We start from the raw sequence: 978,248 nt of genomic DNA, 5'->3' as shown, positions 1-978,248 counted from the left end.
ACGGCGCAGCACAGCAATGGAGTGGGGTTGACAACGACTTGTAATTTCGTTTCTGGTGTGCAAAGGATCGAAGCAGATCTTGATGCCGTTGTTTTGCTAGTGCACAAAACGGGCTTGAGGATTGTGGAGGAGCCAGGATAGCCCTAGCTTCGCTTCGAGGCCAAGGTGATGGACTCCGCAAGGCACACGGATGAGGAAGCACGGAGCATCTGCTAAACCAACGTCGGCACAGCTCGCACTCTTGAAACCGACTGCGTCCAGAGTATCACGCCGAGAACCAGCGACATGACCTGAGCTCTGCCATGACGTCCAATATACCTGGGGTAATGGATTTAGGGCAGCAAGTCAGGTCACGAGGGCCATGCCCTGTCCAACACCTGGCGATTGACGAATCCTTGTTCATCAGCTTGAAACCAAACTTGATTCAACTCGCCCCCAGAGCCTCCTCGACAAATCATGGACCGTACCCCAGGCGGTGGGATCTTGCGACATAAGATCTGCTCACCAACAAGAAATGATATCAGTGCTTATACAGCATGATGCAATCTTGTATCTACTGCCCAGAACAAGCATACTCGGACAAGCCCTGCACCTATGGTTCATTGCCCGCACACGCACGCACACACATACACGTACACGAGGATCCATATCAACCTCAATGCAGGGAAAGAATTCGCCGAGTCGAAATAAGTTATACGACACTCTCCTGAAGCCATTCCGCTCAGTATCGGAGCAGGCTGCGTCGTGAATCCGCTTTATGGCTCAGCCCAAGCCAGGCATTGCCATTGCCTGAGACCCTGTAAGTCATGAGGCCTTCTACGGCATACGGCTCTGAAACAGTCCTTTTGTTCGAGACAATCCACGTCCAGCTCATATGCCTCAAGGTTCCTGTAGGAGGACCAGGTGAGGAAGAAGCCACAGTGCCAGCAGCTGGCTTGCGTCGGCTCCAAGCTCTTGGGAATGGAAACGTGTCCAGGCCGGAGCTTGTCTAATTCTACTTGCAGGGACAGGTGCATGTTTCCCCCTCTATTCGTCGCCATTTCCAGCTAGGTGGTCCTGATACCAAGCTCTCCGTTCAGAGAGTAACGTGGAGAGGCGGGGCACGACAGCTCTTCGGGGAAGCAAGGTGCTGCTCCCGGAGCAGCTGACGGAATAAGTGCGCAGCCTCGAAGCGGCTATCGTGGGCATCATCATTATCTGGCCGTCTCTATAGGCCCATGCTGGAGGTGCCTGGCGCTAAGGGCCTTTCCCTGCAGCTGGATATGGAGACATTTCCCACTTTCTAGGGACTCGGGACCTATGCATTGAAGCATCGGGGCGGAGCAATCGACGTGAGCTGTCAAACGCAACAGCACAACATATGTACATGAGCTCTCATGTCGATGGCCGAGTTAGGCCAACAAGCTTTGTTGACCCCTCACTAAGCAGTGGGTATGCCGGCCCAAGATGACTCCGGACCATATCGGGTTGTTTGTCCCTTGTTCAATAGTTTAGGCGTTGAGAGCCTAGGACCTGCTTGAAGCCCCCACTCGAAGGTAGCTGACCTGTGACGATAGTTGAGGTCCCGCTCGGTAAAGCACCGCAGAGGATAGGACAAGGAGGGTGAATACGAGCCTGGGCGATCTGCGGAAAACCCGGGGCAATGTCTATCGAAGCTCTCTCGCATGGGGTTGAGTGAGGGCCCAATAGGTACGTGTAGCGGATACCAGGAGTCGACTCTGTGAGCATATTCCTGCGGACGGTTCCTTGTGATAGAAGCGCGAGTATTTGAGCCTCTTAAGCTCACATGACTTAACCTGAGCACTCCATGCATGGGGCCCCTGGCTCTTGAGTGGAGGAGAGAACCCTGAGGTGCATGTTGTCGTGTTTCTACAGCTGCCCAGGTTCGGTAGATCTCCGATGATAAGGTTTATATTACAATATATTCCTTTTAAACACGATTTCAACGGACATAAAGCAGAGAGTATCGCCCTGCCAGCCCCCTTGGTCGACCTAGATATTGGCTCTCGAAGCATGAAGTGGGCAAAGAAGCATTGTTGAGATGCTGACGAGAGAGCTCGACCAGTGCGAGGGCCTTGCCGGGGGCCCAAGACAAGAATCTCGCTGGAATCCAAGCCACTGCCATATCTGTGTGCTACTGTTGAGATGCCGTTACGGGCTGGAAGTGGGAGGGACAACAACACTGAAAGGAGGATACAAATGCGCCATGTAACCAACAGAGCCGAGTTCAATTGACACAGTAACGATTAACCGGCATACAGCCATGGCGAACATATGCCGGGCTTGGATGCTGGGTCATCTATCACATCCGAAGCTGGTCCGTTTCTATGGGTTGGGAGTTGCTATCCCGGCCTTGGAGCTAGGTTGCATACATTAGCTTGTGGCCCATCTTTAAACACGACAAGGTAGCCACCCAGACCCAGATGACAGATGAGTGGCGACTGGATCTCGGTATGTCAACTTTCCAGGACGCGGGTTATACAGGCATCACCGGGAATCGGAGAATTCGATGTTGACGGGATGGCGGTGAGTGGTTTGGGGGGAGGCTTGGGCTAAGGGACGGGCCAGGCCGCGTCTAATCTGGGGATCTCCGGACCAAGTCGATCAAGCCGTGGGGACAGATTTCTTGTCAAGGAGAGAAGAGAACCCTCGAGACAAAATGAAATGACTGGCCAGGCTGTGGAGCACTCATACAAAGAGTGAATCTCAGTGTGCTTGATGGATGTAGCACGGGCCGGGGGTTTGCAACGGTTCCTCCACATGACAAGCGGCTCACTGCCAACGAAATGGAACGCCATACTAAGAGACCATACCAAGTCTCCCTTCTACAGACACCTCAGATGGCCACTTTGGAAATGTTGCGGCGCTTAGAGTCTCTGGGCAGGATAGAGACACCGAACTTGAAGAGTACCGCTGGAACTACCGACACTCGAATGGCCACCTGAAGGTGAGTTTCAACACCCCAAGAGTCTTGGCTTCAAGCTAAGAGATGGACCCTCTTGTGGGTGGAGACGAAGGGCCTGACCGGTCGAGATACTTCTTGTCTACCTACCTACCTGTGTGGGTTTTCAAGGATCCATCCGTGACTTCAAGATGGAGATAAAGGCCCCCGCCCGGGATACCGCAATGGGATGAAGTGAATGGGGCAAGTAGACATGATTATGACGCTCGAGCTAACAGGCATAGACGTCTGGGCATATTGACTCCAAGCGAGTCAATTGACCAATGATGATATGGCCAGGCAATTGGAAGTTGAGGTGTATGGTCTCTTGGAGGGAGCGATATCTAGAGCAGAAGAGGATTGGAGAGAGAGAATGAGAGAAGGGTGTGATGACGCGAAGCCAAGCAACTCGTCATGCCCGTCGTCATAACTCATCCTCACGGCGGCCGATTCTACTCACTTGAGTAGGTAAGAGAGGAGTTGCGTTGCGTTGCGTTGCGTTGCGAGTCGGGGCGGAGGGGGCGGAGGGGCTGAGGGTCGCAAGAGGGGCGAAGAGGGGCCAGCAGCGCTCGTCGGCGGGGTGGCGCAGGTTGAAGGAGACGCCGGTGAAGTGGGAGCCCCTCTGAGGCTTGCGTGGGACAGAGAGTGTCAACCGTGTGAAGGGATAGATACCGAGGAGATCAAAGATGGTCAAGGTGGAGGAAGAGGAGAAGTGTGTACGTTGAAGTCTACCACACTTAATGCTCGTGACCTTGTGGGTTCTGTCGGCGAGGAGAGAGTCACGAGGGGTTGCAGGGATTCTGTCAAGCTGAGTTTGGCTCAGTCTGGGGTAAGGAATGAGGCATCTTTGGGACGCTCAGACGTGTTCCTGACACTGATGACGATGGATAGCGTGGCGCAGGTTGGGGCCGGTCGGTCCCTGAGGCAGTTTGGGTGGCACATGGCGGGAGCACACAGACATTGACAAGAATGACATGCACGCGATGACACGAGTGACGGGTTTGGAGGTGAGAAGCCTCGGCCCGGGGGGGGGGGGGGGTTTAGGAGTTTCGTGTTGAGCAGGGCAGCGGACTGTGATGATGTTCAAGGCTGAGTGAGCATGGGCAGTGGACGAGGTGGTGACAGATGGCGGATGACTGATACTGAGCGATAAGTGCTGAGCCTCGACAGTGATGAAGACCACTGTTGGCTGAGAGTTCAAGCTGGGCCCAGAACGGATGATCGGCGACTAGTGCCAAGGGACAAGGGGCCGAGAGCAGGCCGAGGCAGGGTCGAGGCCAAGAGGAGGAACGCGAGTGAGGAGACGAGAGAGGATGGCGAGATAATGCCTCTCTTCTCGAGGGGAAACTTGGTGGGCATTTATTCCAGAGGGAAGAGTGGGAGAGAGGGTTCGTGAGAGGCTGCCGAGTCATTGGGGCGCGACCAAGGTGTACGACCATGGCGGGAGGAGGCCCTTGCTGGATGCGACCACAGCAGAGGCCAAACCCCGCAAACAGAGACGGTTGCTAGGTGATGGGATGGGATGGGGATGAAGCAGAGCCATCATGTTGACGACGATGATGATGTATTATCGGAAACGACGGATTAGAGTCGATGAGACAATGACGGATCCATGTGGATGGGATGCGATATATCTGCGACAGATCTACAGCGCACAACGGCGACTGACCGAGGAGGAGGGTTAACTAATTGTAGACGGAGGAACCAACACCACCTTTATTCGAGACGGGCCGATGAAGCAGTTGCGGGCGCGGAGTGAGAGGTTTCCGACCCGACTAGTTTTTGGTGTTGAGAAAGTGTCTCATGTGTTTGTTGACGATTTGACAGCTTCTGCTGCTCGGTGCAACCAACCTTGAAGATCCATGAATGAGGGTAAACTTGACAAGGGCCAATCGCTTGCCCATGTAAAAAGTCATTTCTCTTGTCTTGGCCAACCACGGTCGTGGCCTCGCTTGGTGACAAGGGAATTATTACTCACCAATTCGACCGTCTTTTAGGTCCATCAAGTCGTCATTGTTTGACAAGGTCGTTGATTGATCATCTGAGGGGATTCTCGTCTATTTCCCCTTTTCCGTTGAGATCTCCTTTTTGTATAATGACATGATTGACCTTTTGAAGCAAGATCTCTTTCGCTGTTCACATATACACAGCATCATCCTGTGCTTCTTTGTTACAGCGGTGCAGCCCATCCATCCTTTACAGCACCGATACGGACTGTTGCATCTCACCTTTCAGGGTTTATCCCCACAAATACATGCAATCTCACATATCGTCCCCTTGCTCTTTCATTATCTGAGACCCCGTCTCTAGTTTTCCTTACCTAGTTTCTCCAATCTCTCCTAGACGATCCGGCTCGTTCCCCCCTCCCGCCCGTCTACTAGTCTAATATCTCCCACCGCCTTTGAGGAGCTAGAGAGACATACATGTCCCCCCATATCAACAACGCCCACCGCCAGAAAGACGTGACGGCCCGCGGGCGACCAACAACTGCCTAGGCAGGCCAGACCGACAAGACCCTATCATCCCTGGCTGGCTGGCTGGACAAAGGACTGGACTGGAAAAGAGCTCAAACTTGGCCCGTAAACTCTCCCCACCAAACCCCACGTGTCCATGGCCTGGGATGAGGCTGAATCTGGCTTAGAACAGACTCGACATTGGCCCGTCTTCCCTGCGGAGTAGTACTACTGCTGCTGTAGGTTCTGGTTCTGGCTCTGGCTGCGTCGCCGCCACCGAAACCCAGTTTAGTTGGGTTGCCTGAGTGAGTTCAGTTGAGTTGAGCTGAAGTTGAGCCCATAGTGACGGTGTTCTTCGTCTTCTGTGTACTCTTCCGCTCCGGCCGCACCGCCATTTTGGAGACACTGGAGGTTCGTTCCTGGGTAACCCAACCCATCCCATCCCATCCCATCACCGCTCCGCCGCAGTCGCCGTCGTAATCTGCCGCCTCCTCCGGGGAAGGCTTCTCGGCACGGCCACAAAGATAGCGTCTCACCCACCATCTCAACTCTTCCTCTTCTTCCTCCTTGTTCTCGCCTCTTTCTTCTTTTGAGCCTCCCCCCTCCCTTGTCAAACCTTGAGGCTTCTTCTCCATCTTCTTTTACCGTAAAGTACTCTGGACGCTGCCCGACGCCGTGGCCCCCGACGACTCCTCCTTTTTACCCACTCTCGGCTCCTCTCGGACACCCCTGATAGCGCTGCGCTCGCTCCAGCTCCTCTTTCTTCAGTTTGCGACATTTCCTCCGTCCCAGTCTTGGTCTTCTCTCTCTCGTATTTCATTCTCCGCCGGGGGCTTTGTTTACGCTGGTCGTTCAAACCGTGCCTCTGCGCGCTTTTGTCGGTCTGTCCTGCCATTGTCGCCTGTGCAACTCGAAAGACAAAAAGCCATCCATGATGCTCTGAGAAAGGACTGCGCGTGCGACGACTCCTCCACCAACCGCTAGGTGCGCTGCGCTGCGCCCGTATCCGTGCAACGACGGAAAGAGAAGAAAACGTCAAGACCACAACCACTCGGGAAAAAAACACCTCGCATCCTCTCCTGGTCCTGCTTTGTCCTCTTGAGTCTCCTGCAACTCATCTCCTTTCTCAGGCTCTCCTCTCCTGCTGTGGCAATGGCGCAGACCAGTCCCCCTTTGCCCGGTCACTTCCACACCGGTCATGGACATCAACACGCAAAAATAACAAAGGCTCGTAGCCGACAGGCAGTCAAGCCCATCCTTAAGAAGCTGCACTCTCACCATTCCTACTCGCACTCGGAAAAGAACTCTCTCGACCTCAACCGTGGATGGGATGAGCAGGGCCAGTTCGGGTACTCGTCTTATACCACCAGCGGCGGTGACGACGACTCTCACGGCTCTTACACGGCAGGAGCCTCGACACTGACAACAGCTGGCACTCGGTCCGCCCGCGATGTTAGCTTCTCCCTCTCTGCCACTGACCTCAGCAGTGGCGGGGCTCGTTCAAACAAATACTCGCATGCCCGTTCAACGAGCGGTACTTCTCATGCTTCCATTGCTACTTCTACCAGCGGCGGTCGCAACGGATCCTTTGTGCACCCTTTCCAACAAACGCCGCGCACATCAACGCCGCCTCTCTCCTACGCCAACTCGCTCGCTTCTCTCGAGAACCCCAACGGCCCTCGCGATTACTCTCCTACCATTACAGAGGACGACGACGATATCGAGCCCCAGAACCTGCAGTCTTCAGGCCGCTCATATCCTCTGCCGCATTCGGGTTCCCGCCCGCGAAGACCTTCTCTCGCCAGCCAGCGCACCAGCTCCCTCTCCGACATCAACCAGCCGCTGCGCGTCACTGCCAACGGCCGCTCAACACCAGGCATCTCGTCGCGAAAACCCCACAGCATCGTAACCCGCAGCCGCTCCGACCTCCACCTCAACACCGGCTCTACGAGTGCCCTAGACTCTGCATCGAGCGCGACCCCGCCTGCAGGCTCATTCATCTCCCCGCAGATGATCGCTGCCTCTACATCTTCTTCTGCAATGTCACCTCTGCGTAGCTCTCTCGACATGGGTGGCTTCCGTCTCCGCTCGCGAAGCGAGGTCGACACTGCCACGCGCCAAGAGCACGTCCGCGAAGCACGCCGCAAGTTTGAGGAGAAGGAGAAGGCCAAGGAGGAGAAGTACGCCCGCGAGCAGATCCGCAAGCAGGAACGCGCCGAGAGTAGAGAGGCACACCGGTTCAACAAGCACGGCCGCAAGGGCAGCTTTGGAGCCTCGCGCATCTCCTGCGACCGAGCCTCTAGCACCGATATTCGACCTAGCATGTCTCGCAAGAACACTGGCACCGGCTTGGGCCTGGGCCTCAGCACTGAGAACGAAAAGGTCGACTTTGCCAGCCGAGGCTACGATACTGTCACCACCGGGCAGACACCCCGTGCCAGAACTGACGATGTGCACTTCGAGTCTTCTCGCCGCAACAACACTGCCAAGCGAAAAACTACAGGCGCCTGGACCGCCTTTGTTCTGTGGCTGAGAACGCGACTGCTCAAGCTGGGCCGACGATAGAAGAAGCTTACCAGCGAGATCAAGACCCGATTCTCCAACAAGAAGGGCGCCGATGTGAACCCCCATCAGCATCCCAACCCATTGTTCCGCAACATTTACTTTCCGACCACATATACCCCTCGCTCTTGAGTCTACTCACTGACCCCCACGGCGAACGCTGGAGCCTACGCGGCACAGCACCACTACCTCACCTCACTCCACGATACCTTGATCAACCTCACTTGGCGGGAGGCGCAACACTCACCACCTCCCTGCTCACGTATACGGATTTACGGCCTCAAAGCATTGCAGCGATGGGAAACATTCAGGTCCCACAGCCGGACCGAAGTTACCTTTTTCCCACATCTTGTTTTTCACCTCTTTTTAGGCATGGAGTTGGGGGTTCACCCGCGCGTTCTGTTTTTTTCTCTCTTTTCACGATTCGCACAGACATGGTTGCATCGAATGGATCTGAGCACTGCGAGATGACGTTTGAGGACTTTCTGCTCTATGATTTCAGATGCATTTGATGTATTGTGCGGTCATCATCGGTTTACCGAGGCATTATTCGCAACATGGCATGGAACGGCACGGTATAGCACAGCCTCGCCGGCTGCGGATGCGGACAAGCTGCTGTTGGTTGAAGGGCATGTCTTGGGACTCGGTTTAGGCACTCTCCGGATAGACCTGGATCAAATCAATTCAAGCAAATGCATGGGCATGAATTTTGCCTCTTTCAATTCATCCAATACCATCCCCGCTTCTTTCTTCTTGGCAATTCCCTCTCGTGAGATAAGTGATCCGCTCCATCCGTGACTCAACCATGTAGTCTACTGCCCGCCCCTGCACCCCGTCCGTCGTCGCAAAACCGCTCCAGTCAAGAGGTGGCTCAGCATCGCCCCTCGTTCGTTCCTTTTCACATGACATTTCCGCATGACGTCGAGGGTCCCGCTGTTTTGGCGACCCCGTCGGTTTCGGCGGGCGGGAGTGGGGCGCACGGCTCCGGCCGAGCCTGAGAGCGGGGGGGAGAGTCGAGACGACGGACTGTGGGGAAGGGGGAGAATGGTCATGAGGTTTCCAGGACCCTGAGACGGCGTGAGATGAACTGCAGTGGCGGCTGAAACCGAGTAGGAATAGAACCTGGACCTGAACGAAAAGTGTGTGATTTGCTAAATTGCTAGGTGCTCCTCATACAGTAGCAAACGCATCCCATGCACCTGGTGATAGCCAATGTAATGAGCAAGAACTCCGAAGTCACTTGATACCATCTTATGGCCATAGAAGTTGCTTCTTCCACGGCTCTTCCGTGGATTCATGTTTGTAACGCAGTCTTTGATGAAGACGGTCCTTGGCGCCTTGCCAGAACTCGACAGCAATGGGGTCTACAGCGTAAACCTTCCAGTCTGGCAGGGGAAAATCATAATTTTCTTCAAACTCTTGTCGGACAGATTCCACAGCTTGCTGAACTTGATGTGCGCTTTCAAGCACTTGGCTCTGCTGTGAAGCCAATGCAGCGATTTTCGAAGACAAGGGACGGTCCAAGAAATCCTGCCTGCATTCCCCCTCTGGTAACTGAACCGCTCGTCCACGGATTCGGACCTGGCGACCTTGCTCCGGCCAGTAAAAAGTCAAAGCAGCATAGGGATTGGCTGCAAGCTGTTTGCCTTTTGGACTATTGCCCTTGACTGCGAAGTGCCACCCCCGTCCATCAACGTTTTTCAAGATGAGGGCTCGGGCATCTGGCCAACCTTGGTCATCGACCGTGGAAAGTGTCATTGCGTGAGGTTCCTTGACGCCAGCTTCAATCGCTTCCTGAATCCATGTTTCAAACGCCGCGTGAGGCGTGTTGGGGAAGGTTTCGAAATCGCACTTTGGTAAAGGTCCTTCGAGGACCTTGAGATGGCGGAGCTTGCTCCGAAGGGTGTGGTTCTCGTCGGCGCTCATGGCTGCGGGTACTTGGGCAATTGATACCAGATGACTAGATTGCCAACTAGCTAGCATTAATTGAGCGAAAATCCTGGTTTACAGACGTAAGAAACTGGCCGATAGTGTTTATTACCCTGCTTGCACTCCGAATTCGGGATGACTCACGGCAGTCATCTCAACGGCAATGAGGGGGCCCAGATTTCAGTGGACGTTGAAACGAAAGGTGTCAAGGGGCACCTAAAGCACGCAACTAAAAAAAGACGCCCTCGGATATCTTTCAACCTCGAAAACTGTACAAAGCTAAATATAGTAATAATAAGAGTTATTTAAGGGTTAAACTATAAGGCTATAGAGAGGGCATGAGATAGGGCGATGAGATATAAGATTTTTATTCAAGATATGCCATTGGGACTTGTCTCACATGGATCGAGATGCTCGGTGTTGGTGTTGGTGGATGTGAGACATCGGGGATGGCACAGTTGGGTATAAACGGAAAGAAGACTGAGAATCAAGTATTGGTGCTAAAGAACTAGACAGATTACATGGCAAATAGAATACAGTCGATATCCATGGATATCATCTCCAGTGACAAGAACCACCAATTACAACTTTGACTTTCGAACGTCAACCGGAGACCACCACGGCCACGCTGTCGGCGCATTGTTCTCCATGTTCCCGGTAAAGTTGGGCTTCCTTTTCTCTAGGAAACTCTGCATCCCTTCTTTGGCGTCTTTACCTGTGAACAAGTGCCAAAAGATCTTGCTCTCGAGTAGATGAGCCTCCTCTGGGGAGCCCACGCTTCTGTAGATCATGTCCTTCATGACCCGTGTGGAAACGTTGCTGACATTAGCTGCAATGTCGTCGGCGATCTTGAGAGCCGTTGGAAGAACCTCATCGGGTGCGACAACATCGCTGAAGAGGCCGTCCAAGAGCTTGTGCCCGGCAGGGTACACAGCGCCGGTCGTTGTTAGATGCAGAGCCCGGCTGGTGCCAACGAGACGCGGCAGGAAGAAACTGCTGCAGCCCTCCATGCTGAAGCCTCGGCGAGCAAAGACAAAGCCAACCATGGCGTCACGACTGGCGATGCGGATGTTGGCACCCAGAGTCATAGTGATGCCGACGCCGACAGCAGACCCGTTGAGGGCAACGATGACGGGCTTGGCGCAGTGATACATGGGGAGGGAGACCTTTCCGCCCGAGTCGCGGTGGTCATTGGCGTCCTTTCCGAGGATGTGCTCCTCGTTAAAGTCCATGCCGGCGCAGAACATGCGGTTCTTGGGGTCTGACGAGGTGATGACCACGGCGCGGACCCGGGGGTCGCCCGAGATGAGGTTCAGGGCCTCGGAGAGGGAAGCGCACATAGTGTCGGTGAATGCATTGCGTGCCTCTGGACGATGAAGCTTGATGACGATGACGGGGGTGACAGAGGTTGAGGAGGCGGGATGGTGGAAGAGCTGGAGGGTAGGGAGGTCGAGGGCAGCGTAGCTGTCTGGAAACGACTGGGAAGTTGCCATGGTGCTGTCTGGGGATGCTATGGACAATCTGTGATTGCTGACTGCACAAGAAGAGAGCTGAAGTAGAGTGTATATGTTGGTTTAGAGTTTAACGGGTTGATATGGCGTTCGAGAGTCGTGTTCGGGGATTAGCCTCTTGACGACTTACAAGATTGAGCCGAGGTATGCGGATGTTGTCAACGGGCAACCCTTGCCAGGGCTTTGTAGCTGTCAGTTGAGGATATTTGGGAGTAAATTCAACTTGGTATATATGTGTGTAGTTAATAAACTGACCCAGATAATGCAATCTTTCTTGGTTGAGATCGGTTCATGGCTCATTATCACATGAAAGACGAGACGATATCAGCTCCACCACGCGCACACAGTACCCATGACAGTGTTTGTGGGGTAAGTCACTGTACTGCAAGACCTGGATGACAAAGCATGCACCTGACACTTTTGCTAGCTCGCACTCCGGATGCGCGGATTGACCAGCAACGCAACTCTCCACTCTAGCTCCAGCGCCCGAGTCAAGCTTTTCCGACCAAAGACGAAAGACGCAACCCAACGCGACGGCGCGGTCGACGCCTCATGGAACCATGGTCTATCAATGGGGTCCTCACAGGGACGTATGCTACCGGATGTATATCACCGAGCGTCAGTCGCTCGAGTCTATCATGGAGCACCTAAAAAAGGTGTACCAGTTCACGCCCAGGTTTGTCCCCAGATGCGCCCCTAAATGTGGGCACCCTGACTTACACGACCTTCTTAGCAAACGGGCCTTCCAAGTTCAGTTCAAGCGGTGGAATTTTCCGCTGAAGCAGAGGCCTGCGCATAAGGACCCTCGCCTCGTCAAGCGCGTTCATGAACTGTGGCTGAAGAACATGCCGCAGGGTGAGATGCTGCGGATCCTCAAGGACGAAGAGGGCTACGACATCAACTCTAGGGAACTGATGCGGGTTCGCGCTCGGAATCGATGGCTGCTCAGGGTTCGTCACGGCGACAGAGCGAAGCCTGACGATGAAGAGGAAGAGTCCGAGTCGCCGGAGGCTCAGGAAGGAGGTTCGACGCCTGACCAGGAGGGAGCCTCTCACCAACCCATCTCAGATCCTACCACCCCTTTTGTTCTGACGCCTAAGCCTCGCAAGCTCAGCAAGAGACAAAGTAGAAGAAATCGACAGCAGCTTGCAGACGAGAACGACTTGGTCCGATTCCCCTCAGAAATGACTCTCATTGACTGCAAAGATGTGCTGCGTCTCGACTCAACCACCTATTCAGAAACTCGCGAATGCTTCGGGCGTATTTGCCAACAAGAATCGATTGTGAAAAAGACGCTGGCTGGACCTGATAAATGGGAGTATGTGAAGAATCGTCTCATCCACGAACGCCCGCACCTGCAAGAGGTCCTCTGGGTTTCAAAGGAGAAGCTCGAGACGAAACAACTTGCACTAGACATCATCTGCACCGATGTGACCAAACGACTACGCAACATGGACACCAAGATGACTCTTCTCGATGCGAAGAACGTGCTTGGGCTCAACCCAGAAGAGTCTCGTGAGATCCGCACTGCTTTGTACACAGTCCTCTGCGATGCGAATTTTACCTGCAAGTCCGACGTGAACCCTGAGGAGTGGGAAGAGTTGAAGAGACTGTGGATGGAAAAGTCAGTACACGTCAAGAAACTCAGTCTAACTGGGGATGATGCAGAGACGCGCAAGAGAGCTCGAGCACTTGAGATCCTTGCTAGGGACGTTATCAAGAGACGGCGGGATGACTACAGACACCAAAATCCTAAGGGCAGCGAACCTGCCAAACAGAAAGAAGCACAACGGTCACAGACACCACAAGATGGGCAGAATCGAGAGCAACTTCAGCAGCCTTCGTCCAAGGAGAGCCCATCTTCTGCCTTTGCCGTGTCGGATAGGGCCGCCGCGCGGTCTAGTTCGCCAGCTGCTCCTCCACCGATGAACGATGATGGATTGGGGGATGACATGGACAGCAGCACCTTTGAGCCAATTCCAGAGGTGACTCGGGACTCGCGCGTGTCGTTCGCATCGGCTGGGAGATCTATGCCGCCTCAACTTCCGACGCCGATACCATCACAAACCTCCCTGGCGAGCTCCAATGGCGTTCTTTCACAGCCCCCTCGAATGCTAGGCTCATCGGCCTCGACGCCCATGTCTGTGAACTCACAGTATGGATCACCTCTCTACATGGGGGCCAACACTCAGTCGGCGTTTATGGGACAACAATACGTTGCACAGCAATTCTCGCCGGCTCCGAGCACTGCCATGTTTCAGGGCGTCCCAGCTGTGTCTACTTCCTTTGCGATCTTCCTGCGACTACATCCTTCGTCAACGATTGTCGCCAACACGGGTCTATGGATAGGGACAATGTCGGCGCATTCAGTTCAAGAACTACGCGATGTAGCAGTGGCCAAGTTTCCCGGGGCGATTTGCGTACGGATCGAGGGAATCATCAAGGACGACAAGGGGACTGAGCTACCACTCCAGATACAAGACGACGAGGAGCTGACGGCGTATTTCGCGCATATGCGGGGTGGTTCACCAACGTTTGCAGTCCAATTAGTCTAGAGGTGGACTTGAAGCGCCGCGTCTAATAGTGTAAAAGCTGCATGAGAGGCAGTGGCAGATGGGAAAGGATTCATCAAGAGGCATAACAAAACGGGCGTACGGAGTTTCGGTCCAAGACGGAGATTGATGATTGGTCGGGGCACGGCGTCGGGACGGAGGAGAGCGGAGGGGGGTAGGGGAGCGGACTTGGTCTCTCCGCGACGTGCTTCGGCGGGATGCGGCCTGGTCTGGGGAATGCGGCGGCCAAGAGTCCGAGGGGGGCAATTGCTTTTTCGGTTAGAGAGCGAGAGCGTACACATGTATAAGTGGGATAAAATGAAGGAGATGAGGTTGATGGAATAAGATTAGAAAGATACCTATGGATAGATTTGTAATACATGGCCGACTACGGCGGTGACGTGCTTTGTCGCTACAATTGCTCTTGCAGAGTCTGCCCTCTCTCATGGTCATAAATGCCCATGACGGGTCCTCGAGACTCATTTCAGCCCCTCTCTTGAAGGGAGGGCATGGATATTGGATGGCCTCCGGGGCCGGCCGGAGACGACGGCGGGATATGACAGCAGAGCAGATACAGGAGAGCCGAGGAAATAACTACGTAATTCAACAAAAAGAAGGAACAAATCATGGGGGGATGATGGAGACAAGGACAAGGGACAATATCAGCCGCAAGATCTCATTCAATACCCGTACCCGATCTCTGGGTGTGCACCCTGGAGGAAGCCCGTGGGAGGGAACCCCCGTTACGGGTGCCAGGTGGGGCTCGGGCATAGCTCTCGCGGTAGTCCAACTCCGTCCCGACAAAATTCCATTGCCGCACGTCGCAAGCCTTAAGCTCGCCATTGACCGCCCGAGACGACGGCCAATTGCTCTCTCGACATCCTCTGACGGCTTCCTGACTCTTGTTTTGCATTCTACGACGTCGGCGGCTACATACTCTCTGCCATTGACCCCTCATCTGACCCCAGAAATGGCCTCCCTCCAGCTGCGCGCACAGCGCACTGCTCTCCGGAGCCTACGGACCTCTCACATCACAGCCGGCCCCCGGAGCTCACGGTTACCTGCCTCGCTTCGCTGCTATGCCACTGACATCGAGCCCGAGCGACCCAAGGCTCCCCGGCAGGGCGGCAACGAGACCAAGGTTGGCCGGACGTTCCAGGGCCAGGTCATGGGCAGTATCGGAGCTCGATTGAGGCGTGAGCGAGAGCAGCGGGAGCAGTACGAGCAGTGGAGGAACATGACTGATCCCTCGCGGAACTGGATGGTGACATTTGGTGAGTGACGCTCTCTTGATATGCCATCAACTCAAGCTAACCATGGATCCCTCACAGTCTTCCTTTCCGGCGTCGGAATCGCATACTGGCTCGGCACATACTGGCCCAAGGACGCCGAGCCCACATCGACGCTGCCGCTCAACAAGACCAAGGAGCCGCAGCACAACACCAAGCTCGAGAACATGCAGGCGGCGTGGGCCGACTTTGTCAAGATCGTGGGCAAGGACAACGTGAGCACGGCCGAGAACGACATTGACCACCACGCCACGTCGAGCTGGTCCTCGCACCAGGCAAAGGCCGACGAGCGGTCCTTCTGCGTCGTCTACCCGAGCACCACCGAGGAGGTGTCGGAGATCATGAAGGTCTGCCACAAGCGCCGCATCCCCGTCGTCGGATACAGCGGCGGTACTAGCCTCGAGGGCCACTTTACGCCCACACGGCAGGGCGTGTCGGTCGACTTTGGCCGCATGAACAAGATTGTCAAGCTGCACAAGGACGACCTTGACGTCGTGGTGCAGCCCGCCATGGGTTGGGAGGCTCTGAATGATCACCTTGGGCACGAGGGTCTCTTCTTCCCCCCTGACCCCGGCCCCGGTGCCATGATCGGCGGCATGATCGGTACCGGATGCAGCGGTACCAATGCCTACCGCTACGGAACCATGCGAGAGTGGGTTCTGAGCCTTACCGTGGTGCTCGCTGACGGCACCGTCATCAAGACACGCCAACGTCCCCGCAAGAGCTCGGCCGGCTATGACCTCACCAAGCTCTTCATCGGTTCTGAGGGTACCCTGGGTCTTGTCACCGAGGCCACCCTCAAAGTGACAGTCAAGCCCGAGTCGACGAGTGTCGCCGTGGCTAGCTTCCCCTCGATCCGTCACGCTGCCACGTGCGTGAGCAAGGTCGTGGGCAAGGGCATCCCCGTTGCGGCCGTCGAGATCCTCGACGACAACCAGATGAAGTGCATCAACGACGCGGGCATGACCTCCCGCGCCTGGGCTGAGGAAGCAACACTCTTCTTCAAGTTCGCTGGCACGCCCGCGGGCGTCAAGGAGCAGATCTCGCAGGTGCAGGGTCTTGCCAAGCAGGCGGGCAGCCGGACGTTCGAGTTCGCCAAGAGCCAGGAGGAGCAGGACGAGCTGTGGAGCGCGCGCAAGGAGGCGCTCTGGAGCACGACGGCCATCAAGAAGCCCGGCGACCGAGTGTGGACGGGCGACGTGGCCGTGCCCATGAGCAAGCTGCCGGACCTGATCGAGGAGACTAAGGAGGACATGGCCAAGAGCGGCCTGTTCGCCTCCATCGTCGGCCACGTCGGCGATGGCAACTTCCACACCATCCTGCTGTACAACGACGCCCAGCGACAAAAGGCCGAGACGGTTGTCCACCGCATGGTCAAGAAAGCTGTCGAGCTGGAGGGTACTGTGACGGGTGAGCACGGTGTTGGCCTCGTCAAGCGAGACTATCTGCCTCATGAGCTTGGTGAGACCACCGTGGATGCCATGCGACAGGTGAGTTTCCCTTATTTTAGCTGTGAGATGATTCACTAACAACTCTTGACAGATCAAGAAGGCCTTTGACCCTCTATGCCTGCTCAACTGCGACAAGGTTGTTCGCATGCAAAAACCAAAGAAGGGTGAGGTCGACGAGTGGTAGATGTGATACAAAGAGATGAAATGAAAACGGGAGATAGAACGGGAGTACGGAATTATACCTGGCAAATTGGTGATGTTTTTGCGTGTACGATGGGAGGGGGAATAGACGGCATCAGAGGATCAAAAAGGGATATTCCTCTGCTCATGGGATCTTGTATGTATGCATGGTTAATCAACTCAACAACAGGCTTGTCTTGAATGATATTCAGATGGCTATTCATGGTTTCTCGCTGTGAAGATGACATTTATTTCATGTTGACTACACGAATGACAAAAAGCGCTTTCTTTCTTGCAATTTAAGCCACCCGCTTTCTAGACAGCATCCTCATGGATACAACAGAGGGACTGGTGGTAACTGTACCAAAAGACCAGCTCAGCTGTAAAAGCTCCCCCCATCTGTGGCAAACACCAACAATCCAGGCCAAAAAAGGTCCTTCACAACCTCAACCCGAATTCTTGTTGGCACGCTTCTTGGGGGACTTTGACTTTGCCGGTCGTCTCTTGCGAGGGGATACCTAAAAGGGTCACCGGAGTCAACATCTATCAGAAACTAGAAGCCTGAAGGAGAGGTATAACCATACCAAGATGCTGATAGATTTGAAAATTGGATTTGTAGCCTTCAAATAGGGCAGCATCTTGAGGTAGTCCAGATGAGTCTTGACCTTGCGTATCTCCTCCAAGGTCTCGTCGAGGAGCTCTGCCAGCGCTTCGTTTCGGCGGGTGATTTTGCGGATTTCCCTCAGTAGTTGGGATAGTTGTGCTAACTCTGTCTCTTCCTCTTTGCATTGTATGTGCTCCTCCCCCTTGAATAGGATGTGCTCCTCTTTTACCGGTACCTCTGTCCTTCTCTTTTTGTTTGGCGATTCGGATCGTTCCATCATGGTGGGTTGTGTAGTAGCTTGGTTGATGAGTCTGGTAGATGTCGAGCTGTATTGCGATACTCTGCGAACTTGACGGGTTGGTACGATGTCGATGGAATGATGTCTTTGTCGAGTCACAAACTCACCGAGTAACGTACGAATGTGAACTTGAAAGACGAGATACTGCCCGCTATCGCTCTTTCTCAACCCCTCAACGTTATCATGGAAGGGCCGACGCACAGATAACCAGAATTGTATTGTATTGTATTCAGAACGTCCTAATCCCGTCTATCTGACACGAAGCAGAAGCATCAGTTCCGCCAAACACCATAAACGCCTCCCAACATGAATCATATCAACAAACCCTCGCCGTACCATTGGATCAAAACACCGTCACCGTGTTGACGTGCCCATTCTTCAAAACCTCAAACACCATCCCTGGAAACCCGTAGAGTGTTGTCGTGGAATCACCGTTGGCTTCAGCTCGCCGGGCCCCGCTCTCTTCCCATCCTCCTAGGAACTCGCAGCTGCTTCCTGGGCTGTCTCCCCAACCTCGGTTGAGGACCATGCCTCGCTGTCGAGGTTGAGAATCGTTCCGAGGGAAGACAGATGCCCACGCCTCGTTCATCCGGTCTTCGATCTGCGGAAACGGTGTTTCTGAGTTGATGGGGTCTCCTCCATCGCCGGACGGGTCCAGATATGCAATCTCCCAGCGACATCGGCGATGGCGGTTGAACTCATATGAACCGGGAATGTTTCCGTGAAGAACCAGCTTCGTGGCGACTAAACGGTCGGGAGAGTGTGAGATGATGCCCTTTTGGGCCTCGGCCTCGGTGCCTTTCTGACCCGGGGGTAATTGTGAGGGTGGAACTCGGGTTGAGATGAGAATATCAAAGCCAAGATAGAAGTAGTTGTAGAAACACTCCCCAGTGGTGTTGACTCCGATCTGATCCTCAACAGCCTCCTCATTATCAGATGCATCCGATGCATCGTGCATAGAAGACTGATCCGTGTCGGTGAGTTCGTCCTGTCTGCCAAGGTCGGCGGCATTCGGACGAGCCTTGGTATTACTAGTTGTTCGCATTTTATGGATAACCATTTTCTGATCATTCCTGCGATAAATGGCATTTGGAGGTCCCAACTCCATGACCAGATCCTGCGGCGTAGTTTCGCCTAGGTTGATGACAAAAGAGTTGTTGGTCCACTTTCTGAAGAACTGTATCTTTCCACCGCCATACATCCGAATCAACGAGATTTCATCGGGATACACGTCTTTGCCTCGAGGGATAACATTCGTCGATTTGATGCTGGGCAGGATCTCAGTCCACAGAGTTGGGCGGGCATCGGCCCAGGAATCGCCGCTAAACACCGCCATCGAGGTCGCAACCTGACTCGACGCAGAGGCAAACGTCGAGACAACATCCTTTTCGGGAGAGTACTCGGAAGGGTGTAGTTTGAAGTTGAAGGCCACGCCAGGGTACGACAGGACGTAAATGCCGTGTTCCTGGCCTGCCACCGGAGGGATGAACTCTCCATCATATGTAGGTCCAAGTAGCCTATGATACACCTGTCTAAAAGTCGGTCCCGAGGTTGAGTCGTCCGGTATGGGAGATGTTGGTGTAGAGCCATTTACAGGCCTGACCAGGTCCCTCTCTTTAAAGGTGATGTGGTTCTTGGTAAAGTCGAGAACCTCGATCAGTCGTAGCCGCTGTTCAGGTCCGTCGAAACGAAGGCGCACACCGTTTGCTGGGAGATCAACTGCTACAGGTTCCGTGACGGGTCGGTCGGGGGAGTAGAGGAGCTCGATCTTGGGGAAGCGCTGGGGTTCGGCTTTGAGGCGGGTCAGGACATCGTGGAGAGTTGCGCCTAGGACTTTTGGGCAAACATCCCATGTCAGAGATTGCCAAACTGTGGAGGATACGGATACTCACCGAGGAAGCCCAGCGCCCGGCCGGGATAGAGCTGCGCGGAGAAGAGCGACATGGTCGTGGTTGTGGTTGATGGATGATCAACAAGCGATAGCTTATCGCATAAGCTATCCCTGGCGGGGTTGAGCTCGCTCTTGGATGAGCTTGGTAGCCTGTGAGTCGCTGCGCATGAGACGGCGGAAATGATGATAGTTGTATGGGATAAGTATGAGGCCCTTGGTTGGAGCCAAAGAGACGGATACTTTCAGAAAATGGTCACGGGCATGAATGTTTGAACGGTTTTGGTCCTTTGTCGAGTGAGGAGTGATAAAGCACCCCATGTGATGCAGTGACGCGGGGAGGGACAGGGACCTGGGGGGTCAAGAGCTGATGACGTAAGGCGACCACATGGCTCTCCCGTCACTTTGAGATTGAATTCACTCAAAGATTGTGTGTATCAACGAGACGATAAATACGAGTTACCCTTGATGAAAGACCGTTTTCAGTTGCGCGTCTAGACTGAACATGGCTTCATGGCTGTAGAGTTTGCCGCAGCTGGTATTCATTGAAGCTTCTGGAACGAGAGCTGAAGGGCTAAAGCCAGGGTGTCAGCACGGAGAGTAACTTTGTATTGCATCAAGTCACTTTTCACTCTTAGGTATCTTTATAAGATGATACATATCTTGCCAAGATATAAATTCAGGATAGACCATCTTGAGAGAGCGGTTCCAGATGCTTTCCATTAACGAACGATTCTTGCAGCGAACCTCGGCATCTATCATGTCAAAGGTCGGCAAGGTACCCAGTTCGGTAGCTTCAGGGAACCCTGGGGGCTTGCTAGCGGGTCTGTGCGTCATGACCAAGCCTTCTTGGGCCCCTGAAAGAGACGAGAAAAAGAGGAGACGCTGGCTTTGGTGTTCGGAGCTTGCGCCCATGGTTTGCGAAGCTTCCGCATGAGCTCCTTGTCAGCTCCTCATGCAACCTTTTTTTCTTTATTTTGACATCCATACCACCTCCTCTAACCTGTAACCTACTTCTTTTCGCCTTGCTTACTCCTCTGAGGTTCCCTTTTGTTTGCGGTGCCTCTCTTGAGAACTGTCCTTTCATGGGTTGCGTGTAATCTCATCGGATACAAAGAACCAACAGCTAGCTCATCGGAACACCACAGCTCATCATGGCGCCTCCATCCGACTTCGCCGACTATCCCAAGCCCGTCGAGGGTCCTGATGTGAAATACCACCGCAGGGTCGATAACAATCCCGTATTTCGAGGTCTACCCCTCGCAATTGGCGCTGGCATGTGAGATTCCAACCATTCCATGAATCTCACTCTTTCAAACCCACTGATCCTTTACCCAGTATCTCGAGAGTCGGATTCCTCCAGCAGCACTTTTGGGACAATGCTAGATTCGGCACCATCAAGGACATTCCTGATCTCGATGAGATGCCTTTTAGGTTTCATGTATACCTTGCTCTTCTATGCCTCGTAGACAGGACCTCGAGACTGACTTCCTCAGCCAACCGTCACTCCCTTGGGAGATACCAAGCCCATGCTCGAGTTTAAACCAGACTTTCTCAAGGCCAAGTACACCGACTCGCCGGCCCGCTACTACACCGTCGCCGAGTATCACGAAATGTTCAAGTCCGGCCAGGTGACGCCCCTTCAAGTTGCCGAGGCCCTTCTGCCCCTCATCACCAAGCCATCCGGCAAGTATTCCGACGCCTGGGTCGAGTCTCCCGGCAAGGACCATCTCGTTCTCGAGGCCGCCGAGGCTTCGACTGAACGGTATGCTGCCGGCAAGCCGCTGAGCATCCTCGATGGCGTGCCCATTGGTGTTAAGGATGACACTGCTGTCAAGGGATACTCCAACAATAACGGCATGAAGCATCACCCAGGTCTTCCCTATTTTAAGGAGAAGGAAGAATCTCTCTGGCCTGTCAAGATGCTTCAAGAGGCTGGTGCCGTGGTCATTGGCAAGAATTGTATGCATGAGCTTGGCTCAGGTGAGTTTCTCCCACTCTTTATTTCTGCATTTCATGATAGCTAACGGCCTGCTAGACACCAACGGATGCAATGTAAGCACTTTGGTTACATCTTACATCAGATATTAAAGCTTACATGCTTAGGTCGCCCAAGGAACTCCAACCAACTGGCACAACAAGTCCTACTACCCCGGTGGTTCTTCTTCCGGCGCTGCCTCTTCCATCTCCCTCGGCATCGTCCCAATTGCCGTTGGCACCGATGCTGGAGGCAGCATCCGTGTCCCAGCCGCCTTTAACGGAGTCTACGGCCTCAAGCCTTCGCATCAGCGTACAGTCTACATGAACAACACCATGTGTGTCACTGGCCCCCTCGCCGCCACTGTCTCGGATCTCACCATCGCCTACCGCGTCATGTCCCAGCCCAACCCAGACTGCGCCACTCAGAGCCGCTTCGGCTTGTCCATCCCGCCAGCTCCGGGATCTAACAAGGTCATGGGCATCTGCCGTGACTGGTGGGGTCAGGCAGACCAGCGTGTCAAGGATGTGTGCGAGCGAGCTGTCGATTACTTTGCCAACAAGTGCGGCTACGAGATCGTCGACATTTCCATCCCCTATCTCCCTGAGGCTCAGCTCGCGCACAGCGCCATCTGCATCGCAGAGATGGCCGCTGACGCCCGCCGCCGCGCTGTCAACCCGGCCGATTGGCTCACCCTAGTCGGCCCCGTTAACAGGGTCCTCATGTCCATCGGAGCCAAGACACCTGCGGGCGACCTGCTCAAGCTCAACGCTCTCCGTGAGCTCATCATGAGACACCTGGCATTCCTCTTCCAGAAGCACCCAGGCCTGCTCATCATGACTCCCGTGTCGCCCATGAACGGGTGGCCAATCACTCCCGGCGATGAAAAGTATGGCATGATTGATGGTGACAAGACCATCCACAGCATGAGCTACATCTTCCTGGCCAACATGACGGGCACGCCTTCTCTGTCGGCACCGGTGGGATACCTTGATCCTGATCAAGGTGAGGGTAAGTTGCCGGTTGGTTTGCTGGCGACAGGAGAATGGGGCAGTGAGGAGCAGCTGCTGGCCTGGGCAGCAGAGGCCGAAGATTATCTGCACCATGCAACTGAGACGAGTCGCCGTCGCCCAAGCGAGTGGGTAGATGTCATGAACCTGAACAAGGCAGATGCTTAGAGCACAGCTGGTCGTGTCAGGATTTCACGTGTGATTAGCGGCACAAGCGATAATGTTCAATATTTCATTTCATTTCGTTCCATTTCCATGCAGATATTTGCGCCGTGTCGTCATCTCGTACATTGTGTCAGCTCTGGACTCTTACGCAGTGTCTCTGCCTGTCTGAAGTGTCCGTTTATTTGTTCATAAACTTGGAGGCCATTCCTAGGAGGCCGCCCTGCTGCTCGCCCTGGTTCTTGAGGTACATCTTGAGGGCGACCTCACCGGCCTGCTGGACGACGCTCTCCTTGCTGGCGTCGGATGAGACCTTGCCCTTGGCGGCCTTGTCATCGAAGAGCTGGGGTTCAAGAGTCAGCAACTGAGGTTCATCAGGGTAAATAGTAACCAACCTTGCTGGCCTCGGCCATGGCAAGGCCAAGGAAAGCACTCTGGCTGCTGCTGCTGCTCTTGGTCTCGCCCTTGTTGAACAGCTTCAAGGCCTGCATGGCGGCCGCAGTACCCATGCTCTTGTCGTCCTCCTCGTCCTCGGAATCCTCATACGTCTTCTTGTGCTTCTTGATGGCGTCTAGTGATGACATTCAATAAGCCATAAACTCGTATAGGCACTAAGGGGCAGTACTCACCCTCCTCATCGAGGTCCTCGTTGGCGAGCTTGTTCTGCTTCTGCCCGAGCGAGCCTAGGATGTTGGAGAACAGGTCCTTGTCGCCCGAGGAGCCGGCGTTCTTGTTAGCTTCCTCCTTGGCGTGGTCGAAATCGAGGTTGCCAAAGAAGCTGGAGATGCCGCTGCCGCCGCCGTGTGACTCTGTTCCTGCGTGTTAGATGGGCCTTGCTTGATGATTTGGTTCATGGGTTGGACTGACGGACGCCACCGGGGGGAGGGTACTGCTGTTGCTGACCATACTGCTCCTGGCCGTACTGCTGCTGTTGTCCGTACTGTTGCGCGCCGCCGTACTGCTGTTGCTGGGACTGCTCTAGATGTCAGGGCAAACATTAGTATCTCTCGTGTTACATTGAGGTTGATTAGAAGATGAGAAATAGCCATGTCGTCATGATCTTCATGATGGCTCCGTCCAGCTCGGCTCTAAGTCGAGTGGAATGAGGGGCATCATGGAAGGGGCCATGGCGGGGTAAAAGCCATGAGAGAGAGGTAGACGCACCCTGACGCTTGTCCTTGTCGTCATCGAGAAAGTCCTTGGCGGCGCTGACGAGCTTGTCCATGATTTCGGCTTGCTGTACTTGGATACTCTTTGATGATGGGTTCGTATGTGCTGTAGAACGAGATTGATAAAGTCGATGATGGAGGGGAAATGGAGAGATGGAAGAGGGGCGCTTGAAATATGGATGGCACCCTCCGCGTCTCAGGTACATACGTATATGCCTTACACACAGCGTCTGTCCACCAACAGACGATGGCCATTCAGTCACTGGAGCTGACCCTGCTCATTCGCTCCCTCACTGGCGACGCGCAGCCTCACCCCATCCTTCTGTGCTCCCCTGTGGACGGCTGTGCCGTGACGTGGATCAAGAGCTGTGGAGAGCTGCCTTATTATGGGGAGCTCGACAAACTGCCATGACCTCGCTGTCCAATCACCGAGGATATGGCGTCGGCGTCTGTTGTTAGCTGGAGCTTGTTTTCAGCTGGCATTGCTCCAACTACTGCAACATCGCTCCGCTGCTCTGCTGCTGCTGGAGCTGTAACCGAGGCCTCCGTATCCGTACATCCATCCAGCTGAACAAGACTCAGTCAATAAGAGGGCACCCCATCACCACCAGGGCCTCCTCTCCGTGATACACAGATCACCTCAGACAACAGTATCAAATCAGTGTCAACTGTCTAATTTGTTTAAGTCATCCCAAGTCGCCCTCGTAATACCCCCTCACCCACTCAATGGGTCGCAACATGTGCCACATTGTTTGCGTCGGCACCTCTGGAGCTTGCGCCGTGTTTGCCAGATGCTCCATACACCCCTAAATGTCCATGCTACACTCTGAAAAAATCAAGATAATCATCAAGATCCGTATATCATATGAAAATCAACATAACAGCCGGCCGTGAGCGTCTCGTGTATCCCGCTTTCGCCTTGTAAATGCAAATAGAAAAGTCATCCCAACTCCTTCTCGTCAGAGACGCTGTATCATCTCTGCCGACCCCGACCAGCCACGGCTACCTTTTGCCAAACGCTCAAATCGTACTTGTATACTCGTACATCGTCAAGAGCTTTCGCCGTCGTCTCAAGCCATCGAGTGATCTATCGTCGGTCCTGGTGCGTGGTGGTGGTTGACACTGCTGTTCCTCTTCTTCTCCTTCTTGGCCCATCGCAAACCACAGGCGTTGCACAGCGTCTTTGGTCCGCTCGGTCCCTTTCTCCACTCTGGTGAATCCAGAGTTCCTGTTACCATTCAGTCAGTGCCTGTCCTGCCCGAAGCGTAGGCCTTGTCTCAAGAAACAACTTACCGCAGTCCGTGCACACATATTCTTCCGAAGTCTTGAGCTTCTTCTTCTTGTCGCCTGTTCGCGGGTCCCGTTCCATGGGGATTGCGATGCCTGCGTCTCCCTTAATCAGAGTCGGGCTGGCGTTGCCAGTCGTGATTCCTCGGCTCCGTTCACCCTCGATGTACCGTAAGCCCGTCAGCATCTCGATCGTCTCGGTATGCGATGCCCCTTCATATCGTGCCATCTTGTCATTGAGCGAGTCTGGTCGGCTGCCGGCTGCGCCCTCGAGGTTTTCTCGCGTTAGAGACTTGTTAAGCGCGGCCCGGTCCGCATCTGTGAGACCTCGATCAGTGCTCGGGCGGAAAAAGTTGGATGACACCCCAGTTCCTTCCGAAGGCGTCACATCTGAGCGACCTTCTTGACTCTGCATCCACTGCTTCTGCGCTTCGTCATTTTCGGCTTCCTCTTCGCGACGAAGTTCGGCAATGCGACGCTTTAGTCGCTCGTTTTCGATCTTGTGCTCGAGGAACGAGTCAAGAAGCCCGGCATTCTTTGTCGGATACGGGCGAGCCATCATGAAGACAGCTTGGCAGAAGGGTGACTGGTTATTGGGGTTGGGCGCAAACTTGGAGCCCGCGATATGAGCATGGCCGACAGTCTCAAAAATGGCAAACTCTCCATCCTTCTTCTTGAAACGGTAGAACAGCCGCAGCGGGTTTCCTGATGCAATCGACTCATTGAGTTCGGCCACGAAGACGCCCCGGTCATCTGGGTGGATCAGGTCCTTGAGGAAGATGTCCTGGATCTCCTCCACACTGTACCCTGTCACATTGAGAATACTGGGTGACGCGTATTTGATGCGACCGTTGGCATCAAGGATTTGCAAAAAGTCTCTGAGCTCCTCCACGACCTTGGCGGGCCAATTCCTTCGCTTGGTGAACTCGGTCAGAGTGCTGGCGCCTGCAAGGTTCATCTGGGCAAAGGCGCCTGCAGGGAGTGGCCCCGCGCCAGGGACGTTGTTCGCAGCTGTGTTGAATTGATTTTCGGATCTCGCGACAGACTCTTCAGTCGACGTTTGCGCATTTGGGCCACCGAATGAGCCCGTCATGTTCGATTCGTCGGCCGCGTCGAGGCCCATGGAAACGTCGTCCATGGAGCCGAGCATGTTGTTGTCGAGGAGGGCCATGATATCGGTGCTGTCCTGGCCATCTGCGCCCATCTGCAGAATCGGGTTAGCCGTAAGAGTCGCAAGCCAAAATAGCGCTGGCTCTGGCAGAGGGGGCCTCAAGTGGCCACAGCCTCGACCTCGGCCTCGCAGGGGAGTGGTGAATAACCTGACCACCCGTCATGTCCGGGAGAGAACCGATGTCGAGGTTGAAGCCAAAGAAGTTGAAGGTATTTTGAGGGGGGACGCCGAGAGGTGGAGGTGGAGGTGGAGGTGGAGGTGGTCCGTGGGACATGGCTGCGGCGTGTTCGTGTGGCGATCGAGCATCCATTTCCGTAAATTGCATTGGCGAAGCCCCAGTAAGGGTAGTTTCAGCGGCCTCGGGGGCGTCTGTGGCCGCTGCAGCACTGGGGTCAGCGGCAGTGAGATAGCGACAACGGGGAGTCGGAGTCTAGTTTGTGATGACACAGCAATGACGCGAAGAGCATGGGTGGAAGGGATGGATGGATGGATGGATGTATGGAAGCTTGAGAGAAGAATACTATCCAGTTAAAAACTGAGATCGCTATCACGGCTTCTAGTCTCAGACGATATGAGAAAGATTGAGAATGAAGGAGGAGAGACGATCCCAGACTGAGAATGAAGTGGAACGAAAAGAGATGACCAGTTTCTTTTGTTTTTTTTACCCTGCTCAGGCAGAAAGGGTAAATTGCATCAAACCAGTACCAAAGCTGGGAGAAGACAAAGAAAGCCCGAGAAGATGCCTGGGCGAGATTTGAGAGCTGAGCATGGATGTAGAGTAAGTAATATGAGAGACAGACGGAACACGAGGGAGGAGGGGTTATGAAATGAAAGCCAGGACGTTGCACGGGGTCCAGATAATCATGGATGGATAGGTAGGCGGGAGGCGGAAGGAAGGTACGAATACCTAAGCAGGCAGGGAAGGTAGGTAGGTGATGAGATGAAGAGGAAAATCGCCTCTAGAAACAACCTGGGGGAATACCAAAGTAGGTAGACAGGTAGCGTCCTAGAGACAACGACAAAGGCCCGCTTTCCGAGTCAAGTAGAAGGTCCGGAATCAAGACCCAAGATGCCAGTGAGCAGACCTTTATTTCCCTTGTTGACTGGCTAGGCCTGATGACAAGCAGATCGTTGTGGGCTCGGTCAAACATGGCACTTTTGGAGAATTCCCGTCTTCTACACATGGGAAAATGGCATTATACGTCATGCCCAGATGCTGCGCAATCATAGCACCACACCTTCTTGTGCCCAGGCCGGAGCCCAAGCTGGTCGGTGCTTTACTTGGCTGGGCAATTCTCACTGGCCTTTTCCAATGCCTTTATGGCTCAATCCACATGCTGGCCAATGCTGCTCTCCCAGTCCGGAGGAAATGCCCCGGGAAAAGCGGGCGTCCGGTCCTAGTGACGACGTCTCATTGATCTTACTGGCCTAGACAGCAACAGCTTAGCCTTTGTCTGCATCCTGCACGCCCTTAGTGGGTTCCATCGTAAGGGTCCAGCGGGCAGTAGCGCTGCCCGCTCCCACACTATCCAGCAAACCTACCTCAATTTGTGCGACGTCTCATTCGAGGCTCAGATACCCTGAGGCGTGAAGCGTCGATTTTGCGCTTCCGTCAGGATGGACGCACATCTTAACTTTCAGGGGGATCACCGCGGGGCCGCCTTAGGGGATCCATTTGCGCGGTCCCAGATCGTGGCATCGGCGAGAACCGAGGTCATCGAGAGAGCGGTCTGATGAGGCCAGAAAACCAAGATTGGTCTCACGAGACCATCTGAGGGAAACATGTCTTGAAAGTTGCTTCTTTCATGAAATCCTACACCGGCTGCAGGGCCCCTGTACCTCTCTGTTAGCAAGATAAGACATTGCTGAGAGGGAAAATCGACATCCATTTAGGTCTTCGTAGTGCAAGGGTTCAATCTCGTTTTTGGACCCTTCCGAATTTCAAGCCACGCCCATTCCCCCTCTGTCAAAAACGGCCCGCTCAGTGCCGTCGTTGCCCCTCAGGGTCCTGGGGCTCTCTGGCCAGTTTTCTGACGTCAATACGACGTAATTGTTGAGTCGGCTGCCCGGGAGGCTTTCAAGAAACTGAAGAACTTGTCATGATGGAGAACTGAAACAATGGCTGGATCGATGACCTCAACTGATGCCAAGCAGGAATCCTCAAGCCCGCATCTTTAGCCTTGCTGTAAAGAGGCAATGCTCCGGAGATTCCCTGGCATTTATGGATTCTTGAATAATCCGATTAGTGAACGAGAATTTGCTCAGGCTACGCTTTGATGGGAGAATACACTTGTTCCGTGTAAGCCCGCTGGAACTACGGTTAAATGTGAGGCACGTGACCTCGCATCTGCACTCGACGCGTTGGGCGCAACCTGTCGCGTCACCCATGCAATTCGACTTCAGCTGCCTAATCCACACTTGGATGCGCAGCACCCTTTCAAAGAATCAACTCCTTTGGACCTAGTAAATACTCTTGGCCCTAACATTGCGAACTTCGCTTTTACCCAACCCTCGATGCGGTAACCGCCCAGCATGTCGAAGATCGACAAGCTCTCCATCTCGGGCGTGCGCTCCTTCAGCCCTGCCGTCCGGGAGGCTATCCAGTTCAACACCCCACTGACACTGATCGTGGGATACAACGGTTCCGGAAAGACTACCATTATCGAATGTCTCAAGTATGCTACCACCGGTGAGCTGCCGCCCAACAGCAAGGGCGGCGCTTTCATTCATGATCCCAAGGTGCGATGCCACACTCCTAATGCTGGCTCTTTCATCCCTTTAACAGTCCCCAGCTATGTGGTGAAAAAGAGGTCATGGCCCAGGTGAAGCTGCAATTCCGATCGATCAACGACCGTCAACATGTCGCAACCCGAAGTATACAACTCACTGTCAAGAAAACCACCCGCTCACAGAAGACCCTTGACTGCTCCCTCGTTGTAGTCAACAATGGGGAACGTACAACTACATCGACCCGTACGGCCCAGCTGGATGAGATGATTCCCGAGCGACTTGGTGTTTCACCTGCGATCCTTGACGCCGTCATATTCTGTCACCAAGACGAGTCCCTTTGGCCACTGAGCGAACCTGCCGCACTGAAGAAGCGCTTCGATGAAATCTTTGAGGCCATGAAGTACACCAAGGCCATCGACAACCTCAAGGTGCTCAGGAAGAAGCAGGTCGAGCAACTAGGCAAACTCCAGAACGACGAAGCCCACAACAAAGTGAACAAGGACCGAGGTGACCGAGCCGAAAAGAGAATGAATGCGTTGCAGGAGGATATTGAGGAAGCCAGGGCCAAGTGCGAGTCCATCAGCACTGAGATGGACAACACCCAGGAAATCATCCGGGAAATCCGAGAGACAGCCAACAGCCATCTTTCAATCGTTCAAACCCTCAACACAAAGCGCGAGCAACTCGAGTACCGAGAAGAGGCCGTCAAGGAGCTTAAGGCTACGATAGATGAACTTCCAGAGGATGACTCTCGACTGGAAAGCGACCTTGCCCACTATGAAGACCGCATGCAGCATCTCCAAGAAGAAGCTGACCAAAACAAAACCCAGTACAATGAGTTGCAAAACGAGCTGGCGCGGTCACGGAAAGACCTGTCCACCAAACTCTCTGAGCAGGGCAAGCATCAGTCCGACAAGGACAAGTATGAGCGCCAACTCAAGACCCGTATGGAAATGATCCAGGAAACTGCCCAGACATATGGCTTCTCGGGTTTTGATGGTGATTTGTCTGATCACCAAGTGAAATCTTTCAATGACCGACTTCAGAAGCTCCTCAATGAGAAGAAGCGAGATTTGGAACGCCTCCAAAAGGAAAACTCGGTGGAGCTGGATCGAGCTACTGGTGTCATTACTGAGCTTGAGGGTCGCAAGGCTGCCCGAACGCAGGATCGCGTATCTGCTAAACAGCGGATGACTGCCATTGAGAAACGCACAGCTGTGCTCCACAACGAGTCAGGTCTGATTGATGTAGATGAGGGTGCCAAGGCTATCCTAGATGGGCAGATGCAAGACCTAGACAGCAGGTTCCAGACATCTCAGAAGGCCTTTGAGAACGCAGACTGGGACAATCAACTCTCGAGCGAAAATGACAAGCTTCATCAACTCGAGAATGAAAGCGACAAGCTGGGCAGAGAGCTGGTCGAGTGTACTCGTCTCGCCTCAGAGAGAGCTCAACTCGACTACAGGAAAAAGGAACTTGCTGACCGCAAACGCAAGCTTGATACTCTGACAAGCACGTGGAAGGCAAAGCTGGATAAGATCATTGGTAGCGATTGGGAGCCAGAATCGCTTGATGCCAAGTTCCAGTCGGTTGTCAAGGACCAGAACAAGGCTGTAATGGACGCTCAGAAGCGTCGCGACCAGACACGCCAGAAGCAACAGAAAGTGGAGTTCAGAATGAGAACTGCGAAGGAATCTCTTGACAGGAAGTCAAAGGAGGCCACGACCTGTCAGCAACAGGTCGTCGATGCTCTCCAGACGGTTCGAGACCATGCGATTGTCGAGGACTACACTGAGGAGGTTGAGACGGTAGAGCAGCAGGTGGAAGAGCTGAGGAATGACCTGAGTCTCTTTGACGCTCTTGTGGATTACTACAACAAGTGCAAGCGTATGCTCGACTCAAAACGAAAGTGCTTGCTCTGTGAGCGTCACTTTGATGACAACCAAGCTGCAAGCTTGGAGCGTTTGAGCAAGAAGATTGAGAAGAACCTCGACCCCAAGGGCAAAGTCGACACTGAAAAGGACCTGAAGGAGACAGTGGCGAGCCTTGAAAAGTTGCGATCGGTACGATCAGCTTACGACACCTATGAACGGTTGTCAGCTGAACTCCCGTCCCTTCGCGACGAATGCAAGGCCGTTGAGGCCGAGTTTGACGCTCTGGAGAGACAACTTGAAGAGCAAACGTCGGTTGTGTCGGCCGAGGAAGAAAAGCAGAAAGACTTGGAAGATATGTCCAAGACTGTCATGAACATTACCCAGACTGTCAGGGATATCGGAGAGTCAGAGAATCAGGTTGATCGCATCATGTCTCAGCAGATGTCGGGCGGTGCAACTCGAAGCCCTGACGAGATCCACGAGCTTCAGGCTGGCGTGTCTGAGCAGATGAGGAGCCTGAAGAACCGCATCTCCAAGTTGACCACAGATCGTCAGCGCATGAAAGATCAGCTAAGCGCGCTCGAGCTCGAGAAGAGTGAATTGAGAAACCAGATTAGCCGTGCAGCTGGGCAACTTGACAAGAAGAAGGATCTGCAAACTCAGATTCAGGCTTTGAAGGAGGAACTCTCACACCAGCGAGAGGTGATTCAACGTGCCGATGAAGAATTGGAGAGCATTGAACCCAGCATCAACGAGGCAAGGTCCGCACGGGACGATGTACTTCGACGTGGTCGATCGAAGGAGCAAGTCATTGCTGACGCGCGTGACAATGTTGCCAATTCTGTCAGCGAGATGAAGATGATGGACACGGACATCCAAGACTACATCGACCGAGGCGGCCCCTCCAATCTTGCTTCCAACCAGCGTGCCATCGCCACGCTTGAAAAGACGATTGCGAACACTGAAAAGGAGGTGACAGACCTCACAGTCCGCACAAACAAGCTGAAGCAAGATATCGATAACGGAGACCGGAAAAAGAAGAATATTAGGGATAACCTCAACTACCGCAAGAATCTTCGCACTATCGAGGTCATCCGCGGGGAGATATCCGAGCTCGAAGACCGCAATGCAGACGAAGACTATGAACGTCTCCAGGCCGAGGCTCGTGCGCATGAGGACCACTACAACCGCCTTCTTGCGGAGCGAGGCTCTGTCATGGGAGCCATGAAGACCAAGGACGAGGAGCTCGGAAGACTGCTTCAGGAGTGGGAGATGGACTACAAGGATGCCAAGAGAAAGTACCGCGAGTCACACATTCGCGTGGAGACTACCAAGGCTGCGATTGAAGATCTCGCGCAGTGCAGTTCGGCCGTTGACAAGGCGGTCATGCAGTTCCACTCGATGAAGATGTCTGAAGTGAACCGCATCGCTGGCGAGTTGTGGCAGAGCACATACCAAGGCACCGACATTGACACAATCCTGATTCGTTCAGACAACGAGTCAAGCACGGGCAAGCGTAACTACAACTACCGGCTTTGCATGGTCAAGCAAGACACGGAAATGGATATGCGTGGCCGATGCTCAGCTGGTCAGAAGGTTCTCGCATCCATCATCATCCGTCTGGCGTTGGCCGAGTCGTTCGGTGTCAACTGTGGTCTCATTGCGCTCGATGAGCCTACGACCAACCTGGACCGCGACAACATCAAGAGTCTGGCAGAGAGTCTGCACATGATCATCAAAGCTCGCCAGGCCCAGAGCAACTTCCAGCTGATCGTTATCACACACGACGAGGAGTTTTTGCGACATATGAGATGCAGCGATTTCTGCGACAGCTTCTTCCGTGTCAAGCGTGACGAGCGTCAGAACAGTGTGATTTCCAGAGAGAGTATCACCAAGATTTTCTAATTGGAGTGGTGGCCAGGTCCATGAGACGATGGTCATGTAGAAGAGAAATATTCTGAACGCTCAGCGAGCAAGGGAAAATGGCGCTGGTATCTTGAGGTTGGGATTGGCGTTGGGCATGTACAATTGTCACATTTACTGAACATGGATGTATTACTACCACACACTGAAGCTGCGGACTTTTAAGGTATGAAGCTCATGCGAATCTCCCCAAAAGGAGAACCGGTCAGTCGGGTTGTGGTTTTCGGTTGGCGAAGAGATGCGCGTGGCTTGCATTGTCCAACATGTCAGTTGAGACATAACGCATAGGCTGAGAAGGTGGTCGCTGAGGCCTGCCATGTGGGTGGTTGAGACATGGGAAGATCCATGGATCCAGCTCCTGTCAGACATGCTTCCATGGTGTGGGAGAGCGGAATGCGGTTCTGCATTTGCGGAGTTGTTGATGAGGTCCAAGTCCAAGATTCGTCTAACTTCCAAAAACGTTCATGGGGACGTTTCGGGCACTTGTGGTGGCTGATGAAGTGCCGCCTTTTCGGATCAGAGACTTGTCGTGGCTGACCAAGTACCATCTCAACTGCCTGAGCGGCCAGGTTACCATGTCGACAAACCTCGACAGAGCCAGCGTCTCATCGGCGAGGTGAGTCATCCTTGTCCATGTTAACCAGATCTACGCGGCAACTGGATGAGCATCTCGTCGCAAGCTCGGCGATAGGAGCCAGTGCATGACTATGAATCATGACGCGGCGCGAGTCTCGACGACGGGGATGACGTTGAAGAGACCAAGACCAATTACAGTACTGTACCAGACCAACATAAGACGGAACCTAGGGTGATTCCGAGAGATCTTGGGCGTCGTCCCCGCGACGAAGGATCGGAATTACGAACCGGCAATAAGTGACTAAGGGTGCAGACTCCACACCCTCCTCGGTTGAATCTCAGTTTGGTTGACGCTTCAAGGAACTATTGCTCCACCCTCCAAGAGGCCCCAGCCCAAGCTTCATTCGCCGAATTACCTAACGAAACGAAATGGCACTTGACGACGACTCCATTGCGCCCTGCGAGCCGGGTAGCCGTATTAGGGAGTTGACCCCCGGTCCTCGGAGAAGAGAGCATGCCGAAGTCTCTGCTTTTCCTACCCCCTCGACTCTCGAGCACCAAACAATGCCGACCGGGTTGCTGAATTGGACAAGGTGAAAAAGGTGAAGAGGTTGCGTTGTCGACGATGCAGCAGATATAAGTACGACGACTGATTCCTCGGAAACACTCTGGCGACAAGACAACCAAATAGCAGACTGCACTGCACTGCACTGCATTGTTGATTAGCAATCCTCGACGCGGTCTACGGCGCCTTCCGAACAAGGTCTATTGCAACTACATTGGCAATTCTCAATTCAATTCATTCACGGAATTTCCGCTTCTTCAGTCTTGTCAGTTTTGTCAACTGTCTTGACAATGGCGGCCTCGACGACAAATCCAAACCAGAGGATCAGTTCTGAGACTACGCTCGACGACATTGAGCGAGACGGGGCTGCTCCTTCTTCTCCTTCCAATGCAGTTGCAGATCCAGGAAATGCCCCGACGGCAGCTCCTGCCCCGGAGGCTGGGCGGACCAAGCTCCAAACCTTCCTGATCATGTTTGCGCTCGGGCTGGCGCTCTTCCTCGCGGCCTTGGATGTCACCATCATCACAACTGCTGTTCCTACGATATCCAACGAATTCAAGTCTAGTCAGGGCTATATCTGGATAGGAAGCGCCTATCTGCTCGGAAATGCTTCCTTCCTCCCAACCTGGACGAAGCTGTCAGACATATTTGGGAGGAAGCCCATCATCCTCGTGGCGGCCGTCACCTTCTGGATCGGATCTCTACTATGCGCCGTGAGCAATGGTATGGCCATGCTCATCGCCTCGCGTGCCATCCAAGGCGTTGGAGGAGGTGGCCTGGTGGTACTCCCCAACATCGCCATCAGCGACCTCTTCTCCATAAGGAACCGAGGCATGTACTTTGGCATCTTGGGTATGGTGTGGGCGCTGGCCTCTGCTGTCGGTCCCATCCTCGGCGGCGTCTTCACCAGCCAAGTCAATTGGCGCTGGTGCTTCTATATCAACCTGCCCCTGTCGGCCGTTGCCATTGTCATCCTGATCTTTGTCCTCAAGCTGCACAACCCTCGGACGCCGATGAAGGAGGGTCTTTTGGCTCTCGACTGGCCGGGCAGTTTGCTCATGATCGGCGGCACAATCATGTGGCTGCTGGGAATCGAGCTCGGAGGTGTCAGTTTCCCCTGGGACTCGGCCACCATTATCTGCCTCCTCATCTTTGGCGTCGTGACGTCTGGCATCTTTCTCCTCTATGAGTGGAAGGTTGCCAAGTTCCCCATTATGCCTCCCTATCTCTTCCACAAACAAAACAGCAACGCGGCCTTTGGGCTGGCCTTTACCCATGCCTTTGTCTTCATGTCTGGCAGCTACTGGCTCCCGCTATACTTTCAAGGCGTGCTCGGTGCATCGTCTCTGCTTTCTGGCGTTTATCTGCTACCCTTTGTACTCTCCCTGTCGTTCGTCTCGGCCGCGGCCGGCATCATCATCAAGAAGACGGGTCGCTACAAAATAGTCATTGTCTCGGGCATGTTCGTGACTGTCCTGGGCTTTGGCCTGCTCATCAATCTTGAGCCGCGCGCCAACTGGGTCAAGATCATCATCTTCCAGATCGTCGCGGGCATTGGCATTGGCCCCAACTTCCAGGCGCCTCTGATCGCGCTGCAGACAAACATCGAGCCGCGAGACATTGCCGCCGCCACCTCGACCTTTTCACTGATCCGTCAGCTCGGTACATCTGTGTCGGTTGTCATCGGCGGCGTCATCTTCAACAACGAGATGGAGAGGCAATACCCCAAGCTCGAGCGGGAGCTGGGCCCCGACCTGGCGAATTTGCTGTCGGGCTCCAACGCGGCGGGCAACGTACAGGTTGTGGGCGAGATGGGCGGCCACGAAGGCCGGGTGGCCAAGACGGCCTACTGGAAGAGTCTGCAGACAATGTACATTGTCTATACCTGCTTTGCTGGTCTGGCCCTGATCATTAGTACGATGATCAAGCAGGTGAACCTCAGCAAGGAGCATCAGGAGCACAAGACGGGCCTCATGTCGCTCAAGGGGAGGAAGGACACAAAAAATGACAACGAAAAAGCCACTGACAACTAACCGGGTGTTTAACATGCTCTCACATAGGCTCAACCCATGTAGAGTTGGATTGCAGTTTTGGTACATATGTCCTATTATTCGTGTCTCAAGCGTAGCATTTAGATTGTAATGTAATTAAAAGTTGTTCATTTCGTTCAATTTCCTCTTGCGAAGCTCAATCCTCATAGCATGTGATAAGATTCAAGTTGTTTAACCTCATAGCATACCCAAAGGGCAGATCAAGGCAACCCAGTCAGAGAGATACAGTTTTACACACAATCAAGCCATCATGTGATAAGATAGGAGGGTAAACTACCTAACCTAGGTATCGGACAACTTGGCTATCTGATATCCATAGGTACCGTTAGGGTATAGTCACCAGATACTCATCAGTGTCTATTCTTTTCGCTATCTAATCGCAGTCTTGCTATTAGAAGGGAAAAAAATCCTAAATCATAGTGATAGGAGTAAAGTCTCTTCTAACCATGGCGCAAGACATGAATCCACCAAAGAGCAAAGCTGAGAGACATCACTCTGTTGAGAAACTCGGAGAGCCATCATTCATTCAAAGTCTCCCCGGTTTCTAAATTACCATGGTCTTTCATAAGCATAACAAGTCTACCTGCTCAGTCTAGTCCATCGTTCAAAGCAGCTTCTCTCCCTCCTCGAGCGTCCTCTTCCACTCCTCATAATCAAACCCGAGATCCTCAAGCTTCTTGATCTCGTGCCTCTTCTCCCCCACGGCCCGGCTCGCGAGCTTGATCTTGGGCACCCTCTCCCTCACCCAGCGCTTGTCCAGTCCCCAGTATGGAGGCATCTTGCCCTCTCCGTCGTTCTCGAGCCCCAACTCGGGGGCCTTGGGGGCCGTCTTGCTCAGCTCGTATAGACGGTTGATGTAGTCTACGTCCTCTGGAGAGTGCATAAGGTGAATCGCCTTGCCGGAGCCCTTCTTTTCGTGCTCACTTTCTATCCATGCCTCCATTTCTGCCGTTTTAGGCGCGCTGAGTCGTCCAGACCAGATACGCGCAGCAACTGCGCTCTGCGCCTCGGCGATAGGAAAAGGTACCACACGTTGGGGAACGCTGAGGAACGCAAGGGTTGGGTCAGCCGTGTAGAGGATCTGCTCCCACAGGTGCGCCGCGTAGCCTCCATCGGGAACGACGACAGATGGATCCAGCGACTTGAGGAAAGGATACGAGTAGTGAAAGCCCGTGCAGAAGATGACAGCGTCAATGTCGGTCTCTACCTGGTCGTTGGCGAAGCGGACACCGCGCTTCGAGGGGAGGAACTCAACGATCTGGGGCACGTTGGCGGCCCATGACTCCTTGGCCGAAGGTATCACTGTGGGCTTCTCCTTTTCAGAGATAAAGATGGGATGCTTGGCGACTGCAGACAGCTGGGCGCTCACGTCGACACCAGACGCTGAGTTGCCAACAACGATGACTTTCTGTAACAATGTCAGTAAGCGTGGGTTGCGAAAATTGTGCGCGATATTGCCTACCTTGTCCTTATAGTCATTAGGTCGACGGTAGAACTTGGAATGTGAAATGGCACCCGGATACGCCTTGTCAAACTCGACAAGTCCAGGAATATCTGGGATGAAGGGGTCATTATAATGGCCACTGGCCACCACAACAGCGTCAAACTCATCCTTGGTCGCCTTGTTCGCCTTCAAATCAAGCACCTCGACCTGCCACGGCTTGGACCGATCTGGCCCGGGCTTTTCGATACTCAAAACCTGGGACTGGTACGAAATGTGTGGAGTGATGTCCTCGGCATACTCCTTGAGGTACTGCAACACAGCGCTATGTCGGGGAAACAGCGATGAGCCCTGGGGGAACTCCTTGTCGGTGTAGTTCATGAGCGAGTGGGGGATGTTGGTCTCAAGCAAGTCGTAGATGGGCGACATGAACTCGACTTCCCCGCCGTCCTTGGGCCACAGAGCTTGGTCGGGGAGGCTGCTGGGCCGCGTTCTCGGAACAGAGAAGCCATTCTCTCGGGCGAGGGGTGTGTAGTTCCAGACACCACCTGGAGTAGCGCGTTGTTCAAAGATGTGAACCTTGGAGAATTTCTTCTCTGCGAGTAGGTATCTAAATATTTGTTGTTAGCTCTCATAAGTCGCAATTGGCATCACGAGACGTACTTGGCCGCTGCAAGACCACTTGGGCCGGCGCCAATGATGGCGATGCGGCGAACCTGAAGTTTCTCTGCCAGAGGCATTGGAAGTCGATTTAATGCCAAGTTCCTTAAATATTCTTCTGAAGGTTACACCAAGCAGACGCAAAGGATATGCCGTGAATGTGTTGAATATGTGTGATGGAATGAACAAGCAGGGAGGACCGTAGGACGGCTGAAGGCGTGCTTCGGCCGTAAGGCTTCCTAATAAATATCTTGGAACTCAACCGTCAAAACTTCACGTCAAGCACCCGCGTGGTCTCATTTGACCATCTGAAATCCACGCCGCCGATGGATCCCGCAAAATAGCCTCATGGGACCCTGTAGTTGTGACTTGGAGCCGGTCCGCTCCATCCTCCATCCTCCATCACGGATGGCCTGATTGCCCAATTGGGCCCGATTTCCAATTATGGCAATCCCGTGTCGGGCTCCGCGCGACGCCGACTCCGGGCATCGGAGCTTGCCCGCCTGCCCCAGCTTCTCCGGTCCTGGTTGATGTTTTAGATCTGGATAATCCTCCAGAAAGAAATCCCATATCTCCGACCTTGTCGTATTCCCATATGCATGAATCCTCACCATTGACAAAGCTAACGGGTTCGCGGCTCGGTCAACTGCCATTAGTGTCGTAGCGGCTCAAAGTCTGATAACGTCCCCTCTTGATTCCAGGGCTATCACCTCGTGCAAGCACGCAATTCGGTCCACCTTCGTCAACAACGGTCAGGATGGCGCATGCGGCTCCGTGTCGAACAGGAACCGTCGTCAAATGAGATGCTTGCCTTTTTTCTCCTCTTGGGTACTCTCCTGAATGTTGGCAGGTTCCAGCTTCACTGCATCTGTCGTCGTCCATCTGTATGGCAATCCATTCACTGACAACTCAGTCGGCTCTCTTTTGCCTCACCAGGGCCAGTTGATTCCAAGGCATGACGCTCGCAAGAGCCCCGGTTTCCCGAAATGGCATCTGATATGAAGGCTTCGATCCACCGCTTCCGCCTCCGCAGGGTGTCTCCATCCCCGAGAGATGCCGGTCGGGCCCGGTCCGCTTCACCTCCAGTGTCTCCTGATAAGCGGCTGCAGGAGGCACCCCAGCGAGATGCGCAACTTCGCCGACAGGATGGACAGCAGCAGCAGCAGCCGAGACAGCCTCCGCCAACGGGTCGGGGCTCGGGAGGGAGACCCATAGCTCCGGCCTGTGATCGCTGTCGCAGTTTCAAAAAGAAGTGCAGTCGCACCTATCCCGTGTGCTCACTCTGCGCCAGCGCCGGCCAAAGATGCTCTTACACTAGCCCTATTGCCAACGCGGAGGCGCAGGCCCACCAGCTTCGCTCGCGTGTGCAATGGCTTAGTCGCTATATCGACGAGAACCTGCTCCCGCCAGGTCAGCAGGGTGGGATAGATGCCATCGAAACTGGAGTCGATCTAGGCCCCGTGCTCAGCGGTGGGCAACGGAACGGCGTGGGGCCTTCCACAAACTCGGGCGCAGCATCATCGCCCCTTTCAAGGGCTCCGGGTCCGGCGACCCCTCCGTTGGATACCACTGGGCCTCTCCCGTTGATCCGTGGGCGTGACCATCCCATGACTGGGCAGCAGAGCAGTGACGTGCGAATAGAGGACAGAGATCCGGGCACCGTGAGAACCACGAGCAGTCATCTCTCTTACCAAGCCTCGAGTGATGGCTCTGTCACCAGACGGCGGTTAATCGCTCGACAAGCCCTTCCTCCCGATATTGCGCCAAGTCGTTTCGTGGATGCCTTCTTTCGCCATGTTAACCGAGCGTATCCTTTTGTGGACCAGGTCAAGATACGCCGTGACCTCGAGTCCCTAGGAGATGCTTCTCCTGCAGACCAAGATCCTCCCATGACGTTGCTGTACCTTGTCATGGCCATCGGATGTACATCTCTAGTACGGGCAGGACAAATACCGAGCGACACGGCCAAGCGATTTGATGTAGTCTATCCAGACATCATTCAGGAGTGCCTTTGCAATGAGGGCGTCGAGTCGGTACAAATCCTCGTTCTCCTGGGACTGTACTCCCTTTTTGATCCCACAGCGACCTCCGCATACTTTATCGTCGGCATCGCTGCTCGCCAGGCCATGGTCATCGGGTTGACACGGCCAGATGACCAACCTCGTTCACCGGCTGAGACGGAGCTCAGGCATCGACTATACTGGAGCATCTTCGTCCTAGATCGCATGATGGCTGCGTCTCAAGGCCTTCCGGTGGCATTAACGGATGAGCACGCCAGCGTTCCGCTCCCAGGGCTCACGGTTGAAGAGTTTGCGAGTACGGATAGAGCCGTATATGCTCGAAACCTGCAGACGAGCCGGCATGTCATACAACTTCGGCAACTGGAGTATCGGATTCTTCACGCAGTCCATCTGCAACGAACCGCAGAGACTGCAGGTATCTCGTCTTTGGATCGACGCGCAGTGCTCAGCAGCTTGAGGTCAGAGATCGAGGACTGGTACAGCAACGGGTGCCTTATGTCGCCAATGGAGGCCGACAACCTACCTATTCACAGCAGTGTCACCTGGTTGAGCGCACAGTATTACCACTTACTTGTTCTCCTTTACTTCCCCAACCACTTCAATAGCGCTGCAGCGGCGGTGCCTCGGTCAGAACTGCTCGAATTTGCTCGAAAGCAGCTCCAGGCCAACTCAGCTCTCCTGCAGCAACGGCAGCTACCGCTGAACCGGGTATCACTGTGCAGGTTGCTACCCGTGTGTCTGGTGTTGATGCACGACTTTGTGGCATCGTACGGCTCAAACGATTGGGGAGCACAAGGACCGACACCGTTCGCAGCCAGGGACGAAGTAGCCGTCCTAATCACAATCCTAGAAGCATTCCCGAAAGGATGGACGGTAGCACACGAGGCAGCTCGCATAATCCAACAGTTTGCGGGGGTAATGACAGGACACGGAAGCATGGCGACTGCGTACTTTGGTACACAGACAGTATTCCCGGCGACGGGCAAGGAGAGCGTTGAAGAGCTGGTGAGGCCTTGCATCACAAGTTTCACGGGACTATTGCACCAATTTCTGGGAAAGGCGACATGCTTCCAGGCGATCGAGTATGCTGCTGAAACGAAGGAGGTTGAAAAGATTGGGCAAGTTGGAGTCGCGGCGCAGCAAACCACGACGAACTCACTGTGGTTGAACGGAACGGATTCAAACGCCGGGGGCGTGAACGAGGAGGCTGTGCTCGGGTATGGATGGGGTTCCTGGGATCTCGATTTCCTTTGAGCCTTGACTCTGTTGGGGTTAGTTGATGTTGATGGATGTTAATGTGAGGTTGGGTTTTATAGATGGATATATGGCGTTTGCGGAAGAGTGGTGGTTTTTAATAATGTGCAGGTTGGTCACTGGAGGCAGGTATGATCGCGCACCCACAGCGCCTACCCAATACCAGATACCACCAGCACCACATGAGGGCAGACACGGTCAATTCCATATCTAGCGATTAATTAAAGACAAGGTTAACAGCAACGCCGGTCTCCCGCCGCCACGTCTTGAACCGTTGTTGATCACGATCGCGCGTTGGTGCATTCCAACGGCGAGACAAACATCTGCATCAAGCAAGGTATCGAATGGCTGGAGCAAAGCTAAAATCGAGGCTCTGCTACCGGGGCGGGCTGCTCCCGCATCTGCACTCGGTTCAAAGGGGAAGTGTGCATCAAACAAGGCTAGAATGATACATGTCACAGCATCAAGATCCATCGCTTCAAGTTGCAAAGCCCCAAGTGACAGTCAGTACCTGATCTGACATCCATCTACTCTCTGGCACTGACGGTGACAGTCGTACGGGCAGGCCGGGATTGAAGATGACGACAACAACGAGAAGCAGCAGCAGAGCGGGTATTGGCATTGGACGGTAAATGGACATTTACGAGCTGACGTGCATCCGACTGGGGACTCTCCCAGTGGCCAGAATTATTTATGGCATACGTGGGTGGATCGCGATAGACGATTACTACAACGTCTCATATCAGGGACACGAGCGCGAGTTGTCCCGAGCAGGGCAGCTTCGGCCAACAGGGCAACCTAGATACAGTAAGCGGCTGCATTACTGTATGACCCCAGGCCCTGGAATCAACACGGAATCAGGGGATGCCGTCCGTGAAGAATCGAATCCCCAGTGTGAACTGGCAATCATGAAAATACTGCACTGCACTGCAGATCACGAGTGGGTGGACAGCTTCCCAGGCTTTCGACATACACTCACCCTCCTCCTCCTCAATTTGACTGCACTTTCGATTACCTTTTATCTACCCGTGCATCGAGCCCGTTGACGTGGTTGGAATGAGGTGGCTGGCGGTTGACTGTGATAGGGCTGCATGTGAAAGGAGCGGTAAATGATAAATCAACCCAGAGGAGCGCTCAACACCAGATGAACTCCCAGCCATCACTTGGTTCTTGTCTGCTGTTTTTAGCACCTTGCTGTATGCACTGCACAGCACAACAACCGAGGCCTCCTCGCGCTAGCCCATCCATCCATTGTCACCTCATGGATCATTGATGGAGGGGAAGCTCTGTGAGACCCCTTCCCCATTGAAGGGGGGCAGCGTGACGGCATCTTGAGCAGAGGTGGCTGTGACTGGGCTGAGTCCGACGGACATTGCATCCAAGCCCCGTGCTTTGTAGCCGCTGTTAGTGAGATCATGTCAGGCTGGCACTCCACACCCATCTGCATGCCGGGGAGGCTCTCCTGGGGTCGCATACACTAACAAATTGACCGCACCACTTGCACTGCCTCACGATTGCTCCCCAGGACTGGGCATTCTCGTGGGCGATCGCCATAGCCCTCTGCAATCTCGAAGCCCGGCAACGGGACTCGAATGGCGATATGCAAGGTTGTCATTAATTAAGTTGTCCTACAAGGCGTCTAGCACTACCTAATGCAAGTACAGTAGCTCTAGATGGCACCGCCCATCGTGGCCGGCAGTTCCCATGCCATGCTCTGGTCTCTCATGGGATGGGATCCCTCCAAGGCTGATCATGCACACACAGTGATTAGTAGCTCTCCGCCAAGTCTGGAGGCTAGAGACGCAGCATCCCGCGTCTACGGTGCCGCCCCCGTCAGTCAGCCCAACGCCTTGCTACCGGGTCGGTTCTGTTCGGCGTGTCTAGGCTAGGACTCGGCCAGGACATGAGCTGGCCGGCTGCGTCATAAATGCCGAGACGGCCCCAGTAGTGTTCACCGAGCAGTCTCCTACATGCTCTCTCATTCACTTGCCGGTCACGGTGCGAGATACGAAAACAGTGCATCCTCAGCCGACCGAGAAATATCAACAAGTCTGAGACAGATTGCACTCGGCACCCAGTCCATCGAAAGTAGGAATCCACTGGGGCTTGCGAATTTAGCGGCCCAAACCCACTGGACTGGCTAACTAGCAGACACTGGCTGCACCCACCGCCGAGTCCCGTCCCCCCAGGAAAAAAAAACGCCTGGACCCCTGCCACCCCTTGCCCTGCCACCCCTGTCCGCCCATCCACTCCATTTCTGGGCTTCCCACCCACTCATCCTGGGCGCGCTCTCTTTTAACTTGGCCAGGCCTGGCCTGTTTCAGCGGCCTCGAACTGGACCTTGCTCTCTGACATTTCTAACGCCTCTCGCCTCTTCTTCTCATTTCTCCCCCATCAATCTCAAATCTCATCCCATCCATCCTCCCCTGGCCGTTTGCGTCGACAAATCGACTCATCAGCAACAACAAAAACCTCGCAATTGCGTCGCCGTCTCTCGTTTCTCAACCTCTACCGTCTTGCGACCTTGCTTTTTCCTTGTTTAATTATTGCCCAGGAAGGGGCTTTATTTATCAACCGCTCCTCCCCGCGTCGGCGCCCGCGTGAACTTCCATCACAGACCCTGACCCACGACCGCCCGACCGAATCACGCGTCCTCGAGTTTTCTTCATCCATCAGCATCGTCGTCCATCGACAATCGAACGGCCTTGACGATCATCGTCATCTTCTTTTCGACTTGATTCCCGTGACTCCCGGTTGGAGTCGAACATATGCACACCGTGGCTACCCGACTAGAGTCTCGCAGGTCGCTCCTTGGCCCTGAGCACGGTTATGGCTATGGAGGTCATTACAACCAGCCCTACAGCGACGGAGAGCCTGCTCCTCAGCCCATTCCTCAACCCGCCGCCTTCACTCAGCCCAACTTTGGCGACACCTCCGGCGTCGATCCCGCAGTGAACCAAGGCTACGCCTATCGAGAAGGCTTCTCACCATCTGTTCCAGCCACGAGCACACTAAACGGCAAGACGGGCTTCCTCACGAGCCGATGGCCCGCCTGCTTCATGACAGTTTCTCTTCTCCAGGCTGTTCTGTGTATCTGCTTTGAGGCGTAAGTCTTGCTCACAACCTCTCACGTGTCAGCTTCCCAGAGCCTCGTCACTAACGCTTACTTGCAGCTACGTCTTTGGCAAGTTCCAGTTCAATCTCGGCCCTCACATCAACCTGCCCAAGGTCCAGTCTCAGTACAAGACTATTCCTACTTTCCTAACCCTCTTCATTTTCGGCTTCCTCTACACTCTCGTTGTCGTTTGGGATGCCCTCCGCCAGAAGAACACCATCCAGGTTATCGGAGTCTGCTTCTCCAACCTGGCTCTCATGGTCTACACTGCCATTCAGGTTGACCAGATTAAGGAGGCTTTCGACATCCTTGGGGCGCACAATGCCCTCGAGAAGGGTGTCACTGCCGCTGACCTCTGGGACGATGTCAAGCCTTACTTGGTTGCCATCCCTGCCATTATCGCCTTGGCGACCGTTGGCATGATCTTCATCTCCTGGAAGATCTACCAGGAGTACGCTTGGGACATTCTCAAGAACATTGGCGCTGATTACCGCATGAAGAAGCGCTTCCTCCACTACCAGGTACGTTCTCTTGACGCCTCAGAACATCACACCTTCAAGTTCCATGTCTAACGCGACCCAGATCTACATTGCTCTGCTTAAGTTCGATTTCTTCTTCTTCCTCGGTTTCATCGTTCAGTTTGTCGTCGTTGTCGCAGAGAAGAACGATCCCGAATTCGCTTTGACTATTGTCACCATTCCTATCACCATCGCCATTCTACTCGCCGCCGCCTACTTCACCCGCAAGGAGAACAAGCCTGGCATGGTGTGTGTCATCATTCTCTATCTTGGTGGTCTCAGTTACTTCCTCTTCAAGCTGGTTCGAATCTACCAGCCCGGACACAAGGAAGCCTACGAGGCTGTCCGCCGATCACTTACCGCTTTCGCCGTCATAACTATTCTCCTTATCCTTCTCACAATCGCCAACGCCATTGTATGCATGTGCAACTTTGGAAAGGGCCTCAAGCCACACCTTCAGTCCCTGTCTCGAAAGCGCAAGGTTGAGGAGAAGCCCGACATCAACTCGATCAACATGCAGGACGTCAAGCCCCAAGCGCCCAGCCGAATGACGATTGATTAATCGGCCCATCAACGAGCCCTGGTCCCCGAGGCAACAAACGCCCCGAGGGATCATTGTACAAAGACACGAATTTACGAAAGGATACTAAAATTTTCCCTTATATGGCACCGGTCAGACAGGGCAGGCTCGGAACGGACGGTAGCCAAATGAGAAAGGCGTGAACAGAAGGCGAAGAGATGATATCCCCGGGTTGTGTCTGCAGTTTCCTTTGGTCCTCTTTGTTTTTTCTCTTGGTTCTAATTTTTCCTATGTCAAGACTCAAACATATTAGGCGTTTAAGAAATCTTCATTCCTTTGAATGAGTGATCCGGGAGTTTTTTGTTTGTCACTTGAAGATAGTTGAATCGTGGAGAATATCCACGATGGGGTGGTAGGTGGGAATGGTGAATCACGGAGCGTCGAGATAGCCAGAGCAACCTAGTAGAAAACCATGGACTTGGTTGTTTAGGATAGTGAATACATACCAAGTAGTTGAATCATGAATATGTGAAACTCGCGGCTTCTTTGCTGTTCCACATGATGTTTAATGGTTTCAGGATGGTGAAACGTCAGATGTTGTAACTCTTCAACACAGCTCCCACATTCCGTGTTTCACAAGTTTGATGTGGTATTGAAACTGTAATTTAGGTAGTCTACGAAGCAGTCGGCGGCATATCCCAATATTCGCAACACTATAAACATGAGTGACCAGGGGCGAAGGGGTAGTCCGTTGCGCAAACCCATAAATCCATCAACGCCAAGTTCGCCAGATTGCCCAGAGTAGTGAATAACCATGTGCGAAACAATTAAAGACAAAGCTATGCAGATGAGTAGGTATCAAAGAGAAGGGTCACTTATTAGAGCCTGATCTTAACGGCGTCCTTAAGGTGGCCTTCGGTCGGGCAGTAGGGACACTTGTACCGCGCGGCCTTTGTGATGTTGTGTAGAGACTCGCGGCAGATGACGTGACCGCAGGGGAGCATCATGGGCGGGTTGTCTTGCGTTGTTTGCTCCTTGCTCACGGGGCAGACAAAGATGGGATGGTAGATCATGGATTCGGGTAGGGGCGTCTCAAAGGCCAGCTCGTTCTCGGTCGTCCACTCCGTCTTCTTCTCACGCATGTAGGTTGTGTACTTTATGAGGCGAGGCAGCGCGATAGAGCCTGCTGTGACGGCAACATAGAGCGGCGACTCGGCAGAGAGGCCGAGCAGGGAGCAGAACTCGCGGGTAAAGGACATGGCCACGTCCTCGAATGCCGAGTCTATCTCAAAGATGTGCTTATAGGGCGAAGCGGCGAGGTTCGGGGCGTACACCAGAGCGCAGCAGAGCTGTTGGATCTCGCGCAGGTGTCTGGCCTGGAACCTGGCAAAGTGTTGACGGGCGTAGGCGAGAGCACCGAGGGGTCCGTTGCGCTCGGCGTCATCGGGGAGGCCGTTGACTAAGCTGCCCTTGAAGAGCCATACAAACTGAAGCTTGCTAAGCTCGAATTCCAAGGTGCTGCCTTTGGCCTCGAGCTGCGGGCTGTTGGCGCGGGCCCAGTCGATAGCAGGGACAAGATTGCGTTCCTTCAGCTCTGACAGAATGCTGTACATCTCGGAAAACTTATTTTGCAGATGCTCCGAGTGCAGGTTGCGGATATCGTCTTCGGGTTCGTCGTCATCGTCATTGTCCATATCGTCATCACCGTCTTCGTCCGTTTGCCGAGGGGAGCGGGCTTCGCGATGGGGAGGGTGGTCGTGAGCTTCGTTTAGGAACGTCGAGGCAACAGAGAATTGTCCTTCCCGTAGGAGATGCATAGCTATGGCTCGGTTGATCAGGCCTGGGTGGTCAGCCATGGCATCGGTCTCCATGGGAAGTTCGCGGTGAGGGAGCGCCTAAGTCGGTCAGTGGCCGTCGCAGCAGCAGCAGTCAAGTAGCAATAACCAACCTTGTCCAGGGCCTTTCCAAAGGCCTTCTGTGCCTTTGTGACTTCCTTGAGGTCTTGTGTGATTGATTCGAGCCGGGACTTGACTGGGTTTTGCAGCATCATCATGGTCATGCCGATGCGATGCGCGTCCGCTTCTATCAAGACGTTAGACAGCCCCGGATGAGATATGCTTTAGGGTGCCAACCTCCAGCAACCTGCTCCCGCGTTGCAGTGAGCAAATCTATGATCTGGTCTACATCATCGATCGCAGCGTTGAGATTGGACTTTCTCATGCGAGCCAGCTCCACCATGAGCGGCGCAAATGGCGAGACGTGATCACTGTCGGCTCCCGCCATGGCTGTGATATCGGTGGGGTTTCGGCCAGCTGTGGTTGCCGAGTTCTGGATGATTACGGGCGAAGCCTCAAAGTTGGGCTTCTTGTGAGTCGGTGAATTCCAGGGGATTAATCCAAAAGCTTGAGTAACGGTTTGAGCGGAAGAGAAATGGCGCTGCCGTGATCGACGGCCGATGTCGTCTGAGGTCCAAGTGACGGCTTCCACTGACGATAGCGTCGGCCCGCTGTTATCGATAAGGCAGCTTCGGGGTTTTGCTTGTAAGGGGGCGATCCCCACTATGACCCTGGCCAATCAGAGCTAATAGAAAGCTTCTAGTTTAAGAAAGAGCGACTATCAAATTCATGCGTTGGACTTCTCAAGGCTACTCTCGTGCAGTCAAATCGTCTATCCTAAGCCATCATCTCCCTGTCTTCTACCTGCGTTGAACTGCTCCTCCCTCCATCTCGCTTCCATCCTTGAAGTAAGGTTCTGTATGACCCCAGCTCCGCCAGGGTTCACGTGGGGACACACGGAATTAGTGCCCCGCAGCTACCTAGCCAAGAAGGTAAGGTACCTAGAGCTAACGCAAGGCCTTCCTCGAGCTATTGCATCACATGCAGGCCCTGAACCTGAACACCAACAAAAGGCCTCCCAAGAACCCAAGCGACCCCTGGAGACGGCCTCTTTTGCCCGTCTTCTGCCTCGTTCGCCGTGCAGCTGGACGGCGAGAATGTAGCTCGAGACCGCCGCGACTAAACCCCAGGGGTCGATGACGACGCCATGGCCTTCCGATTCCCCTCTACACCGGATCCTCGAATCCACCGGCTCGAAGACGAATATCTCGCTCCCGTTACCGCCAAAGACTCGGTCCAGCGGACCGGACGAGCAAGCCCTTCGGACGGCGCTCTACCTCCAGTCGATGCAAACACTCATGCTGAGCATGAGAAAGCTGCTGAGCCTGTCCTTCTGCCTCCCCAACAAGCACCGCCACGGAAACACATAGTCTTTGCAGACCCTTTTGCCTTTCGGTTCGTCGCTGTCGCTCTTGGTTTGCATACGCGATGTCAGTCCTAATATTTTGATGCACAGATATCTTGAAGACGATAGTAATGTCAGTGTTGTCGAGCGTCGTGGGATATTACGCGGTTACGAGTCCTACCTTGTCGAACAATGGGCGTGTTCGAGAAAATCACCAACCCTCGTCATTGTCACTTATACTGGAGATGAGAAACACTCTGTCGCGGTTAGTGTTCTCTCAGTGCCGGCAGAGGAGAGTCTCTGGCCGGCCAAGCTGCGCGCCTACTTCAAAGCAATCCAGGATTCGCATGCGAGACCCAAGGAAACAGCTCTAGGAGAGCTTATGGTGACAAACCTCAGCAGCTTTCCCTCGGCTCTTACCGTCATTCTCATCCCCGAGGGCGATATCCGCAAATATCGTTCATCATTCATCGTCAACGAGGATCTCAAGCGGTTAGGATGCTCAGGGCGGTCAGGCCTTACACTCTCAGACCCAGCCGAGGCGACCCAGACAAAGTTCCTACAACTCTACAAAACTAGCGATCGGGTCGCCGTCAGTCAAGCTGTGATAGAGCTTATCAAGCTCTGTCAAGTTGCTCTATACATGTTTAACAAGTTAGGTCACGAGTTCATCGATGGACTGCTGTGCGACAAGACGGAGATGGCAATCAACAACTGGTGGATTGAAGTTGGTGCTGAGCACTACAACTTCGAGCCTACTGATGGCATATTAGGGCCGACCACTGTGTCAGCTCTTCTAGGCATGTTTATGGGGGCGAGGAACCGCCTTCACTGGTATGGCGCTCCGGTGTCGAAGGACGTCTTCGACCTTGACTGTACCAAACGTGGTATTGGTCATTTCCAGAAATCACAAAAACTCGAAAGGACACGGAGGTTGGACCGCCAGACGATTCTCAAGCTCTACGCAGTATCTGCCAAAGCGGCAGCTGGAGAGGGCTGGGGTGTGCAAAAAGCGGTCAAATCGACTCTGACAGAAGTCGGAGGTAAAAGAGGCGAGTTTGTCATGGGCATGGTATCAGGCAAGGACAAAGGAGGACTTGCTGATATTGAGACCCTTGACATTGACAGGTTCGTCAGTCTAGCCTACGGCGACAGGCCGAAATGGCTCTGGCATGGCAAGCCTCGAAGGACGCTCGCAGAACTACCAAATCACAGCCCAGAGCTTGGCAATGGGCTGCAATGGAAAGATGACGATTCAAATTCGAACCCAAAACGGGTATATTCTGCGCCTGCAGAGAGCGAAGCAGAATCGAGACGGATAGATGATTCGCCTGGCATCTATTCAGCCTTTCCTCCTGGCTCCGCTACTAGCATCGGCGAGGGCGCAGGTGACAAGGATGCTTTGCGAAAGAATATGTTCAAGAGTGTCGCTGGGAAAATGAGCGACGCTCGGTCTGGTCTTGGGCGCATCAAAGATGCTGTTGGAGGAGGTCTACGAGGCCACAACACTCGGCCTTCGGTCTCGACAAGGGACGACTTTGGAGAGATGGGTATAGGGGGCTCCAACCAGGCACTCAGCACAGCCATGCTTTCCACCACAGCACCCATGCCAGGGGTAGGCAGGGCATTCACTTGGAAGAACAAACCAGAAGAGTACCTGGCTGCGATGAGGCGGGGCGAGACGGATGTGATTCCAGGTCTGCCCCAAACTTCGCACTTTGCGTCGACTTCGACTGTCGATTTCAAACCTGCCTCGGCTCCAGCTTGTGAGACTCAGAAGCGTGAGCAGGAGGGTGAGCTGATGGACATTGGTGCCGAGGTGCGCAAGGATGTACTCTCCAAAGCGCCCTCGGCTGTTGGATCTCTGGTTGATGAAGCAGACATTCAGGGACCGTTTCTGGAAGCAGAACGCAAGAATAGGCCCGCGCGCGTGGGACTCTCACGACGGCATAGCATCCAGCTGCTCCAGTGCGGAGCAGAGAGGATTCTCAATGAGAACCGATGGCCACGCCGAATGTCATTTAGCGATGCCGAAGAAGCCGTGCTAGGTTGGGATGATATCATTGATATCACGGATACCACGGGCGACTTTGCGAATCTGGAGGCATTCAATGACCTTGCTCAGTTCTTCAGCCGGCAGATGGATGAGATCAAGGAGGGCATCGAGCCGTGGGTGACAGAGAAGCTCAAGGCGGTTGAACTCCTCGACGATCGCTACGCAAAGGACAAGGATGAGCTCCACGCTCTCTACTACCAGTTGAATGAGGCATGTCAAAGGATGCGTATCAGCTCTCACGAACTCCTTGCCGAAGAGCGATCCCATCTGACTGAGGGCTTGAAGGAGGTCGAGGTGCTTGTAGCGCGTCTCGACTATGAGATCAATGCCCTCCTGTCAAAGGTGAATGACGTCGAGGATGGCATTGTCACATTTGAGAGGCAGGTGGAGGACATGGAGAAGAAAGCCGAGGACCTCAAGATACAGCTCGAGACGGAAGGATGGTTACATTGGCTCTTCAGGACGATGACAGGCATTGGGACAGGCCCGGATATCACACGGTCTACGCCATAATTCAGGCGCCGATATAATTAATGGTGGAGCGAGCCGAGTCATGGAGCATTGTCATGGGGCTGTGAATTTCACATGCGTTTTCTGGCACGGAGTTTTGGGACAAAGCATCACATGGAGCATAGATTACCCATGGAAGAAGGCGTTGATATAACGACAGATGGCGATACAGACAGACGCACACAGAGAGCTTGTAGTGGAGGTGTTCTTATTTTCGTTCGGATTGTAGCATGAATCCATATACAGATATTATACAACGACACCTTTGAATTCATCTCATCATCCAAGCCGCCTCCGGTTTCATGTCGATGCGAGCGCCCCGTGACGCAAACCCAAGCATCTAATCGTCGAGGAACGGTTCCCAAGCATATATTCGTACAAACCCTTGTTTCTTCCGGTGGCGATTCTTCCCGTTACGCCCTTCCGATCTATACGCTTCGTTGCAAAGAGAGGAGGGAGGCTATCCGTGTTGTGTTCCCCCCATATCTAATGCCTCTTAAAACATGCCGCCGCCCTGTTGGCCGCCGAGGGCCTGGCCCTGCTGCTGCATAATCTCGCTGACCTTCATCGACGTGTCGAGGAACTTTGCGGTGCAGCGGTCGAGGCAGACGGACTCGCCCTTGTTGAGCTCGCCCTCGCGGTAGTCGTTGGGGATGCACTTCTTCTGGCACGAGTTCTGGAGACTGCATAAAAGTCAGTGACCACTGTTCCTTTATGCTACAAAGCCAATTCCAGCCAGATGAGGGGTTGGAGTTTACCGGTTGTAGGTGTCGGCCATCATGCGCATCTCGCTCTCCACGGCAGCAATCTTTTGCTCCGAGGTAGGCTGAGGACGACCCATTCCGAGGAAGCTCATCTTGGCGGTGTTTGAAAGGGGTTGTTTGATTAAAAAAGAGTGATGATGTTGAGTGTAATGGTGTTGCGATCTGGGCGGTTTCGGCGTTGACGATGCTTTTGCCTTGGTCAAAGGGAAAATTTGGGCTTATCGCTGATTACGTGAGGTGCGCTTATCGATTGCCAGTGGTATGTCATAGGCTCGTGGGGTTGGCCAATGGGGAGCTGAGCTTCAGTCATTAACAGGTGCCTGATTGTGAGTTATGGCGGAAGAAGCAGCCATATTGTAGTTTTAATTGCAAGAAATAAGTGATTTGCAATAGTATTGTAGAGGGACATTATCAAGTTATTCGAAATACTTTTTGGTCGATGCTCACTGAACCAACACCTAATGCTCCTCCTCTGAGGTAGTCTCACCTACCCTGCAGATGGCCTCGCAATTCATTTTGTTTCCTTTCTCAGCGGTCTACCGAAGTTTTGGTAATTCATGCTTGTTTTAATGGCATTCTTAGGGGTTTCCACGTGTGCCTTAGGCTTCGAGCTTGAATCTCCTCGTCCGGGGGTTGTGTCTCGAGGTAATAGTATCGCAGGAACGTATTTGCTCCTAGTCCAAAACCCTGTCGAACCGACCCTCACCTATACACTCTCAATGCCCAGACAGTAGCCTTATAATTACTGGGAATTGAAAAGCGTCACTATCCAATCAATAGATAAAATCCAAACATCGTAAATTTTCATTCAATGTCCCAAAAATTTGGCGCTATTTACCACCCAAATATCACTATATCCTAGGCAATCTCTAGTTCTTAAAGGTAATGGTCTTGGACCTCGTCCACTCCTCGAGACCAAACGATCCACCAAAGCGGCCATGTCCACTAGCCTTGGCTCCTCCGTGAGGGAGAGCACTCTCATCATGAACCGTCATGTTGTTGATATGGACTGCTCCAGTCTCAATCTCCCGCGCAATGCGAAGACCCCTGCCGAGATCGGTGGTGAAGACCGACGACGACAAGCCGTACTCAGTGTCATTGGCGAGCTTGATCGCCTCCTCCTCAGTCTCGATGGCGATTAGAGACACGGTAGGACCGAATGACTCGGACTGGTAGATGTCCATCTCTGCCGTGACATCGCGGATCACGATGGGCCTCATACGGTACTTGCTGGTCTCCTCAACGTCCAGATTTCCGTGAACTAGAGTGGCACCCTTGGAGACGGCGTCCTTGACGAGGGCCTTGTTTCTTTCGACTCCCGCGGTGCTGACGAGGGTGGGCGCATCCCCCTTGGAGGAGAAGATTTGCTCGATAGAGGCAGAAAGCTTCTTCTCAAACTCTGCCAAAACGTTCTTGTGCACCAAGATTCTTTCAGTCGACATGCAGATCTGACCCGAATTCATAAAAGACCCAAGTGCATTCTGGAAAGCGGCGAGATCGAGGTCTGCATCCTCCCATACGATGGATGGGGCCTTGCCACCCAACTCCAACACGACGGGCTTCAAGTTTTCACCCGCCAGCTTGCCAACGATGTGGCCGACAGGAGTGCTTCCTGTAAAATTGATCTTCTTCACATGTGGGTTCTTGATCAATGCTGAAGTCACAGACGCGGCATTGGCTCGCTCGTGGAAGATGACGTTCAGCACACCCTCGGGTAGACCTGCCTCCCTGAAGACATCGCCAATCGCCCACAAGGTCCGGGGCGAAAGCTCACTGCCCTTGAAAACAACAGTGTTTCCAGCAGCAATGGGGAAGATGACGGCTCTCGAGCCTAGGATGAAAGGAGCGTTCCTGGACGTATTAGCACGGGAATGAGACGCCCGAGAGTAACAACATACCATGGAGAGATAGCCAAGACAACGCCATAAGGTTCCTGGAGAATGAGGGCGTGGGTGTCAGGGTCGGCCAACCTAGGAATCGAGCCCTGTATTGTGCCTACGCGGCCAGCGACCTCTTTGATATGTTGGATAGCAGTACTGATGTCAAAGTCGGCCCAGGCAGCATCACTGCCAGTCTCTCCCATCGAGTACTCGCGCAACTCGGCACGCCGCTTCTCCATGATTTCTGCAGCCTTGAGAAGCACATCACGTCTCTGATAGGGAGTAGCCTTTCGCCATGTCTTGAAAGCCTCAGCGGCAGCGTCTACTGCAGCGTCGGCATCCTTGACGTCGGCACTATAGTAGCGATGAATGACCTTGCTATTTGAGGGCGAGATGATATCAAAGGCATGCTCGGAGGTCTGGTCCTTGCCATTGATGAGGAGAGGGACAGTGTAGGTCTCTGCAGCCGATCCGTTCGACATGATGGAAGTGAAGCAAATATTGTATCTTGGAAACCAAAAGATGAAGAAGCTTGTTTGTATGAACAACTCAACCGAGACAATCGGCGGGCGACAAGCTCCCTTTAAGTAGCTGGGCGAAAGCAGACTGCTTGGCCAGTCCGACGCTGTTTCATTCCTCGGAATCCCTCCCCTCCTTGCAAGCAGGCATGGCATGGTATAGCCTACCCCAACCCCGCATGTGGATGCATGCCACATCGGGTTGTGGAGAGGATCATGGACGTGGTGTTTGCGCAGCCTAGTCGACGGCAAGTGTCCTCGGCACGTCCATCGGGATTAGTTATTAGCGGGCATCCCATTTGACGTGCTTGTTCCATGGGCACGCTTCCTAGCGCGAAATAGACCAGCACCAAGAGACCTCTAAAGTCAAGACTGGATAGGAGCCTCACTTGGGGATCCATTAGGGCGGGCACGGTTGTTGACCTGCGTTTCTTGCGTTTCAACTTGGAGGATCGTCATTGTGCTTTGACTCGGGATCCCAAAGAATCAGTTGAAAATTGAAAACGACATATTCTGACAAAGCAAAGGTCCATGTCTGTCAACAGCCCATATGCACTTCGCAAGTGATAGTTGCGAATCGGGCATGGCTCAACCCAGCAAGATCAATGCCCAGACTCGGAGGGTATCACGGACGTTGCATCGCTGCCGGGTCCAGGAATGGCTGAGAGACGGCGGCGGTGCGGATCTGGACAATTTCTGAGGAATTCAGCGTTAGAGAGGCTCAGTCGAGCGAATAAAGTCAACTCGGGCATATGAATACTCACCGACGACTGGGATCGATCCTGGGAGTGTAAAGTGGACCTCGGACTTGAGTCGTGGAGAGTGCACCACTTGGCCAGGACGCGGAGGCGCAGGTTTGAGAAGCCTTGGGGTAGGGGTGCGTGGCTTGTCAGATTCTGGCATGATTGCGAGCAGTCCTGTGTAGTTGTATGCTTTTTCTTGTAGCCGAAGGATGCTAGCTACCGTAGCTGCAAGTACCTTTGCGAGAGAGATTGAGTTGATGGCGCAGTGTTGTGGGAATTGGATTCGGTTTCTGGAGTTGAAGGTGGAGAGAGCCCACTGACAACACAACCAAACAATCTCCTAAGATCCATGGAATCCACCGTGTCAGTTCATAGATACAGTGGGTTTCGTTGGATTGGAGCGCAGTGAATACCGGTTTCAGAAGTTGCCTTCTCACGCACCGCAGAGAGACATCGGAGACGCTCTGGAACAGGCAAGCAAGATGCGAGAAGTATCAGCGCTAATAGGAAACAGAGCTGTTCGTTTAACGAGTGCGGGACTTGGCTCGCCTGAGACGGTTGTTCATGCAGTGACAGCGTTGTACCTTGGCGGGCGTACTTGACGGGGGAGGATGAGGTTGCTATTTTTGAGCCGGAGGGTTGAAAGGACGAAGTTATGGATGATGTAGTGAAACCCTTGAGGACCGTTGAGGCTGAAGCTTTACGTGCTTACATACATGAATGTTTCGTGTTGTCTCACCTCCATACTTGCTGCACCACCTTCCCTATCGTGCCTATCTACAACGGTGGGGTCACGGGGTTCGCACAGAGAGAGGGCCTCATCTTTCCGTCTACCTGTAGGGCATGCCACGCGATGGTAATTGGAAGATGCTGTCTGGCTAGGACATGATCCGAGACTTTTTCCCCCATGCCGAGCGCCAGGTTGTCTTTGAGCGAGACTGGCTGGCTCCACTACGGATGGGGAGATGCACCTCGTGCATGGCCCATGGGGTAGCTAGGAAGCATCCTACTTGCTACTCGGTATGTATGCATGTCCTCATCCAAGAGCTCGGTCTGAATAGCTTCCTGGAGTTGCAATTGTGTGCTTTTTCAACAGAGTTTCGCGGTTTCCCAACTGAGGTGATACCTTCCTTCCCTGGTCAAGAGAGGGTCGGAGGAAATGCCAGCCACGTGACTTAAATGCGGGTTCCCGCCAATCAGATGACGCAATCCTCCGGCGGTGGCACCTTCTTTGCAATGAATTTTTCCCATCCCCCGCCCGAGCCTAGGTCGCACAGAGGTCGCCTCAGAAGGAAAAGTTGGCTCAGAGGGTACCGTGACAGTACATCCATCCATGGAAGGCGAAAAATCCAAGGCCTCCTGATCGAGTTTTTGCAGCCCACTAACTCAATTAGCCACTCGAGCCACAGAAGGGGGGCCACCGGGGGTCTCAGTACCGCCTTTTTTCGCAAACCAGCGAAAAGCAATCTTCTCCCAAACAAAACAATCCGACAACCGCTCCCTGGCGCCCCTCTCCTCCGTAGTCGGCCTTTGTCCGCGCGCATTGTCTTTGCCAACACACGACGCGCCCACCCAGCGCCGCGACTCCAACAGCGACACCGGCCGCCTATAACGTCTCCGCCCTCCGAACCTCCGTGTGTCTGTGCCTCGGTGCGGCAGGCGCAACACATTCATCGTCGTCGCCGCGTCTCCTCCGGTCGCCGGGCCTCTGCTCGTTGCCTGCATGGACGGCCCGTCCATCATGGCCGCCGGTGGGGCGGCGTCCATGAGCCCGACCAGCCCAGTCAGCTCCCGCCATGGCCATGGCAACAGCAACGGCGCCAACAAGCGCAAGAGGAGCAGCATGGCTGGGCTGGAGAGCAGTCCTGGTAGTAATCTCGACGACCATGATGCTGATCACGAGAAGAAGCGCCAGCCCGGCGTGAAGCGGGCCTGCAACGAATGTCGTCAGCAGAAGGTGAGTCTATCGCCAACCACCACAACCCCAACCCCAAGCGCATCCAACCAGAAGCTGACCAGATGACTCAATCGCAATAGCTGCGCTGTGATGTCGTGCAGGATCCCTTCCAAAGTTGTTCCAGATGTAACCGCCTCAAGCTCGAGTGCAAGATCGAGTCCAACTTCAAGCGCATCGGCAAACGCTCCAAGCACGCCGAGATGGAGAAGGAGATTGATCGTCTCCGCCGCAACATCGCCCGCGCAAAGTCTCAGGGCTTCGTCCCCGAAGACGACGACAACGTCAACTCCCCCATCACACCGAGCAATCCGACATACACTCATACCCACACTCGGAATCCGTCTTTGATGGGGTCTGATGAGGCCGTATCGTCTCTGCTACACCTCAAGCGGGGAGGCAACTACAACGTGCCTCGATACACTCACGAGCTGGAGAACGTCCAATTGACCGAAGAGAATGTCAACAACCTCTTCAACGAATTTTTCGCCTTCTATCATCCATTCCTGCCCTTCCTCAACCCACAGCAGGCTCCCGACCTCTACTATCAGCAACATCCGTTGCTCTTCTGGTCTATCGTCTCAGTTGCAGCCCGACGCTTCAGTCCGACAAACGTGCCCAACCTGCTCAACAATCTCTCGGGACCCCTGACGCGATTCCTGTGGTCGACGATTGGGGAGGTACCAAGCAACTACTATGTGGTCAAGGGTATGTGTCTGCTGTGTACCTGGCCACTGCCAACGAGTACGACATCGTCCGACCCAACACACATTCTGTGCGGTGTCATGATGAAGACGGCGACAGGAATAGGACTTCACCGGCCCAACCACATTCAAGACTTTTCCAGAGTGTCGGTGGAGTTGAATAAGGAGCAACTGAGCGACCGTGTGACAACATGGGCCGTTTGTAACATTGTTGCGCAGTCGGTCGGAACGGGATACGGCCAACCAGCATCGACACTCTACGACTGGACCTTGGCGCTGAGGCCAGGAGATGACAGTGCCTTCCAACTCTCACGGGAGCTCGAAGCCAGACTGCAGATTGAGAGGTTCTGCGACAAGGTCTCCAAGGAGATGTATAGTAATGCAAGCGATCCGCGGGGGGTTGCCGGTGATGAGCACCGTGCTATGCTTATGCGCGTCTATCGCCGGGACTACGCAGAGTTGCACGCCTCGATCCTGTCTCAGGAGCTGGGACCCATCATCAACCTGCATTTGAGGGCCGGAGCTCTTCACATGCGTCTGGCGGGCTTCTTCGATTCTAGCAAGACACCGGGCTACATGGACGATCTGATGGGTCTCTGGCGAGCCACAACCAGCTTCCTCGACGATGTCTTGGAGATTGACAAGGTGACGAGCCCCAGAGAGACGATGGGGGGTACGATTCTTCTTCACTGCAGCAACTACATCGGACAGATGATGGTTGCGGCGGGCTTTGCACTTCTCAAGCTCATGAGGTCGTTCTTTGCAAAGACTATTGATTTCCAGCGCGGACGAACCCTGTTTCACCAAACGATCCGAGCAATCCGAGCAACCAGCGTGGTCAACAACGATCTACAATGGCGGCTGGCAGAGCTGATGGTGCAGATGTGGAACGGAGCTCGACTAGACAACAACCAGCAGTCGTTCAACAGCAACGACGACTCCCCGATCCAGATGGACGACAGCCTCCAGCTCAAGGTGCGATGCCGGCACAGCATGAGTCTGGTGTTTGACTCTGTCTGGCGGTGGAGGGAAGACTTCCAGGCAATGGGGCGAGGTACTATCGATGGTAGGTGGATGAATTCCCCCGTCCCGTTCTTGTTCTGTTATGAGTGAAAGAAGCATCATGTCGTTATTTGTCTTGTGCAAGCAATCACTGCCGCAAGATGCTGACACGGACAGTAGCAGCCAAGCAACCGACAAATCCAGATTCGGCTAATGAGTCTTCAGCATCTTCGACACACATGGACAGCACCTTGGTACCGTCACACACGCTGCCCCCCTCGAGCCTGCTCAACACCAACACCAACGGGTCCCTCACTCCCGGGGCGACTGGGCTGTCGGCGGCGTCATCGGCCCAGAACAGCATGATGGGCATGGCGGCGTACGACAACACCAACTACGACTTCTTCGACCCCCAGCACTGGATGTTGGATGGTCTCCTTGACTTTAACTACTCGTTCGTCCCTCCCCTGGAAGGCGCATAGGGGTCCGATTCCAAGGGAGTCTAGGCCGTGCTAGTATCGAGACCACTTGAACAGCATCAAGACGAAGCTGAGCCCCCGAGTGACCCTTTTTCTCGTTTGGTTTCATGTACTTGTTTTTCTGTTCTTTTTTTCTTTTCTTTCGTCCGTGACTTGGTGAGACTGTTTAGTTCAGCGAGGGACTTTATCATCAGCCTCCCCTTGTCAAGTTTGTTGCTTTTCTATCGGAACTGGGATGGAGGTTTTATCAGGTGACATGAGAAGCCATCGATGGGATGGGAGAGATATCAAGAGAGAAAGAAAAGAAAAAGGGCAAAAGACTATAGCCCACGTGTGTATGCAGCATGACGGAATGCGAAAATGTTTAATTATGGTCGAGTTAAACTGGCGTCATATCATGTTGATCGTGTTTCACAAGCCTCTTTTTTCTTGGTCCAACCAAGCCTCACATCATGATCCATTCAAGGTATGATATTCGTGGGAACTTTTGAATGCAACGCACGAGGGAAGGATTTTGAGGCTTGAGTTGCCGCAGCATCTCCCATCACGGACTCTCGTCTGAAATGAGAAAGGGGGGGGGCAGGGGGGCAAGGGGAGGCTCTCTATCTACTCTATCTCTATCTCGCTCTTTCCACAGCCTCGGGACGGAACACGAAGTCGTAGGGCAAGACTGTTTTATTCTTCGAGATGACGCAGGGAAACGGAGTCATATACGCCCCCCCCTTGCCTCTATCAAACGGAGACGCGGGGATAAGTAGTCGGCCGACGGATTAGACTAGGTTATCGACATGGATGGGCTTCTTGTAGGGGCACGCACCGCTAGAAGGTCATGGTAGAATGGAAAACTGCCTAGAACACAATGGAGTAGAGTCCACGAGGGCAAGATGATAAATGTTTCACACATATTTCCTTCGCTCCGCCTCGTGTGTTTTTACCATCTTCAGCTCTAGGGCCAACGATTCTGTGATATAGGACAGTCAGAGTAGTGAGTAACAAGACAAGAGTCTAGACAATGAGAAGGATCAGTGGGCATGTCATGTTAGTGTAGTATTCCGCAACCCGGAGCCCCGGTCACGGGCGCCCGCTGGATATGCCAGTTTTCCAAACGGTCGCATCCATCGCCATTGTCGACCTAGCGTCTTCTTTGACTCAAAGTCAGTGACGTCGTGTAATAATAATCCCTCCCCTTCTTCTATACGGGAGGAATGGGTGGTTCTTGTTCTTTCTGCTGACAGGCAAGCTTGGCCTGAACCATTGGCTGGGCTTTTTGAGCAAGGGGGTGGTTGGTTGGTTTCTTGCGCCACAGCCGCTGTTCAAAGAGAAAGGAGGACATGACGCCCGGCTTCTGGAAGGATTTGATGACTGTTGCCTTGTTGTCCGTGTCCCCTGGCTAAGATATGCGAGGGGTTGTGGCTTGATGTGAAAGGAATGTGATAGAGGGTTGCAGTCGAACGGTTTGACGCCCAAATACGAGGCTACTTTTTCAGCTGAAAGAACAAAATAGAACAAAGAGTAACAAAAGAGGCAAACATGGAAGAGGGTTTTTTCTTCTTCAAGAGATTCGGCGAGGGCCGTGCCGAGGATACAATTTGTTGTTGTCTCTCTGTCGGTCCAACATGATGTGAATTCAACCTCACCCGCATAGAAAAAAAATATATATGGGGACTCGGTAGATGTCGCAGACGAAGAAGAAAATGCCCTGCCGTAGATATCACATGCGACCGTTTACAAGACCTCCCCGAAGGCGGTGGGTGACATTGGCCGCGCAACTCGGGGCCTCTGGAGAGGCGGCCATCGCGGGCCCGCGGTAGTAGACAAACCAGATGGAGAGAATAAGCGCCCTCGACGAACGACATGACTCTTTACAGAGAGAGAGGAGAGACGACCGGGTCGTTGGCGATGGCGATGGCAAGGCATTTCTGCTGGGCTGTGCTGTTAGAGAAAGAGAGCATCTTGATACACATTGCCATGCCATGCCATTCCACCGGGCTATGCTCAACCAGCCTGGCATGGCAGTTGGTGCCGTCCAATACCGCATCTCCAGCTGGACGGAAGGATCAGGCACAACCATGCTCCAACACGGAGCCGAAGCCGGGATTGGAACATTTCATCAGAAACAACAATAGAACCTAACTCTGCCAGTAGGGCTGGGCTGTTGTTCACGGCCTTCGGCTGATGGGCAAAAGAAAGAAACAGAGCCAACACCGCACGCCCCCCCTTTCTCTCTCAGGGCGGGCATCGTCGATTTGTGAAACTCGCCCATCGATCTGCGCCCAGGATAAGCCCTACAGCCCCCCTTGTGACCCCTCCCCTTTGATGGGCACCACACGTTGCAGCAGGTTCCAGTTCGCTTCCCTTTCATTCAAGCAAGGCAAACGGAAGAGAAAGATTCGGCGAGCCGTTGCACGGCGCCTCCACAAGTGCCGGCAAGGGATTCGTCCGTGACAGATCTCTCAAGGTCCGCTTGTGATGCGATGCCGTCGTCGAGTGAGAGGGGAGGAACACATAGCGTGGGATTTCTGTCAGTTTCTTTCATAGTGAGAGGGGGAATCCCCTAATCTCGGCCTTGTCTGCTTTTGTACAGATACGACTATGGTCCAAGGAACCCTAGAGAACCTTAGCTGTTGATAGACTATCCATCTTGTCTACTATGCTGGTGTCGCGATGATGATGGACAGCAGAACAGCACGCGGGGAGGCGGGCGGCGATTTCAGGTTTGTTCTGTGCCCTCGGGGGAGCTAATAACCAATCCTTAGATCGTCAGGCTGTCCCGTTTGTCTCTCTCTGTCTCGAGGTCTGATCATCAATAAAAAAACTGGCCCACGATGGGCCCCAGCTCAGACACAGACACAGACACAGACAGGTCCCGGGGAACTGGAAGTTTGCCACCTTTCATTAAAGACAAGCCCAGGCAGAAACACAAAACAAACAATGAGCAAGATTCGATTTCTTCTTCTCATGCTGCTGCTGAAATTCGGATCCGATCGTCATTGGCCTGGGCCTGGGCTGCGACAGTCCTGGGTCAAGAGATCTCCTCGGGAGAGCTTATCCACCCCCCTGCACTTGGACTTGGACTTGGACTTGGGCCATGTGTCGGTCCCCCCTCAAGGGCCTGACTCCTTTGTAGTTTTCTTGGAATCTCAGAGTCCGGCAAATGATGCCGTCACCATGAGCCCACATCCGAGACCGCCAAAGACGGGTTGACGACGGACTCGGACAGGGGAGTTGACATTCGACGCCATTGCATCACATCAGCGAGGCTTGTCGATGGGTCAATATCCCATTTTCTCTCGTCAGATCTTTAACTCTCGCCCTGTAGCCAACTGCGTGCCTCGACACAGATTCAGTAAATCCACAAAGCAGGGCAAATTGCTGATTCGGTAGCCAAGCTGCGACGGTAGGATTCCCGAGTGAGACCTCCACCGAGATGGGCAAATTTGATAGTAGGTTATCCATCGAGGGCCCCCTACCCCCGGAGAAGCTCAAAAAAAGAACACCCCAGGTGGTGGTAGCCGTGCGAGGCTAGGTAATTATTGGTGGCATGGCTTGAGAACCGACGGATACCATCTCGTCAAGCAACAGCCGCTCATTGGGTAGAATAGTTTTGTGTTTTTTGCTTCTTTGTGCTGGTGACGGACGCCAAAACAAAACGAAACAAAGAAAACAGACAAAGACGGGACGACGGCTCGCTCGGTTCCTGCAAGACAAAGAAAGAGATGCAGACTTTGCAGTTGAGAGGTGATGCACACAGAGTCTGACCGTATCGCACTGGAAGCCCTGATGGGCCTAGTTTCTGTCTCTCGCGCGCTTCGAAAAAAAAAAAAAAAAAAAGAGACAAGAAAAAACACCGGCGGCTGCTGTATGTAACCCTCGCTCGCGGCAATTCATGGTCCCCGAGGGCTTGGGCTCAGGGACTAGTAATAGCTGACTGAGAGTCGCACTCGCTCCTCGCGCCTTGTCGCGACAAATAATCCAGAGTTATTCGCCCGGCGTGTCCGAAAAGATGCGACCTTGACAAGAGTACAGGTACAGAGTCATTGATTGACCTTGTTAGTGGCTCGAGATCCCAAGTCATAATCGGCAGGGAATAGCACAGCACAGCACGTCCGTCCGCAGTGACATGCTCTGCTCTAGTTACTCCGCGTGCGCGAGAACTTGCTTGCTTGCGCCCTATGACGCCCGGTAGCTGAAGCTCAAGTCGTGTTGAATCCATTGTTGGAAACAATAGGGAGCCACAATAAGCTGTCGTCTTGGCAGAGTCACAGACTGATGCGGCTTGCTCCTATTCATTGCCCAAACAGGCAATCGCCGCTTGACTCGAGATTCAAATGTCGCCAGCTTGCCTTTCATTCATCGATGCGGGGGTCCGTGAGGCGCTCTCACGGTGACCCGGCTGTGCTGTGCTGTGCTGTGCTCTGCTGTTTCTGTTGCTTGTTGCCCGTGATGAACAGGCAGACGGAGGCACAGACAGGCACGGGAATGCTACGTAGGGCGTGGGTTGGCAGCCGTTTGAACCAGGGCCATGCCTTTTGCCTCGATATGAATGGACCGACACCCCGCGAGATTGGCTTCTGACGAGGGAGTTCCTTGAAAGATGATCGACCGATAGATGATGGCAGAGCAAGAGGGGGGGCCCTCCGGAACCACGCCCCCCCTCCAGGGGCCCCCTCCCCCTTGTGGCTACGCTACCTCAGCCCAGTAGACTTGTCTGCAAAAGAGCCAGAGTCGAACGGCAAAGGGAAGGAAGGAAAAAAACGTCTTCTGGCAGGGCCCTGATAAATGAAATGTGGAGTGTCTCCAGAGCAAGGGAGATCCCGGCATCAACCATGCCACGGCGGGGGCCACCTTGACAGAAACGGGGCCACAGCGTTTCTTTGAAGCCTCAGCGCGGATCGGCAATTTCGCGGCCTTAACGCCGCCGCCGCTGGGCTCGGCCACTTGCCGCGTCCGTCAATATCAGATCTGCCATGTTAAGCCAGCATCGCGAAAACCTTCACCAAACACCCAAAACCTCGGCTTCAAGCCGCTGCACATGCTGCTGCTCCCTCTCGATTCATGCGTCAAGGGGGCGCGGGCATCTCGCTTCGATTCGATCGCCAGGTTCTGCTGCCGGCAACATACGAGCAAGTGACATCCGGAAAAACCAACAGCTGGATCCGACCCAGAGGTTTGGTACCGCCCAATTTGCATGAAGCACCCCGAATGACTCGGCGGTGTCTGCGAGTGGAAGGTAGGGGGGGAGGCATGGTAGAGGGATGGGGCTCAGGGACATATACGAACCATTAGGTTGAAATCTGAGACGTCAAAGCCGCGCCTGGGCATGCACATGGGCCATGGTAGACGCGGTGAGCCTCTGGCCTTGAGCCTAGGAGGGATATCGTGGTTTGCCATTGACAGCACGCCCGGCATGGCTCTCCTGGTGGAGGGGGAGATCATGAGGCATGGGACTGTCGCGACAAGAGCGCTTAGATATGAATCGACGAGTTAGATGCGCCTCAACAGGCCCGTGAAATTCAACCCCCCCCCCCCCGCAAAACTTTCCCATCTGGGTAAAAACTCTGCTCATACCCAATGTCCCGGCAGTTGAGAAAATTAGATGGATAACGGTGAAACAGGAAACAAAATCAAGCAGGATGACTGCCATGCCAACGCCGTCACGGCACAAGCAGGGTCGTCCTTGGTTGACGCGGTCCGACAGCAGAGCCGTCGGAGATGCAGATGGGCATATCTTTAGATGCCGGGGTCGGGATGTGGGAGAGGATGGGAACGAGCAAAGTCTCACAAGGCCAGGACCCGTGGGACGAGGCCAGCATCCCAAGGCGAAGCCCTCCTTTCACTGCCTTGCCGCACCATCAGCCAGTGATGAATACAAGATCGAACCGCATGACCGTCACGGGCAAGGCTGTGCATCTCCGAGGTGGGATCCGCGGGTAGAGCAAGGGATCTACAGGAACCCTCAGCCAAACCCCAGATCTGGCGGCAGCGGGAGCGGCGGCGGCGTTGTGTTGGCAGCATTAGCAGACGGGCTATAGCAGTAGATCGAGCAGACAAGCAAGCAATCAAGTACCAAGCAGGTAATCAGCGGTCCAGTCCAGGGGTGCCAGCATCATCTGCCCGTGTGTCGTGCCCAACAAGCAAACCGGCACTTACGGCCATGCTGATCTGATCGGGGGACGAATGCTCCGAAATAGCGATGGATGGATGCTTGAGGAACAGGAGATGCACTGCCAAGGCCGTCAACAAGACACGTACCATATACGTGGGCATCGCAGCCGGATAGAGAAGCACCCGAGGTATCGGTACGGCAAGCCGACTCTCAAGAATCAGTGACGGATTGGTCTGTGGTGATGGTGGTGATGCAAAAAAGGACCTTGAGCTAAAGAATTGGGGGGCGTGTGGGGATGATGCGACCTAGACGTTGTGGGCGTGTCCACAGAGGGGAAGGTGCGAATGATGGATGGACGTGGGTGTGCGTGCGCTGGCAGTCGCAGTCGCAGCGCATTCGCAGTCGCAGTCAGTGGCAGTGGACAGTGGGCAGCAGTGGACGTTCGCTTACTGCCCAGCCGCTGCCCAATGGCGGCCCTCTTCACAGCGCCTAGACGCGCGCGTACCCATGCCTCTTCCGGAAAGGCGCAGCTACCGGAGTGCACGCCCATTGGTCGCCGCTAATCGTGGGGCGGGGAGAGGGAAAGAGACGACGAGCATCGGAGGGGTAGTCGCATCTCCGCCGACCGGCCATCACAAGAGGGGGCCCACGCTCAGCCAGGGAGCCCCCTTGCTCGGGCTATTCTAGTTGTGGAAGAAAAGTGGTTCCTGCCCCTGCTAGCGCGTCCCGGCAGTTTGGTACGCTAAGCTTTGCAGTGGGGCCGCCAAGCTCCGGATCCGCGCCCTGAATGGCCGGGCCCGGGGCCGCATTTCTTGACCCGGTACGTATCGCCCGTAGCGGCGCCGTAGCTTGTGCCGGACTGGTCGAGCTCCGATACCCCTGTCACCTCCAGCACCGTCATGGGTTGGTTATTGCGCAGGTGGAGATGGAGCTGGTATTAGTCGTGCCTTTGTGAGCCATTCTCGCTGTCATTCTCTCTTGTGTCCCGTCCTGCTACCACACTGTACCGACAGGCATCGGGAACCTGAGCAGTCGACGAGCCCGGATTCTTTCCCTTCTCAGCATGGCTCCTCCTGCCCTCCCTCAGCTGAGCCAGCCGGAGCACTACGTGGGTTGCGACCTGCCCTCTGCCGAATCCCCTTGACAAGACGTCAGTGTCAGTTTGTGCGGCACACACAGTACCTACGCGGTTCCCTCCGGGCCTGTTTGCTGCCACTGCCACCACGTAGCGTCAAGAATTGGGTCGCATTCGCGGACCAGGGGCCAGAGATGCCGAGGGTGTAAACTTTCTCGATCCGACCGCGGCGGCAGACGATTTCGGTCGTTGGCCCGCGTGTGCCTTGCCTTGTGTGTCTTGCTGGCCAACACCAGGCAACGTGCAAAATCCAACGGTTTTCTTCGATATACGCGGCGTCTGTTGCGTTTGTGTGTGTTATGTGTGTGTGTGTGTGCTTGCCCAACAGACAAGACTTTTCTTTGCTTGGCTGATCAGTTGGTGATGTTGTTGCCCTTCTTGGTGCTGTACGGCTTCAATCCGTAACTATACAAGAACTCGCGGATGCCCACCTCTGGGAAACTCTGACGGGATCATCAATGACCCCGAGTCTCCGCTCATCCTCTTCCTCACCTACCTACTACAACACCTCCTCCTCCTCCCACAAGATGGCGAGGCAATCTGCCGGTCGTCGCCAAGCGAGGTTGTGGAGCCACCAGTTCTGTTCTGCGTATCTGCTTCTCGTCTGGCTTCCTTTTTGGCCTCTTTTGTCGACCGTTTCCGTTCCTGGGTTCAGCAGCAATACTGTACTGTGTCACCCTTTCCGCCTTCCTTGGTCGCCGTCGTCCGTCGTTTGTTTGCTTTGCCTCTCTTTCGCCGTCGTCTGTTCGTTCGGCTGCGCCTGTGGTCGCGGCCTAGTCTCTCTAGCTGTGGCCCTGTGGTCGCCCTAAAAGGTTCCCCAAGTAAAGAGACCCCTGCTCCCCATTTAGATTATGGCGTCTTGATTTTCTGGTTGTCTTCTCGCGCCTCCTCCACTCACATCCCAGTACGGTACGGGACGTCACTGGCGCACCCTTTTTTTTTCTTCGCTGTCGATCTTGAGATCGATGGACGCCAAACGGCCCGCGCAGGATTATCAACCTCCCGCGCTCTCGCTGTCAGCCCTTGTACTAGCTTCCTGTCAGCCATCATCCTTCAGGTCATATTCGCAACCGTCTTACGCTTCTCGGCCAGGTGCAATCTGCGCTCTCAGTCATGGCCTCAGGTACAGTAAGCGTCGAGGCCCTGTCGACCACAGACGGGCAGCATGAGCGGGATTTCGGCCGAAGTGCTTCCTGTCCTATCCTGTCTGTTTCTGCCTCTGCCTCTGCTCCGCTGCAGACGACACCAAACGGACCCTGCCCACCTGGTACCCACCTTGCCGCGTTCCCTATCATCCATTGTCTCTGGCTTGCCATTGGCACTGGTGCATGTCGGCCTTCCAGCTCTGGCTCCTCTGGATTCTTGTTGCCTGTCTGGCTGGGTCATGTTTAGCTCAGCCTGTCGGTTCTAGCAGCCTGCCTAGCAGCCCATCTAGCACCGTCCCAGTTCAGCTTGCCCCTGGTTGAGGCTAGTTGCCTCGTTTTGCCTTGTCTGGTCATCCGTCTCCTCGCCCGTCTAATCGTCTCAGAACGGTAAAGCCATGTCTGTTGTCAAGTAGTAGCGCGGCAGATGTCTCGTCCCTCCACATTGTCGTTGTCGTGTCACTCGACTATCGAGACCAATACAAACCTGTCAAGTCCGGGTTGTTTCCATCATTGACAGCACTCTTGATCTCGCTCACCTCAGTTGCTTTTCTCCATCTCTCTCTGTCGACCATGACGGCTCTGGTGGGATGGGCAAACCTGCTCTTCCTCTCTCTTCCTTGCCACCGCCTCGGGCTCGGCTCAGTCTTGAGTGCCAGGCATTGGCAATTACACAATCTATCCAGAGTGTCGGTTTCGTAGAATGCTCGAGACCCCGTACCTGAGACGCTAGGCGTGTGTGCGCAGGGCTTTGGTGATTCGCCCTGAGAGGTTCGGAGTTCCCTTGAGGCGCGCTCAGCGACGTTCTCTCTGTGGTAGGTAGTAGAAAACTACCGGGCTTGTTCGGTGCTGTTTCCCTTCTCGAGATCAGCGTCTCCATCCAACCCATCCATCCATTTTCCCATCCATCTCATCATCTCACACACCCATGGCCCATACCCCCATACTGTACTCCTCCCATGCCCCAATGCTCCATACATTGTGCTCCCCATGTCGTGCCCACTCCCACGCCACATCCACTCACACCCTCCAAAGCCGCGCCCCTCCCCTCCCCTCCCCCTCCATCCTGGTCCTTCTCCACTGGCATGCACATCCTCTGTCCTTAGTGCTTTCCCTATTCCCAGCATAAGCCAGCCCATCTCAGTCCCTCTGCCTCAGACCGTCGGCGGCTATCTTTATGCACGACAGTTCAAGTAGCTTGGCATGGCCGTGGCCACCTCTGCCAGTACCAATGCCAGTGCTGCCAGTGAGTGCCAGTGTCAGTGTCATTGCAGGGCCGTACCTTGGGGCTCAATCCCTCTGTCAACACCCTGGTCTCCCCCCCGTTCGCCCCTCCCCCTGCCCTGCCTCTTGGGTTGACCAGGTCTGTCTCTCCTCGCTGGTCCAGAGATCCCTGGGCTTGTTAATATCGCTGCTCTCCAAGAATGTCCTGGTACCTTTGCTCTCCAGACCTCGACCTCCCTGCAAACCTACCTACACTCCAGCGAGCTCGGTCGATCTGCGCTCCACTGCCTCTTCACCTCCAAAGTCCATTTATACAAAGAGGCCGGGCCGTCTCCGTTGTGTGTCTGCGACTGCGTCCGCGTCTCCACAAGGCTCTGTCACTTGCAACCCGTTCTTCTTCTTCTTCTTCTTCTTCTTCTTGTTCCTCTTGCCCTTGCACTTGCGCTTGGCCTCCATCTCTGGACATACCGGGTCTTTAAAAAGCGGCCGCGGCCAGGAAAGGCTGAATCCCATCTCGCCTCTCCTCTTCCCTATCTGCCTCGCCAGGGCTTGATGCCATCCCGGAGCACCTCAGTCTTTGTTCATAAATGCGCCAGTCTCAGACAGACTCTCCCACCCGCCGCCACGACACCAACGGCTGTACACCACTTCTCACAAAAGCATTCTATCCCCCAGCCCCGCTGATAACCCGACCACTTTGGACTACAGCTGTCCAAGATCCCAGCTTGATACCCACTTGATCATGGTTGAGCAGCAGTATATTGCCCCAGGTCTACCCCATTCGGATGGTCTCTCGGGAGCTTCCAACTTGCACGACGCTGTCCCAACGACTGCTGCCCTGCCAGCATCCCCCTACCCTGACTTGACTCCATACGCATCTGTGAGTTCTTCCTCCAAAGGACGGATATGCAGCAGCCATATCTGGCACCCCTGCTCGTGGTAGTGGCGACGGGACTGACTTTTACCAAAAACAGGTCTCCTCCTCCTTCAACAGCATCCCTGGCCAGTGCGATTCGTCGCTCTTGACTCCCATCTCAGTTGCTGGCTCTCCTCCTCTGCACCAGGTGTCTAAAATTGCACACCAGCAGTATCCTCCTCCTCCAACGACTCCTAACCAGCAGCCAACCCCTCCGGGAAGTTCCAAGATGTACCACCAGCAGTGGCCGGGCCAATTCGACGTCAACGGCCAGTCTCCCCAAACCAGCTCGCCAATGACTTCTCAGCCCCCGGTGACTCAAGAGTTCCTTGACCCCAACTATGTCCATGAGGGCCGCCGAACTCCAGGACCGCCAGAGCCCTACATGGGTAACTTTGGTGTGTCGACTGGACCCGAACCGCAGACCATGAACCAACCCTACTACCTCAGTGTAGCAGCTCCAGTCGACCATCAGAACCAGATGATGATGCGAGAAAGCCAACACATGCCCATGGGAATGCACCACCGCGAGATGCCCCATGCGCCTCTGTTGCATGAGCCTCACCCGTCCCAGTTCCGCCAGCAACGCCGACCCAGCATGGAAGACCAGGGGCTGCATGGTTTGCCAGCAGATGTCCCTCGCTCTGTTACCGGATCTCCCCGCCGGCGCGTTTTACAGGCTCCCAATCGCGTCAAGAAGCGCCAGTCCAAGAGGTCTGGCGCAGCTCGGAACATTGTGGCAGAGGATCCTCTTGACGAACACAAGAACTGCTTCGGACAAGAAGTTCCACCCAACCTGAAGAGCAGCTGTCCCGAGGAAGAGCGCTGCATCTTTGAATCGCGATGGCAACACCGCCACCAAAAGGGCCAGGACATGTGGGAGAGCATCCAGAACGACTTCAAGGACCGATTCCACAAGTGCCCCGGCAAGGAAATGCTGCAGATGAAGTTCAAGCGTGGCCGATCCAAGTATATCGATTGGATCAACAAAGATGTTAGTCCCCTGCGCACCCCTCTGATATTCAATGGCTAACTGTTTCTCCAGGAGGAACTTCTCCGTGAAGCTTGGATGAGAGTCGAAAAGAACCGGTACCAGATGATCCTCGAGGCATTCATCGAGTTAGGCGGCTCCCGAAACATGCGGTTAAGCGCCAGCGATATCGAGGTCAAGGTCGTCAACGACCTGAAGCTTGAGGAGGGACTGTACATGGAGTCACACGGCGATGCCAATATCCGACGACGTCGCAAATCCCTGTCAACAAGAAAGCGCTCGGGCGCTCGCGGAGTCGACGACAGTGATGTCCCGACCAATGATGAAATGATGAGCGTTGGCTCACACAACACCCATGAGGACGAGGTGATCAACCAAGTCCATGGCCCCTTCAAGCTCGATGACGAGGCCTCCGCAAACCCAAACAACATGATGGACATGCATCTATGGGACCAGCAGATCAAGATGGAGCCCGGAGTGATGCAACAAAGAAATGACCGTATGCAACCAATGGTGAGAATGAGTCCAGGATCGCAGACCATGTACGGAGGACGGAGAGGATCTTAGAGGTTGGCGGCTTCAAGGCGCAAGGTTGGGATCGGGTGGTAAAGTGCTTTCCCCTGCTGGATACCGTTTTAGATTGCTTCATCTTCTCGACGAAGAGCCCACACTCCTTGTTTTCTACCCATGTTTCCTGTCATTCTGGATGTTTGCGAAATGCATGAGAAATCTTCCATATACCCCTTCCGAAATATGCTTTTAGATAGAGCTCCTAAAGACGACCCTGATGTGGGTTTCCAAGTCATTGCGCTGTGTTGAGGCTTGTTGAGCCTCTTGTTCTGATCGTTTCGAATCTTAGTTGTAAGGCCAGGGCAGTCTACCTGGTCTTCATTCTCAGCAGAGTCCTATTCTTTCGTCATACTCTCCGAAACTCATCGGCCGTGCAGCACGTGCAAAGTCAAGTGATCTCGAGTGGCTTCGTACAAAGTCTGGGGTCAATATTTCCTTGACGCACGGGTTGAGGGGCCTCCAGATTGGCGATTGAGAGCTGAACTCAGTGGCGTGTTGTGCAAGAGCAGGGGGGCAGAGAAAGGGGGCGGGCACGGCACATGTCGAGCGAGAGTGAGACAACTCAACCTCGTATTGAGAGACTTATCCAAGCCTGCGGTCCCGACAGTCTGGAAAATTGCGCTTCAAGTAAATTTGATTGTCGCTGCAACTTGCATGCAGCTGGGTCAGGCTGACAAGGATTCCATTTGTCGCCAGCGCAGCAGGGAGGGTGTGGTGTCGAGACAAGCTCGATGGGGTCGCCTCGAGCCTAAACTAGTGGCCCCGTCGACGGACGCCCTAGCCGTCAGGGATCCAGGCTTAGCCCCCGATGCAGATCACGCCGTTTGACAGTTCGGCAATGCTAGGGTTGAGGCGTGTTGCGAAGCGTTGAGCGCCGTCCGCCCGCCCGAGTTTGCGCGGAACTTGACCCGTTTTACTTCTCCAGTTCTGTACAGCACCATGGCCTGCGGAACGCCGAACGAACTAGATAGGTAGGACGTCGTGGGACCTGCTCATGCCGTGGATAATGGCCCGGGGAATAGATGGTTCCGTAGACTGCAATGTTCGGATGTGGGTTGCCCAAAACGACCGTGGCCCCTGTGCCCTGTGGGGAAGTTGGGCTGGCCAGAAACGTCTCACAATAGGACAGTGGTGGATTGTGAGATTGTTCCCTCAAATGCGGAGGAGGCCAAGGCTCAGCAGACTAATTCTAGAGGCCGAAGGGCATTGCGAGCGACACCTGCGTGTGCCCCATGTCCTAGGATGTCCTAGCCAGTTCTCCGATGCAGAAGCTGAGGATCACACTGTGTGCTGCGCCATCAAGCAGAGTGGTTTCAACGCAATGCCGAGTGTTGCCATTGTATCACACCAGACTCATGTAGGTGAGAAGCGACAGCCGTACAATCGGGACCGCACCGAAGCGCCCTGGACAGATCAGGTTCATCCTCCGTGACACACCTCGGGATGCAACATAATGGTTCTCGGGCACCAGACTCGGCCGTTGGCAAAGCGACCCCGAGGCACGAGGAAGCTGGTAGTTGACATTGGGGCGGAAGAAAACGCTTTTGACTTCGGTGCATCTAACACCGGGACGAAGGTAGATGAAATTGAAGCAAGGGACACAGATACCCACTTGCTGTGAGAACAGGGCGTTGACGGACCCGACAACTTTAGGGTCCTATGTCTAGCAGTCCAATGATATCACAGGTTGCAACACCTTGAGCACTTGTCATGTGCGAAAAGCTGATCAGCAAAGTTGAGTCAAGCAAGCAGTGAGAAACGGCAGTGTCGGCGGAGCCCAGAGCTGTATCCTTGGCTAGACGAAACAAGGTCCGAAATAGAAACCAGTTGAGAAGGCTGCAGCACCGCAAGATGCGGGAGTTGAACAGTTTGCGATGGGGATGGCCCTTGGCTGAGCTAGTCCAGGCTGCCAGAGAGGATACTGGTAGAGTGACAAGAGATGCACAAGATTCGGTCCCTGCCCACCAACGCAGGCACACCGCTATCGCACAGCATGGGCATTGGAGTTGCCCAGGGCTGGCTGTCGAACTGGAAGCATTTGTCGTTTGGGGAACAATGCATACGTAGTTCATCTTGCCCGCCGCCTCATGCGCTGCTGTCGCATGTGCCGATTCTCTCTTTGAAATGGGTGTATGTGGTATACGCTATCTTCGGGGGTTCCGGCAAGCAAACACGGCGCCGTTGCCCATGCGAGACGAAGGTCAGCGACCCTAAAACAAGCCAGGAGGGAAGAGAGCAAACCTACTACGTACGTAGTATGACGCTAGGAGCTGCCATCACCGGCCAGTCTCCGCGTGGCTCGTCGTTGACCGTGGAGTGGAGGATCTTCAATGGAGCTCGAGTGGGGACTGATCCGATCCTGTTTCAATGCCCATGACAGTGTAGGGACGGCATGTATCTGTACATGGCCTTTCTAGGCTGGTTCGCACCATCCAACTCATTGTGGGCGCGTCCCTGATGCCAACCACACCGTACGAGAGCCGCCCGCGCGTGTGATGAGAGTGACAGAACCTGATGGTTGCTGTGCTGTAACGCGCTTAACAGTCTTCCACCGCGTTCAACAAGCCGTGACCAACACTGAGTAGCACTCGGCTGCGATGGAAATGGCGTGCGTTGGCGCTTGCCGCTGAAGGGTCGTTAGACAAAGAGCAAACTAACTGAAGCTTGTCTGTGAGCACTGTTTTGGCGCTTCTGCTTCCTGTCAGGGATCAGACGCACTATCTGCATCGCGACCCTCCATCGTGGTGGCGCGAGCCTCGGGGCTCGGGGCTTTTTGCTTTGAGCAGGACCGGGATCTTTGGGCAACCAAGTTGACGACAGGCAGTCGAAGGCTCAGCAGAGAGATGTGGAGATTTGACTGATACTGGGCAAAAGAGATCCAGGGAAGCGAACCCGGGAAGCCGTGCCGGGAGCCTACTGTGTGATACCCGACGTTACCATCGGAAAATCTAATGCCGTGGATGTCAGGCATGAAGGAGCGATGGCCTGAAAAGACGATCGAGAAGGGAAGGCGGAAGGCGGGTTCCTCGTAGCCTTGCGGGATCTTCTCAGCTATGACAGAAGATAGTCAGCCACACCCACCCGCCACATCTTGAAGAGATGTGGCGCTGTCGAAAAGATGACAGCATCGCCATCATTTCACCAGCCTGTGGTTCCTTCCGAAACTCCAGAGACTGACGCCGGGCGCCTGTCGCGCGCGAAAAACGAGGCGATCACTGACGTCCTACATGCCACCCACTCGGCTTCGCTGCTTTACGGCTTCTCTCGATGAGCCTAGCAGCTCTCGAGCGCCATCACCCCCTGGCTAGAATCTCCGAGGCTTTGTCTTCATGATCAAGGAACAGGATGTTGCTGGCCACTGTCCTACTCTTCGTATTCGCCGTGCTACCATGGACGGCACAGGCAATGCGGCAAGACCACCTTGCGCGGTTGCGCCGGGAAACAGTGGACATGTTCTACCATGGTTTCAGCAACTACATGGAGCATGGGTTCCCTGAAGACGAGGTATGTCATGCGGCATCAAATGTCAAGTCGATTGCATTAATTGACATTGTCTCGATAGCTTCGCCCTTTGACATGTGCTCCCCTGACTCGAGATCGCGAGAACCCCGCCCACATCGGACTCAACGACGCCCTGGGAAACTACTCCCTCACCCTCATCGACAGTTTATCGACCCTGGCTATCCTTGCCGGAGGACCTGACGATGGGACGTACACAGGATCGCGAGCGTTGGGCGACTTTCAAGATGGAGTGGCAAAGTTTATCAAATACTATGGTGATGGACGACCAGGTGCGTCGGGCCAAGGCCTCCGGGCGTTTGGGTTTGACCTCGATAGCAAGGTCCAGGTCTTTGAGACGGTCATACGCGGACTCGGCGGTCTTCTCAGTGCGCATCTCTTTGCGATTGGCGAGTTACCTATTACTGGATACGATGTAAAGGCAGCCGACGTCAAGGATGATGATCCCTTGGAACTGGCGCCTATATCATGGCCCAATGGATTCGAATACGACGGGCAACTGCTCAGACTTGCGCTCGACCTCGGTCAGAGACTCCTTCCTGCATTCTTCACAGACACAGGCATTCCATATCCTCGGGTCAACCTTCGGCATGGCATTCCCTTCTACACCAACTCGCCTCTTCATCGTGATGCCGACGAAAAAAAGCCTTCTTCAGATGGTGCACCTGAAGAAATCACCGAGACATGTAGTGCTGGAGCAGGAAGTCTGACTCTCGAGTTCACCGTCCTAAGCCGCCTCTCAGGGGACCCTCGATTTGAGCAGGCTGCAAAGCGAGCCTTCTGGGCGGTTTGGGGCAGGAGGAGTGAGATCGGTCTTATTGGTAATGGTATTGATGCAGAACGAGGTCAATGGATAAGCCCGCATGCTGGAATTGGTGCCGGCATGGACAGCTTCTTTGAGTATGCTCTCAAGAGCCACATCCTACTCGCTGGGCACGATCTGCTGAATGCATCAACATCTCATCGACAGAGTAGCACCGGGTGGCTGGATCCCAACGCTCTTCATCCTCCTCTTCCCACAGAACTTCACTCCTCAGACGCTTTCCTCCAAGCATGGCATGAAGCTCACGCCTCCGTCAAGAGATATCTTTACACCGACAAGAGTCATTATCCGTACTACTCGAACAACCATCGAGCTACTGGTCAACCTTATACCATGTGGATTGATAGCTTGGGGGCATTTTACCCTGGCCTCTTGGCCATGGCTGGCGAGGTTGATGAGGCTATCGAAGCAAATCTCGTCTATACCGCTCTCTGGACACGATACGCAGCGATCCCTGAGCGCTGGTCTGTCCGAGACGGCAACGTTGACCAGGGTCTCGGTTGGTGGCCAGGCCGCCCCGAGTTCATAGAGTCGACATACTACATTTACCGTGCTACAAAAGACCCATGGTACTTGTATGTTGGGGAAATGGTTCTGAAGGACATCGAACGACGATGCTATGCTCCCTGCGGGTGGGCTGGTCTTCAAGACGTCCGTACAGGGGAAAAGTCTGATCGAATGGAGAGCTTCTTCCTTGGCGAGACGACAAAGTATATGTACCTGCTCTTCGATCCCGACCATGCGCTCAACAAACTCGATGCTGCGTACGTCTTTTCCACCGAAGGCCATCCCCTCATTCTCCCCAAACATCGTCGAGCAAAACCAACTGGACGTCGCCCTCTAATAAAACGCGATGTCACTGGATACAAGTATTACGACGAGACCTACACGAATACCTGTCCTGTGCCTCCTGTCCCAGGATTGCTAGCCGAGTCAGCAACAGCAGCTCGACAAGACCTATTCAGCGTTTCTCGTTTTGTCGACTTGCACAATACGCCAAACATCCACGGCCCCCTTGAGACCATCGAGATCACAGACAAAGACAAGAGACGAGTGACCCGGTACAGAGCCAAGACTAACTACACACTCTTCCCCTGGACGTTGCCCCCGACAATGCTTCCGCAAAACGGTACCTGCACCGCACCCGTTGAGCGCATCACGACATTGATAGAGTTCCCGGCCGGCGATGCAGCCAGCTCGCTGGTCTCACGTTTCGGAGCGTCTCTTGTATGGTATACCCACAACGGGCCAACGGTTCGCAACCTCGATGGCATGCGACTGCATTTGGAGCGCCAGCCGGATGGCGAGCTTCCAGATCGAACTTGGAGGATCACTCACGCGGCAAGCAGGGAGCTCGGTCGCCATGAGAATGTATACTTCCACGCAGAGCACGTACGGCACTACAAAGACGAAGCCTTCACCTGCCTCCGGCGGAAGGACATTGTCGAGATCGACCTTCTGCTCGACATGCCGGACAAGCAGAACGCCAGCGAGCCAGCTCCCGCCAATGGAGCGAACGCATCCAGCGATTCTGTAGCCAGCCAGCCGCCCATTGCTTCAGAGTCTCTGTTCAAATCACTGCTCCGTGCCGTGAGCTCCGTCTTCGAACCCACATATACCGACATCCCGGAGTCGGAGCCGGAGCCCAGCCCCACCATACTCCGGTGGTCGGCCTACACGGCAACCGGCGCCGGTGCCTTCCCCATGCCGCCAATCATCGACACTCCGACGTCGGCCTCGCCAAGCTACAATGCTCGCAATCCTCTCACCAACTTTCCCTGGAGAACAGTCTTCCTCGCCGGCCATGCATGCGATGCGCCGCTGCCTGAATCCGCACCACGCCAGCATCAGATCATCGTCATGCGTCGTGGCGGCTGTTCCTTTAGTGAGAAGCTGGAGCGTGTCCCGAGTTTCTCGCCAGGGCCAAACTCGTTACAACTTGTGATTGTCGTAGACGAGGGTCCAGAGGATGACGATTCCCAAGGCTCTGATGACATGGTGCGCCCGCTTCTGACAGTGGGGCAGTTGACACCCAAGGGCATGGAACGGCTCAGCGGTATTCCCATGGTTCTCATGCGTGGTGCCAGGGGTGATTATGGGCGGTTTGGCGAGGCAAAGGGCGTGGGAATGCGCCGGAAGTATGTGGTTGAGAGTCAGGGGATGTTGATTGAAAACGCCATTGTGATATAAACCAGATTATGCATGTCTCGGCGTTTGTCTTGCGGTGGCTTTTATGTAGCGAGTGGTTACACGAGCATTTTCCGGTAGCGTGGGTCGAATAGACATCGTGGAATTGAATTGTTGACTCAGACATGAGACATTGTGTGCGATCTGGTGGAGAAGGGTTAAACCAACAAATGGAGTAAGTGACGGTTTTCAAAGCGAATATTCAGACGAATTGAACCGAATTCGATCCTCATGACAAGAAACATTGCAATCATTTCGTAATTAGATCGAGATCTTATGGTTATATCAACGTACCCTCCGAATCCCCTTTCTATATGCGCGAGCCCGAAAGACTTTTGTTGTTGAAAATAATACCCTCCACAAAAACGCCAACCAGTGTAAGATCTCAACAGGTAGGAAAATGCTGTAAAGTTTGGCCAGAGCCACGACAGACGATTCAAGTTCAGAAACAAAAAAGATGACAAAAGACTCGAAACTTCTAGCAGAATCCCCATGCCCACGTCGCCGCGGGACAAGCATTATGAGTTCGTCGACGTCGATCTATGGCCCGGAATCGAATATTCGCTGGAAATGGGATCGAAGAAGAGGAAGCAGGGCTTCCGCCACCTAAGCGTCTTCGAGAAGAATCTGGGTGGGGATGTTGCCGAGCTTATCTCGGCCGTTGAGGCCGGGAATCTGGAGAATAAACAAGTATCCTACAACCTCGCCCTTAAGCTGATGAACGAGGTCGGCCGCAGCTTTCGCGGAACCACCTAGAGAGCACGTCAGTCTGGGTCCGGGAAACGCTATGCATGATGCGATTGTGAGGGGATTGACTCACCCGTGGCAATGATATCGTCAACGACGAGGACCTTCTGGCCCTCGCGAACGGCGTCTTCCTGCATCTGGAAGAAATCCGTGCCGTACTCCTTGCCGTACTCGGCAGTGACACAGGGTCCAGGAAGCTTGCCCTTCTTGCGAACGGCGGCAAAGGGAACGCCGAGGCGGAGGGCAAGGCCGGGACCGAAGAGGAAGCCGCGGGCATCAAGGCCGATGATAACGTCAGGCTTGGCCTGGAAAGACTCGGTGACCTGGAGCTCGAGGGCGTTGACGAGAGTGGCATGGGCGGTTGGGTCGGCGAAGAGGGGCATAATATCGACGAAGTTGATACCCGGAATAGGGAAGTCGGGGAAGCTGCGCAGCGCCTGGCGCAGGCTTATCTTTGCACCGGCGAGTTCGGCGGAACGGGAGGAGGAGGAGGAGGGCTGTCGTCCCGAGGCATCTTGGCTGGCGGCGGCGGTAGACGTGGTGATGTTTGTCACGGAGGATGGAGTGGTGGAGGAGACTGGCTCTTGGGCGCTCATTGTGGAGAGAGGAAGAAGGGAAGAGGAAGGAAGAGGAGGGGGAGAGAAGAAGGAATGAAGGAGGGAGGGGAGGAAGGAAAAAGGAAAGAAGGGGAGAGAGAGAAAAGAGACGAGGGATACAGGTTGGGAAAGGGCGAGCGGAGGCCGGTTGCCAGGCGCAAGGAGGAGGGAGTGTGGTTTGGTTTTTGGTCGGTGGTCGGAAGAAGGACTGAGCAGGCGGGAGGAAAGTACGAGCGAGGTACGTGCTCCGTATCCGCAAGGTACTTGGTCGAGATTTCGTACCTGACGAGCAGCAGATGTAGCAGGCAGGTACAATTCAAAAGCAGCAGGCAGCCCGGACAAGTCAACGCCGGGGCAGGGAATGGGAAGGTACGACGGACGGACAGGCAATGGCGACGGGATGAGGAAGGAGGGGTGCAGGACCGCAGGTGGTGCTTGGGCGTGCGAGGTTTGGTGGGGGAATGGCAGGAGCGATTGAGCGATTGAGCGATTGGGAGCGAGGGGGAGGGGAAACCCGACAGGGAAGTGCAGCGAGGCTACCAGGGGTGTAATGGGAAGCTGCAAGGTGGAGGAGGGGGAAAATTTTTTGGGCTCGACAACTTTTTTTTCCTTCCTTTTTCCACCTTCTTCCCTGGACTGGGGACATCGGCAGCGATGAATTTACGGGACAGATTGGATGCGGCTGGTCGGAGGGCGGTGGGCAATGACCGACTTGTGGTCAATGCTAGCACGCTCCAGGCAGCCCCAGCAGTGCCTAAGACTCTGGTCTTGCTCGACTGCATCCCGATGGGGAAGTACTTTACTAGGTACATGGGCAGGTACTTTACTAATAACTCATACTTTGCTATCTTATTACTGGAGCTTGGTTCACCAGCGCCAGCGGATAAGCATAGAGCGCATCGATCAAGGAAGAAGACTGATGAGAATTCTAGAGAGTCGGTGTGGACGTAGCGGTATGGGAGCGTTGTTGAGGTTGCGTGCCGGAGGATAGACGGAAGCTCCCAAGGTGTTCTTCTCCGTGTAAGATTACACTCGTTGTTTGCATCGGAGACTATCCGGGTCACCAACACAAGAGACTACGTGGAAAAGGTGTAACCTGGCCTTGTTCATGTGTCGTACAACTGCGGATATATCGGTAACACAGGACAACCGTCTTGCATGGCTTTGTGGGCGCCTGCTGCTACCCCGTGCGTGAATGAATGCCTAGCATGAAGGGTGCCATGGAGTCCAAGCACAGGGGTCATATCACACACCTGGCGAGAGACAGTGGTTGCGTCCACAAACCGTGACAGTGGCAGCAAATGCAGCGCGTTGTGCAATAGATCAGAAGCGAACCACATCATGGTCGACGGAACCTCCAGCTAACTACCCTTGTAAACAAAGACGGCAGTCGACTTGACGACGGTTCTGATCTGTCAAACGCCATTTCTTACGCAGTCACTGCATGCTGCTCCCTTTAGGGCGGCTTGCATCTGGCCTTCTCCCATCACTTGCCTGCCCGCCTTTGGGATATGCCAATATTAGATCCATTGCTATGTAAGCTCCAAGTTGACCCCCTAGGAAATTCTCCCATTGGGTCCGGCCCCGTCCTGGCCCCGACATCGATCGACCCACGGATGAAGTAATGGCGTTTTCACACAGGCCAATACTGGATGCCGTGACGAATTTCACATACGTGCCCGGCTCGTATCGTCTACGTGTGCTCGCTTGGTTTGGCTTGGGGTCAAGATGCCATCCATCCATTCCATGAATGCATGATGGCGAGAGGGAGCAGCGGGTTCGGCATCAGCCCGGAGGCAGCGAATGAATGGCGCACGGCGCGAGTCGGGTGCGTGAGCCGTGAGACGCCGTGAGACCCCGGGCTGGCCTCCGGCGCTACTCCGTGCGTCTGGCCTGCGTACCGTCAAGGTATACAGATCGCGGGACCAGCCCCAGCCCGGTGCAGCACTCAACCGCCACCAAATGGACCCCGTTGGGTTTTGGTTGGTCTTTGTTTTTTTCCTTCTATCCTTCTATTTCGAAAATTTTTCCCACATGTACATGTCGATAATTAACCAAGGGGCTGTGTCATTCTCATCCCGTTACCCCTAATTACCCCAGTGCCGCCGCCGGCTACTGGGTTTCCGGTCCTGGGTCTGTCTATTAATATCTATAGGGACCTATCTATGCAACTGCAAGATCCAATGATGTTTCCAAAGGGTGGTATCTGGGAGGGTCTACACCCGTGTTCAAGCAGGACACACGTGCACTGGTCTCGAGTGTCAGATTGCTCTTTGGACATGATACACGTATCAAGACGCAACGCCCTCGTCCTGGTGCCGAGCAAAATTACTGCCCTCGCGCCGTGAGCAAGGTGGATGCTCAAAGGGGCGCTAGAATTCTTCACTATGGATTTGCCGGAGCGGATACACGTTAGCCAGCGGCGGGCCATGGATGGACGGCGAGATGGAGATTGCCCATGACTCTGGCCCAATCCCATCCCCATCCCCAAACGTGCCCTACCCCTGGCCCGGGAAACAAACTGGGATCTTTGTGATGGGATTCAGGTGCTCCGGCCGATTTGGGCCTCGCTATTTTATTTCCTCAGCAGCCCATCAAGGCCATGCGATCGCCATGTTCCCCTGGCGTGTGTGCCTGGTTCCCAATCCCCGGGTTCCCGGTTCAATCTGCCAGGGCGGCACAGCCACACGGGCATGCACGGCGAGAGCTCGGGGAGAGCTCGAAATATCCAGACGAGAGAAGCCGGCTCACGGGAGAAGCCAGGCGTAAAGGGGGAGCGAGGCTGATGAGGCACGACTCGGGGTGAGATAGGTATCCATGCAAGGGCGTGCCGTAGTATGCCAGCTCCCAAGCCCGGCGGATCACCAGCCAGCCATGATATGAGGTACGATTCAAGAGCGTCGGTGCTGTTCAGAATGGATACTTGGCTGGTACTTGGCGCTTATAGTCCCATGTCTGGCATCCATGGCCGCAGCCAGCTCCCCACTTCACAGCTTGGTGGCCATGGCTGAGCTTGACATTTCACCATCATCCATTACGACTTCTCACTCGAAATGACGACGTCGTACATATCCAAGCAAGGCAGCGTCAATGACAAATTCTCTCGGCTTCCTTGGGGGAGTGTGAAATGGGCAAAAATCCCTGGTGCCGGAGAAGGAGTCGAAAAAGGCCAGGGATTAATATCAGAGCGAAACGGTGAACTGCCTCTTTGGGAAACGTCTTTGAAGAGCCGGAGGGAGACTCGACGATGGAACATACCAACCTCAGGACCTGGGCAATTTTCTTTCCTTTTTCTCAGGCAGCTGTGACGGATTCCTGCTTTGGACTGCTACACTCTCACATTTTCTTCAACTGATCTGGTCCCTGTAAAATGTCAGTTTCGTCCCCATCCATCCCGCGGGGAGGCTCCTCAATTAACGGAAGGTGCGTCCGTCGGGCGCCTGCCGTCCTCGGTTCCTTCCTGCGCCGGGGCTTCATGGTCCGATAATACTGTACTTAGGTAGGAAGGCACGCATGTCGCATAACTAACTAATTGCTATTATCTCCAATGGATAGTCGACAACTCTCCTCGGCTTTTTGTTTCCCTTCATCCTCCAATAGATCTCCATCTTCACGCCATCATCATGCTTGTCGGCATAAGCGAAGAGTTTTAGAGTTCTCATAGTCGCTCGTTAGATCTGACAGTCATGTTGTTGGAGCGTCCAAGTCACCAATTTCTGTTGCCCATCGATCCAGCCAACTCCTCATGGATATCCACACCGTCCACTCAGACTGCGCGCTCTCTGTCCACTCCTTCAATCGACTCTGGTTATCCACCTGCTCCGCTGACGCCTCGGTGCCCACTGCGTTTCCGTTGTCCAGCCTTGGGCGCGATAAACCCATGCAGCATGCAGCCCGGCGACAAGCCATCGTTCCATGGTGCACCCAAGCCCTGGACTGGTCGGAGCCTTTCTTTATCGCCTCGGCCCTCTATTTGGTTCCGTTTCTTAGCTGAGAAACTTGCTCGCCAGCAAGAGCAACCCGTCTTCTAATCAGCGGATAATGCGCCTCGGCATGAGACAAGAAGACCAAGACGATTAACCTTGCTGGCCCTGGCTCGTGGGTCTTGTTTCAGAGCGGGAGGCGCCCAAGCACACGCACCCTGGCGATGCCGACAGAATACCTACAGTACAGTACATGTGCTTGTCGCGAATGGGAGGGTATGTATGACTCTTCACTCGGAAGCCCGTGTTTCCCAGCAATGAGTGCCCTCCCACTCTGTGAGGGCTTCCCCAAACGATCCACGGCGCTCCACCAGTGAGTGCAGCTTGATGCGACTTGGGTTGCAGCTGTGCGGCATCAAATTCCCCTGCATCAGTCCATACCTACATGGAGGCGACAAAGTCGTCCGGCCGAGTTGCAACAGTGGAGAGGTTCGGTCTACACAAACTGCCCTCCTCCGGAGGAGACGTACGAACGCAGTGGACCCTGGGCAGTCTTCTCCATTCCAGACGTGACGAAGAGCTCATCTCGATGAGTCCATTGCGGCCAAAACCGACGGCCAGGCTGCCAGGCTCGCTCGACTCATCAGGCTTCTCCGACCATCGCTCTGACAAGCTAGAAGCACCCCTGTTTTGTCGGCAAATCACTCGCAGTGTTCTGATGCTATCTACTGGGCAGGTTCCCTGTGACAATCAGCCCGCGATCCTCTGACTGACTCTGGCGCGACTCCACCAGGCTCTTGATATCTGAGACTCTGCAACCCGATATGGATCCCAACGATGAGGCACGCACATATGGACGGACCAGGTACCTTCGCGTTCACGCGCATGACATTGCATGCGCGTCGCATGGTTCTCTTTAGCCGTCTGTCCACCAGCCCGCCCAGATTAGGGCCCTCCAAGGCATTCGGCAGGAGGGTTCAAGATGACCTCGTCAGCTCGGCGGGGTGGATTCTTGAGGCTCGCAAAAGCGTTGCTGCGAATCATGGCCACTCATGTATGACCAGTCCGCAATGGTGTTGCAACCTTTGCTCCAGCCCTGGTCCCGGCTGCCAGCTCCTCACTCTCACCACCCTGCAGAACTCTGATGCGTCTGCGTCTGCGTTTGGATCTGCTCCTGCTTGCTTGTGCATCTGCACCCGCGCCGCAGCCCGCTTCTGCATCAGCTTCTCTGCTTCTGTCTGTCTCTGGCCATGCCGGAGCCCATTGCCTTGTTCGTCTCACCCACCCTTAGCCTTATCCATCTGTCGTGACTCCCTCTCCCTGCTGTGCCACCATGTTTCCCCAGCCCTTCGTCCAATGTCTTGCATATTCTCCCCTCCAGAAACCTCTGACCGGCTGCCTGTCCATCACAGCATCATCTGCCCTCTCTTGCACTGGTTGACCGGTCATTGATAACAGCGGAGTTTTGACCGCTGTTTGTAGCACTCTTCCGTCGACAAGAAGACGGCCGCCGGGGCTTGCATTAGCCGCAGTCGCGTCGTTGTCATCATGCCTAGTGGCGTTTGTCCGGGCCGTACAGTCCCAAGCTTCGATACAAGCGTCCCCATCTTCTCCGATGGGCGATGATGCCATGGATCCCCCTACCAAGCATGGATAGATGGGGCCGCTGTGCCAGCATGACATTCGTACAGGCACCCAACAGCCATGACCCAGCAACAGATCAATTATCAACTCAGATCGCATGTGACCGGACCTTTTGGGAAATGGCCCTGCTATTGTTCAAACGCTTGACGAGTTGAGCCAACTGACCAGCATGGTTCTGTTGCCATGTCGCCATTTCTCTCGCCAGTATCGAGTTTCTCCAGACATATCCACCACGAGACATGGAAACCTCTGAGTATCAGCTCAGCCCAGCAGACATGATCCGAGTTTCGTGAGAAATGTGACAGCTCGGGAGGCATGCTGTCAGGTCTGCAAATCCCAGCCCCAGTACCCCTCAGTTGACTATGCGCATAAGTTTCGTCAACCCATAGCGCACATCAATTGATGCTGAGAACCAAGAGTTGTGGCGGGGAAACTCTATATCAACGCCCTCCACTCGATATGGACCCAACGCATACCACACATGAGTTGAAACCCGTTTCTGTTAATTTGCGTGACAGTAATTAACTTCAGGCTCTATTAACGGTCTTGGCCGGTGGGAACATGTGGTATCTAACAATGCTAAAGATGAGGAAAAAGAAACGACAACTCTCTAGAAACGTTCTAGCGGGTATCTGTCTGCGTCCCAAGCGCAGCTCACATTCTAACGTCAAACAAGTAAGCCAAGCAAACCATGCATCATGCGCGAATCGCTGTCCTGCAACAAACATCGAAAGCCAACAACTGGCTGCAACCAATGAACCAACGTCTCCAACAAGAGCCCTAAGCCGCCCAAACTCTCTTGCCGGCTGTGCAACCATCTCTTAGCAGCACAACGCGTGGCCTCTACAGTATCCGTCTAGAGAGCGGCACCTCGGCATCACTCGGCCCGTTCCGGCCCTCTACCTCATGGTCCCTGGATCTAGCCCCTGAATGATTACCTTGGCTCCGTGAGGCCGATCTTGCTCCACTCAGCGGAACTGCAATCGAATGATGGAGAAGAGCATGTTCTGCAACACGTGCAGCATGACTGCGACGCACGTCGGCATCAGCTCCGGCCAGACAGCAAGGTCTAGCTTCCCCTCTAGGCCGACGTCGATGTGGAAGAAGACACGGATAAGACCCCGCACAACGATACTCGCCACCAGCTCGCACGCCCATGTCACCGTAGAGGCGTAAAAGGTGACGTTGAAGTTGTAGGGCTCACCCTCGGTGTCAAAGGCAAAGTATGGGTAGACGTCCTTGTTAGCGCCAAAGTGCAGCACAAGGATGCTGCCTAGGAACGTAGCCATGGACACATTCTCGGCCAGGAAGCGGATGAAGACGTTGCGAGCCTGGAGCTTTTGGTAAGATCCGTAGCTTTGCCCGTTAAGGCCCAAGATACAGAGGATCTTGTGCATCAAAGAGGTCATCATGATGGGAGTGATAACCACCAGGCTTGTTGACGAGAGGACCTGGAGGATGACGAACTGGGTTGGCGAACGCAGGCGTGCATAAAGAGAGCGGACGTATGTCTGATAGGTCAACATGAAGTATCTGATTCGTCGTGTTAGCTGGGGCGTTGGAGGCGAAGGCTGTCTCTCAAGCCTTGGCGGTTGTAGACTTACAGTTTAAAGACCCAGCTGAGGGGATAGCTCCCTACACGCTCGCCCTCACGGATACCCAATACCCAGCCCGTCAATGCGTCAAGGAGATGCACTGTCGCGACCCAGCCATAGACATAGACAACTGTCTCCAAGTTGTTATGTGGAAGAGTTCGCAGGTAGATCTCAGCATACGCCTCTCCAATCACGTAAGCCATCAAGCCAATGAACAAGGCCACGCAGAACCACAGAAACCGTACAAAGCTCGCCGGCAGCCAGAGTCGACGCATCCTAACGCCTTGCGGCCGCAGCTCCGGCTCGACCCGGAGCATGTCCGTGTCGAACAAGTCGGCAGAGACATTGCGGCGCCGGCGGTCCCTACCCGACAATGACTCTGGTTCTCCGGTCCACCACGACGTGGTAAAGATGCGCTGTGTCTCGGAGAGTGAATGGCGGAGGCCAATGTGCCGCTCGTTGGTGGTGAGGATGAGAAAGGCGATGGCGACGGGCATGGCCATGATGATAAAGGTCCACGAGATCCATGCCGTGTTGTGAACGGTGAGGAAGCGGGTCGCACTGTTCATGTATATCGGTATGGGTAGAGCGATGGACAGAATGGCGATGAGAAAGACGGTGAGTGGGAAGCCGAGAGATTGCGGCCACCAGTTGAGACTGTAGAGGTTAAAGACCTTTGTGATCCAGATGAGGGCGGTGAGGTTGTAGAAGCCATAGTAGACGAAGAGGAAGAACCAAAAGTTGACCTGGACTCGCGCTGCTCCGTGACCGGGTGCTTTGGGTTCGTGAGGCAGGTCATCATCGTCGTCATAGTCGTGATCTCGTCGAAGGGAGTATTGGGGGAAGGGTATAGAACACCAAGCCACGGCCTTTTTTCACGTCGGTCCAGTCAGTCCCAAGCCTCGCCCTTTACAGGGGCCATTTCAACGTACCAACAAGGCCGGCATCAAGACCAGAAACCCATATCTGCTCCACCACTTGTCCACGACCCTCTTCACGGCCGACTGCCTCGGGTCGACCCAGATATCCAGCACCCACCGCTGCCAAGCGCGCTCCCACGTGGTCCTCTCATCCTCTAGCCCGTCGCTGCTGGTGGTGCTCCCGGCGTCATCGATGTGCGCGAGCTCTGCGGCGACAGCACTACTGGGGACGGCGCCGTAGCCGAGGATGTGGACGCTGCCGCGGCCGTCAAAGGCGGCGGTGCTCGATAAGAGGCCGAGCTGGCTGGGCCGCCGCGGTACAACGCCCGGGCGCGGGGGCACGGCACGGAACCGGCCTAGAAGCGGAGTCGAGTCGTTTGGGCGGACGCGCGACTCGGAGCCCTGCGTGAACTGGAAGAAGCTGGGCATGGGATGTCGTCAAGGGAGGGCGGATTGCGGCCGGACTACATCGATGTCGGAGGGTTGTTATATCATGAGTGGACGTTTATCGTTTCGATTAAGATTTAGTATTATCGAGTCGTCATATAATCGTGCAATGCCCAAGAATTGAATCCAAGAGTCAAGGATGAGAGAATTAGTATCGCGGGCTTTCGAGTCGTTGGTGTTGTTTTCGCCAATTTGGTTGGCATCCAGGATGTCGGTCAGGCCCGTCTCTATCTCTCGGCTGATAATAAGCAAAAACAAGGGTCCAATCTCCTGCCATGACGCGCGCCCCCAGACGCTAGAGATGAGCGGGCTTCAGTGGAGTGAGTGCGTGAACGATAGGCCAGCGTTGCAGGGGCTGGACCCCTGCTCGGGACCTCGAGCTGAATCTTGATATCAGGCCTCTCGTCAAAACAAGTTTCTTGCGCAGGCCACGGGGTCAGATCCATCCTGTGAAAGAGGCATTTTGATAAATCGCATGCCCAGTATCCATGGGTAAGTATTACAAGAACTACAGTTTTTATATGCATATATGTACATCTTGCGCATCTGGCAACACCATATCGCTCAGTCCGAGGATGTACTCAGACTCTCAACTAAGGAGTCCTCATCCTTCTCATCCACGAGCACACCCCCAGCGATATCGTCCGAAAATGCCACCGTCTTTGCCGAGTTGTGCTTCGACGGCTCCAGCAAGTCGCCACTCCAAGGCTTGCATTCTCTGACATGCTCACCGCATCGCAGGCATGTCCAGCCCTCTCCCTCCTCCCGCTCCAGGCGGGTTGCCAAGCACACAAAGCAGTACACACAGCCGCAAGGAATCGTCTCGTATGGGTTGGTGATATCCGTTTGGGCTGAGCCGATAACACCGCTGGAGGCTGCCGCCGCCAGGATCTCTGTTTCCGAAGTCGCAGTGTCGTTCTGGTCCTGGTAACAGATGGCGCATGTCCTCTCGGGGAGGAATGCATATTCTCCATTGGCCTTGCTGCCCTCTTCTGGGCCTGTCCTAATGATATCCTTGGTTTTTCGCCATGTCCGGGTCAACCATCGGCGCCATCGCTGGATACCAATCAAAGGCAGCACAAAGAGTAGAAACTCAGTAAAGGCGTGCCAGACAAGTTGTCGGTTGAGATACTCAAACGAGACCTCTCGGCTGACCTGGCTAGTGGGTGGCGCAAGCCTCATCCGTAAAACTCTATCGAGGAGTGTTCGATATCGGCCGTGCAGCAGAAAGATAAGGAAGGAGACGCATGCGGCAGCTGAATGGACAGTCGAGAGGGTGGATGTCAACCGCGAGAGCCGTTTTACTCGTGGACTAGGCTCATCGTATCCATCATCGTGTTCCAGTAGCCAATCCTCCCACCTTGTCCAGGCGTAGTTCCCAAATACTGTCACCAACCCGTAAAGCGATTTTTGCACTTTGGAGGGCGCCTTGAGGATGGGTCCCTCTCTCCTGGCATCCGTGTATTTGAGGTTCTGAAGAGCCGCGCCGTATGTCGCATCGTGGTCCCAGACGGTGAGCTTAAACAGCACTGCCCTGAGGGCTAGCATGATCTCGGCCGACCAGTCATCGTGGAGATGTCCTCCGCCAAAGTATTTGAGGCCTTCGCAAACTTGGTCCTTGAGGATATCCAGCAGCTCCACGTCAAGCAATTCGGCGTCAACCTGTCCCACGCGAAAAGCAGGTCGCGTACCCTCTCTCGTCGATATCGCGTCCCAGGCAGATCCGATGCGGCCGAGGGGGAAGGGCAGGCGCTCGAGGCTGGATCGGGTTCGGGAAGATTGCCGTTGCGCAGCGATACGGGCTGTGGCTTCGGCCTCGCGGGCCTGGCGGCGCGCAGCTACGCGGCGCTGCGCTTGGACGAAGCTCGAATCGGTCATCGGGTCGGTAGCATAGGAGCGGTCGTTTAGAGCGCGTGTGTTGGAGTTTCGAGGTGTTGAACAGTCGAAGTTTTGATGAAGGAGAATGTCACATGGAAGCGAAGGGGAAAACGCGCCAGACTCTCCTTGTCAGCTCTCTGGGGTTGGGCGGAGCCACATGACGACAGAGCTAAGCGGCTATCTAACAGACCTCCACTAGGAAGCCGAGGTGTTGTCGGCTGGGGAAGATGCGTTTTTCGCGTGCCTGTCAGGCCAGTGGGCTCCGGCGCTCGGTCCCTCCTGTCCCGCGCAATCGGCCGGGGCCACTTGCCGCAATGAGAAGGCCACGGAAAAGGCGGTTGCAACGCAGAACCTCCTTAGTAGGGACTGGTCTTTCCAGAACTCCATTCTAATCATTCTAGAATAGAACTGTCTTTCATTCAACAACATCAGCATCAACGCTTTCGTCTTCGAATCCCCATCGAACCAGGAACCCGGCTTCGGGTATTACCAGCGTGAATACCCTTGGCGATGGCCGTTTTCGTCAATGAATGAGCAGAGAGGGAGGGCGCTTGGACAATGCCCAAGTCTGTTTGCATGGAGCAGAGTCCCAGAAGCCTGGGTCTGGAGACGCTTACGATTGCCGCCGGCAATCGACACCAAGTACATTATCAATGCTCTCTCGGCAGCAGCAGGCTGCTGCGTGTTTGCACTGCGGGCTCAGCTTGGCACCCAGAATCCCTCCTTGAGGAGACCGGTGACCAGGCGAGAATTCGTCGGTGGATACCTTTCAACCTGAGCAAACAATCAGAGCGCAGCTGCGCAAGTATTTGAGACAAGTCGGCCGCTTTGGGAAACTCCTTTCAGCCCACTGTCTGGGCGGGAGATGTCCAAGGCCCGCGCCGAGTGGCTGCGTTGAGTGATGTTGACCCAGGCTTAAACAACATGTCTCAGAGCCCTCATCCTCACCGGCAGCCTTAAACATCATCTTGCGTGAGAAAGAGGAGACACATTCTTCGACATCGCACATTGTCTCGGCAAGGAATTCAACACGAAGCATACCGTACCAAGATGGTAATTACGGGACGCTTTGCTTGGTGGGCCATTGCCCTTCTCCCCTGAACCTCGAGATGGCCAACAACTGGTACGACCAACAAGCCGGGCTCTCGATGAGCCGGCTGTCTCAGCTATCCAAGATGGCGTATGCCTCTCCTCTACAGCCTGGCAACGTGGAAATGCGGCCTGCCGTTTTTGACAGATTCAGCCCCCAGCCTTTGACCGAGAACCCAAATCCAAGCCACACAACGACCAGACCAGCCAACTCGGTTCTTAGAATCAGCCCTGGGCTATTGTTCTGAGATTTGAATGCAACTCTGCTCCTTTGCTCCCAATCACATCTCATATCTTGGGAATTGCTTTTGCTTGACGGTGACGATCAGCTCCTCTTCGTGTCACCTCCATTACCTGGGCCGGCAGCATTTAACAGCATCAGGGTCATACGGCGATGCCCCCTTTGTTTCCCTCCTTCCCTTATAGAATGTGCTTCTAACCCAGAGCGTTGGTAAGTAGGGACGCGGACTTGCTCCGGCTGTCTGTTGGTTCGACAAACATTCCCCAGTTTGCCGCCTTGTGACACCCTTCCCGTATCTGGCCTGCTCGTTGGGAAGACCCAACAAAGAGTCTTGTTCATCCTTGAACTTCTTTCTCGTCTCTCATCCGCGCGATTCGGCGTGTCGGTCAAACCATGGCAAGTCCATCTCGAAACGACGTTTCAGCTGCGTCTGAACCCAAGCCGGTTCAGTTGCGAGCTGGTGCGGTGCGTTCTCGAGCGAAACATCGTGCTTCTCTGGCCTGCGTTCAGTGCCGTCAAAAGCACACTCGGTGCGATGGAGTCCTTCCAGCTTGCTTCCGATGTAAGAACGACGCGAGGAAGTGCGTCTATGCCGAATCACGCCGAGGAATCCGAGATCCAAACAAGCGGAGGAAGATGAAGGAGAAGGCCATGAAGGCCGACCGAGATGAAGCATCCGATAGCGCGCCATCACCCAACTTTCCGGGCTTCGACATCCCCTCCCATGTCATCCAGAGACTCCCTGCTGGCTGGACACACCGAGAGGCACAGAATCCTTGTGCCGTTAAGGATCTATTCGACCTTTACTACACCAATTTCCACCCCACCCACTCATGGTTGCCCCCGAAGAAGACTCTCAGTCGCCTCATTGAGACAATTCCAAATGACTTCAAGTTCACCATGACCATGATTCTCTACGTGGGATCCAAGTATGCCGACAACGTGGACAGCACGTCACTACGCAATGACGCTTACGAGATGGCTTCAGGGGAGTTGCCCGAGACAGTCTGGTCTGTCCAAGCGCTACTATCCATGTGCATTGCTGCCTTTGGAGAGCAACACGACGACTACTGCAGTCTGTGGTTTGACCGGACCCGTGACCTGGCTCTTAGGCTAGGGCTCCAACACAAGAGCTTCGCCGATGCGGAGGAGGACCCTATTCTGGCCGAATCGTATCGAAGAACATACTGGGCGTTGTATACACAGGGATCACTGAGGACGGTCCGGGAACATCTTGGTCATTGGCAACTCTACCATACGGAGGCAACAACAGAACTTCCATGCGAAGAGTGGGAATATGAATCAGGTGTCAGTAGTGCCATTCATTGTGTGCCTCGTAGACTAACATGTTGACAGGAAATTCCAATTCCAGTAACTCTGGAGGACTACGACAAGGCGGGACCCTCGAGACAATACTCTTCATGGGCATATTTTGTGGACCTAACTCGCATCTGTGGCTCGTGTGTTGTGCCTCTCCTCAATGTTGGGGAGGTGGCATTTTCAGAGGCCATGGACAATGCAAACCTTCGAGTCGAGTCGTGGATATTGCAGATGCCTCAGTGGAAGAAGGATCTTGTCGACGCAGATGGTACGGTTGATATGATATTATACCACGCGGTAAGTAGATATACTCTCAAACTATCGGACAGGAGCTGATGGTGGATGGCCTACAGTTAGGGGTTGCTTATGGGTATGTCAGATCACAGCATTCTGGATCATCAGACTGGTGCTAACTATCGAAAAGTCTTCAGATTCGGATGCAACTCCACTACAAGGGCGTGAGGCCTCAAGACGGTGTTCGAGAGGTTGCCAATAAGGGTTTCTCTGTGCTCAGCAGTTCGCCTTCCCCTCCTGCAAGCGTGACGATGGGGTCCAACCCTCGGCTACCTGGATCAGCAGCTGTCCAGGCATCGCTACATCTCGTGTCACTGTTCAACCACCATCTTCCACCAGAGAAACTTTCTCCATCTTGCATCCTGGGCCTTGAGCGGGCAGCTCTACCACTTTTCGATGCCTTGCTCTATGGACAGGGGCAGCCGGTCTACAAGGTCAAGATCTCGCTTTTAGTGAGTGTGCTAAGAAATGCGGGCAAATTCTGGCCCAGGTCGAAAGCGGTCTCAGAAGAGATTGAAGAAGCAATGAGGGGGGCAGCAGATATTATCGAGGCTGCTGAGCGGTTGCAGGAGATGCAGACGACACCCGATATGCTCGACTCGCCTAGTATGGATGAGGAAGATCCACCCAGCGAGTTTGCGCCTCCAGTATTTACGACGATGGGTCAGATGGATGCTTGGGCACAGGTACAACCACAAGCTACGAATGTGGAAGCAACAACTGAAGAGCCAACAGTAGAGATGCATGGTGTTCCACTCTCGGGCCCTGGGGAGATGACGCTTGGCATGGAAACTGCTCCACTTCCAATGATGGAGAATATGACACTGAGTACGGAGGTTACATCATTCCCGGAAACTGATGAGGCAGCACTGGGTACAGAGGCCACTCCATTCCCAAAGGCCGAGGTTACGATGGGCATGGATGCTATTCCGGTAGCACCTTTCCCTCCGGTGGAAGCGGGGCCCTCGAATATGGAAACTCATCCAGGGGTGCCGATGTCATATGTGAAGACTGAGGACCAGTGGTTTTAGAGGGTGAGAGCCAAGAGCGAGGGAAAGGGCCAGACATGGAGGTTTTTTCTAGGCCAGTGATAGTTTGGGGTCAATCTTTACTACTGCCAGTGGATTACAGGGTATTTCTTTTTGTACAGTGGGTGGATATGTGGGTTATTGGATCCAAATTGCAAATATCCATTGTTGTGTGTTCAGCCATGGCTTTGATTACTAGTGTGTTTTTTTCTGTTCAAACTCACATCCGGGCAGTCATTCAAGTTGATAAGTGTCTCGGTTTCATCTCCTCCATGTTCTTTTGTTTATATGGCATTAAAGCAAGGTAGGGTGCATGAGTGTTGGTTGTCGTGACTGAGCTTGGTTTTTGGGTGGAGTTCTGTCTTTGGTATGGAACTGGAAATCCACAGGGTTCTAAGATTGAACCGGATGTTGGGTTTCACTGGGGCTCTTGCATGGTATGCGTGAGGGCTAGGGGCAAGACAGGGGACAAAGACTGGGCCTAAGCAGATAGAATGCCGAGTTGGGCAGTTGTTACAGCGTTAGTTGGGCATGGTGTTTGAAGACACACCTAGGATGATAACGGAACCTTTATCTCGAGAGGAAAGCAGTGAACTATCTACATGGAAGAAATTAAGTCTTTTGTACTTTAGGTTCCGACTTGACAATGAATATATCTCTTTATGCTGTTGCTTGTCTGGTACATATAGCTACTGCTTCTCAGTCATCTACTTTGAAGTCAAAGAAGCTCGCCTACCCTACACTGACGATAATGAAATGGAATGCTCGGGCACGGGACCCTGTCAGCCTCCACCCCCACCTCGTTATTAAAGGATCGATTGGCGGGCGCTAGAGCTCATGGCCATGCAGGGATCCTTCCGTCCCCACCAACGTTAAGAGGAGGGGAGCCTTGGCCTTTGATAGCGTCCATGGCCGCCTGCTCTTACATCATTCATTCATCGCGACAACCTCAGGTCGATTATTTACCGCCCCATTCACCGCCAGGCACCGAGCACGCCGGCTTTGATATTCACGCTGTGAATTCCCTTTACCGAAATTGCGCTTTCAAGGCCGATGACTCATCGTGCCTAGATTTACGGCATTTAAACTGACCTGCGATTCGTTACTTGCACCACCTTTTCGGCTATATCAACACCACTTCGCCGCCCACCTTTTTCACTGTTCGATGCGACTCGGAGCCTCGCGCAGCCTCTCACCAGTATCTGCTACCCTCCGCGACGGCATCGGTCACACCTGCTCGTGTCAGCAGCAACCATGACGCGACGGCGCGAGCTCCGGCCCGAGGACTCGTGGCGCGTCGTCGAGGGCGAAAACGACAGCTTCGACACGAGCATCCTCCCGTCGCTGGCCGACTCTTCGTCTCCGCCCATCTCCTCAGGCGGAATACCGTCGCAACCGTTTTCTCAGGGCGATATCAGCTTCGGCTCGCAGGACAGCATCCGCGACTTTGGCGTCGACGAGCGCGACATTCTGAGAGAGCCGTTTCGTCCGAGTCTGTCCCGCGCCAGCGTGAGCGCAACCGGTGATCCCGTAATCAGATCGCCCGATCCCGAGTTTCATATGCCGCAGATAGATGTGGCAACCGACGCAACGGGAAGCGTCAGGAGCGAGAGAACGGTTAGGGGATTGGGGATAGGATATGCGGGCGATCAAGGCGTGAGAAGACGGGGAAACCCCCTAACAGGAAGCCCATCCAAGCACAGGAATATCCGAGAAAGACACAGAGCTGCCGAAGAAGAGTATTACCGTTATCGCCGCCAACATCAGGGAGCGCCTCCAACCGTCGGGAGCCAGATCGCGGGATCCATACCTCCAACGCTGTATAATGTACTCCACTGGTTCACGGGAATCTTCGCCCTCGCCTTCCGATATGCCCAACGACCGCTCGCGCTTCTCCTCGCCATCTACCTCTGCTTCGGCGGCCTTATTATCGCACAGAACATGGCAACACGCTCCATCGCGGCGTCACTCTCTCCGCTGTGTCGGATCCCTGGTCTCTCCATGTTCGGGCTTCCGTTCTGTCCTTCCCTGGACACCATCGTGACGCCCGAGGCTGGAGCGTCGCACGTCGAGTTTGATCAACTCATGGACGTGCAGTCCAAGTTTGAGCAGGTGCTAGAGAAGAGCGCCGACGGCGTCTCGCTCCCCTTTGAGATGAAGCGCTCCGAGATGGCTATAAGAGACCTGCGCACTCTTATTCGGCACAGCGATGTTTCGAGACGTGAAGAGCTTGTCCTTGAGTTTGACGGTTATATCGACACAGCTCGCCAGTCAGCTACGGACTTGCAAAAGTTCAACACGCATGTTGGCTCATCCGTCGACGCAATCATCAGCATCAACCGTTGGACATCTCGCTATATCGACACTCTGGCTCCATCAGAGGAGTCTTCGAGCTCACTCTCCTCCACCTCCCCCTTTGTCAGCTGGGCCTCGTGGCTCTTCCACCCTTTCCAGCCCACCACCGACCATATATTCAACGAGCGCATGCTCCTTGACAAATACATCGAGCACACGGCTCAAGTCTCGAACCGAATCGCGGCGTTGATCCTCGAAGCCCAGGCCGTCCTCCGCCTCTTCACACAGGCAGAAGACTACCTAAATAGAATTTACGAGATCACAACCCTCTCGTCGATCGACGCCGAAGAGCAGCGCGACTCCCTCCGGAGCCTCTGGAACCTCGTCGGCATCACCACGAACGGGGCCGCCCGCGTCTCTCGCCAGATCGCCCTCCTGCGCCAGGTTGACGACCAGCGCACAACCGCCGTCGCACAGGTGAGCGCTCTCATTCTCGAGCTCGAGAGCATCCAGCAGGGACTGGGCGATCTGAGGGACGCGGTCGCACAGCCCGAGCTGCTGCGTTACGGGGCCGGAGGTGTGGCGCCCCTGCCGCTCAGCGTGCATATTGCGACCATCGACCTCGGCGTCGAGCGCCTCGAGGATGCCAGAAAGAGGATCCGCGCCGCAGAGGACGACCGTGTTCGTGACGCCCTGGCCAGGGTCGGAGTGCCTGACGAACGGCTGCTTGGGGGGCAAGGAACATGAGAATGAGCGATGAAGAGGGGATATGAAGATGAAGCATCTATGGATAATGAAGGAATGAACGACAAGTACACTGAAGGAATGGAATCAAGACGGACAGGACATATGATTGACTTTGTAACTATCACTGGGTTTCGCGGCGTTGGAGCGTTTGGGTGTTGGCGTTTTTGCACATGATGGAACATATTAACTAGTAGCCATGGATAACATAGAGGCGAATTTTGTTACATTCAGCTGGGGCACTCTGGTGACCTTTGCTGTCTTGCCATCCAAGACTAAAATCACTTGCAAGTACCATCATTCGTTGAGCATACCATGTTCATTTGCTTCTTTGTACTCAATGCGCCCAGGGATATCGTCTCAACACTGACTGACACCTTGCCGCAGTTACCAACCCAACATCTTGGTACACAACACTGCTCCCTCACAAGCGAGGGCAGCCATGCTCACAAATAGCCCATCTCCATGGACAACATATCTACATGACGCTCAGAACCCCATCGTCATTGCTTCAGCCGCCGGACCCCTTATATATAACCAAGACCATGGTTGTCGTATCAGCCCGCCTGACGCCGTGTTCAAATAAAGTTAACCCAATGCACCTAAACCCCTCGTGAATAGTAGTCGTAGAATAGTCCCCTTTCCGTGGTATGGCCCAATATCCAACAAAAATGCCTGCCAATCCCATAAACGCCAATGCCATGCTTTGTCCCAAGTAAATGCAATGTGAGATGCCATCTAAGTCCCAGTGTCGTCCCCGAATGGTGTTAGAAATATCCAGGAAAAACTTTTGAAATTGCACGAAGCCCTACATCGTCTGTTAATTCATGTCCGAAGATGCTTTGAAAACGTCGGCTACTCACATATTGCCCTTTGAGAATCGGGGTCGTCAAATGGTGCATTTTTGGCTGCAATTTCGCGCATACGCTGTCGAGCGAACGAGGAGGGACTTGCGCGTCCTACTGTTGGTGTGATCAACTCAGAATTTTCTGGTTGTGTTGGTAGTAGGTTCAAAGCCCGAGGTCTCGATCGTCTCGGCTTCGTGGCCTTGGCTGTAGCAGGAGGACGCGTGGTCGCTTCGGGTCCCTCAGGTTGGGAGGCGGTTGATGAAGGCGCTGGTGGCGTATCCGAGTGTTCTGACACCTCCGCTGTTGTCTCTTCTGCGGGACGTCGTCTGAACTTTCCTAGCTTCAGGGAGACTAAAGGCGAAGAGGCAGGTCGAGTGGGAGATGTCGAGGTTCGGAAAAGCCGTTTGCCCCAGTCTCTGATCTTGGTATTGTCTGTTGATCCTTCCGACAAATCCTCAAGGTCGACCCGTTCCCGTAACCGCCGCAAGGCACGTTCGCGACGAACCATACCGTTCGTGATTTTGGGGCTATAGCCTCTTGGCAGCATGCAATGCTTGCACATGGGACAAAGAGAACTGTTTTGCAACAGAAACTCATCGATACACTCCGGATGAAAGATGTGTCCACAGGGGAGCTCTCGGATAATGGTTACTCGGTGGTCGAAATTGGCGAGACAGATATGACAGCTTGGCTGGAAGTTGGTAGCAGCATTGTCGCCATTGACGCCGATACTGGATCGCTTGCTCCGAACGCTGGCACCGGAGCGGATGCTGCGCTGATCGAGTCCTCGGCTGCTTCGTAGACGGCGGGTAGACGAGGGGGTAGGAGGAGCGGCCATCGACTCGGGGTCTGCATTGTATGTGAACAGAGGGAATCCGCGTACATGAGTGGCCGGCACCGTTAGGCGCTTGATACCCATTGCCTCAAGGTCTACCTCGCCGGTTTCGACTCTTCGCTTGAGAGATATTCGACGTCGTCGTTGAACTAGGTGCATGGTAACCGAGACGAAGGCAATGATGGCCAGGAGAGCACCGATGACGATCAAGAAAAAGGCCCAGAGAGCTGGCATATCCGACTCATCGTGCAGCGAGAGCTCGGTCCATATTCGAACGTAGTCTTTTGGATTTGGGCCGTAGAGCTTGTTGATCTCGCTTCCGTAGGGAACGTCATCGATGCGGCCTGAATAAAGACTCAGCTGTTGCATGATACCTTGACCTTCCCTTCCTGAGACGGCATATATGGGATATTTGTTGGCATTCCTCCAAGCCCCGCCGTCCTCCAAATTCCACACAGGCGAGTCTGCATCTTGGGGTTTATTTGAAGAATTGTTGGGCTTGTAGAAGATGAAGGCGCGAATGGGGTCGAGACGCGCAGATGCGAGGTAGGATAGGGTGCAGTCGATGCTGAACCAAGGAGCGAGAGCGATGAGGTTGTAATTTGTGGGAGGTAGGTTTTCTCGTCGTGTCACATTTTCGGGTATGAATTCGTACTGTTGTTGGTCACATTCGGGATAGCCGTCGAGGTCTGGGACGTAGAGGAGGCCAGAAATGCTCTGGCGTGAATCGGCGTTGGTTGAGGTCAAGGTGGTGATGTTGCTGGTGATGCGCTCCTCATATGCCATCTGCTTCTGCTCGTGGGATGTTAGTCGAGACCGATCGAAGCGTGGGATTGCCTCGATGTGAGCGACCTGGGGGTCGAGTCAAGGGCGGTGAACGCACCGAGAGAGCCGTAAGGTTTCTGATGATTGTCGACGGGACCGTACTGGCGCCGCTCCATACTGGATTGCTAAACAGGAGGCTGATATCAAGTCAGTGACATGCGCACAAGGGTGACGAGAGATATCTGTCCCGGTGTCGCGAGGTCGTGGCGGCAGAGACGACGACGGTGGGAGGAGTGGTCTGCGTGAGGGGGAGTCGACGACATGGTGATGATAGGCGAGACGGCACAGATACAGCAACGACAAGCGAAGGGATTCGCGACAAAAGAAACTAACGGTAACCTAGAGGAACATACACGGCATTTCGTATCTCGGTGAGCGCTGGGCGACTGTCAGTTCAGTTCGTGGGATGCCAAGACTGGGGTAGGATGGGAGGCTTCTTGGCCCTCAACCCGCAGGAGCGGATGAGTAGTAGGAACGGAAGGGGACGGAGACCGTTCGGGTAGAGCGGGAAAGAGCGAGGAAGCGCGGGACAAGACGACAAGACCGAGAAAGGAGACGAGGACTTACACATGCTTCTAAAACATATTCAATCATGGAATTGTAGGCATGATATGGCGGACACCGACCGCGCAGAATTGAAGCAGCGGCCAGGTTGACAGGTGATGGTTGGTGGTGAAGACAAGATGACGGGGTGATAAGGTACGGAGGAATTTGCGGGAGCGAGAATTGAGATTGAGCAAAGAGGCAGGAGCGGACGATTTGGGGCTTCTGGGGGAGGGAAGGAGCGAAAGGGACAAGCGAGAGTGAGAGTGGAAGTGGAAATGGTCCGGGCACTGGAAATGGGCTTGCTTGCTGGTCGCTCTTGACTGACAGAGACGGGAGACTTGCGTCTTTCGAGGAAGGAGGGAGTGAGCGAGTGAGTGGATGGATGGGATGGCGCTGGTGGAGTTTAGAACCGTGGAGAGCAACCTGAGTGGGTGGAGAAGGAGACACACGCAACGCGAAAGGGAGGAGCAGCGCCCCAAGTGAGCGTTTTGGGGGATGGGGAGATGCTGCCGGCCGACGCCAAAGAGAGGGGGGCAACGATTCATGGAGACGAGACGCCTTGCCTGCCTGCAGTGACCTGGCCTGGCCTGGTCTGCTTCCTGCTGCTGCCCGGCTGGGAAAAGATGGCAGGTGGTACGTAAAGCCCGGGAATTGGAGGTGGAGTGTGAATGGGGTCTGTTGTTGGTGGCGCGTTCGGGGGTGAGAGCCGATAGGGGAGTGGGAATAAGATGACACAGGGTCAGTTCGCAGGGCAGGGGTTGTGTCTGGATCAGGCCGACTAGTCCGAACCCAGTTATCGCCTTGAGAGAGTACGGTTCTGGAGGAACAGGAGAGGAATGGAATCTGAGAAGGGGCAAGGTATTGCTGTCAACCAAGGAGATAATAGTCTGTGAGCAAGAAAACGAAAGATTCTGTGAAAGACCAACGAGTCCAGGCACAGTCCAGGCACGCCGAGTGCAGAGCCAAGGGTCCAGACCTCGAACCGCGTGCGATCATGACGGTGACGACTCTCTTAGATGCAAATCAACCAACTCCCAGCACATCTTTCAGTTGCAGGAACAGGGCATAAAAAGAAAGCGATGGCGGCAGCAATTGGCGCCAAGCCGGGATCATCTGGCGGAACCGAGAGCTTGGAACTCTTGGTGCTGAACGCTTTCCAGAGTATCACCAGCTTGGCCTGCTTTTAGACAATGTGTGTAATGATTGTCACGACACGGGCAATGTCGTAAAAACGCCGATAGCGGGGAGCATGTGAGTCCAAACCGGACGAGTTCTGACCATGACGTTCAAGTGGCCGGGAATAATAACGAGTGAGGTGATGTCGGAGACGGGAGCCAACGCCATCAGAGGACCGCTATCGCAGTCGCTTTCGCTTTCGCAGTCGACCCATAATACTCGCATTCACAGAAACATCCATTTGTAGATTGACGAGATATAAACAGAACAGAAACCACTTTAACGGACCTTTGAACATGACGGGAGGTTCGTTTTGGCTCCTGCCAAGCAACTTGATCAAGAACCTACATCGGCAGGTACAGAAGAGAGATCCATCTTGGAAGGTATGGGCGGCGGGAGTTCCGAGGCCCGAGCTTGTCAGCTCTCTGAATCTGCCCTGGAAGCTCCCGTCACAGCATCAGACCAGCATCAACTTCAAACAAGGGGAGTCAACCATCAGAATCCACTAAATGCAAACTTCCCCACGAACCAAAAGCTTGTTGAGCGTCACTTGGTCAGATTAGGTCATACGGCCCGCAATGCGACTCCATCCAGTCTCTTTCTCTCTTTTTTATCTCTAGTTTCAGGGATCATCGTCTCTAGGATGTGCCTGATGCCTGTTGCCACCCAACAATTTGAACACTGACCTTTCCTTTGCACATTTGTGCTTTTTTAGCACCTGGATCACTGAGAAAAGCCATTGCTTTGGCTGCTGATAACATGGGAGCTGTCGTGGAGCTTACGGCTCGTTGCAACCTGAGACGGAGCTCGTCGATTCAGCGAGTGGGGTATTTTGGCAACAAAGGATCGGTGGCGCCTCAGCTGGGCTCGAATTGGGATGGATGTTTCGGACACGGCCCAGTTCCGTTCGTTCTCAAGAGACAATGCCGTATCTTTCAGAGGAGGCAGGCAAAATAGGCCTCTGCAGTCTTCTACACGCCCAAGGAGTAACGAGTTGATGTTGAGGAGAATGGAATTGAAACGACTTGGATAGGGATCCGAACCAAATCGGATCTGCACTTCTGCCAAGCTCTGTGCCCAAAAGCTTGTCTGTTCGAGACGTTCCAGCGGCACCAGCCCACCAAGTCGTGATGACCAGGGGCGCGGCATAAACGCGTTTACGCGAACCCTTGAGCCACAACCTTGACGTTTCCATCACAGCCTGCCGTGAGCCGGACGCCCCAGGAGCCTCATCTCTCGTCTCAATAGGACTCATTGATCAACACTGCTCGCTAACTGACGAGGGCTGATCCAGGGGGTTGTGGAGTTGATGGCTGATCCGTCGATAGCAATGTCGAGCCCTGTGGGGATTGGCAGTCCGGTGTTCAGCAGTCACACATCAGAAACGCTGACAATCTCTGCGGATGCAGAGACCCTTGATCATCGGGGCCTTGCGACTTCGCACGCGGAACAAGGGTCGGTTCACAGTGTCATGTCGCTGGGCGATACTGACTGGCTTACTGCTGAATGGAAAGCGACAATACTACCCACCCCTCCCCTGTCGCTTGGTTTTCCCAGGTCCCGTTGTCTGGATTTCCACCATTTTAGCCCGCACATGGCATCGGTGCATGCGGGCGGCACAAGCGCTGCAACCCACTGTCTGAGAGCCCAGTCTTGGCCGTCTAGAAGGCAAGCGTTTGATGGAAGCCATTCTCGAGGCTCGCAGATCTCCAGTAGCTGCCGCCGACACGATGACATCGGATTGATGGGCAGTTAGTGCAGTTGTACTGTACGGCGAGGCATGAGTAGCCTGTGGCTGCGACAAAGCATGCGCCAACCCGGCAAGACGGCACAGCCTGAGATGTAGATCACTGGATCTTCAACGAAGTTCAAGCACCGGAGAGCCTAGATCAGCTCGTGAGCCCTACGAGCAGGCGGGAGCTGCATGGGAATGGAGAAGAGGGTGAGCACAATGCCGACACGGCAGCACGGAATCAACTTGCCGTGTTTGCTTGCTTGCCTCGTGCGCTCACATTGTGAGCCCTTCAACAGGCTGGCTGGACTGAGGTTTATGTAACTCAGACCCAGACCAATGCACAAAGCCAGGCGCTGTGCTCAGATTGTTTCTGACAAGAGGCCGTGTCTCTACCTCTCCACCCAGATGAGTAGGGGGGCACTAACAATGACTGACCACAAAGATTTCGCATTCCAGCCAACGATGGAGAGCTGCAGAGCTTGCAGAGCTTGCAGAGCTTGCAGAGCTTTCAGTTTGAGCTCAGACTCCGAAGACCTTGGTGCCGCGCCACTTGACGTAATGAAAGGAGCGGAACGTTGGCCGTGGATAAGCTGCGATTTCTCTGAGACGTTGCGTTTGGTATAGTCTTGCGTCGCTTTCTCTGCGTACAGAGAGAGGACTGAAAATTGGACAGCCTGAGTCAGCACAGATACTTGGTCACTGCAACCATTGATACCGCCAGCCTCCGGTTCTCCGTCGCAACAGGAGGGCAAGACAAGACCCTCGCTCCTTGCAGCAAATGAAACCACCGGTTTGTGACGTCGGGCACAAGCTTGATCATCGTCCTCTTGTTGTCTTTGACCAGCAAATGACGTGAGCTGCACGTGGCACGTCTCCCGTCATCTTCGCGAGTCGTGTCAACGAATGTGTGCTCTGTTGCTGCTGAACGTTTTCTCATTGCCCGTTTTGGACCGAGACACAGGGATCTGGTTCAAGTTCTCCAAAAGCATGTGCGGAGTCGTTGAGCGGGCTTACCGCTCTGCGCTGTCTCAAGAGCCTATCAACGCTGCTCAGCGGATGCAGAGATAAGGCTTGACTTGACTTGATGGGCAGGATACGTAACCTCGGATAATGGTATCCATGGTCATGGCAGTTTGGACTCCATCTCACCACCGTCTGGTACTGTCTCTCCAAGAGCATCATGGTTGGGAGTTAAGGACTCTCCTGCTTATGATATGAAAGTCGAGGTTTGTGTTTCCACGAGGAAGGAAAAAAAGCTGCCATCACGCGGGATTTCTTTCAGCTGCAAGCCTCTGCCGCCCATGGCAAGCGGCTCCTTGTGTTGCTTCCGGCATGAACCGCTCGGGCTCTCGGACGATATTTAGCTTCCGAGTGTCTTGCTCGGGCGTTGGATGAGTTGGGAGTGAATTGAGCTGAGCCTTGGAGTCAAGAATAGGCACTAATAATTGTGCCTCTACATTTTTCTATCGAATTACCTTTTATGCGCATGTCATGGCTAAAACTATCGCGGAGCTGGACTTGAAGGCATTCTAGGCTTTCGGATCGGGGCCTCACTGCCGCATTCCAGTCGGCAACGTCGTTTCCGTAGCCACTTTTGGCTCGGCCTTGTACTTGATACCTGTCTCTCTCTACTTGAAGGGCCCTGGGTAACACTGGAGTCATCCATCCAAAGAAGTTGGAAGGGATACGGCGAGTGTGGGAGGCCTCCCACAGCCGAACGGAGGATTGATGTACATGCTGCATATGTACGGTATCCCGGTTGCATTTGATCGTATTTATGAATTTTACCAAATTACTGCTTTACGGATACTACGGGATCGTCAAATAGACGCGGCTGGGAATCCATCTAAACTACCAAGGAGGTAAACGCCACCAGATTTACGATATACTCCTTCAGGGCCGCTACTTCGTAGATATCTCCTGGCTCCACATTACACTACATCCAAGATACGTCACAGTTAATTAAACCGCACAGGAAACCATCAATTCTTTTCACTAACAAGAGTGCACATTCTGAACATGCATCACGGCCCTCATCATGGCCGAGAGCATCCCTCTTGCTCCCATCGTGAGGTCCATTGCTCTCACGCGAGGCGAGCCGACTGGGTTGCTCAGCAACTTACCAGCGTCGGTCACCACCATAGCCGTTTCCGCCGTACTCATCATTATCACGTCGCTCATATCCGCCGCCGTAGCCTCCCTGGCCCTGGCTCTGGCGGACGTACTCGTCGGCGGCTCCTCCAGAGTAGCCGCCTTCCTCACGGCGGCCGTAGTTGTCCTGGCCATAACCGCCACCGTAGCCACCCTCCTCACGACGCTCGCCGCCTCCGTAGCCACCGCCGTAGCCTCCTTCTTCACGGCGCTCGTGACCGCCGCCATAACCACCACCGCCGTAGCCACCTCCGTAGCCACCCTCTTCTTGACGTTCATGACGGCCGTAGCTCTCCTCGCGGCGCTCGTAACCACCGCCGCCATAACCACCCTCATGGCGTCGGCCACCGCCATAGCCGCCCTCATCATCATCGCGGCGGCGACCATAACCTCCTTCATCGTCATCACGACGGCGACCGTAACCGCCATCATCGTCGTCACGGCGGTGGCCATAGCCCTCCTCAGTTGAGCCATGGTACTCGTGGCGCTCGGTGCGTTGGTAGCTACCCGAGTAAGACTGGTGAGTCTCTGTTCGCTCCTCATAGCCGTAGCCTCCGGTGTGACGGCCACCCTCAGAGTCCCGTTGCTCGTACCGGCTGTACTCTTCGTGACGGCTGCCATCCGGGCGCTCTGTTCGAGAGTACTCGGCCTGGCCATAACGATCACCATGACGGCCATACTCGGTCTCGGTGCGAGTATACGACCCGTCGTCTTCACGGCGGGTGCTGGTCTCACGTCTGGTGTCATCACTGTTGAAAGCTCCTCCAAGGATGGAGCTGGCAGCGTTGAGGAATCCGCCAAAGCCGCCCTCCTCCTTCTCCTCCTTACGGCCGGAAGAGGGCATCTTGTAGCCGGTGTTCTGCTCAACCACACCAGAAAGAGCGCCAGTAGCACCCTTGAGGATGGCATCGGCGGCGGCACCAGCAATCTTGTCCTCGATAGTCTCGGGACCACCGTAGAGCTTGCGCATCTTGAGCTTACCAGCACAGCCGTGGCCGTGACCAGTGTCATAGACGCCCTCCTTGTGGTTCTCGCCGTTCTGGACGCCGTCACGGGTCAGCTTGCGGCGGTAGTCCTCACGCTGGTCATCGCCCATCTCACCCCACCACTCCTTGACGTTCTCGTAGCAGCGGCGTCGGCCCTCCTGGACCTTGCGGTTGCCCATATCACGCTGGGCAGGGTGATGCAGGATACCACCGATGATGTCGTCGAGGAGCCTATCCACATCGACACTCTCATCATCAACGGCGTCCATGAGCTGAGGGACAACCCAGTGCACCATGCTGGCAGCGTTTCGGCCAGCAATTTCGTTGAGAATCTAAGACTCAGTTAGAAGCTGGATTCATAACACTTGCGTTGCTCACTTACGTTGGAGAAGTGGTCCTTGGACAGCATGGAATGAGTGGGATCGGTAGAGTTATCATTGTGAAAAACAATGTGCTGCTCGCGCTCACTACTCTCAATGATCTCGTCGGAGCCAGTCTTGAGCTCGTTGCGGATCTGCTGGATCAGGGGGACGATGAAGGGGGCAATGATGGAGAAGATGAAGACAGAAAGCTGCTCCTCCAGCTGCTCAATGATCTTGGGCAGCACAGGGATCTTCTCAACGGCGCCTGAGATGCTCTTCATGATGTCGTCATGGAACTCAATGGCAGGCATGACCTGCTTGAAGACGTTCTGGACGTAGAGGGTGAACTCCTCAGGGTCACGAGGAGAGACGGAAACGTTCTCCATCTGAGCCGTGGCGGCGTTCTGCTGGAGCTCATCGACGCGATCACTCTGGTGCTTGTTACCAAAGATGCCGTCGGGGATCTTGTCCAACAAGTCCCTGAGCATGCTGGTATCGGACGCGGCGCCCTGCTGAAGAGTGCCCTCAAGTTCATCAATCTCATTCTGGGTCAGCTTGTCAGACACTTGGGACTTGTTAGTGTTGTTCTTAAATGCGAGGGTGTGCTTGGTGAGAACTAACCTTCACCAGTGACGGAATGCAAGAAATCAACACCACCAAAGGTACCAGTAACGATGGGGTAGACACGGTCACGAGCACCCTCAAGGTTGATCTCGGTGTTACGACCACAGTGAGGGAAGACATCACGTTCGCCCAGCTCAATAAGTGCAAGTTCGGTGTAGTTGCTGTGAGCAAAGAAATCTGTGGTTGTGATTAGCACATGGACAACGATAGACCGCGCGCGACGGTGAACTGAGCAATAGTATACTGACCCTCGAGGCAGTGCAGTCCAGTACCCATGAGACGGAGAGCCTCATACTTGTCCGCCTTTCGCTGAGAATCCTTGTATCGGCGGCCGAGCTCAATCATACCGCCAAAGAGGCGTCTGACGAGCTTGGCAGAGGTCATGATACCGGCGCGCTCGTTGGCAATGTAGTTCTTCATGCCCGTCTCTGGATCGACCGAGAGCTCTCGTTCCTCATCAATGGGACCTCGAAGGCGACGGTCATACTGGCGAGCGTCGGCATTCTCGGCGTAGTCCTTGGGGTTGTCGATGTGCTCCTCAGGGCGGTAGCAGCCCAGTCGCTCAGCGGTAACCTCGAACTCGCCGGAGCCGTAGCCAAAGGTCATGAAGCCGAGAACGCAAAGGAGGAGACGGATGGCTTCGGCAGAAACGGACTTGACAGTGCCGACATCGACAGCCTGGGAGTAATCTCGGAGCCAGTTTCCAAAGTACGTGCGCGAAACGTTGATCTTGTTGAACTTCTTGCCATTGAGGGCACGAGCCAGGGTGAGGGTGAGGAGAGCATCTTCGATATCGCCGTGTCGCCCTAGGAGAGATACAGTTAGCTGGGATGCGCCGAGGGATGCGGTATGCGGGGGGTCACTCACAGTTCTGGCCCTCAACCTTGGAGATTGAGGCAATGTTGCCAGCACCGAAGGCGAAGGCAGGAGAAGCCAGGCCAACGAGGATGATGAGCCCCACCAGGAGGCCGTGAGACCTGAAGCTGAACATGGCTGCTGTTCGCGTCTTCAGGCACTGGGAGGGATCCCAGAGAGAAGCTTGGTGTTGTGTAGCAGGAGTGGTGAAAAGAAAGAACCCCTTCTGAGCTAGCAGGAGGGGAGATGAAGCAGTGCAGAAAGGAAGAATCCAGTCAGGAAGAGTTGTGAGGGAGGGGGAGAAAGAGGAAAACGAAAACAGGGAGAGGAAACCAGGAAATGGTGGAGGATGAGGAAGCGGAGGAGGGGCTGTCTGAGGGGCAAGTGACGCAGATTCAGCTGGCGCGGGCGCTGTGTGGTGCTGGGCTTCAAAGTGGTGCTACCGTTGGCCGAGCAGTGCAGCAGTTGACAAACAGGAATAAGCCAGCAGAATCGTTCAGGCACATGCTGATGGCATTGCCTAGGTGTGCCGACGGTACTGTATGCACTGATCTCAGCTCATGTAGACAGCCACCACGATCTAGGCGTCACGGGCGTGAGACGGGTTGCCTCCCGTCGGGTCCAAGCAGTATGCCAAGCTCTGTCGAATCGAAGCTTCTGAAGCCACCATAGCTTGGACATAAGGTTGGTCGGGCCATGCGCCGTTCATGCCTTGCCCGAGAACATGGCCTGCTTCCTCAGACCTCCGTTTGCCCCCTTGGTGGCCGAGCATGAAAACCATACGCGCCGGGAGATCGCGAGGATGGTCGATCATGGAGGGGTATCAGCCATAGCGAGCCGGGGATGGAAGCTGTCCAAGCTGGGACAAGGGTCTGGTACATGGCAATTGGCTGCCGCTGTCATACAGATGCCAAGTACCTCACCCCTCCATCTTGAGCATCTCTGACTTGGCTTGTTTTGGGTCCTTGGACGGCCTTGACAGCAGGGGTCTGTGACACCAGTGGGTGCCCGGCATCAGCCATTCAACGCCGTCGAATGAAGCTTGCGTGGGCTGCTCTGGATCAGAGCCCCGCCATTGCGTGTGAAGGGATAAGAGAACTGCGAAGCTGCTTGACATTTGCTCCATCACGAGCATGAACAGATCAAGAAGTACGTATGGTTCCCTCGGCAGTGACTTCATTGAGAGGGATCAACAACATACCATGGCCGTGTAAACTTGGCACCGAACGGCGGGTAGAATAGAAGCGTCGTTGGCTCAAGGTCAATAACTTACTATTAAGCTTACTGGAGCCGCGCTGCCATCACGTGGTGTTCTGACCCCTCCAAGAGACGCGTCTCGGTAGTTGGCGATGATGAGCTCAGTCGCGTTCAGGCTCGAAACATGGAGGGCCGAAATCTCAAGAATGTTTCTAGGAATCGAACGACCGAAACGGAGGGATCTTGAGTCTTTATACAAAAGCCAATCGAGGGTAGGCGGGTCAAAGGGTCGAGCTTCCCTTCAAGCTCCCACTCTCTGCCTATGAACAGTTCAATGTCCATCAGGGTGTCCCTTTGCGACCCTTCTGCACCTCGTGCGATGCCTGCGCTGTTTTGAACAAGAGAGACGTAGTTGATGACGAATTGTAGTCCTTGAATCGTCCACAGTACAAATTGGCGAGGTACGAATCCTTAAAGTAGGTAGGTATCTGTTTATTGCAACTGTTGGGACCGGGTTGGGGAAGAGACGAGTTGGAACTTGTCTTGGAACAACGGTCATCAACGATAGTTTGAGTAGAATTGATTTCGTGGACGTGAAATCTCTGTGGCGGCCCGAACAGATGCAGTACGATGAGCACTCCGGCCATTTAGTTACGTCAAAGAAGCGCTCGAGGATGTGATTCCTTGAGGCTTTCGCTTCATACACTGACAACTGAACATGACGTCGATAGATCTGCTTGAGCGCAGTCGAGGACGGCCATGTTGCAAAAAGTGTGGGAGTTCAGGGCTGCTCGTGCTGACCTGGCTCCAAAAGGTAGAGGACTGCTGAAAATAGCTTGAGGACGCTGAAGCACGCCAGGGCAGAGAGTCATGGTGAATGACACCTGGAGGACGTGCCAGCGACAGCTCAATGATTTCTGGCAGAGGGTTGTCCTTGGAGGGAAACGTCAAAGCCTCTGGGACGCGCTGTGGAACAGCGAGAGGTTGGGGGACCGCTGGGTGCCTGAAAAGAGCCGCTCTCCTCTGTGGCCGTCATTCCATCACCCCCCTGGTTGATCGTTCTGAAATGTACAGGCCAAGGGTGAAGGCGCCGGAATGACCCCGCCTGGCTGTGCCCAGCTAGAGGCCAGCGAAAGCCCGCCCAGCTGCCTGGCGAGCTCAGGGCGCACTCGGATTGGGCTTGACCCAGCGGTGAGTGGAGGGGGCGGCAGCATGGTCACCACACTCTGGGTGTGACAGTGACACATCGCTCCGGATGCCCTGGAAAAGCGTCGCGAGAGGGCGCTAGAGACGTCGCTCCAGGTGTCTTCTGTAGGTATCGTTACAGCATCACGGCTTTTGCAAACAGGTTTGCGAAGGCTCTGGACGGGGTGATAGGCGGCTCCAGGCCACAAATTTGTGATGCACCAACAGCCAACAAGTAGATGAAATCAGCAAGCATATTCAATGCAGGGAAAAGTTAACAAGGAAAACCCACCGGCACAGCTTGATTGATCATAAATAATAGTCGAGTACTGAAGCGATACAGTTGACGCTTCGGCCCTCGCAGCAGGTAGCACCTTGGGAGTGCGGAGGCTGCGCAACTGGGCGCGGAGTCGTTTCCATCCTTTGCTGCGAGTGGCTAACGGACCAGTCAGAGAAGGTCCCAGTGCGGTATCTCTTGCGCTGGTCATTCCGAGGGGTTTCTTTGCGGACGAATTTGTGTGTATTTTTTGCGCTGAGGTCTATGTGTGGGAGAAGTGATGAGCGTGGAGAGCGGGCTCTTACAGAGCAGGGCTGTGGAAGGAGGCCGGTTGCTCTTGCCCTGGGTTATCAAGCTGGTAATTGCCTAGGATCTTGCTGTGCGCTGTTGGGCAAGGTGCTGTGGCGAGACTACCTGCCTCTACAAAAGACGGGAGCTGGAGTGCGTGCCTGGAATGGATGGGCAGCAGCATTCAGGGCGCTCACTGAACTCTGAAAAAACACCAGCTGGAGGGCAGCTCGCGAGAATCACTGAATGGATGGCCTGGCCCTGAAGACGCGCCGAGAGCCGTTTAGATTCTAGCGCCTCAATCGTCAGGCTCGACAATGGGGCTGCTGCTGTAATTTGGCGACCACCAGGTCCTTCCAGGCCCCCGCCTTGCCGGGCAGCGATGAAAATTTTCACCATGAAGGGCAGGGCAGTTGTGCGGGCACCTCCCCTCCCGTCATTACCATTGTGCTCCAGCTGGACGGGCGGCTTCTTGGGCGACCGACCTGGTCGGGTGGGTGGGTTACAATGGCCAGCCAGTTGATCGGGGAGTGGAAGGTGACCACTAAGAAGCCAGCGGAACATGCATCCACTGCAGCTGCCGCCTTTTTTTGCCCTGAGAGGCACTCGCTTTTTTTTTTTTTTTTAACCCTCGGGCGCTGCGGTGCGATTTTTTTTTTTTCGGGCGCGCCCCCGCCCCAGCAAAGCCCAGAAGGTCACCCACTGCTGTCCAGTTACTGATTGCGCATGGCGCCTGACCCCTACATATTCAGCGCACCGCCCACCCCGCGCCCGAAATCCTATTTCCCCCGTTCTTCAGCACTCATCTCCCCTCAGATTTCAGCACATTTCAGCGAGCCTTCCATCGGCTTCCCGTCCCCTCAACGCCCCAAACGCAACAGAGCTCGCCCGCTTTGACAATAAACGCAGCATACAGCAGCGCATTGCGTTCCACTGCCAGTCAAACGCGCCCCAAGCCTGTCAAAACACCAGCGCAATCTACAAAGAGCCACCGCGCGCGCGTCTCAAGAAGAGCATCTATATAGATCACAGCTTCTACTCAACCTTTTCACCACCACAACACCATGGCTCGTCCTAAGAAGTCGGCTGCCGAGAAGCAGCAGCCCGCTCAAGTTCCTGTTCCTCAGCAGCAGCACATTCAGCATCATCAGCAGCCCCTCGTCCCGACTCCCATGATGCCTGTCCCAGTTGCCGCTGCTGTTGTTCCTCCGCCTCAGGCTGTCATGCCTCAGCGCGTGGTCGACAACGATAGCTTCCTGCGAGTACGCGATTCGGTGAGTTTCTCTCTGCTCTTTCCATCTTTCACACTGTCTGCCTAGCGCTTCGCAATATTGTCTCGTTTTAAGGCTCTGAGCAAGAAGGCGTCCGTTTCTGCCTTGTGTTTCGCGCGTTCCCTTGCGTGTTTCAAACTCTGAGGAGGCTCAAGTTGCGAGGCGTCAAGGCATCCTCCCACGCAGACTCGTCAAGCACCACACACTTGTCGCATTCTCAACTTCACAAGTCCCTTGGTCAAGTGTACCACCACCTCAGACCCCATGTCTCTTGTGTGCCGTACAAAGCGAAGACGCGTTCTGCGAGCTGGCTGGCTGTTGACAAGTCGGTACCGCACCGCGCTTCTGTGGGCTTCGGGACTCAAGGACACTAAGGAGCTATGGCCACCGCACCTTGGCTCAGCTGCGACTTCGGACCCACCAAAGCTTTCTACCCCACCTACACCTCACTTACACGCTGCCCTTTATCATTCAACGGTCAAAGATGGTCAAGCTAACATGATGATATAGGCTGTTGGTCGTCTCACCACCATTCTGGAGCTTCTCCGCTCCTTCACTGCCGACTACGTTCGACAGACCAACCTTCTCCTCGGTGAGCCCACTGCTGAGGGCTCCCAGGATAACCTCCTGGCCACCTTTGAGCATGCTGCTCAGCAGCTCATCATGCCCGTCCCTGAGCTTGCTCCCCCTGTTGAGGAAAAGAAGGAGCGCAAGAAGCGAACCATTGACCCCAACGCCCCCAAGCGTCCCCTCACTCCCTACTTCCTCTACATGCAGCACGCTCGCTCTATTATCGCGAACGACCTTGGCGCTGAGGCTCCCAAGGGTGCTGTTCAGGAGGAGGGTCAGCGACGATGGGCCAACATGAGCCCCCATGAGAAGCAGGTAAGCTTTACTCACTCGCCATGGTTTTGACACGATCGCTGACATGCATCACAGGGCTGGAACAATGCCTATCAGTACAACCTTCGTCTGTACAACGCTCGTGTCCACTCATACAAGAACGGCAACCCTCACGCCAAGGGCATGTCTGATGAAGAGGCGCTCAAGTACGCTGAGGACTTCCACATCCCCATGCCCGAGCTCAAGGATGCTGCCCAAGCCGCGGCCCCCGCCGACGACCAGGATGCTATTGCTGAGCAGCTTCAGCATGTTGCTACTGCCCCTGTCGCTGAGGAGCCCGAGGAGGAGGAGACCCCTGCCAAGACACCCAAGAAGGCTACTGGTGGCCGCAAGCGCAAGACGGCCACTCCCGCCGCCGCCGTCGAGGAGGTTAAGACCCCTGCGCCCGCCAGCCCTGACAAGAAGCGAAGGCGCACCTCGACAAAGCTCGCCGCCGCCGCCGAGGTTCAGGAGGAGCCCAAGAAGTCGGGTCGCAAGAAGGCTAAGAGCTCCTGATTGCCCTTCATCTGTTGCTTCTCATTCTTGGCGGGCCTTGCTTGGTCCACCACCGCTCTAAAGTCTCTCTGTTGAGCTCCTGTCGCTGGCAGGAAGCATGATACCAAAAGGGAGAGGTATATGGCACGGGGGTTCTATACTCTAGGAGTTTGGGAGGGGTTCGTCTTTATTGTACTTTGTCGTTTATTCTTTTTGGGGGCTATAGGGGCCCGAGGACACAAAAGCCCGGGCGGGACTGACTGACGGACGAGACGGCTGGGCAGCGATTGGGGCCTGTTGCTCTGTGTATGGATTTACGCTTATGTTGTATTTACAGTTGAATTCGCTATGCCGTAATGACATCCATGATTGCGAACAACGTTGCCTTGCCTATTCATTTGTCTTTGGAGTTTGTGGATGATGTTCTGCTTGACTGAAGCGAAGTTGTATTACTGGTTGGGGGGTTATCGACCGGTTACCACGCACTTGGAGCTATTTGAAATGAGATGATTGTTTCCATTAACTACAGGAACTGCTGCTCCGTATATCCAAGTGTGATATTCAACTTTCCTCAGTCCACTCTCCTTGTCCTTTGCCTTGACCTTAATAGACATAAAACTGTTGCGTCAGGGGCAGAGTCTCTGCTGGCGCCGCCACACACACCTCGCCATCGGCCTCGACAGTGTAACTCTCTGGGTCGACGCGCATCTTGGGCATGCGGTCGTTGTGCCGCATGTCGCGCTTGCCAACGGTACGGCATCCGCGAACCGCTTCGACACGGCTGCGTAGGTTGTACGAGGCTATAGCGCCCGAGGTGATGGAGGCGGAAGAGACGAAGAGAATGCTGGTGGAGGGACAGAGGGGAGCGAACATGGGACGGGCTATGATGGGTTGGACTGTAGGAATAGAGGCATTGGGGTCGCCCTGGATGGTGTTAGCAAGATCAGAGACGGGAGAAGGGGTCACTTACCATCTGAGCATATGCGATATGTCCTCCCTTAATGACATTGCTGGGCTTGGTTCCAAACCAGGCCGGATCCCAGACGACCAAGTCGGCAAACTTGCCAACCTCGATGCTGCCAACCAGGTGACTGAAGCCTTGAGCAACGGCCGGGTTGATGGTATACTTGCTCACGTAGCGCTTAACACGAGCGTTGTCAGCCCCCGTGCCCTCATCTTCGGGCAGCCGACCCCTCTGGATCTTGTTCTTGTGCGCCGTGTTCCAGGTCCGGAGCACCACCTCACCGCAGCGGCCCATGGCCTGCGAGTCGGAGCTCATCATGCTGATGGCGCCCAGGTCGTGGAGCACGTCCTCAGCGGCGATGGTCTCTGCGCGGATTCGGCTCTCGGCAAAGGCAACGTCCTCGGGGATGTTCTTGGACAGATGGTGGCACACCATGAGCATGTCGAGGTGCTCGTCAAGCGTATTACGCGTGAATGGCCGTGTTGGGTTCGTCGACGACGGCAACACGTTCTCGTGCTCAACGACCGAGATGATGTCTGGGGCGTGGCCGCCACCAGCACCTTCAGTGTGGTACGTATGAATCGTCCGACCCTTGAAAGAGGCGATGGTAGACTCGACGAAGCCCGACTCGTTGAGTGTATCAGTGTGGATGAGACACTGGACATCCAGTTCATCGCAGACTGTAAGGCATGCGTCGATAGCAGCGGGAGTACAGCCCCAGTCCTCGTGAAGCTTGAGACCGCAAGCGCCTGCCGTAACCTGCTCGCGGAGGGCCTCAGGGGCACTGTCGTTGCCCTTGCCTGTGATTCCAATGTTGATGGGAAGGGAATCGCAGGCCTGGAGCATCTGGCGCATGTAGTGGGCGCCGGGGGTACAAGTGGTTGCATTTGTTCCCGCGCTGAGATGTCAGTAAGCCCCTGAACACGGATGTAAGGTGAAGGACAACGTACCTTGGACCAGTACCACCGCCCAACATGGTGGTGACACCAGATGCGAGAGCCTCAGGTACCTGCTGTGGACAGATAAAGTGGATGTGAGTATCGATGGCTCCGGCGGTGACAATCTTGCCCTCTCCTGCGATGACATCTGTACAGCTTCCAACCACCATACCGGGCGTCACGCCGTCCATCACGTCTGGGTTGCCCGCCTTGCCGATACCCACAATCATGCCCTCCTTGACACCGATATCTGCCTTGTAAATACCTGTCCAGTCCACGATGAGTGCGTTGGTCACAACTAGGTCCAGTGTCTCAGCATCTGGCCGTCCCGTTGCCTGACCCATTCCCTCGCGCAGCGTCTTTCCACCACCAAACTTGCACTCGTCGCCATAGACCGTCTCATCACGCTCGATGCTAACCCATAGATCTGTGCTGCCGAGCCGCACGAGATCACCAGTCGTAGGACCAAACATGGTTGCATATGCGGCGCGGTCCATATCAAAGGCGTCGATATAGGCCATATCACCCGCTGGCTCAGGTGCGTGAGCGAAACCAGCTTCTTGCAACATTGCCAGGATTTCATCAGCACGAGAAAGGTCAACAGCTCCTGATGCGAGGTTATTACCCCCGCGGATGACACGGTTGCCGCCAATCTCGACCAGCGTAACAGTCTTTGTATCGCCAGGCTCGAACCGGACAGATGTGCCGGCGGGAATATCGAGTCGATAACCATACGCACGAATACGGTCAAACTCGAGCTGCGGGTTGACCTCTATAAAGTGGTAGTGGGATCCCACCTGGATAGGTCGGTCTCCCCTGCTCGTCACCTGAAGACGGATCCTATTGCGGCCCTCGTTGAGAGTGACCCGTGACTTGACAGTTACTACGGCACCGGGCTGCTTCTCGTGCGCGTACTCTTCAGAGGCCGCCATGGGGAACGCATTGTTGTCCGGGACTGGGAGGAAACTTCCATACAGCGCCTTGCGGAGGTCACCATCATCGGAGCTGATGGGGTTGTGGACGGTCACGAGATATGTACCGGATGGAAAGGTACCCTCGACTTGGATCTCATGAAGGGTACTGCACACAGAGGGGAGGACATGACGTCGACCCAGCATGGTGGCTCCAAGAGCCATAAGGTCCGCGACGGTGTGATTTCCATCGCGGATGAGTTCATGTAGGTTGTTGGCAATGAGAGCCTAGTGCGAAGCGTGTTAGTTGACAGGATACTAAGTAGCAAGGGTACGACGCCTCCAACGGGCTGTCTACAGGGTCTAAGACAGGGTCATAAAGAGGCGAAGGAATTATAGCATACTCACCGCAGCTTCCGAATGGTTCAGCTTGACTCCCCTTGCCAGTCGCCTCTGAGCAAGCACTCCCAGCTGAGAGATGACGAGCTTATCGATCTGTAGTTCCCGAGAACAACCCTGGTTAGTCGAGTCATGGGCGGCCCCCTCCCCAGCCAACGACGCAGCGTGGAGACGGGGCCTTGTGAGTCTTGGCGGGAACGCACCTCTTTGGGAACCAGATGCATGTTTGATAGGCCGCTAGTTTCGTCTGTCGTCTACAAAGCAAAAAAGGGAGAGGAGGAGTCAAAACCGGATCGCACGGGGGCGGGATGGAGAGAAGGGGGAAAGGGGAGAGAGAGGGAGGGGGAGAGAAAGAAGCTTTCCCCGGCACGGCACCGTTAGCCGTAATGAGAAAGGTAGCCTGACTTGTCTCGACTCGTCCATGACTTAAACGGGCATGGATATGGATACAGTCATTGATAATAATATCTGAGCCCAGAGCCTGTGTTGTCCTGGCCCCCCACTGTCGCGTGGTTTCCAGGTTGCGATAAGGCCGGGATGAGGGTTTGGGGTTGCTTTCTTGATAAGGCCGATTGGTCATTTGCGCCCGCCGGCCATCGATTTCGGTTGTCGCCGTTTGCGTGCGAGTCTTGGCTTTTTAGATGGTTATTTCCGGATCCGATAGTACACCTGTTGTAGATGTGTGTACTGTGACATGGAGTATGGAGTAGTCAACGGTCGCACATGTCAGCATTAGCTTACCTACGTCTGAATGGACTTACCCACGCAACCCTGGCTTTGGAGGTATAGCAAAGCGACAATTGGTATTCTTTAATCCTGCCTACTGACCATTTATCCATCCTTCAAACACCATCCTACACCCCAAACGCCATCCGCGAAACATTATATCTGCGTAAACAACTAAAAACTGCGAGGTTGAGCCATATAGGATTCCTATTCCTCAACTTCCTCATCCCACTGCTCTTTCTCCTTCTCAAGCAGATCCGCCATGTCTCCCGTCTTGAAGATGGAGCTACCTTCGTCTGCCACCCTTGGCACCTTGCGCAGGCTTTCGTCGTCAAACACCGACCCGATAGTGTCGATCCATCGTCGGCGTCGCTCCATCAGCGTTTTGGTCAAGTCCCCAATGCCCGGCCGTGCCATACCAGCGGCGCTGCCCACAAAGTGACTGCCTCCACCCGCGCCTCCAGGGCGTTTTGTCTTCTTGCTCTTGCCAATTGTCCGTGTGCGCTTGAGATACGCAGCCTGGACCTGGGTGTCGAGATCTTCCAGGATAGTCTGGTATTCTTGGTAAGCCATACGCTCACGCACCAATTCCGTCAACCGCGCTTTGCGTGCGCCGTTGATCAGCATCTGGTCCTTAAGTCGGCCTTGAAGGAGACGTAGTCTCGCTGCCACCTCGTCGTCATAGTGCCCGTCAAATTCGGCCTCGAATCCTTCAAGAGGCAGAAAGCCAATGTGCCTCAGTTCCTGTTTGATGCGCTCATCGACTTGCGAGTATTCCAACTTTGGGTGTGATGCCTTCTTCCAAGCTTCTGTTGATGACTCTGGCATGAATGCTGCCGGTTGTTGGGGATTTGATTTTTCATCAGAGCCTCCAGCATGGTCTTCGCCATTGGCATCGCCGTTCATGCTGACATCTCCGTTAGTCGCACCATTAGTTGTTGGCTTGTCATCTGAAGGTTGTGCGCGAGCCTCTGGTCGAAGGGTTTGCATCAACCGTGTCAGCAGAGGCCCAACAGATAGCTTGTCCGTTTCTCCCACGTCGTCATCCATGTTGTCGATGCTTCCGCGGGGTTGGTTGGGTGGGAGCTTATCACGGCCTTGTTGAGGCGTATCGATCGACATTGCGCCGTCCTCCTCGGCCCAGATCTCTGTGTAATGTCTCTTGCCGCGCTTGGGCATGACGAAGGGCGTGACCCGGTCTCCTCTCTCGCGCAAAAATGCCAAGTCCTCCTCGGAAAATGGTCGAAAGAAGGGATCGATGTATGACGAGAAAGTGGTAAAGTTGATCTGACTGCTAGGCTTCGCATTGCTAAAGTCTTTGTCGGGTGGATCTCCTGCGATGAGGTCGGCAAGGTCGGACTTGGGGTATGTTGCGACTGAATAGATCTCTTTTCGCTCCTCGTCTGGCATTCCGGGGTAGGTTGGCCGAATCTCGTACACGGTTGGGTCAGGGAAGGTGGAAGGATCCTCGCCGAAAGTCATTGCTTGAGGTTGTTCGCGACGAGGCGGCGCACCCTCATCCTCGGAACTCGACTCGTCGTCTTCCTTTGATTCCGCCTTGGCCTTGTTATCGACGTCCATGGCCGATGGTGAAGCGGCGGCAGCTGGGGATAGTGAGGAGCTTGCTTCGCGATCGTGTTTGCGTTTGGAATCTCTCATGGGAGACGAGCGTTCTGGCAAAAAAACATTGTTAGCATAGTTCTCAACCTAGCAGGTGGCCGCAGTTTCTGCCAGGTGTCGGCGCTGGCAACCACCTGTCCCACAAAATTCGAAACAGCTTAGGAAGCCATACCAACATTGCCCTCCTGCGGCGCAAGCGTATCGGGCTTCTTTCTCTTGTGTTTAGGCCGCTTCCCCTCTTGTTCGCCATCGGCGCGTCCAGAGTAATCGTCCGGTCGCTTCTTGCGCTCGTCGGCCAAATGTCGCATCCCGCGGTCGTAAAAAGTTGAGCGTTTTTCCATAATATTGGATAAACTCTTTAGGCGCTCGATCATGCCATCGAGGCTCTTGGAATCGGGGATGGTGGCATTAGAGGCGGACTGATCGACCATATCATCGTAGGTGAGGTTGCGAAAGAGAATCACCCGAGTATTCAGATAGTCCGGATCGTACACATCCTGCGGCGGGAGGCTAGCCGTCGCAACTGGGGCGGGCGTCGTGTTGCGGCTCTGCTTCTGAATGGCGGCAGAGTTCTTCTTGCCAGTGCCCTTCTGGCTCGACCCGGGCGGCATCGTGACGGGTGTCTATCTGGAGAGCCGGCGCAGCTTGAGCATATACGATTTTCGGAGATACGTGGCCTCGAGGAAGATGAAGTTAGATGCTGTTGAATAGCGACGGCTACAACAATAAAGGGAGTCGACAGGCGCGCGATCCATGCGACATGCGTCAGAGCCGCTTCCAGCTCCAATCACTTGGCACCCCTGCCTAGTAGTGGCGTCGGCTGACGGGAGCGCGAGAGGGGCACTTCTTTCCCACGATGTTTTCGGAAAAACTGCATCTCCGAAGCACAACAGCAGGATGTCCACCCAAGCTTCAGTTGCAGGTCTGCCCTTCACACAAACGTCTTCATTGAATTCGAGTTTCGTCTACTTGGAATGAATTACTACAAAAAGTCGTCACTATATACGCCAGCACGGGCAAAATGAATCACCTACCATCGTGATCCTCCAATAAGTTCCCATCCGCATCGACTACTCTCTATTATTCACAGCCTCCTCGTAGTGAAAAGGCCCTCTCAACCCTAGTCGGGTTCGGTCAGCGATAGATTCGGCGGAGAATAATGACATCTGGCGAAAACGGTCCGGCTGTAAGACCCCGGTGTCGGTTCTCCATAGATCTGACACGGCCTCGGCCCTTCCCAACATGACCAACTCGCTCTGGATTGAGGACGACCATCAGATGCCGGGGCAGCTCAACATTGTCGGAGCTGTGGAGAATTGGGGCCCATTCCCGGCATGAAGAACTCCGCTTGTGTCGCCGAGTGGGTCTACATATTCGGCTCGACACGACAGCACCTGTGCCGATGCCGACGTGAAGCCCCGTTGTGCTGTTCTCGCTGATGGAGTTACCGAATGACTCGCCTTGGTGGCTACGCTCAGGATGCCTAGAGCGATGTTGCGGGTGACTTCCTACAGCTGTGACACGTGAAGTAAGTCAACTGAAAATGATGCCAACAGTATCCCTACCGCTTTCCGACCATCACGGTCACCTCGCGGTGCCGCAATTAGCTCGGCATCAGGTTGATGTTGCATCATGGCATGTTAACTACGGAGAGAACCGGTCGATATGGACAAAACCTCAGTCGTCGAAGAGCAAGTCAACCAATCGCCTGAGGATTCCGATTCTACTGGGCGCAGGATTCAGCACCCTCTCTACCCCAGAAATTGCACCCTCTAGCTTCTCGAGGGTTTGTTGTTGGCCACAGTTCGCCCCTAGCCACCTCGGCCAGCGAGCATCAACTCTCCAGCTCCAATTGGAACCTCGAGATGGCCCTCGCGCTCGAGAAAATGCCGCAAAACTCAATTGACTTTCGCCCTGAGAAGAACACGGGGTCCTTCTCTACCGCTCTTCATTCCAATCTTCAATGGATGGCTTGCCCTTGTCCTTACACGGCTGTTGACTGCTACATGTGGTGGGCACCTCTTCTCTGATTGGCTGCTGGATTTCCTGTTTGGGATAACACGATGGCGGCCTTCCAACCGACTAACATCAACCACCAGCCATGGATCATGGCAGCGAATAGCAAGAGACCATGACACCTTGCCATGACACGAAAAGCCGTCTTGAGTCAGGTTCTTTTTCAAGTAAAGACACCGTTCAAGCGAATGGTGAGACGCAATCACCACGTTTGACAGCACTCGGCCCAGGCTCAGGTCAACAGAACTCGAAGCCAAGGTTAACCTTGATGCCACGAATTCACTTCTCGAAGGATCATTCGAGACCATGATCGTCGTCAATACAGTAAACAGCAGTGCCTATCTCCCATCCCCACTCACACTATCGAGAGTAGAGCAACCGCTCATAGCGAACGAAGCGTGGCACATGTGTGCCTCCGCCGCAGCCTTGCAAGGTCCCTGAAACTGCACCGTCCTGGAACATGTGCTCCAGCCATTGGCTCACGCCTCCATCGCCCACCTCGTCACTTGTGCTCAGCATGAACCCTGGCGGCGGGGTATCATGGCTATCTGGTGGGGTTGGGCAGATCAACAGGGGACTTTCTGGTGCGGGAGCAAGTAAATTGGCGTTGAGAACATCGTGTGCGAGGCGTCACAGCTGGCGTCCACTACGGACAACACCCGTGCCGCCGAGTCTGGCGCGGTCATGGCTGCCGAATTGAAGTTGATGCTGGACTCTCTGGCTAGCCAACTCGCGTGCCTCGACATATATATCCCTAGCTCGCCGTGTTCCTGGTCTCTCGATTCACGTCCATCTTTCAACCTGGTCGTGTGAACGGTTTTCAACACTGCTTCTACAGCTTGCCTGCTTTTTCAACACCAATCCTCTCGACATACAATGAGAGAGTACCATGGCTTCTCATGTGCGTCCTCACCCAGCAATGCTTGGTCGCACGCCTGCTAATCTGGTCTGCTAGGGTGGTAACATGTTGTCCTTGGCTAACGCTCAGTCCCTTCTGGCCGGTGTCGTGGCAGCTGCTTTCAGCACTCTCTGCCTCACTTCCATCTTCTCCAGCAAGGGTCAGGACGAAGCCCCGGGCTTACTCAAGTCTTTCTTCCTCTTCTTTTACTCCTCCTTCATCAAACCCCACCAGGGCGACTCAAAGGGTAACCAGCAGGATGCCCTCGAGAGCTTCTACAAGAAGCAGGCCGGGGCTTATGATGCTACCCGAAAGGTGCTCCTCCGAGGCCGCGAGGACATGCTGGCGCTTGTCGCCGCTCAGCTTGAGGCCAAGCTGAAGGATGCTGCTCCCAAAAGCGGCAACAAGAACAAGCGAATTTGGGTCGATGTGAGTCCTTCTAGAACCCTTTTGTACTGGATCACCCATTGACACTTGTCTTTACAGATTGGCGGCGGAACTGGCTTCAACATCGAGGCCATGGCCGCTTTCGTCGACGTGCCCACCTTCTTCTCGAGCGTATACCTCGTTGACTTTTCCCCCTCTCTTTGCGAGGTGGCTAGAAAGCGATTTGAACGACTTGGCTGGAAGAATGTCAAAGTCGTTTGTGAGGACGCTCGCAAGTTCCGTCTTGAGGACTACGAGTCGGGCATGACCTCCAAGCCTATCCCCCCTCGTTCTCCGGCGTTGAGCTACTTTGATAAGCCTCGCCCGGACTTTGGTGGCGCTGATCTGATCACCTTGTCTTACAGCTTGTCTATGATTGTAGGTTATAAATGACAGTCAAGCTCGAGCAACGCTAACATCGGGCTTTAGCCTGACTACTATTCGGTTATCGACTCTGTGACCTCGCTACTGGCGCCTCAGGGCATCCTGGGCGTGGTGGACTTTTATGTACAGAACAAGGTTGACTTTGCCTTCCGAAACTACACAGGTGGTCTCGTCGATCGTCATGTCAACTTCTTGTCGCGAAGCTTCTGGCGCTCTTGGTTCGATCTTGACCGCGTTGGCCTCGAGCCCAGCCGCAGAGACTATCTCGAGTACAAGTTCGGCACCCTTCTCAACGTCAACACTCGCAACAACGGCCTGGGAGCTATCCCCTACTACATCTGGCTCGGATGCCACAAGAAGCCCTTCTCATCGTCCAGTCTTCCCCATGAGATTGTCGAGCGCATCGATGCTCTGGTCACCGAGTCCCCTTACCTGTATCCCGCCAACCAGGGAGATGCTCTGACCCGAGCTATTGAGAGATCTGCTCCCGAAATCCGCTCCAAGGCCTTCCTCACTGCTGTGCAGAACCTGTCTTCCAACCTCCCCCTCCCTTCTTTCTTCTACCAGAACCACCACTGGCGCATCTACTATGATGATCAGCTGGCCAAGCACACGCAGTTCAAGGATGAGTACATCTATGCCTTCACCTGGGAAGATACCCGTGTCGACGAGCGCCTCTTGAAGCTTGGTGCCGATGACAAGGTTCTTGCTATCACCTCGGCCGGAGACAACATCCTGTCCTACCTGCTTCAGAGCCCTGCCAGAGTCCACGCTGTTGACCTGAACCCCACACAAAACCACCTGCTCGAGCTCAAGGCCGCCTCTTACACTGCCCTGCCCTACGAGGATTTCTGGAAGATCTTTGGTGATGGCAAGCACCCTCACTTCCGCGAGCTCCTTATCACCAAGCTGTCCCCTCACCTTTCTGGCCGTGCTTTCCAGTACTGGCTGAAGAACGTTCACGTCTTCCAGAACAGCAGCGGCTACGGCCTGTACGACACCGGTGGCTCGCGCCACGCCATTCGTGTCTTCCGCTGGATTGCCCGCATCTTTGGCCTGCAGAAGGCTGTCAAGCAGCTCCTCGAGGCCAAGACCCTGAATGAGCAGCGAGAGATCTGGCGCAGAAAGATCCGCCCTGCCCTTCTGTCCAAGCTCGTCTGCAACCTGGTTGTCTCTCAGGAGAGCTTCCTCTGGGCTGCTCTCGGTGTCCCCAAGAACCAATTGGCCATGATCGAGGCTGACCACGCTGAATCTGACCTGGTCAAGGGACCCAAGCCCCGTGCCAAGAACACTCGCTCCCACGCTATCTGGCACTACATGGTCAACACGCTTGACCCTGTCGCCGAGGAGACTCACATCGCCGCTGACAACCCCTACTACTATGTCTGCATGGATGGCAAGTTCTCGCCCAAGTGCCACCCCGACTACCTCAGCCCCAAGGCGCACGCCAGGCTCTCACGTCCCAATGCTCTTGATGGTCTCCGCATCCACACCGATGAGCTCGAGGAGGTTATTGCACGCATCACGCCTGGCACGCTGACTGTCGCTGTCGTCATGGACAGCATGGACTGGTTCGACACTGGCTCCCGTGCTGCCGCCCAACAGATCACCAAGCTCAACCGGGCGCTTCAAATGGGCGGTCGCGTGCTCCTGCGCTCTTCGGCCTTGACCCCTTGGTACATCAAGGAATTTGAGGCTCATGGCTTCACGCCCAAGAGACACGGTGCCCGAACCGACGGTGCCTGCATCGATCGTGTGAACATGTACGCCAGCTGCTGGATCTGTACCAAGTCGGAGAACCTGCCTCCTCCTACCCCAGAGATGGACAGGGCCGGAGGCTCTGAGATCACTTCTCTGACTATCTAAGCGTGTGAGTGTTGAGAGCCGGTGGCTCTGGGAAAGTGGGAGGTGGATACGAGTATTGCCTCGATTCTCGCATGAATTATTTGAGGGACCAAGACAAAGAGAGGAATAATTACATACAAGCAAGCAAGAGAATAAAACTGATTTATCGCAAGTTGCCAATGCTCTTTGCTCGCAATGTTTAGATGCTGCGTTCATCATGGTGTGTATGTCTGAGCCTTTGGCTCGGCGCCAAGTACAGGCGCGCTGTAGCTCTACGGTAGAGTGAAAGTTTGTGCTCCGTAGACCAACTCTACAACTGCCAGACGGTTCGCATGGCACAGCTCCCATTGGGATGAGGCATGTAGCTTTACTTTTCAATTGGTCTTGGAGCAAGCTAAAGCTCTATGTCATCGGATTCCATGTGAGAGTCGGGATAATTCGCTCGTTATCGAGCTTGGCCAAAGCTTCTTACTATCTCGGCCGAGGTCTACCGAGGAATTGAAGATGTCAGAGATCAGGAGCAATTAGAGATCACTAACAAGAAACCTCATTGTTTATACCAACAAGTAACTCTTGTGACACTCACAACTCTCACGAGGGCTCAAGTGTGTTGTTGTGCAAGAATCGTCAATCTTTGCTTAACTCAAAGGAAATTTCTATACAGTTGCCTGCAGCCATTTTTTACCTGCTCGACAAGTAATACCACCATCAAACACATACACGCCCATCACATCACTTTGCTTCATCCTCCTCATGCCTTCCAAATTCGCTTAACAGCCTCGGTGATGCCGACGTCGTTGGTCTCAAACTCGTACAGTCCCACGCCGACAATCACCGTCGCGATGTTGAGCAGCCAGTCAAAGATCTTGCGGAGGCCGGCGTAGGTGCGCTTGGGGATGTAGTCGATGACGACCTGCTGGAAGCCCATGTGGGAGTGGAGGAGGAGGACGCTGCAGAGGATGGCGTCGAGGGTGGGGTTGAGGGAGCCAGAGGCGAAGGGGGCAATGGTCAGGGGAACGAGGCCGGCGGCGAGGAGGCGCTCGAAGGACCAGTGGTAGGAGCCGTGGGCGGCGCTGGGCTCAGGAACGGGGGCAGGGTCGTTGACTGCGAGAGAATGTCAGTTTATCATGTGAAGCCGGTATGCGACTTGAATATCATACCGCCGCCCTGGATTCGCTCTGCAAAACATGTCAGTACAAGCTTGAAAACGCATTGGTTGTATACGGGGAAACTCACGAGGACCAGGAGGGAGAATGGCGCTCCGTCGGGTAGAGTTGTGGAAAGCAGCAACACCCATGGGCTTCATGAAGACGCCTCGGGTCGCGACGGAGGGGGCAGCGGCCCATCGAGAAGCCAGGGCGGTCTGCCTAAGCAGAGAGGGACGCACAATTGAGGCCATGGTGAATTGAATATGCGGTCGGCGGCGCTCAATTGGGTTGGCTGTATCGAGGGCGTGAAGGAGGGTGAGGTTGATGATGATGTATGGGATTCTCGAGCTGCTGTAAACCTGAGTCGGAGGAATTGCCGAGGATCTCGAATTGCAAGCCTCGTGATTGGTCGGCTGCATTCCGATCAAGGCCGTGAAGCCGGATGAGTCGGGACGCAACAATGCTTCTCCGATGGTGGTTCCGAGGATGCCTGTGATTGGGTAAACTTTCAATATCGCGTGGGAATTTTTTTGGACGGCGGCTTCGGAGCCATCATAGGAAGAGTGGGAGAGTTGATGCTCAATTCTTGGTGTTTCTACCATTCGTTCTTTTCCAATTAGCCAGGACGAGGCAATTGGGTTCGAAACTCCAATTCGAAACCATGGCGTCCCGCCTCGCCATCTCCAGGCTCGCGCCTTCGAGACCCCTCATCCGTCCGACGTCCTTTGACCGACAGAGACCCCTCCTCATAAGCTTCCAAGTTCGAGGTGTCTCAACATCACATCTTATCCAGGTCGCCGCAGGCCAACAACGGTGGAAAGAGAGGGGCGACAAGATTCAGAATGGAGAGCTTCCACACGTCTGGGATCTCCTGCAGGAGCGAGGTTATATCAAGGACGTAGCAGGGTATGTCAGAATGCGCCTGGTATATATGGATGTGACCTAACTTGTTGGTCAGAGACCCCGAGAGGATCAAGGAGATTATGCGAGTTAAGCGGATAGGCACCTACGTCGGAATCGACCCGACAGCCGACTCTCTGCACGTCGGCCACCTACTACCTCTGATGCCCTTATTCTTGTTGTGGTTCCATGGCCACCCCGCCGTCACCTTGATCGGTGGCTCGACCGCTCGAATTGGCGACCCTACCGACCGACTCGAGAGCCGCAAGATATTGACCAACTCGGAAATCTCAAAGAACATCACAAAGATGCACGTGCAGCTGACAAGGTTATGGGCAAACGTCCAGCACCTGAGGGTAAAGTACGGCTACGAGAAGGACTGGGCTGCCAAGCATCACTTGTTGAACAACAACATGTGGCTAGGGAGCCTCACCCTGTACGATTTTGCCAAGAGGATAGCCAGACACACCAGGATCGGGCCCATGCTGAGCAAGGAGACGTGAGTTTCATCCTGATATTGTCCAGAAGCATACATCTAACCGTCCGCAGTGTGAAGCGCAAGATGACCGAGGGAGACGGCATGTCCCTGGGCGAGTTCATATACCCTCTCCTCCAGGGCTGGGACTTTTGGCACATGTACAACAAACTCGGCATCCAGATGCAGATTGGAGGTTCCGACCAGTACGGCAACATCGTCGCCGGAATTGACGCCCTCAAGACCATCCGCGACACTGAGGAGGCGCCTCACGCCAAGATGCCCACCACTTGGGAGCATGAGCCCATTGGCTTCACCGTTCCCCTGCTGACTGACTCTTCGGGCGCCAAGTTTGGCAAGAGTGCTGGCAACGCCATCTGGCTGGATGAGTTCAAGACGTCGGCTTTCGAGCTGTACGGGTACTTTGTTCGACGGTCGGACGAGGAGGTGGAGAGGCTGCTGAAGTTGTTCACCTTTATGCCCCTGGACAGTATCGCCAATATCATGGAGCAGCACCGCACCAACCCCCAGGAACGGGTCGCGCAGCACACTCTGGCCTTTGAGGTCGTCTCGCTCATTCACGGCTCGCAAAAGGCCCTCCAGGAGGCCAAGCAGCACGAGTTCCGGTTCGGCGGCTCGCTTCCCTCCGTCGTCAACGAGCCAACTGAGGAGACTGGTATCGTCACCTCCAACAACGCCCCCAGGAGCGACATCAAGCTCCCTCGCTCCATCATGAAGAGCTCCCCCGCCAAGATCCTCTTCGCTTCGGGTCTTGCTACCAGCAGCAGCGACGGCCAGCGACTTCTCAACCAGCAGGGTGCCTACATCGCCGCTCAGCCGGGCCAGAAGAGGGGTCTTGTTCCCGGTAACCTGTCTTGGACGCCGATGAAAGTTTGGTTCCCCGAGGAGACATCCAAGTTCCTCATCGACGACTGCATGCTTATCCTGCGCAAGGGCAAGCACAACGTGCGTATCGTGGAGCTCATCTCCGATGAAGAGTGGGAGGCCAGCGGCCAGATCTACCCTGGCCAACCCTTCACTGGTGTCATGCGCAGGATGAAGGACGCACTCAAGAAGGAGGCTGCGGCAGAGGGCAAGAATCTCAAGGATGATGAGCTGGCCGAGATTGCACTCGAGAGGCATTCCAGCGGAAACAGGCTCAGTGTGGCCAACAACCCAAATATCGAGCTGCCCAACAAGCAGGAACGGCGCAAGCGCGGCCGGATGAACAACAACGACAGGCGGTAAGAGAAAGAAAAGAATGGATGAACTGGCTTGGATGGGTATTCAAGCCGTGTAAGATGACGCTGTACATTACTGTAATCTGCATGATACCATAGATGAGATGTGATGTAAAATAAATAACTCATGAGTAAAAAGCGCTGGTTCTCGGTTTATCGGTAGAAGACGACCAGATCTCCCTTTGGAACTGGCAGCTTCTTGAGCTTCTCCATAATCTCGCTATCCGTCAAGTTCTGCTCTGTGATAATCTGGTCAAAATGATGGCAGCCATCAGTGTACTTCTGCAGAGGATCTCCACCAGGAATCGGTCGGCTCTGGCCAGAGGCCAAGGCAGCGAGGTACTGCTTGGAGACGACAAACTTGTGGACACGGTAGAGGCAGCCCTTGATGACGCCAAATTGGACGAGTCTACGGACATCGACGAATCGCAGGACCTCGAAGCCCGCATCTTGGTGGCCCTTGAGCCACTCCATGACGGTTCTTCCCGGCGCAAAGGTAGACATGAGCTTGATGAGGTGATAGTTGCTGACACGACCACGGCCATGGGAGACGTATGCGGCACACTCATCGACCATACCGTCAACGTTGCGGATAAAGTCGTGGATGCCCGGGCGCGGGGCGTAGCAGGCGGAGAAGAAGAACATGTCAAGGAGGAGGATGGTGTCGTAGTAGAGAAGGTGGCGCAGAGCCGTCTTTGCGAGCTCGAGCGAGACCGAGGCAGCATGGGCGATGCGGCGGACATCAGACACGCCGTCGATGTGGGAGATTACCTTTTGAAGGGTGAGATCCCAGGTTGGGTCGACAATGTCTGCAAACTTGGTCTTGGGGACAGGGACGTGCCAGCCCCGGACGCGAGGAGGGTCGACGTGATGAGGGAAGAGCTTCATGTTGATGGTGTTGGCTTCATCTGTTGACTCGTGAGTTTATATCTTTGTGTGGTTTGGGGTTGTTTGACATACCAACTGGAATCATGCACTCTCCATAGTTGTCGAGATCCTCCTTGACAATCTCAAGCAAACTATCAATAGGCCTCCTCCCGGGCCCCTTGGTCTCAGCATTCTGGCTCAAATACTCATTCTGCTTCTCCATCTCTGAAAAGGTCGACGCCAAGCCGCGGACAACGCGTTCATAGGGGACATGGTCGACATCGGCGTCGAGGACGAGGCCAAAGTTGAAGATGAACTCGTTGCGCAGGTACTTTGTGTGGGGGATGACGACGGGGTGGCCGAGGACGGTGTACTTGCCGTCCGGGGTGTTGATGGTGAGGTAGCGGTTGCAAAAGGCCTGGCGGGGGATGATGTACTCGTGCAGGACGTCAAAGTCGATGAGGGGCGGCTTGGTTGAGTTGTCGACGGGGGTGATACAGCCCGCGGGGGATTGAGCGACAATCTTGGGGCCTGTAGGGTGTTAAAGATTGTTTCTGTTGGTGGCGAGTGCGTGAGATGAGTTACCCTCTTGGGGGAAGAACCTGGCGTAAAAGATGCCTTGGATCATGATGGCTGCGGGCTCATCGTCTGGTGTTGATCATGTCCTTGTTTTCGGATGAAGTCGAGCGAGATATTTGCGCTTGCAGGTGATCCAGACTTATTGCATTTTTGAAGGTCGCCAATTCCTTCTCTATTATGCTTTGGGGGGAATACGATAGCTTTGTACGTTTTGAATGGTTGGGAGATGTTGATGTGAGGTTATCGTCTCATTCAGCGATCGATGCGCATTGGTTCAGTGAACTGAGAGCGACAGTAGCGCCCCGCCATGGAGATCTACCAAAGTTGGCTACCCTGGACCTTGCAGTTGGATGGGTCGGATCTTCATTCTGTAGGCATTGAAGATGGAATGATACCATTGGCGGGGTTATTATTGCGTATAATTATCTCTTTGATCCCGGTATGGTTGTCTTGGTATGCGCATTTGCCCCTATCATGTTGCAACAAGGCCTGCTTCTAGGCTTTGTCACAAGCAATCTGACGATAGAAGGTGGTGGATCGCAATGGAAGAGACTATCAACATCCTTAGAAGAGAGTCAAACTGTCCTTACCTAGAGGCCTGAGGAATATGTTTATGCCTTCACCCCTTCTCACGAGACTCAGCTGATCATCACCAACTCTCACATATCACAAACGACTTGAATCTAGTCGCGCGCATCTTCAGCGCCTCGGTTTCTATAGCATCTGCTCTCCTTCAAGGTTCTCCACTCTCGCGCGTCATTGGCAGCGCAGTCTGCCCCACGTCACCGCCGGCGGCTGTAGTGCCTCCCGTCAGTACATGCTCGCTTGTCTGTGTCGCCGCCTGGAAACCACCACCTTCGGCCGACTTGGCAACCGTAACCTCACCTCGCCTCGCCTCACCACGAGAAACACCTCTCCCGCAGCATCTCGCATACATATCGAGTAGCGCGATAGCAAACCGCCCCTGCAGCTGCCACTCTTCTACGGCCTCCGCGCACTCCCGATATCGCCTCCCCTAATCACCTCCACTCCTTGCGCTGCGCCGTGTGTCAACATCTCGCCTCCCCTCACCATGGCCGACAACGCCGAGTCGAGCGGCGACGCTCAAATCACCTTCAAGGTCAAGACGTCGTCCGATAGCACCCACGTCATCACCATGCCCGAGACCGCGACCGTCCTCGACCTTAAGACCAAGCTCGCCGGCGAGGACTTGGAGAACATTGCCGTCGAGCGCCAGCGCCTGATCTACTCTGGCCGAGTCATGAAGAACGACGATGCCCTCAGCACCTACAAGATCAAGCACAACAACACCATCCACATGGTCAAGAGTGCCGCCAGCAATCAGCAGCCCAACCAGTCTGCCTCTACCCCCGCCTCCACATCCACATCCACTCCCGCCCCCGCCAACATGGCCTCGGGCACCGCCAACCAGCCCTTTGCCAACTTGACGGGGGCCAGATATGCCGGCTTTGGCAACGGCCTGCCTGGCCTCGACATGTTCGGACCCGACGGTGGCGTATGTTTAACGTTGCTCCTGTTTCTCCCTCAAGGTTCCTCTGCTGACTAGCATCTAGATGGGCGCTCCTATGGACGAGGCAAACATCCAGCGTATCATGTCTGACCCCAATATCCAGCAGTCGATGAACGAGGCCCTCAACAACCCCGATTTTGTCAACATGCTCATTGACTCGAACCCGATGCTAAGAAACATCCCCAACGCGAGAGAGATTATATCGTCGCCCTTGATGCGACAGATGATGTCCAGTCCCGAGGCCATGGCCCAGGCTATGCGCATGCAGAGGAGCATGCGAGGTGAGGGAGCTTTCCCTGCGCCTGGAGCTACCGACACGACACCCGAAGGAGCCGCAACTGGAGGCAATGCCCAGGGAACAAACAACCAGAGCCAGCAGAACCCATTCATGAACCCCTTTCTCATGCCAGGCATGATGGGCGGTCAGCAAGGAGGAGAAAACCAACCCAACTTGGGGGCACTGATGCAACAGCTACAAGCCCTCAGCAACATGGGCTTCTCACCTTTTGGCGCTCCTCCCAGCCAAGGCCAGACTCAGACTGCGACAGGTCAGACGGCAACAGGGACCACGCCTAGCCAAGGCGCCACAACCAACCAGCAGACTTCGGGCACCACCCCCAGCCAAGGCGATGCTCAGCAGGGCTCAACTACTAGCCCACCACCTCCCGCGAATCCTTTTGCGGCGCTGTTCCCTCCCGCTGGAGGCGCCCAAGCCAACAACCCCTTTGGCATGAACCCCGAGATGATGCAGCAGATGTTGTCGATGTTTGGTGGCCAAGGCTCTTCTCCGGCTGCGCCTCCTGACAACCGGCCCCCTGAGGAGCGCTATGCCGAGCAGCTGCGTCAGCTCAACGACATGGGATTCTTCGACTTCGACAGGAACGTGGCGGCCCTGCGACGGAGCGGCGGAAGCGTGCAGGGAGCGATTGAGCATCTCCTGTCGGGCTGAGTGAGGATTGATGGTTGGATTTTGTGGTCTTGGCCCTTTGGCGGCTGGACATGTCGTTCAGCAAGGCGTCACGTTGTTGTTGTTGTCGTTGCCGTTGTAGAAAGCAGTCCGGACAAGTTGAGCAATGCAGTCTGGCGTGGGGATGTGTGAGACGACGATGGAGCATACCTCGAACGTAATAATACGACGTTTATGATATCAAGTCTGAGCAGAGAGTCCATGGTAGCATTGGTGTTGGTGTTTAAATATCCATGAAGCATTGGCTGTGACTGAAAGCATTCTCCTCTCAGGGGCTGAGCATGTATAGTAACTAGATACATTGTACCCCATTCGAATACTGCAAAACTATAATTGACGTTGTGTCTGCTATGGTTGATGGGATGAATTGTCAATTTGATCTGTAATACTAGAGGCGTGCGTGATGCTATAGCAGTATTGGACGATTGCTGGCAGTGTCAGGGGCCGTCGTCCGGCTTTTGACTGGATACAACCTCCACCATCCAAACGATCATCCTTAGAGGATTCCGGAGTTACGAGATAAGAACAACTATTAAGGTCAGGCTGCTGCAAGATACGGCATTGTGTTTCAATGTCGTTATGTGTTCTTTGCTTAGGTGCTGTGTGGCTGATACTCTCTTTGACTGAGAAGAGAAGTGTCACCACTATCTACAGCAATGGCTACCTAAGATACAAAAATGTTCATAGAGTTGGCAGATCAGCTACGATTCCTTGGCTGCGAGCCTAACCATACCGACGTAAGCGTCTCGTTCCTGATCATCCTCCTTGCACTTCACTGGGATCTGGGAGATGATAGCCTCCCGGACACTGTCTGTGACATTACTGTCCTTGAAGGCTCTGGCGACCTCGTGGTGGAAGGCCTCAATGGCGGTCACAAGGAAGAAGGCGAGGGAGCCGGCGGGACTTCTAGTCCCCTTGGGCTTGGTCCTACTCGAAGCATTAGTGGTGATCTTCTTGATGCGAGGAGATGGCTGTGTACCTGATCCCCTGAGAGGTGTTGCAAGATCTCGCGACGGCGTTGTGTAACAAGGCGAGCGTACCGTTTCTTGCTTTTCTTCTGTTGCAAGTCAGTCATGCTTTCAAGTAGTTGAGGTGGTGTCATCTTACACTTCGCCTTCTGTCGAAGCCATGTTCTCGCTCATGGCAGGTAACGATGGTTTCAAATGCCTTTCCGAGTCTAATACTAGCCAGGAAAAGGCTCTGTCGAACGTTCCGGGGCAAGACGAAAGCGCATTCGTCGTCTTCGTCGTCGGGAACCGCACCATCTGGGGCGCGGATCCCGACGGTGTCATTAATGAAGCCATTAAGCTTCACGACGTCGAACTTATTGCCGACTAATATTCCAAGTCCACTAAGTTTATGAGTAAGTAAGTCAAAGTAGTAATAGAAATATCGCAGGACTTACTTATCGCAAGTATGGTCATTGTCATGGTAGTGACGATACGAGGTGCTGTCAATCTGGTCCCTCACACAGGGGAAACAGATTTGCGCCGTGGGTAGGTCCTTGTCGATGTCGGGGAGGCGAGCATTATTTAGGCGAATTTCGCGGTATAGGCATGGCCAGCACTGGTGTGATCGGGGTGCCTCATTCCGATCACGCTGGGTCAGGAGTCGTCTTCGTGTTTGAGCCCGAAACTTGGGGTCGTCATCGATCAGACGTCTTCTCTTTCGAGAGATGGGAGCGGACATGCTGCTTCAGGGGAGTGTTGTGGGGGAAGAAGACTGTAGGAAAGCAGAGTCGTAGGCGAGGTCAGGCGAGATGTGAGTGGAGGGACAAGGGGGTGGGAAGAAGAGTATGTCGATGTGGGAGAAGAGTCTTGATGAGTGTAGACGAAGGCAGAAGCCGATGAAAAGAGAACGATTCAAGAAGAAACCGTGTTGAGAAGAGGAAGAAGGGAAGAGAGAGAAGTTGGCGAAAGAAGAGAGTCATAGTTTTTGGAAGCCCATTCACTCTATTGTAGTCGTTTATGCCTGTTGTATTCACTACAAAATGTCCCAAAAGGGAAGATAAAAGTGAGGGCAAACAGTCAATGGTCTGCCTAATAGTGGGTCATGATTTCTGAAAATGAATAATTTTTGATTGCTCTCTCAGATTATCAGTCATGGTACATTCTATTGTTCCTCTATTGTCATGGCATGGCCTTGACAGTGATGCCTTGTCACTGCGGGAAACGCATGTGCGGAACCCTTGCAGGTGATGGCTCACTATGTACCACCAACAACACAGAGTTGATCGATATTCACTGCATTAAACATATATCAGTTACCATAAACAAGTAGCATTAATCATTATTAGTTGGTTAGTAAGGATCAAGGAGACATGCTGGCCTCGGCTGCTACCCCGATCTCCATCCCCACTCCGATACCGTCAAATCCGGGGGTGGCGCTTAATGGGGAAGATGCCTCGGCTCATGTCCCTCCCCCGCGAACCCAAGATCCAAGCTCCCCCGGATAAAGTACCGACGTCAGCGATCCAAGATAAATTTGTATCAACTCTCACTTTCAATCATCTCCTGAATTTCCAACATCCAATTTTGCCTGTACATTACACTCTCTCGGTCTCTCAGTCTTTGAGCACACCTAATTGAATCCTCCTCTTCCGCCCATCATGCGTGGCATTCAGATCAAAGAGTACCTCAAGGTAAATAAACAACATATCCAACCTTGCTCCTCAAAGAACCAACTGACAGCAAAAAAGAGCCCTGATCAGCTCGTAGTATCAGACCTCCCTGATCCCGCCCCTAAAGACAACGCCTACCTCATCCAGGTCCACGCCGCCGCCGCCAACTTCTTTGACATTCTCCAGATCCAGGGCAAATACCAGAACCAGCCTCGTAAGTAACTGCATCTCAAGTGAACACACTCCTCGATAAGGATTGCGCGCTGACTGTTCGAAAGCCTTTCCCTGGGTTGCTGGCGCCGAGTTTGCGGGAACCGTCATCTCCGCACCACGCAACAATCCCAACCCCAAGTTCCCGCCCGGGTCTCGAGTCTTTGGCGCTTCGCAGGGTGCTTTCGCGACTAAGCTCTGTGCCCCTGAGGAGTCCCTTCTCCCTGTGCCAGACGGATGGTCATTTCAAGAGGCGGCTGGTCTGTTTGTCACAGCACCGACGAGCTATGGCGCCCTGGTCGTGAGAGCCGGCGTCAAGAAGGGTGATTACGTGCTCGTCCATGCCGCTGCTGGAGGCGTTGGTCTCGCAGCCGTACAAGGTAAGAAAGCCCCTATACAGAGACCATCACGATCAGAGCTGACTGTCTACCAGTGGCCAAGGCCTTTGGAGCAACCGTCATTGCCACAGCCTCAACCCAGCACAAGCTCGACATTGCCAAGTCCTTCGGCGCCGACCACGTTGTCTCCTACAACGACCCCTCGTGGCCCGCCAAGGTCAAGGCCCTGACACCCAAGTCCCGCGGCGTCGATATCGTCTACGACCCCGTGGGCCTCGTCGACCTCTCGACAAAGTGCACCGCCTGGAACGGCCGCATTCTCATTATCGGCTTCGCCGCCGGCAAGATTGAAAAGGTGGCCATGAACAAGGTCCTGCTCAAGAACATCTCCCTTGTTGGCCTTCACTGGGGCGCCTACTCGATCCACGAGAGGGAAATGATACCCAAGGTCTGGCAGGGCATCATGGACCTCGTTAAGGAGGGTAAGCTGAGAGGCACCGAGTATACAGACCAAGAGTTTGTAGGTTTGGAGAACATTGGCCCTGCCTTGAAAGCTCTAGGAGGGCGCGGCACCTGGGGCAAGGTCGTTGTCAAGATACCCGAAGAGGGACAGAGCAAGCTGTAGATAGATGCTTGATAGAGGATATCTTTGTTTCCATGTATAGTCGTTGAAAGAGCACCCGTAGGCTTCAAGAGGGTTAAAATATCAATATGGCTCACCTATCCGTCTCTAACTAACGTTGGTCATCTCATCATTCAATAAGTTGTTTCCTCTCATGCCATCATCATTGCTGTACCGCCCTCGCCATTGCCTGAAACTTGTCCAGCACGTCCTTGTCCACATTGACTGCCCACTGCTCTTGGAACGCTGCCTCTCCGCCCACCCGGTTCACCAGGTCCTGCAGCCGCATCTTTACAAACTCGAATGCGTGAACGGTATGTACTGGGTCCTTGGCAGTTGTATTCCGTTCCGCGATAATCTTGGGGGTATCATATTCGCTCGGCTCCAGTGCTCCCCAGATGAGCGTATCGGTGCCGTTGGCCACGCCGTCCTGTAGCTCTGAAATCACATTGATCCACATGTCGAAGTAGTCCTGAAGCTTGCCCAAAATAAGTTCCTGCATCGGCGATGGCAGCTCTAGAAGTCGTGTGAGGCCTAGTAGGTATAGCTTCTGTCGCTCAATATTGTCCATGCTCGAGAGGTGTGAGAACCACTCCGACGTGAGCCAGCCCCAGACTTGGTCGAGAGAACCCATGTTGGTCAGCATCTGGGTGAAGAGCGTGGGCTCGGCCAGCGCGAGCCGCCCCAGGATGGCAAAGTAGTCGTTCTCGGTAACTGTGCTGAGCTTGCTGACCTTTCGATTCGGTCCCGTGGTTTGGTGTGCTTCCCATGCATTGTGTAGGTTCTCGAGGAGCTTCTTCATGAATCCAATCTCGACCATGTCCTGCAGGATATACGACACTCCAGTCGAGCCACCAAGTTCCACCGCAGCTCTGATGAGGTTCTCGACGCAGATGGTGCCAAGTCGGACTTGTTCTCGGCTTCTCGAATCCAAAACGCCCGAGAGCGCGCTCAATGTCGGACGGCGTAGTCGGTCCTCCAACATGGATGCAGGAGACAGGAGGATATACGACTCAACCACACTGAGGGCCAAAGAGGCTGTCTCGCTGTCATAGTCAAGAAGCGGGAGGGCCAGCTCGGCTAGATTAACCACCTCGGGAGCCAGAGGAGCGTTGCTCTGCATGAGGATGTTGTTCCACAGTTCAAGCGACTCGTCAATCAAGTGAAGATGCAAATCTGATCCCCGGCGAGCTGCTTCAGACAACAGAGGCACCATGAAATGTTGATATCGCTGAGAGCTTGGTCCCATACTCATGACAAGAGCTGCGAAAATGGATGTCACGGCCTGCTTAATCATGTATTCTTCAGCCCCAGAGTTCTCCCACACCGTAGGGAGGGCAGACATGAGCTGGTCTCCAAATTGTGACACCTGCTCTTCCATGCGCGTCACCAATATTCGAATCGACTCGAGGATTGCCAGCTTGGTCTCATCCACATCGACACTCTGCACCAGGTTGATGAGCTGCGACAGGACATCAGATGTATAGGGCAGGAATGCCTCGACGCAAAAGTCAAGTTCATCAGCGATCCAGCGTAGTTGCCGGGCCGCCGTGATTCTGACGACGAGGTCGTTGATCTCATCGTCGGGGTTGAGGAAATGGCGGTAGATCTGGTAAACTATAGGCCGGCTGGCATCATCCAACTTGACAGGAGCCCACTGGCTCACAAGAATTGCGATCCGCCGTCGCAACACCTTGCACAACGGCCCCTGCTGCTGAGCGTCATTGACGATAGTCGAGGCTAGTACAGTATCAAAATCGAAGACGTGGTGTACATGGGCAGCTGCCAGACCCATTGCTGTGTACACAGCCTCCTTTGTAGCAATGTCTGCCTGGGGATTCTGAGCACTCTGGAAGTATGACAACAGAGGGGGCACTAGCAGCTCCTTGTAGTGTGTAAGGAGATCGAGGAACAGCTTCTCAGCACACGGCCGTACCTCCCATTCATAGGCATTTCCTTCACTCTGCTCCTGTTGTTCCCATTCCTCGGGGTCTTCTTCCCAGCCTTCTAGATCAGACTTGCGGAAGATAAGCAGGTGTGTAATAATAGAGTTGACAATCTGAACCACAAGATCGGGCTTGAGCAGTTCCGTCTTGACAAGCAGACTGGCCTGCTCCTGCTCGGCCTTGGTTTCCTGGCTTCTCCATTTGAAGGTCTGAACATGCTGGAACGCGATTCTAACGCATGCTCGGAGCAGAAGAAGACCCTTGAGAGCCAGCCTCTCCAAGACGGGACCCTCAACCTTGGACTTGGCCGTGCCCGCCTCTGCTGGTCCTTGCCGAATGCCCCCTGACTGGTCAAAGACCTCAGCAAACTTGGCAACGAGATCCCAGTACGCATGCACCAGGGAGAGCGAGTCCGGAAGGAACGCAAAGCTGGCGGCATGCTGTTCCGCCATGTCGATGTGTAGCTTGGTGAACTGGAGGAGGTGCTTGCCAACAACGTCTTGGTAGCCGGCCGGAACTGTCGAGTCGTGGCTAACGAAATTGAGCAGCTGGCCGAACTGATTTTGTGACAAAGTCCAAAAGTCCGAAACCGTCTTGTCGCCGTGGGGTCGCTCATATCCCATAATCACGAGCCGACGGAGCACCTTGAGCGCAAACAAGCTGTTGAGCATGGCAAGATCTGCTTCATCACTCGTTCCTGCGCCGCCGTTGAGAAAGCCCACCCAGGCTGTAGACTTTTCGGCATAAATTTCTGTCAGGACATGGGTAATCTCAGGCGTGACAGACTGGAGAGCAGTCTGACTCTTTCGCATCCTAGCAGTTCCCAGCTCTTTGACCACACGAAGCAGGATCTGTAGCGTGCCGTGGAGGTGCTTCTGGTTGCCATTTCGGGACGAGCGGAGCAGCTCAGTAATGCTTCCCATAGCATCTGGCCATTCGGTCGGATAGTCGATCCTAACCACTTTGGCGATCACCAGGGCATTGTGCAGGGCGAGGTTTGAGTGCTCCTCGTCGATGGTGCCCTGGAACAACCGCGAGCGTATCAGGTTCTTCTCGTCTGGCTTGATGCTGTTCTTGACTTGGTTATATAGCCGCCAATATCGATCGATGCCATTTTTAAGCTGGATTACTGCGAGGAAGCGAACTTCGGCGGCGAGAGACTTGTCGAGGTAGACGGCCTGTCAGACGGTTAGTATCTGGAGATTGAGGTCTCTGGAACCGGAATGGACTCGCCTGCAACGACGAGTAGTAGCCTGGCTGAAGCTCCCATGATGTAAGCTGTTGACCCGCCGTCTGGCGCTGCGCATAGTCGGTCGAAGTGGCGGACTGCAGCGTCTGGTAGAGCGACTGCAGGGTCAGCGGGTTCGCATCGCCGGGAACCTCGATAGCGAAGCTCATGGTTGGAGCCGGCGGTTGCGGCTGCGGCTGCGGCTGCTGTCCGTGGGAGCCACAGAGGGAGGTCTTCGTAGAGGCCAGCCACGCAGGTGTTGATCAGGAATGTCCCAAGGCGGCTTATCCTTGTGAAGAGCGGAGAGTATGAAGATGGCTTGTGGATTTTGGCTAGTCGACGATGGATGGATGTCCCAGGCAGTTGCTTGCTTTGGCGGGGTTCAGCGGATACCAACGCCTGTTTGGAAGGTGGAGGGGTAAAATACGACGGGAGGAGCCCCAGGCCACAAAGACGGGAGATGGCAGGAGAGGCGTTGACCGACCATTCAGATACAAATTTTGCATTTTTCATCCTTTCAGATTATTGAGGGCTGAATATCTTGTGCTTGCTACAGTGTGTAACCCTGGTTCCTTCGTCGTGAATCTGTTGTGTTTGCGCCCAAAACTGCTCCTTCACGAAGTGCCTAGGTACCCGTTAGGTACTGTAGGTAAAGTACTTCAACGCTTCAACTCAGGCATGGATCTAATGGATGGTCTGATGAACCCTGCCTGCTCAGGCTGGTAACCCAAGAGAGGCATTATTCTTACTGTCTGTTGAAGCTAAAGACCGCGCGTTACAAAACCTACAAATTCATGCAAATGACCTTAAATGGTCTCAACTCGGAAGATAGGGCTGTTTAACCGCTACACGAACAGTGCATAGGTTAGGCCAATGCCGATGCCGCCAGGAATAGCGGACCAGGACCCCTGCTGACAGCCCTTGGGCGCTAGACTCCAAGAAGCAACGAATTCAACGACTCTACCGTCCGATCTCGACTTTTTGTATGGTCGCATCTTGTCCAGATATCTTGAGCCAAGACTACGTCACGCGCCATTGCGTCTCGAATTGGCCATGATACGCTCAAGAACCGCTCGGGCGGCTCTCACAGCCTCCGTAAAACGACCATGGACATGTCCTGCCTGCCTCTCTCGCCGCCGCCTCTACTCGCAAAAACCCGAACAGCGCGAGCCGCCTGACCACCGCAAACTCGGTCTCCAGCAAGAACTGTTCATCAGCTCTATTTACAGCCCCGGCTCGCCCATATTCCTCCCGAACGGTGCGAAGATATTCAACCGACTCGTCGACTTTCTCCGGAAACAATACGTTCGGTATGGCTTCGAGGAAGTCATCACCCCGACCATTTACAAAAAGTCGCTGTGGGCGAAATCGGGACACTTAGAGAATTATGCGGATGACATGTACGCTGTAAGGGGAAATACGGAGCAGCCGCCTGCGGAGCATGATGGGTGTTGTGGGAGTCATCCAGAGAACCTGAAGCCGGAAGAGGAGGAGGAGGGCGATTATGGCCTGAAGCCAATGAATTGTCCTGGCCACTGCCTCATCTTTGCCTCGAAACGACACAGCTATCGAGACCTCCCCATTCGTTATGCCGACTTTAGCCCTCTCCATCGCAACGAAATCTCTGGAGCCCTTAGTGGGCTGACTCGGGTGCGACGTTTCCACCAGGACGATGGACATATCTTTTGCCGGCCATGCCAGGTTGAGGAGGAGATCAAGAAGACACTCGACTTTGTCAAGGTCGTCTATACTGTCCTGCGATTTGGCGCAAGCTATAGACTGGCACTCTCTACACGACCAAAGGATCACTATATCGGCACTGAGGAGGAGTGGGCACAAGCTGAGAACGCATTGAAGCGAGCTCTTGATGCGTCAGGCATGGAGTGGGGAGTCAAAGAGGGAGACGGTGCTTTCTACGGTCCGAAGATTGACATTGTTCTCACTGATTCCGACGGAAAGGAGCATCAGACTGCCACTATCCAACTGGACTTTCAGCTCCCCAAGCGATTCGAGCTTGAATACCAAGCTCCTGCTCCCGAGTACGAAGCTCGAGGTGAGACAACAGAAGACCCTGCTCTTCTCGCCGAGTACGGACCTGTTCGCCCCGTGATGATCCACCGGGCTGTTTTGGGCTCTGTCGAGCGTCTGATGGCGCTCTTGATCGAAAAGTACGATGGCAAGTGGCCCTTCTGGCTCAACCCTCGCCAGGCCATCATCCTCACAGTCAACACCTCCACACCTGTCCTTGACTGGGCTGAGCATGTGCGTGACGTATTGGTTGGACACAACAAGCAAGTCTATGATCAGCTCGAGGCGGGCACACTGCCCGGCCAGGAGAATGTCTTTCGACCGACAGGACTGGCTGTGGATGTTGACACTACAGCGCGGCCCCTGGGCGCCAAGATTAAGGAGGCCCGAACCAATGGGTACGGCCAGATCTTGGTGGTTGGAGATGAAGATGTCAAGAACAAGCAGGTTGCCTTGGGCAGGGAGAGAATATCACCAGAAGATCTGCGCGAGAGGTTAAAAACCATGGTAGACACGTTTGAATAGACAGACGGGTTGCTCTGTGAGGCACTCTATAGACATAATACACCAATCCTCTCTCCCAATAACGATTACTCCATCCCCAGAAATGACTATGGCGCGGCGCGACCCAGGTTTGCGTCTATCCGATGTTAGGATTTTGGGTTGTTCAGCAGCAACTGGAACTCGTCCCGGCGCTTGAAACCTGATGTCGCCCAACTGGTGCTATCGTGAAGTCCTTTATTCTTGTAGACGTGTAGTGAATTTTATACATTAACTTTGTTTTTTCTCTGCTCGCTTTAGCTTTTTCCCTTCGTTTGCAAAATCATCCTCTCGTACGCCCTGGATTGTTTGCTTGTTGATATAACGCCCTGAGACATGGTCAGCCTCCTGATCAGTGGATCATGTGGTCACATGGCAGCCAGACCTCTTGTGCTTCTCGTCAACATCGCCTCCAGCCTGCTCGATGCGATCGATAATCGCCTGTCTCTCTGAGAGCTGCTCGCGCATGTAATCCACTGTCCGCTTGAGGACCAAGCCTTCTGATCTTCCTTGGCCTTCGAGACCGGGCACCAGCTCGGTCAGGCGATCAAAGCCTTCGCGGATGGCTTGCCGGCGCTTTTGCTCTGTGTGCGTGCGCATTAGATCCAGAGTGTTCAGGAAAGGCAGAGGAATGTATAAGAGCGTCAGGAAACAGCGTAGACCCTCATACCTGATGCGATGTGGTTCTGTTTCTTTTCCTCTTCAGTGAGGCGCGGTTTCTCATCGTTGGGCACCCCGCCCTCGCCATTCGCGGCTGATTTGTTGTTTGGAGAAGACATGGCCGTGTCTAATAAAAGAGAGCTGTAGCACAACAAAAAAGTGATTAAAGTTATCAAAGGTGCGCGTAAATATTGAGCTGGATTCGATGTCGCATGCAAGCCTTTTTCATGCGCGTGAGTGTTAATGGAGGTTGATGACGTGCAAGGGTCCAAGTGCTGCCCCCAGATTTTCCATGTGAAAATGACACTACAGGACCCTGGTCCTTGCACGGGCAGGTTCAATCGGGCAGTTTGCATGTGGGAAGCCGTTGTTTGCATGCTGTGGTTCCTGATCTAACCTCGATACGCATCCAACCTGTGTTGGAGTCAACCAACCTACATCCAATGGTTACTGTGCATAGATTAATATTAGTACATATTATTGGACCCTTGGATTTCACATTCCCCCTGCACTTGATTTGAAGTCTACCAACCTCGGAGTAGAATAGACATGTGGGCTCAACTTTGAAGGAATATATCGACATGTGCCGTTCTTACTCCACCAACTACCTAGGTTGTATTGCCATTGAGAACTTGCATTCCATTCATTGCTCGAAAGATACCGTTTTGCAGCTGCCAGTGTCTGCAGCTGAGCTGTAATACACCTGCGAGGCCTACCCCTCGGCTGGCTGCTTACCTAGGTAGGTTGATCTGCTCGTGATTCACTTCGCGTGACATGCGAGCATCTATAAGTGCTGGTTTATCTTGTGCCTTGAATCCCTTAATCTTCCTCCGACCCTTCCCCTTCGAAATCTTCCTCGACCTGCTTAAATATCACCTTTTCCGCCATGGCCATGCATCTTCTTACGGGCAACCCCACAACGTTGTCCACGCTTCCGTCAATCTTCTCCACTAGTAACATGCCGCCAATGCCCTGGATGGCGTAGCCTCCCGCCTTGTCTGCACCCTCCCGAGTTTTGACATAAGACTCAATCACGTCGTCTGGAAGACCATCGGACTCGCTCAGGAAGTATACCTTGGTCTCTTCCGTGTGGCTATCGATCTGGTACCCTGGATGTCTTGCGTCCTCTCTAGGGGCAAGAACAGTGATTGCTGTCAAGACCTTGTGCATCCGCGTGTCTCGAAGGTGTTTCAACATGCGGATGTGCTCGGCTTCGCTTCGAGGCTTCTCAAGGATCCGGCCGTCCCGGGAGACGATAATGGTATCAGCGGCGATGACGAGATCAGGGTCGGGTATCGATGCAAGATGAGTCTCAAGGGCTGTGGTGTAGACGTCCATGCACTTCTGGTGGGCGGTCGCAGCTACATATTCGAAGGGACCGAACGCCGTCTTGTCCAGGTTTTCGGGTTTCGTAGACGGGAGGATCTCGAGGTTTGTGAGGCCAAACTGCACAAGGTGAGAAGATGGACGCTACCCTCCATAAGAATTATCGCGCACCTGCTGAAGCAGCGCCTTCCTGCGAGGCGACGCTGACGCAAGGATCACTCGCTTGGAGTTTAGGTGCTTGAGGATAGGAAGGTCCAGAGGAAGAGGGCCTTTGCGCAGAGGACGGGGAGGGCCACCTTTCTCTGCGGTGGACTTTTCGTAGTCAGGAGGCGGGTCGCTGGGTGTAGAGTCCGCCATGTTCTTGTCAGGGCGCAATTGTCGCTTGCGATGGATGACGGTGAAGGTCGTACAGGTCAGCACCGAGCTTCCAGGTTTAAGAATGAGGTCAATGTGGGGTTGAAGGAGAGGTAGGGAGCTTGCGAGGCGCCCCACGACCACCATCCCGCCTGTGCTGGGTTCTTAGCTTGGCCCCTCATAGCAAGCCAGCTTTATCATGCGAGCCGCCGAGTATATGGCGGAACTGTGTAACATGTCAAAGGGAAAAGGGAATCTGAAAGAGTTTCTACTTGTATACAGAGAGCTCGATTTTAGTAAAGAGGGCTTGCGACAGCTCGACGGAATTGACAGATATTTCTCTATATGCACATCATCACATTGGTGTTTTGGAGGGTTTCATGATGAGGTTCAATTCTGAGTGTAGTTCTAGCAACTTGTCTCGCAAGGCACGTATTTTCTATACCCAGAACAAATAGACAGTATTCAAATTTCGAAAAGAAAAAGCACAATATTCGCATTATGCATCATTATACAACTCAATATTTCCCAGCCCATCCGGTTCAGCTCAACCGTCCCGCACAGCTGGCCAAATTGTTTGCCTTGTTGCCTGATTGCTGTTTTCAGGCATGGCACAGGCCAAGCGGGTACCTCCACCATGTACCTCCTCTCACACCTCGCCCTCCCGCAGTCAGTTGCAACAAGCCAGCCCACTCATTCCCGACCTCTCCAAAATCGACTCGAGCGCCAGCTCCCGGCTTTCGCAAAGGGCTGCATAGGCTTGCAATAGCCCACACGAGCTCGAATACTTACGCAACATCCTTTACAGCCCTCAAACTACACTAAAAATCGCATTATCGGCGCGCTACACCCGGCCTCGAGCCTCCCAAACACTGTCCTATTTGACGCGACCATTGGACCAGCACGCGTCAAAATCCACACCAGCGCCGTCGCAGCGACCTTGACCCCAGGCCCTGCGAACTCCCATTGTGCGCCGACAAATTCTGCTGGCAAAAGATACTGCATAAGTTTGTGATGCGCCTGGTCCGGCGACCGTAGCGACTACAGCCAGGATGGACAGCAAGCGCAAGGCCAATGGGGCCGCATCGGGGGAAACCGACGACCGAGCTGCGAAGCGTCGCAAACTTGCTGTAAGCCAGTCCAGATGCCTCTTGCGAACCTGCTTTCGATGAATTGTGCAACGCAGCCATGTTTGAGGTGGTTGTTACCTCGCACTGCCATGACGCGCCTGCATCGATATTCACCTCTCTGCACTTGAATTGGTGACTGACCTGGAGCCTGCCGCAGGATGAATTCGACCTTTCGAAGGGCGAAACCCGAGAATCGACCACCGCATATGGCATGGCCTTTTTGGAACAGCTGCGCAGGACTGCAGACAAAGGGTAAACTGGCCTATTCCGTCACCGAGGGCTTGATATACTAACCTGTTCCCATAGGGGCCGTCTCGTCGCAACCTACTTTGAAAAGCTACCGGCGCGCAACGGCAACGCAGAGTACTACAAACGAACCCGCATGCCCATCTCATTGGAATTGATCGAGAAGAAACTGAACAACGGCGAATTCGAGACCCTCGCCGAACTTGAGAGCTACTTCAAGAGGATGATCTCCAATGCAAAGGAGTTCTATCCTCGGTCATCTACCACCTTCGACGACGCGGAACGAATCAGAAAGGCACTCAGCAACTACATGACCAAGACAAATCCTGCATACCACCAGCGTGGCTACCAAGCCATGCCCACTCCTCTTCCGCCAGAGGATGGAGAGGCTGACCGGACAGAGGACGCTGAAGGAGAAGAGGATAATGATGAAGCTGTGGATGCGGAAGATGACGAGGAAGATGAAAAGGAGGAGGAAAAGGAGGAAGAGGAAGAAGAAGAGGAAGAGGAGCCAAGCTCAAGGAGGCGGACCATCACTCTCAAGCGTCGTGGGCCGGCGGCCCGCACGCCTAGGCGAGCATCTACCAGAGTCAAGGAGACGCCAAAGCCGGCTGCGCCTCCAGCCAAGCCTGATCACCAGTACGAGGACGTGCCCTACAAGGGTCTCAATTTCCAGCAAGCACAGGAGAAGATTGTCGAGGAGCTTCTCCGATACCAAGATCCTGAGTAAGTCCGCAACTAACTGCCCTGTACCCATGTGTCTCTAACATTTCCAGGTACGAGGATGCCTATTTTGAGGCGTTTATCAACCTACCACCTCGTGCTCTGAAAGATTATTATAAGATAATCACAGATCCTCTCTCGATCAGAAAGCTGCAGAAGATGGTTAAGGGTGCGCAAAGCCGCGGTGAGGTGACTGGCATTAGCGAGTTCAAGACATGGAACGCTTTTGAGGAGAAGTCTAAGCTTCTTTGGACCAACGCTTTCTATTACAACGAAGAGGGAAGCGAAATCTACGCCCTAGCCCAGGAACTCAAGGTTGGTTGGATCCGATTCTCACATAGTGACAAAACCTGACCATTTCGATAGGACTTCTTCCTAGATCAGCTCAAGCAGGCCCAAGCTGTTGTGGCAGAGCCTTCGCAAGCAAAGATCAAACTCAAAGTCGGCCAGTCTACAGATACCCCAACACCGTCGGGTAAGAAGATAACGATTCACGTTGGTGGCCAACGAGACTCTGCGGACACGCCTGCTTCAGCCCAGCCAACAGATGCCACAACTAACGGCCAGAGCGTCAATGGAACGGCTCGTACGTCGACTCCCGCAGTACCGAATGTGCAGCTGGATAAGGCCAGAAGCGTCTCGGCTTCTGTTCCCTCCCCAAGCCCATCTGTACAGCCAGCACTCAAGGCAGAGGAGGTTGCAAGTGCATCACCCGCTGGCATCCCAAGACAACCTAGCGTAGCCTCGGGGCAAGCAACACCAGCGCCAGGTGTAGCTCCTGTTCCCGCACCCGCACCCGCGCCCGTTGCGCAGCCCCAGCCAGTTCAGCACAACCCCCTTGTTAATGGCTACATGGAGCAGAAGCATTTCCGTCGTCCCGGTAAAGGTATGATTGGCGGAATATCTTACTTGAGGGAGCTACAGTTGCTGACAACTATCAGGCCTCGATGATGCTCTGATCGAAAGCGTGAGGATACAGGCTCATCCAGCCTTTCAATCACACAGCCCTACTTTGGCAACTGTCAAGCCAAGTCCCACTGAGATGCAGCAGTCAGCCACAGTTAACTTGCCTCCTCATCTGACCCGCATCCTTGTTGTTCCAGCGATACCGGATCACTTGCAGAACAGGCAATACAGCCTCTGGACGCTTGTAAACAAGCAACCCCTGAAGCCTACCCACCACCCGGCCCCAGGCCAACAACCCAACGAGCGCGCCTTTGAGGCCATGCTACACCCTGGGGTTAACGTGGTGGAGGCGCACCTCATCGCCGCCATCCCGCGAAACGAGCGGGTGCCCGGTGGTCCCGAGGTCGAACTGGAAGTGTTCACTATCTTCGTCAACGTGCTGCGGAACTAGGCGGTCCCCAACATCAAGCTGGAGCTTTGTAAGACTGAGAAGGGGATAGGGTCGGCTATGGGACCACCTCCCCTCCCCTCCCTTAATCTGGTGAGGAGCCATGTCACTAGGGGACATTGGTGATTCCCGCCAATGAATGGAATGGAATGTGGTGTCGGAAACAGGGATGGTGTTGAGGGGGTATAGGAAATTGTTTTTTTGTTTTTCGAAGCGGTCCTGGAATATAGGGTTTATAGGGTATATTCACATGCTGCTGCTTCGTTATGTGCAATCTTAAATTATATGTGTCCAATGGTTTGATTGTGCAAGAAAGGTTGCGATATTCCTACTCTATCCATGGTATCTCAAATCAGACCCCGTTCCAAGCGCCACGCAAAGCCATGCCAGTAATCCACGCTGCTCATCCGCTCATTTGGCCCGGTATCACATTCTCTTCCGCTAGCCGGGCGCCGGGCGCTGCTTCAGTTGCACCAAGTGCTTGAGACCAGTCTGGATGCCCATAAACTTCCGCAACTTGGGGTCGTACCAGCCCAGGACGTAAACTGCCATGCAAGCCGTCTTTCCCTTTAGCTCGACAACGCCATCAACTCTGATGCATCCCCTGTTCGGGGACGTCTTTGTGGGCTTCCAGTTTCGGGCAAAGGTGAGAGATGCAGCCTGGATGGCGGCTTGGATGCGAGGGTCAAACTGTGTCTCGCTGCCAAAAAGTGTACCAATGATATCACCGTTGCCAGTAGGGAAAGATCCATGGGGAGGTCGCTCAGACTGTCCAACCACTCTGACAGTCTGATTCCTAGGGCCGGCTGGGGGGAACCCACCCTGTCCCTTGAATCGCTCGAGGGGCCCCGGATGGAATGTCGGCTCCGGAGGGACGGGGTCACTAAAACCAAGAGCTCTTGTGAAGTCTTGAAATCCTTGCTTTGCAAGAAAGCTAATAAACGTCCAACATGTCAATGCCACAGCCTTGGGGTAGAGCACCTTGGCGAGGTGGTTTGCGGCGGTTGAATCGATGGGTCGATCGCCCCAAAAGATGCCCTCCTCATCAATGATGATTCTGTGGTGAAATGGTAAGCAACAAGTTACGTTAGAGTTTTGAAGTCATGCTTACCCAGAGATATAGTGCTTCGGCGGAGGAGCAGGCGGATAGATGATATCCAACCAGAGCTTTCTGACTGTGATTGCCCCGCCACCAAGAAGTCTGACAAATGCAGGGTTCTTCTCAACTCCCCTCTTGATCTCGTCCGCAAGACCGACTGCGATGCGTTAGAATGCGCAAGTTTCTGCAGTGTAGTTCTGGGCACTTACACTTGATCTCCTTCTGAAGCTTTGTATCCTGGTTGACCTTGACAAACATCTCCCACTCTGGGTCGGAGCCCCGGTAAGGGGGTTGCTTAACCTCTTCGGTCGTAAAAGGGAAGGGTAGGAATAATATGGGTTCGTCCTCCTCGGCCATGTTCTGCACCTCTTCCTTTTCCTTATCCGACATGGCTTCCCATTCTGCGTCGGCCCAGTCGAGGAGAGGGTCAAAAACGACAGCCATGAATATTTGCCAGCAGGCATAGAAGACGACGGTCGTAAAAAGGGCGCGGCTGTATAGTCCATCAGTTTTCCATCCACATCAATTGTATGGGCATTGCATACCCGAGTCGTCTTCGGAAACTCGGACCGTAGGAAGGTTTCGGTTTGGCAAAGTAAACGGGGACGCCGGCTGGGGGTTTTTGTCGGCGCCATGGTAGGAAGGATATTTGTCTTGTCAGAGGCCGAATCTGACGGGTGACGATTCGTTGTGTCGGGATGGTCGAGATGGCTGCTCGGCGCAGCACGGCTTGTCGAGCCAACATGCTGCCTCTGGCCTGGCCTGGGGTCAGGCACTAAATAAAATACAGGCTAAAGAGAAAAGAAGAATGCCGCGCTCGCCGTGTAGAAAGAACTTCAAGGAGTGAAATGCATTGTGAGGGTGGCGATAGTAGCGATGGTGATGTTGGAATGCCGGCGTTGGCTTGATGCAAGCCGTTGAGGCGCAAGATGGACCGTGCAGATGATTATACACACTGTTCGCTGCAGGTGCTGATAACTGCCTAATGCGAAACATCGCACTGTATGACGGAACAACTCCATGCCGCGATCCCGACACGTGCATGCATCCCCAGACTCTCCCCGTGCCTGGAGCTTGCGACACCTCCAGCTATCTCAGCCTGGCTCCCATCAACAAAGCTTCATCAACACACGCCGAAAATGAAGCTCACCATTGGGCTCAGTGTAGCCCTCGCCAGCTTTGCCGCTGCAGCTCAGCAGGCCGCCGAGCAGGCCGCCCGCGTCTATATCCTACGCGGTTCGCATCCCGTGGAGCCAACTACAAGTCTCACCCCAAGCGAAGCCCGTCTTATCCTGCAGCAACGACTCGCTCCCGAGGGCGACGGTCCATCATTTCGCGACATCCCCGCCAGCGCCGATAAGGAACGAATTGTCTCTTTGATCAACAAATACGGCAAGGCCTCCGCGCCATTGTTTACCAAGGAGCAGAATGCGACGCCCCAGCAGCTTGTTGTTGTGGTTGAGGGAATGCCAACCTTCGAGTACGAATCGTTCTTTGGCTGGATCTTCCACACCGAGCCCGACTTCACCGTTTCGAGAAGCCAGGAGAAGGTTGAGCAGAACAACTTTTACGACCTCGCCATCGCCAAGAAGCATGGTTGCCCCCTGAGCAAGGTCGTTAGCAAGGAGGGAAGCTGCTGGAATGAGCAGTCGACTGTCGCTACCTACGACAGGTCTCAGGTACATATCCTGTGACGATATTCCATCTCGAAATGCTTATCTAACTTTGCGCACAGGATGCCGACCACCCAGTTACCTTCCTGGGTGAGCTCCCCAAGCTCCAGAAGCTTGCCGAGTCCGGCGAGATGGAGACCACCTTGGTTTTCCTTCCCCAGGGCTCAGATGCGACGGAATCCGAAGAACAACAGGAGCTGCGACGTCGACAGGCCGAGACCGTTATGACCTCGGTGGAGGATGCTGTCGAGTCGGCTGCCGAAACCTCGTCAGTTGCCGAGAACCCCATCTTCTCCTCGATCCCCTCCATTGTGCCCTCCTGCTTCACGTCTGAGGACAGCTGCATCCAGGGCACTGCCAACTGCTCTGGCCATGGCTTCTGCCAGAACAGATACGCCAAGCGAGATGGTTCTTCTGATGGCAAGGATGCTTGCTTCAGCTGCCACTGCCTGGGCACAGTTAGCGAGAGCGGCAGCGTCACCCACTGGGCTGGCGGCGCATGCTCCAAGAAGGACATCAGTGTCCAGTTCTGGCTCTTTGCTGGCTTCACCATCTCCATGGTCGTCATTCTGTACCTGGCTATCGGCATGCTGTTCAGCGTTGGTGAGGAGAAGCTTCCCGGTGTGATTGGAGCTGGTGTGTCCAAGTCCAAGTAAGATGGCTTCGCTGGAGCGAGGCAGAACTGCTTCGTGGGGTATTGTCGGATCGTTGGGAGTTGTATAAGTCGGCTAATGGAGTTTCGCAACATAATAACTCCGGGGCGGCATGTACCATCATATGGTGTATTTGATATATGGGCGTCATAAAGGCTAGGAGCTTGTCTTAGGCCTCGATAATAGAGGCTTCTTTTGTTAGAATGCGTTTCAATTTTCTCCAGTATGGTTGCTAGAGTGCGTGTCAGCGGACCTTGGTGAGGATTAGTTGAGTCATGAAATTGTTATCCTCTTAAGCGTCAATCCATCGCGCCTGATGATATCCAATCACAGATGTTTGAGGTATGTTCTTGACGATGCCTGTCCAAGCAGCATAATATTGGCACATAAGGCTAGGACGCCCAATAATTTCTCGACCCACGACTGGCTAATCTAGAAGGGCCTCAAGCTCATTCTTGAGCCTATACCTACCTCGCGAGGCAAAGTCTCAACACCAGATGTGAGGAAGATGTCGTGGCCTCAAGCTGAGGCTTCAACATGGTACAATTTTTCCACCTCTGATCCTGCAGCTTAGTTTGTCAGTCTATCACATCATCATCCTCTATACCAACAACCAGAACGTCGCCGCCCCTGGTCCAACCTCCGTCGATAACGGCCAAGTGCCGGTGACCCGAGCTGAACACGAAACGCCTAGGCACCAACTCTAACAGGCTCTAATGGATGACGTTCATTGTCCATCAATGAGGCCAAAGCTGGCGCGTCATTCGTAAGATACGGCCTTTATCCAAGTCTCCGGTTCTTCTCAGACAAGCAACGTCTGAGGATAAGCCTCAGCTAAGGGTGGTTGGTGCGACCAATACCGGCGGCTCCTGAATCACAGCCCCACACGGCGTTCGTTTAGTCAGCCGGAACGGACTTTATGCGCTCAAGATAAACTCCGCCTCACATCCATGCCCAAGAACCATCTGACAACTCTTAAGAAGAGGCCAGGAGGTTTCCCTACTTCCCAAAAAGTCCGCCGGACTTGTTCCTCCCTTGAGAACCTGCGCCGCTTCTTTCGGATTGGTTTATGTACCGCTGAAGCGCTTCTACTCCCGGCCGAGATGATGTCGACAGCCGCCGCCGACAGGCCCAAGCCCGCGACGGCTAAATGGGGAGCCGCCTGCGCTCAGTGTGCAACCGCAAAGGCGAAATGCATCCGCTCAAACTGTGCTCCTGGAGCCAAGTGCGACAGGTGAGTCGGATACCCACTCTCTTTTCTCTTTCCGCCTCCGTCGGCCGGTGATCATTAAAAACTCGTGTCACCGATGCCGAACGAGCCGTGTTATCGGGGTGTAAGTGCCGGGTCCACCGGAGCTGCCCCCGGGCATCGCCCCATATCTTTATCAAGAGCCGCGGTAGAAATCTTGACTGACACATGCTTGTAGATGCGAAAGATTGGTCAAAGTTTGTACGGAGCAGGTTCATCGACCTCGAAAGAAGAGACAGCCAAAGCCTTCGTAGGTCAACCCTAACCCTGAGCCGCCTGGGGATGATGGGAGCCCCAATCGACTACCGTTACACGAACAGGGACTGATTTTTACCCTTTAGGCGAACGGCTCAAATTGAAGAGCGGCTGAATGGACTGGTCAATCTGCTCAAGGCCTCAGGGGGTCTGACGAACGCGGATCTGGCGACAGATACAACATGCATCCCGACAGAAGCAGATCCCGCCGTCTCCAACCAACAGAAGCCATCATCAAAATCCTCAGACGCTTCTTTTGCACCTGGATCTAGTCCATGGGCTATTCCTGATACCTACAACTCCTACGCCCCACCCCAATGCATCTGTAGGCCTGCATCTGGAGATGCCCCTCCTCCACCAGCCTCGGACGAGGTACTCTTAAACATATACAGAAACGAGCTACTGGCGCTCCATCCCTTTGTCGTAATTCCACGAAATGTCACGGCAGCGAGACTCAAGGCCACCAGGCCATTCCTCATGTCAGCCATCAGGATGGTCACATCATTCCGAAGCCTAAGATCGATGAGGGCTCAGATGTACTATCTCATGCGGCACATCGCAGACCACATGCTCATCCGTTCGGAGCGATCCCTCGACTTGCTTATGGGGATCATTGTCATAGCAGCTTGGTATCAATACCACTGCTTTATGCACGCCCAGTTGAACAACCTAATCGCCATGGCTGTTACACTTGTCGGCGAGCTGGGCTTACACCGTAGTCCAACCGTGCTTGAGCGGACTAATCTGATGGTTGTAAAGCCCTTTCAACCCGAACGACGAACAAATGAAGAAAGGAGGGCCCTCCTGGGTGTCTGGTTCCTGTCATCAGCGTATGCCGCCCCTCCCTGCAATGTAAAAGCCCACTTCTAACTTGAACCAGGATGTCACTCGGATTCTCTCGAATAGAGTCGATGCGATATACAAAGTATATTCAAGAATGTCTAGGGGTCTTGGAGCGAGAGAAAGAGTACCCCACAGACACCCGTCTCGTCTATCTTGTCCGCATTCAACATCTGACGGAGCGAATTTCCCAACTCAACTCCCCCGACGACCCCGCAGAAGAGGTTGCAGGCCTACCAACAGCACCATTATCCGCATATGTCTCTGCGTTTCAAGGGGAACTTGACCGTATACGAAACGGACTGCCCCCAGAGCTGAAAGATGATCGTCAGTACACTTGCTCATCTCAGAAGAACCGTATAAGCTGACTCTTCCAGGAATCATATGTACTTTCATAAACACAGCTGCCCTGAGACTCTATGAGCCACCAGTATTAGACGCCCCTCGCATCATATCCATGTCTGAGTCACTCACCTCTCCCACGTTGGGGGCAGCTTCAGCCCTCGACATATTCTACCAATCCAGAAATGCGCTAAAGCAATGGTTCGACAACTGGCTGGCGATCCCAATATCCGAGTACTACTGCCAGACAACGCCAGTAGCTGCTCAGATCGTGTACGCCTTGACAGCTCTCGGCCGATGGGCCAAGTTCACCGTACCGATCACTTTGACCGGGCCCAAGACGCCAATGCCACACGACACGAGTGCAGACAACCCGAACGTGGAACAGTTCAAAGCAGATTCCGAATACTCAGCGAGTCTAAGTTCGCGGAAGGCTACACCTGCTGGTTCCACACCCGGTCATGAGAATGATCCAACAGAGTGCAGCCAGATTGTTCTACGAGAGGGAACGGATCCAAGGCTTCCCGCTGCCGTGGCTTCTCTTCGGTCACAAATTCAAACTCAACCTGGTCTGTCCTTGGATGTGTCAGGGATTCTTACAGGTGTCTGCTCCCGATTCGAGGAGGCAAACGCAACGTTTCAGGTCGCGTCAACCGAACCCGGTGCCTCGGATCACAACCTGTGGAGCATGAGCGCTATTAAAATCCGCATAACGAGGGCAAAACTAGAACGTTGGGCCGAGATCGTGGCTGCCGGTACGGAAGCGCTCAAGATACAGGATGAGGAGAGTCGAGACACGGACATGGAGGACAACAGTAACGACAACAGTGATGCCGGAAAGGCACCCTTGGACGGAGCAGAGGCGTTTATGGGCGGGGATATGCAAGCCGATCCACTTCAGATGCAAACTTGGAACGGAGGAACGCCATGGACGACCGAGATGCTACAAGGGGTCGATCCTTCGGTGTGGTTCGACGGGTATCTCGACTGGGGGGCTGTCATTATGAATTCGATGGGAAATCTGGAGCAATAATGGTCTAGTGGCTAAGCGCCACGGGTAGTCTAATGCCTTTACAGGCTACTATCTTACTAATAATAACATACTCCCTTTCCTTCAGTCGCGAGAAAACATATAAGGCCCAGCACCCCTCCACCCTCCCCAGGGTTTCCGGGCATTTCTTGCTATGAGGAGCCTTTGGTTCACTCTTCCGCTAATTTGCCGGTCGGCCTCTCTTTGTGAGATCAAACACTGGTTCCTCGTCTCGCTAACCAGGGATCTATGGAACCATGATAGATAACCCCCGAGAGCAATGTTGAACAATCGCCAAGTACTTACCGAGCTCGCTCGTGAGACTTCCCTCGCTGAACAAGCTTCATTAGAGAACTGCATATAAGCTAATGGATGTCGGTTCTGGCAAGCTTCTGCCATAGAAGATCAAGATCGCGAAGGAGTCTTCTGTCTCAAAGCCATATTTTTTTTCTGCCAGAGCGGTGTGTAACCTCAAAGGAATGGATTCGCAACTGGACAGATTTTGATTGTCACCGTCGCCGCCTAATAACGCCTCGAGAATTTTATAAATTGGATCCAATATTGCTATGTTTAACTGGGTAAGTCTAATTAAAGCCTATTGTTCTTGTGTAAATCATTAAAAATAATAAAAAAAAAAAATGCTTGAACCACTCCCGGCCCTGCCCTTTGCGCCCCGGGGGCCTCCCGGGGGAGGGCGTGTCCGTGTCGGGCCTCACATTTGCTTACGGCCACATGACAGTTCTTTTCAGCCTCGTTTCTGCGGCGGAGCCGCCTTCCCAGTCAAGAGGAGGAACAGTCGCGGTTGCCTGATGGCTGCCTCGTGGCCAGTTGTCCACCTTGTCCCGCCTTGCGGCCCCGATATCTAACGCGAAAAAGGCGACCATGCTACGCCTCCCACGGCCTCTCCCCCTCCATTTCGGGAGCTCCCGCCTCGTAGAAAGGTGGTATGGGTCTGGATCTGTGTGAGTGGGATCTCATGGCACACCTGACGCCATGGGCCTCATCCTTGTTGCGTATACATACTCACGACCCTCCCCAGTGCTATTGCGGTCATGGAGGGATGAAGGTCTCTGTCGACCCATGTCCGAACTGTGGCATACCTAGATGCCCTAACTGCAACACTCAACGACTCAACGTACGCTGAAGAGTCTCGCAGCAACATACCTCGTCCGAGGACTGACTTCGCTTTTCCGTCAACGCATTTGTCTTGAACTGAACAGGTACGGCCGTTATTAAAAGTGTTTGTACGCGCGAGGGGGTCATAGACAAAAGTTGGGTTGGAGCAGAGGGAGGTTTGATGGGGGATAACCTTGGTGTTATGTACAATGGTATTGGATCAGCTTACCAGTGTTTTTGTCACAGAATTCAAATCCACATGGGCTCCAAACCCATCTTGAAAACTAACTGACCTGTCATCCCAGCTAGGGCATGAAAAAATACTGGTCTGATGTATACTTTCGCCAACTTTATCCTGCCTAACGCTCGAAGAGCACCAAGAGCCCGCAACATCCAGCAAGACGAAGCAAGCACAGGGTTCCTCGCCGCTGGGAGGAGAACGCTGCTCTCGCTATTGTACGATGGAAACGATGACTGGCAAAGTCAGTATGGTTCCAACGACAGAATCTTGGCCAGGGATGAGAACCAGCCCTACCTTGCTCTCCTAGGCGATGATGTAGAGAACGAAGTCGCGACGTTCATACTCGGTCCTTACCTGGCCTCTGATACCAGGGAACGCCAAGTGAAGCTAGTTCAGTCCCTCATCACAGGAGACACCTCCAAGTCTCCCACCGAGCGGCATAATGTACCAACCATCTGGATGTGGGATTGGAACTGCCGCCCTGACAGGTCGAGGCTCAACGGAGTTCTTGGTCAATTGTCTTTCGGCAAACAGCTTTCCATTCAAGAGTTCTCTGAACTTCTTAGGAAACCGGCAAGTAGATCAATGCAGCCTGCCAAGGGCTTCCCTGCTAACCGTTACAGCGCCTGCTTGAGGCACATGGTGGCACCAGCTCGCCACTCGTTCCTCGACGAATGTATGTTCGCCTGCGTTTCAATCCTTTTTATTTTGCCTAACAGATGATCTTTACATAGATATATAAACAACCCTGGCGGAGACGAAATTCTTGAGCTTATTCGACAGCTACCTGCATCACAAGCAGAGGGGTTTCGCGAGCTGCTCGCAAAGTACATCGACAACAGCCCACGGCCATACTTCGGAGTACGAGAATTTGTATGTTGGCAACGTTGAAAGGGGGAGAAACTATTTTATCGACTTTGCTGACCATGACTTTTGGCCGTTTATTTAGACAGCGTGGAAATCCTTCTCGCTCCTCTTCAATTGCCCGTCCTATGCCCTCGCTACCGAAGATGCCGAAGATAACCGAACAGTTTCGAATGGAGGATCGCCGGCCAATATGAGAAGTCGAGACAGCCTAGACTTCTTGTATCCGTCCTGTTGCCAGAAGGACAATTGCCGCAACAAGAATACGGAATTACAAGGCGAACCTAGATACAAGTTCATTCACGAAGTTGTCTCCTCAGCATTGATAACCGGACAAAGCGAAAACTACTGGACTGCCTTCTTCTTCAACGAAGACCTATTCCAGGAACCACAAAAGCAGAGACTTCAAGCCGACGCTGAACTTGATGAGGATGGTGGAACTACTGATCCCATTACCATGACCGAGGAAACCGCTGCCACTTTCCAGCATCCTCGGGTTTATGGGCTTCAGACCCTAGTCTCTCAACTCAACACGATTCTCGAACATCAATGGGCGATTGAAAGGTGCTTTAGGGAAAGCCTCGATGCCTTTGTAAGTCTATTGGCATTTAACAGAGAAGCAATCATTGACTAACCCTACTATTTATTTTAGACAAAGGCCCAGGACATCGATTCAAAGCAGCTACGCAAATGGGGGAAATCATTCAATAATACCTTGAAAAAGGTTACTGCCTGCAACTGGAGGCTTCTGGAAAGGTTTGACAGGTTCATCTTCGAGGAGGATGTCCGTTTTGGACCCGACGGAAACCCCCATGGGAGGCTATTCCAGAGCCTCAAGCAAGACCCCATTGCCATGGCGGCGCTTCACAAACTTGTTGAGATAAGCCGGGACCTGAAAAGCGTGAACCAGGATTTGGAGTTGCTCATGAAGGCTTATGATGACTTCAGGCGCGACGTAAGTATTCATTCTATTTAACATGTTCCGCCCTATGATTTCACATGGACTAATAATTGAGAACAGCGAAAGGATGATAAAGCCGAGGAGGAAATCTCGAGATTCGACCAGGAACAGAAGCTACAACAACTTATCAAGTCAATAGCCGCTCTTCAGATAGTGAGTTTTCGGCTCCTGTTGCTGACCCATCAACCATCTCGCTAACAACTGCCAGGTCCTAACTCTAATGAGTTTGGCAGCTCAACTGTTCGATGCATGGAACCCATCGTACCCGGTGCCGTTCATCATAGTGGTGGTAATCACCGTCATTATCTGCATCGTTGCATTGGTCTACTTCTGCTGGAGGCGGCCCGTAAGCCGACGCCGCCAAGACGCATCTCGGTCGGAGGTTGACGAGGAGTTAGGCTGTATCGGAGCTGGGCGGGATAAACAAAAGCGCAGCTAGCGGCCACAGAGTCAAAGTACAGAAACGTGTTTGTCCTGAAACCCAATCTTGCCTCGGCCCTATGATCACAAGGGACCACGGATGTATGGATATTAACGTGTGACTCCTCGCAGGATTCAAGGCGACCGCATCGCCAAGCCGCGTTGGTCTTCATTAGGGATCTTTGGAGGGTTACACATGGGGTATGGCATGGATAGCAGGGGTGTCGTCGTGCCTATACGGAATTCCAAATATCCGGTTTGTAAGTCTAACTGACAGCCTACAGAGGACCTCCCCGCACGCGTGGCAGACAGCCTTATCCGTCACATCGGTTCAACGGGGACAGAGATTCATCGACGACTTACACCAACGAGATATGACACGTTGCCTACTGGTGCCATCATGACAGCATCAGACAGGAAGCTGTAGCCGGTCAGCGCCTGTCACGACCTCGGAGTCCGTCACCCAGAGTCTCGTTGTAAGTAGAGGGGGAAGTCGCCCACCAATCGACACCATACAGCCTCACACAACCATCGCCCAACACAACCCAATGGCGCGTTATGGCCAGCGCATCAATGCAGCCCAGAAGCACAGCAAGTGATGCAAGACACGACAGGCAAATCACCACCTCTTGCCAGTATCGGGCTTTGGTAGGTCTTGATGCCTGACGGGAATGCCGATACTCTACAGGTTCATTCAAATGCCACTGGAGCGCTCTCGACCTTTCTGTCACATCCGTCACGAGGCAACCGAATTGTATTTGTGCCCTCAGACACCTCGGGCCCTCAATTCAAACCTGCAACACCGTGGCTATGGCGACTACTTGTTCCGTCACCGAGATCGAGAACCTACTTGGCAAGGCAGGGCTGGACACGCCCATGCCCGAGTTCCCTGGCGCCAACATCGTGACCAATCCCCAGGACATCTTCCGAGCCTATCTTGCAGACACGCTGCAGAAACTGGTCCACTGCGACAGGTTGGTCGCCTACGAAGCCATCCAGCAGTCCAATGTAACTGGACAGGGAGACCTCGTGATCGTTTCTCCGAGGCTTAGACTGAAGAACATCAATCCCAAAGATCTAGTATCAGATCTCGCCCACAAAGTACGATCTCTACAAGCAGAAATATGCAAAGTATCAAGCATCACTGACCAGCATCCGCGAATAGTTGCCGAGGGTGCCGCCGTTTGCCTGTCCCATCGCGGATGGCATACACCTGCGAGTCCTCTCGTCGCCCAACACATTGTCCCGCCTTCTGCTACCTTACATCCATGACAGGTGCGCCTCATATGGATATGACTCATCTCTCGGTCTGGCCGATGCAGCTGCGCCGGATGGACCGAAGAAGAAGGTCATTGTCGAATTCTCGTCGCCCAACATGGCGAGCGAGTTCTCTGTGTCACACCTGCGCAGCACATTGGTCGGCTCATACGTGGCCAACATCCACGCCAGTATGGGATGGGACGTGGTCAAGATGAACTATCTTGGAGACTGGGGTAAGCAGATTGGACTTCTCGCCGCTGGCTGGCAGAGATTTGGCTCCGAAGAGGAGTTTGCCAAGCAACCACTCCGTCATTTACTCGAAGTCAATCACAAGATTGAGGAACTCTTCAAGCCGGAACATGACGAAGTCAAGGCAGCAAAGGCGGAGGGGAAGGACGCCAGCGAGATTGAGGCGCGCGGCCTACATGCCGAGAGGGACATCTTCTTCAAGAAGATGGAGGACAAGGACCCAGAGGCCATTGCACTCTGGCAACAGTTCCGTGACGCTACCGTGAAAGACTACACGAACTCCTACGCACGACTCGGTGTGACATTTGACGAGTATTCTGGAGAGTCCCAGTTCAGCGCCGAATCAGTTGCCGAGGTTGAGCAGGCTCTCAAGGAGAAGGGGGTATACGAAGAGCACGACGGCTCCTGGATGATCGACTTTTCCAAACATGGTGCAAAGGGGCTTTCAACTGCCGTGGCGCGTTATCGAAATGGGACGACTTCATACCTCTTGCGCGACCTTGCGGCGGCCCTTGACAGGTACAAGGCACACAAGTTCGACAAGATGATCTACGTGGTCGCTGACCAGGAGATGCACTTCCACCGGGTTACAAAGTGTCTCGAGCTGATGGGAAGACAAGACGTCGCCGAGCGCATCCAGCATGTGCTAGTTGCCAAGATCAATGAACTGCCGGATCAGTTCAAGGATGCGAAATTGCTGAGCGACTACCTGGATGGATGTCACACTGTGATGCAAACCAGCATCGACGAGGAGACGGAGGAACCCCTCTTTGTGGATAAGACTGACAAGTCGGTGGATCTCCTTGGACTCTCTGGCCTTTTCATCCAGGATTTTACTCACAAGCGGACGACGCCATACGCCGTGGACTCTAAGAAGATGACATCGCTCGTTAGCGAATCCGGCGCAGCGATCCAGAACTGTTATGCCAGGCTGACCTCAAAGTTGAGTGAAGCGCCGGCCAACTTCGACTACGCAGCACTAGACTATGCCTCTCTGGAGGTGGAGGACCACGCCGAGCTATTGCGGATCATGGCACAGTATCCCGATATAGCGCAGGCATCTTTCAAGACTCTTGAGCCGTCTCTCATCATCATCTACCTGCTGCGACTCGTCGACCAAGTCATGGTAACGCTGGATGGAGACGATGAGCAGGATTGGACGGGCAAGGATGAAGCTAACAAGGCGAGGCTGGCCCTGTATGAGAATGCGAGGCAGGTGTTTGAGAATGGCCTGAGAGTGCTGGGCGTCTCTCCATATAGTTCATGATGGTTTGCCCTTTCCTGTTAGTTTTGCTCGTCTGACATTATTGCACCCTTGAGTCTTGGCCGAGTCACTCACTTATTGCTACTGGTCTTCCTCAGTTACGGCAGTGGGATGTTGGGGGCGTATTTATTGCAACATTTTGCCTTCCATGTATTTTGGATTGTCTTCCTCATTTCCCTACTTCATCGAACTTCTTGTTTTAGTCGTTTTCTATTTACAAGAAATATAGCTGTATTCTCGAACATGGTCCCTGCCTTCTTCTTCAGTACTTCATAGAGCCTACGGGTCTCCACCATTGGGGCCAGGCCATTAGCATCCATGGATCCCAGTTGCTGTCAGATACCCAAGCTTTTGGGCCCTGGGCTCCCCTCAATGGGGGACCGCCAATCTCACCAGTAATGGATTCTTCGAGGATGGATCGAGCACCTTGATAGAATCCCTCAAATGCACGGCACAGTACGTTCCCAGCGGGGCGAGCTTAGATTAGGCATCGTGGAGCAATGATTCCACAGGCCCGACTCCATTTGCTGTGTTCTCATTCGAGGCGAATATCCTGATAGTTTTGTAAACTATTTTCCCCACTCGCCCGGTTGTGTTGACTCGGTCTATTCGGTTCTGTTGAGTTGGTTATTCGGTAGGTTCTGTTGAGTCGATCCATTCGAACCATCGTTGCTGCCCACTGTGTGTGGTAGTGTCGAACCAGTATTGTGTATTCCCCATCGTTCGCTAAGCAACTCGTCTGTTTCCCTAACTAATGCACACTGCCACAAACTGTATTAGCGATTTGATGTTCGGAATCATCAGATAACGGAGACCACCTACCAACGAGTCGTCGGATGCTGCGTTGCTGAGCAGTGCAGTTAGACCCCATTGGTTGCCCCGTTGTTCATGGGTACGCCGTTAAACCTCACGCTCCTCAACGCCAAACCTCGTAATATATTCGTAAGAACGGGCGTTGAATCTCTGAGTCTCGCAATTTGGACAACGTTGAACACCGCACCTCGGACAAGGATCGACGCTCACTTTCATTACTCCGTGGCCGCAGTAACACTGGCGGATGGTCAGCTTGTATTTGTTGACGACCGGAAGGCAGAAAGTTGGGCCCAACTTACGCAAACCCACACCCAGACCACCTTTCTTCGCGGTAACTCGAAAATTGGTACCCGGAGGTGCCAGAGAGGTGTAGCTGCGTGGGGCCCAGTTTGTCAACGACATGGGCAATGGATTGGTCGATAGCCCAACTTACACAAATCCACACCCACACTTTTCGCCGTGGTGGTAACTCGAAGATTGGTACCTGGAGGTGCCAGAGAGGTGTAGCTGCGTGAGGCCCAGTTCGTTAATAATATGGGCAATGGATTGGTAGATGGGTTTGGGCAGAAAAACAGCACGCCTTGTGTTTCTTCAAGGCAGTTTGCAGGCCTCAATCCTTGGTTATTGGTCATCGAATCTTGGGTATAGGCTTCAGTTGTGTTACGGCCGTGTTATTTCCGTTGGGTCGCTCAGAAGTCCACCCAGGTTTTGCATATGGTCACGCACAGCCTTGCACTCTCACCTGTGCGACGTATCGTCTAGAAGAGGGCTCTCTTGAACATTAGACATCTTTAGGCGTTAAGAATTAAAACAATGCGACCATAGACTTTTAGAAGATTTTAGATCCAAGCCCTCCATATTTGTACCCGGCATCTGGTCGTCCGAGGGCACCAAGTCAAAATGAAAAGGTGGGTCGAGATCGGCGACCCACATTGATGAAGGAGCTTGATGTAGGTGGCCCGTGATTGGTCAAAAGAGGTCGAGTTGGCCGGCAACCAGCCCGCAACCCGCTGAGAGCTGTTGATACCTGCAAGCCAGTTACACAACCTGTGCGAAACCATCCCTGTCACCGCATCGTCATGAAGTACCTATGGCACACTCGAGAGCAATGCTCACTTTATAACGACGAAACAGAGCAGTAAGACATGAGAGGAAACCATAAAAGCAGTATCAGCAAAGAGCTGGAGCTGTCTCTATTATAGCACTTTTCAATCTTATTAGGGCTCTCTTTTAGTAAAAGAATTATTAGATTAGAATAATAGAATTAAGCTCTTACGGCTAAGTGTGCTATTGTCTTTTACGATGTAGTGCCTATCTCTGCATAGCACAGAATCTAGTCATTTAAGACAAGTTCTATATGGCAGATCAGCAGGGGTTAGATTGTTGTGTTAGTTATTTGACCAGACCCTTGTTGGGTGAGAACGATGAAAGACTATTGTTCCACAACTGATGCCGTCCTCGATCAGCACTCACCCTTCAACGGGTCTTTACGGGCCACAGGGGTTTTAAATGCCGAAAAGCAACTACCCCCCTCATAAGCCCGCAGCCATGCCTCCCACAGGCCCAAAGGGCAAAATACTTCACCATGATTTGTGAAGTTGTTAGTTAGGGACTTGACGATTAGTGGCGAGAAATGGCAGATACCTTCTCAAAGCGTAAGCATAATATAAAGAAGAAAGCACCAGTACCTTTTACTTGGTCAATAATTAACATTTAAAGCCCCTGTACCCTGTAGGACGAAGTTTATCTGTGTTGAAGCTGGCCAGTGTCTTGTGGTCGTGTTGAAAGTTTCGGAGGCCGAAGATTATCGGGAAGGGTTGGTGGAAACAAGCAAGAAATGAAACCCGAGAGGCGTTATGTTGAGAAATACCAACGGGCGAGTCAATCAAGGTGGTGAGCCCCTTGACCTTATATGCATGCCTACCTAGTAGAGTGGGAATTAGATGTCAGTAGCCGGTGTGTTCCATAGATCGAGACAGCAACTATGACTCTTCATACTTCTCGTCCAGTAACCATCATAAAGTAATAAGTTGATTATGTACCTGAACAAGGTCGGGAAAAGTTCATTGTGTTACAAAACCTTGCCCACGAAGGGAGGCAACTTGACTCCGGCTCTGGAGTCACATCTGCTACTCACCGAAATGCAAGTAGATGCAACAAATTGGTAGACCGGTGTTTTATCGTACATTGCTAAGTCAAGAGCATGTCACGTTCCGATGCATGGGAACCCCTTCCGCGTCTGGGCCGTGCCTCTGATATCGCTGGTGAAGGGCAATGGGTTGACTCCTGCGCCTAGCCGAAGAGTTTATTTGTAGTGGTGAGACAAAGAATCGGAAAACCTCCACGCCACGCATCATGGATTAGTGACCGGCGGTGAAGGTCACCTAGCTGGTGCTCACAGCTCCCAGAACTTCTCAAGGTCTTCGAGCTCAGTATCTGTCTGTAGGAGAATCGAGCAACAAGCAGAGTGCCATCCATTAAACCGCCGAGTATATACAGCAGGTAAGGTGAGATAGTTCCCTCGTTAGTGACCCGGGAGCAAATTCATCGTCACAATCGTTGCCATAGCTTGGGCAAACCCTCTCCTCGCCTACGCGAGGAGAGCTTAATGTGCTCTGAGGGCCATTGGATCCTTCGGAGATTGTGAGAAGCCAGCTTTTAAACCGATACCGTAGTAGTTAAAGTCAAGCTCGAGTGGGTCAACCTGAGCTTCAACGACGTGCCGTCCCAACGAAGGTACGTATGCGACACAACAAGCAAGGAAAGGCTTGGTATCACCAAACTCAGTGTCGCCAAAGCTCTACAGAAGGAAACGATAGTCGTCGAGGGGCCATACGTTTTTCACTGAGACAGTTACTCTCTCCAAGTTCATCATTATGGTCATGCCCAACGCACCTACGAGGAGTCATGTTCGGCTCCGCCCCCGGCTTCCAGACACGCCTTTCCATCCTCGGCGAGTGCCACCAAACTTCGCTAATTGGAAGATCCCAGTCTTAAGAGACCGGTAGAACAGTTCAGTAAATACAAGTCAAGCCTCCTATCTTGAAGGAAGGGAGGGTCAGATCAGTGGGGTTCCGCCACAACGAAGGACGATATCACCCAATAACACACGCAGGCAAAGATAACTTGCTAGTCTTCACCATTTTGGCATCTAAATTGCGTATATTTGTATATAAGGCGATGGTGGCGAGCGCTCCAAGCCATAGAGCTCCAGGATGTTGTCGGGAGGTAATGTAGGAGGCCAAGCTTGACGACGAGTAGCCCCAGAGACCGAGGGAATGGTGATCACCACAACACGGCCTGGACGGCAGTGGTGAATCAAAAGGTGAGGCTGTGCCGCGCTAACCAACAGGCTAATCGTTGAGGGAACTTTTAAATTGCTGCTGACGAAAAAGCAGTCATTCTTCCGACATGGCAAGACATTTCGGACACTTCTTCCCCGTGATCCTTCAAGGTGCGTAATGAAGAAAAGGTTCCATTCACTAAGCAGAAGATATATTCCATCATCCTCTCTGAAGCCATTGAAGCCCTAGGGAAGCGTGTACTGGGAGAAGTGAGTATGGAAGTGATAGCTAGCTCGGATTCAGGATATGGCGTAGGGCGATATATCCAGTGAGCGGTTCAAAAACTTCTTCGTCTCACAAACGTCACGAATCGGTAAGTCTGCTGTCATCTAGGCAGTAAGCCATGTGCCCTTGAGCTTCATGTGGTCCGAAGCTTCCTGACCATGGTAATGCATGTCAAACTGAAGAGGCGTTCGTGACATAGAGTCAGTGAGAATACAACTGTCGCCATATCACAAAACAAGGTCACTGGAGCAGCTCTTGAGTGGCATTTTTCTCATTGAACCGTCGAGTTGACCATTCATCATCAATCCCCGTCTGCCACCGTTTAGCTAACAAGCATGGCTTCGATGCCTGTATACATCCCTGAACGATTCGTAACCCCTTTTTTACAACGTATGGATTTGCAGGGTTATGGGGTCGCCACTTGAGGCTTATCGATAATACATAGGTGGCGGCTTTCAGCCACCTATGAGGTGGCTATAGGTACCCTGTGGTGATGGGCGGCACTTGAGCTCCTCTGATTTCGTGTAAGTCGGTTAATCCCGTCGGTGACGACGGACTCCGTACTTTGTAACGAAACAGGGTGAAATAATATGGAATGAAATTATAAAAATAATATCAGATTGCGAAATATCCTTTCTCTATAACGGTATTTTTAACGTCATTGGAGTTATCTTGTAATTTCAAAATCGCCAGATCAAAAGGGAAGGATTAAGTTCCGATGGCCAGGTATGCCATGCTTTTTAGGATCCGGTGGTCCGTCAGATCCGTCTCGGCGAACCACTCCTGGCCAGATTGAACTTGAATTCAACGCAGCCCTGGCTTCTGCCCAAGAAGACAGCTTCATGCAAAACAGCCTGGTCGTGGAAGGAAGGGTCGTTATTTTCAGATACTGATGGACTATGATTTCTGAAATGTAGGAAAGCTCAATGATGGCGACTTTGGAGTTTGTTTGGACAATTGGTGATCACTCGGATGTCCTGGCCGTCCTGTGTGCTGATGCCATAGTAGGGTCCCTAGACCCTGGCTATGTCCTCGCAATTGGTCTTCAAAGCTTCGAACCAAGCTGCCAGCGAGAGCCTTTACTGCGGGATAGCGAATCATAAGAGGTAAAACAGAAGTCAGCAAGGGGCGAGAGACCCACCAAGTTTTGCCAGTTTGCTGAGTCGATGCGGTAGTCGTAGCGGTATTTCCTTAGCAGATACCATGGTCTTACCGTACTCTCAGATTCTCTCAACACCAGTCGGGTCTAGTGTGGGCGTGCTGTAGCTAGTACAGAGCTCACGAATGCCCTCAACATGAGACCCTGGAGCTGTTTTAATGAGCGCCAATACTTGACCCATTGGGTTTTTATTGAAGCATTGAATTGTAACCATACTGTCATCGCAATACCAAAGGGGTGCACTGCGGACATTCGTCAAAAGGGGGTCCCCTGTCTCCTCGGGAGTCGTCTTGAAATCGTTGTAAATCGATCAACTTCTGCAGCGTCACTCGTTGGGAGATTGAGGATTCTTGAGGCGCGACTTGGTTACAAAGCTACCACACAACAACGGCCCCTAGAGCCTCAGATAACAGTATTTACAGAGTAGAATAAATACGAACTATGCTTGGCATATCCTGCTGGGCTCAATTCCAAGTCAATAGGCTCCGAAGTCAATCGGAACAGGCACATTCACTTCCTTGACGCCCAACAGGATGTAAACTCCAACAAGCCATTGACCAGTTGAACAAGCCTTGAAATGCCTTCGCATTCATGGCTTATACCGAATACTTTGCAATTCATGTTTCAAGTGAAGCGTCCGCGGAGAAGTGGCTGTTCGGCCAGCGACGGGCTTATTAGACACTCGCAGAATCGGGCCCAACTTCCGAAGCTCTACTCCATCATCAACTCTCCCCTCGACATATCGAGACCTCATCCAATGTCAAAGCTCTTCTTCTGCCCCGGGTTTATCGCTCGAGCACTAACATCGTGTCAGACGCCAACTCGCAATTCTTTTCGTGTAGCACCACCGAGACTCTTCAGAATGGCTTCGGATGCCCCGCAGGCCACCCCGCAGTGGTGGGAAGCTTTCCCCGAGGCAAAGGCTTCGTGCCCTCGAGTTGAACCAGCCGAAGTTGCAAGCCTCATTGAGAAGAATGCAGCTGCTGGGAAGGGAGCTACGAGGGACTTTTTGCTGGTTGATGTTAGGAGGACCGACTGGGAGGGCGGCACCGTTGCTACGTCCATCAACTTCCCCGCCCATACATTCTATCAGACACGGCCCGTCATCTATCAGCTTTGCAAGCAGGCAGGCATTCGAAGAATTATCTTCTATTGTGGTGAGCATTCTATATCTAGTCAGCTGAACCAATCCGCCACTAACGATTCAAAGGGAGCTGTGGCAGCAGAGGCCCGCGATGTGCTGGCTGGATGCAGGACTACCTCGATGAAGTTGGCGAGACCGACATCAAGGCTGAGATCCTGATCGGAGGCATCAAAGGCTGGCAAAAGACGTATGGCGGCAAGCTCATGGACTGGTACGACGAAAAGGTCTGGACCAAATAGGATCCGGCCGCAGATGTCAAGTCCTCTCTCTTGATGTCTAGCAAGATGTGACCTGACCTCCCCAAACGAAATCGTCCAATATGGGGACTTTGATCTTCATTTTTCGACCTCAAACGCCAAAAATAAGCATGACAATAATTTCCCATAGTTGTCTCTCTCCACATGTCTCCGCCGTGCGTGAGTGACGATTATCTGCCTTGTCGCTCGTCGCCGCCGATTCGTTCCAGTGCCTCGAGCATCACCACCGAGTTACCACGGATGACCTATTATATTGATTAGTATCCATACGCCATAGAGTGAAAGAAGAGGGGGAAAACATACAACCATGCCAAGTCTGACCTTCTCTCCACCGTCCTTCTCTTCCACCGCCTCGTCCATGACAATGTTCAGGAAGACCTATTCTAATCAGCCAAGAGCTTTCGCAAGCATCGTAGATGCGCTTACATCGTAGCCACGGAGGACACCGATGACCTTACGGCTGCCGTTCAACTGTACAAACAGTCTCTTGTCGAGGTACTGCATAGGAAAAGTTAGCCAAGATCAGATCGCAAGGCAGCTGAAGCACCAGGCAAGCGCCGAAGAGCAGCTTGATACTATGCAGCAGCGCAGAACATGTAAAACGCACCTTCTTCAGCTCGGGCTGTGCGGGCGCCATCTTGAGCAGTCAAGGTTGTTTTTAACTTGTTGATGCTGGTCTAGATGCGACGCGATCGCGGCTGGGAGAGCTCCTCCATTTCGCAGTTGGCGGGAAAAGCTAGGTCACGTGCCGACCGATAAGATTCTAAAATGCACGTCACTCACTCTATTTCTGGCCCGCCTCAAAGCGCGTCGCAAACCTACAAAACTTCAAAAATTAACTTGCGCCAAACGGTCGCAATCATGAGTTCCTTTGCCGGAAAACGCAAGGCCAAGGTCATCAAGGTTGCCGACGAGGACGATACTGCCGAGAGCGTGTCGGCCCCGAGCGGCGACACTGGCTCCAGCGATGGTGAGTACCCCAAGCTGCTTTCAATGCGCGACTCTTGCTGATGAGAACCAAGGCTGACCCTTGCGCCTACAGAACCTTCCAAGCCTTTATTCGGCGCAAAAACCGGCCGTAAACCATTCAGACAATCTGGGTTGAGAAAGAGCTTTAACCCAGCCGACGCCGAGAGCCTTCGAGACGACAACAATGACGAGGATGATGGCCCGGTGGTGGTTCGACCAGCCATCAGCCGTTCAGGTTCGCTGAAGCAGAAAAAGAAGCCAAAGAAAGCTTCGCGACTATCATTCGGCGGAGACGATGGAGCTGCGGGCGACGAAGACGCCACCGAGGTGTTCACGCCTAAGAAGGGACCCTTGGGGCGCGCACTTGAGAATAGTGCCATCAAGAGGGGCCTAGGCACCAAGGGACTACCTATGCGAACACTTGGAGACGATGACGATCGGCCAAGGTACAGCAAGGAATACCTCGACGAACTCCAGTCATCCACCCCGAACACACCCCATAACGTATCGACACTACCGCCCGACGACACCGACATGATGGATCTTGATGCCTCCGAGCTTGAAGGCGCCGTAATAGTCGAGTCTTCGGACTTTAATCAACCTCAAGTGACCACGACGATCTTATCCGAGGCTGAGATCCGGGAGAAGAAGGAACGACGAGCACGTTTGGCAAAGGAAAAGGACTTTTTGTCTGTTGAAGATGATGAGGATCCATTTGGGAAGAAGAAAAAGGACGACACTCGCTTGATAGCAGAGGACGAAGACCTAGGCGAGGGTTTCGACAACTATGTCGAAGATGGGGGTCTATCCTTGGGCAAGCGAGCTGAGAAAGAGAGGCGCAAACATGACCGACAGAAGATGGCCGAACTCATCAACGCAGCCGAAGGACATACTTCAGACTCATCGTCTGACAGCGATGCAGAACGTCGGATCGCGTATGAAGCCGCTCAGACACGTGCAGGAATGGACGGTCTCAAGAAGCCCCGGAAGGACCCTGCCCAGGAGGTCCTTCAAGTACCACCCAAGATTGCGCCTCTTCCCAGCCTGACGGAATGTCTTGCTCGTTTGCAAACAACACTCAAGGGCATGGAAGAGGATATGAAGGGTAAACAGGCACGAGTGGAAAAACTCAAGAGAGAAAGAGAAGAAATTGTGAAAAGAGAAGGAGAGGTCCAGGCGTTACTGGATGATACAGGTCGGAAATACCAGGAGGCGATGGGACAAGGGAAGGTTGCTGATGCTCCGGCGAATGCGCCACCGGAGTTGGCGGGGGCGAGGGGCCTGGAAACTCTAGGGACACCATCACGGAAGCCAGAAGAGGAGGGTTGATGATCCTGAGGGATGAACCTTGCATTACTTCCTCGCCCCGAGAACATGTCCCTTGTGGGCTGCTTGGTAGCAAAGTCTAGATGCTGAGCATTCTATACAAGGCGAATGGTGGAGATCCAGCTTGGAGATCCAGGGCCTTTACGGTTCCTGGCCAATTCTCAGCTCCCTATTGAGAAAGGGGGCATCCTGAGGGGGGATCTATTCACATAGGCATGGTTACACAAGCACCAAGTTCCATTGCGACAGCTCATGAGGTTCGGTTTGGTATCCAGACCCAAACCGGCGACCCCAGAGCTCCAATATTTAGCAGAACCATACCCAGACTAAGCTGGCGCTACTGTTGGCTGGCTGCTTTACGACGATATCGTTTCATTGCCCAAGAGGGTTACCAGGGATAAACATAGTTGCCTCGAGGCAAATACTACCCATTACTTCTTTTCCTCGATATCTTGGTAATTTCGTCGAGAGATCCTGACCCAAAAGTCAGACGCAAAGAGGAAAACTGAAGCCTGAATATTGATGGGCCTTTCTGGATTCATGATGGCGAAATCGTATCGTTTGATCAACTGTGGCAAGTCAGCACGTCTTTCACCAAATAGCCGGTGTATCTCATACCTCGAAGACAGCTTTATGAATCTCCATCAGGGCTATGGGCTTTCCAAGACACACATACTTGCCGTGGCCAAAATGCGTGTCCCAGGCCGCCGTCATCCTCTTCAACTCGCTCTCGTCGGCAAGTAGCCATCGTTCCGGGCGAAACATGTCGGCGTCCTCGCCCCATACGAACCGAGATCGCCCTACGGCATGAAAGCCCTGTCCAACCTGCGTGCCGCCTGGAACAAAGTAGCCGTTGATGGTGTCGCCTTCAGGGGGCACTTGTTTGAATCCCAAACCAGCGAGTGGGGGCCACATGCGGAGACCTTCGCGCACGATGGCTTGGAGGTACGGTAGTGTCTGGATCTGAGCCCAGGATATGGGCGTGCCCACTAAGGAGGCGTGTTGGCGGATTTCGGCGAGGAGGGAGGCATGTGCTGGGGGGTTGGTGATGAGTGAGAGGATGATCATGCGCAGAGCATGAGCGGACGAGTTGGAACCGGCGATGCTATATATGTGAGTTCCCCTTGAAGTCGACAGTATGGTTACACACGTACATGGATATAAAGACTTGCTGGATGAGCTCCTCCTCATTCATGCCGTTGTTGATATGAGCCTGCATCATGTCCTTTGCTGGCGCAGCACCTTCAGCAAGCCGTCCCCGGACAAACTGTGTCGCAAATCTTGAAGACGGTAACCGTTAGAGTAAACCCAAGACTCAGTTGGGTCTATAACTTACCCCATCAAACGCCCAAAGCCCACCTGGTCTCCCTCTCGTGGCAGTAACAGCTTCAGGGGCCATCGATGAACGATCTTTGTCAGCCAGGGATAGACTGAGACCACGTCCATGGCTGACAAGGAGCTAACGTTGATCTCATTGTAATGGTAAAGATCCTCATCTTGGGTGAGGTATCCAAACGGCTCGCCGAAAGAGACATCACCGATAGCATCGAGGGCAAAGAACTGCGTCTTTTCGGCCAAGTCGACAGGGCGCGTCTCACCAGGCGCCGAGGTGTACTTGCGATCGATGAGGGCTATGAAGTTGAGCAGTTGGCGATCAAGGCCTGCCTCGAAACCAAAGCCTTCATTCTCCTTTCCAGAATACTAGAGATTATTAGAATTATTCACGATATAGTGTTGGTGACATACTCCTGGTGTCATCTTGGCCTTCATGGCTTTGTGCTTGGCTTCGTTCCTTTCGGAGACAACATTGTCAACATCTGGGACTATCCTGCCGCTCATGTAAAAGTCGCCTTTGGTATAGGTGCTGCGCACTGCTGACATGTTGCGCAATACATCGGGGTCTGTTGACAGTAGTTCATTTGGACCAATGCGGACAAGAGGGCCTGGGAATTGTCAGTATTCAGCATCATGAGTTATCGTGAGTATGACAGGGGATATATACCGAATTGGTCTGCAGCCTGCTTAAGGTGTTCATGATAGCGACCGCTGAGAGCTCCACTGAGCTGCCACCATGTTGACCAACCTGCGCCTCTGGGGCCCGGGATATGGCGCAGACGATGCCATCGTCGAAACTGGCGAGTACCAAGACCAGCAATCACCACCAAGACAACCACGAGGCAGAGTCTCGACAATGAAAGGTCCGTCAGGAGGCCCATAGTCAAACGCCCAGAGACATCAAAGCTGAAGCCTGTTCCATCTCGGAGAAACAGAATTGAGTTTTGTCTCGGGAGAGAAATACCACATGCTTGTGATGAGTGGGGGTCAATGTGACGACAGGCGGATATCGACAACACCAATAGACCGGGGGGCTTGACGAGCCGTCCCCGGGCGGGTCATGAGCTTTGCTGAAGAGAAAAGAGATGAGTTGAATGGACCGGGTGTCCGGTAGTGGGGGTCCGAGTTTATTCTCTTTGCATTCGGGGATTTCCCCGCGTGCCTAGGCTAAAATGGAGTCTTGGGTGTCCAATGGAGACGACGACGATGACAAGCTTTGGAGTCGTTGGACCAGATCATGATGCACACATTCCAGAAGATTTGTCTTGCTGTAAGTCTTAAAGACGAAAGATGGATCCATCGGTGAGTTTCTTCAACTATGGTCACAAAGTACCAAGTGGTGAATGGCGCAGTCTGGACTCTGGCTAATGCAGATCCTCCCAGCCGTTCACAGACACGCAGGAGGCGGCTGACGGAATCTCCAGCCTGGTCATGGGAGAACTAGTGGCGCTTCACTTTGGCTGGAGCCTTGTTTTTGTGTCTTTGGAAATTTGGGTTAACTTCAAGGAAATGATTGTTATGGTGAATCTTTGTTGTCGTTCCCTCTATCATCTGGTCTTGCAGGCACGGGTAGCATCCCATCAATATAGTCAAGATGAAAGGCCAAACGCACTCTTGTTCGTTCATAATTTAATCCAGTCATAATCCATTCATTATCAAACGTAGCATGGTCTATGCTTCTCTATCGTCAAACGCCGCTATGAGTCCTTCTTGCTCTGAGCGCCGCCATACAGCAGCCCCGTGGTGACGTTGCCAAACATCCACGCCAACCAGTCAATACCCAAGTTCACTCGCCCGTACCACGGCGCCTCACCCGTCACCTTGGGCATTCTGTCCGCCGCCTTGGTGAAGTAGTTGCTGGTCGCGCTGACGAGCAAATTCTTCGGCTTGCCCTCTCGGTCCTCCATCACGGGCATCACGCTCGTCGAACCCGTCTTCTCCATCTGCTTGATGACGCGAGTCACGATCTTGGCCATCAGGTCTGCGCCGGGAGTCCAGGATGTCGTCACGTAGCCCATCACGAACGCCATGTTGGGGAGAGACTCGATCATGCAGCCACGCCATGCGTACTGCGACCCGGGGTTGATGGGTTGACCGTCCACCAAGGGCTTCACGCCGCTAAAAAGCTGGAAGTACAGTCCCGTCGCAGTGATGATGATATCGGCTTCCAGCTTCTGACCAGACTTGAGCAGAATGCCGTCCTTAGTCACCGTCTCGATGACATCCGTCACGACCTGGCAGTTATCCCTGTGGAAAGCCTTGAAGAAGTCTCCCTCTGGACACATGCAGAGTCTTTGCTGGAACGGATTGTAGCTGGGATTGAAGTGGACATCAACGTCAACACTCTTGGGCAGAGCCTCCCTCATCGAGTCCATGACGACCTTCCGGGCCTTGTCTGGGAAGTTGAGCATCACCTGGGTGATGAAGAGCTCCCAAACCACATCTTTCCAGTAGATGAACCAATACGCCAGCACTGAAGGGAAGTAACGTCGCAAGAAGTCGTCGACGCCTGAGGTGGTGTGCCGGGACACGACAAAGGACGGGCTGCGCTGGAGCATGGTCACCATGCTCGCCTTCTCAGCGAGCGAAGGGACGACGGTGATGGCAGTTGCCCCTGATCCAATCACCACGATACGCTTGTTGGAATAGTCGAGATCCTCAGGCCACCATTGGGGGTGTACGACCTGTCCATCAAAGTCCTCGATGCCAGGGATGGTAGCCTCCATTGCCTTGTCGTACGCGTAGTATCCCACGCAGCTGATGACAAAGTTGGCAGCAAACACCTTGCGCTCGCCCTCAACATCAACCTCGACCCTCCACTGCTGCTCGTCGGTCCTCCACTCACACCCCACCATCTTGTGGCAGAAGCGGATCTTGTCCCTTAGGCCAGCAGCGTCGACAGCCTCCTCCAGATATTCAACAATCTCGCCAGCCTGGGCCATCTTGTGCCTATGCCTCCATTGATGCCACGAGAATCCGAACGAGGTCATGAACGAGTCGGATCGGAAACCGGGGTAGCGGAAGAAGCGCCATGTGCCGCCGACGGCCTCCTGGGCTTCGAGGATGGTGAAGGAGCGGTGGGGGAGCTGCTGGCGGAGGACGCGGCCGGTGTTGATGCCCGAGAGGCCGGCGCCCAGGACGAGGATGTCGTGGTGCTCAATTGGGTCGGCCATGGCGGGTGGTGAAGCTGGTTTGACGGTTGATGAAAAGACGTTGAGGCTCCAATTTTGGTGTTGGGGATGGACCCTGGATTTTCAGCTGCTACTTTTTCTGGTTCCTGAGCGGACCCACATTTCCTTATCAGGCCATGTTCCTCAGGCAGGCTTTCAGATATATTCTTGTGTTTAGTGACCTGAGACGAAATGTAACTTGCCTATCGGTAATCTGGTCTATCAATTGGCTTGTTGAGTCCTGTTAATGTTGAAACTCGCTTTGATTCAATGGCATTAAGACAAACCAAGAGACTTTCACATGCTCCACAGCCTGGTTGTAACTCTTCTGGAGACAAGGGTTAGCAAGGACAGAGATCTTGGCAAGGCGACTCATCAACGAACCTCGATAGTTTTTAACACGCAGAAATTGCCAGTATATGCAAAACAAGAAGTACCTATTCAGCATTGACTCTTCAACATCAAAGTCTAGCCGATCGAGATTGACTTTCACGGGCCGATCCGGCCCCTAAACTTGTCATTGGTGGGCCCCAGCTCATGGTGAGGGTGTCGTCGATCTTACTCCACTTGGAGATGGATTAAGGATCTGACAAGCCTAGTAAACAGGCAGGCTCAGCCAAGGGGTATAGCATGCTTACTTACTCTTGGATTGCCATGGGTTCAATCACTTTACCACTGGGTGCGACTTTGTACAAATTGAAAGCAGCCAGTAAAATAAAGAATACTGATTGCTCACGGATGCAGGTACAGTACCCGGACCCCTTGCGAACTCAAATGTTTGTCTACAGGCCACAAAGCGACAAAGGTAATCAACGGTAAGCAATTATAGTACACAGACAAAGGTAGCATTTGAACTTGTATGAATACGAATTGAAAAAAAAAAAAAAAAAACAGACCTAGAAACAAACACTGTATACCTTGCTTCACCCTCGCCATGTGAAGCTCTAATAGAGGGCCGTCCTATACCGAAACCTGGCCGAGTTCGAGTTCATGGAAGAACGTGATGAGGTCTTGAGCCATGCTGATCTCCTTGGTCAGTCTTTAGCATTCATCTAGAATAATAAAATCGATCCCCTTGAAGCTGACCTTGGAGCCTGGCTTCAGGGGCCTGCGAGTGATAGCTGGTAAGCAACAAAACAACACAAGGCAACAGTTTTCCAAGGCGCTTACGTCTTGATCCTCATATTTTCACCAGTTGTACCGTTCATCTTCCATTGAATTGAAATCTTGTTCTGGTCACTGATGAACTAGAGCAGCTCAAACGTATACTCCTTCCAGCCCTCCCTACACCGCTTCACATGGGTCACCACTCCATCCTTGCCCTCTATTCTCAAGGGCTCGCTGCCTTTTCCGGTAGGCATACGATCGGAAGAGAGGACTACATTGGGATCGAATGCCTTGTCGGCGAGTGAGTAGTCGCCGTGCCAGACGCCAAAGAAGTTCTCGATGATATGCTTTGAGTGCTCCTGGCCGAGCATCTCAGTGCGACAAGTGGATTCAGGAGCTGCTGCTGCCAACATGGTAGATGCCATAAGAACAAAAGATGTGAGGAAGATTGAAAGTTTCATCTTCATTAAACGGATGTCTTACGGCTAGTATAGGTGGCGAAATGATGCCGTGTTGGCCGAGGTAATGTCACTCCGAGTGCTTCATCTCAACTACCCATCTCCTCTGCAAAAGTTCTTCCTTCAAAGCTCCTTCGCAAGATCTTCATCAAGTCACTCCCAAGTTAGAAAAAATCGAAGCCGACGTGGATGAGTTCCCGATCACCTCGCAATCACACGAAATCCCTTGATCGACCCAGTGGCCGTTTGTACGACAGGGGGCCTTGCCTCCCTGCCTCCTCACCCGGGCCAGGTGGGTAACCACCTAAACTGGGTCCAGCATTTGGCAGGGTCAGGGGCCCATGCCAGACCGTGTTGGCGATCCTGCACCTGCTATACCCCTTTTAGTCGTTTAGACGCTCGAGGTCTTGATCACTTTGAATTTGGTAGAACCCGAGTGCCGGCTTGGCTTGATAGGAAGATGATCATGGGCTGTTGGGAGGGGGGAGGGTAGCCTGTTCGTCTAAAGGCTGTGCAGATAGAAAAGGTAAGCATAGATTCAGAGTTTACCAACGTTCTCCTGAGTTTATCTGTTGTTGGGTTGCACAAGTGCCTCCCAAGCATGCAGTAAACAGCCAGGCTGAAAGTTAATACGCTATAAGGTTGTATGTCTTCAAGTCTAGCTCGTGTATCAAACAACCCAGTACGCGTCTCGAAAGTCCCACAACGTTGAAGCGTGATGCCATTCCCGATGCTATTCAGAGATGGTCTTATCACCACAGCCTCAACCCTGGCTATCACATCGGCCAACTCCTTGAGGCAACTCATTTGCGAAATCATAAACCTCGGTGATGATACCCTTTTGCAAAGCTGTTTGAAGCACTCAATCATCATAGGTCTCGCCGATGACGACATGCAATCTCACTCACGTCAGCCGGCGAGGCTTAGAGGCTATATATGGGCTTCACGCCGTGACCATGAATCCTTTGCCGTGAAACCTTTGCTCCAACCTTCCAGACTCTTCCTATATAGTCTAAATCTCCGGCGGAAAGTTGCAGAAAGAGAAATTGACTGCCGGCCGCTGTCACATGTCAGCACTCTAGAATGCCGCCTCGTGGGCTGACAGGGACTCCTTAATACCACGATGGGAATCCTGCTGATAGGGCAGCATTGGCTACGCGAGCTGCGACAGGAATAGGATTTTACGGTTGTTGGTAGACAAAAGTCCTTTTGTGCAGCGGACAAGGGGTACCCGGAGCCTCGGGGGAACTGTCTCTTGGGGAGGCTGCATTTCGGGCTCAGAGCCGATGAACCGCACCCCCCCAAGTCCGGAGACGAGAGAGACTGGGTGTCTATCTTGCCCCATGGGGGTTTGCGGTTTGACGCCGGCACCCCTGAGGGGCGGGATGTGCAGATGAGCGGCATGTGTTGTCAAAGGTGAGTGGAGAGGGTGTCTGGTTGTTTCGAGTGTATTCTGTGAGACTCCGTGTCTTTTCTGCACCACGGTCTTCCACTCGATGCACGATAGGCTGACACTAACATTTGGTAGTTAGCATTCTTAGTTTCTGCGTGGTGCTGCCATTGGTACTCAGCAAGATTCAAGTAAACAATTCATACACACCTACGTCTTGTTCTCCTAGCCATGCTGTTGAAACTTTAACCATATCTCAGCCCGTTACCCGGTCGCTGGAAATTCGGAAAGGCTCCATACTGCAGCTGACAGGGGTGTTATGTATGGGTTCAGCCATGATTCCGCCTCTGGTCGCTATATCCGTGTATATCCTGATGTCAGGTCAGGGTGTTGTACCCGATCACCAACTTTGGAGCAGATGTGCCAGAGCTGTGGATCAGTTGCATCTGCGTCAAAGCCAGTCTATTGGCTAGGTTAAGATAGGTAGAATTGAATCAATGGCTATTTGTCGTTTGTTCGGTATGTTTCCAACACGCCCCTTGCAACTGTCGGTTAGCGAATCATGGAGACACGGAACTGGGCGGATTCCTGAGTCGACAGAGACAACATGAAGTGATGGCAATGCTTTTGACAGTCGAGCTAGCGCCGGAGGTTGCTCCCTTACAAGTAAACGGCCGTCCGCTCCACCAGATACGTGGGAAGAACTTTTGGTATGGCAAGGCTGGGATTGGGCAGAGTGCGAATTCCCATTTTATCATGGCAGACGGCCGAGAATAGCGGAAAGGGTCCGTATGTAGGCGTGGTGGATAGAATGCGTACCTACTTTGCATTAGTTAGTGTAATGTACGGATTAGGCAGTGGATAGGGGTGTATAAGGCTGGCTAGGGTGCGTGGCTAGACAGCCCAGCCCTACCGGTAGTAAAGTAGACTCGCACTCGGATTCGTCGACCGCAACTGTAGCCGATATATCTCGGGGGAGTGTGACTGCTTATCCTGGGCACTCCATGTTCTGATTCTGACCTGGGATCTACAGTTACGGGTCGCTTAGTTTGGGTATACGTCCGATCGCGGCATCATCGAGTTCCCCACAAGGCAGGGGCATTGGATGGGCGATTTCCTTTAGCAATTTCCATCAGCACAGCACAGGACAACAGGGCAGGAGCACCTGGCAGGGAAGGCAGGGAAGGCAGGGCTGAGTGGCGGAGCAAGCACAAGCACCAGCACAAGCACCAGCAGCAGCAAGACTCCGCCTTTTCATGCCCGCCTTTTCAACGATGCATCAGACTCAACAAGCGCCCTTCCTTGGATCTACCCATCGATCGCGTCTAATCGCCCCTTTCCAGCCCAGCCAGGTTCAGGGTTTCGGCCTCGGTCCAAATCTACGACCCTGCCTCCGAAACTTGCACTCTTCACTCCCCTCCCAAGCCCCACGATTCAACGGGGCCGTTTCTCACAGGCTAGTCTGACCAACAGCCAACAGCGCAGCACAACACGCACATCACGGAGCCCCGGGCCTGCAGGACACGCCGAGTCGCCGGCTCCTGGGCTGAAACGGCTCATCAGCCCGATAGGGCCTTGTCTGGTCTTGTCTGGGGCAATCTTGGATCCATGTAAAATGCCCGTGGCTGTCCTGTCGCTGGCTGGTATAAGTGTTGGTGGTCGCAAAATCGCTACTGCATCTGTCGGCAGCGACATTTCACCAAGACGAGACAAGGCAACACAACACGAGACAATCAATAGTAAATCTCCAACAAGCAAGCCCACCGTTACTATCCCGTCCCGCAAACACTAGCAAAGCAGCCACCATGGTCAACCTCGGCCCTTCCAAGGGCTGCCATACCTGCAAGCAGCGACGAGTCAAGTGCGACGAGGGCAAGCCTGCTTGCCAGCGATGCATCCGCATTGGCAGGGAATGCGGAGGCTATCAGACAAAGCCCGTCAAGCTCAAGTTCAAGGTCCAGACGACCGACACGCGTCAAAAGTCTCGAAAGAAGACGCCCACCTGCCGCGCCATCACCCCGAAGCCGGTGAGCTTGGTGTCGCAGGCGCTGGACCCCCCAGAGACAGACGTCGCCCTGGGCTTCTTCCTCACCAACTGGGCTGGCACGGGACGCAGCCTCAGCTCCGCCCGGGGTTTCTTTGAGGTCTTGGCTCCTGTGATCTCGTCGGAGCGGCCCACCTCGGCCGCCTACATGGCTGTCACGGCCGTTGCGACGAGGCTACATGGCATGTGGCGCAACAAGGACATCAATTTTGCCCAACCCCATCAGCCCTACGCCGATGCTTTGGCCCGCCTTCGTTTGGCCGTGAAAGACAAGGACGAGAGGAACTGCCAGGCGACCACTCTCGCCGCTCTCGTCCTGCAATTCTACGAGAACCTCTTTGCCGTGCACAGTCTCAACAAGGCGAGCCGCGTTCACCACGATGGTGCCGTGGCCCTGATGATGAGCCAGGAGCCTCGAGCTGCTGGGATGGCCATCGGCAACCATCTGCTCTGCTATGTCCTACATCTCGAGGTGTCGTATGCCCTGCGTACAAAGACGCGGTTCCCGGCTCATATACAATCCTGGGTCCTGCAGCACCCCTCCACCTCGCTCAACTCGAGCTCCACGCTTGACTTTATAGGCATCTCGATCGCGAATCTGCAATACAGCTTCCGCCACATGTTTTGCGGCAGCGACCCCGTTTCTACTTCCCACGTGGATATCGGTGCCCTGTGGTTCGACATTAAAGCCGCCGAAGCGCGTTTGCTTGGCTGGCTGGAGCATCTGCCAAGGCATTTCCACGCCCTGAGGCTTGATCAGGTGCAGGATGTCACTCCTCACATACCAACATACCTCGACGGTTGCGACGTCTACCCGTCGGTGCAAGTCGCAAGCATATCCAACACCTGGAGGGGCTACAGGCTCCTCCTGCTCAAGATGAAGCTGTCGATCCTCCAGCTGGTCCCGGACACGATACTCGACACGATGCTGCCCAAGGAGGAAGACTCGGACACACAGGTGGAGCTCATCTGTAACGCCGAGGACGAAGTGCAAAACATGGTCGACTCGATATGCAATAGCATCCCATTCTATCTTGGCAACCAGACGGTCCGGCCCACGGTGTTGGAGCTGACAAACTCGAAAATCATCCACCCGAGCTACCATAACCTCGAGCCCTGGGACGAGAGGTTCGTCAACTTTATGACGAGCGACAATTACATCACGGTTGAGGCGCACAGGGCTTCTGCGGTCGCATACGGGGCGTGGCATGCCATCAATACTCTGAGCAACGTCCTCGCACTCTGTGCTGAAGACCACGGCTCGTTTCTTGCTGAATCCCTGAGGCCAGGGCAGAAAGACTGGGTCCATGCCCAGTTTGTAAGAGCCAGCAGCCTGTTAAGTCTGGAGTCGAGCAAGGCATTCCAAGACATTGAAAAGATCCGGAAGCAGCTCCAAGAGGGCGACACGGATGTTTTGGTGGAGAGAGTGAGGGAGGGATTTAGAGTGAGCAGCGGGTGCTGATATGCATTTTACAAGGAGTCTTTGGTGATTTTCTGGGTACCTAGAAGGAGGGGAGTGGATATCTCGTCACGGACGGTTTTTGGTGTTTTGGCAAAAAGCATGAGCAGGAGTGCATCTGTTACTGGTGATTTAAATTTGAAGTTATTATACATAAAGATGAGATTCTTCACAGAAGCTGAAATGACTGTGCATTTTATATACAATCAAAAACGTGCAAACGAAAGATTGATTGCATGCCTGCCTGCCTGCCAGAAACCCTGAAAGTTGTAGAATATTAAAGTAATTTCAAGTAAACAAAGCCTAAGAAAACGTATATCTCGCTCTAACCTGATCAAAGCAGCAGCTCCAGGCTGTTTACCTGCCTGGAGGCGGTGTTCCCGGGCCCCAAGCCTGAGCTGGTGAATCTATAGCTGGATACCTCGATACCTCCCTCAAATGATCAGGAGTTCCCAGAGGCTTCATCTCGTGCGTTCCGTAGCGTCGGTACGCCACCTTGCGGTTGCAGTTTGTGCAGTAGTGGCTTATATGGCTGTTCCAGCCCATGGCGTATGGCGCAACGGCTCCGCCAATGGTTGTGATTCCTAGGGCGGTTGCTGTAATGCTAGCGAATCGTATTAGTCTCTGGCATGTCTCAAGTGCGAAATAAGGGTCTCACTGTGTTCGCATCGAGGGGTTTTTCTTGACTCGCGTTTCCACGCGGTGTCTGCAGAACGGGCAGTCTACAGTGTCTGACTGGTCTCCTAGGAGATGCAGCGGCGTCACTGTTGCTGTTGTTTCGTACAGTTGGGTCATGGGAGTTGGATCTGGATCTGGGTTTACTGGGATTGGGGCGTCATAGTATCCCGTGTCCTTGGCGATGTGGTCTTGTGTGACAACCTCGGGCAGACCGCCATCATCGAGGAAGGTATTCAAGACTCTGATATTCATATTAGCCCTGGCTGGAGTTTGTCTACTCCGCCTGTGTAACGTACCGTTGTGGTTGACGCTGCGCTTGAGACGGCTTCTCATCATAGCCAACCGCCGCAGCGTTGTACGGAGGTGGCGCACCGCCCGGCGACGAAACCCGCGTCTCCTTATCAGACATGGCGTGAACTGCGGCAAAGCAAGAATAGAAAGGTCTGCAGTAGTCTGATGGCACGCTAGAGAAGGGGGCAGTGTTCGCTTTGTATATCGTTCAAGGGAAAGAAAGCGAAGAGTTCAAGTGACCAAGGCAGAACCTAAAACCACATAAGCAGGAGCGCCTAAAAGCACCAATTGGAGTCAGCGCACAATACTCTTCTTCTATTCGTCGACTGGAGTTGATCTACGAGTTGGGGCTTACGCAGGTGTCAGGGATGTTTAAATGTAACCCTGCAAGTGCTCGCAACAGAATTTCCCACTTGGGTAAAAACTCCATTTATCTTTCGAGTACTACCGTGATTGTTGATCATAAAAGTCTTCAACTACATGCCATGATGGCTGGGCGCTATTCCGCGTGCCGTGGGTTCCGTTTGCGAGATGACTGAAGTAGCGGTCGCGCGTCGTTTTGTCGCTTTTGGCGGTAGGCTGAAAAAATGCGAGCTGCGGGGAGAAGAATGGGACTTTTGTTGAATTCCCTGGATTAGATCATGTTTTTGGAGAGTTTATGATGCGAATTGCGAATAGTGGCTGAAACAGGATTTGAATGAGTCAAAGGGGGGTGGGAAATAAGATCAAGTCAGTGTGTCTATAATGAGTCTTGAATCAGTGGCAAAGCCGGGAGCAAATGGTCATTGCCATTTAAGAGACAATAATCAAACTAAGTGTTTGTTTTCTTTATTCTTATTATACTGGTCAAGCATTTCCTGTACAAAATGGTTCAACCAGACGCCTTTTTAGTCATCACCTGCAAGACTATGATGATCCCTTTCCTTGATCCAAGGCTAGGGCTTTGTTCTCCCCATCTCACACTCTGATGGTCTCGTGGATTTCTCTTGGGCGGATGAGGTAACTCGATATCATCCGCATCTTCTACAACCAGCCGAGTGAGGCCATCCTTTGTCGTTGGCGGCGACGGCTAGCAACTTGTTGACAGACGGCGGTATTATCTTCAAATCCACGACCAGGATAGCCGATCACTTTCGTCTTTGCGATGGGCAATAGGCCAGAAATCGAGCAAGTTGGAGCTTGGATGCCTAGAGTTGGAGTTCATGTAGGTAAACCTAGCTTCTTTTTCATTCATGTCTAACTTGTCTTCTCAGGCCGCTCGCATCGTTGCTCCGAGAACCTATCGTGAATGGCAGCGCCTTAGCCATTGAATCGCCGAAAACCGAAGCGATACCTTTTCGACTCGATTTTACGATACGACGAAAGAAGGGGGGACGATGCGGACCAGTTCCTGGGGTCATTTCCTAAAAAAACAAAAAACTATCTGACGAGGATGAACTCCGGCGAGGTGAACATGGACCATACCAAGTCAACAAGTCCATCTTTGCAACTGAGGCAGCAGTTGCATTGAGAATTGATTTCACTTGTGCTTTTATAATGGCAATTTCACCCATCTACTGTCTATGAAGATGTATGTTTGCCATCTCTTTTCTGTTTCTAGGAGCCATGCTGACTTGTGCACTCAAGCTTTTGTCTGTCTCTAGTATACACTGAGGGACTGGGCAATTTCTAGTGCAAGAGACTGTTTAGGCCCGGCATCAGACATTTCGACCGAGCTGGCCTAGTCCGGTAACCCGTCACCGCCTTTTGATGAGTGTTCCATGATTGAGGAAGCCTCTAAGTTTCAATGCTCTCTTCTCAGCCGCGGGGAGTGAGTATCAGTGGCAGCAGCAAAGAAGACAATTACTACCTTTAAACTTGACACAACAAAACACCATGAGCCAGATCTTCAGGCCATCTCATATCTGCTCGAAAATGGTGATCTGAGACGAGCCGAGGTTAGGAGCTGGACAAGTCAGATCTAGTAGATAAACCACAAGTACAGAACCACACAGCTAGAACAAGCCGAGGCATTCATGATAATGATTCCATGTCTTGATAATTATTCCAAAGACGGTCAGTGGACCTTGATAGCTTGAGTATTATCGGCATGTAGTAATTGGTGGTTAATTGACAGAGACAATTTCGTTTAGTTTGATTGGTCGAAGCTGCCCCAGCAAAAGGGCGTTATGATGACACACCCCCACCTGCCCCTCTATGTGTCTTAAGCTCATGACCTGAGCTCCCCGCCATTCTACAACTTCTCTCTTTTTCTCATCGTTACCAACAATTGTTGTACACGGAAATCATGTCTTCTGATCAGACCGTCTTGTTCGACCTTCCCAGCAAGTCTCCTCGTGCTGCGTGGTCTTTGAACCCATGGAAGAGTGAGGCACCTCATTCCTTGTCCAGAGCGAAGTACTGACCCAGTGTAGCTCGCTTCCTCTTCAACTTCAAGGGCATCGACTACAAGACTGAATGGGTGAGATTGAACCTCAATTACAAGTCAATTGAGTTGTTAACCCTCAATAGCTTGAGTATCCAAACATCAAGCCCACCTTGGAGCCCCAGTGCGTTGCTGCCCGCCATGTCTGCTCACTAATTGACTGACCCCCGCAATAGCGTCTCGGCCAACGAGTCGACAGGAACATGGACCATTCCCACCGTCAAGTTCCCTGATGGAACTTATCTTATGGACTCGCGCAAGATTGTCGAGCGTGTGGAAAAGGAGCACCCTGAGCCTTCAATCCACCTCGACTCACCTACTCTAGCCAAGCTGGAGGAGATCATGCCCCGTATCATGGGACCTCTTCGACCCATCTACTTCACCACCGTCCCCGAGCGGTTGTTGAACGAAGAGAGCGTGCCATACTGGCATGAGACCCGGTCTAAGCTGGCCGGTATGCCGCTTGACCAGCTCAACAAGGAGAAGGGTGGCCAGGTTGCCTGGGACGCTGCCAAGCCCATCATCGCAGAGGTCGAGGCCCTACTCAAGGAGAACTCAGAGGGGCCCTTCTTCCTGGGCAAGACTCCCAGCTACGCCGACTTTGTCTGGGCCGGCTTCCTTATCTTTATGCAGCGCAACCAGGTCATTGATGATCTCTACAACGTCAGCGGTGACAGCCAGCTTCACAAGGACCTTTTGGAGGCGACTGCTCCCTGGCACAAGAGGAATGATCATTAAACAGCGACTTTATAGACGCGGAAGAACACTGATACACGAAACATGAGACATGAGAATACTGAACATAGCATATAAAATGAGACTTCTTTCCCTCCTCTCGCGGAGCAATGTCAGAAGAGACTGGTGCCCCCTTCCTCATCGTCATCTGATCCCGAATCTTCTGGGCTATCAGTCGTCGGCGAGTCATCCAAGTTGAGACCCCTCTCAAGCTGCTCTCCCAGCTCATCCACATCAGTCAAATCACGAGCTCCCACATCTGTCTGCGCATCAGTATGTCGCACCGACATGAGAGGATGCGTGCTGGAGTCATGCCTCTTTCCGGTCGACGCCTTGCTCTCCATTGTCTGGAAGGCATCGTCTCGCACCCTGTTCATCATCCAGTTAAAGATTTCTTGACGCCGTGCTTTACCCTCTGGTCCGTCATCTTCGTACAAGTCAGGAAACCTCCAGTTGACGTAGAGGTTCCCATGGCTGGACCTTGTCTTGATGCCGCCGTGCTGACCTGGTGTCTCGAAGTAGTAGTGGCACAACCTGCAGGCCCCCTTGCTACTCCCAATGTACTTCCAACCATGGAAGAAACTAAGTCCCAGCCTAGAAGCATTGGCTGCTACCCATTCAAGGACGAGTATCTCGGAGTGCACAAAGGGCTTGAAGCTGTCTCTTTGACACTGCTTCTGGATGCGATCATCAAGCTGCATCCGCTGCAGTTCTAGAGCAAACCCGCGATACCTCTCTCTCCTGGAATTGTCGTGCCCCATGCGACCGATGATGGCATCGGCGATCTCGCTCTTCCTGCCGAGGGGGTTGGGATCCGCCTTACTTGACGAGACGGGAATCACCTCGACCTCCTGGAATAGCTCCGGCCACTCCTTTTCCGCGTCGATGAGGTCCTGCACCACGGCTTGATAGTTTCGAAGCCGGGAGAGGTTGTGCCTCAGCTCGGACCAGCACTCGAAGCTTCTCCCGTCTTGGATGCGTCCTCTCAGGGCACGTCCGTCAACGAAAGCCTTGGTTTGGGGGGTTAGGAAGACGTCGAGAGCTTGCAGGAAGCGGTTGTACGATGGGAGGTCTAGAAGCTTTAGGTCAGAATAGATCCAACGACGGCTGTTGTACACTTACACTCGCTTTCGTCTAGCCCCTTGAACGCAATGTCCGCGATGGCGTCACCCAAAACCTCGAGGCCGGCTCCAACCGCGGTAGCTGTTGCGGCCTGTTAGCTCTCCGCTGTCCCAGGATGCCACTCAACTCACCGATTTGGTCTGTTTGGCGCTCGCAGTGCTCTAGGCACTCCCCCAACTGCCCCTTGAAGCTCTTGAGATAAATATCCAACCTCGGCATATTAAACGCCAAGATCATCTCCAAGACAGCCTTCCTGACTGGCTCCCGAGCAGCCTCCTCAAGCTGATGAAAGCCAGACAGGATGGCCAAAAGCTCAGTCACAAACTTTTGAGTATTTACCAGATCCAGGCCGCACACCTGGTTGCACCCAAAAACGTAGACGAACCTGTCCTCGTGCTCAAGGACAGCAAACGAGGTAACGGTCTTTCCGCCCCTGGTGCTGTCGCAGACGCCGGCGAGCTTGTGGACAAACCGGTGGAACCTCTGCTCCTCTGTTTGCGGCCTGGCTGGGGTCTCGGGGATGCCGAGAGAGCCTTCCTCGTGAGTGATGTCTGTGAGTGCCTTGAAGAGCACGATGGGCTCGTAGAAGCGGCGCTTCTGCTTGGGCTTGAAGAGGACCAGGGCGTCTAAATGCTGTCAGTTGTGATTCGACAGTGAATAGAATCCAATTCGTACTTGATGTCATTGTGGTAAACAGGTATCTTGTCAATAGATTGGCAAAACGGTGTTGGTAACTCGTGTAAGTGACTTGTTTGACTTGATCGTAGGGCTCAAACACCACGAACACAACACTCCCCTTTATACAAACCCAACAATGACGCAAAATCACCAATTCCTGGTACCCTCTTTCAACACCCTGGCCTTCCATCACCACCCGCCTCGCCCAAGCCTCACTAATGCTGGAGGCCGACCTGGGAGGCCCATCACACCATGCGGGGTGTGGCAGGCCCCCTACATCAGACCTCGTTGCCTTATTTCTCTATCGCAGGCTCTTTATCCTTTTCCAATTGGGCCTTTGTCATCTTCTTCTATCGCTTCCGCCTTTCTTCTACTCAGCCTCTTCCAAAACTGGACCAACACTTGGCCTGCCTTTTGGGCCGCCCGGCCGCCCGTCAGGCAGCGAGGCGAGCTGCTGCATGAGAGAGAGTACCCGCTCTCGTGTACATTGGAATAGACCGGTCTTTGTTTTCTGTCTAGTTCATGCATCGCATGTTGGTATCTCGACAGTTGCGACGACAACATGGCGATGCACTTTGAAACAGGAAACGAGAGTGGCCGGCCTCCAAAGAGGCAACTTGTGTGGAATAGAATGAAAGAATATAAATTCGGTGGTTTATGACGAAAGTGATGTGAATGAATCTTGTTCAACAGATACAACGGCATCTACTCACTCAATTGACTCCTTACTCAAAGATCCATTCATCTATACTCTCAATAACATCTCAAAAGCATACAACGTCGTCTATCATGTCGCCAAAAGGAAAAGGTCACCGCTCTCACAAGCACAAGAAGTCTAGCAGCTCCAGCCAACCCCAGGACGATGAGATACCCATCGACCCCAACCTGATGGACCCCTCGTATACCGTATACACCCAAGACTACACCCAAGCTGGCCCAAGTAAGTCAGAAACACTCTCTGAAACATATGAAACCTCCGACTTAAACCTTACCCACCCAGGCAACTATGCACAATGGCAGCAGCAGCCGGCAACGGTCAACCCCAACGACCTCTTGCTCAACCAGGGTTCCAGCTCCTCCTCCGCGGCCCAGCAGGGCTATTATGCCGCGGATCCCGCTTACCAAGATGCCAATTATGGTACGTTTTTTTCCCGCTCTACCTCTGATTGGATTCGAAACGTAGACGAGCTGAACCGGGAGTTAGACGAGCAGGCAGGCTCCTCATCAGCCGCTGCGGCACAACAAGACTACCAATGCGAAGAATGCGGGCGCCTCTGCCGCGATCGTCGAGACTACAAGTAAGAGTTGAATCACTCTACGTCAAGTTTCCTACTGACTTGAGCTCATAGAAAGCACATCAAGACTCATGAGAGGCCCATCAGGTGCGAGGCAGACGAGAATTGCAATGAGACAAAGGCAGAGCAGAGGGACATGAACCGCCACTACATCAGCGCCCATAAAGAGTATGCGGCCTGGATGGGCCTTCTTACTGAGCCCTTCGCGTGCGACTATCCAGACTGTGGTCAGACATTTACCCGGCACGACAATCTGCTAAAGCACTGGAACAAGTACCACATCGAGAAGTGATGGGAGGCAAAGACCCCAGGATATCCATGAGCTCAGGCGTTATTCCTTCTAGAGCTGTTTATTCCTTTTAAGGCTTGTTTTTCATTTCCCTCCCATCTCCTGATTTCACAATTACACCTTGACAAGCCTCCCCTGCCTTGGGCGATAATCGGGCAAAGACGGAGGATTCCTTTATTCCCTGCCAGCGAGCTTTTCATTCATATTCCCTGTTAATACGTGGCATCTGACTTTTTTAACGAGATGAGAGAAAAGATTGTTTAGGTTCAAGGATGTTTGTTGATATTGGTCTGTTATCTTCCACCTCCCTTGTTCTCTTCTGGTATTACACGTAAAAATCTCTGTTAATTCCCATTTTGTTTTCAACCACCTCCCTTCCAAATGCCATTTGCCTCTCTAGCTTTTATACCCGCTCATTTCGTTTGATGCCAAGTCATTCAATCCCCTAAATCCGTGAAAAGAAGTATATAAAGAATATATGTGAAAGAGGACAAAAGAAATGCAGAATCGTCCAAGAAGGGAATCCGTCCGAAAATTGGTACAAAATGAAAAAGAGAATGCGCCGGATCCGTAAACGCCCGTCAACTCCAGAACCCCGGTGCCCGACCAGAATCACATTGCAATATTATTAGCAAGCATTAGCTGGCCTATGCCGCAGAGAAGGGACACTGGCCGGAGCTGGCGCCGGAGCTGGGGCATCTCCGTTCCGTGGTGCTGTTGATGGATGGGGCCGAGCTGGGGGCGGCGCTGTAACCAGCGGGGCAGCCTCCGCTGGTGCTGGAGATGATGCTCAGGGTGTCGACCTTGAACTCCATGTCACCGGTGCTGAACAGCTCAAAGTGCATGCGGGACGAGTCGACCTGCTTGGACTTGAGGTACTCGGCCATCTCAAGCATGAACTGCTCGGGGCCGCAGATGTAGTACTCGGTGGCACCGTGGCACAGGTAGAGGTCATCGCGGTCAACCTTGGCCAGATCGACGCGGAAGTCGTGGTCGTAAGTGACGCCGTAGACATCAGACTCGGCGAGGTGAGTCTTGAAGATGTTGGAGCGGAAGTTGGGTCGGTTGCGGGCGATACGGCGGACCTGGTCATAGAAGGGCACCGAGCGGCGGGAGCCGTGGATCCAGGAGACGGGACGGTGAGGCTGACGCTCAGAAACGGTGTTGAGAATGGACATCATGGGGGTGACACCAACGCCAGCGGAGATGAGAACGATGGGGACGTTGGAAGTGTTGGCCATGTCAAGGTAGAACTCGCCGGCAGGGTGGGTGAGCTCGACAATGTCACCCTCATCCTTCATGTCAATGAGGAGGTTGGAGACGACACCGGGGTTGAGGGCACCGCCGCCGAGATATCGGCCATTGCGAGTCATGTGGAGGCCCTCATCCCGCTTAACGGTGACGCGGTAGTAGTCAGGACGGGGAGCATCGCTCAGAGAGTACTGGCGACACTGGAGGTAGCCCTTCTCGGCGATGCTGACCTGGACAGAGACGTACTGGCCGGGCTGGAAGGGAGGAAGACGCTTGCCGTCAACGGGGACGAGGTAGAAGGAGTAGATGTCGTCAGACTCCTCAACCTTCTTCTCGATGCGGAACTTGCGGTAGCCCTGCCACTTGCCAAAGTCGCGGTACAGCTGAGCCTCGCGGCCGATGAGCATCTTGGCAAGCATCCAATAGGCCTTGGTCCAGGCCTCCCTCACCTGGGGGGTCATGGCGGGGCCGAGGACCTCTGCGAAAGCGGCGATGAGATACTTTTCGACGATGGCGTAGTGCTCGGGCTTGATGCCGAGGGAGCAGTGCTTGTGGCACATGCGCTCCATCTTGGGGATGAGCTCGGTGATGTGGTTGATGTTGTTGGCGTAGCTGAGGATGACGGCGGTAAGGGCTCGGGGCTGGCGGCCGTTGGCCTGGTTGACTGTGTTGAAGTAGTCGTTAAGCTCGGGATGGTCACGAAGCATGTTGCGGTAGAAGATGGTGGTGATGCGCTCGCCGTGGTCGGTGAGGGCGGGGATGGTGCCCCGGATGAGCCTGGTCTGCTGGTAGGACAGAGCCATTGTGAAGGTTGATATGAAGGGAGGAGGAGGATACTGTTAAACAGTAGGTCGTCTCGAGACAGCAAGTCGACTGTCTTGAGGAGGGCTGTAGATGGTTGATGTATTCGTTGATGAACTAGGTTCAAGAAGTAATGTTGACACTGCTCAATGATAGATGGATGGAATGTGATGAGCAAGCTTAAAAAGAAGGAAGAAGCTTTTTGGCTCGAGGCAGGCAGACGAGAAGATACTGAGGTTCAGAATCGGATTCCAAGAAGCGTCCTCCCCCAGATATTTTATCCTCGATGGGCTCGCTCCTCCATGCCTCTTTTCCCTGCTCCCACGCCCCTCCAGGCTGTGACATACGCCCATCCAAGCAGAGATTGTCGACAAAGAAAAGAAGAGGGAAAAGAAAGGTGAAAAACCGACTTCTCCACAAGCCGACGATTCCTCGTGGCTTGTGCTGGCGAACGCCCCGTCAAGGGGAGGGCGTGTTGGCAGAGAACATAGTCCAAGATCCCTAACCTCCAAGAAGTCGTACGATAGCATGCAGGGGATCCTTTGCTTTTTGGCGGCGGCGGAGTGCTCCTCGAGCTAGAGAGAAAAAAAAAGCTAGAAGGGCTTGTTCGTTAGCTAGGCCAAGGTTCAAACTGGGGAAGGTTATGGGGCCAAGCTGGACCCGGGCTTTGCCTTGGAGTCCAGCCCCGGCTGTTGAGGTGTGGAACATGACTTGGAGGAGCTCTTCTATACGGAACGCTTGATTCCGTCATGATGGGCTTTTTAGTGAGGCTCGAGAACCACCATATTCCTAGGTCGACGAAACTCTCTCTCGGTCTCTTTTCCGTAGAGCTGAAGAGGGGTGAAGGGAAACCTGGGGGGGCGTGTGGCGAACGCCATGGGATTAGATCGGAGGGATCATGGGAGTTGCCTCGTGGGACCCAAACGTGCCAACCTCGTGCCTGTGGAGGTTAGATGTGGCTCTCTGCTCTCATCAATCTCTCTGCTCCCACGAGGACGACGGTGGGCGCATGGCACGGCATGGCATGGCATGGCACAGCTTGATTGAGCTGGGCTGGGGAGTTGAGATGTGACGGCCTCACGAACCGATCAAGGTCCAGACTCGAGATGCTGTCCGCCACGGGGCAGGGCCTGAGCAGATCGGGGTAAACCGTTCCTCTGTGAGATGGCTCACGAACGAGAAATCCCGAACCCGTGGTTGGGAATAGTATGATGCATCCATCGGCGGAGTCCATCTCGTTCATGGCATGGCAGTTTTGGTCGGTAATGTGATGGATACCGTACGTACCGTACCGTGTTCCCTCGAGATGAACCCGCTGGGAATAGGCCGGCTTTCTTGATCAAGAGCTCAGAGACACCCTTGCTCGTGCCATTTCCCTGTCTCCCACATTCCCATATCCGTCGGTAGCTCGCTTCGGTACCTAGAACCTAGGGCAGAAGCGTGCCTCGGCAAGCCAGGAACCAGGAACGACAGAGCCCAGACGCCGCCTCCACTCAAGTCTGAGTTAGCCTTGCGAATGAGGTCCACGCCATTGCCAACTGAGAGAAGCCTCACGCGACGCTGGCCTTTGCAGTCTGGGAAGAGGAGAGGGTGGATTGTGTAGATGTAACGTTCAATGAAAGTCTATTAGACGAGGATGGGATCAATCAACGGTCGAGCTCGCCCTCCGAATTCCAACACAGGAGGAAGGTTGGAACGACAGCCAAAGGTTATGGAAGGTACCGAGTGCTCCGTACCTGCCTGAAGATTCAGCAGGCAGGTACGTACTTCTTCACTCAGGCTGCCCGCCAAAAGAAAACATAAACGTCTCATCCAACCTAGACCCTGCTGAGACGCCTCCCCGTCAAAGAAAAAAGGAATCAAATCTGCAAGAGACCGAGAACGAGAGAGACATGCACCGTCCCTCATGCTTCCAGAAAGACGAGAGCCAACCCAAACCAACCCAAACCCAAACTGTTCGGCTGCCGACCGACCCCGTCCCCGTGCCCGGCCGGAGGGACCCAGGCCACCCCCAGGCTCTCCGTCGACCCCCGAACCATGCTCCCACGCATCCGGCCAACGCCGCCGTCGCCGCCTTGGAGAGTTCCGAGGCCTTTCAATTGATCGGTATGGACACGGCAACTGTATAGCGCACTCGAAGCGCTCACTAGACAAGGCTGATGAAGTATTGATTCGCCTCTTGCCGTCACACACGCAGCTGTCAATCGAGGACTTGGTCCTCCGCCTGGTCTGTCCGCTCCGTTCCCACGATTGGTGACACGGCAGATCTGCACCGGCCTCTCTCTACTCCAAGCGTCTGTCTCTTACTTTACAATTCTCCGGCGTACATGTGCCCATCTGCGCACTGGCCCTTCAAACCCAACTGGCGGTAAGAACCCATGGGTATGACAAGTCAAGGACCGCTGTCGCTGTCGGCCAAAGTCGGAGGGCCTCTGGGCTGTTTTGTCGACAATGCCCTGCCTTGCTCAGCCGCCTATTCCTCAACAAGACCATGCTTCCATTTTTTTTTGTGCTTTTTCCTCTCCTCCTCCTCGGCCCAGGGGCTTGTTGCATCTCCGTCTCCAAATGGTAAGAAGCCGCGGCAGCTTTGCTTTTTAGTCGCCTCATGGAAAGCTCCATTGCCCAACCAGACGTCCTCCAGGGCTGTTGAAACAGGCCACAAGCCACCGCCGCGGCCCTGGCCGTCGTACTCATGCATGTGACGCATGCATTTGTCTGTCTGTTTGCTCTGCACTTGATACACTCCATATTTGAGGTTATCCAGACTGTCCCTGGCTGGGCCTGCAGGATGGATACCTTCTGACTGCTCCCGTGGTGGAAACTTGATCGTCTCCATCGCCAGAAAAGCAGTAATCCATACTCAGCCTGCCCGATTCGTCCATGTCAAGACCTGCCCTTCCCTGTTCCTGTCAGGAGCACCTTTAAGATCCTTTCAGATAGCCGGACATCAAGCGAAGCGTAACATCATCTACCCCGTTGGCGGCAAAAGGGGACGGGAACGAACATGTTGGTGTCGGCGGCTAACCATAGATCTCGCCAATTCCTCCAACTTGGACGCTTCTCGCGGGAAGAGTGCATATTAGTGCCGCGCGATATCCATGCCATGGCTTGTGAGGCACATGGCAACTGCATCAGATTCAAGCCTCGCCGTCTGCTCGAATACCACCTGGCATGACGTACCTGCATCCGAGTGCGTCTTGCATCTCTGCCGCCTCTACTGCAGACCTCCCCCCAAACCAACATAGCCGACTCGTCTCCAGTAATGCAGAGGCCGGCTCAATCCTTGAGCGCTGAGATTTGAGATTTACATGTTGACGGCATCGCAATGTCGGCTATGAGATGAAATACGGATATCCTGTCGCCCGTGTGCGGAATACATTCCCAGATCGCTGCCCTCTCAGTTGGCTGTCAGACCCCATTGTCCTTGGACAAGGGGCAGTTGACCAAGCTAACGACCAACGTTGACATTCCCGCAGTGGACTAAAAACTCTTCAGGCTTTTAAAACAACCCAGGGACAAGCTCCAATAGCCGCGTATTTTTGCTTGGCGTGCTGGGAATCCGAGTCAAGAAAGTCAAGGGTTCCGTTCCGTTCTACCCCACGGCTCCAACACCGTTACGGAACCGTTGGGCGCGTCCTCATATTAAGCGGCTGGCATTTTGCATCTTTTACCATGTAACCCCCAGAGACACACAGGCGGTTTATCACTCACCCGGCAGTCTGTTCGGGTAGTGGTAATGGTTGTGGGATTGCCCGCACCGGATGAGACGCAACACGCAGAGCTCGCGGGGGCAAAGAGGAACTTTGACCTCTCACTTTTCATCAATCACGATCCAAGGTATCGGTGCCTGAGATAGCTGTGCGTACAAACGGACATCATCTGGCATAGAGAGCCAGGGGCGAGCGAGATGGCCCCCCTGACTCGGTGTCCCACCTCCGTCTTTGGCTACATATCGGCGAGCAGAGGTTGCCAAGACTTAGATTGCGGCATATCCAGTCGCCTGTACTCCGAATTCCACTTTCAGACCTTGAAGAAGGACAGGACAGGACCTACCGGCAGGCGACGGAGAGCATGGGGTGGCGTCGACGGCGGCGTCCGGGGTTGGTAGCCCTGTTCCGAGAAAGAAGACCCCTGCCGTCTAGGTCAACAACTCTGCAGCCACCGGGGGTGAGAGGAGAGCCTCATGGACAAACGGGCCTCCAATATGACGACAACGGCAAAGGCAAGAGAAGAGAGATGAGAAAGTGAATTGGTGGCTTAATGTTATTACTCGCTGACTGCAACAGGAGGGAAATCCTCTTGGACGCACCTCAGGGCCCAATGTCAAATCAGATACGAGCAGAGTCATGTCAATGGCAACACCACACAGCTATTGTTTCCTTTTGCCGATAGTCGGTGCTGCAGTCATGATACCACGCTTTCTTTTTTGTTTGTGACGAGTCGAAATCGCCGTTTTCCCCATGAATTTGGGCTACCGGCCGTCTCTATCTGCATCAAATCTCACAATCACGGTTACATTCGCCTGCTCAAAACAGCACAAATCAATAGCCCCCGGTGATAATCAATGCACACTTTTGAGCCCCATGTTGTCGGGTACCCTTGCCTTCGGGCCGGGTCTCTGACAACCTACCATTGGCAGATGCATTGACCATGGCGAAACTGAAGAGAGTAAAAGAGTTAATGTGTCACAATGACTTTCTTTTGCTTCTTATTCGCAGCGAGTCTTTGACTTTTGAGGAGTCTTCGGCATAGGATCTCGCCTCTTGCAGTCAGCCGGACAGAAGATGCAAGGACCAGGCACAACTGATTGTCCACTCAATGGATACGAATACAGCATTTGCTTGTCATGCACAAGTTATTCTCAGCCAATCCATTCATTGTCAAACAGTCTTGCGTCCAAATCAGTCGAGAGCTGCCTTGAAAGAAGAAAAGCAGAGAGAAAAAAGGACTAGCCCACCGCCACCACTCGGCCGCGGGTCGGCTACCTAGTCGCCGGACCGACGACATCGTCATCCACACCCTCTCTATCCACCTCGTGGGCAAACAACATCATCGAGATGAAGTAGGAAAAAAAAAATGACATGAAAAAGAAATCATTATGGGGTTTGAGGGTTGACGGGTGGCTTGTTTCGGAAGGTGGAGGAAGATTGTGGATGTTTTTTGAAAAGCAATCAAGACTTGATTGGGAAGTGAGGGTCTCTCTTTGACCCTCTAAAGTCATCATAGTGAAGCATCACCAACATCAATCACATCTCGGTTTCTACGGTGAAAATGATGAAACTAAAGGTAATCAGACTAAAACTTGTTGGTCGTTTCTGATACCCCTGACAAACTTTTATCCTGACTCGTTTAGCCTCTTTTTGTCCCATATTCAAGACAAATTTCTTGGAGTGTTGCCGAGCCGAAAAGTCTTGGCTTCTTTACCATTTCTTTTTTTTGATGCTTTCTTCTCCGTTCCGCGCCTCTATCATGCAAGACGGTTTTTTTTTCTCTCTCATGCAGGCTAACAATCTTCAACGTCGCACCATTTCCGAGCGCCGTTTTTGCTCATCCTTTCTTTTTACAGCGTATAATACACCCCCAGTTTTTCTTTTTGTCACCGTCGTGGGTCCATCTCAGTTTTCGTCATGCTTCTCGTCTCGCATCTGACGATATCTCTCTTTTCGTCACTTTCTCTCTCATACAATATACTTTGCTAGTGCGATTTTTGTTGTTTTTTCTCTTACCCCCCCCCCCCTCTTCTTTGATGCCCATCGTGATCAAACGTGTCTCCCACGTTTTTACTCCTCTTGCCGACCAAACCCCCCTGCATCACCCTCGTGCCCTCCACGTGTCGTTCCCCCTCCCCCAGGTTTGATTAACTTTTTGTTTCTTGTTTTTTTTTTTCTTCAGGAGTCATTTTGTTGTTGTTGGCCAGCCCATAAGCACTTATGGCGTTGGTCGTTGACTTGGTCGTTAACGGCGGTGGCCGGCGCGGCGCTCGGGAGAGGCTTCGGCCGGCCCGTCGTCTGCGCTCGGCGTCTTGCTCTGCCCTCGGAATTTCTTCTGGCACTCTCAGATCATAACCACGCGACAACTGGAGACACTAACCACTAGCAGAGTTTTAGACGCAGTCTACAGCACACGCTCGTCATTTCCGTAGGGCTTCTCATCTCACTTCCCGTCGGGCGGAGAACGCATGTTCGTAAAAAGCCATGTGGCCGGCTGATGGAGATGGAATGGTTCGTTCCAGGCCCTCGACTCCAAACCCAACCACCCAATCTGTTCCCTCGAGAATGAAAATGTCATTTTTCACCTGTCATCTCACCTCACCTCACATGGTAACACCAGCAAACTACGTATTCAAAGTTGGCTTAAACGAGTCTCATTTCTCATTCATTAGCAACCGTTCCGAATGCCAACTCCGTATTATGTTATGCACACGCCAAGCTTATCCATCCTTCCCATCCATCCTGTCATGTCATGTCTGTTTGCAAGTTTCGACAAACTCCGTAATCACGCATGCTTCCTGGTCCGCTTCCCTCGTGGTCAAGACTCTGGGGAAGATTTGCTCTCTCCCGCGGAAAAAGCAAGCTTCCCCAGTGTCACCAATCATCATCGTCACCCCTGATCCCTTCCTTCATTTACCGTCCAACGCGAATAACACCCGCTGCAATCAACTTCTGAATCTTAGACCGCACACCAGGGTTTCTCATGTGCTCCTGGAGTGCTGCAGGATCAGACTGAGCCTGTTGCAGAATCGACTGCATCACGGGGTCTTGCATGATGCCCATGATCTAGATACGTCAGTACTCATTTCACTCATCTCTCGTCAGGGGTAAGTCTTACATCGGGATCCTTCATCAGACGCTCACGGGTCTGCTCCTCAGTCTCGTTGTCGCGGGCAGAGTACATGGCTGAGAACGCCTTCTGCTGCTGCTGCTCAATCTCTCGAGCATTGGCACCAGCGTGGTGCTCCTGGTCGACCTGCTGGGCCTCACCGCAGGCATCCACACACTCCGAGTACTTGCGCATGCCAAAGTAGGCCTGGGCCTTGCGGATGTAAGCCCGGATAAACTTGGGATCCTTCTTGATGGCAGCATCGCAGTCCTCGAGGGCGCTGGGGAACTCAAAGAGCTTGATGAAAGCCGCAGCTCGATTGCTGTAGCCACGGGGGTCCTCGGGAGCTCGCTTCACCATCTCGGTATAGGCAGCAACGGCACCGGGGAAGTCCATCTCCTTGAACTTCTTGTTACCCTCCTCACGAGCCTCCTCGGCCTTGGCGGGGTCGATGTAGGCCACGCGGTTGGCCTCGACCTTGGCCCGTTCGGCAGCTCGGAGCTTGTTCAGGACATCGGGAGTTCGGTGCTCCGTCAGTGATCGGTTGTAGTTCTCCACGGCAAGCTCCAGATCACCCTTGCGGTCGTAGGCCGTACCGATACGAGCATAACTCTTGGCGATGAGCTTGAAGTCGGCGTAAATCTCACGGCCCTCCTCGATAGCCTTGGTGCAGGTCTCGATACACTTGTCGTAGTCTCCCTTCTCAAAGTAGGCAGCTCCAAGGTTGTTGAGGTAGGTGATGTCCTTGTAGAGCTCCCAAGCCTTGCTGTAGTGCGCAATAGCCTCGTCAAAGTTGCGCTTCTTATAGTTCTCAGTTCCGAGGGCCTTCTCCTTGTCGGCCTCCTCCTTAGCCTTCTTCTTCTCCAGAGCCTCCTCGTCCAGCTCGGGCTCGGGCTCAGGCTCAGGGGCCTTCTTGGGCTCGGGCTGCTTAGGGGCGGGTGGCGCATCAGGCATAGGTGAGTCCTGCTGGTTGGGGTCGACCTCGCGCTCGCTCATCTGCAGATCAACACCCATCAACACGCCCATAACGGTCAACAATCGGGGGTCGCTGAAGATCTCGGATGCATTCTCGGGGTTGTTCTTGATCGACTGCAGCTTAGCCATGAAGGCGGGGTCGGCAAGGAAGCCGCTGGTCTTGGGGTTCGAGGCCAGCTTCTGGATCATGTTGGGGTCGTTAAACATCTGACCGAGTCCTCCGCTGGGGTCCTGGGGGCCGCCTGTAATCTGTCAGTTCTCGAATCTGGGGTTCGAACAAGGATTACCACGTACCGACTTCAGCCTCCATAGCCTTCTTGACCGAGGCCAGACCATTCTTGAGCTGAGCATTGTTGGCATCATGCTTCAGACCCTCCTCATAGGCATCGTTGGCAGCCAGCAGATCGCCCTGTCCGTGCAGAGCAGCGCCCTTGCGGCCCCAACCCTTGGCCCAGTCGGGCTTGATCTCGGTGGTCTTCTCGGCGTCTTTCAGCGCATTGTCCCAGTCCTTCTTGGAAGCGTAGGCGGCAGATCGGTTGCTGTAGAGGATGTGGTTGTCGGGCTGAATGGCAATAGCCTCGGTGAACTTGGCGCTATCAAATCATGGTCAGCTCTTTTTTCCCATGGATGTCTCGGAGGGACCTTGTTGGTTGGTAACCTACACAGCCTCGTCAAAGTTCTTCTCGGCGATTGCCTTGTTGCCCAGAGCCTTGAGCTCGTCCGCGGAAGCCATTTCTTGGGTGTTTGTCTTCAGAATCTGAGGAGCACGAGTTCAGATGAGGGAGCAGCCAAGTAGAGTCTGCAGTATTTGAGGGTCCAAGTTATGAGGAGATGTGGTCGTCGCCCCAGGCGATCTAAGTTGGGTCGTGGTGGGGAAAGAAGAGGGCCAGAGCTGACTTCTAGCTCATTCGATGCTTGACCCCGCAGGAAGCTAGCCATTGGCTAAAACTGTCTTGTGCCCCGCATCTATCTCTACGAGGCTGAAATCGCAACCTTGATCAGTTGTGCAGGGTAAGAATGGAAACATCGTCTTATATCTTTAAGCTTCCTTTTGCTTCCATCATCTCACTCTGACGTTGTTTAACGTGTGACATTGAGAAAAGCAGGCTTCCATGCGCTTTCCTTGAAGAGTTGCATGTCACTTTTTTTCGGTGTAAGAAAGAGCATTACGTATCAAGGTTGGAACAATGTCATTGTAATGGATACAAGGAATGTGACAAACAATCAATTTGATCCTGGCGTTGCATGACTGTACCCAGTTGCTTGTGGCGTTGGAAGCCATACTCTTTACTGTGCTTACTGCTGTTTATCCCAACAAGAAGGCAGCATCACAAAACACATTCATGTTCAAGACGCAGCAGTAGTCTAGATTCATTTATTCATTGTCATGACGCTCAACATACTCAAACAACACAGCTCTAAAGGTCAAACGACTGCTCCTTGACAGCCACCGTCGACTCCAACACAATATCACGCGCCGACTTTCCAATCAAAAACTTGTAATCTCCACCCTTGACAACCCACTTCTGCTTCGCCTCGTCAAAGAAGCCAAAGTCTCGTGTGCGGACGGGCACCTCCACCGACGCTGTCTCGCCAGGCTTGACAGTCACCTTCTCAAAGGCAACAAGCTGCTTCACGGGGTTCTCCTCGGCGGTCTGGGCGGCACCGACATAGACCTGGACGGCGATGGCTCCAACAACGTCACCAGTGTTGGAAACCTTCAGGCTGGCAGTGTAACCATCACCGGACTCCTTGACCTCCAGGCCAGAGAAGTCGAAAGTGGTGTACGAGAGACCGAAGCCGAAGGGAAAGTTGACCTTGTCGGCAGGCAGACGATCGAAGTGGCGGTAGCCGACAAAGACACCCTCCTTGTATGTGACCTTGAGCTTGCCGTTGTCGTACTCTCCAGGGAAGTTGCCGTACGCGGGGCAGTCCTCGATCTTCTTGGGGAATGTGCAGGTGAGGTGGCCCTCAGGGGTTTGAGCACCAGTCAAGACATCCGCAATCGAGTTGCCGCACTCCTGGCCAGGATACCAGGTCTGGAGGAAACCCTGAATCTCGTTCAGCCAAGGCATGGCAATCGCAACACCGGTCGAGTTGACAACGACAGTCTTGGGGTTGGCAGCCGCGACGGCAGAGATGAGGCGATCCTGGCTACCATCCTTAGGAAGGTTAAAGCTAACCTGGTCCTGACCCTCAGTCTCCCAGAAGGGCTCGTGACCAGTGAAGATAACGGCATAATCAGCGTTCTTGGCCACCTCGACGGCTTCCGAGACAAGGTCACGGTCGTGCTCCGTCGCGGACATTGATCCAACTCGGAGACCACAGAGTCCCTCGAGGATACCGAGATCCTCGCGGTCGTTGGCAGCTGGGGGCGAGGTGCGCAGAAGTAGCTTGTATTGGCGGCCGGCCTCAAGAGCAACCTTGAACTCAGGGGCAGCGACACCGCCAAAGAGGAAGCCCATGGCATCGGTACAGTTCTCGGTCTGCTCGTACACGACCTTGTCATCGATAATAAGCTTGCTTGGTCCGAGCCCAGAACACGTAAAGTAGTACTGAGCTGTCTCCTGGGGAGTGAAGACGCCTTCAAGCGAGACATCCTTGTTGAGGAATCCGAAGCTACCGAGGGCTGAGACCTCTGAGTCGGCGTGGCCATGTCGGGTCTCGATAGCCTCAGAGCTACCGGGCTCGTAGTACTTGAAAGTGAAGCCGGGCTTGCCATCAAGGCCGACGACATTTTCGGCAATGGCAGGGAGAGTGCGGAAGGTGTGAGCGCCTGTGAACATTAGTACTTCAAACTTCAATTCTCGAACTCTTAAGTAACTTACCCTTGGCGTAGGAGAACTCAACGCTGTCACCAAGAGCCTCGTGAAGAGCATCCCAAGGTGTAACCTTGTAGTGAGCGCTAACAGAAGCGCTGCCACCTCCGTGGGCCAGACCAATCTTGGCGTGTCCAAGCAAGGCAATCTTCTTGCCCTTGACCTTCTCCTTGGACAGGGGTAGGATCTGGTCCTGGTTCTTGAGGAGGACGATACCCTTGGAGCCTGCCTCCCGGATCAGGGCCTGATGCTCGGGCTTGTTGATGGCCTTCTCGTCAGGGATGGTGGGGTCCTTGAAGCACCCCAGGCGCTCGAGGAATCTGAGAACGTTTGTGGCTCGCTCGTCAATAGTCTTCTCAGATGTCTTGCCCTCCTTGATGGCGGCAATGACGTCCTCGGGCTTCCTCCATCGGGTAGGACCAGGCATCTCAAGATCCAGACCAGCCTCAAGAGAGTCGGGGGTCGAGTTGGTGCCACCCCAGTCGCTCATGACGAGACCGTTCCATCCCCAATCACCTCGGAGCACCTTCTTCAATGTGAAAGGGTGACAGTCGGCGTGGTGTCCGTTGACCTTGTTGTAAGCGGTCATAACAGCCCATGGGTTAGCCTCCTTGACCGCGATCTCGAAAGGCCTAAGGTAGAGCTCGCGCAGAGCTCGCTCGCTAACAGTCTCGTCCACGGTCAATCGGTCAGTCTCCTGCTCGTTGACGGCGAAATGCTTGATGGTGGCAGAGACACCCTTGTCTTGAAGTCCCTCGACGACTCGGGCAGCCATCTTACCAGTAAGGAGAGGGTCCTCGGAGAAGGACTCGAAGTTGCGGCCACCAAGAGGGTGGCGGTGCAGACACATGGTAGGAGCAAGGAGACATCGAGCACCCTTGGACTGGGTCTCCTCGGCCAGGGCAGAGCCGATTCTCTTTGCCAACTTCACATCGAAGGTAGAGGCCATGAGACAGGCGGCAGGGAAGCAGGCAGCGGTGGTGCCGCCGGCGAAGGAGGCTCCTCGAGCACCGTTGGGTCCATCTGAAACCTTGACATTAGGGACGCCCTTGGATGGGACAGGGACAGTCTCCCAGAGGTTCTTGCCAGCAAGAAGGGAGACCTGCAGAAAACATTAGTTCCCAACTCAGGTCACATAGTAAAGAAAGGGTAACAGACCTTCTCCTCAAGAGTGAGGGTAGAGAGGATCGCCGGGATATCAACGGAGGCCATATTGAACTATTCAATGAGATCCTGAAGCTTGAAGAACAAAGAAACAAGAGTCTGCCATCTCGGGGGAAGGAGGGTTCTTTAAGTGCCCATCCTCTCAACACCAAGTGCAGCTTCCCCAGCCATGGCTCAGTCGACATGATCAACTCGTCCGCAATTCACCCGAAGTTGACCTCATGTGGCCACGCAGTACCCGCATTTCTGCGGATCGTGGAAGGAAGCATGATACATGGTTTTTGGTGTGTAGCACCGCGACGGATCATGTACCACTGGGGAAGCCTGCCGACCCGGGCTGGGTTGCCTACGATGCATGGGGCCGTGGTGTTGGGCAATTAGAGCGCGGATATTTTGTTCAGCCGACGTTCTTCCTTGGCTGAGGCAAGAGTAACCCGAGCTAGTGATACCGGTCCGGAGCTTTTCCGGGGTTCACACGCAGCTTGCCCGTTGACAGGTGTTTAGCCGACAAGCAACCCCTCGCCAAGTCCGACCGCTCTTGTCATGATCCTCCACACGGAGTCACATTGGTTTCCGGGGCCGACGCGTCGGTTGGTTTAGCCGGCAAGTGTGGAAGACCCAGAGAGCTAAACTGGGACAATTGAGGGGATGCCTGTTCCTTGATTCAAGGTTCACGTGCTCGAAGCTTTATGGAACCATCTTGGTGGAGGCCTTCAGGGACCCCTGATGGATCGCCATGACAGCTGCAGTGACTGAGCACTAGAGGAATAGCGTCATCACCTGCGCAAGCCCGTTGCCATGAGGAGCTCAGAATTGGACAAAACTACATGATGTTTAGATAGAAGGGCCACCCAACATCCAGCCTATTGAACCGTTATTGCTAGCCCGTCAAGGTTCTCTGGCGCAGCCCCTTGCAAACATGCCCGTTCCGGCATCTGCCGAGGATTATGCGCCCCGTAGAGCTCTCAAACAAACTCCAAACATGCGCGTCCGAGCAGTGACGCAACAAAACTTGCACACCACGGACGGATACGTATCGGCTCCATGTAATCGTGTCCTCTCCGCCATGAGATCGCCCAAAACATTGAACACATAAAGGGAAACCCTGGCAGTCTAGGTCGAAAAATGAGCGCCCATTCGGAGGCGCCCCGAGGTATGGTTATGATTCCCCTAGAATTGGTTCTGGTTCCCCCTTTACTGACTGGCGTCCGCCTGTCTTAGGAGAGTCATGGGCTTCAATCCCTACGGACATGATCCTCGCCGAGCTCAGGCGACGCAAAGAGGATGGCGAGAAGCCCGAGTGCGGTTCGAGGACCAAGGGTTCCTATGATACGTCGGCGCATGTGTTTGCACTGATCCTTATCCTGGCACTCAGTACGCTGGGTAGGTCGAGTTCATGATCGATGACCATGAGAACTTGCTGACACTAGGAAGCATGCGGATTCCCTCTACTATCGCGACGAACGATGCGCGGTCGTCGACAAAAATCCGTCATCTTTTACTGTCAGCACATTGGAACTGGTGTTCTGCTCGCAACCGCCTTTGTCCACCTCCTCCCGACCGCGTTCGAATCCATGACCGATCCATGCCTCCCCTACTTCTTTAGTAAAGGGTATACACCACTACCGGGCCTTGTGGCCATGGTTTCCGCCATCATCGTCGTCGGAGTCGAGTCGTATCTTACTGCCCGAGGAGCTGGTCACTCCCATTCTCATAATCATAACTACTTTGACTCGGACGACGAACCCGAGAGCGAGCTGCCCGTGGTCGATACGGCTGGATTATCCGAGAGGAGGACGGGTCCTAGACCTCCGGATATTCACCTGGAGGATATGGAGACTCAGGGGCTGGTCGCTGGCGTGTCGCCCTTACCAGACTCGACTCCCGTTGGTGAGGAGTCGAGAAAGCTCACAGACGACTTTAACGACAATGACTCGGACTTGGAGCTCGAAATGGATGAACTTGCAGGCTCATCAAGCAACACGAGGCAGCGGAATGGGCGATACGCATCGCTCAAGCCGAGTAATGCGGATGTCGAACCTCTGACACCCATGACACCAATGACACCAATGTCGCCTGGACCACAGTCTCCCGAGGAACAGCAGCGAAAGATGTTGCAATGTCTTTTACTTGAGGCTGGAATTTTGTTTCACAGTGTCTTTATTGGCATGGCCATCTCCGTGGCTACTGGACCGGCCTTTGTCGTCTTTTTGGTCGCTATCAGCTTCCACCAGACATTTGAGGGTCTTGCCCTTGGCAGCCGTATCGCGGCAATTCAGTTCCCTCGAAAATCCATCCGGCCATGGCTGATGGTGCTGGCATACGGCACCACGACGCCCATTGGACAGGCTATCGGGCTCATCGTGCATCGCATGTATGACCCCAAGAGCGCGGGAGGTCTTCTCGTGGTCGGATTCATGAATGCGATCTCATCGGGACTTTTGCTGTATGCCGGTCTGGTCCAGCTGCTGGCAGAAGACTTTTTGTCAGAAAAGAGCTACAAGATTCTCAAGGGCAAGAAGCGGCTTCACGCCTATCTCTCGGTGTGCGCCGGTGCCATACTGATGGCCCTAGTTGGTGCATTTGCCTGAGCTGTTGGTGAATCTGGAAAAATATCTGGCTGTATATAGAATGGATATCCCATGTACATTATTATCGGTGTTGGATGGCGTTGCTCTGGGGAAAACAAAAGCCTGAGACAGGATTGGGAAATACCTAGACAGGTGTAAGACTGGTGGGAGGTGCTTAGAATCCAGACCATTTCTCTTTGTTTCGTTGCAATACTTAATCTTCAATGTTTATATTCTTAGAACTCCCAAGCTATTTCTGTAGACATATATGTATCCGTTCTGCCTCATGAACTATCCCGGCCGGCCCCACGTCCGAAGTCCGAGACTCGTCGGCCCCGGGCTTCAAGTTGGCCCGGCTCGGGGTCCCTCCCTGCCCCAGAATGTCTCGGCCATGGCCAATCATCAGCTCCCCTTTAATCAGCTCTTCTCCTTGTCCCACACACCCACACCAGCTCCTGGAGCTTGCACCATAACTTATTAGCATAGCATGACGAGCTATCGAACCACTTGAAGAGTGAGACCAGATCAGCCACGGAACCAGACCAGAAGCTGGTCCTTGTGACTTTGGACGAACCATTTCCTCGCCAATCTGTTTGCGTGCCCCTCGTGCTTTTCCCTCCCTTCTTTCTTTTCCCCCTTCTATATCTAGCCATGCCCGGTCAGCGTATCCTCCTCTTTCTCGCTGCACAAGTGCTCTTTGCAGGCATAGCCATATTCCTCAGTAATTCGCCGTACACCAGGATGTCTACCGCGCCGATTAAGCAATGGGCTGATGGGCCTATGAAGCTCGTTGTGACGCCGCAGTACGAGACCAAGAAGGTAAGCAGCTGATACACACTGCCCACCCCGATTGCTCATGTAGCTGACATTTCATGAACTGCAGACGGATCTCTTTACGACAGGCGCCACTCACATGGCTCTTCTCCACAATGCCATCATCCGTGGCTTCAACTCCATTTACCTCCAGGCCCCTCATGTCAAGGATGCCGACAAGGCCGACTTTATCGGATACTCTCAAACTTGGTTCCGTTTTGTCAAGTCCCATCATGACGATGAGGAGGAGAATCTGTTCCCCAAGGTGAAGGACTTGCTTGGGGATGAAGCTGTGTGGACTGAGACGCACGAGGAGCACGGTATAGCCTCTTGATCCACCATTGACACTCTCCCACTAACACATGCCGCTCAGAGTCATTCCTCGCTCCCCTCGCCGAATTTAACACCTACCTCACCGACCTATCCTCCCACCCCGTCGACCTCGACTCCGCCGAAGTGATCCGCCTCATGGACGCCTTCAAGGTCAACTTTGAGCACCACTTCCATAGCGAAATCTCCACAATCGCCGCCCTATCCAACCATCCCAAGGCCCCCAACGACGACACCCCCGAGGGCCAGGCTGCCAGCCTCACCTTCAAGACGTGGGGCAAGAAGACTGTCACCAAGGCCGGCATGCTCGACGTTGTGCCCTTCTTCCTGCTCAACCTCGACCGCACCGCCGAGGAGGGCTTGTGGGCGAACTGGCCCCCTATGCCTGCGCCTGTGACATGGGGTCTGACCAACATTGCCGGCTCGTGGTATGGTACCTGGTGGAAGTTTGCGAGTTGTGACTCGCAGGGCAAGCCTCAGGAACTTTATGCTTTGAGGGGGCTGCCTGCCGAGGCTGAGAAGGATAGTGCTTGAGTTTGAGTGTCATCTAGCATGTACTGCATTTTATTCATGGCGTTGATGGTGTAGTTGGTCAATGGGAATTATACCTGACAGCCTTCCATGGCTATCTATATCAAGACAAGCAACATCTACCTATGTTTCAATGACATCATTGTGCCAAAAAAAATTATGCTCTTTGCTTCTGTGCCTGACACTGTCTTTGGCTGACAAGGAAAGCGTGCTCATTACCAACCGAGACTGTACTTTGATACTCGCAAGAGTGAACTTGTACAAAGAAATTGAGAGACGCCTGATCACTGCCAGATATTTCTGGTGATCACCAGAACAAATAATCCCCATTCACTAGTGCACGGCTTATTAGTCAAAGAGGTAAAAGGCGTAGTCGTTTGTCTAGATGCTCACGAGGCAGGCCCAAAACGCAAAAGCGTTTGAAAGGAACAAAGATAGGGCACAATGCCGCTTATACAATTCACACGGTTCGAAAATTTCACAACCCTAATGGACGCCTTTGAGGGCATCTCAGTGACTGACCAGTTCCGGATGTTAAAAACTCGTTCGTGGTGGGCACTGGCAGCGGTCATTTGATCTTCTCTTCTCAACAGCACACCCCAACCAGACTTGCATATCGTCAAACCTCAAACCCCAGAAATCATCACGGCTACGCACTTGCAAGACATCTCAACCGGAAAGCAGCATATATCGAGTCTTTTACCATGGGCTGCATGCTCTCTCATCCACTTGGGCGCCATGACAAGGATTCGGACGCTTGTTCGGCTTGCTCGAGCTGTTGCTGCGATGACCATCCTGTCCCCCTTGGCACTAACCATCGACATGAAGAAAATCACCGTCGACAAAGTCATTCTTCTCCCTTGTCCATTGCTGATGGAAGACACCTTGGGAACAGATGGCGGCACCAACCAACGTAAGTTCTTGCGTCACCATCGTTGCTCACACTCAACCAACAGACGAGATGTCTATTATGGTGTCTGAACATAGTTTCATTCGTCTTAGCATTTACTAACGTTCAAGTTCTAGCCGGACACCTGAGCAACAAGCTCTCAGAGCAGTGAGTTCCACGACCGACCTTGCTACACTCAATCCACGAATAAGAAGCTGACAGTTTTCAAGGGACGTGATGCTCGATACGCCATTGTTGAAATCCCGTCGATGCAGATTCTCGCGCCCATCGCTGAGGTAGACCGAAGTAGCCGGGATGGCCAAGCCTTGTTACAGAGACATGGTTCACTGAACCGAGTCAACGGACCAAGAATGATACAACAACCGAGACGAAGACCAGAGCCTCCGTGTATATGCCCCGGACGAGACGAGAGGGATGCCCTCTCTCCTTCTGTACCTCCACCATACGCCCCCTGAAGTGACTGGTACATGGAACTCGGTCAGATGGCCAGAGAAAGGAACACGTGGTGGATGACTTGCGCATCTTGTACAGAATCACACCTTAGGGGGTCTCTGATTCAGATAATACAGAGAGATATTAATATGGTGGATATTGGGGGAGGACCAAGATGCAGCCACAGAATAGGGGGTGGCTTACGTATGATAAAGAGACACAATGAATTCTGCGCACAATCACGTTTGAAAACCACTGCTTCCCAGATCGTGACAAGGCCCAAGGAAGAGTCATTCTTGAAAGTCAAGCTGTTGAGCTAACGTGTCGGCACCACTGTATGGAAGAGTGATTTGTTGTCCGGTCCATATCCTCTCCATTACAAAAGGCCCTCATTCCAACCTGTCTTGTACCATTGCCATACCGCCAAGCACCTGAACACAACTTTTTCGGACTATCCGACTGGGAGAGGGAGCGAGACAAACTACCAACATGGGCTGCTGCTTCAGCATGCCCGAGCCCATGCCCGAGCGCAAGAGGAAGAAGAAGAAGAAGCGCTCTAGTCGCCGTCACTCCAATGGGCATCATGGAGAAAGTGGACAACAGCAACGGGACCACAATGCCAGTAGGCGCCACTCGGGGCAGCGAAGGCGTCATTCCGGGGTCCCGCAATATATAGACACGTCGTATGGGACCCCTAGGTGGTGGGCAGAGAGCCAATGGACGGTACAATAGTAGCAGTGGGGCGAGTTTTCGTATTCGGAGAGTATTAAAGGCGTAAACTCCTATCTTTCATGTTTCGTTAGCAAGTGATCTTGTGATGGCTGTGGCCGTCCAAGGGTGAACTGAGACCAAGAGTGGAGATTTCCCCAACCCTAGTCCGCGTCATGGATAGTTAGGAAGTCCGAGGTCCGAGATTGACTCACTTATATATATCTTGTTGATTCCCCATCTCCATTTTCAAAGTCTGATATCGAACCAAGTAACAACCAACGCCACAATGTCTCCTAACCGTCACGTTCTTGTTCTCGGAGGTAATGGAAAGATTGGAAGACTTGTCACAGACGTTCTTCTAAAGAAGTCTTGGACTGTGACGAGTCTTATCCGTGCCGAGGAGCAGGTTGAGGACTTGAAGAAGGCTTTTGAGGGTCTGCCGGGGAAGCACCATGTCGTCGTTCATGATCTGGAGCAGGTTGACAGCCAGGAGAAGGCTGCCAAGATCCTTGAGGAGGTGAATCCGGACTCGGTGGTTTGGACTGCGGGTAGGTTCCTGTACTGGTTACTCAGGATGGTCTGCTAAATGGTCAACAGGAGCTGGAGACAAGGGTAGTGAGGATAGAGTAGGCTTAACTTACCTTGATCTTTCCAAAGTCTTGGTTAGCTGACAAGCACCCAGGTCCTCCGAATCGACCGTGACGCTGCAATTGCCTTTGTCAAGGCCTCGGTTGCAGTCTCTACCATCAGCCACTTCATCCAGATCTCGTACCTTGGCGCCCGTCGCTCCCAAGCTCCTTGGTGGACTCCTGAGGACTGGGCAGGCTGGAATAAGATCAACGAGACGTTCCTGGCTCGCTACTACGAGGCCAAGGTCGCCTCAGACGAGGCTCTCGTGGTGGAAGCAAGGAAGAGACCCGAGATCACCGCCGTTTCGGTGCGCCCTGGAGGTCTGACGGACAAGGAGGAGGGCGGCGTGCTCATGGGACAGACCAAGAAGGCTCGGGGAATGACGACTCGTGCGACGACTGCGAGGGTAGTGGCCGTGATCTTGGAGGAGAAGGTCAAGGGTCGATGGCTGGATGTCTTGGACGGCGAGGAGGACGTAGAGACGGCCGTGCAGAGGTGTGCCCGCGACGGAACAGACTGTGCTGAAGGCGAGGACATCGTCAGTACTTAACAAGATCAAGACCAAGGAGGACATACCAACAAGGGTTTGAAATAGGAGACCGAGGGAGAGAAATGTTGTATTGTAGTTCGATACTGAACCATGCCCCAAGGGTCAGACAGCGCAGAGGAATTATGGCAGATCAAATAGCACCTAGATAAGCCTGGGTACCTACGGCTGCACTGAAAGAAGCCCGCTAGCTCTCGAGTTTGGCCCTCCACGCATATGACACGCCTTGCGCTCCCAGTGTCACCAATCCACCGAATATCAAACCATCACGAAATATAGACTGCTTGACAAGCAAGGTATCATGCACAAGAGTTTTATTTCAAACAATTTACGACATCCTAGTGTAAAATTAGAGCCATATGCACCCAGCACGGCCTGTAGACCAGAGGGGTGGTGCCGAATGCCACTGGCATATCGCCCAAGATATCACTGGCAACCGGGCAGGCAACCCTCATCCTCTTTTCCCTTCCAACATCTTCTTCCACTCGTGTGCATCACAACAAACCTCTCGAGCATCGAACAAAACCCAAGCATCGTTCAGCTCGAGTCTTCAAAGTGCACAGTCTGTTTGTGGACTACTACCGCTACCACCTGCATCTGCATCCCTTTTTTTTTTATTTCCCCTACCTGGCTGGCTGCGCTTTGATTTTTGCAATCAGTAAATCGTCTTTTTGCATCCCAGAGAAGTACAAATAGCCATTCCTCTCAGGCGTCTCGGCCAGAAAAAAAACCCTACCCTTTTCACAACATCGCTTCCCCTCCCGTTCCCTACTGCAACCACATTCTTTCCCGCACCCTCGCACGCGAGCGACAACGCACCTACAATCATTTCAACATATCCTTCACCTACATTCTTTCTTTGAAGTCGTCACCATGGGTTGCGGTCTTTCTAAGGAGCAGCGGCCCTCTGAGGCCAACTACGTTGGCACTGAGCTGATCAGAATGGCGCCCCCAACCCGGTATGTTTGATTTCCACGAGGCCTGACCTTGCTTGACAATCATGTCGCTAACAAGAATCAATAGCCGACCTGGTTTCCGGCCTGATTATTCCCCTCCCCGCGGCCGGGTCACTCCTGTCCCTGTTGGGAACCCCCCTCTCTATGAGCATGTTAATGCTGGTCTTCCCGGCATGTCTCGACCTGGGACGTCGTCTGGGATTCCCACTATTCCGCGAATTGACATCACTCACGATGTCATCGTTGAGCAGGATGAAGCGCTCCCTGCTCTCCCTGCCGGCGCTACCGACCAGGTTGGCGCAGACGAGGCTGCCAACAAGGCGACTTCCACGACCATCGTTGAGGCCGGTAACAAGATTGCCACTGTCGCTCCTAAGGACGCCAACTAGATCCGTCAAGGTATGCTGCCTCCCGTGAAATATGATTACAAAGGGTTCTAACGAGTTTGGCAGCATCATCACGGGCCCACCAAGGGGATGAACGTTGGAGCAAGGATTTCGGGTACCTGCAGGTTGACAGCTGAGCAAAGTGTCTTTCGGGATATGGAGATTCATGTGGTTTAATCTGTCGGAGAGATCGGAACGATTTTTCTTGGAAGCAATCAACACACTCGAGGTAGTCATCACAGTGGCCTAGGCCAGAATCAAACACACTGCCACGACACTTGATTGTTTCTCCGCATGAACGTGATTTGATTTGATATAGTAAACATAAATACGTAGAATAAAGGCTCGAAAATGTACCCAGGTGATTTCTGCAGCTTCTGAGGAACTGTGCGACCCTTGCCATGGGAGTGTGCGGTCACGGGATTTTGGGGTCAAGTGAGGCTCTCGTCGATAGCGTCGCTGCCACGACGACGCGTTTTTCAGGCATACAAATAAACACGCGTGAATAATGGCATCACGATTTCAAATGGACTCTCTAGGCGCTGTCGTGAGACTAGATATTTGTCAAAGTATGCTCTTCTTGCACTACAGCATGAGGTAGCAGCGGGTGCTGGAATCACTTCTCGGCGGATCTGGGAAAACATACGACAGAGCATGCTCAGCTGGCACAACGCGTCCAGGCCGTCTCCAGGGCTAGAACAGTGCGCATACACACAGCGCACTATTTTCTTTGGTGCAAAACTTTGGATGAATTTCTGGAGGCTGCCTACCAGCAAGCAAGGACGTCAGGATAAACGACGTGCCAAGTGGAGCAGCGGTTTGACAGATGGTACCAGGCACAGAATAACGTTTCTTTCTCCTGCACTCCATGGCCGCTGTAGGTACCCATTCCTCGGTAGCACACGTGATGGGTCATGGCATCTAGACTATGGAGTCCGTAGCTGGCTAGAGCACACAGAATGCCGCCACTTTCACATGGGGTTCTCGACTGTAACATGATCACCACCACCCGCATATGTGCTGTGCAACTCGATGCTAGCGGCCGAGACACCATGACCATGTGCTCCCCCACGCCCCCGTTGCATGGAGCTATTGGGTTGGGTCTCGGCACGATCGATCGACAAACAGCGGACGCGCGGGTGCATGGGTAACTAACGGGCAGTAGCGGAGTTTGAGCAATATTGAGTCGGCCGAGAGCCGAGAGCACATGGTTTTCTCGTAAAGGAGTAGACGAGAAGACAGACGTGTTACTTAACAGGCGCCCCAGCCGTAGCGTAGGTGGCTTGAGGGTGAAGAAAGCCAAGGGTTCAACGACAAGCCATTTTTACAAGGATGTTCTCGATATCAGACCAGCCCACGGTCTCCAGCCCGTAGAAACTTGCTCAAATCTACGCAAAGCTGGGTCCGTCTCTTGAAACTGGCACGACAATCCCACGCTCACATTCGCTAATTTTTTACTCTATTCCGCATTGTACGGTTCGTCGGCTGTGACAGGAGGACCCTGGGCGCAGACGAGAAAAAAAAAGAAGGTTAGCTTGCGCTGCATACAAAAAGGTAGAAATAACCCTTCCCGTCCTCCCGTTTTTTCTCCTGCTGCACGAGATAATTCAAAGTTCCCAACAATATTGGTGACGCTGTGATTACCTATTTATTGTTGGCCTGCCCTCCTCTCGTCAACACTTGACAGCATCATCACCTCCCACTGTCAACTACCACCAACACCAACACCAGCATCAACCAAGAATAAAACACCTTCATCATGTCGTCCTCAATGGATCACAACATGCACATGACTGGCATGTCCGCGACTGCCACTGCCACCATGTCCATGGACCACGCTACCATGTCTATGGAGATGCCAGCTTCCACCTCTGCTGCCATGGATATGGACCACGGCATGGGCAACGGCTGCAAGATTTCTGTACTTGGACATTCACTCTTCTCATACATATCATCTGCTAACAGTCGCAGATGCTCTGGAACTGGAACACGGTCGACTCCTGCTTCATCGCCGAGACCTGGCACATCACCTCGAAGGGCATGTTCGCCGGCTCCTGCATCGGCGTCATCCTCCTCGTCATGACCCTCGAGCTCCTCCGCCGCTCCGTCAAGGAATGGGACCGCTTCCTCCTCCGCCAGCACGCCGCCAAGTTTGAAGGATCCGCCCCCGCCGCCGCTGCTGCCACTGGTTCCGACAGCCCCAAGGTCGCTTCTCCAGTCGCCTGTGCTACTCCTCTGCCTCCGTTCCGCCCCAATGTCTGGCAGCAGGCTATCCGTGCGCTGCTTCACATGATGCAGTTTGCCGTCGCTTACTTTGTTATGCTACTCGCCATGTACTACAACGGATACTTCATCATCTGTATCTTTATCGGCGCGTACCTGGGTGCCTTTATCTTTCAGTGGGAGACTCTGAGTGGAGGTCAGAACACGAGTGCCTCCCGTGAGGCTACCGTCTGCTGTGGTTAAAGGGAGAAGGAACGAAACGGGTGCATCGAGTTATTTACTTGGTGCTCGACTCTACAACTCCATCATCTCGTCACAACAACTTCCGCCGCCTTTGCACAATCTGACTGTCGTGGTCTCGGCCGTCCGTTGTGTCCTAGATACAGTTAAACTTAATCATGATACCCTTCTATTTTCGGCGATTTCAAATATGAATGGCTTGAGTGGTGTTGTATGTACATATCAGAATGAGAATGTGAATGAATGAAAGAGTAAGGATGCTTCCATTGAGTTTATCGCACGGCGAGTCAACCAAGATCGCTGATTGGACGCCATCGGCTGGTGTCAGGGGCTACTAGAGTGCTGGTGTTGCACAGGGTGAAAGAAAAAGAGCAACAGTGTATGCAGCCGTCATGACCAACAGAACGACTAACACCACGACTAATACGTCTATTTAATACATAGAATAATACCAAACAATTAAAGCAAACAGAGCCACTGCCCTTGTGAGTTTAACAATATCTATTCCACCATGTTTGATCTGTTATCTATGCCGTAGCTGCTTACAATTACACTCCCAATTAGCCCTAGTGTGCGGCTTATTTCCTCACACTCGTCCGGTCGAGCTGACAAATGAGTTGCCTCAGTCCTTGGCCGTCGATCCTCAAACATGGGGTTAATGAGGCACCACCCCTGCGACCACTCAATCATCCCGTCCAACTACCGACAACGTCTCAATCATCTCACAAGCAAGAGGAATCAATTACCCAACTGACGTCTCGAGCTCTCGCGGGCTGCAATCATGTTCCGCCATCTCATGTCCGCCAAGGTGCGCTCCAACGCCGGCTGCTGGACCTGTCGCCTGCGCCGCAAAAAGTGCGACGAGAAGAGGCCCGTCTGCGACGGCTGCGGCTCCCTCGAGATCACCTGCCACTATGAGGACGAGAAGCCCGACTGGATGGACGGCGGGCCCAAGCAAAAGGCCATGGCCGAGAAGATCAAGGCCCAGGTCAAGAAGCAGGCCAGCCAGCGCCGCGACCGCAAGTACATGGAGATGCTCGAGGCCGGCACGCGCAACGTCACCCTCCAGAACGGCGAGCACGACGTCGCCATGTCTGCTGCTTCTGATACGGATCCTCCCTCTAGCCATGACGTGGGCTCGACTCCGGCTTCTAGCAACACCAGTGGCGCGTCGCCTCCTGATATGCCCTGGCACAGCCACTTCTCGGTTCGCACAGAGGACCACTCCAGCGCTACTGGAGCAAGCACTGAAGTTCACTTTATCATGATCTACCTCGACTATGTCTTTCCCCATCTCTTCCCCTTCTACCGTCCACCAATTCTTGCCGGTGGTCGAGGCTGGGTCCTCGATGTGTTGCAGAGCAACAAGTCTGTCTGGCACACAGCCATCTCGCTCACATCCTACTTCTTCAGTATCGTCATGGCCAATGGCGAGAAGCAACACGAGGAGTGCACCAACCGAATGGTTCATCAATTACAGTCCCAACTCGAGATGGGTCTTCGGGAACTGCAGCGTGAGATGAGCGCCGTCAACCACACGTCATCTGCCGCCGGCGTCCGTGACAAGCTCCTGGTCCTCCAGGCCATCCTGCAGATGCTCATCTTTGAAGTGTCCACCAGCAACAAGGACCATTGGAGGATGCACCTCGACGCCGCTCTCACAATGTTCCAGCAGATCCTGCCTCAACCCGAGCAATGGGGTGAGACCATCGAGGCCCTCTACAGCTATCGTTGGCCACCGCCAGAGATGGGAATACGCAGACCCTTCAGTACCAACCAAGCTGCCCTTCGTTTCTTCACAGCCAACATCCTCTACATCGACGTCATGTCCAGCATCACACTTGAGCAGGCACCGCGTCTACAAAAGTACCAGGCCCAGGTCATTCCCGGCTGCAGATCTCACACTTCACCGGAAGAGATGCGCATATCTGGTTCGCTCTTTATGGAGGAGTACATTGGTCTTCAGAACTGGGTCGTCCAGATGATCGGTGACATTGCCGCCCTGGATGCTTGGAAGAAGGAACAGAGGAAAGCAAACTCACTGTCGATGACCGAGCTTGTCCAGCGCGGTAAAGTCATGGAGGATGCTATTAAGGGTGGTCTCAGTGCCCTCGAGGCTCAGTTTGCATCCTGCAGTCCCACTATCGATCCTATCCTAGGCAGGGTGGTCGAGCCTGCGCCTCTATCCCAGATGCCCGACTCCAAGGCTAAGGAGGCTCCTGGCCTTGCCATCAACAACATTATCTGGCTGCAAGCTGCACATACATACCTCCATGTTGTCATCTCTGGCTGGCAACCCTCTTGCCCAGAGATCCGATGCTCCGTCTCCCGCATGACCTCTCTCTTGATGGACCTCCCCACAAACACCTGCCTGAGAACCCTAGTCTGGCCATTCTGCATCGCAGGTTGTCTCTCACCGCCCGAGGACGAGGACAAGTACCGTGCAATGATAGAACGCATGGGACCCCTGAATGTGTTTGGCACGGCCAGGGAGGCGCTCGAGGTCATGGAAAAGGTTTGGGCTCAACGAGATCAGATTGACGAGAGTTGGGACGTGGCCAAGTGCCTTCGGATTTTGGGACATGGAGTTTTGCTGATTTGATACCCTGGATATTTGCCTCGCCTGGCAACAGAGGCACGAGGTTTGGTTTATAATGATGGTCATTTCCTGAGTGTTTACGGAAGGGAACAAGTTGCAAGGAAGGAATCTTGAGCCTTTAGCATAGTGAGTGTTTCTATTTATCAGGATTCAAGATGTGAGAAGGGCTCAAGTCCGAACAATTCATCCCATTTTTTATTCATTTTATAATGTTGAAACCAATCTAACCAGTAGACATTACCATTTGTTTCCCAAACCCAGCCAAAAAGCACAAGCATATCCAATCTATTATAACCCAGAGCTGACCCAATTCATCATCTAGACCCTTTTCCCACCAAACAGGGTCTGCCTCTTTTCTAGCAGACCCAGATCCCACCATCCTTCCACTCGTTCCATGAGGGTCTTGCGAGCAGACTTGACCCTCTCGAGAAGAGGACTCCGGGGTCCGTCGTCGACAAAGCTCGGCGACGACGGCACCTGCAGCATCGGGGGCAGAAGGGGCAGATCTTCTACCGGCTTCGGCGTCTCCCTCAGCTGCACCCTCTTCACGCGGACGGGCGCCGTGGGGGGCGGGGGGAACCACGGCTGGCGAGCGCTCTCGGCGTCGGACGAGTCGCTGTCGAAACGCTTCTCGGGCTGCGCCATGGCCATTGTCCCCAGGCTCCGGGCCCGGCTCACTGCCGCTCCTCCGAGCGGGCGAGCCTGGGCCTTGACCTCCCCCATCTCCCCACGGCCGCACCTTCAGCCCTCAATGTCCTTGGGAGCGGGGCGGGAAGCGCCCTTGGTTCGCTTCCACAGGCATCCAGAGGTGATGGCGGAAAAGGCAAACAGCACGCACAGGGCGATGCTGAGGCCCCAGATGGACTTGATTTGATAGCATGAGGCCTTGTCAGCGTCTACCCAGCGGAAGGTGTTGCTCTGGGAGTGGTAGACGTTGTGGAAGAGCGAGTTGACAAAGTTGGCCGTGTTGCCGTCTGAAGGGAACTTGGGGCACGAGAGGTAGCTGACGGGCTTACCGACTGTGCAGGCCACGACGATGCAGGCAATGAGGAGGCACAGGTCGGCGCCTGTGGCGAGGAGGAGGGGGAGCATGCCGTCCCAGTAGAGGATGTAAGAGATGGCGATGTAAAGGGTAGAGATGCAGGACTGAGGAGTCAGTTACTAGCCCCTATTCAAGAATATGTTCAACTTACAACAACCAGTGTGCCAATCAGGGCCGACGGGGCAGCATAGTCGGCAGCAACCATCTCAGAGATGAAGTTGGAGGTGAGACCGATGATGGTGATGAGCGAGATGAACTCCATGGCTCGCATGGCGGTCCATGTGTGCCCGAGGGCGCCGAGAGCGGGCATGGGCTGCATCTTGGACTTTCGTGTAGCGGGCGTGTAGAGGGAGAGACGAGGGCGCGACGATCCGGCGGTGCGCAGGGGGAGGTTCTTGGAGTAGAAGGGGATGGACGGAGAAGCTATTGTGTCTTTCAAGGGTCCCGCCTTGAGAAGAGGCGAGAGATCGGTTTTTTTTTTTTTAAAGGAAAGGGTGTGATAAAGACGAAGATCGTTGATCGTGTGAGAGAATGGTCGTTGCGTTAAGATTTCGTGATGGACTTGAGAGAGAGAAAACCCAGAAACCCAAAAGAGTACAAAGGAAAATAAGGAAAGAGACAAAAAGGAAAAAAGGAATATTGTTGTCTTTGTTGTGTAAGTTGTTTGATGAAGAGAAAGAGAGAAAAGGAATCTTGTAAACGCCCGAAACCCCGTGTCTTTATACATGCATCTTCAACAACAAAAAGACATCAACATTCAAGGTTTTCTTGGCTGTGTTTCCAATTACAGCAGCCGCCCGGCCCATCAGCCCGTGAAACCAACCCATCGCGCTTCAACAGAACCACCCCGTCGCGAGATGACACAAAGAGAACAAGATTCCTCTCCCCTTCAGCGGCTGCTGCTTCAAGGTCCACTAGCCAATGAGAGCCACTCGATCAGGTTGTCCTCCAGAGCTGGCGCTTAACCACCAGGGACAGGGGTGTAAGTCAATAGCCGCGCAGGCGTTTCGCACTTGGCAGGGTCACGATTGGACGAGAGCTGAAGTTGGCAGTTCGTGAGCCTCATGAATTTGTTTTGGATGCGGTCGCAGACGCGGCGAGATTGGAGGGTCTCGCAGTGGGTGTAACCACTGTTTGCCCATTGTTGTGCCATTTACCAAGAGAAGCTATTCTAGGAACATGATCCTACTACACCCGGCAGCTTGGGCTTGGGTCTCTTGTTTGGTCAACGACGCTAGGTTCTTGGTTCTTGATCCTTGCTGATTCACGGTTCAGCCATGGTGAGGATGAACTGCCGAGAGACAAAGAGTTTAGTCTTCACCTGAATCTGCATCCATGCAATGCACGTCGATCCGATGCTGGTGATCCGATACGGCGCATTAGACGAAGGGGCTGGGGACGGTGGTTTGAAAATAGAGCGACACGACATGTCAGTTCATTTTGTTGCGCCAGACGCCTATCTAGGATCCTATCATGAAAACAAACATGCTGCCTCTTTGCTTTGTTATCCGTACATACATTCTCAATGCTGCTCGCTCACTAGACGAGAGTCCAGGCAACCGCGTGGCCCATCCCCGTCCAGTTCCACCACACCCAGACGCGCTTATTCCGCTAGCTCAGCCCAGGAGATCGTCCATGGCAGAGCCGCCAGTCTTGGGCGCCGCGTTGCCGCTAGAGGAGCCCGCGGAGGGGGCACCCCAGATTCCGGCACTGCTCTTCTCCTTGGCCAGCTGGCCCATGGTAGGCCCAGCGGTGGGCGTGCTGGACTTCTTGATGCCGGCACTTGCCTTGCCCCAGAGCGCACCAAAGGCATCTCCTCCAGCAGCAGGGGGCTTGGCTCCGGGGCTGGTGACGGGCTTCATGTTGGCCATGGTGGTTGGTGTGTTGGAAGCACTAGACATGCCTGGCAGGCCAGACACCGCAGCGGGCTTCGCGGGTTGCGCTTGAACGGTGCCAAAGTAGTTGGGTCCGGACTGGAAGCCTCCCTGCTGGGGGGCAGGGGCGGCAGCTGGGGCAGCAGCAGGAATGCTAAAGGCAGAGTAGTTGACTCCGGGAGTGCCCCTGGCGCTATTCGCGGGTGAGATTGACGCCATGCTGACCATCTGGCTGATGTCGGCCTGCTGGGGGGCCGACTGGGGTTGGGGAGCAGCAAAGTGAGCAGTTGTAGAAGCTGTCGATGTCACGGCGGGCGCGGCGGTCTGGGCAAAGTTGCTGGAGGCTGTAGGCTGGGCCGCAGGAGTAGCAGACTGGAAGTCGTCAAACTCGTCGTCGTCGTCCGCTGGCGCTGAGGCGGCGGTGGTGTTAGTAGGAGCCATAGCAGCAAAGCTGGACGCGGCCGGCGCCGCAGAAGATGATGCCGGCGCAGTATCATCGAAAGAGAACAGGTCCACCTCAGGCTCCTTCTTCTTGGGAGGCTCAGCTGCCTTCTTGGCCGCCGGGGCTCGCTCTGGTCTCTTTGCAGCAGCTCGGGATGCAGGAGCTGGCCTCTCATCCTCGTCAAACTCGTCATACTCTTCGAATCGGTCAGCTCTGCTACCGCTGCCGCTGCCGCCGCCCTCTCGCCAATCGTCGCTCTGGCCACCGAAACCACCGCCATCGCCATAGACACCTCCAGAGTAACCACCAAAGTTGGCACCGCCGCTACTACCACCGCCATAGTCGGCACTCTCGCTGCCAAAGCCGCCATAGCGACCAGAGCTGCCACTCGAGAAGCCGCCGCCAAAGGTCGCGCCACCTTCGACGCCAGTATACTTGTTCTTGGTCGCACGCGCCTTCTTGCGCTCGGATCGGATGCGGTCGACGTCGCTTAGGAGCTCGGCAAGCTCCTTGGCCCTGTTGCGCACATTGATACCCTGGTCCTTTCCGTTCTGGTCAATAAAATGGAATTGGCGGAGCATCTTGAGGAGGGAGATGTGTCCCCGGGCATCGTCAATCACGCGCTCGGAGCCGTGCTTGATGAGGAACTCGAGTAGTTGGAGAGCCTTGTAAATCTGACGCCACTCCTCGGCGGCCTTCTCGGTGAAGCGACGATAGATCATGGGCATGATCTCGTTGAGGGTTTGGCTGATTATGGTCAGCAGCTGGAAAGACGCATCGACTTGATTGGCGTACTAGTTGAAGGTGCCGTTGGCAATCTCTTGCATCAGGGTGGAGGAGGCTCCCCAGGGTTCGTTGTTCGTCGCCTCGCGAACCTGCGTATCATCGTAAGCCCAACGTGTCACGGCGACAGCGACAACGACATCGGTCGCGCAGAGCTCAACCGACCTTTGCCTCCATCTCAGTAAAGTTCATAACAGCTGCGCATAGCGTCAGTAACCGTCAGGCGCAGCAGGCGAGGCCGCATAGGGAGTACCATTTTGGGCCTTTCGAAAGCCGGCCTTGAGGTCATACAAGGTCAGGTTCGAGACCGTGCTCTTCAAGTCGTTGAGATCCATGGCGAGAAATCCAAGAAGCACAAAACCGCTAGACGATGGAGAGATCTACCGCAAAGAACGGATAGTTCAGGCGAGATGTTGCTGCTGTTGCTGCCGCTCTGCGGATTGGGTAGATATTCCAACAAGATATGGGTGTCAAAGGAGCCCCTTGCGCCAACGCATCCTGGACACTTGGACACTTCCCAACGCGGCAGCGCGGACTCAGCGTGGATCATAGCTTGTCACGTGACGCTCCACCAACCATGATTAGGTTCTATTGGGGAATGAATAGAGGTAATGAAGCCCAAAGTAAAGGTGACATTCAAGGCTGGAGATTGCTATCAATCGCTCAATGGCAATCATGCATGATGGGATACAAGACTCAATTGAATCTCATCTGCCTCGGCTAACCAACAACCACTCTCAAGCCCAACAGTAAGCTCATTCTATGTAGCCCGGCATGGACAACAGCTCCGGGACAGTGGAGGGCCCCGCGAGCTACAGTAAAACCTTATACTTCAGGCCTGAAAGCCGTCGCTCCCCGCGCTACGAATAATCGACGCTCAGCTTGCCCCAAAACTTTTCCCTCTCTCGAGACCAGTCCAGTCCAAAAGACCAACCTCGACACGTGTATCCGACAGATTTCTGTAATTTTACCTGTCTAATTGTCCTCATCTCTTGTACCATCACCTTTTTTCCCAAGTGTATTAGTCCTCTTCAAGGTACGTGCAGTTTCAATTCTTTCTCAACCGCGTTTGCCCTTTGTCACACCAGCCAGCCCGCCAGCTGGAGCTTTCCGGGGAAGCTCAGTCAGCTCCAGGGAGAGCAAGACGCCTTCGAGCAGGACATCTCCGAGCATGTCAGTGTCAGAGCAGAGCCAATGCGTCCCGGACCAACAATGTCAATCACGATCCCAATTGGTGTTGATGGAAAAGTCGCACAAACCCGGCTTCGATGCCGGTCCTCTCCTCGTCTACAGTACACCTCGTCATGTCTCCTTGCCCTTGTCCTCACCCATTTTCCCGGTCTCACGGAGGGGAGCTTGCCATCCTGGTGTCCGATTCACTCACTCACCCACCACCCACCGGCCACCTCACCCACGGGGCCGTGGACTGGATGAGACTCGAGGTGGAGGGGCCATGCAATAGCGAGAATCCACTGTGGTGGCCACGTCCCAGGATCCCTCCAATGGGCATGGATCCTTGGACAAAAGTCTGCTGCACCTCGGGGGCATCGGGCCACTCGCTCAACACGTTTGGGTGACGCTGGGCTGGGCTGCCTGAGGGGCTGGCTGGCTTGAGACTTGGAAGGGCCTGAGGCGTGGGCGGACGTGGGCGTGGTCCTGGCAACCACCATCAGCTCAACGGTAGCCCCATCGGAGCTGTGTTTGGGGGATCCCTTGTGCCTTGAGCCTTGACAGAATCCCTTGACCAGCAATGGCGGTCTGAGAAATACCAACCAGGGCCTCTCGGCTCTGCTCGTTTGACGCTGTTGATCAGCAGAAGCTGTTGCGAAGCTGCGGGGCCCACAATGGCATCCATGGCCACACGGTGACCTCATGGAGACGAGCATGGCGAAGCAAGCAAAACATGGAAGGAGGCAGAAGGCGTGGAAGGGAGCTCCCCGGCTCACTTCACGTGACTTGGCTTCCGATTTCACCCCACCACTACCCCTCTCCCGCCCTCTCCCATTGGCTCACGCGGCCCGCGCTAACATTTTGCCCCTCCAGCTTGCTCAAAATGAGACCCTCCCTCCTCCAGCCCCTCGTACCCCGCCATACCTCTTCTTGCTTCTCTGCCGCGAGAACTTCTTTCTCTCTTCCTCAACTTGTGTCTTCTTCCAACACTTTCCGAACTTCTCGATTCTTCTCAGCAACCTCCGCAATCATGGGCAACAAGGTGTAGGTCTTGCTCGAGCTTCGTGTTGTCTCCATTGCCCGCTCGCTGACTCTGATCAAACAGCTACTTCGACATTGAGTGGGAGGGTCCCGTCTTCCAGAACGGCAAGCCCACCAGCACCGTCAAGGGTAAGCTTTGAATCCCCTCAGATCCATCAAATCCATCATCGTTTTCCGTCAGGAAGCTCGACGGCTTCTGTGACAATCCCCTTGCTGTTGGAGCGGAACCTCTGGAGGAGCTCTGTCGCCAATCCCCAGCATTCCCTTCAAGCACCCCCACCATAACACCTCACCTGGGACAACCTGAGCTGACGCTGGTCCACTACAGAGCAGAAGGGTCGCATCAACTTCAACCTCTTCGACGACGTGGTCCCCAAGACCGCTGAGAACTTCCGTGCTCTCTGCACTGGCGAGAAGGGCTTCGGCTACAAGGGTTCTTCCTTCCACCGAATCATCCCCGACTTCATGCTCCAGGGCGGTGACTTCACCCGTGGCAACGTACGTTTTCCAGAAACATGCCAATCTGAAACAACAGCTCACAATCTCCTAGGGAACCGGTGGCAAGTCTATCTACGGCGAGAAGTTCGCTGATGAGAACTTCCAGCTGAAGCACGACAAGCCTGGTCTGCTGTCCATGGCCAACGCTGGCCCCAACACGTAAGCATCTCATGTCGAAGCAGCCCAGCCAGTTTACTAACCCAAGACAGCAACGGCTCCCAGTTCTTCGTCACCACCGTTGTCACCTCTTGGCTCAACGGCCGCCACGTCGTCTTCGGCGAGGTCGCTGACCAGGAGTCTCTCGACGTTGTCAAGGCTCTTGAGGCTACTGGCTCTGGCAGCGGCAACATCAAGTACCAGAAGCGCCCTACCATCGTCGACTCTGGTGAGCTGTAAACAGTTCCTTTGATGCGTAAAAGGCATTATGGTTGGGAATTGGAAGCACATAACGAACCTCGGAGAGGATTAGCCATGAAGCTAGTGATTCAAAAGTCGGCCTAAAGGCCCAGCTGCTAAACAATATCAACCATTCACAGCCCACAAATACTGTAGCTCCCGTGTCAATGTGATTGCATGTTACGTGCCTGGACTACCGGAAGAGTAGTTACAAAAGCATAAAGACGTGGATTGAAGTAAGTTTTGAAGTGTACCGCTGCGGAGGGCCATTTGGCCATGTCGCTTTTCCTACTACGCCGCTGCTATGCCACCCTGAAACCCAAACAAACTACCCATTGATACTTGGAACCAGACGCCAGACCCCATAAATAAAAAATACACTGGATAGTAGTGAGTGATAGCTCAGTAACCTCCCAGACCCTAGTAGACGTATCCAGTCTATTCAATGCCTAACCACCTCTGGAAATATTCGCAGTTGTTTGGACCTACCGGTCCACCCTCTTCGCAGATCTCAAAGACTGGGCAGCGGCCACAAGGAGCCTCGGTGAAGGCACTGACAAATGGCTCGGGGCCACCCTCAAGTCCTGTGGGATCGTCACGGCCAGCCCATCTCTCTGCGGACTGCTTGGCGATGCGGGAGACGCGGTAGCCAATCTTGCCGCCAACCTTGACAGGCTCGACCAAGTTATCCCAGACCAGAACATCGACAAGCTTCTTGACATCGTGTTCGGATAGGATGGTATTGTGGGTGACGCCGCTCGTGGAGAGGAGACGGGCGATGTCGCGGACGGTCGGGTAGCCCGTGTAACCGGCAGGGAGAGGGAGGAGAGTGTCCTTCCTTGGAGGAGCTGCGGAGGAGGTCTTTGTGATTTTCGATGGAGGCTCATCCATGTGGCTAGCATCACGCTTCTTCCCCTTCTCCACGCCTCCCTTGACGACACCCTTCTTGGGCACCTGCGTCCGCGCCGGAGCACCACCTCCATGAGTGCTGTGGTAGCTACTCTGAAGCTTCAGGTAGTCAAAGACGAAGCGCTGCAGCTCCTCTATGAAGGCCTCGTCGAGGTTCTGGTCGGTGTACCAGGGGCCGCCGGTGGCGCGATCGCTGGGGCGGATGGAGGCCTTGATGAACATCTTCTTGTTAGGGTGCTCGACATTCTTGAAGGGGGCGATGAGACCCTTTGTCTGGAGCTGCTTGAGGGCGTTCTTGAGGACCGAGTCGTGCATGTTGAGGCGCTTCTGGAGGGTCTGGGACCAGATGCCGTCGCCGCCCGAGTCGTCGATGAGCGAGTACACCATGACCTGTTCATCGGTCGAACACTGTTTGTACCTGGTGGACAACCGTCAGCCGCGCGCATTGGGAGGGGTATCAGCCGTCGCAGTAACATACTTGTGCGCCTCTTGAGCGTCGCGCCACTTCCACAGAACCTGGCCCGAGGCCTCGCGCATGGTGATGAAGAGCTTGTCATCGCTGAGGGACTGGACGACGCGGGCCAGCAGCATGAGGTCGCGGTTGGGGATAACGTCGAGGCGGAGGAGGTCATCTTGAGAGAACATGTCGACGCCGGACTCGCGACAGCGATCGTAGAGGGCCTCTTTCCAGACGGCCAGCTTGGCCGTCTGGGCGTCGGGCGCGGGGGTTGGCATGATGGATGAGGAAGTGAGTCAAGCGCTGATTCTAAAGGGAATTCGGCGATGGGAGGCGCTGAGGAGTTCTTTCAGGTGAAAATAGTTTGATGCTACATTGACATTGGATATCGAGAGTAAACAAAGAATGTGGAAGAGGGATACGTATAAGAAGAGAGATTCAAGGTTTTGGTGGAACCTCGAGTCATGGGAGAAGGTTTGGAAATAATTATTTTTCTATCCTGCGCGAAAGCCCCCCCGCAGCGCCCGCTTTGCCCATGGAGCTCTCGTCCCCTACCCTGCTAATCATTCATGGCAGAATCTCGGCAGCCCGGTGTGACGTGGGGTCTGTGCTCGGAATGTGGGGGATCTTATCAGCTTCTTTCGGTCCCCCACTGGAGGGGATGTCCTCACCCTGTAGGCGTATTACACATCCAGTGTTGTTGACTTTGGTGATCCAGATTGAGTTGTTGCGAGTTTTAGTTAAGTGACATGGGTTCATTTGGATATTTTCTTGGTTCTTCTAGAATATTGATCTTATGTCGCCACGGCAATCCGTATCTTCGTGGCTGAGTGCCTTCTATGTAATTTGCTTCACTTTGATGTGGATGGAGTCATTACCCAGGGAATCACTCAGGTTGCAGTTCACGAATTCTCACCGCATCCACTTATGTTTAGTTTATATGCGAAGGAAATTATAGAATAGAATAAAAATTCCAAGAAAATAAGATCTGCAAGGACCAAACCATCTGTGTTTTTAACCCTCATGCGTGAGAACAAGGCATGAACGTGCGTCCCAAGTCCCGTTGAAATGCCTTCTCCTCAAACAATCTGATAGGCAGGCCGGGGAACGACGGCGCTTCAGGTGAGTCAACTTTGGAAACCGACTATCTATGCAGTGGCTGTCATGTGATCGAATTAGCCGCAAGAACGCGCCAGGGACGTGCATATTGGGGATGACACTGCCTCTGAATAGCCTCACTCCCAGGCTAACTAGACAATTTTAGGCAGCAGAGGATGAGAAACTTCACGACTCAACAACAACCCTGTGAGAAGCATACATGTCAGATGATCAAATAAACACAGTAAAATTTTAGCAAATTGATTTTAAATGCAATGGCTATCCGCTTTCTTGTTTACTTTGAACATTCCCCTTTTACAATAAACAAACGATACTCAACTTTACGAACTTGAGTAATTGCTAGCAATCGTCATAGACGGCGAGCACAGCTATACGATTGATCTGTACGCATGGCCTGCGACAGATCAATTGTGTATTTTGCTGATAGCTACAGACCGGTCCCTGAAAGCAAACAGCAGGTATGGTCCTCAGCGCTTTCAAGTCGCGAGTCGGTCGTCCCAGGGGCAGCCGCAATACAAATGGCAGTAAACGGCCACTCGTAAACCTCGCGAGAATGGGATCGTTTGGAGATATGATGCAGGGCATCATATATCACGGATGCGTCGAGATACGGAACCCGTCTGGGAAGCTCGCCCGAGCCTTCTCCAAGATGGACATCGACCAACAGGTATCTGTGTGTCCCAGAAGCCAGAGGAATTCTCAGAAAACTCTTCCTGTGGAGATGGATATCGACACGGATTTCAATATGAGATCCTTGGGACTGATACTATCCCAAATCTCCCTTGGCCCAGCAACAGCGCCCAAGTGGTGTCAACCCCGACGTTCAGCGCGAGCCAACAAGAGGCAGTCCTGGCAGGGAGCGCAGACAAAGACGAGCGGTGCAAACTGTCTTTGGAGATGAGTATAGCGCTTAAGGAGCACGAGAACTAGGTTGTAGATTGACCGATCCTTTGGGTTTCAAGGCTTGGAGTTGTGGTGATTGGTAACGAATAACGAGCTGTACGAATGATGAGCTATACTTGTTGAATGGGCAAGGTATGATATCCGGGTTTGGTCTTTCGCATGGGCGTTTGGCGTCTGGGGATAGGGTATGCTTCGAGTGTCTGGTTGGACATGTAAGTTGGTTATTGGTATGATCAGCAGGCACGACAAACAAATTGTTACACTTGAGATGGCCATGATTAACGACTGATGTACATGGTGAAACAACTGATTATATCCTTTCGCTATGATACCAACTAGAAACATGAATCCTCGTAATACGACATGGAATGAGAGATACCCCGGTGCAAGAGAAGCCGATATACCGCCCTCTAAAACTGGCACCTGCCCCTCCCTGCCACTCTATCCCTACGCCTGGAACGCCTTGCCCCAGGCCACATCTTCTCATCGCTATGATACAAGGTGCCCGTCGCGTGAACCACTGGTGTGATGCCGGAACCGGGACAAGCACGCAAAGAACGACTGTGGCGTGAGCTGTTGCATGGAACGTGCAACATCAATCGAACCAATTGAGCCGTGAGCCTAACCCCATTGAAGCAGCATCTAGCTTGAGGGGCTCTTGCTCTTCTCCTTGGGTGCCTCCGGCTCCTTTGGCTTTTCTTTCTCGTTGTCCACGTCCATAGCGTCACCAGCTGGCTCGGCCTTGTCTTTTTGCTCAGTTGCCTCTGCGGGTTTCTCAGCGGCCTCCTCAGTGGGCTTCGGTTCTGATGTAGTCTCCTTGGTAGCTTCTGGCGCTTCCTTAGTTGTGGACTCCTCTTGTGTCGCCTTCTCAGCGGGCGGTGCTGGTTCGGCGGTTGTTTCGGGCTCGACGTCTTCCTTTTTAATAGTCGTTGTCTCTTCTGTGGGTGCCGAGTCCGTCATTCCCACGTCGCCGTCGTTGTCCACGCTGGTCTTCTCGGTCTCCTTGGCCGTCTCCTCTGGTTTCTCAGCTTCCTTCTCAGGCTGGTCCTTCTCTGGCTGCTCATGCGCTGACATGTCCTCGATGGTATCGTCGTTCACATCGTGAGTATCATCACCAGCAGGCTCCTCAGCAGAAGCGCCATTCGGAGCCTTGGGCGTGGCATTGCCGCTGTCCACCTCCATTTCCCCCTTACGGTAATCAGTAAAGGTGCGCTTGTTGCCGTTTTGTCGGGTAGCACCGTGAGCGCGTGCCATTTCGTCGTCGTCTTCGCTGGGCTCGAACTCGCCCTCGTGCTCGACTCGCTTGTCCCAACGATGTTCAGTCATGCGAACATCCTTGTTCTCATCTTCGTCCATGTCCTCCAGCTCGGCTTCCTCCTCGTCAGTCATACCGCCAAAAGGCTTTCGTGGGACATCCTGCATCTGCACACTTGGCGCAGGGCCAGTCTGTCGCAGGTTGTCAATGACGGCGGATGTGATCTTCTCGAGGTACTCTCGGCTATTGGAGTTCTCCATGTTGGAGGATCGCACGTTCAACTCGAAATCAGGAGCATAGTACTGCCTCTGAGTTAGCAAAAAGTATTTCTCACAATAATCGCATCGCATACCTCGTAGTATTCGTTGTAAGGCAGGGTTCGCTCCATCTCTTGCCCCACAAGAACACCCGTCTCAAAGGCCCATGTACGCGCAACATTTCGCATCGTGTAGCCACCACCACCAAGCACAAGAGTGGGCAGGTTGAAACTCTTAACAAAGTTGACGCAGTTAGCGTGACCGTCCATGCTCAGGTTGAAGCAGCCCAATCGATCGCCAGAGAGACTGTCGCCACCGCACTGCAAGACAACCGCCTCGGGCTGGAAGTATTTCATGACGTTCTCGATAACGGGCTGGAAGATTGATCGGTAAGACACATCCGTGATGCCGTCTCGGAGGGGAAAGTTGACGGCATAGTTCTTGCCCTGGCCGATACCGGTGTCTCTGAGTTCACCAGTTCCGGGGAAGTACTCGCCGTACTTGTGGAAAGATACCGTCATGACGCGGTCGGTCGTATAGAAGGCCTCTTCGACACCGTCGCCGTGGTGAACATCGATATCGACATAGAGGACGCGCTTCTTGAATCGGAGGAGTTCGAGAATTCCGAGGACGATGTCTGGGATATGGTTAGATCGCATCAGCTAGGTGAGTATGGGGGATTGCGCACCATTGACGTAGCAGAAACCGCTTGCCTCACACTTTTTGGCGTGATGGAGACCACCAGCCCAGTTGATGGCGATGTCACACTTTTGGCGGTTCAGGCGCGCTGCACCCTCCATGCTGCCACCGGCGCTAATACCACAAAACTCGAAGAGACCGTCGAAAACGGGACAGTCGTCTCCCACGTTGTACTTGCCCTGCTCTCGCATGAAGCTATCCATGTTATCGGGCGTCACCTTCTGCAGGAAGTCGATGTAATCGTCCGTGTGAAACTGGGTCATTTCGCCTCTGGTCGCTGGCTTCGCGCGCTTCAAGAAGGTCAGCAATGTTTTGTAACGAAAAGTGGCGTGGAGCGAGAGCGAGCGTTAGAGACCCCGCGGGAGAACTCACGTAGATTTCCATCTTCTGGTAGAGGTTGTACTGCATGATCAAGCTATGCGCCAGACGAATGCGATGAGGCTTCATAGGGTGCCCAGTTACGTAGGCATAGTTGCCGATATCAGAATCGTAAAAGTAGGCGACTTTCTTTGGTGATGCGCCGTTGAGCGCGACCGAGCCCAGCTCGACCCGAATGTCGTCGCCCATGACTGCGGCTGCTTAGAGAGCGTCGCGAAGCTGGAGCAGGAAGGGGTGCGAGAAAAGGTTGGCGTGAGAAGGAGGTGTTGAATCGTTGGTGACCGAGATCTTGTAACTTTTTTTGCTCAAAGAGAGCTCGGCATGATCGATCGTAAGGTGGAGAGAGAATGTGGGAGTTCGAAAAGAAACCATGTAAGAGAGAGAGCACACGGCAGAGAGAGGCTGCCAATGCGAACCGAAGCCCAGACTCGGAGCCGGCGTTTACACCGGATTAATCTTACAAGCGGGTCCCGATTGGCTCCAGCCACAGCGGATGTCAGCCCCACGGTGCTGCAGCTCATTTGTTTGAAGCGAGGCTGAGCTCTAGCCACAAAAGATCACAGCACGTGACATTACTAAGCTCCAGAGCTGTGGCTTCCAGGCTGCCGGGCTGGCGTCAACGTCAATACGCTTCCACCTTAGCTCCGACCATAGCAACGCCCTCCAACATCTTCATCACACCTCACCACCTCCATTTCTGTGCCATTCTACACGCGCGCATCTCTACCAGACACTCTCATACACATCACAGACATCATGGAGCGCTTTAGGAGTCTACTGGGCGGTGGTGGCATGGGCCTTGGTGGAGCTGCTCCCGGCACGGTAAGCTAGAGCTGCCATTCAAGCTTCCTTTCAGAGGATGCTGGCGATCGAGTGATTGTGCTGACGCGGATAATGATAGGACAACACGAACCTAATCGACAACTCGGAAACAGTATACATTTCCTCCCTTGCCCTGCTCAAGATGCTTCGACACGGCCGAGCCGGTGTGCCTATGGAAGTCATGGGCCTGATGCTGGGCGAGTTTGTGGATGACTTTACTGTCAAGGTTATGGACGTGTTTGCCATGCCTCAGAGCGGTACCGGCGTCAGTGTCGAGGCCGTGGACCCCGTGTTCCAGACCAAGATGATGGATATGCTGCGACAAACAGGAAGGTTGGTTCATTCGACTGGATAAGCTCCCGTTGCACTCACTAAATCCTCTGAACAGACCCGAGTCGGTTGTCGGCTGGTACCACTCTCACCCTGGTTTTGGTTGCTGGCTTTCGTCAGTTGATATCAACACCCAACAGTCTTTCGAGCAACTGAACCCCCGCGCCGTCGCCGTCGTCATTGACCCTATCCAATCGGTCAAGGGCAAAGTCGTCATCGATGCCTTCAGACTCATCAACCCACAGCTCTTGATGATGGGTCAAGAGCCCCGCCAGAGCACCAGCAACTTGGGTCATCTCAACAAGCCCTCGATCCAGGCACTCATTCACGGCCTCAACCGACACTACTACTCGATCGGAATCAACTACCGCAAGACGGCACTCGAAGAGAACATGCTGATGAACCTGCACAAGCACGTTTGGACAGAGGCGCTGGAGATGGACGACTTCCGACACGAGGGCTGCAAGAACAAGGACCGACTACAGCAGCTGGTCACGTTGGCAGATGGCTACGAGAAGCGTGTGAAGGAAGAGACAGAGTTGACCAAGGAGCAACTGAAGACGCGATACGTTGGCAAACTTGACCCCAAGAAGCATCTCGAGGATGTCGGACAGGAGCTCATCGAAGACAACATTGTGTCGGTGTCGAGGCAGATGATCGACAAAGAGGCGACAATGCCGAAAAAGGATGGGCCGGCGGGGAGCAAGGGACAAGCGAATGGGGAGGAAATGGAGGTGGAGGAGGAGTTATAAGCGAGTGGATATGACGATGGCGAGAGAGAGGGACACTAAGATGCAAACCATTGATTGACGAGGCCACGGGATGATGGACTTGTAGGATTATCGGGCACCATACGTAGGCAGGCGTTGGCGGTTGGAAGGGACGATTTAGAGGCCCAGCCATGTCGCGAACTACTAGACAGGTTAGCATCGTACTCATGGTACTAATTCTTGCATGCGATTGTGGTCCTGATTGGGTGTGAGCGTTTAGGTTGCGATGGGCGGTGGGCGGGACGAGGCAATCAACGGGAATGATTATGTGGGATGAGGTGTTCAACCCATCAAGATGCATTGCCGATAAAGGTCCCCTGCAAACGTCCCCTGAACATGCAGCGACCGTCTTCTTTGTTGACACATGAGCAGAGGTTGGGCAGCCTAGGATTTTCGCCCTTAAAGTCATGGGTCCCGTCAGGTCAGTCACAGTGTTGTTTCTTTTAGAGGGGTCCATGCATCCATCCAGGCTTGGAATTCTTCTGTCATCCAGACCCTTCCAATCAATTTAAACAAAGAGACCACACGAATTAATCCCGTCAGGCAGAGAAAAAAAAAAAAAAAAAAAACTAATTACCTGGTTCGCCCCTTTTTCATCTCGGTAGATGGGCAAGGGAGCCGGCGTCCACTTGAGGGACCACAGTCTCCCGTCATTAGTAAGTTCCAGTTCCTTCAGCTTTAACCCGCCCCCCGGCCCCCCTGACACGCGCCTGTTCCCGTCCCGAAGCTTGAGTACAGTCCAGTACATACTCAGTATTGAATTGCCAAAAGTATCTTTTCATGATAATGGCTTTTGGGTCATTTCTGCGATCACTTCTGAGCGGACTCTCCACCTCTGTCAAGCCTTCTCACGTCGCTGTGCAGAAGCTTCAGAAGGCGAGAGGGAGCCCAAGCCCACCGCCACGCACGAAACCACAGCGACAACGCACGCCGGAGCGGGATCTGCGGGACAAGAAGCGGGCGCGCGTCGACAACTGGAGCGCGTCATCATCATCGCGAGCCCGCACACGGTCACCCAGAGAGACACAGGTCCATCACCAGAGAGCCCGAGATCAATTACATGAGAGGAATCAGGAACAACAGCATCAGCATCAACAACAGCAGCAACGGGCCCGCGACAGCTGGTCCGCCGCTACCGCCACCACGACGGCCACTGCCGCCATCACCAGGGAGGCCTCGGTTACGCGCAACAGCCACCACGGGCGTACTGACTCCCAGCATCGAAAAGTTCGCGAGAGCTGGCCAGCCTCGACAAGAGAACCTTCTGCCACGCGCAGCCACGGACCTACTGACCGCGTTACTCGCCGTCACACTCACGCTCCATCGACGACGACGACACGGCGGGACCGCAGTCAGAGCCGCCATGGCACCAACCGGCTACTCTACTCGGCCAGCCCAGCCAGCAACATGGGAGTTGTCAGCGCCACCGACCGAGCCATGCCCCCGGACATTGTGCGCGAGGTCATCAACCTCATCGCCGCCCGCTTCAGCCACATCCCCTACGCTGTTAGCGGCCACGCTGCCATGGCCTACTACGGCTACGACGTCAAGCCCTTCAAGGTAAGCATCATCTGTCCCGAGCACACCCGCAAGCCCCTGAAGGGCTGGGCCCGGACACATGACATGCTTCCTATCCCCGGAAAGACGGACATCTGGGGCATTCCGACGTCCGACGGGCTCTTCCGTCAGGTCCGCGTGAGGTTCCCCTACGACTTTGGCAGCGCGCACATCGTCAAGGAGGGGCCCACGGCCGCCGCCGTGCTATCGCTGCCAGGCCTGGCCGACGAATTGGCCAGGACCTACGTGAACGAGCTCAAGCACGCTGATCTGAGGAGGCAAGAATCTCTGGGTAAGGAGCTGATGTGGGTGCTACGGAGGATCTCTACCCTCAAGCATGACGACCACTGGCTCAGGCCCGAGAGGGCGCCGCACCTGGTCCAAGACCGGTTCTGGCTTCCCTTTTCCCTATCATACCCTGCCTCCGTCCCCCTATTCGCGGCGGCGGGATGGAGCATACCTAATGCGGAGAGCTGGTGTTCGCCTTAATGAGGAGAAATGATGTTGAGGGACGACACGACGACGGACGACGATGTGAGAGTAATGGGAGCATGTGAACACGGGACATTTAATATTGCATACAGGCGGGCGCATTGGAGCATGCATTGGAGTTATCGGCATTTACTGGCATTGGATTGGGCAAGCGACAAGAAATTCCTGGGATTGGGACTTGATTTTTCGTCAAATATGAACGACACGATGCTTATGACTACCCAACAACATAGACTAATCACGATAACTACTCCTCTCTGTACATAGATAGTACCCGCAAGGTCAGAAAGACAGGACAGACCAATAGAGATATAGCATACAGCATAGGATATGTATATGGCCAAAGTTTATTGCATCATGACATGAAGTTGAACGTTGGCGAACCTTGTCTGACTCGGGTGAGGCTGTATGTCGTGATGCATGCAATACGACACAACTAGCCTTGTATTCGCCGCGATGAGGTAGCTCAGATCGGTCTTACAGAGCCGTAATCAATACATGCCATTGGAGGAGAGCGACATATTGGTCTTGGCCTAGGCAAGGATGCCATGCATAATCGCCGCGACTATTACCGCATGCCCCAGAAGCAATGCACCGGGGAGGCTCCGGAGGACACGCAGCACGAAGTCAATTCGTATTAGAGCAAAGTCATCTATGGAAGCTCTATCTGAAAAGCTCCGGAGGATCCGCTCAACCTGGGTCCATGCTGATTATGTCCAATACACTCCAATGTGTGGGCCAGTCTCACAGATCCTCTTTCATCCAACACAGCTCATCACCAATATGTCCTTAGATAGGGACATCAGGGCGTGTGTCTTCAACCTTGAGCTGACTGAAACATGGCGGAAGCGCGGCTGACGATGTAGTCACCCCAGATAGTGTCGTAACTCATGTGGACAGTGAGGTTCTGGCTACCAGCCTCACAGAAGGGGTCTCCAGCGTCGCAGATAGAGATAGTCTTGTCAGAAATTGCCTTGCAGCCATCAGGGTTCTGACGGGCCAGAACCTAGGAACGAGGTGAGTTGATGTTCAACGAGTTGATGGTGAGGTGGACTTACGCCACTGCCATCGCTGCTCCCGACGGTGAAGGACTGGCCTTCGACGAGACTGGGATCACCCATGACAATGATAGCAGCAACTATGATGGTTAGAAATGACCAGAAGACGCCGATATTGCTATTGCTTACCCTTGTTGGCGATAGAGGCGGGCAGGGGAGTGGTCTCAGGGAAACCGACGGAGCTGGCACCGCAGAAGGTGTCCATGATGACATGAGCACCCTATAACAATGTCAGAGGCATTCGTAGCAAGGTAAACAATAAAAATACCTGAGAATACCCAAGGATAATGATATTGGTGTCGGGGCACTGGTGGGTAAAGTCACCAACAAGCTGGGTCATGGCCGCAACGCCGGCCATCTGCGAGGGGATGTAGGGCTCGAACAGAGCAGGGTAGATGAGGGACTCGATATCAGAGCCGGGGACGAGGTTCTGAATACGCTGAGCGATAGGACCCAAGACGCCAGGCCCCTGGGGCTCCTCGCTGCCACGAGCCACGACGATGTGTGCGCCAGAAGGGCACTGGACCGAGGCCAAAGAGGCCAGGAAGGCCGTGATGATCAAGAATAGAAACATGGACCTGATTTTCTGGACGCGAAATTCTAGGAAAAGAGGTAAGAAGGGATCATTCTGGTGATATGGCAGCCTTGGGGCCGACTTACTGTGTGCATGTATCGGCGATACTTGGTGTTTTCTGTGGGCGGAGGGAGGAAGAAGGTGATTTCTGATCGGGATGTCTTAGAGAGCTTTCGAGAGCGATCTCGAGGTGTGAGAAGTGAAGGTGAAGAAGAATGAAACAGAAGATCTGTGGGCCTGAGGGCGACTTTATGATATGCGCTCTGGCAGCGCCAAAGATTCTGGCACTGGCGCGCCACTGCCAACTTAACAGTACCACCGCCAGCGAATTATCGGCTCTCTGAGCCTTACAGCAGGAGAAGCTGAGACGAGAGCCGTTGGGCTTTGGTATTGAGGTCGAGTTGACTGCGAGGGGCAATGGATTGGCCCCCTTTCATGTACAAGACCAGTATCACTTCACCTCCTATCCTCACCCGACCATCAAAGATGTCATGCCCATATATCCAACTGTTCCCTGACTTTCCCAGCTTTCACTCTTGTCCCAGTACGTGACGAGCAGCCGTACCAATATCCTACCCCTGAAGCCACACCGTGATCATTCGAACATGACGGTGGCATTCAGGCGCGGTGAAACATGGAAACAGCAAAGTCAGTAGCGATATCTCCGTAAGCAACCACATAGTTCATGTGGACGGCCAGATCATGGCTTCCTGCTTCGCAGAAGGGGTCGCCGGCGTCGCAGAATGAGATGGTCTTGTGGGAGATGCATTGGCAGCCGCCTGGTCGCTGGCGGGGGAAGATCTAGGTGCCTTTTGTGAGTCTTCAATCCTTATTTCGGATGACATTGAATTGTTTACTTACTCCATTGCCCTGGCTGCTTCCCATGTGGAATGGTTGGCCTTCGGTGGTGCTTGGATCGCCCATCAGGACCAATGCAGCGACTATTCTCTGTCAGTATCCAACGCAGTAACTACAGATGGTGATATAAGTTTACCTTTGTTAGAAACTTTGGGCGGTTGTGGCTTTGTAGCTGGAAAGCCTTCGGAGCTGGTACCGCACATGACATCGGCAATGATGTGAGCACCCTATGTCAACTCAGCACCCTACTTCTATTAATGACTGTTACATGGTTTGGGCTGCTTACCTGGGAGAAACCAAGGAGTATCATCTTGGTCTTGGGACAAGCCTTGGCGTACTTGTTGACAACCTCAGTCAGGGTCCTAACTCCCTCTGTCTGAGACGGCTCATAAGGATCGTACTGGGCCGGGTATACGAGGGAAACCATGTCAGAGTCTGGAATTCTATTCAGGATCTTGTCGGCGACTTCTCCGATGATGCCTGGGCCCTGAGCTTCGAGACTGCCTCTGGCGACGATTACATGGGCTCCAGAGACGCAGCCGGGACGCTCGTAGTCTTTGGCAGCGGTGAGAGATGCGAAGAGGACGGCGGTTTTGACGATGGAAAGCATGGTTTCGGTTGAGATTGGGTGACTTGACGGAACAGAGAGTTAGAGATGAGACAGTCAGGGTGGACGGGAGCAACCAACTCAAAGGTTATAGAGCAGGGAACCAACTTTGAGAGAATAAATGTTCTAAACAGCGGTTTAGAGAAGCCTAAAGAGGACCAGAGTTGCTACAGCTGCAGCAAGTTGACGGTCAGGATGAACGATACAGTCCAGGTGAAAAGAACAAGTCAGGACAAAGACATGCAAAGACGGAACAACTCATATATTATTCAAGAGTGCCCAAAGCCTGCATGAAATATCCATCAGTTGCCATGGGTGAAACCATCCTTCAACACTGAATCACACTATCTGTTTGGATGTGACGAAAACGCGAAAATAAGCCATCTCGCAACCATCACCAGGAAAGAGACATATGACAAGGATTTCTTTTCTTTTTCTTCTGTAAACTAAACGCCACGACGATAAACGAAAGACAAGGGCTTTGATTAAAAATAGAGCAATTAATTTACAAGATTGGCTTCGCACCGGCAACCCATACCGGCGCACCCGGGAGCGCGATTAATATCACGTGATTTCCTACGCACCCGGGCGCCTCAATAAGATCTGTTATGTAAGCCCGGAATATGTGTGTGAACAAGCGATAACCCTCTTCAATTCAAACTATATTAAATCGAGCCATTAGGTTATAATAAATATACTTAGATATTTCTCTTTTCTTTCTCTTTATAATAATATATATTAACTATATTTTCTATTAAACCTATAAATGTTCTTGGGGGGGTTCTTGCCTCTATAACATGCCTCCTATAATTCGCGATCTCTTTCATAAGCATCCCAGATATGCTGTATACCTCGCCGCTTGTAAAAGACTGAAAAATAGAGGAAATATAGTCTTCAAAGACTATAGGGTAGGTAATAGAGATAGGAGGTGAATAGGCAGTGGAATCAGTCCTTATATAAAGCTGATTGGCTAGGTAAGGAATCATAGAGTAATAAGAGTGGGGCAAATAGAAGATAGGGTTAAAATAGAGAAGACCAGCTTCTAATTAGTGTTCTTATTGTCTGAATTGATTGAAGATCTTAGGAGCTATTTCTAAGAGAGGGTTTATAGCTTATATAGTAAATGGCTCGGAATCTATTAGCCCGATTCGGATAGAAGTTATACCGTCGGATAGCCCTAATTCCGGGCTTTAAAACCCTATTAGTTTTGCTAGTAACGGATGACTAGAAGCCGAGTTATAGCATAATAGAAGTTAAAACCTATCGGGTTTTAAACTAGGATATTTAAAACCGGATAGGAAATACCCTATAGAAGGAGACGGGTTTAACGGCGTTATCGGGCTTATAATAAAGCCCTAAGTCCGAGATTACATGACCTTCCTAAAAGGGTAATAAAATCCTAGGCTTATATCCTATAAGCTTATTTTTCTAGAATTTTATTTATAAAAGACCTTCTTATAAATAAGGTATTTTACACCGCTACACGAAGGGCTACCCTGCCCTCTCTTTCTTAACGCCTTATTTAACCCGTTTATTCTCAGCTTTATCCCAATCAAGATAACTCATTATCTCCTTCTTAGTCCAAGCTCAAAGGCTATTTCTTACCCTGCAACTACGCCCTATTTGCTTATAGTCATAGCACTAGGCATAGTCTGCTTTACTATACCGTAGCGGTAGCCCCATGGCCTTCCGGTATTATTAATTGGTCTTCAAGGCTCCCCGAGGCAACGTATTAAACCAGGCCTCTCGTGCTTCCTTATATCATTAGAAGATAGCACAGGGGTCATCAGCTTGCAATTCAGGCACCGCTTCCGCACCTGCTATAGGAATAATTGCCAGGGGAGACCACACTACAGTTAATATACGGGTTATTATATATATAGTCATAATAATTACAGATATAACAAAGGATCCCGATGACGATAACGAGGATAACGAGCAGGTAATAGAGCGAGTATATATTGAATTGGGGCTCGGGCGAGCCTGTTAGTCACGTGCTTGAACACGTGACCACCTGATCAAAAGAGGCATCTTCCGCCGCAGCTCTTAGCTAGCCATTCTTTTCATCTTTACCTTCTAATTTACCTCTTTTTCAACTGCTTATTAAGCAGCCCTCGCAGCCTCAATTGGCTGTGGGTGGTCTGTGTGTTGTGTTGTTGTTCCTCCACAGTTAAAATATGGTCTTACTTAGGTCTTCCTTTGCGAGGACCGAGAAGAAGCAGTCTATACTTTGTTGGAGGAACAGAACACACCAACCACAGCCAGTTTGTATGGTCGTGTAACTTTTCTCAAAGACTTCTGAAGAAGGATCCCACACACTTCTCGGTGAGGCAAACACAATATAAAATAGTAAGGGCAATTGATCAATTGATAACAACGGAGATTTGGTCAGAGAAAGAGCCCAAAAGCTGCTCCTTTCTCATTGACCATGATGACAGTGATGATGATGCTGATGGCCGAAGGCAACTGGTCTCTGACCTTTTTCTACGTACAGGAAATTGCTCAATGGCCCAAAATGGCTTAGCACCTTTTTCCCCCAACTCAATACGGCGTGAGCTGGTTTGACGACGCCGTTTTGAGGCTAAGGCGGAAGGGGGCTTCCCGGCACGGTCACAGCTATATATAGCCATAACTCTTCCACTAGTAGTTATCTTAGACTTTCTGGTTACGAAGGCATAGCCTTATGGCGCTGCCTAAGCTTAAATTAATGCGAATAGTTCCTCGCGCGAGCTATATTGGCCTTCAGGAGGAAGAATATCATCAGGGAAGCAACGGGGGGTATTAATTAGGTCTATTATAGCAGGAGAAAGATACGGCTAGTTAAATTAATACCATAGAAGCTATGGATCGTTAAATTGGGGCGTAGAAGAAAGGCGCGGGAAGTTGAATTAATGCTACCGAAGCTATTGGTCGTTTAATTAATGTCGCAGAAGCTATTGATCGTTCAATTAATGCTTTGATCATTGAATTGAAGCCGTAGAAGCTCTTGGTCGTTGAATTGAGACCGTAGAAGCTCTTAATCGTTAAATTGATGTGCCAATTTGCAGGATGATACCCCTTTTTCGGGCTTACATAACGGATCTTATTGAGGCGCCCGGGTGCGCAGGAAATCACGTGATATTAATCGCGCTCCCGGGTGCGCCGGTATGGGTTGCCCTTCGCACCCCCTTGCTTAGTCGCGGGGGGTCGGGGGAGGTTTGTATGCCGCAATAATTAGGTCATTCGGGGCCGACGGCAAGACAAACAGGAAAAAAACTACACTTAACAAACAAAAACAACCAATTTGAACCAAGATACGACCCAAAAGAGGCAAGATGGCTGGCTCTACCCTTGACGAGCTACTCAACGCCCCAGAGTCCCAAATCCGCTCTGTCCTGCGCGCTCTCTGCAGCGATAGAACAGTCCAGCGACACGCCCTCGAACACTTTGACGCGCTCAAGGAGGGTAGCAGTGGTAGACAGAAGCGCAAGGCGGCTGGCGAGCTCTTGATATGCGTACAGTGCGACCAGCCTTTTACCGAGGAGGAAAACGATAAAAAGGCGTGTTGGTACCACTGGGGTGAGTGTTTGGCAGTCTGTGTGTGTGAATGAACAAATGTGCTGATGACCATGTGACAGGAGAGCTTGAGGTTGATTATGATGGTGACTTTTGGGCGGACCATGACGAAAATTGCCATGGAACTATTGATACGGATGAGATGCGTGAGGAGTACCCAGATGGCTTCACATGGAATTGCTGTAATAATACCGGGAGTGAAAAAGGTTGCGTGACTGGCAGGCATGAGGCCCATCCCAATCGCTCCAAGAAGGCATCGGGTGTTGAACCATCAGACAGTGAGGATCTGGACGACGACGACGAAGATGAGGATGATGAATATTAGCAAACAAAGAATGGCCATGTCACTTCACTGCAGCACAAGCAACACCGCCATATCAATCTTCAACACATTGTCATGGATTTCAAACGTAACGAGATTCCCAAACTCCCAGCCTATGGATGGATCATGTTGCCCAAAAGGATATTTGCCCTCCGTCACTCCCCCCCTCGACACGCACGTCAAAAGACAAGCCCGCCCTGGGACTTATAATTACACGACATGAAGAGTCTGCAAATCGTCTCGAGTCCCCAAAGGCCAGCCAGCATCATGTCATTACCCGATACTCCGTGCGCCACAATGCAAGTCAGTCTCGTCTCAGTAATCTGACCCTTCCCTGTCCACATGAGCCCTTGGGCTCCGACCCGTCGGGCCTCCAACCGTCTTCCCGATAATCTGGACCAGGACAAGAATGTGCAACATCCACCCTAGGACCCTCTTCTAATGATGGCCCTCTAACATAAATCCAACTTCTGTGGAACGCCTGTCAAGAGGCTGAGCCTTCACTGGCGACTCTGTTGCTGAAGCGCCCCTCGACTCTATACCAATGGGCCCCTATGCCCCCATGATGGGAACCTTCTTGTTTCTCTTGCCCAACAACGTGGCGTTCTCCAGGTTCAGCTCGAAAGCGCCACGCTGGCGGTTTCGGTCTCGTACTTGTTGCCGGGCTGCAGCAGCCACAGCCGCCGAGTGCTGACCGTATCCCCTTTCAGTGCGCTCACGCTCCCGTCCTCGAGTTTCGTGGTGTTGTTCTTGGTCCCGGATATTGGTTTTTCGCATGCTCTGCTCCAGAGCCTGGGTTGCTGCATTCGGCTTGGCTGCCACGTTGGGATCTTGTCCGTCGATCTGCATGACATCCTCATCCTCCTCATCCTCTTCGTTGAGGGCGCCAATGAATCTTGCGGGACCACCCTTGGCACCGATCTGAGCTCTCCGCTTGCCCTCCTCTTCTTGGCGGTGCACGGCGTAGCCAACATCAAACACCTCACGAAGGTTGACGGCGCCAGGAGATCGGAAGTCGTAGCGCTTACCAGCATCCTCGAACTTGGTCGCGTCAAAGGCTCGGAGCACCTCGGGCTTCTTCTTCTCCTCGCGAGGGGTGGGCCCATTTCCACGGATCCAAGGGTGTGCCAGGAATTCTGTAATGGTGTATCTCTTCTCAGGGTCCACCGTCAGGAGGTGGCTGATGAGATCCTGGGCAGACTTGGAGATGTCGTCCCACCAAGGCGACAGGAAGGTGTATTGGCCCTTAGCCACCTTCTCTGTGAGCACCTCGATGCTTTCATCGTAGAATGGTGGGAAACCGCAGAGTAGTGTGTATAGCACACAGCCCAGCGCCCACATGTCGACTGACTTGGAGTACCGCTCATCCTTGACGATTTCGGGGGCCGTGTAGCCAACTGTTCCACAAGGCGTCATGGTCTGGTTGTCCCACACAATCTTGGAAAGGCCAAAGTCGGCAATCTTGATCTGGCCGATGCCGCCCGCGCCCTGGCCATAGATGAACTCGCCCTCGTCGACCTTGTCCTCATCGCCGGGCTGCTTGGGCTTGGGGTGCTTGGACGGCACAAAAGGAATGGGGTTGAACAGGATATTCTCGGGCTTGATGTCACTGGCAAGGGGTCAGCTATCTCATCCAGGGCCGTGCAGGGGCAAATGACGTCAGGAGGGGCATCACCATTTCTGGTGCGGACTGGCCCTCTGACATCAACCACCAGGCAGCAAAAAATCATGACATACCGATGAACGACGCCCTTCTCCTCGTGGAGATACTCGAGGGCCTTGGCGACCTGGAAAATGACGTGTCGAGAGAGTTCTTCACTGAAGTATGTCAAGCGGACGATCTGGTGGAAGAGCTCGCCTCCGGGAGCAAGCTCAAGAACAATGTAGTAGTACTGCCGTGACTCGGAGAACTCGACAAGCTTGATAATGTTGGGGTGGTCAAGTTGGCGCATAATTTGCACCTCCTTGAGAATGTTGGATCGCTGCGTTCAGGTTAGTATTCTGTTTAGTTCATCCACGAGTCTGCAGGCCAATTATCCTCGTCGGGAAGACAACGGAAATAAGTGAAAATCCGACGAAGATGGCGGCCCAGACGTTAAAGAAATAGTTAAGAGAAATCTTCTCGCACCTCTGCTGCCTTTGGGACTTTCTTGAAGTCTGGATGTAAATGCTTGTTTCCCTATGAAGGGGACAACCCCGTGGTGTTGGTAAATGGGGACAAAAGAGAGAATACGCCAAAAGCAAGCAAGAAACACACGTATTAAAAAAGGAGAAAGGGCGACGCAGATACAGACGACCCTGGGCAAGCTCACCTGCATGCTGTTCATCTCGTACTTGCGTACGACCTTGATGGCGACTTCGCCTCTCTCGCCCGTGGTGTCGCGAGCACGGTAGACGTTGCTGAAGGCGCCGTCGCCCATCTTGTCGACGAGCTCCCAGCGCTCGAGGCCAGGGTAGCGAGGGAACTTGCTCTTACTGGCGTTCTCCTCAGCGACGAGCTTGGCAAGCTTCTCGTCATCGTAGCGCTTCTTCTTGCTCGAGTACTCCTCGTTTGCGTAGTCGTCGACGGGATCTCGTGCGCTCGAATGTCCGTGGCCGGGGTCGCTCGCATTTTTGTGCTGGGCAGCCGCAGGTTGTTGAGAAGCCTCGTTCTTACGCGGCGACTCGTCAGGGTTTCCGGCGCGAGCCTGCTTGCCTGGAGCACGAGAGTCAGCGCTGGTGCTACACTGGCCAAAATGACGACTTACCGTGCCGGATAAAATTCTTTAGCTGTTGAATGGTGGACATGGCTGTCGAAATTGTCGTCTAGGCGCGACAAGCCGCCTTGGGAGAGAAATTTGGACCTTGGGTCTACTGCCGTAGCACGACGGAGGACAATGGAGTTTGCCACAAAAGTCGGGGTTAGGAGCTCGTGGTAGCTAGCTTGAACGTGGTTCTCTGGTCTAGTCTAGGGCGCGGTTTGCCGTCTAAGTCGTGCGAGTCGTGATGGTAGTCGTCGGGCGTGTGTTGAGTGTCGCAGAGCTCAACAGTCTGGAGAGACAGGCCAGGCCAGGACAGGACAGGACAGGACAGGAAACAGGGCTGGCTGAGCTGCGGATGATGCGGGGTTTAACAGGTCGCAGAAGGGAGCTCTACTCTAGTGGAGCGTCTTGTAGGGGATCTGACGTCGTACAGTGGCAGTGGCGCGTGGCAGAGAATGGGACAGGAGCTGAAGTAGTGTCGAAGAGGAGAAGGTCAAGGTTGAAGAGGAAGGCGTAGTAGGTTTGGAGAGGAAGAGATGGATGGATGGAGGTGAGAAAGCAGAAAAGGATGGAATTAGGTGACTGCCTTGTGGTTGGTGGTTGCTAATAAGAGCCCAGTTCTTTTTTTGATGGGGGGCGGGAGGTCAAGAGATTTGAGAGGTGACGGAGCGGAGGGACCTAAAGAATGGGAAAGAGTGGGCAGCCCAGCCCAGCCCAGTACCAGTGCAGCAAGGCAAGCCCACTTTCAGTGGCAGTTTTTAGCAGGATTCTAGGCCAGCGCCAGCCCAGGCGGATGGGGTGGAGATGGAGATGGGGCGTCCGCGTTTGCGTCTGGTTCCAGCGAGAAACCTGGAAATAGGTTGGATTGGATCCAGGGGGTTTAACGGAGAGTCTGGGGGTGAGGTGAGGTCACTGATGAAAAGTGAGAGATGGAAAAAGCCACAGCTTCGAGGCCGTTGTTTGAACCGATAGAGTGGAAACAGGCAGCCTGGGACAGACAGTGTTGGGATGAAGCCCAGAAAACTGGTGGTAAGAACGGCGTGTCCGGCGGCTGAGATGAGACGAGGCCGTGCTGAAAAAAAACAAGGCGTGATGTTTACGAACCCTGTTGTAGAACGTTGAGATGGATTGAATTCAAGCCGGTAGTGGCAGTTGACAGAGGGTGGAAAATAATTACAAAGCAAGAGTTGAGTTGAAAAGAGTCAGGGCATTCTCGAGCATCAGATTCGAGTCAAGTCATGGGGTGGAACGTGATGCGATGAAGAAAAGTGACGAACTGAGACCAAAGACGAGAAACGGCACCCGCGACGGGAAGCACCAAATGTCCGGGGGCATTCATCACGGAAGCGGCAGTACCTTGACGGTAACAGTACATTGCATCCATTACACCCCCAGGGAAGCGAACGCCTACGGGAATGACATAAGCTAAAAAAGGGTCCAGGCCGCCAAAGCCGCCGCTGAGGCTGCACACCTCGACACCCATTACTCTACGAGGACATGATGATGGCATCACCCTCCGCATTCCCTTGTTGAGTGGGCTAATCGGTAGCCACCTTGTGCCTTTGCATGTGCTCTGTGGCATCACCACTTTTGCCCATGTTATTCTACAGCACAATACAATATCTTCTCGTCAGTAATGCGCAGCTGACAAACCCTCATTCCTGGACGCTGGTGTTTCTCTCAAAGAGACTACAGGCTACAGCTGGGAATCGTGCTTTGGCGAGATCTCCGCCCCGCCCCGTTATGACGCTGCCGACGACGTCATTTCCCTGTCGCCAGCGGGCATTGTACAGCTCGACCCTCCAATCACGGCCCCTGGCTGAGCTGCACGCCTTCTTGGCTCCCCAGTGGCGCCTGTTCCAGCGGGAGGGTCGCTGAAATCACAGCCCGAGCACGCGCAGCTTCAATTCATCACAACCGAGAGCGACAGCAACATGGACACTGCGCTAGGAAGCAGCCACTGACTGTTCCTGCTCCAAGGTTACAGTAGGTTCCCCGGCTACAGCGGTCCCATCGGCTCCCGGTTCCCAGTTCTCCATCGATGCAACTCGGGGCTTGTGATGATGGACTCTTTTGTTTACAGTATTATCTCGAGGCTAATCATTTTAGATCTCTCCACTGCCGAGACGGTTTTTCTCTTGGCAGGCATCAGCTTGTTTCTTTTTCTTTCCCTCGTTATTTTACATCCATGGTGTCACCAAGCAGATCCGTTCCTCGACGGACGAGTCATGGAAGACAACCTGCATCACTGACTATTGCTTCATTTCTGCAACAAGAATGGAAAATGTTGACCTTGGATGCTGATCATGACGAAGCACCGCGATACACCTGCATACGGTGCAACACAGGGCCAGCACCCAACAGCAGCAGGTTGTCCCTTCACTGAGGCTGACCCGGATCAACTCTTGCTGTCGCTTCTGGCAGACACACGCAACGTCAGCCCAAAACCGGCTTTTGGGTTTGGGGAGCGGGGGCTTGCCGCTTGGCTTTTGCGTCTCTGACAGGGTCATCCACTGCTTTGATGCCATCCATCCCATGCCCCATGCCCTCCATCGGCTGCCCGTCGACTCGGACGTGCCAATGTCCCCGTGAAGGTTGCCCTTGGCCGGGTCTGGACCTCGTTCGGACCCTGGCTGCATACTGTACTGTACGAAGCCAAGGCTGACGACGTCTCGTCTTTCGCTGTACCGTACGGATAACTCCCTCAGCTCGATACGGTGTCGTGTTGCTTGCCGACTCTATTTCTGCTTGCCCTTCACTGATTTGACGGCACAGCTGTTGGTGAAAACTCTTTTTCACTCTTGAAACCGCACTAGGTCCATGTTGCACGTTGGCTCTCTTCGGGCCTTGGCCTGTACCTGGCCATCATCTCCATCCTCAGCCCAGCACATCCTGGCCATGGGCAGTCCATCTCCAGTCTAGACCAATGTTCGCCCGGGATCTCATGTCTTGCCAGTCCGACATTTCCGCTCATCGAAATGCCGCCATTTAAGACTTCAATGCGAGGGCAATTCGAAAGGAATTTCTCTTTGGGGACTCTGGCGCCCATAAGCGCTATGACGCGGCTCTCTCGCTTCGTGGGACGTCTCTGACCAAAAAAGACGAGACAGATGCGTGATGTGATGTCATGACGCGGCTGGCGCCTGATGGCCAACACTTGCTGATATCATTCACCGGAACTCATGAGCTTGTCTCGGCCGCTTGACGTTATCTCTCAGATCTAAGATGGATGTCGAGTGTTACCTTGCCCTTGACGTCTAGACGCATGCTATTAATGGCAGCTTGGAAGTGACCACGCCCTGACTAGCATGGATCCTTGAACAAGGCGCGTCAACGACATACGCCTTTGTCGTCAGCGTCTTAGACAATGCGTCTGTGCCTTGCTTGATATTCCTAGATATGGAATGCAGGTCCCCTGATCTGCTCTGATGCTGCTAGTTGAGCAACTTGTATTCGAAACTACTCTCATCAATAACACGAAAACTTAACACAAAGATGTCACATATACACAGCGCCTGAACGACGCAGATCATTGCTATAAACACAATCATACATCATAAAACATCACGCCGAGCACGTCAAACTCCTATGCTATCTTGGTTCACTTTGTACGTAAATATATCGCAGAAAAACGCACCGCCCCCGCGCAGCTCCCGGTCCTACAACTTGAAGCATCGATATGGGACTTCGTGGCTCTCTGCGTACGACCTGAGCTGCCTGTTCTTCCAGCCATAAAACACCCTCAGGCCCAGAGCCACAATGGCCACGAACATCAGCAGTGCTGCGTTGACCCAGTGACCGGTTGTGAAGCCGTCGTCACGTTCTGATGTCTTGTAGATCCATACGCCGGGGATCTGGCCGATACCGCCACCCAGACTCACGTTGATGGCGATGGCCAGACCTGTTGACGCTGTTGTGAAGACGTTGGAACTGAGCCATCCCAGCATAGGCGGTATACATGAGAAAGAACCTGCCGTTGCTAAGATGAGACCACCATACCGTGCCTTGTAGGCGTGGACGGGTAGAGCTGCTGATACGATGAAACCGATGGCGCCAACGGTCGAAGCCATGGCTGTATGGACGCCTCGAGCGTTGAAGTGATCCGCCGACCACGCCACCAATACCTGACAGACTACATATACAATCAGCGCCATTCTTTCATCAACTACTCGAAAGACTTACCGTATGCGATGGCCCATGGAGGCACAGTCATCAGCTGGGCCTCGGGGTCAGCAAAATCCAATCCCACCGTGATGGACGGCGCAAACAAGCTCAGACTGGCAAATGCCGGACCTGAGGCAAAGTAGATGGCGTAGTGGGCGTACAGGCGCCAGTCCGTCAGAGTCTCGCGAGCCTCAGCCCAGGTCATGGCTGGCTGTGACTCCTTACTACCCTCGTAGTACAGCCGGTGGATGGCCATGTCCTTTTCGGCCTCGGACAGCCACTTGGCGCGCTCCGGGTAGTCGGGCAGGAAGAAGAGCACCAGGAAGGCGGCCAGGCACGACGGGATGCCCTCGAGGATGAAGAGCCAACGCCACCCCGAGAGGCCACCCGTGCCATTCATGTGGCCGATGCCGTAGGCGATTGCGCCGCCGAACTAGACAGTGTAAGTCGCTAGACAAGTTGTTCATTTAAGGTTAACTCACTGCGCCGGCAAGTGTCGCTGATGCCAGGATAAAGGCGACCCTGCATATTGTAAGTATGTCGTGTCGTGCCGTGCCAAGCCGGACCAAAGGCTCATGAACCCCTCGGCCAAACTTACCTAACACTGCGCTCGTCGTGCTTGTACCAAAAGGTCAGGTAGTAGACCAAGCCGGGGAACAGACCGGCCTCGAAGGTGCCGAGCAGGAATCGCACAGCGGTGACGCTGGCAAAGCTGTTTGTCGCGGCCGTGAGGATCGTCATGGCGCCCCAGCAGAACATGAGGAAGGCGAGCCATCGGCTGGGACGCAACTTCTTGAGGAGGATGTTGCTGGGGACCTCGAAGATGGCGTACGAGACGAGGAAGACCATGAGCGAGTTTACAAACTGCTGGTCCGTCATTTTGGTCTCGTGCTGCATGTCATGGTTGGTGGACAGGTTGAGCACCATGGCGTTGCCGATGTTTGTTCGGTCGAGGAAGGAGAGGAAGTAGATAGCGGCCGAGAGCGGGATGATGCGCAGGTCCTGCTTCCAGAGCAGGTCGCGCTCGAGGGGGCTCATATGTACATCGTAGTGGACGGGGAGTTCCTAAGGGAACATCGTTAGAGGTGAGTCTGTGAGAGTCGAAGTGGTTGAGGTATTACATCGTCTTTAAGAATGGTCGAATCGACGTCGTCGACGGCTGCGGGAGGAGGAAACGGGATGGGGATAGGAATCTTTTCGGGAGGAGTGGCGGCCATGGTCGACATTGCCGCGCGCCGTCAGCGGCGGCCGTTGAAAGAGGCACCGAAGATGATGTCGTCGAGATTTGTTTTTGATGGTCGGCGATCGGCAGGGGACAGAGGCGAAAGGATGTGTGGTACGGGCGACCCCTTTCTGGTGGATGGGCGATTATTTAACGCGGCGCGACAAACAAAAGAAGAAGCTATACTGGTCGTAAAGAGGGACAAGACCCAGAAAACAAGAAACGCCAAGGACGAAGAGGCCTATATATATCGTGATCTGGCCGGGGGTGGCGTGGTAGTAGAAGAGATGTGGTTGAGATAAGAGAGCGAGAAATGAAATGCTTTTTTTTCTTGTCCGTCTTGGTTCTCCAGTTCTTTTTTTCAAACAGCACCACTTTCAGGCGCAGGCCCATGGACACCGCCGACTCAGACTCGTTCGGGATGAGAGGAAATGCGGGGGAGAGAGAGAGTGTCGGCCATGGATATGGATGGATGGATGAGCTCCATGGCAAGGATCCACTGCCGATCAGATCACATCAACACTTGAGAGGTCCAATGACTCGCAGTGGCGCCATGGGTCTTTCCTTTTCGTCTCTTGTGTGTGTCTCTTCCTCTCTCTACAGAGGTTGAGACTTGAAACAAGGTTATCTGTAAGCCGAGACTGCAGAGAGCTTGTCTTTATTCCCGAACACCATCGCCGCTGGGCTGCAGAAACACGCGACATGACCCTCAAGTGCGGCGTGTCCTTTGCGCGGGGATGCCTGTTTTAAAATGAATAAGAGGCAAAAGAGCCCTGTCTCACAAGCGGAACCTTTATGACCCCCTCCCCTTGTCTTGTCCACTTGCTTTGATTGAGTGACGAGATGGGGAGAGACAAGCGAGCCGAGCCCGAGGCGGCTACCCCCACCCGAGATCTTCAAATCCCAACCTTCACGCGCAGCACGCGACTCGAAGAGAGTGAAAAAAGTCTTTAGAGGGCGAAGGACAGAAAAAAACTCATCACAGGCAAGGCCCGCTCGGCAATCCAATTGTCAAGCCTGTTGGCGAGCGGGGGCCCAAAGGATGCTACAAGGGCAGGGGAAGTTATTATTCAAGGCTGCCCAATGCGTGGAAAGGCGGACGTTGCCGTCATGACCCGATGGCTGATTATTCCCGAAACGGCGTTTGAGAGAGAGAATCCCAACTGACTCACTTTCATTCTTTCTGCAGTTCGTTTTTTCCCGACCCAATTGCAGCCGCCGTGACACAAGGCTCCGCCCGTTATTTCCTAGACGGGTCGACGGCTTCGGCTCCGGGCCCGGAGTGGGGTACCCTCCGGTCCCGGAGTAAGACAAGGTCATGCGCTCTCACATTCAATTGTCCGGGGAAAATAATAAACGCGAAAAGATTAGCCATGGGGTGGGAGATTACGAATCACAAGAGTCCACTTGGCTACGAGTTGCCCAGATCGAGTATCCCGAAAGATAGATGCATTAGAGACTATCAACGCTGTGCAACCATCCCCCCTCTCGGTAGTCCTTTTCCTTCCTCTCTCTCTTTTATTTGGAATCTTTGAAAAGGTTGCCCGACCTCGGGACGAGGTTCTGCAACCTTGGTCAGTTGATCGTCAATGGTCGCGTTGTGCCGGCCGCGGGTTTCAGGAAACCGAAAATGCCTGATGTCGCCATCATGTATTGTAACCGTCACATCAGTTGACTAACTGAACTGCCGTACAATGACGTCCGTCTATCTATGCGCAGAAGATCATCCACATTAATCCTCCGAAGGCCAGACTAACCATGCCATGACCATGCACATCTTTAACCCAGCGCCAGCCCACAGCGCACCTGCGATCCCGACCGAGCTCTGAGCAAAGAGTCCTCCCACGACGACGCCTAGCAGCAGTAGTAGCGGCGCCAGAGCCCTCTGGTTCCTCGGCACGTTGTCAAACTTGAACAGGTTGCTGTCGGAAAACAGATCGCAATACGCGCTCGTCAGGACCACGCTGATGAGGGCGTCCCGCCGGAGCACCCGGCTCGTCACTGCTTGTCCACAGCTCTGGAACGCCATGAGCGAGATGGGCACGAGCACGTTCCACGCGAGGTCGTCGCCGCCCGGGGGATCCGCGCCGACGATGATGGCTGCCGCTGCCGTGAGGAGGGCCTGTATCGTGAAGGAGGCGGCGAGGACCCAGCGGCGTCGCGGAGAGAAGTGATGGTGGAAGCGACCAAAGACAAAGGAGCCGAGGCAAAAGGCGGCGATGGATACGGCCGACTTGATGAGCCTGGGGCCTGGTGTTGTTGTTGCAAGGCTTGCGAGACCGAGACCGACATACACCGTGTTTCCTATTGAGGACTTGTCAGCCTTGTGTTTCGGTGAGTTGAAGCAAGACTAACCTGTCTGCATAGACACAAACGTGCCCCAGACCTGTATCGAGGCGCTGTCGAGGAGTCCGGTCACGACATAGCAGGCGAGGAGAATTGCATCTGTCCACGAGAAATGGAGGTCGTCTACCAGATGACTTCTCAAGCCGGTCCTTTGCCGTTTCGAAGAAAACCCTCCCAGTAGCGGCGTCTCCTCATCCGTCCTTCCGACGCCGTTAGCCGTTGTGCGGTGCATGGCGAAGACAAAGACTGATTCCCTTCTGGTCTCGGCTTACTCAGTCGCGGAAACAAAGTAGCAGTATAAACTTGCTCTGCACCTCTGAACAGGCACGAGACCAGATTCCTTCAACGACTCCAAGTTGGGCCGTAAGCGACGTTTAAAGGAAAAGGCCCAAGGTAAACTTTTGTTCCGATGACGACAGTTCCTCGCCAAGCTTAGTGTATACCCACTTTCCTCGGTCAAAGGCCATGTTCCGTGGCAAAGATAGGAATGGTTACGACGGCGCTAGAGCTAACCGATGCGTAGCATTCCGTTCATGATAAGCTGGTCTGGGCATTTTTTGTGAGTTGTAAGAATGCAAGGGCATGACTCGAGGTTTTGCTTCGTTAGTTCCATGATTGTGTATGGCCTCAAAACTAGACCCTCTGTATTTTTCCACGTGAAGAGCAGATGGGAAATTCGTGCTTGACTGCCGGATTCACATGCTCAAGACATGTCTCACGAGCGGTACTTGGGGGAACCCTGGTGGTTCAGTCCCATAAAAACGATGTTGGAACAAGGAGGCCGTATTACAAAATTGGACTGGAACTCTATCTCCGGTTGTGACCTTTGTGTCTGTGCCCAATGTGAATTTTTCCTGTCCCGATACCGCTAAGGAGTTGAAACTGTCACTTTCCACAGCGATAGACCACGCCCAGGTTGATACGCTGCTGTTGTCAAGATACCTTGATGTTGTTGGCCCAGCCGAGGCCAACTACACAGGACAAGATCCGACCAGAGGGAAATATCTAGGACTGTAGTCGTTAACCATGACCAAGGTTAGAAGATGTATGAAACCCTTTCTTGGGCTGGGTTCCTTCGAGATTCCGATTCATCCCCGTGCTAATGACACCGCTACTCCTTCGTTTTCAACACGTCCATGTTATAGAATGGTCTAGAACAGTGAGATGATGCCCAACCAACGATACAATATCAATCCTGTGGGGTTCTTGTCCGTACAGAGTTGACAAGGTCTATCGGCTACGACCTCGCCTATGTCGCACCCTTGCTCCTCGGTCATCTTACCGGTGCCGGAACCTTCAGACCGATCGGTGTGTAAGAGAACCCCTGCTACTACATATGCCCTGCAACTCGATGGTGTCCAAGGATATCGTTACGATAGGACCTACGGGTGAGTTGTTGCACATCTCGTCTTCATGTCAACATGGTCTGTACATCGCAACTCGGCCGTGGACAACCAAAGCAAACTCACACATCACAAGCCATCATTCAGAAACATTGGTTGAGATAACAAGAAGTCTCCGGACCCACGTAATCTCGTTCAGACATCAGACATGGAGCCGGCCAATAAATTTACTATACACAAGAAGTTATATAAATCCAAGAAAGTTGAAAACCTCAAGCCTGTTCGTCTCCTTATTTTTTGCTCTCCAGCTGCCTTCTCAGCAGCTCAACTCTTTGCTGCTCGTATTTAGAAGGAGGGAGCAGCGGTGGCAGTCACGTAGACGGTATGGGTGACAGTCTTGGTGCTGCACTGGCTCTTGACCTGGTTGCCGGATCCCCAGGGGTAGCCGGAGGGGCGGGGACGGCGGGTAGGACGGGTCTTGCGGGTGCGGGTGCCAGTGGGAACCTGGGTGGCAGAGGGGGCCTGGGCAGCCTCGGTGGTAGCTCCGACGGCCTCAGAGACGGGCTCCTCATCGCAGTCCTCATCATCACCAGCCTCAGGGGCAGCAGACTCAGTAGCAACGGGGGACTCGGCGTCAGTGGCAGCAGGCTGAGAGGGCGTGATGACCACAGAGGAGGGCTCCTCGTCGCAGTCCTCATCATCGCCCGTCTCAGGGGCAGCAGACTCAGTAGCAACGGGGGCCTCGGCGTCAGGGGCAGTGGTGGCAGCAGGCTGAGAGGGCTTGATCACCACAGAGGAAGGGTTCTCAACAGCAATGTCAGAGGGCTTGATCACGACGGAAGAAGGCTCTTCGACGGCGACGGAGGTGGGCTCCTCAGCAGCGGCAGAGGAGGCAGCGCCGTTGGTGGGCGCGGGTAGGATGTTGGTGACATCCTGGGAGACAGGGGCGAAGGAAGGGCGGGGAGCACCCTCGGGGACGGTGGCAGACTCCTGGGTGGACTCCTCAACGGCCTGGACAGAGGTGGGCTCTACAGCAGCAGGGGTGGACTTGACAGCGCTGGGCTTGACAGAGCTGGCAGCGGCAGACTTGGTGGCAGCGGGCTGAGAGGCAGCAGCGCTGGAAGCAGGAGTAGAGCCAGAGCCAGAGCCAGAGCCGGCACCGTTGGACATGCAGGCGAAAGAGATCTTGGTGACGTCGGAGCCCTGGGTAGGACCATCGAGAGACCAGGCCATGTTGACGTAGGGCCAGCAGATGCGGCCGTCAGCCATGGTGACCATGTCACCAGCAACGTAGGTGTCGTCAGAAGAGATGGGCTCGCCAACCTTCTTGCCCTTGGAGTCGACGAGCTGGAACTTGGTACCGGCAAACTTGCCCTTGCAGCCCATGGCCTCGAAGGGGCAGACGGGGTTGGAGATCTCCTCCCAGGTGACAAGGGCGTTGGAAGCATCGAAAGCAGCGGCGTGAGCGTTGGAGCAGTCGTTGGCACCATCAGTCACCCAGTTGACCTGGCTGTCACCGTCGGCGGCACCGACCTGAGAAGTAGCCTGCTCACCGACGAGGGTCTTCTTGTCCGAAAAGAGGGCGATGGCGACGTTGCGGTTGTTGGTACGGTTCTGGGCCTTGGTGTAGCCCTGGCCCATCCAGTCGTTGAGGGTCAGGTCAATAGCACCACGGGAAACCCAGGAGAAGATGTAAGAGTCGGAGCCAATGAAGCGAGCGAGGGAGCTGTAGGAGCCGCCCATTCCACCCATGGGCTCGTTGCTGCCACCGTTGATGGTCATCTCGTTGGAGACCTTGACACCGTTGTTGCCCATGCCCTGGGTTTCAGTGTTGAGCCAGATGGCACCCTGGTCCTCAGCGCAGAGGGAGGCGAAGGGGGGCTCGTCGGCCTCCTCAAAGGCAATACCGGTGTTGTGGGAGCAGCCCCAAGAGGAGGAAGCACCGGCAATCTCCTCGATCTTACCGTCGGTGGTGATATACCGGATGGCATCACCAAAGTGGCCCGAGGCGGAGCCAGAGTAGGAAGTGACGACGATGTAAGCGGCGTAGTAGCCGGCCTTCTCGGAGAAGACGAGGTCACCGTTGATATCGGGAGAGGCAAGAGAGTCTCCGCCAAGGCCGGAGCCACCGAGGAGGGTGCGGAAGGTCTGCTTGCCGTTGGTGTACTTGTAGAGGACGGGGAGGGGGTCCTTGGACTCTCCAGAGACGACCTCGTTGGTCAGGAGGGCAAAGCCGTCATTGTGGGCAACAAGACCACCGGCCTCCTCACCAGCCTTGACGGTGACGGGAGTGCCAACAGTGGTAAAGGTCTTGGGGTCAACACCCTGGACGTGAACACCGGTACCGCTGGCATCGAGGTAAGCCAGGTAAGCGGTCTTGCCATCGGGAGAGACGGCGAAGGGAGTTCGGCGATGGTGAGGGAAACCGGTCCAGTAAGCCTCCTGGACGGGGTTGAAAGAGCTACCCAGAGTCAGGGCATCGACGTGGTTCTCGAGCGAGGTGGAGGAGAGCTGAGCAGCCGCCAGCGCCAGGCCGGCAGCGAGGGTGAGAAGACGAGACATGGTGATGAACGACTTGTATAAGTGAACGACAGGAGTGAGTTAAGACGAAAAGGGAGTGTATGTAGTCAGTTGGACTAGTAAAGATCGTCGAAAAGAAACAAAAGAAGGTAATCGGGACTAGACCCCAGGTCAATCATCCAAAGCCAGCACTGGTTGAAGCTATTCTCTTCTCTTTCTTTCTCGACTCGGGCGATATCATCTCTTTTACAGAGCTTGAAGCCAGAGCTGACATATTGAGGCCCCGGCAGTTTCGGCCTCTGCCAAGCATCTCCAGACCGGCCGGCGAGCGGTGGAAAAATTCACGGCGCCCCGTATCCGCGGAGATTTGGACCTCGAGACCGGTCTAGCAGCCATTCATTTTACATCAGACAGATAACGGGTGAGGGGTCACGATCCAGCATGGTTGTGCTGTTTCAAGTCCCTGTCATGCTTGTGTCAGCAATTCTTGGTCCTCAGCTCACCCAACTCCGGCAGATACACTCGTCTTTGACTCTTGTGCATCTTGCAGGCCCTGGCTTGGCAATTCGAGGCTGGTGGGCTCACTGTGAGTGGATCGCCAGCGGTCATCTGTCCCAACTGGGCCTAACGTGAGGCCTGAGTTTGTCTTTGGGGACAACTCAAGAGGGGCGGTTTCGAATGGCGCTCTTTCTTGGTAAACGAGATGGAAGCAGGAGCATTGGTTCACTAGATGGCCGCATTAAAGAGAGTTTTCCAGGATGTGCTGGTCTGCTGTTGGTTGTCAGCAAGGTGTTGGTCGTGGTGTTGGTGTTAGTGGCACTAGATGTAATGGTCAGTTGAATCTCTATACACTCTGCATTATAGCCTCTCGACTTTGCAGATCAGAACCAAACATTGATTGACAATAGCCTCGCTTCATCTGTTTCTGCTCAGCTGTTTTGCGGATAGAAACCGATACCGATGGGGCGTTTTACCCCTTTCTCGGGTAGCCTCAAGGGGGGCCAGCCTTGACCAGGGGTTTCAGGGCCCCTTGTTTCGAGAGGTTTCGGCTCGATCCTGCATCAACATGGGAAGATTCTCGAACGGCGTTCAAGACGGGCCAATTATGTAGGTTTCCGGCTCTGGACCGAGTATTCGGGAGCGGGTATAAAGATGAAAGGGTCCTTGAAAGGGAGACAAAAGTCTGGAGGGTTGCCAAGAATCTCAACCTCTGCGGACTCCGCAAACGTCCCGTCGGCTGGGCTAGCGCTTGTTCATCTGCCGAGTCGTAAACGAGAGTAGTAGATCATTTAGATGTAACCTGCCCTGTCCAGAAGTCGGATAGTCCGGAGAAGGGGAATGGCGCTGTCGTATTCAAGATGGATATGAAAAGAAATGGAATGTGTTGAGAGTGAGTGATCCCGTGACAGCACCTTTTCCCATACGAGCCCGTGTCGGCACCTCTACGGCCCAGCCTGCGGGGGAGGCTACAGGCGGCCGACCGCTGAAATTGCAAGCGGCTGTGCTGCTCACGTGCTGTAAATAGTCCCCTAATAGCCCGGCGGCTGCCGCCTTCAGACAGCCAGCGAGCCCTGACTAGGCCGGATTGGGTCGCCGCCTCAGTCATGGCACCCGCGTCCATTGTTGTCAACTCGTATTGAGTCGCCATCAGCCACAACAAAAACGCGCGCGACGTACGTCCATCGCTGAATAGGAGGCAAAGCCTGATTGTTCTTTGTCCCCTCGATTTCCATCCCTTTCATTCTCGTACGTACATGCCTTGATCCTCTAAAGCATTCATCTCGGAGACAATTTCGTCTCCTCGTCCAGGATCCTTCATCTCCATCGTCGGCTTCGGTGTCAACATTCATCGGGCATCGGCTCACATCTCGCTCCCGATGATGCTCAGCTCTCTTGCTAGGCCCACGAGGAAGGGCATCAGCGATGGCCTCCTCATTCTGGCCATGATTGGCGGTGTCATCTCTGTCATCTTGGCATTTATCGTCTTTATCGCTGGCACTACAATCATCCCTGGCAGTGGTGATAACCCCGATCATTTGTTCTGGAAGCCGTTGGCTCTGGTGACTGTGCGTGCCGTCTTTCTTTTTTGTTGGCTCACTCACTCATTCATTCATTCACTCCCTTACCACACACACTCACTCATACTCACTTCCACACTCATTCCATACTCATCGCATACCCAAACTCTCACATCTCCATCTCAACCTTGCCGAAACTAACCACCCTCTAGTTTGATGGACTCGTTCCCAACAATGACACATCCAAGTTCTTGGTGCAACTAAACTGGTACGCCAGCTCATTCGGCTGGGAGTATCCCAATGCCCCCAAGAACCTCCCCAAGGCTGGCATCACATCGTCAGGTCTACGATGGTCTTCCAACATCGTCAACGACCTCCACCAGATCGCCAGGGACCTCAATCTTCCACAGGACACATGGGACTGCCCCAAGTTCGGAGCATACGAGGATCCTTGCGGCAACATCTTCTTTGAGGCATGGCGCACCTACATGGTCCACAACGGCTTGCCCATCTCCAGCTGGCTCCTCTGGGTCATGGTGACGTCGGCCCTCGTCCTTGGATCTTGGACTATGGTGCAGGAGTGGATGATTCAGAAGAGGCCGCACTGGATGAGGTGCCGGTGCATCATCGGCAAGCGATGGTGCCCCTGCCCCAAGGGAACCAAGGAAGAGATTGAGAACCACGATGACTTTGTGTGGGACAAGGTGCGGTTGTCCTACTGGACTCTCTCGGCCGCCTACTTTGGCACTGCCGCGGCCCACGCCTGCGTCACGTCGGTGTTTTTTGTCAAGTTCCTAGGATACTTTGAGGAGCGACTGCCCGAGGGCATCAGCATGCGCCCCAGGAGACGGATCGCCTCCGAAGTCCTGTTGTGGGTGGCTTTCGGCATAAGGTGTTTTAGTGCCCTGTGCATGGCCATCAGGTGGAAGCTCAGTCGGAGACCCAAGGGCTGGCTGGACGAGCAAAGCGTCGGTCTCGACGGTAACAGTGGAAGGCCTGGTGACGCGCGTTACACTGACTAGATCTAAAGAGCGAGGACATATACCATAATTGATAGAGCGAGCGAATCGTCCACTGTAATTTCAAGTTATCGGGACAGGGCATTTTGGGATCACAACTTGGGTAGAAATATGGCATGATAGAGATATTCAGCCTCAACTCCAAAACCAAGACTTTGCCTCGTGTATGTAACAACTTGATGAGGTCAACTCCAAGCCAAGTCCACCCCACGCTCCAATATGCCTATCTATCCGTTTAGTCACAACTCTTAACCTGACTCGCCAACTAAGCCCCTCGCTTGGCCAAATGGTCGCGCCCAGATTTGTCATGACTCTGCACCCCGCATTCGAACGAGATCCACCGACCTGCCGCAACGCGGTTGGAGGAGTAGTTCGCAGCTAACGGACAACCCTAACTCTGTCTCTATCTCCAGAAGGGCGTGATCGGCTCGATATCTGACCTCCGGGCCGGCGCGGCCGGTCCGGTCATGGAGTTGATACAAAGGCTGAGCGAGGCCGCGTTCAAGGGAGATAGATTCGTCTTTTGCTAGTGATTCAGTGACTCGACTCAGTATTATTACTCTACACTCTAGTCCAAGGCTCAACTCGTAACCCATAGTCGACACTCGCACACTCAAAATGCTCTCCTCAGCAACTCTCCGAACCGCGCCTTTGCGGCGGCTCATCACCAAGCATACCACACGCTCCCTCACCACCACTCCCAAACCACGCCTCATCACCGCCCCTCAAAAGGTTCCCTCAAAGCTCACCATCCCGCGTTCAGCGTCTTTCGCCACCAGCGCCGAGGCCACGGCTCCCGCCCCCGAGGCCGAAGCGAACACGAACTTTGCCGCCGTCGCCACGGGAGGCATCCCCTACCCCGGCATCCCCAAGATCGAGGACCCGTACCAGAAGCGACAATGGCAGCTGGAGCACATGGCTGGTGCGTTCCGTGTGTTTTCTCGGATGGGCTTCACTGAGGGTGCTGCGGGACACATCAGTGTTCGCGATCCTGTTGATCCCACTACCTTCTGGATCAACCCGTAAGTTGACGGGCCATGACCCATCGATTTCCCCTGAGAACTTCATGACACTAACACGGACCAGCATGGGCGTTCACTTTGGTATGCTCAAGGCCAGTGACATGGTGCACATCAACGAAGACGGCCAAGTCATCGGCGGCAACCGCGTCGCCGTCAACGCCGCAGGCTTTATGATCCATTCAGCCATCCACAAGGCTCGCCCCGACGTCGACGCGGCCTGCCACGCGCACTCCAAGTTCGGCAAGGCGTGGTCGACGTTTGGCAAGCCCCTTGACATCATCAACCAGGACGCCTGCATCTTCTGGAACAACCAGAGCGTCTACTCCAACTTTGGCGGCGTCGTATTTGAGGACCAGGAGGGTGCTCGCATCGCTGAGGCGCTGGGGCCCAAGAACCGTGCTGTCATCTTGCAGAACCATGGTCTTCTCACGGCTGGTGGCACTGTTGATGAGGCGGCGTATCTCTTTTCGCTCATGGAGAGGACGTGCGAAGTCCAGCTGCTCGTTGAGAGCAGTGGTCTTCCCAAGCAGATCATCGGCGACGAGGAAGCGCAGTATACATACAAGTACAACGCCGATCCAGTGAGTTTTCTCTTATCACAACTCCTTAAAGAATTGTTCGTTAACCCTGTCTCTTAGGAATCTCTATACACCGAGTTCCAGCCTGATTTTGAGTACGAGGTGTGGCAGTCAAAGGGAGAGCTCAAGTCGGGTTTCTAGAGGTTGATGAATGGTCTTTTAATGTCATGATGAAAACTGTAGCATGCATCTTGCTTCTAGAATAGGTTCTTTACGTAATTCTCCCTTTGCTAAGGAATGGAAGCCCTTTAATTTCCGTAACTCTGATTCGATGGCAATTACCTCGATCGGCCTTGTTCGTGATGACTATTCCAATACCTTTCGGTGTCCGATGATTACCGGCTCTAAACCAGAACCAGATATATCGTGTCGTCAACTCTCCATGTCCCCTTGATATGGGTTGGCAGTCAACCATCATCTCCTTCCTTTTGCTCCTTGACAGTTTCATCATCACTCATGAGCTCTTTTAGTCAAATTTGCTCCATGTCCAGCAGCACTGATACAATGGCGACAAGCTCATTCTACACCATTATCGCTGGAGTCGGCCCCGGCACAGGTACGAGTCCTCCAGAAAACATGCCCTTGTACTGACTTCTCAAGGCCGAGCCGCTGCTCTCCGGTTTTCGAAGACGTATCCCGTAGTCATGTTGGCTCGCCGACCAGAGAGCTACGAGGGTACCGTGCGGGATATTCAGCAGGCTGGTGGCCAGGCGCTTGGCATAGTGGCCGATGTGACAGACGCTGAATCACTGAGCCAGGCCTTTGACACCGTGGGGGAAACGCTGCCGAACTTGAAACTTGCGGTGGCAGTCTACAACGTCAACAGCGGTTTCATGATGAAGCCTTTCCTGGAACTGCAACTAGACGAGTTCCAAAACAGCTTTGGCAAAACAGGGTAAGCGGTTACTTTTCCTTAATCTGGCGTAAATTGATTCTCATCTTGCAAAGGGACGCATTCTTTAACTTTGCACAAAAGACACTGCCTCTGCTGCGTGAGGCCGTCAAGGATTCGCCTCACCCACCAACCTTGATCACCACGGGCGCCACGGCATCCGTCAAAGCCTCGGCTAGTTTTGCCGCCTTTGCCGCTGGCAGGTTTGCCATGCGTGCGCTGAATCAGTCTCTGGCCCGCGAATTTGGTCCTCAGGGAGTTCATGTTGCACACGTCGTCATTGATGGACTCATCGACACCCCAGCCTCCAAGGCCTGGGGCGAGACTGGTGTACCGGATAGCAAGATACCACCAGATGCGGTGAGTTAACTTTCCCCTGAGAATTTTCTTTATTACGAAACTGAACCGCTAGATTGCCGAGACGTATTGGCACTTACACACACAGCCGCGATCTGCATTCACGCAGGAGATGGATATCAGGCCATTCTCTGAGAGTTTCTGAACCAAGAATGGGGAGCCATTTACTCAGCTATATTTCTCAGAAGATTACTCCTGTATATCGAATCCAAGAGGTGTACAAGGAACTAATATGTAGGTGTTGATATGAATTGACATCCATGCCCTCACGCCGACACTTAACCTAGACCCAAATGACATCGTTGGGAAACAATATGAAGAACCTTTTTTCAAGTTGAACAATTTCACATGCGCAAGGATAGCTAACGGCTACTGTCAATATTCGAATCGTATAATGTGCTAGACTTCTCCATTTAGATACTTTAGTAATCAAGTAAAAGTCATGAAATCGAGGCGGATGGGCCCGAAATCGCGAAAGACTTGGAGAGAGATCCAAACTTAGTATGTAAACTGTACAGCAACTTCTATTGAATTCACAGGACTTTACATCTAGCTAAAACAGAGTCTCGAGGCATGGCAATGTCAAGACCCTTAGAACTCCGCCTTATGGGCCTCAAGAAACTCCTTCCAGGTCGTGGGCTGAAGTCCAACGCTGCTCAACAGGTCCAGGCTTTCCTTGAGGTCCTGACCATTGTAGTAACCCGGCTCTTCAATAAAAAGATGGTTCTCAAGCATCTCGTCAGCCAGCGGCTCGGGGAGAAAGCTCTTGTATGTCGCGGCATCAATGGGCACGAAACGGGCCGGCTTCCCAACCACTTCCTCAAACTCCGAGACGATCTGCGTGGGCGTGTAGTAGCCGGCAGCAGCGAGGATCTGCTTGCCAAGAACCTCGGGTTCATTTCGGATTGCAGCAACGACGTATTTGCCTAGGGAACACCCCGAGTTAGTGACATTGTTAGACCGTCGATGACTGGGCGCTATGACTTACCGAGATCTGATGGAGTGTCTATAAGCGGGAACTTGGCCTTGTCGCCAACCGGGTACGCGAGAGAGTAAACACCATCGTCGCCCTTCTTGATCATCTGCAGTGCGGTAAAGTTGCTCATGAAATAGCCCGGGAGCACAAAGGTACTCGGGATGCCCTTGGAGCGGATGTACCGCTCCACCTCAGCCTTGTCGTCAAAGTGAACAACGTGCTTGAGGCGTCCTCCAGTGGTCTCGGTGACATGAAGAAGAGATGAATAGATCAGGTGCTTGACACCAAGGTCAGAGGCAACGTCGGCAACGTTTTTGCCATGGGGCAGCTCCTGGCCTCCACCGGCGGACATAAAGTCAGGGGTCGTGACAAGGAAAACAGTGTGGGAACCCTTCAGGGCATCAGCAAGCGTCTCCTTGGAGCTCATGTCGGCCTGCAATGTGTGTGAGTCTCAGGATATGCCATGAGTGGAGGTTACATGGATGGGATGGGGGTAAGCTAGTGAGGGAACTTACCGCAACGACTTCGACGCCCTTTTCGGTTAAGGCTTGTGCTGCAGGCTTGGAAACATCACGGGTGATGCCTCGAATCTTGTACTCCTTCGAAAGGACGTCGTCGGCCAGAACGGCCCGGATGACAGAACCACCCTGAGCGCCAGTGGCACCAAAGACAGTCAAGAGCTTGGACATTGTGATGATGAGATGATTTATACAAAATAAGAACAAAGACGGAATTTGTCGTGGACGTGCAACGGTGTGTGGTCGGGATGATAGAAGACAGATGGATGGCCAAGACACTTGTTGGAAATGTTCCGAGACGGATGGCTTTATACCAGCGGCGATCTATCTTGGAAACTCACTATGAGACTTGCATTCGAGACCTATACACCGCCAAGTATACGCGTAGGTCAAGATGAGTGCGAAATGCTTCCGTAATCCTCACGAGTTAGACTAGCTCGGGGCATCGTGAAATACCGAGAATGTCCACCAGATAGACTTCATCTGCAAAGTTTGCCCGAAAATTTGTAAACCGTAAAGCTAGAATCACTATTCATCCTGCAGGGTACTTTGTCAGTTTTATCAAAGAACTGAGGGCCAGAACGGGTTCGGTTTTGCGAAAACACTCTGCAATTAGTGATAAAGAGGGTGATTTGTCCAAATACCAGGAGACTAGGTTTCGTGATCTTCCAGGTAACCTTTGTTTCTCACATCTTTTCACATTAATCCATGTCCCCACGTGTTGAGAGAGTCCGTAAATCAAGTTTGTCCATGTAGTATCTCCCCGTACTTGGACCGGACAGACTCTCGCACTATATCGGACACCGAAGACAAGTATCACACGGCTTATTTGTCAGCCCACCCAATCGGAACTTCAGAAGGCCGAGTTTGTCATTTGCCCTGCAACACTGATTGGAATATCGTTCTCGAGTTGTAGGCGCTTCAGTAAATGTCGATGAGTCTGGCGCAGTGGGACGAGAAGGGGCACAGAGGGTCGGGGGTTGTTGATCGCATGAGGCGGCCTTGCACGTTTCCCTCAGCTCTATATAAACCCCCGAAGTCCACGGGACGGTTTACTACGCAATAATATCAACTCAGGAGACCAAAAAGGACTTGATTTCTTTCATACTCCCCACAAGCAACATGGCCCAAATCGCGAGAAACGTTGCTCTCCTAGGCGTATGGCACCCTCTGTTGACCATGCCCAGCATGTTCTGACCAACTTGTAGGCTACAGGGACGCTAGGCTCTCACATTCTCACAGCTCTGAAAGGAGCAGGATTCTCTGTCACTGCTGTCCAACGCAAGGAGTCTACAAACGCTGTCCCCCAAGGTATCAAGTCAGTCAAGGTGGACCTAGGCAACAAGGACGACCTTGTGTCGGCTTTCAGGGGACAAGATGCAGTCGTAAGGTATGAAGACAGATACCCCAGCCGGTATTGAGCTGACGCCTTGTAGCGCTGTGCCGAATCCTGCTTTCTTGACAGAGAAGATCATGATCGACGCAGCCATTGAGGCCTCGGTGAAGCGCATCATCCCATCGGAATACAGCACCAATCTCGAATCACCTTTGTCGCGGAAGTTGCCCATTGTCACGGAAAAGGCAAAGATCCGCGAGTACTTGACCAGCGTTATTTCATCCACCGACTCAACCACGACGTGGACTTCGATCAACAACGGTCCGTTTTTCGAGATGTGCCTCAGATTTGGGGTCTTGGGCCCGAACCTCCGGGAGAAGAAGGCCACCTTTCATAATGGAGGCAACAACATGATTGGCACAACAACTCTGCCAGATATCGCTACTGCCGTTGCCAAGGTCCTTGACTCTGCACACTTTGCCGAGACCGCCAACCAGCCGGTGTACATTTATTCCGCTGCAGTCAGCGAACGTCTCCTCACCGAATTGGCATCCAAGGTCACGGGCATTGACTTTGGCACTGTGGAAGACGGAAGGATCGCTGACCTCGACGTCGACGAGCTCGTCCGCGACTCTGATGAGAAGAGAAGCAAGGGAGATATGTCTGGAATGTTTAACTATTATTACCAGATGATGTATGGAAAAGGCTATGGCGGTACAGATTTCAAGGAACTATCGTGGAATGATCGGTTGGGGCTCAAGTCGATGACGGAAGAGGATATTGAGGAGGTACTCAGGGCCGCCGCAGTCGAGTTTGGCATTCTCTGAGTTTGCGAATCTTTCAGTTGGAGCCGAGAACAGTCAGAATGATAGAACAGAGCATAGATGTTTCCAAAAAGTCAAGTCCAAAAGTCAAGGTCGAGATGAACTGCTCACACGGAATGTCGTCCACTCTAAGTACAAAGCTCTAACCTTTGGGACTCTATGTAGTAAGAATAGATATTCGTTCGAGAAACGCAAGGGCCTGATTCGTGTCGGAGTTGCCTGGGGGTACTGTATCTCGGTAATCTTGGCATTGTCCGATAAAGTGGCGCCGCCAGGGAGCTTACAGTACAGTACCTACTGTAAAATCCCCGAATGTGCTGTGCTTATGATGCATCATCAACCGCTCTTTATCGGACGCCGAAGCATACAATGAGTGCGTCTGGCACGGCACATCCTATAACAGGCTCCATTTCCAGGCTCTCATGCACGTCATGCAGACAGAAGAAACTCAGATGTGACCGCATCCTACCTCAATGCGGTCGCTGCGCTAGGGCAGGGGAAGAAGAGTGCAGCTTTCCTACCAAAAGAAAGGTGAACAAGGGAAAGCGGAAGCAAGTCCGCGATCTTGAAGAGAAGCTGGGTGAGTACAAGACCATGATAGAAATTGGAGGTTAGAAATACTCATTCAGGTTGCATACATGTTTCAGTCCAGCTTGAAAGTCGGATACAGACTCTCAGCGCCGGGGATGCGACACGCCCCGAGGAGCCAGACACATCTCCTAGTACCGGTGCCTTGGATGATAGCAGTGTAGGTGTCGGGGTTGCTGAGCCACAAGATGAGGGTCAGCCATTCTCCCAAGAGGTGGCTGATGAGGAACACCATGATGAACATTCTCCAACTGATGTTGTATCAACCGAGCTACTGGAGGAGCTGTAAGCCACTCCCTCCGCATGAATGCTGCTGCTAACCTGTAGAGAAGAACGGCGCTCTATTTCGACAAGCTTCACCATGCGTCGCCAATGATACACCGTTCTCGCTACTTGTCTTCTCTCCGCCTTTCTCCCAGCTCACAGCCCCCAGCATGTCTACAGCAAATGATAATGGCAACAGGTGCAAGTGTCATTCCGATGCATACTCCATTGGCCAATTCTCTATACAAACGGGGAAGAGCACTCGCCGAGGAGGACGAGATGAGGGTCAGTCCATCATCATGTCCACTGTCTAGCTATTAACCACCTCCCGCAGGACCAGCAAGACCATCCAGTTTGTGTCGCCCACGTTCAATGCTGGCTTCTGATTGCCAACTTTGAGGCTCGAAATGCAAACTTTTCAAGAGCGTGTGTCAGCCTGGGTCGAGCCATCCGGATGGCACAGCTGCTCAACCTACATCAACTTGACCGGGACAGCAACAGTAGCCCCCCTTCCATATTTCCTACTATAATGCAACCGCCTCAGGATTGGTGTGAGCTAGAAGAACGGCGTCGAACGTGGTGGGTTGCTTACGTCTCAGATCGACTGCTCTTTGCAACGTCGGGTTTACCTGCACTTATCGATGACCAGGACGCAAGTTTTGCCCCCGAGACACAACCAGAAGGTGGATGATATTGACAGCTTTTTTCAAGGTCTTCACGTTACTGCCCGCGTCTGAGGCGGCCTTTCAGAATGGCTCTCCCGAGCCCACGACCACACTGCGTGACGCATTGCGGATAATCGACACAACTCCTTCGACTTATGGAGCTCGGGTCATGGCGGCGTCGTTATTCTACCAAGCCTCCAAGACAGCACCCCAGCCGAACTCGGACAATCTAGACGACGGAGAGTACTGTCAGCGGCTGCAAGGCATCGACCACGGCTTATCGGCTCTGGCAGACATGCTCCCTGCCGACCTCCAGCTGCCACAGAGCTCAGCATACCAGCATGCCGTCTTCGTCAATGTCCTAATTCATACCGCCACCATGTGCCTCCACAAGACAGCAGCTCAAAAGGCAAAATGTCTCCAAGGGCCTGAAGCAGAGATCTTGGCACGCGAGAGCCACAACAGGATGTTTGCCGCCGCAGTCAAAGTCCTCGACGTGTTTCAGCACACACGGGATCTCGTCATGGCGCTCCAGAACCCAATCCAAGACTACACAGCCCACATCGCTGCTCTTGTTTTTCTGCAAGACTTCAGCGTGGGGAAGAGCGAGCAGAGCAAGTGTGATGCCATGTTCTTGTTTGGCATTTTGCGAACTGCCGGCGAAATCCACGCCGTTGCCCGCATGCTGTCGGTTCAGTTGGGAGCGCAATTGGAGGATTGCGGTATTGATATACCTCAGGATGACGAAATAGATCTTGACAGCCTCGAAGCTTATAGAACAAGAAGAAATCGAGGCTAGATCTTGAAAGTCATCAAGTGGTATTTGAGAATCACCAATTTCCAGACTGTATCTATGCTCAAATGTTGAGTCCCGTGTGCTCAGGGGCTAGTCTGACACCTAAGCTGGCATACCATTCAACACTATAACGCATTTTGGTATTACAACTGTTCATGAGCGACAAGGCAAAGAGATTGATCTCGATACAATCAAGACTTTTCCTGTTTGTCTCTTCCCAGTTCCATGACTGATAGGCTTGTCAATATAGGTACTTAGAGTAGCGTCTTTCGCCACCACTTCTCTTCTTCTTCCAACCACATCTTCACGTTCCCGGGCTGATAGAAACCATGCCCCTCATCTGGGGCAACAATCAGCTTGACATCTCCTCCTGCCTCCTTGATTGCATCGGCCATTTGTTCTGCCTGGTCCAGAGGACAAACCATGTCCTTCTTTCCGTGCAACAGCAGCAGTGGTGCCTTGGTTTTGTGGGCGTCAAACAATGGGCTTCGCTCGCGGCAAATCCGGTCCATTTCGCCCTTGCCTACTCCCGGTCCTAGAACTAGATGTTCCACGTAGTCCGACTCCAGCTTGTGGGTGGATTCGTCGAGGCGCTTGACGTCGCTGATACCAGAAAGGCAAACACCACCGGCGAAGGCCAAGGGGTGACGAGTCAAGGTTCGAAGGGTGTTGTATCCTCCTGCGCTGACACCAGTGATGCCTGCTGCTCCAATCCTCGTCTTTCCCGCCTCGGCGAGGTGGATGGCAAACTCTGCAGCATCATCCGAGTCCACCAAACCAAAGTTTCCAAAGAGAGCTTCTCGGTACGCGCGGCCATGGGCGCTAGATCCATTGTAGTTGAGGGCAAGATATGCGTATCCCCTCGATGTGAAGTACTGGATCCTGAGTTTGAGACCCAGTCCTGTGAACGAGGTGGGACCTCCATGGCTCAGCATGATGAGAGGCGGCAGATCCCCTTCTGGTGCCACGAAGTCGGGATTATGTGGCATCCAGAGGAATCCATGGATTTTGCGATGCGGCTGTCCTTTGGAGGAGATGGTGAGCGACTCAGGCTGAGAGTATATAGAATCCGGGAAAACCTCCTCTGTCGAGTTACGCAACTTTGTAACTTGAACAGAGTCAGCAATGTTAACTCGGTAGAGCGCTAGGGCAGACGTCGTTCCAGCTCCCGTGATGAGGAACGAAGTATCATCCAGACGAGCCACTGAGTCCAGAATAACCTCGGATAGAATTGATGGATCTCCAACTTCCTTCCATGAACCCGTCTCAAGATCAACAATAATCACCTTTGATACCCCAAGGGTGACGGGAGCGGCAACCAAGAAGCGGGACGATAATGGCGCGTATGTGTGACTGACAAGCTTAGCAAGATATCGCCAGTCAATGAGTGTGACCCATATCTCACCTTCCTTGAAACCAACGCAGGTCTCCAAATTCCGCGTTATCCAGGCCTTCGAGCTTGATCTCAGTTGGCACATCTGCACCAGGGGCGAATCGGAATAGCTTTCGGAATGCCCCTTCTTCTTTCCCAAAGAAGAGACTGCCGTCAGGGCCCCATCGAGGTTCAGCAACACCTTCACGGTGCTCTCCGGCGATAATGCGAACGTCTGAAACTGAGCCGTCCGGATTCCAAGTGGCAGAGTATAGCTTTGCCGCGTCAAAAGGAAGATCTGGGTGGTTCCACTCCAGCCAGGCGACCTTTGTCCCGTCAAAGCTGAAGGAAGGTGTGTAGTAGAAATCGGCATTGTCACAGATCCGCCTGACTTCAGCTGTTTCGGTGTTGATCGCCACAATATAGTTGCGGATTTGGTCTGGGGTGTCATGCTCGTGGTCTTCCTGGTTAGCCAGTACCCAAGGAGAAGTGGGATTGGCATCAAAGTTTGAGTATCTTAAGTTGGGGGATGAGGTCAGATGGGTGACTTCCTTGGTGTCTGGGTTGAGGATATGAACCGCGTTTCCCTTGTTGGAGAATATGATGCGGTCATCAGACAGGATGGCGTAGGGTGAGCCTCCGTATTCGTAGACGGTGTTTTTGGCGCTGTACTCGGTGGGAAGGACCTCATTCAATCCATCCTTTGTGATCTCGACAATGGCTGTGCTTCCATCTTCTCTACTCTCGGTGTAAAAGGCCCTGCCGGACTTGGGCTATCGCCGACCCGATCTCAGCGGCCGTTCAGCTCACACAGGAGAAAACTCACACTAGCTCTGGGGGCGGAAAGGCTTCGGGTCTTTGAAGCAACAGAGTCAATCGAGATGGGCGATTTCCATTCCCCATAGGGAGCAGTGGTCTTTGACGCCATTGCAACAGATGTTGGTGGTGAAGTCAAGTTTGGTCATCAAGTGCGGGGCGCATCTTCTTGAAGGAACACAATCAGTTAAGCTGCAGGAACTGAGCATGGTACTTTCCTTGGGCAGCATTGCAGTAAAAGCCCACTCAAGTTGCTTGACATCCATGATTTGTTACACCTACGCAATCTACTCCTCATAGGTACATTCAGTAACCCATGCAGTGAGTGTTGCTCTGTGGGTTGCATTGGCACATCTTCCCGTCTACATCATAGGAGTAGACTTGCGTGCACATGCGTTGGGTTTTCACAATTCTTGCATGCCAAGCAATTAAGGTTCCCAATAAGATACAATTCACGGTCTTGACTTTTATGCTAAGCTAGAATCCCGTGTGTGAACATGGCTGTCTTTTTCTCTTCCCTTTCCCATGAACCCCACTTGCTTCCTTCCCATCACTCATCAAGGTAGCTAGGGTTCTCTACGCGCCTCGAGCAAAGGGCTCACCCTGCTGGATCTTGGCCGCGTCGTACTTCTCCAGTCGGATGGACTGGATGGAAATGAAGTCAGAGGTATTCCCGGGGCTGGAAACCTTCAAGGGTGTCCATGCTACTGTAGCCTGCTCCTCACTGTACAAGTTGAGCCATGCCGCACACAGCAGATCTCGGGCCTGAGGACATCCACTGCTATTGCGAGCCTTGAAGACAGCCTGATAAAGCTTGTATTTCATTCCATACGGTTAAAAATCACAAATAATCGCCTATATGGAAGCTGTCCAATTTTTTTCACGACATGTCACAAGCTACGGTTCACAAAAAGATCCCTTACGCCCAGCAGTAGTAACCCAGCTCAAGGACACAACCCAAGTCGGAACAAAAACTTCCAATCCAGAGGCATCACTCGTCCCAGACCCATTAGTTTCAGATCCATACATCCCAGAAGTTCTCGGCCCAAAGACCGTGGCAGTCAGGGTAGTCTTTGTTTCCTGATCCGCCTCCGTGGCGGTGGCATCCTTGACTACACAATTGCTAAACCCAGGCCCGTACAGATCGTTCATACACTTTTTCATGCATACATTCCACCCTTTTTCTGTGTCACTAGTTCATCCTAACAGCCTTGGACACAGGGCACAGCCTTGCAGGTAGGCGTGAGTTTGAGGCCCGAATCATACAACACGTACTCGGAGAGGCCGCTTCGGTGACCACAAGACTCCTGAGGCAGAAGAACGAAGACTTGCACAAGATACATATCGCGGAGTCGTTCGCAAGTCAAATAATAGATGAATAAATACTCTATTCTCTCAAATATGATTAGGGCTCTCAAAAAGATAAAGTCAAGGATAAAATACAAAAAGGTCAGAGACACAAAGCCTTTTGGTCCCAAAAAACTCGCCTGGTTAAGGAAACATCTGTTGGTTGACCCTCAAGTGGTAAGGGGATTCATGTGTGGTACGCCATAACTTCCAGCCTTTACCCAACATATATATCGCCATCTACTCATACCACCTTTATCATGATACAAGAAGATCTACAATGTCGTTGCAGCATACTTTGGCCGTGGCTTGTTGACAGCCCGCCAACACCAGGAACACCATGCAAGGTACGCTCCCACAAATGTCATCGCCGATGAACAATCAGCAAGAATTCGATTCAAAAGCAACTTAATCGACGTCATTATCCACGTGGTGCTCGTCTTGATCAGGGCGCCCTGTTATTTACGAGCAACAGATTTGGCCTCGTGATGCCCGGCTGCCGCATGTCAACACCACAACCAGGTGACCCACGTGTCGTGATGCATCCCACCCAGGAACAAAGGTCACGTCAAAACTACAGGTAAATCAGGCGAGAGTTAGTACTCACTCGTCGTTCTAAAAGCAGGGCACTTTCGCTTGAAAATGACCACAGGAGCCGCATTATCAAGGCTGAGTGGAAGAGTGACCTTGTCGCGATCAGCAGTAGAGGTGCTTAAGAAAGAGATTAAAAGTCATCAGGTACAGGTATTTACAGCTTGCGTCAGATATATACATGGCACCCTGCCTCCCCAAAGGCTAGTCCAGCCTTCTTCTTCCCACAGGCCGTCTCTTTACGGGATCTAGCATGGGTTTCTGGATCTTGCTGAGCGCTTCCTCAGGGCTCCGGCGGATGTCCTTCAGTGCAGAGCCTTCTCGGCGGTAGGGTGAGTACTTCGGTGAGGGTGAAGGTGAGCGACGGTGAGAGGGAATCCTCCACGACGCAACGGACTTGTACTCAATGTAGCAGGACGCGATGGCCTCCTGTCGGGGGGTAGGAGTGTCGTCGGAATCTGGGGTATCGTTACAGAAATCGAAAGCGTCGCTAGCATCTTCAGGAAATTGAGCGGTAGGAAATTCGTCCTCCTCCAGATCCTCGTCAAGGGTATCGTGAGATTGCTCTCCATCGTCTATCATGTCCATCGACGGCGGGCTCTCTGCACAATCCGAGTCTGAGGTGACAGCTGTGTCACCATCGTCAGATTGCGAGGTCTCATCATCGTCGTGAACGTGTGTCAGGGTTAGGCCAGGGCCAAACGGCCCCGACTCTGACCCAGAAAACGACATGGAGCGTGAGGGAGGGTTGGAGGAGTATTCGTGCGACTCCGAGCAGCAAGCCGGTGATGAGGCTGAAGACTCGGAGTGCTCTGCCTCAGAATGAGGAGGCGAGAGGGGGCCCTCAACAGTCATGGGCCGAATATTGGTATGAATAGATAGAGGTTCCTTTGTCATAATGGACTCGCCATCAAAGAAACTAGGGAGAGCATCATCGACACTGCTGGCCGTGGTGCCCTCGGTTTTGATACTGTTGGTTTCGGAGAAGGAGGATGAGGATGCGATAGAAATAGTGTCATGATCTTGATGATCATGACGGTCGAGGTAGTTGTCGGGGAGGTAACTTGCAAAGTAGCGGACGATGGAGTCAAACGACTTGGTCCGGAAGAGCTGGAGTGCGTACTGCCAGTGCTCAGAGTCCATCAGCTTGGGGTTGGCGATAATCTCGACAGCAAGGGACTCGAGAGATTCATGTAGCTCACGAATCCGCTGGCGCTGCCGGTCGGCCATCAAGCGATGGAACTCGTCGGTGGTATCAGCATCGCGAGAGATTTCGTAGACGTCGTGGTGAAAAGCTTCGGGGTCTTGTAGGTTGAAGGTGAAGGTGTTGTACTGATCGTGGAGTTTGGTAAAGAGGTCATCCCTCTTCATGCCGAATTTCCAGGCCGGCCATGACCAGCCTGGATCGTCCATGTCGAGGTCACAGTCGATGGGATTTGGTAGAATATCGTGGGTGGAGGATCGGGGGGTTGAAGAGTGTCCAGAGAGAGAGGGCCCAGGGGGGTGTCGCGTCAAAGCTCGTGTGAGCTTTTGGATCTATATCATGGCCATGGCGAGGATCGTTCAGGGAGTGTTCAGCAGTCACAGAGGGCGCTGAAGCAAGCAGTGAGAGCGTTCGTTCGTGGGCTTTTGGGCGGAGTCTGGGAGTTGTGGGCGGTTGGATCTTGGGAATATGGAGGCGGGCGTGGTGACGAAAACAGGATGCACCAGTCTTGGGGGTGCCGTCGATAGCAACATGTTTCCCCTTTGTGCGTGGCCCCCAACCATGCAGGCATGAATGCCTGAGGCCATAAACGTGGCTGCCAAATCCAGCTCTGATTGGATGCACGGGCCTATCATCGGGCACGCGAGCCTGCGCCTGCATAACTCCGCCACTCCGTGAGCCAATCATGGCCGAGGCGAAAAATAAGCTATCCAATCAGCCCTGATCGTAAGACCCGTATCAAATTGTGCAACCAATTGGAAACACGGTGGCGTACAATTTCGGGACCAGGGAAGCCGCGTGCTGACCTCCAGACCGTGCAGCCTACAGTGCCTAAAGACGATCGGGACCCAACACGACTCCGTTGTCGGTGAGCTGTTCTCTCTGCCGACCCAAAGTCACGAGGCAAATTCCATTGCGTTCTGGAAGAGAATCTCACGGTGAGACCACGGCTGACCAAAAAGGGCAGTGTCTTTGTGTATGGAGGTCGTGACAGCCTCACGTTCGCTCTTTTATTTTACACAATTCGCCGCTCTCTATCGTCCTTTGACTATCTGGTCATGCTGAGATGGAGGCCCTCACCAGCAGCGTCAATTTCGTCATGGTCGAACCCGCCTGAGCACCAGTAAGCGGGACGTTTGTCAGGCCGCCAGCTATCTTTGTGCGGATGCCAGATCATTCCCGCCTTTCCCTTGACATGACGCAGTGAAAGGGCTCATCAGCCCCATTTGCATCCTATCGCTTGTGGCGCAGATATCCATGAGATTCTTCAAGGTTCAAATCACCAAGTACATGGACCGCAGATTCAGACAGCCGGGATACCTCTCGCCAAACAACACAGCCACGAGACTGAGGCAGGGCCTTGCGATCAGCCCTACCAACAGAGCTGACCAATACCAGCCGGAGCGCACCCTCAATCCCCATCCAGAACCCCAACTCGGACCGCTCCCAGGCACCCACTGGCCTCGCTTCGCGCCGTTCTCCCGCTGCCGTTTCGTCAACGCTGTCTTTGTCTTCGCTTCCTGCTCTTCTCTGCACCCGCATCTTATTATTAGACCCGATCCAACTCGGCTCGGCAAACCCATGCGACAGGTGTCCCGATCTGTCTGTTGATGACTCTTCCTTCTCCTGGTCACTTTTCATCCTCTCCTCGTGAAGACTGAGACGAGACCAGTCGCCATCAGCAGGCCTGTCCTGAAGTCGTCCTTTCAACCCCCCCAAGAGGAGACCCCAGCGTGTCCTGTCCTTCTGATGTGCCCTGTTGGTTCCCCATAACTCGCCCCGTAAAAGTCGAAGCCGTCCATCTCATCCCAGGTGTTTTCTGGTTCCTGCATTTAATCACCTTTTTCCTTTCCTTTGATGGGCTGCCGCATCGCTTTCGACGCTTCGCCCCGTTTCCCTTTCAGCTCCTGTCTATTAAACCCCTTCATCTCCCCTCCAGCTACTTGGCTGGCCCACTGCCTCACCTCTCCTGAGCCTAGCCGTGCTACCTACTGCTCCGCCGCCTCGTGTGCCTTACTAGCATCGCCTCGCCGAGGGACGACTTCGTATCGAATCCCCCGTCTCAGCCCTTCTTACTCATCCCCAACTCACCACCACTACCAACGACACTTTTCAGCCTGGATCACCACCGCATCAAATTACGCAGCGCCGCGCGGCTAAACCGCTCGCTCACAGCAAGACATACATTCACACTCAATCGTAACCTTCTTTTGGATCATCTTAGTTTGGTTGGCTGGTACCAAAGGTACTCACTCACTTTTCTCTCGTCCTGGGCGTCTCCCGTCGCCTCTCGTCATCCCACCGCCCTGCTTGCTTACCACCACCGCCGCATGGCGAACAGGCACCACCAACCTTATGGCCGAACCCAGGTTCGGGCTCTCTGAGGCCATCTCAGAGGAACGCACCGAGCCATTTTCACAGTCCGAGATTGACGCCCGATTCAGGGGCATTCGCGTCGAGGAGCCGGTCCCCGCGACCGACGCTGTGGCCGTCCCGCTGGACGATCTCCAGGTTGAGGATCACCACCACAAGCAGGGCATCCGCATCCTCTTCCGCCCTCTGGCCAAGTTCCCCAATGCGCGGTCTGTGAGCCCTGGTAGTGACAGTTGCCAGTGGCTCGCTCTCCGCGCCGAGGTTGCCTCCTCGGAGCAGCCAGAGCATAAAGTCCTGGCAGTGACTCAGACATCCAAGGATATCAAGTTCTCCGTCCGTATCCCCGGCGAGACACAGGATGACTCTCCAAGACCCCCTCTGTGGTGCGAGCTGTATTACGATCCCGCCAGTGACAAGGTCATCTTCCTGAACAAGTCGGACGTGCCAATTTCTCTCTCCAGCGTGTCTCCGACGCCACTTTCGAGTCCTCCCCTCAGTGCCGCTCACATCATCAATCCGGGGTTGGCCAAGGCTCTGAAGCCTGGAACCTGGCGCATCACTGTCCGAGACATTGACGTTCTCGACTTTCGAGTGCTGGAAAAGCGCCCAGTGACGCTCTACCAACCTCAGCCGCCAAAGGCCCCCGAGGACGTGTCGTCGACGACCAGCTCTGGCCATATCAACTCGAGCGGCAAGCGAGCTTTGACTCCCGAGTATGACGAGAAGAGGGTGAAACGCCGCGTCTCTGATCCGGAGACACCCGGTGACGACGGCGTCATCATGTTCCTCAGGCCCGCCGGGGATCATCTCGTCTTTCCCCTTCCCAACGGCCGTGAGAGCAAGGAGCTCTCGACTGTGAATGGCCACGCTTTGCTAGACGCCGAAAAGGGCGACACGATTGCAGTCCCGGGTGTTTGCGAACTGGACGAGTACCAGCTCACCAAGCGGGAGCCTATCGCATCGACGTCTCTGTCGGCTGTCTACACTGCGACTCATTCCCACGTGCCTGATAACATTGTCACAGTCAAGGTGCTCAAGACGCGTGTCGCAAACCCCAACGACAAGCCATTAGTTCACGAGCGGAACGTCATCCGCCAGGCCGACATGTGGCTCCGTGAGTGCAAGAGTCAGGAGGACTTGCAGCACGAGTCCATTGTACGTTACTACGGTGGAGATGCGCGTTTCTTGTCCCTCTACATGGAGCATGTAGACGCCAAGGATCTCACGGCGGCACCACGGTGGAGGAACAAGGCCAACGACGAGTTCTTGGGTGACAGGAATGACGCTGTCAGGATCCTAGGGGATATCGCCAGCGCCCTCAGCTATATCCACGGTCGCAAGCTGGTGCACAACGACATCAAGCCTGCCAACATCCTCTACTCGCCAGAGCGAGGCGCTGTCCTCTGCGACTTTGGCCTGTCGACCCTGGCCGCTAATTCACCGACGACGGGCGGAACACCGTACTACGTCCCTCCGGAGTTCATCGGGCGCAAGCAACGCGGAACGGCCTCTGATGTCTGGGCCCTGGGTGTCACCATGCTCTACGTGTTGCGCAAGATCGCATTCCCCGACTCTCGCGCTCGTCGACAGCACCCGCGACCTCTGTACTGGCAGATCGCCGGCGTCAACAACCCTGCCGTGCCGCACAAGAACTACGGCAATGGCCAGCCCGCCATCTCCCAGATGCGGGACTGGCTTACCGAGATTTTCGAGGCCAGGGAGAACCTCAACTCCAAGGATCGGCTTGAGCGCCTAGTCATGGAGATGCTCTATCCAAACCCCAGCCAGCGTATCACCATGGCGAAGGTGTTGCAAGAGCTGGCAACCGAACAGGTTGTCGCCCCTGTCAAGTGAAGTGAGGGATGAGTCGGATAATTGTTTGAACTATGGATTGTATGCACTTTGTATGTTTTGGATGACCGCTTCTTTTCTTGTTATTAAAGTCGGAGTACATTACTTTTCTCATGGGCCGGCCAGTGTGGTGGGCGGGATTAACGAGGCCGGAAGGGTAAGTCGTCGTCCTCGCCATGACAGGGGACAACTGCTAATGAAAGACAGACGGAAGAAGATACCCAGTCAATGATTACAGGAACTGCACCATATAGGCAGTTTATAACATACGCATAGCGGAGCACTTGTTGAGCATGTATTATATAGAACCATAGAAGGTTTCTTTTCAACGCATGATGGTTTATTATGCCTTCATTATATCATCACATCATCTTTTACACCCTCAGTCCCAATTATAGGCCAATTCCCATGACAAAAGCAGCAGCAAGACCCGCGACTGAGGTCAAGGCCACCATGTTGGCGCCCAGGATACCGGCGGCGTTGTCGTTACCGCTCTCCTTGGAATCAGTGTTGGAAGAGTTTCCCTGGTTGCTTTGCTCCTCGTCGTCGCCAGTCTGGTCCTTGACAGTAAAGTACTCGCTCTCGGAGGTGCAGTTGCTAGGGCCCTTGGCATCCTTCTTGAAGCGAATGTCGGCACAGTTGTACAGGGCGCTGCCTGAGTCGCCAACGGTGACGACCTGGATGCTGGCGAAGTCGCCGTCAGATACCTTGACATCCGAGGGCAGCTTAAGCTCCTCGATACAGAGCTGGCCAGGGCTGGTGACGTTGAGGAACTGGGGAGTCAGGGAGACGTTGAAGTTGGTCGAGTTCTCGCCGAGGCCGAGGTTGACAAAGACATAGCTCCAGGGGTGGTGTAGCTCGAGCTTCAGGGCGCCGCCCTCGAGAGGCCAATCGGTGACGTTCTTCTCATTGTAGTCGACGCCGGCGCCTTGGGCGTGTCAGTAGCGATCCTTGTTGCTGGAGCAGGGCAGAGGCTAAGACTTACAGGGGTAGGTCCATTGGCTGTAGCGCTCCTCGTTCTCTTCGGAGAGAGTATCAGCTCGCCAGGCGGGGAAGACAAGACCGAAGTGAGCAGAGACAGCCTGGACGGTAGCCAAGGCGAGGAGGGACTTGAAGGCCATCATTTTGAAGACGCTGGTTCGCAATTGGTCTTGAACAAAGGTAAAGATGACAAAGTCGACCAGAGGGGTCCTGCAAGATGTGGAGAGAAGATGAGGATGCAGCAGTAGATCTTGTCCCAGAGCAGGTGCGTCAGTCGGCTTTATAGATGAGATAAACAGCCACCACCCATTGACCGTTGTAGAATGCAACCGAGCTCTCAAGAGCTGAGCTCCTCCCTAGTCAATTAACTCGCCAGTAGCTTCTGAGAACCAGGCTGTTAACGACCTAGCGTGAGTCAATTTAACAAGGCCAAAGGAGCTCTGGCGTTGCTACTTTCTGCCGTGTCACTGCGGGCCAGATGGCAGAGGCGGTCCGGTGCCTCGTCCGGAGGTTCGGGGGCGGGTGTGAATTTAGGCTAACGGGTGGCCGGCCCAGCTTGAGGTTCATATGCCGAGGCGGGGACAAGCTCAACTTTCTGCATCTTAAAGCACGTATTCACACATTCTAGAAGCCTTATAATGTTAATTGATATCACTTAATTTCTCTTTTTCCTTACCTTTACTCTGTACCGTTCTGTTGTCCAACATTTCTGGAGACTCTCACCCACTCTACCAAACATTCCAGACGGGTGCCAATGCGAGGGTGGGTCCCAGCCCGAGCGAGTTTGAGATGATATAAACTTGCTCAAATGGCCGCACTGATCCCTGCTTGGAGACTTGACCGTTCCTTCTGGTATTTTGTGCCGAAACGGATCTTATCTATTTCTTGGCACTTAGCTTAGTCGAGGTGAGTAGTGTGAATGGCGACAGATGAGAATCTTGTTGCGAGTTTGGATAATCCAGGGTAGACGGGTGCATTGTGACATCTCCTTCTTCACCTTCTTCACCTGTTCATTAACATCCATACACAGTCCTTCAGTTGAGATGAATTAAGTGATTCTTATTTTCTATAAGCTACGCTGACCACCTGCTCGTGGTTTGGTTCAACCGGTTACTTTGTGTTGAATGTTCTCAAGTAAGTATCCCCGGATGTCGAATCTGGATATGGATCAGACATAATATTAACCAAACCCTCAGCTCAAGGGCACTTGAAATGAAATAGTCTACCTATAATATCTAGCAAAAGTTGGGGGAAAATAGCCAAGGCTACTATTACCCTTTGAGAGAGAGACATGCTTGGAAAGAAATGTCCAGCCATCTATGGAGATTGGTGCTGCTTCCATGATCATTTCATGCCTGTTGATTGATGAGTAAACCCACAGATTGCCTCTTACAACTTGCGAAAAACAATGCATGTCCGGACTCATTGCTGCATCTGGCCCGGCCTCGGTCTCCATCGAGACCCTTCTCATCCCTCCTCTCCAAGGTCCTTGTGCTGCAACGAACTCAAGCGATGTCCACCTCGGCACCCATTGATACCTCGCTTCCATTTTCACCGAACTAGGCTTGGAGGAACGTCAGAAACACACTTATTTTCAAGCTTAATTGCAAGCTGACTAAGAAATCGACTGCCTGCTCAAAAAATGGCCCTTCGGGACTGGAGTCAAGTGATGCGGGAGCTTCAGTACCACGGATGGGATACCACACGTGATGAACTGTACAAATATTGGAATTTAGGTTGCATAAAAATTGATTTCATTCCCCATGGGATAAATAAGCACCACCATTCATGGACCTCCAACAGAGGTCTGGTCGGTGTAAGTGACTGAGTGGTCACGTGCGCTGCTCCGAGGTCGCGGTTGCCTGATAAGGATTTTCCTCCAACGCCCCACTATTTTTTCACCGATAAGCTCCTTCCTTCTAGGATCCATCTTGATGCCTTCATGACCGCCTCTCCAACCTGACTTGTTCCTCTCATTATAGCATTTCAAACATCAACAACCATGGATCCGGGTCGCAGAGCAATGATCTCGGGACGAAAGTCCCCCACTCGACGAGATGTTACCTCGCCCAGACATGATCCGAGCAATCGCATCACCAAATCCACCAAACCAGCCGCTTCCAAGATCAATCCAAGGTACTTGACCCAAGACGAGCAGTCACGACAGTTCGTGGCCGACGAGGACAAGTTTGTGTTGAAGCAGTCAAAGAAGAAGGCCGATATTCGAGTTCGAGAGGGCCGTGCAAAGCCCATTGATTACCTGGCGTTCAACCTGAGATACATCGATTCCGACCGCGACCTGTTCGATGACGACGATGCCGATATCGATATCGATGTTCCTGCGCCTGCAGATGTCATCACGTCACTTGATGCAGAGCAGATTGCCGAGCTGGACTCCGACATTGCATCTTACCACGTGCTCGAAACCAATGCAACGAACCGCGAATACTGGAAGTCGCTGCAGATGCTCTGTGCGGACCGCAAGGCCAAGCTGAACCCGCACGGCCATGATCAGAGAGTTGTCAGCAGTGTCTCGGACGACATTGACAAGATTCTCGCCCCGAAGACACACGACCAGTTGGAGGCTCTCGAGAAGCAGATCAAGGCAAAGCTACAGTCCGATGAGGACATCGACACGGATTACTGGGAACAGTTGTTGCGAAGCCTCCGGGTTTGGAAAGCCCGTGCCAAATTGGACCAGGTATATGAGACAATCAAGAAGAACCGGCTTGACCAGTTGAAGGACCGCGATCCAGCCAAGGCGAATGCAGTTGGCCAGTCGACGTCAGCCACCAATGTCTCGCAACGACCTGCAGCCTCAATTTCCAAGGACGAGACGTCAAAGCCAACAGCTGTTTCATCCTCCAGCCACGCAGACAGATCCGTTCCTCCAGGCACCGAACGCTTCTCGCAGGCTGATAACGAGGACTTTTCTCAGGCTACCAAAGCCTTGTATGATCGCGAGGTTGCTCGAGGTGTGGATGAGAACGAGGAGATCTTTACCAGCGAGGAGGTTGTCACCACCACCAAGCCGCAGTGGGCGGACAAGTACAGGCCTCGAAAGCCTCGTTACTTCAACCGGGTGCAAATGGGATACGATTGGAACAAGTATAACCAAACACACTATGACCACGACAACCCACCACCCAAAGTAGTCCAGGGCTACAAGTTCAACATTTTTTACCCGGAGCTCATCGACAAGACAAAGGCACCGACGTTCAAGATTATTCGAGAACACGGCCGAAGACGAGGAGAGTCGTTTGCTGCTGCAGGGGAGGAGGACACGTGCCTCATCCGGTTCATTGCAGGCCCTCCATACGAGGACATCGCGTTTCGCATTGTCGACCGAGAGTGGGATTACAGCGCCAAAAGGGATCGAGGCTTCAAAAGCTCCTTTGATAAGGTATGTCCACTTGACTCCTGCACCACTCTTCACGTGGCAACCCAAAGCTTCTGCATCTCCGCACTGGGCTGTCTCCATACTGTGGCAGGGCCCGTTGGATTGCTTTATGCAACCTTGATCAAGCCCGCCACGTTGATGGCAACGTTCAGACGCATGCGTCTGAGCTCACTCCCATTACGTGCCAGGAACCCACAGTAGCTAATTTGTACACATCACAGGGCATCTTGCAGCTGCACTTCCAGTTCAAGAAGGTATGGCTCTGAAAACGCCGGCCTTGGCCAAACAGATGGATGAAACTAACGTGTCATTTTTAGATCTACTACAGGAAGTAAACCTGTGGATCTGGCCTTCTGGGGCCTCTGCGCCTGGCCACCAGCTCACTCGGCTTCTCGCTTAGTTGAAGTAACCTTAGATCATTGACGAGCGAAGGGTGGAGGATATTCGACCGTAACCATCCCATGAACTTGGGGCTCTTGCATTCCGGGAAAGACAGAAATAGGGGTTTTTTGAAACGGGAGGGCGATCCCATCGGCTCCGCCACGGCAACATTGTGGTTGTTCATAGCTCTCCCCATATGTTTCCCTTTCGGCTAATCATGTCTGTTGATTCGCTCTTGTATCACCTTGCTGAGGCCCTCTACCTCAGTGGAATCAAAGCAGGTATGAAATCACACCTGCCGGTCCTGCGTTATGATGACATCGTCGCTCGCGGAGAAGGTCCAAGCACACATCGGGAGTGGATGGGACTCTTCGCAAGCACCTTGGACTGGCCCAGGGGAGTCAAACTTGGGCGGCCAAGCGTCCTGCAGGTGAAAGCTTCTGGAAGGACCTCGTTCATATGCGATGACGGGCCGGATATGGGACGGGCAGTGCAGAACCGCGCCCGTCTTTGCGTTTATTTGTTAAGGGGGAGGATCCTACGCGAGCCATCAGCAATCAAAAAGAGGATTGGCGCATCAGCACCAGCAGCAACAGCAGCAGCAGATGCTCGAAGCAAGATGCCTCAAGCCTCAGTTCTCAGTCGGGCACCTGACAGTGAAGTTTCGACAGATTGTTCCATGCCTTGGCCTTGAGCATTGGGCCGCCATGCAGTGGTGATTTTATGCTTCAACAAGCTTCTGGCAAATGCTCCGGAGTTCCATATTGACTCACAACAGGAGAAGCAGTAGCAGCGGGAAGACGGGAGGTCAAACAGGACGGCGACCAGCTGATGAGTTGATTGGCGTGCAGATTGGCATCCCGATTGGTATCGTGGGGATGCAAGGTGCCGTTCGAGACGTCTGGGTCCCGCGATAGCCCCGTTGGCGAGAGCACAAACCGGCTGAGCTACCGTCAAGTGACTTGAGGCCGGTTTGGCAACACGTACCATGGGTCGGTGTGATGCATCTCGGCCGCGATACCACACATCCATGCCAGATGAGCCCGAGACGCTCCGGCAGAGGGGAGAGGGAAGATTTGGCGACGGGTCAAGGGGGAATGCGACACAAGGCCTGGCGGACTGGTCCAACCAGTGTCGGCACATTTCTTCTTGGAGTCTTCTGCTGCAAGGTTGTGCTTCCACCCGTGAGCAACGAACGGATGAGCGAACGAACATACGAACGAAAGAATGAACGTACCCAAGGTGCCTTGCTTGGGGCCTCTTCCCCATCCTGAGGCGTAACTCCCATCAGTAGTAACCCTGGCCTTGTTACTCCACAAGTACTGGAAGTATCTGGCGGCAGTTTGAGACCGGGGTACGGGGGTGCCCGTACATGATGGCGTGCCAGGCCGGAACAGTGCCTATCGAGCCCATCACGATGCTCTTGAAGCGCAGCGAAGCCACCAGAGATGTCTGAGAGTCCGTTTGCGCGCCCTGGGGGGCCATCAGACTTGTACCTGATGGCTGATGGCCGAAGGCCGCACCATAGCACACAAGCACAGGCACACACACACAAAGCATGCCAGGATGCTTGCCGTTGTCGTTGGCACCCGGAGGGGTGCCTGTGGAGGACGACCCTGGCCGTTTTCCTGTATGCCACGGGCCATTGGCCTTAGCTTGATGGCTCCTTGAGGCTTGGCTTGGCCGTTTTCTTGACTTGGCTCACACCCCCGGGGCCGCTCTACTTGGATCTTGGGGTCTTCCCATAGCTGCAGCTTCGACTATTGTCAAGGAGTGATCTAGAGCTAAGATTTCTGGATCCGCCAACGGGCAGCTGTCTATCAACGGATCGCCGTCTAAAGCAGGCCCTTCTCCAACAGCCAGCCTTGTTGCTGCTGGTCTTGCTACCCCAAACCAACCGGGAAGAGGCACAAGCGTCCTTCTTTGCTTCCATCGCTATCAAATATCGCCGTTTCCTCTCATATCCTCTTCCTTCTCCTCCACCCCCCGACCTTGTCCCATTGTGTCTATTGTAACGCTGCCATCTCCCGTCGTCTACTTTCGTTGTTGATCTTATACTTCTCCCAACTCTCTTCCCTCGTTCTCATCTTCTTTGCTCCGCACAAGAGTCTTGATATCTCCGCGTCCCGAGAACACTATTGACAAATCACCACGAGAACCGATTGTGTTTCCTCCCCTTGACTTCTTTCCATACCGCCATGGATCCACCGTTCCCTCACGGCGGGCAAGCCTCTAGCTACACGAATCCCCTTCTTGCCGGTCACGAGCAACAATCATCCTGCGTGTCAGAGCTTACCGATATGGGGTCATACTATGCCCTTTCATCGGGTCCTGAGGATCAGTCACCACATCTCTCAGAGGCCGGTTCTCTGCCCACATCATCGACCCTGTCACAACAACCGCAGCAACAGCAACAACACCAGCAACGCTCTTATGCGACTCATACTCCGACTCCCTTCACCTCCATACAATCAGGTCTTCACTACCCGCCTCGAAGCCATCACCAAGCTTGGCCCTCGCCTCCCCCAGGCCCCGATGACTTGGATAACTACTCCTACCACAGTTCGCCGACCTGCGGGAGCGCCCCAACCACTTCCTACAACCCTTCACCAGTCTCACCGAGGACGTGGTCCTCCCCAGACTACCCTCTGCAACAAGCTTCGGAAACACTCCATCAGAACCAGCAAGAGTCTTTCAAGAACCTTCGGATCTGTACCCCAACTTCGACAGAAGGCTTTCCCGTTCGGGGCCCTCAGGTGCTGACGCCCTTCACGGCGAGCATGAGTCAGGGCCTTGAGTGTGAAGTGGACGGTCTTCCAAGAAGCCAGTCGCCCGCAACGATTCCGACATCGTCAGCCGGAGTGCTCTCAGGCACCAACTCCCCCCGCGAAGGGTTGCTGGATGCTCCTACCTACATGACGACCAAGAAGGAAAAGTCGCCGGCGGGCGAACCAGAGAACCGTGCGAGCCCAGAGAAGCAGCCGGAGACTAGGGAATCGCAAGGCTCGTCCGCTGTTGGCGCTAAGCCTGAGGAACCCTATGCCCAACTCATCTACCGGGCCCTGATGGGCGCACCGGGGCACGCCATGACTCTGCAAGAGATCTATCAGTGGTTCCGCGACAACACGGACAAAGAGTCCAAGAACGAAAACACGGGAAAGAAGAGCGGTAAGAATGCTGAAGGATGGCAGAACAGCATCCGCCACAACCTGAGCATGAACAAGGTACGTGAGAAGTGAGTTTAGTTGGCTTGGAGGAGCGATTGGTGTTCTCCAGATTTTCTTTCCTGTTTCATAAAGGTAGTTTGGATTAAACACCACCCACCCACCACACCCCCTGCTCTGCCCTGCCTGGAGCCCTGCCCTGTGCTTCCCTGTCCTGTTCAGCTGTAGCTACCGGGGTGTATCGTGCTGCACACGGGCTAACGTAGCCGGGGATGATGATGGATATGGATGAGATCGAGGATGTATCGGGGAAGGCGTTTGGATGTGTCCAAGGCTGAGCTGAGCTGACAGTTACATCTTGACAGGCTTTTACGAAAGATCCGCCCAAGAAGGAGCCCGGGTCCGGCCCTAGCATGACAGAATCGACGACAGGCGGAGACCCCAAGAGATCGACAGAGTGGAGGCTGGTAGACTGGGCCATCCGCGACGGGGTGCAGAGCACAACGAGATACCGCCCTGGCAACTCGGCACGCCGAGCAATGGGGTCCAAGGTGCAGCATCATCCCTACAACCACCATGGCCACAGTCACGGATTCCAACAGCACGGTAACCCAATTTCCACAAAAGCCATGTCTGGAAGGAGAGGAGGTTGCGCAACGAGCAAGTCGAAATTGCGTGGCCGCCATTACACGCATGAGGCGGCCACCATGCCACCAACATCGCATGCCCACCGTATCATGCCGCATCCGCATCCTCATGCCCATCCCCATGCTAATCCTCATGCCCATACCATGCGCCGCTCCACCTTCCCGGCCATGTATCACCAGCCAGCCTATGTCTACGACGACCTGATGGTGCCGCGAGTCCAGAGATCGCAGCAGCAGATGCCAATCAAGCAGGGGCAGAACTACAGCCCTATGACACCGACCCCCGAGGCGACTGCACCCAACCCATTCGGCCTGATGGTCCCGGAGCCGAGCCTGATGCCCTCGCAGGCTATCGTTCCCTCCAGCGCCAGCAACAACCACCATGGCACCGCTGGCTACTCTCTGTCCGGGGCCGGGGCGGGCCAAGGAAGCATGTACGTCGGACCTTCGTCAACGGGCGGGTTCCCTCTAGGCATGGGCGACGTCACAGGTGTCTATCAGCCCACAGGCAGCCACCACCACGATGTTGGCGGCGGCGGCGGCGGATTCAACGAGCGCCTCTTGGGGATGGGCCACAACCTAGTTTACAACTGGCACAACAACGGAATCTGAGATGTGCCGCCTTGCGGAGCTTAGGTCGGCAGCCACAAGGTCACATCGGGCACGCCGCTGGCGGCCGATCCGGAGGGGATGACGGACTAGGAAGAGAGAGCGTACCACCTCTGTCTCTGCGTCTGTTGTCTCTGGTGGCTTTCTCTCAGAATTGACGATATCAAAAGCAAAAAAAAGAAGGAAAAAATCACCAAACCGCAGAGCGAAAAAAAAAAAAAAAAATGTGAGGAGGGCGCGAGAGGCGACTGCGGGAAGAGAGGACAAAGCCTTCTTTGGAAAAGCAAGTTGGCCTATTACTGTGGTACAAGACTGTCCCACAGAGTTGGGTGCAGTAGGGAAGGATCACGACCAGACGAAACGACAACGAACATTCATCACCACCACCAACAATCTCTCCTCTTGGGTCTGCGACGGCGCAGGAAAAGGGGGGGATAGCAGGGGAAGATCATCTGGGTGTCTTGTCAGCCAGGCATAAGATGTCTGTCTGTCAATCATGACCTCTCTCTCTCTTTCTTTTTTTTCTCTTGAATCTTATTTGTTGTTGGTTCAAGGCCATACAAGTGGCGTTCACCGGAAAAAGAGGTTAGCTAGAGACGGCTTGGGACGGGACATCATCTTTTTCTTTCTCTCCTCTTGTTGATTATTTTTTTTTTCTCTCTTCCGGATTTGGGAGGCCTGGATATCTATCTACAGTATCTGTCTAGACGATGCGCTCCGTCTTTTTTTCTTCCTTCGCTCCCCGAGGACGACGAGAGTCATCATTTTGTCTGTTTATCCGTTTGAGCGACATCGACATTGGTCTCCCTCAAAGCGTGTTTTAAGTCTGTTTTGTGCTTCTACTTCTTTTCTTTTCTCTTCCCTATTTCCTTCTATTCCCTTTTAACTTTGCCCTTTTGGTGTGTATGTGTGTTAATTCTTTTCTATTTTATTGTCTGTCTTTTTACCCCCCACGCGCAACAAGACCTCTATGAAAACACCTTGTCCACATCACTGCATATGGTATCGACAGAACCGATTTACCTCGTTTTTACTGCCATATTCCATCCTCTTTTTCTACTTTGCAGCATCAAATACTGGGTACTTGTCAACATGCCATCGTCGGCATTTCTATCATCCCTTCTGTGATCGCTTCCTGGGCACTCAGCGTGCGAGAGAGATGGAAGCTTGGCAGAGGGTTGGTCTATAATGGAGGAGAGAGCAAAAAGAGAGAAAGAGAGCAGCGAGAGAGCACCGGCACCTCGTACATAGCATCATCGGTAGACCTTCTTACGAGAGAAGAATTAAAACAAAACTCACCTTACGCCTCCCAAAATTAGTGCTCGACGATCATCTTGCCCGTGTAATTGTTGAGGTTATTATCTTTCTATTGTCGCTGACACTAGCCTCGAAGCTTTGACAACTGCCCATCGAGATGGATTCGTCCAGACTCTGTTGCCAATCAAGCCTTGCTTTTTCTCTCGCATCCTTCCTTCTCTTGTGTGCTCTGACTTCGTAAATACGAGAGGGCTTAGGACAGGCCAGGACAGGGTTCATGAGGCCATTGTTCGGTTACTCTCTAGCATAATTGGGTTCCTTTCCCTCGGGTCAGAGCCTGGAACCAACAGGAAGTCATCCGGTGGCCATCCCTCCCTCTTATCCTCTGCTTTGTCTCTTACCTTACTGTGTAATCGCTCCTTCTGACGCCTGCCTCGTGCCTGGTACGCCTCATCGCGCTATCCTCGTTGAGGGAGGAGATAGATCAAGGAGAAAAAGAGAAGCTGCTGGTGTCGTCGCCCTACACGCACACAGAGAGACCCAGGTCGAGATCGGTGCATGGAGCAAAAAATGTCCCGGAGGCTTATTTCCAAAAGGGGCAAAGCCGAGAGAGATAGCCTCGGAGGGGTTCTCCTTAGATCCTGTTAGTCTTTCTCCACTCTCCACGGCGAAAGACTTCAAGGCCGGGCAATTAGCTATTAGACTCGACAGGGAAGCCTATCAAGATGAGACGGGAGATACCCATGGTTCCCGAGCATCTCAGCCTCAGCCTGGCGCCGGACGGGCCGTGGACAAAGCTTTCCAAACATGACTCCTCATCCCTTTGAGCGCGGCCCGTTGTTTGGGCTTGCCATGTCCAGGCACACCGAGTGATCAGACGAGATGAGACGAGACGACACTGTAGAATAAGATGCAGGCAGATCTGCAGACTGTAGACGGCGGCCGCCGTCGACTGTCAAACGCCCTACGTTGTGAATGTGTGTATTATTAGAACCCGTTGTTGGCCTCACGACATTGCAGCCACACGTACATCCAAGAGATAGGTAGATGTGCTCTCGCAACGTGGGCTGGCTGAAATGCCGCTGGGCGTTTGCTGAGACAAGAAAGGTTCCGTGGGCTTCCTCGTCAAGCTTCTGTCCCACATGGCTCCGGCTTCTTCAACTTTCTTTTTCTTCAGCCTCGTTGCATTCCGTCATGCCTGGAATTCTCGCCGTCTTCTCTCTCGTTCGGCTGTCGCAAACGGACGAGCAATACAGGTCACACACTCATCCCCAGACCATTCACCATTCCCTATGGCTATGGGTGGTGTGGAGCCTATTCATTGACTGCATCCTGGGTTGTGTTGGTCGCGGGCTCATCTCTCAGGCGCAAGTAGTGGACAGCCAACGGCCCCGGGCACTCGGTCACTGCCGGCCCAATGACAAAGGGTCGACGTAACTTGCGAGCATTGGATAGCATCCACATCCACATGGGGGGAGGAACAGGAAAGGAAGGCCTTGATGCGGAGAAAAGAGATGGCAGTGGCAGCGAGTGGCAGGGGTGCCAGAATGGCGAATCGGCGCGCAGCGTACACACCGGGTGTCGGTTATTGGATGGACGACGTCTCGCTGTGCTCACATAAAGCATAGCACAGCGCGGCACAGCATGACACAGCAGGTCGGCCGACTCAGCTGTCGCCTTCATAACTGGTCGCCTTTGGGACTTTGACGGATAACTGCCCCCAGCGAGGGACGGCCCGGTCATGTTCGTTGCTCTTCGTGGCAGAGACTAGACAGCGACAACCTGCGCGACCGACGGACGCTGTAGACTTGCGGGCTTTCACACAGCAGCAGCTTGCAGCGCTCTGGCCTTGGCGCTTCTTACACAGCTCAGCCCCGAATGGCAGGAGGCTCAAAGAGGCAAGGAAAAGCAAAACGCCCCTGCATGCGGGGCGTGTTCTGGTGGTGTGTGTGAGACTTTGACGATATGCTGCACCGTTTACACGGTTGGTGCTGCCACTGGACAATGTGAACAAGGCAAGGTGTTCTGCACCAACCGTGGCTGACGGCGAACCCTTGGCCCTACAACCGACGTCCATCGATCCGCCCTTCCTTGGGCGCTCCCTGCAGATCAAGGGGATGGGATGAGAAGCCGAGGAAACGTGCAGCACGAGATGATATTGCCCTTTGCCGTCCAGTGGAGGCTGAGGCCGAGAGCCAGTCGCCCCCAATCGCTACCCCAGCATGCTGTCATCGGAACTGTGATTGACATCCAGAGCGAGCATACTGTAGAAGCCTATTTGCTGCCAGTGGGTATCTGTGTGCGTGTGTGTGTGCTGGCCGTTTGACGTTTGACTTTTGACGTTTGACGTCTGGCCGTTTCCCTCCTTGCCATCATCCGCCACGGGCCTTCTGTGCTCATCCACCTGGCTCCATCAATGTCTGCAGAACGGCATTGATTGCATCATGCTCTTTCAGTTCCCGGAGCGGGAGCAACGCTGTGTAGCCAAACGCCGCGTTGGCTCCTGCTGGGTCCTGGATCTTGCTTCCCCTTCTCCTCCCGGCCACCAGGTCCGAGGATCAAGCATCAGGCCATCGAGTTCGCATTGCTCGATCCACAGCACAACACAGCATCGACTGAGTGTGCCTGCGCATATGCGATCGGGAAGCGGGTCGACAAAGAAAATGACCAAACAGACCTCACCCCTGTCCAGAGCAGAAAGGCAGAGGCAGCCCCAGCGTCGCAGATGTAACCTTGGGGGGCAGCCATGAGCCCCCGATCTCCTGGATCTTGATTTCAACCTCGATCTTGATCCAAACGCGAGGGGGATGCAGAGTCATCCAGACCCCGTCTGGCCCATGCCTCCGCCAACGGGCCTGGAGTCTCGTGGCCAGGGACAGGGTGGTGATCGCCTTCTTCTGGGGTCCCCATTGGGCCTGCCAGCCTCAGCAGCCCTAGCATCACCAACAACGTACATGGCAACCGCTCGAGCCCAGAGCAGCTCGACCTGCACGGCTTCCAATTCGGACGACTTGTGCCCTGCCTTCGGTGTGTTCTCACCTCCCTGGTCGTTTAGAGCTGCGATGTGCGAACGACGTGCCGTGGATTGCACTGTCTCTCGACCACCTACGGCAGCAGTGAAAATGACGACTTGCGGCGGACGAACGAGACCCGCAGGAGTTCCCAAGGTCGCATCAAACGCTTGTAGCTTGCTGTCCTGGCGTAACCGGGGAACCTGGTCTTAAAGAGACAGGCAACGTGCAGCACGGCCCACACCATCATCTCAACCAGCTTAGCCAGCCCTCTGAGAATCCTCTATCCCTGCCCTATACCCCAATCCGGAGACTATCGTCCAGTCTTGTCGAGGGAGGGCGAGCATGGGAGGCCGGCTTCCATTATCCGTAGCCCGGTACTTGGTGCGATCCAACAGGCATCGGCAGCCACCCAATCCACGATCGAGATATATCGCGATCTAAACAGATTTGACTAGATCGCGACGACAACCGGGTTTCTGGAAATGCTGATGGAGATCAGCCAACCTGCACCATATCTCATTTGACCACATGTGCCATCTATTGGCTGAGGGGAGATGCGCCACCTTCTCAAATAGATGCTCAGGGTGGATGAGTGATCCGCAACCATGCCGCATCAAGTGGACCGTCACGATAGTGTCGTTTCCGCATCCAGCACCGTTGTCGATCCCCTTGAATCCGTTGCTGGCTCAAGGTAGCACGAATGCCAAGCCCCGGTATTTTAAGCGCCGCTGCACTTGGAGCAGGTCGAAATGAGACGACCAGCTCCATATCACGACCGTCAACCGTGTTCCCAACAACCAGCAGCATTGGCAGGCTGCCATGGTCCTGGTCCCGGTCCCTCTGCAGTCGAGTTTGCATGGCGACGATCTGACGCCGACTACAACCCTCGCCCTGGTGTAATTTCCATCTTGAGCGAAGCCAGCATAAGAAGAGCATCTTCTCTTCCCGTTCTCCCCTTTCTCGGCAGCCACCTTCATCGCGAAAGCGTTTGATCCGTAGCCTGTTGGAAGGGTGTACACACCTTTTACCCTTGTAATAAAGAGACACTTGCTGCAGGAGATTTCGCAATGGCACACACTGACATACCTGTGTACCCACGTTGGTTCCCGCCTTAGACACTCCTCGACGCGTTCCTTGGCAGCCGCACTAGTCATCCGGTGTTAGATGAGTCCGTCTTCGAGTACATCATGCCCCAGGGTACCTGCGGTGACCTCCCTCTCTCGCCTGTTGTACCGCCATGTATAGCGACCAGCTAGCAGGGGTCTTGAAGTTAAGTGCCAGTTCATCCCCCAGAGGCAGAGCATGCAAGGTGGCACCCTTTGACTGCAACACGGCGTTCTCCCGAGAGCGAATCAGCGTCGGGGCATGACCGAGTCGGGCAGTCCTCCAGAACGCAGTGCGTCGGGGGAGTGAGAGGGGTGTCTTCGGCAACGCTGCCATCGAGACGCCATCAAAACGCCCTGTAGCCCTAATCGTACGATGTTGCCAGCCTGGTCGTCGTGGACGGTATCCTGCGACCAACCGCAGGCCTATCTCTCAATTTCATGCTTGCTCCGTTTGAAGAGGATGCTTCGCTCTGTGATGCGTCCAACTGTAGCCTGCCTGCTCTCAAGAGCCTGCCCGTGGTAGACAAAAAAGCCCTCGATAGCAGGGTTTCCCCTTGCTCTGGGGAAATCCGCCACAGCTGATTCGTCGTCTCTTGCAGCATGCCAAAAGGTGACAGCCCTCATTGAGGGAGATCCCGGCTTATTAGGCGTCGCTGCCGATAGACGCAATGGTAGGTACTCTAGATCATCTAGTGCATCCCGTGTTGCTCCGAATATCTTTAGCATGAGAAGGCGATGCAAAGCTATTCAATGGAAAGGTTGTCTGATCGAGAGTGATGAGACACCTATGAAGACCAACAAGTGTTTGGAAAGAGGATACATGGATAATCAACTGATGAAGGTGCATGAGCGAACCCATCATGGATGGTGAGGAAGAGCGCGGTGCACTTGTGCCTGCTCCAGCACATGGGCCCAGTTGAGGATACGACTCATGATAACGTGTACTTGATAGTGAAGACCATCTCGTAATCCAGTCGCGGTAATTGCGGGTGTGCCTGGTGAGTCGAACCTCGGTACACACGCCCACGAGTCCGACCGAGGCCATTGCCAGCGAGAACGCGGGAGGACATATACAGATGACATGCGCGAAAGTGTCAGGCCGAGATGGTGTCACAAATCTGGCCTTGCTCGGCGCGCACAGCATGAACACACGAAACTGCAGGTAATAACCTTGAGTGCAGAATGAGAGCCTATCGTCGGATAGCTGCAGCGGAGTTTCATCTTTCGCGTGTCTGACCCGGAAAAGCTGCCCGACACAGATCTTCAGCGGACCAAAATCCGCTTCTTCAAAGTAAAGGCGACAGAAGACAGAGATAAGACAGGAACGACAGGTGTAGATTGAAGTTGATATCTCGGGTTGGGCGGAAACGAAGCTCGACCACAACGAAGACTGAGGTTGGCCTAGAAATGGATCCGGAGGCCTCACCTCCGACAATGTTGATGAGGTGAATAAATGACCTTATTCCAGTGGTCCGGAGAACTGTTACACTGGAACCGATCAACGCCGAACCAAGCAGCCAGGAGTTTCAAGATGTGTCCCAGAGAAGGTCAGCCGCTCCTATACTTTGCTGCCTCATGACGAGACGATACTCCTGGTGTAGGGTTAGAGGGGACACAGGTAGCGATGTGACAATATCAAAGAGTGACGACACTAGAATTTCCGCTTCTTCTTGGCCGGACCAGCTGCCGCCTTCTTCGCCAGCTCCCTCTTGAGTTCCTCTCGTCTGCGGTCAGCCCTCTCTTGTGAAGTCTCTCTTGGTTTTGGTGTATCCTCTTTCGTTAACCGGGCCCGGCCTCTGCCCTCATCTGCAGTCGATGATGGCTCCGTTGCATCCCCCTTCTTCCCAATCACACCCAACCGTTTAGGGGGGTTCTGGGTGGCCGGCCTGGCAATTTCAGTCACTTCAGGTTCTGTGGGCGGTGATGTCTCTTTGACGGGCTGATTAGACTTGGCTCCTCCGATGCGCCCAAGGCCACTCTTCTTCGCAACAGGTTTAGGTGGAGGCGAGGGAGAAGGTGCTGGGGCTGGATCATCGTCTGGAAGCGAGGCTGTTGCACCGTCGTCTTCTGCCTCCGATGCTGTCTCGGAGTCATCGACCTTTGGGCTCGGCGCTTTCTTCGCTGGCGGAAGTATTTTGGGACTGGGGGATCGGGGCGGAGTTGACTGCTTCTTTCGGCCGAGTGCCCCTAGCCGTCGAGTCGGCCTGGTCTCCTTCCGTGTCTCGGGAGGAACGGGGACATCTTTGGCCGAAGCGGGAGACTCAGGATCACCCTCGGTGGATGCGTCGTCAAGGGCAGGCTTGCCCCTGCCCCTGGATGCCATGGACTTCCTTGCGGCAGCAAGATGTGGTGGTGTTGACTGGACTTGAAAATCGTCGTCGCCATCATCACCAGTTTCTGGCTCTTTGGGCGGAGGTGTCTTATCCTTTGCAGGGACGGCCTTTGCCTGCGATGGGCGCGTCGCGGAGGAGGCGCCACTGAACTGATGCCACCAGTCATCTAACAGAGGTGATTCGGCAACCTCCATTGTAGGCTCAAACTGCAATCCTCCTCCCCCAAGGACATCATCTATCAACGACTCTGCGTTGCTTGGGCCATCGTCCGTGTATGCAAGGTCAGCCTTCCAGCGGCGACGGTCAAATGGGGCTAGGCCTGGGATTTTGTCTGCAGCGGCAGCTCTCGAGATTCGCTTCTTTCCGGAAAACGCGTTGAATACATGCTCTAGGCCCGTGCCTACAGCTTCCAGCTTGTCCAGAAGTTTCGTAATGACAATGTCTTTATGGCCCAGCGTCCGAATTAACGATTCAACCTCGCGGTTTCTGGTGAGATGGGCTTGGATTAGGGGAAGCACAAGATCTGTAGCGATGGCAGACGACGGTAACTTCTTCAGGTGCATAGGCCATTTGAGCGGCTGTAGCCTAGGAAGTTCACATGTAATCTGCAATGTGAGACCGCCATCGCTAGCGTTAGATTTAGACGCTGGTTCAAGGCGGAGATGAGTCTGATCATGGCCTGGCTGTGTCGAGTCGAGCGCAGTATTGAGGCTGTCTAGGAACTTGGCCATGTTGTCCGGGGTATCACTGGGGTCAATGGTGGTGTTCTCGCTCCAGCCTCTGATGCAGATGGACTTCCTGTCGAGGCTCTCGGTCCAGACGTTGGCCATGTCGGTGATGTGAACTGTGTACGCCGATGTGGCAATATCCAGTGAAACCAGGAGGGGAGGCAAATCAGATGACGAGGGGAGCGGCAACGGCCGCCAAGACTTGGTTGAGGACATATCCGCGCCTTGGGGGTGGGAAGAAATCCCGGACACCAAAAGAGTAGTTCGCGGAGAGTCGACGACTCGGGCAGCAACGTTGCCTTCCGGGGAGATGATGGAACACGGGGAAAGGAAAGGTGAGTGAGATGAATCCGATTTGTGTCTGAGTAGGTAATAGGTCGTATAGCGCCGAACGGTTCCTCAGGGAGGAAGGTGCAATGGGTGTGAATTTTGTCGAGGTGAAGCCAGGGGAACGAGACACAACAGAAGGTGGTTGATCACCTGAGGCTCGACGCTTGACTGGCCCAAACGGACTCGGAGAATATCCAAGTCAAGAATGAATACCGACTGGGGTAGCAGCTTCGTTTCAGACAGCTCGATTTGCGAGAACAGTGACACAAACGAAATTATCTGGGGAATAACAAGTGGTGCAAGCCATGTGGAGCGTGGATGTGATGTCGAGGAAGGTCCCTTTGGGGGTGTTGATAACAGCAGCTCAACCGAACTTGGGAGAGCAAATCTGCCAACGGATTCTTGCCAAGGGTGAATCGATCACTGTATGGAAGCGCCGGTAAATGAACTTGTGGAAGGCTTCACTGCATATATCGAGGCAAGGAATCGGATTATTCTCGAAGCGAGAGAGAACAACTTGAGGATGTGAGATGACGCCTGAGGTTGACGCGTGACGCGTGCCTGAGGTCCCTGTTAGGCGTGAGATGCCTGGAAGGGTCTAGCCAATTACAGAGCTTGAAGCTTGTCGAGGTGAAGGAACCCCAGACATCCAATAGTTGCAACGAGCGACAGAAGCAAATAATAATGTGTCAATTCAATCTAGGTTGATAGTAGAGAGAATTTTCTATCAACTGGAACACGAACGGGGGGTCGGGTCTGTAATTACCAAATTTCTGAACCCTCAGGTCTCAAGCCACTAAAAACGCCCCAGGACGGGCTGCGATCTCGACGCCCACTGACCTCGTGGAGATCTCAGATCTCTAGCGCAAGCGTGATCGCCAGGAACTCATGACGTACTTGACATCGGAGCTCCTGTTAGAAGCCAGCGCAAGCCATGCCATCACCATGGCAGCCAAAAAAGAAATAGGGATTCGTGCAGATGAATTTCATTTCTATTTCCTGCATCAAACAAAGGACGATTTGATCTGGAGCAAACATTCACATGCTCCTTCTCAGGGCTTGTAGAAGAGTGATCCCATCCAGACTCTCCCCATCCTTTTTCCGCTCGACTTTTCTACCATCATCAAAAAGTCCTTTCATTTCCTCGACTTTCACGACAATGCCTCCGAAGCAATCCAAGCGCAAAGCTTCGGCGGTGCAAAACGGAACTTCTGCAAAAAAGGCAAAGACTGCCAACACCAACGGCTCCAGCTCCGATGGCCTGCGCCAGCCCCATTACAAGGCCCAGGAGGCCGAAGAGAACAACATCGTGATTCGCAAGTTTTATCCCCCTGAGATGAGCAATGCGCGAGCCCGCGCCTACAACAACAATGAGATTCCGCGACCGATCGAGATACTTATCGGCGCCCTTGAGGACACGGCGAATGAGCGACACCGAGTTGATGTAAAGGATGCCGTTGTTCACTGGTTCAAGATGGACTTGCGCATTTCAGACAACAAGGCGCTGGCACTTGCTAGCGACAAGGCAAAGCAGGCTGGAGTTCCTCTGATTGCCATGTTTATCGTCAGTCCCCAGGATTACGAGGCGCATTTGAGGGCGCCTGTCCGAGTCGATTTCATGCTGCGAACCCTTGCCGTACTCAAAGAAGATCTAGCTAAGCTAGACATCCCTCTCTACGTGGAGACAGTCGAAAAACGAAGAAGTATCCCGGACCGTATCCTCGAGCTTATGGACGAATGGGACGCAAGTCATATGTACGCCAACATGGAGTATGAGGTCGATGAGCTTCGACGGGAAGCTGCCATGGTCCGGGATTTTGCGGAAAACGGCAAGGCTTTCGAAGTTGTCCACGACACTTGTGTCGTTCCTCCGGGGCAGTTACAAACTGGTGCCGGGAAGCAGTACGCCGTCTACACGCCGTGGTATCGCGCATGGGTTGCCCATATCCACGAGGACCCCGACCTCCTTGAGCTATACGATCCGCCAGAGAAGAACCCGGCCAGCGCTCGCAAAAATTTCAAGAAGCTCTTTGATGCTCAGATTCCAGATACTCCCAAGAACAAGCAGCTGGACAACCAGGAAAAGAAGCGATTGCGCTCGCTTTGGCCATGTGGAGAGCATGAAGCGAAGAAGCGTCTGGACAAGTTTTGCGAGGAGATGATTGGCAACTACCACAAGAAGCGAAACATTCCCTCAGATTTGGGAACGTCATGTCTGTCGGTTCACCTGGCCTCTGGAACAATCAGTGCCAGGACATGTGTGCGGACTGCTCGCGACAGGAACAAGACTAAGAAGCTCAACGCGGGCAGTGAGGGTATTCAAACCTGGATCAGTGAAGTTGCTTGGCGAGACTTTTACAAGCATGTCCTTGTAAACTGGCCATATGTTTGGTAAGTGATTGTGTCTCCCAAGTTAACTGCCCATCTAACCATGACTAGCATGAACAAGCCTTTCAAGCCCGAATACTCCAACATTTCTTGGTCCTACGATGAAGAACACTTTGCGGCCTGGTGCGAAGGCAGAACAGGCTTCCCGATTGTCGACGCAGCCATGCGACAGATGAAACACCTGGGCTACATGCACAACCGATGCCGCATGATTGTGGCCTGTTTCCTTGCCAAGGATCTCTTGATTGATTGGCGGAAAGGAGAACGTTTCTTTATGGAAAGCTTGATTGACGGCGACTTTGCCAGCAACAACGGTGGCTGGGTATGTGGACCTAAACTTGGCTCGAGGATAAGATACTGACTAGCTTTCAAAACAGGGGTTCTCGGCGAGCGTTGGAGTAGATCCTCAGCCATACTTCAGGATCTTCAACCCTCTGCTACAGAGTGAAAAGTTTGACCCCGATGGTGACTACATCCGCAAATGGGTACCCGAGCTCAAGGATTGCAACAAAAAGGAGGTTCACGACCCCTACAACCGGGGTGCCGGTCCCAAGGCCAAGAAGAATGGATACCCAAAGGCCATTGTTGAGCACAAGGACTGCCGAGAGCGGGCGTTGGAGGCATACAAGGAGGGGATTCACGTTGGAGACATGTAATGTTTTGATTCTCAAGTGTAGCTGAATAGGCATTCAACGTCAGCCTCGATGATTAACTATGTTTAATGAACCAATAACCATCGAAATGGCTGCTTCTTTCTCTGTGTGACATTTATAGGACGGTTCCATTGTCTTCCAGTGGTCTCTGTCGTTTACGGCTTCAGATTCGGCTACCTGTCCACAGCTTGTCTTTGACATCTGGTGTGTTACTCTAGCAGGGGAACATGGCACTGGATGAACAACCACGCAATTATTAAAATCATGAAACTTTTTATTTCGTCCTAGGCAAAGCAAGGGATGACTATTTTATACTACTAAATCCACCCTGGCATTGGCATCTGGGCTGAACTCTTGTTCCTCGTCTATCCCTGGCGCCCCTTCTTGGGGATCAAGCTCCAATCTTCACCTGATCCCATGTCAAGCCCTTCTTCCCATCGTGATGGGCCATTTCTACCAAATACGTGCTCACTCCATCTTTGCCCAGTCCAAAAGTATGCACGCTTCTCCATTTCCCATTTCGCATTAAATCGGGCCCATTTTTGGGCTCCAGCCTAAACCCCCTGTTTCCATTCCAAGCCCCCTTCTTCCTGAGAAGAATCACAACTCGTCGTCATGAGCACCCAGCAGCCTCTGAATGTCGATGGAAAGCAGCCTCTGCTGCACCAAAGATTGAGCTAACTGCAGTGCATCCTCGACAGGGCGAGGCCTGGCGTCCTTCAGGATCCCATCGCTGAAGACAACCATTTTGAGGTAGTATTCGGCAATGCCAACAAGATACTGCGCTATTTCCAACCGGGGTCTCCCTGGGAGGGTGTTGGCCACTCTCAAACGGGTAGCAGGGGAGGGTCTCCCACTCTCATGCTGGCTGTAGAGTGCATAAAGGGCCCTCATAACCGCTGTTTTCATCTCCTCTGTCCTGGGCTCATACCGCTGACTCTTGAGAATCTTTGCAGTCTCTAAAAGATCTCACCAGGGCGCACTTTCTCCTTGTCCAGTTCTGAAGGGCTTCGGGGTTGTCGCCTCTGGCAACCTTTGAGTCTGCAACTGCCATGAGCCCGGATTCCGTGAGACCGATAGTGCCGCTGGGCCCAACTTCAAAGTGCGTGGGGTTGAAAAGTTCTGCCATTGCGGCAACACCGAGAACTTCCTCGTGCGCATGGCCCATGAGCCTGCACGTGTCGTCGGCATCGAGTCCCTCCAAGTTGAGGTGGGCTTCGGCGGCCGTCTTCATCTTTTTGGGAGTTCCAGGATGATACAGCTCATCAGTTGCCCTCCGCTTCAATGTGGTGTGAAGGAGTTAAGAGCATTGCCGGGACTCTGATGGACCTGGAATTTCAGCTGGTATACCTGGGACAATGCGGGCCTCAAAAAAATCAGGCTGGATATTTGCTGGACTCCAATAGACCACATCTGTCGGATCAACTTCAACGAAGTTGATGGGGCTGCCGAATCGCACTTGTGGCTGGGTTGAGGTGAGAGACTGGGTTGGCGAAAGATTCTGTAGATGAGAGTGATTGGAATTCCTGGATATAGTACCCTGCAACTCTGGCCCAACCACTGTAGGCCCAAATTAGGTTTTAGTGAGGCCATGGCATCCATATCTCTTGCAGAGGAGGCCATCTTGGCCAGGAGGATGCGTGGTCCAGCCGGGATGCATCTTTCCTGTTGGCGTTCCGAGTTTGATGCCAATGTGGTAAGCGGCTGTAAAATGGGGGCTGTCAGTGTGAGAAGATATACCACGCCATTCCTGGGCGATGATATTTTCGCTGATGGGAGTGGTGACGGAGCCGGCGATAAGAAGTCTGGAAATGGCGAGTCTCACGACGACGACAACACTTCTATCGGAGCTGACCACCCCCGGTCTCACCTGTACGCTACGATCCAGGGCCTCGTCAACAAAGTCAAGAATGCCCACAACGCATTCAACGCCGGCGGTTACGACGCAAAGGGAAAGCACTAGACCGAACTCCTCCCTAATCATGAGGAAGTGTTGCTTCCCCGCTTTATCGATCCCTACGGTGAGATGGCTGGAGACATGGAGCGTGTAGCCATGTGGCTTAGAGAGATGGGCCAGGGATGGATGCTGTCCATTAACGGCAAGAGACTCGGCAACGACTCGGCCACGGCCAGAAACAACGACACTGTTATCGTCAACGCCGCTTCCCAGGCTCCCTCTGCGCAGTAGAGGGTTGAAGCTCTCGAACCCTCCGATGCCGGATCTGCGAGCGCTGACTTTACCGACCTCTTCGGCGACAACAAGAAGAGCCGACTTTCCTGAGCAGAGATGGTATGGATTGATACAGGCTTGGGATTGGGACGCAAGAAGCGTGGAGTTCTGAGGGATACCAGTGGACTTGGGGGTTTACTTTCATCCATGGATGATGGTCCTTGTAGGATGGGAGGCAGACTAGGTTGAAAAGGACAAAATGGCTGCGAAGACGAGAGCTTTTGGACTGGAACCAATAAGGGGTGATGGACGTAGCTCTCGACTCAAGATTTGCTTAGGACAGAAATAAGACTTTTCGTCCATACCTTGTCAACTTTCGCGTGTTTCCGTTGTATGTGAGATGTCATTGATCCCATTGTGCCCACGGTCAGAAGAAGCGCAAGAGCAATGGCAAGTCCATTCTCAAGCCCACCCCATCCAGACATCGAGTCCCTAGGCAGGCGGTCTCCATACCCATCAAACGCAAGCAAAACACTGCCTCCCAGGCCAGTAGTAACGGCCCATGCCCCCCTGTCCTTACTTCCCTTCTCAAGCCACCTCTAGCATGTCTAGCACCGGAAAATACATTGGGGTGTTGAGGAGATCGCCTGTGTTTGAGAAGGCTGATGGCAATGGCAAGTTACATGATGCCTCAGTAGGGACCCTCCTCTAGCCCAGAGTATTAGAACATGAACTTCTTGAGAATCAAAAGAGCCCAAAGCCACACCTTGTCTTTGTTGTGCGAGCTAAATAGCCTCACCATACTCTAGAGCAACGACAGAAGCACAGAGCCAGACGATGACAAAGGGAGATGTCTCCACGCTGGCAGGAAAGGCGCAACGCTGAAGAACGTGAACGGCTCAAGATCATGTCCCCGGAAGAATGAGCAAGGCACAATGCAAGGCAGCGAGTATTGTGTTTTTTTCATATAGTTGAAGCCCGGCCCTTGATGGGATAACTGCGCCGAAAGGTAGCAAAGCACTGAGAGAGGACCCAAAACCTGACACCAGAGGAAAAGACGAGGCGCAAGGAAAGACAGAAAGAACGGAAGTTGGAACGGGGAAAGAAAATGTGACCGGAGGAGAAAGAGAGATGCTGTTTAAGAGCACTAGAGAAGAAACAAGAACGGCACAACGAGTTATCTTGAGAGGAGCGGAAGGGGTTCAATGCAAGGAGCCGCAGAAAGAAAGGAGGGGAAGAATTGAGAAATGAAATGCATCTCATGGTGGAATTTTCTGGGAGTTGGTAGTCGAGATGAGAGACAGAATGATGATAGATAGCCAAGAGTTCAACCAAAATCCCAAGGCCAGAGAGAAGAGGAAGATGATGGAAGAGTAGCGAAAGAAGCAGAGTGCTAAAGAGCGAGAGCGGGTTCACAAGCAGTCAGCAGAGGAACGGGACAAGCTCAATGCAAAGAGACTAGAGCAGAAACCAGAACGATAAGCAAGTTATCTAGAGGAACGGAAGTAGCTGAATGTTGGGTGACGGGAAAAGAAGGGAGGGGAGTTCACCTGTCTTTAGCGAATGCCACTCATAATCCCAAGTACTAATCTCCTGGTTCAACGTGAGGCATCAAGGACAAACCAAGATGATCTCTGATCTATCGTCAGTGAATCACAGCCAGTCCTCCCCTTACGGGTATATAATCCCCTCCCCCCTGCTGAACTCATCTTTCTTCCCTTCTCATCCTTACTTCTTTTCTCTCTTCCTAGCCCGCCTGCGCCCGCCTGCGCCCGACGTCGCCCGCAGAAACCCGCCATCATCCCGCCTTCAACTCGCTTCAGCCCGCCGTCTCTCACTCCTTGTTCTCTCTTTGGTGGCAGCTCATCTCAACTCACCTCAACTGGTATGCCCCCGTTTTGGGCCCAGTCGTCTTTGTGGCATTTAAACTGACCGATGTTAGGCTCCTGATCACCGGATCCTACAACGGAGGAGCACCCTTCCATCACCGAGATTCTCACTTCAGTCCAATCCCTGTTTGGTGAGTCCATTGGCCTCATTGAGGTTGATGGCTCGCAAGTTCGGGTCCATTGCAGGCCCTCTGGGTCCTCCCACACAGAGGAGTCGCTTTCGACCATATCCAAGCTCGAATCGGAGAACAAGGCCTTGAAGGAGAGCCTCGCACAGCTGCAAGCAGTCAAAGACGGTCAGGAAACCAACATTCAGCAACTTGAGATTCGCTACAACGCCATCCTCGCCGAAAAAGACCAGCTTCGGGATCGCACCAACGCTCTGGAACAGCAGGTCCAGGAACTGTCCACGGCCAAGGACTCACTCACAAAGCTGGAGGATGCTGTCGGGACCAACCTTGAGGCCCTCTATTACAAACAGCAGCTGGAATTAACCTACCAGCAGAGCGAAGACCAGCAAGAGCTGGCGATCAAACTTGCGGCAGCTCAAGCGGAAAACGTCGGTCTCCAAAGTGAGATTCATCGCCTCGAATGCATGGAGGAGGACGATCCCAACATCGAGCCAATCAAGTTCACCCACGCCGCAATGAAGCGAAAGGCGCTGGAGGGTTTATATCACGATGGGACTCGGGCTGCAAAGAAGATGAAGGTAGCAAAGGATACACACCTGGACTTGAAGGGTTTCAACGCTGATGAGGCATGTGAGCTCATTGGCAACGTCAACCACGAAGTTCTCCGCGCTGCCTCAATGGGAGGCCTTCTCAATCTTGAGCACTTCGGCGTTGGACCGAACGGTACCATTGGTCTCACTGAATTTGGGACCAAGAAACTTGCAATCTCGGAGCGGTTCCGAGAGTACCTGGGTGGTTTCGAAGGTTGGCGCAAGGACAACGAGCTGGCCACCAAGGCGAGGAAGATCATGGCAAAAGAAGATTTCAACTGTGATGGATATCAGTTTCTCCTCCCATTGACGAACCTTCTCAATGGCCAACCAGAGGTTGCGCCAGAAGACCTCTTGCAGCGCATCAACGAGGTGCACAAGCAAACCGCGGGACTATTCATGGAACTGTTGAGCGCCGCAAAGATGCTCAACAATAACTGCATGGAGATACTGACGAATGAGATGAAGGAAACAGTCCGCAAGCCGCTCCTTGCGCTGTGTAGCACGCCCGACACCTTTGCCATACTGGACAACAATCTGCTGCCAGGAAAGACTTGCCGGGACATGGTCGAGCACATCATCGACATTACCAAAAGCTACAACAATTTGTTCGATCTCAGAAATGAGATTCTAGAGACCGCCCAACTCCCGCCTGAGTATGCGCCTTCTTCCGCGGCGGAGAAGACCTTGACTCGGTCTTTGGCAGCGCAAAAGGAGCTGTCTAACGATGTCGAGAGCCTCTTGGCAGCTGCAGATATCTAGCTCTGACCATTCAGAGACCGTCTTCAAACCCAAATCGCGATTTGGCATGTTGAAGAAGGGGGACGCATGATGATTTGGACGGGAAGGACACGAGAGGTTTTGGGTTGAAGCCAAAATGGGCCCAAGAATGGGGAAGCAGGAAATGGGACTAAATTATTGTACAGAGGTCAAGCTTGGAATCCAGTTAATAGAATATTTGCTAAATATTTGCTCGGAACAGAAATGAGGCTTTTGGTTCATCTCTTATTAGGCTCCGCGTGTTTGTGGTCACCATGCCCAACAGGAGATCAGGGGTACTTAACCCAGTTCTCTCCATACTAGTTGGCGTCTCACTTATATTAACACTTAGCATGGCAGAAGCCATTCAAATCAACCTGGGGGAATCCAGCCAACTTCAGCATCCTCCACCTAAAACAGTCTGATGATCTGTATTGCCACACAATAGCGATGGTCTTGAATCTTCCCAAAGTACGATCTGTGCTTGATTCTGGCGCAGCCGACCCAAGCATTGTTGGAGCTCACCCTCCCCAGTGACGCTCACCAAATCAACTCTTGACAATATTGTAGCATAACCATGAAATCCGGCACAGTGATAAACACTGAGGCTAACAACGGGAGTGGCGATGTAATGCAGGAATAGGAGATAGCGTCTCAGAAGTCCTCTAGATGGTGCTCAGGGATCGAGTATTTGAATGAGCGCAGAACAGCATAGACGACGGGCGCGTAGTCTTTGGCAACCATTTCTTTGACCCAGGGTTGATGGTCCGCACCGGAAGATCCATGTCCCACTCGCGCGAGGATGCCAGCGCACTTTCTGGACCTCCCTGAGAGAGATGCTTCCGTCTCACACCTCGATGAGCTGTAATACTTGGCAAGAGTTGTTTGAAATTGCGACTATGGCTATGGTCTTAATACCAGAGACTTTCTGCGCAACATAGTTCCCCGATTGCTGCTAGACCGGAAACTGGACGCCCCTGGTCGTTGAGGCCTGAGCAGCGAGTATCTGTTGCTTCTCTTCTACCCTCCTTTCGAAACTGCAGAGCCAGACATCCAATGTCAAGCGTGCCAAGATCTGAGTTGATTCAAATTAGCAAATGCAGCCTGGCTGAGAGTTGGGAAAGCTCACAGTCTGTAATGGCCGAGACAAATACCTCTGTGGAACAAGAAGAGCAAGTATCGGTGGCATTGAGATAATGGTCTCTTTTGGGGCAATGGAGGTGAAAAGACTGGCATTCTGGCCGCGCAAGGCCCTGAACTGCGGCAGCAGTGGGCAATTAATTGCCGTTTGGAGGTCACATCTCATGATCAGCAACGAAACGTTCAAGCCTCTCCTCGGAGTAAACCCTATGCTGGAGCACTCTGACGAATACCATCAATTTGTCAAGATCCTCCCCAAATACCGATACAAGTCGAATTGGGGATGAGACGGAGGGGTCCAGGGCCACAAGCCGTTGGTACTTTTGAAACTGCATGCCATTAGCAATGCAGGTCTTTATTCAATGACCAAGGGGTGTACGAACCTTTGATTGAACGCTATTCAACTGTATCTGCAGTAGGCCGACTGACATCGTCCAAGTCGTAGGAAGACGCAGGCGCAGCTTGTGTTGCCGAGGGGTAGGGACAGACATTCTGCCTTGAAGGAAAGAGACAATGCTGATTCATCCGAAAACACGGTTTTGGAACGTTGTAGTTCTTCTTCTCGACGATAGTATGGCTATAGAAATCGCCATCATCGTCCTGGGATGTATCGTTCAGGCTGTAGTCATCGAAATAATAATCGAAATCACTATCGTCGTCGAGCTCGTAGTCGAGATCACTACACTCTCTGAGATCCGATATCAGGTGGCAGGTGCAAAGACCTATCTCCAAGCAAGTGAGTGTCAGTTGACGGAAACGCATCCAGCACGAGGGACTTACCCTTCATCGTATTACGCCTTCTCGTTCTTCGAATACCTTCGCAAATGTGAGAGGCCAGCAAGTTAGTTCCTACTAGGGGTCAAGGACGAGTGAAAGTAAGGCCAGGAAATGAAAGTCAATGGCTGAGGCGAGAATGGGAAAGGCGATGGAAGGTACGAATGAGTGCCGTACCTGCCTTCTCAGGTAGGTACGTACACAGACTGCGAAAAGAAGAGGTTAAAGGCATGACCTAAGACTCCACGAAAGATGGCTAATGAATCATTAAAGAATGATCAATATAATAAATAAAGTAGATCATAAGTGTTGTGTTTTTATAAAAGTGAAGCAAAGCGTGAGAGCACTTGGCGCCTCCAGTATCACAGCTGCCAGTGCGATGAGATGTGCTAATAGGGCAGGCAAACATTTATTGAAGAATCAAGTTGAAACGACAGTGTAGGTCGATTGCAAGAATAAAGACGATCAAAAGCTCCAGTCTACGCGGCGAAAACTACCAGCCTTGGAGGCCAGTGCAGAACATAGCATTAAACATTGGGTCATGCAAGCGTGGCGACTCTGGAAGTTCATTCCCAGGAGCTCAGGTCGACACCGATCACATCAATAGACAAAGGGCGAGGATTATCACAAGAAACTCAATAACGCATGTTAGACCCGTATCTGTACCATAGCAAACGACTTGAACGCCACGGCTTTTTCAGAGCCTGTTCAATCTGCGGCACGGAGGCTATCGAGGTAGCCCCAGAATCCCCGGAGTGAGGTGAACCGTGAGGTCTGTCCGAGGAGACTTTGCTAGCCGGGGGGGTTGGGTGCACGATCACCACTTTGTCACATCGTCGAGCATAGAGTCGGGATATCGTAGTGTTGTCTCAAAATCGAGCCGAACGCCTCGAATTGGATTTGCTAGATGCAGCCAACCCTAGTTTCTTTCACCCATGCCTTCTTTGCCCGAACCATAACCCTGAGGCCAATTCATGTCAGAATCCCATTCCGAGGGAGCCCAGGACCAGATTGCCAAGTACCTTTTCCGAGTTTTCTTGCTTTATCGCTGAGCGCTCCAGACGTTCTTGAGGAGGCCGTCTCGCTGGGCCAATCGGTTGAGGGAGTCGTCGCTCTCGCCCATCGCTCGGACGAAACCGCAGAGGGCGTAGACGTGGTTCTCGCCCTGGACGGCACGGCCGTTCTCATCGACCTTAGCAATAGAGATCTGGACGGAGCCGTGGTCCTTGGCCTTGATGATGCGGTTGGTGGCGCTGCACTTGCGGGGGACGTAACTGGTGATGCGACATCAGTATGGGATTGTTCGCCGATGCGGCCGTCCGCGGACGGCGTCTTGAGTTGGGCTCTTACAGGTCCACGATCTCGCCACGGTCGTTCTCCATTTTTGCGGTTTGAGGAGGGGGTTGTTCGGGGTGGTTTGGGTGATTGTTTCGGCGTGGGATGAGGTCGTCGCAAACACTTAGTGAAAAAAGCTCCCGTCAATTTTTGGCGTGGTTGCCAAATTTCCCCTCGCCTCGTGGGGCATGAGCCCTTGCTGTGGGTCATGTGATCAATCACGTGATCACGCGACTGACTCGCGAAGCTCCCCCCTGCCCCTCCAGTCTGCCTTGATGGCGAACCACTTGTCGATACAAGGCAGACAAGGTGGCATTTTGAGGCGATGATTCCGCCTTTCCCGCCTTCTCGCCTGACCTGAACTTGGGCACCATTTTGCTGCGCACAAAGGGCCTGAGATGCGCTTTGCGCACTCAGATTGCTGCCCTGACCGTAATGGCATCCCCTGACGTGTTTCAATCATCACCACTTCGAGAAGCACGACGCGAACGAGCCCAAATCGAATCCTCGTCCCCCGCCCTCCCGCCACTCCAAGATCTCCTCTCGCAGAAACCAAGCCGTCCCCCGATCCGAAGTGGCAGCAAAGCCGTCCCCATCCCAGACCATGCTCCATCAAGTTTCATCTCGGCCCGTCATCTTTTGACATCGACGGAAGCAACTCATGACGCAGTTTCTGCGTCTTCGACCGCGGCGAATCGAGCGTCTGCAGAGTCCAGCGGGGCAGGTTTCATTGCAAACGATACCCATGCTTCTGTGCCAGCACAGGATGACGATATTGTCATTGTGCAAATCTCTGGAAAGTCGTCCAGGAAGCCGCGAAAGCCAAGAGCTCCAAAGACAACTACAAAAAAGAAAGAGGAGCCAACACAAAATGCCGCGGATACTGAATCTCAAAATGGCGGGAAGGGCAAAAAGGCCTCAAGGGCCAACAAGAAAGAGGACGAAGGTGTGACGACGAAGCCCAAGGCAACAAAGCCGAGGAAGAAACAGACGGGTACTATGAGTAACCACTTTCCACCAGTTGCTGAGCCCGATCTGCCTGCAAAATCAAAGAAGAGTGACGCTCATGAGCCTCTTCATCTTGAACAAGCACCCGCCCGAAGGCTAGACTGGACACCGCCAGCTCAAAAGACTGTCATAAACATCGATTCGGATTCGTCCGCATTCAAACAACTTGCCTCTTCCGAAACTGGCCAGCCAATGCCAGCTTTCAAGAATCTCGTTGAGGGCTACGCTTGTCTTGAAGCAGCACCCCAAGCACTAACATTTGCATCAGATGAAGATTCGAGTTTCCTGAAAAAGCGGAAACTCATCGAGCTTGTAAACACGAAGGAGGCCAACCCATCGGCGGCTATTCCTGAAAAGTCACCCAAGAAAAAGGCACCGAAGAAGAAGGCTCGGACAATCACAGAGCTTGCTACGGCTGCATACAAAGTGCCTACTCAACCTGATCCTGAACCACCAACTGCCTCCATATTGGATCATTTTCAGGCCGCCGGCAATGCCAACACGTCAGCTACTGAGCAAACAAAGAAGGCCAAAGGCAAATCAAACCCACGCAAGAGAGTCTCGAAGGTTTCAAAAAAGAAAGCGGCACCGCCAAAACCTGTCTTACTGTCTCCAGGTGCAGCTCTCGCCCAAGTCGCAAACCAAGATTTCGTGTTCGGTACCTCGAGCCAGCTAGCCAGAGAAGAGTCTCCGACTGTCCTAAGGGACCTTCAGTCCGCTTTGATGCAGTCAAACCAGGTCGATGATGTAGATTTCGCTACGCACATCAACAGCGACGCTATTGATCCACCTGAACAACGAACCAGCCTCTGGGACGCAGCCGCTCGAGACACCGAGGGTGACCTGTTTGATGTCGAGGTGATTAATCTCACAGAAGACTCACCACGCTTACTAGAAGAGACGCATGATGCAAACCCATTTGGGTATTTCAGGGGTGGCAATCGGGCCAGTGCTCCGGATAGTGTGGCTGAGAATCCTATCTCTGATGATCATGTTTCCTTCGCCAACTTATCGGACCTTATGCCTTCACCCACCAGAAGTCACAGACAAGAGGATGACGAAGGATCACCATTCTTCTCCGACAGTGATCTTTCTGCTAGCATTGAACTGCAGCGGCCCGCCTCTGCGCAGACACAACTCCGCCAAGAAACCTTTGCTCCAGCGGCAAATCCTCTTAACGGAGAAGCAGATGTCCGCGAACAGCCGCCTCGTCCCAATTTTGAAGGTTACACAGATGTTCAGCTTGCTAAAGAAATCAGGACCTTTGGCTTCAAGCCCATCAAAAGAAGAAGTGCCATGATTGCCCTTCTTGACCAATGTTGGCAGAGCAAGACGCGTATGGGTCAGGCAGGTGTCCACACAATCACCAAGCGAACCTCTTCGACCCCAAAGACTACAAAGACTAAAGGCCCTGTTTCTGCCAAAACCGATGCTAAGAGGCCTCGAGGCCGGCCACGGAAAAACAGTCCAAGTGCTTCGGAACCCCAGGAACCACCCCCTTCTGCTCAACCACCAGAAACTCCCAAGAGACTTCGTGGTCGACCAAGGAAGAACAGTCTCGCTTCATCAGTAGGCACAGCCTCTCCGACGAAAGCAAAAACTGCCCCAGCACCCAAGAAGCCGGCCGCAGCCCCCAAGTCCCCAAAGCGCAGGAAGGGAGCTGCCAATCCTGTGATTGAGATTCCTGACTCCAATTCAGACTTTGGAAGTGATCTCGATTCATCGCCAGACTCTTCCATGGACGAAATGTTCTCGCCGCCTCCACTGGACTTGTCCCTCTCAACTGGTGACGATACCGAGCTCTCCCTCACAGGAACTCAAAATGACCAAGAAGTCGTCTTGTTCGAGTACATCGCCAAAGCTATCCGGTCGGCTCCTCGCACTACTGATCCGATGGAACCCTCATGGCATGAGAAAATCCTACTTTACGATCCAATCGTCCTCGAGGACCTCGCAGCATGGCTCAATACCGGCGAGCTCAGCCGCGTGGGTTACGACGGAGAGGTCAACCCCAACGACGTCAAGAAATGGTGCGAGTCTCAGAGCATATGCTGTTTATGGCGAGTAAATCTACGTGGCAAAGAACGGAAGAGGTTTTAATCATACATTGGCGAGCGCGGCGTTTGACGGAGTCGTTTCCATCACAGCATTCCTGGACTACATCGGCGTTATTACAAGCATTGGTCTACATTTCGGCTTCGACATATGTGGAGCCTTCTATACTAGCATGACAATCCACAGGCTCAATGATACATTTTCGTCTTGCACACAATTGCCTCCACCCATACTCGCAACGACCCATTGTCGACGCGGTAAACCCCGATCACTTTTGCAGACCTCTCCTAGAGCTTAGGTGAAACATTCACGGGGCTGATCAAGACTAAAGTTCATTCTTTGCGTTGTTGACATTAATAGGAAATGCTCGAGTAACGACCTGGTTGACAAACAGCATCACGGCACCCATGTGCATTCTGGTTCCTCAGTGCGCCTGCGCGGGTATCATGTCCCTCTCTCCTCGTCCCAGTCGCCATGCTTGATATTAGCCGGCTTTGGCATTCGGTGTTCCACCGCCGACGCCGATGATGCCACTGATTTCGTTAGGTGCATTAACGAAGATCTCGAGGGGACTTTGCATGTTAGAGTCTGCAGCGCAGAAAAGAGTGCTGGAACACGTACGAAGGACCACTGTTGTCGGCCATGATTTGAATGTGAGTCTTCGGTTCTTGGTCTTTGTGTGAAGGTTTAATGTTTGCAGAGTCCTTGCCAGAGGAGACGAACAGAACCATCGAGGTTGCAGTGCACAGTTGAGATGCCTCTTAGTCCAAGGCGCGGATGTTGGCTGCTTTATACTTCGACCATGCCTCATAGCCTTCCGATCAAGCGAGATGTCCCTAGCGCGCTGCGAAACATTATCTCCTGGGATCTATCAACGACAACTCCATCGAAAGCCATTCTCCAATGATATGACACCACATTTTTGCGATGCGGCTCTGCTCGACGAATCACTGACCGTCGCGTGCCGTAGCTGCTCGGAGCACACCACCTTCGGAGCGTTGTTGCATTCCGTCTTGACTATCGCGATGCAATGGAACCCCTTCCCCAGCTCGTCTGGGACAGGGTAGATGACGCGCCAGTGACGGCCCCAGAGACTCTCGCGCCGTCAAGCGGCCAGTCTCAGACACACGTGTCGATGCCCTGTATTGCTGGACTATGGAACAGGGGTGTCGGGGAGGAGGGCGTGTGTTGGGTTCGATGGCTACCTTCTCGTGACCCTCACACTGGCCTGTGGTTGCCAGCCATCCTACATGGTCAGCTGAGACCTTTAATTCACGACTTCGAGCAGATCACGACAGCTCATCAATACTGCATCCGGAGATATTTGCTGTCTGGGGTCTGGGAGGGAGCTGCTTGAGCCAGTGAGACCATGCTACGCGATACGGCTCCTATTTGCTAGAGATGGTCTCAAATGCATGGCCTAGAGGGATGTCTATCACCTTGGGAATATTCAGTCATGCTCCTGCAATGCAGCCGGGGTCAGGCCTTCATGTTCATCAAGACATGTGGGCAGCACTTGTCTCGTCACATCGACCACCCCCGCCCAATGGTCCGATCCCCCCCCATCCCATATGCAAGCTGCAAAGGGCTTGAGGAGTCCCCGACTTTCATGCATCCTCCGGCCAACTGACGTTTTCCCTCACCCAAGCCGAACAATGGCCGCCCAATCATCTGGTGCCATCTCAGAGACAAGGCCGCGCACATCGGTCTCCCGGTGAGCGATTGTCTTGCCACTACTTGAAGATGAGGCTCTGCTTTATAAGAGCGATTCTCCCCCCAAGGCTGGTCAAAGGCCTCATGGGCCGAATACCGTATACCCAGCCGCCGCTCGCGATACGCGCACCATACAGCTCATACTTGTCGACCCCTCACTGGCCGGGTTAAGTCGGGGTAGCTTTGCGAGCTCTTCCCTGTCGCATTGAGCTATCTTGCTGAGTGCTTGATTCAAAAGCAAGATTACAGAAGCCAAGCCTGAGGGGTATCGAAGCTCGGAGCCGTGCCTTGAGCCGGCCACGATTCCCTAGCCGCGTTAGCCTGGAGGGCTAAAGCGGCCTGACGGCGACCATGGGACGGGCCAATATGGCGGCGCCAGCAGGAGAGTTCAAAGCATAACGGTAGCCACGTTCTCCGTAAAGTTGACTGGTTTCAACAGGTTCTTTGTTATTGGTGATGGATGGCTCGGCTGTGATAAGAGCCTTGTGTGGGATGCCCTTTAGCCCGGAGCGGAAGTGGGGCCGCGCCGGCGGGATATCGGCAGCAGATGCCGCAAATCCCGGCGGGCTCCGACATGGCTCTTGGAGATGCACATTGAACCAGGCCTCAATTCGAGGTATAGAATGGATGGCGGGGTGCGTTTTTAGGATGATCATAGACTCGTCCAAACCAACTGCATCCGATGTGCGCTGACGTTGATAAAAAGACGCGTACAAGCACAAACTGTGCGATCGTGCCTGGTGTTCTCAAGAAACGGACCTGAGGGCTCTGCGCATATTCTTGGCCTTTCCCTGCTGCCAATTACAGTTCTGAATTGACGTTGCAACCCGCTGTGCTAGTATCTGGCAGCGTAAAGTGAAAGCGTCAAGTGATTCCGGCTACTTGGTCGCCGCGACTCTCGGTTCCGAAGCCATGACGTTGAGGCTGCAGGCCTGGGTTATCGGAAGACGGCGTCCGGGGCTGGCAGCTGCACATGGGGGAGTTGGAGGTGTTGGCCTTGTGATTCATCGGAAACGGCCTCATGCACCTTGGAGATGGCGTTCGAGAAGGATTCTAGGGAACCACGCGAGACGACGCTCGACCAACAAAGGCCTAACTCCTCTCTGAAGTCATCATAAGTAACTTGACATGAACTATCCTAAAATGATAAAAGAGATATCATAATAACGGATCACTCTAGATCTATCTTACTTCATTATTGTCTTACGTTATTAACTCCCCGTAGGGGAGGGTAAGCTAAGGCTGATGGATGTTATCTTCTTGTCTCCCATCGTTGTCTCCCGTTGTTTTCTCTTTGACCCGCGTGGGAACCGATGTGCAATGTGCAACGAGCTGAGCTGGGCTGAGGCGCGTGACACCGTTATCGGTTGAGACGAGGCATCGAGACGAACCGTTAGTTCGTGGGGAGAAAGCTTGGCTAAAGCATGAAGGGTTCTGGTTTGCCAAAGTGCAAACTATCAGCGTCACAGCCGGCTGGAGGCGAGTTCTTGACATGTGAAGGTTGGCGGCATTGAAGAACAAAGGAATCTCCAGGCTGAGTTCAGCGACGCCTCGGACATGAGGTCGGACTCCGCTTCTATAGCATTTTATTTGATTATTCTTTGTTTTATTTTGTCTGAATGACTCAATTGCGCCCCTGAGTCATCAAGTTCTGAATTCCAAATCCCGGCCAAGAACGAAAGCTCCGACCCTCCGGAGTCCGGACGGCCGGCGTGAAAGTGCGCCGACGAAGGATGACAAATTACCGGTCGGCCTTCGCAGGGCTCGGAAGTCCGACAGAACAGACTGGCAGACAGGTTCAATAGAGCCTAGGCGTGGTATTGTTTGATCTGGTGACATGAACTAACCGGCGGCATGGCTGTTTATGGTTATGTGTAACCTTTGTCAGTCTCTGGAAAGGTGGGATTGGATGGATCCATCCAGGGATGTCAATCGAGAGGCAAAAGAGGAGAGAGAGCGGTGGTCAAATCATGCCGCTCTCCGACGTTAGGGCCAAACGTGATTGAGTGATGACGACAGAGACAAAAAGGTCGACAGCTCGTTGGATCGTGTCGATGGTGAATATGGGGTTAGCGCTGACTCGAAACATAAGCGAAAGAAAGAAATGCTCTTGAAGCAGCTCAAACGTCGAAAGAATCCAATCTTGATGCCCAGCTTTTGTTTAGTTCCAGGGTGGCTAATTCCCCGTCCTCAGCAGCTGGCTAGCCCTACTACACGTACTTATCCCCGGAGTGTTAGGGCGTCTTAGGCGGCCCCGGCGCTGTAAAACATCGCCTGTCTCCGTTCGCCGAGTGGTGCCAAGAGGAGCAGGCTCCAACAGATCGCCAGCAAACCCCCACTCACAAGAATCATCGCAACCTCTCTTTTCATTCCATGTTCCACCTCGACAGCAGCCTCTTCAGCCTCTTGGCTCTCGCTGGCTTCACGACAGCTTTTCGCATGCAAGACCTTGGGCATCAACTTGCAGAACCGCCTCACCGCATCGCAGCTCGTTGATGGCCTCAACCAGACCCTAGCGTCCATTCCAAGTCCGCGGACAGTCCATCTCTGCCCGACACGACACGACACGATCGACCCCACGTCCATCCACCATTCAACTAGCAGATTTTGCCGTCCCTTGACCGACGTAACACCAGACCAACATGTCCTACCTAGACGGCTTAACCCTCGGATACAGCTTCAACAACAATGTATCCGAGGGACTTCCCGACGCCGCACAGCAGTCCACGGCATCCCCGCCGTCCAACAATCCCCATCAGACGTCGCATCGCAGCAGCCAGCATCGACCGTCATCGCAAGGCAGCGTCACCGTCTATCAGACCACGGGCCCCGACGCCCACACCAGCCCGATCCAGGCACCCGGGAGCAGCACTCCGGCCCTGAACCCGCGATCATGCGTCACCTGCCGCCGTCGCAAAGTCCGTTGCGACAAGCAGATGCCCTGCTCCAATTGCCGCCGAGCTCAGATCCCATGCGTCTTCCCCGCCCCCGGTCGGGCACCGCGGCAGCCGCGCCCAAGAGACCCTAATGCGCCCCCAAAGAACTCGAGCCAGCGCGAGATCGAGCTGATGAAGCGCCTGAGGAAGCTCGAGGGCATCGTCGAGGAGCTGAGCGGCCAGATCGAGGTCGAGTCCGGGGGCAAGGGTCCCTCGTCGGCCAATTCGCCTGAAGCTGCGCATGGAGCGCAGGCCTCAAACCTTGACCGATCAGCAACCTTTCCCCAGAGGCATTCATCCAGCGCATCTTCTCACCCTGGCGTCCTGGGTCCATCGAGTGGGAGCCCGAGAGGTAGCGATGCCGCGAGCGATCAGAGCGAGGCGACCCGGAAGCAACTACACCAGAAGTTTGGGCGACTGGTGTTGAACGACCAAAGTGGGAGCCGAAGATATGTCAGCAACGGCTTCTGGGCAAAGCTTAACGACGAGGTTGGTCTTTCATATTGTAGTATGGCTTGTTGAAGATGGCTAACTGTCCCTAGCTCGACTCTATTCGAGAAGAGACGCAAAAACTTACCGACGAAGACTTCGACGACTCGGATTATGAGGAGACTCCAGATAGTTCCCCCTCATTGGTGGTCCCGGCAGATCACCACTCCTTCATCTTCGGATACCGCTCTGCAGATGTCAACCTCGAGAAATGCCGCCCTCTACCCTCTCACATTCCGTTCTTGTGGTCTGTCTACCAGGAGAACGTAGAGCCACTTATCAAGGTGCTACATATTCCGTCAATGGAGCCGATATTCCGTGACGCGAGGAAGAACCATGAGCAGCTCTCACCTGGAAACGAAGCTCTGGTGTGGGCGATCTATTACGCTGCTATCACTTCACTCGAGCCCGAGGAGGCAAGTTCAGCCTTGTGCGAAAATATTGGAGCAAAACTAACTAGATAATGCAGGTTCGAGCCAATCTTGGCGTCAACAAGGAAGACGTCCTTACGCAATATCGTTTCGCTGTCGAACAAGCCCTCGCAAAGGCCAATTTCCTCAACTCATCCGACACTTCGATAATCCAAGCCTTTGTCATATTCCTCGTCGTGGTCAGGCGTCAAGATGAAAGCCGCTTTTGTTGGTCCTTAACCGGGTTGGTGGTTCACCTCGCTCAGGGCATGGGTCTTCATCGAGACGGATCACACTTCGGACTGAGTCCCTTTGAGACGGAAATGAGGAGACGTCTCTGGTGGGCATTGCTCGTGCTCGATCTACGGTCTGCAGACGAACTGGGCACTGATCTCATCATTGGGGATCTATTCTACGACACTCAGATGCCCAGTAACATTAACGACGCCGACATCAACCCGGAGACGACAGAATTCCCCGAGCCGAGGGAGGGCCGTTCTGACTGTGCGGTGGCTCTAGTTCGCTATGAAATTTGCAGTCTCTCAAGACGCCTTCTCCGAGCTGCATCAGCATCAGCTTCGTTCTGCCCCAAGGGGGCACCGCTCGCTAATCTCGGGCTCGCAGAACGAGAGCAAATGCTAATCGAAGTATATCAAAGAGTCGAGGGCAGATTCTTTAAGCATGTGATGGATGATACGGACCCCTTGTACTGGATGGCAGGCATGATTGCCCGCATCATCATGGCCAAGATGTGTCTCGTTATTTATCAGCCCATGCTATTCCCCGGCTCTGATGGTGAGCTTTCGGCCGAAGCCAGACAGCGTGTCTACGTGGCAGCGATCGAAATTATCGAGTACAACCACATTCTCAACACGGATTCGAGATGCAAGCAGTACAGATGGCTGTTCAAGACATACACAAACTGGCACGCCATGGCGTATTTCCTCATCGAGAGCTGTCGCCGTCCGTGGACTCCTCTTGTGGAGCGCGGGTGGCAGGCGCTCAACGGCTATGAGGGACACCCAGCCGAATACGTCCGCTCTGCCGATTATACGTCTGTCATCCTACCCATACGAAAACTATACTTTAGAGCTGGCAAGCACCGAGCCACAGAGATTGCCCGTCTTCGCAGCAACCCCGAAGAGGCACGTCGTGTGGAGTTTGAGGAGCGGATGAACTCAGCTCAAACGTCATTTGAAATGATACCGGCTGGTGAGGACAAGATGGATCAGATGAGGGGGAGGTGGAGGACCCTGGTGCGATCAGATGGAAGCAACGTGCCCATATCTACACCAGCTGAGCTGAGCCCTATGGCGCCTCCAGCAATGCTTCAGCCAGGACCGCCAACATCACAATCACGACCTCGAACGCCCGCAGCAAACGAGGTTCCATCAAACATCAACCTCTCGGAAACCGCTATGGGACTCATGAACGAACTAATGTCACAAACTGCGAATTTCCCCATGACGACATTCTATCCATTGAACGAGATCGGATCGGCCGAGATGAGAGCCGCTACATCAACAGGTTCAATGAGTACACCAGGCATAACAGCTGCTCAACTACCCCAGCAGCAGCAAACACAGGTTGGGGGACTGGGTCAGCCATTTTCTCAGCAGCCACTACAACTGCCCAAGGACGACAACCCACCCCCATATCTCTGGCCTGATCCATATCCGGCCATGGACGAGAACTTTGACAACACAGGAGGCGATGATGTCGACATGTTGGGTGACGACTTTAACTGGCAGGATTGGAGTCAAAGTATTCGTGGCTTGGAGATGGAGAACACGCAGGGGCAGAAGGGATGGTGATTCAAAATGGCATTGTAACATTGGATGGCAAAAAGGGTTGTGTTGGATTTGACTGCGCCTGTATGATACCCGGTGGAGTTTAGATGGTGCAATCAACATGGATTTAGACAAACTTCCACTCCGAATACAACCAAATTGGTTGTTTGAACATGGAGCATATATAGCTTCTAGCATCTATAACTTCTCGCTACTCGCTTGGCTCTTCTTCTCCTCTTCCAAGACGTCTTCTCTCCTCCGGACCTCAACGTTGGTCGGCCCGCCTTTGCCAAAGTTGACGAGCACCACACGCTCCCAGTCTCCTCCCCTCTCCGAGTCCTTGAGCTCTGGTCCAGGCTTGTCTAGTCCTAAAACGACTCTCTTGTCCTCTTTTCTGATAAAGAGGTTGTGAGGGCTCATGACCTTGTCGCCCCACGGGATGGTTGCCGTCTTGTGCTCCTTGCCCTTTTCTGTCTCTGCTGTCGGTGTCCTCTTGAGAAAGGAGAGAAGCTTCTTGCGCTGGGCGGCAAGTTGTAGGGGCCCTTCTTCCAGCGATCCAGACCGACTGGTGAATATGTCAGAGACGAGGGTGAGGAGATAGGCCTGGGGAGGGAACAGGATGATGGTGTTGTCAGCAGCACGGGAGAGGAAGGTCTTGGCTGGGGCAAAGAGCGCAGCGGTATGCTCAATGCCATCATCAGGAGTTGGAATGAGCATCTCAGACGGCATGTTGCCGCGTGTTAGAGGAAGCATGTAGAGATACATCTGTGTTGTGAAACGCTTTGCGTTTATGGTGGGAGTGATCCATCGTGTAAAGGGGATAAGGCCATCTATCATAACCATCAGCTCTCTCATTTTCAGTCAATGCAACTCCACACACGAACCCAGGTCTGGCTCAGCGCCTACAGATTTCAACCACTCGAGAAACTTGACCTGGTTGCCGTGAATCTGCTTCCTCGCTGTGTCCCGCTCCTCGATGCTCAGATTTATCAAGCCGCCGTTCTTCTTGGCCAGCAAGATGCCCGTCTCCTCGAACGTCTCTCTAATGGCGCCGATCCTATACGCCAGCCCATCTTGGTGCCTCTCTGGCGAATCCACGGCGGGAATCACACCGTCGTGGTAAGGGTCCAGGTTTCCGCCGGGAAAGACATGCGCCGAGGCAAAAGATGTTGAAGTGTGAACGCGGTGCAGCAGCAACACGTCGTTGACGGGAGAGACAAGAAGTACTGAAGAGCTAGGTCGCGGTTCAGACAGCGGACGCTTGCCCGCGGAAGAAGACGGTCGTTTCTGAGTCTTGGAAGCCATTATGAGTATCGAAGGAACAAGACGCTGCGCATGCCGGGGAACAACAAAGCTACATCTAGAGCCGCTGCGGAGAAGCAGCTGTGAGAGCGGGCGCCCAATGGAATTGAGCGGAGGAGGCATGGGTGATTGTTGGGTTGTGAGGGTTGAGGGGAGAGCATGTGAGGACTTGAAGCGCGGGCTAGGGGGGTGACGTCGTGCCGAGGTCCGCTTCTGATGGCGGTTCATCGGCTCCGAAAGATCGGTGGAGGCGGGGGCTGCGGCCGAGAATAAGCGGCGGGGACGGGGCCGGTTCGGCCGGTGGTAAGTGAGCTGTGATTTTATCAAAATTGTGCGTTTAAAGAGAATTGGGTGTTCTTGTGGTTGATGAATGAGCTTTTTTTTTATTGCAGAATGCGACTTTTATTAATAATGAAGTTACTGACTTTGGGTCCAAGAAATCACCCTAACGCACTTTTCCTAATAGCCTTCTTCGGCATATCAATGTCTGGTACCCAAAGCCTTCTCTGAAGTTCAGAGTACACACAGGATGCCCCAGAATATCTTCAAGAGAAAGCAACGAAACTACAAACGCATGTAGAAGCCAAGGGAATAATAGAAACTAGCTCCCGTCTCCCTTATGAACCGGAAATTCCACAACGTTGGTGTGTTTTAGGGTAGGGAGTTGGCTGGCCTCCGTTCAGCTTCTGACAGGGTTGTTTCTTGAGAGCTACACGAGATTCGGGTATCAATGACATCACATTGCTCGTATTGGTTTCTACATTTATATGTACTTGTCAATTTTGCAATGATATGCCCCTCTGGCAAAAAGTCATCACTCCGCCACACACAAATGTCCAAGTACCCCCACCAAAAAATGGTAAAAACGGCCAAAAAAGAAAGCACTTCTCAATCATGATTATAGTGTTATAGGAACAGCCCGATGCGGGGGTCGAACCCGCAACCTTGAGATGGTGAACTCATAAGAGTCTCACGCTCTACCGATTGAGCTAACCGGGCGTGCTTCGCCCGGGCATCTGGCCCGTTTGACGTTGAGGTCGGCGTCTCGAAAACCGATTTATCAACGGGAGGATTTGTGGAATCAGGGCTTGGAGAGATGGGTTCTGGTTGGATGCGTGGGTGTGTGGTGGATAGGTGGTTCGATGGGGCCTGCGGTTTGGGTGGAGTCGAGGTGTGAGGAGCGCCGTGTTGATGTACTTGAGTGTTTGACTGTGGTGTAAGATTGTGCAAAGAGCTTGGTAGAAAAGAGTGAAAAGGAGAGAATAAGAGGTGAAATGAGAAGGAAAATTCAAATACATCAACCCCTCTCCAACAAACCAAGTTCATCATCGTCATGGCTGACAGTGTTGAGCAACCCTCTTCACCAAGGGAGACGCCGTGGTTCTTCAAGGTGGATCCTCATTGGCCACCTGGAGCCTTCTCTCAAGACCACCTCTCAGTCACGTGCACAAGACCCATTCGCTTCCCATAGGGTTTCTCACCCCACACATCTATCTCATTGTTTGGGAAAATTTCGCCTGAAAAGCTCTTGTTCACGACGGCATCTCGAGACCCGGCACGACTCTTTACGAAGTAACGCCACACTAACCCCCCTCAGACACAATGGCCAAGATCTCGTAAGTGTTCTTCTTTGCGGGCTCATCGTCGACATTTTCTCTGCCAATTTTCTGCCGCCGGAACTTGAGAGGAGCGCGCGAGAGGGAAGCTGGATAAATTTCATGGCGGGGTGGGAGGGAATCGACATGATCGGTGCGCCGCGCACACGAAAACGACGAAATATTCGAGCTCTGCACGGCATCGTTGACTCGACCACTTGACGGCGATTGTACCGTTCACGAGCACACCTGCTGTCTGAAAAATCACACCTCGACCATTCGACGACAATGACGATCTCCAACTCGAGGGCGCCGTGGCAGAAATTTGGCAGAGAAAACCGAAGCGAGACGCAACAATGAACTCCAAGACACCAGACTGACGATGCTCTCTACAGGCGTGGTGCCCCTGGTGGCAAGCTCAAGATGACCCTGGGTCTCCCTGTGTATGTCCGCCCACGAAGCAAGTTATCGACGAACGAAGCACTAACCAGCCCAACAGCGGTGCCGTCATGAACTGCGCCGACAACTCCGGTGCCCGAAACCTCTACATCATCGCCGTCAAGGGTATCGGCGCCCGCCTGAACCGATTGCCCGCCGGTGGTGTCGGTGACATGGTCATGGCCACCGTCAAGAAGGGAAAGCCCGAGCTCCGAAAGAAGGTCCACCCCGCCGTCATCGTCCGACAGTCCAAGCCCTGGAAGCGATTCGACGGTGTCTTCCTGTACTTCGAGGACAACGCTGGTGTGGTATGTTTTGGTTCATGTGCTACAAAAAATGGGAATGTGGTTGGTTAACGAAAATTTGCAGATCGTCAACCCCAAGGGTGAGATGAAGGGCTCTGCCATCACCGGCCCCGTCGGTAAGGAGGCTGCTGAGCTGTGGCCCGTAAGTTATCTCTCTTATCGCTCGAAGTTCCAAACGCTAACTCCATCTCAGCGTATTGCCAGCAACTCTGGTGTTGTCATGTAAGGTGCTTGCTTGGGGGTCAAGGAAAGACAAAAGGCGTGGTTCTGTCCTGAAATGCGATCAAGCTAGAGCGCGAATTAGAAAGTTCGCCCCCCCTCTTTTATCTCCCCGTGAATAATACATCACCGGTGGAAAAGGCTGGGGGAGAGACATGGGGAAGAAGGTCAAGATCGCTGGATTGGCAGGCTCTTGCATTTCGGTTGCGGCGTGTAAGGAATGATTCACATTACCAGGCATCACATCAGGGACAAAACAAAAGTCACTTCAAAAACTGGTTTTCCTGGCGGCGTGTTTTTTTCGCTTTTGGGTTTTGCATTTCCTTTGGACGAGACCCGATGCTGTGACTGTGTGCTCGTGAAGATGTTTGCTCGCTGTAGACGTGGTGATGGGGTATCAGGCATCATGACAGTTGCTACTGTTCTTTGCAAGGTATCGCATTTGGTATGAGCCCATTGGACGATTCTGCATGTTCAGTTGCAGGGAAGGTTAAAAGAGGAGTCCGTTTCGCGCAAAACTGAGAGAAGGGATCTAATGTTGGGCACACCAGCGCCTGGGTACCTACTTGGCATCCAGTTGGAGCCATTCTCCATGGCAAGTCCTTATTAGTATCTATATAGGTAGGTACTCATTTAGCTCTTTTCATAAGAATTGATGAGGGTTTACTTTATTTATTTAATCCTTATGATGAGATATGAGGATGAATGGGTGTTAAAGAGGTAGGTAGGTAGGTGGCTAAGTTGGTGCGTCAAACATTTTCTTCCCTTATGTCCATACTACCCTACGGCATCACAGTGGAATCAAGGGCATCACCCCTATACGGTACTATAGCGACAAAAAGACATGGAACCAGTTACTGCATCATCTACTGAACCGCCAAATGTTATCGCTGTTTGGAGCAACGCCGTCGCTAGGCCCTAGAGAGTCATCAACTTTTTTAGGTTGTTTGATCTCAATCACCCAACCTTGAGGTTCATATGTAAAATCCCCATCTTGGGTTATCTTTTCACACATCATAGGATGAGGATTGGATAAATAATGGTAATTCAGATCCCTTTATTAGAGGTATCCTTTGACTTGGATTAAATTTCTCTGCTCTAATATTCTCATGATGTCGGGGCTATTCTCGTCGGTATCTATTCATATTTATTTACACATGTCAGTCAGTTGGTGCGCTAGATCACACATTTCTTTGGTTCCATATCACGGACTGCATCAAAGGTCAATTCACGAAGCAAGAGACTAGAATTTGTCGAGAAGTCGACATTGAAATTTTTCGTGTCGCGCTTGCTATCACATTTATAACATCCACCCTCCATTTCTCATGTTCGGCCCTCCTCTCTCTCCCCTTCGCGTGTTGTTGCCGAATCATTATGCAAAGCCAATACCATGCAGCTTGAGAGAACAGATAGACTGGAAAAGAAAAGAAAAAGAGCAAAGGAAAACGGAAAACGAGACAAGTATGAGTCTAGTGTACAGGAACTAGAAGTGATGAGGAAAAAAAAACGAGAGCATCCAAAAAATCCCCCTCCGAGAGTCCTTTCATAGTATACAGAGTGGTTGGCTGTATGTACCTTGGGAAGGGACCTTGATACAAAGTCCCGTGATGCTTTGTGAACATGTTACATCGAGCGATTGGATGAATGATCCTCGGGTGCTCGAGGGATGAATTTTTTTTCGTGGCTTTTTGTTTTTGTTTTGTTTGCTTTTGATGCATGATGCTGTGACTAAGGTTTATGTTGAGGACATGCTTAGAGACTGGAGTGCGTCATGAATTTGTGCCTCCTCACATCTGCTGGTAAGGGTATCCCATGCCGGGCATGCTGTGGCCATGGCTGTGACTGTGGCTGTGGGCGTGACCGTGCATATAGGGCTGGTTCCCAGCCTGATGGGGTGGAGGGGGAGGGGGAGGAGGAGCATGCTGAGGATGCGGCTGGTGAAGCTGAGGCTGCTGCTGAAGATGGAGCGGGTGCTGGGGATGTCCATGCGGATGCTGGTGCTGATGAGGATGCATTTGTGGCTGCGGCTGCGGCTGCATCATCTGCTGCTGTGCCTGTTGCTGCTGCTCCTGCATCTGATGTTGCATTTGCAACTTCATAGCAGCCTCTCGCTTGGCCGCGGCCTTACCCTTGGGCTTGGGGGCGACGACTCCCAGTCTCTGCTCGGCGGCAGCTTGAGCGGCCTTCTTGGCGGCTAGAGTAGCCTTGCGCTTCTCGACAGCGCCAGCCATGTTGCCATTGGCCCAACGGTCTGTGATGTGTTAGTTTGAGGTGAGCATACATAATCCACCCAAGCGACTCACTCTTCATAGATGCCGACATCTTCTCCGACTTGGTCATCGACTTGTAGTCCTTCTGAGGTTCCTCACCCTCCTCGGCAGGGGTAGGAGTAGGGGCGGGCGCTCCATTCTTGGCCTCCAGGCCAGACCGAACAACCTTGATCTTCTGAACCTTGCGGCTGTTGGGGGTCTGTGCCGACTCGGCGGGAGGCAGAGGCGTAGGGGCGGCAGAAGGAACTTCGCTGGTGATAGCGGCGGCGCTGGCTCGCTTGCCTCGCTTCTTGGGAGGTGCCTGAGAAGACCCCTCAGTCTCATCGGGGTCGTCGCGGAAACGCTTCTGTCGCTTAGGCCGGAACGAGTAGGACGATTCGGCAGTGTGCGAGGACTCCTCCGATGAGGCTGTGGTCGGACGGGACTCGCCATTGTCGGTGATGGCTGAAGCGGGCTCGCTGAAGTGCTTGCTGCCTCCCTTGGGAATCTTGAGGGTGAGGAGATGTCGGCGGACGGGTGGCTTCTCCTCCTGAGGCTCCTCATCAACAAACTCGTTGGGGTCTGCTTCCTCGTACTTGACAGCAGGCTTGCCACGGCCGCGACGAGTAGGCTTGGCAGGCGATTGCTGCGGTGTAGTCTCCTCAGCGTCAGGTGTAGGCGCAAGGTCTTCGACAATGTTTGGCACGGCACCCTTGCCACGAGGGCCACGCTTGCGTCTCGTCTTGGGAGCGGCCTCAGCGTCCGAGGGCACTTCGTTGGTGAAGCTGACGGAAAGGTTGGTCTGAGTCTCCTCATCGCCATTGGCGTTCTTGCGACGGCGACCACCGCGGGTCGGCACAGGCGTGGAGCTTCGGCTGATGTCCTGTGTGGCGGGGTCAAAGAGCTGAACTGGCTTGCGCTGTCGCTTGCCAGTGACTTCTTCAGTCTCGGTGGCCTTGGCAGTCTGTCGAGGTTGGTTTCGAAGAGATCGGCCGCGGGTCATTATTCCGACTTGCTGAGTCTCGGGGTTCTGCTTGCCAATCTTGGAAGGATGAGGGTCGTACTCGAAGCCGTAGGAAGCAGCCATAATACGATCCTGGCCCTGGAGATAGCGAGTTTCATTCATGCTCTCCTTCTCGCGGGCCTTGTAGCCCTTGACGGCAAAGTCAGGCTCCTCATAGTTGACACCGTGTTGGTGAAGGTTGCGAGTGCGAGCTTCGTACTTGGCATCGGCCGCTCGTCGGCGAAGAGAGTTTTCGTAATCGTCGACGACCTTGCCCAGGCTTGTCCATTCCTGCTGCCATTGAACCATGGAGACGTTGATGGCAGTGAGAACTTCGAACAGTTCCTCGGTCGTCATGTTTTCGTGATCCTCAATCGCACTTAGATACTCGGCAGGGTCTCTGAGCTTGCGATACTTGTAGTAGCGGCGTTCGTTTGGTTCTTGAGAATCGCCGACGTCCACATCATCACCGTCGTCTCCACCGGGAGCAGGCGAGTTGAAGGCTGTGGGATCCATCGAATCAGGCACAGGTGAACCGCGGGTGGGAGTGTTGAGCGCAGGCGTAGGTGCTTCAGGAGCCGCGGCATCTGCATTGTCGTCGTTGTCTTCCACCATGGGCTCCATATCAATGCCTTCTCGATCGGTGTCTTTGCCTTCAGGCGTTGGCTCATCGGTTGCGCCATCCTCTTCGGAACGACCCTTTTTCTCAGGGTACAAGACGTACTCGCCATCGATGTAAGGCGTGAGGTGGGCCCATCGTCCGACAGGCGCTGGCTGTGGCTTAAACACCATCGCGGGTCGAGTCGCTACAGGCTTCTGAGGGCTGGGTTTTGTTTCTGAAGGCGCCGAAGAAGCCGGCGTCTCAACGCTTTCGGCTGGGGGAGGGGGAGTTGGGGCCTTGATTTCGGCGGGACTTGGAGCAGTAACGGGCTCATCCTTGGCGGGAGGAATCTGAGGTGAATCTGAGATTGGAGTGTCGTTGGTGGTAGCGGTAGCAGTGGCAGTGGCAGCTAGATCTGCTGGCTCATCCTTTTGAGGTTCTTCAATTTGAGGTTCCTCGACTTGAGGCTCTTCCTTTGGAGGCTCCTCCGCAAGCTCCTCCGGAAGTCCCTCTGGAAGCTCCTCTGGAAGCTCCGTTGGAAGTTCCTCTTTTGGTGACTCAGCCTTGGGTTCGGCATCAGTCGAATCGCCATTCACCTGGACGGGTGCGGGGGCAGCGATGTCAGTGTCAGTCTTGACAGGCTCGGCAACAGTCTCAGGCTCTTCTTCGATAGGCGCTGGCGATGCTGCGAGTGCGGGCTCTTGAACGAGAGGAGCGGATTCGGCCATCTCAACGTCTTGAGGGGGAGGGGAAGAAGGCTTCTCGACCGGGTCGATATCCATCTTGTCCTCTTGAGGCATTGGTGATGGCGGTTTCTGGTCTGGGGATTGGGGAACTTGATAGAGTGGTTGATGAGTTGTTTCTTCCTTGATGATGCTGGAAGAGGAGGCTGGGTCGGTGTCTGTGTTGTAGGAGGAGAGGGATGTGGGAACATCTTGAGGAACAATAGGATCAGGAACAATCTCATTGACAGGTGCCTCAAGTACACCGTTTGCTGCTTCTTTGGGCGCCGGTGAATGAGCAGGCGAAATTTGCCGATCTTGGTTAGCTGGCACTGTCAATGGTAAAGACAATGCAGCATCAACAGGTGGGTTATCGACAGGTGCAGCGTCGACAGTGTCAACGGCTGCAGTGTCAACAGGGTCAACCGGCGCGGGCGTTTGTGGTGCATCTGAAGCCTTCGGTTCAGGTTCCACTTTGGGAAGTTGATCTGGTTGAGGCTCTGCCGATTGAGGTAATATTTCATCCATAGGTTTCACCGCAGGAGGCACTCCTGAGGGCTTCTGCTCTACAGGAGGAGCGGGTATTGCGTGTTCTGTTTTGGGGTTACTTGAAGGGACATCACCGGCTGGCAGTGCCGGCAGGTCAGTTTTTGGCGACATCTTGTTGGCTTGAGGCGATGAGTGATTTGAACCACTAGGCTCGCGGAACTCTGATTCATCGGCGTCTGAGTAGTAGGCGCCGACTTCTATCGTGTCTTGCACGTCATTGTCGTCGTCTTCAAGGGCGGCCTCATGATAGGCCTTCATCTCACTCGACTTGCGTGACGGGTTCCTCCGGCGAGTCGACGGCGTATCGGCACCCATCGAGGCGCCTCGCCTCTTGGAGTCGGCGCCGTAGAAGTCATCCGTCTCGTAAGTCACCTCGGACCTGCGTTTCCTACCGCGGGCGGACGAGGTTGAGTTGGGGACGATGACATCGTCGTCGATGTGCTCAAACGTGTAATCCACGCGGGCACGCTTACGAAGACTGTGACCGCCCTTCCTAGGGCCGTGGTCGTCCTCGTCGGCCATGGGATAGTTGTCCATGGTGGTAGAACGCTTCCTCGGGTTGAGGCCGCGGCTACTGCTTGGGGGGGAGAAGGTGAATGCGTGCTGCAGCGGCTTGCTTGAGCGGCGAGCGCCAGCACTGGCACTCTGAGGGGTGGTATTAGTGTGGGCAACAACGGGGCTCGTGGATGAATTGAAGTCAAAGGAAGCCTCCGAAGCTGAAGTGGGAGAAGCTGAAGCTCCCAGGGGACGACGGCGATGAGTTGTCCGTCGCGAGCGGTCCATGGTCAGCCAGGACAGGCTGGACGGGGATGAGGCTGGGATGTTACAGCAAGGACGTGTAGCGGCCAGCCGGGCCCGCGAGAGGCGTCATGCGAGAACACGGAGCGTAGCGGGCGCGCCGTGTAAATAAAGACGGCCTACTCGCAAGATGGACAGACACGCAGGGGATTAGAGAAGGGGGCCCAGACGGGACGAGGCTGAGTGGGCGGGATATGAAATAGGTAGAATGAGACCCGGGGATGAGCGTGTTGGAGTAAGAAGAGCGAGCCAGGGCAGAGAAAGAATTTTGAAGTACAGGGAACTGGCGGCGACTTGACTTGCAAAAAAAGAGTAGAGCGTAGCGAAGCAACAAGGACAAGACAAAGGCAACAAGGGGCATACAGGAGCCGGCAAGAACAAGCCGTACCAGGCGGCGTCGGCGAGTGATTGCAATATACGTCAAGAGACGCGGGTGATGAAGACGGTCTCGTCTCCTTTTGGCCAGGCTTTGATTCCGTAGGTTGATTTTCTCGAGGTGTCGTGGTCCGTCCGAATAAGCCAACAACCTTGGCTGGTGCTGAACCAAGGACCCGCCCGCTGTTAGTGCCAACCCGGCCAGTGAAGCCTCGCTCTAACACTGGACAAGGCTCAGAGCCAGAGACCCCCCGGCCATGAAGGTACCTCCCCCGGGGTTCCTCCGCTCGGGACGCATCAGGCGAATCAGGGGCCGCATCTTCAAGGCCAGCCGCGCTAGTACCGCCCGGGACTGGTGTAGACGAGAGCGTGACTGTGTCGCCTGCTGCAAATCGCTGCGTGTTAGTGGCTGGTCTGCTGCTGTAAGTCGCCCCAGTACGCGGGGAGTACCTGGGCTAAGTTCCTGATTCCCGCTTAGACGCACTGCGGCTAGATCTGTTTTTTTTGTAACCATCAGGTATACACTCGACATAAATACACCTCGACTCTTGAGGTTGACAACTTGTAGAATTGCTCCGAAATTAAAATCATGTATTAATTCGAACTGAAACGGTACTCAAATACTAGGTTCTTACTATCTACCAAAAATTATTCAACGTTGTAGCATCCCCTGTTGTGCTCTCTTCTATCGTCTCCTCTCAGTCCCAGGCCCATTGGACCCTTGCTGCCTCGTACCTTCCCAAGCTCCAACCATCCCTTGCCGTTTCCGTTTCCGCGCCAAACAACCTTCTTACGAGTACACATACACATACATATCAACCCCCCCGCCTCCATCTTCCAACCATCGCAACTTCAACCTCCATCTAACCAGCAAGCGCCCTCTACGGCACCGCGTTCCTTTCTAGCGTCGTCTCAACTAGCCATCACCCTTCACCATGGCGCCCAAGAAGACAAAGGCCGCCGACGACGACAACCTCGACGACCTCTTCTCAGGCATTGACACCAAGCCCACAAAGACCACAAAGGCCAAGCCTACATCTGCCGCCTCCAAGGCCATTGCCGACCAGGACATTCTTGCTGACCTCGAGTCCGAACTGGCCGCTGAACAGCCGTCGCGACCTCATACACCCCGGCTCAAGGATGCCGCCCGCCGATCTACTGCGACACCTCCCGCTGGTGACCCTCGTAAGTCGACCGACAGCGCACGCAGCTTGAGGGCCAGCTTCACCCCAAGTGCCACCAGCTCTGAGCTCCATGAAGCCGAGAAGAAGCCCGCACCTGAGCCTGCGCAGCCCGCTCCTCAGCAATCTGGCGGAGGATGGTGGGGTAGCATTCTTTCCACCGCCAGCACTGCCATGAAGCAGGCAGAGGCTGCCGTCACGCAAATCCAGCAGAACGAGGAGGCCAAGAAGTGGGCGGACCAGGTTAAGGGCATCAGGGGACTTGATGTCACCACCCTCCGAACTTATGGTATGTACAATCCCAGACATCCGCCCTTATGACGACGCTGATCGAGGACCTAGGTGATGAGCTGCGACATCGAGCTCTTCCCACCTTTACCAACATCCTCCACACCCTCGCGCCCCCTATCAGCTCCCACGAGCGACTCCTCATCCACATCACCCACGATCTTGTCGGCTACCCCTCTCTTGACCCTCTCATCCACAATGTCTTTGGCCATGTCATGTCGCAGGTCGAAGGCGGCGATCTTCTCGTCGTCCAGCGTGGTCAGGAGAGCCACTCGCGACGCAGCACCGACAACGCTGCTGGGTGGCACGATGGTCCTTGGTGGAGGCAGGCTGATTCTCCCCGTGAGCTTGGCTTGATTAAAGGTCTGGCCGAGGGAACCAAGCTGTGCCGCGCCAACGCCGAATCGTATGCCAACGAATACTTTGCTGCCAACGGCGGACTGGAGGAAGCCAAGCACAAGGCCACTGAAGATGTGAGCGAGAGCAACCCTGTCCGAACTTCGGACTTGTTCTTGGCCGTTCAGGCCATCACTGTGGATGACGACAAGACCTTGTTTGCTCGCACTGCCTCCGCTGAGAAGGAGAAGGACTCCTCCGCAGTCGAGAACCAGGAGGAGAACGAGGAGCTCATTTGCTTCGCCGTCTTCATCCTGGATCCTGTCCACGACATTGAGTTTTACACGGTCAGCCAGACTGTCCCCGCTCGATGGGTTCAGTGGCTTGATTCTGCCGGTCCCCTCACCCCTCGCTCCGGTGAGGAGGGTGATGTATCGGAAATCAACGTTCCCGAGGAGATTAGAGATATCATTGAGAGCGGTGGTGTCGATCCTCGAGAATGGGTTGCTGAGTGGCTTGAGGAGCTTCTGAATCTCTCGGTTGGCATTGTCGCCCAGAGATACGTTGCTCGTCGCATGGGTGTTGGTGAGGGTGGCCTGGGCAAGGGCAAGAGGAGGATGGAAGACCTGGTTCAGGACAATGCCGGTGAGGCAGCTCGGGCTGGTGTTATCTGATTGCCCCTGCCAGTGTCATAGACGCTAGAAGCGCTGTATCGCAAGGTAGGTCGGGCGTTGGGGTTGGCGACTCTCAAGTGTAACTATTCCCAGAGCTTCCTGATTAGCCTGGGAGACTGATTGAATATTGGTGTTTCCTGTTTGGCAGTGTTGGAGTCAAGTTTTGCTGGGATGGCATTAATAGTATCTCGAGTCTCTAAATAAACCGGTTGACTATTCTATCTCACGTCTATATGCACATCTCATCTACATTCCGCTGTGCCCCTTACAAATGGCCGGTGCGATGAACTGTTCCCGCCCGCTTTAGCTCTCCCCTTGCTTCTCTGGTTGCTGTCTCCATCTCGACAAACTTCAACGGCCGGTACGCTGGATTCCACATCTGTTCTCTGATCCACTCCTCCAGCTCCTTGTCCTCCTCAGGGATGCCCTCCTGTGTTGCCTCGTCATCGTTGAGAGCCACCTGGATCACATGTCGAGCGATGCGAACGCTGACATCTCGCACCGAGTTGACATCTGGCAGCAGAGGGGCTGTAGGATCCTTGAGTGCAGGGCTTAGTGAGGCCGCGGCCTCTACTGCGGCGACGAGCATACGGTCTGTCAGGTGCTCCGCACGAGAGAGCACGCAGGCCAGGCCGATACCCGGGAAGACGACCGAATTGTTACACTCTGCGATGTCGATGGTGACTTCGGAGCCGGACTCTCCCCAGGGACCCTTGACGGGCGGGAAAGGAGAGCCAGTGGCCACAAGGGCCTTGCCGTTGGTCCAGTTGAGGATATCCTCGGGCTTAGCCTCGTGGAGTCTTGTTGGGTTGGAGAGAGGGAGGACTATGGGGCGCTCGTGATGCTCGGCCATAGCCTTGATGACATCCTCGGTGAAAGCCCCGGGGACGGTGGACGTGCCGACGAGAACGTTGGGATGGACAGCTTTGATGACAGAGAGGAGATCGGTGTCTTTGTCTTTCCAGTCTGATGCGGCCTTGACAAAGCTCTTTTGTGCGTCTGAAACCTCTATCTCGCTCGTGAGGAGACCAGGCTTGTCAATCAACCTTCAGAGTGTGAGCTAAGTATTGTCAAAGTTCATAGTAAACATACCAGATCTGCTTCGACGCCTCCTCGTGGCTGATGTCCCCCTCGGTTGCGATGGCATCTCGCACCTGATCCGCGATACCGAGACCGGCGCTTCCGGCTCCAAATACAACCATGCGGAGGTCCTTGAACTTTTGCTTGCTGACGTGGAGGCCTGCCATGATGGCGGCAAGGGTCACGCAGCCAGTGCCCTGGACATCGTCGTTGAAGCAGGCAAAGTCTGGGCGATAGCGGTCCAGAAGGCGTCTCGCTGCATGCACGTTAGGATGTATTGAGCTTGCCGTGGTGAATGAACTGACCGTTGCTGAGACCAAAGTCCTCAAAGTGGATGTATGCCTTTGGATACAGCTTCCTCGCCGACTGGACAAAGGTGTCAACAAACTTGCCGTACTCTTCGCCGCGGACACGCTTCTCTCTGAGGCCCAGGTACAGTTCGTCGTTGAGGAGCTCCTCATTATCCGTCCCACAGTCGAGGACGACAGGGAGGGTACGGTTTGGGTGAACGCCTCCACAGAGAGTCGTAAGGACCAGTTTGGCAACAGAGATGAGGATGCCTCCAACGCCTTGGTCACCGATGCCGAGGATCTCCTCGCCGTCTGTGATAACTTGTGAGTGAATATTTCCTTATGGTTGAGTGTAACTGACCAGTCACTACGATGTAGTCGATATCCTCTGCATTTCCCCACTGGGCCAGGTTGTCGTGGACTTGATCCTGTTCATGAATGTTGAGATAACAGCCTTCTGGGCGTCGAAACAGACGAGAGTAGTTCTGGATAGCGTCGCCTTCGGTTGGAGTGTAGACAACGCTCATCATCTCATCCAAATGGAGTTGGATCAACTTGTGACAATCAGTACAGTTCCTCACGCCTCCCAAGATGCGTTTCCCACCTTGTAATAGAGCACCTCATTTTGGTCCTTTAGTGAGGTGAGAAAAGTGTTCTTGGCTAGGTCGTTTGGCCGGGTCGAGTACTGGTCGTACGCGCGCTTGCACTGCTGCTCAAGCGTCTGAACGCCCTGAGGCAGCAACCCGGTGAGATTGAATTTGCGGCGCTCCTCCACCGGAAACGCAGAGCCCTTGTTGAGATAGGGAGTGTTGAGGAGGGATGCACCGGTGAGAGCACAGTTGATAGAACCCTTGGTGCTGAGGGGAAGATTTCCGAACTTGGACTCTTCAACCATGTTGGAGGGTGTGATTTTGGGCGCGTTGCTTTACAGAAGGTGGTTGTGCTGCAAGATCGAATGTGACAACGGTGGGCATATCAAGAGGCGGTCTCAGGCATGGAAGGTGGTTACTGTGCATGAATTGGATTGATTGAACAAATGATCTGAGGATAAGCCTGCAGTGAAGCTCAATGACGTAGTCGAGCATAGAAATACAGTTTCCACTTGACACAACCTTGATTGAAGAACCTCTTCCTCCAATGATAAACACCAAACTACAAAGCACGTGTCAAAGCGTGACACGGTCACAACCAACAAAACACGGAAATGTCGGAGCGCTTGGAGCCTCGCCTGTGTAGAATAAAGCCAATCCCACCGAAATGGACGACCCAACAGACGCGGACTATGATGGCCCTTTTTCTTCTGGCAGCTACAGCAGTAAAGGAAACATCCCCCGAAGGAGGGTTTCCCTTTTCGCTGTTAAATCACCCTTCAGCCTACTTCAGGCGGATAACACAAAACGTGCCGTCCGTAGAAGACCTTCGCGAGGAAGACTCGTGAGGAGGGGGGAGTGGCTGTGAGGGAGAACGCTGCGGAGAGGAGAGAGAAAGAAAAGATGTACCTACGCTTTTGGAAGCAAACAAGAATGATTATGCCGCGACCGGGTCGTCGAGACTCGTGGGAGCATGCTTGTTGCTGCTGTGGTTTGCATCCATGGTGATGTTGGTTCAAGGAAAATTCTCTGCGGCAGATTTTTGGTGGTGATAAGGATAAGGCTAAGGTGGCCCCACTAGCCGACCGTTGGCGGGCCAGCAACGGTTTGGCAACCAGGGAGCTCTTCCCTAGATGCTTCTTGTAAGTATTTATGGTTGTCTTTAAATAAGTAACCTTAAGGAGGTCTAACGGTTATATTAAAAACCGGAAGCTCCTAAAGATAGCACTCTTAGGATGACAAAACGGTCAAGTCTCTTCTAAACATTGTTTTGCCCCCACAAGCGTGTTAGGAATGGACTTTACGTCTCAACTCGGGATATCGAAAATCTGCTTCCTAGGTAGGTTCTATGGATTTGGGCACGAATTAAGGCCGTAATTGAAATTTCATAGATTGAAGTTCTTCATGGCAGTCATATCGACTCATCCGGCTAGTTGGTACCGTCTTGGATAAACCAAATCTCGTATTCCTCTAGGTTCCACGAGTAACACTCGTTCAAAAACCAGTTCAAGATATACTGCTATACAATCATTTTATCTAAGCATTCTCATGGTGAGAAGTAGGTCTGGCCTCAGCTTCCTCGCCCTCCATAAGCATCTTCTCCGCCTTAAGAGCATCAATCTCAAACTCGGGTCCCAGACCAACGTCATGGCGGGCCTCGTCCAGCATCTTGGCATCCTCCTCACCAGTTCGGCTTCCAAAGATACGGTCCATATCCTCGAGAGTTGCACCCTTGGTCTCGGGCAGGCAGAAGTACAGCCAGACGATGCTGCACGCGAGGAAACCGGCGAAGAAAATGTATGTGCCCCATTCGAGGGTCTCGAACATCGGGGGAACGTAGAAGGCAACCGCGAAGTTGTTAAGCTTAATTTTAGGTTAGTCATCGCTGTTTCCCAATCTGGAAGGTGTGAAAACATACCCAGTTGCTCGACGCACCGATCGACGAACCCTTCGATCGGATAGATAGAGGAAAGATTTCAGCAACCAAAGTCCACGAAACTGGCCCCCATGTGGCTCCGAATGCTCCAACATAGACCCAGATGAAGGCAACTGCTACCCAGCCAGCTGCCGCGTGAGATTCCCAGTCGTGTTGAAACTTGGCGACGATGATTCCGGCGATCACCATGGAAATCCACATCACGACCGATCCGGCGTACAACATGGGCTTGCGGCCCACCTTATCGATAATAGCCATGGCAGGAAGGGTCGACACAAAGAAAACGACACCAGTAACACCGGTGGCAAGCAGGGCCTGGGTTCCGCCGGTAAGGCCGAGTCTCTCAAACACTTGGCTGGCGTAGTAGATGATAGCGTCGATACCGCTGTTTTCCCATTAGTAAGTTGGCTCCTTCCCTTGCAGAAACTGGTTCTTACCTCCACTGCTGCCAGAACATGACCAGCCAAGCCGTAGCAACGCGCTTGAAGTTGTCCCAGGTTCGCACGATATTGTAGTACTGGGCAAACTCTCGCACCCACATGTTGCCCTGCTCCTTGGCAGCCAGGTTGGGAAACTGCTTGGCAAAGGCTCGCTGCTCAAACAAAGACTCGGCCTTGATCTCCTTGTATTCGACCTGAATAAGTTCGTGCTCGACAGGAAGGTTGCGGAGGTATGAGAGGGTCTTGATGGCCTCCTCATCACGGCCCTTCTTGACAAGCCATCGGGGAGAGAAGGGGAGCCACCAGATACCCAGGGCGAGGAGGACGGCAGGGATTCCTTGAATGATAGAGGGGAGCATCCATGCGAGGTTGCTCTGGCCATCGCCGTGGCCGCCGATGTAGTTGCTACCGTATCCAATCCAGAACGAAAGCATGATACCGAGAATGGTGCAGAATTGATAGAAGGAGACGAGGAAACCTCTGAGTTCGGGGGAGGAGAGCTCGGCGTTGTATAGGGGGCTTTTGATGACTGTTAGTCAAACACTCGCGCATAACATAACTAATACTCACCCAACGCCAGAGAAAGTTCCGACACCGATACCAGTAAAGAATCTACCAGCGTAGAGCATGGAAGGATTGTGGTATGTGGCGCCAACATAGAGGTAGCTGCCCAGGATGACCCAGCAGCAAGCTGAGAACATGGTGTACTTTCTAGAGATGACCTCACCGAGGACACCGGCGGACAGCGAGCCCAAGATACCACCAAGCTGCAGAATGGAGGTGAGCCAACCGGTGGCGCTGGATGACTCGACGACGGAAGGGAAGTTGTCCTTGAACCGAGTCATGACCAGGGACTGGCCGAGGACACCTTGCTGGTAGCCATATTCGAAACCACCAAATCTATAGAGTGTTAACTTTTGAGCAGAGAGAGGTATCCGGGGAGACGGACGAGGCAAAGAGGGCGATGACGATGAGCTTGGGGTTGTTGTAGAGAGTCCTCCACCGATTCTTGTAGGCGAGCTTGGTTCGCGCCTCGACTGTCGACTCCATGATGGAAGGATTACTGACGCTGAAGCAGTGCAAAAGGCAGTGTAGAAAAAAAGAATAGATTAAAAGATGGAGGTATATAGGCCCAGTCACTAGCCCCGTCTCGATGACCTAGACCAAGAGTTAGCCTCAGAGGGGGATGAGGCTCTCTCTTATATGGGATTATCAACCTGACTCCACGGCTTGCCATCCGATCATCCACCTCCGCGGTGACAGCTTACTGCTGCTCTCAGTTCGCATGACTCCCCGCAGGACCGCATCTGATGCCCCCCAGCCTGGAGACATTTGGGCCTTACTCTCACAGCGGGAAGGGAGGCTATTTGCCAATCCGGGGACCCCAGACCCGGAAAGAGGCGAGGATCCCCAGGGGTCGGGAAGAATTCTCGTCCACCCCCGGGGCGGCGGCCGGGCCACCTCGGTGAGACTCCGGCGGCTCGGTGGGTGGAATGCCCCGATTCGGAGATCAGCGCTAGAATAGGCAATGCCTACCACTAGGCCCGGTCGTATGGATGCTACTCGGTCCCTGTATACTTGGACATCAAGAGGCTTGGGACTGCCTTTCTGAGTATCTGAAGGCCATGTTGACGTCTGTCTTACCTTGCCAGAGCCACTGAGATGTGCAGTGAAAAGGCGGCCCGTCAACTGATCTCACGTTTGGACGGGCGTATCCGAGTGTCATGGATGTAACGTCAATGTAACGAGCCGGTGAGGGAGGGATCCTCAATGGCTCAGTTTGTAGTCATGAATTATATGGATACGCGTTTAACTGACTAATAGTTCATCTCGTTACCCGAGTTCCATGTTCTCGAAAAAGGCCATGTTCGATAATCCTCGACTTACACGCTTGAAATCTCTTACAAAAAACGCACTAACAAAACTTGACAAAAGCACTGACACCATCACGCGCCGTCTCTATTGTTTTTTTCTCACTCACTCTCAGCTCCATCAGACTAGCACGGCAGTTGGTCAAAACGGGCCTTGCTACGACGTGCTGAAGCCTGTTCTTCTCCACCAAAGGGGAGGGTATGGGGATCATCGTTACATGGTTAACCACCCCCAGCATCAGGAGACCCCAAAAAAACACCCCCAAACCCAACCCGCAGTTTTGCGGGACGGGGGTAATAAGAGAGTGGGGATTAAAAGATCAAGAGATTTGTGGGAATGGAGTCAAATGTTCTCGCAAGAGGAGGCCAAGGCTCATGTTTTCCACACTGCAACTCCACCTGGGCCGATTCTCTCCATCTAGTCTTTGCTTGACATCCGATCACACCCGACTCCCGTGGAGCCTTTTTCGTAAAGATTGATAAAAGGAAAAGAGGTGTTTGATCTGTGGCCGCGGCTTCTGTCCGTGAGGCTCTCAACTTGGCATCGTACTCCGTGACCTTGGACAAGGATTTGCCAGGATACGCTGTCGAACGGCCAGGCAGAAGCATTTCTGAGCCGAGTATTGGAGGACCAAACATGGATCCGGCTTTGTTCCCGAGGGATTTGACAAAGCCCATCGTCAGGCGTCGATGGGTTTGTGCTGTTGGTTCACTGTGCCTTCACCTTGTCAATCACCCTTCAGCCGCAGACCCGGACCAAAGAGTGACGGTAGTCACTAGCCAAGAAACTGGGCTGTTTCTTGCGGCTCAGAAGATCGGATCCGCTTGGGAGTTTAGAAATGCCTAGTTCGGCGATGCCTTCAAAATCGTCGACGATCACTTCCAAGTCGTCCATTTTAAACAGCTGTACCCCAATGTTGATAGATAAGCTTGTCATCCCCGGATATTCCTCCCCCAACTTCAAAAAAGAGGGAGAGAGATCTTGCGGGGGGCGAAAGCGAGATGGATGGGTTGAGTTGCTATCCGGACCGAAAAGGCTGCAGCGCTTCAGAGTGCCTATTCGGGTTTGAGATCGCCGGGAATAAGTTGAGATCGTGAGCACCACGTGGTGCGCGGCATCAGGTTCTAGAAGCCGAAATGAAGAGGACGCCACAGCCGTTCCCATGCCTAGCCCGTTCGCATAAGGCTGGTGTATCTCGTCAAAAACAACTCAGCTGAACGCGACTGTGGCGTCTGCATGGCACAAAGCAGGGGCTTCAACTTAGGATATGCTTGCCACTCAACAGGCGGCTACAGAAGCACAAGAGTTATGTCATCCATTGTCTTGGATTGAGCGTGTATGGTACTGCAGCTATTCAATGATATGTACAGATCCTCCTGACAATGTTATATACTGATCCACGATCCAACATAGAGCTGACATCCACCTCGACAACTTCCACTAGGAAATCCACGTCTGTATATCCGATACTCGGTATAGACAGATCCAACAAAAGAGTGTCCTCCTTATTCATCCTGGCGTCCTTCTTACTCATCTGTCTCTTCTCTTCCTCCGTCTCTCATCCCCCTTCCCCCCGCATATCGCTTATGAGTTGGCCCTCATCCCTCACGTGTTGTTGTGCGGGAATTTACTGAAGCGAATTGCCGTTGTTGCCGATGAGGTTGGGGGAGCTGCGGAGGCTGCCCGTGATCTTGCCAGAGGTGGCCGTCGTCTTGAGCCAGTTGGTGACGCCACTGACTCCAGACACACCTTGAACCGAGATGCCATACAGAGCAAGGCCGACGATGTGGGGAGTAGCCATCGAGGTTCCGCTGATGGTGTTGGTGGCCGAGTCGCTCGTGTACCACGCAGAGAGGACGCTGCTGCCGGGGCCAAAGATGTCGAGGACGGTGCCGTAGTTGGAGTAGCTGGCGATGGCCCAGTTGCTGTCGATGGCACCGACGGTCACAGCGCTAGGAGCCGAGGCAGGGGAGGTGTTAGCGGCATTCTGCGCCTCGTTTCCGGCAGCGATGACGGAGAGGACACCAGAGCTGGAGGCAGACTCGACAGCGTTGTTGAAAGAAGCCGAGTACCCACCACCCAGGGACATGTTGATGACTGACTTGGTGGTGCGCCCCTTGCTGATGATATCATTGACAGCCCAGTTAAATCCAGACAGGATAATCGCAGTGGTCGACGAATCCCCCTGGAAGACCTTGGCAGCAATAATGTTGGCCTTCTTGGCAACGCCGTATGTCTTTCCGGCGATCGTGCCGGCAACATGGGTGCCGTGTCCAATGGTGTCAGCGTTGTCGCCGCTGAAGGCAGTCCAAGCAGCAGTAGCACGACCCTCAAACTCGTTGTGGGTAGCTCGAATGCCCGTGTCAATAATATAGGCATAAGTGCCCTGACCAGCATTGGTGTCGTAGATGTAGCTGGTAGAACCTCGAGAGCGGTGCGAGACAGTTCCAAGGCCCCAGGTGGCGCTCGACTGGGTGGTCAAGGCCCTCTTCTGCACATGAGCCTCCTCCTGCTCTTCCTTGATCCAGTCGAGGGTCCAGACACGATCTTGTTCAACAAGTTCAACCTGTCAGTTGCATTAGTGTCATTTGGTCAAAGCAGTAAAGATGGGGCATTCTCACAAGGGGGTTGTCCTTGATTTCCTGGATGGTCTCCTTATCGAAGGTGCCAGCATAGCCCTTGAAGCCATACTTGCCATCGTAGGTCCTCTCGACGCCGTTGTCGGTATCACGCTTGGTGAGGCTGCGCTTGTGAACATCATCGACCCACTTGAGGTGGCTAGTGAGCTCTGAAGCCTTAGCATCAGGCTTGAGAGTGACGATGTAGCTGCCTGGAACGACCTTGCCGCTCTCACCCTGTGCCACGGGAGCACCCAGGGCGAACCCGAAGAGGGTAGTCGCAGCGATAGCGAGGTTCTTGAAGTTGACCATTGCAAAGATGTTTGAGAGAAAGGGGCAGAGAAGGGGTTGCTGATGCTGAAGTGTGTGAGGATGAGAAGACACGTCTGTTGGAGAGGAGGCATGCCATCTTATATAGTCGTTGAAATGATGCTCCCATGTCCATCTATGGTATCATGGTTCTTCTACCCACGCTTTCAAAGAGTAGACCCATGGTCATCCTGCAATCATTCTCAGACATGGAGCTTCCTCAGCTGCATGATAGAGGGGAAGATTGTCGTCAACTTCCTCTTCCGGAGAAGAGGAGATGTCTTTGACGCTGTCATCGCACTGTAGTCGACAGTACCAATCGCAAAGAGGAAGGAGAGATGTGACGAAGTGAAGCACCAGAGGTCCTTCGCGATGGCAGGAGCTCAAAAGTTCTTGAAATGCAAACATCAGGCCTGCGGCCAAACGTCAGAGGCTCGAGAGGATGTATTGGCCTCTACCATGACGATACCCTGATAATGTGGCCAGGATCTCAAAACTGGGGCTGGATATAACACCCTGGAGGGGTGTGAATCGACCGATTGATGGAATGAATTGAGAGACATCGGCAAGCCGTAAAGTGAGGGAGACAGGATGAAGCACTGTTGGCGGACCCGGCGAAGGTGATATGCCCTAGTAGCCTAGTCATATCGAAAACTCCCCTGACCTGTTCAAGATCGACATAAGTGAGCAAGTAGAGGCTAGAATAGCCACATGACTGGTGTTGTTCCAGTTGTGAAGTTCCCGTCACGGCAGTGACTTGGTGTAGAGAACTAGTTGCTAGACATGGCTCGGAAGGGAAGGCGGATGTCTTAGAGCCGTTGATTGGGAGGTGTGAACAGGAACATGGCCACTCGGAGTCAAGGATCGGTCCGTAAATGATGCATAAACCGAAGGTTGTTGTTGCGGTTGTCACTAGGAGGCTTAGAGCCAAGCGCCCAAAGGTCTGCCGAACCGGGTAGTTTCTCTCTCTGCAAGTTGAGCACCTTCAAGACCGGTACGGGAAACCCCTGGATTGATTAGCCCTACCAGGGCCAAGAGCCGGCCGAGAAGGACTACACACCTTAGCCCCGGGCCACATAACCAAGGTCGATGGCCAAGTCAACTTCCTGTTTAGGGTATTTGAGCCGTGTTGGTGCGCATCAATACCACGGCAGGCCTCCTCGGGTGTTGCCAAGGACGGAGATATTTGGATATCCGTCTTGGCTTGCGGATGAGGCTAAGCTGATGGGAGTTGATCTTGGCCAAGAAGCCTTGCCAGGTGTCGAGGGCGGCGTGATATCAAGAGGAGATGTTGGCCGAGGATAGCCTTTAGCCAATCGCAGCTAATTTCGGCGCTACCACAGGTTCCTGATCCTACAGCACGTACATCCTTCACGCACCTGGCGTCTAGGACTTGACATCCTGGCTCCTTGAGCCTGTTGCGATCGTGGTCGTGGTGTTGAGATGAAGATGTTGGTAGAAGGTAAAAGTGGAGATGAGAGCTGGAGATGGGACGGAAAGAAGTGGAGGAGATCGCCCGCCAAGATGCCAAGATGAGGCAGGATCGATCCTCACTCACGCCCAGACCTCGGGCAGGTCCTGTCTTCAATGAAAGCCACGATTCAGCGGGCCGTTCAAGACAAGACTCAGCAGCCTTAGGGCTGACGCCTCCCGATAATCAAGCAAATTATAGCGGACGTCCACTAAAATCAAGGGCAGACTCCCCTAAGCTTTCAGTGGGCCGTGGTTTCCTTCCGCTTTCCGTCTCCCGTCCCCTCCTTCTCACTCTTCACCGATCCGTAGCGGCCAACTTTGCTGCTCCATCCCTGTTTCTTTCAACACGCCACGTCTTTTGCAAGGATGGTTCATGCAATCGCTATCAACAACCTCCTTCCAGATGTTACAAAAGTTCACAGGGGATTGCTTGTCGTTTGACATTTTCCTTTGCACCGTCGCCTTGGCTTATCGGGCCAGGGCCCAGGCCTTGCTTGTATCGACATTAAACAAGGCTCCACCCCCGCCTTTGAAGCCATCCTCGGAAGAATAGGCAGCCCCCACGACAACACACAACCATCCATCAGAGAGACCTTTTGCGTTGTCTTGGTCAGGAGATCTCAACGGTTGGGCCATCCTTTTGTCTTGGCCATCCACCATATTGTGCTCAAGTCCGTCATTGGTTGTCATCCTCCACCCCTTGCTTCCGCTCTCTCCATCCTTCGACCGTCGCTTGGCCCGGCAGTCTCCCGAAACTACGCCGCAAAGTTGCCTCGGCCCGCTCGAATCCTAAGGATCTCCGTAGCGGGATCGCTGCCTGTTTCATCTGAGAGAGCCTTGACAGTGTCATGGGCTGTAGTTGATTGTTCATCTGGCTGACCTTGGATGACTCGGACAATGAAGTCATCCCCAGCTCTGTGGATAGGTGGCTGATGCAATCTACTGCAAGGATTGATTGTCAGTTGGACGATCTGCAACTGTCAACTCGACGAGCTTTGACTGTGGGGAGATGAACTCACCCTAGATGCAGCCAGGGAGGTGACAGCCTGGTTCATGACCAGGGAATCAAGACATATCTTGAAACGGGCATGATCAACAATGAGACGGCCTAGCTCGCGATGCTCCGAGGACCCTTGCCTTCTTTCTCGTCAACGACCACCCTCAGACCAGCCACTAGCTTCAATCGCCATTGCAAGAGAGTCAAGCCTAGAATCCCGGCTGCAAAAGTCCTTGCGACATTGGGAATTCCTAGCTCCTTCCTATACTGGCACCGGATTCGAGCATGATAGCGATGTCGCGATAAGGTCGCTCTCTTTGTCAATGCCGAAAAACCGCCATTGTAACCTACGCCATCCTCGAAATTGACGCGAAACAGACAAAGGTTCCATGGCTTCAGGAACAGTAGGGGTATTGGGATGCATGCCTCGGCTCACAAAAAATCGGAGGGGTACGGCCCTTGCCGATGTGCTACCAGCATCAACAAGTGTGCAGGCTTGTTGCGCAAGAAGATGATGTTTCGAAGCCTTCTAGACGACGCACATCAGTTGATGGGTGTCTTCTCCAGCCATCTTTGGGCATGGTCTCCGTACACTAAGGGAATGCAGCTCATCCTCCTGCCTGTCTCCTCTCCACTCCTCGCTTCCCTACAGCAACCATCAACGGTCGTTGATTCTGTTCGGAAATGACAAACCACTGTCTGTCATCTTTCATTCTCCTTTGATGAGCATCAAGGGAACTTCCTGCAGCGACCAGCGGATTGACAGCACAAATCCGGGTCGGAAGTCCGGACTAGGCATGCCCACAAAAGACACGACACCACTTCCCTCGATTACACAATGAATCAGGCTCAAACAGCATCACGCCACTGAATACCGCATGGATAGACAGATCATGACTCGTTTCCTTGCAGTATAGGCTCTGGACGCAGCCTTGAGACTGTACATGACATGGAAGCTACTCGAATTGCCACGTATCTCAGCTATGGGTAACTATACTATCGAGAAATGGCACCCAAACATCTCCATAGCAAGATCCCTATCATCAACTCGGCCACGGATCTCCCCTTGCTTCTCAATTAGAGACTCGAGCAGCAGCGCCACCCTCTTCGCATTCTTTGTCGCCCCGCGGCTCATCCGGAATGCCGGAAGCGTATCGAGCTCCCCATTTTCTACCTCCAACACTGGCCTGGGCTTTGCCAGGCCTCTGAGCTGCGCAATCGCCCATTGTCTTCTTGATTCGTCTGGACATTCAGCACCAAATACAAAGACGGGCCACATGAGGGCAGGGTGAACAGTCTTGTACTGGCCACAATCATCTCGCTCACCGTATGACCGTTGCATGAACTCCCACGTCTCGTTCAATGCTCCCTCCACTGTTGAGGTATGAGCCAGATGCCACCAGCTTACGCGATGAAGATAGACAAAGAGGATCCAAAAACTGGCGAGGTACACGCTGAAGATCTCTTCAAGGCGAGTTGCCATGTCTGGCGCCACAGTCTTTGAGAGATCGTCAGCAGTAAGCGATATGGCGGATGGCCGTTGGGCCCAGAGATCCCATAGTTCGGCCTGGAGCTGCTTGCCCACCAGCGCAACTTCAAGCTCGTCGTCTGGTGTAAACCTTGAACGATGATGCTTATCAAGAGATCCTATGTGCCGGAAGTAGGCCTGTGTCTGTAGGTACCACTCTGCGGCTGGCTGGAGAATGGCACGGAGCACAATCTCCTTGACATCAACCGTTGTCAAAGCGGGGACCACTGTTGCGCTATCTCCGTGCTCCGAGACGTCTGTCACAGACCCGGCCGACATGGTTTGGAAATCCTCTTGGCCTCCAAGGGAATTTTGCCTTTCTTTGGACTCCTCATAGTTGCAGCTGACGATCTGGATCGGATAGCGGGAGACGATGTTGAGAGCCTTGGACGAAAGGAGCGGGGACCCCCCAAGATGCGTGGCCTTGCTATCAAGCGAATTGAACCAAGAGAGCAACTGTCGAGAGTACCAGTTCCAGTTGCAGCCGCTACTGATGATGACGTCGGCTTGGTCACAAGGAAACGTGGAGTCGCTTCGCTCGGTGCCCCGGTCACGTATGACCTGAATCCAAGCCAACAGGAAGACGGCTGCGAGGAGTTCGTTCATTTCTTGTTCCCCAAGATGATGCTTCCCTGAGGCTTGATTGATAACCTGTCTCTTAGCTGCCTCATAGCGCTCAGCGATTCTGTTGGCGCTGTCGTCTGAATCTGAAGCTTGGTCGCAGGCGTCGGAGTCATCACGAGCCAAAACCTCTTCAAGGCACAGGAGAGCATTCATGACAGCATTATTCTTTGAGCCCAGGCCAAGAAGATATCTCTGGAGGTATCGCCATCGCCTGATGCCGCCCATCAACATAGCAGCCGGGGGTTGCATGATGTTCCCGAACATGGCCAGGTCATCCGAGCTTTGGGTTGAAAGATAGTCCTGAGAGACATTCTTTGTACTCTGCCGAGAGTTGCCATAGTGTTTTTGATCGGTTCTCGTAAGGACCTCTTTCGACAGCACAGGGGGATTCGTCGTTGGTTCGGCATCAGAATGGGAGTGAGGCAAGGTTCTGATAGTTGACGGGATTGGTGTCGGGAGGTTTCCAGGACCACGTTCCAACTCGATACAAGGCAACGAGCTCAGCCTTTCCTGACTTTCACCGTCGAGAGACGCTGAAGTTGTAGGTTCCAAGAAACCTCCAAATTCTCCAGTCCAGGTCGTGCCAAGATCAGGAACTTCACGAACTCCGTGTCCAAACACGGCCATCGAGTCATCCAACCAAGGCAAAGACATGAATTGTGCCATGTGGTCTTCGGTGAGGGTGAACGGGCCTTGATCCTCGTTGTTGGTATTCGAAGAGGTCATCGGAGAGGGGCTATCCATTGGCATGGGGGGAGGAACTGAGGAGCTTGGTAACGGCAGAAGCTTCCTTTGTGGTCTTGGCTGTAAGTCCACAGTCGTTGTCCTTCCTACATTGTGATTCCCTCGTGGCCGCCGTAGATAACGGCATTCAAGCTGAAGTCGAGAGCAGTGACTGCATACAGGATATGCCTCATCGCATCGAACATGGCGTCCTTTGCAGGTGACACAGCCCAGTCGTGATCTGGCAGCCCCTCGTCCTCGCCGCGGAGGAGGAGTTGCCTTTGGGGTACTGCGATCGGGCATGATGGGGTGCTTCAAGGAGGTATGAACGTCAAGATGCGGAAAGTGAAGAATTGCGGATGCAGGGTGCTGTTGAGCAACGATGCTGGCCACGCAACCTCACCACAAGGGTTACCAGAGAAGCCATGAGCTTAAGCGAAGAGGGACGGGAAGCTCCATGCATGTGTCTATTCCAGCTTACATGGACAGCGGGGAGATTGGAGAGGCAGGGGTCCAGAACAACGGGCGCCACGATGCGTGGGATCTACGGTGAGGTGAGGTCAAGAATCTGGGGTTCAGGGGACAGATCTGAATGGTCAACATGGCCTCGGTGAAGATAACAAACTGCCGAGCAACTGCCAGCGGCGAGGCTTTTCCCTTCTCATCCAGGTTGCGGCGAGGGATGAATCATGATTCGCCTTGGTTATCGCCATGTTCTGGGGCTAATGAACTCTAATCACCCCGCAATACGCAACATCACGCCATTCCAAGGGTGATCGAGGCTTCGTCAAGGCGATCATGGTCTAGCTCTGGGTGCTGATAACTGATTCATCACAGCTCTCGAGTCCGTTGAATGCTACTGCAACGGAAGACGCCCCTCAAGGGTTCCGGGCTCCCGGATCAGCCTTGTGAGGTGCTGGCCAGCTTGGTGTAACTCTGCCACTACGTAGAGCGGTAGTTGAGGTTGAAGCCTATTATCAGCCTCCTGTGGTTGATTGAGGACGTTGTCAAAGACAAGCATTGAAGGATCGCCCTATCTTATCATTGCGACAATTACACCGAGGGACGATCCAAGTGATTCCCAAAACCAACCCCTTTTGGATAATTTAAATATCCCAATATGGGTAATTTCTGCCTATCTGCGTGGGAGATCTACTAACGTTGCCTGTGAGCTATCACTCCGGATATCAATTATCCCAATACCCCTCGTCACGCTATTGGTCAGTTTTCCGGCAAGCGAGGTTTCCGACAGCCGGGTTACCTCCTTAAATGATACTACTGTCTTTTCTACGTCAACGTTAGTAGGATGAAGCACACGCTGGCATTTGTAAGTGAGCTGAGATGATCGGTGTTGCTGATTCCGGGGTTTTGTTTCATCCCGAGAGTCTCAGGCACAGGGGTGCAGTCTTACACAACATCACGGCAGCTATTCGCAGAGGTACGAGACGCAAGACTTGGCTCAAGTCGCAAACTCAGATCGATCGCGATAATCTTTTGGTTCAATACACTGAGGGACATTCTTTAAGAGTCACTTCATATATGCAATGGTTTGTTCAAATGTAGTTGTTCTCATTCATGTATCTACAGCTCCACAACGCCCCTGACTTGCATCTCACCAACTCCACATACATCACAGCATCACCGCTATTGCTTGTGCTCCTCCCCCTCTTTTCCTTCAATCTTGACCCCACTAGACTTCTCAGTCCCCGTTAACCCCGGCACGTCCTTAAAGACAGCAAAGCTTGAGGGCGTCTCCTCGAGGACGGGGAAGTGGAACCCGCATTCGGGGCACTGCTCATGAAGAACAGCCTGCTCCTCCGCAAGGTTGTATTTCTTATCTTGCGTATGGTTGCAGACAGGGCAGACGCGCAAGAGCCGAGTTCCGACGAGCTCAAAGTTTGTAATGATATCCTCCATGATGGCGCCGTTAGCAGCCCACGTCTTGCAGTACTTGTGGTACGTGTTCTTGTGCCAGTCGTACAGGGCTCCGCGGCTCGTCCAGAAGCTGCATTCATTGTACCAGCTCCTGTCGTCCGGGTGCTCCCACCAGGTGAGGTGTAGGAATCCGGGAAGCGTCATGAGGTGGCGGCGTGTGTCTGCGAAGAGGACTTTGAACTTTTCATAGGCGTCTGGGCTTGAGAAGCGGACGCGCTGCATGCTGAGGTAGATAGGCATTTTGAAAGTGTTGAAGTTGTTCGAGTAGAGAGGATAGTTGAGTGTTGATTCAGAGGTAAGATGAGGGTTGAAGAGACACCCAACTACAACATCTGCCTCTCTTATATACGTCTACTATATCCCTTATCAAGACTCTACCGCGTACTCCTGTTACAGTTCCTCTTGTGAATAAACACCAACCAGGCAATTATTGCCGTCGTGATAGGCAAGTAATCGACAAACCCCCCCTCATCATTGGCCTGCTCCAAAAATCCGGGGAAGCGGGGTCGAACTCAACAGCCATTCTTTCCGACGTGAGGCTCGTCGGGAATCTGACCAATAGGGGTTTCCTATTTATTAAGAAGACTTTGGGATATCATCTCCATGAGGCTTCATTTTGCGACGAACGTCGTCGTCGGGAAAGGGAGAGGTCTAAGCGGGTGGTGACAAGCTCACGACGGTGTTGGGAATGAAGTATATAATATCAAGAAACCTCTTGATCGATTGCGAATGGATCATCATCAAACATCACTCAATAACACTTGAACTCTAATTCCTCGTTAAATAAAACTCGAGACTTCAACTCTTTACCAAATACCACAACCTCGACATCATGGCCCAACCCACTACTCACATCGTCCACGGCGGCAAGCAAGTCCCTCCCGCCAGCAAATGGACCCCCTTTGAGTGGGAAGAGCCCAAGCTAGGCAAACAAGTCCACGGCGAAGTTACAATCGCCCGAGCCTTTGGCACCTCTGGAAACTTGTCGTCTGGCTTCTGGAGAACCGGTCCTACCTCTCCAGGGGCGAGCTCTGACGGTTCCCACAAGCTCACCTACTCGTCACCCCTGGGAGATGAGTTGGCCTGTGTTATTGACGGCTCTGCTACTCTTACCGTCGTTTCCACGGGTGAGAAGCATCACATCGGACCCGGCACCATTGTCAGCTCTCCTAAGGGGCTTGAGGTTCAGTGGGAGATTGACGCCCCCTTCTTCAAGAAGTACTGGTGCATCTGGAACGGCACCAAAACTACCCCCAACCCGCCTACTTCCCTCCAGATCAACCACGTCAGCGATAACCCCACCGAGTGGACAGACTACCACTTCAAAGAGCCCAAGGAGGGAGACCTCGTGGCCGGAGAGTTGTACTTTGTCAAGAGCGGCGGTTCCACTGGCACTATGCTGAGTGGTGTCTGGCGCTCGGGCAAGGGCATCGCGGGGTCCGACGTTGGCGAGGACGGCACACTCAGGACCCCATACACTGGTGTTCTAGGTGATGAGACCATCTTGCTCCTCGAGGGAGAGGTGGATGTTGTCGAGACGGCGACCGGTGCCAAGCACAGCTTCAAGGCTGGAGATGCTATTGGGTTGACTTCTGGGATGCACATCACTTGGACTTCAAAGGGGCCGTTTTCCAAGAAACTCTGGGTTATTACCCGTGATGAGCTTCCAGAGGCTTAAGGGGATTTGTAGCGTTGTAGTGTTCGTGAACAGCGAGCGGGACATGTTGGTGTCATGAGTGTTTGGACTTGATAGTGAGACCACCACCGAATAGTACCAGTTTTGAGTTCATATTTTGCCAATCACCTCATGGTGATGTGAATGAATCATAAACTTGAGGCCTCTTGGTTGGTTCTTCTTGTCGCTAGGTTTTACCAAGATTGCATCGCGCACCCCTATCTCGAAACTCGACAACTTTGAAACCTTTCCGCCCCGAGCCAGTTACTAACCATTTTTCGTCCATTTTTGTTGTCCTCTGGAAGTTACAGTTTTACTTGGTTGGCTAGTCTGAGAGTGGCGTACTCTTTCTTGAATGAAACAGTCGTGTATAGACCAGTTCTCCTGAATCTAGTCTCCAACCAAGTGCAACACCATTACGCAGGGGAGCACAATTAGATCAGGCATATTCTTCGACACGTCATGTTTAACTCAATCGCAGTCAATTTCATGATCCCATCGAACAGGTAGCCATCGCATTAGATCAAGCATTAGTAGTGCAGTCCCAAATACTGCGTTGTGATGACAGTCGCCTCTACTGCCCCCTTTACGCCGATGCGCACAATCTCGCCCGGAACAAGATCCACCAAGTTGTCGGCAAACCGAACTCCATCATCCTCACACTCCAATGCAAGTCCCTTGACTGGCACCTCGGCACTTACCTCTACGGCGCTGGCTCTATCGACGAGCTCAACCCGGAGGTTCTGGGGCTTCTGAAGAGGCGAATACTTGTGTGGCTCTGGCCAGTTCACATAGCGTGCGATTTGCTTCCCATTCTGGTAGAGGTACGAAGCGACAACGGTGCGGGCTTCGAGGCCAGCGTTAGGCGTTTCAACTGGCACCTCCAGTGTTGCAATCTCGGTTGAGCGGTTGCTCGGGAGGATAAAGGATGGAGATACCGTCTTGGAGTAAGTCTCCTTTCCAGTCTCGATATCCCAGGCCTTGACGACGCAGTCTGCCGTCACATCTTCAAGCTCAAGGTTGCTGCCCCAGATCTCAACTTGGATCTTGGTATCAATATCTACCCGTGTGTGCTTGCTCCTGGGGTGTTGATGCTCAGTACGCGTCATGCCGATCGTCACTGGGGCCATCTCGCGCTTGATGGTGTAATACGCGTGCTTCGGTCGCAGGTAATAGTCGCAAATACTCCAGGATGTAACAGGCCAGCAGTCATTGATTTGCCAGACCAGGGCGCCACTGCAATACTCTTTTTTGGGACCCTGCCACTGACGCTTCCAGAGTCGATATGCCGATGCGAGACACTCTGCTTGCATCAGCTGAGTGCAGTAGACGTAGTATTCAAGCGGCTCCTGGGTATAGCGGAAGTTCTCAGCCAGGTAAATGACTAGGCGGCGAATTTGGCCGTCGGCCTTGTTGTGAAAGTCAATAGTGGACGAGCTGTAGAATCTCTCGGGGTCGTCTTTGCCCTTGGACAGGTATGAGTCGATAGTCTTGATGTTTGGGAAAGCTTCCATGCCAAACTCGGACACAAATCGACCGACGAGCTTGTCGAAATCCTGATATCGTCTCTGAGCGCCGTGCCAGATATTCCATTGGTGAATATCTCCAACGGTAGGATCAGTAGTGTCATGTCCACCGTAAGGGCTACCAAAGTGATAGATGGAACCAGGGTTAACCTCGCTGCATGCCTCTGGAAGAATCTTTTCGTAGATATAACGAGCCGGGAAGTCGGTCTTCAGCCAGCTCTCGGGGTCCTTGTCTTCGGGGTTGTATGTGAGCTTCTCTGACTCTGCAATTTGATAATCCTCATTGTTGCCAGCCCAGATGACAATGGAAGGGTGGTGGCGCAGCCGCTTGATGTTCTCTCGGGCTTCACGGTCAATCGACTTGCGCAGCTCAGACCAGCAGGGATAGTTTCCGCACCCAAACAGAAAGTCCTGCCAGACGAGAATGCCGGCTTCGTCGCAGGCATCATAGAAGAAGTCCGACTCGAAGATGCCTCCGCCCCAGACGCGGATCATGAACTGGTTGCTCTCTGCCACAAGGTCGACCCAGTCATAGTATCTCTTCTTGGAAATGCGAGGAAGGAAGTTGTCAGCGGGGATCCAGTTGCTTCCGCCGCAAAAGACAGGAATGTTGTTGACTCGGAAGAAGAAGCTCGTGCCAGGCTGCCCTTCAAGTTCGTGTTGGACGAGCTCAACCTTGCGAAGACCGATTTTCTTGCTAGTAGTGTCAACCTCGGTCTCGTTTTCAAGCAGCGTAGCCTGGATAGTGTAGAGGGGCTGCTTTCCGTATCTGATAGGATACCAGAGGGCGGGATCTTGAATGTGGAAGATTGTCGACACCTTCGTGTCCTTAACATCGGTGGTTGTTGATGCAACCTCCTTTCCATCGAGGGTGACAACCAATTGAGCCTGTGATGCTTTCCCCTCAACGTCTGCGTGGACAACAACTGTGGCGGTCTTGAGTGATTCCTCAACTTCGACCTGGGCGTGCAGGTCGTAGATGCGTGATTCGTAAACTTCCAGGTTAATGGGCTTCCATGGACCACAGGTGAGCAAGGCAGGGCCCCAATCCCAGCCCTAGTATATTATGTTAGGAAATACGAAGCATGGTGAGTTTTTTACAACTTACCCAGTGGTATTGCGCTTTTCGAACAGGCAGTCTCGAAAAGTCGCCATTCCAGCACCGGTACTTGTGCTCCGGATGTTCATCCACCAAGTCCCAGCCTTTTAGGTAGGCGCTGTCAAACGTGATAACAAGCTCGTTCTCGCCATCAGTCTTGAGGGTCTCAGTGACATCTACACGATCCGAAGTAAACATATTGTCCGTCTCCAGGATCTTGGCGCCGTTCAGCTTCACGGTAGCAAAAGTGTCGAGACCGTCAAAGGCCAGAACTGCCTTTGCGCCATCGGCGACTTTGGGGCTGGCAAAGGTGGTCCTGTAGACCCAGTCGGTCTCGCCAATCCATTGGACCTCGTTCTCATTCTTGCCGATAAAAGGGTCAGGAATCTTGCCGTGGTGCAGGAGGTCTAGATGAACGTTTGTCGGGAACTGGGCGACGGATAAATAAGAGGCATCGTCGTCTTTCGCCTGCTTGAACTGCCAGTTCTGGTCAATTGGGGCAACTGTGCGGGGACCCATGATGGAGGAGCAATTGTATCACGAAGGATGATGGAATACGTAGGAGGCGAGAAGAAGAAATAAAGGTGAACGGATGAAGAGTCGAGGTGAGCTATTAAAGGTCCAAGCTAGAATGTGATGATCCAACTTGTGATCCGATGATTGATGCCTCCTGCGTTTTAGCCGGCATGTGCGACGAAGGAAGGAAGGAAGGATGAGGGGTTGTTGCTGGAGACGAGCCGTGACGGACAATCCTCGTAAGACATCAACTAAAAAGACATCCAATAAATCCCCTCGGTGGCTGGTACAACCTGTCAATGGGCCTCTTGGCTGGCCGACATTCCTCCATCTCAATTGCTTGCTACAACTGGAATCCTTGCCCTCGATGATGCATATATGGAGCTCTCCCGCATCGCCGCGCCGTGTATCCGACGTCCCGTCAAGCCCAGGAAGCTCCATAAACTCTGCCCACTGCGGTTAGTGATTCCACTTGGCCTGTGCCTGGGCGTATGCAATCGAGCGGCTAAATAGAGTTGAAATATGTATTATGTACTCCAGTTCAAACCGCAACTGGTATTCATTCACATTACGAGCCGTTTCGGTTGCGCCGCCTGAACTCTCAAGAGACGAAATGGATAGGTACCCGCCAAACAACCAAACCATATTTCTCAGATCATTGATAATTTAGTAGAAACAAGCCAATTTTGAACTTGAAAAGCCCTTCAAAATTTATTGGTTGTGTTTAGTTGTACATATTGCTACTTGGTACCATACCAACCAAGCAGCTTCAATCTTCCAGGGTGGGCATCTAGAGATCTTTGTAAACTGTATGCCTACTTGGAGCAGTCCATCCATAGCTTTGACAATCCGACCAGACAAAGCTCAGCATCCCAAGGCTGCTTTACCTCGACATGGACATCGTGTATACCACACTCCACAATAACAGCGCGACACGCTATGACAACTGCATATGCATGCGCCCAAGACGTCGAATCCTTTCTGACCGTGATCATGAGCGTAACAGGCTGCTCAAACTCCTCTCTTGTCCAGTATGTTCTGTCGTATCGAATACGGAGCAACTCGAGGGCTGTCCAGTCGATGCCTCTGAGTATTGCGCTGATGTTCTGCCGGAGAGTGCTGGTATAGTCGATCCATAAATCAATCATTGGGCGATTTCTTCCGACGAGCCCAAGTGACTTGCCAAGAGTTGATTCTCTACCGCGTTTGCGCACCCAAGGAGTTGTGCTGGACCGGGCTACGAGCCTTGGCCGAGAAAGCAGGCCGTAGTAATATCCCCTCTGTTCCTCTGGGCTTGGGGGGACTGGTTGAGTCGTTGTTGTTGTAGTAATTGTCATTATAGTCACTTCTGTTGTGTTCATTGCTGGAGATGGTAAGAGTTGAAAGAATTAACCGTAGGTGAAGTGTTTGTTCAGGAATTTGTTGAAGTGGTCTGGGTTAACTGATGAGCTTCCTTTTGAAGTGTTGTTTGGTGAGAGAGAAATGGGGGCATCTCGGTCGCCAGATATTGACCGTTATATGCTCGTCAGTGTTTAAGTTTTTCAACAGAGGCTGTGCCATAAATTCGGCCAGACATGCAGAATAGAAATGAGTCAACGGCATGTCTTCAAGGAAGCACAACAGGGTTCGACAGAGAAGTTTGACCTCGCCGTGCCTGGAACCCACGCAAGCACCAGACTTGCCTTGCATCAGGATACCTCACAAACCAGCCGCAGAAGCTCCATGATTTCAACATGATTATCGTAGCTACCTATGTACCGAATTAGACCCTCCGAATACCTCGTCGACAACCAGGCCGATGAAGCCTCAGATCAACCTTGAACTTAAACACCCTCTGCAGAAAAGCTGCTTGCTCGGTCTATGCCCGACGCCAAACGAATGAATGCTTTGACAAGAAAAAAACAATATTCCCAAACACTGCCGGCCTAATCATGCAGCCCCGTTTCAAAAGTGACGTATCCATGAACCCATGAGCTCCGAACAGGAAAAGAAGAAGAAAAAACCATTCATCAACAGCAGCCGCCGCCTCTACGCCGGTTGCTCAGCGTAAACACCTCCTCCCACTCCCTCAGGCCCCAGTTCTGCGTCCGGCCCTTACCCTTGCGTCTCCTCCTGAGCCCACTAAGACCATCGTCCACTGTGGCTCCCGTCATAGAGCTCTTAATGCTGCCTCCGTCGCTGGCAGTATTCCAGCCGCCGCTGTCGCCGTATTGGATCCCGCTGGCTGGGTCGTCGGGGTCGATCTCTCCAAGTTCGATCTTTGTCAGGATCATCCTCGCCAATCTGCCAAAGATCTCGTCGACGCCCTCGCCGTTGAAGGCGCTCGCTTCCGTCACCACTGATATCCCTGCCGTGCTGGCCCATCGGCTAGCCTCAGCCCGCGTAACCTCCCTGCCCTCGGGGGCAACAGTAGCTCTTTGCTGAGTGCCGGCACTGATGGATGCACCACGATCTCTACCCGTAGCTGTGCTCGTGTAGGAGCTCCCACCAGCGCCGGGGGTTATGGTCGAGTTCGAGGTGAAACTTGTCGGTGTAGGTGGCGGGAGACTAGTATCGATAAGCGGATCGGTGAGATCGAGCTTGTTTCCCACAAGCAGAACGCTGAGGTTCGGGGATGCGAGGGCTCGGGCATCGTTGATAAAGGGTTGTAGGCCGCGGAACGAAGCATGCGAGGTCAAGTCGTAGACGAGGATAGCGCCCGCGGCGCCTCGATAGTATGAGCGAGAAACGGATCGGAATCGTTCGGTGCCGGCAGTATCCCAGAGCTATGATCCAGTCAGTCTTTTGTGTCGAGTTGTGTAATCGTGGTTGCGGTGAGCGCACCTGGAGCTTGATTCGTTTTCGCCGCGATCCAGTACCGACTTTGATGATCTTGGTCGCAAACTCGACACCGATAGTTTGCGACGATAGGACCCTCCACTCATTCTTGACGAAGCGATGTAATAAACATGATCTGTAAATCCGCGCAACTGATCAGCCAAAGTTTCGCACACACGGCATGCCGTCCGTCACCATATCTGCGATGGCTGCTTCGTTCACCGGTTATCTTTGAGGATGACGCACTTTCCCGTTCCACTGGGCCCAAGCAATATGATCTTGGCCAAATAATCATACATGCTCCCCAGCTCCTTTAATCACGGTCAGCCGTGCCGCATACTTTGTGTGCTCTCCGGCTCGCCTACCTGCTCCCGGGCGGTCCCCGAGCTTTCCTCGCTCGCGCCGGAGTGCCGGCGAGGCCTGGTCATTGCGGCGGCGCTGCGCTGGGCGGATGACGAGATGGCGGATTTCAATGGCGGATAGGTTTCAGGCGGTCGAACGATGTCGCATGTAGTCTCGGTCCGGTCGCGGGGAGAGGAACGAGTTCGTCGCGGTGAAGCAGAGTCGATTAAGGATTAATAGGTGATCGGTTTAGCGGTTAGATGTAGGAGGCAAAGAAGGGGACAGGCGGCCTCGTCTTTTTTTGGTGTGTGGTTGTCGAATCCAAAGACCCGACGACAATGCGAACCCTGGAAAATCCATGGATGTTTACCGTCGTTGGCGGCCTGCCCGGTGAACAGGGGGTGGGTCGCCTACAGCAAGCCCCTGTAGATAGCGTCATTGCTCGCTTCAGCGCAGGTGACGCTGGAGTGGGGAGATTCGAGATAACACCACAATACGCGTATCGTCATTACCGAGCTCCGAATATCTTGAGCTTCACCGAGAAGGCGAACCAACTGCTATCATCACCTGGACAAAACTCAAAATGCATTTCTGAGGCGTAGTTAGAGAAACTTTGGGAGTTGTCATGCAGGAACCGGATTGACAAATTGGCTTTTGTTGAAGCTTGTTGATGAAAAGCTTGACTCTACTTGGCCCGAATTCATAGAAAGTCTTGCCGTTCCTATAAAGTTCATTATCCCGTCTCTCTGCACATCATTTCCTCAGCTGGTGACACTTGTCGGCACTGCATCCCCCATGGATGGGGGGCCTTAAGAAGCAAGAGAGGATGTTCAGAGGATTGGCAACATCTTCACTGGACACTCCGGTGGAGTGTTGCTGGCCCCTACTGGGCTGCTTACCTTTTCGTCAATGATGAAAGATCAGGCTACCTGCCAACGGTATCAAGAGTCTCTCGAGGCCTGATTACGGCCGACAGCTGTCGATAGATCTGAGGCGTTATTTTTGTAATATCCTCTCAAGTGCACCAGGCAACAACCCAGCGCTTTTCACTTACAGTGGGTGATCGGAAGGCAAGAAGACGGGAGCGTTGGCGAATGAATACGGAAGACAAGACGAGCATACCAAATGGACATAAACACGTTGAGAAGAATTAAGATCCGATCTCAGGCAACAAGTTTGGTTTATATTGCAGCAGAAGCCTGGGTTCTAGACACAAGACGCTGCCTAACTCTGGCCGATGTTGTCAACGGGCACCAGCGAGAGGTACACGTTGAGAAGACAGCTTAGAGGCCCAGAGTCAAGCAATTCACTTTCTTTCTATTACACTCCCAGCTCGTCATCCTGCTTGCAGAGCCCCCTTCGCGTACAATTACATGATTGTCATTCTTGGTGGGCTACAGTGGTGGGTAAGTTGTGAACTCCTTGGTGAATACGGTGCAGGCCTGCTCGCCGCAATTTCCGATACACCATTATGGCGAATTCGAAATATCGGTCAATTGCCTATCTAAAAATTGAAGCCTAGAGGCGTGCTGGGATTTCGGTCGTTCTCCAACCTTGCTCAGGGATGACGCTGCTCTCTTCTCCATACGGCCTGCACACAGCATAATGAACCCAGCAGTGCAAAAACAAATGATGCTGCAGATAGAAGCAAACTTGTCAAATCATGTTTGTTCAATAATGAAATATCTCTAGTGTCATACGCTATTGGATCTGACTTATAGCTCATGGTTGGCCCTTTCACTTTTACCTTCTCTTCTTCAACAGAGCGCTCAAGGGTAAGTACCTGTTTGCAAGGAAGAGGTCATTGCCATCTTGCAGAGGCCATCAATTACCTGAGATAAGATATGGGTTCTATATTATTCTTCTTTCAGCATCTTCTAGGGCGGTTATTGCCTATGATGATAAAACATTGATGTGGGTGCGAATCCCCTTGGGATTTGTCACTGGTGACTTACACCAGACGAGAGCGGTTTCAGAGCATGAACTTGCTAATGGCGAATGGCCGTGACGTCACCACAAACCATCGAGATATGGGATTTTGCACATCTTCTACATCCCAGAAGAAATGGAAACTAAACATAAGAGCATCTAATATCATAGAAATGCTATTTGGTATTGATCTTATCATTCTTAGTGCGATCAAATGTCGTTGCTTCTGAAAAGCCGCTTGCAGGGATGGCTCCAGATGCCGAGGCACGCTCGGCCAGCCACCCCCGGATTCCCCACGTTGCGCCCGGACTTGTCAAACCAGCATTACATCCCTCGATCATCATCAACAAACAACCGTTCTTACTTTCACTCTCTCATAGTTGCAAATACTGAAATCACTTACCATGAAGATCCAAGGCCGCACATTCATCGTCTCTGGAGGGTAAGTACTCACATCAGTCTTTTCACATGTCGCTGACCCGCTTGTAGAGCATCCGGCCTCGGCCAGGCTTGTGTGGAGGAAATCTGCAAGAATGGCGGCAATGCGGCCATTTTCGACATGAACGAGGAGAGCGGAGAGGAATTGGAGAAGAGGCTCTCCTCTTCGGCAAAGTTCTTTGTGTGTAACGTGCTCGAAACAGAGAGCATCGCAAGCGCCGTGCAAGGCGCCGTCAAGTGGGCCAAGGAGATGGGGAAGCCTCTGGGGGGCGTGATTCCTGCAGCTGGTGTTTCAACTCCTGCCACGGTAAAGATCTTCTTTTTTCAGGAACTGTGAACGTGGCTGATTAGACTGATCGTCGGCCAGATTCTCGACCGCAAGGGCAATGCCTTTAGCCTCGACGACTTCGACTTTGTGCTCAACGTGAACCTTCGAGGAACAATCGACCTGGTGCGCCAGACTCTGGAGCATATCGCAAAGGTGGAGCCTGAAGGATCCGACGAAGAGCGCGGCGTCGTCATCATGGTCGCATCCTCGGCGGCGTTTGACGGCCAGAAGGGCCAAGTTTCTTACTCTGCGAGCAAGGGCGCCGTAACTGCCATGACGCTGCCAATGGCTCGGGACCTGGCCCGCTACGGAGTCCGGGTCGTCACCATCGCGCCGAGTCTTTTCGAGAGCCGTATGACCAGCGTGATGCCCGAGAAGGTGAGGAAGAGTTTGGAGGGTGCAATGGAGTTCCCCAGGAGGGCGGGTCAACCGGCCGAGTTTGCGCAGCTGGCGCGGCAGGCTATTGAGAACGTCATGTTGAATGGCGTCGTGATACGGTTGGATGGTGCCATGAGGATGCCGAGCAAGATGTGAAAGTGTGTGTCTCTGTCTCTTGGATAAAAAGACGAAACCATTGAGTCTCTTACAATTGTTCGAAGTTTATGAGTGAGGGGAATATTGTATCAAACAGTTCCAAGTTGAGTCTTGTGTGGTGCCGAAATACTATCCGGCCTCAAGTCGGCTATCCACCTCGGCTAGTGACTCGACGAATTGTCCCCTCATGAGATTGGTAATCAACCTGAAGACCTCGATACAAAAGAATGAGATGTTTGTTGAATTTTGTACAAACGGAAGACTCCATCTTTGTTCCCAAGATAGTATCCCGTCGCTGAGTGACTCTCTACACAGTGCTTGCCGACTAACCACTGTGCCTGGATAACTCTTTATCCCGGACACCTCCTGCATCGGAGCAACCCCATCATCATCACCAACAAGATATTTCACTCACTCACAATGGCTCCGATTAAAGTGGCCATCCTGGATGACTACCAAGGTCTTGCAGACCCCTACTTTGAAAAGTTGGACTCGGCAAAGTACGACGTCGTCTCCATCAAGGACACGCTGCTGCCCTACAACCACCCGGACAATCCGCAGCCTGGCAAGGATGCGCTGGTTGAGAGGCTCCAGCCATTCGACGTGATCTGTATGCGGCCGTCTTCATCTTCCGTGCGCGCGTCCAAGAACAGGTGGCTGAACAAGATACTGTAGGCTGCATGCGAGAGCGCACGCCCTTCCCCGCCGAGCTGATCGCCCGCCTGCCAGCACTCAAGCTCCTGCTCTCAACGGGCCTGCGCAACCGATCCCTGGACCTGGCGGCGTTCAAAGAACGTGGGATCCCAGTTGCTGGCACGGTGGATAAACTCCGAGCAGACACCAAGACGGTTGGGACCGACAGCACCACGCAGCACTGCGTCACCCTGATCCTTGCCCTCGCCCGAGGTGTCGCCCGGGATGACGCCGCCGTCAAGGACGGAGCCTGGCAGACGGGTTTCGCAACTGGGCTCTCGGGAAAGACGTTGGGCGTCGTCGGACTCGGCCGATTGGGGGCCAACGTCGCGAGGATCATGACCGTCGCGTTCGGCATGAAGGTTATTGCGTGGAGCACCAACCTCACCCAGGACGCGGCAGATGAGAAGGCCAGGGAGGCCGGACTTGCTGTGGAAGACCGGGACGGCGTCAAGACCTTCAAGGCAGTCAGTCGGGACGAGCTGTTTAGCAGCGCAGACGTGATCTCACTTCATGTCGTGCTCTCTGACAGGTCACGGGGCATGATAACCTCGCAGGACTTGGCCAAGATGAAGATATCGTCATTTTTCGTCAACACATCGCGGGGTCCCCTCGTCGTGGAACGAGATCTTCTCGACCACCTCAAGGCAGGGAGAATCCGAGGCGCCGCGCTTGACGTCTTCGACCCCGAGCCTCTCCCGGCCGATAGCGAGTGGCGGAGCAAGACCTGGGGCCGTGACGGATCGAGCCAGGTGCTTCTGACACCTCACATGGGATACGTAGAGGAGGGGACGTTGGGGTCTTGGTATGAGCAGCAAGTTGAGAACATTGAGCGGTGGGCCGCCAAAGAGTCCTTGCAGAACGAGTTGGCATAAGTTGTCGGACAGCAGAAGGGAAAGGCTAGGATCCGGGGTTCTTCTTCTCGAAGAAAAAGAAAGCGTATGCACAGAAGGGCCAGGTTTCATCCGAACGATTTAAGGTAGGGAGGCAGAAGAAACCTGAACCAACAGCAAAGAAACTGGGCAGAGCCGCGTCTAATCCATGACCTAGAAGGCTGTCGTGATAGGCTCCATAGTCGAAACAAGAATCCCTCGATGCCACGCTCCCGCATTGTAGATCTCCACACCCGAGATGCAGGCTGAGGACGGGCCTACCCGCTCTGTGCCCTTCGACCTCAGACCGGCCCAAGCTTTGTTCCTTTGCCCGGTTTTTGTGAGAGTTTTGTGGCCCGATATCCTCAGAGTGAATCCTTGGCCCCGATGCCGGCAGATGGCCCATCACGCTGTATATATCCCCATGACTGTCGATCATATCCCCCAAAGGAATTTCCTCAGCTTCTATCAACTCGACACATCCTCGACAGAAGGGGGGACCGCCCCTCACTCATCAGGCTGGAATGCGTATCTTCTACTTTCGACTACTCGCAGAACGCTGTGCCCTCTCAACATGTTGATGCTGCATGCCGTCCACGCAAGCAAAGCCGCGTTTCAGGCGCCGACCTAGATTCCTCGTTGGCCACAACCACGCCAGCCCCGTATGCGAGATTTGCTTGGGACGATACGCCCAGGCTGAGTGGAAGAAAATGGCTTTTCTATCTCAAAGCCTTGTTTTTCTGTTGTCGAATAGAAAAAATTGGTCTCTGCTGACTTGGTCACCTGTGAGGCCAGCGAATTGGATGGACCCAGAAGCGCCATGTTCCAGGACAGCTGCGATCCAACCCTCAGTCTATGCCCGTTTCTGCGCCATCTTGATTACAACTATCACTTGATTCCCCGCAGTAAGATACAAAACGGTCTCGCCTCAATAATCGGGCGTGCCGGTGACTGACTGCATATGCCAGCATAGAGACTATTGCTGATGAGGAGAGAACTATTGAGGCCAGGTCATCATCACCCTTCACTTCAGCCCGCCTCGGGGTCCGGAGTAGAATCCCATCTGAGTTGACAGCACTGAGACATACCAAATTCGATATTTCGGGTATGTGACACCAGACAAAGCCACAAAATTTACTTTTTTATTCTTTTATGCCGTGTCGTTGATATCCACGAGGAGACGAAAGGCAATCTGTACCGCGGCACAACTTTACTGTGCCGTGTGCGCGCGTGTAAGTCGGGCACGTCAATTGACAAACAGCACAATCCATGACGAAGACATAAAAAATTCTTCAATAGAGACAGCGCAACAAAAACCAGGCTCGCTTACGCAAATACCACGGATATGTTGGTGATGCTATCCTTGTAGTCGCAGATGTTCACCGGGGACCAGGTCGCTTCTCCTCCCTTTTTTTACTGCACGACACCGAATCTTTTCTCCCCGCTCCCGCGCTCGCAAAGATGGGGGATCCCTGCTTCACTCACGCGAGAGTCCTCGGGATAGCTCAAGAGAAATCGTGACTGACAGGGGAAGGGGTTAGACGCTCTGCTACGTATGTGCCGGATCTGCGTTTTGGAGGGCGCTTGTTCGCAACAACAGCCCGTATCCCCGCCCTCGTCCCTTTTTTCCCATCAACAAAGACAGACACACCACACCACACCCCCTCCCCCTACCCTCCACTCCCAGTGGTAGTCTCCTCATCAACGATCTTGCACCAGGCAAGGGTCAAGGGGTGGTATCACGGCGTTTGGCGCAACTCAAACCTACCAGACACGCGCGCGCTCACATCCCAACCCCGAGGGCAAAAAAGTTGTCTTTTTGATGGACAGATTGTGAAAAGAAACTTGGATCTTTGTGTCGAGTCCACATTGTTGCCGGACATGGATCCCATTTTCGGAAGCGGGCTTTTCTAGGGTTTCCTTCGGGTTCCCTCTTTGTGTGTTTTCTTCCCTCCGGGTACTCCGTTTTGTAAGTGCAGTAACCATGGGAGCTGAGATAACACGAGCTCGTCGACAATGACGCAGTATCTGCCCGAATCCGCGAGTCAAACAGCTTGAAAGCCTTTGGCGTCATCAGCTGACTTGGTGGGAAAGGTCCCGCAACTCTCCATGACACCCATCTGCGTAAACACTCTCAATGATGAGCAAACCAGCTAACAGAAGCAAACTGCCACAAGGAGACGAGATGATGGTGGGCAAGTAGGGTAGCTCTGGGAGTGGTGCATCCGGGTCCCCCGTTGACACTCTTGGACTGAGACAAGACTAGCTTCCGGCAATAGCACGAATGGGCGGCAGGTAAGCCATTCATCTCATGCAAGCCCGGTTCGCCCATTTGATATGTGCTATCACTTTTCTCATGCACATGCGGGGACCGTCGATCGTTCGAACCGAGTAAAAAAAACCTTCCGTTGTGCTAACGCGCACACCCCCCGGCTCCGAGACATTCCAACCGTCGGGGTCCGCAGGGGGTTGAACGAGGAGCAACGCAACGCAACTGCATGCATTCTTTTGCCAGAGACCATGGCGTGGTCTCGATTCATCAAGTTCATATGCAGAGACCGGGGGTCACAACAGGTCCCTCTCTCCACACATTGTCTGTCTCTCTCTTTCAAAAAGCAATCCATCCATGTCATGGGCTGGCGCTTTGCCACATGGGGGACCACAGTCTTGGATGAATATGCTTCGTCACGGGCTGAAGAGCCAAGAGGGCATAGTGTCCCTCTCCCGAGGGCGTGTCGGAGAACGCCTCTTTTAGCAGCAAGAGGAAAAAGGTCAATCAGGGTCCCGTATTCCCAAACAGTGTCGAGAGGCATCCCCGAGCTGAGTATGGGCCTCGCTTAACCGGCCTTGGATAAAGCATCGCGGGGTCTTCTCGGAGCACCTTCAGCTCAGTCGGGCACGCAGACTCCGGCAGAGCACAGCAATGGAGTCTCTTGAGAACACCCAGGAACCTTGTCAGATGCGGTCCTGCAAGAAAGACAGAGAGGGAAGGATTGGACTTGCAGCTCAGTCGTGACACCACTGTGGGAGGGAGTCAGGCTGGGGACCCATCGTGGCCGTGGCCGTGTCACTGCCCACCCCTCGACGGTGTATCAGGGACTAAGGGCCTCTTGGCTGACAGGTAGGTCCAAGGTTGTCCTGATGGAGGAATGATGGGCCCCATGAGCTGAGATTGTGTGGCTACCCTTTTCTTTTCCTCGAGATATATAATAACCTCGAGGACGCCATCATGACCACCTCCCTCGACAGGCTCATCAAGCAGCACTTCCTCACCCATCACTTTACTCCCAATAGCCTCTACACAGCTCAACAACCCCCCCTTCATCAGCCGCAATGGCCCGACTTACATCTTTCCAGTCCAACTACTCCACGGAGCATGATGGCCCAGTTCAACCAGGCGAGCAGGGCCACCTTATCCCTTCCACCACCAGGAACTCGGTCGTCATCGTCCTAGGAGAGTTTTGCGGAACATTCATGTTTCTTCTCCTCTCCTTCATTGGAGCGCAGACTGCCATCGTCACCAACAACCCTTCAGACCCCAAGGCACCTCTGGAGCCCTTCAGTCTCATGTACATTGCCGCATCCTTTGGAACGGCACTCGCCATCAACGTCTGGATCTTTTACCGTGTCAGCGGTGGAATGTTTAACCCTGCTGTAAGTCAGGCCAGAAAAGAAGCAATTGTGCGGATCCGAGGACTTACATGCTAAACTTTGACTTTTTAAGGTGACTGTCGGTTTGCTGCTCGTCGGTGCTGTTAAGCCACTCAATGGCCTCCTGATCATCCCCACACAGCTCGTCGCCGCTATTGCAGCTGCGGCCGTTACGGATGGCCTGACCCCAGGCCCGCTTCTCGTTGCCAACGCACTCGGAAATGGCACCAGCAAGGCCCAGGGTGTCTTTATGGAGATGTTCCTCACTGCTCAGCTGGTGCTGACTGTGTACTTCCTCGCTGTTGAGAAGCACCGCAGCACCTACCTGGCCCCAATTGGTATTGGTATCTCTGTCTTCATCTCACACATCTGCGCCACCAACTGGACCGGCACCTCGATCAACCCTGCCCGTTCGTTTGGTCCTGCCGTCGTCACCAAGTTTGTCGGCTACCACTGGATCTACTGGCTCGGACCCTTCATGGGTTCTTTCCTGGCCTTTGGATGCTACAAGACCTTCAAGTGGCTCGAGTACCAGACTGCCAACCCAGGCCAGGACGACGATGACCTCGAGAAGGCTCGTCACCACCGTCTCGGCCTCCACGGCCACGCCCATGAGAAGGCCGCCATGCCCCAGTCCCAGCTCGACACCATCCAGCCCAAGGATGCGAGCCCTCCCCAAAGGAACGACAGCATGATTGACGGCCAGATGAGCCCCGTCGCTCCCTAGGTGCTGATAGCTGCTTGGATCACATGCTCAGCATCTCATGCAACCGTGCAAGAGATGGCGAGGATGCACGAGAGAGAGATTATGGAACCCGCGTAACGGTTGAACTGGTACAACTCAAAGGCTGGATCAATTTGTTGAACCAATGACCACCGCCAAACTGCATTTGCACTTGCATTCGTCAGTGTCTGTGACACGACAACAACATCTCGGGGAATCGGAGAAGACCAGAGTGGAGGAAAATATTGGATGGCATCGGAGGTTCCGGAGCACACGAGGAAGGGTATGGGTCAATGATTGAAATGAAATCAATTAATTATTCGGTCAAAAGGAGAGGAGGGATACAGGAATTATTTTTTTTTCTTTGCGAAAAAAAAATAAAGCATTTGCTTTTGCGACGAAAATGCCAATGATACCTTAGTTTCCGTGATTGTCCTTGTTGTCCGGGGAGCTCATCAAAGCCCCCGAAGCCTCTTTCTCGCGTACCTGGACCGAACGGATGCTACGCCGCACCATGGCAGCGAAGCCGGTCCACCAGACCCAGATTATCAAGCTCGCGTAGGACAAAAGAAAATAAACAAGACAGATACGGGCGAGTGCTGCGTCTGTCAAGGGAGGGTGTTGACGTAGGAAGCTGATGATGTCTCGGATGGGGCCTCCCTGGACAACCACGTCCAGGTAGACTGCACGAGAGACGACGATGGTGACAGTGAGCCAGATCAGGTGGAGAATCTCTAGCGCCAGGGTCGATTCGCTGAAGAGGGTATCGAACCATTGCACATGTGAAGATAGATAGGGCGTGTAAGAAGCCGTCTTGAGAATGAGAACGGCTTCTAAGGTGAGGCCGGGTAAAATGATGATCAAGCAAGCCAACGGTACTGCTTTAGGGTCCTTGCTAGCTGGATCAGAAAAGGCCCAATAAGCGATCGAGCCAAGCAAAAACCCAAACTGAACCGCCCACAAGCCAAAGGTGCAAGCCCGAAAGAGGCGCACTCTCGTTGTCAACGTTGTCGTCGCCATGTTGTGCGATGTAAGTTTAGTTGTCAGATGTCGTCCAAAGCGGGGGAGCACTCTATCCTATTTAGAAAAAGAAAGTACGTTCCTATTAGAAAAACCGGTTTACTGGGTAATATGATGTAAACTCGACGTTGAAAAGGTGAAACATGCGACGATCAAAGCCCAACGTTGGATCTGCCTCTCCACATGGAATATCCCTGCCCGACTTTGAGATTTCTGCCAAGAATAGCAGGGTCTCGCAGTTTCAGATCCTCCAACGGTCGAGATGCAAAAGTGCTATTAAATGTACCATCGATTTTACGTTTGGTTCATAGAAATGCATAGAAATGCAAATTGGAGTAAATGTGCGCTCCGAGATGATCATAAGCTCAAGCAAATGTGCAACGATAGAGACAAAACGCACTCGAAAAATCATAGTAAAAATAATAAGAATAGTCAAATACTGAAATGGGCCGATCAGACGGGAGCATCCGAATAGTCTCGCCTTATTCTTGTCCAACGGTCACCAATGTTTCGAGTTTGTCTTTGAAACATGATACCGCGATCGAGGTAGCATGGATCTATAAGCCAGGATCGCGAGGGCCAGAAATAGCAATTGTCGCCCGAGGGCACGAGGAGAACAATCCACAAGCACGGCAGCTTTCACATCGACTTTCTAATCAAACAGTACTAGGTCAATTGTTGCAGTAGACCTTGCACCGATCAATCACGTTCAAGAAACAGCTAGAAACAAAGGCCATCTTGACAGCTGGGGTGACGTCCCGCGACAGGACAAGTCAGATGTCAAGATCAAAACCGAAAAGTCGGTCAAGGGGGTGTTACCAATCGCCCGGTAAACCAAAGGTGCCAGATCAATGCAGTGGCAGAGTCCTCTCAGCTGCTAGTCATGACACAGCAGGTATCAGTCATGAGACAGGGCTGGTCGTCCCAGGGCTCTACAGGTGGAACAGGACACCTGAGCTTCGACGTACCATGATTGCATTCACCACCAATCAAAAGAGCGCGATTCGTCAGGGAATGGAGTTTTGCCCTGTAGAAGAGCGGTGCCTGAGAGACTTTGTATCGTTTCATGAGCGTCAAGTGACCGTTTCCCCCAGATGTTGCCTGACAAACGTGGTATGATGGTGTAGAGAAACGGTATGACTCCGGCATATGCACGCCATAGTACCAGGCTGAACAGTTCGCGGGGTCAGTGAGCAGATACAAAAAGCAAAGGCCAGTAACTGCAAGAGTTGGGCGACCAAGGCAAGGTACAGACATCATCATGACCAGGTCAGCGCAACAGGTCTCATCTCAGGTCGAGGTCATGATCAAGATCCCAAGTGTGGTGTCCCCCCGTCATGGGGAACTCTTGGCAGGCACTGACCTGCATCGATAATTTTTACGAAAATGAATTCTTAGTAGTCGCATGCAGTTACGGCATCCACCGCGCCGGGTGATGGGGACGAGATCCTCTCTGAGCCGTGGAAAGTGGGTATGATCCGTTCGCCCGAAGATCAACTTGCTCGCACTGAAGGGAGAGGAAGATGAGATTGATCGAGCACGATTCATGAGACTAGCTTCAAGCCTTCATAAGCCTGTGATCGTGGTAAAAGCATCAAGATGGCTGCCCTCAGAAACAGAGACGAGCCGCTTATCAGATGCTGTCGTTGCGCCAAGTTGCGGCTTCTGTCCAGTCCCTCGGTACGGGAATAAACTGGCAGCCAGAGGTCCGGCTTCGCTCTCGCACACGCAGCTTGGCACATGTAAAAATGGCTGCTGTTAATATTCCTAGATCCTTGCAGTGGCGTTTGATTCGAGATCCAAGCTGCGCTTTCGGCGGACCAAGTACCGTTAGGGCAACGAAATCATGTCATGATGGTGAACAAGATGCCGTTTTGACCTCGCTTATTTCCGTGAGGAGCCGGGAAGAGAAAGAGTCTAGACCCAACGTCGTCATCAGGCATTAATAGAGGGAAAATTGCCAGCATCATCACCGCGATCTTTAAGGATAAGTAGAGGCGCTTGACAGCCGGCAGGGAATGCCTGGCGCCGGACGGGATGCATCCTGGAACTCGGGCTGTCGCGCCTTCCACGCTGGGACACCAAGCACCAAGCCAAGAGGCACCCGGGCTGATGCACGTGACCATTAACGGCATTGAGAGTCCAGTCCCAATAACTGTTCCTGCGCCAGCTGATGACGGCAGACGATCCTTGAACCTCTTTTGATCAGTCCTGCCGGTTCCCACCTCGAGATAATCGATAATTGCGATAATCGACGCTCGCTCCCAGTCCAAGGTCAAGCAAGCCCTCTCATCTTACACCGAAGCCTGGAAAAAACACCCCACTTCGCCGAGCCCGGTCCTCGTCTTGAGCCGGCCCAACGCACTGCAGTGTCGCCTCCCAAGGTTCTTGGCCGGTCACAGGACGGGCAATTCTCGTTCAGTCGGCATTTCGCCCCATTCACTCTCGATTCTCGCTCCTACAACAGTGAGCGCTTGCTTCTCGGGTCCGCATATGCAATAACCCGCGACTCGATCTTGGCCAAAACCTGACGGAGCCGAGCGACGCCTGGCCTGGCCGCTTTCCTCCGAGTGGGGCCCTCGATGTTTAACGCGGGGACGGGAATTACCTAAGGCTTCCCTCTCACGACTCTTGTTGCGGAATTCACTACTTCTTAGCACACTTTCGATTCCTCTCGCCAGACGCGGTGGCCCATCATGTCGTCGGTAAAGGCAACCAAGAAGAGCGCCTTCTCTTGCGAGCCCTGCCGTAGACGCAAGGTCGATATGCCCCCTGTTGCTTCGAACTGCCCCTGCTGACCCTCTCTTAGGTCAAGTGCGGTGGCGAGCAGCCCATCTGCAATCGCTGTGCTGCTAGGAACGATGACTGTATCTACAAACTGTGGGACTGCCCTTGGTCGCGTGCTCTCTTACCCTTCACTCACACCTTAATAGAAACCCGACTCTGTCTTACACTCAGCGTCTCGAGGAGCGTATCAAGGAGCTCGAGGATCAGCTGGCTGCCGTCAAGTCTCCTCCTTCCGTTGCCGCGTCTAATCACTCTAGCCCGGGCATGTTCAACGGCCACGACTCAAGCCGCTATGGTGACGAGCATATGACTAGGAGCTTCATGGGCCTCAAGATTGACGACAAGGGCGGCATTACTTATCATGGCGCTACCAGTCTTTTCAATCTTCCCAGTGATCCGCACAAGCACAAGGCCGACTCACTCTCTTCAATTGATTCGGATGCCCATAGGAGAGAGCGTCTTGTTAATAATGCATGGCACCAGCGCGCAATGGAAAACCTCTCCGACATTCCCGTATGCATTTCGAGTTCATCTATTCGTTTCGTCGCTTACATATCTAGGAACCCTTCCAATATCTCTTGAATGTGCACTGGTGTTGGATTCAGCCCCTATTCAACTTCATCTACAGGCCTGCTTTCACTCGTATGCTTTGACCATTCATGACCCCATGCCGTGATCTAACCCTTGACAGGTGACATGCAATCGATGGGGCCTTACTATTCGCACACACTTCTAAATGCCATACTGTCGCATTCGATTCGATGGGGGAAGAGTGATCCCTCGACCAAACGGCTGCTGGATCAGTCTTACGATGGGGGTGCTGTCTTCGCAAAGCATGCTCGAAGCATGTTGTTCGACGAGTTGAGCAGAGGCGTCTGCACAATTCCGACAGTTCAAACACTGCTTCTCCTTAGTGCGCAAGAGTGCGGTCATGGCAACACCACTCAGGCCTGGATCTACAGCGGCATTGCTTTCCGACTCATCGACCACCTGGGCATTTGCGTTGATGGGCAAAGATACCCAGGCTCAGTTCACTTATCTGACGAGGAGGTTGAGATTCGGCACCGACTTTTCTGGAGTTGCTATTTCTGGGATAAGATCATTAGCCTCTACCTTGGGCGTTCGCCATCCATGCAACACTCACTTGTATCCCCCCCTCAAATCATCAGTGAGTTGGCTCAGTCCTTTCAGACATTTCATCGTGCTGACAATATCTAGTGGATGATTCCGCCGAGAACGAGCTCTGGGTTCCTTTCGATTCACCGCACGGGGGAGACTGGAAGTACCCGCCTGCCACGGCTCATTCAACATCATGCTTTATGAGTGCTTGTCGACTATCCGTCATCTTCAACGAGATTCTCATCCACATGTATGATCCGCTCTGCCAGAACACGGAGCAGGAGATGCAAGAGTGTCTACAAAGCCAAGATCCTGCCATGAAGATGTGGTGGGATCAGCTGCCGCCTCATCTCAAGATTGACCCCCTGGCCTTGCCAGCTCTCGCGCCCCCGTCACACATCGTCACCATGAAGTGAGTATATCCTTTCTGAGCTATCTATTAAACACTGACTGACCATTCTCAAGTGCCCTCTACCATACGTTCAGAATCCTCCTATTCAGACCTATGCTGTCTTGGCAGGTGCACCCAGGAGATGACGGCCCGCATCCGATGCAGAACCATCTCATCGAATGCGTCACGTCGGCAACGGCAATCATTGCCATATTCGACCTTTTCTGTCGAACCTTTACCATCAACCACTGCGTGCTGTCGCTGTCCTACAGTGTCTACATCGCAGCGACGATCTTCCTCCTGCAGGTGCAGGCAACCCCTGAAGATCAACAAGCAGTTCGCAAACTCAACTTTTGCATCCACGCCCTGCACCAGATTAAGTTTGTGAATCCAGGTAAGTGGAACAGAGTACGCGCCGTGTTCAACTCTAATCATCTACAGTCATCTCAAGTGCCCTTGCTCTCATTACAAGAGAGGTAGCTACCCTGGGCCTGGGCCTGGGATTGAATCCACAACAACCACCGCAACCACAGCCACAGCCTCAGCAGGCAGCAGAGATGCCGCCAATGACACCAGATGTCCCGATTTCCGAATCCATGTATCAACCCCCGTTCGAAATGCCCCCTCAACAGTCCCCCTATGAGCCGGAGCAACTCTTCCAAACTCCATGGGCCGACAACCTGAGCCCGAACTCTATGGCCGTGGACCGTGGCGTCTTTGAGGCGCTATCGACTTTTGAGCCCTTGAGCGTACGGGTGGGTGCTATTCACGAGTCGGATAATAATCCACAGACGTTTGAGTGAAGGAGGTTGCCTTGGGCCGGTTCGACCAAAGCCGTAATTGATCAGACAAGGCTTGTCGACCGCGCCTGGGAGAGAACAAGCCTCCGCACTACGGGTGGTTCTTGAAACTCTACAACAAAAGTTCGGGCCTTTCAGAGGGTTCAGTACAGGAGTCAACGATACAGCCAGTTCCGGCTATCACCTCAACTCATGGCTGATCGGCCAAGGTGTGCGGACTTTAGCGCCTGGAGATTTGCTACGCCTTGGGAGCTTCGTCCACTCCCACTTGGCGATCAACTGGATGATCCGACGGCTTCAAATGGCCAAGGTAAAGCGCCGCGCCTTTCTCCCGAGGTCCCATGTGACTGTTTGCACTCGGCCGTAGGTGCGTTTCAGGCTATCACTGGAGTTGGCTATGGGTCATGAGGCCGTAGCCTCACAGGTTGAACTCATGCTGGCACATGAGGGGCCCCTAAAAGATCATGATGATTTGTTACCATCATGATTCAAGAGAAAGATGTCCTGCGAAAGTGCAGGAGACGGCAAGGTCGAGACGTATCTGACCTTTATAAGCCGAGAATGGAGATGCACATGATGATCTCTGAATGATTGGAAATACTGACATGATCTACGCAAAATAGTAAAATGAAAAAATCAAATTGGCAGAGGAGAAATGTGCACCGTTGTCCTCGCGCATGAAGCCCCAAGATGACAATGAATCAATACCGGTTGCCATTCCTATCCTATTGTACCGCGCCGACCCTTGACTCTACCGAGAAGACACCATAACGTGTACTCCGCCCAGACCAAACGCTATGCAAAGAAAGCACTTTTCCGTCATAAGTATGGTCATGATGGTTTTGGAACATCCCACAAGTCCTCTGCATTTCCGGTAAATAGCCTCTGGATGAGGTACTCGTCGTCGCCGCACCAGTTGAGGACTGTCTCCATCCACGGCTTGATATCCAGCCCCTCGTACCTTGTATGAGGCCAATCGGTTGCAAAGACTACACGAGTGGTGCCCCCTAGGCGAATGACCTCCTTTGCGATGGGCTCAATGTCGCTGTGGTCTGGTCGCAAGCTCATGCGATAAGGAGCTGATAGCTTGACGTATGTGTGGCCATTCTTGAGAAGACGGGCTAGAGATGCGAATCCAGGCAGGTCGTATGGGTCGGCGCTATTATGGCCTCTCAAAGATGGGTAACCAATATGGTCTATACAAAAACGGATGTTGAGGGAGGGGATAATGGGCTCCAGAAGAGTAATCATGTGCATGGGAACATAGACCTGAACAGCCCATCCAAACGGTCGCACAACATCGGCGTACTCGTGCAGCTGATCGGCCAGCTCCTGCGCGTCAACGGTGAGCTCGTTAGACTGCACGTTCAACCTCACAGCCCTGACGCCCAGGTCATGCCACTCGCGCAGGGTGTCGGGGGTCATGGCGGGCGGATCGAAGGCGACGACGCCCCTCCCCCGCTCGGGGCCCAGGTCGCGCAGGGTGTCGATGAGGCAGGTGTTGTCGAGGCCGTAGATGGAGGGCTGAACGAGGACGATGTTGCGTATGCCGACTTGAGCTTCAAAGGAGAGGGCGTCTTCGAGGGAGTGCGAATTGGGGCGGTACATGGCGGCGGGGGAGAGGGCGTAGTTTTCGACGTCGAGGACGTGCATGTGCGAGTCCCATGCGCCAGGGGGGATGCGCTCGGCGAGGGGGCGTGGGGGAGTCGTCATGGTGGCGGCGGCGGCAGCAGTCGCATGGCCAAAGATAAGGCTCTGGATGCGGTTCGCGATGGAGTTGTTGGTGTTTAGATCGTCGGGGCACGGCGGCGAAGTCGGAGGCGGCGGGTTCTGGCGGGGAAAGAGGGTCAAGCTCCGAGCGCGGGACGGCGAGTCCCGGGAGAGGAAGGAGGGAGGCCGACGGGAGCCAAGAGGACGTCGTCTTTTCAAGGAGCCATGATCTGCTGGTGTTGATTTGTAGGTAAAGATATTTGTGCGAGTGAAATGCCTGGGCTGTGCTGGGTTAAAGGCTGCAGCAGAGGATGCAGTAGCCCTCGCTGAGGCGGCGCATCCGAGGCTTCGACACGGCATTCTCTAGGTGCATGCGTGTAAGCCGGGATAAGCCTGCAATTGCAAAATCCAAGTCGGAGAGGAAGTTGAAAGAGTTGAAAGAAGGCAAAGAGTCCACTGCATGCTTCAATTGACATTTCCTCGCCACTAATTACTCATGACAAACGACATATCGTGAAGCTTTGGTTTAGTGAGGCGAGAGACGGGCTCGGAAGTTGGCCGATATGCCGAGGCGTGAACTACAACTGATTAGATGGAGGGCATACTCGACACATTGTATTAGACAGTAAATATATACAGAGAATATTTAAGGTGTATATGTAACAGTGGCACTCCGGATGGTCCGTCAACTCTAGACCCTTACTCAATCATAATCTCAACCGCCTTGAACGAGACGCTATCAAGGTAGGCGTTCGTGTTGAAGCACTCAAACCCAATAGCGACACCAAAATCATCAATCTCCTCCAGTTTCTCCTCCGTGACATCGCAAATTGTCGAGATCTTTGCCCACCGGCTCTCTGCAGACGTCGCCGGCAGCACACCAACATTAAGTATAGCCTCTGTGAGGCCGATGGGGCCAACGAGACAAGCGGCGACGGCCCTGCTGCAGCCTTCTCCCTCATCGCCGGGGGAATCGACCTTGACGAAACCTTCGAGGGCGTAGGAGCCTGCCTTGAGGAGGGACTTGTCGATGCGGTGGTAGAGGTAGTTTGTGAAGGGGCTGCCGGACTTGGACTCGAAGTGGAGGCGGGCGGCCTTTTCGGTCTTGTATGAGTCGTCGGTGAGGGAGAGGTCCTGGTCAGGGTAGGGGATTGCCTGCCAGGGCTGGAGGCCGTCGTCGAACTCGGGGTTGGTGACGAGGTTGGTAGGAATGACTTCGGCTGTTGTGGATGTTGTCTGGGCTGAGGTGGTCCCAGAGCTAGTCTCGACTGTGGTTGAAGTGGTCGCAATAGTGGTCAACGTCGTCAAGGTCGAAGAGGACTCGGCGACTGTAGAAGTTGTCTCTACTGAAGAAGCTGAAGTAGTTCCAGATGGAGTTTCAGCCGTGGTCGAGCTTGTCTCGGCCGAGACAGTTCCAAAGGTAGTTGTAGAGCCAGTCTCGATAGCCACAGAGGATGAAGTTGCAGTCGCCGTGCTGCTAGTCTCCGTGGCTGAAGCCGACGAGATGGTGGTGCCGTGTGGTATACAGACACCAGCATCAACAACCGCCAAAGAGGCCAGCGCCGCAAAGGCAACGGCCATCAATTTGTTTGAAACCATCACGAACTGAATAAACGAGCGTACTGCGACAAAACTACAAGAAAACAACTCATCTCAGAACCTCCCCCTTCTATATGCCCAACAGCTACACGACGATCTCAGTAAAGATGAGTCTTGGCGAGCGGAATTGTTCCTGAATCTTTAGGTGCATCGTATTCATCCTTGCAGTAGCGCGACCAGCTGTGAAATGATCCCCAAAGCCATTGGCGGGATGGTCGATTGTCAAATCGACTCTGCAGGGGTTGTAGATGAATAGTCGTTGGCGCTATCGATTGAGGCGTCTCGGTTGGCAACGACCAACGGTGAATTTTCTCCCAAGCTGGTAACACGTCTGATATGCTTATCGAGAAAAGCCGGGGTTAAAGGGTATCACATCATGTTGCATCGTATCTTGTCAAATAAGGTCTCACACAATGACTGTGTGGTAAGAACAATCAGTTGTAGTAACATATTTGACAAACACCCGATCACTTACCCCACGTATTGTGAAAAGGAGCCTCAAAATCAGATAAGCAGTCATTGTAAAAGTTGTTTGAGAAGCAATCCAAAGTGGACTGGCCTGGGAATTATAGCTAACGAGACAGTTTAACAGGTCCCGGTTGCTGTTGGGTTAACATGTAGTAAACAAGAGTCAACGTAGCAGACATCCGGAATTCACTATTATCGAGCACACTCGACAGCTAGTGCATCACTCAAGATGTTACTTGAGCTATTGAGGGCTTACAGTCCTATATGCTCTTTAACCAACAAAGGCCAAGCGCTGCAAGCTCTTCTCTATCAATGAGTCTCGACTTCTGGACATTTCAACTTTGAGTCTTACGGACCTCTCTTCCTGCCTAAAAGAGCATCGCTTCCAATATTCGGTCCGACGTGACTGAATTTATAGAGACTCTTATTCTCAGATTCATTGGCAGATCGAGGCATCAACTGGAGCACATGCTCTTAGTGGCCCATGTACGGCGATGGAAATAGCATTGTCGATATGGGACTTTGCTTTCCACCCAGATCAAGCCATTATCCCCTTCTCAACCGTCCCTAATCCCCAAAATCAATAAGAAGGATTCTCATTGTGGACAAAGTGCGAGGTTCATGAGCGATCATCATACAAACCAAAAAGGAGAGAGTGGGCTACACCTCGAAAAGTCCCCCCAACTCACGCCAGAATGATCAACAAAACACATGAAAACGACCCCGTAGTAATATTCACTACCACCTTGGAAAACATGTGGTCACGAGACTATATACCAGGATAGTCCATTAATGGCCCCAGAGAAGGATCCCCGAGATCCTGGAGAAGGATTCTCGAAAAGCTTGGCGCAGGGGACTACCGAGTAACGACATGAACATGCCATGTTTCAAACACGGCCCTCATACTGACGATCTGACACCATGTCACCATACAAGATCGGGTCTTGACCAATCACGAATTCTCCTCGACGGTTCCCCTCGGGTCCTGCCGACCTTGGTTAAGAGTTGAAACTCCAGGCAGCCGGATTAAACCTTGTCGTTTCTGCCCTGTGGGGGATACGCTGTTGTAGGTAGGCGGCTGAGAGCATGGATTGCTCTGTGCCTTGGTTGAGATGAACAGTTGGGTGAGAATCTTGTGACGGCCTTCCATATTGAGTAACCCTTTGAGTGTGATGGATCAGAAGGATTCTATTAGGGATGATAAGCTGGGCGAGTTTGAATCGACCAGCATTTCTTGGATATTGTTTGATCATCTTTGCCATGAGCTCGACAATGCTATAAAGCCCAGCTTGATATCCTACCACAAGACTGTTCATCATTCTGCTTCACCACACTCATTCTTACACTTCAAACTCTATCCACAATGTCCCTCAACAGACTCGCCCATCTAGCTCTCCTAGCCCCCGCCACAATGGGCCTCGTCGTGCCCAAAGGCATCACCTCAGAGCAGCTCGACAAGGTGATGCCCCGTGGTGTCGATCAGCCCGGAAACCCTCGCCTTGACTTTGGGAAGGACAGTTGCTTCTCTACTGGAGCTATTGGTGAAAACGAGGTACGCTGAGTTTTGGCTTTTAATCCCAGCGCTTCAGCACTGACATTCTTGTTAGGAATAGACCGGCTGCGAGCCCACCAACAAGCTTAATGACGAAGGCCATTGTTCCATCAGCCCTCACAGCGACGACCCCGTAAGTACCACTACACTTAACCTTGAATACAGTGCTGACACCGTCCAGTGTGAGACCTTTTGTGAAAAGAGCCTCAAATGGAGCTACGGTAAGGAGGTCAAGTTTGCCAACGCCGAGTGCCGCCGCGGCAAGTGCACCCTCGAAGATCGTATGGCCGTAACCTTTGGCGAGGCCATCAGCTGGGGTCTTCAAATCGGTCACGGCGCCTTTACCGCCGGTGTCAGTTTCACTTACAGCCAGGAGAAGCAGACGCTCAGCGGTGTCGTCCGCGATAAGCCAGATGATCTAATTGATGAGTGCGGATACTGGACTTTTGTACCGTACATGGTCACGTAAGTTTACTCCTGAACTACCATACGCATCCCTTACTAAAGCTTTCCAGTTCCTGCGGTATCACAGCCAAGGGCGAACACACCCAAAACGCCTTCACAGGAGAAAAGTGCAAGAACCGAGTCGAAAAGGAAGAATGCCTCACCGACTACCTCCGCCACTCTGACGGCATGCCGGCCGGAGTGCCCATCTTTGTCACGTACGACTGCGCAACTAGAGAGCGGCTCGCCTTTTGCAAGCAGGACGAGCTGTACCTGAAGCTGGGAGTTTCCGAGGACGAAAAGGTCCATCAGGACTATGCTCTTTCTTGGTGGGATGGGGATGCGTCGAGGGGACCTACGGGTACTGCGCAGGTTATGTGCGAGAAGGGTATTTGGCCTCCTTCTTGAGTGCTCGCCGGCTTGGTTCTGTGACTGGGGGTTCAGCTGGGTTGAGTGGTGTGAACTCTTGTACAATTTTTTTTTCCCTTATTTTTATTTCCTCTTGAATCAACTGTCTTTATTATACATGCATACGTCTGCTATGACTGCTCATTTTTGCGGTCTGTCATTTCCGATCCGATCTATACGGAGCGGCCAGGGCTTGAATCTGCCGAACCCCGGGCCGCGCCGCACCGATCAACGGGAGCCGGACCCGGGGGACGGATGCGGCAAGCCACTCCGTGAGGGCCGGGATTCAATCCTAACCTTCGGAGCATTTTTCGTCTCGCACGGACAGCGATATGGGAAACCCAAACCCCTGCGTATTCTTTTGCTTGCCTTTCAAGCCAAGCCACAGGCCTACAGGACATGGATTACAGGCAAGCAGCGCAGAATGCCTTGCACAGCCATTAATTCCATAACATGTAATCTCGGGCATGTAAATCTCACCTTCTCAATTCCAAATACGCTCACGCAGTACTGAAACCAAATATCCGGCGTATTCAAAACACAGCCGCATCTGATTCCAAAGAGGCGCAGGCAAACCAGCATTCAGCGCGGGGCGCAAGGGGACCCCTGGGCCAGGAACCCCGCGGAGGCGCTTTCCCGAATAGGAAATAGAGCTCTAGCAATCCAATCGTCATCGGCGCCTTCGGTGACGCAGCTTTTTTTTCTTCCTCTGAACGGCGGGGGGCGGGGTTCTAAGGACAAGGTCCCCTTCGGTAGTATTTGTCAACCCCCGTCATGCATCACCGACCGGCCGGCCGGTGCTCGGTGAGTGCATAAATTTCTATATAGCTTCATCCTCCCTCCATCAGCCGTTGCATTCTACCACAGACATTGACATCCGCTTCTCTCTATCCATCTGTAACCGTAAACCATCGCCGACCACCCGCAATGCCCTTCACACACCTCCCCCCCTTCCTGGCGCGCCTCGCCCGTCCCTTCACCCAATCCGCCCTCCTCTCGGTCGCCCCAGAGTCCTCCGCTGGCCCCATCCCCGACGGCGCCCAGCTCTGCACCGTCGCCGCCGGCTGCTTCTGGGGAACAGAGCACCTGTACCGCAGGCACTTTGCCGGCAAGGGTCTCATCGACGCCAAGGTCGGATACATTGGTGGAGACCTCGAAAACCCGAGCTACCGAGCCGTCTGCGGCGGCAAGACTGGCCGTACGTCTCCTCTCTCTTTCGCAAGGATAATGGCTGACTGTCTGTAGACGCTGAGGCCGCTCAGATCATCTTTGACCCCTCCAAGGTCTCGTACGCACAGCTCCTCGAGTTCTTCTACTCCATGCACGACCCCACGACCCTCAACGCCCAGGGCCCCGACACTGGCCCCCAGTACCGCTCCGCCATCTACTTCCACGACGCCGAGCAGGAGAAGATTGCGCGCGACATCACGGCAAAGGCCAATGCCCAGTGGTGGAAGGGAGGCATCGTCACCGAGATCGCGCCCGCCGGCAAATGGTGGTCCGCTGAGGAGTATCACCAGCTGTACCTCAAGAACAACCCCAGTGGTTATGAGTGCCCCAGTCACTACCTTAGGCCGTTCCCTCCTCTGAAGTGAGCTTTGTAGGGCATGGGTGGAAAAGGTTTCTCTCGGGTTAGCATGTAGACGGTAGCATCAATTTTTTCAAATAATCAATCAAGTCACAATTCAAGCAAGCACACAGAACAGCAATTGTTCTAATTTCTTGATTCAATAATCCTGTTCCTAAGCTATAAATGGGAATTTCCATCAACTGGCCATTCTGGCCAAATCAAGAGAGGAGTTCATTAGCCTCTTGCCAAGCAGTCCATCCTTTTGCCAAAAAATAATACACGGTCATCACCATCTAGGCAAAGTCCAAGCTCAAGCCATTATCACCTCTTACTTTCGTCGGTTCTGCTGCATCATCAGGATCTGGACCATCCGGATAAAGATGTTGAGGAAGTCGAGCTCGAGGGAGATGCTCTCGTTGACGGGATCCCGGCGCATGACACCAGCCTGGGCGAGACGGGCGTGGTACAGAACCTTCTGGACGTCGTAGAGGGTGAAGCCACCGAAGACGGCGAGACCACCGTACAGCCACAGGCTCTCAGTGAAGGCGAGGGTTCGGACGGCGGTGGCAGGGATGATCAGAGGAGCGAGACCAGAGGCAGCAACGATGGCAGCACCAGCCAGAAGAGGACCACCAATGTAGAGGTACTTCTCCTGCTTAGCAGTGGCACCGACAATCGAGATACCGCCCATCATGGCAACAGTGTAGAGACCAGCACGAGCGATGAGGGCACCGGGAACGAAGGCGAGAAGAGGGGCGACAAAGGCAGCCTGGGTGGCGTTGAAGGCGGTCCAGAGAGCGTACTTGGGGATATAGCTGCAAACTTGTTAGACTCGTTTCATCACCAAAATTGCATCTCAAGACTTACTTGTCAGGGCTGATGGATCGGGTACCAATCATGGTCGCAAAGCTGAGCGCAAGACCACCAAGACCAACAACCCAAGGGTTTGTCACCATGATCCGGTACACAAAGCCGGTCTGAACCATCTGTCGGGCCGTCAAGCCGATGATACCAATTCCGAGTCCGGTGTGCAGGAAGGTGTTGTTCAGGTACTCGCGCTCGTAGACGGGCATGCCGCCATCCTCACGAGTCTCCCGGTTGAAGACGGCATTCACAGCGACGAGTGTACCACCAAAGATGGCACCGCCGACGAGAAGCCTTCGGGTCGTGGTCTGGGGAGCAGCGGCAGTTCGCGCAGACTCCTGGTAGTATGATCGACCTCCGGCGCGACCGCCGCGCTGAAAGGCGTTGCGCGTGGTCGCTGATGTGATGCGGGAGGTGAAGAAGTTGGGGGTCGGCTTGGCCGGGACGTGGAAGCTTCGAATCGAGCCGGCGGCAGACTTGGAGAGTGCAGGAAGCCGCTGCGCAATGCGCGCAGGGCCCTGTCGGACTGTGAGCGTAAACGACATCGTCTTTCTGGCGATGCAAGTGTCGGTTGTTGAGGGATTGGGTCGTTGACAAAGGAAAGGGAAGAATTCAAGCGGGGGTCCGAGGGAAGACCAGGGTTATAATATGCATCGAGGTTCCGGTAAATGGACGGAAAGAAAGCATGACGTTGATATCCGACGTCACGTGTTGGAACTCGGTGGAATTTTCCGGCGCCTCTTGGTGGCTCAGTTGGTCAGCAGCCCCGGCTCCTGCTACAGTAAACTCCAGACTCCATGCCCCGTGCATCGCGTCGCATCTCGGACTCGGACTTACGATGGCCGAATTTCCTCAATTACATCATGTTGAAATTTGCTTCAGAATTATTATGGGGGCCAAGACGTCAAGTGCCTTCCCTTTCAGCTCCGTCAGGGTATCTTTCATGTATCCCTTCCGCTCCCTTGATGCAGTACTGGCTTATCCAACACATGTCCACCCATATCCATGTCCATCCATGTCCATCCCTCGCTACCTGTCCAAACCCCATCAACTACCCAGGCTCATAAACGCAAATGCTCCTTGACTTTTGACGCCGATGCTGTATGGTCATATCCCTCATGCAACCGCAACCGCAACCCAACAAGACCCCGTGCCTCCCAAAGTGCAGTAGTTTCCCCAAGACTCCGTTGCATCATCGCAAGCCACCAGTTCCTTTCTCGATGACGAACCGAACAGGTCGCCGAGCCCTCTTTGCCCTGTAACCGAACGCCGACCGCGGCATAAAGTTTTGCGACGTGAGCATCGCGACGCTCATGGCCTTTGGTGCAGGCAATTCCTCCTCGCCCTCACCGCTCTCGCTCGAGACGCTCGCTCTTGGCCGCTGACCAGCTCGATCATCATAGCCCCAGTTTGCAACGCTGCCAGCCCTCAGCCAAGACTCCAAGTTTCGACATTGGCTGACGTCCATCAAGTTGAGTCGTCCGCAGCCATTAAGGACATTCTCAACTCCCCGTCCTGTAACACGCACACAACCACGTACACTCAAAGCTTCAAGGTCGTTCAGATGAAGTGCCACGCTCTCCAAGCTTCCATCGCTGACTGCGCTTCCACAAAATGCTAGCCGTAGTTCCCGCAACTTAGGCAGGCGAAGAGCCACCACCTCAGTTGCTGTATCAGAGAGGGCGCAACAAAACGACAGATCCAGATGAGTGAGGTTCTTAGCCGAGTTGACAAGGGCAACAATCGCATTGTCCGACAGATATGTGCAATCTGCCAAGCAGAGCCGAGACAGCTTTTCAAACCGGAAAGGTGCCCAAGATTGGAACCCTGCGTCAGTGATCGAGGTACACCGAGTGAGAGATAGGGACTCGATGCGATTCGATGCGTGGGCAGCGAGATGAGCCATAGACCGATCCGTGATATGTTTGCAGTACGAGAGGTTGAGCCGTTTCAACTTCGGGCAGCCAACCACAGTGCCCGGTGGAAGTACCGTAGGCGCGGCCTGCTTCTGTTGCTGTTGCTGTGCCTTGCTCCTCGAACGAGCCGTTGAGCTTGAGATGACAACTTGCTTCGATGGAGGCGGCTTCGCAGAAGGTGGCGGATCAGGTACCACCCAGCCTACAACGCGGCCTAGGAGGTTGTCACCAACCTTGCGGCAGTTGCTCCAATCCACCTCTTCCAATCCCTTTGCATTCTCACTCATCTCCAAAATCTGGTTTGCTGAAACATCCCAAACCGACTTCATCTTCCATCGTTTGACGTTCTTGCCGCAATTTCGCCACAGAGCTCCAAAGCCCTCATCAGTTATATGGAAGCAATTATTGAGGTCAATGGACACAGCCCGTGTGCCGATGAAGGGAGCAAGAACTTTTATAATGAGTTCATCGGTAACCTTGCGGTTGTAAACCGAGAGATCGACATTCTGACAAACTTTGGGCGAGGTTGTCAGCAGCTTGCGCCAATGAGTGCTGACGAGTCGTAGTCGGAATAGTTCTCCAATATCGACATGCTTGAAAATGTAGATCAAGATCTCATCTGAAAGCACAGGCTTGCTCATCGTAAGGGGTCGTCGAGGTAAAGTCGTCCTAACTCTCTTGGCTGGAACATCGTCGCTATCCATCATGTCGGTAAACGCAAACTTGATGGGTGTCACCTCTGAAAGACGAGAACCAGCTCTCACTCCATTAGTGGTGGGCCCAGAACCGTCAGTTGGTGGAATTGGAGGCGCCAACGAGTGACGACGGCGATTCCTTATGTTCTCCATGTTGACACTCAAGAACGGATCAGGGTCCTTGGGTTCTATAGTGCCAGAATCGTCCTTCGCCGGGGAAGTTGGCTTGGACGGCGTAGTGAAGGTCAAACCCGGCAACGTAGCTCGCGTAGGCGTGGTAGGAGTCGGAGGATCAGACTTGTTGGCCTTTTCCCTGACGTCGGCGTCAACCATATCAACATCGTCGCTTTGTTTCTGATATCGAAGGCGCGCTGTCTCTTCAACCTGCGTCTTGATATCTGGAGGACATCGTCTCCAGAATTCATCAAGCACATCACCGGTGATCATGATGCACTCAACAGTCGTGATGGCTCGGACGGTGGCTGTCCTACCGCGAGAGAGGCCCAAACTCGCAACTTCTCCAAAGTATTGCCCTGCTTTTAGCCGCGGTCTCTTCTGGGGAAATCGAGTATTGCCTTGAAATCCCTCGTTGACAATTGGTTCGTCGTGGATTACTTCAGCTTCACCACGAACGATGAAGAAGATCTCATTGCCTGGAAGCCCCTGACGGACAATATCTGTGAAAGGCGCATACGTTTTTGGCTGAGCACTGAGTCCAAGAAAGTGCAGAATGTCGGCTGGAAGAGTTGAGAAGAGCGGCAGCTCCTTAAGCGTCGTCCGAATGTTGATTTGGCCACTGCCAATTGCGCTTCCAGCAGCAGGGTCCTCGATAATCCCTGGGCTTGGTGACTTTCTCTTCTTGGAATTGACCACGGCACCGTCCCTAATAGCACCCCTCTCCCCTGTAGATACTTCGCCAGGGGCAGCCTCTCTGGCACTGAAATCCCCTTTGGGAGACTTGAGCAACTTGCCACCCTCTTGTCTTCTCTTTTTGAGGAGATTCAGGCGTTCTTGTGCCTCCTCCCGGATAGCCTTCTCCATCTCGGGGAATTTTGGCATAACAGTATACAAGTCTTCCTTCTTCAGCACCAGCAGGAGACATTTCGTTCGGGCAATAATGGTTGCTGTGCGCGGCATCTGCATAAGGACGCCAATCTCACCAAAAAAGGCTCCCGCCTTAAGCTCCGCGTACACAGCCTCGCCATCCCGTGACGTCACGGCAACTACACCGCGAACTAGCCAGTACATTGCTTTTGCATCGTCGCCCTCAGTCACGATGTGATCATTGGGGCTTTGAATCTGCGGTTTCAGATGGTTTCCGATGGCAACGAGGAATTCCTCTGGTGCGGACATGAAAAGGGGGAACGATCTGATACGGTCAACCAAATCCAGTGGCATATCTCGAATGAGAGATGTTGTAAGCGGCGAAGGTCGGACGGGCCGGGTCGGGTTTGTCTCAACATTGAAGGATCTGATCAACGAGACAGAGTCGGACGAAGCTCCAGAATTTGAGGCCTGCTGGTGATGGGCCAGCGCCCTATAGGGCGAGGGCGAGTTTGGAGAGCGGCCTCGCCTCATGGTGATAGTTTTGACAACGGACGACGTAGCTCAGCGGTGATGAAATCGCGGAAACGAGGGCGGTGCGGCCTCCCCTCCAGCCAGCTCTCAGGCTGCTGCAGCAGCAGCTGGGGGTGACGCTTCCGTTTGATCGCTTGGCCTTGTCAATGGGAACTAGGGGGCGATAACGCTGACAGAGGCAGTCAAGATGAGATAGGATACGGTCATGCTCCGGTCCAACAGATCGAGGATTGCGCACGTGAATAGGGCAAGGTCGTCTTGAATCTGATACTAGAGTGGTATCGACCGTTGATGCAGCAAAGGCCCGGGCGATGGCCTGGTAGCGGTCCGTAGGCCCCGCGATGAGGTGAAAGATGCAAAGCCTGTCGTCACAGGCCAGATATCGAGCTCGCGAGTTGTACAGGGTCCAAGGTGGCGGTTTGAAACCTCGTCGTGACACAGAGGCAGGGGACGAGTTGTCGGGAGAGCTGCTGTGTCGATGCAGGCGTGGGAGTTGGTCGTCCAAGGGCGATCGCGTGGAGGTGCCACAGTAGACTTTGAAAGAAGTGAGCGATGACGGCAACGGAGACAAAGGATGGGACCGGTGTAGGCGGCTTACCAAAGCTTGGGTGGAAGCCAAGGAGGACGATCTCTGATACTCGGCCGAGAGGACGCACCAGTGACAATCCGAGCGGGGAGCAGTCGCGGAGCGGCGAGGAAGCTATTGCGAGAACAGCTATCTGGCACACAGCTACTCAGAGGTAGTTGAGGGAAAGTCAAGATCCGTGAAGGTAAACTGGATCCGCATGGAAAAGATTCCAGTCGCGGCGGAGCGCAGGCCGGCCGCCACACACACGACGCCCACCCACAACTCAGAGGCCCCTCAGCATCTCTCACACGCCCACCGCCCACTCACACTCACAAGGTCCAGCTTGGTGTGGGGTAACGCTTCTAGCTGGGCGGGCAGTGCCGTCACACACAGTGAAGAGCGTGTCGAGCGCGGGCAGGAGAGCAAGGGGCCCAGGTTTGGGGCACACGCCGCAAGCGACGAGTGGAGCAGAGACAAAGCAAACCAAGGCAAGCAAGCGTCGGCAATGCAAGCAATGCAGCGGGAGAAGACCAGTTCAGTAGAATGCAAATTGGCGATACAGGACAAGTCCATCCCGACCTGGGCAGGACGCCCGCCCCGTCCATGGAACCCCCCGCAGCTGGTACCACCCAGGGAGACGGCAGCTCTCGTGGTGTGCTTCTGTACCTTAGCCCGCGCGTGGTGCTAATAGTGGCGTTGCCACGCAGGGCAGCAATGGCAGAGGTTGAGCTCCTGGGTCAGTGCGTGCTTGCGTGGGCGCTTTGGCGCTTCGGTGGATGCTTCGATGAAGCTTCAGTGGATGGATGAGCTGCCCGCCGTGGAGCCATCCTCACCATGCTAGCATGCCCACCTCTCGACCCTCTCCCAAGGACCCTGGCCGTCGCGCCCCTTGCCCCTAGCGGACGGCACCAAGCGCAGATGACCGAGCGCGCACAGGGCGCTTACGGGGTCCTGACGTTGAGCTTCATGGGAACAACGGCCTGGCCTGTCCCAGCAGACGGAAGTGGTGTTGAGCGGGAGAGCCGAGTGGAAAGATGGCCTCGCTTGCTGGACGGAAGCGACCCGATAGCTTCAGCGGTGCTCCTGGCGAGCCACCAACGATTCCATTACCATGGATGCTGTCCATCGCACCTGGGAACAGGGTTGTCGACTGGGTTGGTTCTGCTCTTGGCTCGACGGTGAGTGGTGGCCGTTTTGGCAGTGGCCGCCTTCTGCCGTCATCATTTTCCCCATCCACCGCGTCGATCCTGATCTTCGGATCCGCGCCAGCCTGCTGGGAAAGGGGGCTGTTGGTCAGAAGACCTCGTGTCTCCTCCTTCCGATTGCATATGTACTGTAGCTTACCGAGGCATGCAAAAGGACAGCTGCGACAATGGCTTGACTGTTTGAGTAAAGGGAGCTGCAGGATCGCTATTTGGGAGTTTCTGGGCAGGCAACGCCGTCTCGTCTCAACAGCAACTAGCTTGTGTCCAAGAATAGTATTCAGTCCCGTCTACCGGAGACGGAGACGGTGCACACGCATGGAACAAGTTGCTGCATTGTCAATGGATGTCAATGCTGATGCCAAGGGAGGATGATCCTGGCCAAACAGGAGAAGGCTCCGCAGAGTCCTTTTGTGAAACGTTTCGTCCTTGCCTGTTTCATCAGCGAGTGCGGGCTGCACTTTCCTCCTCGGATCGATGACCGAGTGCTTGCCTGAGATAGGCCAACTAGGTACCTGGGCAGCTTGACGGCAGCTTCACATGGATGGAAGGAACGCCTTGCGCCAGCGTCTAGGATCACAACATCTACTGCAGCATCGTAGGAATCTCTGCATCTGCAATCATCCATCTCGCATTCATTACTTCACTTCATTTGCTTTCCCAGTGCTCAGACCATCACTCTTTCAGCCGCGACGCATGCAACATTTCTAGAAAGACACGCCGCAGCAAGGGCCACAACGCCATGACCATCTAGCCCTGGCAGTAGAAGCTCGCTAGAACACGCACGTTAAATTGCTTCTGTCGGATCGATACTGTTTTTCTTCTGACGGACCGTTCCCAGCTCAGCATCGACCAACAAACATTTAGGGCTGCTTAACAGGGAAATTATAGAACATGGGTTCATGTTGCAGCGTTCCGTTGTCCCACTTGCGCCTCCAAACCACTTCTCGGCCTACAGAACCTCTTGAGCTTTCCAGGCTTCCTGAGCCCTCTGTACCTTCTAGGCCTTATGAGCCTTCCGAGCTCTCACAACCACCCCGTCCAACTTTTACGCTGTCGCCTTTGACGGACCCAGGCCCGCCCCATACCAGGATACAGTGTTTCTTTCGCCCGCGCTGTGGCATTTGCGGCCTAGGAATACAAGCTGCCGAGCGTTTCATAACAGGTACCTCCAATCCCTCTGTGCTTGTCTAACTCCTTGCTCACTTTCTGTTCCAGTAATTGGGAACGATGACTCCAGCGCTCTGCACCATCGCATGCCAGTATCAACATTCCCTAAGGAAGGGTGCGTTCTCAATAAGCGATGCAACTGCGTTCAGCAACCATGCGAAATAGCTCACCCCTTGCCCGAGGGCGTGGTGATCCATGCGGATTGCCTTCAATTATTCATGCGTGAGTATAAGGGCGACAAAGCTTGGGGCTGCTTATAGATTCTAGCAGCCTGGCAAAATCTGTGGAAATGCGACCCTCTGTATATCGAGCCAAGGCATATCATAAAACCCAGTCTCGAAGATATGCAGGCCCTGGGCATTCCCAGGCTGGGTCTGCTGCCAACCGAGATCGTCCTGATCATCCAGTCGTACTCATTCGACAGTATCCTGTGGCATTTATATACCACCTTGAGCGTTGCCAAACAAGCATCGAATGGGAATGGCAGCCCTCAAGACCTCAAAACATTTCGCATTGGCGAAGTATCATCATGGGAGCGTGGGAAAGAGCCCATATTGGCCAATAACTCACCACAGGATCCCATCATCCGTCTTACACTGGATGCTTATGGGATAAAGGAGGTCGAGAGGCTACCAAGCTACTCGGACACCATGAGTGATCAGGTCGATTGCGGCTCAACAGCTTTTGCATTCATCGATGAGCGGTTCGTCGACCAACAAGTCGAATTAAATGATCAGCTCCAGATGTTTGACCGCACGGAAGCAGCCAAGATAAGTAATGCGGTTTTCCACTTTCAAGTAGCACCCCCTTGATTCATACCATGGCACCAAGCTCACAAGCTCCAGTTCGGCCGTGCTCGATTGTACTTCCAACCTCTTTTGCATGGGCCTTGGGTATGGAATACTCCCTCTCCGGCGATACGGAACGTTTCGATATCCTCACAAGACGGGAATTACACTACTATGGTCTACCGTACAACTGACACAATGCCCTTGGGTCCGCCGACGACTCATCCATTGCTACAGCTTTTTGGAAACTCCTACGAGAGAGCCTATGAGACAGGTTCAACACCGCATTGTTCCAACGGCCACAGGCTGCACGTGTTCCCCTATATGCGAGACGGGACCTCTTGGCGCTATTACAACACCTCACTCGACCAGACGACGGGCCTTACGTTCTTCTTCAAGTCAGGCAGATTCTATGGGGTCCATAGCCACACTGCCAAAATGCCTTCTGCTGCGGAATTCCTTGAGCGGTTTCCATACCCAATCCGGCCAAGACTATCGTGGGTATATGTTCCTCTGCCCCCTAATGACGATATTGTAGCGATAGGAGTTCGTGGCGGTCGCCGTAGGGTTATCATGGTAAGTAATTCCTTCTCGGTGTCCGAACTTTCTCTCACTTCTCATGTTGTAGATTCGAAAAAGACTGAGCGGTGATATCTTTGTGGGGTATACTCTTGATCCACAACCACCTCATTATGCACTTCTTGACTCGCCACCCCTCGCCTTTGTCTTCAACCAGATTCCCGTTAGACATGTGAATGGTTTCGGCGTTGTGGTTCGAAACGATTCGAGTTCCGATAACTTCATTGAAGTGCCAGCCCCTCGGCTACAGACCTCACCGCCATCCCAGGCAGCTGAAGAAACTCTACACTCTGTCGCTCCTCTCGAAGGCTTGGACCGCGTCCGCATTTTCCAGGCCCGAATCCCGGGTTTTTGTGTCGGTCTTCTCATGGAGTACCGGGACGGTGCTCAGCGGGCACTAGGGTCATGTCATCTTGGCGTCCACCTTGTCACCACATGTTCAGAGCCCACACACACTTGTGTCCTTTCCACGACCCTCACAGGCCGGGATATCGATTATCCAACAGCCAGGGTAGAGGCCACAAACCAAGAAGAACCCCATAATCATCACCCTGAGGGCTGGATATGCCGTCCCCTATCTCGAAGAGGGAGTGTGGAGGTGTGGTTCAGCTACAGGGTGTTCCAGATTTCGTTTCTTGATCCGCCGGCATAGACATGTCTCTATTAGGCCTTTCATTGTTCAGGCAGGTATTGTAGAAAAGCGTTGTTTTCAGCCACATTTCGATAGCAAGTCCAATTCAACAAAATCGTTATGTTGTTAACAAGGTTCTGTATACTATATTCAACGTATATCCCCAACCTGCGTAAAGCCATCTCGGATATGCTTCCGGCGCATGCTGCATTCATTACACGGGGTAGGTGTGCAGCTTGAGGCAAACGAGGTGCAATGCACTCGTGGGGGCGACCACCATCACAAGGAGGAGGGCTGGGTGTGTTTGGGCATGGAAGGACATGTCGAATTCTGGTTCGGCAACCAGCCATCACGACTTGACATATTCAGGTTTGAATAGAGTTGGATGCGTTTTATCCATGTCTATACGAAATTAGCCCAGCGCATGTTGAGATAACCCCATGCCACCATGAGATCAGTCAGTGAGGAACTCGAGGTAAAGAGCGTTGCCATCGAAGGGGCCGGCAGCTGAACACCACGCCAACCCTCAGGGTTTCGTATATGGAAGTTATTGGACGAGCTGGCCTAGCAGGTAACCGCGATACCCGGAGACGAAGCTCCATAATGCAACAGTTTATAGATATTACATTGACTCTACTCACAAAGTGCGTGTTTCAATCAACCCTTTAGCGAACAGGTATGCTTCCAAGACCGTGCCAAAACATCATCCCCTTGGAACCTAGAACCTCTACACACAAGGCCTCATGACCTAGTAGGCTCTCTTCCCTTTGGCGTCCAGCGTTCATGTGAAAAAAGGTTGCTGGGTCCAAGAGTAGGTCCTCACGGCGCTTAGAGCAGGCGCTTAAGACGGGCGGTTATAGAAAAACGCCCTCTTGATCTACCTATTGTCAAGTAAACTCACTATACGAATGCTCTTCCACGGCTTTATCTAGGTCGGCAGTCACCGAAATACACCTCCCCTAGACGTGAGGGAAAGTCGGAACGGGACCAGGAAGATCTTGCGGCGGATAGTGACGGTTACCAACGCCGCCTTCGGCACAAGCACAACCACGATAATTCCCTCTCGTGAATATGGAACTTGGAACTGTATCTACTTCGTCTTTACTTTTCCAGTTTACTACCTAGGCATGCAAACCAATCTAGTCTATCTACAATCCAACACATGACGCTAAAGTCGACGGCCAAAACAATTACTTCTCCTTTTTTGAAAATTAAAATCATGGTCTCTTTTGATACCCAACGCCCCCAAGCAAAACCCGAATGCTCATGCTGTCTCTCCCGTCCTCTTAGGTTCTCAGGAATGTCTTGAAGACCTCCGAGTCAGTGCAGTCCTCGTAAGGATATCCGATCTTGCGCAAAAAGTTCTCCAGCTCGGGAACCTCGTCGTCAGGGCACACGATGCCTGTGACGATCTTGCCCACGTCTCCACCATAGTTACGGTACTGGAACAGGCTGATATTGAACTTGGGCCGCAATGTCACCAAGAACTTCTCCAGAGCACCTGGGCGCTCTGGGAAGGTGAACATGTATAGCCGCTCGTGAGGAACACCGGATCGACCACCGACAAGATATCGGATATGGCTCTTGGCGAGCTCATCCTGCGACAGGTCCGACACGTTCATATTGCCGGACTTGATGCGCTCGATAAGCATGCGAAGCTCCTCGGATCGTTGCGCAGCAGGTGCCGTAAGTGAGAGACCGATGAGGATGTTGGCCACCTCATCGCTCGCGTATCGGTATGAAAACTCGGTAACAGCATGGGGCATGATGGTGTTGATGAGCTCGGCAAAGGAACCAGGGCGCTCAGGGATCTGAACAGCGAGCAGAGCCTCCTTGCCCTCACCCATGCTGGCACGCTCGGCAACAAATCTCAGACGATCAAAGTTCATATTGGCGCCCGACGTCACGGCGATGAGCGTGCGCTTCGAGTCTCTCGAGGGGTTCTGGGAAACGTATTTCTTCAGACCGGCGATGGACAGGGCACCAGCTGGCTCCAGGCCTGAGCGCGTGTCGTCGTACATGTCCTTGATGGCGGCGCAGATCTCGTCGGTTGAGACCTCGATAACATCGTCGACAACCTCCTTGGCGATACGGAACGTCTCCTCTCCAGGGATCTTGACGGCGGCACCATCGGCGAACAAACCAACTTCCTTGAGCAGGACTCGCTCTCCCTTTTTCAAGGACTCTGCCATGGCATTGGCATCGCCGGCCTCGACACCAATGATCTTGACATGGGGAGCCATGCGCTTGACATAGATGCCGATTCCGGCAATGAGACCACCACCTCCAACACCGCAGAAGATGGCCTCTACCTTGGCCATGTTGACCTGACCAAAGAGCTCGTTTCCAATGGTTCCCTGACCAGCAATGACGTACGGATCGTCAAATGGCGGGATGTTGATGAGCCCATCCTGCTTCGACCGCCTGGCGCACTCTTCCTTGGCAGCATCAAAGTCCGCGCCGTGCAACACGACATGACCACCGAGCCGGGCGACGTTCAAGTGCTTGATGCTAGGGGTCGCCTCGGGCATGACAATGGTCGCGGGGATCTTGAGCTTGCGAGCCGAATAGGCAACACCCTGGGCGTGGTTGCCGGCAGAACAGCAGACGACACCCTTCCAGCTCTTGGCCGGGTCCAGGTGGGCCATCTTGTTGTAGGCGCCGCGCAGCTTGAAGCTGAAGACGGGCTGTTCATCCTCGCGCTTGAGGAGAACCTTGCACTCGAGTCGGTTGCTCAGGTTGACGGCGTGGGTGAGGGGGGTGACCTTGCAGGCCTCGTAGACTCGGGACGTGGCGCTGGCGATAAGGCGAAGGTACTGTACTGGTGAGCTTTCACGATTCGCACATTGGTCAAGGGTCGCAACTCACGTCGGGATAGCCTGTGGGAAGAAGATACTCCTCTGGTACTATCTCCTTGATCTGAGCGCGCTTCTCCTCGGACGGCGTCGAAGGGTTGGCGCTGTACTCAGTCAAAGCCATGCCGGTAGTGGGAGTATGCGGCCGAGTGTCGCCGTTGGTTCCATTGACGACGCCATTGGCGACGACGGGGACCACAGGGGGCTCATGTACTGAAGGCATCGTGGGCGGGAATATGTAGGTATGATGATGGAAGGAAGAGAAAGAGTCAGGTCAGGAAAGTGCTGCGTTGTAAAGCAGAGCAACAAAGCACTCTAGTCAGTCACCGCCGAAAGATCGGACCTGAATTTTTGTTAGCTCTGGAGATGAGCACCACGGGTGAGTCAATTCGCACGTAGCGGGCACTTGGCAGATGGAGGACCGTGCTGCAAATTCCAAAGTCTCCCCCCCGGGTGCGGATGTGCTCGACGCGGCCTGTCCGAACCCCGTCAGAGGCCGATTCCAGGCCGGTTATCGTCTCATGAATATGCATTGATGCTCGTCTCAACCAGCCCCGAGATTTCCCTTGCAGAAAGGGCCCCATTCATGAGGTGATATTCGTGAGCTTCAATCCACAGATGCTTCAGGGATTACGAATAGAGATTAGGGAGGTACCTCTCAAGAGGCTCTTAGCTGCCACGTGAGAAGAGTCCGTCTCTCTTCGCGGTGGCGGGGTTACTACGGCCGAGCTGGCGGGGTTCGATATCGGAGGTCAAAGAGGCACGGATCCAACCAGAGCCAATGCATTTCACAGAGGGTGTGATTGGTCATGATTGAATGAAACACCAAGAGCTGGGCTGGTTGTATAGATCATTCTCATTAATACTCATCATTTATAGTCAAACTCCGAAACTCCCATGTCTAATAAACACAACTCGCCTCTCCATACCTTCACTTCCTTTCAACTTCCTGGTACGCGGGTGGTGCGTCCCGCTCAGTGTGCCGCTGGTTCACGGCATCCAGCTCAAAGACGTTGTCGTGACGTGTATCCCTCACTCCAGAAGACATATCCCTCATCTCAAAGGATCCCCCAGCCACCCTCGTCTCGTGTACATTGACATTTTCCGAAGGTCCCTTGGTGATGCCAATCTTTTGCATGCCCGACTTAACAAGCATGGCTCCGGCCTCCCGTCTCTCGGCCCGCTGCAGATCTCGCTCCGCTCTCTGTTCGACGCGGAGCATGTCCCGCTCAACACGTTGCATCTTTCTTTGGTAGCGACGTTCCATCTTGCGCTGGTGACACGAAGGGCGTCCTGTTGTCATGTATGCGTAGTCCATGTTTGGGGCCATGGGTTGTTGCTGGGGCTGGACTAGGTAGGCTGGCTGGATGCGATGGTTATAGCAGCTGTTGGCGGAATTGGTGTTGTAGGGACGAGAGTTCTCCGAGGGAGGGAGGACATGGCTAGCGATAAGGCCGATGATACCCATGTTGATGTTATAAAATGGTATCAAGTAAGAGATGAAGATGGTGTTGGTGTTGGTATAAGTGATGGTCCTTGGTTGAGCTGTAGGGTATTTGCTGTAGGACTGGAAGACTGTTCTTCAGTTGTGTGAGGATGTAGAGACAATTTCTTCTCCCATCGCGATCTATCCTACCTCTTATACACGAACCCTTTCATTCTCAACCTCGTTATCATTCCAAAACAAGCCCTCCATTCGAATTGATCATCATGCGAATGCGCAGCCACGCTGACGCAACTCCCCATCTCGAATCGCATCCCCGAAAAGGTTTGGCGCCGACGTGGAGAAGCCGATTCGAGCCCCACTCTTCCGGCACCGGGCCAATCAGACCCACTAACTCGGCCTTCGCACTCGCTTCCGTGTGCGTGGGAGGCCGCAATGCGTCGCAAGTTGAGAGGCGCAACACGGGTATGAGTGCCGAGGAGGAGTTTTCTGTTCGTAGGGCTGAATCCTTGTGAGGTAGTATTCTGGTAAACGCGGAAAAGTCAATTGCTCCGGTGCGAATGCGAAACGCCTTGTTTAACGTGTAAAGAAAAATGTCAATCCTCATTGTAAGCGTAAACATGTTCTGTCTTTATCCAGATAAGTGACAAGTCTAATAAATGCATCATGATAATATCCACCGTAAACATAACTCCGTGTAATCATCAATATGACTGGGACAGTTCCCAAAATGCTCTAAGTAGCGTGAGCCCTCCAACTTGTGTCTCTACCGTTCTTCCCCTCCCTCGATCGTTGGGGTCTTGTCTCTTTGGTTTGAATTCCCTAGATGAATCTCTTTTATTCATCGGTGTTTGGGCTCCAGCAACTCTTCCCAGGACGGGCTCATCTGACTCCGATTCAGATGCAGTCCAACGTCCTGTACCTGGAAACCACCTGTGACGTCCTCCCCACGTCTCATCATCTGGTGTTCCTTGGTTGCGATAATCGGTTGTGTTCTCGGCGTTGTGGTCGATACCGTCGTTATCCAAAGTAACGATGGCATCAAATAGACCTGCACCCCACCACATACCGAAGAGACCTGCTTCATTGCGAGTCTCGAGAGCTGCCAGAGCATTGTGCCTGACCCAGCCCAGGTATGATCTGCAGGCTGTCGCATGCGCTGCCTTTACTCGTCGATAGCCTCGCATATCTGCTGTCATCCCTTCATCAACTCGAAGAGGGTCAAGAGGGACGCAGAAAGTGGTAAAGTGATGGAAGAAGATGCTCTTAAAGGTCTGTCCGTCCTGTGAACAAGTACCGCTCGCATCGCATTGCTCTTCCATGATACCTCCTCGGCCGAGACCTCTCCAGGGAGGCAACTGACCGGGACGCACTTGTTTCGGGTCATCCACAGGCTTATTGTTTTTCAAACTCCATCCAGTGGCTTCAATGACTGACTGAATCAAGATATGTCCATCCTCCAAGTATGATGCGCCTCCAGTCACCGCCCAGAGTCCTCGCTGGCCCGTCAATAAGACGCCTTGGTTATACGTGTACACCATCTCATCTCGTATATCGCACTTTGTGTTGCCAGGCTTACTCCGGTCGATATGGTACCCATCAACAAATAGGCCACGCGAATTGGTCATGTTGACATTCATGAGCCAGTTGTACCCCTCCATAGCAGCCTCGAGATGCGCAGGGTCGTTATCCGGGAACGCGGCGTTTGCCAACCAGGGAGCGGTAAAGTTGTCGCCGGGAAAGTGCTCATACATGGAAATCGAGGCCGATACCCAGAGTTCGTTGGTGATGGCGTTCTTGTACGGGTTGAGACGAGGATTCCAGACCATGCCTCCGTGGCAGAATCTGGTTTCCCATCCATGAGAGCCAAGGTTCCAGAAGATGCGGGAGCGATGGGCAAATGACGAGAACCAGTTGTAGCCCTGCCAAGGCATAGATTCAATGATTTTCCTGAGACCGCTGTCTCTGATCTCCTCAGAATTGGTTGTTGAATAATGCAGATCTCCATGGGTTCTCACGAACTTGATGGCCTCGATCCAGCCAAGTGCCACCCAAAGGATGTCGTCGTACGCCTGGTCACAACATTAGTCCATGGGCCAAACATGTAATATGTGTCGATATAGTTACCTGGCCACGGATGGACAGGACATCTTGTCCAAAGTAAGACCCGACCAACTGTGCATAGAATGTTGATATCACATTCTCCTTGACCCTCCAGTCGTTGATGCCGTCCAGGTCCACAGAGTCGATGGACTTGGATAAAGTCGTCAACATTCCAGCAACGGCAGTTCCTGCAAAGGCAGCTGTCCAGTCTATGGCAGACGGCCATGTCGCATAATCGGGTTCGAAGAAGCGATCCTGCAAGACGGAGAGGGCACTGACAGCATCCTCAAGGATATGTGACTCGGCAGGAGCAGACCTTGGAATCTTGGATGAGAAAGTGAGAAAAGTCTCCGGAATTGGGCGACAATTTGTTGGTGGTTCAGTATAGAGGACAGGACAGTAATGTTGGCGAGTATGTTCACGACTCGGAGCGGCTGACGTCAGTTGAAACGCAACCAAGCTGGCGAGGCCAGCAGTGACTATTCGCCGAGCCATGGGAGAAAGCAGAGAGTCCTGACCCAAGGCTAACAAGGAATTCTATTGTAAGTGAAGTTGAAAGCTTGCTGGTCCTGACGCGCGGTTTTTACGAGATAAGGCGATCCATACCGAAATGTGGCGATGCGGTTTCGGAGGTTGATAGGAGTGAGATGAGCCAGCACCCAAGGAGAGAAGGAGACGGATGAAGCCGCTAGTGAAACTCAAGGAAGAAAAGCCACAGCAAAGTGTATACGAAAATGCAGAAAAAAAGAGGAACAAGACAAGAAAGATGAGGGAGAAATGTCGAGATTATCTATCGGTCAGGACCCTGAAGTCGAGACAAGGTGCGACGATCTGCCCCACCACCAAAACGAGCAGGTCACAAGAACTACTGCGAAGACATGACTAGATGGGATTCTAGAACGGATTTTTAGGATTGAAAGAGACGGTGAGTGAGTAAGGGGTCAAAGGAAGCGATGAGGAGATGGTCATGTGTGTGAGATCAAGTCTTGTTAGTTGTTAGCCGTGTTCGCATGTTTTGAGCATGGATGATTGACTGTGTGTGTTGGTTCATGATGCAAGATCATGGAATTAGACGCGATGCTGCCATTTCAAGTCAGCGATAAGATAACTACTGCGAAGTACATAAGCTGAGAGGAATTAACACGGATATGCATTTAGCATAGGGTAACTCCCAGGTATGAACCTATCATGGACATAAATGACGTGTCTGAACGCACCGTACCTACATTAACGCGATGTTACTTTTCATACCATGTACACTCAACGCGAGAAAAGGCGGTGTTTTGCAGCGTGGATCAGACCCGACACAACAGCCCCGCGCCGCGCTTCTGAAGATGTGGAGTGAAGGGCTGACCCTGCCCAATCGCTTCGAGCTTCAGGGGCTCTTTAGCGCTCCAGGCCATTAGCCAGCGCGTTTTTAGTGGCTGCCGAAGTGGGGCCGACGGCAATGCTTTGTTTACTTTCGTCCCAAAACAGACTCAACCCTGGCTCGACCCAAACACAACTAAATCACTTGGGTCTCTCTTTCTCTCAGCCAAAAACACCGTCACTTTCTTACTCCATCAAGTCGTGCCTCGCTTCTTTTCTCATGTCTCTTAAGACGTGTTCTACTTTCTAGATGCACCGCACACCTCAATCCATTTAGAATTGATCCCTTTCAACATCCCGAATCACGACATACCCTTCCCAAACACGCGCCACGGGTGCTTTTGCATCCTCAGCTCACCTTCCATCATTGTTCAACTTCCAAGCTCCCGCATTCTTCGCACGCGCCCACACGCGTGAGAAAGAGCCATGGAGGTGGACGCCGCTAGCAGATACCGCTCTCGCATCCTTAGAGAAATGAAGGCCAACCGCGACAACCCATTCAACTCACCGCCCGAATCCACTGGCTCCCACGGCACCGTTACACTGTCCTCTGTCTTTTCCGACCCGGACGGCGAGTCTACGCGTAGACTCAACGAGGACATTGCTCGTGTCACTGCTCCCAAGAACCTGCCCGTCAACTGGGAGGCTGCTCACCGCAAGTGGCCCGAGTTTTTCGGCATGCCCAAGACGCGCGAGGTGCCCGTCTTCGAGGACAACACCGACACACGGCCGCTGAGCGCCGAGTCCAAGGAGAACAAGCCTCCTGCCTCCGCCACAAAGTTCCAAGACAAGTTTGCCGACGACACGACAAATCCCACCTGGATGGGCTCCAACAGAACCCGCGCTGAGATGCAGCCTCGCGTCGACAACGAGTCCGACCTGTCCTCACTGATGGCCAAGTCACCTGCCCGAGCCCTTTCCAACCCCTCTTGGGGCAAGAACACACACCACCCTAGTCCGCTGTCTAAGGTCCACACGCGGGTAGCATCAGAGTCCTTGGCCGAGGAGAAGCAACAACGTCGAGAGTCGCTCACCAACGCCCTCAACCGCCTTCGCAGCGCGTCACAAAGCCCCAGAGTTAACCAACGAGACCAGGAGCAACGCGAGCGGTCATCACCACAGATGTCTTCAGCAAAATCTAGCCTAACAGCTGTACCTTCTTCGCCCCATTCTATGGGTAGCCCTGCCCATAACGAGAGCAACGCGCGCTCCTTTTTCCTGCCAGAAGTCTCCCACCTGGGTGACTTTGTTGATGGCACCCTTCAATTCAGCGGCGCCATGAGAAATGGAGTCCCCATCTTTGTCAAGCATGGCAGAGTCCACGACCGATTTGAGAAGCCCTCTCTAGCTAGCCACGCCGAGGTTGATGAGCTTGAGGTGCCTGAAGATGAAGAGAAGATCTTTGTGTCTATGGATATGATCCGCGAAGAGATCATTTCTCTCCAGGAGCACTATGACAAGGTGCAAGAATACGCCGAGAACCTCCAGCAACAAGTTGAGCAGCTAGAGGCCCAGCTCAAGTCGCGGAAATCCTTCGACCAGGAGCTGGCTTCTGCCCAGGTCAATGAGCAGCTACTGGCTCAGAAGAACCGTGAGATTCTCACCCCTTGAGTAATAAGTATCCTACTAACTTGCGAATAGGATTGGAAGTGGAGGTATCAACCCTTCAGTCGCGTCTGGAGCAAACCTCTCGAAAGATTAGCCTTGCCGAGATTGAGAACGATGCGATGGCCCAGGAGAGAGATCGCGCCGTGAGAAAATTGCAGGAGGCATGCGAGGACATCAACAAGCTCACACGCAAGTTGAGCACGAAGCAGAAGGAGCTAGAGACCACCCACAAGCAGCTGGAATCGACTGAGCAGATCCGCAGCGAGAACGACACTCTGCGACGGGATCTGATGTCTTTGAAGCATGGCCGTGACTCGATGGACCTTGAAAACAAGTCTCTTGTGTCTGCTAACGAGACGCTGCGAAAGGAGAACGCTAGCCTGAAGGAGGAGGCTGAGTCGCTGCGTTCGGACAGCAGCGGTGTTCGCCGGGAACACGAGTCCTTGATCAGCGAGAACCGCTCGCTGCGGACAAATAACAAGGCCTTGATGGACGAGAATGAAGACCTTCGGGAGAATCTCGATGGCCTCCAGCATGAGCTTGACGCCGCCAAGGAGGAAGTCGAGGCGATTCAGCAAGAACTTCAGGCCATGTTGCAGGAAAAGTCGACTCTCCGTGAGGACAACGAGAGCCTCGTGCGACACAACGAGAAGTACTTTGGCGAGAACAAGATGCTTCGACGCGAGAACTCGGGCTTTGAGCGAAGCATCCATGACCTTCATGATGAGAACCTCAAGCTCAAGGATGAGGTTGAGTTCTTGAAGCAGCAGCTCGATCACTGCCGCCCTGCCCCTAAGGAGGACTTCTCTGCTCGTCTTGATGATGAGACTGAGGAGAACATGACTTCGGCCTTCTTCATTCCCGACATCACGATCAACACCAACACTAATGAGGTCGACGCTGACGACAACGCTGAGAACACCGAGACCAAGGAGCTTCCTGAGCCCACTGAGGACAGTGCTAAGCTCCCCACGATTCCCGATGTGACGGAGGAAGAGACACGTAACACTACCAAGCGTGACGTTACTACACAGAGCGAGTCGAAGAAATCGCGAAGCAAGAGCAAGACTTCCAAGACCAACCAGCCTCAAAAGGTTGCCTTCTCGATCCCAGCCAAGCCCTCGCAGAAGGCCAGCTCCAATGTGGCCAACCACGGTAGCAAGCGCCGAACAGTGTCCGAGGCTAACCAGCGAAACGCTATGAAGGGCATTGCAACCTATGACATGGATACCTTGGAGGACAATGATGAGACGACCGGTCTTCAGTCTGTTGACAACACCACCCAGGACTTCTCTACTCAACTGAGTGTCATCCCGAAGACCCGTAAGGAGGTCAAGTCTCGAGAGCAGAGGCAATCAACTACCCAGAACACGACTCAGAACACGACTGTTCACAGCGAGCGATCGCAGCACACGCGCTCTCAGTCACGAACGTCTCTGAGGCATGTCGTTGTGACTGACGTCACGGCTAATAGCATCAAGAGTGTGGACAAGGACACCTGCCCTGTTCTCTCGAGCGACGCCAAACGCGTTCTCGATAACCTTTGCGAGCACAACTGCCGCAACTGCACCGTCTGCAGCCGAATCACTTCTCACCGCGGCGTCCTCTCGTCGGCTGATGTTGCCGCTGGCAAGAAGCGCGTCACCGTCCCCCGACCGGTCCCTGTTAGTGACCGCGATCTGTCGGTTGAGGATCCGACAGTGCGTCCCCTTCAGTCACCCGGCCATGCGTTGGCTATGGTCATCAAGGGTCTGGAGGATGAGTCTCATCATCTCCAGCTCGAGTTGACTTGCATCCAAGCCAAGTACAATGCTCGTGACAAGGCTCTTGGTCGCCGTGAGCGTGTGAGTCTCGCTGAGAGCATCCGTACTCTCCTGAAGCAACTAGAGGCCAAGAACGATCAGATCTACAGCCTCTATGACGTGCTTGAGGGCCAAAAGGCGGCTGGCCAGGCGATGAGCGAGGAGGAGATCGAGATGACGGTTCTCAACATCACGGGCATGACAGTCCGCGATGTCACCAACTGCAGCGACCAGCTGACATGGGAGGGTATTCCTGAGTTGTAAAAGGAGCACTGACGCGGATGCGGAGTATTTCGGACACGGCGAATTTGGAATCAATCAAATCATGGAAAGGCGTTTTTGGGTTCATGGTCCGTTGGATCAGCCAGGCTTGATGAAGGCCATCACAGGGAGATGGCATTTCTTAAGGAGTTGGTGGTTAATCAGGGTTATTAAGGACTTGACTTGTTTAATGTCTTGCGCGTTTTGTAGAAATATCCATCATGACTCGCAAGGTTTTGGCGAGAATAACTATGAAGAAATTGTTGAATTACATGTTTACCGTCGTCTGTCTATCTGATATGATGTGAGATGGGAGTGAAGGTGTAAACAGAAAGAGATAGGTATCCTTGATTCAGGTCTATCGGACAGAAACCCATGTCCATGTCTAACATAACATAACAAGCCCAAACAAACACTAGCATTTTTGGTTTACTCTTCATCATCCTCATCCTCGCTCTCTTCGACCTCGTCCTCAGCCTCCATCTCGTCATCATCCTCTTCTTCTTCTTCTTCCTCTTCTTCACTATCCTCCTCCATCTCAGCCTTCTCCTCCTCCCGCCTCTTGCGGTCCTCCTCCCTTCGGGCCTCCTCGAGCAGCTTGGCACGCTCAGCGCGGGCCTTGCGTTGACCAACGACGTAGGCGCCCAGGGGCGTCTTGGCCAGGTCAAAGTCTCGCAGGAAGGCCTCGACCTGTGTGCGGTCCTTGGGGGCAAACTCGACCTTGGCGCGGCGCTCCTCGATAAACTTGGCGTTGGCCTCGAGCTTCTGGACGAGGAGGACGAGCTGCCCAAAGAGCTTGGCGTTCTTGTTGCCCTGGGAGCGGCTGCGGGTCTGCTTGAGCCAGCGCTTGAGCTGGATGGTTACGGGCAGGGCGAGCTCGGGGAAGGCGATGGATGTGGCCCAGAGGAGGAAGTACTCGCCCAGAAGCTCGACGACCTGCTCACCGACACCGTCCTGGTAGACGCGGGTGCGGAGGTACGACTTGGGGGCCTTGTAGGCGGTAGCAAAGTCGAAGGGCTTGATGGATGAGGGCTTGGGGGCCTTCTTCATCTCAGCAGAGGTGAGGACCTCAAGGAGAGGAGACGCCAGGGGGATGAAGGTGCTGGTGGCGCGGGAGATACGGAGGAGGGAGCGGATGAGGTGGAAGCGGAGAGGGAAGTAGATGGCGGTGGGGATGAGTCGCATGGCGCCGAGGGTGACCTGGACGAGGGGGTAGATGAGCAGACGGAGCTGGCTCTCCTTGCCGGCCTCGGCCTCCTTCATGGGGCTACAGTGCTCGGCGAGAACACATGACCAAAAGTCGAGCGAGTGGGTGTACTGCCAGTTGTAGACAATACGGAAAGCATCGTTCTTGTTGTGGACGATACTGTTGCGCAGGTGAATGGCCAGCTGTCGGATAAAGGTGAAGGCAGTGGTGTATCCCACGGCAGGGTCGATACCCCAGAGCTCGGCGGCTGAGTTCTTCATGAGGTTGATGCCCTGGAGGGTGTTGGCATTTGTGACGCGGCAGCCCTGGATAAGACCCTGGTAAACGGCCTTGAGAACCGTCTCACGGATGCCCTTGTCACCAATGACGACGAGCCTGCGCAGCACGAGGAAGGCCGTGATGCGGGTGGTCTCGGAGCTAGCAGGCTGTGCCCAGAAGTTGACGACCGACTTTGCGAGGGCCTTGACGAGCTTCTTGAAGGACAGGAGGTAAGGGAGGATGGGGGTGATGGAGGAGAGGGTGAGCTTGAGTGTGCCATCGTCGGACAGGGTGCTGAGGAGGTGCATGATGGACGACGTATACGTCTTGAGGAGCAGAGACAAGGTGCGGAACTTGCGAGACTCGGTCTGCACGTGTACCCTGCCCGAGGCGGTCTCCTTGATGGGGAGGTGGTGGTTCATAACCGTGGGAATCTCCTTGAGGGCGAGCACCAGGATGTCGTTGAACACGTCGGGGCTGTTGATGGTGTATCTCTGCTGCGAATCCTCATCCTCGTCCTCGTTGAGGTGCGCCGCGCATCGGAAGGCGAGCACAACCCGTCGCGCCGCCCGCAGCGACATCTTCTCCGTCATGGCCTTTCTCCAAGAAGCAACCATCTCGCGCGTCAGCTCGTTGCCCACCGCCGCCTCTTCTTCGGATTCCTCCTCGGCGTCCTGCTTCTTCTTCTTGTCCTTCTTGCGCTTCTTCTTGGGCTGCTCCTCCTCTTCCTCCTCTTCCTCGCCGCTGAGCTCGTCTACCTCTGCCAGGTCGGCCTTGTCGTCAAAGTCGAGCGCCTCGGGGTCGTTCTCCTTGAGGAACTTGTAGAATTCGGGGTCCTTCTCAGCGAGCTCGTCCATGGTCTGCTTGCTCATGCCGATACCATCATCGCCCTCCTCATCGTCATCGTCGCTGTCGCTGACAACAGGCTCGGCGCCAATTGAATCCTCAGAGTCGCTAGCATCGTCGCCGTCGGCCTCGGGGGCGTCCCTCTTGCGCTTCCCAAGCTTTCCAGCCTTCTTATCCTTCTTGCCAATGATGTCGTCGAAGCCGCCCTGGAAGAAGTCGTCGACGCTCATGTCATTGATCTTCTTGCCCTTGACGCTCGGCTTCTTGACCTCCCCATCATCCTTGGGTCCATCGAGGTACTCGGCATCCTTTGCCCTGCGCGCCTTCTTCTTGTCCTGGATCTGCTGGCGCTGCTTGATTTTGGCGCCGGCTTTCCGCTTGTCGAGGACGCCCGTCAGGTGCTTCTTCTCGAACTTCTTGGTCGCCTTGAGGTTCTTCTTGCCGGGCCCCATGGTGAAAGATTGCGGAGCGCCTCGGCGGTGAAGAATTGGTGATTGAAGTTTTTAGGTGGTTGTTTCGGTTTGCTAGAGTTTGGCGGGTTCGACCTCTCTTGCACTGAACCAAAAATTTTGCTGCAGGCTTATCGATAACAAGCATCCTCCAAAAGTAGTAGGCGGTGTAATCATTCTGCCGCGTCCCTACGTAACCATCCCACCTCGAGCTTCAAGGTTGCGACAGCGTTGGGATTGAAGAAGCCAATGCCTCGTTCATCATGATCCCGCGACAGGGCTATGCGCCTACTCCGCATAGCTATGTTCCGAACACGAGCCTTTCTGCGACCATTAACCTCGACGAGGTATGATGCACCAAAGTCGCCATCGACCGCCGCTAACCGCGTGTAGGAAGTGAAGCTCACCAATACCCGCGCTGAGCGTGATCTCCAAGAGTCTCTCGCCGAGCTCTTCAGCATCATCGTCACATTAGACGAGCTCGAAAAGGCGTTCCTGAAAGATGCAATTCCCGAGGCCGAGTACACCGAGATCTGCGAGCGGTCGCTGAGGCAGTATAAGGCGCTGCTGGCCGATGAGACCATCGCCAACGAGTTCCAGGGACTTGAGGAGTTCAAGGCTAGGTGGGATGTACGGTGCTCTCTCAACCACAGTAACAACTCAATCTGACATCCACACAGCTCGAAGCCCCCCGTGCCACCGAGCGCATCCGCGTCGGCATGCCCTCCACAACCATCGACGCATCCTCCTCCGCCCCCGCTCCAGCCCCCGCGGCGGCAAACAACACGAGCGGCGTTCTCATCCTCGAGGCGACCCAAGAGTTCATCACGTTCCTCGACGCCGTCAAGCTCGGCCTCCTCTCCAAGGACCAGTTGCACCCTCTCCTGTCGGACGTGATCCAGTCGGTCAACCGTGTCACCGACAAGGACTTTGAGAACCGAGGCAAGATCGTCCAGTGGCTCATCACTCTCAACCAGATGAAGGCCACCGACGAGCTGAGCGAGCACCAGGCCCGCGAGCTCGAGTTGGATATCCAGCAGGCGTACCAGGGGTTTAGACGGACTTTGACGTGATTTGACTACGTATGATTTGACGCTGGGGAGAGCCCAAGATGATGCCTACGCCTGTGTAGAACCTATCGTACACGCCTCTTTTAGAGATACGGCTTCTTTTTGTTTTTTCAATATACCCATAACCATCGTTTCGTAGCCCATGATTCATTATACCAGGAACGTCCAGAAGCTGGGATACACAAACTCCGACTCAAAGATGCGTCTCACCTGCTCCAGCACAAACCTCTCAACCTTGCCCACATTCTTCAAGCTCTGCTTGCCACCGTCCTGTTCACCAATCTCGCTTTCAACGCGGATCTCCTGTAGTAGACCTCCAAACCTCGGCTTGTGATGCTCATTCTTGGCGCCTGCCTTATTCTGACCAGACTCGTCTCCATCCTCATTGTCAGGGCCGACGGCCGCGAGGGCATCGTCTGGGCCGAGGAAGCAAAAGTGAACACGCTTGCGAATCTTGGCCAAGACACCAACGCCGTCAAAAGTCAAGCCTGTGATGTTGAGCTTGAGAGGAATGCCGACGAAGCTGGGCATGGGATAATCAAGCAAAATCTCAGCCGTGAGGTGCAGTCGTATGTCGCCGTTATAGCGTATTCTGAAGACAGCCTGGACATCTTCCACTCGAGGCTCTCTCCGCGGGCTACCCTCCTCTTCCTCTGGCTCATCATCATCATCCACTATGGCCGAGCCACCAAGATGCGTATCCCTCGTAGGTGGTCTGGATGCGCCAGCTGAAGTGGGCGCAAGCGTCGACACACTCCCCTTCTCCCTCAGATTCTGCAAAGGCGGCGCAAGGCTTGAGTGAAAGTTGTCCAAAGAGATGATACTGCTCGTCGACGGATTCCGAGTATGACTCGGCGTCCTCATCTCATAAGGCGTACCCGGCGCACTCATCCAATTCGTGTGATGGGCACTCGCAACAGCAGCCAAAGGCGTGTGCGTCCCCGTGCCAAGATGGCCCTGAAAGTAGCTCAACCCAGGCCCCCCCAGAATCCCCGGCGTGGACGTGCCCAAGAACGGACTCCCGTGATCATGGCTCATCATCTCGTTCCTCAAGACCTCGCTCCTAAGCCCGCCGCCAGGCCTCCTCCGATACCCTCCCAGCGGCGTAGGTCCCGGCCTCAACCTCTCAGGTTCCGGGGGTGGTGGCGGAGGCGAGGGTTCCTCTTCGCTCTCGTCGTCGTCGTCATCGTCAAACTCCTCCTCATAAAAGTCCGGCAGAGGATCCGTAATGTCCTTGAGCTCCAGCGTTGGGGGAATAGTGCCAAAGTCGAAGCCGTGGACCGTCACTGAGCGGATGAAGCGCGGTAGAGGCACCGTCTGAAATTTGTCATGGATGAAGGATCGGATGCGCTCGGCGAGGGCATCGCCGTCGGGGCCGCTGGTGAGCGTCTCCCAATTGAGATCTATTGACATTTGGCTTCCGTTTTATACTGAAGGGAAACCAAGATTGAGAATGGGTTGGAAGAGGTTGATGTGATGATGTCGGGGACGAGTACAAGCCACTTGGTGTGGCAACGCTACGTTATAGCGGCCTTTAGTGCTGTGGGTGCCTGAGACGGTGTCCCAGCTTCCCATCTGAAAACCCAACATCACGACTTCAACACAAGATTGGCCATAACTATCATGAGATATTTCATGTATGATTCATTTTTAGCATCAGGGTATCTAAACACTAGTATATATCATGTGAAACCACATTGTAGAATCGCGAGTCCAGCCTGTCTTAACGAATGCTCCTCCATGCAGATGCGAGTCGAACATACAACACAATGCTCTCCATGAAACACACGCCTCATGCCTAGGTATTTATCTTCCTCCTCCATGTATATATACTTCTGCTGACTCCCTCACCGAAGCATCTCAGGCTCCTCGAACCTAGCCCGCCCATAGTAGTGTGGGTACTGAGGATTATTAAAGAGGTGCCAGCAGTTGGGCGCTTGTAAGATGTATCTGCCAGCATGTTAGTGATATGAAAGCATAGTAGAGCAGATAAACATACCTAGCCATCGCCTCTCGGAATCGGGACTTGTACTCCTTCGGACTTGTCACAGTAGGTCGGTTGCGGCCTCCACCAGCAAATCCACGATCCTTGATCCAACTCTCAAGCTTCTTGTCCCATGTGTACGTGCGGATACAGTCAATGATGCCAACCACGAGCTCCTTGCGGGCCTCGTCGACAGCAATCATGAGAGAGTAGTCCATCACGTTCTGCCTTGCCAGGAACAGCGTATCGTTCCACACAGAAGCCCGTAGCAGCTTCTTCGAATGCTCTCGTGCAAAGAGCGGCGACTCATAGATGTACTCAACCATGTTCTCGTCAAGCAGCACCTCATTCTGCTCTCCTGTCGACTGGATCTTGCGATTGCGCATAGAACCCTTGAGATCAAAGATTCTGGTTGCTGATCGGTCGTAGAAGAGGTTCTCGGTAATCAACAGGTCCAACTTGATGTCCGTTCCAGTGACGGGGTTCTTGATAAAGACCTGGAAGAATCCCAACATCTTGGCGATCACAGAAGGGAGATCGTGGAACAGGGCTTCGGCCATGATGTTGAAGTAGCCTGGGGCGAAGCGCAAGAACGCAGACGTCTCAATAGGCGAGAGGGACTGAGAGTTGATTAGCATACGCCCGGGAGAAACAGTACAAGAAGCCTACCTTCAACACCAGTCTGTCATCAAGCGTCTTCAAGAACACAGACTTGGTCTTGCCACCCTTGGAATCCCACTTAAGACACCGGGACAACGACTCGACGATGCGCTCTGCAACGCCACACTTCCTCCTCAACGCATCAAACTGTTCTGCGTAAAAGATCTTGCACGTCATCGTGGCAGACCCCTCGCGGAACTGGTACTTGAGATGTGTTCCCGTGACACGGAGCAGACTCTTCTCCAGCTCCGTCTCAGACACCCAGTCAGTGCCGTCTGAGGGGACAGACTTGGGCTCCGTGTCGCCGCCACTTTCAACCTCGCGCTGCATGACCTCCTGAGCTTCTCGTCGGATGTTAGCCAGCTTGCCCTGGTAATCTTCACTGTTGAGAGCGAGAGCAATCACAGAGCTAGGCTCGTCCTCTCTAACAATGATATCAGAGTCGACAAAAATGTGGTCAGTCGCGTTGACAGGGTATTCGAGAGGCTGCCAACCGCTTGCCGAGCGTTCAGCCCAGAAGTTGGTGAGATACTTCATCAAGCTGGTCTTTTGGTGCTTGGGCAGCTCTAGAGGAATCTCACTCGCGTCCACAGAGTCGGCAATCTCCTTGATGTCGTGTAGATACTCGTCCGGAACAGAGTGCTCAAGGTCACCACCTCTCTCCTCGTCATCTGAGAGGCATTGGCTGGTGGTTGCGGCAGTCGCGTCATCATTCTCTTCTTTATCTTCCTTCTCTTCCTTGCCCTCCTTCTCCGTGGTCTCTTCCTTCTCCTTTGCTTGATGTTCGTCCATCTTGAATGATGGCTCGGCAGGAGTTGGAGGTTCGCTAGGGGGCTCCATCTTGGCCGGTGCATCAGAATGACGCGAGGCGATGCTCACAGATCGCTGCTCAGCCTCGCGCTCCGCAATACTCTCACCAGGAGGGCTTGGCTCCTCAAAAGCTTCGTTCACGTCGTCGTAGACCTCCACAATGGCCTTGGTGGTGGTCCTAGGGAGCATGGCTCGCGGTTGACGCATGCTCGCAGCACGCTTCTTGCGGTCTCGGATGCGTTCCTTTTCAAATTCCCGACTGAGCTGCTCAAAATGCCTCGCCAGAGTTGATACCTTTGATTCCCTCTTCTTGTGAACAAATCGTGGTATACTCGACGCAGTGGCTTTGCCCCGGTTCTTCAGGTTGCTCAGGCCTAGACGATCTGAGAGTTTCTTATCCACTCTGATCGAACCTTCGGCCGCGGACGACTCGGGAGTAGTGCTTTCAGGAGGATTCGTCTTTGATTCCTTAATTCCGAGACCCTTACCAATCCCTGACTGTGTTCTAGGCAGTGTGCGGGCGGGGTGGGATATCGCCCTGACCATAGGAGGTGAAATGCTCTGTCCAGATTTACGAGACGGGAGAACCGCAAGTGGCGTGGCGGTCCCATGGCTAGGTTGGTTTGGCTGAATGCCTTGCTCCCGTCGCAGTTGTTCAACTCTTTCCGACAATGACTGTCCGGGAGGAGGCAAGGAAGACGCGGGAAGGGTGAGCGGCTCGGCTGATGTCTTGGAGTTCTCACCAGGCACAGATGGTGATAGTGGAGCTGGCACATCTTGAGGCTCTGGAGATTTGGGCACCTCGGGCTCTGAAGGTTTGGGCGCCTCGGGTTCTTCCACTGGTTCGGGTTCTGGCTGAGAGAGCTCAGGGGGTTCGTGGGTAGTTGTCGATGGGGTGCGAGCCAGATCCAATGGCTCTACTCTTTCGATAGCCCCCTCAGCAGGGATGTCAACCTTGCCGTCCTCGGGTAGTGGTTCCTTGTCTTCGGTAGGCTTTGTCGAAGCGACACTGGCTTCCATGCTAGTGTTGTCAGTGTAGTCCGTTGGCTGAGTGCTCTTCCCTTCTTCCTCAGTGAATGTCTGCGAAGGTCGCTCCTCGCTATCAACAGTCGATGGCGTGCCTTCGTTCGATGCAAGCGACTCCTTCGACTCATTGTCCGTAAACATCTTCTTGAGCTGCATGATGGTCAACTGACGCATATCCTTGTCACCCAAGAAGTCTGCTTCGAATGTGGCAAACGCCTGGTCCCACTCGCCCGCCTTCTCCAGCATCTCGCGGACGATGCTGTTGAAAGGCACCACCTCGTAGTACTTGGAGTTGACATAGATGTCTTGCAGCCTCTTCACCATAGCCGGTTGGTCTTCCCTGGCCTTGGCCGTCAGGCGATCAACCGCTGCCTTGCAAAGCTCGGCCTTCTCGGGCAGGACACTGTCGATTCGGATGCACATGAGCCTAGACTTGACCGAGGTCATGAACTTGGCCCATCTCTCCTCCATCCTGGTGAAGATCTCGTTCTTGAGCTTGAGATCATTCGTGACTTTCCAGGTGATTCTTGCTCGAGGCACGACGATCTCCAGCAGATCGATGGGGTCCCAGTGAATACGAATTCTCGCATCTTGAAGGGCGAAGTACCTGACATGGTCTCGATGGTGATCATGAGGACAGTCGTGCATATCCTTCATCCTGAGACCGCGGCCCCAGAAAAGGAGCTCCAGGTATTTACCAAAAGAGTACTTGAAGGTAGCCTCAGACATGAGTGTTTCCTCAGTGTCTTTCTTGCAGATTTTGCAATATGTCCACATTGTGATCCCGTCTGCAAACTCGGGCCGTGTCGAGGTGTTGGGCACATTTTCAACGAAGACCGTGATTCGGGACTGGTCATGTACATAGGTTCTGTTGTGCTGAAGCATCTTGCGTTCGCAGCCGTTTGATGTGCAGACCTGGTCCATTGTATATGCGAGATCCTCAATGTACTGTCCCAGGGTACAGTCAGGGTCCATGCCGGTGTCAATGTGCTGCTCATCGTAGAAGTTGATGGCGACCAGAGATGGCTCAGTGCATGGGATCTTTGTCTCGGTGCAGATGACTGAGTACAGAACAACAATGTTCTGATGCGAGTAGGGATCAAACAGATCGAGGTTACCTTGGATGTACGTCTCCCACTGACGGGTATGGGTTTCGTAGTTGTACAAGGCCTTGTCGTACTCAGCATCGTGGACAGCGCGAAGAATTTCCATGATCTGTTGTGGCGCCTTCTGACCAATCTCCTCGACCATCTCGGGCTTGATAAGCTGGAAGCGCTGTGGCTCTGCTTTCTCCGGGTCACCCTTCTCTTCGTAGTAGTCGTGGTCACGGAGTCTCCGCAGGTAGAGCAGTCGTCTCTCCTGTTCGCGAGCCTTCATCAGCAGATATGGCTGTGTGAACTTGACATACGGCGAGGCAGACAGGATCTTGGTCTCATACTTGGCTACCATGTCGCTGTAGTATGTGGGCATAGGGACATCATCTGGGACTTGGCTGGTCTGATCCTGAACGACGGGATCATGCTCCTGGAGAGAAACGAGTCTGGCGCGTTCTTGGGCAAGTTGCCCAGATTGATTCAAAGATCCAGTTTCATCCGTTCCAGCAATGCTAGCGCTGTCCACAGTTGTTTGCGAAGGTGGCTCGCTCTCTCCTGGAGGCTGATTGACCACGACAGCTGGACCGTCCTTAGAATGATCGACGCTGTTGACGCTCAACGACCTGATGCTATCACCCAGAAGATGCAAAGAGCTTGTCATGGAGTCGCCACCTTCCGGAGGCTCGATCGACTCATCTCGAAGGAGACTCGACTCAAGCTTGAGGTTGTAGACGACATAGACCATGAACTCCATGATATGCTTGACCTTGGACAGCACCATGCTGTTGGCGCCGCGTAGGGCAATGGTGCAGCCAAGCTCTGGCGTGCAACCAGACAAGAAGATGTACGACTTCTTGCGGCCTGGGTAGTCATTGTTCACAAACGTTCTGACCTCAAAGCTCGAGCATCGTCCAATTTGTACAGGCAAGGCCAGCATGTCTAGGGAAGAGATGATGTCCGTCTCAGCACACCGAGCGACCGCCTCAATGACGGTGTGCTTAACATTGTAAGCCACTGAGATGTTCGCCTCGGAGAGATACTGCAACGCAACACCCGAGATGCTCTTCTCGGCAAGGAGAACTTGAGGGCGAAGATTCGTGATCCTCTGAACCACAACTCGCAGAAACTCCTTTTCCTGCTCGATGACGGGCTGCAAGCTCATAAAATGCTGTTGGTGCCGTTGGTACTCAATAGGGAATGTGACAAGCAGCACTCGTGGATTGGTGATCCTGCGCGGCATGCTCTTGAGGGCCAGATTCTTGGTGAAAACGACCCCAGAAATGTAGGCCGTGTCGCCAGGCTTGCCTCCAGGGATTCTTTTCAGCTTGACATAGTGCCGAATGTCCATGTCTTCTCCTTTGGCCACGTCTGGGTCCACGTCGTCTGTTGCCCGCAGAAGGATCGGGACCAGTGCCTTCTGCCATGCTGGTGGGTTTGATATCTCGGCATCGTCCAGTAGCTGATGCAAGAGCTTGTCGACGTGTCTCAGGCTTGACGAGTTGAGTTCGGCTTTGGGCGCTTTCTTGTGCTGCAGCGAATCACTCCTAGTGATCTGATTTCCACTTTGATGGGGAGTGTCCAGAGAAAAGAGCATCTCAGACGATTGTGACGGTCCCTTGTACACGGCAGATTTTGGGCGTGGCGACGGGAGGTGATGCATACTGCCGCTGACGTTGCTGGTGTTACGCCGCCTCGGTGCCCGTCGATGCCCAACGAGGCTGCTAGGAAGTTCATCGAATCCCCCTCTGCTTACGAAACTCATCCCGCTGATGCTCTTCTCGCCTGCTCTGTGGCGATACTTCCTACCAGCGTTCACATAAGGCGCGAGTTCCGACTTGTCGTCGCCCAGACTTCCAGGCTGCAAGTCACCAGTCATTGTTGCAAAAATGCCCATCTGCTCGTCCTCGCTTGACTCGTCAGACATGTAATCAGCCAGCTCCGGATCAATGATATTATCGGCATGAAAAGCAGGAAACTTTGGCTTCTTAGCATTCTCATCGTCAATTCCTCGCCGGAAGGGCGCCCTCTCCTCAGGGGCAGGCTTGAAGCGGCCGAGGAAGCCACTGTGCTTGGAATGGTGCCGTTTGTGGCCTGCAGAAGAGTGAGGGCGCCCAGTCAGCGATTTGAGTGATCGTGACGAGCCTGGTCTGCTGAGCTGAGGTGCATCGATTTCAAGGACGGCAGCGGTACGAGATTCCCCGATGCGGCGTGTTGCAGGAATAGTCATCATGGGGGTAGATACAGGCCGGGAGTCTTCTGAGCCTTCTGACGCAACTCCGGATTCAGGCTCCCTCTCTCTTGTTTTTGATTGACTGGCATTGCTGGGGGTCTTGGCGTGGTTGGTGCCAAAGAATCTCGGCATAAAGGACTGCTCATCTCCCGAGTCGTCGGAACCACTCCCATCGAAACGCTTGGTGATGACATCGAGACACCGCTTGCAAACACGCAGTGAACCCTGCACACCGAATTTCTCTCCCGATATGACCGTAGTACATTTTGAGTCGAAGATACAGCCACAGGTTCGACAGTGATGTTTTCTTCTGAATGCGGTGAAAGGAGTTTGGCAAAGGAAGCACTCCTTGACGGTATCATCCTTCATCCAGAACTCTTTGCTCAAAACTTGCTTGCGCATTCGTGTGAGCTGTGCGTTGACCTGCTCAGAGGCCTCGTCATTGCTGACGGCTGTGCCAGGTATCCTGAGATCGCCCGACGCCATTTTCTGCGGCTTTGGACCCTGTGAGAAGGACTCATGGCACACGGAATCGTGGGCAACAGTGCTGATGCGGCTGGGCTCTGCAGTTCCTCGGTCCAAAGAAGATTCTCTTGAGTCTTGGCCGCCAGGGGACCTCGACCGGCTGATCCGATCAATGACTGCAGGCTTCCTTCTGATGCTGTCGGGAGATAACAAGGACGAGGTAATGGACGGGCTACGAACACTTCGAGTCTGTATTGAAGGAGCACGAGGATGCCTTGGGCTTGTTGGGCTTTTGAGACTTTCGTCGATACTCGAGGTGTCTTCCCGCTTCGATCTGGGTGGTAGCCTTCCATCTTTCAAGTCGTACAAATTGGTCGACGATTCAGCTGTCGAGAGGTGGGCCTGGAGATCGGCCCTGCTGCTGATACTCTTTCGACTTGAACCCATGCCACCACTTTCCTCAGTGCGTAGGGTACTATGGCTAGCATCCCTGTGCACCGTAACAGGAGCAATCGTAGGATCAACAGCAATAGAGCTGGGTGCCTTTCCGGAAAAGCTCTGACGGCTGGTGGTGTTGGACTTTTGCCCTGACATGAGACTGATACTCGATGGTTTCGAGGACTGAGATTGCTGTGAACGTGTCTCAGAAGCTACACCAGCGTTAAGCGAGCCTCCATCAGTCGTGATAGGGATTTGGGATGAAGTAGTGGACAAGGTTGCGCCTGTGTCAGCCCGACTAAGCGAGCTGATTGAAGCTTTCGAGGCATGGTTTCCAACGATCGACGTCCGCTTTGAAGAGGGTTCCGATTTTTCTGACACTGCTTGCTCTTGCGGTGCTTTTGAAGAGCCTCCAGCACCCACAGCTTCCCTGAGTCGGCTGTAGAGACCGCTAAATCCTTGCTGCACCAGATCACCTGCAGTCCCTTTGTTTTCGGAGGTCGGAGCCGCTGTAGGGGGCGGTGCAAAGTCGTTGAAGGTGGTGAGAGAGTCACACTGGCTCGCAGAGGTGTGTATCCTGTCGAGTGTGTGGGCAAGTTGGCCCTTGTCGGTGGTAGAAGCGGCGGATATAGAGTTGATGGAATCGCGGCGGGTTCGGACCGGTGAGCTTGCCGAAGGGGGAGACGCCGAAGCAGCCCCCGACATGATGTTTGTTTATGTTTTATGGATCGAGGTAGAAGACGTTGGAGAGTTCGATGTCGCTTCGGGGGTTGTCGAGGCAAAGGTTGATAAACAACAGCAAAACAATCGTCAGTTGCAAGGCCCTGGAAGCCCAGGACTCATTCCATGTGACGTTTGCCCGTTATCGTCATAAGCAAGCTCGAGATGTCGGCAGCATGGTGGCCTCAAAGATGTTTCAAAGAGTTAGTCAACACCTCGTCACTGGAAAGTGGCCACCAAAAGACACAGCCGATCTTCAGGGTTCGCTGATCGGTGAGGACGTCGTGGGGAAACAAGGACACCGGCAAAGGCTTGGGCTTGGGAGACGGGACGGCGCCAGGCTAACGTCGTGTGTCGCATAGACGGGTTGGAGTTTGAGACAGTCAAGTCAAGCTCGGCAAGATGACGAAAGAGCAGCAGCAGCAGCGTCCATCGGGCGCCGAAGGAATGCTGTCCCGCGCAGCTAATCACGGCTGTGCGTCGTCAAGTTCGAAGGTCAAGAGCAAGCTTGGGGCGTCCAAGTTGGATGCGTGATGGCGTCAGACCCTGGTAGGCAGCGACAGGCGCTAACGGCTTGGGAGTACCCGATACAATACGACCCTATCTTCACCGCCACCCTGGGAGCCCACTCAAGTACCGAGTACTTAGCCCCGATCAAGCACGAGCCAGCCTGCCACGCAAGGGCTCCCTCCCCAACCAGACCCCGCAGATTCCGACGACGCGGCCCAAAATTACCCGTCGCGTCGCGCTACATATCCGTACCCTTCTATTTGTTTCGCACCAAGAGTTCTCTTGAGCGTCATCGAGGCAAATCCCTTGTCGCGACGAGCTAAGGCCTGTCGCGATCCTCGCCCTCATCTCTCCTGCGCATCACTGCAGCCGAATACCGCCCGCCCCTATCCGTCGATTGTCCCGATTGTCTTGTATCTCCTCGCTTCCCTTTCATCGAGTATCACGGTAAAGCAGATGTAACGCCCTTCGCCAGTGGCGTCGGGCAATCTGTCGGGCGAATGTCTTTCACCTCGTCCCCTCCGGAGGACGTCACCGACCTCTTCAGACGACGCAATTTGACGAACATCCCGCGGGATCAGAAGGAACTACTGGAGGACTCGGATTCCTGGGCGGTCGACCTGAAGAATACGCCTCATGGGCTTGCGCATGTCCCAGGGCATGTCTTGCAGACGGTGAAGGAGGCCTACTCGGCCCAGAAAGCAGCTATCGACAATTCTACGCCAAAGTCGCGAAAACGAAATGGAAGTGTCGTGGCATCTACGAATAGCAAGCGCATGCGCAATGGCATCACAAATACCCCAAGGGAGGACTCGGAGGAGTCAGCACAATCGTCGCCCGAACGAGAAATCTCCTGGGAGCCATCGCCCACTCGACCTGGCCCCTCCAAGTCGATTCATGTGGCTATCAATACAACGACGGTCCAGTCTTCGATGATTCAGGAAACGCCCAAGGCAGCTCGGGACCCTCCCCCAAAACGGCGCAGTCCTTCTGAACCGTCTGAGGACGGATCCGATAACGAATTAGAAACCGAGATCCCCCAGGGCATGCCGCAACCCGGCGCCCCCGTTAATCGGACAGCAGCTCGCCTCGAACCAACTGCTCCGTTTCCTATGCCGATTTCCAGCCAGCCAATGGCCACACCGCCATGTGCGCAACCGTCTAATCCCACCCAACCTATTATTCCAAACACCGTCGTTGCCCCGAGGGAGACATGTCAAGAACTTGCTGCCACCAAAAAACGGCAGTCCCGGCGAATATTTAAAGGCATCAATGTCGGGGATACGGAGAAAAAGGTCCACCATATGCCGAACCGTCTCCCTGCAACAAAGACATTTGCGACTGTCGAGAGCTCCATCCCAACATCGTCCGACTCGATAATCCCTGCCACTGCCACTCTGAAAGCGACTGCGACACAGGACTCTGTCATACAATCCATTGAGGAGAACGAGTCCGATCACGACGGCAATGAATCAATGCGATCGGATGATGAGCCACCGGTGGCGGGCCCTTCGAATCAGGAAGGTGAATCTATCATGCAATCCATTGAAGCACCCGAAGTTCACCAGAACGCCAAAACCCCCATGAAACGAAGTAGCCAGAAACCAGTCGCTGCGCAACAATCAGACGCTCAACCCCAGGTGGAAACCTCGCCCGTGCGGGTGAATGGTCGTCAGGGGTCACAGAGCAAGGTGTGTCCGTCCCTGTGCATTGGTCCTTCAGCAAGTAAGGAACCGTACGAAGTCTTCCTCCACCACTATCCATTGTTCGCAGAGGACGACTGGGGCCGGAAGGAAGCAGGTACCAAAATGAGCTTCGTTATCGCCTGTGTCTATCTCAACTGGCTCCGTCGACGGAAGAAACTCAGGGACTATCTGTATGACGACTTCATCCGTGCATTCACAGAAGATTACAAGGAGTACGTCGAAAGTGCGAAGGACAAGCAAAAGACCCTAGTCGCGATCGAGTGGTTCAACAAGCTGTCTGAGAAGCCCACTTACAGTCAGTACGTGGTGAACCGGGGCAACCTCAGCTTCATCCTCAAGTCTTACCCCGAGGAGGTTGCCAAGGCGAGCATGACCATGATGAAGGCCGATGACATTAGCATATACACGAGCTCGGATCACGAGTCAGAATCTGACAACGATGATGATATCGTGTCGAATCCCAGTGCCCCGTCTGACAAAGTGTCTCAGCGCTGGCGTAGCAAAGGAGGCGCGGGATCAAAGCAGCCTGCCCCTTTGAGCATCGACGGAGCCATGGATATTGATGCGCCGGCAACTCCCGCACTGTCGAAACCGGCTCCTTCGCGACAGCCGTCATCCAAGGTCTCGGACAAGTCGGGGCTGAAACAAAGGGCGATGGCAGCCCCGGCACTACCGTCTGCTTCCAAGCCTCGAAGGCCCATCGTGAAGGCGCCACCACCATTTTCATCACGTCCCCGGGAAACGCCAACCCAGGCGCCACCACCGGTCTCATCGCGTCCCCGAGAGATTCTGACTCAGGCTCCTGCCCCGCCCTCACCTCAGATCCCCAGAACGTCCATGGCACCGCCGTCCACAATCGCGACGCCATCTACAAGATCGCAGGCGCCTCGGTCGTCGCAGTACTTTGAGAGACTGTCTTCGAGCAGGCTCAGCGCAACGCCCGGTGGACGCAGTGCCGAAGAGCGCGCAAGACTCAGGGAGCATTTCAAAAGGAGGTCGTTGAACGGGGCGGATGCGCGTAGTACGCGGAGCAGTAGTCGGTTCGAGTAGGTTTGTTGCACATGTTTGAGGCGTCATGGAGCTGCTGTGAGTGTTTTTGACGTGCAAGGTGTTTAGTGCCGGCGTTCTGAGGTCAGGTCTTGTGTTGGTGTTGAACTGATACCCAGGGGAATCGTTTATCTTGAACTGTCATGGTTTATTAGCACGCCGTGTAGTGGAGTGGCGGAGAAAATAGGCGAGATGTATATCCAGTCGCAAAAAAGCGAGGCAAAGAAGTGTATCCTATAGGTAGTTGAGCGAAAAGAAAACCAGATTTCGAAGTGATTGTTTGGCGGAAAGAACTGTCTATTGTGCGTGGGCAACATGTCTATGGTAAGCTAGCTTGGCTCGACTGTGGCCTGGCTTAATTAAGTTGACTGGCTGGCAACTTTGTTCCAGGATTCGAGAGCTCCCGGGGAGCTTTTGGCGGTTTGCTTCAAAAGAAAAACCTGGGGGTTGTCTCGATCTTGGGGTGATTAAAGAAGAAAAAAGGAGAATTCGCCTGTTCCAAATCGCCGTTCCTCCTAAGCGTGTCTCATGCACGGGGTATCCTGCAATCTTTTGTTTTTCTCTTGATCCATCCTAAAACTCCGTGGCACGAACGACTTCGCTGCCCATCTCGACTGTGATCTTTCGCCCTCGATGTTTTCCCCCCGTGTGGTTGGTTGGTTTCATCGGTTGGTTGGTTGGTTGGTTGGTTTGGTGCATTTCAACATTCTGGTGTTGTTTTTTGAGTTCCGGTCCAGTTCAGCTTCAGTCGTAATCCATAATCCTTAATCATTAGAAGAGTCATCATTGTCGAATCATTACTTCGTCGACGTTCAAGTCTCAGCTTCCTCCTCGGCGGCGGCGGCGGCCCTGGCTTCGGCCTCCTTCTTGGCCTTGTGGCGCTCCTCCTCCTCGGGGGTCATGGTGCGGAGTTGCAGGGCGTGGATTCCGCCCTCAAGGGCCATCTCGTCACGCAGCAGAGCGTAGACCATTCGGTGACGGGCGGGCTGCATCTTGGAGGCGAAGGCATCGGATGTGATGACAAGTCTGTCACGTGTCAGCAGCATGCATCTTTTTTAGCTTGAACCAGGGGTTGATGTTGATGCAGGGTTGGGTTGGCGGTGGTGTGAGAGAGGATCCGGGGATAGGTGGCATGGAAACATCCATGGAAGGACAAGGTACATGTAAAACGAGGCCATGGGACGGCGGCAAGAATGAGACGATGCCACCAGGAAAACAGAGTGAAGATGAATCACTCCGGGAGAAGGCGGAGGCTCAGACAACAACAAGACAAGAAACTCTTACCGGAAGTGGGTCTCGCTGGAGGTGCTGCCTTGCATGGGCTTGTGATGAGCATGCAGATGAGAGTCATTGTAGATCTCTAGTGTCTGAGGATCAAAGGCGGCGGTGATCTTTGGAATGAGGTCAGCAACTGAGCGCATTACGCTTACAACAACAGCAAAAGACAAGACTTGCCTTGGCCCGGATGGTGTCCTCGACAGGAGTTCCAGAGTTCATGGTAGAGAGCTGTCGTCCGACGCTCGAAAAGCCGAGCGCGTATCGTCGAAACATGAGGTGAGACGCAAGCGAGCAGCGGTCTGAGAGTAACCGTGAAGAAAAACCACGTCACGTCCTGGGTTTCGGTTCTTGCGGCTCTGCCAAGGTTTTCCGTAGGCTGGCCGAATTGAGTTGTCGACGATGAGATCAAACGTTGGCGCAGATGGAGGAATTGAGTTGAGAGAGTTGCAGAAACACCACGAGAGGAAGAGTAGCGGAGTCGGAGCCGGCCAATGTGGATGAATGGATGGGCCTGAGTGGGCAACACTGGGAGGTTGGGTGGAAGAGAGAGAGAGAGGTCGGAATGGATGAACGGATGAGAGCAAGACTTTTTTTTTTCTCTCTTTAATTTATAAGTTTGCCCCAACAAAGCCACGCACACTTCTCAAACGTGACGTGACAATGGAATGGCAAAACAAAAAAGAAAAACGACGCGGGATGATGCAGCAAGCAAAGAGAATTAAGTAGGGAAGAGGAAGAGAGAAAAGAGGCGGGCAGGGAAGGGGGCAAAAATAAGGCGGTTTCTTAATAAACCTTGGCTTGGGCTGGACGGCACGCCGCTACTTGCTTGGTGAGAGCGGCGGGCTGCGATGGGCTGGACTGGGCTGTGACTGTGACTGTGACAGCGGCAACCCAAGTCAGACCCGACGACGGGACTGACTCCTCTCAGCGGGTGAGGATTATTCAAAGCTGGTAGAGATTGGCCGTTTTCGGTGTGAAGTCGGTGAGAGCTACACTTCACTTCTAGGATGGATATGCACAAGCAAGCACAAAAGCAACAAGCGCGCGTAAACTTGCGCACGCAGGCAGAGACAAGACAGGCACAAGGCACAGGCACACAGGTACCAAAGTAACCCCTTGCTTTCCATCCTGCATGAGGAGGTCAAACTGCATCTTGCAAAGGCGGAAAGAGATGGCTTCTGCAAACGTTCGTTTTCGGCTTCTAAAGCGCGGGGATGCAACCCGTCAGCTTTTCTCCCATTTACCGTCTTTTCGACTTGTTCCCTTCCTGTGGCGGATGACTTTTGATTCGCCCGCGGGCCTCTGAACCCAAGAAACCAACCCCTGCCCCCCGTCCAATCCAGCAAATGATCAGCCGCCAATCTACTTACTCGGGGATGCACATCCAGCCAGCTGGGTCGCCCGACGCCCTGACCGCCCCCGTTAAGCGGTGAAGCCACGGCCTGCATGAGGCGGCCCAGGTAGGTACCGAGTACGGGGGTCCGGTCCAGGACGATGCCGGGAAGCATGGCTCTCTCGTGTATCTTTTTTCTTTGTCCTCTCTCTCCGCTCCGTGACAGCTGTACAAGCTAAACTGTCGGGACGACCCTGGAATGGATGGATGCAAATGACTGACTGCCACGACAGGAGGCCCAAACCTGCCACTAGCATTTCCCCCGGTCCACGGCCTTTCAACTTGACAACGCCAGCACGAGGCGGGCCCGTCTAGTCCGGGAGACCACGGGCGGAACCAGTCAACGGGAACCCAATCGCTTTGACATCTGACCGCTCCTGTTCGGATGAAGCTTTTAGCTCTGCTAGTTCCGTCATCCTGGTAAACAGGCACACGCAGCATGGTGCAGGGTGTTTCAACATGCACAGTTGAGAGAGGCAATCACCCACACCTCCCCCATGATCCAATCATCTCCTGACACTGTTTCTAGTCCGTCTTAACCTTGGACTGCGACGAACTTCTTCAACGGCAACTGCGAATGATGTGGCGGGATGAGAGTCATCTTTTTGGCCGTATGTGCAAGATGAAGCAACTGCTTCGTCGATGATGCAGAGCCGAGTTGACTCAATCACATGGATACCTGGTATCAGAGTAAAAGCGGTGTTATTGAAAAGAACCAATTGCTATCCCTGGAAGTGCGTCCGGCCATGATGTGCCGTCAAGATACAAAGTTCCCATTCAAGACTCAAACTTGACAACATTACAGTTTTGCCAGCCAGAACCTCCGGGGCGATGTAAGCAAATCCTCTTGCCAGTCAAGAGCCTACTGCGTCTGGGTTACATTCTCCATCAACGCAACTCACTATCGATGGATGCAAAGGGCACGGCTTAGCCCTGAGATACCAACCGTTCACTAGACACAACCAGTTAGCATTCATACCCAATCTCGGGCCGGACATTCTGGGGTTGATCAAAAAAGAACGTACACTTGGGATCGTCAGGGTACCATCTCTCCAAGCCAATGGCCTTTCTTTCCACACAGGTCATCTTTAGAGGTCGGTCTGGTTAGCGGGCCTAGTCGACATTCTGCGGCTGGATGATACGTACAACGTGACTTCCGCAGCACTCGCACATGGATGGGCTCTCGCCCACTCTGCAATAGTCGGTAGCTGACGCGCAAAACAATGGCGTGGGACCGACGGAGACGGTTAAACTGACGGAGAAGAATGCGGTAACGCCCAAGAAGAGGATCCAGAGCTTCATGATTGGTTTTGCGGTTGTGATCTCTGGCCACGATAGGAGCGGGGAAGCTGGTTGGTTCGTGCTAACCATACTTGTTATTTATTTATATTGCCCGAAACCCGGCTTCAAGGTTTGTTGAGTTTGCTCATGACAGTTTTCCTTCTGATGTGTACTCCTTGTTAAGTTGGCTACCGTGTTCTACGACTTTGGGTACTTGGGTTGTATGGAGGTATTGAGAGGGGAGACTCACACATCCTACCCGGGACGGCGTCAAATCTACAATACAACTCAACTTGGCCAGCATGGAGCCTTCGGATCTTCGGATCCCACAATCATATCATGTCCCCTAGTTTCCCCTCGACGGCACTGTCTTTGAACTTGAGATGCAGACAAGGTAGCAAGTCAAGCAGCTCCAAACTTTGTTTTCTGCGACCAGCCGTACCGCCGACATGCATCAACAGAACAGGGGAGGCCCGTGTTAAATACAGTGGCAATTTATTAGACACCTGTTTGTATATTCATGCTCAACAAGTTTTTTTTACCTCTTACTACCCATGCATGCGGATGCACATTGGATTGTGTCGCATTGCAGATGAGCGTTCAACTCAGCCTAACGACCGCCGCGGACGCAACACCTCAAGTGCCGGCGCGGGTTGGATTTAGAAACTCGGCGACGGGAGCTGATTGGTCTCGTACCCGAGGCTTCAAAGTACAGATGAAAGAGAGAGAAAAAAAAGACACAGGACGGCATCTTGTGCCCTGTCACAGGGTACGTACCTCCGGGGAGGACGGCACACTTGGCCGGGCCGCTACCCGACGTCACCAACAATTGGATCCCAATGGGATGGATGGGGGGAGGGAGCTTCAAAACCTCCATCACCAAAAACAATTTGGACATCAGGCTCGCAGATCGACAATCACCCCCCAATCCTAACCCCCCTGGGCAAATGCGCCGCCGGTTCGGCCTCGGTGTCGTACCCTAGCTTCCTGAGCTCTCTCTGCCTGCCGGCTTTCTTCCTCGGCACCCGAATTGACCGTCGCATCCCACCTCTTGACATTGGAACCGAACCCTTGTCGCAATCCCGGCGATTCGGGACCTCACCGTCACTATGTCTCTCCTCCGCACACTCGCCGTCCGGCGCCCGGCATCATACTCCCCCTTCCTCACCCTCCGTCCAGCTTGCAGGATGCTGTCAACGCTACCCCGCCTACCGCTCTTCGAAGCCGTCGCAAACCATGATCCCGACTCCAAGGCCGTCGTCCACTCCCTCTCCGGCCGCACCTTCAAGTATGGTGAGCTGCTTGGTGATGTGCGCCGCGCCCGCGACCACCTGTCCGTAGCTGCGGGCAAGGAGGATCTCAATGGCGAGCGAATCGCATTCTTGGTCGAGAATAGCTACGACTACGTAGGTGAGCAAGTCTGCGCGCTGCGACACTCCAGCTCCGATAACGGCTGAGTTGACAATGCCTCTCAAAGTAACGCTCCTGGCCGCCATGGCTGCGCGCTCTATCGCCGTGCCTCTGTCTCCAGCCTTTCCTGCGCCGGAGCTTCAGTATATCCTCAACCAGAGCGAGGCGTCTCTTCTCGTCTCTTCAGCCAAGTTTGCAGCCAAGGCCAAGGAGGTGCTTGCGACGGACCTGACAACTAAGCCGGCGCATCTTGAGCTTCAGAAGCATGTCGGTGGGGGAAGTCATGAAAAGGTCGAGTTGGGCGACTCCAACCCTGGAGAGGCCGGCATGATGCTGTACACATCTGGCACGACAAACAGACCGGTGAGACAGACTGCGCTGTATTTGCAAGACCCGAATACTAATCCCTGGCCTAGAAAGGCGTTCTGCTTCCTCAATCGGTCTTGACAGCACAGTCTCGGTCTCTCCTCGAGGCCTGGGAATACTCCCCAGCCGATCACCTCCTCCACGTGCTCCCTCTCCACCACATCCACGGCACCGTCAATGCAATCCTGACACCCCTCTTGGCCGGCTCAACCATCGAATTCATGTTCCCCTTCAATGCTGATGCCGTCTGGAAGCGCCTCTCCGCACCTTTCCTCGCATCTGCCGCCACCGATGCCTCAACTCCCAAGGACAAGATCACCTTTTTCACTGTCGTGCCAACAGTCTACAGCCGTCTTCTCTCCAGTCACAAGAGCCTCGCCCCTGATGCTCAAGAAGCCGCCCGGAAAGCCATCTCACCAGAGAACATGCGCCTCGCCATATCTGGCTCCGCCGCCCTGCCTACCCCTATCAAGGCAGCTTGGAGGGATCTCAGCCACGGCAACGTCCTCCTTGAGCGATACGGCATGACCGAGGTTGGTATGGCACTAAGCTGCGGCCTTGACTTTTCCGATCGCGTCGATGCCAGTGTCGGCTGGCCTCTGCCATCTGTCCAAGCTCGTCTGGTCGATGTCGACACAGGAGAGATCATCAAGGAGGGCGAGGAGGTCAACCAGGAGACAGGCCGAGAACGCTCTGGTGAGATTCAACTCCGTGGGCCAACCATCTTCCGCGAGTACTGGCGCAACCCGAAAGCGACAGCCAGCGAGTTCGTTGACGACGCCGACGGCAAGGGCCGCTGGTTCAAGACGGGCGACGTCGCCGTTCGCCGCCCCGTCCCCTCTGCCGCTGCCGCTCAACCATGGGCCCACGGTCCCTTATACTTTATCCAGGGCCGCAAGTCGGCCGACATCATCAAGACCGGCGGCGAAAAGGTCAGCGCTCTCGAAGTCGAGCGCGAGCTGCTCTCCCTACCCCAGGTTGCCGAGGCGGCTGTCGTCGCGGTGCCGAGCGGTCAATGGGGACACAAGGTTGGCGCTGTCCTTGTTCTCGACAATGAAGTCGTCAAGAAGTGGTCAGCGCTCGACATGAGGCGCGCCCTCAAGGATCGCCTAGCCAACTATAAGATTCCTCAAGTGATGCGAATCGTTGATCACATCCCAAGGAATGCCATGGGCAAGATCAACAAGAAGCAACTGGTCAAGTCTATTTTCCCTGATGATATCAGCGGTGATGAAAGCTAAGAGCATAATGAGAGATCTCTGTATATACTGTACCACTTGTTGTAGATTTGTATGATAAAGCTGCATAGTTAAGGGGAGCATTGCTGGAGCTCGTTGAAAGCATCATATCTAGCACGAAAAATCACATAGTCATGAAAGCACAGCGAATCCTAGGTGACCAAAATGTACATTATCTATTTTCATATCCCCAGTGGCCGGCTTTTCAACCTCCATGGTTGCCACTTGAGAAAAGAGCTCCGAGCAACGCCAGTATAAAACTTGAACCAAGGAAATCAGGGATGAGCCATGGCTGGCCACGACCGAGTGGTTGTCTTGGTCCAGCATCGCATCTCAGCCCCCAGCCACTTCGTTTCTTGCGTCGAGTTTCCTCCCCCAGCCACTTGCCGTCCTTTCGTCCACCGCTGCGTAGGGCCCATGATGGTCAGAAGCATGAAATGGTCATTATCGGATATCGTGCTAAATCAATGTCGTCCCTTTTCGTCATCGTGCATAACCCTAGACAACGTGCTTGGCCTTGGCCCTTGTGCTTCCGGAGTGAGCACTGTCGGTGTGACCCGAGAACTCGACCTGCTCGGTGGCAGGCAGCTCCAGGACCTCCTTGAATCGACGGCCGATAGCCATCAGAATCTCCTTACCTTTCTCATTGCTACGGCCCTTGCCGCCGGCCACGTCACCATCGCCTCGGCCTGGAATGCTCTTTCCTATGGTGCGAGTCCAGACACCGATTCGGAAAAACGCCTTTCGGACGTTGACAACAACGCCCATGACCTCACCGTCGTCCTCGTCCTCGAGAGTCTCGCCAATAGCGGCCATCATAACCTGGAGCCAGAGACGGTCGACGTCGATGTTTCGCTTGTCCTTGTACTGGTAGGACCACTTGCCACCGTGCTTGTTCTGGGGGTCCTCCCACTCGGGGCGGACACCGGCCTTGAACAGATGGTAGTCGGACTTGAGGGAGAGCTCAGAAACGGCGGCAACGTTGTTCTGAAAATGTTAGCATGATTGGGGAGAGGTTATCGTGTCGATTCGAACTTACGTAGACACCCCAGAACTCCTCGACAGAATCAAAGGTGATGACCTCCTTGAGAAGATCGTTCCAGTTGTCACCCTATCGCGTGCAGTATTAGCATCGGGTCGACGATGGTCGAGAACGGGTTCCGCCATACCTTGCCGCTGGGGGGCTTGGTGAACCAAAGAGTCCACTTGTTCTGAAGAGGGTGCTTGACGTTAAAGTTGTCCTTGTCGTGGAAAACAGTGACGGGCTTGTCGTCCTTGATATCGGAAGCGGACTCCTTGCCGTTGGGGTCAACGGGGATGGTGGTGAGGTCGACCTGCTCGTCCATCTTGGGTGTCTCTGTCGCAGCGGCGGCCATTGTGATGAAGGTTTCTCGTTGGAGCGCGTACGGGAGATGTCGGTTCAGGTGAGAGAGGTGACTTGCGAATGTGGGATCGCGGGGCAAGTTTGAATGATCGAAGCAAAGAAGTGGGAGGCGGTGCGAGGGTGGGGCGAGAGCAAGAAATTGGTAGGTCGACTACTTCTTTCCGACAACAGGTAGAGGAAGCGTTTGCGACTTTGCGCCAGGCAAGAGTCGACTCGATCGAGAAGGGAGAGAGGAGTCGCGAAGGAGGTGACGTTTGTAGGTTCGTCGGTAGGAGAGAGAGGCGGCTTGTTTGATTTGAAGATTGGGAGGCGCAAAGGTCGCAAAAAATCTTGGGTGCTGACCTAAGGTAAGGTTGTGCTTTACCCCAAGCGACCCAATCGGGAAGGAAGTGGGCCCTCAAGTTTATGCCTTAATGCCTTACTTGTGTGGCCCAAGTCCACCTCTCGAGTAGGTTGTTTCTCATTCTGGAGGCTTGTGAACGGTGGGGAAACTCCTTGTCAGAGCCTCTCCCGTCGATCAGACAGGTGCCTGCATTGAACTGACGGGAGCTACCGACCAGGTCGTGGGTAGCGGCAGGTGCTGTGCTAGCTGGAGGTGGATGAAGATGAAGCAAAGGCAGAGCTTCTCATCCTTCATCCCAGGGTTGTCAAACTCGTTTCATCCGACTTTGTTCAATTAGCCGAGGCCTCTCAGGGACAATCCTATCTTTGATACTCGGCTACGTTTCTTTCACGCCGGGCATTCTCAATTGATACACCACCAAGACCGGACTCTTTTCCCATTTGATCCAATGACACGGACATTGACAGGCCGTCACGAGGACCAATCTCACCTTTTCCCTTTATGCCGCGATAATGCGACCCGAGAGATTCCTCCATGCCAACACCAAGGTTGGCTCACTGCCAACTACTAGGCTAGTCTTGGGGCCTCAGACGCTTGATGTAACTCGACTACAAGATGCAGCAGGATTCCCTGTCACGAGGATTCGCAGCAGCATCAAGGCATGTGCCGCTCGTAAGAGTGAGCCCATGTCACGGAGAAGCGCTCACGGTTACCAGTTGCTGCGACCATTTCGTGTTTCACGCGCTTCTTGTGCCTCATGCGCTGTCATGGCTTTCAAGTCATCCAACGTGGTGACCCCCATCCTCGCCTCCACCTCAAAACGGCTCAACCCGCGCTCTTTTGTTCCGGTCGTTCGTGCCTCGCACCATTTCGCATGCATACCGGAATCTAGACATTTCTTACCCCCCCATAGCCGGAGATGCCGGCGGCACAACAGACAGTATCACGCCCGTCCATGTCGGCGTGGGGACAAGAGGACAAAAGGACAAAAGGAAAAAGGTAGGCTGAGATACAAACGGCAAAGGCGGTTTCACACAATCGTCTGCAGCCAGTCAGCTGCCCTCTTCTGACCAACTTGTGCCAACTTGTGTCGACAACCAACATTCGCTGCGTCACTCTCCCTTGAATGAGGCGTCAAGGGCGTCGATCCCAAGCTCAACGCCAGCAATTAAGCCTCGAATTCACCCACTCAAGCAGCACCTGCACCATTCACAGCCGGCGCGGGTCAAGACAGGGCGGAACTCCCATGTTGGCCTATTGGTCTCCCTTGTCCCATATTGTCCCGCGAATCGAGTGACAACTGGTGCGCACCCGCCGCATTACGTATTTTGCACCAGCGAGTGCTCCCAATGATCATCCACGTCCACGCTCTCATGCATGGCTCAGGCACTGGCTATGCCTTTCTGGAATGTCGACGCGTCTCAAACTCCATTCCATCCCACCCTCACAGCCCTTTGTGTCTTTGATTGAGCCCCTCAGGGACCATCTTCCGAGACCTGCACGATCAGCGTGCTGACCAGGATTGGCATGCCGGGTCTTCACTTCATCTGGAGTTGGACTCCATACCACGTACTGTAGCAAGCACATGGCGCACTTATAATAGACTGCCAACGCCCATGGACAAAGAAGACCAGCACTCACCACACCACCTCGAGCTTCTTTGATCCCCTTGCCTAGAATTGCTGCCACAACTGCTTCTTTATTCTACTTGTCCAACCTCGCCGCCGCCATGGAGCCTGATACTCGAACCAACACTTCCTTTGAGAAGGATGTCTCCAAGACAAAGGAGACAACCCCCAAGAGCAAGAACCGAAGCAGCTCGCTCTTGATGATAAGCTCCGGTTTCACCTTTCTCGCCGCTCTCCCTCAGAGATCAACAACATCTTCATCTTTCAGGTCCTCCTCGTTCCGATAAACTCATGACGCCAATGCAATCATCTTCTGTCACTCATTTTGCCTAAGCCCCTTTGTCCAATTGTCACTTATACCCGTCGTATGCTTCACCAATTATCACCACAAACATCGCACCTGAGCAATCAAATTCGGAATAGGATATTCATTGGACTGTCATTATTGTACACCCCGAGATGAAGGAGTTCAGGTCGTTTTCTCCCAGTCGTCTTGCCCTCGATTTCAGTCTCGTTGGTCAAGACTTGCCAGACGAATTCTATGAGAGCCACTTCAACACACTCTTAAAGAATGTTTACTCCCTCGTCCAAAGGGTATTTTGTCCAAGGGACAATGCCCAGGCACCCAAAGTGTCTCCTTGGCTGAGAGAGTACTCGAACGAGTTTCTCGAATACGTCAAACTTGTTGCACATCCTGATGTACGGGCTGGGAAGTGGGGGAGGTTACTTAGTGACAAGGCGGAGCGGACATGCCTTCTCACAGCCGTCATTTTCAAGGTTCTCGAGACCAATGTTTTGTCGTGTTTGCTTTTTGGCGCCGATTCGGAGCATGAGAAGTTGCTGGACTCGTTTGATACTGCGCTCAGGGATGCAGAAGGTGTGTTGCGTGACAGTGACACCACATTCAGAGAACACCAAGCTGACATCAGCCATAGGATTCAAGCGTACCAAGCTCCGAGCTCACATGAACAGGATGTATCTTATAGCGCAGATCCCTCCTTGCTTTTGGAATAGGGTTGACGAACTCTGCGCCCAAACCTTTGCTCTCCTGCTACCGGCTTATGCCTACGCCGCAGAGTTCCGAGGTCATCAACCGACTCCCGTTCGCGAGCTGCACCAGGCCCTCCACGACGTGATTGCTTACGCGGGGTGGATCAATGTACACATAAGGATGGCGCCAGCGATCTTCTCGTTCAACTGGGTCAAGCCAGGAGAGCCATTCAGTTTGAGCCAAATAAATCTCTGCCAGGAGGCTTACATATCTTCCAAGGCGGCGGCGCAGCGGCATCAAGAGCGACTTCGGAGGCGGAGACCAGACAGCCAGCAGGTGATGTCGAGGGCTCGTGTCAAAATCTCGGTCACGCCAGAGATTACTCGGGACAAGGACGTCTCAAAATCCATCGGGACACCAGGCACGACGTCCTGCAAGATATTGCAAGCCCACGTGGTATACTACGAGGGACTGCAGCTAGACTCAGACGAGAAAAGGGTATTCGTGAGTCTTGCCGAGTATATCCGCCGTCTGAGGGAACAAGTCTGCATGCCTCGGGGTGCAGCTATTGCCATCATGTTGCTCGTGTTGCTCTGTCTGTGGGTTTTCCTGACCCCTTCTGGACATCGAGTATGGGAGGGCACCCGGTCCTGGGTCTACCCGCGGCCGAGCATAGTAGAACCAGACCCGACCAAAACTTGATGGAACGTGGGGTCCTGGTACTGAGCGTGGGGGGTTGCATGTTTATTTTCTTATTGATAGATCAGAATCGGTGGATTTATGGAGGTTGGGTATCATGAATAGAATGGTTTTAAGCGGATATTGCATCAAAATGATGGGCCGATGTTTCCCAACCTGCATCAACATGGAGATTTTTTCGTGGTTGGAACGAGGTCATGCGAGCTAGGCAGTTGAGGCCACCCACGAAGATCTAAAGAAATGCACACCGGGTGAGCATGGGGGTTGACGCCCATGCTCATCTCAGGAAAACCTTGGGTCAAGTTCTTCCATGTTCGGAAGTCGCACCTGTATAACCTCATTCCCGGAAGCGGAAAAACAACGGCGAAACACCAGGTTCGCCACAGCTGATCGGCTTCCGTAGCTCAGTTGGTTAGAGCGTCGTACTAATACTTCAGTTTACACTGTAATATCGGTGATGCGAAGGTCTCAGGTTCAAGCCCTGGCGGGAGCAATCTCCCAGTGCCCATCAGCTTTCTTTTTGCCTTTTCTACATTTTTGTGATTTTTTTTGCACCTCTTTGAAGGTTGTGATGATATTTGGAGTCTGAGGGGGGTACTTCATGTGGCGTGGCTTTGAGGTGGCTGTCAACCGGCATATGGCAGGAGCTCACGTCCATTGAGATAATCGTAACTGCCGTTGGGTGTGATTCCTGCATGGGTGGAGAAGATCAGTAGGATCTGATAAGATATTACTAACACCGGCGTCAAGACGACGACATGTACGAGCTGTTGGTTGCTTTGACTTCCCCTCATTTCTGCAGGTTGTTGAGCGGTGGCTACCTGACTGATGCAGATTGACACCGGCTGCTCTCATCTTAATGCCCAGCAAACTCTCGATTGTGTATGTACTTGGCAAACAACACTTGCGAGGCATCTACACGCCCACAACCCGCAGTAGTGGCTCGGCATACTTAACAGCTCCGACTTTTGCAACCTTTGACGAGACCCGAGTCAAGGAGAGGAGACAAGGGACAATTCCACGGCCCCTCACTCATCCCGTGTTTCGTGGAGGGGATGCGGATCGTCCCTCGACGGCTGCATGCCTGCTGATGCTACTCTCGCATCGTGGGGGTTCAGTCAGATGTGGAGGGGGGGAAGTTCTCAGTTACAGTGGATTTGATGTCGCAGATTCATCACACCGAGGCGCGTGTCTCGGATCCCCCGCTCAGCTCATTCTTGCTTCCGTTCCGTCAAGTTGGTGTTAGTTTCCGCAGTACACGCGGCGATTTGGTCCGTCATCAGTGGCAGTGATGGACCCTGATCGACGAGTGCGTACACGGATATAGACGCCGTGTTTCTTTGAAGATTACTCAACTCGATCGAGAGTGGAGGTTCTGCGGCAGTTGTTTTACAAGATTTGTCATGGGTGTTGCTGGAGGTCCTTGTCCGTTCCAGGCATGATGGATGTTGGTGTTTACACAAGTCACAAAGTTGCGGCTACCAACAAGTTTACAACACCTCATGCATTAACTGCTGGAAGCGTTGGGGAATTGCCTGTACTATGTACTCAGCTATATGTTTAACCTGAATTACGGTTGGCTCACTGCCTGACTATCCTCATGTCGAGAAGAACAGCCTTGTAGATACAAGGGCATCATAAGACCAACGACCCTCCCGCTGCGGATCCTAAAACCACTTGCTTCAGAGTGCGGAATGGCAGTATCGAGGAATTCGGCCCTTTGGCTAAGGTCAAAGACACGGGAAACGCAAAAGAGACATATCCACTGATTCGGACAATTTACGTTGTTGGATCGATATACGAGCTTCAATACCTCCAACTTTGTTACAAAAGGCGATATCTACGTCGTATCGTTCAGACTTGATCAACTCACTCAGCTCGACACCATCAAGTTTGATTCATTCGACAAAATGTACATCACAAAGCTCGCTCTTCTCGTTGCAGCCCTGAGGGCATCCACCATCTCTGCTGCGCCGTCTCCGGAGAAAACATCCGACGACTTTGACGAAGTCGCAGTGCGGTCATATGACCTCAGGACTGCCATCGACAGGATGGCGATCCTCGGACACGACGCTTCTAGCGTACATGTGCGTTAAACATGCATCTCGTGAACAAACGAGAGGCACTGCTCATGGGCAATAGGACCTGTTTTCGGATTTTGCTGGTCTGGTTGATGGCCTCTCCGAGATTAACAAGGCGAATGTCGACGGCAATGTCGAAGCGTTTGATGAGCAGGAGCAGGAAGAAACTTGCAGGTCCATTAACGCAGTACTTATCGCCCAAGTCCCCTTCCAATGGCCAGTCTAACGCGTTCCAGACGAGATACTCGCAGGCGGTCATCATCAGAATGCTTGGTGACAAGGCCGATCGCATCAAGCAGTTCCCGCTCAGCCCATCGATTGGTAGGCTAATCCATCCCTACCAGAAGGAGATTACCAAGTTCCTGGATGAGGTGAACAGCAGACTTGACAACTGCGATGACAAGTACAAGAAGCGTCTAGAGGGTGCCATCAAGACCGCAAGGGCTCAGTACGCTGCCATCGACCCCGAGGCTTGAGCGAACAGGGTGCACATGGGCGTCGTCTTGACAGGAAAGTTTATCTGCGCGCAATACGAGCTGTGCCCTGCGGCAGGAGTCAATTAGTCAATTCGGTCCATCAATCAATCAGGCCGTTGGCGGCCACGGGTGACAGCATCAGTGATGGCTGAGTGGCTTTTCCAATAGAGGTGGTTGGGCATGATGTCAGCCCGACCCTTTGTAATTTGTGCAACGGAGTAATTAAATGACAGACAAGATTCGGTAATTGAAGAATTGCCTTGTTCTGTCCTCGCCTGGCTTCTTGACACGTTGTCATTGTTGCAATGGATCTTGAGTGAATGTGTGAATATGTGAATGATGGGTGTCAGTCAAGACAGAGTTTGGCCGGGCCATCCCGTCCGCGCCCGCCAACGGCCTGGATGCATTAGGGGACTTGATCGGGAATATCAGCTGTCAGACATTGGCTCAGCTGTAACTGTCGTTCATGAAGGCATGCAGCATGAGGTCGCATCCCCATTGTTTCCAGATTTGCCCTGCTACACCGTATCCGTACAATCGAGGATGAATTGCCCTCAAGTCCATTCGCCGTGACATTGTTGCAGTCGCTATCCGTTCCTTGCAGCCTCCCTCCCGCCTCCCGTCGTGCCCATGTCTTGCCTGAATTGGACCCGGGCCCGTTCCGTGGCTCCGTGTGCCAGCCACCCGCATTTTTGGGTCCCGGAGCGTAGCTAGAAGATGGTGACGCCGCCCCACCCCCAGCCTGTTTGATTCAGCACAGCCTGGTCAGCCCAGCGATCCCCAGCCTGAAATCCAAGGAAAAGAAAAATTGCTTCTAGCCAGGCGAGTTTGAGACCCATGCTAGTGCACATGGTTCCTTGGCTATTCTCTTTGATGCTACGTACTCGACGTAAAGTGTATACATTTGTAGGAGGAAACGCCGAGGGTTTGCAACAGCCGAGCAATCCATGACCTCGAGGCTGGGAAAAAAGTCCATGATGAACCAGGGCCTCTTGCAGGGTGTGAACAGGTGCTCCTCGACGGCAGAATGACCCCTGTAGCTTGGGCTTGGGCCGTTCCCAGGCAGTTCCTGGTTGGTGTGAACCAGCTGTCGGCCCATGGAACGGCCTAGCTTCGATACATGGACCTCTTCCCTTCCTTCGTCAACCTCGTCCTTTTCTCTCCCCAACTCATCATCCTGAGACGCCAGGAAAAATTCTTTCCTTCCCTCGGTCAGTCGGGTCCATCGCCTCCGCCAACGTCGCCAGAACCTGCAAAGCATTGGCTAGTTAGCCCGGCAGCTCGCATGAGCCCTAGACGCCGCGCCCCGCTGTCCAGTCAAACTCCATCCGCGACGGAGTCCATCTCTAGACTGCCTCCAGTATCCGTCCGTCCAAGCTAGCGCCTAAACCACCAAGCTTCGCTCCCACAACCAGACGGGACCAGAACCAGGCCTCAAGCCTAGTTACCCGCCTCCGACTGTGCGTACGCGCGAGCCGACGCCGCCATCTTCTCTCCATCCAATCTTTTTTTCTGCCTCTTGTCTCTCACGCGCCGTCCAATCAAGCTGCTAGCCCTGTCCTCGATACCCAGTAGTCAGCCTCAATGTCGACGCCATACTGGGGCCAACTGCCCGGCCCAAAGGTCGCCCAGGCCGGCCACGCACGCCGCAGGTCTGAGTCGGACGACTATACCTATAATGCTGACCGCAGATCTTCTTTCGACGTTCCCCCAGTTCGCAGATCAAATCGTGCTTCTATACAGACCCAGAACACCGAGGCTCCCTCCGAATCTACCTTTAGTCCACACGACTCGTCCTCTGCTGCAAGCTTTGCGCCTCAAGGACTAGCACCCAGACCGCCTTCCTACCGACAAGGACCTGGAGAGCCTTCCGATAGCAGAAGACCTCGCCGCCCAAGCCGCCAACAAGACGAGGAAGACGAAGACGGTGACTTGTCGCCAATCCTCCCAGCTGCCCCAGAGGTTCCTCGCGGTCCTCCTGTGAGCTATCGGCACCCCTACGGCAACGGAGGTCTTCCTTATACCTACACCGCAGCAGGCGCACCGGCACCGCCACAACCATACGGCGGCGCGTCCCTGCAGCCTGACGACATGGACAACGACGATTACCAAAAGTCCTCTCAGAGGGCCCGAGAATACCAGCAATCTGACCGAGCGCAAGCAGACCTCGCAAGGCGGGACTCCAGCGCCAGCGCATACGACCAGATATCCAGGAGGGCAACCACCGGCGGTAGCTCAGGACGTCACAAAAAGTACCTCGCAGACGACCGATCGCCCCTCCAAAGGCTTGAGCTGACGCTCGACAGCATCACCAAGGAGGAAAAACGCGCCCGAGTCGAAGCCGCCGAACGACGAGCCAGAGAAAGACAGGCATTGAGGGCCGGAAAGCAGCCCGCCGGCCAGCAACCACGGACCCATGAACGAAAACCATCTGTAGCCTACGGTGAGAGGCGTCCCTCAGCGGCTGCGGCTCCAATTGCCGTGGCGCAACGCCCGGCGCACAGAGAGGTATCCAGAGAAGTGCCCAGAGACACCCCCCGCGACGCCCCGAGAGACTATTCTAGGGAAATTCCACAAGAAGCCCCAAGGGAAGCACCCAGAGAGACGTACCGCGAGCCGCCTCCCGAAGTTCCCGTTCAGAAGGAGAGCTCGAGTCGTCATCGAGGCCCTCTTACACAACACCCGCCAGAGGAGGCGCAACATTATAGTTCCGGCGCACTACTGGAACCAGAGGAAGTTCACCCAGCACCTAGGCACGCGAAATTGGATTCCGGTATTCCTAAGCGCAACCTCAGCTTCCGAGAACGAGCTGCACGAGACCATGTTGCTCTCCCAGAGGCGGCGCAACCCCCTGCCTCAAGTGGGGGATTCTCTTTGACACGAAGCGGCAGCAACAAACTAAAGAAGCAACCTCCAGCAGATCATAGCTACCATCGCAGGGTGGCATCCGAAGCGCATGCTGCTCCCGTAGTAGCCCCCGTCTCGAAGCACCAACCCCCAGCCCATGATGACGAGGATGACTACTATGAACCAGAAGACATTGTGCCAGTGACCCGACAGCCCACTAGCCGGTATAGACGGGATAAGGACCTCCCTCCTAACCCACCCGAGGCACGGAGGCCCTCTATGGACGTCAGACCAGACCGCCACCATATTCCCATGCCCGGCGACGACCAGCGCATCAGGAGACGTGTTACCGAACCCATCCCAAGGGCCGAGTACGCTTCCGACGAGGAGTACGCTCCGCCACCTACTCGTAGCAAGACTGTTAGCAAGAAGGAGGTGGATGATAGTGCTCACGCCGAGAACCAGGCGGTTGCCCGCAGAAAACATGAGAGGGCTGATAGCGACTACTCAGACGATGATTCGCATTCTCACAAGATCTCAAATATGATCTTCAAGCCTCGCGAGGAGATGGCACCTGGTGATGGTCTGTATCTGCCACCTCAATGGCTCGATGAGTGGAAGAAGGGCACCGTGGGCAGTCTTACTGGGCCGCTCCTGGAAATCAAGGATGTCGCCCATGTTTCTGAGCCAGATGTGAACAAGGCCTGGTGGGAGCAGGATAACCGGACTAAAAGTCAAGGTTATGCTGCTCGGCCACGAAAGGCTGAGGCCTTTGATGGCGAATATGACGAGAATGGTGAGTTCACTTACTTCCTGCTTACTGAATAATACTGACTCGGTCTCAGCTCCTACTCGATTCAAGCCCCCGTTGTTCCTCAAGTGTGGCCCCCTTTTGAGATACTGCGGCATTCGACGAGAAAAGACCCCCAACAGGTCCCAGAGGGGTGGCCCTCTCTCAGAACGCGAGATGTGGCGAGGCAGTGTCATGATTGTCACAGAGGATGCCGACTCTTCCTACGAGATTGCGCCTACGCTTCGACTCTTTGTCCAGGACATTGAACTGCTACCCCCTCCTCCTCATCGTGTCAAGGGTGATCTGTCCCCTGAATACGTCGATCCCATTGCTGGTCACCCCAAGGTGGGCCGTAGAGGAGAAACCCTCTACGTGCGCCCCGTGGAGCATCTCGAGGAAGCAAAGGATCTGTCTCGTGACGAGACTGATGAGGGTCTCTTCGAGCAGAGCCGCAGCCCCCCTGACGTGCTGCCCCCTGATGGCGCAAAGGATCTTCCGGGATCTTTTGCCAGCCGGAGAAAGCGTGTGGGTATCGATGGCGAGAAGGTCCAAAAGTACAAGGACGTCAGAGGATTCCGACTTCATGCCGAACGGGGATACACCTTCTGGCGGTTCAACATTGAGGTTGAGCTGCGCGAAAAGCAGCAGCGTATCGCTTACCGCATCAACCGTGGACCTGCCACGGGCTTCTGGGTCCCTGCAGCGGGCGAGACCATGAACATGATGTTCTACAGCTGCAACGGCTTCAGCCTCAGTGTGAAGCCTGATGAGCTGAGCGGTCCTGACCCTATGTGGCGCGACGTGTTGAATAACCATCAGACGCGGCCCTTCCATCTCATGATTGGCGGTGGTGACCAGATCTACAACGATTGTGTCGCCGACGAATGTGAACTCTTCAAGGAGTGGCTCAGCATCAAGAACCCAGTTCACAAGCACACTACTGCCTTCACGCCTGAGATGCAAGATGAGATGGAGAAGTTCTACCTGGAGCGTTACTGCATGTGGTTCTCCCAGGGACTGTTTGGTCTTGCCAACTCGCAGATCCCAATGGTCAACATGTACGACGACCATGACATCTTCGATGGATATGGCTCCTATCCTCATCATGACATGAAGTCGCCCGTCTTTAGTGGTCTGGGAGCTGTTGCTTTCAAGTACTATATGCTGTTCCAGCACCAGTCCATCATGGATGAGACAGAGAGCTCTGAGCCGAGCTGGATCCTTGGTTCTGAGCCCGGTCCATTTATTGGCGAGCTCGGCCGCAGTCTGTTCATGTCTGTGGGCTCGAGAGTGGCTCTGCTGGCTGTGGACTGCCGTATGGAAAGGACAGAACACGACGTTGTCTCGGACCAGACATGGGAGAAGATCATGAACCGTCTCTACGCCGAAGTGCGACGTGGACAGGTGGAGCATCTGCTGGTACTCTTGGGCATTCCCATTGCGTACCCCAGATTGGTTTGGCTAGAGAACATGTAAGTGGCTCATGGTTGCGCTGAAGACCTAATACTAACGTGACGATAGTTTGACTTCAAGACTTATGGACCCTGTCAAGGCCCTTGGACGAACTGGCATGTTTGGAAAGGCTCTGAACAACATTGACGGAGGAGTCGAGGTTCTGGACGACTTGAACGACCACTGGACCGCCAAGAACCACAAGCAGGAGCGAAGCGTTGTTATCGAAGACTTGCAAGATCTCGCCATCGACAAGTCGCTCCGAGTCACCATTCTGAGCGGCGACGTCCATCTTGCAGCTGTTGGACAGTTCTACTCCAACCCCAAGCTGGGACTTGCCAAGCACAAGGACCCTCGATACATGCCCAACATCATCTCCTCGGCCATTGCCAACACACCACCGCCTGACATGCTGGCCGATGTGCTGAACAAGAGGAACAAGGTGCACCACTTCGACAAGCAGACCGATGAGGATATGATTCCCATCTTCCAACAAGGAGTGGATGGAAAGCCGAGAAACAACAAGCATCTCCTCCCCCACCGAAACTGGTGTTCAATTCGTGAATGGGCACCAGGAAGCACACCACCCCCGACACCGCCTCTGTCGCCTGAGAGAACCCCGAGCCCCCCACCAGCCAAGCCCCAAGGAGGCGGTCTGTTCCGGAGACTGTCCTTGTCCAGGAGCAAGTCGACGGATACACCACCGGAGGTGTCAAGAGATTCCGTCCGCGGATCCCGGCCTCCAGTTACGCGAGGAGGTGGCGGTGGCCTGTTCCGCAGTCTCTCACGCCGCAACTCAACCAACTCAGAGCGACCTCCCAAGGCCAAGCTCACGAGGTCTATGTCTGTTGGTGGTGGTCCAGCCGAACCCAAGAAGGCAGGCTTCTTTAGTTTTGGTCGAAGGCCTAGTCAGCGTCGCGCTGCTGATGATGGCGGTATCAACGGTACTTGGGGAGACGATGATAGATACGACGACGACGAGCAGTATTGGGATGAGTCTCCTCAACGAGCGCGTCCTTCAGGTATCCGAGGTGGAGCGGCCTACGACGAGTATTCGGACGGTGACGACTCGTACTTCATGGCTCAGCCTCGCCGCACGCAGACCATTGGATCGAGGGCAATGTCGCACTCTCGCAACGATGTGAGCACCTTGCCTCCAACCCGTCCTTTCTACAGGACGCCAACAGGCCTATCCACAAAGCAGATGAAGGAGGCAGATAAGTATGCCGTTGACCTGGAGGGCGGCTTGGACATTTGCCTGAATGTCGAGATCAACCCCAAGGATCCGGCGGGCATCACCAAGACGTACCGACTGCTGGTGCCGAAGCTATTTTACGATTATAACGCCGATGATGATGATGAAGGAGGACAAGCCGCAGAGCCAGAGCCGGAGCCAGAAGCGGAGCCGGCGCCGGCGCCAGCACAGCCAAGCGGTTTCAAGAGGCTGTTGAGTTTCCGGAAGAAGGAGAAGAAGGAGCCTCCTCCTCCGCCGGAAGAAGATGACTATAGTGATGAGGGTGATGACTATGATGACGACTATCGTCGAAGGTAGTCTGACCAGGATTGTTTTGATTTTTGATTTCTTTATGTGCATTCGCATATACATTGGCTTCCATGCCTCATGTTTGGATGGCATTTGGACGGAGTTTGGGACTTGAGGCATCATATGCATGAGCATTTTGTAGCATCATAGCAGATGACTGGCATTGGGAAAAAGGGCTATAAAGTTTTGGCTTGGATTTAATTGCATTCTCGTATGCGTATGAATACGAACATGAGCGGTCTCTCTGGTTCTTGAGATCATCGGCCGAGTTCCTGTCCCATCGCCTGTGCCCCTGAAGACGTGCAGTTTCGAGCGCTAGGCACCCCTGGATAGCGGGGTTGTAGCGCTAATCAAGCCCCCCGAGAGGCGCGCCATGCCCCGGAAATTCGCAGCCGCGGCCGGAGACAAAGTTTGGCCAATCAGGGCTCGTCACGCGGCGCAGCAGAGCTCAAGGAAGGAACAAGCAATCCACTTTTGACCGTCGTGGCCCGCCAGCTTTGAGTGGCTGCTGCGACTGAGGAGCTTCCTTCCTTGCTTCCAACTTGACAACAGGCGACAAAAACTGTCTTTGAAAACAAACTTTTCCTTTTGACATTCTTTTACAAAACACGATTTCGAATCACAATACGCGCCAGATTTGCGACGACTACGACGATTTTCGAATTGTGTGCGAAAACCGCGAGACGAGATACTCTTTGACGAGAATACTGCTGCGCTGTTGCTTCAAGGGGCTCTTGTTCCCCGGATCGTCGATCAATCCACTGGGCCGAGACGATAACCCACGACATTCTACGAACCACGACGTTTGAACACAAAAGATACGTACGGACTTGAACACGAATACAGGCACGAGCTTGAGGAGGATCCGCTCTGCCAGCGCAAGGGCATGGCGCCATCATGTCGGGTCGCCACTACCAGTATCGCCCCAACGCCAAGATCAACTTCAACGACCTGTCGGTAGCCGAGGTACTCTGGCTCAACGCAAAGCAGATAGGCCACCAGGTAGGCCGGTGGGCTGTCGGTCCGTGGCGGAGGATGGCCATCGCGGCGGGCAGGAGGGTAGCGCACCAGGTGCGTCGCAACCTCACGTCTCGCCGGCTGCTGAGCTTCCCGCATGTGCTGGTCGTGTTTTGGGTCTTTGTGCTGTTGTATGGGGAGAGGTGGGTGTTTGATGGGAAGGTGGCCAACTGCGATTGGGATCATTGGGAGAAATGGGTATGTTTACACCGAAGGAAGCCATCCGCGACGAGAAATGTGCGATTCGAGCTCAAGGAAAGGTCGACTAACAGCGCTGCAGCCGAAAGATGCGAAACCTCACCACCTCGTCTTCGTTGCAGATCCTCAACTTATCGATCCGCATTCCTACCCCGGCCGACCATGGCCTCTAAACCCCCTGACGGTGCTCATAACCGATAACTATCTCAAGCGCGGCTATGGCGCGATGCAGCATCGGCTGCACCCGGACAGCGTATTCTTCCTCGGCGATCTATTCGACGGCGGCCGCGAGTGGAAGACGAGCAAGGGCAACTTTGTCGATCCGAAATGGGGACGGGGACGTTCCAAGGATGAGAAGAAATGGGTCCAGACATGGCACAACAAATACGGAGACGACTTTTGGCTGCAAGAGTATGAGCGATTCGGGGATATTTTCCTCGACAGCTGGAACAAGGGCGGCGAGGTTCCTGGATCCTGGCAGCGCGGGCGAAAGCTTGTGGCCAGTCTTCCAGGTAATCATGACTTGGGTTTTGGTGCTCAGGTTCAGGTTCCAGTGCGGGATCGCTTCAGCGCATTCTTTGGCGATGTGAATCGCGTGGATGTTATCGGAAACCACACTATCGTGTCGGTCGATTCGGTTTCTCTGAGCGCAGACACCTCCGAGTACAAAAACCAACACGATCTGAGGCCGATTTACGGGCCCGTAAACGAATTTCTGGAGGGTGTCAAGGTCACGAAGCGGAAGGCTGTGGAAGAGGAGTTGCGCCATTGGCATGATCTTCAGGGAGGACTGCATTACCCGCATGATGTTGAGGAGCTGGACAAGTCGAATCCTACCTGGGGTCGTGCTGCTGATGCTGAGGCGGCCTCTCAAGGGCCCGACTTTCCTACGATTCTTCTTACTCACGTCCCATTGTATCGTGCGCCCGGCACCCCTTGCGGGCCGAAGCGCGAGCATTGGCCGCCAGCGAAGCCTCCCAAGGGGCAAAAGGGGCCGGTTATCCCTGACGAACCGAACGCTATCAGCGTCGTGGGAGGATACCAGTACCAGAATGTGCTCAACGAGGCTGATTCGGTCAAGTTGGTGAAGAGCATTGGCAACGTCAAGCACGTCTTTTCTGGAGACGACCACGACTATTGCGAGGTGGTGCACTCGGGTGCGAAGGAGAACGTTCGCGAAATCACGGTCAAGAGTATGAGCATGGCCATGGGTGTGCCCACGCCGGGTTTCCTCATGGTCAGCTTGTATAACCCGGTTGATGCTAAGGGCAAGCCTCTCCCAGGAGCGCCAGAGCAGACGATTCAGACGCACCTGTGTCTTTTGCCCAACCAGTTCCATACCTACATGGAATACATCGTCTTTCTCATCGTCACCCTCGTCCTCCTAACCGTTCGGGCATTCCTCGTTCCCGCCCTCTCACTCACACCTTTCGCCCTTGAGCCTGAGAAGCAATCCGCCTCAACCGTCCTCCCTCTGTATAAGGACAAGATGGATCCCCCTGAGGCCTTTCCTTCGCGCACAACATCGTCGTCAGGCACGTCGGCGCACCATCTCCCCTCGCGGCTCTCTGCCGCAGCACCACGCAACGCCCGGAGCAAGTCTCCCGCGCCTTCAGCCTCGCCCCGGTGGCAAGCGCGGCGCGGAGCGGGCGGAGGCCGGAACGCCAAGCGTTGGGGATGGGGAGCCGACGGCGGGCCGCGGATCCATCTTGACACCAGTCTCTTTGACACGGGGACCCAGGAGAAGCGTGTTGGTGGTAGAAAGGCTCTTAGCGTGGTTGGACGCGAGCTGTGGACGACGACATGGCGTGTGGCATGGATGGCAGTGTTGTTCTGGGTTTATCTCAACTAAGCGGTCATGCATTGCATTCGCACGTGTATTATGTTTTTTGCTGGGCTGCATTGGAAAAAGGGCGTATTCTTTGTCCTCGTCTTTGTATGTAAGTAATCGCAGACATTTCTCGTACTGGGGAGAAAGCAAAAAAAGAGGTGGAAAGGAAGAGGTTGGTTGGTTGGGTAGAGCTGTTGTTTTTGACGGCCGACATGTCGCTCACGCCGAGCTGCTTTTTTTATATGTACATTTAATCAATAGAGAATAATTAAAAAGTCATGACCTTGGTTCATCAGATGGTGTTGCTACTCCTGAAATGTGTCAACAAGAGTGAAAGAAAGTAGTGTATCGAAAGAACAATTTGAGTCCATACCTTTCGCCATCTTCAAGGCAACAATCCATCTTTCCAGAATATCATCTCCTCCTTCCAACACCAATCCTCTCATCCCTCGCCCTCCTAATCTCGCCCTCCCTCTCCCTCTCTTGCAAAACCCGATCCACACCCTCCATATCCGCTTCCTGCTGCTGTTGCTGTGCCTGAGCTTGAGCGGCAGCCACCGCGGCAGCCCTTCGAGCCTGCTGCGCCGCGACGAGGGCTTCTCTTGCGCGCCGGTCCTCGTAGGCGGCTACGTCTTCGGATGTGATGGTGAGTGTTGTGGCTGGGCGGCGGAGCATCTTTGTCTGGGAATAGAAACAAAGGGATCTTGTTTGGGATAGAGTTTGTGATGAAAGGTGTGTTTTAGATGGGCCACACAGGTTGAATCTTCTTTTATGGTTTGATGTTAAAATAGAATAGTGGTTGTTTTTTTGTTTGTTTCAAGTTGCCGATACTGATGAGATGGATGTGAGTGAGTGAGTGAGTGTAAGATGGGATGGGATGGATGCAAGGTTGTTGTGAAGCTGAGATCGATAAACAAGAAGTGGGGCCTCGTCTTCCCCACAGTTTGAAGTACGTACCCTAGTACCAAACATCACTGAAGTTCATCATGACATGTCTCGAAACAACCTCATCATCAAACGTCGTCTTCTTTTCATTCGTCTATCTACATTACAGATCGTTATCCATATCCAGTGTCGTAACCTCTCATCTGTAAATGGCCACATCTCGATTGGCAACAGTTCCTCCTTGCACACTCCACGGCTTTATGCCAGTACCAGCCTGGCACCCCTAGGGCTCCTTAGACCCTTGATTCCCGGATTCCGAACTTAGCTCAGATGCACACGGCCCTTAAGTATCAACGCAGTCCAACCCAACTTAGGGATAACGCTTCGAACGACGACAATACTTAAACGGATGTGCCCACCCATAGCTCGGATGCCAGTAAGTGGCTGTGAACATTGGCAAGACCAAGCCGAGTACCAGGAAAGACATGGACATGACATGCTCCTTCTCGTCGTCGGGGCGGCCGGCGGTGGCATAGAAGATGACGTCCAGCAGAGTCGACGGGAGTCCGACAAAGACGAGCCAGTTGAAGAAGACGAAGCCGTAAACGAGCCAGACGGAGCGCTCGTTGAAGCCCGGCACGCCGAGCGTGGCGAAGGCCAGGGGCTTGGACCCCTCGAGCATGCCGGCCTCCTTCTCCAGCGACGCCGCGCCCATCAGCTGCGTTATGAAGATCAGCTCGTATGCCGTGTGTATCAGGAACGACCGCACAGCCAGGGACGTCTTGAGGTACGTCTCGCTGCTCTCGAAGAACACGCGCGTCTTCCTCAGCATCTCCTGCCCCCAGTTTTTCTTCCCCGGATCATGATAGTCCACGTCCGGTGTGACCCGAAAGAAGCGCTTGCGGACGTCGGCATCTTGGAAGTAAAGCTGCACTTCAAAGACAATGTGAAGAGCCTTGTTCAGGGCGAGGGCCTATACTCTGGTTAGTACAGAGTGTAGAGGACCACACGAGCTGAAACTGACCTTGAATAACCACGTCTCATCTCTTTTGTAATCATCTTGTTAGCGCTGTTTCGTTTGTTTTTCTATAATTATACTTACTCAGGACCAGAGGGATAATATCCGCCTTCCCCCCCAACACCCCAGAGAACGAAGACGTAAGTGAACACGACTAAACTGAAGACAAAGAGGTGCCATGGCATGCGGCGATGGCGGAATATCCTCGAGCCACCGCCATACTTTCCGTAGAATTCCTCCGACCAGCGCGGACGGCACATGGCGTGGCGATAGTACTCGCTTGCATCCTCCCTGCTGTAGAGCCCCTCCTGCGCGCACCGTAGCCTCAGGGCGATGGAGATGATGGTGAGTAGGAAGATGAGGACCACGGATAGCGCGAAGAGGACGCGCGGGCTATACACCACCTGGCACATGCGCGGCGTCTCGACGGGCTCGGCGAGGCAGTACTGCAGGGAGCATTGCGGCACGCGGTAGGTGAGGGTGTCCGGCATCCACCGGTCGTCGTCGGACCAGTAATGGTAGCACAGGTCTCGGCCCGGAATTGGGTTGAATGTGTCGGTCGGACGCACGAGCGGCGGCGGTCGTCGCTCTAGGGTCCGGGTTGGCGAGACGTCGGCCGAGAGTGATCCGTTAGTCGCCCACTCGCGGGCCTGTGTGGGAGACAGGAACGTCACGTTCTCCGGAGCCGCAACCACCTTGTCTAGAGTCAGGAACGGCGTCTCAGGCGGGTGTATTGTGCCGTTGTACGCCTCCAGATACGTGTCGGGACACAGGGCTATGAGCGAGGACGAGACCGACTTGAGCCGGTAGCCGGGGAGGACCGTGGCAGCCAGGGCCGAATTGGAGCTGTTGCTATCGCTGTCATAGTCGGTCACCAGTACAAGCGTACGGTACCGGGTGTAGACGGCTTCGTTGAACTGCTTGACGCAGTCGGCGCGAGAGAGGTTCTTCCAGAGCGTCGGCTCCCGTTGCAGGCGCGCAAGCGAGCTGTTGAGGGCGTCGGAAGCTCCGTACTCGGCCGGCCACTGCAGGTCAGACGACGGCATAGTCGGCGTCTCCTTGAGGGAGTCGTAGCGAGTCATATTGATGCCGGCCAGGTCGAAGGGCCTGCCTTCGAAAAAGGTGTTGGACACGAGGACCTCGTAGGCATTGTACGCAGAGTACTTTGTCGAGACGAGACTGTTGGACCTGATGGATCATTAGCTATACTGACTCAACACTAACGGTAGCAGCAAACCTACAAGTAGTACAGCGGCAGTGATGCGAGCAGCAGCACCACGTACATGACCTTACGAGGCCAACTAGCATGGAGGAATCCCCTGCCTGACTCGACGCCCAAATAGAGCCTCCCCTTCGACTCCTGGTATGCGCTAGGACTCGGTGCCAGGAGGCCGGCCCGGAAGTAGGCGACGATGGTGGCCATCGCGGCGGTGGCCATGTTGGGAACGAGCAGGTACAAGGCCGTGGTGTTGGTACGTGACTTGAGACGCTTGCACGTGTCGCTGGCCATCGTCTTGAAGCCATACTCGGTGGCCTCGTCCGACGGTTGGAGGGTGTACTGGAGGATCCAGCTGGCTGATGTAGCCGCGGCAAAGAGCACCCAGAGTAGGATGGCTATCTTGTTCTCGCCTAGGCCTTTGGGGCGCTTGCCCGGCTTGAAGTCATCCGACTGCTTCTGCTCCAACCCGGCTGCTCTTGAAGAGGATATGCCATGAAGACTTGTCTTGTCCAGTCGGATGTACTTGTCTGTCCGGGACGGACGATATAGAGATTCAAATGAAGAGGAAGAGGAGTGACGTCCGGCGTACATTGTGCCAGCACAAATTCTATCAAAAAGAAGGTTGTCGTTGCTTGCGCGCAACAGGCAGGAAAGCGCCCCCGATGTTGAGAGAAGTTGAGAGGGAAAGACCGGGGGGGTTGAAAGACAAAGGTAGGAGAGACAATCGAGAACAAGAAAGCGACAGCCAGTAAAGAAAGAAAGAGAGAATAACGAGTGAAAAGGAATGAGAAAGGAGCTAAGAGAAGGGCAACTCAGCCGAGTCTTTGAAGACTGGCAAACAGTTGACAGTCATCACAGCTGTTTTTGTTCCTTTGAAATTAACTACGGGCTGAATGAGCCTCGCTGTCAGGGAAAAGCCCCTCTTGTCCGTCCGTACCTTGCAGTAGTGGCGGGGCTTAGATCTTAATAGATAAGGTTATTAATGGATGTTAACCGAGCCTGACTTGACTTGAAGCCTTGGCCTGCTTACCTGCACCCGAAGCGAAGCGTCTTGGGGCTCATCAATAAACATCGTCTTCTTTTCATTCGTCTATCTGCATTATATATCGTATCAACATGTCTGGCCATAAGGTCTCATGTCCCTTCCTCCTCTTCCTTCCTTGCTGCAAATGCTTTCAAGCGCCTCCTATGCGTCAGGTCTCCGTAGATTCATCTCATGCAGACGTCAACCCTCCTCCAACAAACAAAAAGACAAAGGTATCAATAATAAGTAACAAAAACCAAAAGAATGGACGCAAGTCAAACCCTCAAGGTGACGTGCTAAACCCAGAAGCACACACATATTCCACCTCCCACCGCAAAAAGTCGCCCAGGTCGTGTCCCAGATTATATCCCATCGGTACCGTCTCCGTGGTAGTAGTATCGTCTTCGCCATCGGCCATATGAACTACGAGCGGCATCATCGGGCTCGGTGGTAAGCTTTCCACCGAGCTGTGCGACGAAGGGCGCTTGGGGCGACCTTCGCCCACCCATCGCTTTAGCCCTGTGCTGTTAAAGAACTTAGCCTTCTTGTCCATGTCTAGGGCGTCGCTGGGGGCCGGGGCGTTCCAGAACCCGGAAGGAAACTCAGCACCCACCGGGATCGGCAGGTCAATGTCCGTGTCGATGGTTGACGGCGTTGACGATACCGTGCTGCGGGACGAAGACCGCATCGACGGCACGTCCTCGGGCACCAGCGTTCCGTACGTCTCGAACCCGAACGATTCGAACCACGACGTGATCTCTTCGACCTGCTTCATGTCTTCTTCGTTGGACATGTCCTGCAGTAAGTCTCCAGCTCCTCCTAGAATCGCCATCTGGAACGCTGTCCAGTCTAGCGTGTCGTCCATTGTCTTGATCCCCTTGACCATCTCGGACTTTGCAAATGTGATGGGACCATGACGGAATGAAGGCTTTGTGAGTGTGAATGGCGTGCTCTTGAGGTAAAAGAACTCGTCATTCTCTTCTGCCTTGAGGTCCGTCTTGTCAAGGCTTTGTCGGCTCGTTGACGGCTCCAGCTGTGTGTTATCAGGCGTCGTTACCATGACTTCAGGTATTGATGGGAGCTTTCGTAGAGGCTCTACTCCGAATCGTGCAGGGTTCTTTGGTGGTAGTTGAGGTGTGGCTGTGGCTTCCACAGCTTCTGTTTTATCCTTGACGCTCTTAATAGACTCATCATCCCTCATCGCCCCCTCTTGTTTCGAAAAGTTTTGGTTTCCACGATCCAAATCAGGGGTCAGCGAGGGAGATGCTGTCCGAGCAGAGGCCGCAGAGTTCCCCACAGCGCTCGCTCCAATCCGAGATGCCAGTTCGTCGAGATGGAATGGTTCGACGTCTGTCTCGGAGTTATCTGATGCCATACTGCGGACCGAGTCGCTCGAGTATCGATGTTTCAGGCGTTCTTCGTCCAATTGTTGCGCTTCTTCCCTCTTCCTTCTTAGCGCCTCAATGCGATCGGGTGTTAACATCTCATCGGCCTCAATCCGCCTGAAACGCTGACCCGTTAGAATGTCTGTCACATTCTCCGACAGGGTCCATCGTGGCGCTCGGATTGGTGATTTTGAGAAACGATGTCCACCTTGTTGGTGATGATTCTTCTTTCTTTGAGGTTTCTTCACCGAGGCCCGTCTGTCTGGTGATGACCGTGGGGACGCGGACGACGATGATTCCTCCCTCCATCGAGGATGCCTTGGGAAACCCGTCGGTAGAGGCATCGACTTTGAGTGTTTGTGAAGCGCAGGAAGTCCAGGTGGTGATGGTGGTGACGGTGGTGATGGGGGCGTGTGCAACAGCGCAGAACCTTGCGAGGCATGTCGTGCATCTCGAAGTGCGGAGCCAACAGCTATGAAGGCTTCATCCGTCTCGCGGATCAGGCGGTCGACAGTGTCTGATGACTCGCCCGAGCTTTGACTACCATATCTGCTGCTCGAGGTCAGGCTGTCGGTTGGCCCAACCTCGTTGCGATCAGCGCTATGGTCAGACAAAGAAACAGTCGTTGGGGCCCGCGGCGAATCTCTGTAGAGGTGGGCATCGCTACTGGCAGGACTGGGGCGCCCATTCCTAGAGCGAGGAGGTTGCGCGTACGGTCCATGCCGTGAGGAATGTGAGTAGGCTCGGCCGTGCTGTGCCTCCGCCAGACAAAGACCGGATGCAGCCCTTCTATTTGCGGGAACATTGCCCGTGAGAGCGTCAAGAGCAGCAGCTCGCTGCCCCTCACAGCTGCGAAGGGAGACTGTCGAGACGGACTGACTGCGGTGAGCCGGGGGAGGAGGCACTGGGTGCGAGATGCGATGGACGCTGTGTATCCTTTGTATGGTGATTGGCGCCGCCGCGGGAGGCTTCTTCTTGGGGATGGGCAGCCGTGACTTTGTGGCCCTCGTCTTTCTTTGCGTCGACTTCTTGGCGCAGCAGGAACTCAGTTCCTCACACGAATCGGTAAAATCGTTGTCGTCATTTCCATTGTCGTTGCCGTTGCCTCTGCCCTCGCGCTCCCTCTCCCTGGGCTGCTGCGACCGTTGGGGGGTTATAAGTCGCCGTATCAAGAAGCCCGGACGGTTCAACATGATGGATGGTCTGGCGCACAGCGCAGACGCCTGAAGAAGATGAAACGAACAAGAGGCCGAGAAAAGGTTTCACATGGCCCTGAAGTAAGGCAAGCGAGAGTAAAAAGGGAGGGGGTTGAAGTGAGTTTGTAGCACGACAAGGCCCGTCTTCCATGCAGTTCCGCGTCGCCGGATTCGAAGGCTTGATCAGACGGCGACAGAGTTCAGCGGGCCCGGATACGGAAGCCAAACCAAAGTGAGCTGCGTCTGCAAGCAATTTGAATCACCATGATGATCTGGCGTAGGACAGGGCAAACCAAATACCTCGTGACGCATACGGTGCGACCATGCAGTCTCTCTGTATCTCGACCCTCTGTTGCCCCGTTGCCGTGATGCCCACTGTATGCCGCTTGCGACCCATCATGGCATGTTGTTGGTCCAGATTCCAGATGCACGCCGGGATCAGTCCTGCTGTGCTGTGCTGGGTGGAGTGTGCAAGGCAATGCCCACCGCAAGCTGCAAGCAGGCAAACTGATGCTCACATATGCCGGGTTCTTGGTAGTGCGTCCATTGGCTCAGAGTCCATGTGGCTGATGCTATTCAGGCCCATCTACTCAGACCTTCGTATTCTTTGTGCGACGTTTCGAGCTCCACACCCAGCCCAGCCGTTCAGCACGTCGTTGGTTCATGTTCGAGGCCCAAAGATAGATGATCCAGCATGGGTAGGGTCGATACCCGGAGGCAATCTTGGACGCCGGGTACGGGTACGACTCGAGGCTATGGCGGTCTATAGCGTGACAGTAGCGTATTCTGGCCGGCTTCAGCAAGAGGAGCAAAGTAATGAGACACGGCAGGCTGCATCCCGAGGTCGTAAGAGGAAGATCCAACTGCCAGCCGCGTGGTGCGCCCTGCCAGGCTGTATCACCACCATCACCACCGGAACACTGCAGCCGCGAGAGCCCTGAGGCTGACGTTCAGGCCCCAGCCGTTCTGGGTGACTCAATTCCCAACCTTGCCCTTTGCGCTACCCAAAGGACCAATTCGATATATGACCCGTCGCTTCGAGCGGGTTGGTCCAGGCGACGGTTATCTACCGACGGCCCTGTCGCTGGCCTTGGTTGGGTGGAGTGTGGGAACGATGCTCTCCCGCGTGCACTGATGGCCAGAGCGAGGACTCGGCAGTCGATCCATGCTACTCGGTCGAACCATGTTGCAAGGACTCGGTCTCCTGCAGCAAACACCATGACCTGAGACGAGAGGACTCTGCAAAGGTTCATAAGACCAAATTCATACTGTCCTCGTCAGCCATGTCCGAAAGGGCGCATTGGTGCAAGAAGGATTGATCCTTGTGCCGCACGAAGGAAGAAGTGAATAGTGCCGAGTTTGTGCATGAAAGGAATCATAGTTGAAGTGTTCAAGCTGTATAAGATGCAATCCTGATCCTCATGTCAAGGTTGTATCGTCAGAAGGATGGGGCGTCAGCTGTTGAACGTAGCAGTGCGTGGTACTGTGTTAAATGTCCACGACACTGTGCAAGTCGCAGGGCAACAATACTGTAGATGTCATGACCAGACACTGGATTCTCGAGGAAGTAGTTGAGATATAAGGCGTCTATTATGTTATTGTTTGACTTTTGGCCTATCAGTAGACACCATATAGACGGACATGGTCTTGTACCATTGCTAGCTCACCAATACTGTTGCCAGCACTAACACATCTGCATGCCACCAACGCTGGTCGAATCAACAGAGAAACGTCTAATTACCATTCAAGTGCAAGCTAGAATGGTTCTTACTTCTTTAATCCTTGCGTTAATTACATCATTTGCATAAAAGTTCATTGCAAGCCACACCATCTTCCCGGAACCCAAGAACATCACAGCCACTCCTCCCTGCACGCAACACTTGAACATATGTCGGCAGATGAATATATTACTCCCCTCTCCTTCAGGCTGTACACACTTTATCAAAGGTACCCATCCTCACCTGAACACCCATACCCGTTTCGACGAAAACACGCGAGAGCTGCGTAGGAATCTGCGGCCGCGTCCGACCCGCGCGGGGTCGGCGGGGACTCATTCAAGGATGTCTCTTCGACAGTCGATACGAAGACATTCTAATCTTGGGTGTCACGCTCAAATTCAGTCTTAGCCGTTGTGTAGGTTAGAACACGCTGTATTTCACGTGGCGAGTGCGTGGTCTGTTGAGGTGGTTGTTGAGGACAGAGTTCCTTGATATCTTCGGTAAATGTTGCCAGGGACACTATAGCCATGTGTTCATCTCTTGGATGTCATGATGATGAGCCTATGATAGGTGGGAATGATCATTTGGTATCGGGTATATTCGGTATAGAGTAAATTCATTGTTTCAGAATGAATCGACAGGTCAACCGTAGGCTCCAGGGGTTGCTACTTTGCTCCAAACATGGCCAGTTGCAGCAGTTCGGGCATATTCCGGTTCCAAGGTGTTCGTATATACCATGCTGTAAGTAAACATTGACTAGAGCAGCATTGTAATATCCAAACCCCATTGTTGGGTATGAGACATCACCCAGTTGTGTCCGTAGTTCGCATGCTCAGGCGAGGAACGACTGTTGAAGGGATGCATGACCAGATTTCGTTGTTACGGGCCCATATGTGCAACAAACATACAGCAAGTAACAGTAAGCCATGTGCCTTATTAGGTATCTGCTCTCATATGCCTCGTTCCGAGCCCTCATCTCCAGAATCCATCTCAATACTCCCAACCTGTAACAAGGCCGTTCCAAATATTTCCAAACCGCATGCTGTATGTTCCGTATATCGAGTCCAAGCAAAGTCTTCATCCCTCCATTGTGTCGTAATCATTCAGTGTCGTCGTTGTGTTGCGTAAAGTATTTGCCGTCTCGTCTTGAAAGACGAGTCCTCATCCATCATCGTGCCTTGAGGCACCGCCCTTGTATGCGCGTCCCCTAATATTCACGGCCTCCGTCTCATGAGACTTTAAAGGGCCGAGTAGAGCTTTCTCGGCGGCCGTGGCGCCGTCATCCGAAGCAGTGACGATGCCGCCCGCTTCACCGCAAAGCCCCTTCTCTCCTCCAGCAACGGCTCGAAGCCCTCGTCGGGCTGTCTCGGGGCATCTCTGTTACCAAACAGACTGGTCGTCCATGACTTAACGGGAAGCATGAGGCAGCCGGGCCACGTCATTCTTCTGTGGTTGCTTCTGCTGGACGGACGTGTGTTGTGGGTTGAGGCGATGACAATCTTGATCTCCCGGGACTGGGTCATATCGAACAATGGATAAAGAGATTGATGTTTAGTTGCTCTGCCAAGCGGCTTTGAGTCTCGGAATTGAAGTGATGGCGTTCTTGAGCGGCAAGAGTACACAGTCCATCGTCGAGGGAGTCGACCCCTTTTTCAATACCCCAGATTGAATCAGTTCCTGTCCTGTCTTGTCCTTGGCGTAGAGCACAATGCGAGAGTGAATTACTCCTTCATTCCAATTGACGACGCCCCGGCCCATGAGTGGGCGTCAGTGTTCGCAAGTCTCAAATTCCTGCCGTTCAAATTCCAGCGGCTGATCAAGGGAGCCCATTGCAAAGCCATGGCGTCAGAAGAGACCTTCGAGGCCAGCAAACTCTCGTCGGCGGAGCACTAACGGGTGAGCTACTGCCCTGACAAGGCTATTCGAGACCCCTAGGGCGCAAAGTCTATCTTGCGAGGCAGCGGGCTATTGCATTGTAGTCTTGTTCGCCAAGGCATTAGACACATCTCGTGAATCACTCGATGATCCGTCGCAGTTTGGGCTCGGGTATCAGGCTCCTGGGGTTGGTAAATCATCGAGGTGAAACATGAAGTTACCCGAGAATCATTGTCTTCCAAATCTAGGTCAGATGTACCATGAAACATGCTTGTCCTCCCATCTAGTCTGCCTCCCCAGTGCTCTCTTCGTCATCGTCTTCATCATGCTGTATGAACGGGATAAACCGAAAGTCCAAGTAACTCTGCTTGCCACCCTCCATCTCGACCATGAATTGCAAGCTTAGTACTCCTTGTCCATCGCCTCTGAGGCTGACCTTGGTTGCGATCCGCATCGCCTCTGATGAATTCTTGATAAAGTCAAACTTGTAACACTGCGACCATCGCTCTCGAATACCTAGCGATTCAATGAGATCCCTTCCACGCGCAAAGTCCACGCCGGAGCTGCCGAGGTCACCTATACCGGCCAGCGAGAGGAAAGGCGTGGTCTTTGTGGCGGTGATTGTCAGCTTCGTAGGAGCCGTGGGAGAAATCTCGGCGAGTGAATCTAGAAGTGTCCGAGACTGCATGATCATCTTGAAGGCGAGATCGTTGCGATCAAAAGGAATTTCGTCAGGAATTTCTGGCAGGTAGGTTGTCAAGGATGCTGTAGTCTTGACTCCAGACTCTTCGATCGTGATCTTGAACGGATCTCCTTCTTCATTGTACAAAAGAGTGCAGGTTCCTGAAATCCCGAGGGTCTGGTTGCTGAACGCATCAGGGCGATAGTTTCGCAGATTACTCCGGTAAGGGTCCTGCTCAGCTTTCTGAGCGCGAGTGGCCACGTCGACGGCGCCAAAGATCTGGAGAACCTCGAGGATGGAGTTTAAAGAAAGTTGGAAGCTTGGTAGATCTGGGGGATCCGGACCTTCCTGTGAAGGAACGTTGGCGGTAAACGATGAGAAAAGGCCTTTGTCGAGGAATGCAACCCCTACATCTTGTCAGTTCCGTTCCACGGGCGCAATCTCAGATCGATTCACCTTGCATCACTCGCGCATGATCGGTCGAAAAACGGACACCTTCGTCTGTGATCTGAACGTGAACTCGAGGTGCAAAATTGATGCACTTTAGGAGCTGGTACAACGGCCTCGTCGATGTCGCAACAGCGCGAAAGATGGGTTGGGCTTCGGTTGCCATTTTGGAGATCTTGGAAGCCGCTGTTGGGAGTGAAAGAAAGGTGTAGGAATTAGAAAATCAAAAACTGGCAGAAATGCAACGGGCGCGCGCAGCGGCGTCTCTCTTGTATGCTCCAACTATTGTACACGAAACCGACCGAACGGGGACTTTTGGGGTATCTCAGACGTAGACTCCGACAGCACAGAACATGTAGACAACTCCGAATCTACAAAAGTCAGCAAGACAATATGGCAATGGAGAGTCAGCAGGGGCGTACGCGATGGCGAGAGAAGCTGGAATGCCCAGAACAGGGACGTTGAGGAGTGATCGGTCTATCAAGCAGTCAGTGATATGGAACGGAGCAGAATTAGTCGAGAAATGCCTACTCAGAGCGAAAACACCAGTGAGGGCGAATCCGAGCAGAAGAAGCAGAAAGGCAACCCAGAACTGGCTTGCCTTGTTCACGGCAGGAAAGAAGGGACTGGTAGCAGCAGCTTGCCAGACCTCATGCAGCGAGGAATCCATAGGCTAGGATGTGGCGAGGAGGATAAAGTCGGTATGTTCGTTCGCTGAGCGGACGTTGAGCAATTGTTGACGCGGCGTTGAATGGATTGGTATGGCCAGCAGGTGAAGTTGAGCTGTAGTTGCAGTGTGTTAGGAGAGGCTCTGGGGAAGCTTCACGAGCTTACGATGGCGCATCGTGGCCGGTAGACCAAAGCAGCTTAGCGCGCCATTCCCCTGGCAGCTGGACCACCTGGAAGCCTCGAGAATGACATAAGCAGTGCACGGGCCATCTTGAAACGCGCCCATCCTCCGCCATCATGATGCCTATCCAACTCCATCATACTCGCCTCTAACACCACACTTTGATTGCAAGTATTGCGATTGAACCGCCACAGCCATGCCTGACGAGAGTAAGTCGCATTTAGAGTGCGATCGTGATAAGCTAGAGATGTCTGACATGCTACTATTTAGACGGAAAGCGCAAGGCCGAGGAGGACCCGACCTCCCCTACCCCCTCCAAGCGCATAAAGCAAGATGACTCTGCCGAGCCTCCAGACAAGAAGGCAGCCATCAAACCGATCCCATTCCCAGAAAAGGTAGGTCCCCTATATGTATTCAATACGCGCAAAGTACTCATCACACCTCTGTCTCGTAGCCGGCCGTCATCGAAGAGCGTAATGGCGAGATCGAATTCCGAGTAGTCAACAACGACAACGAGCGCGAATCCCTCATAATCCTCACCGGTCTCAAGTGCATCTTCCAGAAGCAACTCCCAAAGATGCCCAAGGACTACATCGCCCGACTCGTCTACGACCGCACTCATCTGTCCATCGCCATTGTCAAGAAGCCTCTGGAAGTTGTTGGTGGCATCACGTACCGCCCATTCAAGGGTCGCCGCTTCGCCGAGATTGTCTTTTGCGCCATTAGTTCTGATCAGCAAGTTAAGGGCTACGGCGCGCACCTAATGTCTCATCTCAAAGATTACGTCAAGGCTACTAGCGACGTAATGCACTTCCTCACATACGCCGACAACTATGCTATTGGATACTTCAAGAAGCAGGGTTTCACCAAGGAGATCACTCTCGACAAGAAGGTCTGGATGGGTTATATCAAGGATTACGAGGGTGGAACCATCATGCAGTGTTCGATGCTGCCGCGGATTCGATACCTCGAGATGGGTCGCATGCTCCTTAAGCAGAAAGAATGCGTCCAAGCCAAGATCCGCGCCTACTCCAAATCACATAATGTTCACGCACCTCCCAAGGAATGGAAAAATGGAATTTCCGAAATCAACCCTCTCGACATTCCCGCGATCCGAGCATCAGGCTGGTCACCAGATATGGACGAGCTAGCCCGTCAGCCCCGTCACGGACCCAACTACAACCAGCTCCTCCATCTTCTCAACGACCTGCAGAACCACAATTCTGCCTGGCCCTTCTTGGTTCCCGTCAACCGAGACGACGTTGCCGATTACTACGACGTGATCAAGGAGCCCATGGACCTGAGCACCATGGAGAGTAAGCTCGAGGCCGACCAGTACCTCACGCCCGAGGACTTCATCAAGGACGCAAAACTCGTCTTTGACAACTGCCGCAAATACAACAACGAGAGCACGCCGTACGCAAAGTCGGCTAACAAGCTCGAGAAATTCATGTGGCAGCAGATCAAGGCCATTCCCGAGTGGTCCCATCTAGAGCCGGAGAGGTAGGACTTGCAATCGGTTGCTCAGCCAAGGAGGAGAACAGTTCGCTTGATAAACACGCGAGCTTCCTCCAGAGGCCACGGGGAATAGGTACTAGATCTGCATTTGTTTGAGACCCGTGTTTTATTGTCCGGTTTAAGGGTGGGTTTATGAGCGAGGCGTTTCAAGGGTTGAGATGTTTTCATGAGAGGTTGTACTATAGTCATCATCATATGCACCTTGTATACGGTGGCGTTGCAAGGAATTGATAGTTTCATGATCACACTTTCTGCAGGTGTCCAAATGCCACGCAGCGTAGGATCTTGATATCATCTTGTCCATGTATAGTAGCGAAACGTGGTCCTTTTAACTATACCTAGGTGTTGTTAATGGTGTTATGTTGCGTTGTCTCGGCCAGGTCAATAACAAAACCCAACAACAACAACAACAACAACGATGCTGCATGACACGTAGTGTAAGCGAGAGCTGAATGATATCAACACATATACACATACGTAGCATCAGCACAAGGTTCATGCCAGGCATCAAGTATGAATCGAAATCCAACTTCGATTGGCGGCCATCTATCAAAAAGCCGAGTCTATGAGTCAAAGTGACCAGCACATGAGAACCCACAAACAGGAAAAGACGCAGCCTTGCAAAAAAGAGAATATTGTCGCTATGTTTTTGCCAAATCCATCTACCTCAACAATCTAGCTTTGAGTTCCCCCGAGGCAAGTGTAATAAAACGCCCCGAGGAATATCATCACCACAGCATAAACAAAGCCCATCAACATTGAACCAGGCAATTCCCGTAATCCCCATTCCCAGATCGAGACCCATATCGCCTAAACACCACTGGCCGTATTTGCAAATGCAAACGGCAACAACGACAAAAGAAAAAAAACGTGCAAAGATGAAGCTGCTTGTCTCAGATGCTGGTCGTAGTAGCTGTTAGCCCCGGCAAACCGCAGGGGTGACACGGGGTCGATGCTTGCATTGAGACTGTAGCCTGCTCCATGCGGGTTCCGTACTCCGATGTCGTAAGAAAAGGAATGAGGCTGTGTGGTGGGTAGACGAGAGTTTTGGTCAAAAAAATACGGCCCCTTGAAAGAAAATAGGTGCCGTATAAGGGTATAATTTTGCGAAGGTCAACGCTTTTTTTCTGTCTTTGATATTCTTGACTCATTACAAAGTCGAATAGAGGCATCACGCCTCCGCACGCTGGCCTGTTCCCGCATCTCCTACCGGTAGACGGAGATCCGAGTGCGTGCGGCGGGTCCAGGGGATGCGGATCAGGTGGGGATTATCCATGAAGTGGCGCCGCAGGGAACTTGCAGGCGTTGGGGAACGGGTACTCGACGCCTCGCGGGCTGGGGGGAGAGCCGTAGCCCGGTTGGGGTTCTCGGATTCGAGAGTGCGGCGGAGCATGGGGTGAAGGGATTCAGGAATCTCGTCCCAGTGACCGGCTCGAGCAGTGCTGAGCAGGCCAGGAGGGAAGAGTGCGGCGGGAACAATCGTAGACGAGTCAGCCCCACGGAAGATTTGTTCTGTCAGCAGACTGAGCTCGCCCGTCTCGATAGCGTTCTTGAGCCACTGCTCCCACTCCTCGTCAAGAATGGTAGAAGTGTCGCCGGCTTCACGTCTCGCAACCCGATCTCGGAGGCGCTCATTCAGCTCGACTCCCACACTCTCCAGTTCATCCTCGCTCTCGACGTCCATCTCATTATCCAGGTCGTCAAGGCCGACATATCCCACCTCGGCGGATTGGCTGCGAGAGTTCCGGGGCAAGTGCTCGATATCGGTCCAGTCGGGAAAGCCATCGGCGGTGGTGTCGCGAATGGTGTACCCCTGCTCCTTCTCATACTTCTCCTTGGCCCACTTTGTGCCCTCCCACTTGGTCAAACCAGCGATCTCGGCATTGGTGAGGCGAAGGCCGTCAAAGGCGCGGAACAGTCGACGGTGCCAAGGCCAGCGAGAGAGGCGGATGCGGTGCGTGGAGTGTGTGTAATCGAGGCCAGGATACTTGGCTTCCTGAGTCTCGAGGTGTCCGTAGAATGCATGGGTCTCCTGTCGAACTTCAGGAATCAGGCTGCGCTGAAGAAGGGCGTGAAAGTTTTGAGGGTCGTTGCTCTTGGGACGAGGAAACATGTACTCGTACACGAGCTGGTCGACGGGACGGCCCTTCATTGTGGTGGTGATTTCGTAGAGATTAGGAAGATGGAGGCGGAATCGGTAGGATGAGATGTCGTGGAAAGGCGCAAGTTTTCAAGATCGCTTTGTTTTTGTCGCTGGGAATCACCGTTGCTCAAAGAAGCCGCCAGAAGAACCCGAGTTGGTCACGTAATCGGAGAGTCGAAACGCACACGGGCCGGAGTGAATTTGGAGCAGAACCCGAGGGTCCACCGTCGTCGGAGCAGGCAGGTCGCAAAAGCCGAGACAGACGACGCAGGGGAGTATCAGGCAGAAAGGCCACGAGACAAGACGAACTTCAAGGTTAGGAATGCTGGGAAACGGCCAGAGCTGCTTGTTTGAAGGTGGTCGGGCGTTCTCGGCGGGGTGAGCGACACTCGGGACGGCGGAGCCGAAAGGGCTGTGGTGGCAGTTCCTCCGGGATGAGAGAACACGCACACGCACGCTCGGGCAATGACAAGGAGGCGACGGGGTTCGAGGGTTGCTTCCCAAGGGAGGAGATATTTGGAAGAGAGGTTCTTACTGAAGTGGGAGGGAGGAAAAAAAGAAGAGGTGAAAGTCGAGAACGAGGCAAGGGAGGGTAGTACCTACCTAAGTAGATAAGGTGGGAGAGCGGCCTCGGGGAGGGAAGGAGGGGCGGCGGCGGAAAAGAAAAAAAAAATAAGAACCTACCTACCTATGTCCCATGCCTGGATTGCAGAGTGCGCCAAACAAGGGACCAGGTGCCAAGCTGGCGGGTGCGAAATACTTGCCGTCCGTGGATCGGCAGCCTACCTCGAGCGTTGTTCCAGGGCTTTGCCTAGGGATCTATCCCAGGCGCTTCATAGGCTCCCGGGCGCCGCTTGGGAAGCCGGGACCTAATGCGCCTGGACACACCTGGCGAGCTGGGGGCCTGCTTTCAATGAATCAATGAATCAATGGGGGCGGCGGGCGTGGGATGGGTGAGGCCCCCGTAGGTGCAGGTGGTGGTGGCCGGCTGGGGGGTGTGGCGGCGGTCAGGCGCTAAACACCAAACCTGGTTCACTGATTTACCCTGCCATCCGCTCCAGCTCTCTCCATTCCATCATTGCCTAGGATTATAGCCTTCACAGGGCCACCGCCCGGGGCGCTCAGCGCACCTACACAGTCCCTCGGGTTGCAGAAGAGACTCGTCTTTCCCTGCTCTTCCCCCGCCGTCAATGCGCTGAAAACAAGCAAGAGAGCCCCAGGCTGCAGGACCCGTAATTCCGTCATCGTGTTTGCTGCGCTGGTCTTCGTTTGCAAGGGTGTGTGTAATCGGGCTTGTTTGGCAGGACCCTTGATAGTTGGGCGGCGGTTTGAAGCACCCTCACGGAGCATCGCGAGCTCTCGTGCGAATCTACTGTGTAATGATTCAACAAAGGCATCGAATTCTCACACCGTGTACTTCTGCCAGCTGGCCAGATGTTCATTTAAAGATGGATGGCTTCCCGAAAGCTAACATCCAGGCACCAAAGGTTATCACGCTGCGTCGTGTACCTGAGGATCCCACACCAATCGCTTACTCCCCTCCTAGCATTTTCGTGGCCACGACGTGAACAATGAAACCGTGAGATGTGGTAATTGCACGACAAAGTCGTTTATCAAGGCCCATTTCCATCGTCGAATTGCCAAAGGGCTTGGGGTTCCTGCATTTCTTGCTGTGGCACGTCGTTCCGTACAAAGGTGCACAGTTGTGGCACGCGTCTCGCGAGGAATCATCATTGACTACATGTGCGACTACAAAAAAGTGCAAAACGGACTACTATCTCACCGAGATTTGCTGCTAAACGACATGAATTTCCTCACTACGTTTGGCACCCTCTTATAAAGTGCACATCCGCCCCCTCGTGGCGTCTCCCATCTCTCCCCCTGCTCAAGGTCAGATGCCATCACCCATTTTATTCAAGCCAACCAATCCATTTCCTCGCTTCCCGGTCTCCGCCCCCAGTCCCCCATCACCAGTTTTCCCTCTCCAGCTTTCATCATCGCTGTTGGAGAATCCCTGGCTTTTCATTCGCCCGTGACCGGCCTGCTCGCACCCGGGTCGATGCCGGTCCCGGAGACTGGGCCGGTGAAGGCAGGTGCGTGCCCCGAAGCGGCAATGTCGGGTTCGAGCTCATGATGGATGGCGTACGCGGTTTCAAACAACAGCAGCTTCACACAGACACACAGACAAGCATTGCGTCAAAACAGCAGACGACCTTTTTTTGCTTTCTTCTTTTTTGTTTAAGCAAAACTTCAAAACTCAGTCGAGGTAGGTTCTGGCTGATGTTTACAGAACTCTCACCTCAGGGGCCGGCTGGGGAGACTTCTCAAAGCTCTTCATGGGCTCCAGACCCCAGCGGCCAAACATGGCAGCGTCTTCGTCCCATCCGTTGCACTCAGTCGTCAGCATTTTCTCGCCGGTGAAGATGGCGTTGGCGCCGGCCATGAAGCACATGGCCTGCTTCTCCTCCGACATGGTCTTGCGTCCGGCGGCGATGCGGATGATGGTCGAGGGCATGATGATGCGGGCTGTGGCAATGGTGCGCAGCATGCTCGTGAACTCGACCATGGGGCGGTCGCCCAGCGGCGTGCCCTTGATGGGCACCAGGGCGTTGACGGGGAAGCTCTCGGGGTGGCTCGGCAGGGTGGACACGGTGTGCAGCAGGCCGACGCGGTCCTCGCTCGACTCGCCGAGACCCAAGATGCCGCCCGAGCAGACCTTGATGCCGGCGTCGCGCACGTGGCTCAGCGTCTGCAGCCGCTCGTCGTAGCTGCGCGTCGAGATGACGGAAGGGTAAAACTCGCGGCTCGTGTCGACGTTGTGGTTGTACGCCGTGAGGCCGGCCGACTTGAGCTCCTTGGCCTGCTCGGCGTCGATCATGCCCAGTGTCACGCAGACCTCCATACCCATGCCCTTGACGCCCTCAACCATGGCCTTGATGTTCTTGAGGCTGTTCTTGCGCCCGCGCATGTCCCTCCAGGCGGCACCCATGCAGAATCGGGTGCTGCCATTCTCCTTGGCCGTCCGCGCCGCCGCCAACACGCTCTCGACGCTCTCAACCCTCTTGGCCGGCACCTTGGTGCCCTTCTGGTACCGGGTCGACTGGGCGCAGTAGGAGCAGTCCTCGGTGCAGCCACCCGTCTTAATGTTCATGAGGGTGCAAAGTTGCACCTCGGCGGGGTTGTGCCATCGACGGTGGACGGTGCTCTATCGGGATTCTACTGTCAGTGATGGGGGTCCTGATTGGCAATGACGAGCATCTGTGAGGTTGTACACGCAACTACCCCGCCATTCAAGTCGAGCCGGCAGATCCAAGCCCCGCAAATCGAACCATTGAGACAACCGTGATGGCAACCATGATGGTTCAAGACTTGGCGATGATAACAGAGCTAAAAAGACAAGCAGAAACAGAAAGAAAGCACTCACGGCCTGGTACGCCAGCTCCAGCACGGGCTGGTAGTAAATGGCCGCAATCTCCTCCTTGGTCCAGTCGTGTCGGACCGTGTTCGCCGTGACGGCCTCCCGCATAATCTGCTTCCTCCTCTCAGCCCGCTGCTTCTCAACCGCGTCGTGCGCTCCCGCCGGGGGAGGGGGCGGCTGCGATGGCCGAACGTAGTCGACGACGGTCGACATGGCTCGTGGGTGTTGCCATCTCGCCGAAGCGGGGAGCAGGAGGCGACCGCTCGTCACCGGGCGGAGGGCCCTCAGGCGGAGAGAGGCACCGGGCTTCATTGTGAGAGAGTGAGAGATTGTGTGAGAGGGTCAGAGAAAAAGAGGAAAGAAGGAATGATGAGAGAATGGATGGTTGAGAGAAGAGAGGAAGAGAGGAGGAGGAGGGAGAAGCTAGTAGTGTATGAGCTGGACGGCAGTGACCCAGCAGCAGCGGAGGCACTAGAGCAAGGTATCCAGGGACCGGGCTGAGAAAGAGGAGACGAACAACACCAGAAAACGCCCCCAAATGGAATGGATGCCCCCGTCCGTTGCGTTGTTGGTGAGCTCTAGAAGCATGGGCTGTGCTGCCTTGACGGCTCTACCTCCCCCCACGCTGACAAGGGGCCGCCTGGGGCAGATCGACCCAAAGGTGAGAAACCCAGCCGATCTTCGGCCAGTCTCCGGACGTCCATATCGCCTATCAATCTTGCTCTCTTGTGCATTGAGACCCATATCCCAACTCAAAACATGGTGGCTGCACAGATCCGGGACATTGCCATGCCCATTGCAGCAACGCGGCAACCTCGGCTCCTCGGGGAGACGTGTGCCTCAAGACGGCGTTATTTAACCGTCCTAAACCGCCGCCAACCTCTATTCGGAGTTCTATGTTGAGAAACCGAGCATCTTTCCCCTTGGGGTCGAGGATGCTTCTCAGGACGGGTAGGGGCGGGAACGGGGGTAAACCCGAGCGATGGCGCGATGCCAGCGTCTAACGAGCCCGCCCTGCTGGTGAGGAGCACGCACTGCACTGCAGACAAGATGCTTGACATCCTTTCCATCCCATTCCATCCAGCTTGCTTCCCTGTAACACAACAGCTTGAAGGCGCGCCAATGGCTGCTGAAGGTGCCTCACCCAATTGAGCTCTCTTGAGAGTGGGGGGGTAATTGCCTTGTCAAAACTCGGTCCGCTGCCCGTGGTGTTCCTAGCCTTGGCGGGCGTGCTTTTTTTGTTGACGACAGTCTAGCCCTGCAAAGAGACCCTTGATGGCAATCCGCCATTTCTCGTTGGCTAGGGAATTTTTTTTGGTTGAGATTTGAAAGGCAGGGTCTAGTCCTGGCTTTTAGTTGAACCCCGGAACATGCCCGTCCAACGAGGCATTCGGAATGGCTGCCGTGCCCGGGAAAAACTGGGGGGTGGCCACCCTCTGTCGTAATCGCGGGGTTGGTGATGGGTTTTTGTTTTGTTGTGGCACCATGGGTCGATTTGTTGCGGTCGTGGCCGGCTCCGTTGGAGAGGGTGTTCCGGTCCATAATGGAAGAAGCATTTGTCTTTGATAAGAAGTTCTATTCTTCCAGTGAAGTGACTGTCGCCGGTTGAGAGAATCTTGAGAGCTCAAAGGACAAAGACCTATCGACTCTGTCAATAATGATCGCTAACATTCATCCAATCTATATAAGATGGTAAAGAAGAAGAGAAAGGCTCAACAAGAGAAATTGAAGCTCAATATCAAGCTATATTTCATGGTCGCATCATCCCTTAGTCCAGGACGCCGTATTATCCGCCAATTCCAGAATCCCAGATTGCTTGTGTTTCTCATCATTATCCAAAGAAAACCGCCCATGCAAAATCCTTCCAGTCCTTGGTCAAATAGCCTACGTCGTCAACGACGTCATGGCCTCGCAGGTGTTCCTTGAACCTCGCAGCACGAAACTCCCAAAAATTCGACATCATATCCAAATCTCAGCTTCAGGGGTAGGCGGCCTCGGGATACCGTCTGCCCATTCCTCCAGGGCTTCCACCTCGTTCCTCTGGCGGCACTCGCTTGTCCCATCTCTTTCTTTCATTACGCGAGTCCCATGCGGGATAGTCTCGTCGCCGATCTGCATCGGCATGGCTGCTAGTTCGCCGCTCGACGTCCGGTCGTCGAAGATATCTCTCACGGCGTTCGTCCTCCCTTTCCCGTTCTCGCTCTAGCTCTCGCTGCCGACCCCTGTCCCGCTCTCGAATGCGATCTCGGTCTCGATCCCGCTCCCTCTCATCTCGCATCCTCCTTGACCGATGGTACTCTTCATCACTCGACTCGCCCTCGGACGAAGCTCCAGAGAGGTCGGAGTAGCTCCGGCTGAGGCGAGTTGGAGGAATCCGGTCTCGGCTTCGTCGGGCGCGTTGTGAGTCGGTGTGGTACGCACCGGCCCTCGGTGAGTTACGGGTTCGGTCCGACCCCGTCAATCCGTTAGGTAGCATGTTGGACACCTTTTCTGATAGCTTCTCTCGAATACTGCTGGTATTGGCTGTAGATCGTCGCCGAATGGGCTCATCAGGTCTTATATCCGGCCGATGAGGGCGGAACGACGTAGGCGGGTTACTGGCAGCGGGCGGCGGCGGACCGGATGGGGGAGAGTACCGACGAGATCCTGGTGAAGGCGGACTCGGGTTGATTCTTCGCTTCATACGGGGCGGAGCTGGCTCATCCTCATCGGTTGATTCGGATGAGTAGTGTCTCGGCTGACTGTGTCGGCGAGGCGGTACGGGCCGCTTCGCATTTGGATCAAGATAAGCTCCTCCTCCTCCATGTGAATAAGGAGGCTCTGCATGTTGCGGCGGGTTGTTATAGTCGGAGAAGCTTCGTCTCCGGGCATGCTCATCAAAATTGCTGTCATACCTCCCAGGTGATGGTCGTCCAGCTCGCCCACTTCCATGTCTGCCCGGAACGTGGTTGTACAGTGGTCGGTCATACGCTGGCTCAGGTGGTCTTCTCGGCTGGCCTGCAAATGCGTTCCCTGGGACATGAGTATAGGCGAATTTGGGCTCAGGTGTCTCATCTGGCTCAGGACAAGACCCAGGCGCCTTTCGAGGGACTTCGCGCGTAGATCCCCGAGAAGCTTCCTTTTCCCGGACCTGAGCCTCCTTTCTTAGCTTCTCAGCACACGACTTGTGCCAGTGGTCCACTTCAGCATCAGCCTGTGCAGGGAAAACCTCCTTGGGAAGAACGGGAGGGAACTCTTGGCCAGTCTCGGGGTGTTTTAGGTGCCAGTTCTTGACAGCAAACTGCAAGAAAGGAACGTGCTCCTCTGGGCCGAGAAGGATTTCGAGAGACTCCCATCGCGAGAAGCCTCTAGATGTGAGCGCAGGGATCGAAGGTGGCTCGAAATCGTCATCGGTAGGTTGCAGAGTATGTTGGCAGCCGGTGACCTGCCAGATGTAGGAGATGGATTCATGTGGCATTTCGACGAACAGCGCTGTAAGTCGTGTTAGCATAAACAGCCTTTCAACCGGCAAGGAAGATAAGCCTACAGTCGTAATCGCCACCCACAGCCTTGTAGAAGGCGGCGAGCTTGCTTGGTGTGAGATGGCATTCTGTCTTGTCGCCAATGTTTAGGATCTAGTATGACGTAGTTAGTAATGCGGTCTTGAACATGAGAGCTCCTGGATGAGCACTCAGACTAGGAAAACGGTGCGCGCATACAATATGTCGAACGATGGCTCTCAGAAGCGCATCTAGTAGCTTGGAAGGACTCTTGTCCTTCTCATACATGTAGACATATTCAATGGGTGGCGGCGGGGGAGTTGATGAGGCCCCTGGCGGGGCATCAGGCTTAGGAGGGGTCGCCATGACGATGATGAAAGGAAGAGATGAATGCGACCGGCGATGATGAAGAGGACAGCGGGGTTGAGGAGCTCGTGTGGTGATTTAGGGGAGGCCGTCGCGCGCTCTCATCCAGGGCAAACGTGGATGGCGGGGGAGCGCAAAGTGAGGCAATCGGCGGTCAGAAGGCGGCGATCGGGAAGGCAACGGCGCCGTAGGCGGGAGCGACTAGGCCGGCGACGAAGATGGCGCATTCAGATGGAGCCGGGGGGGATATTGAAACCTGACTTTGGAAGAGAAGAAGAAGGAGGGCGGAAGGTTTTCAGGACAGGGCGCTGACTGCAGACAAATAAATTGGGAATGGATGGATCGCAAGAGAAAGAAGCAGCGTAAGGCAGTGAAAGCAAGGTACAAGGGCCGGGCCGTTGGGAGCTGATGACAAGACAAGGCTTGTACAAGTCCAAAGTGTACTCGAAATTCCCAGGCAGTGAGAGAATCTTGGCGGGGGGCATGGAACTAGCTGGGCACCCGAGGGCACTGCTGCACTGGGCAGAGCCTTGCTTGGTCTTGACTTTGCGTGGGTCAAAACATGGATTATGGGGGTGATGTGAGATGGATGGATGGCAGCTCTCCTTTGGTTCTGCTGTGCCTGGAAGAAAGGGTCGACATCCGAGGCTGTTGAATGGTTGGTTCGGGGCTGACAAAGAGGATAATCGTCTTGATAATCCAGAGCAGCTGACCTCTCTTTGTCTCCCGCTACCTTACCGAAATGCTGTGCTGTCCCTCGTTTCGTGGCACTCCCCGGTGCCCAAAGGAAACAAAATGAGCAAGGAACAAGGCACCAAGGCTGCGCTTTGCTGCCATTACGGAATCCTCGCCCTCTGCCTCACTCAAAAACTGCCGGGCCTCCGTCGTCTGACACGTGCATCGTCGCTGTAGGTCCCCCTGCTGCGCTGCTTGTTCATTGTCCGGGATGGCCCCGCGGAATGCGTACGACGCGAACGAGAAGATAGTTTCCATCATGAGTTGAGTCTAGTGTCATGGGCTGTGTAAGGCATCGGTACGCAACACAAGCCCGAGCACGGCGCTTAGAAGGAGAGCACGAGATATTTCCAGAACTTTAGCATGGGTTACCTCTCGAAATTGTCAACTCAGCCAACTCAGCCTCATCGCGTTGCTGAGCAATTCTGCCCCCCCACTGCCAGGTTTAGATGCGCATCTGGCAGATTTGACATGACCTGCCTTGTTCCGTGCATGATGCCTGATCAACTTGGAATTTTCTCAAAACTTCCACAAAGGGCAGGGGATGGAATACCCGGCGAGGGTCACACAACACTCGGTAATCTCGGGTTGTTTAGGCCTGGGTATCAACTGATGATGAGAAATGGGCATCTCTTAACCTGGATCTTTGGCTCTGATGTCATGGCTCCAGCTCCGAGACAGGGATCACCATGCACGAGACGGCCTGGGCACTTTCACTACCCCGGGCTTTGTCTTGGACGTTTTTCCCGACCGTTGAAAGGGTTGAGTCTAGGGTAGGCAGGTCGGCTCTTCGTCCGGCAGATCAGTCCATTGCTAGTCCCAAAGAGGAAACCATTTCTCGATTTCTCTCCGGCATTGTTGGCCTCTTTGAAAGATTTCATGAGACAAGCATCATTGCAGTTTGCAAGTCGCGACGTCTTTTGTTGCTCCCCTTCTTTGACGCTCCTTCAGCCGGCTTTCTTTGTTTAATCTTCCTCTCGCCTTTTGCTGGCTCTTCTACTTCGGTCTCGATTTCTTTCTCCCCCAAACTACCTGCGAACTAGCCATCATGGACGCCCTCAAATCCGCCATCCAGCCCATCACGCACAACCTCCCCGAGCCCATCCGCGACCTGGGCATCTCAATCCTTGGCGACACCTGCTACAAGTCCCTCCTCCTCGACGTAAACATTGAGGACGCCGACTGCCTCAAGCTCGCCATTTCCAAGGCCCTCGGTATCGGTATCATTGCCGCCTCGTCCATCGTCAAGGTGCCCCAGATCCTCAAGCTTGTCAACTCAAAGTCGGCCGAGGGCGTTTCGTTCCTGTCCTACCTCCTCGAGACGACATCTTATCTCATCTCGCTCGCCTACAATGTTCGGAACGGCTTCCCCTTCAGCACCTTTGGCGAGACGGCCCTGATCGTCGGCCAGAACGTTATCATCTCGGTTCTGGTGCTTAACTACAGCGGCCGCGCCAGTCTCGCTGCTGTCTTTGTCGCTGCGCTCGCCGGCACGGTCGCCGCGCTGTTTGCCGAGAATGTTGTCGATAGCCAGGTTCTGAGCTATCTCCAGGCTGGCGCTGGTGTTCTGGGTGTTGCCAGCAAGCTGCCCCAGATCCTCACCATCTTCCAACAGGGTGGCACCGGCCAGCTTAGCGCCTTTGCTGCAAGTTGAACTTTTACTTTTCCTACCGGAATTCAAGCTAATGTAATATGTACAGGTCTTCAACTACCTCGCCGGTTCCCTCTCGCGCATCTTCACCACCCTCCAGGAGGTCGACGACAAGCTCATCCTCTACGGCTTCGTGTCCGGCTTCATCCTCAACGCCATCCTCGCTCTCCAGATGATCTTCTACTGGAACGCCCCCTCCGAGAAGGCTAAGGGCAAGCGCAAGGCTACTCCCGTCAAGGCCAAGCCTGCGGCTGCTCTGTCGGCCTCCTCGACGGCCACCCCCAAGAAGAGCCCTACCACTCGCCGACGCGGTTAGAGGGATCTCTACGTGTGTGGACTTGCGATTGCTTTTTCAGACATATTGCTTGTAATGAATGGCTCATATATTTTTAATACATTCAACTCTGGAATGTGCCTTGTACGTAGAATAATCATATGGAGTGTTCAGTTGTACGAGGAACTCGACTTAGATCTTGTCATTCTTTATGATGACGACGTGTTCTTGAAATACGAACCCGTAATTTAACTATCTACGCTATCTCCCATGGCAACGTTGCCCTGAATGCATCCATCCCGAATGGTATCCAAATCCCTGCAATGACAAAACGCCTCCAACTGTAAACGCCCAAATTATGCTATGCCCGCTTGAGTATGCCCGTATTGTAATGCCCTCCCTTTATTCCATCTCAAAATATGGAACCAGTCCCGTTCCACCTGTTGCTGCTGGGTGAACCTTTGCGGCCAGCACATTGTAAACATCGACGTTGCTCGCCTAGGTTGCTGACAGAGCAACCAAAGCAAACATGCTTGCCACATGCACCACAGGTGTGGTCCTCGGTTTCGAATCCATCAACATCCATCTCATCTCCACTGCTGCCGCCGAGGCAGGCGCCACAATCTTCGCAGTCGGATGGTGTAGACTCGGACTGGATTGAGTGAGATGTTGACGTGGAAGGCGCGGAAGAGATGTTCCAGAATCGATGCAGTGATTGTTGAGTTGATTCAGGGCGGCTGGTCTCATTCTGAGGCTGAAGTTGATCCGGTGCAGGCATTGCATGTTTTTGACTCTGGGCCGAGAATAGCATGTTGAGGGTACGTTCTGTCGAGCGGGTTAGCCAAGATCCTGGGGCGAGCAGAATGAATGAGAGCTTACGGTGAACTTCATTCTCGGAAGGTCTGCTATTGCGGAATCGCTTCATTGTGCGGCTGTGGAGGTGAATCGGAGTTGCTGCCATCACGGCAAAGGGGTTGGTAAGGCCGTTGGTTGCCCGGGGCGGCGAGTCGAACGAGGACACAGACGAGGGCGAGGAGCAGAGCTCAGAGACGGAACGCTTGCGCTTGTGGGCCATGATTGTCGATGAATGTATGGATACTGTTGAGAATTTCGGAGCAAAAATGGCGTCGAGGCAGAAAGATGCAGGGCTCTGTGCTGGAAATCAGAGAAGGGTGAATTGTTTAGCCTGGAGCTGAGGTGAGATGATGGGTGGATTTTGAGGAGCCGAGATGAGACGCGGGATCAAGGGAGCTCAGGCCAGCACGCGCTCACTGACGCGTTAAAGTGGCTGAACGCGTTCAAAGGTGTCATTGTCACGTGATTCATCTTGAATTGAAAGTGGAGGTGCCAACACGTAGAGAAGATTCTTTACGCCCTGGGTAACCACAGGCTAACCAAAAGAATAAAATAAGAAATAGCATTATAAATACAGTATCATTCTATTTAATTATCTCTCTTTGTTTTCTTATATTTCCTTGACAGTAGATATGACACTCCTTGCGGTGGTCTCTGAAGCGGTTTGGTTTAGTATTCGTAGATGCCTCATTGGATTCATTAAGCCTCAGGTTCAAATGTCTGGGCCCGTCTTATTGGAGTGTCGATTGTTTTTGACCCACACCATTTTTTTTTTAACATTTGTGTCTAATTTGGTACTAAAAAGTGACATAAACGCTTTTTTATAAAACGCCAAGGCAGAGATAATATTATATAGAGGGCAAGGCCACGTAGAAACCTCAATGGGGCTGTTTTTATCTTTTCTAATATAGACCATCTTCCTCATAACCTCACATGTTCTCGAGCTTTATTATATAGGTAATTGAAAATGACAAACCTCTCCACAGAAGCCATTATCGCCATTATCGCCATCGTCGCCCTACCATTGGGCTGAGCCTTTCTGTATTGGCCATTTATATCGCCTATCTTCAACTCAGTGCCAGTCGACGGAGCTACACCCAGAACTATGTTGAATCTCTGCCTCTCGTAAACTACCCAGAGGCCATGCTTGTGGGACCAGCTCGGTCAGGGTAAGCTATGCCATTGGAGCATTTGTGGATGCTCGCATTCCTTTTCCGCTCCAAAAGTTGATCGGCTTTCCAGACTGGCTTTCGAGAGTCGGCATCAAATCCAATACCAGATGTTCCGCTGGCAACGCAACAGCGGTGATCTCCCTGAGTTCTCCACCGGCTGGACTCCAGACTGTTGGGTACCGGCGACCGCACTTAGTCCTCGGATGGAAGACTGAGTGCACCCTTGCTCATTTATTGGGGTAAATTCGCCTCGGTTAGCGACAATTCTGCCAGGAAGGATTATAGATGTATTGTTAATGCTCTTACGGAGTAGAACACAGTGCTTTTCTTATTGGCACTGCTCTAATAAAACTAGAGACGAAGGATTGATACAGAGCGATTAGATACTAGACTTTCGGCGCACATTTAGTTGTAGGTCTGTACCGTAAGGGGAAGGATCTAAACAATATGACTGAAATGAAAGGTACTTGAGATTCCACCTATTTTGGTATAGAATTGAAGTCCTAATTCGCTGTCGAGTTACAACGCTTTCTGAGGCTATTCCCATCTTGCTATTTAATACAGGTGGAAAAGGCGGAGAAACGGGCCCACAAATGTAAATAGCAGAATGGGCCATCAGTCATCTATCGTTCCAGTCGGGCCTCATATTTACTGACGAGCACATGCCAACTTTTTCAGCCTCGTGTCTGACTTTTTAAACCTTCTATATCTCGTCTCTACCCGCAAGAAACCCCAGTCATCCGAATACGCTTCAAGTGTAGTTATTGACGGGTTCGCTCTGACGAGATGTCCAGCGTCTTGGACTCGGCCGGCGTCTCGATCTGGATCGTTGGGGGCCGAACACTTGGACCGTTTCTACTTGCAATGTGAACACGACCCCACCTGCTGGTCTGGACGCAAACTTGATGAGCATTTCCCCCCTAGCAGTCATGAAATGGTGGAAGAAGAGGTGAAGAAGGGCAACCTACTAAGTAAGAGACGACCGAGAAGACTCATGCTCGTCTACAGCTTCAAGTTTAAAGCGACCACGCAATGTTACATAAGCAAACCAAGCACTAACAGATGACACGACAAGACCAGGGATGGTGAGTGCGATTGCAACAACGACTTCGGTTGATAGGTTAACCATTGAGAGAAGGATGATAGAGGCGAGTTTATAGAGCGTGATGTTTTTCTTTTCAAATGACAGTGTGAGGACAGCACCAAGGGAATTAAATGTAGAGGCCTACAGTTTCGGAGAGCTTTGAGGCAACATGACCCAACCACACAGACGTCTCCCTTGTCCACGCCCGGCACCGTGGACAAGGGCATTTGTTTCTTCATCTGGCCCCGTCCCCTCGACTCCCCTGGCTCCCTGATCGCCCCGTCCCCGTGTTCCCTGCTCAAGCTTCGCATACTTGGTCCATTTCTGGTTTAGCCTCCCCGTCAGCCGTTTCCTCCACAAGACGTCGAGCAGAAGTCTTGTTTTAAAGACCCGGCATCCCAGTTCACAACGCTTTAATGTCAATCCTCCATGCATGGTAGATTCGGGCGGTGTTGCTCCGTGCTGCAGTAGCTGAAATCTATAACCAATAGAAACTGTTGGTTGGTTCGCAGTTGTCGCCCTATTGGCGGTATGAGTGAGAGCTTCTCTCTTAAGAAGCAATTCCACCTACCTCCGTTTTCGAGAGGCAGCTCCACAACCTCCTCTCTGTGGTAAGAAGCTCATGCATTCCAAGGATAAACCGAGACACTAGGACAAAAGCATTGACATCTCATCCCCGAAAGGTAAAGTAGGAAAAAAAAAAGTTGATGGTACACTTGAAAAGAAAAGAGAGAGAAAATATTTATGATAGAGTACCTTAAGGTACTTATAATTGTAGAGAGGAATTCCATCTTCGTTGCCGGTGTGGTATCCCGTTTGTAAGGTTTCTGAAACCACGTGCAGTTCCACCACCTTCCTCTACAACACACTCACCGATCCATATGTGAGGCGTGGACGTCGAATAGGTATGCAGAAACATCCGTTCGGTATATATCTTGCAAAGACAATAACAAAACATATCAATATAGATACCAAACTTTAGTCCTCATCCTCCCCTGAAATCTTAATCACTAACTTCCCAAGCCCCCCCTTGCCAGCAGCAACCTTCTCACATGCCTTCCTCACCTCTTCAATATCACCAAGCTCGACGGCAGTGTACACTCCCCTAACATTGCCCTTGGCCACAAAATCCGCAACCACCTCCATGTCCTCTCTTATGTTCGGGCTCCCAGACACAAACTCATGCTTGATGCCCGTTCCTCTTAGCTTCCACCAGTACGGAAGCTGCGCGAGGTCGAGCAGCCAGCACAGCCAGGAGGGCATGTTTTCCGGTCCGAGCATAGGACGCATGGTTTTGCTTGGGGGAATGCTGGCAATGCTCATGAAGATTCCCGTATTGGGTTTGAGAAGCGCCGCGCTCTCGTTCCAGGTTGCAAACTGAGTATTGAACGCAAAGTCGACTGTGCCCCGGCCGACGACTGAGACCACGTCTTGCGTCTTGTAGTCGTAGAGCTGGTTGACCATGCCGGGCAGGTATTGTTCCACCAGCGGCATTTTGGACGTCGACACTGTCGAAATGATCTTGTCGGCTCCGAACATATTGCGAGCTACTTGGATCGCGGTAGAGCCAGATGAACCGAGAGCGGCAGGGATGTAGACCGTCTGCCCAGCAAGACTGTCTTTGCCCTGAAGCTCCAGTCCACGTCTGATGACCTGGAGTGCGGTCACGACAGGGCCTGGGAAAGTCACAGCCTCCTCAAACGACACATGCTCGGGTTTTATGTGCAGGAATCGTTCCTCGGATATGGCATATTCAGAGGCGAATCCGGGATGCGGTCTACTAAACATGGGCTTCTCCATGTCGAAGCCGTAGACTTCGTCGCCGACCTTGAGCTTCTTGACTGCGGAACCAACAGCGACAACCACGCCGGCGCCCTCTTGGGAAAGAGTATAGGGATATCTGTGATATTTTAGTCAACGCTGGTCTTCCCGGTTACTTCTGGGATGTCCTTACTCCACCGAATACAAAATATGTAGCATCCCAGACGCGAACTGGGTGTCGCCGGTACTGATGGCAGCAGCACGCATACGCAAGAGGACCTGCTCAGGCTTCGTAATCTTGGGCGTAGGTCTCTCCATGATCTCAAACCCAGAGGGAGAACACCTCTTCGGTGCAACGAGGGATCGCATAGTTGGTGGTATCTTGGCCATGTTGATGATCTTTTGTATCCGAAAGAGCGATGCAGTCTGCTTCATCCCGATGACTTGTAAGTCTGGGTTGGACTACCAAGAAACGGTGAGCACGGCAGGCCCTTTATCTGTACAGAAAACCTCATACCGGCGGCGGAGTTGGTGATTTCGGCGGTTTCGGTGGGTCCTCCGAATTGCCCCACCGAAACCGCCGAACGCCTCGCCGGCAGCCCTCCGGCGGCTGGAATAGGGGTGCGGACACGTTTGCGGAGTTCATGCGGGCTTGGAGTAGCTTTTGGGGATACCGGGCGTACAAGTGCGGACTTGGTTTGTCATACCTGCGGAAATCAACGTTGAGTGTCGACCGGTAAAGGGGAATCAGGGGTACGTCTTGTTGAGTTGCGGTCAACGTTTCACACACCAAAAGGGTTCGTCTAGCCAGGTTCTAGAAGCCGTGGCTTGTCATGCTTCTGGAATCGTGGCGCCTCACTCCAGCCTTCATACCGGTCAATAAACGGGGAGTTTAACTGAGGAATGTGAGAGGCTTCACAGCCAGGGCAAGTAGAGATCTCATGGCAAATTGGCCCACTGGGCTGCTTTTGTATTACCCCAACCAGTCATGCTTCTGGCTTGGTTCTTATCGTACATTCTTGCCCATATCAAATCCCAGACAGTTCGCGGCACATCTCATCGAACCATTGCACACTGCATATTGCCCATAATGCAGCGCCGACCAAAAAATCAGCGATCCGCTTTGAAGTGAGTGATACGTGTCTAGACCCAGCAAGTTAGCATATAATCGGCAGTCTCAATAGACTATACCTCATACCGTCGGGTTCGTGTCTCAACAATTTGTAATGGCTGAAAGCCTCTTGAGCAGATGACATGCCGTGCTGCTTGTCAAGTAATCGTCCACGGTGTTGGTACAGAGTTCTGTCGAAAGACAAATATATTGTCCGCATGAACTCCTTACGCTACTTGATCAAAATAGTCGTGAATCATAATGACGGGAGAGTCCCACGATGGACATCAGTCCCTGTCTACCAAACATTTGGGGAAAGCCGGCCTTACGGCGCCCGATGTGGTTCCCCACACTCAATAGAAAAAGCCCCGGCGCCTCTGATGGTAGGTGTGCCAACGAGAGTAACTCGACTCATCTACATCGCTCAAGTTAGTCGAAACAGATCACCATTTTCGAGTGACCAACACAAACCTCTGACACGGCTGATACCAAGCTGATTAGCCACATTGATGTATCCCTCCTCAATGTCGCCCTTGTCCTTGCGCACATTCGCCACAGAGCCCTCGTCACCCTTCCAGGTGCTGCGGCACATCGGACAAGTGACATTGCCGCTGGCTCCCTTGGTGCGTGCCCACATCTGGAAACACTCTTGGTGGATGTTCTGACCACATGCCGCCTTGCACCAGACGATGGATCCAGGGTTATCGGCCTCCAGCTCACAGTAGCAGATGGGGCAGTCACCTTCAATGGGCTTGCGCTTGTCGGACTGGCCGCCCGAAGGTACCGAGATAGGAGGCGCAGCAGCGAAGATGGTCTGGAGCTCAGTGCTGAGAAGCCCGAGCTGGTAGATAAGGTCAAATGGGGCATTCAGCACTTTCTTCATGACCTGTAATGAGACGGTCAGCGAAATTTCCGCGCAATGGCAGACGCCAACTCACGTAGAGGATATGCTTGCATTGGTTGCCCTTCTCGTAGTGGGGACAAGTGCAGCTGGGTCGCTTCCCAATGTGAACATTATAAATGTTGCCAGTAGACCCCGTCATCTCAATATCCTCTTCAGGACAATCATGAGTGCCGCGTCGAGTTCGGTTCAAGACGTAGAAACGCTGAGACAAGGCGCGTTCATAGACATCGTGAAATGACTGCGGTGGCTTGGGTCTGAATCTGCGCACTCGCTTTTCCTCCTGCTCCTTCTTTTTCTTCTTTGGCTGTTCCTGTTGCATCATCAAGAAGTATTCCAGGTCAAAGTCGTCTGAATTGTCCGCCTTGCGCTTCTTCGAGGGGGTGTATTCAGGCTCATCAGTCAGGTTGACTGGATTGTCTGGGGTCTGACCCGCCCACGCGTTCTTGGCCAGGGTGCGTGCGACTGGTTTCTGAGGTGTTACAAAGCTTCCGCCAGCATTGAAATTCTGGCCTCTGGCCGATCGTGTCGTAGATGATCCCATCCTGAAAGAACTCAAAAGCTCCAGGCAATTGATGATTGAAGTGAGGGCTGACAGGGGGGAAAACGGAGCTTCAATTGATTCGTACAGGGTAATACCGCCACATTTGATAACTGGCGTCAATGATAAACGGTAGGCGCAGAGTCACGTGCACCTCGACAATGCCGTTTCTGACCGTTATGACCAGGCACTCGAAGAATTAACATGTTACGAGTTGGGAGGCAGTGCAATCGTCGACATTCAGGGATCAGTCCTCACATCCAAGATAACCTCAAATTAGCTATAAATCGCCAAGATATGGATCCACACGTGGAGTGACCAGGCTGGCACAGATTGGGGAGAATGAGAGCACCAACCCGCGGAGTTGAGAAGTGATGGCAGACTACGCGTTCAAGCGCGTTGGTCAAGACAAGGGTATAGAATCCACCTGTCTATTACCAACCATGATGTAAACTATATGAAGACAAGCCCTCTTAGCACTGATTCATTTAGTCTCGCTTAGTTCTGTGGTTAGACATTCTCTTGGTGTGGTTGAGCCTTGGTGTGGACATGCATTAGCTTGTGCTCCCTAAGGTAAAGATAGTTAAGAGTATATAATAAGGATAGCTAAATAATAAAGAGAATATATCTAAATTATTACTTCTTTTTGGAATATTTTATCCAACATTTTATGTAGATTTTATATAAGTCTATCATAATGCTTCAGAAGAACAAATGCGTTCACTGTTGTGAGTCCTCGCTGGCTCTGGTTCGTCGCGACGCCTCTGTTGTCGACAATTTGAGACTTGTTGCTGAAATCTCGTCTGAGCTCGGCCAGTCGCTGGGCTTTTTGGTCTTGGGCGTTCGCCATTTCGAGAGTCAACGCGGCTGCATCGACTTTGGGTTCGTGGCATGCTTTGATGCTCTGCGTATCTCGCCGGTGTTTCGTTGTCCAGCTGATAGTCACGGCACGCGAAAAGCTTGTCCGTCAGTGCCTTGAGGCGTACTGCTTCGTTCGGGCTTTTCTTCTTTAGCTGGAAGGCTATGCCTTCAATCTCCCGAAGGGCCTGCCTGATCATATCGGGCTCCTCGACAAACCCTGCATCGATTGTTGTTTGGCTCTCAATGCTGTCTGCGAACGGCGCATCTAATAGCTTGAGCGCCTTGGACTTCGGGCTTTCACGAGTGAGCCAGTTGAAGATATCGTCTCGCCGCCGTTCTCTAATAAGAGGAACTGTCTCCTTTGTGACTTCGTTTTCAATGATGGCCGTGTAGGCTGTCTTTCCAGCGCATCTTCGCTTGGGTATCTCGCCTAACCAGTGGGCATGTCTAGTCTCCCACTCGTCTGCCGTTATGGTGACAACCGTGGTCATTGGGTGCTGCTGTTTTGGGTACGGCTCAGCTAAAGGGACAGCTGGTACCGATGCCGTGGTGGTTCCAGCACCAATTCTCTTGGTTTGCGGCCGCGACGTGTGGCTCGTGGTCTGCTGCTCCCGTGGTCGCTCGGCTCCATCGGTGTCTGTCGCCCCGAATGACGAGTTTACTTGTCAGACTAGTGAAGGGGCAAGCCTCAGCGACCTCGATCGCCTGATGAAGGTAGTCCCAGACATGTTGTTCGTGCAACGCCTTAAAGCTATTGGCATTGGGTTTCTGGAACTGTGGACGGAGTTCAGTGATGGCCAAGGTTGCTAGAGGGACATCCGGGGCCAAAGTCAAGGCGTAGCCTGGGTAGTTGTCTTGCATCTGCTTCATTTTGCGCATGTCTCTTTGGATACGCTTCTGCCCGCTCCAATTAGACCAACTGGCGGCCTTGAAGACATTCGTTCCGCCCAGGTAGTTAGTCCGTGGGTTAGTGCTCTTTCATGGGCTCAGTGAAGACGGCAGAAAGGATGAACTTAACCTAATAATAAGTAAACTAGATGATTAAATTATGGAATAATAAGATACTTATTTTATAATTATATGAGGTTATTTCTATAATTTTCTTAGATTCTTTAGGTAAATATAATCTCTTTTGCGCTCGTGACTACAGGTACCCAGGTTGAGTAGGTTGACTTGGTGTGTATGTTACGACCGGGTGCCAGAACTCACCGACTGCCACGCGATGAGCAGCAGCAACAGACCGGGTTACACTACATCAATGATCAGCGGACTCCAAGGCTCCAGGATTCTGGGTCTACAGGTGGAGTTAACGGGTTGACACAGATTGTTCTTGGGACAAAAATATTTAGATCAACTGAATGAAAATGCGCCATGGCATTGACTTGTTCCTATCTTCTTCAACTACTCATCCTTCTCTTTTGCCTGGCCTCATATCGCTCATGATAGCCGAAAGGTAAACCTATCCAAACGCCCCAGAGCGTGGGATACATCCCATCCCCGCTCACCGTAGGGTACAGATTCATATATATGCCACCCCGCCTTGATGCGCCCCTTGTAAATAGATGACAAAAAAAAGGTAACAAAGGAAATGGAAGTCCATGTTGTAGTAAGTACAGGCCTCGCCATCTAGTGGCGGGCCGGATTGGTAGAATGGTTCAACGCCGAGTCTATGCTATGGCTTGACAAAGATGTATTAGACATGAAGGGAATTAGGTTGTGGCCGTAACGAGTCGTCGAAGTGAGAGTATCATGGAGGTCGTGTGGTTTTAGAGCCGTGGTACTATCATCGAGGTCGTCGGATAGATGTCGTGGCTAGTCACGAGGTGGGTATCACAGCTCCGTCGAGGGGCGGTGTAGCTGACTTGACTGCGTCGTGATCCTGATCTAGATCGAAGTGGTCGGTGTGTGGGTAGGGTATTATAACAGCCTTGGACACAAAGCCGAGCAGGGTCGCACAACAAAAGAAGCGCGCATCCTGCTCAAGGCAAAGGTCTTCGGTGGCTGGGATCTCGGGGTTGCTGATAGCGGTGGGTGTGAGATTGTTGTTGAGCAGCCACCCACTCCGCGGACCCTGACTGAATTCCAGGTTGCTCTGCAGGCAACTTGGTATCATTTCCTGACGCACCGCCTGGAGATCCAGGTACCAAATCAGTCACAGCTTGGGCAATTGAAGCCACAACATAGCCCCGCAGTTGGCGGTCCTCTCGGCTATCCTCCTTCTCCAGACGGAATCGTTCGTCCTTGCTCATGTTGGCTCGTCGGATGTTCTTGATCTCCTGCATAATGTAGAGCAGGACCTCCTCGGGGCATCGATTGCGCTCGGTGGCGTGCTCGTTCTTGCGCACATATCGTCGGGTAACATCAGTAGCACCGTCAATGGAGAAAGCAATGCAGTAGGACATCTTCTTGCCCCATCCCTCTGAATAGAGACGAGGGTTGTCCCAGGCTTCTTCACATGCGTCCACATGAACCCATCGCTTCTGGTGATCCGAATAGACTTCGGTCCAGACATGGTCCTCGGCGTTCCAGACCCAGCGTACACGGCCACCAACAGCTCGGCAGAGCATGCTGAAGCAGTTGGCCCATTCACCAACGCGGCCTCGTCGGGTCTGAAGTAACCGCCAAACATCGCCATATCGGGGGAAGCGCTCATAAGCTCCACAGTTGTGTGCGGAGCATCGGTACAATTCCACTCGAAGAGCACCGCAGGCGCTCTCTTCGGGTGTTGGGGCAGTCATGCCCTGGGCTATGGTAGGGGATAAGCAGACAGGGCACGGTGGGTTATTGACCCATGTGAAGAATGATCGCTTAAACCATCTGTAGGTTGTGTTAGTTAACATTGCCCAGTGTCGGATTACGGAACCACGACATACCTCAATAGTGCCCTGATAACACAGTCTTGGTAACCCCATTCGGGTTGCCGTCCGTCTCCCATACTCTCTGCTTGAGCTTGGAGAACTTGTGTCTCCTCCTCAGCCTCACCATAAATACGATCCAATGGAATGGTCTGGAGAGCTTCGTCCAACAAACCGGGGTTTTCGTACTTTGTTGGTGTTAATGATAGGCTGATGAGGAGGTTTCTGAATTTCTGGGAGTCACGGTCGCCGGCATCGGGAGGAGTTGGGATCTTGGGGAGATGTCGGAGGGCGGAGTAAGAGGGAGGAGTAGGACCGTTGGATGTTGAGGGTCGGCTGCTGCCAGCAGGAGTAGGACTTCGCAAATTGGCGCTCGAGGCTCGTTCGCCGAGGCTTGGAGATCCGTGTCGGGACGAGGAACGGAGGTCATTCATGCGCTTGTCGCGAAGGAGACCCTCGAACTTGACCCGAAGGTCCCGCGCCCATTCCTCGCCGTAGCCATCGCCGCCAGGCGTGCCTTGGCGGTCCATGATGGACAATAGTGTTGTTAAATTGGTTGGAAGATAATTCGATGTGGTTGTCGGAGAATAATAGACAATAAGTGTCGATGGTGGATTGCCCAGATGCGTGGCTGGGTGGAGGTCAGGTGGCTCTGTCGCTGATATTTACGGACCCAGGCGTCTGGATCAGCAGCGAAAAGGTCGTCGTGGTCGTGGTCGTGTTCGTGGTTGTCGTCGTCAGCAGTATATGCGTGTTCGTAGACCCGATCGCCACGGGACACGCGGAGGCCTAGACAGTTGGCTATCCTTCAGAGTCAACTGCTAGCGTCGTCGATTGTCGCCTAGGCAGGTGTCGCTCGCTGAACGGGTGATGACTAAGGATCCTCCTGGTCGATGTTCCTGTCGTGATGATGGTCGTCGACTTGTTCGTGGTTTGCGTGAGCTTGTGTCGCTTCGTCGTCGCCGTGTATAGTAAAAAGGAGAGGAGTTGGCGAGCTCGCGGATTTCGAATGCGGATGACCAGACAGGAGAGACGGGCACAGAGGCAGAGAGGGCAGAAGAGGCAGGAGGAGGCGGCGATGAGAATCGAGGGTGGACCAGGGGAATAAAGGGACGGGGTGTCTCGGGAGGGTGTGCGTCTGGTTCGCTGTTGCCCACTCCGGGTCAGGCCTACGATGGCAGTTTACGCGTCAGCAGTGAGCGCCACGGCCAATCAGACCCGTAATTGGTGGTCGAGGTGGGGGCCGCTGGGTGCAGGTGCAAGTACCGGTACAGCCGCTTCGTACTCTTTTTCTGGGCTTGCACCAGACTCAGCTGTCGCGTTGTGAGGAATTGCTCTGCTCAGTGGAGGTCAAGGGGCACAGATGGATGGCATTTGCAGGCTCCAATCGTTATTTAATGTCACGGGACTACGAATGCTGATGCCGCGTCCGTCGCATTCGTTACGTCGCTGAGAAGACGTAGACCTCTGTGAAGGAAATAATCCTTCTGGGGAATAGTCCTTCCAGCGACATGGGTCAAGTTCAAGTCCGCGCAAGACCATTCATCATCAAGAGGCGAACTGGAGAGGGGCCAATCTCAGCAGCCCGCTTCTGGGGATGGTAGCCCAGGCACTGGAGGCATCAGAGGTACGTAGACTGTGCGTACGCAACCTGGGCTTGATGATTTGAGGAGAGCGAGACCGAGTGGCGTCGTGCTTCAGTCCTCGTCATCAGCGAATATTACAGAGTCTCATCAGGCGTCAGCTCCTGTCTTTGATGGCGAAATGAGCAGCAGATGTGCAATTGGAAAAAGATGGGAATCTCTGTACAAAACGGAAAAGAACGACAATCGCTATCTGTGGCAATGAGAGGTCGAACCCACAGCCCATCCCCATCCCCCCGAGCTTGACTCAACTCAGCAGTTGATGAGCGCGAGGAGAAACAGACTGCGCGTCCACTGCAATGGATCTCAAACTGCTGTCACTTGAGCGGAAAACTGGAGTACGCTGATTTCGATGTCTCCCGCTGGTCCTGTCTGGCTGGACCGCTAGAGACTGCCAGAAAACCCGCTGGAGTCGGCCGCTATGCTTCTGCAAGTCACTCGACCCTGGTACAGCGACAGGTACTGGTACCTGGCCGGGTACGTGCCCCTCGTCGTGGTGGGCGATGACGAGGCAGTGGAAGAAGTCAGCGACAGACGGAGCGGACCAAAAGCCCATCGTGGCACAGCTGAGGCCAAGCCACTCTGCCCTGCAATCCTTTTCGCAGAAACGACCGACGGACTCTCCGCACCGCGCACTGCCGCCTCAACAAGCCCCCTGAGCCAATTCCGTGGATACATCACAGCTGGATATGAAAGCTGAGATTGAAGACATGTGCGCATCTGGTTGCGTCTTGCGCGCCCGCGCTTATTGTTTCACTGACGCAGGTCCCTTCTTCCAGATTTCGGGAAGATACGTTCCCTTCTCCAGATGCTCCAGCCACGACGATGGTGTTCCTGTGGCGGTGCGTTATTTCCAGTTCCACTTGACCCTGGCCCACTTTAGTTTGACTCGAGGCCTCAGCGTCCCGTCGATAACGTGGAGAGCGACGCGGCCTCTTGATCCTCGCAATTCTACTCTACGTATTCCGATGGCGACGTTTTGGATCCTGTTTAACTCTCCGTTTCTCCCGTAAACGCGCATTCAGAGATTCGACGTCGTCCAGCTGACACGGAGCTCCAACTGAGGCCTTCACCTGCCATCCTGCTTGACCAGGCTGTCACTTCACCTCCAGGGCTGTCTGGTTGTGGCTATTTACAGCGCGCCAATGAACCCACGTCACATCTGCTGGGTAGCAAACAACTCCACAGCGATCTGCAACCTCCATCTTGTCTCAATCTAATTGCTGTCTACCTGAGGAAGTCCCCGCGGCACCGCGACCGGTCACCCAGGGCCGTCGATTTGACATCCGCGCACCTTCAAGCGACGTCCTTTCAAGACCATCTTCTCACCACAAGAGGCTGGGCAGATACGGCAAAGAAGCTTAACCAGCTTGGCGCGTGCATCGCGTGGCCCTGTCTTTGCCCCTGGGAAGCGCGGCCACGTCCAATCCCGAGATACGATTACGCAGACCTCAGCTTTTTTTCTCTGGCTCGGTATCGCTTTTCTGCCCCCCTCACCCTGTTGCTTACCCGACCTGGCAACGTTATGGTAATGCCTTGCGACTAACACTCACCCTGCATCCCTAGGCCATCTTGGCAGCGGGAACGTTCAAAAGTGCAGGCGTCCTTTCTCCATAACGGAGCTCCAGGGGTCGAATCGGACCCGAATTCATCACTCCGTTTTCCCAACGACCACCGCCGATCTACTGTCCGTTTCCGTTTCCGCTCTTCGATGAGGTCCCCACCAAGGCTCAGGCAACGCGTCCAATCACTCCTTGACCTCAGAGACTAGTCCTGCATCGCCCTCCAATCAGCCCCAGCTGTGGCTCGTCCCTCTCTCTGCGTCGACGACCGGGGGTGTCTCGTGAGACACTGCCAGAGGCCGCGTCATCTGCTTGCTTCATGACAATTGGCTTGCGTACACGCGAATATCAAAGGTGAGAAAGGACTTTGCGCGCACTCGATCTCTTCCAATTGCCACCCCATGGTTCAGTTCAAAACATCTTGCAAGGGAATGATTTTCAAGTCGATCGAGTCCTTAATAATCTGTCTTTGCACCGTGTTTTATTGATACGAACCTTGCCAAGAACTCCAAAGTCCAAACGTCGGTTGAAGAAGCCGACAACTACCTTAGATCAGACTGCCAGTGCAGCCCCTTGTTGCTGGCACGTACAGCCTTACGTATGCTTCGGGCCGCTATTTCAGATGAATATTCACTTTACAGCGTGGTCCTTGTGGCCTAATTAGGTTTCCGTAACCCAACTGGCTTTGGTCATGCCCGCCTCAAAGTCCAAGTTTTTGATGGAGACTCGTGCATTCAAGCCAAGAGAATGGATATCTGCCTTCAAGAAAGACTGACGGGCAATTCTGCCACCTCTAGGCTTATTCCGAGGCGGATCTTTCCTGTCTGTGGATGACTGACGTCGAGTGGCTATCGATCCTCAAGATCCCCTCTTGTCACTTACAGCGCCACAACAATGCCTCTTACCCCATCCCCTCGTGATGAAAACTGCGTACACGCTCTCGAAAGAAAAACTACGTTGTTCAAGCTGCCGTGGTTCCAAATTGACCTCTCTTAGATCGAGTAGGACGTCGTTGGTCTCATTACAACATTGTGGCACACCAACCCCCAATCCCCGTCACCTCATCAGACCGCCCACTTACACACATATGGGAAGTTGCCCGTCGATGATGTTGGTCTACATGAAGCCATCTCTGCAGTAAGACCAATCTGGGCAGGGCCTAGAAGGCTCCTTTGATGGCCTGGGGACGCGCGTTCTCGGCGGCCCCTGCACCTGTCAATATATCTCGGCGGGTTCTGCGAGCTACACACGGCTGCTTGCGGCAATTGAGAGAGGGCCCGGGTATTTTAGTTTGGTCGGTATTGCTCTGGTGACGCATGGTTAGGCGCGGTTCGGGATGTGGTGTCCTGTCACGACGTGAAGGTTTAGGCCTTCCTTCATCTTGGGCTTCGTACATGATCCTACCATGTGAATGGCAAGACGGGCCGGGAATGGATCCTAGAGAAAGACCTCATTACGGATAGACCAATGGGAGCTAACTGTGACGGGACACTTGCCCGAGAAACAAGGCTGGCGTGGAGGTGAGGGCATTCAAGTGGTCACGGTACCCCCATCAAGGGCATACGTATGCTTGCGTTCAGAAGCATCATCCATCCTGTACCAAGAAACCTGATTCAAATAAGCCGTACGTACATTGGCTTGTGTAGCCGTACAGAAAACCATCCAAGAAATCTACAAATCGGAAACTCTCCTTGACCCCTGATATCCATTCATCCTATGTATCCGCTCCATCTCTCGGACCCCCCTTACGTGACTCGAAAAATCTGGACATGCCCCCTTTCACACAAAATGTACACACACCACATGCTACCATCCAAAAAAGAGAGTATTGAATTACCTCCGCCACTGCTCAACGCTAAAGTAGCTCTCGGGCATTTCCACGTCCCACGTCGGCCTCTCCACCAGGGCGACCTCGAGGGGCTGGTCCGCCCGGCTTAGGGGCACAACACCAAAGATGGGCCGGTACTTGTATGTCATCCACCAGCTCTTGCGCTCACCGCCAGTCTCTGCGACCTCGAGGTCGTTGTTGCTCTCCTCGTGACGGTTCCGCAGTTGTGCGAGCTCGCCGTCGCCCTGGTCCATCTCATCGTCGCTGTCGACATCCTCGGCTCGCGGGGCGTCGTCCATATCGATGTCCTCCCACTGCCCGGCCGTGTGCTTGCGGACCTGCGAGGGCACGAGAGCTCCCTGCTCCATCTTGCCTCCGGCACCGCTAGTAGGACCGGTTCTCTTCCGCTTGAGGCCTTGCTTGCCTGGGGTGGCCGTGGGATCGCTGACCTCACTCTCCACTGTAGGCTTGGGGAGATCCTGCGCCAGGTCAAGCATCAGCAGGAAAGACACACCGTAGATCCAAGCGCGAGAGCCCTGCCAGAGAACACCCTTGGCCAGGTCGAGAAGATCCTGCACAGGTGCGGGGAGGTCCTTTCGGGCATGGCGACGGGACCAAGGAGTGAGAGAACCCTGGAGAGGGTGGAAGGTGAGCAGGCTCCACGACGAAGTGATAGCAAGGAGGGTGTAGTCATCGACATGGTCGGGTGCGGCAACTGCGCCGTTGGCGGAGCCCTTCGCTCGAGGCACGTCCTCAGAGAAAGAGAGGACTGTAGCAGCCGAGGGCAGCTTGGGCAGTAGCTTAGCACTAGGGTTACGAATCCACTGCCTGACGCTCGACGATGCATCTTCCTCATCCTCTGAGGAGTCACCGTCGTCCGAGGAGGACGCGTCACCCTCAGACTTGGCGTTGGTCTCCCCATCGGCAGGTAAGATCCAAGTATCCAGATATCCGGCTAGATCGGACGTCGCGAGCACCTTGCAGTCTGCTGAGAAGGCGATATGTGTGATGGTCCTGTCGTAAGGCCCCAATCCGCCATTCTGGATGTAACGTGGAATCTGGCGTCGTAAGCGTGCAAGTCGTTGTACTTGCGGTTCAAAGGTGAAAGCGTTTTTGGGCTCATTGGGGTCAATCTTGGCCATCACAATCCGAGACCCCTCTTGGATTGCGCAGAGCCACTGAGAGTCGGGAGAGAGCTGGACTTTTGTGGCGCCAATGGTTGTGAGCTTCTGGGGAAGCTCGAGAGAGGACATCTTGACATCCGAGGGCTTGACGGGGTCTTGATGGCTTAGCGTGAAGGCCTTGACATCGTTGGCGGTAGAAACAAGGAGGAGTGTGCCCTCGGCGTTGATGGAGGCTGAAGTGATATTCGAATCGCCCTTGACAACAATAGTCTTGAGGAGCTTGCGGTTCTGGTTGATGTCGACATTGTCACCCTTGGCGTTGAACATGTCTGTAGCTGATTGTCGAAGAATCCAAACGTGAACCTCTCGCTCCCACCAGCTGACCACGAAGCGAGCCTTGGGCGCACTGAGAAGAGGCGCTTGCTGGGGTAAGCTTGACATGATACGGTGGTTCTCACGTCCCATTTCCTTCAGGGGAACCACGACGGGATTGGCATCGGGGCCTAGAATTCAGTTAGCGACGTTTTAATGATATAGAAAGGGGGAACTGACCTCCAGAAACAACAACGCTGATCCTGCCACTCTCGAATGATGCCATAGACTTGACATCGTGGTCATGATATCTCCTGCCCCAGACCTTGCTCCATCGCTGACCGGCGCCAGCATTCTGCTTGTAGAGAATTGTGCGCCGATCCATGCCTCCACTGAGAATCGAGGTGCCATCAGCGCTCGTTGCAAGACTAAGGACATCTTGCTTGTGGCTCTGGATTCGCTGAGTTTGCGTATATGTCTTGCCGTCCCAAATGCAGACCTGACCAGTCGAATCTCCTGAAACAATGTTGCCTCCAGGCAGACACTTGACGGACCAGACGATGATGTCCTTGGATCCACCGACGAGGTCAGAGCCCAGCGTCATTCTGCGCAACATGTGGCCCTTTGTGATGTCGTACGCCCGGATCGTGCTATCGGAGCATCCGATGATGGCGACCTTGCGAGACTGGAAGGTGATGCTGACCATCTGGGCCTTCTTGGTCGGGGATCGCAAGAGGACTCGCTGGAATCGGAGGTCATCATCCTCGATCGAGTACATGACGAGCTCGCCATCAATTGTGCCGGCGACGAGCTTGGTGGAATCCTGAGAATCGACTCCAAGGGTTGTCTTGTCGGAACCAGCAGGCTGGGCGGCCATGCACCAGATGTCGCCGTGCTGACCGCTGGCATGCCTCTTGGGCTTTCCCTTCTCGAGATCCCACTCGGTCACTGTAGAGGTGTAGCCTATGCTGAAGAGGCGCGACTTTCCAGCAACGACGCGTCCATCGCCAAGATCCTGGTCGGGTTCGTTGACCCAAACAAGTCCATCGACGCTTCGATCCTTGCCTCCAGGGATGATGAGCTCCTGGTTCCAGGAGCCATTCGAAGGGTTCCAGATCTCGATGTCACCATTCGCTCGTCCGATCGCAAGTCTAGCGTTAGAAGCTTGCAGGGCCGACCGCGTCTTTGGGTGCGAAAAGGCGATGGCGTTGATCGCGGACGGCTTGTAGGGGACGAATCGACACCGATGGACGTCCATGGTGACGGCGGTTATCGGCTTTGATTGCGCTTCTCGGTCGCGTTCCGTCGCGTGATTGCGTTCTTCCTTTGTTCCGGTACCAAATATCAATTCCGAGTGGTTGCGCAGATCGAGAGTTTGTCGTAACCTGCCGCCGCGTACCCAGGCGTTGAGGTCCAAGAAGAAAGATGCTGGCCTCGCAAACTTTCCAAATTTTTTTCTTTCTGGAAGAAATAAGGTGTGGTCATAGCGCCCAAAATGCCCCTCCATCCCCACCTCCTGTGGCAGGAGCAACCAACCCTCTCTGCCCCTCTCCTGCTGCGTCTAGAGCGGCGGGCTCTGGAGCGGCTCCTCTCTTCGCCGATTGAGCGTTTCAGCCCATTCTGAATGCGTCACATTTTGTCCTTTTCGGCCGACTTTGCTTGGATTGTGACTCAAACAACCTGCGCTCCGCCAAAGGAGATCTAACCTTGCCAACGTCATCGCCCGGAGCCTTGCGACACCTTCTCGTCCAACGTCCCTTCTCCATCCCTCAGCGCGACGTCTACCAATAATCTCCGTTTTCCTCCATCTCCACAACCCCTCGTGAGCTCAAGCGCGCCGTGTCTCCGAGCTACCCACGACTAGCCTGCCTGCCTTGTCAGCTCCGCAACTCCGGCCTCCTCTCCCCAAGTCTCCGAGAGTCCAGCACTGCGTGCTTCCTTTCGTCTACGCCGTCCCCGAAATCTCTTAATCACGTCGCAAAAGGCCGCAATCATGGACTTCAACAGCTCTTCGCCCTTCCCCGAGGGCGTCATCTCCTTCCTCGACACCGATCTGTACAAGTTGACGATGCAATGCGCCGTTTTCAAGTTCTTCAAGGACGTCCCGGTCACGTACGCCTACACCAACCGAACTCCCGACAAGAAGCTGTCGCGAGCTGCTTTCAAGTGGCTCGAGGAGCAGATCCGAAGTGAGCTCACTACGAATCTCCTAGCGGGGTATCCTCAGGACTAACCTTGATGACCAGAGCTCGGAAACATCTCACTTTCCACTGACGAGTACCTTTTCCTCAAGAAGCACTGCGACTATCTCACTGCCGATTATCTCAACTTCCTCAAGGAGTTCCGCCTAAGTCCCCGAGAGCAGGTCATCGCTACCTTTACGCCCGTTGGTGAGGATAATGGAGATGACTCGGTTGTTGGCGACGTCGACATCCAGATCAAGGGAGCTTGGGTTGACACGATTCTCTACGAAATTCCCATGCTGGCGTTGACATCCGAAGCATACTTCCGTTTCATGGATACGGACTGGAGCTACGAAGGACAGGAGGAAAAGGCATTTGAAAAGGGCATGACGCTGTTGGAAGCTGGATGTGTCACTTCCGAGTTCGGCACACGAAGACGCCGCGACTACCACACACAGGCCCTTGTGTTTCGAGGTCTGGTGAAGGCTTCAAAGGAGGCTGAAAAGAAGGGCTTTCCTGGCAAGCTCTCTGGAACCAGTAATGTCCACCTGGCCATGCGCTTCAACATCCCACCTGTCGGTACCGTCGCCCACGAGTGGTTCATGGGCGTGGCGTCGATCATTGGTGACTACAAGAAGGCCACCGAGGAGGCACTCCGACACTGGGTGGGCTGCTTTGGCACTAAGCTTGGTATTGCCCTGACCGATACATTCGGCACTCAAGAGTTCTTACGCTCTTTCAGCCTGCCTGTGCGACCTGTTGAGGGTGGATTCCCAGCCGAGACCTTCCAGAAGGCCGATGGAAGCATGAAGACGTACGCCGAGACGTTTGCCGGAATTCGACAGGACTCCGGTGATCCCGCCGAATACACCAAGGTGATGCGAGATTTCTACGACAAGCAGGGCATCACGGACAAGAAGCTTCTTGTCTTTTCGGATTCCCTCAACATTGAGAAGTGCCTCGAGTACAAGACCATCTCGGACAAGCTGGGTTTCCAGCCAACATTTGGTGTTGGAACGTTCCTGACCAACGACTTTACGCACCTCAAGGCCGGCACCAAGTCGGTTCCTCTGAACATTGTCATCAAGCTCAGCTCTGCAGGAGGCCGCCCAGCCATCAAGATCAGGTAAGTTCCTGCCCTGAGAAAATTGTTAAGACGAATCTAACACGTAAAAGCGATAACATTGGCAAGAATACCGGCGACAAGGAGACCGTAGAGAAGGTCAAGAGGGAGCTCGGTTATGTTGAGCGTGAGTGGAAGGAGGGAGACGAGACAGCACGATGGGGAAAAGAGTAAGATACCAAGACCGCAATCGCCTACGCCATGCGCATTTCATCACAAGGTAGACATGGAAAGCAGAGAAAGCGAAGAGAGGGAAGCAATAGCTTGGATACGGTGATAACAACGGAAGCTGAGGACATGATCATTTGAGTAACGATTCCCCGAATAGACGACAAGCACCTACTAGACATTGCATTGAAATCAACATGCATGCAATACATGCTGAACGAGGACACTCGAGACTTCTGGCTGAGTAGAGTGCCTTTTGCTTGATGCTGTGCCACTTCCAAGTCAGGGGTAAGGGTTTCCCAAATGACCCGACACGGGGCAATGCCTGCCCTGCCTGCTCCTTAGATAGCAACTCACAGTACCTGAGGGGTTCCTGCCCATCAAGGAGAGTTCGCTTCCTGCTACCTTCCCTATTATCGAGGAGCTGGCCAACAATCACAAACTTGGAAGTTTGACGTTAGATGAGAGAGTGGCTAGGTACGTGAAGGGGAATGTAACGAGCTTTTCAGCTGGTATAGAGGTAAGTTGTTCATTATAAGAGAGTTGCTTTCAGCGCGCAACTAAAGATATTGATGGTGAAGCATTCAACCTGATTGATTCGACTTGGGTATGGAGGATTGGTAGGTACGCTGTTGAGATTGGCGTGATTCTTGTTGAGATACTGGCAAGCACGCCCGGCTTCGTCTATTCATCGGGGCTCTCCTTCCTTCTTACTTGTAGCATCTATATAAGCTCTGTCTTCGACGCCCATGACCAGCTCATCATTCTTCCAACTCTATCCATCATCCAGCATCTATCATTCACCATCAACCATCAACCACCCATCCATTCCCAGTGCTTCTTCACTTGCTCTATCTCTCAACACCAACTTCAATCGTTATAGTTCTTCCCTCTCGATCACGCGTCACCATGCTCATCATCAACACCATCCTCCTCGCCTTGCATGTCACCATCGGAGCGTCGGCACCGGTCCTCGGCGGCGACAGAATGCAGGTTGAGCATCACGGCGACAAGTCAACCTATTGGTACCTCACTGAGCACAACCCCACGACAACAAAACACCTCGGCCTCCGGGTCATCGTCCAGGCGGTAAAGGAGCCCGAGAGGGTCGACAAGGCCATGAAGGGCAAGGCCGCGAGAGACGCTGTGGCTACCAAGACTACGGCTACGACAAAGGATACAGCTCGACCCCATGTTCGCCGCAACAACAACGCACAAGAGGGATCTGGCAAGATTGGTCTCCTCGAGTCTATTGCACTGGCTATCGGCATCGACCCCAAGTCCATCTCAGAGTATCTGAACAACCTACGGAACGATTTTCCCGTCCAAGTACATGGCGCGCTGCCAACTTGTCTCAACCAGGCCACTCGGCAAAGCCTTACAGCTATCGAAGCTTCACTATCCAGTATCCCCAAGTGCATGAGTGCCACCGGCGACGAGATTGAGATTAGCACAGATGGCCTCGAGGTCGACGCAGATGGGCTGCCTATATGTCTTGATGAGGCGGGCCAGGATGCTCTGGACTCTATCCAAAATGCACTCACCAACTTGGGCGACTGTGCGACTGCGACCCCCTTGTCCAGGACTTAGGGTTTGAGTTGGTGAACGGTAGAAGATGTCGAATGGGTGTGTAAGATGGTTGTTGGACAGTCGAGAGTTGTGTTCTACCTGTATGAATTGAGAGTATTGATACACCAGACCTTGGCTCATTGGACTGATGATGTGACGTGACTATGAGATCTTGCGCCGGTGTGTCCACTGGAACTGGTTCTGACTGCATCTCTGTCTCTTTCTTGTGTCTGCCCATGGATGTATGTATGTATATGCCTAACATGGTGGTGAGTTCATCGTTGGCTCCCAGCCTGAGCACGCGGTCACAACATTCGGGGCACAGTGTAGATATTGAATCATTATCCTTGGTATTGGACTAGCTAACATAGACGCACCTCACTCCAGGTGAGTAAAAATGTACAGACAAAAGTGCGAATTCAGCATGCCGTAACAATCATGTCAAGGCTCGCTTCACCACATCTAGGACGAGGCGGCAATCTCAGCACCGGCAGTCCGTCCATAGACAACACACTCCAGCAGGGAGGATCCTCCTAGACGGTTGTCACCGTGAATACCACCAGTAATCTCTCCAGCGGCAAAGAGACCGGGAATGGGCACGAGCTTGTCGTCGCGCTTCCGCAGGACGTGGGCCTTTTCATCGATGGCGACACCTCCCATGGTGAAGTGGACGATAGGGGTGACTCGGCCAATGTAGATGTCTTGGTCACGGTTCTCCTCGCCGGGCTTGAGAGTCCATCGACCGTGCGTCTTGCGGCCAAACTCATCCTGTGCTCCCTCGGCGACGGCCTTGGCGTACTTGTCGACTGCTGCGATGGCGGCGGGCTCGAGGTCGCGGACCTTGACCTTCTTGAGAAGACCCTTCCACTCGTAGAAGCTGATGTGGTTGGCAGAGGCCTCGGACGCACCAGGGTCAAGGAGAATGGTCACGTCCCACTGCTTGATGGTGCCGTCGCCATCGGTGGCAGGGGGAAGCTCCATGACGGCCTTGCTGACGTGCTCGCGTGTCTCCATCTCGTTGACGAAGCGGGAGCCGGCGGACGAGAGGAGGATACCGCCCTCGCCACGGAGCATCTCGGCTGCGAGGAACTTGAGCATGATGTTGGGGCTCGCGGGGTCGACGAAGCCTGTGGGGTGGATCTGCACGCTGTCCATGTCGAGGAGCTCGGCACCCACGGCGGTGAGGATGTCATGAGATCCGGGTCGCTCCTCGTTGGTTGAGGGGATGCCCTTGAGGTCAGGACGGTAACGAGCAAGGAGACCAGTGGCATCGCCTGCGAAGCCGCCGCTAGCAAACATGACGGAACCCTCGAGGCTGTGCTTTTCACCCTCGAATTCGTACTCGACGCCCTTGACGGCGTCATCCTCGCTGAGAAGCGCCTTGACTTCGGCGAGGTTGGTGATGGAGAACTTTTCATTCTCCTTGAGCTTGTTGAGAAGAGCAATCACGATGGCAGCTCCGGGTGGTGTCTTTCCGGCGCCACGGTGGGTGCGGGCAAGGCTGTGGCCGCCGAGAGGAGCGACGACACTCAGGTCAACGCCGATCTCATCAACGAGCCAGTTGACGGCAGCTGCGGATTCGCCGGTGAGCTTGGTGATGAGAGTTTCACGGTCGACGGGTGGCTGAGCGAGGCCGAAACGAGAGCCCGCCGAGCGAACGGTGTCGCTATAGAAGAGAGTGTCACTCTCGACGCCAGCGGCTTTTTGGTACTTTGTGCCGGCGCCATTGATACCAGAGGAAGCCTTGATGCTGTTGCCGCCGGGCTTGGGAGCGCGGTCGAGCAGGTGGACTGAGGGCGCGCCGCGCTGAAGAGCCTCGTATGAGGCTGACAGGCCTGCGAGGCCGGAGCCCACGACGATGACGGGGCGACGAGCGGCGGATGTGGACATGGTCTTTGAGAACACGGATGTAAAGGTTGAGAGATGGTTTCCGTAGAGCATAGCAGTGAATGCTACCGCGATGCCGATGCAGGAGAGGAACAGGATCTGGGGCCTGCTCATTGTCCAGCGGAGGATGCGAGGCATTGAAGGGGATGCGGGGAGGTATCGGCGGTATCGGCTGTGGGTTGCTTGCTTTTATGGCTGACTATGCTCAAACTGGACACGTTGAGGGCATGACGACGACGATGTAGCTTAGCTCAGCAAGAAAAGTGTCGGTGACTTGCGAATGACCTTCTTTGGAAGGGAACTGGGGTATCTGATCAGCGGATGGATGAGAAAGCACGGCATGAGATGATGGTGGACTGTTGGCTTGGTGGTTCGGAAGTCATCAGGTGATTTTCCCCCATCGTACGATGTTTGATCAGGTTCTGGATTGAGCTTCTCCGGGGAGGAGTGTGTAAAATAGGGGTCCAAGTGTCGCCATTTATAAGAGGATCTTTTTGTAAACTCCGAAGGATCTCGGTAGACGGAGAGATCGTCTTTTGCGAGATCCAAGATTTTGGGAAAGGATAGTAGGATTTGCCATGTGGTGCCTTTCCGCCGTACGTGGGGCCGTGACGAGACCCGCTTTTATCGGAGATGCGGCTCCGCTCTGCCGTGCCGATCGCCGAGATTTCAAGACGGATCGGGGGGAGGACATGAATGTTGTCAGGCACCAAACTTGACTTCACCTGCGAAACCTGCATGATATAATTAGCATAGAATACAGTAAAAATTCTCCTTTATTTGCTACACTTTTTGAAAATACGGTAGATAAAATAGTAGATGCCATTTCCACTGTTTGTCCGGTCAAGTGGCTACGCGTCGATAGAGTGACCCCCACACAGCTGATATGATAAGCCGTATCCGTACCCGTGATCAGTTTCCGGATGCTGTCTACAGTGGGGAGCCTCTGCATGGCGTCGGCACGGGTCATGCGAGATGAACCGGCGGGGATTGAGACTGAAACGGCCGTCGGATCCGGGCCGGGACAGGCCCGAGGAACCGTCAGTGGGGGTTCCGTTCCCTGCCTTCGGGCTCGTTCTCAAGCTCTTACTCAAAATAGCCGCATATCTGGAACAGCTCATTCAGGGGAAATTCATATGCATCATCACATCATTCGTCTCAAGCAGTTTCTATGTCCACTTTGATGCTTTTGTACAAAACTATGTACAGTTCCCAGTCAATTAAAAAGACCGCTATGCCATATATGCAAAATATCTCTTCCTCCGTTTCGGTAGCGGCTATATGATATGAGCCGGTGGACGCTGGCTGGGGCAGCGGAACATGCTCTTAAATACTCCTCCAGCGGAGCCTGGTTCAGTCCGGCTGACAATCTCTTCCTAATTTTATAATAAATTCCAAGTCATGACGCATAAGACACGAGAATCTCTCTCCATTGTTGATTTAAGCCAGCTCTCGCTCAGTCTTCTGCTTGCGGAGCTCGCGGGCCTGGTCGGACCAGGGGAAGTGGATGACAGGGACCTGGAAGAAGGAGTTGCTGAATACAAAGTTAGCAAATGGTTTTCATACGAGAGTCAAGCTTCGAGACATACCTGCTGTCCTGGAGACCAGCCAAGGCGTTGTACCACGCAAGGAACGCGGCAAGGAATCCAAAGAGACCTGCAGCCTTCTGGAGAGCGATCTGAGCAGCGTGGTTGCCCAGGTCGTGGGCGTAGTTCTCGCAAGCGAGCAAGAGGAAGCAGATATCGAGGAAGAAGAAGAGAAGGAAGAAGGCGAGGGTGGACTTGAGGGTGCAGATGAGGAGGAGGGTAGTGAAGATGAACCATCCAGTCAAGAAGAAACCCATGACGGATCCAGTGTCGCCCTCATAGGGTCCATCAGCACCGAGGACATTCCAGGTAGGAGTCTGAAGCAGACCATAGGCGATCCAGAAGCCACCATATGACGATAGAGCAGTAGCACCGAATGTGTTACCAACAGCCATCTCCCTGTTGAGTACTTGTTAGTCAAAGTTTCAGAGTTGTATTGAGTGTGAGAAGTAGACATACCACATGCCAGCCAGCAGCTGAACAAGACCACCGTAGCCAAATGCCAAGGGGATGGCAATGGCAGGAGCGGTCTCACCACGGACATGCATGTTGATGCAAGAGAGAACAAAGGTGGTGAGGGCGAAAGCGCATAGTCCTAGGGGAGCCGGGTTGGCAAACTTGCGGTGCTCCATTGGCTTCCAAAGGCCGGGCTGGAGGGCACCTCCGAATGCTGCTTGCATGGAAGTGTAGTCGACATGGTGATGATGGTGGTGAACCTCCTGGCCGGCGATGCTCTGACGGTCAAGGGTGACGCTCTTGTCCGAGTCGTGGTGGGAGTCGTGAATACGATCGGCCATTGTGGATATGATGTGAGGTTCGAGGAGGGTATTCGAAGGATAATGTCTAGAGGAGCAAGATTTCGGCGTCCCAGGGGCAATGGGAGTGTCGTGATAGAGAGGTTCTGGAGGAGGGATTGGTGTAAGTGAAGAGGGATAGTTTAGGTCCAGTGGCGTAAACTATCAGAGGCCCTCTCGAGGTTAGGAGGAAGGAAGAGATGAAAGACGTTGACTGACGTGGAGGAACAGTCTGGGGAAACGGTGGGGAGAGAGATTGGGTTTTTAAAGTGAGTGACGCTGGGGCAAGATATGATGAGATTTATCTAAACGGGGTCTGGGGAGGGGAGAACAGGGACAAGAAGGGGACGGGACATGAGCAAGCGGAGCAGGGGACTCAAAGACCGTCTCCTCGTGCCCTCGTGGTAGAACGAGACCAGACTGGGCAGTGGAGGCGACTGCGAAGGGATACCTGGTGGAGGCTAATGGCCAGTGGAGAAGACGAAGTGGAGGGAGGGCGGAGTAAGCGGAGGAGGGTGTGGAGAGAAGAGAACCTGACAGGGGGTCTAGTCCATGTCCGGGGTCTTTTTGGGTCTGGATGGATGGATGGGTGTATCAAAGACAGGGGGTTTATGGATATGTTGAGAAGGAGACTTTCAGAGAGTGACTGTGCGAAGCACATAGACTGCCATTGTGATGAGAAAAACGTGATGGCAAGGTCCAGGCTTTGAATGTTAGGGACTATCGTATGCTTCAAAGGCCACCATGAGGTGAAGCGGTATGAACGGACGAGGGGATAGTGACACGGGCAGCCATGTCTCTGAGCAACCTGGTTGCATCAACGAGGGATAATAGAAGGCATGAGGGGAAATGCAGAGAAGATGCATCATTCTCAAAACGTACGCCCTCGGACGACCGACCGAGCGGTGCAGAAACGGGAGGAGACGGACATCAAGTTGACAAGCCAAGACAAGTTCTTTCGGCAACGACAATGAGGAGGCCCCAACATTGAGCCCGCGGGGAAGAGATCAGAACTATGGGGAAATGAAAGAATTCGGTGGTAAGACATCTGCACATCCGCCAACAGCATAGTCTGGTCAGCAACCGAGGAGTGAGGACCCGGGTTAACCAACCATGCCTGGTGCCCGGCCTTCAACTTCCAAGCGCTTCAGACAGGCGGAATACGCCCCAAGCGCATGCGGGGGAGTGCTAAGGAGCTTCTGTACGTGCGTCAACCTGGTTCGATCGTCGCCGACTCCATGGTCGCCGGCGTCTTAGATCCGCGGGATGGCGTCGGCGCCACGGGACGTCCCTTTCAGTCACTCGCTCCTTTCTTGCCAACCTGTACAGAAGGACAACTAAGAGGAGCAGTAATGTATCTGACTAAAGAGCGTAGGTAAGCGCATCAGCTTTGAAATCGGGAAATAAAGTCGGTAAAGGTTGTTTGGGGGTGGATCAGTACGAGGCGTGGAGTTAGACCGCGGAGACATGAATGACCCCGAACTCGTCCAGGGAGGAATAGCAGGACCTAATGGAGAAACAACTTGTTAATCCGCGGTGATGGATAGGCTAGAATGAAAAGTTGGGGTAAAACGCATTCCCCATCATCATGAAGCCTGGATATCCCGGCACAGAGATAGAACTCGTCTCATTGGGAGAGCGTCAAAGCACGGCGAGGCGGAAATGGAACGATCCAGGGAGCGACAGACTCGAAAGAGCGCATACAACAAGCATTAGAGTGAATAAGAAGAGACCTGCAGGACACATCATCCGCGGAATTGACGGGGTATGCGTCGTGACGGAGACTGGCGATGGATGTTGTGAGGAGTAATGGAGTAGACCAACCGAGATGGGCAATTTTTTCTCCTTGGTACGTACCGTGTGCCTGGTTTCAGCCCTCAACCTCACTGCAGTGATGAGACGGAAGGTACGGACGGCGCAGGACGTAATAAATCCGGATATCCTCCTCTCCAGATTGGGGGGGATCGCGTAATCCGCCTCACTTGAGAGCCGAGGGAGGGCTACATGTACATGATTAGTATACGGCGCCTCCTGAGTGGAGGCATGTCCCCGCGCCCGCGGATCGCCTTACGAGATGAATAAACTAGCAATCCAAATTGACGTCTGTCAAGGGAAAATCATAGGGGAGAGGCCGTGAGGGAGAGCACGTGGACTGGACAAACCAGACTCAATGCGTCCAGGGTCGTCAAGGTGGGTGGAGAGGTTGGGAGGAACCTGGGTTAGGTACATGTAGATCCACACCCACACCCAGGCATACACAACAACATTTGACAGGATTTTCCTCCGACGGCTACGGCCGAGATGCAAGACGAGGAAGGGAAAAATGCCAGAAGGGGAGCGGGCGCGGGCGTGATTGGATCAAGGGGTCTGGGCGTGTTGGAGAAGCTCTAAGCAGGGGTGTGGTAAAAAATACGACGCCTTGAGGGACAGTATTATGTTAGTGCTGGTGATGTCAACCTTCAAACCTCACTGAGACATCAAAAAATAAACAATCTGGAGATTTTGGGCCCTGGATCACAGAAACCTGGGGAGACTCTGGGGTCTGGAGAAGGACCTGCTGCTTGTTTCCCCGTAAATCTGTTCAGCAAATGACGATGACGGCGAACATGATGATGAATACAAGATCCGAGGCAAATCTCCCCATGGACGTTGACCGAGGGTTGGCCCAAACTGGCACAACAGTGGGGAAACAAGAGAGGCAAGAAAGCAGCAGGAATCTCGTCACAAATCAATCTCCTTGGGCGGCAACAAAGGGGGCCCAGTTTATCTTGCGCCGACATATCCGTGAGAGGGCATCGACGAGGGCCGTGTGGTGGCCTGTTGCTGCTACGATGTCTGGCATGAATTTTTTGAGACAAGAGGTTTAAGCGAACTCGACGTTTTAGCAGTCCAAGTTGTTCGCGTCTATGCCGACATGTTTACAGGCAAGTTTTACTTCAACGCGCAAGAAAAGCTTGCAAATGACGACAGCCCAGGATTTCTCCAAATACCAAGAAACACGCTTGGAGGGTTCTCCTCACCGACGAGTTGGAGAAGTCCCTGGTCACCAGCCGCGGGGTCCAGACACCCAAAACCAAGTCGACCAGTGTAAGCGGGAGGGAACCGTCAAAGTATGCGCCATGCCATGCTGTGCCATGTCTCTCTCTCGTCCGATACAAGCATCGACCACCTCCTACTCCAACTCTTCAACTCCAACCGTGAAATTGCGCTGGCATACGTTGACCTTTTTCGAGGCGCAACATCCGGCAGCCAAATTGCATGGGTGGCGTTCAACACCATCACTCATTAGACCAGGCCTGTTCGTCCGAAGACCTCTTGTCGCATCATGGCACGGCCAGCCAAGCCCAAGTAATGCCGGTATTGGCGTCTGCTCCCGATCGTAGTCTCTGCTGCTGCCAAGAGTGAAAATGAGAGGAGGCGTTCAAAGAGCCTCATTCATCTGCTCTCTCAAACACCCCCAATCGTCGGCGGACAGCCCGGCTAATGAGTAAAACCAAATCAGAGCATCTCGAGACTTATCCTCGGTTATCCGTCGGCATTCGAGAGATGGATCTAGCAAGACATAACCGACGACGGAGCCGTCGTAGGGCCGCATCGAAGAGCAGACCTGGGTCGTCACTCGACACTAGACAAGGGGGGGCGGTGGAATTGTCCGGCATCCATGGCTTGGCAGGAAGAGGCTCTTTTGCATCATCCTTGTTCTTGAACAGGGCATGCCACCTACCAACCGCCTCAGCGGTGGCGATTGGGTCAACCGAGAGAAGAGGGACAGCGGGCAGCGGGACCTTGACCACCATGATTGGCTTCTTCCCCCCTCGTCAAGACCGAAGGGCCGAGTTGAGAGGGGGCGTGTTCGGTCCAAGTCCGTCAGGTTCTCCAAAAACAAACGTCTTGTTACCCTCGTTGGGTTTGAGTTCCCGGGAATGGGTTCGGGGATTGATGAGAAAATGTTAAAACGGGACGAACTAGCGACTCAGTTAGCGTCAATCTCTGCAGCCGCCCTTACTAAGGAAGGGGACGGGCACTTGCTTGTGGCGCGCATACAAACCTGCAACAGCCCACTCTTGAGGTGCCTGGCCTCTGAAGTGGGCTGCAGCAGCGCGCGCATCAGCTGCCTTCAGGCTGTTTTCCAGAAACATTGCCTGCAAGGGTTTTCCTAGATGGCAGGAACACCCGCGCCCAGCAAATTTAGTACACCCTGGGCAGGAGCGATTCACTCACACTGCAGCCGGGTGCAGGAACACGGTGACGCCACGCCCCATTGCCGCATTGCGCCTGCCGTAGAGTAGAGACCCCCAACAGTCCCTTCGCTTCGCTTAAGGAGGGAAGGAGGCACAGTCAGTGCCTGGGTTGGCCTGTCTACTCCTCACCAAGCCTCCCCTCATGGGATCCCAGCCAGCTCATCCCCTCAGCCTGTGTCCCCTCACCAAAGCGCTCCTCGCTGCTGTCTTTTCTTTCAAACCACCAAATTGGTTCCATCTTTCATGTTTTCGACCTTGAAGCAAGTGAAAACAACTGAGCCTCTTCATTCCATCGGCCATGCCGTCAGCGCTAGAACGTCCCCTTTTTAGCTAATAATGGGACCGCGATCGTGGCCGGCGTCGGCGCAGAAAGAGACCACAATAAAAAAAAAACTTGGCCCCCCCATCACCATCATCAAAAATGTCGCTACGTACGTATGTCCTTGCTCGCCAGCGTGGGAGCGTGGAACTCCGAGACTGACGGTCCCACACGCAATCCATGATCGTATGAGCGAGGCTCCGCCTGTCGTTATCTCTCTGTCTCACCAGATTCCGCCTGCGGAACCGTCACCTATCGCTTTCTCCGAGAGACCTCCGTTACCATGACCGCTTGGGGTTCGCTGCTGCTACTGCTACCAATATTAGCCCGCATGGCGCTGGGTGGATGCAAAATGACGGTTGCAGGACTCCCCAAACCCCCAACACGGTGAGGCAAACACAAGAGAGTGGACGTCGATCTCAGCAGCAAGAGAACGCTCATCAATCAAACAAGCAATCATCCTCTCACGCTATCAACAGCGATCCCCCTGACCATGATGAAATTGGATCTCGGATCACGGCTTTCTCCAATTGCTCAAAACCCTGCTCCAAAACAAGCACAGGCCGAAAAGCACAAGCCACCTTGTCTCGCAACTTACGCCAGCCAAGAGAAAAGAGCCGCGAGGCCAAGAGGCTAGAGGCCAACCTCAGGGATCCGATCGCCCAATACCACGCGCATGCCGTCCTCTAGCGCTTCCAGCTTTGACAAGCCACCGCCGCCGGGTCTTGACGATGCGACATCGCTATCGACACGTCCTAGAGTGTGAACACCTTACGGACTTTAATGCCCGGAACCACTTTGAACCTTGAGCGTTACATGCGTCAAGGTGATCAAGTGAATTCGTCGGGAGTTGAGCCTGTTTGTTGATGCTTCAGGTTGGCAAAGATTGAGAGAGAAACATTGCCAAAGATGGTGGTCGTAGCATCAAAGATGCACAGTAAACGATCTGGCGGGATCATGCTGGCAGCTCCAATGCTTGCCGTGGCTGTGGCCAGGTCACAACTTCTTCGTCAATGCTCGTTTGCAAGCCAGTGGGCATTCGTTATCTCGGTGTTCCACCGCTGCCCCCTGACCGTTGGTTCAAGACGTGGACCAGGCAGCTAGCAAAGTCCTTTCTTACGGCGCATTTCGCTCTCCGAGCCCTCTCCGGCCGAGATGTCCGTCACGATGCCAGAGAGACGGTCAGGTTGACCTCGGTTCGCCAGAGCCCAACGCCCCTTCTTGATTTCCATGATGGGGCAGGGAATCTTTGGTCAAAACTGAGATTTACTCCCGTCTCCGATTTAGGCAACTTCCTTTCCTCCGAATGCTAGTCTAGAGTGTTGTTGAACCGTTTCGTTGATATCGAGATGTGACGTGACAGGAGGCGAGTTCATGAGTCGTGGCATCAATATTGGTGGACTCACGTTGATCATTTGTCACATCACCAGCAACTTGACCTCGGTTATGGTTCAACACGTCTTACTGTGTCTGACCGTTATACGTGCCATCTCCCACGAGTAGTCATAGCCCCTGGGAGTCAGAATCTACTCAGGGGGCCTCACTTTCACGACCGGAAGCCTCACGACAGTTACAAACATGGCGACCACTGACAGTGACTATGTCTACACGTCTTGTTACTCTTGAGAAGCATCCTTGAACGACATAAATCCACGCCTGCTCGCAGGGAATGCCTCGTCAGAAGGCATAGCCCTGCTTCCAGATCTCTAAAAGTCGAGACCGTGCCCTTACTTGCCGAAACAGTTCACCGTCGAAACCACCAAAGCAGCATCGTCAACCATTCTTTCTAGCTGTAGAGGATGTACAGTTGCGGTTCCGCATCATGCATCGTCCGATGTGTGCGTCTAAACGCCCAAAAGTCGGAACTCGCTGCCGTTGAGACTCAGAAATACCCCTTTTGGGACCCCCAACCGCTTGAGTATGAACAGAAACCCCTTTCACGACAAGCCTCTCCTTGTTAGAACATCGAAAAACGAACCGAAAGCATACATCCAGCTCTAGAAGACACAACTGCCGATGACGAGGTGGTGTTCACATCCTTCGAAAGCGAACGCAGGTGTTGCGAGGACAGACGAAAGAATCTCGCGTTCCCTGAGACCGTATCTCATCGTAAATACCGCAGACCTTTTTCTGCATTGATTTCTGTGTCCCGAGTAAATAGCCCCTGACTGGTAAAACACGGCGCTTCAACCCAAGGTCCCAACCAGACAACTCCTCGACACACTCGCCCACAACGCTCAAATCTCTTCCGTAAAATCATGATTGCCTTGAAGAGAGTTTTTGAGGTGAAGCAAACATTAAAATGAAGTTTGAGTCGTATCCAGTAGTCTACCACCGTGCCCCCTCAAATCCCCCTTAAACTCGCTTCATGCCAGTGAACACTCCCACAGCACTCCTCCTAAAAGCTGTTTCTGGCTACGACCACTCATGAACCTCGTGATTATCTGTATCTTTCAAATGATGACATGGATCTCGAGTCCCACAGGTCGCATCACCCGAGTCCCCGGCTTCCCCATACCACGAGCACAGGGCGTCTCCATGAAACTATCCCCACGGGGAACGTCCCCCCTCTCTTCCCCAGGCTGACGCTCGAGCAAGATTCCTTTGGATCTCGAAAGGTCTGGGGCAATGCCGTGATTGCCGGGACCCACTGGTAGAGTGACTGATTCATGAGGGAGGAGTTGGGCCTTTGCCACACTTTGCCAGCAACTCCCTGGTTACACTCTTGGATCATTCTTGTCAGGTACTTGCTAACTAGTCGAAGCTACGCATGGCTGACTTCAGTTTGATTCTCGTCATAATTTTGCATTCCTTTGGTAATTGACGTGGTGTGGTGTGGTGTTGGTTTGGCTTTGGTGATGGCTTCCCCTGGCTGCAAGCGCACCCACGGCTGAGGTAGACACGACAATTACAATGTGTTGCAAATTAAATTGAATAAGCTATGTGTTTTTACTTTGGGTCTTCCTGTGACTGATTCACCCCGAACTAGTTTATTCTTCAATGCCTTTTTGTTTTATTTGGCTGCCCTCCGACGAGCTGATGTGACATGGGATCAAAGGGGCGCAGCCCCTGAATCGTGGTTTTTAGACCCTTCACTTTCAACTTGTCAACTAAGTAGTGAATTCTTCAAATAATAACTAATAAACAGTTGCTATTTTTTTCTCTAGAATTATTCATAGGCTCTGATCGGAAACAAATAACCATCTCCTTGTCGAATAGCTCACCCCTGGGCAGGGAATCTTACCCTATACTCACGATTTTCCCTTGTGCACCCATGACTGGGCATAATATGAATGGCTCGAGAGACTTCTACAATTAAACATTAATGAGGTGCTTCTGGTGAGTCTAGAGGCTCCTGTGTATCGAAATCTGTATAAATTCATGATTGTCTAGATGTGAAAGGAGATTAAGCATGTAACTGTGTCCATCGCCCAGGTACATCATACTCGTACAACAGACCAAGACCTAAACATCTCCCTATTTAAAACCAGCATTCTCCAACCCACGATACTGGGGCTTCGGGGGCTCCTTGAGCAGAGAGTCACTGTCAACAAGCCAAGTTGGTTCGTTCAACTTGTTCCGCTCCATGTCAAGCTTTTTGTATTCGGCATGCTCGATGTGATGGTATGTGAGGAGAGCCTTGATCTTGAGGAGGGTGTACAAGTAGTGGCATGGAATGAGGAAGATAAGGAGAGGAAGGATGCCCAAGAAGTCGCAGTATCTAAAGTCCATGTGGATCATGGTCATGATGGCCTCCACCATCTTCATGCCAAACAAACCTACGAGAAACCAGCACAGGCTGAAATGATTCTGTGCATAAAAATACGTAGACATAAACAAGGTGACGATGATGGCATCCCAGATCAGAGTGAACGAAGCAAGCTCAGAGAGCCATGTTGCGTAGAGACCCCATGGATAGCGAAAGCACTGATGGGAGGTGAGCATGTTGGTGCTGATGCGCCACGTACTTCTGATATGACGCTCGCAATCGGCGATGAAGTCAGAGAAGGAGTAGATGCAGACCTCGGTGGTAGTTCCAGGGGTAAACGGGACGTTGAAGCGGTCGTCATGCTGGAGGAAGTACAGGTTATAGAAGCTGTGCTCATCTGCTGTGAGTGCGCCGATTCTTCCAAAGAAGCAGTGCTCCGTCTCATAATCATCCAAAACCTGCTCGAGAGCGTAAGTGCGATACAGCACAGTCGACCCCAAAGGAATTGCGGAGAAATCGTAAGCAGTTGCGACTCGATTCTGGACATGCAAGTAAGCATACTGGAAGTTGGCCAACCGTTTCCAGCAACTGGCCCAGAAGGAGTCACAGAGAGGTGCTCGCACACACTTGGGTACTGTAATGCAGTTCAACACGGGATGCTCAAAAGGGCCCAAGGCCCCTCCTAGAAACTCGGGTGGCCAAATCACATTGTCGTCCACAACTACACTGATGCGGGTCGTGACGCTCTTGACGGCGTGTGCGATCTGACGACGTTTGCTGCGTCTTGTGACAGCGCCGACGGTGATATGTTGCAGGGGAAACTCTTTCCGTAGATGCCTTAGGCGTCTTTCGAGGCGATTCCGATCTTCTATGCCGACAGCGACGATATAAAGATACAAGGGATGGTTTTTCAAGATGGTACGGAGACAACACTCGAGGTCTATGCTGTCTGGGTTCGTGATCGGAACGATGACAGAACAGTCCCGGGGGTTATGAGCTACTCTGTGTATGGGCGGCACGCGGCCCCGGATGGAGGATCTTGCCATGTCTCCGATTAGAGTCCCGACGAGTCGCAAGAGGCGCGGAGCGAGGAGGAAGCAGATTGTGACGAGACTAGCCACCTGGCCAGAGGTAGGAGCTCCGTCGCTCATAGTTGACGGGATGAATGATGTCCTGTGTTGTGTGTTGAGCGAAAGTGGGAGGACGAAGAATCTGTAGGAGAGCCGCGCAGGACGGGAGCGAAAGATGGAACTGAATTTATATGAGCCTTATAACAATGCGAATGTTGTTGCTTGGTAGAACAAAGCTGTTAGACCTTCTTTGGAAGTGTTCACCAGAACCTACTGTCGTATTTCCATGTTATTCTGCTGTTCGACCTCTGACAAGGCAAGAAACAAAGAAACTGCACAAACCATGGGAATAACATCACCGGTACCGAAAGAGCTGCAGTTTCAGCTTCCATGATCAGCGAAGTAGCCTTTGGTAGTTGATACATTGGCTGCAGGGTCAAACCGACGAACCGACGAACCGACGGAATGTCGGGGAGGGTTTCTTTCGTGGCGATGACCCTGAGGAGCCATGAACAACCATTTTTGCGGGTAACCACTTGGGCATGAACATTGAGGCCATTGTAAGTTGATGGTTAGGTAATTGGTTGAAGGCCTTAAATTAAGGCTTGGCCAGACTCAGATGGGAGTAGAAGAGGAGAGTACGTACCTCCAGCTGAACCATCACGTGGAGGACTCAGCACACGGGAAGGAGCTCCCCCGTTAGCCAATCGGCCGAGATGCATGCGTCGGCTGCAACCCCCCGCTTTATCCCCGCGGACGCGGAAGCTTACCAAACACATCCGATCCGTGAACTGGTTCGGTCTCATCTCACCCAGTTAAAATTAATAAGCTTGCGCCAGGGCAAGCCAGTCCACGTTGCAGGCGTTCGAGACAGAGCCTGTCGTGTTCCATTCCACGTGGAAACGAGACTTGACTCGGTCGTTTCCTTTCGGTTCGCGTTCCACAGACGAAACGGCAGCTCAGCAACTTCAACTCTCCAAGATCCAACAGATTGATGGATGACGGCCTCGTCGTCCCCCGCATTCTTCACCTCGGCAACACGATGCTAAAGGCAAAAGCCAAGAGTTGGCGGCATTGCGCCCTCCTGCGATGCGACGCCAACCGAGCCAAAAATCGATGATCCAAGATGCCTCCGTTCTATCCCCGGACGCCATTTCCGGTTGTCGGGATCACAGATGCGCGAATGCTGCCCTACGACTGGATCGTGACGGCAAAAGTGGCCCTCGCCGTTCCCCGATGACCAAGTCAAGTTCCCACCCAGAAGCTGGGGTCTCGGGGGTCCATCTCTGACTCCGGATATCAGAAATGGATGGGTCCCGTCCCCCATCCTTGGGTGTCCCCCGGCCCGCCTTTGGATGGGTCATAAGTCCAACCCTTCCATCTGGCAAATTTTGTCCTGACTCCTCCATCCTCCTTCATCCTCGAGTCCTCTCGTCGCCCCTCTCGGTGACCCTTTCGCCCTCAATTTACCTACTCGGCCTTGAAGTTGTTCAATTGGTTTTGAGAAACTTCAAGTCATGGACGAAAAGAGGAACTCGCAGGTCCCGGATCCGGAGAGGGGTTCTGACCGACAGAGCCAGGACACTTCCACTACAGCAGATGTCGATGCCATTACTTCAATTCATCAAACGGAGGATCGCCGCTCGGTCCAGGATGAGGAGAATGGCGACATGTTCCCCCCTCGGAATGACGGCCCTCCCCCTCCGCCCAATGGAGGATACGGTTGGGTCTGTACGGTCTGTGTTGCGACAATCAATGCCCACACATGGGGTCTCAATTCCAGTTACGGAGTCTTCCTCGCCCATTATCTCGCCAACGATACATTCCCCGGCTCGTCGTCTTTGGATTACGCCTTTGTTGGTTCTTTGAGCATCAGTTGCGCCTTGCTCATCTCCCCTATCGCAACCGTCCTCGTCCGCGAAATCGGCACGAAGCCTACCCTGTTATTGGGAGTTGTTCTGGAAACTACCAGCTTGATATGTGCCAGCTTTGCATATAAAATCTGGCACCTTTTCCTCACCCAAGGCGTCCTCTTTGGCCTAGGAATGGGCTTTCTCTTTGTCCCAAGTGTCGGCATCGTCCCGCAATGGTTCACTACCCGTCGATCCCTAGCCAATGGCTTCAGCGCAGCCGGATCTGGACTTGGCGGTCTTCTTTACTCGTTGGCATCGGGTGCCATCATTGAGAACATGGGTCTCAAATGGGCATATAGGATCCTAGGAATCTTGGTTTTTGTGGTCAACATCATCTGCACCCTGCTCGTCAAGGATCGTAACAAGATCATTGGCTCCCGCCAGGCTCCATTCGACATTCAACTATTCAAGCGTCCCGAGTATATCCTACTTCTTGGTTACGGATGGTTCAGCATGCTCGGGTACGTCGTTCTCATCTTTAGTCTTGCCAACTACGCCAACTTCATCGGCCTCGGTCCTTCTGAAGCTGCCATGGTCAGCGCCATCTTCAACTTAGGACAGGCTGTTGGTCGCCCCTTTATCGGATACTTTAGTGACCGGACGGGACGCATCAACATGGCCTGTGTCACTACATTCATGGCCGCCATCCTAGTCTTTGTACTTTGGATCAATTCCAAGTCGTATGGCGTCTTGCTCTTCTTTACGATCGTGGGCGGAGCGGTGGGAGGAACTTTCTGGGCGACAGTGGCCCCTGTCACTGCTGAGGTTGTTGGTCTGGCTGACGTACCTACGGCGCTTAACCTCATGTGGCTTGTCATCGTCCTGCCTTGCACTTTCAGTGAGCCGATGGCGCTCGAGATTGTCACGGGGACAGGCAAGTACATCGGTGCTCAAGTTTTCGTGGGCTTCATGTATGTTGCGGCCGGCCTCTGCTTGTTTGTCCTGCGCGGGTGGAAGATTGCAGAGATCGCAGAGATCGCCCGCGTCACAAATCAAGATCCCGAGGATATCGATCGTGTCAGGACCCAGAATAGCGAGGCGGTCAGCATCAAGAGCAAGAGGGCTGGCCGGAAGAGGATGCTCGCAGAGTGCTATAAGTCTGGCTGGATCTGAAACGTCAGGTTGCCCCCTGAAGGCCATCGTTCTACCCCCCGCTGCATACTCGTTGACAGTACTACGTCACGTTCATACACACATGACCTCCGAGTGGTGTCCAAGTCGACTAATTGCTTTTGGGGGCGTTCACGGTTGCAATGAACGCGAGTGATGGAGGGGTCACGAATGAAGGGAGCACCTGGCGAAGGATCTCAGCTTTAATGATACCATATACAGCAGAATATACAACTACAATATACAAAAGTTTGTTTCTAAAAGTCGGTGTAGGCCTCACTTTGGGCTTTAATAATAGTCTTATCATCAACTATTCCTTGACATGGGAATAGAGTCGTGCTCGGCCAACCCCGCACAACTTGGGGGGCCTCAATCCAATCCTCACCAATCCCTGTCACGATCATTTGCACTTTGGGAAGGGAGGTTGAAATGAAGGCAATGGACACGCTTGAGTGGTCGAAAAGCTGCCGCCGTTGTAACATGGCGTCTAATACGGAGGAATAAAAGCTGCGCACCTGACGCTGTTTCCCGTTGACTCATTTAAACCTATCTTTAATGTACCTGTTGCATACACTGCCCAACCACACCTGGATTATCTGCCCGTTAAATTCTTCACGACGAGTTACACAACAACGGCTTCTCAACATGCCTGGTATGACGTGGATGTGGAAATGCGTGAGTCTACACGCTTCAACCTTGACGATGACGTACTGACATTAATCGGTGCAGCACTGGTGTTTTCGGGACTGGAACATTTCCATCTCGGTTCACTGCACATCGTGCAATCACGTTCAATGCTCGGATTGCGAAGTTACGCCTACGCCTACCACTTGACCGACATGAGTTAAAGGGGGGGGGGTTCATCCATGCCTTTTGGTGGACACTTGAAGCCAACTGCCTCACACTGGAGAGAGGAACAGTGTGGTAGCGGCGGCTTGCTGTAACACCCATCCCGAGCATCTACTCGACCCCCATCAGCCTTACAGATTAGCATCTTGTACCCTAGTTCTGGGGCTCACCACTGTGTTCAGAGAGTATATGTAACCACGATTACGTCTGGATAGATCCCCCATGCTACAAGTGGCCTGATTGTTTCTTGACTGAGGGGATTTGTTACTGCTGACACAATCTACCACGGGTTACTTCCCGGCCCACATGAAACACGGCCTCTGTGATGAGGCTCTGCTAGCTCGGTACTCAGCGGCAAAGAGTTGACTCATCGGTGAAAGATTGGGGGCGAATAAATCACTCTGCAACTGATAATACCTAGAATGAACACCGATCCCCCCCTCAACTGGTCAGTTCCATGCACGCTCGCCTCGATAACCTTGCAGGGCATGACATCTCCAATCTTGGTTGGCTTCGACTTTTCACGTTAGTCAATCATGGTACCTAAAAAGTAAAGTTTCGCCGTGCCTTGGTGGTGGTCGGGAATGCGGAGGGTCCCCAGCGACACCAACTCGGGTCTGAGGCTGTGGGAGTGCCGAGCCTGGTCTCTGGAGCAGAGCCTCATCTTTCGGCACTAGGTTAAATAGCCGGTATCTTTCTAGGGGAGATGGAGGGTAACAAGATCGTATCATGCGCAATCTAACGGAGAGGACGTCTACTAAGTACAAAAACTTGTAAGTGAGTGTCCAAGGCTGTAGTGCTAGTACTGATGGTCTAGTACAAATAACCAATATGGCCGAGCCCAAAAAAACCTACAGCTGGAGATGTGTCAGTTTACCATGGGGATGTCGGGAGCTGATAACTAATACATCATTTCCAGTGCCAGTGTAAAGCGCAATGGAACTGGACGTTGGATGCCGAATGCTTAACCTTTAACTGCAATCACATTCGATGCGGGGACTGTCCAGTCTGGGAGGTCAAGGCAGATTCTAAGTGAGCCGTTGGTATCTTTGAAGGAATAGATGGCGCTCTGCTGTAGGATACCTTGTACACAATCAGATACGGAATAGTCGAGGCTCCCCCGAGGTTCTTTGGACAGGAGCATTACGCAGTGGCTCCTGTGGTCTGGCGAATAACTGGGATGAATCAATGCATAGAATGTACCCAAGAAACCTGTAATCCCTGGAGGGTTGAGCCATGTGACCGTTTACCACGATGGTACCCTGCTGATAGAAGGATCATCGCTATTGCTGACCTTGCTTTTGGTGTTGGCCGTGGCCAGTACCCCACGGCGTAGGGCTCCCGGATGACATCACGCTGCACTTTGTCATCATCAATGATCCAATATCATGCGATCTGTTATCAAGTTTACGGGATGGCCGAGCCTCGTCGGGTGAATATGGAGCGAACATGCGGCTCAAGTCTTTATCAGATGGCGGTAGCGGAGAGGAGCGGAGGCAACAGACTTGGGTCTGGAGCTCTACAGAGTGTGAATCATCACAGAAAAGGTATAGTCTCAATGAACGTATGCAGAAATTCGCGCACACGGAGAATATACCCAAAAGAAAAGAAGACAAAAGGATTGTCTCTGCCCCTTGTTGCATCACCGAATTGTGGCGGTTGCCTGCTGGGGCCGAGGACAGCTCGTTGGAGCCACGTGACCTGGCGTCGCGGAACCTCGATCATTGACGCGTCTCACCAGGTCCCCGCTAGGATTCGCGACCTCTAACCTCACGTCATACCCCTATGTGACTGCGGACGACCTCGCGTCGCACTTGACGCCCGGAGATGTGGATTCTGGAGAATCCAGAGGCCTTTAAAGGTGAGAACAACGCTCCCGAGACGCTGATATTGGCGTCGCTGACTTGTCCATAGGCCGAAGGCTGTGGTTGCGACCGGGAAAGACCTACTTGTTTGGCCGAACGGCGGCAGAGCGTAAGAGTTCTCACACCGGGACTTTAACATAGTCGAACTAACGATGAAAATCCAGCTGGCCAATTAGCCATATCCCACAACACCATCTCCCGAAAGCATCTGACGCTCACCGTTAGCCCCGTCGAGGATGGCCAAGCCCACAATCCCACCAGCCGATCGATGCTCACCATCGAGGACCTGGCGACCAAGATAGGAACAGTCGTCGATGGAGAAAAGATCAAAGGCAAGAAAAAGGTGGTGCAGGGGGCGACGGCCGAGTTTACCATGGGCAAATGTCCTCACAAGTTTCGGTAACTACACCCTCCCTCGTCGCAATGGCTTTGGCTGACTAGGTGTAGCCTCTTGTGGGAGCCAGTTGTTTTCGCCTTTTCTTTTACTAGCAAAGAACTGCAGACGGATCCTTTAACGACACTTCGCGACAGGTTCGAGCAGCTTGATATCAAGCTCGTGACGGAATATGCCCAGTCGACAACGCATGTCGTTTCGAAGAAGCGGAATACTGCCAAAGGACTTCAGGCACTAATCAATGGCAAATACATCGTAACCGAGTCATTCCTTGATGCCGTTTTCGAGGCTGGGAGTCCGACAGAGGGCGCAGAGATTACCGATCTCAGCCCTCTGGAACAGGACTTTAAACAGAATTGGCCTGATGCACTGCAACATCTGCCCCCAAGAGGTGGAGAGCCTGTGCAGCACCCGGACTCGACCTATGCTCCTGATCCCGAGAGAAAGGACATTTTCGAAGGATACACTTTCATCTTCTATGACAAGTCGCAGTACAACAATCTACTTGCGCCAATCACGAACGGAGGTGGCAAGGCATTGCTGGGCAATGTCGTGCCCGAGGAGACTGAAGTGGATGAATTCGTCCAATATGTCAAGAGTGTCGCTGGAGAAAAAGGCCTCGGTGCTTTTAATGACGGCAGCGAGGGCAAAGGAGTGGTAGTTGTCCGATTTGTGCCTTCAAGGGGGTCTTTGGTCAACTGGTACGCCGATTTCTTCACGTCTGTATCCCTGAGGCTGGATCATCGTCCTATTGAGCAAAGCGAATTCTTGGAAGCTATTCTCATCAAGGACGCGAGTATCCTCCGCCGGCCACTCGAAGTTGAGTCTGCGCAAAATACTCAGGAGCCTCAACACGCTCATAATGTACCCCAACCCGAGCCATCAGGTAGCTCACAGCCTGCAAATACACAGGCTCCAACGTCACAATCAGCCGTGGAGTCACAGCCCGCCCCCAGAAGAGGAAGGACTAGAAGGACCGTCAAAAGGCGCTTTGCAGGTTTTGATGATGACGCGGATATTGATATGGATGACACTCCTTCAACTACTTCGGCACAGACAACGAATCAGCAATCGGTGCAACAACCGGTACAGCCATCGACGGAGGAGGGAGGATTGTTTGTCTCTCAAGAGCCGGATGACCTTCCTCCTCCTCCAGCAGAGGTGCCAAGCAATACACGAAGGTCACAAAGGAAGAGACGCGGTTCTCCTCTGCCAGAAGATCATCTAATGGATGGCATGACTACCGCGGCAGAGAAGTTCAAGCGCCAGCGGATAGAGCGAGGCGAAGACTTGAGTGTTCGGGCCAAAGAGGTGGAGCCTGAACTTAAAGCGCCTGCCCCGACGCCCAAGAAGAAGATCAAGAAGGAGTTTGACATCCTAGCAATGGCCGCCCAGAACAAAGAAAAGGAGGAGGCTCGTGCTCGAGCTGAGAAGGAAGACCTGGCTAATCTTCCTGATGATGTTGACCTCGCAGAGATCCGTCGGCTCAACATTGTGGAAGAGATTGAGGTGCGCAAGCCCAGTCAGGCCAGAACTCGGGAGCAAGACATCCGCGACGGCCGATGGGATCCGAAATGGAACGGCATGAAGAACTTTAAAAAGTTTAGACAACGGGGAGAAGCGACGGGTCGCCAAGCAGCGAGGGTCATTGTGCCCCTTGTGGAGGTCAAGACCAAGGAGTTTGGCGTAGGCGATGATTACTGGTTGGAGGATGAAGAGAACGATAGGAGGAAGCGGCATGTCAGCGAGCCTTCAGGGGCAGACTCCCAGCCTTCAGAACCAGCACCGGCGCGGCCTGTGCAGAGACGGCATGTTGGTGTCGTTTCGGACAGCAGCGATGAGGAGGACCAGGTCTCTCAGAAATCATCGATACCCGCTACACGGACTCGTGGCACCCGAGGTACGGCGTCACAGTCTCAGAGCAACACGAGGAGTCAGTCGTCCCGAGCCACAAGCCAGGGGAGCAAACGGGCCGCGGCAGAGCCGCCAGCAGGGGGACAGCAGCCTCCCAAGCGAGCGCGGCCAACTCGCAGTAGGGTTGTGGAGATTGCCGATAGTGACGACAGCGACGATGAGCTCAAATTCAGGTTCGGAAAGAGGCGGTAAAATATCATGTCGTTCTCTTTGCAGCAGGGGTATCTCTCTAGCTAGTGTACATCTATGTGTTCTAAGGGGTGGCAGCTATAGCGCAACAAGGATGGTTTACAGCATTTCAAGATGAACTACCACCGTGATCCATGTGTACCCTCGAGTCTATGTTCGTTAAGTCGCTTGTGTAAACGCATGCTGTAAGTAAATCTAATCCATGCCATCCATCTGGCTTTCGGCGCCTTCGGATTCCTCGACGAGCAATCCCACAAGACAAGCAGACAGCATTGTCTCGTAGTTGACCCAGGGATGAATCTCACCAAACAACTTGGTGCCATCGCGCCCAGCACCGCGCAACAGCTCCGGGACACCGCCGGGATGAAAGTCGGCGTAGGGTGTAATGTTGTACACCTTGCCATTGAGGGCCATCCAAGCGTCCTTGCCTTTGCGGCCGGTCTGGACCTTCAGCATGGAGGGCGTGACGCGAAGATAGGGAGTTGACGGGTCAACGCCGCGGAGGTCAGAATTGGGGCCAGAGATGCGAGCCCAGTCCAGAGGAGAGTGGCCAGGCGTGAGAAGGACCTTTCGGCTGGGCTTGGAAGGCTTGGAGGAGTGAGTTGGTGGCGGGGCGAGGCCGGAGCTGGCAGGACCGCGATTAGGAGCCGGTCCCCGAGCACGTTGGGCCGAGTTCGCGGCAGGAAACTGGGCGAGAGACGGAAGACGACCGGAGGATGAAGTTGAGGAAGAGACGCGGTTGATGGGAGTTGCAGAGGATGGCATGGGAGGAAGTCGTCCTGGGCGCGGAGGTGGTGGCATCATGGACGGGCCCAAGGACGGAGCGGCGATGGAGGGGGCGGGGCCGCGAACGGTGGGGTTCCGGGGCGGAGCGGGGTGGGAGCTAGGCGCCGGGGGAGCATTGTCGAGTGAAAAGGTGGGTACGGGAAGGGATGGAGGATCGGAGACGGCAGTAGCCTTGGGAGTGGTTTGCTCATCAGGCTCAGCGATGGTTGGAGGAGGAGGTTGCGAGACGATCTTTGGCAGTGGGGGTGGAGGCATAGAAGCGGTATCATGCTTGGCGGGCTGAGACTGCTGTAAGGAACTGGCGACGAGGCCCTGACCGAGAGGCTGGTGGAGGCGGTCAGGGTCGGACGAAGAAGCTCGGGTGGTACGGTCGACAGGCTTGTCGGCCGGATCAGTCCGGGTGCGGAGGGACGGTTCCACCTCGTGATCCAACGACACCAGGACACGGGGCCCAGGGCTTGCGCTAGGCCCCATATCAGAGCCAGAGTCAGCATCGGCCGTCGAGGGATCGGTCTTGCTGTCCGTGATAGTGGCAGGAGGGCTGCCTCTCCATCGCAGGAGGATCTGCAAGGGCGAAGGGATCCATGACGGTGGTCGCACGAGGACCCAGACGACCGAGGCGACAATCAGCGATATCCCTATGACGCCCATGACGACACGACGACACCGCGAATCTGAATGAGCAGCGAAACAGAGATTTCCTTCCCGAGAGCTTAGGGACCTCGGGTCGCTGGGAAAAAGGGAAAATCGATAGGCGAAAGGCTATGGGAGAGCCCTGGCGAACGGGAGGGAGAGGGAGGGGAGTGGGTTGTGGACAGGTTATTGCAGAATCATCGAGCCACCAAAGAAGAAAAGTGCCAGGTTTTTTCTGTCAGCGGGACAAGGAAAAAGCAGAGAGAGCGAGGAAGACAAAGAGACGGAAGAGCTGAAGCGAAGCCTTGCCTTGCCAAACAAGGGATCGTGATTGGTCAGCATGGATATTTTTCGGGCTCTGCATTTTGTGCGCGTGCCTAAGGCAAGTGAGCGAGCTGCGAGCACATCATGAGCGGTGCTTTGCATGTGCACATGCTGCCCAATTGGGAAGTGTTGGAGTATTTTTGGTTCTGGCAAGGTTGCTGGGCTGGGCTTCCATTGTTTAACTGAAGGGATTCTTGTATTTCTTTTTACTCATTTTGTAATACTACGTAGTACTGTCTCCGGCCATTCGGGACCGCTACTCTCGACCCCGCCGGCTGTTGTTTCTGTTGCTCTGTTTGTGGCGTTGCCCGTGTCATGCCACACGCGCGGCGATCAACTAGGGGGGACCCAAGCAGTTGTTCTGCTGCCCGTGTTTTTTTCCCTTCGGGACTGGACTGGGGTGTGTCCGTCTTTTTTGCATGGGTTCCAGGGAGACCGGACGGCGAGGCGGAGAAGATGAGACTGCATGGGGGCACTGACTGGACTATGGGTTGGGGGCTGGCATGAAGATGTAATCAAGCCAGGATGACGATGGGCGGGCTCGGCGCTGATGGTGAGCATTGAAGGTGTAGGAAAGGGAATTGGCTATTAATGATGGACGCAATGGGTTTCCTACTAGAGGAGAAGCCGCGTCGGAGATGTGGGTGTCAAAATAAACAAACATGCTCTGTAACATTTCCATCTCTTCATCGTGGATAGGATGAAAATGGGGGAGGATCTGTCTGATCTGATCCACAGGAGCTGGTGGTGTTTGGCATGTTCCAAGACGAACCAGCACCACTCATACGGGTCAATTCCAAAACACAACAGTCAGATGCCTGTGCTTTTTTGGACTCTGCAGCTGGGGAGAAACACCCATGATCAGGAAACAAGGCCTTGACCTTGTGTACAGAGGCCAAAAAGAAAAGCGGTAGAGAGACGGCTTGCTTCCTTGCTGGCCTAGACGAGGCCGTCCGCTCCGTGTCGAGGAGAGCAAGGGTACGCCCATGCCATGATCCATCCATTCACTCTCTTGCCCGCTTCTTCCTCTCCCATACCTGTATTCCCTCCCGTCCGCTTTTCGTGATTGACCGATTCTTCTCCTTCCTCACTCTCCTCCTTTCTCGCCTCCCTCTGACACAAAGAACTCGTGACGCTTATTGTTTTGTTTTTTGGTTGATTGTTACGACGCACGTTCTTGGCTTCATTTCCTCTTTGCTGCTCTGTATGCGACTCATCAAAAGGCACTGCTGATAGTGCAGAATTTCTCCTCTCTTTCCCCTCTCGCCTGCAGCAAGAAGAATCCATCGATACCCAAGCCACCAGCCCGACTCATATCGATTACCGTGCCCCCCGCTTTCACACAGCTTTTTCTCGTCGAGAGAACGGTGTGTGTGTCAGTATTTGTTTACTCGGAGGTGTCCCCTGGGTGTTCAGTGAAGTCCACTGTGCTTCAGCGCTCTAAGCTCCCTGTGGCTTTGACCTCCAGCGGTGGCCCCCCTTAACCTAAAATTTGGTGCCGCCCGAGCCATGCCGGCCAGCCAGTAACAATTTAGCGCCTGGTCCCGTCCACGTCCATCACTGCCCGACTGCCCGTCACCCACCCACCCGTCCGTCTCTGTCTGGTCTGCTGCAGTCGAGACTCCCCCGACTCCAGCCAGACACCGTCTCTGTCAGAATGCGCACCCTCAACAACATCAACTCCTCCTTCGACTCCTCCTCGCGAACCTCCACCACCGGCCTCGCCGCTCGCCGCTCAGCCAAGCCCGTCCCTATAGCTACCTCGGCATCCGCGAACAAGCTCGTTGCCTCGTCCAAGCCTCTGCCTAGGACTCCAACGACGAACAAGCTGCCGGCTCAGGCTCGCCCTCGATTTCAGTCCTCCGCCTCTTCCACCACCTCGGTCGCCCGGTCTTCCACAGCAACCACCATTAGCTACCACGGCCCGAAGCAACATGTCCTCGCCCTAACCGCCACAAAAACCTCGACTCGCTCTACCTCGTCGAGTTCCGTTACGCCCAAGATGCCCCCTGGTGGTGACTCGAGGCCCCGGCCCCCGCAGCTGAGTGCAGCTGCTGCAAAGAATGTCGGCCGCACGCCTCTGACGCCCAAGATTGCTTCCAGTGCAAAGGGTCCCTCGATTGCTGCACCTCTGGCCCGGAGATCGACTCAGGGCTTGCCCTCCGGGCTCCCTTATCGAGACGACACCGCCTCGCCCTCGGTCTACCTAACAAGCAGCGTAACACCCCGGTCCGGTAGTCGTTCAAGCCGTGCCGCCGAGAGCAACCACACCACTCCGAACGGCACCCCGAACCCGGATCGAGATGGATGGGATCCTCGAGCTTCCTTGACATCGTCGTCAGGAAGACCATCACTGACTCGATCTGATTCTCCCGCTGACCCCGACTCGAAATTTTTCCGTGCCAGTGATGTCCAAGGAACTTCACAGTCGTCTAATCGACCCTCGACTGGCACACACAGGCACTCGTCCACCTTCTTATACGCCAGTGCCAGCAACGCCGAGTCCAAGAGGACCATGAGCCCTCCCGCCACATCGCCATTTACACCAATTCTTAGCAGCACACCCGAACCGACGTCCTCCAAGTTCTTTTATGCCAATGATGCACCTGACCTCAAGCCCAGTGGTCAGAACTCGGGACCTTCGTCGACAAACTCATCTACTTCTAGACTTCAATCTGGACGACCGAGCACAGGCAACTCGGCATCTGGACACTCGAGCCACACATACTCCCTGCCTCCGAGGCCGCATTCGCCTATCAAGATTGCCCAGCCAAGCCCCTCGATCCTTAAAAATACTGGCACACCTGGTCTCAACAGCAGGCCCCAATTAGCCTCGGCAACCAACATAACATCACCAACATCACTAGCTCCCGCTGCAACCGTTAATCCCAAGAGAAGAGTCAGCATTGAATCAGCGCCCAGGAAACTCCGAGGCCATGCAAGGACAGGGAGCGTCCCCAACTTTGACCCCTCTCACTCGCCTAGGATGCCCATGTCTCCGCCTCGGTTGCACTCAGAGCCTGCATCGCCTCCGAGAAGCCCTGGCTCAAGTCAGCCGGCCCTGACCATGGCATCGATTCTCCAAGTGGCCGAGGAACTCGCCGATGAAGAGGAGGCGCAGGATGATGAAGGATCACAGCCCGAAGTTCAGAGCCCAACTAAATCGACCAATTCTTCTGATCCCGTGAACGAGCTAGTGGCCAACGCACGGAGAGAACGCAAGGTTCAGGACCTGGAGATCACCAATGCCTCGCTTGAAGCCATCAACCGAACCCTGGAGAGGCAGCTTCGAAAGCAGACCGCAGAGATTCGCAGGTACAAGCGGTTGTCGAGAGCTGGCCATCTTTCTGCCGTTCCTTCAGCGACCTCTAGCCGAGTCCCTTCTGAAGTTTTGGTGGAACCCCCCGTCAGCCTTACCCTTGCTGATCTCAGCGAAGAGGACTCAGCACCCCCTTCGGAGGACGAGGAGCATGATTCACTGGACGACTCTGATATTTCGATGACCGATTCAGTATCAGCCTCGGACGCTCTGGACCCCAATGATGAGAAGACTCTGGAAAAGGCGGCTGCCCGTCGACGACGGGATGAGCGTCGTCTACAGCTTGATCTGTCGAAGCATCGCGAACTGCTCGTCGACAGCCAAAAGATCAACCAAAGTATCAAGCGATGTCTTAACTGGACCGAGATTCTCATCAAAGAGGGCCAGAAGGCGCTGGATTACAAGGTCCGCATCTGTGATGTTGACTTTGGTGGACATGTGCTTCCTCCCCCCAACGACGACGGGGATGAGGACGAGGATGACGAAATCCTGACCCAGGATGACGATCTAGACCTGGACACTGAAGATACTGGGCTTGAGCCACCGCTGCCCTGGGAGAAGAGCTCCCAGGATCGTGATAGTGGCATCGAGTTGCAAGCGGAAGGCAACTAGTCTCGCCCAGGACGACAACACACTCTGAGTGCGGCCTTACTCGGTCAACCCCCAATATATTAATACCACGATACGCGGCCGGGATGCTGCACACAACTCACCACTCCCGAATTCTCCTTTTCCATACAACTTTCAACATTTTTCTACACCAGCCGAGCCTCAGGGCATGACACACCGAAACAAACGTCGTACATACGAACATGATGGGGAATAAACATGCATGGCATACACGGCGTTGGGCAAGCAAGCGATGCTTTTTTTCAACTCAGATTTCTTTCGTTTCTTTGCGTCGCATTCTTTTTGCTTCCCGGCGGCATGCATCGCTATGCACAAAAACTCCATCGAGAACCGTCTTCTTGCTCATACTTTTTTCCCCACTATCTCAAAACACGGCGCGAATGGGAGAATACGGGGACGGCCTGGACACCACTTTCATCGAGCCCTCATTCCGCAGGGCTTTTCTTCCTTTCATTTGTCGCGGAATTTTTTTGGTCCCCCTTTATTTTTATTCGGTTCAGGATACATATGTATAACAGATACCCCGAGAGTGAGAGAGTTTTGGTGAGGTTTATAAAATCATTGGTGGGAAAGACAGCGAAGGGGTACAAGAGAGAGACTCAGCGAGACACAAGAGAGCGAGAAAGAGAGAATTGCTATTTGAGATTCGGTATCTTGGGATCATGGTTTTTGTTATCCTCCTCGGTTGAGTGACGGAACAGGAGATCAAGTCAGGTAGCTAGGTACAAATGGGCAACAGATATCACCAGATGATATCAAACATTCGACTTGACTTTGATTGCTTCGTGCGTTGCTCACTGTGTTTTCCTTTGGTCACATTGTTTCGGTAATAGATCAACTAGCAACTCTTGAGAGGATATATGGTCGTCAGATTTCATGAAAAAGGGGGGAATAGGGTCATGGGAATTATGTCTAAATCGTTTGCCGGCCGTCCTCGTCATTGCCACTCTATGCTATACCACCACGGCATCATCCCAACCAAAAACGTTCGTCTTCATTGGCGTGCACCTTTTCCAAGCATGCCCACCCAGGATTTCACACCTACCACTGACTGCCCCTTGACTCCTTGGGCATCTTTTTCTTTGGTTCAACTGTTCTCTTCAAACTCAGGGGGAGGAAGGTTCCTTCTCCTTGCCGTGCTTGCGCTCCTTCTTCTTCTTGTGATCCTCCTCCTTCTTCATGGCTGCTTCGGCGACAAGCTGCTCAAAGACGAGATAGTCACCCTCTTCTTCGGGAGAACGCTCAGCCTGTGCAGCGCGTTAGTTATGAAATAGGTAAGAAAATAAGTCGAAAATATACCTTCATAAAGATGTCACCAATGAGGACCAGAGCCTGGGCTCGCTCCAGCCGCTTGTTGAGAGGAACCTTCTTGTCGTTGAGGATGCTGTCGCACACCTCGCGCAGGACGCTCTGAATCTCAAACTTGCTTCCCCTCCAGGCTGCAGTGAGGATCTTTCCGGTGACGCGGCGCTCATACTCAGCACGCTTCTCCTCGGTCCAGTCCTCACCACCCTTCTCCTCCATCTTGGCCATGTCCTCCATGGTCTGCTGGGCATCGATGGCGCTGCTGATGGTGTTCCATGTCTCCTTGACGAGGGTTCCCTTGTCGCGGAGCCTGCTGAAGAAGCCGCCGATGCCGAGGAACTTCTGACTGCGCAGCAGAGTTGAAGCCTTGGAAACATACGTCTGACCAATAGCGTGCAGGATGTCAATACCGAATGACTCCATCTTGAGGTTCTCCACCTCGAGACGCATCTTTTCCTGGAAAGCCCTGGTGACGTCGTTGCCCTTGTCTGTCTCGGTCCACACGCTGAGGCGATCCTGGAGCTTACGTGCGAGGGTGTCGACACGCTCCTGTCGGATTCGGGCCCTCTCCTTCTCGTAGGCTGCCAGCTGCTCCCTCTGCTCCTTGCTCAGGCCCTTCTTCTTCTCCTTACGCTTAAGCTCCTCCTCTGTCAGTTCACCCTTGGCAGCCTCATCAAGGAGGATATCCTCGTGGGACTTGTCGGCCAGGGCAGGTCGGAGGGGAATCTGGGTTCGGCTTCGGGAGGCCGAGGAGGGTGCGGGTGAGTTGGCATCGGATCGAGGAAGAGGGGACTCGGTGCCCGAGGGGCCTGCGGCGGCAGCCGGGGGAGGAGTATAGGTAGGCTTTGTCTCTTTGTCGTCGGCAACGGTCTCGGAGTATGGAGGGGGTGGTGGGCCAGCTTCTTCCTCAGCAGCAGCGGCCTTCTTCTCCTCCGCCCTCTTCTCCTGGTCCTTCATGCTCTCCTTCTTGGCCTCCTCAGTACCGGGGAAGTCTCCGTCAGCGGCCTGCGCGGCAGCCTCGGCGGCTGCGGCCTCTTCCTCCTCTTGCATCGTGATATCCATGGTCGCGGTGAGGTCCTTCATAAGGCTGATCTCGCCGATCCAGTCGACAAAGGCATCGCCGCCAAAGATGGAGCTGAAGAACTCGGCGGGGTCGGCGAAACCTTCCTGAGGTCTTGCGCTGTCCTTTCCGAACTTATCGTAGGCTTTCCGCAAGTCGGTGTCGGAGAGGACCTGGTAGGCCTCGCCGATGGCCTGGAATTTTTCATGTGCGGTGGGATCGTTGGGGTTCTTGTCTGCGGAGCGACAAAGTTAGCTAGGTTGAATGCAACGGTCTAAAAGGCCGTATCATGGACAAACCTGGGTGGTGGACGATGGCCATCTTGCGATAGGCCTTCTTGATTTCCAGCTCGGTGGCTGTGGGCTGGACGCCCAAGGTGTCGTAGTAGGCGGTATCGACGACCATGATGGGCAGCTCTTCCGGGCTTCAGGTCGGTCAGGAGGGAGGTGGAAATAGGTTGAGGTGAATATGGAGCAGGAAAAGGAAGAAAAAATTCACTGGCACCAGGTAAGAAATGTTGATGATGGCGTCGGGTTGCCCAAAATGACCGCCTGCCCGCGCGGAAATTATCCGGCATGACCGCCATCCATCCCTCCTTCCCTCCCTCCCTCAAGAACGACGGATCCAAGAATTGGCAGGTACCTCCTCGGGCACCCATTGGCCTAAGCTCCAAGGCTGGGGGGCTTGGAAAGGTTCTTCAGGGCCTTCCGGGGCTACGTAATGGCGGGGCAGTGCCCAGCCGTTGGGCAGGTTCACCACCTTGGATCATAATCTGAGGCCTCAATCGCAAATTTGGAGGACAGTTTATCACATGAGAAACATGACGAATCGTTCTTGACGAGCTAGCCAATAAGACGAAAGCTGCCTCCCGAAAAGAAGGTTTCCTTCAAGTTTCCAACGCTTCCTCCCATCCCCGTCAGGCCTTGTTGCCACTTGCCCCTCAACACCACTGCCTGAACTCCGCCGTGATGTTTACGTGTTGCCCAACTTACACGGCATCGTTCTGTCTGACTTGGCTCTGACTTGGCATCTCGCATAAGGAAAATGATGATATTCTTGCTTGATTTTTTCTTTTTATAGACTGCAGAATTTTGGAAGAGGCTGTGTCGACACGATTATTATCCAACTTGGAGCTTGTCGAGGATTGTTCACTGAAACATTGTTTCATTCATCACATGTTCTGTAGTGATTCATTCTCATGCTCCCGAAATACCCTCTGTCGGTACTTTTCGTACAACCCCATAACATCCATGATATTAGGAATCCTGCAAACTTGACCATTACTTGATTTGACTGAGTTAAGCTCATAACTACTGACTCGATTAGTTCGTTCGTCGAGCCAATTCCCCAGCATTGGCGCACGACAAGCAAACTCCAAGGCGGAGGGTCTAACTGTACAGAATCGGGCCAGGGCGGTATATTGCAGACACTATTGCAGACACCATAAGTTGCGCATTTTGCCGTGAGCATGGAAGCGGGTAAAGATCATGAAGAGGTGGTGTAGCCTTAGAACTTGTTCAGATGGAGATGTCTTTGCACCAGTCGCCTTGAGAGCATTTGCACGTCACCGCCCAACCTTCTATATAGTTAACGGTCAGCTGTGTAGGCACCATGATGCTACCCTTTAAAGACTTCAATACGCAGCCTGATAGGTATGTAGGTAGTACATAGTTTACCTCAGATGGTGAGTCAAGATGATTCGAGATGCACGCTCTTTAAGGCACGGGCTTCTCCTATAATTGGATCATATATAGGTCTCTACTAGTGGTGTTATCAGAGATATCGCCATGTATAAGCAATTTTGGGTGTGCCTGATCAGCAGGGGAAGGGTTCCGGTGTAATGGAAAGATAACGAGTTCCTGCAGCAGATAGGTTCTCAGTGAAGCTCAGGACACAGTAACAGCTATGACTGAAACAAAGTCCTGGGTTTTCATACCCACCGTGATTTAAGGCCTTTTATACGCAGTTGTTCATCACTTGATCATAGTGCCAATGGCCCGGTTCGAAGGGCCGAGATCAAACAATATCATTCTTCTTGAGACTCGTGGCACCTAAGGTGGTGGAAACGCGTCTGTTGTGACAGGGTTCAACATGCAGAAGCTCTCCATGCTGCTTAAGTGATGCTGTCTGACATGCATCATGGAAAACCTCGCCGGCTGTCATATCTTGAGAGACGAAAATCGCCGGACACCGAAGAATCTGTGCTTTAAGCATCATCATCACATTCTCGATTGGCTCGCTCCACGATGCCACGCTCAACAGACGCGCAATTTCCCGGAACCTGGAGCAGAGAAGACTGTGGGGTTGGATAAATCCGGTTGAGCGGTGAAGGGGTCCGGATCGCCTATGTGCATATTTCGCAAAAGTATTTTCTTGGTGGTTGCTGGCTGTCAATGAGGCCAGCCTCTTTCGCTCAGGTTGCTCAGCTTATTTGTCGCTTTCTATTGCAATGTGTCTTGATTCCTATTTACTGCCCGATGTGCCGGCTAACGACAAGCTATCATGGCCGAGACCGTCCTACTGACACTTCTTCAACACCACCCAGAGGGCTTGCGGGCCGGAGCTCCGGCTGGTCATGGCGGGTGGTACAGCTTCCTGGGGAAATGGTGCCTTGCAGCTTGCTGTAGGCAGACGTAGCTGAATCATCTCCAGCGACAGCAAGTGCTGGCTCCCACCCGTATTGTGCTCCCGTCAACGGCTGCACCAGAGGCATTGCATCCATATCTTCACAGCCATGCCGCTAAGCGGAGTGTCACAAAACGCAACACGAATACGAGTGACAGCTGGATGCGCGATTCATGCAGAAAGCGCGATATCTTATTCTAGTATCCGCTATATCACTCTACAAGGATCGGCCACCTCCACCTCCACCGTAAGAAATGAGCTCTTGCTAATGTGGATTTACCCGGAAGAGTGGGTGTCCAGATCAATTCTGTCCTCTCTCATCTCTCCTTCTTCCTCGCGCAGTTAATGGCGAGCAGCGCAAAACGACGTCTTTGGGGTCAACGGTTGCAATTGGCATAAAAACTTTGCTTCCTCCCACTTCCTGAGTCAACTCGGCGCACTGTCCATCCTCTGCTTCTCCCTTGAGTTGCTTGTCTCGCCTACCCGCTCCCCCCTCACGCCGCAAAAATGGGTGCCCTCTACTACCTCTTCCACCCGAACCAGCTTCGGTCCATTATCCAATGGTGAGACCTCTTCCTGCTTGCTTCTATCGGCAGCTTCTAATGTCCTCTCCAGGAAGGTCTGGCACGATCCTGTCCACAAGCGTGATCCCAGCACCGAGTCCCCCGAGCTGCAAGAATGCTTCCGCTACCTGAACATGACGAGCCGCAGCTTTGCGGCCGTCATCCAGGAGCTTAACCATGAGCTTCTTGTCCCCATCACCCTCTTCTACCTTGTGCTCCGTGGTCTGGATACTATTGAGGACGACATGACCCTCCCCCTGGACAAGAAGATTCCTCTTCTGCGCGAGTTCCACAACACCATGGAGCAGGATGGTTGGCAGTTCCATGAGAGTCAAGAGAAGGACAAGGAACTTCTTGAGCACTTTGACGTCGTCATCACTGAGCTCAAGAAGATCAAGGCTCCTTACTATGAGATTATCAAGGACATGACCATCAAGATGGGCAATGGCATGGCCGATTATGCCCAAAACACAGAGATGATTGAGAATGGCGTGCAAACAGTCGACGAGTATGAGCTTTACTGCCATTACGTTGCTGGCCTCGTCGGCGAGGGCCTAACACGCCTGTTTGTCGCCTCGGAGCTCGCCAACCCCAAGCTGGCTGAGCGTCCCTCACTGACCGAGTCGATGGGCCAATTCCTCCAAAAGACCAACATTATTCGAGATATCCATGAAGACTGGGAAGACGGTCGAAGATGGTATCCTAAGGAGATCTGGAGCAAGCATGTCGATAAGTGGGAGGACCTTTTCGATCCCAAGCAGCGCACAAAGGCCGTCGAGTGTGTCTCTGAGATGGTTCTCGATGCTCTCAAGCACAGCGAGGAGTGCCTGTTCTACATGGCCGGCATCAAGGACCAGAGTGTCTTCAACTTTGTTGCCATCCCCCAGGGCATGGCCATTGCCACACTGGAGCTCGTCTTCAGAAACCCCAACGTTCTCGAGAGGAACATCAAGATCACCAAGGGTGATGCCTGCCAGATCATGTTTGAGTGCACTCAAAACCTCGTCACAGTATGCGATGTCTTTCGGAGATACGCACGACGAATCCAGGCAAAGAACGATCCTAGAGATCCCAACTATCTTGCTATCAGTGCGCAGTGCGCCAAGGTATGTCTTGCTCTACATCATGTCTAAGAATACCCTCACTAACCCGCTTCAGATTGAGCAATTTATCGAAACCCTCTTCCCCCGACAAGATCCCAAGAAGCTCGCCCTTGAGAACAACCAGAGGCAGAACAAGGAGCCCACCATGGACCCTGGTGAGGCCGTTGTCCTCTTTGGTGTCGTCATTGCTAGCTTGCTCTGCATTTCTGGTCTTATGGTATGTTGCTTTGTGTTCCTGTTATCAACTTGGCCGACTAATGCATCATTCACAGATCGGCACTGCTTGGTTCTTCGGCGCCAGGTTCGACAACATCTTCAAGGAGGCCAGTGTCTTCCTACCAGGTGGCGAGAAGGCCACACCCCTAATTACGGGCCGTGACGAATTGTAACACCATAATCCGCTGGTCGAGTTGTTTGGTCTTTCATGTTTTATGCCAGAACCTTTTCACGATATCCTAACGTACCCATACTTGACACAGGTCCCCCATGAGAAGGGGATCGAGCCTAGGTCGCATTGCCGGGCGTTTACTCTTTCTAATACAACAAGCAGCGGCGTTGTACAGCGCACGCTGCATTCCAAGTTTCGCCCAGTCCCCCGTTGACGTGGTGTGTGCGTTCTTAGCCTGATACCGGAGCAGTACGCTCCAGCACGGATGTCAAATTGCAATCCAGTCCTTTCATGACTGTGGTTGTGCCGAAGAAGTGCTAAAATCGAATCCCATTGCTCTCAGCCTCAGTCTTTTGGCGAGGCGCGCCGCAAGTCCATCTTGACGTCTCCGGACGACGGACACGCGGCGGCGAGCAAACATACCGATATCCCATTCTGCAATCTATCCGTGACGCTTATGTTTAAAAGAGACGTGCATTTTAGGCTTGGATCTACATGTGCACGAGACGGACTTCGAGACAAGCGTCTGGGCTCTGGTTTTGTATTTTCATGCAGTTCCCTGCCACTTGAGGACCTTAGCTGATCTGATAAGTATGGGTCTGCTCATCGTGCCCCAGGGGTCTCGGCCCTGCGTTGAAAGGTTACATCGTGGCTGTGGCCTCGCTGCAGGAGTAATCTTCCGATCCTGCATGTTCAGTTGTGTGTCCCTGACAGCTGTGTCATCGTGTCGGACAAGAGAGGCCTCAGTGTCGGACATGCCGTGTCGTTCCGTCTTGGCTCCTCCAGGCCGATGTCAACAGCTGCTCGCCTTGTCCTTGTCTGGAAGATCATAGTTGTAGTCGTTATTGATACACCGTCTATATGCAGTTGCCTTTTCCGGTCCAACTCCTGGCACATAACGAGCAAGTGCGATAGATCACAAGTGTGTCTACTGTTCTATATTACATATTTACACGCATGAATAGGCATGAAATATCTCAGGTTTGTACAGAGGTGGGCTACCAATTATCCCTGAAATTTGTTCTTCTTTTTTCCCTGGTAATCAAAAAAACGTCCCGCTTTCCCATTGTCCCTGATTCCCCATGGTGGTTGTGCTGCCGTGACTGCTTCTATTGGTTGCCGTTGTTGGCGATGAGGTCGGTGGTGTCAGGAGCGTTGTTTCGGACCTTGGCACCGCTCTGCTGGGCGAGGCTCTTGATGAGCTCAACAACGCGGCTGGGCTCCTGGACGTTCTGGAAGCTCATGAGGTAGGCAGCGAGACCGGCAACGTGGGGAGAGGCTGCAGCAGGTTAGCATTAAGGTGGCGAGCACGACAGGGAAGCAGTTGAAACATACCCATGCTGGTGCCGCTCAGGGAGGCGGTAGCGGTGTTGGAGTCAATACCGACGCTGAGGACTTGGACACCGGGAGCATAGATGTCGACGTCCTTTCCAAAGTTGGAGAAGGGGGCTCGCACGTCGGTTGTGCCATCGATAGCACCGACGGTGATGGCGTTGGGAGCAGAGCCGGGGGAAGTCAGGGCGGTATCTCGCTATTGCCTGTCAGTCCTTGCTCTTCAATAATGGCTCAAGGTTCACTCACGTTCTCGTTGCCAGCAGCCACAACGGGGACAACGCCAGCCTTGAAGAGAGCCTCGATGGCGCGGTTGATGGCCGCGGAGAAGTCACCACCCAGAGACATGTTCATAACAGCCTTGCCCTTCTTTCCTCGCTTCTCGACGTCGTCAATAACGAACTGCATGCCCTGGAGAACACCAGAGTTGCTGCCGCCGCCCGAGGCATCCAGGACCTTGACAGCAACAAGCTCGGCCTTCTTGGCAACGCCAAAGGTAGCACCAGCGATGGTACCAGCGACGTGGCTGCCGTGTCCGTTCTCATCATCGTCCTTGTCTTCAGTCAGCCAAAGATATCCTTTCACAATGCGCAAATCATCGATATACTTACGACGTTGTTGATGAAGTTGCCTCCGAAAGTGGCTCGGCCCTCAAACTCAGTGTGAGTTGTCTTGATACCTGTATCAACCACATAGGCAACAATGCCCTCGCCAGCGCTGTCGTCAAAGACATAGGTATCCTCGTTGGGCTGGGCGTGAGAAAGACGGTCGAGACCTGGGGGAGCGTTGACCTGGGCAATGGCGCCGTTGAGCTGGACATGGGTATCGGCCTCGATGTAGGCAACTTCGTCAGCATCATAAAGGTCCTTGATCATCAAATCGTCGGCGTCGAGGGACATGGCTCGCCACTTGTTCATCTTGAAGGAGTTGATGGTGGTGGAAAGGTTCAGGCCGTTGAGACCTCGCTTGTTGAGGTTTCGCTTCTTGATAGCCATGGCAAACGAGGCCTCCTTGGCGCTGATGGCATCATCGTCGAAGTCTTCGTTGTTAAAGACAACAATGTACTTGTTGGGAATGATGTTCTGGGCGTCGGGGTTCGAGACCATTGTTCGAAGGAAGGAGCTGATTCCAACCTTGCCAGTGACCTCCTCGGGGAGGTCAGGGAGGGATTCGGCCATGTCCTTGAAGCCAGCCGATAGGTCCAGAGGGGCGGCGGCGGCGAAGGGGGCCGAAAGCAGCAGGGTAGCGAAGAGACTCTTCAAGATCGCCATGGTGATGGTGTTTTTAACTGGAGATTCGTGGGTATATTGGAAGAAATATGCTGGAGCGCGAAAGTGAACTGGTTCCAGCCGTTTCACTCAAGTCAAGTAGATAGATAGTTGCTCGGTCGTCTAAGAAGTCGATATCGAGTCAAGGAAGAGAGCGGTGCCTTGGATGGCAAAGCAGTAAAGGAATGAGTACTGAAACTGATAGAGGAGGCAGGCGATCAACGCTCCTCTCGAAACGGTAAATAATGAACGGTCGAAAGTAGGTGCGCGATGCACTGTTCGGGAACAGTCAAAGGAGGGTGATTAAGGAACTGTCTAGCAGCACAAATCCGAAAAGGGAAATATCAGAGAGTGAGATAGAAACAAGGGAAGGGAAAATGATGAACAAGAAAGTAATTGAAAGACAAAAGGAGACGTCTTCCACAATAGGAACCCGAACAAGAACAATAGAATGAGAATGGCCGTCCAGCAGCTGTGATGCGCGGGCAGGTGTGGATTTAATAGGAGAAATCGAACAATAGCATTTGGGCGCGAAGCTGGCCTCTGACTGGTGGCATCTGAACCAGGTCCAGGGCCAGGAGAGCCGCAAGATGCATTGGATGCATGGCGCCCGCGGGGGACCACGGCCAACGTCTGGCAGTGGCGCCGCTAACGCTAGGGGTCGTGGATCCAGGGCTTCGGTGTCAGGGACAGGGGCCCGACCATGTTTAGCGCAGCAGAGCGTGCGACCATGGTCGGAGAGTCTCTGCCAAGTCAAACTGCCCAAGAGCCCCTTTGCTCTTGTCTTGTCCTGTACTGTACTTGAATCGTGACCTCCGGCACAAGAGGTTGCAGTCGAAACTTGCACGCTTCCCTTGGTGAATCGCGTCGAAACCATTCCTGCTTTATGACGGTGTTGGCAGTGTCTGTTATTGTATGAGCGCCTAGCCGCAGCATCGACTGATTGGCCCGCCGCGTCTGATTGCTGTTTCTCAGATCCCTTGGGGAACATGACGGCAGTACCAGCTGATGGGTTCGTGTCCCCGTACTTGGCCGTCGTCAGCTGGCAAAGCGTTGGGTGAGAGAAGCTGTTTTTGTTACCCACAACCGCGGTGCCAGGCCCATTGCCGCCAATAAGACGGGGCCAATCCGGCGTCGTCAGTGTCTCAACCAGATGCCCGCGCGTCAAAACTCTGTTGCCGACGACTTTCCTTTCGAAAGAGCGGCAAACTCAAGGCTCATGATCTGTGATTTGATTCTTCCTCGGCATTTCGTAGTTATTTCCCACTTCATGCGGTAGCTGAATCGAAACCCAGCGTCCATCAGCCTCCCAGGCCGAATTTGGGTACAAAACCGTGTCGATCAGGTCGAGCCCTGAGATGCAATCAAAGATATGCAGCCTGCGTCATTGGCAACGGCAGCAGGACCGTCAAGCCCCTTGTTTGAGAGGCCTTGGCATCTCTTGGGCCTCTGGTAGAGGCGCAAACTCGTTGGCGGCCGCCACATCCCAATGTCACCTCGACGCGGAGGTTCCACTCATTGGAAACCAGCCCAAGAATCGGCGCTTGGTGCCCCTGTAACTGCCCGGCCGAGTTTTGAAACCAGTGACACTGGGCTTTTGCTCTGGCGTCTGGAGCTGCCAGGCACAGATGGATTTGGTTGGCTGCCGTGAGCCCTCGCCGCGTGGCGCCTGATCTCCCAAACATGCCTTATTCATGCCGATCCGAATTGCAGTCTTTTTCTCGGGGCTAACAATTTGGCTCGTCTGTCGTCTAAATCACGGTGATACATTTGGAAGGTTTCTGTTTCGTTTGGTGCGTGTCGGGAAAAATTCTGCATCTCCCGTCGCCTGCCAGGATCTCACTCAGCTTGAAGCCCCTTGAACGACAGGCCCTGGGTCGCTCACCGTTGGAAACAGCTGGGGGTTGTTTTGTCCGTCCAGAACTGGCTTCCAAAGCCGGCCACAACAGACGAGGAAGCATTGCGGGGGGCTCCGATAGCCCCGGCTGGTCGGGGTGTTCTGCAGGTCACGGGCCATGCTTGTCTCGAACAAGGCCGGGGATCGAAGGCGTTGTATCGAATTCTGGTGTGGCTCTTGACCAAGACCGCCTGGAAGCATGGGGGTTGGCGGAAATGGCCCTGGATCAAGAAAGCGACCTTCTTTAACGAGACGGTTGGCAGGGGGTTTATTGTGCCCTGACCCTTGGACGGATATTTTCGTCATGCGGTGATGTGAGGCAGAGGACGGGGTCTGCACGGGCGAAACAAGAAGCGAAGACTTCGGCTTGTGGGAGGAACGCTGAACCATGCGCAGGCTTGCGAATAGCCTCTTTTTGCTAAGGAGGTCAGGTTGTCAAGGAGAGGTTGGTATTCCATTGATCGGGGTCCGGCTGTTTGACTCCCATCACGGCATGTGACTAAGCTGTGTGAAGATGATTAACGGAAGGACCGCCCCAGGGTGTTTTAAGCATACCTTCCTCCCTTAACGTTAAGTCAAAATACGATGCCGTCTTATCCAGCCCGATGGAGGTAAAACCTTTTCCCCCGATCAAGAATCGCATCTGTTTCAATGTCACTTGATGAAACCCGGAGGTAATAGCATCTATAAACAAGAGACTCCACGGCGGTCCAGATCTCGTCGCATAATTCTGCTGTCTCATCTCGACTCACTTGGCGCCAGGGCCCCCTGTGCCAGAATCCATCGCTCACGGAACGCATAGCACAATGTGCTGTGCTGCTGCAGGGCCCAAGATATGGCCACGCGAATTTTCTCCCGTGCCGAGCCGGCTACCTGGCTCATGAGATCAACGGTTTGGCGGGATGGTGAAACCAGGGGGGTACACGTGACCCGCTGCGTGACTTAATGCCGGGCTTCTCTGACGCCGCGCACTTCCATTACGAAGCATCCAATCCAAACATCTGCCATCTGTCAACCATTCCAAATCATACTCGAAACCGCTTCTTTTCTAGCTTTTGTTTTACCTGCCGCCCGCTAAAACCATGTCAGGAGGATTGCGTTCAGGACAGAGCATGGCTCCTTGACGTGCAAAAGTGCGGGAGAAACAATCCTCTTGCGGCTCGTGGTCATAGCTTGACACTTTCAGAGCAGAAACTCGACCATGACAAAACTACCCCTTGGTGCAACTACGCTCGTAAAGGCAGGGTTTGGTTTGCCTCGGCCATGGCCTGTGGCTTGTATGGGCAGATGGTGCAGACGACAGATGAAACCGATAATGCCTTGAACTCAGTGCCAACCTTCGGTCCAGCCTAATACAGCATTACGGCGAGCAGTTCATCACTTTTACCTCCGAGGGGCTTGTTTAAGCAAGGGCCGGCTTCCAGGACGAGCTTTGGCGGCAAGTCATCTCGTCCCCATGGATGCTCCTGTCTTTGTTCAGCCCACCACCCACAGAGCAATTGTGACGGGCACTAAAGTCTCTATTGTAATTGAATACTCTCGGGGGTCTTTCGATCGATACCTTTCCTGACATGCCGGACAAATTCGAAGAATCGATAGATCAACCGTTCGATGAAATCATTCTAGTATTGTAAGAATCACTGAGATACCGCTTACAAGGGTGGCCAGCAATATCAAAAAGAACTGCCTTGGTTGATCACCCAAGACCACCCCGGCTATCATATATCTTGTGCTGCTGTATATCTGAGGAGGTACGTGGCTGATACTGTCATCTGGACACCTAAAGTGAAGTGTCAAACAAGTTTGGTTTTTACGCTGTCATATAGCCACCATCGACTGGCAACGCAACACCTGTGATCCATGCCGCCTGGTCGCTAGCCAGAAAGCAAGCCGCCTTGGCCACATCGTCAGCAGCTCCCAATGATCCCCAAGGATGGAGAGCAACGGTAGCAGCGCCAAGGGCCTCATCTTCCAGCATGACGCGATCCATTTCTGTCTTGACGACTGCAAAAAACATCAAAAATTAGTCAAAAATAGATATCCAAAGATGCGGTGACTTACAGCCGGGACAGATGGCGTTGACGTGGATCTTGGACTGGCCGTACTCACGGGCGATGCACTTTGTCATGTGAACCACGGCCGCTTTGGAGGTAGAGTAAGAGACTATTGGACAGAAGAGTCAGTGACTGGATGAATACATGGTTGTATTGACCAACTATGTTCAATCTCGGGTTTCAGGCCGTAGACGGATGCAATATTGATGATCCATCCTCGGTCGCCCGTGGACCATGGCTCCTGACGAAGGAATTGCCGAATGACATATTTACAGCCCAAAAATACCGATCTGGTATTTACGGCCCAGGTAGTATCAAATGTAGAATCAGCTGTGTCGATGATTGGGTTGGGCCCAAGCTTTCCGTGAGACTCAAGAGAAATGCCAGCGTTGTTAACAAGAACATCGACTCTGCCAAAGGTGTTCACTGTAGTGTCAACGAGGGACTGAACATCGTCGGAAGAGGAGACGTCGGTTCGGACAAAGATGGCTTTGCCACGTCCTTCTTGGTTGATCAAGTCCACAGTGGTGGTTGTCGTGCTTGGAGTATCGGGGCGAAGATCTGCGCAGACAATTTTCCATCCCATTCGACCATAGCTGAGGGCGATGGCACGGCCCAGGCCAGATGATGCTCCTGTGACAATGGCAACCTTGGAACTCATGTTTGGGATTTGAAGCTGAGAAAATGTATTTGGGCTAGGCGTCTACACTGAACTATCAAAACTCACAAGACTGTGTTGAAGTAGGTGGTTGATAAATACATATGAGACCATGGCGACCTAAGTTAAGGATTCATCCTCCGCAACTCGCATTTTAGCCAAATTAGGAACAGCCCAGGCGTCATGATGGGACCGTGAGGGGTCACTGAAAGTCTGTCTTCCATTTGGCAAAGAAAATACTCGGACTTACTCCAAATGAAGTTAGCGAAACTGAGTACGGATTTGCGCGCAGGAATAGAAGACGATAAGAAAGGATGTAAAAGCCGTTCAGACGCTGCTCTGCCATTGTATGTTGGCCTACTGACTATTGTCGAGGATTATTCCACACACCTTTCTTACACGACTCCCCATTTGCCGCACCCTCCTGTCAATACCGATTTCTTGCCCTCTTACGAATCACAAGGTCACATCATAATGGTTGGCGAGTTCAGCGGGAAAGTTGCTCTCGTCACGGGTGCATCAGGAGGTATAGGGTATGCATGTGCCCATCTCCTTGCATCTCGAGGCGCGGGTGTGGCTCTCCTGGATCTTGCGGATACCACAGCCCGAGCTCAACAACTCGAAGACCATTTTGGAGTCCGGACACTGCCTGTTTGGGTAGACGTGACCAAGAGCGAGGTGGTGAGAGACGCGGTGGCAAAGGTTGTGTCGTGGGCCGGCCGTCTCGACTTTGCAGTCAATGCAGCGGGCATTCTGCCCAAGGGCGTTACCATTGATGCGACCGATCCTGCCAGTTGGGCCGCGGTGATCAATGTAAACCTGACTGGCACCTTTCACTGTATGCAACAAGAAATCCGAACCTTTCTCGAGCTTGGGGTGCCAGGATCAATCGTCAACCTTTCCTCGGATGCGGGTGCCATTGGAACGATAGGATGCGCAGGCTACGTTGCCTCCAAGCATGCAGTCAATGGCCTCACTAAGACGGCAGCGCTGGAATACGCAAAGAAGGGCATCCGTGTCAATGCCGTGGCGCCTGGAAATATCGACACGCCCATGCTGAGCCACCTCGGTTTGTCTGCTGATGAACTGGCTCACGCGACTCAACCATCAGGCAAGTTGGGCAAGCCTGAAGAGGTGGCTGAGTTGATCTGCTTTTTGCTTTCGGAGCGTGCGGAGTTCATGACTGGGTCTATTGTGGCGATTGATGGAGGTACTACGATTGCTGGCTACTCGAATGGTGATGCGTCGGGCGCATATATTGGGTAGGATGATGGAGATGTGCTCCATGAGAGAGCGATTAGAAAAGAGAAGCACGCAAATGCTCCTGTCAATCTTGTTGATAATGGATCTCTCCTGGAGTTATTCAAAGGTACAGGTTAGGCTCGAGCACATTTACCCTTGGGATCTGATTGGCTGATGATTGACCCACAAGAGAGATCCCTGTATGTTGATTTCTGTTGAAGAATACTTCTCCTTTGAACCTCAATACAATGCTTGCAACTGTGAACCGTGCCCTGTTTAGCAGATGTAAAACATCTCAATGATAGATGAAGGGGTGCCGATTGGGCATGAACAGTAAAATTTTCAAGTACTTGACTAATTCAAGATGGAAATTCAACAAATCCTTGAGATGCAAGCGCCTCGTCCCCAAGCTCAATCATACTGCTCCGGCTCTGGAGTCTGGTACTCTTTGCGACCAAAGGCGACCCAATACACCAAAGCATAGAGAAAGACACCAACGATGACACAAGACACGTAGTTCATTAGGTCTGCTTGAGCCGGGATGAAGGAAGGAAAACAGTAGAAAGCGAGAGCGATCAACGTCCAAATCAAAACGACAATGTTGGCAACCAAGCCGAGCTTGGGGAACCAAAAAGGGCCTGGCGTGATTTTTGACCGGCCGTGCCACAAGAGGCACGCGATGCAGGTAGAGTAGGTGATGTACTGAAGAAGAATACCGCCGGACACTAGAGAGTTGAAGGCAAGCTGCGAACCCATGTAGATACATCCAAGTACGGCAGTCCAGCAGCAGCACCAGATGTGGGCGTAGATGGGAGTACCGTATGGTTCAGGGGCAATCTGAGAAAGGAATCGATGGAATGGAAATCCCTTGTCCTTGCTGAATGCCCAGGCGATGCGGGATTGCCAAGTGTGAATACCAATTATGGCACCAGCTGCGGAAACCAAGACGATGCTCTGCAGACCCAAGGCCGCGGCCGTGTTCTGGCTGAATGCATCATAGAAGATTTGTAACGAAGGCGTCGCAGAGTTGACAATGGTTTCGACAGACGGGGCCGAGAGGAAGAGCGCGAGAATGATGGGGAAGCCGGTCGTGGTGCCCAGAGCTACTGTGACAAGCAGGGCTTGAGGGATGTTTCGTCGAGGGTTGGGGATTTCGTCGGCGAGATGCACCGTGGCGTCGAGGCAGGAGAAGGCCCAGTTGGGGGCATTGAGGCCGATTAGGAAAGCCACTCCGTTGGGCCATCCCGAGATGTTGTACAAGTTGACAAAGAGACCTTCGCCTGTCTGCTTGTGGGGGCTCGCGGCCAGGATGCTAACGAAGACGACGGTGACGGTGCAGACGGTGAAGGCGAGGAGGAAGCGACTGACCCAAGGGAGAACGCGTTCGAAACAGTTGAATGAAAAAGCCAAGAGGTTCAGGACTTGGAACCCAACAAATCCCATCCATGGCTTGTATTCAAAGTCGGGATGTGTCAAAGACACCATGGCGAAGATGGTGGTCGGAACAGCGAGACAGACTGAGGCACAGGTGCATACAGCCCCAGCCCACCCAACGATGCCGGTGACATAAGAGAGGAAGCGTCGACAGCTCGGGGGAGCCAAGACCGCAACCCAGTAGTATTGACCTCCCGAGTGAGGTAGAGCCGAGGCAAGCTCCCCCAGGCTTATGGCGACGGCGACGGCAATGATTGCCATGATGATGAAGCCGTAGATGAAGAGCGGTGGACCACCGAGGGCAGCACCACTGGCGAGACCCACGATGAGGGTGATGGCCGTGTTGGTGATGGAATGGCCAATGCCCATGGCTGTCCAAATGGTAAAGGGCTTCTCGTGGATATTACGGTGTTGTCCGTCCATGATAGACATGCTGGGTGACCGCTGAAGCTGGTCGAGCTGTTGGCCCTTGTGTTCTTTGGTGGGAGTTTCTGCATCCATGATGTTCTGCCACTTGAGGATAAACAGTCAAGAAGAAATGAATAAAGAGATGGAGAGGAATGGGAGTTTTGAGGAGGACGTTTGCAACTGAAGAGATGAAGGATGACTGGCAGCCGCCTTCTTATTCAAATGGCAAACTTTGATTTATCAACTAGAACTATCAAGTAAATCACAAGATTCTAGCCCCCTTGCTGTTATCAACCGGATCTGTGATAGCAAGCATTCGAAGACTGGGGAAAACCTGGAGTAGAATCCATCCATACCATTCGGGGTCCGGCTGGCCGGGTCAGTAGATAGCACCACGCAATAGTTACCATGACAATGTTACATGGCTAATCATATTGGTTCCCGGTGTTAGCTGGAAACGACCGAATTGCGATAAGCCTGGGTCCCAAGGGTCTGGCACCTCGCACATTGGCCAAATTGGGTTAAGACCCGGGCCCATCCCCATGGGTCGGCATCACGAGAGGGTCGAAGGCGGATATCATGAGAGAGATTAGACGCCCTCGCAATTTTTCCATAATAGTCAAGAAAATAGGCCATTTCATGATGGACATCAAAGTCTATAGTCTGGGTATAAGAACCCCGAGTTGAATGGTCATGGTTGTTGCCCATGCTTTGACACAACTTGGCCACTTACAAGCAAGCCTTTTCGCCTGCCACCTCACCTCACACCCAGTGAATCAAAAAAACAAAAAACAAGTCAATCATGTCTTTTGTTGCCTCTCCGGACCAGGTCCGCGCCTTTGAGGAGTTCTCCTCCAAGCCCTCCTTCTCCCAGGAGGCCATCGAGATCGACTTCACCACCACCCCCGAATATGTCCGCAGTGTTCTCCCCCCAGGCCTAGAGCCAGGCGACACTCCCACGGGCCACATCCTCATGTCTACTATGGAGAGCAAGCTATGCGGCGAATTCGACTGCGCTATCGTGAGCTTAGACGTCAAGTTCCGCGGCAAGGCCGGTACATTCATGCTCGAGATCATCATCAGCAATGATCTCCCTGTCACCTGGGGCCGTGAGGTCTGGGGTGAGGCCAAAAAGACTGGTACATGCCGTCTCTGGCGATCTGGAGATTGGCGCTATGCCTACGCCGAGCGCAATGGTGTCCGTCTCATCGAGGTTCAGGCAAAGTTTGGCGAGGACCTCCCTCCCCGCGTCCGGGACGCGATCAACTTCGAGATCAAGGCGTATCCCCATTCCCAGGGCAAAGGTCTCCAGTGGGAGCCTCTCATTAGCACCCTTGAGGTTCGGGAGCACGACGTCCACCACTCTGTTGGTGAGGGTCGCCTGACTATCCGGGGCACCACTGCCGACCCTCTCCATAGCATCCCAATCCTGGACGTCAGCGAGTTCAAGTACACCACTGGCCGAGCCGACTACACCGTCGTCGCGGTGGATGAGCTCGGCGTGGGCGAGGCATACTTGCCCCATCTGATCGGCCGGCACTACGAGGATATCCGAATCCACAAGGTCGGGGCTGAATGGACAGAGCTCAAGGATAAGGAGGAGGAGCAGGAGTCTTTCCCCGTGCGGAGGTTCAACACCCCAGGATTCAAGAACTAAATGTACCCGAAATACACAGGAATTGGGGTTCAACTTGGCTTTAGGATAGTGGTGCAAGACAGCCTGGTCTTTCAGCTGTCTTGAAACAAGGAATAAAGTGCGGCCTGCCCTGAGAGTTTTATGTCCGAAGAGCGAGGGAATGTGTGAATGAGCGAGTGTGTCTCTCACGGCAGGGTACAATAACACGCGCAGGTGCAGAGACCCAGGCCCATGTCAAGCTGCGTGTCAGAGTAGAAGGATGTTGGTGACATTTCTGTCTCTTATCGCTGTCTGCACACCGGTTTTCAAAAAGACCAACGAAAGCCGAGGATAGAAAACCAATAAAAAGGCCTCCATGACATCGTCTTCTTTATGAACCTAAGTTACAGTAGTACTTGATCGGAGGTCACGGCGCTAGCTGACCGATACTCCGGCCGAACCAACTCCTCTCCTCATCCACACCATCACTCTCAACTCACCTCTTCGGATCCATATCATGCAGGCCATGCGCCCATCAAAACAGAATCGGACCAAGTCTCGCAGCGGGTGCGAGCAGTGTAAACGCCGCAAGGTCAAGTGCGATGAGAAGCGGCCCGTCTGTACACGCTGCCAGATGCGTCACGAGACATGCACCGGCAACTTTAGCCACGATGTCTGGCAGATCGAAAGGCCTTGGATATCTCAGGAGCGCGCTCCCTCGGCACCTAGCGCCCTTGAAAACGACACCCTCAGGCATTGGTACGACAGCGCCTGTCTCAGCATGGCCATCTTCTATCCGCCCGCAAATCCTCTCTCGCATACTCTTTCTGGCTGGTTGCGGCACTCCAAAGCTCTAAGACATACACTGGAGAGCGTATCAGAGGCCCATCAACAGCATTTCCTACCAGACAAGTTGTCATCTGCTCTTCAAACTAGGGGCTTGGCTATCTCATCCCTCCGAAAGGAGATCGATCGGTTGCAATCGTCACAAACAAAACACCAGACCCTCCTTCGCACCACGATACTCTCATCACTGATACTGTTTGTTTCTTCAGCTTGGCTGGATCCGTCTGGAAAAGACTCTGGCATCATCTTCCTCAGCGGCATCAGCAATACTGTCGAGTCTCTGGCCAATGCGTCGCCGACCGACCCTTTCACATTCTATCTCTTCGGCTTGTACCTATACTGCGAAGCCTTCTCATCCTTCCTAGTGCCTACCGGGAGTCCATATCCGTCTACCGCTTCAGTTCTCAGAGCAGTTCAAAGTCAGCCATTTGATTCTCTCATTCACCCCGTTACCGGTGTCTCGAGTACTCTCTGCCCCCTCATTTCAGAGGCAGGCCAGTATTTCCGCCGGGTTCTTGACTCGGGATCCACGTTCATGTCGACCTACCGAGACCTGGAAAAACGTCTGCGCGACTGGGAACCCCCCGAGGCCGCGCCTAAGCAGGAACGGCTCCTACAGCTGGCTGAAGGATATCGCAGTATTGGCCTCATCATGCTCTACCAGGCCAACGCCACACAAGGCCAGGGGACCTCTGAAGGTTCGTCTTTGATAGAGATGGTGCTTGAAGTCATGAAAACGTTGAGACACGTTCCCGACGAGGATCCTTTACTCAACTGGGTGGGACCGTTGCTTGTCATCACCGGTCCTGAGCTGCCTGCGACGTTTGTAGAGGAGAGAGCCTTGGTGGAAACGTTGTTCCAGAGGCTGGCGAAATGGACTCGTATTCAGACGTACAATCGTGGGTTGGAGCTTGTGAGAGAGGTCTGGAAATTAAGAGACCTGGGGATTGAAGTGTCCTGGTTGGAGGTTATGCTGGATCAAGGAATATCCTTGGCAATTCTGTGAAGCTCCATAGTCACTTCGCTAGATGTTTTACTAACATGCAGGCCATTGGATATCTTCTCTATTCTCTCACGCCGCAGTATTGACATTTGTTGATGATATTGACACTGGCCTTCTCAGTGGACTAGAGGGTGTTGGTGGACTCGGTATTGGTACCATATTCGTCACAAAAGCCACGATCGAGACGTTGCGGAAACAGCAGGATCTGTGTGCTGGTGCCTCCAAGAGAGACTCGACATCTGCCCGGTCGCCAAGCCAGAGTTTCTTGGTTTGCCTGATGTTTCATGGAACTATGCTCTTCAGCCGTTCAACGCGAGTCGACCCGCCTAGAATATGCATCCTTACGTGCTAAGACCAGCAGTGCATGCAATGCTACTACGGTCCTAGACGGATCTCCAGGATCATGACAAGACGCGGGGAATCTCTTTCCTTCTCCCGCGAGGTTCCACTTTGAGTCATGTCCCATGCATCGGCATCGGCATCGGCATCGGCGCCTCCAACATGCAACTTGCACCAACTCGCGGGGTTTAGCTTGAGCATAAAGGGCAACGTTTGGACCTTCAGTTGTGTTTATTATCTACAAGTTTCAATCAGTTCTCATCAAACTATCTACAGCTACGACGCCAGAATGCCTGACTATTCCGTAATGGAAACAACCTTGGACTCCATAGTCGCCTCTCCCCGCACTTTGGACCTTCTCCGAGATCTTCACAAGCAAGCACTTGACGAGCCGCCATATGTGAGCACAGATGGTCCCGCCTCGACGGCCATTGACAAGTTTGTCGCCTTAGACCCTGACAAATGCGCTTTTGTCTACCTTCTCCTGCGATCTATGCAGGCTCGCTTCGTCGTCGAGGCGGGAACGTCGTTTGGTGTGAGCACTATATACCTGGCCCTCGCAGTGTCCCAGAATTTTGGCTCGCAGCCTGGAAAAGTGATTGCTACCGAGAACGAGGCGACAAAGGCGGCTCGGGCTCGAGAGCACTGGAGCGCTGCTGGTGATGACATTGAGAAGTTCATCGAATTGAGAGAGGGTGATTTGCGCGAGACGCTGAAGACAGACCTACCTGAGCAGATCGACTTTCTGTTGCTTGACAGTAAGCTCTTCTTCTACTAAAATACTACCTCGAGCAGCATGTTAAACGTCTTTTAGTCTGGACTCCTCTGGCCCTACCCACGCTCAAGCTGGTTCACCCGCGCATGAGACCAGGTGCTACAGTTGTTGCCGATAATAACGTGGCTGCCAAGACGGGATACACGGAACTGGTGGCTTACCTTGAGGACCCCGCCAATGGATTCAAGATGTCGACGGTTCCTTATTCGGGAGGCCTTCTGGTCGCTGTCTATGTCGGAAACTAGGATGGAGCTCCTGGGGATGAGGACCAATGTAGTTTACCGTGAAGAACTTGGCAAGCCATTGCACTTTCTTGGGAACTTGAACCATGTCCATCGTGTGTTTTTTTCCTTGAAAGATAGGGTCCCTGAAGAGCATGGTCTGTAACCGTTGCAAGCATTTCCGTAACAACTCGCTCGCAGAAAGCCGTGACAGATGGATGGAAACGCTGTAGCATGAGCTCATGTACCTTGGCTGGAAAGCAGAAGGGGGCGATGGTGTTTCGATGTGGGCTGAGAATCTTTGACGCAGGATAGGGGCCTGGCGCCTCCTGGCAAACCTTTTATGGGTTGCTGTCGTATAACGGAATTGGCTAAGCCGGCTCCTGAGGCATGTGTACGGGGATTAAAAAATGGTCAACCTTGGTATCTCTAATGAGCTGCAATGGTTAGCTTTGCATTCGAGTGGGAGTTTTCGCCTGTGCAAGTTGATTACCTACTATCTTGCTCGGAACAACCCAGCAAGCCCTGCTTCGCCAGGATGCCATGGGTAACTGACTAGTCACCTCTTGAGGTTGGGTGCTCGAAATGTAGGTAATTCGGGCATTCTATATGGCGTTGGTATCAGCCAAGTCTGCATTACCGAAAACTAATAGGCCTCTCGTTGGCGTCTCACTCGTGGAGGTTGGGGTAGCCCATTCGTCCCGCTTATGGCAATTGTGGCCTTATTGGCATTGTTCGTTGCATGGGCGAAGCCCTTTGATCTTCAGCTCGTCCTCTGTGCTGGATGTCTAATCCTTGAACTAGCCGGTGCACTCGCAGACTTCGGAAAGATGGTGTGGCACTTCCGGCTTCCCGTCGTGATCGCAAGAGCAAGGACAAGACTACTGATCCCAGTCTCTCCAGAAACAAGGGCCGTCACGATACCATGATTTTGATAGAGCTTCCCTAGCGCCCTAGTCATGAACTCTTCGCAACCGAAGCAAGTACGGATGCACGCCGACAGATCATGGGGACTTAAGGAGATGGGATTTCGCAACACTTTTCGACTTGTGGGCACACTTGAGACCCTCTTGATCTGTGTCTAGTGTAACAGTCAGCCTGAAGTCCTCCATGCAGTGTGGGAAGTCCGATGCAACCTTGGCATGCCGGCAACTCCTTCGCCTCGTACGGAAAATGGAGGAGTTGATCGATCAGCTCTTGCCTGGCCCCTGCAGGAAACTTCCTCGTATTTTTGGGTCCCATGCATGATGAAGTGCGTGAAAGTCATAGATGACATTGCTTGAAGCCTGCGAATATTGCAGTGGGCTAGACTCGCAACAATATGAACACAGCGGAGGATAAAAATGTGAGATGTGAGCGATGTGTGATCCATGTGACAACCATCAAGATCTGGCTTTGATATTGGGATTGCCGTAACTAGTGCTCTGGTAATGACCAAAATGGGAAAATGCACTGCATTGTGATATTTGCTGCACATCCAATCAACAATAGGGCTGGTATGAGTTGATTCAGATATTCTTGACTCAGCAACTTTTCGGTAGTCTTGGTGATGGGATGGGGGACCTTGTTGACCAAGCAGTAAGTGGTGACTCGGCCGGGCACGAATGCGGAATGTTTCAGTGTGCAAAATGTATGTCTCTGATGGCCGTTATTGTGTCTCTCTTCCGAGAAAACGGCCATCAGCCTCATTTCGTTGCTCTCTGCGACAGACGACATTGGAATGACCACTGGTAACCTATGCGATAACCTGTCAATAGCAGCATCACGGACGAGGAGAACAGACCATCAGATCGAGCATGGCGCCGGCGCTAAGGAGGATCAGGGTCTTACAGGGGTCATGAGAGGGGGCCCTTTTTTCATGGTTCACCTGATACAGGCCTGGGTGTTTATCTGAAGGCCGCAAAGAGTCCAGCGGCTGGAGGTTTCGGCTTGAGAGAAAAAAGAGAGTCCATAAAAAGGGCCACGGATGATGTGATATGGAAGTTGGTGATTCAGTAGTGCATCTGTAGCGGCATTTGGAGCTGACCAAAGTGAGGCGTCCACGTTGTTGTTGATCGGCCTGCGTTGGCGTGTTCTGTAGGTAGATTAGACACAGGGCTGGTGGGAGGTGGAAGGGGCGGAAGAGACCGAGGGATTGTGTCATCAGTCAAGCAGCTCATCTCATCATCCGCCCCAAGAAGGAGAAGAGAGTTTTCAGAGCAATTTCGCCTCGGCTTGTTGCATCGTGTCGGTCTCCAAGAAAGGTGTTGTTAGTGTTGCCACGGTCCCGCAGGCGTTGCCGGTAACATCCACAATTCCAGCCCAGTCTGCGGCAGCCTCTCCCACATGCCTTCCTTCCCCCGTGGACTTCCTCCGTGGGTGGGTAATCGCCCCGCCAAGCACGCGACCCTCTCTCTATTTTGATAACAAACCAGACCAAACCAACTCGACTCCAAGGCCAGGCCAGGCTCCGCTCCGCTATCAACAACGCTGCCTTACCCCCATGTCCATGTCCTTGTCCATGCTGCTCGTCCAATACCAGCTTCAGCATCACCGGGTCCTTGACGCTTCTTCTCTCTCGTCGTGGCAAGGCGCGTAAAGTGGCTTCGCTCGCATCTTCCAGGTCGTCAACTGCATAATACTCGACCAGATTCGGCGCAGCCAGGGACAAGCAGGAACAGCATTCGCATCCGTGATCCATCTGCCGCGCTCCAAGTACTCTTATTACACTTTTTCGACCCTCTATGGGTCTCTGCCGGCTTCCCCGTCAAGGTCAAGGTCAAGGTCCCAGTCAAGGACGCACAGCACAGCGCAGCAAGCACTCGCGCCTGCAGCAGCAGCAGCCCGGCCATCAGCAAGGCTCACTCGCTCTGCCACGCATATCACATCCCGAGTGCATCATACTACCGGGCAGTGCAAGCAAGCCGCCGACTGTGACCTGGTGGGAAACCCCTCCCCCATCCTTCCCTTCCCTTCCGGCTTGTCTGGGCGTGGGCGTCTAGGAGAAACCCGTCGGCTGTTGACCAAGAACTGGATGAATCAAAGAGGGGGCATCTGCTGCTAATTAACGCCTCCCACTACTAAGGTACGCAGTACATACACATTACTCGACCTCAGTCAGTGTCTTTCCGTCCTTGCCTCCGCGCTCCTTTCTCTCACTCATTCTGACTCTCATTCCCTCCCTCTTGTTTTTTTTTTCTTTACTCCCGCTTACCATTAGTGTCCAAGAATCGACCTCTCGTTCGGCCTTCATTTGCGGCTTCGTTTCCCAAATCTCGCCCCTGGGCTCGGGTCCTGTTTTTTTTATTGCGATTTCCCCTCCCTGGCAATTCCCCAAAGTCACCTGTTCTCCCTCCCCTCGGTGTCTCTCGTCTGTGTCCTGTGAACCGACTTCATTTTCAACCCTTGAGCCTTGGGCATCGGCTTTCTCTCTCCTCATTTACTCTGACTCGTCAACTCCTCTTTTCCCGCTGCACTCGCCATATCCTGCCGCTGCGGTTCACGTCGATCCTCTCTGCGATGCTCCACGAGCCGGCCTTGTAGCCATCTTATCGAGAACCTTGATCCGCGACCCGATAGCGATATGGGAGACTCCATCGGCGACCCCATGGATACCGCCGATGACGGCCATAGCGACCCTCATTCGCCCTGTCCAGCCTGCATTACTCCCTCCGCCCTCCTACCGATCCGAGATGGCTATTCAACAAGGCGGAATGACCGCATCGACGATCCCCATGACGAACCAGACTCGGACGCCGAGTTTGCCTCGATCATGGCCTCGTCCATGATGACGGGCCTCCTCAACACTACTTCCAACCCTGTTTCGCCTGGCTCCTCCAGCCCGGCTCATGACCAAGCCAAGGGTTCCGACTTTGTCCCTCCGACGAGACCGAGTAGCACTCCATTTCCTCATCCCGACCGTCGACACTCCAAGCCTTGCTGCTTCATCGGCTCGAGATATGGCGACGACGACCAGCCTGCCACTGGCTCTCCGGTCGCCCTCGATGACGAGCCTATTTTCCTCCCTCGCCCCGTTACCGACTTCAACCAACTACCCATCGAGGTCCATGAGGCGATTCTGGATCACCTGTTCGGCTATCGGGTCTCGGCAACCTCACGGAGTTCGATGGCCGTATCTAGCATTACAAAGAGCTGGGGAACTGCGCTGAGGCATTCGCGGAGAAGGGAGCTGACTGAGCTGGCACTTGTTAGCGACATCTGGCGGATCCTCGTTCAGCAGCGACTCTATCGTCACGTCAAGCTGAAGGCGACGGTTGATTGCCTCGAGGATGCCATGCTCCACCTTGCTTTGAACGACCACCTTCAAGCATATGTCAAGCACATCGAGATTTGGTTCCCCGTCTTTCAGCCCACCTACGGCCCGGTTGCGTTGTCTAACACTCTGACACTGCCCACCGTGACGATGGAAGGCCTGACGAACGCAACTTACACACTGCCTGGCAACAATTGCACCCTGGAACAGGTATTCCAGTTTGTTGCTCAGACATTGCCTCAGGCCAGAGTCTTGACGCTGGAGGGAGGCGAGCGTCGCAAGGCTCCTAGAGTCCTTCACTTCCCAGAGCAGAGGATTGACCCGGCTATCCACAAGGATCTTACTGTTCTTGAATCAGTGCAGACTCTGGTGACCAGGGGCCAATGGAACCTTATGCGTGATGACCGAGATTTCGCGACTGTGCTAAATGCGCTGCCAAGTCTGGTCGAGTGGCAGGGCTCGTATAGTAAACCAAAGTCCAAGAGCTACATCACCATGTCCGAGTTCCTCCCTTACATGCCTCGCCACATCACCAACCTCAACCTCTGCCTCGAGAGCGACTACCGTCGCGAGGGAGTCATGCCAGTCTTTTACTCCAAGGTGGTGCAAAAGACGCATATCTGCCTTAGAATGGCTGAGGTGCTGCCCTCGTTGGAGCACTTTGCATACACTGGCCGTGTGTGCCACCACTTCTTCGAGATGGCGATGCGATCGACAGACCCTCGAACGTCGAGACTGAAGTCGATCGACCTGACGGTCAAGAACTGCTGCCGGCACATGACTAGCTTTCATGAGTCGGGGTCTGGAATTCAGGACATGGGTTTCATTGATGCCTTCGATAAGTTGGTGGTGTCAGCGATTCGATCTCTTGAAAAGTTTAAGCAAGTTGTGTTCTTGAGGATCCGATTCGTTGATTTGGGTAAGTTGTCTCTGTTACTGTGGGATGGGTTTCTCTAACCTGAATATAGACTCTGTCCTACCTCCTCTCAACCCCTTCTTTCTGATGCGCAACGGAGTCTGTTCCGGCGTCTGGAGCGATAGGATATTGGCCGAAATGGGACGTGTTCGCCCAGAGGCCGTTTTCGCTGAGCTGAGCGAATCATTCGGCAACATCGTCTACAACAAGGATGGCAGAATGGTGATAACACCCGAGCCACCAAAGACCAAGATCACGTCGTTAAAGCTGTCCAACTACCGATCCCTCGCAACGGGAATCACCATCCAATAACCTCCCAGGCCATGAGCCTCGCTACGAGCACGCACGTGCAACTATAGGAGCGATCACGAAAACCGAACACGATCTACTCAAAATTTTGTCCAGCATTTTCGACATGCTTTTTTCTTTCTTTTTCGTTTTGCAGAAGGCGTTTCTTGGAATCAGGTGGAATGAAGCTCGTAATGTGAACTACATACCCAGGGGTAGGACGGAACTGGACTGGACCGGACTGGACTGCAGGGAGTTTGGGGGCGCAAAGATAATCATCTGGAATTCGATTTGTCGACATGGAATCTGAGAACGACTTGCTTGGGTGGAATTTGCTGAAGAACTGGACTACGAAGACGGGCAGAGAGTAACGCAAGGTAACCAGCCCATGGGCACTCGCCTGTATACCCTCTACGATTTTGCGATTTGGCACTATAATCGATGAATGAGATTGTTTAAAAATGTACTTTGTGTGGATTTTAAATATGCCAAGTCTCGTATGAGAGCGCTTTCAACGTGCATGTAACATTGCTCCTATTCAAGATGAGCCTTGACGGAAGAAGCAGCTGACTGGGGTACATCGGCCCCATCGCTGATGATGATACCCAAGATCCAGCAGTTGACAAGGAAGAACCCAAGAGAGGACAACCACAGGCCCGGGAAGAAGGTGCTGACGCCTAGGAATTCGAGCTGATAGCCGTTCTGCAGCCATGCAGCCTGGGATACGATCCAGAGGAGGAGAGCCGAGATGCCGAGCTTGGGGTTTCGTAGGAAGGAAGAGTTGGGGAGGTAGAGCGGTAGGAAGACCATGTACCAGAGGAAGTACTAGATAGATCAATTGTTAGTATACGGCGTGGATTTAGAGGTTGAGAAAGGGGATTGCTTACCTGAGATGTGCAGACCTTGTTAAAGGTTACGAAAGCGAATGTCTGAGCCATCATTGACGTTGCCAGATCACGCTTAGCAAGGGCAAGAGGGATGAGGATACAAGAGAGGAGAAGCTGAGGGAGGAAGGCGAGAGACTCAATGCGGATAGAGGGCGTGGCATCGGCGGGTGTTGCGGAAGTAAGGTAGAGGAGAACGTTGTAGGGGGAAAAGTTGTGACGGTGATCAATCCGGGAGACATGATGGAAGTATGTATGAACAAGGAATGGTGTACCGTAGCTAGAAAGAGTGAGTTGGCTTGAAGGAGGGCATCTCAAGTTGGGGACTTACATGGAGTACATGAGGAGGTTGAAGCCCATGAAGGTGGCAAAACTGATGAGGGCAAGCTTGACACGTTCTGGCGAGCAGAACTTGGTGAGACTGCCGATCAGAGATGATGGTTGAGAGGTAGCCTTTGTGGGCTTTCCCAGGCGCTCGTCGTCCATCCACCAGATGATAGCCGGTGCGTAGATGAAGGGATAAATCTTGAAGTGGACGGCAAGCCCCAAAATGACAGCAGCAAGGCTGACCCTCTTACGCTCAACAGCCCATAGAAGACCCATGGTTAGAACCCCCAGCAAGCCTTCCGAGCTCCCTCTCGTGCTGATAGTAGCCACCATGGGGTTCCAGAGCCACAACGCGGCAAACCCTCCGGCCGTGGCCTCATCCATGCCCCTCCGCCTAAGAACGCGCAGCATGAGCCATCCTGCCAGTAGATCCGCCGCAGCAAAGACCAGCTTGCCAAAAGCAGAGAAGCGGACAGTCGGGAGGAGAAGCCAGGCTAGTAGGGGCGTGTAGCGGTAGGTGTCGCGGTCATAGGGACTTGAGCCTGAGGCAAGAAAGCGTGAGGCGTCGGTGAAGACTAGGTAGTCGATGTCTGTGTACTTGAGAGCTGAGTGGGCGTCCTGGTAGAGGCCGTAGAAGAGAAGGATGAGGCGGAGAAGGAGGGCAATGAAGAAGAGGGGGGTTGTGCGGAGGAGGGGCGTTATGGAGGGCATTTTTGAAGATGTGAGTGAGATGAGGCCAGTTGGCGATGAGGTGTTGGAGCAATTGGGGGGTCAGGACGTGTAATTGCGCTATGCTAGGATCATTGCGAGGGAGGAGAGACTCTTATTGTACAGATTTGAAGTGATTTGAAGCTCGGGATGTATGTCCGGGTCGGGGATTGTGGTCCTATTGTTGATGGTGGCTTTGGACGTGATGAATGAGGTTCCAAATCGAGACGCGGAAGCGGGAGCTAACAATTTCATCAGCGGTAGGTAAGCTATCCCTGCCAAACCCCAAACCCACATCAGCAAATCAGAGGCCCGCACTTGATCCAAACCAACCTCCAGCATCATCGTCACCACTACCACCATCACGAAAAAAAAGATGTCGAGCGGCGTTAAGAGAGATCGCGACGGCAACGCTCGTGTCAAGGGTCCCGGGGGGTACAAGCAACAGCAGCCGAGAGGGAGGTTCCATGATATGTTTGAGGGCTTTCGCGATGAGCTCGATGAACACCATGATCGACGGGAGAGGATTGTGAAGGCTTCGCGAGATGTGACAGCCCAGAGCAAGAAGATGTGAGTTTTTACCCTCTCATTCACTTGAAGTAATTAGAATCAAATGCTAATGGACCTAGTATCTTTGCCCTGCAGAGGTCAGACAGCCTCCAACCATCTCAAGCATGACAGCTCACATCTCAATAGAGTCAAGCAGCTCAACAAGGATTTTCCCCCCAACATCCAGCAAGACATGGACACCCGCCTCGCCGAGATCGCCAAGCTCCTGGAAGGTATCGCCCCTGACCTGCAGAACGTCAACCGCTACCGCTACACGTCGCCGCTGCGCTGCCTGGAAGAGTTTGTCGAGGCCCTCTCGTTCGCGCACTACCTCCGCCACCAGAAGCTCATCACGCCCGAGGAGACGCAAAAGGCCATGCCGGCTGACATTTCGCTGACGCCAAATGACTACATGTATGGTGTTTTTGACCTCTTTGGCGAGTTGATGCGTTTTGCTACCGTGACCACGGCGCAGACTGGTGAGCTGGCTGGTGTTGAGGACCGCAACATTATGGGTGACATCCAAGAGCTCGGATGCGCTTTCGAGATTCTACCAGACGTTCCGACCAAGGACTGGCGAGGAAAGATGGGCGCCATGCGACAGAGCGTCAAAAAGGTTGAGAAGCTGGGGTACGGGCTCGTGGTGCGAGGCAGTGAGAGACCCAAGGGTTGGGTTCCGGACATGAAGGATGATGCCCCAGAGCCTTCTTCGCCTTGAGACAATGGATCTTATGCACGAGTGATGAGTTTGGAGTCTACGGCCGAGTTCTAAGTTGCTGTATGGGCAGGGTTGTTCCGTGGATGGTCGGAGAGGACATGTACGCCCTGTCAGGGGCTGGTCTCGAATGAGTTGACCAAGTATCATTGTAGGAAGCTACAAAGGCACCAGAGTATGCCTCGCGAGGCATTTTAAAGGCAACAAAGCCAAGATATAATGCTGTTATTGTACAAGCAACGAATGCAAGCTGTGCGCCCATGAATCTTGGTATAGACAGAGGAACATAGAGGTCCCATACTTAGCACAACGAATACAGAGACGAACTAGACGCGTGTTCAGGTTTGAGGCTCCGACGTTCGTCATTTCTCGTGTGAAAATTCGAGTCCCTTGAGGATAAATAGGCTTGCTTGTCGATATGGAACCCAGATTCAAATCAATCAAGCTTCTTCACTGGCAGCACACAACATTTCCCACCACGCAGAACCGTTCGATATAATAATATCGATCAGAAGAAACTCGCATAAACTTCTTGTGAGTCCCCCGCGCCAATTCGCTACCCGAGAGAATCAACGAGTTGTCGCTCTGCCACGCCACCAAGGCACAATCTCCCCCATGTGCTCCATTCCCTGCTTGCTTAGCGGTCTACTGAAAATGGCCGTCGGTCATCTCTCAGAAATTGTTTTTGATCGTCTTCTGACCAAAGCTGTGGATGCAGCGTTTGAGAAGATGTATGAGATGTGGAGGCGACGAAAGGCTGCCCGAGGAGAACCATCTCCGGATGACGCACCTCAACAGGATTCTAACCCAGCCTCAGCGGCATCCAACGGTGAGAATGCCTCTATGAGTGACGTGGAGTAGGAAGACGCATCGAGAGATGTCATGGGGTCGTTATCGGGCTAATGCTGGTGAACATAGAGATGGGGAAAGGGGGTGGTGAACATCACGGCGCATCAAAATAATCCTATTTTTTCTAGTTTCCCTTTGCCTCCATGAATTTAATTTTGCGTAGCAGAATAAATAAAATACTTTGGATGGGTGGGTGCATTCTCTTCTTCCGAGGTGATCTATCGGCTGGCTGGGAGGCATCACCATGCATGCTTTTTGTTAGCCATCCTGACAGATCATATCAACAAGGTCATGGGATGACGGACAGCGTCCAACGCCCAGCATCATGCGCTTGACAGTTCTTTCAGCGCGTATGAGCAGTCAAAATATGCAACATCTGGTGAAACTCGCTTCTGTCATCCGCCTGCTTGGTCGTCAACTCCCATGCCATCTCTCGTATCTTTTCAAGCAAAGCACAGAAGCTCGCTGAATGAATATCCATCCATCTGACGCATCGTAGGGTAGGAAATATTATCTGCGTGGTGTTCATCTCGAATCATCTGCAGCTGGGACCAGCATTACGCCCCCCCATCATCCTCAGGCAAACACGCCCCCCTTCTTCTTCCCGACAGCAAACACTGCCCTGCCGGCTGGTCTACACTCGACGCTCGACGAACTGCGACAAGCCGCAAACAACCGAGGATTAGGGTTTAAAAAAATATAGGGCTTCGCACTATTCCCTTTGATTTTATTTTTCCCTTCTATCCTTTTCCTCTTACCTTCTCATCTCTCTTTGCATCGCGACGCGGCAACGCACTTCGTCTCTCCGCGTGTTCGACGCGTCGAGGCATACACTTCTTCCACTGCCAAGTTCCTCTCTCGATCACCGGAGAATCACTATCTTCCTGATATCACAAGCATCTACAGCCGTTCGGTAAGTCGCGTGGACTCTCCTAGTATTTCTACTGCTGCCTGTCTCTCCCCTCTTCTCGACACCCCTCACCTCCTCACCTCGCTTCTCCTTCAAATCATCATACTTACGCGTCTCAAACAGCAGAAAAATACCCTGGCAGACCTATCTGACGCCTTGGCTTCCGATCTAGGCACTTGAGCGCCTGTGAAAAACGCGTCGAGCATCATGTCTGATCTAGTCTTCCGACACAGACCTGCAGATCTCCTTGGGGATCCCTTCATGGGCCCCGATCTAGACCCAGCCATGTCCACCTCTGACGATGCCGCCAAGGTCGAGGATGCCATCCCTGGCGAGGATCCCCCCGTTCCCTATCCAGAGACCAGCAATGACCAACCTGTCGTCACCAACCCTCTAGCGAGAGAGCCTATTCGACCTGAGGCCACGTGCGTTCGCACAACCTTCCATGTCAATGTGGACTGGCGGTTGGGCGGATCCTTGGCGACGGCTTCCAGCATAGTCGGCCAGATGTATGTCGAGCGCCTCACCCCACCAGAGACTATTCACCCTTTTCCCATTGTCCTCATCCATGGAGACTACCACACCGGCCAGGTCTAGACAACCAAGCCAGATGGCCAACCTGGATGGGCCTCGTTCTTTCTCCGGCAAGGCTTCACGGTCTACATTGTGGACATGCCTCCTAGTGGAAGATCCAACTTCCTCACGAGCTCGCACTGCGATTCGCTCCAGCATCACTCTATGTTGGTTCAGACTGTCGAGAGTGAGCTCACGGCTCCCGAAAAGGTGACTGCGACAAATCCCAGAATCAAATATCCGTCGGCAAAGTTCCACGATAAGTGGCCAGGGGTAAGTAGATACTATCCTAAAAGAGAGGATGATATTAACTATTCACAGTCTGGTCTTCGCCATGATGACCCCTATTTTGCCAACTACTGCGCTGGTCTGACTACGCTCTGCCTGAGAAAGGTTGAGCGCCAGTGTTTGGGCCAAAATGCCCTCCAGGAACTCCTCAAACACACCGGAAAGGCGTTTCTCCTCGGCGAGGGCACCGGAGGCATGATGGCATGGCTGGCCACCGACGTCGAGCCTGATCTCGTAGCCGGGGTTATCGCCATTGAGCCCGTGGGCCCTCCTTTCGGCACAACGACCCGCACGGCAGCAAGCGGCCACCGCATCTTCACTCAGAACGTACGCCGGGTCGAGGGAGTTCGGATCTACGGCCTGACTGACATTCCCCTCACCTTTGATCCCCCAGCTAACTTCCATGGGGGCGTCTCGTCTCCTTATCAAGAGCTGCCCCTTGACATTGAAGAGCGACTGAGACCCGACTTAAAAGGCATTTGCTACCTGCAGCGCAATCTCCACGAAGACGAAGTCATCTATAATCATGAGAGCGGTAAACACGAAATGTCAAACCGCACTCGATATCGCGAGCTCTACAACCTCAAAAAGGTTCCTCAAGCCGTCGTCACGGCTCACGCGAGCTCCCACATCATGTATGACTGGATGACCGTGTCATTCATGGTCCAGGCCGGAGTTCCCGTCCAGTGGATCAAGCTGGACGAGCACCAGATCTTTGGCAACGGGCACCTCATGTTCCTCGAGACCAACAGCGATGACATTGCCCGTCTGCTCACCGGGTGGATCTACAACATGACGCCCGAGACCTTCCGCGGCAGTCTTCCGCGCCCTATCGCGACCCCTCACCCTCGGCAAGTCTATGATCCTCCCGAGGAACCCGCCGAGCAAGCTACCGCTCACCTCCCGAGTGTTGACCTGATGGAGGGCGTGGAGCCCGCTCACCACAACGATCAGCCCCTGGGCGCTCAATCAGAGCATGTCGAGCCAGCTCAGCCTGAGCATGTCGAGTCTTCCCAACACGGTGTTCAGTGGCCCGTTGTTGAAGCGGGTCATGCCGAATCCGTTCAGCTTGAACATGCGAACACTCGTGTCGACATAGCCCAGTTTGAACATGTGGACACTCATGTCGCTTCAGCTCAGTCCGAAGATGCGAGGGCCGCTCACCACAACGATCAGTCAGTCGGTCTTCAAGAGGATCACGCCAACTTGGTTCAGACTGAGCGCGTTGAGTCTCGCCACCACGATGGTCAGTCGCCTGGTGTTCAAGCGAATCTTGCCGACTTGGTTCAGTTTGAACATGCAGAGACTCGTGTCGATTCAGCCCAGGTTGAGCAGCTGGATATTCCTCACCACAACGATCAGCCACCCGGTCCTCAAGAGGGTCATGTCGCCCCAGCTCAGGCTGAGCATGAGGAGCTCCTTCAAAACGATCAGTCGCCCGGTTCTGAAAATGATGTTGACCTAGTTCCGTTTGAGTATCCGGAGACTCCTCATAATTCTGCTCAAAACTCCTCTGATCAGTCGTACGAGCCATCTTCAGGTTCTGGTCCCAGCGGTGACTCATCGGGCTCTCGTCACAGTAACCAGTCCTCAGATTCTCATCGCGACAACCAGCCTGCGAGCTCTCGTCAGGACAACCATTCTCCCGACTCTCACCAAGACAACCGGTCTCCGGGCTCTCAAGGCAATGGTGGCAATCCAGGGCAGTCTGAGCCTACTTCTGACATCTCCTACATCAACTCTTCTCCCTCTCAGAGTGATGACGAGATTGTGATATCTCAGCCAGCCGTTACTCCCCAGAACCCGACCCGAAGCTCTCTTGGCTACTCGCAGGGTCCCTCTTCCTCTTCGGCCCATGAACAGTCTACAAACAAGCGACCCGCCCCGTCGTCTTCTGGTCGACGCTCTCTTGCATCTGACCCGGGAAGTTCTCCCCCCGCTACTTCATGGGAACCTGCTCAGAAGCGTCCTCGGATGTCCACGTCTCCTCTTGGGTCAAACTACACCCCTTCTGCTACCAATGAGACACCTGGAGGCTCTTGGTATACTGATGATAGTCCTCAGTGGGATCGAGACCAGAGCGTCGAGTCGCCCATCACGAGCCTCGCCATGTTGCGACCCGCTCACCCAGCCGGGCCGGTTCAGCTGAGACCTCGAGTCGTCACCACCCTCAGTTCTCCCGTCATCGTAAGCCCCCCTCCTGTGGGCTACACTCCTCACAAAGCGTTTGTGCGAGCTTATGGTTTGGTTGATCTCTCGCCTGCCCAGGAGCAGCCTCTCAGTGCTACCAGAGACGCCCGTGGTCACTCTCCTCGCAACCAGTCTACTCAAGGTCGTTCTGACCGAGCTGACTCTCCTCAGGGGTACACTACTCAGGGCCACTTTACCCAAGGTTATCATACTCAGGGTCATGCTACTCAGGGCCATTCTTCTCAGGGCTATTCTACTCAGGCCAACTCTACCCAGGGTCGTTCTGCTCACGATCACACTGCTCAAAGTTCCTCTACTCACGGCTACACTACTCGAATCTACCCCCACTCGGGAGCTCGCTTTGAGTGCCAGCCAGGGACAGCTGAGGAGTCGATCGCCGCAATGGCGAGAGTCAACAAAGCCCGACTGGCCTCCAACGCCGGCCGCTCGGCTGCAGCAGCCGAAGATGTGCATTTCTCTCCCTTTAAGCAGCCTCGAATTCTTCCAGGCAGCCAGATGAGCCAGCTCAATGGAACGAACAACACTGAAGAGGCTCCACAGGCCACGACCCCTGCGCCGGCTGCTCAGCCTATCCCAGAACGCCCCACCACTCCTGAGGCTCCAGACTCGGAGGCGGAAGATAACTGGTTTAGCATGTTTGGTTGTCCCCCTCGTGCGACACCTCCCAGTCCCTCGCCGGCTCCCAGAGGCTCGTCCAACCCGGGGTCTAGCAACGTGAGCCGAGGCTCCCCCGTCCGTGCTGGGTCTAGCAAGCGACACGCTTCCAAGTGAAGCGCAGCATGAGTTTTTTGTCTTCTACATGGAGTGAGGTGGTAATATCAAAGTGGAATCGGAACAGGGTCAAGGTTGGAGTTGAAGGATGAAGCATGGAGGATGAGGCATGGTGGACAAGGGACGGAATAAGGTTGAAACTTTTTGGAGCTTCAAGGCGATCAGTACCAAGGGTATAGATACCTTAGCTATCGGCTGCGTGTCCACAGTGGCCGCTGTAAGTTAGGATTGTACGGAACAACGGTTACTCTCTTTTTGATCGACCCGAGACCCTTTAAAGCCATGGATTCTCAAGATCCATACTGAGTGACCGAGGTGTGCCGTCAATCGAGTGTCCAAGGTCAGGGGAGTCCTGCCAGTTCTCACTCGGCATGCCTTGCATCAGCTCCCCAAAGCCAGGCAAAGTATCTGTCTCTTCCCAGTAGCTTTGCACATCCCCCGTGCTCATTGCTTCTCCCATGTCCGACTCCGATTGTTCCTCATCTTGATCCACATGGAAGTGGTGCGGGCAGCCTCTAACACTCCCATCATCAGAGCTTGTTTGCTCTTCGTCTCCTTCTGTGTCGAGTTCTGAACCTGATTCGAACTCCTCGTAGTCCACACCCAGGTAGTATTTCAAACACTCCCGGCATGTGCACTCGTGGTCTTGAGATTCGTCATCGCTGTCTCCCTCCCCAGGTTCCAAAGGCGGCCAGAGTTGATCATCCCAATATGGACATTCTGTCTCTCTCCCTTTCCATAACTCCTCAAAGTCGTGGCGATCGTATCGCAACCCAGTGATATCAGCGTGGTCTGACGTCGTGTATGTCGCTCTCCGTCGATAGCCTGAACGAAATTGAGAAATATCGTAGCCGCAGCTGTGTAAAACTGCGTCCCAGAGATCTCCGGGGTAACTAGTACGTGCCTCCATACCTCCACGCGTAGTGTAGGCAATGTCCGAGACAGACCTTCCGTGCTTATCAACAGCTCGTGGATCTGCACCTTTTTGTATGAGATACCCAATGGCTTCAAACTCATGCAAGTATAAGTTTTGTGCCCTGGACCACACAGCTTTGCCAATGCATATGTGGAGACAGGTCCTCCCTTTCTCATCTCGATCCTGGATGTTAGCGCCGAGTTGAAGGAGCTGGTGAAAATCCTCTTTGGTGTAGCCATTGAGACCACTTCCACATTTCAGAAGGAGCGGGGACATTCCTGACCTGCTGCGATACGTCTTGAAGTCAGCATACGGGGCGACAAATTCTGGGTTCCAGATGAATTTGATCGCCTCCTAAGCCAATATTAACTTGGGCCCTCAATGTAGGTATGTCAAGCATAAACCTGGCGTCTTACAGGTGTCCCCACCGTGCTCACACGTTCCAGAAAGCTGTTCTGACCGAGGCTGAAGGTTGGGTCAGCACCTGCGCGTAGTAGGAGTTCGCGGCATCCTTTGGATCGTTGGGCCTCTTCGGGTTTCCCTAGCTGATCGTTGGAAGACACCAGCTGCAGCACCTGCCTAGCATCATATCAGCATCAGCTGGTTGCCTCGACTGTAGAGAACAGTGAACCCACACCATGATAGCCAAATCGACGTCGTCTTCCCAATCATTACATCCACGGTCATCCGCGACATGATGAATATCAAGTCCACTGTCGATCAAGAACTTGCACATTTCTGGCTGTTTCACCGAATACTGAATCGCGCTGGATTAGCTTGGGATGGCGAGATCTCATATCTGGGACTTACAAAAAGTAGTGAGGCTCCATACTCGTCATGGTCGTGGAGAAAAGCCTCGCGGTTCTGGAGCATCTCCTTAAACCCTTGAAGGTCACCTACTCTTACCAATTCGAATACCGGCGACCCTGCAGGCAAGACTCGACTCACCCGCAATTGTGAGATGGATGACACGTTGCCTGTGAAAAGCTCTTGTTGTGTTATTGACGCCAATAGCATCTGGCGATCTTGCCCCTGGCTGGGTACAAAGGCCAGTGCCATCATCCAGTCGGTATGGCATCGTTTTCCTGATCTTGTGTCGTCATTATCCTGGTCCTCTGTGGCTATTGCGCGCTTTCGTTTTTGGACTCTGAGACTGAACTTTCCTGCTCCGACGACTGCTTCGCTAAAGCTGTGTGTCTGCTCCAGCACTTGGGTAACAGGCCTTCGAGAGGCTCCAACTGTAACTAGTAAGAAAATCACCCTGGCAAACATATCCCAGTCACCCGAGAAAACATACTTCCTGAGTTGATGGACAAGACTTTTGATCCAAATGACCGACCAAATCGCCGCAAACCACTCTCAAATGACTTTGGATCCCAGACAGGGAGCTTCTGCCTTCGAATGTTCTTTACGAGCTCCTGCAAGTCTTCGATTACAGACTCGACCTGGTCGTCATCTTCCGCGTACACATCGACGGCATCCCGTTTCTCGTCAATCAAGCCACAAAGACTATTGATTCTTTCCATCATTTCGTCATTCAAAACTTTAGTGGCTCTATCCGTAGCTTGTTCATCATCGCTTCTCGCATCAATCATCGCCACATCACCCTCGGGCCCAGGAGCGATACGGTCTTTGATCTCTTTGAGTAGCTCGAACATGGCCCGAGTATCCTCGGATGAGATAGAATGAGTAGCCTCGATGGTCTCCTGAATGGATGACAAGCCTGCCTCTAAAGCACTTCTTCCATCGTTGTGGCTACTCATGATGCTCTGAGCAGCGCCTTGGATGGTTGCTGTCTGCGTCACGAACTGGGTCTGCATTGAGGCGCCGAATGAATGGATTTGTTGTTGGATCTTCTCGTTCCCGTCTCTCGTTGCATAAATTGCATTGCTTATAACGCCCATGTCAGTCAATGTGGCATGCTGTTAGCCAAAGGTGATTACCTGGACAGCACATTCAGCCTGAGGCTGAGCATACTGGTTTGATGTGCTACCCAGTGACCAAGCTTTTGCAGGTCGCTTTCGCTAATAGCGGCTTTCAAACGCTTCCAGAACCTTCCAGTGGCTCTCTCCCCGGGAGAGACCTGGAGTCGCTCGATAGTCGTTGCCAACTTGCCAAGAGTCTCACAACACTGGCGAGCCTGACCATGCAGAGCCGTGTCGGTTGCAGCAGCGCGGCACTGGAGCAACTGCTCAAGGATCCAATGCAGCTGTAGTAAACCGGCTGCCAGGTTCCGTACACGGGCTGGGCCATCACTGATCGCAGAGAGTGTGTCGTGGGTCAGCTTTGCCGACTTGATGCCCAATACGACGAAGGCCAGGACATTGGCGCCAACGCCTATGGCCTCCATGGCGGCGGTGTGAGCACAGTGTTGAGGTTCCGCGGCAAACAAAGGGTCGTTTCAAGGTGACGGAGGAGTAGTGGTCGATGGTGCCCGGATGGAGTTGTGTGAAACTCGAAGAGGGATTATGGGTTGAAGCAAGAAGAGGGCTGAGTCTGCAGAAAACAGGCGGACAGTGTAATGCAAATGTGCTTCGATCCAACAAGGGTGAGTTTCAGCCCTGGAGTGTGCCTGACCAGAACCCCTGGTACCATGTCGCGGATGATTGAACCGCGATTAAGGCATTCATGGATGCTTATTGGCCCACGAAATGAGGCTTGGAGGGCATGCATATCCGTAGAATGTGCACCATTCAGGAGCGTTGACTGAGAGCCTGATTGCACTTGGCATGAACACAGCCAACCTGACATGGCTGAGTGAGGCATGGACACATGCAAGCAAGGCAGAGTAGAGTATTTGCCTTAGCACGCAGTCATAAAAAAAAACATGAGACACTGAGTCAATAATCTCAGGTTTTTAATATAAAGAAAAGGCCTTTATGTATAATAAATAAAATATTCAAAGATTTATGATATTATTTCTTATTATTATCTCTTATTTAGCTCATAATTAGGCTATAAAGTGAATACTCTTTACTGACTCAACTGAGCGCAGCCGTCCTAGTGTCTCAAGTTTTTGTACGTAGACTACCACTAGCCATATTTAGTTATTGCTTCCGCGTTACATGGGGACTCTCCATTAACTGCAATCAGGTTGACCGCAGGCGAGTCAAGAATAAACGAGACAATGCCCCTCGAACTCCTCAGAATGCTGTGACATATAAGATAAGTAACAAATCAAAAGCGCCGAATTCATCATAACAGATAATCTTCTAAAATTCTCTAATGCAACTTTTGCTATAGTATTCCTGCAGCACCTTAGAATGTGGTATTGTCTTTGTCCCAGTCTACATAGGCACACTATCTTGACCTTGGCACTAAGCAAGGTAGCAATAGGTAATACAGCCAAGATTACTGGATACCTAGTCTTCCTAGAATGCAACGCATTACTAATTCAGCCGGTTGCGTAAGTCGTCCTTGTTACTTGACTCGTCAATCAACACTTCAAAACGATCAGTGCATGTCCCTCAGATAGACGGCAGCTACCGATTCAACCACCCACCCTGCTCATCAGATAAGTCAGATACGGTAGATTTTGTACAAGGACAGGGATTGTGCGCGATCTAAGGCGATACCCGCAGTCCCCAGTGGGGAGAGCCGTTTCGCGGCATCAGCTGATCAAGGTGAGTCCGTGGAGGCGAAACAAGACGCGGCCCCAACGCAAATAGACTCGCCTGGGGCCCTCAGAAACCTGGGGAAACGGATCAATGGCAGTTTGGCATACACATACGATGAGCCATCCGGCGTGGATCTTGCGGACGCGGGTCCGAGCTGCGGACCCGGTGTTGCGGACCCGGGCTTCGACATTCTGTTGCAACATAGAATTCCGCTCGAGTGGATAGACTCGTGAGGCTCTCACTGGTGCTGACATATATCATCATCTACTTTGGTAGGTAGTATGCGATTAGGAGCCGGGGTGTTACGTGTATCTGCCGGTCAAGTTCCGTTGGTGCGGCTAGATTGAGGGTTGCGGGAACGCTCACTCAACTATAAATGAGACCCATTCGTTCTTTCTTGGCGGGTCTTTGAGAAGATTTATGTCAACCAACTTAGACTTGGGTCAAACCTATTCAATTATACCCGACTCTACTCCAATCCATCACAATGGCTCCTCTGACTGTCAAACTTGAAACCCCGGTCACCGGGCCATACGACCAACCCATTGGCCTGTCAGTCTATTCCCAGTCTATGGATATTTCCTAGGAAACCTTCCTCGGAGAGTAACGACTCACCCATACTAGGTTCATCGATGGCGAATGGGTCGAGAGTGTCGACAAGAAGAAGTTCGAAGTTATCAACCCCTCGAACGAACAAGTCATCACTTCCGTCTACGAAGGCACCGAGAAGGATGTCGACCTCGCCGTGGCGGCTGCTCGAAAGGCATTCGAAACAACATGGAAGGACACGACGCCCGGTGAGAGGGCCCACCTTTTGTACAAGCTGGCCGACCTGGCCGAGAAGAACAAGGAGCTTCTCGCCGCTGTTGAATCGCTTGATAATGGCAAGTCGATCAACAACGCCCGCGGTGACGTCGACGCCGTTGTCGGTTGCCTGCGATACTACGGCGGCTGGGCTGATAAGGTCGAGGGTAAAACCATCGACATTGCCCCTGATATGTTTCACTATACACGATCCGAGCCTGTAGGTCACAACCTTGGCGCATGGTCGTCCTGTAACTAACAAGCTGGCAGATTGGCGTTTGTGGACAGATTATTCCTTGGAACTTTCCCCTTCTTATGCTGTCCTGGAAGATTGGTCCTGCCCTGGCAACTGGCAACACCATCGTGATGAAGACAGCCGAGCAAACCCCCTTGTCCGGATTGGTCTTTACTGAATTCATCAAGGAAGCCGGTTTCCCCCCAGGTGTTTTCAACCTGGTGACCGGTCTCGGTAGAGTTGCCGGCGCCGCCATTTCGTCCCACATGGATATCGATAAGGTCGCCTTTACCGGCTCAACCCTGGTCGGTCGCCAGATCATGAAGGCGGCCGCCGACTCCAACCTGAAGAAGGTGACTCTTGAGCTGGGCGGCAAGTCGCCCAATATCATCTTCAACGATGCCAACATCGAAGAGGCCGTCGACTGGGTCAACTTTGGAATCTATTTCAACCACGGCCAAATCTGCTGCGCCGGCAGCCGAATTCTGGTGCAAGACGGTATTTACGACAAGTTTATTGAGGCGTTCAAGAAGCGGGCAGAAGAGAACAAGGTTGGAGACCCCTTCCATGAGGAAACTTTCCAAGGCCCCCTCGTCAGCGGTCTGCAATATGAGCGTGTCATGAGCTATATCGACCTCGGCAAGGCAGAGGGCGCCACGGTTCTCACGGGCGGCGGCCGTCACGGAGACAAGGGCTACTTTATCGAGCCAACAATCTTCACCGATGTTCGACCCGACATGAAGATCATGAGAGAAGAAATCTTTGGACCCGTTTGCGCGATTGCAAAGTTCAAGGACGAAGAGGAGGCTCTGCAGCTCGCTCACGATACCCCATACGGCCTCGCCGCCGCCGTTCACACCCAGAGCCTCAGCACCGCCATCCGATTCTCCAACTCTCTTCACGCCGGCACAATTTGGGTCAACTGTTATAACCTTCTTCATCATGCTGTTCCTTTTGGCGGTTACAAGGAATCCGGAATCGGCCGGGAACTTGGAGAGGCTGCCCTCGCCAACTACACACAGAGCAAGTCTGTTGCTATTCGGCTGGCATGAGGGATGTAGATACCCAAAAAATAGTGAAATAAATTCGAAGTCAGACTTTGAGTTGATTCCTGTTCGTGAAACTTGTCTTTTCGCAGAGTGTTGTTCTGTACGAAGTTGTCTAGCGATGTCGCCTGGCAAGGGCTCATGATCTTTATGATGTTCTCCTTTTCAATATTACAGCGCTGTTTTCTATACGCTATGAGCAACATATGGTCACCCATGAGAGTCTTCTCGGTAACAAGGGAGCTTGGGTATTACGCGATTAAGTAAAAGAGCGATGACGAGGCGCACAGTGTTTCGTGAATGATTAGATTACCCAGTACAGGGATAGATGCCCTCTTGAAGAAACACTCAGGCCCTGCAACACCTTAGTTTCCAAGATAAAACATCCTGGAAGGATAAACCAATAATTTATCTATGATAGGTCGTCCGGTGAGTTTCTAGGCTGGAGTTCTTTTTGAAGTTTCCCCAACTCAATAAACACGATGATGATGCTCAAGAGGCTGTGGCACTAGATCACAGCAAGTCCTTACACATGCCCCTCCCCCACTGCCTATGGTGCTTATATGCAGGAGACTGATCAAAATATTCAACAGTTTCATCGTATATAAATATTAAGTTTTATTCAGTTGCACGCGATTCAACATTCACAAGGAGGCGATGAAACTTAGGGTAGGCTTCGCGTCATTGGTCATATTAGAAGCAACGACCCACTTTTCCACCCCGTCATCACCTTGGAGATGCCTCCCGACCAACTCGACTTCATCTTTTGCAACCAACATCTTAAATCAAAATGATATTCTCATTCATCGAAGCTATTGATATGGCCGAGGTACAGAACCTCTCACCTATTATTTCTCTCTTTGAGGACGACGAGTCTCGCTGGCAGGCCGTCGTCTCCCGCAACGCCAACGCTGACGGCTTCTTCGTCTACGCTGTACGCACGACAAAGATATTCTGTCGTCCCATATGCAAAGCTCGCCTCGCTCGCCGCGCTAACGTATCCTTCTTTGCGAATGGGCTCGACGCCCAGGAGGCTGGCTTCCGGGCTTGCAAACGGTGTAAGCCAGAGGTGGCGGGGCTCATGCCTGAGGAGGCGGCAGTGCGAAAGATCCGCGACTTTGTGCAACAGCGTGCAGAAAAGAAGGACGATATGGAGGCTAGGCTAAGCTTGAGTCAGATGGCCAAACAGACCGGGCTCTCCAAGTGGCACTTTCACCGAGTCTTCAAGAAGTGTGTCGGAGTGACGCCGACAGAGTACCTGCGAGTACAACGCCAGGGACAGCAGGCCCAAGAGTCATTACCAGATGGAGAAATAAGTTGGCTTGATAGCCTGGACATGCGAAGCCTTGAATGCGACTTTGATTTCTCATCTTGGGACGGATCTGTTGCCGGTTCTGGGCTGTCCAGTACAGACACGCCGCCAGCAGCCGCCAGCAGGGGCAGTCCTTTCTCGATCGACGACTTATTGGTCTGGCCTGAAGAAAGAAACGAACCGCCTGAGTGAACAAGCTTTCATGTCACAACTTCAAGAACCTCGCCTTCCGCCTTGGCTCGTTAAGCGGGCCGACATCCACCACTTTGTTGACTGATGGCGCACCTTGGCATGGGCTTGGCTCTGAGCGTTCATAACCCCGAATCGCATATATCCCCCATATGAGAGTCTGCTATTGAAATAGCAGCGCTTGGGATTACGGCAAGTCGCCCGTATCGCCGTTGGCGACCCAAACCGGGGGGGTTTCGACCATGTCTCAGCGCTCCGTGCCCCTTGTTTGATCTACTACTTCAGGCTAAGCGACCATTAATCGAAACTCCCCAAAAACCGGAAGCCTTCTGTTCCGACAACAACAAGCGGGCTAGGATTCAACTGTCGCTCTAAGCTCTCAATATTCATCCAGCCTCGTTCTTTTCGCCATGGCCATCTGTTGGGCTGACTTCATTGGGTTCGCCCACTTCTGCGCCGGAAGCAAAATCGCGATTGAATGGAAGCACCTAGTTTATAACATTGAGCGAGAATTAAAGCTACTCTCTAAGAAATGAACGAGTATAAGCTCTTGCTCCGACTTTACCGGTCTCTCTGGCTACTATGGGGTATCCGAGTCCTGACGAGGAGACGGGATCTACACATCCGAGACCTCCGATGCTTCGGACCTCCGTGGTGAACTGAATGCAACACGGGGCCCGAGTTCTTGTCAAGGCTAAGCCAATTAGGGACTTCGGACAGTCTAGTCAAGCCCCAAACCGTCAACTAACACCAACATGACCAACATCTTGAAGCATTGCGTGCAACCCCAGGTTGTTTACGCGCTAGGAGGAGCCTCAGAGCTTACCAACTTTACCTCCTCTAGAAACTACGCCGTAGCAGAGGATGTATGATCGCCACCGTGAAGCTCAAGCTCAAAGCTTAGCTTGTGTCATCTCGAGTTTATCCTAATTTAGCTACACACTCATGATGAGGTTTGATGGTATATAACCAGTCTCGTCCCGTCTCCATGAACCTTCTCTCTCATCATCTTCTACACAAGCCTCTTCCTCTTACCCCTCCTTCTTATTTCCTTTCTCTATCTGCAGTTCTGTGAACGCATTCGTTTCAACCACTCCTTTCTTCTTCAAGTCTATTCTTCTGTACCACTGGCTGGTTTTTTGGTTACTTCCCCTTGTTAATAACAAACCACACCAACCAACGTTCAGTCTTTTGAAACTATTCACAATGGCTCTTTCCAAGGCACTCAGTCTTTCCATCCTGTTAGCTTACGCCGAGGCCCGTTTTGGCCAGGAGCAGGTGCCTGTTGCTGCAGTCCAGGCACTTGGCGATGCTGGCTTCGGTGATCCCGGTGTTGCTGCCACCATTGCTGGTAGCATTCCAGGCTCTCTCCTTGCCGCTGCTAGCCCTTGCCAGAAGGTAATGAGAAGTTGGCACCTGTCTAGAAACAAGTAACTAACCTGTTATTCTAGCTTACTATTGCCGACCAAATCATCTCTGAGCTGGGAACTGACCAGCAAGTCATTGACGCAGCGATTGGCCTCGTCGCTGCCGAGACCAACTTCAACCCTTTCGCCGTCGACGTGCCATTCGTGTGCGCCGACCCCAGCCTTCCTGCGACTGCTGAGCTTCGAGGCATCGTCCCCCTTGTTGACCCGGCTGTTGGTGGTTCAGATGTTGAGAATGCCAACTCTGCAACCTCGAAGCAGACGCCTTTTGATGCCACGGGCCTGTCTCAGGCTGAAGTCATGATTGCTCAGGGCTTTGGCAACTTCACCGCTGTTGGTGCCGATGGACAGCAGGTCGCACTTGATGGACAGGATGGTGCTGGAGCTGGAGCTGGAGCTGGAGCTGGTGCTGGTGCTGGTGCTGGTGCTGGTGCTGGAGCTGGTGCTGGAGCTGGAGCTGGCGGTGCTGGTGACGGTGCTGCCGACGACGGTGCTGCCAATGATGGTGCCAATGATGATGCTGCTGCCGGTGACGGTGCTGCTGAAGGCGGTGCCGGTGGCGATGCTGGAGGCGCTGCTGGAGACAATGAGGACTGCGACGACACTCCGGCTGGTGCTCTCCCCCCTAATAACAACAGCACTGCCGGAGTCGGAGCTGGAGCTGGAGCTGGAGCCGGAGCCGGCAAGGCCGCTCCTAGCAACGGTACCCTCCCAGACGGAGCTGGAAACAACGATCAAGGCAATGACGATGGCCAGGATGATGCTGATCAGGACGACGGCGCCGACGATGCCAACGATGCCGAAGATGATGATACCGAGGACGACAACGATAACAATGGTCGTCACCGAGGCTCTGGTCGTGGAGGAAGGCTACGACAGACACTTGACCGTCTTCGGGGAGCCAACCGGGGAGCCAACCGGGCCCAAAGAGGGGGAAATGACAACCAACAAAACGACGGCAAGGATAGCGGCAACGACAACGCTGCTGGCGATGACGCTGCCGCTGGCGATGATGCCGCAGCTGGCGATGATGCCGCAGCTGGCGATGATGCCGCAGCTGGCGATGACGCTGCCGCCGGTGACGATGCTGCTGCCGGCGATGCTGCCAAGGGAGGAAACAGCCAAAATGGAGGCGCCAACAATGGAAACGCCAACAACGGAACCGAGGCGGATGGAGCCGCGTGCAACAACCAGGGGAACAACGGCCAGGGCAACGGAGCTGATAATGCTGCTGGTGACGGCGCCGCTGGTGGTGATAATGCCAACAACGGAGGCAACAACGGAGGCAACAACCAGGGCAATGCTGGAGACGATGCCGCCAATGGCGATGATCAGGCCAACCAAGATGGCGCTGCCGGTGACGACCAGAACGGCCAGGATGGCCAGGACGGAAACCAGGGCAATGGTCAAGGAAATGCCGGCAATGCTGGTGATAACCAGAACCAGGATGGCAACAACCAGGGCGGTAACAACCAAGGCAACGCTGGCAACGCTGGCAACGCTGGCGATGACCAGAACCAAGATGACAACGCTGGAGGCGCCGATCAGGGCCAGGACGGCGCTGACGATGGTGCTGCTGGAGGAGCCAACGGTGATCTCGACTTTGGCGTCTGCCAGCCCACAATGGCACGAATCGGCGGTCTCAACGGCCGACCAGCCGACGAGTTCACCTTCATCCCCCAGGATCCTTTGGTGGCTGAGGGCCAGCAGGAGGCGCTGAACCCCAACATCATCACCAACCGCATCTGCGATCAGCTCACCAACGTCTGCAACGCCAACGATGCTGCAAAGGCGGCTTGCGAGTCGGCCAAGGCCGAGATTGAGGCTCTGGGCACTCGTGATCAGAGCACAGCCGACACATGGAACGCTCTTCTGGGCTTTGCCGGTGTCGACTCGACCCAGCAGGTTGTTTAATAAGAAGAAAAAGAAGAAAGGAGGAGTAGCATGCTGGTCATGATTGGAGTCGATAGTATTGACATGTACTTACTTAGTCGAGGTGGTTGAATACATAGTTTGGCTTTAGCGCCTAGGTTAAACATAAGCTTATCCCTTTTGTCATCATCGAGATTCAATGTGAATATCGTGGATATGTAGCTGAAAACTCCCTCGCATTTTCCTTCCGACTTGACGAGAATAAAAAAAAACGCCTCGTGATGATCATTCTCCCCCTGTCCCTGTCCATCATTATCCTTCTCGGGCATAGAACTCCCTTGCTTGACGTTTCAACTTGTATCCCCCCTGCCAGCTAAACTGCGCCCGCGGTTGCGCATCAAATCAAATGACTGTCGTGGCGCCTCATGCATGTTTCCCCTGCATGGGCGGAAAAGGATCGACGGTTTTCTCCGTCTGCCGTGTAAGTGTGTATAACGCCACGAAGCATGCAGAGATCCTGGGTGAATTAGAGTACGTAGTCGATGAAAGGATGAGGACTATTTGATCGAGGATATCCCAGAGATGCCAAACTCTCGTTCCTAACTGTTTCTCAACATCACACACTCTTTTAGTACTTTGAAGCGACATACACCATGTTTGACAAGCCCAGAAAGAAGAGAACTTGGGGAGAGCTGTTTGCCCACCAGCTGGGCTGGGGAGAGTCCAGGGGCCTTAGCATCTGGTTCATGATCTCCATCCTTCGTATGTTCTCTGTCCGTTCTCAGTGTTCCTCTTCTGACAATAACTAGTCGGCCTGGTTGCAAACTTTGTCGTCCTCATCGGATGCATGTCCCCTGCCACGCAGTCCATCTACCTATTCCGCGTTAGTAGCCAGGACCTCATCGGCGCTGCCACGAACACGACTCGCGTGCCGGCCAAGGATCTCCGTATCGATGAGCTGCCGAACCACTGGTACTGGGGTCTCTCTGGTTTGTAACCCTGATATAAGTGACGATACACCCTCTGACTTGACTTAAATAGGTGTTTGTGTAATCTATCCCGACGAACAGACTCCGACCTGCCAACGCTCCTTTCCACCCATGATGACCATCGAGGACATGATCACCTTTGCCGTCAAGACCAAGATGTCCGACAGCACTTCTGAATCAGCCATAGCCAAGAATATCAAGCCCTGGACAAATGCCCTATCCCAAGTCGAAGATGATCTCCCCTCGCCCTCCCGCCCTGAGTCACTCCTCAAAGGGGCAGTCGCTCTGTCCCTCATCTCGACACTCCTCTCATTCCTCGTCCTCCCGCTGGCCGTCCTCTCGCTGAGCACTCTCCGCGGTAGGCTTCAGCGCTGGGTCTACTACTGCATCGCCATGGTAGACACATTGGCCTTTCTCGGCGCAGGAATCCTCGTCATCTACGCCATGAATGACGGTCCTCGCTCGTTGATCCAGTTGTCTGGCATCGACCAGGGAAATGAGCGAACATTTGTAGGCCCCGGCCTTTACGTATTGTTTGCCGGCGTCTTGTTCAAGCTCATCTCCATCGGCATCTTCTTCTCCATTGCCTTCATCATTGTCATAATGATCGTCTTTGCCATCATTGCTTGCATATCAGAGGCAATCGATGGTGATTCGAGCAGCGGAAGCAAGGAAATTGTGGTTATTGAAGTTCCAAGATATGAAGAGAAGTGATGGAAACCTGGCCTTGTATCATGGGAGATGTTCAACTTGTAAGATAGGTAAGGAAGAAGCGCTGGTCATTAACTAACAACAAATACCTATTGCCGCGAGTAAACGCTACGCTTTATCACTTCTGTCTCTTCTGCATCACCGTATTAGACCCAGGACACGGGGTCGATTATAACTTGAGATACCATTCCCTCTTCCCTTTCCTCATCACTGAGATCGGCAATGAAGCCTTCCATTTCTTCGTCGCTCTCATCATCGCTTTCATCACCGACTGCATAAACGAGTTCAAAATCATTAAACCAATGGGTTTCATAACCATCCTCTTCTTCTTCGCCCGGTAGTGGACGAAAAATAGACGGCGCATATGGAATAATCCGCTTACCACGAAGCGGTAGCATGGTGGTACGCTCAGCAGCTCTGCGGTAGTAGTCCGTCTCCTAAGGAATACAAAAGTCAATCCAACTTCCGAGATAGTCCAGTCGGTTGCCCTGGTGTTCCTGGCTCTTGTATATGGCCTCGAATTCATCGAAGCTCAGCTTGCCCCAGCCGCCCCTCTTAATCGCTTGGGCTTCTGCCAGGCTGAGCCACTTCCAGTGCCGTAGTGTCATTGGCGTAGGGGCACTTTCTGTACCCGTGCCGGCTCTTTCACCATGTTCCTCCTCTGAGGTCTCAGTTGAGACGGGTTGCGTAATAGGATACCATGTGCGTCTTGGTACATCATCAGCTTCCCCCATAGTGTTGGGCCTGAACTGCGGAAGTGTTGGGTCTCGGTAGTCAGGGGATGTGAAGATTGCATCAGTGTCGGCTTTAGGCGTGGGTTCTGTGGGCTCATCCTCTCGGATGATTTCCACCGTCGTCTCGATTTCCACGGCATTCCGGCCCTCGGGCATGGCAATGGTGTAACCGCTTTCAGACAACAGCTCTTCAAGGGTCTTATCCGTGGCTGGCCTGATAATGGTATCTCTATCGCCTGTGGATGGCTTTGCGCCGTCCTCGTCATTGAGCTCCATCGTGTCGAGCACCTCCTTGTACCTTTCTCTCTGCTCCTTGGTCTCGGCAGCATGCACAGCAACATCCTCTGCTGGCTTGAAGATGGTATCGAGTAGTTCGTTGAAGGCATGTTGGGTAACTTGGTAAAGGATCTCCTTGCCGGCATCGTGTTCAGCCTCGGGCATCCTCCAACGCGGAATGTGCTCCGAGGGGCTGCTTGGAGAGGTAGACTTGCTCGATTCGCCCGCGTTGCCATTGGCAAATCGAACTTTGGAGCTTGTCGGTGTTGTAGGTGAGCTGGTTTCGCCATCGGTACTAGCCCTCTCATCCATCCGGCGAAGGTCCATGAGAATATCCTCGCTCTCGGGCCAGTCGTCAGGAGCAGACCCTCCCTCTTCCTCATCGAGGTAGAACTGGCGTCTCATCCATCGATCATGCAACGCTTTCCGCGCCATGTCTCTCTTCTTCCTTTCAAGCTTGGGTAGCTTGCTTCGATATTCAGCAGCCATTTCGGCCCTGGCCTCGCTCTCAGTCTGTGACGGGCCTGCATCATCATCGCCTCCGTTTTCATTTGCGCCAGTACGTCTGTTCCTGACGTTGCGATCGTCATCTTCATCATCATCGCTTGGCTCCTCAATCTCCAGATTCGTATTGTCCAGTACGAGTCCTGGCAACTCATCCAGTGTTGTTGGAGGCTCCATTAGCGTAACCCAGTACGTGCGATCTGCCTCGCTCGCAGTCCGCATCGTTCGCCAGTTGCTGTCAGTATCGCTCCGTGTAATATATCGTCTTCGAGAGGGAGGGTCCGTATCACAGGCAAACAGGGTGGTCAACATGTCGCCCCGTGTGGCTGTGTCCTCCCCGTTCCCGGCAACAACACCCTCATGCCCGTCCGCAATTTCCACACTCCCGTCACGATGGTACGTCTTGCCTTCATACCGGATTCCTCCCTCTCCCGCTGGAACCCGTCCTTCGCGGCCAAACAGACTGCTAAGAGGTTGGCGACCGGTAACGAGTTGCAGAGCATCGGTACTAGCGAGTAGCTGGCCCTGAAGACCATCCAGAATATCCTTATGCATCTGTTTGTAAAGAACGTAGTATGCGCGGAACATGCGCAAAAAGTCCTTTCGGTCAACATAACCATCGCCATCCAAGTCATAGCCAGCAAAAATCTTGCGTAGTTTGTCCTTTCGTTTCCTGTATGACAAGCCGTGTAGAAACTCAGTGAAGCCGATCAAATCATCATTGTTGGAGTCGTAGAAAGAGAACATGCGGTCATGGATGAGATTCGGAGCTGCATGGCGAGAACCCCCCAGAGGCACAAGGCAGCGCTCAAAGGTCTTGCGGTCCATGGCTAGACCAAGGTCGTCAGGGTCTTCTCTCCATTCCGTGTTAGCCATGAAGGTCCATTGCTCCCAAAATGCCTCGAGCTCTGGCCGTTCAAAACCCGTCTCCCGTGACAACTTGGGTATCAGCCCGCGCGGTAGGTTGCGCCTGCAAGTGTCAGGGTCCCCAGTGTACCAGACCGGCTGCATCTGCCTAGGGGCAAAGGGCGGCGCCGGGGCGCGGATCTTGTAGAATATATGGGTTTTGATGTGGACGCCCTGGGCTTCGCAAGTTTCGCACAGGTCAAAGTCGGCACAGTTTGCGCAACGATACCGCACTCCCCGGATGGGAACCATGCCGCAGGCGTTGCACTGACAGCCACGGTGCACGCAGCCGTTCCTCCGTGCGTTGTCTTCCGAAACACGGAACAGAAGATTCACAATGTTATGACCAGCTCGCTGGTTTGAAGGGAAGCCGCCTGGTTCGTTCCACCATTCGTCCGTCCCGCCTTCCACCGTGGTCTCGGCGTCAACAGGCCGTACAGTATCGAGTTCGACATTCTCATCACCTGGGGGCTCCGAAGATGCGCTAGACTCGGAGGGGGCCCTAGCATGGCGATGACGGCGGCGTACGGCGTTGCTCCTGTGCAAACTGCCAGGGATGGCTTCGAATGTTGGTGATGCGCGGCTCTGATATGTGTAGTATCCTATCGAGGCAGCGGCGACAGCAGTCACAACCGCCACGGCCAGCCGCGGCCGGGTTATGCTCTCGACCGAAGGCGTGGGCAACCACATGGTGGGCTATATCATGTGTGTAGCATGATGGTCAAGCTAGGCGCGTCAGAGAAGCAAGGTCGGGGGATGGCCAAGTGGGTGTCGCGTGCGTATGTATAGTCGGTTGATAGCTAAGGACTCGATGACTGGAGCTGCCGGGATGAAGGTTGGGGAATCCTGTGCTGTTAAGACTGAATCAAGTAGATGTTGTGGTGTTTGAGTGATGACAAAGATACATTTCCACAAGCTTGGGGAGATCCAAGCTGAAGTTTGGTGGGGCAGGCTCTTTATGTGGCCCGTGCACACCTGCGACGGTCCGGACCACGGTGGAAGGAACAAGCCGGAGGTACGTACCTCGCATCCGAAAGTGGAGCCCGTCCGTGGTCGGCGACAAAGTGATGATGCTTGTAATGGATGGATCGATCATGGGTCCCTCCACTGACGGAGCTGAATTTCCTCAGCCCACTCTTCTACGGTACATTCTTAACCTCGCATACATAGCTCGCCCAGCGCAAGCTACACCAGCATCTTCCGCCAGCAATTGCCCTCTTCCACGACACAATGGCTGACGGTCCACCCTCTATCCCGGGGCCTCTGCCCTCGTCCTTTGACAGCGACCAGTATGCTCTGCGTGCCCCGGCGTGTTGCGCCGTCTACTCCCCGCTCACGCGATAGACAGGGATTTCTACAACGAGCGTCCGATGCAGAAGGTCTTTCGCAAGATCAAGGAGGAACCTCTGATCCCGCTGGGTAATTGACTCCTCGGGCACCCAAATGCCGCGTTCTTTTCCTCCGCCGAGATCAAGCACTCTAACAACTTCGTTCCTCCTACTAGGAATCGGCCTGACCAGTCTGGCCTTCGTCAACGCCTACCGAGCCCTCCGCCGGGGCGATTCGAAGCAGGCGAACCGCATGTTCCGAGCCCGAGTGGCAGCCCAGGGATTCACCGTGATCGCGATGCTGGCGGGCAGCATGTACTACCAGAAGGACCGCGAGAAGAGCAAGGAGCTGCGCCAACTCCAGGAGCAGCGGGACGCCGAGGAGAAGCGCCTCAAGTGGATCAGGGAGCTCGAAGCCCGAGACGACGAGGAGAAGGCCATGAAAGCTCGCCTGGAGCAGAGGAGGCAGCTGGTGCAGGCTCAGAGGGCCGAGGAGGCGGAGGCTGCGGCGGCGGCGGCGGCGACCACAGAGGAGAAGCCCAAGGCGACGTCCGGCGGAACCGGGGGCATCCTCGGCCGGATCGGCCTGTGGCCTCAGGGCGAGAAAAAGGAGGAAGAGAAGAAGGTTGCCGAGGAACCTGCGGAGGAAACTGCAAGCGACAAGCCGGGAAAAAAGAAGAATCCAAAGAGCTCTCTTGGTGATCTCGGTGAGATTATCTCATCCCAGAAGAAGGACTAACTCAACAACAATGGCACCCACAAAAAAAGGCTGGAGCCGGAGCGGAGCCTTGTACAATCACTTTGAAGCATACTATGTACGATAGCGGATGGGCGGTGCCTTCGAGCGCAGCATGGCTCTACTCTTAGAACGGTGTTAATGATGGATAACGTCATGAAGCTGATGATGTCGGAGGCGCCGGTCCTCCAACTCAGCCCTCCTGTTTATTTGCTTGCCCCGGTGAGAACGTTTACTGAGAAAATACCCGTCAATATGAGCAAGATATCGACAGATGCCTTCCTACCTATCCCATGGAGCCCCCGCTCCGAGCCCCTCCGATCAGCCCTGCCATCTCCAACAAAGCCCGATCCGCTTCTATGTCCCCGGTTCCCAGGTTGATCTTGCGGCGGGCCTCAGCTTCCCGTTCCTCCCAGGCCCATCTCTCAGCCTGCGCTCGAGCTTCTGCATCACCACCGCATCCCCAAACCTCGAGGCTCTCGATCTGGAAGCGTTCTTGAAAGTCGAATTTCCTCACCGAACTTGAACGGAACGCGCCGCCTCGTGAGGTAAAGTCGTGGTTGAAGACTGCAAACTCGAATGAATCGTCGAGCATCAATGAGACGGGGCCCAGATGCAACATGTCGGCTTTTCGGTGAGCCTGTGACGGATGAGGGTGCGGACAGCCAAATGACAACATGGGATGGTGCGCAGGTGCCTTGGTAAAGGTAACGTAGTCTTTGTTGATGGTGGATGCTGGAAAGACGTCGTGAATTGGTTCCAGTTGGAAGAGAACTGTCTCCGAGTCGCCAAAGCATTCCCTATGAGTGTGTTTCCAAGGTTCCCTCACGTAGACGCCAAAGGTGAGTTGATCTGACTTGCTTCCATGAGGGAATCTCTTTGTAGGAAGAGATGCCGCAAAGGCTGCTTCTTGGCCACCCTCCGGGATATCGCTGAGTCGTGTTCCACTGACCAAGAGTAACGTGGGAGCCTGCCAGTTGAACACCTTGGTCTGGAAACTTCCCATTGAGAAGCCGGCATCATTACCAGAGTAGAGAAGTCTCACTCTGCGGAAAAGGTCTGAGCCAGGGAGGAAGAGTGAGATCTGACACAGGGTGTTGTGGTTCAGGATCTCGCCAGAGTCGGTCAAGAGAGGCTGGGCCACCTTGGTTATGGGGGTATCATTTTGATGTTTGGAAAAGTCTAGATTTTTGGAAAAGAGAAAATGTTCAAAAAGGCCGTTGAACCCACGGAAAAGATTGGGGCAAATCACAGGGATGATGCTCTTGAAGTGGCTGTACTTGATTCCAGGAGATGTTTCGGCGTTGACAAACGAGGCCAGGATGCATTCAGCAGTTGCGCGGAGGCCTTCTAGTTGCTCACCAACAACGTGAGGCGAGTACAACGACAGGCTTTCCTGAGGATCGAGGGGGGCGGCCAGCAGAAGCAGCATCAGAAGTTTGCGAAAGTTGTCAGTCGGGATCGTCGCGGAATGGAACTTGGGAGCATGGCCCTGATCCACGGCTTCTTTAACGTCAAGCAACTCAAAGGCCGTCAAAACGAGGTCGTCATCTTCATCGTCGTCGTCATCGACTTCATCGCCAGCCTGATCCACTGCGAAGCCAGCAACATGCGAGTTCCCTTGGACTTTCTCGTCCTTGCCATTAGGCTCATCAATAGCATCCGATTCAGACGGTTTGCGATCAAAGACAGCCAAGCTCCTAAATAGCAGCTTGGTCCTGTCCGAGGAACCCCGCGCCAGCACGGTTCGGTACCGCTCAGTCATGATGACGATGACCATGATCATCCGGGGTAGCTCCAATACTACCGGGGCATCCTGAAGGAAGGGGAAGGCGCCCAGATACGACACCATTTGAAAAATGACAGGTGACGCGCCAAGGATGTCGGGGATCTCAAGGTAGCGAGCGATGGTATCCTCCTTCATGTACCTGATCGAATCCTGCTGATCTGCAAGGCTTTTGAAGACATCCTTGAGCGAGTAAAACTCGAGAGAAGTAAAACACTTGCTCCTGAACCTCTCTGCCTATATAGACGTGTCAGTTGGTCGTGAATGGCTTCTAACGCGGACTTGCGGTAGACAGGACAGCTCACCAGCTCATGAGCTAGCTCCTCATGCGACCGCCGCTGCGGCTGCTCATCCGAAAGATTCTGGCCCATCTTGAGAGACCCGCTCTACATTCATCACTTCGAGGTAGTAGGATTGGCTCTGGTTCTCATGTATCTGGCGATTGATTGATGATGATATGATTAGGAGAAGCTGAAGCCTGGCCTGCCCTGGACGACTTCATGACATTCCGGGGCTGGTTGCTGACATGGATGATTGCCAGGTACGTACCCCCTACGTAATGCCAACCCCTGCTGTTCCTGCAAGGTGCAAGCCCAAAGATGGACAACTAGCGGCACGTGAGCCGGGTAATTCCTCGGCCCGAATCTACAATGCAACCCTTGGTGCCATGTTGAAGCTATTCCCAACTCACAATTACTACGATTCAGGCTTGCTCTGCACTCGCAATTATAGAGATGACGCAAATGAGCTATTACACTTGAAGCCTATCAGAACCCAAAGCTATCTCCCAGAATCAAACTCGGAATGCCTGTGTTCAAGCCTCGTGAGCTGCCCCATCGTTGGCAATCGAGAAATCTTCATGGTTTGGTGCCCACTTCTTGTCCTTCAGATAAAGCTTCCAAAAACAATCAAACTCCTCCTTCGCGATCTTGAATTCGCCATTACTCGCCTTCCTTGGGGCGGTGAACGTCCGTACGATCATGCCCTGGAGCCCCTCGCACCATCCCTCGTCCTTGATCTCCTTCAGCTTCTCGGCGACCTTGTAGTCATAGGCCGCCTTAGCGTCAGACTCTTCCGTGTCGCGGTGCTTTTGTCCGGGCTTACTCTGTTCAAGATCCTCATCGTTAGTGGAACTCGGGATGACCTTGGAATGCGGCTGACCTTCAAGCGGGCCGTTGACCAGCTCATCGCCGACTGATCGGCGCTCCTTTGGCTTATCCATGAAGATGGCCTTTGGGATGACGTCGAACTTCTCCAGAGCTTTCCTCATCGACTCGACCTTGGCCTTCTGGTTCAACTCCTTCTCAAGCATGCGGATGACCCAAGGCTTGTATGGAGGGCCGTTGTGCACAAACAACTTGTGGAGCGCCGGGTTAAACTTCAGAAACTTGGAAGCCATTTCGCGAGTCTTCTTGTCGATCGTCTCGATCTTGAGGATCTGCTCGTCGGTGAGTCTGGGCTCCTGCATCGCGGATTGCCGCTTCTCGAGATCCCGGGCCTGGAGTTCCTTGGGCAGACGGCTGGTGTCGAAGAGGTCGCCCTCTGATCGCTTCTTCGGCCGCGGCTCCTTGTCGTCCTTTACCGTCATTGGGATGGCATCGTATCGCTCCAGGACTCCCCTGAGCCTGGGCATCTTGGCCTTGACCTCCAACTCCTTCTCGAGCAGGTAGACGGCCCGAGGCGAGAAGGGAGGATCACCCTCGCCAAACAGCTGCTGCACCTCCTTGCTGAATCCCAGGAAAGTGGCCGCCCTCCTACGGGTGCCCTTGTCCAGGGTTTGGACCTTCTGGAGTTGCTGGCTGCTCAGTCCGAGCCGCTGACCCGGCCTGAGATTTGGGGCCGGCTTGACGTCGCGAGTGTGCAGCTCCCGCGTCTTGCCGCTCTTGGAACCCGTGAGCTCGCCAACATGGGACTCGGGGATGATCAGCTCTTCCGACACAATCTTCTTGGATCCGACTTCTTCAAGGACCGTGACGCTTCTGCGGCCGTTGCGGCTGCAACCACAGCCACGGTGGCCACCTGGGAGCGCAACGGCCACGCTGAGTGTGGCCTCGAGGGCGAGGAGGAAAAGGGCAACGACACGCATTGCGGTGATAGTTGGTGATGGTACTTGAGAGATAAGATCCGTAACAAAGGCTGAGGTGCGCAAGGAGGCAAGGCAAACCAACTCGGAGAGAGATGGGTATTTTATACTTGATTCAGCCCAAGTCTTCCCATATCATTCACTCTGGAGTTGTCATTTATCCATGACAAATGTTGGGTTTTCGAATGGCTCATCACTGCTTAACCCCTCAAACTCTGGATGCATTCCATGGGCAGAGCTCGGTGGTTGGGGCGAGGTACATATCAAGGTTCCTTGAAATCATCAGGGGCAGAAACAATTGCAGGGACGCATAGATGAGATACAAATACCTACCTAGAAATCCATATAATATTCAGTTCACTAACTGTATGCTAACGTATTCTATACTCGTGTTGCTACCGAGAACGAATGATCATGCCACTCAATGACCCCATAGACGACTTCAACAGTTCAGCGGCTCAAGCCTTACAGGAGGGGCTAAAGCTTGTTCTGCCAGTTAAGGACAAATGTCTACGGAGGCCTCAACTCAATCAACGGATGAGGGGGGCAAGGGCCGAATGAACGCTACAACGACCAACTTGAGGAGGACAAGTCCCTGTCACTGAAGCCTTCCCCAAACTATGTCGTCGATGTCGGTGTCTGACAGAGCACGTGGGGGTAGCTTCACTCTTACTAGTCTCGGTATGTGCATTATGGTCATCAAGACTCGACAAAGTACATGCCAAAAACAGCCGACTGCGTTGGTTGAAAGCGTCAGGACGAAGGCTGCATTGAGGCGGCCAATCAAGCTGACCACACCAATTCGTTCAATCATGATTGCTCCCGCGTCTGTGTAAGTGAAGCAAATACTCTATTGCTCTTGTAGAACTCCTAGGGGGCGAAGATATCCTACTCTTAACCCAGTCATTTCATTAGCAAGGATAAACGTGCTCAAGACAATTATCACGCTGAACGTGGCATTTAATCTTTGCCTAACTCCCTATCCGTGTCTGTTATTGAAATCATATATTCATGGTATCTGCCAGCTATGGCTCTCTCTTATCATCCGTACTCCTACGTCTACTACAGCCCGAGCATTGCTACAAGTCCTTGAATCCTTACAACCTTGATCTAGCAGCCATCAACGTTCCGTTTTTATTCATTTTACTTCACGTCTTACTTCTTTTCCAGGTAGGCCTTCCACCCAATCTCCTGCAGCCTAGCCGCCTTGCCCTCAACCTCCTCGCCCATGCTCACCATGTAGTCGGCCATGGCCTTCCTGTACTTGGCATCGCCGGTGCCAAGAATGCGGACACTGAGCATACCGGCGTTGGTAGAGTTGTTGATGCCAACCGTGGCCACGGGGCAGCCTCGGGGCATCTGAACGATGCTCAGCAGCGAGTCTTGGCCGTCGAGGTGAGTTGCCTTGACGGGCACACCGATAACGGGGATGGGCGTCTCGGAGGCCAGCATGCCAGGGAGCGCAGCAGCACCACCAGCAGCAGCGATGATTACTCGGATGCCGCGATCAGCAGCAGACTTGGCCAAAGCGCTCATAGTGTGTGGTGTACGGTGAGCAGAAGTGATGGTGAAGTCGTAGGGAACACGGAAGCGCTCCAGGACCTCGAATGCACCCTTGAGCACGTGCAGATCCGAGTCGGAGCCCATCGTCACAACGACTAAGGGGTTCTTGGTATCGCGCGAAGATGTTGGCGCGGGCGGTTGTGAAGTGGCAGCGGGAGCGGTGGGACGCAGCTGAGCTGAAGCAGCATCAAGACGGCCCTGACGGATGCTATCAACCTCCTTGATAAGAGGGGCAGCCAGTTCCTCAAGGTTGACCTCGGGGGAGTAGGAGGTGACAGTGATATGTCCAATCTTCCGGCCAGGCTTAGAAGACTTGCCATACAGATGCAGGAAAACGTCCATATCGTCGTGGTAGTGAGTGTGGGTCAGGTCAACCAGCGCATCGTGGGAAGACTCCTGAGCACCACCAAGAATGTTGAGCATGATGGCACTAGACACGCGAGGCTGAAGCTTGAGGGAAGGGGGGACAATGTCGAGGATAGAGTAGAGTTGGGCCTTGTACTGGCTGAAGTAAGGGACAGCCTCGATGGTGTAGTGTCCAGAGTTGTGGCTAGAAAAGGTCAGCATGCTTCAGGCAATTGCGACAGCTACGAGTCAGGCAGAGCCAAACTTACGGTCTGGGGGCAACCTCGTTGATCACCAGCTCGTCTATAGAATGTAAGCCTCTATCAGCTAGCGGTCATGCATGAAACCTACCGTTGGCCAGCAGAAACATCTCGACCGCAAAGACACCCCTGCCCTTGACGGTCCTGATGACATCACAGGCAACCTTTCTCGCCTTCTCGCCGACCTCCTTCGAAACTTTTCCGTAAAACACCTTGGTGCAGATGCTCTCCTCGTGGACAGTCTCAACTGCGGGATAGGCGTAGACGTCCTTCAGGTTGCCAGCGTCGTCCTCGGTTCTCACAACCATGACGGCCAGCTCCTTGGTAAAGGGCTGGAACTTTTCGGCATACAGGGACAGTGTGCCCATATCCTTGATGGCCTCGGCAAAGTCCTCGGGGCCATTGACCTTGAAGTTTCCGCGGCCATCGTAGGAGCCCTTACGGGCCTTGAGCATGAAGGGGAAGCCAAAGGTCTCAGCAGCCTTCTGGAGCGACTCCTGCATCGAGATGCCCGACTCGACAGAAATCTGAGGCGCAATGGGAATTCCAGCCTTTCCAAAGTGCTCCTTCTGGAGGTACTTGTCCTGGATGAGACGGAGGGTCTCCCACGAAGGGTGCACGGGCACCTTCTTGACCTGGCCGTCAACCTCAACACCCTTGGTGGCGATCTCCTCGAGGACCTCGGTGTTGATGTGCTCAATCTCGACGGTGAGAATGTCGCACCGCCTGGCGAGCTCCCGAATCTTCTCAGGGTCCTTGAAAGAGCCCTCAACGTGCTTCTCGTTCAGGTTGATCTGCTTGGTGGGGCAGTTGTTCTCATCCAGGACGACAAGCTCGATGCCCAGCAGCATGGCCTGCTCCTGGAGCATTCGGCCGAGCTGGCCACCGCCCAATAGACCAATGACTGGCTTCGCCATTATAACAAGAGAGCTGTGGGGTTATGGGGGATATCTTGTCGTGACTGAGAGAATTCGCACTCTGACTTTTCGAGCGTTGTCGGAGGGGTGCTGGGAACAAAATTGTTCCGGGATCGACGGCGGGAGGAGATGGGGCTTTTTATCCAACTACAAGCAGCACCAAATGTGCAAAGATGAGTCAAAGATAATTATTAATCCAGAACTGCAACTGGAAACCTCAATTAGGACCATTTGCAATGATCAAGCCAGGAGGCATCAATGCACACGGGAATATGGTCCTCTTCGGCCTTCACCCCCATCGCTCACAGCAATGTCACAATATGGCACACGAAGCACCCCTCCTCTGATCTCCCATTAGCAAGAAACATAACCTCCTAGTTTGGGGAATAGAAAAGACTTGACAAATCTTTCATGCAAGCGGTATTCGCGTAACCAACAAAATCCTTGATGACACAGTTTCTCATTCGGATACCACAAACTTGTGGATCGAGACGGGCCTACAAACCCTCAAAACACACAGCGCCTGTCCATAACCTTGATAACCACTCCACGCTCCGTACTTCGCCATGGCTCCCCATCCCGAACACCCCAATCAAAGTTTACACACAAATCTCAAGTAACATCAGGGACAACAGACAAGTGTGGTCATAGACAACGTCATTGGCCATCCGTGTCCTTTGCAGACACCGAGTTGATGAGTCGCTGGTATTTGGCTTGGGCCTCCTGCTCCGCATCTCGCAGAGGCTTTGAGGGCCCCTCGCCGGGTGGCGTTTCCGACTTTCCCTTGGATGTCCAGAGAACACCAGGTTTCGACACGGTCTTTGGCTCACGGGCCGGGTCAGGCTTAGGTGTAGACCCATTTGTCCTTGGTTCGTCCGAGATGATGCCGTCCTTCTCGCCATCCCTATCGGCTCTTGGAAGCCTCATCGCGAGCAACACGTATTCTGCGCGTGTCATGTTGTCCATCACATCGTCCATGTAACGCCGTACCTCATCCTGTGGGGCAACCACTCGGGCCAAATTCTCCAGATAGCGTCCAGACTGTGTAAAGATGCGTATCGTAACAGGCTGGTAATAGTCCAGCTTTGGGTCTCCGCCATATTCGGATGTACTTCCCTTGCGAACTATTAGGAATGACGCCACGACTTGCTGGCCTGATGGCGTCGGCGGATACTCCAGAATGCTGAATTTGGGGAAAAGATATCGATCTCCGCTTCCAAAGTCAAAGACAACAGCGGTGACATCCGGCTTAGGGGCCGGCGGGGGGCCTTTGGACCGCAAGGCTTGGGGATTCGGTTGTGCCACAGTCTGCGGGGTTGGCGCCCTAGGTTGTCCATTCGGTACTCCATTGGGGGTGTGTTGTCGCACTTGCGATGGAGCAGGGGAGGGCCGCGGCGCCGCTCTCATCTCTCGATGTAGCCGATCAAGAATATCCTTCAGGTCCGTAGCATCTGTAAAACCAGGTCGTCCATCGGCAATCCGGCGAATCATGTCCCGGGTTCTGTGTTCCTCCAAAGCTGCCTTGACCAGCAAAACAACCAGCGGGTCACTTCCTTGTGGTGGCCGCAGCTCTGACGACTTCTGGTTGGGATTTGAGGCCAGAACAATGTCGAGAATAGTTCGAACCTCAACCGCAAAATACTTGACCGTTCTTCCATCCACCAGAAGTCGGTCTGCAGATGGCCCCTGTTGTCCACCTCGACTGCGATATTCAGCATTCAGCTGATCAATAATCTTCTGGAAATGCGCTAGTTCGCCCTCTTTTGCCTGTCCAACGGCGACCCTCTTCATAAGATCACGAAGTTCAGCATCCCCTGATGCTTTTTGCGCAAGCAAAGCAATGACAGGGTCGTTGGCGGATGGCTTCGCTGCGGGTGCCGCAGGGGGAGGAGCTGGCGTCACTGGTTTCGCGAGACCGGCTGTAGGCGTCGTATGTATGCTCGTGGCTGGTCGAGGCGCTGGTGACATGGAGGGGGCAGCCATTGGGCCAGCAGGTGGCCTCGTCGCTGGGATCGGGGCCGAAGCTGCCGGTAGCGCAGCGCCAGGAGGGATGGCAGCTGGTGGCGGAGGATTTGAGGGTGTACGAGCGATTGGAGGTGGTGTTGGGGATGGTGCCACAGGCACTCCTGCTGGTTGAGGCCTTGACTGGAGATTTGGGCTCGGTGAGGGGGTCATATTGTTCCCTGGAGGAGCTGTTCCTGGTTGGACAGCCTTCGGAGTAGGCTGCTCCTGGGGAACTCGAGGAAGCGCCTGCGGTGGTTGCGCTGGACTCTGAGATGGACCCAGGGCCGGGCTGTGATGTGGAGGCTTTGCTATCGTCGCCGTACTTTGAGTCGGAGTGCCGGCTCCTGAGGCTGGCGCTTGAGGCGGGGGCATTATGCCATTCGGAGGGCCATACTGGATGATGGGACGGTTTTGCTGGATCGGCTGGGGCTTTGGCTTGGGATCCTTGACGACATACATGGTAGCTTCGATAATGTGCGGTTCAATCGTGATCGTGACGGTGCCGACCTTTGACATGGTCTCCTTGGGCGGATTCTTTGGGTCTTCGTTGATGACGCCCTTGCGCTTGTGCGGTTTTGTCCAATATTTGGCGAAAAGACCATCGCTGATCCATTTTTGGCGAGATCGTGAAAGGGACTCGGCAAGAACACCACTTCACAGACGCGTCTGTCAGGACCAAGATTCTACGGTTTGGATTCGATTCAACTTACCTTTCGCCGACCGACTGGTAGTCCTTAGATGACAAGTCTTCGGGCTGCGCGACTTCAACTGTGGGCAGCGGCTTGCCTGCCTGGATCGACTTGGGCAAAGGAGGCGGGGGAGGCTCCTCGGGCTCTGGAGCTGGAGGAGGCGCGGGGGGGGCAGCAGGCGTCGCGGAGCGTTCTCTTGGTGTGACATTGCGCTTTTTGGCAGCGTGATCGCCTCGAGCAGCGGCCCGGGCGGGCAGCTTGCGCTTCCGCTCCATGAAGTAGCTCTTGTAGTAGAAAAGACTACAGAGGACGCAACTGAAATCACACTGCGAGAGGGAAGCAAATCATTATAAGAAGGCCATACAAGGCGCGTCGGCAGTTGAAAGCAGAAAAGAAGCTCGCTATTGACGAGGTCGGCGAGTACAAAAAGAGCCTGGAGCTACGTCCGAAGCTGAGGTTGTGTATGGAGGGAATATCGAGCCAACATGTGAGGTGGAAGACGGAGGATGGAAGATGGAGATGGGGATTGGAAAGAGGAAAGCGGTAGCAGGGACACCAGCACCAGCACCCACGGCCAGCAGCCCGAGGCCCAGTGCTCTCCTACAGCATGGAGAGACAAACAGGGGCTCTGATTGGCTGGAGGCGCTGGAAAAAAGGCGGAGGGCCGCTAGCGTGCTGTGCTTGCTGAGCCTCTGATACCTCAGCGGGATTAGACCTAAGCTCCCGTGCCGCGTCTTCAGGGCCTGGGCAGTTTTCCCGAACCAAGCGCTGCAAATGTGATCAATCCGTCCGGGATGGATGGGAATCATTCAGTGCCAAATCAGCTTCCTGCATCAGGGCGCGTCCAGCCCAGCTTTCCCCAGCAACAACCTGGTCAGCGTGCAGAAGGCCCCCGCTAAACCTAAAGAGGCATTCTGCTCATGCCGTGACCAACTGGGCTATCAACTGCCTTCATATCAAGCTACGAGACCAACGATTCGTCCGGTGAAATTGGCTTCGTGTCCAGACTCGGGCGCAAGAGTTTCAGCGATGCCCAAGTCTCGGTGACGTTTCTCCGCACGTGTAGGCAGCCTGCCAGTGGAGGTGGCCTTTGGTCAGATTCGAGGCTCAATTGGCTTGCTGTCGATTGGCGGCTCTGGTGGCCCCACTTCACACTTCACTTCAGGCGTGTTACAGCCGCATGGCTGACTGTGTAGCGGGTAAGACGCGCCTGCGCCTGCAGTACATCGGCCGCGGTGGCTCTCCCTAGGAATTGCAGGTACCTTTGATCACCGCGCTGTCGCCTTAGCGCGGATGCAGCAACGTCTGCTTCAACCTCAGGCCTCGGATTCAGACCCCGAGCATGACTTTGCACCGCCATACAGTCATGACATTTTCATTTCTGGCGTTTTGACGTATTCCTCTTTCCTGATAGACTTTTTAGAACTTTTCTCGCATTATCCAGACCAACCATGTCAATCCCCCTCCATCCCGCGCTGCGGACAGCCATCTGGGCGGTCGTGGCACCTCTGGGCCTGTACTGCATCTTCCTCGGCCTGGGCATGACTCCTTTCTTTCAGAGACAGTACGGCCAGCTTTCTAATCACATGTGTACCGCAATAAATCTCTAACGCGGAAAACAGCTTCTTGTACGCTCACAAAATCAACACCCTCCTGTGGACAGACGTCAACAAGCCACAGCAATGGGGTTTTGCTCGTGCGTCTCCCCTGCAATCTTTCGTGACAGTCACATTGCCTCACACGCCACGCATCAGGAAATCAGGTGACTCCATTTTCGCTCAAGACGCCTGATGGGGAATCCATCTATGCTTGGCACATCCTTCCGTTGCCTCTGTACCTACAGAATGAGGCTTCGATAGAGTCACAAAACCCGGGCTTCTCGGAAGACTTTACCAGGACCGAGTCGTTTCGCCTCCTCAAAGAAGATCCCGAGTCACGATTGGTGTTGTACTGTGAGTAAATCTGCGCTGATTCGCTTGCACACACTGGGTAGGACTAACATTTACAACAGTCCACGGTGTGAGTGATACAGGTGGCAAGGCAGGCATCAACTAACAAATACAGAATGCTGGCCACATTGCGCAAGCCATCCGGCCTGATAGCTACCATTCTCTAACTGACACCTCGTCCTACCATGTCATTGCTATTGACTATCGAGGCTTTGGCCACTCCACCGGCGTTCCTTCCGAGGCAGGTGTCATTCAAGATGCTTCAACACTTGTCGAATGGGCCATCAATGTCGCGGGGATTCCCTCCAGTCGCATCCAGCTCCTGGGTCAAAGCTTAGGTACGGCAGTCGTCAGCGGTGTCGCTGAGAAGTATGCTCTTCAGGGTGTCGAGTTTGCCGGCATTACACTTGTTGCCGGGTTCAGCGATCTGGCAAATCTACTCGTGGGTTACCGCATTGCTGGCATCTTTCCTGTCCTCGCGCCCTTCCGTGTCTGGCCCTGGCTAGTGCGCTACCTTCACCGCTTCATTGTCGACAAGTGGCATTCCGCTGATCGACTGGCCAATATTGTTCGACACACCAAGACAAGGCTAAGGATCAACTTGATCCATGCCAAGGATGACCGAGATATTCCCTGGACTGAGGACAACAAACTGTTCCGAGCAGCAGCACAGGAGACAGTAGGAATTCTCGACGAAGCTGAATTCGATGCTTGGAAAGAACAGCGGACCATCAGAAAGGGAGATGACGCATTCGTAACGACCTGGATGGCAGAGCCCAACATCATCATTCGACAAGAACTCTTCCCACATGGAGGTAGGCTAGATTGGTCTTGCTTGACTGTCAAGCATAACTGACTAACTTGACTGTGTAGGTCACAACGACATTATGGGATATGCACCTGTCGCTCTCGGTATTATGAGGGCGTTTGATCTACACGGAACGACTTACACTGAAGATTAGAGTCGGAAGATGCACAGGTCTACCCAATCTCTCAAGAGGAGTCTTTCGAGACCTGCTTTTTCGTTGTATACAAGAGGCACTGTTCGGCCATGTTGTTGGATCTGAGTCTAGGTAGGTATGAATGAAGAGCTCCACGCGAAGGGCTTGGTGGGGATGTCACTGGAGAGCGTTGTTTAAGAGCCCAGATCTAGTAGAGGTCACCAATATCCATTTTGGTCTATAAGCACCATTCCAGTACGCAGTTTCTAATTACGGTTGTCTGAGGAAGAGACTTGCTCTTGGTTCCACTTACACAATGCTCGCAGACAGCCCAGTTAAACGTTGAAGCATGATTGCCTTTTTTAGCAAGAGTGTCAACACCAACAAAACTTTACATCGCCTAGAGAAATTCTAGATCTCTAGCATCATAGGCAATTTTTCAATCATTTTCGACCAAAATTCTTGCAGCTTCTCCTTTTCTCGCAGAGCCTCGATTAAAACTCAACCCCGCATCCGGCAAGAAGACACTTGGGCATGACCCAGACCCAGACCCAGCACATGCCACTTTGACTTGGCTGAAAATTACCCCACCAAGAGCTTCCTCCCCACCAACGTCAATTGTTGGCTCCGACATCACCACACACCTCGACACCGCAACCCACTTCACCATGTCTGAGGAGTCCAAGCCGGTCGAGCCGGTGGTCGACGAGACCAGCGCCGAGCTCAAGGGCAAGGCCATCGCCGAAGCCGAAGCCGAAGCTGAAGCCAAATCCGGCTCCGAGTCGGAGCACGACGAACATGACGAGCATGACGAGCATGCCGATCCCAACGCCGCCGAGGGCTCCAGCGACAAGAAAAAGAAGAAGAAGAAGAAGTCGAAGCGCACCAAGGTCAAGGAGGCCCTGACCGGCCAAAAATCTGGCCCTACCGATTCCGACTTCCACAAAGCCCTCGACGGCCTCACTCCCCAGCAGATCAAGGAGTTCCTCGCTCTCAACCCGGCCCTGGCCAAGGAGGTGTCCAAGGCCTCGAGCAGCGAGAACCCCTCTGCCGATGAAGCCGCCGCCATGCTGCGCAAGATGAACCTCCAGGACATCATGACTGGACTTGCCGCCGGCGGAAAGAATGCCAAGGACATGGGCTCTTACAAGTTCTGGCAGACGCAGCCTGTGCCCAAGTTTGGCGAAGACTCAACTCTGAAGGAGGGCCCCCTCCGCATCCAAAAGGTTGAGGAGGTGGACAAGGAGCCTGCACCTCTGATCGCCGGTTTCGAGTGGGTGACGATGGATCTGACTGATGACGAGGAGATCAAGGAGGTGTATGAGCTCCTCAACAAGCACTATGTTGAGGACGACGAGGCCATGTTCCGCTTCAACTACTCTCCCTCTATTCTCCGATGGTAAGTCCCCCTCTTGAGTATATATATCCAATGAGTTGCTAACACTTGCAGGGCCATGATGCCTCCTGGCTGGAAGAAGGAGTACCATGTTGGTGTTCGCGCCACCCAGTCGCGCAAACTCGTCGCCTTCATCTCGGCCATCCCCGTTAGGCTACGCGTTCGCGAAAACTTCATCACCTGCTCCGAGGTCAACTTCCTCGCCATTCACAAGAAGCTTCGAGGCAAGCGCCTCACTCCCGTCCTCATCAAGGAGATTACCCGCCGCAGCAACCTTAACGAGATCTGGCAGGGTCTCTACACTGCTGGTGTCGTCCTCCCCAAGCCCGTCAGCACATGCCGGTACTTCCACCGCGCCCTTAACTGGCAGAAGCTGTACGAGTGCGGCTTCAGCCCTCTCCCCCCTAACAGCAAGCCTCAGTACCAGGTTCGCAAGTATCACCTACCCGAGAGCACAAGCACCAAGGGTCTGCGCCCGATGGAGGAGAAGGATCTCGAAGCCGTCATGGATCTGTACAAGCGATACACATCTCGTTTCGATATGACACCCGAGTTCACTCGTGAGGAGGCCTATCACTGGTTTGTCCCTAAGATTGAGCCCAGCGGAGAGCAGGTTGTGTGGACATACGTTGTTGTGGTGAGTGATCTTGATCTTGTTGAATAACGCACGCTGACCATTCTCTCAGGATAACGACAACAAGATTACCGACTTCTTCTCCTTCTTCTGCATTGAATCCTCTGCTATTGGTAACACCAAGCACAGCGTTATCAAGGTTGCCTACATGTTCTACTATGGAACCGAGGTGGCCCTGCAAGAGACTTTTGACAAGGCCGCGCTTAAGAAGCGCCTCAACGAGCTCGCGCACGACGCTCTCATCCTCGCCAAGCAGTACAAGTTTGACGTCTTCAACGCCCTCACCCTCATGGACAACGCCCTCTTCCTGGAGCAGCAAAAGTTTGGTGCAGGTGATGGCCAGCTTCACTACTACCTGTTCAATTATCGCCTCAACCCCATCGGCGGTGGCGTCGATCGCAAGAACCACCTTGATGAGGAGAACCTCAGTGGCATCGGTTTGGTGATGCCTTGAGTAGACTGTACATGATGGGCGGCCAGCTAGGTTTTGGTGGAGTTGAGCGGTTGTGAGCCTTCAAGTTACATCTAGGAAAGAAGCCCAAAAAGAAATTAAGAAATGAATTCCCATGAAGCCATATGTTAAGAAGCAACGGCTGCAATCATACAATTTAACAGCCCATAGCCTTTATGTGACTTGATCCTCGACAAGTCAACCTAGTGTTGGCAACCACAATGGAACCCATCGTTAAAGGCCGCATGTCACGTCTAGGCCTGCAATGTACAGAACAAGACCTCTCTGGCCTACGCAATGTCCCAGCTCTCACCTCGGCTGGAATACGAGGTCCCTGCTGTCTTTGGGTCTAGCTCAGGCACGTGGCATGTCTGGGGTTTCTGCGGGTTTCTGGGGGGGCGGAAACATCAGATCGCCGAAAAGCGCTATCTCACTCCACATCTTGACAACGACAAACAACGACCCAGACGGCATCTTGTGTATTTTTGTATCATTTTTAGACATATTGAGCATTCATAAACCTCGTTTGCATATCGTGTTGTTGCAGCGATTCAGAATCAGTTCAGGTGAGGATGCTGCTCACTGGTTGCTTGTGACGGCCTGCTGATAACCTCGGAGACAGACAAGAATCTACATGCTTGGCATCGGGTGCCTGTAGACGAGTACAGATACTATCCCTGGAAGTTCGGGACGGGTATAAGCAGAGACCGTGGATGCACTAAGCCAAGGACACTGTGAAGCAAACAATCAAGACCCATGGCGTCGACCGGGTAAGTCAATAACCAACTTCTCTCTTGTCTTTTCCTCTTCTTCTTCTTCTTCTTTTGGTGCTCTTAATCTCCCTCTCTTACTCTCGCTGACATGCGCTGTCACAGATACCCTGCGTTCCCCTCAACAGAGGAGACGCTCAAACACCCAGCGTACCCAGGTACTATATGGGCGCTGGAACCTCACCAGAAGGGGAAGCTCCCTGTGGCAAAGGACCGCGGTGGCCCTGTGAATATCGCGTGGGAGGTTCATGGCGACGGACCGATCAAGCTTGTGGTACGTTGCCCTCGTTGTAATTTCCCTTGGCCAGACTACTTCTCTCATCTACGACTCCCCTCAAATATGCGGCAATTCGGCCTCAAACTGACTGTGATCAGCTCATCATGGGCCTGGTTGGCGCCCTAACCTCGTGGCAGCGCCAGACAAAGTACTTTGGCCATGACCGCGGCGACAGGTACTCGGTCCTGCTCATCGACAACCGCGGCATTGGCGGCAGCGACAAGCCCCTCAGCCGCTACTCGACGAGCGAGATGGCCCTGGACGTCATCGAGGTCCTCGAACACATCGGCTGGACGTCCGACCGTCAGCTCAACGTAGCCGGCATCTCCATGGGCGGCATGATCGCCCAGGAGATGGCCATGCGCATCCCCAAGCGCCTCCAGTCTCTCTCCCTGCTGTGCACGTCTGCGGGGCTGACCCAGGGCGCAAAGGGTTTGTTTGAAACCCTGTCTGAGCGCGTGGGCTTCATCATCCCCAAGTCGATGGAGCGCAACATCTCCGACACGGGTCTGCAGCTCTTCACCCCCGAGTGGCTTGCCGCCCCGGACGCCGAGACCCTCCCGGAGCCGGGCGTCACTCCCCGGTGCGGGCCTCCTCCCCCGGAGGTCGGCCCGGGGTATCGCCTCTTCGACTCCAACTTTCAGCGCTTCCAGGCGCAGGAGCTCACGAAGCGGCTCGACCCGGACACCTTCACCATGGGAGGTCTCATGTGCCAGCTCTCGGCGGCGGGCCTGCACCGCAAGTCGGACGAGCAGCTACGTCAGATTGCCGACACTGTCGGGCGAGAGCGCATCCTCGTCATGCACGGCACGCGCGACAACATGATCAAGTTACATAACGGTGAGAGGCTTATCCAGGTGATGAGGCCCGGTGTTGGGCTCATCGAGGACGGCATGGGTCATGCCCCGCCGATGGAGCGGGCGCAGTGGTTCAACAGCGTGTTGGAGGAGCGGCTAGGCATGTGGACCAAGATTGTAGATGAGTGACGATGTATATGAGATCTAGATTTGCTGGTTTTGGAAAGAAATGTTTGAGAAGGCAAGGAAGTAGGCATGTTCGCATGATAGAGGCATGAGGGCGAGGAGGTGATATGAAGTGAAGACAACCAGGGTTCCACGAACCGAGGCGGCGGATGTGCATGTCTCAGGGTGGGAAGGGCATGGTTGCAGATAAAGTCTCATTTCGTGTGTATGTATGTTGAGCAGGATAATCTCGAGACAGGTATTTAGTTGCATGGTATCATAAAGGCTCGATCAGCCGTCAGCCCCAACTCGGTGATCTGAACAAGCATGGTGAGGTACTTGATGTGAAGACGTACTTTATCATCGGTACACTTTCATATATGCTTCAATACCAGAGAGTTTCGAATCTCAAATCCATTTGTCTATCATACATCCCATCGAAGTGCCCAGGTCTACGTTTCGACTCATCCTCGGCACGAGTGGCCCGCCAATCCCTCTATCCACGCTCATAGAATTCGCTAGATTTTGATGTTACAGAGTTCCAGCGTGCGCCGTCCATCATATACATGTCCAGACCCTTTCTTGCAATAAAATGCTTTTGAATACGGCCTATCCCCTGGCTTTCTCAAAGCTCAGGCTGACCAGCGTGTCGCTATGTCTTGAAGAACCAGCCAGTCTATCGAGTAAAGTAAAGGCCCCATGTCCATTGAAGCCGTTCACCTCTCACCGGCAAGTCTTCGGCTCTGAACCTCGCTCAGAGCCTTGGTACCGCTAAGGAAGGACACGGCGCCGAGAAGGGCAACAACGGGCAGGGTCTGGAACAGGTTCCAGGCGCTGTAGTAAAGGAAGAAGGTTCCTTCAATGGCAAAGATGGATCCAAAGAAGACGGCGTGCGAGACCGGCGCAGCACCGAGGGCCTTGGTGATGTGGTTGACGTTGGCACCCAGAGCAAGCCACTACAAGACGTTAGCAATGGTTCCAACCATGACATGTTTAGATTCGGTGTACATACAGCCAGGAAAAGGGTGGGAACGGCAGCCGCAATGGCCAGCACAAAGGCGAGAGAGATGACGACGGGAGGGCTCTTGGGGTCGGCGCGGAAGATGTGGTTGATCTGAGCTCGGGGGCCGTATCGCACGGGAGCGTCGTACTGGGGTGCGGGAGCGTTGGGATCAAGGCGAATCTCGATCTCGCCCACGGGGGAGATGAGAGGGTCGGAAGAACCGAAGGAGCCCAGGACCAGGTTGGCCTTGAGAGGGGTGTCGGAAAGGAGCAGCTGAATAGGGAGGTCCTTGTGTGTCTGGATGTCATGTTAGCGACGGCGCAGCGTCGATGGGTAGGCGATCGCATACAATCTCGACGGATCCCTTTCCAGACGCCTTGACAGTGAGGGGGTAAGGAGCCTCGAGGCCGGTCGCTTCGGTGAGGACGAGGAAGGCCTGGTGAGGTCGCTTGGCCTTGGAAGCTTCGGTCGTGGTCAACGAGACCTTGATGCTGTCGGTGTGGCCAAAAACGAGGGCGTTCTTGGTAGGCTTCTGTTCGGCGAACCTGTCGCAAAAGCATTCGTAAGTGCGTGTTCATTATGAAGATGCCCATCACCTGTAATCGCATCATCATGGGATGTAGGAGAGCTTACTTCTGTGTGACGCCGTCGGCCTTCTTGGAAGAGACGGTCACGGAGCCATCGGTAAATCCCCAGGACGAGGCAGCGCTCGCGACGCCCGAGAGCAGAAGCAGCGACGATGCGATTGAGAAGCGCATGATTTCGAGGAGTGGTCGCAGGGTCGATTCGTTAGTTGGAGGGAAGTGGACAGCTTGAGATGGATCTCGAAATGGGTAGCTCCAGACGACGTTGCTCGAGAGCGTTACGTGGTGAGTAGTGGTGGTGTTTGATTGGTCAAAGCTATACGGTGTGGGGGCACTCGTTGGCTTCAGGGTAAAGGAGCATGCTCCAAGACGGAGATAGCAGTCAAATCTGATAGACTACCTAGTTCTTTTGATTCATGGTGGATATTTGAGTAATAATCAGAGGTTTATTTATCATTGCGAGTTCTTGATTAATTGCTCTTCATATTTCTCTTCATTTGTTTTATTACTCTATTACCATTACTCTCATTGAAGGCGCCTCTATATTGGTACGTAGTTAACATTTCGTAGCTCAATCCACTACTCTGAACCAAAAGCTCGAATTATTCAACCACACGGTCTGTTTCTCTCTGTCTTTCTCTTCCGTCTTGTATTCCAGATGAGATCATCTGGTTTTAATTCACATAAAGATTGAATGAGCGTGTCACATCTCTCATTCTTGATCGTGGCTTGTTCAATGCGTTACTGTGACCACTTACACCAAGCACTAGATCATTTCGACATCGACTCCAAGAACAAAACTGGATATCTAAGAAAGGTCATAAATGCATTCATGGTATATCCACCCTATTCACTCTTAATCTCAGACTGATGCCCCTTGATAGCCTCCTTCTCCTCTGCCGTCAGCTCAATTCCAAAGTACTCCTTCAAAGCCTCCACCCTCTCAGCCTCACTCTTACACTCCTTCACCACCACCGTCTTTCCGCCGAGATTCTCCTTGATCACCTCATTGATCAACATCCTCTTACCATAAACCTCTTCTCCCGTGGGCGTCCCCACCTTGGCCCTCCGTAGAAACTTGACCACCAGCACCGTTGACGTCTGGAAGCTCCGTATGCTGGTGCCCGTGTAGCAGTTGGAGACCTCAAAGTCGGCGGGCAGCCACTCGACTGAATGGCTGAAGGCGTACAGGCTCGCCCACGGCTGGTCGGCGGCGTTGCGGCACTGGTAGATCCACAGGCGACGGCCCGCCGTGAGTTCCGTCTGGCCCGGGATGAAGTCCTTGATGAGCCGGGCGTCCTGCGTTCCCATGTTGCGCCACTCGGCGCCCTCGACCAGCGGCATCGGCTGCGTGGGGCCGTCGCCGCCGAAAGAGGCGTCGAGGACCCAACGGGTGTTGTCCGGGAGCGTCACGATGTTGACGATGTGAACCCTGTAAGTGAGTTAGTCGAAATGTCTTATCTGTGTTACTTCAAGTAAACTCACCAGCCAGGATATCCACCGTGAGGAACACCATCCTTACGGAGTCTCACTCTTACTCCAACAGGATACACCTGAAAGCCGAGAGCACGGAGCATGTAACAAAAGAACAAGTTGCTTTCCATGCAATAACCTCCCCTGCCACGACCGCCGCCGACAATCTTGTCAAACAGTGCTTGAGGGTCGAGGGTCACGTCTCGGTGCGACGAGTAGTGCAACGTCAGGTTGTCATAGGGCACCGTGGAGAGCATGTGCTGGTGCAGCACGGTAAGAAAGGCATGGTCCAGGATAGGCTCGCTTCCGCTGCCGACATAGAACTCGTGAGGGATTTCAAGGTGCTTGAGGAACTGGGCGACCTGCGCCTCGGAGTATACGGCTGAAGACATGGTGGTGAAGTGTAGAGTCTGAAGTAGGAGAGCCTAACACCAGAAGCAAGCGGACAAGTGAGTATTTCAGATAAAGGCCAGCCCGAGGGACAAAGTGCAAACACCGACGTCAGATCGAAAGATAAACGACATCCCCCTCGTCTATTTGTCCCGCAAACCTAAGCAGCAAAGGGACCGCAAGGGGACCCCATGCCCGTTGGTCCGCATCACGAAACGACAGACTTGCCAATCATCCAGGTCACTTCGGGCTCTGGCTCACAAAGAACCATGAACGGCTGCGCCCTCTGTATCCACCCGGTCTCAAACGGTGGGCACATTTCGAGAGCGGAATCGTGGGAGCAGCCAATCAGGGGAATTCCGGCGTTTACTTCGGGACCTGTGTATTTGTTAGTCTGGCGTTGGCGCAGAATCCGTAATAAATGCCTCTCGGTCCGTCTTGCACGGTCCATCCCCACGAGAGTTGAGCGTCTTGTTCGGCTCTGTTGGTTGCTGCTGTTGGCTGCTGCTGTTGGAATTCTGCAGAGTAATCACGGTCAGACATGTAAATGATCCGTCAAATTTCAATTGTCATAGTATAAAGAGCATCAAGGACAGACACCAGACCGCAAAACTCCCATCCTTACATGCAACCCCCCTCCCAGGATGACATGACTCTTTTTACCTCTATCTGTACAATGACATCGCGCCGTTAACGCCAAGCCCGAAACTGCCACTCTGCCCACCGACATTTCGTCCCCCGTTCCTTTCCTACAGCTCCGTCCTCCGGCTGGTCGTCGTCGTGGCCGCCGCGCCGCTCCTCTTGGCCTTGGTCCCCGTCACGCCGGGCATGAAGTCCTGGATGCCCATCCACTCGACCGCAAATGCCGTCGTGATCCTCGCCCAGTCGCGCACCGTCGGCAGGTCCAGGTTCTCGCCGTCGTCGCCCATCTTGTGCCACATGATCGGGAACGGTGTCGGGATGATGTGCAGGATCTCGACGCCGCGCTGCATAAATGGCCGGTGATCGTCGTCGATGTAGCTGCGGCTGAAGCGGGTGGCATCCTTGTTCACCTCGGGGAGGAATGCTCTCTTAGGCTTCGTCTCGAGGAGGTTCAGCTCTCGCATGCGCTTCTCAAGCGCGGCCATTGCGCGGTATGCCCAATGTGTTGTCAGGAAGTACGAGGGGACTCTAGGGTTCTTTTCGCCAAGAAGGTCGAGGAGAACGAAGAGGCTGATTGAGTCAAGAGGTGTTCGGTAAGTGGACGTAGAGCCGTGGAACTGGAACTCCCACTGTTCTGCGAGCGATCTTATCATGCGCGTTAGCAAAACCCGGTGTCATGATGGTGCTGTTTCATACCTCGAACCGTAGAGGGAGTCATCATTTGTCCACTCATGAAAGGCTTCCTCGCCGTCCAGAAACAGGATCTGAATCCCCTGGGCGTCATCGAGTCCATCGTCGCCGTTCTTCTGCATGGTCTCCCACTTTGCCTTGAGCCCAGCCTCAATGCTCCTCGCCAGGTGCATCAGCATTGCACATGGCGCAGCGCTATCCGTTGCGCCAATGAACCCCTCGGGCTCATACTTGCTGTCGTAGTGCGCAGCCAGGGTGAGGCGGCTCACGTCCCCCTTTTGCGCCCATGGCGGATCCCGGCGGAAGATGAGGTTCGCAAAGGGTACGTCCTTGTTACCGGTAGCGGGTGTCTTGGAGGTCGAATTCTGCCACTCGAGCGTCCATTCGGGGAGATTCTCGGTGAAGAAGTCGACAAAGTGCTTCTGGGTGCGCAGCTGGCCCTCGGTTCCCGGGACGCGGGGGATCAGGATCGGGGCCAACAGCTTGCCCTTGTGGATATCGAAATCGTCGCCGGGCGATGGGATATTGTTGAGGGCATCGTCGGAAAGCGTCATGGACCCGGCAGCAGCAGCTGGCGAGAAGAGGGTTGTCGAGACAAGGGCGAAGATGCAGAGGGCGAGGGTGGTGAATGGCGATGGCATTCGGGGCATTGTCGAGGATGCGGCCATGCTAATGGCAGGTTTTCCCATTTGTCGTGGGAGGGGCGCTCGCGCAGGAACTAGCTCCTTCCGCCTGGAGCATCAGAGGCCGATCTGGCAGCGACGGGAGTTCCAGCGCGGGTAGGATAGGCTGAGAAGCTGCGAGTGCTATAGGAGCGAGGGAATTATTACCTATCCAAAATGCTTCGTGTCCAAAAGTTGAAGCCTCGTATGGATGTAACTTGTTCAAGGGATAAAGTAGTGGGGGACACGAAACCTACGCCTGTCAGTGTCCAGAAGGTAACATTGACCTTGGGGATGGACACGGTACCCGATAATGATTCTAGGTACAGGAGGTTTCAAATTCGCGATAGTGTTCCCCAGACATTCTAGCCTGAATAATTAGAGTAGACAGTCCGGTGATTCAGTAGCTCACGCTGTCATCAAACCAACGATTCACCAATGTCAGGTACCTCACTACTTCTTGTCAACATGACCAGATCGGCCCGGTGGAGGGCCACGCCGCAGCCCCCTTTCGGCTTGTGGCGGGGGAGACCCTTGCATAGAACAAACTTTCAGGGGCATCATCTGAACGTCCAGGGGGCTTGAGTGATGGAGCCCGATTGGCTGATAGCAACAACCTTGATGAAGGTGATGGATGGTAGGTTGGTGATACAGACGGGAGAGACCAGAAAGGCAGCCCTGTCGAATACTTTAACTCTATTCTAAGTAAATAGGAAGAAAAGTGTACTGACATGATAATGAAACTACCATAAAATTATGTAATTTTCCTATAGCCTTACAAATTTGATCATGATATGCTTCCATGGTTTCTTCGGAGCGCTTTGCCTTTAACCTCCACTGCATGGCTGTCCATGAACCAACTGAACTTCTGTCTCTGCACCGTGCACGCAGTGGTGGGTAACGTATTGGGGCCCCAATCATGTTGCAGCATGTCCAAGAACAATATAAAGCATCCCGCATTGCTGTTGATATTGTTCTCGCTGCATAGGCTACTTGACTGTGAGCTGCCTGTGTGAAACATGATATTGCCATCTGAGGCGGAGAGCCATGACGACTATATCCACCCAGTGAGACTCCCACTTGAGGCCTGCGGTCTCACTATCACATTGAAGAGCCATCTGGAACTTATTCAACTATCCATAAATTTTTACATACAAGCTCAACTTGCTTCTAATACACCATGGCTCTCAACTGGCATCAAGTATATCGACGAGTCTATTTCTGCCCCGTCCTCCCCGTCATCCGCCTCGAAAAATGTCCCGAAGTTCCCATCCCGTTTCCTCCAGAGTAAACACTCTGACCCACCTGTTCAACGAGGCCATATTCAGTAAACACAAACTCGACGGGAAAAAAAAAACCCTGCTATCTCCCATGTCTGTCAACCAATACCCTTCCCGGTTAACACCGATATGCTTAACACCACTACGTACTGGGGCCTATGGACACGGGACAAAGCCCGCTGAAGGACCTCATCATGCCTGATTTGATATAATTTATGCAGGCCGGGTTTCTTTGATTCACTTTACGACGCCTATTGCGTTAGCGCCTGTCGTGGGGTTCAACTCATTGATGTAAGTGCGAGGGGAGACTGGATGAGATGGATCCATATTGAGATTACAGCTTGACTCAACTCAAATTGTTGCCCGCAGCTATACTCACTTTCAATTTATTCATTCTTGTATCAACAACGTCAAAATCCATGGCTTCAACCTCATCCGTCTGGCTCATCACCGGCGCCGGCATCGGCTTTGGTAAAGCCATCGCCCTATCCACCCTCAAACGCGGCCACCGAGTAGTGGCGGCAGCTCGTCGTCTGTCTGTCCTCTCCGATCTCGTCAACTCAGCAGCCTACGTCCTTGAGAGCACCTGCGAAGAAGCATCGTAAGTGACGCCCAATAGAACCGAACCGCTGACAATAGCAGCGAGAAGGAAGTTTTTGATGAGTTCAAGACCAACGTCTTCGGCACTATTAAGCTCTGCCGCGCCGTGATCCCCTATTTCCGAGCCCAGTCCCACGGCGGAATCGCAAACTTTGGTTCCCTCGGCAGCCGGGTTGGTAGCCCGGCCACGAGCTTTTACAACGTGACCAAGTGGGCAGTCTCGGGCTTCACAGAGGCGCTCGCCGCTGAGCTCAGGCCGTTTGGAATCGTCGTGACGTCTATTGAGCCGGGTCAGTTCCGTACTGCATTCCTCAACGCCGACAAGCGCAAAAAGTCGGCGCGGAGAATGGAGGATGTGTATGCAAACACCGGTGCTGAGGAGTATCGGGCTCTGCTCGATGCCACGGATAATAACCAGCTGGGATATGTGAACCGTGGGGCTGAGATTGTCGTCGATGTCTTGACTACATCAGGCGTGGCGGAGGGTAAGGAGGTTCCTGTTCGTTTGGTGCTTGGAAAAGACTGCGTGAATGTTGTGAGGGGCAAGTGTGAGAGCACACTTCAACTGATGAATGAGTGGGAGGGAGTGGCTGTTTCGACAGACTGCATTGACTTAAAGTTGTGAGTGTTGAACCCTCCAACGTAAATGTAATTGTCGACTCAATTATAGTCTTGTTATTTACTTGGATTGCGTCTAATGCGCAGACGCCTGCATATCCAAACAGGTCTTGTTCCCCCAACACCACATGGGTTTCGTTGAAATCTATTACAATGGATATATCGTGATAGCCGTGGCGCTGTGCAGGGTCTCATGTATCCTGGCGCCAGAATGAATGCGAGAAACAAGTAAAAAACACCAGACGCCCGTCATGCTTTTCCTCCTCTGTACCGTGATGCCGATGCCTTCATCATTGCTCATCTCCCGGGGTAAGATATGTTGAATCTATAAGTTGATGCTGGATATGTCTTGATATATGCGCTACTCCATCTCACTGCGCTGTTCCCGTCTAATGCAGCTTGGTGGCATCGCGGGCAAGCTTGTTGGCAATCTGTTTCTCCTTGGGGATGGTGAGAGCGTTGATGCCCAGGTAGTTGCAGATGCTCGTCACCACGAGCCAGGCCCAGCGGAAATAGACGACCATGGAAAAGGCAAGGTAAGCCCACAGGTAGTAGAGTTCCATCTCGGCGCTAATTTGGGGAAGCCCAATTCGGGGAAGGTTTCCGACGATCGCACCGCCGACGAGAGGATACAACATAACGGTCCAGTAGGGGAAGGGCTGGCGCGTCAGGTGGGCGAGGATCATCTTGGTGGTGAGACGGCCAAAGACGAACGCCATGGTGAAGCAGAAGAGGACAAGGTGGTTGTTCTTCATGAGGGTGCTGTACGGAGAGAAGACCCAGAGCGCAATCGAGATGGTGTAGACGGCCATGGGAATCCACTCGAGGAAGACGGACAAGACGGGGAGGCCGTTCGCTCGGCGGGCCTTGACGACGTTGAGGACGCAGAAAGGAATCTGAGTAAAGACAAGCGAGCTGACAATGAGACCAATCCAGATGTCTCGGAAGGTAGTCTCGCCCAAAAGGTCAGCAAGGCCAGGGAGGCTGCCGTTCAGACCGAGTCGCAGAGGCTGAGTCCAGATCTGAGGGCCCCAGATACCAGACATGATCATGATGGCGCAAGCGATGAGGATACCTTCGGTGGGACCGTTGATGACGCCGAGGTAGAGGGTGTGCGTGTGGTACGTCTCCCAGGTCGAGAAGAACATGGGGAGGCAGGGGCACAGCGCGGTGAAGATGCCAGCTGGCGAAGTACCCAGGCCCATGGCGGCCGTCTCGAGCAGACTGGCGAGAGTGCAGTTGAGGGAATCAATTCCGTGGTCGAAGAGCTCGCCGAGGCCGCTCGAGGTTCCTGTTCGTCGCGCCTGCTTGCCGTCAAGGTTATCCATAGTCTGGTACATGAAGAGACCAAAGGCGAAGCTGAAGTAAATCCATGAGGGACCCTGGGCCATGTCGTCAATCAGCAAATTACCCCCAAATTTTGCGCGCAGCGTCAACGTACCGGTCCAACCAAGTCTGGCATGAAAATCTGGGCCAAGGCGACATTTCCCAGAATGAAGCAGAAACCCAAGAGGGTGACCATGTTGGGAGCGATCCATAGTGGGAGGAGGTTCACGGAGGCGTTCCACTGTATGACGACAAAAGACAAGGGTTAGCTGTCATGAGCTCCATCATGTCGGCGGACGAGAGCTTCATCGCTCCTCAGCGGATGAAATGTCGAGGACAATAGTCGAAGACAAGCTGTAGAGGGCCGTGGAGAGGAGAAACAAAGCTTTTGTGGGCATCGAGACATACAAAGGGGCCGAGGATGTATTTCGACACGGGCGACAGATCGACGCTGGAGTACTTGTACGTCTTGAGATGGACAAGAGCATCATCAGAGATGCACTCTGCGACGTTTTTCTCTGCACAAAAATGTCAACGGTCAGCTTGAGACAACTAGAGATGCTCCCCCTCGAGGAGCATTCCATCAATTTGTCCATGACTTACTCGTGTTGGGAGCCATGTTGGTGCCGGTCGGGTCGCTGGCCGTGGGATTGAAAAGCGGTAGTGTCTCGCTCCCGGACATGGTGGGAAGGGAGGGGCCGGAGGAGGGGCACGGAAAAACGGGGGACCCCTTTAAAAGGGTACGGGAGAGCAACAGCCAGTGCTGGAAAAAAAATGCCGGCAAAGCCAAGAGTTTGGAGGCTACTGTACGCAATAGCTCCCTCGGTAGGACCTTTGTGATGCAGAAAGCCCAGCGGCGCGAAATAGAGACAGGCGGCGCTGCACGTGGGCGGAAATCTCAGGTCTCTGAGTGGAAGAATTGACAGGCGTGACGGCTTGTGCTTGGGCTTGGGTTTGGGGGTGGGCTTTGTTGAGGAACGGATGGGAATGGATTGGATGGCAGATCAAGTTTCAGGCCAAGAGATTCGATTCGCGACAGACCGGGGGATGGCTTGATCGGGGTCTAACGGTCGAGCAAAAGACGGTGAACAGATAACAAACCGTGAAGGAATAATCTTTGTTTTTATCCAAGAAGATAGAAAGAGTGTGAAGAAGAGATGGAAGTGTAAAGGGGCAGGTTTCGTCTCTGGAGCTGGAGGACAGAAGGTACTTGAAATTGAAAAAGCTTCCCACTTGGAGCATTCGTGGTCTCGTATGTCGCGCCGCGCGCCATTCGAGCCCCTGGACCACAGGCAGATGCCCCTGCCAGCGCCAGCGATCCGGCCCACTGGAAGTCTCCGCTTACAGGGGCTCGATGCCTCTAAAATTGGACATTTCATTAAAGCATCTCAGAGACAATCTCGAGTAGACGAGTTTGACAGCCAACGATAGACGCGACCTGCGTTGACCGTCACCCGACCCAATGCCCCTTTCTGATCCTGCCTGACGGATCCCTAGCCGATCCGACACTTTGACCTCTTTTCTCTCTCAAAAGGCGGCCAGCCCTACACCCTCACATGGATATCCGCAGCGTCCGAACTCATCACGAGACTCTCTCGACTTGATTTGTTGGGGACCGAGGATCTATGGGTCTCGGGCAGATCCAGCATCATTCACATGTGCTAATCGTCCTGTGAGCGCGTGAGCACCTGCAAAAAGAATACGAGCAGTCGCCAGGCAATCAATCAATCAGCAAATCTTCCTTCATCTCGCAAACACAGTTAATCCGTCCGGACGCCATAACGGTCCGAGGGTCCGGAATGTGGAGGTTTGCAACGTCCAACTGAAAGAAAACGTCTTTAACTAAACAAGTAATCAATCACGAGCCCAAGTGTCACGCTGCACGCCCATGCAAGCTTCGGGGTTTCAACTGCAACATCGCAGTTGGCCATCTTTGATTCTCCCTCTTTTCTGCCACCATCATTATCCCTATTAGTTAAAGGGGACATGCGCTTCCCATGTCCCAAGTCGAAAAACATGAAATCAATCAATAATGCCCTGCCACCAGAAGCTAACCCAACACCTAGACGTCCGAGGCTCTCAAGGAATGTATGAGCAAACAAACACAAGCGAATCGAATCGAACCGAATCAAAAACACCCAAATGCATCAGTGGTTCTGTTCCCCATCCTGTTGAAGGCGAATGCGATCCTCTTACAGCATCGCGAATCCCACAAACATGGTGCTCAGCACGACTGCCAGGCCCCATGTTCGGCCGGCCTCGAGAGCCGAGGAGCCGTTCTTGCTGGTAGAGCTGTCAGAGTCGGAGTCGGAGTCATCGCCGCCGGGGTTGCCTGTGAAGATGGTGTCCGCATCGTCGGTTGTGCTGGCTGTGGCCTTGACGGCCTCAGTGCCAGTAGTGGCAGTCGCGGTTGTGTTGTACCTCTTGGGGTCGCTGGCACCGCAAGGGTGGTCCTCTCGACAAGAAGAGGCACAAGAGTTGCTTCCCTTGCAGTCCTCAACGCACTGATTGCCCCATTCCTGGCAGACGTAGTAGGGAATAGTCAGGGAGTACTCCGACACGTTGGGTTGCTTGTTGTCGCTGCAAATGCAGCCGTAGGTGAGGGTTTCCTAGAAGGCTGAGTCAGACCATATCGTGCTAGAGCAAGCATGAAAAGAATAACACTTACAGGATCACAGCTGTTCACCTTGGGCTCACCCTTACTGGTCTGCTCACAGATGAGCGGGCATGACTCCTTGGTATTCTGGCACCAAACTCGTCGCTGGGAGATGGGCACACTGTCGGGATCGATGTAGTAGTCAGCGTTGACAACGGCAACGCAAGAGGCGGCAACAGCCAAGACGGTCGTTCGGAGAGACGGCATGGTGAATGCGTATTTGTGCTGAGTAGTAGAATTCGTCGTGAAGATGATGGAGAATATGTCTGAAGCCCAAACAAAAAAGCTCGTAAACGGACAAGATTGACGAGAAGGTCGGGGGATTACTGCAACTTGGGGTCAGCGGTTTTAACTTGATTTGCAACCAAGACTCGCCCTTTCCCAGGCTGAGGGAACCTCGGGGCGCCGTTGGGAAGTCGAGGTATGCAAGAGACTATCCCCACGACAACAGAGGAAAGAGGCTTTGTCTTGGCCTTGGCTGGGTCAGATTTTCACGTACAATTATGGTAGGTAGGTCAAACGAGGAAGCGAGAGTTGGAGAAGAAGGAGCAAAATTAAGAAGTCGCTTGACAAACAAGCAAATAACGATTGTCGGGAACTGAAAGGCAAGAGTAAGACTCTGTTTTGTGCAGCAGCGAGCGTATATGTTGAAAGACGGGTCAGGCGGGAGAGGGAGAGGAGAAGAGGATCAAGACAAAGCAATGGAACCCTACGGAGCCCCGGACGGCCGGCTACGGTACAAGCAGGCAGGCTATGGATACTACATAGTACAAGCTACCTCCGGTACAGCCCAAGAGAAATGAGCCAGATTGGAGGCGAGACCCGAGTCTGGTTGATTATCACGACCACAGACCACCGCCTGGGTGTTTGTGACCTGCAAAGTAGCACCAGTATTCCTCCGGAGCAAGAGGCGAGCAGGGGACCTCAGCACCAGAGCAGCAGTATTGGGCTTAGCTCCCACCTATCCCAGGAGCCATGCCCGCCACTCGGCGCAGCCTGGTGGTCAGGAATGCCCGGGATCCTCACGGCCCAGGCCATTGTCGGGCTAGCCCCGACAGGGTTTCCCGTGCTTGAAGCTTCTGCTTGGGCGGATTGTGGTCTGGGGAGGCTTGGGAGGCTTGCAGTGGTGCAGTTGTTAGTTTTGTCCATTGCATGTAATCTCCAGAACCCTTATTTCTTGCTCATCATGGAATAGGGGGCTCTCGCCTTGACTTAATATTAAGCTGCCAGCCTGGTCTGTTCTATTGATGACAATCCCAATCGACATGTTCCTCATTCGAGGTCACTGTCCCTTCCTACAGTTGACGTTTCAATCTCAGTTGTCTCGCTTGTCAGTCAGTGTCAGTGCCAGTGCCAGCGAGGCCCCTGGGCTTCCTCTCCTCTCACCCTCAACCACATGTCTCACGCCTGGTTGGTGGCGCCGACGGCCGACGAGAAGCAAGCTCCACATGGGGGATTGAAGCGATATGAGCCCACTTGCTGCACTTTGTTTTGACCCGTTCTCTCATTGTGCATCACCACTGATTTGTGTCTCCCGCGTACGGCGCCTCCAGTTGGTTGTGCTGTGCACGCCATGAATGTTTACGAGCCCACCACCTCGAGACTCCTCGGGGAGTAGCGGGCCACTCGAATGCGAGAATGGTGGCCAATTCTTCCCAAAACAGGCAACTCTGACTATGCGCCTAGCCTCTGGATTAGAGCCGAAGTGCCGCTCGTATTTCTTGCATACGCGATAGGCGATGATGGTCAGTGTCTCCGTTCTTTCGGACCATTTCTTGTGGATATTTACGAGACTGCTCGACCCCGCGCGCGTGATGCACAACGACGAGAACATGATGATGAAGCGGCGCCGGTGACCTGTAACTTCCTGTCTAAACTTATTGCAGACGGCACAGCATCGGACGGGTCAACTATGCTGACGCGGCCACTGAGGAATGGCTGGAACTTGCATACAGACAGATGTCGGCTGGCTGAGCGGGATATGCAAGCCCACGAGATGTAGCATGCCGCACAAATCTCTGTGATACCACACAATATTACTCCAAGCCCGTGAGTCGAGCCTAGAAGAGAAGGCGTTGCCCAAGACAGGAGCCAGTCGGGGGCTGGCTTCAGGTTGGTGGAGGTGACAGGCTCGCACGTCCACAGTCGTCGAGGTCTAGAAGCACCACTACAGGGATTGCTTTGTCTGGGGATATAACGTAGTGTCAACGGCCCCAGGAGGCGGAGCTGAGAGACCCAACATGCTCAAGCCCAACTCGTCTTTATTGCTGACGGGCTCAAAACCGTCTTCCTGTCAGTTTTCGCAGTGACGGCATGCTGACGGGACACGACAGATGAGACAGGAAAAAAAAAACAGTCAGTGGCTTTAGAACATTGACGGCGTAAACCATCCATGAGCAGATCCACAAGCCGATATGTACTTCTGTCAGACCACGACTTTCGGCTGCCTTCTCACATGAATCCTGGAGATGATTACGGCCAGGATGAGCGGGTTGACCGCCTCTGGCACCGTGCATCATCCGCCTTGAGCCACACGCCACTTGGGGCTTGGAATAAGCTTACCTAGCTCGTTGCCTCCAAGAGAGCTTGAAGCTCTGAAGCTCCGGGAGCCAGAGTCTATTCGGTCCAGGACGGAACGGAGCTGGCTCGGAGGGCCGTGAGACACGGCCCGGGGACGAAATGCAAGGCGGGTGTGGAGGACGGGATTTTGGTGATTCAAAGAACGACAACGAGTCGTCATGGCTCTTGAATATCAGCTTCGAGAAAGATATAGGGGGAACACCAGCATGAGGACTCAAATCAGCACTAATCACCACATCTTTGTCCTCAAGCCTGTTGACATCAAGGAAAGCAAACAGCTGAAGAAACGGGCTTCGGCATAAGCCCTGCCGGATACTGACTAGAGCACCGGCAGTTGCCCGCCGTTGTTGGCGGTTACCAACCCGATGTACCTCCCACGCTCCCGGGTCGGCGGCCCCTCTTTCGGCCGGAAACAGACAAGCTTCCGCGCCCGACAACGTTTGAGGCTCCGAGTCCTTGCAACATCACGTCAAAATCAGACATCCGCCACAATAAGCAGTTTTCCGGGGCATCGCCTTGTCCTGGCTGCCTTTGTTTTGTTTGCTAGTGATATTGATCCCCTTCTGTTGTTGTTTGCGCTCTACTAGATTGTCACGAGCCACCCCGGTGAAGCCCAATCCCACCTCGCGACGAATTACTAAAGCAGGGCTGCAATCGACTGTTGCCCTGACTCGCCAACGAAGCCCTCTATCAGGTCATTATCCGATTGAACCTAAGCGACTGGCGATTACCCCATCTTGCGCGAAACACAACATCCCGATCGACCGGGAGATACATGACCCCGAGATCGTCATCGCCAACGCATCGACTGCTCATACTTTGAAACGCCCTCGGCCGTCGCATGGTTGAATGAATGGCGACGGCGGTAGATCAGGCGCCTGCTGATGGCAGCTTCGGCGCTGGCGCAGAGCACTCCGAGACACACGGCGCGTCCATCGAGGTGTTTGAGACACCGCGGACCTCATTCGACCACGACCGACCCCTCGATGACAATGATGCCGCAGCCTCGACTGTCTCGCCGAGCTCCATTACCTCGCCGCCATACTGGCTCAATGTGCATGGCCACCAGCGTTCCGCTTCCAACATGTCGGCCGAGTCTGTCCTGCCCGCGGGCGCCATCAGCCTCCGCGACAATGAGGCGAACGAGCATGACGACCGCAACAACGCCTGCTGGGCCAAGAGCGTCGAGATTGTCAGCTACACCGTCGTCAACGGGAGCACCACAAACATTGGCGCCTTTGTCGTGTGGAACATCCGTGTCGAGACGTTGAATGTGGGTTCTTGACCTTCAGAGTTTTTACTAGCCGGGCTGACTCAATGAGTAGGGGAGCTACATGAACATTCGAAAGCGATATTCCGAGTTTGACGACTTTCGGTATCGACTGGTACAGACCTTTCCCGGTTTCGAGGCGGCAGTTCCGGCTCTTCCGCCCAAGAGCGTCATCTCCAAATTCCGGCCCCGATTTCTTGAGAAGAGGCGGGCGGGCCTTCAATACTTTCTCAAGTGCGTCCTCTCTGTACTACACTCTAACTCTACAGTTGATACTGACCTGTTTTCACAGCTGTATACTGTTGAACCCAGAGTTCTCTGGCTCGCCAGTGCTCAAGGAGTTCCTCTTTGCATAGCGTCTCGACATCGATATTTTTTCTTCTTCACTGGACATGTATTACCCTCCGGCTGGTCTCGAGGATATCGGAGGCCTCTTTGTACAAACGGCGCAATTTCTGTCACACGTGAATATGCAGCAGAGATCAATATTAATGATAATGCCATGGATGACATATACTTTGTGGCCTGATGACTTGTACCTTGGTGTCATGCCCCCCTCTCTGGTGAACACTTTGGCCCTCCTCGACGAGGCCATATTGAGTCGTGCTCTGCCGAGGCCGTACCAACAACCAGAACTACTATCGTTGATTAACGAGGGCAAGAACGAGACAGAATTCTGGCATACTATCGTCAGGTACATGTGCATAATGGCCTACGTACTTCCATCATCCTAAGGCTACCCCAAGCTACCCCCTGAGACTAGGCCAAGATCGATTCTCCTTGTCTAAGGATCTGGGTTTGCCATCCGCTGAACAGACTTCACGGTGCGCATTCTGAACGTCTACTTTTCTTCCCCGTGAGCAAGTTGTCTGTTGATGATTCGAGTTCTTCTCGAGTATCGAGTCAACTTGAAGATCAAGCCTGTGACCGCGAAGAGGATGAGAAAGCCCATGCCTCCGTTTGTCGCGAGCAAGATACAGCCAGGGCCAAGCTGCTATCTGATATACAAACTATCTTGCAATATCTTCTCTTATGTGATACCACTTGCGCAATGCGTTGAATCATCCGCTTGAATAAAGCCGACCAGCATGGTACCAGTCTGCTCAACATGAGATAAAATAAGGCAAGATACATTATTATCTCAACTCACTGAAAAACAAATACATCTATGGGAAGGAGATTTCTCCTCAGTGCTTTAATCTCGAACGCCTATCTCGTACTCAAATACTTCCTCACCACTCATCGACAAGCCAAGGTTACTGGCCAGCCTTCTTCCGGCGGCGTTCCCTCTCTCGGTCAAGCTTTCGAAAGAATGGGTTCCGTTTTGACTTCACCTTGGCAGCCTTTTTCTGACTAGATTTGCCCTTCCCCTTCCCGAAAAGATAGTCCGTCTCACCCTCCTCGCTGATGGCCTTTTCGTTGTCTATGAGTGTGCGCTTCAGTAGCTCTTGTCGCTCTGAGGCCTTCGAAAAGGCGAGATTCGGAATACTGCGCATACCGGCTAGTTTCGTAATCACCTTGAAGGCGTAGCCCTGATCCACGAGAAAGGCCTGCCGCTTCGATGAGTAGAATATCTCTTGTGTATCCTTGGAGACGAGTGTGTAAAAGAAGGCATTGAAGCCCTCGTCGTTACGGCGCTTTGACCGCAAGATGCGGCCGAGCCTTTGAGCCTCCTGACGCCGAGATCCAAAGTGGGATGAGATTTGTATCAGGCAGGTCGCTTCCGGGAGATCCAGAGACGTGTCTCCAATTTTGGAGAGAAACAACGTGTTGATAAGAGGATTTCGTTGGAAATTCTCTAGGATTGTCATCCGCTCCTCTTGCGACGTCTCGCCATAGATGAAGGCCTTGCCGAGTTTAATAGCATAGAGCTTGAGCGAGTAGAGGTCATCGGAGAAGACGATAATCTTGTCGCCACGTGACTCGTGATAATTAATGAGATACTGACAGGCCTGGGACTTGAATGGATTCACGGCCCCCAAGGTTCGCTTCATCCGGATAGACACCTTGAGGTATGTCTTGTAGAACTCGACTAGCATCGGACACCAAACCTCAGCGCACTGGACTTTGGCGATGTGACCTTGCTGAGATAGCTCCATCCAGTTTGCTTCATACAATTTGGGGCCGATAAGGAAGTTGAGGTGCGATATTTTATCGTCTTCACGAAGCAACGTCGCCGTCAGGCCAAGCTTGGAGTGCGATTTGATGCTCGGGATGACCTGTCTGAAGATGTTGGCGGGCACAACGTGGACCTCGTCAAGGAGCATGAGACCCCATTCCCGGCCTGCCAAGAAGTTTATGACCTCTTTCGACTCCTTAGAACGCTCACGGGTGTTGGTGACCATAGAATATGTCGTAGCGATAATACCAGCTTTGCCCCTAAAGATTGTCTTGCTCTCTGCGGTAAAGGTGGTGATGCTAGCTGGGTTGATGTTTGACCACTTTAGAAACTCGTTGCGCCACTGGAACGCAGATACTGAGCTCGTACAGAGCACAATCACACTCTTCTTGATGGTACACGCAGCTGTGATACCAACCAACGTTTTCCCTGCACCGCATGGCAGGACGATGATTCCGCTCTTGGCCCGGCCGTTGCCAAACATCTTGCTGAGGCTCTTTTCCTGATACGGCCTGACCTGCGCATTAGGTCGCAGATCGATCTTGATGTTTGGGTTGACGCGGTCGAAGCGAAAGTCGTACTCTTCAAGGATGGGATAAGATAGGTCCAGACAGCGCTTTTGGACCACCTCGACAGCTGCATCCGGGATCTCGAAGTTGTAGGTAGTTTCTTTCTCATCACCTTCGTCCTCGTTCAGCGCAGCGTAAACATCTGCACCCAAATTCGACTCTGTAGGTTGCTTCGCTGTCTTGTGGGAGAGGTTGGCCTCCTGGACGCCAGCTGCGTCCTTGGTGCCAGGGATAACGATTCCGCCCATTATAGGTGCAGCTGCTGTGTTAATCTTCCCTGAGCCACGTAGTCGAAACTTCTTGATGACCTTGTCTTTGAGCAGCATCTGAAGAATTTCGCGATCCATACTCTCGACAAAATACCGGTTATTCTTCAACACCAACTTGACCTTGCCGTAGCTCGTGGTGCATGACAGAACGAACTGTTTGATGCTGGGGGGCAACTGGGTCTTGAGGAAGCGATCGAGAGTTCTGATGATGTCTTCAGGACTCAGACCAACAGACACAGCCGCATACAGACTATGAGGTGTCATGATGTATTCGTGAAGAAACGCCGGTCTAGATCTGGGCTCGGCGATGGTGATGAGGAAGTCAGTTGCTGGGCCTGCCATGGGACTGAACTTTTCCATTATGATGACGCCCCTTTCGGGGTCTATCCATATGGGGCGGTTCTTGTGACCTGGCTTGAGGGTGAGATAGGAAAAGTCTCGCTCCCCAAACAGGCGTGATATGGTACCACTTTGGCCGCCCTTCTTCTGCTGAGAGTTGGTGCTGGGCACAGCCCATGTATTGACAAACTTTTCTCCTTCTCTCTGGAGTTCTTCCTCCCTTTTCTTTTGAGATTCTCCCACGCCGTCGTCGTCGGAATCGTTGCTGGTTTCCGAAAGCCCTGAGCAGTCACTTTGACGGGTCGAAGAGCCGGGTGTTGAGGTTAGGGGGTTTTTACCAACCTTAGCAGGAGGCTTTTTCCAGTCGGCGGGCTTTCTTTTGGGAGGCATCTTGGCATTTGTTATTCACCTTTGTCACTCTCTCTCGTTCCATCAGGTCTGGAGTTGATTAAGTAAAAATGAAGCAGACAAAGGGCGTGGGAGAAGTTGATGTGATGAGCATGGGCACACTTGAGCGAAATACAGAACAAAGAACCTAACACTACCTGACTGACATTAAACCGTATACCAACTGTTATGGCCGTGCCAGATCAAAGAAGCGGGTATCTGATGCCCGGTTAACTTGTCTCTTTGACGCGCCTTTGTTCTTATGTTGTAGTATAATGAGGTGGGTAGGTAATCAATAGGCCGAAAGGAGGTGAAAATTAATTCTCATGTATTTCTTTCTAAATATTTATTTCGTCCATATGCTAGGGTATACACTACAAATATGTGTCTTTACTCGCCGGCAGCGTAAGCCAATTCAAATCTCTGAGATAGATAGTGTGCAGAGGGCTTCAGGTACCTTGGTATTGTTGTTTCACCTTATAAGAATCTAGAGACACAGTATTCTCTTGCATGTACTCTCCTGGCAGCTTGCCTTTGTGAACAGGGGCATGGTCTTCTCTACCTAACATCTTCAAATGCTGGACATGCCAGACGAAAAGGTTGCAATTGTCCAATGGATCAATGACAGGTCGACCTTTCAGTCATAATAGGGGCCACGGTGCCTGGGTCCCGGATATGCATAAAATGCCTTGCCCCCGGATGGGCCCCCTGGCCTTGCCGGCGTGATCCTGCCCCCCGACGAAGGGCCTGGCATTGACACTGTAACATGGGAGGGACGATCAACCCAGCGATGCCTGGATTGGCCACATGTGCGACAGGTCCCGGCGAGGCAGATCCGACTTGTCTTAGTCAGTAAAGGTAGAGCTCGGTGGTGAATAGACTCACCTTTCGACGGTTATACGTGAAAAATCAAGGTCCAGACTGCCACAGAAGTGGCAAGGACCGAGGGCAGCCTTACCCAGAGGACCGTCTCCTAGAGCCCTTTGATATGCCCCAGGGGCCTCGATGCTACCTTCAGAGTGCTCAGGCATTGGCAAGTACTGTATATCCTGGGCCTGATTGTTCCGGACCTCCTGCACTTGCGAATAAGGAAGGGCAGCTCCCGCTCTAACATAGCCCAGTGAAGGTGCAGAGCCGACTGGCCCCAAGTCTAGGAACTCCCATGACGGAAGATTCTTGTTGAACCCCCTGTTCGGTTTTGGTCTTCTTGGCCTCTGGTTGGCAGTGCTCGTCGCCCTTCCCACTATCTGTGGATTGCTCCCCCTCGTTGGGGCATTCCAAGCGTGATCGATGGCTTTGCGTATCCAGGGGATAGAGAAGGTACCGTTGGCTTTCAGGCGTAGTATGAATGGCCAGATTAACAAATCATGGGCACACTCGTTGCATGCTCTGCCCCTCACGTTCCGTGAGCAAAACATGCAGTAGGGGGCGTATGGTGTCAGAGGAGAGCAGTGGCCGCAGCTCATCAACTCTCGCCAGAAGATGAGCCCAGACTCATGTTTTATAACTGGTTTTTGAGAATTCAAATGTCCTTCTGGGCACCTCCAGCCTGGAGATCTGGCAAGATTCCAGTAACCTTGCCAGCGAGAACGAACATCCCAATCAGTGATGAGGCGTCTTAGCAGATTCTCATCAATAATAAGGCTCTCGCAGCAAAAAATCGCTTTCAGGTCTGGGCAAATGAATACCGCGCAAATGTGTTGAAGAAGGCATGAATCACACACAAAGTGACCACAGGAGAGAGATTCGCGAGGGGTAGACTCGATCAAGTCGGGGTGTGGCTCCAGTTTGCACAACCTGCAGATATTCCTACTTGGACGTCAGTACGTGGGTGGCTAAGATCACTAGGGCGTACTTACAACCTAGTCACAGCACGCCTTGACTTTGACTTTGACTGATGATTTGCCGATCTGGATGCGGAGGAGCTGGGATAGATGCTAGAAACTGAGTTCTCCTCATCCGTGCATTCATACGAGTCCGGGTATTCATCTTCGTCCGTGTAATGGCTCGACTGCCAGGCTGGTCTCTCAAAAGAGGGATAAGACTTCAAGGCGGAGCGTGCTGGTGCGTTATTTACTGGCCCCTCAAAGTGGGCGTCTGAACCATTCATGGTCTCGGGCTTTGCTGTAGAGTCGGGCTCAGGGGGAAGGGCGTTTGAGGAGCGTCCTTTCTCCTGCGAAGTACTCACGGTTAGGTCTATCGAGGTAGGCTGCAATGCATGATACCGAGTCGAGGACAAAGTTTGAAGTGCTGTCTTGACTTTGCGAGATGGAAGGAGACTGGGTTCTTCATCGCTACTCCAAGCCTTTGAGGGCACGGATAGGTCTGTATTCCTAACCATCTCCGTGTTGTCAGCCTCAGGCCGATGGCTACCCGTCATTAGCATTCATCCATCACAATTTTGAGTCAGTGCTTACAAGTCTTCTCCCTTAGTAGAAGTAAGAGGTTCAATCAACCAAGGATGGTTCCTAGCTGATGCTGCGGAGCCTCGAGACCCGGGACACGATTCCATGGGCATGAGAACAAAGTCTCGGCCCCTTTGAGAGATGTTGCACAATTCCAACGGACCGACCGGAAACTCGAGGTCCTCGCGAACATACTTGAACAGGTCTCCTATGGAATCGAATGCCATCTTGCTTGTGAGAATGCGATACACCATGGCGCCCAACGACCACATGTCGGCTGAGTATGTGTAGGACTGGTCTGAGGTCGATCCAATAACCTCGGGCGCTGCGAAACCAAGTGTCCCGCGTTGCATTGTGAGAAGCGAAGTATCGTGATGCCTTCGTTTGCTGATGCCAAAGTCCGCAATCTTGACGAACCACTCCGGGCTCTTGTCGACAACCATAATGTTCTGTCTTGGTCAGCTGTGTCACCAAGATGCGAGGCTGGAGAATCCTACGGCAGGCTTGAGGTCACGGTGAATAAACCCATTCTCGTGCATAAACGCCAACCCTTCGAGGATCTGATCTGTGATTTCTTTCCCTTCGGATTCTTGCAAAGGTGTGTCGATGTACTGCTGGAGGTCTCCAAGCTCGAAGTATTCCATGGTGATACATATGGCGTCTTCAAGCTCGTACCAACCTTGGGAACTCACGAAGCAATGGTTGTACTATTGAGATTAGCAATGGATCGCTGCCTAGGAGAAAGGCGTCAACCTTGTCATTCGAGAACTTCATGATGGCCTCGAGCTCCCGGGTATAGTCCAGCTCCTGTCCTACAACGACAAACTTCTTGACCTCCTTGACGGCCCTGAATCTGTTTCCGCCGCCATCTTTGCATGTCTGGAGGTGCACCGTCCCAAAGGTGCCCTGGCCTAGCTGTCTGCCTTTAATCCATCGCTCTGTCTTTGAAACTCGTCGGCGTCGCGCGGACCGGCCCGTCTCGTATAATACATGTTCGACGACATGGGAGTCTAGAGGCCGTGTTTCAATTTTCGAGTCGCGCACAAGATCAACCAGCGTTATCTCGTTTTCGGGCATCCTTGCTCCGGGCTCAGGCTGATTTCAAGGTCGCCAGGCGGGGTTCCTCGACGAGGCATTCCGCCCTGTGGGGGTTGGGTCTCGGCCCTTGGATCTGATATAGATGCCTCGATTGTTGGTGGCTTTCGACGAAGTTTGCGCTCGCGTACAGGTTACTCAGGATTCAGTTGTCGGGTCTTTGACCAGAAGACCGAACCAGCCTCCCTTGGTAGGAAGAGGGAGAAGAGGAGGGCGGCGAGACAGTTCAGTGGGTGCAGTGAAGCTGAGGCTGAGGCTTATGCATATACCCCTGCCGATTCCGAGTCCCGAGCCTTGTTTGCCCTCCATGTCTTAACTCTTGGGTTTTAGCTCTTCCATCTCTTTTTAAGATCTGGTATCTCGGTGTATCATCACCCCGACGTTGTATCGTCACAATGAGTGGCGTGGAGCTGGCATTGGCTTCATTTGCTGCGGCAGACTTGGTTCTTAAGTAAGTAGTCCCCAGAACCGGCAATCCAGCGTTAACAGCCACCAGGTACGGCAAGAGATTGATCAAGTTGTACAAGGATTACAACAGCGCCGATGACTATGTAAAGGAGAGTATCCTGCTGGTCGAGGCCATTCTCAGCCGTGCAGATACGCAAGTCGAGTTTCTGAAACAGGTCGAAAGCAAACTCAGCGATGACCAGCGCAGGATCCAGTTTGAGCTCTATGAGATGCTCAAGGACAGGCTACACATCGCCGTCGGCAAGCTTGAGTCGGTCATCTCTGAAAAGGGCATCAGGAAGGTGAAGCTGGCCATTGTCAAGAGCAGTATCAAGGAGGTTGTCAAACAGCTTGAGCGTTGGCAGAGGATCTTTGATCCAACTTGGCTGCTCGTCTTTCGCACTCATAACATCATCATAGATGCAAAGCTGCAAACCGAACTAGAAGCTTCATCACGTACTGGGCCGGTTGGGGAATCCATCGCTGCCCAAGCCTCTCGAGAGGCTCTAGGAGAGGCACACGCTTTCCGCAGAATCGTAAACGGAGAACTCGATCAGGTCCATATCACATTGCCTCAAGAAAAACTGAACTGGGGCCAAGCAGAGTCTGTATCCTTTTCATCGACCCAAATCATCGCGCGAATCGGCTCTCAAAAGCGATATCTCGTCAACTCGATCCCATGTCACTCCAACATGGATATCGCCAGCGTCAGAGCAGACTCCGAAGACTTGGCCAAGAAGCTGCACCAGATCAACTCGGATGACTGTGGCCTTCTAGCTTGCTATGGACTCGTCAAGAGGAGAGGTCCGGGCCAGCGAAAGATCAATTCACTGGATTTGGTCTTCCAGATGCCCCAAAAAGACGCTACGCCGGTTACCTTGAGAGAACGCCTCATGCAACCACAGACCTTTAGCCTCACCGAAGCACTCGATCTATCGAGGCATCTCGCAAGGGCAGTCAGTTACGTCCACGCCTATCACTTTGTTCACAAGAACATCCGACCCGAAAGCATTCTGCTATTTCCCAGGAACGAATCCAACACATCTCTAAGATCTGCCTATCTACTCGGTTTTGACTCCTTCCGCAGCGTCAACTTCCAGACTCTCTTCAAGGGCGACATCACCTGGGAAGGGAATCTCTATCGACACCCTGGACGTCAAGGCCTTCGTGCCCACGACAAATATATCATGCAGCATGATGTGTATAGCCTTGGGGTCTGTTTGCTGGAGATTGGCCTCTGGGCGAGTTTTGTACAGCACGACGGCGAGACGACTCCAGGTGAGGCTCTAAGCTTGACCGTGGAGGATTTTAGCAAGATACAAGAGACTGGCAAGCCCTCTTCGCTGATCAAGGACCATCTTGTGAAGCTTGCACAGTCTAGGCTGCCGATTAAAATGGGCGATAGGTACACGGCAGTTGTCGTCACATGTCTGTGCTGTTTGGACGATGACAATGAGGACTTTGGGGAGGAGAGCGATATGCGGGATGACGATGGGATCTTGATAGGAGTCAAGTTTATTGGAAAGGTTCTGATGCGACTAAACGAGATTTCTATCTAGGTAGAAAGAAAATGTGGTTCGTCGGGGGGGTACACATTGCACATGAGCTTAGATTTGGCGTACATGTTAGACAACGCGATTTGCATGAGAATCCTAAGCAAGCCCTCATGAGTCTCTGCGCTTTATTATAAGAAGAATGATGCGAGGTGAGATGAATTCTCTACTATTTTTCCCCTTAAAAATGTAAAAACGTGGACACCTCTCTCTTGCACTAAAGGGGTAGCTCTGAGGTAAATAGCCCTTTGGCAACAGGGTTTCGAGGACCTTGAGATGGATCTCATGTCTATCGACAGGATTGTGTATGATCATCATGACAACTCGTTAAACTCGTCCAAACCAGCCAACACGTAATAGATGAATATTCGTATCACTCACAGTAATTCATAAAACAGTCCACTTATTATTCCTACGCCAAGACATTGCCTGGTTGTTAAGGCTCGCTTCAACATCAGTTTCAAGGCATAGATCAATTCCTTGGTTTGCCTCCTCTACTACCCCGCCATCCATCCCCAAACTACCTGCTCGACCTACCTACGTCATCGCGGCCAATGATCAAGACAGACTACATGGACCCTCTACGGCCTCCTTCGCCGGAATCTTTTGAGCGCATCGCATCCGTTCAAAAGGAGCGCGAGGAGGACACCAAGCGCAAACATCACCAACGCAAGCGCCAGTCGCTCGAGTCGCGCATAGCAACCATGTCAACCAACGGCAGCCAGGACGAGAGGGCTCAGGCCGCGCGCATGATCCAAAAGACGTTTCGAGGATATCGCACAAGGAGGGAGATGGAGGGATTTGGTCTAGACGCCAGCACACGTTGGGTCACTGCGATACGCGAGGCACAGTTTCGACAGGCGACGCAGCCACGGGCGAGGACAGAGACAGACGGCGCAGATCCCGACGGTTTGGGACCTGATGGCTTGGAGAAACGGCGATCAGCATCGGCGAGACAAAAGTGGAAGAAGGCGAGCACGGTCGCGCGACGGGCTGGCTTCGACAATTTGCTGTCAGATTCCTCGTCAACGCAGTCATCGTCGGACGAGGATGCATCCCCCGAAGAACGAGCAGCCGCCCGAGCGCAACGCGAAAAGGATAACGAAGCGCGCAAGAACGAGGCGCGCATGATGGGCCTGCGATACTTTCTCGAGATGGTCGATCTCAAGCATCGCTATGGAAGTAGCCTCTGCATGTACCACGAAGAATGGAAGCGATCCAACACAAAGGAAAACTTCTTCTACTGGCTCGACTATGGCGAGGGCCGCGAGGTCGAGCTGGAAGGCTGTCCACGAGACCGACTCGAACGAGAGCAAGTCCGCTACCTCTCCAAGGAGGAGCGCCAATACTATCTCGTCGAGGTAGACGACCAAGGCAGGCTATGCTGGGCAAAGAACGGCCAGCGCATAGATACGTCTGAGCAATACAAGGACAGCATCCACGGCGTGGTGCCCTCGGACGATCCCACGCCGCCCTTCAACCCAGCAGCCCAGCCTGAGGACGAGAATTCGCTGGACGACGACAGCAGCAGCTCTTGTTCTTCACTTGAGTCACGGCGAGAGGCGGACCGGGCCGCCAAGTACGCGACGCCTGGTTTCGACCAGAGCCAGGGACTTCAGAAGGTGACGCACATATCGGCCTCGACCATCTTCAACAAGCTCCTCCGCAAGTCGGTCAAGAAGAACACTTGGATCTTTGTCGCAGACACATCCTTCCGGCTCTATGTGGGTATCAAGAACTCGGGCGCCTTTCAGCACTCGTCCTTCCTCCAAGGCAGCCGCATCTCGGCCGCCGGCCTCATCAAGATCAAGAACGGTCGCCTGTCGTCCTTATCTCCCCTAAGCGGGCACTACCGCCCGCCAGCATCCAACTTTCGCGCCTTTGTGCACAGCCTACGGCAGTCGGGTGTAGACATGACGCACGTCTCCATCTCCAAGTCGTACGTGGTGCTCATCGGACTGGAGGCGTACATCAAAACGCGACGCAAGGGAAAGGACCTCGCGCAGCGGGTGGGGCACCGGCGGGACAAAATCTTGGACCCTGAGGAGGCGGCGCGACGGGAGGACGAGGCCAGGGACAAGAGTGAGAGCGCAGCCCGGGAGCGTGAGGTGCTAGAGAGGGAGGAGGCGGAGAAGCAGGAGGGCAGGCCGGTGAAGAAGGTGCTCAAGAAGCTTGGTATCAAGCCGACAAAGGAGGAGAAGCAAGCTGCGAAGAGGGAGCAAAAGGAGGAGGCCGAGAGGGTACCGGCGTGATGTGATGACGAGAAGGGAGCTTTGGTGGGCTGTGGCTGTCTTGTTTCTTTTATAATACCCCTGGCAGTTGGAGCATTCCGGTTATGATTTAGGGCCTCCAAAGCATAGGTATAATAAACTGCAAGCTTTGTACCTATTTTCCCGTTGTGTCTCGAAATTCATATCCAACTCACCAGTTTATCCCATGGCGAATTACTTCCACACCCTTAAATCTCCTACAACATCACACAAAGTCGAGTCAGTAGAAATAAATACTGCAAAGAAAAGAAGTGAACATTCAATATTTGAGACCCAGTTTCAGTTAATATTCTCTTTAACAATATCCGTGTTGCAACCTTCAAGAGGACAAATGCCTACCCCGTAGGAACACTGGACTTGGATCAGTCTTTCATTAAGATTTGCTTAGCAATGGATGCATAATTGCTTCAATTCTACTCCTAGCGAGGCCGGTTCTTCCAATAATGCATTTCATAGTTCTTAATTTAAGAAAGAAGAATGCATTCGCAGCATAAGGTGGCTGGCTCAAGTTGTTGTGATCGAATGTTCCCAGTTGCTATTCATTAACCCCGGCAACAATTGCGCCTAGTCACAAGGATTCCTTGCAGTCGACTCTTTGATTTTCCTCAGGGAAAGGATAGCCCACTGAAAAGACCCACGACGCCAATTTGGATATGGATAGAATCTCTCTCATCGTTCCCATTGTCGTCTTGTTGGTGTCAGCTTCGTGCTACCAATATGCTTCTTACATGGACCAGGTGATGGTTCAGAAACGAGCATGGCTTACACCCCAGGCTCCCAGTGAGGGGCAAGTGGAGCAGGGCTGAAAGATCGCGGCATCTCATTGGTAAAAGTGGAACCTCATTGGCGGTGGTGGATATGGCTTCACGCTAAGGTCCAGGGGAGGCAGGCGGGTCGAAAAAAAAAACCGCCAGTACCAGCACCAAAATTGCATGGGGAGAGCGGCAGTGATTTCTTCGACCCGCCTGGGAGGTGAGACGTGCATTCTCGACTGCCGCAGGAGCCCTGTGATGCCTAATCTGCACCACTCATGGCGCGACACAAACTGGACTGTGACGTTGGATCCCTGGAGCCATGGCTTGGTTCCCCAGAGGCATTGGAGGCTTGGCGTGCCGCTGCTGCCTTCAGCCTCCTGATAGCTACTTGCCTGGTTGAGGATAAGCAAGTAACATGTGGTGTCGCAGGCATATAAAGCAAAGCATCTCGTCCTCTCCGTCTGTTCATTCCATCTCCTCTCCTCACCATCTTATCCCAAGTCGTTTCTCTGATACCCAAGATTCATACCTCAGATGACCATCATGGAGGCCCCTCACCCCGATATGGTTGGGCGAGACGACGCTAGTTCCATCGTCAGCTTCGAGGACATCTCTCGCAAGGTCGGCAGGGCCAAGAAGCCTGCTTCCAAGGGAGTCCTCAAGATCGACGGAAAGGTTCCAGATGTCCTCCATGTCATTAAGTACATTGGCTGGAACGACAAGGTTGTTGATAGTAAGTCATCACTGTTCCTCTCTGCTCAGAATATACCATGCTAACAAGCTTACAGCTCGTCAGAGCACTCAGGCCTTCAAGGATGTTCCCGAGTTCGAAGACGATGCCGACAGTGATGTTGAAGAAGAGGAAGAGGGTGCTACAAAGGAGAGGCCTGTTCTTGAGATCATCACAAAGGTCTTCACCGAGAAGGCAACCTCCAGGCGCTCTCGTCGTGGCCCCCCTCGTGCTGGCCCAGGTCAAGAAGACCGACCCATCACCGAGACGTTCGATCAGGTCAACTATCGCTATGATGACTACTACTCGGAGGAGGAACAAGATCTCGAGGCCTCGTCTCCAGACATTGCCCGGCCCTTCATGTGCATTCACTCTCAGCATCTGATCAATGCCCTCAAGGCCGTTGTGGCTTACTACCCCTACATCAACCTCGACGGCAAGTTTGTCACCATCAGCTCTCCTTACCGCGTTCTCTACCACCACCGCCAAGAGCTTGCCAGCTATCGAGACAATCAGCCTTCGACTCACGACTCGGAGTATGCCGCCACCACCGCCAGCCACATTGACGTCCTCCTCAAGTTCCTTGATGACAACCTCGGCGAGCAGATCCGTCTGGAGGAGGAACGCCACAACCTCGATATCCCAAGAGCTACCTTTGAGAACTTCTGGCTTCTCCTCAAGCCCGGCGAGGTCATCTACACAAAGCGTTACGGCATCTGGACCCCGTACGTCATCAGCAGCGTCAGCATCAACCAGAACACATACGCTCCTGATGCCTGCAAGATCTGCTGCTGGATGCTCGAGACCAACGGCACCAAGGTCAACCGCTACATGTACAGCTTCAACCTCTCCCCCTGGCTCGGAGAGCAAGCTATCAGCAGCCTTCCCATTATCCCTGCCAAGTTCTGGCCCGAGGATCTCGAGGCTCAAGGTGGACTCACCATGAGGGAGAAGAACATTGCCCTCGGTAAGCTGTACTGGGAGCTCCTGAAGCGTCCCACGTACATGGACTATGAGGGTCAGCTCGTCAACTCAGGGGCTACCAACAGACAGTCTCGAGGACCGACAGGCTTCATGCGAGGTCGTGTCATTTGCGATGCTGCCGGTTTTGACAGCTTCTACTTCCTCGGTCCTGATTCCATGCGTGGAATGGCCCGCTACCACCCTCCTCCTCGCTTTGATCAGACTGCCCCTCCTCCCAAGGATCATCTGCCCAGGAACGAGCCTCGATGCGGGTGCCAGGCTTGTTCGTCTGACCGTTCGAGCCAGAGCAACGACAGCCCGTACCTTGGCTTTGAGGACCTCGACCCAACTCACGACTCGCCCCCCGATAGCGATCTCTTCTATCTGGTCTGCAGCAACACCATCCCAGGCTTCATCCTCGGTGATCGTCGCTGGGGCCATCTCAACGTTGCCAACTTGAAGCAGCTTCACACTGACAAGGACGCCTTCAAGTACCTCGTCCTCGATGATGAGGTCAAGCTGACTGTCAAGGCTCTGATCGGCAAGTTTGCGACTGACCTCGGCGCTGGCAAGATCTCGCCCTGGGGTAACGACTTTGTCAAGAACAAGGGTGAAGGCCGAATCTTCCTCCTCCACGGTGCCCCTGGTGTTGGCAAGACATGCACCGCAGAGTGTATCGCTGAGCTGACCAACCGACCCTTGATCGCCCTCACCAGCGGTGACCTCAGTGTTGACTCGTATAATATCGAGTCCAACCTGAGCTACTTCCTTGAGCTCGGTCAGCGCTACGGCGCCCTCGTTCTCCTCGACGAGGCTGATGTCTATCTCGAGCGTCGTCGATCCAAGGACATTGCTCGCAACGGCCTCGTCTCTGTCTTTTTGCGCGCTCTCGAGTACTACCGCGGTGTTCTCTTCCTCACCACCAACCGCGTCCAGTCATTCGACAATGCATTCCTCAGCCGTATCCACGTTGCCCTGCACTACAGGAGCCTTAACAACGAGGACCGAGAGCGCATCTGGACCCAGAACTTTGACCGTCTCAGCCGAGACTCCAACGGCCTCATCCACGTGTCAAATGCTGCTCGCGAGTTTGTCTGGACCAGCCGCGAGGTGCGCACCCTTAAGTGGAACGGCCGTGAGATCCGCAATGCCATGCAGACTGCCCTCGCGCTGGCCGAGAGCGACGCTCAGGATGAGAACTCGGAGCGCATCACTATCAGCGAGAAGCATATGCGTGCTGTTGTCAAGATGAGCCGTGGTTTCCGTGACTACATCAAGAACGCCAGCGCTGTCGAGGGCTTTGAGGACACCCTGAACGGCGCCGATGATTCGGATGACGAGAGCGATTAAGGTCTCGTAGTTCTTACTTGGGAGTTGGGATTGGGATTGGAGGTTCTGGAAATATGGCTTGGGACAACTGAAATTGAGATATTGGGTTATATGGTTGGCCATGAGATATGATTGCTTAATGACACCTTGAATATGAATTTCAACTATTCGCTTCTTGATCAGACTTGACTTTTATGCAATGCTTCAACGTATTCCTTGTTAAGAATGCTTCCATCCTCATCATGAACATTCTAATAAACAAAAGCCATATAACTTATTCTTATTCCATTCAAAAGAAAATCAAATCAAATCAAAACTCTCAAAACTTTTTCCATCTCTAGCTTCCTCTTTTTATCTTTGTCTTCATCTTATGCAAAAATCGTCTGTCTTAGCTTCTCCTTCTCACCACTGCTCTCACACATATCACGGAACACACCACCCTCCTTCTCCCAGAGCTCCTTTGGCGTGCCAAACTCGGCGACCCGGCCTTCAGAGAGGACAAGAATCCTGTCAAAGTCGGCAATGGTGCTCAGACGATGCGCAATCACGAGCAGAGTGCTGTCGGTAAACTCCTCACGGATACTGCGCTGGATGAGAGCATCGGTAGCCATGTCGACGGCCGATGTGGCCTCGTCCAGCACCATGATCTTGGGCCTTGCTACGATGGCGCGCGCAAGGCATAGAAGTTGACGCTGACCTTGTGAGAGGTTGCCGCCAGACTCCGAGATTGGACTTGACAGGTCCCGGAACACGTTGACGTTTTTGGGAGCCAGAGTCGAGGTTCCTGCCGAAGCGGGCTCGTTGGACGGTGTCGCAGGCTGAGAATCAACGAGGTGAACACGAGCGAGTGAGTCACGGAGCTCCTCGTCAGTGTTGTCGTCGAAGGGATCGAGGTTTGACCTAATGGTGCCAGAGAACAGCACGGGATCCTTGGGGGTTGTCAGTATGTGTGGTTGGTTATCGATCAGCTCGCAGACAGGTACTTACTTGAGGAATAATGGCCAGGCGAGATCTCAAGCTATGGAGATCAATCTTGGAAATGTCCAAACCGTCGATGAAAACACTACCAGAACGAGCTTCCAAGAACCGGAAGAGGGCAAGGGTTAGAGACGACTTTCCTGCGCCCGTCCGGCCAACCACACCAATTCTCTCGTTGTTCTTGACATTGAACGAGATTCCCTTCAACACGGGTGGCAAATCAGGGGCATATGCAACCTCGAGGTTGTCAACTTCCATAGTGCCCGAAGTAGGCCAAGCCGCAGGGGGTTTCTCGCCTTCCAAGGACTCCGTCTCAAGTTCTGTGTACTCGACCACTCGCTCGGTCGAGTTCATGTTGAGCTCCATGCCAGCATAGTGGCGAATGGTCCATAGGATGCTCTCAGCAAAGTCAAGCGCAAAGGACAGAGTAAACCCAGCGAGAGCAGCGTCCATGCTAGGGCTCATGATGACGATGATGCCAACAACAGTTGAGAACAATGTTCCCACAAAAGCCATACGGATGCCCATCCAACGGTTGACGAGCCACATGTAGGAAGTGATGATGTTCCAACTGTCCAGCCTGTCATACATCCGATCAACGTAAACTTGGGTCTTCTGGAAGCCACGGATCGTAGAAACGCCAGCCAGCGCCGCGTTGAATAGCTCAAATACCGGTGACTTGCAGTTACTTTCGAGTCGCTTCAGTGGTCTCGCGCCATAGAGGTACTTGTTACCAATCATTATGCCCAGTCCCAGCAGAACCACGGCCAGAGGAATGACATAGCTCGACGCGAAGAAGGCAGCGACACAGACACCAGCGAGCGACAGCAAGTTGGAAATGAACATGGTCCAGTCGATGGTGATTCGGTTGTCGATGATGTTGAAATCGGATGTGAACCTGTTGAGAACTCGACCAACTGGAACAGTATCAAGCCATCGAAGTGGAGTGTGCAGAACGGCGAACAACATCTTCTCAAAGAGGGACCTACTGGCCTTGATGGCGAGAAAGTAAGCCCAGAAGAATCGGAGCGTACCAATGACGGCCGTAACGCTGGAGATGCCGATATAAACATAGAGGTAGAAGTTCAGGTCATTCTGAGACTCGGCAACTCGGAGGCCAGACGCAGAGTTCAATGGGAACTGCTGAAGAGAGAGAACCGACGCGTGTCCATGCTGCTGATGAACACTGACAGATAGTACACCGTCATCGGCATGTCCTGTCCAGATTCGTAGCCACCATGCCCGGCCTAGCGAGAGTGTTAGCTAGGTAGTTCAAGATAGCAACAAGTGTTAGAAGACTCACCAAGAATTCCAATCTCATAACCAAGGAAGATAACCGCACAGATGCCCCAGAGGAGCAGACCACCGCTGTCCCGAAGGTAGGTCATATAGACGTGCTTCTTAACAACACCCTTCTCGCGCAACTCTTCCTGGATGAATTGCTTGGCATCCTTGGACTGTACCTTTTGCAATCCATTCGTCTCAGCGGTTTCATCTGTGACGGAAGCCTCTTCCGAGTTGACGGCAGTTGATGAATCCGTCGCTTCGTCTTCCAGTATTTGCTGACTAGTCTGCTCGTGGCTCTTGATCTCCTCCAGTGTTCCGTCGCGAATGAGGTCAGACACGAGCCCTGCATGAAGAGCAGTGCCTTCGCCCAGCTCAATGATGAATTTGGCCTTGGTCTGGACCAGAGCCACATGGTGAGTGACGAGAATACGCGTTCTACCCTTGCAGATATCACCAGTAACGCATTTCTCAAAGATGTGGCGGCCAACATGTGCATCGACAGCACTAAAGACATCATCCATGACAAGAATCTCGGCACGAGAGTAGATAGCCCGAGCCAATGTGACACGCCATTTCTGTCCACCGCTGAGGTTGATTCCGTTGGCGCCGAGCTCTGTTTTGTCGCCATCCGTCAGGATCTCGAGGTCCTTCTTCAATGCGCAAACCTCAATCACCTTTTGGTAACGTTCTTCGATAAGGGGGAGACCAAACAAGATGTTGTCTCGGAATGAGGCACTTTCCAACCACGGAGTCTGCCCAACGTATGCAATTGAGCCAGGGATGATCCAGTTGCCTGGATGAGCTTCGTCGTCGTGGCGTTTCGCGGGTTCAGCTGTTGTCGGGACGCGAATTGATCCATCCAACAAGTCTGTCTCTCCAAGAATAGCAGAGAGCACCAGACTCTTTCCAGTTCCGGTCTTTCCCGAAATTACAGACAGTTCGCCAGCAGGAAAGTTGAAGTTGAGGTCCCTCAGGATGAATCTATCTTCATCGGGTGTATCTTCATCGACGGGCCAGGCAATCGAGGCACCTTCAAATCCAACCTCGGAACCTTCAGATAGCGTCTTCTCCATTTCGGGGCCTTGGAGATATGTATCGATTCGTTTGATCGAGACGAGTGTGTCAACTGACATTGTGATGAGCTCAGGGAGAACTCCAAGTGTCACTTCAAGGGCCTTGAAAATTCCGATGCTGACGAAGGCGACCGAGGGTAGAAGCTGCCCGTTGACAATAGCGTAAATGGCCAGAGAAGTAGCTGCGAGGAGAATCGGGCTAACTACCCAGCAACCAAAGAGGCCAGTATCAACGATGAAGAGCTGCCATAGAGTCTTGAGCTCTCTCTCTCTCATGGCCAAGATGCGCTGCTCCCACCGTGCTTCAAGTGCAGAGAACTTGATCTGTCTCATGCCAAGCAAGGCCTCGTTGACAACTGCTAACTTTTCATCGCGGAGCTTCATGAGCTTCTCTGATTTACCCAGCAGGGCTTTTGAAAAATATGTGTTGGCGGGTAGGGTAGCAGCCCAAGCCAACATGCCTGCCGCGAAAGGGATCCAGCCGATCAAACGAACGAGGAAGAAGCTGAAAGTAACAAGCTTGGCGACGCTGTTGATAATAAGGAACTGGTATGCCGCGAAATTGGCAATTCGTGCAGCATCGACGCCGACGAGGTTGACAATGGCTTGCCGAGACTTCAGCACACTTGAGCTGTCAGACTCGTCATCATCCTTGTTGTCTCCGCCTGCTTCTTGTGATTCGGTGGCTTCTTTCTGCTTCTCAGCAGCCTTGACGTTCTTACGCCGCAAAGATTTCTCGAAAACGAGCGTAGAAAGTTGGGCTCGGATAGGCAAAGAGACATCGGCAAAAGAGTACCAGAATACCCATCCTTCGACCCACTGGAAATACATCAGCGTTTAGATCAGATAGAAAACATGGGCAGAAGTCTTACAGCATCCAATAGGTTAAAGGCGGCCATCGCAAAGACAAGGATCCAGAGCTCGAGGGAGGGCCCAGACCCTCTCGAATCACGCTGCTCCAGGATGTTGATGAGACGCAGCATAGTCCAGAAAGGCAGGAGGCCCAGGAAGTTTCGGAAGATGGTAACACTCCATTGCAAAACGAAGCTGCCTTTGTATGCCCAGAGCAATGCTCGTAGAAGACTACCATCGAATCTCATTGAATCCCAGTCATGCTTCAGAAGTCCAGAGCGCAGCTTCCGGTCCGGATGAGGGACATCATCAGCATCCAGATCATTCCTCTTGGAAGCATATTGAAGAAGTGGCTCGACCCAGGTCCAGGTATATCTGCTCAGGGCAGACACGGTCCATTCTCCATCCACCTTGCGGTCTTTGAAGTAAACCTCAGGTCGCCGAGGAAGTAGAACGCTGGAGAGGCATAGAGAGATGACAGCAACCACGTTTACGGCACGGAGGATGACAACTGGGACGTTGTCGCTGGAAACATGTTGGGCCTCTGTGATCAATTGGGGTACAGTAAGAGTGGCAACAACAAGACCAGACGCCAACAACCACAGTCCGAGGTTGTGAACTTTTACAGACGAGTGATGAGCACTCAGAGAGATTGCGTGAAGCAGTGCAAGGCCCTGTTGAAAGTGTTACAAAAGCAATCATTAGAATCATCAGGAATTGAGTCCACTCACCCATGCGCCAGCAATTAGCCAGTTCTCCAGCAACTTAGAGGACAATTCAAGAGATGAAAAAACAGAAATCGCAATCCAAGTGCCGAAACCGATTGTCGAAGATGCCAAGATAGAGGCCTTTGGTAGCCGATTGGAAAAAGCAGCGATGCTCTCTGGTGTGCTTTTACCGTCTTCGTCTTCATAAAAATGATCTTTGGGGGTGCGTCGCCGCAACTGGGTGATGACGGCAACAAGGGCCGGCGTGGTGGCCACTGCTACCAGAGCCAGGCCCGTGCCCGTCAACGGGAGCGAGAGGTTATCGGAATTAACCATGCTTGGCCAAGCACCACCATTGAATAAGTGAAGAGGGAAAAGGACAAGGCGACGGATCAGGGTCAAGCGGCTGCTTTTGTCCTAGCAGTCCAGGCACCTGCCTCTAAAGATGATATGTAAGCTGCAATCCGAGAAAGATGGATCCTTTTGCTCTGTGGTGGGTTGAACCAAGGCACCGAGACAAAAGGGCCCGGTTGCCGCGTGCCGCGATAGATTCGGTTGAGACCGGGGTTTAGTGCTTAGTTGCAGTCCTTGGTAGTCATCGGGGGCAATATGAGGATGGGGACCCAGGGCCAGGCTTCATCCTGAACGCCTCGCGTTGTGATCCGGAATGGGGGCGGATGTTGTGTCTGGCCGTCCATTGAAGGTGATCGCCCAGTAAGATTCTAGCCCACAGACCCTTCATGTCCTTTTGCTTGCAAGTTCCTCCGATAATGAGAGCCCATGACTGTCACGGCAAGGCATCAACCGTACTCAGAGGGTGTAGTGCTGCGATGCGAACTGCAGAACATGGCAGCAACGGCAAAGTAATTGCAGGGACCCCATGCATTGATAGCATCCATACCGCTCTGTCGCCGGGTTCTTCGTGCTCGGTCTTTGGTGCGAGCCTGCGTGAAAGCGAGCAGGTATCAGTCACCGCCAGCCACCAAGAAGTGACAATGCAGGGTCCATCAAGCCCGCCAATCGTGATGACACGGGCAACACGGATGATGGCGGGGCTAGTGGCGCCCATTGGCGATCAGTCTCCAACTTTGAACGACAACTTGAGGAAGATGAACGTGCCGTGTCGAGGGACGGTGCCTATTCATCGTGGCGTCGCCGATGCACCTTTTAGGCAAGCAATTGCCAGTCGCCGTAGCTTGTTGCCTGTAACCAAGCTTCATCTGGTTATTTTCCACTCCACGACGGGGATGCAACGAGGCAACGAAGAAAGGGGATCGATAACGACAATGAATCCGACGGACTCAGCCTGGAACCTGCATCTCGTAGTCATGGTACCTTCCTGCAGGAGACTTGGCCCGTGCACTACACCAGCCTGCCGGCGAGATGGTTTGGGAAGGACCAAACAACCACCAGCGGAGGAACTCATCGGCTACGGCACGGCCAATGCTAGCTAGGTTAGCACTCAAAAAATGGCTGCCCAGCGCCTATCTTGACCCTTCCACACGGGCAGGCAAATATTGATGGCTTGTTGTGTCAAACCTGATAAGCTCTATGTCTCAGTATATTGCTGTTAGTACAAAGAAGGCAGGCAAGCACTTTTTCGTATCAACTTGATCGACAAGTTAACAGCCCGTCTCAAACGCCTCTTGTGTCACCACCCCCAGCAAGCATCTCTGTCACCACTCCATCTCTGTCAACTTCCAACAACAAGTCCCCTCGACGGCGTGACTCACGAGGTCGGATCATGCAGATTTATCGAGCTATAGATGCATCCCCAGATCGAGCTGTGAGTCAAGCTATATCGACAGCAGGCTAAAAAAGTCGGCCATTGGCGAAGCACGAAATCCCGCCACTGAAAGGCGTGAACAGAGTATTATCCCTCAACCAGAGAGGGTTGTGACAACATAAAGGCGGTGGAAGGAAGTACTTTGGAAGGAGTCATACCCAAGAGGTCCGTAAACATACTGTTTCGCTTGAGGATACGAGCTCCCCTGCTCTATCTTGAGTATGACCCCTTGTTGGAAGTGTCCAAACCAGAGCCCCCCTCTCCCTCCTATCCATACAAGGAAGGTAGTCAGTATGCCGCCAAAGCTATGCTCCGAACAATGGACATGCTTCGACAAATCACAACTTGTTGATATGATTCATATGAAATTCGAGATCATTGCGGGGAGTGGTCGAAAGACTCATATTATCTATCTCCGGCATGAGTTCACATGGCGCCCGTTGCGTCTAAGACGGATAAATCCATGGTAATATGGTAAGCGAGGTTAATGAGTCAACTAACACCCGCCTCATCCAACAGGCATCTGAGATTGAGAGACAAGTTGTGTCTCCAGGCAGCTAAAAGGTTTGCGATGGTTCAGGGATGAGATGAAGCTGATGCTACACAGATCCTGAGGGCCAGACGACAAACTACCGAATGTAACCTTGGACAAATTTCCTTGATGGCTTTGTACTAGGGGATTAAGATCGTCGAGGTTCTAGTTGAGGCCTGCTACGTGAAGCAATAGTCTCGACACTATGGAGAACCTGGACGCACCTCCGAGTTTCCCACACAGGCAACAAGGAGCGTACCCATCCCCGTGGGAGAACCATGAATGCTCTAAAGCTCCCCTTGCCACCAAAGAACCACACAAGCCCCTGCAGCCAGACGCGTGGGCACTGGACGGGGCGGCAGCCCATCAGTTGCAAACGAACAGTCCTGCCGGCATTGTCGGCTGGTTGCATCACCACCTCCGGGCTTCGCTTCCGGGCCGGGCGCTGGCCTTAGCATCAGGAACTGCCGTACGGGTAACTCCTTTCGAAGCTTCGACCTTCGATTTTCGGATCTCCCGCTCTTCTAATTTCCGCGCCAGGGACAACCGGCCCAGTGTGGGATGAGTTGGCCTGAGCTCAGGAACTTTGCTTCGCCTCTAGCAAAAGACGGCGTTGCGGACAGGACAGGATGGTGGTCTTTATATCTCGGTGACAAGACGACGTCCAGGACCGAAGCTGCATCGGAGAAAACAGTCCTGACTTTGGTGACGGGGCTTGTTGGCGCACGACGTACAGTGTGAGCATCCGCCACCATGGCCATATCCATGATGCATCATACTGGAATAATGCGGGCGCTCCCCTTGCTGTTGTGCGAGTCGCGTGCTGACCACTTGTGATTTAGATTCAGGCCAGCGACATTTCGCGGTTCCAGGTCCTTGGCTCCAAGGATTGGCAAGACCAGTATCATGATTGGTGCTCCATTTCCCCGAGTCTAACACTGACAATTGTATGCTGACTCTGGCTGACATGCATTGAGCGACTCACCTCACCTCACGACCTGCACAGTAGAACGGGGTCATCCATGCGGCGTCTTTGGTCTTCGGTGTCAGGTATACTTTTCAACATTGGACTGTTGCGATCATTGAGAAGAAGAAAAGAGGATTTAAAGCATGGGTATGCCGGTCCGATCCATCAAAACAGAGCCATCATGGATGCTTCCATCCATCCACCAGTCTTGGCCAACCGGAATCTAAGCCTCTTGTCATTTCTCCCTTTGAATCCCCGCCGCCGGCTAGTTTCCGCGAGCTCGGATATCTTGTCCATACGGTACGAGACAGAATGTCAAGCGGCATAAGAGGAAGGTATGTTTTTTGCTTTTAGCTTGTCGGATCATGTCTCTCTGTGGGATGCCGTCCTGGGCGCGTACAGACTCATTAGAGGCTCGGTTCTGGGCTGATGAGCATCAGCCTCCATTCCTTGGTCCCTGATGTATGTGATGTTGCCGCAGCCGCACCCGTCCCTCACCCAGCGACGAGCCGTAGAACCCCAGCAGCGTCCCTGGTAGACCACGCAGGCGCTCTGACACCTGCTGAGATGGGCGGGTTCCCCTCTCCAGTGCCCGCTAAAAAGTCAGGCTGCAGCTGGGCAGGGCACTCGCTACACTCGTTTTCAGGGCTGCCGGTGGCTGCGGCGCATTTGCTGGCGTAGCGTAGGTCCCGGCGGCGTCTGGGTCTTGGGCTTGTCTTGCGGGTGCTTGGGGGCCGTCAAAGGGCACCCGAGCGAGGTGAGGTGTTGCAGCCCCAGGGCCTGCGTTGCCCAGTTGCCCCGTGACGTCCAATCCAAGCCCGCCCATCCCCATCCACCCAATGGATCCATCCTTGGGTGAAGTGGGTGTTGTTTGGGTCTGGGTTTACAGTGTGTGATCGCCCGCGCGTCCGCCGCACCGGCACAACCTAACCTGCGCCTGTTACTGGAAGTTGCCTTGCATTTGGGAAAGGAAGGAAGGAAGCAAGACCTGCCTGTGCCTCGTGCCTCGTGGCCCTGTCCTGGAGGTTTTTGTCCCTCGCATCCATCCATCCAACGCCGAAATAAACCTCACCTTCGTTCGGGCTTGGCTACTGCTGCGCTTTCTTCTCCTCTTTTCCACCATTCACTCCCATCCCGCGTCTCCTTCTCCTCCTCCTTCATCAAACGAGTGCATCACCAACGTTTCTCCCCGTGATTGATCTACTGCTACCCGCTCTTCACGCCATTGAATCCCCCTACAGCTTGGCGTCTAATCAAAGTCCTCCGAGGTCCACACCAGCTCCAGCCTGGAGCTCTCCACCATTTCAAACTCACCAGTCATCGCTCACTACTTTACTTTGCACTACGGGCTGCCGAATTCGTCCCTGCCGATAGCCTCGACGCCTCGATTTTCGAGTCCACCCTCGCATTCTTTCTTCTTTACATATCAACCCGAGATTGTCGTCGTCCCCGGCCGATCATCTATCTCGTTCCCAGAGCGTGGGAGCAATAGAGTGCCCTCTTCTCCCACAACCTCGCCAGGCGCCTCCCTATGCAGCTCCAGCTTCGACCGCCCTAGCATATCTGCTTTGTCGTCGCGATGAAAGCCACGCCCCTCATCATCAATTGGCACGACCAGAACGCCCCGGTCTACTCGGCTCACTTTGAACCAAATGGAAAAGGACGTCTCGCTACCGCTGGTGGTGATAATCATGTGAGAATATGGAAAGTTCAGGTGGACGGCGAGGAACGAAAAGTCGAGTATCTCTCGACCCTCTCCAAACATAACCAGGCTGTCAATGTTGTCCGCTGGGCCCCCAAAGGTTGGCTTCCCCCGCTCTCTTGATGTTTCGTCATGTACTGATAGGTCTAATTCCAGGCGAACTACTCGCCTCTGCCGGCGACGATGGCAACGTGATACTCTGGGTTCCGACCGAAACGCCTCAAAACAATTTCGGATCCGAAGCTTCAGATGACAAGGAGTCGTGGAGAGCCAAGCATATGTGTCGTTCTAGCGGTGCCGAGATTTATGACTTGGCCTGGTCTCCCGACGGCGTCCACTTCATCATTGGTAGTATGGATAACATAGCGCGAATCTATAATGCCCAGACAGGTCAGCAAGTCCAAGTTCGCGATGCGCCGCCCAACGACCTCTAACTCGAGAACAGGAACGCTGGTTCGCCAAATCGCCGAGCACAGTCACTACGTCCAGGGCGTTACCTGGGATCCTCTGAACGAGTATATCGCTACGCAGTCATCCGATCGATCCGTTCATATTTACTCTTTGAAAACAAAGGACGGCCAATACACCCTAAGCCAAGATGACAAGACTCCCAGGCTCGCAAGCCACATCAAGGCCGACCTACCCCCTCGACGCATCTCTTCCAGCAGCCCTGCTCCTCCTGACTTCGGCCACCGCTCCTCGCTCGCCGTCCTCGACTCTGCCCCCTCCGTTGGGTCGCCAGTTCCTTCTGCGCCAGGCACACCAACCTCGTTTGCCCTTCCCATGAACCCTCCGAGCGTCGTGAGCCACAGCCGTCGGTCTTCCTTTTCCTCTCGCCGATCCGTATCTCCGGCCCCCTCGATGCCGCTACCAGCCGTCATGCCGATGGATCCTTCTCCCAAGCCGTCGTCAACCATCAGCGCTGGTTTGGGAATGAAGAATGCCAACCTCTACGCCAACGAGACCCTGACTTCGTTCTTCCGACGACTCACGTTTACGCCTGATGGGAGCCTGCTCCTGACTCCATCTGGGCAGTACCAGAATCAGCACCAGGCCGAAAAGGATGCAAAGCCGACGTACGAGGTGATCAACACGGTCTATATATATACCCGAGGGGGTATCAACAAGCCTCCCATCGCCCACTTGCCAGGCCACAAGAAGCCGTCTGTGGTAGTGAAGTGTTCTCCTATATTCTACACTCTACGCCAGTCTCCGCCCACTACGAGAAATATCACCATTGATACATCATCCGCTGAGGAGCCCATTCCGTCTCTTCCTGAACCTCTCTCGAAGCCCTCCCCAGCTCCCTCCGTAATGGACCCGCCCCCTCCACCTGCAACCGCAACAAGCGAGTCAAAGAGCTCAAACCTGGAAGTGAACTCATCTACCCCTGGCCCTAGGCCTGCCTTCTCGCTGCCATATCGCATGGTATATGCGGTAGCTACTCAGGACTCGGTACTTCTCTATGATACTCAACAAAAGTCTCCTATCTGCGTCGTGAGCAATCTCCACTGCGCTACCTTTACCGATCTTGCTTGGTATGTACAACTCCCTAGGGACCCCAGCACCTGCTAACAAGTCAACTAGGTCAAGCGATGGTCTGACGTTGATGATATCATCATCCGATGGCTTCTGTTCTTCTCTATCCTTCGCAACCGGCGAATTAGGCGAGGTCTTTAAGGGCGAGATTCCTCGAGCCAAGTCCCAGACAACTGTGTCGTCATCAAATCAGAATACCCCTATACCAACACCGACGACCAGTTTTGCGCCCCCGTCGCCGTTTCCAAACGGCTCACATCACCATCATCGCAATTCGGCAAGCTCTTTCACGGCTCCATCACCGCCTCCGTCTGCTTCGCTCGCTTCTCAACACCCATCTTCTCCAGCGAGGTCCAATTCGACGTCGTCGATTGCAACCATTACGACCCAGTCAAGCACTGTGCCCACGGGCGTGATCAGCAATCCTACCCTCATTGCTGGAAGCGTCCCAGGAATTGCAGCAGCAAACTCGGGTAAGGTGACGGGGGTGCCTATGACAACACCTCCGGAGACACCACGGAGCACCACAGGCAGTGTTGCAGGTACCAAGCGAGATACGAGCGAGGGCGAAAGAGAGGAGAGCAAAGAGCCCAAGAAGAGGCGAATTGCACCAACTCTGGTTGATCCCAAGGCTTAGAGGCCTTCTAGGATGCTCCTATTTCTCTAAAATGTGTGTTTGATTTTACAGGGTTTCGGGTTCGGAATGGCTGGTGCTTACAAGGACGCGATGGTGCGTGGTTAGCAAGCATGGAAAGGCGTTTTATGAGTCTGGACAGGACGGACTGATTTGTATCGGATGGATGACAGGGATGGCGATGGCCGGGTAGCAAGTTGCTAAACCTGCGAGATGGGATTGATGAGTGGTCCGGCATAAGGGTAGACGAGGGATACAGCCATGTACCAGGAGGCTATGAAAAGGCATCATGGAACAACAATGACAGCCCAGGGTTTCGCGGTAATGTATGTATGTACCAGAATAAGATTTATTTCCATTATCTCGGATGGGCGCAGTTCATGTGAGACCTGTATAACAGGAGGGTAACTCGGTTCAGTTCAGCACAGGTTTCCAACCTTTTCGTTGCACAAAATCATTCACTCCCTCGTCCTTGAGAATGTCAGCACCTCGCCGCCCGGTCACAACACTGCGCTCATATTCGGCGCCTCGGACGTAGAAAGGATAAGACAGGCGACCAGTTGGCTTGTCCTGGGCCTCGCTAGGCCCTATCTCGTGGGGTTCTACATGATTGTCTAACTCCCAAGTTGAACGACCCTTGGTTCGCTTCTCAACGAAACCACAGGCCGATCGGTCCATTGAAACATACCATCGACGCTGGTGGACGCTACCGATGGTATTGGAAGCTCCTGGGTAGGCGTTTGCTAGACGCACTTGTTCATCCTCGAGCTCGCGGATCTCACGCTCCATCGCAGACAGCTTCTCTGCGTTTGCGGCTGTGTCAACAGTCATGGGTACGTCTTCATCTTTATCGTCTTCACTCTCATCCTCGTCACTTGTCTCATACTGTGGCTGTAGAGCGCCTCTACCCTGACGACGGCGTTTAGTTCGAGGCGCCCGTCCACTTTTTGCCCGCCCAACAGCGTCCTCTGATTTGGTGAGGCGGAGGTTAAGAACGTAAAGGTCCGGTAAGCGAGAACCGTGGAGGCGGATGCGGATCTTGCGCCTTTGGAAGGCGGCGTGTAAGAGGGATTGTGGTGTTGCCTTGGGCGATGGATCTGGTGATGATGGGGGTGATGAGGGATCGGATGGCGGTGAGTGCTTGCTCTTCCTGGGAAGTATGCTGTATGTTCCCGTATCCCATATGAGTAATGAGCCTGTCGACGATGAAGCAGTTTCTATCAGGTGGTTCTAAGGCTGGCGTCAGTCTTGTCTTGGCTCACCGTCGCCTTGTCGGGCTGAGTTTGTGGGTCTAGGAACATACCCAGAGGCAATGAATCCGTGTCTCGGTGGCATTTCGATTCAGTCTAACACTATTTGGGTCACCTGGGAGCCCGTACATGATGGCCCAACTGGCACTACTCGTCTCATTGATCTGGAGTCGGAGATCATAATGCGTGCCAGCGATGGGGTGGTCATGTTGATGGATGACAAAGTGAGCACCTTGGGGGTTGCCTACATTGCTGGAGTATAGTAAGGCATACGATTGGATAGAAAGCAGTGGTGACGGTGTTATAATGTGTTTGGAAAGGTGAGCTTTGGAATGAGAGAGGTGGTCATCTATGGTGGCTGATCCTGACTCGATGTCAGCCGTGGTGGGTGGTGGCGGAGGGATGATAGAGGACTGAGCAGATTGAGAAGATTGGGTAGTAGATGGAGAATCTAGTGTCCATTCAAGATTTTTCTTCTTGATGAATGGGTTGGGTATGAGATTCGGGCTTGCTGGTCGCTTCTTGGTCATTTTGTGTTGATGTTATGTTGGTGTAGACTTGAAAGACGATTGGTCAGCATCAAGTCGTCCACTGCCTAGGTATTCACAAGACCTCCAGGCTATGTACAACCTGAAATCCCACCCCGAATTCCCTTCCCTGAATCGCTTGAAAAGAGGATCGGAACCCTACCTGATACGCTCGAAAACAAAAACTTATTCACTATGTAATTTCAGGCCTATCGATTCATTGCTTCTTTTCATTACCCGGGGATGCAGGGTAGCTCGGCTGGCGTACAGGATAGACCGAGGGCTGTGGCGAAACGCAGGGTCACTGTCACATGGCAGGTTTCCCCGCCCAAAAAAGATATGGACAACGGCGGCGATCCGCGGGAGAAGAGACCGAGAGCGAGGCAATGAATGGAGGTCAGCCTAGGCAATTGGATTAGGGCAAGCACATGGGTGTTATTCTCAGTTCTTTGATATTCATGCTCAATGAATAGAAAGCACGTCTAGACTCTTACCGTCGAGCAAGTTCTTTAACACACTCTTCTTTGCCACTCTTCTTTATCTTCATGACACTCAGCTGCAATTATTAAGCATTCACGACTCGCGCACCATCCTCCAAACGGCAAAAACGGGGAGAGCAGAGCATTATCGCACGCATATCATATCAAGCGGGGCGGCAGTGCCGAGGTTGGATCGGTCGTAGCCCCGGGCCCCGTTCGCCCCCCCGGATTTCTCTGCGCCTCTCCTTCCCTTTTAGCCATCACGCTCGTCGCCATTCTATTCCGTCCCCACTTTTTATCTCTGCCAACTTCAATTCTGTCGCGCTTTCCCCCCCGGTCGGTCCCCTTTGGTTTTCCATCCTCTTCCTCCTCATCCGTCATCATCACCCAGCGTCCGTCCCATCAGACGAAATCCCTCCATTGCCTGCACCTCTCAAGCGAACGACGGCCGCGACGATATCGACGTTGGCAACGGCTGCCCTCTTCGTACTTCCCGAGGCAACTCCGTTGCCCCCACGCGACCGCGGCAACGCTAGCTGAGGCTGGAAAAACCACGGAGTCAGCCTCCGATCTTGCGTCCGGCTCACCTCCCGAGGTCCACCACCAAAACGTCACGAGGAGCGACCAGCAAAGGCGCGACCTAGGCGGTTCAACATAGACGGCACAGATCTAGATTTCGCGATACACTTCTCAAGGGTCCCCCTCTCCCTTCTTTAATCTTCTATCATGGCGTCCCCGCCCAAGCCCTGGGAGCAACCTGGCGCGGCTACGACTGCAGCTGGTAAGTCAGGATAAACATTTCCTCTTCTCCAATTCCATCTCCTCTTTGGCTCACCTGCACCTGCTTCCCCGCGTCTATGCGCCTGCGTGCTGACTCCTTCGATCCTAGCTGCCTCAGTCTCGCCCTCAACCGCTACCTCGACTACCGACTCATCTGCACCACCTCTCCCTAACCGCCCTTCCTCCCTCACGTCCACTGTCAACCAGAACGCCGCCAACTATAGCCGCATGGCTACCTCTCCCTACAGCTCCATGGGCGGCGCCTACTCGTCGCCCTACTCAAGCCCCTACTCAAGGTTTGGCATGGGCGGCTATGGCGGTGGCATGTACGGCGGCTACGGTGGTTATGGAGGAGGCATGTATGGTGGTATGGGCGGCGGCATGTACGGAGGCATGGGTGGTGGTATGGGCATGCCTGGCGACCCCAACAGCTTGACGAACAGCTTCAACAACAGCACCCAAGCTACCTTCCAGATGCTTGAGGGCATTGTCACAGCCTTTGGCGGCTTCGCCCAGATGCTTGAGAGCACCTACATGGCTACCCACTCGAGCTTCTTTGGTAAGTTGACTTGTATCAAGAGCAAGCGCAGCAACTAACAATATTCAGCCATGGTCTCTGTCGCAGAGCAATTCGGCAACCTTCGAGATACCCTTGGCTCAGTACTGGGTATCTTCACCCTCCTTCGCTGGATCCGGACACTGATCGCCAAGATCACTGGCCGGCCACCACCCGCTGATGCGATGGCGCTCACACCAGCTGCCTTTGCGCGCTTCGAAGGCCGCAGCATGGGGCCTGATGGCAAACCCCTCCCTCCCAAGGCTAGCAAGAAGCCCCTGCTCTTCTTCGTCCTGGCTGCCTTTGGTATTCCTTACCTCATGTCCAAGATGATCAAGAGCCTAGCTGCCTCCCAGGAGGAGGAGCAGAGGCGCCTCCAGGCCCAGGCGCTCGAATCGCAGCAGCCGATGGATCCCTCCAAGCTCGAGTTTTGCAGACTCACTTACGATTTCCTCCCCCAGCCCAACACCGGCATGGAGCTTGAGGCGCGCAAGGGTGACCTGGTTGCAGTCCTCAGCAAGAACGACCCCTCCGGCAACCCCAGCGAATGGTGGCAATGCAGATCTCGCGATGGCCGCCAAGGGTACCTTCCCTCGACTTATCTCGAAGTCCTGAAGCGCCCGACTCAGGAGCCCAAGAAGCTCAAGGCCGCACCAAGCGAGAGTAGCCGCACCAACTCGCTCACAAGCTCAATTGAGCGACCCGAGGAGGGCAAGAAGGAGTATGCCACGGCTGATGGCATGCAGAGGAGCCACTTCTACTCGTAGACTGGTTTTAATTGCAAGAGGAGGAACCGACCTGGCAACGGAGCAACGCCGCCAACTGTACATGGCAACGGCAGGCTGTACGATTCTGTCTGAAGAATACTCCGTCTCGATCAAAGACGAGACGGTGGGTGTATTGGATACATTGGGCAAAAAAACATGATTACGGAGTTTTTGGTTATTCACGAACATACTAGTTCCTAGCGTTCAGGTTTACTTTGTCTTTTTTTATCCCTTTATAGCAGATACCTCGAGGAGTTGTGCTCCTCGACACTGATAAACATGGACATTCATTCTTAATTCATTAAACCGTCTCCAAGTTGCTGCGCTCTCAATTGTTAGGGCCCTTGTGTCCATGAAGTTGAACAGGATATGTAACCTTGTAGTATCTGGTTTAGCAAGATGAAAGATACTCATAACTTGGCTGGATATATAACAAGTTGGGCAATGCTTCAGTACGCCAGAACCTCATTACCATATGCCATCTCGTACCGCCTGCCATGTGCACCCATGACTGATGAGTTTGTGAACTTTTACAAAATGTCATTGGCTCGATCATACATATCGGCCTCTTCATGAGGCCTACGATAGAGCTCCGGCTGTTCCTCATGGCCTATCGTGTCACATAGGCTCATGCACATACACCATGTCTTCCTATCAAGCAAATCCATCCGACACGACAGCCAACCAAGACACATTCATCATCTTGAGAACCCACTTTTCTCCATTTACGCTTTTGTTCATTCCCTTAACCCTCAGCCTCATACGCATTCGACTTGTGCTTGGGCTGGAAGTTGAAAGTCGGGTGGACAGGACCGAGGAACATCTCACTGTAGACATGCTGTTAGCATTTGCTCATCACCAAATGGACTGTAGGGACAGTTGTGTTGTCGTAGCTGCCACGTACCTGATCTTGATCCAGTCTCTAAAGTTGTTGGACGCCATCAGCGTCTCCATCTCGTCTCGTCCCTTATACTTGGGTGGCCGGTCGTTCAGGCTAGGGGGCAGATACTCCAGCAATCCGACGGGGACATAGCGATGAGCGAAGCTCAGCCACTCGAGTAGGAAGCGGCGCGTGAAACCGATGCCGAGTTCATCAGAACCCCAGGCGTCGAGGCCGTAGCGCACAAACTTCTCAATGTAGCCGAGACGCTCGCTCGACGACTTGTCCAGATACTGACCCTTCTCAATCTCCTCAAAGATCCAGGGCTTGATAAGGGCACCGCGACCAATCATGACGGTATCGACACGGGCCTTTTCAATGTTCTCATAGTATTCGGTATGTGAGTAGCAGTCGCCGTTACCGAGGAAGTACATGCGGCCGTCCTTGGCGTTGGGGAGAGACCTTTCATCGGGCTCGGCAGCTGTGTCCGTGAGGCTGTCCTTCTCCTTGTTGTAGGTCTTGATAAGAGCAGCGCACTCTCCAATGTAGCCCCAGTCAGCCTTCTTGGTGTATCGCTGCTCACGGCTTCGTCCATGGAGAGTCAGGGCAGCGCAACCAGGGGCGCCGAGGCGCTCACGATGCTCTCGCGCACCAAAGGCTAGCTTTCCGATGAGCTGAGTCGCCGTCGGGCGGTTGTTCCGGATGCCAGTCCTTATTTTGGCAGTGATGGGAATCTCCCCGGACATGGCGTTCATGCCTCGAATCATGCGTTCCATCTTGCCGTGGTTCTCAAGAAGAGCTGATCCACCGCCGGACTTGAACACCATGTCAATAGGGCAACCACAGTTGAGATCAATGAGGCGAAGATGGGGGCAGTAACGGTTCAGAACATCAGCAGCCTTGGAGACGACCCAGTGGTTGTTTCCTGAGATCTGGGCACCAAACTTGAGATCCCGGGAGTGATCGTAGTCCTCAAAGATGGGTACCGACCCTGGGTTCATCTTGGGAGGAGTGAGTTCCGAGTCGTGGACCTTGAGGAGGGTCCAGTCAGCCTTGGTTCCCTGGATTAGAGGCATTCCTATGGCCATCTCAGAGTACGTCAGCTGAGCACCGAGCTCAACGCAGAGACGACGGAAAGGCAGGTTTCCCTGGGTAGTAAGGGGAGCCAAGGTAGGGGTCTCGGGGCCAAAGTAGAGGCGTCGCTTCTCAGAAGGCTTGAAGGGAGGGTCGACATAGCGGGCACGAAGATCCTCGATGCCCTCGTCGGACTGGTTCTTTCGGCGGTTCATGAACTCCTCGCTCAGCTTGGCTTCCTTATTGAGCCAGGTAATGTACTGGTCGGCCTTTGTGAAGTCGGTTCGCTTGCGGTTAAGGTCAATCTTCTTGTCCATGCTGACAATGTTGGAGACGCCAGGTCGCTGCTCCTCGGACTCTTCATCTTGGGGCTCGCCATTCTGGCCGCCATCTGCGGAGGTGTTAATGAGCACCAGCTCCTTTCTTCCATCCTCGTGCTCAATCTCCTTCATGTGGCTCTTGACGAAGCGGCACTTCCAGCCCGAGGGGCAGTGGCCATGAGCCGTAAACACGGGGCATTTGCCTTCAAAAGTCTCGACGTCTCCTCGACGTCCCTCCTCGAGATACTTGCGTAGGTCATGAGAGAGCTTGCATCGGTCGCCGAACTTGCACTCTCTGGGGGAGAACTCGGGGTAGAAAGCTCGGCTGTTGCAAATGCGAAAGGCGTCATCGAACTTGCCGAAGCTACGCTCTGTGTTCTGGCCCTTTTGCTTCTTCTTGTCCTTCTTGCCCTTGCCAGACTTGCGGTCGTTTCTCTCGCCGTTTGCTTCATTAGAAGCTCCGTTGGTAGCTCCGCGTCCTTCGGCGGCATCATCATCGTTCACATCGTCGGCTGAGGCATCCTTCACAGCGGACACATCAACGAGATACCTTGGTATGATTAGCTTCACCGTGTTCAACACCACAGGATATGATTGACTCACTCCTTCCTAATGGGTGCGACTCCCTTGGTACGTCCATCAACATGCTCAGTCTTGGAGTCAGACTTTGACTCTTGCGCCTGCTCCTTCTCACCGTTGGCCGCCTTCTCATCCTTACCAGCGGGCGCGTCGTGCAGTCCCTCTCCGGGCACAGATTGAGATGGGACCGAGTCGTTCATCTTAAGTCTCTTCGAAGCCCTCTCTCCATCATCTGCGGCGGTGGTAGTGATGTTACTGGCATCGGCCGCAACCTCGGCGTGCTGAGGCTCTGGAGTGACGCCGCCCATCTGGGCGTCTGCCTGCTCGCTCATGATTTCAGCGCAGTGATAGCGATGAGAATCAATACGCTCTATGCATACGCGAGCTAAGCGAAAAGAACCTAGCAGTGGTGAGTGAGGCTGGAACTTGTAAAGGTCAGGGATGTGAGTGTAAGAGTGTGAGTGGGAGGCGAGGGAGGAGTGAGAGGTGATGTTTGGAAGGAGAAAGTAGGTGAATATCTCGAGGAATTGCGCACGTCGAGGAGTCAATTGGAGTAGCTTACCGTTTGTTTATCTGACTAATGAAGTTGCTGAAAAAACCCGCCAGTGTTGACCTCACGTTTGTTATTGTCAAGAAGCGTTTGTCCTCGAAGTCGAGGGCCCTACAATGGAAAAAAAATCTCGATCTGATAGACCAAGCTATGGATGCGCTAGAGGCTCCTTCCCACAGCGGGTTTGGTGGGGCAGGCCGCATGAAGTCCAGGTCGGGCAGCGGAGGCAGGTATGGACCTGATGTATCAGGTACCCCTCATGCCCAGAGAAACCCTTAAGAGGGTGAGCCACAGGGGTCAAACCTCGCTAACCCTCGCTAAAAAATCAGCAGATACTCGTTGGTTGGTGGAACGTCGCAGTGCCCAAGGTACCGGGGTACATCAGCCTCGATAAGCCCATCCCCCATCTGGCACCCGCCCGGGGCCCTCGACCCCAGGGAATCTATTGTAAGGAAGGTGGCCGCCGCACGATCACACCCTTCGACATCATCATCACCACCACCAGAACCCACGGCGCGTGCCTCTCTCTCCGGCTCTGGCACGTCGCCAATCCGGCTTTGTTTTAGTATTGTACCTTACTTGTGTTTTGGTATTGTTCATCTCTTTTTGAACTGCATTGCTTGCTGCCTCCGTCCTTGACCGTCCCGTCGCCTTACCCCCCACCCACCTCCCTCGATCCCAAGCCAGGCTTACAATCATCTCCCACGGGCAATGAAGAAGGACCTGCGGGAACATGGCGGATTCGGGCAGGTCTTCCGATAAGTCGCCTCTCAAGACCAGGGCAGTGCGAGCCCAGAGGCCCGTCGGCGCTCCCACAGCAGCGAGGCCCAGCTTTGTCGACGATGATTCCGACGACGACGAGTCGAGCGATCCTACGCCCTTGCCCAGGAGTCATACCCCAGGTCATCTTGCCAGCAAGAGCATCCAGGCCAACCGTCGAAAACCCTCCGACCTTTCAATACGTCAACGCTCTCAGTCAACATCACAAGGCGCTTCACAACCCCCTACTTCGTCTGCTTCGAGGCCAGCTACCAAACCACCACCATCAATCGCCAACGGCGCCGGAGATGGCTCCAGCGACGATCGTCATGCTCGACGGCCCACGGCCATGCGGTCAACGTCGGCAATAGCCAGTCGCACAACTGCCCAAGTCGCGGCGCGATATGGATCCCATACCCCTCGTGCAGTGCGAGGAGAATACACAGCATACCCCCCGCTCCCGGATCTCAGGACGGCGCCCGATGTTCCCGTGGCCCCGGCGTCTGGCATGTACTGGTCCAAGGCGCCCGTGTCGGGTGCCCCTCATACGTGCTTGAGAGCGCATACCACCACTATAACTGGTTCCAACGTCTACGTCTTCGGTGGGTGCGACTCGAGAACGTGTTTCAACGACCTCTATGTTTTGGACGCGGATTCCTTCCACTGGTCCGTACCTCATGTCGTTGGTGACATACCGGTCCCTCTAAGAGCCATGACTTGCACCGCCGTAGGGAAGAAGCTCATTGTGTTTGGCGGAGGTGACGGCCCTGAATACTACAACGACGTTTATGTTCTGGATACAACAAACTTCCGGTGGAGTAAGCCACGGATTATCGGTGACAAGATGCCCTCAAAGCGTAGGGCGCACACGGCATGCTTGTACAAGAATGGCATTTATGTATTCGGCGGCGGAGATGGCGTACGAGCCCTGAACGATATCTGGCGGCTCGATGTCACAGACGTCAACAAAATGTCATGGCGACTAGTATCTAGCCCTGACAAGACGACCCCAGGGGCCAAGGACTATCGGCCCAAGGCACGGGGCTACCACACGGCCAACATGGTGGGCAGCAAGCTCATCATCTTTGGCGGCTCCGACGGCGGCGAGTGCTTCGACGACGTGTGGGTATACGATGTTGAGACGCACGTATGGAGAGCCGTTCCTATCCCTGTTGCTTTCCGCCGTCTTTCACATACTGCCACCATCGTGGGCTCCTATCTCTTCGTCATTGGCGGCCACGATGGCAACGAGTATTCCAACGACGTCTTGTTACTGAACTTGGTCACAATGACCTGGGATAAGCGGCGTGTTTACGGCAAGGCACCATCTGGGCGCGGGTACCACGGCACGGCGTTATACGACAGCCGTCTTATCGTGATAGGCGGCTTTGACGGGAGCGAGGTGTTTGGCGATGTGATGCTTCTGGAGCTGGCTGTGCATGCCTATTACTCGCAGATCAGCCACTTCACCATCGAGGTCTAGACCACGGCTGGGCGAACTCTTTGGGTATTTGAATGTGTTTGTGCTTGGTTTTACTGTCTACACCGTGTTGGGTTGAGCGGACATCAAGAGATGGAAGCGAGAGCCTCGGAAAAAAAAAAGAGATATAGCAGGGAGTCGGCGGTATGAGTCCTTTTTGTAGATGAATTTAACACGTTGGTTATTCCCAAGAGCAGACAGTTGATACACCGACTGGGCTACTTGACATATATCTTGAGGTTATGTGTTGGCATAAGAATAAGATGGATAATGACGAGACGATACGGACCTCTCTTATGCCATGGGATATAGCCTCCTACTCTAAGCTTGCTCTTAATTGAACTTATGAGCGAGCCCTTTGGCACTGTACCTACTGCCTGTGTGTCGGTATCTCCACCCCCATTCTTGAGCACGTTTCGCAGGCATGTGTACTTGTTGGTATGGTGTTTTTTTTTATATCATCATGTCCACTAGGTATGGTACAGAACAAATCCAAATCATTTCAAAGCCGCCGGGACCAATTTGCCAGCCGAGGTCATTGCCCTTTGTTACAAGTTCCCATGTCCCCCTTTGGCCCCCTTGCTTGCGTCCTATTCTATACAGGTAGGAAAAAGATGAGAGGTTATCCGAACGTTGGTTTTGTTTTAGGGGCGATGTAAGAACCTCCCCCTTTTACCAAGAACTATTCTGTTCTTTGGCTGGTAAATCATGAAACTCCTAATGTCTCCCGCTGTCATACCCCATTCATACTGGGTCCAATTCCGTCGTTCCCTCCTCCTATGATATAGCGCCGATTGGTTTGTAGTTTTGTTTTATTAGAGGTGATTCGTAGGGTGTTGGTCGATGATGTGTGGTTATCGAGCATATGTAGTTGCTCAGAGGTTCTGGTCGCTTAGACCTTGGTCTCGGCAGCCTTCTTGGCAGCTAATCGTCGCTCCTCAGCGGCAACCATGTCTGTTTTACTCAATTAGCCTCAAGCTCGCTATTCCGGATGTCATTGTAACTTACCCTTCCAGAGATCCTGTCCCTCGTACTCCTCCTTGTGAATCCTCTTCTCGATGAGGTGCTTGTGCTCGGGATCATCGGGATCGATGACCATGACGGTCTGCCAGCGGCCGCTGCCAGACTTGGCGTCGTTCATCTCAAAGACGGCCGAGATGATGAGGACGGCGAGGGTCAGGCCCTGGGCGTAGACACGGGCCTGGACGACCTTGTTGGCCGTGTTCATGGGGGAGCGGCTGACGAGGGCAAAGGCGAGGCCCATGGAGGCGAGCCACGAGATGAAGACGATGGAGTAGCGGTTCTCCTTGCCGTACTCCATGAAGCGCTCGTAGGCGGTCTGGTTCTCACGCGTGATCTGCTGGACGCGCTGGGTTTCGTCCTGGTAGAAGTTCATGGGGTTCTGCTCCTTCTGGAAGGCCATGGACCAGCGATCGGCGTTGATGATGGCGCCAAAGGTACCGGCCGAGGTGACGAGGAAGGTCCGGAAGGGGATGGTGAGGCCTCGGAAGGCTGTGTATCGTCGCGAGGCGAAAAGGACGCCTCCAACGCCGACACCGATGCCAATGGTGCCTCCGATGAGACCGCCCTTGACGACAGCCGCGTAGTGGGCCTCTTCCTCTTCCTTGGTGAGGATCTTCATGTTTGCGGTAGTTGGTAGAGTATTGGAGAGATGGTTGACAAGTCCAATTCGTACGAGAAGCTCGCGTGCGGTCCTTTTTAGATTTCGAGACCTTGGCTGTAGCTTACCCCAGAGAGTGGATGAGGTCGTAATAAATGTCGTATGATAGGGATGAGGTGGTTGCAGTGCCCGCGTGCGGTTCAGGCTCAGCCCAGTGTGGGTCAATTGCAAAAAATGGCTCTCGGAGAGTTATCAAAGATGGCCGATTTGATATGAATGCGTCTGTTGATGCGCAGGCTGTCGGTCTTTTTATGAGCGATGGTGTTGTTGATGAAATACAATTTGTCGCGTATCCCGAAGTGACGTTGATGATGACAAAAACTTTGACAGTGTCGTGTGCCGTCGTATGCGAAAAAGAGAAGGAATTGACACACACACACACACAGTTCCTGTCTTTCGCTGTGAATGACGACGGGTTTCGGCAATGAATGATGTCAGCTTCTTCCGAAGCCGTCCGTTGCAACCAAGACCGAATTATGGCCGAGACGCCGAGGGCTTCAAACTTTTTGGCTCGAGATACTGTAGAGATAGGCGCAGCGCAAAGAGATGCTGGATTCCGACGAGATCCGAGAGAATGAGCAAAGAAGAAAGACATCTCGCTGATAGAACAGGAGAGTCAATATATATCATCCCCTTAACATTTGTTGTCTCTCACCCTCGCTTTGCGCACGCACGCGCGCGCATGTGCGCGTGTCGTACCAAAAGTCTGCCCATCTGCTGATGTCGACATATTCCTCGACAAAGACAGTCTCGAATCCCCAATTCCTACTTTACCCGCGACAACATGATATTTTTAAACAGTGCAAGCCCGATCCAGCCGCTGGTCGCCGCCGTCTTGGTCCCCGAAATAGCGGCAGCCTGTGCGGCATTTTGCGGCCAGAGCGGCACAGCTCTGGGCTCTTATATCGTGTCCCGTCTGCCGTAACCCGTTCCAGGCACGGTAGCTGTGCCGCTTGATGGGGTCCCTTGCTCGGTACGGCCGCCGACTGCTCGACTGCTCGGGACAGTCATCAAGTATTCATGCTGAATAACAGCTGCAGTCCATCTTGTAAGATCTGACATTGCGGCTCGGTGAATATCATATCCCTTCATTAATGCTCGCTCTGGGGTCGTCGGCCGGCACTGCGTCCTACAGAGCCGCAACTTGGCCGTTCATCTCTCGGGGACATTACGCCACCTCGCCGACCAGTTCAAGGCCGTACCGTCCGCGTGCCTTGAAATACGGAATGCTCATCTCATCGGCTCCGTAACCCCCCAAGACGGCTTTCGGAGCCCTCCGGAACATCCCTCATGGCCTGACTTTGGAATCGAGTCGGCCGCCATTGGACCTCGACCTTTGTTGCCATTTTACCCAAGCATCTGTACCCAGCAGGAAAAGACAGCGCAATGCCACCAAATCCTCCATCCTCCCTCCCACCAACGACACCTTCTCTTCACTCACTTCCCGAATGCCGCAAATTAACCTGTCGCCTCATACGAGGTGCGCGAACCGAGGAGAAAATAGACAGGGCAATCTGGTCAGCTTTTTGTCACTCACCTATGTACGGCCAACCCCGTTCCGCCATCAGATTCTATCGTTCGCATGGTCGGTCTGATTTGAGGCGCGAAAGATGACACCAAAGAACCTGTCGTCTTTGCTATCCGTCATTATCGAAAGCGCCTCTCGCAACCAGGCGTGGCCCGGCTGCCTCGCAATCTGATTCGCAACATCAACACCAAGCCGTTTTGGTTCCCCTGCAACTCGGCATATCTTTTGCCGTTGTTATCAACAACTTTGGGCAAACCTCGAGTCATGCGCCATCTGAAGCCATGGTCCTACTCGTCGCCGCGATTAACCACGTCCATCAGGCGTCTTATGGCACAATGCCTTCTCATTCGTAGAGCCGCTCGCAGATGTCTCTTGGGATGCAATGGCCTTGTCCACAAGCAATCACCACTCCAACAAGCACAGTCGTCTCTGGTCACTTCAATGAGCGTTCTGGGAACTCTCCCTGCGCGTCATAATTGATAGGACCGCTAAGTAGAGCCCGTAAGGTAGAATGCGAGCCCACCACTGAGAGCGCCAGTTGTCAACACCAGCGTTGGTTGTCAACTAGGTAGCCATGAGAGGCGGGGTTTCCACCCCCAACCCCTATATCAGAAGCAGTCATGATACACCGACTTCGAGCCAAGCTGATAGTGTCAGCCGACTTCCGGGCCTGAAATGCAGCTACTGTTGGTTTCAACGGCTGGCGCCTTTAGCGATGACGAGCTAGAGCCTGGTCAGATGCGAGGGGACCAGAATAGAGGGTGACTATCGACCTCTCGCCAAGGATGGAGGGTGTCATGACCGACGCCTTCGCCTATCGAAAAAGCAAAGTGCGGAAACAACACCATGAGAAGTTGGGCATCGTACCGAGCTTCTCGCGAGGGAAACAATCGATGCCCTCTCTCTCCTTGTCGCTAGTTCTCTCTCCATGTTGGCTCTCGAAAGTGCCAAGTGTGGTCTGGACTAGACTGCGGCTTATTTCCCCTCTCCTCTCCGTCCTCGGCAGGCTCATCTGGGACATGATCTGCACCTCGATGGCTGGAAAGCTGATCTGCAATAGCGCCGCTGGATGGCTTGCACCTCTAGATCGTCTCAAGGACGACGTTGCCTGCCACGCCTGCCTATCCGCATGCCTATGCAAGTCGCCCAACTTCGCTTGGGTGCATGCCATCACCTAATGGGAACCAGTAGATCTGCCAAGACGCACTTTCTTTAGCATGGCCTTGTTCACCCCCTCGAGGCCATTCGAGACAGCAGCTCGCCAGAGACTTGGCCCAACCATCGTGATAGTGACCTGCCATGCCCATCTACTTGCTTTATATGGCTTTAGTTGACGCCGATCCCTGCGTATCTGCATGGCGTAGCTCGCCATCACCATTTTGATGACGCCAGTCTCATCAGTGATGCAATTTCCAAATCCCATGATTGCACATGTCCAGCCGCCATGTCTTAGAAGTCGGTCCTCAGGACGTGGGGGAGCACCTCCAGAGAGCTGAAGCTTCCGGCGTCATCATGATCCAGCCGCAACGTGGGGATACAGTAACGACCGCCACTGCCAGCCGCCGCAGCTTCAACAACGGCAACGGCTGCATTTCACTGAACCAATGCTAGGTGCTGTACAGAGTTTGGGGCTCTAACTTGGCGCTCCTGCGCTGCGACATGTCTCAGAAGCCCTAGGCTGCAGGGCAAGCTGATAGCCTTTCAGCAGGTTTCAATGCACCTGGAGACATCGACAATAGCCTCAAGGCTATTGCAGTAGAGTGGAGGGGGACAAGTCGAAAAAAGGCCACTGATGCTTTGCCCACATGGAAGCGAAGTGTAGACTGTTAGCTCACTGTTGATTGGTACTCCCACAGTTAGGACGCACTGTAGCATCGAGAGAGCGTGTCGAGGTAGCGAGCTGCGAGAGGCTCAATCGAGTGCCTGCATCCAAACGGATCCGATTTGAACTGCGTTATTCCCTTGGGTCCTGGTTGGTTGTCTAGGTCCCATCCCTCGCAGCCGCAGCCGCAGCCTCCGCTCGTCGTTCGTTTGTTGATCTATGGTCACGAGACCAACCTCCAAACGTCCTGTAGCCTCTGGTTTTGCTGCGAGCTCGGGCATAATCCTTCTGAAGATTGGAAAGTGATTGGAAAGCGGGCGAACCGGTTCAGATTCCGTCTTGACCAAAAGACGCCGTAAATTAGCCCCCGAGTTAACTCCCTCGGGAACCGATACCCATCCAGTGGCTCCCTCCACATCAGAGACGGCGTCGTCGAGACTTCGTCCTCGAGGAATCAGCGTGCACGCGATTACGGTATGGCTGACATATCGCTGTCCTGTTGTGGAATGGGCGACCTGGCGCTTTGTTCCATGACGCTTCTGCGCCCACTTTTGGATCCCAAGTGCCTTTGTGCCCTTGAATCCTCCCGAGTCTAGCCCACTTGAGTTTTCAGCCGGACTGGCCTCGGTGGAGGCCTGGATGGGGGCCGTGAGGCTCGAGGATGGGAGTGGCGTACCTGGATCGGTTCAACAAGATCTCTAAGAGGGCCAGTTCTGCGCTCAAACAATGAGAGGACGCTACTGTAACTGTGGCACGAGTCAGGCAGCTCATGCTGCACGAGGCGGAGGACAATCTCCACTCATCAGCGGTCGGAGACAAGACGGACAGGAGATTCCTTGCGGCCGAGGGAGGCATGCTTGAACGGAGAGTGCCCAAATGCGGTTGTAAATTAATAAGTCTCCTGGGCAAGTGACGTTTGAGATTCTGGTACTGCTGCCTCGAGCGCTCGGTGATAACCGCCCAGGACACCAACCAAGCGCCCATTATGTCTGGACTGTGCTTCTAATAATGCTGGCTGGCTGGCCGGGCAGCTGGGGTAATGGCCAGGACGGGGGTTCGATGGGCTGTCGTTCCTTGGAAGGCGACCAGCAAGTCCTATCCCCAAGCCCAAGCCCCAAGGTCCCCAGGTCGCGGAGATCGAGGATGATCAAGTGACTGCTTATACAGTCATGAGAGGCCGCCACTCGTGACAAGAACCGCCAGCCGCCAACCGCTTCGTGTCGCCCCTGTTGTGCTTTGTTGTGCGACATACCTACTTGAATATGATCGTCCGGGACTTGATGACAATCCTCACGGCGGCAGCACCCGGCCCGTGGAACTGTCTATGACTGGATCAAGATCCGGCGGTGTCAATGGACCCAAAGGGCACCTGCTCCGTGTTGAATGCTCCGCAGCCTCCGTGTTCTCCGAGATTGGAATGCTTGCATTCAGCCCCGGGGCCTCCGCCATGTTTCCCACGGGAAGCTTCTGTGGAGAGCTCTATTCCCAGGGTGGTGGGGCGGTGTTGGAGGGGTCCTGACCATGTGAAAGCGCCCAGATGAAGATTGCTTTTTTGGCTCTGGCCTGGGCCTTTCTTCCTTTTCGCTGCGAGAGCCGCGGCCAAGGTGTTCGGTCAGCAGCTGAAGTGTCGCTTAATTACCTTGTTCCTCTCTCTGCCCATGGGATAGGCCCCAGAACCCTGCCGCCCGCACTCTCATGAGCTTTGCGAGCAATGGTGGGGTAAAGTGGCGGGATGACTGCAGGAGGACATGAGAGACTCCAAGTATTCCTCCTCGATTCAGTATATCGATCGTGGGTTGGGACTGCATATGTGAACAAATGCCGCTACAATCGCTCAAAGATGGGCTGACTTGGTGTGATGAATTTCCTAGGATGCTTCCAAGTTGCATGCCATCTCGATGCTGGACCAGGTTTCCTCGCCAGACAGGAGGGAAGTGAGGCAGGCACGGCCGTCGTTGTCTCTTTCCCCTGGGGTCGCTCGAACCTAGATCCTAGATCCCAGTTGAGAGTTAAAGTCCGAACCGAGCTAACATCTCGTCCCAACCAAGGCCAAAAGGTACCAAGATCTTGAACGGGTATTTTCTGTCGCATCTATCCCGAGTCCCGATTCCCGAATCCCCAGATCACAAGGACCGAGATGTGTGTTGCGCTGCCTCACGGTGTGTTGCATCCACAGGTTACAGCACGTTGAGACCACGTTGAGATGTCGGCTTGCTAGTGTTAACGCTCCCAGTACGTACAGTACAGTATAGACCAAGTCGGGCCATTCATGCACGAAGCGCAGAGGCGCAAAGTATCCGACGTTGTTGGGTGCATCTCGTCCGTAACTTTCGGCCGGATATCGATGTTGGGCCTAATGAAGATTTGTTGACGTAAACCTCCTGTATGACCCACGTTTTGGGTTCAGCTTAACGCGCAAATCCCAACCAGAAGCAGCCAAAGAACCTTGGAGGGGGCCAATGGAACCGGCATGGGAACCAGATACACCATCTGGGGCTTTGCACTAGTCGAAACGTGGTGTTCCCATGTGTTGCTAAAAGGGCAGATGGACAGGAGGCCTTCCTTGAAGCTCCCTCGGCTTGGCCAACGAGCGGACAGACGCATGTCATCAGTGCCATCCGGCGGTCTTGGTAGTCGAGATGTGATAGGGATGTGATTATGCTTGGCACTGCAATTCCGTGATCGGCTTCCGATAATGACATTAGTTCCTAGTATCAGCCATGGGTAGGGAATGGCCAAGTACCCCCTCAGACGCAGTTCAGCTTTTGGTGGAGGGGAAGGTGGCCTAGGAAATGGACTCTGGAGGGATTTTAATATCGAGAAGCTGCGTAGGCACTTCCATATAGTCGGCTTGTAGAAAGAGCAGCGAATCATGATAGGTAGATCAACTCGCGGCGATGCTGTATTCTGGTGTTGAGAGCATGTTCTATCTCCCGCTCCATCTTGATTCCAAATGACTCGAGCATGAGCCGGGAAGATGGCGTCGAGACGTTAGGCAAGGACGCAACTTTGAGCCACGGTCTGCCTTCTCTTAGTTGCTTACTTTGCTCATGATATCGCTGGTCTCCAATCTTTTATCCGTCCATACAAGAGCCTCACTGCACCAGCTGCTCGAGGCCCACTTCTCCCACTGGTGATCGCCTTTTCTCTTGTCGCTGCCCACGTTGTTTTGCTTTTGGAACAGCAGGCCGGCCTCTTCTGATGAGCTTCTAGCGCCGCATTGGCTCCAGTCCTAGAAGCCTTTAAGGCGCCGTGGCGCTCGAGGCGCCCACTCGCCTTGCCAACAGGGCGATACCCGTCCGTAATTAATTCCGTGCCTCTTACCGACCGCTACTGTACGTGACGGAACGGAACCTGGACGAGAGGAGAGGCTAGATGGAAGGCAGCCGCTGATCCCTAGTGCCACTGGTCCTTCCCACGTTTTGGCTGCTCGCCGATCGATCCCCGATGCTCGGAGGGCTCGAGCTTCGCTTTCATTTCCTTGTGAACGCATCATATGCCTTCATTGCCACGGCCCGGCAAATGGTTTCCCATGCATCCAAAGAGTCGAATGCCCTTGCACAAACAGGCAATTGAGTGCTTCTTGGCAACAGCTGTGGACCTCTGTTGATCCACTCAGCTCCCTCCATTGGATTCTCTTCTCTCCACTGGCTCGTGGTTGCAGCTCCAGTTCAAGGTCCATGTCGGCACTAGAAGGGAGGTCCTAGCCAACATGAGCATCATCATAGGCTCTGGCACCGAGTTTCGAGGCTGCTCGGCCCATGTCCATGGGCTGTAGCCGGCCGTGTCGTCTCGAAAACAGGTTCTTGATCCCATCTCCAAAAGAAACACGGTATCTGCACGAGCTCGACCGCTCGCCTAGGTATGCCTTCAGTTAGAAACAGCCAATGGACGAACAGACCAGCCAGTGCACCAAACACAACCTACACTCACCGCAAGTAATGCCACCTGCAGCCCGAGGGTAATGAGATGGATCTCAGCCTCCCACGTTGACCTCGAGGATCTATAGTTAGGACTCGACTCATGCACTAGCATAATCCCCAAGGCGTGCGGTGAGCGACTCGTGGCCTGCCGCAGGTACCGCAGGAAACCTCTCCCATTTACAGAGATTCCAACACGAGAGCCTGGCGGAGGGGTCAGCTCTCCCAAGGGCAGGATTAGCGCCCCAAGCTCTCAGAACGGCATCTGCCGGTGTTGCAACAGTTAGAGTGCTTCTGGAACTTGTAATGAAACCCCACTTTCACTCACACTCGTCGTTGATGAACGCGCACAACTGAGGTTGACAGGCGGCACAAAGCTCAATTGATAGCAGAGGTGAGAGACGGCAACTGAAGGTTGGACGCCGTAGGTACCCATGCAGACAGCCCAACTCGTAGGAGGCATCGTTTTGTGATTGACCTGCAGCGCTGAGCTGGAAGGTACTGAGGGAAGGTACCTCCAGTTAGCTCTTGGTACCTGCCACCTGCCACCTTTCTGCCATGGAGCGCGCCTGCTTCTCTTGCCTTACAAGCATAGGACGCGGGCCCCCACACCAGCCGCCGATGCCCTGGTTGATTCACCCAATCCTCCTCCTCCAAGTTATCAACCCTTGATCCATGCCATGTCTTGATCCCTGGCTGGCATGTTTCTTCTCTTGTTCGTCTTCGGTGCAGTACCTACCTACCTACAGTACGTACCGCGTCACCCGTCATCCGTGATCCATGAACCATCACCTGCGCTTTCTGCTGGGGACCGAGACCTGGACCCTTAATGCTGCTGCGCCTGAACCATCCTGGACCTGGGGAAGACAGGACCCCAGCAGCGAAAAAAAGCATGCAGCATTGATGTGTGTATCGGATTGGGCTGCCCAGGGACAGCGCCATCATCAATGGTAGAAGGACCGTTGACCAGGGATAGGCAGAACCCAGCCAACACCTTCCGATCGTCCTCCAGACTAAAAGGTACCACTACGTAGTGGTTGGGTGGTTGAACTGGGTCAAGACAACTGCGGGATGGGTCATTGCCTTGACGTTCACTCGTCACCTCTCGATTCCAGATCTATCTATGCCCGCACGCTATATTATGTTGTACCGACCAGGTTATCCTCGTCTGCTCTCTGGCCATCCTGGCTGACCCTAAGTTCTGGTCCTCTTGACGGCCCAAACGTTGTTGAGTTGCCCAGGCCGTGGTAATGCCGCGCTCATGTTGACAGCCTTCACCCATCATACACATATCACGCATTCCTCTGTCTGCACTGCGGTGCATCAGTCTTCTTAAGCGCATACGTCGGGTTTTCCAACCAACCGTGTCGGGCGAAAGCGAGGAGTAGGAACCGGGACTGCCTGTCTTGCGTCAACAGCCGAACGCCCACTTACACCACCTCAGGCATCATTCTTCCACGCAGGAAGCCCCTGGTGTGCTACGGACCACGCATTAACACACATCGTTCAGGAGGAGTTGGGTCCCGAGCACAGAGCCCCGAATACTCTCTGTGAATAGGCAGATGCAACAGTAAAGTTCTGTGGTAGCTCTGCGGCATAGTCTGCTGCTGAACGGAGAGAGGTCCCCAAAAAGCGGCAGAGCCAGGCCGCCTGCACGGGTTCATATTCACAACCTAAACATCAGCCTTCTTTTCTTTGACTCATCCTGACCGAAATTCACTTTGAGGCACCGACATACTGCTCGAATAAAAAGGCCATTGATTCCTGCTGGTTTCCCGTTCGCGTCAAAGACGATATTCATCCCTTTGGAGTCCCTGTTGAACGGCTGCAGTCCAACACAGCACCAGCACTGCCCTAAAAGTGGTGGACTGGGGTCCCTGACACACAATCCGCCAAGCCAACCACACCGTCTCGACGGAACCGTCGACGCAGCGAACAGCACAGCACAGCAGAGCACAGTAGCACCTCGGCGCAAAGGTACCTGGGAATAGTGCCCTACATTTTGACTGACTAGTTCGTGAGGTACCTCCCGACTGCCAGCTTGCTGTCTTACTGACCGACGGCTCATCAGCTACTGTTCACCTTGAGTTGAGCTGTCTCGACGTCGAGAGTTCTGTGCTCTAATACGCAGGGGTCCATCTCGACAAGAACAACGTCATCCCTACCCTCACATCCTTAGCAGAGGTATCGCCAACAAGATGCGGACGTCACTCTTGTGGTTCCAGAACTCAAACGACACGACGAAGGCCCAGGAGCCGCGTGCGTCGACCTCCACCAGCATGTGGGCACCCAGACTCCCACCCGCCCTCGCCCCCTCGGCCGCCGCCCCCGCCGCCACCGCTAACGCCTGGTACAACCGTGCCTGTGACTCGAGCCACTTCGCCGACGCCGTTGCTGCTTACCCTGACTCTCCAGGGTCGCCCATCTACTCGAGCTCGCTGACGCAGTCGCCGTCGCCCCAGCCGGAGACCCCTACCACGGGCCATTTCCCGACCGGAGCTGACGCTAACACTGCCTCTGGTGCCGCTACTGCTGCCTCTGGCTCTGCGAACGGGACTATTACTACTGCTGAGGCTGCTACTTATCTTGCTGCCAGCCCTTCTGCTTTCGGTTACACTTCCTCCCCAACCATCCCCATCCCCATCACCACCAAGAAGTCGACCTTCGCCGGCCACTCTATCTGGTCGCCTCCGAACACCAGCAACCCCTTCGCTGTACCCGATTCTACTTTCGTCGACCGTCATCGCGTCGACCACACCGACGAAATGACCACCGGACCATCCCTCGACCCTTCCATGGGCCGCCGGGACTCTTTTGTCAGCGCCGGCCCAAAGCCCATATCGATGAACAATCCGAACCGCGACAATGCGAACCGTAACCGAAGAGAATCCCTCGCCGGCAGCCTCATGGGTGGAATGAGCTGGGGCGGCATGTCCTTTGGCAGCTTTGTTAGAGACGAGTAAGTTGTTCCTACTCACGTTCCCTCACCCTGCCCTCGCCCTCCGATCACTGCCCTACTTCGGCTTCTCAGCGCCGCTCTCGGGGACTCATCGTCCGACCACCAAGCTTTTTCTACTCTACTACATCCTTTCCACCGACGCGAGACGGCATGGTTTGTAGCGGTGGGCGGGCTCATTCGTCTGGACGCTTGTGACTACACCCCGCCATTCGCACACAAAATCGGTCGTTTGGATTCTTTCCTGCGGCGAGCCATTTTGGGCTTTGGGCTCCGTCCCTGCCCAGTGGGCTAGATGCATGCGCTATCCCTACGAGACCTATGCGCCCTCCCGCCTGAGCTAGTAGCCCTCGTTTCGTTGAGCACTCTTTACTGACATAATGGGTCTGCAGTATCATGATGCAAGGCACCTCTCCGTTCGGTACCCACCAGTCACCGAGCTTCCATTCGTCTTCATACCTGCCCAAGCTAGAAGCCAACTTTATGCGAGATTTCACCTGTTGCGGCAAGATCCTACCCAACCTTCATGATCTACTGCAGCACTACGAAGAAGCACATACACAGCCCAGCCCAAATACAGCGCGGAACAATGCCTTCTCTCAGTTCTCTCAAATGGGCATGCCCGGTGCCCCACGAATGTCTACTTCCCGAGCTAACTCGGCAGCACCGGGCCACGGCAACACGCAGCCCTCGTCCGCACAACTGGGACAACAGAATAGGGCTCCGGGCTCAGCTATGCAGATGATGGGCGGACAGCAGAGTGCCCACGATGCGCACATGGGTTCCACCATGACATCGAATTTGAACGATGATATGGATGCCGTGGCGGATATGGAGATGGATGACGCTGTGGGCACCATGGAGATGGACGATAGCCAGCGGATGCATCAGACGAGACAGCTCTTCGGCCAACAGCAGAGACCTCAGCTCAACATGAACACCTCTGGCCTCACCCAGGGCCTGCGAACCTCTCAACCACCAACACCAGCGGCCGCAAGTTTCGGCCTGCAGAACAACCCCACTGTCTCCTCTGTCAACACTCCATCACTCACCACACAGGGACAAGTGATCCGGGGCCAGCAGGTGGATCTGGACGAGGATCTTCCTGGTATGCCCATGGGCGGTAACACAAATGACATTGGTGATATGAACTTTGGTGGCAACCAGAATAACAACGACTCCAACTTCTGCATCAACGACCCCGGCAAGCATCTGTTTAGCCCCAACGGCACCTTCCCGGCCGCCAACCGCACAATCCAGGCGCAGTTGGCTCAGCTAGGTCTCAACCAAGCTCAACTGAACGACCCGGCTGCCAACAAGCTTCTCATGCAGCGCCTGCAGAGCATGATGATGCCCGAGGAACACAAGCCCTTCAAGTGCCCTGTAATTGGTTGCGAAAAGGCATACAAGAACCAGAACGGCCTCAAGTAAGTTGCCCCTCACTATTGGAGATGACAAAGAAGAGGTCTCTCCACCAGCCAATCTGCATACTGACAGAGCTGCAGGTACCACAAGACACACGGTCACCAAACACAGCAGTTGCACGAGAATGGAGACGGTACCTTTTCCATCGTCAACCCTGAGACCAGTGCTCCTTACCCCGGAACATTGGGCATGGAGAAAGAGAAGCCGTTCAGCTGTGAAACCTGCGGCAAGCGTTACAAGAACCTTAACGGCTTGAAATACGTGCGTTACACAGAACCCCCTTGTTGACATGTGGACCTATACTGATGCATTCCAACAGCACAAGGCCCATTCTCTGCCATGCAATCCAGACTTTAAGCTCCAAGCTCTTGCAGCTGGTATGAACCTTCCAGGAATAGGCGAAGACCAGATGATGCAATAAAAACGGCCCGTCTGACATTGAGGGACCCCATCCAACGTGATTGCGAGCAGAATCGAATCGCTCATGAAGGGCACAACTTGGATACTTGGCGCCTTGAGCTCGATCGGCGCTCAAGGCCCTGCTCACCTACACACTTGGATGAACGAAATCACTCTTTAAGGAACCAACTCAACTCGAGCATGACGCCGGCTCACTCTTTAGACCCGTGCCGGACCACGAGGTCAACATCATGCTGCGTCACTTTCGTCTTTTCTTGTCAATACCCCTTTGGACCTTTGCTTGATTTTTATGCCCCCGATTGATAGCATTTTGCAAAGGCGTTAAGGTACCTGTTATCAGGATGCTTGCAGCTCTAGTCACCGGAAACGACAGAGATGGAGATTGTCTTCGGCCTCAAGGCTGTCGAGTCTCAACCCCCAAAAGTTTGATGTTTGTTTGTTTATATGCACTTGCCTCTCTTACTCCTCTTTAATTGTTTGTTCTGCCCGTCTGAACGCCTGACGTTTCAACCAACGCCTCTCATTCTTTTCTCTCTTCTGGGTCTTTATCTGTCCGGTGCCTCCTCTATCCTCTTGAGCCTGGCTTTCACTCTGTCGGTGTCACTCCCGGACTAGCAAACACCCATACAGGATCAGAGACGATTGGCACCGGATGAATTGCGTCGATCAACCTGGGCCTATTTCTTTTCGGTGCTTCTTGGAGATGGCCCTATACTTGGAACATTGTTGCCTCTCTTTTGCCCGGGCCTTTGGTCCTTCCTTGTCCATGACAAGCTGGTGGCTGAGTTATGTTGAAAAAGTTGTTGAATGCTTGCAAGCTAGACGACAGGTTGGGAAAACTGGCATTTACATGGATCCCCGGGAACGCCTTTGATGTTTACGCCTGCAAAAGAAAAGCTCGGTGGTTTTTTGTTTTGTTCTGTTTAGCTCTTTGTTTGATTTGCTGCTCCTCCTTGAACGCTGGGTCGTTGTTTTGTTGTCCAGTCTCACTCAATCATGGTGAGATGGTGGTTTTTGCAGTCGAGTCTCGCGATGTCTGTCATTACCGAGACAGGAGTGGAATGAGGGTGAGAGGATGAAAAAGCGATGATGGAGCGGAAGCGAGAAACCGAAAAGCGAAGCCATGATGTATATAGACTGGGCAGCATGGCTCTGGCGTGGTGGGATTGACTTTACTGTCTGAGTTTACGTTTATGCAATAGATATCACGGAAGGCTTTGAATTGCATCGATTGTTTCTTTACCCTACTTGCCGTGATCCTTCTTCTCGCCTGCGCGTCGATAGCTTGTGTTAGCCAATGCCATCCACCTTGGAGTTGAGTTGTCTGTCTTCAATGTTAGAGAGGGGGTGGCCTAACGTCATGTCCGGGATCGGCATGAGCTTTTCTGCAAACAGAACCAAGCTGAGAGTTACACTAACTTATCATGCAAGTACTAACCTTGCCGGCTTTGGAAACAACTCCGTGCTAGGTTTGAGGAGCCCAGAAGGAAGACGTCACTTGAAGGAGAGTCGCTCAGAGAACATGGTCGAACGAGTTTCCAATGAGAGCCAATCGCTTCCTGTTATATCTATTTTTGTAGGAGGGAAAAAACACACTTCATGACAGATACGACTACCAAACGCCTTGCGATGCTCCCAAAACAACAGCGAACAAGGCCCGGCCAACACCGCATTTGCCATGAGGAAAACCAACGTGACCCCTACAGACTCCATATACCATCATACAATACCGTACCGTACCGTAAAGACATACCAGATGCAGCGTCCATGTACCGGAAGCGCTACGTGTGAGACAAAAAGCTTAGCTTGCCTGCCCCGGAGTGAGACAGGAAGTGCCACTCCCGCCTGAACCCCCCTGCGTGTGTTAGGGGGTGACAAGGGACAATGCCAGTGACAGGGAAGCAAGGCACCGAGAAAAGAAGAGGAAACAAAAAAGAAGGAAATGGGGGCTCCAATGGCCGTCGTTTGCGTGACGTCGTCAAGATCAAGTGTTTCGTGAAACGTGGGGTGCAGTAGGTTTGCGTTTGTGGTTGGTGGGATAAAGTTATATCGGGCGTCTGATACGCATGGCAGCGCTTGCATAGGGACGTCAGGTCATCTCCATGCCGTCTTCATCATCAGCCTCGGACTCGATCATCTGAGTGTGGTTGCTGCTGATGCTCTCCTTACGAGCAGAGTGGCTCATGTCGCCATACCGGCCATTCATATTGCCCCACTCGAGCTCCTCACCACCGATAACACGGCCTTCCATGTCGATCTCCTGGGAGAGCTCGACGAGTGCAGTGCGAGGAAGCCTGAGGAAGCCCTGTGTACGGACGATGCGGCCCCAGTGCGTCATGCAGAAGCTCGCGGCACGCTTTCGAAGCCACTCCTCGTTGGCCAGGCCTGCACAATACCAGATGATACAGGCGTGGTCGACGTCGAGTTCTTTGGCGAGGCGATTTACGCAGAGCAGACGGAGATGGGGAATGTTGTAGATGTTGGACATGACTAACAGGCCAGCCACGTCCGAGAGCGCAGTTGTCGCGTCGCTTTCGGCGTCTGATGTGCCGCGGATGCTGTCTGTGTACAGGTAATAGAGGAAGGCCTTGACCACCGTATATGGCTCAGGGATGTGCATCTTCTTGGTGTGGAACTCGGCCATCTGCGCATTGTACAAACGTGCAAAGTGTGGCCACCGGGCCTGTAGGATGAGCTTGTGCACATGGATGGGCTGAGATGTCGGCGCATCTGGCGAGAGCCAATTCTGGTCCTGAGACTGCCCATCGGCGCAAATGAGTCCAGAGCTGAGGTTCTCATCATCATCATACTCTCCAGCCAACGCAGTCACGACAAAGTCAGTACCACTCCCCGTCTCAGGGGGTTGGTTGAAGAGCTTTGCGAGATCCGATCCAAGACCTTTGGATGGCTGATCCGTTGCCCTTGTAAACGCCGATGGCCTCGACTCTGCCCTAGGCTCCGGCGTCAAGTGATCGCCGAGGAAGCCGTATCTTCGAAGATCAATTTCCATGATGTCACTGCGATATGTGTCAGAGATACTGTTGCAAATGGTCCAAGAAGACCTACTTACCTTAGATACTCTTCATAGCCATTGGGGCCCAAATCGGTTGTAGCAGGGTCAGTCGGGCACCCAAGCAGCCAGGCCTTGGTGCCATCTTCGTTCATAGTGCAGTAGTGCCAGCGATAGCCCGACTTGAAGATTTCTCGACCTTCGGCGAGCTTTGTCCACCGAAGAGTCCCCAGGTCCAAGGCGGAGAGCGAGCATTCTCTCGGCGATATCGTAGCTGCGGGCGTCACAAAGTCGATGAGAGTCCCGGAGGAGTAGGCGTGGTAATGTATACCTGAACCTTGAGATGGAGTCGATGGACCAGACATGAACTTGAGTGCCGATATAGATCCAGGAGCGAGAGGTGCATATGACTTGAGCTGGAACGATGGAGGGTTCACCTGCGCCGTTCGAGAGTTGGCGGCATACCCAGAAGCACCAACAGCTGTCGTCTGTGGCAGGGTATATGGCGGCCTTGGAGAGCCGCTTGCTCGAGTGGAAAGGGAGCCTCGATCGAAGATGCCGACCTGCGGCCTTGAATCGAACTGAGGGCTTCCTTTCAGATCCAGCCACCACAGATCGCTGATCTTGTCCATGTCCTCACTAAGGCCCCCAAACACCCAGACTCTCTCGCCCCAGATGTATGCCGAGTGATCGAATCGTCCGACGAAGCGCCATGCCTTGGACCAAGTGAATGTCTTCAAGTCGAGATAGCAAATGTCATCCAACACATAGTTGTTCTGGCCTGTAATACCTCCGATGATGAAGAGCTTGTCCTCGTGTAGGACGGCGGCGTGCCTCGCTCTGCCCTTGGGAATAGGGCCTGACACTTGAGGCTGAGTCCAATGAGCGGTCTTGAGATCAAAGATGATCAGGTCGGACAGGTAGGTTCGATGCTCGTTCTCGCCGCCAAACACCAAGAGCTTGTTCCCTTGATATAGTGTCGCGGTATGTCCTGCACGCGATCAGTTAGTCCCACCCCGCGAACAAGCCTGAGGGGTGGCAGGCAACTTACCCATTCGAACTCCAGGAATGTCGCCATAGTTGTCAACGAGGTTCCACTGATGGCTCACAAGGTCCAGCCTGAGCACATGGTTGTAAACTTCATCGGTATACTGATCAAAACCACCAAAGGCGTAGATCTGGTTATTCCCACAGTACGTCACCGAGGCGTTGACTAGGCAGGCGGGTCTCTGGCCTAGCGTGCGGGTGATCTTGGGCCGGTATCCATCTGCCACACTACGGCCCTTTGCGGGTGAGTTGGGCATGATGTAGGTATTGCCAGACGAGGCAGCAGAGGCAGCGGACGGCGGCGTGGCCGTCTGGTGCAGCTGGAGCGCTGTAGAGCTGGATGTCTGGTTTGCGACGCTGGCGGGCTGCGTTGATCCGGCGACAGGGGTAGGCCCGCCGAAGATGGAGGTCGGCACCTGGCCGGGGGTTGAAGGTTGAGCCATGGCGTAAATTGCAAAGTGTAAGCCGAGGGAGCGACGTGTGGCGCTACCTGCTCATGCCGCGACGTTGGGTTGTTGATGCGAAGGACAGACCAGCAGTCGGAGGGAGAAGACGAGGGATGAGGAGATGAAGGGAGCGTCGGCCGCGATACGGTCGGTGATGACGGGTTCGGTTCGTGGGTCGCCCGGTCGGTGAGGGAAGGGAAGTGGATGTCGAGTGGATGTCGATGGATGTGTGAGACGTGGGATGCGGTGATGCCTCGTCGAAGAGACCCTGGGCCTGGCCCGTTTCGGCTCAGCGAAGAGAAATTTGAGTGGGCTCTAGCTGTGGAGCGGCGCAAGGCTCGTGGCTTGGCGTCGCCGTGATTGGTTCGGTTGCGTTTCCGGGGCGCGGAACGGATTTAGCTTCACTCCGACGTCACTTAAACTGGTTGCCCGGACAGAGGCATGGTGGGGCTCAAAGTAAATAAAAGACCTCGATGGCTTCACCTCTGGGCAGCTTCTCTCTTCACTATCCACCACATTCCATCCGCTCTCCTCCTCACATCCTCTCTCATACTCATCGCTCACGCAAGCCTTGTGCTTCACTCTCAACCGCTTATCCACTGCTCTCCACAAGATTTTTTCAAAGTCCGCTAGATCTTGTCGCCTTGGCCATCTGATCACCCCTCCGACTTCGTTGCATCTTTGTGAAGGCGTCTTCTTCGGTTTTTATCGAACATTGATCCCAATAAATAATACTAATAAACAGGAACCGTTAGCTAGTGTCTCTTGAAACTGCTTACATCACAGTCCTCGCAATGGCTTCCGCAGCTGTGACGACCCCCATCAAGTCCCACAAGGGACTCTTCTCTGCCCGGACCGCTGGCGGACGGATGCCTTTGACCCCCTCTCCTCGTCAACAGACATCAACATCCAATGTCCCCGTCAACTTGAACTCGTCCCCATTCACCCCCGAGCGACAGTCCAGCAACGACTTCAGGGTCAATGGCCGCTCCACCTATGGCGGCAACCTCATGTCTCACCTTGCCCGATCGACTTCCAAGGCTTCCCACCGGGATTCCCCCAAGTCCAACATCGCCCGAGGTGTTCAGACTCCCCGCAAGGCTCTCGAGCTGGGTGTTTCTGACTTCACTCTCACCGGTACCGGCAACAACACCAAGACCCCTTCCAGCACAAAGTCCAAGAAGAGCATCCGTGGCAAGCCCACCAAGACCACTCTCAACTACGGCGGTGACCGTTTCATCCCCAACCGTGGCGCCAGCTCCGCCATCGCCAACGCTGGCTCTGGCAAGCTGGACCTGTCTGACCGGCAACGACCTAAGAGCAGCAGCACTGACAGCTCCTCGGTTCTTTCCACTGCTGCTGACGAGGCCATGGCTGCTCTCGAGAATCTCAACATCAACGATGACGATGAGCCTGACTACTCCCGACCCTCTCCCAACACTGTTGCCTACCAAGACTCCCTGGCCAACGCTTGCGGCGTGAGCCTCAACACCCGTATCCTGGAGTTCAAGCCCGCCGCCCCTGAGTCTTCCAAGCCCATCGATCTGCGACAACAGTACAACCGACCTCTCAGGTCTACTACCTCCAGCTCTGCCCAGCTGCGACGCCGCATCGCTACCGCTCCTGAGCGTGTTCTCGATGCCCCCGGCCTGGTCGACGACTACTACCTCAACCTTCTTGACTGGAGCTCCGGCAACCAGGTTGCCATTGGTCTTGAGCGCAACGTCTACGTCTGGTCTGCCGATGAGGGCAGTGTCAGCTGCCTTCTTGAGACCACTCCCGACACCTACGTCAGCAGTGTCAAGTGGTCTGGCGATGGCGCCTACGTCAGTGTTGGTCTCGGAACCGGTGAGGTCCAGATCTGGGATGTCGCCGAGGGCCAGAAGATCCGCAGCATGTTCGGCCATGAGACCCGTGTTGGTGTCATGGGCTGGAACAAGCACCTCCTCTCCACTGGTGCCCGCAGCGGCCTCGTCTTCAACCACGATGTCCGCATCGCCGAGCACAAGGTCGCTGAGCTTGTCTCTCACACTTCTGAGGTCTGCGGTCTTGAGTGGCGCTCCGATGGTGCTCAGCTCGCTACTGGCGGCAACGACAACCTCGTCTCCATCTGGGACGCTCGATCTCTGTCTGTTCCCAAGTTCACCAAGACCAACCACAAGGCTGCCGTCAAGGCTCTCGCCTGGTGCCCCTGGAACATGAACCTCCTCGCCACTGGCGGTGGTTCTTATGACCGTCACATCCACTTCTGGAACTCGACCTCTGGCGCTCGCGTCAACAGCATCGACACCGGCTCTCAGGTCACCTCCCTCCGCTGGAGCCCCCACCACCGCGAGATTGTCAGCTCTAGTGGTTTCCCCGACAACTCTCTCAGCATTTGGAGCTACCCTACTCTCGTCCGAACTGTCGAGATCCCCGCCCACGAGAGCCGAGTCCTCCACAGCTGCCTGAGCCCCGACGGCCAGATGCTGGCTACTGCTGGTAAGAACAGCTGTCACTCCTTGAAGAAGAGTCTTTACTAACATGTCACTAGCTGCTGATGAGAGCTTGAAGTTCTGGAAGATCTTTGAGAAGAAGGCTGGTGCCTCCGCCGGCATCGGTGCCTCTGGTGCCTCCAGCAAGGCCTCCATGGCCAAGCAGATGACTATCCGATAAGCGCCAGTACCCACTGGGCCAGGTAGGTATGATCTTTCACTGGTATCTGGGTCTCTCTGGATTTTGAAGCACGGAGTTTGGGCGTTTGCCTGCCCTTGTACGCGTGGTACGAAAGTGCTTCTCCACGTAGAGACGAACGGAACGGAATGGTCATGACCCTTATGATGGAAGCCGACAAATTGGCAATTGTTTGGTGTTGGAGTTTTAGGAATCGTGTTGGTAATATTGGGATTGGGCGAATAGGCGCATTAAATGTTGTGTTTGGAATTGAAAATGCCAGGAGCATGGCTTTGATTTATATCGCGTTGATTGATTGTTGTGACATGACGGGCTTGACTGAGGTTTCACTATGAACCACGTTCTGAGGTGTAGGAAGGATGGCTGGGACCGTCACATTCCGTAGATAGCTTGCAACAAGACAATACATCATTTATCATCAGCTTTCTTTTGCACATTGCGTCTGCTTTAAGACGACTCCCTCCAGCTGTGTCAGAGTGAGTTGTAAGGGCGATGATGGTTGCATTTCAGGTGTAAGTTCGAGACGATAAGCCAGAGCAGACCGATAACTAGGGACGAGTTATGTTCTCTCAGCCAGCTACTCACTCGTTTACCAAATCATATACTAAACCGTCTATAATCTCTTCTAACTCTCTGATGAGCTCTTGAATACACTCAAACTTACACGTTTCAACCGTAAACAATGCCACAGTGCGCGTCATGACTGTGTATGGCCTGTGATAGCGGCTGGTGGGGGTGGAGCCGCGGATGCACCACCCTGGAAAGTTTCGAAACTCACCCAGCAGGAGTTTAGATTATTCTAAGGCCAGACCCTGGAGAGATTACGCTCAACCTTAGCTTCGGGAGAGCCCCCTGGTTTGGCGCCCCCTCCCTCCCTTCAGGTTCCGTCTCGAATCCAAAGCCCAAACAAGCTACTTGTACCTTTTTCTTCTCCATCACCACCCATCAAAACGAGTCTTTACCATGCTGTTCCGCACACGAGGGCTCGTCTTGGTAGGCGGCCTGATGACGCTGGTCCTCTTCTTCTTTTGGACCAGCAAGGCCCCTGGACCTGGCTACTACAGCGCCGGCGGCTTCCAGAACCACGGCTGGCCCGTGAAGGCCTCGCTCTGGCGAACCGACCAGGATGCGAGCTACCTCTGGAGCTCCGTCAAGGTCAATTATCCCCATTCCGCCTTCCAGCCGCTGCCCACCGCCGCTCCCATCAAGTACCCCAAGGTCCAGGCCACGTTCCCCGAGTTCACGGTGAGCGCCGCCGAGCTGCGCCGTGAGCGCCAGCAGGCAGTCAAGGAGACCTTTACACGATGCTGGAACGCGTACAAGAAGCACGCGTGGATGGCCGATGAGCTCAGCCCCGTGTCCGGAGGCCAGACCAATCCCTTTGGCGGCTGGGCCGCTACTCTAGTTGATTCACTGGACTCGCTGTGGATTATGGACATGAAGGATGAGTTCAATGAGGCTGTTGCTGCCGCCGAGGAGATCGACTTTACCAAGACGGATCTGAAGGAAGTCAACATTTTTGAGACCAACATTCGCTATCTCGGAGGCTTCCTCTCTGCTTTTGAGCTCAGCAATGACATGCGTCTGCTGCGCAAGGCCGTCCAGGTGGGCGAGATGATCTACAAGGCATTTGACACCCCCAACCACATGCCTATCACCCGCTGGAACTTCCACGCCGCCAAAGAGGGCAAGGACCAAATTGCTGGTGCTGGTGTTCTTCTCGCTGAGATTGGTAGCCTGTGCATGGAGCTTACAAAGCTCTCACAGCTGACGGGCGACCCTAAATGGTTTGACGCGTCGCAGACCATCATGGACCTGTTGGCCGTGCAACAGGGCTCGACGATGCTGCCGGGTCAATGGCCCTTGGTTGTGGATGCTAAGAGCCAGGTCTTCAACCAAGGCAATACTTTTACTCTTGGGGCTATGGCAGATTCTGTGTATGAGTATCTGCCCAAGATGGCCGCCATGATGGGTGGCCAGCTGCCCATCTATCAGACCATGTACGAGAAGGCCATGGACACAGCACTGCAGCACAACCTGTTCCGGCCGATGACACCCGAGAATAAGGACATTCTCATCTCTGGGCAGATTCACGCCAAGAACAAGGACGGTCAAATTCAGCTTGAGTTGGAGAGCCAGGGCCAACATCTGGTGTGTTTCCTCGGAGGCATGATGGCGCTGGGCGGACGACTGTTCAACCGCGAGCAGGATATTGAAGCCGCCGTCAAGCTCACCAATGGCTGCATCTACACATACCAGGCGTTCCCTCACGGAATTATGCCTGAGACCTTTTACATGGTTCCCTGCGCCAGCCAAGAGGCGTGTGAATGGGATGAGAAGCGATGGAAGGAGGGCGTTCTCAAGGAGGCCAAGATCCAGGAAAGCGACACAGCGCAGGTGGACGCGATTATCAAAGATGAGCATCTTCCCAAAGGCTTCACAAAGATCCCGGATCGCCGATACATCCTGCGCCCCGAGGCCATCGAGAGCGTCTTCATGCTTTACCGGGTGACGGGCAAGTCCGAGTTTGCTGAGCACGCGTGGACCATGTTCAAGGCTATCGAGGAGGCCACCAAGACGGAGCTGGCCAACACGGCTGTATGGGACGTGACGGTGCCTGATGAGAAGCCGCGCGAGGTGGACTCGATGGAGTCTTTCTGGATGGGCGAGACTCTCAAGTACTTCTACCTCATCTTCAGCAACCCCGATCTTATCAGTTTGGACGAGTATGTGTTCAACACCGAGGCACATCCTCTTAGGCGCTTGGTAGCCTAGATTTATTTACGAGACCAACTGGGATTTCATGGATTTACAGACTTTCAAGATTTACAAGATTTCCTTATTTGTATTTAATTAGAATATGAACTGCAAGAGAACTCCAGACCAGGAGGTTGAGTGACCCAAGGCAAAGTCACAAGACTGCACTCGGCTACCACGTTTCAGTAAGAATACATGAGAAAAGTAATGAGAAGAGACAACGCCATAAGCTTCAAGTTAAAGAAACGACATTCAGTTCCCTTATCAGGCCTTTACTGTGCTCCCATCCATGGATGGTTGAGCAGTTTCAGGCACTCAGCCCTGTTAGTGGGACCTGCCGGCTGTTGGGTGCACCTCAGTGAATGGATGGTGGTGGTGTGCCTGGTCTGCCTCCACTGACACTTGCCCGCTGAGAAGCCTAGTAGCTGGAGGTGCTGAGTCAGCCCGGGGGCCAACGCAGTTGTTGAAGCCCAGATTCTACCAGAGGCTACCAACTCTCCCCACTGCACATCACAAAGGCGCACTCCAACCTGCCACAAGACCAGAACCTCTCGTCGTCTACCTACGAACCCCGTGCGACGCGGCCGACGAATCCCTTTCTTTGCGGCGCATCCTAGTTTTCTCCAGTCTTGATCAATTTGGTCATTTTGAGAGTGCTTTTTCTTTTGTCGCAACTCGTTCTGCTTGCTTCTCAGTTGGCTGGTTGTCAAGTGCACGTCTACCTACGTCGGTCACGGTCTAGTCGATTATCAAGCATCGAGCAAGTCGCACATCGCGCCTTGCTCTGTCACTCTTTCTTGCGCGTCCAGCTACATCTTACCTATCGCGCGGGTTGAATTGCTTCTCTGGAACACTCGTCCTGTTGTCGCGCCGTCGAATACCCGTCGCCGCACCATCACCAAGTCCCTCGTGCTGCTGCTGCTCGCCTAGGCGCAGCCCCGACAACTCTGCGTTCGCGGCGCATCAACAAAAGGCATTGAGTCACGGATAGTTGAGAGTCTTCTCTGTTTCTTCCCACACAAACTCGTGTCCGTCGGCAACATTAGCCCGATACCGGAAGCATGTCGAACCAAGCGGTCGGAAACGTTTATCAGACCATCATCGACGAGGTCATCAACAGCTCGCGGGTCGATTTTGAGGAGAGCGGTGTCGAGGAATCAGTGCTGGAGGAACTGCGACAGGTAAGATAGACAGGTTTTCACTATGTTGGTGCCTTGAGTTTGGTTGTTTCGATGTTCGCATCACCCAAGATGGGAAGGCCCTCAACAACACACCCGTGGTCGATGCTTTCCTCTCCACTCTCCAGGACAAGTCTGCCGTCTTTCAAGAGAAAGCGACGACGGCGATGCAACTGGCATTTTCAGACTTTTGGACAAAAGACCTCATGAGGGGGGTTTTGCTGGGCGGGCGAGCGCCGAAGGTCGCGCTGAGCGAGCGGAGGGAGATGGCGGGTTAGGGGTTACGGGAGGGGGCGACACAGCACTATTTGGGTCTTTTAAGCCCGAAGCCCCTGCCGCGCCTCGCCCTGTGACTCCTCCCACTACCAGCCTCTGCCTTCTGATTGGACTCTCTGGCTCCGAATCCCCTCACCCCTCACAAGACAATCCACTTCACGTGCTTCCTCATCCTATCACGAACCCACTTGGCCTGCATTGCCCTGCACCACCAGGCATCACACATTGCACAACCTATCAAACGCTGCTGCTGCCTATTGCTCGTTCTCTTCTGTCTGCCTTGCCAGAGGAAAGTTGATGAGACACGGCGAGGCGCGGAATGAGGTTGCGGCACAGGCACAAACACAACATCTTGTCTTGGCTTGTACCTATTCAAACTTGCACACTCTCTGCCTTGTTTCGGTTGCATCAGTTGACTAACATGGCTTCAACTCTAGGGATGGCAGCGGAAACTGACCCAACTCGACGTTGCCCGGTTCCCATGGGATCCCAAGCCTGATCCTCCACCTCCTGCTCAACCTGCGCCTCCTCCTACATCAGCGGCCCCTACACATGCGCAGGCTCAGTTCTCACCACAACTCAATGTCCCTGTGCCTCAGGGTCTTTCTCTACCCGGTGTAAACCCGCCCCAAGCTCAGCCCCAGAATGGTGTCAAGCCAGATGCCCCCTATGTGAAGACGGAGGGACCTGCTATCAAGCAGGAGCCTGGTCTGCAAGGCAACCCTATGCCCTACCAGGCATACAACAACATGAATGACAAGAACAGCGTGGCAGCGAACCGAGCTGCTCAGCAACTACAGGCTCAGTATGGACAGCGAGCTGCCGGTTCAATCAGCGCTCTCCATCAGCAACAGCAGCCACAACAGGGTCAGCAACAGGGGGTTGCTCCCCAGCAACAGCAGGCAATTCAGCAGCAAGGCCTGACCCAGCAACAACAGCATCAGCAGCAGCTGTATCGCCAGCAGATGGCCGCTGCCACGGCCCAACAACAACCCGCCAATGGCCAGCCCCATATCCGCAACGGCCAGACAGATGGCGCGGGTGATGCCGACGAGTTCGAGGGTGTTCTCATGGAACGGGGGGCCTCTGGTGACCTGCGCGAGCTGGGTCGAGTTGAAATTGACCGCATGCTGCATGAGCAGATCCTGGCCAAGGCCAAGTCTATGGAAGGCGGTGGCTTGATGCTCCCCCTCAAGGAAGCGACCAGACACGGTTCGGCCTCAAAGTCACGTAGTGCAAACGGCAAGCAGCCAGCCGCTTATGATGGAGGTGATGATGGCGAGGAGGAGGATGAAGATGCCATCAACTCGGACCTGGACGACCCTGAAGAGGACCGGGACGACGACGATGTGGATGACGAGGGTCTGGGCAACATCATGCTCTGCATGTATGACAAGGTTCAGCGGGTCAAGAACAAGTGGTACAAACCCTTGCCTCCCTACGATGTCCATCATGGGCTTTGTTTTGCTGTTTGTTTACTAACAACCTCAATAGGAAGTGCACACTGAAGGACGGTGTCCTGACCGTCAACGGGAAGGAGTATGTCTTCCACAAGGCTACCGGCGAATACGAGTGGTAGGGCCGACAATGGATGGCACGATTCAAGGGCGGCTTGCTAGACGGCCGGCATGGTTAGATGGAGACTAGGTCCAAAATGCGCAAGGCGGACCAACACCAAAACAAAGCACTTTGGGGAGAGGAATCTCGGTCAAAGCAGCACAGGATTGATGATGAATGGCGGGTGAGGCTTGAGGCTGGGCCGCAGGTCACGCATATGCAGATGCAGTCAGTGAGCGAGTGGGCAAAACTGGAGGCCGCAGGTGCCACACGTTGCGGCCAACAGACTGGGACCGTATCGGGATTTTTCCACGGGAGGCCACCTACATACGTGGTGCATGTTTTCTCTCTCTCTCTCTTCCTCTTTTTTTCTCATTTATCGGTGCGGAGGCCACGGGCCCGGCCGCAACTAGAGTGTGTTGAGAACACGTTAGCTACCTAGGGGAGGGGGTGATTGTTTAGCCGCGACAAGCTCATGACATTCCCATGTCCCCGTCCTTGCCTTGTCTTGCCCTGTCTGACGTGAATACGGCGAGGGCAGTGAGCGATAGCGAGGCGAGCAGTACCTGGGGCTGATCAATGGATACTGTACGTAGTCTGACCAACAAGATAATCATAAAAATGTTGACCGTGTGTGTGCTGAAAGCCTACTTGGGTTTCTGTCCTTTTTTATTTCTGACCAAGTGACGTAATAGGCAGAGAGTGTCACAGGATCTCATGTATGTTGGTTGTCGTTTTCACAGCTCAAACATCTCGTGTTTTGTCTTGACTTCTGACATGAAGCAGCACTGTGGGCCATGGACCCTGGCAGGTGATAAAAGGGCTGTTGGTCTGTCATCCGACGTGGGAAGAGAGACAAAGGGGAGCAAGGGAAAGAAAAAAAAAGTAAAGAAACCGACGAGCGGACGCAGCCTAGGGTCGGCCCCCGGGGGCTGGGAATCTGCAGCCACCGACTGTTGGGAAGCTGTTGGCTCTCGACATGGGCAGGATCAGCACTCGCAATCCCTGCCTTACCGGTTATGCTGTTGTTGACTTGTTGCTGCTAGAGAGAGAGATTCTCACCGGCGCGTTGTTGCGTCGGCCGCAAAGTGCAGTAGCCTAGTGGGTTCGTTGTATGTGCGCGAGTGTCCATGTGTGTTGTCAGGGTTGGGTTGGGTTGTGTGTGTGCATCCATCGTCTTGTGTTGTGTGTGCGACGAGAGTAAGAATGCGGCTTAGCCGTCCCCAGTATAGACATGGGCTAGGGTGCTCTTTGCTTCTTTGGGCTGGCTTCCATCTCATCCCACCGACGTGGTACAGTACAATAGCCTACTCAGTCAGCGAGCGTCTGTTGGTTCCAAGGTTAGCGAGCTCATGATGCCACGCACTCGGGTTCATCCATCGTTGACGAGTTGTACTGTGCTGCGATATCCCATTGGTTTGCCATAAAAGGCTTTCAGACGCCTTCTCCATCAACATGCGCATGCAGGCAGCGCCTCGTGGCATGGCAATAGAGGCACGGGCATCCAGCTTTGCGAGCAGCATCTCACAAATGCCCTCTCTGGCCGCTGCCCCCAACTGCCGCCGGCATGCTTTAATTTCGTGGACCCCACAAAGCTGGACCCGACAGTCTGGGACGGGGCATTGCACCAGTGCGGCACAGCGAGCAGGGGTCAGCCATCTCGCCTCAGCTCGAGGGGAGGAATCGGCGGAGTCTGTCTCGTCGTGTCGGGGAAGCGTGACTGGGGAGGGGGGGACGGGTTCGCCTATGGCGTTAGAGCTCGTCATGCATGAATCAGCGCGACAGGTAAATTTCGGCCGTTCGACCCCCCCATGTAAAACGATCCTCATGGACCGGGGCAAGCTCTTGCTGGCAATCAAGCTGCTGACTCGGAGGAAACGCTGAGGTAGCATTGGGGAACCATCAGACCATGTACAAGGTCCATCTTGCGCACGCGCTGGTTGGGGACCCCCTGTCCTAGAGGGGCTGAAGCGGTCTGCGATAAACGTCCTCTCAATCTCTACGCCCCCCCTGTTAGCGAGGAGCCAGCGTCAAAGATCGCAGTCCTCAGGCACCGATTCTGAACCGTCTCCTGCAAGCCATGCAGAAGGCAGATCCATCGCCAAGGACAGTTCACCCGTCGCCGTCGCCGTGGCTCCTGGCTTCTGCCTCCTAGGTCATCCTCCCCAACTCAGGACGAACCGTTGCCACCCCAAGCACCGTTTCACTTCGCTTCCTGGCGGCACAAGCAGAGTAGAGTTGCTCAATCACTAACATGCCGCGAGCATGTTGGTCGTGGCAGACGAAACCCAGACGCCAGCACTCGCTCGTACGCCGTCTTGCTGCTAGGTCGCCTGACATACCACATACGTAGTGGTATCCGGTGGAATGGTACGACCTAGTCCATGGTGGATTCGACGGGGCCATGGCGGTGTCTGCTGCTCCTAGCTTCGTCTCGTATCAAGCTCCCTTGTTGCCAGGGGCAGATGACTCTTGTCCGGGCTTGCACAGAACTCTGGGACTCTCCACAGGTTTGTCCGCCTCCTTGGAGTTTCGGTTGCCCAAGAGGACGGTAAGAGCGCTGTTGTAGGGTACCATCCTCCAAGACTCGGGATATGTGAACCTGTTGAGAGCGTCTTATTTTTCCAAGTCTGGGACACAAATGCAACATGGCTCTTTGCACACAGGCTGATGGTGCACACCTGGTAGTATAGCCAGAGGCTCAATATCCTCACGAGTTCTCGCAAAAGCCGCCTTTTCACCTTTCAGCGTGACCGCCCACAATCGTGGGGGTACTGGAGGATGAACCTCAGACGCACCAGGCAAACCTCCTCCGGAATCCACGTGTAGTCCTCGAACCAAGGATCTGGTCCAGCAGCTCCAGGGGTGGAGTCATGCGCACTGTGCTGAAACCACGAAACAAGACGAAAACCCCAGCTCGACAGCCGCCGATATTGCCCGGGTTGCTGGAAGGTAGCTGATCCCCGGAACCTCCTACGTATTCGTCAACAGCCAATGTAGTAGATGTGGACCCTTCCTTAACCAGGGGGAGTCGTATGAACCCAAGCGCGCGGTCATTACCCGCCTGGAAGAAGGCAGCCGGGTTTGATGATGAGAAGCGCCATTGAAAGATCCATTAATGGAGGAGGCATATGTCGGTGATGGGCAAGTACAAAGCCCTTGTCAGTCGCTGACGAGACGATTCTTCTTTTCTCTCATTGAGAGCCAATCCAGTATGCCGAGGTCGGTAACCAGTTAGATGTAAAGGTTTCCTACTTCCGCGAGCCAGGCCATGTACGTTCCGTCCCCAAGGGCTCCGACCCAGCCCTCTGGATAGCGCGGGAACAGACAGGGTTCAGGGATGGGACCGTGCAAACCTCATTTCACCTCCTCCGCACGACCTACCTGGACTTGCATGAATGAGCGGATTGGTTTCGACGGAGGAGGCTTTGCGGTCAATCATTGGCGGCCTGTGATTGGTGCCATTTAACGTACGCATGCATACATTAGTTCTGCCATTTAGTACCAGAGTTGCCAGTTGTTGGGACGGATGACCAGCCCATTTCTGACCACGGACTTTCCCTCACTTGCCTGGCGTGAGAAATCGAACCCATCTCCTCCGTTGGCAGAGCTTTCGATAGCTGCCAAGGCGAACAAGATAGCCGTGACTTGATGACGTGTCAAGCCTAGTCGGAAAAGGGGCACACTCGTCGTTAAGATGTGACGTCCGAGCGGCCTGTATCCGTGAAAGAACATGCCTCCGTGGTTGGATTCATGCTATTGCGAGAACACGGGCGTCCTTGCAAGACTTGAACAAATCCTGCTTCTGAAGAGAATCGCGATTGATCAGCATTATCAAGACACTGCCAATCCATGGTGGTCGACCAGTTGTTTCTTTTCTGAGCGGATGAAGCATCGGAGAAAGTAGCGGGCAACATGATAAGTGACAATAGTAAACATCGTCTGACAATAACTTGTGCTGTTATCCCAAGCAGAGGAATACTGGTTAGCGTCTCGGGTTGTCAGGGTTCTGTGGACAGGAATATTCCAGGTAGCTCGGTTATGGCACAACGTATCTCAATTGAAGCGGAAGCCCTTTCCAATCACACGTCAGAGGTGCTGGCTGTATCAACTGTGAAGGTAGCAATTGATAAAGAAAGGCACCCGGGAAATGCCCATGCACAGGGGAAGTCACATGCAAGCTGATAATGAAGCCCAGTATTGGTTTCGACAATCTCCCGAGGTAAGCTCTTCCCATCCGCGAGACGGTAACGTTTTGAGCCCGGTCGATGTTTGTAGGTACTTGCATCCTGTCAGTTGTGTCGGCAGACGAGCAGCCGCTGCTGTGCTCCGATAGAGCCGCATCCAGCAGCTCGTTTCCAGGAACGACGGTCCGCAAGAACGTTGCACTGCAGGGTGCACAGCATGTAAATGGCCGATCAGAGACAGAGCTCCAAGTTTCATTTCAAGATGAGTTCATGCAGAATTATCTCGAGCCACGAACCCTGCGCTGTCCTCGACAATAAATTGTCGTTAAGTTGAGTCTCGCGAGTAGTTGTACATGGAGGTTTCTCCTTTGGCCGGAATCCTGAGGCGGAGTGACGCCCTGGAGTGCCCCAGATCAAGGATTGCACAGTCAAGATAGTGTCGTTAGTGGACGGACGCCGGCGCTCTTGGACGCCAGCCGCGACTCGCATGATTTAGAAGGTACGTCGACGGTGGGCGGTTATGGTTTGTCGGTTCGTCTGCTGGGATTGGACGAGAAAGGGTTCAGAACAGCAAGGCGCTTCGCCCAGCAAGGATGTTAGTCGGTTGGTTGAATGAAGCATTAGCTGCGGGGAAATGGGAATAGCGGCCCGCGTAGATTCGTCTTGGACTTGTGGCTGCTGTGGTGTTGGTGATGGGCTGGTGCGTAAACACAAGTGCAGGCTTCCAAAGTGTACCGTAGCTCGCGCCCGCATAGCGCAGCACAGCGCCCCCTCTCGACTGGATGGAAGGAGAGTTGGTCGTTGAAGAATATGGAGGCTCATGACAGCGAGCGGTGTTGGTGACCCGATGCAGTGGGCAGAGCGGGGGAGCCCTGGCCCAATCCCTTGCCTAGAGTCAGAATCCATGATTTGGATCGACGAACAGTTGGACCAAATACATACAGTGCCAACAGGAGCGCAGCCGGGCCGAAAGCTGTGTGCCCAGGAAGCGAGGCCAGGTGAGGTGCTGTTGTTGCAAGGGGGGTGAAGCTGGCAACCCTCCTGTACCAGAGGGCTGGGATCCAGCGCGTAAGTTCATCTCGATGGGCATAAAGCTGGTGTGAATGTTGCAAGGCGTGCGTTTCTGGTTCATGTGTCGCCTCACTTTGACATCCATCAATAGGTAGCCTGCTAAGCCACCAACGATTCATCTGTTGCTGATCTCGTAATTCTTGAGAAAGACTCGTGGCGAGCAGCACGGCGAAGATCCAAGCCCTCGACAACGGTCAATGCCACAGCTGAAAACCAAAGCCCAAGAGAGGAAATGGCAGGTATGCACATGTCTACCTTGGCCCAGGTACCCTAGCCGGTGAGTCGAAAGAAAGGCGACGATGGAGACGGCGGCGTCCGGACGGGACGAAACGAGGACAGCGGGAAGAGATGGGGCCAAACAGCGTCCAAAGCCAAGCAACAGGAATCCATCAATGAGTCTCAGTGGTCGGGGGGCTAATATGCGCCAACGCCCGGGCATTCCTTTGAACTGCCCATTGCCTGCGGGCGTGCCGCGGAGAGTCCAGCGCAAGGGGCAGCCCTGGCATCAAGCACCTACCTCGGCGCGTCTGGCAATAAAAAAAGAAAAAGGGTGGCGGCTAGCTCGAGTCACTAGGGAGCCTTGGCCCTGCGACAGACGGCGGCGGCGGCGGCGCGCAACGAGGAGCAGGCGGGCACTAGGGAAGCCTCCCATCGCGTCGGGTTGTGTGTTGGTTGGCGTCCACTATCCATGGAGGCTGGGCTGGGGGGATGAGGCGAGCAGCGACGGTTAAGAATGGCGCATAGTTTTCCTTTTTGCGGGTTTCTCCCTCTGTCTCAATCGGAGCCGGCGATGTAGTTGACGAATTCGGGGGAAACATGACTGAAGGACAGACAGGGTGGATGTAGATGGATGGAGGCAGAAGTTGGTGGTGAGAAGTTGTTCGATTTAGACGGAAAAGGACCGGACCTTGTCTCCTTCCTCAACCCGTTTCATGACCTATGTGCGGGAAGATCCTCCTTCCATGCCTATAACAGCCATTGCCCGTGATTAAGACTGTAAGATAAGAGCAGATCCTTATTTTGAATTGCTGTCGAAGAGGCCAAATGGGCCCGGGCGTCCATCTTGGAGAGGCTCACTAATAACAACAACTTTATGCGCACTAGGGAGTAGTCAGATATGTTGCCCACCTAGGCAGGTGGTGATAATATGGCCTGCTCTTGAAGCCGATCTCCCTCGATCCTCGATCAAGTACTACCCGCTACGCCATTCATCTGCATCCACAATGGATGCTGGCCCCAACTCAGCCACTCTGGAGGGCGGCAGGCCTTGTCCTCAGTGCCGGTCATGGTCATGGTCATGCACCACCCACCTGAAGCTGTCTCTAATTCTCTCCTCGCTCGCTGATCCATGGATGGTTCCTTGTTCCCTGCTCCGCGCTAAATGGCATGGCTCGCTCGACGCTAAGGCACGGCCGTGGTCGGCTAGGGGCATTTGGCAACCCCGAAACACAGACGCCTCGCACCGCCGGCGGGACCACCAGTCCTCCTCCCAGTCCTCCACAGTGACATGGAGCCATCACTGATTGATGGCTCGGGCACGGTTGGAGAAGGAGGAGGAGGGGAGGGGACCGACCAACCTAACCAACGCGGGAAAAAAAACCTAGACGACACCCGTCCAGTTCCCAAGGCCGCCCGGCGGTTGCGGTTGCGGTTGCGGCTTCGGCACCATCTACCGTGACAGCCATGCCATCATAGCGCCCACCTCGCCTTGGACCTCGAGGGGGAACAATGGCATAGTCTGGGACTGGGCACCGCCTCTGGCTTTGTTTGACACATTGATTACCTATCTCGGAATAGATGCAAAGCCTTGGTCACACCGGCACTAAAACATATACCGGGAGCTTGGAGAGACAAGCGGTTCCGAAAATGGAGGTGATCTCGGGTGTTACAGAACAACAAGACCTCGGGGCGGCCAGCTACGAGGCCGACGGGGAGACCACCTTGGTCCTAGAAACCAACTTCAAGAGGCCAACTTTGCAGGCCTGGCTCCGGACAACCAAGACAAGGTCGTGTCTTGACGCTGGGCACGCGGGCTGCGAGTTCTGTGTGCCGCCAAGGTACCTTGCATGTCAAGGAGCCGTGCTTGCTTGCTTGCCTACCTGCTTGCCTCCATGAATCCGTCCCCAAGTCAGCCAGCCATATCCATCCTTGGATGGTAGCCCAGGGAATCGAAGTTGGTTGCCCCCGGAACTCTGCCATGGTGTTGCGGCGCCAGGGCCCTACAACGGCCACGCCCCCCTGGGCTTTCTTTTCCCCTTACCACCCACCTCCAGTTCAGTCAGTAGAGGTGTGTCCCGAAATATTCGATTGTCTGTCTACTTCCATGGATGGACGCTTGGTCGGCCAGCACAATTCATGACTGTCGGTCCTGCAATGGATGCTTGGTACTGCCCATACCTGCTGGACAGCAGCCTACCTCGCCTTGTCACTTCAATTATTCCCAGCCCACCGGACTCACCAGGGATGGTAACACAAGTCTTAAACCGCTTTTCGCGGCGCATCAAAACAAAATTCGACCAACAACGGTCAACGGGGGGTGCAATACTAAGAGGCAAGGGGAGAAATCACAAGGGCCACGCCCACGGGTCCCACGTCCCATGCTACCTGTACCTGGGCTGTCTGCCCGTACCTGCCTTACTACGTAGTAGGTTCCTTGCGCTCGCTCGCTGCACTGCGCTCTGTTGCGCTGCGCTGCTCTTGCCTGTGCTGTACCTACTGTACCTACCTACCTACCGTCCCTCTCTCTATTCCATCCATGTCCCATCCCATCCACTTCCATCCCATGCCCACACACGCCGCTCCGCGCTCCACGTCCCCTCCGGCCGGCAATAATAAGTATCAACAACCTTCCTCCTCATCTTCTCCAGCTTCTTCCTTGCCCGTGACATCTTCTCCGCCATTGCTCTTCCTTGCCTCCGCCTTGGCCTTTTGAGCATCTCAATCAGCAGTCCGAGCATTCATCCCGCATAATTCGTCCTGCGCACGTTCGCGGTAGGAAGAAAAGGGGTGGAACAGGTGGGAAAAAAACCCTCCTCTGATTTTGGACTTGACTTCGTTGAGCTTGTCCTCCCCCACCACCGTCTCACGTCTCGATTCTTGGACCAAGCACCAGACAGACCTCCTCCTGGCAGCTTCACATAAAAAGCCCTCGCCAGAGCAAACTTTCTCTGGGCCCATCTCCGCCTTGGAACCCACCTCCAGAAACATTGACAGCTCCCCTCTCGTCCTGAGTCGGATTCTCGACCTCCACTGCCAGCCAATCCTGTCTGGCGGCTCCCCGTCGCCAACGCTGTGCGGTCCCTCCTCGTTGGCGTTACCTACAGCCTCTTAATCTACTTCGCACGCGTGGATCTGGCCGCGGGTCTTCAACCTGGAAGCCTACCTTTGCTCTGTAAGTGAGTGCTGTTGGGAATAGTCATGTGTGCTGGTCGGAGCAAGCAAGCGTCCATCCATCGCGACTTCTCAAACGTTTGCCCCCGTTTTTTTGTGATCCCCCTTCCCCGTCGGTCTCGAATCTCTGGCCACAAACTTCACGGAGCGTTTTCCTGGGACATCGATATGCAGGAGCCGCGTGCGACCAACAACGCTGCGAGTCTGTTACGTCTCACCAGCTCTACCGTTGTTCGGCGCCTTTTGCGCCGTTTTAGGGTCTATGCCCGGATGGTTTTTGAGTTGAAACCCTCGAGTCCTGTGGTGCCAGCGAACCGTGCCGCGCTCTCCTCGACAACCTGGGTCAAGCTTGATGTTGCGTGTTGCTGGGCCTATTTAGCTCTCAGAACTCCCATGTCTTGCCCATCCTTCAGATCTTGCTCCCGAATTCTGCATCAACTTCCACACATGTCTATTTCCCGTCTCGTGGATCCTGGCTTGCTGCTGTGCTTCAGCTAACATCTGCAGCAGTGTTCTCCACTGGGCCTAGAATCCTCCCACATCCTGGATTCAACAAGGCAAATCTGGATTCTCTCAGTCTTCCACCACAGTCAAGCCACGCTGAGACCTCGTTCCTCATACCTTGAGCCTTGGTGACGTGGAGTCCTTCCACGGTCTTCTCCCATGGTCGTCATGTCTTCACAAAATAGGTGTGTTCCATCCCAATCTGAGAACTTTGAGGAATCAGCCAGGCTCACATCATTTAGCGTGACCGAATCTGAGGGGAGGTATCTTGAGGATGGTTACTGGAAACATGGCCGCTTCTACGGTTCCTGGAAGCCTGGCAAGTATCTATTTCCCATCGATTCAGTAAGTCAATCCCTGCCCCGGAGTATTTGTCAGGCACTCTAATCCAGGCTGTTTAGGAAGAGTTAAATCGCTTGGATATATTCCATAAAGTCTTTCTGGTCGCTCGCGGCAATAAGCCCTTCCACTGTCCCATCATGCGGAAAACGCCCAGAATCATGGATCTTGGTACAGGAACTGGAATTTGGGCTATCAATGTCGCAGAAGAGTAAGTACTCACTTTGTCATGGAGTCCCCTTTCCGACGTTCGCTGACAGCCCGCAGCTGTCTCTCAGACGCCCAAATTATGGCTGTAGACTTGAACCAGATTCAGCCCGCTCTGTAAGTCTTGAAGGATTCGCAGACATAAGCCAGAGGCTAACGTGCCCAGAATCCCTGTAGGGGTAATGCCAAAGCAATATGATATCGAAGAACCGACGTGGGGTCCGCTATTATCAGACTGCGACTTGATCCATCTGCGGATGATGCTTGGAAGCATTCAGACCGATTTGTGGCCCCAAGTGTATCGCAAAATATTTGAGTATGTACTACGCTCTCACCGCCGCCAGCTGTTTTAACCCATGTGCAGGCACCTGACTCCGGGACTCGGCCACTTGGAACACGTGGAAATCGACTGGACACCCAGATGGGACGACGACGAAAGGCCATCGAATTCCTCATTTACCCAGTGGGCAGAGTTGTTCCTGACTGGAATGGACCAGTTCAACCGTACCGCAAGAGTGGCACCAGAAGAAACTCGACAAATGCTCGAAGCTGCAGGGTTTACGGACATCAAGCAGGAGATTATCCCGGCCTTTGTCTGCCCTTGGTCTCCTGATCGGCGTGAACGAGAGATCGCAAGATGGTTCAACCTCGGTCTAAGTCACAGCCTGGAGTCTCTTAGCTTGATGCCCCTGGTTGAGAAGCATCGCCTGGGGCCTGATGAGGTCCGTGAGCTATGCGCAAGAGTCAAACGCGAGATCTGTATTCTGCGCTACCACACCTACTGCAACATGTGAGTTATCGATGTCTTTCCAGGCTGTGGACCTCAGAATGGGATATTAACCGCTTCGCAGTCACGTCTGGACGGCGAGAAAGCCCGGGCCCCCTCAGTAAGGCCTTGGTCCATTTTGTGGCCCCAAGCTCGTCAGACCCAACACAAGACATGCTATGCTGCTCAGTGGGAATGACGATAACATTAAATGCCAGGCAGATCGTCGCGACGCGCTCCGCTCCTGGAATTGTTCACTAGCCCAGGCTCGTCCTTGAAGGGGGCAGATTGAGAATACGATGGCCGCTGCACACAATCACACCCTGGCTGCTCCGAAATGGCACCACGCTTTGTTCCGAGCGCGTCACGGTACCACTCATTTCCCATGTTTGAGGATCCGCCGAGTTTCAAGAGACGCTCTCCCTCAGAACTGGCATCGTGGAATCAATATCTAGCGACAGGGGTCATGATCGGTATCACCAACAGCGACAAGGAAGGGGGGCCCTCAATCAAACGACCAGCCATTTTAATGAAGGAACCCCCGTTGATCACGGCGGAAAAGACCTGACCGCCCAGACTCTGCTGACCTGGTCACATCAATCTGTCTGTCAAACGCACTGATGCCGCCGTGCGCGTGCGTGTGCGGGCAAGGGCTTGACGCAGCGTGGCTGGTAGCTGTTAATTTGCCTGCCAAGATCTAATCCGGGGACTCCATAATAGCTCCGCACACCTCGGGACGGCCCTCTCTCGTTTCGGGCCTTCAGCTCCGTCGACAGCGCGGATCGATCGGCTGACTTGACCGAACCGCATCGCGCTCCGTGTGATCACGACGTGGTCTTTGCACGCGGCAACCCTCTCGGATCTGTTGTGGCGGTCAGGCCTTGCTGAGGGCATTGCCGCCCAGGCTACCCGCTTCTGCGAAGAAGGTGACACTGAGAACTAAGCGAGGGGTCCGATCGACTTATCGCGAGGGATGGGACCCATATACCGTGGTCACTTTGCTCACTTCCAGAAGCAGAAGGTGAATGACTTGGTCAAGGCTTTGTCTCGGTGAAAATGGCCTTCTGGAAGCATCTAGGAGGGTCACGTTTTCATCCTGACAAGCCAAAACTAGGTTGTTTTGCCTGAATTGCGCGATTCCTCTCCCTCATACCACCGCTGTCTCCTTCATCGTTCGCCGGTACCCTTTCATCTGGCTGAGAAGTTGTCTCAGGATCGTCCGGAGCGGATGGCTTTGGCCATCTTGGCGGATTTGCCAGCGGCTTGTTTCTTGGACAGGCCCTGTCGGTTTCTAGACCGTCGTGCCTTGGCCAACGCTCTGAAATGTCTGGTCGACGGAATTGTCGGCCATGGATATATGTTTGCTTAGGATATGCGTGTACCCTGGATATGTGCCCTGGATATGCTCATGAGGATCGAAGGGAACACTCCCTTCGCAGACTGCTATGTCTTGACTTCTACACCAAGCACCAAACAAGGCGGCTATATGCTACATTTGAGCTAGTACACCGTCTTGGTGGGCTTGACCAATGGAGTCCTCCTTCTACTGATCAGCCAATGGCCAAACCAACAGTGCCCATATATCTGTATCTGAAATATCATAATGAGAAATACCCAACAGTATTATACACGTTTCCTAGAGACTTTTTGGAGCAAGTTCAGTGATGTTGCGAGGCTATCCATTTCACCGGGGCAAAATCTCCACGAATCGCTGTCCATATGAACCATACGCTACACATAAACTTGAATGTGATTTGGGCACACTCTTGTATTTCGCATCTGAATCTTGAGACGAAGTCGTCATGCAACTCTGAAAGGTCGCTGATCAGGACTTCCTCTGGGCTGTTGTCCTGGACTACGGCGTAGGACTCTATAGCACGACCTTAGTGAAGGAGTCTTGATGGGGCATCACAACTGCACCATGCCAGTGGAGAGTCATGAGGGCAAGTATATTTTTCCCGTAGATCTCGAGATGAAGTTAAACACACTTTGGTTAAGGAGCCATCATGGATACCCAGGTAGCCTTCTTCGTTTATACAGCCCAAGCACCACGGGACTTGCCGGTTGCAAGACTAATTTGAGATCCTCCCCCAGGCTTGTATGAGTTAGTGAAAGGTGACTCTTGTAGAGTTTCTGAATAAAGCATAGTTATCTTGAAACGAACACCGGCGAATTATTGGTCACTCTGCAGAGCCCACAAAGCATATCATTATCCATTATGTAGTTGCGAAATCCAAGACTGCAAGATAAAGGTGGCTAACGTCAATTGGGATGACGCAAGGGATGGCCCAAGTAGAGAACTCACACGAATACCCAGATATCGCTGCTTGGAAGGTATCCACGGCGGGGGTAGCCCGCCGGGTGTTGATTTTGATGTACAGTTCTACAAAAGAAAGGTGCTCACAGAAGACAAACATCGAAGTCCAGTGAGACCAGTGTTCCCTAATCTCCCAGGTTCCAACTCCCCGAATAGATGAGTCTCCAATCAGCCCTTCCCAGGCATCCTCAGGCCGGGGAAGCCATGTCTATAACCCAGTCGTTCACATTCGTCTTTCTCCCCAGCTCTTCATACATCCCCACAACTCCCGCTACATTACAGGGACACGCTTAGTGGTGCGAAGAGACCTCGCCGCGGTAACCAACGAGCTTGAATCGGCCAATGATCTCGCCGACGGTGAAGAAGCCCAGAACCTCGGCAAGGACAACGCCGCCAGCGGCGACCTGAGCAGGGCCGATATTCCGTACCTGCTGGATGACGTTCTGGGAGGACTGGATGAGGCCCCGGGTCTGGATGGTCTTGAGGAGGTTCTGGTAGGTGGTCTGGAAAGTGGCCAAGTTGCTGTCGGATGCGTGTTAGCCGGCTGTCCCGCCCAATATTTGCGGGACAATTGAGGGGGGCCTTACGGAGGGCTCATCTTCTGGCCGTGGAACACAATCTTGCCAACCTCGAGGGCAACCTTGGAGTAGTAAACCACAAAGGGAACTTGTCCTGTTCAACTTGTCAGCATCCAATTGCCCACGCTGCGATTGAATGCCGTGGCAGACATACGCTCAACGAAGCTGATGACCTTGCCCGTTCGGCCGCCGACCTTGCTCAGGGCATTGGCGGCACCCTTGGCAGCACCAGCAATGGCCGGGCCAGCAGCAGATGTGACGCGCGACAGGCCCTCCTGAGCCCGGGCAGCGGTGTTCTTGGTGGCCTCGGCAGCCTTCTGGGCGGCGGTGCTCTCGAAGCGTCGGGCGGCGACGCGGAGGGCCGGCGAGCGGAGCATGGGACGGGCGAGCGACGACATGGCGGCGGAGGTGACGATGAGGGATTCGAGAAGCCTCGTGGGATCGGTGTCGGAGCTCCGTGGGGTGATGAGACCTGCGGCGGGTGGTCAATTGATGGAGTCGAGGCTGATCGTGATCGTGGGCGAGGTCGTCTGAGGGAGAAAAAAAGCTCGGGAGAACTCGCTGGGTGGTGGTTGAGCCGAATGTGATGGCGCTAAACTGTTTTGGGACTGTGCGGCAGTCCTGGGCGAACGGCAATAAAAGCGATGCCTCACTCTTGCCAGATCCGATTGATAGCCGCCGGCTCATGCTTAGACCGAGTGGACGTTAAATACAGCAATCACCATTGTATTCTTTTCCCTTTCACAACATTCAACTGCATATGAATTTCGGTGCGCGACTATGACAGCATTCACGAAATGAACTCCATTCAGCAATTGAAGAACGAGATTTGATTCAATTTTCCATTGTTCTCGTGTTTCTAAAACCCAAAAAAAAGAGAGGCAATCTTCTACGAGCAAGCCCCAAACACACGCCTCAACCTCAAATACATACGCCAAGCACCCCATTTATAATCATCACTTCGTTGTTTAATCCAGGCTCTGGATCATGACCTTGATCGACCCGCTCTTGGGATCGGCCGAGGTCTCAAAGGCCTTGAGCGCATCCTCCAGCTTGAAACGGTGGGTGACCAGCTTGGACAGGTCAATTACACCGCTCTCCACCAGACGAATGGCCCGAGGCCAGGTGTTGCAGTATCGGTACTGCAGCTGAATATCAACCTCGCGCACACTGGCGCGCATGAAGGGGATGTTGATCTCGTTCTTTCCAACACCAATGATGAAGACCTTGCCGCCGAACTTGACCGACCAGATAGCAGCCGCAATGCTGCTCTCAACACCAGTGCACTCGAGGGCAATGGTGGGCTCAACGCCGCCAAATGAGTTAACAATGGCCTTTGCGGAATCCTCAGCAGAGAGTCTCTCGACCTTGTGGGTGATGACTCGAGGGCAGAGCTCCTTGGCAAACGCCAATCGGCTCTCAGAGATATCAGTGATGACGATGGGTGAGGCACCAGCAGCGGCGGAGCAGAGCAGAGTGATCAAGCCGATGGGACCAGCACCGCAGATCAGGACGGGGTCTCCCAAGGAAACCTGGGCTCTCTGCATGCCAGCCAGGGCAACGCTGAGGGGCTCGAGCATGGCACCGTTCTCATACGACATGTTTCCAATCTTGTGGCACCAGACGGCAGGGTGGTTGATGTATCGGCGAAGCATGCCGGGGACGGGAGGGGTGGAGAGGAACTGGACAGTCTCACAACCATTGTATCGGCCAGTGAGGCAAGGCTCGCAGGTACCGCAGGGGATGTTGGGCTCGACGGCGACCCTGTCGCCCACCTTGAGATGGGTGACGGAGGGGTGCACAGCGACAACCTCGCCGGCAGACTCGTGGCCAAGGATGTGATCACCCTCGACGATCATAGGGCCAATACAACCAGCATGCCAGAAGTGAACATCGGAGCTATACCCTGGTGAGCAACCAATTCCCGGGCGAGGCGGGGTCGAGAAGACGAGGATTACTTACCCGCAGATACCAGTGCTTCGGATAGCAACACTGACCTCGCCCTGCTTCAGGTCGGCGCCAGACTTGACGCTCTCGGCGCTGGGCTCAGCGGCGTTCACCCAGAGGTCATGGTTGGGGTTGGTGTAGACACCAATGTTGGGCTTGAAGGTCGTCTTGACGTCCGCGGTCGCGGGGGCATCGACTGCTGAGGGGCTCATGATGGATTTGTGTAGTTCGGGTCTGTCTCGTCTGCGGTTGGACCTGGTCGTGATACCGGTGTGTCTGGATTCGAGGTTGGAAGCAGAGCGCGAGGAGAAGTGATCAACCCAGCCGGACCGGACGAGGCTCAAAGGATCCTTTTAAACATTTCCCCTTCCTACACGGAGAAAAATTTGGGGTCATGCGCGCTGCCATCGGTATATGTTTGGTTGCATGGCAAATCTCGAGTTCCCCACGTCAGGACGACAGACAAGGGCCTCTTGAGATCCAGCGCGCCAGTCTGCTCCCACGCCTTCCCACTCGGTGGTACTCTGTGGGGTTTACCTCGATATGGATGGGGGCATGATTCGGAGGCTGTACCACAGTCTGCATCTCGACTCCCGCACCAATCACAACGACCGGCTCGGGGAAACCCCAGGACGCCATGCCACCGCACCGGACTAATAAGCGACTGTTGGTTAATATTGAGTCGCGGTTGAATTGGTTTCACGGTCTTTTACCGGTTTACGAGTAAGGCCTTCTGGGGCACATGCTCGGCCCTGACTGTTGGGTCGCTGAAGCAGAAACAAGACGAACGCTTGCTCTGAGGGACCCCGGCAGCTACAGCTACCTACCTAGCTACTTAGCTAGACCTAGGTAGGTAGCTCCAGTAACCTCCGTTGGCCACTGCCGCGATGCTTCCCCTCCCTAGGCAGGTCGATGGGTTGCCACCGAGTCCGCCGGCTGCTCTCCGGCGCTGGCTTACATGCACGACTGCACCACTGTGATTCTACCGAGGAAACTAAGGTGGTGTCGGCGCGATCGGGACGGCTCTTGACTGGTACGGCTAACGCATTGGAGCCGCGATGCGTGGCTGGCAGCGGGTCCTAACTCTACATCCGAATTATCATCTTGAACCTTCCTCTGCGTCGAATGGACGGATATGGCAGCCTGAACCGCATGGGACCGTTAGAGGCTCCTGGATCGCCAGCCGGGCCAATCGCCGCCCGTCAACCGGTATCAGCTCTTTGGAATTGGAGGTTGACGGATCCGATAACTCGGCGACCGCCGGTCTTGTGGTCTCGGGGAGCCAGGTTCTTGTGGGGGATAGGCTCGCGTGTTACGGCATGTGGACTCTGAGCCTGGGGCCCCGTAACGTTGACATGGATGGTTACGGATTATTATCTGCTGAAATATCTGCGGATCCTATTTCTACGATTCGCGGTCATAAGAACACGCGAAAGTTTCATCTGGTCAGCTGCCAAACCGCCCTGGCAATCCAATCCCATCCGGTCGCGAACCGGTCCTCAACCTCAACGGCTTGCCGGTCTCGGGAGAGTTAAAGGCCGCCGTTGCTGAGCTGAGCTGCTCTCATTGTCTCAACTCCTGCGCCTGCATCGCCATTCTTGTGTCACCATCAAAAGCAATGCGACAACCTTGAACCGACCATCCTTTGTTCTGGACGCAGCCTCTCGATTTGGGCACCTGGGCAGTGGCGGTGACGAATTGCCCATTCATCAATCCTCTGGCCGAAGCGAGAATCCGGTCTCTCCACGTTCGTTTCGGTCAACACGACATGTGCACACGGTGAGGGTTCTGTTGCGTGTGCATCACATGTTCCCTGCCCAATCCGTGGCCAGCATGGACTGGCCATGACCTACGTGGGGTTTGTTCAGTATTATCGACGAAGCTGACACCTCGAGACCTGCGACGGCAAAGTTCCGAGCCCAAGGGTGTTGGGGAAGCTGCTGAGAGTGCTTGGATTTCATGCGTGGCTGTTGCAATTCACATCATGACATGTTGACAAATTCTGCTGCAGGGGGGTTGCGAGATGGACGAGACGAGTGGGCTGACAAGTGTCGACTGGGACGTTATATTCTTGCTTGGGAAAATATTTACAGGGCACGAGATTCTCGTTTCTCTCGTCACAGGCCCTTCTGTGTTACAGGGCCTCTATTTTCCGGGTGGAAGATGGCCATATGGGAATGATAGCAGTGTTGGCCTGAACGGAAAGCCATATGGACACGTGGGACAACAACAGCCCTTGGCCTGCAGCAACTCTCTACTTCCTATGCCGGAAAGAAGACGAGAAATGCTAGCATCTCTAGGGGCCGAGGGGGGCGAATTGCATTGCACGACTTGGTTGTTGAGGCGTCGAGATACCTTGGCAGTCCAAACCTGCAGGACTCGAGACCGCAGCGGCAAATGCAGAGGGGTGGTTGAGGAGACAACATGCTATTGGTCATCCCCGCAGCCTGTTATCCGAACTTGGCGTTGCCTTGACACCTCGATGATCTTGCTGGAACAGTCAATTCGCCAGTTGACAACACTGCTTTACTCCAAGGACACCAATAGTAGAGACAATCGACCACTGGACGAAACCAGCATTTGACGTCTACTGAGGAACAGAGATAGCAGTAATCTACGCACAGCCTCGTATCTGATAGTCAGCGTCAAATACATGCAGAACATTAGAACCCTATCTCAACATTATTCCCAGGATCCAAAGAAGGTCATGTTGGAGAGTGTGGTTACGCAGTGTGAGACAGGCGAAACAGCTTCTCTTTCGATCTTTCAAGGCAATGTCAAGCGGCATCTCGAAGCAGGACGAGCCAACAATGTGTTTCAGTTCCAACAACTTAGGCGTAAGGGAACAACCATCCCCGAAACGTATCCCGCAAGTCTCGTGGAGATGATGTCTTGGAGCTGGAGCGCATGCTATTGGCCCCTACATTCCAGCTCTAGCTCGAAACCTATGCAAAAACGCCATCAACGGGTAGCGGCACCCTGTTGCTAAGCGCGAGCCGCCACGTTCCTGAAGATCGGGTCACATTCCCATGTCTTTATCAGGTCTAGGTGACTCGCGGGTGACGGAAGCCACCGCACTCAGGGGAAAGTCAGACATCATGGCGACTATCAATCAGGACAACCGTTATGTCTGTCTCCCTGGTGGGCAGGGTTGCCAGGGGGCAGGTTCATTGTGTGTGAACCCATTGATCAACGAAAGGAACAGCCACACTTCTTCCATGAGAACGAAAGAGTCGTCAAAACCGAAAGATTAGCATTACGCAAGGCAGCCGTGAACAGAACCCCTCACTTACCAGCCCTTGAGCATGGGTCCAGCTGCGCTAACTGCCAAGGTGGGTGCAGTAGGGTTCGCACCAAGTGGGATTCCCAGGTTTCCCATTCACAGCTCAAAGGTTTCACTGACCATGATCTGTGAACCAATACGAGGGGCGCCGGCGCGATAACGGCATGCAAGATCTAAGACCAAGGGCTCGGCATTGAAGAGGAACAATGGGCAATGTCATGAGGTGCGTGTTGGATTCTATTCAAGAGAATCCAACCACGATAATGAATTTCCGTCGAGGATCCTATCGACTGACGTACAGGTTGCTCTAAATTCCACAAATCGGTTCTCACCGCCGCGAGTGTCGGCCAACACTAGCACCGTCAAAGTGGGCCGGGCAAGTCGTGATGCGAGTACAGTATTTCCAACTGCGATCGACCGACTCCCCAAAGTCTCATACATGTTGATACTGGTTGCCCCCGGAACTGGACACGCTCGATGCCCTGTCTATCGCAATCTGGTTGATCATACAACCAAGAGCACCCCTGTCGGTGCTGATTGATGAAGGAACTGACCCCACCAAGCCAGGGCCTCCATCTCAAACTGATATGGAGGGATCATGTCGAGGGATGTGTTGGATGGATAGTGTGGAAAATTGGATTGGTTTCGTTTTGATTGTCGATCTCGTCTCGCTTTTTGGTTCCGAAACCTCGTCAGGTGGTCTGCACTTTTCTAACTCGTGGAATATTTCCAGCGCAGCAGAGTCAAGGAAATTTGGTCGGGTATGTATTTCAGTTCAGTTGTTCGTAACGTCGTAAATCTTGGTCTGGTGGGTAGATGGTCGTACGTCCTAGCCGACAGATACGACTACGTCGCCTTTGCAGACGCCGTAAGAGCAGCACTCCGAGGCATCCATGTCGCCCTTGAGGATAGCGTCGACCTTGGCCTAGGTGAACCATGTTAGATACGATGAGGTATCGACAGGAGATAGCAGAACTTACGTCGGGGCATGGGCCATTTGGCGAGATGGAAGATATCGGCAGGGCCGACGCAGAGAGGACAGCAGAAGCCGCCACGAGGAGAAGAGGCCACTTCATGATGCTGGGGTGTTGAGGCTGAGGTTTTTGTGAAGGCGGTCGAGGTGGTTTCTTAGGTGGGTGTTCTCAAGTACAAACGGAAACGAACGTGAGCAGCCAAGAGAAAGACAGGCGGAAATGAGAGGCAGGGAGGAACCCGAAGCGCACGACGAGGTCTAGAGAGAAGAGGCGAAGGGGGAGCGGAGCGGGAATTGGGAGGGTGTTGAGGAGATTTATACAGAGGAGGAGTTGAGCTCAGGGTGGTTTTGATTTCGAGGGAGATCGCAGGGAAGATGGGCTCCTTCCTCCGGGAAGCGGCAGATGCAAACGGACCTCCCCCTCTCGTGGGACGGGAAAGGCGGAACCGGCAGACACTGCTTGCAAACAAAACAGCAGAGGGAGGTACCTGCCTACATAGATAGAGATCTTGGCATCTGTCACCCCTTGACTCGACCAGCGATTTTCCCCTCTTACACCACCTGGACTCTCTTCAAGATCCATTCCACGATGCACACTAACGTGGGTTTCTGCTGGGATGGCACCTTTGTCACTGCCCAAAAGCGGTCCCACTGCGTCATATTCCGGGGGTCGAGCAGGAACATGCCGAATTCAACGACCCACGGGCCCGACCTCATGTCGTCGTCGTGTAATCAATACGAGCCTCGGGAAGAGATTCGAGTCGAGACTGTGTGTGCGCTGGCATTCTGTTCTAGACTGGACTACCTAGGCTTCCTGAGACAGCGAGCAGCCTCTGTCCTCAGATCGGCCAGCGACTGCCGGGAGCGCCTTGGCTCTCGAGCGCAACAAGACGGGCGTTCCAGCGTCGACCTTGCAGGGCAGGGCAGGAAACAAATGTCCCAGAGGGGAATGGCCGAGACAGTCGACAGGAGCAGGAGCAGCATTCTCGGCGTCGCCAGGTAAGCAGCTCCATCTGTCGCCCTTCAAGTCAGCCCTATGCGCCATCTGGTTAATTGCAGTACCAGGCCGGTGCTCTCTGGCTGCGCCGCTGTGGAGAATAGGCGCCCGTTCACTATCTGCATCAACCCTTGCTTGTCAAGACTCGAAAAGTTCAGACGAAATGCATGCCTTGACCGACGTCTGATGCGCTGACAAACATGACCGACTTTTCCTTCGCCTCTATCACGATGCCAAGAGTCGAGCACACACGCTATCAATACGAGTTGCAACTCCCCATAACACCAACCAACAGATGCAAGTCTCGAAAGACCCGCCTTCTAAACAAGTTTGGTGCTGCGGAAACCGTCCGACTAAACCGTCCAACCGTTGCAGAGCCTAAAGCAAGGGACGATGCAAGATGGCATGCAACGTCAGACGCTAATGCCAAAAGTTACTCTCAACTTTCTCAGCTCTTCCCACGAAAACTGCATGGCTTACCCGAAGTGCCTAGACGCTTGCAAGGATCGAGGGTGACAGCAAAGGACTCTTGTCGAGAAAAAGCCCAACGTGATCCTTGAAGGTTTTGCCGGCCACTTCCTCTTAGAGAAGAAACAAAGTGCAAGGCGCAGCCGAGCTGACATTGGGTTTCATTAAATCCCACGGCGAATCATAGTCATGCTGAGCACTGAGAATGGACCTGGATATCTCTCATCAAAGCCAAAAAGAACCCCAGAACGCCTTGCCCTACTCGATCAAAATCTACCAGGACCACACCTCAGCCCCCACACCTCCAACCACAAACCTCAGCTTGCCCTGGTTCCTGTCAGCAGCATCGGTGCCGGGCCCGTCTATTACAGCGATATCCCCTGGGTCAGCTACGCCGCTGTATTCGTCGGCTAGCAGCTGTGTCTTGTCTTGCTGTATCCTCCAAATCTTGATCCTTTGGTCGTTGCTCACAGTGGCTCCGAATGTCTCTCCCCCACGGCGCACTAGTACCAAGCCGTTGATGGCTGCTGCGTGTGCCTTGCGCACTATACCACGGCTCGAAACAGTGTACCTGCGGTTTCCTGCCTCATGAGATAAAGGTGTGATGGTTGTAATGCCGAGTGCATTGTCATCTCCACCAGTCAGCACTTGGAAGCCTTCAGATGTTGGTTGAAGATCCAGGCTCTTAATGCTGTTCTGGTGTAGCGGGGCCACATGCACCAGGACATGGCTCGAGGTTTCGTTGTCGTCAAAGCTCGCTTCCCAGGTCGCCAAATGTCCGTCTGTGGAGGCTGTGAGAGCCGAGAGTCCGTTCTCGTCCACCCCGAGATGGCGCACCTGGGTGAGACAGGCTCCCGTGTATGACATGCGCGCCAGGAGCTTGAAGCCATGGCCAGGGGTGTATCGATATGTTTTCAGGGTCGAGTTGGACATGGCCAAGGTGATGATGATGCTGTTCTGACTGTCGACCTTGCAAGCATCGAAATCTACGATACGAAGGTCGCCAGCCGGGCTTTTGTCGTCCAAGCCTGCTTCACACAACACACCAAGACCCTGGTAGCGCGATTCAAGTCTTCGAACTGACCATATGAAGAATTCCTCGTAGCCTGCACTGCTAAGGAGGTATTCGTCTCCGAGCCATTGGGTCTTCTGGAGGCCGGAGATGTGCAACTTTGCGGAAGCAAGGCATCGCAACCCCTTGTTAGCGGGTTGCCCTTGCTTACCCTCCTCGTAACCCCAGACTCGGACTGTAGTGTCTTCAGCACCAGTTGCGATATACCGACCACTGGAACTCAGTGCCCGGATCTCTCTGCCGTGTGTTCCTTGCCGAAGAGGTCGATGAATGGAACTATGCTGCGAGTAGACACAGAGCTTGGACGTCTTTGTGAAACCGAAGCGGATACGGTTGTAGTCTGTCGGATTATGTGCGAGGGTAAATGTTCGGTGAGATCCTCCACAATCAACTGCAGCTATCTCTTCCCTTCTCGTCTCGTTCCAGACAACAAAGTTCTTGCTCTTGAAGCCAAACAGAACCAGCTCAGGGGAAGCATCTGGCGTGAACCAGCCACCCTCGATGATGGACGCAAAGGGAGGAGCGACCTCATGCTGTAGATGAAGCCGTACCTCGTTCCCAAGGTCCTCAACTTCATATATCCTGTACTTGGTATCCCTGCTTGTGGCTAGGAAATAAAACGGAGCCCCTTCGCCGTCTGTGGTAGGGAGGGGCACCAGAGCTGTGATGGCATCAGAGCTGTTGAACCTGAAGTTCAGGACAGGCCGATACCCCTCTTCAGCCTGCCTCAAGAGTGACAAGAAACCATGACGCGAACCGATGGCGATCAAGTCTTTCTTCACCCTGGCAGCAGACATTGCCACGAACCGGCTATCCATGCCACGAATATCTGCCGTCTCGAGGACGGCTCCTATGCGCCAGTCAACAGACAAATACTGAGCGTCGGCTGTTCCATGGAGGTGCACAATGAGTTCCATGGGTCCCTCAGATGGTTCAGCGAGCAGCGAGATGTTAAAGACCTTGCCAGGCACAGTCCCAATGTATGTCACGCCTTGGTCTTGACGGTAGTGGTAAAGGCTGCCATTGGTCGTGCCCAGGATGACTGCATCATCTCCAATGGTTTTCATGGTGTAGCAGGATTGGAGGTCAGCGATAACATCGTTCTCTATGTCGACTTCTGTCCAATTCAAGCTAGGGCGGAAAGTACCAAGGATAAGACGCCCCCAGCTGGAAGTGGCCAAGACTTTGTCCTCTGAGAGAAAGGTATAGCGGCTGAAGATTTCACGGCCACGAACGTGCTGGATAGTGCGGAGGTTGGGGAGTTGATCCAAGACTTGTTGGAACTCGAGGGAAATGAGATCGTGGGTGGGTGCGGTGGCAGCTTGAGAGCTTGACGGGATGGTTTGTGTGATGAGTGAAATCTTGCTGTCAGCGCCTCCGGTTGCAATGATGGTCTGATGGTCGCGGCGCGTTACAGCGTGTGACCAGAGATGCTTGCCGTCGTGCAGAGCAAACGTCTCCTTATGCTTCAGAGAACCGGACAGTCCCTTGGGGGAGACGGCAAGATCCAGCTGCCACCTCTGGGCTGTCGAGTCCTCGCCGAAGGAGTATATGGTGACTGGGCTCTGGGGCAAAAGGTCGCCCTCTGCCAGTTCAGCGAACTTGACGCCCCAGATTCTCGACGCATGTCCCATGATGGTCGCGATGGGCCGCAGGGCTTCAGCGTCCTGACTGGAGCCATCATGCCCGTTTGGTGTTGATCCAAATCCCGTCTCTCGAGGTGCTGCAAAATCGAGCTGCTTTCGGTCTGTTGTGCCATGTTGCTTGGTAATATCCCAAACCCTGACGGTACGGTCGTCACTACAACTGACAAGCAGTCTTATGGCCGATCCATCCTGGCAGACAAGCTCATCCGAGATGTTAAGGCCAAAGAGGGAGCCTTCGTGTCCACTTAGGGTAGCGAGCATCTCGGATCGCCCATCTGTGACATGGCACTTCCAGACGACAATCTCGCCAAAGACGGTGCCGCCTGCGAAGAGCACTGAGCCTTGATCGATCCACTTCAAGCTTGCGGCGTAGAGAATGGGCCGCGAGGGCGAGACAACAGTTCCAACAACAGGGACATTGTCGTCATCCAAACTCAGGTGCACGACTTCGTTGTGGGCTGTTGCGAGCACAACAGAGGAGTCATGGTAGGGCGAGGGGGAGACATCATATATCCAGTCCGGTGCGGTGGTCTTCTTCACGACCACGTCTTCAACGTTGGCTCCCTCACCAAGAAGAGCTTCGATGGGTGATACCACGGCAACCTGCGCAGAACCCCAAACCAAGACGCGACCACCAGTCAGCGGGCGAATGCCGTGGATGGGTTGCGCCGAAAAGATGCGGACGCTGGCCACGCGGACGGCATTCCCAAGTTTGATGTCGTAGAGGGTCAGGTGAGTATCCTCGCCGGCGAGGAGATAGTCTGCGCCGCGGAAGAATGCGAGCGCGGTAATAGGGCCCTGGAAGAATTCCCGGGTGAGACGTAACTATATTCGTTTCAACTTGTGTGAGCTTGTTATTTGGTCCTATGTCGGCCCATGATGGCGGGGGAGGGGCAGATTTTTGGACTCACCTCTGGCATGGCCAGAACGAGAAAAGGGACAACAAGATGTGAAAAGAAGCTACCAATATGCCCTCTATAGTTGTATCATGGGCGATCTCACAGTTGATGGTATGCTGAACGTTAAGAGAGAGAATGGATGTCAGCAGTGAGGGAGGGATATATGCAGGTGCGTTTGCCTGGGTTTTTTTGTGAGTGGGTTTTGAACTCAGCCATGAGAGAAAATTTTTGAGCCATGACATTTGTTCTAGATGACCCCATATCAACCAGGCTCCAACTTGTAAGTCTATACCACCATGATACAATGAAGCATTAAAAGAATGAATAGTTTAGTTCATTGACTGATTTTTTATATCGCACAATCGAATAGTAACCCGAGCTTATGTATATTCATACCATGTCCAGAAAAACACATTTGGGTATCATGCCGTCCATCCATTGGCATCTTCCCGTCCATCCAATATCCATCTCGCAGTCCCAAATCTACATCGGACTGCCGCCAATAAACAAGAGAGAGAAAAAAAAAAGAAGAAAAAAAAGACCAAATGATGCCTTCATGACCATGTGACCGCATGTAGCAGACCCGTTGCCCAAGTCGTTCATCCAATATCCGATTAAGATTCCAAAAAACGCCATTAATGCAGCATCATCAAGTTTGTTCAAAGTATAGACTCAATAATCATGTCGTGAGAGCTTCATGAAACCCTCCCGCGCGAGCAGCTTAGCTTAAGCGCGGTGCGAGTAGGGCTCGTAGGCGAGATCGGAGCGGGCAGCACCGCTGGGGTAGCGGGGAGCGCCGTACTGGGACTGGGTCTGGTTGTTGTTGTTGTAGAAGCCCGTCGTCATCTCGTGGTCGTTGCCGAGAGGGGCGTAGCCGCGGGAGCCGCCACCCAGAAGCTTCTCGCCATCGGAGTTGCGGTTCTTGCGGTCCTTGCGGCTGCGGTGCTCGGGCTTGCAGCAGCAGATGGTGAAGAGCCAGAAGAGGCTGGCACCGATGGCAAAGGCGACGGCGATCCAGGCCATGGCGAGGAAGGTGTTGTTGATATGGCCCTTGACACCGTAGAACTTGGCCGTGCCCTTAACGACGCCGATAACAGCACCAGCCATGAGAGTCGAGGCGAGAGCAGCACCGAAAGCGACAACAGCGGCGAGACCGGCGATGATCCAAGTCAGGCAAGAGAAGATGCGGGAGCAGTTGGCAAAGATACCCAGAATAACCTCAAGAGCCAACAGGACGAGGGCGGCGACAAAGGCAACCTCAACCCACTTGTTGGCGGTCCTGTAGGCCTTGAGAGCAGACTTGACCTCATCGGGGAGCTTGATCTCGACGCCGGCAGCGGAACCAAAGTGCTCGATGTAGGTGGTGTTGAGAACCTCGGAAGCCCAGTCGAACTTGGGCTTGACGCACTGGCGCTTGCCCTTGTAGGGAGTGTAGCAGTATCCCCACAGGCTAATATCATAAACCTTCTCGAGGTCGAGGAGCTTGGCGGTGATGTTGGTCTCGATCTTGTCGGCGCGGGGCTTGATGTTGATGTCGATGTTGCCGACTATGTGGTCCACATCGGCCGGGTTGATGCTCAGGTCCTCGACGTTGACCTGGAAGAGGTAAAGGTCCTTGTTGGCGACACCCGCGAGGGTGGGGACGAGGAAGAAGACGATGGATGCGATGGTGAGTGCGAACGGCACCAATACGCAAAAGAAGCGACCGACGCCCATTGTGATGTTCTTTGTTGTTGTTGTTTTGCGGTTTAACTGTCGGTCGGAGGTCAGGTCGGATGACGTAAACTTTTAGAGTGAGCGAAAGCTGATGTTTTAGCGAACGATGTCGGAGGGAAGAGGAGGAAGCGTGAGTGAAGCAAGCGTACACACGCAATGCACACACGAAATGGGATGAGACGAGACGAGACGGGAATAGGAAAAAAGAGGATGTCAGCAGAAAGGAAGAGCGGGCTGAAGACGGTGGATTTATAAAAAAGCTGTGTGAGCAGAGCAGGCTGGGCTGGGCATGAGCACTGAGAACACAATCCCACACACAGCCCAGCGCCAGCGCCATTAGAGACCGGGGGGGTGAGCACTTGGCCGCCCCCTCCACGTCAACTCTGGATCCTCCAGCTCCAACCCCCCAGCCAGAGAAGAGCTGTGTGGAGTGGCGCAGCAGAGACCCCCAGAAGAGGGGAGACCAAGCGATGGACCACACTAGTGCGAAGTCCGTCAGCAACACTGTACAGTCCCCAGCCTCTTCAGCCCAGTCCTCTACAGTGCGCCTGATCGTTTCTGCCTCGGCGCCTCATTGGCGACGACCGGCTCCAGGGGGCTCCCCCGGAGGCTTGGAGGCGTGCTTACGACTCCAGTGGGTGTTACAGCTGGTTCCCATTAAAAACACTCTGGGAGCTGCGTGATGGCCGACGCACGCACGCACGGCTCCCGTCGTTACTAAGTCGCTAAGCCACCCCACGCGCGACATGCTCCAAAGTCCCAAGCCTCTTCGCAGCTCCTTCAATTTAGCTGATGACATTGAACCAATGTCAGGCTGTGCAATCTGAAGCAGCTGAGAGATTGACCCTTGCTTCAACGGCCGCCAAGCACGTTTTCTGTCTCGTCTTGTTGTTTTGTGCCGTGTGCGCCATCTCACCGCGCGGGTGTTGTAGTCCGACTGCACCAACAAGCTTACAGCACAATGAGAAAAAACCGCCTACAACAGCCAGCCTACATAACCGTAAACGGAACGGGTTCCCCCTCCTCCAGATGGAGCTGCTGAACTCTGCACGATCAGCATGACGATCTTGTCATTGGCCCAGCAGCGGGCCTTGTTGATGGAGAGATCACCATGACATGAGGGTCTACAAAAGGCGGAAGATGCCTTGTCTCTAGACTTGAGACTTTCCGTTACCGCCTTCGTTGCTGACGATTCCATGATGGGCATTGGGACTTTGGGCGAACCCATAACGTTCGAAAAGGCAATAAGCGGGCAACTAGTCAATGTTGTTGCCGGCTCTGCACAAGCAAGATGCGTGGTATTGGATCCGATGTCGTAGTAGAGCCAGGACCCTGAACTCTTGGTGCTGACGACAGCAAGCCGGGGTCCGTGATCCACCCCAGAACCACATTGAGATGTTTTTCGTGATCATCAAACAAGGGGAGACGCAACAGACAAACACCATAGACGTCGTCACTCTGAAATAAAAACGGGGCCAGATTTTGACGATCGATCTTCTGCCAGTCTGGACCTACGTCTGCTACTTCATTGACTTTTTCACCCCAAAGATTCATCATCAGTGTGGATGGGCGGGAATGGGATGGATGGTTGTGATGGAATAAGTTGAAGTGACAAGCCCAACGGGAGGTGCCATTCCCGTGCTGGTCCTGAGATCCATGCAGGAGCATGATCTTGGCCGTCAGCAACTAGGCCCGACCGGAATGATGAGACGAGACAAAGTTTTTTGGCCCTTGCTTGAACCTGGCGGCTCATTTCAACCCGAGAAGGCAAAAACTACTACGACGCAGACGCAGCCTTACGAGATCCACGGGATAAAACAAGCAGAAGAGAGGCAGAGCATTATCACACAGCCCAACCAATTGCTAGTCCCCGTGTCCCCGCGCCGACTGGGCGGAATCGCCCTAAATTTAGAAAACTCGCGCGGTTTTGCCTCAACTCAGCCTCCTCTTCCCGGGACCCTTGCTTGTGTGGCTTTGCGGCTTGACGTGATTCCGTTCCGGTTATCTTTGCTTGCGTTTGCTTGCACCGCCTGCTTGAGTCTAGACCTTGAGACGTCGATCTCATCAATCTCCTCTTTGCTGTTGTAAAGAAAAAAGCTATTTAAGACCAGAGATGCCCGCTTCCAAGATCCCAATGCAGCATATAAGCCGAGGGTATCTTGGCCGATCTAGGACCCCCCGACTAGAGCTGACGTAAACTATCAGCTTTGACAAGCGAGATGGCCCATTGCGGCGTCGCAATGGCTCCCCTCACGTCTGTCACTCTCTCCCTTGAGCCTTCATCGTCTTGTCTTGTCTTCTGTCGCCCAAGCAGCTCCCCAGGCTGACAGACCGATAAAGGGCTGATGTTTCTGGCCTAGCGGGAGACGCAGCTCCGTCCTCGGGCCACGACCATCCACACCGCGGGACGCCATCTCCAGCCCCTCGTCCAATGCCCGCACCGGGTTTGAGATGGTCGACTCTGATAGCGTGGGCAATCCGGGAGCCGAGCTGAAGCACTAGGCGTTTTGACCTGCCGTTTGCATCGCGAGTCAACGACGACAGCACCAGCCAAAGCACCGGCGCTCTTGGTTTTTCTTGCGTGGGTAAGTAGGTAGTAAACTGTAGCTGAGAACCGTCACTTGAGAACATCAATGTCATCGGGCGTTGGTCCGAACCGTCCAATTGCAAAACACGCAGATGCAATGCTTCTCTCACTGCATTGAATCCTCAGACGCAACTCCAGCCACCGCCATGTGCATCTCACCAGTTGCTTTTTTCCATTAGACATAGTAGCCCGCCGCCATTCGCCAGCCGGTCCAGGGTAAACAGCAGGGGTGTGTGTGTCTGATCTCTGACCGGTTGGATCTGCCTTCGACCAACCGAGCGGTCGGGAGACCAAACTGCCGCGTCGTTCTCGACCTCACCTTGGCACAGAAGGGGAAAGGTAGGCGCGGAAACCGGCTGCGACGACGACCACGCGGGGAACTCGGTGAGAGCACCGAGAGTGTGTGCACGAGGCTTTGGTCAGGTGTGCAACCTCGTTGACTCTCATTTACTGCGAGGGTGACGGGCAAGTCTCAATGTGCAAATGGGTGTGAGAGCGGCCTCAAAACCAGCAGAACGACACATCAGTTCAAACAGGACTCCTAGTCCTTGAGAGGAGAGGGGGTTGAGCATGTGCCTAGAAATGTGCTAGCGGCCTTGGCCCTTGGCCTCTTCTTGGGTTCCCTCTCTCGTTGGTGGTGATGTCGACGTAACGCAGCCGGCCCTTTTCTTCCTTCCTTTTCTCTTATTTGCCTCAAGAGTTGCGTGGTGAGATGATTGCCGATTGGCAAGGATGAGCTGAGGGAACTTATCAGGGCTGAATTGAGTCGTCTCGAGTCGGTTACCGAGCCGCCCTCGACCTGGCAGTTTTTTTTCCTTGCTTGCTTGATCCTGGCGTCGGGTCTCCATATCGAGCTCTCGCACGTGCCAACTGGCTCCCGTGATGGAGCACCAGATTGCATCCAAGGTCAAGGATTGCCAGGGCCTCAGCAGGAGCAGGTAGGCAAGTTCTTCTGCTGGGTCAATGTCTCATGCATGGTCTGCAGCGTCTGCAGCTTTGAGTGGGAGAGGAGAGAACTGGCATCGCATAGTCTGGCTATCTCATCTGTTGCTCCCCCAGAGTGACAGTCTTGTTTGTTTCTGTAGGTTGCTGGCGAGACAAGCAAGGTTGGCAGATCTGGACTTGGCTTCCTTCAAGGTCTAGCCTGTCTGGTGGGGTCGTCAGGACAGGTCCCAAGACCAAACAAGCAAACCAGAGTCCCGCCATATGACGACTGCGACGGAGATGCAAGTTCGTTCAAGTCAGTCCGGTCCAGGCGATGACCGAGGAGAGGGAAGAGGGAGAGGATCCGGTCATGAACTGCTTTATTATCGACCGTCTTCCAGCTTCCCATGGACAGAACAGGACAGGATCCTACTCACGGCTCCCCCGACTGCCCTCTCAAGACCCCTGCCTTTTGGGCCCCAACATCACCGAGCACAGTTCGTCCCCTGCGAGCGAGCTTCCATTGGGCGCCGATCAACCCCCGGACAAACCGCATCTCGACGGGTGCATGTCATTGAAGCTGGTTTTTCTCGCCGCTCTGTTGCTGTGCCTCTTTTGCCTGTCTGACCTTTTTCTCCTGCCTCTCCAGACACTTGATCTCGACAACAGACACTGTGATTCCTCTACTCTAATAATCGATCTTCCCCTGCTTCTCCCCATTAGCTTCGATAAACCCAAAAGAGTCGCCCAAGAAAGAAAGGAAAGAGGGGTGTGGAACCTTAATTCCACAGCCCGCGCCGCCACTTTTGCTCTGCTCCATCGCTTCGACCTTATCCGGCTCCGCTCAGAGGCAGAGGAGAGCGAGAGCGAGCGAGCTTCTCGACCGGCCTACAGCTAGGTTACTAGGTACGGATACGCAGACCAGGCAATCGGTCGGTACGCATTTCAACCTCCTTGCCTTGCTTGTCGTTGGGTCGTTTCTTGCAGAGTATACTTACTGTGCCCAAGCCAAGCCGGGACCTTGTAGTACTCTACTCTCGTCTTGCATCACCCTCTGGACCTGTTCTTTTTCCCTCTTGCAAACAACCTTTGAGCCTCATCCGTCGTGCTTGACTTGACTTGATTGTCTGTGCTCTTGACCACCCAACATTAACAAGCCGTCGTCAGTCCATCGCCTTCCACGACAGGGCTCCCAGTCTCGACCTTTTTATTCAATCGACGTCATTCGCATGCGAAAACCACCTTGAACACCTTCAGACTCACCCGCCCTACATACCCTGACTGCCCTGCGCTCGCTGTGCTGTTCTCTGCTGCGCAACCTGCCTACGCCGCCCGCTGCCTTTTCAGCGCCGTCTCTCGCCTCCTCCCCCCTCGCCTATAACCTCCGCCAGCACTCGACAGCTCCTTGACGCTCGTTTTCTCTCCAAACGTCTTGGCGATCTGATTTTTCAACTCGACCCGTTTCCATCCGCAGGTACATTTATCCCCCGCGCCTTTTTATCACCTCTGCGACAACAAAGCTGCTGCTTTTTGCTGGTCTATCTTATACATCACCTTGTCTTTCACCTGCCGCTCCCCATGACAACTTTTTTTTTCACCACTCGCCGTCTCAGTCTCGTCCTGTATGCGCCGCAACTCCTCCGTGCATCAGCCTTGACACAGCCTTTTCCTGCTCTGACAAATGAGTCAGACTGACACCGGGTATTTCTAGTCTCGAATTCGGTCTTTCTCGTCTGGGAATATTATCTCCGACCCTCGCTCAGTCGCGCTTTCTATCCCTCCGGCTTCGCCCCGGCGTTAACGAACCTCCCTCCCCACGACGTCATCGCCGCAAAACCCACTGGTCGCCGACCAAACTCGACAACCTGTACCTCTATCCTAAGCATCAACCGAAGTCGCCCAAGACGGACGCACAAAGACGACGTCGTCGCTGCTCCTTCTTCTACACCTTCGACCACCTTTTCCATCCTCCTTAACCCCTCCCTTGCCGCAAACCCTCGTCGCCCAACTACCCACGGCGCCGTTAAGGTTTTGATAAAAGCAACACTGAAACTCACATCGATAACCAATACCCATCCCACCACGCAATCTCGAGATAGTTGTCGCAATCTGACGAGTGCGGGATCGAGGTACAATGGGTAACCAAAGCTCCCGGGAGAGTGGCTCCAAGGGCTCCGGCTCTGCCGGCCCTGACGGCCCCCTCCAGTCTTACCCATCGTTCAGCAGATCTGATACCAAGGACTCGTCGCGATCCTTTCGCTCCCTGCGATCCAAGATCCCCGGCAGCGGCAAGACGGACAGCCCCAGGAACTCTCAGATTATATCCAACGGCGATTCTACAACCGACTCCAAGAGCGAAGGTACCTCTGGACGGTCCGGTAGGAGCGGGCGTTCGAGCTCATCCCGACTGAGCCGGAGTGAGCTCCCTCCCCTCAAGACGGATGCGACAGACATCTCCACGTCCGAGTCAGCGCTTGCAGAGTCGGCCGTTGGAGACGACCAACCCCCGCCGTCTCCCGTCCAGGGCCACTCCAAGGGCGGCGCCCACGACGTGAGCGCGGCTCAGGCTTCCGGCGAGGTTGATCATGTCTCGGATCAGCCTCCGTCGGTCAACGCGGGCGCGAATGCGCACATGCAGAACCCAGGCCAGTCGATTCTGGTGAAGCGGGAAAACACCATCAACCCTATCCACAATGGCCCCTCAGCAGACTCCAAGGAGGGCAACTCCAATGTTGCCATGTCCGACATCAAGGATATTGATCTCGATGATTTTATAAAGCGACTCTTGGATGCGGGCTACGCTGGAAAGGTTACCAAGAGTGTCTGCCTGAAGAATGCCGAAATTGTCGCCATTTGTCAGAGGGCCAGGGAAGTCTTCCTGTCGCAACCTGCGCTCCTGGAATTGGATGCCCCCGTCAAGGTTGTGGGAGATGTCCACGGCCAGTACACGGATGTTATCAGAATGTTTGAGATGTGTGGATTCCCTCCGAATTCCAACTACCTATTCCTGGGCGACTATGTCGATCGAGGCAAGCAATCTCTGGAGACGATCCTTCTACTCCTATGCTATAAGCTCAAGTTCCCCGAGAACTTCTTCCTCCTCCGCGGAAACCACGAGTGCGCTAATGTCACACGAGTGTACGGATTTTACGATGAGTGCAAGAGGCGCTGCAACGTCAAGATCTGGAAGACATTCATCGACTGCTTCAACACACTCCCCATCGCCGCCATCGTTGCCGGCAAGATCTTTTGCGTTCACGGAGGCCTATCGCCGGCGCTGGTCCACATGGACGATATTCGAAACATTGCTCGACCAACAGATGTCCCCGACTACGGCCTGCTCAACGATTTGCTATGGTCAGACCCCGCAGACATGGAGCAGGATTGGGAAGCCAACGAGAGGGGCGTCAGCTACTGTTTTGGGAAACGCGTCATCACCGAGTTTCTGGCGGATCACGACTTTGATCTTATCTGCCGCGCGCACATGGTGGTCGAGGACGGGTACGAATTCTTTAACGACCGGGTTTTGGTTACTGTCTTTAGCGCCCCCAATGTACGTCAGCCTCTGCAAGACTACGGATAATCGGCTAACCTGTGTGCAGTACTGCGGCGAATTCGATAATTGGGGCGCAGTCATGTCTGTGTCTGCGGAGCTCCTTTGCAGCTTTGAGCTCTTGAAGCCTCTTGACTCGAGCGCTTTAAAGAGTCATATCAAGAAGAGCCGGAACAAGCGGCAGCACATGTTGAACAGTCCTGTAAGTAATATATGCCCGCTGCATGAGATGTCACATCTGACCTTTTATAGCCTGCCTTGGTCCAGCCGCAGAGCGTATAGTGGGGGGCGATATGCAGCCACGAACACGAAGCACCGAGTCGTTTTAATATTAACTGCCCTCTATTGGGGGACATTCATTCACAAACACAACGGCGGCAGGTCTCCGAGGGCGACCTGGAGCAGCCAGTTTCGCCGTATTTGAAACAGAAACAACAACAACGCAAACAGAGCAATGCCCTGGGCACTTTGGGGTGTAAACAGCGTCGACGATGTGGTTTCGGGTGCCGAGAGCAAGGACATTCAGCACGAAAGCGGCCATTGTGCCCACGGTGTGATAGCCGTGTTGAGGTGGTCGATATCGACCTCTGCTCTCTCCGAGTGGCGGACGTAACTGTCCTAACCAGCGGACCAGAAATGGTCAGCTTGGCACCTGATCCTTTCCGCACAGCGCCGCTCAAGCATGCCGTCTGGAGTTTGGATGGGTTGATCTTGGTACGCCTGGAGGCGTCATGTATAGGTAGCGGAACGAGGAGGAGATGGGATTCGGGGCCTCATAGAAGGAGCCATTGCCTGGGACTGGGACTTGGGGATGCATGATCGAAATATGGATCTTGCGGTATGCTTAGTGGTATGGGATTGAGTAGACAGCCAGTCCTATGTACCTACAATACTGTTTTCACTACCTACATGTCTGTTTATTGAGATGAGAATATTGAGATTGGATGAGAGTATCTCTGTCTATCAGTGAATCTATGCATGAGTGTAATGAGCGTAAATGATTGGCCAATGGCTGCGCCTATTAAATCCAATGGCTTAGTCACCCCACCCTTGGCAGAAAATTGGATATGGATGCTCAAGCGGCATCTCACAGCCCAGCTTCACCACATCAGACGACCACAAGCAACAATGCAGCGCCACGCTTTGCGTTCGGTGTGCAGCCGGACAAGGCCAGAGCTCGAGCAGGCCTCGGACGCTCTCCGAAGCTGCATTCGCCAATTCTCGGCGACACAATTGCAGGCCGCCAACCCTCCCAATGGCCCCGGCAACCAGAACCGACCTGCCCCGGCCGGCGCTCCCAAGGTCCTCAACGTGAAGAGCCTGCCGCTCCGAGGAAGAGGAGGATTCCGCGGACGTGGTGCATTCCGTGGACGTGGTGGATTCGCTGGAAGAGGAGGATCTTCAGCTGGCGGCCCGCCTCGGTCATCCTCGCCCGTTCGCGGGGGCGGTTTCCGTGGTAGAGGTAGAGGAAGTGCCCGAGGTCGAGGCCGGGGAGGCAAGAAGGACGTTCGAAAGCGAGACGATGACGACAAGGACAAGACGAGAGGTCGTGGTGATCAGTACTCAACCATGGACCCTGACGAGCGACACTTTGACGACGCAATGCGATATGGCACGCGAACCGAGTACACACCCTCGCTGACTCTCGAGTCTATCGCCGACTTTGCGCCCGCCGTGCCGGGCTCCGCCACCGGAAACTCGGCCACCGTCCTCCAGAACCTCAGCGTCTTGGGCACGGCTGATCACGTCGGTGCCCCGCAAGCCTTCCAAGCCCGCCACTACGCCTCCGAGGTCGAGGCCGGCGGACTGCGCTTCTTTGCCGACGCTGAAGCCAAGAAGGCCGCCGAGAAGCACATCCAGGACAAGCTCCAGGCCGAGGGCGGAGAGGCCAAGGGCCCCGCCATCTCGGATGCCGAGGAGGCCGTCCGCAAGGTCATCACACAAAAGGCCGTCAGCGGGCAGCACGAGACACCCAAGTTCGCGACCGACCCCGTGGGCGTGTCCCGCTCGTGGCACCTCCGGGCCGAGACGTACACGACCAGCGATGTCAACGCTTTCGAGAAGAAGCTGACTTCGCTGCTGGTCAAGAAGGGATGCAACGGAAAGCAAGCACGAGCTTAGAGTGATCAAAGATGGAAAAAAAGATCAGTGTACACTTTGTCATGATATGTAATACTAGTACAATGTCCCACACACTCTCTCGCACGCCTGAATGTCAGGCATCTATGATGATACACACACATGGCCTTCATGAAATCTACAGCTGGCGGATGGTCTGGGCCTCCTCCTGGTCGATCTCCTTCATCTTCTTGTCCTGGACCTTTTGCAGCTCCTTCTCAGCCTTCTTGACCACGTCGGGCAGCACGGCGCCCGTCTTCTTCCAGTCCTTGAGCACCTTTTCATGCTTGGACCTCGCCTGGCGGATGCGGTCTTTCCACAGCTGCACGGCCTCCTTGATGCGGCGGACCACGTCGTCCTTGCGCTCCAGCTCCACCTTAAGCAGCAGCTCGAGCTCGTTGTCCTCGGACCGCTGTGGCTGCTGGTTGAACTCGCGGCTCGACTGCACCGCCGACATGATGGGCTTGATGTAGGCCTTGTCGTGAACCAGAAGCGAGATGGTCCGGCCCGAACGGGGCACCACCTGCGCGAGCTCCCGCAGCGGGAACGATCCGTCTCCGGCTTCGGGGTCCTTGACGGCCACGGGGAGGGAGCCAAGGTTTGTAGGGTTGAAGCGTCCTCCGTGAACCATGCCCGCCAGCTGCGTCTTGAAGTGGGCATCGATGGGTGCGTACGCCGCCACCACGGAGCTAAAATCGAGAGGATCTTCCGGGTTGGGCTGAGCGCCGCTGCCCGCCTCCGTGTCGTACTCGGCCTTGTTAACAGTCCCGGCCGCAGCCTTGGGATTGGGGCTGTTGCTCGCGGCCGCGATCTTGCGCTTCTTTAGAAGTGCTGGCGAGCTGGAGAAGTAGCGGGGGAGGGGTTGAGCGGCAGCTATCGAGGCGATCGGCCGGCGGGAGAGGGTCTGGAGGGAGGATCTAACCCATTGTCAGTCAATTGTCGTCGCAAGTTTTGCTTCGAGTCAAAGGTCAGGACTTACCCCTCCGAGGACGCCAATTGGCGTAGGCAGTTCCTCACGGGTCCATGAGCTCGTGATAGCGCCATTATCTCGTGTATGCTGCGTAAAATGGTAGAATGAGGAAAGTCAGTGTCTGTCGAGTTCGAGTTCCTGAGCTTCGACGTCAGATCAGTTGCAGGTTTCACACATCGTGGGCTGATAAGATAAGGGTCGTTGGATTATGAGGGGTTCTATTGGTGCAGGACAACTCTTGGCTCTGCTCATACGGTCTACAAGGTCTCTATAGAGGAGGAGAGCTCAAATATTTGGAGGAGAATTATAACAGTAAATGAATATGTGGTCATGATGAAGTGTTCGAGTTGTTGAGGGTATTATAGTCGTTGAGCTTTATCCAATGCCAGAGAGTCTTCACAGCTTACTACCATTGGAGGGGCAGCTTATCTCCAGCTACCAGCATGATCGAGCGAACAATAGCTACTTGCTAGGGCTTTCGAAAACTATTCCCTACTCCAATTCATGCTCTCTTTTCTACACTTTCTCTCAATTGTCCATCCAAAGAGAATAACACAGTCAACCTTCACCTGTCCATCCTGGACGCGTCACACTTGAGTCTTGTTAGAAAGTCTCGTCACCATCAATTGGTCGTGTGGTGTAGTGGTATCACATTGGTCTTACAGAGGAAAATCCTCTAGAACACCACAGGTCGTAGGTTCGAACCCTGCCACGATCAATCTTTTTGGCTTCACATTCAGCTTGTGAATCTTCTTTTTGTGCCCAGTCAACGGCTTGTCCGCATCTGTTCCTGTTGGGAGACGATCTGTCAGTTGACACTGACCCATGGCTTCTCACAACTTGGCACCGACCTGGACAGGGGTTTTAGGGATAGACACTTCATTTTCACCATCATGCAAGGGTTGATGATACATACGACAATAATTATTCCCTCAATGAGACTCCCTCAACATAGTTCATAGGTGAAATGTTTAATCAAGTTCTACCCTGGTTTGGGGTTTCGCTTCTAATCAGCCAGACCTTCACAACTGGTCAGACTCTTGCACCGACTCTGCTCTATCAAATATCTCGCAACACCGCCTTCCAAGGTATCCCCTTTCTCGAAGCTGAGACAATGACCGAGACAACCTCACACCTGCGGAGATGCGCAAAAATGTGGCACCAAGTGTCTAAAACAGTTGAGATACCGCAGTTCCAGATATTATGTTCGCCTCGCCTATCGGGTTCCGTACCCGAGTCACCACATGCCTAGCTTTAAATGTCTTGAGTCAATGTTCATCCAGCAGAGATGCGATTAAAGCAAGGATAAGCTGAAAGGCTTTTACAGGTAATGAAAGAGGCAAAGGTCAGCATGTGTTATCGTTCGCTGGTGACAGCTCCGTTCTTCTCCCTAGTGTTATCCTATCTTGGTCATCATGCCCACCCCATCTCATGACTGGAGAGCCTTGCCCATTCCTCCGTATGTAATCATCTTGGTGATCTGGTACTCGGAAATACCGTACAGTGAGCCTTCACGGCCGAAGCCACTCTCCTTGACGCCACCAAAGGGTGCAGCAGGGTCCGAGATGATACCAGTGTTGACGCCCACCATGCCCACCTCGAGGGCCTCTGCGATGCGGTGCACCCGCTCGAGATCGCGCGAGAAGAAGTAACCAGCCAGGCCAACTTCGGTGTTGTTGGCCATTCTAACCACCTCTTCCTCCGTCTCGAAGGGGAAGAGACCAGCCACAGGTCCAAATGTCTCCTGCGACGCCATGTCCATGTCAGATGTCATATCTCGAATAACGGTAGGTGCGTAAAAGTTGGAGCCCAGGTCGTTAAGTCTCTGGCCTCCGATAGTGACCTTGCCACCCTTCTTCTCGGCATCTTTGACATGATCCTCGGCCTTTTGGACTGCACGATCGTGGATCAGAGGCCCATGTGTGACACCCTGCTCAAAACCGTTACCCACGCTAAATGTCTTGACCTTTTCGGTAAACTTCTTAACAAATTCATCATAGATACCACGCTGGACGTAGATGCGGTTGGCACACACGCACGTCTGTCCCGAGGATCGGAACTTGGACGAAATAGCTCCAGCAACGGCAGCATCGACGTCGGCGTCATCAAAGACGATGAACGGGGCGTTGCCACCGAGCTCCATCGAGAGCTTCTTGAGAGTACCAGACGACTGCTTCATAAGGAGCTTACCAACCCCAGTAGACCCAGTGAAGGAAATCTTCTTGATGGTGGGATCAGAAGTAAGAAGCTTGCCGAGTTCAGGGGTATTCTCCATAGAAGTCACCACATTAACGACGCCTTTGGGAATACCTGCCCTATGAGCCAGCTCGGCCAGAGCCAGAGAAGTAAATGGCGTCTCGGCGGGGGCCTTGCAAACAACTGTGCAACCCGCTGCCAGCGCAGGTCCGATCTTTCGAGTGATCATGGCTGCAGGGAAGTTCCATCTAATATCTGGTCAATAATCTGTATCTGAAGATACTCGGTCACTTACGGTGTAATCAAACCGCACACTCCCACGGGTTCCTTGATGGTCCATACCCGGTTTCCGGGGACAGAGCTAGGAATAGTGTCACCGTACACTCGCGGGGCCTCCTCGCTAAACCACTCGAGGAAGTTGGCGGCATAAGTGGTCTCGCCCTTGGCATCAGCAATAGGCTTTCCGTTCTCCCAGGTAATGAGCTTGGCGATATCCTCAGCATTCGCATTCATCTGCTCATACCATGCGCGCAACAGCTTGGACCGCTCACGGCCCGTCTTGGAACGGAAAGAAGGGAAAGCATCGGCAGCTGCTCGAATTGCTGACTGGGTATCCTCTGCGTTGAACTCGGGACAGGTTCCGATAAGCTCGCCGTTTGATGGATCTAGACGGGATGTTGGATTTCACAGATAAGGTACGAGACTGGGTGACTGAAGCTTACCGTTCACCTTGAACGTCTTGCCCGACTTGGCCTTGACCCATTCGCCGTTGACATAGCAGACATCCTGCTTCAGAAGGGACGGATCCTTGAGCTGAGCAAGTATTAGCGGGGCTCTAGAAACTCACCCGCGGGCTTATCATACCTTGGGAGGCGCCATATTGGAAGCTCTCCGAGTAATCATCAAAGCAATGGCTGGAGACTGTCGCAGCGCGCCTCGCGAAGAGGGAGCAACCAAGCGTTGAAGCAGAGCCATGACGGGCGACAAGCAAAGGAAGTACTTAAAGCGCAAGGAGTAGAGTTTGCCACTACGGGAACCAATTGATAGCAGACGACGAACTGACGACACAGAAACAAAAAAGATGAGATGCCCCCCGTCGTGGCCTGTCCGGAATGATGATGGTGGAAGGGAATGACGGCTGTGGTTGCGGGGTGACGTCTTTTACGTAGAAGCATCATCCCCAAGCTTGTGTGGGGCGCGACTGCCGGAGCCGGGAACTGCTACCGGTCGGCACCGGCAAGGCAAGTGCGATCCGATCTATCCATTGCGGAGGCCGAAGACGGCACCCCGAAGGCGGGGGAAGCTCAGGCCGTTACCGGCACAGTATCACAACAGGGCCTGCTCTGCAGATACCCATTGTCAAGTCAACATGAAGCATTAACTAAGCTCTACACTGCCGACCCAAATCCCAAGGAATGAGGTCATCAACGGTGTTCGCCTTTACCTTTATCTATCTCTTAGACTCGGCGAGTCGAGTATCAGCTGTGGCCGGGTCTCACCCGACCTGCCCATTCAGGTAGTGGCAGATCAACCGGCAAAATAGGAAAGTTTACGCCAAGTAACTATTGAGCTTTGGTAACTTGTAATTACTCTCATATATCCATCCATATACATATATGTATATATATCGGTGACATGTTAAAGACAGAACCTGGCTGTGGCTCATTTGGCCCAACCTTGTGTTTCATGGTGTATCATCCAAAACTCCAAACACCCAATGCTATCCATATCCAAGGAAAATTTCGCCCATCCTCCGTGTGTGTACATGTCATGCACCTGCGTCTTCCAGAAACGAGGTCCTTTTCAACTCTTTGCCATACATTCGCGCTTGCCTATTATGCAAACCGGGTCTGCTGGGACCGCAGCGGCAGTTGGCGATCCAATGTGTGAAAGGCCTGCGTCCTGGGCGTAAAGGGTATGGCCCGGGCGCTGGTGGGTGTCTTCATGTTGTGCATCTCCCAAACACCTTGTCCCTCCTTGGACTCCGAGGGCGTGGATTCCTCTTCCTCGTCATCGTCTTCGGGAATATCGTTAATCTTGTTGGGGCACATGGCATAAATGGCAAAGGCCAGGTTGGCCACGTAGACCAGGCTATTCAACTTGTCAGCAACTAGAACCCGTGTCTGGGAGGTGGTGACTTACAGCAACCAGAGTGTCACCACGAGCTGACCCTGAGCGATCCTGCAGCTCTTGTACTTGCCGTATGGCTTGGCAAGGCCACAACCATAACGCCAGTACCAGGCAGCTGGAGCAGGATGTTCCGGATCGGCATAATCGGGTCCAATCTGTCCGTAGACGCTCACGGTGTAGAGGGTAACCATGCTGACGTTGATGAAGGTGGCCAGAATCGGATACCAGACCTTCATGATAAAGGCGGTAAGCTTGCTGAGCAGGAAGAATAGTGAAATGACGGCAATGGCCACATTGTAGTCGGTGAATCTGCTCCGTCTCAGTCAACGCTGTTGCGTGCGATTAATCCAGTAATCAACTCACGTGCGAGTCCAGATGAGGGCGATCTTGGGCAGTGGCTGATAGTTGGCATAGGCGTACAGAATAATGGCCGGGTTCGAGTTCAGCGGAGGGTCGTGCTCCCAGCCGATCCGCCACATGTCAGAGCGATAGAGATCGGGCTGCGCGATGCTCGTGAGAGCAAGGATGGGAATGACACCAGCCAGCTCAATGGGCATCAGCCACCACGTCGCCTTCCTCGAGACAAAAGGCCATCTCCGATTGATGATGCGGTAGGTCCTTCGGGTGGGCTCTTCGCCGCCCTTGGGCTCCTTGAGCTGCTTGGACGAGGATCGGGCGAAGAACTTCATATTGTCGAGGTGGGGTTGGTGAGGGTATGTTTCTTTTGCTGGCTCTTGCTGGGTGCTTGGCTGCTCTTGATTCTAGTGTCGATTCCACATCAGAGATCGTCGCGCCGTCTATAATTAGGCCGTTGGTCAGGTTCGTCGATACACAGTTGTTGGCCCGCAACCTGGTCACCAACGTCAAGTCAAGCTGAGGAGTTGGAGGAAGAAAGAGCTCTGGTCTGACGCCGTGGCAGGTTGGGGGCTGGCAAGCGTTTAAGGGCCCGCCATCCAAGGTGGCCGGCAAAGAGGGAACCACCCATGCGCCGCGCCCCATGTGCCATGCTCTGTGAGAGGCTCCTGGTGCTGTGAGAGGCCACTGTGACGGGATGCGACTGACCAGCGACCGACCTGTGAGCGCTGGAGGAGCCGGCGTCTGGAGGCATTTCCATCTGTCCATCACTGCATCTCGACGAGGAGCATCAACGGTGTTTGCCAATCAGAGGCCGAATCCGCCATGATCTGCTCTGTTTAAGCGCCCGGGTGGGAACCCGGCGCCGATGGGGCCGCCCGATTGGCCTGCCCGGTGGCTGGGCCGTCCTCGTCCGGCCAATGGGCATCCCGTGCTGCCGCTTCACCTGTGAATGCCGTGCGTTTGGGAAACTCTGGCTTGCTCAGTGCCAGGGGTTTGTTTCTTTGCTCTCCAAGAGCTTGCAGGTCCGACCTGGTAGCTAAGAGATCGTGTTTGATTGCTTGCCGGGCCGTACTGCGGAAGCTGGCGTTCCCGCTCCATTGCCGTGCCTCGCCGTCGTCTTCTTGTCCACCGAGCCAGTCTGGATGGTCCTTAGCCGCTGGTGTTGGTTTTGTCATTCGAGTCTTAATATGAATCGTGTCAGTCATGTCCCTTGGGTATGGAGTAGTCACATCGTGGGTTGAGGAATGAGCTGAAGGTAAACGCCATGATATCGCTTCTCATTCAGGGTTAGTTGATCTATGCTGATGGCAATGTGGTTTCTGTGAAGGCTTCAAACGACGAGTTAAAATAATTGATGGGCGAGGGCAACTGGACTTGCCACGTCTGAGTCTCGACTTGTGCGACACTCGTCTCACATCGTGGTTGCGTCGTGATAAAAATAACACGGGCAGGTAGTGGGGTCGTCTTGGCAGGTCGGGAAGTGAATGTTGATCCCCGTTTCAAGTGAAGGCATTCCCATTATGGACCATACGCCAAAGGGTATTGAGAGCCGGATGATCCGTGTGCTGCCTTCATGGCCAGAGAGACCGGGTATAGTACCCAGTGTCACTGTCTGTCCATGAGCATACCGGCCCCCAGGTACAGTAAGCTCATGAGGAGCACTGGCACATCGCAACTCAGCTACCCTATGGTCACAGACCTCCCATGCCTGGCGAGTTGGCTTGGTGAAGTGACACATCAACATTGTGCAACTCGATATCTGTCCGGGGTAGATCCGATACGACCACGCTGCGCGGGTAGCAATACACTTGTGTGTACGGTTGAAATACCTCGCAAATGAGACAACAAGTCTGTGGGCGGGAGGGATCTTGCCGCCAGTTCAGCGTGAGGTTCACCAACGCCTCCTGGGAGTCGGTGCAAAGTGTGATGTGCCGGAACACCATGGGGTTCATGGCAAATGCCCATTCCCATGGTAAAATAGCATACCAGGTCTGGGTCAGCGTGTCAACCTCAGACATGCTCATGCTTAAGTGCTGATATCAACCGGAAGCCTTTCCTCTCACCGCGAGACAACCAAAGCCGCTCGCCCCCCCCTGGCGTCAACAACTTATCCAGAGGAGTCCAAAACAGCCACCAGCGTCACCTCATCACCTGCGTGCAACGATTTTCCAGCATCATGGGATTAACGGGATGGCTGCGCGGGACGAGGCCGCCCAGAAGGAAAATGTCACTCGCCCGATCTCAACAATCTCCACACCGCTTCGAACCTTGGAGACGATTCTATGCATCCGGACACGTCAAACTAGACTCGACGGGACCCAACTGCCGGCTGATTGGGCTGGTTGCGAAAGCCAACTCGGCCGACAAACTCTGTTGCTGACGGCCCAGAAGACTGCCTCCTCAAAGGGAACAATGGGAGGGGCTTCGGACCGAGCCCTCATCACCGAGCACCTGTAGGCTGGCCTGCGTATTTGATACGGCTTGAGCTTTCTCGCGCCAAATGCCAAGGCCGATCCTTCAGCCAAGACCCAGGGCCCTCGTCCAGACCATGTTCTCTGGGACCTGTGGAGACGCTTGTGAGAAGGCCGACAGGGGCACTGGGCCAAGCGGGGCACCAGGTCTCAAGGCGTGCGAGGAAAAGACCGTTCTAGATCCCCATGATCGTCATCGGCGTTTCTTGATGTGGGCGAGCGAGTTCCACTGCATCCGTTCGACGCACGGGATGCCACCACCATTTGCCCATTTTCCGAAGAGATCGGGAACTTTTTTTCTTATTTTTTCTTTGCCCAATGCTTCACCCCCTTCTCTTAGTCTCTCACTCGCTCATTCGTCCTGTGGCCTGTGGGCTTTTGCATGTCATTCCCATGCTCTCCTCATACCAACCGAGGCACGCCAGGAGGCTGAAGGGAGAAACAGGTGCAGAATGAGGCTTGCTTCGGTAACTGTCATTCATGACTCTCCACTTCATCAACGAGCCATGCTCAGAAGGGGAATTCGCGAAGGCGCCTCTGTTCAGCCCCAAAGACCTCCAGTGCAGAAAGGACAGAAGCTAGAGGCTAGAAGAAATGTCGACAAATTGTGATGAACTTGTTCCATATGGACGTTGCTGATAAATTAATTCGAACGGCACCTGATGTGGCTACCGTGGGACTGACTTATCGAAGGTCTGGCCCTACATAGGCCCTGTCGCAGCACTCATTGTGCTGGTGCCAAGACGTTGCACCGATGCTTCCGCCGCCGTTTACGACTGCTGCGGAGTAGCACCAGCCAATATCCTCCATCGTGCATGTCGACCCTGTCTCTGTCTCCCTCTTGCTGTCTCTAAGCATGACCTGACAGGTACAGTATGTCGGTTGTGTCGTCGACGGATGAGAGGAAACTGATGACTGGCTAAGGGGGCCTACTGCGTGGGTGGTCGCGAGGTAAAAGCGAAGCCAAACCAAAGCATGACCTGTCCCATGTCACTTCGCCTGGTTCTGCCGGTTTGTGTCCGTTCGTTTCTTTCGTCTCGCAAAGTACTAAGCCGGCCGCGTGTGTGGAGAGTGGATCTGCCGCATGGCTCAATCGAAGCCAGAAGCGCGTCCACCAATGTAAAGCCAGACAAGTAAAGTGTCTCAGGCGCATGGACTTGGCACAAGAGCCGCTGCAATGTCAAGCCTGGGGTCTCTGACTCTGGGGGCCTCGCAATTGCTGAGAGGGCGGGCTCGTTGAAGAGGCTCCTGCGATATCCAGTGCGGAATCTCAGCGTGGCCATGGTCCTTGTCATGGCCCTTGTCCCAGGTGCCAAGCCGGGCCTCCAAAGCCCAGAAGCTATTTGGTGCTCGAGGAGGCGTCGTATATCTACTCGCTAGGCGCCGCAAGCCAATTCCCCATCCCAATCTCCATGGCTAGCGAACCCCGGTTCTGTCTGATGCTGGCGAGGGTGCGGTGCTCGGTGCTGTCGGGGTCGGGCTGTGGTAGAGGCAGAAGTTGGGGAGAGCTGAAGCAATTGTTGATCCCTTCCATCTTTTCTTAGCCTTGATTACTTTTTCTAGCCCTGTGCTTTGCTGATGTGTTCCGTATTGGGCATTGGGCAAGTGCCTTGGGTGGTTAGTTACAGCTGGACCTGTAGGAGCAGGCAACCTCGTGCCTTCCCCAATGCCGAACCGCCCACTGGGATTTGCATCGCACCTTCCAGCTGGAAGCTCAGCTTGAATGCGAATGCGGAGATTCCGCCGTACCTACCTTGCCTTGCCTACCTACCTACCGTAACTTATCTCCCCGGACGTGACTTGACTTGCTTCCATGCTTCTCCCCCTTCCAGTTCCAACCACCATCTCCATCCTTTCGGGAGCCCTCTGCTGTGCTGCAACGTCCGTCCTCCAGAGAAAGACGACATTCCATCAGACTCCCATCCATCTCTTGTTTGCCCCTTGATCGATGGCTCCAGTCGGACCCTGGCCCTGGATCCCCCAATTATCACTGCGCTGACCTAGACCCGACCTTTGCTGTTCAAAAGGTCGCGTTACCGAGACTTGCTTTCACCTGGTACTGCCTGATGACCTAGAATCCCCCTCCGTGCGGCTCTTCCTGCCCTACTGGACCACTCTTCACGTCAGGACCCGTCCGTCCTCTTTCGACCCCGATTCCCGATCCCCGCCACTCGGACAAGAACAGTTGGAGCTTGGAGTCAAAAGTTGGATTGACTCGAAGGCTCTTTTGTTTCGTATTGGCTATTTGGGACTTCCCCTTTCCCACAAGCCAAATCCACGTTGCGTCCGAGTCAAGCTGCATGGTCCCAGTCTTGACGAGCGCTACCGAACACTTTAGCTGGAAATCCCCTGCAACTGTTCCGTCTGATCCCTTATCCCATCTCGATCCCTATCCCATTTCTTCCCCCCCTCCCCCCCCTCTTGGACGCCGTAATTCTCGACATATACCTGCCTGGCCGGGCTAATTGCGCCGCCCAGAGAGGTACCTGGCAGAAATCCAGCATTGACTGCATCCTCCCCATCCCCACTCCCGCAGTCAGGTAACTTTCACCACCAACCACCACCACTGTTTCCGAAATATACACACGACATCCCTACGCACACCTCCACTGCGTGCACATACGCTCAACGGGCACACGCCCCTCGTCCCATCTCGATCTCCTGCTTGCCGCTGCGCAAGGCCCCAAGCCACTAGGTGACAGGACTCGCAGTCCCTCCCCCCGGGGCTTCGACTCCGTCCTCGCCCCAGGTGCATTCATGCAGCAGCTCTCTAGTTCCAACTCTTCCTCATCTTCCTCCGCTTCTTCGAATTGTCCCGTCGCCTCTACTGCCGCTGCCGATTCGATCGATCCCGAAGACGACGACCATCGCCATCGCCGTCCTTGCGCCGCTGCCTCGATCTCAGGACTTGCCCGCACACCATCGAGCGCAAGCACCACTGAGCCTGGGACCGGGACGGACATTGCTATTCTAGCTGCTGCCGCCAACGCTGTTGGAGAGGCTTACAACAGAGTTGCAACAGCCGGCATAGTTGCCCACGTCCCTCCCCGAGTTCCAGCACCAGCATGGAGGCGAGACCCTAGCATACCAAACCTGGCCTCCAACGTGCCCGTGTCCGACTCCGCGACACCATCATTGACGGCCTCGGCTGCCAGCGCTATCCAACAGGCGAGTGCACTCACGATCGCCAGTTGGCGAGGCATCAGCGCGCCCACTCGAGGGCTCACGCAGCCTCCCGTTCCGGCGAAGCGCCCCTCTGCCCCGATCAGAGGTGAACCCGTCATGCAACCGTCTCCTGTGAAGAAAGCTCGCACCGGTGCGTCGCCACCTCGCAAGGTCGAAATCCCCAGTCAAGCCTTGGGTCTTCATCCCTCCGCCGCAAGAGGAAAGCAGGAAGGGCCCCTCTCCCCCCTCTTCTTCTCGCACACACCTTCTAGGCATGTCAGCCGCCCCACGGCCTTTCCTGCCGGTGACCCAGCTGTATCGATGCTCTCCCGTATGCGAGAGGACCCAGCCGGAGGCGTTACGACGCTCAAGCTGCCTCGCGCAAGTGTGAGTTCTATCAGCCCTGGCAGATCTGAGAGCACACCTGGTAGTTGGGGCTCTTCAATGGACGTACCTGCGCATTCTGGAAGCCCAGACAGTCGCACCCTCCCTCCGGGGCTACAAATGCTGCAGGGCATTGGCGTTATCGAGTTTCTTGAGCAAGATGAGAGACCGACGTTCCTGATAGACTTGGATAATGCGGCCAATGGTAGCCGCGCTGGGCTACATATTCTTTACTATAATGCTTCCCTGCGAGTCGCGCATGAACTTCTCCAGTTCCTGACGGTAGATCAAGAAGATGCCAGCCCAGAAACCGATTTTGGACGCTTTAAATCATGGATCATGACCTCCGCCAAAGCTCGAACGCCATCCGAAACGAACTCTGCTACGCACGTCTACGCCGGTATCACATGGACCTGTTCGACACTGAGGCGAAGATTCCGTTTTGTTAGCGCCCGCGCAGGCTTTGCTAGCTCTCGACCAAGCTCTGCGCTCCCTCTTATCGACGAGGCTGCTGCCCCGGAGAGTCGAAGCGTTGCACACTCGCCAGAGATGCCAGTTACCCCTGACGCTGAAATCGTTGATGCACCTGACTATTTTGGCGATGCCGAGCCTGAGGGGGTCACTTTCAACACCAACAACCCTGCGGGTGCCGAAGTTGATATGCAGCAAGATGAAGCAAGATTACATCCTGATGAGTTTACAAACCAGGTGTTCCAGTCGCAACCGGCGAGGTCGATCTTTGACTGGACAAGGATACCACCCTCGGAAAGTCTTCCTCCACACATCAAATTTGCTCGATCGGTCGATTGGGCATCGACCCCTCTAGGGCCCATTGAAGATTGGCCTGCAGACCTGAGAACCATGTCCAACCTGGTTATGGGCAGTCCACATCCCGCTGCCATGTACTGGGGACCCCAGTTCGTTATCATATACAACGAGGCATATCTCGACATTGCAGGCCGAAAACACCCAAAACTCATGGGTTCATGCTACATGGAGGCCTGGCCCGAGATTTGGGATGAGATCAAACCGGTCTTCAAGAGTGCGTTGGAATCCGGCCAAGCCACGATGAAGCATGAGAATCGGCTTTTCATCAACCGGCATGGGTTTTTGGAGGAGACCTTCTTTTCCTGGTCTATCGTTCCTCTTGTGGGTGGCGACGGCGAGGTTGTGGGATTGTATAATCCCGCATTCGAAAACACTCGTCGCCGAGTCAACGAGAGAAGGATGCTCACACTTCGTGAAATCGGTGAGAGGACGGCCGCGGCGACGACTGTTCAGGGTTTCTGGCCACAGGTGCAGAAGGGCCTCGAGTATAACGAATACGATGTCCCATTTGCATTGATTTACTCTGCGAGAGAGGACAATGAGAGCGAAGTCTCATCTTTACATTCTGGCAGCTTGATCCATTCACCCCAAATGGTCCTCGAGGGCGCTCTTGGTGTCCCCGAGAACCATCCGGCAGCGGCTTCACACCTTGACTTGCGGTCATCTGATGAAGGCTTTGCCCCCTACATGCGACAGTCGATGACTGCGGGTGGCATTCCAGTCGTGCTCTCTGAAGAAAACGGCACCCTCCCAGCGAGTCTCATTGAGGGCCTCCACTGGAGAGGGTTCGGTGACCCTTCAAAGACTATTGTTGTCTTTCCTGTTATTCCAACTACAGCGGGTGAATCTGTGATCGGTTTCATTGTCATGGGCGCTAACTCTCGACGGCCTTACGATGACGACTACAAACTGTTTGTCCATCTGCTCAACCGGCAGCTTGCTACATCGATGGCTTCGGTCGTCCTATTTGAGGAGGAGATCAAGCGAGGGCAAAGGGCTGCTCGGCTCGCCGCTTTGGATCGCCAAGAGCTTTCGATGCAGCTTTACCTCCGCACGCAGGAGGCTGTGGAGAGCGAGTACAGGTTTACCAGAATGGCCGAGTTTGCGCCAGTTGGCATGTTCATTGCCAATTTCGCCGGGAAAATCAACTACTGCAACGACATGTGGTGGCAGATTTCGAGGCACTCTCGATCTGAAGACTCGGTGGACACGTGGATGGATAGCGTTCGGGACGAGGACAGGGCTGCCCTGGAGGATGCGTGGGCTAAGTTAATCACAGAAAAGGTCACCATCTCGGTCGAATTCCGGTTCAAGTGCAGTCAGCAGAGTGGCGGAAACACGATCGATACGTGGGTTCTTATGAGCGCATACCCCGAGAAGAACCAAGACGGCAACCTCAAGCTGATTTTTGGCTGCATTACCGACATTTCTTCTCAGAAATGGGCTGAAAAGGTTCAAAGCGAGCGCCGGGAGGAAGCAGTCGAGTTGAAACGGCAACAAGAGAACTTCATCGACATCACGAGCCATGAGATGCGGAACCCCCTTTCGGCAATTCTGCAATGTGCCGACCAGATCGCCAATAACATCAGCACTTTCGATGCGCACAACGTCAAAGCGGAGGTGGAAACACTGTTGGAGAATTGCCTCGACGCTGCTAACACGATCAATCTTTGCGCAAGCCATCAGAAACGCATTGTCGACGACATTCTGACACTATCAAAGCTGGACTCGAACCTCCTGGCAGTGACTCCTGTGGACGAGCAACCCGTTAGGGTGGTACAAAGGGCGCTGAAGATGTTTGAGTCGGAGTTGATAGCCCATGACATCGAGTTCGCCTTCAACGTGGACAAAAGCTTTGACAATTACGGCATCAAGTGGGTGAAGCTTGATCCTTCCAGACTGCGACAGGTGTTGATTAACTTGATGACAAACGCCATCAAGTTCACTCAAGGTCGGGAGAAGCGGACTATTACGGTCAGCCTCAGCGCATCTAAGCATGTGTCTGAGTTGACTCGTAGGGGTGTGGTCTATTTCGACAGGATCGATCATCAGCGCACAGCTCTCATGGACATCAACAATGCGGATGAATGGGGTGTTGGTGAGGAGATCAACATCCACTGCACAGTGGAAGACACTGGCCCTGGTTTGCTTGAGGAGGAAATGAGGCTGCTGTTCCAGCGGTTTCAGCAGGCTACTCCGCGAACACACGTGCAATATGGTGGATCAGGGCTCGGGCTCTTCATCTCGCGGATCTTGACAGAGATGCAAGGGGGGCAGATTGGCGTCACATCCCGGCGAGGTATCGGCAGCAAGTTCAGCTTTTACATCAAGACTCGGCGCTCTCTCAGCCCTCCCTCGGACTACGAGCAGGTCACGCCATTCAAGATTACGCGAAAGGCGCAGTCTCTAGCCCCTCCATCCAAGCCTGAGCTTACCCGCCAGGTTTCACGGCCAGGCCCCGAAGACTCGAACCAACTGTTTGACGTGTTAATCGTTGAGGATAATATTGTCAACCAGAAGGTCCTTCAGCGACAGCTACGAAATTGCGGCAACAACACGTTTGTCGCGAATCATGGAAAAGAGGCGCTCCAGACACTGCAGCGATCAAGATTCTGGGCCGGCAAGGAGGCCGAGGGCGTCGACATCTCTGTCATCCTCATGGATCTCGAAATGCCCATCATGGACGGCATGACGTGTGCTCGGAAAATCCGAGAGCTCGAACGGGAGGGGACCATTGTCCAGCACATTCCTATCATAGCTGTCACGGCTTACGCACGACCGGAACAGATCGAGAGTGCGAAAGCCGCAGGGATTGTAAGTGCCCACAGCGATATACCCATACTGAGTCTTGCTAACCATTTGTCGGTAGGACGATGTCATCTCCAAACCGTTCCGCATCCCTGAGCTCCTGCCCAAGATCGAAGAACTGGTCGGCAAGTATAAAAACCTCTCGGTGTCTGCTTGAGACGTCGGGAGCTGTCATGTTGCGTCTTGTTAGCCCGCATCATCCTTTGATACCCTTGGCCCAATGAGGCTGATATTTTCTTCGCTCTTGTCCCTTTAGCCCATTGGAATATCATGGGTTGCCGGATATAATTTGCCCTTTGGCATCATTTGCCTAGAGATATGTACGACCTTTTTTTCTTGACATAATTCTTTGTTCACCTCATCATCATGACTGGGTTATTCCCCTCAGCATTTGGACTTGTGAAGGCATTCAGGCGTTTTGGAAGAAGCATGGGAAAGGAAACCTTGGGGGGCTCTAACTGCAGTACACTAAAGCAGTGGGGGGCTTGCGATGTTTATCTACATATACGAGACTTGTTTGGCTGTCTGGGCAGAACAGATGGGCACTGAAAAAGCAACATTTGGTAGGGCATAAACGATACAATTGGGCGTTGTTGCTGGGTGCTAGGTGAAGGATGCTGCTGCTCTTGACTTTGGTCTGTTTTGACTGGAAGGGTGTCATTTCTGGTCATACATTATACGTTTTACGTACGGTTGGTTCTAGGGGGGTGGACGGATTTACGACGACGATGTGCATGTATCTAGCTAGACAAGACCCCTTGGCGCCTTTGATATCCAGAACCTAGACTTGCTTTGAACCGATTAATCGATGCACGCATGAATAGATAGCCCGTACGTTGCCATTGTGATGCTGGCCAGACGGACCATTCGGTTGGTAATGAGTGACTTGGTCGTGATGTGCAGGTGAGGCAGAGGCTACATTCCAAGGCTGTGTTTTGGAAGCCATCGCGGGGTGCACGTGACCTCCATGTCAACTCGGCCAAGGTCAACGTTGACCAATGTTTAAGAGAAGCGAATCTTCACAAGTGCAAAGGAAAGCAAATCAACATGTTCAACACGCAGCAGTTGTATTATTAGTATTAGTTATCTCCATTCCGGGTATCAGACAAGAAAAGACAATAAGCAACGACGCGAGCATGCCGCCTCTTCCAGGCCGGCAGCCGGGACAACATTTTTTTTGGTGTTTTCGTGGTCCGTTTCCAGACCTTTTTTCTCCTTTCCTCCTCTCATATTCAGTAAATATGGAAATTGGTATCAGTGAAGCAGTCTTGACAGGGTATCTCGGTATCTTGTGAAGAAATGCAGATCCATCCTTCCATTCCCAACCCTTTCAATGCATGTGTGTTGTGATAATTTTTTGTTCATGGTGATTTAGTCGTAACTCGCAACGATCAACGGCGGGCCACCCTCTAGGCAGCGGCGGTGACGACAGGAGCGGGAGTGGTAGCGCTCTCAGGCTTGTTCTCGGCCTCGGGCTCGGCAGGCTTAGCAGCCTCCTCCTCCTTGGGGGCCTCAGTCTTGGCCTCCTCCTCCTTAGCAGGCTCCTCCTTGAGGGTCTCCTCCTTAGGCTCCTCGGCGTGCTTCTCAGCAGGCTTGGGGGACTTGCCGCGGATGGTGTTGCGGAGCTTGGAGAAGGGGCTCTCCTTGACCTTCTCACCCTCGCCAGGGGCGGGAGACTTGTCGCGCTTGCCGAAGGCGAAGGGGAGAGAAGACTTTCGCTTCTCCTTGATCTCCTTCTTGGCCTCGGGGGCGGGAGAGGTAGCGGCAGCAGCCTCGGTGGTCTCAGCGGGGACAGTGGCAGGGCTGGAGACGTCAACGGCAAGGGGAGTGGTGGCCTCGACAGGAGGGATGACGGGGGCAGCCTCAGTAGCCTCGCCCTCCTTGGGGGCCTCGGCGGGCTCAGTGGGCTTCAGCTCGGGAGTCTTCTTCTCCTTCTTAGAGAAGACGTTGCCGAAGAAGCTGTTGCGCTTGTTGGGAGCGGGCTTCTCCTTAGGGCTCTCAGCAGGCTTCTCCTCAGCAGCAGGAGCAGCCTCAGCAGGGGTCTCCTCGGCAGCCTTGGCAGGCTCATCAACGGCCTCAGCAGGCTTGGCGGGCTCCTCGATCTTGGGGGCCTCCTCAGTCTTAGGAGCCTCCTCGGCAGGGGTCTCGACGGCAACGGCGGTCTCCTCGGCGGGCTTGGCCTCAGCCTCCTTCTTGACCTCTTCCTTCTTGGACTCCTCCTTCTTGCCGAAGCCGAAGAAAGAAGTGCGCTTGCGGCTGGCGGATCGTCGCTTGGGCTCCTCAGACTTGACCTCCTCCTTCTTGCGCTCGTCCTTGGCTTCCTCCTCCTTGGGAGCCTCCTCGGTAGCGGGGGCAGCCTCGGCGGCGGGCTCCTCAACGACAGGGGCAGCCTCCTCCTTGGGGGCCTCAGCAGGCTTCTCCTCCTTCTTAGCAACAGCAGGCTTGAAGCTCTCGACGGTGGCCTTGTAGGTCTCCGACTCGGTGACAGTGGCGACGAGCTCCTTGGCCTCGGCGATCTTGAGCTTCAGCTGGGCAACCCAGTTGTCACGCTCAGCGGTGTTGGCAGCCTTGAAGGTGTGCTTGTTGCCCTTGGAGGTGAGGTGGAACTTGTGCGAGCCATCGGTCTCGGGCTCAGTAGCATCGGCCTGCGGGGTTTCAGTGGTTAGCTCACTGTGACATGCCGGCAGTTGGTGCATTGGGGTTGCGTGGGAGTGGATCCCAACTTACCAGGCTGATGACGCTAGAGGGGGTGGTCTTGTCGCCGACAAAGAGAAGACCCTTGCCAGTCTCGGAAGCCCAGGCGATGTTGGAGTGAGCAGTATCGGCAGACTTCTCGGCCTTGAGGTAGTGGGCGAGAGCCTTAGGCTCGACGGCCTCAGAGCCGAACCAGAAGAACTCCTTGCTGGCAATCAGGTTCCTGGGGTGTGTGGTTAACAAACACGGTGCGATTAAACAGGTGTGCACGCAGCACGCAGCGCCAGCTATCGGCGCCATGATGGCACAGAGACGCAGGGCTGCGACGCGCCACGGGCGACTCGACTCGACTCACTTGGGGAAGCTCAGGCCCTGAGCCTTGTGGTTCAGGTGACCCTCCTCAATGGGCTTGACCTCCTCCTTCTTCTCCTCGGTCTTGGGGGCCTCCTCAGCCTCAGCGGGCTGGGCCTCCTCAGCAGGCTTGTCCTCAGCAGCGGGAGCAGACTCGGCAGCGACAGCGGGTGTCTCTTCGGCGGGCTTGGACTCGGCGGGAGTCTCGACGGTGGGAGCCGAGATACCGGTGGTCTCAGGCTTGGTCTCCTCGGGGACGACGACGTTCTTCTGTTCCTCGGCCATTCTGAAAGATTTCGGGGGGTATCAAAGGAGATTGGGTATCACAACAAACAAAGACGTTGGTATAAAAAGGAAAAAAAGGAAGATGATCCAGAAAAAAGGCGTTGGAGTTCAGATGGAGCTGAAGAGCAGGTAGAGAGAGGGAAAGAAGGAGGGAGAAAAGACGAGCAGGAGAGGGGGCGCTTGGGGGTACTTATTCGCAGAGTGCGAAGGCGGTTTGCCAGCCAGTGCTAGGTGAGGTGAGGTGAGGTGAGCAGCGCAAGGCAAAGCAAAGCAAGCTCCAGCGCAACGCAACGCAACGAAGAAAGGGTGAGTTGAGAGAGGAGGGAGTGAAAGTGGATGTGGGTCCCGTAGTCGGCAAGGGTAAGGGCGTGTGCGGTGTGAAAATTAGCCTTGGGAGGGGAGTGGGAATGGTCAGTGATGGGCAGTGGAGAGCGAATGAAGTGTCCCGACAGTGTCTGTCTGTGCCTGTGACAGCAGTCAAATTTGGGGGGGTACAGGGGGAGGCAAGCTCTGTCAGTGGGATGAATCACTTGGCGCCCAGTGTGAGGAGAGTTCTCTTTTTTTTTTTCTCTCTCTTTTTCTCCCTGATGAGGCTGTTGGTGTGGGCAGTTCGCCCTCTTTCCCTTCCCTGGTCCCGTCATCTTGGATCCTGACCGATGCCGTGATGCTCTCCATCCGTTCTCAGCATCCTCCATCAGTGAACCCAGATACCGTCCTGGTCCTCTAATCCCCACGGCCTGTCCCTGAGCTCGTCCCCTGAGGTCCCCTGAAGTCCCCTGTATCACCAGGCGCTACAGCAGATAGCTTGGTACGCAGAAAGTAGCTTTTGCCCACGGACATGCATAAGGTAACTGGCCATTATCACGTCAATCCGCCGGCAATTACAGGGCACAGCACCCGCCCTGATGCTGATCAGTTTTATATAGCAACGGCGTAGAATTTTCGTCTTCCACACTAACATCGTCCTGTCCCTCAGCAACACTCTGTTCCTGCTCCAACTAGATGACTCTCATTATCATTCCACCGAACCAATCCTCCCGTCCATTGTCTTTCCAATAATTCTTCCCTGTTGTTGCTGGGTGAGGCGCTGGCCCGTGCTGCATTAAACGAGTGGGCCTGAAATTGCAGACGCCCCATGGCCCCGTCGACCTGCCGGCCGTCGGTGGAGCACACCTTGCAAAGGGCTCCAGCGCTAGCCGCGGACAAAATTGCAGTAGCAACCCAACTGCACTTGCCTGTGCTTCATGGCGGGGCTCACGTATCGTATCGACTCAACTCGACACGTACCTTCCCATTCACAGCCAAGGTCGTAGTTACTGTGAAGATGCGGAAGGCAAGCCTGGACGGAAGGTACCCCGATATTCACCGTCCTTTTTTCGTCACTCACCATCATCTCGCATCCTTGCTGGAAAGATTCTTTTTGGAATTCACCTCGGGATGATGGAAGCTTTGGAACGTGCTTCGGACTGGACCCCCAGAAAAGTTGCATGTCGTTGTCAACTTCAAGCAAGGCCCCTTTCCTTTCGTATCGACGGATGCTCCCGGCCAGCCTGTCGGCCCCTTCCCTTCACCAAGGAACAAGAAGCTTTACTTTGCCCTGCCCGCCTTTTCTCACCGTCAATGCCCATCATACTCCGTACCTACAGCATCTCGCTGCACGGCGCGGAACCACGCCCGCTGGCAGGCTGGGCTGATAACTACTACGTACTGGCCTGTGCAGGCCTCAACGCTATTGACGCTACGGAGTGCTACCACCTGGACGATCAGACCCGGGCTGGAGCCCTCCCTGAAGCCCGGCCGGCTTCAGTGTCGTCGCCCATGTTATTCCCTGGAACTCGGCCGTGTCCCGACAATCAGCATTGATCAATCTCCATCTTTGATCCTACAGACCGACATGCTCACCCCATCTCTCGCTCTGACTCAACCGGGGAGGGTCCTCGAATAAGGAAGGGAAATCTCGCTGCTCACCCACTGGTTTGAATGAAATTCCCTTGTTGTCGGGAACAGGGTCTTGAGACGACATTTCAATATCGATCTTCAACCCACCTCTCGGCCCCAATGGGCTACGGTACCTACATCCCCACATTGCCGAGCAATCTTGTCTGGCACTTGACCTCCTTGCTTGCACAATCCACCAAAACGGCGGCAACAAATGTATCAGAACCATGTGCTCTCCCTCTCCTCTCCAGCCCACAAGTCTTGCTTTTCTGGCTCCGTGTCTCGTCGTCTAGTCGGCTGTCTCTCATTCTTGACTGACCGTGTCTCTCCGCGAGATGAATCAGACACCCATCGTACGTACCTAATAATAATCTGCCCAGCTCCCGGGTCTCTGATGAAGCCCAATCACCGGTGGATCTACCTCCAATATCTCCCATCTCCCTGTGTCCGAACCTTGTCGAACCCCCTTGCACCCTCAGCATGCAATCGTGGGCCATGGGGAGCCACTGACTTTCTTGAACAATCCACCTGGTCCCTGTCCCTGGCCCTGGATTCTCGCTTGAGCCCAGTGCCGACGAGCGATCCGTGCCAGGACCGCCCTCAACAACCACCTCTTTGTGGTTCTGGTGGATCGCCATTAGAATGAAATCCGAAATAAAATATTGTTCCAGGGGAACACGTTTCGACACGTCTGTCTTGTCTTGACGGTCACCAGCACTCTTTCTACGACGTTGGCTGGCGTCTTGCCTGCTTGGCATAGTTCCTTGGCCGCCTTGGCATCTTGGCTGTCTCTCTTCCTTGCGCCATCCATCCATCCAGGCCAGGCAAGCCCCCGGCGCCGCCCACGGTCGCCATGAGGCTCTCGTGTCTCGCCTAGGCGCCTGAGCTGCTGCACCGGATCCTGTGATGCTCGGTGGCTTGAACATTTGCTGCACAACGACAAAGGCGTTTCACCCTCTTTTTCTGACGCTGACGCATCTGGCTCTTGTGCCTCGTTGTTGGTCCCAGTCCCCATCTCGGCCTCTGGGAACCTCTGGGAAGACACGGCGATGCACGCAAGTGTCAGGTCAGGTCATGTCATATCAGGTCACGCTTCGCCGTCTCCAGAAGCGTCATCCTCCGGCAGCCTCTTGCGTCCAGTAGCCTTCGGCTTCAACCCTCCATCATGTCTGAGCCGCGAGATCCCGCACCTGAACCAAACTACTGTCGGATATGCTGTGTGATTTGTTGTCTGTTTGTGCGTGTGCGTGTGCTTATGCTGTGCTGCGTGTGTGTTTGGGACCTAGCAGCTCATCTCTCTCTAGCCCCCGAAATTCTCTACAGTTCTGTGGCCATGGAACGACGTCCAAGCAAGAGTTGGTCCTCCGGGCCCAAACATGGCCTTATGGCGGCGCTAGCGACGACGTCGTAATAAACGGGGGCCCGCATTGCGCCCTAACTCGAGCAGCTCGGGCGAATCAATCAATACGGAGCACTGCTCACTTCGACAGGACGGGAGGTACCCTGCACTGCATCAGAGGTACTTCCTTGGATTTTATGGATTATTCTCTGGAGTTGGCTCCTCGATGCCCAAGATAGTACCTTGCTTCGAGGTCGAGTACCTACATACCCTGTATCACAAACCTCATTCGCTGGTCGAGCTCATGCAAATGCAGGAAGCTGCAGCCCGAGGCAGGAGCACACGAGCATCACGATGGAGAAGGGCCACGCGCTCGCAAAACAACCCACATGCAGCCTTGTATGCCTTGTATCGACCTCGAAACTTGCATCTATCTTCCATCACCTCCCACACGTTGTCCTACGGGGTACAGCGCAATGCAGCACAGTGCAAGGGTGGTAGCACACGCAAAGTGCCTCTTGCCCCAATCCAAAGTCAAAGCTTGCATCCGGGTTATCCACCCATTCACAATCACATCACAATGCCACAATCCCGCGATGCCACAGCCAGCATCTGGTTCTGCTCCAGCACCTGCATCAGCCACTCGAGAGGGCTCAAACAGTCCAACTCGATCCAGGCTACAGGCAACCCCAGCCGTGGCTCACACGATCGCTCACTTTGGGTCCAGGTGACTCAAGGCCCGGCCGTCGTCTTGGCCAAGTCGAGCATAGCTTGGACCAGTTGGGCATAGGAGGTCAGCTAAAGCCGCGAACACCAATCCACCTGGCAGTAGTTCGGGACCCTTTTTACTGCAACTCTGAAGCCGCTGTTGGCAGTGGACAGGACTCGATGCTCATGTCGATTCCTCATTCCCTTGACTCGAGCACACACGGCTACCAATATCGGGGGCCATCTGGTGAGACACCCTAGACACGCAGCATCTCCCGTCGGCGGATCAACGCCGAGACATAACAAAGTGAGTTGATGGCCTGCAACGGGAAACGAAACGGCACGGCCTTTGTGCGACCAATGCTCTGGGTTCTGCCATGGCATATTCTTTTGTGGGTGGCTCTGTGGGATGTTAACCGCCCGAATGCCACCCATCGGATACAAAGGTCATTCTGGGGAAGCCATCGCCTGCGGTTGCCTTTCTGGACCCTTCTTTTCCTTCCATCTCGCCTCCGAGGCGCCTTGGTTTGCCTGCTTGGCCATCTGCCCTCGCATGGACTCGTTGCCTTGGTTTCTGACCTGCCGCCACCTCCTTTCACGAACGACCAGCGCCTGATATCTTGATGGGCACTAATAAAAAAGCACAATAGCACGAAATCCGTGCCAACAGTGCACGGCGGCGATCATCACACACGGTCCGCCGCCCGTGGGCAATCAATCGAGATCCACATGCCCGTCAGCTCAACCACCACGCCTTGGCTTGACTCCGGCTTGTGGGACCAAGCCTAGATCCTTGTCGGTAGCCTCTTGGAAGCCATGCCGTTGTTGAGGGGGGAAACGTCTCGAAGCCGGGCGCTTCTCTTGCTTGATCAAGAACGGGTTTCTGCTCCAGGCCAAGCAGTGTTGTATCGCACCCTTGGAAACCTTACTGTAGCAAAAGGCATTGATTTCGGTACTTTGCCCGAGGCACACCGACACTCGCTTGCTGAGATTGTACGGCTGGTATCCCTGGAGAGAGCTGATCCGTCGTCGGCCGATGGCACCTAACCCCGTCTCGTCTGGAAATTGGACCCTGCGCTTCTCATTTCATGATCCAACCAAACACACAAACTCCTGTTGCCTCTCGGGGCTCTGTGGGTTTGTTCGTTTCACCCCGTTGGCCACCATCAGCCACTCGCGGCTGGGCCTTGTTTGTTTGCGGCGAGCCTAGCTAACAGTTCAATGCGATGCACTGAAGCTGTGCCGTATCTCGATGATGCTGGAGGGATAGGGCATTATCCCAACCACCATATAGACGCCGAGGCACCGTCATCGTCGTCCTCGTCAGGCTGCCCTGCGTTCGGGCATGGATGTGAATTTCGGATGACAATCTCGTCTGAAGAGAATTGCTCCTAACATGGAGGAAGGGGGCTCGTGGCAACAGCAACACGTGCACATCCTCCGAGAACTGCTTGAGCTGTCATCCCTCTGACTCTATCAAGAAGAAACTTAGTTGGCTCCACAAGCTGATCTTATTAACACTTCATGCGACCGTGCAGCTTTTCCCAGAAGTACATTGCAGTACCAACCCGCTTGTTCGATCGTCGTCTTACTCGGCTATCATGCTTATGCGGGTATGGATGTTTACTCTCGCAATCGGGCTCTGGGTCGTCGTGATTCGACCCGTGATTCCCATGTCTCTCTCTTTCAGCTTCCGAGACGCCGACATTGATGAAGAGACAAGACGGGGGGTGGGCCGTACTGTAACAACTCTCCGGGGCCGATCAGTCAGTCAGTCAGTCAATCAGTCCCGACCGAACCGTTCCAGCCACGACGGGGGGGTCATGTGCTGTTGACAAGCTTTTCCTCCAAGCTTCCAGTCGCAACGGTAACTCTCGCGCACCGCGCACCGTTTCCAATCACCTGATTTGCCGTCAGTGTCAAGGTTGTCTCCTTGCCCTCATCATTCCACATCACAGCATTGGCGATCCCGAACACCGGCTGTCTCTTGTGGTTGTGGTTTGTGAATGTGACCGTGTCCGGGAGCGGCGGAATGTCAGAGTAGAAGCTCGCATTGCTGTTGCTCCGACGGTCCTTTCTTGTCTTGATCTCTCGCAACTCCGATTTGGCTGTTGTGGTGTGAGACAGTTTGTGCACCTGATGATATGCCTGCTGGGCTATCTGCTCTTTGCCGCCCCGTCGTGACACCCTGATAGTCATGATTCTGCAGCCGTGCCACTCCCATTACTCGACTGGGAGTGTTGTACTGTACTGGATTGTACTTTGCTGTATCAAGTCATCCTATCAAGGAATGAGCAAGAGTACTGTACTCCGTTCTGCCTTGACCGCGATGCATCCCACACACCCGGCCAATCAATGTCACAGCTTGGCCGACGACAGCTGGGCTAACAAGGCTCTTCATGATCTCGTGCCTATGCGTGCCATGCTGTATCATCCGGCCGTTCCCCTCACCTCCATCTCAGCCCGTGCTCTGGGGACGGCTAGGCGGTTCCATGCCATCCCACCATCTCTGGCCATCTGCTGCTGGCTGCCACCCTCCCGTCGATCGCGGCTCACCTCGGACAAAGGTCTGTCATGACGACTCGGCCTTGTCCTCCTCGAGCAAACGTTCATGCAGGCCCCGCTCCCTTGCAGACTTAGCCATGTGCATGTGCTCGCCCATGTGGCTTGGTCTCCGACAACACCCAAGACTCCCGCCGCCGGGCTTGTCACCTTTGTTTCTCCAAGTTCAGATTTTCCTCGACTTTGACTGTTGATGGTGTGCAGGACCCTGGTTTCAGATTCGCTGACTGGAGAGCTGGTGTAAGCCGGCCCAGCTGCTAAGCCTCTATCCGCGACGCCATGTTTCTTGGACCACTCGTCGTCAACCGCGCTTATCGACCGTAGAGGGGTTGTACGTGATAGGCCGTAGATATTGTGAGCTCGAGCAATCAACCTGATTCGGTACAGTACATGCGGGCTGGGATACGACGTCGAGAGGGATTTTTTACGAACGAGCCCTTTTTCCGTTTCTGCAACTCGATCTTCGTTTCAGGAATAGATCTTCTCGATATCATGGCTCGAGGACCGGGATCGACCAGCTGCTCTCGCCCCGGACGGTCCCGTGGGGTGTAGTTCCTTGTTGAGGGTGGTGAAGGGCTCAATGCTGAGATGGCGGTGAGACGGATGCAAGGGACGGTGCAGTCGAGGATGTGATGAGGCTGGGGATATTGCTTGCAGGAGTTTTAACCTGCATCATGGCTTGCTTTTATTGTTTTGATTTGTGTTGAGAGAATGCGGTCCCGGATCGGCTCGTAATGTCGTTTCTGGTTACGATACTTGTTAGCACAGATTCAAGTATATCCATCTGCTTTTACCGTAAGCCTTTGACTCTCTGACCCCCATGATAAACAGGGACAAGGTGAGGTTAAGGTTCTATTTGGGGAGAGTTCCCATCTCAGTCTTGCTCTCGGTTGACTCAGTAAACTTACACCCATCCTCACGAGTCTGAGTGACGGGATGTTTCTTGTGGTGTAGTTCAGGTAAGGCCAACATTGTGCCTAGAACTGTGGCCTTGGCTCCTGTGTCTGACATACTCTGTCTTTGTGAGAAGAGAAGTGTCTGTGCCAGCAACAATGGACTGGCTTCCCGTGCACACTACTCACCGAGAGATTCCTTTGTTCGTGATCAGTGTTTATCTGTAGTTCGTGAAAGCACGATGTTCTCCTCACAGTCCGCTCGGTGTCATTAGATGACCTTGACCCGTACTGAGTAGATCCTTTGGTTAGCTAGGTGCTTCCTCACATCGTTATCCCTTCTTGAGAGGCTCTCAGACATCTTGGGCACGCTCGAGGGCTGTGTCGACTCGTTCTCTGGGAGAGCCACACCTCGAAGAGTCTGTGGTACGGAACGAAGAAGGTATCTCGAGAATGTCTTTGGCGTGGCATCTCATATGAGGATGTGAATCGCTTTTCTTGGAGATAGTTGGATGTCTGTTGTTCGCGATGGCCGTCAAGGCGGTCCGGGTCCTGGATTTCGCTTCGAAGCTCCTCGCCCCTGGGATTTCGGTATCGCTGTGCTGTTCTGGTGAGTCTCTAGACTCATGAATGATCAAGATCGTGCTTACTGCTGGCCGAAGAGAGGATATTAGGAGCTTCGAGGTCTTCAAGCTCGACGCGTCGCTTCAACTGGTGGATGTTGTGAATGGCCGCACAGCCCTGCCCGGTATGACGTTGCGATAGGGGGTGAGATCTTGCTGGCGACATACCTCGCAGCGTGTAATGACTGTGATGCTATAGACACAGACTCTCATCGAGATGACGGTCCTGTAGATGTTGCTGGGCTCTTCGTCGATGCCTTCATCGCCTGGATCAGTCCGTCGTTAGCATTCCTTCCACGAGTAAGGGGGAAGACCAGATCATTTTGGATTCCAGATATAGTCAGCGTTCTCATGGAAGGTGCTTATGGGATGCAGAGAGGTCTCACAGATCGCACGGTCGCAGGTAGGATGAAATGAGGGAGGTTTGGGATGCCTTCTGTCGTGCCGACCGTCAGGGGCCAGGCACGACAGGTCCTTGACGCCTTTCTAGACGTAAGTCCCCCAAAGCCTTGCCTTGGGAAAGCTTGTGGTATGTGATTTAGATGTTTTGGGGGGGTCTGTTGTGTTGTCCTGGGATGAACAGCTGTCGTCCTTTGTGCTGCTCGAGGGCTGCGACGTCAACACAGGGGTTTGTGGGACAAGAACTTGATCCTCATTGTTCGCGATGTTCACTAAGCAAGATAAATGATGACTTTGAGACTTTTGGAGGCTTTCTGGGCATGGCGATGATGAAATGAGTATGGGGATCATGTTCAGATAGGGGTCCGCCATGGTGGGATGCGCCGGGCGTTCTCCAGTGCTGGACCGCCAGGCCATCAAGGCACCATAACGACGAGAGACACGACGACATCTTTGACAACGAGCAAGCAAAGGATGTGGGAGTGTATGGGATGTACTGCTAAGCATCTACGGGGCATTTGATCAAGTGTGCCTTTACCCCTTTCCCTGAGCCCTCCTCCAGCCTGCACAGGGTGCAGTCCCCTCTACCCTTTGCCAGGCCACTGCTAGACTAGCAGACGGGGCAGCAAACATCAGACTCCGGGGCACCTCTCGGTGGGAGGCCGGAGGGCTCACCGGTGCCTGTGGGTCTTTGCGTGGGCGTTGGGTGGCCAGCTCTCCGCTGGCTGCACCACAAGGCAGAGCGTTTTCCTGCGAGGCTACGTAACTTGGCCCCAAGATCGAGACTGTGATTCACTGTCAGGCCCGCAAAGATAAACCAATATCTCCCAGGAAACCTCAACGCTTTTCTCTTTCTCTTCCTCTTCACCCCCTCACCTTCTCTTCTCTCGACATCATCACATACCAGCGTCTTTGAGACACGACGCCACGGTTTTGATATCGAGACTTTGCATCTTTGCGCACATCGCTTCCTTGGAGCTGCTTTGGTAAGTTATATCTTCTCTATTTCATCGTCGTCGAGCGAAGGCCGACGACACGTTGGAGCGACGGTCGGAGGTCCTCATCGTGGTGTTTGACTATCCTCCAGATTTCTTTCTCTGCCTGAGGCTCTTCCTTTCTTCCCACCTCCCTCTTCCTCTCTCTATCTCTCTCTCTCTCCGTCTCTCTATCTCTCATCATCTCTCCGTCTCTCCCTCATCATCCTCTCCTCATCACCCTTCTCTCCTCCATCCGCCACACCCTTCTCTACTCTTCTCTTCTTTCAACATCGTCTCCCTTTGCCAAAGTCACCTTGGCCCTTCAACGCGACCGGCTCGCGTGGTTGTTGTTTCTTTCATCCCGAAACTTTTGCATCTCTTCACCCCTTCCACACATCAATGAGTCACGCTCTAGAGACTGGGCTGTCGTCGTGGCTCGCTCTCCTCTCTCCAGTCATTTCATTTCCTCTACTACCTCATCTTCGGAGTCCTTGACGTCAAGGATTGATATCTGCCCTGGTTTCGACGCCGATAACTAACGATTCAATTATAGCAGCGTCGTTTGGATTCTCGCGCATCTTCTCCTCTCTCTTGAGGCGTATTGGCACGATTTCTACCCTTCCTGAAAAGAAAACCCGCCCCGAGCTCATTTTGTCACAGACTCGAGCAGTCCTCACCATCTTGTCTCCCAGCTTGGATCGCTACTCTTTGGGTTGCGGAGTTGCCATCGACTATTCTCATTGGACAAAGGCAAAGCGCTGTGCGATAGGCCATTTCCACCTCTCTATCCGGTAAGTACCTACTTTCCTGATCGAGTCCCTCTTCTTCTTTCATCGAGAGTTCCTCCTTCCTTATTGGGGCCTTGCGAGGTGTCTGCTTCTGGCTTCCCCTCATTGGCCCTTTCTTGTTTCGTTTCCCGACGTCTAGTTCCCGTCATTTATCCATTCCCATTTCATCACTTTTTTGGGCGTTTGTATCTGTTGCCGTTCGTTTACTTTACTTCAATACCTGCCGTTTTTGAATTCATCTCATGTATACATAATCATCGCACATTCATTCTTTTCTCCCCTCTCTCTTCATCTTGTCTACACTCGGCTTCATCTTTCACATCCTGCTCAACGCACCCTTTGTTCCTCACTACCTACAGAGGCGTACTCACGGCTTTCTGATCCTGTTTCATCTCGTTCAACATGGCAAAGAAGAAGAGAAAGGGAGGTCCTAACCTCATGGCAGAAGCTCTTAGATCACAGTCAACTGGCTCAGATCTGAACTTTAAATGCAAAATGAATAGTCGACGCGAAAACTACTCTAGCGGTTCGTCGTCCAAGACAACTGAGTCACGTAAGTTTGCCATGAGTCTGGGGAGACGAATTGCTAAATTTCACCTAGTCACCATGCCGTACAATGCGGCTGCCTCCATGAAGCGCCTTCAGCAGAAGGGACTTCATAAAAGGGTTTCCAACGCTTCTGTCCAGAACGAAATCGCCCAGTGGTACGCGACCAGGGACGATAGCGACAAGTATCGCAAGGGAGATCTCCCTTCCTTTGGGCAGTATGTAGACGCCAAGGAACTCGTCAAGGTAAGATTGAAGCCCATCGGACCTGCTAGACCACCAACACTGACGTTATCAGACTGTGGATGTGACCGTCCTTCAACAGCATCAGATCCAGTACCCTATTCGGGGAGTGTTTGCTGGTTTGCATATCTTCGGGCAGATCGTGGCCGAGAACTTGGCCTTCGCCGGTATTTCCAATCTGGTTAATCTTGCCAAAGCCTACCCCGAAGGATGGGGGGGCCTGTCACAAGGCATGGTAAGTGCTTCCAAAGACACCCTCACTTATGCTAGCCACTGACTCTTCTCTTCACAGGCTGTCTTTGACGTTTCCATTCGTGCCTTTCGCGGACTCCCCTCGGGATACGTATTCGTGGCTGTGACACCCAAGGTGTCATATGGAGAGTTCATGCGGAACCCCGACTTCAACCAGGGCCAGGAGCGCATCGCCATGCGCAATGCCATCAATACCATCACCGATATTCATCGTGAATGTGGAAAATCGACACCATTTTGGGCAAAGGTCCCAGGAGCACAAGTTCAGGAGCTGGAAATCCTTGAAGCGGCAGATCTCGCAGAGATGAGTGAAGAAGAGCGAAAGGAATACATTAGCGCCGTGCGGCGAGAGGCATCCAACTTGTGGCACGGGAGGGTTCACGGCAAGAAGCTGGTCGAGATGGTCAAGTCTCTCCCACACGTTAAAGATCTCGCGGAACGGGTTGCTGCACTGACCGAACCAGCCCCATCGCAAGGGTATTGCATGTCCAGACAGGTTGGCTTGTCCACTACTTTCACCACTCGTGAGTTTACGTGCTGCTCATTTTACCTTATTGACCATTTGCTAATGTGTTTTGCAAACAGTCATTGGCATCTACAACAGGCGCCACACGATTCGTGTTTTGCATTTTCATGCCACGCCCATGTTGGACCGTCGTTTGGTGGCCATCATCGCTCGAGCGTGCCCCAACCTCAAGATGTTGGGTATCTACGATTGCCCCGATATTCACCTTGGCGATATCATCTGTTTGTTGGACTTGATCCATGAAATCAACAGCAGCCGTTCTTGTGACCAACCTCGTATCCAAAGTCTGGATTTCTACCCACGATACAACACTGGCTCCCTACTCGGGAAGGCCAAACCTGGTGACGACGCCAACGCGTACGGGTTGTCTTCGAAGAAACTCCGGAGCGATGCTCAGCAACGCGGACTATTTGGTATCCTCCTGCAAGTCGTCCTCAAGTCCAAGAGGATGAACCTTCAGCTCCTCATGGACCGGAACGGCGCTTTCATGACCTATCTGTCGAAGCTACCATTTTTGCCTCTCCAGATCTTCAGCTTCCTTGATGGTCTGTACCGGTACTTGGATCTGATGGCTACTCGTTCGACAGACAAGAACGCCATCAAGCAAGCCCTCTATGACATCCTCAAGCCTGTCAAGATGGGACTGGAGTCACTGGACAATGATTGGCATAATTTCTACCTCCATGAGATGGACCAGACCATGATGTTCTGCTCTTCCTGTGGATACGAGTATCTCGAAGACTTTTTCGCTCAGACAGCACGAAAGGCTCGACCGCATACCAGATTGTGTGCTGCCTGCACCCTACGTCTGTGGTTGGACGAGGAATGCGACAGTGGGAAGCGCGACGGCAAAGAAGTCTGGGAACCGTTCTTCTCCAAGTGGCACCGTTCGGAGTTCAATGTAGATGCTCCGCTGCACCGACATGGTGAGAGTCTAATCAAACTCAAGTCGACAGAAGCAGTGCGGCCACTCCCGCCGGCCACTCAGTTTGGCCCGAACGGCAACGTGATCGGACCACGTTATGTTGAACCTCTGGTGAGAGACAACAAAATCCACAATGACTCGCTGCAGGATCTCCCAAACCTACTCGACATGTTCGACCCAGAACTGCTCCAGGAAGCCCAGCACCGCGCTCTTGTCATTGATGCCCGCAAAACGGCGGATGTCCTTCTGAGGGACTTCTACCCCCGCGCTAAGGATGGTATCAAGGCCTACAAAGATGGAACCCCAGACTTGGAAGGTCAGGGCCTAGCCCGCGAGCGCCAGGACATGTGCCTCGTAAGCCACAGCTTCGACACAGCTGTTGTGTTCTTCGAAAGTTTGCAGAACAAGACCTTTGCGGACCTCAAGGCATATCGCAACTCCAATCAATGGAACCCTACCGGCTTTTGGTAAAGGAGGGCTGAAGAACTGGAACGGATATGGATGGGTGGACGGATAGATGGACGGACGCGCAGGCGGTTTTGTTTCTTTGCTGTGGTTTATCACAGGACGGCGTTAACGGTATTCGGTCTGGATCACAGAACCACCAGGGAGAACACACTTGATTTGTTTCGTACTCTAAATTGCAGGCTGACCATAGGATAGCTAGCACGAGTTGTATGAGAATGTTGATATAGACTGCAGGCCCGATGAAGTGTTGTGTGATTGATGTGACCTGAAGCTGTTGTCAAGGGCCATTGAAGAATCTTGGCAACAGTGCATGAAGAGAGTACCAAGATACAAGAACTAACAATTGAGTAAAATAAAATCACGATAAAAGTAACGGTCTTTTATTTGAAATGACGATGGCTCATGGAAAACATCGACTTCGAAGTCCAAGATAGCGTCGAGTCCATGGTGGACGTTGTTGTGGTACGTACCTCTTTCTGGGGACTGGAACTGCCTGTGGACAAACAGCACGTGATCCGGCTGCACCCGAGTTGGCTCGTCAAGCAAACCTCGTCTCGACCCGAATGAGTTCCTAGAGTCGTCCAATCGCCCGCCAACCACGATGGCTTCCCTTTTCCGCACCCTCTCGCTCTCCGCGAGGTCTCTGAGCGCCAGAAATGCCCTGGGCGCTTTTGCGACCCGGGCCACCTGGTCAATGGGCGCCTTGCCCTCGCTCTTTGTGAGCCCCTCTGCCGCGCCTGTCTCGCGTGCCATCGGCGGCGGCTTGATGCAACAGACTCGAGGCATGAAGGTTCACAGCTCAGTCAAGAAGCGATGCGAGCACTGCAAGGTGAGGCTATATCGGTGCCGGTTCAATTGACGTACTTGGGAGAGGCAATTGGGCTTGCTGGACGATGCTAATGAGCCGCCGCATTAGGTTGTCCGACGGAAAGCCGGCAAGCGACACAACGGATACTTGTACATCATCTGCAAGGCGAACCCTCGACACAAGCAGCGACAAGGTTGAAGAGCGAAACGACGGGAGACACGTTTGTGGATGAGGCAACTGTACGATACTGCGAGGAGGAAAATTATCGCCCGATTACGAATCGAACTGTCTAGACGACGGACGGCCAGATGCATGCGAGGTAGAAAAGAGCAACGACGAAAGCTTCTTTTTTGGAACATGAATTGATGAGGCGTCAACGGAGCTTTGGAGGTTGAGACGGGAGCGGACAGCACGGGAGGGCCCGTCATGTACAACTACTGCGCTACATACCATCGATATACCTCTCCATACCTTCCCATTCCGTCTTTCCCCTCGACAGCAGATATCTGATTTGAGACTTTGCAAGGGCGGGGTTAGCTTCCTGCAATGATATATATACCAGGGTTTGTGAGAGAGACTTACTGCGTCTGATACGCCGCGGTGTCTGTCAAACTCGTCACGAGCGTACTTGCGGGACTCGGCTCTCGTCGCTGGGTCTGCAATTCGCTTTGTCCCTCGCAGAATTGTGCGGTAGAGGGACAAGACTCGTGCTCTTTGGATAAACTAGAACCCAATTCCCCATCAGCGCTGCAAGCTTGCCACGAGTTTGGAGAGGTTCGTTCGTACCTGGTCAAGACTCAGAGTAGGCTTAAGACGAGAACCGCCAGGCCGGGTGGCATAGCCACGGCTGAGATTCAGCAGGCGAGTGCTGAAGACCATTCCACTCAGACACTACCTCATCGGACGGGGGATATAATTCTCATGCCCGTGAAAAAAAAAGCACCGGAGTAGACGGCGATGGATGAAAGCCTTCAAAAGTTGCCTTTGCGTCTTGCCGGCCGAACCTCGGTTATCTAGTCGGAGTGCTGTTTCCCTTGTACGACCTTGTTCCTGCCATGCGCTGGATTGTTAGTGGACCATGTGGTGAAAGTCATCCAAGATAATATTGTTCTTTTCATCCCTTCCTCTTCTTCTTTTGGCCTTGTTCAATTTCAAGAGCAGAGTTGGTATCATGGCAGAAACAAAAGAGGAAGCGCCTGCCTCATCTAAGAAGCCCATCAAGAGACTTGTTGGAAGACGTCGACAGCCAAATCCGATCGAGATTGCCAATAAAAAGTCCGACGAGGACTTTGTCCAGGAATATGTCAAGCCAAGGTGAGTCTCGAAGTCGAGTTTGTTGGGATTGATGTGACTTTTCTTAACAACTGCGCGTCGCGTGTTCAGCAGCGATGGCTGGCCTCAATGGACGCATCCCCGGAACGATACAGTCTACACCTTGAGCCTCTCGCGCCCTACCACGATGCGCGACGATGAGCTCGAGGCGTGCTTCGACTTGGTTGACGAGACGAGCGGTGAAGATTATCGAAACTCGTCGCTGGGATGGCACCCGGCGATGAAGAGGAGGGAGATGCGATCTCCAGATCTTCGGTACATTCTGGTCAAGGACGGTGACGGCAAGATCAACGGCTTCACATCATTGATGCCTACCTTTGAAAACCACGAGCCAGTGGTGTACTGTTATGAAATCCACTTGAAGCCGGAGCTGCAGGGGTGAGTAAGACAACACCAACAAGTGACATTCTGCATGATGCCGACCTCCGACGGAGCTCGTTCACACACAGGACAGGGCTGAGCAACTGGACTGGTCTGGTGGATGGAGGCCACAAAGTGCATGTGTAAGACGTTGAGCTAATCAGAAACCGGGGCAGGACTGGTCTGGGCAGAAGGCTTATGGGGTATCTGATGGACGTTGGCGACAACATCGCTTCGGTCGACAAGGTGATGCTCACATGCTTCGTGAGCAACGCCTCGGGGCTCAAGTTCTACGAGAAGCTGGGGTTCGACAAGGACGACTACTCGCCGAGGGAGCGGAAGCTACGGGGAGGCAAGGTGGTGATACCGGACTATGTGATCCTAAGCCGGCCGACGGCGAGCGGAGGTGTCGTCAAGTCCCGGACCCGTCGACCACAAACTGAGAAGCAGTGATGGGTATTTTCCCTATTGCGGACATGAACACTCTGTACGCCAAGATGTCTGCGAGCAGCCTTTTGATCCGTCACACCTTGTTTCGGAATGCGGGCGCGACGCACACAGTACCCGTTCCATCCGTCCATCCATCCTTCAGACCGTTCTGCTTTTCTTAGCATCAATATTCGAGCATGAATGAATGGATGAATGTCAGCATTTCGACACAAAGCAAAAAAGACTCCAACGGACAAAGTACAAGAGACGAGAAAAACGCCCGTCAAACCCACCGCGAGGCGTTTCGACCAGGCCTAGCCCTTGCTCTTGCACTCGGATGATACGCTACGTATCATGGGCACCCCAGTGCAGACCAGCACAGCACAGCACCGCATTCAGCCCCCTTCTAAGAATAAGATGCTCAGGATTGATCTTCACAATGGTGGTCTCACGTACTGTAACTAGCTCGAAGCTTGTCGACGCCCGAGCTGAAGGGCTTTCCCTTGACACGTCCCACGGCGCCGACTGGCCGAAGGAGCAAAGGCTGTTTCGAGACGTTGGCTGGTTGGACGGTGCATGATGCTATACCTCAACGGGCTCGAGGACCTAACCGGCTTTGGTCGTGTTAATCTTGGGTTGGTGGAGTTGTCCTCTGCGACGATTCCTCTCCTCGAACCTCAAGCTCAAGGCTGACTGGCACGCCCAGGCTTTCTGACCAGGCACTCGACACGACGACGCGACGCTCCACTCACATCTCGCAAACCCGGTCAGCCCTAGGAGGCTAGCACGGCTAGTGGCTGAATGCCTTCGCGAGAAGAGCTCCCCTCGCCCTTGAAGGCCTTTGGGGGCCCCTTGCTTGTGCTGGGCTTGTGCATGTTTGCACAGCACAGCCCGCATGTCTGGTGGTATCGCGGTACAGTAGTCTCATGCGGTGGAGGGGGTGATCTCCATGATCCTTCTAGGGTCAGAGGCGTCAGCCGGGTCGAGTTTGACTCCGCTGGTGACCCTGGTGGTTGTCATTGGAAATGAAGGGTTGTCTTTGCTTTGGGCACCGCACCCCGGAGCCAGCAGAGGGAGAGCTTTGCTTCATTCAGCTCTGGAAAGCTTGATGGTCATACGTCAGTTCAGCCCAAGTGCCGTGCCGACACTTCTTTTTAAAGCTTTGGGCTCCCACAAGAGTCTTATCAGCCACCACTCTCCCTCTCTCTTGTCTGATCGCATCGTCGCTTTTCACCCCGACTTTAATCAACACTCTCCAACCCGACCCTCGACCTTCGTTCATACTCCGACTCACCAATTAATATCCTTCAATCACTCAATCAATCACAATGGCTCAGCAGTACTCCCAGGGACCCAATGTCCAGAACCAGGAATGGCAGAGCAACCTGTGCAACTGCTCACCCTGCGACTCTTGCCTGCTCGGTACCTTTTGCCCATGCATTCGTAAGTGCTCGCGCGCCCTGTCTTGGTAGCAATTGGAAGCTCACAGCTCGTCCATAGTTTTGGGTAAAACTGCCGATCGCATGAGGGATCCTACCATGCAGACTGCCGATACCTGCAACAGCGATTGCCTCATCTTTTGCGCCATCAACTGCGTCACTGGCTGTGGTTGGATGTAAGTTTTTTCGTTTATCTGCACTGTTCACTATCACAGTTACTGACGATAATGTCTTGCGCAGCTACTCCATGATGAAGCGTGGTGAGATCCGTGAGCGATTCGGCATTCAGGGCAGCGGCATGGGCGATTGCTGCGTCAGCTACTGGTGTCTCTGCTGTGCCCTTATCCAGCAGGACAACGAAGTCAAGGCTCGCCTCTCGCAGGGTCCCATCACCCAGGGCTACCAGGCTCAGAAGGAGGGCATGCACATGCCTACCTCTCCCCCGGCCCAGCAGCAGCAGCAGTACCAGGCTCCTCCTCAGGGTTACCAGTCTCCTCAGCCTCAGGGATCCTTCCCTGCTCCTCAGCAGACCTACAACCCTCACCAGCCTCAGCCCCAGTACTAAGGGGGTAGCGAGATCGAGCGCGATGCTATCATGACACCAAAAGATTGAAAAAGAGAGGGCGTGGGAAAACAAAGGGCGAAGAGAACTACGGTAATGGAATGGAGCGCGGAAGGGTACGCGCCTACGGATTATACCCAAATGACTGGACATTGTCATGCTTCTTTTTTATTGTCTAGCTGCTGCTACACCATTTCCTTGAATATAATTTATTGACTACATCTCGACATTCACATTGCATGCACATGATAGGGGTTACACAATCGGAGGGAGATCATGCCGAGGCAGGGTAAGAAAGTTGGCGAAAATTCATCAAAAGCCTCTTGTTCAGCTACACCCTTGCTCGTCCCTGAATGATCGCCCACTTTTCTTCTACATCTTGGCATGGTCTGTTTGTTGAACCCTGCACCGGCGTTCTCCAGATCTGGACACTCTAATCTCGAGTGTGAGCACGGTCACTGCCGTTGTTGTGTCATGACTGCTTCGGAGCCGCCGTAAAGGATTATCTTGTTTCATGAGGCTGATTGATCAAGAGTTATCACCAGGCTTGATGGGGATGTATCTTGTGTCAGGGATATATCCGTTACGGAAGGAACGGCATTGCATTGCTTTGTTGTCATCAGCACATCGTATTGATCGTCGAATAATAGGAGCCATTCTAGACTGGTGCTGACAGGTTGGTTGCTGCTAGTAGACTCAGTCACGAACCAAGCAAAAAGTACCAATCGTCAGCACAACATGTCATAACATGGCAAAAGTCAAGAGCCTCGCTTCTTGTCATCATACGTTGCACTTGATATCTTGCTTCTCTCAAGTTGAAGCCGGCATTGAGCACTCAGAATGCCGTATGTCTCCAATTCCTCATGTCACCGTCCGACAGCACTTCAGTATTCATTGGGTATCAGAAAAAATTTCATTCATGACCTCCCTCCCCTGCCAGACAATCGTTGACAGCAAAAACGCCCGCGCCGCACCTCTAGTGGTTGGTAAACGCCTATTCAGATCTACGCCTATCGAGGCTTGTTCCATCCTCTGCCTGAGCGGACCCCCTCTGAATGCCGTTTCCATGCAAAGTAACCAATCAATCAATCCCATCCCATCCCAATAGCCTTTTTTGGTCCCGTATCATATCCCATCCGTCCAGTCATCTTTTCTTCAAACATACGTTACATTTCATTCGTTAAGCGTAGAGCTTCTTCTCATAAGACTCCATGTTGACGTTGCCCTCCAGCTGGGCGCTCGCCGTGCGGAGCTCGAAGCGAAGGTCACCAGCCTCGGCCGCCGAGTGCATACCCTCCAGGCTGACCATGCCGCTGTCCTGGAGAGAGTGCTTGAGACCCGCAGCGAGGTAGGGGATGAACTTGTTGATCGAGCTATAGATAGTCAGCACTTCACATCTTTACCCCAAACTAGGGGATGTCACTTACCCTCGGTGAGCCACGGCACCAGAGACACCCTGAGCAACCAGAACGCTGTCGCCCTCGGAGAAGTAGCGGGCAGTTCCGGCATTGCTCTTCTGGCTGTCCTTGCCACCACCACCAGCCTTCTTGTCCTGCATGGCATCGATGCTGCCCATACCTCGGTAGGCCTTGACAAGCTTACCCTCGCGCGACACGAACGAGGTACCGGGGGACTCGGTGGTACCAGCCAGGAGACCACCCATCATGACAGTTGAGGCGCCCAGGGCAAGACCCTTGACAATGTGGCCAACGTTCTGAACACCACCATCGGCAATGCAGGGGACGCCGAACCGAGCAGCAAAGCGGCTGACGCTGTACACGGCAGCAGCCTGAGGACGGCCGACGGCCATGACCTCCTGGGTGATACAGGCAGAACCACTGCCCATACCAATTCGGAGACCGTCGACACCAGCAGCGATCAGAGAGGCAGCCTGCTCACGAGTCACGACGTTTCCGCCAATGACATCGAGGCCGGGGAACTCGCTCTTGATCCACTTGATCATCTCAATCTGGTACATGCTGTTACCCTGGGAGCTGTCCAGGATGACAATGTCAAGACCAGCATCAACCAGCTTCTGCAAGCGGAGCTTGTCCTCGGGGCGAGTGCCAATGGCAGCAGCGCAGAGGAGCTGCTTGCTGTCGGGAAGCTTGGAAGCAAAGGGGAAGTGCTGGTTCTTGGTCAAGTCGGAACGCGAGATCATGGAGACAAGGTTGAAGTCCTTGTCGACGATGGGGAGCTTGCCCTTCTTGGACTTGGCAAGAATCTTATTCGCCTCGACCAGAGTGACACCATCGGGGGCAGTGATGAGGTCGGTGACCATGACGTTGGAGATGTCATGGTCGTGGTCCTCCTCGAACTGGATGTCTCGGTTGGTAACAATACCCAGGAGCTTGGATCCCAGCTTGCCGTCCTCTGCAAATTTTGCATGTTAGCCCATATTTCTTTCCTGTGCGGGGCTTGGGAAAGGAAATGTGATTTGTAAGGTTGGTTCATAGTAAAGAAAGTCCCCATGACAATAGTCTATACGGTGGAACGAAAGTTATATAGAAAAGGTGTATAATCATGCAACCAGTGAGTGATAGTAAGAAGGTGTAAAGACTCACCAGTGACGGGGAAACCTCCAAAGCCCCATTTCTCCTTAAGCGCCTTGGCCTCGCCGACAGTGGTGTTGCGAGCAATGACGATGGGGTCGAGGATGAAACCGTTCTCGTATCGCTTGACCTTGCGGACCATGTCGGCCTGAGCCTCGGGAGAGCAGTTGTGGTGAATGACACCCAGACCGCCCTGGAGAGCCATGTGGATGGCCATCTCGTGCTCAGTGACCGTGTCCATGGGGGACGAGACGAAGGGGGTCTTGAGGGTGATGCGCTTGGTGATGGGGGCATCAAGAGTCACCTCGGAGGCGGCAAAGCCAATGTAGCCAGGCAGAAGGAGGAAATCGTTGTACGTGAGGCCACCGTGCTTGGTGGTGTCCATCAGCTCGTGCAGGTCGAGGCCATCCTTCTGCTTGTACTCGCCGAGCACCTCGAGGGCGGTGCGGTAGTCGAGGACGGAGGCAGGCATTGTGAATAAGAAGAAATGAAGGGCTGGATTTGAAAGATTTGAGGTCGAAGGCGAAACGAGTCGATGAGCAAGCTGTGGCCTCTATATCGACTGGCAGAATTGATAGAACGCTTCTTCCCAAAAGAAAGAAAAGAGAAAAGAATTGGTGGTGGCTGCTCGAAAACTTTTTTATGGGACGGACGCGAGACCGGACCCTTGTCTAAAGGTTTGGTAAGGTAGGTACCTAAGGTGGGCTGTCACCTGGCCGCCGACTTGCCACGGCCGATCTGGCGGGGCAGCAGCGCCGCACGCACGCACCTTCCACACCAGAAACAGAAACAGAAGCTTTTTTTCGCTCTCTGATGGGTGGACGCCATTTCCCGACCTGCATTTGTGTGAGCGCCTGAGCTGCTAGTTTTTCAGTTCTCACCAACATTTGTGATTGGTGAGTAAGCAATTTACCCTGCACCTTTGGTTAATTCCTGGATGCCAACAGAGGTAGTTCAAGACATGATCAATAATATGAATATCGATAAACAATTATCGACTGGTGGGTTCATGAATTGTCAAGACGGCATTTCTAGCTTGTGTGGCTACCTACCTTGCAGCTATGTGCTTCTCACCATCTGCGTGTTACCTTGACCCCTCAAATGCTAAAAAAGACCTTGACTTCGACGTCATTGCTCCATCGACTTTCAAGGCCCATTTCCTTCCATGCCTTGCCAATGTCGATCTCGAGAACATGGCCGTCGGCTTTCGAAATGGCCACCGTGTGTACTGGGATGACCTTTTCCTGAATCGTGATCAAAAAGTCGCCATCAATCGTCATGGCGGGAAGAGAAGATACATAGACACCTAACATCATTCATCAGTATCCCACTCGCGAAAGACGGGTCTATAAAAACTCACCGAGAACGCCGAATGCCTTGACTCGCGTGTCAAGCATAACGCGACCATTCTCACGCTCTTCCACACTGCTCATGAATATTGCTGCGGCGCCAGCCATCTTACCCAACAGTCCGAGGTTCGCGATCAACATGTCACCATGTTTCTTGCTAGACAGACTCGTCAAAGGAAAGGCGGAGAATATTTCATATCCTCGAACAGGCAATGAGCCAGTGAGTAAAGAGCCCGGGTCCTTGATAGTGACTGGCCGAGACACCTTGCCTGTAGTATGAGCACGAACCACGTACTGAATACGGGGATCAGCTCCCGGAAAGATTGATAGAGGAATCAGATCGGTTAATGGCCGTGAAGAGACGTTGAATATTGCCAGGATAGGGTTGCCAGTTTGCGAAGCCCCTGTTGGATATAGTTAGCCAATGCCGACATGACGAGGAGTATGTCCACTTACCATGATAACTTCCCACCTTCAACAGGGAGTCATCATCATATCCCATATAAGGGTATACTGTCTTCCCCAAGACGCTCGGCCTAAAGATCACCGTCTTACCCCGCGGAGTGAGGCCAGTCATTTGGTCGATAAGATCCATGCCATGTTCACCTGGGACATCTGTGATGTAGATGGGGCCTCCGCTGACACAACGAGCTGCGGCGTGGAAGCCAGAATACTCGTGGACAGTCTGGAACATATCCCAGTCAGGAAGCACGTTGAGGTACTTCATGAATATGCTGTTATGGGCGTTTGTCCACACGTGCCAGGGATGAGAGGCTGGGATCTCGGGGAAGAAGTCGTCCGAGTTGCGCACCAAGATGGTTGGCCGGTTCGTAGGCATCTGAGAGTGAAATAAAGCCTGTGGGAATTGAGACATGCAAGATATTGCCTTGGCGCTAAAATGCCGGAGAGTTGCAATGGTCCATGTGTCAAGATACTTGTTGATGAGATCACGGCGAGAAGAAGCGCCGACCCATGTGTCCAGCATGAATTGGGCGTCTGTCTTGACAGCATCAATCCCACAGTCCACGAGAAACTTGTAAAAGTCATTGTAGAACCTCGAGACATCTTCTTCGGCGATAACCGTAATCTTACCACCAAGGGGTAGGTTACGGCGGTCAGCATCTTCACGAACAACCTCGATGGTCTTGTATGTCTTTGCAATCTTGCCGTCTGGGGCGATTCCGCCCCAATATCCGAGGAGGGCGTGCCAGACAGCAATGTGCTGAATATAGGGGTGTTTCTCTCGAATATGGGAGACGGTTGCCTTTAACCCCTTGGGGAATCCCTCAGGCTCTGCCTCAAAGTCTTTCCAGCCGTACTGAAACTGGCTTGGGCCACGGTAGTCAATTGACTGCCAGTTGTCATCAATGATGAGACTCGAGACGTTGATGTTGTTTTCGGACAACTTGTCTATGGCATCGAATATCTTCTGATCTGTAAGTCGCTGTCCGAGGGCATTCCATGTACCTGCTCGATGTCAGATCAGGGGCTTTAATCTTAGCAATGGGGGGCATACAGAAGCCCAGTCCATCAAACCAATACTCCAACCACTTTGGTCTGAAATCGCTGGCCAGGCTAGACAGTTGTTGCTCATGCTCAACATTGGCCTGTGCTGCTTGGGATACCAGGTTTCTAGCATGGTACATGACAGCAGCAACAGCGCACTCGAAATCCTCTCCTTCTGAGACGAGTATCGTGGCTTTCTCTTCCGAAAGCCCATCGTTCCGAGCCTATGCCAATAAGCAATTGATCATCGGCAGGTCTTGTGTATCAGAAACTCACATGAACCTGAAGTTGGTCCTTGGACCCTTGTCGGAAGACTGGCAAGACATGGTTAAGGCCACTGACTGCAAGGAAGACAAGGTTTTTGCCCTGGGGGCTTAGAAAACAACAGAGAATTCCGTCCTTGTCGAGGGAAAATTGCGTCTTTCCATGACGAGGGGCTAACCAAGGTGACCAAAGTCGCACAAGGGCAAACCACCTGCTTCATGTCAGACGAGATGATTGGTACGGATGATAACGTCTGCCCGTGTACAGCGTCATCTTTCTTGTCTCACTCACCTCGCGAAAGATCCCCATGGAGTACCGATAGCAATGTTTCTATAGCTCGAATTGTCCCCATTGGCTGGCGGAATCACGGTTTCGAGTGACCAGAGGGATGTCCTGGGTGACTGGCTTAGGCATGACCTGATGACCCAGTCTCCAGAATTGAGATCAGGTATGAAATCAGATAGATTGTCAGATGAGACCCCGGCGGCAGTACTGACGATTAGGCCATCATCTAGACCTTGTTCATCGCGTATCCACCTCCAGTCGACATCTGGACTATGCCGAAACTTGAGAGTAAACCGCACTGAGGTGTCAAAGGAAAGAGATGATGTAAAGTGGAAGCGAGACACAGATTCGGGTATAGACTGCAAAGTTTGAGGGGCTAAAGCGTCTTCAACGGGGCACAGATGGGCCTCTTTCCAGTCTGAGCCATCTAGTGAATGCCACAGAGATATCTCCCAAGCTTCAGTCTCTCGAGACTTGGGTATTTCCAGAACAGCAGACAAGGTGATATCTTGGCCTTGGACTGGAGTTACTTGTCCCAATGGCGGGTAACTCTGGAGAACTGCCTTCATGCTTTCAGGGACCGGAGGAGGAGCAGGTTTCTGCTTGGCGATGTAGACAGCTTGAAAGACTTGGCCAAAGTCGTAGTTGTCAGAGGGCATTGCAAGGGACAGGAAGAACGAGAACAAGAACAAGAACAAGAACAAGGAAGCAGGTTTGTGCAAGTATAGGTTTATTAGAGAGGTTTGACTTGAGACTCGAAGGTGTCGTACAGGACGATTCGTTTCTGCTTGCAATGATACCACAATCACATCAACAATTCGATGTTGATGCTCTGCGTTCGTGTGTACTTGAGCTGCCCGCCCTGGCAAGGACGAAAACAGACAGGCGTGCTGATGAGTGGCGGTTCGGTGGAGTCGGCACCGGTTAGTAATCGGTAGCTCCTATTGGACAGGGCCTTCCTTCCGGGTCGCTCTGATTCGGAGACGGTCGGAATGACTAAGCGCTCCGCCTAATTGCTCAGGCTGCAAATTATCTCAGGAAAGCTTCTAGCCGAGCCAGATCGAAAGATTTCATCAAACCACTCAATTCAGCGTTGACCCTCCAAACCTCCGTCATGGCGTCCCGGAGACTAGCTTTGAACCTCACCCGAGGTCTGCGAAACCGTGCTGGTCTTTCGGCCGCCGCTCCCTTGACACGAGGCTTTGCCACGCCCTCTACCGTCGGCAAGACTCAGACCACAACTCTTCGCAATGGATTGACCGTGAGCACCGTCTACCGAGGCCAATTGGCCTCGACACCCATCTAGGAATGTCTTGCTGACCCGTATACCGCAGGTCGCGACCGAGCACTCCCCCTTTGCGCAAACCTCGACCGTCGGCGTGTGGATTGACGCTGGTTCCCGGGCTGAGACTGATGAGACCAATGGCACCGCGCACTTCCTCGAGCATCTCGCCTTCAAGGTTCGGCAACCCATCAATGGGTCCAGATCCATCACTAACAACACCACAGGGAACGGCCAAGCGTTCTCAGCAGCAATTGGAGCTGGAGATTGAGAACATGGGTGGCCACTTGAACGCCTACACCTCGGTCAGTCGGATGAAGGGATACACAATTTCACGAGGCTAACGACCATCCAGCGCGAGAACACCGTCTACTTCGCCAAGGCCTTCAACTCTGACGTCCCCCAGTGCGTCGACATCCTCTCCGACATTCTCCAGAACTCCCTGCTCGAGCAGTCCGCCATTGAGCGCGAGCGCGACGTTATCCTCCGAGAGTCCGAGGAGGTTGAGAAGCAGGTCGAGGAGGTTGTCTTTGACCACCTCCACGCCACTGCCTTCCAGCACCAGCCTCTTGGCCGCACCATCCTCGGCCCCCGCCAGAACATCCGCGACATCACCCGAACCGAGCTCGTCAACTACATCAAGAACAACTACACTGCTGACCGCATGGTTCTTGTCGGTGCTGGCGGTATCCCCCACGAGCAGCTCGTCGAGCTCGCTGAGAAGCACTTCAGCGGCCTCCCCAGCAGCGGCCCCATGAACAGCGCCTACCTCCTCTCCAAGCAGAAGGCTGACTTCATGGGTTCCGATGTCCGTGTCCGTGATGACGCCATGCCCACTGCCAACATCGCTCTGGCCGTTGAGGGTGTCAGCTGGAACTCGGAGGACTACTTCACTGCCCTCGTTGCCCAGGCTATCGTCGGCAACTACGACAAGGCTGTTGGCCAGGCTCCCCACCAGGGCAGCAAGCTCAGCGGCTGGGTCCACAAGCACGATATCGCCAACAGCTTCATGAGCTTCTCCACCAGCTACAGCGACACTGGGTAAGTCTGATGTGTGTGACGTATATACTTCTATGACTAACCAATCTCAAGTCTCTGGGGTATCTACCTCGTCTCCGACAAGCCTGACCGAGTCGACGACCTTGTCCACTTCGCCATCCGCGAGTGGATGCGTCTCTGCACCAACGTCAGCGGTGCCGAGACCGAGCGTGCCAAGGCTCAGCTCAAGGCTTCCATCCTCCTGTCCCTCGACGGCACCACTGCCGTTGCGGAGGACATTGGCCGACAGCTCGTCACCACCGGCCGCCGCATGGCCCCCGGCGAGATCGAGCGCAAGATTGACGCCATCACTGAGAAGGATATCATGGACTTTGCCAACCGAAAACTCTGGGACCGGGATATCGCCGTCAGCGCGGTGGGTACCATTGAGGGTCTCTTCGACTACCAGAGACTCCGCAACACCATGAAGCCCAAGTTTTAAGGTAGAAAGGGCCAGTCAGGTTTGCGAAAATCGAGACCCGGGTATAGAGTGTATGAGATACCGTTTACAGGCCTAGTGTACCATAAGATTTCCCCTGTTCATACTAGGTAACGTGGAGTTGTGATAATTGTGTCTTGATTCTGAATGCCACCTCGTAGCCTCATGGTGAAGTTTCCATTTCTCATTTTTGCAGTGACGTCCTTGCCAGCAGAAACCTCCGTTCATGCCGGTATCAGTGGTCTAGAGATCCGTTGCAAGGAAGAATCACACCACGAAGAATAATAGCACCTCGAGCTGAGACAAGGGTATTCATGATGGCGTGGGCAGCAGGCCCATGGCTTGGCAATACAGGGTTACATATATCGAGCGTCTTTCAAGCTTGGCTCTGGTGTTGGCAGGGGATCGGTTCTGTCAAGCAAGACGGAAGGACATAGATTATCATCTGAATGGACCTCGACTGTGGTCTTGTCAAACTTGGATTGTAATTGGAATAGGTAGGCAGAGTTGAATTAGACCTCGCAATGTAAATGGCCGAGCTGGGAAATGTGTAAAACTAACGTTTGTACCAAGACAGGACCTGGAAGAGCTGGTATTGTTCATCAAGAACTTCCTTGGCAGCTCTCCGGAAGGCAGCCTCACATGTACGAGGCTTCTTGGGGTTTCGGTGACGATGCGGTTGATGTCAAGGCTGTTGTATATGAGAGCTTGTGTTGGAGATGGTCCTTCTGGTGCTCTGGGATACATAGCGGGCAGATGTCTGCGCGACACGAGCGATGGATGTGGATAGCATCATAGTGATGAGCGTTGTGATGTAGTGTGAGTTGGGAAAACCCAAGGATTGAGTAGATAGTAATGAGGAAGAGAAATTCGAGTGCCGGGAGGTTTCATAAAAAAACCACTGGTCGGTGTTGCTGCCTGAACCTTGATTGGGAGACATTTGAGCTACATCTACCGTATTGTTGCGATGCAGGCATATGGCACGTTCACGAGAAAATGATGATAAAGCTTGAGCCCAGGTCCGAGCCAACGGGTAACGGTTGCCCTCATGAAATAGGTATCTATAACCTACCGCCTTCCCTTGTCCTGAACGCCCTAAACACCATTGACACTATTCGCGTGTGCCCCGTTTTGCAAATGTCCTTGGGTTGACGAGGGAGCCACCTAGCTCTGCTCGGCCATCTCCTCGTCCACATCCTCACCAAACATATCCTCCACTGTGCCTCCCTCCACACCATCGCCGCCAATATCTTCCGGCTCGGGACCTTCGATGCCCTCCATGGCGTCGCCTCCCATATCTTCGTCGTCATCCGCCTCATCCCACATATCCTTTAAGCCCCAGCTCGTTCCACTAAGCACGAACCGCTCGCTTGGTAGTCGAACACCCCACTCGCTGGGGACAATCTTGGGAAGCGCCACCTTGTTCCGTTCGCGCGCCAGCTCTTGCATGTAGTCCTTGCTGATGCCACCACCTCCACTGCCCCCGCGGAACTGGTAGCTGAGGCGCGCCGCTATGGCGAGCTTCACGGCGTTCGCTGTTACTGCTGCGTCTCCTGCAGGAGCGGAGATTGCGCCCGAGTTTGCTGATGGCTTAGCACCCGCGTGAGTGACATAAGGGTCGCCGGAGAGGTGTAGTGCATCGTTAAGCACGGAAGACGTATGGCGGTACGCAAAATCGAGGAGGAGGAGGGGCACGCGCTGCTCGTATGCGGTGACGCCCTGCGAGGTCAACAAGAGCTCGATGAGACGAGAGTCGCGAGGGCGAGGTGCCGAGCTCGATGGCGCAGGAGGAGGAGCGTTTTGTGAGGAGGCGGCAGGTTGGCTGGTAGTTGTGGTCTGGGTATTGGGAACGGTTTGCGAAGTGCCTGCTGAAGAGGCTGGCACCCCATTCGTCTGAGGTTGACTCGATGCCATGTTCGGTGGTGCTGCAATGCTTCGAATGAGAAGTGAGAAAGTGGCGATGCGACTGGCTGTGAGATGTCTAAGTTGATCGCGAGGCTGGCATTCGAGTGTCGCGCCGGCGCGATGCAATTGTCGCGTCCACAATTAGGCCAGCTTTCGCGATGGAATAAATGTGGAAATAGATGAGGGTGAGAGGTTTTGGAATTCGGATAAGATGGGAGAAGAAAACAAGCGCCAGATTTGCGGGCTTGGCGCGTATTAGGAAGTTTGGAAGATTCTCCCGTTTGATGGCCAGTCGTTTGATAGCTTCATGCGGCTGTGGTTGAGCGAGCAAGGCCTCGGATTTTCTGATAATCCGAAAACATCCTGCAGTTGAAGCACAGACCACACCTTATTTTTTCATCCATTTGCGCAAGCCGGATTTGCTTCTCGGGAGTGGGAAGGAAGCGATGGAGGGGCAGGGGCGAAAAGACGGAAGGTGTGCCCCACCAGTTGCCGCCGATGCAGGACTCAGTCATCACTCACAACTTTTCTCGCGGGCGATCGGCCTTGACTCATTTATCTAGAACTTCCAATCAACAATTCGCGGCCATACTTTGACCTTTTGCGTTTTTTGACATCAATTCCTCCTCTCGGGTCCTTGCAGTATGGAGACGACTCTCCCGTTGCCGTTCCTGGTCAGTGTAGCTGGTCCTGAGGGACAAGCTCCCGGCAATGGCCTCACTCCTCAGGAGGTCGCTCTTCTTGGAGCTCCTTTCTATGAGACAGCTTCCAAGGATTGGGGCCGTCCCGTCGCCGGAACTATTGTCCACATGGACGCTACGAGCCTGAGCAGCCCTGACGACGTGGTTGCTCTCCTCGATGGCGGGGTACGAAAAGTGTTTGTCCCCTCCGAGAACATTTCCGAGTACACAGAGTTTGGCGCAAGAGTTATCCCGACTGTGTGTAACCTTGACCTTTCCGCGGCTACGGAAAGTGGCCTGTTGATCAAGGACTTCGATACTTCCTCGAGTGAGCTCAGCAAGTTCATCGAGGAAGCCAGTGCCAGACAGATCAAGAACCTCTTCCTCAAGCCAACACCGGAGACTGCCCTGGAGAATTTTGTTGAGGTGGCTAAGAAATGCAACGCCATCCCGATTCTCCCCTCTACTGGTCTCACAACCGACAAAAATGACTCGACAAGACTGGTTTTGTCCAAAGTGATTGCGTCATACTGGAAGTCTGATCGACCTGACGGCCTTATCCCCACTGTGGTCACTGATGATGCTGGAATTGCCTTGGGTCTTGCCTACACGAGTGAGGAGAGCATTCTTGAGGCTTTGCGCACTCAGGCTGGAGTGTATCAGAGCCGGAAACGGGGACTTTGGGTCAAGGGACTCACCTCTGGCGACACTCAGGAGTTGCTGCGGATCGGCCTTGACTGTGACAATGACACTCTGAAGTTTGTTGTCAACCAGAAGGGTCGTTTCTGCCACCTTCAGCAGTTTGGATGCTTCGGTGACCTCAATGGTATTGCTGCGCTGGAGCAGACTCTCAAGTCTCGGAAACAGTCTGCCCCTGCCGGGTCTTATACTGCTCGTTTGTTCTCCGACGAGAAGCTACTTCGAGCCAAGATCATGGAGGAGGCCGAGGAGCTCTGCGACGGCACAACTAAGGAGAACATTGCCTTTGAAGCTGCCGACCTCATCTACTTTGCCCTGACCAAGGCCATTGGCGCCGGTGTCAGCCTGGCTGATATCGAGGCAAACCTCGATGCCAAGAGCCTTAAGGTGAAGAGGAGAGCCGGCAACGCCAAGGGAAAGTGGGCTGAAAAGGAGGGTATCAAGACTGAGGCCGCCCCTGCGAAGCCTACGCCTCCACCTGCCGAGAAGCCTGCCGATGGTCGTATCGAGATGGAGAGAATCGACGCTTCCAAGATCTCTGAGGCTGAGCTCATCGAGAAGTTGAAGCGCCCCTCTCAGAAGTCTCCTGACGCCATTCTCAAGATCATCAAGCCCATCATTGAGGAGGTGCGGGCTGGTGGTGACAAGGCGGTGCTCTCATACACCCACAAGTTTGAGAAGGCAACTTCTTTGACATCGCCCGTCCTCAAGGCTCCCTTCCCCAAGGAGCTGATGGATATTTCCCCTGAGACTATCAAGGCGATCGACATTTCTTTCGAGAACATCCGACGATTCCACTCTGCCCAGAATGAGGAGAAAACCCTCCAGGTCGAGACTATGCCAGGCGTTGTGTGCAGCCGTTTCTCTAGACCCATTGAGAGAGTTGGCCTGTACATTCCCGGTGGAACTGCTGTCCTGCCCAGCACTGCACTGATGCTCGGTGTGCCCGCTATGGTGGCTGGCTGCAAGAAGATTGTTTTTGCCTCACCCCCTCGATCAGACGGCCGGATTACCCCTGAGATTGTCTACGTCGCCCACAAGGTTGGTGCTGAGAGCATCGTCTTGGCTGGAGGTGCCCAGGCTGTTGCTGCCTTGGCTTATGGCACTGAGAGCGTCACCAAGGTGGACAAGATCCTGGGACCCGGCAACCAGTTTGTGACGGCAGCCAAGATGCACGTTAGCAACGACACCAACGCCGGCGTGGGTATCGATATGCCTGCTGGCCCATCCGAGGTTCTCGTGGTTGCTGACAAGGAAGCCAATCCTGCCTTTGTTGCTTCTGACCTGCTCTCTCAAGCCGAGCACGGAGTTGACAGCCAGGTCATCTTGCTTGCTGTCGACTTGAACGAGGAACAGCTCAAGGCTATCGAGGACGAGGTTCACAAGCAAGCACTGGCCCTCCCCCGAGTTGATATTGTTCGAGGCTCTATCGCTCACTCTGTTACCGTCCAGGTCAAGGATGTCGAGGAGGCTATGCGTATCAGTAACGAGTACGCCCCTGAGCATCTGATTCTGCAGCTCAAGGATGCCGAGAAGGTTGTCGACCAGGTTATGAACGCTGGCAGTGTGTTTGTTGGTGCCTGGACCCCTGAAAGTGTTGGCGACTACTCTGCTGGTGTCAACCACTCGCTGCGTAAGTTTCAAAATGGCCCCTGAGTTTGTGACGCGTGACTGACCATTTTATAGCTACTTATGGCTTTGCCAAGCAGTACTCTGGCGTCAACCTGGGCTCATTCCAGAAGCACATCACCAGCTCCAACCTTACCGCCGAAGGACTCAAGAACGTCGGCTCTGCTGTTATGCAGCTGGCCAAGGTTGAGGAGCTTGAGGCTCACAGACGGGCCGTTGAGATCCGTATTGAGCACATGAACCGACAGTAGAGAAGGAAGAGTAAAAACTAGAAGGAGATGGATGGGCGTGATTTCATTTAGGATAGGGGCTGGGACATGGGAGTAGACTTGGCTTTAAAATGTTGACACTTGTGTATTGTTCGTAATGACTCGATCAGTTGATGATCTTGATGAGTGATGTCTTGTAGTTGGGCAACGATATGCTCAACTGATATTCTAGCTGGATGTACAGCAAAGCTTTTATTCGCCTGCAGCAACGCAGAATGCCATGCTCTGATCACTCCAGATGCAAGAGATGCTCAACGCCGCGCTATGCCACCATAGATGTATGCCTGGTAATTCCATCATCGCCCTGTTTCCATCTGTTCTCTACGCAACACGCCCCCTGAAAAGCCCACAACCACTGACGACTCTTTCTAAATGTAAAGAAAGCCAAAAGAACGCCATGAATCCAAAACTCCTTACACTGTGTCGGGAGGAGCTGCTGCTACCCGAGTCCCCTGTTAACGATACTTAGCTTTCACTTCCGACTCTTTATTTCTCCACGGAGAGATGACCAACCCCAGTGATGTGCTGGGCGAGAACGTCCTCTACGACGCTGGTCTTTCGCTTGTGCTGATGCTCAACGGCCGCTTTTTCGCCAGAGGCGTCCTCGCCCTTTTCTTCGTCTTCGTGACCCTCTTCACCGTCTTCATATACATCTTCATCGTCTTCATCATCGGCTTCTTCGAGGTCTTGAGTCATGGATGCTCTTAGGCGCTCCTCGTCGACACTGCCACTCAAAACACTCTCTGCCTCTGCAAACTCGTCCATGGATGCGCGGGAAATATAGCTATCGGCGAGGCCTTCGCCAATTTCATCCATGTCCTCGTCATCTTCCTCTCCCTCTTCGTCATCGATGTCGTCTTCGTCTTCATCTTCTTCTTCATCCGCGTATACGGGAGCTTGCCGTCCTGGACGAACATCATCCTCGTCGCTCTCGCTCGCCGAGAAGTCGGCCATGGCGAGAGGATCATCTCGCCAGTACTTGAAATCCGTGTACTCTTCGCCACCACCCTTGACCAGTGTGCTCACCGGAGGGAAATAGTGGTCGACGACTTCATTGATGTTGACGTAGCTCATCTTGAGCTTGTTAAGACTCAAAAGATCGAGAGAAACCTCCGAGTTGGAGTTGATTGTAAAAATCCTGTTTCTCGGTACATCGACAGTTCGATATGAGATTTGATCAGTCAATCGGTTTCCGTAACCAGCGTAGAAGGGCGTACGGTCCGGGCCGTATAGGTTGCGAATATCTCGGAGAGTAGCCATCTTGAAGATATGGGGCTTGCGGAGGTAGATTTCTCGCCTCAACGCTGCCATTGTTCGATCAGGGGAGAGAATAGTAGGCCCTGGGGGCATCTTGTAGCCGTCCTGGACAATACCAGCAAGATATGCTCTTGTGGTATCAGACTGGCCGACTGATCGACTTGTGAGATACATGATGTTGTAGCCGTTGGCAGAGATATCACTATAGAGCTTGGCAACGCCCGAATGAGTCCAGTCACGGCCGATCATGTTCAACACGTGTCCCAGAGCATCCGACTTGGTAATTGTACCGTCAATGTCGGAGATGACAACAGGTGTCTCATGCTTCCAGAGATACATGTTTGCCGTGCATGTTGCTCGGTTGACAGTGAAGGCCATGACGTTCGCTCCGGGTTGCAGGTTCAAGTCCTTGAGCTGCTGACTAGTAAGCCGTAAGGTCTTGGCATAGTTCCTGTTAGGATCTCCTGCGTGGCCCGAAGAGCCAGGCGGTGTCCGAGGAGGTGTCTGCAGATCCGCTGGACCAGCATCAGACTCAGATCGGCGATGGGAGGGAAGAGGCGCCGCAGTGGCATCGCTGCTGTCGCTCTGATATCCAGGATCCGAAACAGCATCGGCTGCCATATGCTGACGATGGGACTGCAGAGCACCCTCGATTGTCTTGTTCATGGCAGCTTGCTTGGCGCTTTCGCTGCTATAGATCCACAGGTTTCCCTGCTCATCAAAGCCAAAGAGCGCGCCAATGTCATAGTTGCCATCCAGCTCCTCAGAGAGGATCTTGCGAGCGAGGATCTCGGCCCGCAGAATGTCCTCCTCGTTGCTCTTGAACCCGGTCATGTCCAGCATGAGGTCGCCCGTGTCAGTGACTTTGCTAGGAATGTTGGCGGCAGAAAACTCCCTGGAGAGTGCCCGGGCACGCTCAAGGGCCTCTCTAGGGCCAAGAGGGGGTGGACTAAGGGACCGCTCAGAAGCAACATAGTCTCCATCAATGGAACTATTCCCGTCTCGATCTTGACTCCGGGCGCTCTGGCGGAGGATATCGTCGCTGTGCGGTCGGGGTATGCTCGAAGACCAATCGCCGGATACTGGACGAGCGCTGCGCAGTTCAGGAGAGGTCGATGGCGTAATCATGCCTGCACAGGAGGTTAGTCGGTGTCACAGAATAAGCAAAGTCAGACACATACCATGCTCGTTCTGTTTGTTATAGAGAACAGCGGGAGGCGGTCGACGAGGCTTGCTCTCGGAGGCATCGAGCTCAAAGGCTTCTGGCTCCTGTAAACCAGCTGCTGAAGCCTGCTCGGGATCCAGAGGTGGACTGCTCGCGGGACTAGACGCAGGGGAGACGAGGGGTGATGTCTGTAGCGACTGGGGAATGTTGTCGGTGGTTTCGAAGACAAAGAAGGCCTCGCCACCCTCGCCGAGCTTCATGGAATAGTTCTGCTTTACGCCATTGACCTTGAACTCGACCTTCTTATCCGACGGCCGCAGAAGAGAAAACTTTCCGAAGCGGACATGGAACGGTGAGCAGAGCAGCGAGCCGTCTTCCTGCTCGACGACGATGACATCAATAGCGCCGCTGAGGGTGGCTGGATTGATCGAGTTCCATGCTGTCGAGACCGACGAGCTGAGGCCGCGCACGTACTGCATCTTGCCTCTGGCGGGCGGAAGACGTCGAAGCGCGCAAGTCCTTCTTCTCTTCCACGAGGCGAGGCTGGGTGCGAATCTGTAGCGGCTTGTCGCGGGGCCGACTCGACGACGATCCGAAGGGCGGTCGATCACAAGCTTCAAGAGGCGGAACGGAAACGGAACGGTACGACAGAGTGAACGTTCGGTCGAGGTCAGAGAACAACCAGGAGCCTAAAAAACCTTTACCCGTACACGGAGGGAGGAAATAAGCGTACGGGATGTTTATCAAGAAGAGTTCAAGGCGGACGGAATGCGGATTGTTGGGGGACTGGGCAGTCGAATCGACGGGTCGGTCGAGGCGGGTTGAGCGCAACGGGAAGCGGGCGAGGTACCCGGTACAAAAAAGGACGCTTGCTGGTTGGTTGGGCGGGCCTCTCTTTTTTGCTGGTCAGGTGAATACGTCACCAGAGCTCAAAAGCAGCGTGTAAATGTGAATATGGAACAAAACCACAAACGAGTCTCGAGGGATCTTGAGAGCGGAAAAAATAAGACAAGAAATGATGACTGAAAATGATGACGGCGAGGTGTGATCGAGCAAAAAAAGGGGAGCGCATGGAGGCGTTTTACTCCCGCGGCCAGTGCAGTAACAGGAGGCTCAGAATGACGAAGTTTCGCAGCGTCTGCCTGTCCTGGGCGTTGAGGGGCGTCCCGCCCAACATTGGGGGGCTGACAGGTCGTTGTAGAGGGTACAAGCCTCTACCGCGCAGGGGTCTAGACACCCATCGACGCCCCAGCAGAATCTATCACATGAATCTTTGAGGACAATGCGTGGGATAGCCTGACAGTTCTTTGTTTCATAAGGCATCCTCTATTTGACAGTGGCATAATTTTGTTAATTTCTTTCTGTGTGTATTCGCTTGTTTAAACCAAGCCAATGGCAAAGAAGTACCAAGAACCTCAAGAAAAAAAACGACATCCAATACATACCTACGTTCGCTCGCCTTGTCAAGTCTGAACCTTCAACCATGACCAAAGAGTCCAATACCACGCTGATCGTTGCTCACCCTCTTAAAGCAAGAAATCCGCTTCTACTAAACGACTGTCTTCTCATGCCATCAAGATTTCTCGATTCAACACTTTAAACCCTTTCCTAACAGTGTAGGGTATATTGGAGGTTTGAGCGCGGAGGACTAACAGTTGACCAGACGCCAAGGTTTCTGACCTTTGCTAAGAAAATTTGCTATTTGCGTTGTACATCTCATGCTCCCACTCTGACCCTGGCAATGTGCCCCAAGCAGGGCTCCAGATGCCATCTCGAATCCAGTTCTCTCTCAGACTGTAACAGGCTAACCTATTCACGTCGTGGCGGTGTCCGGATTCGCGAAAGTCGAGCTCGTCCTTGATCCACTCGTACTCCTTGGAAAGCTGATATTCAAATTGGTGATCAGGACGAGACGCCCCTATATTACGGACTTCGGGAGCGGCTTCATATATCTGCTTGAGTTGTTGAAGGCGCCATTGACGGCACCCGACATCATGTCCTGGTGTCTCATCAAGCATGGACTCTTCATGCGCCCAGCGAGTTATCACCGTCGTTGTCTTGCCCATGATGTATTCGTAGGCACATCCAAAGGCAGGACCTTCAACTCTGATGAACTCACCCTGTTTCATGGGGGAACGAAAGTCGGGCCAGGCGTCACCCCGGTTATGCCCCCAGATGCCCTGTTCCACCCAACGACTTCGGACATTGTTTTCAGCGTTCGCATAGACATCTATCCAGCAGTTCCACGGCAGCGTCTGCTTCCGCCCATACCGCTTTCCTGCCAGTTGGTGGATGAGGCGCTCGCACTCACGGGCGACTTGGCTTTTGAACTGAGGCAAGGGTCTTGACATGCCCGTTGGCCTAAATACTTGCTCAAACCCGCGGGGGCTGGGGCTCCATCCATGAGTCCCTTTTTCTAAATGCTGTTCTTCAATAGCTGCTTTGTACCTTGCCAGAAACTCGTCAAGAACGTCATTTCTGAGACGCAAAGGATCTGCCTGCTGAGAAGGCTCACCCAGGGCAGTCAAGAACCAGTCTTGCCCAAAGTTCTTGTCTTGAGAATGAGGCTCAGGAATTAAATTGGCTTCATGAGGTTCATCGATATTCCCTCCGGCTGTGTTCTGTATGTTCTGATCGATAGGAGACATGTGTGCAAGTTGTAATTCTGTAGGTCTCAAATTGCGAATAAGTTACCCTAGTATTGCAGTTGAGAATTATCCTTTTAAGATTGCCTGGATTCTGATATATGTATATCTGGCGACATAAAGATCAAGGCCTCAGTTAATCGCTTCGAGGGATTCTCCATGCTACTGGCTGATTCAGTTATTACTTTGTGTGACTTATTTGGTGCTTCGTCTTGGCAACATTGCCTATTCACCAGCTCTATTTCGAGAGGTAGAGCGGTACACTTTTGCGATATCTAAACCAGCAAATAACTATGAAGTTTGAGAATTTGCTTAATTTCCTTCTGTTTCAACCTAGTTCGCCTAGTCTCATATTTATCAGATACCTATATCAGACACGTTTTTCTGCTTGTCCTGTTTGGCCTCTCCCAATCGGGCAAGTCGGTTAACTTCCAGGACATTTTATTTGCTTTTCGTCTATTGTTTATGTTCCTCACTGTGTATTTTCCTATCACTCTACTTATACTCTTTATCAGTTAGCGATTCATTTCTCACCAAGGCCAAATACTCATACACTCAGGTTAAGATCAAAATGATACACTACCTATATAGTGCTGAGAGATGCAGATCTTCCTCAAAGAAAAAGTCTTTTTTTAGTATTTTAAAACAGTTTCAAAATAGTATATATGTGTATGATAAAGGTCATAGTCTAAGGAAGAGTGAGAGGTGCGTTGTCGTTCTTTTGTGTCGTTTATTTCTTCTCTCGTGTTACACACAACTGGTAGAATAGTGAATTTTTAATTGGAGACTTCTTTCCCTCCAACACCGCTTGGCGTCTTGGCACTTCTAACCTTCTGTAGCAGGCGAGGAGCAATCGGAGAGATAGATCTCGATTACAGCCGCCAAGTTAGTTCTTCACTCACCTCTGTCTCTAATTTCTCGTGATCCCGAGGCTTGTGCCTGAATGAGGGGCTGTATCTTGCAAGTACCGACTACATTGAACTTGACGCCACAGGGCATCGGTGGAGATTACCGGGTCGCTATCCATTTTTTTGCCCTTATTCTCGATGGCTTTCGTATTGGATCTCGTTGTGCCGAGGTGATTTGATGTCATCGATCCATGTGTTTGAGGCCAGAGGAACCGACCACGCGTGCGTAACGTAGTGGATGAACAATGTGGGATATTGCCCGATTGCTGACTCGTTCCCCCTCTGGCTGTGAATTAGTGACTGTTATTTACCCAATGTCATCCGGCGCTATGTCGAGCAATTCATGCTACCAAGCATCAGGGATCATGCGCTTGCTGTGTGGTTTGACAATCTCACATGTCTGAAGCCAGACGTTGGCATGATCGGCCCGTTGCACAAGACAAGGATGAGTGATGCCGAGTTGGGCAAAGCCCCGATGCATTTTGGGAAGCCTGGAAGAAGCCCTAGAAACCCTGGGAGCCGAAGAGGAGCGGACGCTAACGTGAGGCGATCTCCGGCTCTTGCTGCTGCCAAGCTGGATCTTGATTATGGGTAGGGAGCCTATTCGGCCGTGGCAAGGTAAGCTCCGGAGTTTTTTCCCCATGTGTTGGACGATGGGTATTATGGGAACTGGATATTGAGCTATAATTCATTTCGTAGTCTCTGCGCAGTTGCATCGGATAATTTTCACAACATTGTTTTTACAACATTGTCAGTTGCCACATGCATCTTTACGCCTCGCAAACATTCCATGCTGGTCGGCAACTGGCATAAACCTTAACGTTAAATACCTACAGCCGATGACAGACGTGCGGCTTGTTCCTGTGACAGAAGGCATCGGCGGGTGGTTGGCTGCTGCAGAACACCCGTTGGACACGGAGTCCGTCTTCTGCCAACTGAAGACTCGCAACCGGAAACATCATCACTGACGTTTACAGACCAACTCCCTGACACTAGTGTGCGCGCCTCGTTTGCGAGCCATTCCGGACCAAGCAATCCATCGTCCGGGCGGTCCGATGATGGGCTTTGCATCACTGATAAAAGACGTGTAAGCAGCCAGCGCAGGTCATCTGAGGAGGCATCCATCCATCGACAAGCGCTCCCTGCCCTGGTCGAATAAAAGTAAAACAGGCGCTGGCGACTGCGAATGGGAATCGTGATGAAACAGCACCACAATCAGAGCACAGTGTCGCTGACACAGTCACATCCGCCTCGCCACACCCATTTGTACCAGATCGCTTGCGGCCGATACAGTGCCCATATCCCCCGCCCGCACTTGTAGCCCTGCAGCTGACAATCTTACTGGACACCTCACGCTGTAGCAGGGAAAACCGCCTAACTGGAACCTGCCCGGATCTCCACGCTCCACGCCCGCCTTTTTTCCTGCCCACTGGCATCTGCCGACCCGACCTTTGGATCCCACACGACACTCTCGACGCCCGGGTCCGTCTCCAAAGCATCAACATCCTCCAGGACCGGGACCGCGCTTGAGAACATGTCATGGGAGTTGCCCGTCTTAACCACTCTCATCCTCAGCGTCCTCGGCTTCTGGTGGGTCTATAGCCCTCGCGCCAGTTACCAGAAGGCCTTGCTCTACGCCCTGCTCTGCAGCCTCACCCTCCTCGTTGACCCTCGTCGCCTGCTCGAGCATATGTCCCCGGCGTCCATCGAGGCATTGCTAGATATCCGCATCCATGTTCTGCTGATAGACCACTTCAAGATGGTTCTGACACTTGGTGCCGTCGTCTGGTGAGTTTTGCCCAACACGTCACCTCTCCCTCTGCCCCTCATGTCCCTCGGCAGATGCATAGTTCCTCCTCTCTGCTTCGCTCATGCTAACTGCTGTCTTCCCAATCCCAAGGCTGCTGCATCGCTCGTGGCAGACGCTATGGAAACCCGTCCCTGACCTCATTAACATTCTCGGGGTCGACGTGCCTGAGCCTCCCGACGTGTCGCTTGCTGGCATTCGATCCGACGCCGCCACCCTGAGCTGGACTCGACCCAATAGCAACAGACCTGTGCAAAAGTACACTATTCAAGTCAATGGCGTTCATGGTGGGTGCTGGTGTATCTTCTCCTTGCTTTGTCATGGCCACTGACATGGCCCCCTTCTAGTCGGCGATTCGCCTGGAAACGAAGTTGCCATTACCGTTACAGGGCTCAAGCCCGACCATTTTTACAACATTCGAGTCGTAGCTGTCGGTCCGAACAACTTTCAGGCTGGAAGCCAGGTTCTTCGTCTGCGAACCTTCGGAAAGGATGGCAAACCTCAGCTTGGCAACTCGCGCGTGCCCACAAGTTTCGCCAACAATGATCACCCCCGTCCTAGACCCGGGGACGAAACCGACGATGCCGACTCGCAAAGGAAGCCACCCGTGCCCTCCGTTGAAGCAGCCCCCGTTCTCGATGGTAACAACGCGTCCACGTCCGATGTGAGCACGACTGCTCCTGGCCAGCGACGGAATACGGTCAATCGGCGACATTCGCCGTCCGTCGCAAGCTTGGATCAACCGCAAATCAGGGCGTCCACGTCAGATGGCCCGGAATTGTCTCTGGATGAGCTTAACCGCCGATTTGAGTCTACGAGAAGGGAGGTTGACGAGATTGTTGCTCAGATCGCTAAAGAAGAATGCGAACTTCGACAGCAGGAAGAGGAGCTGAAGGCAGAGAAAGATGCCAAGAGACAAGCTCTGAGGGAAAAGGAAGACCAGACCGCACAGCTCAAATCCGGCGTGAGAACGTCTATGGAGCAGATGCGTGCTGCAGAGAAGGAGCGTGGGAGAAAGCGAGATCAGTTGAATGAAAAGGAGAAGAAGAAGTCCAAGGTTCGAGACAACATTGCCAAGCTCGAAAGCGAAGTTGAGAGGATGAAGAACGAGAGGGAGGGTTTTGATGCACAGAAGACGGAGCTGGAAGCCAACCGCGATAAGCAAGGTCAAGAGCTTGACGAGTCAAACGCGGAGCTTCAAGAGAAGTGTGCAGAATTGGAAGCCGAGCTGAAAGACAAGGGGAAGCAGCTTCAAGACCTTAAGGCTGCCCGGGAGCAACTCCCAGGGGGCAACGACGAGCAGTGGAAGGAGAATGATGCCCAAGTTCGAAAGGAGTGGGAAAGTAGGCGGAAAGAGTTGCACAGCCAGCTGGTTGCTGAGACTAAGAAGGGCCATCAGCTGGATATGCACATCAGGGCGTTGACGGAACAACTGGCAGCCCTTCAACACCAATCCGGCCTCGCCTATTACAACCAGGCAGATCCTGCAGCCCTGGAATATGAACCACCGGTGTCAACTCAGGACAAGCGGCATAGCGGGAACAGCAACTCTCTTTCCAACCTGAACTTGTCGTCTCCGCCCGGCCAATTCGCCATTCCCGAAGACAGCTTCCCCGTTTCGACTGGTTTCACCCGCGCAGGTTTTGGCCCAGGGTTGTTCATGGATATGACTGCTGATAACCCCGACGATCACCAGTCAGAATCGGACTTTAGATCAGCCGCCGGACCTCTGAGCCCTACCGCGCATGCCCTCCTCCCATCCGATATCTTTGACGAGCTTCTGGAGGACACCGAGTCGAGACCTCCACCTTCTCATTTCTTGCCTGAGGCTATCACAGCTGGCGAGGATGACCGCCCACAGTCTCCTGCCTCATCGGACGGCCGGTCACTGAATGTCTTCTCTAGTCCGCAGGGTTCATCGCACAACCTACCGTTCCCTCAATACGCAGAGAGCGACGCCCAGTCGTTGAATCTGCACGCATCCCCAACGGCACCCCCAGCAACCGGGCACAGACTGACAAGTTTGCTGTCTAACTTCCAGCGTAACAGAGCCCCGAAGCCATCCGACGAACTAGGACCTCTTTTTGGTACTCTTAAACCGGGCCAGAGCCAATCATTCCCTCGAAGTTTGGAAGACCACGAGATCTCAGGAGCCAAGCGCAGGATCAGCTTTAGCTGGATGAAGCCGCATGCTGGTCCAGAGTCGAGTCGAACTGCTGGGTCTGGCTCAAAGTCATTCTCGACTCGCCGGCTGAACCCCTTTGCCAGCAGTGCAGGAGCTCTCACTGGTGACAGAGACTCGCCAAACTCGCGCCCCGCATCGATAGCATCGACAGATCTTCCACGACCATCTACGGACAGTGGCTCTATCTGGGGAGTACCAGGAGACTTCTCTTTAATTGCTAAGAACCGCATGTGGTCGGCCAATGAAGGGCGATGGCCATCACGAAACCCTTCTCGTCGGCCATCAATTGGTGGATCTCCATCTAATCTAGAAACTTCCCTTGCATCTGCCGAGGATGAGATCTTGGATGTTGACGACTTGCTTAATCCCCAAACGTCACCTAGTCAAGTGGGTGTCATTGGTTCTCGTCCTCCGAGCCACAGAGCATCCATGAGCCAACGACTTAACCCGGCGGCGCCCACATTTATGGGTAGCATCTTTGGCGTTAGGGAGAAGGACTCTGGTGCCGAAAAAGAGAAGTCCAAGGGCAAGGAAAAAGAGCGACACCGGGACAAGTCCAAGGAAGGAAGATCGAAGAGCAAGGAGGCGCTCACACCTTCGATTGAGGTGCCTCCCAGCTTAGACGACTCACCTTCAGACTCACGAATGTCTCGAGATACGTTCTCGGTGCATACTCAGTTGTCAGTGTCGGAGTCCCACGAGTCTTTGAATCTCGACTCGACAGCTTCCAACTCGACGGATCATAATGCTCCTAGCCATAAGGATCCTGAAAATGTCGTCAAGAAGCTCTTCCGTAAGGGAAGCTCGAGTAAGTTTAGCTTGTCTTCGAGACTGGGCAAGGACTCGGGTCTCTTTAAGAAGGGGCCAGGCAGTGCTACTTTCTCGGAGAAGAACATGTCTGCGGAGCACCGGTCCAGCATTGGCGACTTGGATGAATTCGGCGAGGACTCAACTCCCCTTGGACGCGGCACTGAGAGTATGACGAGCAGTCCGTCGCTGGGGACAGGCAGCTTCCGCTCCAAGGACGCCAAGGAGAGCCGGATGAACGCGTGGCGCTTCGGAATCAAGAAGAAGGGCAAGGACGCTCCTGCAAAAGAGAAGGAGAGCATGGATATCGAGAGGCCTGCAGACACGGAGTAGGCAGAGTACTGTATGTGTACTGTTCAGTGGTTACAGTTCCATTGTCTAGTGAAGTAGCACTCATTGGAGGTGGACGCAGCAAAGTCATCGAATCAAAGAGTTGATAACAATCACATCTCACCTATTTTGGATTTTTCATATAATTCCTCTGAAGCCTTGGTTGGCCTCACCCGCCTTTTGGCATTGGTGTTGTGTCGTTCAGGGGTAACAAGAGCCCGCGCTTCAGCCACATCCGCGTGGGTTGGGGCGGCACGACGGGCAGCTTATGGTTGATCAAGGACCCGCTTTTCAACCATCCATCATGACAGTTAACACGTGCAAGAAGCAACAACAGCTGTAGACGCTTCCTCATGCCCAGTTCAACAGCATCAACCTCTATTCATTGAGGCACAGGGGATTTTTGTTGGACGGGACCTTCAATTGACCGCCAAGATGAACGGAAATTTGCCCGAAGCCCCAGACTTGGATGCAGGTAAGCTGCCTACCTACCTACCCACCCTTGCTCTCCTTGCCATGGACGCGCCTAACTGTGCCTTCGCGACAGTCGACTACGACCCCATAGATCATTTGAACATCCTCTTTTCCCATCCGTCCGCCGTATCGTCTATTAGCGAAGTGTCAAAGACCCTACAGAGCCACCAGAATGCCCTGTCCAACGAAATCTCAGCCCTGGAGACTGAGCAGGCCTACGGGCCTGACTCCAGTTTGGAGCGCATGCAATCGGCACAGGCTGAGCTCGCTCAGCTCTTCCGCAAGATAGAGACGGTGCGGTCACGAGCGATCGAGACGGAGCAAAACATCACATCCATGACGGCCGATATTAAGAGACTTGATGGCACAAAGCGCAACCTGACGCTGAGCATGACGGCCCTCAAGCGGCTACAGATGCTGACGACAGCGTATGAGCAACTCAGGGGGCTGGCCAAGACGCGCCAGTATCGAGAGTGCGCAGGACTGTTGCAGGCTGTGCTTCAGCTCATGAAGCACTTTAATAGTTACCGGAGCATTGAGCAGATTGCGACGCTCAGCAGAGGCGTGGCTGAGCTGCAGCGGGAGCTCCTGGAGCAGGTCTGCGAGGACTTTGAGATGGCATTTGCAAAAAGCGAGGTTGGCGCCCGCAGGGGGACACTCGTCGAAGCATGTCTCGTCATGGATGCCCTTGGAGACTCGGCCAAGGCTCGTCTCATGGCATGGTACGTCAATACGGAGCTGCGAGAGTACCGGCAAGTCTTCCGTGGGAATGACGAGGCCGGCAGCCTGGACAACATTGGGCGGCGATATGCATGGTTTAAGCGGATGATGAAGACACACGATGACGAGCACGCCATGATCTTTCCTCCTCACTGGAGGGCCAACGAGACGTTGGCGACGGCGTTTTGCGACGGAACTCGCGATGACTTCAAAGGTATCCTGGAGCGGAGTATGCGGCGAACCGATGGCAACAAGATTGACGTCAACCTACTTCTAAGCTGTCTTCAGGAGACGCTGGACTTTGAGCAGAGCCTCGAGAAGCGGTTCGCGACGTCATCGAGAGCGAGCATTGATACGCTTGGCTCGGTTGAGGAGAAGACGCATAGTTTCCACGGACTCATCTCTGTTGCTTTTGAGCCGTACTTGAGCCTATGGGTTGAGTCGCAGGATAAGCAGCTTGCGGCCATGATACCAAAGTACCGCAACCAGCCGCTCATCCCGCCGGACGAGGAGTTTTCCCCTCAAGCTGTCATGACGTCTGCGATCGAGTTGTTTCACTTCTACAAACTCACGCTGTCACAATGCGCGAAGCTATCTACCAGCGAGCGCCTCCTTGACCTGGCCAAGACACTTGCCAAATACCTGGATGAGTATGCACAGCAAGTTCTGTTATACAGGCTGCAGTCAGGAGGCCCCCAAGGCCCCCCGATCGAAGATGTGGTGCTTGTTCTAAACACAGCAGACTTTTGGCACGTCAACACCAGCCAGCTCGAGGAGAGCATCAAAAAGCGTATTGATAGCGAGCTTGTGCCCAAGGTAGACCTATCATCGCAATCAGATGCCTTCCTAGGCGTGGCGAGCGCATCTGTGCTGGCGCTTGTACGAGCAGTGGAGGTGGACTGCGAGGGTGTCTGGCGTGAGATGAAGAACACCAACTGGAGCACAATGGAGAGCGTGGGCGACCAGAGCTCGTACGTAGGAGAGCTGGTGAAGCATGTGGATGGCAAGGCAGCAGAGATTCTCGCCGTTGTCTCGAAGCAGCAGTATGCCAGGGCGCTCTGCGACAATCTGGTGGAGCATCTGGCGACAGGCTATCTCAGTAGCATTGTGCAGTGCCGGCCTATCTCTGAAGTCGGCGCAGAGCAGGTGAGTTTCTTAACAAGTAGACCAAGGTATATTGTAACTGACAGGCTTCTAGATGCTACTGGACAAGTATGTTCTTACCAAGGCGTTTGAGAAGCTGCTGCTACACCACGCGTCGTTCTCTGGACAGGATGCTCCCCCATCGAGCTTTGTACGGAGAGTTCAACATTGCATGAGCCGCTTTGACCCCTTGCTCAAGACATTGCAAGTGCGGCCCTCACCACCAGAGGGATTGGTGCAGGCGTATTTGATTCACATCGCGGACCGATCCGATACCAACTTCAAGAAGATCCTGGAGCTGAAGGGCGTTCGCAAAGCAGACCACGCACATCTCATCGAACTTTTTGGCATTCACCGAGACAGCACGCCTAATGAGAAGTTGGTGGCTAGCTCACCGCTACTGGCGCCTCTCATGACTTCGTCCAGCTTGGGTAGCAGCGTCGGCGCTGGTGCTTTGGGTTCGATGAACCCGACTATGGCAGCAGCAGTAAGCCCACGGTTCGAGGCAGGATCACTGGGCGAGAAGTTGCTCAGTGCGGCTAGGGATATCAGCCAGAGCAGCACGGGCATGGGAGGTGCAGCAGGACAGACAGGACTGGAGAAGGCTACGATTAACGAGAACCTTCGCAACTTTGGCAAGTTCTTCAAGAGGGATATTGGAGCACTAGGCGCGAGGTTTGGAAAGCGAGACGGCAGCGTGGGAGCTGACGAAGGACAGCGTTAGACGACCAGTTGTGTGAGTACATTTACTTTGTATTCGATGAATGTGTAATAAACCGGGAAATGGCTACAGCGTGGGAACGATTATCAGGCAGAAACGACGGGAGTCTAGATGAATCATGTCAAAAGCCAAGTCCGAGTGCCCCTTGTTATGAGGAATCATCATCATCTCGCCATCGGCATCACCAAGTGCCGGCGGTGGCTTAGTAACGTTCCCGAATCGCCGAGGGTGACAAGCACGGGTTTCGGTCCTCGCATGAAATGAATAGAAAAGAAAGAGCAACTGATTGATAAAGCAAGGAACCAATCCATCAGATTCCGAAACCTCCACACTCGCGTCGGCTTATAAATCGATCCAGGTCAAACTCCCCAATCACGACTCATGGTTCTATTCCAAATTGTCATTCCAAATCGTCCCCCGAAAAACGCCGTCCCTCGTCGTTTCCGTCCCCAGTTGCATCACATTGCGTCGCCTTCCCCATTAAGGTACCGCGGTGTCTAGCCTCTCACAAACGCCGAAGTCGCTCCTGCCCGTTTTTTTTTATTTTGCCCCTCTCACTCTCCGACGACGATACCCCACCATCGAAACTAACGAACGAGGCAGCCACGACCCCTACCTCACCTCTTTTCCAGCTCCAAGGCGTGCATACATACATAAGTCTACACCTTTTTAAGAAGATCAACATCCCGCTCTCTTCTCCCCCCACCATCACCAACACCGCCAAACTGTTCTCCTCAGCCTTTCGACGAGTTACCCTCCGCTCAAGCGCTGGCCTTTCCATTGCCGCCGCCGCGACTACTCTACAAAAGACCACACGACACCCAGCCGAGTTTGGCGCTAGAAAGATGCACAGCAAGGTTGTCAGTACGTGATCGACTCCGTGCCCCTCCTCCAGGATACAGCTACTGACCTTGATGGAACAGTTATCGGCTCAGGGCCTGCTGCCCATACCGCCGCCGTCTACTTGGCACGGGCCGAGTTGAAGCGTGAGTCTTGTCCCTCGAATTCTGCACCGCCGGCTTACGACTGACACTCGATGCGACAGCCGTCCTCTATGAGGGTTTCATGGCCAATGGCATCGCCGCTGGCGGCCAATTGACCACCACCACCGATGTTGAGAACTTCCCCGGTTTCCCCAAGGGTATCATGGGACAGGAGTTGATGGTGAATCCCCCTCTTGAACCCCTCGGAAGCATCTCCGCCTAACCACTTTACAGGACAACATGAGGGCGCAATCCGAGCGCTTCGGAACCGAGATCGTTACCGACACCGTCGCGACCCTCGACCTCTCCAACCGCCCCTTCAAGTACACTACCGAGTTCAGCCCCGACGAGACTCACACCGCCGATGCCGTCATCATCGCTACCGGTGCCTCGGCTCGCCGACTCCACCTCCCCGGTGAGGACAAGTACTGGCAGAACGGTGTCTCTGCTTGCGCCGTGTGCGATGGTGCCGTCCCCATCTTCCGAAACAAGCCCCTCTTCGTCATCGGCGGCGGTGACTCTGCCGCTGAGGAGGCTACCTTCCTCACCAAGTACGCCAGCCATGTCACGGTCCTTGTCCGCCGCGACGTCCTCCGTGCCAGCCGTACCATGGCCAACCGCCTTCTCGCCCACCCCAAGGTTACTGTGCGTTTCAACAGCCATGCCACTGAGATCAAGGGTGGCGATGATGGCCTCATGAGCCACCTTGTTGTCAAGAACAACGTCACCGGCGAGGAGGAGACTGTCGAGGCCAACGGTCTCTTCTACGCCATCGGTCACGACCCTGCCACCTCCCTCGTCAAGGGTCAGATCAAGATGGACGAGGATGGCTACATCCAGACCATTCCTGGCACCACAAACACCAGCGTCGAGGGCGTCTTTGCTGCTGGTGATGTTCAGGACAAGCGGTATCGACAGGCTATTACCAGTGCTGGTACTGGATGCATGGCCGCCCTGGACGCTGAAAAGTTCATTTCTGAGCACGAGGATTAACCCAACTAGCAAACCACATGCTTAAAATCTCCCATAGACTTGTGCCATTTTAGAAAAACTGAAGATATAGACATTTGGACCAAGGCAAAGAGCAGGAGCGGTAAATACAAACTTTGATAGTTAATTGTCACGATATTCAATGCAACATGTGTTCACTCGTGTATGTTCTGTGTGCAAACTGCCCATGTACTGAGAATTGCCCGTCATTTGTGGCATTGCTCTTGATTGCGTCTATGTATCCGGTATTTTATCATTATCCCTCCTCGTTATTTTGCATGGCTTCTCCATCAAGCCTTCTTCCCCTTGGCCAAGCAAGGACAACAGCGTCATAATGCTATCCAACTTGGCCGTCATGGTATCATAGTTTTGCCTTCCTACTCGCGCTCCAGAACAGCAGGCGCAGTAATCTCTGTGCCAGAGACCTTCTCCAGGCCCTCACCACCCTGTTCAATGTTAGCATTGCATTCTAAAGTAACCTCTCAACGGGTGTAGACTTACGTAGCTGATAAGCGGCGACACCTCAACGCCAACCTCGGCCTTGTCGCCAACAACAATGGCGCCGGCAGCCTCAACCCAGCGCTTGCCCTGAGTCATGATATCTCGCTTGCTAGTGTCGGGGTCGTCCTCGCCAGTGCCGGGGGCGTTCTTGAGGGGAGAGAACTCATCCTCACGCTTGACCTCGAAGCAGGCAAACTTGTCGAGAGACAGCAGAGGGAACACGTCAAAGACGAACTGCTCAAGCTTGATGCCGTTAGGCTTCTCGGGCTTCACGGTCTCACCGCTCTCGAGGTCGGCAGCAGGGATCTTCTTGCGGGCGATGTGGTGGGGGAGCTTGTGAGCCCACTCAGGGATGGAGTCGAGGAAGCGGAAGGAGTAGTAGTGGTTGACGATGTTGGCAGCGCGGAATCGCAGAACGTCGGGCTGCTTGGGGTCGGCCTCCTCAGCGGTGGCCTGGTCAATCTCGGAGTACTCGACAACATCGGGCTTGCCGTTCTTGGAGAGAATCAGGCCGACGGACTCGGTGGCATTGCGCTTGCGGACGACCTTGGTAGCAATGTCGACATCGAGAGAGGCCGAGAAGCCGATGAAGACGGGGTCGGCGACCTTGACAAGGCAGTTGTCGACACAGTAGGCGTGGATGTGCTGGATTCCACGCTTGCGCATGTCATCGAGTACACCAGAGACGACGAGAGCCTGGTAGATACCACCGTTTCCGTCGGGGGCGACTGCGACCTTGCCCTTGGACTCGAGGAGGATCTTGCCGTCGTTGGAGATGCAAGGAAGAACACCCTGCTCAAAGATCTTGACGTTGTCTTCGCTCAGGCCAAAGAAGTTGTTCTCGCGGAAGAACTTCTCGGTGGGGCCACGGGTAGGACCGCTGGTCATGACGTACCAGGGCACAACGGCAGCATCGCTGCCAGCCTTCTTGGCGGCAAGCTCCTGAACCTTGGCAATTCGCTCGCCCTGGATCTGGAAAAGAGACTTGTGGGAAGGCAGGCCAATATCGTAGCAGCCCTTGGGAGCAGAGCTGCCAAGTCGGGTACCCTGACCACCAGCCATGAGGACGACGGCAACCTGACCCTGGGAGATGAGGTCAAGACCCGAGTCGTACCACTTGTTGATGTCATCGGCATTGGAGTCGAGGATACTGGCGGTGGCAGATTCGGGGAGAGGCTCGAGGACATCGGGCTCATTGCTGGTCTTGGGAGGGTTCAGCGCACGGTTGGTGATCTCGTTGATGTGGGCGGGATCGAAGCCGGAGAGCTGCTGGTAGAGGGTTCCTCGCTCGGCGGAAGACAGAGAGTCGTAGAAGGTGAAGACCTGCTCCTGGCCGGCCTGAGTGTACTTCTCCTTGAGCTCGTTGAGAGCCTCGGGAGTAGGCTCGGGAGGGGCATCAGCGCCCTGGCCAATGTGAAGAGCCTGCTTGATGGCCTGCATTGCGACTGATGTTGGGAAAGGTTGGTAGAGTTGCGGTGAGGACAATTAGGGGAAAAAAGACCTTGACAGCAATGAAGCAACAAGGAAGAGCAATTGGGAGCTAACAGACAAGAAGTCGGAAGCTCGAAAGACGGTGGAGGATGAGAATTGATGGAGGATGGAGGGGGAGAAGAATGGAGGAAGAATAAGCTCGAGAGGAAGGGAAGGAGGTGATAAATACGAATCTGATCTCGGAAAGACCCTTACACAAGCCAACCTGGCTCTGACTGGCACGCACCTTCCTTGACGTTCTACTGGGATTTGCCAACTGGACCTGCACCTTACCTTACTTGTCTGGTGGAAGGTACAATGCCAAAAAGGCTCCATGAGGCTGGGGGCGGGTGCGTTAGAGCAACTCAATACCTAGAAATAATACAACCGACACAACTGAAGCTTATACCCAAGCTTCAATAACGCATACACATCAGTAAAGTTTGCAATTGTAATGAACGAAGCCGTGGTAGTCTCAACAAAGCCTCTTCAAAGATGGATACAAGACCAGCAGAAGGTACATTCGTCGTCACCTTGCCCGCCCACCTTACTGAAGCTCCTTCCCCGCCGCCGCGCCGCCGACGCTGATGCCCCTCTCAGCTGCCCCGCCAACTGCGTGTCCAACAGTCCGCGTTGGCCAATTGAGAGGTGCGAAGTAGCGGCTCAAGGGGCCCATCGATCCTGCCTCATGTCTGATGCTGATGCACCAAGCACACCCAAGATGCAAGCATCCGGCCTTTGCTGAGAAGCGCTATAGCGACCCATGCCGCTACGCTGCCACCTCCTATTCGCCCGTCGTGGTGGTTGCTGATTGAAGACGGCGTTTGAGGTTGGGAGCGTACAGTAAGCCCAGTAAGCTGTGAAGCGTCAGACAACTTCAATGGGTTCTGTTACAGGCGTCAAAGAACGTTGGAGTTGCGAAAGAACAGCTCGATAATAACTCTCCCGGCAGATGTCACGGCTCGTATCGTCGGTCAAGGCAAGGCCCACGTACAATGTATCCATCCATCCATGTTCCTCGGGGCGGATAGATTCAGGGGCCAGGCTCGTTCATGCCCTCCAGTGTCTCACAGCCCCCACCGTATTGGAGCCTAGGCGCCCTTGTCGGTGTGGCTGTGGCGGAGGCTGACAATTGCCGGGACCTCTCTCGAGCGCTGAAAATAGCTGGGAGCCGCTGACGGTCCCAAGGCTGACCTGCCTGTGGCGAATGGCCTAGAACAGTCTCTTCCCGTCCGTCTGCAGGTTCGTGGGAGAGGTTTGAAGCTGTCCTCAAGCTAACCAGGCAGACGCCTCTTCATTTCCCGCGGCGTGTTTTGGCAAAATGAATATGGTCAAGGGGGATTTCCCATATCTACAGACACCAGCAAGCTGAAATTCTGCATCCTCGCTCAACCGTAATTAATCGACTTTTTGATCTCCACTTGCAACAACGGACAAGATGGCTAAGCGCAAGGCCACTAAGGAGGCCGATGTAGAAGAGCCTGTTGTTGAACAAGTCCAAGACGAGGAACAAGAAGCTCTCAGCTCGCCTCCCAAACCGGCAACCTTCAAAGGACGTCTGCAGCTCAACGACTTCGTATTCAAGTCAGACCAACTGGATTCAACCAGTGGCGACAGACGGAGGTCGCCAAGATTCGCCAGCTCAGTCTCAGCCTCGTCCACTTCTACTGCCGCTTCCAAAAGGATTAACAACGATGACCAAGAAGACGATGGAGCCAAGCCTCAGAAAAAGAAGCGGGCACGCACACCCGCTGGCTACGCGCCCCCATCAACATACGCCCATCTCCCAGGTCTCCCTGACGCCATAGCTGACAACCTCCTCGTCCTCTTCATCGGCCTGAACCCGGGGATCCAGACGGCACGGACCGGACACGCTTATGCCCACCCGTCAAACCTCTTCTGGAAGCTCTTATTCTCAAGTGGTGTAACTCCGCGTCCCTGCAAGGCGACAGAGGACCGCCAGATGCCGGAGCTGTACTCGCTTGGCCTGACAAACATCGTGGCCCGCCCAAGTCGCAACGGTTCCGAGCTTAGCAAGCAGGAGATGGACGAGGGTGTCGAGATTCTTCACGAAAAGTGCCGCAAGTACCGGCCCGAGTCTGTTTGCGTTGTCGGCAAGAGCATCTGGGAGAGCATCTGGCGTGTCAGGCACGGTAAGCCTGTTGGCAAGGCCTTCAAGTATGGCTGGCAAGATGAGACGGAGAACATGGGCGTCATTAAGGGAGAATGGGAAGGAGCCAAAGTATTCGTTGCCAGCAGCACAAGCGGACTGGCTGCTACGTTGTCACTAGCGGAAAAGGAACGTATTTGGGGACAACTTGGATCATGGGTTAAGCAGAGGAGGGTGAAAAGGGAACTTGAGGCGGGAGACAAGACGGAAGAAAAGACGGAAGAGGCTGAAGTGGCTGTTTGAAGAATTAGCTCTTGTTCTCACTTTGGATATGCCTCTTTCACATATTAACCAATATCACATCTCACACATTCTCGGTCAGGGGTTAGGTATCATCGATATGTGAATCCCGCCCGTCTAGACTAAACTTTTGCCATGCCAGGCCCATTCTCGGATTTCAACTGAAATGTACATCTTCTCCCCAACTCCATACGCCGGAAGGACGCCCATCGGAGGCCTGGGTGCTTTACTTGCATCGCTTCTCGACCACGTTGGGTCCGTTCTCCTCGTACTCCTTGCGCGAAATCCACATCTGGTGGAACGTGCCCAAGCTGGCGAGGATGCTGCCGCCGATCCAGGCACCGAAGCGTCGCTCGCTCGTCAGACCTGCCGAGTGAATCTTGATCTTGAGGCCGGGGTACATGGCCATCAGCTCGTTATTCAAACGGTCGTTGAAGCCGTTGATCAAGCTCGTGCTACCCGTCACGACGACGTTGGCGAGGAGGTTGCCTCGGAGGTCGACGTCAACTGCAGCCAGGGCTGAGCGGATCAGCTCAGGGATCGTCTGAGCCTTGGTGAGGCGCTCAGCCTCGGGAATAGGATATCCAGCGTTCTCATCCCACATGCCCTCAGTTACTCGGAATCGCTGCTCGCGCCACATCTGGTTGTAGCCATCGGGCATCTCAAAGACACGACCGGGCTGCGTCTTGACATACTCCTCGTTGCCAGGCACGTTGTATCGGCCAGGACCACGCCACACCTCCACCACGGACTCCTTGAACTCAGTCAATACCCGCTCCTCTTCGTAGGCGCGGAAGGAATCGCTGATCTGGAAGGGGAAGTGGCGTAGTCGAACTGAAGGGGGTGCCAGGGCATCAACGGGCGTCTTGTTCTCGATCATAAAGGTGGGTGTCAGGTCAACCTTAGGCTCTGATGTCTCCCAGAGGTTTCGAATCTGGGATGAGAGCCAGAGACCACCGACAGGCGACTTCTGGATGGATCGCTTGAGGACCATGCCATCATGGATCGCAGTGACCGAAGTGTTGGCGCCGCCCACGTCAATAACTAGTGAGGTGGCCTTGCCAGCGGCGAACGCTGCCAACACAGGGGTACGGCTCAGCCAGAAGGCAGGGCAGCCCCAGTTCTCCATGATAATCTCGATAGCCTTCTCTCGCGACTTAGGCGTGTTCCACGGCGCCTCTGTGATCAAAAGAGGGTTCTCCCCCAAAGGCTTCTCGACCGATTCTGTGGCCTCCGCGTCGTCCATGGTGACATCGCCTTCACCATCCTGAGCCTGGTCCTTGGGGTCGTCGTTGAGACCGTTCTTGGAAGGAGGTGTTTGTCGCTCAGGCTGCAGACGCTTGACAAGCATGTTCTCCCATACTCGAGCTGCAACATCCCAGTCTTCTACAACGCTATCACGGTTCATATAGTTGCGAACCTCAAAGTCGGGGCGGGGGACGAGGCATTCATCGCCAAAGATGTCGCGAGGCGGGTCGCTCGTGGTATGTCCGTAAAACGAAGGCAGGATAGACTTGGGGACATCTTCACCGGCGAAACCTGCTCGGGTGTAGCAGTAGCCTGGGTCGAGGACGAGAGCGGAAACCTCATCTAGATGACGATCAAGTTAGTGGAGATGTTGATGGAGGGTGGACGCGACATGGGGGAGCTAGAGCTTCGCGTACCTCCTCCGTAGATGTCGGTGGGCTGCACCGCCGAGGAAAGGGGTTGCTGCGCCATGATTGACTTGGTTCAGGAAGAAATTGATCTGGTGATGGCGGAGGTCAATTGGATGATCCGGCGCAAAGTATCGCGAATTTGGTGGAGTTGCGCCAGGCCAAGTCAGACTGGATGGATGTCGCGTAGGAACAAATTTCAGCCTTGGCTGGGTGGTTGGCAGCAGCTAAGCTTTCGCGCCACACTGTGTCGAGGCTGAACTGTGGCTGGCAATTTTCCGGTCCGGATTAACCTCGGTGGGGCATTGGCCTTCTTAAATTTCTTGTCGATCGTCGCAAAAAAAGCTTCTCTCTTTTCTACACATGGAGCGCGAGTTCCATGCTGCCATGATGATTGTAAGTCAACAATTCCTTTTTGCCTCAATTCCTTCTCTTGCGCATATGATGAGTTCGCATAATCGCTTCAGAACCGCTGCGATTGACACAGCTTGCTGTGGTTGATTACAACCTGCCATTCCCTGATCTTGCATCGAATTGCCTCGCTTTTGTCACCTCATATTTGGGATTGAGTGGTAATGCTAACTCAATTGATAGACGCCATGATGTCTGTACGATACTTTCGCCAGGCCGGCCGGCCTTTAATACAAACGCTTTCACAGACGACATGTGCAAGTGCTCGATGTCCGCGCGTGCTTAGCCATGGTGATTCATTGATGAGGGCTGGATGGAGTATGAAGGGTGTCGCGCAAGGGAGATGCCTGGCCACTTCTGTCATTCGCCAGAAGGAGTCAGTCATCAGGCTCGAGGAGAGTGCCGAGGGACTTTCGCCCTTCAAGCACCAGCGTCGGACTGAGCTGTGGGAGGAGCAACAGAGCGAGGACCCCCTCTACCCCGAAAGCCACCCGCGTCTTGAGCATCGTGCCGAGCGCATGTCGGTGCCAGACTTTCTCGAGGCCTTCCGTAACGAGCTAGATGACACCAAGGACATCAGCATCTGTGGCCGAGTTCGATCAAAGCGAGTGGTCGGGAAGAACCTCATCTTCCTCGACATCGTGAGTGAGTTCGAGCGCCTGCAGGTCATGATCAACCGATCAAAGTGTTTGTTGGACCAGGAGGAGAGGAGGGTCAAGTTCTCGCTTTTCAGAAATTTGATAGAAGTGGGCGACCACATATGTAGGATCCCAAATGTTCACTCTGTTTATCCAGATGCTTACAGTGTGGCAGCTGTCGTTGGCATACCCACCCGTACTAAGGCTGGCGAGCTCACCATCGAGGCCAAGGCTCTGCCTGAGTTGTTGTCTCCCACCATGGAGCAGATCCCTGAGAAGCTCACCGATCCCAAGACAAGGATGCAAGATCGTCATGTTGACATGCTGGTCAACCGTCAGGCAATTGATGTGCTGCGACTCCGAGCAGAGATCACCAAGCACATGCGTGACCACCTCCACTCTAAGCGGTTCTTGGAGTTTCAGACCCCCATCCTGGCTGAGAATGCCGGTGGTGCTGTTGCCCGTCCATTCGTCACCAGGGCCACCGAGTTCAAGGAAAGAGATCTCGCCCTGCGCATCGCTCCCGAGCTGTGGCTCAAGCGCCTGGTCATTGGAGGCGTCGATAGAGTCTTTGAGATTGGGCCTGCGTTCCGCAATGAGGGAGTTGACGCTACGCACAACCCTGAGTTCACCATGTGTGAGTTCTACAGCGCCTACAGCAACCTTGAGGACTTGATCAACGAGACGGAAGAGATCCTGTGTAGTCTGGCTCAACACTGCCAGGACCTCATCTCTACAAAGCTCACATCACTCCCTCCTATCGACATGAACCGATTTACACGACCTTTTAAGCGTGTTGAGTTTGTTCCTGCATTGGAAGAAGCTCTTGGTCTTCGCCTGCCCAAGCTTTCCTCTAAGGATGCCTTGCCAGAGATGCTAGCGGTTCTGAAGCTTGCTGGTATCGATGTCCCCGGTGAGGTGCCCTCTTCTTTGTCCAAGCTTCTCGACCGATTGGCCGCCGAGTACTTGGAGCCAATGTCGTTCACGGAGCCCATTCTCATCATGAATCACCCGGCCTGCATGTCACCGCTGGCGAAGAGCTTCCTCTGCCCAAAGACATTCCAGCTGGTATCTGCTCGCGCAGAACTGTTCATAGGTGGCCGTGAGCTCGCCAACATGTACGAGGAGGAGAATGACCCTGAAGCTCAGAAGCAGAAGCTGCTCGACCACCGAAACCTCGTCAACACAGCCGATGGTGGCGTTGCCATTGCGACGCCAGACACCCAAGAAGGTGAGATGTCTGCTCTTGAGGCGCTAGATGAGCCTTTTGAGGACGAGGATGGAGACGCTGCCCCCTTGGATCAGAGCTTTGTCAAGGCTCTCGACTATGGCCTACCACCAACTGGAGGCTGGGGATGCGGTGTTGAGCGCATGGTGATGCTCTTCTCTGGTGCGAACCGTATCAGCGACTGTCTGAGCTTTGGCACTTTGAGAAACGTGGTTGGACTCTCGGCCGCTGAAAAGGCCGCTGCCGCTAGCGAGGAGAAGACTGAAGAGGACTCGTGAGCCCTGAAGCCACTGTACCATATTTAGAGATGTTTCAAGGGTGACGATGTATGAATGACGGACTTTGTATAGTATTGTAGCAGTAGCTAGACCTTAGAAAAGGTGGCTGTATAGAAACAACATAGATGTTATCATCACGAAGCGAGGACGGTTAGGGCTATGGGCTCAACCTGTACAGATGCTGAGATACCTGTCTTTCTAACTTCTCCCCGTTCGCCTGGCTCTCTCCTAAGATGCCCGGCACTAGAGTTGATTGATATCATCACGACTTGACCTGGAACAGTTATTGAGGGACGATTGGCCCTTGCCATGGTATTTGCTTATGTCTGCTCATATAGCCCCGTAATATATACAAAAGAATATAGACGCACAAAATCATGTCAAAACAGCACGCAATGAAACACACAACCCTTCTCTACACCATCACCTAGGCCACCTGGAACAAGCTGCTGCCCTTTCCGCCAACAGCAAATCCATCAAGCCAGCCAGCAACAACATCCTCGCTAAGCGACTCGGAAAAGTCAAAGTCATCAGGAACCCTCTTAATGGCGACGCTCGAGGAGCGCTCGTCAAAGATGGTGGCAACCCGGATGAAGCTGTCGACGGGGCGGTCAAAGTATTCAGAGCTGCCGGCGCCCTTGGCAAGGTGGAAGGTCGACTTGCACTTTGTGTCGCCAGAGGCGAGAACCTCATAAATATCAGCTTCACCACAGCCGGTGGTCCAGCAGCTGCAGGAGCTGTACTGGCCGGTGCGGGGGATGCGGCCGTTGAGAGCCCAGAGGGCGGGCATGTCGCCGTTGAAGCCACGGTCGCCGTCCATGGGCATGTTGAAGTGGAAGAGGAAAATCTTGCTGCCTCCGGAGAAACCCTCTGTGAGTAGGTTGTCAGTGATTGTGCTCTAGTAAGGGGTGATATGTCAACATACTATAAGCCACGTCAGGGGCTCGGGAGTAACCACAGCTCTCATCGCACTTCTCGGCGGTCCAGATGGAAAACTCCTTGTTAGAGGGGATATAGACATCCTTCAGGACCTTGGGAGAAGAAGAGCCGCCGTTTCCGTCGGCGTTGAGGTAAGAAAGGGAGTTGCCCCAAGTCCTAATAGCATGGTTAGTTTGGATATTCGTAAGAGACAACACTTGACTCACTCGTCAAAGACTCCAGAGCCATCGCCGCCATAGTTGCCGAGAAAGACAACGTTGTCGGCGGCTTGCTGCTCAGCGTTGTAGTACGAGGTACGTGCCCAGGCACCTCCAGTAGCAGCAGTAGTCTTGGTCTTCTTGGGCTTGGATTGGCTGCCGCCGTTGGTCGCGGGCGCCTTGATCGAGGTCTTGGCGCTGTTCTTTGCTGGGGCGACCTCCTTTTCAGCTTCAGCCTTGGGAGCGGCGGGCTCTGGGGCAGCCTGAGTAGGAGCGGCAGCAGCAGGGGCAGGGGCAGCCTGTGTAGCAGGGCCAAAGTAGTTGTTCTCCCAGGAGACAACCTGGCCGTCAATGGTGGCAGTGATCCACTCGGCACGCTTCTTCTTGCGCTGCTCGTGGAAGTGTTGGTGGCCGTGGCGGCGGGCGTGGACATGAGGAGAGGGAGCGACATCACGCTTCTTGTTGTCAGAGCCGAGGTGGTAGACAGCAAACTCCTTGAGGTTAAAGGGGCCACGGACGTGGACAGAGAGCTGGAGGATGAGAGTTTAGCTTGGTATCATAGACGGCACATAGAGTGACTTACACCTTCATCAAGCGGTGCCAGAGGACCACTGTAGGGAATATCCTCAGTATCACACTGCTGGTTGTTTCCCATGTTGGTGACGGCCTTGTAGCTTCCGCTGCCGGCAAAGCCTTCATACAGGATCTGCTTAACGGCGCCGCAGAAGAAGTTGCCGCCCTCGTTGAGGGCGTTGCCTGTGCACTGTTGCGTCAAGGCCGAAGCCACGCCAGCCGAGGCCAGCAGGACTGGAGTGGTCAACTTCATCTTTCAGACTTGTATCCTCAGATATGTGTGGGTATAGTTGGGAGTTTCAGTTGGTCGTTGTGGGACTTGTTTCCAAAGTCTCTCGAAACCGCAGGGCTGGGACAGAAACAGACAATAGAGGCCAAAGAGCGATCCAGTCGATCTTAAGGAGTGAATCAAAGACAAAGGAGTGGACGGTGAGAGGTGAGTCTCTTGCCAAAGAGTGATAGCTAAGTGAGAGAGCGACAAAGATGTTTCGTCCCGGCCTTTGAAAGGAATGGAAACAGAAAGAGTCCGGGGAGGGTGGCCGTCCCCCCCTTCTTGAGGAAGCGGAAGCATGAGCCTGACCGAACTGAGAGATTAAAGAGCTCTGAAGCGGCCTGGCCAAGGGCTCGGCGCATTTGCCCTCATCGCCCACCACCACCATCCCATCTGGTCTGGTCTGGTCGTGACCCCCCTGGGAATGCCGCCGCCATGTGGTTGGACGCCGTCGTTGCCAAGCTTTTTCGGACCCCGGACTAGCGAGGCACTGAGTGACAGATCTTGTGGTGCCTGGCATGAATGACCAGGGGGGCCCCATGAAGCATCACGACTTCGTGGCCTAGGCTCGGTGGTGTGGGTGCGAGCCAATTGTTTCAGGATTCCCAAAACGTCAACCTCTGGCCAATCGAGGGCCCTGGATGACTTGGCCGAGGCGGTCAATTAAAAAAATCAACACCATCATCATCGGTGCCAGTTGAGCCACTCTCCGGCGCGTAGCCCCAGAACTGCTGACTGTTGTCTCTTGCTGCTGCGCCTTGCCTTGCCCTTCCTTGGCTCACCGGCCATGGCCTGGTTCTGGTTTCGGGCCAAGAGCCTTGGTCGTGTGCCCAGCCGCGTCTTGTCAAATTGCACTCAAGAGTCTTGGGTCGATGAGGATCTGCCCTGACGTCCCTTCCTTCACCTCTCCTCGGTCTGGGCGCATCACAAGGGTGTCATAGTTGCAGGACACGTCGGAACACGCTCTCAGTCACACGCTTTCACTTGAGCTAAAGAATGCAGGAGCAGACTTTTCTCGACCCGGCCGCTGAAACGTGGCAACCCTCCTGCGTTGGGCATCCTTTCCGATGGGACGGCTTACTCGAGAGGGGCTGGGAGGGCATTCTCGCCATGCCATGTTGTGCGCATGCCCAGTTTCTGGCAAGATGTTTGCGACGAGACCAACAGCTTCTCACGTAGGCTTACTCTTGGCGGGTCTGGAGAATCCCTCAGATCCTTCAAGCTCCAAATCCCTCACGTCGCTTGCGTCCATGGTCCAAAGGATCACTCGCCCGGATGCAGCCGGTAAGAATGAGAGCGTTGAGGCTGTGAGAAACAACACCAGAGTTTGGAATGAGCGTCCACGTGTGTTCCACTTGACTCGGGAGCGCCCACAGAGTTTGTTCCGCCTTGTCGGAAGTGGTGACAACGCATGGTTGCAATTGCCGACATTTAAAGCCCCTCAACAGACGAGCATGAGAGAATATCCTGTGATTCGTTCTCAGGTTGGGATGAACGGACGCATGGGTGTTGATCTTGCCCTAGTTGCGGAGCCCGAGGACCACCCAACTCAGGACCCTTCGCAGTCTGCTCAAGTCTCCTCTCAGAACCACTCGAGCGTCTTCATTGACCCGCCTGTTTCGGCCCCGGACCCTTGATGGTCTCGTGGCTTAGTCCCGTCAGCTAAGTATGGCGCCAACGACGGTGGTTGACAAGACAGAACAAGCGCATTCATCAGGATGGCGTGAAATGTCCAAATGAACGCCCAGGCTATCGACATCGCTCTCCGTTAGTCTCCAAAACATCCCTTGCCCGTTTGGGGACAGCCCGTCAACTCCAATATGAAGACTTGTCAAGATGAAATTGGTTTGCCTGGTTTGTTGGTCTTGATTCGTTGCGCCAAGATGTTCTTCATTTTGTATTTCCGAATCAAGCAAGCAGAATATCTTGTCCAAGATCGGTTGCTATGTTAATGTATCAGTTCTCCATAGGCTGTGCTGCGTTGATGCGTCTTGAGCATCGCTTGTATGCGTTGCATCCGTCTTCGCTTCTAATGGCAACACTTCTCGACTCAGTCGTCGATACCACCCCATTCGCCATCACTGTCTCCGCTGTCTTCTTCCTTTTCCTGCATCTTCCTCTTCTTGCTCCCTTCAATAGCGCCTTGGCGGTTGTGCTCCTTGCGCCTCTCGTAGCCACTCTTGGACGTAATCTTGGCCTTGTTGCCGCTTCGTCGAGCTTCCACTCCCCGTTCCTTGAGCTTCTTTCGGTCTGCCTTGGCAACGTTGGGCAGGGCATCTAGCAGCCACTTCTGCACTCCAGCCTCGTCGCCCGTCTTGCCAGCTTGCTTCTCACTTGCCGCAATCACGTTGGCCACCATCTTCACGAAGGGTATGTCCTCCTTGGTGTAAAAAGTCACTGCAACACCTCCTTCACGGCCAGCTCGGCCTGTTCGTCCAGCACGATGGACATAACCTGCGCTAGATCCAGGCACATCGTAGTTTACCACTCCGTTCACGCCAGCAAAGTCAACACCACGCGCCAAAACGTCAGTGGTGATCAAGACCCAGATCTCACCGGCACGGAACTTGCGCATGATTGCTGAGCGGGCCTTATCAGTCAAGCCACTGTGTAGCGCAGCAATTCTCGCGGCGCCGCCAGCCTCGAGAGGGATATCGTATTTCAACTCTTCGTGTAACGCAGTGGCTCTGTCGATGGTCTGAGTGAAGACAAGGAACGGAGGCCGAAGGGGAGGTCCCGAGTCAATGCTCGACGTGGGGTGCAGTAGCTGGCGTAGGGCAAGCAGTTTACCCTGTTCTGTCGCCGTGTATATGAGCTTGTGGGTGATGTTTGGCACAGCTGTGTCCTTCAATCCCACAACCAGTCTGACCAGGGGCTTAGGTGTGATGCCTAGTGCCTGAGCCCTCGAAGTCAACTTCTCGGTAACCAGGGACTCGATGTTAGAACCCATTGTAGCAGACCAGAATGAAAGTCGCAAGTCGGGACTCGTGCACGCCGTCCAAACAGCCAGCATAGCTTCTCGGAACAGAGGGTCGAGGAGGACATCAGCCTCATCCAAAACCAAATCTCGCACCGTCGGTAAGACTCTGTGGGTGTTTGAGGGGCTGGATGTGAGAAAGTTGAGTAGAAGTAGAGGGGTTGTGACCAGGATGTCGGCCTTGATGGCTGGCTTCGACTTTTCGTCTGCATCCTTCTCATCCTCGGACTCGGACTCCTTGTCGTCGTCCTCCTCATCCTCAGAACTATCTTCGGACACATTCACCTGTTCAGCTGATAGTTGGGTGCCCTTCTTCATAGAAACAATCTTCAGCCCCGTCCCATGGGCAAGCTTCTGGCCTTCGCTGACAATTTGATGCACCAGCTCTCGAGTTGGCGCAACAATGACCGCCTCAAGTTCATGAATATCGTGTAGATCCTCCTTTGATCGTCTGCGCATAATGTTGTTGATGGTTGGGATGAGGAAGCTGATGGTTTTCCCGCTTCCGGTAGGGGCGATGGCGAGGAAATCAACACCACCTTCCAGTCCATCCTCCCCCTTCAAAGCCACCTCGGGGTGTAGAAGAAGAGGCAGACTGCCCATCTGAACTTCGGTCGGCACACGATAACCCTGGAAGACGAGATTCTCGGCAACCCTGCGAGAGATACCATAGGCATTGCGGAGCTCGCCAAACGAGTCCAATGGCTGCGGGAAGAGTTGCTTCTTGGTATCCTTCTTCACCTCGACGGCCGCCTTCTTCTTTTTCTTCTTGGGCTTCTTGACCTTGGACTGATCCTCGGTCTTCGAAAGGAGAGTAATTTTTAGCCGGTGCGATCGTAGCAGCTGTCGACACTCATCCTCGCTCAGCAGCTGCGATGCGCGTGCAGGACTGGGAGCTCGGTCGGCCTCTTCTGTCTCGGGTTGAGGTTTAGGGGCGGGTTCGGCCTTGGGGGCGAAGAAGTCGACTTCTGGCAGCTCGTCATGGGCCTCGGCTTTGGGTTCGTCGCGAGTTCGCTTGCGCTTCTGTCCGCGGACCTCATCATGAAAGAGTTGAGGGTTGGTACTTGTTCCAGCAGATGGAAGCTTCGACTTGGCGTTGTTGCCGCTGAGACCGACCTTGGTGGTCTTTTTGGTCCCGCGCGATAGGACTTTGAGGATATCCATTGCAATTAGGAAACACCTTTGGTGATGGCGAGTGTCGAGTCGCGCAAGTTGAAGGAAAAGTCCAATGTCGAGAATTGGGACAGAAATTTTGGTGGACCCTTGACGGAACAAACTGAGCTTTCGGGTAGTGGGGTGTGGGGGCTGGTGTGGCTGGTGAGCCTCAAGTTATTACGCCACCGCTTGCACCACCAGCCACAGACGATGAGACAAGTCAACGGGCACTAGACTTGGAGCAACGGGACCCTCCGAGTTCATCAACATCAACGACGGTTGAAGATGGTTCATGGCGCGCCAGGAACGTTTAACATCCTGCTTCGAGAAGACATCTGACCAATGATATTGCCACTTTTCCTGAAAGCCTGAGGTCATGATCGATTAGTGTCGATCACCGTCATAACTTCTCCAACTTGATGGCGGATTACATCCAAGACTGACGTCACACCAGTCTCCAAGAGGCCCAGCAATCAGGATTTCGACGCTGAGAATCATGGACTGACGAATACCATGCGTATGAGCTTGGCTTTATGTGTTTGTTCTTTTATAAACTTGCTGCCCCTCTTGAATTGTTATTCGCATCGATGATCCTGAACCTTCCCAACTCATTTCATCAACGATAACTTCACATTCACTCAAGCAACACCGCCATCATGCCTACCATGCTCGGACTCACAACCGACCCGTCGCCTAACGGGCTCAACAGCAAAGAGAGCAAGTTCGGCCAACGCTCCAGCAGCCGCGACATGGAGCTCGTGCCCCGACAGAGCGGCAGCCTGACGTCGGGCATCGAGAACTCGGACTTTTTCAACGGCGGCAAGCAAAAGGAGCACTCTGACGACGAAGAGTCGGACGACGAGAAGCTCAACACCATCAAGGGCCGCAACCACGCCGCCGCCAAGGAGATGGAGACGCTGCTGTGGCGCGCCCTGTGCGACAAGCCCAAGAGCGCCCTCAAGTACATTGGCAAGGACGCCGTCATCTCCAACCGTTTCCTGTTTGGCGACCCGGAGCCTCGCACCGCCGAGTCGGACCCGCCGCTGGAAGAGGAGATCAGACACTGCGAGGAGTGGCTCGCCTACAAGATGCACGACCCCCAGGTGGTAGAGATTGGTCTCATGGCGGCCGCCATCGCCTACAGGGTCACCCTGTTCCGCCAGATTGACCAAGGGAATGGTCAGTACGGGATGCAGACGGTCGAGGCTACCTGCTCGAGCTCCTGGAGGCAGCTCGCGAGTGGAGATTGGGAGCTTTGCAGCATGTTTGCCAGTTAGAGAGGGATAACTGGCGGGATATAACAGGCGTTTACGTGTATGGAGTAATGGCTTATCAAGCTGGTTGGTTTTCTCAAGGGAACTCGTTTGGATAAATAAGGAATATAACTATCTTCAACAACCAACCAATCCTCACGCACCATACTCATTAACTAGGTGTCGCATCTCTTCACCCCAGCCAATCTAGCCACCCGGGCTTAAAAGTTCCCACCTCCTCATACCACACAAGACCTAGCACCCATATGGAGATCGTACCTGTAAAAATGAATGAAGGCACGACCCTCTTAACAGAACCTCCCATATGTTTTAAGAGGAAAACATCCATCCGCCGGGTGCCATTGAATAGTATTGAGAAATTGGAAGTTGTCACCAGCATCATTGCGGGGTAGGTCAAGGGCAAGGGTACATGAGAACCGCCGATTGCCACCAGCTGGATGAATGCCAGCCCGCCCAATATTTGGCCAAATTCCAAAACGCGGGCCTTCTGCTGAAGATACTCAGCTGATTGAAGCAGTACTTTTGGATCCAACTGCTCCTTTGTAGAGTCACAGTGGGACATCATGACGGCTAGCTGGACTAAAAACCAATCAACGATGTAGGTCCAAGTGATGAGTTGGAAATTCCATGGGATGACCGAGGCGCCAAGCTTGATAGTAGTGCACACGACCGAGATCATGGTAATGACGTCCATAACCATCACGGTATGACCCCGTTCAGGGGCTGGCTCGATGAGCCTCTCGTCGAGCCGTGCATGTGCAGTATGGCTACGGAGGAAAAGAAGGCCAGCCGCCCCTGCCTGTAGATTGGCGGCAAATACGCCAGACTCCCAAAACATATTGCCATGGCATGACCCGATGGCTCTCCAGAATATGAGCATGAGTGCGGGCAAGACACTGGCCGCTTCCATGGCGCACACAATGGGGTTGAGGCGGAAGAAAAAGAAGCAAACTCGGTTAAGGACTTCGGGTGGCTTCTCGAAACTCAAGTTTCCTCGAGGTTGCAACAGCAGACATGTACCCAAAGTGAGGAGCATCCCAAACATGCTGGCTGCTGAAAAGGTTGACTCATCTTGGGAGTCGTTTTCGGGCGCTCGCTCCACTGACATGGTGTTGAGAGACTCTGTTGTGGAAGAAAAATTATGGGAAAAGCTGAGAGAACTGTACAAGATCTTAGTTTTAGTTTCAAGGTTTAAGTCATTGAGATCTTTCGTCTCGAGCGAGTTATTGTAAAATATGCGAGGTGGCGAAGCCTCTCTCCTGGTCGCCCTGCGTCACCATAGTCTGCCTTGGGCCAAGGCATACAAGATGAGGCTATGTCGAGTTCTTTGAATTGCCAAGACCATACGTTTCTTTCTCTCTTCTCCCTGTCCCCATTCAGCCCCAATCATGATTCGTTAGGAGTAGAAATCAGTCGCTGCGCAGTTTGCACTTCAGGGGACAGACTCTTGAGCGCCGAAGCAAGCTCATCGGCAGCCTGGTGTAGAGCCTCATCCGAAAGAGGCTCCAGCGCATCCAGGATAAACAGCACTCGCTTAGTGTCGTCAGCCAGCGCAGTTCTCGGGCCCTGCCGCCAGTTCCAGCGACGGCAGGTGATGCCCGTATCGTCGCACCAGATGGGCTCCCCGGGTGATGCGAGCTCCGACTGGGGCTCTCCGCCAGAAAAGGTCTGAAACTCTTCTGTGCCTATCGCCCGTACCAAGAATGGTGATCCATCATACTTGTCGAGATCCTCTCCGCCCAGAGGGATTTGGTGCTTGACAGAGATGGCGTTGTAGATGTCGGTCAACCGGTTGACGCGAGGGAGGCCGGCTTCGACACGACGTGTGAGAGCCTCCAGACTATTACGGGTCTTTTGCGGCTTGACCCCGAAGCCCTTGTAGGCGGCTCTCCAGGCGGCGATGTGAGGGATCTCGGTGACGGGGTGCTTAGCTAGAAGCCCCTTGGCCGCCTTCTCGGCCTCTTGGAGGAGGGCTTCGCTGGCGGCGTCGCTGGGGCCTGGAGGAATGCCTTCCACAACTAGCAAAAGGACGCGGTAGTCAGGTTGTAGCTTGAAGATTTCCGGAGCAACGCGAGCGGCTTGCAAGAGGTTCTGTGCGATCTGTGTTCCGCTCATGATGATGGAGTGACAAAGGCTATCGTGTTCTAGTGGTGAGAGAAGAGAGAAGAGTGCAACACAAAGAAAGCGCGAACATGCGGGGTTTTGTTTGATGGGCATTGTAAAGTGTTTTTTCAGTTATACATGTAATACTTGAGTTATGTGATCGAGGTGAATCAACAGTGACTTGGCTCGGATGGTTAACGTAACACGGTCCTTATGTCAACTACCTTGTAGAACTGATAGCACAAGGCTAGAAAAATTTCAATGTTATCAATGCCTTGAACTCTTTTTTACATAATAGAGACGGAGATAAGAAGAAGGCAAATACAGTTAGAAGGGACCTTGTTGCTCGTCAAGTCAAAGATAAACAAGGTGTAAGAGATGGCTCCATGAGGACTCAACCTTTCCGAATGTAGTTCTTTCTATTCTAAAAACAATATTCTACATGGAATAAAAAGAGAGATCTATAGGCATTTACTAGTGATAACCCTAATCGCGTACCCAAGATCAACCGCTCCAAGGGGGATAATTCCCGTGTTACTTGAGCGGTTCAATGATAATCTCGAAACTAGGCTTCGGTCCACCTTTCGAGGCAATTTCATCCTCCCAGCTTCTCATCATCTCCCCGAATCTCCACTGGTGCAGCTTGAACCTCTCTTGGTCACAGGCTGTCCTCGAAAAACCTTTGCGTTTCACGGCTCCCTCCAGACACAAGCGAAGCCCTCGGGGTCGCTTCAGGGGCAGGGCCTCGACTAGCTCGTCAAAGGACATGGCAAAGAAGTACCTCGGTGGGCTCCAGCTTGACACTGGTTCCTCCTCATCGTTGTACACGGTATAGTCGATGTTAAAGTCGTTTGTAGAAGCAGTGATGTTGTCAGTCTCAGTGTTGGCTCGACACTCATTGACAGAAGGATCCAAATCGCTTTGATGAGATTGCCGTCGCTCCATTTCAACGCGAAGTTGCTCCCGCCCCTGAGATGGGGCTTGTTCTCGTCCAGGGGAAGTTTGCCACTCAAAGTTTGATTCATCTTCTGGTTGGAAGTCTGGCTCTGGGAGGCTCCCCTCTCCCAGGTCCGGCATGACGCGCATTGTAAGACTTCTCGATCGTCGCCGAACAACGTGCTCAGTATTACAGTCGAATCTCCTGTCAGAAGCTTCAGGAGAGCCATCGAAAGGATCATCACTGGCATCGTGTCGAGGGCTGTCGATGTCACGGTGGTTCTCCACAGACTCCAGGGCCATCACCGCCACAGGAGCAGAAGTCGGCGGCTGTGTGCCTCTCACGGAGGCTCCGCGAGTTCTTTGCCGTTTCTTCTTTGAATTGTCCGCGTAAGGCTCGAGACGTTCCAGACACTCGTTCCCCATGATGTAGCCTTGGCGGTGGAGTGGCTGCCACACTCTGCCCGAGGTTAGAGTGAGTTCTTCCGGCTGAGTAGACGCGGAATATTCAGCTACAGAGTTTTCTGTCTCATTTTGGTGTTCTTGGTTGAGCCTGGGCGTCTTTTCTTGTCTGTCGTTATCCTCAAATTGGGGAGGAGCAGGGCGTTTTCCATGAGCGTTTGTCTGACGAGGAGTTAGTACCGTGATCGAGCCTGTCCACATGCAAAACTCACAGAAGATTCAGATACTTCTGGAGCGTTCGATCCGTTGTGTATATCTTCCAGGGGCAGCACATCTTCCGTCTGGGTGTGAAGGGGTGGGCTCGGTTGTAAGTTGGAGCCGTCAGGGGGCGATCGCTCAGGAGAATCGTCCAGTGCTTGAGACACACCGTTTGGTGCTGAAGAGGGTTTATTTGATTCACTGGAAAGAGTCAGCAAATTACCAAGGGAGTGTTGTGTACTAGCCACTCACTCCTGGGGCGAAACAACCTGACCATCATTGTCAGGGCCACGAGATCTATTCCCTCTCGGGGTATTATAGTCGTCTAAATCGATGGGCGTTTCTCTGGTTGACCCTTCCCGATAAGGCCTGCTGGTTGTTGATTCGGAGGTATCCACAGAGGCCGGCTTATTGGGAGCCTTTCTGGACCTTTCTTTGGGTGTCTTTTCGGGTGTCTTTCGCTGGCGTAGCTCGTTTTGTCGAAAAAAGAGCTGCGCCAGGAGAATTAAGAGTCTAAGAGAGAAGCCATATAAGTAATTATACTGAAAAGCAGAACAATTCTCGATCGACTCACTGGGCATGATCCCTTTCGTACTGAAGGCGCTGGGTGATTGGGCCGTCGGGCCAAAACTCACGCCCGTGTTTCTCGAGAAACCGGCTCGCCATGTTGTAGAAAACTTTTTTATGAAAGCTGTCACTCCACCTAGTAAACGTAGGCCCAGGGTTACCGTCCTCAGCGATAAACTCAGAGGCGAACTGCTTGATGGCCTTCTTGAAGGCTCTGGATTGGTCGAATTCGCCCCTTCCAAACCCAAGAATCTCCCGGAGGTCTGTGACAGTCCGTATATTTTTAGTCTTGATACTCTCTAGGCCTGGTGCCCTTTGAAGGCTGCTGCCGTTGTTCCCATCTGTCTCCATGATGGCGGTCATCAACAGAGTTGGGGTCGAGGATGAACTCTTCAGGTGGGATATCTGTACAGGTACGGCGACCACGTGATTAGCTCAAGCAGAGCGACGAAACACCAGAAACAAGTAGAGATAGTGTTACTTGGAGAGAGAAGATGCGAGATGGTGGGTGCGTTTATTCAGTTCTCGAGAGTGCGGAAAGCGGCAAAAGACAAGGCGCCAGCCAAGGCAGAGTCTGCCTAGACCATGCCCTAGTTGAATTCACTCTGCTGTCAAAGTTCGAGCCAGAAACAGGCCTTGTGGATGCTTCTTGCTGAGCCTTGATCTGTTGTTGGTGTTGGCCCGATATCCGGCTCTAGTTTGCATGGTGTTGGCCCTGCCCCTTTAAGCGCCCAGCGGCCACAGCTCCTTGACCGAGGCATTGCAGACGATTCCACACACCTGAAACATAATATTTTTTTTTACCGACGACTTACAAAGTATTGTGAGGCATCTTTGGATGGCCAAGCGGCCTGCACTCCCTTGCTAGCACGAGCTGCAAGGCAGTTCGGCTCTTGAAGGGACAGAGTTCTGTTCACTGGATTAGTCATTTGGATTGCATCCCAGGATATCGATTAAAGAAACCCTTAGAATATAATAGACTACAGCAGCTTTAATTTGTTTGGTTATTTTGCGTCGTCAAAAGTACACAGCTTGCCTCTTGACGGTTGGGATTAAGCCACCTTTACATAGCCAGTCCAGGGTTCAACTTGCAACAACAACCACCTTCGGACAAGGTAACACTCTATAGTGAAGCTCTCGTTACAATTCCTTGTAGATACTGAGCCTCGAGAAACAAATATCAGCACCAAAATTGCTGATATTCTTTGCCATGTCCATCCATCATCCGCCCTGCTTAAGCGCGTTCCTCTCCATTCATCTGGACCATACGCTGGGTGACAGTGGTAGTCTCGTGGAAGCGGAATAGCTTAATCTTTCGCTCAAAGAGTTCATCCAGCTCGGCAGCTGATCGTCTGTGAGATATTGTCAGCGTAATTCGTAGTCTCACAATGGCGACGAGGACAACGAAAGGCGAGTTGGGCGTACCCCTTGGTCTGAAGAATCAAGAACCACATGCCGACAGTAAAGGGGGCACCCAGGCCAACATAGAGCCAAGCGGTCTTGAGGACCCAGTTCCATTCTTCAGCATTGATCATGTATGGGAGGACGGTACTGATGACAGTTCCTACCACACATGTAGAGACAGCGGCAAAGCCAGCCGTGTAAGGACGAAGGCGCCGGGATGAGATCTCTCCAACGAAGCCCCATCTAGTCGCACCGTTGGCCACCAGACCAACATCTGCGAGTTGAAATGAATTAACACATGAACTTGAGCAGCGAGTCCAAGAGGCAAGACTTACTCCATAGGACAGTAAAGAATACGGTACACAATTGCACGAGAAGCTGAACATGTCTAAGTTGCTCGGTTGAACAAGCCACACATCGTTCCAAGTGTCGGGTAAATAAACATCAAGACGCTCTTGGCACTTCAAGTACTAAATATCTCCCCAGGCAGTCCAGGTACATGTCCCAAATTTACTCCCTCCCTATCAAACAACGGTCCTAGAAACATTTCAAGCATCCTTGTTCTCCAATCGCCTTATCGGCCTGATTATAAGCTCATAGTCCAGACGAGACCCGTCCAGCTTAGCCTCTTGAATCTCCTGCTTTATAGTCGTGAGATAGATCTCCTTGACGTTCTTGTACTTGACCTCGTTGTACAGAAAGACTTGGTACTGTTCAGGCCGCTTCCCCATGAGCGTGATGCATAGGCCCCTGAGGGAGTGCTTGTTCTCCATGGGCAGCTCGTCAACCAGCTCTCTCATGGAGCCTTTGAAGAAGACATCTTCCGAGTAGTTCCACATCACGGGCCGCATCTCGGTTTGATACACAGTAAAGGCAAAGGTCGGGTCTGGGTTGGACGTGGTATTCTTGGCCGGCTCATACGTCAGAGCGTCCTCGACTTGGGGTGCCTCAGGCTGCTGTTTCCCCTTAACCCCAGGAACGGACTGCTCTGGCTCTTCAGAATGAAACTGGCTTCGAGGTTTGCCTTGAATGTCATCATCGCTCTCGGGCCGGGTTGGTGACACATTGTCTTGAGGTGAACCCTCCCTGAAGTGAGTTTGGGCCTTGGGGGGTTGGCCAAGGGGAACATCCTCCAGGGGGTCCATCTCTAGTTGCTTCTGAGATGCCTCAGCTTCTACCTCTGGCTCTGAAGCTGGTGCATCTGACATGAGAGCAAGAGGTGCTTTGGCGGGGGGGTCGATCGCTGCAGATCTTCGAGCCAGGGCCTCCCTGTGAGCATCTTCACCGAGTTCAGGGCTCCCTTGGTGAGACATAGATCCAGGCAAGCCATCAATACGACTCAGGCCATCAGTGAAGACATAGTCATATAGCCGAGCCTGCCTGGTCTCTCCATCAGAGGTGTTGTTGTTTGTGGCTTGGTCTACGGGGGAGTGTGGCGGATGTTCATCATCGTCAACGCCAGACTGCTCGGTAGCATTGCCTTGTTCTAGTCGAGGGCTCTTGGTCCGGCGAGCCGGGCCTTCAAGCTCAGTCTCTGCTGGTCTCTTTTCGCCTTGATTGATCTATTTGTTGGTTAGCTCATCCATCGACGTATAGTGACCAGCATAAAAATGACTTACAAGGGGGGGTGCAACTGTCTCTAGGCTGTTTGGAACGTCGTATGGATCTTGATCAGGCACAGTATCTGTCTCCTCAGGAGCCACAGTCGGTGTCCGCTCTTTGGGTACGCGTTTGGGCGTGTCAAGGTAGTATTCGTCAATTTCATCCTCTGCTGTTGCTGGTTGAGGTACCATGGGCGGCAAGGACAACTCTGGTGAAGGGAATCCAGGGTCACTATCGATGATTAGCCATGGCACTGGCTAGGCAGTGGAGGTGAGGTAACTCACCGTAAGTACTTGGGGTTTCTGGGGGCTTCGTCATCGCTAAAGGGGTCATCGAAGGGGTCAAAGGCAAGGTCTGGCAGCCCATCCACGTCGATGGGGGTCTCAAAGCTTGTCCCATGAGCCCGTGAAAGGTGACTTGATCTCAAGGTATGAGATTCTGTGGTCTCTGGGCTGTTTGGTTGTTGCTGGGCAGTCTGTTGTTGAGCAGCATTGGTGGGCGTGGTGGGTGTGGTGGGAAGCAGGGTGACAGGATACGCTGGGTTGATCCTGTGCTTCTGGTTGTTCATGAGGATCTGGTTACGACGGAAGGCCAGTGGCATCAAGAGATCACAGATCCTAGAAAATGTCCAGATTAGCTTCTGTCTATACCAAGCCGTAGTGTCTTCTCAGTGAGACTCACTTCTTACGGTCTTTAGAGAAGCAGTATCCCTTCTTGTTCGCAGGAGAGGGCGGGTCAGGCCAGAAGTAGGAACCCCGTCCACCCTCGTGAAGGAATGAAGTGGCTAGGTGCCGAAAGATGTCTTGGTTGAATGGGACAGACCATTGAGTGAGTGCGATCCTCTGGAGGTTCTTCTTGGCCAGGAACTTGTCCGTGAAAGCCTTAAGGGTGTCGTCGAATTCCCGGACGAGGGCCCTGTCCGGGGAAGGATTCTGACCGGCAAGTCCGAGATCTATGAGGAGCTCTGCAACTCTGGGAAGTCTCATCTTGCGTCGTCTGCTGGAGCGACGTGCCTTTCTAGCGTGCTCGGGGAGTTCCATGTTGTAGAGTTAGGAGACGATGAGTGGATTAGGGAGAAACGCCTGTGAGTGGGAAAAGTGAGAATTGATTGAGTGTTCTACTACGAGTAAAAGAGAAGGAATAAAATAAAAAGAAATTGGGAACGATAGGAAGCAGTTGCCAGAGGGAGAGGGTGCCTTCAGCGTGAACCTTGGCTATGCATCCCGCGCGGTCAAGACCGACGCAGGGGGTCTATCACTTGAAGTGTACCAAGTAGTAACAGGGTTTCATCTTGGACGCGAAGATCCCCCTTTCAGCTACGGTACAGGTTATCTCGGCACCTGGAAGGTGTGGCAAGTCTGCCTTGCGCACGTATATGGGTGTCGTATGGGGGGTGTGGGTGTTGGTGTTGGCCCGAAACCCCGGCCATGGCGGAGTCAAGGCAGTGAAGGAATTGCGACATACATGGCTCAATGGGCCTTCTCTCCTCACACTCTCTTAGAGTTTAGAACTTTGTCGCATTGTGATCCCATTGAATCCTTGAAAACATGCCTCGGGCTATGGTTCATGGGGTGATGGTGGAGTGGATTGTCGGCCTTTGTTGGTTCCAGCAGAGCGGTTTGCCTTGCCGCGCCGCAGCAATGACCAGCAAGGATTTCACAGGTGTGAGAAAAAACCCTGAAAACACTCATCAAATGCAAGGTGAATCTTTTCTTCTTCCAGGTGAGTTGTCCAAGCGCTGGTCAAGATGGTGGTGTCCGGCAACTCCGAGTTACTGGACGATGTGCCCGCGCGCTGGGCGTCCAGCCCTCGCCAAGACTCATATCTCCTCTTTTCTCTCGACAATCTCTCCTATCTCTTGGAGAGGTTTCTTCTCGGATGCTTCATCGTGCATATCCGGCGACAGCCACACGCGGCTCCCTTGCGATCCACGATGGGGGAATTGCACATCGCTGATTGAGGGCATCCAACACCGCGAACGACAGATCAAGGCACCGCGATCTAACGCAACTGCGACCAACTTCCAATGATCAAGGGCCACGTACATAGAGAATTTGATCAGAGCTGTTCGAGAACGGTGAGGCTGGTCAGAGCACAGTTCCCCCCCGTCGGAGGACTGTTGATGCCACCACGACTGTGTCGAGTAGCCCCGACAACCACCCTGCACCGGCTGCTTGCGCGTATCATCAAATGAAACGGGTTTCTAAAAGCGGAAATTTGGGGGACGAGAGGTGATGACTCTTGGTCAAAAGGGGTTGATGACCTCTGCAGATGTCGTGCATCATAGAGGCAGCTCACCAAATGGAGGTGAGCGTGGCAATGTATGGCCTGTCTCTTGCGCACAGCGTGTATGTTAAAAGAGTTGTAAACTGATTAACGTAGTCGTAGTCTGTCTTAGAGTCTAGTAGTGTTAGTTATATTTAACATATCTGCTCTTTATGATCACTCCTAGTACTCGCTCCCTTAGACTTGCACACCTTATCACACTAAATCCTTATAAGGCCAAAATAGGTAGGTAGTAGACTAATAATCCTTGCTGTTTTAGAAAAGTGGAACTACTTTTTACAGTTTCTTTTTCAAACCCCTAGGCGTTCTTGGTTACTTTATGCTGTTGGTTGAGTTACCCATGTAACACGCTCCGAATTGGGCAACGTACCTAAGTCACAGCCATGTCACCATCGTTTTTTCGTTCACTGTGCGTAGTCTTCATGTTTGTCTCATTCCATGAGTAAAACGGTTGAAGAGCCTAGGTCAATTGGTAGAAGCTGTAAACAAGTTAATCTTTCCAACTAGTGAGCTTGCAGCCAAGTTGCTCGACCAACTGGACTCTTTCAACAGAGCAACTCGATCAGTGGTTCACGTCGGTACTCGCATCGCACCCTTGTCCCCTATAAAACTTGTTCAAAAAAGAAAAACTACTGCGCACAAGTCCTGCCCAGATCCTTAATGTCACCCGTTAGTACCCCCATTCGCAATCTACTCAGGGGTGTAAGCAGCCAGCTCAACCAGCACAACCAAGAGGTGTTGGGGAACTCTCGACTTCTGCCCATCTCTCTTGTTCTCTCTATCTCTTCTATTCCTTTCTATTCCTTCCGGAATAATCCCAATCCCCCTGCATTGTTAGTTGTGCCTTTCCGCACGGGCTATCCTCGTGCTTTACCCCCATTGTTCGTTGTTCCCTACTATAAATATCGTTGTTATCTTTCTGCACACTCGCAACTCTCAGGCCATGGACCAGGCAGCTCGCCGCCAAAAGCCATTCAAAGCAGGTGAACGGGTCTTTAAGACTAAAACTTGCAACATCCCCAGCCTCACCGAGCTTCGCAAATCGCTCGGTTACGGGCACAGAGGGGAAGAGCAAGATATCGCCTTCAAGAGAGCCCTCACAGCACAAGTTGAGACGTTTGTTTCCAAAGACAACCTCCCTGGTGTGAGTTTTACAAAGTGGAAGACACCTGCCCATCAAAAAGGCCTCCGGGAGATGACCAAGGACTTCCTTGTCATCAAAGGAAAAGGTCCCGAATTCTGGCCCGACGACCCCAACTCGTCAAACAAGCGACCTCTCAAGTACACGAGGGACTACGATCAGTAAGTGAATCCCGTACATATATCAAAGCTCGAGGCCCTGACCTCGTAGGATACATCGCCTCTTGACGAAAGTGTTTTACCGCACAGCTCGTGAGCGCAAGCGGAAACAGACCACAACTTCAACTCCCAAAGAGTCGGCTCAAAATCCTAAGTCTGCCTCCACTAAGCAACCTCACTCAAATAAGAACTCGAGCGAACAAACTTCACGACAAGCCTACCCAGACTCCAGGGGCCAAAGCGCCGACCACCCCATCGAACTCGGCAATATGCAGTCTACCACAAATGCTCCTGCATCATCAGCGTGAGTTGTTCCTGATGCTGCTTGAGGATCTCATGCTTATCAATATGTTGTCAGGGATGTCACCCGGTTTGTAGGAACGTCCGTAATGGTCACTTTAAATCGCTATGTGCCGGTTGAGAGAAGGCGAGACGGTATCCCGCCTACTAACGAGCCCATTGACAAGCCTAACGAACAGGTACGGGAGATTCAAAATGACCATCTCGACCTCCAAGCCCCCCGAGATGGCAATTCAACCTCCAATGTCCCTGTCCATCCTACACCTGAAGATCCGGATCAAGTGCCCAACATCCCGGCACAGGACACCCATGTTGTACGTGCCGAGCTTGCCAAACTTTTCCATATCATGCTAACATTGATTACCAGCCTCGAGATCGCGGTAAACGGTCGGCACAACAATACCCCATTCAAGATGTTCGCCCAGCCAAAGTCCCTCGAAAAGAACAAGACAATACAGAAGCCGTCGGGGGACCGTCTACCAGTGGCTCGTCTTCCAATAACTCATCCGCCAACGTCCCTTTTGCTAGTAGCTCTTCCACCAACATGGCTTCTACCGGTAACTCGTCTTCCAGTTTCGCTCCCACCAGCGTCCCTTCCCAAGATGCTCCGCCGGCCGATCCCCCTTCTACTGCACCTGTCAAGGAAAGGGACGGCACTCATCATGAGTCCAAACAGACCCGATCCTCAAATCGGCTCCGGATGCTAGTTCAGCGCCCGGAATATGCCCGCGAGCAGGCTACGGAGGAAGCTATTCTCGCCTCTGCTTCGGAAGATAAAGAAGAACAAGACAATTACGGAGATCGCAGGCTCCGAGAGGCGCCACGCCCTGCAGTCAATGTCTCCAACGACACATCTTGTCGTGAGAATTCCTCTGGTGCTGCACCTCGTGGTAACGCCACAGCACCAGCAGCGGAGCAGCCATCGTCAAAGTCTCGTCAAAAGGCCTCAAAGAAACCGGCTTCGACCAAGAAAATTTCCAAGCCCAGATCCAGCGCAAGGCGTGGTCCGGTGCAGGAATCCCCCGCCGGGCCCAGCACAGAGCGAAACTCTGTGCATCAACAAGCCAGCAGCAGCTCAACATCCGGGGCGGGAACTCGCCAGCCTCCAACCAACCACTCTCAAACTAGTCAGCCCCATACGAATGAGCCCCAGACTGAGCAGAATCGGCCACCTCCTGACAACAACAATATGCTAAGTGCAGAAGAGAGGCAAATCATAGATGCATCATCCGTGCTCTTCTGGAGAAATGGTGACGAAGGGTTCGAATCCTGGACGCCCACAGTCGACGTGTTCCAGATGACCCTCCCCGAACTGATGTCAGATCTGGGCTGGATAGGAACCAATGTCCAGCCCCTGTACATGAGGCTTCAGACGCCCAGGCCTTACAAACTGTGGACGTATGGCATTGAGCCTGGCAACAATGACATGCTCAACGACGTTATGCACAGCTTTATCGATAAGATGCAAAGTTGCTACGAGCAGGCTAGAAAGCCAAAGTTGAGATTTGAGCTGCAGTTTAGTCAGGAGCCGGTGTTTATTTAAAGTGCGTTTCTTTATTGTCATTGTTCACGATTAAACAGGAATGCTTGATTTAGTATGACGGAATTAATAGGGAGCAAGATACACGCGGTTATTCACAAATAGATTTCCTTAGTGCGTATAGCCCTTTCATGGGACAAAAGAAACAGTGCGAGATCAGTTAGCAATTTCTTTCTCCTTCAAGCTCTTCAAGTCATGACACATAACAGCCCAGACACATAAGCGCACTAAGTAAAAATAAAGCGACATGCAAAAACATACAACAGCGGGGATTCGCTGGTCGTCACCGACCCAACTACTAATCCGCCCCTCACTGGCTTATCTATGGGAGAGCGGACGGGATCCCGAGTTCTCCAGTGGGTATGGTCGTATGTACCAGAACTGCTGCATAACTAGATTATAATGACCGCAACGGTACCTGGTAGGTACTTAGGACTTAGGTGCACAAACATGTTTGAGCAATATAGATAGAACTTGCGTCTTATGTCTCTAGTTACCCTACTATTATTAGAATTACAGTCCTGGCTAGCAAATGTATTTTTTTTCTGATATCTTAGATAATGGTTTAGCAAATAAGTAATAGACTTAAGTGAGAAGACTGTGGCACAGATTTACTATTCTTCGGTTTAACTCGGGACTCTGCCATAGAGGTTCACATATGCAACGCCAAACCACATTATCTCCTTGAGTGCGTTAAGGCTACAGCCAGTTACTCGACCCACATGACCTTAGTCATGACGTAGGTACGAGAGGGGTACGGCATAGTGCTCCATTAATTATTTCCACCTAAAATACCTTGCAAATCTTTTTGAAGATACTCATGAGCTCCCAATCAATCCCTAGTCAGGCACTGAGTGCCTCTGATCCAAGCATTATAATTACAGAAGAGAATAGCCGCCGCGAGCAGCCAGCCGATTTCACTTGCCGACCTGTATTCAACCCGGTCCCTAGCTGCGGCACCAATTTCCTCCCGGTGATGGTGCCCGATCGCGACCTCGAGGTCAAAGAGCTGCCCCAGCAGCCTCTTGACCTCTTCCATCACTTTGTGCCTTATTTCCTAGTTGCAAAATGGGTTAAATATACGAATGAATGGGTTGATCATTTGCTTCGCAGTCGCAGCTGGAAGCCACGGGCTCGAATTCGCAGTTGGAAGCCAACCACCGTGCCAGAGGTATATCTATGGCTTGCGCTTCTAATTCATATAGGAATTCATAAGGAAATCACAATCCGAGACCATTGGAAGACTTCCCGGCTAGGGCACCAAGGTTCCGACCATTCAATCCTCAAAGTCATGACTTTTGACCGCTTTCAACTGATTCATCGGCACCTTCGGCTCTTCAACCCCTTCAGCCTCGCCAAAGAGGCTGCCAAAGCTGGCCTTACAAAGGTCTTTGCCGCCGTTTACGAGTGGTCTCGGCACCTACAATACGCGTCAACTGAATTCCTCAAGCCGGGCACGGATATCGCTGTGGACGAGTGTATGATCCGCTATACAGGAAGGTCATACCAGACAACACGAGTCCCAAATAAGCCTATCCCCGTGGGCTTCAAGATCTGGGCCACGGCGCAAAAAGGCCTCTTCTTGCGGTGGCTTTGGCACGAGCCGAAGAAGAGATACGGTCCAGTTAGCCTCGTAACGCGGCTTCGATCTCAGAGAAGAAGGCGACTTTACACACGCCTCAACCCGACACAGAGCGTGGTTATTGCCCTTATTAATAAGCTGCCAAAAGCCATATATCACGTCTTCATTGATAACCTCTTCTCGTCCGCTAACCTCTTTAGAAGCCTCCGTCAATATGGCCACGGGGCCACAGGCACGGCCCGCCGCAACTGTGGTATCTACGCCCCCTTCGCGAAGCTCAAAGATGATGATTCTGCCGGCCGGAGACTTCTTCAGTTCAATGAGCTCAGAAGTGCTCCAACAGTTGATAATAAGGTAGCAAGCCAAGTCAAATTTACCTATAGAAACCCTATTAATTTGACATGCTCTTCCCTAGGTCAACCAAATCGCGTGGAAGGATAACGCCCTTGTACTCTTCTTATCCACTGTGTTCAGAGGCGACGAGCTCGTCATACGGAAGAGGAAGAGGCCAAATACAGATCAAGCCCGCGCACGGCCAATACAGCGTTTTTTTTTGGTGACGAAGCCGTCAAGACCTTTGCGATCCCTTCTATCGCCGCTACCTATAACGACGAGATGAATCATGTGGACCGTGGCGACCAACTGAGGGCATCACGGGGCTATAGTCACTCAATTCGTCGCGGCCCTTGGCAGGCTATAGCTTGGACCTTCCTTCTTGACACAGCCCTCATCAACAGCTATCTTCTTCAGCTTCATGGGCAGCCAAAGTGGAATAAAATACGGTCTCAAAGTGACTGGCGAGGCCGCCTTATAGATGACCTTATTGCGGCTTATTGGACTGGTCATTCCAGGAAGCGATATCGAGCTGGCGACGAAAATACGCCTATGGAGCTGCATGAACGCGTCAAAAGAGGGAAAAATAGCCCTTGCCTTGCTTGTCAAGGCCTCCGCTGCGGTCAAATTAGGTCACGAAGCAAGAGGAAGCCGTTAACCGGCATCAACACCAATACGAGGAAAAAGGGGCCAAAAAAAACAAGGTACGGCTGCCGGCAGTGTGATGTTGCCCTTTGTAACCAGCAGGATTGTTGGGACTTCTATCACCATATAAAATAGGAGGCAATTGAAGTACCTCTAATTTGCGGCATTTTAATTGGATCAGACCCCTGCTCGTGACCTGGTTGTAGCCTTAACGCACTCAAGGAGATTCATCCTGTGGATAGCTCCTTATGATTAAATGGAATACCGTGTCAATACCATTTTTCCCCCGCATATTGGACTTAGGTTTCTTCATTCCTGGTATCATTGCGTCTAAACGCTTTCATTAGCGACCATCCATATTAAATGCCCTTCCCAAGATCAACACCAGACAGAGTCCAAATACCATCTGCAACAGGTTCTCGCTCAGTTGATGGTACCAAACCAAAGCAGACGCGACATGGGTAATTTCAAGAGAATGATCAATTGATTATCACAACGAGGACCTTTTCAAGCCAATTCAGAGTTTCTGCGAGCAAACTCAGCTCATTCGGTTGTGTCCCATTTTATGGTGGCATAATGCCAGGATGCCCCAAATTCAGATGGAAGCCAAATCCAAAACGCTCACCCAGCCACCAACAATAACCAGAACATCTTTCAAACTTATGAATTATAGCATTCTTAGAACATTAGATTAGAATAAGAACTTTAAAATGCTAGAAATCCGAACAAGGCAATGGTTAAACATGTCGCATTTTTCTCCAGCTTATTAAAACATGTGTCCCAATTGAGACTTGGGGATTTCAGCCAACATGAGCATTTTGCTATGGGATAATACGGCACGATTTGGCAAAGGCTCAGAAGGAAATGGTCGACATGACATTTCCTTCATCTTGCGTGGATTTAATAAATGCTTCAGCTGATAATCATGATTGGATAGAATGATTCTTTATGACTTCCAAGTTCGAAGTCATGAGCTGAACATTAACAGTGGGGCATATACCACCCACAGTGTACCTGTGATTCTCTGACACGGACTGATTGGAGTAGCTTCTCTATTCTTGAAGCCTCTATTTTTGATCATGCAGCCAGTAGAAATACCGTAAACACATATCGCTGCAGTTGCCGAGTTGACCATAATCATGACTGGTCCTCGTATGCATATTCCTCATCATCCTCCTCCCTCCCCTCCCCATACAGCACCTCACAGACACCAGCCAACGGAATATCCATGACGGCGTCCGTCCCCTCGCTCCAGATCTCGCGCCACCGCAGCTTCCCGTTCCCCTCGACCTTGCGTTCACGATTCCTCCCCCCGCGCAGCCTTCCCTTGGCGTCAATCTCTGCCAGCTTGCCCGCGCCATCAACGATGGTCTCGACGCTCGAGAGCGGCTCCGTCAGCATCTCGGTATTGTAGGCCGCCAGTGCGACGTAGATGTATACGACCGTCATGACGATAAAGGCCGGGATCGCTAGCGCCCACCATCGGTTTGGGTAGTAGTAAATGCCCAGGGCGTGCAGAAACGGCGATGGGAGGTAGCCCCAGAGTAGGTAGATGAGGAACGTCAAGCTACTGAAGAGGTACAGCACAAAGCCATAGTATTCGTACGTCGGTACTTTCGGCGCTGCGCGCGGCACAGGCGCCATTGCGTCGTCATCGGATGCATCTGGAGTCGTAGGTCGCGACGGTCGTAGGAGGGATGTGAGCGATGGCGAAGGGGGGAGAGGCGTAGGAGGGCGACCGTAGAAAGGCGGCGCAAACAGATTCTGCGATAGTTGCCGCGGGGGAGAGTCTTCACCAGACGAGCTAGCGCTCTGGTTGTCGCCGAGAATCTCGTCCTCTTCGTCGGAGCTGAGGGACATGCTGGCGGTCGCAAAGTGAAATCTAAGATGTAAGGTTTAAAAAGATGCGATCTCAGCTTGTGATGTTGATCCAATTGAGGCCACTGCACCTCAGATACCGGGTACATCCGCTATGTGCATCCTAGCTTAGCGCAGGTACGCCACCTGCACTACGCCTCCCCGGAAGCTTATCTGCACTACCCTGAATTCACCAAACTGGAAGCTTTCAAACGTTTCTCTCATACTTTCCTGACTTTAGCGGCCTATGTCGTCTTAGTTAAAGTCAATGTGACTCTACAAGCCAATCATACGCTTAATTTATGCATACTACTCAACCTTCTCAACGTGGCCTCTCACAGCAACGTTCTACCATCAACGCATAATGTCCAACTCACCAGCATGATCATCGGATCCACATCATTCATGCAATCATTCTACTATATATCGAAGGAATTCATCATCATTAATCCATCTCTTTGGGTCTCTATGCCATATAGATTGTACAAGAGCCTCCTCTTAAAAACCCCGATTTCACCCATCAATCGGGCATCTATACTCCCTCTCCCTCCCAATAACCCCATTCTCTTGACGCTCCTGCAGCTCATCCAGGCAGCTCTGATGGTAGACATGCCGACACGCCAGCACCACCAATGGCCCCATCGGCTTGTCCTTAGTGCCACTCACGGCGCTGCTGCTTGCTTCGATAAGCATGCTCGACGGTCTCATGTCGACTCCCTTGCCCTTAGACCTGGGGTCTGATTCTCCAGCATTACCCTTGGCTCGCTCTGCCGCGTCAGCCTGTCTCTCTTTCCGCCTCTCCTCTTCAATCGCTTGTTTGTCCTCCCACGCCTCAAACACCGCTGCACCAGCAACTCCAGGTCCCCAGACTCTTCGGTGGCACGCTTCACACGTGGATCCCCTGGGTCGCCAACCTCGCTGCCGAAGCTCAACCGATTCCTTGACATTGACAAACAGACTGCGCTCAAGAAGGCGATTTGACAGTCCGAGAATTGACTCCTCATATGCGTATGCTGAGAATATGGACCCGAGGACGGCTCGAAGGTCAGCTAGGTTCGGCGACGAAGCAGCGGCTTGTGTCAGGAAGGCCCGGAGAATACGGAGAAAAGACAGGTTGGATCCTGCATTCGACAAGAGTTTGGACCCTGGCTGAGACGTATTCTGACTCGAAGTCGCGGTGAGCAGCGACGTAAACGTGTGCTGAACGAGCGAGCGGAGGAGGGCAACCAACTTCTCCTCGTCAAAACTGTCGTCACTGCTGGTGAGGTCTGCGGCAGAGCTAATTGCTGGAGATAGCTTCTTGGTGATCTGGACACAAGCGTCGATCAGACTCAGCCAGAGGGCCTCGTCAGGTGACAGTGCCTCGATTGCCGACTTCGGTGCTTTCGACTTCTGCACCACTTTTGTCTTTTTCGACGAAGACTTGGTCTGGCCTTGACACAGCCAGATACCGACGTGCACATACTTCTGGAGACCTTGCAGCAAATCCTCTGCAGCGTATCCAAGAGCTTGCCCATTGTCTTGGTCTGCGGCGCCGGCCAAGAGGCCCTGCATGGCCGATTCCAAAGTGCCAAGGTGCTTGACCAGTCGCTCCATAGCATCCTTGACCTGGCCCTCGCGAGCCATCAGAACAACAGCTGCGTCAATCACGCCCGTTTCCTCCATCGTCGGGAGCAATTTCTCCAGCCTCAAGTTGGTGGACTGCACCAGGCCGACATAGTCTGACACATGAGCCGGTTCAAACTTGCACATTAGCTGAACATAGCGCTCGACAAGGTCACGCGCCGCTGTCGCTTTGTCTTCTGGTGCTGCCTCCTCAGGCTCCAACAGGGTCTTCAGATACGTATGCTGCAAGTCTTTCGCGTCTTCTGCCGAATCGAGGATATGTTGATGAAGCTCCAGTTCTTGGGCGACAAAGGTTTTTGCTGCGTCCTCGGCGCCGAGTTCTAGGAGATCTCGAGCATGCTCCTTGACAACAGCAAGAACATCGTTGACCTGGCGAGCGCTCAAACCCGCTTGGGGCCGCAGGCAATCCGCGAGGCATTCAAACACCAACTCCTGCTCTTCTGGGTCCTCGAAATAAGTCTGAACAAGCTTGCCGTATTGCTTGTCGGCCTTGTAGATGCGCTTCAAAATGCGATAGAACCCTGCCTTCTTGAACAATGGCATCAGATCCGGCATATCTGATGGGTGATAGACAGATAGAAGATACTCGGCGCTGAGCTGCGCATCCTCCGCCAGGTCATGCCCGGGATAATTGCAGAGCCCAGTAAGTACGCGCGAGAGGGTCGTGCCCGAGAAGAGGAGGTATTGGGGAAACTTGGGGAGATTTCGTGCAATGAACATGTCGAGATAGATGGTGTCCTCGGGAGCGAAGTCATCAGGGTTCATGACATCCAGGAGAATCGATAGAACGTACTGTCGGTTTATGGTCTGTCCAAAGATCAACTCCTCAGGCAGATCCTTGGTCCCCCCATTCATGTACATGTCATTTGAGTCATTCAAGAATGGATCCTCGAATGCTTCGTTCAACGAACTCAAGAAACTGGGCGCGTCAAGCTTCAGGATCATGCGAAGATATGGGAACGAAGGCTGCGAGTCAGCGTTGGGGATGGTGCGGAACTCTTGTCCGCTACCTCTGGGCCAAGTGATGGTTCTTCCCGAGAAAAGAAACCAGTAGATCTCAGCCTTTGCCTTGATCGCCACTTCGTCGCTCATCGGCTCCTCGTTCGGATACACTCTCCCAGTCAGAGTATAAGAGAGATAGGGGAACATCTTGAAAGCGTTGATGCTGAAAAAGTCATCCGCCGGGTTACTCGCTTCAAAGTCTCCATCCACCATGAGTGGGACCAACAGAGTAAGGAGATCGATCATAGGAGTGATGTAGTCGCCGAGGGCCTGGTTCCACACGTAGATGAGGGCATCGTACAGGCTGTGCTGCTTGCATAGGAGAGTTATCTGATCCAGATCAAGCGTTGCTGTCTCCATATGGCAGATCATCTCCTCAAGCCTACTTTCCCATCCTCGACTGACATAGTGTGAAACCATATCTTTGACCACCGCGGGAGGCACAATCGAGATGGTCTTTTCGAGGATGCAGGGCTCAAGGCACTCGAGGAAGATGCCACCAATGTCGGCGTCGTCGTACCAGTCGTACATGTCCTCGAAGAGGTAGTCTGTGTTGTCAATGCTCTGACAGGCGGCGAAACACGTCTCTGCCAGCTGCTTCATATGCTCGTCGTTATACGTCTCAGGATTCTTTGGACGTTGTCCAAAGGCGTATTTCAATGAGGCGCTGATGATCTCCATGATCTTGTCTCGAACCATGGAATGGCGCAACACGGGGTCCTCAGGTAATCCCACTGTGAGCTTGTCGGCGTCGCCAGTATAGTATGAGGTGGCCAGCTGAATGGCACCAATGTAGTCACCATTCTCCATCATGGCAATGAGCCGGTCTGCCCAGTTTGAGAGTGCACCAATTGACACTTCGTTGAAGCCGAGGGTGAATATCCTCCCCTTGTATGCCTTGAAGCTCATGTAGAACGCATCAGCAACAACTCCATGCATGGTCGAGTCGTTTTCATCCAGCTGCTCGACGAGAGTATGCAGCTGCTTTGAGAACAAGTCTGTGTGGTAAATGTACTTTTGTAGCAGGTCAAAAGCCTCTGTCATGCGCATGCTCCTGTCCTCCAGAACAATCATCCTCTGTGAGATGGTGAGAACTGCAAGCACTGACCGGCTTAGCCACTGCACGGCAACAATTGCCTCCTCGCACTTCCATCGACTCCGTGCCTTGAACCTGTATGAAGCAGGCTGGTCCTTGTCTTCGCGAGGATATTCGTCGACGTCCAGTACCGTCAGGATGTTCGACCAGCAATAAGCGAGCTTCACCTTGGAAATGTCGCTTCCAGTGTGAGGATCTGGGACCTTTAGCTTCACCGCCGGGAACCAGGCCAAGCAGCCCGTCATAGCACTATGTGGCGGAACATCTTTGGGGCGTGCCGACTTGTGCTGCGTTTGGGCCACAGGAGTGGTCGAGACAATGACCAGAAGATAAGGCGTCAACATAGCCGTCAAACCCAGCGTATCAGTCGAGCACTCGACATTGCCCAGGGGTAGAGGCGCAAAGGCGAGGACAGTGCTGGGCTTGACTGTTTTCCCTGCAGGAGTTGGTGCATCTGGGTACCGACCGAGAATCCTGTGCGTCTTCACAGTCCGTCCAAGAGCACCCGTTCCTCGAGTCGCCAAATGCGAGAACGCCATGCCACGATCATCAGCTGAGACAAGAGCCGTGTGCCGAGTTCCTAGGAAGCCAAGGTGTGTGACTGAGACACCAGGCATATGGCCATCAGCCGTGCGGTTGGTGAGATGTGAAGGGTCCAAGTGCGGGATAGTTAAGAACGGCCTCGATGCGCGGCTCGTGTCCCAGGTAAAGATGTTGCCGTTTGCATGTCCTCCGGCAATCGTGGTGTGGTCAGCAGAGATAGCGATGGCGGTGATCGGCCCAGACTCGACGGCTATATCATGTCAGTGTCTCGTCCACCAGCACGCATTGGAACTTACCTTTGGTTCCTGGGCCGATGATCATTTTCAAGTTTTGGTTGTAATCAAACACCAGTATTATTCCCTTGGACGTTCCCAACACTATGGTCGCCGACACAGCTAGGCACGTCGGCGACCCAAAGTTTCGCTTTCCCGCTTCAGAAAACGCATGGCTGTTCAGCTTCCGCAGCCTAGTCCAGCGCACCACCTCCCATGGTGGCGTTGGTGTTTCGAGGTCGGCTTGGTCGAGGAGGAATTGAGAGCTAAGAGAGACATTACGGCTGTGGCTGGAAAGAAAGGGGAAGCCAGGCGATGAGGAGCGAGGAGTGTGGTTGGCGGATGAGGAGATGCGGGATTGGAATCGACGGTCGAACGGTCTGAATGAAGGCGAGGGACTACTCAAGCCGGGGCGCGAGGCTACAGATGGGAGAATACTGCTGCCGGGTGAAGAGATAAAGGAACCCTATGCGTGTTAGATGAGCCTGAACGAGTAAGGACGAAACCATTCCCACCTGGATCGATGGAGTATCATCAGGTCCTGATAAGACCGAGTCGATCGGACTCCCGGCTCGCTTCGGAAGCCCATGAAAGGAGCTCCCACCGAGAGAGCTCACATCCGAACCATCCTGATGTTGCTGTTGCATGATCTCGCGGTATCGATTCATCACAGATCCGTTCCCTATGGCGACTGGTGCTGGATGATGATCTGGCTCGTCGTCGTCCGAGTCGAGTGAACCAACAGCACCACCACCAACACCAACACCAGCCTCCTCCGGCGCATCGTTTATCGTGTCGCCATTGTCCGAGCCTACGTCTCCCGCAAGAGACAAATCTTCTGGATCGGCCATTGCTCCGTGGCTTCCATCACTGCATGCGCAAACACTACCGCGTCGAGGTCATGGCCTGCGTAGGGGGAAAGCTGCTGGGTGGCTGTGATTGCGACGACGCAGGAGTGGGTGGGTAGTGAGGTATGGAGCTCGTTCGAGGGTTCGTGTCGGAGGGGCAACGCAGCGGTTTCCCAGCTCTCGTATGTTGAGCTGAGGAGAGAAATGATTAACCGGTTGCTTCTGTCGTTTTCATGCAACAGCTGCTCGGATGTATTCGCTCAAAAGCCTCGATTTCCCACGACGTGCGCAAGTTGGAGCTATGTCGAGCTACGTAGTTCGTAATTCGCATGCAAGCCCCGTTTTGGTGCCTTAACAGTGGAGGTTGGTAGGTCGCGTCGCAGCCGAACAGGCAGCCAGACAGCCTAGAGAAACGCCTGGAGCGGGCCGGTGATTCTCCGGACCACCTGCGCTGTGACGTCTTTCTGGGGGTGGCATACCATCGCGACGGGAGTCCCACATGATGGAAGCTTCCATTCTTAATGCTACACCCCATCACGACGCGACAGACTGTTTTTTGAAACGTAGTCTTGTTTACATAAAAGCCCAAAATGCCTTCAATTGGACCCCAGCTACCACCACATCTGTCCAAACGGAAGCGCACACCAGAAAGAGACGCTTCACCTCCAAGCAAGCACCGTCGAAGCGAGTCGCCGGCAAAGAATAAGGACGAGATCGACCTCGATGATTCAGACGACGACTACGGCCCCAGCGCGCCTGCACCCCAGAAGGCCTCCATCGGCCCCTCACTACCACCGTCCAACAAAGATGAGATAGATCTCGACTCGGGTTCAGATTCAGATACCGGACCAGCACCCCCAAAACGAACAGTCGGTCCTGCGCCGCCGCCCGCTGATCTCTCAACGCGCCCTAATACTGGTCCTGACTCAGATTCAGATTCAGAAGATGACTACGGCCCTGCTCTCCCCGGTGCCTCTAACGCCAACAAACCCACGATAGGGCCACAACTCCCTGCAGCTGAGCCAGCTCCCCAGCGGGATTCCTGGATGCTCGCGCCACCGTCTGCGTCTGGATACTCGGAGCGCGACCCAACAAAGATGCGCAATCGCAAATTCGCCTCCAAGCCAGCTTCTTCATCCGGTCCCTCCACCGTGTCTTCCATCTGGACAGAGACCCCTGAAGAGAAGCTCAAGCGCTTGCAGGACTCGGTACTCGGGCGCGGCGACAAGACGGTGGAAACGAGTCCAAAGGCGGCCTTGGCCAAGGATGAAGAGGAGCGGAATCGCAAGATATCCGCCAACATCGAGTCTCAAAGAGGCAAGAGTCTGTACGCTGAGCATCAAGCTCGGAGGGAAAAGGATGGAGAGAAGGCCGAGGAGGAGGATGACCCTAGTAAACGAGGCTTCGATAGAGAAAAGGACATGGCAATAGGCGGGAAAATCGGGACGGCTCAGAGGAGGGAACTGATGAACAAGGCTGCCAACTTTGGAGGCAGATTTCAGAAAGGATCATACTTGTAGTACCTTAACACTGCAGCAATTTGATGCAGAGTGTCGTTGGTTTGTAACGGCGTTTAAATGTCTCGGTATCATTTGTCACGATAGATACGAGGATTCAAGAAATATAGATGGAACAAATTCTTATTGTACCATCTGCCTATCGAAGATGCCCATAATCACCAAACTCCGCCGCTCCATTCATTCCCAGCTGAAACCGTATTTTCCAGCCCAATGCAAGTACAATACCTCCCGTCTTACACATGAAGCCTTTGATAAAATCAGGATACCCCCCACGCGACCCTTGCCCTCTACCTCGATGCATGCGAAGCCAGCGGTCCCTCGCATGCCCTTACCAGGGGTATATATAGCTCATCAAGCCCTATACGTCCTCGGATAATCATCCACATACCTACCTCATACCCATCTTGCTGTCCCACGTGTATCTTATGCGGTCTGAAACAAACATGCCGTGTCATAAAAGTCGAGTGCTTTATAGTGAAAAGATTCATGACGGTTGTGCCCTGCGTTTGACGGCTGGGTAAAAAAGAGAGAAAACCATCGCTAGCGAGAAATATCGTGTCGTTATGTAATAAGAATGGAAAACGGAAAGCCACATTTATTGAGCAGCAGCCGCGGGACGATTTGCCGCCTCAAGTTGTGATGGTGTTACAGTCTCGGCAGCGCCGTTGTTCTGACTGGGAGGCTGCTCTTGTCGTCGTCGACCGAAGCGGAAGGCGCCGCGTACGGATGACAGCACTCCGCCATTTGACGCCCGAGTAGCTTCCGGACTTTGCTGAGTCTGATCAGGTTGTGTGGCCTGCTCTGTACCCTCGGGTCTTCGCTCAGATCGCCGGCGTTGGGGCGCTTCTGGGGTCGGGGTTGCGTTTTGTGCACCACGAGGACCCCGGACCCAAGCAGAGCGAATCGCAGCAGGAAGGTTGAAGCGAGGGTTGTTCCGGGGATCAAAGCTGGAGCCGTTGTTGGCGTTGGCATCGTTCGAGGCTTCGGGAACAGGTCGAGGCTTGGGGACATAGTAGTCGGCCTTGCAGAGCGGACAGCAGGCTCGGCGGCTCGTCAACCATGGATCAAGACAGACGGCGTGGAAGGCGTGACCACAAGTCAGTCCACGGACGTCGTCATCATCCTCCAGTGTATCAATGCAAATAGCACAGGTGTCACCGGGGGCCTCCAAACACTCGGGTGGCAGGGCACCATCGATGTGGTCGTCGTCATCATCCGAATCCTCACTCGAAATTCGCTGAAGCTGATTGTTGTTTGTTGTCTGCTCAGTCGAGGTCTGGCCGGCCTCGGCGGGTGTGGCTGTGGTTTCCTTGGGTTTCTCGTCTTTAGGCTTCTCATCCTTGGGCTTCTCGTCAGCTACTACAGCCGCAGCGGTAGTAGGTGCCGGTGTCTCGGTTGTATTGTTTGCTCCCGTTGCTTCACCTTCACCCCTCGCCACGGCACTGGTAGATGGTCGTCCATCGGTCGAGTCGCGTTCCTTGGCTGAAAAGTCTGGCACAATTCCATCGGCTTCTCGTATGCTGTTGGGTCGGGTTGGGGGAGCCGAAACGCCGCCAGTGGTGGGAAGACCTTCCCTCGCACGATCGGAGACCCATGTCTTGTATTTCATCATGGGGAACTTGTCGTTCACCTCGTCCATCGTCATCAACTTCTTCTCGCGACGTCGACGATGAGGCCGAGGCATGTTTTCGAGGGTGATGGGCTCGCCGTCTTCGTTCATTCGCATCGCGCGGTTCCGAGCGTTATATCGGAAGCAGTACTTGACACCGACAATAATCCTGAGAAAAGTTAGTGGCGTTGCATCTTTTGCAATCCAGCCACAGTGCATGTGATTTGGACGCAAGCGGAGCTCACCATAAATTCGTAAACACGACACCGAAGCCGAGGGCAACAAAGAATAAAAGAGGTGAGCTAGACCCATTATTGCTATTATTGTTGTCGCGATTTTCGGACTCGCTCGTCTGGGCGCTGGCGCTGGAGGTTGTGGTTGAGGACGAGTCCTCGGGAGCGGCGGCGCGGGCGACGATGTGAGTGACCTCAGTCAACAACTGATTGATGACGGCCATGTTTACGGTCGGAGGAGAGCGACAGCAGACACAGAGCGATGGAAGGCTGGCTCGAATTGACTCTCGGGCTGCCGTACGGGTACCATGGGCCGTTCAAGGCCAGAAACTCTCGCGGAGGGACCAGGGCGCCTGGCGCAGCGGGTGCAGCACGGCAAATGCAGGGCCAGGCACTTTATTCCAGCGGTTGCGTCAACATCAAACGATCAACCTTGAGCCGAGAAAAGGTATCCGCAGCCAAACTTTTGTTCTTTTTGTTTTCCTCCTCGTACAAGCGAGAGAAGAAAAAACGAGGGGATGATGATGGTAGGTTTGATGGGGTGAGCGGCGGAGGGCGGAGGTGCAGTGGAGTTGGCAGGACAAGGCAAGAGGGAAGAGATCCCAGGACAGGCGCGAGTGTGGACGCCCTCTGGATAAAAAGAGAGCAAGAGCAAAGGACGACGAAGGAGGAATGGGGGATGGGGCGAGCGAAACCGGGCCGGGGGTGGAATGACGGGATCTGAGTGGTCGAGGACGATAGGTGTGTGGGGCCAACGCCGTGGTGAACACTGTGCAAGGGACCTGGCCTGACGCTCTCAGCCCGGAAGCACAGGGCCTATGATGGAGGGGCCCTCCCTCACAGCGGGCCTAGAGATTCTGGAGATGCCCTCGGGCGGTGGAGAGACCGGCCTGAAAGAGGGAGGTCGCTGGAGGTTGGCGTTACTGACAGGGGGGCCTCTACAGCAAGGGGGGGATGGATGGACGGGCCAAGTCTTTCCACAATCTGCCTGTGCGACACAGAACAACCGAATGCTTTCTTTGCCCCGGCCGCTGTGACCCGCTGGCGGTCTGATGTCCGTGGCTGGAATCCCTCTCCGTCTCGTCTCAAAATGCCTCTTTGTGCCTCTGGAGTCTGGGGTGGTGGTTTCTGAGAGGTCGGGGCCCGCGGACGGTTCGGTGGTTGGTGGGATGGCCTGCCGCTTCGAGACTGGCGAGACTTTTTTATCTCTCGTTATTGTTGTTTTTTTGTTCTTTGATGGGGCCTCGACTGCTGCGCCGTTAAAGGGAGGACTCGAGATACATATGTACAATGGGTCGACGAGGCATTTTAAAGACCAGCCAGACCCGTTCAACACAGCATCGAGCATTTGCTTGTTCGCGCTGTGGTCTCGGACTTGGCGTATTGACTTGGGCCGGATTTGTGATTCAATCAACAACAATACAAGCGGATTGGATGAATGGGTTTCTTCGTTACGGCTAAGAGGCTTCAGCATCTGGAGTGTGTGACAGCCACAACAGGGTATGGTTCACCTCACTCGACGGGATAATGGTTCGTGTTGGCAACCGTGCTCCCTCCAATACCAGGCCAGCCAGTTGATACGCCGTGCCGTACGCAAATGACATTTCCATCCGTCCTCGCTCGTCCCGGCCTCAACTGCAAATACAGGACAGCACAATACGCATACGCAGCACACCGCAGGTTTCAGCACCCTTGAGATGACGACGCTCGTATTAGACTTCTTCTAAGGGTCTAGATGGAGGTCCCTTTTCGCATGGACTAATGGGCTCCTCCGCAACGCATCTTTACGCCGGGCGAAGCTCACCTTTCCCTCTGCTGCCGCTGACATTCGTGGCGCAGCGCCGCGGGGGAGGTGGAGCCCTGAAGCACTGAAAGCACGGGGATGACGGGGGTCCCGGGAGCGGGTCGTCGTCTTTGATTCCATGTTTGACGGCGATCTCTGGCAAAAAAGACGAGCTTTGATTGTCGGCGGCTCACGGGTTGTGGGAGAAGCCGCTCCTGAGGGAAACTCTATTGATATTGCAGCCTTCAATTGAGAAGCTACAGTATCGACAAGCATCTCGTTGCCCTTGTCGAGCAGAGAGCTGTTCTCACCTCGCATGCCGTCATCTCACCACCCGTCATGATAAAAGTCGCCACTCGACAACACGCCAGCGCAACTCTCCGAGAAGCCGGATTAGACCGTCAGGAGCTGTCACTGCTATTCATGTGCATTGTTTATTATTCTTTGAATTTTTTTCTTCTTCGCTTGCTCCTCCGGCCCAAAACCTCGACCGACCGCGCTTCTCGCGGCCTTCTGTTCTCCACTTGATGCCGACCCAGCTTGTCTCAGCCCCGTCCCGCCCGGCCCGCGCGATGCTCCTTGTTCTACCTTTACAAGCCCGGGCATCGTCATAAGCTATCCATCGAGTAAGAGGCATGATCAAGAACATTGCCCCTATCTCATTCTCCTATCTCTGCAGAAAGGGGGCTGATGTTGTGATGGTCAGCTGTCGACCGCCCCCAAGGGTCTAGACAAGCGGCGCAGCCCACGGGTATCCCAAAAGCTTGGTTGAGCTTGACCTCACCGTGGCGGCAAACGCATGTAGATCTAGAACTACCCGTTGCAGGAGCTCCGAGTTGCTGGGATAGCCTCCGGGTCTAGCTCCCGTGATTGTCCCTTGTGAAACCAGCCATCCGAGATATCCAGTCGGCCGGCATGCGAAGATCGAACACCGTTGATTTTGAGCACGCGCAGGCTGTAGATTTGTGTCGCAGTGCCAGGGATGCACAAGGATCATGGTAATGAATCATGTATTATGATGAAACTCGGTTCCTCATTGACAGCTGTCTCACAATGCAGACGACATGGTCGTCTTGAGAGCAAATCGTAAACAAGGTCGCATCTTGCGCGTCCTTGACAATCTGGGCGGCCCTCTAAGCAACCAGCACCGAAACCTCGAGCCCAGCGCTGAAACGAACTGGGAACGAACGCACTGAGGGATTCAGAGGTAAACCACAGTGCATCTCAGCAAGCTCTCACACGGCTCCTAGCGCCGATTTCAGCTGTGTGGGTTGTCTCGTTGCGTTGCTCACCACTTCTTGTCTGCAGTTCCAGTCTAGCTGGCTGCATGGATGGGCTGCCCCAGTGATGTCGCGCTGCACCCCGTCTGGCTGGCCTTGTTCTTGCTTTGCTCTCCGCGGTGGCGATTGGATCGCCAAAATGCCTCGTCCTCCTCTCTGGCGCGGTCAGCAGTGAGCTGCCAGGGACGGGAATAAGGCCCCAAAGCCCATTCAAGGGCCTCCAATCGGCCGGAATGTGCGGACGACGGAAGAAGCGGCTTGTTCGGCAGCAACGGGCACATGCACAACTCCATTTCTTCGGGTCCGTTTTTGTCTCTTATTGTTTATTCATCGGATGTTCTTCTTCCTGTTGATCTTCCCGTGCATCCCGGCAGTTGACGACTTTCTTCCTGGTCTTCCTGACGGGGCTATGACGCATCCATTGGATCCTCCAAAAGGGCCTGACTGTCAGACGACCAGCGAATAAACAAGTCCCCATGTCAGATCTTGACTCTGGACCGTTGCTGCTAAACGCCGGGAATCTCGGGTTTGGTCAAAGTTAATTGGGGAGTTTGGAATTTTACTCTGGTCGAATGCCGGCGAGCGTACCGGTGCCCTTGTTGCTGTCGTCGTCAACATCGGGCTGTGCAAAGATATCAATCATGCATCTTTTATACGCCCGCAGCGTATTGGGCATGTTGCGTATCTGATCGAGGCTATAGTTCTTGGCTTTCTGACGCAAGATCATGTTATTACTCAGCCATGACAGTAAAGTGTCTGACAGCTGTGAGCTGTCTCGGGCCTCATGATCCTTCTTGATGAGCCTCACAGGCTTTCTGCGAGGCTGCCAGACTACCAGTGATCTTGTCAATTTCTGTTCAGAGGATGGATGGACCCTGACTCTCACCAACATTAAATATCAATTAGTCAGGCGCCTCGTCTCGACGATCCCAATGCTCGGTGTCTCATTGACCCGCGAACCGGCTGGAAAAGCTTAACAGGTCTCTTTTCCACAACGGGCGCCAGACAGCAATAGTCCCTCAGCCAAGCAAGACGCCATCGACAGCAGGCTCACATTCTCCCGCTTCCCCGCGTGTGCGCCCAGACGAGACGGCGTAGCATCGCTTCATGATTCTCCTCTCCTTGGTGCCACCCCCGCCTGGGGCTAGGCCTAGGTTCATGATGGGGTATCGTTTACCGCGGGGCGGAGAAAGGGCTTCAGCCGTGGTCTAGGTGAAGCCATGGATGACAGAATCGTACCATTGAGCGGCTCTTGATCCAAGAAGAATCATCCGTGCTCACTCGAATAATACATGCAAGCGAACAGGAGTCTCCTGTGGTGAAAAAGCCTCTGAAAAGAATGGACCAGTGAAAAGCCCTCCCCTGCTTCTCCGTATCGATTTCCGAATTAGGTTTTTGGGTGTCTCCATCCTTGCCCCACGCAAAAACCCCAAATGCAGCCTGAATGCAGCGAGCGGCGTCCATCCCGACTTGACAAACCTTCAATCTCTTGAACGTGATCAGCATCTCAACGAATCGGCGTGTACAACCGCGTCTCCAAACATTTCGTGATGCCTCCTACTCAACTGCCCGAGTCGGGAAACCCTCTGTGAGTTTTCCCCGTCTTCCTGTCTTTCCTCTCGCGCCCTCTCAACATCCCCGTTCAGGTGGCGGTGCAGAACACATCACCCCCGGCAGAGCGAACAGTGGAGAGGGCGCAATTCGAGTCAGGTCTGGTCCATGGAGAGAAAGTGTGTGTGGGCTGATTCTTGGCTGGTCTCGTCCTTGCAGCGTCTTCTTCGACATCACCATCGGAGGTTAGTCCCCCCGCGTCCGCCCTCCCATCCTCCGTCCTCGGCCTACATGCCCCGGCCCCGAGCCGGCATGTCCGGAGCTTCATCTGGGGCCGACTCGGCATTTGGAAGATGAAGCTATTCCCATGGGTCACTCATGCGCTGTTGTGCAAGGCTCGCCTATTGTTGCCCTGCTACTGAGCTTCATCTCACTCGAGTAACCTTTCAACCCGAAGCCCAAGCTCACGTCGTCCCTAGGTGAACCCCTCGGCCGCATCACCTTTGAGCTATTCAAAGATGTCGTGCCCAAGACTGCCGAAAACTTTCGCCAATTCTGCACTGGCGAGTCTAAGAACCCTGCCGGTCGACCCCAGGGCTACAAGGGTTCCAAGTTTCACCGCATAGTGAGTTTTCCTCCTACGTGTTTAACCCTCGATCTTTCATATTGCTCCGTATAGGACAAGCAGGCTGATATTGCGGAAAACAGATCCCCAACTTCATGTGTCAGGGCGGTGACTTCCTTAGCGGAGATGGCACCGGCTCGACGTGTATCTGGGGCTTCAAGTCCTTCGAGGATGAGAACTTTACCCTCAAGCATGACCGACCTGGTCTGCTCTCCATGGCTGTATGTCTTTTCCCTCCTTTGTTACAACTCAGACACTCATATGACTATACAGAATGCCGGCCCCAACACCAACGGCTCTCAGTTCTTCATCACCACTGTCCCTACCCCCTTCCTCGACAACAAGCACGTCGTCTTTGGCAAGGTCGTCGACGGCATGGACGTTGTCAAGAAGATGGAGGCCACCAAGACGGGTTACCGTGGCAAGGACGTCCCCAACTTGGATGTGGTGATTGCTCAGTGCGGTGAGATGTAGTTGTCGTCGGATACACAGGAACGGAAGAGACAATGCAACCATATTTGGCCTGGTAACGCCCGAGGGCTGGACAGGGATCGAGATTTCAGAACTGTAGATACCCATCGGAATATCATCTCGACTCCCTATTGTCGGCGCTTTTCACTCTCTGTGCCATGTATCACTTGTGCCTCACGAGATAGATTGCGTGCAGCGTGTACACCGTCGGCCACCTTGTATTAAGCCGGCAGCCGAAATGACCTCCTGAAGGATACCTTCTCACAGTCACAATCACAAGGAATCACTGAAACATTACAAACACGTTCTACAAGTCACATAGCACAGAGTCAGACATCAAGTACTGGTGTGAACCGTTTTCGAATTTTTTTTAAACTGGGAGCTTGTTTCCGCCCGTAAATCCCATGTATACTCGCTCCCCTTACTCAAGCCAAAGAGAGAAACATTGCAATAAATCAGATCCCGTGCTTAAAATCAAATGGGCATCCGTTCGCCTCTCCTTCCTCCGTTTCTAAGACGGTGGAGAGAAGAGGCCGAACTAGGAGCCGTTTTCGCTAAGAACAAACAATAGTGGTATCATGTATCCAACGCCGTTTATATGCGACCGGCGCGCCTGACCCCTTTTTCGCCGTGTTTCCCTATTCTCCCTAATAGGAGGGGACGCGGCCGTATATGTACGTTAGTTGCTAGTATAGTGAAGCCTATGAGCTTCACGAAAGGAGGGCTTGGGATACATGAAGCGACCTAAAAGTCGCCAAACACCCAGTTCTCGCGTCGGCGGAGGAAACCCGAGGGAATGGGAGGTCCGCTCTTGGTCGGCGCGGCACTGCTCACGGGCAGGGGCGTCTCGCGGAACTGGCCACCGGGGATGGTTTGTTGAGGGGGTGAGTTGATGACGGTGGAGGACGGTCTGTTGATGTGGGTGGTGAGAGTCTCGACGACAGTCTGAGCGGGCTCGGCGGGAGCGTCTTCGCCAGTGGCCGAGGGCTTGGTCGAGATGTGAGTGATGATGGTCTCGTAGACAGTCGAAGGCTCCGGCTCCGGCTGCTCGACGTTGGTAGCGCCGGCGGTTGGGCTGGAGGTGACAAAGGTCAGGAACGAGGAGGGAGCAGTTGGGGGAGTGCCAACAGCTTCAGAGGCCTGGTTAGAAGGCGAAGGGTTGGGGACCACGGGGTTAGGGACCACCGAGGTAACAACACCATTGCCAGCGGTCTTGCTCCTGGTTACCAAGATTGTAGTCGTAGATGTCTTGGTGGTATCAACCGTGGGCTCAGCGGCAGGGCCAGTGGTCATGGACTCGGCGGGAACAGTGACATAAACTGTCGTGACAGTGGCAGGCGGCCGCACAGTCTCGGTGACGGTCACCGTAGCAACACCATCACCACCACCGATGGGAGTAGACGACGAAGGCACGCCAGGAGCAGAGGGCTGGACGGGCGATGAGGGCTGAGCAGGTGAGGTTGGCTGAGCAGAAGCCGAAGGAAGCACAGCGCTGCCACCTTCGTTGCCGTCAACATCGACCTGGTAGTTGTTCCGCATCTGGGCCTCGATACCAGCAGAGTAGATGTTCTGGTCATCGACCCAGTCCAGGCTCCCCACGTCCTTGGCGACAAACGAATCAGCCTGGGCGCCGGTGATCTTGATGTCGATAACGCTCGAGTAGCTCTCGTTGCGAGCGATGGCGTCCATGGTGAAGCCGTTGGGGTCCTTCTCGCCGCGCATGAAGGTGCCGGCCCAGGGGAATTTGCCGTTCTTGGTGGCGTCCATGTTGATCTTCTCAGCGTTCAGATCGGGCCAGTCCCAGTACCAGTAGATGGTGTAGATGTCGCCGGCCTTCAAGTCGTCGGGCAGCTTGATGTCGGACTGGCAGGCGAGTTCCTTGGTGGGAAGAGCGCCCTTAGGGGCGAGCTCGCTGGATCGAGAGGTGCTGAGTTGGCCAGGGTTGGGCTGGTAACACTGGCCGTCATCGTAGTTGCGCGTAGCGATAAGGCGGCCGCGCTTGTCACCGCCTGTACCGTCCTTGTTCCAGATCAGGTGGACGTCAAAGAGCTTCTCCTGCTCCTTGGGTCGAGTGGTGCCGTAGAAGTACAGAGTGCCACGGTTCTTGGGCTTCTTGGGCTGGTTCTCAGGGAGGGTGGTGTGGCCATTCTCGAGGTGCATAATAGCGATGTAATCACCAGCGGAGGCCTCGAGCATAGGGTGTTGAGGGTTCTTCTCAAGCTTGAACTTGTTGAGAACCTCTTGGCCAGAATATGCGGGCTGTCCAGCAGCCGGCAGGATGTTCTGGGGGATGGAGTCGGTAAAGGGAGGGTTGGTAGAGTCGCGGGGCACATATCCGCGAGGGAAACCGACGTTCCCAATCATGGTGCCATTTCTAGCCAGCTTGTAGGCATATTCGACCCACGAGTGAGCCGAAGCAGGCGAGATGAGAGTTGCGCCGGCGAGGGCGAGGGCGGAGGCGGAGACCTTCATGATGAAAGTAGTCGCTTGTTGGTGTTTCGGACGATAGTCGGATGCTTTCAAAGTATTGTTGGTAGAGTCGAGATGGTGACGATGCTTTCGAGCAGGTTTGAAAAGCTTTGGGGGAAGAAGAAGAAGGAGTAGAAAAGTATAGTCGGGTCAAAGTCGTGGTAGAAATGAATGTAAATGACGAGGCCTTCTCTGAAAAGGAGCGACAGAGGAGGCGGAAGCCCTTCACTTTTGCTTCCCAAACCGGTGATTTATTGTTGCCCGATTGATGAAAGGGAAAACAATTGATATTGTTCGCGAGAGCAACGAGTGAATAAGGGCTATTTTTGTTTTTTTCCCCTCTTTGGCGGCTGGTGAACACTGTCGATGGATGGATTCGGCTTTGGCAGTGTCAAGCGGCTTTAATGAATGAAGCCCGTGACCAACGATAGACGACTCAATAACCCTTTTCGGTTTTATAGGTCCTTCTCGATAGAGAGAGGTAAAAAAGTGACTGGTATTGTTTGAGACGTGAGGAACAATCTCAGAGTGTGAAGCGAGTTGTGATGGGGTCCCCAGCGTCCAGCGTAGGTTTGAGAGAGTCAGTCCAGCTGAACTAAAAGAGAGAGTGAAGAGGAGTAAAAAAAGGCTGTAGTGCTTAAGAAAGAAAGGTATAGAATCGAAGTTGGTGACAAAGGAAAAAGAGAAAAAGGAAAAGAGTATCACCCCTCTAGTTGAGCATCTTTGATGTTCGTGACTCACGAACTAGAGTGGCGCGTTGTGAACGGGTGAAGCAGAAAGCTTATCGACAGAGTGAAAGTACGACAGCGAACCGGATGGATCAGACCCAGAGATGTTGAGGAAGAGGAGGACGGGGGTGTTGTTGTTGGACGTGGGAGGACGAGTGGTAATGAAGGGGTCCTTTTTCCTCGCACGAGAGGCAGGCAATCAATGACACAAAAGGTGGACACAACAAGACAAGACGGCAATTTTTTTTCTTTGAGAGCAGGCAATAACCAAGCAGGCACCCGGTGAACGAAACACTCTGAGAAACAGACCAAGTGGAGGGTGGGCAGTTGATATCGTGAGTCCGGAGAGCACCATGGCCTATCGTTGGGCACCGCGGTGGCGGTCATAGAAACGGGCCTGGGCGCGGCTGGGATGGATCTCGAGAGCATCGCGCATAATGCACAGGCGGGATGGTACGGTCGACCCGGCCTGGTGGGCAGACATTCCTTCTCTCATCTTGCTTCTGCTTCGTCTGGGGAAGCGCTCAAGGGGGGGCCACGTCGATGGTCCAGACTTCAGTCGTACAAGGCCCTGGGTTAGGGAAACGACCGCGTTTCAAGTCTCTGGGAGAGATAGCCGCCCGGTTGGATGAACAGCCTCATTCAGACGCGGGTCAGAGTCTAGGTTCACCCAAGAATAGCTATGAGGGTCAAGAGTCTAGAACCCTTGCTCAACTTACAACCTAGTATGAGGTCAAGTTGTCAGGTCTACAAGTATTGGCTGCTGGCGCCCGGAGAAAAGTTTGGGGTTCGCGGGCGTCTAATGAAATTGGCCCCCGTTTACAAGCGCGCCCTCTTCCGGCGGCCCATTGGCCCACAGGCGACCACTCTCTCAAAACCAACAGGGATTAAATACAGGGAATAGCAGGCCCTGGATAGATGATGTCTTGGTTCGCTGAGACTTTTCTCTCCCAGTCCCGTGTCTCAGAATACTGGGAAGTAAAAATACATAGGCCTACCGTCGCGGCCTTGTGGGCTCATGGACGACTGGCACCGAAATAGACAGACTCTAAACGCTGACGAGGCCTTGGGAATATTTGAAACCGGGCATGCCCTCTTTTCTTCTCTTGTTATCTTTATCTTTCTTCTCAATCTTGCTCACGAGCTTCGTCATCGTCCCACAAGGTCAATATAGTGGTCGCGTCTGCATTGACGAGCAATGTTTGATGAAGCGCCTGCCAGAAAAATCTCTTCACGAGACCAGTCGACTCGTGACTTGGAGCAAAGCATCTGACAAGACTTGTTAGAGATGAATGTTTTTCTCTCTTCTTCTCTCGTCTTCCTTTGATGGTTGCCGTTTCATGCAGGCGTTGCCCAATGTTGTGCATTGGTTGTGCAAAACAACCCCCAATAGGCAAAAACAGGCAAACACTCCCTCACCCACTTCAACTGACCAGGGTTTTTATCAAACAAAGAATGAGAGACCCTGTCAAGTCAGTTGAAACCCCCATCTTTTATATGACCCATCCATCTTCCGCTCTAGAGTACAATTTCGCAATGTTGCAATCCAACACCAAAAATGCCCCTTCGCCAAAGCTTCACTAATTGCTTCACTTTAAACTCCCTCAGCTCATTCATTCCACTTGCAACTCCTTCAACTCAATCTCTCTTCCTCCTCAAATTCAATCTATCGTCCAAATATCCAATAACCCCGCCCCCCCTTGATCCCCATCTCTCTCTCTCCCTCCCGCACACCCCCTCCCTTGTCATGGATGTTAGTTAACCTTTGTTCCTCCGTTTCAACTTTTCCACCCCACGTTTCCAAAAGTAGCACAAAAGAGCACCCCATCGTGATCATCACCTACGTCAAAGGCAATCTCATATCTTTTTCTCATTTTCTCGAAAATCCTGGCGAAAATCATTACATCAAAGGCTTCCTCTCATCACGTGCTCCTCCACATTGGGGGTGTCTTTGCTCACAAGCGTAAAAGCCAATGTCTCACCCACTCGCCCCCAGCTTGTCTCTGTCCTTCCTTTTGACATTAGCGTCAACCGATTACCTGGATCTAATGCCCTTTTTTCTTTTCCCTTGGCTGTTTCGTTTCCTCCTCTTACAGGGGAAAAAAAGACTTCGATGATTCCTCACCCCCTTCTAGACGTGTTTCAATATTGTTGTCAATCCCGCCTGGTGAAGAGACATGGCATTTCGTTTAGACGCCCCTTTGGAACCTTCGACCTGAAGATCCCCTCGTGCCTGCGTCCCCCGTGGAATGCTGTCGACTGTTCCTGTTCCTTGCTTTAGCCTCAGGTCGTGATGCAGTGATCGGCTAGAGCCCGTCAAGTGCAAACTTACTTTAATGACAGATGAGCTCTGCGGCGTTGGATCAGGAATGATGGCCTGGACGCATCGAGAACATGAGGCGCATCTTGGCTTGAAATCTTGAATCTTGAACTTGACTAAATTAAAGCTCTTCGTAAACTACCAAATAACATATGCCCGTCGTTTCTATAACCAAACATGGTATTACTGTCGTGAGTGATCAAGAATTCATGTCCCATACTCATACTCCCTCAACGCCGCCCGCAAATACCAGTACATGACCATGACCATTGTGACGTTTTAGCGTAAATGCATCATCAACCACTCCCCCCGTGCATCCTCATCAATGACTCGCTCTCTTAGATGCTTCCCTTTTGTGAATGGCTGACGAATGTGACCTCATCCATGCCCAGTTCACCATGCTCCAGCTGCCATCGTGACCGGCACATGGCCCTCAATCGTGTCCCCCCTGCGCCGCTTCATCGGCCGTGGGCTGCCGTCACGATCTGCCCCCATCTGTGTCCACTGTGACTGTGTCCACAACGAAGGTTGGTCGCTGCTTGGTTCCACCTTGGCACCTTGTGAGCCCCAGTCAGATCCCGCCCCTGTGCCAGTTGACCACCCATCCAGCGTCGGCATGTCCCAGCCCTGAAGACCGTCGCACTCTGAGTTGTCGTAGACAAGAGGGTTTGACAGGTCCAGTCCAGTCGTGGCAGTTGGACCCTGGAAGGGATTCACTGCCGACATGGCGGGCTTGAGATCTGCCAGCGTCGTCTGCACATCGTAGTAGCTTTGGCTCTGTGCGTGTCCCCCAACAGACTGGCTCTCGCCCGCCGTGCTGCACGTCGAAGGCAAAAAGCCGACGCCTGTGCTCGGGGGCATGCCGTGGTCAAAGCTGGTCGGGTACGACCCTTGTAGGCCGGCTGTTGGTGGAGGCGTAGCGAGCCCGTTGGAGAAGGACTCGAACAGCGTCAGTCCATTGTTTGCTGCCGGCACCGTTGGCACCTGCGCCAGGCTCACGTTGGTGTCCCACGCAGAGCTGAACGTCTCATTCATGGCCGCCGTCATGTGCTGGTTGATGGAAGGCGTGGGCGACATGATGGAGTCCCTAGAGACTGTTGCCGACGGGTAGACGAGAGCCTTTTGCTGGTGATAGCGGGACATAGGGTCGTTGACCGTCAACCACCGCCATGATGTGCCAGCCGGCTTGAACACTGGGTTGTACTTGTACCATTGGTTGGTCGTGTTGAACCGCCAGAAGATGATGCCCTGTCGAACCCATCGCGTCGAGTCGGGCGCACATGACCAGAGCTCTTGGTACATGGCCACCTTGCAGATGAGGTCGCTGCCCGTGAGCTCGCGCCGGGCCCAAGAGGCGGCATCACCGTCATCCTCGGATCGCTTGCGCTTGCTGCCGGCCCGGTCAAGGTCGTGCTTCTTGCGGTCGCCGTCTCCCTTTGACCGCTTCTCCTTCTTGCGCTGGTGCTCCACGTCCGGGTACTGCACCGCCTGGCTCAGGATGCTAGCCCACTCTACCGCGGGGAACGGGACGTGAATGTCCTGTCGGGGTCGGCTGTGGCAGTCACAGTCGGGCTTGGAATCTCCGCATCCCCGTCGGTGGATTCCCGTCTCGTTGGTGTACACACCCTGCTTCTTGTCGTCGCCGTGCAGCTCAGCCGGCCGGGTGAGGCGCGTCACACACTTCCACCGGTGATTCTGGAGGTTGGGCTGCGTGATTGCCACCTCAACAATGCCCGTGAGCTCAGACCCAGAGGGGAAGCGGGCGTGGTCGTGCAGCTCCAGAGTTGCGCACATCTCGAGGAGCAGACACTCCTCATCCCGGGTGGGAAGATCCAGAGTCTCATAGATCTCGGGCGCATCCTTCTGCCATCGCCGGGTAACCGTCTTGACACAGGCAGAGGTAGATCGGTCCAGCGAGCGAGTATACTCGTGAAGCAGCACATCCTTTCCAAGAACAGTAGGGCTGTCATCGCAGTTGCTGTACTTGTTCAGGTGGGGGAAAGACTCCTGGTCCAGAGGCGTGTCGTGAGAATCATAGGCAATATCATCTCTGATCTTGACCTCGGACGACGAGACATAGACCTCTGCCGTCTTGGGTCGGACTGTGATCAGAGACTGAAGAGCCAGAAGCTGCGAGAAGTACTCGTAGTTGGGCTTGACATCAGGGACACGGCCCTCTGCCAGAGCAGTCAGAACTGGGTTGGACTTGAACGACTCCTGCTCTTCCTCGTCGTAGTAGTCATCAGAGTTGGTTGAACCAGGCTCCTTCTTCTCCTCAGCAGGGAATAGGAAGTGGACTGCCAAATGTTAGTTGGTTCACTGGTTACTGGCCATACAAACTTACAGCATCGCAGATCTTCAAAGAACTTCTTGACCACTTGCATGTGGCTCGACACCTGCTTGCGTCCCATCTGCTCAATACTGTCGTTGCTGTTGTCGATTCGGAAGATTTCCTTGCTGCCAAGGATAGCAACGCAGATGACAAAGATGTATTCGCTGATCAGCATGTTACGGCCGTGGAGCTTTCCTCCCATGGAAAACTTGCGACGGCCCATGTGAGGCATAAGCAGGACAGCTAGAGCATGTCAGTATGGTTCATTTCAAGTATAGGAAGGATTCTTACAGTCAACAAAGGCATCCTCGAGCTCTGGCCTCCTCCACACTCCACCCTTATCTTTTTGGGTATCCTTGTGTGCTTGCCGGTTGCGGTATTGTCGAAAGGCAGGCCAGAAGTAGAGGGGGTTCACGCCGCTTCGAGGCCTCCTCTGGAAGCCTCGAGGCTGGTTTCGTGGTGTAGGGACGCGGTAAAGGCAGTCGAATGACTGTGAGGGAACCATGGGAGCTGGGAGGCTTTGGGGCACTGAGGGCGAGATGCCCACAGGGCTCTGATAGCATGAGACCATGCCGTTGAAGTTGTGTGATTGCGCGTTGCTGTTGGCTTCCCGCAGAGGCAGGCGGCTGTTGTTATGGTAGGTTCTTCGAGCATCTTGAAGGTAGTCTGGTGAAGGTGTATATCGCTGCGACGACAGCACCGGCCGCGGGTGATAGAGTGATGAAGAAGACATGGCAAAGGAATAACTGCTGCTGCAGCAGTGGAATGCCGGCAAGAGAGCTCACAGGAACAAGCTTGACGCAGCTGGAATACCGTTCGCAGCTCTACGTATGCAGACAATGAACAGACAAGAGAGGATGAGAAATGTTGGAAGGAATTCAAGACGTGGAATGGTGGGATAGATGTATGCTTCTGAAGAAAGGAGGTCCAGGCACTGGAACGAAGAATCGTCAGGAGAAATCTAATAGACGTCTATAAATCCAAGACTCGGGAACAGAGTATAGATAGTCTGAGGACCGTGTCCGCCGAGGCCAGGGCTGCCCGCCCCTCCTCGACCCAAAAGATCAAGATCCATCGCCATCCCATCCACAAAGGGTGGGAAGGGCGCCCCAGCGGCGGGGAACTGAGCAGGCTTCGCCCGGAGGGATGTCTACATCGAGGCGCCATGGCGGCCAATCGAGGGCACTTGCCTAAGCCACCAGCACATGGCAGCTTTGAGGTTTGGTCGAGGGCGTTAGTATGCAAGGGAGCGTCAGGGCGGGGCCGCCATGGTCCATCACCAGGGGAGGCGTCCATCTCCAGGGGAGGGTGGGGAGGGCGTGTCTCGAAACAACTTCAGAGACATCTTCACCCCGAACGGCCCAAGGTATGTGGACGAGATTAGAATCAGACATCCAGAGGATCCGCAGTTCCCCTGTCAGGGCGATGAAGTCTTGCACCAACCTCTAGTTCCGATCGTAGCCACGCCGGATAAGCGTTGCGGAATATGCATGTCATCCGCTCGCCAGCAACCAATGGTCCCTTGCCAAGGGAGAACGGCGCAGTCCCTGATGCGAGCGAGGCCATTCGCGTATAGGACACTCAGCCTTGTTGAAACTCTGGACGAGGCCATCGATTCGATTGAGCCTGTAGTCTGTTTTCTCATTCTCAACTCAGCTCAGCTCAACTCAACCCTCCATCTCGTCGTTCTCGTTGCCAATATTGACCCGCGTCCTCCCTCGTCCAGTCAACTGCTGGAGGGCGACCTTGTTGACCTGACCCCCTACCTTCTTCTGCATCTTTGCGATCTCCTCCTCAGCGTCGACTGCCTCTGCCTCCGCAAAGTCCAAGACAAGCTTGCGGCCCAGCAAGTGGGTGTCCCTCAACGCATTTAGCGCGTTCTCGGCTTCGCGGGGAGTGACAAAGTCGGCAAAGGCAAAACCCCTTGGGGTATAGTCAGCCTTCTTAGGAAGGCGTACCGATCTGAGCTGGCCGTACGTCCCAAACAGGGACCTGATATCCTTCTTGGTGGCTTGGAAAGGCAGGTTCTTGATGATGATCTTTGTACGCTGTCCTGCGGCCCTCTTGGCCTTGTCCTCTCGCCGTCTCTCCTCGGCTGCGTCATGCCCCTTGTGCGATGCCTTGACGGCGAGCGCGTGATCCTCCAGGACATGGCCATCCATAACTTTGAGTGCAGCCTGCGCTTGGCTCTTTGTCCGGAACTCGACAAAGCCGAACCCCATGCTAAGCGTCTGGCCTGGCTTCTTGGGATCCATCTTGGTCTTGACCCTGGCCGAGACGAATCCGTCGAGGGACTGAAAAGCTTCGGCAAGCCTGGTGGTCGACGTCGAAAAGTTTAAATTCCGCACAAACAGCGACGTCGTATCCACGTCGTCCTCCGGCTTATCACCGCGTGACAGCAGGTCATTCACACTAAGGTTTTGGACCGTCGGAGCCGGACGATCCTTTAGGGACACGGCTTGATCCAGTTGGTCGCCGCCTCTGAAGATGTCACTTGGCGCCTTCTCCAAGAAGAGGACGCTATCTCCAATCCGGCGATACGCAAGCTTCCCAAAAGCGGACTTGGCGTGATTAGGCTGCGTGAACTGCACAATGGCGATTGTTCCACTAGGAGGCATCAAAACTCTCAGCACGGGCCCAGACTCCTCAAACAGCTTACGGAGCTCGTCGATCGTCGTCCCATAGGGGAAGTTCTTGACCAAGATGGCCGTGTCGCCCCGCTTCTTTGACTTGAAAGCCTCCAGGTCCACTCCGTTAGCGGCGAAATAGGCTTTGGTCTCTTGGATGACGCTCGTCTCTGCGATAGCCTGCTTGACGGCCGCATCAGCAGAGGTAGGGTCGAGCATCTCGGATTTTGAAACACCAAGACGGTCAGCGACCGACGCGTTGACGGCGTCCTGGCTCATGTAGAGCGCATTCCAGTTGAAGGTGCTGGCAGATGCTTCTTGTTTCTTCCGAATCATGTTCTGCTTCTTGAGAGGGAGCTTGGAGATGGCAAACTCGTCCAACCCTGTGTCTCTCTTTGCGCTGGCAGGAATGATGTGGAGGATACGCCCCTGAAACGTCGCCCCATCCATGGCTTGGAATGCTTCAACCGCTCCCGACGGGTCACTGAACAGCACCAGGGCAAACCCCTTGCTGGTACCTGACTTGTTGGCGGGTAGATGGACCTGACGTGCATTGTTAGCCGGTGCCCAGCCATTGAAAGTCCACACAGAAAAATGCAACAAAATTGACAACAATTCAGACAATCGAAGCATCTACTAAAATATTCGCCCTGGTTCTCATCAAACACCGTAGTGTAAGCTGTCCCTATCAGGGGTTCATCACGTTGTCGGTTATAAAAGACGAAAAACAAATAAACAATCTTGAAACATACCTCTTCAAGTGCGCCGAACCCTTCGAAGGTCTCGCGGAGATCCTCCTCGGTAGCACTATAGGGGAGGTTCCGGACAAAGAGCCGAGACGTTCGGCGGATCGCCTCAAGTGAGTCGTCTTTCGGCGGCTCACCCCCCGATGGCTCGACAGTAGGCTCTTCAGCTGTCATCTCATCCTCATCCGAGGGGTTGGCCTGGGGACTGTTGACGACGTCGCTTCCCTCGGTATGACCAGTCTCTTTGGCAACAGGCCCTTGCGCAGGCGTTCGTTCCAGATCATCGGGATCAACAAGGTCCAGCAACCTGTTGGTACGTGAACGCAGCCAGTCGTCATCCTCTGCAACTACTGCCGAATGTTCCAGATCTGGTTGTTTGGTCTCTGATGACTCGGCTGTCTCTTCATCTGCAGGAGTTTGCATCTGTACATCGGCGGGGCCGGGTGTTTCTCTTGGACGCGGTGCTAGAGACTCCGAGGTTGGGGCCTTCTCCGGCGCCTCTATCCTGCGCTGCTTCTCCCTTCGAGTCGGGATCTGCTCGTACTCGTCGTCACTATCCTCCTCGGGAACGGCGGCGGCTGGTATCGCAGAGGCGCCGCCAGCCTGGTGGGCGTTGGCAGCATCTTCCAACGCGCCCTCTCCGCCGGTCTTCATGACCTGGAGGAACTCGCGCAGCTTGGGATCCACCGTCTGAGGCTCATCTCGCTTGCGCTTCCTCGAGCTCGCATCCGAGTCCTTCACGATCGGATGCTCCGCGCCCTTGGTGATGGTGCCTGTGCCTGTGCCTGCCGACGCATGCTTGGAATGCGAGGCGTTCTGGCCTTTGAGCAGGGCGGGGTCTGAGATCTAACATTCCATGAGCAACAGTCAGTCAAGACATGAGGATGGAGTCCTTACAGGTCTAGCTGTCTCAACGGCGATCTTGGACATACGAATGTAAGACTTGTTGAAGTACTTGACTGCCTTGGTCGCATCATCCGAGGTCTTGTAGCCGACGTAGCCAATACGTCGCTGAGGAATCAGCTTGACATCGGTAATCTCGCGACCCTTGGCGGAGAAGTGCTTCCGGAACTCGGCCTCGGAGATGTTGGGTGGCAAACCCTTGATGAAGATCCTTGATGAGGCCATTGCGAGTATGATCTGATGATGTTTTGTTGATGTTGATGTCTCCCAGCAATGGTGAATGGTTCACCCGGGGAGCAGAAGTTGAACGCGTCAAGGCATCTTTTGGACGTGGGCTTTTTATGAAGGGAGAGGAAGAAAAAAAAAGTTTGCTACCCATTCTTATCGTTGAGGCTGGGGCCTGTTGCTGGCCCGTGCACTCACGAGCTCAACCCCACCATGCGCTTCTGAATTGCCTAGAGAAGGAGACGTTTTTCTTCACCGCTCTCAGCGAGTGATGGAAGAAATTCCAGCGAACGAGTTAGACGCCACTCAACCTGCCAAAAGATGTTGCAAGCAGAAGGACCTCTATTGTTCAATCAGTCGGTACAATGCTATTATATCTTGCAGCCCAATTGCTGCCCAGAGATTCGGCTGGTGCATCGAGTCCAGAACCGTGGTTGCGGAGGCATGGATCGCCCCTGAAGGCTGAATGCAGAATGCAGAATTCTGTTCCAAGACCCCAGAATCTGCATCCCAAATACCGATGGTGTTTATTTAGGGTTTATCGATTTTTTGAGCTGTGCCGAGTTGATGAGATTCTACTCATGGCAGGTTTTGGTGAACAAGTATTCATTTATCTGCACTCATTAGTAGGTTGCGTTTATACCAACATAGAACTCGTCACTCATCATCATACTTCCTACAACTAGTACCCCAGATGATACCACTTTGTCACAGAAGAGTTGAAGGAAAGGTATGTCAATCAGAATAGACTCTTCTCACCGCTACATCAAAGCTCAGCGCCTCGGCGTTAGCCGTTTTTTAGACGTAAAGGGGCATTGTCACACGACTGTACCAAGCCAATGCCTAGAGACACCTTTGTAGTTGATGTTGAGGTAGGGCTATGCGGTTGAGAGGTACATGTGCCCTCTCGATGCCATTCTCGCAATATCTCGACATGTTCACTGTCTTCAGAAGCTCGCAGAACAACAAAACGGCACATCACGAAATGTCAATCATACAAGATAAACACAAACATCTCCGCATGGTCTCCGAGCAATTTGAATTAACTTTTCTTGGATGGTGGAGGTTCAAAATCTAGAAATATTCTGAAAGTCTATTAGAACTGAGAGTGGCTAAATTTGGCAGTGTTGCATTCCGAAGACTCCATTGTCGTCATCTCAACTCCTATATTCTCTTCACATCGTTACAATTAATTATGGCAAAATAGACTGGATATCATCTCTTCAATACTCATTTCTCGTACTGTTCATCTTGAGGGGTGTCTGGAAGATGAATTCTTGATGCACCTCCTGGCACAAGTTGAGCCCTCCATACCACGAGCTTGGAATGACCGGTGAGGGAATGCGGATGCAAGCCATCTTCGTTGGAGAATTCTTCCCAAACCTTATGGAGGGGCAGATGACTTTCATCAGGCCAGCTTTCTCCATCTTGAGGACTATAAGAGATCCTCTGGGCGCTGACCTCTACACTCCTCCCCTTCATGAGATATCAGTCCCCAGAGCGAAGGAAGTCGCTCTGGCAGGCACTGCCCTTTCTCATGGCCTCTACCTCTGCTTTATGCTCTATGAGACTGTGGAAGACACCGAACCGACTTGCTGGATGGGTTGGGTAAACTGGAATACGACAATAGATGACAGTCGACTACCGCCTTACCAATGCCATCTGTTTGAGAGCAGCGATCAACCTACCGAAGTTATTTGAGAGTCATCCTCGATCAATCATGAGAGCCTGAGCTTTGCGACTATTTGGAGGTACTGGGGAGCGGTTCATTTTGCAAGAGCTTGGAGTGTCTGTCCGGATTTGGTAGCTATCCAACCTCGGCTCGGATCAGGGTGCACCTGGGCACCCGAATCAGTCTCTCCACGGTCGCCAGCTTGCCGAATGGGTGTTTTAGGGGCACGAGAGAGGAAACTGCGCAGTCGAATCATCCCGCCAGAAACCCGAATCAAGCGCAAAATGTTCGACATGTCAAGAATCGTCAACACCAACAGCGGAGGCGGGTCGAGATCTTGAACCTATGGCCACGGCGCTGGGGAAATGTAGGTGCATGTACAGCTTTCAATATCTATCCCGGATGATCCGGAAAGTTTGAAGAGTTGGCAATGGGCATTCAACTCTTTCGCCGCACCCGGGTGGTTGGCATGCTGAAGTATTCGCTCTACGTAGATTGAAAGAGCAGACACCATCACTTCTCTCGTTTGTCAACGGGCGTCTCTCTTCTCTGTGGTAGCTGATCTAGGTGGCCAATGGGTCTCTGCATGGATTTCTCCATGTATCTACACCGCCGGATGCGTTATTCCAGGCCGTTGGGCAAGGTTTGAGCCGTTGGAATGCAGACGCGAACAACGGTGAAGCCGTTACGACCAGCATTTGGTCCATTCTCTGCCGCGAACCTTGTTCTTCTTTTGAGTTTTGACCCCTTTTTGTTTTGTATCATCATCGTGCAGTGGGTTACGACTTATAGTTACGGTATGAGTGACTAGGTAGTTGTACTGAGCTTCGGGTTGGTTCGTTTGCCATTTTTCTCCAAGATAGTAATCTGATTGTAATAACTTAACGCCCAAGACAAGCCTATGCTCGGATTTTCTCTTCCTCATTTATTTAACCCTTGTGTTAAGATCTCCCTATGGATGTGTGCTGTGTATCTACCTCCACCACGGAACAACATGAGCTTGTATGTCTTGGCCCCAAGGATAGTTCCCGGCAAAACGCAATATCTATTTGATACAGTCCACACGGATTGGACGGTGTGGCATTGTTATCAATCACAGGGTTAAGACCCAATCCATGGCAAAGTTGTTTCGGTTGTCACAGTGGGCAATCAGGTTAGCTTGTAAGTTGTAAGTGAAGTAGACTTTGGCTTCTCCTATGTAGGGAGCTAAACGAGGTCGGACTTGATATTGCATCTCATACGTCTGTGCTTTTCCACCTCTCTACTATCCAATGTCTTGACTATACCTTGTATATTATGACACAGTTGGCGTAGTGTCGCCACCGTAGGCCAACTCCCCGGTGTGAGCAGTGACATCATGTGTGGCCTAGGAGAATAGGCATGGTTATCCACGCAAGATAATCAAACTCACTGTATAAAATACAAAGAATCTTACAAACTGTATCGAGTAGATAGAATCACCAGCAATAATTATCTGTGAGTTGCAATCTTAGATCTCTCTTCAGGTCCAGGGTAAGCAATTCCAAAAGTGGGCCTGTCAAGTACCGGTGCGTGCCGCGCCGTGTCAGGGCAGGTCCCAGCAGCGCGCGCACGTCCCCCAGCGAGGCTACGCAGTACCTTACCAAAGGAAGGTACGGGCACCTGCCAACCCACATCCAACGTCAACAGCCAAACAAGCAACACGACTGCATCCATCCCAAACACGCGACTCCAGAGAAGCATCCACTCGCAAGGCTACCTACCTACAGACAACATATCGCTGCGCCGCATCGACAACATCACCTATCGACTAATCAAAACACTCACGCCTTTGCTCTGCGCCCTGCGATCAATCCATCACCACCGCCCGTACGTGCGCCCGAGCTCCTTGAAAGGGGGCGCCGAGTGAGGCGTCCAACTATCGTCGTCCACACGCGCCAGCCTCACGCACCTCAGACGACTCTGCATGCTAACAAGTCATCTCCCCAGTCGCATCGCATTTGATACCGGCACCGAGAGACCTCTCTGACTTGCACAATGTCCGACATCAAGCCAACCGAGACCCCCGCGCCCCGGGAGAAGCTCGAAGGTAGGCAAATTCTTTCTTGTTTTTCTGACCAGCGCATCATGCTAACAGAAGACTAGCCCAGATCAAGTCCGCCGACATGGTGAGATGACCCGAACACGAACCGTATAAGCAAGAAACGATCGCTGACGAGGATTGGAATAAAGACGGAAGACATGCAGCAGGAGTCGATTGAAGTTGGTATGCTAAACACCAACGTCACCTGATGGCGCAGGACACAAGGCTGATATGATCGCAGCTCAGGAGGCTATGGCTAAGTTCACCATCGAGAAGGTTAGTTCATCGGGTGCCATGATTGGATTCGTGCGATCAGAGAACTGACATGTCTTCGCAGGATATCGCACAGCACATCAAGCGGACAGTTCGTACACCCCCAGACGCCGTCACAGCTGACCACCTACTCACCCTCTTCAGTTTGACGAGCGCAAGGGCCCTACCTGGCATTGCATCGTCGGCCGGAATTTTGGTAGCTTCGTTACTCACGGTGCGTGGTTGAAACCTTGTCGTGATGCTTTCTTGCCATACCCCTGGGCTCGATCGAGTCATGACATTCCTGGGACCTGGCTAACACATACACGCCTCTGCAGAGACCAAGCACTTCATCTACTTTTACCTTGGCCACTGCGCAATTCTACTATTCAAAACGCAATAGGCATGGGAGAAATGGCTCACCGGTGGGGGCCTTTGGAAGAGCTTGTTGTGAGCGAGAGGGACGGTGTGGTGGGACAAGGAGAAGAAAGGCAAAGAGGCATCGCGTTTACGGCTTTCCATGCCATGCCATGCCGTCCACCCAACCCTATTTGCCTATGTACGAGACGGACGGCGGTAGAGCTTGCTTGCTCGCGGCTGTACTAGGTTCATGATCAATAATGAGGGGCGCTCGCCCAGTGATTCCACTTTGTCGTTGTTCCTGTTCTCGGTGATGGGTCCTGAGTATGTTCCTGGTGAGAGGCTTCACGCCAGTGAGTGGCTTGAGATCGGGTGTGCTGTTCCGTTCCTGAGACAGATGGTTACCAGCGTGAGACAAGTTCATCTTCTTGTCATCGTCCCGCGCCGAGAAGAGTCGGACTCGTCTTGGCTCGTCATCTGTAGCTTGCCGTGGAAGCACAAGACGGCTTAACTAGGATCGTCGATTTCTGCCCCATCTCAGCATCACTGACATCGCGGCAGGACGCATCGTTAGCCCGCGCGATCGTCGGCCTATGGACGATCCAACGCCAAGTTCACGTGGAGTCGATGAAGCTAACCAAGACGACGACTCTCTTACAGTACAGCACTTTAGAAAACTCGCCCGCACTTTTTTGGTGCCAAAGTCAAATGCCTCCCCCGTCTTGCCGTCTCGGTTCTAGCCTCGGGCCCCCTCGTGCAGTTTAGTAAACACTCTTCCCGGACGATCCAGTCGTTGAAAGGTTTCGTTCAAAGGGAAGCTAGACATCTTTCGGAAACTGAAAAGAGTGCGGGCAAACACACGCCAAGTCCAGCCCCATCAAACGCCTCTCGCGGGGCGGGAGGGAGGGAAACCAGAAGTGGACGACGCGGGATTTGGGTGGCTTCGGATTTGGGACTTGACTCTTTTGCTCTCTTTACCCGGCAAGACTAGGTTTCGGGCGGGTACTGTAACAGAGTTGTGATACCGAGATCATATCACTTTCTTTGTCGTCAAGGCGCCAATGAGCAATGACATGACTTGAATGAAAAAAAGTCTATCACAGAGGGGGGTCTTTGCAACACCCATGACTTGGGGAGGGACCCTCGTGGGATCATCAGGGACTTGTATGGGATGACCTCGGCGGAGGCCAGAAGGAATTGATCAACCGGTCTCTACGTACGACGTGGGGGACATTGAGAGAGATCAAGCCTCGGAACATGGTCCGGCCGGCCGTTTATCTCTCTCGGGGATATTGTGTCGAGTTCACGATGGATGGATGGACTCGTCAGCCAACGATACGTACAGGGTTTGACAGAACTCGCAGCCGAGCAAAGAAAAAAAGTAAGCATGCAACCCGACTTATGCCGGAAGGGACTTGGAGCGTTCTGGAGCTCATGCAGTCCGACTCCATCGGCACCTCTCTTCTGTCTGTCTGTCGACCATTGTTCGTTCGGGGATCCAAATGCCCAACACCACCACGACCCAGTGACCACCCCATCACGTAGTCCCTCGTCCTCCAATAGACCTGGCGCTAGGTAGGCATGGGGGAATGGCGTCCCCCCCAAAGCAAGCGTTCCATGGCCCACTCACCCGCCCGTCAAGCTGGTCCTAGTTCAGAGGATCCTGGTCGAGAGGGGACCTCTTGTCTCTCATCTTTGGTGGGCAAAAGAGAATCAAGGTGTTGGGTAGGAGCAATTATTCCGTACAGTAAGTTACTCAGTCGGCAAGATCAACGTGATGTTGCTCAAGAGCAGCTGATACAAAGGTCGAATGGCCTTCTTTTCTAGCTCTCTTCCCTCAGCCGAGGGGTGAGACAAACATGTCAAATCTCGTCAAGGTGGCGATACACGTTCCCCCTCCCCAATGAGGATTTGCGTGCCTGAACTCTAACGAAAAAGCCGTTCGTCAGAGGGGACGACGACGACAAATACAGTACAAGGCGTGGCACGGGCAATGAGGAGGGGGGCGGCGTCAACGCCCTTCGCTGACGGACTTGCAGCCCGCCGTGCCCGATTGGCATGACTTGCAGCGGACCTATCCGGTTTCTGATAGAGCAGGTGAAAATGGGCAGTGATGGGCTTTGACCAAGCACTTCTGTCGTAGGTGGCAGTTGGGCGAGAGACAGAATGGAGTAGATGTAGGCTTACAAGACGCTGACGTCCATGATGACATGCAGACCAACGAAGCCCAGAAGCAGCTACTCTCGAGAAGAGAGCCCCGGGTGTAATTCGGCCCTTTGGCAGCGCCTCTCTGTGCGTCGTGGTTCAAGCTGACCTGCAGGCACAGACGAGTGACAGGGATCAAGAACTCTGGAAGCTTTTCATCCTTCTCTTGTCTCCCCGGGCCAGTGTAGGATTCTTGTTTCAAAGACTGTGCAAAACTTCACATTTCCCCGCCAAGACTCCCAGTTAATAAGTCATGGCGCTCGGAAGCCGGGTTCCTTGCTCCAGATTCGTCTTACCATGGTTCGTTCCGCGGCGCTTGGTCTCCGACATCCTTGCTTCTTTATCCGTGGTCTTGCTACGAGATGAGATGGCACATCTAGCGGTGCGCTCGTGCTGAATCTAAAACTGTGTTCCATGAGCCAAAAGAATCAATGTCTCGACACAACGGTGCTACCCTGTTGTCCAGTGCCATTTTCTCGCGTCGGGTATTATTGCAGCCGTGACCTCGGGTAATCGACGTTGCTGCAAGTGTGCAGCAATGAAAGAATAGTTGCCACAATGGTTGTATCTCCTTGCTTGCGCGGGGACTACCATTGGGTACTGAGCAGGGATCTAGACCAATTATGATGAGTCTCTTCCTACACTCACCAAAATTATGATGAGAGATTAACCTATTCTTGTATTATTTTCATAGAGTCTTAGATAGTGCTCTAATGGTGGGGACGAGTACTCTCTGGCAATCCCCGCGCAAACAAGGAGATGTCTTTGGGTACCTCTTGTGACGCTCCAGCTGCAGAGTAGTCCCGTCCTGTCCTGTCCTGTCCTCGACGCGCACGTATTGCATCCCCGACAGCCTTACGCCGCAAGATCCTGGTACATATATGGATCATAGTAGATTCCCCTCAACCTCTAGATGCTCAATCTTATAAGTATTGGGGTTCAGACAGGATAAGTCTGCAAGGGCACTTCAGCAATCGTTTCTCAGTAGAAGCTCATCTTCGGTCAATTTTCAGCTCCTCCTCGCGTCAATGTGATGATGAACGGTAACCCCTGGATATCAATCTCAAGGATCCACGACTCCCTCCTCTGGCTAGTTTGAAGCTCAATAGTGTGAATGGGAACAAGCTCCAGCACGAGATTGCAGTAATCGATATCTCATAAAAAGGGATATCAACCGACGAAAACAACCCCCAGCGAACTCGAACTCGAGGGAGTTGAGAGATCCATCCTTGACATCCACGGCAAGGATGGATCCTGGTCATTTCACGGAGACTCGAGAGCCGGCGGGTCCTTGGTCCCTGCTGAATCCCAAATGCCACCTGAATCATTCGGCGAAAGATGGATTCGACATTTTCGGTCCATCGCCTCCTGGCTATTATTTGCCTGCCCCCTTCTTCACCTTGAGGCTTCATGTGCGTCACCAATTGCAATAATTCAAGTTTGATTATTCCCTCCCTCAAGGGTCCGGCATCGACACATCCCACGTCGCAGATGTCGCTCCCTCTCCCTAGAAAAATCCAGAAAGTAGTCATGGGCAAGGCGGTCCAGCTCATTAGGCGCCTGCACTTTTGCCCTGTCACTTTCTTTTTTTTTTTTTTTTTTTTTTAACCCTCTTGGATGTACGAGCGAGACATTCTGCTGGGCCATGTCAAGTCAGCGCCTCTTCGAGACACGAAGCGGCCGTGGCGTACGCACGTAAACCGCGGGATGCCAATGCAGACCAGAGCCAGCCCATCCCATCTGGACCCGCCCGAGTTGTCTTGCTCGTGTGTCCCACTCACGTCGGCCAAGCCCGTTTTCAACTCATCAGTCTGACGAGCTGGGGTTCTACAGGCAACGAGGTAGAACACAACTCGGATCATAAACAGCCCTGATGAGCTGCAACACGGCAATCTGCGTGGCCAAGACCCGGCGGTCTGTTGAGGAACCTCGGGACCGCAAGGACCCGTCCTCCGGGACTTTGACGGATGCAGGTGGTTCGGACGTGGGATGTGAGGTGGGCGTGGGCGTGGGATCAAGGCGGAGGCGTGAGTCTGGAGCCGTGCCAACGTGACCACCGTTGAACCCGCCAGGCCTGCCCAGATCTGGTGTCATACACATATGCGTCGCTTCCCCCCGGTTGTCTGTCAATGAGTAGGTCCTCTCGGTTCCAAGAAAGATGGGTATTGGTATCGTAGCGGTGTCTGCCGGGCGGCTGATGCGTACCCAGCTACCTACCTGGCTCGGGAGCGCACAGCGGTCTGAGAGATCCAGAGGCGATGGCACCTCGAGCGACGATGTTGTCTCGGGTGGTTTCACCGACTGAGATCCAAACGCTCCATGACCGGTGAAGCGAAGCTTGCCCACCTGACCAGTTTCCTCTCTTCTCAACCGTCGTGGCATTGGGCCTCAGTAGGCGCTACGCGGCAGCCTTGCCTTGATATCCTACCGTATTGGGAGCTGTGTGAACCCCAGGCCAACCACAGCGGTGATGTCAGAGAGCAGCAGGTCAACTTGCTGCTTCACCAAGACAGAGCCCTGCATACCGCCGCTGAGAGCTCGAGTGAGGCGGCGAGTACTCCCACGCCCCCGTTGCTGTTTGGGATGGGATGGATGTACCTCCCGCCCCATGTCGAGCCAGGGGTCTTCCGCCGACCAGGGCCCAACTGCCCCGGCGGGCTCATCCCTGCCCCCAGGCACCGCTCGCCTGCTGCTGCTGGTTCTATTCGCGGACTGGCGGAGTGCCACGAGCTCTTGGGACGTTTCCGCAAGAGGCCTGGCGCCGTCGCTGCTTTTGCAGGAAAGCAAAAATTTGTGCAACGTTTTGGGGTGAGCTCTGACCTGACGGTTGAGATGCGTTTAGGCTCAAGAGGACCAAGCGAGACGTTGCGGCTTTCCAACTCTAAATTCTCAACAGTCGTAATACTCGACAATCTCGTATTTGAGCGAGGAAAGCAATTGGTGCTTGGGTGTTGTGACATGTCTGGTAGGGGGAAAACATGCCGCTTTGGCAGCAATACGATGATCGATCAGGCCAAAGCTGAGCCACGCTCTTCCAAGAGCGACGCTTGAAGAAGAGGCTAGCCTGGAAATGCTCCCCCAAGCAGGTCAGAAGCATTGTCATCGTGAATCATAAACATGAGGATTCGTCCACCATCATGACTATCCTATCCCGAGGAGACTTCTCCGGCCTCGGTGGAGTTCAAGGAAAGCCGGCGTTGCGGGGGCGGGGCATCAAATCGAGCAGAAGGGCATCCATCCATCCATTCGGCATCATGCGGCATCATCGCTCGCCGGAGGATATCGGAGACCAAAGTTGTTTGTTTCCGTCCTTGTTTTTGCTCGGTTGAGAGCTCCGAAGCTTTCGTTTCTTGGTGTTCGCCTCCCCCGCATCCACAGAGCGGAATCGCGGGAGCTCCCTCGATGCCTTCCGGCTAGGAGCGGTCCCTGTTGGCCGTTGCATTTGCCGCTCCGGGTCAGGTCAGCCATGTCTTGGAGAGAACGGCTGGAATTCCTCTCTTAGGGACTCTATCATTGACGAAATCATGCTGTGATTGGATGATCCCTTAGTCCAGCCGTGTACCCAGCCAGCCTCTCGTCAGAGCTTGTTCCACCGCGGCACTGTGGAGAGATAGACCATGTGAATATCTCACTGCCCGATTTCGATTTATGTAAACCTCGACAACGAGGCGAGTCCAATATATCCGGAATGCCAAGGTCACTGCAGGCAATTTATGTAGGGTTCAGCGACATGACCAGTTAATCAGGCTCGAGAACCATCCATCACCCGCATTCGGCCTGGATGCACCACAACGATCCGGCCGCTGCACTGTCTGTCTTGGTGTATCGGTCTCGTCTGAAACATGTCGTTCTCCAGCGGCCTGCAGAATCTGGTATTCGTGCTATCCTTCAGCAGTTGAAACCCTGCTCCACCAGAGAATGATCGGCAACCATTACTTGGTCCAGCTATTGTCTGCAAGGTCCCGACCGCGCTCGCGCCAGTTGAGTTGGGGTAGCAGTGTATGATTGTCAATGGGGATAGATGACGTGAACGCAGACACTGAGCCTCAACAAATCGATTCGCCTCTGCTGAATGTGTGGATAGGATCATCGCCTGCCATACACAAGTGTTAGGTACCAGGAGCATCTTCAATGGATGCCTCATCGGTCTGCGTCACAATGCTGACTGACAACGCAGAAACGGAGCTCAGCCATATGCTGCGCAGTTTATTATGCCTTGGAAAACGGACCGTCCGATGTGCATCTGCACGCCACATAAACTCACTTGGGCTCGATTTTTTTTATGCAACCCTGGCCGATGGATCTAGCCCTTCAAGCAGCTCGCCGGTAAAAGCAGCCAGGCCTCAGTCAGGGCCCAAGACACAGGACAGGTACCTGGAACATGGCCCTCCTGCGCCCTCTCCAATCAGCTCCGGCCATCGGAAAACCCGCCTCGGAGGTGGTCGCATGCTGAGCCGTTCTGAGCTGACGACAGGTCACGGACGTGCCGCCGAGATGGCTGTCGCTCGAGCAAGACATGCCCTCCAAGGCGCAGAACCCTTGGTCAGCACGGCCTCTGCGACGTGGTACGAAGAAGACGAGAGGGACCTTTTGCCTGTGCGTGTGTTCGGAATTGTATTTTTATCCAATGCCTCTCTGTCAAAAGATAGAGACAACAAGACTCAATGGTGGAGTGTGAACTGGGGAGTCATATCATTCGGCCCAGATTCACCGCCGAGCGTCGCCAATCATCGGATCCTCCACGTCCTCGGTCGCCATGTGGCAGCGTCTCCGTACCTCGCATCTCCCACGTAGGAACGTCGAGTGCAGCAGCGAGATGCGCAGAAGAAATCTGGGACTCAGCCTCGCCCTGTTCGGCTGGGGGACAATCCAGCCCAGTCCAGTCCAGCAAGCGACAGGGATCCATAGACCCTTCTCGACGTTTTACCGCTTCCATAATCAGGCAAGCAGCCGACGACAGAGGCAACACGGCCAAAGTCGTAGAGGTTGGAGTTGCTTAACAATCCGCCAGCCCAACTCACCACCACCGCAACCGCAATAACAAAACAAACAGTCAGGCGGGCCTGTAAATAGAGTCGGCAGCTCCACTGTCAACAGTCAAAAGGGCAAAGAGGGTCATGGATCCGTTGCCGGCGGATTGGAAGCGGCGGCCGGGGGTGCTGGGATATGGGGATTTGGGTACGCGCTATTGCCGTTGCAGGCATAACAAAGAAGATGAGATTGGGCGTAGCGTCTAGAAGTTCATTTCTCGAAGGGGAAAAAGGGAGACGTTATATGAGGTGGGAAAGGGGAACATTGTCGTGAGCCGTGCTGTCGGCATGTCCCTGAGGCTTCTGTTTCGCCTTGTGGTGTTTCATCCAATCCCTCGAGCTGATTAGACAAAGCCCTTTTTTCATCCATCTCAATGAGGGTTGACCGACTGCCCGGCCAGCCCTTTTCGGAAGCGGCCTGAGCATGAGCAGTTGAAAGGGCGACCAGCAAGCGGCCACGACCGACCCCGGCCGGATGACAGATCCGCCGTAGCCTCCATTCCGAGCCCTGGATGTCTCGCCATGGCCCCCATGATGGGTCGTTCGCTCGCTAAAATGGTAGCTCAACCTGCCTGCTGGATCCAGCCCCGTCATGTCCCGTCCTGGGCTGGCGACCTGACGGCCAATTGGGGTGCGGGAACCGTCACGGTGACAAGGGGAGACGCGACAATCCGACCATTGTTGTTTTCTGAGGTATTTGGTCGGTTCTCGTCGTCGACAGAGCCATCACCGGTGACTGCAAGATATAATGGCTCAAGCGGATGACCTTGACCCAGAGAGGCCCGGCGAACGGGACGGGAGGAACCCTTTGGCTTCTTCTGGGATGTGGTACTCGACTAGCCCAACGCCTTGCATGCATCCACCACTTGACCTCCGTTGCTGTGGAGCACCCTCAGATACTTTGCACGTCTGTATCCAGGTTGAAAGCTGAAGTGTCTGGACAGTAGCTCGCCGTTTCTTGAGGCCGCCACAGGGGGTTTTCAGGCGCCTCCAGGCGCTGGGAGCTGAAAGCCGATACTTTGGCTGTACCCAAAGGGGGACCTTGGCCGGTTGACTCTTCCACACGCACCACCACGACGCACGCCACCGCAGCCACGGCCCCATGTACGCTAGCGAAGCTGAGTACTTGTGTTATACATTGAGTCAGTGAAGGGTGCTGGAGGCTTGCCTGTAAATTCGTGATCGACAGCGGGCTGAGGGCCTGACGTGCTTCCTGGCCAGGGCACTGACAGTGCTACGCTGCCCGTCCGACCCAGTAAAGCTGCGAGTAGCGTCATGTACCCCCCTCCCCGGACGAGTCTCCGTAGTGTACCGTGCGGGCGGCTTGGCGCACCCGGGGAGACTGCATCCCTTGACGCTGGTGCTGTTTAATGTCGCTCGCTGGGTTATGCTGGGTTTGTACTGTTCCAGGTTTGGAGTACTGTGCTGTGCTGTGCTGGGCTTTGCTGCGCTGTGTCGTGTTGTGCTAGCCCGGCCTTGGGCGCCTCCTTCCCCCGGTCGACTTCCCTGTTTGGCCGCCCCAATGGCCCTTGCCCACGCCCACGTCCACGCCCACTCCCGCCCGTCACTGATGGAAGTGGTAGGCACTGGGCACTGCACAGCACCACACTGCAGGCAGGCACGGGTCCGGTACGGTACGGTACGGTAGGTACCTCCCCAACTTCCTTCCCTCCCATCTGCGCGCAGTACCTTGGTACACCCTCGTCTCGCTCTTTCGCCGCTGCCGCTCCCGTTCCCCCATCCATCGTCTCCGCTCTCCTCCAAACCTCCATCAACTTTCTCTCTCACTCCTCTCTTGCTCCTCGACGAGAGTTGCAATTCCCAGAGGGTGCTGGAGCTTCTTTGCGCTTGCGGCGTTGTCCATTGTTCCCGTCAGTGACAAACGCCCGGCGCCTCTCCTTTGTCCTCCTGAATCAGACAAGGCTGTTGCTGCTGTATCGGAGAAGGGCCCCCAGCCTTTGGTTCCCGTACGCCCAACCAAGTCATCACAACAGCGGCCTCACTCTCGGCTCACCTTGTTGGATGACAATGTGACTACGCTCTTCACCTTACTTCGAATCCGCCTGCATACATTAACGAAACCTACACACTCCGACCGCGCTCTTCTCTCAGCTCCGCCTCCAACCTTCACGGCTCGATCCCGCGTTCCCATCTCAACCTTCCGCCTCGACTGATCGACACAACATACACATCCGCGTCATTTCCCACTCCACGGCCTGCCCAGGCTCGTGATATCCTCCAGCATGAACTCGCTCAAGGTTCCCGAAAGCGGGCTCCAGCTGGAGGGCTCGACTGGCAAGGATGCCACCCTGCCGTCGCAAGCCTTCGCCCTCACCCTGAGCGACTTCGTCATTGAGGACATGATAAAATCATTCCAAAACGGCGAGAGCATTAACCTTTCCCTCGGGTCCAAGCCGGTAAGTACAGCAACACGATGCCTTGTACCAGTCGCTGTCTGTATTGGGCACGCGTATATGGTGATGTGCCCTTTGCATCGTCGTCGCTAATCCTCGACTCTTGTGCTAGACTCTCATCTACGGCTCCAACTCGCACATCATCGCTCCTCCTCCCGACTCGCACCCATACGACCTCTACCTCACAAGACCATTTGAATCGACACGAACCGCCGAGAAGATCCCGCACCCCGGTTCCCTTTTCCAGAAGCCCAGGGGCGCCACATCGTCAAACAAGGCTCAGGTCGAGAAGAACATCGACGCCAAGCCCAAGACCACCAAATCCAGCAAGAGCACCGCGTCTTCGGGGTTGGACTCTGACATCGAGGCTCTCCAGAATGGCCTCGCGGCTCATGCTGCTTCTCGCGAGAAGTCGGTCTCACTTGGTTCTCAGTTTGGGTTGATCATACTAACGTTTGTTGAAGGGCTCGCATGGTTGACAGCCTGCCGGCGAAGAAAGGCTCCATCAAGGTCAAGAGCAAGCTATTTGCCGGATACGGCTCGACTCCACGGTCTATCCCTCAATCCCCTGGCCAAGCTTCGATAGGCTCTCCTTCGATGACACCCTCGGCTTCGCAAAAGGAGGACCGAGCCAAGGGAGACCGCGCCATGTTGGTGCACGAGCTTGCCGTGGCAGAGCGCAGCCTCGAATACCTAGCCGGAAAATGGACAGGCAAGCAAGAAGACTGTGAACCGACCCTCCGAAAGGTTGCCGATTTGCTTAACGATACCAAGAAGTGGGCGTTGAAGAAACTAAAATGGAGGGAACTCGATGTCTGGAATTACGATTATGATACCCAAGAGATACGGCAGAAGGCGATTGACAACGCAGTCCGGCAGTACGACAAGCAGAGAGTCACTGTCTCTGAACCAGAGTGGGACAGGCTTCTGCCTAAGGAGGAGCGAGGAACGGGCAAATCTCTGAGCCGAGTGCAGGCCAATTTGGGCAACAACGCAAGCACACCGGCTATCACCATCGAAATGGCGGATGGTGGCTCCACACCGCGAGGCAGTGCGGAGTCTCTAGATGGAAGCCGACCTACGGCTAGAGGAGAGGCCATGTCGAGATCCACATCGAATCCTCTCCCTGCCAAGCCCAAGAAGCCAAGTGCACAGGAGGCTCAGGTCAAGCGCCTTTTGGGCAAGTCCAAGTCCAAGGCCTCAGCCTCGGCTTCAGCTTCATCCTCCAAGGCCCCGTCTACCAAGGCATCGCCTACCAAGCCCCGAACAACAGCGAGCAAGCCCAACGGAGGCCGTGTCCTCTCTCAGGCAATCATCTCGAACTCGGACAGCTCTGGGGATGAGGCTGCACCTGTCATCAAGGCTAAGCCGTTGCCCAAGCCTGTGTCCAAGCCTGCAGCCAAGACAAAGGATACAGTGGTGGCCAAGCCTCGGCCTTTGGTCAGAGAACCGTTGAAGCAGCCGACAGTGACGAAGCGAGCCCGTGAGGACGATGATTCGAGCTCGAGCTCGGGGACACCACTTTCAAAGCGAATCAAGCCCAAGCAGCCGCTCGCCGGTCCTCGACTCAAGCACCGCCCATCTGATGCCAGCCAGAACTCTCGCGGAACGGTCACGTCGACATCGATGAAGAGCAAGAACACGTCTCCGACCAAGTCGTCCCCTCTGGCGTCATCACCGCCCACGAATGCTTCAGACCTTGAGAACGAGGCACCACCCGCACCCGTGGTGACGAAGAAGCGCAAGGCAGAGGGCTTGAGCAAGGCACCGGCGGCGAAGCGATCAGCATCCTCTCGGTTCTCGGACAAGCTTGTGCAGAAGGCACAGGCATTCAAGGTGTACTATGAAAAGTACGAGGCTCTACACCACGAGATTTCGGCGTTGGACAACCCACCAAGCACAAAGCTGGGCCACTTGATGGAGATGAGGGACCGGCTCCAGATTATGAAGAATGAAATTTACAGCGAATGCCGGCCGGAACGGAGCTGAATGGCGGCGACGGCGGCGGTAATGCAACAGGGAAGCCTTCGGAGGAGGCTTTGATTTACAAGGCGCACAAGGCATGATGACCAATTGCTTTTACATTTTGCGATTTGCACCAGGGAAAACCGGAACTGCATGGACAAGAGGCTCTCGGACGGGTACAGAGCACTTTTGATTTGCGTTGACTTTATTTTGATACCACCTGATGAGCCACGCGGCTAGACTAGGCAAAGGCCGAGAATACAGAAACTGTTGAAATTGAATGTCGTCTGTGGACCTGTTGTGACTGGGCTGTCGTCTATGAGCTTGACTGTGACAGGCGTCGCATCAGCGATGTGACGAACAGTGCTACTATGACGTGAGTCGCATGTGATTGAGGTGCGTGATTTCCCTGGCATTTACCAAGTTGGGCGGCCGAGGGTCGATCCAGTTTTTTTCTGGGCGGGCCAAGCGCGGGATGGGGATGGAGATGGATGTGGGCTGATCCGGGACGGGCCCCCAAACCCAAGGCTCAAAGAAGATTAGCGAGTTGCGGATCTAGGGTAGCTTTCTTGGTGGGAGGATGCGAGCTGCTCATCTGGGCTACATGGGGATTAAAGATCTGCATGTTTGCATGAATGGCTTGTTCAAGTGTTGAAACGTCTTTGTGGGTGTTCTTTATCGTTTTGAATGACCTGGTGGTTTATTAAAAGGGCTTTACTGCAGCTTATCGATACTGCGAGAAGAGAAATGTGATGACTCTATTCAGATGTGGAGATCGCTCAAAAGTCTTTGTACTATTGAATACAAACAATGAAAGAGTAAGAAGCAACTAGAAACGTGACATGATTTTGCCGTGGTTAAATAGCCCAGAGAACCTACGGACAACTCACTCCCAAATCAAACAACAACCGGAACGAATCCCTACCGTTGGCAACACATACTCTCATCAACTGACAGAGCGAATCACCTTTGCATCACTTACGGCAGCTGTCGATAGAGCTATTAGTCATGCCACACCATCATCACCATTGGACAAGCATAATCCCGAAGGACGATAAAAATATGCACGACAACAATGGAGGAGACGATGTTACGGTTCGGGGTGCAATGGTCCCCCCTCGGCAGGGCCAGTCTCCCTCTCTCGGATTCGCCTTGAGGGAGCTCCTTGGCCATCTCACCAGCGCGCGGCATACCTGCGAGACACAGCTCACGCAGTTCCAACAGCATTGCCAGCGTCTAGGAGTCGACATGTCCAACCAAGCACTCCGCCAGCGCGAGTGGACATTATGGATACAGGAGCGGTTCGACCCCGATATGTGCCCACACCTTCGGGACATTATCGATCGGGACCGCCGCCAAGTTGCGGCCTCATATAGTTGGCATTACTCGCCTAGTCAGGATGTGCCCGGGCACTTTGCTAATGCTGTGCGCCTCCTCGATGTCTCTTGCCAGACGTTGATTGGGATGATTCACCAAGGCATGAATGACTGGGATGCTTTTACGAAGCTAGAGTTGGAGCTGCGCGCCGCCGTTGGTTATGCCAATTTCAGCAAAGAGGTTAACCCTGGGTATTTCTGGAGTTGAGAAGGAAACTGAAGAAAGCGAGGGATACTGGATGTGCTTGTTTATGCTTTCTATCGCTGGCGTTTTTTGTTTTGATGTTTTGAGTTGGAGTTGACTGAGGTTTGCGATAGACTTTGGGAGTTCACGCATGTTGGGCAACAGGGGTATACGGGCTGGCCAATCGGGAATACAGTGGGGTGGGGGGGGGAGAGAGAGCTTCCCTTGTCAGCCACGTGGGTCAGACGGTGATCCCCGACTGAAGCTGAAGCTTGTGTGGCAGTGCAGACGTTCCTGTGGCTCAGCCTCGGTGTAAGACAAAAAGGGATCCTCAGACCGACCTCGCCGAATCGGGACTTGGCGATTTCATAGCTACCTACTTTTTTTTCTCTCACCCTATCATGACTCTTATCAATAATTTTTTTAGCCGGCCATTGTTAGTGTTGATGGGTCCCACGAGAGGCAATAATTGGTGATGACTGAGTGGGTTCGGTTCCCATCTTCGCGCCTTTTCCCCCGGATTTTTCGTGCTCCCCCTTGTGAACTTGTTTAAAAAACTCAAGTGAGTTGAGGTTGATAACGATAAAAAGCAAGCTTCTTAAGTTTCTGCTGCCCAAGATGCGTGCTTGAACTGTGCTCTTGTTATAAGAGCACGTCCAACCGATTCTGAACAACTTCCTCTCTGCCTTTGAGTCCTTTCTCTTTGCCACAACTGCAAAATTTCCCTTCTCTTCCCCTTACACCGTAAATACTTGGTATCACCGCTTCCCGACGACACTCCACCATGGGTCTTGAACCTCTCGACTTTCCACAGATGTGGCAGCGTCCCAGCTACGCCGAGCTGGCCGTCGTGCTGCAGAATCTTGAACTCAGCCCTCCCATCTGGAACCACAAGCGTCGCCGCTCAGAGATTATCGAGGAGCAAGAGTCACTCGCGAGCCAGCGCAAGAACGAGGTGACCCGCTATCTCTCGTCCATTATCAAGAGCCCCCTGGCGTGGATCGACGACGATGAGGAGAAGGAGGACCTCTGGACTCAGGCCAGCAAGCGCATGTCGGAACGATGTGGACGTACGGCCATGGGTGAGGTTATTCGGAGGTGGCCCTTTGAGACGGCGGCTGCGGATGAGTTTGAGCTCATCATCCGGGAGCCTGCTCTCACTGGCGACTCTCTAGGTCTCAAGACGTGGGGTTCTTCTTACGTCCTGTCGCAGCATCTTCCACGGCTGGCCGAGACGTCGCTGTTCCGACTGTTTGACGAGACGCTGGGACAGTCGCCCCCCGATGTTCTTGAGCTCGGTTCTGGAACTGGCCTCCTAGGACTTGCGGCGGCGGCTCTGTGGAAGGTTCCCGTTGCCCTCAGCGACCTACCCAACATCGTGCCCAACCTCAAGGACAATGTGGACAAGAACAGTAGTCTGGTCGAGTCCCGTGGCGGATCACTCACCGTCGGACCCTTGACCTGGGGTGGAAGCGAGGATGAGATTGACCAGACTCTGTTTGGAGAGCCTTACCAATTCAAGGTACGTGTTTTTAAAGATTGTCTCAATGATGACACATTCATCTTGATCCGAACGTCTCTGACTGTTGATGACTAGATTGTTCTCGCGGCTGACCCCATGTACGACGACGACCACCCAGCTCTCTTGGCGTCGGCCATCTGCCAGAACCTGGCGCTGGGCTCCGAATCGCGGGCGGTGGTCATGGTGCCGCGAAGAGACGCGACGACGGAGAGGCTGCTTGAGTCGTTCCGACAGGCCATGCTGGACCTGGAAACTCCGCTGTTCTGCGAGGAGGAGGATGAGCTGGCGGGCCAGGATGACTGGATCGGGGACGAGGAGGAGGGGAGGGTGCGGTGCTGGCTGGGCGTGTTTAGCCGTGGAGGATCTCCTCGGACAGTGATTAGCGATGATGCGTCGTAGGGTGCGTGACCGTGTTGTTGACAGTGATGAGAGTGAGGTGCTCCTTGGATGCGAATCATGGAGAGGGAGGGAATGACCTGGAACTCTTTACCAACCAACTTTAGACAAATAGACATAGACGACTTAGAATAAACAGAGAAGCAAGCGCAGGTGACTATAGAGACCAACAATAGACAAGCTTGTTTTTGGTTGAGTCAGGGCGTGCCGAGTGAACAATCACAAGACGCCCATGCACCCTTAAGAGGCCCGTTTTCCCTCCATCTCCGGATCCTCACTCAGCCTCCTCTTTTCAACCTCCACCGAAACTCCTCGCACAGTTTATAGCAACTGAACCCTCTTTTATTTCAGAGTACCATCTCTGCGGCAACTCTTTTTTCAATACCCCTCTGCCAACTGCCTCACGTGCTAGCCCTTATCGTCTGCCACTCGCAGCGCTGAAGGCAGCTAAACACTGTCAGTTGTTGACAGTTGCAAAGCGCCTCGACGAATAAACACACCCCGCCTGCTTCCCTCGTGCACACTCTTCTCCTGCTTCTTCCTCTTTCCTCAGTCAACATCACCAACTCACATCGACTGTGAATAACACACACAACGCATACACCCACCCCTCCAACATTTCCTGCATTTAATCACAGTTTCTCAATTTGTTACTCGATTAGGAACAATACCTCTATTCAATGCACTGTCGCATTCTTCATTAGGAACCCCCCCCGGCTTCCAGTCGTCTCTTGGAGAGCGTGAAGCGCGTTCAAGAGCGTAACCCGACAACTTCCCCTCCTCCCCTCACACATCAACACCATTCCCTTCACCACCACCATTTCAACCCTCAATAAGAATGACGGGAAAGCCTAGCTACCAAGCCAACGAGATTCAGTTTGCCCTGGAGCTCATGCTCCAGGACCTCTACAATGAACAGATCTCGGACGCTTTCGATCAACGCTTCGGTCGCCCTTTGACCGACAATCAGATTCGCTATCTGCGCAACAAATATGGCAAGGACCCCGACTTTGGGTAAGTAAACAATGAGGCATCCTTTCCTCGCACTGTTGCCTCGAGAATGTCATTGCTAATGCGATGTCTGTGCTTGGTAGGGCTCCTCTGGTCAATCGACCTGCGAGCAAGAAGTTGAAGCGCCGTCGTGCGGAGCCTCCCGAGTGAGTTACCCTTTCGCTTTCATACAGAACAATGACACTGACCTCTCAGACCTCCTCGACCCGAGAAACGGGCCCGACGTGAAGTACCGACTGCGACCGCGCCGGTTACTCCAGCCGAAGTTGCCCCCTCCCCAGCAGTTGAACCACAACAGCTGAAGTTGCCCCAGCAAGGTCATGAACTACTCTCTACTGTTGCCGAGACGATTGTTAAGAAGGAAGAAATTGCATCACCGACCCCCAGTCAAGCTTACGTGCTTTCACCGACCGCTCCAGCCTCCAGCTTGCCTGCTGCTCACCAGGCCCAAGAGGGGGGCTACGTCCCCAGAACCACGGCTGGACACTTTTACCAGCAACAGCAGGCTACATGGAACACAAACTTTTACCCGATAAGCACAACTTTCGGCCAGACTTGGGTTGCTTCACCGGCCGAAGAGAGCCCCGGCCTTTCGACCACACCCACACCCACGCCGAATATCATGTCCCCTCAGCAACCATGCTTCTTCCCCAGCCCAGTCAATGGCCTTCAATATCGGCCTCACAATACCCAGCAGTACCGCCATGAACTACTCTTTCAACCTGTAGGCGCTCAAGTTGTCGCAGGCGGCCGGGCCGGGGTGTAGAACGCCCCCGTGCCTCAGCCAGCCATGACAGAGGACGTCCCCCAGAACGTCCCTCAACCTGCTGAGATTGTCCAGACAGGACTGATACTCACTCAAACCGATGAGGAGGCTGCTCCCCAGCAGACGATACCCTCTGATGAGGTTGAGTGGCGTGAAAACGTAAGGACAGCTCGGCAAGCTGATAACCAACCCCCCCTGACCTCTCAGCTAACTCAAGACGTCAACACCACAGTTCGCCAAGTTCTTTCAAATTCCGTAGGGAAGCGACAGGCATACTCCCAACAATGGCCCTCAGACTCACCTCCGACGCCACAAACTACCAGTCGATCCATACCCCAGCAGTCTCTTGCGGACTACGGATGCACATTCCAAACACCCTCGACCCAGAGCCTTAACACGAACACTCTCGACCCCAGACTGTTTGAGGAGACCACAGATTCGGTGACCTCTCCTAAGCATTCATTCAAACATACATAACTACACATGTCACTTACCCACGTTGACAAGACTTTCCCCTTAATTTTTGGAACCCGAGAACACGATAGGATTTGCGTGAGAAACCCTCTTACTTAACACCCAGCAAGTTGATGAAGCGAGACTTGCTCTGGAGATTTGCGAGCTGCTGAATATCCGCGCCGTTGAGACTTGTTTCGCCCAGGAACCTTGGGCCATTATGGACGTCGGTTGCACAACACATGTACGAGTTGAGATGGGACACAGAGGAATTCAGAACTAGGAAAGTTAGATATCTTAATTGGATACCTAGTTCTTGAGCGAATCTCCATCGCTTCCCATTTAAATAGGTAACCTAGAACCAATCCAACGTGCTCGTGAGATGTGAAATCCTTCAGTGTGCCACGTAATGACAGAAATGGTCGACGCCTCCGGCTTCAGCTGCCGGCTTCTCCTTCAATCCTCCTCTACCTCCTCATATCCATACCAACGCGCCCGCCAGAGCCTTTCAAAAGGGTATCTCGTGCATGTAGAAACGAATAGACCACCACGTAAATCTCTCCAAAATAATCCCTCACTTCCTCCTCTTGTGCGTCATGTCTTTTCGTGCAAGGTAGTAGATGAAATCCGTAACACCAACCTCCAACAGCCTGCCATGACTCTCTGCCTCCATCAAAAAGTCCCCCAAAAAGAAAGAAGAAATAAAATAATGCAGTCATCATATAAGTGCAGTAGTTCGACGACAGCGAAGCTGCGGGATCAGAGCACAACCTCGGCCATGGTCCCTCAAACGCTGATGGTCACATTTCGCTGGATATTGACCTCCTCGATTGGGAAATGGAATACGATTCGGAAGAGGTCGCGCAGGTATGCGTATCGTTGAGAACTCTTCATCATCATCTGAATACTTTTGGCCATTTCCTGCGCCGTGACTCGCTTGCCTCGGGATGGCAACATGTGGTGTCGGGGGATAATCGAGTCCATTAGAACCGAGTTCTTATACTGTGCTAGCAAGGCCGAATGGGAGAGAAGAGACCCAAAGGATCCGGCAGGAAGATCCTGCACAAACTTTTGCAAGGCAGTGGCGGCAGCCTTTGGATCGGTGATGGCATCGCGGTTAAAGCCAAGATTCATAGCCGCTCGGAGAACGAGTATCTTCGCGCGTGTCACATTGGCGTCTTCGGACGTTGCTGTTGTCGTTGCTGTGCTCGACGTCCGAACACTGCTCTTGGAGTAGCTCGAGAGGTTGGAAGCGCTGCTGGACCATCGACCTCGACTGTTGTCGCTGGGGGTTCCGAGGACCAGAATGTTGGGCATCGTAGGTGAACGGCTCTGAGGGGAGATGGGCGTATCCTCAAACTCGGTCACTGGAGTTTCGGGCACGACCGGTGGTTTCCTGGGTTTCTCTTCTGGGCGAGCACTCTTGACGCTCTCATGTTTCGACGGAACCGAGGATGGGTTCGACGCACGGCTTTGCCGACCGCTCTGTTCAGGGGCGTGGTGACTGAAGGTCTGGCTCGATCGAGAAACGGATCTGTCTGGCCGAATCTGCGCCCAGCTATCACGGAATACGTCGCACAGCTCCCAACAAGCCTGAACAGTAGAGCTCAGCAGCTCTTCATCTGGAGGCCTGCCATCGCGCCTGTTCTGCCGAAGGTTAAAGAGCATCTCTGCCAGAGACCAGCTTGCGCCGAGCAAGTGGTCAGTCTCCTCAGACAATTCGCTGCGTTGCTTCATGAGTCGGTGGCACAAGGCGATGTAAAAGTCCAACGTTCGCTCCCTAAACTCCTCTGGCAGGGTGCCATCTTGAGCACTGTACAGGCTTTCCAAGCGTTAGAAAGAGAACACACTTCCGGTACATGCCACTCACTGGTTGTTAAGCTCAAAGCTGACACGAAGAACCGAGTCTGCCGTCTCGTCGTCGCGTTGCCGCACGTCAAAAAGCGCTTGGCAGAAGTCACGGAGGAGATCGAGGTTCATTTTAATACTGAATGAGCCCGCATCTGCGTCTCGATTCTCGTAAAGTCGTTGACAGAGTTTCCAACAGGTTCGCCATGCCTTCTCATGTGCGTCGGGGGCGCTGGATTTGTTGAAGGCACGGGTGCGGTGAATCGAGCTCAGTTTGGAAAGGCTATTGCATAGAGTCCAACATTCCGCAAGAGTAGCTCGTAAAGTCTCGATCTCATCTTGGTGATGAGACATCAGTATGCCGTCTGACTCGTACTCTTCGTCGTCGCCCTCGGCTTCAGTTTGCTCGTCGATTTCTACCAGTGTTAGCCATGCACATTGCCACGACCCATCCTGAACCCACTCTCAAGGCTGCTCGTACTACTCGAGCGTAACCGCGTGCCCTCATCCAACATGGACTGTAAATCTTGAGCGCGTGGTGTGGCGCTATCTATGTTGTACTGTACAGGGTTGACATCGGTTGAAATCGGAGGACGAGCTGGATGCGTCGATGTCTGACGACGAATTAGATGCATATCGCAAAGCCAGGTCATGTACAGCATACCTTCTCGGGAGAGCTATCGGGAGAGCTATGCGAAAAGTTCTTGGGGGAGCCATTGGCAGCAGATAAACTCTCGACATCGGATTTGAGAGGTGTCCCTTCACTCGACCCCTCTGGCGCTGATGCCGGAGCGACCTATGCCGTGGGTTAGACGTGATACCCTGCCGATCATTTGAATCTCACTTACCCAGCTGGCAAAGCTTTCAGGTGCATGAATAACAGACACTGCCTCATCGTTGCTGGTCTGATGCACGTTTTCAGAGAGATTGGTAGTGAGCACCAAAAGCTACATTGAGTCAGTCAGCGTCTGACAACCATTGAGGTTTGGATCTCGGAGACGAACCTCGGAGCGGCGTGAGGGCCTTGGGTCAGAGGTATCTCGATGGATATCCTCTGCAACGTCATCTTCTATTTCGGTCGTCTCGGTGCCATTGGATGTAACTGGTGATGGGCCTACAATATCGCTTGGGCTCATGACATTGAAGGATGAGCTTGTCATGCGATGGATAGAGCCAGGCCGGAGGGAAGATGAATCGGTGCTCGGAGGAGAGGAGCTAGAATAATATGGTCAGTAAGAGGCCGGTGTGCTCATGTTGATATAAGCGGACTTGATGTCAACTCACACTGGCCTGAAGGGAGCACGCAGGCTCTCGGTGTCTGTAGACGTCGACATCTCTTTCTGGTAGTAGGCAAAGGGAAATTGCAAGCTTCCAGTTGATGACCTCAAAGGGGCCTCGAGGGCCATGGCTGGAGCCAAGGGGTGGAACTATCCAGGAGGGCCGAGGGCAGATGTCGAATACTCCAGCAGGAGAGGGAAGCTTAAGACGGATTGCAGCGATAGGCTTCCAGCCAAGAATGCCTTGCGGACTCTGCAATGCGACAAGGTTGAACGGTGACCCAGTCTTGGAAGAAGAAAGACCCAAGACGTGGGATAGCTATCGTGGCAGTGGAACGAGGAGGTGTGGTGTTGGTCGGTCGGTGGTCGGCGGTCGTGCGGCCGGGAGGAGGCCCGTGGGATATGGGTGTCCCAAGGTCGGATGGTTTGCGCCGATGCTTCCAAAAAGGCAATGCGGGAGAGGAGAAGGATCGCAAAGCTCAGGGCAGCTAAGCAAGACACCAATGTTGAAGCAAGGGCTCAGAGAGCTTCCAGAAACGAAGCAAGCACCTCAGTTGTCGGAACGGGAAACCAGCTCACCGGGAGGTCGAGGCGAGAAGCAGAGGATGGACAGGATGGAGGGCGGGAGGTTTAAAGAACCAGGCCGAGCCAAAAGCTGGAGCGGGCGGTTGCAGCGACGGACTCAGGCAGGCAGACGCCAATTTGACAGGGGTCAATAGCCAAGGTCCCTTGTCGATGGGACACCCCAGCCCTGTTGGCAAGGGTGCTGCAGCAATGCAGGTAGCTTCTGTTACTGTCAACGCAGTGAGCTATGGGAACTGCAGTACCAACCACGACCTCTGGTGATCTTACCCTTGGCACCTGCGAGTAGCTGGCTTTGGGTCAGGCCGGCTACCTTGCTGCCATGAGATGTGTGTGCGTGTGTGTGTGTTATTCTGGTGGAGGCCGGAGCTGCGGCCTGCGCTTGTCGGGACGCGATTGTTGGCGCGGCCAGTTGGAAACAAAAGAGACGCAGAGGCGCGATGGATGTTGAGCATCAAAAGTTTCGGTTCCCCTTCAAGTTCGGGTTGCTTTTGCTGTCAAGAAAACCCTTGGTGACCGGGGAGAGACGGCTTACTGGATTGCACAGATCAGCAATGACAACCCGACAAACTGGAAATACCAATCGTCAAGGACTGAGGGAAGAGGGACGAGGGTGGAAAAGACGGGGGGATCATGAATGGGGGCGTGCCCTGGCGGATGGAATATGGGATGTGTGGGTATGGATGGGGACGGAGCGAGCTGGTAGCGGAGCGGAGGGGCTCTGCGGCTAAGAGTCGACTTGTGACAGACCCCCAGCCAGAAGAGCCACCTCGAGCTGCGTGCTGCTGCCGACTCGGGGGTGGACCAGCAGTGGATCGACAAGCAGTCGGGCGTAGGTTTGAGTGAGAGAAGTACGGATGGAAGTCAGAGAGAAGTTGGGGGCCAGAAGGGGAACATGTTGCCTGGTGTTCTGTCGAAAGCCAATTCTTGCTTTTCTGAACTCGACACTCGACCAGGTTAGGATGGATACGAACCCAACTAGTTGTGTATCATTGAGAAGAGAGAGGCCAGGAGAAGATGGCTTGTGCCAGAACAATAGCGGCAACCCAAAGTCAGTTGTATTGGGGTGTAGTACACGGGAGAACACCTACTCAAGGACACGAGTTCAGGGCGGAATTACATCAACTCGACGGGATGGATGGCTGGAGCGGCTAACGTCAATGTCCCCCTTACTATCCGGCTGCCTTGCCTCTGGTGTTGTCCTTGGCGGGATAAGTAGGGTGTCGTCGATGCAACCTTCTCTTGACTGCTTACCTACCTACCGTGTACGGGATAGGTGGAGGCTCAACGGGTGTCCTCGCGAGGAAGAACGAGCTGAATCAATCGTGCCCAACTGAGACAAGCATAGGTTGTTGAATGTTGAATTGCACTTTCAAGCTGACCAAAAAGAAAAAACACTGATAATGACCCAAGCCATACATCCAGTACCAGTACCGAGGGCAAGTACACCGAAAACGCTTAGAACGTGATCATCGCCGTTGACGGAAGGAGCCCTGGAGCATCAGGCTTGGACGAACGGATCAAAGGACGGGAGGCCCATCCCTGCTAGCACCTGCCTTACTTCTGGATCGCAATCTTTTCCCCATCCCAAGACCTGCTGACTTACACTTGGTGAGTGTGTACCTGAGGGCTAACTTAACACCCGTTATATTATCTGTCATGGATCTTTTCTTTCACCGTCATCGTTTGACTCTCATCTCACCAGTCCATGCCTCTCCGTCTACCTGCCCTCCCTCTCGTAAGACTCCTTTCGTCTACCCATTGACTCACTGACTTCGGATCTGCGGGTGCTCAGCTTCGCGTTACTTTGCGCCCATCAACACACATGCTCGACGGATACAAGAGAACATCCCCAGGCGCCCACCGCCAGCAACGGGCCAGTCAAACCCCGGCAGGCTCGTCGAGGGGATGGGCGTGGCCTCCTAACCCGTGGGGCTGCATCAAAAGGGACAGGCGTCGGCGCTTAACTCACGGTGGGACTGGCCAGTCCTCCGCAGTCCCCCACCCCATCGCTTCCGCCAACGAGTTGCAGCCCACCCAATTGCCATGCTCAGTGGATCTCAAAGTCTGGTGTAGGCAGGACTTGGCCGAGGATGCATCCAAACACGCACGGCACCGAGCCCTCTGTGCAGCACAGCAGGCAAGCAGGCTGTCGGGCTGGCAGGCGAAGCGTTCCCTTTGTCAATGCCATGTGCCACGGCCTGCTGCACAGCATCGACGGCACGGAATGTGACACTCAACTCTCCATCCCAATGATCGACAACCGACCTCAGCCCGCCCTATCCCAATCAGCCTGTATTCGGCACGGGTGCCACCCGTAGGATGCATTCTAGAGCCTGATGTTGAGACGAGTGCAGGTCTAACGGTGTGACCATGGCAACTTTGCACGTCGACAACCAACATATCGTTACTCCGCATAGCGTGTCATCCATCTGTTTGTTGACGGCCCAGTCGGCCGAGGTTTTCCAAGGTTTTCATCATACGAAGCCTGAATGGAGGCATGTTGGTTGTGTTCAAACCTTCCATCATGCGGGCATTGTTGTGATCTCGGGCCACCTGAATCCGAAGCCGTGCCCTAGTGGCCGTCCAAACCATGATCGATGGTTGCTCTTTGTTGTTTCGTTTTGGGAGCAACTCAGCCCGCCATGTCCGGTCTGGTCTGGCCGCCGGAGGAGCGACCTCCCTCCCTCCACTTCCTTCGAGAGCGAGTCCGGGCGCAGGTCCCATCCGAAATCCCACACTCTGGGACTTGTCGATTGTGCTGGTAAACGCCCTGGGCGCGCAGGGGCGCCACCAGATTGCCAGACGGGCCAGTCAGCGATTAGCCTCTTCGATCCCAGCAGTCTGGTCCCGGCGGCTTTAGCAACGCTAAAACAAACCGGTGGTCCCACTAGCCGGGGCCGCAGAGCGGCCTCCGTGACGCAAAGTCCCTTCCCTTGTTGGAGCGCCCAGCGCGCTCTCTTGGCTGTGCGCCTTGAATCCGATATTGGCTTTGAGTGGCTTTCAACAGGCTGGGACGGCGTTCAGCCTGCTTCTCAGTGTCGAAGCGACATGGACATTGTTGATTTACGTAAACGGTGTTCATGGCCACAGTCTTGTCTGGAGCCTCGTTCTCTCCGTCACTTTGCTTCTTTGTGGCTCAAGGTGATCGAGAAGGGTGCTTCCGCTTTCGGCGCGGAACGCACTGTTGACGTCCAGAATATCCATGCGTCTGCGGAAACGCCCGAGAGCCTGGCATCTATCATTGCTTTTGATCAACAGTCTTTCGACCGACAATCTTGAAGTGGAAGGGCTCAAAATCCAGGGCTTGTTGGCGGATTATCCTCTAGTCCTCGCATTATCCATGTCAACTTGGAGACAGACCTGGCTAGGATTCTTGTCCCAGGAGCCATTTTAGCGTGGTGACAGCTCCTATGCCTGCTGCGTCGTTTCAGTTATCACAGCGCTAGACAGACTGTCGGAACCGCTCTAACGATTCCATCCCATCCAGGCGGTGCGGGGACGACAGCCCGTTGGCTAGCTTGTAGTGTACCTTTGGTGACTCCATGGGTTCGCTCTTCCAGGAAGCTTGCTTCCTGGTTCTTTCGAATTCGGGTGCCTTTCTCGATCCCTTCTTCAACCCACAGAGACGGGGCTGAGGCGTGATTCTTCTTCCTTCCGGGATGGGTCCCGGGATCCACAGCAAAAGAGGCACCGAAGCTTGAATGTTACCCAAGCTGCCTGCTCATCGACATATCGAGCACGCTGCAACATGATGGTTCCGTCGAGGCACATGCTCCGAGTTCCTTGGCCGGCCCGTTGAACATTTCGAGCTAAAAGTCCGGGGCAAGAGTGCAACTGACGCGGCCGAGGCCATGGCCATGAAGGAAGGATCTGAGCAGAGGGCGGAGTTGAAAGTGCATTGCATGCTTAGGCGCCGGCGCGGCCTGGTATCCCAACCCCATTCAATTGACGCGGTATCGCATATTGCTGCATCGTGCAACCCGACCCGACGGCTTAAGCCAACCTCTTATGGCACGGTTGCCGTCTCGTTGTTGGCCCTAGCAAAAACGTCGTGCTGGATCGGCGGGATGGCTCATGCCGCTTGTTCAAGTGCGCGGTTGTTGCCCGCTTTCAGCAACTCGTCTGACCACCCAGACGCGGCAATCTGTCTTGTTGAGCTGTCGAGTGGTCTTGACTGTCCAGTATCAGATGGCACAGGGGAGAATTGTTGGCTCTATAACACCATCAGGTATTGCCAGAGCCGGTCGTCTTGATTGCATCTTAGCAAATGAGACGGTTGAGGAGGATACCACTGTATCCTTGTCACAACCAATCACAGCGACTGGCGAATTTCGCCCGCCTTTGGTGTTAACCAGACCAACCTCCAAGTGCTCACTCTTCAGAGGACGACCCGAGACGTTGGATAGGCTGACTGGTCTAGGTGTATTAGGGCTGGAAACTGAGTGGCTGGCCTCAAATGTCGGCCGCGTTCCGCATTGGCTGTGAACAAGTTCAGCCTTAATGCTTTGTTCCACGTCTCTTCCTCAAACTTGGCACACCAACTGGTCTGCCCTATGGCCTGGCCTAGGGAAGCACATGTGGTGTTCAGGCTCTGCAGGGAGTCCCAGTGTCTGGTTATGGGGTGGCATCCCGGCTCACCCTTGGTGTTGGTCAGTCACCAAGTGCCCTCATTGAGAGTTGCATACCCTGCCATCCGATGTCTCTACTGACACACAACACTCGGTAACCCGGACATGGCCTTCCTGTGAGAAGGTTGGCCCGAAAATGCCGAGCCCTGCAATGAGACGATTCTGCTGATGTGTCTGTGAACTCGGACCTTTTGCGTCTCCGACAGTCTGGATCGGCGAATCGTTTGGCTTGCGGTGCGGAGTTGTTGGCCTGCAGCGAGATTTTCTACAAGCCTGCTGTTCAACATGGCTCGGCCAACAGTCTTCGCGTGAATTACCAGGGAGGCTCCTAGAGAGGGCCTCGGCCAACACCAACAAGCCGAATCGATACGAGAGACTTGTCACGGCCGGTGTTGCTCGGTCAGGTGAGATTTTCGATATGCAAGGCTGCATCGCTGGTCCCGTTAAGCGAAGAAGCTTGTTGGCTCCATCTCCTAGGCGTTACTTTATGCGCATGATGTCTGCCCATCCCCTTTGTTCTCTCTTGTCGCAGGCGCTTGTCCACCGCTCTTTGCGCACAGGCCTTGACGGGGGTGGTGGGGGAGGCCTGGGGAGGTGCAAAAGTAACCTATCCGCCAAGTAATAAGCAATCATAGCTCCTCGCTCAGATCATCAGCCTCACTTGAGGGCAGGATACGGAACCGAGGGTTCTTGCTGACTGATCATGTCGGTTGGCCATACAAAGAAGTGAGTTGGGTGCAGATGACGCCCCAAGAGAGTCAATGGGTGTAGTACACCTGGGCATCTCGAGCACGTTTGGGTAAGACACTGTGAATTAAGAGTACTCGCGTGCTCTAGCCCTTTCAATGCGAAGTCCTCCATACGCCATCCAAACGAGGTACTTGTTTAAATTCCATTAACGCCAAACCATGCACGATCTTTATGTTCCATTGTCAAGGGCGGGCCTTATTCGTTCTCGTTGAGACGCTGCTTCTTCTCGTTTCGGCCATCAGGCGTGTACCTAAAAACATGTCAGTATCAGGCTGGCAATTATATTGTCTCCGTGGTGTCGTCGTACTTGAGAAGCTTCTCGATAAGATCAACGTGGGTCATGATCATGCGGCGGCAGCAGTATCGCTTCAGACCGAGCTCGTCCATAGCGTCACTGAACACGTGTGTTAGCCTCTATTCGATTGCGCCATAGGATTTGCCGTACCCATCGGTCTTTCGGGGATCTGCGATCAGTTGAAGGTAACGCTCCCAAAGGTCGCCAGTGACCTAAACAATTAGTCAGTAGGTCGCTCGAGTAACGTGATGCCGGAGGACTAGTCACCTTTCCGCAGGAGAAGCAACGGATGGGGATAATCATCTTGGCTTTGTGATAGAGTTGCGCGGCAACGATGGCTGTCTCGAGAAGATTTGCGACAAAGGTGATGGATGCGTCTTGGAGAAAGCTCGCGATTCTTTGGCGTCGTTCCTGAGTTTGAAAATAAATTCTACCTTCCGACGTTTGTCCGGAGGCCGGCTTATCTTATCAGCAACAAAAAGTTCACCAAAGTGGGACCAAAATTTCTGCGAACTCCCAGCAGATGCACAGGCAGGCGCCTTTTCCCTGGACAAACCACCTCGCAACAAAACCTTCTTGTCCGTCGCGAGAGCAACACTCGATATCTGTCTCGACTGTGCAGACAGGAAGAGGTGGCGAAAATGGCTGGCCACAAGAGTCCCCGGACGAAACTCGACCCGAACAAGAAGCGCAAGCGGGACCTGAATGAGAACGACTCGAGATCGAAGCGCCTCAGAGCTGAGCGGAAGTTGAACAAGGCCAATGGGCGCAAGTCGGATGCCAGTGAATTGCCCAGCGCAAATGGCGTCGTAGCTGAGCTGGATGGGCTCGCGGGAGCCCTGGAGGCTCCTGGATCCAGGGAGCTCGAGATTGTCCGACAATTCGACAATGCTGAGGCAGGATGGCGCGTCTCCAAACCCATGGGTGGCAGGATGCTCGATATTGACCCTATCCTGACTGAAGATGAACAGTGAGCTCATCAAGTGCCACTGAAATTGGCTTGGCTAACTTTTATAGACATCTCATCCTCGCCTACAACACCTCGATCCAGGTGTACTCGGCAGCCGACTCCTTGCTTGTGCGCCGAATCCCAATCACCGCAGCCGACTCGTCAGAACAAAAGGCCTCGGCGCCTGCCCACATTGTCGCAATGCGGCACTCAAAGCAAGACTCGAATATCATCTGGGTCGCATGCTCCGATGGACATGTGTTCCAGGTCGACTGGACAAGCTCTAAGACCCCCGTGTCGTTCCAAACGCGATCCCGAACTGCCAACGCTCTGGTGGTCTTGACGAAGAACATCTCTGGAAAGGCACAGGAACTCGTCCTTGTTGCCGAGTCGGATAAGCCCCGACGGATAGAGGTTGTCGCATACTCAGGAAATGTCAAGGTGGAGTCTGAACCCAAGGTTGTCTTGGCGATGAAGAAGTCGGGCAATGGCCTGCAACTGCTGGAAGCGAGCGATGACGGCCAGGTCCTGGTCGGTGGATTCAACGATCGCCTCTTCTTTGGCGTCCCTTCCCAGCCTCAATTTGACAACCTGGCGGCCTTGGAGTATGAGATCTACACCTTTGATGTCCCGGACCTCGTTACCGCCCTCGACCTCAGAGTGTACCCCAGGCCAGCGACAGGAGGAAGGAAGGCGCGACAGGAGACTGCGCCTGTGCTCGACATCATTGTTGGTGGCGCCCGCGGTTCCATCTATCTTTATCGCGATGCCCTGGCTCGAAGCCAGGCCCTTGCCAAGTCCGGTTCTGATAAAGAGCCCATTCAAGCACAAAACTTCCACTGGCACCGAAGGGCTGTGCATGCGGTGAAATGGTCACGAGATGGTATGTGTTTCGAAATAGCGTAGCTGCACCTGCTCATACTGACTTTCATAGGCCACTACATGATCTCGGGAGGTTCCGAAAATGCTTTAGTACTATGGCAGATGGACACTGGAAGAAAGGACTTCCTGCCACATCTTTCTGGCTGTGTTGAGAACATCACCGTTTCCTCAAATGGATCAGCCTACGCCGTCCACCTCGACGATAACTCGGCCATGATCATTTCAACAGCCGAGATGAAGCCAACAGCATACGTTGCTGGCATTCAGTCGGCTGCTGTCAATGTCTCGACGCCCAAGGATCAATTGGTTCAGCGAACGTGGAAGGCGCCTGAAGGTATCCAAAGACCAATCCCGGCTGCCATTAACCCATCCGACCACTCAAGATTGCACGTCTGCGTTGGGAACGGTCGTCAGGCTACTCTTGCGGGAGGGTTCTCTGCTCCCTTGCTGCAGACATTCGACCTCGAGTCCTTCCGAAGTGTGTCACAGCAAGCCCTGGCTCGTACTCAGCCCACAGATGTCAACATCACAAACAAGGGTCACCCAATTGGCGAGCCCCTCATCACCCATATAGCATTCTCGGCTGATGGAGAGTGGCTTGCTAGCGTGGACACCTGGGAACCTTCATCGCGAGACGTGGATAATGTCCTCAGCGATATGAAAGACCAGTTCATCCATGAGCGACGAGAAGTCTACCTGAAGTTCTGGGAGGCGCGCAAGGGCGAGGACCAGATCGCCCTTGTTTCCAGGATCAACGCGCCTCATGCTACAAGCCGTAACGAGGCGGTTCTTGATTTGGCGTCGAACCCCGTCTCAACATGCTTTGCGACTATCGGCACTGATGGATCAGTCCGCCTGTGGCGCCCCAAGACGAGGTCTCAGAATGGCATTCTCGTGAAGGGCCCCAACGGCCGGGAAGTTTTTACCTGGAGCTGCTCGCAAGTGATTGCTGTGGGTGACGGCGTGTCCCCAGACGGCACCGTCGACATCCCCGACTCATCCGCCAAGTATGAGCCTCAGGGAAGCATTGCCTTTTCAGAAGACGGCTCAACCCTTTTTGTGGCTTTCGGAACGGCTGGCTCTGGCTCAGTCTATGTAATTGATGCTGCATCTGGCGAGGTCGTCAAGACGCTTGAAGGCCAATGGAAGGGTCAGTTGCGGTCTATTCGCGCCCTTTCGCCATTTGTTGTCATCTTGTCTGATGAGCTGCGGGTCTACGATGTTGTAAGCGATGAGCTACGCTACGGCATTGTGATGCCCGAGTCCCTACAAGCCAACGAGCTGCTTCAACTCGCCGTTGATCACACCTCTGGGCACTTTGCTCTTGCTCTACCAGCGAGCGAGGGCTCCCTCCTGGCCGTGTTTGAGCCTGAAGAGACAGAGCCCTTGTTGGTGCGCAGCACGCCTCAAAGGGTTGTCAGCCTGGTATCTGCTCCTGACACAAGCGGCTTCATTGCTCTCGATGATGCGGCGCAGGTGTGGGTAGTTGCGGAGGGATCCGACCCCTCGTCCCTCGCCACTGTTCAGCCTCTGGAGGACCTGCGTCTTGAAGGCACTGATGTAAACGGCGGTGACAAGGTTGCTCTCATTGATGAGGATGAGGAGATGGCGAGTGACGACGAGGCCGAGGCTGAAGGCGAAGTCGAAGCCGAGGATGTGGAGATGGAAGACGACGATGTTCACCACAGCGTCATCAACCAGCAGCACTTGGCAGACATCTTTGATGCTGCTCCTGCGTTCGCCGCACCTCCGATTGAGGACATGTTCTACAAGGTTACGGGCCTGCTTGCGACAAAGCCTCTCTCAGCTTCATGATAAGATAGGATATATACGAGGGGTGAAGTGGGCTATTTTGCCAAGCCCAATGTATTATACTAGACGTGGTCTGGTTGCAGAATCCCGGTCTCTGGGTTGTCAGGCATTGCATTGCCGGCGTCGGCGTTGAACAGGGTTGGTTGAAGACAGACACAAGACAAGACACAACATGTGCAGATGTAACATCATTACCGAAATCGGCATCCCGGGCTGGAGGGAAGCAATCACCAACCAGACGCCACCCGGCATCCATCGGCGGAACCGGGAACCGGGAATCGGGTCAGTCGTGGATACACTGCAAGGTGCGGGGAGAGGAGACGAGAGGACGAGAAAAGAAGCAGGAAGAGAAAAAGGTGTGTCCTGGTGGACCAATTGCGCCATGGCGCGATGAGGTGATGGGATGGATGGACGAGTTTATCTTGGCTACTTACCTATCTTTTTTTATTACTTATTTTGCGAGACAAGACAAGACCAAGATACCAAGTTACAAATCAACAAATTGCATCCATTGTCAGCCGGCACTTTAAGCTTTTAAACCCCGTTGTCGATCTTGTCCATCTACCACTGCAACTCGGCCATGTCGTTTACCTCTATCCCAATCCTGGACCTGGCTGCGGCTCGAGATCCGGCTACCAAGCCTGGGTTCCTCAAGGAGCTCCGCCATGCGCTGATGGAGGTTGGCTTCCTGTATCTCAAGAACGTCGGCATTCCCGATGAGGTGTTTCAGAGGGTCATTGATCTGGGCAAGGGATTCTTTGGCATTCCTGAAGAGGAGAAGTAAGTCTTGTTTCTACTTTGAAGAGTTGGTGAGTACTAACACCTAACCAGGCTCAAGATTGAGATGAAGAATGCCCCGTCATTCTTGGGTTACTCTCGCCTCTCGGCCGAGATCACGGCTGGAGAGATTGACCACCGCGAGCAGATTGACCTCTCAACAGAGCATCCCATCCCCAAGGAAGGCTCCCCTCTGTACAGGAACCTACTGGCCCCTAACCAATGGCCCGCCGAAGAGTCTATCCCCGGCTTTCGGAGCACCTACACGGACTACATGAACCGCATGGGCGACATCTCCATCTACTTCACCTCCCTCATCGCCGAGGCCATCGAGCTCCCCAGCGATGCCTTTTCCAAGTACTTTGACGCTGACCAGCAGCATAAGCTCAAGATCGTCAAGTACCCGGACCTCGCCGAGCTCGGCCGCGGGGGGGATGCGCAGGGTCAGGGTGTCGGACCGCACAAGGACAGCATGCTCACGAGCTACCTCCTCCAAGCAACTTCCCACAAGGGGCTGCAGGTGCAGAACGTCCGTGGAGAGTGGATCGACTGCGAACCCATCCCGGGGACGCTCGTCGTGGCCATCGGACAGGGTCTCGAGGCGTTGACGCAGGGTGTCTGTGTGTCGACGACGCACCGCGTGCTCTCGCCGGCCGCTGGCTCAGGAGCTCGCTTCTCCATCCCCTTCTTCCAAGGCGTGCGCATGGACGCAGAGTTTGAGGACCTCGAGAAGGTGGGCGTGGGCCGCGTGCCGGAGAGCGTGAGGGAGCAGCGCCGGCAAATCGTGGAGCGTAACGGCGGCCGTATCGACGATGTCGAGTTTACGTTCCGCGCTGGAGGCGTTTCAAAGACGCTGGGCGAGGCAACGCTGCGCAACCGCGTCAAGAGCCACCAGGACGTCGGTGAGCGTTGGTACCCGGATATTCTCGCCGCGATCCATGAGGAGCAGGCAAAGGCCAAGAAGCAGCGGGAGGAGGCTGCGCTGGTGGTCGAGACACCTCCCCAGGCCGTGGAGGCTCATTAAGTGGCAGGCATGGAGGGGGAGAAAGTTATCTCTCCATGGAATCATAGCAAGCGAGTCATAAGAACCATGTAAAAGCATTTCCGTCGTGAGTTTCTCGTCACAGCATCTCCGTGTTCCCAGTCTTTGCTCTCCCCCTTGTTCTATCACACCACAACAACACAAGTACGCCTCGCTTCGCTAAAATGCTCCCAAATGTGTTCCCTTAGTACGCCTAATCGTTTTGCTCTGATAAGGCTCGTTTCGTCAAGAGCAGTTACTGCTCATAGGTAGGGAAGCACTCGGCCAGCGTCTTGCTGTGCTTGTTCTCGGCGTGCTCGGCGAGACTGAAGATAAGTTGTTAGATCGGTCAACTCGGGAGGGAGTATCGTGGGGGACATACGCGGGACCCTTGGTGGTCTTGAGGAAGGTCGACTTGCAGACCTGGCACTGGATGTCGCAAGCCTGCTTGTTCTGTTTCCGAGAGGATCAGTATTCGAACAGAGGACTTTGAGACGAGAGGAGGACGGTAGACTCACCACCTTGAGCTGGGACTTGGCAGTCTTGCCCTCCTTCTGAGCGCGCTCGCGCTTCTGCTGAGCCTTGGCACCCTGTATTCTCAAGTCAGTCCCAAATGTCATTTACCTCTCTAATGGACGATTAAACATACGTTACCCATGATTGCGACGTGTGTGGTAGAACAAGAACGTAGAGTAGAGAGGTTTTTTTTATTGGCGGTGTTGAAGAATGTAAGATGGGATTTTAAACGGAAAACGGAGGGGGACCAACCATTTATTCTTTCCTCTGACTTTTTGCACGGGCCGTTATCTATAAATGGCACCTTTTTTTTTTCTCCGTCCTCCTTGTCCCGTTCGGTCGCTTAAGGGTCTCGACCATTCCGGAACATGGCACGTTTCGTTACACAGTGCGTGTTTTCCCTGTGATACCAACACAATCACCACCCACGCACCCCCTTTCAACTCACGCTCATACCGAATCATCATGAAAGATTTTGGCACAATTCCTGAATCTTTACTTGATTTCCCACCTCCTGTGAATACTCCTCCCTATTTTCGCATAAATCATGAAGGCCGGAGGTGAGTACGATAAATGCTCAGGCTTCTCAACCAGTAGTCACACTTTCATGACCGTCTATACACATGGGGCTTCACCATCTTCCGTACTATCTACACGCCTGATTCAGATGAGAGGTTTGCCAGAGCCGTCGAGGAGCTTAACCAACTCGCACGCGAGTACGTCTTTGGTGACCTACCAGGGCCCCGTGAGCCTGGCCAAGAGCCTTTTGATCCTCGCCCAAGTGAGGAACTAGCTCGATGATTCTACTGCGACATCATACAAGATGCTGCTACATTAGATGGAGCAACCCCTGATGAAGTAGGTAGATTGTTTGATGCCTGGGTCGCTGAGCATTTGCAGCTACAAGGCCGCCGCGGCATCAAAATAGGCCGCTTTTGCGTCTGTCTCGTGTTCGACCAGCAGGGCATAGACCACTTCCTTCAGGTAGATAGAGCCAACAAGAGCTTTAACCGCGCTTAGTATGATCTTTATGTCAAGGTCGTGACTGAGCACTCTTACGAGAATGAAGAGGGGGAAGACAGGTTCTGGATGCGGCTTGGTATTCGAGGGCCGTTGTTGCCATTTGCCTGGCATTGGCCTGACATGGATATCACTGAGATGGGAGTAGAGGGTGAGACGGGGAGGATTCGGAATTATTATGGCTGGCGTTGTTGAACTTCGCCTTGTTGAGACGCAGTGTTAGGTATGGTAGCGAAGAGGGTGGTCTCCGCGACTCGAGCGACATGGTCTCGGGCAAAGAATCAACTTGCGAGTGCAGCACCAAGTACTGCTGTCCTGGAGGTGGCGACTATTTCTCAACCGAAGAGTACGAAGCAATTGACCGCAGGAGCGTCCATCTTGAGCTTGAAACGGATTCTGATGAGCATGAAGTGAGCTATCAGGATCTGGAGGCTCAGGCACCAGGTGACGAAAGGGAGTCCACAATAACGTTCCCTGATGGAGCTAGGTTGAGTATCACTCAGAGGAAGTGAGAATATCGACGCATATCTTTCCACCAACTACATGGATGGACGTTGACTCTTCCTGTTAGTGTCCTCCGTCAGGGGCGAGAAACTGGTCCGCAAACCACCCCATCTAGACTTTGGTTTACCTTCCCACCAACACGCCTGGTTGTGTTGATGTGCACCCGATTAGAGTCACGATTTCGTCCAACGCGCTCGGCGTGAATAGTAAGTTGTTGGACTTCAGTTCATGCCTTGTCAACCAGCCAACACTGTATCTTAGTTGAACACATCGTCGATCTCAGCACCATCGCAAGATTCCTCATGACCGCCTTAGCTACTAGCGCCATCCGGGAAGGCATTGTTCGTGGAACCATGTTTTTTGGACTATAATCTGCCGCCGCACCTGAATGCCCAGACTATAACCACGTTCGAAAACGATTGGACAACGACGCAGCCACTCAGCCGTATCTTCCACACGTTGGGGAGTACTAGAAACCGCTCTCTATTCGTACTACTAAATCCAGGCTTGGACCAAGTCAAGACATGGTACGTTTCGTCGCACAGTGCGTGCTTTCCCCAGTGATACCGAGCCTGATTGTGAAATGTAGCATGTCAAACAATTAGTCGAGAATTATAGAATGCCAATAGAGCATCAGAATAGACCTAACACGTGAAGTTAATTAGCATCCAAACCTCTTCAACGCCCTGTTTGCACTGGCTGGAATGTTCAAGTTGTGTCGTTTTTCTCCAAACCTGATGCTTTCCAGGGATTGATGGCTCGCTTACAACCCAGCACACCAGGCGAGTGTGCGTAATTGGAATACGGTGGTGTTGGGCAGCAAGAAATCTGATGATAAAATCATGATTGGGGATCATTTAGCATGATGAGCAAGGAGAATATTATCATACCTTTCAAATGCCTGTGATAATAAAGATTGTTCAGGCTACACAATCTTCTATACTACGGTATCAACTCAGCGAATTAGACCAAGGTCTCTCACCCCAGCCATGCCTCGGTTACAACTAATTAGTCAATTATACGGTCAATTGCCTAGAAGTCCTATCTAGCAGAGACTTCGCTATCGAATAACAAATGCATGGCCTCGAAAAGCGAGCAATGGAGAACAGATCCACCGATTCGAGCCGATTCGCTGAGCCAATACAGCGGTTTGAAAGCCAATCGTTGTTTCAATCGTTGGATCCCTGTGGCAGTGTCTCAACTGTCGATCAATCCAACGAAACCACGACATTTTCTCTGCAACCTGAGAGCCATTCATCAGCTTTCTTCTGCTTCTGGAAGAATCCAAACCCATTAGGTATCTCTTGCCACCAAAAAAACACGCGGCAAAGGAAATCACCTATCATCTGTTCCAATGCTGGGTGTGTAAGCCGCGGCGTGCTATTGTCTACCGCCACCGCTTGCATCCACACAACCTCGCCAATCCCAAGGATCCAAACCAAGCCTCTTTGGACATGAGATCCCTGCATTCTTGAGATCCAGCTTCGGCGCGCTGAGGTGAGCTTGGGCGTCGCTGAGGTGAGCTTGGGGTCCGATTCCAAGCCAGAGGCGCATAAAAGGGCGCCCGAGGTCCTGCTTTTTTGCAGACGTGATCATCTGTGCAATAATTCAACAAACTCATAAAATTAAGTAAAAATGACGGCAGACAAGTTCTCGGCGTTGCGAAAGGAACTAGTCAAGGGACGCCTTCTAGTCCCTGGAGATGATGGATATGAAGCTAGTCTACAGCGATGGAGTCTTACCTGTGTCAAACCAGCTGTGAGTTGAAACACTCCGAACCGAACCTCACAGCAGGGTCTAACTTCAGATTCAGGCAGCTGTAGCCCAGCCCGCAACCGCTGAGGAAGCGAGCGCAGTCGTCAAATTCGCAACGGCCAATGGCATCAAATTCAATGTCAAGGGCGGCGGCCACAGCACCTCGCAATCCTCCAGCGCCCCCTCCCCCGAGGGCATGGTCCTGGACTTGGCTCTTATGAGGAACGTCTCGGTAGATGCAGCTGCCCAGACCGTCTCATTTGGAGGAGGCTGTCTTTGGGAAGACGTTGATGATGCCCTTTGGCCCCACGGGTTGGCGACCGTTGGAGGTACCGTCTCACACACAGGTGTTGGCGGACTGATTCTGCACGGAGGATATGGCATCTTGTCCGGCCTCCACGGGCTGGCCATCGACCAGCTGATCTCTTGCCAAGTTGTGCTAGCAGACGGGAGCATCGTTACCGCATCTCAGTCTGAGAACCCCGATCTCTTCTGGGCTCTGCGAGGCGCCGGCAGCAGCTTTGGTGTTGTGACTCAGTTCACCAGCAGAGCATTTCCACAGGGTGAGATTTGGGGTGGCCTTGTCATCTTAGCCAAAGACAAGCTCCCTACCGTGGTCGATTTCCTCAACAAGTGGGAGGAAACCAATGATGGGAACCAGGCCTTCGTCGCCAGCTTCACCCATGCCCCTCCAGGCCCGGATCCAGAGGCCCCTCGTCCCCTAGTGACCCTCGTGCAGATGGCCCATGTTGGAGCGAATGCAGTCGAGGATGGGCCAAAGTACTTTGCGCCAGTGTTGGAGCTCGACGCGCTCATGAAGCAGGCTGGGCCTATGCCTTATCCCTCGGTCAACAAGGGCGCAGACGCCATGTTTGCTGCAGGTAGCCGATACATGTTTGGCGGCAGCAACTTCACCCTCCCTCTCGAGCTGTCAACAGCCGAGGCAATCCGCGATCGTTTCGAGGCCTTCATCGACGAGAACCTAAGTGCCAAGGGTAGCATGGTAGTCCTCGAGTGCACTCCCCATGGCCAGATTCGATCCGTCCCCATCAAGTCTACAGCCTTTAACTCGCGAGGCAACTACTACAACATCGGTATCGTGTGGAAGTGGGAGGATGAAAGTCTGGACAAGAAGATCCGCGAGTTCAACCGCGAATACCAGAAGGCGGCCCGTGACCTTGGCTACAACGACGCCAGCCTCAAGGACGGCGTGGGCAACTACATCAATTACGTTAGTACCGATGCCGTCTCGGCAGAGAATGCATTCGGGGCAAATGCTAGACGGCTGAGGACGCTGAAGAAGCAATATGATGCCGATAACGTCTTTGACAAGTTGTGGAAGCTGTTGGGAGAGGCTGAGGAGCAATGGGTGGCCTAGGCGATGAGCGAAAGAATTCGAAACACAATGCACGCCCAATTTGGCTTGAGATTATAATTAAATGAGAAATGACATTGTTTTAAAAGAGAGAAGAGATGAAGGGTTTGGTGAAGATCATGAGAGTGGGTGTAAGTGTGTGTGTTTCATGGCGTGCCTTCCGGTTTTGTGCTGTGTTAGTGTGGCTAAGGCCAGCACGGAAATCGCGTCGCGCCTCCAAACTCAGCTTCCATCTTTCATCTTCCAACCTCACCAACCATCACTGGCATGCTACTCTCCTATCGCGCATTGTTCAAACCTGTCTCTCGTCTAAATCTTCAGGTTTCTTCTTCTTCGCGGCGGAAGCCTCAATTCAGCCCACCCAGAATCCTAGGGCGCGTCGCAACAATGGCTTCCAAGACTGCCATCGTCTCTGCACACAAAATCACCATCGACGAGTTCAACCAACTCTTGAGCCAATATCCAGCTCTCATCAAGGAGATCTCTAGCACTAAGGGCGGTATGTCGTTTAGTTCGTGTTCTTGGAGGCTGCGCTAATTCGGATCTTGATGACTGCAGCCAAACCTGGTCAGAAGACCTTGGAGGTGCTTGATGAGTATCGTTACAATGACGCGTTGGATATATTCAGCCCTGGCAAGGACACCCGCCCGATGAAGCTTGATGACATCAAAACCCTTGTCGAGTGGAAGTTGTAAGTGCAATGCGGGTTGTAATTTTGCGTTCAAGCCCGATAATGCGAGAATTGATCTGACCGTTGAACAGACGCCACGGAAAGTTTAGGCCAACATTGATGAAGCTTGTATCTTCAAACGACGCCGACACGGCTGAGGATATCGTCAAGCAAGCCATTGATGCCTACAAAGAGGACACCGACATCAACACGGCCCTCGATGTCTTGACGAAACTCAAGGGCATCGGCCCTGCAACTGCGTCTCTCCTCCTGGCCGTTCATGATGCGACTCGGGTCATCTTTTTCGCCGACGAGGCTTTCTGGTGGCTATGCTGTGATGGAAAGCAGAGCCCTATCAAGTACAATGCCAAGGAGTACCGCTCTCTTTGCTCCGCGGTGAACGATCTACACAAGAGACTTGACGTTGCAGCAAGTGACGTGGAAAGGGTTGCATATGTGTTGATGAAGGGACCATCTTCGCCCAAGCCATCAGATCATGTGGTGCCCTCCAAGGAGGCCAAGAAGAACAGGGCACCATCTTCAACGAAGCGGAAGCCTGCCACCAGAGTTGAGAAGGCTGACGATGCAACCCACGACGCCCCTGTCCTTCGTCGATCGAAGCGAGTCAAGGCTTAACTGAGCTGTCAGCCACCCACGACTCATCGGCAGTCACTCAGCTGCACGCCCAGATCCATGACATTGGAAACTCATCCTATTAGCCCACGAGGCTCCACCAACAAAGGATGCCGTGTCCTCCAGTTGGCAGCTGATCATTCAAGACGTACGACACCCGCAGCTAAATCTGCGTCATTTGGTTCCGGCCCCCAGATTACTCTATTAGGATATAGCTGGAAGACTCAAGATACCTCATGCGGCAACACCGGATCTCCGGCCCGTCATGGCGGTGAGCATCCGAAGAATAACAACTCCAACCGAGGAATTCCCGCCCCAAGAACAACTCTCGAGATAACTAGCCTACCTAGACGTTACGATAAAGATAGCATCGTGGAGTCCGACCCATCAGAACGTGCGCCGCTGCGGGTTGCTCAACTATTATAAATCCAACACCGCCCCACGAAACGCCCATTATGTCGGGCTTTCCCCCATGGACGGGTAGAAGCTCTCACAATTAAAAGGCTCTGACCGTGTTTTGTCAGCCAACTCCTGGGTTCAACATGGCGTCTAATGGCCACCACCGACATGGGCCCTCAAGTAGCATGTTCGCCCAAACCACTGAAGCTATACCGCTTCCCTCCCGTTTTGCACGGATCAAGCGGGGCTTGATTGCTGGCAAGGAAGACCAAATCAAAGCCTCATGGACGAGACTGCTGGTCAAGCTCAAGACAGAAATCGACATTGTTGCCAACAAGGGCCCTGACATTTTCCCATCAATCGAGTTTGACCATCTCAAGAAGGACTCGGAAGCCGCCGAATTTTCATCACAACTCAAGGAACGGGGCGTTGCTGTCATACGGGGTGTTATCCCTCATGATGTAGCTGCTCAGTGGAAGACAGAAACGGATCAATACTTGAAGGAGGACCCACGAGCACAGCGTCTTCCCACGCATGATCCGCATCTCTACGGGATATATTGGTCCCCTGCACAAATCAAGGCTCGAGGCCATGCGAATGTGCTCTATGCCCAGCGTTTCCTCATGAACCTATGGCGATCATCCGACCCAGCAGCGCTTGTCAGTCCCAACTTTCCCGTCAGCTATGCCGATCGCATGAGAATCAGACACCCCGAGGATGAAACATGTTCCTTGAGCGTCTATGTCGATGGCGGGAGCGTGGAGCGCTGGGAGTCCGACGGCTACGGCTCGGCCGGAACATATCAGCGCATCTGGGATGGTGAGTGGGAGGAGTGGGATCCATGGGAGAGCAGCACTCGCCTCAAGGTGACGAGCGATCTGTACAACGGCGATGGCTCGTGTAGCTTGTTCCGCATGTTCCAGGGCTGGATATCACTAAGTGACCTCCCTGTTGGCGAAGGCACCCTCCTCTTGTGTCCCATGATACGGCTCACAACTGCATATCTCCTCCTCCGGCCATTTTTTGTTCCCAATGAGTCCTCGCCAACACACCCAAGCTTCCTTTCTCCAGACAACTGGGCTCTCGAGCAACCTCCCTCGTCTGTCATCCAGGGCGCCCTCCCCTCATACCCCCAAGAACTCAACGAAGCGCTCCACCCTCACCTTCAACTCAACCGTAGCATGATCCCAATACCCAAGCTCGCCCCGGGCGACTATCTTGTCTGGCATTGCGATGCTGTTTATGCCCTAGACCGCCGATGTCGCCCAGATCTACCCACAACGGCGATTCTCTATCTCCCTGCCTGTCCGCTGACACAGACAAACGCACTCTACCTCGTCCGTCAGCGCAAGGCACTGCTTCACGGCGAATCTGGTCCCGACTTTGGTGGTGCTCCCGCGGGTGATCTACCCTTGAAAGCAGAGGAGGCGGTGCAAAAGGTTGGCGAGGCCGGAGGTGCCGATGGAATGCGTGCCATGGGCCTGTTGCCATGGGACGAGGATGATGCTCAGGACGATTGCGAGTTTTCAGTCTTGGAAATGGCGAATGGTATTTTGTTTCCAGAAAAGTATGACATGGATTATTAGAACTGGGTTGGACAGAAGGGCAGTTTGACCAAATAATGCTGGATACCCTGGGTTACGGCCACGGCCACTTTACTATCAACTTCACTTTGCTATTAGCTTTGACACCAACAAATAAGTTTAGTCAAAAGCGATGACACTTCACAGAGGTAGATTCACTATTCCTGATAATTCTATCCTTCTGGGAAATTGAATACAATCTCAAATATTCGATCGATCGATAGCCTAATACGCGCCAAAATCGTCAACTTTGCGCCGTTGCTTGCCCGGTAACCTTATGCCCGCCCATTGTTTTGCGTCCTCTGCTACATATAACCCTGGTCTGTAGTTTTCTTAATGTACCCTGAAAGGTGCTGGCCTGACATAGCCTCTGATTCTGCCTGTGATCGATAGCGACACTGGACCCAGTGCCGGTTGATCCATTGGTAGGATCCGTTCAAGGATAATGGCATGTCATGAACATTGCTTAGATGCCCTTCTTGTCCTCACCAGTCTGCTGAGTGGCAGCATACTTGTCGCTAAGCTCGTCGTAGCTCTTGTGAAGCTGAGTGCTCTGCTTCTTAAGGTTCTGCAGGTCCTGCTCCTTCTTCTCAAGCTCCTCCCGGAGACGGGCGAGCTCGCCGGGCTTGCCAGCGACGGCAAGCTTCTCACTCTCCTTGGCGTTCTGCTTGGTGCCCTCATAGGCGCGGACCTTGTCCTCGAGACGCATCACCTCAAGAATCATCACATAGGTGCGGTTGAGGATGAGCGAAAGGAACAGGGTGAAGCCGCAGAGGTACATGTTGCGCTGAGAGTAGAACTTGCGGGCTTGGACTTCGAGACGTTCGTGACCCATGACGGCGGCGCTGTAATGGCATGGTTAGCGAGGTCCATGGAGATTGGTGCTTGGAGTAGTTGTAAGATAGAGAAGGGAAGAAATCAGTCACGTACCCTCCCTGCTTAGACTGTTCCGACGCGGCGATGAGCTCAAGCTGGACGCGGTAGACTCGGTTGACACTGTCGATAAAGAGGATCAGGATAAAGATGAAGGTGATCTTCATCCAGTACTGGATCTTGGCGACGACGGGGTTCTCGGAGATGAAGCTGCATCCGTTAGTTCAAGGCTATATATGGCACACAAAAGAGCAGAGACGTACGTAAAGATCTTGCGCTTAACGTTGAAGGGGAGCGGGATGATCAGGAGCATGAACAGCGCCATCTCAAAGACCAACAACAAAAAGACCTGAGCCACGCAATTAGCAACATGATCCCACGACGACCGCAGAGCTCCCAGTAGGCAGCACGAGAACGGTTCTCCGAGGAGGTGGGAGCGCATACGAGAGTGTAGTAGAGCGTCATGGCGACGGTGGAAGTCGAGGAGGGGTAGAAAACAAGGGCGATTCAAAACGTGAGGAATCGGAGCTGAAGATGGAGGCCTCGGATGGCTGGGACGCGAGCAAAGAGTCGAGTCGAGTCGAGCGTATGTGCGTGAAAGAGTTATTGAGTGTTTGAAAGAAAGAAGCTCTCTCACAACCTGGAAGGTCAGTGTATTTGTAGGAGGAAGAAGAGGAAGAAAGGTGGTCAGTTCAGCCTGGCATGGCAAGCTGTCCTACGTAGGTGGGCAAGGTAGGGAAGGAAGGTACCTGCCTACCAAGCTACGTAGCGCTTGCTGCTTCCGTCGTTTTCGAATCGACAACGTCATCGTTTGTGGCTGGAGTGCGAGCCGTGGATGGTGGGGCATTCACAACTTTCTCAGTTGTGGCTTGTGCAGTCTGTGCAGTCTGTGCATTTTTATGTCACAAGCGCTCATCTTCTATGCAGGTATTCATAAACATGATGTCACTGACGCCATCACCATCCCAGGCCTTGAAGCAACAAAGATGCGATTGCATTTTCAAGAGAAAAAGAGCCCTAGTATAGCTATAGCTAGATAACCATTTGCCAATGGCTACCTTTTCTTTCACCTTCGGCTCTCCCCCAATCTATACCTGACCACCCCAAATCACAAATAGCATATTACGCAGAGGATACATACCATATCCCTCAATTATCTTACAACAACCCCGCCCTCTCGACTTTGAAACCGTTCCTATCGTCCGTGGCTATGACCATGACCCATCATCCCGGGCCTTGGCCGAAGGACGCCGATATCTCCTCGATCGGACAATCACGTCGGAATCGTCATCGTCGTCGTCTTCTACGCCGCCATTATCCCTTCTTTCAAGCTGACTATGCAGCATAATCTCATCCCTGATATCACCACTGTAGTCGTTATCTTCCACACTGTCATCAATTTCCGTCAGCTGCGGCTGCGATTGCGGGTGTGAATTAGGCTGCTGTTGCGGCTGGAGCCCAAGCGCCGTCACCACTGGCTGGGTCGTTGTCGTTGACGGCACCACAATCTGGGCCTCCTCTGGCGTTGGCGCCTTGGGCTCTTCTGGAATCGTGGCCGGGACCGGGGTCGGGGCAGGCTTCGGCGCCGTGCGTGGGTACTTTCTAGGCCTACCACTTCCGGGTCTGGCGCCGCCCCGTTTGCCCCGTGTCTTGGGCTCTCCTCGAGGCTTGCCCGCTTGCTCGGCTGCTGATTTTGGCACCTGTCGCGTTCGCTTTCGCAACCTCCCTCCGGCCTTACCTGAGGCAAAATCAGAATCACCCGTCGACGGTGTCCCTGCCCGGGACGTCGCATCCGTTCCCGTTGGCTGGTACTCCTCCTCCTCGGAGTCGTTATGTGCTCCGCGCTTGCGCTTGCGGTCTGACTGAATTGCGAAGCCAGGGCTATCCATCATCGTCAGGTCCTCGTCTTCGAGGGCGAGGCGCGCAGCCTTCTTGCCCTTCGCTGGCTTCTTCTTGTCCGCCTTGGGGGCTTTCCTGGCCACTCCCTCTCCATGATTCGGCCGCCGTGTCCGCTTCTTGCCCTGGTCAGACTTCCCTCCCACCTTATGGTCGAGGAGCTTCTTGGTCAGGTTGGGGAAGTTCTCGCCATAATTGAAAAACAGCTCCTCGCCGGCCTCAATGTCACGCATGGCAGTGAACTTGATCCGGTACTCGCCATTCACGTAGAGAATCCGGGGTGTGATGTTGCACCCGCGCTTGTCGCTCTCTGACGCGTGGTTGATGTAACGGCTAAGGTTGCCATAGATGGCTGCGTCGACCCAGATGCCTTCGTTCTCCAACAATGTAAAGACGTACGAGATGTTAGATTCCTCGTCAAAAACGTCGCCTCGTCTGGCTTCTCTGCGGACACCTTCGTCGTGAGTGATGAGTTCTCCGACATACTCGATGATAAAATCATCCTGCGCGATGAACTCGGCAGTGAACAGACCATATCCCACTCCCTCAAGCTGGCTTTGGCCCAAGGCAAGACCCTTGGGAAGACCACGCTGCAATGCGCAGTTCTGACAGCCCGTAGCATGAAGAATATCATCTTCAGCGTTCTCTGGGTCGGCTCTCTCCAGTGCGCCACAGTTTCCACAGAGATCTGGATCGCACTCACGATTCAACTGCACACAAATGCATGGCCTGTCTTTTTGTTTCGAGAGACAAGTCTTGCCTTGCGAGTGACAAGCGCAGCCCGTGAACTTGTACGCGCAACTTTCCACCGTGCAGCCACAGAACTTTTCGCAAAGGAGCCCGTGTTGTACACAGGTGCAACTTTCCAAAGTGCATGGCCCTTCGTGAGAGCAGGGCTCAGACAGTTCACGCCGCTGGTGTTCATGGGTGATGGTGTGGTTTTCCCAGTCGCCGATAAGCGCCTTCTTGAAGCGATCATACCATGAAACAGTCCGGATCTGTGTCTTGTTGACAGGCTCGGGGGTAGGCAGAGAGACGCCCATACGTTCGTACTCTTGGAAAACATCGGAACAGTCGCGGTCGAGAAGATGGGCGATAAAGCACAACGGATCCCTCTTGACACGACTTCCATCGGTCGTCGCAACCGTGGCTCGCAAGACAGTGCGCTCGTCTTGGGTCCAAGGTCGATGGTCAGGGTTGAGGGACGAATGGGTTGGCGTTTTGTAGCAGTCTCGTTTGCATGGACCCAGACCGTGGCTGTTCCCATTGACATGGTTAATTCCATCGGAAGCATTGCGTCTGCGTCGCTTGAGAGTATCTGAGAGACGAGGCATGATCGAAACGGTGCGTTTGCAATTCTGAGCATCATACTCTCCGTGCTCGCAAGAATGGCTAAAGCAGATAAGACAACCAAGAATGCAATAACTTCCAAGTTCATACTCGGCCACCTCAAACTCGTTCTCGTTCTGGGAGCTGGAGCCGTCCTTGGCAGTTGGTTTCGAGTCCATGATGCTGTCAACCGACTCGTCGAGAAGGAGGACATCACGTAGCGCGATTTGTTTTGTGGGCGACTGACCCTGATGAAAGACACGGTGGAAGGCTTCGGTGAACATCTCGGCGGCTCTGTTGGCTTCGGGCGGGGTAGTAGACTCTGCTGGGCGATGCGAATTGAGAATGTCGGACTTCTGTCGAGGGGTGATTGCATCGTCGGGCGCCCGGCTTGCCATGTAGCGAATCAAGGTGGACTTGTTGCAGCCAGGGAGCGCAAGCTTGTCCAGCCAGTCTTCGAGGTAAAGAGAGACGGTCGAGGCGAATTCCGAGCGAACGGTAACGCGCACCTTTTCTTCTCGGCTCATGGGCTTGAACCCCGATTTGCGGTCAATATCCTCCAGCTCCTGCAACCAGACATTGTACTTTGACTCTTCAGAGCTCTCCAGATCCCTCAGATGGGGGACAAATGTCAGCATTGTGTTTGGTGTGAGGACATTCTTTTTGATTTCCACGTGATGGAACCGGTATCGGGGAACGCGCTCTTCATCAGTCTGGATGCGCTGGATAAGATAGTGATCTTCGCGTCTGTTGCTCTTCATCTTGGAGTGCTCCTATACCATGACATTAATATCAAACTGCCTCACAGTGGTTGGAGGGTCATTACTTTGAATCTTATTCTCATAGTTTCACCCTTTTGGACTGGCACAGGCTTGCGGGCGAGTCCGGCGAAGAGGTCATTGCCCATGTGAACACGACGTTCTGTAGCTTTGGTGGATTCGATGATGTAGGACGTCATTCGTGCATGACCATCCTTGATGTCTTGGCGAAAGGTCGTCAAGGTGCGGGCGATGCCAGCGACATCCCATTCTGGCTTCCTAGGCGTTTGATATTTGGGAGGCGTGGCTTTGGTGTGCTGGCTTTGCTTGGGAGAGTGACGCTCAAGGGGCGGCGTTACATGTCGGGGCGGCGTTACATGTCGAGGCGGCGGGTTGGTAGGTCCGACACCAGACAGTCTTGCCATGTCTGTGGCATTGTCGACACTAGGGCTTGTCGATGTCGTCTTGGGTCCTGGCCTGGCCACCGTGGGCACTGAACGGGCTGGCTCGAACGAGTTGTTGCCACCTTGGCTGGTGTTGGCAACCACAGGTCGCTTCAGTTGGGGCGGGCTTATGGGCCGGCGAATGGTACCGTGATGGATATTTGTCACCGACGGGCGACCAGCAAAAGGGTCGAGATCAAATCTGGCGGTGGTTGTCTCTGCGCGCTGCGATAGATGCGGCGACGATCTTTGGGGAGGAAAGATGCGAGAATGGATTGCGTGGCCTTCAGAGTCGCTCGACTCCAAGGTCAAGTCGACGTGGTCGACAGGTGCCATGGCTGCGGCTGACAACTTTGTCAAGGTTTTTTTAGGATTGCCCCTCGCCTTCACTTGCAGCTGCAACCATTCTGCGGGGGTAACACTTCTGCCTTTGGGAGTCGGGAAGGAACAAGGGAATTATGCAGGATAAAGTTTGTTTTGAGCTGGCAGTTGTAGGTTGAAGGAAGCGGGAGTTTGTCCAGCGCCGGGAAACGCGTGTGGCCGAGACGAAAGTGTAGGCCCGAGAGAAGAGCAGGTAGCGCCGTCAAACGCGAACAAGGCCGTCTGATGCGTGCTTCCTACTCGGTTAAATCTGGCGCCGCGAGCTAATGATGCGCGAAATATGATATTTGCGACTCGCGATGTTGTGTTGTCGTTGAGATTCGAGGTGAAAGTGAGTGGTGAATGAGTGTCCAACACACGCGTTGAGAGGAGTCTGCAGGGGCTTGACAGGGGCGCGCGTTGACTGACTTGGTCTAGCGCGAGTGTGGAGGCCGCGCTTTTCTCGATGAAGCAATCATTTCCCTCCGGCTTATATATCCAGACAGGACATTGAATATTTTTACCATAATTAAATGATAGGATGAGTTGTATTCTCGGCTTGCTTGAACTTTCTACTCTCTTGCTGTCTTTTTTTCCTCTCCGATTCTCGCAGATTGCGCAAGGCTTGTAGTTGTAAGGCTGGACCTCATGCGCAAGGTTGGCCTCTTGTGGCGCAATTTGATAACTCCCTCAAAGTTTGTGACTGAATGATGAGTAGATTTAAATAAAAGAAACCCCCGTGAAAATAAAGCTAACACGTGAAGAGTTCTGCTGATGGTGAATATATCCCTCCGTCGGGTTGATCTTATTGGTGCTGGTGTCCTTGGGCTAGAATATGCTTATCGCTGGGCTTCGTCTCCATAGGTACGGTATACTTGAGTCCATCGGAATCCCCGGATCAGGACACCTGCAACTTGACTTCACCAACAATACCAACCCACCATAGCCAGAGGAAGAGTGTGCCGAGGGGAGAATTACTCAGTGCCACGGGTCCAAATAAAGGAGAATAAACACCAGATAGTCAACTCCCATGCAAGAAGTTGCATTCCTATAATCCCATGCCAACATTGGAACTGCACTGGTCGTTTACCCTGAAGCCTCGCGTGTGCATAAGTAATGCCACAACCTCTGCTCAGCCTCTACAAACTGGCCCATGCCTATTTAGGTGCCATGTTCATCACCAGATGAGACTCTGTTTCATGACTGACATCAACACCAAGCATCCAAGCATGGATGCGATCCGCTAGGTCCGATGCCTGACCCCTTCTTTCGGCCTGGAAACTGCCGGGGGGGCATTCGATTCAGGAGCCCGTCACCCACCCACAGGCGCTCAAAGGACCCCAATATTTGGCTTCAATTCCGTCATACTTCATCTTAGACGCTGACTAGCGCCCAAAATGACCGAAGCTTGGTGGCTGCGAGCCGCATGCGGGATGGCCAGCCAACTCGAGGGAAGCCCAGTCCCGGATGCGCAGGTAGGGATACTTGGCGGCCAAATCGAACGACGTAGACCTGAGACATTCTTGGGATCCGGTAGCGGTACTTTACCTTGTCGCAAAAACTGGCCAATCTTCTCGTACAAGTACTTTGTCCCTTAGTGCCCGCCCGTAACTCGGCCTTGGTCGCAATTCTGACGGTGTGGAGCTTTGATGACGTCGCCTTCAACTTGCCAGCCAAAAGGTGACGATCTTGTTCTCCGCAGCAACAACACCACCTCCAGGCTTGCCAGGTTTTTGGGTTTTCTCATATAACGTTCCCCAGCGGCCCGGACTCGATCTTCCTTCTGTGCCTTCTCCGACATCTCACCCTTGTTTCTCAGTGCTGCAGCTGTCCATCAACCCACGTTTATCCCCACTCAGTATTACTTATCCCCTGCGTCTCCGTGCCGAAACAATCTGTCAGCTCCACCGCCTGTCGCATCACCATCAACATGCATCGCACCTATTCTATGCGCCAGACCCGGGCGCCTACTGCCTCCCAGCTCCAGGTATGTCTGATCTGATGCAGCGCGTCACGGAGCCAGAACTGACCTCATTCCACAGAACCCTCCCCCTCCTCCGTCATCGACAAAGTCCGGCCGTCTCTTCAAGGGTAGCTTCGGTAAGCTTGGGTTCGCCCCGCGATGAGCTCCTCGAAATTAACAATTCTCGTCCTACAGGACATGCCCTTCGTCGAAATGCCGGCGGCGCCTTCGGGCCCGACCTGGCTAAGAAGCTCTCCCAGTTGGTCAAGATGGAGAAGAACGTGATGCGCAGTCTCGAGACTGTCGCCCGCGAGCGGATGGAAGTGGCAGTATGTTCATAATACCTTCACTCACGATGAGGTACTAACTTCGATAGCAACAACTCTCCATCTGGGGCGAGGCCGGCGACGAAGATGTCTCTGACGTCACCGACAAGCTTGGTGTGCTACTCTACGAAATCGGCGAGCTCGAAGACCAATACGTGGACCGATACGACCAATACCGAATTACGATGAAGAGCATCCGTAACATTGAGGCGTCGGTGCAGCCCAGCCGCGACCGTAAGAATTGCCCCCGCCTGAAGCTTCGAGGTAACACTACTGACGCCAAGAACAGGCAAGCAAAAGATCACGGACCAGATCGCCCAGCTCAAGTACAAGGAGCCCAACTCTCCCAAGATCGTCGTCCTCGAACAGGAGCTCGTACGAGCCGAGGCCGAATCTCTCGTCGCTGAGGCCCAGCTGTCCAACATCACTCGCGAAAAGGTCAAGGCCGCCTACACATACCAGTTTGATGCTCTGCGCGAGCACTGTGAGAAGGTCGCCATCATCGCCGGATACGGAAAGCACCTCCTCGAGCTCATCGATGACACCCCAGTCACTCCCGGCGAGACTCGCCAGGCTTATGACGGATACGAGGCCAGCAAGGCTATCATCCAGGACTGCGAGGATGCTCTCACCAACTGGGTCACATCGAACGCCGTTGTCTCGTCCAAGCTCTCGACCCGCGCACGAACTCTGTCGCAGCGACGCCGAAACAACATCCGTGCTAGGAGCGAGGGACATGATCTCTCTGGCCAGGACGTCCCTCTCAACGATGGAAGCTCCTGGACGGCACGGGACCATGACCTTGAGAGCGATGAGGAGGATGAGGAGGATGTTCGAGGCTCCATCATGGACAGTGATGGTGGTCTGAACGGCGAGTCCCGTGGACGCACCCAGGAAGTTGCCGCCGCTTAGAGAAAGTCGCCGGTGCGGAACGGGAGCGTAGGCAGAAGAGCCACACTCCATGGGAGAGCACCGAAAGGCTGTTGTACTATGCTCTCCTAGGCTTTGTAATGACGGAAATGCGACCTTGGTTGCATGAGGCGTTGAGGATAGCTTCTGGCAGGATGGATTGTAAAAGGCTGATTGGGCACTTTCTCTTGTAGTAGCCTTGTTGCTGTATTTTTAGCCACTAATATTATGTTCTCATTGATATCAAATCTGGTTCCGCATTTGGCTCGCAAACTCCTCAACCTCCATCTTGACGATGTGATGTCCAGGCACCACTACTAGTCCCAGATAGCGGGAGCTCATGTCAAGCTTGATTGTCTCGCCACCGGCCTTTTCGGCTGCTTCTGCACGCTGCCTAGATGACGGTTGTCGGTACTCGTATGTATGAGCAAGAACAATGTTCCTGTCCTTTGCTCTCAAACGTCAGCCAAATGTCAATGCAGTGACGCATGAGTTGGAGGGGTCTGAGAGACATACAGGGTCGGTGCATTTTAGAGCACCCCAGAATAGGCGACCATCTGTGGTGTATACACGCAGGTTCTTGTTTAGAATACCTGATAGGTATTCTCGAGCCTGCTCTGAGTCCATTTCCGCAGGCGGCGAAATCAACGAGGGCGTGGTAGAGTTGGACAAGGTCCAAGGTGACGGGAACGTGGGGGAGCCGCTCATTCTCTGAAGAATTAGACTAGAGCCACCATTCGCCAGTGGATTAGCCGCGATAGGCCCACGCTGACGTTATGCACAGGCACTGGCGCACTGGCTTAGGGAGAGCGTGAAAGCTCAATGGTTGCCTACAACTTCTTCCTTCATTCTTCCTCCTTCACATTTATTCACCTTTGTCCTCGGCCTACCAGGCCTTACACGACTAGGCCGTGCTAGACCATGATCATAGACTTTGCGAGACGAGGGCCCTACCCTTGAAGACTAGGCTTCGTGCCTCCCCGACCCTGCGCCTGTAATCGTTCGTCAAGCTCACGGTGACATCCCGTCATGGGTGTGAACGGCCTCTGGACCGTTATCCAGCCATGCGCTCGGCCCACGAACCTCGCGACTCTCAATCGCAAGCGCCTCGCTGTTGATGCCTCCATCTGGATTTACCAGTTCCTTAAAGCCGTGCGCGACAAGGAAGGAAACGCCCTGCGCAACTCGCATGTCGTCGGTTTCTTTCGTCGCATATGCAAGCTCCTCTGGTTCGGCATCCAACCAGTTTTTGTCTTTGATGGCGGCGCCCCCGTTCTCAAGCGCCAGACGATTCAACAGCGAAAGCGAAGACGAGAAGGCCGTCGCGAAGATGCCGTGCGAACGGCCGGCAAGTTGCTCGCCGTGCAGATGCAGCGCATCGCGGAGGAGGAACAAGATCGTAGGCGACGAGACAGAGATCGCGATGTGTCTGCCCGAGAAGAGGAACAGCAGGAGGAAATCCCTGATGTCAGCCAACTAGTTTACGAGGACGAAGTGCTCCTATCACAGAAGGAGAGACAAAAGGCCAGAACGTTTCGCAAGCAAGATGCTTACCATCTACCGGATCTTGACGGAGGCGGTATCGCCGCAATGGGGAAGCCTGACGACCCGCGAATCATGAGTGTAGAAGAGCTGGAAGAATACGCGCGACAGTTTCATGACGGAGAAGACATCAATCTATACGATTTTAGCAAGATTGACTTTGATGGCGAGTTCTTCAAGAGTCTTCCGCCCCCGGATCGATACAACATCTTGAACGCAGCGAGACTTAGAAGTCGACTAAGAATGGGCCTTAGTAAGGAACAGTTGGACGACATGTTTCCCGATCGGATGGCATTCTCCAGGTTCCAGATCGAAAGAGTCAAGGAGAGAAACCACCTCACTCAACGTCTGATGCTTGAGGTTGGAATGACTGGCACAGATCTGACTCTTGGTGTCAACGCACGTGTTGCTGGTGAAAAGAACAGAGAGTACATTCTTGTCAAGAATGAGGGCGCTGAAGGAGGATGGGCCTTGGGCGTGGTCACCAGGGACAAGGACATTGGAGAAGCACACAAACCAATTGATGTGGATGCCATCCAAGTTCAGTATCAATCCAAGGACGACGAAGATGAGGATGACGAGGATTTTGAGGATGTTCCTATCGAAGGCCTGAACAGGCTGCCAAAACCTTCGGCAGCGATGCTTGCCAGCGCCCAAGCAGCACAGGATATGGCTGCCCGACGCCAGCAACTCTACGATGGCCACCGAACGGAGCCCACTACCAACGATGAAGGGTCTCTGTTTGTAGGTGGCGATCTTGGGAATACGAACGATCTCTTCGAGGAGCCACGCCAGGAGACACTACACCCAGATGAAGAAGATGACCTCAATAAGGCGATTGCTCTGTCGTTGCAAAACCAGCACGCAGTTGGGAAAGAATCAAAGGAGGATGATGAGTTCGAGGATGTGCCCATTGAGGCACCCAAGTGGACACAGAAATCTGTTGAAGCGCAAAAGCCCATCACCGCCAAAGGAGGCTCGATGATTGCGCATATTGTCAACAACCGAGCCAGTGCAGCTGTGCCGAAGCGACAAGAGCCTAGTACTGCTGCTGATAGCGATAGCGATGAAGACATGCAGACGGTTCTCGCCAAAGCCAGGATGAAGAAGCGTCCGCAACCCATACCAGTCGTTGAGAACAAGAAGAACCCGTTTGATGGGCCATTGCCTTTCCCTAAGCTGGACTGGGGCTCTTCTCTCTTTGGGAAAAAGACAACCCAAAAGGAGGATAAACACCCACAAGAAGCCCCGGCACCGGTCGATGAAGTCGACGACATGGCAGGTGGCTTCGAGAGGGAGCTGGATGATGATGCCCCAAAGCCTCTGCCACCGTGGCTGGCAGACAATACAGACATCCGAGAGTCACTCAAGAAGCAGCAAGATGTGGAGCGTGAAATCAATGCTGCGGACAGACTGGCAGCCGAAGAGGAGGAGAGGCTTCACCGTCGGCAGATGCAAGATCAGCTCATTGAGATTGATTCTTCGTCAGATGATGGGAGTGACATCGAGGTCTTAGACAAACCGCCATCGCCCAAGAAGTCAACGCGAAACGTGCCGATCGTCATCGATGTTGACGACAGTGAGCCAGATCCCGCACCACAATCACCATTTCCACCTCCGGTTTTGGAAGCCAGCCCCGAGCCTGCTTCAAAGGAGCCTCAAGAACCCTTGCCTGACCCCGTGGTGAAAAGCGTTCCGGAACATGTTGACCTGGACGAGACGAAACCCCAGGAACAGGAGAAGACTCGACAGTCAGAGTCCCCTGAGCCCGAATTTGAGGATGTGGTGCCAGTGGACACTATGGCCGAACCAACTGCAGCGAAGAGCCCTTCTCCTGTATTTGAGGACGTCCCCTCTCTCAGCGCGCCAGTGGCAGATGAGACAGATAAAGATGCTGAGCTTCCAGATGATGGACTTTTCGACGATGTTGAGTACGACGAGTTCAGTGACCCTGGCGATGAAGAACTCATGGCGCAAATGGCCGAGGAAGCTGAAGAGCATGCTCGATTTGCCAGTGAGCTGAACAACAAGTCGGCGGAGCAGAATAAAGAGGACTACGAGAGAGAGCTACGAGCCCTACGAGGTCAGCAAAAGAAGGACCGCCGAGACGCCGACGAGGTTACCCAGGTCATGATCACGGAATGTCAGGCCCTTCTTCGCCTGTTTGGCATACCTTACATCACTGCGCCCATGGAAGCTGAAGCCCAATGTGCCGAGCTGGTGCAGCTGGGCCTTGTTGATGGCATTGTGACTGACGACTCGGATACCTTTCTGTTTGGTGGCACAAGAGTCTACAAGAACATGTTCAACAGCAACAAGTTTGTCGAGTGTTATCTGGGAGGCGACCTTGAGAAGGAGCTGTCTTTGTCTCGCGAGCAGCTCATCTCACTTGCTCAACTTCTTGGTTCGGATTATACAGAGGGTCTGCCTGGAGTCGGACCGGTCACAGCGGTGGAGATTCTATCCGAGTTCCCTGGTAAATCTGGACTCGAGGACTTTCGCGATTGGTGGAAGGAAGTGCAATCGCAATCGCGGCCTAAGGAGGCCGATGCTTCGTCCCCCTTTCGCAAGAAGTTTCGCAGGTCGCAGGGCACCAAGCTCTTCCTACCCCCTGGGTTTCCCAGCCCAGCTGTTTATGATGCGTACCTGAACCCAGAGGTCGATGACAGCAGCGAGGCTTTCCAGTGGGGTGTGCCGGATGTCGAGGGCCTACGGCAGTTTTTGATGGCTACGATTGGGTGGAGCAAGGAGCGAACGGATGAAGTACTTGTGCCAGTCATCAAGGACATGAACAAGCGTGACCGCGAAGGCACGCAGAGCAATATCACAAGGTTCTTTGGTGGCAGCGTGGGAGCGGGTGCCAAGGAAGCGTTCGCACCAAGGCAGAAAGCCCAGGGAAGCAAGAGAATGGCTGCAGCTGTGGGCAGACTCAAGGCTAATGCTGCGGCTGGTGAATCATCAACGGTCGCTGATAATGGAGGAGGCAAGCGGAAACGGGCTTCGAGGAGGAATGCAATAGAGGTGGATGAGGATGAAGATGTTGAAGAAGTTGATGAGGAAGAAGAGGATGATACCGCTCAGGCAACCAGAAAGCGAACGAGGGCATCGTGAGGATTGATGGGATATAGACATGATTTGTACCTGTGTAGTACGAGCGATTGTAATGGTTGATGTTGGACTTGAAGCTATTCACAACTCGATCAATGACATCATCCCTGATCAATTGGCAGACGAATGCTTTTATGGATGTCTCTTACGAGCGACAAGTTATGAAAGCTTAGAAAACGAGTAGCAATTAGTTTCATGATGTGCTGTTCAAGGAGTGAAGTTGTAGTCACTCATAGCAGGTGAAGTGGAAATAACTTGGATTTGGAGTGACCGTTGTTGCAGCTGTCATTGACCGGGACAGCTTCCGACCCCTCCCCTCCTCCACCTCCGAAGCTTCCTTCCCACAGTCACCTCCGCCGTCGGGGCTAAACCACGGAAAAATCCAACGTTCCTCCCAGCTCACGTGCCAATCATTACGCTTCTGGCGTGCGTTTGCGAAAGCGCCTCCCCCCCAATCCCCAAATGTGGTGTGCAACTTCACTCCAACCTCTATAAACTTCCCCCAGTTGCCTTTTTTTCTTTTTCTTTGTTGGATTTTGTCGTCTCTTTGCGCGCGCGCACTCGTTATACTGAACCATGCCGTCCATGGATGAACGTGAGCTCGCCTCGCGCGTCAAGGCGCTCACAAAGTGCGTCGCTGCGAACGAACCCCCCGAGAACGCCATCAAGCTGCTGGAGTCGCTCAAGAAGGATGCCTCCCCCACCGAGGAGATGCTGAGGGTACGTGGAAGACGGGATTAAAGCAGGAGGGGAGGCTGCGCTAGTCGCACGTGTCCTCTTGAGTATATAGATTTCCCCTTTGTCGCGCGAGCCTGGTCTTTTGGTCTTGTCGCGCAAATGCGTGATCGCACTCCCCCAGGATCTCGATACGTGTGCGCCCAGTCCGGACATTTGCATTCATCATGTTTTCTGCTGTCTAGACGACTTGTCATCGTCTTCACTCTGTCCGTCTTCATAAACTAACTCTTGTGGTTTTACCGTCGATAGGCTACAAGGGCCGGTGTCTTTGTCGGCAAACTTCGCTCCAATTCCAACAAGGAGATCGCCCGCGCTGCCGCCGAACTCGTCACCAAATGGAAGAAGCTTGTCGAGCAAGAAAAGAATTCGAAGCTCCACAAGGCCAAGATGGGCTCGCCTGCTCCCGCTCCCACCTCGTCTCCGGCCGCTCCGCCGCCGTCGTCGTCCGGTGGTGCCAAGAAGGCCTTCAAGGGCGACCCCGAGAAGCGCAAGTACGACAGCGATGGCGTGGATATCAAGCGCACCGATTCTACCGTCCGCAACCAGTGTATCGGTCTCATCTACAACGGACTGGCTTATCGCTCAACTGCCTCCGAGTCCGACGTCATCGCAAAGGCCGTTGCTGTTGAGCACGCTGCCTACACTCGCAACAAGGGAGAGACGCCCGAGTATAAGAAGAAGATTCGATCGCTCTTTACCAACCTCAAGAACAAGTCCAATAAGGACCTCGGCCGCCGCGTCATGAACGGCGACATCTCGGCGGACAGGTTCGTGGTCATGACGGATGACGAGCTCAAGAGCGAGGACCAGCGCAAGAAGGAGATTGAGCTGGAGAAGGAGAACATGAAGAAGGCCCAGGTGCCCATGGCGGAGAAGAGTATCAGCGAAGACCTCGAGTGCGGCCGCTGCAAGAAGAAGAAGGTCAGCTACACGCAGGCCCAGACGCGAGCCGCCGATGAACCGATGACGACCTTTTGCGAATGTATGGCTTGCGGACACCGATGGAAGGTATGTTTACTGTTCATCTACACTTTCAAGCATGAAGCTCACACAGTCACAGTTCTCTTAAGTTGATGTTGATGTTGGAGGGGGCGTTTTATTTTGCTTTGCGCAGACAGCATCTGCGTGCAGCTACCTAGCTAAGCTATACTACACATTGGAGGGTCATGGAGTTAACGGGAACTGGAGCGGCGACTTAAACATGTATCAAGAAGGAAAGATTACGGCGCGAGATACCTTTCTTCTCTCTTGTTTTCTTACCAACACACTACCTAGTTTTATTTCTTTTTAAAACGAGATCTGAAGGGTATTTCTGCCCGGGTGCAAAAGTTTGGTGACAATAGACGTTGAAGTCGCTGTCCATGTCTCGACAACTCCCCGTACCGAATCCATGAATGCTCTGACGATGCCCTCAACCCAACATCCACAACGAAGCGTAATTGGTTTAGTGGTAAAATTCTCCGTTGCCATTCGAGTAACGTCGGGGAGCCCTGGGTTCGATTCCCAGATTACGCATTCCTTTTGCTTTTTTGCTATTCAATCCATGGCCATGTCGGTGGTTTCTTTTTGTATATGTCGCGCGAGGGGTGTGATGGCGCTCCTTGCTGGGCGTTGGTGTTGGCTCAGGCGTGATGTGCTCTGTCGAACAAGCCCCCACCCGATCCCAAATCATACCCGTCACTCGCTTCTTGACATCAATCATGACTTGGACAGATCATTCTGTCCCTTGACTTGCTCATTCTTTCTCGGGTATCCCTAACTCGGTAAACAGGTTGGTCGCCTCGCCATGGCCCTCCCCCTCAAGCCCCTTTTCCTTGATGTGCTTCCAGAACTTGCTCAGATGCCTCGTTCCAGAGTCGCAGAGAATCGTCACGACGCGGCTTCCCGGAGGAAGAGTCATGGCGGTGGCGACGGCGGCGACGCAGTTGACGGAGCTGCTGCTACCAACGAAGATGCCGTCGTGCTCGACGAGCCACCGTGCCATCCGGCATGCCTGTTCATCCGTCACACGCACGGCGTCGTCAATGAGCTCGCGACCCGCCTCAAAGTTCTCCGTCAGTCGTGTGATTCCAATGCCTTCGACCATAGTGTCGACCTGTTGCCGCCGACGGGTGCCCTCTCGCTCTGTTGACGAATACATAACACCATGGCGGACCTTGTTATATAAGCCACTGCCCTGCGGGTCAGCGAGGACAATCTTGAGATTTGTAGCCTTCTCCTCCTCCTTGAGATACTTTGCGACGCCAGAGACGGTACCGCCAGTTCCTGCACCGGCCACAAAAGCATCAATATCGCCCTTGGTTTGCCGCCAGATCTCGGGTCCCGTCGCGTTAAAGTGTGCCTGCCAGTTGGCCTCAGACTCGAACTGGTTCGCAAAGAAGCCCTTGCTGCCGTCATTGGCCTTTTCAGCGTGCTCGACAGCCCGACGCCGAGCAAGGTTGACAAAGTGATCGGGGCTGGTAATAGGCGCCGGTGTCACTCGCTCAACAGTTGCGCCGAGGTGCAGAAGCAGGTCAGACTTTTCAAGGGCCATGTCTGAGGGCATGCAAATGTGGGCACGGTAGCCCTTTGCGCGAGCGAGAGTCGCAAGTGAAATACCCGTGCTGCCAACAGTGCCTTCGTAGATGGTATCGCCTTGGTGTGGCGTCAAAAGACCTTGGGCTTCGGCCTCATTGATCATGTTCAGTGCAACACGGTCCTTGGGACTGTTCCCAGCGCCGTTGAGGAACTCGGCCTTGGCCATAATGATTCGGCCCGTAGCCTCAGATAGGGACTGGATCTTGATTAGAGGCGTGTTGCCGATTGTGCCCTCTATGCCATAGGCTAAGCTGTTGCGAGCGACATCATACGGCGACGGTGATGATGGCTCCGACTCGTGGTCCTCGAGGGTGACAGGTGCACTCCAGAACAGACTCGGCCGGCGTGAACCTCCCGAGTTTGCGCGGCGCTTACGTTGGTACCGACGCTCGAGGTCTGGGTAAAAGTCCTTGAAGCCGAGAGTGACGAGGATGCCAGTAGTAAAGGCGAAGACCACGGCGGCCGTGCCGTAGGCCTTGGGGTGATCGCTCAAGGACATTTGCAAGATCTTGGTTTATTGATGTAAAAACCAAGCCTTTTTTCGGTAGGGGATTTTCCCTTGAAGCTAAAATGCCCGCATCGTTGTGGTTGTCGATGGGTGATGAGGTTGAAGTGAAGATGGAAATTGTTAGTTACAATGACGAGACTCTGGTGCGTGCGCCCGTGATGTCATGTGGAGCCCTAGTCTTGTACCGGCGCCATCATCTCGTGATGACTTCAAGTCGAAGTTGTCTCATGATTTTGCTGCATTGAAGAGATTTGGACTTCTTTTGGTTATGCCGGAGGCGGAATTGTTGTGATTGCTTGGCGTAGATGTTGTATGTCGGGGTGAAGCTACCCCTCCAAGTATTGAAGGTGAGGTAGAGAGACATTAGGAAGGAGCTATGATCTCGTGACATGGACGATGGTACTGCTGAGATCGCATTGCTCCTGCTTTAGGTAGTTTGTTGAGGCCCTGTAGAGTGGGTATCCGACAAAACCTGACCACTTGACTAAACTACTAAGTTACTATGTTTCTGTAGGCCTAGAATACTGATAATCTACTCTCAACTAACAAGTCGATCAACTCTTTCGTTAGTCTAAAAGCGGCAACTCTTCGCATGCTCCAACGTTGGCGATACAGCTTCCGCGGTTTACTAACAGCCCGAGGTACACCCGGCACACCGGGCCCACTTTTGCCGATATCTCAGTGTGCTCAACACCACGAAAAGGGCCCTCATGCCGACGATATCCCCAGGCCATCATTGAAGCAATGGACTCCCCCATTGTGGCCCAGCTGTTCCGCCAGCTCTTCCGGCACCGTCCCCGGGGCTGCAAGGGAAACATCCCCCGCTTGCCCAATGGCATCCGCCCCGGCCCCGGCCCCGGCCGCGCTGCACACCAGAGCCGGATGTACGCCGCCGGCCGCCCCTCGAGCGATCGCGGCATGAAGAAGAACGAGAGTCGATGGCAGCAGCGAACGCATATTCTACCTCAGGATCGGTCCGCAGAGTTTGCAGAGTACCCGTATATATCGCTGGCCGAGCTCAAGCAGCGCAAGGAGAGGCCCCGCAAGGTCAAGATGCTGCTCCGGGACTTTATCGACGGCAAGGCTGGCCTCTGCTCCCTGCCTTGGATCAATGGCTGACTTAGAGGCTCTAGACAGTCTGTACAACCCCTCGTATGGATATTTCTCCAAGCAGGCCGTCATCTTCAGCCCTGGCGAGCCTTTTGACTTTGGTTCCATGCGCGACGAGCTCGAGTTCCAGTCGGAGCTTGGACGGCGGTACACCGAGTTCGAGGATATTCTCGACGACCGTGAGGGTGACAATCCGACACGGCAGCTTTGGCATACACCTACTGAGCTCTTTCGCCCCTACTATGGCGAGGCTATTGCCCGGTACCTCGTCTCCAACTACCGACTCACCACCTACCCCTACCACGATCTCCTCATCTACGAGATGGGCGCCGGCCGCGGCACCCTCATGCTCAACATCCTCGACTACATCCGCGAGGTCGACCCTCAGGTCTACGCCCGAACAAAGTTCAACATCATTGAGATCTCAACCTCCCTCGCCGCTCTGCAGAACCGGCACCTTCTCTCCACGGCGGCGTCCCGGGGCCACGCCGACAAGGTCGAGATCGTCAACCGCTCCATCTTTGACTGGGATCAGTACGTGCCCTCGCCGTGCTTCTTCCTCGCCATGGAGGTCTTTGACAACTTCTCCCACGACGGCATCCGCTACGACGTCGCCACCGAGGAGCCTCTCCAGGGTCACGTCCTCATTGACGGTGACGGCGACTTTTACGAATTCTACGTCCATGAGCTCGACCCCGTCGCTGCCCGTTACTTTCGTGTTCGTCATGCTGCCACTGGCGGCGACTACCCCAAACCCTATCCGACCAACACTGCTCTGCGATACCTTTCCACAAAGGTCCCCTTCGCGGCCAACCTCTCTGACCCCGAGTTCATCCCCACTCGCCTCATGCAGTTCTTTGATGTCCTGGAAAAGTACTTTCCCGCACATCGGCTCGTCACTTCCGACTTTGACTGGCTCCCCCAAGCTGTCAAGGGTATGAACGCCCCCGTCGTTCAGACCCGGTACAAGCGGCGTATGGTGCCCGTCACGACGCCTCTAGTAAGATCCCCTGATTCTATGTCGTCCCTCTCATCCACGAAACTAACAACCATCAGGTCCACCAAGGCTACTTTGACATCCTCTTCCCCACCGACTTCCGGATCACAGAGGCCATCTACCGAGCCATCACGGGGAAGCTCACTCGCGTCATGTCCCACGGTGACTTTATGCGCAAGTGGGCGTACGTCGAGGACACCGAGACTCGCAGCGGGGAGAACCCCTTGTTATCGCATTACCGCAATGCCAGCGTTCTTGTGACTGTGTAAAAATACAAACAAATCAAAAGCATGACTTGTAGATATACATCCCGGGTTGGATAAAATATATATACCCCTCTATGGAACCGAATCATCAGCTATGCCCCTTTCATTGTCCAGTTCTCTCATGGCTTGTGCACAAGACGCTCTATATCATTCCATTTTGTCTGTCCGAATCCCTAAAATTGCTCCGATTTACAAACATCCATATCCTCAATGTCCCAAACAGTCATGCCATGTGTTTTACAACTTCAGCTTCTCGCTGAGCCACTTCGTCGCCGTCTCAACACCCTCGTCGAGGTTCTCGGGCTTGGTGCCCTGGCCCTGTCGGGTTGGCTCCTTGCCACCTGAACGGCCACCGATGACCTCGGACACGGAAGCAGCCCACTGCTCGGCGGTGACGCCCTGCGAAGAAAGATGCTGAAGCTCCAGTTAGTAATCGTTCATGTAAAAGATGCTGTACAACTTACAGTTCCGACATAGACACCGTGCACAACGGCACCCTCCTCCTTGCTGCCACCAAACAGGTACACAGACTTCTCCTTGTCCTTGCCCTGGAAGTGCTTCACGACCTCACCGACAGCCTTGGCGTTGGCACCGATAGGCAGGCGGCCAACGAACCATTTGGCATCCTCATTGGCCTTGAAGTGCTTGAGGACTGTGTCGAGCGCAGTCTTGGCCTCGGCCTTCTGACGCTTCTTCTGCTCCGCCACAACGGCAGTCGAGATCTTCTGGAATCGCTTGTTGAGCTCATCCTTGGTCAGAGTAGAGATGGTGAGCTGGCTGAGCTCCACAGACACAGCCTTGACCTGGGACTCCTTCTCGGCGAAATCCAGCTTCTCAAGGGCGTCGAGCTTCTTGGCAAACTCATCAGCCTCACGCTGGACCTGGTGCGCCGCCTCGCCAGTGTAGGCAATGATACGACGAATACCCTTGGCGATACCGCTCTCCTCGATGAGGATGAGATCCTTGATCAGGCCGGTCTGCTCAACGTGGGTGCCACCGCAGAACTCGACACTGTACTGGCGCCACTCCACGTTCTTGGGGTCGGCAAGCATCTCATCAATGTCCTTGCCAATGGACACAACACGGACGGGGTTGGGGTAGGTCTCGCCAAAGACGGCACGGCAGCCCTCAATCTGGCGGGCAAGGTCCAGGTCAACATCCTTGGAGAAGATAGGGGAACCACGGCGGATATACTCGTTGGACTTATCCTCAATCTTCCTAAGCTCCTCAATCTTGACACCAGTCTTGTGGGAGAAATCGAAACGCAGCTTCTCGTTGTCCACCAACGAACCCTTCTGGTGAATATCATCACCAAGGACTTCCCGCAGCGAGTGGTTCAGGATGTGGGTACCAGTGTGGTTGTTTCGGATAGGCGATCGACGAAGCTCGTCGTACTCACAGATGACCTCATCTCCAGAGTTCAGAGCACCGTACTCGATGTAACCGCTGTGGAGGATGTAGCCACCAAAGTTCTGGACGTCCAGGACATTGAACTCGGCAACATCGTCAATGACAATTCGGCCGGTATCGGCGACCTGACCACCGGACTCGGCGTAGAAGTTGGTGTTGTCGAGCAGGAGGCCGAGGGCGGTCTTCTCAGGAATATCCTTGGTCGACTTGAGGAACGACTTGCCGTCGTAGATGAGCTGCACCTTGCCCTTGCTGTCGCCCTGGAGGAATTTGGCGTCGTCGTTGGTTCGCTCGACCTTGAGCTGCTGCTCGAGCTCGGCAATCTGGTGGACGTTGAGCTTGGAGAAAGTCTGGACAGACTCCTTGACAGCCTTGCTGGCCTCGCGGGCCTTGATACGAGCAGCCTCGACCTCAGCGTCATCAATCTCAAGGCTTCGCTCCTCCGCCATCAATCGGGTCAGATCAACAGGGAAGCCGAAAGTGTCGTACAGTCGCCAGACAACATCGCCCTCGAGCTTCTTGGAGCCATCCTTGACAGCCTGAGCAGCGTACTTCTCGAACTGCGCCTCGCCGCGATCCAGAGTTCGTGCAAAGGCAATCTCCTCCTCATCAAGAATCTCCTTGATATCTTGCTGCTTCTTAACAAGCTCGGGGAACTGCTCGCCCATCTGGTCGACCAAGGCAGGCAGGATCTTGGAGAAGAAAGCACCGATATCGGCGTTGAAGTACTTCCTGGCATATCGAACACCTCGTCGCAGGACACGTCGGACGACGTAACCTCGGCCGTCGTTGTTGGGGACGGCGCCGTCGGCAATGGAGAATGAGAGAGTTCGAATGTGGTCGGCAACAACACGGTAAGCGGTATCGATACCGTCGACGTCGCCCTTGCCGTACTTGTCACTGTACGGTCGGGCGCCGGTCACCTCCTCGATCTTCTTGAAAAGGGGGGTGAAGCAGTCGGTGGCGTAGTTGGAGACGGTATCCTGGAGAGCAGAAACCAATCGCTCGTAGCCCATACCGGTATCGATGTGCTTGGCGGGCAGGGACTTGAGGCTGCCGTCCTTCTGTCGGTCGTACTGCATGAAAACGTTGTTCCAGATCTCGACAACCATGGGGTCGTCCATGTTGACGAGGCTGGCGGCATTGCGACCACCGATCTTGTCATAGTGAATCTCACTGCAAGGACCGCAAGGGCCTTGGTCGCCCATCTCCCAGAAGTTATCCTTCATGTTGCCAGGGAGAATGTGGTCCTCAGGCACGCCAACAGACAGCCAGAGGTCCTTGGCCTCCAAATCAGGCTCCAGCTTCAACTTCTCGTCACCCTCAAAGTAAGTGACGTAGAGACGGGCAGGGTCGAGACCGTAGACCTTGGTCAGAAGCTCCCAAGAGTACTGAATAGCCTCCTTCTTGAAGTAGTCGCCGAAAGACCAGTTACCCAACATCTCGAAGAAGGTGTGGTGATAGCTATCCTTGCCGACATCGTCGAGATCATTGTGCTTGCCACCGGCGCGAATGCACTTTTGGCTGTCGACAGCGGCCTTGAGGCCGGCCATGGGATCCGTCTTGCCAATGGTGCCGAGGAAGATGGGCTTGAACTGGTTCATGCCCGCATTGGTGAAGAGCAAGGTGGGGTCATTATGAGGGACGACGGAGGAGGAGGGGACTGCATTGAAGAAGAGCCTTGTCAGCGCCTGTTGAGATAGAAAAGGGACGATAAAAATTGGACGACGGCATTGAAGAAATCTCGAAGAAGAAATTGGGTATAATTGCGAAGCCGTCCGGGGTGGCGAGGCGTCTTGCCCGCACTATCGCGTACCTATCGTGTGGCCCCTCTGTTCAAAGTACTCGAGGAAGGTCTGGCGGACGCGCGCAGCGGGCCACTTGAGCTCGGACTCGGCCATGGTCGAGCTGCTGGAGTAAGACCGGCGAAAGAGGAAAGAGGGAAATCTCCTTGTGGCCTTGGGGATCTGTCGCGCGAATATCGTGGTTGTCGTGTGTCGCGGAGTCGCAGCGACGTTTGTCTGGGGGAGGTTGTGTTTGTGGAGGAGAAGAGGTTGTCGCTGTATTATTGGTGGCGCCGACGGAGGGGAGTGGAAAGTTCTACAAGAACCCGCTGAATGAGTCAAGAGGGATACATAAGGCCCGCGCCCACCCGTGCTCGTCTGGACTTGCCTCCAGCTCCAGCTCCGGGGCGGACAGCGCCGACTCCAACGCCCGCAACCGCTATCGCAACCGCTGAAGCCCGGCACCCGCGCCGCCGCTATCGCAATCCCGTTCCAGGCCGACGAGGCGCTGCTTCTGCTTCTGCTGCTTCCGCCGCCGACAGTGCGATTGATGTTCACCCACATCAGGGGCGAACTCTTGCCAGACCAAAAAACAAAAAAGCTTTTATACTCGCTCAGGCGAAAAACAATTCATCCTCGCCACGGGTGGTGGCAGCCGTGTCCTTCTCCCTCTCGTTGATTCGTCTCCGGATGTTGAAGGGTTCAAGGTTGCCCTTTTTTTTAGGCCTTCCAGAGGCGGCGTCCAAGGGCGGGCCATTGACCACTGACTGCCCGGACACCTCCATCTCTCTACTTGACAATCAATCAATCATGTTGCACGGAGCGCAATCTCCCTCCACCTCGGCAGCCCCGGTTGCTACCGACGGCATTGACAAGTCGAGGAGGCTGCGGCGCAAGAGAAAGGCAGAGACTCAGGACAATGAGCGTCTTTCTAAGCGCCTGAGTCTGCTTAACATCGGTACGTTCATCCCGTCTTGTCCCACTCTTCCAACGTCCCGGTAGATCCCTTGGAGCTAACGTCGCACGCGACTTACAGAGCAAAGCGGCTCTAAGCTGTATGTTCCTGTCGAGGAACCATCAATCCCAACACCGTCTATTCCCAATGCCGCGCCCTCGTCTTCGTCCTCAGCTAGCGAACGCCCAGCTCCCAATGATTCGATGCAACTCGATGACTCCAAGCACAAGGTTTACATCTACAACATCGATGATGAACTCTCCTCCGACAGCGAATCCGATGATCCCGGCAAGCTCGTCTTCCTCCCGGATATTGAAAAGCACCTGCGCGCAAACCGAATTCCTCCTGCCGTCCTTGCCAACAGCGATGGCGAGCTGGCGGGCATGCAGCTTGTACTCTACAGTGATCCCAAGTCGCTGACAGTGCCTGAGGACAAGGACAGCGTGCGCAAGGCCATCATAGAGTCGAGGCATCGCGCGAGAGAACAGCAGCGACTAGAAAGAGAGGGCAAGACGAATACACCGAGCGTAGACCATGACTCGGCGAATGATGCGATTGTCCCTCCAACATATACAGATGACGATCCAGATGCCATGGACGTGGATTAGAACAAGGCCCCGGATCAGATCATGCACACACACAGATACATATATACCCAAGGCGACTGGAGTTTATGGTTATGGGTTTACTGCCAAAGGAGAACGATCTTAGTGTTGTTGTAATTCAGCACAAGGCCGTTAGTGCCTATCTATTTCTGGTATCATAAGCTAGCTCGTTTCCTTTCAATTTGATAGTTTCCCAGCAGCGGCATTGATGGTCGTTATTTCCTGTGAAGCCTCCGAACCTAAACATATCTTGATCAAAATCCTGGTGTATCTGCCCTTATCCATCTAATCTTGTATATGTTTCCGCCGTCTATCTCGCAGGGGGCGGTCCTGGTGGTGCCTGGTAGTCTGCAGGTCCGTTGTCCCATCTCTGTCCTTGCGTCGGGTCGATCTTAGAGCCACCTTCGGGAGGCTCTTCGTACATGGGAGGCCGTGACGGGTCGTATACCGGAGGAGGCATGTTGTACATGGGATATCCACCAGGCTGCACGTAGTTGTGTCCGTCTGGCCCCGGGTAGCTAGCATAATACGGTTGTGGGTGATATGCGTATCTTGGGTCGACCTGTGCCATCATGCGCCTGCTCACAAAGCACTGGAAGTAATGTTAGCGCCCGCCCAGGTTGATAGAAGCGATTTGGAGGCCGACTCACTCGATGGTATGCCAGAGGTCGTAGACCCTTTGCGATCCTCCTCTTTGCATGCCAGTATCCGCCCACGATCCAGAGGGTGAATAGCACGATAATGACAGCGAGGATTGACCATTTGACGATCACTCCCTCCTACTTCAATTAGCATGCGAAACGTTGGGCGCGGTGAATTCGGGCAGCGTCGCCTACATCGCTATACCACCAATAACCATTATCGTTATCGTCGTCGTCAAGACCCCATGATTCCGTGCGATCATCGTCGTCGTCTTCATCTCTGCGCTTCAGAGCGCGCCGCACAAATCGAGTCGCCGACATGTTCAATACTGGCAATTCTGCTGTATGGTGTGTGTTGTGTTGTGTTCAAGTTGTCCCGTCCGAGGTGGGAGGTGCATGCACGCAAGGCCCCCAGGGCAACCAGGCAGGGTGATGGAGTTTCAAGGGCGGCCCCGACGTCGCAGGGATGTGTGGAGGTTGTTTGGAGTAAGCAGCAAACTGGCCGCTGACCAGAAGATGAGATGCAAGAGAAGAGAGACTAAGCGGAGAAAGAAAAAAAAAAAAGAGTGAAAAAAGGGAGCAGAATTATTTAAGGATCCTTGGCAGCTGCCAGCCATGCAAAGCAGAAAATCATAAATAGACTTGCGGTGCGTGCTTTGGCGCACAAAGAGGATAAGGGGAAGGGGGAGGGATCTCCGTGCAGTATCTCTCTCCGGGCGACGATCCGTGGCAGGAGGCGTTGCGCATTCAAGTTTCACAGGCCCAAAAGGGGCCAGCCTGCTTGGCTCAAGGGCGCCTATGGACAACCGGCAAGCCTCCTTGTCCTGCGGAGTAGAAACTCCATGTTTATCACTGCTGAGTCTGGGATCGCGGGGTTCAATAGTAAGAGAGTCATGCTTACAGTAGCTTCTTCCATTCAGAGTGATATTTTAGCAATGGCACCTAAGATAATTCCATCCAAAGATCCATCGCTTAGGTAGACGACGTCCAAGCCCGTGGCTGGCTGCTTTGTCAAGGGTTGCACAACCGTGAAAGGATTCACGGGCGCTGCCCATTCCGAGCTCAGCCTCTTGCCTTGAAACGTCTCATTCTGCACCGTCTCAGAGCCATTCGTCGTGTTACACAAAGGGCCTGACAGACAGTTCCGCTCTTTGTTAGCGCCAGCCTTCACAGGAGGTGTCTGTCTATTGGCTCAATGGCAAACAGACGAAATGAAGGGATGAAACGAGACCCAGAGAATCTACCTTGACGGTTATCGCATTCCCTGAATCAATATTGATACAAAACAGGTGATTGTTCCGTTGTTCAAGTTCTCTTGGGCTGGCCGCCAAAATATCACGTATCAGCAAGTGGCGTGCAACGTGCCTTTCCACGCCAGCCATGGCGGACAAAGCCGTCCACTGACTCTACTCAAAGCCGACATACCAGCCCAAGGTCGAGAATACCGTTTGATGGAAATCGCTCTTGAGTATCTCTTACACAATTCCATCTAGCTTAGAAAATGAACCCAGAAACGCCATCGCTCCAATGCTACCATCAAGAAAGGGACATGCCCGCCACTCTTCACAAATCCATAGGTACTTTACAGGCCGACACCTCCCGCAGCCCACCCAGCAAAATCAGGACCATCACGCCCGTTATCGGGCCTCGGGTTCGGAGGCAATCCTTCCAGGTTTCTTCGTCGAGCGTCCTCGCCCTCCTGATGTGCCTGCTGCAGTCGTTGCCGCCACCAGAGGAGGAACACAAGCGAAAAGGTGATGCCAACAATAAGAAGGCTCTCCATTATCCCATCATCATCGCCCGCGCCTTCTCCGCTGCCCAGCGCGCCGTCGTAGAGATCCTCACCAGCATAGTATTCCTCATCATACTGCCCATCATCTTGCAAAAAGTGGTTGATCCATTCCGAGAGTGATCTGACCTTTTTCGGTTCTGAAGGCATTGTAAGGGTATAAACAGCAAAATGATCCAACGGAAGACTTACTGGGCTCATCCTGGATCGAATGAATCGGTCCATGTGTCAAGGTGTTCCAAGCGCTCCGAAGCCGGAGCTTGAACAAACTCAAAGTGACAGGCAAATATGCCTCCTCATTCACCTCAAGCGCATGGTCATAATACCTCTTGGCCAGATGGAAATCCTGTACCAGTCCAATGCCATTCTCATGCATCCACCCCAGGTTGTAGAGAGCCTGGGCGCTTTGCGAATAGTCCGAGGCTCCAGTGTAGCACTGGACAGCCTTGGCAACGTCAACCTCGGTGCCAATGCCATCAAAGTAATAGTCGCCCATCTTGACAAGCGAGTCGACATTCGACTGTCTCGATGATCGAGTCCAGTAGACGAGTGCGAGCGCTGGGTTCTTGAGAAGGCCGCTCTTGTCTCGAGCCACTTGGATAAACGACGACAGAGCGAAGCGCCCCTGTGTAGAGTCCAGCATGTATGCCACGTTGGTCTGCGCCTTCTCATAACCCTGCTCAGCAGCCAGAAGGTATTCCAGGAACGCAAGGTCATGGTCACCGGCCTCGTACGCATCGTTGGCATCGCCCCAAGACGAGACCAACGGCTCGGCCTTCTCGGCAACACTCTTGTAATATGTGAGAGAGGCGCCGCAGAGCTTCTCCCGCCCAACGCCATGGTGGATCATCTCTGCAATGTAGTAATGCGCCTCGATGTTGCCGTGTCGCCCCGCAAGTTCAAAGTAGTTATTGGCGATCCTGACGTCCTCCTGGCCGCCTTGGTCCAAGTAAAGATGTCCCATCTGGACCATGGCAGCAGGGAAATCCTGATCCGCGGATGCCCTGAAGAGTTCCATGGCCAACTTGACATTTTGCTTTCCCCCGTATCCATGAAGCAGCATCAGAGCGAGACCGTGCTGTGACTGGGCATCTCCCTGCGTGATACCACGTTCAAACCAGAGTCTTGCCCTTGCAAAGTTCTGAGCGACGCCATCACCTCTCAGGTACATCCGGCCAATGTAGCCAGCCGCCTTGGTAGCAATCTTCTCCAGGCCCGACTTAGGGCTTTCGTGGAGTCGTCCATCTTGCTTCCAGTAGCGGGACACGACCTTGCTGAAGTACCTGAGAGCAATGTCGATATCGGGATCAAGACCCCGCTGGCCCTCGTAGTAGATCCTTCCCAAGTTGAACGATGCCTTAAAGTCGCCCTTTTGAGACATCAAATCGAGGTACTCAATCACATCGTCGATGGCAGCATTCGCGTCGGATCCGTAACTCGGCTTGAAAGCGTTCATACCTGCACTTGAAGCACTTGCCCCTTCTCCGTAGATACCTCCGTGGTCATCCGAGATTCGCCATTGTTGTTGGACCCAAGCTCTACCACCAGGAGGGCCAGATCTGTGCCAGGTGATAGCCTTGTCTGCCACACTCTTGTAGAATTTCACCGCCGTCTCGCAGTTCTTAGTTGTTCCAATGCCAGCGTGATGCCTGAATCCCGCAGCCATTTCCGCGCGAGCGTTTCCGCGAAAGGCGGCAAAAGTGTAGTAGAGGAGCGCTTTTGCTTGATCGCGCTCAACGACATTTCCGATCCCCGTGGAATAGTAGAGTCCGACCATAAACTGGGCCGTCGTATTTCCGTACACGTTGGCGAGTTGGTTATAGTGGTTGAAGGCCACGTCCAAGTTTCTTGGGTGGCTGTAGTTACCAAAGAAGTTTATCTCGGCGAGCAAGTACAGAGCATCGGAATTATTTTGCCGCGCGGCTTGCTCGAGAAGATCGATCGCATTGGAGATGGAGCCGGTGGCGGAAGAATCGTGGGATTGGGATGGCGAGGTTACAGGGCTGGTGGGGATAGCTTTGAGGATATACCGCAGGGCGGTTCCGACGAGACCTGCCGCCTTTCGCTTTCGACGATGTGAAGGTTGTGGTGCTTTGTTCAGCTCAGCCACCGCTGCATCGACCAGTTCCGCACCTAGAAGCTGTCAGCGTCTTTGCGCTCCCTTTCCCTCCGTGGAGGCCGACTGTACCAGGTTGGGGAGTATGATGGTGGTTGTGGTCAACAACCACATCGGTTCTTGGAGCGGCGACATGTTTGTTCTGACCTCCCCTCTGAACGGGCTGTTCTTTGATCTCTTGCTGGTAATATTTGGCATTCGTGCTAACTCCCAAGGTGGCCTGCCAGAGCACTAACAAAAGGTCAGCAAGCTTGCCAGGTGTCGCGTGTGCCGAGTGGAAGCGATTGACTAACGGAGAACCCAGACGATTGATTGCCTCATCTTGGGCAACTTCTATGTGCCAAAGTTTCGAGCTATGCCGCAGAGCATGGCTATTCTGCAGAGTGTAGATGCGGGCCTGCGGTGTTGTTGTCGCGGGGTGTTCGAAGCAGCCGGGAGTTACAAGCTGTCCAGTTGAGGTCGGAGCTTACATGAGGTAATGCCTGTCGGGTGTGTGCCCAGATTGGAAAAGCGTGGTGACGACGGCTGACTAATGCGCCACGCAGGAACAAGTTCATCAGGGAAGAAGCCATTGGAGGCTCTCGACTGACGAAGAGTGCAAGTCTGCAAGATGGCTGCAGTTGAGATAAACGAGCAAATGATGGAAATAATGGACTATGTTCATGATAGAATATGAATTGAGTTGTCAGCGCCTGCACAGTCTGGCCTCGATGTGAATGCCAATGCAACAGTCCAGAAAAGGAGGCTGCGAACGCCAATGATGCAGGGAGATGCACCAATGATAGTAGCTAGGGGTCTGACGAAGGAAACTCTCTTTTAACCACTCGAGATATTCAAGGCTGAAGTTGCCCAGTTGTGTGGTTCAGACGACGCCGTTGTGCAACTCCAAGGAACCTAATTGATATGTCTGAATAGCACAAGTTGCATAGTTCCACAACTCACAAGAAGACCAATCTTCAACTCCACAGTTTCTGCCTAGTTCTGCCTAGCTAGCGGTTACGCCAGGCTTGCTAGTGTCGAAACTACTTCAGCTCCCAGCCACTCAGGAAAAGCCCCCAGGTTTCAGTGCCCTGCAGCCTGAACTAAAGTCCCAGTCCTCGACGCGAAAGTCACGGGAAGCGCGTTAATGGCTGGGGTCCGACCGCGTCTCCCGCAACGCGCCCCGTTGCCATCGACTCCTGAAGGCTTGCATCACCACTTTAGCTCGGAAAATCCATCACATCTCGTCACATCTCATCACACTCCCTATATCACGACTCGACCCTGCACTTTCTCGTCCATCTCCATTGTTTCTTCTCCAAAGTTTTGGTGCCAATTAATTTTTCGCTGAACCGTTTGGCGAGTCCAATTGCCCAGGATTCTTCCCACGCGAGCTCTCCCTAGAGTCTTTCTCCTGCGAGGACTCACCGTGCATCGACCCCTTCCCCATCTTCGTCTCCGTCTCCACATACAACATCTCGTCATGTCGACGCTCAAGCGCAAGGCCGCGGCGGCGGCTGGTCGAGGCGACACGAAGAAGGCCAAGGCCGATGGTAACATTGCTTCATTCTTCGGAGCTGCCCCTAAGCCCGCCGGTAGTGTTGCGGCTGCGCCGGCCGTCAAGTTCGACAAGGCCAAGTGGTTGGGAACCCTTACTGCAGAGCAAAAGGAGCTTCTCCAGCTCGAGATCAATACCCTCGACGACAGCTGGCTTGCTCACCTCAAGGATGACATCACCACCAAGGAGTTCTTGGAGCTGAAGCGCTTCTTGAACCGCGAGACAGCTGCTGGCCGGAAATGGTTCCCGCCTAAGGAGGACGTCTACTCATGGTATGGACCTACGATGCTTGTCTTTGATGCTCCCTTCTGACCTTGGACAATCAGGTCCCGTCACACCAAGTTCAACAACGTCAAGGTTGTCATCGTCGGTCAAGACCCCTATCATAACAACAACCAGGCCCATGGACTAGCCTTCTCCGTGCGACCTCCCACTCCCGCACCCCCCTCTCTCAAGAACATGTACATTGCTCTCAAGAAGGACTATCCGTCTTTCGAGCCACCGCCCAACAAGGGAGGACTCCTTACACCTTGGGCGGACCGTGGTGTGCTCATGCTGAATACCTGCCTCACTGTTCGGGCCCATGAGGCTAATTCGCATGCCAACCGAGGCTGGGAGCGCTTCACCCAAAAGGTCATTGATCTAGTTGCTCAGAAGAGGATGAGGGGTGTGGTGTTCATGGCCTGGGGAACCCCGGCCGGCAAGCGAGTGCAGAAGGTCGACCGAGTGAAACATCTCGTGCTGCAGAGCGTGCATCCCAGCCCTCTCAGCGCTTCTCGAGGATTCTTTGACTGTGGTCACTTCAAGAAGGCCAACGAGTGGCTCGTATCGCGATACGGACCTGATGGCGAGATCGACTGGGCATTGGCACCAGGTGCCACGACCAAGGCCAAGGTCGAGGAGCCCGAAGCTCCCGAAGAGGAAGAGGATGTGAAGGAGACCAAGAAGACAGAGACCAAGTCAGCGGAGAAGAAGGACGAAGATGATAAGGAGAACGACGCCGAGTTTGCTGCAGACGAGGAGGCTCTGGAGGAAGCTCTCGCGCTTGCCGAGGAGGAAGAGAAGCGCAAGAAGGAAGAGTAGAGTATGGGTTTGGGTTTATCAGAGCCAGCGTATTTGCTTTCGTACGACGGCGTTGTATCAGCACTTGGGATCAGGGTTAAGGTATCTTAGTATCTAGGGATGTACGGATAGGATGTAGGATTTGGCATGTAGGAATATTGGTCCCCAGATGATCGGGTCGCTGGGCCAGGGATCATGGAAGGATCACCTTCGGGAATCTATGTGCATGGATGGATATATGTAGTTGTAGTATTAGTTTTATGGATGAACGATTCCTAGCGTATCGTATCGAGCTGTTGAAAGACGTCATCCTCTGATCATTCGAAACCTCCGAACCAAGCATTGTGCTGTAAACAACATTCGGAGATCAGCGAACGGTGAGAACGGATGGAGGGAGGAAGAGAGCGGGCCGACCAGACCCAGCAGCCGTCATGCCCGAGGTCAGGGACTTGATCAGTTCAGAGTCACGGTTGAGGGAAGGGTCCGTGTTGAAGCAATTCCAACCGGCTCAACTCCACTCTTCAGCGCGCGATGCTAGTCTCCCGCCTAGACCTCTTCTCGAAGGAGAAGCCGAAGATCCAGTCTGAGCAAAATGAAATGGCATGATCCCTTCAACTTCGCCGGGGGCTGGACGACCGAGCGCACGAATGGAGATTTCAAGATGAGTCGAGGTGGAAAAGGTCTGAGATTGAAGCACCCTCCCTCATCCCTCGAGCGCCTCCCTTGGGATCTTTCCCGTATAGCATCACAAAAAAGAGGTTGCATCAGATCTCCCATGTCAAAAAAAAGATTCCATGAGAATGCGGGGCATGGAGGGACGCGCCAGTCATGATCAAGGTTGAGCGTCAACAACGTGGACGAACGGGAACCAACGCCTGAACCATGAGCATCTTGTTTCAGCCCTGGCATACCAACCCAGGCGCGGAATACGGATGAGCAGAAGAGGGATGCACGTAGGTACCTACCGTAAGTAAGTGCCCGTCCCCGCTTGCATGAAGCATAACGACTGTGGAGTTTGGTTTGCGGTTCAACTCTCGACTAGACCGGGGTCATGGATCGAGGCCTGGGCGTTGAGAAGCGGCCGAGTTTGGATGAAGGCTGATGGCGACGATGGCACAGACTCATGCCTTGGACGAGTTGTCAAGGATGTTTCGTCCTCATCAGCAAGATCGAGGCTTGCTTGCTTGCTTGCTGCCAGGTTTCCGGGCTCTGTATGACCTGCATCTTTGGTTGTCGACGATGTGAGATGGGACACTACGTGTTAGTGGCCACGTCCTGATCTCACTCACGTACATTTGGGATAGCCAGTCGTCGTCTGGCACAGCCCGTCTGCCAGCTCAGCAGCGTCGATCCGAGAGAAAATCCTGGGCGAACAGGCGGCCACCCACGACGCCCACGAATGCCGGCTTGGGTGGGATGAGGATGCGCTGGCCATGCCAACTCATAACTCGGGGCGCCCCACGGATGACCGAGCCACCGGTACGGCCATTGGACAAAGGCATCCCGAAGAAGCCTGGGAGAAGGAATAGATGGGCTATATTTGGGCTTTTTTTTGCGGGCAGAAACTGGATGTCCCGCCGTTGAAAGGTTCCTGGCAGGAGATGGGGTATCCCAGGCAGAGAGGCTGATGTTGAAGATGCTCGCGAACCGGAACGATTTGAATCGGCCGAGTCGAGAGTGGATTACCATCAAGGATTCCTTGAATAGAGATTTTTTTTTTCGTCTCCTCCAGAGGCGCTATTCATGACGTGGAGAAGAAAGAGCGAGGCTTGGGTTCATCGACGGGCTGAAAGCCCTATCTTAACAGAGGCGCTGATATTGGCAAGGGACAGTCCGCCGCCAACTAGGCCACCAGAGGGCGCCAGACGGGACGCAACGGCGTCGTTTCTCCCGCCCGTGTGAGCGGCTCGGAAGTTTGAGAGGGTGAGGAGGGCGCCTCATCGGGTGACTGACGAACTCTTGGAGAGGGCAGAAAGAGGCAATGCGAAACGATGGCGTCGAGCCACCCGAAATGATGGTCTAGAGATTGGATCAGTCGCGAAAGAAAAGACGTGAGAGGCTCAGCGCGTCGTCTCGCTTGTCGCTCAGCTCGCGCAAGCTAGAGCTACAGCACCAATTTGGCTACGCGACGGCGTCCAACCAAGGCGCCAAGGTGACAGGCTTGTCAAGACCGATGCCGGGCCATGGATGAGATGGGGGAGCGCGACCCCTGGTCCATCATCCCAAGTTTCTGTTCCGAGCGTGGTGTTGAAAGCCTAGGTTGTTGACGTCGTCTCTGTCGGCTCTCCTCATATTTTCTCATCTTCCCTCAGCCATCGCCGTCATTGTCTGATAGAGCCAGGGCATGAGGACCGGCATGATCAAAGACATGAAGCCCCTCGCTCTCCCCCATGGACGTCCAATTAATTAATTACCTGGCCGCCCGCCCGCCCAACGTAATTAAAATTTCAGGGCATCCAGGAACGTGGCGGTCCACTCCTCTGATGAAGCCTTGACCTCTGGCAGCGGCCCAACCTATCCAATCGCGTTGGTCAACTCTGGTCCAACGGTTACGGTTACCTCTTGTCTTGGCCTCTCACATTGCGAGTAGCACACTGCCCAACTCTTGGGGTCCTTTTTTGCTGCCGCCCATCGCACTTCTTCACCTTGTCCCCTGGAATGGAATGCCCCGAATCTGCTTCCCGAGCCCCTCCACCCTGGCATGTTAGCCTGTTCCTAGAGTCCCTTGGCTTGCGGGCTCGTGGGGTGAGCTGGACTCGGGCGCGGCTTGTCAACCATCCGGAAGGTGTTGTGTTGGTTGACGAAACCTGTACCTGTGCCTGTGCCTGTGTACGTTGGTGATTCTCAGCCTCACGGTTACAGTGGCCCAGCGCCAATATCCGATCAGACGCGAGTATGGATTTGTGATATCATACAGCGCATGATGCCAGCTGCCCTCTAATATTATGCTGTAGCTTAATCATAAATAGTAGAGTAGAATTGAATCTATACAAGACACCATAATCACCTCTAGGTTATTCAATCACAAACACAACGCAACACACTCATCACTCGCAAGAACACACCCCTCCCTCCATCCCAAAGGGCCCCTACCCACCCTTGTCGACTTCTTCATGCTCTCCGTCCTGTCATCCCAGCGCAAGAGCCCGAATCCCAATCTTAGTGCTGTTCTCTTCTGTACGTACTCATCCATCCATGATAAACCTGGTCGCGCATCCCCGTCGTCGCCCCTGAAGCGCGCTCCAGCCCAGCCCAGCACAAGGTGCGCTGCACCTACCTCCCCCGTTGTCCACAATCCCGTCCCGTCCCCAATCCCATTGTCACCCTCTCTCTCTTCTCGTCTCATCTTGCTTCTGGTTGGACTCACAATTTTTTTTTTCTCTTCCTCTCTTTCGATTCACTTTCCATTCTTCCCATAATCCTTCTCTATCCCCGGCCTCGTGCCCCTCCTTTTTTTTTTTCTCCTTCACCCCCGTTGAGCACGTCGTTTCGTTTCGATATCCAGCACCAGCCAATCTCACTGGCCTTGTATCAACCTCCAACATCCGTCAGAGGGGAAAAGGGTCCCCTAATTTTATTTGTACGCCCATATGCCGCTCACGCCCGCGTAGAAACCGTCCCTGAGCCCACCTTCCCTGACTTACACGTCTCTCTTGCGCGCAGGCTCCTCCTACCTTCTCATTCAGCTTCACCATTTCATATCACGATCATCGCCAGTGCAGCAGAAGCTACTGTTAAATCGACCCAACTGCCGACAGACCCTGGCCATATTTCGCAACCGGGGCCTTGCTTTTCCCGCTCTCAACCGGGAAATTATCACCGAATAGCTCCTACCTACAGTACCTGGCATCGGTACACCCCAGAGCATCACCGCCCCTTTATTCACGTCCCGACTTGACGTCGCTTTTGCATCCATTCCTATTCTCTTGTCGCATGGAATCTCCTCGCCACCGCGCCTGACTATCTTCTCTCGCAACTGCTGTTAAGCCGTTGCCCGTCATGGCTGGCCTCTTAGCTCGCCTCAAGGGAAAGGACTCCAAGTCCAAGAAGAAAGCCGCCAACGATCTTGCCTCGTCGCTTCCGCCCAAACCACAATGGACCGATGCCTACGCGCGCACCTCTGTCGAGCCCGAGGAGGTCCATGAGCTGATCCGATGTTGTACTCAAGAGCTCAAGGCGCGAGGTATGTTGCTTTTGTCACATGGGATACGCATCCTGCAACTCCTCGTTCCCATCATGCCCCTCCATGTACACGACATGCTAATCACTATGCTGTACTCCAGCTCTCGACCACCCTTTTCTTCTGCTTCCATTCCGACCGACCTCCGATCCTAGCGCCGTGCGCTCCTTTATCCGTCACTTTTTCGAGTCTCATGCGAATCTACGTGGTGAACAATTGCTCCAGGAGTTGCGCATGACGGAACCAATGGTACGTGGGTTACGGCGACGAGAATTGCGCGAACTAACATCCCCAGGTGGTTTCTGGTGTCGCAAAGTGGTGCTGGAGTCGAATTCAGGGGGGCATTGTTGGCTGGGATGCGTATGAGCTGTTCAAAGTGGGAGAAATTGGTATGTGCTTTCGCATGGCATGACGTTAACGACATCTTCAAACGGCAGACCTGACCCTTGTCTAGACTCAAACCTGGCCCGAGACTCTTTCAAGACATTCATCCCGATTAGCGTCGAGAATGGCGCCCGTCAGCGCATTATCTTCGACTTCTTCGACCTCATGGCAGCAATTGCTGCCCACGGAAAGTCCAATGGTCTTGGTGGCCGAAAGCTGTCGCGGATGGCTGCATGGTGGGCCTTTGAGCACAAGGATACAACCAAGGGCTTCGAGGGAGGATATGAGGGGTGGCTTCGGTAGGTTACCTTGAACGACTGCTGTTTATCGTGATTGCTTACTTGAAACCAGTGCTGCCGATGCGACGAGCCACATGTTCTTCGCTTTCCTCCGATCTCTCTCGCCTGAACAGAACGTCACTGGCATCACCATGCTCCCGATGTCTCTCCAGAAACTGCTCCAAGAAACCGAATATCCTCCCCAGCGACCAGCCCTTATGAGCTCGACTACCAACAAGGTTGTCATGATCGTCGACACCGTGTCTCCGACTCCTTTTGCCCTTTTGCGGAGGGCCAACCACTTCCAGTACCGCGACGAGGACCGCGCATTGCAGGAGTTTTCCGAGTACGAGGACCCCATCAAAGCTTTGACAGATGAGTGCCGTCGAGTGTTGAAGGCTATTGCTGGCGCCAACCAGTCACAAGTATCCAGCTCAAAGCACTCGACTAGTCTGCGTGATGCGTCTTGGTCACGATTTGAGGACATTGGATTCTCTAGTCCTCTCGAGGAGGAAGATGACGACGACGAAAGTGCCTTGGCCCAGAAACAACCACCACCTGGCCTTCGCAGGACGCCTGCGTCTGGAAACGGCCTCGGAAGACCGACAACTCCCTCATGGGCCGACTTCTTGTCCTCCGGATTTGTGGACGAAAACCAGGCCGCTCGATCCAACCTTCTTCTCCCCCCCGACAAGGTCCTGCCGCCTCTTGAAACGGTGAGACAACGAAGCTCGCAGTCACACCGACCAAGACTTGAGCACGACCGCTCCCTTGAACCTGGTGAACTTGCTAGCATCACCACATTTTCCTTGGACGATGCATTCTGGTGGGTTTGGATGACCAGTCTCGCCCCTGAGGAGACTGCCGAGCGAAAGTCTGCATTCGGACGATGCGCAATTGTCGAGACTAAGATCACCGGTGGCCGCTGGCTGGTGATGGAGGAGATGGTGGCTGGCGCGGCGCCAGAGCCTCAGGAGGGCGCCTATATCGCAGAGAAGAAGGGCTTCTTCAGCTGGACTCGACGTGGAAAGGGTCTTAGTCGACGGAAGTCAGCTGGAAAGCAAGCTCTCGAAAACAACGTTGGCCAAAATAGCGCCAGCAAGGCCAGCATTGGCCCCGACACTCATGCTAGGATCCAAGCTAAGGCTGCACAGCTTCGAGCAGCTGAACTTCAGGAGAAGAAGCTGGCTGCCCAGCAGCAGTACCAGCGCCGTGGCCGAACTGATGCAGAGCTCATGGCTGAGAAGACTAACAGTGTTCTCACCTTGCAGCCCACCATCATCGGTGAGGCTTCATCAGCACTGAAGTGGGTTTCCAAGTACGACAAGGGAACGATCAAGGACGTGTATATGGCCAACAGCAACGCAGGCCGCGGCTTGGCTGTATCACCTATTCCCTCCGAGGGAGTTAACGGAGATGCCGAGACCAATGGTGGCTCACATGCTCAAGAGCAGCCTCCTCAGGTGCCCGTTAAGGACGTGCCAACGCCTGTCGCCTCTCCGACATTCGCGCCAGCCCCCAAGGAAACCGTAAGGAAGCCTCTTCCAGTGCCCGATAAGCCCGCCGAAGTTCAGCCTGCGCCTGTACCAGCTCCGGAGCCAGTTCAGGAGCAGGTCCAGGAGCCTATCACACAACTCCCGGATCCAGAACCAGCGGCTGTCCCCGCCCCTCCTCCCAAGAACGAGTTGCCTCAAGACTTTTCTCGTGAGAACATGGTGTCCCCTACGCCATCAAGCCCCGAGAGCAAGAAGAAGAAGCTGCAAAAGGAGAACAAGGAGAACCGCGGTTTCCGTAAGCTGTTCCGCATGAACCGAAGCTCCAAGCTTCCAGAGAATGCCGGCGCCAACGTGAATGCGCTCCTTCAACGGGATCAGCCCACTCCTGAGCCACACGCTCAACCAACTCCGGCTCGTGTTGAGACTCCAGAGCCCGCGGTTGTCCAAGCCCCCGTTCCCCAGCCCGCTCCTGTACAGGGCGATGACTCTGAGCTGCCGACTCCCACGCCCGCCGACTTTGTCACGCCTATGGAAGAGCCTGTGAAGCGTGTCGACACACCCCAGAAGAACCACGAAGTCGTTGAGCCAACTATGGAGGAGGCTCAGCTCCCTCCTAGCACCAACAACTCAACCCCTGTGGAGGTGCAGAATGCTCGGTTCAACCAGGGCCCCCTCGCAGACCAGCCTGCCTTTGCCCCTGACAGTGACGACGATGATGACGCGACGCCTCCGCCCATCGCTCGAGAGCCCCGTCACTCTCCCCAGATCGGTTCAGCGGCGCAACCTGAGGAGAAGCTGAGCAACACCGCTGGCCCAGGAGTTCAAGATCGATGGGCTCAGATCCGCAAGAACGCTGCTGACAGAGCCGCTCGTCAACCCGACGAGGCACCCCGCCCTGCTCACAGGACCACTGATGGCGACGATGATACAAGTGGAGAAGAGAGTAAGTCGAGACATGTCAGTGTGGTTGAAGTTGATAAGACTGACGGCATCTTAGCTATTGAATCCCGCGTTGCCCGAATCAAGGCTCGCGTTGCCGAATTGACCGGCAACATGGAGGGCACCGCCGGCCCTCAGGCGACTCCGGTCCGCCGCTGAACAACACCATGTCGCAACGATACTCCAACTGTTTGACCCTTTGTGCTAGGACTTGGTAAAGCACATTTTCCTATCATGGACATTCCGAGACCGTCCGCCACCATCTGAACTGAGCTTTCATTGCTACGTGGCACATCTACGAGACACATTTCGCACGCCCTGCACACGCCTAATACCAGCCGTCGCTAATCTGTTTTTATGTTTCTTGGGTCTCCCTTGTTTCCTTGTTCTCCTTTGACACATGATACCACTAGAAGATGGAAGAAGAAAAAAAGCCATGCGAATCTTGACAGCTACAGGAGAGGGGAGAGGAAGAAGACTAGGAAACGGACCAGGCTCTGTTAAGCTGCCTAGAGTCCTGTATTTATTCATATATCTATTCATCCTGAGCAATCTCTAAGAAACTCTACTTCTTTGTGTTCACTTTGTCTATATCCTTGAGCGTTGTTATTGTCTGTTGTGAAAAGACTGGGAGGAACGTTGATCATCCCGTTACGTCTGTCCAAGGTCTTAGCTTATCTTCCCCTAAGGTGAATTCATAAAATATAATAAGAATAAATAAAAGGGATCTAAAATATTGATTCATTATGTCATTATTCTTATAATATTTAGATAGTTTTAATCAAGGCAACTATTCTTTGCAGCCCGCATGCCATGCTTTCTTCTCAATGACGTTGGAGAAACCTATCATCAGCGCCCCTAGCTTCACTTATTGTGGCTTCACTTGGAATGTGTAGCTTTCCGCTTCGAGCCTTGAGGCGTTTAGATGGTATCCCTAAACGATTAAACTCCAGCCTAACCCCTGACAAATGCTTCTGATCTCATCTCGGCCAGGCACGGCAGCTTGCGCACGATGACGTTGGATCGACAGAGCCCCAGTAGGAATTAATCGAGGACCAACAGCTCGTATAAGACACGTAAAGGGGAGCTCGATCGAGACTTATCTTAAACCAAAAACCTCGGCCACATCTGAATATCCTAGCCAGCGTTCCAAGAACTGATTCTTGTTCCACCGCTGACATATCTTGATACATCGCACGTGACGAGGGACAGGCACCTCCCTCCAACCCCTCCAACCCCGTCCAACCAATACAGCAGAAGGCCAAGAACATCACAGTATCATCTTCCATATCTCCCATCGCCCGACAATTCAGCTCGAGGCCCCTGCGTTTCAGGGGACAGTCGACGCCGCTAGGCAGAGAGTGAGGGATCACACACCCTGCACACCCACGGACCAATAGCGACAGCTTGGAGGGAATGTCACCACTCGATCTCGCAACGTAACTCTTGTTTGTTGCGAAGCCAGCTGTCTTGTTCGATATCAAGCTAGAAGACCCTCCCACTGACATCGTAACTTTACTTCAACACCATCTCCACCGTTCCCGGGGAACGAGCCGATATCACGATGGCCCCAACATGCTCGGATCCACGACAGATCGTCATCAGCCTCAACCCCGCACGACGCCAAGCTCTCTGGAAGCTCGTCAATGAAATCACCGATTTTATGAGCTCCCAGCTCGACGTTGCTGATGATGAGCTGGGCCCTGTTCTGTCTACCCCTCGTGATGAGAGTGGACCTTCAACACCTAGGGACGAAGATCCCGAGACGCGCGTCCAGCAGCCAAACAGATCAGCCCAGTCTCTACGCATCCAGAGGGCCGCACTGAAGCACCTGGCAGAATGGAAACGGGAGTTTATGCCTAAACTTGAAGAGATTATCCGTGTCAAGGATGATCAGAAAATCCAGGAAGAGAGACGCAAGCACCAGCAGGCACTGGAGCAAAAGAAGCTCGACACGCCTGAAGAAGGCGAGAATCTCATCAGTTTTGGGGAGACCAAGATCGACAAGTTGGAGGATGTCACCTCACTCCAGGCCTTGTACCACCCCATCCCAACGAGACTGACAACTATCCCATCTGAGGATAGGAAGGAAGCTCTTTCATGCATCTTGCTTCTCATCCTATCCACGGGCAAGTATTCGGCTCACACACGAGCTCTGGCACTCTATCTTGCCTCCTCACTGGAGCTCTCACAGTCCTTTATCATCAACGAAGAGATTGAAATCGCCAAGGCCCTTCTCGAGTCTTCTAAGAATGGGGATAAGCAGAAAGAGGTCATGTCTGCCGAGGCTGAAGCAGCCAAGCGCAGACAGGATAACAAGTTTAACAGATTCTGGAAGGTTGGCCTCGCTTCCGTGGCTGGCGCGGCAGTTATTGGTGTAACTGGCGGCCTGGCTGCCCCCTTGGTTGCCGGTGCTGTCGGTAGTATCATGGGTGGTGTAGGCTTGGGAGGTGTTGCCAGCTTCCTCGGCATCTTCTGGATGAACGGTGCCCTTGTTGGCGCTCTATTTGGCGCATACGGTGCCAAGATGACGGTATGTTCCCAGGCATTTCCTCTTGATAACTACTAAGACAGTGGATTAGGGTGAGATGATGGACAAGTACGCCAAGGAAGTTGAAGATTTCCGGTTCATCCCTCTGAAGGAAGAATGGGGCGAGGTATTCAACGCTGAAAACCCGCAAGACGAGCAAGAACGCCGCCTCCGTGTCACCATTGGTATCAACGGCTGGCTTCACTCTGAGCAAGATGTCACCAAGCCATGGCGCATTATGAGTGACGATAGCGAGGTGTTTGCCCTCCGATATGAGATGAAGACTCTTATTGCCCTCGGACATGCACTACGTACCCTGGTCGAGTCGTTTGCCTGGAAGAAGCTCAAGCTTGAGATCCTGAAGCGAACCGTCCTCGCAACTCTCCTTGCCGCCCTCTGGCCCATCCAGTTGCTCGCTGCCGCTTCCAATGTTGACAACCCCTTTAACCACGCCTACAACCGGTCTCGCAAGGCTGGCCAGCTCCTAGCTGATGCCCTCATCAACAAGGTTCAAGGCGAGCGGCCTGTAACACTTGTTGGCTACTCCCTTGGTGCCACGGCTATCCATGCTTGCTTACAGTCCCTTGCCGAGCGCCACGCCTTTGGACTCGTCGACACTGTTGTCCTGATTGGAGCGCCCGCACCTTCGGCACCCGGTCACTGGCGCACGCTTCGCACTGTCGTCTCTGGGAAAATCTTTAACGTGTTCTCTGAGAACGATCTTATCCTCGGTTTTGTCTACCGCGCACATAGTCTCTCTATGGGAGTTGCCGGCTTGCAAGCGATCCCAGATGTCGAAGGAATCGAGAATCTTGACTTGAGCGAATCCGTCAGCGGCCATCTGCGCTATCCGGACCTCACTGGTGAGATTCTTCGAAAGTGTGGATTCGTGGGCGTCAAGGCGGCAGCGGAGATTGAGAAGGATGACCTTATCAAGATGAAGGACCACCAGGCCGAGGGTGACTTGCTCAACTTTGATGGAGCGCCGGCATATGAGGAACGGAAGAGTTCTCAGTCGCCTCGCCAGGAGGAGATTGCGAGTGATCTCCGTGGGCTCAACATCTCCCCGCCCGGCCTTGTGTCTCCCTCACAGCCTCCAGTCCAGGACAAGCAGTCCAAGGACCCTGAGCCTCAAAACCCTCCTCTTCCTCGGCGTCCAGCCAACCATGATGACGAGGAGCCCGCGCCGAAGCTCCCTCGACGTCCTACGGCCAACGAAGAAAAGCCAAAGCAGGAGGCAGCGCCCAGTCTGCCTCGTCGCCCAACCGAGACTCAAAGGGAAGCTAATCCTCCCCTGCCAAGACGCCCGACAGAGCCTACAGACGAAGATCTATCATCATGGGCATGGAAGCAAGACCGACCCTGGACACCAGAGTCAAACAAATCCGACGACGAAGAGTTCGGGGGCATCGTCATGGTTAACTACGATACCGATGGGAGTTCGAAATAAGCAGTTAGATGATGATAAACTGAGAGAGTTGGACCAACTAGATGGACAAATACGGATAGGGGCATCGAGGAATCTTTTAGTTTCAGTGTGGGAAGCATAAACTCACCCCTTTTCAACATCTTCCATATCCCACTGATTTCGTGAGTCCGTGAATCACACACTCACACCATAGGAATATAAATGCCCGTTCCCGCAACTTCTTCCCCTCCACATCCATCTCCACTTCCAAGAAAGAGGGAGGGTAGACGCCATGACGGGATTGTTTTTGGTAGGAGGGATGGTAAAAGCTCGGGTTAACAGGACGGTGGGCATCATCGTTGCGAAGGACAATGAGCTGCAGATCAAGGGTTATGGAATATTATTTGCTTGATACTGGGACAAATGGCCTTCAAATTTATCGTTCCTATTTCTTTTTATATCGTAGTGCCCTGCATGTGGTCGCAGAACTTCTCAGTTCGTTTCTTGATCCGCGTCCCTTCGAAGCTCTAGGGTAATTCGTCGTGACATGCTGATAAGCCAACCTGCACGATAAGATCCCAGCCCCGCTAAAAAAATTCCTAGTCTGGACCCTCGAAAGTTGAGTTTCCTTGACCATCCAGCTTTTGCTCAGTCCATTTTCTATGAACTTCGAGGTCGACACCACCTGACAACTCGTCGCAATATTCAACCGCATCGAAACCGTCACGATGAACGCCCACGCGCTCCTCTCCTCCCAGGGGTGGCGAGGAACTGGTCACTCCCTCCATAAAACCGACGACTCAATCGGACTCGCGAAACCCCTACTGCTCAATCGCAAAGACAACACGCAAGGATTGGGTCAAAAGCAACACTTTACAAGCGACCAATGGTGGATGAACGCATTCGACGAGCAGCTCAAGGGCCTCGACACCTCAAAGAAAGGAAAGGTGGTTCAGACAATCACGACTGGCAAGCTCAACGTTATCGACAAGAATCTTGGCAAATACTCGGTCTACTCGTCTTTTGTACGAGGAGGATTCCTCGAGGGCACCATAGACAAGCTCGAGATCAAGGACTCGAGCACAGATTCCTCCTCAGACGATACTAGCGACCAACAAGACACTGAGAAGGTCAATGGCAGCAAGCCTCGAAAAGAAACAAAGGAAGAGAGAAGGGCGCGAAAGGAAGCCAAGAGAAAGCGCAAGGAGGAGCGCGCCTTGGAGAAGGCCGCGCGCCGAGAGCGCAAATCCAAGTCGAGAAAGTCGTCACGGTCAGCCAAGTCATCGACAGACTCGAGCGACGCAGACGAAGAGAAGCGCCGACGACGAGCTAGGAAGGAGGAGAAGAGGAGACAAAGAGCGAAGGAGGCTGCGAAATAAAAGGGCGCATGGAGATTTGGAGTTTGGCAACATATACACAGCGAAAGCATCTTTGCGGAGTTTAGGTCGATCAAAGGTTTTTTTTTTTTGGATGATACCCCTATAGATGTATATTTTACGTCTCCTTTGGAATCTTGCCTGGCTTGTTGGAAAGGAGCCAGGGTCTTCGATCCCAAAAGTCGTCCTTGATGATGTCGAGGTGCTCCACGACGACCCGCGCCTTGGCCCGGCTCTTCTTGTCCTTCTCCTTTTGGGACTTGGACTGTTGAACCGGCTCTGCCTGAGCGTCGATGGTTTGCGTGATGTTGTGCGAGTTGGGATCGACCAGCTCGTACTGTAGAGATGTTAGCATTGTCCTTGAGACGTAGTCTCTAAACTAACATCACGGAAGATGACGCTGCCCTTTTTGAAAATCTCGGGCTCATTGTTGTAGTTGATCGAGAACCGTGAGAAGAGGATCTCATTCTTGTCGGCTGCCAGGGTGCCCTGTGGAGGATGTTAGTGTGCCAATCATTCAGGGGCGATCCGCTTACAGCAAGAGTCCTCTCGGCTTCCTTGTTGTCCAAGCCTCCAAGTTGAATTAGAGACCAGAATGTTGTGTTGTACAGGTTGTTGATGTGGCCTACTTCGTTAGAGATATATCGACCATGTAATGCTAGCTGAACGCTCACAGTCTACTTGTCGCCAGCTCATATAATCCCGGAGATTCTGAACACTGGGGTAACAAACGGCTCGGCCATCAAAGGTTGGAAGCGGTGAAGATAGAGGGGTATCGGGGAAATGGGTCGACCACGAAAAGACATAGTTGGCCGTGAAGGTAGAGACAACAGTGCTGACAAGTTTGCTAAGACGGATGTTAGCTAGGTCTGTAAGTGTCGGCAAACCATGTACCTGGCTCTCCTCTCAAACAGAGTGCATGCCTTGTGAAAGACAAAGCTGTCAAAATTGTTAGCAGGGAAATGATAAGAGAGATTTGTGGGAATGAACCTGTATTCGTCACTGACACCGTAGGCGATGGTGATTTCGGGCAGCTCAGTCACAACCGCCTTGGCGGCCGTGTTCATGAGATCTAAGGCTCTTCGGTCATTTGGCTTTTCAAAACCATACTTGGCACACATCCTTTTCATCATGAGCAATGTACTAGGTATTGGAAGTCATGTGGAGTATACTTCGTGAACCCTCTCCCGTCTACTCGAACCACAATCCATGTGTTGGGCAGTAGAGCATCCGTCGTCTCAAAAGTACGGACGTACTCGAATCTTGCAAGGTATTAGATACAGGAAACTCTTGGAAAAAATGTACAGATTCAAAACTCACTTGGAGTTTGCCATCTTTGCGAGTCTCTGGGCCGGAGTCCAGCGCAGGTAAACGAGTGTTGGCGGAGAGTCTCACACTTGATGTTGTCTGGTGTTTGTGAATCAGAGGGGCTTTGTGAGAATTGTTAGTGCAGTTCAGGCCGTGTGGAGAAGGTACAGAGTCTGTTGTTGCTTGCACACCAGGGCGTGTTGGGCCAAGAGTGGGCTCTGGGGCAGCTGTAGCCTTGCAGATCTGGACCTGCTTCCAACGCGGCTGAAGCCGATTTTTGGAGACGCTCGCAACCTAACCTCCCCCTCCATGGAACGCGACAAGCTTAATTCAACAGCTATCCTCTGACGCCCAGGCCCAGCGTCGCCTCATCATGAATCTCCTGCTATCTGACGACTATCTTCTTCAAGATTACCCAGAAAACATCACCAATACAATCCGCTCTGGACATGCGACTACTCTGCGCTTCAACCGCAAGGGCGATTACCTTGCTTCCGGTCGAGTCGATGGCACCGTGGTAGTCTGGGACCTCGAAACTATGGGTGTCGCGAGGAAGCTGAGAGGCCATAATAAGAGCATCACGTTTCTTAGTTGGTCAAGGTGTGGCCAATACCTCCTCACAACCTGTCAAGGATGGAAAGCAATCCTTTGGGATCTCCAGGACGGCAAGAGACTGCGCGAGGTTCGCTTTCGCGCTCCCGCGTACATGGCCGAGCTTCATCCATGGAATCAGTAAGTGCGCGTTGAACCGCCGTACGTGCGATCGCTGACATGCGACAGCTTGCAATTCGTGGCAGCGCTCTTTGAGGAGCAGCCTGTCCTTGTCGATGTTTCCGAGCCCGTCGACATCAAACACATCCTCCCTTCTGCCCCGAAGCGATCGAATACCGACGGCGACGCAGCTCTCAGAGAGAAGCAAGCAAAGGAGGATGCCAAGCAAATGACCACATGTGCCATCTGGAGCATTACTGGAGACCACATCCTCGCCGGAACGAACAAAGGCAAACTGAACATCATTGACGCCAAGTCCTACGAGATTATATTCTCCGCCAAGATATGCTCAGGAGCTATTACTACGATGCGGATGACAGGATCGGGCCGCGAGCTGCTGGTCAACTCGCAAGATCGAATTATCCGGACATTTCGAGTCCCTAATCTGTCGGTCGAAAACCTGGATCTTGATACATTACAGATCCCCCTGGAGCACAAATTTCAAGATGTTGTCAATAAGTTGTCATGGAACCACGTCACTTTCAGTGCAACCGGAGAATACGTGGCAGCCTCGACGTATAACAACCACGAGCTCTACGTCTGGGAACGCAATCACGGCAGTCTGGTGTGTATGCTGAAGGACCCCAAAGAAGAACAGGGCGTTATCGAGTGGCACCCAACTCGCGCTCTCTTGGCCGCATGCGGCTTGGAAACGGGCCGGATATATATATGGTCTGTAATCAGCCCACAGAAGTGGTCTGCGCTGGCGCCGGACTTTGCAGAGGTGGAGGAAAATGTCGAGTACATCGAGCGGGAGGACGAGTTCGATATTTATGCACAAGAGGAAATCCATCGACGGCGACTCGATGCCGAGGACGAGGAGGTTGACGTCTTGACATTGGATCGATCCAAGGCCCTGGACGAAGGAGAGAGTTTTCGCATGCCCATCCTGTTCAACCTGGGCGAGAGCGACAGCGAGGATGAATTTATCGCCGTGTCGACCGGCACCATGAGACGTAGGAGTCCTGGAGAGGGTCAGAGCGACTTGGATGAAAAGGTACCTGTAAAGAAGACAGCGACCAAGGCCTCTAGAAGCCGAAAGCGCTGAATGCGGCGACGGCGTTGGACAAAGGATCTGGAGGGGAGAGTTGGACGCGACAAAGAGCCAGGGTGGCCTTTGTCGCATTGCGATAAAGCTAGAGCTGCATGGCGCAAAAGTCACCGACTTCATGAGAACGAGGCATTGCCGGTCCTGACATGAATTTGACTCTAAAAAACGTCGCTTTGCGGCGCAATCGAATCTTGAACATCTGCTGCCTATGGCTACGCGACGTTGCTGAACACGCATGAATTGATTGGAAGGCATTGAGCCGGAGCTGAGTCACCGGTGCAACGTCAGAGGAGGGTGATTATGGAACGATGAAAGTAGAGCTACTTGGGCCAGCGGGTGCAGCCTCTGATGAACCGAAAAAATCAGCGCGACTGGCTCATCAAAACGCGTTGCAGCTGTCTCCACCGCAATTTAGTCAGCATGAAAGAGCGTGCACCAAAGTAGAGGTACTTAGCCTCTCCCAAGCCTCAGGCAACACCGACAAAGCTCAAACATCCTAAAATGGCTTAGCGCCATCGCTCGTCCGCCAGCCGCCTCAAGTCCAGAATCTTTCAGGCTTCCCCCGACCTTCTCGCTTCATCCACGACAAACTTTTGCCCATCGCACAACTTCATCACAGCGCGCGTCGGGCATCGCGCGCATCGCATCGAAGCAGCTTCCCGACCGATCACGACCGACCGACGACATCGCCGACCGCGATTTTTCGATTCCTTGCGACTTTCGAGGTGGCGGCGACGGGGGAGACCAGCCTGAGGTTCTCCTGGGCCGTCGGCCAGGACAGGCGTTGCTGCTCAGCGCCATCCAGCAATCGTATCTGAAGGCTTCTGCCATCGATTTTGCGACCTTGCGCGGTACAATACTTGCCCTGTCGCAGTTTTCTCCCATTTTCTTCGACTTTTTCGCGTTCCTTTGCTCTCTGGCGCGCGTTCTGACCTCCGCTCTCGCTTCACGCTCCTTTTCCGTTCACGTCAGAGCCACCGCCAGTCGCCACCATGGCGAACCTCATCTTCACCCACTCGAGCGCTCCGCTCAAGACAGTGGAAGAGATTCAGTTCGGACTGATGTCCCCCGAGGAGATCAAGAACATGAGTGTCTGCCACATCCTCTACCCTGAGACCATGGAGGAGAACAAGACCAAGCCCCGCGACGGTGGCCTTAATGACCCGCTCCTCGGATCCATCGATCGACAATTCCGATGCAAGACCTGCACTCAAGCTATGGGCGAGTGCCCTGGTCACTTCGGCCATATCGAACTCGCGAAACCCGTCTACCACCCCGGCTTCATCAAGAAGGTGAAGAAGATTCTGGAGATTGTCTGCCACAACTGTAGCAAAGTGTTAGCCGATACTGTTGGTCTCACTGCATAAAGCTCTGCTCTTTAACCCTTTGATGCTAACCTCGTCCTCTCAGAGAGATCCCGAGTTCGCCGCAGCTATCGCCACTCGAGATCCCAAAGTTCGCTTCAGTCGCGTCTGGGAAGTCTGTAAAAAGAAGAGAAGATGTGACAACGACGAACCAAAGCAGAAGGATGAGGAATTCGCCCCAGGCATGAAGTTGGGTCCCGTGGAAGGCCATGGCGGTTGCGGCAACGTGCAGCCCAATGTCCGACAGGCCGCTCTGCAGCTCAAGGCCGCTTTCGATGTTGTGGAGGAGGGAGGAGGCAAGCGACGAGAGACGACGCCCATCACTCCCGAGATGGCTCACAACATCTTGAGGCGAATCACCGAGGAAGACCTCCGGGACATGGGTCTCAACTCGGACTACGCCCGCCCCGAGTGGATGGTCCTCACCGTTCTTCCTGTGCCCCCGCCTCCCGTCCGACCCAGTATCTCCATGGACGGCACCGGCACCGGCATGCGCAACGAAGATGATTTGACGTACAAGCTGGGTGATATTATCCGTGCCAACGGAAATGTCAAGCAGGCCATCCGTGAAGGATCACCTGCACACATTGCCAGGGACTTCGAGGAACTGCTGCAGTATCATGTTGCCACCTACATGGACAATGATATTGCTGGACAGCCTCGCGCTCTGCAGAAGAGTGGACGTCCCGTCAAAGCCATCCGAGCACGTCTGAAGGGCAAGGAAGGTCGTCTGCGAGGTAACCTGATGGGTAAGCGTGTCGACTTTTCGGCACGTACTGTCATCACTGGTGATGCCAACCTTTCACTTCACGAAGTCGGTGTCCCTCGCAGCATCGCTCGAACTCTTACCTACCCCGAAACTGTCACACCTTACAACATCGGTCGGCTGCATCAGTATGTCGAGAACGGCCCGAACGAGCACCCCGGTGCCAAGTACGTCATTCGAGCAGATGGTCAACGAATTGATCTGCGGCACCACCGCCGCGCAGGTGCTATTTCTCTTGAGTACGGCTGGAAGGTCGAGCGTCATTTGATTGATGGTGACTATATTATCTTCAACCGTCAGCCCTCTCTGCACAAGGAATCCATGATGGGACATCGTGTCCGCGTCATGCCGTACTCTACCTTCCGTCTGAACCTGTCTGTCACATCTCCTTACAACGCCGATTTCGATGGTGACGAGATGAACCTGCACGTTCCTCAGAGCGAAGAGACACGCGCCGAAGTCAAAGAGCTCTGCCTGGTGCCTCTCAACATTGTTTCACCCCAGAAGAACGGTCCCCTCATGGGTATTGTCCAGGACTCGCTTGCTGGAGTTTACAAGCTCTGCCGTCGAGACACTTTCCTCACCAAGGAGCAGATCATGAACAGCATGCTCTGGGTTCCTAACTGGGATGGTGTCATTCCTCAACCAGCCATTCTCAAGCCCCGCCCTCGGTGGACTGGCAAGCAGCTCATCAGCATGGTCATCCCTAAGGAAGTGACCCTCCACAACGGCAACGACAAGAAGGAGGATGCCCCCCTTAAGGACGAGGGCATTCTAATTCAAGCTGGTCAACTCATGTACGGACTTCCCACCAAGAAGATCGTTGGTGCGGCGGCTGGTGGTATTGTCCACATTAGCTACAACGAGCTGGGAGCTGAGGGTGCCATGGCATTCTTGAACGGTGTTCAGCAGGTTGTGACATACTGGTTGCTTAACAACGGTCACAGTATCGGTATCGGTGACACGATTCCCGACAAGGCAACCATTGAGAAGGTTCAGGTGCACATTGATGAGGAGAAGGCTGAAGTCGCTCGCCTCACCGCCATGGCCACTGCCAACGAGCTTGAGGCTCTCCCTGGTATGAATGTCCGAGCAACATTCGAAAACAAGGTCTCGATGGCTCTGAACCAGGCTCGTGACAAGGCCGGTACTACGACACAGAAGAGTTTGAAGGATTCCAACAACGCCGTCACCATGGCTTCATCAGGTTCCAAGGGTTCATCTATCAACATCTCCCAGATGACTGCGCTTGTGGGTCAGCAGATTGTCGAAGGCAAGCGTATTCCCTTCGGATTCAAGTATCGCACACTGCCCCATTTCACCAAGGATGATTACTCGCCCGAAGCCCGTGGCTTCGTCGAGAACTCGTACCTTCGTGGTCTGACTCCTTCCGAGTTTTTCTTCCACGCCATGGCTGGTCGAGAAGGTCTCATTGATACTGCGGTCAAGACTGCCGAGACTGGTTATATTCAACGACGACTGGTCAAGGCCCTAGAAGACCTGTCTGCGCGCTACGATGGAACCGTCCGAAACTCACTGGGCGATGTTGTGCAGTTCCTTTACGGCGAAGATGGTCTGGATGCTATGTGCATCGAGAAGCAGAAGCTGGGGATCCTCAACATGTCCAATGCTGCCTTCAAGGCCAAGTACCGCCTGGATCTTGCCAACCCCCCCGAGTGGTTCAAGCAAGACTACGAATTCGGTAACGAGTTGACTGGCGATAGGCCTTCGATGGCCCTTCTCGATACCGAGTGGGAGGCTTTGCTCAAGGACCGTCGGGTGATCCGACAGATCAACAAAGCCAAGATGAACGAGGAAATGATGCAGCTGCCGCTCAACATTACTCGAATCATCGAATCGGCCAAGCGTGTGTTTAACGTCAAGGCCAACGATCGCAGCAACCTGCGACCCTCTGACGTTATCCCTGCCGTGCAAAACATGCTTGACCATATGAAGATTGTTCGCGGTACCGACCCGATCTCCCAGGAGGCAGATGCGAATGCCACCATTCTCTTCAAGGGCCTGCTGCGCTCTCGTCTGGCATTCAAGGAAGTGGTCAAGGAGCATCGCCTGAACAAGCTCGCATTCGACCATGTCATCGGCGAGCTTCGGAACCGATGGGATCGGGCCTTTGTCAGCCCTGGCGAAATGGTTGGTGTTTTGGCTGCTCAGTCTATCGGTGAGCCTGCTACTCAGATGACACTGAACACGTTCCATTTCGCTGGTGTGTCTTCCAAGAACGTCACCCTGGGTGTGCCCCGTCTCAAGGAAATTCTCAACCTGGCCAAGAACATCAAGACGCCTAGCATGGCTGTGTATCTCAACACACCGCTTGCTCGACAGGAACAGGCCAAGAAGCTCCGAAGCATGGTGGAATACACCAACCTTCGCTCTGTGACAGCGGTTACCGAGATCTACTACGACCCCGATATCCAGTCGACCAACATTCCTGAAGATATGGACATGGTCGAGTCTTACTTCATGATTCCTGATGACACGCAGGTCAGCATCGACCAACAGTCGCGATGGCTTCTGCGTATCACGCTTGATCGACAGAAGCTGCTCGATAAAGAGATCAGGATCGATGACGTCGCTCAGCGCATCAAAGAGGAGTATCCCACTGATCTGGCTGTCATCTTCAGTGACAACAACGCCGACGAGCAGGTTATCCGCATCCGAACTGTCTCTGCTGGTGACAAGGACGAAGATGGCGATGGCCGAATGGAGGATGATGTCATGCTGAAGCGACTGGAGGCGCATCTTCTGGATACGCTCACTCTTCGTGGCGTCAACGGCGTCGAGCGTGCTTTCCTTACCAAGGGAACCAGACTCGTCGAGAGCCCCGATGGAGCACTGCTTGCCATCAAGGACGACCCACGATGCACCCAGTGGTACCTGGATACGAGTGGTTCGGCGCTGCGTGATGTGCTGGCAGTTGACGGCGTTGATGCGACCCGGACATACACCAACGACCTGTGGCAAGTGGTTGAGGTGTTTGGTATCGAGGCGGCTCGTTCTGCGCTGGTGAAGGAGTTGACCAACGTGTTGGCTTTCGACGGTTCCTACGTCAACCATCGTCACATTGCCCTACTGACAGATGTCATGACGTACAGAGGTTCCATCTCGGCTGTCACCCGACACGGTATCAACCGCGCTGACACTGGTGCTCTGATGCGTTGTTCCTTCGAGGAGACGGTCGAGATTCTGCTCGAGGCTGCTGCGTCAGGCGAGCTGGATGACTGCCGTGGTATCTCGGAGAACGTCATGCTGGGCCAGATGGCGCCAATGGGCACAGGCAACTTTGATGTCCTTCTGGACCCCAAGATGCTCGAGACTGTCATCTCGGACAACTCTCGCATGGGCTTGATGCCTGGTATGCCTGTCAAGGGAGGAGAGAGCGAGGGAGCAGCAACGCCATACGACACAGGCTCTCCCATGGCTGACTCGGGCTACCTCAGCCTCAGCTCGCCAGCAGCTGGTAACTTCTCTCCTATCCAGGGTGCTGGATCGGATACTCCTGCTGGCTTCGGCAACACTGAGTACGGCTTTGGTGGATCGACTGCGATGAGCCCGTACGCGATGCGCGGAGGAACCAGCCCCTTCACCACATCGCCAACGTCGCCATTCGGACCCGGAGGAGGCTACTCGCCAACGTCACCCAATGCCTACTCGCCCACATCGCCTCTTGTGGATGGTGGCATGGGTCGGTATGCCACATCGCCTTCGTTCAGCCCGTCATCGCCTTCGTTCTCGCCTACGTCGCCCATGGTGCGGCCGACAAGCCCCGCGAGCCCCAACTACAGCCCGTCGTCGCCGAACTACTCACCTGCTTCGCCGTCGTCGCCTCGACACTACTCGCCCACATCGCCGGCGCAGTTCAACTCTCCCACGTCTCCCAACTACTCGCCGGCAAGCCCCAACTACAGCCCAGCGTCGCCCAACATCCACGCAGGCGGAACTACCTCGCCGTCGTACTCACCGGCATCTCCTACGTGGTCTCCTACGTCTCCCGAGGCCTACTCGCCAACAAGCCCGTACCAGAGGAGCCCTGGTGCGCAGCAGTCGCCAACCAGCCCAAGCTACTCGCCCACGTCACCTGCTTTCTCTCCTCGTACACCTGGTCCGGGATCTTCTGGAAACCAGTAGTGAGTTGATCAGCTTGACCGGGGAGGAGCGCCGAGACGATGGGCTAACACAGACGGAGCAGTTCTCCCAACTCGCCGTCAAACGAATAATTTTTTGATTGAATAATGCAAACGTGGCACAGGTTGTCATTTCATTTTTTTCCCGCATGGTTCTTTGGTCAGGGGGGTTTTCTTTCAGCATCATAGACCCGCAAAAGAAGTTGGTACAGACTATACAAGAAAAATCAGAAAACCACGGCGAGGGCGGAGGAAGCTGGATGGAATTCCGAGAAGGGCCAGATGGGCATTCGAGGAACAACCAAGGGGGAGGAGAGAAAAAAACAAAAGAATAAGATACGGGGCATTGTAATAGCTGACTTGTACTATAGCGATGGGGGGTTGGCGAAGGAAGGGGACGGAAGGGAATTGGAGGGGAGGGGGAAGAGGCAATGACATATAGGGATGATGATCCAGATTGGAATCAAGACTGCGGACGCAGCATGACAGACAGGCGGTGATGACACACATTCAGCTTTGCAGAATTTTGGAATGGATTGGCCTATTTGAAAACAAATGAGCCCTGATACCCTCTGTTCTCTGATGATGCATGCGTAGGTAGTGTGTGTTGTGAGGCGGACTCCCAGTCTGTAGCCCAGTCTGTCTGGTGATGCACTGCATGATTGATCCAGTTTTGGGGATGTGTAGTTATTGTTTTCTTGGTGACTCTTGTTGGGTCACATGTAGTAATTGAACAAGCGTTGCATGATATACATGATGGGGGCTCATGACCTCTTCTAAATTCTTATTGAATGTTTATCATGGTCTCCTCAAAACTATTAGGAGAATATATTCCAACTATTTAACCACCTTTATGCCAAGACTCATCAGAGTCACTTCAAGAGATTATGTACAATGTCGAAATGCCGTCAACCTGTGTACCTACCTAGATATGTAACTTGCTGTTTAGTCTCATGACGGGGAGAAACAGTGTGGGAATGTAACATGGAGCACATCCATCCAAAAAGTTCTGTTCTCGTGATACGAGGCACATGAACAACTACGCAACGGAAAAAAGGAAATTAAAAAAAAAAAAAAAAAGAGAGGCAAGGAGGAAAAAAAAAAGTGTACCCGACGTATGTGGACGACGAGGTTATCCCGCCCAACACTTTTTCTTCTTGGGTATATTCGTCCTGAACGGGACATAATTTGCATGCGTTTGCCCCATGGTTGGTTGTTGGTCAGCGCAGCCGCTCGTGCGACCCGACGAGTTAGGACGTGACATGACAGCAGAAGCGCGGGCCGCGTCGGCTGCGACCTTGAGGAGTAGAGAGCAGGGCAAGGGAGTCCGTGTTGAACTGGAGAGACTCCACGACAAGGCTGATTAAAGTGAAGAGGTGGAGAGAGAGGTCTCTAGAATAGGCCGAGTGGGAACCTTGTGAAAGGAGGCATGACTATGTGGTGATGGTGATGGTGATGATGCTGCCCGGATGCAGTGCAACCAACAAGTCTGTACATGCAAGGACAAAGAAAAGGGTAAAAAAGACAAGTCGGGTATAGATACAGATGGGAATCATGGGCCGATCGGCCGCACGGGCCCGTAAAAAGACACGGCATTTAGGCGAGATGCGGGGAGGGGAGAGAAGCCCGAGGAGGAGCCCGGAGGAGGAGTAGGGAGTGCTGTACATTGCATTGTACCTAGGGCTGTGAGTGAGGGCAGGCAGAGGCTATCACGACATCCATTCGTTGGACGGGAGTGTGCATTTGGGGGCGGGGGCGGAGAGTTTTCTAAGTCGTTTTTGTGGGACAGCGGCTTCTTCGGGGCGTACAATTGATAGAGGGACAAGAAGAAGAGATACAACAAGACAAAAAACAGGTTTCGTCTTTCAGCTCCCAAGAATAGCAAAAACAAAAGGAACCACCCATCGCGTGTTAGGGCTGAAAAGGTTATGATATCATGAGGATCTGAGGAGGATCGAGGATAAAACCGCTGCAATGAGGCTGAAGAGGCTGTGTCAGTTTCAAAAACTCCTCCTCCCAGAGTCTATCTCGTGTTTGTTTCCACAGCCAGCTCGGCTGTGCAAAAAAACGCATGCCAAGCGAGAAGCACTGAGGAGCAGCAACTATCCCCGACATCTCGAGTAGGAGTAGGAGGAAAGGAGTGACGATCCTGCCCATCCGTCATCCATCACAAGGACAAAGACTCAGTCAACAAGTCAGTCTGGTGAAACCCTCATCCTGGCCCCCAATCTGACCTCTCTTCATCACATGATTCCGACCGTCTGCGTGCACCGATGCGTGGCGCCCACTCTCCACCAACACCATCGACCAGGAGCACGAGAGCAGAGGCCAACAGTCGCTTGAAGGAGATGCCCGTGCTCGCCTTGGGCTCTTGTCCGGCCCTGATCTGCCCTGCCCTGTGCGTGCGGTGGGAAAATGGTCTTGTTCGCTCACCGATCGACAAGAGCGCTGAGCGCGGGTGTGTGCCAATGGGTGCCATGGTCCCATTTTACACCGATCTTTGAACCCGTCTCATCCCTGAATGAGGTTGACTGAACTCGCTCGCATTAGAATCAAAGACTAGAGGTCAAGTGAAAAAAAAGACGCGGTCCATGTGTGGGTGTCGGCGCTTAAGCCTGGGTGCGAACCGGGGCATCTTGTCAATCTTTTGAGCTGCTGCATGTGTCTGTCTGTCTTTCAACCTTTTACCTCTTTCTCCCCCTTTCCCATGTGCCTCGTGTCCAAAGAGCAGCTGAGTGAAAAAAAAGTCTTGTCGGCCCGGCTGCAGAACTGGTCGCTGATGCAAGACCAACCATGTTGGTTGGCGGTGTTCGTTCGCTCGTGGACACCGGTGGACTTACATACAGGAAGTACTATGCGGTGCATTCGGATGCCAACCGTCAATCAATGAGACCCGCTCAACAAGCATGGGCCATGATGGGATGGGATGGGTTGGGTGGGATTACCGAGGGGCGGCTCTCATCGCGGCAGTGACATCAATCGGTTCTGTTCCTGGTCCAAGGCAAGGCATCAGATGAAAAAAACGCCTATAAGGCGCATTTGGCCCCCCTGACTGGCCTCACACTCTATTCGAGACGAGACGTGAGGCTGTGAACAAGGCCAGAGGGGAGAACACACAGAGCAGAAAAAAAAAGTGAAACATGTTCTGGAGCGTTGATGCGTTGGCCGTGGCTGTTGGTTGTGAACTCGTGAGTTAGGCCTGGCAGGGCCGTGACCATGGCCGTGGCGTGGCGGGTCGCAGATGCGGCCAAGCTTCCATTGAGAGTGGGCCTTGTTCAGGGCTAAAGCGACTTCACAGCAAGCCTCAATAGACAGGGGACCTATCGAGGCGAGCAATGGTAATGGTGCACCAGGGTTGAGCTGAGTGTTGATCATAGATGTCTTGAGAAACGTGTAACATAATGTAAATGTGAGAGGAGAGAAAAAGAGAAAACATCCTCCAAGGGGACGAGAGAGAATAAAAAGGAGATAGGAAAAAAAAAAAAAAAAAAAAAAGAAAAGACAAAAAGAAGGAAACCCTCCAGTCGTGTAGGTACACCAAGCACCAGGGATCCCAGTCCCTAGCTGCACACCCCCAAGATCCAATACCACCCACTCCACCCGACCCCAAAACCACCAACACACACTGTAATTGCTCGATAGGGTCCATCCAATCCAGGCTTGTCCGAGGCACCGCGCAAGGATGCGAAGCAAAACTGGTCAAAGAAAAGAAGTGTGAATAAGGAAGCAGCAAAAAAGAGAACAATGACCTGAAAACGAGGGGGGAAGATGAGAGGGAGACGTGAAATGACCCGACGCTGATGCTGAGTGAGTGCTTCGAGACTCCGGAAATGACTGTCATGCCTGTCTGTCTGTCCGTCTGTCTTGTCTTCTCTTGCGAGTCGTTGTTCTGGGAGCCCTAGTTTGTCGCCAAACAACTCCGGGGATACAACAATCCTTCTAGGGTTCCAACGTGTAAAGAAACAAAAGCTCCTGGGCCCCGTGAAGGGTCCGTCCAGCCCGAGGGAGGCATAGAAGCTTGTAGAGCACCACCATCATCGCTGTCGCGTGCCAGTGCTGCTCCGTTCAGAGCTTCTCGCCCTTCCTTCGGGGATGCCGCGGGTCGCTGCCGTCCGTGGCTCGTCAGCTCAACCGTCACCTCAGCAGTGTCTGCAGAGGGGGAAATTTGAGCACCAACCTACTAGGTCGTCTGAGGAGGGTTTGGGCACTGAGGACGCATGCAGTAGCCCACCCACTTCTGAGTCCCCTGGTCCGTAATGTTGCTCTTGCACTGGCAGTTGGTGCCGGGCTGAGGGTCAAGGCTCGAAACTGTGCAGCCACACAGAGTCCAGAGCTGAGTCGTCTTCCAGTAGCACATGGTGGGTAGTCCTTGGTGGCAGAAGCAGGCTCAAGCAAGGCAATCAAGGATCAAATCAGAGTCTCCGAGTCTTGAATCACAACGAGCGTGTTGATTCTGAATGAGGAGAGGGCCTCAGATGGTCTTCAAAGCTCCAGATATATATACCTGCCTTTTGCGAGGTGCGCTTCAGTTCTACAGCCAAAGTCGTCCTTGACAGATGACAGGCTGCTCCTAGCCGTTATCCGAAAAGTTTGTGTGAGTGAGTTTGGTTGCACTCGTCCCGACGGGAAAGGCTTTGTGTGCCGTGGGGAAAGAATAGGCTGGTTGCCTTTGGGTAGGTGGTGGGAGGTAGGTATGGATGGCTAGCCCAGGTATAGCACTGCGGGAGGATGACTTGGCTTGGTTGGGGTTTGACCAACAAGAAGAGGGATCAAGAGATGTTTTAAAGGCTGGTGTTGCTCCGTGATGAGCTGAACAAGTGTGTGTATGTGTGTGTGATTGTGAGAGACGCTGCCGAGTTGAGTCGTGGTGATTATTGACAAGAGGGACAATGTCGTCGGTCCTTATATAGCTGGTGATACGATCCCGAGAGACTGGAAACGGCTGTGAGAGAGCGAGGATGTTTGCTGTCCATGGCACTATGGGCACAGGCAGGCCTTGGAGATGCCGCGACGTCAAAGTCGAAATAACCCTCGCAACGGCCACCAAGCAAGGAATCGAGGTTGTTGGTCGTGTTTGCACTTCCCCGACGTCCAGAGACCGGGAGCTGGGTTGGTTAGATAGGAGGGTTGGTTAGCTACCCAGCTACCTTAGTTGGTCAAGGGAGGGCAAGGTTGGCTGGCTAGGGGCGTGAGCCTTGCGAGGGGGGGCGTGCGTGTTGGCGGCAGTGTGTTGTTAGTTGCTCCTCTTCCTTCTCGGCCGTCCGTCCCCGCAAAGAGACGCGAAAAAAGAGACGAGGGGAGGCCCAGGGAGGTCCAGGGAGGGGACAGCCCCAAGTTCCAGAGAGGAGATATAGCCTCCGAGCTCCAGATTAGGTCGCCTGCACGCCGCAACACCATGTTGGCAGGTCCTGCCCGAGAGTCGACTTACGTCAAGGCACATCAGTCCACAACCACTTGCGGAGAGAAACCAACTGCATCGCGGCTGGGCCGGGGTCTTGCGGTTATGGTAATCCCACGCCGTGTGCGGCTTGACAGACAGACGGAGAGACAGTTGGGTTCAGATGTGGATGGATGGGGGCCCTTTGTGTGATGGGGCATCGTGCATCCACAGACATGTTCTTCTGCATCGAGGGGAGGGGGGACCACCATCATGCATCCTCTCGAGATTCCAGCCCACATCATGGCCGCGGCCCATGGGACGAGCCATGGCGATGTGCTTTGCGCAAGCCTCGGGGGATGGTGATGGTGATGCCTATGCCTCTACTGCTGCTTGCGCGGGGCCCAGACCCAGCACCTGACACCATTGTCCAGAATTTGAGCATCTGTAAATGGGTCAATGACCGCCCTGTGCATGCTTCATTGACCACAAGTTAGGTCAGCCACAGTAATTCGAGTTGGTGACAGCCATTGGCATACAAGGGTTCATCGGAGGCGCGGCACGGGACGGAGCCATGATCTGCCCCGTATCTCTGTCGACTCGACCGGTGCGTCCGTTTGGATTGCTCAGCAGTTGGTTTTGTACATTGTGCCTCTTGCGTCGGAGATATGAGCCAACGTTGGCTCCATGCCAGTGTCTGGTTCGATCGATAGACGAGGCCTGGTGTCGGATGCTGCCGCGGTACCTACGACACATTGTTCGGATGATGCACCACAAGCCCAAGCTCTGTCAATGTACACCCCCACAATATCATGAGCAGTTGGTCTTCTCGTTCGTACTCGAGTTTAGCTCGAGATGATCAGGGTGAAGCTTTTCCCCTGCCATAATGCTGTCCAGCGTCATCAACCGTCATCAAGTAGACTTGCTCTCTGCCGTGTCTTGTTTCGACTGCCACATGGCCATGACAGCCTTCCTTCACACCCTTCCCCCCCTTCGCCTCTCCCGCTGTCGAAACCAAGTTGGCCAACCAAGACTTCAACGGAGGCATGGGTTGTACAGCATGTGTCATGACGCCACAGCACTCGCCCAGTTTGATGAATGCGGGCCCCCCGGATGCTCCCCCAACGTTCCTTGGCCGTCCCCCGATTTGTTCTTCGGCACATCTCGAGGGGGAAAAAACTTCTTTTGCGCAAGCGTGTGTTGGCAGGGTCCGCTGCCGCCATTCTTCCTTGTCCCTTGGCTTGCTGGGCTTGGAGCGTTAGACGCCCTGTGGAGCTAGCGGATGTTGCACATGATCCGCGAGGTGAGATGGTTAAGCCCCTTGTAGATTAGCCACGAGGCATAGGGCCGTTTAGCGGCGATGAATCAAAGGATCAGGCACAGGAACAAAGAGAGCTGCGGGATTGGCGTTGGCCCCCTGAGCCTTGGTCATCAGCCATAGCCGTTGGTGTTGTTGGCCTTGGGCCGTATGTAGTACCTGAGAATTGTACCTCGCTGTCATGGTGTACATGCATGTGTGCGTATACGCGCGTGTAGAAGGGACTGTCTCACTGCGACGGGGTCGTTGTTCATCTAATTGACGCGGCGGATGAGGAACCGGGCCTTGCGTTCTGGCCTTCACTGCGCCAGGGCGGCTTGTTCGGGGCGATATCCATGTGGGTACGTACACGGGCCCAACTCATGCGCGCGGGCCGCCGAGAGCACACCGTGAACATGTCCACGACAAGCCAACAACGGCCACCTCGAGGCATCAGGAGAAGGGTGTGTCGGTTGCGCCTGATATCGGCAGCGTCTGCATCGAACACGAAGAGGATCGCTCCAGCCAGCCGCGCACGCACTGCCGGCGGCACAATCCGAGTTGGTCCTTGTTCTCTGGCCGTTTGATTATCCTCCTCTTCTTCTCCGCTCGCGCATGCGTCCCTTGCTGCCCGTTGCTTCTTGGTCGTGCACGCGGAAACGGGCAGCGTCTAGTCCGGGATAGCATCACGGCGTTACTGCATGTCTAGACGCATGGCGGCCGAGGCCTGTCACACATGGCTGAGCTTGGCCCTGCCGAAGGTACTGTAGGTAGGTATGTACTCGACTTTGGCCGAGGTGTTGTGCTATGTGTTGTGCTTGCTGCGGTCTGCTGCGCTGTTCCGTGCTGTGCCATATGATGCCATGCCCATGCCCTGGCCAGAGACTATTTGCCGGCTTGCCTACTCGGGATCCTGGATCTGCGAGCTATGTGGGTGCGTGTGTGCGAGTGTGAGTGTGTGTGCGACTGTGCGTCCAGGTATCATGGCAGGAAGGGTCGAGGACAAAGAAGACAGAGGGAGAGGTCCATGCGAGGAGGAACCGACCGGGCCGCAGTGTCTCGGGTGCCCATCCACCGCCTCATTCTTGCGAGCGAGTCCACTTCTTTGTTGTGTCATGGGATGGGCCAAAGTGGAAAAGTATATGTCGTCGACGTTGATGTAGTGGTGGTGGGCGAAGTTGATGTCAGGTCCAGGTGTTGAAGGGTTTAGGATGACAGGCAGGTACCTCTGGCTCCCTGTAACAGCAGGAAATCGAGTATCTGGGAAGGTACCTTGCAGTATCCGGGCTCCTTCCTTACAGTGCTGACCTGGCTTGTCTACTACGTAGTACATCCTTCTCTACGTGCTAAGGCAGGTCCAGCTACTCCAGCTACAGCTACAGGAGTTCCTGTTCCTTCCCCCGAAAGTACTCCAGAGCCATGATTGGGGCTTAGACTGGATGAGGCAGGCACCACCCCTGTCATGGGGCGCTTGAAGGTTGCAGCTTGGAGGCCATTCAGCCGTACCATGCAGCCATGATCACACTGTGTTGGTTCTGCTCACCCGCGCGTTAGACACAGTGCCCAACGGCGGCCGCACCTCTATGCCCTGGTCATTGCCATCGCCATGGATTGCGGTGGGGGCCGATTTGCTACTGTACTTGCCCTGCCCTGCCTGCCCTAGGTTTCCTGGGGTTGGGGTTGGGTGTGGTGGTGTGTGATGGCGCGCGGCTGTACGATTCTGCACCTCTTTTCACACCTCACCTCAAGCGACGCGCCTGAAACGCCATCACAGCACTCCCTCTTCCCAGGCTCTGGCAATGGATGACTCGACAAGTTGGCTTCTACGCCGTTGAGAGTCGACAACCTCGGCTCACTCCACTTGTACAAGAGCTAACTAACTGTATTGTACTTGCACTGTAGGTACTGTACGGATCTCGGACGCCTACTTACACACGATGCTCTCATTCATCTCCGCTGCGGCTGCGGCTGCTGACCCCTGCTCTTCGACCTCCTCCAGTTGGGTTGGGTTGGGTTGGTCGCTGGAATATCTCTCATGTCTTGCGCCTCTTTGCTCGGCACTATGCGTCGCGGATAAGCTCCCCCTGAGCTTGGAAGTGAGTGGACAACGCATTGGATGGATGGATCGGCATGCAACAAGACTCATATCACCATCTCTTGGGGCCTTGGCATGGTTCTCGCTCCGATCTTTTCCTATGGACTACAGCACTGCACACACAGCCTTGGTCCTTTACGGGCACTTTGACCGCTCGCTGCTCCAAGACGCCAAACCCCAGGGCACAAAAGCGACGCTCGTCCGAGCATGTTGGTCCTTTTTCTTCTGGTCTCTTCATCTGCGGCCCTAGGATCTTCCCGTCGGAAAGCCTCATGCGGCCCTTATGCGACCCAAAAGTCCTTCCGCCGCCGGCATTGTGCTAATCCAGCCCCCAAAGACTGAGAAGAAAGTCGAGAAACTTCGGCCCTCTTGTAATCACTTCAACACACCATGTATGTATCCTCTTGAAGTCGGCTGCGGCCCGAACTAGCGGCCCTACGCAACCTTTATCATGCGTCTGCGTCTGTCTTCCAAGACCCATTCGGGGGGACCCTGGCACATGGCGTATCAGTCAAGTGATTGTTGCCGCATCCGCCCCAGCTTTCTGCTTGTCACCTTCCAACTTTGACGTTTCGGTTCACTGCGATACGAGTTGCGGGTTTCTCTGGGATCGTCCAACAAACTCCCTCATGAGTTCACGATAGGGGACCCAACAGGTTACATGCAGAGTGGCCCCAGTAGTGCAGTTTACTAGCTGTTCCTCGTTAATATACACCTGAAAGGGAAGGGGCCGAGGCGGAACAGAGCACTCTTCGTGTCGGCAGTCCTTAGTCCCCTCACCCTTGACAGATGATGGGGCAAGACGCTGATGGGACCAACCGTCCTAGTATTCATTGTCGTCTGCACTAGCTGACGTCAACCTCATACAATCTCCACAATAGGTAGCTATCGGAGGCTCAAGATCTAAGTGCCTGGTCTCGGTTTGGCTGTCCCGATATCTCTGAGATACTTACTACAGGACTGGCTAGCTCGTAGAATTCTTGGTGTTCTAGAGTATTCCTTAGAGCAAGGAAATCAACGCCAGGAGGTACAGTATCAACCCTTGCCCAGACCAAGAAGGCTCGGACTTGGCCGCCATCGTCCGCCACGATGTCATTTCTCGTTCCGAATAAGAGGGTGACGCCATGATGCGCAAATCTTCTCATCACACTCCTAACCTGCTTGACAACTTGAAGGCTGCCCCGAAGCGTTGGTACTCTATCCACATTGAGACAAAGAGGGTCCTTCATGCATGCGGGCAGAGCGGAAACAAAGACTTGGTGTCTTTACCATAGTGGGAAAGTTGCTTGAGAGGGAGCTTGAGCCGGAACCACCGCGGCCAGAGTGCATGCACGGAACTTGTCTCTGGCCAGGAACATCTTGGCTGCCCGGGGCTAGTGCTCCTCGACGCAAACTCAAGCTCTTGTTGGTGATCAGAGTGACAAGAGTGCAGCAACTAGATTCATTGACACCCACACCGTCACTCTCTCTTGCACGAGTTATCCCGACCCGAGCAGCTTCTCCGCCCTTCCTTCTCCCGCCTCGACGGCACGGTCCACTGGGTAGTGCACAGCTGCCCTCCAGGCCGCCTCGGGCCTGTTCTGATCAGATCACTTGCCCCATTCTTTCAATCCAGGTAGCCCGGGCTGCTGGGAAAAGCCCGCGGTGGCCGCTAGTTGTCCCTCGAAAGCGCGGCAAAAGGGCGCGCGATTGCGCGTTCACGACTGGCAAGTGACGTTGATTCAGAGCTTCGAGAGGTGACGTTGGACGCCAAACTCCTAGAGTCTAGCCAGGGGTAGTGGGGTTGAACGACTGGTTGCTGCAAGGGCGGCGCTTAGGAGTCCACGTCATTGGTCGGACGGCGCATATGGCTCAACCCCTTGTCACAACCCACAACTTGACATGGCGTCAAACGATGGCAAAGGGTAGACTTTGGGTTGCAAAGGTGCAACGGAGGGGGCGTCGAGTGCCGCCTAGACGAGTCGCTCGAGATTCCGACTGAACATGCTGACGCGGAGCGTGGTGTCAAGTGGCCGACCGCTTCTTGCTAGCTCCCTCGCATAAGCTTGTGGATATCGAAAAGATGACTTCTCCTTGACTGTGCAGTGGTGTTTGTGCAATTTCCTGGTTTCTGGAAACTAGAGCACGAGCGTCATGCCAATGGCCTGGTTCTCGTGCGGCCAGGCTCTAACCGGAACCATGCGTTGCCTACTGGATTGGTTGGATTACGCCACAGAATCTCCGAGATGTTGACTGGCAAGCCGGGCTCCCTAGAGTTGATAGGGAAGGTTACGGACCGAAGCGGAGACAGCTCGCGAGCCACTTGGAGGCTGTCAGTCCGTATAAGTCGGTCCGTGGTTGAGTGGAAAGGTCTTCCGCGATCTTGGCATGGGCGTAGTTCTGAGAAAGCAAGCGACCCAGCTTGACCAGGGTCAGCGAAGTCATCCAGGGTCTGTACGGGTAGTTGGCCGAAACCGGTGAAGGTTCGGTGAAGGTAATTCGGCGGACGGTTCGATCTGGAGACCATTCTTTAGCCGAGCCTAGGTCACGTGATGAGAGATGAAGGCTTTCGGCTCAAGGAACAGTGAGCTGGTCAGCGGCGGCCTAAGGGGTCATGAGGGCAGCAGCAATAACGAACGAAAGAGTGGTGGAAAAGCGAAGAGCGAAGAAGCGTAAGAAAAAGAAAGGAAAAGAGGAAAGGACACTTGTGCCGGCTAACTTGATGAATGTCAGCTGCTCGCATTGATAAAAGACAGTCCCATGACAACGGATGGGCATCATGAGGAGGCTCTTTGCCTTCGAGACCTAGTCTCCAGGCTAAGAGGGGAAAGAGGTCAAGGGGATGGGTGGGCATGGAGAGAGGGAGCAGCGGGATCAGAACGGGATCTAATCAAGTGCCATCAAAACCTCTACCCTCCTTTTCCCGATGATCAACTTGACCAACAGACCAACACGCCGCGATGGATGGCTTGTTGCTCGCTGCCCACCTAGCTGCAGATTTGAGCGTCTCGGGCAGAAGGAAGTCTCCGGTGGCCGCTTGAGTGGCTTGTTGGAAGCGTGCGATGCATAAAAGCAGGGTCGAAAATTTTTGCTATGGACAAAGAAACGAGATAAAAGAAGTACAATGATTTAAGAGTGGCATGATGCTGGGCACGAGGCAGGCTTGAGACTCTGGATCGGTCTGGTGTCTTCTGCTGCCCCTCGAGTTTGCCACAACGCATTTGATCGAGCATGGATTTGTTGTTGACTGGAGGCGTACAGCAGGGCTTGAGACAGAAGCAAAGCTGACACGCAGGCCTTTTCCTGGCGCCACGGTCGGTAGAATGGGATCGAAAAGCTGCAAGTGTGTGTGCACCGGGAGATAAGCCGGTCACAGGCGAAATCAGTGTAGGTCGAGGCAAGCCGGAGGCCGGTAGGATGCATCAGTTGCGGGCTTGACGAAGCGAAGCGCTCCACTCAAACAGAGGCCTGTCCCGGTTACTCGCGGTGTCTGGTCTGCACGCTGCTTTGCTTGCCTCGTGGCAGCAGTGGAGAAGAGATTGCGAGTGAGGGCGAGAAATGACGACGATAGGCTGGCCTAGGCTAGAATGGCAGATGCAAGGCGAGGTGGTGGAAGGGAGCAGAGGGGCGCCTAGACAGGACCAAGAAACTAGAGGACCCGGTGCCTGGCAGAGACTGATTTGACAGTCGAGATTTGTCGACAGCGGATGGGAGGAGGGAGGCAATGACGAATGACGGCAGTTCCCCGCAATCTGCAGAGCTTTGACAGTCCCCAGGTCCAAAACTCGCTGGTCTGGTCGACTTTCCGAGATATTCCCTTGTTGTAGCCGGGACCCAATGGAGTCGGGCAAGGACGGTGACTCGGGAAGAGGCAGGCATGTAACCTTGGGGTTGAGCCGCAAGTGGAGATTCCCGTGATTCTCGAACAGGGCCAAGCCGTGGTTGACGATGCTGAAGATGGTGGTGGTGGTGGTGATGGTGAGGCAAAGGGAGACACGACGCGTCGACAGGGGCGGCTGCGTGCTGCGAGATGAGCGACAGAAAGCTGCGAGCGAGCATCAGGGAGGCATGGACCGGTCCGTACTCTTCCAAACCCCCACGTGCAGCGGCATTGATGCGCAGGAGGAGCAGGTCTCGGTGGAAAGCTACCGCGAAGAAACGAGACGATGAGCAAGCCTCCCTCCGGAGTTACTGGGCTGGGCTGGACTGGCTGGCTCGGTAGGTGGTTGGTAGTGGATGCCTTTGACAGGCGGAGATGAGATTGCAAAGTGTTGGAGTGTGAGTGGGCAAGCGTACGCGGTGCAGTAGGGGAAGGAAGGTACGGTACGCTCCTACGGACCTGCCCATCTTTTTTTTTCATGTGGTGAAAAACCGGGGGTGGCCAATAAGCGAGCAATGGGGACCGGGTGGGCACCCGGTGCGGCCAAGTCCGCCGTCATGGCAGCTGGAGCTGGCATGCTCCGTCCGAGAAACACGGAATTACAGTGGAGGCCAAAAAGGTATCGTGACGGCCGAGAGCATGAGCCGGGGAGACTCGACTGACAGGCGAGGTGGCGATGGGATGGGCTGTCCAAGATTGTGACGACAACCTGATTTACAGTCACGCGCTGGATCATGACGAATGAGCTGGAACGCGGGCAGTCGAGGAGGAGGGAGTATCGATAGAGACAGCTCAGCTTAACTCCGCCTAGAGCTTCTTCCACTTGCCGGAGGAGGGACGGGAGGGACGGGACATGTCGTCAAGCTGCGACAGACTAGTTTCGCATTACGCCAGAGCAGAGATAGGCAGCTACGGTACGTACAATAATAGAGAGATAGGCTCTCCCGGGTCTGGAGCTACGGACAGAGGTGCGGGGACCGTCGGCCGGGGGTATCATGTGGGTTGCGGATGGCGGTTACGGATGGAGTGCAGAGGCGGATGAGACGGACAACGGAGACGCCCCCAAACACCAACAATAGGACAACATGGACACAATCTCTGGAGCATAAAGGGACGAGTCCCTCCCCTCGATCTTGGGCTTCCCTCCTCTCTTCTTCTTCCTCAACCAAACAACAGGCCTCGCCTTCTCTCTGCCTTCTCAGGAAAACAACGATCTAGCTGTCTCGCCCACCTCAGCTACATCTCACAACAACAAACAAGACAATTCTATATCTTTCTAAACTTTCTTCACCAACACCACCTTTCAAAATGTCCGGCCTTCCTCCTCAGAAGTTCCTCCCCCTCACCCCGGCTCCCCGGTCCAACTTCCTCTCGCTGGCCCCGGCCACCTCTCCTTCGTACCCCAAGAAGCCCGTCACCAGCTCGCGCTCGCACGCCAGGCCCGCTGCCCCTCGACGATCTTCCAGCGGATCCTCGAGCTCCAGCAGCTCCAACGGCTACCGCATCCTCAAGCTCGGCCCCGTCCACTACGGCGAGCACGCCGATGACCACCAGGCCGACTTCCACGATGTCATCCTCCACTGAAGGCGAAGCCATGTGACGAGCTTCTTCGACAGGCTCCTCAGAGGCGGCCTTGTTTTCAGGCCGGCGACCCAGTACGATAGCGCAGCGATTCTTTTATCTCTTCGATTCACCACGTCTTGACTTCGTGCTCTCGAGAGAGCATTATGCCTATCAACAACTTTGAACTAAAAACTACCAAAAAAAAGTGATGGAAAAAAAAGTCCCCCCATCTGAGATGGTGGGGGGTGGGCTGTAAGCGACGAAGCTTGCAGCTCGGCTGAAGGGAAAAAATCCAACGAAACGAAATGAAACGGAATGATATGAAACGGGATTAGGATTGAGGTGGGCGGCTTTGGTCTGGATCCTGTTTTCGAGAAGATGAACAAAAAACAGTGTGTAGTCTTGAGAGGCTGATCAGGAGGGCGAGGTTTGGGGTTTTGTTGTGCATCTCTATTGTTTTCTTTCCTACCTTGAGCTTCACACTCATTGCCAAGAGGATGAGGAGGAGAAGGAGGAGAAGAAAAATTACAGGGCGGGGGGTTGATGGCGGAGGGCTTCATTGTCTCTATCCCCTTCTTTCCTTCGCCCTTGGGCAATTGGATAATCTTGCATAGCTTTTGGTAGCGGCAAATCATGATTCCAGTCCTTTCCGAAACAAGCAAAAATGAAGTCTATCAAACGTGCATGTGTGTGAGAACAAGAGTGTGCCTGGAGAGAGTTGTGAGCACGGCACTCCTATCCCGGATGAAATATGGCGGTATAGGCGGGTGTTATTGTGACAATGCACAACTTGTCAACCAACTCAACTACTAGAGACTCATAGGTCAAGGTGCGAGCTCTTAGCGTCATGTGCTAAGAAGGCAGATCAAAGCACGCCAGCCCCAATCTTGTTGGCTTGCCTTTGTTGCGCCGTCGCTTTCCTCTTCTATCCTTCTTCATTTTTCATGGCTTCTTTTCTATCCTCCTGATCAACTTGCGATGAGTTCGCGGCACCTTAAGAGACTGCCGGGGAAACCTGCCCAGTGAAGGGGGGGTTGCAGTGCATCTCACTGCACAACCCCATTGCCGGCGTAAAGGATGAACTACTTTTCTTCTTCTTTCTGATTCCGGCCACGTGAAAGCTGAGCAAGCGACATCAAAGATTAAAAACGTGCCATAAAGACCGGAGGAGGCCGGTCAGTGTGTGTGAGGTCGCATCTCTCGAGCAAGGGTGCTCACTTTTGGAGCGAGAACCTATAGAGTATAGAGCATGCGCGCCAATCTGCCCCCATGCCTGTGTGTAGGGGTCTCGAAGCTCCCTCGTTGCTCCGCGCTGTCGGTAGTTTACGTAGCAGTTCGGGAGGCGTCCGAGACGTGCATGAAGGCCTGCAGATTTTCTATGGCTGCCCGTGTTATTTTGTCCACCAGAGCTTATTGTGGGCTGGGAGGAGCGGGACATGGGGGTTCTGATTTCCCCCAGGCGGAGGGGGAAGACCGTTTTTTTGCTTGTTGGCCTTTACGGGGTGGCGTGCAGTAGAGGATGGGAAACGTGGAGATAACGACGCCGAAAGGACGGAGATTGCGGTTCTTCATTCTCAGTCTGATGGTGATGATTTCCTGGGCGTTGGATATTTTTGCGGGGGACTGGAATGTCACTGCAAATCCAACCACTGAGAGACGCAATCTCGGACAGAAGGGGAACTCTGAAAGTCAATTGGGGGCAGAGTGAAAGACGTCATCGCCTTGTTGCGGCCCATGACCCAGGCTGTGGCTTGACGGCGGGAGGGTCGGAGAGGCGGCGTTGGCTCGGGGTTCCGAGATGACAACCCTCGGGGATATCAAGGCGAGTCTTGACTGGACGAGACAAGTTCTGGATCGTCGCTGCTGCTAGGTAGGACCATAGTTTCAGAGGGTGTGGCTACGTGTGAGATATACGCAATGGAATGCGAGGGTGAGTTGTCTCGGGACAAATAAGCTTGAGAGTAAGGGAGAGACATGAGGGAGGATTGGTGCACTATGGAATGCGGCTGGAAGATCGATGCCGAGAAGGACCGGTTCAGCATAGGAGCAGATCTATCGCTGCCAATCGCATCAACCCTATCTGTAAAGCTTGGATTGTCTCTGCATGCTACATGTGAACACATCTCTCAGATAGACTATCATTCTCCCACTCTCCCATGTTGAATAACAGCAGTCCGTAACTACAATGCTCCTCCCACACCCTCTTTCCAATATGCCGTCTCTGGCCGCTGCCGGTCCTCAACCGCCACGTACACACACTTCTGCTCCAGCCAGCCTCTCCTTACACCACAAGAAAGTGAAACAAGAAAAGATCGGCTTCAGCTGAAACTTGTGCATCGAGAATACCTTTGAGCAGTGACATTTACCATCTTCGTTCTGTCTTGACTGCCACAGCGATATCCTTCCTCTCCGGGTCCACCACCCGGAGAACCTGCCGCCAGTCAATCTCCACTGCATCCGCCGGCTCCCGGGCTCCACCTCCGGTCCAACCCTCCGCCGCGGCGCCGCATCCCCCGGCGTGGAACCGGCACCATGCCTTTGCGTGCCGCGCGTCTACCCACAGCCGCGCAGACAGTAGGTACGGGTCCGCCAATACCCTCAGTAGCCCCTCCAGCGGTGGCCGGGCAAACATGTCCAGGTCCGTCCCCTCCTCCCCGGGCATCTTCCTCCTCGGGGCCACCTGCACTTGCGCCCTCCGCTCCCCGGGCGTCCGCACCCACACCGTGAGGTGGTCCAGCCCTCCTTGAACCGCCAGCTCTGCCAGCAGTGGTACCACTCCGGCCCCCACCCAACCCCTCAGCCGGTCTATCCGCACCTGCATTCTCGCCACCCTGCGCAGCGCGTCTGGGGTCGACAGCAGGACCGCCCGGCCGGGGAGCCGCTCATCGGATCCGGGTGTCTTGAGTAGTTCCCTGCGGATGTGTTGCGCATGGGGACCCGTCACGTCCAGCACGAACTCATTGCTCGCATACAGCAGCGGTGTCGCGATGGCGTGCAGTGCTGGGTGCGAGAGAAGGACCGACACTGGGTTGATGGGCGATGGTGTGCATGGGCAGAGCTGTATCGGCGTCTCGCTCGTAACGAGAGGCTGGAGGATGAGGCTCAGAATGTCGACAGGAAGGTCGAGGATGGTGAGGTTGTTCGCCTCAGTACTTGTCATGATGACTCGGTTCAGAGTTGACGATGACTACAATTCCTGTGTCTCTGCTTTGGGTGAGTTTCGTAAGAACAGGGCGGCTGACATGCTCGTGCCCAAGAGCCAATCGGTAAACTTGAGAATTAAGAAGCCTAGTATTGACTTCAATCCTGGTTCAAGAAGGCATGCCGTTCAATCTGAACCATGTGGCGAGCATGTAGTTGTCAGATGCAAGTCGCCGATTGGGTAGAAGCGGGCCAAATACACAAGTTGGGGTCCCCAGCATCTCCCCACGTTGGGTTACCTAAGGGCGAGTTATGCACGAGAAGTCCCTACTCTGGGCTCACAGAGCTCCACGGCCATCGTAGTAGTGGACATTGAGAGAACTCAACTTCGGGCCGCATCTGTCTTGTTCATTATTTTTTTTTCTATCCTACGCAAGCTTGACAGTTAGCGTCCGGTAGACGGGCGGGATCGCGACACAATGGAAACAAGTAACAGACTTACACCAAGTGGATAAAACGTCAGCGCCAGGCGCCCTCGACATGGATGGAGCCGGACGTATGCCTCAGCAAATGCTTCGACCGCATCCTGAGCTCGAAGCCGAGTCACCCCGACATCCCGGCCGAAGAGCTGCAGATGATGCTCAGAGGCATGAAGAGAGTGAGCGACGCGAAGCAGAGTGAGCTGAGAGACGAAATCGACGAGAATAGACAGATACTTTCCGAGTTGAGTCCGTATCATCTTCAGGAGTTCGACGAACATTTTGATTCCCTTCAGTTTGAAGAGCAACTCAACCGCACCGAACAGGAGACGCATAAATTGGACGGCGAGCTGCGCGCACTCTGACGAGGAGCTGGAGTCAAAAACTCTCAGATTGCAATTAGTGTCGATGACATCTGGACAAGCTTGGCCTCACTGTTATTAACACTCAAAAGGAACCCGAAAAGATTCGCCGCGACTACAAGGACATCATGACTCAGACGGACACAAAGTCTGAGACGGCATTCACATCATCTAGCAACTGACCGAGGAAGTACGGAGTCATGGGGTGAATGCAGAGGATGGATCAGAGTAGGGAAACTGAATGACGCGAGTTGAGACATGATCCAGGCTGGCCTGCTGGGGAGACAACGCGGGTTATGACCATCAAGGCCTAATGCTATACGGATGGTCAGAATCACCTTGAAAGATGAATTGACGACGTTGCAATATCACTAAAGGTCGAGGATATTTTGGAAGGGCCAACTGACGACGAAGTCGCCTATAGTTAGAGGTAGTCGGTCGACCTGGGCACTTGAACGGCTTTGACTGGGCTCCCGACTAAGAAGAACCCGAAAACATACACGGGCACTTTGATGACCACACTGTTGACTGCATTGGTGACTGTGACCGACCGCTATACTCTCTTTAGAGTTTAGGTAGGGAGCAGGTGTTGACGATTTGTCAAGGTTGTGTTCGCTATATGTCGAAGCCACGGTCGTGGTTCCGATCATGGTCGCCATTTGGAGGTCAAAGTCAGAGTCATTATAGGTAACACTTTTTATGATCGCTATGGTCGCTGTGGTCGTTGTGGTCGCTGTGATTATTTATAAGTGTGTATGAACGTGTTTGGGTTATCTTGGACCTATGAATTGTAGTATAAAATAAGAAGTATCTAAGGATAAGAATAGTATAAATCTATTATAAGTTAGGAGGAACTTAGCATATTATCCTCCTAAATTTAGATAATCGTACTATAAGATATATAAATCATGCTGTCGAGCATTTGCTCATTTTAGCAAATTGCTCGGCTTGATGCTCCCTCATTGCAAGGATGCGGTTGTACGAGGAAATATAGGAGGATTGATCAGGTGGTGGCGTCGCCACAGTGGTGTCGTTGCCAGCAATGCCTGTCGGGAACAAGAAAGACGACGGTAAGGGTGGAAAGAGACAGAGAAGTAGAAGATGGGAGAGACAGAAACAATGAAGTTAAGGGTGGGCTTGGGCGCGCAAGTGTTATGAGTGCAAAGGCGAGAAACCAGATGGTTTCTGGGCAAAAGAGAACCTCCGGGGCGATTCGGTAAAGACTGCCCAAAGTCGCTCAGGAATGGGCGCACGGGCGCGCAAATGATGCCGATGATGCTTCGATATCGATATGCCGAGAAGCCTTCAAGAAGAGAGGGCTTGAGGCTCTCTTTTGCGTGGTTTCGGAGGCTGTTTCGTCCCCTCTGTTGTTGATGAGGTTGCAGTGAAGAGGAAGTTGGCAGGGAGCACATTTTTGAGAGAAGAATTGCATTTTGGCTGCCTAGATTTTCTAGTTCTCCTGGCCATGTCTTTCATTCTCCTGATTTTCTATGCACTCCCTGCTTATACTTGGAGTTGAAGCGACGGGTCACTAAGGTTGCGGGTTGTGGGGCAGACTGTGGGGCAGCGTGCTGCCTGAGGTACTAAGCAGCATTTTGCTCGTTCAACACCATGGATCAAATCTCACATGGGCAACGGCCAGTATTATACAGCACAAGTCATATCAAGTATCAGGCAAACAAAAATGAAGTTGGTAAAAAGGCATCATTCCATTTTTCCATTCTACCGAGTCTATGCTTAAATTCACAGGCCTTCATCCACTCATCGGGGGCCCCGGCCCAGTGAGCCCGCACCCGCCTTCGCTTTTCCCATGCAGCTTCTCATGTCATGACCGCCCAGGCCTGAGCGCGGCATCGTTGTCATCGACCCATGAACACAAACATGCAGAACTTTTCAAATGCCTCGGTATATCCTTGTCCAATTACCGTAATGACAAAGGAAAACCTCCTCGGCCAGTCGTAAGCCTATGCCCTCGTGAGGCGTCGAGGGTGGCCTGGCTCATTGCTCATCATCCATAACCCGTTCCTCTACACGGCTGCCATCCTTTTCAGCAGTATTGTGCATTTATCGGGAGGACATGGCCTTGGTGACAAGGCGCTTGAGGGCGAGCTCCTGCTTCTTGAGGTCCTCAGCAGAGCTGTCGCCGAGCTCAAGAGCAGCCATAGCGTCGCTGATGGTGTTCTCGATCTTCTCCTTCTGGCCTCGCTTGAGCTTGAGGGACAGAGTGGGATCGGAGACAATCTCCTCGACACGGCTGATATAAGACTCAAGCTGCTGCTTGGCCTCGAATCGCTTCTGGAAAGCGTCGTCGTTGGTCTTGAAGGCCTCGGCGTCGCTGATCATCTTCTCAATCTCATCGGTGGAGAGCTTGCCGACAGAGTTGGCAATGGTGATGTTGGCGCTGCGGCCAGAGGTCTTCTCAGTGGCAGTCACCTTAAGGATACCGTTGGCATCGACCTCGAAGACACACTCGAGCACGGCCTCACCAGCCCGCATGGGAGGGATAGGGGCAAGAGTGAATTCACCCAGGGAGGTGTTGTCCTCGCAGTTGACACGCTCACCCTGGTAGACGGGGAACTGAACGCTCTGCTGACCATCGCTGACAGTGGTGAAGGTTCGCTTCTTCAGAGTGGGGACTGAGGTTCCTCGGGGAACGACAGGAGCAAAGATGTTGCCCTCCATGGCGACACCAAGGGACAGGGGGGCGACATCCAGGAGGAGGAGGTCGGCGGTCTCGGCGGAGGTGGCCTTTCCGGAGAGGATACCGGCCTGGACGGCGGCACCGTAGGCAACAGCCTCATCGGGGTTGATGCTCTTCTCAAGCTTCTTGCCATCGAAGAAGTCGGACAGAAGCTTCTGGATCTTGGGGATACGGGTGGAACCACCGACCAGGACGATCTCGTCAACAGCGCTCTTCTCGATAGCGGCATCCTTGAGAACCTGGGCAACGGGCTCGATGGTGCCAGAGAAGGCCTTGGCGTTAAGGTCCTCGAAACGGGCACGGGTGATGGACATGGTGAAGTCCTCACCATCGAAGAGAGAGTCAATCTCAATGGTGGCCTGGGCACCGGAAGAGAGGGTACGCTTGGCACGCTCGCAAGCAGTTCGGAGACGTCGGAGAGCACGGGCATCACCGGACAGGTCCTTCTTGGTCTTGCGGCTGAACTCCTTCTTGCAGTGCTCGAGGAGGTTGGTGTCGAAGTCCTGACCACCCAGGTGGGTGTCACCAGCGGTGGCCTTGACAGTAAAGACACCACCCTGGATGTTGAGGAGGGAGACATCGAAAGTACCACCACCGAGATCGTAGATGAGAACGTTGCGCTCCTTCTCAGACTTGCCGGAGCCAAGACCATAGGCGATGGCGGCGGCAGTAGGCTCGTTGATGATACGGAGGACGTTGAGACCCGCGATGGAACCGGCGTCCTTGGTGGCCTGTCGCTGGTTGTCGTTGAAGTAGGCAGGGACAGTGATGACGGCCTTCTCAACCTTCTTGCCAAGCTTGACCTCGGCAATCTCCTTCATCTATTTGGAGGGGTCAGACCTTTTGCTCGAGCGTCGCTAGTGCGGGGGCGGGGAAAATTTGATGGAGGGGCAGCCTGGCTTACCTTGGTGAGAACCATGGAGGAGATCTCCTGGGCGGAGAAGGACTTCTTCTCGCCGAGGTACTCGACCTCGATCTTGGGGGCACCGTTGTCATCGATGATCTTGAAGGGCCAAGACTCGATGTCCTTCTTGACGGTAGGGTCGTCGAAGCGACGGCCAATCAGACGCCTGAGGGAAAATTTCAGTCAGAGGGGTGTTTTTCGCGGGGATCGAACGAGAGCAAAAACTCACTTGGCATCGAAGACAGTGTTGCGGGGGTTCATGGCAGCGTTGTTCTTGGCGGCCTCACCGATCAGACGCTCCTTCTCGGTGAAGGAAACGAAAGAAGGGGTGGTGAAAGAACCCTGCTCGTTGGCGATGATCTCGACATTGGTACCCTCGTACGTAGCAACGCAGGAGTAGGTGGTACCTGTGAGGGATCGTTGTTAGCATCGATATTCGAAGAGTTTTGCGTGTTCGCCGTGTTTGTTGAGCCTGTGTGTGATTTTTGCCCTTTGATGCCCAAGGAGGGCATCGCGAGCGCACAAATCACGACGACGACGTCGCAGCAGCAACAGTAGCAGCAATACTGAAGATTAGAGACTCACCCAGATCAATGCCAATGGCACCGTCATACACTTCGTCCGCCATTTTGTCTAGTCTGAAAGGCTTTTGGTGAAGAAAGGAAGAAGGATGAAGGGAGAGAGGAAGAACGTGGGGTTTCGAGAAAGAAATTCTCCCAACCAGATTTTGTGAGCGGGCGCTGAGAATAAATTCGGGAGGGGCCCTGGCTTGTGAACTTTTTTTTCTGCCGGGTGGGGCTATGCTGGGCTGCCAGAGATCCCCTCTACTAAGCCTATTAGGGTATAGACCCCTCGCCTGAGTTCTGAGTTTTTCAGGGCTCCAGTTCTTTTTTTTCTCGTCGTTGCGGCTTGCGGCGCCTGGGGCAACGGAAAGATTCTGTCAAAGGGCGCTTGTGGTTGGGGTTGGGTTGAGAAATGAGAGACGAGGCAATTCTAAGCCATGGTTTGTTTTTGTGGCAAGAAGCGGGCATCCTTGTCAACCAGGTTATTCTACGAGGCCTTGTGCGGTCGCTGAATCACGAGCAAAAAAGTTCATGATTATGTATATTTTCTTCTATTTTTTGTGTGTAAGTACTTGTGCGTGGCTAGTGCTTTTGAACCCCCATTTCTCGTGACAGCAATCACTCCCACTTCCGCCTGAGACTCCCAGTCGCCTCAACAGAGACATACATACACCCAGTGGCGACCAACGGATTAGCCGCATCTCGAACTAATTTTTTTTCTTCTTCCCCTCTCCCTACATGCGGGATGGCAATCACTACTTGCTGCAGTACAACCTAGGCTAAAACGGCAACGCCGAGTAGCGAGCGAGTCGCTTCCTCAGGCTGTGTGGGTGTAATCGAGTTGCCGCTTTCGGAGCCGCGGGCGGCTAGGAGCAGCCAGCCATGGTCAACTTACTCGCTCGCAACCACAACGTTCGACGCAACGGACTTTCTGACTCGTGGAGGCTGTGTTGCCTCTTGAGAGGTTGTATGCAAAAAATCATGCTGGTTGGGCTTTGGACTAATGTTATTGGTTGAGGAGACGCTCCGAGTCAACGGCTGCAGCCAAGTTGTCAGATGTGCCGCCACAAGATAACCATTGACATCGGGTTCTTCTAGGCACTAGACTAATGAAGCTGCTGACAGTTGAACTCGAATGTTCTACGTAGATGACTTGTCCAACGAGTCAACGGACGCCACAGGCTTCCGAGGGAGGTCCCGGAACAGATATGGGCCAAAGGCGAATGAAGGGCATGACTGACAACTCGGTGACTCGAGACCTGCTTGAGAACAGCAAACAGTGATACAGGTTCATCATTCAGACAGTGTCTATCGGAGAGTGCAGTCATATTTCCCTAAATCCACTCAAGAGTTGGTTCCATGAAGCTATTCATGGATGTTGAAACAGTGGAACGCGTTGCTTCACTGCAATTTTGGTATTTCACAAGACGAAGATGAAGAGATTCCATCAAGCTATTCGTGGATGGAAAGTGAGGTTTCACTGCAATTTTAGAATCTCACGAGACAAAGACGATGAAACAGGTATTATAAACGCCGTGCCCGGAGACACCAGCAACCTTGAGACCACGTTCCTATCCGTAGACTCCATAGGTACTGTTCGTCAGAGAACGCCTTACTTGGCCGTCAAGCCCAGCTTCTTTGCCTCCAGCGCCACAGCCTCTGCAATAGTCTCCTTGAGCGGCACCCCCTTGGGCTCCCACCCCAGATACTTCTTGGCCCTCTCGGCCTCTCCCTTGGAATTGGCGCCCCACGACTCGGCCGACACCAGCCCGAGCTTGGACACAACCTCGAGCGGCACCGACTTTGTCTTGAGGTCCGGGGCGTACCCCTGACGCCTCGCCTCTTCGGCGATCCACGCCGCGATGTCGGCCCACACGTGCTGGCCGCCCCGGGCGAAGTAGTAGGCATGGAGGCCAAAGATCTCGGGGTTGCTCCGCTTGGATGGGTCCTGTGTTGCGTCGACGAATTTGCTAAACAGGTCTGCGAGGTCGTTGATGTTGACATTGTCCCACTCCGTCTTTCCCGCCCCGATGACGGGTGCGTAGCCTAGCTGGAGACTCGCATGGGCGAGGTTTGGAACCTGGATGCTGCGCTTGTTGACGGGTCCGCCACCTGTTCCATAGATGGTTGGAGGTGCTATGATGAGGGCCTTGACAGCGTCTGAGTTGGCACCCTGGACGATCTTGTCGACGTCTCTGTGGATGGCCGATTCTGGTAGGGTCAGGAGGCGGTCGATATCGTTGATATCGTTGTACTTTTGCTCGGGGAGAGGTCTCTCGCCAAAACGCTTGTTATCAAAGTCGTACCAGGTCAGGATACCGGTACCTGACAGATGGATCCAATATCCTGGCTTGTCTGCTGTATGGCCAGCGGCAAGGCCCTTTGCGATTGCCTCGGCAGCAGAGACGCTGTCTGCTGATTCTGCCGTGTCTGAAGTCAATGTTAGTCGTAGACCTCGATGTCACAGGTGTGTAGTTCATACGGATTACAATGTCGGCCTCAGCAGCCGCTTTCTCGATCACATCGGTGCTATTGAGGTCGCCATACACGAACTTGACGTCGGGATACTTCTGAGAAACAGCCTTTGCACGCTCCTCGTTACGGATGAAGAGTTTGTATTCGTAATCTGGGTGCTTCTCGTAAATCTTGGCAAAGGCAGCGCCTCCGATGAAGCCTGTGGTGGGAGCAGTTAGCAACCGAGACGTAATGATTGATTCTCTGCGCCATACCAGTGACACCGGTTCTGGGGAGCAGGTCAGCTTGTGTTGGACATTCTTGATTTCTGGAATCAATGGGGTAACACTTACAGAAAGATCTTGGGCGCCATCTTGAGGTTGATGCTTGCGGTTTGATGTCTGGGAGCGGCTTTCTCGCTATAGATGAGGGGTAAGAGTGTTGTCTTGGAAACATGAGCCCAACCAAAGACGAGCGAGACAATACAATTTATACCATTTCACATGTTACTCTGCTACTCTGCGATTTCTAATCAACGGTGCAACTGAGGGTCGTTCATCACTTCATTTCAACGTCAAAGTTTCCCACTGTGGGAAAGCTTGGTAAGCGGGATTGACATCAATGACGGTATGCTTCCAATGATGTCGTGCTGGGGTGCGGGTATTTGCTGCAACCACACGAGGTGATTGGCGATCAGGGGACGCTTCGGAAAAGGTATGCTTGCATGTTTCGGGACGGTATTTCCGATGCAGAAAGTGTTGGTTCTTGATGAAGTTGAGGTTGAAGATTACCCTAGAGATGCCATCATGACAATCAGGTTTGTGGATTGAGCTGGGGTACCTGGCTAGTAACACCAGTACATGTTTCCCAAGATGGAGCTATCAAATGCTAATCTGATGGCCCCTGTCCATCGGTATGAAGTGCTCAATTGTCTACCCTATTGTCAACAACAATGGGCACTACCAGCATCTGCATCTAGGTATTTACAACCAACACCATCTATATCATCATGAAACCTTCACAAATCCACCCATCAAGCCAAAAGTAACAATCATCACCTCAGACGCACGCAATGACCGACCAAGCACCACATGCTCGTCCCTGGAACCTAACTCAAGCCTCCCATTCCATCCCAGGCGGGGCCGGCGATAGCGTCAAGCCCAAACCGCGGGGGATAGCAAATGGCACCAATGACGCAACGCAAACCGCCCGGATCTAGCGAATTCTTGTCTTTGCTTTTTGCTGCTACCGAGCAAGATACCGCTTGATATGGCCTGTCTTCCCCTCACTGGGATGGGATCTACCGTCTCAGGGTCATGGCTACTTAAGGGACGACATCCCCTGGACCTTCCCTCTGCTCTTTTCCCCTGCTTCGCTACATCTATCTTTGCTCATTCTTCTTCACAGAGATCTTCTACCCTCCAAAACACTCACCAATCTCAGCCATCTAAGCAACCGCAGCTCATCACCAGCAAAGCAAGTCATCATGCCTGACGACTTCACCTACAAGAGCTCCGGCACCAACAGCCAAGTACGTCCATCCCAGTCTTGTCCCATTTTGATCGAGATATTGATGCCGGCTCAGGGCAACCACTACTGCGCCCGAGACTACGGCAGTAGTGCCACTAATTCTAACTCGTACCACTACTCTAACTCGTACGTCTCCCTCTTGATTCTCAAGACACTGACTAACCTTGAACTAGCGACGGATCGTACTACTACTCAAGCCCCAATGGCAGTACCTACTACAACAACGGCCAGGGTGACTCGACCTACACTGCTCCCAGCGGAGACACCTACACCTCCTCTGACAGCAAGAAGTGAGCCCGAGATCTGCGTCTGGAGCTGATGAAACGAGAGAGACGAACAACACTTGCGACGAGATGATAGCAGGAAATCACCATCGGGGAACGGGAATGCGTCGGCAGTCTGGTAACTTGCGCGTCTATGGGCCCTAGACCAACTCAGTACATAATTCCTCGGGATAACCCCGATCCTCTCCATCTCTCCCCCCATGTGTGGCCATTCATAGTAAAGAAATCCGTACAACAAGAAAAACCGAAACCTGGTTGGCCTCCTTTCCCATGTGCGTCCCCATGTTGCGTCCCCATGTGCAACCGTGGTAAATCATACAATCAAAAAAGAACCGAAAGTAGGCCTCTCCAGGGCATCCATATCTCACGACCCAGTTCTCACCACATCACTTGATCCGTGTATATGGGGTCTTTGTCTGTGAAATCATCACGCCCATATTCTCTGGCCCATGTTATGTGGTCAATGTCATCTGGCCATACCATCTGGCCATGTCTCCTTGCCCATGTTCTCTCCGGCCATGCCGTCTGGCCTATGTTCTCTCTGACTGGGCATGTCGTAGGCCCATGTTCTCTGGCCTTGTCGCCTGGCCCCCGTTACTTGGGCAGGCTGTTCTGCCATGATAATCCCAAAAACGAAACCATACATACAACTCTCGTTCTCTCAGAATCTCTCCGATTTAGCGGCGGTGGACCGCGTAGTAGACAACAAGTCCGGTGATAAGGGCAGGGTACAGAACGGCAAGAGCCAGAAGCAGGTACTTGAGAGTACGCCGCTGGGTCGGGGTGAGAGTGTGCATCTCTCCCTCGGTGGCCCAGGGGATCATGGCGTCGAGCTTGTTCCGAATGGCAAGCACACCGATGAAGGGGAACATGATTGTCAGGATGACGATGCTCACAAAGACTCTCTTCTGTCGGTGGTCTTCGGCGTCGTCAGGCTGCTGGCGACGATGGAGGACGTTGCCCCAGGTAAAGTCGACGAGTTCAACGCCCGAGCAGTCACCGCGTCCATTGTCCGATCGTCTGCCAAAGGTGCTGGCGGGGCCGCGTCTGAATCTTGGTTCATCTTCGCTGAAGCTGTTGAAGGGCTGAATGTTGTCACCGCACCATCCTCTGTTGGTGCCGAATCGACTATTAGTCCCGGTGCTTCCCAGGATAGCAGAAGATGGGATAAGCATCTCAGAGATACGCTCGCTTGCTGTATGCGAGTTAGCATATAGTTCAGGTTGGTGAGCATGTTTTCAACTTACAGTCTCGGAACAAACCGTCGTGGTTGGCACGCTCAGGATGATGCGCAGGGACAGGGCGTGGGAGAGTAGACCCCGAAGTAGGAGTCAGAGGAAAAGTAGCCGAGCTGGGGCTGCCGAGGGGGCTGTTGATGCTTCCATGACCCTTCTTGGCGGCGAACGCAGCACCAGTCATAGTGTGGTCCTCCTCACCTCGCGCTCTGCGGAAGCGCTGGAGCATGGCTGCCTCAGGGAGACTGATGAGGTCCATGTGGATTGTCTCAGTCTTCTTGAGAAAAGCATCGTGAGGGACGTGCGTCCGCTTTCTTCCCTCCTGGAAGTCTCGCTTGTACAGTGGCTTGTCCAAGATAGTAGGTGGAGTCTTGGGAGGCTCCCGTCCGAGGGTCTTGTTGACTCGGGGCCAGCTGAAAAGTCTGTCGGCGTTGGAAGATTCACCATTGTCGTGAGCCTTGGAAGCACCTGCATCCGAACTGAGGGTCTGGTAACTGTCACGGCGTTCCTCATCCAGGAGAAGACTTCGACGCTTGGCAGTCTGTCCATGTCCGTCCTTACGAAACAAGCCTGCCAAGGACGCAGGGATTCTGGGAGGTGACTGAACCAAGTTGCGAGTCGCATTCTGAGCAAAGAGCCCGGGACGTCCTCCAGCCTGAGGAACAAGGACAGGGAGTCTGGATGGCTTGTCGTTGCGAACACGGTAGGATCCGGTGTTGACATCGCGAGAAGGATGCTGGATGATTCTGTCCATGGACCCATACTCGTAAAGGTGATGGTTACGCTCCGTCGTATCGGAAACATCAGCAAGACTGCTTCCAGTACCCTTGGCAATGCTATCATGGAATTCCTGGCGCATCGAATCGTAAGGGTGATTCTCGGTAGTTACAGTCTGCCAATCGGCCTCGGTACCCGCCTGGGTCTCGGTCCGGTTCTTCAGCAGTGTGACAATCTCGCCGTCCAGTCGGCGGTCCTGGATGGGCTCAGGAGATGGCTCTTCCTCGGGCTGTCGACCGACGGGAACCTTTACCTGTTCGTCGACATTCTAGGCCGATCGAATAGCCGCAGAGTTGTAGAAGGAACCAACATGACCACCATGCGGATAACCCTTGGGAGTGTGGCTCTCAGGGGACTGTGGGACGCTGTAGTTCGAATAGGTAGTTTTGCCGGTATGGTGTAGCGCATCACTCACATCCCGTTCGATTGAGGAGCGCAAAAAGTCCGAGTACCTGTCCCCGTCGTAGTGAAAGGGGTCGCCATGGCTGCTGGTGGTGATAGCAGAGGCTCGCTTGAGCGTGTCCTGATTTTGAGGAACTCGCAGACCATCTTGAACTGGTAGATCGTCTTCATCTTGCAGAACGTCTTCAGCTCGTTCTCCCTCGCAGTAAGTCGTGTCAGGTTCAGCGCCGTCAGAGTGAAGAGCTTGCTTGTGACCCTTTCTCTCCTTCTTATCCAGCTCGCTGTAGAGACTAGAAGAGGAGTGGAAAGTGCGCAAACGCGGAGATGACGCTTGCTCTGGTCGCACCGACGGCTGGCGAACGGGATCGCGACGCGAGACAGGGTTAGAAGTCTCCGCTGGCTGACCCCAGCTCATGATATGAGGATGAACAATGGCGTCAGTCTTAGAAGCCTTGGAAGGGGTGGTCGAAGTGAAGTTCGACTTTCCCTGGCGTCTCTGGGCCTTGGTTGTGACTTCAGGGTACGGTGCAAACTCATCATCTGCAGCGACTGTTTCCCACTCGGAAGCGGCTCGCTCATCACCGCGATCATCACGATCATCTCCGAAGGAGTTGGGGCTCTCAAAGCAAGCCATCTTGGCTTTGACGTTGCTGGATGGAGTCCGGGATGCGTGATCATTGATGAAACCACGAGGGCGAGGAGTTTCGCTCTTGGGAGTACGAGACTTGACATAGGAATAGTCCTTGGTTTGAACATCCTCATCGAGATTAGAGCTCGCAAAAGGGTCCGAGTGATAGGAGACTGAGGTAGCGGTGGTGTTACTACCATGCCGCGCACCTCGGCCCGAATGATCACTCTTGGGTGAGAGGAGCGACTATAAAGTTTAGCATACCGCGGTCTCGCCTGGGTCGATGGATAGGTGGAAACTTACATTTTCGTGATGAGGATTCATGATTGGAGTTTTAGGCACTTGCGTGCTCGTAGTGAAGTGGGTTTGAAAACGATGGCAAAGATTCTCTGTCGTGCTTGTAGTGGATTTCGAAGATGGTGACAAAGAGTATCTGCCGGTGTCTTGAAGGGTGTCTTGAAGATAATGGCAAAGAGTGTCTGCTGGCGTCTTAGAAATGATGGTAAATGGTATCTGCCGGTGCTTTGAATAGGGTTGTTTGAATAGGATCGATTGGAGATAAAGGTAGAACGTGGTGAGGAGCCTTTGAAACGCTCACGATAGGATTATCGCGCAAGCCTAGAAGCCGCAGCCAACCAGAGCGTTCTTGAGAAGCGAATACCCTAGTTGAAGCCACACCTAGGGTGCGCGAGAAACCGTGGTTACCGTGATGCGATGCAGAGGATGGTGTTTTGCGAGGTGGAAAGGTGAGGGTGTTGGGATGTTTTGGGGAGGAGGGGGATTTGTTATTGCGGGAGGAAAAAGTGTGGCATCCTAAGGCAGACGCGTCGCCAGAAAGTCCTATCGATTAGGGCTATGGTATTTTGAACATCATTGCCCTAGAAACGGGTTGTGGCCTGGCAGCTGGCAAAGAACTGATGAAGTTGTCGTTGACAGTGATGGACGGCTGGCAGTGATGGCAAGTTGGCGAGGGCTTCTGTTGGCAGAGGCTCTATGGGATATCCGGGCCTAGCACGCCACATAGCGCCCATGGCCCTGTGGCTGTTAGTGGTGGTTGAAACAGGCATAGTAGTTCCATGTCTCGGAAGCATCGAAAGAGAAGCCCCGATTTGAAGTCTTTCCATTGTAGGAGACAAAGAGTCTGAGTGAAAGGATCGTCCAAGCGGGGAACCGGACCAAGACTCTAATCCCCGCGTCTCGAGATGGATGCCCGTGGTTGACCAATTGATGGCGAAGACGGACCTCTTGAGATTGAGCCACCAGACGCCATCAGTCGGCTAGAGTCGTCAAGAAGCCTGTAGATGAACATTCTGGAGCATTGGGATAGGCACAAGTAAGCGGAGGTCGCTTAACTGACTTCTCCGTAGACCAGGCCCATCTCCATCGCTTATCGCGACTCTTGCAACCCTTGTCGACCTGACCCGCCTTTTCAACCTAGGCCCAGCACGCACCCAGGAACACCCGCACTTCCGCCCGCAAATCATCAATCAGCCTGGTCTGCCTGCCTACTTTGTCATCGAGCCAACTCTCGTTTCTCTTGTCCGCTCGAGTCCTCGTCTGCCTTGCCATCTTCCGAGTTCTCCGAGCTCCTCTGCAGCCTGCGCCATGGCCTCGCCCACTCAGTCTGAGCGCCGCTGGGATGGGCTCCCGGATGAGATCCTGCTCCAGATCCTGTGCTGTGAGTTGCCAGCCGTGAATCAGTACCCCGCTATCAACTTGCTGACGCCGGCACTTTAGATCTCGAACCTCACAACCTTCCCAGGCTTCAACTCGTCTCACGCAGACTCAGGGAAGTCTGTCTTGACCATGAACTGTGGAAGCGCCATTGTTTCGAGCGTTCACCATGGTATCACTTCCTCCAGAACCGCCGGAAGATCTTTGCTACTTCTGCCGAGTCCAAGCTGGGCAAGGCTAAAGACCCAGATGTAAGCGACTATGATTTACTCCCAGACGCAGATGAACCCCCTCGGCCAGCCAAGGTGCATCTCGAGTTCCTCCAGGACATGGCCAACTGGGACCCAGCATTCCCTGGTGAGCACGTCTCGTGGTATGACGAGTACATTCAACGCCAGGGCCCAACATGTGTCAACTGGCTGGAGACGCCGCGTGTCAGAGTTGGCGGTTTGCAGCACCTTATTGAGGTTAGAGGCATGGCACTCTACAACCCAAACAACGGAGACGATGGCCTTGGCAGCCTCTTGGCCATCTCCCCCTTGGACGATGGGTCTGTCTGCCTGTGGGATGTCAACGGAAGCCGAGGGAAAAGGGGAGGAATCGTGGCCACGAGCCAACCCGACATTCTCTTCTTTGACGGCCGGGGAGATCAGAACACGAGGCGGTCCAAGAAGATCGACACGGGTGTCACAGAGTGTGTTAGCGTCAGCAACAGCAACCACAAGGCTGTCTTTGCTGTGCAGAGTCGTAAGTGCCGGGACCCATTAACTGTTGATCGTTGATCTTTCTGACACTCTACCAGACCTCATCGAAGTTGATCTCAACCGCCTTGAGGTAGTCAAGCGAGATTCCTTCGAGTGGTCCATCACAACCTTGTCACAGATCCAAGACGGAGTACCCTTGACCGTGGGCACCTCATTGGGCATCCACCTACACGACTTTAGAGCACCATCAAAGGTACACGACGAGGTTGTGGAGCGTCTCGATGGTAGCAGCAGCCTGGAGGAAGACAATCCCTTCAAGGCCATCTTTGACCCAAACCCACTGCCACCGTACGCCTCACTGTCTCAGCCAACGCCGACCAGCATTCTCCACCTGCCCCGGCCGGCTGGCGACGAGATGGTGTCGGACGACATTTACGTGTCGGGACGGTTTTCCAATATTCTGCATTACGATCGACGCCAGTTTCCCAAGATCATGGGCTCCATCTACTCGGGATCGAGGCTCTCTAGCCTGGCAGCCCTGCCTTACCCCTTCTCTACTGTGGATCACGAGGTGCGCCGTCGGGGCGAGCTCTCGGCCGAGAGAGTTGAAGAGTGCAAGACGTCTGAGAACGGCCGCACGCTGATTGCCGGCGGAGAGTACAAGACCAAGGGTTCTCTGGAGTTGTATGGCTTGGGGTCTGTAGACCTGTCAAGCGACGGGCCTGTCCAGCAAAACTCTACCATGAAGAACCGCTACACGGCGGCTTCGTCCATCATCTTGTCGGTAATCAACCACGGGACCAAGATTGCCTTTTCGGACGGGGCCGGGCAAATCAAGTGGTTCGAGAGGGACGGATACACCGAGTGCCGACGGATCAAGATCGGGCACAGCGACGTGCAGACGCAGGCGTCGCTCTTTGCCTCGATGCCGGGCTCCGACGACCTCGCACGCAAGATCCTGTCGACCAAGCGCCGGTCCAAGCCGGACCGGCCCAACGAGGACAACGTCCTGTTCTGGACGGGAGAGAAGCTGGGGATGATCAGTTTCACGGGGGCTCCGATCTTCGCGCCGGAGGACTTTGAGGGGGACAGGGCCGGGGAGGCTGCGGAGGACCACCAGAGACGGGTGTATTCACAGCGGATGCGGGAGGCTCTGGAACGGCAGGCTGACGAGGCACGGTTCGTGCAAGGTCTTGGGCTGGCGGAGTGACGATGAGGGGGTGGGTGCTGCAGGTTGCATTAAGGGTCCAGGATAATAAAAGAGAGCGGCTTTTTTTGTTGCTTCATCTGCATGTGTGATAACCGGACAATGATGGGATCAACAGTTCACTCTGCAGGGCAAAGACCCTTGAAAGTTCCAGTGGAGTGTTGCCGATGACGAGAGCGAGCGAGTGATCGTCGGTGGAGAGGGCGAGGTCCTCTGACAAGTTGCTCATGTGTCTGGACGCACACCAAAGGCTTACCTCACACGACTCCATGAGGATCACTACTCTATAGAGTGACCACGTCGAGGAGGAGGGCAAGATGAGGCGGCGGCGCGGCAAAGCACAAAGAGTTGGTTGACAGCTTCGGAAAAGTAAGGACGCCACGGCCAACGACCGACCGACGGGACTCGAAGCAAGCATCAGGCTAGAAGAGTATAGGCGGCGCAGGGTGCTTGCATGCTGCGAGATGGATGTGGCCAATGCAGGGCGTGGCGGTGATGCCGACGAAGAGGAGGAGTGGAGTGTTGAACGAGCTTGTTGATGGTGATGATTGTCGAGGAGGAGTTGACTGGATAGAGAGAGTGAGGAGGAGTACAGTAATTGCTGTGCTGTCTATCAGTTTGTGTCTATTGATAGAAAGAATGGCCGATTACATGCTGCATCTCAACCCAACTCGATCCAACGCTATGAGTCAGTTCGAAAGCATCTGCATCTGTCCATCTCTGGGTTTGTCTCGGGATGCATTAGCTGCCGTTCTCCACATTCACTCACCATCTCTGGATTTTCAAGGATCAAAAGACGGTAAAACCACTAGAACAAGATCCATCGGTAAGAAAAGAAGATTTGTAAATTCCAAATCTCATCTCGCAGAAGCTTTCTCTCACTTCCTTTCTCGCCAAGGTCCACGACTGGGTCCAGTTCAGGTACCCTCTGAATAACAGGGCGACCAATCACGGGGCTCCGACGGCATCCCTGGACCAATGATGCCGATGGGGACGCTTGACAGGTCCTGGGCGGAGGCGCCAAAGGAAATAGACGGTTTCTAGCACGGGCTAGAGAAGCTGAGGCTATCTGGTCAGAGGACGGCAGTTATAGGCTATTATTGGGGGTTGGCGGTAGAGGGCCTCATATTGATATCTCGTCTCAGAGTTGGGCCGTGATAGCGAGTGAAGCCCAGCATTGAGGTTGAATGACGATCTTTCAATGGATGATACAGGTTCCCCCCTCTTGTATCACGCACGCATTGTCCATGGATTCGACGTCAGGCACTCTGCTAACCTTCAAAGGGTATCCCGGTCTTTGGACGACGAGCGAACGAAGGCTACTGTCCAAGGCACCGGGCGCCAGTACGGTGGCCCTGGCGGGAAGTGGGTTTATATGGCATCTCTAGCGGGGAAGAGGAGGAGGAGGTGTGCGCTGTCAGGTCTGTGTACATACAGGTGGAGATGTTTTCGCCTTGTTATTGAATCATAAAGCATGGTGGAAGCCAAGGTTTTTTGTTGAATGGGCGGTAGGGGTTTTGGGAAGATACAAAAAGCTGAGACATGGGGATCTTCGCTGGGATTTTTTCCTTTCGGCTCAAGATTGCCAAAAGAGAAAGAGAACGACAGACATCTCTGATGTATATTGGTTGTAGCAGTGGCCCATTGCCCTGGATTTGGTAGTCTGGAGGGAAGATCCCTGGTCATCTGCAGCGAGCATCTCGTGGCTTCAGCGGGCACCCTTGTCTGGACCGTTTCGGCCGGGTACATGTATACAATTCAACCTTCAAGGGAGGCTTCCAAGTTTCCGTCGACGACATCAGGTCAGTTTTGCCCGGCCGAGGCCCCATTTGCAGGCAGGTTACGAGGCTGACCTGCGGTGACGATGGCCTCTTTACTCTACCTAGTCTGTAGTGTATGATAGCGTGCTGCGCTGTTTCTCTCGGTCTGCCGTCATCTCGTCTCGGGCGCCTAGCGACATAGCACACACCGCCATGCTGCCATGCCTTGCCATGCCATCGACAGCCAACAAAGTCCAAGATTGCATTCCCGATGTTTCCAAGCCCCCCTCTCAGGGTTCCTCATTTTAAGGTCCCGGTGTCACTGCCGCAATAGCCATAGCGCTCGACGCCGGTTCGCCATTAGAACCGGAGCCCGGGCAAGCAGCTTAAGAATGAAGAGAAAAAAGCAAGCCAGTCGACAAGAGTGAGGCGACCCGTATCTGGGGGATGGACCTCTCACTAATGGGGGATCCCCTGGATGGGATAATAGGGCCCTCCAGAGCAAAAAGCTCGTGTGTGTCGTGTCATGCTCTCTGTCGAAGAGACCGGAAGGGGGGTACTTGCAGCAAGCAGCCACCCAGCAGCAGCCCAGTCAGTGATTCTCACGCTTTCAGCGCCTCACACCCCCGAGGCAAGGATTCCCCAGCGCGATTCGGGCGGTGATTTGGCAGAGGCAGAGAAGCCCGCGGCAGAGGCAGAGACAGGACGGACAACTGTACAAGGATGATAGGGCCTGTCAAGACAACTGCCCTGGGCTTGTTGTTTGCGTGCAGTCAGTGAGTCGCCCTGTCCTGTGTTGGGGGGAGGCTTATTTGGAGACGAAGCCCGCTCCCGCTCCCAATCTTTGTTATGCGCTGTGGTCCCTTTTCCCTCTTCTTCTCTTCTCTGTCTGTGATCGGCTCTCGAGCTGCATAACTCGACGTTTAAACCAGTCCAAAACCGTCCGGGAACCATCCATTAAACGATCCCGACTCCTCCCCCCCAACCAAAAGCAACCAAGACAAGCAAGACTTACGGTGAAACTCGAGGCTATTCAATCCGACTCGACTCAGCTCTTGCACGTCTTTGCACCTACTACCCATGCATTTCCCAACATAACCATCCATTTCGTTTCTTCTTTCTTTCCTTTTTCTCATTTTTCACTTTGTATTTTAATTTCTCTTTTCTTGCACTTTTCCCCTCCCTCCCTCTCAACAACCAAACTCCGGCTTCCACCGCCAACCGCTGGCTCACGCGCGTCCTTCTCCATTCCCGTTCCCGCCACTCGCATCCGAATCCGCTTCCGGACTCACCGACTTGACTTGGAAAGGGGGGGCCAACCGACAATCCAGATTCTGAGTCGTATTCTGAATCGTATCTCCATTGTTTCAACAGAGACGAAAGAGAAAAGAGGCTGTAACCGCAAACGCAACGCAACGTTCACAGAGAAACGAAACCATCACAAAGTGGCGTTCCATTCTTTACCCCCTATGTGACCTCTTCCTCCCATCCTTCCCCCCCTCCCTCTTCCTCTTCCTCCCCTTGCACCTGTCAATCTAACACACCCCGGCTCGAGTCGATGAGCATGTCCCATGGCATTTCGGGTGGATGACGGGGGTCTCTCGCTTGGTGCTACCGGCCCCGACCCGTATGTCGTCGGCGGCAAACGGAGGGTGAGCCACTCGGACGGCTGCGATGGCTTCACTTTCGGTCCAAAGAGGAAGAGGTTCGACGGCGACTACGAATACACCAACATCGATGATGCACTTGCACTTCCATATGATGATGCATACAACAACCCGCCCGTAGCTGGGCCCAGTGGTCATGAGTCGCCCGCTTACCCTTATCCTTTGCATTTGCATCACCGACATGGGTACCCGCGGGCCCATTACGGCGGCGTCCACCAACACGCCGACTATCCTTACGGTCGCTCTTATAGCTCCCCTGCAGAGGACGATGTTCCTCACCACGACGATATTGAGACTACTCCTCCGCCAATTCATCCCCCCGATCTCATGGCCCTCAACAAGCTCGGTTTTCTCGTCATTCGCGAGCGTTCGCCACCCCCCGAGGATCACGAGTTCCTCTCCATCGACACCGGCCTCGACTTTGGCTCAACCCCCGAGCCCCGGCCGGCGCCAGCAGCCGCATTCGGCCCGGCACCCGTCCCCGAGGCCTGCGCTATGGAACGCACCGAGTCCGGACTTTCCGTCTCTTCTGATACGACACAGCACTCACTCGCCAGCCTCGCCCTCAAAGCAGAGGACAATGGCCTCTCATTATTGAGCGACCTCGCTGCCGCCCGCCTTGTCCGGGACCACGTCGCTGGCCTCGGCTCTAACCGCAGACGGCATCGCCGGTCTGATTCGCGGCACGGCCGTATCCTCCGGACTCTCATCAACCCCAAGTCTCGCGCCGCCGACTTTCCCTTGGATGAGGATGCACTTCGCAGCATCTTCTCTGCCGCCAATGAACTATTCTTCTTCAACACCCTTGCCGGTCGTGTCGCCTGGGATTGGAGTCACCCTGCCAGCGCCCAGTATCAGGCACACATCGTCGGTACCACGGCTGTGCGACGTTCCCCTGTCAGTGGGTTCGAGACACTCATTGTATTGTCTTCGCCTATTCTCAAAGACACCCAGTACAACCGTCGCCTACTTATTTCGACATTTCTCCATGAGATGATTCACAGCTACCTGTTTGTCACATGCGGCCTCAAGGCCAGCCACGATGGCGGTCACACCGAAGGATTCCGCCAGATTGCCGACACTATCGACGACTGGGTAGGACGAGGAAGCTTGCGGCTGAGCGAGATGGATGCCGACCTAGAACACTTCCGCGAACGCCCTTCCATCGCCCATGAACAGCACCAGGTACGCAGCCGAAGTGCCGACGATCAGCGCAAGGTGCCCTGGCGATGCGAGAGATGGGATGGCTGCTCCAGGCATGACTACTGCGAGCCCCGTCCACGACCACACCCGGGTCATATTGACTGGGAGTGGAATGACCGAGAAGGGCGCCGAGCCCGTGATCCGAGAAGGAGAGCCTCACCGTTCTACTGAAGATGTAAATGGCTCTTCGAAGGATTATCTAACCATACGTTTCTTGATCAGGGTGGTGCACAACCACATCCTGATACTATAAGCCATGGCCTACATCATGGCATATCGTTATTACCATTATCACTTTACCCGGTCCGACACCAACCGTGTCAAGACCGGATCACCCTTCTTACGAACTATTCATCGAGGCACCAACCTCTGTACTCATACGATATCCCCCCTTTTTACACTGAAGCGATCTTGGGCATCCATCATTCGAACACTGGGCGTTGAAAATTTTTGGGAGCAATGAGCTCAACTCTATGGTTTTAACTTATGACTTTTGGTTTTGATCACAAAGGAGAGAAAAAGTCAGGGAAGCGGGAATTATTATTATCGAAATACCTATTTAAGCGGCGGCATTTCCAAGCGGCTGCTTCAACTCTTTTCTATGTTGAGATATCAGATTTATTATACCTTTTATTTCATATTGTACGGCTTGATCATCAAGGTAGTAGCCAAGATTGAATCCATCCCCGTCACCAAAAGAAAAGTGCACCTTGGCAAAAATGCAAGTGACAAAACAAGGATCTGTTCAGCTCATGTGTGATATATGATGATCATCAGATGTATCCATGCAAAACACTGTCAGATGTCAGGATGTGATGCTCGTCATGTTTCGACGCCACCAATGCAAACAATGCTGATCATAATACCCTCAGGTTCAAGGGTTGCCGCCAAGGATGATTCCCAGGAGCGAGTTTCATCACACCAACTTAGGTATTTAGTCTGCCACTCGGGTTGTCCTTAGTAAATCCTCTTGGTTGTTCCTATATAAAAGTAATTATAAAGTTAGAGAACATAATCCACTTTAAGATAAAGTCTCTTGTCATTTTTTTTTAAAAAAAAAGAAAATCCTTATATTAAGCCTTAGATGAGGTTCTTTTATAATCTCATCAAATATGGGAATAGATACCTAGGTAAGTGTACTTGAAATCCCTTTCCCAGCTCCCTACCTATGTAACTAAGTTGATGTGCCAAATATCGGCATCCTTCTTCCACAGCACTCAAACATTCACTCCTTTTAAATTTTTCGTCACAATCACCCCTAGTTTCTCTCTCCATTCATGGTTCCGTAGCTCTGCTGCGACTTGCCCTTACTCGAGGGCTGAAAGTCCTCATCTTCAGAATCCGAAGCTATCGCAGAGTCGTCCTGCAGCAGTAGCGTGCTGGAATCAGTAGACTCGTCATCTTCGGCATCACTGCTCTCCGCCGAGGCAGTAGGACCCTTGCCATCGACGGCCATATACGCCGGGATGGCACCGAGAATGGCCACAAACATGAGGTAGAACCAAGGTGTTACCATGTAACCGTTGTCAGCGCCCCAGGTAAAAACGGCGCCCGTCGAGGCCGGGCCTAGGGCTCGGCCGATGCCGCTGAAGGTGGTGGCGTATCCGTTCAGGGTGCCCAGCACGCGGAGCGAGGTGCAAGAGTTGGTGAGGAGGATCGTTGTCGAGGGGAATGCAACGATAATAGCAGCCGCCTTGATCAATAGAACAACCAAGAGGGCGATGAGCCGGGACTGTGCCGTCGGGAAGAGCACGCAGTACGGGGTGAGGAAGTACACAAGGGGCATGAGAAGACCTGTGAGAGATTAGTATCAAACCACACCTTGTATGACGCTCATGACTTACAGCAAACTCTAAAGCACCGCAGAACGCCGAACCGCGTCACAATCGGGGGGTAGAGCAGGAACTGGATAACACCACAGACGATGCCGTACAATGTGAAGATCAAACCGATCTGGCCATGTTCCAGCCCAAATCCACCAGAAAAGTAGAACGGGAACTTGAAGTTGTCGGGGGTCTTATCCTCAACCGGGTGGTACAGGAAGACGCTGAGGACCTGATCATAGGCAACCGAGTGGAAGGCCAGGAACGAATAAGCAAGGAGGTTGATGACAGTCTGGCGAGTAAAAACGCTCTCCTTATGCTGACCATAGGGTTCATGGCTGTGTTTCGTTGGGATCACCTTGCTGGGGAGAAGAGGGGCAGTAGCCTCTCCATCCACAAAGGAGGCCCGGCGTGTTGAGGGGGCCGGGGGTGAACGTCTCAAGGTGCGCTTGATGCGATCACCAACCAAAAGACCCCAATCCCTATGACCTCGCTTGCTCGGGAGTGTTTCCTAGATCCTGTTAGTCTGAATAGCTTCGCCAAAGGGTTCGACTTACATGGAGAAACAGAGTTGCGCTGGTGGCTGAGATGAGGAAGAAGATGGTCAAGACCAAGTTAGGGAGGGCAAAAGGGAAACGCTTGAAAAACTCAATGTTTCCAAAGATGGCTGGGTACTGCTTTGCCGGCTCAGCAAAGAAGCCTCCGAAGCTGGGACCGATGACAGAGCCCAAACTCCAGACTAGAGGCATGATGCTAAAGGCCCTGGGCTGAAGTTCCCTCTCTGGCACCATCTCGGCCACCATGGTTCTGATGATACCAACTAGGAGACTGTTAATTGGGAATATCAAGTATGGAAGAGGCACACGTACCATTGCCGTTTCCACCACCCTGGATAGCTCGCACGATAATGGCCATGGGCAAGCTCGTAGACATGCCCCAAATCACGAAGCACACCATGGTACTCAAGAGACCGGTGATGATGGTAGGCTTTCGACCATACGTGTCAGATGCCTTTCCCCAGCCAACAGCGGTGATACTCTGGGCGATGGAAAAGACACCCGAGGTGATACCAGCCCAACGAGCGACCTTGTTTGTCTTGACACCGAAACTCTTAACCATAGAGGGTAGGTATGGAAAGACAGAGGTGTAGGCCATGGGCTCGGCGATTCTGGCAACGGCTATCGGCATGTTAGCATATACAACAGATGAAACAGAGGGTACCTGTGAACCGGACCATGATGTCCTCAGGAGATGTGTTTGGAACCATCCTGCTGGAGTGCCTCTGCGCCCGATGAGAAGTCATTCTTGTCAAAATAATGGTACAGTAGCACATATTCGCACTGGTAGACAAGAAAACCACAAAAGTAGCAGAGTCATGATGCAGAGAACCATTCGATTGTGTACCCAAGCACTGACCTCGGGACGCCCACTTGGGAGTATGACTAGGAATAACTATAGGAGCGACAGAAACGATTCTGATACTTACCCAGGATCGCCAGCTGCTGGACGGGCAGCTTGGGCTTATCTTTGGTCGTCATTGTCATGGTCCGATGGTGCAAGACGATCTGGGGGCCGCGGGTGGGGAAACGCGCGGATCAGATTCTGACAGTGCTTGTAGCAGTTCGTGTAAGTTGTACAAGGCGGATTTGAGAGGAGAATTGTATCAGGCCTTGAGGTTGCTTCGAAAGCAAGACACGCCGGCAGTCTGAAGCTTCAACCGAGAAGAAAACAAGACGAGGTTGAGTCAAGGCAGACGGAGAGTGAAGCCAGGCCAAGGTATGGGTCACAAAGATTCAGGTGAACCTCTAGTTAATAAGCCAATGCTGACCAGAAACGGGTTGGCCCAGCCCGTGCCGTGCAGAAAATGTGCATCTCTCGGGCAGATCCACCCCGATCCAACCCCCCAATGTCGCCCGTGAGACGCCGTGACAGGGGGATCTTTTGGGCAATTCTGCGGACAAGGGCCGATCATTGGAGTGCGGCAGCTCGTCTGTGGGTGTGGAGGGTCCGGGAAGGAAGGGTCACAAGCGCGCAGCCCGCATACATATCGGCCGTAACGTCCGTCGTTGTGTGGAACGCCTTTCGGCTGTCAGTTCAAGTCGCCGGTTTGAGGCCAGAGCTTCCCCGCGCGAGACAACAACAAGCGAGACATTGCCGTGATATGCGAACCATGACGATGACGCATAGGATCTCGGACAAGAGAGGGCCTACACCGTCACTTGACCATGCAAAAAGATCACGGTCCAGGGCCCTTGTTGAAAGTTCCAAACTCGCAAGTGGCGATTGTCGGTGTAATCTGATTTTTCTGGGGCAAGCCCCCCCCCGAAAGCGGACCTCCATCTTCGGGTTTGACATGGGAAAGAGCGCCAGGGTGTTAGTAATCCACCCGCCCCGAACGCCTCCCCGCCCACCCCCGCTTGTTGCCCGAGCCGGGGAAAAGTGCTCGGCCGGTTGCCGGTCGCCTAGTTGGGCAATGGGAATGGATCCCATCTTCAGGATATATACGGATTATATCTGCTTGAGCTGTTCATACATGTATTGAGAAGGTCTTAGTTGTATACATGGTGTCAGTGAATGTGTGCATCTATCATCCAAGCCACAATCCTTGTCAAATTCCATCCTAAGACTGAGTGGCTGGTGAAGGATGGTACCACTTTCTACTCTAAGCATCTGGGTGAAACCCTGCCGCGATTGGCCAATAATCTCCCTCCCGTTGAAACGTCATCGCCCATCACATCACGCCTTAGCTCTCTTAACTCTCAAGGTCCAAGCCCGAAGCTCTCACTTCACTTCAACAACAGCAACAACATCAAAGGCTATAGAAACACGGCCACCATCGGATGACGGATTCTTAACCACTGCTGGAGCACTATCCGCGAGGACGTCTTCACCATGAGCAGCCTGTGAGTGCTTTGGACCCCGATAAGCTACGCCCTCCACTTTCCGGCTGTCGTCATCTCGAGCTCGACCTCGCCTCTACTCTGGGTCAACACTTACTAAATCCCCATTCTCAGCTCTACTCCCCAGGAGAAAATGGCCAACGAGAGGACCCCTCTCATTCAGACCGTCCAAGTCGGTCCTCCCAGGAAGAGGTACCCGCACCAGACCTGGCGTCGCTTCTTCACCATCGTCAGCTCGGTTGTTCTTATCTGTGGTTTCGCCTCTTTTATCTTCCACGGCTTGTTCATCTGGCCTCATCGCTATCACCGCGGTCAACCCGGTGGCTGGCCTCATGGAAAACCTCTAAGCCGGGAAGACCTGGATCGGATTCTGTTTGATACACCTGACCCCAAAAAGGCCGAGGAATGGAGCCGATACTACACTTCAGGCCCTCACTTGGCTGGTAAAAACTACTCTCAGGTAACTGCACCCCTGTTGCCCGAAGGCATGAAGCTCATATCTTCTAGGCTGAGTGGACAAGAGACCGTTGGGAGGAATTCGGAGTCAAGTCAGAAATCGTCTCTTATGATGTTTACATCAACTACCCTGTTGATTCTAGCGTTTCTCTCTTGGAGAAGTCCAAGGATGGAAACGACTGGACTGCCACCTTCAAGGCTTCCCTCGAAGAAGATGTTATCTCTGAGGACCCCACGACATCTCTCGAGAACCGCGTCCCAATTTTCCACGGCTATGCCGCCAGCGGAAATGTCACTGCTTCCATCGTCTACGTCAACTACGGTACCTTCAAGGACTTTGAGGATCTCGTTGAAGCCGGTATTGACCTCAAGGGCAAGATCGCCATTGCCAAGTATGGAGGGATCTTCCGTGGCCTCAAGGTCAAGCGCGCTCAGGAGTTGGGTATGATTGGTATCCTCATCTACAGTGATCCCGGCGATGATGGCGAGAGAACCGAGGAGAATGGATACAAGCCTTATCCTGAAGGACCTGCACGAAACCCAAGCAGTGTCCAGCGTGGAAGTGCAGAGTTCCTGAGCATTCGACCTGGTGACCCGTATGTCCCCTTGCAATGAACGTCGAAAATTTGACTAACTTTCTAGATCTACTCCTGGATATCCATCCAAGCCTGGTGCTCCTCGCGTCCCAGTCGACGATGCTACCCCATCTATCCCGTCCATCCCTATCTCATACCGCGACGCCCTGCCTATTCTCAAGGCTCTCAATGGCCACGGCCCCAAGTCTACTGACTTCAACCAATACTGGAACAAGAACCTAGGTTTGCGATACAAGGGCGTTGACTACAACATCGGCCCTACACCTGACGACGTCGTTGTTAACCTGTACAACGAGCAGAAATATGTTACTACCCCTCTCTGGAACGTCATTGGTGTGGTCAACGGCAGCATTCCGGATGAGGTCATCGTCGTTGGAAACCATCGAGATGCGTGGATTGCCGGCGGAGCTGGTGATCCGAACAGTGGCTCTGCCGTCATCAATGAAGTCATCCGTGGAGTTGGAAAGGCGATCGAAGAAGGCTGGAAGCCCCTCCGTACGATTGTCTTTGCGAGCTGGGACGGTGAAGAGTACTCTCTCATTGGAAGCACTGAATGGGTTGAGGAGTTTCTCCCATGGCTCTCGGGAGCCAGTGTCGCCTATGTCAATGTTGACGTTGGCGTGGATGGCCCTGAATTCACCGCCTCGGCGGCCCCTCTACTCAACCAGGTTATCCGCGATGTCACCAGCATTGTTCCCTCGCCAAACCAGACTGTCCCTGGACAGACCGTTGGAGATCTTTGGGATGGCAGAATCAAGACCATGGGCAGTGGTAGCGACTTCACGGCCTTCCAAGACTATGCTGGTATCCCCAGCATTGACTTTGGCTTCAAGTACAACGGCCATAGTGCTGTTTATCACTACCACAGCAACTACGACAGCTTCTACTGGATGAGCGAGTATGGCGACCGTGGATTCAAGTACCACAGAACCATGGCCCAGATTCTGGGTCTGACCATCGCCAAACTGGCCGGCAGCATCATCATCCCCTTCAGTGCCACCGAGTACGCTGATGCTTTGGATGGTTACCTCAACAAGGTGGAAGCCAAGTTTGAGCCCCTCCCCGAAAACCTCAGTGGCGACAAGCTGTTCGCTTTCCGAGGCAGCGTCTCTGCTGGCGTCACCGTTGGCAGTGAAGACGAGTTCAAGGAGAGCCTGAAGGATATTCGCCACTCATTGAAGAAGTTTCACCTCAAGGCTACTGAACTTGATGAAGAAGCTGAAGAAGTCACTCGTAAGATTGAGGAAGGCATCCCGTGGTGGAACATCATTGAGAGGATCCGCCTGGGACGTGCTATTATTAAACTCAACAAGAGGTACAAGCTACTTGAGAGGAGCTTCCTCTACGAGGGTGGTCTCGATGGACGAGACTGGTTCAAGCATGTCGTGTTTGCACCTGGCCTGTGGACTGGCTACGCTGGTGGTGAGTACTTGACTATACTGCACTTTGAAATCTCTAGCTAATCATGCGTAGCTGTTTTCCCCGGCTGGGACGAGAGTATTGATGCTAAGGACTATATCAACGGTCTGAAGTGGTCCAGCATCATCGGCCGCTGCATCCACAATGCTATTAAGAGCCTGTCGGACTAAGTTTTCAAGCTGAAAAGATCTGACTGTACCTCTAAAGCGATTTCGGATATTTTCTCCTGGAGGATACTTTAGATGTACGATATGTACAGGATACATCGGTGAAATACCCTTGAGTCACTTTTTGCTTAGTTTTGATCCTCATCACCATGGCATGAGAAAGAGTTTGACTATCTGAATAAAAAGCAAATGATGAACGATGAGGGTGTGAAGGGGAAGATCTAAGGAAAAGCAATACTTTGATAGTCTCTTCATCATTTATATAACCCTCATGTAAGACTTTGAGTACAAGTATCAAATGAGTAGGTAGCGAAGCTCATGTGCTAGTATCTGCTTCCTTTACGCCCTGCTCAAAATCCAGCTGCGGACTCATGAAACATAACTGATGGTGGCATAGTGTGAATGCAAACATCCAACAATGCGCAATATGCGAGTAAACCATTGGTTATCAAGTATAACACATGCAAGTTGATTGAGCTGGTATCAATTCTAGACGGCACATCCGTCTCGTCTATGTCGCTTCTATGAGCAAATCTTACACGAGTCTTGTATATCTTCTTTCAAACACTGATAAATTCATTCGCAACCCAGCTTAGAACTTGTACACCTGCTCCTGCGAGTAGCCGAGCTCCTTGAGGGAGCCGGTCAGCTCGCCCTGGTCCTTGGGGCTGACCTTGTTGCCCGAGATGGCCTTCATTAGGCCGGGAGGACCGCAGACAAAGAGCTTGATGTTCTCCTCCTTGGGCTCGGGGAGGACAGTCTTGAGGAGCTCCTTGGAAATGTAGCCCTTGTTGCCGACCCACTCCTTGGGGGGGTTGTCGAGGACGTAAAAAGCGCGGAAGCGCTGGGGGTAGGTGTTCTCAAGCTCGTCGAACTGCTTCTTGAGGAGGATGTCCTCCTCGGTGACGTTGCCGAAGACGAGGGTGACCTTGGTCTTGTCGTTGGGGTTGTTGAAGATGGCGCGGGTGAGCTGGTACATGGGGGTGATACCGGTACCGCCGGCGATGAGGGCGATGTGGGTGTGCTTGTTCTCCTCCCACTGGTACTTGGGCAGAGGGCCCTTGATGTCGAGGCGCTGGCCGGGAACCAGGTTGTGGATGTGGGTGCTCATGGGGCCGTTGGGGTACTTCTTGACAACGAAGTCAATGAAACCCTTCTCGCCTGTCCCACTGTTAGTCGCAGCTTAACATAGAGAGGTTTATACACGTACCCTCATCGCTGGTGGGGGTATAAGGTCGGAGAGTGGCCTTCTCGTCCTCGGGGCCCTTGTACTTGGTGAGAAGGGCGCTAGCAACAGGAAGGCCAGAGACCTGGTCGGGCTCGGGGAGCTCGAAGCGCAGGCGCTTGGTGTTGTGGTTGACGATCTCGACCTCGGCGAGCTTGAGAGAGAGGAAACCCTGATCACCGCCAGTGAAGGCCTTCTTGGGCTCAGCACCGACCGCCTGCTTCACATCCGCGGCGGCAGCAGCGGGCGACGAGGCTCCGCTGAAGTACCAGTACGCGGCACCGCCGAGGACAGCAGCACCGCCGGCGAACATGATGGCGTTGGAGCCGCCCGCGCCGCCGGCCTCGGTGGCATAGCGGCGGACGGACTGAGGAGCGAATTAGCCATGATGCCATCGCCAATGGAGGGGTGCAAGAAGCGAGAGAGACATACCCTCTTGAGAGGTTGGGCCGCGCGGAAAGTTCTGGCAAACATTTTGATAGAGTTTCTGATACTCGGACGAGGTCAATTGGAGTAATTGGCCAGAAATAAACAAGATTTGGAGGGCGGGAGAACGGGAGAGCTTGGGGGGAAGAGGGTGTCGAGGTGCCGGCGAGTGGGAAGCTCAGTTTATTCTGCAATCGGAACTCCGAAATGGTCATGGAGATGACGTTATGAGTCACGTGATGTCCCGAGAACGTCAACAAGGTCCCCGAGCCGGTCGGAAAGCCGGATATATTCGTCAGTGGACTGTTTTCGTTGACGCTGTTCCAAGCTGGTTCTTTCAATGCATAGCATCATCTGGGCTGTGGATTGGTAAGCCGGCAGTTGATCTGACTGGGATACCGAGAAGCTTGATCCCCAGGTCGAACGTTGTGGCTTAGATGCAGCTCGAATTGACGTACGTCCACCAAGCCACGAGATTCAACGGGTGTGGCTCAACGACCTCACTGCGTGAGAATGTGAGATGAACGACATCAAGATGAGTGAGTAGCTGGTCGAGCTGTTCTCAGACTATTATCTTCTCTGATCCCTTTTCCCTAGGTTGTTTTCTTCATTACTTACCCTCTTGGGCTATAATCTTCTTCAATCACTATCTTTCTTAGATCATTATCTTCTAGGTTCTTGGATCAGGATTTATTACGACTCATCATTTTGGCTCGCTACACTCTGTGCTTCCAGACCTGAACAACACTGTATTCATCCAGCATTATCAGCCAAGTCCAAGCCAAGCCAAGCATCGCTCCCATTCGCATGGTATTACATTCAACGACTATAGCTCATCCTCCCCGACAGGCGAGCAGCCTCCACACACACCTTGCTTTCATCAACTTCAAACTGCCATCCTCTTCAGCTTCAGGCTCCTCATGCCGGTTCTCCTTGAAACCTCCTCTAACATGGGCATTGCTGCGTAACTCGGCCCTCAAAATCGGCGTCACCTGCCGCCCGTTTATATACCCCCCACAAATGCGCCGGTATTCGCAGATATATGTCCTCCCCCACCCTTTGTACTTTTTCGAAAATGGTCCGATTCGCTCATCGGCGTGGACAGCCAGATTTGGACCCAGCTTGGATAGCCAGGATATCAGAAACACCGCCCTTCGTACATGTCGTCGAATTCGTTGTGGTATTATTGGTATTTCCGCCCGCTCCCTTACAAGTATACATCGAGTCGTGAGCGTCTTCAAGCATCGCATGCAAGTCGTTATATCGAATCACCACATCACCTCTCGTTGTCCTTCTCCACGGCTTCCTCAACGCCCCCTGGATCCGGCAGCTCCATCGGCGGTTTGGCTTGTACCGGCGTAGAGGTAGAGTCTCTCTGCCTCCCAGAGTCGTGACTCTCCCTCCTCAGCATCCCCACGTCTTGGGTCTGAGCCATTGTCGGGGTGTTTGCCTGGCTCCCTCCTCGCTGCCCGTGGTAGTGGATGACCTGAGGAGGTGCTTGTCCTGAGTGTAGTCCCAGCTGCTGGGTCGGATACGGGTCAAGGTCTTTGCTCGAGGTCGAGAACATCGACACGATAGGCTGATGGTACCCGTTAGTCGCATTGCTGGAAGATGGAGTGTGGCCATATTGACCGCTATGCTCCGCTTGAGTAGGCGTGCCCACATCGTTTGGGGAGCCGTTTCCCTCCACAAGCTGGCCCGTCAGGCTGTTCATTCCACCCTCAATGTCTCGAAGCAGTCGGACGTATTCCTCGGGCACCAGGCCGCTCTCCTGCGTCTTCGGGTCCTCGGCCACCAGCCAGCCCTGCCCGTGCCGGTACGAGACCCAGATGATTTGGCCCTCTACTAGGGGCAGTTCGTTTTCGTTCTCCCGCTCGAAGTCGAACAAGGCAACGGCCTTGCCGTGGAACTCCTCGTCCGGCGATGTAATGGTAAACTGATAATCTCGTGAATAGCGAGACTGATCCTCTTCATTGTATCCTGGGGACGATGGGGGGCTGGAAGCATCTGACCCGGGCTGATAATACTCACCGCCGTCGGCAGGACGGGGTTGCTGGGCAATATGATATGCCCGGCTGTGTCGTGCCTGGTCCGGCGGATAAGTGACATACTCTCCACCAGGGCCGTTGGCCTCGCCGCCGTTGTTCACATAATATCTCTCGCTGCCATCCCCACCGGTTCCCACGTAATAACCCCGCTCATGATCAAAGTTGGCCGGGTGCAGGTCAACCTCACGAGTCCTTCCCCTTAATGCCGCAGCTGCCGAGGTCGACTTGTGTTTGCGGTGTCGTGTAGCGACGACGGGGCTTTGTAGGTCTTCATCCTCGCTCCACGGGGGACCATCTCCGAATTGAATGGGAGCAAGCTCATGGCCACGGTTGTATGCATCGGTGCCCCATGAATCCCAGGGCATCTTTTGTTCCCAAGAGGCCGGAGGGTCTGATAGTCTGCGATGCTCGCTTGCCGGGGTTGTCATGCCCGAGGGCGGACCCGAGGGCTCTGGTGGCGGGCCATAGTGTAACGGGTGCGTGACTGGGTATGCAAAGTCCCGCACCTGAGTATATGGGAGAGTCGACGGGTACATGGGGATTAGATGAGAGGTCGGACGGGACCTCGTGGGCAAGGAGCCCGTCGAGTATTGGGAGAGTCGGCTCCTGGAGGCGTGCGACATTGGGCGCGATGTGATGCTTCGGCGCGATGGTGGGGAGGTGATCAGAGGCGGCAGCGCGGGGTGGTTGGGGTTCGGAGGAGAGGACGCAGCTGCTGGAGGAGAAGTCGCTGGAGAAGAAGTCGTCGACATTACCACTGTCATCGACATGCCTCACAAGACAAGTCAAGCGACAGTCGTGCGATCTGGCGCACACGGCCGCGCAACCGCCGAAGGATGGGGACCGTCTGTTGCGGCACGCGCGCGGGGCGGTAGTAAGATGACGGGTAGAGGCTCGGGTTCCCGCGGCGAGATCGAGACGGGCGAGGCTCGTACGAGATGCGACGCTTGCGCCGAGGAGGGCGATGCTTGATATTGCGGGTTGAAGTTGTCAGCGCAGGGCGTCGTCCGGGCAAAGCTGTCCAAGCAGGCGGATGGACGTCAAGTCAGCCGCAGCGCTAAGGCTCTTGTCCCTCGGGGAGGGGGACACAACGTTGGGCGGGCTCCAGTCCGGGTGGGATAAGCCAAGCCCTAATGCAAATGCGAGACGACCAGTCGTCAGGCGATAAATAGAGCAGGTGAACTTGTAAGGCAACCTACGGAGCACCGCGAGTTGCAAGTGGGGAGAGAGGGATTGCAAAGGAGCGTAGAGAAACAGAAGCAGAAACAGAAAACAATGGATGTATGGGGGAGCCCGGCGACGCTCGGGACAAGGGCTCAAGCGATTGCCTATGCCTGTCCGTCTGTCCTGGGCCTGCGCTCGCGCTTGCGCTTTGGGCGAGTAACAAAGGGCCTGGCCTGGGGTAGGATTGGATCCCAAGTTGTGATGGGAGAGTGAGAGAGAGGATGGATGGAAGAGAGGGCCGAAGAAGAGAGGGTCGTCCGTCCGTCGACAACCCACGACGAGGGGACATGGCAAGGTTGGTCTGGTCGTTGGTACACCAAGGTACCTCCCTCCCGTCTCGTCACCCCCCGCCGTACCGACCGTTGTAAGGCGAGGCATGGCGGGAGTGGAGCGGAGGTTGCCAGTGGAGGGGGCGCTGGGCGCTATAGCGCACCACACCACTGAAGCAAGCGCCTCGCGCACTGATCCTACTGGCTGCGCGTTGGAGACCCAGCGAGTCAGCGCCTGTAAGTCGGGTCCAAGAAGCCCAATGGCACCCAACGACTGAGCTCCTCTGTCTGTCAGCTGTCGCCCGTTGCTTCTTTGGCGCTAGCACGCATGGGATTGATCTGAACATGATGCTAGAAACGGCCTGATCTGGGGGCGACGGAGATCTGAGGTAAATACGGCCAGTAGACGGACGTTGGGTGCTCCCATGCGGGAAGAAATGGCCGGTTTCATCGATAGTTGGATGGAGGACTCTGGTTGAGATGAGGGGTCAAGAGGTACCTTGTCGTACATCCTGTCCATCCAGCTTGGAGCCGCAACCACATCCATCTCTGTCATTGAAGCACCCAGAAACGACCCAGACGCAGTCGCTCATTTTTTTTTTTTTTTTTTTCTTTCTCATGCATGCGCAGAACCAACAGATGTCCCCAATGTCTCGTCTCCCATGGCCGGATCCTTGACCTCCCTCGTGTTCTCATCGGAAGCACGTCGTCTCTGCGCACATACACACACGCACACACACATGTATACACACACCAACACGTACGACAACGTCTAGAGGGCCATGGTACGCCATGTCGGACGGGGATCGCCCTGGATACCCACCCGACCTGCTGGAACCTCAATCTGGGATGGCGGCCCTGCTCATCTCTTTGCCTGGCAAATTTGACTAGGAGGGCGACCAGGGCGGGCAGGGCCATAACCGTTCCAAGGTCGCGATGGGAGCAATCTCCGGGCGGCCACCGCCTGGTTGCCGTCGCAATGGAATCGTCTCGACGTACGTCTCCGGCTTGCCTGGAAATTACCATCATCATGGCGCGCAGGATGATGAAACTCGAAGCCCCGAAGGTTGTGTGGCAGGGGCCATCATGGATGGATTAGGTTGGTTACGTATGTAGGTAGTGAGGCGAGCCTAAGCAAACAAGGTGGTGGCCATCGATCAACCATCAACCATTCTCTAATTCCGTGTCACACGTCCTTGTTCCTGTTGCTCGCTCTTCAACTTGCTTCTTCTTCAACTGCCCTCGGGAGCCGCACAGATCAGAGTGGGATAGATGCCGGTCCCGAATATCGTCCCGGCGGCCGAGGCGTCGATGGCTTCCGGCTGCATGC

At 53.7% G+C, this 978,248-nt stretch overlaps 299 protein-coding genes and 5 non-coding genes across 304 annotated transcripts; 152 read left to right on the top strand and 152 right to left on the bottom strand.

Moving 5' to 3' along the window:
• Positions 1-6,546: 6,546 nt before the first annotated feature.
• LRP88_09021 (uncharacterized protein) lies at positions 6,547-7,959 on the top strand (the record flags this gene model as incomplete). The annotated part of the gene is made up of 1 exon (XM_083245517.1): positions 6,547-7,959. One exon carries the CDS (start codon positions 6,547-6,549, stop codon positions 7,957-7,959), a length of 1,413 nt encoding a protein of 470 aa, XP_083100011.1.
• A 2,507-nt stretch (positions 7,960-10,466) lies between these two features.
• Positions 10,467-11,378, bottom strand: LRP88_09020 (ClpP/crotonase-like domain-containing protein; the record flags this gene model as incomplete). Its single annotated transcript, XM_083245516.1, has 1 exon — positions 10,467-11,378. One exon carries the CDS (start codon positions 11,376-11,378, stop codon positions 10,467-10,469), a length of 912 nt encoding a protein of 303 aa, XP_083100010.1.
• A 578-nt stretch (positions 11,379-11,956) lies between these two features.
• On the top strand, positions 11,957-13,951 carry LRP88_09019 (Clr5 domain-containing protein; the record flags this gene model as incomplete). Its single annotated transcript, XM_083245515.1, has 2 exons — positions 11,957-12,072; positions 12,130-13,951. The coding sequence occupies 2 exons, from the start codon at positions 11,957-11,959 to the stop codon at positions 13,949-13,951; spliced, it is 1,938 nt and encodes a 645-aa protein (XP_083100009.1).
• A 967-nt stretch (positions 13,952-14,918) lies between these two features.
• LRP88_09018 (FAD-binding oxidoreductase) lies at positions 14,919-16,872 on the top strand (the record flags this gene model as incomplete). The annotated part of the gene is made up of 3 exons (XM_083245514.1): positions 14,919-15,222; positions 15,280-16,727; positions 16,780-16,872. The coding sequence occupies 3 exons, from the start codon at positions 14,919-14,921 to the stop codon at positions 16,870-16,872; spliced, it is 1,845 nt and encodes a 614-aa protein (XP_083100008.1).
• A 1,241-nt stretch (positions 16,873-18,113) lies between these two features.
• LRP88_09017 (uncharacterized protein) lies at positions 18,114-19,714 on the bottom strand (the record flags this gene model as incomplete). The annotated part of the gene is made up of 2 exons (XM_083245513.1): positions 18,114-19,603; positions 19,663-19,714. 2 exons carry the CDS (start codon positions 19,712-19,714, stop codon positions 18,114-18,116), a joined length of 1,542 nt encoding a protein of 513 aa, XP_083100007.1.
• Positions 19,715-20,812: 1,098 nt separating this feature from the next.
• On the top strand, positions 20,813-22,814 carry LRP88_09016 (amidase signature domain-containing protein; the record flags this gene model as incomplete). Its single annotated transcript, XM_083245512.1, has 5 exons — positions 20,813-20,937; positions 21,006-21,099; positions 21,155-21,641; positions 21,697-21,713; positions 21,765-22,814. 5 exons carry the CDS (start codon positions 20,813-20,815, stop codon positions 22,812-22,814), a joined length of 1,773 nt encoding a protein of 590 aa, XP_083100006.1.
• A 175-nt stretch (positions 22,815-22,989) lies between these two features.
• Positions 22,990-24,033, bottom strand: LRP88_09015 (uncharacterized protein; the record flags this gene model as incomplete). The annotated part of the gene is made up of 5 exons (XM_083245511.1): positions 22,990-23,151; positions 23,204-23,379; positions 23,438-23,617; positions 23,676-23,786; positions 23,973-24,033. The coding sequence occupies 5 exons, from the start codon at positions 24,031-24,033 to the stop codon at positions 22,990-22,992; spliced, it is 690 nt and encodes a 229-aa protein (XP_083100005.1).
• Positions 24,034-25,047: 1,014 nt separating this feature from the next.
• On the bottom strand, positions 25,048-26,709 carry LRP88_09014 (white-collar 2; the record flags this gene model as incomplete). The annotated part of the gene is made up of 3 exons (XM_083245510.1): positions 25,048-25,205; positions 25,271-26,468; positions 26,584-26,709. 3 exons carry the CDS (start codon positions 26,707-26,709, stop codon positions 25,048-25,050), a joined length of 1,482 nt encoding a protein of 493 aa, XP_083100004.1.
• A 2,258-nt stretch (positions 26,710-28,967) lies between these two features.
• LRP88_09013 (uncharacterized protein) lies at positions 28,968-34,229 on the top strand (the record flags this gene model as incomplete). The annotated part of the gene is made up of 3 exons (XM_083245509.1): positions 28,968-29,174; positions 29,228-32,924; positions 34,180-34,229. The coding sequence occupies 3 exons, from the start codon at positions 28,968-28,970 to the stop codon at positions 34,227-34,229; spliced, it is 3,954 nt and encodes a 1,317-aa protein (XP_083100003.1).
• Positions 34,230-34,393: 164 nt separating this feature from the next.
• Positions 34,394-36,136, top strand: LRP88_09012 (major facilitator superfamily-domain-containing protein; the record flags this gene model as incomplete). The annotated part of the gene is made up of 1 exon (XM_083245508.1): positions 34,394-36,136. The coding sequence occupies one exon, from the start codon at positions 34,394-34,396 to the stop codon at positions 36,134-36,136; it is 1,743 nt and encodes a 580-aa protein (XP_083100002.1).
• A 622-nt stretch (positions 36,137-36,758) lies between these two features.
• LRP88_09011 (uncharacterized protein) lies at positions 36,759-38,335 on the bottom strand (the record flags this gene model as incomplete). Its single annotated transcript, XM_083245507.1, has 3 exons — positions 36,759-37,562; positions 37,617-38,205; positions 38,259-38,335. 3 exons carry the CDS (start codon positions 38,333-38,335, stop codon positions 36,759-36,761), a joined length of 1,470 nt encoding a protein of 489 aa, XP_083100001.1.
• A 906-nt stretch (positions 38,336-39,241) lies between these two features.
• On the top strand, positions 39,242-41,530 carry LRP88_09010 (transcription factor domain-containing protein; the record flags this gene model as incomplete). Its single annotated transcript, XM_083245506.1, has 2 exons — positions 39,242-39,674; positions 39,771-41,530. 2 exons carry the CDS (start codon positions 39,242-39,244, stop codon positions 41,528-41,530), a joined length of 2,193 nt encoding a protein of 730 aa, XP_083100000.1.
• A 2,768-nt stretch (positions 41,531-44,298) lies between these two features.
• On the top strand, positions 44,299-45,725 carry LRP88_09009 (uncharacterized protein; the record flags this gene model as incomplete). The annotated part of the gene is made up of 3 exons (XM_083245505.1): positions 44,299-44,636; positions 44,704-45,166; positions 45,228-45,725. 3 exons carry the CDS (start codon positions 44,299-44,301, stop codon positions 45,723-45,725), a joined length of 1,299 nt encoding a protein of 432 aa, XP_083099999.1.
• Positions 45,726-46,561: 836 nt separating this feature from the next.
• Positions 46,562-47,966, bottom strand: LRP88_09008 (ubiquitin-protein ligase RMD5; the record flags this gene model as incomplete). Its single annotated transcript, XM_083245504.1, has 3 exons — positions 46,562-47,578; positions 47,632-47,765; positions 47,816-47,966. 3 exons carry the CDS (start codon positions 47,964-47,966, stop codon positions 46,562-46,564), a joined length of 1,302 nt encoding a protein of 433 aa, XP_083099998.1.
• A 759-nt stretch (positions 47,967-48,725) lies between these two features.
• Positions 48,726-51,492, top strand: LRP88_09007 (uncharacterized protein; the record flags this gene model as incomplete). Its single annotated transcript, XM_083245503.1, has 2 exons — positions 48,726-48,973; positions 49,035-51,492. 2 exons carry the CDS (start codon positions 48,726-48,728, stop codon positions 51,490-51,492), a joined length of 2,706 nt encoding a protein of 901 aa, XP_083099997.1.
• A 493-nt stretch (positions 51,493-51,985) lies between these two features.
• LRP88_09006 (mitochondrial import inner membrane translocase subunit TIM10) lies at positions 51,986-52,345 on the bottom strand (the record flags this gene model as incomplete). Its single annotated transcript, XM_083245502.1, has 2 exons — positions 51,986-52,172; positions 52,248-52,345. 2 exons carry the CDS (start codon positions 52,343-52,345, stop codon positions 51,986-51,988), a joined length of 285 nt encoding a protein of 94 aa, XP_083099996.1.
• Positions 52,346-53,122: 777 nt separating this feature from the next.
• On the bottom strand, positions 53,123-54,615 carry LRP88_09005 (aldehyde dehydrogenase domain-containing protein; the record flags this gene model as incomplete). Its single annotated transcript, XM_083245501.1, has 2 exons — positions 53,123-54,104; positions 54,152-54,615. 2 exons carry the CDS (start codon positions 54,613-54,615, stop codon positions 53,123-53,125), a joined length of 1,446 nt encoding a protein of 481 aa, XP_083099995.1.
• Positions 54,616-55,276: 661 nt separating this feature from the next.
• LRP88_09004 (uncharacterized protein) lies at positions 55,277-55,554 on the bottom strand (the record flags this gene model as incomplete). The annotated part of the gene is made up of 2 exons (XM_083245500.1): positions 55,277-55,347; positions 55,416-55,554. The coding sequence occupies 2 exons, from the start codon at positions 55,552-55,554 to the stop codon at positions 55,277-55,279; spliced, it is 210 nt and encodes a 69-aa protein (XP_083099994.1).
• A 1,581-nt stretch (positions 55,555-57,135) lies between these two features.
• LRP88_09003 (uncharacterized protein) lies at positions 57,136-59,536 on the top strand (the record flags this gene model as incomplete). Its single annotated transcript, XM_083245499.1, has 3 exons — positions 57,136-57,351; positions 57,432-59,118; positions 59,235-59,536. 3 exons carry the CDS (start codon positions 57,136-57,138, stop codon positions 59,534-59,536), a joined length of 2,205 nt encoding a protein of 734 aa, XP_083099993.1.
• Positions 59,537-69,882: 10,346 nt separating this feature from the next.
• On the top strand, positions 69,883-71,614 carry LRP88_09002 (uncharacterized protein; the record flags this gene model as incomplete). Its single annotated transcript, XM_083245498.1, has 3 exons — positions 69,883-70,020; positions 70,115-71,050; positions 71,102-71,614. 3 exons carry the CDS (start codon positions 69,883-69,885, stop codon positions 71,612-71,614), a joined length of 1,587 nt encoding a protein of 528 aa, XP_083099992.1.
• Positions 71,615-74,962: 3,348 nt separating this feature from the next.
• LRP88_09001 (alpha-1,2-mannosidase MNL1 domain-containing protein) lies at positions 74,963-78,149 on the top strand (the record flags this gene model as incomplete). Its single annotated transcript, XM_083245497.1, has 2 exons — positions 74,963-75,121; positions 75,180-78,149. The coding sequence occupies 2 exons, from the start codon at positions 74,963-74,965 to the stop codon at positions 78,147-78,149; spliced, it is 3,129 nt and encodes a 1,042-aa protein (XP_083099991.1).
• Positions 78,150-78,752: 603 nt separating this feature from the next.
• LRP88_09000 (adenine phosphoribosyltransferase APT1) lies at positions 78,753-79,489 on the bottom strand (the record flags this gene model as incomplete). Its single annotated transcript, XM_083245496.1, has 2 exons — positions 78,753-78,898; positions 78,967-79,489. 2 exons carry the CDS (start codon positions 79,487-79,489, stop codon positions 78,753-78,755), a joined length of 669 nt encoding a protein of 222 aa, XP_083099990.1.
• Positions 79,490-86,024: 6,535 nt separating this feature from the next.
• LRP88_08999 (uncharacterized protein) lies at positions 86,025-88,000 on the bottom strand (the record flags this gene model as incomplete). The annotated part of the gene is made up of 3 exons (XM_083245495.1): positions 86,025-86,589; positions 86,661-87,520; positions 87,584-88,000. The coding sequence occupies 3 exons, from the start codon at positions 87,998-88,000 to the stop codon at positions 86,025-86,027; spliced, it is 1,842 nt and encodes a 613-aa protein (XP_083099989.1).
• Positions 88,001-88,582: 582 nt separating this feature from the next.
• Positions 88,583-89,896, bottom strand: LRP88_08998 (Pex12 amino terminal region-domain-containing protein; the record flags this gene model as incomplete). Its single annotated transcript, XM_083245494.1, has 1 exon — positions 88,583-89,896. One exon carries the CDS (start codon positions 89,894-89,896, stop codon positions 88,583-88,585), a length of 1,314 nt encoding a protein of 437 aa, XP_083099988.1.
• Positions 89,897-91,619: 1,723 nt separating this feature from the next.
• LRP88_08997 (uncharacterized protein) lies at positions 91,620-93,871 on the top strand (the record flags this gene model as incomplete). The annotated part of the gene is made up of 4 exons (XM_083245493.1): positions 91,620-92,534; positions 92,583-92,843; positions 92,900-92,916; positions 92,971-93,871. The coding sequence occupies 4 exons, from the start codon at positions 91,620-91,622 to the stop codon at positions 93,869-93,871; spliced, it is 2,094 nt and encodes a 697-aa protein (XP_083099987.1).
• Positions 93,872-95,122: 1,251 nt separating this feature from the next.
• LRP88_08996 (uncharacterized protein) lies at positions 95,123-96,910 on the top strand (the record flags this gene model as incomplete). Its single annotated transcript, XM_083245492.1, has 1 exon — positions 95,123-96,910. One exon carries the CDS (start codon positions 95,123-95,125, stop codon positions 96,908-96,910), a length of 1,788 nt encoding a protein of 595 aa, XP_083099986.1.
• Positions 96,911-97,762: 852 nt separating this feature from the next.
• Positions 97,763-99,678, bottom strand: LRP88_08995 (uncharacterized protein; the record flags this gene model as incomplete). The annotated part of the gene is made up of 2 exons (XM_083245491.1): positions 97,763-99,382; positions 99,580-99,678. The coding sequence occupies 2 exons, from the start codon at positions 99,676-99,678 to the stop codon at positions 97,763-97,765; spliced, it is 1,719 nt and encodes a 572-aa protein (XP_083099985.1).
• Positions 99,679-104,991: 5,313 nt separating this feature from the next.
• LRP88_08994 (heterokaryon incompatibility protein Het-C-domain-containing protein) lies at positions 104,992-107,986 on the bottom strand (the record flags this gene model as incomplete). The annotated part of the gene is made up of 5 exons (XM_083245490.1): positions 104,992-106,341; positions 106,392-106,936; positions 106,993-107,172; positions 107,244-107,801; positions 107,863-107,986. The coding sequence occupies 5 exons, from the start codon at positions 107,984-107,986 to the stop codon at positions 104,992-104,994; spliced, it is 2,757 nt and encodes a 918-aa protein (XP_083099984.1).
• Positions 107,987-111,861: 3,875 nt separating this feature from the next.
• LRP88_08993 (uncharacterized protein) lies at positions 111,862-113,466 on the top strand (the record flags this gene model as incomplete). The annotated part of the gene is made up of 3 exons (XM_083245489.1): positions 111,862-112,071; positions 112,579-112,953; positions 113,008-113,466. The coding sequence occupies 3 exons, from the start codon at positions 111,862-111,864 to the stop codon at positions 113,464-113,466; spliced, it is 1,044 nt and encodes a 347-aa protein (XP_083099983.1).
• A 582-nt stretch (positions 113,467-114,048) lies between these two features.
• On the bottom strand, positions 114,049-116,881 carry LRP88_08992 (uncharacterized protein; the record flags this gene model as incomplete). Its single annotated transcript, XM_083245488.1, has 5 exons — positions 114,049-114,369; positions 114,452-115,307; positions 115,360-116,546; positions 116,667-116,753; positions 116,861-116,881. The coding sequence occupies 5 exons, from the start codon at positions 116,879-116,881 to the stop codon at positions 114,049-114,051; spliced, it is 2,472 nt and encodes an 823-aa protein (XP_083099982.1).
• A 709-nt stretch (positions 116,882-117,590) lies between these two features.
• Positions 117,591-119,614, bottom strand: LRP88_08991 (histone acetyltransferase NGG1; the record flags this gene model as incomplete). Its single annotated transcript, XM_083245487.1, has 2 exons — positions 117,591-119,056; positions 119,176-119,614. 2 exons carry the CDS (start codon positions 119,612-119,614, stop codon positions 117,591-117,593), a joined length of 1,905 nt encoding a protein of 634 aa, XP_083099981.1.
• Positions 119,615-121,983: 2,369 nt separating this feature from the next.
• On the top strand, positions 121,984-124,593 carry LRP88_08990 (class I SAM-dependent methyltransferase; the record flags this gene model as incomplete). Its single annotated transcript, XM_083245486.1, has 3 exons — positions 121,984-122,346; positions 122,404-122,721; positions 122,773-124,593. 3 exons carry the CDS (start codon positions 121,984-121,986, stop codon positions 124,591-124,593), a joined length of 2,502 nt encoding a protein of 833 aa, XP_083099980.1.
• Positions 124,594-125,323: 730 nt separating this feature from the next.
• LRP88_08989 (CybS-domain-containing protein) lies at positions 125,324-125,971 on the bottom strand (the record flags this gene model as incomplete). The annotated part of the gene is made up of 3 exons (XM_083245485.1): positions 125,324-125,676; positions 125,733-125,750; positions 125,809-125,971. 3 exons carry the CDS (start codon positions 125,969-125,971, stop codon positions 125,324-125,326), a joined length of 534 nt encoding a protein of 177 aa, XP_083099979.1.
• A 410-nt stretch (positions 125,972-126,381) lies between these two features.
• On the top strand, positions 126,382-128,343 carry LRP88_08988 (tyrosine--tRNA ligase MSY1; the record flags this gene model as incomplete). Its single annotated transcript, XM_083245484.1, has 3 exons — positions 126,382-126,626; positions 126,679-127,119; positions 127,170-128,343. 3 exons carry the CDS (start codon positions 126,382-126,384, stop codon positions 128,341-128,343), a joined length of 1,860 nt encoding a protein of 619 aa, XP_083099978.1.
• A 146-nt stretch (positions 128,344-128,489) lies between these two features.
• Positions 128,490-129,831, bottom strand: LRP88_08987 (nitrogen permease regulating protein NPR2; the record flags this gene model as incomplete). The annotated part of the gene is made up of 3 exons (XM_083245483.1): positions 128,490-129,244; positions 129,297-129,734; positions 129,789-129,831. The coding sequence occupies 3 exons, from the start codon at positions 129,829-129,831 to the stop codon at positions 128,490-128,492; spliced, it is 1,236 nt and encodes a 411-aa protein (XP_083099977.1).
• Positions 129,832-130,854: 1,023 nt separating this feature from the next.
• LRP88_08986 (ubiquitin domain-containing protein DSK2) lies at positions 130,855-132,262 on the top strand (the record flags this gene model as incomplete). Its single annotated transcript, XM_083245482.1, has 2 exons — positions 130,855-131,298; positions 131,357-132,262. The coding sequence occupies 2 exons, from the start codon at positions 130,855-130,857 to the stop codon at positions 132,260-132,262; spliced, it is 1,350 nt and encodes a 449-aa protein (XP_083099976.1).
• Positions 132,263-132,981: 719 nt separating this feature from the next.
• LRP88_08985 (uncharacterized protein) lies at positions 132,982-133,969 on the bottom strand (the record flags this gene model as incomplete). The annotated part of the gene is made up of 5 exons (XM_083245481.1): positions 132,982-133,207; positions 133,260-133,267; positions 133,321-133,337; positions 133,390-133,631; positions 133,686-133,969. The coding sequence occupies 5 exons, from the start codon at positions 133,967-133,969 to the stop codon at positions 132,982-132,984; spliced, it is 777 nt and encodes a 258-aa protein (XP_083099975.1).
• A 919-nt stretch (positions 133,970-134,888) lies between these two features.
• LRP88_08984 (NADPH:quinone oxidoreductase family protein) lies at positions 134,889-136,073 on the top strand (the record flags this gene model as incomplete). Its single annotated transcript, XM_083245480.1, has 4 exons — positions 134,889-134,921; positions 134,979-135,114; positions 135,179-135,490; positions 135,544-136,073. The coding sequence occupies 4 exons, from the start codon at positions 134,889-134,891 to the stop codon at positions 136,071-136,073; spliced, it is 1,011 nt and encodes a 336-aa protein (XP_083099974.1).
• Positions 136,074-136,233: 160 nt separating this feature from the next.
• On the bottom strand, positions 136,234-139,414 carry LRP88_08983 (karyopherin KAP120; the record flags this gene model as incomplete). Its single annotated transcript, XM_083245479.1, has 2 exons — positions 136,234-139,194; positions 139,250-139,414. The coding sequence occupies 2 exons, from the start codon at positions 139,412-139,414 to the stop codon at positions 136,234-136,236; spliced, it is 3,126 nt and encodes a 1,041-aa protein (XP_083099973.1).
• An 883-nt stretch (positions 139,415-140,297) lies between these two features.
• On the top strand, positions 140,298-141,797 carry LRP88_08982 (threonine--tRNA ligase MST1; the record flags this gene model as incomplete). The annotated part of the gene is made up of 1 exon (XM_083245478.1): positions 140,298-141,797. The coding sequence occupies one exon, from the start codon at positions 140,298-140,300 to the stop codon at positions 141,795-141,797; it is 1,500 nt and encodes a 499-aa protein (XP_083099972.1).
• A 375-nt stretch (positions 141,798-142,172) lies between these two features.
• On the bottom strand, positions 142,173-142,591 carry LRP88_08981 (uncharacterized protein; the record flags this gene model as incomplete). The annotated part of the gene is made up of 2 exons (XM_083245477.1): positions 142,173-142,396; positions 142,483-142,591. The coding sequence occupies 2 exons, from the start codon at positions 142,589-142,591 to the stop codon at positions 142,173-142,175; spliced, it is 333 nt and encodes a 110-aa protein (XP_083099971.1).
• A 700-nt stretch (positions 142,592-143,291) lies between these two features.
• LRP88_08980 (nucleotide diphosphatase) lies at positions 143,292-144,155 on the bottom strand (the record flags this gene model as incomplete). The annotated part of the gene is made up of 2 exons (XM_083245476.1): positions 143,292-143,918; positions 143,970-144,155. 2 exons carry the CDS (start codon positions 144,153-144,155, stop codon positions 143,292-143,294), a joined length of 813 nt encoding a protein of 270 aa, XP_083099970.1.
• Positions 144,156-145,204: 1,049 nt separating this feature from the next.
• LRP88_08979 (Bromodomain-containing protein) lies at positions 145,205-147,608 on the top strand (the record flags this gene model as incomplete). Its single annotated transcript, XM_083245475.1, has 6 exons — positions 145,205-145,282; positions 145,440-145,534; positions 145,589-146,254; positions 146,305-146,566; positions 146,618-147,137; positions 147,193-147,608. 6 exons carry the CDS (start codon positions 145,205-145,207, stop codon positions 147,606-147,608), a joined length of 2,037 nt encoding a protein of 678 aa, XP_083099969.1.
• A 438-nt stretch (positions 147,609-148,046) lies between these two features.
• On the bottom strand, positions 148,047-149,449 carry LRP88_08978 (uncharacterized protein; the record flags this gene model as incomplete). Its single annotated transcript, XM_083245474.1, has 4 exons — positions 148,047-148,662; positions 148,717-148,861; positions 148,914-149,197; positions 149,250-149,449. The coding sequence occupies 4 exons, from the start codon at positions 149,447-149,449 to the stop codon at positions 148,047-148,049; spliced, it is 1,245 nt and encodes a 414-aa protein (XP_083099968.1).
• Positions 149,450-149,843: 394 nt separating this feature from the next.
• On the top strand, positions 149,844-154,749 carry LRP88_08977 (uncharacterized protein; the record flags this gene model as incomplete). Its single annotated transcript, XM_083245473.1, has 9 exons — positions 149,844-150,383; positions 150,440-151,029; positions 151,516-151,543; positions 151,600-151,674; positions 152,134-152,264; positions 152,458-152,529; positions 152,621-153,364; positions 153,415-153,705; positions 153,789-154,749. The coding sequence occupies 9 exons, from the start codon at positions 149,844-149,846 to the stop codon at positions 154,747-154,749; spliced, it is 3,432 nt and encodes a 1,143-aa protein (XP_083099967.1).
• A 1,444-nt stretch (positions 154,750-156,193) lies between these two features.
• On the top strand, positions 156,194-158,775 carry LRP88_08976 (uncharacterized protein; the record flags this gene model as incomplete). Its single annotated transcript, XM_083245472.1, has 7 exons — positions 156,194-156,783; positions 156,838-156,976; positions 157,053-157,559; positions 157,620-157,922; positions 157,989-158,081; positions 158,137-158,274; positions 158,635-158,775. The coding sequence occupies 7 exons, from the start codon at positions 156,194-156,196 to the stop codon at positions 158,773-158,775; spliced, it is 1,911 nt and encodes a 636-aa protein (XP_083099966.1).
• Positions 158,776-159,158: 383 nt separating this feature from the next.
• LRP88_08975 (uncharacterized protein) lies at positions 159,159-161,124 on the top strand (the record flags this gene model as incomplete). The annotated part of the gene is made up of 2 exons (XM_083245471.1): positions 159,159-159,449; positions 159,514-161,124. 2 exons carry the CDS (start codon positions 159,159-159,161, stop codon positions 161,122-161,124), a joined length of 1,902 nt encoding a protein of 633 aa, XP_083099965.1.
• Positions 161,125-167,524: 6,400 nt separating this feature from the next.
• LRP88_08974 (uncharacterized protein) lies at positions 167,525-168,045 on the top strand (the record flags this gene model as incomplete). Its single annotated transcript, XM_083245470.1, has 2 exons — positions 167,525-167,819; positions 167,873-168,045. The coding sequence occupies 2 exons, from the start codon at positions 167,525-167,527 to the stop codon at positions 168,043-168,045; spliced, it is 468 nt and encodes a 155-aa protein (XP_083099964.1).
• Positions 168,046-168,233: 188 nt separating this feature from the next.
• LRP88_08973 (uncharacterized protein) lies at positions 168,234-168,700 on the bottom strand (the record flags this gene model as incomplete). The annotated part of the gene is made up of 4 exons (XM_083245469.1): positions 168,234-168,308; positions 168,367-168,441; positions 168,490-168,561; positions 168,671-168,700. 4 exons carry the CDS (start codon positions 168,698-168,700, stop codon positions 168,234-168,236), a joined length of 252 nt encoding a protein of 83 aa, XP_083099963.1.
• A 224-nt stretch (positions 168,701-168,924) lies between these two features.
• On the top strand, positions 168,925-170,361 carry LRP88_08972 (nineteen complex-related protein 2-domain-containing protein; the record flags this gene model as incomplete). The annotated part of the gene is made up of 2 exons (XM_083245468.1): positions 168,925-169,033; positions 169,106-170,361. 2 exons carry the CDS (start codon positions 168,925-168,927, stop codon positions 170,359-170,361), a joined length of 1,365 nt encoding a protein of 454 aa, XP_083099962.1.
• A 428-nt stretch (positions 170,362-170,789) lies between these two features.
• On the bottom strand, positions 170,790-172,574 carry LRP88_08971 (cytochrome P450; the record flags this gene model as incomplete). Its single annotated transcript, XM_083245467.1, has 6 exons — positions 170,790-170,927; positions 170,977-171,463; positions 171,513-171,638; positions 171,695-172,047; positions 172,105-172,301; positions 172,361-172,574. The coding sequence occupies 6 exons, from the start codon at positions 172,572-172,574 to the stop codon at positions 170,790-170,792; spliced, it is 1,515 nt and encodes a 504-aa protein (XP_083099961.1).
• An 816-nt stretch (positions 172,575-173,390) lies between these two features.
• LRP88_08970 (uncharacterized protein) lies at positions 173,391-174,866 on the bottom strand (the record flags this gene model as incomplete). Its single annotated transcript, XM_083245466.1, has 2 exons — positions 173,391-173,940; positions 173,992-174,866. The coding sequence occupies 2 exons, from the start codon at positions 174,864-174,866 to the stop codon at positions 173,391-173,393; spliced, it is 1,425 nt and encodes a 474-aa protein (XP_083099960.1).
• A 1,244-nt stretch (positions 174,867-176,110) lies between these two features.
• On the bottom strand, positions 176,111-176,383 carry LRP88_08969 (uncharacterized protein; the record flags this gene model as incomplete). The annotated part of the gene is made up of 1 exon (XM_083245465.1): positions 176,111-176,383. One exon carries the CDS (start codon positions 176,381-176,383, stop codon positions 176,111-176,113), a length of 273 nt encoding a protein of 90 aa, XP_083099959.1.
• Positions 176,384-179,623: 3,240 nt separating this feature from the next.
• On the top strand, positions 179,624-181,324 carry LRP88_08968 (Zn(II)2Cys6 transcription factor domain-containing protein; the record flags this gene model as incomplete). The annotated part of the gene is made up of 1 exon (XM_083245464.1): positions 179,624-181,324. One exon carries the CDS (start codon positions 179,624-179,626, stop codon positions 181,322-181,324), a length of 1,701 nt encoding a protein of 566 aa, XP_083099958.1.
• Positions 181,325-181,678: 354 nt separating this feature from the next.
• Positions 181,679-182,408, bottom strand: LRP88_08967 (LITAF-like zinc ribbon domain-containing protein; the record flags this gene model as incomplete). Its single annotated transcript, XM_083245463.1, has 3 exons — positions 181,679-181,925; positions 181,980-182,240; positions 182,296-182,408. The coding sequence occupies 3 exons, from the start codon at positions 182,406-182,408 to the stop codon at positions 181,679-181,681; spliced, it is 621 nt and encodes a 206-aa protein (XP_083099957.1).
• Positions 182,409-184,577: 2,169 nt separating this feature from the next.
• Positions 184,578-185,453, top strand: LRP88_08966 (uncharacterized protein; the record flags this gene model as incomplete). The annotated part of the gene is made up of 4 exons (XM_083245462.1): positions 184,578-184,656; positions 184,705-184,751; positions 184,802-184,839; positions 184,892-185,453. The coding sequence occupies 4 exons, from the start codon at positions 184,578-184,580 to the stop codon at positions 185,451-185,453; spliced, it is 726 nt and encodes a 241-aa protein (XP_083099956.1).
• A 110-nt stretch (positions 185,454-185,563) lies between these two features.
• On the bottom strand, positions 185,564-187,257 carry LRP88_08965 (nucleic acid/nucleotide deaminase domain-containing protein; the record flags this gene model as incomplete). Its single annotated transcript, XM_083245461.1, has 4 exons — positions 185,564-186,522; positions 186,573-186,653; positions 186,704-187,198; positions 187,248-187,257. The coding sequence occupies 4 exons, from the start codon at positions 187,255-187,257 to the stop codon at positions 185,564-185,566; spliced, it is 1,545 nt and encodes a 514-aa protein (XP_083099955.1).
• Positions 187,258-188,039: 782 nt separating this feature from the next.
• Positions 188,040-188,837, top strand: LRP88_08964 (C2H2-type zinc finger protein; the record flags this gene model as incomplete). Its single annotated transcript, XM_083245460.1, has 4 exons — positions 188,040-188,190; positions 188,251-188,388; positions 188,455-188,548; positions 188,600-188,837. 4 exons carry the CDS (start codon positions 188,040-188,042, stop codon positions 188,835-188,837), a joined length of 621 nt encoding a protein of 206 aa, XP_083099954.1.
• Positions 188,838-189,481: 644 nt separating this feature from the next.
• LRP88_08963 (globin-like protein) lies at positions 189,482-190,888 on the bottom strand (the record flags this gene model as incomplete). The annotated part of the gene is made up of 1 exon (XM_083245459.1): positions 189,482-190,888. The coding sequence occupies one exon, from the start codon at positions 190,886-190,888 to the stop codon at positions 189,482-189,484; it is 1,407 nt and encodes a 468-aa protein (XP_083099953.1).
• Positions 190,889-197,509: 6,621 nt separating this feature from the next.
• LRP88_08962 (Hsp90 cochaperone STI1) lies at positions 197,510-199,413 on the bottom strand (the record flags this gene model as incomplete). The annotated part of the gene is made up of 4 exons (XM_083245458.1): positions 197,510-197,662; positions 197,715-198,922; positions 198,975-199,273; positions 199,343-199,413. The coding sequence occupies 4 exons, from the start codon at positions 199,411-199,413 to the stop codon at positions 197,510-197,512; spliced, it is 1,731 nt and encodes a 576-aa protein (XP_083099952.1).
• Positions 199,414-200,098: 685 nt separating this feature from the next.
• Positions 200,099-202,711, bottom strand: LRP88_08961 (glycoside hydrolase superfamily; the record flags this gene model as incomplete). Its single annotated transcript, XM_083245457.1, has 3 exons — positions 200,099-201,456; positions 201,509-202,601; positions 202,658-202,711. 3 exons carry the CDS (start codon positions 202,709-202,711, stop codon positions 200,099-200,101), a joined length of 2,505 nt encoding a protein of 834 aa, XP_083099951.1.
• Positions 202,712-203,788: 1,077 nt separating this feature from the next.
• LRP88_08960 (Zinc/iron permease) lies at positions 203,789-205,254 on the top strand (the record flags this gene model as incomplete). The annotated part of the gene is made up of 3 exons (XM_083245456.1): positions 203,789-203,816; positions 203,885-204,046; positions 204,098-205,254. 3 exons carry the CDS (start codon positions 203,789-203,791, stop codon positions 205,252-205,254), a joined length of 1,347 nt encoding a protein of 448 aa, XP_083099950.1.
• A 630-nt stretch (positions 205,255-205,884) lies between these two features.
• Positions 205,885-206,910, top strand: LRP88_08959 (hemerythrin domain-containing protein; the record flags this gene model as incomplete). The annotated part of the gene is made up of 3 exons (XM_083245455.1): positions 205,885-206,052; positions 206,117-206,366; positions 206,420-206,910. 3 exons carry the CDS (start codon positions 205,885-205,887, stop codon positions 206,908-206,910), a joined length of 909 nt encoding a protein of 302 aa, XP_083099949.1.
• Positions 206,911-209,246: 2,336 nt separating this feature from the next.
• Positions 209,247-210,140, top strand: LRP88_08958 (uncharacterized protein; the record flags this gene model as incomplete). Its single annotated transcript, XM_083245454.1, has 3 exons — positions 209,247-209,508; positions 209,558-209,586; positions 209,643-210,140. The coding sequence occupies 3 exons, from the start codon at positions 209,247-209,249 to the stop codon at positions 210,138-210,140; spliced, it is 789 nt and encodes a 262-aa protein (XP_083099948.1).
• An 870-nt stretch (positions 210,141-211,010) lies between these two features.
• On the top strand, positions 211,011-211,482 carry LRP88_08957 (uncharacterized protein; the record flags this gene model as incomplete). Its single annotated transcript, XM_083245453.1, has 2 exons — positions 211,011-211,096; positions 211,161-211,482. 2 exons carry the CDS (start codon positions 211,011-211,013, stop codon positions 211,480-211,482), a joined length of 408 nt encoding a protein of 135 aa, XP_083099947.1.
• Positions 211,483-213,238: 1,756 nt separating this feature from the next.
• LRP88_08956 (Ctr copper transporter family-domain-containing protein) lies at positions 213,239-213,945 on the top strand (the record flags this gene model as incomplete). Its single annotated transcript, XM_083245452.1, has 2 exons — positions 213,239-213,400; positions 213,451-213,945. 2 exons carry the CDS (start codon positions 213,239-213,241, stop codon positions 213,943-213,945), a joined length of 657 nt encoding a protein of 218 aa, XP_083099946.1.
• Positions 213,946-214,723: 778 nt separating this feature from the next.
• LRP88_08955 (transcription factor domain-containing protein) lies at positions 214,724-216,544 on the top strand (the record flags this gene model as incomplete). The annotated part of the gene is made up of 1 exon (XM_083245451.1): positions 214,724-216,544. The coding sequence occupies one exon, from the start codon at positions 214,724-214,726 to the stop codon at positions 216,542-216,544; it is 1,821 nt and encodes a 606-aa protein (XP_083099945.1).
• A 738-nt stretch (positions 216,545-217,282) lies between these two features.
• LRP88_08954 (uncharacterized protein) lies at positions 217,283-217,902 on the bottom strand (the record flags this gene model as incomplete). Its single annotated transcript, XM_083245450.1, has 2 exons — positions 217,283-217,687; positions 217,735-217,902. 2 exons carry the CDS (start codon positions 217,900-217,902, stop codon positions 217,283-217,285), a joined length of 573 nt encoding a protein of 190 aa, XP_083099944.1.
• Positions 217,903-219,199: 1,297 nt separating this feature from the next.
• Positions 219,200-221,017, bottom strand: LRP88_08953 (ENTH domain-containing protein; the record flags this gene model as incomplete). The annotated part of the gene is made up of 4 exons (XM_083245449.1): positions 219,200-220,646; positions 220,695-220,774; positions 220,848-220,879; positions 220,936-221,017. The coding sequence occupies 4 exons, from the start codon at positions 221,015-221,017 to the stop codon at positions 219,200-219,202; spliced, it is 1,641 nt and encodes a 546-aa protein (XP_083099943.1).
• Positions 221,018-222,735: 1,718 nt separating this feature from the next.
• Positions 222,736-223,787, top strand: LRP88_08952 (peptidylprolyl isomerase; the record flags this gene model as incomplete). Its single annotated transcript, XM_083245448.1, has 5 exons — positions 222,736-222,896; positions 222,958-223,022; positions 223,222-223,391; positions 223,444-223,550; positions 223,601-223,787. 5 exons carry the CDS (start codon positions 222,736-222,738, stop codon positions 223,785-223,787), a joined length of 690 nt encoding a protein of 229 aa, XP_083099942.1.
• A 302-nt stretch (positions 223,788-224,089) lies between these two features.
• On the bottom strand, positions 224,090-225,431 carry LRP88_08951 (DNA-directed RNA polymerase III subunit C34; the record flags this gene model as incomplete). Its single annotated transcript, XM_083245447.1, has 3 exons — positions 224,090-224,167; positions 224,277-225,114; positions 225,175-225,431. 3 exons carry the CDS (start codon positions 225,429-225,431, stop codon positions 224,090-224,092), a joined length of 1,173 nt encoding a protein of 390 aa, XP_083099941.1.
• Positions 225,432-227,817: 2,386 nt separating this feature from the next.
• Positions 227,818-229,953, bottom strand: LRP88_08950 (histone deacetylase RPD3; the record flags this gene model as incomplete). Its single annotated transcript, XM_083245446.1, has 4 exons — positions 227,818-228,732; positions 228,783-229,324; positions 229,376-229,676; positions 229,759-229,953. The coding sequence occupies 4 exons, from the start codon at positions 229,951-229,953 to the stop codon at positions 227,818-227,820; spliced, it is 1,953 nt and encodes a 650-aa protein (XP_083099940.1).
• Positions 229,954-230,520: 567 nt separating this feature from the next.
• On the top strand, positions 230,521-231,668 carry LRP88_08949 (proteasome regulatory particle lid subunit RPN11; the record flags this gene model as incomplete). The annotated part of the gene is made up of 3 exons (XM_083245445.1): positions 230,521-230,586; positions 230,666-230,919; positions 230,975-231,668. 3 exons carry the CDS (start codon positions 230,521-230,523, stop codon positions 231,666-231,668), a joined length of 1,014 nt encoding a protein of 337 aa, XP_083099939.1.
• An 804-nt stretch (positions 231,669-232,472) lies between these two features.
• On the top strand, positions 232,473-233,732 carry LRP88_08948 (uncharacterized protein; the record flags this gene model as incomplete). Its single annotated transcript, XM_083245444.1, has 1 exon — positions 232,473-233,732. The coding sequence occupies one exon, from the start codon at positions 232,473-232,475 to the stop codon at positions 233,730-233,732; it is 1,260 nt and encodes a 419-aa protein (XP_083099938.1).
• An 820-nt stretch (positions 233,733-234,552) lies between these two features.
• LRP88_08947 (uncharacterized protein) lies at positions 234,553-235,367 on the bottom strand (the record flags this gene model as incomplete). Its single annotated transcript, XM_083245443.1, has 4 exons — positions 234,553-234,741; positions 234,794-234,873; positions 234,923-235,013; positions 235,062-235,367. The coding sequence occupies 4 exons, from the start codon at positions 235,365-235,367 to the stop codon at positions 234,553-234,555; spliced, it is 666 nt and encodes a 221-aa protein (XP_083099937.1).
• Positions 235,368-235,985: 618 nt separating this feature from the next.
• Positions 235,986-236,835, bottom strand: LRP88_08946 (uncharacterized protein; the record flags this gene model as incomplete). The annotated part of the gene is made up of 4 exons (XM_083245442.1): positions 235,986-236,168; positions 236,229-236,308; positions 236,362-236,452; positions 236,512-236,835. The coding sequence occupies 4 exons, from the start codon at positions 236,833-236,835 to the stop codon at positions 235,986-235,988; spliced, it is 678 nt and encodes a 225-aa protein (XP_083099936.1).
• A 3,311-nt stretch (positions 236,836-240,146) lies between these two features.
• On the top strand, positions 240,147-240,712 carry LRP88_08945 (uncharacterized protein; the record flags this gene model as incomplete). The annotated part of the gene is made up of 2 exons (XM_083245441.1): positions 240,147-240,390; positions 240,450-240,712. 2 exons carry the CDS (start codon positions 240,147-240,149, stop codon positions 240,710-240,712), a joined length of 507 nt encoding a protein of 168 aa, XP_083099935.1.
• Positions 240,713-241,261: 549 nt separating this feature from the next.
• On the bottom strand, positions 241,262-243,496 carry LRP88_08944 (kinase-like domain-containing protein; the record flags this gene model as incomplete). The annotated part of the gene is made up of 4 exons (XM_083245440.1): positions 241,262-242,318; positions 242,447-242,691; positions 243,022-243,404; positions 243,457-243,496. 4 exons carry the CDS (start codon positions 243,494-243,496, stop codon positions 241,262-241,264), a joined length of 1,725 nt encoding a protein of 574 aa, XP_083099934.1.
• Positions 243,497-247,109: 3,613 nt separating this feature from the next.
• Positions 247,110-248,831, bottom strand: LRP88_08943 (major facilitator superfamily domain-containing protein; the record flags this gene model as incomplete). The annotated part of the gene is made up of 5 exons (XM_083245439.1): positions 247,110-247,582; positions 247,633-248,047; positions 248,100-248,136; positions 248,213-248,679; positions 248,736-248,831. The coding sequence occupies 5 exons, from the start codon at positions 248,829-248,831 to the stop codon at positions 247,110-247,112; spliced, it is 1,488 nt and encodes a 495-aa protein (XP_083099933.1).
• Positions 248,832-250,568: 1,737 nt separating this feature from the next.
• LRP88_08942 (YoaK family protein) lies at positions 250,569-251,414 on the bottom strand (the record flags this gene model as incomplete). The annotated part of the gene is made up of 2 exons (XM_083245438.1): positions 250,569-251,140; positions 251,192-251,414. 2 exons carry the CDS (start codon positions 251,412-251,414, stop codon positions 250,569-250,571), a joined length of 795 nt encoding a protein of 264 aa, XP_083099932.1.
• Positions 251,415-252,870: 1,456 nt separating this feature from the next.
• On the bottom strand, positions 252,871-255,087 carry LRP88_08941 (uncharacterized protein; the record flags this gene model as incomplete). Its single annotated transcript, XM_083245437.1, has 2 exons — positions 252,871-253,642; positions 253,694-255,087. The coding sequence occupies 2 exons, from the start codon at positions 255,085-255,087 to the stop codon at positions 252,871-252,873; spliced, it is 2,166 nt and encodes a 721-aa protein (XP_083099931.1).
• A 1,543-nt stretch (positions 255,088-256,630) lies between these two features.
• Positions 256,631-258,085, top strand: LRP88_08940 (uncharacterized protein; the record flags this gene model as incomplete). The annotated part of the gene is made up of 3 exons (XM_083245436.1): positions 256,631-256,718; positions 256,819-257,111; positions 257,276-258,085. 3 exons carry the CDS (start codon positions 256,631-256,633, stop codon positions 258,083-258,085), a joined length of 1,191 nt encoding a protein of 396 aa, XP_083099930.1.
• Positions 258,086-258,549: 464 nt separating this feature from the next.
• LRP88_08939 (class II aldolase/adducin N-terminal) lies at positions 258,550-259,823 on the top strand (the record flags this gene model as incomplete). Its single annotated transcript, XM_083245435.1, has 5 exons — positions 258,550-258,600; positions 258,681-258,846; positions 258,897-259,104; positions 259,169-259,685; positions 259,743-259,823. 5 exons carry the CDS (start codon positions 258,550-258,552, stop codon positions 259,821-259,823), a joined length of 1,023 nt encoding a protein of 340 aa, XP_083099929.1.
• Positions 259,824-260,186: 363 nt separating this feature from the next.
• On the top strand, positions 260,187-260,943 carry LRP88_08938 (uncharacterized protein; the record flags this gene model as incomplete). The annotated part of the gene is made up of 3 exons (XM_083245434.1): positions 260,187-260,238; positions 260,289-260,577; positions 260,631-260,943. The coding sequence occupies 3 exons, from the start codon at positions 260,187-260,189 to the stop codon at positions 260,941-260,943; spliced, it is 654 nt and encodes a 217-aa protein (XP_083099928.1).
• A 579-nt stretch (positions 260,944-261,522) lies between these two features.
• On the bottom strand, positions 261,523-262,596 carry LRP88_08937 (NmrA/HSCARG family protein; the record flags this gene model as incomplete). The annotated part of the gene is made up of 3 exons (XM_083245433.1): positions 261,523-261,857; positions 261,920-262,340; positions 262,423-262,596. 3 exons carry the CDS (start codon positions 262,594-262,596, stop codon positions 261,523-261,525), a joined length of 930 nt encoding a protein of 309 aa, XP_083099927.1.
• A 951-nt stretch (positions 262,597-263,547) lies between these two features.
• LRP88_08936 (uncharacterized protein) lies at positions 263,548-264,588 on the top strand (the record flags this gene model as incomplete). The annotated part of the gene is made up of 3 exons (XM_083245432.1): positions 263,548-263,583; positions 263,634-263,782; positions 263,862-264,588. 3 exons carry the CDS (start codon positions 263,548-263,550, stop codon positions 264,586-264,588), a joined length of 912 nt encoding a protein of 303 aa, XP_083099926.1.
• A 1,536-nt stretch (positions 264,589-266,124) lies between these two features.
• Positions 266,125-266,901, top strand: LRP88_08935 (uncharacterized protein; the record flags this gene model as incomplete). The annotated part of the gene is made up of 1 exon (XM_083245431.1): positions 266,125-266,901. One exon carries the CDS (start codon positions 266,125-266,127, stop codon positions 266,899-266,901), a length of 777 nt encoding a protein of 258 aa, XP_083099925.1.
• A 251-nt stretch (positions 266,902-267,152) lies between these two features.
• On the bottom strand, positions 267,153-269,198 carry LRP88_08934 (Alpha/Beta hydrolase protein; the record flags this gene model as incomplete). Its single annotated transcript, XM_083245430.1, has 3 exons — positions 267,153-268,251; positions 268,304-269,043; positions 269,097-269,198. 3 exons carry the CDS (start codon positions 269,196-269,198, stop codon positions 267,153-267,155), a joined length of 1,941 nt encoding a protein of 646 aa, XP_083099924.1.
• A 2,030-nt stretch (positions 269,199-271,228) lies between these two features.
• On the bottom strand, positions 271,229-272,437 carry LRP88_08933 (uncharacterized protein; the record flags this gene model as incomplete). The annotated part of the gene is made up of 1 exon (XM_083245429.1): positions 271,229-272,437. One exon carries the CDS (start codon positions 272,435-272,437, stop codon positions 271,229-271,231), a length of 1,209 nt encoding a protein of 402 aa, XP_083099923.1.
• A 2,146-nt stretch (positions 272,438-274,583) lies between these two features.
• Positions 274,584-276,455, top strand: LRP88_08932 (kinase-like domain-containing protein; the record flags this gene model as incomplete). Its single annotated transcript, XM_083245428.1, has 1 exon — positions 274,584-276,455. The coding sequence occupies one exon, from the start codon at positions 274,584-274,586 to the stop codon at positions 276,453-276,455; it is 1,872 nt and encodes a 623-aa protein (XP_083099922.1).
• A 389-nt stretch (positions 276,456-276,844) lies between these two features.
• LRP88_08931 (copper acquisition factor BIM1-like domain-containing protein) lies at positions 276,845-277,576 on the bottom strand (the record flags this gene model as incomplete). Its single annotated transcript, XM_083245427.1, has 2 exons — positions 276,845-277,380; positions 277,438-277,576. The coding sequence occupies 2 exons, from the start codon at positions 277,574-277,576 to the stop codon at positions 276,845-276,847; spliced, it is 675 nt and encodes a 224-aa protein (XP_083099921.1).
• Positions 277,577-279,435: 1,859 nt separating this feature from the next.
• On the top strand, positions 279,436-281,168 carry LRP88_08930 (mid region of cactin-domain-containing protein; the record flags this gene model as incomplete). The annotated part of the gene is made up of 3 exons (XM_083245426.1): positions 279,436-280,836; positions 281,055-281,087; positions 281,151-281,168. The coding sequence occupies 3 exons, from the start codon at positions 279,436-279,438 to the stop codon at positions 281,166-281,168; spliced, it is 1,452 nt and encodes a 483-aa protein (XP_083099920.1).
• Positions 281,169-283,412: 2,244 nt separating this feature from the next.
• LRP88_08929 (uncharacterized protein) lies at positions 283,413-285,637 on the top strand (the record flags this gene model as incomplete). The annotated part of the gene is made up of 2 exons (XM_083245425.1): positions 283,413-284,438; positions 284,744-285,637. 2 exons carry the CDS (start codon positions 283,413-283,415, stop codon positions 285,635-285,637), a joined length of 1,920 nt encoding a protein of 639 aa, XP_083099919.1.
• A 7,025-nt stretch (positions 285,638-292,662) lies between these two features.
• LRP88_08928 (XRCC4-like factor-domain-containing protein) lies at positions 292,663-294,288 on the bottom strand (the record flags this gene model as incomplete). Its single annotated transcript, XM_083245424.1, has 1 exon — positions 292,663-294,288. One exon carries the CDS (start codon positions 294,286-294,288, stop codon positions 292,663-292,665), a length of 1,626 nt encoding a protein of 541 aa, XP_083099918.1.
• Positions 294,289-295,561: 1,273 nt separating this feature from the next.
• On the top strand, positions 295,562-297,446 carry LRP88_08927 (deoxyribodipyrimidine photo-lyase PHR1; the record flags this gene model as incomplete). Its single annotated transcript, XM_083245423.1, has 3 exons — positions 295,562-296,793; positions 296,842-297,112; positions 297,168-297,446. 3 exons carry the CDS (start codon positions 295,562-295,564, stop codon positions 297,444-297,446), a joined length of 1,782 nt encoding a protein of 593 aa, XP_083099917.1.
• A 597-nt stretch (positions 297,447-298,043) lies between these two features.
• Positions 298,044-298,677, bottom strand: LRP88_08926 (uncharacterized protein; the record flags this gene model as incomplete). The annotated part of the gene is made up of 2 exons (XM_083245422.1): positions 298,044-298,223; positions 298,417-298,677. The coding sequence occupies 2 exons, from the start codon at positions 298,675-298,677 to the stop codon at positions 298,044-298,046; spliced, it is 441 nt and encodes a 146-aa protein (XP_083099916.1).
• Positions 298,678-299,154: 477 nt separating this feature from the next.
• Positions 299,155-299,631, top strand: LRP88_08925 (uncharacterized protein; the record flags this gene model as incomplete). Its single annotated transcript, XM_083245421.1, has 2 exons — positions 299,155-299,380; positions 299,435-299,631. 2 exons carry the CDS (start codon positions 299,155-299,157, stop codon positions 299,629-299,631), a joined length of 423 nt encoding a protein of 140 aa, XP_083099915.1.
• A 1,748-nt stretch (positions 299,632-301,379) lies between these two features.
• LRP88_08924 (uncharacterized protein) lies at positions 301,380-302,985 on the top strand (the record flags this gene model as incomplete). The annotated part of the gene is made up of 3 exons (XM_083245420.1): positions 301,380-301,498; positions 301,556-301,633; positions 301,689-302,985. 3 exons carry the CDS (start codon positions 301,380-301,382, stop codon positions 302,983-302,985), a joined length of 1,494 nt encoding a protein of 497 aa, XP_083099914.1.
• A 2,953-nt stretch (positions 302,986-305,938) lies between these two features.
• On the bottom strand, positions 305,939-306,278 carry LRP88_08923 (40S ribosomal protein eS21; the record flags this gene model as incomplete). Its single annotated transcript, XM_083245419.1, has 2 exons — positions 305,939-306,170; positions 306,247-306,278. The coding sequence occupies 2 exons, from the start codon at positions 306,276-306,278 to the stop codon at positions 305,939-305,941; spliced, it is 264 nt and encodes an 87-aa protein (XP_083099913.1).
• Positions 306,279-306,588: 310 nt separating this feature from the next.
• On the top strand, positions 306,589-309,339 carry LRP88_08922 (uncharacterized protein; the record flags this gene model as incomplete). The annotated part of the gene is made up of 1 exon (XM_083245418.1): positions 306,589-309,339. The coding sequence occupies one exon, from the start codon at positions 306,589-306,591 to the stop codon at positions 309,337-309,339; it is 2,751 nt and encodes a 916-aa protein (XP_083099912.1).
• Positions 309,340-313,649: 4,310 nt separating this feature from the next.
• LRP88_08921 (transcription factor domain-containing protein) lies at positions 313,650-316,656 on the top strand (the record flags this gene model as incomplete). Its single annotated transcript, XM_083245417.1, has 3 exons — positions 313,650-314,432; positions 314,486-314,698; positions 314,902-316,656. 3 exons carry the CDS (start codon positions 313,650-313,652, stop codon positions 316,654-316,656), a joined length of 2,751 nt encoding a protein of 916 aa, XP_083099911.1.
• Positions 316,657-316,830: 174 nt separating this feature from the next.
• Positions 316,831-317,937, bottom strand: LRP88_08920 (NUDIX hydrolase; the record flags this gene model as incomplete). The annotated part of the gene is made up of 2 exons (XM_083245416.1): positions 316,831-317,462; positions 317,517-317,937. 2 exons carry the CDS (start codon positions 317,935-317,937, stop codon positions 316,831-316,833), a joined length of 1,053 nt encoding a protein of 350 aa, XP_083099910.1.
• A 913-nt stretch (positions 317,938-318,850) lies between these two features.
• LRP88_08919 lies at positions 318,851-318,933 on the bottom strand. The gene has a single exon. It is a non-coding gene; the product is annotated as a tRNA-Lys (tRNA).
• Positions 318,934-319,536: 603 nt separating this feature from the next.
• Positions 319,537-320,498, top strand: LRP88_08918 (60S ribosomal protein uL14; the record flags this gene model as incomplete). The annotated part of the gene is made up of 5 exons (XM_083245415.1): positions 319,537-319,550; positions 319,925-319,972; positions 320,029-320,275; positions 320,337-320,414; positions 320,466-320,498. The coding sequence occupies 5 exons, from the start codon at positions 319,537-319,539 to the stop codon at positions 320,496-320,498; spliced, it is 420 nt and encodes a 139-aa protein (XP_083099909.1).
• A 1,780-nt stretch (positions 320,499-322,278) lies between these two features.
• Positions 322,279-326,398, bottom strand: LRP88_08917 (uncharacterized protein; the record flags this gene model as incomplete). Its single annotated transcript, XM_083245414.1, has 2 exons — positions 322,279-322,742; positions 322,795-326,398. The coding sequence occupies 2 exons, from the start codon at positions 326,396-326,398 to the stop codon at positions 322,279-322,281; spliced, it is 4,068 nt and encodes a 1,355-aa protein (XP_083099908.1).
• A 1,325-nt stretch (positions 326,399-327,723) lies between these two features.
• On the top strand, positions 327,724-329,267 carry LRP88_08916 (protein MTC1; the record flags this gene model as incomplete). Its single annotated transcript, XM_083245413.1, has 2 exons — positions 327,724-328,258; positions 328,312-329,267. 2 exons carry the CDS (start codon positions 327,724-327,726, stop codon positions 329,265-329,267), a joined length of 1,491 nt encoding a protein of 496 aa, XP_083099907.1.
• A 265-nt stretch (positions 329,268-329,532) lies between these two features.
• LRP88_08915 (NAD-dependent malic enzyme) lies at positions 329,533-331,532 on the bottom strand (the record flags this gene model as incomplete). The annotated part of the gene is made up of 5 exons (XM_083245412.1): positions 329,533-330,283; positions 330,360-330,603; positions 330,653-330,949; positions 330,999-331,191; positions 331,242-331,532. 5 exons carry the CDS (start codon positions 331,530-331,532, stop codon positions 329,533-329,535), a joined length of 1,776 nt encoding a protein of 591 aa, XP_083099906.1.
• A 1,231-nt stretch (positions 331,533-332,763) lies between these two features.
• Positions 332,764-334,653, bottom strand: LRP88_08914 (general substrate transporter; the record flags this gene model as incomplete). Its single annotated transcript, XM_083245411.1, has 5 exons — positions 332,764-333,090; positions 333,146-333,548; positions 333,601-334,122; positions 334,174-334,503; positions 334,553-334,653. The coding sequence occupies 5 exons, from the start codon at positions 334,651-334,653 to the stop codon at positions 332,764-332,766; spliced, it is 1,683 nt and encodes a 560-aa protein (XP_083099905.1).
• Positions 334,654-337,102: 2,449 nt separating this feature from the next.
• LRP88_08913 (peptidase S8/S53 domain-containing protein) lies at positions 337,103-338,405 on the bottom strand (the record flags this gene model as incomplete). Its single annotated transcript, XM_083245410.1, has 2 exons — positions 337,103-338,041; positions 338,097-338,405. 2 exons carry the CDS (start codon positions 338,403-338,405, stop codon positions 337,103-337,105), a joined length of 1,248 nt encoding a protein of 415 aa, XP_083099904.1.
• Positions 338,406-341,863: 3,458 nt separating this feature from the next.
• LRP88_08912 (uncharacterized protein) lies at positions 341,864-343,750 on the bottom strand (the record flags this gene model as incomplete). The annotated part of the gene is made up of 1 exon (XM_083245409.1): positions 341,864-343,750. The coding sequence occupies one exon, from the start codon at positions 343,748-343,750 to the stop codon at positions 341,864-341,866; it is 1,887 nt and encodes a 628-aa protein (XP_083099903.1).
• Positions 343,751-345,391: 1,641 nt separating this feature from the next.
• LRP88_08911 (antibiotic biosynthesis monooxygenase family protein) lies at positions 345,392-345,922 on the bottom strand (the record flags this gene model as incomplete). The annotated part of the gene is made up of 1 exon (XM_083245408.1): positions 345,392-345,922. One exon carries the CDS (start codon positions 345,920-345,922, stop codon positions 345,392-345,394), a length of 531 nt encoding a protein of 176 aa, XP_083099902.1.
• A 592-nt stretch (positions 345,923-346,514) lies between these two features.
• On the top strand, positions 346,515-347,360 carry LRP88_08910 (uncharacterized protein; the record flags this gene model as incomplete). The annotated part of the gene is made up of 1 exon (XM_083245407.1): positions 346,515-347,360. The coding sequence occupies one exon, from the start codon at positions 346,515-346,517 to the stop codon at positions 347,358-347,360; it is 846 nt and encodes a 281-aa protein (XP_083099901.1).
• A 527-nt stretch (positions 347,361-347,887) lies between these two features.
• On the bottom strand, positions 347,888-350,501 carry LRP88_08909 (glycoside hydrolase superfamily; the record flags this gene model as incomplete). Its single annotated transcript, XM_083245406.1, has 2 exons — positions 347,888-349,939; positions 349,992-350,501. 2 exons carry the CDS (start codon positions 350,499-350,501, stop codon positions 347,888-347,890), a joined length of 2,562 nt encoding a protein of 853 aa, XP_083099900.1.
• A 2,006-nt stretch (positions 350,502-352,507) lies between these two features.
• LRP88_08908 (P-loop containing nucleoside triphosphate hydrolase protein) lies at positions 352,508-353,743 on the bottom strand (the record flags this gene model as incomplete). Its single annotated transcript, XM_083245405.1, has 4 exons — positions 352,508-353,263; positions 353,322-353,451; positions 353,562-353,626; positions 353,681-353,743. The coding sequence occupies 4 exons, from the start codon at positions 353,741-353,743 to the stop codon at positions 352,508-352,510; spliced, it is 1,014 nt and encodes a 337-aa protein (XP_083099899.1).
• Positions 353,744-355,990: 2,247 nt separating this feature from the next.
• Positions 355,991-356,886, top strand: LRP88_08907 (uncharacterized protein; the record flags this gene model as incomplete). Its single annotated transcript, XM_083245404.1, has 3 exons — positions 355,991-356,028; positions 356,076-356,331; positions 356,392-356,886. The coding sequence occupies 3 exons, from the start codon at positions 355,991-355,993 to the stop codon at positions 356,884-356,886; spliced, it is 789 nt and encodes a 262-aa protein (XP_083099898.1).
• Positions 356,887-357,306: 420 nt separating this feature from the next.
• LRP88_08906 (D-isomer specific 2-hydroxyacid dehydrogenase) lies at positions 357,307-358,454 on the top strand (the record flags this gene model as incomplete). The annotated part of the gene is made up of 2 exons (XM_083245403.1): positions 357,307-357,496; positions 357,562-358,454. 2 exons carry the CDS (start codon positions 357,307-357,309, stop codon positions 358,452-358,454), a joined length of 1,083 nt encoding a protein of 360 aa, XP_083099897.1.
• Positions 358,455-361,784: 3,330 nt separating this feature from the next.
• LRP88_08905 (aquaporin-like protein) lies at positions 361,785-362,829 on the top strand (the record flags this gene model as incomplete). Its single annotated transcript, XM_083245402.1, has 2 exons — positions 361,785-362,105; positions 362,176-362,829. 2 exons carry the CDS (start codon positions 361,785-361,787, stop codon positions 362,827-362,829), a joined length of 975 nt encoding a protein of 324 aa, XP_083099896.1.
• Positions 362,830-366,542: 3,713 nt separating this feature from the next.
• Positions 366,543-368,946, top strand: LRP88_08904 (transcription factor domain-containing protein; the record flags this gene model as incomplete). Its single annotated transcript, XM_083245401.1, has 8 exons — positions 366,543-366,605; positions 366,656-366,726; positions 366,780-367,146; positions 367,239-367,275; positions 367,325-367,801; positions 367,852-368,164; positions 368,218-368,537; positions 368,585-368,946. 8 exons carry the CDS (start codon positions 366,543-366,545, stop codon positions 368,944-368,946), a joined length of 2,010 nt encoding a protein of 669 aa, XP_083099895.1.
• An 828-nt stretch (positions 368,947-369,774) lies between these two features.
• Positions 369,775-370,656, bottom strand: LRP88_08903 (uncharacterized protein; the record flags this gene model as incomplete). Its single annotated transcript, XM_083245400.1, has 1 exon — positions 369,775-370,656. The coding sequence occupies one exon, from the start codon at positions 370,654-370,656 to the stop codon at positions 369,775-369,777; it is 882 nt and encodes a 293-aa protein (XP_083099894.1).
• A 696-nt stretch (positions 370,657-371,352) lies between these two features.
• Positions 371,353-372,252, bottom strand: LRP88_08902 (uncharacterized protein; the record flags this gene model as incomplete). The annotated part of the gene is made up of 1 exon (XM_083245399.1): positions 371,353-372,252. The coding sequence occupies one exon, from the start codon at positions 372,250-372,252 to the stop codon at positions 371,353-371,355; it is 900 nt and encodes a 299-aa protein (XP_083099893.1).
• Positions 372,253-374,083: 1,831 nt separating this feature from the next.
• LRP88_08901 (uncharacterized protein) lies at positions 374,084-375,124 on the top strand (the record flags this gene model as incomplete). Its single annotated transcript, XM_083245398.1, has 4 exons — positions 374,084-374,272; positions 374,334-374,405; positions 374,454-374,737; positions 374,788-375,124. 4 exons carry the CDS (start codon positions 374,084-374,086, stop codon positions 375,122-375,124), a joined length of 882 nt encoding a protein of 293 aa, XP_083099892.1.
• Positions 375,125-376,051: 927 nt separating this feature from the next.
• LRP88_08900 (peptide-methionine-S-sulfoxide reductase) lies at positions 376,052-376,719 on the top strand (the record flags this gene model as incomplete). The annotated part of the gene is made up of 2 exons (XM_083245397.1): positions 376,052-376,319; positions 376,370-376,719. The coding sequence occupies 2 exons, from the start codon at positions 376,052-376,054 to the stop codon at positions 376,717-376,719; spliced, it is 618 nt and encodes a 205-aa protein (XP_083099891.1).
• A 303-nt stretch (positions 376,720-377,022) lies between these two features.
• On the bottom strand, positions 377,023-381,747 carry LRP88_08899 (uncharacterized protein; the record flags this gene model as incomplete). Its single annotated transcript, XM_083245396.1, has 3 exons — positions 377,023-377,509; positions 377,562-378,076; positions 378,793-381,747. 3 exons carry the CDS (start codon positions 381,745-381,747, stop codon positions 377,023-377,025), a joined length of 3,957 nt encoding a protein of 1,318 aa, XP_083099890.1.
• A 6,224-nt stretch (positions 381,748-387,971) lies between these two features.
• Positions 387,972-389,763, bottom strand: LRP88_08898 (tryptophan synthase beta subunit-like PLP-dependent enzyme; the record flags this gene model as incomplete). Its single annotated transcript, XM_083245395.1, has 2 exons — positions 387,972-389,501; positions 389,554-389,763. 2 exons carry the CDS (start codon positions 389,761-389,763, stop codon positions 387,972-387,974), a joined length of 1,740 nt encoding a protein of 579 aa, XP_083099889.1.
• Positions 389,764-390,471: 708 nt separating this feature from the next.
• LRP88_08897 (uncharacterized protein) lies at positions 390,472-391,008 on the bottom strand (the record flags this gene model as incomplete). The annotated part of the gene is made up of 1 exon (XM_083245394.1): positions 390,472-391,008. The coding sequence occupies one exon, from the start codon at positions 391,006-391,008 to the stop codon at positions 390,472-390,474; it is 537 nt and encodes a 178-aa protein (XP_083099888.1).
• Positions 391,009-391,688: 680 nt separating this feature from the next.
• Positions 391,689-393,582, bottom strand: LRP88_08896 (glycosyl hydrolase family 76-domain-containing protein; the record flags this gene model as incomplete). Its single annotated transcript, XM_083245393.1, has 2 exons — positions 391,689-393,056; positions 393,112-393,582. 2 exons carry the CDS (start codon positions 393,580-393,582, stop codon positions 391,689-391,691), a joined length of 1,839 nt encoding a protein of 612 aa, XP_083099887.1.
• Positions 393,583-394,881: 1,299 nt separating this feature from the next.
• LRP88_08895 (uncharacterized protein) lies at positions 394,882-398,129 on the top strand (the record flags this gene model as incomplete). The annotated part of the gene is made up of 2 exons (XM_083245392.1): positions 394,882-396,046; positions 396,097-398,129. The coding sequence occupies 2 exons, from the start codon at positions 394,882-394,884 to the stop codon at positions 398,127-398,129; spliced, it is 3,198 nt and encodes a 1,065-aa protein (XP_083099886.1).
• A 426-nt stretch (positions 398,130-398,555) lies between these two features.
• Positions 398,556-400,889, bottom strand: LRP88_08894 (mRNA-binding ribosome synthesis protein NOC2; the record flags this gene model as incomplete). The annotated part of the gene is made up of 1 exon (XM_083245391.1): positions 398,556-400,889. The coding sequence occupies one exon, from the start codon at positions 400,887-400,889 to the stop codon at positions 398,556-398,558; it is 2,334 nt and encodes a 777-aa protein (XP_083099885.1).
• A 260-nt stretch (positions 400,890-401,149) lies between these two features.
• On the top strand, positions 401,150-401,959 carry LRP88_08893 (ESCRT-I subunit protein VPS28; the record flags this gene model as incomplete). The annotated part of the gene is made up of 3 exons (XM_083245390.1): positions 401,150-401,233; positions 401,289-401,516; positions 401,567-401,959. The coding sequence occupies 3 exons, from the start codon at positions 401,150-401,152 to the stop codon at positions 401,957-401,959; spliced, it is 705 nt and encodes a 234-aa protein (XP_083099884.1).
• Positions 401,960-402,106: 147 nt separating this feature from the next.
• Positions 402,107-403,369, bottom strand: LRP88_08892 (ERMES complex subunit MDM12; the record flags this gene model as incomplete). The annotated part of the gene is made up of 1 exon (XM_083245389.1): positions 402,107-403,369. The coding sequence occupies one exon, from the start codon at positions 403,367-403,369 to the stop codon at positions 402,107-402,109; it is 1,263 nt and encodes a 420-aa protein (XP_083099883.1).
• Positions 403,370-403,803: 434 nt separating this feature from the next.
• LRP88_08891 (1-phosphatidylinositol-3-phosphate 5-kinase) lies at positions 403,804-411,368 on the bottom strand (the record flags this gene model as incomplete). The annotated part of the gene is made up of 3 exons (XM_083245388.1): positions 403,804-403,906; positions 403,956-404,560; positions 404,610-411,368. 3 exons carry the CDS (start codon positions 411,366-411,368, stop codon positions 403,804-403,806), a joined length of 7,467 nt encoding a protein of 2,488 aa, XP_083099882.1.
• Positions 411,369-412,393: 1,025 nt separating this feature from the next.
• Positions 412,394-414,649, top strand: LRP88_08890 (uncharacterized protein; the record flags this gene model as incomplete). Its single annotated transcript, XM_083245387.1, has 1 exon — positions 412,394-414,649. The coding sequence occupies one exon, from the start codon at positions 412,394-412,396 to the stop codon at positions 414,647-414,649; it is 2,256 nt and encodes a 751-aa protein (XP_083099881.1).
• An 809-nt stretch (positions 414,650-415,458) lies between these two features.
• LRP88_08889 (bola protein) lies at positions 415,459-416,197 on the bottom strand (the record flags this gene model as incomplete). The annotated part of the gene is made up of 3 exons (XM_083245386.1): positions 415,459-415,672; positions 415,931-416,037; positions 416,093-416,197. The coding sequence occupies 3 exons, from the start codon at positions 416,195-416,197 to the stop codon at positions 415,459-415,461; spliced, it is 426 nt and encodes a 141-aa protein (XP_083099880.1).
• Positions 416,198-419,785: 3,588 nt separating this feature from the next.
• Positions 419,786-421,615, top strand: LRP88_08888 (acyl-CoA synthetase; the record flags this gene model as incomplete). Its single annotated transcript, XM_083245385.1, has 3 exons — positions 419,786-420,008; positions 420,076-420,371; positions 420,425-421,615. 3 exons carry the CDS (start codon positions 419,786-419,788, stop codon positions 421,613-421,615), a joined length of 1,710 nt encoding a protein of 569 aa, XP_083099879.1.
• Positions 421,616-422,110: 495 nt separating this feature from the next.
• On the bottom strand, positions 422,111-422,958 carry LRP88_08887 (translation initiation factor eIF 4e-like domain-containing protein; the record flags this gene model as incomplete). The annotated part of the gene is made up of 3 exons (XM_083245384.1): positions 422,111-422,599; positions 422,652-422,723; positions 422,782-422,958. 3 exons carry the CDS (start codon positions 422,956-422,958, stop codon positions 422,111-422,113), a joined length of 738 nt encoding a protein of 245 aa, XP_083099878.1.
• Positions 422,959-425,068: 2,110 nt separating this feature from the next.
• On the top strand, positions 425,069-426,660 carry LRP88_08886 (uncharacterized protein; the record flags this gene model as incomplete). The annotated part of the gene is made up of 3 exons (XM_083245383.1): positions 425,069-425,180; positions 425,731-425,844; positions 425,903-426,660. The coding sequence occupies 3 exons, from the start codon at positions 425,069-425,071 to the stop codon at positions 426,658-426,660; spliced, it is 984 nt and encodes a 327-aa protein (XP_083099877.1).
• Positions 426,661-427,050: 390 nt separating this feature from the next.
• Positions 427,051-427,150, top strand: LRP88_08885. The gene has a single exon. It is a non-coding gene; the product is annotated as a tRNA-Ile (tRNA).
• A 1,417-nt stretch (positions 427,151-428,567) lies between these two features.
• Positions 428,568-429,214, top strand: LRP88_08884 (uncharacterized protein; the record flags this gene model as incomplete). The annotated part of the gene is made up of 3 exons (XM_083245382.1): positions 428,568-428,744; positions 428,800-428,925; positions 428,975-429,214. The coding sequence occupies 3 exons, from the start codon at positions 428,568-428,570 to the stop codon at positions 429,212-429,214; spliced, it is 543 nt and encodes a 180-aa protein (XP_083099876.1).
• A 1,584-nt stretch (positions 429,215-430,798) lies between these two features.
• LRP88_08883 (uncharacterized protein) lies at positions 430,799-435,858 on the top strand (the record flags this gene model as incomplete). The annotated part of the gene is made up of 3 exons (XM_083245381.1): positions 430,799-432,857; positions 432,907-434,326; positions 434,376-435,858. The coding sequence occupies 3 exons, from the start codon at positions 430,799-430,801 to the stop codon at positions 435,856-435,858; spliced, it is 4,962 nt and encodes a 1,653-aa protein (XP_083099875.1).
• Positions 435,859-436,746: 888 nt separating this feature from the next.
• LRP88_08882 (putative lipid phosphatase CDC1) lies at positions 436,747-438,916 on the top strand (the record flags this gene model as incomplete). The annotated part of the gene is made up of 2 exons (XM_083245380.1): positions 436,747-437,064; positions 437,147-438,916. The coding sequence occupies 2 exons, from the start codon at positions 436,747-436,749 to the stop codon at positions 438,914-438,916; spliced, it is 2,088 nt and encodes a 695-aa protein (XP_083099874.1).
• A 1,234-nt stretch (positions 438,917-440,150) lies between these two features.
• LRP88_08881 (uncharacterized protein) lies at positions 440,151-442,608 on the bottom strand (the record flags this gene model as incomplete). The annotated part of the gene is made up of 4 exons (XM_083245379.1): positions 440,151-440,753; positions 440,805-440,826; positions 440,883-441,986; positions 442,040-442,608. The coding sequence occupies 4 exons, from the start codon at positions 442,606-442,608 to the stop codon at positions 440,151-440,153; spliced, it is 2,298 nt and encodes a 765-aa protein (XP_083099873.1).
• A 716-nt stretch (positions 442,609-443,324) lies between these two features.
• On the bottom strand, positions 443,325-445,619 carry LRP88_08880 (uncharacterized protein; the record flags this gene model as incomplete). Its single annotated transcript, XM_083245378.1, has 2 exons — positions 443,325-444,543; positions 444,823-445,619. The coding sequence occupies 2 exons, from the start codon at positions 445,617-445,619 to the stop codon at positions 443,325-443,327; spliced, it is 2,016 nt and encodes a 671-aa protein (XP_083099872.1).
• Positions 445,620-449,498: 3,879 nt separating this feature from the next.
• Positions 449,499-450,510, bottom strand: LRP88_08879 (repair protein Rad1/Rec1/Rad17-domain-containing protein; the record flags this gene model as incomplete). Its single annotated transcript, XM_083245377.1, has 2 exons — positions 449,499-450,304; positions 450,354-450,510. 2 exons carry the CDS (start codon positions 450,508-450,510, stop codon positions 449,499-449,501), a joined length of 963 nt encoding a protein of 320 aa, XP_083099871.1.
• Positions 450,511-450,669: 159 nt separating this feature from the next.
• Positions 450,670-451,014, bottom strand: LRP88_08878 (OST5 family protein; the record flags this gene model as incomplete). Its single annotated transcript, XM_083245376.1, has 3 exons — positions 450,670-450,715; positions 450,767-450,821; positions 450,876-451,014. 3 exons carry the CDS (start codon positions 451,012-451,014, stop codon positions 450,670-450,672), a joined length of 240 nt encoding a protein of 79 aa, XP_083099870.1.
• A 376-nt stretch (positions 451,015-451,390) lies between these two features.
• On the top strand, positions 451,391-452,701 carry LRP88_08877 (Bromodomain-containing protein; the record flags this gene model as incomplete). The annotated part of the gene is made up of 3 exons (XM_083245375.1): positions 451,391-451,403; positions 451,465-451,589; positions 451,649-452,701. 3 exons carry the CDS (start codon positions 451,391-451,393, stop codon positions 452,699-452,701), a joined length of 1,191 nt encoding a protein of 396 aa, XP_083099869.1.
• A 1,182-nt stretch (positions 452,702-453,883) lies between these two features.
• Positions 453,884-454,864, bottom strand: LRP88_08876 (uncharacterized protein; the record flags this gene model as incomplete). Its single annotated transcript, XM_083245374.1, has 1 exon — positions 453,884-454,864. The coding sequence occupies one exon, from the start codon at positions 454,862-454,864 to the stop codon at positions 453,884-453,886; it is 981 nt and encodes a 326-aa protein (XP_083099868.1).
• Positions 454,865-457,139: 2,275 nt separating this feature from the next.
• LRP88_08875 (biotin synthase) lies at positions 457,140-458,585 on the bottom strand (the record flags this gene model as incomplete). The annotated part of the gene is made up of 2 exons (XM_083245373.1): positions 457,140-458,060; positions 458,280-458,585. 2 exons carry the CDS (start codon positions 458,583-458,585, stop codon positions 457,140-457,142), a joined length of 1,227 nt encoding a protein of 408 aa, XP_083099867.1.
• Positions 458,586-460,251: 1,666 nt separating this feature from the next.
• Positions 460,252-462,118, bottom strand: LRP88_08874 (uncharacterized protein; the record flags this gene model as incomplete). Its single annotated transcript, XM_083245372.1, has 3 exons — positions 460,252-461,744; positions 461,800-461,887; positions 461,972-462,118. 3 exons carry the CDS (start codon positions 462,116-462,118, stop codon positions 460,252-460,254), a joined length of 1,728 nt encoding a protein of 575 aa, XP_083099866.1.
• Positions 462,119-463,901: 1,783 nt separating this feature from the next.
• On the top strand, positions 463,902-464,820 carry LRP88_08873 (PQ loop repeat-domain-containing protein; the record flags this gene model as incomplete). The annotated part of the gene is made up of 2 exons (XM_083245371.1): positions 463,902-464,498; positions 464,554-464,820. 2 exons carry the CDS (start codon positions 463,902-463,904, stop codon positions 464,818-464,820), a joined length of 864 nt encoding a protein of 287 aa, XP_083099865.1.
• A 370-nt stretch (positions 464,821-465,190) lies between these two features.
• Positions 465,191-465,853, bottom strand: LRP88_08872 (uncharacterized protein; the record flags this gene model as incomplete). Its single annotated transcript, XM_083245370.1, has 2 exons — positions 465,191-465,603; positions 465,658-465,853. The coding sequence occupies 2 exons, from the start codon at positions 465,851-465,853 to the stop codon at positions 465,191-465,193; spliced, it is 609 nt and encodes a 202-aa protein (XP_083099864.1).
• A 3,014-nt stretch (positions 465,854-468,867) lies between these two features.
• Positions 468,868-470,040, bottom strand: LRP88_08871 (NADP-dependent oxidoreductase; the record flags this gene model as incomplete). The annotated part of the gene is made up of 2 exons (XM_083245369.1): positions 468,868-469,789; positions 469,844-470,040. The coding sequence occupies 2 exons, from the start codon at positions 470,038-470,040 to the stop codon at positions 468,868-468,870; spliced, it is 1,119 nt and encodes a 372-aa protein (XP_083099863.1).
• A 1,074-nt stretch (positions 470,041-471,114) lies between these two features.
• On the bottom strand, positions 471,115-472,206 carry LRP88_08870 (RING finger protein; the record flags this gene model as incomplete). The annotated part of the gene is made up of 3 exons (XM_083245368.1): positions 471,115-471,176; positions 471,233-471,647; positions 471,700-472,206. The coding sequence occupies 3 exons, from the start codon at positions 472,204-472,206 to the stop codon at positions 471,115-471,117; spliced, it is 984 nt and encodes a 327-aa protein (XP_083099862.1).
• Positions 472,207-475,043: 2,837 nt separating this feature from the next.
• LRP88_08869 (peptide-N4-(N-acetyl-beta-glucosaminyl)asparagine amidase) lies at positions 475,044-476,449 on the bottom strand (the record flags this gene model as incomplete). The annotated part of the gene is made up of 2 exons (XM_083245367.1): positions 475,044-475,881; positions 475,938-476,449. 2 exons carry the CDS (start codon positions 476,447-476,449, stop codon positions 475,044-475,046), a joined length of 1,350 nt encoding a protein of 449 aa, XP_083099861.1.
• A 4,508-nt stretch (positions 476,450-480,957) lies between these two features.
• Positions 480,958-483,646, bottom strand: LRP88_08868 (small subunit rRNA maturation protein UTP4; the record flags this gene model as incomplete). The annotated part of the gene is made up of 2 exons (XM_083245366.1): positions 480,958-482,579; positions 482,629-483,646. The coding sequence occupies 2 exons, from the start codon at positions 483,644-483,646 to the stop codon at positions 480,958-480,960; spliced, it is 2,640 nt and encodes an 879-aa protein (XP_083099860.1).
• Positions 483,647-484,381: 735 nt separating this feature from the next.
• LRP88_08867 (nicotinate phosphoribosyltransferase) lies at positions 484,382-485,868 on the top strand (the record flags this gene model as incomplete). The annotated part of the gene is made up of 3 exons (XM_083245365.1): positions 484,382-484,577; positions 484,635-485,697; positions 485,748-485,868. 3 exons carry the CDS (start codon positions 484,382-484,384, stop codon positions 485,866-485,868), a joined length of 1,380 nt encoding a protein of 459 aa, XP_083099859.1.
• A 903-nt stretch (positions 485,869-486,771) lies between these two features.
• LRP88_08866 (uncharacterized protein) lies at positions 486,772-487,452 on the top strand (the record flags this gene model as incomplete). Its single annotated transcript, XM_083245364.1, has 1 exon — positions 486,772-487,452. One exon carries the CDS (start codon positions 486,772-486,774, stop codon positions 487,450-487,452), a length of 681 nt encoding a protein of 226 aa, XP_083099858.1.
• Positions 487,453-487,893: 441 nt separating this feature from the next.
• LRP88_08865 (FAD binding domain-containing protein) lies at positions 487,894-489,432 on the bottom strand (the record flags this gene model as incomplete). The annotated part of the gene is made up of 1 exon (XM_083245363.1): positions 487,894-489,432. One exon carries the CDS (start codon positions 489,430-489,432, stop codon positions 487,894-487,896), a length of 1,539 nt encoding a protein of 512 aa, XP_083099857.1.
• Positions 489,433-490,758: 1,326 nt separating this feature from the next.
• On the bottom strand, positions 490,759-491,701 carry LRP88_08864 (GPR1/FUN34/yaaH family-domain-containing protein; the record flags this gene model as incomplete). The annotated part of the gene is made up of 3 exons (XM_083245362.1): positions 490,759-490,852; positions 490,908-491,303; positions 491,364-491,701. 3 exons carry the CDS (start codon positions 491,699-491,701, stop codon positions 490,759-490,761), a joined length of 828 nt encoding a protein of 275 aa, XP_083099856.1.
• An 8,034-nt stretch (positions 491,702-499,735) lies between these two features.
• Positions 499,736-501,118, bottom strand: LRP88_08863 (uncharacterized protein; the record flags this gene model as incomplete). The annotated part of the gene is made up of 1 exon (XM_083245361.1): positions 499,736-501,118. One exon carries the CDS (start codon positions 501,116-501,118, stop codon positions 499,736-499,738), a length of 1,383 nt encoding a protein of 460 aa, XP_083099855.1.
• Positions 501,119-502,554: 1,436 nt separating this feature from the next.
• On the top strand, positions 502,555-504,063 carry LRP88_08862 (major facilitator superfamily domain-containing protein; the record flags this gene model as incomplete). Its single annotated transcript, XM_083245360.1, has 1 exon — positions 502,555-504,063. The coding sequence occupies one exon, from the start codon at positions 502,555-502,557 to the stop codon at positions 504,061-504,063; it is 1,509 nt and encodes a 502-aa protein (XP_083099854.1).
• Positions 504,064-506,736: 2,673 nt separating this feature from the next.
• LRP88_08861 (uncharacterized protein) lies at positions 506,737-509,274 on the top strand (the record flags this gene model as incomplete). The annotated part of the gene is made up of 4 exons (XM_083245359.1): positions 506,737-506,770; positions 506,824-506,883; positions 506,939-507,173; positions 507,222-509,274. 4 exons carry the CDS (start codon positions 506,737-506,739, stop codon positions 509,272-509,274), a joined length of 2,382 nt encoding a protein of 793 aa, XP_083099853.1.
• A 192-nt stretch (positions 509,275-509,466) lies between these two features.
• Positions 509,467-510,708, bottom strand: LRP88_08860 (cytochrome b5-like heme/steroid binding domain-containing protein; the record flags this gene model as incomplete). The annotated part of the gene is made up of 1 exon (XM_083245358.1): positions 509,467-510,708. One exon carries the CDS (start codon positions 510,706-510,708, stop codon positions 509,467-509,469), a length of 1,242 nt encoding a protein of 413 aa, XP_083099852.1.
• Positions 510,709-512,671: 1,963 nt separating this feature from the next.
• On the top strand, positions 512,672-514,945 carry LRP88_08859 (uncharacterized protein; the record flags this gene model as incomplete). Its single annotated transcript, XM_083245357.1, has 1 exon — positions 512,672-514,945. The coding sequence occupies one exon, from the start codon at positions 512,672-512,674 to the stop codon at positions 514,943-514,945; it is 2,274 nt and encodes a 757-aa protein (XP_083099851.1).
• Positions 514,946-516,069: 1,124 nt separating this feature from the next.
• Positions 516,070-517,733, bottom strand: LRP88_08858 (X-domain of DnaJ-containing-domain-containing protein; the record flags this gene model as incomplete). The annotated part of the gene is made up of 3 exons (XM_083245356.1): positions 516,070-516,210; positions 516,263-517,563; positions 517,628-517,733. 3 exons carry the CDS (start codon positions 517,731-517,733, stop codon positions 516,070-516,072), a joined length of 1,548 nt encoding a protein of 515 aa, XP_083099850.1.
• Positions 517,734-520,460: 2,727 nt separating this feature from the next.
• Positions 520,461-522,008, top strand: LRP88_08857 (bifunctional farnesyl-diphosphate farnesyltransferase/squalene synthase; the record flags this gene model as incomplete). The annotated part of the gene is made up of 4 exons (XM_083245355.1): positions 520,461-520,516; positions 520,569-521,622; positions 521,675-521,836; positions 521,892-522,008. 4 exons carry the CDS (start codon positions 520,461-520,463, stop codon positions 522,006-522,008), a joined length of 1,389 nt encoding a protein of 462 aa, XP_083099849.1.
• A 1,108-nt stretch (positions 522,009-523,116) lies between these two features.
• Positions 523,117-524,610, bottom strand: LRP88_08856 (peptidase S8/S53 domain-containing protein; the record flags this gene model as incomplete). The annotated part of the gene is made up of 4 exons (XM_083245354.1): positions 523,117-523,286; positions 523,343-523,534; positions 523,585-523,891; positions 523,951-524,610. The coding sequence occupies 4 exons, from the start codon at positions 524,608-524,610 to the stop codon at positions 523,117-523,119; spliced, it is 1,329 nt and encodes a 442-aa protein (XP_083099848.1).
• A 3,704-nt stretch (positions 524,611-528,314) lies between these two features.
• Positions 528,315-529,219, bottom strand: LRP88_08855 (SDR family NAD(P)-dependent oxidoreductase; the record flags this gene model as incomplete). The annotated part of the gene is made up of 3 exons (XM_083245353.1): positions 528,315-528,508; positions 528,566-528,667; positions 528,721-529,219. The coding sequence occupies 3 exons, from the start codon at positions 529,217-529,219 to the stop codon at positions 528,315-528,317; spliced, it is 795 nt and encodes a 264-aa protein (XP_083099847.1).
• A 471-nt stretch (positions 529,220-529,690) lies between these two features.
• LRP88_08854 (short-chain dehydrogenase/reductase SDR) lies at positions 529,691-530,482 on the top strand (the record flags this gene model as incomplete). The annotated part of the gene is made up of 1 exon (XM_083245352.1): positions 529,691-530,482. One exon carries the CDS (start codon positions 529,691-529,693, stop codon positions 530,480-530,482), a length of 792 nt encoding a protein of 263 aa, XP_083099846.1.
• Positions 530,483-530,869: 387 nt separating this feature from the next.
• LRP88_08853 (amino acid/polyamine transporter I) lies at positions 530,870-532,393 on the bottom strand (the record flags this gene model as incomplete). Its single annotated transcript, XM_083245351.1, has 1 exon — positions 530,870-532,393. The coding sequence occupies one exon, from the start codon at positions 532,391-532,393 to the stop codon at positions 530,870-530,872; it is 1,524 nt and encodes a 507-aa protein (XP_083099845.1).
• Positions 532,394-533,102: 709 nt separating this feature from the next.
• Positions 533,103-533,957, top strand: LRP88_08852 (acetoacetate decarboxylase family protein; the record flags this gene model as incomplete). The annotated part of the gene is made up of 1 exon (XM_083245350.1): positions 533,103-533,957. One exon carries the CDS (start codon positions 533,103-533,105, stop codon positions 533,955-533,957), a length of 855 nt encoding a protein of 284 aa, XP_083099844.1.
• A 475-nt stretch (positions 533,958-534,432) lies between these two features.
• On the top strand, positions 534,433-535,767 carry LRP88_08851 (transcription factor domain-containing protein; the record flags this gene model as incomplete). The annotated part of the gene is made up of 1 exon (XM_083245349.1): positions 534,433-535,767. The coding sequence occupies one exon, from the start codon at positions 534,433-534,435 to the stop codon at positions 535,765-535,767; it is 1,335 nt and encodes a 444-aa protein (XP_083099843.1).
• A 625-nt stretch (positions 535,768-536,392) lies between these two features.
• On the top strand, positions 536,393-537,123 carry LRP88_08850 (S-adenosyl-L-methionine-dependent methyltransferase; the record flags this gene model as incomplete). The annotated part of the gene is made up of 2 exons (XM_083245348.1): positions 536,393-536,861; positions 536,918-537,123. 2 exons carry the CDS (start codon positions 536,393-536,395, stop codon positions 537,121-537,123), a joined length of 675 nt encoding a protein of 224 aa, XP_083099842.1.
• A 3,538-nt stretch (positions 537,124-540,661) lies between these two features.
• Positions 540,662-542,579, top strand: LRP88_08849 (uncharacterized protein; the record flags this gene model as incomplete). The annotated part of the gene is made up of 2 exons (XM_083245347.1): positions 540,662-542,270; positions 542,320-542,579. The coding sequence occupies 2 exons, from the start codon at positions 540,662-540,664 to the stop codon at positions 542,577-542,579; spliced, it is 1,869 nt and encodes a 622-aa protein (XP_083099841.1).
• Positions 542,580-543,089: 510 nt separating this feature from the next.
• Positions 543,090-544,477, bottom strand: LRP88_08848 (glycosylphosphatidylinositol-alpha 1,4 mannosyltransferase I; the record flags this gene model as incomplete). The annotated part of the gene is made up of 3 exons (XM_083245346.1): positions 543,090-543,380; positions 543,443-543,719; positions 543,771-544,477. 3 exons carry the CDS (start codon positions 544,475-544,477, stop codon positions 543,090-543,092), a joined length of 1,275 nt encoding a protein of 424 aa, XP_083099840.1.
• A 373-nt stretch (positions 544,478-544,850) lies between these two features.
• Positions 544,851-545,741, top strand: LRP88_08847 (Translin; the record flags this gene model as incomplete). The annotated part of the gene is made up of 2 exons (XM_083245345.1): positions 544,851-545,044; positions 545,171-545,741. 2 exons carry the CDS (start codon positions 544,851-544,853, stop codon positions 545,739-545,741), a joined length of 765 nt encoding a protein of 254 aa, XP_083099839.1.
• Positions 545,742-547,704: 1,963 nt separating this feature from the next.
• On the top strand, positions 547,705-548,094 carry LRP88_08846 (uncharacterized protein; the record flags this gene model as incomplete). The annotated part of the gene is made up of 1 exon (XM_083245344.1): positions 547,705-548,094. One exon carries the CDS (start codon positions 547,705-547,707, stop codon positions 548,092-548,094), a length of 390 nt encoding a protein of 129 aa, XP_083099838.1.
• Positions 548,095-548,169: 75 nt separating this feature from the next.
• Positions 548,170-551,340, top strand: LRP88_08845 (uncharacterized protein; the record flags this gene model as incomplete). The annotated part of the gene is made up of 2 exons (XM_083245343.1): positions 548,170-548,343; positions 548,392-551,340. The coding sequence occupies 2 exons, from the start codon at positions 548,170-548,172 to the stop codon at positions 551,338-551,340; spliced, it is 3,123 nt and encodes a 1,040-aa protein (XP_083099837.1).
• Positions 551,341-552,648: 1,308 nt separating this feature from the next.
• LRP88_08844 (uncharacterized protein) lies at positions 552,649-554,606 on the bottom strand (the record flags this gene model as incomplete). The annotated part of the gene is made up of 6 exons (XM_083245342.1): positions 552,649-552,835; positions 552,892-553,013; positions 553,067-553,132; positions 553,205-553,494; positions 553,554-554,146; positions 554,200-554,606. 6 exons carry the CDS (start codon positions 554,604-554,606, stop codon positions 552,649-552,651), a joined length of 1,665 nt encoding a protein of 554 aa, XP_083099836.1.
• A 1,754-nt stretch (positions 554,607-556,360) lies between these two features.
• Positions 556,361-557,964, top strand: LRP88_08843 (aldehyde dehydrogenase family protein; the record flags this gene model as incomplete). Its single annotated transcript, XM_083245341.1, has 3 exons — positions 556,361-556,425; positions 556,498-556,897; positions 556,948-557,964. The coding sequence occupies 3 exons, from the start codon at positions 556,361-556,363 to the stop codon at positions 557,962-557,964; spliced, it is 1,482 nt and encodes a 493-aa protein (XP_083099835.1).
• Positions 557,965-558,748: 784 nt separating this feature from the next.
• Positions 558,749-559,462, top strand: LRP88_08842 (metal binding domain of Ada-domain-containing protein; the record flags this gene model as incomplete). Its single annotated transcript, XM_083245340.1, has 1 exon — positions 558,749-559,462. One exon carries the CDS (start codon positions 558,749-558,751, stop codon positions 559,460-559,462), a length of 714 nt encoding a protein of 237 aa, XP_083099834.1.
• Positions 559,463-560,665: 1,203 nt separating this feature from the next.
• On the top strand, positions 560,666-562,800 carry LRP88_08841 (uncharacterized protein; the record flags this gene model as incomplete). Its single annotated transcript, XM_083245339.1, has 2 exons — positions 560,666-560,857; positions 560,911-562,800. The coding sequence occupies 2 exons, from the start codon at positions 560,666-560,668 to the stop codon at positions 562,798-562,800; spliced, it is 2,082 nt and encodes a 693-aa protein (XP_083099833.1).
• A 611-nt stretch (positions 562,801-563,411) lies between these two features.
• On the top strand, positions 563,412-564,461 carry LRP88_08840 (uncharacterized protein; the record flags this gene model as incomplete). Its single annotated transcript, XM_083245338.1, has 3 exons — positions 563,412-563,520; positions 563,568-563,747; positions 563,800-564,461. The coding sequence occupies 3 exons, from the start codon at positions 563,412-563,414 to the stop codon at positions 564,459-564,461; spliced, it is 951 nt and encodes a 316-aa protein (XP_083099832.1).
• A 434-nt stretch (positions 564,462-564,895) lies between these two features.
• LRP88_08839 (uncharacterized protein) lies at positions 564,896-567,568 on the bottom strand (the record flags this gene model as incomplete). The annotated part of the gene is made up of 1 exon (XM_083245337.1): positions 564,896-567,568. The coding sequence occupies one exon, from the start codon at positions 567,566-567,568 to the stop codon at positions 564,896-564,898; it is 2,673 nt and encodes an 890-aa protein (XP_083099831.1).
• A 540-nt stretch (positions 567,569-568,108) lies between these two features.
• On the top strand, positions 568,109-568,945 carry LRP88_08838 (respiratory supercomplex assembly factor RCF1; the record flags this gene model as incomplete). Its single annotated transcript, XM_083245336.1, has 3 exons — positions 568,109-568,167; positions 568,227-568,297; positions 568,383-568,945. 3 exons carry the CDS (start codon positions 568,109-568,111, stop codon positions 568,943-568,945), a joined length of 693 nt encoding a protein of 230 aa, XP_083099830.1.
• A 283-nt stretch (positions 568,946-569,228) lies between these two features.
• On the bottom strand, positions 569,229-571,099 carry LRP88_08837 (TLD-domain-containing protein; the record flags this gene model as incomplete). Its single annotated transcript, XM_083245335.1, has 2 exons — positions 569,229-570,965; positions 571,034-571,099. 2 exons carry the CDS (start codon positions 571,097-571,099, stop codon positions 569,229-569,231), a joined length of 1,803 nt encoding a protein of 600 aa, XP_083099829.1.
• A 443-nt stretch (positions 571,100-571,542) lies between these two features.
• Positions 571,543-572,814, bottom strand: LRP88_08836 (uncharacterized protein; the record flags this gene model as incomplete). The annotated part of the gene is made up of 1 exon (XM_083245334.1): positions 571,543-572,814. The coding sequence occupies one exon, from the start codon at positions 572,812-572,814 to the stop codon at positions 571,543-571,545; it is 1,272 nt and encodes a 423-aa protein (XP_083099828.1).
• A 1,152-nt stretch (positions 572,815-573,966) lies between these two features.
• On the bottom strand, positions 573,967-575,896 carry LRP88_08835 (phosphoribosylaminoimidazole carboxylase ADE2; the record flags this gene model as incomplete). The annotated part of the gene is made up of 3 exons (XM_083245333.1): positions 573,967-574,924; positions 574,989-575,022; positions 575,071-575,896. The coding sequence occupies 3 exons, from the start codon at positions 575,894-575,896 to the stop codon at positions 573,967-573,969; spliced, it is 1,818 nt and encodes a 605-aa protein (XP_083099827.1).
• Positions 575,897-576,553: 657 nt separating this feature from the next.
• On the bottom strand, positions 576,554-578,864 carry LRP88_08834 (uncharacterized protein; the record flags this gene model as incomplete). Its single annotated transcript, XM_083245332.1, has 3 exons — positions 576,554-577,920; positions 577,981-578,552; positions 578,611-578,864. The coding sequence occupies 3 exons, from the start codon at positions 578,862-578,864 to the stop codon at positions 576,554-576,556; spliced, it is 2,193 nt and encodes a 730-aa protein (XP_083099826.1).
• A 1,176-nt stretch (positions 578,865-580,040) lies between these two features.
• Positions 580,041-581,500, top strand: LRP88_08833 (Alpha/Beta hydrolase protein; the record flags this gene model as incomplete). The annotated part of the gene is made up of 5 exons (XM_083245331.1): positions 580,041-580,153; positions 580,212-580,285; positions 580,344-580,531; positions 580,654-581,353; positions 581,412-581,500. The coding sequence occupies 5 exons, from the start codon at positions 580,041-580,043 to the stop codon at positions 581,498-581,500; spliced, it is 1,164 nt and encodes a 387-aa protein (XP_083099825.1).
• Positions 581,501-582,147: 647 nt separating this feature from the next.
• Positions 582,148-583,963, top strand: LRP88_08832 (glycylpeptide N-tetradecanoyltransferase NMT1; the record flags this gene model as incomplete). Its single annotated transcript, XM_083245330.1, has 3 exons — positions 582,148-582,878; positions 582,930-583,509; positions 583,562-583,963. The coding sequence occupies 3 exons, from the start codon at positions 582,148-582,150 to the stop codon at positions 583,961-583,963; spliced, it is 1,713 nt and encodes a 570-aa protein (XP_083099824.1).
• Positions 583,964-584,716: 753 nt separating this feature from the next.
• On the top strand, positions 584,717-585,993 carry LRP88_08831 (Alpha/Beta hydrolase protein; the record flags this gene model as incomplete). Its single annotated transcript, XM_083245329.1, has 3 exons — positions 584,717-584,730; positions 584,836-585,004; positions 585,106-585,993. The coding sequence occupies 3 exons, from the start codon at positions 584,717-584,719 to the stop codon at positions 585,991-585,993; spliced, it is 1,071 nt and encodes a 356-aa protein (XP_083099823.1).
• Positions 585,994-586,685: 692 nt separating this feature from the next.
• Positions 586,686-587,730, bottom strand: LRP88_08830 (Oligosaccharyltransferase subunit Ribophorin II-domain-containing protein; the record flags this gene model as incomplete). The annotated part of the gene is made up of 4 exons (XM_083245328.1): positions 586,686-586,925; positions 586,982-587,269; positions 587,322-587,517; positions 587,606-587,730. 4 exons carry the CDS (start codon positions 587,728-587,730, stop codon positions 586,686-586,688), a joined length of 849 nt encoding a protein of 282 aa, XP_083099822.1.
• Positions 587,731-588,402: 672 nt separating this feature from the next.
• LRP88_08829 (arylamine N-acetyltransferase family protein) lies at positions 588,403-589,421 on the bottom strand (the record flags this gene model as incomplete). Its single annotated transcript, XM_083245327.1, has 2 exons — positions 588,403-588,988; positions 589,042-589,421. 2 exons carry the CDS (start codon positions 589,419-589,421, stop codon positions 588,403-588,405), a joined length of 966 nt encoding a protein of 321 aa, XP_083099821.1.
• Positions 589,422-590,168: 747 nt separating this feature from the next.
• On the bottom strand, positions 590,169-591,401 carry LRP88_08828 (glutaminyl-peptide cyclotransferase family protein; the record flags this gene model as incomplete). Its single annotated transcript, XM_083245326.1, has 2 exons — positions 590,169-590,706; positions 590,758-591,401. 2 exons carry the CDS (start codon positions 591,399-591,401, stop codon positions 590,169-590,171), a joined length of 1,182 nt encoding a protein of 393 aa, XP_083099820.1.
• Positions 591,402-593,112: 1,711 nt separating this feature from the next.
• LRP88_08827 (uncharacterized protein) lies at positions 593,113-593,918 on the top strand (the record flags this gene model as incomplete). Its single annotated transcript, XM_083245325.1, has 2 exons — positions 593,113-593,228; positions 593,336-593,918. 2 exons carry the CDS (start codon positions 593,113-593,115, stop codon positions 593,916-593,918), a joined length of 699 nt encoding a protein of 232 aa, XP_083099819.1.
• Positions 593,919-594,300: 382 nt separating this feature from the next.
• On the bottom strand, positions 594,301-595,919 carry LRP88_08826 (CDP-alcohol phosphatidyltransferase-domain-containing protein; the record flags this gene model as incomplete). Its single annotated transcript, XM_083245324.1, has 4 exons — positions 594,301-595,293; positions 595,353-595,478; positions 595,646-595,755; positions 595,841-595,919. The coding sequence occupies 4 exons, from the start codon at positions 595,917-595,919 to the stop codon at positions 594,301-594,303; spliced, it is 1,308 nt and encodes a 435-aa protein (XP_083099818.1).
• Positions 595,920-597,429: 1,510 nt separating this feature from the next.
• LRP88_08825 (uncharacterized protein) lies at positions 597,430-598,100 on the bottom strand (the record flags this gene model as incomplete). The annotated part of the gene is made up of 2 exons (XM_083245323.1): positions 597,430-597,846; positions 597,906-598,100. 2 exons carry the CDS (start codon positions 598,098-598,100, stop codon positions 597,430-597,432), a joined length of 612 nt encoding a protein of 203 aa, XP_083099817.1.
• A 3,226-nt stretch (positions 598,101-601,326) lies between these two features.
• LRP88_08824 (Phox homologous domain-containing protein) lies at positions 601,327-602,099 on the top strand (the record flags this gene model as incomplete). Its single annotated transcript, XM_083245322.1, has 3 exons — positions 601,327-601,746; positions 601,799-601,977; positions 602,036-602,099. The coding sequence occupies 3 exons, from the start codon at positions 601,327-601,329 to the stop codon at positions 602,097-602,099; spliced, it is 663 nt and encodes a 220-aa protein (XP_083099816.1).
• Positions 602,100-602,999: 900 nt separating this feature from the next.
• Positions 603,000-605,429, bottom strand: LRP88_08823 (uncharacterized protein; the record flags this gene model as incomplete). Its single annotated transcript, XM_083245321.1, has 1 exon — positions 603,000-605,429. One exon carries the CDS (start codon positions 605,427-605,429, stop codon positions 603,000-603,002), a length of 2,430 nt encoding a protein of 809 aa, XP_083099815.1.
• Positions 605,430-607,839: 2,410 nt separating this feature from the next.
• Positions 607,840-608,908, bottom strand: LRP88_08822 (uncharacterized protein; the record flags this gene model as incomplete). The annotated part of the gene is made up of 3 exons (XM_083245320.1): positions 607,840-608,280; positions 608,329-608,453; positions 608,524-608,908. 3 exons carry the CDS (start codon positions 608,906-608,908, stop codon positions 607,840-607,842), a joined length of 951 nt encoding a protein of 316 aa, XP_083099814.1.
• A 413-nt stretch (positions 608,909-609,321) lies between these two features.
• LRP88_08821 (uncharacterized protein) lies at positions 609,322-610,932 on the top strand (the record flags this gene model as incomplete). Its single annotated transcript, XM_083245319.1, has 2 exons — positions 609,322-609,377; positions 609,435-610,932. 2 exons carry the CDS (start codon positions 609,322-609,324, stop codon positions 610,930-610,932), a joined length of 1,554 nt encoding a protein of 517 aa, XP_083099813.1.
• A 548-nt stretch (positions 610,933-611,480) lies between these two features.
• On the top strand, positions 611,481-613,178 carry LRP88_08820 (IQ calmodulin-binding motif-containing protein; the record flags this gene model as incomplete). Its single annotated transcript, XM_083245318.1, has 1 exon — positions 611,481-613,178. One exon carries the CDS (start codon positions 611,481-611,483, stop codon positions 613,176-613,178), a length of 1,698 nt encoding a protein of 565 aa, XP_083099812.1.
• A 1,316-nt stretch (positions 613,179-614,494) lies between these two features.
• LRP88_08819 (uncharacterized protein) lies at positions 614,495-616,994 on the top strand (the record flags this gene model as incomplete). Its single annotated transcript, XM_083245317.1, has 2 exons — positions 614,495-614,684; positions 614,740-616,994. The coding sequence occupies 2 exons, from the start codon at positions 614,495-614,497 to the stop codon at positions 616,992-616,994; spliced, it is 2,445 nt and encodes an 814-aa protein (XP_083099811.1).
• Positions 616,995-617,341: 347 nt separating this feature from the next.
• On the bottom strand, positions 617,342-622,206 carry LRP88_08818 (P-loop containing nucleoside triphosphate hydrolase protein; the record flags this gene model as incomplete). The annotated part of the gene is made up of 5 exons (XM_083245316.1): positions 617,342-617,902; positions 617,961-619,198; positions 619,255-621,130; positions 621,184-621,837; positions 621,895-622,206. The coding sequence occupies 5 exons, from the start codon at positions 622,204-622,206 to the stop codon at positions 617,342-617,344; spliced, it is 4,641 nt and encodes a 1,546-aa protein (XP_083099810.1).
• A 4,528-nt stretch (positions 622,207-626,734) lies between these two features.
• On the top strand, positions 626,735-629,033 carry LRP88_08817 (WD40-repeat-containing domain protein; the record flags this gene model as incomplete). The annotated part of the gene is made up of 6 exons (XM_083245315.1): positions 626,735-626,957; positions 627,014-627,247; positions 627,303-628,399; positions 628,451-628,529; positions 628,590-628,796; positions 628,861-629,033. 6 exons carry the CDS (start codon positions 626,735-626,737, stop codon positions 629,031-629,033), a joined length of 2,013 nt encoding a protein of 670 aa, XP_083099809.1.
• A 411-nt stretch (positions 629,034-629,444) lies between these two features.
• Positions 629,445-629,861, bottom strand: LRP88_08816 (DNA polymerase ligase-domain-containing protein; the record flags this gene model as incomplete). The annotated part of the gene is made up of 1 exon (XM_083245314.1): positions 629,445-629,861. One exon carries the CDS (start codon positions 629,859-629,861, stop codon positions 629,445-629,447), a length of 417 nt encoding a protein of 138 aa, XP_083099808.1.
• A 2,151-nt stretch (positions 629,862-632,012) lies between these two features.
• LRP88_08815 (peroxin PEX13) lies at positions 632,013-633,389 on the top strand (the record flags this gene model as incomplete). The annotated part of the gene is made up of 3 exons (XM_083245313.1): positions 632,013-632,067; positions 632,176-632,625; positions 632,674-633,389. 3 exons carry the CDS (start codon positions 632,013-632,015, stop codon positions 633,387-633,389), a joined length of 1,221 nt encoding a protein of 406 aa, XP_083099807.1.
• Positions 633,390-634,134: 745 nt separating this feature from the next.
• Positions 634,135-636,574, bottom strand: LRP88_08814 (tRNA dihydrouridine synthase DUS3; the record flags this gene model as incomplete). The annotated part of the gene is made up of 3 exons (XM_083245312.1): positions 634,135-634,216; positions 634,294-636,213; positions 636,267-636,574. The coding sequence occupies 3 exons, from the start codon at positions 636,572-636,574 to the stop codon at positions 634,135-634,137; spliced, it is 2,310 nt and encodes a 769-aa protein (XP_083099806.1).
• Positions 636,575-637,525: 951 nt separating this feature from the next.
• On the top strand, positions 637,526-639,034 carry LRP88_08813 (Kelch repeat-containing protein; the record flags this gene model as incomplete). The annotated part of the gene is made up of 1 exon (XM_083245311.1): positions 637,526-639,034. One exon carries the CDS (start codon positions 637,526-637,528, stop codon positions 639,032-639,034), a length of 1,509 nt encoding a protein of 502 aa, XP_083099805.1.
• Positions 639,035-639,923: 889 nt separating this feature from the next.
• LRP88_08812 (HIG1 domain-containing protein) lies at positions 639,924-640,673 on the bottom strand (the record flags this gene model as incomplete). Its single annotated transcript, XM_083245310.1, has 2 exons — positions 639,924-639,985; positions 640,040-640,673. 2 exons carry the CDS (start codon positions 640,671-640,673, stop codon positions 639,924-639,926), a joined length of 696 nt encoding a protein of 231 aa, XP_083099804.1.
• A 9,588-nt stretch (positions 640,674-650,261) lies between these two features.
• On the top strand, positions 650,262-652,926 carry LRP88_08811 (zinc-coordinating transcription factor SFP1; the record flags this gene model as incomplete). The annotated part of the gene is made up of 5 exons (XM_083245309.1): positions 650,262-650,941; positions 651,331-652,365; positions 652,444-652,624; positions 652,683-652,740; positions 652,883-652,926. 5 exons carry the CDS (start codon positions 650,262-650,264, stop codon positions 652,924-652,926), a joined length of 1,998 nt encoding a protein of 665 aa, XP_083099803.1.
• A 1,946-nt stretch (positions 652,927-654,872) lies between these two features.
• Positions 654,873-657,283, bottom strand: LRP88_08810 (uncharacterized protein; the record flags this gene model as incomplete). The annotated part of the gene is made up of 3 exons (XM_083245308.1): positions 654,873-655,800; positions 655,854-656,784; positions 656,845-657,283. The coding sequence occupies 3 exons, from the start codon at positions 657,281-657,283 to the stop codon at positions 654,873-654,875; spliced, it is 2,298 nt and encodes a 765-aa protein (XP_083099802.1).
• Positions 657,284-658,080: 797 nt separating this feature from the next.
• Positions 658,081-659,941, top strand: LRP88_08809 (WD40-repeat-containing domain protein; the record flags this gene model as incomplete). Its single annotated transcript, XM_083245307.1, has 2 exons — positions 658,081-659,767; positions 659,820-659,941. The coding sequence occupies 2 exons, from the start codon at positions 658,081-658,083 to the stop codon at positions 659,939-659,941; spliced, it is 1,809 nt and encodes a 602-aa protein (XP_083099801.1).
• Positions 659,942-660,922: 981 nt separating this feature from the next.
• LRP88_08808 (glycoside hydrolase) lies at positions 660,923-662,734 on the top strand (the record flags this gene model as incomplete). The annotated part of the gene is made up of 1 exon (XM_083245306.1): positions 660,923-662,734. The coding sequence occupies one exon, from the start codon at positions 660,923-660,925 to the stop codon at positions 662,732-662,734; it is 1,812 nt and encodes a 603-aa protein (XP_083099800.1).
• A 1,043-nt stretch (positions 662,735-663,777) lies between these two features.
• On the top strand, positions 663,778-665,749 carry LRP88_08807 (transcription initiation factor IIA large subunit; the record flags this gene model as incomplete). Its single annotated transcript, XM_083245305.1, has 3 exons — positions 663,778-663,897; positions 664,608-665,590; positions 665,665-665,749. 3 exons carry the CDS (start codon positions 663,778-663,780, stop codon positions 665,747-665,749), a joined length of 1,188 nt encoding a protein of 395 aa, XP_083099799.1.
• A 9,289-nt stretch (positions 665,750-675,038) lies between these two features.
• LRP88_08806 (methyl transferase) lies at positions 675,039-676,469 on the top strand (the record flags this gene model as incomplete). Its single annotated transcript, XM_083245304.1, has 6 exons — positions 675,039-675,064; positions 675,122-675,224; positions 675,281-675,429; positions 675,486-675,542; positions 675,790-676,215; positions 676,352-676,469. 6 exons carry the CDS (start codon positions 675,039-675,041, stop codon positions 676,467-676,469), a joined length of 879 nt encoding a protein of 292 aa, XP_083099798.1.
• Positions 676,470-678,798: 2,329 nt separating this feature from the next.
• On the bottom strand, positions 678,799-679,484 carry LRP88_08805 (ATP synthase subunit g; the record flags this gene model as incomplete). Its single annotated transcript, XM_083245303.1, has 3 exons — positions 678,799-679,030; positions 679,096-679,180; positions 679,241-679,484. The coding sequence occupies 3 exons, from the start codon at positions 679,482-679,484 to the stop codon at positions 678,799-678,801; spliced, it is 561 nt and encodes a 186-aa protein (XP_083099797.1).
• A 570-nt stretch (positions 679,485-680,054) lies between these two features.
• LRP88_08804 (NAD(P)-dependent alcohol dehydrogenase) lies at positions 680,055-681,245 on the bottom strand (the record flags this gene model as incomplete). Its single annotated transcript, XM_083245302.1, has 2 exons — positions 680,055-680,985; positions 681,049-681,245. The coding sequence occupies 2 exons, from the start codon at positions 681,243-681,245 to the stop codon at positions 680,055-680,057; spliced, it is 1,128 nt and encodes a 375-aa protein (XP_083099796.1).
• Positions 681,246-687,027: 5,782 nt separating this feature from the next.
• LRP88_08803 (WD40-repeat-containing domain protein) lies at positions 687,028-690,392 on the bottom strand (the record flags this gene model as incomplete). Its single annotated transcript, XM_083245301.1, has 2 exons — positions 687,028-690,297; positions 690,384-690,392. 2 exons carry the CDS (start codon positions 690,390-690,392, stop codon positions 687,028-687,030), a joined length of 3,279 nt encoding a protein of 1,092 aa, XP_083099795.1.
• Positions 690,393-691,097: 705 nt separating this feature from the next.
• LRP88_08802 (SUR7/PalI family-domain-containing protein) lies at positions 691,098-692,087 on the bottom strand (the record flags this gene model as incomplete). The annotated part of the gene is made up of 1 exon (XM_083245300.1): positions 691,098-692,087. One exon carries the CDS (start codon positions 692,085-692,087, stop codon positions 691,098-691,100), a length of 990 nt encoding a protein of 329 aa, XP_083099794.1.
• A 5,645-nt stretch (positions 692,088-697,732) lies between these two features.
• LRP88_08801 (Metallo-dependent phosphatase-like protein) lies at positions 697,733-699,433 on the top strand (the record flags this gene model as incomplete). Its single annotated transcript, XM_083245299.1, has 3 exons — positions 697,733-699,151; positions 699,201-699,353; positions 699,404-699,433. 3 exons carry the CDS (start codon positions 697,733-697,735, stop codon positions 699,431-699,433), a joined length of 1,602 nt encoding a protein of 533 aa, XP_083099793.1.
• An 846-nt stretch (positions 699,434-700,279) lies between these two features.
• On the top strand, positions 700,280-701,272 carry LRP88_08800 (uncharacterized protein; the record flags this gene model as incomplete). Its single annotated transcript, XM_083245298.1, has 1 exon — positions 700,280-701,272. One exon carries the CDS (start codon positions 700,280-700,282, stop codon positions 701,270-701,272), a length of 993 nt encoding a protein of 330 aa, XP_083099792.1.
• A 136-nt stretch (positions 701,273-701,408) lies between these two features.
• Positions 701,409-702,313, bottom strand: LRP88_08799 (ribosome-recycling factor; the record flags this gene model as incomplete). Its single annotated transcript, XM_083245297.1, has 2 exons — positions 701,409-702,186; positions 702,249-702,313. 2 exons carry the CDS (start codon positions 702,311-702,313, stop codon positions 701,409-701,411), a joined length of 843 nt encoding a protein of 280 aa, XP_083099791.1.
• A 554-nt stretch (positions 702,314-702,867) lies between these two features.
• On the top strand, positions 702,868-702,957 carry LRP88_08798. The gene has a single exon. It is a non-coding gene; the product is annotated as a tRNA-Val (tRNA).
• A 711-nt stretch (positions 702,958-703,668) lies between these two features.
• Positions 703,669-705,410, bottom strand: LRP88_08797 (Aldehyde/histidinol dehydrogenase; the record flags this gene model as incomplete). The annotated part of the gene is made up of 4 exons (XM_083245296.1): positions 703,669-704,683; positions 704,731-705,100; positions 705,158-705,248; positions 705,300-705,410. 4 exons carry the CDS (start codon positions 705,408-705,410, stop codon positions 703,669-703,671), a joined length of 1,587 nt encoding a protein of 528 aa, XP_083099790.1.
• An 860-nt stretch (positions 705,411-706,270) lies between these two features.
• LRP88_08796 (uncharacterized protein) lies at positions 706,271-707,254 on the bottom strand (the record flags this gene model as incomplete). Its single annotated transcript, XM_083245295.1, has 3 exons — positions 706,271-706,526; positions 706,578-706,874; positions 706,929-707,254. 3 exons carry the CDS (start codon positions 707,252-707,254, stop codon positions 706,271-706,273), a joined length of 879 nt encoding a protein of 292 aa, XP_083099789.1.
• Positions 707,255-712,150: 4,896 nt separating this feature from the next.
• On the top strand, positions 712,151-716,735 carry LRP88_08795 (hybrid sensor histidine kinase/response regulator; the record flags this gene model as incomplete). The annotated part of the gene is made up of 3 exons (XM_083245294.1): positions 712,151-712,271; positions 712,368-716,584; positions 716,640-716,735. The coding sequence occupies 3 exons, from the start codon at positions 712,151-712,153 to the stop codon at positions 716,733-716,735; spliced, it is 4,434 nt and encodes a 1,477-aa protein (XP_083099788.1).
• Positions 716,736-717,987: 1,252 nt separating this feature from the next.
• Positions 717,988-719,908, bottom strand: LRP88_08794 (Pleckstrin homology domain-containing protein; the record flags this gene model as incomplete). The annotated part of the gene is made up of 3 exons (XM_083245293.1): positions 717,988-719,223; positions 719,306-719,495; positions 719,628-719,908. The coding sequence occupies 3 exons, from the start codon at positions 719,906-719,908 to the stop codon at positions 717,988-717,990; spliced, it is 1,707 nt and encodes a 568-aa protein (XP_083099787.1).
• Positions 719,909-730,537: 10,629 nt separating this feature from the next.
• On the top strand, positions 730,538-733,098 carry LRP88_08793 (uncharacterized protein; the record flags this gene model as incomplete). The annotated part of the gene is made up of 5 exons (XM_083245292.1): positions 730,538-730,688; positions 730,737-730,927; positions 730,980-731,159; positions 731,217-731,700; positions 731,762-733,098. 5 exons carry the CDS (start codon positions 730,538-730,540, stop codon positions 733,096-733,098), a joined length of 2,343 nt encoding a protein of 780 aa, XP_083099786.1.
• A 598-nt stretch (positions 733,099-733,696) lies between these two features.
• On the top strand, positions 733,697-734,101 carry LRP88_08792 (mitochondrial 54S ribosomal protein bL36m; the record flags this gene model as incomplete). The annotated part of the gene is made up of 2 exons (XM_083245291.1): positions 733,697-733,924; positions 734,012-734,101. The coding sequence occupies 2 exons, from the start codon at positions 733,697-733,699 to the stop codon at positions 734,099-734,101; spliced, it is 318 nt and encodes a 105-aa protein (XP_083099785.1).
• A 973-nt stretch (positions 734,102-735,074) lies between these two features.
• On the top strand, positions 735,075-736,048 carry LRP88_08791 (N-terminal L-serine N(alpha)-acetyltransferase NatD; the record flags this gene model as incomplete). Its single annotated transcript, XM_083245290.1, has 3 exons — positions 735,075-735,217; positions 735,287-735,613; positions 735,772-736,048. The coding sequence occupies 3 exons, from the start codon at positions 735,075-735,077 to the stop codon at positions 736,046-736,048; spliced, it is 747 nt and encodes a 248-aa protein (XP_083099784.1).
• Positions 736,049-737,352: 1,304 nt separating this feature from the next.
• Positions 737,353-738,028, top strand: LRP88_08790 (PLAC8 family-domain-containing protein; the record flags this gene model as incomplete). The annotated part of the gene is made up of 3 exons (XM_083245289.1): positions 737,353-737,467; positions 737,525-737,639; positions 737,704-738,028. 3 exons carry the CDS (start codon positions 737,353-737,355, stop codon positions 738,026-738,028), a joined length of 555 nt encoding a protein of 184 aa, XP_083099783.1.
• A 1,177-nt stretch (positions 738,029-739,205) lies between these two features.
• Positions 739,206-741,049, bottom strand: LRP88_08789 (IMP dehydrogenase/GMP reductase; the record flags this gene model as incomplete). The annotated part of the gene is made up of 3 exons (XM_083245288.1): positions 739,206-739,398; positions 739,453-740,398; positions 740,590-741,049. 3 exons carry the CDS (start codon positions 741,047-741,049, stop codon positions 739,206-739,208), a joined length of 1,599 nt encoding a protein of 532 aa, XP_083099782.1.
• Positions 741,050-741,674: 625 nt separating this feature from the next.
• Positions 741,675-744,640, bottom strand: LRP88_08788 (glycoside hydrolase superfamily; the record flags this gene model as incomplete). Its single annotated transcript, XM_083245287.1, has 6 exons — positions 741,675-741,883; positions 741,938-742,330; positions 742,383-743,393; positions 743,443-743,656; positions 743,709-743,805; positions 743,988-744,640. The coding sequence occupies 6 exons, from the start codon at positions 744,638-744,640 to the stop codon at positions 741,675-741,677; spliced, it is 2,577 nt and encodes an 858-aa protein (XP_083099781.1).
• A 455-nt stretch (positions 744,641-745,095) lies between these two features.
• On the top strand, positions 745,096-746,743 carry LRP88_08787 (mitochondrial processing peptidase; the record flags this gene model as incomplete). Its single annotated transcript, XM_083245286.1, has 5 exons — positions 745,096-745,242; positions 745,316-745,441; positions 745,491-745,568; positions 745,619-746,304; positions 746,356-746,743. The coding sequence occupies 5 exons, from the start codon at positions 745,096-745,098 to the stop codon at positions 746,741-746,743; spliced, it is 1,425 nt and encodes a 474-aa protein (XP_083099780.1).
• A 1,161-nt stretch (positions 746,744-747,904) lies between these two features.
• Positions 747,905-748,654, bottom strand: LRP88_08786 (chromatin modification protein; the record flags this gene model as incomplete). The annotated part of the gene is made up of 1 exon (XM_083245285.1): positions 747,905-748,654. The coding sequence occupies one exon, from the start codon at positions 748,652-748,654 to the stop codon at positions 747,905-747,907; it is 750 nt and encodes a 249-aa protein (XP_083099779.1).
• Positions 748,655-749,289: 635 nt separating this feature from the next.
• LRP88_08785 (trifunctional histidinol dehydrogenase/phosphoribosyl-AMP cyclohydrolase/phosphoribosyl-ATP diphosphatase) lies at positions 749,290-751,904 on the top strand (the record flags this gene model as incomplete). Its single annotated transcript, XM_083245284.1, has 2 exons — positions 749,290-751,657; positions 751,711-751,904. The coding sequence occupies 2 exons, from the start codon at positions 749,290-749,292 to the stop codon at positions 751,902-751,904; spliced, it is 2,562 nt and encodes an 853-aa protein (XP_083099778.1).
• A 504-nt stretch (positions 751,905-752,408) lies between these two features.
• LRP88_08784 (phosphatidate phosphatase PAH1) lies at positions 752,409-754,823 on the bottom strand (the record flags this gene model as incomplete). Its single annotated transcript, XM_083245283.1, has 3 exons — positions 752,409-752,794; positions 752,858-754,309; positions 754,361-754,823. 3 exons carry the CDS (start codon positions 754,821-754,823, stop codon positions 752,409-752,411), a joined length of 2,301 nt encoding a protein of 766 aa, XP_083099777.1.
• A 4,608-nt stretch (positions 754,824-759,431) lies between these two features.
• On the top strand, positions 759,432-763,029 carry LRP88_08783 (uncharacterized protein; the record flags this gene model as incomplete). The annotated part of the gene is made up of 3 exons (XM_083245282.1): positions 759,432-759,685; positions 759,798-759,991; positions 760,052-763,029. The coding sequence occupies 3 exons, from the start codon at positions 759,432-759,434 to the stop codon at positions 763,027-763,029; spliced, it is 3,426 nt and encodes a 1,141-aa protein (XP_083099776.1).
• A 432-nt stretch (positions 763,030-763,461) lies between these two features.
• Positions 763,462-766,087, top strand: LRP88_08782 (Vps53-like protein; the record flags this gene model as incomplete). The annotated part of the gene is made up of 3 exons (XM_083245281.1): positions 763,462-763,501; positions 763,574-765,366; positions 765,419-766,087. The coding sequence occupies 3 exons, from the start codon at positions 763,462-763,464 to the stop codon at positions 766,085-766,087; spliced, it is 2,502 nt and encodes an 833-aa protein (XP_083099775.1).
• Positions 766,088-766,809: 722 nt separating this feature from the next.
• Positions 766,810-768,060, top strand: LRP88_08781 (thioredoxin-disulfide reductase TRR1; the record flags this gene model as incomplete). The annotated part of the gene is made up of 4 exons (XM_083245280.1): positions 766,810-766,948; positions 767,008-767,070; positions 767,130-767,248; positions 767,302-768,060. 4 exons carry the CDS (start codon positions 766,810-766,812, stop codon positions 768,058-768,060), a joined length of 1,080 nt encoding a protein of 359 aa, XP_083099774.1.
• Positions 768,061-768,434: 374 nt separating this feature from the next.
• On the bottom strand, positions 768,435-769,998 carry LRP88_08780 (UDP-N-acetylglucosamine diphosphorylase; the record flags this gene model as incomplete). The annotated part of the gene is made up of 2 exons (XM_083245279.1): positions 768,435-768,503; positions 768,559-769,998. The coding sequence occupies 2 exons, from the start codon at positions 769,996-769,998 to the stop codon at positions 768,435-768,437; spliced, it is 1,509 nt and encodes a 502-aa protein (XP_083099773.1).
• Positions 769,999-771,466: 1,468 nt separating this feature from the next.
• On the top strand, positions 771,467-772,441 carry LRP88_08779 (uracil-DNA glycosylase-like protein; the record flags this gene model as incomplete). Its single annotated transcript, XM_083245278.1, has 2 exons — positions 771,467-772,276; positions 772,328-772,441. The coding sequence occupies 2 exons, from the start codon at positions 771,467-771,469 to the stop codon at positions 772,439-772,441; spliced, it is 924 nt and encodes a 307-aa protein (XP_083099772.1).
• Positions 772,442-772,664: 223 nt separating this feature from the next.
• LRP88_08778 (actin family) lies at positions 772,665-774,157 on the bottom strand (the record flags this gene model as incomplete). The annotated part of the gene is made up of 2 exons (XM_083245277.1): positions 772,665-774,028; positions 774,103-774,157. The coding sequence occupies 2 exons, from the start codon at positions 774,155-774,157 to the stop codon at positions 772,665-772,667; spliced, it is 1,419 nt and encodes a 472-aa protein (XP_083099771.1).
• Positions 774,158-774,824: 667 nt separating this feature from the next.
• On the top strand, positions 774,825-776,648 carry LRP88_08777 (uncharacterized protein; the record flags this gene model as incomplete). Its single annotated transcript, XM_083245276.1, has 2 exons — positions 774,825-775,266; positions 775,318-776,648. 2 exons carry the CDS (start codon positions 774,825-774,827, stop codon positions 776,646-776,648), a joined length of 1,773 nt encoding a protein of 590 aa, XP_083099770.1.
• Positions 776,649-777,075: 427 nt separating this feature from the next.
• Positions 777,076-778,610, bottom strand: LRP88_08776 (putative TOS1-like glycosyl hydrolase-domain-containing protein; the record flags this gene model as incomplete). The annotated part of the gene is made up of 4 exons (XM_083245275.1): positions 777,076-777,518; positions 777,574-777,743; positions 777,794-778,314; positions 778,368-778,610. The coding sequence occupies 4 exons, from the start codon at positions 778,608-778,610 to the stop codon at positions 777,076-777,078; spliced, it is 1,377 nt and encodes a 458-aa protein (XP_083099769.1).
• A 2,068-nt stretch (positions 778,611-780,678) lies between these two features.
• LRP88_08775 (RNA-dependent ATPase ROK1) lies at positions 780,679-782,769 on the bottom strand (the record flags this gene model as incomplete). Its single annotated transcript, XM_083245274.1, has 1 exon — positions 780,679-782,769. The coding sequence occupies one exon, from the start codon at positions 782,767-782,769 to the stop codon at positions 780,679-780,681; it is 2,091 nt and encodes a 696-aa protein (XP_083099768.1).
• A 647-nt stretch (positions 782,770-783,416) lies between these two features.
• Positions 783,417-784,037, top strand: LRP88_08774 (uncharacterized protein; the record flags this gene model as incomplete). Its single annotated transcript, XM_083245273.1, has 1 exon — positions 783,417-784,037. The coding sequence occupies one exon, from the start codon at positions 783,417-783,419 to the stop codon at positions 784,035-784,037; it is 621 nt and encodes a 206-aa protein (XP_083099767.1).
• A 1,383-nt stretch (positions 784,038-785,420) lies between these two features.
• LRP88_08773 (Phenylalanyl-tRNA synthetase) lies at positions 785,421-786,149 on the bottom strand (the record flags this gene model as incomplete). The annotated part of the gene is made up of 1 exon (XM_083245272.1): positions 785,421-786,149. One exon carries the CDS (start codon positions 786,147-786,149, stop codon positions 785,421-785,423), a length of 729 nt encoding a protein of 242 aa, XP_083099766.1.
• Positions 786,150-786,671: 522 nt separating this feature from the next.
• On the bottom strand, positions 786,672-788,651 carry LRP88_08772 (uncharacterized protein; the record flags this gene model as incomplete). The annotated part of the gene is made up of 3 exons (XM_083245271.1): positions 786,672-787,697; positions 787,748-787,934; positions 788,308-788,651. 3 exons carry the CDS (start codon positions 788,649-788,651, stop codon positions 786,672-786,674), a joined length of 1,557 nt encoding a protein of 518 aa, XP_083099765.1.
• Positions 788,652-789,534: 883 nt separating this feature from the next.
• On the bottom strand, positions 789,535-792,346 carry LRP88_08771 (uncharacterized protein; the record flags this gene model as incomplete). The annotated part of the gene is made up of 7 exons (XM_083245270.1): positions 789,535-789,652; positions 789,726-789,978; positions 790,040-790,092; positions 790,317-791,266; positions 791,324-791,537; positions 791,591-791,923; positions 791,988-792,346. 7 exons carry the CDS (start codon positions 792,344-792,346, stop codon positions 789,535-789,537), a joined length of 2,280 nt encoding a protein of 759 aa, XP_083099764.1.
• Positions 792,347-794,535: 2,189 nt separating this feature from the next.
• On the top strand, positions 794,536-796,734 carry LRP88_08770 (uncharacterized protein; the record flags this gene model as incomplete). The annotated part of the gene is made up of 4 exons (XM_083245269.1): positions 794,536-794,894; positions 794,944-795,195; positions 795,250-795,505; positions 795,559-796,734. 4 exons carry the CDS (start codon positions 794,536-794,538, stop codon positions 796,732-796,734), a joined length of 2,043 nt encoding a protein of 680 aa, XP_083099763.1.
• Positions 796,735-796,987: 253 nt separating this feature from the next.
• Positions 796,988-797,103, bottom strand: LRP88_08769. The gene has a single exon (XR_014475185.1). It is a non-coding gene; the product is annotated as a 5S ribosomal RNA (ribosomal RNA).
• Positions 797,104-800,428: 3,325 nt separating this feature from the next.
• Positions 800,429-801,151, bottom strand: LRP88_08768 (uncharacterized protein; the record flags this gene model as incomplete). The annotated part of the gene is made up of 1 exon (XM_083245268.1): positions 800,429-801,151. The coding sequence occupies one exon, from the start codon at positions 801,149-801,151 to the stop codon at positions 800,429-800,431; it is 723 nt and encodes a 240-aa protein (XP_083099762.1).
• A 510-nt stretch (positions 801,152-801,661) lies between these two features.
• LRP88_08767 (CORVET complex membrane-binding subunit VPS8) lies at positions 801,662-805,905 on the bottom strand (the record flags this gene model as incomplete). The annotated part of the gene is made up of 2 exons (XM_083245267.1): positions 801,662-805,665; positions 805,896-805,905. 2 exons carry the CDS (start codon positions 805,903-805,905, stop codon positions 801,662-801,664), a joined length of 4,014 nt encoding a protein of 1,337 aa, XP_083099761.1.
• A 1,220-nt stretch (positions 805,906-807,125) lies between these two features.
• LRP88_08766 (GPALPP motifs-containing protein 1) lies at positions 807,126-808,055 on the top strand (the record flags this gene model as incomplete). The annotated part of the gene is made up of 1 exon (XM_083245266.1): positions 807,126-808,055. The coding sequence occupies one exon, from the start codon at positions 807,126-807,128 to the stop codon at positions 808,053-808,055; it is 930 nt and encodes a 309-aa protein (XP_083099760.1).
• Positions 808,056-808,650: 595 nt separating this feature from the next.
• On the bottom strand, positions 808,651-810,121 carry LRP88_08765 (E3 ubiquitin-protein ligase RNF103; the record flags this gene model as incomplete). The annotated part of the gene is made up of 2 exons (XM_083245265.1): positions 808,651-809,833; positions 809,910-810,121. The coding sequence occupies 2 exons, from the start codon at positions 810,119-810,121 to the stop codon at positions 808,651-808,653; spliced, it is 1,395 nt and encodes a 464-aa protein (XP_083099759.1).
• A 4,389-nt stretch (positions 810,122-814,510) lies between these two features.
• Positions 814,511-815,610, top strand: LRP88_08764 (cyclophilin-like domain-containing protein; the record flags this gene model as incomplete). The annotated part of the gene is made up of 5 exons (XM_083245264.1): positions 814,511-814,548; positions 814,638-814,756; positions 814,991-815,136; positions 815,220-815,357; positions 815,410-815,610. 5 exons carry the CDS (start codon positions 814,511-814,513, stop codon positions 815,608-815,610), a joined length of 642 nt encoding a protein of 213 aa, XP_083099758.1.
• A 741-nt stretch (positions 815,611-816,351) lies between these two features.
• Positions 816,352-818,079, bottom strand: LRP88_08763 (uncharacterized protein; the record flags this gene model as incomplete). The annotated part of the gene is made up of 1 exon (XM_083245263.1): positions 816,352-818,079. One exon carries the CDS (start codon positions 818,077-818,079, stop codon positions 816,352-816,354), a length of 1,728 nt encoding a protein of 575 aa, XP_083099757.1.
• A 3,438-nt stretch (positions 818,080-821,517) lies between these two features.
• Positions 821,518-824,189, bottom strand: LRP88_08762 (uncharacterized protein; the record flags this gene model as incomplete). The annotated part of the gene is made up of 3 exons (XM_083245262.1): positions 821,518-823,421; positions 823,469-823,699; positions 823,748-824,189. The coding sequence occupies 3 exons, from the start codon at positions 824,187-824,189 to the stop codon at positions 821,518-821,520; spliced, it is 2,577 nt and encodes an 858-aa protein (XP_083099756.1).
• Positions 824,190-825,123: 934 nt separating this feature from the next.
• On the bottom strand, positions 825,124-827,957 carry LRP88_08761 (RNA-binding ribosome biosynthesis protein MRD1; the record flags this gene model as incomplete). Its single annotated transcript, XM_083245261.1, has 4 exons — positions 825,124-826,626; positions 826,836-827,230; positions 827,288-827,675; positions 827,727-827,957. The coding sequence occupies 4 exons, from the start codon at positions 827,955-827,957 to the stop codon at positions 825,124-825,126; spliced, it is 2,517 nt and encodes an 838-aa protein (XP_083099755.1).
• A 13,824-nt stretch (positions 827,958-841,781) lies between these two features.
• Positions 841,782-843,941, top strand: LRP88_08760 (uncharacterized protein; the record flags this gene model as incomplete). The annotated part of the gene is made up of 3 exons (XM_083245260.1): positions 841,782-841,955; positions 842,065-842,363; positions 842,417-843,941. 3 exons carry the CDS (start codon positions 841,782-841,784, stop codon positions 843,939-843,941), a joined length of 1,998 nt encoding a protein of 665 aa, XP_083099754.1.
• A 2,320-nt stretch (positions 843,942-846,261) lies between these two features.
• Positions 846,262-847,398, top strand: LRP88_08759 (putative methyltransferase-domain-containing protein; the record flags this gene model as incomplete). Its single annotated transcript, XM_083245259.1, has 2 exons — positions 846,262-846,999; positions 847,075-847,398. 2 exons carry the CDS (start codon positions 846,262-846,264, stop codon positions 847,396-847,398), a joined length of 1,062 nt encoding a protein of 353 aa, XP_083099753.1.
• An 835-nt stretch (positions 847,399-848,233) lies between these two features.
• On the top strand, positions 848,234-849,431 carry LRP88_08758 (uncharacterized protein; the record flags this gene model as incomplete). The annotated part of the gene is made up of 5 exons (XM_083245258.1): positions 848,234-848,409; positions 848,490-848,552; positions 848,602-849,130; positions 849,191-849,331; positions 849,405-849,431. The coding sequence occupies 5 exons, from the start codon at positions 848,234-848,236 to the stop codon at positions 849,429-849,431; spliced, it is 936 nt and encodes a 311-aa protein (XP_083099752.1).
• Positions 849,432-850,411: 980 nt separating this feature from the next.
• LRP88_08757 (uncharacterized protein) lies at positions 850,412-852,879 on the bottom strand (the record flags this gene model as incomplete). The annotated part of the gene is made up of 7 exons (XM_083245257.1): positions 850,412-851,447; positions 851,496-851,889; positions 851,937-852,087; positions 852,138-852,269; positions 852,322-852,420; positions 852,478-852,688; positions 852,758-852,879. The coding sequence occupies 7 exons, from the start codon at positions 852,877-852,879 to the stop codon at positions 850,412-850,414; spliced, it is 2,145 nt and encodes a 714-aa protein (XP_083099751.1).
• A 6,029-nt stretch (positions 852,880-858,908) lies between these two features.
• LRP88_08756 (DNA-directed RNA polymerase core subunit RPB10) lies at positions 858,909-859,311 on the bottom strand (the record flags this gene model as incomplete). The annotated part of the gene is made up of 4 exons (XM_083245256.1): positions 858,909-858,963; positions 859,021-859,107; positions 859,159-859,220; positions 859,276-859,311. 4 exons carry the CDS (start codon positions 859,309-859,311, stop codon positions 858,909-858,911), a joined length of 240 nt encoding a protein of 79 aa, XP_083099750.1.
• A 338-nt stretch (positions 859,312-859,649) lies between these two features.
• LRP88_08755 (uncharacterized protein) lies at positions 859,650-862,654 on the top strand (the record flags this gene model as incomplete). The annotated part of the gene is made up of 3 exons (XM_083245255.1): positions 859,650-859,978; positions 860,026-860,840; positions 860,892-862,654. 3 exons carry the CDS (start codon positions 859,650-859,652, stop codon positions 862,652-862,654), a joined length of 2,907 nt encoding a protein of 968 aa, XP_083099749.1.
• Positions 862,655-863,231: 577 nt separating this feature from the next.
• LRP88_08754 (isopenicillin N synthase family dioxygenase) lies at positions 863,232-864,452 on the top strand (the record flags this gene model as incomplete). The annotated part of the gene is made up of 2 exons (XM_083245254.1): positions 863,232-863,431; positions 863,483-864,452. 2 exons carry the CDS (start codon positions 863,232-863,234, stop codon positions 864,450-864,452), a joined length of 1,170 nt encoding a protein of 389 aa, XP_083099748.1.
• Positions 864,453-864,705: 253 nt separating this feature from the next.
• LRP88_08753 (At2g23090 like protein) lies at positions 864,706-865,107 on the bottom strand (the record flags this gene model as incomplete). Its single annotated transcript, XM_083245253.1, has 4 exons — positions 864,706-864,775; positions 864,832-864,902; positions 864,968-865,039; positions 865,099-865,107. The coding sequence occupies 4 exons, from the start codon at positions 865,105-865,107 to the stop codon at positions 864,706-864,708; spliced, it is 222 nt and encodes a 73-aa protein (XP_083099747.1).
• Positions 865,108-868,124: 3,017 nt separating this feature from the next.
• LRP88_08752 (FAD-binding oxidoreductase) lies at positions 868,125-869,622 on the top strand (the record flags this gene model as incomplete). Its single annotated transcript, XM_083245252.1, has 2 exons — positions 868,125-868,247; positions 868,303-869,622. 2 exons carry the CDS (start codon positions 868,125-868,127, stop codon positions 869,620-869,622), a joined length of 1,443 nt encoding a protein of 480 aa, XP_083099746.1.
• Positions 869,623-870,006: 384 nt separating this feature from the next.
• LRP88_08751 (uncharacterized protein) lies at positions 870,007-870,925 on the top strand (the record flags this gene model as incomplete). The annotated part of the gene is made up of 3 exons (XM_083245251.1): positions 870,007-870,118; positions 870,178-870,310; positions 870,382-870,925. The coding sequence occupies 3 exons, from the start codon at positions 870,007-870,009 to the stop codon at positions 870,923-870,925; spliced, it is 789 nt and encodes a 262-aa protein (XP_083099745.1).
• Positions 870,926-871,464: 539 nt separating this feature from the next.
• Positions 871,465-872,907, top strand: LRP88_08750 (DUF1479 domain-containing protein; the record flags this gene model as incomplete). The annotated part of the gene is made up of 1 exon (XM_083245250.1): positions 871,465-872,907. One exon carries the CDS (start codon positions 871,465-871,467, stop codon positions 872,905-872,907), a length of 1,443 nt encoding a protein of 480 aa, XP_083099744.1.
• Positions 872,908-873,370: 463 nt separating this feature from the next.
• Positions 873,371-874,242, bottom strand: LRP88_08749 (B-cell receptor-associated protein 31-like-domain-containing protein; the record flags this gene model as incomplete). Its single annotated transcript, XM_083245249.1, has 4 exons — positions 873,371-873,749; positions 873,835-873,987; positions 874,041-874,126; positions 874,222-874,242. 4 exons carry the CDS (start codon positions 874,240-874,242, stop codon positions 873,371-873,373), a joined length of 639 nt encoding a protein of 212 aa, XP_083099743.1.
• Positions 874,243-874,985: 743 nt separating this feature from the next.
• Positions 874,986-878,539, bottom strand: LRP88_08748 (uncharacterized protein; the record flags this gene model as incomplete). Its single annotated transcript, XM_083245248.1, has 2 exons — positions 874,986-877,775; positions 877,829-878,539. The coding sequence occupies 2 exons, from the start codon at positions 878,537-878,539 to the stop codon at positions 874,986-874,988; spliced, it is 3,501 nt and encodes a 1,166-aa protein (XP_083099742.1).
• A 1,954-nt stretch (positions 878,540-880,493) lies between these two features.
• Positions 880,494-881,764, top strand: LRP88_08747 (Eisosome component PIL1-domain-containing protein; the record flags this gene model as incomplete). The annotated part of the gene is made up of 5 exons (XM_083245247.1): positions 880,494-880,550; positions 880,606-880,663; positions 880,722-880,852; positions 880,903-881,086; positions 881,142-881,764. 5 exons carry the CDS (start codon positions 880,494-880,496, stop codon positions 881,762-881,764), a joined length of 1,053 nt encoding a protein of 350 aa, XP_083099741.1.
• Positions 881,765-882,790: 1,026 nt separating this feature from the next.
• Positions 882,791-884,979, top strand: LRP88_08746 (uncharacterized protein; the record flags this gene model as incomplete). The annotated part of the gene is made up of 2 exons (XM_083245246.1): positions 882,791-884,841; positions 884,892-884,979. 2 exons carry the CDS (start codon positions 882,791-882,793, stop codon positions 884,977-884,979), a joined length of 2,139 nt encoding a protein of 712 aa, XP_083099740.1.
• Positions 884,980-885,013: 34 nt separating this feature from the next.
• Positions 885,014-886,414, top strand: LRP88_08745 (uncharacterized protein; the record flags this gene model as incomplete). Its single annotated transcript, XM_083245245.1, has 1 exon — positions 885,014-886,414. The coding sequence occupies one exon, from the start codon at positions 885,014-885,016 to the stop codon at positions 886,412-886,414; it is 1,401 nt and encodes a 466-aa protein (XP_083099739.1).
• A 573-nt stretch (positions 886,415-886,987) lies between these two features.
• LRP88_08744 (transcription elongation factor DST1) lies at positions 886,988-888,218 on the top strand (the record flags this gene model as incomplete). The annotated part of the gene is made up of 3 exons (XM_083245244.1): positions 886,988-887,131; positions 887,399-888,157; positions 888,210-888,218. 3 exons carry the CDS (start codon positions 886,988-886,990, stop codon positions 888,216-888,218), a joined length of 912 nt encoding a protein of 303 aa, XP_083099738.1.
• Positions 888,219-888,582: 364 nt separating this feature from the next.
• LRP88_08743 lies at positions 888,583-888,664 on the top strand. Its single transcript has one exon. It is a non-coding gene; the product is annotated as a tRNA-Gly (tRNA).
• A 220-nt stretch (positions 888,665-888,884) lies between these two features.
• On the bottom strand, positions 888,885-890,225 carry LRP88_08742 (tryptophan synthase beta subunit-like PLP-dependent enzyme; the record flags this gene model as incomplete). The annotated part of the gene is made up of 1 exon (XM_083245243.1): positions 888,885-890,225. One exon carries the CDS (start codon positions 890,223-890,225, stop codon positions 888,885-888,887), a length of 1,341 nt encoding a protein of 446 aa, XP_083099737.1.
• Positions 890,226-890,978: 753 nt separating this feature from the next.
• LRP88_08741 (type II protein arginine methyltransferase) lies at positions 890,979-892,610 on the top strand (the record flags this gene model as incomplete). The annotated part of the gene is made up of 3 exons (XM_083245242.1): positions 890,979-891,281; positions 891,409-892,344; positions 892,401-892,610. 3 exons carry the CDS (start codon positions 890,979-890,981, stop codon positions 892,608-892,610), a joined length of 1,449 nt encoding a protein of 482 aa, XP_083099736.1.
• A 234-nt stretch (positions 892,611-892,844) lies between these two features.
• LRP88_08740 (alanine--tRNA ligase) lies at positions 892,845-895,918 on the bottom strand (the record flags this gene model as incomplete). Its single annotated transcript, XM_083245241.1, has 3 exons — positions 892,845-893,021; positions 893,072-895,680; positions 895,834-895,918. 3 exons carry the CDS (start codon positions 895,916-895,918, stop codon positions 892,845-892,847), a joined length of 2,871 nt encoding a protein of 956 aa, XP_083099735.1.
• A 693-nt stretch (positions 895,919-896,611) lies between these two features.
• Positions 896,612-897,364, top strand: LRP88_08739 (uncharacterized protein; the record flags this gene model as incomplete). The annotated part of the gene is made up of 2 exons (XM_083245240.1): positions 896,612-896,759; positions 896,838-897,364. 2 exons carry the CDS (start codon positions 896,612-896,614, stop codon positions 897,362-897,364), a joined length of 675 nt encoding a protein of 224 aa, XP_083099734.1.
• A 307-nt stretch (positions 897,365-897,671) lies between these two features.
• On the bottom strand, positions 897,672-898,323 carry LRP88_08738 (resistance to Congo red protein; the record flags this gene model as incomplete). Its single annotated transcript, XM_083245239.1, has 3 exons — positions 897,672-897,953; positions 898,012-898,140; positions 898,198-898,323. The coding sequence occupies 3 exons, from the start codon at positions 898,321-898,323 to the stop codon at positions 897,672-897,674; spliced, it is 537 nt and encodes a 178-aa protein (XP_083099733.1).
• Positions 898,324-899,584: 1,261 nt separating this feature from the next.
• LRP88_08737 (ubiquitin ligase complex subunit HRD3) lies at positions 899,585-902,228 on the bottom strand (the record flags this gene model as incomplete). Its single annotated transcript, XM_083245238.1, has 4 exons — positions 899,585-899,931; positions 899,984-901,924; positions 901,980-902,138; positions 902,201-902,228. 4 exons carry the CDS (start codon positions 902,226-902,228, stop codon positions 899,585-899,587), a joined length of 2,475 nt encoding a protein of 824 aa, XP_083099732.1.
• Positions 902,229-903,369: 1,141 nt separating this feature from the next.
• LRP88_08736 (uracil-DNA glycosylase) lies at positions 903,370-904,527 on the top strand (the record flags this gene model as incomplete). The annotated part of the gene is made up of 2 exons (XM_083245237.1): positions 903,370-903,716; positions 903,771-904,527. The coding sequence occupies 2 exons, from the start codon at positions 903,370-903,372 to the stop codon at positions 904,525-904,527; spliced, it is 1,104 nt and encodes a 367-aa protein (XP_083099731.1).
• Positions 904,528-908,505: 3,978 nt separating this feature from the next.
• LRP88_08735 (DUF1708 domain-containing protein) lies at positions 908,506-911,942 on the top strand (the record flags this gene model as incomplete). The annotated part of the gene is made up of 6 exons (XM_083245236.1): positions 908,506-908,689; positions 908,790-908,935; positions 909,024-909,075; positions 909,141-909,369; positions 909,422-911,787; positions 911,842-911,942. 6 exons carry the CDS (start codon positions 908,506-908,508, stop codon positions 911,940-911,942), a joined length of 3,078 nt encoding a protein of 1,025 aa, XP_083099730.1.
• A 1,405-nt stretch (positions 911,943-913,347) lies between these two features.
• LRP88_08734 (uncharacterized protein) lies at positions 913,348-915,763 on the top strand (the record flags this gene model as incomplete). The annotated part of the gene is made up of 2 exons (XM_083245235.1): positions 913,348-914,235; positions 914,471-915,763. 2 exons carry the CDS (start codon positions 913,348-913,350, stop codon positions 915,761-915,763), a joined length of 2,181 nt encoding a protein of 726 aa, XP_083099729.1.
• A 686-nt stretch (positions 915,764-916,449) lies between these two features.
• Positions 916,450-917,100, top strand: LRP88_08733 (uncharacterized protein; the record flags this gene model as incomplete). Its single annotated transcript, XM_083245234.1, has 1 exon — positions 916,450-917,100. The coding sequence occupies one exon, from the start codon at positions 916,450-916,452 to the stop codon at positions 917,098-917,100; it is 651 nt and encodes a 216-aa protein (XP_083099728.1).
• A 115-nt stretch (positions 917,101-917,215) lies between these two features.
• Positions 917,216-918,431, bottom strand: LRP88_08732 (tRNA(His) guanylyltransferase; the record flags this gene model as incomplete). The annotated part of the gene is made up of 8 exons (XM_083245233.1): positions 917,216-917,434; positions 917,482-917,586; positions 917,634-917,722; positions 917,772-917,944; positions 917,992-918,036; positions 918,088-918,219; positions 918,270-918,359; positions 918,418-918,431. 8 exons carry the CDS (start codon positions 918,429-918,431, stop codon positions 917,216-917,218), a joined length of 867 nt encoding a protein of 288 aa, XP_083099727.1.
• A 347-nt stretch (positions 918,432-918,778) lies between these two features.
• LRP88_08731 (WD40-repeat-containing domain protein) lies at positions 918,779-920,224 on the top strand (the record flags this gene model as incomplete). The annotated part of the gene is made up of 2 exons (XM_083245232.1): positions 918,779-919,137; positions 919,186-920,224. The coding sequence occupies 2 exons, from the start codon at positions 918,779-918,781 to the stop codon at positions 920,222-920,224; spliced, it is 1,398 nt and encodes a 465-aa protein (XP_083099726.1).
• Positions 920,225-921,219: 995 nt separating this feature from the next.
• Positions 921,220-926,592, top strand: LRP88_08730 (DNA-directed RNA polymerase II subunit RPB1; the record flags this gene model as incomplete). Its single annotated transcript, XM_083245231.1, has 3 exons — positions 921,220-921,576; positions 921,638-926,502; positions 926,565-926,592. 3 exons carry the CDS (start codon positions 921,220-921,222, stop codon positions 926,590-926,592), a joined length of 5,250 nt encoding a protein of 1,749 aa, XP_083099725.1.
• Positions 926,593-940,435: 13,843 nt separating this feature from the next.
• On the top strand, positions 940,436-940,711 carry LRP88_08729 (uncharacterized protein; the record flags this gene model as incomplete). Its single annotated transcript, XM_083245230.1, has 1 exon — positions 940,436-940,711. The coding sequence occupies one exon, from the start codon at positions 940,436-940,438 to the stop codon at positions 940,709-940,711; it is 276 nt and encodes a 91-aa protein (XP_083099724.1).
• Positions 940,712-943,052: 2,341 nt separating this feature from the next.
• Positions 943,053-943,850, bottom strand: LRP88_08728 (uncharacterized protein; the record flags this gene model as incomplete). The annotated part of the gene is made up of 1 exon (XM_083245229.1): positions 943,053-943,850. One exon carries the CDS (start codon positions 943,848-943,850, stop codon positions 943,053-943,055), a length of 798 nt encoding a protein of 265 aa, XP_083099723.1.
• Positions 943,851-946,736: 2,886 nt separating this feature from the next.
• LRP88_08727 (heat shock protein 70 family) lies at positions 946,737-948,905 on the bottom strand (the record flags this gene model as incomplete). Its single annotated transcript, XM_083245228.1, has 4 exons — positions 946,737-948,194; positions 948,278-948,443; positions 948,507-948,684; positions 948,863-948,905. The coding sequence occupies 4 exons, from the start codon at positions 948,903-948,905 to the stop codon at positions 946,737-946,739; spliced, it is 1,845 nt and encodes a 614-aa protein (XP_083099722.1).
• Positions 948,906-950,452: 1,547 nt separating this feature from the next.
• Positions 950,453-951,667, bottom strand: LRP88_08726 (NAD-dependent epimerase/dehydratase family protein; the record flags this gene model as incomplete). The annotated part of the gene is made up of 4 exons (XM_083245227.1): positions 950,453-951,270; positions 951,323-951,514; positions 951,570-951,583; positions 951,648-951,667. 4 exons carry the CDS (start codon positions 951,665-951,667, stop codon positions 950,453-950,455), a joined length of 1,044 nt encoding a protein of 347 aa, XP_083099721.1.
• Positions 951,668-952,780: 1,113 nt separating this feature from the next.
• Positions 952,781-953,118, top strand: LRP88_08725 (uncharacterized protein; the record flags this gene model as incomplete). The annotated part of the gene is made up of 3 exons (XM_083245226.1): positions 952,781-952,825; positions 952,880-952,950; positions 952,998-953,118. 3 exons carry the CDS (start codon positions 952,781-952,783, stop codon positions 953,116-953,118), a joined length of 237 nt encoding a protein of 78 aa, XP_083099720.1.
• Positions 953,119-953,785: 667 nt separating this feature from the next.
• LRP88_08724 (uncharacterized protein) lies at positions 953,786-956,474 on the bottom strand (the record flags this gene model as incomplete). The annotated part of the gene is made up of 4 exons (XM_083245225.1): positions 953,786-954,303; positions 954,356-955,373; positions 955,536-956,396; positions 956,454-956,474. The coding sequence occupies 4 exons, from the start codon at positions 956,472-956,474 to the stop codon at positions 953,786-953,788; spliced, it is 2,418 nt and encodes an 805-aa protein (XP_083099719.1).
• Positions 956,475-957,755: 1,281 nt separating this feature from the next.
• Positions 957,756-959,738, top strand: LRP88_08723 (F-box protein; the record flags this gene model as incomplete). Its single annotated transcript, XM_083245224.1, has 3 exons — positions 957,756-957,828; positions 957,888-958,571; positions 958,627-959,738. The coding sequence occupies 3 exons, from the start codon at positions 957,756-957,758 to the stop codon at positions 959,736-959,738; spliced, it is 1,869 nt and encodes a 622-aa protein (XP_083099718.1).
• Positions 959,739-963,066: 3,328 nt separating this feature from the next.
• Positions 963,067-964,536, top strand: LRP88_08722 (uncharacterized protein; the record flags this gene model as incomplete). Its single annotated transcript, XM_083245223.1, has 1 exon — positions 963,067-964,536. One exon carries the CDS (start codon positions 963,067-963,069, stop codon positions 964,534-964,536), a length of 1,470 nt encoding a protein of 489 aa, XP_083099717.1.
• A 1,087-nt stretch (positions 964,537-965,623) lies between these two features.
• Positions 965,624-967,726, bottom strand: LRP88_08721 (major facilitator superfamily domain-containing protein; the record flags this gene model as incomplete). The annotated part of the gene is made up of 5 exons (XM_083245222.1): positions 965,624-966,159; positions 966,210-966,681; positions 966,746-967,008; positions 967,058-967,366; positions 967,675-967,726. 5 exons carry the CDS (start codon positions 967,724-967,726, stop codon positions 965,624-965,626), a joined length of 1,632 nt encoding a protein of 543 aa, XP_083099716.1.
• Positions 967,727-969,080: 1,354 nt separating this feature from the next.
• Positions 969,081-971,729, top strand: LRP88_08720 (M28 family metallopeptidase; the record flags this gene model as incomplete). Its single annotated transcript, XM_083245221.1, has 5 exons — positions 969,081-969,091; positions 969,203-969,548; positions 969,596-970,113; positions 970,187-971,562; positions 971,614-971,729. 5 exons carry the CDS (start codon positions 969,081-969,083, stop codon positions 971,727-971,729), a joined length of 2,367 nt encoding a protein of 788 aa, XP_083099715.1.
• Positions 971,730-972,318: 589 nt separating this feature from the next.
• LRP88_08719 (cytochrome-b5 reductase) lies at positions 972,319-973,425 on the bottom strand (the record flags this gene model as incomplete). Its single annotated transcript, XM_083245220.1, has 4 exons — positions 972,319-972,879; positions 972,931-972,937; positions 972,999-973,318; positions 973,384-973,425. The coding sequence occupies 4 exons, from the start codon at positions 973,423-973,425 to the stop codon at positions 972,319-972,321; spliced, it is 930 nt and encodes a 309-aa protein (XP_083099714.1).
• A 1,228-nt stretch (positions 973,426-974,653) lies between these two features.
• Positions 974,654-976,177, bottom strand: LRP88_08718 (adaptor protein NBP2; the record flags this gene model as incomplete). Its single annotated transcript, XM_083245219.1, has 1 exon — positions 974,654-976,177. The coding sequence occupies one exon, from the start codon at positions 976,175-976,177 to the stop codon at positions 974,654-974,656; it is 1,524 nt and encodes a 507-aa protein (XP_083099713.1).
• Between the last annotated feature and the right edge of the window lie 2,071 nt (positions 976,178-978,248).

Source organism: Fusarium phalaenopsidis (genome assembly GCF_050370095.1).
Source record: "Fusarium phalaenopsidis strain FUZ10S chromosome Unknown contig_32302, whole genome shotgun sequence".
NCBI classification, from domain to species: Eukaryota; Fungi; Ascomycota; class Sordariomycetes; order Hypocreales; family Nectriaceae; genus Fusarium; species Fusarium phalaenopsidis.
The sequence above is the reverse complement of the archived record's forward strand: the minus strand, read 5'-3'. Positions and strand labels throughout refer to the sequence as shown.